Source organism: Columba livia, chromosome 4 (genome assembly GCF_036013475.1).
Source record: "Columba livia isolate bColLiv1 breed racing homer chromosome 4, bColLiv1.pat.W.v2, whole genome shotgun sequence".
In the NCBI taxonomy this organism is placed as follows: domain Eukaryota; kingdom Metazoa; phylum Chordata; class Aves; order Columbiformes; family Columbidae; genus Columba; species Columba livia.
In genome coordinates this window covers 56,424,537-57,366,495 of record NC_088605.1, presented here as the reverse complement: position 1 = coordinate 57,366,495, position 941,959 = coordinate 56,424,537, and the positions used below count along the sequence as shown (strand labels likewise).

The 941,959-nt window shown below is 38.9% G+C and overlaps 7 protein-coding genes and 2 long non-coding RNA genes across 36 annotated transcripts; 6 read left to right on the top strand and 3 right to left on the bottom strand.

Moving 5' to 3' along the window:
• The first annotated feature begins 25,988 nt into the window (after positions 1-25,988).
• POU4F2 (POU class 4 homeobox 2) lies at positions 25,989-27,916 on the top strand. The gene is made up of 2 exons (XM_065061917.1): positions 25,989-26,433; positions 26,844-27,916. Exons 1-2 carry the CDS (start codon positions 26,131-26,133, stop codon positions 27,783-27,785), a joined length of 1,245 nt encoding a protein of 414 aa, XP_064917989.1. The 5' UTR covers positions 25,989-26,130; the 3' UTR covers positions 27,786-27,916.
• Positions 27,917-30,057: 2,141 nt separating this feature from the next.
• LOC135579384 (uncharacterized) lies at positions 30,058-33,860 on the top strand. The gene is made up of 2 exons (XR_010472371.1): positions 30,058-32,037; positions 32,386-33,860. It is a non-coding gene; the product is annotated as an uncharacterized LOC135579384 (long non-coding RNA).
• Positions 33,861-44,905: 11,045 nt separating this feature from the next.
• Positions 44,906-335,223, bottom strand: TTC29 (tetratricopeptide repeat domain 29). 4 transcript variants are annotated; one of them, XM_065061915.1, is made up of 12 exons: positions 335,204-335,223; positions 178,201-178,297; positions 174,409-174,492; positions 159,090-159,313; positions 148,622-148,807; positions 129,562-129,774; positions 125,676-125,761; positions 109,881-109,972; positions 104,541-104,664; positions 99,717-99,948; positions 51,877-51,950; positions 44,906-51,499 (listed from the first exon to the last, which is right to left on the bottom strand). In XM_065061915.1, the coding sequence occupies exons 2-11, from the start codon at positions 178,290-178,292 to the stop codon at positions 51,913-51,915; spliced, it is 1,371 nt and encodes a 456-aa protein (XP_064917987.1). In that variant the 5' UTR covers positions 178,293-178,297; positions 335,204-335,223; the 3' UTR covers positions 44,906-51,499; positions 51,877-51,912. The 4 variants fall into 4 exon arrangements, with proteins under 4 accessions (XP_064917987.1, XP_021139710.2, XP_064917985.1 ...); XM_021284035.2 differs by lacking the exon at positions 335,204-335,223 and adding an exon at positions 253,448-253,597; XM_065061913.1 differs by lacking the exon at positions 335,204-335,223 and adding an exon at positions 181,220-181,460.
• Positions 335,224-380,562: 45,339 nt separating this feature from the next.
• On the top strand, positions 380,563-413,892 carry EDNRA (endothelin receptor type A). 4 transcript variants are annotated; one of them, XM_005499864.3, is made up of 8 exons: positions 380,563-380,903; positions 383,824-384,304; positions 396,946-397,073; positions 403,387-403,585; positions 407,405-407,557; positions 409,689-409,822; positions 410,225-410,333; positions 412,179-413,892. In XM_005499864.3, exons 2-8 carry the CDS (start codon positions 383,903-383,905, stop codon positions 412,317-412,319), a joined length of 1,266 nt encoding a protein of 421 aa, XP_005499921.1. In that variant the 5' UTR covers positions 380,563-380,903; positions 383,824-383,902; the 3' UTR covers positions 412,320-413,892. The 4 variants fall into 4 exon arrangements, with proteins under 4 accessions (XP_005499921.1, XP_005499922.1, XP_064917984.1 ...); XM_005499865.3 differs by having other exon boundaries at positions 380,858-381,044; XM_065061912.1 differs by having other exon boundaries at positions 380,863-380,921; positions 412,179-413,625.
• A 23,339-nt stretch (positions 413,893-437,231) lies between these two features.
• Positions 437,232-447,511, top strand: TMEM184C (transmembrane protein 184C). Its single transcript, XM_065061910.1, has 10 exons — positions 437,232-437,550; positions 439,021-439,151; positions 439,249-439,285; positions 440,071-440,276; positions 441,078-441,152; positions 442,039-442,132; positions 443,755-443,867; positions 444,448-444,547; positions 445,069-445,240; positions 445,682-447,511. Exons 1-10 carry the CDS (start codon positions 437,434-437,436, stop codon positions 445,972-445,974), a joined length of 1,338 nt encoding a protein of 445 aa, XP_064917982.1. The 5' UTR covers positions 437,232-437,433; the 3' UTR covers positions 445,975-447,511.
• A 2,355-nt stretch (positions 447,512-449,866) lies between these two features.
• On the bottom strand, positions 449,867-473,066 carry PRMT9 (protein arginine methyltransferase 9). 11 transcript variants are annotated; one of them, XM_065061890.1, is made up of 16 exons: positions 472,896-473,066; positions 471,844-472,051; positions 470,608-470,703; positions 467,622-467,674; positions 466,851-467,063; positions 466,161-466,309; positions 464,604-464,840; positions 463,919-464,086; positions 461,955-462,057; positions 460,718-460,824; positions 456,637-456,829; positions 452,844-453,027; positions 451,706-452,417; positions 450,975-451,128; positions 450,401-450,523; positions 449,867-450,194 (listed from the first exon to the last, which is right to left on the bottom strand). In XM_065061890.1, the coding sequence occupies exons 5-16, from the start codon at positions 467,046-467,048 to the stop codon at positions 449,979-449,981; spliced, it is 2,544 nt and encodes an 847-aa protein (XP_064917962.1). In that variant the 5' UTR covers positions 467,049-467,063; positions 467,622-467,674; positions 470,608-470,703; positions 471,844-472,051; positions 472,896-473,066; the 3' UTR covers positions 449,867-449,978. The 11 variants fall into 11 exon arrangements, with proteins under 11 accessions (XP_064917962.1, XP_064917967.1, XP_064917966.1 ...); XM_065061895.1 differs by having other exon boundaries at positions 471,942-472,051; XM_065061894.1 differs by having other exon boundaries at positions 472,832-472,976.
• A 53-nt stretch (positions 473,067-473,119) lies between these two features.
• On the top strand, positions 473,120-622,266 carry ARHGAP10 (Rho GTPase activating protein 10). Of its 8 annotated transcripts, none has more exons than XM_065061906.1 (23): positions 473,120-473,475; positions 514,463-514,558; positions 514,646-514,707; positions 528,299-528,370; positions 531,434-531,535; positions 534,587-534,697; positions 536,697-536,801; positions 540,261-540,390; positions 543,268-543,374; positions 545,040-545,134; positions 549,112-549,193; positions 550,290-550,332; positions 551,577-551,642; positions 558,062-558,136; positions 562,561-562,648; positions 563,993-564,051; positions 566,663-566,768; positions 567,391-567,550; positions 581,829-581,979; positions 597,328-597,490; positions 610,115-610,246; positions 611,706-611,797; positions 621,046-622,266. In XM_065061906.1, exons 1-23 carry the CDS (start codon positions 473,322-473,324, stop codon positions 621,132-621,134), a joined length of 2,340 nt encoding a protein of 779 aa, XP_064917978.1. In that variant the 5' UTR covers positions 473,120-473,321; the 3' UTR covers positions 621,135-622,266. The 8 variants fall into 8 exon arrangements, with proteins under 8 accessions (XP_064917978.1, XP_064917975.1, XP_064917974.1 ...); XM_065061903.1 differs by lacking the exon at positions 621,046-622,266 and adding an exon at positions 613,807-615,500 and having other exon boundaries at positions 473,140-473,475; XM_065061902.1 differs by lacking the exon at positions 621,046-622,266 and adding an exon at positions 613,804-614,253 and having other exon boundaries at positions 473,140-473,475.
• A 3,327-nt stretch (positions 622,267-625,593) lies between these two features.
• On the bottom strand, positions 625,594-837,267 carry NR3C2 (nuclear receptor subfamily 3 group C member 2). Of its 5 annotated transcripts, none has more exons than XM_065061886.1 (9): positions 837,126-837,267; positions 830,889-832,653; positions 721,046-721,185; positions 682,095-682,211; positions 661,008-661,346; positions 660,440-660,584; positions 642,092-642,222; positions 637,707-637,864; positions 625,594-629,271 (listed from the first exon to the last, which is right to left on the bottom strand). In XM_065061886.1, the coding sequence occupies exons 2-9, from the start codon at positions 832,649-832,651 to the stop codon at positions 629,116-629,118; spliced, it is 2,949 nt and encodes a 982-aa protein (XP_064917958.1). In that variant the 5' UTR covers positions 832,652-832,653; positions 837,126-837,267; the 3' UTR covers positions 625,594-629,115. The 5 variants fall into 5 exon arrangements, with proteins under 5 accessions (XP_064917958.1, XP_064917960.1, XP_064917959.1 ...); XM_065061888.1 differs by lacking the exon at positions 837,126-837,267 and adding an exon at positions 836,759-836,873; XM_065061887.1 differs by lacking the exon at positions 837,126-837,267 and adding an exon at positions 835,534-835,673.
• Positions 837,259-852,194, top strand: LOC110363700 (uncharacterized). The gene is made up of 4 exons (XR_010472370.1): positions 837,259-837,388; positions 840,402-840,523; positions 845,783-845,907; positions 852,019-852,194. It is a non-coding gene; the product is annotated as an uncharacterized LOC110363700 (long non-coding RNA).
• Positions 852,195-941,959: the final 89,765 nt, after the last annotated feature.

Below are 941,959 nucleotides of genomic sequence, written 5' to 3'. Positions count from 1 at the left end.
TATTGACAGATAAAACGCTGGAACCGGTACCACGGAAGCGAGGAGCTCCGGGCAGGCGGTGACGGCCGCGTCACGCGCGTACCGCGTCTGTACACGCGCGCCGTGCCCCGTTCCCGCGCCCAGGCGGCGGATGTTCCACCATCGCCTCGGAGTTCACCCGTGTGGCTTTGCTGCCGTGAGAAGGCGCCTGCCTGTGCGGCCCGAGCCGGTTCAGGAAAAGAAGCGCCTGTCGCGACTTGCCGACAGCTCCCCCCGCACCCCCCGCGTGTCTCCCGTGCGCCCGCCGGACGAGCCGCCTCCCGAAACACAGCGCCGCGGTCGGTGGGTTTGCTCCGGTGTTAAATCCGCCTCCACTGAAACTGGCTGTCCTAAAAACCTCACTCTGGCGCCCGACCTGTGCTTTCTATTTCCCATTCCCCTCTTGGCTCCGCTCCCCTGATGGATTCATTAGCCCAGCTCTGCCCGGCCACGACTCCCTCGCACTAAATCACATTAGCAGGGAAATTATAGAGCTCGGAAAGCTCTGTCAGCGGGCTGCTCGCACCAGCGCTGCCACGACTGCCTTATTGCGGCAGGTTTCAAACACACAACGCTTCTGCTCCGCAATTTCTAAGTATTTAGGTAAAGTTTTTACTTTTTCTGTGAATATATTCAGGCTTCAAAGAATAGCCCAGCCACACACTCTCTGCTACCAAGTAAATAAATGTTTATAGCTCAAAGCTCAGCTGTGATCTCAGCTACTTCAGGAAGCATATATTGCTGTGTGTCCTGTGAGGCTCGCTTGTATAAACATGTATACAGCATGTACACATCCCCCACAAGGGGATCCAAAATGTGCAGTTTCACTACTACTGCGTTTCACTACTACAGTTCACTGGAGTTTATATTGGCCTTTGCTCTCTTCTCAGATACAAATGCAAAATTGCAAAACCACACTGCATTTGCCAGTGCAACTGCTACAAGTCAAATGTTTTTGGAGAAAATAAATGCATAACACCGGTTCTTCTAGAGCAAGCTGTGATTATAATAAGCATAAGATTTCATTGCTGCACAGGAAGGATAAGATGAATCAACTAAAGGTGTAAAGTTAATGTTTATCATATAAATTATATTAAACCTTTGTGCGGATACTCATTCACAGGTGAGGTGGCCGTAATTGTACAACATGGTTTTCATCTGCACTGTTCATAGATCAGAGTGCTTAGATCTTTTCCTATGTGGCCCTGAAAGGACACTAGCAAGAGCACAGGCCCTCTGATCTGGACACAACAGGACCCCAGGCGGATGTGAATGCACACGCAGCCCTGGAGGTCCTAACAGAGATGGGCAGGAGCCTTTGCATCCCCTGCCTGGCAGTTTTGGCTGGAGAGGTTCATCGTATGATGCAAAGGCCTCACTCTGCACCAGCAGGGCTGGAAAGCGCAAACAGCTTCAGCACAATTCAGGAAAGCACTCATTGCAGGTGGATACTGATTATGAATTTCTAATCTTGCCCAGTTCCCAAGTTAATTCTAGGTTCATTTTACCAACAAGTTTCAGATGCTTGCTCACAGCAAATCCAATTGGCAAAACTTAGAAACCTCAGGTTCAGTCCCAGGCTCTGGAAGACCCTTCTCATTTTCTCCTCCGTAAGTCACTCCTTGTGCACAGTCCTAAGCTTGTTTCTCCTGTAAAGGATGAGCAATTTTGCTGTGTATTAGAAGACAGATATATGTAAAAGCTAAAGCCTTGCTGATGGTCATCAGATATCATGGGAAAAGGCTAACTTTTGTCTATAAGCAAAAAATATAAGCTTTAACAAGACTCTGTTGCTTTGAGTGGATGTTTTACCTGGAAATCTGTTTCCAAGAGATCTGAACTTCATCGTAAATGTATTTTGCCTATGAGTTACAAAATACATGTATTCTTATGGTGTTGTCTCCTGTAATCTTCAGGATCAAATGCAGATATTCTAAGCTGTGTATTGAAAGACTGGTGCAAAGATACGGGGTGTTTCAAAAACATGGACCCAGTTGAGACGCATTTCTGATGAACTCAACTGTTGTCTTGATGTTGTCCATACAGCAGGTGGAGGGAACATAAAAAAGGTTACTAAAACTTGATAACTCATTAAACTGTTTGTAAATTTTTGTGTAATTTTATCATGTTGCCCTCATGAAATTTGGCCCATCTTTTTGAAACACCCTGTATTTTAACTATGTTTGTTTTAAAGCTGTTCTTCAATTATTGTGGTAAACATATAGGACTCTTAGCCAAAATAGATTAAATTGTTACTGCTTTTAAATAAGAGAGTACTCTAAGAGAGTACTCTAAGCCTTGCCCCACAGTGCAGAACAGGAAGGAAGAAAACACAAGTGTATTGTATAATTGGCAGGGCTCTCACCTGTCTTAAGTCTATTTGCAAGACAGCATCACTGTTGCTATAAGGCAATTTGTCATCCATATTGAGGAATTTGGTCAGTATGAGAGAGGCATAATTCAGTATCTGTAATCCAAAAACTATATCCCGTAACATTTCACTTTCCTCTTTAAGCTCCCATACAGATACTATACATATTCTGATTAACCACAGGGGACTCCACCAGACCCCAGAATGGTCTGGCACACATGTACATGTATTCTGTACCATTACATGACACAAAACCATTTTGGGATATATTTAGCTGTGGCTTAGACACAGCACAGGAATGAGAATTTAGCTTGTCTCTGACTTCACATGACCAAATTTTCATTTTTGTTCAACTGCAAACATAGCTCGGGGCTTCCAGATGCTTTCGTGCCTCTAAAGGCCCTCACACTTCCTTCTGCATAATATAAAAGCTTAATGACATGCGTAGCTACGTGATACCAAATCTTTGTTGCTCACAGGTAATCTGTTGAAATCAACAGGACTATCTATGTGAACAGCAACCAGTTTTCATGTCTACAAAGATGCAGGAGTGGTTTGGATGTTTCCAGGAGTCATGTTATGAACAATCAGTCTTATGTGGTTTGTAACTGATGCAGAGACATTGGGTCCCCTTTGTGCCATATGGAGCCTATTTCTTTTGTGTACCCAGCCTCTTACCTGCACAAGGTACCTCACTGTCTAATAACTGCACAGTTAAGTTATTTTAGGGAATGTGCTGGGATTTTTAAGTTCCATAGTAGCAGATGTCATCTGATTATGCATTTAGACAGGAGAGATTTCAATATAAAGGAGAGGGGATCACAAGATAAAGGGAGCTTAAATGAGAGGAAGAGATAGTATTAAATAATTTAACTTGAAAAGAACAAAGATATTCAGAATGAACAAGATAAAGAGAGGTGTTAATTATAAATAGGAAAGTTGAGAAGAAAAAGTGGAAATATATGGGAGACAGTTTACAACACATTTATATTTCTCACAAGCACTTAGTGGCATGATCTCAGATTTTCTCAGCAGCTTGAAGATTGCTATACTGATCCCATTAGCTGGTTTTCCTCATGGAAATGGAGTTCACAACTTTTATTCTGTCCTGGCCTACGTGCTCATCATCTTTCAGGCATCTGCAAGGGGTCTTTTGGTTGTTTCTACTAGATATTATTAAATGCTTGTGAGCGCTTAGGTATTGCCAGCTGCAGGGCTTACTACCATTAGTGTAATGCAGTAGTAGGAATTATGTATAAGTTCAATTTAGAACAGCACTTAATGGGTATGAAACGTGTATAGGTATGCTTTTCTGTGATGATGCTTTTCTATGAGATGATGAAAGGTTTTGTGAATCTTTAGCTTTATTTCTATTATGGTATGATTTCCCCCCCCACAGAGACTTTAAATGCATAATTATTTTTTTTTAACTTTTACTAAAGAGTCCTCTTATGTATTTAGGTGTTGAATAAGTGAGCCATTTTTCTTTTACTTAGGAGCCAAGTGTGAAATTTCCAGGCACTAATCTTAGGTATTAGGAAGGAAACTTAAAACACAACGAACAGGGCTTTGCTGAACCCTTCCCTAGAACCTGCTTGTTCTTACAAAGAAACAGAACCTCGCTTAGTGCTGCTCCACTCATGATGTTCTCTTGTCTTCTCCTCCTAGACCTCCAAGAGAACACATAGATTGTAGAAATTTTCACAGAAAATGTGGTTTCCCAGCAGACAGCAAGACTCCAATGCATTCAGAAGTTTGGATTTTTTAAAAAAAGGCATTATAAGGATGTGCTGGAAACAAATTACAGTCTTCTTTAACTGCAAAAAATGTGAAATAACTTCTCTGGATGATTTCACAGTGAACAGCAACTGGATTTAACCTGTTAAGTAAGACACTTCAAAGATAACGTGGTAATACTTTTATATCTTGTTCTCCTTAGACTTATAAAAATAACCTTCTAATATTACCATAATCATATCAAAATACAAGTCTCAGTATATTAAAAAAAAAAAAAAAAAAAAAATCAACCTGGCTCTATTTGTGTAGGGTATAAGCAGAAGATTTGTTCCTTACGTGTGTATGTACACGTAAGTGTAGATGCAAATGTTTTACAACAGTTGCAGAGTAATTAGCCACTCATAATGGGAAGAGCATGCAACTTACAGAAAGCAGAAAGAGGAGAGTAATCACCCCAGCTGTGATACTTGTCACGAAAGTCAAGTTTGGAAGAAGCAGCCACCTGAGAAACTGGAAATACATGAGTGCATGTAGGCTTGAGAAAGAGGCAGCTGCTAGAAGAAGGGTTTATCTTAAAATTGCTGGAAGCTGGCTTTTAGAAGCTTAAGCTTTATTTTCTAGAAGAAGGAATAGCAGGGCTTGTCCAAGAGGAGAGACAGCCCATGCTCCTAACTTTGTACTCACTCAGCTGCATGGAAGGTGGGGCCTGATTTCTCATGTCCATCCCTTGTGGTTTTAACATTACTGAAGAATTTAAAAGTTCAGAGAAATGGGGCAAATTCACTATCTTACCTAAGGGAGAATGCCAGGGAAGTTGTCCTTAGACTTTTTTAGTTTTGACTTCATCATGCTGTGGCACCTATTGCTTCACTCCTCTCAGATCTTTGCATGTCATCACCATGTCCTGCCTTCACCATAGGCCAGGTCCCAGATCTCCATCACTGGGAGAAAAGCCCAGTGCACTCCCCAGACAGAGCTGTGATAAATTCTAACCTTGTCCAGTTTGGACTTTAGGGGACTACAGTCTCAAGATCAACATGATGTGCAGTAGAAAGATCCAAGTGCAGGCACATCCTTAGTGCATAGCTTGGCACATTGATTTCTGCTGACTATTTCGAATATCAAACCATGTTCGTAACTTACAGCTTGACCATTCAGGCCTCACCAGCCACCACAGTTTCGCCCCTGAAGAACGGAAAACAAGCATTTTGTTACACATACAAGGGTAGACTCACACAGGAAGGTTTGCCTGTCCTCCCTCAATAAACCAGCCCTTTAGGAGTGCCAGGAATTAGGGAGCTTACAGTCATGTAGCTTGACAGCACCGTCGTTTACCTGAATTGAAGTAAATTCCACATTATTTGTGAATCAAGTTCTTTGATCCCAACTATATCTGGCCTTTTGATTGAAAATGGAGTAAGAAGAGCCCACACAGGAACATAAGTGCTTCTGTGCACTGCATACATCAGTCCTGAGAGGAAGGTGCATGTTCCCACCCACCCATGTGGCACTAGGACCCCTTTGCAATGCTGACATAGTTTGGGTTGGTTTTGTTTGTATGTTCGTTTTTGGTTTTCTTTCCTAAATTGTTGTTTATATGAGGGCAGAATTCAGTGATTTTCATCAGACTGCAAGGCTTCTTTGCACCAGGTGCAAGCATAAACCCAGGCATGTTTGTAGTGCAGATACACATAACCTCACTTTAATGTAGTGAGTACATTAGTACCAGCTGGAGTGATTAATACCATTTGTGATTCAGTACAAATGGGGACCATCAACTGTCAGGAGATCTCCATTGACAGTCAAAATTCAAACTAGTCCTTTACCTTCTGCAGGCATCCTCACAAGCCCTCTTCTAGAGAGGCATGAGAGTATGTTAGACATATCAGACCTCTATCAGTGTTGACCATATTCACTTCTCTCTTTGCCCTCAAAGTTTCAGGTTTAAGCGGAAAACGTATCTGAATTTTGAAAGCACGTGCAAAAAAAAAAAGTAGAGTCAGGAAGGCTGATAAGCTATTGGGAAACAGACTAAATAATGAGGAAAATAATATAACCAAAGAGGAAGAGATCCTTTAAAAGCTATTTAATAACAAATCAGCTTCTGTATAGCTATATATCTATCAATACAGAAAAATAATGAGGAGGCTGACAACTCTTCATCCCACGATCTGCAACATTAATAAGTTATAAGGTATTAAAAAAAACCCAAAAAACTGGGACACTTTGTGCCTATAACGATATCACATGAGGACAAGGGAATAAAGCTGAACTAAAACAAAGGACATGATTGTGTATTGCTGGCAAATAGTGACATAAATGCAAAACGAAACCTCAGAAACAAGTACAGCCCCCTCCAACCATCAAATATAAGGAAAACATTACTGTCTCTGGTTTTGGCAGTAATCAGATACAAATCATCAAGTCAGCACTGTCTGATGAAAGTTTTGGATACAGTCGTTATTCCAGAAGTGTCCAGCCCAAACTGGTTATTTAAACAAAGAGAGGGAAGAGGGGATGGGAACTGAGGATTAAAGTGAAGCTAAGGTAAGAGTTTTGGGGTACATACCATCCAAAGTAAACAGCACCATGAAAGACATGGCCTGAAGGGAAAACCTTTTATATCTAAGCCACTGTCATTCTGCTCTCCTTCCACCACGAATTTGTTTCCCCTACTATGGTTTCACTAACCAAGAGGCAAGACTTCTGCATTTCTGTCACATCCACTGCCTATTTCTTTGGCACAGCCAACGCAGTTGCTAAACCCTCTCATTCCTGCCTTCTCTCATCTCAGCACCTGCCCCACGCTCTTACTGGGACATCGCTGAAGAGCTCTACTCCAGGACATTCTGCCCTCTCCTTCCTATTCCCAAGAAAAGGAAGAGGGTTTTTTTTGTGAACTTGAAATATTCCTACAACATAATCAGGTTTCATGAAGATTTCCAAGCAGCACTGTCCACTGCCCGCGACCTATACAGCTTGTACCACACAAGTCATCATGGGTCAATTTTGTATTGTTCATTTCACAACTCGCATCCAGTCTCCCCAGTTTTGTTCCACATGAGCAGCTGTAATGTCAAAACCGTGTGCTGCAGTAAATGAGGGAAGGAACTAATTTTTTTTTTGTAGGCAAGCCTGAGTCAGAAAGTTCAGTAGGGAAGCTAGAAACAAAAGCTGCAGAGATTAAAAAACACGAGGAGGGATCATCTAGTTATTTAGGTTCTGCTGAAAAATAAAAGTCTAAGGAGGCTGCATTAGGGTAGAGCCTTATATTTCCTTTATAGGACATGCATTAAGCAGAGTAACTCAATCCCTTTAGGAAGTGGGAGAGTTACGATGGTGCCTTTTCCCCAAGAGCATTTCTAAGCTTTCCTCATAGGAAGCTTTCCTTGTGGTGCATTCTTAAGTAGATCAAATGTAAAGGAAAATCCCAATTCAGAATTAATTGGCATACATTTCTTCAGGAGCTGGAGGGATTTTGAATTTCTTCCTTCTAGATGAACTTACAAGACTCCTGCAGTCCCGCATTTGAAGTTGTACCTGTCTGCATAAGCATGCAAGCACAAGGCCTGCAGCAAAATACATCTTTCTGATTTTACCACTCTACCCTGTTACTCAAACAGACATTTTCCCTTGTGGTGTCCATGCCCCATGTTTACTCCAGCTTGTTCTTGCAGTCTTTGCTTCTTTCAGCAGTGTTCTTGCTGTGGACACGGTAGCACAGAAAGCAAGCTGTGTTTGGAATTTATCATTTCCAGCATTCCTGCACACTCAGCAACTGCAGCAGTTGCTGCAGTGTTGTAAAAAGACCCCCTGTTTAAAGGGATCCAAAACAATACTTCACTTGGAAACACTTAGTACCTTTAGCTCCAGGATCATTCATACAACGTGCTCACTTTCCATTATTTTATGAAAGTAAAGGTTTTTCTAGCATGACAGACCACTGTCCCCTTAAGTCATGATTCTGCCCTGAAAAAAATAGCTTACTTTTTAACATAGCTGACCCAAATGGCACATCCACTGCCCAAGTACCATCACCATTTATCCAGACAGGTATTCACTTCAATCTCCCATCCAGCAGCTATGTTTGTATACAGCAAGCTTCATCTGAGTCACACAGTAATAATCACTGCTTATATACTAGATCCCTTGTGTACTGTATATTAATGTCTGGCTGGTAATTTAATGGCACCTCTAGGCATAAACAAAAGTTTATTAAAACAGTAAGTAAAATGTTCCTGAAGACTGCCCTGCATTTTTAATTTTCTATTCAGCATTCCAAAATACAGAACCAGCCTTCTTATGCAAAAAGCAAGCTACAGAGTTAACAACAAGCAACATAGTTTTTCACAAGTAAGACATAGCACGGCCAAGAGCAATAGGGTGCTTCATTTATACTCACAAATCCCTTATTTTCTGACCATCTTTAACAATGATAGCCAAAGAAAAATTTCAATTGATTGTTACAAAATGTGTGGAACTCCAGGAAGCAGCAGCATATTGATTACTACTCAAATTACTTGTCAATTCTTAGATAGTAAGCACAGATATCTTGTTTCTTTTACCTATCAGAAGCTGGTGGCACTGCTCACATGAGAAAAAGCAGAAGAGGTAGAGGTCAGGCAACAATACCAGTGTGACTGTGGTGCACACTTTGTGGTATTTCCCAGTTCCAGATAAAACATAAGACCTGATACATTATCTGTCGTAAAATGCTGTCCTCAAATACTCAGGCATAATGGAGTACATATGCAAAAAAGAGCTTCCAGGATCTGGCCCAGGACTTAAAATTAGGTAAATTAACACTGATGTTGGAGCCTTCAGACCTGATGTGGCAGTAAGCCACCAAAATTCTCATAGAGGACAAGGGGTCTTCCACATGGGAGGGGAATTCTTATTCAAACCATTCCCTCACATGAGACCTTCATTACAAGGCTCTCCTTTCTACATTTTTTTTTTCTTCTATAGATGAGGATGAGTGTTTAGGACCCTCCCCATTCAAGGCAAGAGTTTCTTCTCATTTCAATATTTTAATCTCAATAGTTGTGGTTTAATAAATTTTTAATATTGCGCAAGGTCCACTTTTAATTTCCCCTGCATAACAGCTGTGAAGATACAATAGCTGAAATTTTAACCCCAGTTCAACAGAGCACTTGCACACATATTTAAGGTGCTGCAGCTGGTGAAGGGGCTGATGTACTTAAATGCTCTGCTGAGTTAGAGACCTATGACCTTATACCATATGCAACTTTAAACTGAGTTAATAATATGCAGTGACATAAGCCACTGACTTTTTCATTCCAGCAATAGAAAAGAATAAGAAAAATGTTGGTCAGAGTCTGGAAGCTTTGCATATTCATACTTCTCACAGTTGTTAAGTGTCTGAAAATTCAGGTAATGAGCATACAATACTCTGGCTGCCTTTGTATTGCTTGGGGGTTTGCTATTCTAGTAATATCTCTACAGAAACCATTCTATTAAGTCAGGTTTTTTGCCCTCAAATTGAATTAGCACTTGTACATTGAAGTTTTCAACATCACCCATAAGATTTTTCAACTTGTCAAAAGAATCTGCATGGTCTCTAACCATGAATAAAAATGATTTCAGATATCATCTTTATTTAAAGTTTTATTTCCTGGGATTAATTTAATTGATTGTGCTGTTGGCTTGTTAAGCAGCTGCTGAAATAAACAGACCATTTGTCTTTCTATGTAAACATATGGGTACCTGGTTTAATTATACTTTGTATCGGTGCTGGGGAGAGGAAAAAAAAAACAACAATCTATATTTTCCAGACTGACATCATACACCTGAAATTGTAAGAACTCTCTTGCAGCAAGAGAACTTGGCTCATTTTCCTCTTGCTGATTTCAATAAATCTTTTATTATATAGAAGAAAAAATATTAAGGTTCAGTAGATTATATATAACCTCATAACTTTTTTTCCATATATCCACGTGCTTACACAAGACATCCATGGTCCATGGTTTTCTCCTTGCTTGATGTAACTAGGAGTAGCCTCATAAATCTTTGCTTCAATATAATTCTCATTTTATGCTTAGCAGACCTAACCCTGATTTGTGTCTATTATTACAGCCACATTAACCCTGTTTTATGGCTGTGTGACGGATCAGGGTCTAAACCAAAAACTGTAGATAAAATACAGTGGAATACACCCCTTTGACTTTCACACACATTTTTACTTCCCCCAGACAGCTCTAGTAAAGAAAATAACATTGCCAATAGGAAATAAAAGGAATAGATCATTCAAAATAATTTTTTTTAAATGATTTTGCAAGAATTACTTAGTTCCTTTAAAATCTTAAGATGTCTTGTTTTTCTTAGCTATTCTCATTGTATAATAAAAAGATCATGGGCTTACACAGAGATAAAGTAAGCAGAAGTAAGTGGAGCCTCCAGCACTGGAGCGAAAGTGGGCAAAAAGATCATTTCTGTAATGAGATTCTAGTAACTCATAGGTACATACGGGATCACTTATTAATGTCCTTTTATGTCTAGGTAAGCACCTAGACATAGCAGTGTGCACGTGCACTATGAATGAAACATTAATAAGCAGCACACGATTGTGTACAAACAGAAGGAAAGCTGCATAGGTAAGACGTGTTCCATTATAGAGAGTCTCAGCTTTTCCCTCTCTACTATCCTCCTCCAACCACGCCACTTCACCAGTTTCCCATCCCAAGGTTTCAATTAAATGAAGCACACATACACATGATACACTACGAATCAAGGAGGGGAGCGAAGCTGAGATGGCTGCCACGTAATGCCCAACAAGAGTCGGGGAGAGCAAATGACAAACCAAATATTTTATGACCAGCTCAAGCTTTGAGGCTGTCAGAAGACCTTGGAAAGAGAACATCGTCAAGGTAACTAGGATGGGCCAGATGTGAAGAACTATTGGGAGCCAGACCAGATGAAAAGTAATAGTTGTCCTCACACCATCCAATGGACAGGTATTTCAGAGCCAGGAAACCAAGGTCCGGAGGCATCTGTGCACAGCCATTGCACATTAAATAATACTTACTTTTCCTTTTTTTTTTAATAGGTTCATTTAATAACATCGTTTACTTGTGGGAAAGAAGCGGGTCTCCAGCAATGCAACCCAGTCTTGCAATTTCTCTCAAAGGGAGAAGAAAGAAAATTAAAAAAGGAAGAGCAGCAGGAGCCTTACAATTTCATTACACAGGAAATATCTGGCCAACCACAACCACCCTGGTCCTACAGTATTCTGGTCCATCATTGTTTTAAAACACAAAGCCGTGCCATAGAGGCTGCACATATGCGTTATCTACCCAGACACATTCACACAGTCAAACCTCAGCCCAGGAACCTCCCTGAGTTCAAGCTTTGGTCCTTAGGAGATCTGCTGAGTAAGTTAGGATAGCCACATATGGAATCTCTCCACTGTTCTCAGTCACAGACTAGATTTAGAAGGCAAACCAAAGATTTGTTTTGAAATGACAGGTGGATGAATATTCTACTTCAAGCAAATAGAATCTGGATTAGTAAACTTATCACTAAACCACTAAAAAAATGAGAAAGACAACAGCCTCGGAAGAGGTTGCAACCATGTCACTTGCACTGGTTGCTGAAAGTGGCTATTCATTTAACAACTAAAGTGAACTATTCCCATTTTCTCAGATGATTATATAATTTGGGGGTTTCTCTATCTTGGGATAACCTATTTTTACCCTTGATGAAGGAACGTTAAAATTCTAATCAGTTTTCAGATCTCAGGAGTCCGAAGAGAATTTGCATTCCTGCATAAGGGAGGACTTGGTACTGAAGAGTAAAATTGGATTATTTGGTTTATATGAACTAAAGTAGGATAGTCCTGTGGTCAGTTCCTCAACAGGATTTAGCACAGCTGGTAAGACCTACTTTTTTTCAACCCCTCCTCTGGAATGATGCCAGCTGTAATTGTACATTATAATGAGCAAGAATCTGGAATTCACAGTAGAGCAGCGAACTTGTTTCTCTTCACTTTCAGTAATGTACATCTGCCCTCCTTCCTCATCTTTCCTGTGTTGTTTGTAGTTTATGTCAAACAAGTCTCATTTTTCTCATTACAGACAAAAATCTCTGCTCGTTGAAGTGCTGAGAGCACCAGTTCTTGTTGTTCTCAACTTGTTACAGAAAACCTCCTGCCAAACGAACCATTTGGCTTAAAATATTGTAAACAACCTCTTCTCCTTTCCCCCCTGCCACAGCTTGCTTTTAAGAAGACTCTTTTCATAAACAGTACATCTTGTCTGTTCAAAACAGTATAACTAGGAGTTGCCATATCAAATACATTTATGGGAGATAGCAGTAAAGAAATACCTTGACAGACTAATGATGACCTCCTGCAAGCCAGGCACTTAAAAGACTCACTTTCCTGCTTAGCAGATTAAAAAGTAATAGCTGAGTAGCACAGTTTCCACTCACTTGTCAAGTATAATACCTGCCCTATGGGCTACCGTGGAAATAAAAAAATCAGACGCACCGTAGAGATGGCTACCAAGTAACTCCATCTAATTCTGTGGGACATGAAATAGCCAGGTTTTTGTCAGCTTCCAGTGGACACTAGAAGAGACTGAAGTAGAAAAGAAAATACTAACCTTTTTCTCTTGCTTGTCTTGCTGAAGCCTATGCATTTCTATAGCATTTATTCCAGTTTAAAACCTGTCTGGGAAGAACCAGCTTTATTGAGGGGTGGGCTTTGCATCTGGCTGGGTATTTTGTCTGGTGCCTAAACATTACTTTCTCGCACGCGGCTTCCCATTTAAATAGCAGAGCCAGGTTTAGAGGCAGAAATGTGAAAATGAGAGAGTAGTACACTCAGCAAGAGCAGAAGTGAAAATGCCAGTAGTAAGAAAGGCTGACTTGGGTAACGCTTTGCAGAGGGGCAACATCTGTACTGGCTGTGGAATTACAGTTGGGACTTTGTCACCAAGTTGACTGGGTTTGTGGCAAACTGTCAGCAAGTTCTGCAGAGTTGTTTGGGTGGGCAAATACCAGCCTGCTCACGTCAGTCTCTCTGGCAGAAGGGAGCAGCAGTACACTGGCTGCACGGCCAGAGCCACAGGCTGTTCCCACAGGCACCCGTCGGGTCTGTTTTTGCCTTGTGGTATTTCTTTAGGAGTTCACATGCTGCCAAGCTGCACCTGGGAGGATTAGGGGTGATGCTACCTCCTTTCACGTATCAGCCGTAACTTCTCGTTTCACGGTGTGTTATATTCTGTAGAGATGCCATTACATTTCACATCACCTAACACATAACTAGAGAACACTCTTCTTTAATAACATAGTGTATTCCTTTAAAATTATTTGACTATGACAGTGAACAAATGCAACTAAAAGCTAGCCAAGTACTAGCCTCTTCAAATACAAAGGCACACAAGCATAAAAGTATCAAAAAAAAAAAAAAAAAAACACTGTAATCATTATTTAAACAGGTCTGTGTAAGTTCTGCCATGAGTAGAAGGGACAGAAAATACCTCATGCCCACGACTTAGAAATCCACCGGCCTGTGGTCTTGCACTAGGATTACCATTGCTCAGCCCAAACATGGAAACTGGAAGCAAAATGAAGTTCACTCTTTAAATTTGATTTATTCTTCCAGACTCCAAAGCTGGGCAGAAAGCCTTTGTGAAGGGTGAAATCTTCATTCTGTTCAGGTTAATAGAGAAAGTGCTCCTGAAGTCCTGCCCTTGCTGAAGTCCCATTTGCGTTTCTGAAAACAGCAGAAACTGACGCATTTATGCTAAAATAACCTCTGCATAAGGGTCTCACACTCACCCACTGATGCCAGGTTATGTCGAGGCCCAAAGGAATCCTTAGTTGGGCAAAACTCATTGTGACACCCACTGAGCTCCTCCTCCAGGTAGGAATGCACAAAGCAATCCACAACAGGTTGAGCTGGGGCTTTTCCCCAGAGATCAGGATTAGGGCTTGAAAATGGGACAGCCAAAGTCCTGCCCTAAAAAGCAAGCAGTTTTATCACATAAACAGGAAAAGAAAACAACACAAAAACTAACTGGGATAACGGTAAATTAAACGGTGATTGAAACAGTGTTGTTCTTGGTATCTGACACTTGCAATGCCAATAGCTTCCAGATGCATACATTTTGTTAGGAGGATTTCTGTTTGTTGTTTAATAGTAAGAGTAAACTTTCTGCCACTTTTTCTTTTTCTTTTTTTTTTTTAAAGTGAGATACATGTGTATTTCCTAGAGGGTTTTTTCCCATTGGAGCATTTTGAGAAGTTCCCACCTTCGTTCTCTATTTTCCCTGCTATATTTCCCTCCACCTTCTGAAGTTGCATAGGCTACTATTTATTCATCGCTTTGCTTTATTAAGATGCAGTTCAGGTTTTCACTTGTGTTGTATGTTTTGCAACCATGAAATATGGATCTAAGATTCAAAAGACACAAGAGCATAAAGAACCTTTCATACACTTTCTGCTTTCTGAAGAAACCACATCAGATACAAGAGCAGTTCAGCAGTGCAGAACTGTTACCTGAGACCTAAGATAGCTTCTAGTATACCAAATTATTCTAGATTTCAATGTTGTTATGCTGGAATAAATATAGAGCTCTTCCTACATTTTCATCATGTTCTGATAAAATCTCAGGTCTGACAGTCTATCTTGACAAAATAGTCCACATGAAATATGTTGCTAATTATTTATACACCTCTTCAAAGGCTCAGTGCTTCTACTTGTACTTCTCGCTACTTTTACCTATACCCAGGCCCTAAAGCTGTGTTTCAATCACTGAACTGAAACCCCTTAGAGTAACAAGTTTATAATAGAGGTTCATAAACCTGGCAGTGATTAACAGCATGGGTTAATCAAATGAGTGTAGAACAGGCCTTTCCCCCCTTTCCTTTAAAGGAAACTGGCCCCAAGTGTTTTTCCCTTATTGCTACTTGGAAATAAATTTGCAATTAACTTTTACTTATTGGTGTCGTAGCAGCCTCTGAAGACCCCAGTCAGACGCAAGCACCATTGCGCTTTTCAGCACACGTAAGCACATACCAGAAGGCAGCAGTCGCTCTCAAGAGCCACCAGCACAGCATTGTCCCACAGCCAAGCCCCAGCCATGCCCAAGGATAAGGCACAGGCAGAGCCCAGCTCTGCCAGGACTCACCCCTGCCTGAAAAAGACTAGGCAGCCTCATGCTCATGTGCAATCCCACTTACTAAACAAGCTACCTGATGATTTAGAAGAATTAAGAGGGATTATCCTTCACTGACATCAGTTAATCAGCTTCTTATGAAAATAAAAAGCAGCAAGTCCACCTAGCGCCAAACCTACTGTAATTTACTCCAAGAGCAATACAACGTAAGTCTCCAGCATACTCTACACAGGGCACAACAACAACACCACAACAAAACAGAAACACACAAAAAAAAACACCACCAAAAAAAACCCCAACACACACACACACACATCACGCAAGACTGCAAATTTGATTTGGTAGTTTCTTCATTTTAACAATATTTGTACAGCCTAAGTCTCTCCTTTAGATTCAGATTAAACTCTTATTTGATGTCTGGTCTTTGACTTGGCAGGAGCTTTGCCATAATGAAGAATGCACCACCCCAGCTTTTGTTTGTCATTTCCATGGCTTTTGCTCTGCACCTAAAGTGCACAAAGTTCCTGAGCAAGGGGAAAATCAGCCACTGTTCATACAGATAAAGAGATCTGTTGATTTCCACCACTTCATGTGTAACAGCTTGGTTTGTGCAAAAATTTATCATGATTACAATAAAATGAACAGGTACGGCAATATTGAGCAGAATCACAGAGTGAATGCAGGCTGGTTTAGAACTGCTGTAACATTGCACTGCCTCTTTAGAACATGCAGTCTTGCCAAACAGCAAAACAGGACATGGCATATCTCAGCTCTGAGAAAAAAGCTACCCAGATATTCTCAGATCTGGTCTAGTTTCATAAGAACACCAAAACACTTGGAGCATTCACATGTGTATTAATTCAGCAAAGATGCTTCCAGTTCACTTGGTTATTTCTGACTTAAAGTGGAATAAATAAAAGCAGAATCTAGTCACGTAGCTTTGCATGAGTGTTTCTTCCCTCCCTTTTTGTCCAACTTGACTGCTTCATCCGTGCGTAGCAGTCTTGATAAGGCCAGAGTTAACACAGCAGCTCCTACTGTTGCCACTATCACCACCTCTCACACCACTATAGCGCACACATAATATCCTTATCAAAACATTACCTAAAAAGACATTGTGTAAGTACAGGAATAAGTCTGCTATCCCCTCAAAGACCATCCATTTTCATTATGCCACATTATAAATTAAATTTTTCATCACATATCTCAGGCAGAGAAAATAAATGCATCAACCCTCTAAAAAATAAGATCCCTCACTAAAACCCTCTATGGAAGACACCAGTGCAGAGCACACATTTAGAGTTACATCATAAATCTTTGGTAAAAATGGGGTTTATAAAGGCGGTGCTGACACAGCTTTTCTACAATGACAGCCGCATGTAGAGAGCTCACCCCTGCTAAAACATGTCTATATGAATATTGAACATTAAACCCTACACAAGTCTTCTGACTTTTGCAGCAGGCTCTAAAATGGCAGGATTGCAAGCCAGTGCTGCCTCCTTCCCTGCCCCAGCCAGGGTTCACCCCACCCAGAGACCACATGTTCCCACTCACAGCTGGGGCAAAATTTTAATCAAGTGAACCAAAACTCTTCTTCTCCTTACTTCCCTGCAAGAAGATATTCTTTCTACTCTCCTGTTTTATTTTCCCCACCTTTTAGTAACTGAAGCAGCTAGGCCTGGCTAATTGATGGACTTAAGTTGCTTTGGCCTCTAAACATGTAACCTTTAGAGATATATAGATATATATACACATATTATATTATAATATATATATATTTTTAGATAAAACAGCATGCCCACTACTATATAAAAATCACAATATAGCATGTTGCAATGTACCATAACACAACATGAGATATTGTACTGGGGACATGGAAGAACATCAGGTGTAACAGAGAGACAAAATAAGAATTAGACCACGTTTCATTCCAACACGTACCTCTCATGCGATCCCCTCAGTGAGTGGGTCACAGCGCTCCACTACGAATTTCAAGGAGGTTTTGCTTTGGCTCCAATTGAGAAGAAAGAGAAATTTTCCCTGTTCCCTGAAAACTGGCAGTGGGGAGACGCCTGCCCCAGGACACCCTCACCCTACCCCAGCCCTTGGATGCGCCTCCTGGGGTCATCCCTCCCAGAGCAAACTTTCGGTGGCCCCACACGGCCTGACCCCGCTTTTACCCATGGAAACATGGACAAGCTCTGGCTGCCGTCAGCCCCCACTGCCCTAAAGCATCACCAGGGCCGCTGCACACTGGAGCTGGGTGCAGGGGGAGAATCCGGATCCTGAGCCAAGTGTCTGGGCTGCTCCAGCCCCCCAGGCAGCCCCTGCAAAAAGTCAATGGAGCAACACCCTGCAGCCACACACTGCCCTTAAATATCTCTTGTCCCTGCCCAGGGTGCCCCAGTTTTATTTGTACAGATGGGGTGGCAGTAATGCAGCCCCCTGCCCGCTCCCCACCCTGCAGTGGGGACACTCTCGGGGCCCCACCAGCCAATGGTGCCACCACCAGTCATCACTGAGGGACCATGACTGAGGGACCATGGGAAGAGCACTACTGAGTGCATCCTTCTTAATTAGCAGCCATTCCACAGCTGTCAGCACTTAAAGCAAACAAGTTTTAATGCTTGTAAAAGTTTTATGAGATCAGACCCCTTCATTAAAAATTGTTCACAAACATGGGTCTCTTTAGCTTGGAGAAGACTGAGGGGTGACCTCATTAATGTTTATAAGTATGTAAAGGCTGAGTGTCAGGAGGATGGAGCCAGGCTCTTCTCAGAGACAACCAATGATAAGACAAGTGGCAATGGGTGCAAACTGGAACATAGGAGGTTCCACTTAAATATGAGAAGAAACTTCTCAGTAAGGGTGACAGAACACTGCAAGAGGCTTCCCAGGGGCATTGTGGAGCCTCCTGCTCCAGAGACATTCAAAACCTGCCTGGACACAGTCCTGTGTAACCTCATCTAGGTGTTCCTGCTCCGGCAGGGGGATTGGACTAGGTATCTTTCGAGGTCCCTTCCAATCCCTAACATTCTGTGATTCTGTGATCACTAAAAACTATGTCCAGCTGAGGAAAAGAGGAAAAAACAAACAAACAAACAAAAACCACACAAAACAACACACACCATTTTTGCCTACTTGGGGCTAGAGTGTCTGGATCCAGCTGGAATATTTTCAGAGGCAGGTGAGTACAATGGGAGCCCAAATCCATGGGAAAGACAGGGATGCTGAGATCTATAAAAAAGTTTTACCTCCATCTCACTGGTGTGCAGCAACAAATTCACATGCTCCAAGGAAATGTGCTGGCCCAAACATGGAAAAAAATCCTGCATTTTACTCAAATAAGTTAAGTGTGTCAGGGTACTCACCAGGCAACATAACCGCTAAGGGGTTAACAAGTAAAAACATACTTTGATGCTATATTATTTACTACATATACATAGTAACTGATACATATGCAAACATACGCAGCTTGACAACAATATCTGAAAGGTTTAAAATGTCAGCCTGTTTGTGTTGTCTCAGGTCGCCCCCATCAATACAAACAGTTAAGTGCAAGTTTACTTCATCCCAATTCAGCAAAATATTTAAAGTGGGATATGTGGATAAGAGTTCTGAGTACATGTTGCTACAGAAATTTTTGTTACAGGCAGTAAACCGAGTTGTCTGTGTTTTAGACCCGGTATTGGGTTGGCTATATATGTCAGTGAATTGCTAATCACCAATGTGGTTTTTTGTTTGTTTGTGTTGGTTTTTGTGTGTGTGTGTGTGGTGTTTGTTTTGGGTTTGTTTGTTTGTTTCTGGGTATCGTTGATTTTCTTTCTGTATTTTTTCTTTATCTTCATATTCCCATTTTCTCATCTATCCTCTTTTCTGTGTGTATATTTGCAGTTCTTAACACAGAACCATTTCATCGTGTTTGATGTTACTGGCAAAACTCCCATTGATTGCCTTGATTGCCTTTGGTAAGAGATTTCACTGGAATTAGATTGCTGTCTCAGGACTGTGAGAGATACGTGATAACATAACCCTAACAGGCTGTTTCCAACAGGAAATGTTGATATGAGCTTCAGAGGCATTTCACAATTTGATTTCATTCTATTAACAGTCTTCAGAACATACAATATTTCATTTATAAGAAGGGACAGGAGAACACAGGCAGATACCTGTCCATGTTCTGTGTGTGAAGGGAAGGGCTTTGATGTATGCCCAGAGGTTGTAGGAAAGGTGGAATGCATTTCTACTGAATTTTAAGAAAAAAAAAAAAAAAAAAGAAAAGAAAAAATGTTGAGGATTTGTGACTAGCTTTGAATAAAACATAGACAAGTGGCAAAGTCCATATATGAGGTGAACACCCCCCAAACCCCCAACATTATCATTGCTCTTATGCACAGACAAATCTTTTGTGAATTAAAACCTGGTTTTCAAAGAGGATGAGCCTGTACACCAGGTCTGAGCTCAGTGTCCCTGGGCCTGCAAGGATGGATACTTCCACATATAGCTAGTATTTCCAGCAGATGCCAGGCCTAGTGGGCCTTCCTCACCAGCCAGGATCAAGACGTGTATGCTCTGATTGTGTGGATATTGAATCCAAGGGAGAAAGCAGAGTCATTCAGAGACATTTTCCGCTACCCATTCACAAAGCAGGATGAGTCTGTGCAAAACTTCACCAAAACTATGGAGAATGTGGAAAATACAGAACATACAACAGTGCTCACCATATACCACAGCTGAACATTACACACCTTTCACGTGGGGTGGCAGGACCCTGTCTACCTAAGCAAGTATTTTATGACACTATTTAATGACTTTAAAACACAAACACGGATCTAGTGACACACCTGTTAAACCATGTTTAAAATTGTATGTGTCCACTAGTGACAGCCTTCTTAGAAACATGACATTTCCATCACCCTTTTCAATGCTTATCACCTGTCATAGTTTTTCTTCCTGGCTAAAATGGGAAGGCTGCTCTGTGGTGCCAGGTGAATACTAGGGATGCATAAGGAGATCAGACAAGAGTTGACATTGTGGAAGAGGAAGAAAAGGAACTCAGATTTACCTTGAAAACACTGCAGAAGAAGATGGATGACACCGAAAATTTGGAAGGGCTAAGGGCTTTGAGCTAAGAACATGCCCATGTCAACAACCAAATGAAAAATCAAAATATTTTCTCTGTATTAGAGCAAGTCCCAAAAGAGAGGTGACATGCAAGCACCCTCTTTTGTCATACTGCCTGCCTGCCACCAGCCTCTTGCCACCGGGCTTGGCTGTGCAGCAGTGACATGCTGAACACACGCGGTCTCATTGTTCCACTTAAATGGCATATGGAGGTAAAGAGGAATTTCATGCTCAATTAGTGGATGTGTTTGGAATATGATTTGTGATAATACATCTATAACCAGGGAAACTAATTAAAATAATTAATGAAGGGTAATCCAAGATACCAAGGTTTCATCTAAATCAGCAAGAATAGAGTCACAAGGACATCCACAGTGTGATTTATAGTTGTTTTTTAATGACCCATGAGATCTTTATGTTTTCAGTGCAAGGTGTGGTTGGGCAAGTGCTAAGGAAGGAATCTCACCTGTGAGGCTATTTGTACAATAGGTTCCTGTGAGAGTTAAATCTGAATCTATTATCTGCTTTGTGTTGTCCGATACTTTCTTTTCCTTCAGAAGCCACTTTATGTCTGTGAAATTCCCGCTTTACAATATTATCTATATCTGTAAGGAAAAGCACTAAGGTTTGTCTTATATCCACTTGTTTAATTTTATACTGGGTTTGGACAGCAGGTGCATCTCAAAAAGAACTCCAGATGAACAGGAACACATGCAAAATCACATCCTTGCAGGATGCTCAAGAACCTTGATCTATAAAGCATATGATGGAAACAAAATAAAACGGGTGCATTAAAAACAACCTCTGTAAGGAGCAGTGGAAAGCAAAGCAGATGACGTACGGTGCTGATATTGGCTGTCATTAAGTAGCACAGCATGGGGTGGGAGAGTCACTATTGCCACTGGTGCTAGCCAAGGCTATGGTTGAAAAAGGCCTTTCCTGAGGCCTCCAAGCCTGGCAGAGCCTCATCAGAGCCCAAGGAGGCATGAGGACATTCTTGGTCTGCCAGACTGGGCCCACCTCAAACAGTGGCTCCAGCAAGAAGGAGGGGTTGAAATCCATGACAGACACCCACCGAAAAGCCCTGTACAATGGCAGGACCTGCCCTCCACCTCCAGCCAGCTTTTATCCTTCCTCCTGGAAAAGTACCTTTTGGATGGTGCCCTGGGTAGCGTGGGGAACATGTGCTGTACGCAAGTAGAAGCGAGGCAGTGCGAGCCGGCCAGTGCATGGTCTCACCTCAGCAGCTGCTTGGCAGTCTGCTCACATCTTTCTCCCATGAAGAATATTCCACTTTCTTTGTCTAAAATGTTGAGTGGTTATGAATAGTAAGGATAGACTATCTGTAATTATTTTTAAATTATTAATGGTTTTGTTAGATCCCTTCACTTTTACATTACGTTTCTGTTAATGTAAGTTAAATCAAAATGTACTTCAGTTTCCAGGCGGCTCCCAAATGTATTTTTCATTCTTTCATAACATTACTTCAACTTCTCTATGAGGTGTCTATGATAAAGTTTGCTCTTGAGCCAGCAGCCTCCCAGTCCTAATGAATTCAGTGAAAGGCTCGCTGAGCGGGCTCTCATCAGCCAGATTAGATGGCAAATGAGGCCATGGCTGCATTGCCAGTTAAGATACTCCCACCAGCTAGCAGGTGACATACCCTATTCATAAGAAGGGCTGTGGGGGCCACGGAGGGATCATCAAAGAAAAGGGGGGAGTTTATCAGAATAACTGAGTTATTTTATTGGCACTTTTCATTACACTTAGGAGACTCAGGTTGTTACGCCAGACACTCCTGATCAGAAAATATCGGCCGAGTGCCTCACTCAGGGCTCAGACCTTGCAGGCGGTGAGGAAAGGGTACTGCACAACTCCCTGCCCACATCCCTGTCCCAGGAAATGCTCTCAGACAGGGGGACTCAGCACCAGGCGACCCCAAAGCCAAACGCAGCCTTCTGCAGAGTCGCTCCTCTCCCTACTTTGCCCCTCGGCCCAGGAGAGGTCCGAGGGGCTGGGGGTGGCCGCCAGGACGTCGCCCCGCACCGGCCAAGGAGAGCGGTGTTGAGAAGAGGAGCGAGTGGAGTTAAACATGTACGTTCAACACAAACGCCACGAAAAATGCCTGGATAAATTATGCAGAGGGATTTCTGGATTTCTTTCAAGTAATTAAGTTTCGATTTCTTGCATTTATTTTAGTGCCAGGAAGCACGAGGCGCCACAAACGGCAAAAAGTCTTCATTGATCGTTCTGGGCTTTAAGTTTGACTTCGTGACTTGACTTGGCTTCCGACGGCAGCGCGGCCCTGGCGAGGCCGAGGGTTCAGCGGGAGCAGGCGGGGCCGTCACGCCACGGCGAGGGCGCGCTGACGGATGCACCCTGCGCTGCCTGCCCAATACCATGCACCGGCCCCGAAAACATTTCTTGAGGGGAAGCAGGAGCCGGCACAGGCAACGATGCCGGGGTGGAGGGGGTGGGAAGGTGCTGGGGATGCGGAGGCACTGCCGGGGGTGCGGGGTTGCCCCGACAGGGCGTCCCGGCGCGGTGGCTGCCGCGGCTCCGCGGGTTGCAGCTGTCCACACCCGCGGTGTTCCCGCGGCGGCAGGGCCAGGTCGTCCTCCGTCCCGGAGTCCCGAGGGAGCGGGCCGGAAGCGGCGGGGGTCGGGGCCTGTGTGGGGCACCGGGGCCGCTTCTCCGGCAGAGCTGGGCCAGGAGCTGCCCTGCGCTAAAAACAAAGGTAGAGTTTGCTCGAAGTGTAGCATCTTAATGGATTAAAAATTCATAGGGCGCATTAGGTTCGGTAAAATATGAATGCGAGGCTTTAAATTTTAATCGTAAATCAGAACATGGATACATGAGAGGCGACAGTGATTTCTCCCCAGATGTCTGCGTGGGTCAGGGTGTGGGCGTGGGTAAGCGAGGCGGGTGACTCTCCTTTTTTTCAGGTGGCCCACCGCTGCTCAGAGCCAGCTGCGGGGCCCGCGGACCTGGAGGGCCGGCGAGCTGCCGGATGGCGGCGGGGGCTCCGCACCTGCTTTGGCCCCCTCCGGCGTCCCTCACGACAGCGGTCGGGGGTGCAGCTGGGCATGGCGGCGTTTCTCTCAGAAAAAAAGCCCCCCCAACAATTTTTTAAAGGGGGCGAGACGGGAAAGGAGGCGTTTGCTCGGCGGCGGTGCCGCGGGCAGTGCGCTGCCGGCAGCGGCAGCGTGGCGGGGCCGGAGGCGAGTCCCTGCAGCGCGGAGAGCGACCGTCAGAGCGGCATCCGCGGGGACCCCCGGGGCCCGCCGGGGTCATCCGCGGGGTCCGGCATCGAGGAAAGTTTTCCTGGCTATTCCCCGTGCTGCTCCGCACCCCGTTGCACCCCCGTGGCGGCCGTTCGCAGCAGCGATAAGCGCTCAGCGTTTTGGAGATCGGTTGTCAGTTGCTATTAAAATCAAGATTAATTCATATTAACGATATGCATTCTCAATTCTCCCGTGTGACAGCATACATTAGAACAACTATTGCGAGTAATTAAACTCAATGCGGGAGGGGTTAAATGTATAGCGTGGAGAGGCTTTTCTCCTCTCCCTTCTCTCTGCCAAAGTTCAGCCGAAGAGCCGGGCGGGCAAGCCCCTTCCGCGGCTCCGCGCACCCGGCAGGCTGGCTGCCCTCGGACTCCCCAGCGCCAACGAGGTATTTCCTTTTATTTTTTTTTTTCCCCGGAAAGTGGGAGACTTTCCTGCTCGGCTGGTTTGCCCGCACACCTCCTGGCACGCCTGTGCTGAACGGCGAAGGGCTGCGGCCGCTGCCGGGGAGGCGGGAGCGCAGGAGCGGCCGGGCGCGCTGCGGGGACTCCGGCGGAGGGAGGCACAGGGGCAGCTGCCTCCCTGCCCGCCACGGGCGGGCCGCGCCTCGCGTGGGCTCTGACCGGGATTTGATGAAAACACGCAAAAATATTATTGATGGGTTTTTCTTGGGCGTTGAAGATGCTCGATGCTTTAGACTAATTAGACAAGCCAAAAGCCTTTTGAAGATAAAGCAAATTGGACAACCCTTGTTAATTAGAACATAATTTAAAGTTTGAAATTATATCACTCATGAAGTCGCCTAATTAGTATGACGATATGTTAATAGCCTACTGAGACACGAAGAGCGGAGGTTTGGCATGAACTCCTTAAAGGCTTGCAAGAAAATCCTCTTTCCTATGTTGTCATTAATAAAAGATTTCTATAGACTTCAGCCTTTCAACGGTGACATACAATTTATAGTACACACAATGCATTAGCCCATAGTGCTGCTCAATTTTTTTACTATTATGAAAACTAATAAATTCGTCAAGCTGAATTAAGCATACAAATCAGATGAGGCATAACAGATTACATATTGAAGCGCTGTGTCTCCCGAGCCTAAATGAAATTTCAATCTAATAATTCCTTCCTGGCCCGGCCATAATTTGTTTAGAGATGTTGTTCTACTTCTTTCCAAGCGCTATTCGCACCATAATTAAATGATACTCAAGCTTTTAACTTTGATTTATTTCATTTCTCCGAGCTGGCGACAGTGCGAGCTGATACAATGTAATTTTTTTTATTTCCCTTAAAATTACCAAGTCTGCTGTTTAGGTGAGAAATTAAACACCTAAGCACTTATTTTAACCTTCCCGCTGCAAAGTGAAATTCATGGAAATAAACCAAGCCACCTTCAGGAAAACTGTCCTCTACTTTTTTTCATTTTATTTGTTTGGGGTTTTTTTGTTTTTGTTTTTTGTTTGTTTGTTTTTTTTTAACTGTATTATTTTATAAATCTCGTATTTTTGGAATAGAGAGGCGGGAGGAAGCTGGCGGGGCAGCCGGGCGCTTTTGCGGAAGGACCCCCTCGCCACCCCGCGCTGTGGGACAGACCCCGGCCGCCGTTCTCTGCCTCTCCCTCCTGGCCCCCGCGCAGCGCCCTGCGGCCAGCGCCTCCCGCCGCCCCCTGCCACGCCGGAGCAGGGAGCAGTACCAGGGCAGCGCCCGGGACAGTCTGTGGCTATGGGCTGTTTTGAGCCTGAACGGGACTGTTCTCTTTCCTTTCTTACTTTTTCTTTCTTTTTTTTTTTTTTTTAATGGAGAGTGGATTTAAGTCGCTTTCCCCCTCCCGTGTTTTTTATTTTATTTTATTTTTTTGGCTTTTTCCCTCCCCTTTCGGGGAGGCGGCGAGGCGCGGCGCGGCTGTGAGTGTGGGAGCACGCGTAGGCGTGGGCGCGGGGGTGGCGGGGGGCGGGCAGGGAGCGGCGGAGGAGGGGGCCAAGGCCGAGGAGGCAGGCGCGGAGGGCCCTTCCCGAGGAGTTGGGCTGTAGTGACAGGCGAGAGGGGAGGGGAGGGAGGGGAGAGAGTAAAACCCACAGGCGCGGCGGCGGGGAGGGCACTTCGCGAGAGGCGAGGGCCGGCGCCGGAGCGGCGCGGCGGCGGACGGCGGCGAGCGCCCGGGCGGAGGGCGGGCGGGAGGCAGCCCGAGCATCCCCCGCGCAACCCCGGCTCCCCGGAGCCGCCTCTCCCGGCCGCGTCCTCCCCGGCGAGGCTCGGGCAGCCGGCTGGGGGGCGAGTGGGATTTTTAATTTTTTTTTTCTTTTTTCTCTTTTTTTTCGGGGTGGTGGCGGCGCGGGGGCGGGCCGGGGCTCCTGTGGCTTTTCCGGGGGGTCCGGGCCCCCGGCCCCGCTCCCCTGCCCTCCTCCGGCGGCCGCTGGCTGGCGGGCCGGGCCGTGGCGGCGGCGAGCACCATGATGATGTCCCTGAGCAGCAAGCAGCCCTTCGGCCTCCCCCACGGCGGCGGCGGCCTCCACGAAACCAAGTACTCGGCCCTGCACACCGCCTCGCCCTGCCCCTCCGCCGGCGCCACGGCCCCCGCCGCCAGCTCCCCCAGCAGCACCGGCACCGGCGGCTCCGCCGGACGCGGCTCCAGCTCCGGCTCTGGCTCCGGCCCCGGCGGCGGCGGGGGCTCCGGCTCTGGCTCCGGCTCGGGCTCCGGCCCCGGCGGCGGCGGCGCGGAGGCGATGCGGCGGGCCTGCCTGCCCGCCCCTCCGGTAGGTGCCCGCCGCCCCGCTTTAAGGGGAACCCCTCGGCGGCCCCCCGGATCCGCCTGATGATTTTTTCATGGCCGCGCAGCAAATCACCCGGCGCCGCCGGGCGCTCGCCCAACTTATGCATGCGGCGGCTCTTGCCGCCTGTATTAATTTTTATGACCTGGGATGCTGCGTGCGGCTGGTGCGTGTGTCCGTCCGTCCGCCCGCCGCTGGCTGCCTCTGCGTGCGAGCGGCTGCGCGCCGCGCCCGCTCCCTCGCCCCGCTCGCTCCCTCTTCTCTCCCCCACCCACCCCCCCCTTCACCAGGATTTCTCTTTTAACATGCTGGGGAGGTTTTAGTGGCACGGCGGAGTGCGCGGGGAGGCGAATTCCCCGCTGAGCGTTATGTGTGCCTTCTATTTGCAATTGCAGAGCAATATATTCGGCGGTCTGGACGAGAGCCTGCTGGCCCGCGCCGAAGCCCTGGCAGCGGTGGACATCGTCTCCCCGAGCAAGAGCCACCACCACCACCCGCCGCACCACAGCCCATTCAAGCCGGACGCCACCTACCACACCATGAACACCATCCCCTGCACCTCGGCCGCCTCCTCCTCCTCGGTGCCCATCTCCCACCCGTCCGCCCTGTCGGGCACCCACCACCACCACCACCATCACCACCACCACCACCACCAGCCCCACCAGGCGCTGGAGGGGGAACTCTTGGAGCACCTGACGCCGGGGCTGGCGCTGGGGGCCATGGCGGCCCCGGACGGCGCCGTAGTCTCCACGCCCGGCCACGCTCCCCACATGGCCGGCATGAACCCCATGCACCCGGCGGCTCTGGGCATGGCCCACGCCCACGGGCTGCCGGCCCACATGAGCTGCATGAGCGACGTGGACGCCGACCCCCGCGACTTGGAGGCCTTCGCCGAGCGCTTCAAGCAGCGCCGCATCAAGCTGGGGGTCACCCAGGCCGACGTGGGCTCGGCGCTGGCCAACCTGAAGATCCCGGGGGTGGGCTCCCTCAGCCAGAGCACCATCTGCCGCTTCGAGTCCCTCACCCTCTCCCACAACAACATGATCGCCCTCAAGCCCATCCTGCAAGCCTGGCTGGAGGAGGCCGAGAAGTCCCACCGCGAGAAGCTGGCCAAGCCCGAGCTCTTCAGCGGCGCGGAGAAAAAGCGCAAGCGGACCTCCATCGCCGCCCCAGAGAAGCGCTCGCTGGAGGCCTACTTCGCCCTCCAGCCCCGGCCCTCCTCCGAGAAGATCGCCGCCATCGCCGAGAAGCTGGACCTCAAGAAGAACGTGGTCCGCGTCTGGTTCTGCAACCAGCGCCAGAAGCAGAAGCGTATGAAATACTCGGCTGGCATCTGAGACAGCAGCGGAGGAGAATCAACATCGTAATAATAACGATAATAAACATAAAATTCAATAAACAACATCAACAAAAAAAAGGGAAAGGAGGAAAAAAAAATCACAACCGCGTCCCACCGCCCCCAGCCCACCCCATCACCCGCCCCGCGCCCAACTTTCGGGGGGACTTCCCCGCGGAGCCACCGCCCGGACCCGTCCCGGCAAGTACCGCTGGTTTTTATTCTTAACAGACCTCGCCTGAGGGCAAACGCGAAACATGCCCTTCGCAGCGGTGTGTCCGCAATGTCATGGTTTTCTCGGGACCCAAACTTGAATTTAGAGTTGAGGCTTGCGCCGCGAGAGACGTCTCAAAAGTATTTTGATTTAAATAATAGTAATAATGATTTAAAAAAAATAACAGATGGCAGTTTTTTCTGCGTTTACACTGCGTATTATAAATATATAAATATATATATATTTTTACTGTGGTTATTATCCTTTTCCTTCTCTGAAGTTCTAACGCTTAGGGAAAGAGCTGATCCTGCTGTGTTCACTGGTCTTCAAAAGCTATTATTAGATTACTGCCAAACAACCCCTTGTAAATTATTAATTTATCTCTCTAGCAACTTCATTTTGTGCTCATTCTTATTAATTACACCTCTTTAATCTAAGTCTTGATACAAGTAAAAAAAAAAAATGGATAGTGAGAATCGAATATTTTGTGTTGGTAGGATTTATGAACGTGAGCTTTTATCTTCTTCTCAATGTCCCTTTTGGCCATTTGTAAATTGTCACCTGAACCTAAGGTATTTCTCTGGCGAGTATTCTTATTCGTACGGCGTCGGCACCCTATAGTAGATGTTCTACATTATTTGTGTAGCCTGATTCACTGTCCGAGGTATTTGTTTACCGCGTTACATATTTAATGGGGATTCCCATATTGTCCCCACCACACGCTGCTCCCGAAGCGAGAAAGGACGTGGCCGCGTAAGGTGACAGCGTGGGGGGTTTGTTGCTTCGGGTTTCTTGCCAGCACAAGATCCGTCTTTCTCGATTTCAAAGCTGTATCGCGACGGTTTGCAGACCGACTCGGTTATTTATCTCTCCGATTGCTTTGTTATTTATTTATTTGGTCGGTCGGTTATTTATTACCTTTAATTGCAATACTTTTCCGTGGAGGAAAGTCCATTTTGGAGGTCTGTTTGTAGAAAAGCCAAATTTAATTTTGTAGGAAAGGGAGCGAGCGAGAGAGACTGCACTGCCTGTAAATTCACAAACGGTTTGGTACATTTCTTTTGGAACAACAATAAAACGAGGGTACTCGGTTTGGTACCTGTATGTATTGTAAATATTTCATTGGCGTTGACGCACATATAGATATATTCTTACAGATTCCTCTGTATCGCTGTTCTATCCGAGACTGTTTGAAGTCTTAAGTTCTGTACATGACCCGATTTCGTTGGCTTTTTTTTTAATTAATAGGAGGTTTATTTATTCTAGTAATGTACTAAGTTATTTTTAAATGTTGTTAAATCGTCTTTCATTAAAAAAGAAAAAAAAAGAAAACAAAAAAAAAAGAAAACATGATTTTAACGTTTTATTGGCAAAACGCGTTTGCGGCTTGTTTCTCCACCGCAAGCCTCTGCCCGAGCTCAGAGCCGCCTCCGGGTAGCGGGATTTGCTCAATCCCCGCGGCATGGGCGGGAGGGGAGGGGGTTTGCACCCCCTTGCCCCCCCGCAGCAGCGCGGCCCTGCCCGGCGTGCGGCGGCTCCGAACTGGGCGGGGGCGGGCCGGGGGGAGCGGGCTGCAGCACCGCGGACAGCTCCGCTCCGCGCCCCACCCGCCGAGCGGCTGTCGCGAGTGACCGTGTGCGTGGCTGTGATTGTGATGGGGTCAGGGGGTGGTTAGGGGGGGTTCCCGGGTCGAGTCCCCGCTACCTCAGCCGCGCTGCCTCCCGGTGTGAGGGAGTCAAAGGTGCCACGCACGAAAAAAAAAAAAAAAAAAAAGCAAGCCCAAACCAAACGAACCCACAAAATCCAAACCGAAACAACAACAAAAAACAAAACCCAAGAGGGGAAAGAAAAAAGTAATTTTCCCGCGTGGCTCTCACAAAAGCTGGGGAAACCCGACGGCGGCTGGCGGGGAGGGAGAGAGGAGATCATACACAAACCGCTATTAAATATTCATATTGCCGCCCAGCCACCAGCCACAGCTGCATCTTCAAAGCCGCCCGGGCACTCCGAGGGTGCCAGCCTGCGGGCATGGCCGAGGCGGTGGCTCCGCGGACGCGGAGGGGCGCGGAGGCAACGTATCGTCCTCCTGCGGCCCGGCCGGCAGAGCCGGGCGCCCTCTCCCTGACCCCACAGCCCCCTCTGAGGTCAGCGATTGTCGTTGTCGTTACCGGCATCAATACCTCAACAGCCCCGAACAAGTCCGCGGGCGCGCAGGGCTTCCGCGGAGCCAGCGCGACTTTTCCTCCCCGACTGTCGCTGCTAGAGCTGCAGGCGCAGGGCGGCTGTTTTGGGGAGGGGAGGCGCTTGCCTTGCGCGGAGCCTGCGCACCCCTGCGCGCCCCACCGACCGGGCAACGACCGGGGCTGCGCCCCCAGGCGACATCTCCCCCACAGCGTGGGCAGCGAGGGGCAAATGATGTCGCGCAACCTCCGCGGTGGCGGGGATCGTTTTAAGAAGCAAGGGGGGCAGGAAGGGGATCGGAAAGCGGCGTGTTGGGGGCCGGAGCGAGCCAGCCCAGCAGGGCCACAGGCCGGTGGGACCCCTGAAAGCAGTAAGGGAGTCCCCCAAAACCGTCAGTAGGCGCAGGCAGCCAGCAGCCCCTGAACTGCCGCTTCGCCCTCTTAAATGAGCCATTCACTTAAAGGCTATTACGGGCGAATTAATAAATTACACAGCGAATTATTAAATCCAGATAATTACAAGGAATAAGTAAGTAATCATTAGTTATCTCAGCTAATTACTGTGGGTCAGAGCGAGCGAGAATGTGAAATCCTCCTCGGGAATTGAAATTAACTTTGCACAGTGAGTCTCTCTGCTTGACATCCCCAGTCTGTAGGCACATGGCAGCTCCCCTGTGAGCTCGGCTTTCTATTTAACTTGGAGAGAATGGAAATAAAATTAAGTGGCGATGTGATAATAGGAAGCTGCTTAGAAAGCAAACGCTGTGGGTTTTATTTTTTACCGTTTACTGCCTGGAGATAGACTGCTCTCTAGTTTCCCACATTAAAAACCCGGGGCAATTAGTCGACGTCTCCCTGTACCTGCCTGTCCTACACATGCAGATTATGAGCAAACGAAAAGGCACGAAAGATCCGGGGGGGCAGAGGTACCTGGGCTCTGAGAGACCCAGGAGGGCACCCGGGCAGCCCCTCTGCTGCCGCCCGGCAACACCGCACGGGCCGGGAAGGTCTGAGGCACCGGCGCGCTTTGTTTTGGGAGACAATAAGCTGTCGAGCCCTAATGAGAGTCCCTGTCTCTTCCGCTGATCTTTCCCCAGATCTCTCCAAGAGCTAATGTTCTCCCCCCACCCCCTCCCCAACACCCATCTATAACACCACTTCCCGGCTTCTCTTCACGTGCACCTTTTGTAAACAGCAGATCTATAGGTGGAGACGCTCACGCTGCCCTCGCTGGGCTTTCCCCGTGTTAAAACAACAACAACAACAACTGCTGTGTGTGCGCGGCGATAAAAAAGATCTTTGCCGCGATGAAGAGACGGGGGGCACAGCCCCAGATCTAGGCTTCTTTGCCTTTATCAATTGCAATTAGGTGGACAGCCTTCCCCCTCTTCCCTTGCTCCAGTCTGGGATGATAATTAAAATTTAATGAAGCCTGGGAGTAGCAGAGCTCTGTCTGGGGACTGTGGAATAGAATATTTTAACTGTACATTTACACCAAATGTCTGGCTTCAAAGACGTGACTGCTTTTAATCTCGAATTAGAAAACCACAGACCTGAAATTAAATATTAGCCACCCTCGGCTCCCCTTCCTTCTCACCACACTGTCACGCCTGTGTTTTCCTGCCTTGCACCACGACACGCACACACCCACGTCTCGAGTCTCCAGTTACACTCGCGTTAATAATAGATGGCTTTGAGAGGGTGCGGATTTTTCTTTTTTTTTTTTTTTTTTTAAATAGGGTTAATGCAATATTAATTGCTCGTAGCTGCTATAAGAATGCGCCGCGTATTTCCAAGAACAAATCGATGGATCGGGGCAGCGAGCGCGGAGCAGGGAGCGCAGCCCCGGGGCCGCCCGGGTGAGTACGGCCGCCAGCGGGGCCCTCCGCGCCGGCGCAACTCCCGCACCGTGTCCCGCCGCGGCGGGGCCGAGCCCGGCAGGCGGCAGCGCGCCCCGGCCGCGGGTCGCTGAATGGGGTGGCGCATGAAAGGACAGCAGGGCACCATTTTTTCACCCCAAATCCCCTCTCGGTGGGGAGAACCCGGACACCCGGACACCCACTTAGCGCGGCGGTGGCAGACCCCAGCAGCCGCCCGGCTCCCAGGGACGCCCGCTTGATTTGTGGTCCCGGCACGGTAACTGGGGGAGTGAGGACTGGGGAACAACATTCCTCTCCCTCCCTTCTTTATTGTTATTATTTTGGCAGGTGAGACCCCCAGGCTCTCCCGCAGGAGGGAGCCCGGAGGCGCAGGAGGGGAACCTGCCCCGCGGCTCGGCGCGTCCGGCAAAGGTAAAGGCGTTTTTTGGAGGAGGACACCTCGCAAATAAGGTGGGCCGGGGGAGGAGGAGAGGGCAAGAAAAAGAATCCCAACCCACCAGCCAAAAAATCCCCAAGAAAACTGCGCCTGTACCCACAGACAGCTGGGACCACCTTCCCGTGGCGGGGGCGTTGCTGACCTGCTCACACGGCTCCTCGGTGCCAGAGGCATCCTGGAGGTCGGGGGCTGCCGTGAGCTCGGGTGGGGTGGGTCACGCCTTCCCTATCCCGGGTCCGGACGCACAGCTGCCATTTGTTGCCAAAAGAAAAAAAAAAAAGGCAAGGGAAAAAGAATCCAACTAAAAACCTGCCACAAAACTCCGAACAATCCTCCAAACCAAAACAACGGAGGAAGAAAAAAGGTGCTGCGGGAGCGCGGGGCGGCAGAGACACCGCCAGCTGGGACAGCCTCGGAGCTTGTGTGCCTGCAGGAGCGGGCTTTGCAGCTGGGCCCCCGCCTCGGCCCTGCCCCAGCCCTCCGCGGCCGCGGAGCCCGCGGGGCGCAGCGCTGCCTGTCCGGGGAGGGCTGGGCCAGCCCAAACCCCCGTGGGTGTCCTGGCACCGTCCTCCCCTGCGGGCGCAGCCGCCGCCTCCCCTGAGCAACTGGCCCCGGAGCCGAACGGACTTCCTCCTTCCCGCCCCAGAGAACCCGCTTGGACGCCGAGGGGGTGGTGGGGCCGATGCCGCTGCGAGCCCCTGTGCGCGGCGAAGGGGGGACAGGAGCAGGTGGGGTACGGAGCTCCGCGCATCCTCGCGGTGTTTGCACAGCGGGCGGGGCCGGGGGCTGCGCGCCCCGTCCGACTGCGGCACGGCTCGCCAGCGCGGCCGGGCTCGGCTCGCCTCCCCTCCCCGTTTATACAGAACAGGATCATTTACATAAAGTCCTTAAGGCAAATAACTGTTGGGGCTCTAATTTATATCTGATCGAAAATTAGCCGTCATTATGCGCTCCATTAGCAGCGTCTTTAATGTGCTTCTAAGCACCATTTGTCAAGCGGCTTGTTAATATCCTTCAAGTCTTTAAAGTTGAGAGCTCATTAAAGAGTGCGCTCTGTTATTGATGTAATTTAGATGAGTTTGGAAGAGCAAGTGCGCCGCGGACAACCTGGAGGAGCGGGAGGAGACTCGGGCTCCTCCCGGGGCTGCGGCACCCCCTCATCGTGGCCTGGGCCGGCCCGGGGCTCGCCTCCCTTCTTGGGATGGGGTGCGGGGGATGCTCCGGCAGTGGAGAGTCGGGGGGAGCCTCTTTTAGCTGAGGCGGAGTAAACCTGCTTAATTATGCGCAGACACGATTCCGTCGTCTCTCCCCACTTCATCGAAAGAGCATAAAGGCCAATAAATTACCACCGCTGCTTATCTGAAAATCCACGTATTCTGTCATACCTTTTTTGTTTCTCTTTCTTTCCCTCTCCTTTTTTTCCCCCCTCGCTGGCGCAGATTGCGTTGGTGCAACACGGCGCAGCCGCCCCGTGAGGGCGGGCTGCCGGGGAGTACCCCGACGGCTCCCCTCGGGGCTCCCTCCCTCGGCCCGTCGGCTCTGCGTGGTGGCGGGTCCCGGCCGCCTGCGGAGACCTGCTCCGCCCCTTCCCGCCCGAAATCCTGCTGAAAACCAGGCGGTGAGGGGAAGTCCCGGCTGAGCTGTGCCCCCCTCTCTTTCCCCGGGCGGTGCGGAGCGCGGCGGGGGCTTGCGGGGAGGGGTCGTCCCCTGCGCCGCCGTCCCCGGGCTTCCCCCAGGCGAAAGCAATAAAGCGGGTAATTAGAGTGCTAAAGACGGATGTAAATAACGGGGAGGAGGCGGTGGTGACAGCCGAGCAGCGAGGCCGGTTCTCCCCGGGGAAGCGACTCGGCGCCCCGCAGTACCCGGCTCGAGGCCCCGGAGAGGGGCGCCCAGCTGACCCGGCGGCACTCGAGCCCCTGCAGAAGGGGATGCTCACCACGCATTGGAAAGGCCCCTTTGCCCTCCAGAGTGCCCCAGAACACGCAGGTCAGGGCTCAGGGCAGAAGGGGTTGCGGGGTGGGGGTGGTGCAGGTGGCAGTAGCATTTCAAACCGTGCTGTGGCCCGACAACCCCCCAGCACAAACGCACCCACAGGGGCTCTAGCTAGCTTTCCGTGCAGACCTGTATCAAAGGAGCGCTTACCTCACCCAAGGGTCCCACGTTCACACTGACACCTGCGGGGAACATTTATCTCCTCTCCAGCCACGAGCGTGGTGTGTGAGCAGCCGCACGGCTGCATCCAGCCCTCCCCACCTCTTGGGCAGCAAGGCCGGGGGGTCCCCATCTCTGCGGGGTGGGGTGCGTACTGCTCTGACTCCTCCACACATGAGAGAGGGCTGCTCCAGGGTCATTGCCTGCAGCGTGAGCCCCCTCCTACAGCCACCACCACTATGCTGGTCCCAGAAGCAGTGCGGCCAGACAAAAATACCTTCAGGATGATGAGCAAAAAAATCACCCCGGGTAGGCAAACATGAGGCATGAAGAGCCACAAGAAGGCCCGAGGCTGATGTGTTGCACTGTACATGCAGATGTGCTCACAGCTATTGCCACCAGGAACATGAAGCAGGTGCAGCACAGAAGTATGTTCCTGGGCATGTGTCCTGCTGGTATGTGTTTTCCTTGTCCATTTACATGTGACATTTGGGGATCAAGTCCTTTCAGGCATGTGTGGGTGCCTGGATGCAGCCTGCTGGATTTGACAAGGGCTCCTTGTATGGTGGAAAGCCCTTTCTTACCCATGTGCTCACTCAAACCCTTCATAGCTTTTCACCTGCTTCTGGCACCACGTTATTACAGAGGGAAACCAGGGAAGTAGATGGAATAAATTTAACATTGAGAACATAATGTTTTGGGTGTTTTTTTTGTTTGTTTTGGTTTTGGTGTGTTTGTTGTTGTTGTTGTTGTTGTTGTTGTTTTTGGGGAGGGGGGGAGTGTGCACTTTACAGGGAAATGTCTGTCTGCATTTAACAAAGCCATTAAAAACCATCATGTCAAACATAGCTGGGTGAGTCAGTTTATGCCAGATTAGGGAGGGAAAGCCATGGGCAAGTCTTGACAACATTTTACAGCAGCCGCGCTTACAACGTGAGCAAGTGAAAAGAAGTTCAGTTGCTTGCCTTATTTTGTGGGCAGAAATGGAGGGTGTACAGCAGTGAAAGAGCTGCGTACAGGTCCCATTCTTCCATTCCCACCCCAGTAATGGCTGTGGCTCTTGTGGGTGGACTTCTGGCAGTTACATGTGTGGCAGTGCCCACTGGGCAGCAAAACGGAGCCCAATGGCCCAAAGAAAGGTGTGATGAGGAGAGCTCACACAAACCTTAGCATAATAAAAGCCTTCATCCCGCAGGTGTGCACAAACACACACAACAGATGCTGTGCAAAAAAAACCAAAGCAAAATATGTTGCCTTTTGAAATTGTTTTTACATCTCAAGTTGTAACACTTCTTTCCTGCTTGCTCTTTTTAGAAATTCATATTCTTTAAGAATACATTCTTAAAATGAAGCATCTTTAAAAATGACTGTGAATGGACGTGCCTAGTGCCTTGATCCGTAACTCTCCTGAGTTTCTTGTGCTTAAATATCTTACGTGAAGATGCCCATAAACCCTTCCCATTGGCCATTCCTTACAGAGAAGAGGCATTGCCACAGGGGAGGCCCAGCTGGGATCCCCTTGCTAATTGCTGCAGGTCACCAGTGATGGCTGGGGTGGCTGCCTGTTCCCTGTTACCCTCCCACCTGACTACATTTTAAACCACTATTCATTTCGGCTTACATTGACAGGCATATACAAAGTGGATGTCAGTAGCGGGCTGTGGTGGTGGATGGACGATATGCATGGTTCCTGTGTCTCTGCCCAGGCTGATGCCCTGTCTGCTCAGGAAGGCTGAGAAACACTCACCTCCCACGGCTGGAGTGGCCATGTTCAGAGAGAGGCGACAGCTGAGGCAGCCCAGCTTGCACAATTGCTGCTGTCCCTGACACTATTAAAACCTAACACTGGGGCTTGTGTCAACACCTATGCTACAAGAAGAGTACCACCATCCACCCAGCATAGCTGAGGGGATGGCATCCTGGGAGGCCATCTAGTGCAGCATCCCCAGAGTCCAGGCTAGCATAGCAGGTCAGCACCTCCTGGGTGACACCAGCACCAGGAAACAAAGCAGGACAGCACCAGCCTGACCGCAGATGGCTCCAGCTCCGCTCTGCTGGTCAAAGCAAATAAACACCCTTCCAGGCAATGCTTGGTCATGGGCTGGGAACAGGATATGCTCCAAACAGGGAATTCATTTGTGCCCACAGTTTTGGGGAGGAAGGGGAAAAGAGGAGGGGAATTAGCAGTTGTGCTCGCCTCAGGGCTGGAAAAGAGTTCCCAGCTGGTTTGGCAGACTGGCACGGGTGCAGCCACCAGAGACCACCCACCACTTACCTAAAGCTTTTTCTCTTCTAGAAAGCCTCTTCCTCACTGGGGTGGTCGAGCTCTATTTGGCTTGGATATGAAAGCCAGCGCCTCTCCCCTCAGCCTGCTGAGCCGCTTTTCCCCCCTGAATTAGCCAGCGTTACATTTAACTTATTGAATAGTCTGGATTAGAGCCAGTCGGCCGATGGGCTCTTGCCTAGATGCAAGTTTGTGAGTCAGCGGCACCAGGACTCGGTGAGGTCTGGACCCTTGCCAAGTATCTTATTGCTCATTCTTTGGGTGAGTCCAGAGCAGCCCAGCACCCGGTGGCCTCTGTGTGCTCCAGGGCAGGCACATGCTGGAGCTGAGCGGCCGCTCCCCTGGGCAGCCCATGCGGATGGAGTACCAGGCAGCCCCGGGAAGATGGGGAGAAGGTTTTACTTTTTTAGACAGCTGTTTAAATGTTTTCATTTAATCAGCCGTGATATGTGCGCCTCAGTTAAACAGCTGGCATCTGAGCTGATAAGCATGGATGCGTAATTTTGATTCTTACCTTTCTGTTTCAAAGCTGTCTCGTTTTGAGCACTTTGATCCAAAGACTAAATTCATTGTGGCATATTTATGTATATGACATTTTCATTCACTCCTTTATTTATTTATTTTTGCAAAACACATCACTTAACGAGGTTTCTAGTGCCAAGACAGCAGTGCTCTGTGATGGAAAACACACGGTCCAAACTTCAAAGCTTGCGTGTGCTGCAATAGTCCCATTTTACACATGTTGCAGGCTCTCATTGCAAGAACAGTGGCAGTGTGTGGAAGGGAAAACTGTTCAGGGGGTGAGTGACAGTATATTTAACACCATGTCCCAGTGGACTGGCTGTTTTTTTACAAAAATGGATTTTTTTTTTTTCTAGAATATTACAATTCTTTCTGGGTCTCTATGGCAATTCAGTGCTTTTGCCCCTCTGTCTGGTAGCATCAGTGTCTCAGGATATTTAGCATACTGATGCCCACAACAAACCGCGGAGGCAGGGATGTGCTGCTACCCCACTTTACAACAGAGGAAAACAGAGAAGTTTGTGAGTGATGAGGAACTGTAAAGAAGTCTCCCAAGAAAATTTGCCCGCAAACATCCATAGGTGTATTTGGAAGTACAAAGGCAGGAAGAAGGGATCTGGAGGGGTGGAGGGTTGGCATTAGTGCTTTCTTCCTAGGGATTCAGTTTTGGAGATTTACGAGTTAAAGAGTCTTTTGCGAAGATAAGGAGTGAATAGCCCTGGCAATGCCTCTGTTACTTTTTAAGGAGTAACTTTTTTTTTTTTTTCAGTTTAACCTTTTGAGTTTTCTCAGTTAAAACTTAACATCAGTCAGAGCTCTCTTAACATGAAGTCAAAGACTTTCTAAAACTAGTGGTGAGGATGCTTAAAATGTTACTACAGAAATGAAGCATCTGTTTCCACATGGAAAATGGAGCTGTTTGTGTTTGCAGGTGTCCGTGTGCAGGAGGATCCACTTAATTAAAACCAGGCTTAGATGGCAGAGCTGCATTCAGGCTGCTGCTGCCTTAGGAGGATGAGAACCATTGCAACAGGATCAGTCTGGGGAGCAGGAAGGGGTGAAGGAGGTACCCAGGCTCACCTGCTTCAGGGGGCTCAGTCACAGATGGGAGCCTGGCTTCCTCAGGAAGGCCTGGGGGACCACGCTCTGCATGGTGGTCCCTGTGTCTTTGTACCTCTGTCCGTGCCCCTCCTGGCTTCAAAACTGGTTTTAAAGCTGTTTTAAGCCCACTTCAAACAAACGTAACAGACAGGGAAAGGGCTTAACTGCATTTATATACCCACAGATTTTGTGCAGTAAAGCAGCTAACAGAGGGGACAGACCCCATGTGTGTCCCACTAAAGGAGAAAGGCAGAAAATGACACATGTACCAGAAAGTCTACTCCAGGCAAGAGGTTTTATTAATGCTTCATCCTCAGGAAAATCATCACTTGGAGTTTGTGCCTTATTTGACATCAGAGAATCCAACCAAAATACACAAATCTGAGGGAAGTCAGCTTTTGCTGTTCCACGGCCACTCCACCTCCCTGCTGCAGTACCTGTGAGGCTGAGCTTTAAAATGGACTGCTGTGTTGCTGCTGGGGAAAACAAACCATTGCTTGCTGTAGTTTGAGGTGAATTTGTATTTTGTTGGACTCGTCGTACTCCCAGTGTCCTGGGAGGAATATATTTAAGCACACTACTGGTACAGCTTTCTGGACATACTATCAGATGTGGCAGTGTTGGCCCCCTGGTCTGAGAGCTCCAGGCTTCCTAGGAAGAAGGCGCTGCTTCACCATTCTTCTATTTCAAAGTTACAAGCCTTTCCTCGACCTGGGAAAACGCTGTGCTCAGATTAAGGCAAAATACGATGGACCAACATCTTGGTACATGCAGTTCTTTATTTTGAGGTGTCTGGGGGCACTTTTGGATGGCATTTCATCGCATCTCAATCTTCTTTCTACTGAGGCAGTATCACTTTCATACACTGTAACAACAATGTTGCCACCTTACACTCTAGGCAGTAAGCTGTAACTAAACCATGTACATGCAGCCCAATCTTTTTTTGTGCCAAATACCTCTGCAACGCCAGCTGTATAACAGTGTCATATGTATCAGCCATTGTATTGCCCCACTGACACCCCCAGGTTGGAAGTATTTTGCTTTTCTGAAGCTGAAAATACTCCTGGAGTACAAAACTGCCAGAAGAATATCAATTGCAATTACCAATCTACACTAAATACACAGTATTGTGGCCTTTTCAATATTACATTTCCGTGGCAAGTTTTTCCATTGTGCATCGTTCAGTCATGTTGGGACAATTTGTTAAATAATGTAGAGGCACTTCATCATGGAACAACATTTGAGGTGATTTACAGTTTGGTCTTTTAGCAGCACACCTGTAAATTGCTATAAATAATGCTAACCCCTATTAAGGAGACATCAGGGTGCTTCCAGGCTGAGAGAATTAATGGGGAGGCAGTTGTGGATGACACTGGATAAAAGCACTACTGGTTTACAACTGATTGGGTTGCTCTGATACACAGATCTGTTAGCATACCCCACAGCCAGGCCTGAAGATGAAGGTTTCTGAAGGGCAGAGCTTGGCAGGCGTTTAGCAGCAGGCTAAAGAGATCGGGGATAGTCTAAGCTTAAGTATATTCATTTTTCTTGAAGGCATAATGTAACTTCTACAAATCAGCTGTTTGCAGCAAAGTTTAATTAGAAATAACTCATCATCTTGTCACCACTATCAAGTTTTCATTCAACAGTCATGCAAGGTTAAGAAGGAAGGAAGGAAGGCTACAAAGCAAAGTAGATGGACCAAAATCCCATGCAGAGCAAATCTGGCTATCTCAAAGGTTGCTGACACCTGAAAGCTGGGCAGAACAGTTGCGAAGTCAAGACTAAAACACATATAAACATAACTTATTCATTTTCATATTGGAAAAAAGAGACACTGGTTCCTCATAAACATGAAACTGCACACATCAACTTTTTGGCAGGTGATGTGAAGGGTGGGTCAATGTGCTTCTGCAGAACCCAATGTTAATCAAAATCGTGAAGACAGAAGGAAATGCTGACTGAAGGGGAAGAAAGAAACAAATGAGTACAAGGAAAAGTGGGGACAAAAGTGTAAATGGGAAAGGATGCAGCAGGCTCAAAATCTCAGTTTTACTGTAATTTGTATTCAGGTCTCAACACAAAGCCTTTCTGCTGGGGAGTGAGATTCTAACTCAGTTCTGGTGTGAATATCCGTCTACTTTGGCTCTGGATCAACAGCTTTTTGTTTGTTTGTTTTTTTTTTTTTTTTTTTTTTTTTCTAATGCTGCAATGCTGCATGTGGAAAAGGGTGAAAAAAGATGATCAAGCTCCCGACCAAGCAATCAGTCATAGCAAAACAGAAAAAAGCATGGAAAATACTTTCTCCACAAATGGGAGATCATTATGCATGAATGCAAAAGAACAGCTAAACATGGTAGGACCACTTTAAGCTATGAAGTGAACTTTTTTTGGCTCACAGAGCTATTATGAACACTTGTGTTTCAAAAGTGTCGAAGATGATTTACAGGTAGAAATTAAAAATGCCTTAGTACAAGAATCAGGAAGCAAAGGTGTGAAGACACATAATTCAGGGATACCACATGCAGATTTTTACTTTGGCTTGCAATATCTCAGAAGGCTTTGAAGCCTTTGCTTGAGAAGTCAAGAGATGATGTGAAAACTGCAGCTTGCATTACAGGAAAGCTATTGCAAGAGCGAGCTTTAGCATACATCCCAAACAAACTTCAAAGGCACAGAAACCAGAGGAAAAAGTAGAAGGACATGAGCCTGTCTTCATTCAACAGAGATTTCAGGAGGACTTCCTGACTTACACAATGATTTGAGACAATGCATACTATGAGCATGTCTGAAGAAGACTATGCACATGTGCTGGTCTCATAGAAGATGAGAGAAAACCTAAACTATTATATGAAACTTTCTGTCCATTCATACAGCTCTGTGGTGCCACCATAGCACTACAAAAGGAAAAGGAAAGGAGATGAAATCTTTGCTACCTTGTGAGGATGAATTCATGCAGACAGGAACATCACCAGCCCAGCCTTGCAGCAGGCATAGGCCCTCTCCTCTGCTGGGCTGCAGCTGTTACCAGATGTGGCCATCTCCAGGCAGCTGCGTGCTGGGCCAAATGCTCCGAACTACACCTGGGATTTGGCCGAACCGAACTGACTGTATTTTAGAGGTGTGAAAGCTTCTTTCTGTCTCACTTAGTTGATACCATGACAAGCTCATCATGTGCAGCCCAGGAGTCTGGCCCTGGTTTCACATGCTCTGTCAGCTGATGAAGACCGCTATGGAGATGCTATTTCCAGGATCCTTTTCCTTTGAAAAAATAGTTAATGCCACTCTCACAGTCCTAAATATATTTCACTCATGTCCAATATTAAGAAATGTACAACAGGGACTGCAGAAATGAATCACACCATTTGATGGTGAGATTAAACCCAGCAGCTTTCAAGGGAAAGTGCATTGTTTCACTGATGGAAATACTACAGCTCCCTACAAGTGGGATGTGGGATCTGGGAGAAACAGAGGGGGTGACCAAGGCAAGCATACTTTTTGAAAATATATTGGTTTAGTTTTTTTAGTCTTTTACTTTGCTCTCCTTCACCGTCTGCTTTTGTATTTAGTTTGCATAAACTACCAACTTTTCTGGCACAGATTGTCTCAGAAAGTAATCTTCTGTGCACGTGTACAATTTTCTAACGAGAAAGAAGGAGGAAAAAACCCTAGAACATGATCATACAAGTGACCCCTAGCAGCAGCACTGATTAAACATCATCTGCTCTGAGGCAGTTTGGCGTGTGCCTACACATAGCTTGTGCCAGCACAGCACTCCGAGTCCCTGACGACTGTGCCAAGCCTGGTATGCACAAGTTATCCCAAAGACAATTCCTAGTCCCAATATCTTACTGGCTCCTATAGCACTTAAAATACTCACAGTGATCCTGGACATCATTCCTCCCCCTGCCTTAGTCACCTTTGCTGGCCCACAAGTTTGTGTTTCAGGAGATGGAGCTGGCTTGGTCCAGGCAGGTTTTACACGAGCGCTATCAACTCCCTGGCTAACGAGAATTTCCCCTATAGGCACATCAGTAAGGCTTGTTCATGGTGTTTCCCCTTAGTTACTCAGAGCAGGCAGCGCCAATGCTGGTTGTTTGGCTTATGTAGAGCCCCAAGCACTGGTGGTGTGGTGGGTATGCAGCTGCTTGGCTGACCTAAAGCCATAATTTCAAAGAAAAAGCATTTGCCACATAAGGGAGCTGCTGTCTGCTGTTAGAGCCTCCATGCAGCCAGCACAGGAGCAGTTACACTCCACAAGCCTATGTGGGTGTCACCTGTGCACATGATCTACTCCATGTCTGCTGGCAAGAACACACGCACTCCTCTCAGCTCCCCGCGCGAACACGGTACATTTAGTGCTGGATTCCAGCGTGACAGGAAGGATTCAAAGTGCTATAAATCCTCACCCCTTTCCTGCTTAACTGTCCCCATCTCAAGCAGTTGTTTAGCCGTTTCTGCCACATGCACAGCAAAATGTGAATGCATCCGTTATATCGCTCTCCCAGAACAGAGGCTGAGAGAGGCAAAGTATAATAAAAGCAAAGGCTCTAATTCATCAAAATATTCTAATATCAAAGAGCTCCTCTGAGAGTATCGGGGCTCAGCAGACGTGAAAGCTCATTGCAATTCAGAATGTAAAAGTTAAAGAGGCTGCTGTGAGAGAGCCGGGCCTGGAGACAGAATCCATGTAATCCTGAACTTCCCTTATCATAAATAAATTTTGTTTTAATCTGTACTCTGAGCCTGGCATGAGCCTGGTCTGCTGAGATAGCAGACAGCAATGCCAGGGAAACTGATTTTCTGGTACTCACATGGAAAGGGAGTGTCTAATTTTCTCAGCCAACTGATGCTGAGGAGCCGAGAGGCAGACAACTCTCGTGAAAGAGAACAGGAAAAAGTAACAGTGATCACTGTGCTTCAGGAAGAACTCTCTGAAAATGTTTCTAGAAGCACTGCTGTGGTTAAGTCCAGATTCAAGCCACTTCAACTACAAATGGTGAACTTGTGGCCAGAAAGGGCAGTGTTTCTGAAAACATCTGGGAAGACCAGGAAGCAATGCTGCCAGGGATAGAATAGCTCAGTCCAGTAGGTAGCAACCTTTCAAAGGTTATATACCCAATATATTGATAAGTATTTCACAAATAATAGAATAATTTTGGTTGGAAGAAACCCTCAAGATCATCAAGTTCAACCATTAACCTAACTCTGGCACTAAACCATGTCCCTAAGAACGTCATCTACATGTCTTTAACACCACCAGGGATGGTAACTCACCCGACACCCTGGGCAGCCTGTTCCAATGCCTGACAACTCTTTCCATTAATAATTTTTTCCTAATATCCAATCTAAACCTTCCCTGGCACAACCTGAGGCCATTTCCTCTTGTCCTATCACTTGCTACTTGGGAGAAGAGACCAACACCCTCCATGCTACAATCTCCTTTTACGCCAGTTACAAAAGCTGGTGTTGAAGGAAGCTGTCTGTCAGAGACAAGGCTTACCTCTCATCGGTCTGTTTGGGGTAGATCTCAGTCCTAGCTGGGTTCAGAGCTAAGTGGGAGCCAGGAGCTATTGCAGTTGCCAGATGTTCCTCCTATGACACTCAAGTTCCCAGTCCCTAGCTCTTCCATGTGCTGCTGAAAATCTGCTGTCCACTGGTTTTCTGTCTACCAGTAAAGCAGGTGGCCAAGCTACAGAACTGATCTGCAGAACCGGTAGCTGTTGGGACAACCTGAGATTTTGTTTCCCCTTCTCTGTGATCCAACAAAGACCTGAGCAATTCTTCTGGGGCTGCATGCCCTCAGCTCCCAGGGACAGGTAGGACCATCGCCAGCACTTCAGACCAACCCCAATTTGCCTGTGCTTGAAAACTGCTCTTGTTGCAAAGTCTTCTGCCTTTATGTGGTAATGAAGCAAACACGTAACTTCATGGTTAACCTTGGTAAAACAAGCCTACAAATTCAGCAGGGACAGGGGATTTTAGTTATTAAATTGCATTCTCACCTATTGAGATTAATTCCTCCAAAGCAGCACAGCAGCAAGTGGGTATGAATACGGGACTCATTTTGTCCATCCCACAGCTCAGTGAAGATTAAACAGCTAGCTTTCAATTAAAGGCATACTCACACCTTTTTCTCTTCTAAATGAAATGAGCGCCCACTTGACCAACAGCCACTCTAAACTTTTATTTTCTAATTTTAAAAAATAAAGCTTAAATCTTTAGAAAGAGAAGTTTATCTCCAAAGATTAAACTTCCGGCGATGTGCTTTACCATCATAGCTGCTGGGCTCCTTCATGCTCAGCATCACTCCAGCACTTTGCCTGTGTCAAAAGAAAACTCACACATGGAAATATTCATTAACATGTTTATTTGTTTATCTTCAAAGACAGCACATACGTTTCTATCTACTTGTAGGTACAAGTGTGGCAAATACAGAGATACTATGAAGTTATGCTGTCAAACAAGGCACAGTTTTGAAAAAAATAAATTGTCCTCATTCTCTTCTTTGTAGGAGCTGTCTTCAGAAATATGAGACTGAATCTCAGGACAAGGTCTGTGATGTACACCACTTCTGAAGGCTGATGAGTTCTCACCTTGTGTAACAGCTGAATTTCACATAACTACTTAAGACTTCAACCTATGTCTTGCATTTTTACATGTATATTCTTGTTTCTTCCAGTTACGCTTTACTTTTTCCTAGCAGGAAACTAAACTGTGGCTTTAGTAATACCTATAATTAATATTATTTATTCCATCTCTTTCCAGGTATTTACATATAGTGTATTTCTTAAGTCTATATTTGGATGGCCTATTTAGAAATGAATGGATTCCTTCCAGAATGGCAATGACCCTTCTGTGACTCAAACATTAATTTTCTAAATGGCTTCACAGGTAAATGGTGAAATACCTTAACATAATTATAATTAACAAGATATACCCTATTAATGGTCAGAAAACATGCTTTTAATAATTATGAACAGAATCTTTTCTGAGGTACAACCTTCCCCTCTGCTATGAATCCTTAGTCAATACCATCTGATACCTCCACAGTGACACCTATGAAAATCCTATTAAAAAAGCACTCTTAATTGCCAGTCTCACATACCTTAGGCACCCACAAGATGTAGATTTTAGAGACATCAATTTTACATTTCAGAACTATTCAGAGATTCAACCGCTATAATATGTTTGACAAGTCTTTGTTTCGAAACAGACAGCTGGCATTATAGGCTAAATGGATTTACCTGCTTTCTTAACTTCATTCAAGTCAACTATGCCTACAACTTCTCAGAGCATGGAAAAACTTGCAACTGCGATTCATACTCTCCCATGAGCCCTCCTTTGTGATTGCAAAGTCTTAAGGGTCAGGGGATGGGAGGCTTCCTCAAAAAACTTGGTGGAAGGATTGCAATGACAATGAACAAGGCAGAGTAGAGAATGATTCTGTTCCATATGAGGAGCTCTTTAAAGAAATTAGAGCACCTCTCACATAAAAAGACAAAGGACAATAGTTCCATTATAGTAATTTGAGCTGTGATCTCAGCAAATCTTACAAACAAGACTAAGGAAAGCGATGTTAGAAGAAGCATTGGTAACTCTGGTGGTAATTACAGAGACATGGTGGGACAGCTCACATGACTGGAATGTGGTCATGGATGGCTGTGTCCTTCTCAGGAAAGACAGGCCAGCCAGGCGAGGTGGTAGAGTTGCTCTTTACATGAGAGAGCAACTACAATGTATTGAATACTGTCCAGGTATGGATGAGGAGCGAGTTGAGAGTCTATGGGTGAGAATTAAGGCGCAGGCTGGCAGGGGTGACACTGTTGTGGGCGTCTATTATAGGCCACCAGATCAGGTTTGAGGAAGTAGATGAGGCCCTTCTACAGGCCTCAGAGTCACAGGCCCTGGTTGTCATGGGGGATTTTAACTTCCCTGATGTTTGCTGGAAGGACCATTCAGCCAGCCAGCCACAGTCCACGAGGTTCCTCCAGTGCATTGATGATAACTTTCTGATGCAAACGGTGGAGGAGCCAACTAGGAGAGGAACACTGCTGGACCTCATCCTCACTAACAAGGAGGGTCTGGTTGAAGCAGTAAAGGTTGAGGGCTGCCTTGGCTGCAGCAACCATGAAATGGTGGAGTTCAGGATCTCCTGTGGCAGTAACAGAATAGCAAGCAGAATTGCAACCCTGCACTTCAGCAGGGCAAACTTGGCCTTTTCAAACAATTGCTAGGGGAAATCCCATGGGCAAGGCTGCTTGAAGGTAAAGGGGCCCAAGATGGTTAGCTTTCAGGGACTGCTTCTACCAAGCTCAAGATCAGAGCATCCTGACACGTAGGAAGTCAAGGAAGGGAGCCAGGAGACCTGCGTGGTTAAACACGGAACTGCCGAGTAAGCTCAAGTGGAAGAGGAGAGTTTATAGATCATGGAAGGAGGGGCTGGCCACTTGGGAAGAATATAAGGCCGTTGTCAGTGGATATAGGGAGGCAACTAGGAAAGCTTAGGCCTCCTTAGAATTAAACCTGGTGAGAGGGGTCAAGGACAACAGAAAGAGCCTTTTCAAATACGGGGCAGATAAAACTAGCACCAGAGGCAATGTAGGCCCACTGATGCATGGGGTGGGTGCCTTGGTGATAGAAGATACAGAGAAGGCAGAGTTACTGAATGCCTTCTTTGTCTCTGTCTACTCTGCTGGAGGCTGTCCTGAGGAGCCCTGTACCCCTGAGGTCCCAGAGGAAGTCAGGACAATGGAGGAGTTTGCCTTGGTTGATGAGGACTGGGTTAGGGAGCAATTAAGCAATCTGGACATCCATAAATCCATGGATCCAGATGGGATGCACCCACAGGTGTTGAGGGAGCTGGCTGAGGTCATTGCTGGACCACTCTCCATCATCTTTGCCAAGTCTTGGGAAACAGGAGAGGTGCCTGAGGGCTGGAGGAAAGCAAATGTCGCTCCAGTCTTCAAAAAGGGCAAGAAGGAGGACCTGGGTAACTGTAGACCGGTCAGCCTCACCTCTATCCCTGGGAAAGTGATGGAACAACTTATCCTTGGTGCCATCTCAATGCATATCAAGGATAAAAGGGTGATTAGGGACAGTCAACATGGCTTCACCAAGGGGAAGTCGTGCTTGATCAACCTCATAGCCTTTTATGAGGACATAACCAGGTGGGTAGATGATGGTAGAGCAGTAGATGCAGTCTATCTTGATTTCAGTAAAGCATCTGACACAGTCTCCCACAGCATCCTTACAGCTAAACTGAGGAAGTGTGGTCTGAATGATCAGGTAGTGAGGAAGACTGTGAACTGGCTGAAGGAAAGAAGCCAGAGATTCGTGGTCAATGAGGCAGAGTCCAGTTGGAGTGCTAGTGGGCAGTATCTAGTGGAGTGCTCAAGAGTTGGTACTGAGACCAGTATTATTCAATATATTAATCAATGATTTGGATGAGGGAATAGAGTGCACTGTCAGCAAGTTTGCTGATGACACCAAGCTGGAAGGAGTGGCTCACACGCCAGAAGGCTGTGCTGCCATCCAGCGAGACCTGGAAACGCTGGAGAGCTGGGTGGGGAAAAATTGCATGAAATATAACAAGGGAAAGTGTAGAGTATTGCATCTGGGTAGGAACAATCCCAGGTTCCAGTATAAGTTGGGGAATGACCTATTAGAGAGCAGCATAGGGGAAAGGGACCTGGGGGTCCTGGTGGACAGCAGGATGACCATGAGCCAGCACTGTGCCCTTGTGGCCAGGAAGGCCAATGGCATCCTGGGGTGTATTAGAAGCGGGGTGGTTAGTAGATCGAGAGAGGTCCTCCTTCCCCTCTACTCTGCCCTGGTAATACCACACCTGGAATATTGTGTCCAGTTCTGGGCCCCTCATTCAAGAAGGACAGGGAACTGCTGGAGAGGGTCCAGCGTAGGGCAACAAAGATGATTAAGGGAGTGGAGCATCTCCCTTATGAGGAAAGGCTGAGGGAGCTGGGTCTCTTTAGTTTGGAGGAGACTGAGAGGTGACCTCATTAATGTTTATAAATATATAAAGGGTGAGTGTCACGAGGATGGAGCCAGGCTCTTCTTGGTGACAACCAATGGTAAGACAAGAGATAATGGGTACAAACTGGAACACAAGAGGTTCCACTTAAATTTGAGAAGAAACTAGAACAGGCTGCCCATGGGGGTTATGGAGTGTCCTTCTCTGGAGACATTCAAAACCTGCCTGGACACATTCCTGTGTAACCTCATCTAAGTGTTCCTGCTCTGGCAGTGGGATTGCACTAGATGATCTTTTGTGGTCCCTTCCAATCCCTAACATTCTGTGATTCTGTGATTCAGTAAATGGTGATTTTTCTTCTAAAGCAATACCGAATTGATACTGCAGCCAAGTACCAGGGAGCACTGTGCTTTTGGCTGGATGATGGGAGGCATTACAATGAGGTCTGGTCATCACCCATGAAGCTGACTCCTTCCAAGAGCAGTTTATTCCAGGTTCCTGTCTGAAGTATAATGTATGGAACAACATTCTGCTCAACCTCCTTGCCCCATTAATTTGAAAGGAAAAGCAGAGCCTTTGTTTTCTCACTGAAAACGTTTGCAAGGAACAGAACAATGCCTGCATCCTGTCAGAGAGGTAGTTACTCATCAGACAAATTATTACTGGGATCAGAAGCAGCTACATTTAGCTCAATAAAAATAATTTTCTCCCAGAGCTTCCTGACTCTAAGGAACACAACTTTCACTTCCATTATTATAGGATGATAGTAGTCCCCTTATTTTTATTAAAAGCTTTACGGCTTAAAAGTATAGTTTAAAAGTATGGGAGTGCTAATACTCTAGAGGATTAACTTGTGACCATTTTTTCACAAGCATACAAAAGTTATCACTTAGTAATGAGTGCAGATTGGCAAAAAATAGTGATGATCATGGATGCTATTTAATATAACCACATAATAACTTCTGGGACATGTTCACTTGCCACAGAAACATATGTGAGGCTCAAAATACTTAAGAATTTAGAAACTTGTCCTTGAAAAACTGATAATCATATTTACTGGAATGTCTGATAGGTTTATTTTTTATATATATTTCTTTACTATGAAAGATAAATTCAAATATTTTCTTTTGACAGTATTCTGATAAAACAAATTAGTAATATCTAAAAATAGCAAGGTCTTACAAAGCAGTCCTGCTATCCTTATCAAGATTAGATGAGTTTGCAGATTAATGGGATTTTCAGATGTTATTTGCAAAGTTGTGCTATTTTAACTATGTTTTTCATATTTCATATTAATAATATTAAAATATCAGGGGTAGACTGGACACTGTTATTGTTTATACTTAATTCATGGTCCTGTTTCCCTTCCTTGTTTTCATAAACTGTTTACCTCTTTTTAACACTCCGTAAAGAGATTTGCATGCTTGTATGTGTGCATAATTGTAGGTAGGAAGATTGTTATATAACTTTTCAGCTTTGTAAAAACATTCTAAATGAACATTGTTGTAATAAGTTTGGTGTTCAGACAATAAAGACCTCTAAGTAAAAGAATAAAATTATAGAGGTATTTGTGTTTACATTGCATGCACACAGCATCTTCATCAAAAATGGTCAAATAAGAGCTAGTTAATGATACACTTTTACCATGTCTTAACAGGGAGAAATCCTGTTGTCACATGTCAACCAGTTACTCAAACTGCAATGCTGAAGAAAACCAGTGAATTGAATTATTATTATGGCAAAAGAAATTGCTTGTTCAAAGACTGTCACAAAAACTGATGACGGGTCTAATGGACCTTACTTCAAACTCTGAATTTGCAAATCTCCGCTTAAAGAAAGGAATGGTTGATTACTGGGATTCATCGAGCTTTGTTTATGTAGTTTGAAAGAACATGTTTTCTAATGTGTGAAATGATAAAAAGGTTCCAAATCCTGCTTCTACATATATTCTGCAAAGTAATAACTGCCATCTTCTGTTCTTTAACTCTTCTTCAGGCCGGCAGTGATGGTAGCTGGAAAATGCCTTCTGAGGACTGTGACGGCCACACAAGTCACTCCAAAATCAGTGCTTTACATTATTTATCACAAAGAATCTAAGCAGAATTTTAGTTTATCTGATTGTGTGAATGAACACAGACTTTGCTAAAAGGGGAATTCTGGGTTCAGTTTTGAAAATGTGACATACAGGTATTCTACCAGATGCACTTTTATTGTTAGATATAGTTGTTTCAGCTGTGCCTATAGATTGATGTTGCACTTGGGACAGTCAATGGCATTTCAAATGCCTTGATTGTACAGGCTTGCAACAGTTTCATGAGCGTGTTCAACCAGATTTTAAACAAAATTAGTTTTGTTTTGGGCCCAACCTGTGTTATAGATTAGATCAAAATTGCACCATAGTGTGCCCTGCAGGCTGGATCTATTCTATCCAAGTTACAGTTGAACCACAACTGTTAAGCACAGGTACTAAAATCACCGATAGCCCTACAAATAAGGCATCAAGCTTGTAGTTTATTTTTTTCTGAAAGGGACAATAATCTGGGATTTAAAGAAAACTCTCCAGACACATTTAGAGCCTGATCTTACAAGGTATAGAGCATCTTGGATTCCCATTCAGTAGGCATAAAGGATGTTTAATACCTGAATAGGAGGATCTCAACACTTTGGAAGACAATAAGCATCAGGGGCACAAAGTGCAGACTTTCTATTCTATATTACTCTTTTGTATTTATTTCAATGACACCAGCTATTTTTTATAAAAATGTGTAATACACTTCGAAGTCACACTTCAGTCATAAAAGAACTTAAAGTTCTCCGATATTTATACTGCAACACTGTGCTCCCATTTAAATGACAAAATTCCTACCGAAACTGCTAATTTGTTGCATGACTCTTCAAAGATCTTCCTGTACTCATTATACATCTGTCAGCTTCTCTGTCAGTAAGCAGGCATTCTCTATAATGAAAAACAGCAAATAACCAATAGTAAATGTTTTAAGTTTCTATATACACTTTGATAGCTACGTATTTTATATTTGGGTTCAGCACCGGGTTAACAGATTTGTTTCTGTCTCAAAGGGTTATTTCTGTAAATTAAAAGTAATTACATGATCAAAGGCAATTAAATTCTAAAGCTGGCAAAACAAGCTAAAAATCTGAAGAAAGTGTAATTTTGTTCATTTATGAACAGGAAAAATATTTTCATTTGGACAAAGTAAAACAGAGATAATGTACAATTGCCTGTCACAATCAAGTTAAATTTTGATAACAATGACATTTTGCAAAAATCTGCATACTGGTATATAGTCTATGGATTAAGAGCAAATACTGTACCAGAAAGGATCTAGAACTGGTGTCTTTGGAAGAAGATCACAGGGGTTTTGAAGCACTTGCTTCTTTATCAAGTTCTGTTATTAAAAAAAAAAAAAAAAAAAAAAGTGTTAATGCTTTAGGCTTACAACATTCTTATTAACAGTTAAAAAAACTAGTTGTTTTATTTGAAAAACATGTAATACAGTAAAAAGTAACAAGAGAAGGAACTCTTAAGACAACACAGAGGTGAGCCACATAAGATACAGAAATACAGAACTCATAGGGATTTCTATTCTTGTTTCTTGCACCCCTGTGTGGCAGTTCTCAACCAGGCTGGTTTTGGAGGATAGGTCCAGGTGAGACCAGCTGTGGACCCAACAAGGAAGATGCATTTGGGAGAAGATGATGGCAAAGACAGCACTGAAAGATAGCAGGCGGTAAGGAGACCATCCAGGGGAAGGAGTGAGCAGTGCAGAAAACACGAGCAGGCTGAGGAGGTTGGATAAGTAAAACTGCCATCCCTCAGTGGGGTTCTCCTAATGGGACGTGACCAAAATAACAGGTGGCTGGGAGGCAATGGCTTAACTGCAGAGCTTTTGGCAGCCACACGCGCCCTTTGCTCCTGTGATGGGTGATGCTCAGCCTTGTTCCTTCCTTGCTCCATTTCCACGCCAAACTCCCACCTCTGAGCTGCACTTTCCGCTCTGTTCCCAGCGACTCCCCGCCTAGTTACAAAATCCCTGGGGGATTGCTTTCTATTTTGGGAACTACTGATCTGGTTTGCCTCCTCAAACGAAGAAAGTGCACATATATCTAGTCCATCCTTGACATCTATTTATCAAATCTATTCTCAAAGGCTTCTGATGAAGGCCATTTTACCACATCCCTAATTTAGCGGTTCCAGTGCTTCATAATCCTATAGCTCAGTTTTTCCCCTAATACTTAAGATAAATATTTGTTGCTAATCAAGCTGTGGTTTTTTTTATTGTTCTACCTTTGATAGACATGAAGAGGAAAAGAACACCATCCTCTTTTATAATAACTCTTTATAGCTTGAGAGACTCTTTTCCTTCCCCTAATCTTCTCTTTCTTGGCTAAGCAAACACAGTCTCTTCAGTATCTCAAAGGCGCTCATGTTTTCTGACGTCTGCATAATCCTTGGCTGGATCGTCCTCAACTTGTCACTACCCCTTCGCACTGTGATGCCTCAAACTGAACTCTGTCTTTCAATCATGGCAATACCAATGGCGCTTACATGGCATATGGATTTAATTTATGTCTAAAATAAATATATGGATCCAGTTCTGGTGGAGATGAAAAATACTGTTCAAAGCAGTGTTACTGCTGGTGCAATGTCTGACACAGATGCGAACTACTAGACCACTCAAGATAAAATTCGTTTCGTCATATCATGGGCTTTTATTAAGTATAATGGCTAACTAGGACTTCATCTATAGTTGTATGCAAGTAAGAATAGGATAAGTAGACCTATGAAGAATATCTAAGAAATAGCGTAAGTTATCAGATGAAGTCTCATTTTGTATGAGGCCAACATGTACATTAGCAGTTAACTCTGTATTTAACAATGCAGTTATTCCAAGTAACATTTTCTGAAACCAGAACTAAAGTATATAGATGGAAATTACTTTACTGGCAGACCATGTCTAAAAACAATCTAATAAAACCTAATTGAACAAAAGAGGCTCTGTTCATGGCGCTGCAAAGTCTGTAACTTCTCAGGTTGGCTTAAGAACACAAACACAGTGAAGCAGCCGAGAGCCTCACGCAGTTCAGATGTACTAACAGGGAGTCTGAACTACACACCCCACTGCACCCCAGCTTCAGGCCAGTGCAGAATTATTGCTTTTTCCAGTGGAAGCTCATTGTTGAAAAAGTGGTGGGTGACTCAAGCCCAAAATGTGACCAGGTATGTAGAATAACATATGTATTTGTGAGTAAACAACACATTAAAGTGTGTCTCTGACAGCAGTGTATCTTACATACACTGACACATGCAAAAAGCAGTGGAGATGTGCGCATGACAGATGGGGAATTATAGCATAAATTGCTTTTCTCATGCACCTTTTGGCCTTTTGCCTTCACACTTGGACACTGAGTTATTGTTGTCTGATTAACGGTTCTACCCTCCCAGTAAATACGAAGCATATCAAAGATAACTGATGGAACACTGAGCCATAAATGTTTTCCTGGCATTTGTTTGTCCAGTGCTATATGGGAACAATAAAAGCATCTCATATTCATAATGACAATACACATATACCACCACAGATCACATCATCAAGCATTCTCCTTCTATCTTCGTGTGTTGTGCAAAATGCAGAAATAAACATTAATATGTATTAATAGTATGTAAATGTAATTAATCATAATAAGATGTTCCTGACATATTATCACTGCTGTTGACAAAATATAATTGAAGTTGCCTAGTCAAATTTTCAGTGTAGCTAGAATTGGCATCTCTGTTCTTGCTGTTTACATGTGTCTATGTAGATAGTTACACTTCTAAAAATGTCATTATTTCATCCTGCTCCTGGGAGAAAGCTAAACAGAGCTGCTAGTCCTTTACACAGTACAATTAGTGAAAAGTCATATAAAATAATGAAAGCCTCACCTACAAAGACTGAAGCTAAAATGATCACTAACTCCAGAGAGGACAGGAATTTTAGCCATTACTTTCTCAAAACATTATAAAGAAAACAAACGAGGCAACACCCATGTTCCTGAGCTTGCATGCCCATGCAATGGGAACGCATTCAAATCCAAGTTTTGCACTGTTCAGAGGCTGTTTGAATTTATTAAACAAAATCTGCACTGAAGAACTCCATGAACAGATGAAGAATCATAAGAAGACTGTTGTTTGGGGGAGCTGAAACTGCTTTGAAAAAAAAATGACGATAACTTGAGGAGAGGACAAGAAAAGTAAAAATGAGAGTAGTATGCAGAAGGTGACTCAGAAACCATTTTTCACTGCCTCTTCCAATAAAAGAATGAGGTAGGATATACTCAAAGTCACAGGTGGTGGGCTTGGAGACAAAGGAAGAGGTTCTTTGTGCATTGCCAACTCATCCGTGGAACTCCCTGCTGCAGGATGCTGAGGTTGCCCTAATTTCTGTGGGCTCAAGAAGTGACATAGTGAACAAACAGGAGAAAAGTCCATATCCTCTCCTACATTTCCACTACAGCTAAATTGCTTAAGTGGCATAAAATCCAGCAATACAACACCTCAAACAAAAGACAGCAACAGTGCTATTATGTTTTCAGATGTATTTAGGTACATATTTGCAAACAAACCCACATTTGCAACTGCTGTTAATGTGAGTGAACTCTTACTCTATTGTACATGCAAAAATAGTAACATACAGCAATATAGTGACATCTGTTTTCCTTTAATACAATAAATTCCACATATTCAGACTCACTATTAGCCAAAACTGTATTTTTGTCACAAAAGGGAGAGAGAAAAAGCAAGACTATCTCACCGTATTCTTTATATCCTCCTCATGGTTTGGCAGCGTGTGCTAGGTTATTACGTTGGCATAACACAGCTGATGAAACGTAACCCATTATTGTAATTTAAAAATTACTTGCATTTTTAAAGGTCATGCAGCTGTTTTCAGTTATATAATCTGTAGAATGACGTAGTGGAGTAGCAAAAAAGCAAATCCAGCAGCAAATAATATAACTGCCAACACCATGCACATCCCATACTTGTAGATCTTCCTACTTTTTTTTTCTGTTGTGATAAATGAAAATCGATGCAATACTTTTTAAAAAGTGGATTGGGCCAACATGTTTAGCTATGTGTCCTGACCAGGTTCACTTGGAATGGATGCAGTTGTACTTGGAGGTTTTATGAATATAGAGATTAATGAATTTGTACAATTTGGGCATGCAAAGCATTTTTATCAGGCATATTCCATTTAGAATAAGCAGTAAACCATATATAAGGGTTGTGTCAAAGTTTACTGAATAGGGCCCTTGGTAGCTAATGTAACATTTCTCCAACAAATCAAAGGTATTGTTCTATGCTCACATGAATATACAGTAGCCATTACCTTAAATTTAAAACTCACTGTGAGCAGCAAACACACGGTGGGGATATGAAGGCCATATTGTATCAGCAGAGTCTGGAGAGATTTTCTTCATATGGCTTTGCCTGGTTGAAATATATGTTGCAGTTGAAAGCTAAAGGGATTACTTTTGAATAGTCATCACAAAGGTTGATTATATTCGTATATCATTTAGCTGGACCCTGCAGGCTATTATTCCATTAGCTGTGCTGGCCCTACACTGTCAAAAAAGTTGATCATATAATGTAAAAAGGTTACATGATCTGTTAAGGTATGTGAAGAAACTTGAAATAGTAATCTTTTCAGAGCACTACAGCTTTGTACTTGAAGGTAGATTGCATTTAAAAGAAATACCTGCAAAATCAAATAAATACAATTAACCTACCTATGTTTTCTATTTTTCCTATTTTGAGTAGGCTGTATACAATTTGACTAAGTTAATTGTACAAGGTAAGATATTGGCTACAGAGTATTTTTTCAACCTCAAATCCAAAGAACTGTACCTCAAAATAGCTGCATCTTTATGTGAAATGCTTTCTGAAATGGTATTTCTGGTGAAAAAGATTTGCTGATTACATTTCCCTTGCACATACAAACACACACATTTTCTTTCACTGCTTAATAAAATGGATCTTCAGATGGTTCCATTATGTGGATGCCTTAATATTATTTTATGCTAAAACATGGACAGCGCATTAGATTGAAAGCATCTTACTGTTCCACAAGGCAGAGTAATCATGGACTATCCCTGGATAGCAAATGCTCCCATTGGGGAAACAATACCAACAACACAGGCTAATGAATCACAGCAGTTATTAATCATGGACATTTGTAAGAGCCACATATAAAGGAGAAGAACTCTCAAGATTAGAGAGGTTAGAAAGTGGGACTGAGAAAAAGGACGGAAGACTGTCCAATTGCATTTGAGAATAAGCTTATGGGTATTTTCTTCACTGCAATTGTGCCCATGCTTGCTTCAGTCTTTCTGAGCCAGCCCAAAAAGATAAACAATTCAGTCTGCTTGGCTCAGTTAAGCTTTCTGATCCTTGTAGGACAATTTGGCGAAAATAAATAAATGTATGCACACAGGCAAGACCCTTAGGGCGTATGGCCTAGTTAGAAATGAGACAGTGCTTCTTTTATCAGACAAAGTTGTTTAATTTAGATTGTAAAAGCGAGAGTTGGTTCTCTTTTCAGTATACCGTATATATAATTCAGGGCAATGAATGAATCTTTATGAGTACAAATGGGAGCCTTTAATGAACTACAGCAAGCAGTTGAGCAGGTAGGTTTCTCTGAATAAAGGCTTTGCAGATGGGTGAGTTTATGAATGAGAAGTGGAATTTATTTTATATGCCTTTAAAGAGTCAGACTATGGCACTGTAATGAAAGAGCAAGATTTTTCTGGTTTGGATAAGAAAACTAAAGGAAAAGTGAATTTTTCCCTGTCTAATAACTTCCATTGTTTACTTAGCCATATTCAACAGCCCTCAGACAAGTTAATCTTCCTCTCCCACATAGTCTGGGCACGTGTCAGACTTTTGTACAACAATGGAAATCTCTCTTGATCTTACATTTTTCAGTTCTGTGAATTGTGAAAATTATATGCTAGTCTGTGACAATATAGTATAGCAGCATCTCTTACATAAACCATTTGTTGAGTAACAACTTTAAATAACAGTTCTGTCAGGTCAGACTGTTGACTGTAGGTAGAAAAATGGGATTTTCTCAAGGCTAAAATACAACACTGTATTTTGTGCATCTGGAAATCAGAGATACATCAAAAAGTTCTACACAGTCATCAAGAATTCTTCAAACATGAAGAAACCTAAACAAAATGGCAGACAGTTTTTAGTTTATAGTTTTACCTTTACTGTCAACAAATTTTACATGAAATCCAAACTATTATTTTAAAGTTTCCATACAGCATCTCTGGCTCTACTCCAATCCAGGTTAGGGAGAAATTAAGGAAACAATGTTTCAGATCCAGTATCTTGAAACTTTCTCAGTTTAAGGCAAAGTTTTCCAGAAAGGCAAAGCAAGCTGAGCATCTGCCCAGCTGGGTAATCAAGGTTTCCACGGTGCAAAGGAGAATTCCCAGAAGGCCCAGAGAATGGTTTCTTTTCCTTCACCCCCGCCTAGCTGCAGAATAAAGATCACAAGTGGAACCTGCTTGCTCGCTCCCAAAGACAGGACATGGCCCAGGAGATCTCCTGAGAAAGCAAAGTTCTGAGCACACAGGGGCTGCTCGCTCTCCTCGTAGAAGCCAAACACACCCTCTGCTACCTCGAGGAGTTGGTGAGGAGGGAACATACAAGCAGTATAAAAGCACTTCTTCTACCTCTCTGCTGAGAGCCACCACTAAAGACTGAGCCCAAATGCTACTTAAAAATCCTTATGAAAGGAAGTATTTATCTTGCTCATAGAACTGGTATTTTATAGTCCTGAAGAAATCTGCCAGCATTTTAAAAGATATTCCTACAGGCTTTTCAAAAAATGTGCATATCTTAAGTTTTTAACACACATCTTTAGAGTTAATGAATCACAGCAGTTATTAATCATGGACATTTGTAAGAGCCACATATAAAGGAGAAGAACTCTCAAGATTAGAGAGGTTAGAAAGTGGGACTGAGAAAAGAACGGAAGACTGTCCAATTGCATTTGAGAATAAGCTTATGGGTATTTTCTTCACTGCAATTGTGCCCATGCTTGCTTCAGTCTTTCTGAGCCAGCCCAAAAAGATAAACAATTCAGTCTGCTCGGCTCAGTTAAGCTTTCTGAGTTATGAATGAAATCAAATATCATTGCAAGGGGCAAAGAAGCAGTAAGTGGACTGGTATTTTAGACAACATAATGATCATAACAGAAGCAGTATATTTGTTCCTAATTTGTGTGCAGAATCATCATTGCCACATTCATTGTACAGCAAGGCAAGGTATATCAAGTGCTCAGTAAATAATTACAGTACAGTAGATGTGAAAATACAGATTTCAAACATAGTGGTGATTCTAAGACCAATTCATGCCCAAGTTGATACCCTGAAAAATTCTTGCTGTCTTCCCCCAAATCACTACAGTCCTTGTCCTGTAAAACTTTGAAATACTCTGCTTGAGAACCTACTTTATGCACTTACTGTGCAACCTTATTGCCTGGCTACACATAAAACCTCATATCTTATTTTTTACTCATATAAACATACTGCATCAAGTCTATTAAGTACTTGTCATAAAGGCCCAATTAAAAACTGCAGGACAGGAGAGCAGGACAGTTCATAACTGCATTTTGTAAACACCACCTTCTACCCGTTGAGCAAAATATGTCACTGAACAGAGGAGTTCAGTACTAAAATCACTGGTAGCATGTGATATTTCTTTATGAATATGCAGCTTGATGTGCCTTCAAAGGATCTAGCGGTCAGAGAGTGCTTAGCACCCCTTTCTCTGCAATTCACGTTCCTCAAAGGTGTCCCAAAGGGAGGAAAAGCTGGAAAGCTCAGATTACTTAAACACGTCCTCTTGCTTAATTATATGCCATTAGCATACTGAGGTTCAAATACAGTGTCGGACTGCTCTGATTAGAAGCTCTGATTTCAGTTCTTTTTGCTTTTATCTCTGTATTTTGACATGAGTGCTGTATGTAATTTTGTTGAGAATTTCTTGTTCTGCAGATCTCGTTCTCTATATTCTGATTTGGCTCTGTGGTTTTCTGGCCTCAGAAGGCTTACCTACTCTTTAAAAATGTACGTAGGAGTACTTTTCATGGTTGAGACTTCTTTATTTCAGCATCTCCAGTGACTGCTCTGCTTGGTGGCTCACAAACTGCTTATCATCTGAGGCCTCTAAAAAGTAGGTTCTTCACTTGGGAAACTGTCTTCCAAGAGCTTAGCCACAGGTATATTCTGAATACAGAAGCTGAAGCCAGTGAAGCAGAGAAAATTCAGCAATACATCTGCTACAAAAACCAAAAAGGATGCAAGGGAGATTTTTTTTTTTCTCCTTATCTGACTTGAGCTTTACATCTTCTAATGCATCTTAGGCATGAGTGCATCCTCTCTGGCTAAGGAGATGTAGGGGAAGCATCTGGAAGATTATGTTCTTTAAAAAGAAGATACAGAATCCCTCATGGAAGTATCGTTTTCCTTGAGACTGAGGTTTTCTAGGGAGAATACCATCCTCTGTAGCAGCTAAATTTCTGCTCTAAGATTGGTGCAAAATGCTCCTATTTCTCTCCTCTCCTAAAAAAAACAAAAACAAAAACAAAAACAAAAACAAACCACAACAAAACCCAAAAAAACCTACTGGAAATTAAGGTTCAGGTTCAGTTGGGGTCCTTGCATTCAGATGTGATGACATACATATAATGCTATTGTGAGATACTTTTCCCATGGACACTTTGGAGAAGCTTCTTTGTCTTAACTTTCCTTGCTGATTTAACCAACAGAGTGCAATCAGACCAATTTCTCTTCAGCAGGTTTTGGGAACAATACTTTTGGTGGTAAGAGCATCACTCAGGGTTGTTGAGTGATTTTCCCTCTTAGGTTTTGGATTTACGGCCATGTTCTTCTAGACAACACAGGACAACTTGAAAGGCAACTACTTGTCTTCTTGTGTCTTTACAGATAAATAGAAAACTCCAGCTTTCAACCCAGTCATCCACTTCTGTTGAGAAACAGATTTGCAGTCAGCATAAGACTTGTGAGCTACTTTAGAAAGTTATAGAACTACAGATATTTTTAAGAACATGCTAGTAGAAGCTAGAATTTAAAAATAAATGCTCTGGCTAGTCTAGGCCCAGTCCTCAGGTGATGCAACGAATGCAGCTTCCCTAAAGTGAGCATGGTCATGTCAGCTTTACCAAACTACTTCAAAACAGATCTTTTTAGAAAACTTTTTATTTTGGTAATTTTAAATTCAATTGGAATAATGCCATACCAATCACTTTGTTTTGCTGTATGGACAGCAGAGCTTAGAAACATCCGCCAGGCAAACAAACGTCTTCATAAAGCAAAAGATGCCGCCCTGCCACTCCACCCCTCTACTGCAGTGACAGTTTCTTTAGGACCTTTCCTTCAACCACGTTGCAAAGGAAGAAAAGGAAACAGGGTTATTTCTGGGTTGCTGCCATAGGTTAGGCTGTTAAGGGAAGATTCAACTCTCAGTCCTGTCCCTCACAAAGGCATCAGTGGAAGAGGAGGCAGACAACATTTCAGTTGCAGCTGCTGCCAGCTTGAAATGCCTTCCTAAGATGTGCTAAATCATGTGAAGTCACCAGCTGAGAAATAAGGAAAGAATTTTTCCCCTGAGGCACAAGTCTGAGAAGGATTCTGGCAGGCTTTCCTCCTCCTTCCCCCTCCCCTCCATTTTTTCCTTAACTGTTCTCACAATCCAGGGAATCTGTTTTGAAATTAACATAGGTTTGAAAATAACGCAATTTCACCGAATTCACAAAGTGAATGTGGAACTTAACATGATTTCAGCTATCTGAATCTAATACAGATCTGGGGACCCCCTGGCTGCCATCATCCTCTTCATGGGAGGAAGAAAGAGTCTCTTGGGAAGCTGAATAAATTCCACACATTAGGTAGAAAACCTGGGCAACAGCAATTTGATAATGTAACACCAGGCTGTACTCAGATGAATGTTTGGTGCTTTGACAGGAAAGCAGGTCTTCTTGATAAAAAAAAATAAATACATAGCTTTCCTCTTAAAATCCATGCTGGAATCTGTATGTTCTGATCAAAAAATGTTCCAACCTCATCACAAAGTACAACAGACAAAATTTCTTGCTATAGGTTAAAATAATACACTCCTGCTTGGACGTTTAAGAGTCTTCAAAGCCTTGTTCTAGCAGAAGTAATATTTCACAGGCACAAATTTTGAAGGTTGCCCTTCTTCCAATAGCAGAGCCCCAGTTTGATCCTGGTGTGCAAATTCATTTATTAGGCATAAAACTAGAAACTGTACTTCAGCTTCTCCTGTGTTCTGTTTAGATTGTACCTATTGTATTATGAAGAAGCTAAGAAGAATCTTTGTAACATGAAAAATAAAAATGCCAGCCTTTCGCAGAGGCTTTATCTGAGCTGAGCTGGTTTGTGGTGAACTTGACAGACTGTGCTAGAGCAGCACCAGGCCAGCGCACTCTGTAACAAGAACAACTGTATCCTTGAAACGCATCCTCAGCGAGCACATAAATAACTCAGCGAGCACCAAGGGAGCACAGGGGGTCACATGCAAGCCTGGCAGAGAGGCGGCAGTGGGTGAACAGTCTTGGAAAGGTTTACTTGCCTGACTGCAAATCTCTCTGGCGAACTGCTTGCTGTGGCTTTATTTAATTCTTAATCTTTGCTTCTCTGTTTAATTCCTAGCTGCTTTAGAGACCTGTTGTAACACAGCAGTTAAAAAAAATATTCACATGTACTGTTGGGCCTCCCCAAAGAGCACTAACTTGACACGTAGGCCGTGACAGCTGGGCTTGGACTACTAAGAAATCTAATCCAGGGTTTCCATCATCTTAGTTGTTGCCTTCCTTTCATTACAGTTTGACTCAGCCCCTAATGGATTCAGCTTTATAAAAATCAGAAAAAGAGGAAAAGAAAGCAATTTATTCATGTTTCACTAGAGCTCACAGAAGACACGAAATTTCTCTAAAAATGTAAATTATTTTGTACCACACAAGTGAGACTGGGCGGCTAAAGCTCTTAGAGGAAGGCTCTTTCCCAGGGCTAATGTTTTTATAGCCAGTGATTGAATAAATCAATCCTTTTATTATCACATCTCTTTTACTCTCCTTTTTCTTCAGAAGAATTTAGCCAAAGGTACCAAAGCACCCTTTTTAATTCCAAGAAAATTGATTATGCGTGTTAATTTTGTTTTTAATCCCAGACATATCAAAATAAACACCATAGACATGTGTAGCAGAAATCAATATCTCTTAAGCATCAAGTTGGTAAAAACAAGGATTTAGTAAGAATCCAAGATGTAAAATACCAATGTACAAACTAAACCCTTATTTATGTAATGTGCCTTTATACAAGCTCCAATATAAACCTGAAAGAAACTATCTCAGGAGAACAGAAATGGCTTACTTGCACTGCATCAAAAATGACCCCATAAGACCTCCTTTACTGAGATAGCCCAGATATTTAATGTGAACATATGTTTTTAAAGGATTTCTTGTCTTATGTCCAGTCATTCTTGTTAATTCATGGGACAGCATACTGCAGATGTGCTCTTTTTTATGTTACATAAAGCAAAAATTACATTTAACAAGCGTAAGGTTGGTCATAAAAAATAAATAAAAATAGACTCTTAAAAGCTGGAAAATCACAAAGTGAAGCTATCAGTCATTCTTATTGAGAAGGGTGAGGACAATGTGAAATAAAACTTGTACATCTATGAACAGACATTTCTAAAATGCTAGCTCTTGGCTGTTATTTCACATTCTCTATAGGTTGCTTTCATCAGCCCCAATATTTCTTCCTTTAGAGTAAGATGCAATGCACATTTTCACTAGATGCCATTTCTAGTCACTGACTTCAATTTTAATAGTAATTAAATCAAATACTTTGAACGTTTATGCAAATTTGCATACTTGAAAGAATAGAAAAAAAAAGTCAATGTAAGTTTTTTTGTGTTCTACTTCTGGTTAAAGAACTTAAACTACACATTTGTTTTAATAGTATTCTTCATTAATGTTACTGTTTAATATAATATGCAAATAAAATAACTTCCACAATTATTATTTTTCTAATACTAATCCAAATCTATATACCAATTTGTGCATTCTTTCATATGGACACTAATTATACCATTACTACTAGTATTCTGTATGGTTTTACTCCTTCCTGAGTGCAGATGAGATAAATGGTACTTCTTCAAAAAAGGAATATTCTCTTCTGGTTTTGACTGACACTGAAGGTCTCATTTGTAGACAAGTACTATTCTCTCCAAAACCTCTTCTTAAGCTGGTGTAAGAAGCCATACTCAAAGACTCACTACAAGGAACTTATAATTAGAAGCTCCTCTTAGCGATTGGTTACAGTATGAATTTAAGTCAAAACATGGAACCAAAATGGCTTGTGAGGCACTGAAGTCTGTTTTCCTTTTATCAACACACAGAACAGACAGACAAGTTGTTCCTTTGGACCACTCATCACCATTTGACACTACCAAAAATTGCTGTCTCACCTCAACAAGATGGATGGAGTTAACAATAAGTCAACAAGGAGACTTTTACACAGTTCGAATCTTTCTCAAAAGTGGGCAGTTCTGGAATAACACAATCCCAGCACCAGCCCTCTTGGCTGGAAAGTTCCACAAGGATTAATGCTGTTTAATTCTTCGTAACACGCACGTAGAGCTGTGAAGGGGAAAGATCAGATTAGATGGTGCCAAATGGCAGCAACATGTGAGTGACCTGCACAGACCACGAGATCTTGATTTCAAGCACAAATGAACATCTAATTTTGATGTGTTATTTATGTTATTGATAACACTACCCGATTCAGACCAGAACAACTACATCCATGGAGACAAATCTGCATATTAGCTAAATAATTTCTGAATTTTGGTCAATCTTTCTTCCTATTCATTTTTCTAAACATCTAAGCGAAATTCAGAAAGGGGAATAATTCTGTGGTCTTCTTGGACATTGTTAGTTTAGAGATGGCTAAGTAAATCCACCTATATTAAAATAACAGGCTTCCCAAATACACATATTTTTGACATATTTATATTCATGTTATTGTTTCTAATGGAAAAAAAAAAGCTTCACAATTAATAATTATATGAAAAGACAAGGCTAGTATGAAATTAGTTTTCCTGTTTCACCGGAAAAACATGCCACAGAGAGCAATATTTACAACTCAGTTCCCTGGGAGCTTTTAGGTAGTGCTGTAACAAAACAGAGTATTTTATGATAACTTATTCTGAAGTTAAATTACATACTCACACAGAGGATTTACAAGTAAATAAAGACTACAGCTACTGGCATTTTAAAAGTAATTTTAGTAGAGAAGCTTGAATTGTGAAATATGAGACATATCTTTTGAAGAGTTCTGAATCTGTTTATGGACAACTGATTTCATTAAGACAATGCTAATTAATTATTTTAGTATATAATACATTTGCAAGGGTAAACAAACATCTTATTGTGAGCTACATCACTGCCAAATTAATGTTTCAGGTCTGGACTGAATACTGAGTTTATAAAACTTCACGAGTCTCTTTTTTATCTACTGGGAGGATTTTTGCTAAATGGTTGTAATTTTAATAATATGAACTGAATTCATCCAGTGATGGTAAGTGAAACATGGTGATTTTAATGACACATTTTTTTTTCAGCTAGATACTTCCTGTAAAGTGTTAGTTTGAGGTTTCTACCTCACACTCAAGTCAACAAGGCAATTCAAAATGTTAAAAGTATATTTGTATTCCATCTTTCCCCAGCTATACTAAGACTGAAGTTGAACCTTGCTTCTAGCAATGTTATATTAAAAAAAATGGTGGTGGGGAGAAATGAAAAGCACACTAACTAGATCCTCAATAGTCTTAAAACAGACCATAAAGAACTATCTTCAATGCAAGTGATCTACGAAGGGAACACTAAGCTGCTCTCCTAAAACTGAATTACTGAATCAGGCATCAAGGAGTGCACGAGAATCTCAGTTTTACAGCTTTTCAGGTTACAAGCTTGACTCAATACCCTCTGAATTTTTAGGGTCATGATCCAGCTGTAGCATTCACGTAATATAATCTTGTTCATTGAAGTATTAAGGTCTACCTTAACAGAAGTCACCAATGCTTTATTTTTAGGGTTTCTTCAAAACTTCACTACTTTTAATTCCTGATCTAAACCTACCAATGATCCAGTTCACAAAAAAAAAAAAAAAAAGAAAAAAGAAAAAAATAAGAAGTCTGTTCTTGTTCTGTTCTTGTGTTAACATTATCCTTTAATTTAAACAGTCTTCTAACTTGGTATTTATTCATTTGTGAGTGTGTATGCACTCTGCTAACTATGGTGGGATTTGGAACATGCACTAAGTATTCCATTGTATGCAGGACTTATATGAGCAAGATTAAAAGGATATCTGTCTGGATTTTTTTGCTTGTTTGTTTGTTTTAATATTGCATTATAATGCTGCTTAACTAACTTGAAAGCAAAGAGGCCTTACATCTGCAGACAAGGCACTAATTCAAAAAGTTCATATAATCTCAATTTAAGGTAGCATTTTTGCCTACATTCTTTCATGTGTTGTTCTTGTACATGTAGGTCGTGGCTATGTAAAGATAGTAAACACAAAAACCAGCAAGCCTAGAACACTGTAAAAGATTGAAAGCTAAGCTGTTGAAACAACGACATGATATTTTTGTCATTTTCTGTTCCTTAAATTTTTTCAAACATTTAAACAAATAATGACATCTTAATTCAACCATATATCATATACTTGTGAGAAAATGTAATTTGACAAAAATGTAATATGCCAGCTTTAAAGATAACTTTGAATAGCTCATACTAACGTACCACAGAGCACACACCACATCCTCTGAAACGTTCAAAACAAGTTAGCAAGCCTAGAACCTTTCAGGGCACCTTCACAAGCAGATCAGCTCCCCACCAATAAAAATTAAATAAAAAAAAAAAAGGAAAAAAAAAAGAAAAGAAAAGAAAAGAAAAGAAAAGAAAAGAAAAGAAAAGAAAAGAAAAGAAAAGAAAAGAAAAGAAAAGAAAAGAAAAGAAAAGAAAAGAAAAGAAAAGAAAAGAAAAGAAAAGAAAAGAAAAGAAAAGAAAAGAAAAGAAAAAAAGAGTAAAGGATCACGAATTGAACTTTGAATTTCTTTCCAATCCCTGCCCCTCCTTTTTGGGTGATCAGGAAGAACACTTAAAAGATACAAAGAGACACAAATCTTTCCTTCTTTGAGTCCTGATGCTGCCTTTGTTTCACTACATTTACGCATTCCAAATTCTTTCTCCTTTCTCTCAAGTACCCAAGGACTTCTAGGATCACTTCACTCAACTGTTTCCTCCACTTGTTTCCCCAAAGGGCTTCAATTTTTTCCTCCATTGAATAATCAGTAACTAATGCAGTGGTATTTGCCTAAGCTGGCAGACAACTTGAAGAGATGTCCCTTGAGGAGCAAGCTGCTTCTTCTGCTCTTAATTTGATTTATCAATTTGATGTTATCTCTAAATTCAAATAAAGACATTTTGCTATCAAGCCAAACTTAATCTCTGATTATTTAACTGGTGCTGTGAGCAAAGAACTAGGAGTGAGAACTGAAGTCCCTGTGAGCGAAGAAACACAGGGAAATGATGGAAGAAAGCCCTTAAGATAGCTAAAATGTGAAAAGAAGAATGAAAGACCAAAGAGTGGAAATGGTAATGAACAATGAAACAATATTCTTCAAACAACTAATGAATAAGACAATACAGTGAAATAATAGTAAGTCGCTAAAAATTCAGTTACCACGTAAGGTTTTAGTCTGCTTCTGATTACTGTGGAAGCTTCCCCTGGACTTTTCAACGTGTAAGAAAGAAGGTATAGGTGTCTCTATCATATAGCTCTTAATTAAAAGCAGAATCAGGACCTCTGTAGTTTGCCATGCCCGTCAGAAATTCCCTTGGATAGCACAGAATGTAGCTGTTTTGCAGTCACTCTGTATCCTGCTCATTTGCCACCGACATAGAAACCTGCTCGCTGTTACAACCCAAGAACATCAACTTGACACCGTCACTGCACCTACAAATAGCTGATGACTACATGTTTTTGAACTGAACTCTAATGTTGACTTTCATGATGCCAAGATACTAGAGACAATTTTCTAAAATATAAAAGCTGAAAGATTCAGGGTACAGGCATAAAAATACAACTCAGCCCATTGCTTTATTTTATGCAGCTCACACAAAGATAACACAAAAGCTCACACAAAGATAACAGAGCGCAGACTTCAGGTCCTACATCTTCACAGGTTGCATTATTTTCCTATTGCTATTTGTGTTCTTACAATAAAACGGTGAGAAAAAGCATGCTTTTGTTTGTTTGTTTGTTTTAAAAAAAGAGTTAAAAGAGAACCCAAGGAATAAAAGATAACAGCAGAAAGGCAAAATGGATTATCACAAACTGAGAAATGAATTGGGCATGAAAGTGGTATTTGCTCAAGAGGTTTAAAAAAGGACACATACATGGATATTTCTTAAATCAGCCTCAATACCAGTATAATATTAAACACCAAACAAGACATTAATTAAAAACAATAATGCCTGATGGGAGGAGAAAACAGTAAAAATCTGACTTCTAAACTGAGTAAATTAGCCACAACTCTAATAAAGGATATAATGATAGACAAGTGAATTAAAATGCTATAATGAGGAAAAGAAATCAAGACAGCTTTTGTAGAGGTCTCATGAAATTATTGTTCTTTTGAGGAAAGCATGATGATCTGGATGAATATTACCTGGTTGATTAGATTCCCAGAATGCTTCAGATATCTTCTCTGGATTAAAAACTAGTTAAAGGCAGGAAACAAAGGTAAGAATAGATGGATTGATTTTCACTACGAAGACAGATCAGTAGTGAATTCAACAGGGATCTGAGGCAGAATTTGTACAGTTCAACATGAAAAAAAAAAGAACACAAAATGTTAGTGAACAACCAAGTAACAGAATCTACTGCTGATACAAAATTACACAGAGTAATCAAAACTTTGAAGAACTTCAAAAAGATTTTGTGACTGGGCAATAAAGCATCAGATAAAATTTGGTGCTGATAAATGCAAATTAATGCACATGTGAAAACAGTCTTTTATGCATGGCGAGATTGCAAGTGTCAGCTTTATAGAAAGATGACAGGAAACATGGTGGGATATAAAGAGATGTACCTATTTTCATGAGTGCTGTGAAGCAAAGGAGTGGGAAATGATAACTCACTATTTCTTATGAAGCAAAAGTTGAGGGGCAACAACTGAAAATGAAAGCCCATTAAATACAGTGGGATCTACATTCAACTTCTTCAGAAAGTCCCTAACGTGCAGGCTGCTGAAGACATGGAGGGAGTACCTGAGCAAAGTATTGCTTCCTAATTTCCTGTTCTTATATTTTTCCTCATCTCTTAACCACTGCTAGACAGATACCAGACTAGAAGGACCTTTGATCTGGATTACTACAGTAATTTTTTTGGTATATCATGTTACTATTAGCAAAGTATGGTTTCTAATCATGGAGATTAGAGAAGGGTTAACATAAAAAAAAAGTGACATGGCAACTCTCCTAATTGTTCACTGTATGAAAACAGACTTAACTTGCTTCTGCTAAATGCTTATCCCAGGGTTTTCAATGCTCTTTAAATTTTGGGGGTTTGGCCAGTAAGACTCATTCTATTAAACTTGCCATTTTCTGAGCATTAACACCTACTTGACTTCCATTCAAAAGGTACTAACAAATGATGGTTTATGCGCACTGATCTTTCCAAGATATCAAATAACTATTTTTACTTGCAAAAATAACACTAATTCTACCTGCTGTGCTAAGGCATTCAGACTGTTTTTCAGTGCTTTTTACCAACAACAGAGCACAAGAGCATTGCCATAGAACGACTGGACAGTAAATTATTATCTCAACACTTTACCCAAGAGCTAGATCCTTTGCTCTGTACACTGAAATTGGGAGCACACTTACTAGAAGACCCAAGCCAAGCACTGATATTTAAAAACAGGAGCACCATTTCTAGAGTGAGTGGAGTTTACAGGCTAGTTTTCAGCTTGCAGATCATCTGCAGCAGCCCTGTGGGAGGACAGTTTTTATAAATAAAATATTTGTGAACAGCGGTAGTCACAGCATTATTACGAAGTCCAAAAAAAGATATCAAAGGGCACTGTTGAATGTGCTGAGCAACAAGTCTGCACTTTTTCTTCCCTGAACAGTTGTACACTTCTGTACTATGCCCAGAACAAAAGAATTTTTAAGGTAGTTTAAAATACAATGCAGGTCACATTTTAAAAACTAGTGATATTATGTTTGTGTATACATGGAATTAATTTTACTTACTGAATTAGTGATGAATGTTACTATTTTTACATATTTTGCATTTGACTGAGGATACAGTCTGAAGTCATTGCTTATGACCTAGCCCTCTTTTTCAGTGGAAGAGTGAAAGGCTAGAGCAAAGGCTGAGAAAACCTTTTAAAAAGGAGGAAAAATTGCTCTTGAATTTGGTGTATTCCTGTGCTGTCCAGGCCTTCACACACACACTGGCTCTTGCTCAGAGTCCCTCATTCCTGGCAGAGTGACCTAAAGCAATTGTGGCAGGACCGGAGAGACTGGTGATGGGTAAAGAAGTCCACTAGAAAATGGCTAAAGCTCTAGTCTGTATCAACTTTCAGTGCTCTCTCAACAGCTGGAAAGTTGACAATGTGCACTCATCTTCATGCTTTCAATTACTGTGTATCTGTTGTCCTCTTCTGTGAGGGAATCACACAGAATCACAGAATGTTAGGGATTGTAAGGGACCTTGAAAGATCATCTAGTCCAATTCCCCTGCCAGAGTAGAAACACTTAGATGAGGTTACACAGGAATGTGTCCAGGCAGGTCTTGAATGTCTCCAGAGTAGGAGACTCCACAATCCCCCTGGGCAGCCTGTTCCAGTGTTCTGTCACCCTCACTGAGAAGAAGTTTCTTCTTAAATTTAAGTGGAACCTTTTGTGTTCCAGTTTGTACCCATTACCCCTTGTCCTATCATTGTTTGTCACCGAGAAGAGCCTGGATCCATCCTCGTGACACTCACCCATTATATATCTGTAAACATTAATGAGGTCACCCCTCAGTCTCCTCCAAGCTAAAGACACCCAGCTCCCTCAGCTTTTCCTCATAAGGGAGATACTCCACTCCCTTAATCATCTTTGTTGCCCTGCGCTGGACTCTCTCCAGAAGTTCCCTGTCCTTCTTGAACTGAGGGGCCCAGAAACCAGGGGACTTTGATTCAGTGAGCAAACATTGGTCTATGAGACCATGGGAAATAGTGCACAGAACAGTGTTTTTAATTGAAATGTTGTTGTGAAAACTGCACAGTAGTTTGCAAGACATCTTGAGGCTTGACAATGCTACACGATTCAAATAACTCAGGAACTGCCTTGATTCCCTATTTACATGTGATAAGATTATTTCCTAAGTGTCTGTGTGGAAGTGGGGAGGACGTAGGTCAGTACAGGTTTCTTATTTTCTCTGTTCAAGCAAAACATTGAGGACTTTGAGATCTGGGTTATAATACAATAATGAAAAAACCTTCTTCCTATGCTATTCTTTCTAGTATTGAACAGACTCAAATAATAGAAACTTGTGTTTGAATGGAAATGCTAAATAATTCTTGGATAATATGTTTATAATATATTTATTATTGGGAAGTGATAGACTAGAAACCTGTATAAATGTTTGAAAACAAGTGCATTAAGATATATCATCCAGCATGAAGCAGATGCCAGCAGTGAGCCTACTAGACACAGGGTCAGTATTACAATGTGATATGCAAAACTTAGTGCTTCGTAGACAGAGCATTACAATGAGTTGATCAATGTGAAAAGCATGGATGATCCAAGAGCAATCACTGGAATTAAATATTACTACCAGACCCGCACATCACTCACTAAAAGCTGGCAGGATTTTAATCCTTTGGAGTACTGTACCTGCACCACATTCCAGAACTTCAGAGATGCTGTCACTGGGACAAATACTTGTATTGATCTTACTGATTCCTACCACACAATGTCATTAGCTTCCATCAAAGACTGGAAAATATAGTTGAGCTTTGATTTTGCATGATCACCAAGTGCAAGTTTTATGGGTAGCACTAATTTATGGCAAGTCTTTACGGCAACCTCTTGGATTTTTAGGGTAACACAACATGCAAATAGAAATTATTGCAAGCCACCAGATTGGCATGCAGATTTGGGTCAGATTTTTCAAAGAATCTCTGGATCTCATGATGTTATTGGTACCAGTATTTTAAAAATTCTAATCTTCTTCTGCTGTACTAATGTGAAAATGTTCAGTTTGGTTCCTAACAGTTATTGCCCATAACTGAGCATGACATCATTGGTCACAGAAAATTGCATATTAATCTCCTAAAACGATATAATTTTAATTTTATTTCTTTATAGGAAACACCTACCTCAAGCTCCCAAAAACAAATTGCCCCTTGTTTTTGTAACTAATGTCTACATTTTAATTATATATTTTTTATAAAACACAGTCACTGCTATGTCCATCCTCTAGTAATCACAGTATCCATAGAACAAATCTACTCAAGCAAGTTTCCAGTGCAGATTTTGTTTCCTGTACAAATTTCAGTGTTGAAACAGGAACTATGCAGAATATTCCTGGATTATATTATCTGAGCTGAGAGTCAAAGCCATCTTGTATTCCTTTTGTGGGAGCTGGAGAAGACTTTAGCTGAACATCATCCCCAAACAGGTTGTTTTTTTTTTCAAACAGCCTGTTGTTCCCCTTTCACTTATTCTATCTTTGGTGTAGTGTAGTATACATAATTTAAATAACCAGGGAATCTCTCTGGGCTCAAAACCACCTGCTGGCTTATATTAGCTAATTAATGGTGATTTATCCAAGTTACTAATTTGAGTGGAGCTGATTGCCTTTAGGAATTTTGTGAACGTTGTAAGAATTTTGATTATAATTATGCTTATTTGATGGGCAGTCTACTTAAAATACTTAAAAAAACATTTGCCTGCCAGCTGATTTTTAACTGTTCCAAATGAATGACTTGGTGTTGTTTTGTATTTGAGATCATGAATTCAGGTAGTTTGTTTACTCTGCTGCTCAATTTCATCCTTGTCTGTCTCCATATAATTTCTCTTTTATATTAGGGTTTATTTGCCTAGCTTTGAAACAATGACTGCTTGAAAAATAGTCCTGATCTTGAACCCACAGAGCTTAATCATTTTCACAAAAACTAATATAGCAGATTCATTTTAGCCAAACTTCTCTGTCATGCTGGCCTGATTCCCAGGGCCTGAAAGTGTGAATTTAATGGTGGTACAATGTCTGAGGTAAAAATATAATAGAAACCTCTCAGCAGTATATCTATTGGATCAGTGTAATTTCTTTTTTTCTCTCCTGGTCTCAGTGTCTCTTAAGGCAATCTAGTTTGCAGACAGCAAAGGAGACTAGACCTCTCTTCTCCTGTGATCCCAACGCTACTTATACTAAACAAAGAATCAACTCCCTAGACAAGGTATAGAGCAGACATCTGTTAAACACATAATCCTAGAGGAAAATTTACTCTATTTAAAAAAATTATTCTTTTGCTGTGAATTTAAGAGGATAATCCTACGAGGTCTATCCTGAAGACTAGAAAATAAAAGTATTATAATTCAGCTGTATTATTATTGCTTTTTAATTTTGGAAGTGAGGAAGTTTTTCTCTTAATCTTGTTCAGGTACTAAAATTGAGAATTATACACTACTTTATCTAGAAAGTAATGAGAACCTGGCAGTACATAAGTTGGCTTCATCTACACACCTGTAGATGAAAATTTAACAAAACTAAAGTAATTCACCAAACTGAAGCAATTATTTTCAATGTAACTCATGCATGAGAAATTCTACTGATTTGTACTCTTGCTGGATCTACCAGCATGTTGTGCAAATTCCTTCTACAGAAACTTGTAGGATAAAGGAAACTTAGGATACAACCCAGCAGAAGTGTGCTCTCATAGCTCCTTCTTTAGACTAAGATTTCTGACAGAGCCTTGTCTACAGCTGATGAGATGTAGGAAATTGTAGACGAGGTTCCTTAAAGTCTCAGGTAACTTTTTATGAGACAGTATATAAGCTATAGTTTGTAGAAAGTGTCTTTAAAACTGGAGTACTATATTTAGGCATTTAATGCCACATCTTTGGCTGAAATCCAAGAAGCACAAGATAACAAAAAAATGGTCCTGGAATGATAATTTTGATCAGAATCAACTGTACCTGAACCATTTGGGACAGACACCTCTGCAACATACTCTTTCAAAACCTCCAAAGATACACAGATTTCATTCTCTCCCTAGGCTTCTTATAAATAAAGTGTGTATTTCCATTGGGAGTTAGGGGTAATCAACATCTCAAACTGATTTAAATATTTAGGTATGGCTTTCACTGCCTAATTATAAATAGCCAATATTAAAGAGATCTGACCTTAGGTTTCAGTAGGCTCTTTTCTTGACTAATGGAAGATTAAGAGAAGAATTAATGAATAACTGTGCTTTTCTGTGATTATTTAAGAAACAAGAAAAAAAAAAAAAAAACAGAGAGGAAAAGTGAGTTTTCAACATTTACAAAGCAAATTGGTGGCAAAGAGGGAAATGAATTGCTATCTCATAATGCACAACCTTCTGTGCCTTATCCTCTCCAGGTATTACTCTCTATGTGCTTTTCTGATAGTCTGAGTCCTTCCTATGGTGTCCAACGTTGCTTAGTATGAAAATCAGACTCCATCATTTTTGTCCAAAATAGGATGCTCTTCATTGTTAAGCTTTTCCTCCCTGAACAGTGTTCAGTGAGATAAAACAGAGAAATTCAGAGTAATTCTTTTTCACTCTTCATTAATTAAAAATTATCTTACTGTTCAGTAAAAAGGGAGGCAAGGGGCAGAGATGTTAGAGTTCACTTCTGCAGTTGAACTTGTTCAGCTCCATGACAGTAAAAGCTACAGAGCTTTTGTTGTTTTCTACAGCAAAATAACACTACTGTTAAGTTTTTTTCACTACAAAAGCACACCTTTTTTTGGCAGAGAAGACAAAGACAAGTCTCTTTCTACTTTCTCTACAATCTTTGATCTCTTTATTCCCCTTTCTCCTTCCTCTTGATGTTCTGGTCTCTCTGATCTCTATTCATCGCTACCATATATGTCCGTGTAATCTCCCACTTGTAATAACTTTAGGACAACCAGAACCTCATTGTTTATTTCTGGCAGACATGCATTTTGTTGGAAATAAAAAGCTAGGCAGTCTTGCAGTCTCGTTTTAGACCAGTTTGTGAATTATGTTCTGCAGGACTTTCTGATTACGATTGCCCAAATTCAATGAGCAAGTCAGTGAATCATGCCTATGAACTCCAGATTTATGAGATTTTATAGTAATGAAAAATAAGTACAAGAAAATACAAGGGACTCTTTATCAGATCAGTGTCATATTTAAAGTAGTGTCTGATTCAGCTCGCTCAGTTGCTGGCGTGAACACGTGAGTTTCATTTAATATGTTAACATAATGCCCAGCTTTACTTTTTGAGTAGTCTTTTGATGTATTTACTTACAATGTGTCCAATTAAAAAGCCTAATATTTCAATAACTAACTGACAAAGGGCATAAGTGTTACAGCTAAACCTGAAAAAACATGATATATTAAGTGTGTGCCATCACCAAACACTAAAGCAAGGAATGAAAGTACAAGTTACACACAATAGCCTCAGAATCTGATGCATTCCACATCCTGAAAAACAATTTATTGCAATATATGTGGCCTTGTGATATCTAGAAAATGCATACTTATTGATATTCCCTACTATCTTTATCCTCAGTTCTTCCCTCACAAAAATGAATATGCTGACTAATCAAATTAAATATTATTTAGCTGAAAAGCCACTGTTGAAAGGAATGAAATTATCTTTATATCTTTAACTAACTCCTTCACAACTTGAAAAAAAAAATAGAGCTCAAATTCAAACATCTAATCAAGGGATGAGCCAAACTGGCCATCTGTAGAATATATTTTATTTAGGCTCTATTCACATTTAAGACATCTTGAACTGTTTTGTTCTTGTGATAGAAATATCCTTTAGCTCAGAGCTACTGTCCTGTGCAACGTACTTATTAAACCCAGCACATGCCTGTAGCCCAGAGGGCTGACAGCTTCCTCCAAAGCCGCGCTGCTGCTCGGAGCCAACCTCCCGGGGCTACTGGAGAGCGCTGCAGCCTTCATCCCCTCCCGCAGAGCCCCAACACATCATACTCACAGCAGTCCCAACCTCAGCTACCCTGAGAAATGCTATTCCGAAGGTGGCTACTGAACTGCACTGCTGGTAAAGAGGCACTTTGGCTGAGCAGAGAAGAAAAACAAAAATCACCTATCACTAACAAAAAAATAAAATTCTAATAATTTTATGGAATAATAAGAGGATGGGTTCAGTGCTTTTTTCCTCCTGCTTAAACACAGGTAACATTTGTTTCCATTATATCACTCATCTGTGACTTTTTATCTCACATGAAGAAAATGTAACAAAGAAATAAACCTGCCAAACTCTGAGCCGTGTGACTGATGCAGGGGATGCTTGCAGACAGCACTGAAGAACAAAAAAAGCAATGAACAAATTCAGTTCAAAAAGACTGATCATATCCTGAGGTACAGCTAGGCCTTTTTTGTTGATGTCTGTTAAAAGTGGCATAAAATCTTTAGAGATTTTTTGTCTCCAAAGATGATATTTCTCTAGTTTACTAGATACACTCTTTTACTTTGCATGAACACCCTCTTTGACATTAAGTTCAGCCTTAGGGCTCGCATTGCTTAGCTCTGTTCCCAAAAATCCTCATATTTGATCGGCACATTTATTAAGTCAGACTCTGAACCAACTTCCATCATTCTACAGCCCTTTTCTCTTTTCCTTCCTTCTCCAAAATGTAAGCAATCAAATAGTTTAAACCCTGTAGCCAACTGGTGAAATTATAAATACTCTTTAACCATAATGTATTATAGTCTTCATTCATTTTTCAAATAGTTGTTTGAATTTCAAATCTATAAATATTTGTCATTTCTAGAGGCCAAAAGACATGGACAAATGCTCAAACATTTAAAATAGTATTTTATAACATAACACCCCCCTTTTCTATTTGCTTAGTTTACCTACAAAAGCCTTAATTTCTTGGGTAACGGATGCCTTAATATTGAGTCGAGGGAGAAAATACTACAGATCTGGTAGAATTTCTATCAAATTCATCTTACTTGTTAGTTACCTACACCTGAAGTTGAAAACCACATTATATTGACAGGGAAACACTTTTAAATTGAAAAAATAAATTTTGATGAAAATCATACTATATCAGAAGATTTGGCAGCAAGAGAAACCAATTTTGTGGGTGCATTCAAAATGCTGAATGAGAAAATACAGCTTTCGGCTGATACAAGCCAGTGAAAACAAGAATTTCAGTTGCAGCATGTGGTCATAGAATGGTTTGGGCTAGAACTGACCCTTAAATGTCACCCATTGCAACCCATGGCAGGGAGATCTTAGACTAGATCAGGTTGCTCAGAGCCCCGTCCAAACTGACCTTGAACACTTCTAGGGATGGGGCATCCACCACCTGTCTGGGCAACCTGTGCCAGTGTTTCACCATCATCACTGTAAAAAAAAATTCTTCTTTAAGAATAATCTTCAGATGTTAATTACCAGAGGTTCTAGACCTCAAAAACGTGTATAACCAGAACATTTTACCTTGAAGTAGCTTTAAAACAGTCATTATGCAGTGCATTATTGGGAAAAAATGTCAAGACAAAACTGATTTGCCCTCGGAGAAGCAGGGTAGTTTCATAAAATGAAGTAAGAACAAGAAAGTAGGAAATAACTTCCATCCCAAATTCTCACTTGCAAGCCACTCTTGAGCCTAAAACTACTTGTAACCTGTTTTCAATGTCTTTTAAATGGGATCTGTGTGTCACTCTCCAGAATGATTTGCACTGCAGACCCCCCTTACATATGTCTCAATTCTACGGGGATGCCAAATCAAGGTTTTCATAAATAACTCCTACACAAGGGTCAGGAGCTTCAGTATTCCTCACAATACTAGGACTGAGCACAAAGGTGTTTTAGAAAGCATTTGGTAATTGCACTTCTCTTCCTCACATGGTGGAAGTTTTTCAGTATCTGCAGAAAAAAACATGTACGCACATACACACATGCAAGTACCTATAGCTCCCATTTTGTTTACAATCGAATCACTCATGTGAAAAAACCCTGAAGAATATAGATCACTGCCAGACACTCAAGCCTCCCACCCTTTCCAGCCAAAGCTGCCCATGTCAGCCTTCAGGTTCTATGCAGAAAGGATGTTGAAGGCACTGCATGCTACTGCTCCCTCATGAACAGCTTGTCAGTTTTTGGGCATGGAGCCCAAGGAATAGCAAAAGGAGAAGCTGTGGATGTAAAGTATGTGAGTTCTCTTCACTTGAATATTCGCATTTGAAAATTTCTGTAGCTGAGGACACAAACCCCACAAAATCAACAAAAATCTTGTACTGTGTAGTCAGCATGTTCACGGAAGTGTCATTAATAGCAACATAATGTGAGGTCATGTACATGGCTTAAGTCCCAAAGAGATGAAGGAAGCAGAGACAAAGCTGAAAATGCGACTGCATTTAGTACTGGTAGTCCTGGCAGCCCAGAGCCTGATAGTGGGAAGAGATGAAATGGCCTTGTGCTGGGAAGAGGACAATGGACACAGGGTGATGCCTGTTCAAGCAGGATGAAAAGGCTCATTTGTTTTTCTAGACAGGAAGAGGAGAAATGGGCAGTGGAAGGAGAGAAAAGTATAAACTGCAGCTGTGAACTTTCCTTCTAAGAGGCAAAAGTGGATTTCACTCTCAGTCTTCATAGCCTTCCCTCAGATTGAATCTGAATACAAAGCTGATTCCAGGCTTTTCAGCAATAGGCAGAACTGAATACTGTCACCTCAAGGATCTATGGAACAAAAAAATTCACTATTTTGGTAGTCTTGAAATGGTTTCTGTGGAGAAAAGCAGGGATAAGAAGAGAAGAAAAAACTGGAGAGCTTCCAGGGAGGAAAAGATGAGAGGGTGAAAAGGGGTAGGCAAGGAATATCTCCCTCTTAACTTTCCTTAAGTCAAGAAGTATTTTGGGAAGCTATTTTATAAAAAGTAACAACATCTTAAAGCTGATTTCACAGATGGTCAAATATTTACCCAACCCCTCTTAGGAGATGAGCATTTATTTCCAAGTAAAATGCACGTTTCTTTATTCCCAGAAAATAATTGCTCTTTGTTTTTGTCTCTACTAGGCCGCAAGATCCTGCCACTGGTATTTCACAGCCTTATCTCCAGAATTACAGCATGTTGAGAATACTGCTGTCCGTATTCTGACATGAATGAACAAATATATGTAAAAATCAGCCTCATCATAACGGCAACTCATTAACCATTAAAACATGTGGATACAATAGACATCATCTAGTCCACTCCTCAAACTGTTATGAAGTTTTTCCCAATGGCTAATCAGAAGCATTCTTCCAGTAATCACGTTTTTCCAGTGTTCTACTTTTAGTTCAACCTATTATGGACAAAAAGAAAAGATCATTAATTATTTTCTCCCCCACTTTAAATTCTACATATCTCGAATCTTCTATTGTGTCTTCCTTGGGTCTCTTCTGTAGACACAGAAGCCCAAAGTCTGCCCTTAAATTAATGTTTCCTTTGTGTCATCATTTTTAGCTCCTTTTTAACTTTTCTGAGTTTTCTCTGGCTTGTCTGCATACTTCATAAAGATGATATCCAGAACTGCTATGATACTGAGACCTTATCAGTGTTGAGTAGAGCAGAAGGATTACTTAATGAGTCATCATTTTTTAATACCCTAGTAGGATGTTTGCAGTTTTTACAACAGCTTAACACTGTTGATCCAGGTTCAGCTTGTAGTTTACTGCAAGTCTAGAGTTTTTTTTTCTCTCTACGGAACTGGTACTTGCTCCCTTTTTCTAACTACGAACTTGATTATTCTTGATGATATATACTCAGACATACACACACACTAATGCTGAGAAGATTACAACATATGTTTCTCAATTTGTCAAGGTCCTTTTGAATTGCAATACCATGAACCAGGATGCTTATGTTCCTTCCCTAGTTTGTGTTATCTGCAAATGTAACAAACAGACTCTCTTTAAGTCTCCAGATAAGGAATAAAAATACAAGATAGTACAGACTCAGATCCCTGTAGACGCATGTGCTAAACAGCCTTCTATTTCTAATAACAGCCACTGATAGCTTTTTAGAGGCAGGGTTTTTTGTAATCACTATTCACCCACTTGATGGTACATTCATGTAGTCCATGCTTCCTTACTTGCTGATAAATGTGGCGTATGATACTACGTCAAAAGCACCATGTGTACTCTCCTTATTGTAACTTCTGTACCCCGAAGTCCTGAAGCCCTGTTAATTATTTTGGCTTGACACAATTTGTTTTTGGCAAATCCGTTTAGGCTGCTGCATGTTTCCTTGTTTTCTCTCAGGTATCTATTAAACATCTGATTGTATGTTCTGGTATTTTTCCACGACAGGATCTTAAGCTGATTGATCTGAAATTCCTTGACTCCTCCTCTTTCCCGTTCTAAAAACAGGCATCAAGTCTGTCTTTTCCACTACTCTGGAACCTGACTTGACCTCCATGAGTTTTCAAAAATGGCTAATGACCTCAAGATTGTTCCAGCCAGTTTTTTAAGTGTTGTAAGATGAAGTTTCTGCAGCCCATCTGATTTGAAGACCTAACTCCTCTAAGTACTCTCTAGCCTACTTTCTCCTCTTCTGGCCCTGGATCTTGCTTTTTTGTGGCAGATATAAACTCTCTTTGCCACATGATCCCAGCTGACCTCTTCTGTGAAGATTAAAACAAAAAAAGCACTAAAGCACATTGGACTCCTCTAGGTCATCTATTAGGAGTTTCTCCCCTTTGTTGTATAGCAGACTAATACTCTCCCTGATCTTCCTCTGGCTAATAACATACTAATAGTTTGTTATCCTTGATGTCCCTTGCTAACTCTATCTCTACCACAGCTACTCTTATTTTATCCTTTATCAGAACATGAATATTTTCTGCTACATGTTCTTCTTCCCCCATCACACTTCATTCTGTGTGATTAAAAAAATCAAACAGTGGTATATTGGTACATAAAAGGAGATATTCTTTTTGTGTGCACCAACATACGCCCTTCTGCCTGAAAAATATCATGGTGTTATGAATTTTTCAGTATTGGCAGGAACAGAGGTGCTATATAAACAATGCTTTAACCATTTATTGATTGGTTCTTTAACAGCATCTGACTCTGCTACAATCACAACTAGGTGACTGGAAACTCATTGTTTTATTTAAACTCGACATCGCACCATTGCCAACATTGGAGACTTGAGCTTAGAGATAAAAATTGGTGCTGACAAACAAATTCAGTGGAAAGGAAATAATATCAAAATTAAGCATATCTCAGCACTGGACTTTTGGCATGTTTCTAAGTACAGCTATTTAGATGGGGGTATCACAGAAACAGTTCCCCCAGGGCCTGGCAAGAGCGAGGGCACCATCTGGATTCTGTGGTCTCAGAAAGTACAAGGAGAAAGGGAGGGAAAACTCAGGAAGGGGGGACAGGAGGGAAATGTTATAAAGGGAGATGACTGCAATGGCAAGTGAGAATAAGAGAGAGGGAGAGTACAAATATTTTGCTACAGGGCCTGAAAGAACTCCTGGTATCACTGTCCTTCAAATGTGAAATTTATTACTCCAATCCCAGAAATTATTTTTATCTTCTCCAAAACACATAGGAAAGAAAACAAGAAGGGGAATGAAGCAAAAATCAAAGCTTAACCTTTTAAAGCTTGTCTCAGTATTTCAGCTGAACTATTTATTGAATAAGGGTCCACTCCTGACCCTTACTGCAATGAAACTACTCACATAGGCAGGGATTCCTCACGTGAGTAAGAATCACAAACACATTTCCTAATACACTTATGCCAAAACAAATTGGATCCATTTTTCTGCATGCTTCATGGATGCAATATGAAACAATTTAGAAAAGGCTTCAAAAATGATCTTATTTCTGTTCATCTTAAGTTGAAAAGCAAACAAATTAATAATTTGCAAACCAACAAGAATTCAAGCTTGAAGTGCCTCTGGTCATTAATGGTTGCAAGAAAGGAAAAACAAAATGCAAAAGAAAACTAAAGATTATATTTTAAAAATCAAGAAAATAATAGCTTCTGTACAGAAGAAATGTTTGCTTTATTCTCTGCACAGATGCTGTACAAGCAAAATTCTCAGTATATTAATATAAACTGTCTGTAAAAATTCCACCCGATTTCATAAGACCAGCAAAAACAAAACAAAGGGAAGCATGACGTTTATGGGCTTTTTCCTCTAGCACAACCATGCAAGCTGAGCTGTGAAACTGTGATGGAAATATTAGAGCTGTTGTGCCTGAAAAAACGCAGTGATCGTTTCATTCTTCCTGTCTTTTAATGCTCCAGGGTTTTGGAGACGAATAGGAGCAATAAGTTCACTTTGCAGAATTAATGCTGTAATTCTTTATCATAAGAGCGGAGCATTACCTCAATCTGATTTTTCTACAAAATGGTTCAAAGTCTATTTTTAATGATGGCCCTAATTTGTTAACACCTTTTAAATTATTAATCCCCTTTATATTCAAGTAGTTATTGCATGTCATAACAATGTATCTATGCAGGGAAATTTAATAGTATTTTCTGCATGTCAAGAAAAGGCTTGTTCTGCAAAATGCTATTAAAACTGATAATGAGCTAAATATTTGCCATAGCAAACACTGAAATTACTATATCAATCAACTTTGGGTTCTCTTATTCAATAAACAAAATTTAACCTATTAACTTTGCCTAATTTTAGGTAGGAAAATGCTTGTTTTCAGGCATATCTTGCCCTTGACTTCATGTCTTTATCATCTGATAACTACATTTTCCTGGCCAATTAAGCCATTGTTCTGAATCAGATGTAGTAATATAAGCCTTTTATTCTGTCCTGAATGCAACTATATTACTAGATCTTGAATTTTATTTTCTGTGAGCAAATTTAGCTTATCTTTTGAAGCACACATATATCACAGGAAAACGATAAGCTATGTTCCTGAAGACACCTTCCACTTTTTTTTTTTTTTAAAAAAGGCTTTATAAGGAAGTCAAAGGGTAAAATAAAGCCCTATGTTGCAAATCGCTTAACTCTTGAGATTTTGGCATCTCCACAGATATGTCTATGTGGCAGGATGCTTGTGTTAATATTTTAAGAAAATAACTCCAAAAATATAAAAACTGCATGCAAGCATCACTATTGACAGGCACATGAAGGAAAGCATCCTCTTTCGTGAGCATCTAAAGCATAAATCTGAATGCTGATTAAATACCTAACGTCCCATTCAATGAAAAAAGAGGCAGGTTCTATCTCCGAAGAGTACACAGCGCACACATCAGTTGAAGGGGTTTATTGCACGAGACGAGTGCCTCACCAGCGGCTGCTGGTGTGTGACACTGCTGTTCACGCATGACATGGCTACGGCCACCCGCTCACCGGCTTTTGTCACAGCAAGTTGCTGTGTGACCAGGCGGGACATGAGCGCACTCTCTTGAAGTGGAACGCAGCTCCAGGCATGGCTGCAAGTCACCTGCTCCCCTCGGCGCCCTACCCCGGGGTTGGTTTTGGCCCTAGGTCACCTCTTGCAAACAAAACGACCATGGATGGTCATGAGAAGGCTATTAAAAATACCACTTATATGCTGGTGTCTTGATGTGAAATGCTAGAAAGGAGCATTCTTTTGCAAGTGCATCCTGCATAGCACTGCTCTCTAGGATAGTACTGGTGCACAAAAATGAAGAGTAAGATTTTCTTACCCCTGCCTATAGTAAGTGTCCCAATTTACACATGCTAGACTCTGCCATGAAGCTCATAAAAACTTCAAAGAAAAATGTATCCTACACTTCTGTGTCATAGGGGAAGTGGAGTCAAAAGGCGTGCTCCCTCAGTTTTGAGGAAAAGAGGTATATATTCTAATTTGATAACCTGTGGCTCTTGCTCAAACACAATTTCTGAATACAAAATATTTCTAAGGTAATGATGCAGAGTGACTCCTGAATGAAAATTAACAGTGATTTAAGTGTCATTCAGGTAAGACAAAGCTACTTGTAAACGCTCATGCTTGTTTACGTTGTTCCTCAACTTATTATTTCTTATTTTCTCATATTTCACATCCTCATACCTCACTGCTGCTAAATAAAGCCTCTGTGTGAAAGAATACCAATTTCATTTAATCAGGGGCAAGAACAGCATTAAGCTATTTTTTTTTCTGTCTAAATTACATGAAGTATTGATATAGAGTACCAAAATTTCCCTCAGAACAATACTGTCATATGTTAAATCTCTTAGACTTTGCTCTCCAAGACAGTATTATGTTAACTAAGAAACACTTTTCTATTAAAGCTCTTATTTTTCACAATGATTAACAAAAATGGTGACTTTCAAAAGGGTACCATGCATTGGTCATAAATACATGTAAGGTATTAAACTATCTCATAGTTTTCTCTGGTTATCAAGACAGACCAAATTTTCAGGTGCAAGTTTGCAGTCAATCATGTATACAACTGCACTTGGTGTAATCAAGGCTGAGTTCATATCAGGAATTTGTGCATAAAAACATTCACATGACAACGGAAATTATCCCCCCTCTGGAGCATAATACAGCCAGGAAATTCTGAACTACCTTAAGGTTAAATTTAAGAGAACCTGAAATTTACAGAAAGATTGCTGTTGAAGGTTCAGAAACATTCCCGCTTCCCGTGTAGTGACATGTGCTACGTAAAGATTACCATTAGTGGCTGTACTTTCAGTTAAAACTGATTTAAAAAAAACACACTTTGTAGTTTCAAGTATTTCTGCTTACAGTATGGCTAATATGACAGGAAAAACGAGGAAGAATGAGTGAATTTGCAACAGGGGAGTGCTGCTCACTTCTGTCTCATACTGTGCGGATACGGAGAAGTACCCTGTTGGAGGTACACCATGCAGAGACACGCACCCTCAGCCCCTAAACCCAGCCCTTCCAGGCAGCTCTTGAGACTGAGCCACTGTGACATAATTCAAGGTTGTTTTAAGGGCCATTTCTTTAGGTGATAATAATGGCTAATAATGATTTGTTAATCTTACTTTTACCATAGAAAAAGCTGGCTGAAATATCAAACTAGAGAAATAAAATTATGTATAGCAAAGCAAACATGAAAGAACGTGATGGGTCTCAGGCAGATATGAAAAACAGTCAGATTCCCACATAGAAAACTGCCAATCTTTATTATTTTGTTTTAGTTTTTTTTTTGGTGCAGTCTGAAGGTACATCCTGGAGATCTGCACCAAATGCAGCTGGCTTTGAAACAGGGAAAGAAGAGTTTGGATTAATGCAAAACCCAAATTGAGTTGGCAGGGGGAATGCATAATCCATTTTAAAATGAAAACTGTAATTTAAAATATTAAATAAAAAAATAAAGTTTCACTTGACTCTTGCACCAACCAAACATCTATCAACCACTGACATCTCAGAATCACAATTAAAACTATGCTGATGGAGGGAAAGTTTTTTCATCAGTTTCCATGAAGCTGTAGAGCACAATCCCTCAGTCTTCTAAGCAATAATTACTTCAGAAACTTTAAAACCCTTGTTCTATCCATGGGCACCGAGATTTTCAGGCTCATAGGAAACCCTAGTCCACTCTATCTAGACCACAAAGTTCTGTGTACACAGAAATTACAAAGTCAGGACAAAATGCTTTCCCTGTAACTACATGTGACTGTTTCTGTTGCACATTAGCAGGTCCCACACATGCATTCTCAGAGACAAATACTTGAAAACATTTACAGCTAGCGAGGCACTGAACAGTCAATGATTATTAGAACTGGAACACAAAGCTGAAGTTTATGGAAATCAGGAATGGACGACATCTCATTTTAAGTCTGACAGTAGGCAATGTTCATAGATAAGTTTCTTCTTTCCATTAGGAACACACCTCTCTCAAACACTCCCAAACACAGCAGCTTCTCACTATACAAAAACCAAACCAGTGTGTGTCTCTGCAGTGCTTAATATACATGTGAGCAGAGGAAACACACATCCTTTTTCTCAAGAGAAGGTACATCTATCAATCTGGAGCATTCACGGCAGAGTGAGATGACTGAAATTGGTAGAAGAAAATCAAACCCACCTCTGTTTCACATGGAGAGAAAGAATGTATGAAAGACCAGCTAACTGCCTGGCCATAACTGCTTCCACAGGATACTCTTTCTGTTTAACACTGACGAAGTCATTTTCCTGAAGCAGTGTCTCCCTGAGCAGAATGCTTGCTGGATGGAATGTGAGTGGGTTTTATTGATCATTTGATCTATTTGAAGATGGATGCTTTTTGTACTCTCTTCCTTTAGCTATATCTTCTGCAGAAGACAAATATAGCCTTGGACTTTTTTTTTCTCATGAATGAATCCTATGCAAATAATAGGCCTTGCCAGCCTTTAACTTAGGTAGAAGCTTCTCTGTAGGAAGCTCTTACTAGCTGGAGGCAGCTATGTTTAAATTTTAGGATAGAAAGAGAAATGACATTTAGATAAGTTGACTTGAGAACCTGGAGCTAGGGAACTACTGCAGATAAGACTATTAGAAGGGGTTCCAAGATAAATAAAAGGCAAAAAAAGCCTTAAGCTGCCATGGGAGGATAAAAAATAATTGATGAAAAGGAAATAAAAGCATTTGATAAAGGCTCAAAAGATGAGTAATCTGGGTTGTAAATATTTTGATTTCTCTTTACAAAAGACTGGCAAAACGGGACTCAGTACAGCTTTATGAGAACTGAAAATTGTGATGGCACATGTCAGTACTGTAATTTTATTTATTTGAGGACATGCATCCAATTATTGAACTCTGAACCTGGAGAAATATCTGATTCTGTTATTTGAAGTATCAAAACATACAGTCTGGAATGGATATAGAGACTGTTCAGATCTCACGTCTGGGTTTCTAGAAAAAACATCCTCAATCATAAATAAGGATCTAAAACATTTCATTTGAGTTCAGCTGCATCTCTAGTTAGCATTGAAGTATGAATAGATTAACTCAATAAGAGGAATTCAGAAATTTAGCTGCTTTCCTGCTTTAGAAATTTATGTAAGAGTCCTGAATTATGTAAGAGACTTTGAATAACAAAGCTTCCCAGCACTTAGAGAGACCATTTAAGAACAAGCAGCAACCCTTCCCTCTGCACAGGTCTCGTTCTTGCTGCTGAAGCCCTTCCTCTTCCTGCCCTTCTGGAGCAGATACCAACCTGCTGTGCTCAGATGACTGATATGGACTAATCCTCCTGGACAATATAATTGGAAAATACATAAAAAGGAAACAGGATCCTTGCATCTTCTTTCTACCTTCTTCCATCAATCATGCTCATAAGCAGGAACTACATTCCATCTTATCTAATCAATACTTAGACTAAGCAATCCTCATAACTATTATTTTCAGAAAATACTATAAAATTTTCTTCCAGCTTGTGTCAGATAATTCCTTTCTCCAATGTTACTGCACAAATAGAAAGAATGAATTCAAAGTCTTCAATGGAAAGAACAGATACGGAGTTTGAACTACAGGCACCTCACCTCTCTCCCTCTCTCCCCTTTAGACATAAAAGAAAAACCTTCTAGCTTTTTTCCTTTTTCTGCATCATTTTACCCTTTAGAACAGATGTTCATGGATGCTGTAAAGGTCCATTGCCAGTATTTTTAAGAATGGGCAAGACGAACTTCTCTTAGAAATGATATAAATACAGTTTCTCCTACCTTGGAGCAGAAGATGACTTCTTAAAGTCCCTTCCATTACTATGTTTCTATGATCCTATGTTTATTGTCCTACCTCATTAAATTACACAGTTCTGGAAAATACTAGAGATGATGTTGCCAAGGTGATTTGAGTATCTTCAAATTAACCCCACAGGCTTTGGCACTGGGAAACAGAAGGACTGCCAACTGCTCTTTGTGTTTTCTCTAGCCTGCTTCTGATTCTTCTAACTGGCATCTAGTCAAAGTTACAACTGAGCTTTTACACCTCTGTGTTCAAATGAATCAAAGTCCCATAGCTTACAGTTTAAAAAGCAGATTGTACCTATGTGGAAACTGAACGTAGCTTTGATTGTCCTATCCAAGTACCTCTAAGGAATTAAAACCTCTGTCCCACTGCCTTATCATATCCAACTCCCATGTCCTGGGTATTTACATCTTCATAAATGGTAAAGATTCCAGCTTTCTCCATCAGAAGACAATTCTTTCCTATTTAGAGACCACATTGAGAACAAATATTTTTCTAAGATTGCCATTAACATGTATCAAAAGAAACCCAGGGAGCACACAGAAAAAGGGTGGCTGAAAGGTGCTTTACAATATATGAAAACAAATTAAGCTTATTAGTATAACTATCATTACAGGGAAATATTACCATACAACTGGCAAAAGGCAACAAAGTAGCAGTTTGTTGTTACTTGGCTTACAATTTCAAAGGATGCAAAATATTTTCTACTGTATCAGCCTTATTGACTATACTCAGCTTTAACTGTTCTTACTCAGATACAGATCAGCTGTTAAATGGTGAGAGCCCCAGGTAAGGGGTTAGGCTATTGCACATACCTGTTATCTAACTCAAGGGTCCAAGGCTCAGCCGGGCAAGTTAACAGCACATTTTACAGTTATATGCGTAAGAAGTACTTTAGCAAACACCATCTGAAGAAATACTACACTGCCAATGCCACAATATTATTGTGACAATGAATAGCACATGGTGGTCTCTTTCTACAAATGTCGAATGTCACAGTACACACAATTTACCTGTATCGAAAAGATGGTTTCAAACTTGCACTGTAAGAAATCTAAGTTTCTGAGTCGGTAGTCAGTTCAGTTTGGAATTGAAAGGGATGGAGAAATAACATGTACTGCATTGGAATCTCCTTTCAGCACTTCTAGAGGACTCACGCTGATGTCGTCTTCACTCTTACCAAGACAGGAGAGCCACAGTGTCCTGCTGTTTTGATTCTGTGGTGACAAAACTGGCATGAAGAAGGAATTCTACTGCAATCCGCACAGTATCACTTTATTCTGCAGACTGTGCACAGATGGCTCAGGGAATGAGGGATTTAATTTGAAAAAAAATAAAAAAGTAGCTGCAAGAATCTAAATGTAGAACTTAAATGTTAAGATCCTAATGGTCAAAAAGTAGGATCCTGGATCTGATGCACAATGTATCTGTTGAGACAGTCCAAACTGCATTTAAAAAAACCCCCAAAAATCATAGTAGGACTTAAAATGAAATTAAAAAAAAAAAAAAAAAAGCCAAAACAAACAAAAAACAAAAAGCAGCTGTAAATCCTCTTAAAAGCTTAGGGCTACCTCAAAACCTCCTAGAAAATAGAGAAGCCTGTGGGATGCATTGTTGTGTGTATATAATGATGTGCATACATATATATATTCTGTAGGTGTAACTGAGGATCAGAGTTCAAACTACCCTGGAAAATCTAAACATCTGGGTGCAAAGCCCCTAGATCTCTTACTCAATTGGGAAAAAATAGTCTGAAAATAAACACTTATTTTCTCTTCAATCAAAGGTTAAAATGACTTCATTGTTGACTCTGTCCATTTGCCAATTGTTGACAGCTGTCAATATAGGGATTTGACTTCTTTATCCAAGCATCACAAACCCTACATTAGTACCTTCAGAGAAAGATCTTGACTGTGAGAGCTGTAGTTTCACTGCCCCAGCTCAATTACTGCATTCTTGAACTGCAGTGTATTCATTTGTGGGCACTGGGGCAGCCAGTGGGAGGGTATTGATTGGAGTATAATGTCATGTATAGCAGCGAGAGTAAGATGAAAAGTGTTTTCTGCTTAATGGGTCGGTATTAAGTAGGTGGGAATGGCTTCTAATTAGCTAACAATTGCTGTGTTTCTCAGTTTCCCTCCTTTCCCTCCTCCTGTCGGTCACCAGCTGCCAATCTCTCTCTCCTTTTCCCTTTTTGTGTGGAGTTCATTGCTCACTGCAGTGAAAGCCTTTGTTTAAAAAAGAGGGCTCCCAGGGTCTCATCTGCCAGGGTACAGCTTGCTGCCTGCCATGAGTAGCAACTGTCAGTTTATTTTATCTCAACCTTTTCATCATTCTGCTGAAACTGGTCGAGTGAAACCACCTGAGAGACCTGAGGATTCAGTACCTACAAGTCATTAGCCAGGACTGCTCAGTCTCTCCCCACACAGCAAGTCAACTGAACACTGCTTAAAATATAGTCCACTTTAACCCCGTATTTTCCTATGGATGTATTACAGCTCTGTGCATCTTCCAGATTTTAGTTTCATGATCATTCCTTAAACATACTACACCTATGATTAGTGAGTAATACATATTCCAGTGCTTCTCAACACAAATGCTCAAGCATTGTTCTTCAGAAATACAAAAGATAATCACATCTATTTATTACAATGTCTTCATTCTGAACCTTCCACCTATCTCAGTTATGTTTCCCAGCACGAATATCATACCTAGCAATACCCCCAATTACTTGAACCTCTGCTTACCTAGAAGTATTTCATAATGCATCTCAGATAAAAGGGACAAATTCTGCTCATAGTTACACTTCTGCGATATACCCTTCTCCTCACTCCTCAATCAACAAGATTTATGGGGATAACAAAAAGCAATATTCGGCCCATAATTTTAGCATATTTGCAACATGGAAATGGGAACTCTCCTTGCCATGCAGTTTCTCTCTCTGCATGTACATGTACATATACTCCACATGCACATTTGCCTTCCAAACAACTAACATCATTGCAGTACAATCATTAAAAACTTAGCAAAGTATGCGAGGGAAAGAAATATTTTATTTTGAACCAAAACAAAATCAAATTTATCTAAATCAAATTTCAAAATCATTAGCTTATACCATATTTTTCTGGTAATCACAGCTAACTTGTTGCAGCCATTATTAACAACTTTAATACAGCAACTGCAGTGTTGCTTTCCCTCATGTAAACAGTGAGCCATTTCAAGATATATGAGAGATGACAAGGACACAAACCCAGTTATCCTCTAATATATCAGTTGATTCCCTAATGCTTAAAATCGTCAATGTTTCATCTCAATTCTGTTCTTACTGCAGCATAAGTGTGTGTACTTGTATGAATCTCGACAAAATAAAAAATAATTTTCTTTTATATTATTCTCAAAATTGAGCTAAAGGTACAAGTGAGGATAAACTCACTCTTGAGGAATTATACATCTCAAGATGCTGTTCAGCAGATTGAAAGGTACTGGAGCCAAAGGACTGGGCTCCACAGCACCCTGAAGTCACATTTTCTACCAGGAGAAAAAAAAGCATAGAAATAAACAGAGGGCTACAAGTGCTGCACCCAGGGTAAGAAGTCAGTGGATATCCCAGAAGTACCAATTCCACACAGTATGCATCCCTCTGCCCTCCTCATTCCTACCATCTATAACATTCTGATTTTCTTTGACAACAGCTACTATGGCATGATCTAAAGTTTCTGTTCCTCAAATTCCTTGGGTGCACACCATGAGCTGAGCAAGACTACTATATGCCATACTCATCTTCCCTTTTTCAGGTTCAATTTTACATCAGCAACGAGTTGAAGGCACAGCACTATCACTTAGGTGCCCGGTTGAGACGCATAGACACAATCAGACAGCTGAATATCTATGTACATGTGATCTGTAAATACCAGGCAGTATGAAAAACACTTTCACAAAAAAACCCCATGGTTTGAGCATCAGCTTTCACAGACATTATGATTAGCACACAAATAATCACAAGGTTTAGATGTGAAAGGTGCTGGGCACTTGCAGTTCCCATTTCAAAAACTGCTGCAGAAGGTTTATTCCTCACAGGAGCTGTCATCAGCTACAGTGCATTTGACAAACATCCATAGCAACTAGACCTCAAAAGTTAAACAAATATGCCAGAGTTTTCAGGAAAAGGAATTGTATCAAAATACTGTAGCAACTGCGGAAAAAATATGAAAAAAAATTGATTCAGGACAATTTCAAATTGCCCTCCCCAATCAATTACTGCATCTGCTACTTATTAATGTCAGTATTACAGGGTAGTAGCTACGTGTCCAAAATCATGTACCTGTATGACACACTATGGAAAATACTGTACAGTTACTTGGCTCCATGGCAAGACTTGGATGAGCCCTTAAATGGGAATATTCTGTATTACAGATAAAATGGAATGCTTAACTGAGTGAGTACAAACAAGTGTATGAGCCTAAGGGCATGGTCATCTACTTAAGCATGCATTTGGGTCTTCAGACTAATTAATCACCTAGTTGTACACTTCAACTTAGTCAATCCATTCACACAGGTGATTAAGATCTCTTTAAAGGCTACTTCGATACTTCACAATTTTCTATTAACTGGCTTACCAAGATACCAAATATGAAGTGTCATTCTTTCCAGTGTATTCTCTGATTCACAACAAAATAGAAAACACAGAGCATGAGGAACAGTGTCAACATGGTAAATATGAAAAAATGGAAACACCACTCTTAAAAAACCCATATTGGTTCTACCATAAGGACAAAATATTTACCTAGTGAGGTATAGATTGACATGCTAGCTACATGCTAGCTACTATGAAAACATACATAAAATTGTGATTTGGAATGAAGGTGTGTGGCCAAAAAGGGAGAGAGAATAATTTGCAATTTCAAGGGGAAGAACAGGAGAGAAAACAGAAGAGAAGTAGGGCACAGAAAAGACAGTGAAGGAAGAAAACAAAAAGAAACCATTCAGAAAAATCACAAAATATTCCTGATGATTACAGAAAGAAAAAAAAAAAGCTGTATTTTGGGGCAAAAGAAGTATAGTTTCATAAACACATTAACTGAGGAAGTATGACACTTCACTTTTTAAAAATAGATTGGCTCATTCTAGAGGTAAATAATTTCAGTCTTGACTATCTTTAGACCACAGAGTCTTAATAAAAACAGCAATTTGTTACTTAAACATAAGAGAAACATAAAACAATATGTCTAGACAGGGGAAGGTGCCTCAGAAAAAAAAAACCCTCAACGATGCAGAGAAGAAAGCCGGCTTGGGAAACTAAGGAAAAAGAAGGTGTTTGATACACTGACTGTGACTCCTGAGATGACCTAAGGGTTCTGTTACAGAAAATATGCACTGAATACAGTTTCTCTGTCTCGGCTTTGATTTTCTGCATCCAAAGATTGTTGGGGAGCTTTTGGTAAGGAAGGGTTTGCAGTAGAGAATGGTTTTCATGTTGACTTTAGGTCAATCTCTCTCAGCTGGCATGTTTGCAGACAGCTCCAATAAAAGGTTCTTGATAAAGTTTAAGTGACAACAACCTCCTCAATATTAAACAAAAACATGAAAGTCTGCTCTTTGGTTCTTTCTGAAGATCAATTTCCCTTTTGAGAATGAGAGTATAAAACCCATGTCCTACGAGATCAGAGCAGGACTGAGCTCCTGCCCCAAGAATTTTACTTTTTAAACCGGTAAGGAAATCCACTTTTGGTAGAAGTACTGACAGTGCCATGTGTAAAGCTACGCTACTTCAGTGCATAAAGCTACACTAAAGGGTCTGACAATGTACCGTAGTTTGAACACCACTTCCAACATTTCTTTTCCACAAGAAAGAGCAATTTGCCTTATTTAGGGAACCATTTTCTGCTGATCTAGAAAGCCTGTCTGAGAAAACACAGCTGGATGCCAACACTGTTTAGCACGGGATGTGTCTAAAGCAAATGCATGGTGAGATTTAGACGTTTCCATTGAAAGTATCAGATGGCAGAAAAATCTAAATGAGATCCAAATTCTCCTCTGGTTAAGATGTTTTTATATAACTGTAGATGACAAGAACACTCACAATCGCATTAGACAGGATGATAATTTAGGAAGTCATAATACCACTTAGACATACAAGAACTGTCAACTTTTGGCAAAGACTATGAAGAAACTTCTCCTAACACATTGTTCCATGGTTAAACATTAAAATATTCTACAAAACCTCCTCTCAAATCTGATACTGCCAATCCACAGACCTGGCCTAGATCTGATCCTGTCCAGCAATTTCCAGTTATTTAAGGCGGTATTTAGAAAGAAATAATAGCTGAAAAAATGGGATAGTGCATTTGTACAAAGCATAAGAACACTGAATATCAGCATTCCCTTGCTTTTTTCAGACAAACTTTAACCATCAGCAGAAAAGAGCAGCTACTGCACTCCAAACAAAACTGACACAGATGTTCAAACTGCATTCTCAGACTCTTCATTGGGAATCTGGTGTGGCCAGCCACTGATCACAATGTGCTAAATAACTTCCCTGTCACCCTCAGTTCTTCTCTTCACAACTGATTCTTTCTGCAGTCCAAGCAATAATCACTCTCACTTTCTAAAAATATCAGAGCATATCATTAAGCAAACATAGTCAGATACTTATAACCAATCGCCAGTTAATAATAAATAAGACACATGAACCACATAAGCTGATTTTCTGAAACACACCTGTTCCATGTAATCAACACCTATATGTAAGCACGCTGTTTTTCAGCGTTTACTTAAAGGTATTTTGTATTAATTTCAAAGGTGCAGTAGTACAAAAAATGTCTGAGATTTTTTTTAAATTGAAAGAGTGATAAGCTAAAATTCAGCAATTGATGAGTGCTAGGTTATGTGAATGAGAAGAGGCAATACAAGTTTAGAAAATTTCAAAAAGAAAAAGATAATGACTTAGCTATCACTATTTTTTTTTCCGATAATTTTCCTAAATGTATACACTTCGGCATTTCTAACTACACTTTTGTGGGTCTTTTTCCTTCCTATCCTATTTGATAAACCCCACAAAAATGTGCAGAAGCCATCCTGTGAATCTCAATAGGAGACACTGAAGCATTTGAGCTACTTTTGAAACACATTTATTAAGAAGTGAGCCTTTGTGCCTCTGGCACAGGGACAGCCTTGGAGCCTGTGCTTGGTCACATATACTCTTTCCATAATTTAAAAATCAGTGTTTTTATTTAACAGTGTGAACAAGTGTATAATTCCCTTCTTTCATGTTCAGTTGTATTTGCTGAGAAAATACAAAAATCTGTCTCTAAAAGCTTTTCTGTTTCTCATTATTTTTGGTCATACTAACAATACATTCTGAAAATTGAATAAACTCTCAGTTTGTATAAGTCACGGCGATTGGGAAGAGAACCATCATTTGACCTGTTCAAATTCAGTCTAGCTACCTCAGCACTGACAACATCTACCTTTAATTATCATTACTCAACAAGTTAGCTACAAAACCCACTAATGTACTATCAAGGAGGAACATTAAAAGAAAATATTAAGACTGCATGATAATTTCAGTCACCAGACAAGCCTATATATTTGCCTTCTGTACATGTTAACTGCAGAATAGAATTTATTAAGTAATAAACGAGTCAAACAATATAACAGACACACAAACAGGGGCTCTGAGGGAGCATGTGCACAATTCCAGCAGTCTCACATCAGTATCATGATTTGCCAAAATCTATGACAGAGCTTTAGATAAGAAATAAGCAGTGAAAGGAACCTTCTAACACAAGCCTCTGCCTTTCCACTGACATCATATAAGAACTATTTTAAGGATGGACATCTGTGTAAGGTACAAAGACTTGCTATTTTTGTAGTTTTGATCATGGCACCATATCTTTTCTTTCTCTTAAATAGATTAAAAAATCTGCTACCACTGATGAATATTTACTGGGCAAATACAAAGTATAATTTATAATGCACCTTCCTGATGAAAATTTGTTTTCATTTGCTGAAATACAGTCAAACATTTTGGGTACAGTGCCAAGGTAGAACAGTTTTATTAGCATGCATTTGAGGTAACTAACAGAATTTATTAATGGAGGAAAGATGAGATTTGCAATGTTAGAAGTTTTCCTGGAATTAGTGTACTTCAGAAAGAAGAGACAGTAAAAAAGCAGTTTATCACGTTATGTAGCAGACTATTCTACTGTTGGACACTATTACCAAAATGGCCCATAAATTACATGGCTGTGGCAAGTTACAGTAGAGAAATGTTAATAGAATTTGTTTAGTGTAATCTTTGATCTCATATCTCACTTCTGACTTTACCATTTCTTAGGGATAATCCTTTTATTAATGAGTGACAAAGTCACATGCAAGCCTAATCTAAAATGCACCTGGGAAGATCTCTTTTCTTCAACACATTAACAATTTTGTGCTAGACACATCTTTTACAAGAAAACAACTATAAGACACCTTAAAGATATTTTTAAAATGTAAATTGGTAGGATTACACTTTGACTTTTTACACAACAATAAGGAGCTGTTCACATTATGGAATGCATCATTGTAACATCTATGAGCGGAAGCTAGAAAAATAATATTGAGGGACTACATATCAGGGAGTAAGAACAAAAGCTCATTAGAGTTTATTTTCCAAGCTCTAGTTTTAGCTGGCGCATGCATTTTAGATCACATTGAAGGCTGCTCAGCTATGGAATGCTAGAAATAGTCCTGATCATGCTAAAGCTGATGGTACAAGACAATTCCATTTATAATAAGACTTCACAATTAATGATATAGGTACAACAATAATTTATGCTGCATTTGTAGCTATTAGTAAAAAACCAAAACAACACCAAAAATACTCCCCAAAACCCCAAACCAAAACAAACACAAAAAACCTACAGTAAAATATGTCAATTTTAAGAAGTTCTTCAAAGTCAAGAAATGTAGAACTAAATTATGGTCAAAAGCACGTAACATTTCTCAAGAAAACAACTGAAGACTTTTTAGTATGATGAAAATAACACCTTTTCAATCTACTCTTAAAAGCGTTGAGATGATTTCAAGCATCCAAGGTCTCCTGTGGAGGCACAGCCCTGACAGCTGCAATGACCTGGACAGAGAATCACCAGACTTACAGAAAACAATTCCTGGTCAGTGTTTCATGTAATCAATACCCAAAATCCGATCCAAAATTTCCCTGCTTTCAGCATCTTTAATTATTAGTCTCCCTTCCAGAAGGTGGCAAGTCAGGAGATTATTTATCAAAAGACCTGTGAAATATTTTCTCATCAGACAGTGTTACTCATGCTGTGAGTTCCTCTTTAGCCTTTCACATGAAGTCAGAAGCCTTTTTGCTTACTGACTCTGCCGATAATAATTTTTTATACGTTTAGCTAAATGTAAGATCAATAAAAATGTATTTGTTCTTGCAGTGGCATCTCACAACAGCATAAATAACTCTCTCGTAAGTGAAATCAGGTGACTGAATCAAATGCAGCAGATAGAAACACATTCTCCTTTGCATTTATAAATACTGTTTTCTGAAAATTCCATCGCTTTTGTCTATAACAACTTTGGTCAAAGCGTCCATTTTAGTAATAATGTTGAGGTAAATAGAGTAATTCTTCCTGCCTGGTTATTGAAATGATTAATTTAGAAGATAAGCTTTCGTTGAAAGACATAAGGTATCTGGCAACACTTGAATTTAAATGTCATTGTTCCTCCACTAGCCTAAGTATTTCTTTTGCCTAAGAATACAGAAACTACTCTTATTTATTTTGTCACAGCAAAATTAACCAGTCAGAATAGCTAGAAATAAAAATGTATTATCTTCCTTCTTCCCTTCATTAAACCCCTGCGGATCAGCAACTACCATTGTTTCTTGTCTTTAGCTGCTTTATCCTCAAAAAAGACTGAGAAAAATCTAGTAGATTATCGAAGCTGAGCTGTTTGAAAGAGCTAGAAATACTGTTCTATTATCACAGCAGGAATTTCCAAAGTGATGAGTTCATCACAGGATACACAGGCATTCTGCTGGAAGGTAGGATAAAGGCTATACCTGAACCTCAAAGCTGGTGAATCCGGATATTGAACTGGTGCCAGGTCATGTTTTGCCAGACACAGATATTAAAAATGTAATGCCAGTACTAGATAGAGATTTGGCACACAAAGCATGAAGCATGTTACAGATTGTGCTGACAGTGTGACACTATGTTTTCCTGGATGTAATCTGGGTATCCTGAGAGTAAGCTTGGTGCACTAATGAGAAGAATGATATTGAACTGGAAGAGCTGCTAAATATGCAGTAGCCACAGGGTTCCTGGAGTTAACTGGAACTGAAATGAAAACCACAGTACCAAAAGTAACAGAGGGTAAACTAGGCAGAAATGCTGAAGGAAGAGAATCTCAGCAGGTAAAACTTGTTTCTGGTACCACGCTTGCCAGGACATAAAGGTCTTTTCTAATCATACTCTTTTTATCCCTGAAGTCCTGTTAAAGAGCAGCATGAAGCCCAAGCTTAATGGGGCACACATCATTTCAGGATATAAATGAGTATCGCAACAGTCTGGAGAAAGCAATATATAAAAGTTGAATAGAAAACTTCTTTAGGTGTAAGAAGTAAAATACACGTTGAAGATACAAAGATCATCCTATCTCTTCAGGGCCCCTTTTTTTTTTCTTTTTTTTTAAATTTTTTTTTCCTGTTGTCGTTGCTGATTTCTGTTGGCTTCCAATTTACATCAGCTACAGCTAATGATCCTCAGATGAAATGCATATAAAATTGCTTGTCATTGCATTCTTCTTTGACCATCTCCTCTGGAATTCTTGGCATCTTCCCTACAGGTCTAGAAACTTACTATCCCTCGCAGCACCCAATTAACTCTGCCGGCCAACAAAATCTGATTGTGACTGTGCTGGATATTAACTTATTAAGGCAAAAAATCATAAATATATATAGTCATTGAGAAAGAAACACATTATCATTGAGAAAGAACTGTCCTGTTACCCTTACTGGAACTCTAAACAGAGTACTAATTTGTTCTCTCTTCAGCATGCCAATGAACGTCCTTACTCCACAATTCTTAGTTGCTTCCAGCATTACCTCTGCTGCCCTGGCTCCTGTTAAGCCCCTAACATCTTCAATTACCAGGCTGTTAACCACTTAGTTTATATATAAATGTCACAACTGAAGCTATACTTAATTGTTTCATTTCCATGAAAGGAAAAGATACACAAGGAAAGGACAGACAAGCAGTTCTTTGAGAGTATGATAAATGAGCGGCAATTTGGACACAGTTACTCTGAAGCTGCATGTTATGACTTTGCCCAACTGTCATTTATTTCCAATGTACTCCTGATTCAGGTGCTCTACAGGAAGGCAGAGAGTAAAGTTCTAATGTGGAGTAGACTTATCCCTCTTCCTTCCCCAGTACAATACAGTTCAGTACTATTAATACTTGGAGATAATGCATAATTCAGTTTGTCTTGTATGGACATACAGTACAGGGGAAAATAAAGTACAGAAAATTTAACCCATGAAGGAAGAGGTCTACTCCACCCAAAGTCCTCCTCTACTCTTTATTTGAGACAAGGAAACACAGTCAAGAAATCAGAGTTGCCCTTTTTTTTTTTCTCTTCACCTCCAATGTCGAGTATAAGGATGCCAAAAATAAAACAGCATGTTCTTCTGAATTCAGAACTATGTTCACTATGTCAAGCAGAAATGACTCCTTATTTTAGTAACAGGGAACTTGTATTTGGATGCATTTGAAAAACTGACTGCCAATGAATATTATTATTATATTTTTAAAGATTAAAATAATGATATTTGACTAAACAAATACACACTGCTTGCCTGTAACTGTCATGTTTTGGAAAACAGCACTGAAAAAAGTTACCAATCATAGCATATCTATTTCTCCCTGCTATATTGTATTTAAACCTATTTAATTCAGCCTATAAAATAAGCACACAAAGGAGTGAATCTAACCTCCATTCAACACAAGGATTAAACCCAGAAAATAATTCAATAAAACTCTACAAGAAAAACGACTTAACTGTAGAGGACAATACAGCACTAATGCGTTTCATAACCAATGTCTTACCGACTGTAAGAGGGTCAGTGCACATGTCACTTTTGTTCTCCTTCCATTCCAGCAGGTACTTGAGGCTGACGGGATCTTCTGCTTCTATATGGCTTTTAAATGCCACCATCAGCTTATGAGCCTCCACAATGCCACGGTAAGTCTTTGTTTCACCCACTGAGGGCAAATTATTTAAAGCTTTTGCTGCCTCAAAAGCCTGACTGGTATATTCAAAGGCTTCATTATAGTTCCCCTAGTAAAGAAAAGAAAAAAATGAAGAAAAGAACTATAAAAACTACTTGTAGTCACCTATATTTTATCTCAACATTAGAGGCTGCTCCTCTTGCACCTCAGAGGCATCACAGCTGAGAAGCCAGCCCATGGAATGACTCATGGTTGGGTATTAAGCAAATCACTCTCCATCACTGTTTCCTAACTTCTGAAATCCAGATAACACTACTCATCTTCCTCAGGAACTGAATTGTTTTTCGGTTGTCTGTGTAGTATTTTGAACATACAAGTCACTGTATCAATGCCAAGTATTAATACTGATTCCAGCCAGGCCATTTAGGAATTGTCACTATTGTTTCATAAAGTTTAACACCTTTGTGGGAGGAAAGGTCCTGATTTACTACTGTGATACTAAATTTTAGAAAGGAAAACCTAAAAATGGAAAAAGGAGGAGGATTAAATGATGGACATAAAGTATTGAAAAGAACAGAAATTAAAAACCTATAGATTTGTGGAGGAAAAAGAGGTATACCAAAACCCAAGGATAATCCTAATCACAAAAAGAGAAACAGTGGGAGAAATATAAGACAACTGTTACTAAATAGAAAACTTGAAGCTTTTATCTCTTTATCCTGCAGAATACAGAAATCTAGCATTCATGAATCCAGTAAAAAGGAGTATAAACTACAGCAGATAATACCTTGAGAGGAATTTAAAAAAAAGTATAACAAGAACCGATTTTTACGTGAGATATAGAAAGAAATCCCCTGAACTTCTTGACCAAAGAAGAATAAAGAGAGAACTAGGGAAAATCATGATAGGCTGAACAATACTGCTGAAAAGCTAAAATACTTCTTAGTGTATTTCTTCATCTTTTGAATATTTTTTACTTGCCATGGAGCTACTTTGAACTCAGAGATGGAGTGAAGAGTTGCAGAAACAAGCTTCTAATTTAAAAAGTAGCATACCACCACACCTCAACAGAGTGTAAGTAAGAGATCTGAAGAAATCTAAAGACAAAGACATTGAATTGCTGGGAAATAAATTACAGCTTTCATTAAAACTAGATAGTATAATCCAGGGTTGAAAGGTAGTACGTTTTGTATTGGTATTATATGTGGCAGCATGCAACAACTTTCTGCTCTAGTATCAATATCGTCTAATGTTTATCTACTGCAGAAAAAAAGTCAGGTGACATTTTTTGCCAAGATTGTCTAAAATGGTAAAAAAGGAAGATTTTTTGCAAGGCTTTGATGAATTTCAAAGGGACCTAATAATACTACCTGAGTGGTTATTTGACAGTAGATGAAATTAATTCTTTAGAAAAGGAGAGGTAATTCATACTGCCTGAAGCATATGTAACTTTTAACTAGGTTCTAACTAACTCAGGCTCAGGAAGGTGGCCTTGAAATAACATGGGCAGCTCTGCAGTGCCTTGTCCTAAATGCAAATCAGCTCTAATATCTAGCAAGGTCAAGCAAAATATTAGGATGCATCAAGAACACAGTGGAGAGAGCTAGAGTAAATATAATATCTTTATTTACATAAACAGTATATTAATAAAACCAGACAAAGTGAATATAAGCCAAACAGCAAATAGAAACCAGAAATAGACTGAAAATTGCTACCAACTACAAAAGAAGAGTAGGGATGAACTGAATATAACTGTGGTGAAAGAAATCTATGGATAATTATGGACAGCTCTCTCCGATGGTGACAATCTTGATCACAAGCCTATTAAGAGAAAGTTGGACATACTTATGAAAAAAAAAAAACAAAAACAAAACCAAAACCAAACCAGCAAACAACACCCCCCAAAACCAACAAGGCAAAAATAGGTCTTCCTGGGAGCAATTCCTGAAGGAATTAATTCTGGCTATTGTCAAAGCTAGACACAAACTTCTTGTGGCAGTTTCTATACGTCTGTCATTAATACTAATTATAGCCTGCCTGCTCTCTGGAAGATATCTTCCAGTTTTCCAGTTTTGCCCTGATGGCGCAAACTTCTCTGACTGAAAACATTCTCAGAGCTGTCTTATCCTTTCATTCTCAGCTTGATTTAATAAGATTGAAATTCCCATCTGCATAGAGACCTGAAGGAGAGACTCCAACTGATACCTGCTGCACTTGAGATCAAAATTTCTATGATTGCTAAAATATGCCTGTAATAAAAAAGGAGAAAAGAGTAATAGAAATTTAGGTAGTCTTTATGGTTTGTTTAATACAGCAGGAGAGCAGAATTAGGTCTGTGAGGACACAGCAATGCATAAAGAATGATAAGTAGTAGTATAACAGATAAAATGCTCAAACATCTGCCTACCGTACTCCTAAGAACTATAATAGGTTAAGTGATGCAATTAGTGAGAGGAGTGAGGCAGCTCAGAATAAGACATCTGAGAAAAGTGAAATGAGAAATGACAGTGTGTCATGCCAACTCCATCAGAGGTTGCATGTTCAGTAAGTAACCTGCTTAACAAACTGGGAGAAATTAGACCTAATACTCACGCATAATACAAACACAGCCATTTTAGGAAACAAGAAACATTTGGGTAAAACAATCATGACTAGAGAGCGGGAACTGGAGTGTACAGCATTAAAGAAAGACAATGATGGTCATGGAACAGTGAGGTGACAGAACTGCAGAGATACAGCAACAGTGTGGACAGAGCAAAGTGCACTTAGTTACTTTGGGAAGAACAGTAAAAGTTATATCCCCAGTTTACTAAAGGTCTCCAGGGATAGATCTGGATATAAATAGAGATATCTTTAATTTGATGAGAAGGACAACACTATTGCAAATTGTATCACTGTGGGAAGTATAGACTTGAATAAAAATACCCGAATAATGACTTAGAGAATACTGTGAGTGACAGCTGACACCAAGCAGGCAGTGATCCAAGAGAGGAAATGTCAATTTAGACTCAGTTTTGGTAAACATTGCTGACCTTGCAGAAAAAAAAATGGTATAGAAAATAGGGAATCATAAAACTTTACGTTTGTTTGTTTTGTTTTGTTTTTTTGTCTTTTTTTTTTTTTTTTAGTATATTTCAATTATGTATTTTATGTAAGTTAATCAGATTAAGTGTCTATATTTCTCCCCTTCTACACTGCTACCCCAGTTTGAGGCAGCAAATTCTGAACTACGAAAGAGAATTTAGAGAATAAGCAAAAAGAAGTTAAGAATTAAAATATCACTTCTCACAGAATTGATTATTAGTAATGGTGGCAGAAGCAGTGAAATATAAAAGTAGTTAAACAGAATTTAGTTTATTATTTTTCAAATTTGGAGTAGAATAATTACGCATAGTTTCACCTCACACTACTTTCTTCTAAGTTGCAGATCCATTTTAAAGTTACTTCAGGAAGTTCTTGGAGACTTTAAAACCTAGTTTTCAATGGGAATTCAGGCATTTATGCTAAGAACATATGTAAATAGAAAGCACACAGTCTAATTTTTCTAGGAAGTTTTTCTAATGCTTATGAAACAAAAACCAGCCCAGCAACTTTGGTAGTGGGAGTTCATTGTAAGAGGAATCCAGGAAAAAAAAAAAGGAATTTGGGATAAAGTGATATTACACATAGAAAAGAAATTCTGACAAAACCACAGGCAACAGAAGCAACAAAGGGTGATTTAGAAAGCGTAATTTTGTTCTGTTTTTTGTTCATAGTGAAAGTGTTTCCTAATTTCCACATTGTCCGGTCTGCAGAAAAATTATTTTTATTACTTACTGTGTCTAAATAATTTTGTGTAGCATTTCAACACTGACATAGATGTTAAAAGGCTCAATATGAATCACCCTACAGTAATGTTTTTAACCCTTCCGATTTCAAAACCCAAGTGCTCCTCCAGTGCAAGTGCTGTATCTCCAGATGTGGTGAGAGTCACAGTGAGATTGGAAACCACCACCTGGACAGAGTCCACCCCAGAGGAACAATTCAGAGACTGGCACACAGGCCAGAAAGAAGCACCTCAAAAGACCTTAGAAACTACAATAAAGGCTATTTCTTAGCTCTAGCTAAACATTGTTCATCACTGCCTACCTATGGATTTAAATAGGTCAAATCAAAGCCATCAGGCTGGATGGAAGCACATAGAAGAGAAAGCCCTTCCACTACCAATACAGAGCTTAGCCATACTTTTTTCTGCCAGCACCCATTTCATAAATTTGTCTGAATGTAGTGAAGAAATTAAGCTGAGATTAAAAACTGCATATTAGTATGCAACATTGTACACATTCATTTTTTAAAAAACCCACATTTTTTCAATGTCTAGGATAATAAAATTTCATGTGCATTAACTGATGACTCTTTTTGGGCATATGAAGATTTGGATCCTGATTTTTCACAACATTGCAAGTCTATCATGATCAGAATTTGGAGATTTTATTTACCAATTCTAGGACAAAACCGTGTGTAAAATAGGGTGTGAAATTTTCACCTTTCCCAAAAACTTAAGGCTCATTGTGTTTAGTCACACAGTATCTTCTCCTTTGGTAACTCTGGTAAGATACAACACCCAGATCCAATTCTTCTGGGTTACCTCATATGGAAAACCAGATTTTTACCATTAATTAAACCCAGTTGTTTTACATCATTACTACAACCAGTACTTACTCTTTCGTTGTAGATATTCCCAAGTAATACGCGGGCATCCACCTGGCTTTGGCTTAGATGAGCGTTCTCAGCAGCCTTCATAAACTCTCCCAGGCATGTAACAGTTTCATCTGCTTTTCCCTGACTGAAGCAAAGGACAGGGACAAAATTAAGTATTCACTCAGATGCTGTCTCCAAATGCTGAAGATCTAATCCCCCTGTTCTGAACTAACTTTACTTTGTGGTGACTCAGCCATGACTGAGCTTTTTTTCCAGGACAGCTGTCCAGGTACTGCCTGTGCTGAGACCAATGAGACTAGTCCATACAGAACCTCTGACTGAAATAAAACCAACATTCTTCTTCAGAATGTTGTGCCATATTTTAAGGCCAAGAATGAAAATGCAGGTGATTATTTTGTATGATTTTTGGAGTTTCCATTATTATATATACTTTTTTTTTTTTTTCTACTGAGCAGCTGATAACATTTTCAATACAACTGGACTTCACACCCTGACAAAATAGGGGAAGGAGGTAAGAAGGCTAGTTCTTCAGCAAGGCTTTCTGCTGCTGTCATCCAGAGCTGCCACTTCTTGCTCTAGAAGCCTGGTGGAACAGCGGCAGCTCCACAACGCTGCTGTGTCTCGGGTCTGGGGCTGGCAGCCCTCCCCTGAGTGGGATGCTGCACTTTGGCTGGCTGGTGCAAAGGTTGCTGGAGTCACACAGGCAAACCTATAAATGTGGATTGCAGGTGTCACCCCCAAATCCCACAAGATCAGATAAACCTGAGGTCATAGCTGAATCTAAGTTAAAAATTGGCTAATGTACTTTGACAATAATATTTGCAGATTTCCTTTTTTTTTAATAAAGCCGGTCATATTAACAATATAAGACTTCTGCAGCATGATTACAAAATATAGGATAGACATGTGGGTTTGCTTGTGAGGTATTATGCTCTTTTTCCCTTTAAGGCTGAAGTGTTACTGCAGCTGACCTCAATATTAGCCATGAACTTGAGTCACTAATGTGGGAGTGCAGCATGCTAAATGTCAAGCCACCAAGCAAGACAGAATGTCCAGTCTTAATTAAGAAATGCACAGAAATAGAAGTTCCTGTGCGTGATAAAGAATTGTGATTTATTCACTATTTTAAAGCACGTTCAAATTATACTCCTGTAGCAAATGACTGACTGGGGTTTATTTATATTATAGTTTTTATTATAAACTATACTAGGGGTATGCACTTTCGAAATCTGGCAGAAGTCTCTAATTCCCTGTCTTATGATACCAGAGTAATTATAACAGCCTGCCACGGACCAGGACACACACCAAAGCATGGCTGCAAATTTACAGTATTGCAGTGATTATCTATATGTGACTGAGATGAACTACATTGCTACAAAAGGATGTTAAAACACTGCAAACTAACATGCTTGAAATGTTGAAGGATATGCTACTGTAAAGCTTAGTTGTCAATAAGCAGAATAAGATTTACTAAAGTTTCCTAATTTTTTTACTATCACAAAATATTAAATATGCTGTACTGTAAACATTTGCCAAATGTCAAAAGGCTTCTAAATTTTAGAATTAGATTCTTTTTTAAATCCATTTTTTTCTCTAAGAAGAGAAAATCAAATGTGCCCCCACAGAAATACAGCATATGATTTATATAAGTTAAAGGACAAGGTTAAAGTGTTAGACAAATATTAATTCCAGTTTTTCTAGTTTTCTATATGCAGTGCACAGGTGCAACTCGAAGAGCATATTATATGGTATAATCATTAAATCCATTCAACCAGACCTTTGAGAGTTAAAAACATATATTCTGAGGAAAAGGACTCCTCGGTCCAAGGAATGAGAATGAAACAGTGCAGAATATTTGTGTATCAAGGTGATTCCAGTTTCCAATTGGGAAAACAGGACTGTTAACACCCACATCCCCTGACAACTGTCCAATTATGTATATCACACTTGGCCTACTGTTTGCAGTAGAAGTAATCAATAAAGGATGTGGTTGAGTGAACATAGATTTTGGTTGAGCCAATGCATGAAAACTTAATCATTTACTCAGAGTGGAGAAATCAAATAGAGCAGAGATGAAACAGCCACTAAGGGGTTTGTTGATTGTGCCACCAAGTTTGTGGGCTAGAGGCTGAAAGTAATAAAGCAAATGGAATCAGTGACAGGAGAAAATGTAAAAAGGTTTTCTTAATTTCATGAATTAATAGAAATGTTTTGATGTATTTTTGGCCATTTTTTATATTTCACATAAAAACCTATGCTCCACATATAGATAATAGGAAAATTGTTAGGGCATATAACCTCTTTCAAGAAATCAATTTGATACATATCAGAAAGATATTTCTTACTGTTAGAACTTCACATATGCCAACTAGCAATTGGTTGGTACAGTTTAACAATTTTTCAAAGCAAGTACTTCTAAAAGCACTACGGATTGAGATATTTAAAGTATGCTAGAAGGATTACTGAAACACTTTATCCTGCACAAGACCTGGTAACATGATAAACAGGTCTTTCCCCCTCAAAGGGCTAATATTTTATAGTTCCATCAAAAATCTACATGTTATTTTATACAGCCATATACTTTCTATCTTCTTAGACATCACCCTCCTAAATGGATAAAATGCCATTTCCTAAAGATATAGTCATTCATGATCCCACAGAACAGTTATGATGACTTCAGCAGAAGAGATTACATATCTACAGCAACTCATTTTCCAGTTTCATGCTAAAATGCCCTATGAGATTTTTACCCCTATTAGACTTTTATGAAAATATGCACCTTTTATAGGATTGCTCAGGTGATTGAATTGGATGTATAAATCATGTGTCCACAAGAAATCATTACCATGGTGGACAATGGCAGAATAAGTCAAGAACATTATGCTATTATGTTAGATTTTTCCCTGGAAAATGACATACCTAAATGCACATGATAGAGAATTTCAGTTTCCTGTGGTCTGTGGAAACATCTGTAGCAAAGATTTCACAAAAACTTCCAAAGCCACAGACAAGTTCCGAGTCATTGGAGGGCTCACCTACTTTCTCCAACTTGTCACAAGACAATCAGTGCAGATTCTCACAGGCATTATGGTTATAATGCATTATTTTAAGGGAAACACAGGTCATCTTTTCTTTGTAAAGATATTAACCATCAAATTTAAAATTATTTGCACAAGTCTAGTCTAGATCTGGTAAAAATACAAATACAGAATAATTACTGTTGGTGACAGAGTCTTCAGACAGCCTGATCACTTTTTCTTTATTTGTATTTTTTCACATTACTTCACTGTCCGTTTCTGTAAGACATGCTTTATCAACTTGTGTATGAAGATGTTGTTGGAAATGGTGTCAGAAGCATTGCTAAAACTGAGAGAAACAACACCCACCGCTTTTCCTTCATCCAACCAAGCCAATTGTCTTGTTGTAGAAGGCTAACAGGTTGGTGAAACACGATTTTCCTGTCTTATGTCCATGCTGACTATTCCCAGTCACACTCCTGTTCTCAATGTGTTTGGAAATCACTTCCAGGAATGTTCACTCCCTCACTTTCTCAGGGTTTGAGGAGAGGTTGACCAACCTGTAGTTTCCCAGATCCTCTCAAAGGCAGAAGTGACATTGCAACCTTCCACTTCTCAGGAACCTCCCCCAATTGCCACAACCTGACAGAGACAACTGAAAGCAGCCTCACTTTGGCCAACTCCTTCAACACTCGTTTCAAACATTGCTTATGCTATTTTCCCATGTCAAGGATACTTTAAGGTCTACTCAGCTATTTTTGTGGCTTGTGATGTAGTAAAAGCAACCATGGAATTTCTCCATTTCTACATTAAACAATGAATAAATGGGTTTTATGGAATGGCATCTCCCCATCTGTGATACCTCCTTGCAAAATTTCCCTATGAATACAATGGATGAAAACTTCCTGAGTCTCTATGACCATCAGTCATGGAGCTCAAGCATTCAAGAAGACATAAGGCCCACACAGAAAAGCAGATTTACATATCTTATTTGAGACTTTTTAAAGCTTTGGAGCACAAATCCAGAACTGTGATTCTTTGAATTTTTGGTCAATTGCATGTCAGAATTCAATTGAGTCATAGATGCCCAGACCTTTCTACATAAAAGTTTCTCAAATGGCTGAAAGATGCCAAGAATCATCACGATATTTTACAGATCTGAGCAGTTAATGCCTATCGCATACCTAAAGCTCTTCAAAGCAGGAACATATGTAAGCTGTTAATTTGGTTATTGTTCTCACGACATAAATACCGGATGGATTTTATAAAAAAAGCTGCAGCAGCCATTTTGCAGAGGAAGGGTTTACAGCTGTGTCTTTATCTGTGCAATAGATTAGCAACCTGACTTCAGAAGGATCTCCATAGCTGTAACTTCTGAGCAAATAAATGTACATGCTCTCATTCCAAAATTCTTAAATCACAGAGAGAGGAAATTAATATACATGGTTTTCTAGGAATGTCCCCTTGTCTGTCTTTGGCCACCCTCTACCCGGACTGCTGCTTTTCGTGAACACAAGGAAGCCATGAATGCTCCTGAGAGCTCAGACACTTTTGCACTTATAACAAAGTCACTCATTGCAAGAGCTGGTATCCCAGAAACTAAATCTTAATTTTGCTGAAGACACTTTTGAAAATGGGACCGTGTATTCTAAGTCTGTTCTTTGACTTGTTGAACATCTTACCTATATGCTTATTTAAGATGCCCAGAATATGAATAGCCATGAATTATGTGTCAGAGAGCTGAAGAGAGCTGTTATTGTGGCTGGTCTTTACATGCTCTGAAAGGCCAAGAGGCAAAGCATCCAACTCAAACATGAGAATTTGCTCCACATGCTGAAATAAATCTGGTGACAAGTCCTCCTCCGTAAACAATTTGCCAGTCTCTACCATGCATCATACGCAATGAAGTCCTCAAACACAGGATGAATCAAGGATAAGCTGCAATCTTCACTTTAATATCTTTTTTTTATTCCTCCTTCATATGATAATTGCATTATGCTTCTTTATGTCAAAATTACTTGTGTAAGAAGTTGGAGTCATTTCAAACTAATACACCCAAACTTGCTGGAAAAAAAAATGCCCCCAAAATGTGGGAAAACAAGGGCATGTTATAGTTTACAGGTAAAGAAAATCTTGGATCACACACTTTAAAAAACGTGTACCAGTTCAAAATAACTTCTGATGAAAGGATCGCTTACTGCAAGAAGGGCACTGCTTAAAATTTAAGCAGTCAGTAATGGGAAGCGACAGACCTCTAACAATTTAAGTCTTTCACAGTTGAATGAATCTGCACTGACAGCCAGACAAGGATGTGTTAACCTACCTTACCAGGATCTTGGCCATAGCTGCGTATGCTCTGCCTAGGCCAGAAGAATCACTAAGCGCTGTGAAGATTTTTACAGAGGTGTTCAAAATCTGTGAATTAGGAAAAAAAAACCCAAATCAACAAAACCTAATAAATACAAAGCTAAGAATTTCCTCTTCTTTTCTTTTTTTTTTTTTTTTTTTTCAGTCTCTGTGTCCATATGAAACACAAAATTAAATGTTTCCCCCCCTGTACACTTCTTGTTTAGTCAGTTGTAATGGGACTAGGGTTTTGATCTTTACTTATAGTTGGTTTGAACTACTCAATAATAAAAAATTTAAAATGTATAACTTGCATTTAAATCCCTGTATTTTGGCACTTTGTAAAAACCAAAGAGATATTACCTGATTTGCAAGATAAATATATATAAGATTTTAAGGGTTTGTGCTTTTATTAATTTCTGTTAATACCTTAAGATGGGATCTTTTGCATTCAGTGTTTTAGAATGATATGCTGAAACACAACATACTATTATTTTTCTTTCTTTGATCTGTCACTATGACAAATTTTCTTAATACGATTCAGATGCCTGAAAAGTGAATAAATTGCAGGTTCTACATTTAAACTATGTTGGCTTAAAATACTGTAGATAATTTTGTTATTTTTGTGACTAATTATTCATGCACATGAGCAACTTGTTAACATTTGTTTGGAACGTACTCTATTATCATGATCCCTCCCATAACTGAATGCTTACAGCTGCTGCATAAAAACTAAAAGACATTAATTTAATTTAACACTGACATCACCTATATTGCATAATTTCTCATTTCATCCATTTTTTTTCCAATGGTGATGATGGGAGAGTGCATATAAAATTAAATCCTATTCTTTCCTCCCTCGTCTTTGTTGCTTGACCCAACCTATTACACACATGAGAAAACAAGAAATCTCCAAAGACTATCTATGGAAATCCTTTTTGCACATTTCCAAGAAGGGAGTAGTGAATGTCATTTACCAGCTCTGAAGGGGGATGGGAGACATCCAGGGACATACGACAGTATCCGGCATGCCCCCAGACGCCTATTTATACCGAGGTAAAAGATAGGGCATTTTCTGTTAAGAGTGCATTCCCTGTCATTGGCAAAGTGCATGGTTCAAAAGAAGACAACTTGTGTGCGCTAAAGCTATGGATGTCACCATTTCAGTCACTGTTTCCATGGCTCAGATTTCCTAGTCCTTGAAAGAGTCTTGCCACACTCAGGAGTATCCCTGGACAGGGCTCTTATTTTTTAGTTATAGAAGCTCACTGTGCACAAGAAGTAGCATTGACTAATGTGCACTGCACTATTTATCTTCCCTCAAGTACTTACCAGTTATGTTCTCATGTACATCCACATTGCATCCTGTACTTGAAGGTCATTGTCAATTGAGTTATCAATGCATAAGATATGACAAAAGGAGAGTGAAGGCACCTCAGTTAGGAACTTGTCACATCGATTCAGAACTCACCCTAAACTGAATGCATATGCAAAGTTGTCAAGATCTGCAGGGTGTCCTTTTATTATAATAACCCAGGCTGGTAACAGAAAAGCACAGAACTGTCCAAGAGGCAGGTTTTGGTTTTGCATTTAACTCAGATTTCCTACAACATTTGCTGTAATAATCATGGCCACATGAGAAAACCTGCCATAAGTGTTAGAAGGTTTTCAAAATTTTATGTACTGGACTAAAAATTACTCCCACTTTAAACTGGCCTCTGCAACACTGAACTAGGACACAGAGGCTCTAATGGTTACTATCTGGCACAGAAAGGTTACTTCAGGACCTAAGGCTTAGATTATTGTACTTTTTTTTCTATCAAAGATATCACAAAGCCTAGAAAGCACGCACAAAACCAAGGTGAAAACATAGCTATTAACTAAAGTAAATTAGCTAAAGTAAGAAGTTGGTTCACTACATCTCCGCCAACGACTGCTAGAAAGAAGTAAGTAAAGCCACTCATTCATATTGATGAAAAGTACTCATTTTGGTCCCAGGTTACTATGCTACTGTATACAAATCAGATATTTCATTCTAAAAATGATTAATTAATTATAGTAAAATCATCTACGTGAAAGGGAGGAAATCTTGATAAATTGCAATAGAAAACATAGTCTTTATGTCTGCATTTCAAATAACTCCTCCAGCTTCAGATACTATGTAGGAACACATTCTTGATGGAAAGGCGCTGTGTAGTGCCTCTGTATGCTACAATCGCCTAGTATCCATTTATGCAGAAAAAGTGAATAGAGGCTTCCTCCCCTGCAGTGCAGGCCTCACCTTCAACATTCAGGGTAGAAAAAGAAGAGGTAGAGCAGGATAAAATGCTGGGTTAACATGTAAGTATTATAGGTTTTCACTCAAAGACTCCTGCAATCACAGCACACTCTTTCATTTAACTATACAACACAAATTTTCATTTAAAATGAAAAATTACAGAGCTTGCATACTGGCAAATCAAGAGGAATTGACACCATGTCTGTTAGAATCTGTAAGCAGACTAGAAACAACAAAAGGACATGGAAACTTTTCTGTTTGTTTACACGAGGTATGAACAACCAGCCCATCTAACTGGGTTCCTATGAATGCTACGCAAGAGAAGACACACAAGTGGCAAGACAGCATTGATTTGGCACAGCTGAGCCAGTCATCTGTTTGTTCTTTGACCAGTGGATAAATATCAGGAACTTATCCAACTTGTTATCAGTTGGACCTAATGGATTTCATAGGCCCCTATAAAAGTTTTTTTACTTTTAGACGGAAGTATAGCCAGAAATCAGTCTTTTATATATATTTTGGCCAATCTGTGCAGAGGACAGTGACATCCAAGGAAGAGGTGGAACATGTCAACAATTAATGCTGAAAGCTCCTATACAAATGTGCTGTTCTGCTGCCTTTATGGTCTTAGAGAATACAGCTATTGTTATACAAACAAAAAGGATGGAAAAATTCTTTTAGACAACAGAACAAAAGTCTACTTATTAGGGCAACATGCATCTGCTTCTGTATTTTATGCTAAATATTGTACACAAAAATGTCATCTTGGTAATTTTCTTCATGTTAATGAAACAGAAATAAAATTATATAACATTGTGTAAAGAGGCATTTAATGGGACTAAATAAGAATCTATACTGGAAACCTACAGTAAAAAGAGAGGGTTTGAGCATTATAAGAATGTGGTTGAACTTCTCAAAACTCAGACAAAGTTTTCAGAGATTTAGAGTTACTGAAGAGTCAAAATGTCTTCTGTTGTTGCTGGTTTTAAAATTTTATATGTACAAAAAGTTCTGATGAAAGAAAAAGTTGTGAGGTAGGAAGCTGTTACAATAGATTGCTCCTGATCATGCTTGGCTCTGTTATAAAATTTCCACACTTTTTCAAAGAGGATTGGATACTCCTGGCAACTAGTGGAAAAACATCATTGTATATGCAGTTGAACAGATTAGAATAATGTACAGTTCTTTTTGCCTCTAAAATGAAAACATAAGTTTAACAATATAAAAATTACAAAAACTATACTGATTTTGGTCAAAAATCAGTTTCTGGCTCTATGCGGCCAAGCACACTGACTGTCTCAAATTTCCTACTTCTGAGAGTCTGCAGTAGAAATGCTGGTAAAAAAAAAGAACAACCAACAAAAACCAAAACACAACATCCCCCTTGCCGCCCCCACCTCGCTCCCAACAGAAAAAAACCCAACCAAAATAAAATGAAAATAAAAGTCTAATACAAAAATGAACAGTGGGGTTCAATCACTTGTTCTCATATGTGCAGGACATGGGAAGGTGGCAGGGTGAAGAGTTCAACTATGTCTTCCACATTACAGACGACTGTCTCACATGCCATCTACTAGTATTTTGTTGTATTCAGGAAAAAAAGTGTTCATGGCTCCAAAATAGAAATAGAAAAAATTCAGGTCACAGTCTACAATTTCCCTTGTTTTCCTGCTGAGCACAAAAAACTGGAAGGAGGATACCTACTGTGGGAGGACCTATTTACAAAATAAACTCTCTTCCTGGGTCTTTGCAAGTCTATTGTAAAGACAAGTATTTACAGTGCATAAATAAAATAAAAAGGTCTGCTTAAATCCTCAAACTAGAGCCTATTTGTGGTACAGCTCTTGCACTAATTCTCTAGATAGTGACAAATTTCATGTTTACTTCCTTTGCCAAAAAAAATATTACTCAGATCTTGGGGCCAGATCTGCTGCTCAGTTATCTCAGCATTGTGCCAGTGTGATTCCCTGGGGTTATTCCAGTAGTATAAAACAGATATACCAGCTCCTCCCAGAAGACTCCCCTCTCCCCCAAATCTCACCCTTTATTTTTCATTGTTGTCACACCTGTACTTCTTTTATATGTACATAAAAACATGCACACACCTCATTAGCATACACTGAGGATTCAGACAAAAAGCCTTGGGCTGTGCTGAACATTGATACATCTGAGGATAATGGACACAAGAGTAAAAATCAAAGGTATGAATTTATGCTGAATAGAGAATGTCCATCCAACTCAACACAAGATGAATGCTACAATCACTATTTTATCATTTTGGTAAAATATATGACTCTGACAAAAACACGATGAGATAATATTGATTTGTAATACTGTAACTTCAAAAATACAAAAACATAGTTCTGCTCTCAGCTTTGCACTTGATGTTGTTGTCAGACTTTATTGGAAATACATTTATTTTGATTTCTGAAAATCTAGCTGTGTTTAGCCATTTCACAGCTGGTGAGCAGTAAAGATGCTTCTGCCTCATTTACAGCTCCTGAACGTGAATCAGAAAATCAACTGCAACATTAGTCAAAGACATCACTAGCTAATGATTTCTGACAGGTGCTGCAGTAACAGGCCAAGGCCCAGCCTGGCCAGCAGCATCTGACAATATTTTTCTGGAGCCAACAATAGCTGTTGGTAGTCAGACAGTGCAATCAAGTGAGAACTACTGGCCTCATACCACTTAGTACCTCTTAAATACTCTCAGAAAAAACACGTAGTTCTGACAGTCACTAAGAAATCACTTCCGTGCAGTCCCGTGAAAACAGAAGAAAACAGAACTGCATGCATAGGCATTTTGCAGTTCAGTGAATGCTCTCCAACAGCTCCCTAAGAAATGTGTATTTAAACATGCCTAAAAAGTCCATAGTGGAGTAGTAACGCACCTGTGGCCATCTGGAGTAAGGTCAAATAAGTTTTTCACAATACAGACCCAGAGGTATTCTTATTTTGTCCAAAACACAGAGTGAGAGAGATTGGACAGCAACAAGAAAATTGTATTGTTCATATAATGCATTGATTACAATGAGCAGAGTTCCAGTATCAACCAAATGGCAGCCCACATGTTGTTAAATGCTGAATGTATTCAAGCATATTGAGCAACCCCAGTAGAAGTTGTACAGCATTCTGACTGCACGCTCACAATTAAGGGATACTGAAACTGGGTGCCATGCTGAGGAAAGAGGGAGTTGTCCCTGATTTGCCAGAACTGTTAGTTCTCCCTCTTTTCCCACAACTTGAATCCACCAACCCAAATTCTGTAAAGGTGAATGCTGACTTCTTGTCTTTAGCCACATCCAATTACACTGGACTATACCGTTTGGATAAATAAATGGAAAAAACCTCAAACAAATTCCCCACCCCCCCCCCGCCCCGCTACCCCAGCAATCATCCCCCCCAAATGTACAAACTGTAGCACTGCTCCTACAGAGATAGAAAGAATTTGCTGTTGGCCAATCTGGTCTGTTCCAAAACTGTTGTTCCAGGGACTTTAATGTGGTATTTGGACAATACATAGCATAAGAGAGCATCCTGGAGCAAGGGAAGTGGGGACAGGGGTTGGGGAGGGAACGTCTGGCCAAGTCAAACATCAAACACCTGTTCAAGACCTTTCACAGGCCCTTGCCAGGATGTGGCCACCATTGAGGTGTTGCTTCCTTGACACCTTCCCTGCCGGGTGACTGCTCCATCCAGCCCACACGCTTCCCTCCCCTCTTATACTTGGCTATCAAGTGCAACGTTTACTTCAATACTCTATAAGCTTGTATAGCAATTGATGCTTCAAGGTACTCATGTCTGAATCTGCTTGAAGGATTAGAGAAGGGAAGACAAAAATTTCACTCATTCCTTTATAGGAAGGGTTCTTTGCCTGTGTCAGCTCTTACTTGGATACTTTGTGTAATATTCATTGCTTTGATTCTGAACGGATGATATGTAAATCCAAGTAACTAACTGAAAAAGTTCCTTTCCTCAGAGATATTTCAAACTTTTGTTGGCTTTCACAAGGTCAGAAGTTGACCCTGTATGCTTTATTTTGCTGCATAGGAAACTTGAAAGCCATGAAATGTACAGATCATTGAATAAATGTTAACTTTTGTTCCCATCCTTATTTATTTTGTATTAACTTCTGTATTACTGTTCTTAATTGTGGCCTTCTATGCCACTAACGATGATATTAACTATTATTCTCTATAACATACCTACAACTTTGTGGGAATGCAGTCATCATTTTAATATTTACTACAGCTCATAAAGGGTTTTATCTAAATAAAAATAAAAATCTGCCAGGTCCTCCAGAGCAAAAACCTATGCAAACATCAAAACCAGACATTTTAGTCTGGTATTACTGTACAATTTGAAATCTTTACTGCAAGAGACATTACTCTAATAAAGGTTGTTGCAATCTTTTTTTAGTATGGGAAGGTAATGTTTTCCAAACCAGCCATTGTTGACATATTTCTTCAAAATAAAGCATGGCTTAACAGTCTGGAGTGAAGAAGCTTCATCTGTTACCCTTTAACAGCAACAGAAGAGGAAAAAACAGTTTATGTATCCTTTCCATCCTGACAGATGTGACAATAGCTGGAAACACTGTGCCTGCCAAGAGCTTTTATCAAGTATGTTATAACAACTAGTAATAAGTGTAAATAATAAATGGCTATGATCTTATGGGAAATGGTGGCAATACTAAACAATTTTTGGTGCTTGCTGATGGGAGCCTGCTAGTCTTGGAATTCCCTGGCTTCCCAGTAGAGTTTTGGCCTGACAATAAACAACAGTTTAATACTTTATCTAATCCCAGCCAGGAGGTAAGTTCAACAGCAAGCTTTTGCAGATGTTCACATCCAATAATCTATCCATAATTGATGAAACAGGGAGGTCAGATGTAATGGTTGCTACTATTCCAGCAACAAATAAATGGTTATTGACAAAACAAGGCAGTGTGGCGCTGAGTGCTGAGCAGTGACAAGCATGAAACAGTGCTGAGACAGAAGTAGTGATGTGAATACAGCCCTTCATCTTGAGAATTCCTCAACGTGATGTGTGGCACAAGGGCCACTCTGACACATAGGCAGATGGGGGTGACTGGTAAAGGAAAAATGAGATTCTGCGAGTACATAAAAGACAAAGCCAGAGGTGGAGAAAGAAACGAGAAATGGGTGGACAAGACTGGAAATTTGGGTAAGTGCAATAATGTGAATTGTTCAAAAATGGTTTTGTATAGCAGCACTGTGATCCAGATGTCTGGAGTGCTTTTATCACATTGTTGTATGTCTATGTGAATGTACCTGGCTGTCAGATTGCTGTAGCCTCCAAAGAGCTTAATATCATCCTGTATGTATGTGCATGCTTAAATGCCCGTCACTTCTTAGACAAAGCACCTATAAATATTCTGCTTCATGCTTATTAATATCTTTAGTCCACCCATGAACAGGTATTTTTAATTACACAAAGTTTTCCTAGCTAAGAGCAAACAAACCAACCCTTAGATTTGCAGAACACAACAGAATAAATCTGCAAACTAGGAAGGTATAAAAAAATTAAGTCAGTTAAACCCCTTTATTTTTCTTATACCTATATGGAAGTTAGGAAAAGTTCTCATTCAGCTGAAACCCTCATATTCTTTAAGTTTTAACTCACGTAAGAAATATAGTAAAAGGATTAATAGACTCTTTTTATTGACTGAATAAAACTTGAGTCATTTACATGCAAATAGACACTTGAAATCTTTTGCATCCATTTCAGTGCTAAGATAGTATTTTTACAATGTTTACTGTGTAATATTCTAATACGAAAAACAGCAGAATGAAATGGTGGCCATTATTGCCATATGTAGTCATAAAAAGATTTCAGACAGAAACATTTTAAATATTAATATTACTAAAATCACTTAAAGCACCATGGAATGTTAAATCGATTTATTTAGAAGTACAATTTATTTCACACTTTGCTACCAATTCTTTTGATCAGCTCTGAAATAATACATAAGCTGAAAGCAAAACAGCAAAACAAATTGCTTCTAGCAATGAAGCAGCAAGCTCTAGGTTTTGTGCTGGCATGCTTCAGTGTTTTAACTTCTCAGGTTATTTATCTATCAAAAGATACATTTTAAATTCCTTAAGATCCGATGCCTGAATCAAGATCTCCTCCAATCTAGCCATTGATAGTTCTGATGAAGCAAAGTTGTTAAGCATTTGTTTACACCTGAGTATGAGTTGTCCCCTTCAAGCCAATAGGAATAACCGTATTGAAATTTAAACATGTATTTAATAAGTAAATTGCTGCAGCTTGAACTATACCAATTTGAGAAACCAATTTAATTTTAAAAGCCTTACATTATAGAATTTTTTTAAAGCCTGTTCATTTGGACTAAACTTTCCAAAGGAAAACAAAACCTCTCAGGTTATGAATGTATTTGCATTCGATACTGAAATTCTCGAGTTTGTACAGCGTGGGTACAAATGTTTCTTTTCTCAAAACACATAAAAATTCTGACTTCTGTAAGTATATTATCTAACTGAATTAGAAAATTTCTTATACAGTTTTTCAGCCATTTGCTGCAGGTCTGGGTATAATATGCACAGTTTCACTAATGGAAATACTACTGACAGTTCTTAAGATCTTTCATGCTATTGTTTCTCAGATAATATAAGCTACAAAATCAGATGTGCTGTAACTATCTCTTTCGCTCAATTATATACAGCATGTAGGTTCCAAGGTTTAACACACCTAAGATAGAAATCCAATACAGTCTAAAGTACATGAAGTAAATAACCTCCATAACATACGGTTGTGTACTGCTTTGTCTTTTTTGTTCCTAGCCTGTGGGAATGAAATGAGTGGAAAGTTGTATATCAGCAGTTATTTAAAAAAAAAAAAAAAGCATATTTTATTAGCTACTCTAAAAAAAAAAAAGTTTCAATACAGTAAGTAGAAAACGTTTGCCTAAATCACATCTTTTAACTGACAGAATAGGGTTATTAGAAGTATCGAAACCTCAGGCAGTGCAAGCAGACTAATTCTAACCTTATATCCCATAAAACAGACACTGTACAGCTGTGGTCACAACCTGGCTTGTGCTTTGCCTGGGAAAACATAAGGAAGAGTCACCTCTACTAGCCATACCTAGCAGAGTACAGCAAAGATTGTTCCATCCCATCAGCTGTATCAAAAGTAGGACCAGAGTGAAGGCTCCACGGTTGCCAAGAGCTCTGCCCTCCACTCCTTGGCAAAAAATAGATGCAAAGATATTTTTATTGCCTTTCAGAACAGTTTGAGTTTTCATGGCTCAAGATATTAGAGAAAAGCAAATTTCCAGTAAGGAAAAATTTGCTTCAAGTTCAAACATAATATCTAGCAACAATTTCATGGAAATGGTTCAGAATCATACAAAGAATTCTCTTGATATTAGGATACCTATTATTATTATTAATGCAGAAGTGTGTAAATATTCTTATTAATGTTGCACTGCAGCCTCTTCCAGTTCTTTTGAAAACTCATACAGACAGTGTGTGCCCAAGTGTATGTGTGTATAAGGTAACAGTAAAGCTTGTCATTTGGTAATAGATATCTTGAGTCAAAATCTTACAAAAAATAAAGCCTGAATTTTGGGAAACCACATCTGATGTGTTAAATGCCATGACTTGTAAATCCAGGATGTCTAATATATATATATAAGTAAGGCTACATAAAACATATAAATATACAGAAACCCAGCATCTCTCGTGCTGTTCGGGATTTTAAAACAAACACACAAAGCAATGTCCTCCACACATAGCCTCCAAAATTCGGGTTTTAAACTTTTTGTCACGAACTCATATTCAGATTCCTGAGAACTCCAGTGGTCAGACAGTCATTCTGAAAAGGTGTTAGAGCTTTATCTAATGGAGCATGCAGTCAAATCTGCAGCTCACTGCTGTTGTCTCACTCTTTTGGGATGTATGAATGATTAAATCTAAAATTGTACCAGATGAGATGAAAGTCTGACCATTTATGGCACTTTGGTAGCCAGTCTCATGGAACATGAGTCTCCTGAAGAGTAGGGTTGCTGTTGCAAGTTACTAGTGCATTTATTTTCATTGTTGCTATGGGAAAACATGGAAATCTGATAATCTTCTTATTTGCTTGTCATCAAGTAATAGATTTTTTTACATATTTAATATCATTTGTTTCTCTAGCTCTACATTTTTTGTATAACTTGACTACTATAATTCTGCAGCAGCACTGCATTTAAGAGTGTTTTCTTACAAAAGGTATTCTTGTGGTACATTTATTTTGACAAAACTTCAGTTTACTGAGGGGAGTTATTTTGACGCCATTAACCAAGCAAAGTGCCATTTGAACCACAGACTCAAAAGGAAAATGATACCATGTTCCAATGCAATTGTAGTGGATACCATGTCACTAAGGTGCAAATCTGCACTAAACAGAAAAGTAGTAAAGAAAAACAGAGACATTACATCTCAGGGCTATTCAGAACATTTTCCCTGTGTGGTTTTTGTTTGTTTGTTTTCTTTCCAGGTTTTCAAGAAACTCTCTAAGATAGGAGAAGGGCTATCTAAATTAAACCAACAGAAGAAATCCTTCTTTCCCTAAGAGACTGTTAACTTTCATATCCAAATGAAAAGTTAGATCTTTCTTTTACTTTAAGAATTAAGTGCTACATTAACAACAAAACATTAATTAAATGATCAGACATTCACTTCTTTCCTGAAGTTTCAGGTTTTCTTTAAGATTCTCAACACAAATAATTTCAAATTTCTTAATTCTTAATTTGAGTCAGTATATTCTGTCAGGGCAAAGTTCACTACCAGTAGTAATTGTTCTCACACAATTTTGTTTGTACTGTCTTCACCAGCCTAGTAGCAGTGGAACCTTTCAGAAACATCAAACTTAATCAGTTTCTTCAATAAGAAAACCTTTCTCTGCACATAATCCATTGTCAGTGACAAGATCAATTGGATGAACTTACCTTCAAAGATGACTCAGAGTTTTGCCTATTTTTTTAATCCCTCAGATATGAAAAATACAAAATTTCTACATAAATACAGTTTTAAGAACAATTTTTAAATTCCTTTAATAAAAGTGAAGTCTCTAGGAATTATGAGACCTTTTCTTAAACTTGTATGCTAAAATGTTTTTTCAAGCATGTGATGCCACTTGCTCAGGTGACAATGTTACACTTCATTACTATTGGCTAAATATCAGTTGCAGATGAACAAAGGACAACCCAGCTGATTTAAAAGAGGGGGGGTTTGAAATAATTTCCACTGAATAGTATCTTTTGATGTGTTTTGCAAGTCTCCGTTTATGTGTTTCTGTAGCAACAGTAACGAAAGCTTAAACCTAAACCCAGTGGTCTACCCAGATACCATTGTCAGAAAGACATGTTGAAGTTCAGCCTTCCAGTAAAGCACTGCAATAGTGAGCAAATATCAAAAGAATGATGCTGTCTTTCACCATGTTTGGGAGAAAAGATCATAACATTCAGTCTACCTTTTTGAGTTCTTTTACTTGCTAAGATCCTCCTTGGTTGGCCAAATTCATACATACGTATGGTTACAATCTATATAATTAGATATAATAGATATAATTAGATAAAATATACTGTGCACACTAACTTTAGAATATCTGCATCCCAGATACATTTACTTATATTCTTTCTAGATGCATGAGTTGAGAAAAAATTTTCAGCTGTTTTGACATCGACTTTTTTAGACATTAAGTTTATAGTCATAAATCACCTCTGATTACTTTAATAGGGTCATTTTGAATGTGAAGATGTCTTTGTATGTTCATAAATTTTCTTGATAATTTTATGCCTGTGGCTTGTATATTGTAATTCTGACAATTCATGCATGTAGTATTATGTCATAAATTACTACATTTATTTTGGCATGAGTCTCAGTACTCACGAATGCTGCCTCTATTATTTAAATATGTAATGTATCTGAAACACCAAATTGAAAACACAAAATAAAGGAATGCTTAGAAAATATGTAGTGCTCAGAGAAAGGATGAGGACTGGAATTTTCCTGATGATTTGGGATGCAACTCTAACTGAAAGAGAAAAAAAAACATTGAGCCAACTTTAGCTATTCTTGAAAGCCTCATTTAAAAAAAACAAACACCAACCTCCCACATCAAGCAATAGATTACAATACCTTACGCAAGATTTCTAAGGACACCTAAGTGTTTTACTTAATACTTAGCTTGTTGTGCAAGTCTGAAGAAAAACAAATAGACAGCAACTTTTACTTTAAAATTAGCCTAGATGGAGAACTCTCCCTGACAAAATCTATAATGTTTAAGATAAAATAAATCTACAGGATATGAACTATTAATATTTTGTGTCACATATTGTGGAAAAGCCATTATCTTGATTATAAACCAGATGATATGAAAAATATTATGAACATACCCCACTGCTATTGAACATAATTAGTTCTCAGGCTTTTAAACTTGCACACACTTATATTTTTACATCTGAGTAAGTCCACTGAAATCAATCATATATATATCAAATAAAATTAAATCAATTTATACAGATTATAAACGAAATCAAATTATGTTAGATTATACACCAAGTGCCTAGCAAATAAAAAAACCTTCAGCAAAACTAGCCCACTCGATACAAAGTGACTGCATATTTTTTGATATAGTAGGCTGCAGCTTAATCATTCCAACCTTTAATTACTGCATCAGATAATGAATATTTGGAACATATGCTTCTCCACCCTGCTAGAAGACATGAATGAAAGCGAAACAAGTTTATATGCACGCTGCTGTGTGTGCACGCTGGGGGAGGGAGGAGCAGCTAAACAGCAAAAGGAACCGAGCGGCAACAATTGGAGGAAACGGCGTCTGAAACAGCTGCTCCCCTCAGATTCCCCTAGAAGGAGACTGCCCGAGGTGGGCCACAGCACAAAAGGATAAAGGAGATGAAAACTGATGCAAAGCAGGAAAATAACTGCTGAGACCCCTGAGTCTACACCCGAATAGTCCCAAACTGTGTGGCAAGACCTCTTTAGCATGCTACAGAAGCTGGTGATGAACTACATATTACCATGAGGCAAAGTGGCTCCTAGCAGTATTGTCTGCGTGTTATGGGTAATGATAACCAGGAGGCCCCTGGGACCGGGATGCAATGATTTCATCTCCGTAAGCATCTGAGCTCCCCTTGGATACAGAGACCATTAAACTGAGAACAGAAGGGTAAATTTTAGGCAATGATTTCTAATTGGAGGGTGAAGACAACTTGTGTTCAACAGTACTGTCAACCATTGATATTTTACTGCTGTCTGTATTGATCACTGTTAAGGACAAAAGGAAATAAAAAAACTTCCCCTTTTCCTTAGTCCCATAACACAAACTGTATTTTTGGAATGAAAGTACTTCATAGATTTGTTATGTAGCATTATTGGAAATGTCATTATATTAGGAAATGCCACTATATTAGGAAATGCCACTATTAATAACATAATGATTTACACTGCAAAGTATCAGTATTTTCATTACAGTTAAAATAAGATTGCATACTCTTAATATAATGTACCATTTATATTTTGCACTGCAGAGACTTTCCCTTTTAACAACAATGCACATTGCTTTCATTACCTGTCAGGTGTTTTTGTGAGACTAAAACCATTAGGCACAATGTATTATGTATATATTTTAAATTAATAGTAGTACATTACACAAATCAAAGTTTCAGAATCCTCCTTAAAAAATAATAATTCTGCATGTGAAAAAAAGAACTTCCAAATGATTGCTGTAACTTTCTGGCAGGATGCATGGGGGAGCAATGAAGGGAAAGCAGTAGCTATAAAATATAAGCAAAATGGATCCTGAGGAAACAATGCCAGGACATCTGATATTTTTGACACTTTCAAGGGTAGTTTGATACTTTCTATAACATGGAGACTGTGCAGTCTTGTTCCTTACTTAATTTCTCCTGAGATCAAATATGCATGCAGGCTTCTTTATTTAGCACATTGGTTTATCTTACTGTCCTTCATCATCCACACAGCTTATTGTAACTTGCAGAAACTTAACAGATAAGTCGATCAGGCAAGAATACCAGCACATTTGTCAGTTAAAAACCAATGCAGACAAATTTCAGCACAAAAAATTCTAGTCTAATCTGCCAGACTACATTCTGGAAAGAGACCAAATATCCTCTTCTCATTGCTGTTGCAAACATTAGGTATAATTTTATACAATTATATGTAGCTTTTTAATTTCGAAATATTCACACATTCAGCTACAGACTTTGACTGCAACTGATGTGAGAATAGGCTCACACTTCCCAGCTTTGAGTTGATTTATATAGAAGATAGGCCTAGTAACATTGAAGAATTATGCATAAAGGTGGTCAATAACTTTTGGATAAATCATATCACAATTAAAAGCATGTAAGTGTATTTCAAGAGAGAAATCTAGAATGCCTCCTATACTACAGAAGCCAAGCAAGCAATATTGAAACCTATGCTGAATTCACCTTGTGACTCCTATTGGTCTATTTCTAAAAAGAATAAATCACTAAAAAAAACCCCAAACAAACAAAGAAAAAACCCCAAACAACAAAAAACCCCAACAAAACAAAACCAGAAACCACAACAAAAACCCAACCAACAAAAACAAACACAGAATGACATCTATAAAACATGTTCAAAAATATTCTCATTAATAAAATACTGAGTCAGTTAAAGGAACAAACAGAAATATTAATTATCTAGCTGATTAATCACAATAATCACGGACAAAATATTCAAACAACTTCATTTTCCACACAACATTTTGAAGAGGATCATGGAAGTCTTTGACTTATCTGATGACTGGCACAGACAAATCAAGTTGATGCTTATCTTTCCTCTCACACTCATCTATGATGAACTAGAGGAACCTTCCTTCCAAAGTTGCCACATACAGAATTCTCATTGTCTCGCAATTATGATGTATGGGAGGCCCAAGACAGACATGAGAAAGAAGCTTGAATTCAAGTATCAACAGAAGGGATGGCATCAGCACTACAGATTTTCACACCAAAAGCAATTAATATTTCTTCTAAATTCCTGATGTTCTAAAAAGCTCAACATGTGGATTGATACATTTTTAGTTGCTGCTCACAAATATGTCATATCAAACTAGATTGAAAAACTGGTGTTTTATACAAAAACCTAAACAAATAAAAACTGCTTTATCTATGCATGAAAATGAAAGCTAGTCACATATAACCTGAACTGCCAATTTGTATTATTTCTACAGATCTAAGCACAGAAACTTGGACCATATCAGCTCTGAAATTTATTGCAACCATAATTGCTTAAGCCACATGGATCCTTGTCTACGGAACTCGATACAGCTACAAAAGGACCATAAGCCAAGTCTCTCCAAGTCTTTTCCACCCTCCGAAATGCATAGGAATATGCCAAGGAGGCATAGAAAGGCATTGAGAAAGCTACAGCAACTTTAAAATATACTTACTGATAACGCTCTCTCTTGATCTCCAGCAAAATCATATGCTAAACTTAAGCAGTACGCAGCTTCTCCTTCGATCTTCATATCGCCTCCTAAAGAAAAGATTCAAGTTACAGTTACCAGCATAGTCTGAGCAAAATTATATTAGTACGGTCAGTTCTTGCAGGTTCTTAAATAACATACAAATGTTTAAATATTTTAGTGATTTTTTCCTTCTTCTTACTGGTGCCATTTATCTCTATGGATCTGAACTAAGTTCAACAAGAAAGTTCAACAAACTCAGAGAAAATATCTTCCAGTAAGTGATGCAGAGCAATTAATTTAATATGCTGTAATGTTCTCTGTCATTAATTGTTTAATAATAGAGTATCTTCACATTAGAAAATCATAGCAGTCTCTCTATATGTATTCATGTATAGAAGTACCTACAAACCTATAAACACCCTAATATATAAACACAAAATATGTTGATCCCTACACTTTGCTAACATGAATCTTAGTGAAACATCAAGAGGTAACTATCAGTAGACCAGGTTCATAATTCTTATTCTCATGGCTATTTTGCAAGCTACTGCAGGCTAGAATAGCTCAAAAAAGGGATAACTTACACTTGCAAGCAGTAGTTGTACAAAATTCTGCATAGGCCCATTGACATGCACGACACTTTTCCAGGCCAGGTTTTATTTCACTAACACTGATCTAACAAATGCTGCTTGCTGGTCGTTTTTTTATATTTCTCCCTCAACAGAAAATCTTCCATCCAGTACCAAAATTTATATAAAGTAATTACAGAAATGCTTACTGTGCCACACTATATTCAAAAATTTCCCTCCAGAACATGAGTATCCATTAAAAAAAAAAATTTAAATGAAATTATATTGAAAACATTCAAAAATCTAGTCTTTCTGTTGCTCAATATCCATCTGCTTAAATACAATAGTGGAAAAGCGGCCTGAAGCATAACTGCATATCAAGGTATGTTGTAAAATAAACAGATTAAATTTATCTGTTTATTTATGTATTTATTTTGTAAATAGATTTGTAATGAAAAGTGATATTATCTACTTACAATTACCAGCCTAATAAATTCTTTATGTCCAAACACACAGAAGCCTTCATCCAACTCTGAATCTCTCTGAAGGTTATAATTGCCGAGGCCATAGTAATGTTCTGTCCATGACACTTAATACATCACATAAAGTTCTGAAAAGCCTGTAACTCAACAACCTGCTGTTTTTTTCCAATAGTCAATATCCCTTAAAAGGTATAAGGAGGCAGAAGGACACAGAAGTACAATTTCACAGAGGAATAATAATTGAAAAGTTGATGTAGATATAAAAAACCTTCCTTCCTCACTGAAGAACAGTCTGAGAGTCTGAAGTGGCTAATAGCTAATCCTAATTCGTGAAATACAGGAACACGGACAATGGTGCTAAATGACAGAATGGATATTCCAGACAGCGTCCAGAGCCAGTATGGGCCTAACTCAATTGTTAAATATGGGGTCCATAGATAGAGGCTATGGGAACTTGTCTGAAAGGAGCTTCTAAAGCTTAAATTTCAAGAGAACAATGGTGAGTACCCTGACATAGTGATATGTACTGCGTGTCTCAGGAAGCTATGGAAAGTGATCGATTCGAAGTAAGGTCACTGGAACATCTGCCTGGTCAAAGTAAATTTTGGGAAGGCATCAGATCCATTTAGACAATCTCTTTATTCCAAGTAGTTTTCACTAGCGATAAGAAGAAGTTGATAGGAAACCTCACCAGCCACACACACAGTCCTTCTAGTTACTACGGTAAATATGAGTAGCACAGTTTTACTGTATCTATGACTTAAGCAGGTATTATAGACAATAGCCGCAAAAAAAAAAAAAAAAGAAAAAAGCTTGCATTTGACCAATAGATGCAGCTGGAAAAGATGGAGAAGTTTTTGGGTACACATCTTTCTTCAGCTGACGAATTGTATTGGCATTCTCAGTATTTGGGTACATACTCCCAAGAGGAAAGATCTAAATAGGCAACTCACAAAACTGATCTACTAATGCAAATTGCAGATAAAACCAAAATAGGTTATTTAGTGATTAAATTAAAAAGAAAAAAAATTGCCAAACACTATCACACACTATCACAAATTCAACATTTGGAATGGAAAGGATTGAATTCTTGCCCCCAGAGTCCTGTTTGGTTTATTACCCAAAACAACACCATACAAAAGCATTTAGATTTCAAATGTGTTTTGAAATACTACTCTTCATGAGATAGGCAAGATGAGAAATTTTGGTTCTTTAGAATGAATATAATTCAAAGACAATATAATCAAAGACCTAAACAATTTACTGACACTTCTAAAAATAATAAATTGCAAAGTTCACATGGGCTTAGATGACTGAAAGTTTATTCACTTTTTCCAAGAGTATCTGCTGGTCTAATAAAGATACTTCTTTTTAGGAACTTGCCTTTGTTTCACTGAATACATTTTAACATTTTATACTTTTCTATAAATTGCTCTGTTCTACTATCTACATATATAGTTGTATTTTTATTCATGTCAAAACTTATTTTAAAATTTAGAAAATATTTTCATTTTTTTTGCCATTTTTGACAGTTTAATTCTTTCTATCCCAACTACTACTCAAAGACTGGCTAACAGATTAATGTTGGGCATACATTATTAAATTTTAAAAACTAATGTATCTGGTGATAAATATTGAATTAATATTGTATATCACTTCTATGTGCAATTCATATACAAAATATGCCCCTTAACAAATATCACAAAAGGCTCTTGAATTGCTGTGCATGAAAAAAGATGATTATTTGAGACTTTCTATCTCTTCTGAGAAACACTCCAAAAATCATCTAGGATAATCATCTAGGAAAAGCCTGTAGAAGTGGACATCTAACAGCATCTTTTGACAAACGAGCATTATTAAGTTTTCCAAAAAGTCTGGAAAATTATGTATAAAAAATTCAAATGCTATTCTAATTTCCCCCAATTTTAAACCTATCTGCACACAGACAAATCTTCATACAGCTATTATCTAGAGCAGGCGTGTCAAACTCATTTTCACTAGGGGCCACATCAGCCTCATGGTTGCCTTCAAAGGGCCGAATGTAATAGTAGGAGTAGTTACACTTACATAGTCCTAACATTATTTTCGGCCCTTTGAAGGCAATCGCAAGACTGATGTGGCCCCCAGCGAAAATGAGTTTGATACCCCTGATCTAGAACAAGAAGGCAATCAGGAATAATCAGCACAGACTTAAGACAGGGAAGTCACTCCCAGAGATACTAAACACTTGACTGAATGTAGGCCTGGTCCTGGGCAGCCTGGTTCAGCTGACCCTGCCTGGGTTGGACTTGATGATCTCCAGCTCTCCCTTCCTACCTCAGCTGTTCTGCAATTCCGCAGTTTTCTTCAAGTTTCAAAGTACTTATGGGTATTAAGACACAGAGAAGAGATCTTGTTTAATTATGATAGAAAACTGTTTTCTTGCAAGTACTAAATTACTATGCAGAGTGATGATGTAGTGATCCAGCAGATATTGTTGCTGAAATATTGCCAAATCAACAGTGCCTAGCCAATCAAACTCTCAACTTCCATGAGTGACCTCACTTTCTGATTATGGGTTCACTTTTTTATACTATTACTTCCCACAAAGTTGGTTTTTTTAGATATAAAGCTTTCAGGAATATAAGAGAGCCTTTGTTGTCACCAAGAAAGCATTTCTGCTTTAGTGAGATCTGGAGGTGTATTGATAGCATTTGCCTTTGAATTTCATAGGAAATAATCACCCAGTCACACACTTGACAATTTCTACTTTAGCCTTGGAAAAATCATAGCATGCACATCAAATAAAGGAATGTGAAAGTGTTATTTTCCACCTACCTTTTTTGGCTATTTCTAAAGCTTTTCTTAGCATGTTGATGGCCTGTTGGTGTTCTTTATTTTCTAGCATTTTGTCTGCTAGTAATGTATAAATTCTCCAGAGATGCTTACACGCCAGTGAATAGTATGTATGGCCTGTCTCATCCTTCCATGGCAGACCCTCTGTAAGCTGATAAAATGCTTCATAATGTTTAGCAGCTTTCATGACATGACCTGAAAAATGTAATTCATAATTACAATCACTGCAATCAACAGATTTTTTAAAATACATTAGCCTATAATAATTTTCTCATTAGAAAGTAAGTTGCAGCCAATAATTTCACAGATTTCTCAAGCAACTTCAATATATAACTTGCAGATCACTGGAAAACTCTTCCAAACCTCACAGGTACCAGTAATGCTGTAATTTAAACTTATCACATTTTAAATTAGCTTTCCTTTGTAAATTCACAATGTTGGGAGTATGTGATCTCAAGGATGGAAAGTCAGAACTTTCTAGAAAATATATCTATTAGAAATTCATGAATACAGCCTTTGTGGGTCTTATATTTCAAAATCACGCCTATGCATTAATAATCACAATTCAAACTGTTCCTCAAGTTTCTTTTTTCATAATGAAAACATGTGCTGAAAGATTTGAAATGTGGAAAATAGAGGTATCAAAACTGTGGGGGAAAAATATCTTTATTCAAATAAATAGATTAAAGAAAAGAATTACCATGCAAAGTAATTTATTCAACAGTCATTACTAGGCCACCTCTGGTGAGTTTATGTAGTAAATTTACCAGAAAAGCATTAACCACTAATGGATTAATTACTGAGCCTGAAGTAATACACTTTAAGGTCTTCAAATGTAAGTTACTCAAACATCTTAAAGGCAAAAGAAAGTCTGAAGATAAAGTTCAATTCATTTTAACATTCAAGTTCCTCCCTTCCACTATCTTCAGATAGATTTATCTCTGTGTACACATGCAAGCTAGGAGATTTTCACACTTTCTGGATAGCCAAAGTTCAAAGCACTTGAAAGAACAGAAAAGTTTTTCCTCATACACATGGCTACAGAAAAACTGTCGGGAAACAGGTAAGCTAAGACCATTTACATTAAAAAACAACAACAACAAAAGGCATTCTGGTCACATTTTGCAAAGAATGTTCGATAGCAGGGAGAACTCTGAATGTGACTCTTCCTTTCTAAGTTTGTTGTACGTGATGGAGGAATCTTGCCTCATGGATTATCAATATAGCAATTGCTATTTTCATTAAAAGCTGAAGCAAACCATAAACTAAGTTTGTTTACATGTGTTTGCAGTTTACATCTCTTCTGAAACATGATTTATAAGAAACTTACTATTTTCCAGACCATTTTTATGGTGCTGAATTCAAACTACAAAAAAAAAAAAAAAAAAAACAGCAAGGAGAAAAGTTTTCCTCAGTTGTAGGAAACAAAGGGAGAGAAGCTGGGACATGGGCCTTCTTTAAGCATTCTGAGAGAAAACAAGGCTACTTTCCCAAGTCTCCAGTCAACCTAGAGGCAGCAGAACAGCTATGACGGATTCCTCTTCTTTATCTAGTTTTGTCTTTTGCACATGTTACCCTTGTACAATCATGCTTTAAAATTTGCAATACAAAACATCACTCTTATCTTGATTAGATTTAAATTTACGTTCACATTAAGCTTCTCTGATGATTAACATGAGTCCAACTAAATCTGACAAGCACAAGAAACTTCTCTTTCAAAAAGCAATTAATTAAATAAGTTTCACAGACAACTCATTTCAGGGCTCTACAACCTATGTTTGGTTTAAGAGTCCAAGAGGACACAACGAAAAGTGCTGAAGAGTGAAGGGCCAGGTGCCAGGTAAGGCAGCAGACGTTATTCAGTTCCACTCTAGCTAGAGACAGGTACTGGGGAGATGGCCAAAAATGTTGGAAAAAAAAATATCTTACTGCCAGAGTAACTGTCAGACTCTGTAAGCAGACAGGAAAGGATTTACACATTCTTTCAAAAATATTGCATATTAACATCAGACTGAACAAAAAGAAAAACAAAGTGGAATTATCATAACCAGTACAAATTGTCTAAGGATTCACTGACAGTACATCTAATGGAAAACAGAGACATAGACTTGCTAAACCCAGATCAAAACTCTTATCCACTTTAAAGAGGCTTCCAATTTGAATTTGGGTTTCTGCCTATCCAGTCCAGCTAACTTCCTAGGGCAACTCCAACTCAGAAGTCAACAGAATTCCAGTTATCCAAGTTGATAAATGATTGACAGTTAAGTTCAAATGTAATGTTAATAGCTAGACCTAGCATTGTACCCACTTGGATACTCATAAGCACACACAGATTCCTCCTTGGAATTCTCAAAGTTTATTGACTGACTGAATATCCTTTTGAAAGGACATTGCCATACATTTATGTGATCTAGTTTCATCACATGTGTAGTGGATTCTTTAGAGTAACAGAGTTTGATTCATGTGTAACTCAAAAACATTTAGTAAGAATGGGAAATAGCAAAGAAATGAACGGTATCACCTGGATAGGTAATTTGGGACTTGTAATATAATCTCTTAATGGGACACGTTATTCGGGTAAAGAATATGTACATCCTTCAGGACTATTTTTTAGATTGTTAGAACTATCAGGTATCATAATTCTTACCCATGCTTACTTGTTTGCAGTAACCCCTCAAGAAAGTTTCTGTCAGACTAGAAATTGAACTCATATATTCCATGTACCTCATAGTTCTTAAAAGTTGACCTAACCATTAAAGCCACAACCTTACATCCTTTCTCCCAGATCTTGGCAAAACCTCTTTGGAAACAATACATCCATCTCAAGCTTCAAAATACAAAAGAAATACAGTGTTTTCAGGAGTATTCAAATGGAACCAAATGACATTTGGCTTCAGTCAACTATCAAAAAACGCTATGGTGTAAAAAGTAATACAATCTGCCCAGACAAATACCAAAAGAAGATGCTGGGACAACAAACACACACACACAGCATCTGCTGGTTTCCTAAATGAGGGAGTGATGGAATTCCTGTCCTTACATGGCTGCAAATTTGCTTACTGAAGACTCCTTCAAGTAATACTAGCTGTTTGAAGACTCTCAAATTCATGGAAGGTAAAACATTTCAGATTTTGGAATTCATTCCTCCATCAAAATAATCTGAAATCTCTTGTTCTCATTGGCAAAGGGCAGATCAGCCTATTTATTTAACCCATAATGTTAATGTGCACCTCAAATGTTGCAGGAAATATTTTCAGGGGGATGGCAAGTTTACTCACTGTGATGAGTTGTTGCAGTTGGAATTGACCTGTCCAGTGCATTCCAATTTTTAAACACTGAACTACTGCAACTATCAGGTGCAGAGTTAGATGCTGTTGAAAAACCTTAAAAGAAAGTAATAAGCCAATTACAGAACACTCCTGAGAGTAAATCCATTTTTATCTCACCTGAGCAGTGACAAAGTGGAGTTTTAAATGGGTTTTACTATCAACTGAAAGAAAAGAAGGAAAAAAAATTCAAAAGAAAGCAAAATGAGAAGAAAAACAATGGGTAGGAAAATCACTTGGAATAGTTTGTAGAAGTCTATCTTTTATATCTCTAGGAATTCAAAGAGAAAGAAAGTGTCTCTAGGAAATTCATATTTGAGAAAAATCTATTTGCAAGATGTAACACAATGCAGTATAGCTATTTTCAGATAGCAACATCAAGAGCAATTGTGTATTGCTTCTCCCATGGCCATGCAGAAATTAGCTCGGTGTATACTAAATGGAATTTGAGAATCTCTGATATATCTTCCCTGTTTATAAAAGGAATCAAAAACCAGATCTGTAACTCTTACAATATATATACTAGCAGTACTAAAATGTTATAGTTTAATGTAGCTCAGGGCACAACAAAATAAACACTATCAACAATGGTTTAACCTTAAATAAGTGAGCTAAACATCATCACAATGTAATTTTGGGAGTAAAGAATTAGTTTTAAACACCCTTATGAATATAAGACATTACTCTGCCACTAACAGTATCAGATTTTAGAAATTACTCTTATTTTCACAGCAACTGCATATGTATGCAAAGATTTGTGCTACAGCTTTCATTGAGTTGCTTAGAAGTAAAAAAAAAAAAAAATCTATTCATTCAAGCAAAAGAACTGAATGTAATTTTGTAAATGCTGAAGAGAAACGTTTTTACATTATCTAAAACTTCCTTTATAATCCCCCCTTTCTAAAACCCACTCCAAAAGTATACATTTGTTATATCAGAATAGATATCAACCAAAAGGGGTATATATGGTGACTACTATTTTGCCCTTTTTTTTATTATTTAAGTAGAAAGATTGACTAGATATTAACACAAATGGGTTTAAATGTGAAGCTGCCATAAAAGCAGGCACATAAATGTAATTCTCCCAGCCGCTATTTTGATGCACATTTTTGATTCCATGAATATTTTATGAAATGGCCCAAACTAAAGCCATATAACATTCCTGCATTACTGATGCTTGCGCCCGTAAGCTACAAACATTAGAGGCATGATTGAGTGCATTAAAATGAACTCATTCAGCAGTGCATTGATTACTTGAAGGAGGAAAAAAAAAAAGTTACTACAACTTAAGAAAACAGCACACAAATCTGAAGTTTTCAATACTGAAATTAAAGGTAGCAAATTTGAATAATGTGATATTTAATAAACAAAGGCAGAGCAAAGCTATCTAAAGTTGTCTGTATCCAGTCCTGACATTAATTAGATGAGATGTTAATTAGGTCCACAGATTGCTTCCAGTAGCATACAGGCAATTTAAAATGTCATGATCTGCAAAACACAGTGACTGGCCTGTTCTAGCTCCATGGCTCAGCAGTCCTGAGAGCACCTAATGATTTCCTTTGCTATCAGCTCAACATTTACCAATGAAAATAATGCTGCAGAAATAATTGCACAAAAAAGTGACAGGTCTATTTGGTACATTTCTTCAGCAGCACTAGTCTAAGCAGGGAGCACATTTAATTACAAACTGTAAACAGTTGTTGAGGACTTTACAAAATATTCCACTTTAGCTTAAAACGACAACCAAATAGAACAATAAAGCTCTGTGTATATTATAGTGTATTTTAATCTAGAACCAGGGCATCTTTTGTAACCAGTTATTTCACTGTACAACGTGGACATAACATCTTCTTGAAGCAACATTTAAATTTCCATTTAAATTTGAGAAGAAACCTGTTCCCGGTGAGAGTGACAGAGCACTGGAACAGGCTGCCCAGGGAGGTTGTGGAGTCTTCTTCTCTGGAGACATTCAAACCCTGCCTGGACACCTTCCTGTGTAACCTCATCTGGGTGTTCCTGCTCCGGCAGGGGGATTGGACTAGATGATGTTTCGAGGTCCCTTCCAATCCCTAACATTCTGTGATTCTGTGAACAGTTAATGGTGGCAAAAAAAAGAAGAAAAATGTTATTACTATTTTTAAAGATACAGGCTTACATTTCAATGTAACTGCTTAAACTACTTGTATAACTTTTAGTTTTCTCTGCTCCATTACAATAATTATAGTGGCACTATTCACACTGAGACAGTTGAGAATCTGTCACAGTTTCCACTGTGAGCAACTGTCTACAGAGGTTGTTATAAGTCTTTAACAGAGATATGTTGGGAGATGGAACAAAAAGCTCCCAAGGATTGTAAACCAAGGCTCTCATTCACTAAATAGTTGAGCAAGCCTGGTCTCCTGGGGTAAAATGAACTGCACAGAAATCACTGGGATGGATCTCAGATGCAGGAACCTGAGTTTATCAGCCACCTGCAAAAGCAAGACAAAAATTGTGAGAAGAGATTTACAATAAAATTTTGCCACTCCGTAACTCCATGAGATTCTTCGAGAACACAACCAAACATCAGACCATGGTCAAGGTGAGCATTTTTAAGATAAAGGATAAAAAAATATTTTTAATTTACTATACAGGAGCTGATAACATTTTCCAGAAAGGTTCCACAGGGAGTTTTAGCAAAATGACATAGACAGTTCGTAAGAATATTGGTAATGAACATGCTGGCTCCACATGGGGCATTCTGACAATTTCCCCAATTTGACAAGACACCAGTAGATCTCTCCCTAGAGTCCAAGCTGCTCAAGGTTAACTGAAAGTATGCCTGAGAAATCTTGAGGATATGAAGGAGAAGAAGGGAGATAAAAGTTGAGCATCACACAACTTGAGATCTGGCATTGATGGACTGAGACTGCTGTGCAAAGAGATGGTATTTTATGTTCCTTCGTATGGGTCAAGAACTGCTGAGCTAATCCTTGGTATTGCAGTTTAGGGAATGACATTTTATTTCTGCTGATGTTAACCAAGTATCTGTTATCTAAAAACACAACTATAGGAATCCAGTGAGCCTTAGATCATATATAGTCTGGTTCTCTGAAGACCTAAATTACTTTCCTTAAAGCTCAAATACTCAAAATATACTTACCTAGAGGGCAGTGTGCATTGTGGCACCCACAGTAGGACTGCTCACAGTATGCTGTACCTTATCATGAACATATTATGATATTAAAAATGCTCTAAGATGATGTTGCTTAAACGTTTTTTAAGAGACACCTCACAAGCTAGGCATAAGACCAGTTCCCCTGGCTGCTTGCCTGTCTGCTCTCTAATCCCTTCCCCTGATGCTGCCGACACTACTGAACTGCAAAGGCAGGCTTTCCCACAGGCAGCTGAAACAACAGCTGCTTTGGGGATAGTTTACTGTGGACCAGAAAGAGAAAAAAATTGTAACTAGCTGAAGAGCACATTGCCAGGAGAGGAACTGCAGGGAAAAATAAAAATCCTCTAATTCTTACAAGAAAGCATGAAGAGTAAACACAGGAAGAACATGCACTGTTGTAGGGGTGACTGGAACAAATATCCTACTCTGATCTTTTTTCCAGTTACTACACCAGCTACTCTATCCTCAAAATTCTGGGTTACCTCCCAGCCTTGTTAAGTTGCTTCTGCCTCTACATAAAACCTTTCTCAGGTTTTCTCTAAGAGATATACACATATTTTGGAGACTGATTGCAACGACTCAGAGTAACTCTACAAAGGAAATCTGGTGTCAATTATATGATTTCCACCAAAACTATAAGCCCAGAGAGCTCACACACACTTTAAGAGTGATACAAAACACAACATATGGGCATATATGAAAGACAATAATAAGCCAAAGAGTGATTTCACATTAAGTAACTCTGAAAGTTAGAAACATACCTGTAATTACTCTTGTACTATCTGAACTACATTGTAAAACTGATTTTTTTCCTTTGCTTTAGGCTTAACTGTGGAAAGAAAGTTCTTATTTCAGGGATTTTCACAGAAGTTTAGGTCTGAGGTGAAATCTAGAATCTCTGAAGGCTTTGCAACACTGTAATTGCACAAACCGTTGTAGCAGCATTTTGCTGACATGCAAACGACAATAAAAACTATACTCTTACAAGATCAACGCCCAACTTCAGGAAAACCTACAAACAAACAACACAACTAGACAGGTCACATATGAAAATTCCACTGACTTTTCTGTCCTACATACATAGTCAAAGGAACCAACACAGAAATTTTGGTTTACAATTTCAATTTATATTTTTAGGTTAACATATTTCATGAAAGCAATATTTGTCAGATGCTGCCTTCTGATTCGTTTATGTATAAACACTTTTTGATGTATGTCAATTTTAATCAAGATGAGAACATTGCAAACAATGTTGAACACTAGCTGAATGACAACATACCCATTTTAAAGAGAATGGAATTCTTCACAATAACATTCAAACCTTCTTCTTTCATGTTTGCAAAGCATCAAAGTGCTTCCTATCTACAGAGGCTACCTAAAATGCCAAATATATTCAGGAAGCTGACAATGTCAAGGCTCCAGGCCCTGAGTAAGGGCTGGCCCACGCTCGGTGGGATGCTCACACTTCAGGTTTCACAAATACTGCAGTGTTTCCAGGCAGATATCCAAATGCAGAGAGGCGAAGGAGGTGAAAATGCAACGAGGAATAGTGAGCAATGGTACATGCTATGTATGCAATTCTATTTTTCAGGGCTTGGTTTGTGGTGGGGTTTTTTGGTCTTTTTTTGTTTGTTTGTTTTTGTGTGGGGTTTTTTGTTTGGCTGTTTTTTTTTTTTTAGCTCAATAGAGATAAAATACAGAAAATAATACAGAAGCAGGTTAGTTGCACTCTACATTACCTTTTTTTTTTTTTAACTCATGTCAAATGCTTCCCTCAGTTTAAATATTTTTTGGTAGTGATTTATGTATGTGAATGTAGTAACATTTATTCATATTCTACCCCTGTTTCCCTTGCTTTTCACAGCTTTCAGTAACAAATTCAATATCAGATGCAATGCTCCAGCACAGAAGCTGTTCTATTGTGCAAATAACCTACTTCAGAAGGATGCTTTGAGTAGCAAGGTTGGACTAACGACCTACTGAGGTCCCTTCCAACTTGAGTTATCCTATGATCCTCTGAAGAGTAAGATATCTTTCTATTAATCGCTTCATAATGTTTGTTTTACCTATGACTTCTACAGATAATTGATAAGGGCTAAGGACATGCAACCCCATCAACTCTCAGTCCCACTGAGAAGACACCTCTGGAGACAGCAGCTCCCCCAGCAATTACTAAAAGGAAACGCTGCCTCCAGGAAAGCTTATGATGACAACGGCAGGTTCAGCTGCAGTAGTCCAAGACCTTGCAAAGCTTTGAAGCAAAAAAATCTGTTAGTGAGCGGGCAGCTTTGAATGAAGCTTCATCTCAGTACTACTCATTAAGCAGTAAATAATTAAAATGGCCTGGAAAAGACAGGTAAAATACAAGCGGCAATGTCAGTAATAGACATGAAAGAGAAGAGAGGGAAAAAGAATTTAAAAAAGCAAAGAAATAATTCATTTGAAGTTTTAATAAAGTTTCATTTGCAGTCTTGTTTAAAGATATATCAGACTTTAGGGATGTAACCTAATTACATTTTTATTCTAACTTCTATTCAAAGACCTTGGACTTTGAATCTTTAACACAGATCAAACATAGTATAATTTACTCATGGCTATCAATACTTTAGAAAGATCTCTTCATTAAATGCCATATCCTCATGAATGTGCACATAAAGAAAACAGAGGAACATTTGATACCAAAAACACCAAGAAGTAATATGTTTCTTGCAGAAGTGTATATATAAAAAACTCATTTGAGTGCTACGCCTTATATTCAAGCGTACATAAAAAGTTCTTTTCGGAAATATTTTTGAAACTGTATATTTCACAGTTCAATGTAAACAATAGCAACACTTTTTGAGTAATTTTATGAACCATTTGAAAATGAACTTTGCATTCACCAAATACCTAAGAACACAAACTAATTTAAGGGTTTTTTTGCATGTATCATCATACTTTTATAGAAAACAAAAATTACAAAGTTTACAATTAGCATGATTGCATTGCTGTGAAAAGCTTCTCATTACAAAGTAAGAATACAGAGTTGTCCCCAGGTGTTACATCAAAATGGAAAGACTCTCAATTTGAAGAAGTAGGGTAGGAAACCAGTAGTGACAGTGAAAGGATTAAGGAAGCTTTTGGCAAACCTGCTTAGTTTTTCATAGTGTAAAAAATACTATTTACTTCCCTGTGCTTAAAAATAAACCTTGATTTAAATCAACTAATGGAGAAGCATGAAGCAAGTTTTCCATTTTCACAGCGGTTTTTTTTTTCAGAAATGAAAATAAGAGCCCTACAGAATTCTCCCTGAGTGTTCTTATTCAAAAGATCTTCATTGCCAAGCAACACCTTTAAAAGAAAAGAATAAAAATTAATTATATGAAGAATATTTCTGATTAATTCAACGGGTCCTTTTTGTTTTCTTGTTGGATGTTCAGAAGCTTCTTTCAGACTTTCTTAAGAGCATACTAATTTGAATTGAAAACATACCTAATTTCTATAACATCAATTCAATATGGTACATACTGGTTCAGCACCAGTAACAACACTGTAATAATAAGATATCATTTATCTGGGTACTACATTCTGCACTTGCATGAGGATGACCTCAATTATTTAATAAACCGTTTAAATCTCTCCTCCCCAAGAATGTATCTGGATTTATGTCTACTTATGTCTGCCACTGTCTGACAAAGACAAGCATCATGTGTGAAGACCTTACATCCTAGGAATTTGCTGCTTATTCTTTTTAAATTATGCTCTACAATCAAGTTTTCCCCAGCTAACTTACATATTCAGAAAAAACAAACAAACAACACAACATAACTGCTTTGTGAAATCGCGTAAGTGCAGAAGAACAAAGAAGAGTTAGCTTCAGTAAATATGATGAAAATAATTTTAAATGGTCAAACTGAATAAGCAGAATTCCATGTCCCATCATAGAAAGGCATCTTTTTGTCTCTGAAGTTCCCTGATGTAAAGTATCTCCTCCTATACGAACTCAAAATTTAGCAATAGGTCTATGTAGCCAATGATACAGAATTTGGAGACATAGAAGTTTTCAGGTCTGAACTATTCCTACACTCCTTTTTCTGAAGAAGTTGTTTGGAATAATCACAGGTAGGAATAACCTTAAAATCTAGCAATCTAGGATATGCAACCTGGGGCAAAGGGGAGATATGATAAATCAATGATATGTGGTTACTACTGGATATGGTCTGTCATACAGAGAAAATTAAAAGAATCCAATGAAACATGCTATCTGTTTTCTCCAAATGATGAACAGTACAAAAAGACATTTATAGGTTAGTTTCCAAAGGAAACAAGCCTATGTGGTCATCTTGTGAACTTTAACCGAATTTGATAAGTGGTTAGAAGTCTGTAGGACAGTTAGTTCCCACCAGTTTTTTGAAAATTAGTAGCTTGAGGGTAGAGATTGATCCCAATTCCAGACAGAAAGACAGGCACAACTCTGCTGTAAGTATTCCAGAGGGCAGCACGCTGGGCCAGCCAGCAGAACATTCACATACAGCTTTTACTTTGTCACAGCACACATGGAACCTTACTAAGTGCAAGTGCAATAGAAGCATCTAGGAAGTGGTATTGTATAAACACAGAGAATAAAAAGGTCACTCCTGCCTCAAAGGATACACATTCTCTAAATCTCTAGAACTGAGACTCTCCTTTAGATCATTGCCGTATTTTGACTAGCACTCAGGCTTCCTATGAAAAAAAATACATAGGCATTTATATCTTTTAATCCCTTTTCTCTTTTTGGTCTGCACTATGAAAAACACCATTATAAAGAGAAAGGAAATCATGAGATTAATCTTTTATCAAGAAACACAAACTTATCTGGGTATCATTTTAGATCAAAAAGAAGTTGCTTACAAAAAGGAAGCTCTGACACAGACACAAGGATAGACACAACCAAAAAAGCTATTAGCTGGTAATTTGAGTTGCTGCTTTGACTTTTGTTCCTGAAGAGAGAAGTGGGATTGATTTGAGGCTGCCTTCCTCCAGTGTCAGACCTGCACTTGTGAATACAACAGCATGGAGACCTGTAGAGCAGGGGCGTCCAGCTCATTTTCACCTGTATAAATATAACTACTCCTAGACTTACACAGTCCTAAACTTACGTTTGGCCCATTGAAGGCAATCGCGAGGCTGATGTGGCCCCCCGTGAAAATGAGCTGGACACCCCTGCACGGGCTATACACCTTATAGTGGAAAAATAACAGCTTTAAATAGGCAGGTTGGAGAGTTCAAATGCAGCAATACTGTTATGAACAGTTCTGCACTCCCCAGTTAATAAGGAAGAAATTTATTGCTCTTCACGAAACCAGTTGTTTCTGATTTTGCAACCAAATTGTAAAGCAGCACTTTTCATTTCTACATTATACAGCACAATGATGATTTGCTATTTAAGTGGGCTTGGCAGACTTGCAACACAGATAACAATATAAAGTTTTATTAATGTAAAAGGTGTATATGGGCCATCCACCCCACAGGGGAATTTTATTCTGGCTATACTTAGGAATCACCTAGCAAAAGACACTACATGTTACTGTAATTAAAATGTGCACACAGAAAAGCATAAAAAAAAAATTGACATGGAATTTTAACTTTTGCTTTTTAAACCTTTTTAGTACTTCACTTTGTAATATTAACTTTTTTTTCTTTTTAAAATCTGCATATAAATTATTTTTGCCTGAAGGCAAACCAATTGAGGAAATTCTGTTTCAACATGCATATTTACTCTGCACAGATACTCACGAATGTATGCTAAGTTTCTCTTAGTTTATACATTACAGTTTTTCATTGAAAAACACTTGCCATAAACAATTCAAAATACAAAATCAAGAATTTCTTAGCAATGCATTAAATAGGATCTGCTAAGAACAAGAAAATGATCAGTTCACACTTCTTATGTGCAAAGCAAAAAGATGACATTATGAACTTTAAGTTGTTTACCAAATATATCTAGTAATTAATACTTAATCTTCAAAAGCTCAAATAAAATGATCATTAAACTCAACAGGAATTGTTCCACCAACTTCCATAATGTCTTGATAAAAAACTTCAATTTCAACAGCATGGTAAAATGATAGGTAGAATCCTACTCCTCAGTCTTAATCCAGATTGTCAAAGTCTGTAAGAACCCTGTGGGTTTTTTTTCCCACAACAAATTAATTAAATTTATTTACAACTCCCTTGTGTTCAGTAGGCCTTTCATCTAGAAAAAAACTACATCAAATTCTAACATAAAAAATACTGTAGGTTACCCATGATTACTGACAGAACAGTTACACCTTTCTCATATATTAGTCCCTTTTATTAATATTTTTGGGGTGAACGCAGAGGGATTAGAAGTTCTCAGCTCTGGCATAACATTGCTCTGACTGAAAAGCAACAGGAGCATAACATTACTTATAATCAAGGCAGAACAGGATTAAGACTGAACACTTCAAACCCATTCATTAATTTTCAGAATGCAATATATATTTTAACTGTCTAGACTTACTTTAGAAAGGGCTAAGGAGACCCTGATCTAGAACTCTTTAAGGCTTGCAACTTAAAAAAAACATACAAAGCAAGACAAAAATCAGGGGTTATGGGTTAGCTGTTTGTTATAGGAATCAGTACCGAGATATCTAACATCGCTATTTGCTTTGCATGTTGTACCTTTCTCTCAGTAGTCCTGCTTGTCTGTAGTCTTTCTGGTCTGTAAGCATGTCAGAAAAAGTATTGCTTCCACTTTTGTTGATCCTTCTGTGCTAGCAGAATATAAATCTGACCGCTAATTTTAAATCACCAGTACAATGAGATTAATGGTATAATTTTCACCCATCTCACTCCTCTCATACCAAGGAATATGCAGTTTCTGGCATGGCACTGATTTACAACTGGAATTCATTGTGGAAGTTTTATTCAGAAATGCTTTCAAGCACAGCAACCAACAGGTATGGAAAGGTACAACTATCCTAGCAAACTCCCTTAGCCTTCAAAACAGCGTGACTGCTGGCAAACTGCCCATTAAGAAAAGTCCCTGAAACACTCCTAATTACCAAACTGTGCCTATGAATAACTGCAGAGCAGGGAGTTCATGTTAGCACAAGCTAAAAGCACGTGCAGGACTATTAACACCACTTTAGCACTAGCCTGTGCTCCAGTGCTCATAGACACCCCTACACATGGCTTAATTTACTTATGCAGGAGAGCAAACATGGCCTGTGAACGTCGATGTTGCTGCTATTGTCTGAAAGGTACACATTCAGATCCTGGCATCATTCCAGAGTGAGAGCATAGAGATTTACAGTAAGACTGTAGTGATGATGTTTTCATTGCTTCCTCCAGAATTCTTGCCATCACAGATCCAGCTTCCTTGTCCCACAGATAACGTAGCACTAACCTGTCTGTTTGTAAGGCTGTGCCTTAAGGAAACAAGAGTCATGCATCTGTATTAGAAAAACACCATCAGATACGTTAATCGGTCGTCTCTAAGCCTCTCTCACAAATGCAGAATTGCTTGACATTAAGATTGAAACGTTGGTATCTGAAGTACTGGCTTTAAAGCACTGGCTAAGTTTGAGTGTGTGTACACATCTATAAGCATATATATGCATATATAGATGAGTACGTGCACATACATGTATGTAGGTTCGCATCTATATACACACATTTATATAAACACCTGTATTACTTACAATGGCCTTGATGGTTGCTTTTAGAACAAGCACACTTTCAGATATCTGCTTTTGTTATGCTTTTTGATAATACAGAAATATATTTAATTTTGTTATAATGTATTTGAAGCAAAGAGCTCCTACCAGTACAAATTCCATGTTTCCCCTGGGCTGCCTTTGTTACTGATTAAGTTATTAGAAACTCTGGGATGCATATATTTAAGTTCTACATAATTTCATTTATATTAGATGTTAATTGTTTAATATGAAACAGAAAGCACTGTAACAATGAGCACTGGCAGTGTAAGAACCTATACAAACTAGAACCAACCATTATGTTTATCAATACACTCAGCCCGTGTTTCTTCTGCAAGACACAACAGTGTAAACCTGAAGCTCACAATTAACTTCAGCAGAGTTTACATGAATATATCACAGACTAAAATAACTTTCTTATTCTCTGATATGCAGAAAAATACACACATTGAAAATGACTGATATTACTTCTAAAAACACATTCAAAGCACAAGAACAAAAATATTTAAAAAATTATGTTTCCTGAGATTCCGCCACAAAGCCTGTGCTTAGTTGGATGACAATTAATGCTGGACTTAATGTGGAAAAAAAAAAAAGAAAATATGACATTGCTTTTTCAATGTGTTTAAAGCACTACTGGCGTATTTAACAGCTATATGGGAAAACAACTAGTAACCAAATTAATAATACAACTTATTATCAACCCCCTGAGCAAAGACAAAGTATGGAGCATGCACAGCTGACTGAAAAGGATCATAACCTGAACACTCCTGCAATAACTGAAAAGCAGCATTTCATTCGGGTAATCTGTAAACAGAAACCTTATCTTGCAGCTTTTTAAAGAAGCGGTTAAAATCTCATTCTGCAAAGAACTGCCGCTAAAAACACGTTTGCTCCAAGCAGAATGTTCCATTTGTGTCTGTAAAAGGTTACTCAATTATTATTTTTTTTTTTTCCCTTATGTACTGACAGCCACTATGTGCTGACAGTCACTAATCACCTGCATCCAAATACCATGACTGAAGTCTACACTGCCGACACCTCAAATATTTAGCTTTGAAGATTAATGAACATCAGATTATATCCAGCCTTCAGGACAGAGACCGGGCTGAAAGTCAAAGAACTTTAAATTTGATTACACAAAAATTACTCAGCAAATATATTGATTTGTTTCCAAGGCAAACAACAATCTTTACAAGTACATGTTTGACTTTATACTCCCAAGCAATCAGTCCTAAGCATATACAGACAGCTTCTGTTCACATGTAATAAAAAAATACACTGTTATGTGAGAGAACTGAAAAGAACTGGGACAAGATATTTACATCTAAAAGGATGCACACATGAATGTCTGTAAGATTAGCTTCTCAGTCTTGTAAATCTTCCCGTCTTCCTGGCTGCACTACGAATCAAGATAATTATTATAGATATAATTATTTAAATCAGATGAAAGCATCACATACATGTTAGACATCATTCACATACCTACACACACCTCTCTGTCTTTGTATAGATACACATACCTATTCCTATATGCATATATTAATGCACACATACAAGCATATACATATGTATCTATTCCTGTATATATCCTCATAGGAAGCAGGCATTTGATGCATTCAGTTCACAAACAAATAAGATCACAGCATCATAAATAACCAAACAACAACAAGAAGTCTAATTTTCAAGCAATATCTATCTTTTCCAATATAAAAATTAGCATGTTTTGAATTTTACTTATAAGACCATTAATACTCATGCAATTTTATACAATCCCAAGTCAACATCTGCTCTTACACTTTTTTCCTGCAATCAGAACTTGTGATTTAATTTTTAATCTGCTGAAAATAAAAAGTGCATGGAATACATCTGCTCTTTTTCTCAGTGGTCCCTCCAAGCCAATCCTATGCTTAGCCTCTCAGCTTCTTCATTTTTTTGCCTCTCTCTATAGAAATACAATATTTGCAAAGGACAGACCCTACAGACTCAGTGGAGCTTTACCCTGGGCAGTGAAAATGCATCTTGCTTTATTTCTCCTTACCAATGTTATAAGAGCCTCTCTTCTCTAAGTTTCTAATATTTTTACAGTCTGAAAATGAAATTTCCCCTCCTCTGAGCATCTTAAAGTCTCTTTCATAACTTTACTTACACACTTTTGTAATAGACTTAAATATATTTAAGTATTCCACTTTTGCTTAACACATCATAAAAGTAGGAAATGCTACATTTTTTTTTAAGGCAGTGGTTGGATAACAGTAGTGAATCACACTCAGCATGAGCCTTTGAAGCTATGAACAGATAGGGATGTTTGCTTTTATGCATCTTCTTAGAATTTTATTTTTTAGTAATTGAAGTACGAAGTGAAAAGGTTGCAAAAAAATCAGCAATTTCAATAATTTTATTCTATTAAGTATCAGACAGATAACTGAATTAAGCATTTTTCACTCAAAATGAAAATTACTTTATTATAACTGGCTAGGCTAAAGGCAAGAGCTCTCTTATCTGCTGGGAAACTGGATTTATCTTAACTTCAATTCCTGGAACAATACTGGAACAATTACATAGTCAAAGAGATCATTCTCAAGCATTTAGAGGCAACATGAAAATATAGCCAATGCCAATACACCAAGAGTAAATGCCATCAAACCAATCTTCTATTCAAGTTAGTAAAGTTTAGAGATTTTTTTCTCACTGTTATCAACTTTCTCATAAAGCACTAGGGAAGCATAGTTCACCTGCAACTATTGTTAGGTGAGTGCAAATGGGACAGGGAATCCCATATAGACATTAGTTATCAGTATGGAAAAGGCACCCAGTGAGGTTCCACAGGTGCCTGTTCTAGGGACAGCTTACTACTTAGTATTTGCACTAAGAATCTGAATTACAGGATAGGAAGACTGCTTTATCAACTGTTCAGATGATACTGAACTAGGAAGAAGAGAAAGCATGTTCAAGGACAACTTCAGAATTCAAAGCAATCTTGACAATTTCTAGAAACTGCCTGAAAAACACAGGATGCTATTCAGTGCAAAAGAAAGCAATGTATTGCATTTAGGCAGAACTAACTGGTGATCCCAGAGTGGGGAACAGAATAGTTAGTAAACAGTTCTTCAGAAAGTAACATAGAGATTACTGAAGGTCATGAATTGAGTATGCAATTTATGCTGAAACAAAGAATGTCAATGTCATACCTGAAAACAAATAAAAATACAACTTGTACAAAAAGTAATCTTTCCATTCTATTGATCACCAGTATGAAGACAAATTTTAAAACTAAATTCAGCTCTGGGTATTGCAGGCAAGAAAGATATGGCAACAGTTCAGAGGAAAACATTGTGAATGACCACCAGTCTAGAAAATATGAGGAACTATTGATACAAGTTTCTTGTTTTGGCTTTAAGAGAACACGGGAAAAAAAACAGGACAACAAACTTTCAATTAAAAAGAAAAAAAAGGCTGCAGGTTTTATGTCCAGGTTTTTTGCTGGGAAATTAGGCCATCTTTTAAAACACACCCATTCTGTCAGTCATTGACTGAAATTACACTATTTATATATATATATATATGTATGTATATATATATCTATATATATATATAGATATATATGTGAATTTTATTTTTTGTCCCTGAAAAAAGCCATTCTATTTGAGAAACCAGCCACAAGCTGAGATCAAAGTTGAAATTATTTTAACCCACAAAGTCAAACTTAAAAACAAATGTAATGACAATACAAATCACATATGTTTGAATCAATGATTAGATGTCAAGTACCTTTAAGAGTTAGAACTAGTCTATTCACTTAATAGAGGTTCACTCATTGCTTGTCTTCCCAGAACAGGATAGGATTTTGTACAAACATAGAAAATGAGGGTTTTTTTATACCTAGACTGATACACACACACACAAACCCCCTCTGCCATGACAGGTAATGTATGTTTTTAAATAGAGAAGCAAGGTTCATACTGATATAAGAAAGAAATAATTTTTACAGTGAGAACAATCATTCACTCGGACAACCTCCCTGAGGATATGACAGAGTCTCCATCACTGGAGGTTTTCAAGATGGGAATGGACAGGGTGCCAACTAATCTCATCTGGGCTCCCTTTCCCATGAAAGGTTAGACCAGATGATCTTTCAAGATCCCTTCCAACCTGGGCTGTTCTGTGATTCTAGTTCTCTCTAGTTATTTCTATGAACACCTTTTCTAATTTCAGAGACTCACAATTTGAGGATACAGATAGAGGAATAGAGAAATGGAGCTCATGGTGAGGTATAAAGCTGAAGCAAACACCAATATGGCAGCCACGTACAAATAAACGGGGTGTCATTTTCAGACAAGAGAACCAGAAAGTAGATTTTAAAAAGAACATAAAAATATAGGCTGGTTTATCTGTGTGCAAATTTTCCATTGCTGAGGCTGGATTAAACTAAGTTATATGTTCATACGTCTTTTAAAATAACCCAGTTTGTGTAACGACAGATGCCATCCTACTCAAACATCCCTGGCCTGAGGCAGCATTACCAGTCTCTTGTTAAAAACAAGCAAAAGGAAATAAAGTCAAACCCAAAGAACCTTTGCATTAAACACATGCTTCCTTTAAACTTTTTGTTATTCATCTGACTGAGTACTTTCAACGGTAGGCAGAATGTCAGAGGAAACACATCCGTGAATATAAACCTGTCTTCCTATTAGATGCTCCAAAAATTAGAATTGCAACCGTTTTAAAACTTCTTTCAAATTATGGTTGCAAATCAGTTTTACACTGAAACACTGTGCTCTGTGATGAAGTACAAATTGCCAAATATGACTGTCTCAATGCTGATACAATGTAGCATTGTGATCTCAGTGACTTACCTTGTTCTTCACTGATGAGGCCCATATTTGCATGTGCTTGTGCCTCTCTTTTCCCACCATCAATTTTTACTAGTTTAGCAGTGTTAAAGCATTGCTCATAGAAGTAATTACTTAACCATTTTTCCTCAGGGTCATTGAAACAGTAGGCCAAATTAAGCTGGTTATCATATACCTTCTCATAGTGCCCTTTAAAAACAAAAAATACAATCAAAATGTTAGATTATAGCAATAACCATATAATTAAAATTAAGGGCTATCTGTATTTACACCATTCAAATACCACCAAGTTCTCCCACGTATCCAGTCAAGGAAATATGATAAGGGGAAAATTACAACCTTCCAAATCAGGCAGAATTGAAAATTATTTTAGCAAAACCGCAATAAAGTGCGCTCATTTCTGTATGCACAACCTGGATAAGACATCGATTAGTCAAAAGAGAGGAGGTAGAGTGAGCAAAAAAAGCACCAGTCACGGCTGGAGAAGTGTTTGTCAGAGACACTGAGACCTCAAAAGGCACCGAGAGCTTTCAAAACTGGTCTATTGCAGCAACTGTGGTGATGGAGACCAAGAAGCAAACACAACCCCCCACAAACACAACCTATTAATTCATACAATTTTAAACATTCAAAATAAAACTAACAAGAAAGGCTTAGAGTTTTCATGTGCATTCCCAGTTTTTTTACCTTGTCGCTCTTAGAAATTTAGGTTAAACTGAACTTGTACACCTTCCCCTGAAAATGACAGTTCACCAAGGTATTGCTCTCAGAACAAATGCAGAAAGCAGCAGAGACTCAAAGTCACAGATCTCCTTTATGATCTGAAGAATTAGTTCCTACTCTTTATCATCTCAAACAGCTGAATGAACATACACTATCCCTAAAACTTATAAAAGTACCTCAAGTCCCAAATCTAAGTAGCACTGCCATATTATCAACAAATACATTATTCACAATTTAAAATTCCAGAATGAGAGCTCCTACGGAATTAGAGTTATTTCTCTCAGAATATTCTAAAACTATCTTAATTTGGAATAAATATCTAAAACTGCCCTGACAACTCTTATCATACTGCTTCTCCCTAAGGGGGATTTGAAATATATATTCCCCACATGATGCTGAAGAATCCAAGATAATAAAGAGCAGCATAAACTTCTACGTTTCACAGTTCAATTTATCGCTGGCAAAACTAAATGAATTTTCTTTCCAAACTTTGCTCATGTCAGATGTAAATGCAAATAGCTATAATTCCAGTGCAGTTTCGGTTGGTTACATAGTGTGTTTGTGGCTGCTAAATGAATGTAAGCCAAACAGCCAGTTCTTATCAGAATTTTCATGCAGTTGGGTAAAGAAGGAGTTAAGAACCACAAGTCTTGCAGCAGGTAAGAGACTGTTTGGTTAAGCTTGATGTGCGAACAGAACTGCTTTGCTTTCACGAGTTCTGTAATCTGTAAGCTTTGCTCTAAAAAGAGAGAGAAGGGAGAAAGGAAAGAAAAAACCCACCTTTTACTCCTGGGTATGGAGCAGAGAAATCAGCTGGGGGAAAAAACTGATTTCAATACAGGCAAGATCTCATTCAAAGTCAAGATATTTTCTAAATGTTTTTAAACAGTGATACCATATCAAAATACTTCAATCAAAGTATGCAGGTAAATTCCATTTGTTTGTTTATTTTAATCTACAGGAGAAGTGGGGAAAATCCAACTTTCAAAAAGGACTAATTGCTTGACTGTAAATTCTATCATCTGAGTCACTTGCATAGTTCGGAACAAACAACAGCAATTACTCAATAAAGTACTTCGAATGCATCACTAAACCACAGAAGAGATTGTTTCCTCAGCCTCATCTCCAGTATGTTCTGTTTCCAAATTAAAAATGACAAATTACATATGGAAGTAATCTCTTATTCCGTCTGTTGTCATGACTAAGTTCTTTGACTTCAGAACATCTTGATAAAGTTCTTCTAGCGTGTTGCACAACACATTAAGAACTTTATTATCTTCTCAAAGAATCCTGTAACCACTTAATCACATGTACAGTCTTCAACAGGTTTAGCTATTTTTTTTTCCCCCTTCACTTTTTCATCTATCTTGGACATTTTGGAGAAAATTGGCTGAATTTTCTCTGCTTAAAATTTTCTTTTCCCCATTCTTGAAGCCTCTCTGGCTTTGTCTTTTGATTTACAAACTACTTTCTTTTCTTTAATGGTAAGCAAGACTTTCTATTATTGATTTGTTGTTGTTCTTGCTTTTCTATTTATTACCTTGCTTTCCTACTTATTTTCTCAGTTTTTCCTCCATTAGGTGTTAGTTCATACTTCCACTGTTTTAATAATTCCTTTATCAGTTTTCATTGAAATATATGAAATTATTATTTTTGAACAAGTTTGTGTTAGACATACATTTCCATTTCTAGTATTTTAAATAAGATGACACCCTTTCCAGGGAATTAGAATCTCAATCACAATTGAGGATCACAATTAGAATCACAATCTCCTTAGGCAAAAATCACCAAAACAGAAGCACCCCAGGAATTATATCTAGATTATCACCTCAACATTAGTATATAAGGTTTGATACCAAAACATGCCAAAGCATCAGTTTATGTTTAGAAATTTGGTTTTGAGAGGAATAATTACCAAATTATAAACTTTATGCATTCCTGATCAGAACATTCTTCATGGCTGAGTTTTCATGCCTTTTGTTCCCCCTTAAGGCTGAAAAAGTACTTCTTCAGTATATGCAGGAGGGAACACCACATAACATTTCTTCACATGTTAGAAATTAAGACTACGCTGGTACAATAGCCTCATAAAAATCTCTGCAAATGATGCAAGTAACAGAACTGGTTTGGGCTTAAGGTACATACGTTTGTGTGTGTGCGTGCATGGACACAAAAATGCATATATGTAAGCACATATGTATAGATAAAAAAAGTGAAGACAGTTTGGATTTATCCAAACTAACCAATTTAGATACAGCTGTGGGTTACTTCACTCTCAGTGAAGAAAAGCAGATACTGCTCGGGTGTGATCTATCTCATCCGAACTTAAACATCTACTGCAGCACAAGGCAACACTTTTAAAGGTTATCTCCAAAGTAAAAGGCACAGGTTCCCAGGACAATTAGAAGTACACAAACAAATCACTGCATGAACAGAGAAATAGAAAACCTAATTATACTCACTAGCACAAAGATAACAATTCACGTTATATACTAACTGCAACTAAGTGAAAATTAACTCAGAATATACCAGAGGATACTTACAAATCGTTACTATAACACATTAAAGATGATTAGATGGTCATTGGGGTAGAACACTAGACACAGATTCGTTGCCTTTGAAATCTTTGCTACAAAGTACCAAGACACTAATGCTACATAAAATTATGCAAGTAACTTCAGGTAGTGCCCTACGAATCTCAAGAGATGGAACTGACCTGAGGCAGACTATTGCTACTGCCACAGCTTTGATTGAATGAACTTTAATGTGACCCTCTGATGACTATCCTGGCAGTGAATAACAATGCGAAGTACACAAAGACAACCATTTCTCTGTAATTGACTTGGACAGTGGCTGACCAGATATGCTGGTCACAAAATAAATGCCAAAAGATAGACTTTTTAAAGTCATATTGTCTTCTAGATTCAAAGTCTCTCTGATTTACAAATCACGAAATTCACTGATGTTACTCTGACAGTGGTAAAGCCAGCATGTCAGACTTGGTAAAAGTGAACTTTTACCTCCACAGGAGAAGAAAAACAGAATAGGTAAAAGCTCTCTTCTATAAATCTCCCATGGGTAGTTCAGTCATGAAAGCTTTGACTTCTGATTTTGGATAGTAAGTTCTCTACATCTGATAATACAATACATGTAGACAAATCATCTTTGTGCATTTGTTGATTAAAAAAAAAAATATATATATATATATGTACACTACTTATCAAAGAGGTAATAACAGAACTGGAATGTGGCACTAAATGAACAGAAAAGAGAAGTTTGACTCACACAAGCATTTGTAAAAGAGTTCCTGCAAGACAAATTCCTTTTTTAAAATAAGAAACAATTAAGAAAGCATATAGATAAAGATTTAAAGGTCAACTCCATTAATCTTTCAAAAATTACATTAATTTCATGAAACAGTGGAAGTTAAATCCAGAACAGTTAAGCCACACAACTGTGAGAACACTTTAAAGATGAACATCTACCAAAATGACAGCTACATAGAACAAACAGAACTTGATGGAGCAGATAGTAAGGCCTGATAGTTTGCAGTTTTGGACTTAAATGAAGATCTGAAGCAGGGGTTAAGAACACATCTTAGGGGCAATTATCCAACACAAGATTTTTTCCATACCAAAATACCAAATTGCAGGCAGTAATATTTGACAAAAATTAAGCAGAAAACAAAAGATCATGATATGTTGCAGTATTTCGTTTATAATATTTTATTATTTGTATGGTTTTGTCACAGAATATAAATTACAGAAAATGGACTTTTTTCATTTTGTTTGATCTGACGTTTTAAAAATATTTTATTTCCGTAGTCCTTTGCAATGGAAAATAGCTTTGAAATTGAGTGTCTATGCACAAAAGGAAAGTATCCCCACGAAGCCTTGCTGAGGCAATCATGCCTCTGCACCTACAGAAGAGGACCACCCGTTCATTCCTTTTTCCAGAAAGTTTATCCATAAGCCAAACTCACACAGAATGAAGAGAGGTTGCTGTAGGGTAGCATGCTGACACCACCAACTTTCAGGCACAGCCTCTGTTTCCCAGGTATGACAAGGCAGGGTGTACCCAGAGCTCAGCCCTCCCAACGCTGCTAGGTACATAAGGGGAATATATTCAATGAAAGTACAATCTATACAAAGATGCTACGGAAATGGTCAGGATATAATTTTGCCAAGGAAAGATAAAGCTATGACATAAGGCAATTAACTAGTAATCTGGGATGCTGAAGAGGGGCTCCAAGACATTGCAATGAAAATACACTACTTGAAAGTTCCAAGAAACACTGCTTCTGTTGAAATCAATGGTAGTTCTACAAATGACTACATTTTGAGAAGGCTTGGCTTCTTTCCTGAGGAGAAACACCTCACTTTTTGTAACATCAGTACAAAAATAATCATCTCCTCCATTTGTCACTATCAACTACTGCTTATTTCCTGCGATACAGTATTAAGTAGGGAAGGACAAACCTGCTTAGAAAATAGAAATGTTATTTTCCCCATGCCCCCAAAACCAAACAAAACTATGCCTTCTCCAAGCAAATATTAAAAGAGGTTTTGGTATGTTTATTCTCATTCTTTTTTAATGCACAACCTCTCTCTTTTTTTTTTCCAAACCAGCATGAGTAATATGGCTATTGCAATGTTTCTAGCCCAGCCTAAGGCATAAGTGTGAAATCTTACAGAAAAGCTTTGCACTGTAAAATGCTAAACTCTGTTTTCAACCTTAACTACCTCAGACAAAGATTTTCCGCTTTGCACTGTAAAATGCTAAACTCTGTTTTCAACCTTAACTACCTCAGACAAAGATTTTCCAGTGCAAACACATCAAATACTCATGCTTTCTTCATATAGTTTATGAAAAGTCACCTTTTACAATGACAACAAATGATAACACATACTGTTGAAATTTTTCCCTACGCTGAAGTGAGAGAAAAAAGAGCCAAATTAGCACTTCCTTCTAATTCTATGTATCTGATATTCTGTAGAACAAGGGTCAGCAGCCTGTAGTACACACGCAGATTCATCATTTAGCGTACAGCATACTGTAAAGCTTTCATGGGGTTAGGAACCAGGAGCAGATGAAATCTGAAAAAGGCCAGGTTCCCAGGTCTTAACTCCTACCTTCCACCAGCTGACCCGATGCTCAGCTAATAAGCAGTGTCTTGTCCCTTTGAAGGCATGTTCATATCAAATATTAGTTCTGTGCATCGTCTTTGGCACAGTGAACACAGTGATCTGCCATGATGGTGCTGACTGCTCATTACATGTTGCAGCCACTGAACCGGGGCATTTTCCCAGGTTTTGCTCCCCTGCTCTGGCAAAGTAGAGCCAACGGGTGAGATGTCTCTACAGCTCAAGAGCAATTAAAGGAAAAGTGCCTTGCATTCCTTTTGACTTGTACAATACAAGTAAACCAGCTCACTCTGGTAAGCACTGGTCATATGAGCTCTTCAGGGCCTCTACTAGTCCTAAGTAAGGATTCAGTTAGGGTTCAGGCCTGCATTTAATATGTAATTTAGATGTAATCTGAAGAGCAACAATTTCCAAGTACTTCTCAAGTAATAATAGGACAGTTGACCTCGAATTTGACAAAAAACAAATTGGGCACACTACCACTGAGAGGCTGGCCTCAGTCTAAAACACCTGACTGATGCTTGCAGTAAAATCTGCACACTGCTAATTGCTCTTCTGGTAGGCTCAGTGCTAACTAAAGAAATAAAAGCAGCTACACAATACTTTGGTGAGATGATTCAAAGAAGTGCCTTAGCTTAATTAGCATACAGACCCAACAAATAAATTAGAAATGCATGTTGAAACAATAAGACAGTCTGTAACAGCCAAGTGGTTTAAAGAATCAGTTACATTCATTTAGTAAAATCTGTAGAAACACCAGCTTAAAGGTTTTAATTTCACTTTTAGTATTTTAATCTGAGAAACAGCAACAGTCATCATTATAATGAGCTGTTCTCCCAGGCACACAGTAAACTGGGTGCTGTTCAAAAATTCCAAAATATAAGTAAAAGAAAGACTTTTTAGTTGCATCTCCTTTGTTCCTACTTCTCCATCATGACCCACCCAAAGACACAGAGATATAAAGTCAAATTTTGTCTGAGTCTTAGATAAAATGGACAAAAAGAATTCTATTCAGTTGGTGCATCTCTGTAGGGTCTGGTCATCATTCATTCACGAGGTGTCAGCAGCCAAAGGATATTTCGTTAGTAACCCTCAATGGCAGAAAAGGATGGACTGCGGCTTCAAACTCTCCCTCCTGCGAACTTGCAGAACAGCACTGAGCAGGGGCCAGGGAGAGCAACAACAACCTGCCAGTGCTGTATTATACCTTTAAAGGCCAGTTATATCTTTAAGTGAAAATACTCCGAGCAGTACAATCAGACAGGCAAGCAGGCAATCGGGTAAGGCCATTCCATGGCCTCCAGATAACTTCCTTTCTGAAAGAAAACCCAACATTTTCACAAACATGTCAAAAAATAACTGCACGCATCAAATGCTGAGCTATGTAGATACATTGTTTTGTCAGTTATCCTACATTCATCTGTAAAAATCCCTACAACTATACATATTTAAACAACTAAAATACTCCTTTTTTATTTTTAAACTACTCAGACCAGAACTAGTACAAAGAGAGGTTAGACCATGATAAAGAAGGAAGATCAAGAAATAATTAGAAAAAAAATGAATTTTTAACTCAGAAACATTTATTTTCATCAAAAAAGACCAAATAGGAGAGCAGTCACGTTTTGCCAATATTTCTGCCAGTGTTTTTGGAATAATGTTGGGCAAAATAACTCTGTCAGCTATTCTTCTGAGAAGCTTCAAGGACTAATGCTAGCTTTCTATTTTTAAGTACTTCGGAGGTATTCAAATACAATGACAGTGAGATTAAAATGGACAGAAAAAAAGATATTTTCTTTGCACACAGTATAATACTGGTAACAGCCTTTGGAAAAAAAAATAAAGAAAAAAAAAAATAAAGAAAAAGAAAAGACGGCTCCTGGACTCCCCCGTGGTTTGAAGTTCAATCAAAATGTTCCGCTAAAAATGAAAATGGAGAGAACATTCACTGGTGTATGTTAAGGTAAACAGTCTGTACAATGTACACTAAAAGTACAATGTACAGCTGGTAAACAAAATGTTTCTATTTTCAAACCCAATAGTAAAGAAAATAATTGTTCTTTGGTATCATACACAGGGACATTAGCTGGACTCGATGATCCTTGTGGGTCCCTTCCAACTCAGGACATTCTATGATTCTATAATCAGCCTCCACGTTGAGATGGATGGTGCTGATTCTGTCCAAGCATACACTTCACACCCAGCATTACAGCATCATATCACTACAAACTATATCTATAGCTATATATATCTATAAACCACATATTTCACCAATAAATATGGAAAGTGAACGGATATCTAGTTTTCTCCATGCACTGTGGTAGCAACTATAAAACTCTAAACTTAGGAGCAGCAGTTCTAAGTTATACTCACAATTAAGACAGCAACACTCTACGATACAAAATTATCAGGTGAGAAAAATTAAATAATAAGAAAGTTATCTACTGACGTAGTAAGTGAAGTTTTGTTTTCCACTTACCACTTCAGGTTCAAGAGCAATCCCTTTGTGAAATTTACATTTGTCAAAAAACTTTAAAGCTATGAAGATTTTATTTTTTTTTTCCATAATTTATACCTGCTATCTCTCCTTCAACACAACTGTTAGCTCAGGACAACACACCAGACCAGAGAGAGGGAGACTTTCAGCTAGCCTAATATTAGTGACATCAGCCATGCTGTGAAACCCACACTGTCTGCAGCCCCAAATACTACTTTCAGGCTTTTAAGCTTGAACTGTGGCCAGTGAAGAGCAAATGCAGGTCAGCTGCTGTTGTTACATCATGGTAAGCTCCAGCTGAGATGAACTGCTGAACACTTCTTAAGTGGTGTCAACTAGAGTTGTCAGGAGATCATAAGCCAGAGCCCCAAGCAATTTGATTAGAATCAGAGAGTAACCGGATAAGCAGAACTACCAAATTAGTATTAGATGAGCTGTGTAATTCATATGTTATCTTCACAGCATTCCTAGCTCTAACGCCTGCAACATGAATTCACATCCAGCCTTTCATAAGCCAGGTGACTCAAGCCTCACTTAAAACAAACAAGCGATTTGTACAAAGGTTTGCATCGAAACTGGTGAAAAAAAAAGAAAACTAACTATACCTTGATCTAGAAATTCAGTAAAGATGTGCCAGTAGAGCTGGCAAGCATTCTCATTCTTTTTCTCTTCTTTCATTTCAACCAACTTTAACAGGCAAAGTTTTTATCCTAGAAGCGAGATGCCATCAGTCAGACAACGGGTGGTATCCCGTCTCAGTGAGAGCTGAGACTGGCAGAGCTCAGCACACAATGAGCGCTGGATTCAGAGAGAGAAAGGGCCTCTCCGAGGGGTGGGAGCTGCACAGCCAGCAGCACCTTGGCTCTCTGGGAGCATGTTTGCCTGCTCTGTTGTCACACATCACTTTGTAACACTGAAAAGTATCTTGCACTGAAGGAAGGCAAAGTGCCATCCTCCAGCAGCTGCAGGAAGCAGGTCTTCCAAGATAAGCCACATCTACCACGTTTTGAACATCCAAATGTTGGCAGAATGTGTCTGTCAGGGCAGGCAGAGTGCAAAACTTCTCTCTTGTTCTCCTGCAAGCTACAGGAGTGCCTGGTCGGGTTTTAACCACCCTCCAGACAAATCCGAAGATTCCTTCCAATCACGGGCTGACTAGATTTCCTGCCTAGAATACAGTGAATTAAATAAACACAACTTTTGGCTTTCACAGTAAACACAAAACAAACATCTTAAATGAATATGTTTTTATGTGCTGAAAGGTGGGGGTTTTTGCTGTTCCTTTTTTTTTTTTTTAAATGAAGTTGTGTGTTCCTAAATTTCAGTCAAAAAGCTTATGTTCCAAACTCGCAATCTTTACTGTAGATTTTCACATTTGTAATGATCAGAATGTAACTCAAAACAAGCCAACTATAATGAAATCAGCTCAGCTATGAAACAGGATTGCACTTAAAGCTTTATCTGCCTCCATCTCCACATCTATTTCAAAGGAGCAAGACAGAGTAAGCTATGTTACTATTTATAGTAAAACTAAATGATAAGTACGAGCTTAGTAAATAGTAGGCAATAGAGAAAATACAGTAATTTGGAGTTACGTCTTCACTAATATTCAGTAATTCACAGGTAGCATGTTACATCTGTGTGCTGTATTTTATCTGACATGTTCACAATCTTTTATGAGTCAGTCACAAATCCAAACACAATTAGCAGACAGGGTATTTAATAAAATCAGATTTATAAAACTATTACTCTGGGAAACAGCATTTCACCTATTAAATTTTTCTAATACAAAACCAGCTACACAAATCAATAGAGAAAAATAATGAATAATTAAATGATGAGAAAATAACAGAGATGTTCTCAAAGCTTTTCTGATGATATAATGCAGTCTATATGTTTTTCATTTTTTTTTCCCCCTTCACAAAACCTCTCCTGCTATCCGCAGCTCCTAATCATTTATTCCACAAATACAGCTTAGTTGACTAAGGCTGAAATGTGCTAAGATGCGGTAATGCTTCAAATTCATACATGAAACAATTTGGAAGCTTCCCCCAGGCACTGGCGGCTGCGGCTCCCGCTGCTCCGCTCCCCGCAATCCCCCGCGTACCTGCTCGCCCGGCTGCCTCGGCCCTGGTCAGGAAGTAGTGAAGCTGCTCCAGCTTCTCAGGCTGCTCCTCCAGGGACTTCTGCTGCCATATGGCTGACCCAGGCCCCGCAGCCTCCCTCAAGGCATTCCACTTCTGGATCAGAGCAAAGAGCTCCGAGAAGGACTCGTGATAACCCTGGCGCAGCATGTCTATGCAGATGTTCTTCTTGTATGAATTCCTGTGCCTGGGAATAAGAAAAAGACAGAATTTTTAAGCCTTTAAACCTGTATTCTGTTCTCCACCGTACCAGATCAGTACAGATAGCTAAAGCAGCTTTCAAGAAGAGACTTCTGCAGTTCTCCAGCGTGGAAGAGGTATTTTTTTTCACCTGCTCCAAAAGCATTCTGCTAAAATACAATTATGAATGTCATACCCTGGGGAAGTGAATGTGGCAATGGGGAATAAATACCAATACATGTATTGAAAACATTTAAAAAATATACTGGTATTCTTTAGCTGGTATTGGTTAAAAAAGGCTGGCTGATGGCAAAAAAAAAACCAAACAGATTTACATTATTTTATGAAAACACAATGAACTTTCAGTTTGCTTTAAAATAGTGCACAGGGAAAAATGAGGCACATTCCACATGTCAAAACAATGTATATGTTAAATAGTTTTGCTGTAGGAGACAACGGCTTGGTTTAAAATGTCAAACAAATGCTATGCCAGAAACATAATCTTTAGATATTATTTTACTTCTCTTTAGCACAGAACTTCAGCTGGGACTGGTTTTCTGATGCGAAAGCTTGATAATTTCTCCCTAATTTTAAAATCAAATGACACAACAATGAATTTATATGAAAGTTATCTCATTCGTAAACTCTGATAAGATATTCATATCAAAAAGTTGTGTCATCAAATATTCTCAAGAGATAATATATCATTTGAGGCATTATTTATGGAAATAATAAAAATATTTTTTTCATGTGGCACAAAACAATCATTGTGTCCTATCCTGAAGAAAACAATGAGTCCAATGGGACTGCATGCAACACTAAAGTACAGATGTAAAGGTTTGCAGGCGTAGGTAGCTAGTGTGAGAAAACAAACCTTTGTACCGGTAAAATGGCAAGGGCCCAACAAATGCGTTCATTTTATTTCACATCTTCTGTTATGTTTCCAAACTGTTTTCGAGAACATCTTTTTAGATTAAAATCCCTTTAACTTCAAATTCTCAGCAGCTTTAAAATAAATATGGAATTCTGAAACCTGCTGTCTATGGTGTATGTAATAAATTCAGATGACATCATGCTAAACAATGCCCTAATGAGACTAATACTTTCAGCCTAAAAAGAGCTACTGTAGTTCTTTAACAAAGCTAATAAGATGGAAGTGATGTGAAAAAACTCTTTAGCTAGATGTCACTGAAATAAACCATAATGTGAGATGTAATAAGTAAATAATCTGCAATATTTAATATTTAATATGTTTAAAATAAAATCTATTAATTACTACATAGATGCATGGTAATCCTTCATAGGTACTTTTTTACATATCAGCTGCAGAACTGAACACAAAAATATTACAAAATCCTGATACAATTTAGACTAGACAGTACTGAATTTATGTTTAATATATATAATAGGTGGGTTTTGAGATTAAAAAGCACACATCGTTCACACAGACAAGGGAAAAGATAGAACTATTCTGTACCACAAAACATTTGCAACATTTATCTTAGAAAAGTAGATGACAGATATCTTAAAACATTTAAATTTTAATTTGCCAGAATATGCTATATTTGTCATCTATCAGATAAACAGTATAAAGCTTAAAAATACTGTAAAGATATTATATTAATACAGCAATGGAATAACAATCTGCATAGCAGACACACATGCATATTTATTTTACATGCTGTGATCTACATATGTGTACATGTGTTTATGCATTAGGTCATTAGATGTATTTGAAATAAATAAGAAAACACTGATAAAAGGTCTTAACAGTGACTAAACAAAATATTCAATTCATTTTTAACACTCATGGCACACTCACTGAGCACACTACAAATATTTATATTAAGAGAAAACCTGTGTCCATGTAACATGTTATTTGGTGTAGATTGATGTGTTCTACTTGAAGTCAAGGCACATTTTCTCCACAAGACAGCATTATTTGCAAACCAATATAGTAAAACAAAACATTCAGGAAAACAGGTCAGTTTTAAAAAGAAATTGAAATAATGCTGAAGCAATCATACAGTACAGCGCACATTTTTTTTTTTTAGGCAAAGATAACTGATTTTAACTCATGCAGTGGGGCTATCTACTGTATAACCATCCAAATTTTAAAGGCAAAGATAGAAGTTCTCTCTCATTTATGCTTAAAAAGAGAAAATACACAAAGAGCAAAATAAGAATACTCTGTTTCCTTAAGTTTTTGCTATATATAAGTTACAAGTGACAGATCACACACATAAACAATATCATAGGGCTAGAAATGAATGACATTACAGGGATGAATGGTATTTGAGACATCTAAGAGAGCTTGCCACTGCAACGAATTCTGAAATTGTTTCAATTATCAAAGTGGTTTCAAATGAAAACGCCTGTGTCCTTTTCCCAGCAAACAGTGCTTTTGAATAGAGGAGCAGTGTAGGTGACAGGAGTAAACTTTTCATGGTATCTTGAGATAAACTATACATCCTCAATCCTCAAAATCATTTTCATACTGCTTTTTGTAACATGCAGCATGTAAAAGGAGAGGTTAAACAGAATGTATTATTTTTTAACATAACCGAAGATTACTTTATTCCTAATATCAATACAAAAAACTGATACCTAATTAAATGTACATTATTTATTTTGATTCAACTGTTAACAGTATGTTGCTACTACATCAATAAACTAAACCTTTTGAACCTTCCTACCTAATAAATTACGATATATTATTAAACAAGGAAGTTTGTTTTTCTAAATCGCGTCCACGCCGATTGCAGGTTTCCTTTGAACAATCCTGTTAACTCCGAGCAGCAAAATGAAAAAAGACCGGCCTTTCATCTGCTGGAAGCGGAGCCGTTCCAGAGGTTTAATGGTCTCTGGGGGCATCTACTGGCAATGTGGCAAACTGCAGCCGGGACGCGTTCCTCAGCGCGCAGCCGGTGCTGCGGGGCCGAGGCTGCAGAACAAAGGACGGGCCAGCGCGCCCCGAGCGCTCTGCGCGGAGCCTGCGCCACCCGGCCCGCGGAACCGCCGCAGAAACCCGCCCATGTGGCCTCATTGCGTGCGAGCAATTGCGCCAGTCCGATTAGAATGAGCGGGCGGCTTTGGCATGTTAGCTGTGGTTAATTTTAAAATTCATCCGTGATATGAATATAAACCTGAAGTCCTCTTTCCCCTTTGAATGATCACATGTGCGCTAGGAGAAAACATCTCAGATGGGTTTTTAAAAACAAATTATTTTTCAATGAAATCAGGAGCATAGCTATGTATTTATGATTAAAACAAAGAGACCAATTAATCTGTTTTAAATTTAAAGCAGCACATTTGTTCTTTTTATTTTTTTTCTTTATCCATGAAATTCAACAGATGAAAACCATAATACTTAATGCCAACATAGATGATGCTGACATTCCACTGTTCCTCTGACTGTACGCTCATCTCTGTCATTACCAAAACCCTGTGATTGTTGGCAAGATGTTAGTTTACACAACTTGGGTAAAACAGTTAAATGAGGCCCACTGAGTGGATCTGGTTGGGTACCCTGCATTGGTCCCACCGCAGCAGTTACTGTGATGCAGTAGTTGCTGAGTGATGCATGAGTTGCTGAAAAAATTGCTGCTGTGTGTTGTAGCGGGGCAGTGGGTGTCAGAAGAATTTTCAACACCAAATAAATAGCCACCAAAAGTTCAAGTTGTCATTTTAGTGGTACCAAGGTATAGATTATGATTTCATGTGGTATAATATCACAGAGGTGGAAGCAGCTATCGCATGTGGATCTGTGAGCTTGAAAAAGCACTGCTACTGTTAACACTGTCCTTTAAATGTACCTGGGTATTGCTACAGGCATCTTACTTTTCTTACATTATACAGCTACCTTCATAATTTTCTTACATGGATTTCTTTTATTATTATCATTGCTATTCTAAAAATATCTAGAGTTATGCAGAGAAATCTCAGAAACCTGATCCTAATCTGCTTCTACCAGTGCAAAAATCATCAATACCCATCTTCAGTGAGGCTAATGAAATTACATTCTTGTTTCAATCTCAAGGCCTTTACTATGTTATGGTATTGTACTTTTACAAGACTCTTAAGCAATGCTGGGAGACCAGGACAGTACCATTCTACATTCCCTTTAATTTATAATCCTGTGCACCAAGGCTATTTGCATTCTAACCTTTACACTGAATGAGAAAACAAAAAAAAAAGAAATTAAGAGGCTAAGTGGCAGGTACTGGTGTTAGAAATAATCAAAATAGTTAGTATAGCATAACAGAATTATTTATCATCAGCTTAATTCTCCATGCCTCCTGTCTGGTGTGGTGGTTTTTTTGTGTGGTTTTCGTTCATATCTTTAGACTTTGTAGGATTTAATTAGTCCTACAGGTTAATGTCAACAGCTGATTACAAGTGTCCTGTAGCAATCCCATTTTGTAAAGCACAAAATGGTATGGATTAAGCAACAAAATCATTACCAATTATTATGATGTTTAAAAACTGTATTCAAATAGATTCATCCACTTGGGATTTCCTTGTGCAGTTACCAAGTCAGTGAGTGATGTAAATGACTTCGATATGGATTGCAAAATTGCAAAAAAAATAAGCAAGATATTTTTGCCTCAGTTTATTTAGGCAAATACATATTAATTCCCCTCTCCACATTTCCTGTCTATAAAACTACAAGAAAATTAAAAACACTTCAAGTGTGTGAATACTTAGATACTTTGTATTTAACCTACAGGTAAACAAACACACCATAAACCAGGAGACATGAGAATTTCCTCACTGAAATTTGAAAAATACATGCACTAAGTGAAAACAAATACTATACAACACACTAAAAAGCCAAGTGTGCTTTATCATTTCAGGCTACTCTGCCTAAGAATCAAAAGAGGAATTATTATTTAGCTATAGTTTAGCGGACAGAAACCGTAACAGTTTGGTAACACCATTAGTGACCCACACCTAAAATACATTTAACACTTCTGCAGCGCATTGTAAAAGATAAAAAGGACTTATGCAAATACTTGGTAGATATGGAAGCTAAGATTTGATTATCGCATTCAGTGATGCTGCGATCCAGGTTACAGTGGTATAAAACCACGTACTCTGTTGAAATTTACCTTGTCACGTGTCTGGGCTGCAATCCACCCATGTGAGGTAAACAGCTTATTTGAAAACATAACTGAGTCACGTATATGAATTTTCACACTGACCTCAGAGACTCAGACAAGTACCTCAGCTGGGCAAGATACCCAAAACATTTTCAGCACATACTGCTACCGATACAAACCTATTTAACTGAATTGGGATACAGACCTCTTTAATCCTGGTTTAAAGACTGTCCGTTTAAATACTTCTCTTTTAATGAAATATTTAACGGAGAGTAATACGTTAAATTGTTGAATATAGTAATCTCATTAAAGAAAGATATGAAAGTACAGTAAATGCAATTAAGTAGTAAGAGACAGTTAGCTTACACATCAGAATTTTTGATTACTAGAGCCGAGAACTAAATGATATTGAGGTGGGATCCATGTTTATTAATTCCAAATTTTAGAGCTGAAATAGCTAATGTCCTAACACAAAAAGCATAAAATTCAGCAAAGCCTCAAATATTATAAAAAAGAACTCCCTAAATAGTAAATAAAAAATATTGCATGGCTATTTGTATATATAATGAGAGGAAAGAACATCTACTTAAAATCGACTTTTGTAACAATTCAGATCTTTTTTTAAATAAGAAAAGGTTTATGGAGCTGTGATTTCAGAACTATTAATAGAAAGATTCAAATGAAGTATATCGGAAAATAAATATATCAGTACTTTATATCACATATATAGGTACAATAACTTTCAGCATAAGTAATTCAGTATTTTTCTGCCTCACAGACTCCAGATGCTGTCAAACCACACTTTAACCTAAATCATGCAATCAAAGGTGGATGCATAACCTGTCAGTAGAATCCTGTAAAGAACATATATATCGAACTCACTTCCTTTTGTTCAAAGCTACGCTGCCACTTTAACACTACATAAAATGAAAAATTAATCAATTATAAACATCAAAGGATGACACAGATGAAGTATTTTAAAATGAATGTAAGTACTGTAATAATTAAGAAACCTCATTAACACAGAAAATGGAAATATAAATTTAGCAATGAACTTTCGGAACATTCTGTCCCCAAACATAAATGCAAAGAAAGCACTAAAAAAAGATAAAAGTGCTACCCTTACAAAAATATACCTCATACAAGGGCACACACACCTCTAATCTTTACCTATTATTTCAAGAATAATCAGAAAAAAAACCCATTCTCTTCATTAATCTTTCTGCTTTCTAAATCAATTATGTTAATTAACAAAAGGAATTTCAACCATATTTTATGGACTATTATTTATCAAAATGAAGTATTTCTCAACTTTCCCCTTTTATTTCAAAGCTGACCTAATGGACTAAGAGCGAGAACTTGTGAGTTTGAAACCCTTTGCATTCGACTTGCATGATACCGGAGAGGTAATTAGATTTCTCTGCAGGTTTCTTTCAGAGTGTGCAAAATTATTCTTAGAAAAAGATTATAATAATTATTTACTTTCTATATCTTCTTAAGATGATGCCCTGAATTAACATAAAACGCTATACAAGGCTATGCATTTATTATACTATTGCTATGAACAATTCCCACAGTATTTTTGCTTTTGTTTATGATATCCTATTCAAGTCCTCAACGGAATTTACTCAGTAGTCCAAGGACAAACAAACCACACAGATATTAAGAGGAAAAGAAAGGATTTTACACAATTCAGAAGGATTCACTGAGAATTATTAGGAAGTCATAATTGTACCGTGGCAAATTAGACTGTATTTCTTTATTTCAGACTCTTTTTGTATGTTAGAGATGCTTCAACTCAACAGAGTGTTTTAAAAACAGAAGTCAGTTGTGTATTGCTTGTCCATTATCTTCAGTACTGAATATTGTTCAGCTATTGAGAAATGAAAGCACTAGAAAACCGTACGAACAAACTTAGTAAAAACAACAAGTTACATAAAAAAAGAAAAACTTCAGCTCACTGTGTTCTTCTTTATTAAAGTATGTCATGTATTTTATCTTGGCAAGAGTTTGATGAGTTTTTGCAAGTAAAATTCTGTTTCCTCTATACTTGCTAATAGTCATGAGAATCTGTAGTTTGCACCTTCCCATTAAAAATGTATTGTATTTTTTGAAATTATTCACCCCGCCTTTTATCCAGATCATGTCTTTGAAAGGAGGAAGTAGATAATAAATGGAATAATTCATGATTTCCCATTAAATATGAAACTTTCTTTTGCAGAGTTTAGAAAATGAAGTTCTACATAATGTACAGAAGTTGATTAGAACTTTTTTTAACCTTTTCAAGAAAAACCTTTCACATTACGCAAATGCACAGAGAAGTTTCTTTAGGAAATGCAAACCATTCACTTCCCACACAGTTCTGTTCTTTAGATCGCTGCCTAATTACACTAAATAATATGTTTATCAGACTCGAAATTCACAGAGATCATTCATTTGACCAAAAAGAATGTGTGCCTCTAAGTACTGAAATCTCTTTTGGAAAGTTGATTAATAAACATTGAATCCTGGTCAAGGCAAGCAAGACTGTTAGGAATTATTCAGACAGAAAAAAATACATATTTAAATAATATTGTGAAATAAATTTAAAATTTATCTTCTAGCTCAATAAGTAACTTGTGCCATCTCCCTTTCCACAAGCAACACATCAGCAGGGAGTTTGGGATAGAGTGCCTTAATTTAAAATTTATTTTACTATGAAAGGGGACATTTCTTTGGTTCGATTTACTCTTTTCCATAGTTTTTAATTTAAAAGTGAAGAAATATCATTATAAAATGGAAACGAGTTGACACAATATGCCATCAGTTTTCAACCAGAGTAATGTGACAGAGAGTGTTCACGGGTCACATCCAAAAACTGAGATGAGCAAAAAAAGCAAATCTTGCTGGAACTCCATCACTTGATGTTGTGACTACATCAGTGGACAAGGAAAGACTGGACTGCTGTAAGTCCTCTCATATGGTCCACCACAACATCCTTCTCTCTAAATTGGAGAGATATGGATTCAATGTATGGACTGGTCAGTGGAAGTGGCTGGATGGTCACATACAGAGAGTAGTGGTCAATGGCTCAATGTCTGCATGGAGACCAGTGACAAGCCATGTCCCTCAGGGGTCCATACTGGAACCAGTACTGTTTAATATCTTTGTCATTGACACGGACAAGGGGATCAAATGCACCCTCAGCATATTTGCAGACACCAAGCTGAGTGGTGCCGTTGACACGCCTGAGGGATGGGATGCCATTCAGAGGGATCTGAACAAGCATGAGAAGTGGGCCCATGTGAACCTCACGAGGTTCAACTAGGCCAAGTGTAAGGTCCTGCACACAGGTTAGGGCAAACCCTGTTATCATTACAAACTAGGGGATGAAGGGATGGAGAACAGCCCTGCAGAGAAGGACTTGGGGGTACTGGTAGATGAAAAGTTGGACATGAACTTGCAATGTGCACTTGCAGCCCAGAAAGCCAACAGCATCCTGGGCTGCATCAAAAGTGTGACAAGCATGTCAAGTGAGGTGACTCTGCCCCTCTACTCTGGTGAGACCCCACCTGGAATACTGCATCCAGCTCTGGAGCCCTCAGTACAGGAAAGATAAGAGCTGTTGGAGTAGGTCCAGAGGAGGCCCCAAAAGCGATCAGAGGGAAGAAACACCTCTCCTGTAAGGAAAGGCTGAGAGAGATGGGGTTGTTCAGCCTGGAGAAGGCTCTGAGGAGAACTTCTTGTGGCCTTTCAATACTTAAAGGGGGCCTATAAGAAAGACGGGGACAGACTTTTTAGGAGGGTCTATAGCAACAGGACAAAGGCTAATGGGTTTCAAATAAAATAGGGTAGATTTAGACTAGATATAAAGAAGAATTTTTTTTTTTTTTTTTTACTATGAAGGTGGTGAAACACTGGAACAAGTTGTCCAGAGAGATGGTAGATGCCCCATCCCTGGAGACATTCCAGGCCAGGCTGGATGAGGGTCTGAGCAACCTGATCTAGTTGAAGATGTCCCTGCTCATGGCAGGGGGGTTGGACTAGATGAGCTTTGAAGACCCCCTCCAACCCAAACCACTCTTGTGATTTTACGACCTGATTATGAAAGGGAAAGCACAGTTTACATCCTTTCCCTTTTGCTGTTATGTCTTTCTTTACCTGCCTTGAGCTCTTCTCTCTTCTTCTGTCTTCATAGTGATAAAGAAAGAAGATATGGAAGCAGCTGAAATCAGTGCATCACTAGAACCAACGACAGTGCAATTGAGGACTGAAATACAAGGAAAAAACAAAATCTGCACCTATGCATTATCTGTCTGTGTCTGAAATTGCCTTTTGCAAGCTTTCTATTAAGAGCAGTTACCCCTCCTCCTTCCGTGCCACAACATCATGCCAACAAGATATTCTTCCTAACCCTTATTCTTGGCAGTGCTCCTCCCCTCTGCCTCGGAAGCCTCACACAATGGCTCAATCCACTTCACAACACAAAATTCGCAAGTCTAAATTATGCACGTTCAAATTGGAAAGTCCCAGTAAAGACTTCAGGTTGCAAAAAGACAAAATGGCAATATGATAAGCTTTCAATGGAAAAAGGTCCAAATCTATTTGTTGAGCAAAAGATTTAATAGGTCACCTATGAAGTCACCTTACTAATCTATTTGGTAGAGGTGACAGCTACTCAAAAGTCTGGATTCATCAAAACCCCAGTCATCTATTTGTATTTAGCTTCCTTAAAGAACTGGTCTATTAATGCGAAAGACTAGAATAAGGAAAAATAGAAAACCAAACAAATCTATACCTAAGTGCCAAAACTCTAATGAATTAAATAACTTATAAGCAGAGGACAAGATCAGAAGCCAAGTCTAACGCTAGATCTTACTAGTCTGTCATGGCTGTGATGAGAATAAAGAATAAATCACCCTTCAAGCTAGGCCTTCTCCTTTCCATCAGCCCACCAACGCCATTCCTCTTCCTCAGTGGACCCTCCAGATCATCCTGGCCTCTAATCAGGTGACATCTGGATCCTCTTTAGTGTTGGAAGACAGGTGGAGTTGAATATTCGGAGACCAAGTGGTAGAACAAGGAAGGATTTAGAAGAGAAATCTCTTATTTCTGCAGTTACCTTGAGCACTAACACTTAATCCCTCATTAATTTTCTGACATATTTTTTCCATAATTCTACCTAGTAGATATTGACACCCCAAATAGCAGAAACCTGGGGAAGAAGCGGGTGAGAGGGGGGTCAGTTAATAATTTGTCCCTTTTTATTCTCTCACTGAAGAATGGAAAAATGATCTTTTATAAGATGGCAGTACCAGATTTAAAATGGATGCCAGGTCACTTTTGTTCTAGGCTTGACAACTTCTTGCAAAAATGCTGCCTCAGGAATCAGTGAATGCAATGCTCCAAAACTTGCACCTCATCCTTTTTAAAGCTTTCAAAATTCAATAGTTCTCCAGTGTGGAACTCAGCTGCAAATATATGTGTCTACATCTAACCTGGTCACACTAAGTGCTCTATATCGGCAACGAAGAGAAATTCAAAAGTGTAATTTACCTTATTCTAAAGCAGTTGTCTAAATCCTAAAAGTTGTCACTCAATCAAATTATGTATTTTTAATTATTTTCATTGATCATATCGGGTGATTCACCTAGTTCTATGAATTAAACTTAGCCTGTTTCCCTGAAAATAAGACAGGGTCTTATATTAATTTTTGCTCCAAAACGTGTTACTTTTTCACAGTTATAGCTGCCTGGACACTATTTAAATTGACTTTTTAATGAACTGTAACTAGGGCTAATTTTTTGAGTAGGGCTTACATTTTGAGCATCCTCAAAAAACCTGAAAAGTCCTGCTAGGGCCTATTTTCGGGGTAGGTCTTATTTTCAGGGAAAGAGGGTATGTAAAAACTTCTTTGCTCTTATTGCACGGAAGGACAAAGGTTTATGGAAGCAAATGAATGCTACTATATTCACCAGTCATCACTCCTAGTGCAAAACAAGTTATATTCCAGTTTTCAGTATACAATCTGCAAAGTAGCTTAATGATTGATCTTCCCAGTATTAGCTAAAATAGCTGGCAATTGCTCTGGGAGATCACAGTCCACCAGAGACTGAAAGCCTTTGCCTTTTTGTGTTCCAGATTATCCTGAAGTGGACCGGCCTTCTGGTGAATTCTAAGCAGAACAACCCACTATATCTCAAAAACATCTGATCCAATGCATATAAGATAATCTTGTCTCCTGCTTCAAAGAGTCATATCAGAATATGTCTTCACTGACAAATTTATCAAGGTATAACTGCCAATCCACCACTCACAAGACAGAAAACACCAAATTTCTGCATATCTAGGTCAGCCAGTACCAGATCTATATAATAATTCAGATGTCATCTAACTACCAATGAATCTTGAGTGAGAACTTAGAACTTCATCTTCTGATTCACTGAAATATATCTAGTGAAATCACGAATGTAATATTTTTGTCACTACTAAACACAGCTGTTCTTCCCATCAAAAAGATTTCGAAGTCTCTCTTTCTAGTCTTTAACTCTTTTTTGATGATTGTTTGGATGATTTCCATTTGTATGAAGAGGAGAGAACTATTGCTTGATCTTTCTAGTCCTGACAAAAAGACCAGGAAACAGGAACGACATCAAATTCTGGGCCATTCTAGGCTCCAATCTCATTTGAAGAATCAACCCTGGAATAAATCTTTGATGGAAAATGCCTTACTTCACCATTCATCCTGAACCTTTTGACTCTTAGGTCAGTCATAAGGACAATTTTAAATTTTTACTGCAACCCAATTTTGAGCCATCAGTGATTTGGTGAGTCAAAACAAAGAACAGAAAGCATCAGGGACAGCACACTGAAGGCAAGTGAAGTCAGCCAACCTCCTCATAAGCTGACAAATGCCTAATTCTATGGCAAGAAAGCAGCCACATACTGCATTAATGGTAACCTTTACTTTTCTCCATTTCCATCTTCTTGCACCATATTCATTTGTGGTGAAACACATCAACAGAACAAAAATCAATGAAAACAAAGTAATAGCCTGATTTAATATAATTAAAGTACTATCTTTCTTAAGCATTGTTTTTTCTTCATTTTCTATCACATCATCCAACAAAAAATTATTACAAATTAAAAAAACCCTAAAAGCATCTCTATATTTTTCCACAGAAAAAAAATAGATTATCACATAAGTACACTTAAAATAATTCTTTTCATTTGGAACAGAGTCCAGTACTGTATGATAGAAGAACAACTGCAAGCTTTTTTCCCAACTATGAAGAAACTAGCTTATCTTAATTTTAAAGAATATTGTGCAGGATATTGTTTTACAAAATGGCTTCAAATAATGTTGCTTGTTTCCATAAATGCAATACTACCCATAGATCCCTTTATTTAGAAGGTAATAAATTTGTTTTCTGCCTAATATGCACCAAAAAATATTAAGAGTGTTTAATATTTAGCAGGAATGTGGCTACAAGAATTTGTCTTGACAAAATAATGACATACTTATTAAATTAACCTCCATATTAAATAGAGGTTAATTATTATTAAGTTTTTATTAAATAATAATTATTTATTATTAAATTAACCTCCATATGAGCACCAAATAGCTTGAAAATATTGTCCTTTGAAAAGGACAGTAAATAAACTCATATTTGTAAGTATATTACTAGTAGCACACCAGCTGATTTTTCCACTTCCAAAATTCTCAGACTTCTTCCATCCACACACCCTAGTAACTGCCAGCACAGAGGATGCAGGACTCATGACACCGAGTTTGAGAATCTGTTTATCAGTACATTCTTATACTAATGAACATGTATCTAAACAGAGTACCGCTGACCTCCATGTGCATAAATGCTGTCAGCATAAGCATAAATGAATGTGGATGAATTTGTTTAGTTCGAACGAGTCAATTTCTGACAAAAGTCTTGCTAAACTATTTTGTTGACCAAAGTCTATAATGCTATTACACTGCCTAACATCGGTGTATTTCTGTTCTGATTTTAAAACATTCTCAGCGATAATTTCTCTGGAGAAAATGAAACAAACACCAAAACAGTCCCAAACGAAAAAACCTTCATCATACATTATTTAAAATTACGACAATTTCTATTTAGGCAAATATTTTAAGTATCTTAACGAAAGTGCAGGTATTTAGGTGGCAAAAGGAAGGTATCCTGTCCCTTTATGAAGAAGTGTGATAGTCTACTTTTGGAATGGAAACATTATTTTAAAAACTACACAGCATATCATAAGCTATTTCTCACACTTTTTTTTAGTAAAAACATCTGTTGTCTGCTGAGGCACACAAAGCATAACATTGATTTCAGTAAGATCATTTACAGATATGGCATTGCCCTACTTAATAAATTGGTTTTAAATTACAGTTGATACATTTTGGTTTTTATAACTAGATTAGCCTAGTACTAATGTAATTACACTGTAGCTGCTAGTTTGTTATCATTCATTTGCTCTCACATGATTGTATCAGGTTTATAGAACAGTATTACTTAATTACATACTACAAAGTTTTTGTAACTGCTGAGCTACTATCAAAAACTAGAATTCTGAAAATAATGAAATACACAGAACATGAATGTAATCTTTTAAAAGATGTACTTAAAAATCTGCATAGAAATAAAACAGAATACATTTGATATTTCAGTTTAATCTTCTAAGAAGCTTTGATAACTGTGAAGAACCGCATATTACAAAACACTAAGGAAACGCCCCACTTTGTGTATGTATTGCAGAACAGATGATAAAATTCTCAATTCATTGCGGATTTTCTCACTGCTTTCCAAAGTTCAATTTGTTCCTTTGTTTCTCTTGGTGAGAAGGTCCTGCCCAATCCCATCACTGAACTAGTCTTTAGTCCATTTTTTAATCTAATTCAAATAAAAGTGGGGCAGGAGTGTGCTTTAAACACATTGCTCTATTAGATCATCAGACCAGATACATTACAATCTTTTTTTGTGACAGTCAGAACACTTACTAGCTTTACTATGTTACCGTTATATAAACAAAGTCAAATTGGATATGTATCACATTAAAAGAAAGTGTGACTTCTGGCTGATTATTATACGGTATGGACGCAGGACACTGCTAAGGTTATTACCCCTCAACTCAAATGTGGTAATTTTCTAGATTTTCATTTGAAAGTTTTTAGGGAATGTTCACAGGTACATTCTTAGGCTAGGAAGGAGAAAAGAAACATGTTTTGCAAGAAACTAGCTAGTCAAATTCCTGTCTGGTTGATGGAATGTTTTTATACAGCGAGGGTGATCCTGCAATATTAATTGTCCAGGTGCCTAGAGCCCTTGTATATGCGTCTTTTTATTATTTAAATATTGAAATAAATAAATCATTTCACTTAAGCAACCAGCAATTAGATTTGTTAGAATTCTTTCATTAATTTTGATGGTGCTGAACCTTGGATCTGTTAAAAGACTCCAGAAGAATAAGTCAGTCATAGTCTCTTGTAACTTCTAAATGTAAATACTTCAGCTGCAAGAAATCAAAAGTTATCTAGATTTCTTTCATTCACTGGGTTTTTAAATAACTAATGGTGTATTAAATGCCTCACAGCAGAAGTCAGCACTCGGGTTTGGCTAAATAATAATTCAAAATTACAAGAACATGTATGTCGGTATACGAAGGTTCCACCCCAGAGGACATGTTTCACAGCGGCTCGGAAAAAAATTAAAAGTAGCACAATTTCACATATAATTACTGACACAGTCTTAATGATCATGTTACAAATGTGATATAATACTTTGGTAAATACAGAAATTAGTAAAACCAGGAAGCTAAATGCTTTGATATATTTAAGATCAGGAGGAATGAACCATCATTATTTAATATCAACTTCAATTTTTAAATGCCAAGTTTCACTAAAAAGGGTAGGGCCTAGGGAACTTTAAATTTAAATGATTATGATGACTAGAAACAAAGGAAACAATAAACTTATGGATGTTAAAATGCCTCAAAAAAGCCAACTTACGCGGCAGCTTCTTGTTTTGACAACCCTTTGATATTCTTCGCCAAATAATCATCTATGCCATCTTTGTCTTTGATCAAATGAATCCTAAATTTAAATGAAAAAAATTAAAAGGAAAACTGTGAGGTGCTAACATAGACTTCTGCAGCATGTATAATATATTAGTATTGCCAAGCAGAGCTAAATACTGAAATATTGACAAAGTAATATATCAGACATTCTATAAACATATACAAATATCTTTTAAATTTTTTGGTCTGTAGCTATTCAAGCCTTTCTTTCTGAAAGAAAACAAAGTCAGTATTAGCTTTCAAGGAGCTGGTTATCTGATATTTATGCCTAATCTAGAAAAAATTACGTATTAGCTAAATCAATAATAATTCATTAAGCTATCCATACTTCAACTGTTTTTTAAACCAGAACCCTTACATTTTTGCATAATCAGTATGGACTGGAGTGGTCCAATCTATTTTGTATTTAACTTTTTCAAAATTAATATAAAGAAAATTGACAAAAAAATCCTAAACCCAACTCAAAATGTTTTCCTTTATGCAATGCAGACTTTTAAGACTGCGCTCAGCTTTTCACAGTTTGAGCAGCATACTGCAAAAGACAGTCCACTAAGAGGGTAATCCAAAGGGCATTAAAATAAACAGCAATGTTCCTAAAATTTCAGGGTGCATGGATCTAATGTTAAGATATGAACTGTACATCATTTCAGTTTTCACTTGAGACATCATCTCTTCGCATCTCCATTCTGATGCACAAGAGATGCCTTGAATTTCAAAGGATTATATGCACTTACTGGCCATAAAGTGTATTTATATTGATTCTGATACTGCCACAGTAGAGAATATTATCTTTTTAAAAGTAACGTGAATTTATTTTTATTCTCCTTTAAAAGAGGATAAAGATTGTCTGGTTAATCACTCAAAGATAAAAGAAATTCAACATTAGTGTTCCACATAAATCTATTACTTTCCTCTTTGTCTGTATTATGCTGCTGTCTTTCATTAAAGGGATGAGAGTAAATTCTTTTCATAATGTTCGCTAATATAAGCGTCATGCTTCTTATTGCTCTGAGAATGCTGAAGACGCTTCATGAGGTTCATTTAAATGAAAACAGAATAGCTAAGCAATGCAGAGATATTTTGACATGTCTGTATTTAAAACAATGTAATAGTGAAAACTTCCGGCACAAATAGGGCACTTAAATTTGTTCCAGAATTTACTACTATTGAGCTGCACCAACAGAGGCTTCTGTCTTCAAGCTGCACGTAACACAATCCCTGAAAAATGTATGGCTAATGGATATTGTCATAAAAATTCAGTTACAATCAATACCAAAAGTGAATCAATATAAAAATTTTCATATGAAAATAGTTACAATTTAGGAAGATACATAATGTCATTATGATACTGAAGATAAGGTAATTATCGTATATTTTAAACTGATGTAAAGCATATTTTGAGATACAATAGGTTTACATGAGGTAATAGAAAAATTGAAAAGTAGTATCTCTGGGTAATTAAATATGAACTATTCAATAGTCAACACAAAATGACTCCGTGGCTGACCTTTGTGTTTTAAGAGTACGAAAATGAGCTCTTAGCACATCAGTAGCATCTAGAGAACACACCAGATGAGGGGAGAGGGGGGGAGTCCAAACCCCCAAACTGAAATAGCTACAAGTGAATTCCTAGGCATCACTGTCAGCTTTCTGCAATTTAATCTACACTGCAGTTAAAAATCATCTCAAGCTGGAACAAAGGAAAGCCTGATGCTTTCTCACTATCTTCTTAAAGATGTTTTAATAAAAAATAATTAAAAAAAAAAATCAGGGGAAAAGCCCACAGAATTATATACAGTTTAAAATTTCACCTACCTTATAGACAAGATATAAATTTCTGAGCTCTGACTGGAAACAAAAAAAAAACAAAAGCAACAACTTGCACACCAATTACTGTTTATGTAAGTTCTGCAATACCCTGTGTTGGACTGATGTAACTATAAACATGGTCATTCATCATAAAGAATTTAAGTTACTGAAAATAATAAATACGTCTCTCATCCTGGCTGTTAGTATTAATGATGTTAATGCAGTAATAGCCAGAAAAGACAGGTAGATAGGAAAAAATACATAGTAGAAAACTCCGTCACCCCAATAATAATTATCTAAAATGCCTTGTTGTATGCAATGAGAATTAAAAACAATAAAAGTAATTAATGGGAATAACTGAGATCGTGACTCAGCATGGACAGTGTTTCTTAATAGTGAAATGAGGTGCGGATGGCACAGGCTAACAGGCATTGTTTCTTCCAGAAGTTGCCACTTGCTTTTTCGAAACTGTTTTAACCTTATTTCTCCAGTTTTTCCATGATGACTCACTGTATTTCATAAACAGTTTATAAAAGAGTGGAATTCACCTGTAAATTGACTCCTATTTAATTTAAAATTTATCACTTATCAAAAAGAAATGTATTTTAACCCAAGGGACACCTATCCCATCGTTAACATTTTACACATATAATTATTTCTGTTACCAGTCTACACAGAAAAAAAAAAATAGATACTCTTTATTTTTTTTTTTTTTCCTAGAAATAGACTTACTGATAAATACACTGGGCTTTTTAATCAAAGAACAGTACAAAGTCGCAGAAAATATGAAGGACCAAGGTGATTCTCACACAACTTTCTATCCCCAGTGCCTATTCTCTTAACTCAGACACAAGTTGCTCAAAACTTCCTATTGAAGAAAGTGGCAGAGCTTTTCTTGCTCCAGTCACTATGCATGTACAGCGTAGTCTAGACCATTACAGAATCACACATTTATTTTCTGCCAATAGGCACAACTTCTATAGGACTGCTGCAGAATGATCTTCTAGAATGCGGAACTCCCCAAGCAAAGGAACGAAATGAGCCTCCTATCTCTGGGGTGAGTTCTCCAGCAATGTTGTTACTGGATAAAAGGATGGCTGCAAAGCACTGCTCCAGCCATAAACGATTAAAAAATAAATAAATAAATTGCAAGACATCACTGCACGTCTTTATTCTATCAACATGTGAGAGAACACCTACCAGTAGGAGATCCCTCAGAAAGTCTAGGCCCAAGGATACCATGTTTCTAGATCCTTACTGCTTCTACACATGGACATGCAGCTGTGCAACTCTGAGAAACAGCCACAATTCTTTCTGAAATGCAGGCAATTTCAGGTAAAAGAGCATACTGGGGCAGAGTGATAACTGGGAGACCAGTATTCGGTGAGGAAGCCAAAAATGTATGGATACAAGTAACTGAGAGAAGGAATGAGTACAACGGAATGGAAAGCCATGCAGGCATCTGCAGAAAGAAGATGGCTTGCAAGTATGGCACTGTTGCTAACTCTCTCAGTTATTCAGTATAGGATAATGTTTTTCAAATCAGTTTTATTCATTATAAGACACAATAAACTGAATTTAAAAAAATTTGTCTCTTCATCCAAATAAGCACATTTTCAGTGACCTACATTTGTATCAATGCAAGACAATATTTGCTATTTGGAAGTAACTTCCTACAGCTCTTGAAAGGGTTTTGAAAAATGACGATGAAGTATCTACCCTAAACAGAACACATTTCCTTTTTTATTTTTTCCCTTCTTAATTATGAAACTTTCCTAAGAGAGATTTTTTCCTTGCCTCTGATTTTTGCAGTTTTAAATATTGCAAAAAAAACCAAACATAATTTGTCACCTTGCCATAGCTGATCGAAGCTATTCACAGTGAAATGATACTCTGAAGCAAAAGAGGTACATACCTTGCAAAGTCTGATGAGGGGCAAGCAGTCTGCTCTAGGAACCTGGGATGCTCCAGTGGGCTTTGTAGGATCGCTTGAGGCAACACATTCATTTTAACTAAAACAAACAAACAAAACCAACATGACTTCAAACAGTGTCTTCCCAGTGATGCAGTTTCTCATCCTTCTTGTGCTGCTTCCCAGTCAGCTCTTATTTCCATTGCCTTACGTGTAGAACTGGACTCCAGTTCCACACAAATTGTGTCAGGCCTCAGAACTGCTTCACTAGGATATAATGCATAGGAATGGTCATGATCTTACTTTCAATGGTTTTCTCTCTTTCATGGGAGTGCTCTTGATTTGCACAGGGACACCTGATTCAGCAGCCTTTCTTGCATGCGATTCCCTGTGCTTCCTCAAGCTATCTCGGTCCAAGCATTAATAATATTTTAATACATAAGAGCATGAATGATGGAACATGTAGTATGCAATGCAACAACAGGCACTGTATTAACATTCAAAATAATACATAATTGTAACAGTAACAATCCTTTGAATAAAAAAATGTAAGTAATACTACACTTACAACACAAGGTTTTACTTAAAGCAAAAGCTGAAAGCCCCACAGTTATGTAGAGTCGTCTAGCTCGTCATTTTGAAGTACATAAATGCTAATAGGACTTTTTTGTCACATAGAGCTACTGTGTTTTTTCCCCAAGTATTCAGTCTACACTTCCCACCATTAAAGTTTCAGCTGCCAGTTCCTTCATTTTGCATGTCTGTGATCTGAGGACGTTAGCAGCAGGAGCACCCTTACTTTTAAATTTGGTTTAATGTAGGTATTGCATGCCCTGCTGGTAGGCCTCAAGGCACAAACTTTTAATAGGGATGGGAAAACAGAATATAATAGGAAGGAGGGAATAATTTAACTATTTGCTACATTTATTCCCTGCAAAATATATTTCCTTTTACTAAATGCTAGATATGAATCATCTTGATACTGAATGATCAGCATCAGAGCAGCATATGTTTTACATATTAGTCTTCCTGGGATCAAAAGCCATTTAATTTATGAAAAATTTTGCTACAGTTAGTGTAAAGCAATTTTTAAAATTGTGTTACTTAGACTGGAATAACAAAGACAATTTTAGGTTAAAAAGATGACAGGATATGATGTTTCTTTTAGGTCTTAGTACTAACGATAACATTTGTTACAGAAAAAAAATATTATTTATAAATAAACTGATCTACAATCAGACACAGGAACATTTTACACAAGTGTCACCAAAAAAAAAAATCAATAGAATGAAAGCATATGGGTAATTCATCACTATGAAATATACTTTTTAGAGAGAATGACAGGTTTACATCCAGCAGCAATTTAGAAAGGAAAATCTCCTTTTAGGAAAATGCTATTCAGTGAGTAATAGTAATTAAACTTTGGAACAACAATACTGAAACTCAGAGAAGATCAAAAGCTTTCGACAAGCCTCTTAGTTTTGAAGCATTAGGTGAGGAGAAGCAAACAGACCATGTCTTAAAGGCAGCTGTTGAATCTGGCAATACAGGAGAGCTGACCATCAGTAGCCATGGGGCAAAAAAGGCAGAGGAAAGCAACTGAAAGGAAGCCCTGAAAGCCCTGGTAGAGCTACGGCAACCATAAAAAGCTCTTGCTGGGAAGGTCTCTGACGTGGCACAGGTCTGAGGCTCCAGGTTGCTCCCACATGGGACCTGACTGGAGCATCCAATAGCTCTTTGCTGGGCCCATGCTCCAGCTTCCCACCCCACAGAAATCAAGTATGTGATAAGCTAGGCTGGCACGCACACGGGTCTCACAATAACATGAGAAATATGCAGACATTTTTTTGAGTCCATTACCGCTTCACAAGGATTAAAACTGTTGCCCTGACTCCTATTTCAAACTCAAAGCTTGGGGAAAAACAACGACAACCAACAAAAAACCCCAACCAACAACAACAAACAAACAGACAAACAAACAAAACCACCAACAACAACAAACCAAAACAAACAAACCACATTGAAAAACCTACACCATAATAACATCAATTTCATTTTTCTTTTAGAGGTGTGAAGTTGCTTTCAGTGAAATGGATGGCGTTTTCCCTCATTTCCAAGGTAACTAATCTTCACAGGTAAATTACAACCACAGAGGCACGTGACAGAGGTACAAGCAAACATATTATTCTGAAATATTTACTATTACATTCACATAACTTTCTTTGCTGGTCGGTTAGAGATTGCTCACCCCTTTACATTTTGCGCCATTATTGCAAGTCCCAAGCCACAGTCTCATTTACTTAATCAAACATCCACAGAACTCAGCAAAAGCCAAGACAGCGCAGTTCGTTTCCACCGAAGCGCTACATTTAATCACGTGATCAGGGGAACCTCCCCGCAGGCTGGAGTCGCCCCAACAGAGCTGAAGCTAAAGGTAAAATGCAAATTGATTGTAACGGCCTTCCCCAGCATGTTTTAGGAAACATGTTGGCTGCCACCTAGCTCTTCCTGCACATTTCCTTCTCACCAGAGGCTGCTTCCCAGGAAGGGAAGCAGTGTAGGAAGCAAGCATGGCTACATCCACACACCTTTGCAGACACACATGCTGCTGCCTTGCACCTCATAAAATAAAAGGATGTCAGACAGACTTACAGACACACCACTTTGTTGTGCTGAAAGTGCTGTTGTGACCGATTGAAAAACACAATACATTTTTAAAGTCTATAGCCAGTATTACAGATGTAATATGTTGCACATAACCTGGAGGAGTTCACAGCCCCAGCCAGTGCTTGGTTTGGCAGCGCTCAAGCGCCCGCCCTGTGGCTGTGGCGAGCACAGGCAGCTGTTTCCCTCACCTGTGAACCACCCAATATGCTACATACCCTCAGCTGTTGGTCCTGCTACTGTCTAAGCCCCTTAGAAACCAACCAAACAAAAACCCACAAAACAGCAAACAAACCAACCCCCAAACAAACCAGACAAACGAAAACAAAGCCCCAAACGCACCACCACCACCACCCACCAGCTAGCTGCAGTTCCTGGTTGCTGGACGAGCTCTCCCCGGCGGCCCCGCCGCACTGGCCTTTACTGCTCCGTTGCTCCCCGGGGCCGCTAGCGGCGGGTGCCGGTGCCGGTCAGCGCTGAGGGGGCAGCCGGTGGCGGCCCCTTCTGCCCCCGTGCGCCGGCACCGACCCCGCGCTCCCCGGCCCGCCTCGGCCACGGTGCCGCCGCCTGCAGCCGGGCGGCTCCGCGGGACGCCCGCGGCCTCGCCATGGCGACGGGGGCGGGCGCCGCTAAGGGACGGCCCGCCGGCTGCCCCCAGCCCGGCCGCGCCAGGCCCCGCCGCCCGCCCGAGGCCGTCCCGGGGTGAGGCAGCTCTGAGGAGCAAGCCCAGCGCTTACCTCCTGGCACAGGCCTGCGGGCCAGGGGAGCCGCCAAGCCGGGTTTAAAGCAAAGGCGGCGGGTGTGAGAAGTGAGCTGGAGGTGCTCAGCAGGTCTTTGCGTGCTTGCTTGGAGCGCAAACGGGAATGTCTCTCAGAGCTAAGTGACTTTCTGAAGTTGGCAAGCAAAGAATCGATGGCAATGTCATATTGATGCTAAAAGGAAGGCTGCTGGGCACTCAGGTGACAGATGAACGCTTGCAGTGAGCAGGCTTTTTTTCTTTCAGGATCTTCTCCAACGTTCTTCAGGACCAGAGATTTTTCAGTAGCCTCTCTTCTCCTGTTGGAAACTTGACACCAGCAGAGGAGGCCACAGATTTGACCTAGTTTTTATTGCTAAAACTGGTTGGAAAACTGGAATGTCAAAATCAATTGTTATAATCTATTTTGGAAGGATCAAGTGGACACAAAGCACTTGAAAAATGGCATTATCTGTTTCTGAGCTGATGGCGATTGGAAGCAAATGATCTTGAATGTTTATGGGTCAATGTTCTAGCAGCTAAGTCAGAAGTTGACAGGGTACTTAGCTGATATCAAATCACACTAGAGAACAGCATGACCTATGCATTACCCATCTACAACATACAGGGAAAACACTGCTGTACTGAGGTGAATTTCAAATGGAGTGACGTATGCTGGAGTTCTCCTGCTGCCAGTGCTAAAATGTACTTGGAATTTCAAAATATTTTCGATGTCAATTTCCCAACTCAGAGTGTTGCACCCAACACAGGGGAATTCTATACTAGACCTTATCTTGATAGATGAAAAGGAACTGATCATGGAATTAAAAATTAACTGATAATGATTTGATCACATTTGTTATGTGCAAACAGAATTAAGTCCAAAGCAATAATATATATATTCTTACTGCCTTGAAAGGGCTAATTTTGTAAAGGTGAAAGCTACTGTAAGGTAAATCTGTTGAGAGAAAGAATTTCATCTGAAATGGGAGAATAATAATTGGAACCATTTAAGTATGTTAGCCCAGGTACCCCCAAAGCCATAATCCCACAACTAAGGAATACATTTGCTGAAAAGCCATGGTGGTTTACAAGTAAAACATCCATGAAACAGAAGAAGGGATGTGGTATCATACATGTACACTGGAAGATAGGAATCATGGAAAAAATGTACTGTGGGAGGTAAAAGGTTGTAAGGGAAATATACATATGGTCAACAGAGTTAAAATGAGGAAAAATAAAATTGTTTTCAAGTATAGGATGTAAAAAATTATCTGAATAGTGAGCACACCCTATTAAGGGATGAAGATGTCAGCTTTAACCATAATTAGTGACAAACTTGGAATGTTAAAACATCTACATATTTCTTGTGTGCATTTGGGAAGATGGCAGCTGATATACTTATGTTGTATGGTTCTGAAGATTTGTTTTCTATATCCAATGATAATGTAGGAGGACAGTTCAACTTCAGTTACTAATAGAAAGGTGGCATCAGAGAGTTTTGAATGAACGTGTCAAAAAGTTTTATGTGCTATCAATTTTCATATGCAGAAGGTCTTGGAACACCAAGACATTTACATAAAGTGGCATAAGCTAGTATTGTTCTAATACTTTTAAGTAATAAATGGGGTAACAGGCGTTTGTCAATGTGGCACTGGCCACAGGCAAAGTACAGAACAAGCAATATAAAACTCAGTTAACTCAGAATTTAAAAGAAGGCAGATAATTCCAGTTAACCTGGGCTTCTGCTAAATATATATATATCCTGGCAGAAAAATAGAGCCTGGCAAACAGACTTTGTTTTCTTAATGGGGCTGCAGGTTCGCATATTCGTGCAATTTAGTTAGACTTCAGTAAAGCATTTGACTTATCATATGGCTTTTTGGATGAAACACTTCAATGATACAGTTATTTGTATCCTATACATAAACATACAAAGAAAACTTATAAAAACTGAAAAGATAAACCAGCAGATTTCAAACTACTGGTAATATTCTGCAATGATATCTCAAGTATTTCATAAGCTACCATTTTACACTATGGCTACATCTTCCATGTTAAGCATATATAAATCATTTGACTTGAAATAGCACTAAGATTTTTTTTAATAGAGATGTGTTTAGAGGATCCGGGATGCCAAACATTATGTAACTTAGACAGGACACTCTTTAACAAAGAACAAAAGGCAGTCTACATCTATATAGTAATATGAAGAGGCAGTGGCCTTTCTGTGGTTAAGGATGAAACCAATTCCTGTTACAATGCTGTGTTGTAGCACCAATATAAATGGCCCAGAAATGTCTGGCCTGCAAGTCCTGAAGGGGAAAAAGTGTCTGTTCATGGAAAAAAAGAAAATTTCAATTGCTAATGCTTTGTTCCTATCCTTGGGGTAGGTCTTCTTCCAATCCTGTAAGCAATGATAATGTCCAAGGAAGGGTAATATTTTATAGCAGATCAACTTTGTAAAAACTGTTTGTGTGAATTTTTTTTTTTTTTGAGTAAAACTTGATGTTCACGTGTTGGCGTATACAAAAATGTAATCTGGAGAGGCAAAACGTGCAATATATTGATCATTCTGAGCAACTGATACCCTTAGGAAATGTGTTTGTGCAGCTTTAATGGTTGCGTGAAAATGTAATTGCTAATATACTGTCTGGGCTTAAATGCAGCAATGCCAAAAACTTACCAGAACGTATCTGGAGACTCTTGAATACTGCTCATAAAACTAGTCAAGGATCTGTGCACTATTACTTTAATTATATCCCTCTCTCCCTCTCTCCCTCTCTCTCTCTCTCTCTCTATATATATATATATATATATATATTTGTAAAGTAAATGGCACTACAGTTGATAAAAGACAGTGTAATGATTCTTGTAGTTTTTTTTAATTTCCTAAGGCATTCCTCATCTTCAAATTATCCCTCAGCTTTAAATTAAAGTACTGGAGGCAGCACAATATTATTCAAGTTTTTTTTTTACTTCTGCCCAACTGTTCATCTTTGGTCCCTGATAATTTTGGTTTTCCTATTATCTGTTAATCTCTCCACTGCAGAAAAAGAAAAAGAATTGAAGTGTCCTGACTCCTCCGCTCTAGAAGAGGGAAAAGAGAGAAAGACTTGGTGAAAACTAAAGTGATCATGGAGAAAAATATGAAAAAAACAAATGAGGAGAAAAGGTTGAAGTGTCAAAAATACTAAACCAAGGCACTGAAGCGGGGCAACAGTGATGATGCTACTGGGCAGAAATAAATGTACACAGATGTACAAAAGCTAATGCTGGTTGCGGTGGCTGCAGGTGTGGAGACATGACAGGCTGATGGAATAGAAATAATCTCTAAAGTTGCCAGGTTTTCTTTAGTCAAACTTCCTCCTCCAATGAGAAGATTCTGCAACTGAGACCTTGGATGGCACACTGTGGTAGGTGCTGGTTTGGCATGAACTTTAACCAAAAGCTGACTGTGGCACTACAGTTGTTTTTCATGCAAAGTGAAATACTCTGATTTTTTCTTTATGGCAAATACACATTTAGATCTGAATAATATTTCACTGACTAAAGACTTCTACTAGTTTTCTAATGCAGCACTTGCGTCTTGTTTAACCAGCTTCAGCAATGCCTCTACATCATGTATCTCCGCTTCTAGTTTTCTGTTTGAGTGATGAGATGGAGACAGCAGTGCTGAGGAAGATCAAACAAACTTTCAATGTAAAAATTACCATAAGGATCTCTAGCATGATATTCGTTATATTTACGTATCATGATTCAATATACTAAGTCACTGTCAAGTTCCATTGCTGGCACAATAGGCTCAGGAAAGAGCCAAATATTTGAAAGGGCAAAAAAATTATCCCCTTCAGGTCTTATTGTTCTGCATACGTAGAAATTTGAGTTTTGTGGTGTTAAAAAGAGGGTAGAAACATTCATTTGCAGTCTGGAAGGTTCAGAGATACTGTACTTCGATTTTATGGCTGTAACAAATGATAATTGGATTCAGGGTAACCTAACACATTTCAAAGGTGTCTAAATGAGTGTTTCTTTCACCTGAGAGACACATACAGGATAAACAAAGAGGTACCATTGTACAAAGGTTTTATTAGCATTTGCTTGTGATCACCTTATGCATGATAGACTTGCAAGTAATACTGCTTTCCAAAACTCATGCTGTTAAATCTTTTATATCATGCCACTGTAGGTCCTATATTTTACATGCATTACAGAGAAAACTGTCCCAGCATACACTTCATATGTTTGCTTCTGCTCCCTTTCCCACGCCCTCTCTTTAACAAACCGAAATTTATCCCATTAATATCTCCTCCTGTTTTTGTGGTAATGTTTACTTATTTCACCTATTAGTACTTACAGATTTATAGGTATGCATTGGATATATTTTCATCTGCTGAAACATTTGTACATTATCAGCTTATTTGTTTTGCCTGCTTTTGAAAGCTGTCTAGAAAGATTTATATAAAAAGTTAATCAAACTACATCACTGACTTGGCCCATCACTACAACTTTTTCATCACTATAGCAATATCCATATGACATGTAGCTTATCATCATGAATTATGGGGGAAAAGATAAACAACCCATTAAGAAATTAAAGGCCCACAAAGGTACAGTTTGATAAAGGATAAAAAAACCCCACAGGGTACATATAATAAGATCTCTCTCCCCAGAAGAGTGATTGTTATCTTTCTTTCATGAGCGTCAAAGACCTGGAGCTTCTCAGTGCCTCAGGCAAGTGAATTTGAAGGTCTCCTTCATGATTGAATGGAAAATAGTAATCAGAATTAGGTTAAGATCATTTATTGTATAGAGCATTTAAAAAAATGTTTTATGCGGGGAACTGATAGTAGTAACTGATAGAAACAAACACTGTAATCACATTTAGAAAATTTTACTGTGTTTTGTGTATTCAGTGTGTCATTTGTCTGTTTATTCTGGTGTATGTTGGGACAAGCTTTGTTTCATGGAGAACTGAGCAAAATAGCTCTAATACATAAGTTTGTATAGTCTTGATTCTGTAATCCATGGAAACCTATGTAAAAGAACAGTGACTTACAGATAAAGATGTCTTTACAACACCAAGATAAGTAAGTTATTCTTAAACAAGTTTTCATTTTCTGAGACAAAATATACAGTGAATATCCTTACTGTACATTAATTAAATGTCTTCCTTTATACTAATTTAAAACAGTAGTATTTACAGCCTTCCAGATTCCTCTGAGTGATTTTCATTCTGTATGTGGTATGACTTGTGGCTGAACAAGAATTTAACTAAATCAAAGGAAGTGCGATCAAAATGAATGACTTAAGTGATGACAATAGAATTATCCTGTACAGTTCCCTTCTTCTTCTGATAGATTTTGCTTAAAGTGGTGAAAAAGTCATTTGAGATAATCAGAAAGATTGCTCTCAAAAAGTGCTAATATTAATTTGCACTGAAGTATAATTTTTTTCCCCCAGTAAGTTGGAACTCTAAAGCCTGGCACTTGGTCTTTGAAGATTGTTTATTCTTAATAGCTATTAAACTCTTCTTCCATAATTGTTTTCTAGTTCTGTTCACACCTGTTGATTGCCTCTCATTTCAAACACTGACACAGACAAGTAACTACATTTCATGATGGGGCCAAGCCCTGAGACCTTTGTGTTCTACTGCGGTGTAAATGAGAAATAACAATGTCAACTGCATAAAACAGATGTCTTTTGAGGTCAGGGCATCTGAAGTTCTCTTTCTAGCTGACTTCTGGAACGCTGTCAGTGACAGCCAGCATTGACTTTGGCCCATTCTCTGTTGGCCTGTGGTTTATATATTGTATTTCATGTGGGAGTACTCAGCAGAGACTTCCCTACATTTTAAATACTCACTCACTGAGGTTTATAACTTAAAGTAGCAGGAGTGAAAGAGGCATGGAAAGGCCAAATGTTGTGTTGTTATGTAGTCCTAAAACATTTAGTGTATGAAGCCAGAGATAGATCAAATCCTTTGGGTGCAGTAGGTCTGGGGATTAATGGATGTTTTTGTTCCCATGGGCAAACTCTTTTGTATCCATAAGGCTAAGAAGTGTTGCTCTTTTTAGGTATAGTAGATGTTTAAATTGAACTTCGGAAACTTCGGGGTTGAAAAGCACTTTATAGAGAATACGCTTCCACATTAAGTACTTCTAGGTTCACACCTCCAAACTGAACTTAAAATTATGCACTGTGATTAAAACCATTGCATTATAGTAATGTAATTTTGTCTTAGTGTCCTTACCAAATTATTTTATGGAAATTTCTGGTACATTACATTGCTGTTATCAACCAGCCACAAAAGTGATACTGAAATTCTAGTGGAGGCTATTTTAACATTTCCTATCAGTGACATAAATATAGGCTTCATTATTAATTGTAGCTGATTAGCCACAAGGCAAACATCTAATTAAACCTTGAGAGACAATAACATTGCACATAAATTATCCATTTAAGAGCACATAGGTCTTTAGATTTGATTAAAAATTGTTTAACCAATAACCACACATCTTAAGCTCAATCTGTATTTGCACAGATTTGAAGTCAGAAAATCCCCTAGTGCATTGCTGGGTTTTTTTTGAACATTTGTTTCTTGATGCATTTTGATTTGTATTTACTTACCACTTGTTCATGTTCCTTTCCCGATTAGTGGGACTGCCACTCAAATAATGGATTAACAATTGATTTTAAAAGTCCTACCGAATTACTTACTTTTAAAATTATTTCAAAATAGTCTAAAAGGTACATTAGGTGGTCACGGGATTCAGAAAGGCAAAGATCAAAACAAACACAATGTTATACTGCTATATATTGAGGGTTTCTGTTTGAATAATTTTTGTCCCTATACAGCTGTTTTCGATTCTAGTACTGAGAATTTTTTTCTTTCCTACAAGAATACATGCTTATTCTTTTATACATTTTTCTGAACACTGGCAAATTAAATGCATGTGTGAGTATGAAATTAAGATTCAAGCAACAAGATGACTGCTTAACAAAATGCTCTATGAGTCTTAACATCCAATTTTCCTTAAAAGGCCCCATACTTTCCATGGGCTTGAACAGATCATTATCTGCTCTGTGAAGTAATCTTGAGAAGTGGGAACACCCTTAAAATACTCATGGTCAGTCATAAGCTTTGTGGGCAGGTCATTTTTCTTCAGCATATGTCATCTACCCACTACATTTTCTGAATAACATAGACTGAGGCAAACATATCTGACGAGTAGGTGAAGAAAGCAAAACTACCTGACAAAAAGAAAGATGGTTTTGATAACGCAGTGCACCGATTCTTATTTCATATGATTTTAAGACTTACAGCTCACACTCAGAAGTGTTTGATACCGAATGCTATTTCACTATCCTGTGGTAGTATATAAGGAAGCATGATGTGTGGTGTACTTGATTTTTCCTTCAGTGTACTTCTATTTATGTAGAAAAAAAATACAGAACTATGAAACGCATTTATGTGTATCAGAAATTGCAAATATTTTCTGAAAATCAATGCCAGTCCACACGCCTGTCTTCTTCTTTACCTGGATTTTATCTGTGTAGGCAGTACTCTCAGAGCAGGGATCTTGCCTCTCTATTTTAAAACTGTCTTATTTTTAGGAGTACTAGAAAGACAACATCTACTTAATTGTGGGATGAAAACACTTCTGAATATCAGTCTTGTGGAGTACTACTAAAGCGTTGCAACTGCTACTACTACTGCTAAGATTTTAAAACCCCACAGGCTACTATTTCTTATAATAGATATATTTTTAAGAAATTCCTGAGCTTAAGTACATGAACTCCACCAAAGCAACCAGTATGAGGGCTAAACTTCTTAGGTCAGGTAGGCCCTCTAATATCTCAAAGTTTCCCTTTAGGTTTAGGGATAGGCTCTGGGACTGCTTTCCTATGTATATATTTTTTTAAATATTATTTTAGATTTGTAAAGTGGAGGAAAACCAGCTAGAAATCAATTATCAAACAAAAGCAGAAAACAAAACAAAACACACACAAGAAAAAAAACAAAACCCAAAAGCTGAAATACAGTAGATTTGCACAACTGCCTGTGAAATTAAATGTAGGTTACTTCATTCATGTACAAAGATCGTTAGCTGGCAAATGAAAACGTGCTGCTGTGAAGCACATCACATTCATATATAATTGAAGCACCTGAGAATAAAATACTGAGGCGCAATAGGTGACAACTGATAAAACAAGAGAAGAAGTATAAAACAGGATACAAAACTCTGGGGAGGATAGAGAACATCTAACACAGGCTGAAGAACCCACAATAACTGTATCTAAGTTACCAGATAATATAAAAATAACAGCTAAACTGCTGAAGCCAGAGAATTCAGTGAAGCACAGAGCTTCTGTTGGAATGATACGCTACTGGAATCAGTAACATTTGCCTGATTTTCTTCACTACCATGCAAAGACGAGGACGATTTTTAACTAGTTGCAAGATGCCCAGAACAGGGAAGCAGCAGTTCGCCAGCATAAGCCACTGTCCCTGTGTCCCTAGAACAGCTTCACTCAGTCTTTATGGATCTGCTTCAAAAGAAAGTGGTGGTGGAGGTGACATATATTGTCCCTCAATTTGCAGGAGTAACTTGAGTTAATATGGATCCAGTTAAGCTTTGCCCTTTTTCTTCTTGCTTATCTAGTCAAAGTAACATCTTTTGGAGAGTGAAATTGAAGGCAGCTGCTGGCAATGACAGTTTAGGACCATGAATCCTGAAAAAGACATATTGCTGTGGTAATAGCTGATCTTGGATCTATGTGCAGTTGCAGTAGGCTTTGACGTAAATGCCTTTGTCTTGTGGTGGCCACATGGCCAAAACCATTGAGTCAAATTCTTTTCTAAATGTGAAACAGAAGTTTGTATCATACAGTTTCTTATGAATTAGGTTTTGGCGGAGCATGCTGTTTATTGAAAATGGATGTTCTTGGCATTGATTCTTCTGTATTGTAACTGTAGTACACATGTGTCTAGCATTTTTACACCACAGTTTCCTCAGACTCAGAGAAATCAGGCATATTGTCTACCTTGCTCTATCCTGGCCATCATTTTTCCACAAATACACAGGCCTTCTGAATTTTAAATCTCTCAGCCCCAGAAAGAAGAGAGGATGATGCTAATGGCTCCTTTTCTTGGAATTCAACTGTGAATTCAAAACCTTTATAACATTTTATTATGTCATAACAACATCAGTCTTTAGATATGTCTTAAATGTTGTCAGATAGTAATATATGCTATTAGAGGGTGATTAATGATAATTACTTTGAAAAATGTTATTTAAACAGTTTCAGCTAAGTACATAATATTTCGGTCTAGAAACAAGCTGCACTGAAATTGTAGTTTAGTAATATGGCTCATCTGGGAGATAGATTAAGGCAGTTTTCAAGATAATACTTCGAGTTTACGGCAAGAAAGATTAGAAGCTAACATGCATAATGAAATTCAACATTGTCTCCTGCTGGATGATACACTGTAATGTACACAGCTGCCTTTGATCTTGGATTCTTTGAGAGGAATTTCTGGTTTCCAAAACCCAGAATAGAGGATTCAGCCAGGATGTGCCTGTGCCTCATTGAAGTAACTGGTCAATAACTAGTAAAGCCAGAGGATGACATCCCGAAGAATGAAGTGTCTTGTTGCTTGGGACAGAATGAGAAGAACTAGCTAGAGCTGCTCAGTCTGATGGGGAAAAGGGTTTGGGTGCATTTTTGGAACTGGCAGCAGCTGACTGCATTGTTAAACCAAGGCTAACCAAAGAAAAATGGTAGAATTGGCTTGCGATGGTGGTATTGAGTAACAAGTTTGGAAATCAACAAATTCCTCCTTATGAGCTTTGGAGAACCAGCCTTTTCTACTGTAACATCTTTAAAAGGTCAGGGCTAAGAATCTTGCATAATGTGCGTTTATAATCATCTACATTCTAATTCTTTAATGACCTAACTTTGTAATTTTAATAGCTATCTTCTTGTCCCCTGTAAACTTGGCATCTGAACTCTCACTAAGGCCTCAGAACGAATCCTTACTCTTTTCAACCTGAGCAGAGTGCAGGCATTGCCTTTTGGTCTCTGCTCACAGCCCTACTGTGCAGTTTCTCTGTCTTGCACACTCCTCTGCAAGCTGGGTCCCTGCTGTCCAACCAGGACTCATTACAAAGACAAGTTCCCCAAGAGCCTTCAGGAAACGAGTATTTCTTTTCTCAGCTGCAAATTACTTGGCATAGGTTCTTTAAGTACCACAGCAGAGAAATGGGATGACTGAAGTGTATGAAATACAGGCACTGCAGAGATCCTACACTTGCTTTTAATTTTAACAATAAACAGAGCTGGACAAAAATGTGTGACACAGATAGTTACGTGGCTGGTTTTCAAACAGACATTTCTAACAAGCTAGTCATTCTCCTTGCTTGCATCTAGTGTTTTCCTTCAAGTACTCATGTTTCTTTCATTTACAGCTAATTCTTCATTCTCCCTTGAACTCATAGCAAAATAGACCTTCCTGTGAGAGCGGTCCCTTGTTTTTGCCATCTTTATCTTAGATTTTTCTCAGCATGTTTACATCATCTCTTGAAGAGGGACAAAATTCTGTATCTGTACAGACAGGGAATAGGCAAGCAGGGCTGCAGGGACACCCAGAAATGCTGAGAACTGAGTACACAGCCAGGCATGCCCAGAAAAGCAGATCGTACTGCTTATGGCACAGTCATTTCCATGTGGAGGTTAAATAAGAGTTATCTATTTTGTTCTTCCCAGGAAAGATTTAGTCAAGGCACATCCATCTCAGATAACTTATTTATGTACATGAAAACACACCAAGACACCATTGACAGGTATGTAGTACAGGTAGTGGCAAAAGCAGGATATCAAGATAAAATTGGTTTGCTTATAAAGTAAAATGAAGCAAAATTCATTAAATAATGAAATAAAATGAAAATCACATGTAAATTCTTATGTAGCCACTGATTATTTAATGGAACAATTTTTATTTCAACTTTTTAAGATTCTGTTCAGTTAGTTTTTTATCCTAAAATCTTGTATGTATTTTAAAAGGTGGAATAATCTCTCATTATTGTAAGACTAGTAAGTGGCAGATTAGAAAAGCAGTGAACTAAGTATTTAGAAAAGTTCACTTTCTGTTGATATTTTTGATACCGGCAGCTGTATTTTCACTAATTGATTAAAATGTGTCATAGGGTAAACTTTTGTATGTTTGCATAGTTGAAGCAGAGGGTATATATAGTTGATATTTGTATGTATGATTTGAAAGTTGAATTGACTACCTGTTGTTAATTTTCCTGTGCATAAAACAGTTTTGGGGATGCATATTACATTTACCTGTAAAATCAAGAATTTTTCCACCTTTTTTTTTTTTTTTTTTTTAATATTACTACAGAATTTATGTAGCAATGATTTAAGACAGCATAAGTAAAAATAGCGATTGCAGTAATTACTGTAGAATACTGTATTTTATAAAGGTGACACTTCCTATTTCATCCAGCAAGCCTCAGTTTTTCATGGTTTAAAATTAATGTGCTAAAAAGTGAACATGTAAGAATTCAAGTGCACAGTTACAATTATGCAGGTAGATAAACAACTGTGAAAACGTAGACTTTCATGTCTATGTTTATATATGTTATATATAATCTGCAAACAGTTGTAATTCAGCATGATATTATTACAAAAGGGTGAGAAACCCTCAGTTTTTTCTGGAGATGCATCTTGGTAATAAGGCACAGAGTGGTAGCTAATACTGAGAAATAGAAATCTATATAGGTAAGAATATGTAGCTCTAAACTGCTATATGTAAAACACCACGTAGAGTATTACAGAGTGTTTTATTTCTTTTACAGACATTTGAATTATAATCTGTAGTTGGTAATCTTCAATCTAATTACTTTTGCCTGGCGGACAAACACACTAGCATGCACAGCTTTCTGTGCTTCCCCTCTTACTTTTATTTGCTATTAAAGCAATTGTTGCAGTATTAGTTGTGTTGGTATCAGCCAAATTACTTCATATGGGGACAGATCTTTAGAATTTCATTCTGGGAATAAAATACTGACCCAACTGCATGTGTTTCCTCCCAGGATTAATTGATTTTTGTTCAAGCTCAAATCCAAAATAAGAAATATGTATTCTGGTTGTGAGCTGGACTTCATCATAATCTGTATAGAATATAAAGCACTCAACTAATGTTTCGTGATTGTTGTACTTGATAGTTTGCATCTTCAGAGTAAATTGGGTAGTAAAAGCTGCAGCTATGATTCACTTCTGAGTGCACGTGATAGGATTTAAGTTATCATACCATCATAGTTAGGGTTATGGACTGTAAGTTAGTCCAAGAGAGTGTCCTAGGGGGTCTTCATATCTAAGAACTTTGCGTGCTGATGAGAGCACACTGCTTGCTTTTCCATACAATTTTTTTTTTTACTTTCAATCATTCTGCATCTTTCCTGCACATATATGCATGGTATTTTAGTACTTATTTTCTTTTTAAGCATTAACATCATAAGCAGAATAAAGAGCTGATGTCAGGTGTCAGTTTGCATATCCTTTTTTGATTCCAGTCTTGTGCTCTGATTCAGGCATTCCCACTGCTTATTCCAGTTACAGCTTTTGAACTTCCTATTGCCATATAGATAATTGGATATCTTGAACAGCCTTTTTCTATACGGAGTAAATGTGTCGTTGCTGGGTTATAAATACAATCTACGGTCAATTCTTATGCAGTATTTATGCGTGTCTTTCCAGAAAGATTATTTTGATGTTAATTTAGGCCACTGAAGAGCAGTGAGCCATCACTAGTAAATTAAAACCTGTAAGATTAGATCTGTTATTTCATATTTTTCAAAATGATGACAACTAACAACTAAATGATGTGTGACTAACACACCTATCTCCCCGCCAAACCCTTCTCAAATCCTGTCAGTGACATACAAGTTTGCAATTTTTATGGTTTCATTTCTGTGAACATTCCCAGGGTTCTACTATTTATGAAGTGGCAGCTACCTCTGGAAGGTAGGGGTTGATGTAATATGTAAGAGAGAAGATCTTGAGACATACAACTTTTTTCACTTGGTTTGCCAGAAATTTGCAGTTACAGCTGGTAGAAAATCTGAAACGTTGATTAAATATATTATTTGGCAAAGAACCATTGTGTATAATATTTCAAAACTGCATCAGCATTAAGGACGAAAATATAATCAGAAATTTTACATTGTGCTATTCCTGCAGCACTAGTAAAAGGAAGCAAACTGTGGCCATGTAATAGAATTTTGAAGTTGTGTGTGTTTGTTTTCTAGCGACATCATTGATACAATAATGCAAATAACTCTGCTAATGTTGCCATGCAAACCTCTCAATTTGTTTTACTTTCTTATAGTTATGTATTATTAACGTTGCATTAGTATATGCACTGTTTATTTCCCTAATTGTAACAAGCACTTAATTAATTACACTATAACCTTTTGAATCTGTAGGCCAACTGTTGCGTCTTTAGTTAATATTTTAAAGTCTCATCTTCTTCCGTTTTTCCTTGTGTCTTTGATGTTTTGTTCCTTACCCTTCTTGTTTGGGTTCTCCGTGGAATAGTCTCAGAATAATCCTGCAGTTCTCTTTTATGACTGAAACTTTGCATTTTAACAGTTGTCTGGAGATAGTTTCTTCCTTGTGAAATATCAGTTTTAATAACAAGAAAAGAAAAATGCCATAAATCTGCACTAACCACATAAAGCTGAAGTCTCTGAGAGACTGATTAACATTGAGACTCCACACAGGTTTTTCAATAATTAGGGGATGTGCTTGCATGGAGCCATGACTGCTCTGGCCTTGATGCCATTTCCCAGGGCAGACAGCAATTATTACAGCCCACAGTAAATTTCCCACATTCTCCGCCTCCAGCCACTGAAGATGTTTTTGGTGTAAAGGTCTCTTAATTTTCCACACTCTTGTCATCAGCTTGGATTAGCAACATGTTCTGCTTGTTTTCTTCAGCAGTTTTAGAAACAATTGACAGCTACTTTTCTGCTGTATTATTTTCTCTTCACCTGAGGTTGAAGAGGTCGTGATCACAGCTTTCATTATATTAACATGGTAGATAACAGTCTTGGCATTTTCAGCAGGGCAGCTAGAACCAAACTGTTTCCACTGTCTTTGAGCTCAAGTGAGTCGCTTCCCACTCAGTACTCTTAAGCTTTGTGGTGGTGATTATATTTATTTATTGTTCTCAGATTTTTATCACCTCCATGGTTCACAAATGAATTATTCACTGAGGTAGAGGGCTCTTTCTTCTATCATACAGTGTCTTCACCTTGTTTGTACATTCTTGATTATTTTGACTAGAATTTTATTGTACATGGTATTTCAGAAAGATGGACCCAATCTCAAAGATACAGTGACTTCAAATTGGGTCCATCTTTTTGAAACAATCTGTATTATAATAACACAAACTATAAAACTGACTCACCTGATTTAATATTAAAAACACCCCAACACCATAACAACAACAAAAAAACCAAACCAGCAACAAAAATATATAGACATGGCCAATAAATTAAAAATCAAGTGGTTATATTGCTCTTTAATTATACAGGCGGGATCCTGCTAGAATTCTTAGTAGGAAGAAAATGTCCAGGCTGGGCTGCGTAAGGTGCGGGAGCTGTTGCTATAATATATCCTGCAGAGCTCCAGTCTGACCAGAAGAACGGGCAGACTCACAGTATGCCTTTATGGGCAGATGGTTTCACCTCTCCTGCTCTGGCATACGTCACAATTTGCCTCTACATCTGATGCTGTCAGTTCATGCTAAGCCACTTCACAGCGTTGTAATTAAATATAGCAAAGGAACTTTTTAAGCAAGAAGGGAATTCAAACACAAGACCTGCTGTAACCAACTGCATAGGTACTTGTGCTAATTTTTATACTTTCATCAATGGTTTGAGCTGACTTGAAACTTATGGTGGTGCAGACCAAAAGATGTGGCAAGTGTGAGTCCTTAGCATCTCCTAGTTGTTTTTCATCCCCAGCTGAGTCACAACACGTAAAGATACATCCACAGCCATGTAAAACAGAGCTCTAGCTCTCCCTGAGCATGCTGCTGCAACCGCACAACTAGAACCCTGGCTCCTGGCTGCTTTATGCCTGTTAGACTTAAACTTTAGAAAACATTAAGATGTTTTATGTGTGGCTGCAAACAAGAGTTAGGTTTCTTATTGCTAGTTGGATATCATGACAACATATATACATAGGTTTGCCTTAAACAACTAACAGCTGCCACAGACGCCTAGCTGGGGGGCTCAGAGCAAGCTGGGCATAATGCAGACAAACAGTAAGCAGAACTGAACAATGAAGAATAATCTCCAGAAAGAAGAAAGAAATATAACTTCATGGATTAGCAAACTGATTAGAAATCCTTTGTAGAGGGAAGTAGGTTGAAACTGAGAATGACTTTTCAGAAGAAGATAAAGATTGAAATAAAGATTGACATTGAGATAAAGATTGAAAGGGGAGGAGAGAGAGCATAAACTTCTAACATGAAAAAGATAATTCAAAGAAATAGAAGTGGTTAGTGAAGAGAGATCAGGAAGTGTGGAGGAGGATGAAAGGTTTAACGATAGTAGTTAGAATGTGAAGAAAAGAAGGCATAACTAATGCTAGTGAAAGAAGGTCAGTTATTAGGAAACTGTTGAATAAACTTATTGGAAAAAAAAAAAAAAAGAGGAAAAACACTGTCAGGCCCTGCATTTTCTGAGAGAGAAAAAAAAAGAAAGAGTGAAAATGCAGGTAAATACAACACTATTCAGTGGACCAATATCAGTGTTGTCAAGTACAGCACCTGGCAGTTTTGAAGAGAAGGTGAAATGTCTAGGGCAGATTTAACGTATAGACAGACTGTTCATTCTCAGCTAGTTTCAGTAGGTTTGAGATATGAGGTGGGAATACGCTGATGAAGGAAGTATCTTCTTATTGCTCTATCTATTCCGGGTGTTAACAAGATCTTCGATCAGGCACCATTGAAACACAGTAACGATTTTATCTGGCATTTATCTTAAGGGAGGAGAACATAAAGTATCCTTTTAGCATATAATTTCATCTGCAAAAAACATTAATATTGGTGGCTTTGATTTATATCTTTGGGTACCAGGGAAATTGTGCTGTGTTAGAAGAAGCTGCTGATGTTTATGCTTCATGCTTTACTAAATAAAAATGGAGGAAAGAAGCAGAGTCTGCAATGGAGGAGAGTGCTCTTCCTAAGCCACTTCAGAAAGACGAGAAACTAGCACAGTTGCACCCAGCTGAGATGAGGAGAGACATCCAGTACTAGGTAGAGAGAAGGCCACAAAGTAGTGTTGCTTGGAGATGACCTTTTCTACACAGCACTGCAAGAGCTGAGATAAAGGAGTGACTGGTGATGGAAGAAGAAATTCAGAGGAGAACATTCCAGCAAAGCAAGTAGAATTAAAGGAGAAGGGAGCACTTCTGTTTAAGAATCCCCATGTAAGATTTTGGTGTGACAAATATTTTTGTAACAAACTTCATACCACTGTATGTTTGTAATAGGTTATTTGCCATAGAATATGATCAGTTATGGCGGATAGAGCAATTAAGCATAAAATTTACAATTATGACATTGATAAAGAACATTCCAGCAAACACTCAAACCCAGTAGCCGGACTTGCAGCTGCAAAGCAGTGGCTGCTCAGCCCAGTTGTTCAAGCCTGTTTTGCTGGGGATAAAGATAAGTCAAAGCAAGCCCTACAAATCTCATGCCTTAGCATGGTGTTAGCTGCCAGAGCATGAGGGGCGACCTGTCAGGTTAGCACATGCAGAGGTGGCCTGTTTATTCCTGCCAGAGATGGGATTGCCTGAGCTGAAGGTGACTTAGGAATTGGATTTGGCTCCATTCTGAGGTGCAGACAGGAAATCTTTTGCATTTCTTTTATCTAGAGGGAACATTGATTATCTTAGCAACAGTTAACATCAGGTGTTAATCTGATGTTCATTCCTGTAATAACAGGCAGCATGCCTCAGAGTTTTCTGTGTATATATACCACAGTTCATTAGCTCATACTCTTTAAATTAAAAATACATTTTAAAAGAGCAAATGACCAATGTTCAGAAACATGGGGGTAGATTCCTAACTAGCATAAAACATTCCTCTTTTAGCTATGCCATCTTTTGCCAGCCGAGAACACGGCTTATGACCTCTTTTCACTTATTTTATCATGTGATGGAAATAAAAACAAATGAAATTAATGAGATTTTCAGATTTAGTCCCTAAATAAATAAAATCAGGAAAACAGATGTTGCAGAATCTATGCCCGTTAAAGAATATTTGTAGGAAACACAATATTTTTACTTTCAGAATGGTTCATAGTGCATTGCTTTTTAGTTGTTTTGTAGTTATTGACACCGTAATTAATGATGTATTTCCTAAATAAAGGGTGTTCTAAATGGATTAGCATATATAAATACATATGTGTTTTTACATGCACACAATAAGTCTAGCAGCTCATCACCATACTGTGTACTGGATTTTAATATAATTTTAAAAGGGAATAAGCATTTTTATTTAGGTAGCAAGAAATAGCAAATTTTAAAAAATAGCTTGGTATTCAACCATGGAACTCTACCCAGTTTTGAAAAGGGCTAGAGACTTCATATATCTGGTTCAGAGTAAAAACCACTAGGAAGCGGAAGTGTGAGAAGGAAATACTCAGAGGGGGAAAATTGTGTCATAATATTGCATCGAGATGTCATATGCTCTTTTATACATGAGAGACATGCTATCACAAACAGAAACATCTGTTTCTGCCTGATTTGGCAGCTGTTTTGTTATGCTGTTAAGGATAAACAAGTGATACTACATAAACACTGCAGAAAATGCTTTAGTAAAAAATTATGATACTACAATGTGGTATTTGGAGATAAAAATCATTATTAACAAAGTATTTGACCATACTCACAACTCCTGCTTTTGTTTCAGGATAGCGGGTGGGTCCACAGTGGCGGAGACAGTGCACATATTTAACATAATTAGGAAGAAATAAGTTTTCAGACTAGAATACTGAATAAGGCCCTCATGAAAGAGTAGCTCCTCAGTTTTATGTGGTCAGATCAGGGGCTGTGCTGGCTTTCCACAACCGAAGTACAGAGTTTCCAAGGGTCCTGTGGACTCCTGCCTTGCAAAGCTGGTGCTGCACCCTTCCTTGTGGGCTATTGTGTCCTGTGCCAGCTGGGTTTAGCTAGCCAGGGATGCTGGCACATGGTAATGAAGTTATATCTTTATTTTACTAGGTAGACAGCTGCTCTGAAGTTAGGATGTTATGGGATTCCAGGATTTTTTTTTTTTATTTAAGGTAAAGCAGGTAATGAAAGAGTTTGATGTTAAAATTGATGAAACAGACTATCTAAATAGATTTGTTCAGAAATATGGGCAGGAAAGAAAACAATACACCGGGGTAAAGCGGCACTCAAGACAGATTGATCAGAGGGGGCAGAAAAAGATGTAGTTAGAACTGAAGACTGAATAAATTCTCAAGCTGTTTAGTATTATTCTGGAAAAGCATGGCTGTCTATGAGAAGACTGTTCTGAAGACTTAACAGAAGGGGTGATCAAGGTCACATTTGAGAGACACTAGAAAAACCATTACATTGAAAGTAATTGAGATTTTGTCAACAGGTGGAGCAGATAAAAAGAAAAAAATGAGGGGAGGGGGGATATATCATATATGATAACACTGAAAGAGGGGCAAGTTATATTTTTCAAATTTGAGTTAGCTTTTTAATTTAACCCCAAATATACACAGACAAATTAAAATAAAACTTAATGAAAAAGTATGTTAAATTTCCTCTATGCTAAGACATGCACTCCATCAAATATTTAACGTCTAAAAGTATAGTTTCTATAATGTTTTCTCTTTAACTTCCATACTGTGTTTGCTCAGTTTACAGCCCCAAACAAGTTTTTAATCTTTTCAGCATTATAGCTCCCGTCTGACTATAGTTTCTTGGTTTCAGAAATCATTTTCACTAACAGAAAACCAAACTCAGCTCCAAGAATGCTTTTTGCTAGTGATGCTGCTGAAAGCACAAAGCATGCAGTCAGCCCCTTGAGAGCAAAGTAACTCCCAGGGCACTGCTATTGGAGACTGACATGGCTCTGGGGCTGAGGAACTGATCTGGCTGTGCATCACTCCCACTTGGACCTTTGCTAACTCCATGGCAGGAACTTGCAGTGTCTTCTGCTTTCCTTTTTTTTATGAGCAAAGGTACCCCTCACAATTACAACCAGCACTTTTGTTGTTCTTCCCAGCAGGGATCACTTTGTGTCAGACTTGTGTAGCCTTTGAAGAACATTGACATTTTAAATACTTTTCTGAGCTGTCTAAAAAGATCTGGGCGTGTTGCTCATGATTTGGTGCATGAGGAGTTTTCATTCCTAGTATTGCACATTTGTATGTTTTGAAGAAAAATATTTCATTTTATAAATACCTGTAATTTCCAGCATTCAGCATGTTAACAAAATAACAAGAAGAAACAAATTACAGTTTAATACAGCTTCTAAAATGCCCTCTCTAAAGTCCTTAATGTTAGGCTAGAATAAAAATACTCTTAAGATGATGAAGAGCAACAGGATGTAAAGAAATGGGTTGAAAATATAATCAGACTTCATTAAAAGAAATGTTAGAATGCTACAAGTAAGATCTGACAAGCAAATGTGAGGAGGATGCATAAGATAAAGAAGGACCTTTTGGAAGGCAGAGAAAATTGTGTCTTATTACATGATTGTTCCCTACTGTAGCCTCTGAACCTCTTTGAATTATCTAAAAATTATAAAATTATAATAGAAGAAAAGGGGATTTTCCTTAGTACCTATAGCCATTCATATGAAGCTGAATTCCACTTCAGGATATGGCAGCCTCCAGTATATAGATAAATGCCACTTAGCCACGTTCACAGAATCACGGAATGTCAGGGATTAGAAGGGACCTCGAAAGATCATCCAGTCCAATCCCCCTGCCGGAGCAGGAACGTCTAGTTGAGGTCGCACAGGAATGTGTCCACTCTGGTTTTGAATGTCTCCAGAGAAGGAGACTCCGCAACCTCCCTGGGCAGCCTGTTCCAGTGCTCTGTCACCTTCACTGTGAAGAAGTTTCTTCTCATATTTAAATGGAACCTCTTGTGTTCCAGTTTGTACCCAATGTCCCTTGTTCTATCATTGGTTGTCACCGAGAAGAGCCTGGCTCCATCCTCGTGACACTTACCCTTTACATATTTATAAACATCAGGCACATTCTAATTTATTTGAAATTATTTACGCTATCTTTCTTAATAATGTTCTGTCCATAGCTGGTGTTCAATTATTTTCTTCTAGTTTCCAAACTAGAAGGACTTCTATCTCTCACTGGCCATCCAGGTCACATCTTTTTGTTCCTTGAGTGGCTGAGTGTAATCTTTTAAACTGAGTTTCTCTGATTCTGTTCTTTGCTCTAAGCTTAAATTAGATTGTTTTTAAGACAGTTAAAAGAATGTTTCTTTTTGCCCTAAACCCTTTTTTGATTTGCGTATCAGAAACATTCTGAACCTCTGTCATTAAAATAACATCTGCAGAGAAATCTCTTTAATAGATTATAGTAATTTGACTCGCTAAAGAAAATTGCACAGGGACTCCATAATGTGTCATACTGTGTTTTAGTTTCTGGACCAACACATATATGAAACTTCATAGGTTTATGTTCCTAAGAGCAGGACTGACTGGGCAGACATTCTGGGCATTCATTATTTTCTGGGGAACTAATACTATGTATATAGCCCTCCTGGTCCCTGTGGCATTCCACCTGGAAGGCCGTCCTTGGATCTGCACATAATCATCTAGACAACTGAGTGTACAGAAGAGTTTCTGGAAGAGGAAGGCTTATATAAACTAGAAAGAGTTGACTAAAAGAAGACAAGCTGGAGGCCTGTATAAATATCACTAGTATGAAGAGACTGGTCAAGGAATGATTGTTCATTGTCTTTTTCGGAACAAAAATTTGGGAAATAATTTCTTGCAAACATTAGATATAATCTGATAAAAACATTAAGAAACCATCCTCATTCACTTAAAAAAAAATCTCATAAATTTGGGGATATTTCTGAAATTTTCCTTTTTGGCCCTACTGCAGTTCTCATACAGAAATCTATTTAGAAAGGATCCATAAAGATGACCTCTGACAGATTCCATTGTACTCATCTCTGTATGTTGTTCCATAGCACAGTATCACCTAAATGTGTTTTCTTTTTCATGATTTGAGTGATAAGAATATAAAGTGTGCATAAAATCAGTACCCCGTCTTTCTTAGGGGAATGATACATACATAAATATTGTGTGCAATTTTCTCGGCTATTTCTGGAGCTCCCCAAATTTATATAAGCTTAATTGCATTATTTTATTATTTGCATTCTATTTTTTTATTTAGTAAGCTCCTAGTTGGCATAAGAAATAATGAGAAGGCTTTCAGAATGCACATTAATGCAGGAGTTTTTTTTCTCTGGCTGACATTTCCTATAGACCTACTGTACAAGTGTCATCTGGAAAAATAATATTTGTCACAAATGTATTAGCATGAGGAGCAAAGTAGAAAAAGATTTTAAACAAAATAAAGTTGTTGTGTATCTCTGTTTTTCTTTTCTTTGTTTGTTTTTTAATGGAAGAGCTGTATTTCTCACACCATTGCTAGTATTGCAGAAATCATGGTAGAGATCACTTCATCACTGACCACTTTGGCAGCCAAAGCTTTGACAGAGCAGGCAGTGCAGAGGGTCACATAATACTATGCAATTCTGTTTGAGCCTGGAGATTTGAAAGGAGGATCAGCCACGAAATAGGGAGTTCTTTTCCCATGCTCCATCATCTCACTGAGATTTAAATAAAACATTGGGAAGTGAAACAAGTTGAGCGTTTTTTTGGAGAATGTAAGGAACAAACCAAGCAAGCAAAGAATCACTTCCCTGGCACCAGCAGGGCACCTCTCTGCCAGTCTTCCTGAGCAAACAACTGCCTGTAATATAGGTAATACAGTCATCCTTATGGCAAAATACTTTAAAAAAGTAACTTGAAAATGTTTATTTTTGTACCTGACCCTTTGTATATCTCTGTAAATTGCCACAACACTCTTAAACACAAAATCCACCAGTTACAATCTCTTGGAATTCCCGCCTCAGTCATCAGCTGTTGCTCTATCATCAGTGAAAGAAAATTGTCTAGAAATCAGGGCAGTATTGCCAGTCCAGCTCTTTCTACAGAGACTATCAGAGACAGGGACTTTTCCTAGGTCAAATGGCTTTTATGGTAAAATTGACAGAAATTGTCAGCCTAGCGTGAAACAAATATCGCTGCATCCAAAGTCATAGCAGAACCAGGATTTTACAACTATTAAGATTTCTACAGCTGAAAGAGAAATGCCACAGCTTCTGGGTGTCCTTCTATTCATAACTAACACAAATTGTTTTATTTTGAACAGAGGTGTTAGAAATTGCACTTAAGTAACTCTGCATTCAAAATAAGCAAATCATACACCACTGAGCCAGTTCTGTTGCCAATACAATACCTTATCTCTCATGTCTTTCTCTTGCTTTTAGTCCACTCTCTTTGCCTTCCTATGCTCAGCTTTCAATCTGAGAAGTCCCTCAGCTCGAAGGAACTATCCTTGAGTTTGATGTTTTGAAATCTTGCCTGGCCTCAGACAAATGGGTGTAACAGCTCAGCCTGTTGTAGGGATTAGAGATGAAACAATGTGGAGCCCAGATTTCCTCCAATCCCCTCCTATCCAAACAGAATGCTTACCCTATACAGTCACCTGAATGACAAGGCCCTTCATGTTTAGCACCTTCTCTGGATAGTTTAACATGAAGTAATTCCATTAATGATTCATACTCTTGTTTCATTAATTTTTTGAAGGAAGAATGTATTATTAAATGTTCAGTCCCTTCTCTCTTATCAGTTCAATTAAGGTACAGGAGGTACATCCACAAAGATGTCCTCCAGCAAAACCGGAATTAACATTTGATATTCTGAGGATTAAGAAGGCTGGGAAAACCACAAAAACCAAAGGTTTTCAAATGCATACATAACACACAGAGGAAAAAAAAAGTGCAGTTACTCTTACTAAAGAAAAATGTTTAAGTTTGTTTTAGTTGTAACTTGTGAATGTGATATAAAATCCCATTTTTTTTAAAAAAAGTGTCTTTCTTGATTAAGGCCTTTTTCAAGGATATTCAGCCTTTGCTTCCCATGAAAAACTTTGCTCTCAAAGCACAAGCCCTTCTCTCCACTTTTGTTAGTTTTCTTTGTCCCCTTCACATTTCCACCTACCTGTATTAAAATTCCAGTGTTGCTCCCTAATTGTTCAATTTCAGTCATTTTTAATGCTGCTTATTACAACTATTTATTAAGACAACCTACGGCCAATGTAACTGCGTGAATTCTGTGCTTCCAACCACCACCACATCTATTTAGTTCCAGATCTTTGTGTGTGATGCAGTTCGTTCTGCTCACCATAATTCAGCTGACTTTGTACTTAGATGATACAGTTAGAATGAACAGCCCACCTCAGCATCAGAATGCAGCTATAAAACACCACTAGTTCTGTAAAATGATAGTCTACTGCATATGGTAGTTACAGTAGATGCAAAATCATTGGGTATATGATTTTACCTTCGGTGGGTGGTAGAGAGGCAAAACACCAAGAGAAGTGTGGCATTAGCACCTTAAGAAAAGCAAAGTTAATGGAAAAGCCAGTTTCACTAAGTCTTGATGCATAGAATGCAGCTGGGTAGTGGTACCAACTGCTTGAGTGTCTCATGCAGGCTGTGCAGAGACTGAATAATTCTGCCCCAGCAAACCCTGACATCAGTCTCCTGCACAAAAGTAACTTGACTCAGGATTGGGCCATCTACAACCTTTCACCAAAGCTATAAAGCAGATTGTCAGAGTTCCCTAGAACTGATTCCTTCTGTTCAGGCTGGGACTGCAGAAACCTCAAATTCTCTTCAGTCACCCCCACTTCCCCACACATCATGCATGGCTCTTCTCACTATCATTCCTTTCTCCTATATAGTGTGAGTAAAGATGTAGATTATTTTGGTTTGGGCTTTTTTAATATGCTCTGCTTAATGAGAGCATATATTCCTGTGTGTATGTTACAGAGTGTTCTGTGTAATGCCAATCATTCCTTTGACTTTATTGCCATACTTGGGAAAAAGTTTCTGATTAATGAATCTTTTTATCCATGCAGGCGATAAACAAAGAGATACCATTTAAACCCAGTGACTTGTGGAGGCAGGCAGAGGGATCAGCGTAGTGCTGTTTAGGTGGTTGACTGACTGGCAGCTTGTTACACAACAAAAATAGTCAAAAAATATTCTTACTTTACCTTTTGATAGAGTACCGTACTGTACAATATTTTCATCTACTAAAAATGTTTTTTATAAAGTATGGGTAAAGCATGTATATTTAAACAAAAAATCCCACTTGCATAAGCCTGTGCATCAATGACATAGGTGGAAGCACTTTATGAAACAATGTATTAACTCAGTAAAATACAAATGAAAACTGTATATTAATTGTTTTATATGCCCTCCTGTCCTCATGTTTTATTAACTTTTTAATATTACCATGTATCATGCCAGCATGTGATACTCTTCCAAATAAGGTACTATTTTTACTTGGTTTATGAAAATAAATGAGCATTTCAGATTAGCATTTTGATTTTGCATGAAAGCGCATAATGTTTTTTCTTGTATTCCCTGGTTGTTTCAAGGGCATTGTATCATACCATAAAGCTGAAGGATCTTTTGCCTTTCTTCAGATAAAGTTGATAATTACTTTTTACATTATATTTAAAGACTTTAATATTTATTATTACTATCATTACCAAATCCTAACGTCAGTCGGAGTAGTAAGACACGGAATAATTTTTTTTTTAATGTTTCTGTTACAAAGTACAGTCATTACATACTCTGCCACCACCTCATTCCCATCCCTGACTAGAATTTTATCAGAGTACAAATGTGAGGAAGCCAAATGAAAATACAGTTTAATGCAGCCAGTTAAATTGCCTGAGAGGAAACAGTGAATACAGCTTTTTTAAAGCCTTTCCCCTCAGGCCATTAACTAAGAAACTGGTCACTAACTGCTGGTAACAAACCATTTTGGAGGGATTATTGCTATCACCACTATTCAGTGGTTTATGGCTACATTTTGTTAAAGATGTTAGGAACTGTAACATGGATAGGCCCACAGTATTGGAAAAATCATTCTTTTCCCTTGTGATTAACAATAGTTTTCCTTCCAGTCTAGATGTCTTGAGTAGTGGGTTCATTATTTGTCACATCTCTCAATGCTCTAAAAAACTCTTTTCATTATGGCCAGGATGCAAATGAAAAGAGTGAAACTGTAATACTGACTTCTGGGAAAGTGTGACTCATGTAGAAACCACCACAAGTAGAATAGATTTCAGCTGTTGCCCAGAATTTTAGCTGCCACTGAGAACTGGTTGACAGAACAATATACAGTAGCTTTCCCTTCCTGTGATCAGCTCTTGGTGAAGGCATCAGCACTGCTGGAGAAATAAACAAAGTTATATATTCATTTTACATAACGATGTAGGGTAGGTTTAGGTGTAAGAAAGGGCTTTTGATCAGTATGTTTCTAGCACTCTACAACTAGTTCCATTTCCTAATTATTACAATTTACAGAATCTATAGTGTTAGCAAAGATGGGTCAGCTTTAGTTGTAATTGAAAGTGCAGAATAGCAGGATGTTCAGTGCTGTAATGAGAAAAAGTTCTCTGGAGCTCAAAAAAAAAAAGGAAAAAAATTTTCTCTTTTATTCTTTTTTAAGGAACTCCATCTAAGAAGGTATTTTGACAGCACAGTTGTACAAGCAATATTGTTGAGTTAGAATACAGATTACAAACACATTATTTGCATGGGAAATATGTTTTCCACTCTATTGTATCCCCCTCCACCCCAATCTTTTAATTTTTTTAAAAAAACATAGATCAGAACATATCATTAGCTTTGCTTCTTAGTGAACCTGACTTTCTCGAGAAATTTACATCTTTCTCTCATTTTCTGTTAAGGTTTCTTACCCTGTTTTCTCACCTAAAGAATTATAATGAGGTAGAGTGAATGAGATCTATGGGGAAAGCAGTGGACCTAGAGACTAAAGGTAAAAGGATGATTGATGGTATGAAATTACCATAAAAGTACAATCAGGATCAGATTTTAAAATGAATTTTTAAGCAGCCTAAGAGATACTCTTTGATTTGTAGTCTGGTGGAATGGATAATGTCTCATTCAGTGGATAAAGTTTCTCACTGTGTGACTTGAGCTTTTTCTGATCTTTCTGACTGGGAGTAAAATGGAACCAAAGCATAAAGTGGTTTTTAATGCTGAAAATATCAAACACAATATTCTTAATGTCAAAACCTAGGTGTAGCAGGTGAGAAAAGAAAAATAAATATAAGAAAATTATAGTGTTGGTATTATTGTATTAGATAAATACACTATCTTTTAAGCGCCTTCTTGATCTATAAAATTATTTAAACTTAAGGAAAGAGTTAGATGTTTATGTTAATATGAAAAAACACTGAATCTTTAAACAGCTTCAGATTTAAATATTTGTGAATTTGTTAAAAAGAAATCAGTATCTCCTGCCAAAATATTCAAGTGCAACAGATACTATAATTTACATCTATCTGAGCAATACATGTCATAGGTCTTGTGATCTCCATATAACTAACAACAATTTATAGTGCATTCAGTGGGTCAATGAAAACAGAGCTTAGTAGCTATTTAAGAGTCTGAAGTATTCTGTGAAATTATTCCTATATAATTGCATCAAATATTGAAATAAATTTAGGAAAGTCTTAAACTGAAATTAGGACATTTTTACCTTTCTAATTGAGTACAGTCACAGGAAGCAACTAATTGGCTCTGTAGGACTGACATTAGAAATGAATACTTTGTGGACAGGCTTTTTCCTTTAAAAGAGTTCTTGCAACTGTGATTTTTTTTTCTTCCTCCCCCCCCCCCACCCCCCCGCTTTGGTTTTATTTATTTAATTTAGAGGATTTAAATATGATGGTAAGATTTTAAAATAGGGATTAATTTTGTAAGCAAATTCACTCTTCTTTCAAGGAAAAGGATTAATTTCCGTTCTACGACATACGTGATAAAGAAGGATGTGTATACCATTTATGGTAGAGCCTCAAAGGATTCTATTTATTATATGGATCCATATTATATGGCTGGGTATTGTGATGTTAAAATTACAAAAAATATTTTAAAATAGTTTAGCATCATAAAAAATCCTAAGATTTCCAACAGTTGCTTCTCATGACAGTTTTCATTTTTTTCCCTCCTACTGACAGTTCCCATAATGACTTTAATCATATAGTCTGGAAATGGAGCAGGTTACTGAACAGCAACAAACTCACTGGTCAATGTCGGTGTCACTTTTCTGGGAGCAGGACTTTTTGAGCATCAAGGAACTAATTTTAACAGCCTGCTGGAAAAGTGTTAAGTGCATTAAGTCTCTGTCAATCACATTTTTAGCATGCTGGCCAAATTATTATTATTTGGCTCGAGACATTCTCTTGAAACTTATTTGTGTGGTATTCTTATCTGTGTACCTTATGTGACTAATGATGATTGTTTATGGAGAGGTGCCTGTCCAATTATTTTTGAAGGAACACAAGAATGCAGAATGACTGGAAGCATCAGGTTTTTGCCAGAGAATGCCTCAGGTAAGAGGAGAATGGCTAGAGGCTATAAGGAATCACAAGAGACAAGTCAGAGTCGTAAATTGGGAAACTGACATATCTCATCTAATATACTTGCTAACTAGGCCTTTAAAAACCTTGACATTTAACTAAGTTTGTGGAAAAGTTAGAGATTTTGTCCTTTTCTATTGGCTATAACTCATTAATACGATGAACTGCGGTGTTTATAATCATCACCAGCATTAGCAGACTAGCATATGGGATCATTTAGAGATCCAGTTAAGTACCTAACAACTGCTCCGTTGTTTATGGAGATTGTGCCTTTTTCAAAGTCAAGTCAGTCAAAAATGATACTGCAAGTTATTTACCCTTTTGGTACTTTGGTGTGTGAAATGGGATGAAAGAATGCTGGTATTCAGCTGAGGCATTTAAATAATGCTTTGGAAGTCCTGGCCTGCTTAGAACAGACTCCAATCTTTACTGTAAAACAGAAATTTCTGATGGTTTCAAGAATAAAAAAAAAAAGGTAGCATAAAAACAAACTTTGCAGTGAATGCTGCCTAATAACTCAAATCGATTTAAATACATTAGGGACTTCTTTTCTGTGAAAATATACTTTGTCTTTACCCATTAATGTTTCAAGAAGATATACTGTGTAACTAAATAGATAGCCTGCCCTGATTCTGATCCCGATTTTTATGTGGGTGAAAAGATCTAATTTCTGTATAAAAAATAAACAAAAAAACCCCAAGCCACAGAATTCTGTGAAGTGAACAACAAAAGGAACTCATTGCAGTATGAAAAGTGGAGATGATCACAAAAAAGGCAGGAGGAGGCACTATACCACAACAGCTAGAAAACAGTAAGTTTTAATTTCTGAATAGCTTTCCTGTCTGAAGAATTAATTTAAAAGAATATACTTCGCAAGCAACCATTTTTATGCTTAGAAATTGCCATAATTATTCCAAAAAGCAGGAAAAATGTGAAGCGAGCTAGTCAATGGGGGCAGGAAGAAACTATTAGGGTTTGTTTTCCAGGGCAGGGAACTGAAACTCAGTAGGAAATGGCATTTTGACAAGCACTTTGTATTTCCAACCACAATGGAATCTTGCTCATTTAGTGCACCTGGAAAACAGTTAATTGAGGCAAAAGCCCCACCTTAATCTTGCACGTGAGAAGCTGTATTGACATTTATAGGATTGGAGGCAACTCTTCTAGCACTAAGTGTTCATTACTTTTACCAAATGTACTTTGCAACATGAATAAATTATACTGTAACATATTACAGTAGGGGAGAAAATGACTACTGTTCAGGTTGTGTGACGTTTTCCACACTATCCCATTTTCAGCAGCTCATAACTTGCTGAAAACTTCTGGCTGCTGGGTGAAATTTTCTTAGTTTAGGTATCTGTTGGATGAAAAATAGTTTTTGAAAGTTTGAGGGACTGGTTCCATTATTTCTGTATACACATTAATAGAAACATATGACCCATCTTGCAAATATTCTTGTTTCTTTTGCACTATCCTGTTGTCCAAACCGAGTGTGAAAGAGGCATCAGCTTATGTGAATTTGTGGACTGCAAATGATTAATTGCATCTCTGCATTTGAATGGCTTAGTAACTTTTGAAAATAATGTCCCATGTGCTGCTATATTGCCTAAACACTTTGTCCTCAGCATGTTTATATTTTTCATGTGATAATCACAGAAACTGGTTAAGTATGGTGTTCTTTCACTGGTCACTTAAGATCAATGATTACTTGGCAGTATTTTAACTGGTCTGAGATTGCTGAAGACTGTATGTTGGCTTGTACTTAAGTACAACTTCAGATGTAGCAAAATGAAATCGCAGTGTTCCGGTAGGTATAGGCTCACTGAAATGCTACAGATATACCCAGTAATGTCATCATGAATCTGATCTTTCACAGGAACATGTTCAGATGGCATGTTAACTTTCTTTCAATTACAGAGGAAGGCATTATCCAGTTAGTGAAAGGAATAAATGTAAGCAACTTTGAAAATACATTTATGCTCAGAAAAAATAAAAAGAATATCTGACGGCTCCTATTGTTTGTCCCACCCTCTTCAGCTGAGGAACTGAGTTCCACAGGTGTTCTCATAGGAATGTTCATAGAGATAACAGACTCCTGAAGATTAGTATTTACACCAGAAACTTGGCTACAAATTATGCCCAGCCAGTGAAGAAATAGTAAGCATATGATATCACTCAATGTCCATGGAAAAAGAGTAAAATATTTTAGCAAACTGCCTGCAGGTAATCTGCAGGACAAGAATGATTGTAAAAATGACTTAGGTAAGAAAGGAAATAACTCTTATCTCAAGAGGTTGCAAATTAGGCAAGCATTCAAGACAAAGGACAGGCAAAACAAGCATGAATAAGTGTTTGTGTGTGCTACGGTTCCCTTTAAAGTTACCCAATCTTTTTTTGTGAACAGAACATGAAAGGTATGTGAAGACAACTCTGAAACCTTCAGACAATATGTTCCACAATCTACAGATATTGTCTTTGAAGAACAATAATTTTACTATGAAGAGCAGAGTGTAGCAGTAAATACACAATATATAGGCCTCTTATTTCTGCTGTACTGGTTCCTGTCACCGAATACTCTGAAAAGACCTTGGCAGATCTCACAGCTTGTTCACACTTTCTTTTGTCAGAGAATAATTTTTCTACTATTAGTATCTCAACATGAGAAACTTTAGCACTTGTTCAGTATAATTCCTGCATCTTCTTGTTCTTGTGGGCAGGAGAGGACAGGAAATTACAGGCATCCCAGACATACTTAGCTGTGCCGTTTCCATCTTTAAAATAACAATGTATCATCATGCTCCATAGACCTCCCCTAATTCTTGATTATATCTTCTCCAGACAACCTTATTTGCCTGAATTTAATCATAGTATTCTGGTTTGGTGTCATTCAGTTGGTGTTTTGTTTATCCTACATAGTAAGTTCTTCTGATGCTGCATCAGCAGGTCTTATAAAGTGTTGTTAGCATTGCCTTTTGGTAGATGTTCAGAATCAAAAAACTCTGAAAACAAAAGGTCTAGGCATTATCACTCTGCCTGCCACAATCTTTCATTTCTCACCGGTAATACAATTTTGTCAGCAGACAGTCTAGTTTCCCAGACTGGCATGTTATCTTAAACAGTTCATGTGTTGCCACTCCCTGAGAACCTTTAGGTTATGCAGATACCATGAATATTCTTGGGGAGGCTCTAACAGATAACCTCTGGCAAATCAAGACTGTGGTGGGCTGCCCATTCTTGTTCTTTTAGCTTTCTGCTCTTGGTTTAATTATTGAGCAAATGGGTAGCATTTTGGTGGGCATCAGTTAGGGTAGAACAGAACGTTTTGGTGGGCATCAGTTCACAGGTCAACATCTTAGAGTAAACATTTTCACATGAACTGTTTAAGATAATATGCCAGTCTGGGAAACAAGACAGCTGAGAAACAGCCAGAGAACCTGATCTGCTGTCCCAGCAAGGCACAGAGCTGAACAGAGGGGTGAAATGCTGCACATTGCACCAGAGCTTGTAGGACAAGTGACATCTGCTTGGGTTTTTAGTTCCAAGCACAGCAAGGCTGCTTTATCCTACAAATTTAATGATACTTCTGTGATTTTTCAGCTCTGGAGATGGGGTCATTAATTTAAATAAAAAGTCTAAATAAAGGTGTGTAAGGGAAATACTGACTACAATCACTAGAAATAAGCCCTTCTGAAGAGACGGTGCTGAGGGGAGGACATCTTCCCTCTAGAATTAAAAAAAAAGGATGTGAAAGAGTTGCTTTTTTTCCTTCTTAACAGAATTAAACACCTTAACAGATGAGACTTACTTGATAAATTTGGAAAAGAGATTGGGAAAATGTTTTGCATTCAATTCTGAATGTAATGTCCTCTTCTTCACTTACAAAACAAATTTATTAACAGAAAAGAGGAAAAACAATATTCCAATTCCTGTCAATTCTTTGCATTTGGATTAATTCTGTAAAATACATCTCCATAAATGAGAATGGATTGTTACATCTTTCCCTGGGAAGTCCTGTGAACCACACTATGCCAATTTTTTATGCTGGATCTAAACTTGCCTTTCCTTTAATGCTATAGACTAAAACCTCAGTACTCAACTTGGCCAAAAGTCTAGCTCCAGCCTGAAGCTTCATTGCTTAGATAGCTTATCTTGTTTTGGTATTATTTTATAGCTCCCATATCCTGCTTTATATTGGTTAATTTATAGGAATAAGTGAGTAGATGTTAGGTTAATTATTTGGAGTAATAGCAGCAGTAAATTATAAAAGAGATCTGAAATGTCTTTGCCTCAGTACGAGGTGCTGTCTGTTATTGCAAACATCAGTGAAGTTAGCAAAGTTAATATAAGATGCATGCAGTATACGAGACAAATTTGAATAGCATTTTCTGGACAGGTTTATGTATGTCTTCTGGTAGAAAGTGTTGTTAATAAAACAACGGCTCAGTACATTCAGCCCCTACAAGTGTCTAAGCACTCTAAATGCACTGGGGTGCCCATATTGTTTTCAGACTAGCTGTTCTGTTCAGCATGCAGGGTTAGCACTGTGCGGGTAACAGCTGCTGACTTCAGTGGGGCCTTTAATCCTACACATGAGTATATCTCTTTCTGCTTTATGATTCCAAAATTTATTTTTCTGATCTGAGACATGTATCACTGGACATGAACGGAATAATTATTGAGAAGGAACTGGAACTGTACATGGAATATTTGTTGTATTTTAAGCACAACTACACTTGTGGATACACTTTATAACTAGTACTTATATTTGCTTGTCTTATTAGGGTGTATGGGAAGAGAACAACAGGGTGTAACATGTTCTATATAGGTCCTTCCTTAACTCTGTCCTATATGAACATTTAACAGTGACGAGTGGAGAAGCAGCAGCCATGGCATCCCTTGGGGCATTGTGACTGCCTTCCCAACCTCCATGCAAACAGAAGCAGAGATGTGTGTTTATGTACTGGCATGGGAGAACGGAAAGACAGTGCTGGAAGCCGGTTGAAGCTCTCTGCCTCCCATCCCCTTCCCTAATAATGCCTTTTTTGTACTACTGTGCTATGTCTTCCATTATTTTAGGTGGGTAAAGAGGGAGAGTTATGTGAAGCCTCAGAACTGTGAATCTGGTACAGGGAGAAGTATATGACAGCACAGATGGGATGTTAATATGGAACTAGAGCTGGGATGCAAGGTGAGAAGTGAAGGCATTGAGGAAGAGAAGACAAAGCATTTGGACCTGCTAACCAAAAAACCCAACCAACAAACAAGCCACAAACGAACAATAACAATAACAAAAGACAAAAAGGAACCTCTTTTGTAGTAAAGAGTCATAACTAGGCTGGAGGCAACAGATAACCTAATATATATTTCCCCATAGCAAATTTTTGTGTTCTAAGGTTCCAGATAGTTTGTTTTGATACATGATACATATGGCAGTTATTATACTGCTTGATCTTGACCCACTTGAGTCAGTGAGCACTTTTCATAGAATCACAGAACATATGAACCTGCATCGAACATAGAAGCTGCTCCTTGCAGGGCTACCTAAAACAAACCCATCTGACTAAAAGCATTGTCCAGACGCTTCTCGAACTCTGACAGTCTTTGTGCTGTGACCACTTCCCTGGGGAGCCTGTTCCAGTGATCAACCTCCTTCTCAGTGAAGAACCTTTTCCTAATGTCCAATCTGAGCTTCCACTGATGTGGCTTCGTTTTATTTCCCCATGTCCTCTCACTGGTCACTAGAGAGGAGATGAGCCCTTCCTCCTCTGCTGTTCCCCAGGAAGAAGGTGTAGACTGCTTTGAGGTCCCCCCTCAGCCTTCTCTTCTCCAGGCTGAACAAACCAAGTGACCTCAGCTGCTCATCTTTCACCATCTAGGTTGCCCTCCTCTGGCGCTAACACCTTGATGTCCTTAAACTGAGGTGCCCCAAACTGCTGCTAGCTTGCAGGACAAGCTTGTTCTAATCATGTAACATTCAGTGTCTTTGTTTCCTTGTTTATAAGACTGGGATAATAACTTTTATTTTATCTGTAAATATACAAGAACACTTTAGAGAAATAAATGCTGTGATTTTTAATGGAATCAGTTATGCCTGAATCCCAGGGTATTTAGGCAACACCTTTTACTGGATGAACGAGGTCAGCAGGCTACATAGAACATGTAAGTTCACGTGACTGGAACCATTAATTTAATCTACTTATTTTTATCTTTTTCTTCTGCTATAAGTGTACACCTGGTACTGTTTTGCTTGAGAAATCTAAGCTTGGCCATTTAAAGTAACTATGTTGAAGACAGTTGTTTATAAATAACACATCTTTGCAGCATCCAAGACAAGAAACATCCATCTCCCCTTCATTCTGTTCCAGTCAGTCCCTTATCTCAGCGCATTCTTGGTACATGTGCAAGTAATCTGTCTGGTTTATGAGAGGGTACATCATCTGATTTTATCAGACAAAACGGTTGAATTAGCCTTCCTTTCCAAAGATAACCCTGGAACTCTGGCATCTCCATTAAATTCATGTCCATTTTACTGAACTGATATTCTTCAACAGCCTGTTATGTTCTCCCTCCTTTCATTCATTTATTGCTAATAAAGCAGCCCAAAGAGTCACTTCAGCTTAGTCTCAAATTATCTTTAGTTGCATCAACAGTATTATTTAGATGAGAGTAATGCTTAATTTCTTGTGCAATTCTATTTTTATCAACACTTAGGTGATTTTCTTTAAAAGACAGTTGTTAAATCTTCCAAACTTTCTGTCAGCGTTTCTGTCTGCTGTCTTTTAGATACAACTGTCTGATACTCGGTATACCTGGCTGTAGGAGGCAGCATTTATTTTCACTATTAAGAGTAAATGACTTCTCAGAAAAGAATTGCAAGGAGCTTACATCACTTATTCCCCTTGCAGGGGTTGCTTGCAGCAGTATCAGGAAAAGGCTACCATTTACTGTATTCAAAAACTGCTTACCTATTGCAGGTTTAACTGCAACAGTCTTCTGGTAACAGAAACCTTCTTTTACAGCTAACCTAGATTCAGTGAGGTTAGCTCAAAGACCGATGTGTAGTTGATATTAAAAGCACAGATTAATTTTAGGAAAGCAGCTGGCCTCAGTTTTCCTTTAAATGATTATACTCACCATTCACTCTTTAACAACGATTGTTCTCATGAGCTTTGTTTGCTGCTTAGAATCCCCTGCCACCCCCAGTTTAGGTTTTTCTAAAACTCTCTCAAAAAGATGAAAAAAAAAGATATTTCCACCTCCATACTGTCAAGGAACCATCTGTTACCCATTTCCCAGGACAACCAACACTAGCAAAGAATGGAGACAGTTTTTAAAGCACATGTTTTTAGCCTGCGAGTACCAGGCTTATCAGTGAATTTTCACCAACATTGGTCTGTTGTGAAATGCATTGTTAACCTAATTTATCAATGGAGAACTGAAGCAGAAGAAAACAGTTTACTCCATCTCATACTGAAAGATTATGATAGAACTAGGACAGAGCCTGAATTCCCTGATACTGGTAGAAAGCTTTAACCACACATTGCACAAAATCGCTAATGGAAAAGATATAAATTTGGCAATCAAATTAATAATGCCTCCATCATTATATGAGGAGGAAAATAACAATTTGTCTTACTTTAATACAACACTTCTTATTTTACATGTCTTTAAATCTCTATTAAATTGCATATGTTTTGGAGTGTCTGATTGTATTGGGGTGGATTTTGGGGGGGACAGGCAATTTCTGGAATACTTAGGGACCAGTAGAAGACATTTTCAACTCAGCTTTAAGAGTGGCAGGTGCCAGTGTGTCTCTGCTTTACACAGCCTGTTTGCAACTATTACTAAGGATTTGTAGATCTATTGGAAGAATGAAGCTGGAAAAATAGTGTTTGATGGCTGTAAAGCAATTTGTATTGGATTATTTGTGGATAAAAAGAGACTCCTCTAGTGCAGCTGGTACCCTTCACTGGATTCTGGACATTGCAACTAATTAAAATAAGATAGAGGTAGTAATTTTTCAAAACAAATGATAAGTCTATAAATAAAACATAACCTGCCTGCAAAGTCATTATTTTAGGGAATTAATGTGTTGCCATATTCATTATAGCATGCAATAATATCTACATGTTTGTAAATTTATCTTATTAGTTCATTGGCACAGTTGTCCTCCCAGGCAAATTTTAAGACTTTGCAGGTATCGTGGTTTTGTCCTAAGTCTTAATATTGTAATCAGGTTTTAATATTGACCATGAAACTGCTGATGCATTGCCTATGGTAAATATAAACAAACTTACTGGGCAATGAACACCACGTTTTTGTTAAATGTATCCATCAAATTAATGGAATATCATTACTATTATCCTAGTGGAGGGCAGAACATTAAAGTCAATATTTTGTGAAAACTTTTGTGCCAAATTCTCTTGTGTCACTGTAAATAAGTAGAGGAGCACTGTAACGCACCCGTGATGAGAACCAAACCATCATCTTTTGGTGGTCTAGATTTTGTGCTGAGTAATTTTTATATCATAGGAGATGTTCTTTTGTTAGACAGGGTCGCTTGGAGTAGAACTTTTCTCTAATCTTAGAAAGATGCAAACAGCTCTCACTGAAAGCATTTTTTGGTCTCTAGGCTTATCTCTGCTGTGTTTTTCTGACTGCTTTTCTTATAGTGAGGCCAGTTTTTGAGGGGTGTTGAGAAAAGCCACTGACAACAGCAGATTCTTTAATCATGTTATTCTTTCTGTCCTCTGACAAGGTTGACAATCAGCAACTGAATACGCAATGGCTCTAAATCTTGTGAAATGACTAGCCAAATGCTATCATAATTCATACACTCATAAAGACTGAGAAGTGTTCTACCTAGCTGGGGTGCCTTTCCAGATTTAATTCAAGTTACCTTTTGAGTCAGCCTAACTGAAACAGAACAACCACTTCAAAATAAGCAAGCAAACAAACCCTATTATGTGTGTCATTTTTTTATGCTTGTAGGCCTATACCTACTGAAAGCTTAACTTTGAAGATCACAAAGGATCAGAATATATAAACATCACCTTTAAAATAAATGTCAATAAAAACATAGAAAAAAAGTAAATGGCATCTCCTATCTTCCCTATTGTTTCCTGACCAATCTAAATACGTTTTTTCTCTTGTGTTTTTAGAGCCAGGGGATTATTTCTTTCCCACTAATATGGAGCAGTTATCTTTAGCAACAGATAACTACAGTCAAATTATATATTTTCCTTAGCATGCACTTTACAGTTGGAAAGAAAGGTGATAAGTAATTTTAAAAGCTATGTGTAATACTGTACTGTTTTTGTACTTTAACTGTTTCATTTTTCTGTCTTATGAAATATTCATAAGATTTTACTAGTGTTCATTGCCATGAGACTAAGCACACTGAAAATTTCTACACAGAATCAACATTTAATGTTTTAGTGTTATACAGTGACCAAGTGAACACTTCATGCTTCTGCATCCAAAAGCCATAATACCAAACAAGTATAGAATTAGAGTCTTCAGAGCATATCTTTTGTCTCCCTTGCACTTCATGAATTAGTGTAAGAATTCTCCTGTTTTTTCTTGATACATGTGGGGTAATTTTGGGGAAAGCACTAAAAGGCATCTAGGACTTAGGTGAGCTAATCTGCAGCCATACTATTAAATCGTTAGGTTAACAACTAATGCGTTCACCGAAATTCTGGCAAACATCTTTGTGATGGCTATTTGGGGTGGAGATGGGCCTCTGACTGCCCCTACCCCTGGCCACAGTGAAATTATGTGAGAAACGTGTGTTGGGACAATATTTAAGAAATGGAATGAAACTTTCCAATGAAAAAAACACAAAATGGACTTAAATTATATGACTTGAAAATCATTTTGTCTAGGCTACTTTTCACACTCACATCAATTTTCATCTGATGAATCCATGGGGAAGGCAAAGAGACACAAGCCCAGCACAGTGAGAGCTCCGATAGCCCTGTAGTCTTTCAGCCCACTGCCCCATGGGGCTGTTGTGACCTGAGATCACGAGTGTCATTTAAAATCATCAGGCACAGGTGTCTGAGTGTCACTAGGCCAGATCCTTTTCAGGAATCATTTTACCGCAGACAGTGAACAGATAAGGAGGGTGAATGTTGATAATGAATTGTAGTTTACACTTCGATGCAGTTAACACTGTTCCATTTGAATGAGGAACATTTTTAAGTGAAGAGGTTACTGTGTAATCTCATTTTTATTTCATACTTATTGCTATATGCTCTATATTTTTTCTTTTAAATACTGCTAATATTATATTCGACTGCATTGTATACAATAGCACCTCTTCCTTTTGATTTATAAAATATGCGTATGAAACTAAAAGCATGTACAGGATTAAAATACATTAGACTAATTGATCCACAGTCAATTAAAAGGCTCCTCCAAAAATGTGGTTTATAGGCTCAACAAAGTCTTCAAAAATATCAGCCTGAAGCTTCTGGGGGAACAATCTGGGGCTTTTTCAGTCAGCAGGGAGCTGAACTCTGAGCTCTCACTGCTCGGCACAATTCATAGCTGCCTAAAGAGCTTTATAATTCAAGAATTTCATCTCATCTGAAGTGTCAAAGTAGAATACAAATAGAGAAGTGACCTTTAATCAGTAACCCAAACCATAAAACTCATATATTTGGAAACAATCTGGAAGCAACTGCAAGCTTCCCTGTGAGCAATCCCACCACAGCAAGGAAGCACATCCTGTACTACATGAAGAGACATCAGACTGAGCTCGGCTTGAATGCATTACAGGCTAGAGATGAATCTCTGATAGGAAAATTTGTGCTTTTCTTGGCCAAATAAGGGTATGAAGAAAACACTCTTGGCTCCTGTTGTTATTTGTCCATCAAAAACAGCCAAAACTCTAGTTTGCACACATCCCCACCAAAAATACATATTTTCTATCAGGTATATTTTACTAGAAGCCATTTCTTAATAATAAAAAGCAAAAACTCTAGCAACCATCAGAGTGGTTTTTGTCTCTCTGCACTTAGCAGCAATAGCTTCAACATGCATTTTATTGATTTTCATTTGAATAAAAGATGTATTTTTTTCAAATAAAATTTTTGATGAAGAAAGCAAATTCTTTTAATGAAAATATTGAAAAAGATCTCATTCAACTAATGCAACACAAAGTATTTCAAAATTATAAGAGAAGATAAAATTTTCTATTCACTTTTCAGGCACCGTTCCAACAAACTAGATATACACAAAACAATCCTTTGTAGCTTCTTGCTTAAAGACACCCCCGGCTCCAAAAAAATCTCTGTGTGTGGGACCAAAGTATGCACACAGTGTCTGGTAGCTTTATCATGCTTTAGAAAGAAAACTACAGAGGGATGTTCAGTGTAGTATGACTAGGAGAAAAGAGATTTTTAGATTTTTCTGTGTTTTCTCTGAGCAACTGTGTTGGCGCTGTTCATATTAATTTAATTTTGTGACTGTGTTTCTTCAGTAAATATTCAGTCCTGCTATAAGAGATGATTGGGGATTGCATTGGCAGAAGCAGCTTCAGCTTTCATTTTTACATTCTGCTGTTGGTCATTTCAGGCAGCGTTCAAGACAAGTGCATATTAAAAGGAAAGGCGCTTCAAGCACAGAGCTGCTCTTGCCTCTTGGTAGCTGTATGAGGGTGCCTTCATGTACGTCACTGGAATGTAGAACTAGCTTCAGAAGAGCAAGTTGAGGCCCATGAGGCACAAGTCCTCACAGGCTCACAGCCACGTCTAGCTATTCATAAATGCCAATGGGTTCTGTATGCACAGAGAGGCTCAGAAAGGACACATTTCCACTGTATAGACCCGAGGAAAAGACAGCTAAAGAGGAAGACTCACATCATGCCAGTCAAGGGTACAATAAATAAAAAAAGCTGATCTGTAATACACATCTCCATTTGGACATTTCTAAATGGGTACTACATCCATCAAGCACCTTTTGAGTAGCAGGTACTTTTGTTTCCAGAAAGGCAGCCTGTCTGCTGGAAGAGCAACTGCAGATTGCTGCACTGCTGCAGATAGACAAATCCTGCCTACTGGCTGTAAGAATCGGAAATGCTTCCAAGTGCTGTCCACAAGATGCTGTCCACAAGATGCAGAGTCACAAAACTGTACTTGAGAAAGAACACAGCCTGACCACAGGTCAATGTCAACATTGGGGTGAATTAGGAGATAGGATATTTGTCAAAGAGAAAATTCTGGAAAATTCAGAATTTTTGTCTTGAACCAGAACAATACGGTGACATTTCTAAATTTGCTGCTAAATTCACCCAGACCTTGGGGACAAAAGATATTGAACAATTCAACATAATATAAAAGTATAGGAGCAATCTATGAAAACTAAATATGATAACGCAAATAATCAAGTATCAAAAATTTGAAGATAATTACAGGAACTGTGAGAATACTGGCATCAAAAGGTCTATGCAAGGTAGTTCCGAGAAAAGCAAAGTAGAGATTTATCAGGGTAACACTCAAAGCCTCATTACCTACAGCTGTTCTCCTGCCACTGGAAGTAGTAACAAAGTAGAATTCATATTTTCCTTATGACATTTCTTTTAATGTCAGCTAAAGTGAGGAGACTCCAAAGTTTCTTAATGGAGTTTCTTCTGCCAAAACAAACACACACAACTGTCATAAAAATCAGTATTAAGAAGTGAGGAACCGGTCATAAAAGACCCCCACAAAAACCATGGATACCCAGTTCCACATTTTATCGCATGGTAAACTGCTGCTAGAGTTTCTCAGGAGAAATCATCAATATAGCCCCAAGAGACCAAATGACATCTTTGTGACTGGCTATTTATCTCTATCTCACTTACGTCAGGAAAATTTGTACTAAAAGCATAATAAATGATTCTTGAATTTGTAATATATAATTTGTGTGTTATAACTAACTGCTCAGTGATATATTAATGTCAATCTTGGTTAAACTGGTCCAATTTTGTTTCAGTTGCTACCAGAAATGAATGTCACCCTTGCAAACTGTATTCGTTTTGAATGCATTAAGTATAATGCAGTACAATGTTATTTCCAAAAACCTATTTACAATGGTTTTAGTGCATATACGTGTTAGTATGTTAACCTGTACCAGCCCTTTAGCCAGTGAGGAATTAAACCACTGAGATCAGCAAAAGCAGATTTTAAACGTTTTTCTCTTCAGCTTTATCAGGGGAATGGATCTGCAAAATCTGTTTTAAGTGCAGGTAGTTGCTAACACAATGCAGTAAAATAGAGAAGGGCACTGCAGTTTGAGAAAGAAAGGAGAGGAAAAATGGTCAAAGCAAATTTAACTGAAGAAGAATAAGAAAGAAGAGGCCTGAAATGGCCATATCCTTGCTGGCCTTTTTATACCATTCTGGTTTATATGTTTTTACAGAGCTGTGTCATAAAATGAATAAAAAACATGTAGTTGGAAGACTGAAGCTACTTTCTATGGGGATGGAGAGGGAAATGTATCCTGTGCAGGGGGTACAGGGGAAAGATATGTAGGCAATGAATGAGGAACACCTGCGGAGAAGAAAGTGGGAGCCATGAAGAAGAACTCAAAGGCTTAAAAAGAGACCGTAAGACATGTAGCATAAAAGAGAGAAAAAGAACCAGGACAGGCCAAAGACTGAAAATAAAGGACGTGGTTTAGAAGAACAAAAAATGGAGCATAGCCAAAAGCTATTTTGGCCACATGAAAAAGAGAATGAAAATAGGTGGCAAATAGGATGAATGAATTTTACAAAAATATTAACAGAAGCATAAACTATGGGCTGCCTGCAGGATGCCCTGTTGCATGTAACCATCCCACCACACAAAGGGGATCTTAAGCAGCCTTTGTGTGTTCTGGTTTAGAACTAAAATTTCTAAATTAAAAAAATTTCCAAGTCTTGAAGTTGCTAAATTACAGATGTAAATGAAGCAAAAGATTATCTCTTTTATGAGATTTATAAGCTGCATGCTAACTTCTATAAGATTTTGGATTTGGTCTGGCTTGCAGGTAGATGGAAACTATTAAGCAGCAGTGTTAATTTTGAAAACAGGACAGACATTTTTGAGCTTATCAAAATAATAATACTGAGGTTTATGAATTTTTCTTGCACATCTTGGGCAGATATTACTTCTGAGCCATATTTCTTGCTTCAAACTCGCGCATGATGTTTCAGAACTGACCATTTAGCTGAAAGATCAAGTTAAACATACATATCCAAGACAATATAGCATAGTGACTTGTTTAGGACACATTAAACGAAGGATTATTAAGTGCTGTCAAGATTTTCTGGAGTGTATAAAGAAACTTTCAGCCCTTCTTTAACCTTAAAATCATCTCCCTTGCTTCCACAAAACAAGAGAGATTTCCTAGTAATTGCGTTACAGTTTTCTAGGGCTCATGGTGGGTGCTAGTATACACAAGCTCACTATAGTTTCTAGGATAAAAGAAACTGGACACCTCTGAAAAAGACCAGTCCCTGTTTCACTCTATGAAAGGAGAGAAATTGGTTGCAGGCAGAATACAGAGATAAGAAAATCAAGCTTTAGAATCTTTGCCTTAACATGAATATGCCCAAAAGCAACACCCAAACTTTTGTCATGGTGATTTCAGGAATGTTGATATGAGTTCAGAAATGCTCTCTGCATTCTGCAGCCTTATTTTGCCTGCAATTACCATCTCTATTGTTTTATGAAACAATCTCCAAGGCTTTTTTGCATAACTTATTTGCATGGTTGCCGGCCAAATGTGTTACCTTCTACATGTGCACATTTCCTCATTATCTTAGTTCATGAACGATTACTTGCTGAACAGGGCTTCACAGGTTGTTGATGACTGAACAAATGTTTACAATCACTGAGGACATACAAATATAAAGAATTGCCACAATTTATTAAGTGAAATTTAAGTAACTTCTAGAATCAGATAAAGCACATTTTTCTCTATGAACATGATGCAGCAATAAGCATCTGCCCTGTCCTGCAACCTGCAGAGAAGCTGGTTTAGTTTCCAGTTTTAAATTAAGTTTCAGGAAGGATATAGTGACTAATTGTCTTTCATAGTTCGTGTTATATGTTTATCTCATGAAGGTTTACAGAGAGTAGGAGTCAAGCAGCTATGCGGCTACTTGAGCAAAAGTGTCAGGGTAAGCAAAGGAAACCTTCACTGTCCCCCAATCAAAGTTACATTTTGCAGACGTATGGACAGGTTCCCTCAGACCACAGCTTTGCCATTAAAGCTGGCATGCCAGTCTTGGACATTTTCATTCTCAGTTCACATTCGTGCAGCAGAATTATTTAGACAAGCTCCAATTTCCCCAATTTGGAAAGGGAGGAAAAAGTGTATGGTGCTGCCAGGCAGAAGATTATATCTTCTTTTTGATGGAGGTTTCAGGCTCTTTAGAGAGCCTCTGCTTGTGGCTGTCACTCTCTGCCACACTCAGAAGCTTTTTTTATTGTCCCTGTCAGTTAGCAGCCCAAGGTTACTGCCAGCTCTCTGTCAGTGCTTTGATTTTTGTCAGCTATGGCCAGGTCCTTTTAGTTATCTGCTATCTTTTCAGCTTTGTTCAGCCTGAGCTCTACTTGTCTACTAATTAGCTCTTTGGAGATTTCCCTTTTAAAACTCACTATCACAGAGGACAGGAACCGTTCAAAAGTTTTGTGCTTCATAGAAATTCCATATTCATCCACATCCCATACAGCCATCTTTTTAAAATTGATAGTGGCAGGTCAGGCCAATTTAAGGTATATAAGCAGCACAGCTTGTAAAAAGATACCTTTAGGTTCTTGATCAGGTATGTAGATGAATGACAGAAAAAGAAAAAAAGGTTTCCACTGAAAAGACCAAGGTGTACAAATAAAAAAGAAACTATCACTCTGTGTAACATATTCTCATTTTCTTTATCTTCTGGTGTGCAAATATTGTGCTAGCTGAATCTAAAAGTAGCACAACTTTAGGGTACAGAAAAAAAAAACCACACTGTAACAACATCAAGAGTGGTCTTACATCAAGGAGGGCCCTGAGGATGTCTTTGTTGTCAACTTCAGAAGAAAAGAGAGGAACAGAAGAGGAAACTGGCAGAAGGAATAGATGCCAAAGAGAACTCAAAGGATTAGGTCCGGGTGAGGTGATCGGTATTCGAAAACAGTCTGCCTTCTGGCTCTGATCTAAGGGAATAGGCTGGCAGCAAAGCCAGAGGGCATAACAGCACAAACACACCTTCAGCACACTGCTGGAGGCTTGCCTCGGTGCCTTAAAAATTGTGGTAGCAATTAGAAATAAAGGTATATAGGAGCAATAGGCGAAAGTGCTCGATTTATGAATAAAAGTCCTCTTTTTACATAATCCTCAGTCTACTTGTATCTTCTTTCCTTCTTTTTTGCCACTTAGTACGTTTTTCTTGTGGTATCTCATCGATGCTGTAAGTTGCGCCTACATTGCACTTACATAGTGTTAATGCCTGGAAGATGAAAGTAAAAACCTTTGAATATATTAATGCTATAACACAGATGTCTTACTTTTTATACTCTTTTTTTAGAAATATGGTGTGGTTAATAATGATGCAGATTGTGCTGGATGGATGAGCAGATGAAACAGGGGAATACAGATTAAATAAAAATTTCTTCAAAGCTTACGTTTGCTTCATAATTTAACTTCTGTACTTGTCATGATAGTAGTAGCTAGGTGCAACTGTGCATAATCACATTGTTCTAAAATATCCTGTTGAAACAGAACAAACCTAATTTAAACAGCACTGCCACACTTGTTTAGATAACTGGAAAAAAAAGTAATTAGGAAACGTCAGCTCAGCCCCATGGTTCATGATAATTAGAAATCTATAGTTACAGTAAAAAGTACACAAACAGTTTTACAGTTGAGAACCAAACATTTCTTATGGAAGGCAGGGCTGCCCAGAGACCACTGAATCATTTGTTCAGACCTCCTTTTTTGACACAACACCTCATGCATTTTGTGCCTGTTCTCTTGATTTTCCGCTCTCATATTTGTCTTACACATTGGACACCAGAAAGAAATATAGATGTGGCAGCTTTTGCTTTGCTAGTGGTAAAGCTCCTTTCTTCTCAGGTCGCTGCTAACCAGGGAGATGTTTGGCCAGCATGTGGTAACTCTGCTTCCTCGGAGCACTTGCACTTCTCTCTGAGAGCTGTTCTTGTTCTTCAGAGCTCAGGTTTTCAGTCAGCCAGGTATTACAAGGAGTTACTGGTGAGGAGTTACTGGTTATTCCTTGAACTCACCATATACATGGGGTCCTTGGCTCCTGATGTTCGGCCAAACTGACAGAATGGCAAACTTTCAGTTGCTTTTTTATATCTTTGGTCATTTTCAGCCTCTCATAAAACTTTTTCATGACTAGTCTGGTTGATAGATTTGGAGGCTTTACATGTTTTTTCCTTGCAGGTTAAAATTTTCAGACATATGCTATTACAATATTATCATTTTGCTGTTCTTAAGGTTTTCTGTCTTGGATTAATACAAATTAGGGCCTATTAGTGGCATAAAAAGAACACAGTTATTTTAGCTGCATGTGTTGAAAGCATTTTGAAGCCACTCCTACTGCTTTTAATAAAAGTTCTGGTTGCACATGCTCGTTTTCAAATTGATTCATAATCTTCAAATCTGAAAACTGAACTGGCCACATTTTGCATTTGGAAAGCCAGTTCATGACTTACTTAATTTGCATTCCATTGATAACAGCAGGATAACAGCAGGTTTGATATGAAAGTTACCTGGTGTTCTTTTTGGATAAGCAATGGCCTGAACACTTTCTCATTGGCATGATATATTTGCTTGTCCCTACTTTCACAATTTGGCATCCATACATTAAACAGCTGGCCACTTGCTCCTAAAATTACATACTGGCTATGTCAAGCTGAAGCAGTTATGTCTGCATTGCGTCTTTGTCCAACTGACCTCTTAAATACTTGGAAACGATTTAGTTCAGAAAACTTAAAGCTATTAAGTCTCTTAGTCTCTCCTTCCTTACTTCAGGTATGGGCAGCTGTCGCATTGCTTTAGCCTTTCCAGGTTCAAGAAACGCTCCTGACAGCAAGTGACCCTTGTATAACACTGTTGGCAGTCACCGCTTCTCTTGTTTTTCCCTTATTTTAGTTATGATTCCCTAGCTTGCTCTTAGGAGCAAAAGGATGGTGCAGACATGATCTACTTTGAGTTACTACTACGTTCAAATTACCTGGGCACGCTGATCATCCAGATTTTTATCTCAACATGTCCTCTTAGAATATTTGGCTGGCACCATTAATATTCTTTTACAGCAAATTTAATCCATGCTGTCTATCTCAGCCATCCGTTTCTACTCTACAGTGTAGAGATTAGGGTAATTGCTTGCTTAATACAAAGTTGTTTGGTTGTGAGACAGTCTATGCTTTTGTCAACTCAAACACTATTTTCTCACCTGCAGGCATCTGTTATTGAGTTCATCTCAGTATCATCCTGTATAAATGAATTGCTCTATGCAAATGTATATTGTCAGCTTTTTCACCAGCTGTCATGCTTCTTACCCAACTCAAGGGCTGTGTCTCTTCATTGAGTTTTCCCCCTTCCTTATAGTGAAAGCATTTAATGCATCAGTTGAATAATTTCATCTAGTTCTAATACTACGTGTCTGACAGACATAACAGTCCTTGAAGTACCTCTCAGTAATCTTTTAATAGCTTTGTTCCAAGGCATGTATTTTGCTCTGATTTTATTTCTTCTGTGCTTATTTTACAGATTGTTTGTGCTATTATAATAACTGAGGCAATGCATACCCTGCAGTCAAGCAGTGATTCAGTTGGTCCTAAACTGGGTGAGGATTCACACAATATTATCAGTTCATTTGCAGCATTCTTGGGAATTTTCAGAGAAATGTCTCATTGGCTGGTGTCACACTGGCAGATTTGCTGTACTGGACAGTAAGAGAAAGAAGAGGAGGACCAAAGAAAAACAGTCACTAGAAAGACATTACTGTCACAAGGAAAACAATCAAACAGTTCATAGTCTCTTCTCCCAAGCAGCAAGTGACAGAATGAGAGGAAATGGCCACAGGTTGCACCAGAGGAGGTATAAATTGGATATTAGGAAAAATTCATTCCCAGAAAGGGCTGTCAGGCATTGGAACAGGCTGCCCAGGAAAGTGGTGGAGTCACCATCCCTGGAGGTGTTTTAAAGACATGTAGATGAGGTTCTTAGGGACATGGTTTAGTGCCAGAACTAGGTTAATGGTTGGACTCAATGATCTCGAGGGTCTTTTCCAAGTTCTAGAGACTCTCTTATATCTCTGACCTTAATCATTTAAAAAAGTACCTCCTCTCCTTCAAAAAATAAAGGTCTTTTACCACTACCTTAAGATTGTCTAAAGATCAAGACTAATAAAAGAAAGAATACAATGGAAATTTTATTGACTGAAACTGATGTCAGAAATTAGGCTTAACTAGCAGACAAAACAATGATGGCTGCAGAATGCTGCTTCTTTCCCATATTCATCCTGCCCTCCCTGAGCAGGGGTCCATTTCTGCACAGAGAAGAGCAGCTTTGGGTGGTACAGTGTGCATTGTGGCAGTATGAAGAACTAAAGGCCTGTACTTCATAGTCAAAGTTCATGAATTCTGTGAGCTCAACAGAATCACACCTTTTGTTGAATTAAAATGGTTCTCACACTCTTGGTTGTAAATAAAAGTTCCAGAATGTTATCTAGGTTAAATAAAATCACTGATGCCTGCCTAAGTTTGCAGAGAACTGTGTTAATATTTGTGTATGAGAAAAACTGATCCATTCATCTTGTTCCTGCTTTAAGTGGCAATCAAACCCCATCCCAGCAGGAACATAACAGAACTAGTCCTCAAGAGGAGAGGAGACCTAAACTACTACTCCTATTAGTCCTGAAGAACAAAGCCACTCTTTTGGGGGAGAGGAGATCTCAAGTTACTGCTCCAAAAGCTCACCTTCACCCAAAGTGTTTGTGTACTGAGGGCCACAGGGTCAGGGGAGTGGAAAGAGCCATGTCACAGAGCTGGTACCAGGGCCCTTTCCACGTCACAAGGCAAGCACAGCTCCCTCTTGCCTTACGCCTCCCTTGTTGCAGTGAAGGCAGCGGCACCAGAGCACAGGTACCAACCCAATGGAGTTATCTAGCAGAAGGGCAGATGGAAGCTGTGCCAAGGAGACATTGCTTTCTGTTGTCCACCCTGCCAGATACAATCACTTCCTTGAGTGAAATGGCAATTTTTTTGTGGGCGTGAAATGCACATTTGAAAACAACGGTTAATTTTCAATATGAAACAAGAGATGTCCTTATTAATGTGTTTCTTTTCCTCTGGGGGCAAACATCTACAGTAAGAAAAACAGCAAAGCTCCCATAAACAAAATGTCACATTGTTCTACCTTCCATATTTGAAGTGCAAGGGATGGGAATAGCTCTCTATGGAAAGGACAGGCAGACACTAAATTTGCTTTCTTCCCAAGAACTTCATTAAAGAGAGCAAACAGTATTTTTTGAGGGCTTTAACAAATACTGAAATCCCTAAAATCCGTTTTTTGAGGGATGTAATTCTTAACATCCTTTACAGAGAGACAAAAATGAGACAGAAGTTTTAACTAAACATTTGTTAGTGGCCTTCAGTTTGGATCCCTTGCATTTTGGATGTCTGGGTCTGTATTTACTCCTGCTGTCTTCCTCCTTCATCTAAAAGATGCTGAGGACCCACAACTACAGGTAAGATCAAGAAGAGTTGTGTCAATACTCAGTGTCACAGGAAATTAAACTCAAATCATTTCAGGTAGAAGCCCAAGTGTTGAAAGTTTCAGTGGCACACAGCTGGACTCTTGGCATCTTACCCAGATCTTTGAGTTTTGATTACCTCTGGCTCAGCACTTGTGTACCAGAAATTCATGGTGCTGCCACCATGCATCTATGCAAGTACAAAAAAAATCTCTTATTGAAAAGGCCAAAGGGCAAACAGCCACTGCATAAATACTTCAAAAGTCAGTCTCTGCTTCTGGGGACATCCACAGCTTTTCAAACAGAAAAGAGCCTACTTTGCTCATTCTCTAGGCTTATCATGCATGGATCACTCCAGACCGAAACCCTTCAGCCATGGCTAGGGCTTGGATGAACCCAGAGGCAACAGGCTCTGCAGTCAGGATCAGCATTACAGTGTTGTTGTTGTTTGGCTTCAGCTGCCCAGACTGCAGGGAGAGCCTCTTCTCATCCCCTTGTGAAGACTTCATAAAGATATCCTGAACTGCTGTTGCATACTCTCTCAGAAATAAAGAAATACAATGTTACACAAGTCTCATCTTCCTCATCCTATGGTTGGTTTCACACATTTTTGCTCTATACCAAATCATCTTTATGGCCTTGCCTTCTCTCTAATTTGTTTGTTTGTTTTCCAAAGACTGAGGTGCTCTGCAAGGTAAAGAGTGCTGTGCAGAGAAGGCAGAGCAGGAGTTTAGGAAGCTTGGGAGTTTTCCACGTCACCGTTTTTTTCTTGGTTGTGAGCACAGCAAAATAAATAAGATCCTTGTAATTAATATAATATGAAATCCATGTAACTTCTGACTCTGTATATGCAATGTTACATTAAAAATGGTGTTTCACCTGATTTGTGCTGCAAAGATGAAATGACATGCTTTACTTTTTTTGAGCAGTTGAAAGAAGTCTGTCAGTAAATACAGCATATCTACTCGACTGGTTTTTAATTTCCTAAATCATCCAAATCTTATTCACGCAGCAGGTAATATATTCATGGTTTTGTCTTTGCTGGCTTGGTAAATAAGGAACTGAGTCTCCCTATTTTTTAAATAACAGCAAGAATTAAAAAGGTTAACAGTGAGCTTGAGCAGTCCCTGTGCCAGACTAAATGATGCAACATAACTTGGAGCTGAGATCCCCACATTTGTTTCCTTGCAGACCTGCTTTAAAAGTCATTTGTGCTGCAATGTTTTCAGAAATCCCCAAAGACGACTGTGAGGTTAGTGGAGAGTTGCAGTTACATTTCACAGTTGCCTACATATGAACACCGGTGATCCGCAGATTTTGTTGTCCCACCCTTGCCTTATCTTTTCTCCCTTGGGTCTTGTCTCACAGATCCCAGTGAAGCTGGGGAGGAGCCCAGCTGCTCCAGCAGGGCCCAGTGATTTCATAAGGACTTCCCTTGAGCAGATAAATCCACCTCTGTGAAAGTGTAAGATACAACATAAACCCCCTGAATGCTGTTGCTCTCTTTCCCTTCAGGAATGAAGAAGCTATTAAAGTAAATGCAATTATTTGTAATGAAACTCACATGCCTGCGGTATTTGTAACAGACCTGAGATTAGAACTTTTAGCTCCAGTTGTAGTTTTCTGTTTTAAATCTTCTAGCAATGCTTGTGTCCTATAGAAGATCTGGCAGAACCCTGGGAAATACCAGCCCATTTTGTAACAACTGAACTATAGTTTAACTTTTGTCCTGACAGAACAAAAATCCTGGTGATATTTGGCAAGTTCTGGGAGAATAATACAGATGGTTGTATAGAAGGGTTTGAATTTCAGAGGAAGTGAGGACAGGAAAACAAGCAAGCAGGAGATAATCTCAAGCTAAATGCAAATAATTAATGGAAGTTGCTAGGAAGGAAAAGAGAAAGACATGACACATAAAAACATCTATCTCATTTAATTCAGGCATGTTATACCTGTGTTATACTATTGTTCTAAAAAAGGAATGAGCTTGTTTTCAGTCCTGTGGGACTGATGCATTTGCCTGTCACCTTTCTTTAGGTGGTCAGGGCTGTTGGCAGCATGTGATGTTATTCTACTTACAACCTCTGCAGTGTGAAGAAACACCCCGTGCCTGATGTGTGCCACTTGGGTGATGTTTTACACCCTGACACACAGGTGGTCACAAAAGCCATGTAGACTATTCTGAAAGTCATTCCAGGAACGACAAACTAAGTAATTGTCAGCAGCGTTCTACGCAGCAATAGAGACCAGAAAGTAACAGGGGGTTTTTTTGGTATTTCTAGGTAAAACGTGGTAATGCCTCATAATACAGATCACAGTGAGGTGTTACAACAGCCTGCAGATCAGAAGGGGAAGAGACCTCCAAAATACAGAACTGAAATGCATTGTTTCACAGCAAGAGCTATCATTTGAGATGAGCAAAAATCAAATGCCAATCACTAGAGTCAGCTCTCTGCAACCTCCAATTTGAGTAAGCAATCAATCTACTATGTTCTGGCAATCACCAAATGTTTCAAAAGCAGTCAGACTCAGGGTCACCATAATTCTTACCTAGCCAGGCATTATCTTCAGACCACATGCAGAAATTAACCTGAGACAACTACTTGTTGCTGATAGAAAAATACTGAATATGGATCATCCCTAGAACAGGGTGCTAGGAAGACATTTTTGTTTTCCTGGGAAGGTAGGGCTTACACGCATTTCCCTCTTGCCCATCCCTGAGCCTTCTGCCAGCACAGATGTGTCAGGGAACAATGTGGTGAAGTGCAAGCTTTGCCCAAAGCAGGTGATGCTTTGGCAGCAGAGGTCATCTGTGTAGCCACAATCTACTCCAACAAATCTCTGCTTTTATCACCCAGGAATAGAGTGTTTAAACAAAGGGGTGATTTTTGCTTGAGGTTTTTTTGGGCTGTCTTCTGGAAATGGCATCCTCACTTAAAACACTTTCAATACAGGCTTGAATTTTTTCTAACATAGAAGTAGCCTGGAGGAGTGTATGAGGCAGCACCCTCCCCCCCCTTTTTTTTTTTTAATGTGTGTTCCTTCTGTAGAAAGCACCTCTCGTGCTATTCTGAACTGCCTTGAAGGAGGCAATTCCCACTTCCCACACCTAATCACCAAGTTGAGGTGCTTTCAGCCTGGAGAGTAGGCATTACCCAAATGAAGCAGTCCTGTTTTTCATAATCAATTTCACAGATTTGTATTGGTCCTCAAGTTATCCAGCTGTTCTCATATACTACTAAAGATTATATATCGTATTTGCGTTCTCAGAGAAGGAATGCATGTACGTTGACAAACACTAGATACCACAGTCCAACATCCTGCAGTAGTCCCCTTTCTGAATCCCAGAAGACATGTACATGTGCGGTGTCTAAAGCCACATTTTCAGGATCTCATTATTATTTATTCCCAGCTTCACAAATGACTAAGGTTTTTAGAAGGTACTAGAAACACTGACTAAGGTTTTTAAGGCACTAGAAATACTCCATTTCCTATTGTGTTTGTGATTTAACCTACCTATGTCCTGTTTCTAGACCAACAGATTAATAGGATGTAATACACTCAGCCTTACACTAATTCAGAATTAAACACTGTTCATCCTATGGCTTTAGCAGAGAACTTTCACACACATTTTATAAAAAGGAAGAGGATATACCTTTTCTGGCAATCAGAAGGGCATACAGGGATTTACATGTATGAGTGCATCAGATAATGAACCCCTTCAGGATTAGGATAGTAAGTGAAGCATAATCAAACTATGCATAGTTTTATCAGTGCTCAAGAAATAGACAAAACAACAAACAACATGATTTATATTTGATAGCACTTGTATCAATTCTCAGTAGTTCCATAATCCTCACCCTACTCAGGAAGAAAGGGTTTTTTTTAAAGAGGAAAGGGTGAAATTGTTTCTCAAATTAGGGAAAAAAAGAACAAAGAAAACCAAAACAACAACAAAAAACCCAAACAACTTTCAAACTAATCTAGAAAATGGATCACCTTACATGGATTCCATCTGCCAGTCCTCCTGCTGACCTGGCTGTATCTTCCTGGGCATAACAGGAACATGCTCCAGAAGGTAAAGGAGCTCTCACAACCCAAATCCATGGAATAAAGAGATTTCATACCCTCTATGTTCAGTTCTGGTGGATTAAAACTTTAAAAGCATTTTTTTGTCCCAGACAATGTAGTGGAACATGAGAAGGGTGAAAAGTATAATTAATACCAAGTAGGATATGGAAAAATGCAACTTTCCTGTGCCAGAGAAGCAATGAGTTTCTACCTGGTCCCTTTTGGGCTAAGCTGTTTGATCAGCTTCCTTCAGTCTCTGTGGATGTCCTTATACGAGTTTAATTGAAGGACTCCTGTTCACTTTTTATTTTTGCTCTATGAAAAATGCATTGGAGATGTCTTATAATGAACTTTGATATGGTGAAATGATAATAATGTCCTAATTATATATAAAAATGTAATTACACTTGCTACTATTATAGAAAAACTCCCTTTATAATGAAGTGTTATGTTAGAAAAAAAGATTTCATTATAGGCAGATTCCTTTACTTGTTAATTTGGCCTGTGATTCATCGCTTTAATATTAAAAACAATTTCTCTCTAAGTTACTTTTGATGTTTCTCATTTATGGCTCATTTCTCTGCTCTGGCACCTTAAGATGCCAAAATTACAAACTTATTTAAGATATACTTCAAAATGCACTAGTTCTTTAAAAGGAAGATGGGGAAAAAAGGAGTAAGAGGCCTTTTTCTGGTAAAAATATTTTCTAATGGAACATGGAACACCATGGCTGTGTTCTCACTGACCAATTGCCTTTGCCTTTTTTTTCCTCAACATTTTATTAAAGAAATGTAGTATCAACCACCTAAAATTGCTAATGAAAGGAAGGATAGTATTAAAAATAGACCATTTAGACAGAACAGTTCAATGAGAGAAACATCCAGTCACTTCTGAATGTTGCAATGAAGTGATGGTCCTGAGCGAAATCTGAACAAAAAAAGAAAAGAGGAGAGAATGAACGTAATGTGATCTCAGGAATAATATATCAAAACTGATATGTGTTCAGAATAAGAATATATTCCCACTTGTACCATGAAAAAAATACTTCAATTGTTTTTATGAGCCAGCAAGTTTTCCTCTGTGTTATACCATAGTTTGCAACTAAGGCCCTGTCTAAAAACCAGAGCGGGAAGGTGATGGTAAGGCAGTGATTTGTTAATAATTGAATAAGATAACAGCAATTTTTTGGAGCAGGAAATAGCATTTCCCAATCGAAAACATAAAATGGTTATGAGGTAATAGAATGTCTAATCAACTCCACTAAACTACACAGTCACTGTAAAGAGATATCTCCTAAGATTTTTAAGTGGAAAAAAAGGATTTTTAATAAAGTATAAATCCCAGTTTATATAATTTTTCAAAGTACAGAGCTTCAGTTTCCTTTAGCATGGAAACCCCCTGCCCCATCCAGTCTTTTTTTTTTTTTTTCTCCTCTATTGTATTCAAGCTGGTCTCACTAAAAAGGATGTTCACCACTAGGCAGCAGCTGTGCATTATAGAAGTAAAGAACATGTGAGGAAGAGGTCGATACACCTGAAAGCTGCTCTGTATTTTCAAACGGTATTGCAGACCTAATGGAAGATACTGTTATACCTTTTCCTACAAGCCTTGCCTCATTTCTGTCTTTAGACCATCACAGCTGTAACACCACTGATGACAAAACTTATTTATCTATGGAGAAAGCTAATGCATTCTGTATGACACTTATGCTATATCATACTCCCCACTCTTGCTCCCTTGACAGATACTTTTGTGGAAATAGCTTTCTGCTCTCTTTATAGTTCATATCCGTACATGCCTTCCAGCCTACACATAATGCTAGAAAAAATCTGAAGGTCCATCTATTTTTGGGTTCAGTGGTGTCTCACATGTTTTCCTCATTTTACACTCTTGCAAAGCTGCACAAGCCAAGACCCTCAATCCTGTGGAGGTTCTCACAGACAACATCTAGGTACCAAGAGTTTTGGTCTACATAACCTTCCTTGCTTCATTTTGCTTATATGAATAGCATCCAGGAGCACTTATTGTTTAACAAATATGAAAAACAAGTGAATTTGAACATAAGGATTCTAACCTAATTGAGACTGCATCTGTCTGCATACATGGTTGTATCTGCATTGGTCAGGAATTCTGGATATTATTTTCCTGGTCCATGATATTGCTAGTGTCTATTAAAGTTACTTAGATCACATGGTGACTGAATTGGGTCTGACATTTTATTCTTTGTATGACCTAGATCTGGCTAATCCAAATAAAATGTCAGTATTTGCATATCTAATATCAATTAAGAAAGGAAAAAAAGGGGGGGGGGAAGGAAGGGCAAAGTTGGGGCAGATGACATCAGACCAGAAATTTGGATTACTCACAAAGCTACATGCTAAAATCCAGGCATTATACCTTAGAAGTAGTCTAGCTGTTTCACCCTGCCAAATCTGAGGAGCTCCCACCAAAAAAAAAAAAGAATATTGAGAAAAACTTAAATAAAAAGATAATATTGCCCTCAGTGAAATTAGTGTGAAACAGGCAGTTGTTAAAACGATGTCCATGGGGATGGAGCCACTCTTGTGCTGTGTGACACTGCTGTCTGACATTCCGAAAGATGCTGTGCCATATGGTTACACTGTTGTACCACTAAGCAAGGTTATTTCTTTCCTGGTTAGAAAACTCACATTTGAAAAATTATTCCCACATGCAAACTTAAATAATATGTTTAATAGAAAAAGAAAAGCATCCTGATAGATACCAAGTATGAGTGGTTGGTGTAGATCCAGATGTATGATATTGCACATTTGTCTATAAGATATAATAAGTTCTGATCATTATACAAAACTATTTAGCACACCTAGAACATCCTTTCAAAACATTCTCCTAAGGAGTTCTTACAGCAACCCTATGTAAAACACTTAGTGATTCATTTCTTCACAGTCAGCAAATCAGATTATCATCTTAGTGTGCATTTAAGCTTATATAATTCATTCAATGAAAATAACTTAAATGAGGCCCTACACCTGGAAGTCTGAGAAGGGAAGGGACATGTCCAAAGCCATAGAACAAATCAGTTGTAGGACTAGAAGGAGATGGGCAACAGCAACAGGATGGACTGTTCTTTCAGCTGTCCTAATAGAACAGCTGGTCTGTTTTCCAGCTAAAAAACCCCAAACATAATTGCAAAAATCAGCACAAGCATTTGCATATCTAAGGGCCTAAGCTTTGAGAATATTTTTGGTTTTGCAGTTGGAGGGTTGAGGTATTCAATTAAAGAAAAATGGGATCAGCTTTAGAGTTGGTACTGAATAGATGCCTTTCTAACTAACCTATTGCATTCTGCAGCACTATTCTGTCTTCAGAGGAGAAAAAAAAATGAACAGTGATGTGAGGAAAGGCAAAATGGAGACTTTTGAAATGGCCTGACAGATGTAGCCTGCAATAGAACAGCAAGTGTTGCTGACAGAGATGCAATCTCATGTACTACCAGAATGCAGAATTCTCAACAATTTTTTTCTTCTTTGTCAAAGCTGCATTCATATGAATAACTGCAGATAAAGGCACATTGGTTTTATGGAGGAAAACTAGTTACCATTTTAATCACAGAAAAAGTCTGAATTACTAAAAAAGCATACTTTATTTGGTTCCCTTTTAGCACCAGGAAGAGAGTGCTGGGGTTCCTCGATGTTTTGATGGAGATGAGATTTTTTGAGGTTATTTCGGATCATATTAGAGTTACTGGCAAATGAGGACTTTATTTCCTACTTTGCTAAAAACCCAGTGAAACATCGTAAGAAATGCCTATTTTGGCCTTAGTTATGTCCCTGCTACTCCTGGCTACGCAACTTCTGATTCCAAACAGAAGTCCTGTCTGCCCACCATGCTTACCTCCAGACCCTTGCAGCATCTACCTCATCACACTTGCCTGGTAGCTGTGCTGGTGGGGCCCTGGCAGGTCTACCAGGCCAATGGCTACAGAGCTCAATGGGCATTTAGGACCAATTTACTGCAGTACTTCTGGCAGTCCGATATGCTAATGTTGACATTCAAGGCAAGTATTTCTTCTGTTAGCAAAGCCTCACATAGGAGAGCAATCACAGTGATTTTTGACAGAAAGCATACCTTTGAAGGCTTTAAGGTTCTTGCAGCCTTTAAAAATTTCATTCTAAGCTAGCCAGTTGCAAGATATTTCAAAAGCTTAAGCTTCCCATGATCAAAGGCACTCTTGAATAACACTATTATGTTCTCCTCCTTAAATCCTGTCTACTTGGCAGTGTTAGTGAGGAATTCTGCAATTTATTTCTTCTACTAGTGAAGCATATTGAAACATGCAAAGTGCACATATATAACTCCTCAACAGTGTCACATATTCTGTTGGCATCTCAGGATCTGATAATATTTTGAGAAAAACAGATGACTGTTTACTACACCATTTAATTTAGAAAGCAGAAAAGCAATCAACGTTTAGTAATACCATTGTAGGCAAGACAAATACGTAGTTGCCACTTTGTAGTCATATACTTTGAAAGTAACATTGATTAGAAAATAAAATTGGGGACCAAATTTTCAGTTCCTGAGTTAAAAATTTTCTTAGCCAGTTTTGTTCGCTGTCTTTTCTGCAAAGTAGAGTGTATTCAGACAGCTGATTGCAGGTGCCAGGTGGTTCACTTTACCTTCTCGTTAGTGTATACAAACACAAGCTTTGTGTTATAGCAACCAGATGTACATTCATATTGCTCACATACTCAGTTTTGCCAATAATGAATGCTGTTAGTTTGTGGTAGACCATACAGCTCCTCACCTGTATTTTATCCATACTGTGTTTATTAGCATAAGGTAAAAACATTCAGTGGCACAACTCAACAGCACAACTTATGCTGACAGATGGTCTCTCATCTCAGCAAGGCTGGTCCAAGGCTGTAATCTCCTTTGGGGGGCCCTTCTCTGTGCTCTCAGAGTATGTCAGGCAGGCAATCTTTATCTCAGTCTCCTACACTTGAAATTAAACTATTTTACCTCTCTTTTTGTATGAAACACTGCTGAATATAAATATGCAATTTGTCCATAGAGCCCACAAGATTATTGATCATTGCTCCTGTGACAAACACAATTTCTCATCAGGAGAGAAGAAAGAGAGTGGGACAAAAAAAATAGGTATATTGCAGCCTACTACGGGGTTATAATTCCTACCTGTTGGCTCAGGCTTTAGGAACAATGATAATAGGAAGGCAGGACCTGTTCCCACCAAGAAAATGAACTGCTAGGAAAGCTATCAACTAGACTCGGCTCACTTTCTTACACAATTCTGTGACCTACTGCTAATTATATTGTGTTGTAGTCTAAGTCTCGATCCTGGCTTTTAATTGCTTGGTTTCCTCAAACATAAAATAATTTAAAAAATGCAAAATATATGCACCTGAGGCCACCTCCAAAATATTTGAATCAGACCTCTATATTCTGCATGAAAAATGAACAGGCAAGAAAATATGTAAGCATAAGCATTGTCATCTGCCAGTATCTACAAGTTTTACAGCTATCTACCTAATATAAATACATATCTGGCCCTGTTTTTATATGTATTTGTTTATTAGAAGTTTTGACGTTTTTTGTCTTTCTCTTACCTGAAGTCATACCAGGGAACATGCCTCGTTTTAGGAAGAACCAGCCATCTCTACTAGCAAAATGGAGAAAGAAACATCTGGGACAAACACTCTGGCAGGCCAATGCTCTGGCATTTCAAGTTTGTCCCAGAACTAATTTCTATGAAACGGCAATATGAGATGAAAGCCTGTTCTTTAACAATTTGGAAAGCATATGAAAGGACAACTTTAGATGAAATAACCATCCTAGATCAGCCGCTAAAGCCGACAGGTTTCTTCTTACAATACTATAGGTACAAACGTGTTCAGATTCAAACTCCTCCATACGGTTTTGTACACACTGCAAAAACACTCACTGGAGGAAAAGACTGAATAGTCAACGATCATCTACTTCTTTGTTTTTCCTTACCAAATAACTTTAAGCAGAGGCCCCAAACCTGTTGCAGTCAACAAATTAGAAGTTACAATGAAATGCTAATGGGCCATCTTCTGGCAGTCAGGATAATGAGATTTTTAAACTGCAGAAGAAATTATACTCTCTAGCAATAATGTCTGACCAGACCGTTGACTTGTCATAAAATAAGCTTTTATCTAAGAAAAAAAAATACTTCAATAAAAGCTCATATTCCTTCTCGTTTGTGTATAAAAAGCTGCCATTCTGTGTAGCAGCAGCAGTAGTGTTTGGGGAGAATCAGAAAGGGTAACACATGCCTCAGTGTCACAAAAACAGCTGAATCTATGGCTGTAAGGACAACAGAGAGCAATGCTAACACTGATGTCCTCATTCAGAGAGAGATGCTGAGCAAGTCAGGGAAACAATCCAGGCCAGCCAGTGCTGTAACACTCCAAGAGCTGCAGATGAGTATTTGACACCAGTATGTGGATCAATGGTGCTGAAGACACCTGTCTACTCACCATCTCAAAAGAGCGGTGAGGGCAACAGAGCCTTACCATGATCTCCAGCTGTTTTGGCAAATTTACAGAGTAGACTTCTCTCATCTCCCTATATCATTTATGATGCATGGAAAATATCACAGTTACTTGTGCAACAGCTGTAGCTGAGAAGCAGAGAAGAGAATCAAAAGAATTATATAAATGATACAAACAGAAGTAAGCTACTACAGCCTCAATATAAAACAGAGGAAATAGAAATGCATTAAAGACTACTTTCCTGGATAGCTATTAGTTTTACTTGAAATAAATCCTATAAATTCCCATCCTACACAGAAATTAGAAGACTGTCCTACTAACCTTCTCAAGAAAAATAATACTTGGGAAAAGACTGCAGTTTGCAGTTTTAAATTCCTGGGTCTTCTTTACAGAGTGATTTAATGCATATCACTTCCAGCTGGTCAAGTAAGGACCAGCCACCACTGAATGAACAGCAGAGATTGCCAAGACATTCTAACAACATGAATGACAGGAAAAAAACCCCAACACACACAAAACCAAACCAAATAAAAACCAAACACCTTCCCCCCCCCCAAAAAAAAAAAAAACAAAAAACCAAACCCCTCAAAACAAACAAACAAACCCCCAAACCCTACCAAACAACAACAACAACAAAAAACAACAAACAAAACTAGAACACCAATTGTAAATTTTGCAGAGACACAGGAGCAACTTCAATTAGCTTAGTAAGGAAGCACAGGTAATTTTCTAAGCCCTGACAAAACCAAACACTATCAGTGCATATAGATGACCAAACACTTGGAAGGCTGTAAGCAGAAGCTCAACAGCGCAACAGAGAAAGTCATGCAGACTCATGGCTCTTTTAAATAAAGCTTTGTGTTCAGTGCTGGAAAGTTACAAGACACTTTCAGTGGTTGTGGCATGAAGGAAGCACCCTCATCATAGCAGCACTAAGGAATTTGCTGTAAGTTGAAGTTGCTCAGTATAGATAGTCACTTGCTTTATGAACAGTCCTCTAAATCCCATTTGGAATTAAGATCATTCATAGACTGAAGTCCTAATCAGCTTGATTAAGTGCAGCAAAATACCCTAATGAAGTTTGCCAAGAGGTCAGGTATCTGAGTGATAACTCAGCTGTTTGACAGCTGGGAAAATCATGCAAACAAGAAACATCTCATAACAGAATATTACTTTATCATTCCAAAATAAATAAGAGCTTATATTTTTGGGGAAGAAAAATATCTTGAATAAAAAAATGGGAATGAATGGGAAAGTTCTGTTAAGGTTGCATCTTGAAAGAGAAGCAATGGCAAAAATCACTCGCTAATACAGGAGCCGCCACATTTCATCGTGAAGCTGCAGTGTCAACCAGGGCAAACTGCTGGAGTTGACAGTGTAGCAGGAAGTCTGTATAGAAGATTTGCTAACTTTTGAACATTGTCAATATGTAGTGCCATTCCAATTATTTCAATCGAAGAGTATTCATTGGCAAATGCTGATTTACCATCCATGGTGAAGGTAGGAATTGGGGAGGGTCCCAAACACATTCTAATCACAAAACCCAGATCCCTTTTAGAAAGTATTAATTGAGAATTCCACTTGCAAGTAATCTCTCGTAGATATTCACAGAGCTCTTTTCTTTGTTGCAAATAAAACTAACAACACACCTGAAATATACTTAGCCAGAGAAATGTCCTAAAAGACAGCCATTCCGCACCAGGAGCTGTACAAACCACAGATGAGTCACTACACAGCAATCTGTAGCAAACAGCAATATTTAGCTAGAGCACTGATCCTGCCAATTTTAAACGTCTCTTGATTTTGTGCACTGCCGACAACTTCTTATTCAGAATTATGGCAGCTTGAGTCCTAGTCTTTGGGGAATAACTGCAAGACACTTCAGTGTCTGATTCTCCAAGTAGCTCATTAGGGTGATGAAAAGCCACATGATGAAGGGGCAGTGCCACGCCTGAAGAGCTAGGGGTTCCTGTTGTCTTGAATTATTAACAAGTCAATATTTAGTGGACTGCTCCTGCCTGCCTACAGCAGGTGGTACCCCACTGCCTTTCACTTGGAAAGCATCTGCTTGCTCTGAGCCTCCCCAGAGCTTGCTACAGTCATTTGTTCGATTTAAGACAGACACTGTCATTATTCCGTGCAGCACTTCACAGAAATATTTCCTGCTAAATGCTTGAACCGTCTGAGCAGCACTAGGCAGGCTGCAGGCTTCATTAATAATGCATCCCTGCTTATCAATAGATTTAGACAACGGGTATTTAGAAGCTTCTTCAGAAGGAGTAGGTTTTTTTCCCACCAGTTAGCTTCATTCTGTCAGTTCCTTGATGTAGACATTACATCCAACTGAGTTCTGAAAGGCAGAGGTGCTAAAATTGTATTTGAGCTGCTCCCTTGCTTTGGAGCACCATTTGACTGATGTAACTCTTAAGATCAACCTCTCTGTTGCGTTATTCTTTGCCAGTTTGGGGGTTTGCGGGGAGGGGTGGAGGCAAGGTTACATTTACATTAAAACAGAAATTTGCCTTTATCTTACTTCGAATACATGGAAGCATTGGTTGCGCATTCTCAACAAATTCAGCTTCCACTAAAACTTCTCTGGACTCGTCTCACAAATGAGGGAAGAAAATTTAGTATTAGTTGCTTTATGATTTCCAGAGGAGTGGCAACCACTTTTGGCAAAGCATTCAGGCTGCTAAAAACTGAGTAAAAAAATATCAAACTACTGCCTGGATCAAACAGCAGTGTGGACAAAGTAGCTATTGCCCTATTTAATATAGGGGAAGGGAAAACAAAAAAAATTATTATTTCTTTTCTTTTTTTTTTTTTCCAAAATAGAATTATATCTACAGAAGGAATTTAAAAAGTAGCCTTGAATAGCTGTGTTGTGGTTACAGGGAAAATATGCTTGGATCCCTTTTGGTTCTGCTAGTATGCCCTCCTTCTGGATCAGGTTTCCTCTCCATCAACCCCTTGATGAATCCCAGAGCCTCCGGGCGGATTTCTGCAGAGCAGTTTTCTCGTTTTCTGGGCTGGCTGTATTTGCTACTTATTAGCCTTTTTTTTTTTTTTTCCTCTTTTAGGAAGCAGTCAAGCAAAGCGTGTGTACACATCTTACCTACACTGTCATCTTTATTGAAAGTTTACGGAAATATTTTTCAGCCCTGTTACCTCCAGCCCTCCATGAGGAGAAGCTGCTGTTTGCTGTAGTTCCTGCCTGCTCATCTCTAGAGAAACTCATCTCTAGCTGATCTGAACAACCCACCCAGCAACTTCACACCTTTTGGTGGACTTGGAATCTTTCACTACTTTCATATCCCTTGTCTCTGGCTTGCAGAAGGAATCGAGTCTACCAGGTTTTCTTGGAGTCAGGCAGGGGCATTTGCTATTTGCTTGCCATAATTCCTTGATTCTCCATGACAGGATATTTTCTAAGATGTTTTTTTTTTTCCTTCAACTAAAGGAATTAATTAAATGAGACTTTGGCAAAAAGTGTGGAAATATTTATGAATAATGGCAATAGTCAAAGTTTGCTGTCAGGGTAATTGCAGATTGCTTTTACTATAGACTGGTTTCTGTGTATAATTGCTGGTTGCTAATGAAATAATTACATACCACTTTTTTTTTTTTTTCTTCTTCCAGGCCAGTAAGATTCACTCTGCATACACAGATTAATCACACCTGTGCATTAGATTTCATACCTCTTGAACCTATCATAGTCACTGTGTACATCAAATAAAATTCCATGTGAACAGCTCTCCAATCTGCTGTCCAAGGCACAGTTCACTTAAATGGCCAGGTTGCTGACAAATTAAAGGCTCAGTCCTGTACCCATTGATTTGAGAAATACCAAGAAAAACTGGATGCTGGTCATATACCGTACTTCATGAATAAGCAAATACTTATTAAAATGTTGACAGTGACAAGTGACTGGGGGCTGCTATACACAGTCTCAGCATTTGCTGAAGTTCATGGGAAGATGAAGTTTGTTCAAAAAGGGCAGAATTTGGCTGTAATTAATAAGATGATATTCACACTATGAACAAGGGAAGCTGAGCTGCAACTGCAGCCACTGCTGTGCCTACGCTCAAATATCTGTCAAGAATGGAACACAACACCCAGTTCTATGACGCTCCAAGAACAGAATACTGATACGGGAAATATAGCCACACTTAAAAAAAACCAACCAAACAACAACAACAACAACAACAAAGAAAAAAAAAAAACCACACACACAAAAAAAAACCAAACAAAAAACAACTATTTTTGTTCTAATAATTTTATGCAAATACATGAGAAATTAAATTATTTGTTCTAGCTCCTCTGAATCACACAATGGATTAAGCTTTTAATAATGACACTTATTACAAGGGATTGAACATTCGTGCTGAAAGGACCTCTTTGGAAGGAGTTTGCATCCTATCCTTGTCCACAGCAACTAGGTCACACATGATTTCTCCAATGAATAAGAGTGTATTTCAGAAGGACAACTTCTGGATCAAAAGGCAGTTCAATCACTTTGCCTCTTACTTCCTCAGCTTAGCTAAGAGGTGTCAGTGGAAACTAATTTTTTCAAGGAATAAATTCCCTTACACTATCATAATTTCCTTCTCACAGGGTAAAATTCACCTGTTATGTAGAAAGTAAGCACCACATCTTCCACCCTATCTATATACAACCTTGATACATACCTTCACATCCTCAGTGGACAAAGAAAATGCAGTAGATTATCAGCATGTGCAGAAGCAAAGAAGGAAGAACGAAGCAAGAAATTGTGTATGTGCCTTGATTTTTACAGATTCAGTGCCTCTAAACTTTCAGGAAGAGCAAAAGCTCCTCTGAAGTGGTACCCACCTAGCAATAGCACACTTCAGCTTGTAGGTGGAGGACACCTCCTAAGTCAGTGTGTTCTTCATCAGGACAGTACAATTCCCCTGTCCCACCATGGAAAATTGTTGCACCCTCAGGCTAGTCTGTCTTTTCAACTGCCATCAAATGAGAATAAAATTTCTGAATTTTTAGAGAGTCTTATTTCCCTGCTTCATGCACAGTTTAAGGAAAAATGGGAAGAAAAAAAAAAAAAAAAAGGGAAAGGAAAAAAAAATGGAAAGAAACCTATAAAGCTGGTTTAATATTTTTTAAAGAGATTTTAAATGATGCTTGCTTTGTCAAGGCTGATGAAAATGACAGTAGTGTCAGAGGGTAACAGGTTGCTAATAAATACAATAGTTTAGTAAAGTGCTATTCTTGTCATGGAAAACATAATCTCAGAAAAATAATACCACTGTAATTCATTTTGGAAAGCTATAGAGGCTTCTTGGATGAGGAATGCAGTTATTAAAGGCAAAAGTACACAATATGTTGTAATGAAATGGTTGCGCTACACACTTCATTAAACGTTTTGTGAGCCACCTGGGAAATTCCAGCTCTCCTCCCTCAGAAGCAAATGTTCTACGAGGCTGGATCACTAGAGGGAGCACAGAGAGCAAGACTGACAAATACCGCGCCTTAGTGACTCCAGCCTTCAAGCAACGCTGACCATGGGGAAAGATTAATCAAGGGGCTACCATAATTTGCATTTATTCTTCCAGTGCAAAACGTATGATTGCAGGATTCATGGAGAAAGACCTGAATACTTCTAGCTATCAAAAATAAGTTGATATGGCAAGTGCTGAAGTTCTCTCTGAGCAAGAGAGTTGGGAAAAAACTGACAGACTGCGCATTGCACGTGTCCATTGGAAGAAAACTCGCTGTCACATGAGATGCTGAAAAGCTTAAAAATTCAGAAAGCACAGTAGGGAGTCCTCTAGGAGATTCAAAGAACTGATATGTTTTGGATGTTTTGACTGTTTGATTTGCAATATTTAAAGGTAGAAAATAAAGGGCGGGGGGAGGGGGAACAGTCAAATTTTGTATGAACCTCAGAGGAACAGGAGCTATGGAAGGGATGAACTGCAGATGTGCTGTGATATCTACGATATTTGCATGATCATCTCAAAAGCTCTTAATTTGTGTTAAAAACAAAATTTAAACACAAGAAACAAAGAAAACCAAATCCCTAACTCTGTGCTTCAGTGTTATGAGTAGTATTGCTGAAATAATACTGTTTACAAAGCACATTCTGCAGATTTATTTCACTTTAATCCACTATTCCTTTTAGGTGAGCAACAAAAGATACATTACAGACAAAAGAATCAGTGCAGAAGAAACTGTGCTTATATCACCGAAGGAAGCCAGTAAGACACTGAAGTGCTATGTCTTTCTTAAAAGAATTTACAATCATGCTGTAACCTTGAGGTGTACACCCAGCAGAGCGTATAAGGCAAACATGAAGATATTGTTGTACAATGTTATAGAAATAATACATAATATAGTGGAACCTTCTCTTTTTGCTCCTTGTTTATCAAAGCCTGCAGCCTTTTAACTTTACTGTTTCCCCTCAACTAGAATTACAATACGAGATGCTCATACAAATACTGTAGCGTAAAGATTGACATTTTAAATGAATACTTGCATTGGCAAAGTGCCTATTAGTGTCTCAGAGTGATTGCAGCAACAATTATCTCTGCTCATATCCATTGACTCACACTCAGAAGGACCCTGTGGATACAAAAACCACCCAGAACCAGCAGTGTACCATGTGGCACCTCCAGGCTTCACTTCAACAATTTTACATTGAGCCCAGTTTAGCTTTGAGTAAAGACTGACTGTAGTTTGAACCACTCTTGCTCCCCAGTCCTTGGTGGACTGAACGGTACAGTTTCATGCTGACACAGCACACTGAGTCATATGTATGCTTGTAAAACAGAGTATTTAAGTCTTCAGTTTCTCTCCTTGGAACAGTAATCAGGAATTTTAGCAGTGAAATGCTATTAACGGTCAGTAATCAAGTCTACCTGTCAGCTTCCCTCCTGCGTCCTCCCACAAATGTGTTTTTGTGCATGAACAAGCAAGGACAGGGTTGTGCATACATTTCCACATCCAGCAGCGTCATCTCTGTCTGGAACTCTTGCTGGGTGTTCCTGGAGGATTTTGTGGCAGGAGATAAACCCAGGTCCTAAACTGTCAATAACTTGCCAATCCCCATAGCATTAATTTCTCAGACTTTTGTTGTTCCGTGCAAAATTTTCTTTGTTTAAGTAAAAGGTTAATCTCGGTCTATGGATAGTTTCTTTGACTGCTTTCTGGGATTATTTCACTGGTAGAAAGCTAATTTATTGAGCCATACCCACTTGGCTAAGAGTCTGTAAGACAAGGTTACTCCTGTCCTAACAGTAATATATTTTTGATGGTACACACCTATGTAATACAATCCCATCTCTCTCCATATGTATGGACACATATATGATACAGCAAAATAAGTCTGCAGTATATAAAGTTTGCAAAGTCCATTGCTCTCCAACTGACAAAAATACTTTTTTTTCAAAAAAGAAACACTGGTCTTAAGGTTACTCTTACAACCTTCAATTTCTCTGTGAAACACCAGTAGAGCACAATCCTTAATGTCATTTATCACTTTTTTTTTTTTTTCTTCCTATGAAATCACTGCCTTATTCAGCAAATTAAACACTGTTCAGTGAATGGGTCATTTCAGACCTTATTCTCACACACACTGCACATTCCTTCACTAAGAATAAATATATGTATATCTGTGTCACTAGTTTTACGGTGCTTCACAGCAAGAATGCATGTATTTTCACATAGACAACCTCCATCAGCAGAAAAATTATTATTCCCATTCTACAGATGGATGAGTAAAAGCCAGAGAGATGTCAAATGACCACTTATTTTCTTAACACTGATACTGAAATTATTTCTATGGAACTGAGCTCATCTTCATTAACTCTGAGGCCATTTACTATCTTGGTACCGTAACTTCCTTCTGAATTTATTACATACCTTTCAAATGGGACAGTAAAAGAGGTAGCAGTCCTACAGACATGAGTCTGCTCTTCTCTTGCCTTTTTCTGAGAGACTTTTCCTCCTTATCACTGCACTAAGTGTAATGCCACTTACAAGTCCCATTTAGCCTAAGCAAACTGTTTAGCTCCCTCCCAGCTGCAAACACAAACATGCATACTAGTCAGACAAAATCTTCTCAGCTTCAAGAAGGTTATTGGTGAACCTGAAATATTCTCTCTGACATAGAAGGGACAAGAATGAATGAAAGATATGCTGCAGAGAAATTTGTGAGTGGCAAGCCAGAGCTGAGCTTTGTTTATTGATATTCTATTAGCAAATACAACAAGCTCCCTGAAGAGGTCCTTACAAAACACACAGATTTTGACAGAGGGAGAAAGCAAGAGGAAAGTAGTGGGACTATAACTCCTCTTTTAGCACTTCTCAAGTGATCTCAGGTGTATCAGGTGGGTTTTCCTGATGAGTTGTCTAAAGCCATCACACATGCATCTACTTAGTGTGCTCCTTGGAGAAGACACAGGATGAGAATTTTTCTTCCTTGTTCAATTTTTGTTTGCAAAGCTGAAGAGCTCTGCAGAGAACTGAAATGAATAGTAAAGTCTGGTTTAAAACAGCTTTTGGCCATTCTTGCTTCAGTTCTGTATCTTTTAACCCCCAGGGCATAATTCTTCCTCCTAACCAATCCCCTTCACATCCCTTATGGATTCTCTTCTTACTTATAACACATAGTTTAAGATTATAATTCCAAGGAGATCTGTACTCCTTCCTACTTAAGTCATCTTGCTTGCTGCTAAAACTTATTTGGTTCAAAGTTATTATATGCCTCCTCCATGTTCAAATATGTAAGCTTCCCAGTGCTCACTAAATATCCTCAGTTTCTCAGTTTGCCTGGGGCCCCAGAAGTACAGATTTATCTTTTACTTTTCTCAGAAAGAGAACTGAACAAAATTGAATCTGCTCTAAGTTTAGTTTTTATGTCCAACCCCTTTATATCTTGCTCTTCAGTGAAACTAAGCATAACACATTATTATTTTTGCTGTTTTACTTGATTATTTGGTTAAAAAAAAAAAATCTACCTTCATTTACTTGTAAGGATATCTGAGACCTGACTTTATTGGAAAATACATTTCAGAAAAGAGTGACAGCATGCCAATGTGCCAATGTCACTTTTTCTTCATTTCATCCCCATGCAACTATGACTCTTGCTTTTTTCTTGTCTGTAGCAGACTTAAGTAGTTAAGAAGTTTTACCAGCATCCTTCCCAGCTTCCTAGTTTAGAGCTCCTTTTACGAGTCATGTCTGTCCTCAACCTAGGAAGATCTTTCCTCTAAATTAACTGGAGTCCCTTATTTGAGGGAAGAAACATAATTCCTACACACATCACAGAGACCAAACACTGTCATATCTTCACAAGAGCATCACATCTCAATTTGTCACTTTCTCTAAAGGCAGAGTCCAGTTCTCATGAGCTTCAAATGAACTAAACAGAAACGAGGGTTGATTCTACAGGGACACCATATAAATGCAAGCAATGTTTACAAGTATTATACTTTATCATGTGTGCAGCATAGGCATTACATCTACTATTAGTGGAAATCCAATAAGTAATTCACCCCCCATCCTTGCAGTATGCCTTCGTATTCCATGACTATAGCTCTCTACCCACATTTTTTGCCACTTCTGTCCCAGTGGCCTCTGCCTATTATCATTTCATTTAGGAAACTGTAAGGTCAGAGAGGTGCAGAGGAGAGCAGCAAGGGCCTAGGGAGAGTCTATTATTCTTTTCAGTCTTTCAAAAGTTTTAATAGCCCTGATAGCAATTAAGTACAGTTAATACGAATATACTCCCTTGTGGCACAATGCACAAGCAGGTAAAATCTCATAGCATCACTTTCCTTGCTTCCACATCTATCCCTACCCTTCTACTCCTTCCCAGGAGAGAGATACTTTTCAGGAGTATCTTTTAATAGGATTAGGAAAATAATATTAATTAATTTCATGCTTAAAGAGTTGACAATCCAAATGTAAAGGAAAAGAAACGTTGCTTCAAACTAAGGAACAGTAACACACACTTAAAAAAAAATAATAAGGTAGCAAGATCCTACACGACAAAGTCTCTTGCTATATGAAATCCACATTTTGATCCACTCAGATAAGAAAAAGGTTCCATGAAACCTTAAAGCTCTCTGTAGTATTCCATCATCATTGCTCTTGTCCTAAAAGCATTTGCCTTGACATCCCTCACTGCTGTGGTGCCACCACACACTCACAGGCAATAGGGCACAGTCTGGGCCTTCTTACACCAAGATGTGAAAAATCAATTGAATTCCCAGCAGATGGAATCATTGGTGCAGAAAGTGACTAAACACTAACAGTTATTCTGTGATACCAAAGTCTTGAAATAGTTTACTGCAAACACATACACGTCAAGAAAAAAAAAAAAAAGAAAAAAAAAAAGGTGATTTAGTTTACAATAACTCTCTGCATAGCATTGTTATTTTCAGGCTCTTTCTTTCTATAGAGATGCTACTATTCAATAGTAAATGAAGAATTTCTCCCCAAATATTTTCTATTCACATATAACACAGAGATATATGGTGTGATACACACTGATATACAACTTTATCATATCGCAATAGTGAAACATACAGAATATTTCTATTCCCTTACTGTTATGCATCAAAAATAGACAAGACTGACAGCAGAGTCTTTACATACTGTGACAGGAAACAGGATTTTTATTTCTGATTTCATCAGCATCTTTTCACCTCTCTCTCCAATTCTTTATTTCTCTCTTTCACTTCACATATTGCCTTATATATTTGTATTAACCTCCTGCTGAGCTGCAGGAAGGATTTTTTTAGTGTAACTCTGTTTCAATCCTTTTATAACATACTCAGGATTGTGTATTACATTGAAAGCTTCTAGCATAAAAATAAAGAAGTAATATTATCTATTCCCAAAAGAGTGTTAATCATTATCCTTTAATCATAATTACAGTCATATAAATATTAATATATGAAAAAGTCATTGTATGCTTGAGCATGCAAATAGGTGTCAGAAGACAAATGTTCTCTTCTTGGCTTTTGCACAGTCTCGTGGTCACAAGAAAACTGACTGATCTTGTTTTCTAGTTCAGTTTATCTGTCAAATTACATGAATAATACTGGCCTACTTGACTGGGCGATGGTTGATTCAGCTCATGTTTATATGGGTTTTGAAAACATCGCATATGCTAGGGTAAAGAGATGCAAAGTATTATTAGCTGTCCATTATGTTTTATAGAAAACACAGAGGCTGAACATTCGTCAAACTAGTAAATTGGTAGAAAGGAGAAGAACAGAGAAAAGAGAAGAAAGAGAGAAAACCTAAAACCTGGCTTGAAACAGAACGTATTGGAGCTTGTCTGTAATCCAAGGCAACAAACTTTTGCATTAAATCTTCAAAATCTGCACAGCTACTCCCACCCAGAATGTGAAACTGCAGCTTACACACTCAGATCTCAGACTGGTCGAAATGAAATGTCCCAGTTTTAAATTCTCCAGCTTTCTGTATAAACTCTGTGCTGTAACTGTGCTGATGCTAATGGTATGAGGTCAATTAACTTTGATCTATAATGACAAGAGCACTAGCTCCCTAATTTAGTGGAAAAAATAAACTTTCAGCAACCTTGAACACTCCCTATGTACCACTATGTGTGCTTCCTATCAGGCTTATAATTGAGCACACTCTAGCGGTCTCTAGCATGCTGAAAAAACTGTGCACACAAAACTACAGTCAAACATAATAAATAGGTTCATACATGTAACTGTGCCATATGACACAATGGTTCAGCTGTGAACCACTCACCCATGGTCATCCAGTGGTTTGAGAATCTCTGGTCTAAAGACTAATGATGTTTGATATTTGCAATTTCTTTCTGTAGCTTGCTTCTCAGTGCGGTTATATAACGCTTTATAATCTAGCTACAGCAATTTATGGAAAAAAAAGCACATCACTAGATTAACCAGTTTGAGATCGTAATTTCTCTCTAATGGCCTTTCTTTGACAACAAGAAAACAAAAGAAAATTAAAGCTGATAGGGCTGTTCTAGTAATGTCAGAAGTTGGCATTCTTTATCAGTCCTTAACTTAAAAGCAGTCAGAATAATGATAAAGGCATCATAGAAATTTTGCTTTTCATCTGTCTGACATATAAATCAATGATCCAAAAAACAAATAATATATACTTTTTAAGTGAATATAAAAGAAGCCACCTTGTCTACATTTTGTGTTTATCTTTGACAGAGCCAGTTATACCGTTTCTCAGGGCACTCAGTCACTTGAAACTGCTCCCTCCTCCCAGTTATAACACTGACCCCGTTTAGAGAGCACATCACAAACAGATGCACTGAAATCGGTAGCCTTTCCAGGGTGCGAGCTGACATAATGGGCTGCTTTCCTTTCCCTTGGGAGCAAGCACTCTCTTTATCACTAGGACAAATGACCTGGAGGAGAGGTATCCAAGGCGAGACACTCTATTTCCTTATAAATGCCAGATCAGATCATAACACATTACTGTGACTCACTGTGTTAATGACCAAGTGCTTCGATTTGCAGGGAAAGCACGAAGACGCAGCAGACTGAAGTCAAGCTCTGTGTATGTCAGAGTCCACGTTCTAAGCAGGCACTCTACTTTTAAAACTTCGCTTTTCCTTTCAGTACACAGCTTTGAAATTCATAGTTACAAACAGATAAAACTACTTAGATTATCAATAAGAGAGGCTTACCTTACAGCAATTGTGATCTGTTAGAAATGCTGTAAATTATGTGTTTTTCACATCAGAGAAGGTGGGTTTCATCTCTCAAGGGGGTTCCTCTAGGATTCTTCCCTTTGGATTTTTTTTTTATCTGTGTGTGTATATATATATATATATATATATTTTTTTTTTTTTTTTATTACTATTATTTTTTATTTTTTTTTTGAGTGTAGGTCCTTGTTCCTCATGGCGAGCAAATGGCAGCAATTAGATATTCTCTCTCGGAAGTACAAGGCTCCACCTCATGTCTCTATAATCCTAAGAGTGGAGAAAGAGCCTAAAAAAAAGAAAGGAAAAAATTCCTTTTCAGGTTTGAATGAAACAGAAAAAGAGAAATAGAACTACTCCTTATTCTGGAGGAAGAAAAAAAACCCTATGGGAACAATTAAAAGGTAAATCAAGAAAGACGAGAAGTAGAGGAGGAAAATAAATATTATATGATAGAATATGGGACAGAGAGAAAAGAGGATGGAATCAAAAGCATGGAATCAGAAACAAGAAAATGACAAGGGTTTACTAATGATAAAGAATTACTAGAAACAAATATTTACTTTCCCTTTGATACATCTGTTAATGATAATTAAAGTCTGAGAAAAATTGGAAAACGTTAAATATCCCCAGGGAATAGAAAAGCTTCCCAAAGAAAAAGTAGAAGAAACCTGGGAAATTAGAAAGATAATACATGCAGAGGAAAGGAAAAATATGAAGGCAAATGCTAAGTAACATAAGGACATAGGTCTTTACATTGGTCACCAGTTCAACCATTCTGTAATCACAGACAGCCATGTTATGGAAGCCTAGTTCAGAATTGCCCACCAAATATTCAGTTCATGCCAGGCCAAACTACTTAAGAAAGCATTGAAGTAAAAAAAAAACCAAAAAACAAACAAACAAACAAAACCTTACTGCACCAAAATAATGCATCAAAGGCATACTCTACAGAAAGTGCTTATTACCACTAGCTTTTCTGACACGCTAACTGTCCACACAAAGCCAACAAGATATATGGAAGTGGAGGATAGCAGAGACTTCAATTTAAGATCCCTTTATAACACAACTCTTGGAATGCGCCATTCTTCTCAACGAAGGTATTCATAAGCTCATATGTGTTCTCCAATGCAATCTTCAAACAAATCCTTAGATGTAGGAAAATATTCAAGTGTTTTACCAGATTAGGAGCATAAGCATAACAGCGTTAATTTCTGTTCACGTCAGATGGCTTATATTTACTTCCAGGTCTGAGAAATCTGTGAGAAAAGATCTTGACTCTTTGAACTCCTAGACTGTTGCCAGAAACTCTCGTTAACTGAACTATTCTAAGAAACAGTATTAAAACTTCAGTACCTATTTCAAAAAAGAGCTGCTAGAGCTATGAACTATGCAGATTATCTGCCTCCTTCCTCTGCCGAGGCTATTAGTCTCCTGTTTACTGTGTTTTTATCTGCGTTTATCCTCTAAACTAAATTAATTGAAATCACATCTTTAACTTCGACTGCTTGGAAGTTTTTCCCATTTTTTCCATCTTAAGGCAACTTCTTTCCTATGAAAGAGGCATAAATAAGAGCACATGGAGAAAGAGAACAGGATTGGTAAAGCTGGTAATAGCCAGTACAGTTTAGTTGGCCAAGTCTTAGATTTTCCACCACAGAAATTAGGAATCAAACTTTTCCAGATGTTAACTTTTTTAAACAGCAACTTAAAACAAACCCACTTATAATCAATTTTTAAAGCAAAATAATGTCTTCTCCATACACATTATACAATGTGAAAGGTAAAGCAAGACAAGGTTCTGAAAATAAATCTTTATCTGATGTAAATAACTTTTTATAGAAACTCTCACCAAAGCATTTCAAAATTATATACCGCTACCAGATAGCAAATTATCAAAGCCTTGTGGTTTAGTCTTGTTTTTGTTATGAAGACAATAAAGAATTGTGCTTGCTCTCTTTTCCTCCTGTTACCTTCATACAACCACATGGAAATTCCTCTTAACCATGTTTATACAGAGCAAAAGGTTGCCTTCTGTTTTTAGAAAGCTGGATTACCCTTTCTATAAAGCTAGTGAAAAAAAACACAGTCACAGGAAGGTTTGGAAACAGCAAACAAGAGGGAATTAAAGCTAAAGTGACTTAATGTAAAAATATATTTGAAATTGTCATTTCTGATTTATGTTTACTTGCAAATGAATGTTCCTTTCCTTAAAATGTTCTTGGTGTTTAAAGAGGCACATATATTAGAAAACAGTTTGTATGTCTCAGAGAAAGATAGTAGCATTCATACATCAGAAGAGTTAGAAGTATGAGTTTTATATGTAGATGTACTTGGACATATACATATACATATTTTTATATATATATATATACACACACACACACACATATGGAGTTCTTGGTCCCACAAACAAAACATGAATATATGCAAAAATACGTTTCCCTTTTCCACACAATACCGGACATGTGTCTTGTTTTGAGCAACACAATTACTCTTCCCTAGAGTCAGCAGGACATAGATTTACTAGCAACACCTGAAGAGTGAAGAATATAGATCAGTCCTTGTTAAATGTATATTTGATATGAGTACTACGTCAGAGAAAATGCTCATGCATAAACTCCCCAGACAGTAGATTGCCATTATTAGCTTTTTCCCAAGCAACTCTGTGACACTGGTTTTCAGGCATCCTCATGAACCAGAAGCACCTTCAAACACTTTAAAGAGCAAGACACAGAAGCAGGCAGGATAGAGGAAGAGAAAGATCTAGACTGGACCCTTTGACCCCAAGAAAAAGAAAACAACCCCTACCCTTGGTAAATTACAAGGTTTTGTTTGGTTTTGTACAGCTTTGTTTCATTCTAAATTGCTACATCTATTGTGCTTTCCTTGATATCTCTGTATACAGGTTATTACCTTTTACCTTCTTACAGTGACACATTAAATAACTTCTGTTATTTAATATTAGTAATAACTTAATATTTGGCAAAACCTTATCTTAAATTGTTTATTACTTTTTTTTTTTTTTTAAATAAAAGGTTACTGCAAGTGCTTTATTCAAATTTCAAAAGCATTCATGTTGATAGCATTTTACCAGAAATATAAATTTAGCAAAATAACAAAATACAGTAGTTAAACCATGATTTTTTTCCAAGCAAAAAAACTGTTTGCTAAGCTTGTTATATAGATATTTTAAACATCTGTGTCAATCTTGTCAGACTTCTTTCAAAAAAAGACTTGACTTTGTGAAAGGAATATTTATACAAGGTCACTGTGATAAATAAATAAGTGCTGGAATTTCTAATCCTATGGATGATTTGCTGATGCAAAGTGAGTACAAATGGATATCAATCACTTTTTTTTTATATATGGATATTGTATATATTTGATAGAGTGTAAAACTTCATGCTAGCAATTTGCACATGTAAGTCTACATTTACATACACATAATGCCCAGAGTGAATAGTGTCAGAAAATTAGACTTTCAAAGTTTCCTTTTCAGCAGTAACAGAGAGTACCCTGCATTACATAGGCTGGAGACCCATTGTACTCAGCTCTATTTAAAAAAATAGTTTCTCAACCAATGAAACCATGTATCTTTTGTTCACTCTATGATAGCATATGAAGGTCATCCTTTGAATTAAACATATATAAAGCAGCAGTGATAGTGGCTAAACAAAGTTAGGCTAAGTATCCACATGAACTTATGGAAATGCATGTTTCATAGCTGTGGACAAAGATAATGGTATGCAAGGAACTGCTATTCCAGAAAATGATGTAGTCTTTCATCCTTAATAACCAAATAAAAGATGGGAAGTCAGTACTTGGGAGCTGCTCTAGCAAGCAGATCTCCAGGAAACAAGGCTCCCCACAGACTCTTCCTTGATCTTAAAGCTTAACGTGAAACATTTATATGCACGTAGCACCTGGCCAGAAGACGTGGGAAGGCACTTTTATCACACTGGCTGTATTTCTCTCTTAAATAATAGATTTCCCTTTTTTTTCCCCCCTCTTCTGGAAATGAAATACATGCCTAATAATGTTTCTGTACTTCCCCCCCACCCCACCCTGAACAAAACAGTTTAAGTACAACCAGACAATCTTGAAAACCTCAGCATCACATAACCTTGAAAACCATTAACACTCCTCAAATTGTCAGGTTCTGAATTGTATCCCCAGTTTTTGAAAGCAAAAATATGTAGTCAAAGTAAGTTAAGCATTATGTGGATGAAGAAGACATTAAGTTTAATGGAATGCTAATCTGCCACCCACATTTCCTTGACATCCAAGCATGTGGATATATGATGCACAGGCTAACTGTGTCCAACTGAATCTATACAAGTCAGCTGAGTTATGTACAATATTTTCCCAAAGACATTCCATAGATCTGAAGAACAACAGTATGTGAACATTAAATTGCTGCTCCAAACTATTGCCATCTTCACAGAGGTTGACTCATTTGTGTCTTATGCAGGAGTTAATGTATCAAATATATATAATACGTATGTAAACCTGTACATCCTGTAACTATATCTTTGTATTCTTCAAATTATTCTTCTTTTTATCTACATCCTTGAGAATCAGCATACAACCAGTTATATATGCAAAACCTCTATATACATGGACACTGAAAAACAGAAAAATATACTTTTAATCAAATGACAAGGAGCTTAGCACAATACACATTCACCTTTGCATGTAAAATGAAAGGTGATTTCCACATGGATTTTAATTATTTTCAGTATTAATATTTTCTTTACAAACAAGAAATCCCTAAATTTATTATCCATTTAGACTAGCATTTGTTGAGTACATGGGCTGAGAAAATATATCAATTTTTGTTTGGGCAAAACATCATTTCATATCTGCCTTGAACAAAAAATTGCAACTAAGCATTGTAAATAAGTCCAGTATTTTGGCTGAGAGCAAGGCAGGAAAAAAAAAATCCAAGGTTACTCAAAACTCCAAGTTGAGGTATTTGTTCATTTGAGGTCCTGATTGTGACTCCATTGGTATTGCCATACAAAGAGATTTTTCTGTCGTTTAAATGTGAGAGGACACATGGTTTAAGAGAAACTGTGAAAGAAGTTTTTACCTTGGTTAACTTCTGTGATCAGGGGCAGGCAGAGCTTGGACACTCACTTTTAGTCTTTAACCATCTATCACTAACTGCATGTAAGTAACCTTTGTCACTTTTTCAGGATTCCCAGGGATTTGAAAATCAAACACTAGAAAGGTCGTAAGCACACAGAAGGAAAAACAGCTGAAGAGACTGCATCCCATTCAGGCTGTAACAAATGCAATTAGGCCCAGAGAAAGCAAACAAGGAATTACTGGAAGGTTCCACCTTCGCTCTCACTACATTGGAAATTTTTGCTGTAAAGCATGAGTTAGACTTGCATCACATAAGATTAGGATTTGAAACAAGAAAAAGCAGCAGCTCTCTTCCTCTACAGCAGGAAAAGAATGAAGTACCTAAAAACATTTGGGTTTAGTACAGCTATTGTAACAGCACTCATCTCTCCAGCCGATTTTCTGGATTTGCATATGTGTAGAAGAATAACAAATATTCCTCTTTTCTGCCTTTCCTCGTGTAAGGGTGTATTATTTCCAGTTAACATTTTGGAACCTGAGGCACAGGGAATTCTCTGCACAAGCCAGTGGGAAATCAGCACTCCCCCCTGTGCTCTCTCTGATCCTTGGAAAGTACTTAAGAGCACTCACCAGTTTCTCTCCACTGACCAGGAAAGAAACTTCAGAAAAATCAGCAAAAGTGAAGCCACCAGTTTTCAGTTAGACCATTTTGAATTTGGGCAAGTTAGGCTACCAGCATGAGTTCAGTGATCAGGAGTAAGCTGTTGCAACTGCTGGTGCAGCAGTAGGTACTTGGTCATCCCTGTGAAATGCTGATGTGTTCCTTATGCTGGTATGTGGAGTGTAGATACTTTGGAATAAGATTAAAAAAAAAAAAAGCCCAGCATAATGTGCAGGAAACCCACCATATTTTGAGAGACGTTAAGGGAAGTGAGCATGTTCCCAGCCCAGAGAGCCATAGCTTAGTGAGCAGAGCCTTCTTCTGGAACACAGGTCTAAACTTCAGTCAGCTCACACCTCAGCTTTCCTAAGCAAACATCGCAACCACCGAGAAGCTGAAGAGAAAACTAACATTTGCTTCCCTCTCACATATTTTGCAGAGCCTACTCTAACAACAGAAGACAGAACACCAGAGATGGGACAGGCAGAGAAACCCTAACTTTAGGAGTTGTGAGAATCCTTAGAGAGGCATCTTTCCAGTACTGTCGCATTCGAGGCAGTTCAGATCATAGTCTGAACCAGAGCTTTAGGTATCTAGGGACTTCTAATGTAGATGAATATAGGTACACATAGAAACTGGCCAGGGCTGAGTATGGACTTGCAAAGACTTAAAATTTCAACACCCGCAGTCGAAAGGGCAGGCACCTGAATGAAGCATGAGCTCCTGATGTGAATTTACATCTAAAACATCACTGATAAAATGAGCTTATTTGACTTGCTAAATGCACTTATTAATCCACCTTCTTTACAGTGAAACAGTTGCTTGGCATGAAATTATTTCATGCCCTCCTTAAGCATGTACAGAAAGAATTGCAAGGTCCTGCTCCAGCACTTTTACAGTCAGTCCAAAGGCTGGGTCTTGGGGAATCCATTTCAGGTGGAGACAGCAAAGATTGCTTCAGAATAGTATTACTTCCTCAAAAGAACTAAAGAGGAGCTGGAAACAGTACCCAGCTTCTGCATCAATCACTCTGTTAACTACTAGAGACTGCAAAGGAAAGGCCAGGCTTGTGGCCAAGCCATTTGTTTTGTGCTCAGTCTAATTCTCAGTACTAACTCAGCTTTATCTGTGACGCTGGGCAAGTTGGTTATCAATTTCTCAGTTATCCACCTGTAAAGAGGGAATTGAGAGTACCTCCATGTTTCTTCACCATCTGCCAGGTCTATTTTCATTGTAAATACTGGGCAGCAAATATCTTCTGTTATTCATAGGCTAAGGCCAGACAAGACTAGAACACCTTATCTGACCTCCTGCATATCAAAGGCCATTATGTGTATATACAATACACAGTGGGGAGCTGATCACAATTGGGGTCTCCAGGTGCCCTTCCAACAGACAAGAAATAGTAATGTTAACTCACACACGATCACTCACAATCCTTAACTTTCATGCATTTTCTTCAGTGGCAACATTTGTTTCCTGTAGATTTACAATAGTGTATTTAAATGGCACTCAACTCTATTTAGGAAAGGAGGAAATAAAATTCAGCTTAATGAAAATTAAGTTTACTCCTCATTTCTGCTGGTATAAAAAACCCACACAACTACTCAAAGTAGTAGTAGAATTTTCATATCTTGTATCTTGGTGGACTAGAACAAAATAGTTAAAAGAAAATACTGCAGCAAGAAGCGTGACAGAAGGTGTCATGTATGTACTAATACATCACCTCTTTATCCAGCTTATAATTGTATTACACGCTGCCATCGTGTCAGCTCTCAGAAAAACACCATCATATCGACAAAGGCAGTAATTCACATTGTTTATCATCTGAGTGTGTCTGCACATGTGCATTTTTCCTCAGGCTTTCCAATTCTTGTTTAAGGAACTGTGATCATCTCAGTGTCAAAATTCAACTTATCAGATGCTATATATATATATTGAGGGAGTAAAATATAAGGGCTCATAGCATGCAAGAGTTCAAACAATATGATTTGATCATGCCCCATGGACTTAATCCCTGTGATTCTGTGACACCTAGCACTGAGGTGAGTGAGCTGGTAGGATGTGCTATACGTTTTCTGCCTCCTTATAATACAATCAAGATGATTTGACTATAAAATTTGAGACAGAATATAAGACAGTCCTTGATTGCACTCCCTTCTCATTTAACGGCTACATAGGTATCTTCTCTGAGAACTTATTTCAGGAAAGAGTACACTGAAGAAAGGCTGTACAGTTCATCAGATCTGAAAAGAAAATCTACCCAACCTAGAAACAGGCAGGACAATAACTTGGCTTGGAGGGAGGTCACATTCAGGAAAACACCCCATGGGCAAGGGCTCCAAAACTCAGCGTGAAGCCTGTTGTGCAGGATAGGATGAGGCAAACTGGAAGCGGAAGAAATGAGAACTGTGAGAAGAGGGGCAGAGTGGCACTACTCAGAGTAAGAATGTGATATCAGGAAGCAACAGGATACTAGTAGGTACTGAAGAATACTGGGCTGAGAAGGCAGGAAACCAGAGAGAACTGAACCAAGAACGAGCCAGGAAACTGGAGAGAGAGCGCTGAGATAGCTATGAACAATAAAAAGAAGTAGATGAAGAATTAAAGGAAGAAGAATATTGGGACAAAATGCAGTGGTGGGGAGAAGGATGAGGTAGAAGGTTGAAGCAGGGAAATGAGGAATAATCAGACAAGGACAGAAAGGTTCAGTCTTTGAGGATCTGGTCAGCTGGCCAAGATTCTTTTCCCAGGAACATGGATGGTATGGGAAATAGGTTAGGGAATCCACAGGATGCATATACTTTCTTCCTCAGATAACTCTCTGTCACTGCTGTCAATGACAGTTAGTTTGAGTAGCAGATGGTTGTCAGATGTGTCCAAAGACTGCCACCTTGCTGGTGACCCCTGTGGGTGTTATGATTCCACAAAATATAGTTTGCTGTTTTCAGTTTCTTCTCTAAAAATCTGAGGAACCATACAAAAACATTAGAAATAATATTATGCTTGCAAGTAAGGAATTTTTGTCCCATTTCTTTTTCTGTTGTTTTTGTTGTAGTTGTTTCTTGTCTAAATAATGCAGAAAATGAGTAGAAAGTTAAGGGGTTCACTGGAGGGAGAAAAAAGTCTATTCTTAGGGCCAAGACAGTTGAATGCTGCCTGAAGAATGAGACTATGTCTGCCTCTGTACATAACACGAGGCAGGACTCCAAACAGAAACCTTCACTAATGGGGTGGTCACTTAATTCTGTCACTTTTTACATGTCCCATGTAAAACATCTGGCCAAGTTTACTGAGTACTCACAGTTCCAGCCAAACTGTAACATATTATGATGGTTTTCTAAATATCTAATACAGTATGCTTTGAAAAGCATTTTCAAGACATCTCACCGTGAGCACCAAAATTAATAGCAGTTTGGCAATATTTAACTTTGTCTCACAACACAGTCCAGGTTGTTCAGTAACACTGCTTGATTTTACATGGATACTGTAAATCCACAAATAAGTTACTAATTCAGTCATCATAACAGAATAAAATTAGTATATCGCATCTTTTTCAATGAAGATAAAATAAAACATTGAATGCTGATGAAGTAAAGACCATCAGAGCTGAGGATGAAAGAAGATGCTGACATAAAAATAAGTGGTTTGTGTTTGTATATGTAAACACTGCGTACTGCTACTTCTGTATAAATGAGAAAACACAGAGTGCATGGGCAATATTAAATTTCACATGTGCTTGATTTTGTAGACTTAGTGATCCTTTGTTAATCCAGATTTTTGAGTGCAATAATCTCATATATGTAGTTTTTGAGAATTTATAGGGAAGAGACAAACTCTCAAAAAGTTGAATCGGAGCATAACGCTTTTTGTACCAGTTTGAGAAAAGATGTAACCATAAGCTGATGTGTTACTTCAGAGCCACTGGCAGCACAAAGATCTGTCAAGATTTGAGCTGGACTAACAAGAAATGCAAGATTAACTTGAATCATCCTAATTTTCTGGGTTCTTGTTTGCTCCCAGGAGGGTGCTGGGACAGAGGGAAAGGTGCTCGGAGCTCCTCCGGGGCGGGCGGCGCTGCCGAAGAGCGGCGGCACCATCTAGCGGGCGGCTGGAGCGCTGCCGCCCGGACAGCGCGGTGGCTGCTCACGGGGCTCGGCCCTCCCGCCGGACTGGGAGCGGGACACACACACACACACACACAGAGGTTCTCTAGGGAGAGATACCTTGGTATTGAGATTTTGTAATCGCTCTTTAGATACAATTGAAAGTTACTTTAGATAAATGAGGAGTCCCATGTAAAGCAGGGGAGCTGAGGGACAGACACACAGACACAAGGTTTTAAAGCATCCTGTTTTGGCCATAGATGCCAATTTAACGTAAAAAACCTCTAATAAGTCTCCAGTCAGCATACTTTTTTTTTTTTTCCCCTCCAGCTCCGAAAAAATAAGTGAAATCCTTGACACCACAACAACTCCTCTGTCAGATCTAAAAAAAAAACAAACCAAAACACAACACAACAAAAAACAACCAACCAACAACTAGTAAAAAAACAAATATAAACCAAGAGCTTCCTAATGAAGAGGCTATGATATATTTTCTGAAAACAAGGGCAAAAAATATTTTTCCCCTTCCTATCTCAGAAAGCTGTTTCTGGAAAGCATCATTCAACTGACACACACTGGGGAAACATGCCATGGAAATGCCAAGGCCAGATAGTTAAAACCTGGCACACAACACTCAGTTGAAAACAGAGACTTACAAGCAGGAGTGCTGAGCAAAACAGCCATAATTGCTGCCACTTTATACTCTAGCCCTTCAAAACTTACACAAGCTATACAAGGAGACAAAATTAATTCTGCTCTATTTTGTATCCCAGATGCTTTATTATGTCCATACAAGTCAACCCAACATTTCTAAAAAGAAACGATATTTCACTAAAATGTAGTCCTACTTGAATGACCTTTGAAAAGCAGGAAATAGTATGTACCTGCCAAGAACCTGTTGAGGATTCATTCAATGTAAGGTATCCATCAGTACACAAGATCAAGTCGTTGGTTAGTGTTACACAGGGAGGTTCTTTAGCTGAAACCAAACTTTTATTTGATTCCACATGAGCCCTGTGTTTATTTGTCATCCATAAAGACAGTGAGGCTTCTGCTTCTTTTCGGGTTTGTACCAGAGCAAAGTTTAGGAAGCTTATACCATCATAGGCTTTAGTAAAAGGCAAATATGGCTGTGGTGGTTTAAGCTCTATCCACACATTCCTACTAGCCCGGGTTTGCATCTTTCCAAACCTGTCACTCCCAAATCTGATTTACAAGGGAATGCACACTTTTTCATGGACATTTAAAGCTAAAATGCTGGGCTGAGACTCAAAGGCTTCTTTAACTCAGCTTCAGAGAAGGAAACCTCCAGCAGAGATGCAGCACAGAGAGCTGCACATTAAGGAAACAGTTCAAAGTACCACACGAAGATTCACCAAAAGTTGTCTATCAAATCCCCAAGTCAAAAAACCTCAGTGGAATTTTTACAGACACCCACGTGGCTCACTCTATTCTATCAGATGGCAAGGAAGGAGAAGAAAGTTTCAGAAAACTGCATATAATGTATTTGGAAAAAAACATCCACTATAAAAAATATTGCAAGGCCTATCCACAACTAACTCTATTTGCTGAGTCTTTGCATCTACATCACAGCGAGTAGTACCATTTTTTGACTACACAACTCCTTTTCTTAAAAGCAGTACACACATTCTTTATATACTACCAGAAACTCTTACACTTAAGGAGGGCCAGGCAAAATATTTTCAAATACTTGATGAGTCCTTCAGACTGAAGACTCAACTAGCAGATTTCTTATACACAGAATACAGGGAGGCTTTCACAGAGCTGTGCATATGTGTGGATAGAAGCTGTGAAAAGAACACAGCAAAATGAAAACCAGAAATAAACATAATAGTGTTGTTATTAGTTTTTAGGAGGAAAAGGAAAGGTTCCATTAAAGCACATGCAGGATTGTAGCAGTTTGTGCACGTACCAGAGGAAAGCAAAACTTAAACAAAACAAAGAAAACAACAATAAAAAATTACACAAGTCAAGCCTTTTGAGGGAAAAAAAAAACCAGCCCTCTGAATAACTGAACACTGAGTCCTGGCATTAGTTTTTAAAGTTGTTATTCTTCTCCTATATGGCTGCAGTAATCTTGAATGTCTGCTTAGCCTTCTGAGGTCTATGCAAGAATCTATTTATAACTGTGGGATACCAGTGCTAGTGCCTTGTGACACACAGCCTCTGTTACTGGAAATGATCCTGGCTGATTTACTAGCAACAGAATGAGTAGCTGACATAAGCTATGAGAACAAGAAGTCCAATTCTTAGACAGGAAGTAGAAGAATGAAAAGAGAAGCCTTAAGATGCACAGGTACTGAAACCAAACAAATAATAAAGAAATAAGGAAAAATCCTCCATTTAAAATACAATTGTCCTTATTTACTCATAAGTGACAGAGTAAAGAACAAACCAAAGACCAAAGTATCTATCAATTTAGTTACATCAGCTCTTGGATGTTCTCATTAAAATAGCAAGGGTATACTTTTTCAAAGGTGAAAAGCATCCATAATCAGGAAAATCAAAGCCAAGGGAACCAGACCTGGCATGGACTTTAAAAAAGCCTTGCTCACAAAACTGTTCCTCACCACAGAGTAACAACACAAAACTAACTAGAATGAAACTCCTAAAACTAATTTCACCAGAAGTTTGAGAGCTAGCTTTCCCTGCAATCTGTCAGAAGGATATCTTCACATAACCAGAAAAAAAAAAAATCCTACTGGAATATCAGCTGACACATTTTTGCTTCTTCCACAACTTTCCCCTTTTCTATTCCCTTGAGTGCTGTATCAGTCAACACTTCACAACATCCACATTCTCTTATCAACAATCAGACACTAGTGCTCATGGCAGTCCCTTGCCAATGGATAGGCAAGTTTGACACATGCCTTGTTTATTTTGGAGATTTGATAAACTGTGATTCTTGGCTCTTGGTATTTCTAAGTTTGAGAACAGATTTATTTATCACTGGCTCTGAATTAAGGCTATAAAACTTCTGTGAAAATGTGTAGATGGTTCTTTAGAGGACAGCTGTAACGCTGCTAATGAAATGGTTGACAATGTCTGTTAAATAATAAAAACACATTGAGCTAGCTTACTAAGGAGTAAGCCACACCAGTACTGATATGACCAGAAGGTTTGCCAGGCTTTGTGATAACAAGAGTCTATTTATACACTTTGGAGCACAGAGCAGACACTGTACTAAGCACAGGTAAGAGTAAAAATACACAGCTATGAGCAGTCTTATCCTTTTAAAACTATATTCTCTGGTTATATAAATTAATCACTTACAAGGTCTCTTTCCTAGAATTTGAGTCAATGGAAATCCACAGCATTCCCACAGTTGAAATATTTCTGGGTATTAAAACATCATCCAGTGAGAAAGCAGCTTCGCACTGCAGCATCAGCAGGAAACACTTACTATGGTTTCCATAGGGCATCCCCACATCACAGTGACTACGTGGAAAGAGAAGGGTATTTCTTCATGTATGGTATTTCTTCCTGAAATATCTCAGTATGGTTTGCCTGTAGCATTTGGAGGTGTGTATTCGGAATAAGCTGCTGTTTCAGAGAGTAGTAGTGAGCAAACTGCTTTTGCAGAGGTCAGTGTTCCACAACAAAGGAGGCTGTTGCTTAGAGCAAAGTATTACCATAAATACCAGCTTCTTACAGTTATTTCACTTCTTGGTAGTGGTCGATATGTTGATTGTCAAATTCAAGAACAAATGTGGTGACTACACGCTATATTGTAAAATCAATAAGGAGTCTCCTTGGGTCTTCCAAGTCTAATGCAAAGTCTGTATTTCCTTGTCTATAGCAGAAGACATTTATCCAGGCAGTCCACATTGCAGGAGTCAACAACAGCCTAGAGAGTGCAGTTTGAAGTTGACGTGTTCATCAAAGAAGCATTTCTCTAAGGAAAACTAAAAGAACTGGTTAAGTCAATACAGACAGCCCTAAAGACAGAAGGTTTTTGCAACCAAGGTATTTAGATTATGCAGCACCATCCTATAGGAGATTCAGGATTTCCCAGGCTAAGAAGGAGAACTTGCAGCTTAATTAGATCATTACATGATACACTTTATCATGGAGGATTAGATACACCTTCAGCAGGGTTACTTGGTGGTGTTTGTTTGGGTTCTACTATCTTCTTGCACAGTTGTGCAAGCTATTAAATTTGAGGCAATAACAAGACATCTCTTGCCTGCAACATTTCCTCCCCCGAGATGAATTGAATAGGGGCTGCACCACTGTTTCAACTGCAGTTTTTGATCAGGTATGCATTTGGTCTACAAGGTGCAATTGCAGTTTATGCATGCCCACATTGTCAGAAGTTCAGTCAGACAATATTAAGCTCTTTACTGCTGTAATTCTGTGTCTTCCAAGTACTGCTATTAAGAAGGTAGTTTCAAGCAAGCATGGAAAGACTCGTGGAAGGAAGTTTTAGAAAGACACAATATTTCAAGACATATCAGTAGAATTTGGACTAGCTCATGCTAGCCTGGGGGATTAGTACTCTACAGCTGTTAGATGCTGGTACTTTAGGCTTGCTAGGGGAGGTGGGGCAGCAACTAGTGATAATAGAGGGGATTCCTCCTTCTCTCCCTAAGCCAGCATGCCAGAGGCTTGGCATTGTGACTATGGGTATATGCGTGTATCTCTGTATACATTCTCTTGATAATTGACCTGTAGTCTGTCTTTTAGTCTATACTTTCTGGTGTTAAAAAGGCATTATTATCTATTTATTTTTAAATGCTGATGTGATGATTCCTTACAGTTTGACTTTTGGTCAGGTACTGCTTTCTAGCCACCCTCTTCCCATATGGAAAATGCAGTAATTTGCAGGCCACACACCAGAACATTAAAGAATAACCTCAGAAGAGCCTGCCTAGCACCACACACTGCTTCCACATACAGAGTCCAGCACTGGGAAGCAGTTTCTCCATTTGAATATTAAGCACTTGCATAATCTACACAGACACCCACTGTCCAAACTGAATCATTTCATCAGCTCTGCACATAGCTCCCTGATTGAACTAATGAGCTCTAGCAGATTCCCTGATTTGCCAACAGCTGCAGCTCCCCAGCACATTTGTTGGGAGCAGAAATGCTTCATCTTTGTTGGCTCTAAGTCTCCTGATTTCCCAGCCTCTGTAAAACCCATGACATCCCAACAGTGCTCTGCAGCTGCTGGAACTTCAGCCAAATATGTTTTGGGCACTCTACAGAGTGCTTCTTGAGGAGCTTAAGCTAAAAAACCTCCACCTACAGACCCTTCTCTCTGACCTGTGTGTACATGCAACTATAATGAGAACTGTTTCATCTCTCTTTTCACACAAAAACCTTACTGATTTCCTCACAGTTCTATAATGCTTCACATCATTCACACCTGACCCTTATTAAGAGAAAGGTATAGGATGTGATGTTGAACTACATATAGGGACATTACAAACCTTGTTGTCCTGGAAGGTGGCACACTTCGCACTTTCCTAAACCTAAACCATCTCGGGGCTGAAAATTCCCAATTTCAGTACAACTCACATTAGAGCAGGGCCTAAGAAAGCAACCTTAAAGGAGATTATTTGCAACATTTTCATGGGGTTTTGTCTGTCAGATAAAGAACTAGTAAGAACATCTTTATTTTCTTTAATCTGTTTTAAAGAGACACAGGCTCCAGGGATTTTTTTTTTTCCTTCAATTTCTGATTGCCCACAGGTTAATCGTCATGACTAAATAGACAAATTTTTAATACCACTATTACTGTTAACTGATATGATGCTTTTCTGTTTATACAGAAACAAGTCAGATAACCGTTAGTATCAACAGAACTTGAGTGGGCCACAGCAGCATATTTTTCCCCAAATTGACCCAGAGAATACACTAAACATCTGTCCTCAACAGTTTTAAACTGTCCTCTAGCATTAATTTGGCTTTCTCTCCATGTTATTCTTTCGTAAACTCGGAACAACTTTTTCCAGTCACCCAGAGGAATCTCCAGCAAAAACAGACAAGTCATGAGTTGATGGTTTTTTATATTTTTGAGATTGAAGAAGCATATTTATTTTTGAGTAAAATCAACATAGTTCCTACAGATTGCAGTAGAGACTTCCGATTGAACTGAAACTTCATCTCACATGCTTTATGAGGCTGTATGTAGATCTTAGTAAAGAGGAAAAGGAGAGTATAAGACTTATTTTTCTTTAAATTACAGAAACAGTTTAATTTTAACTAGCTACATTTTTCTTTGCAGTCAATAATACTCCTTCCACATCACAGTTTATCCTAGGATTTTCACCCTCATACAAAAAGAATGCCACACTTTCACAGATACATGTAAGTTTGCAAGTTTTAAAACATACACACAGGAACTGACACATTACCAGTGAACACAGAAATTACCAAGAAACGGTTCACGTATGAAAAGGCAATGGTCAGCGTCTTACTGGATGACCATACGCCCAACAGAATTACCTTGACTGTAAGAATTCCTCTCCACATGGACTGATGTGCTACTGAAGTGAAGCAGGTTTAATGTTGTCTACTGCAAGAATGAATTTTTTACTTCACAGTTTCTTCTAGCATTCTGTTAATGAAACAACTCCTTCTTGAGCTGTCTAATCCCCTAGGGCCCCAGCTGATAGACTTTCAAAAAAATAATTCTACCTAACCATTGAAAGACTTGAATTAGACTGTTACTCCTGACTTCTGCTGGTCTAAGATCAGTTCCAAATACATGATAGAAGTCTGAAACAAGAATTCCTGGAAATGAAAATATTAATCTCCCCCAAAGGGCATGGGAAATTAAGAAAGATAAGGTAGTCTAATGAAAAATAAAACTTTTCTCTATTCCCCACACAATTATGAGGAACTCCTAAGCAGCTATAATTTACTATTTACTAAAAAATGCCCTTTTTGAAAGCCAGCTTAGTTTTTTGTTTGTTTGTTTGTTTTTGTTTTGTTTTTTTAACTGACGCTTAATCTCTCTTCAATAAATTCTCAGAAAGCATGAATCAATACAGCTCTATGGAAGCCAAGTGTGTTGTACAGATTAACTATATTCAAGGATTTTTTTATTTTTCCTTCTAGCATCAAGCTGCTTGCCAGTCATATTGTCAATGAACACACTAGATTTCACAGTGTGGAATACCCCTAGATACATTTGGTGCTTTGTTTTAGACTTCAGTATCTTATCAGATCAGTAAAAGAAGGCTTACTATCCTGAAGAATTTAAGGCTATGAACTAAAAATTCATACACAGTGAACTGGAAGTAGCCACTTTAGCTACAGCACGCTTGCATGCACATGCCTTTACCTGGTAAAGAAGCTTTGCCAAAAATTTTGGGGCCCAGCATTAGTTTGCATATTTAGAGTCCCCTTTACTACATAGAAAACACATGCTCAGACTATTTTTCCTATTACATAGTTTATTTATTTTCTAAAATAAATAGCTACAATTGCTGAAGCCTTACAAGATTTTATGTACAGTTCAATTCTGTTTAACTGACATTGGTTACTGAGGTTATTTCTGCTTTCTTAGACTTCTTCCATGGTCAGCTGGCATATAATCCTAGGGTTAGGACCCAGACTTCATTCCCTGGCCTACCCAGCTGCCAGCTGGCTGCCTCCATACCTAACTGGATGGCAGGTATCTTAGATTGTTCTATTTTGTTATTGAAAGTACTTTTTGATCCATTTCCTGCATTTACTTGTTTGGAAGAAGGCCATCATCCTTCCTGAAGGACCAAAGATGGAAGTTAGGAACTACTGAAAATACTACCTGGAAAAATCTTTGAATATCGAGTGTGCGTCTTAGCAAGAATAAGATAACAATCTTCAACAACAGACAAGCTGCTGCAACAAAGAAAAACATCAAGTTTGTTCACTGTGTCCAAGGCAAACAGAAAACAAACAGTAGACTTACCCAGACATACAAAAAAGCGCCTCCTTTTTAACGGCAGAATTAGTGACGTTCTGGAACAGTTTACCTAAAAAGCTTCTGACACCGGAAGTATTCAAGAACAGATGAGAGAAGTGTTGTCAGGAATGATGCAGGTACAGCACAGCCTGCTTTCACCGTGATCTCATGAGGTCTACTGCTAGCCCAGTTTTTGGTAAATACTCCTTTTATTTTTTCCTATATCTTTAGGTATTTGAAGACTCTTAAAACAATAAAATTGTCTGCCTGCCTGATCAAATGCAGAGTGATGTTTGTATCAAAATTAACACAACCTGCAATTCAACAAGATTTGAGCAAACTGCTTAAGAACGTTCCTAGTGTTAGACACACATTCTTGCATGAGACTTTGATAACTAAGGATGGATTGATTCAGGCATGTGTTTCCTACAAAGGCAATATTTCATAACTTCTTGTTTTGTTTTTGTTTTGTTTTGTTTTTTTTTTTTTTTGGGGGGTGGGGGGGAGGAAGGAAAAAAAAAAGAAAAAAGAACCCACTGCCCCCACCCCAACACAAACACCAGACCTCAAACCCTAAAACTTCAACATAAAACCCCAATGAAAGATAGAGTACTTTTATTTCTTGCAATCTCTGCCTCCACATTGGGAAAGGAAATGAAAGCAAGTAAAGTAAAGGGAACTATAGCTTTTTCTTTGTTCCTCCTATGCATGCATGCATTAAAAAGGCAGGGGCCAGGAGGGAGAAGGAGGGCAACGAACATACACATGATGACACATTTACATTCCATTTCCTCCATTTTCTTCATCCAAAAAACCAAAGAGATCAAATGAAACATGAGAAGCATCAGCCCAAAAGAAGAAAGTCTCAGGAAGTGTCAGAGATTGTTACGGGAACAAGGACAGAGGGAGTTTAAAAGGCTTTCCAGAGTGCAACGGTTACATTAACGTCCACAAATTAATTACCTCACCTGCCCTAATCTTTAAATACGTACGTATGTTAAGTCACTAGTGATCAAAACTTATTGATACAATGTGGTAAACTGTACACGTCTTCTGGGCACGTATGCTAGCAGCTTTAATCCATACCATTTAAGGCAGAAAAGGCTGCAGACTCTTAAAATTTACTTTTGCCACTACGTATGTATGAAGTTGAGACACTCCAGTACAAAATATTTTACTTAACTTCAAACACTGTGTAGAAGTGACCAATGCAGCACAACTTCAACAACATGTATAACGTATAACCAGTTTTCATACACTTATTATTTTCCTATAATGTCATCGGGTATCGTAACTATTACCTGCAATCACAACAGATACAGAGGCTATCCAGGAAAACAACCTTTGACTGCAGTCCACAGAAAAGTTAAAGTCAAGCAAAGAACTTTGATGTTGGCATGACCACCATAATAACTTACTATAAAAACAATGTACTTTTTCAAGTATATCTTCAACTATTTGCTATGAAATTGAAACTACATTATACTTGTTGTACAGTATAAATCACCTATTAGAGTCATTTTTTTTAAACATAAAAAATTACATTTTCCTTCTTCCATTAATTTTTCCAGGTTCTTCCTAAAATAAAGTGATTGTTTTGAACTATAACAGCTAAAATAGAAATATCTGACACAAACTTAGCTTTCTAGCCTGTGGGCAAAATATAAATGTTGTTAAATTTGAGTGGACCAGAAAATGGATGGTGAAACTGGTCTGTGAAACCTCTGCTAATAACAAACATTCATCCTGTGACGTGGTTTGTAAGTAACAGCCTATGACACTGTATGTATTACAGCATTACAGCAGCAGGATTCAAGACCATTTTGCTGAATCTGAAGATCAAATACTTCTGGTACTCAAGATGTGTAAATGTTACACCATAAAATACCTCACTTCATTATATATATAATCCGCAAATTTTCCATGTGATGAATAAAACTCAGAAGTTTTGTAAGCTTCTTAATGTTCATTTAATTTTTATTGTGTTCACTCAAATGTAACTGGTTGAACATCCCCTTTAACATTCATAGCATTTGCCTCAAATATACTGCCTGTTTAAACCTAAACAGACCAAATTATTCTTTGAAGTGCCTGGCAGTATAACAAAATACCTTGCACTAGTGCTGCAGGAAAAAATCTGACAATTTTACTTCCAGTTGCAATAAATCTGTCAAGAAATCTAAGCTTACAATAAAATTGAAAAGTAGTCAGCATAGTAATCAAAACCTTTAAGTAGGCACTTGCATTTCCAGGCAGGATACTCTCATCCATTCCCTACTCGTTCATTGTTATTTGCCCCAGTGTTATGACTTTGTATTCCTTGTGCAAGATATAAACGAATGGGTCCATGATGTTCTAGCCTCATAAAAGATTGTGTTGAACATAAGCCATCTCAAATATTATCCTGAAATGTGAACTAAACACGAACTTTTAAAAAGTTCAAAAATTTAACAAATCCCCATTCTTCTTCATTTTAATAAGGCATGAAGTTGTTCTTCTATGGAAAAGATGCTGTATTTTTAATAAAAGAGAGATTGTTGGAGAGTTCCAGCGATTTCCAGAGCACAGAGGATCAATCCATTCATAAAATTACTGTCTCAAAAGTAAAGCCAAAGTAGGGATGGTCCCAAATGTGAGCTAGATATTTAAGCATGCTGAACTAATTTCAGGTTTCATTGAAAAGTAAGGAGCTGGCAACTCCTGTTTTTGTAAGGAGTCAAATTTCTTCCTCAGTAGGAAAAATAACAGCCAGTTATAAGATTGCAGCTACTTATACAACTACATACATGAATCTGAGGTGCGTCACGACAGCTTGTAAAACTGTCAACCTTCCATTTCTTGGTATCTTGAAGTATTCTATGTAAATTCATTGCATAAATGTCAAAGCACCCATCTGATGATCAGACATTGAGCAGTCTTCATGGCCCCTGGTTGCCCTCAAGCACTAAAGATTGCATGATTTTTATTTTTTTTTAATTTATAAATGAATCATCTAAATGCAAGTACCATTACAGCTGTGATGGTCTGGAGATATCACAGCGAGAGGAAGAACAGTATCTTCACATTAGCGAAACTAATGCCATTGGAAAAAAAAATATATACAAAACTTTGGGCACTGAAGCCCTTTGTCCAATAAGTTATTTTTCCCAAGTGATATTGGTTGTTGCAATTAAAGATATTGTTTGTGCACTAAAGCCTTGCCTCAGCTTTTCTGGAAATCACACTAAGAAACTCTGGTGCTGACAATGACCTAGCCACTCAGAGACAGGATAATAGCACTATAGTGAGGGGAGGGGAGCGAACAAACACCCCCCACCCCCACAAAACAAACAAACAAAAAACCACACCCAAATCAAACAACCAGTTAAAAGGCTGTTGTTGACATTCTTAACTGTTCTCCAACCAGAATTCATCAGTAGTGCCAAATCACTGGACCATTTCTCAGAATGAAGTATTTTTCTTTGAGTCATGAAATCTTCTAGGCTCCTAAGTATGAACTTGTGTTCTATGGTGTTAGAATCAGAAAACTTGTTATAGGGAGAAGCTTTCGCTTCAGTTTTTTCATTATGATTTATGTAGCTGAATTTTAAGAAGCAGTACTGTGCAGTTAGTGAATTAATCATCTTTTGTTCCTTTTCCCATCACACAATTTCAATGGAAATAATGGACACTATATTCTGCCTGCCACTGACTGCCACCATGATTTCTAGAAGCTTTTGAAGTCAAATTATGTATTTATGAACCCTCTTCATCTTTGAGATGTGGCAGCCAGCTCACATAGAACATTTAAGAGCATCATGACCAATAGCTGTTTGTTGAACTGTTTACTCAACATGGTTGAAAGGTTTTTTTCAGCTTTGGCTCAACATGATTTTTGGTCTTGAGCCAGAAACACTGTGATCTTCAGGGGTTTACAAAACATAAGTAGCCTTACAAAATCTAGACAGTTTGCCAAAGTCTTAAAAAAAAAAAAAACAAAAAAACAACCAAAAAACAAAACGCACAAAAAAAACCCCAACCAAACAAGCAAGAAAAAACCCCAGACTTCGTTGAACTGTGGTGGAAGGTTAAGCATTTCACACAGTTTCAATTCTCCCTACCCCCAATTTGTCTTGTACTTAATGTTTTCTTGTCAAGAAATAAAGTAACTTCACATAATGGGGTGGATGGAACCATTTCAGCTATGACACAGCAAGGATGGTATTACTTGAAATCTGAAACATATGTTATCCTCAATCCATCTCTGTTTAAAAGAAATAAGCATATTTAAACTGCTGAAAAGTCTTTACATCATACGGTATTACTTTTCTTATGGCTTACTTTAAAAAATAAAAATAACAAATCCAACCGCCAGCTTTACACCATCTGAGAGCTGGAGTGCAGGAAGTGAACTGGTCCGTACTAAGAGGCAAGACTTGCAAATTTGACTTGAGAGAAAGAATGTTGTTTCCAAAAAACACTATTGCACACATCATACAGCACAAGCATGTTTCCACATCCAAATTTTAATTTATGCATGCTTTGTGGTACAAAAGTTCCATCATTTAAGAACCGACAGAACAGAAAAAAAATGCAACCCGTTGAAAATTTACATTTGAAAGCCCTGGGCCATATTGTGGCATTGATTTTTAAGATTAAAAAAAAAATTCTCCTTTCTGAAGCGCTCTGCTTCAGAAAACCCTCTAACTGGATGTAGGGATTCTAAGTCCTGCTGTGAGCCACACAAATTTTGTAAATCAACCTTTAAGTGAGCAGGTACATTAGGAAAAAAACAAAAACCAAAACAAAACCACAAATGGAACAAACAAAACCAAGAAAACCACCCAGGCTAATATGTAACAAAATGTATTTTTGTTCATTTTGACAAGTGTTACTTTATTCCTGATTGCACTTTGAAATGCTCTCATGAATGCACCCTGATGTGTTTGGGGGCAGGGGAAGACAGTCTTAAGAAGAGGACTTTTGCTCAGTACCTCCGCTACGGACCTTTGTCAGGAGATGTGAAGAATGGGCCCTGTTTGTTCAAAACACAGAATTTCTGAATTACCCAAGAGTTGATTTATTATGTCCCTTTATGACTATAAAGTTCAGCTACTAAATTCCTAGAGATTTCAAAACGCAAATTTTATCCTCATTAGTTAAAAAATAAGTTCTTGCTTAGAAATATATACACAGAAAGGGAACCTGACACATCTTCCTTTAAGCAAAGAACAAATCAAAAGGTAAAGTCAACAACATTTCTTCAATTTTATACTTCCTCTTCACATTTCAACAGGGTCACTCCCATTTGCTCTTTCAGGCCTAACCATAGCCTGTAGCAGAGCTGTAAACAGCTGCATTAGTGGGCATTCACTCATCTGGTTTTAATGTATGAATAAATAGTAATGTGCTTCTTTCCTGGGCTGAAACTCCAGCTACTACATTAATATTTTCACCCATGAGCAACCCTTCTAAGGTTTCGTATGGTACATTTTCCAAATTGTTGCTAAGTTTCAAGCCACAATGCTAAAATTCCTCCATAAATGCTTTTATTTCTTTCTTAATTTCATTTTTCAATAGCACCTTTCTATAAATATTCAGTAAGCCAGGGCATGCTTTGGTGTTTTTGCTCAGAGGAAGCATTTTCATTTGTGTCAGCAGGAGGTTATAGGGCTGAACATAGGACATTTACTGTGAACTATTATCTCCAAGTGGTAGAAGTTAGAGGCAAACACATTTCTACTGAGCAAGTTATTTACAGGTCTAACTGCCTCTGGCTTTGATGGAGTTATGTGACATTCCCTAGTTCACGTACTCCCTTCTACAGTATTATTACTAACATCACTTTTCTCTCCGTTCACACCTCACCCAGTTTGCAGTGTTTCTGAAAGTGCTGGTCTTTCACTGAGTAGTTCTAATATAGTGGAGTAATTGTTCTATCTTCCAGTTTCAACACTAATGTTCAATACAAAGGCACAGATCAGCACCCTATCCTCACGTGCAGCCTAAAGGGAACCGATTATTCAAGCATGTGTCACAAAAAGCTTATGTCTCTCATGCTCATCTGCAAACAGATGCAAAACTCCATGAAACATACTCAAATACTCTGGGGATGGCTCATGCTTTGGACAGATTAAATATCTTTATCAGTATTTTAAATAGTATTTTTTTTAATTGCTGCAACACTTTTATTATTCACTACAAAGATCTTGCAGTTTCATTTGCTTGCATAATATTGACAAATATAACTGAAGTAAACTGTAAAGTCATCACTTATTTATATTGTAATTCTCACTTTCCTACCTATTGCATAATCTGGTCACATTTTGGTGTCTTGCTTCTAATGCAGCATCCCATATGACTGCATATGTATATTGTCAGAAATAATAATTATAAATAATTTACAGCTCAGACTCTGAAAACAATGATTTGAAGCAAACATACTGTTTATATCAACTATAATATGTGCAATAAAAATGGTGCACTGTTCCCTCACTCCATGCCTAACATTATTTATATAAATAGGTACATTTCACTTTAAGAAAACTGAAGGGCAGATTTCTACTATACAGAAAAAACCCCCTTAATTTTCTCAGTTCCTTGAGGCTCACTTCTTCAGCTTTATCATAGAGAAAATGCTTATAATTGTGGCATTTCAAAAATTAAAGCTATTGATGGAGAGAATCAGAGCAAGCAAGCACATAGAGCAGTTGCATTAAAATATTGTAATTTAACAGTATATTGGAGAGGTGGGAAAAGGGAATAAGTCATTTGTGTGAGAGGCTGAGCTATCACGCAAGCTGTCTCAAAGTGGTTTGAGGTTCTCTGACACAAATGCAAAAAGCTGAGCATTTATGCTAATGAAAACCACTTAGTCACTTGAAAGTTATTAGACATGAAATTTTAACTGCATTATAGTCAGTTAATACCATTGGGTAAGCTAATAAATTCATAACATACACAAGCAATTTAGCCAAATACTTTGGACTGTATACTTAGGACCAAACTCGACCTTTGTTTACTCCGGATGTCCCCACTGGGGTGGCAATCATTGCATAGGCATAAACAAGGAAAACTTACATTACTTTCACTATGAGATTTTTCCAGGAGCAGACAAATTATGTTCCGATCTACATATGTATGTTCCTAGTGATATCCAACAAAAAAAAAAAAGCTTAGTGCATGCAGCAAACAATGCTTACATGCAATGGATAAAGCCTTTCTAAATATCATTGCTAACAAGGATCATGGTTACGATAGATAGTGCTGGGACACCAAACTCCATTCCCCTGCTCAGGACTGTCCTGCACTGAGCAGGCACTGTCCTCTGTGACCTGAGAGCTCCCAGATGTCACATCTGTGTTTTGTGTACACACCCAGAGTGGTCAGACACAGACATCAGCTGGAATGCCGCTTAAATCTGCAAAGGGCCAGTACCACTCATTGTGCACAGAGCACATCTAAAGCATACAACAACCTGAACAATTGATCTTGTGAAGGGCCAGATCATCACACAGAGAACAGACCAGCAGTGAGAAAACTTACCTGATGAGCAAGGAGAATCCTCAGTTCTATTCTCTTACTGGTCATCCTAAATTTAGTCCAGTTTGCAGCTCATCTTACCTCCCATCACATCTGCTATCAGAGATTCCTATTTACTTTCACAAGTAAAAGACTGTTCTTGAGAAGAAACCTAACCAGATAAATAAGTCAAAAAAAAAAAAAAAAAAGGTGATATCTTATAAGAGGATGAGACTAAACTGAAGCCTTGCTTTTGCCATACAGTTAAAGAGGCATCTAATGCAGAATGTCCAGTCATACACACATGTCCAGCCTGAATTTATTAGGCCACCTACCTTGGTCAGAAAGCCCCCAAGGAAAGACCACTGCATTAAATATACAAATGTTCTGCTACTGCAATTTTCAGTCTGCTAATTTCCCCATAGTACAATTCTAATTTCAACATAACAGCAGAAAGAAAGGTAGCATAAATCAAGTCTTCCTGGATAGAGAGAACAACCAAATACCATATGTTTAGAGAGATGTTTATACAATTACAGTTTCAAAGTAAAAATAATCTGAAGATGTGTTAAAGGGATAAACAATACACATCAACTCTTCAAACAAAGCCAAAACTCCCAAGTAAACCTATTCTGTATTTCAATTTGCAGTATATCTTCCAGGGCATAATGCATAACACTTTGATAACCCAGTTCACATATCTTCATCTCACTGAAGAGGAAACTTCGGAGACAAGGCTTTATTTCTCTTCTAAGATTTTAATTTTTGGTACTCCTTTTTATGGATATAGACATGGAATATTTTTCCTTCATTCAATATAATCAGCAGATATACTAAAAGGACAAAAGTGGATTATACCAGTAGCCTATTTAAACAGAACAAACCCTGAATTTAAAAGAAAAAGCCACCTTTGAAAGTAACATTTCTAGATGGTTAGCATAGCTGCAAGAGGAAAAGATCTATTAACTCCAGCAAAAAACAAAGAAGCCCATCCCAGAACACACAAAAAATTCCAGCTTTCAAGAGATAACTTTCCATCAGCTTTCTGTGTATGCTTTTGTATTTTTCCCTTTCACAAGAAGTACAACAATTGATACTAACAGTACGGTCTGTTTTCTCTCTTTCTGTATGTCTGTGCTGAACAAAGCTGCAAAGATAAACCATATGCATGGGACAGCTTGTTAAAGTGCATATATAATGCTACCAGTAGCACTTTTTAAAAGCCAGTTTGTTTTTTCCTATGTAAACATCTTTTCCTACAGGCAGTCTCGACCAAGACAACACAAAGTAAATATGCTTTAAGAACCAGCTGGCAAGTTGTGCTGTGACACCTGACAAAGACTCACTACCAATGTTGACGTAATTCTACATCTGTCCACAAAGTATGCTCATGTCTTCTCTCGCAGCACTTTTACTGGAGTCAATGCTGCAAAGTCGTCTATGTTTTGTTTCAAACCCCATCTTGTAGCTCCCATTAGGGACACTAGTGCCATTGCATAGTCAGGGGTCAACTGTGGTGTTTCATCCTGATGCAGTAAGATGCTGTTATCACAGTATTTTTTCTTATTCTTATATCATTCTATATTCTGACACATGTATTTGTCTTGGACATCTGCTACTTCTCATTCCTTCCTAATCCTAAGAGCAGTAACATAGTTCCATGTGTCTAATACACATAGTCTCCAGGCCTTATCACAATATAAACAACCAATGAGTACAGTGAATACAGTACAGTACAGTAAGAAGTGTTCATGTAACTCATAACTCTGAGCATTAATGTATCACTTCCACCTAATTGGGCTCCTGACAACACCTTTTAGTGAAAAAAATATAGAAGCAAATCTTTAGATTGTGGGGATCTAGTTGATCTTTTCAACCTCTGTGTTTTACTTTCGAGGTAAATAACCTAACCCCTCCTTTTACCAGAAATGCTAATATTTTCTTGAGGAACATCAATGACTGCCACTGACCCATTCATGATTTCAAAACAACTAACTTTAATAAACAATCAACTGTTTTTCTACAACTGGTTCTTCCCCCTCCACTCTTACACAAATGTATCTTTAAATGGCTATTAAAAGCCTCCAAGTTCAAAACTTGTGCTAAACAAACCCCTAACCACTAAAACCTGTGATTTGGGGGTTCCAGGCTGTACTTTTGGTTTTCCAGGTTATCTGTGGTACAGTTAGACATTTAAGTGGGCACTAGTAACCAGATAACCTACTTGCACATTAAGTATACATGCAAATTTTGGTTAATATGACATACACATTTGTGTGAACTCTCAAACTTTTGGAACTCTGTCCCTTAACTTGCCTTATTGCAGCAATTAAGGTATAAAATGGTAACACTGCATTTGTGTAGTAGAGCACTACAAGTAATTCTCATTGGTTACCTTGCAAGTTGTGGCCATAATCTTACTAGAAATTCTGCTTGAGAAAACTGCAGTTCCATGATAATGCTCTTTGCCACTGCTGACATTTTCTTCTCTCAGAGCTAAGGAGTGAATCCCCATCAGTATTGTTAAGACTTTAAAAACTATTTACCTCTCAAGCAGCTGGCCATAAACTTCACAGGGAAATCAATCGACCTTCCATAGTTGGCAGTCAAAATGAGATGAGAGCCAGTGAAAACAAATACTTCAAGATTATACTTCAACTAGGAGCCAATTGTATTCTGTCTAATGTTCTTAAAATACAAGGTGGGATAACCACCCTCCTCACATTTTGTCCCTTACATGAAGGAGTGCTCTGCTGCTTCTTCCTTGGAGACCACAGTGCTCAAATCTGTGAGTCATCAGCTGACCCATTTTAAAAGATTTTTTAAAGCTATATTTATGAGGTGCTTGCAGGAATCAAGTTTTAGGCAAGTTTGAGATCTACTTGCACTGGTTAGTAGCTGTTTTGTGCTAGGTATAGCTTATTAATCAGGGCAGACACAAAGGGAAGCATAGGTATACACCTTCAGGAATTTTGATGGCCCTAATTTTCTTCATGCCAAAGAACCTCATAGAAGTCTATTGCAGACATAAAGCAAGGTTTTTCCAGCTATTGGCACAGAGGTGGAATGGCAAAAAGAACCCTTCTGTACCCCAAACACGTAATTTTGTACAGCAAGCAACAACATAAGCTGCTTTCTCACACCCAGAGAAGAGGGGAAAAACAAAACCCAACCACTCCCTCTCTTCAATATATATGTGCAACTTTGGTTGACATCAGACAACACCACACACCCACAAATCAGTCTATCAGAGTAGAAGCTGCCTCCTTAACCTCATACACATGGTTTCCATTTCAAACAGCTACAGTGGCCTTAGAGCTTCAAGCAATGAGGAAAAAGTTTGTTTATGTTCAGAGTCAAACCAACAGTCCCCACACTGACCGTGTAACAACTTACTTATCTTCTCAATTTGAGCTGTTTTCCCTCTTCATGCCAGAAGAGAACAGACCAGTTTTCAGGGTGATGAAAACAACTTTAATCAGTCATGCACAGGACATTCAGGATTTAACTGTACAGTTTTCTTTAGGCATACTTTCCCTACAACTTGATGTTCACACATCCTAGATTAAGAAGCAGACTTGGATTTTTCTTCCTGATATACAACAGTTAAACTGGGACATTAAAAAAATCAATAACTTCTAGACCAGATGTGTCAAACTCATTTTCACTGCGGGCCACATCAGCTTTGCAGTTGCCTTCAAAGGGCCGAATAGAATTTTAGGAATGTATAAATGTAATTTTAGGACTGTATAAATAGTCTAGACTGTATAGTTACAGAGCATGAAGACAAACCCTTTTGGAAATAGACTGGTGGTAGGATTCATTTGATAGTAAGGATGGATACATTTGTAATGAAACAGAACACAATCAGAATTTTTCTTCATGCGACTTATGTTAATTTCTCTTGGTCTTTCACTGTGAACATCATTAAGTGCCTGGCTCTGCCTTATCTATAAATTCCCATTAGGTAGTGAAGACAGCAGTAAAAGCCTCCCTTGGCCCTACCTTCTATAACACATAGAAGTGTTTCTTCTGATAGTATAAAGAAAAACAACTAAACATGCTCCAAAATAGAAACATTAATGGAAAACTGATGGAATGAATGTGCTTTTTCCCAGTTAATGAAAAAATATGGCAATTTTGACTAGTTATCGTATAACAGTAATAACAGCATATGCCATAGTATATGAGAACCAGTAGGATGTTACACAGTGCCATGGGTTTGTTAACAGAGACAGACTGTATCGATTTGATGGAGTGACTGCATTGAATAGTTTGGTTTATTGCAAACATTCCTTATGTATCACATCCCTCACCATGCTAGAGCATTCATGGTCATGTCTAACCAGGTTGGATAAAAGATGATGCTACTTTATCTCCAGGAGAGGGGTGGGAACAGGAAATCACATTCTCCTTTAAAGCCTTCTTTAATGTGCATGATTTAAAACCCGTTCATTTGGCTCTTGTAAGTATTCTGCTAAAGGAAAAAGAATGTTACTGAGTTACACGTACTCATAAATAAGAGACAGCAACTGGAACATGATTTACTAGAGATGCAACCCAGCAAGAATACTTAAAGCCCAGTGACTAACTTTGAGCAAGAGAGTGTCCTTGTGAGGAAAAAAGTTATAACTCGTGTTCAAATTAGGCAAGTGCTTCAAATGCTTCATTACGACTTAAAGACTTGCATTTTCTTGCCTTCTAGGTTCAAAGTAAGCTTTAGTGAATTTACGGCAAGGTTTTGGGTTTGTTTATTTGTTTTGGTTTGGTTTTGTTGGTTTATGAAATCCTTTTTTCACTGGAACAGTCAGAGGGAAAAGTAGGAGAGATATGCAGGAAACATCCTCTAACAAAAGAAAATATATTCTGAGAATTTTGACACCTTTGTCAGAAAAATATTCACCACTTTGAGACATAAAATCCACTCTATCTTCAATATTTAATATTCTCATCCAAAACAGCTGCATCTTTCTAAGCAAGGTAGAAGAGAACACAGGAATCTCAGTTTGCATCTTCTCAGAGCCTTTTGGAAACAGAAATACAGGAAGTGGACTGAACATCAGGCTTTTCTGACTGAAAGAAACAATTAAATACCTCCTTCAGAAATAATGAAATCATTTCTCATCTTTGAATACTTTGTATAGATCTATACACTGGAAATCTCCACAACTAAGAGCAAAGTCTGTTTTCAGTTCAATTTAGTATTTTAAACTATTGTTAGGAATGCCAAAAATCAGAAAACTGATGCCAAAGTCAACAATGTAGAGAATTCTGCCCTAAAGCTGTAAAGGTTACAATGAGGTTTCTTTCATGAAAAAGAGCATTATATTGAAACAGCTCTCCTAACCACTTCAGACTTCCAAAATTGTATGCTTTCAGAACAGATTCTCATTTCTTTATTACTTTCATCTTTGAAAATGTTTATAAGCAGAAACAGAGCTATTCATAGCAGGGTGTAGTTCATTCTTACTACTACACAAGAGAAAAACCCACAAACCTTCACATGAGTATTGATCTTGATTATGTGATTCTGTCAAAATTCTCTGATTTTGTATCAGGTCTTTAGACCAAGGTCCACCTTTCCATTGACACTGCTTCTGAACATTCATTGATTATCTCATTCCTTACCTTTAAGTCATATTTTTTCTTGCAGAGCCATGGCCAAAACCCAAGAGTCTGATCTCCATTGAGGTTTTTTTTTTTTTTTTCCAAGCAATGCCTTGCAGAAGTTGTTACAAACAGCGTATGTAACATCCTCTTCTAGCTGAACTAAAGATCATCTGTCAGCAAATTTGAACAGCAAAGATTTGAACTGATGGCTGGAAGGTCCAAGATTCAGGCTTTGCTCTTATTCCCTATGAGAGGATACTATGACAGTAAGCAGCAATGATTTTTCTAAGTTTTATGATTATTGGAGTTCAAAATTTCTCAATGAGAATACAGTTCTCTTAAAGAAAAAGCAAAGAGTTGGGATTTTTGTTGTTATTGTTGTTTTGTTTGTTTTAAATAACCACCTCAAGAATTAAGCAATACAATGACAATTATGGACTAGTAGAAACTGCATGAGAGTGTGAACATCCAGAAAACTTTTACAAATATCTTTACAGGCTGTTACTCCCCAAAATGTTACATATTTTACCAGGTATCTGTTGACTTATGGTAACACACCCCCCCCCAAACTGAGTAGCTGATAGGCTCTAGAAAAATACTGTTGACTTCTCCTAAGCATATATAGAGCAAAGCAGAGAAGTGGAACACAGATGAATGCTCAGTATCCCATTTTACACATTTGTCAATCATCAATCTAATACAAAGGGTGTGAGGGAGGATATAAATCACAGAATTATAGAATCCAGCCTTTTCTAATATATAGTCAAACTAACACTGAATGAATACCAGGGTATGCCCGAGGGAAAGATACTGATAGAGAATCCTAACAGAATCTTTTGTGGACACTTGTACCCCATTTATAGTTTTGGATATCTTAAGTATATTGCACGAAAAGACTTAGTTTGGCATGTTTAGTTCCATTAATCAGGCAAGTCTGAACAAGCAGCAGAATCTAGATTTAGCTGCTAGGAAATAAAATTAATTCAAGTCATGGAAGAATGGCATAGGACTACATTAGAAGTAACACACTGGTAATTTTTTAAAGTTCACAAGCCCATTTCAGAAGAAAAACCTTGCATATTTTGTTCCTGCTCCCCTCTCTGGAAACAGAATATAGTACTTTGCAGAAAGACATGAACTTGCTACAAGTACAGATAATCTAATCCTGCCCTTAGGATTTGTTAGCATTCAGTACTGTGCTAGTCTTATCCACATCATTTTTGGTTAGCTCAACATACAGACAGAGCTTCTTCCCCCGCACCATTAAGCAATCTTGCTTAGTTATTTTCAGAGTCTACCACAGCTTGAGAAATACGAAAAAAAAAAAAATCCATCATTTTCATAATTAGGAGGAATCAATAGACTTCTTCACAAGACAGAAACAAACTGTTTGGCTGTTGGCTTCTTAAGAACACATAAGGAATCTTAGGGACACTAAATAGCAAATGGTGTCTTTTTACAGGCAAATTAGCAAGCTGTGCAAAGTGCTTGATTCTTATTTAGATAGAGTCCCTTCCCTTCTTCACCCCTCAGACAGAAAGCATCAAGGCTTTGTGAGCACCAGACAGCTGGTCATATAAGATGGCTTTCCACCCATTCACATGATGGATATTTGTCCATTTGCTGGGCTGATTCTGGTCTAAGTTTATGGAGGTCATTCTTTTCCACAACAGTTAGTTTGCAATAAAAAGCACTAAGTAAACAACACACTACAGCTTACATTCAGATGAGTCTGCAGTTGTAGGCTTAGAAAATGGTATGAATTTCAATCCTTTACAGATTTTTTTTTAGCTTTGTTTCCTTTTTAAAGGGCAGTCTGTTTATACACAGATTTGATTATATTTGATATGTTTTATAATAATTAACATAAGCCAGTGTACAGCAGCAGAGATGAAAATTCCCTCTCACCCTTTTAAAGGCACACTTATCTTGCATTTCAAAATACACCAGTCTCATCTATTTTTCACCCTGAAGGGCTACTGCAGTGATAAATCCCACAGAAAACAAGTTCTTGAGCCATCCTAGGTACAGAACAGTTCTGTAGTCAGCACTGCCACTAGCTTTCATCTATACCAGAGAAGAAAGAAGATGTGTTCCTACTCATCACATGTCTTAAACTCCTTGTATTTTCTCTCTTACCTTCACGGCTCTCTCGAAGATCATCCTCATGACACCTGCACAGCAAGGATTGACTAACCTATTTTGAGAGATTTCTGTATGATGGGAAACCTCTATTTCTACTAGTTCTGTAGGTCTTCCTTTCCCATCCCCCTGGGTCCATTCACAGTGCACACATGACCCTCCAGGCTGGGCAACAGATGTGGTAGGTAGAGTCCAGCTTATCAAGTTTTAGCTGTCTCTAGTACAAATGTCTGTGCAAGCTCTGTCACAGATCACATTCCTATTTCTGTCCATTGCCTAGAACACAGTTAACTTCATTTTTACAAGAAAAGCATTTTTTTCCAGGTCAGTTCCCATCTGCTCAGCATGTGGCCATACTAACATCTATTGTTGGTGCACCATCAGAGAAAGCCTAGGGGGCAGGAAGGATACCTGGGAACCAGATGGGGCCAAGTACTTTTAAAGCCACTTTTACCTCTGAAGAAACACATTTGAGTTAAGGCTGGCTTTCACAAGACATTCTCTGGCCAGCAGTATCAGCTGAAGAGGACTTTGCCCTGTGCATTCTACTTTCTCCTCCTCCCAACACCACTGATCACTATTGCACAGCTATTTGGATGCCCATTTTATAAGCCAGATTGGAGAGCTGACCTGCTTTGATAATAACATATAACATTTCTCCCTTCCACTCCCCCATAAATCTTTCTTTAAAATTAATTCTGTTCCCCGATCTGGTTCACAGCACAGCCACACTGGCAGAACCAACAAGATTATAAAAAGACAGAAAAACAATCACCAGTAATTATCAGTCAGTATTGCTGGTAGGGAAATCAGCATGACTTTGCCTCAATCTCATTTCTTTCATTTCAGAATAGCACACCTAGTCTTTTTCCCCAAGCACTCAATACTGCCAGAGAGCTTAAAAAGCAACCACAAACACTCAGGCATACGCCACTTAAACCTAAAGTCTCTCTAGAAGTTTAATTTCAGTGAACATGAATGCCACCTAGAAGCTGTTAATTTTTAATTTTTATGCCATGGGCAGGCACTTTACCAGTGGCCAACAAAGGCTGACTACAGAGTGTGCAAGTTAGCCCCTCAACATCCACCGTTTTTAACTAGCCACTCCTGGTTACACACATGTATTTTTATTAGGCACCCATGGATTTGGCTGCCTGCCATAACATTTGAGTACAGTCAGATATGCTATTGATGAGATTTGGGACATATAAGCATATCTTGAGATATCTGCAGTGCAAGAATTTCACATCTGAGCTGGTCACCTTGATTCCTTTTGGAGTCAACAGAAGGAACAGACACTGCTAACATGCAGTGCAATACATCCCAAGGTAGATGTTCAGCCCATACTAACAAGCTTAGTTTGTTCATAGAGCTGATGCTTGTAGAACTTGTCTACCTAGAGAACTTCAGAGGTTGGACATTGGCAGACAATAACAGGCAGCCAGGCTTTTATTCTTCACAATCAGAATAAAAGTGGCAAAGGCTGATCTGACAGACCTTGGTAATGGTATTTGCTTAAGTCTCCCAAGCACACAAATATGCATCTTCCCATCTCACTTCACCTACTGCTACTTCTCCTTTCTGATTTATTTCTAATCCACTTCTTTGCTTCCTCAGGGCATTCATTTTTCCTTCAGTCTCAAAGCTGGGCACCAGGAGCTGTACTAATGGCTTGCCAAGAACACACAACATTCCACAATCTTACACCCTCAACTGCAGGTTCTTGAGATTCATTCAATACTAAACGTACATCTAGGCTCTTATTTTTTTTATTCCCCCAAAACCAACAAACCCTTTGCAACTTAGTTTCAACCGAGCTTCCCTTACCCCAGCTAGAACAGCCTAAGGATGCCATACTGTATTGTGAGATCCAGAAACAATATTATATTCCCTCTCTATAATGCTGTTCACATTGTGATACAATAGGTGGATAATCGATAATCATCCAGGTACAAGATTTCCATTGCCCTTGTGTTTTCCCCCTTTTCCCACTCTCTGTCCTTTCTGATGTTTTCCTGCTTAAGGGTGGCTTGTCAACATCCTGGTTGCCAGGACCACCAGTCCTGTCCCATTTGTCAGATTTCTTTTTCTAGCTATTTCCTCTCCAATATACCCATAACAACACACATTTTTGCCTTTGGCCTTACACTGCCTCCTCTCCTTTGTGCTTTTTTTTCATTTTTGCCTTCTCTGGCTATGTTTCCTTTTTTCCATTTTGAGCCAGAGGGCAAGTGAGCAGTGACCTCTGTAGCTGGCACCAGGACCTCTCCTGTGGCTAGAACGGAGCCAGCCCCTGTGCAAGAGGCAGCCAAGTCCCTTTCCCAGGGGAGGGCATTCACCTCCTCAAAGCAGTTCCTCTCTGCTGAGAAGCTGAAAAGAGTCAAGACAAATTTAGATATTGATTAATCTTCTGTTTTTCTCTTTTCTTCTGTGTGAATCTATGTTCTCTTTCTGTGAAACAGGGATTCTCTCAGGAAAAGGAGGTAATTATGAAGAGAGCTTTTTCTACATTTTTACCCCTAAAGTACAAACTATATCTAGAAGAAACCCGTAAAAAATTTAGTTAATCAGATTAAAAAAAAAATTAAAAGCTAATTAAATTTAAGTGTCTGGGTTCCAGCAGAGGTGTATCAGAAGTACAATAGTGCAGCTGGACAACTAATTTATTGTAAATAGTATTTGTTGTGAGATACGTGTTTCTTTCAGCAAGCAGTGTTTAAACATGCACATTTCTGCTTTTCAGCTAGGTTGCTCTCATGCTGTTTACAAACCTAGGAAAAGCAGGAATCAGTGTCAAAAAAAAAACAACCCACAACACTCATGGGATAATTTCTACTTGTCATTAAGATTCAAGATTAATATTGAAGGATGTCAGGTCTGACTTGAACAGGTTTTGTTCAAACCTATTTGTGAAACCACTGTCACAAATCTGCACTTATGCATCTGCAATACAAAACTATGTAACATTGACCTGCATGGAGTCTCACAGCACCACTTTCCAAGTGGCATCTGCATTTGAACCACTCAGGCTGTGTGTTTCCTGGCCCTTGCAGGGCCTCAGGACGAGCCCCAGGCAACAGTAGCTGTTGCCATTTACACTGCCTGTGGCTTTAAAAAGTGCAAATTCAGCACCAAATTAATTGAAATGAAGAAGCAAAACTGCCTCCTTGTGTGTCCAAGACTCCTAATGCTTAAAAAAAAAAAAAAAAAAAAATCACAGAGCAATATGTTAGTTATGCTTTTGGTTTGGCATTCAGAGTCTGTATCACCCACAGGGTGCTGATTCTGTTATGATCTAAGATGCCTTCAAACCCTTTTTTGATTTAAATAGGAAATGGAGAGAATTATCATCATTCAAAGCTTCTGGCTCTCCCCAGGTTTGTTGTTGTTTTGAACATTCAGCAGGACCTTCTGTTTCAAGGTTAATTTTGACTTCACCAAAGGAAAACGGGTCACTGTGACATGCAGTGCTAGAGCTGTCCAGCTTCACACAAACTAATTCTATTAATTATCTGCATTACTGTAGCCCTGTTTTGCCTCTTCTGCTGCAGTGTCATCGTCTAACCAGTTAGCACACAATAACTTCAGCAGTTATTGGGCCAAACAATTACAAGGATTTTATGTGGCAGACACCTTTTCAAAATTGATTTTAGCTGATAAATACAGGAATGGCAGTTTAGTCCCTGTAAAGGAGAGTGATGAATGGCACATCTGAAGTGCCCAGCGCTGGCTTCCTATCACAGGAATGCCACACTCCCTTCGCTAGGACTGTGATAAGCTCAACTATGTTTAGCAGCTTTCACCAGCAGGATGTATATCAGAACAACCAAAGCTGCATTTGACATATTGGGTGTCCTGTCAGCACAGAACGCTTTAACCTTTAGCTGGTCTTGGACATACTGTGAAAGTTAAAGCCAGGCAAAAATCTAGGTATCTCAGGAAAATGGTGAGGTGGGAGAGAGGTTAAAAATTACTGTGGATTAAATAATGAATTGGTTTGAGGGAGCTGAGACACAGATCTCGCTGTAGTACTTTGGTAATGAGAAACTGAGTTCATGCTTTTACTAATGTTGCTATAAAGTCCTGTGGGACTTATGGATTCCAAGTTGTGGGAAATGAACTTTATCAGAACAGAGAACCCTGGAAACCAAGCTTGAAAGACAAAACAAGACGGAGACACTAGTTTTCTCTACAGAAAAACTGTCCTAGAAAAGTAGATTCTGCACTAATAATCACAGAAATACGAAGTCAGAAACAAAAAGCGCCCCAACATTTTCTTTAAAGCTGCAAGAACTGACACAAAAGCATAACTAGGATATGATCTGAAAGTCCAGCATGATTTGCACTCTGAAGTTTTCATACCTCTAGACTTGTCAGCTGTTGACATCTTATTACCAAGGTCAATACCTTGACTTAAAAACAACAACAACAACAGGAACTAAGATACAAGCTAAAAACAGCTGGAGTTCTTTCTTTTATTGGTTAGGCACAAGAACCATCAGAAAATTTCAAAATCACATTCGATCAATAAGTTGTATTTGACTTCAGAAAAGTTTTCTTAAAAGTTAATAAATTTAAATAAAATATTATTTTGATGACCTAGATTAATTCTCAGAGTGCCTTATTCTGATATTCATAGAGCTTAGATTTTTTTCCTTTTGAAATAAGACCTATTTTAAATTTATTAAAGTAAAATAAATCTTGCTAAGAATTGACAAGTATGAAGTCACCTGAAGCTCTTATTTCAGGATTTAACATAGAACAGATTAAAAGGGAAAAAAAGAGGCATTCCAAAAAACTGTATTTGCAACAAGTAGCTTTAAATATCGTGAAAGAAAGGAGGAACCAAAGAACTGGGGATTTCTCCTAAGGGAGACAAATAAGCAAAGATACGGAAAGGGACAATAAAACCTAGCCATCCAACATGATCATTCTTTCTGTGGTTAAAAAAAATAGAATATGCCAGATTATCCTGATTGCCACTGGTATACAAATTAAAAATGTTAATATTAAAAGCAAAATCTGGAATAAATTAAACAGTGGAATCTAGTGCTGCTCCGACTGAATCAGAGACATGAAACTGAATCATGACTGGTAGAAAGATGCAGATGTTGGATTAAGATAGTCTTAAATACTCCCTGCCTTCCATTAACTTTTAAAAGACAGACACATGCAAAGCTAGCAGAAAGGCTCTCATCCAGGTGCCAACTAGAGATGCAGCAAAATATTAATAAGCAGCATGGGGAAAAACACAACCCACCCTCCACTTAAATATAATTGCTAAGGAGCAATCAAACTATGGGACAAACAACGAAACTCTGGAGGAAAAAAACAAAACACACACCTGAGCTGAGACTGAAAATGAAACTATATATGGAGTGACATACTATGGTTAAGTAACAAAAAACATTATGCTAAAGTTTAAAAGCAAGGGGGTGGGGGGGGGGAAGCCTATGTTCTGAAACCAACCATTGACCTGGAAGACAGTACTTTGATTATGATAATGCTGTTCTTACACCTTCATGCAGTATTAAGTACGTCATTCATGACATTTCTGGTTAGAATAATTCCAAGAGTAGAGCACACTTAGCAGTAATCAGCACATTGCAGAAGCGATGCAAATAGGTTTGTCCCAAGCATTTCTTCAGCAAGAGGTGTAAACGGTCACCAATAAAAACAAATTTAAAATTTTATTATAGCCAAGTTACACACCCGAATTGGCAACCACAGGATTTTACCCAAGATGACAGCAAAGCTATGTCAAGTCAAAATCCAGTATCTGAGGCCTAGGAATAAGACACTAGCCAACATGACTTAAGGGCGTCTGAGACACAATGAGCAGTTATAGTTGAAGGGTATGGGAGTAAGCAGGAGATACAAAGAATTAAAATGAACATAACTTCTAACAGATAGAAGAGCAAATATCTTCTCGCTGCAAACCACAGACTGTTTATCTCCTTATTATAGAGGATTAACCAGATTTTGAAGAACTTGATCTCACTACAGTGACTAGAATGAACACAACAATGAAGCAGACTTGGTTTTGCACACTGCCTTTTTAGAAAGTTGACTTTGGCTTCTGCTCAGTGGCCCAGGTAGGAGAATTCAAGCATATCACATTTTGCTATATCAGAGCAGTTAATGAGGTTGAAGACAGGTGTTGAAAGACCTTCAGCATAGTACAAAAGAAAGCAGCAAATATGTATGGCAGTACAATTTGCACAGGGAGAGCTTTGCATCTTGGAACAGTAATGTCATAGCTCTAGCATTACTAGTGCTCACAACAGAGAAAGGGATATCCCAGAAAGCCAAAGCTTAAGTCAGCCATCAAGTGAAGGACCTCTTCAAACCACTACTGTTTGAGTAAAAGCCCCATCAGTGTGTTTGTCCCCACAATTATTTCTGCAAAGGCTTTAGAATAAACTCACAGCTCTGCATACTGACCTCTATGAATTTGCTAAGACTGCAATAACAAAGAAACCAAAAATGTTGCTGCATGAACAAATTTAAAAAAAAAAAACAAAAACACAAAACAAAGTGGGTAATAAGCTCTGCAGTGCTAAGTGCTGACCCATTTCTTCTTCGTAGTTTTTGAATGTTTGCCACTCAAACTGAAGAGGACCAGAACTCAGCCATTTGACTTCTGAACAGTCTACCTTAAGATTACCATCATCCCCTTCTCAATTTTGGTGAACATGATAAACAACCCTCTTAAATCAGCACCAGATACTTGTAAGACATTCATTTATTTCTGATGTAAGACAAGTAGCATACCTTGCCCTGAAAACAATGAATTTAGAATGTACTTTTTTTTTTTTCCTTCTTAGAGCTAATCTTTTTCTTTCATGCTCTCAAACCAACAGGCTGAATTTTCCCTATGGGCTATTGATGATAATAAAGTGGACTGACTGTTCACCAGCTGTGCCCTACTGCCTGCCCTATCGATTGGTTTCTCACATGCCTCTTAATAGGTTTATTGATATTTTGGATTCATTTTGTCCTGATTTTTGTCCATCTTCACATTTGCACAGTCAGGTTCCATTTTTCTTGAGGAATGGATGCAATTAGTCCAGCACTTAAAAGCCAAGTTCCCTTACCAGTTTTAGCCAGTAGCTTGATCTACTCGCCTGCTTTTCCCTTTTCAGTGGTTTCTTGTTTGTTTTTGGTTTTTTTGTTTTGTTTTGTTTTGGGTTTTTTTTTGTGGGGTTTTTTTTTGTTTGTTTGTTTCATTCAAGTATTAAGGTAATATCTGTGTATTATCTACTGATTTCTGAATGCAAGCAGCTTGGCAGCAACCAATCTCCAAACTAGTTTGTTTGTTTGTTTGTTTTTTTCTTTTTGTGGATCTCAGTCTACTATTCTTGTTTGACAACAGTTTAAAACTATTTTTAGATTTGTTTGATATTTTATTTTAACATCCACGAATTTAGAAATCCTTTGCTGGCATTAAGTGAAATAGCATTAACATTGTTACAAAGTAATAGTGCTTTACTTCAGCCACAAATTACTTTCTTTGCCTTTAAGAAGAAAGCCTAACAAGTAGCTATATTGAAGTCTGAACTGGTACTCATCTAGAAGTCTTACTGAAGAGCAAAAAACAGATCCAATGAAAATATTTGTCTCTAAGATTTCAGGGACTATTGAAATTGTTCAGCTTCTGGAACCTTATCAAATCACAAAGTACTAAATAGGTTTACTGATCACTGACAAATATTACGTCATAAAATTTTTTGAAGTTTCTCACATGTTGATTATTTCCATTGATTTTAGATAATTTTAAAATATCATGTGCTTATTTTCACTATTCATATAGTGTTCTATTTGGCTTAATTTGAAATAAAGGTAGTGTTTACCTTAAAGTTTGTTGTCTCACTTTAGGAATCAACCTCATTTATAAGCCTTGTTTTCAGTTACCTTTACGACCTTTTTCCAAGATGCTGCTTAATTATTTTATTGCTTTACATTTTTCATACAACCTTGTTACTTAGTTTTATGAGACTGTACCTACCATTCATTTACAAATTTGTAGTAACAAGGTAGTAATTCTGCTAGTAATTCTCTTGGTACTTCACAGATAGGTTCACTGCAAAAAGGAAGACTTTATTTTCTTAAATGAGATCAGAAATTTCAGTGTAACTTCTGTAATTTTGAATACTGATAGGGCAAAATGGAAATTTTACCTCTGACCTGCTCAGGTTTTCATCCCAGTCTCTACAACGTTTCAGGGCCTGAGGAAGAACCAATTTAAGAAAGAATATTTTGAGGAAATTAAAGGCTTTATAAATTGTACTGTGAAGTCATTAACCTATTTTTAAAAGCCCTAGATTTAAACAAGCTGATAAATTAGGGAAAGCCTCAGCCCTTAGAACAGCACACAAGAGTTTTCATCTGAAAATAAGAGATTTACAAACACCTATGTGCTCATTCACTTAGTAGGAATTAATGTTGGGGTGCCTCTTATGCTAGAGTAGGCCACAACAAACAAATTAGAGGTGAAGTTTTGTTTGGTTGGTTTTTATCTTATCGCTTTTATAAATATGACTCTATTTCAAATAAGCATTTATAGACATAATCGTATTCTTTTCACTGTAATCCTCAATATTTCTTCGACAACTTTTGATCTGCTGTTAAAGTAAACAAATTCTTCAGCATAGCCACTGCTTAACATCTGGCACAATGAAATCCTACTTGTGAGGCCTCTAGGATCTCCTGTAAGACAAATTAAATATATTTGAGAAAGTAACATTTCTTCAGGTGTTCCTCAAACTGTAGAGGACAGTAACACAATTTAAATACACATTTCTCAAAAATAGGCCCATCTGCAAGTTACATTTATACATTGAGCTGCTTTGTTTTCTAGCTGAGTTAGAACCAAGACTGTGTCTGCCATGTGTTTACACAGCAGGATTAGAACAGGAGGATAAGTGAGGGGTTCTTGGCTAGCTGAGGATTTTAGAAATAACAGAAAGCCTCATAAAAACAGATAGCATCCTGCCTTTTATTTGCAACTCCAAAAAGCTAAAGTTTGGCAGGCACACACAGTCATTAAATCTTCCTTATTTGGTTAGAAAACAGCACTGATACTAAAAAGATTGATAGAGAAGCAGTGTTCTCTGAAAATACTCAAATTCAGATAAACTGAAGTAGTAATATATTAACTGGGCAACCAGACTGATGGTTTGATAACCACTAGTTCCAACAGAAGAGTTTGGACCCTCTGAAATGTGTTTCCAGTCAACTTTTATTAGACAGATGTATTTAATACCTGAATACAGAGTGCTTTAGCTTCCTTCTGCTTTGAAGCCTGGAGTGTTACAGCTGCACACAAGCAGGGTATTAGAGAATCTCCTGTTCCCTTTGGTTAGCAGCATCTCTCTCACAAGTCATGAAGAGGCAGTGCCAGCTGCTGGTCAATAATAAGCCACATTCTCCTGGAAAACTATGCTCTAAAAATGCACCAAACATGCAAACAATAGGGGCCAACATTCAGTCTGTGTCATGTTGCAAAAGTACCTGCCATTTAATAAAATTGTCCTCAGAGAAATCATAGGATTGAAAAGGGCCTCTACAAAGTCTCCTGGACTGTCTCTTTGTCATGAGGCAACTTCAGTTATACCTATGTCATTCCTGACCAGCTGCTACTTAATCTGTTCTCAAAGGCCTCCCATGACAGACACTTTGCAGGGCTGTTCAATCCAGTGATTCACCACCCTGTTAGGTTTCCTGAAGTCTAATCCAATTCTTCTTTGCTGCAGTTTCAGCCCATAGGATTTATTGTCCTCCTACCCCATGCAAACATGGAAAAATTCATTGCAATAGCCTTTCATTAATAATAACCAGTGACTGCGCTGGCGAACCCAGTCTTCTCTAGACTAAGCACTTTCAACTTTTTTTTTTTTTTTTTTTAAACCTGGAGCTCATGGTTTCTAGACTTGTGACCATTTTTGTTGCCCTCATCTGGAATCCCTCTAATGAGCCCACCTCTACTTGACAGGCAAAACCCCAAACCTGACACACTATTCTAGTCAAGACATTACCATGCTTAGCAGAACAGGGATACCTCTCCTGTCTTGTGTGATCTACTCTTGCTGTTATGACCCAGCACAAAAAGCCCCTTTGTGCAATGACAGTTGCAACAAAATAGTATTAATACAAACCAGTCCTTTTCAAACAAAAGGCATAGCATATGAACTCAGGTACAGATATTTGTATACAAACATATAGGTGCTACATTTTCACACTACCAGGAGACAGCTCTAGTAAAAATACTTCACATTCACTTTTCCAACCCAGATCTCCCCAGTGATAACAAGTCACATCAACAGTCAGCCAGCTACAAGGATCCCACACTGGGATCTGATCCAATCTATTCTAGCTGTAGCTCAAATACTATAAAAACTACATGGTATTACAATAAAGACAGGGCTTCCTTACTTGTGGGAGCCAACATTTTCAGGCATGATTTATCTTTTACATGATTATATCCGTATGAATACAGATCTTTCATGGGTCAATTCAGCCTTCTACATTTGAGACCTCTAATTGAGTTCCAGGTGGATTTTGTAAAGTCTCATCAGATGACTAAAGAAAACAAAAACAAAAACCACAAAACAAACTAAGTATACATTTTCTAGTAAGAGCATCTTAGATGTTAAAACCTAAACTCAAATGGAAATAGTGGATAAAGATATTCCTGAAAATCCTTCTCCCTGCAAGTATTTCTGTAGTCACCGTGGAATTTAAGAAGCTTGGAGAAAAAGGTAATGTATCGTATTCAGACTATATTCTGTTATGCTCAAGAGGATCTGCAGAGATGCCAACACCTTGCAGACCTCATATACATAGCAAAATACTGCATCTTTACAATATAATCCTTGGCTGCTGTTTCTTCTCCACATTTGCTTGCTGCAGCCCTGCTATCTGTTGTTTAGTGTCTTCAGAAGATACAGGGAGGCTGAAAACGATCAGCAAAGCTCTGGAAAATTTCTGAAGCTGGGAGACTGGGTAAGACAGACAGGGGTCTTGCAGTAGTTTATTTAAGTTCGGCTGCTGGGATCGGCTTGTACACAAACAAGACATGTCCAGGAATGACTCAAGGCCTAGTTACATTTTACATTCGCACAGCATTCAAGAAAAGCTAGAACTCAAAGACAGAAATAATTTAGAGAAAAAAAAAAATCCTGAAAAGACAAATAGGCCATGAAGTGTCCCTTTTGGAGTCCTCATTCCTTTTGCTTAAGCTGGACATCCTGAAGTAGTTTGTAGAGAGAAGAACCAGTTAAATCTGTCCCTAAATTCCACTTCACTCAACCTGTGGTTTTGGTTCAGCAAAAAACCTCTAATTGTTATTGTAGAAAACTGCAGCAACATAAGAGAAATTTGAAACAGATTTTCTGAAGTATTTCTGATGTATTCAACCTTTTCTCTCATAAAACTGGTAAGCATATTTCTTACACACATAGAAACAAACATACACATGCAAATGTTTATACGGAACTTGAAGGAGAAAAACACATATATAGTTCCCTAATTGTTTTCAAAAGCCACAGGTACTAGATATTTTTGTAAACAGATCTGAATGCCTTCATAAGGTTCAGTTGTGTACTCTTGAGCTAATTTACAGTATTATAAAACTTGAGATCAAGCAGTATTTAGAAAGATAAAAGCAGAAGATTAGAAATAATAGTATGGATTACAGCTCATGATAAATGATATATTAATGCATCAAATGGAGGAGTCCAGCATTTATTTTTTTCTAAAGAGCCTGGAAGCAATTATTAAAGCTGAAAAGCAGTGATTTTAAAGAACCTGGAAAATTATTACATCTCAAAAAAATCCAAATTCATGATTTAAGGATATTAAGTAAACCAATCATTTGATTAGAATGAAAATATTTGAGAGCAGCAAATACAGAAACTGTAAATTAAGAAAAAAGAAATAGATAAAAGATAAAAGAAAGATAAGTTGCACTGTGAAACATGCCTTACTAAGAAACAGTAGAGGTCTGGAGAAGCTCCTGGCAGTTAGTTATTACTGCAACATTTGACTGAATTTCAAATGGACTTTGAGTGCACAATGTTCTTTGTATAACACTAGCAAGGCAATAGTGAGTTCTAAATCAAAGGACTCTTAATCATTTACCATCCCTTCTGCAGCTTTCTTTTCATTACAACAAAAGGCTGTTTCAATTAGAGATGTGCAGATTCTTTGTGCTGAGTTCGGTTCAAAGCATTTTTATGCAATGCCAGCATCTCCAGGGATTAGCTTCCCTGCAGGTCAAAGCTCTCCCAGTGCAGGGACTGCAACTTGTTTGGGTCAAGCTGTGCTTGCCATGTCTCTTGAGAGTATTAGTTCCCAGTGATGGGCCTGATCTCACCTCTTTCCAGCAAGCTAAACTCTGCAGTCTGTCACCCTTTGGACTAGATCTTGAGGCTACTGTAGTAAATCAGAAAAGCACCCCTTAGTAGCTCTTTTCATCCCTCTTCTAATGGAGTCCAGTTCCATTACACGTTTGGTTCTGCAGTTAACCCCATCCTTCTGTCTTCCACCTCCTCCATTTTTCAGCCAAATTAACACAAGAGACCCAAATGCAATTGTCACCCTCGAGGTGCTTCTTAATAGAAAAACTAAAGGAATCCCAACAGATTTTCTTTGTATAGATAGATACATCAACTCAAATGTATCCACCTTGTTTAGAAAAGCGCATAAAACACACTGAAGCTTTGTATGCCTAATGACATCTCCTATAGCACAGATAAAACAGCTGACTTGGGCATGGAATGAATTAAAAACAGACTGGAAGTGAATACATAGAGATTTGAAACCGTAACACTGTGCATTGTTAGCAGCCATCTTAATTCTCAGAATTAAATATACTTGCCTCAGCCTAGGAGTTAAGATGTGACACCAATAATATATAACATTTCCTAACAGCTAGAATGTATAAAATACTTTCAGCAAATTGATTTAATGTCTGAGTCTCATTTGCAATTAAGTACAGTATCCTACAGGCAAAAATTAAATTGTATCTAACCTAGATGGCAAATGCCTGTAGACAGCCAAGTACTCAGAGAGCAACAACATAGTCATTCTGCCCATTGCTGTTTAAATGCAATTACCGGAGCTGAAGGAAATGCACAGGACACCAAGCTTTATCAAGGAGCTCACAACTATTGAGTAGCAAATAATGCAGGCACTTCTAGACAGTATTTTCAAAAATCAAATGACCTCGCCATAAGTATGTTGGTTTGTAAATATAACAATGTAAAGTATTATGACAGGTTTCTTAGGTTGTGTCAGACTGTGACAACTGAATATAACAGGCTGCAAGAGCTAACATGGTTTATATTCACATATATAACATCTTTTCCACCAAAACCAAACTTTGTCCACTTTCCACTGTTAATAAGTTAAAGTATTTAGAAAGCTTTACGCCCAGCACCAAAGCTGAAACCAATGCACTCAAAGGTACATTCTGTTGTATAAGACTACTGAGACTATTTTCTTCTTTCACTTATTTTGGTATCTCATAGCAAACCCTACATTTAGGCTAAATTTTTCAATCTTAAAAGCTTCCTCTGACCTTTGCCTGAGAAGGTCTAACATTATTCTCATTAAGCATTTGAAGTTTCTTGCAAAGGATGAGTGGAAGACACCATTTTTGGACATGAGAGATGTGCCTAAAACAATCTCCTCCTGCCACATGCATTCTACAAAAAGATGCTGGTAATGTCTCAAAAGAAAGAGATGGCCCTAACTATGGAAAGGAACTAGATTCACACCACTGCTGGGGCAGCAGCTGCTGCATGACAAAATCAAGAGTGCCAAGGATAATTTTTTTGCTCTTCTAAAATACCTAGCAGCTCAAAGACTATTTCTAAAAATAATTTTCACTGTCTATGAGGTTAAGCCAAAAGCTGTGAAATAGTAGCTTTACAATTACCCATACGTCCTTATACAAATATGTTGTGATATTGTCTGATTAGAGGACTAGACACGAATTTCCTCTACAAGATGCTTGTCTCAGAAGGAGAGTAGGATTAATGCATAAAGTTGCAAACTGAGATAGCAAGGGCAATTCTGAATCCGGAATTTCTGAAATTTTTATGGCTAAGTTTGCAAATCAAGTAATATTTAAAAAAATCCCACACTGCTGCTAATCTACAGTCTATAAAGTAATTTCTGGAACACCAGTGCTATTCCAGTTGTGCAAAATTCAGAACTAAGGCATGACTAGCTATTTTATAGATACTGTACATAACTAAAGACCTCGGTTGATATTTATATGATCCCATGGCTGAGATCATGCAACATTCCTCTGGTTTAGATGTTATTTTCACCCAAACATGGGCCTTACTACTAAAAATTAGGAATGGTGATGCCCATGAATTGGCAGCGTAGAGCATGTTTGTTAGCAGCATTTAAAAAATTGCTTGTGGTGGATGCGCAAAAGATTCATCAGGTTTCTACTTTTTTTTTTTTTGGTAGGCCTTCTTTAGTTATGGAGGTGTGCTAGTTTACCACTCTTGCTTGTTCAGCTTTGGTTTCAGCAGTCAAGATGGGAACTATGGTGCTCACTCTGTGTGTATCAGCTGGAAGCAGGCTATAGCTTGGGCCTAAGGGGAAATTGTCATAGAGCTCTTGGAGAGTTCCTCAGCAAGCCTTTCTGTTTATTTCAGTGCATTATTTCACCCAGAACTAGGAAGTTAGAAAGAAAAGGGGCCTGTTGCAGAGCACACACACACACACAGAGGAAACACATTACTGTTAAAAAAAAACATTGTCATAATGAGAAAGGAGTAACGCATTTGCAAACTCTAAAACTCTAAGATACAGGTAGTTTAAGACATACACTGAAAGACAACACACAGAAACTTATTCCCATGCCAGTAAAATGTTGCAGACAAACTATTAAATAGATATACTGAAACTTAAAGAAAAGCAGTGATTAGAGCATCAAGTGAAATTCTTTATGCCTGCATTTTACAATGGAAAAATATTCTAAAGAAAACAAGAAGAGAGCTGAACTGAAAGAAAAATAGAGAGTTTAAGAAAAACACTTAGATTTTCTCAGTCCTGATTCTTCCCAGTGATGTTCAGAACATATGCACTCCCCCATACTAAAGACACTGAAAATAACCCATTCCACCACCTCTGGAAAATGATCAGCTCTTTCCCTTTAAAGGACTAAAGACATTTAAGAAGAGACAGTCTTTCATACACCAAAGTCCTAATTGAAAGAACATGGCATGACCTGAAGCAAAATGTTAATTAAAAACATTCTGCATTTCTTTTCCAAGTAAAGTCCTTTTGTCTGACTTTTATAGATTAATATGACACACTCCCTTCCCTTGCCTGGAAAGTTCTGGGATTTTTTTGTTTATACTGTGCAAAGCATGAAATTATTGTCTTTAATGCTTTGTTCTTTTTAATTGCATGAAATTTAGCAATATTTTGAAACATATTTGTAAGATGATGAAGGCCAGAGTTAACACATGAAAAACATATGGGTATGTCCATTTGCATGCACAAAACCCATACCCAATATACACAAAAACTATCACTGCAGTGGCTGATATTTTGTCCTCAATGCACCTGTACTATCACTTAATACAACACACCTGCATGCTTCTGATGGAAAATCAGATGTGGAAGCACTGCTTGTATAAACCCTTCAATCATCACACAACAAAAATATGTTCCTGTACTTGCAACACATAAGAAAGTTCTATTTTGCAAGCTTTTAAAGAAAACTCTAAATTTAGTGTTCTAATACTATTTCCTTTCTCTCTTAGGTCATACAGCTTCTTTTCTTTTTCAGTTGAAAGGATGTCACACCCTAACAGGCAATGCCACTGAAAATGAGATCCATTCTATAATAATTCTGTATTCTTCTAACTTCTCAAGGTTCAAGCAGAATATTATATTTTTTTTAAGTATGGAACATAACCTCTTTACTTTCTGCCATCCAGAAAGCTTCCATGCCTAATTTCAAGGCCAATTTTAAACAAAAGTCGTCAGCAAAATCATCCAAAATACATAAACACCAAAGACAGATTCTATCTTCTCCTGGAATGCAACAAGATGAGGAGACTTGAATAGACCATTTTATTCTCAATAAAATGTCTATGCTTTCCCTTTTAACACATCCCCAACCAGAAGAAATGCAGGCTGAAAAAAAACCTACAAGACTGGGGAACTTAACCCAAATTATTTGGGAATTTAAACAAACACCCCAATCACAAAACTGAAAAATACTTGAGGAGAAAGGAATATGCTGTTTGGCAGTCTTGTCAGATTTACTAGATTATCAAAGGTGTTTCTAAACATAAATTACCTATTATGGAGAAAAATCAGTTGGCTGAAGAGAGAGTGTGCACCTTGCAAGCTCTGTCCCTGCAGGAGGAGAAAAAGTGCTTCTGCCATGATAAATCCTGAGCCCAGGTGGCAGCAATCACCTCCCTCAACTGAAGCAGGGGCAATGCTGTAGCTTTAATAAGAACCTGGTGGAGGAAAAAAAGAGACTGGCTGTGGGGTGATCAAGGAATTACCATCTTGGTAAATTTTATACAGGCCTAAAATTATATTTGGCCCTTTGAAGGCAACTGCAAGGCTGATGGCCTCCCCTAGTGAAAAATGAGTTTGACACCCATGCTTTAGAGGATGACTAATGGATTATCTTTTAAATACCTCTAAAATGTTTTAATATGTTTAAACAGCTTTTAAATAAATGAAAGCTGTAAAACACTATTGTGCTTACACTGCTTGGCTGGAAATTGCACTAGTGTACCTATTTTGAATTAAAATTACATGAATGGTTACCTCTGAGGAATTAATTTCTTGGGTTTAATCTAAATTAGTTAAAGTGGATAGAATAACTAAACTACCTATGAATGTTTTGTCACATCATTCCCTGTGAATTCTGGTTCATCTGAAGTTTACAGCAACTTTATCATAAGAAAAACCCAGAGTAAAACATTTTCTCAGACTATCTCCTGTTTTAAATTTTGACTCAGAAAAATGAATAGACATTAAATTGAACATATTTCTCCCTTCATAACAATTCCAAAATCAATCATAACAATTCCAAATCAAATAACATTTCAAAGTGCAGATATATAATCAAATAGTTGAGATGTAGTTTAAGACTGGAAACAATTTTAATTTTACGGATGACATAAGGAAACTGATAATTTGTAATTTTTTTCTCTTCAGACTGAATGATTTCTAAGACCTAAATAGAGTTTCTTGCCATATTTACTTTCAGGGGTTTCTTTCTTAAGTCTTCTATATAGATTTTAATTAAGTGTTACTATTAGTCTGGTAAAATTATGCTTTATCCTTGGCCAGAATTCTTAGATGCAATATTTTTGGAGATACCTAGTATACAGAACACCTGTTGTAGTCACGAGAGGAAAGTTTCACCAGAATCTTTGATAAGTCTAATTGATTTTTGGCCAGAGCAATGGTGACAATTAGGAAAGCATTTTTTTATGTCAGTGATTTTACTCAGGCTGAACAAAAATACCCAGATTCCCTTCTCAGGACACTTTCTGTCCTTCTGTTACGTCCTTGAAACCAAAAGCTTTCTTGGAAATGGGCATTAGCAATCTGCTTGTGACTGAACTTCATCTCCTGAGTTAACTACTACAACAGTTTCTTCCCTGTTACACCATTCACAATATGTAGCACCAGGTCAGTTCTTTGCATGCCTGCCTTTTTCTTTACAAGGAAAGAGGAAGCTGGAGGGACAATTGTCTGTTGTTGTCCTGCAGTTGATCTCTATCATTCCACAACTCCAGGAAGTGAAACAAAATGAAAGAGTATCAATATAACAATTATTTAAAAGGGAGATACCATTACAAAGAAATACAAAGTAAATACAAATTATTTCCTAAACTATCAGCATTCCCATCTAATATCAAATTATGACAGTCTTTTTACAAAACAAATCTGAAAATCGTGCAATTTTCCCATAATTTACTTGCAACTAATAAGTTCTAAACAATACACAGATTTTATTTTATTTTTTTTTTTTTCCTGATCCTGTGAAATGGCTGGAAAAAATAATTTTCAGAAAGAAAACTCACCTTTTAAAACAGAGAACCTAATTTATCTTTTGGGGGCATGAATCGAGACATGACATAGGGCAATTTATATGCTATATGGGAGATTACCTAGTGGAATAAACAAGTAATCCAACCGGTTACAGTCAGCAAATGTAACTGTGCAACAGAGAAATGCCAAGCTGTGCAGGAAGGTAACCCAAGAGTCAGCAAACAGCTCTCGGGAAGACCGCTGAATCTCTGTTAAATATCTCAGCTGAGCTTTGTTCACAGCTCTGGAAAATTTAAAATTGTCTTATCCCCTCCTTCCTAAAGCCCCTGAACCTTAATATTGTGCAGAACAAAAATGATCCTAGGCTCCAAAAAATGCCATCTGTGACATCTTCTAATATATGAATGGCCATATTATTTCAGATCAAGAATCCACCTTGTCCAGTATAATCTCTCAGTCTCCAAGCAGGAGTAGTTAAGGCATTTTTCTGAGCTTGTTGTAGTTTATCTTCTCAACTACCACAATAGGTATCTCTTCCAAGTACCTGATAAGCCTCTCTTAAAATCTGTGTTGTGGAAGTAAAAGGTATAAAAGGTATCTTTTGAAAAGGGAGTCTCGCAGGCCTACTAGCTGCTTGTTTATCTAGTCGAGCATTTGTATAAAGTACAGCAACCTCTTTAATGTAGGGCTGAAGGGCCAACAGACTGAGAAAAGTGTCTTTACCTTCTCTTTACCTACACCAATGGCCTAAAAATTTGTCCCTTCTTTCATGTACTAATCGGCCCCATCCAACTGTACTTTGTTGTGACATTGTGACACTGTGCCTTCAAACTGAACAGAACATCCTCTTCACTCTTTTCACAAAGTTGCTCAAAAAGTCACTTTAGTCTTTAAGCTTTGAGGTTGCTTTTTTTTTTTTTTTTTTACAGAACCCACATTTGGACCATTTCCAAATCTTGATGTTTCTCATTCCAAAAACCTACAGACCTCTACCTTGTATCACTGGAAGTAAAACCTGATATCCAAAGTGCCATGATTATCCAGCTCCATTGATACAAATTCCTTATCTGGCTTTCCTAACACCAGCACTGCTTGGTCCAGTACAAATAAATTAGAGCCACAGAGACACTAGGAAGGGAGAACAGATAAACCACAGGAGCCATAGGTAGATTTGGAGGTAGAAAAACTCTTGTTCGCCCCAAACACCCTGGGCTCTAGCATACAGCCAGCACAAATGGAGTCTTCAGGGACTATTGCTGCCAAACGCCCATAGAGATTGTACAACAGGAAAATTTCAGAGGCTTGTGATACAGCCATATTTAAGCATATTCCTGACCCCGGGCTGTCCAGCTTCTCAAAAAGATGGTTATATTTTTTTTAACCATTGATTAAACAACATGTTTTGCCTTAAACTCATTGACTACCAAACCTTTTCCAAAAAAATCAGCCTAAGGCTGATACTAGTCATGGAGAATTCAAGTCCAATTTTTTCAAGTTATAAGCTACCATTTAAAAGGCCTCATAAAGGAACATGTTAGGTAACCTTAATGACAGCCACCTCTGCTAGCTTCACCTCTAACAACTTTTAACTGTAACAAGAATCTTATCTTTTGTTTTCTTAGCAAAGGACCACCTTAGTTTGTGCTGTGTGACATTCTACAAATGGTTCATGCAAGTACTTCCAGATTAGCTGCAAGTCAAGGTTTCAGTGCAAGTATTTTCTGATCTCCTATTGCTAAACAGTTTCGAAATTAAAATATAAACAGGAAGTCTGTAGTAAGTGCATTTTTAACTGAGCCTCTTTGGTTGCACCCAGTTATTGAGGGCCCTTAGAATAGTACAGTACAGTAGTGTCTGTTTCCCTCTGATTTCCATAAGGAATAATGAACTTAAGAAATTTTAAACATAAAGAGAAGTATGGAAGATACTTCGTTTGGGATTTTTTTCCTCCCTTTGCAACAGATTTGAGTGGTGTGAAGCATTTCTCTCGGACACTGAGTATAATTATAAATAAAAATTTCATTCTTCTTTCTCCTTGGAGAAACATTCATTGACTTCTCTTAATTTTAAGGTAGTTGGCTGACAAAATTCAAATTTAATTACTCTTTCTGCATTATAAACTCCAGTCCTGTAAGCAAATATGTCTCATTTTTAAGTCTGGCTAGACAGCAGCCACATAATAAAGACCCTTCCACCCCTGGTGCAGCCTGTAGCTTTAAAAAATCTTCCCTAGTTGACAAAACAGCCTCCCACACCATAGAACTTTCTCACAACATCCTTATTAAATAAACAGCTAATCCTAAAAACCTGTAAAATAATCAACTGGCTGCCAGCTATAATGACTTCTCCCGTCTGAATTTCTTGATATACAACCACAGCAGGTAATGGCAATGTTGATGGTGACTTTCAAATTAAGGTTTACTAGGCAAGGATGTGAATTGTCACAGTCATTGTTAATACACTGTAGTTTTTCTCCCACAGAGTAAAAATTTCCAGTCTCTGAATGCCTGTAGTAATTTAATTTGTATAATCACTGGATACAAATACCCAGACAGCAAATTCTGACAGGGTTGCTTATGCTGTATAAAATCACACCTTGGCTTACTGTGCACTTCTTTCCTGTCCAGATTCAAACTAATATAGCAGTGTTAAAGAAGAGCAGAATTCTTCTTCTAATTTTTATTTCTCAATAGCATTTCCAAATGGGGATTTCTATACTCTAATTCGTCTTTAGATAGCCTTTAGCAACTGAGCAAAATAGAGCACTTTGCAGTATCAGGGTGGTCACTTTCAGTACAACTCAAAAATACCCAGAATATCTCACAGAAGAAAGAATACAGGCAAAAACATGCGGCATCTCTAGTCAGTCACATTTTCAAGCTGTTAGGAAGCAACTAAAACTTTCTGATCACATGCTGCCAAAGCACAAGCACTAACAGTTGCAGCTCCCACAGGAAAATACGTCAAAAGCAGAAGATTTCTCAGACACGAGGTCAAGAGCAGCATTTGACAGATACGCTCAGTCTGCAACAGCTGGATGAAGGGAAGTATGAAAAACAATTTATGCCCTGTAAAACTGGCAACTTTGTCATGCTTTTCATTCTAAGAGTTTTAACCCATGAACCCCAGGAGCTCTTCACCTCTTTCTTGCGCAGATTGAAAGAGGTATCAGGCAGGTATCAAGCACGTGCCAACTGCAGCCTCTTTCAATGAGGGCTACAAGTGATCAGCACATCTCTATAAATATAGAATTTAGTTAAACCCCCAAAGTAAAGAAGCAAATGGTGGTAACATAAAAAATAAACAGACAATTTTAGTGACAAATAAAATGTTTTAGTACAAAAAAAAAAATCTGTAAAAAAACCCAAACAAAAAACACAAAACAAAACAAAAAAAACAACTAAACAAATCAACCCACAAACACAAGCAAACAAAAACCCACAACCAACTATAAATAACAGCAGCCGAGTAAAATGAACCAAACACTGCATTTTAACTTTGCTGCTAGGGAAGGGTCCAGTTTTGAGCTGGACCCTTTTTATACATCCCATTTACTTCTTCAGGGAGTTAATTTTGCATACATTTTTTCTAGGAAATTCTAAGGAGTGCAATAGGGGTTTTCTGCATGGGTTAGATAAAGGATCAATCTTGTTCAAGTTCTGTTGCACCTGTGAAGGGTATGGCTATTAGCACCCTTTATTTTAGCTTTCATATATCGTGAAGCTTTTAACAGGATCATATTCAACAGAAAAGCATCCTTACTGTGATATTACCAAAGAAGTGTTAAACATCAGGAGTACAGTTGTTACAATGTGCTTACGAGGACAGATAACTGTTATTTAAATATAGTCCTTTGAATCACGGCTGGCTGATTAAGAGTATAAATGGAATCCTACAACATCACAAAAACTGTTGGCTGAAGCATTCCATTTTGTTTGTTTGTTTACTAATCTGAACAACACGTCAGAGAATTCTGTAGTTACCTACTTAAACAGGCAACATTCAGAAGCTGTACAACACCACACACAGAATTTGCCTTTGTTTCTTACTTAAACCAGGAACTGAGAAGAAACTACACATTGGTTTTAATTAGTGAAGATACAGCTCTGAGAGAGCACCATGGAATAAGAAAATAGGCAAAATAGAGTGTATATACATATATCACATGAAATTAGGCTGTGTTGCAACATGTAGTATACACATACACATTCAATGTCAGCTGAGTTACATTTTTCTCAAGGTGACACTGGTGCTTCTCTTGCCAAATTTGATACAATTGACAAGTGTTTTCATGTAAGGGAGATCTATCCCTCCCATCACCTTGTCAAGCTCAGTGAAGGCAAACTCCAGCATATTCCTTCCTCAAGTGATGAGGTGGTTTTAGAGTCATTAAAAGTCACAAAGTCACACTGTAGCAATGTGCCATTCGTACTAGATGAACTCAGTCAAGGCTGTCTTCCGCTGGTGAGGTGAAGGCTCCAGCTGCCATGCAGACCCAGCCTCAGAACCTGGGTAAACTCTGGACTTGATTTTTTTAATGTACCTCTCAAATTTTCTCGAGAACTGTAAATATCACTTTGGCCAGTCTCACTGCTACTTCTTTCTCATTAGACACGTATCTAACGGCTCTTTTTTTACCCAGAGTATTCCCAACCATAAGACAGTGATCAATGTTATCCTGGTGTCAGATTTCCCTGCAGCTCTCTCCATAAAGATACTGTCTTTCCTAGAGATAAACAACCAAGAAAAATGATAGAGCTACACTAAGAGGCAGAGATACCAATTAAATTTCGTGTTACCACGTAGACAAAATGATGAAAGTGCAAAAAAGGTTAATTGCTCCATATAGTTCTCTAATTTCTTTCAAATTAAGATATTTTTGTACATACACGTTCTGGAAAACAATCTCAACAAACTTCTAAAATGGATTAGTAGAATGACATTAAACTGCTCTGCATGTGTGTGTTTATCCAAATTAATTGTGGAAGTTTATGATGATAAACTGAATAAAGCTATTTTAATCCTGAATAAGAACATGTACACTGTACTTGACTGTCACCCAGTTAATCCTCTTTATCACTTCTCATTTTCTTGACTCACATGTAAGAAAGATATCTGTTTAAAAAAAAAAATAAAATATATATATATATAAAATGAATAATGCCATTTAAAAAATAAACTGTCCTTTGAATAATGTATTTGCAGTCAACATACCCTAAGTTAAAGCACACTTAGTTTAAGAATGTTGAATTAAAGCCTTGATAAATCTCTGCTTGAATCTGCCTGTACACCTCAGCTGGTCTTAATTAATATGCTATTTGTTGATGTGCAAAACATTAAATTATTCTGTTAACCAGAAATGAAAAAGAGGACATTCTATTGTGCATTTGCAAATGTCAACTTTTAAAATAATGAACCCATATTCCTGAATTTCAGCTTGTTTTTCACTCCAGTTTCAGGATGATGAAACAATCCTACTTCAAGATTTATAACAACAGCTGTGGGAGTTATGAAAGCATAGAAGTGTCATTTGGAGTACATGAAGATTATAATTCTGCTTAACTTCAGAAAAAGTTAAGCAAATTATGCTCAGCTGTTTTGAAGACTGGACATTGTAGCTGAGACCAGCCATAGAAAGTGTCAGGCAAAACTTTATCTCAGAAACTTATGAGCAGATACATCACTCAGAATAAATAAGTTAGAAAGACTTCAGTATTCTTGACAAACCGATAACGCAGCTGGACTTCAATGGAAATCTCAAAGTCAAAAATCACATAGTATTATACAGAAAGATAATCTGCTACACTATGAGTCTACCATCTGGAAGGAATTATGTTACATCAGCTTCTCCTTTTCTTTTCTTTTTCTCATTAGAGCAATATCAAATCATTTTTACATCATTCAGGACAGACAAAAAAAGCCTTTATTGTGTTCTCCCATTTGGCAAGGTTTGGTGTCATTTAATGTGCTTCATGAGATTGCATTTCATGAAGACTCACAACCTTCAGCTTTTGTACCACATCCTAGAAATCCCTGCTGATTTATGCCACTGAACACCTTTCCTCCTGCACTGAATTCTACTTTCTCCTATGTCAAAGTGCGCATCATAGTTTAAGAGCAAAGTTATTTGACATCAATAATGAATATCTAAAGCATAAAATCAAGGAAAGAACCACACTAGTCAAATAACAATGTGAGTATAACAGTTTAGTCCTGGGGTCTGGACCAGGAGGTAGGTTGCAAATAAGAGAAGGGAATAAAAGGTGCAGAACTTCTATGTTCATAGCTGATGTGAAAGGAAACAGGCCTAAAATGCAATAAATATAAAGCCCAATGATCCCTTATGGTAGCAAGGAAATTCTGCTTTCTGTTATCCAATCGATACTGGAAATCAACACAAAATCCTCCATGAATAAACTAATCAGCTCTAGCTTAAGTATTTATCCAGCTTTGTTAGTGTTAACAAAGTAAACATGGCAGCTGGGCATAGATGTGTATGTTGTATTAAGCATGTTTTTTTAAAATACTTTCATACTAGGGAGTAGCAAAAGTCATACAGTAATTTATTCAGCAAATACAGATTTTTATCCTGTAAGTACCAGAAATCATTATGGGTTTTCTTAATTCTATAACAATTACTTTCACAATGACATCTACCAAATCTTAATTTATAATTTATCAAAAACTAAATAAAAGGCTTTCAAATTTGTGCTACATTGGTTAGATTGGATGCAGAGGTTCCAGAACAAGCTGATTCACAATTGTTCAGCACTCACAATGGTACTGCTTTGTCTGACAACTCCAAATGCTGCTTATTAGTCCAGTTTTGTACTGAAATGTCAGAGCTCTTCTAGTTGAAGTTCATGCACGAGCACAGAAGAAAAATACTGGACCACTTTTGGAAGTCGGATGACAATTAGGCAGTATAGAAAGACTTCAAAAAACATATTAAGCTTTGAATTCAGCCACAAAGAGATCACAGCAGATTTGTAAACAATACTTCAAAACACCATGAAAATTTGTTCCCTTTTAAAACATTTCAGACGCTATAAAATGCATACCCAATATTTTGTTGCTATGACTTTCTCAGACATTTATCAGCATACATATCCTCGAAGACAGAAAATGCTACATCAACAGGATCAGTTATAATTTCAAGCTTTCAGCAAAGGGTGAAACTCCTCATGGTTCCATTGTTTGCATGGACATAAATAATATAAAATCATACCCTAACACAAGCTATTATAAGTGTATGTTACTCATCAAATGCTAACATAACTATATTAGTTACTGGACTACACTGCAGTACTTGATGGCATTGCTTATAGGTGTTATTGCTGTTTTTTGTGGGGGTTTTTTTGTTGTTGTTGTTTCTTCTTGGTCAGTCTGTGAAACACAAAAGCTATAAATTGGTTAAAACTGTGGTGAATAAGTGACACATGATGAAAAAAAAATTAAAAGAACCCATAAATACATTTAAAGCAACTTTTTAAATTCTAAGTAAATCTTCAACCATAAGAACTATTTTATTTTCTATTTGTAGGGATTATTGAAAATGAGCTTTACAAGAAGTCCTAAATTAAGTGAAAAGCAAAATTACCACTGTCCCAGTGTCTTCTGCAGTAGCACCAGGAAGAATATGCATCAAGAACTTACCAGTTCATTTTTATTACATATTTTTCATCAGAGATTTGTAAGGTCACTGTTTTCTCTTCTATAACTCTGCTATGACCCCCAAAAAGAAAGAGTCAGACATCTTGAATAAATTTTTTTGTTGTCTTCAAATCTCATTTTCAAAAATTAACTCGGGCCATATTCTTAGAAGAATTAATGGAAACGTGTACTAGCAGTCTTTTCATATTAATTTTAGCTAAACCTACCACCATCAATTAATAATTAAAATAGGATTAGCAAAGTGAGTGATGAATACATATAGGTATAAACACATAACTTGGGAGAAGCTTATACTTAATAGTAATCAGTAGTAAAACATGAGAATAAAGTCTTTCCTCATTCTTTCTCTTGGTAAACACTCATCTGCAAAATGGCTCAATATTTCAGATACAACTTTTTCACCCTAACCTTCCTTTTGACACAGATTATTTGAACTATGTTATGAGTTATAAAAACTATGGCCAAATACTCACATTTTTATTACACAGAGTTATAACAAAACTCATTTAATCTGCATAATTCTCAACTAAAAGGCAGGGAAACTTCTGGATACAAGCATATCAGAAATAGCAACAAAATTCAGTTTTGTCAACTGTATATTAGTCATTTCAAAGGAGTAATAAAGAGCTTGAAAAGCGTATGAAAGTGACGTTCTGACATGATGAAAAAGGTAGCCAGGTTCTGGGAGAAGGGTGCATTGTTCTGTGTAGCATCACAGTCCTTTTTCTTATCACAGTTCTCCAATCACAAGACTCCTTAGGCCTGAAGTAAAATGCTTCTCGGAGCTTGTTTCTCACTGAATTAGATACAAGTGTTTTCGTAAGCTAAATTTGCTTTGTTCTTTGTGCTCTTCTGAAGTTGCTGGTCCTGCTGTCAATAAAACAAAATATAATGTAACGAAAGCTCTCTAGAGACTTGAGAGGGCTGGAGGCTCCAGAGAGAGAAGTAGGAAGCACAGCTGCTATATTACAGAAAATGAAAAAAAAAAAAAATTAATAATGAAGTGACTCAGCTATTGGTAAAACTAGAAATAGAATGAAGTAAGTACCCGTGCAGAACAAATGTAGAGGGAGAAAGAGAAAAAAAAAAAAAAAAAAGGTAGTAAAATAGAGAGGACGACAATCTCTTTCCCTCACTCTTCTCTTTATAAAACAACATCCACTCCTAAAATCTCATATACTATAGGGATGTTTGAGGAAATCTGGAGCATAAATTCAATCCCTTCAGTCACTTCAGTAACTCGTCACTGTTATGGTAGGTCTGTCAGTTCAGCTCACTCCTAACCTACTGCATTCCTACCGTGATGTTGAATTGGCTGTTGCAGTAGTCTAAACAAAACATTCCTCCAGTCGCCTTCCTTGGCTTACATCCCCATCATTTATTATGCTATACCAAGCAGTGTTAGGAAGGTAAACAGCTCAGCTTAATTCTATCTTGTTTAAATTGGCCCTTGAAACGTGCAACACTTACAAATTCAGCACTTAGCACTTAATAAAATATTTTATTCTATGATTTGACCCTTATTTACACACACTTCTTGATTTATACAGAGAGCTGTGAACTTATGAGAAGATGTTTTCTAAGGGGATTCTCACACAATGATAGCAGTAAGTTTGGCTGACAAATCAGCATCTGGTAGGTTTGACATGCCGGATTAACTACTTGAACAGGCCCAGAAAATTACCTGTCAACTGTCTCCCAAAGCACCTTCCCAAGAAGGGACAGTCAGCCATTCAAAACATGGCATTCCCAGTTCCCAAGCACTTTCTCCCATATGTGATGGAAGCACCACATGTTTAGAATCAACAGCTGAATTTTTGGTATGATGAAGACTCATGTGCTTGCAAGCTGAAGCCAGGAAATACATTTTGTCTTCTCCACGCCCAAAGGGGTTAGATGGTTTGCCACAGCAAAGACTTGTCTAGCCTGGAGTTGTTTGGGTCAAGAAAGAAATTCAGCAACCAAGCGGAAAATGTTGAGGTAGAAGAGTGGGAGGACTGGTTTATGAATGTCAGTGTCTCACAGAGCTTGTGGTTCCACTTGGCTGACTTCAGCTCTCAGGAGAAGAAGGGTCAGGGGCATTGGCAGTAAAGACTGGATTCTGGGAGGAGGATTACAATTTACCTCCCAACTAGACTGGATAGTAGCCAACGCAGTGCTGCATCAGACTCTTTCATGTTGAGGAGAACATGGGAGAATAATCCTGAATTTTCTGTTTTTTTAAACCTGAACCACAACCATAGAGATTTTCTGTGTTTCATTTCACATTGTTTCCCAGAGTCAACACATAATCATAGAATAATATACGTTAGAATGGAACTCCAGATGTTAACCGGTAAAATCCACGTGAAGTCCCACATATTCTTGCAAAAGAAATCCTTCTCCAGCCTGCTCCTTCCTTTGACAGCTCCTTTGCAGCCCAAGTCCAACTGCAGCTCTAGGTTCTGCCTCTACCAACCCCAACCCTGACGCTAGGAAATGACTGAGCCAAACAGGAAGCCACACAGCCCTCCCCCACATGAAGAATTTCTGAAGGGAGATGTCTACTTGCAGACAGCCAGTTTCTTTCACAGCATATTTACAACCCCACTTCACCCACAGCTCTATACTTGGTCTTTCATCCCAAAATCCTGAAAAATCATGCTAGAGCTTATTTTCTGGGTAGGCCTTATCTTCAAGGAAACAGGGTAGTTTCAGCGTTTATAACATGTAACAAGTCAAAGCATTTGAGTACATCATAGCTTTCCAGACTTTGCATGGAAAGAAAACAGCTGCTACTTAAGGAATTCTGCTACTTCCCAGAAAAACAAAAAAAAAATTGTAAATAAAATTGCTTTCAGTAAGACCCATCAAACATCAGATGACTATCACCACTTCTATTGCTTGAATGAAAGTATATGGCTACTCCTAAGGCTATAAAACCATTTGAGAAAACTTGATTATATTAGGGGGCCAGAACATTTTTTTTGTTTTGTTGGTTTTGGTTTTTTATTGTTGCTGTTGGGTTTTTTGTTTTCTTGGGTTTTTACACAAATATAATTAAAAGACATCGATTCACAATTTAATTGACAATTTTTTTAGCTGTCTCTAATGTTGTTCTAGAAGTGCCAGATCTATTTTACCTAGCAGGCCCCAAGCAAATCGGCCAATGTAACTAACTGAAACCCCTCTGAATCTAACACTCCCCAGACCCACTTTCCGGCACCTGTCAGAGGGGTTGGCTGGCAGAATGCTCTGCTCAATCAGTGCACTCACTTCCAGGACCTAGATTAGGCATCTCCACCAGGTACTGTTCTTCTCCATATCCATCTTGAAATTTGTGTCTACTGTCTCCCTCTTAAAGCTCTTTTACCATATTTGATATTGATACAAGCTAACTACTTATGTCTATACAATCACTATAACTTGATTTCCTTTTTTTTTCCTGCACATGCAATTTCTTCTTAGTCCTATTTTACCGACCTCTTAAAATTGCACTACAGGAATCAATGTATTATCCCATCAATGTATTTCACAGCAGAGGGTGTCCTGAAGAGAAGAAGCAGGCAGCAAGGAAATGTTTAATTATCACAGATATATGTAGAGCTGAGGAATGACTATTGTTCTTTAGTCTGATGACTCTCAAAGGAAAACTTTGATAGGAGAAACAGAAAATGATACAAATATTCCTTTTTTTTTCCCTGGCCCTTACCTTGCCATTAACTACTTGCCTTCCTCTTTATCGTTCTGTGTTGCAAATCTGATAATCATGTTAGACTTGAGTAAATTCAGAAATATTTTTCTCCTCATTCTTGTAATCTTTAAGAATGCATGAAACATATCAGATCTAATATATTTATATGATCTTGAGCTTCTGTTTGATATCTTACCATTTTTTAGCAACTTGCTCCCTATGAAAATTGAGAATCTAATTCTCAATTAATTTAATACTCAGCTGTTTCCAGATCCTCATATGCCTTTTCTCAAAACCAGGAGCATGAACCTCATTCATATATCTGCTAGTACACATTTCCACAATGTGCCATCAAAAAGGACAGATTTAATATGTGGTATACAAATATAGGATTACTAATGCAAAAAGACAAGTAACTCAAGCAACAATAAATTTCAGTACTAATGAAAAAAACAACACCACCACCACAAACAAACAAACAACAGACTTGGCATTTTCTGAACCAACAATAACATGAGTTTTCTACAAAAAATAAAATCCATTCCAACAGCAAGAATCTCTCACCCTTTTCTGCTCTAACTGTAAACGAAGAACAAAAGCAAGTAGCCAACTGTCACAAAACCAAGCAGCCAACTGCTTGTCTTTCAGGAACAGCATTTTAAGCACCTGAAGAATGACAACATTGCAAAGTATAATCTTCATAACAGCAAAGGTATCTCCTTCAGACATATCACAGGTGTCTTTTGAACAGCAGCAGCAGGATAAAAAAGCTTCAGGCTTTCTTCTGACTGAAGTTACTGCATGCACACACCCATCTGTTCACTCCTGGATTCTTCAATACAGCCTTGGCACTTGGCTTCACAACATATACTACCATTTCACTGAATTAAGTGCTTCTTTGGTAGCTGCACGAAGATTTCTAGATTTTTTAAATTTTTGCTAAGACCCTTCTCTCTCCATCCAATCCAGTTTATACAAAATAATTGGGCAGTACATTTGCTCTTTTCATACTAGTCAGTGACATTTTCCATAAGTGTCCTTAGGCAAATGTAATTTGGGTGTAAATATGTGCAGGTCAGCAGAAGTACCTGCATCTTTATCTTCTCTTCTTGAAGATGAATTTTTAATGTGCAAAGCTGAGGATCTGGATAATGTTTTAGCAAGAAACAAAAAAAATGAGCCAAATTTTGTAATTCTAGAGAAGTTTTGGAAAAGTTATTTAAATTGGGAAAGATGATTAACAAAAAGAACAAGCATGAGATAAAGAATCAGCTGGGTCAGATCCAATCAAAACCTAAGCATAGGGCATTTCCTCTTTAGCATAAGCAGCACTGTGCACCTGCATCATGCCATTTGGTATGGGAAAAGCTTTTCCAGCACTAAATTATGTCATAGGTAGAGCTGTGTGACCAACTTACAAAGGAGTTGAGTTGTGCTTCTTTCCAGCTCAAAGAATACCTACAAGCAGATTGTGATCTCTTGCCATGTCTCTGTTGAGATTTTTTTTCCATTTGAGTTAGTAAAATACATATAGTTATTTCAAAATTAATCTAAATTAAATTAACTGTGTGCTGATGTTCAACTTCTGTATTTGTTCCTGTCTGGATGAGCACCCAAGGACAGCTTGGATAAACTCATTGCATATTCCATTTACACCAACACATTTATTGAGATGATAAACTGTCTTCAGTCTTACGCAAAGTCTATGTCTCAAGAGAGTCTGACCTGGATGTCACCTAGGTAGGACCCATACATACCACAGTAATAAAGATTTCAAAGTCAGTATTTCTGGGAAATTACCTGCTGCAAAAGCTCAGGTGTCTACTCTTTAAGTAATCGCAGAAAGATGAAGGAGGAAAAACTGATCAGGAAAAAAGGGACACATGATACTAATAACTAGATTTGCAGAAGGAAAACTATGATTGAACTAGAAATTTAAACCAGACAATCTTCATTTCAAGCAGTTATATTGAGGAAGAAAAGAGTCACAAAATCAGAACTACATAGGACCAATGTGCCAGAGGATGTAATTATACACTGGAAGACAAAAGCAAATCTTGTTAAAGGATATTGCTGAAAGCATCAGACAAGAATAACATCAGTAGAGAAAGGGAGAACTCTCATTGCTGCTGGAGAATACCACTATAGCTTTCTATCTTGATCTATGGTGACAGCATACACCAAGCAGTATCTTTTTAGAGAAAATATATTTCTGAAGAGTCTGGAGTGATTTAGGAGCTTAAGTCCCCATAGGAAGTCCTAACCATCTTAACACCTCACAAATTCTATGAAGCAAGAAAAAAAATATTAGAATGTCAGTAATGCCTTGGTCCTCCAGTCACATTGTGCTTAGTAAAGTTACGATGAACATGTTCTTCATTTCCTGTTGGTCAAGTGCAGAAATATAGTGAGAAACTGAAAAATATTTTAAGACATATGATGTATCACATACCTTAGGATGTCATACTAAATATTGAATGTGGGAAGTAAAACTAAGAATAGGCTATTCATGAATGATCCATGTTCTGCAATCTAATCTCATAAATATTTGTCCAAAACTTTTGAATAATGAGCACATTTGAAAAATGAATTATTCACATCAGGACAGTTTCCACCTAGAAAAACACAGTTAAATTCAAGGAAGTGTTAACTGCAATTAACATGACTAATTCTAGTAATGTCCTTTTCTTCTACATCTTGCATTTCTTGCTGGAAAAATTTACTTTACATTCAGAGTCTTTAGCTTCTACTGGAAATTATATTTTATACAATGTTTCTCTCTTCCGGTCAAAACTGGTTTGCTTGTCACTGAAACCTCCCAATGTGCGTCAAATTCACAGTTACTGCACACAGTTTTTCACATTGCTGAGTTCAAAAACTCATCCAGCTCTCTCTCAATAGTGCCACTTATGATTTTTTAGCAATATTTTGCTAATTGTTTTTAGGCTAATTAATACTGTGGATCAGCCTCTCTCTGTGTGCCCTGAAGCCATTTGTTATGCTATTTTAGCACAGAGAGTGTTTTGCTACTCATTTGGTTCCCTACCTGGCACCATGATGGATGCTAGGAGAAAGGCTTGAGCCTTTGGTGTTTCCCTGCAGGGTTTGAATCCCTACTGCAAACTTCAGACTTCAGCCCAGTTTGAATTTAGAAAAACATGCCGAATCATTGGCAGGTTTGGTGCAGCTTGTTTCTGTCACACAGTAAGGGACTGGTTTTGTTGAATTTTGAAAGAAAATCTTTCCTGTTCCCAGTGGCTTGCTACAGGATACTGAGCACTCATGTCAGGACACACATTTTTCAACACTTTAAAACTGTAAATTACATCTGAAAGTACAGAATACAATTAAAGTGAATATTGCAGAATCTCTTGCTGCTGCTAGTCACCATTTCTGGTAATTTACATTACTCGTGACATAAAAAACAGCATGGGAGCCCAATGTCAGAGGCCCAATATCAACCTCCATCCTGACAGAAGTTTAACATTTAAAATGCAGATAGAATACTGATCCTAGAATAACACCAGTGCAATGCAATGAAGAATCAAGTCCTTAATATTTAATCCAACATTCAACATTCAAATACAAAGTCTCTTCTCACAGGATCAGAAGAGATAGTCTCTAGCTCTGAAATCTTATATAGCTGGAATTTCAGATGTCACTCAAAAACTCTTTTTTTTTTGTTTTTTTGTTAATCTGAGTGAGTATCTGGCTCAGCAGACATCAGTAATCACCTCAAACTAGGTTCCTAAGCTAAACACAAGAGGTGAGAAAGTAATGCGATCCTCCTGCCACACTCATAAAAGCAAGGACACAGCTGTGCAGCACAGTGTGCCACACTTAGCAGGATGGTCTTGGCTCAGGAAACAAGACCAGCAAGAGAAGGAGAAGAGTTAATGGATACCCCAGGAGTTACTTGTGGGCTGCTCATATGGGATCCTTTGGGTCAGCCTGGCACTGACAGTACTGTTTTCCCCTTCAAGGGTCACACCCACTTGCACATGCCCACATATAGGGTTCCTTCACATATCAATTGTACTTTAAAAAAACCTTTTATTTTGAAGCAATTGATAAATGGGGCAAATGACTCCTGGTGTACACTAGGGTCAAGAAGGATCATGTGAACCCAGTGATGCAACCTCAGGTCCCAGGCACAGACTTTCATTTAGCAGTTGTAGGAGCAAACTTGAAATGGAGACAGTAGATGCTCCCTGTCTCTTCTCTTGTCATAACTTTCTAAGTGTCACAGAGAAGCTGTCTCATTAAGTCCGGTCTCACCTCTGCAGCACATTCCTTTCATCAGACTCTCTGGTTTGGCAACCAGAGAAAAGGCCACACCTCTGCTTTCACTCATGTCTAATATTTTGTGTGCTGCTTGAAATAATTTATTCGTTGCTATGTATCTGAGCATAGCAATGCAACCCTGCTCCCACTCATCGATAATAGCTCCTGTAAATCCCAGTCTCTGCCCATTTGACCTTAGTCACTAGTTACAGTGACAAAAACAAGAACCTAAAATAGCAAATAATATACTTAGTGGTTTTAACTGCATATGTCCTCTGAATTTCAGCAAACTTTATTCTATATTGTGAGAAACAAACTCATAAAAAACAACAAAACAACTTTGAATTGTAATCTACATACATCAGAAATTACGACATACCGCAGGATTAAGTTCTGCAGAGTCTCTTACTGATTCAAATAGTATACATCAGTAGATGTAGATCTCACTGCCAGTAGACAGTTAAGACTGGTTTAAATTGAACACACAGAATTAATTTTACTAGAATTCGGTGATAACAACATGACTGTGCTATCTTCCATAATTAAAATAAAAATCTTATGAGATGAGGATTAGGAAAATGGTAAATGACTAAATTAACTTTAAAAATATTGTTACCTCCGGCATTCAAGGATCCACCTTGGGATACTGTTTTCCATCATATGATCTGAGGCTAGCAGAGTGATGGAAAGCATGCCATGCCTCCCTGCAGAGCACTGCAGCTACAGACTGAAGCGTGAAAAACAGTGACCCCATAACTAGCATTAACCCTATGGAAAGTGACATGGTCTTACATGGTCTGAATAGAGAGAAAGAAAAACAAATATACATATACATATACATATACATATACATATACATATACATATACATATACATATACATATACATATACATATACATATACATATACATATACATATACATATACATATACATATACATATACATATACATATACACACACACTGTGTCACTAAGGAAGGGAAGGCTCACTGAATGGAGATGTAGAAATGCTGGGTGATAAAGTTTTGTGTCCTAGACACGGGGTCTCCTGCATAGCAGAAATGAGACAATCAAGATATTATTAACAACCATTTCACATGGACTTGAGGGTAAGAAATATTTTGTAAGAAAGAAATCAAGAAGAGGAACTACATTATAAAACTAGAGGAAGAGGAGAGAGCAGAGGAGACAAATTGAAAGGTATAAGGCTATACAAATCACCCTGAGCTTGGGATTTGGCCCAGAAACACAAATTAATAGCTCTCAAACTGAAGATCATCTTCAAGCATGGGAAAGCAGAAATCTGTTTAGTAATCCTTTCTGGCAAAAACATTACTGCAACAGTGAGCGGCTGTCTTGTTAAGGCTGTCAATAGCACTTTTCTGTATGTGAAAAGAAATCAAATAATTTTTCTGAATTTTCTCTGGATAAACATTTAGAACCACAGAAACTGACTTTTACTGAAGACCCTTAGCTTTTACAAGACTTCCTGCATCATTCCTGTCTGCATTTCTATCTTGTTTTCCAACAACTGCAAATTTGAGCCTGATTTCTTACACTTGGGAGTTTCCTGTTCAGCCAATAGTTCATAATATTAATGGGAATTCCGCACCGCCCCCCCCCCCCCCCCACTAATTACATTGCCTAAAGTTTTCTTTTCCTTCAGGTCATGTTTATCATTTCCTGCCCAAAATGAATTACATGTCATCACAGCTACTGGCATTTTTGTTCAGCAGTTAGCTTGGGCTTATTTGTCTTTTCTGTTGAACAAGCTGCAGGAACAGTCATCTTTGAATCACATTTATTAAAATTGTATAATGGAAGTAATTTGCATTCCTCTTATGTCTACTGTTGGCCAGACCCAGAAATGGACCCTCTAGGAACTAGTGAATTCTTTAAACTCTCCCTGAGGTAATGTGGATTTGCAGAGATTCCATGCCTCACACAAAAGAAGTCAAAGATCTGGCAAAACCAATAATTTTATCTCAAGAAAAAAGCCATAAGAAAACATAATTCTATAACCTGCTTAATTCATTCAAACTAATGCAAGAGGGAATGCTGTAGGCCGTCATTTATATTTCCATTTCTTTTCCAAAAAAAGTGTCAACTGAACAAAAGTAGATGTGCTATAAAGATGCTGACAGTATTTGCTGTTTGTCATAATATAGGTTAACAGTGTTAAAATGCCTAACAACAACAACAACAAAAAACCTCTTCACTGCCACATTACTAGAATAAAAATCCAAACAGTTTGCTTAGACTTCATCAGGATTAGCTCCAAACATTGTAAATGCAGGACAAGGTTCAGAATATCCTTGCACTTGGTTTAGGACAATGTACCCTGTTGAAGACATAATATATCCTTACTGCTTCCTTACCATCTATACTGATAAATTTCTTGCAGCATCTCAAGTGCAGCATTGGCTCAGAGCAGTTGCTCTCCTCACAGCTCTACTATGTTTAGAGAAGGTGTTAGTTTAAATTTAAATTTGAGTCAAATGTTCACACTAATTGAGCTTTAAATTTCCAGAATAGGCATGCTAAGATGGTTGAGAGTTTTCAGAAGTGCTGTACCTTCCACCTGAGTCGTTCCAGCAGAGGAGCTCTTCTGCATAAGCCCACCTGAGAAGAGAATCTGGCCAGCAGTATCTCACCTTGAATTGCTGGGGATCAGTAGCACCACATACAAAATGTGCACTCTACTGGGTTTCCATTCCTGCCCAATGGTCCCTGATTTCAGTCTCTGCAACACCAGCAGACACCATACGTTCCATATGTCTTAGAAAAAGAGATGTGCTAAACCACCCACTTCTTCTTTCTTTCCTGTTTATATAATCCACTTCTTTCCTTACATACACCTATGACTTTTCTCTCTGATCTTCAAATGCTATGCATTCAATGTGTTCTAGCAGTTTGCTGGTTATTCTGGACAGCAAGAAAAAAAAGAACAAAAGCTTAACAACTGGAATCTATTGTCCTGGCCAAGGTACAAGAGAATTAAACAATGAACTAAAAAACAAAAAATACAACCAATTGTTCTGTCCTTCTCTGAAACCTTAACATGGAATTTGGTCATCCATAGCTTAAAGCCAGAAAGGCCACATTTTCCATGAAGGTGTTTTTGTAAAGGGCAATTTAATTAGATCTCTTAAAATCTTTCATTTGTCTGCCTTTGGAATAATAAGTTTAAAAAGAACTCTGCTCCTTAATAAAACTGGAAAAAAGCAAAAGGTTTAAGAGCTAAATTTTGCATTTAATGTCCTTTCCCAAGACATTCATTCTGAGCAAGACAGTATAAGGGTAAAACTTTCCTACAGTTTTTCATTGGACCATCAGCTGGATTTCAGAGGAAAGGTAATACAGCAGTATTTACAGTAGCAAGTGTTAAAATATTCAAACTGTAGTTAAGGAAAAGTTTTGTACAGTGGAAAACCTTTGTTATGAATAAACAAAGAATCCTGAGTGGGACACAACAGAATTATTAAATGAAATATCAGATTCATTACCAATAAAGTATGGCGTCTTGAAAATGCATAGGTGTTGTTGGAAATTCATAGTATATTGAAAGTTAATGATCAATAGCCAATTACTTTTCTTAATAAGGATTAATATTAATTATCAGATAATTGAAATAGATAAAATGTAAATATATCAATTAAATAAGTAATATAAGCAAATGGAATAATTATACAGCAATAAAGTAATAAATAAGTGGTTTAAACCAACAAGGTCCCAAGTAATGAAATTCAATACATTTTCACTTTAAGAAGCATTAAAAACTGCATTTGATTTTCATTCCCATTTCTTTAGAGATACAGTGAAATTCTAAGTGCAACTGATGGATTCCTTAAACTGCTTTATGTTAAGAGTGACCCCTAAAGCAAGCTGCAGTGTCATGTTAAGATTAATTTTGTGGGCAGACACATGAGAGTATGTCTTTCTGTGCTTTACAGTAAGCCAACAATACCAAAGTTTTCAGGATTAATGAAGGGACCTAACAGCTGTTTCTCCAAGCCCTTTTGTGACACCTAAGCCAGCTTAATCAACTGGATTTTTAAAAAGGAAATGAGAGTTGTTCCAACAGAGAGAAAAATCTATTACCAGCTTGGTTCAATTTCTGCATAAAATTTGACATTTAATTGCCTACTATCTCCAAAGGGAAATCTTAATTCTAAAGAATAATGTGCATTACATCATTCATATTTATATATGTGTTTATTCTAAGAATATTACTTCAAGATGAGATATTTATTCTTTCTGTTCTTCAGGGACATGCATTCCCCAAGTAATACTGAATTTACCTATTGACAGAAACATGGCATCAGCTTCTTTCGTTGCTGCTATAAATGTCCCTTTATCACCAAATGAAGAGAAAAAGTGAGGCAAGTTGCATCACATTTGCCACAGAGTAAGCGAGAACAGGGCAGAAAATTTGACAAGCTACTTCCATTTAGCAACTCTATGATAACTACCTGTATATGTGCTTTCCCTGTGGCAATTCTGCAGTGATTTGAGGTTGCTGATTAAATATCTTATTACTATTTTAAATAATCTTTCATTCTTCACACTAATGTTTCTGCTCCTCTCACAAAAATACAAAATGTCATTAAAACTAGTCATCTGCTGTGGTTAACAATACAATGCATACAAGGTATTGTTTTATTTTAGTGAGGTGGCTGGAGACAACTCTCTGGTAATTATAAAACACAAATTGGAAAACATCTGTGTTATTTAAAGAACAAAATATTTATGTACTAGTCTCAAAATCAGTATGTCATAAGGTTCCATCCTGTCATTTGTCTGGTTAGTGTTTTAAAACACAAACTCTAAGGTCAGAGAGGACATCTGAAGAACTAAAGAATATGTCATTCTATAAAACTAAAAGGACTTAAGAAAAAAAAACCACAAGACACATAACAACACTTCTGCACTCTAAAACAGTGCTCTGATACAACGTGGCATTGCATTAGATCCAGAATCCTCTCAGTTTGAGGTAAATACCATACATGTACTTTCATATTAATAAATCAATTAGGTCCTTCAGAACGAAAAGTTACTTGCTGTGTCATGCACTTGGTTTATCTCTATTGCTGCTACAGTACTGCATGGAGGGAAAAAAAACAGGCAGCAAACCAATTTAATGTTTAGACTGCAAACTGCTGCAAAGAAACCCGCCCACTGCGCTGCAGCAAGTGTAGTGACTCAAAACAATAGTGTCATTATACTGGAAAATAGTACAATTACATTACAGCAATTTTCTCAAATCCTAGTGGTAAAGATTAAAAAAAAAAAAAAAAGGCCCAATAAAATAGTCTTGGTCCATAAGACAGAAGTGATGGCAGAAGATTCTTTACTAGCTTGTGTATGAAAATATTAATTTGAAATTTAAGCAGATTTAAGCTACATTTTAGAAGCTTCACTTCTTTCCCTTTCCAGCACAGAAAAGGTTAGTATCACCATCAGATAAGATACCCCATGTCCTGGAAAGCAAATGGAAATATAAGGGGGTGTTTGGTGCATTTTACATAAATAATAGTTTTGACTTCCTAATATTAATAATTCTAAACTTTCATTAAAAAAAGCATAAAGTAGAGATTTGATTTTTAGAAAATAATCAAGAGGATGCCATGAAAGGAAGTTTTCTAGCATCAGTACTCATTTTTTCAACTATCACTAACCAGTTGGAAAAAATTCCTTTCTAATTAAACTGTAGCTATTGAAGAATTGGGATGTTTTCATAGTAAGAGAAACTCTTTTTGATTGACTTGTTCATAAACAGCTGGTTAATTTTTTTTCAAGCCTGCTGTTCACCATTACTCAATGGCAAAAAACAGTCACAGCCTGCTTAATTCACAGGATATTGACTAATCATTAATATCTCCACATTCTTTTTGCAGCTAATCACAACAAGATGTCAATATGATGTTGAAATCAAGGCAGTGAATAAGTGCAGTCAATCCCAGACAAGAGGATAGAAATTTTAAAATTTTTGGTGATTTGTAAAGTCAGCTCCATTTTTTTGGTAAGATTTAGATGTTTGAGGCAATTTGTTCTCCTCAACATTACCAGAAAAAATATTTTCATGCTGATAGCTAAAATTATCAAGTATTTTATAATGAACATGCAGAAGACAGAGGGATCTTAAAGAGGTTGTAGGGGGAGCCTAAGTCCCATATTTCATAATTTATGAGTGGTTTGGAAGCAAATAATTTAATTTTTTTTTCTACTGTAATGCTTGTATGTACGTATAAAGTTGTTAAAGCTTCCTGCATTTCAAAAAGCTAGATTGTCCTTAGTAACAACATCAATATAGTCTAAGCTTGTAAACATAGCAAATAAACTCCAAAGGGAATGCAGAGAGATTTCCCATTACAGATCACAAGAGTCCCAAAATATATCAGAAAGCCAAAGTAAACAAACAGAGCAATGAAAAAGATACATTAATTCTAACCACTTATTTCTAGATCTCAGCTTAATAGCAAGTATGTTTGATGATGGATACAGAAAGGTAACAAAACAAAAACCAGTATTCAAGACAGTCCATATGCATTTCCTGCCTTGTACTATTTGTTTTGTGGGGGTGTTTTTTTATTTGGGTTTTTTTGTTACTGTTTTTGGTTGGTTGGTTTTGGTTGTTTTTTTGTGTTTTTTTGGTTTTTTTTTTTGTTTTTTTTTTCCCGCATTGCTAAGTCCAGAATTCCATTTAGCAGTACAAGGAAAACACACTCACATCCCAAAGCATTTAATCAAAATTTCATTTCCACACCCCTTCCACTTTCTATCTAACCATCTCACTCCACATATCAACTCAATTCAAACTGTCTACAGAAGAAAGTAATCTGGTTCTGCACCGAATTATGGTGCTTACTCAATTGTTTTCTGGCTGGACTAAATGAGGGAGTGTGGGTTAATTGATGCTCACAAAAGCCCTCTGCTATCCCCCCTTGAACTCTTATTCTCTTACACTATATCCATGAATGTGCCACTATGTCTTCTTCCAAGGTAAATGGTACTGTGATAAAAGTAATCTCATCTTCTTTCTCTGATGAAGAAAAATCATGACATATCACTCATGGATGAGAAACTTCCTCAGCAGACAGACCTGCCTCCATCTGCATGGAATTAGAGAGCAGTCCATCATATCCCATGCATTTAAAATGATCCCACTTCCACATCAGTGTCTGACTGTGATGTCAAGACAGGTAGTCCAAATATTTGGCCTTCAGTTACCTTCAGAGACACTTCCCCTGTTTGCTTGTGCACATGTATATGCACGTACACACAAGCACAAGAACAAGCACTTATGCACACAAACCTAGTTCCACAGCCAAACACTATCCTGTTATTTTCCAGTCAATGGCTCTTCCCAGGAATTCTTTAAGAAACCTTGCCATACAGAAGTCCTGGAAAAGTGTATTTAGTCTCTGAATGAAGGTAGGCATTTCCAGTGAGACCAGAAGACAGAAAAACACTATTACATATAGCTGAAACTCCTCTACGCAAAAAAGCCACACATGTACAGCCTCACTGCTAAATATTCTCCTGTAAATACTACATTCTAAACAAAAAAAATCTTATAGTTTCGAACAACGCCATTGTAGATGGAAGTCATACTGTTCTTAGAAAAAGCTACTGATCTTTCTTCACAGCACCTTTTTTCCCCAACAGTTAGTGAAAAAATACAAGTGATTCAGGCTCTAACACTTACAGGCACCAATGGCTTAATTATTTAACAGTTCCTGGACTGCTGGTATTTCCAGCCTGTGGACTTAGAAGCTCAGACCTAGGGAGTTGTGTAACTGAAAACAGATTATTAAATAATGAAATACAGACTTTGAAAAGCCTCTGAGATGTTTACCTTTAGGAATAAGGCCAGCATTAAGAGATTTCTGATAAAATATTGAATGAATTAAGGGACTTCCTTTTTCTGTATGCAGAGGTTACATTTAAATCCCCTCACTGCATAGCAGCCTTAGGCAACACAACCTGACTTGACATTCTGTTGCCTTGAAAAGGATTAAGTCAGGTTTTTCTACATGAAAGGCAGGCAGGACTCTTCTTTCCACTCTTCACTTGTTCTCTAGACTCCCTAGTTAAGTAAGGCTGTTGCGATTGAACTAAAAAACCCTAGAAAGACTTTGCCTGACTTTCATTGGATTTTAAGTGTATGTGTGTTTGTTTTCTGGCATTGTAGCTGTAGCAAAGCTAACTTTTGTTTGTGAAGCTCATAACTGAAGCAGCCTTAAGCCATTTTGAGCCACACAAGTCTTCGTAAGAGCAAGAGGTCCTGGCCATAAGTGAGCACAAAAAGAGACTAAAGGTCTGCAGAGTCATTTGCCAAGTCAGACAACATTGCCAGAAGTCAATAAAAACAGGTTGCCACTCTGAGTCTCTAAAAGCTTTGAGAACTAAAACCAAACCAAACCAAACCAAACAACAACAAAAAAACAAACAAGCAAACAAACAAAAAAGAGCCACAAAACAAAACAAAAAAACCCACAACAACTCACACAGGAATTTGGCAAAAAAGTTTCTATACTTTCCTCCCTTCCAAACATTAATTCAAAATCTTTTCAATGGTAAGAAACACTACAACCTAGGCTTTGTAAAACTTTGCCCGAGACCTGACTCTGTGATCCATTAGCAGCACAAAGGTAATTGATTTCTTTCATCATAGCCACATCAAATAGAGCCTTAGGTATACATCTTTTAACATCTTAGCTTCAACTAACCATCCAATTCTGTCCCTGAACCACTCTCTTGTCAAATACTGGCAGCCAGCTCCCATCACTGCACCTTTTCCTGACACACAAAGAAATTATTTGGCTGGTATCGCTGTGCAACAAGACATAAAAGGGTGTACACGCACTCCCAGGTGCAGGTTGTCAAACACTAGCTCTGCCATCCCCACCTCCCCAGAAACTCCTGAAGAGCGAGATAAGTTTGGCTGGAAAGCCAGTAACTACCTTAGTGATAATGACTGTGATAGCATTAGGTGACACCACTGGAATCTTCTGCATTACTGACAAAAAATACAAATTTGTCTTGTGATTATGCCAGCTATTGCGGTATCTGTAAAAACAGTAAGTGCAAAAGGATCTAGGTATCTGCAGATGGGCATAGGGCTTTTCCTTCTCTTACAAATCTCCTGCTTGAGAGAATTTGGTTTCACTGGGAAGGGCTACAAAGGGGTCTGTGACCTCTCCAGAAGGACTTTGTTGTAGAGGGCATGTGAAGCATCACTGGGACACAGGGATCCAAGCCTTTTATCTTCTCCCATACTGTCAGATCCTACACCTCAGTATGGGTCTATTGCCCACTCCTTGCTTGGGACCTGCTTAACTCAGACAAACTGGCATTTGACTGGGCAAAAGGTGGAGAGCTAATGTTTGTGTCTGAAACAAGGCAGAGTAAAGCCTTCCTCCTGCCTATTCCTCTCCCAGGCTAGTCTGGAAAGGCCTGTCCTACTTCCAGGGGAGGATAAGAGAGACAGAGGTGGGAAAACAGCACAATGAAACTGTCCACCCCACGATATGTGATTTAGATGTGATTTAGACTGTGCCCACTCTTGTAATTCATGCTGAAAGAAATAATACAGAAATACCATCATGGACATTCTGGTGCAGAAATATTGCCAAGCTCTTTGTGCTATTATTTCTTCACCATATTGATTTTAAGCTGATATTTAGAGAGCCAAGAAAGTGCTTGTTGACCCTCAAAAATCACAAGTTCTAGCAAAATAATTATTTCCTTGAAAACTTTCGTTGGAGTGTATAAATGGTTCACATTAATTGACCTTTCTCAAGTTCTTTCACAGACAGCAGAAAGCATAGTAAAGGTATGACTGTCCATCAAAGCCAAAAGAGGGATCTGAAAGGCTGTTTAACCTAACTGTGTTAACAGTCTTAAGTCATTTGGCTTGCAAAGAAATAAACTCTATGTTCTCAAGCCTGGAAGTAACATTCTACTCAAATGAAGGAACAAGAAGAAAAGGGAGAAGTAATTCTGTCTTCCACCAAAAATGATACAATAACAACCTTCCTCAAAACAGAGTATGAAGACTCAAATCTAAAATGAAATTACTTTAGTTACGCCCAAAAGGGATCAGCTCTGACAATTTTAATCAGACGTAGCAGCTCACCCCATCAAGATATCAAAAAACTAAAGTATACTAATTAAGAATAGCAAAGTTAACAAAACTAAACCATTACTGATAGTAAGTTTTGAAATTTTCCCAGAATTCTTTTATAGATTATTTTCAGTATCAAGTGTAATCACAAGTAGTTGCAAACTATTTTCCAAAACAAAAGTAATTGCACAACACAATTGTACCACCTTTTCCCACTCTATGTGTAATTGTGTATAACTCCAAGCACCATTTGAAGTCTTAAAGAAACAAAAAAGAGACACACACACAAAAAAGTCCCAACACTATAACTTTCTGTTCCATGAAGCTGAAATGGCTGACTTACAGACAAAAAAAATACTCTCCTATAGACTGATGTAGTACAGAACATAAGATGGAAGAGCCAACCCAAAGAATTAAAAAAAAAAAAAAAAAAAGTCTTTAGCCTTCAGTTTCACCAGACAACATACGGGACAGACTTAAAACCACAAAAATATAAGAGACACCCTAGTGGACTTCATCTAGCTGAGTATTCTGTCTCCCCTTCAAGAGCTGTACTGGAGTTGTTACAGAATCCTCCTGCCTAATCCCTTCAGGACCTATTTATGCATGTTCAATTGACGGTTTCATCTAAGTTTTTAATCTATTGACATTGTCTGCTTCCACCATCTGCTATAGCAGCAAGTACCATAATTACGTAATGAGCAAAGTAATTTCTTTTATTTTAAATCAACCCTCTACTAGTTTTATTATGTAGCCCTGCTAGTTCTATTAATACAGGATTTGGTGAATTACAGACTGCATTTGATCCATCTTCTTTATAAGTTTCTAAAAATCCATTCCACCTTTCTCAGCCTTCTCCTTCACATACTTTGTAGTCCCAAGCATTTTCAGTCCCTTTGTTATGCTGCAGCCCCATGCTCTTAACCATTCTATTTTCCTTTCTCTGTACCTCCTTTAACTCCAGTCTGTCCTTTTAGAGACAAAGAAACAATAGGGCATTTAAGATCTGAGCAAAACCAAATTTTTATATAGCAGAAAAGACATGTCCTCTGTCTTTTTCTTAGTAGTACTCTTGATCATGCATAACATTTCATTATTTGGAGGGTCTGCCTTATAATTAGATAACTCACATTGTCTTTTATTTCCTAGATATTTTAGTTGGCATTTTCAAAGACTATTATACTGCAGTGCTGGTTGCTCTTATTCAAGGTCATAGGCAGGTGTGACCCATGCAGTTTTGATTTACGGTCTGATGCAGAAGTTTTGATAGTAAGGTTTCAGGCACAGGATTTTGGTCTGGCCCAACTCTTCTGCACACACAAAAATATAAGACTTCTAAATAATTTCTGGTACAGACCATGAAGAGCTTAAACACAGCTTAAAACAGTTTTACACACTAAATCAGGGCTTAATATCCCTGTCCTCTGTGATAACTCCATCTGCCATGACCCAGACATTCTTTGAGTCTGTCCACAGGCTGCAACGCCTTTTCTTCCTAATGAGGCTAAACTGAATTTGATACCGGATGAAGAATAACTCAAAATGGTCTTCCCAGAAGAAAGCATTATTTTCCAGAAAGGGCTGTAGCACATGGAGAAAAAGTTGAAACAAAGAGCTCCATACATGTTTTCCCTTAACTGTACACCAGTCTTGTCTAGCATGGACTGGGTAATTCCCCTCACCCTAGCTAATCCTCACCTATGATAGGGGATCATATCAAAAGGTTTGGATTCTTCACTATGATTAAAAGACAGAAAAGTAGGAAAAACTCAAAGGAATTACTGCATAAGAGAATACCTTGGTCTCGTACTAACAATGGAAAGCTAAAAAGACAGCAAAAAAAAACCCAAACAAAAAAAAAACACCACAGACCCATTAGGGTCTAGCTATACAACCAACAGAATTAAAACCCAAGACTTGTCAGACTAGTCAGCTTTCATTTTTGTGGACATCTCGGTCACATTTTTTTTTTTAATCCCTAATCTTCTTTTGTCTTCCCTGTAAAAAGTCATTCCCAATACTTGTTCCTAGTTTCTGAACATACATTTGCTACTCCCATGACATACTCCCTGTCAGAGTTTGCCTCTGTACTCAGCACCTCAGCTGGGATGTAGGCTGTTTGGCACGCGATGCGTGGCTTACACAAGGGTAATTAATTCTTGATACATCTGCAAAACTCTTGATCTTAGGCTTAGTCTTTCAAGCAAACTTTTAAAAAAGTAAAGAGAAAGGCAGATTGCAACACTAATTTATCTTTTTGTCTGCCAGCAACAGAAGAACCAATGGGCAAATTCTGTCCCAGCTCTGCATGCGTGTGCAAGTGAGGGAGAGAGGACAGAAACTCTCCCTAATCTTATTTCCAAGGGCTACAATATTTGCAATTATTATGGCTAAAGATTGTCAAGGTTATTTAGGGTCCAGTGCAATTTCTTATTCAACAGTTTCCAAAGAAGACATCTGTTCTTAATGTTAGGCAACAGTAAGACACTTACATACTGCTTCTTTGGAAAAGCAGTGACATCATGGATATCTCTTGAATTATTTGTGCAACTATTTTTTTTTTTTACATATATTTTTCCTGGTGCACTGTAAGGAAGTAAGCCAGTGTCCAAAGAAGAGTAGACTGGCATACATACAGGTCGATTTCCCTTGCACAGCTTACTATAAAGAGGCCTTGAAGTAAGGATTTTGCTGAAATTCCATTTAAATTAAAAACTAGAATGTAATATTAACTCTTAAATGCTGTAATGCAGGTAAAAAAAAAAAAAAGAAAAGAAAACAACAAACACTCATAGGTCAAATCCAATATAACTGTAATGGTTCATGTTTCCTGAGGATCTACTCCAATCGGTTCTAGAAGATCAGGGGAAACACCTCAAATATAAACACAAATGTTTACAACCAGCAGAGCAGTATACTTTCATTTAACACAGACAGATGGAGAACATAGTATGACACTAAAGAAAAATTTTAAAATTACTTCCACCTTCCCATCACATCAGATCAGATCAACATTGATGGGGGAGTAAAATCCATGACACAATTATCAGAGATAAATCCACACATTTGAAGCATAACAGAAACCTTACCAAACAGCTATGTAGAAAATGCTCAACCAACTTTGGTTTAGCAAATAAATGTTTTTCTGAAGCCCTAATTTGTTGTTAATAAAATATTTGAGGTTTTTTAGGCCATTTCGGTTTCTCATACACAATCTTTTTTCTTGGCCAGCTTTTTTTCACTTAAAGTAAAATTTCCCTCTTTTCCTTTGTATGTAATTACAATGTCATAAACAACTGTATGCTTTCTTGAATTAATTTAAAATACAAGAGGCACCATTCAATACTTCATAGAATTTATCTCCAAGAACTGCATAATCAGGAAGTGACCTGCAAGTAAAATAAGCAGTTGGCTTTACTTTTATTTTCTTTAATAAACTGGGCAGACAGTATTCATATGTCAGAATCACAGTTATGCACAATGAACCTTTGAAAAAAGCGTCCCGTGCATCCAGATATGTCTGATAGTTGGTCCAAGATATTCTAGTGTTCTTCAATATTTATTTCAGGCTATGACTGACTGGTTGGTGGAGATTTCTGTCAAATATTTTCCGAGCTCAGTCTTTATTAATATGGATTGTCTAGTGTGAACAGACGGTAACAGAAGAAATAAGAAAAACAGCTCTTTTGATTAGCAGGGGAGACTCTCCTATTCTAGGGACTGTGCAGTGTGGCTCTATTTAGATTTCTAAGAAGCACTGAGCTCTAAGGAATGTGAAAATGTGTTATTTGATATATGTGTCTTAAGTACCCTTTGCAGAATCACAGAATGGTTGAGGTTGGAAGAGACCTCTGGAGGTCACCTGCTCTAACCACACTGCACAAGCATGGCCATCTAGAGTCAGCTGCCCAGGACCACAGCCAGATGGCTTTTGAGAATCTACAAGGTGGGAGACTCCATAACATTGCTGTCTATAAGCAACAGTAAAAAGCGTTTTCTGCTGTTCAGACAGCATCTGTGGCACTGTGTACCACTAAAAAGAGCATGGCCTGATGTTCTTCGCACTCTCCTTTCAGGTATTTGTATGCATTGATAAGAATCCCCCTGAGCCTCCTCTGAACTGCGCGGTCCCAGCTCTCTCTGCCTCTCCTCATGTGAGCGTCCCCTAGTCTTATTGGCCCTTTGCTGGACTCTCTCCAGTAGCTCTCTGCACATATTAATAGAACTCCAGGTGTGATCTCACTGGTGCTGAGTAGAGGGAAAGCATCACCTTCCTCAAATTGCTGGCAACACTCCTAATGTAGCACACCAAATAAACACACAATACACACCAAATATATAATTACAAATAAATGGCACATTTTTCATAATAAAATTAGTATTGTTTTGCTCTTTGTAATAAAAGTCTGAGCTTCAATTTTGCTCACGACCTAAGTAGCCTGCATTTGATTACAGTTGATGCCGGGTGCAGAGCCATAGTGTGACAGAGGTGAAGGACAGGTGGATACTCAGAACAATCCACACAAAGTCTACTCAGGGAATGAGCAGTTACACAAATGGATGGGACACTTTCTACTGCAACATCAGGGAGGAATTGTCCCCTCCAGCATCCCCAAAGAGAAAAAGATGGTAATACAGTGGGAAATGATAAGAGTATCTAGGAAGTTAATGCTCTATATTCCCTGAAGTGGGGTAGCTTTGGGCAGCTTTCTTTTATGCAGAGAAATAAAGTTCTTTCCTGCTTAAGGTGAAATTTCCCCTTAAGCTACCCAGGGGCTGGTATAGCACTGCACTGGCCTGAATCCAGACTATAAATAATTTGCCTTAGTCTATACCTTAAAACTTCATTAACTATGACCTTTCAAAATAAATTAAAATTGACTCACCTTGAAATATGCACTTCTCGTCTTCCTTATAGTTTTCATAACATTATCACCTAAGGGAAAAAAAAATAAAATAAAAAAAAATATATATATATATATGTATAAAGATGCCATGTAATTTAGAAAGCAGATATGAAACAATGAGCTTGCATTTTTTAAATACATGAGAGATTTTTCTCCCTTCTGACTAATTTTTAAAGTGTCCCTATTTTCAAATAGTCCAGAGCTTTTATTTTGTTCATTTTCCATTGATCTTTTCTGGAAGTAGTAAATAAAATAACTGTAGGTTTCTTAGTAGACATCTGTTCCATAAACAAACCTTGCTTCCTGCTATTTATTGTATTTGATTAGCTAGAAATAATTACTCTCAGACTTTCATGGTCCATTATGGTTCTCTGCTCCCAAGACCTCCCCCTGGCCTGACTTGAAAAGGGCAAGAAATTGGCTCTTACACTTGCTGACATGTGGCTGGTGAAATCCATAGGGAAGTCATGTAGTGGTGAAGAGCACATTAATCAAAGATGATAGCAAAATACAACTGTCCCTCATTACAAGGACAACTGAACAATTCACCCTGACTTTCAAGCAGACTGAGTTCTCCTTTTTTTATCAAAGACAATAAACAGACTTCATTATAAATATAAATGCAAAGGGCCAGGTTCCACAACACAAGTTTAAATCAGGAGAGATTGTATTCAAGTCAATGCAGCCAAGTGGGTATATTAGCATGAAAACTAACTAGCAAATAATCTGCAGATAAAGAACAAGAATTTTGACAACACAGGCACATACTGTTCTCTAGAAACCAACATGATTTTTCAAGTGATGCAAGCAGGATTTGATACCAGGCACACATACTTGCTAAGTTACAATAATGGGGTTTGGAACTCCTCTAGAAGCATATCTACACACAATTCTACAGAAAGACCTTTACATGAAAACCTCTCTTGTCTCTTTCAACACCCTTGTCTGTTTTCTGCAAGCAAATATTTGTTTACCAAGCCTTAGAGACTTCAGTTAATATCACAGCTATAACTATTTAAAAGCTACAGAGAAGTTTCCACAATGCATTTGAGACCAAATGCAACACTGATTTTAGTTTCTGAATCAGCTAGTCCCATGGACTTTTTTCTGTTTCCTTTGACGCAAGTGTCCTGATCTAGGAGGGGACAACTCCTGTTGTTCTAGGTAAACTATTTAGTATTGAACAAAGACCCAAGAAAATGCAAAATACCACAAGAATATTAATTACCAGATAATAAAACTTTAAATGATTACATGAACTCACTGAAGTATTCCTACAACTGGATAAACTTTGCAACTTCTGTTTGAGGAGCCCAGCTGTCCCTGATTTTTTTTTAACTTCTGCAAAATTTGAGTCTTAGAAGAAGACAGGGAGAGGGAGAAGGTGACAGTTGTTTGTTTCCTATACCCATCAAAAATTACACAATCTCTACTCCCCGTGCCCCCCAGAAGCAAAGCATTCAACTGTGAAGATACCTCCCATAAAATTTAAGGTCTGTCTGCATGACCATTTCTTGAAGATTCTGTTAGGAGGGATGACAGTGTGTAATCAGCTGGAAGTTATCACAGAAATTCTTTGTCTTCTTTGTCTCTGTCTACTCTGCCAGAGGCTGTCCTGGGGAGCCCTGTACCCCCTGAGACCCTGGATGAAGCCAGGTCAATGGAGGAGTTTGCTTTAGTCGATGAGGACTGGGTTAGGGAGCAATTAAATAGTCTGGACATCCATAAATCCATGGGTCCAGATGGGATGCATCCACGGGTGCTGAGGGAGCTGGCTGAAGTCATTGCTGGACCGCTCTCTAACATCTTTGCCAAGTCTTGGGAAACGGGGGAGGTGTCCGAGGATTGGAGGAAAGCAAATGTCACTCCAGTCTTCAAAAAGGGCAAGAAGGAGGACCCGGGTAATTATAGACCGTTCAGCCTCACCTCTGTCCCTGGGAAAGTAATGGAACAGCTTATCCTTTGTGCCATCTCAAGGCATATCAAGGATAAGAGGGTTATTAGGGGCAGTCAGCATGGCTTTACCAAGGGTAAGTCATGCTTGACCAACCTCATAGCCTTTTATGAGAATGTAACGAGGATGGATGATGGCAGAGCGGTGGATGTGGTCTACCTTGACTTCAGTAAAGCATTTGACACAGTCTCCCACAGCATCCTCACAGCTAAGTTGAGGAGGTGTGGTCTAGACAACAGAGTAGTGAGGTGGGTTGCAAACTGGCTTAAGGAGAGAAGCCAGAGAGTGGTAGTCAATGGTGCGGAGTCTAGTTGGAGGCCAGTATCTAGTGGAGTGCCTCAGGGGTCAGTACTGGGGCCAATATTATTCAATATATTCATTAACGATTTAGATGAGGGAATAGAGTGTACTATCAGCAAGTTTGCTGATGACACTAAGCTGGGAGGAGTGGCTGACACACCAGAAGGCTGTGCTGCCATCCAGCGGGACCTGGACAGGCTGGAGAGTTGGGCGGGGAATAACCTGATGAAATTTAACAAGGGAAAGTGTAGAGTCCTGCATCTGGGCAGGAACAACCCCAGGTTCCAGTATAGGTTGGGAAATTACATATTAGAGAACAGTGTAGGGGAAAAGGACCTAGGGGTCCTGGTGGACAGCAGGATGACCATGAGCCAGCACTGTGCCCTTGTGGCCAGGAAGGCCAATGGCATCCCGGGGTGTATTAGAAGGGGGGTGGTCAGTAGGTCGAGAGAGGTCCTCCTTCCCCTCTACTCCGCCCTGGTGAGACCACATCTGGAATATTGTGTCGAGTTCTGGGCCCCTCAGTTCCAGAAGGACAGGGAACTGCTGGAGAGGGTCCAGCGTAGGGCAACAAAGATGATTAAGGGAGTGGAGCACCTCCCTTATGAAGAAAGGCTGAGGGAGCTGGGTCTCTTTAGTTTGCAGAAGAGGAGACTGAGGGGTGACCTTATTAATGTTTATAAATATGTAAAGGGTGAGTGCCATGAGGATGGAGCCAGGCTCTTCTCGGTGGCAAACAATGATAGGACAAGGTGTAATGGGATCAAGCTGGAACTCAAGAGGTTCCACTTAAATTTGAGAAAAAACAACTTCTCAGTAAGGGTGACAGACACTGGAACAGGCTGCCCAGGGAGGTTGTGGAGTCTCCTTCTCTGGAGACATTCAAAACCCGCCTGGACATGTTCCTGTGCGACCTCACCTGGGCGTTCCTGCTCCAGCAGGGGGATTGGACTAGATGATCTTTTGAGGTCCCCTCCAATCCCAAACATACTTTGATACTGTGATACTGTGAAATTCACCAAACCACGTATCTATGCCACTTTCACCTAGCCTTCTTCATCAGACTTTTCCCCTTTTGGGAATCCCATGCCATAAGGGATATATAAAACTTAATTTGTGCAATGTCCTCAGCCTGGATTACTAGCAGTGTTTAGCTTCCTTGATTCTTTGACTGAGATCATGGACCTTTAATTAGCACAAAGATGGGCTTTCGATGATAGTCAGTTGACAGAGGGCACAATTACAGTACTTCATGCACTAGTATAAGCCACTAGAATTATTTGAAATATCACTCAAAAAGTACAAAAAGAAAGCCTACTTATTTTCTAACCCCTTAGCATCACTGTTTGTTGAAATTTTTTTGTACTATGTACAGGTTTTAAATGCAAGTACACTTGCAATTTCTTACTGTGTATTAGTAATATTATAAGCCTGTACAAACTTTATTCCCAGACTTATAGACTTTAAACCTATAATCATGCAAAGAAAAACATTTCACATTCACTGCAGTAAACAAGAGCTCTACAAATGTAGAAGGAAGTCATTTACCAGATGTTACTATTTGTCTTACAAGTCTGTCTTTGACTTTTGCTTATTTTCTCTTGACCTTGTAAGGCTTCTCCCATACACACTTGGCACAGGAAAACAAATGTGAAACCTTTGAAGGCCAGTTGTTATGCAGCTAAAAAGTTCCTTGAGACCTAATACATATACCTTTTTGGTATGTCAAAAAGAACTACTCATTTCACCACCACAAAAGGATCTCTATAGCACGTTCATGACTCCTCTGAAACAATGTTATTAACTTTACACTTAACTTGCAGCTTTCACAAGGTACTGAACAAATAAACCAAATAAAATCCCAGCTAAGAAATGCAGTTAAACTACCCCATTTTAAAAAAGTCACATAAAAGAAAGATTAGACGATCTGTGTGTATATTTAGGATAATACATCCTTGCTATTATTAACAAAAGAGTCTCGAACAAAAATATCAGCAATTCAACAACTGAAATGAATGTAGGTATTCCCATTTCCGACTTTCAAAATAACATTCTCCCTTTCCCTTCTAAATAAATAGGGAACTGCTAGTGGTCATAAATCTACACAGCATTTGAAATGCACATGGTCACTTACCAATGCATTTGTTCCCATACATACAGGCATTCAGCACAAATTCTTGCTGTGTTAGCTAAACCTGAGGCCCACATGTGGATCACTGTTGCCCGATGCATTTCACTGAACTAAGAACCCTCCACTTACTTGTCACAGATGGAACAAGCACCATACTGACACTGAGGCTATTGAGCTTCCAGAACCACTGAGAAGTTCAAAAAAAATTAAACTAGTATCCAGAGTAATAGTTTGAAACAACTGTCTTAAATAGGGGAAGAAAACACAGAACAAGCAAGTTGAAAAAAGCACTTCCTTCTACATCATCACTTCATGTTTCCCTGGGCTCTGCTTTCACCAATTGCACTTTAGAAGTTCTAGAAGAACATGGAGACATGCTGCTGTTTAAGCTGCGGGTGCAGAAGATGGGATTTAGCCAGGTACTATTAGCACTTTTTCCTACTGTTATCGCACCACTTTCTTTTCTCCCAAATGCCTACTAAAAATGCTTAATAGCACAGGAAAAGAACTGGAACAGAAAGCAGGAAACATCTGGAGCCTCAGCTCTCTATGTGCAACCATATTAGAAGGACAATCATTCCCTCCATGATTGCTGTGCACAACTGGACCCTGGTCCAAAGGTGCACTTGTGAGATGAATAGAAGGAAATCTTATACGAGAAATCTTGTTGCTGGTTGACAGTAGAGAAACATCCCTCAGGAGAAGCTCTGCCACACAAATTGAGCCGGGGCGTAGTCCAGGCCCTTTGGTTTTGGCCAATCCTAGCAAAAAAAAGTGGAACTGAAAAGAAAGCTGAAAACTGAGTCTGAGACTGAAATCAGCCCAGACAACAGGACAAAGCTGTACTAAAAGAACAGCCTAATTCAGCAAAAATGCTCTGACCAGGACTGTAACCATGGGGCCAGTCACCAAACAAAGCAGCAGACACTGAGATTCACATGTAACACATTCAAAAAGAACATACCATCAGCAAAAGCAAAAACATCCTGGTTGGGACAGTGAGTCAGCTGGGGCTGCAAATCATACCAGGGAAAATTTAAGTTTGAAGGTACCTGAGGTGCTGTATAGCTACAATACACATTATGTGTTTTATCATAGATGAGAATCCACAATTCTCTTTCACTCTGCTTGAGATTTTGTTTCTACTTAAACAATTGCATACACATTTACTTCAATGCAGCATGTATGTCAGACTACTACCTCAGAAGTTAAGGAAAAGATCCAAGGCATTTGAACCTAGAATGACCTAGCATAAAGAATTAAATGTCACATTCCTTAGGAAAATATAAGAAAGGAGATTAATACTGCTAATTCAGGTAAGGTGAAAAACAGAGATGTGGCCATAGTTAAGGCAAAGAGTTTGGCTTCAATTTAACTGACTAAATGAATCCACATTAAGTCCTTGGATTTGAATTTGTCTTTCACTGAAGCTCTTACACCACTGTTATTTCACAAATATCCTGGTAGGACAAATGAGTATTTTGAAATATTGCAACATTTTAATCATATCAGTTCTGCTTAGTCTGCCTGACAACTTGAATAGCCATTTTATCTTAAATACAAATACTTTAACTGGAAAGGAGAAATTTAAAATGTATCACAGAACCAAATAACAGCTAGAGTTCCTATTTAAAATATCCCTGAAATAAACACACTCTTTCTCTTAATAATTAATAACTTCATATAGGTTACACTTGTTTTCACATAAATATATTGCTAATAAAAAAATCGGAAAACTACATGGAAATGTCCAAGATAATTGCAATTGCTTGAGATATGGCTAACAAAATCAGCATCCATTTTACACATCATACACACATGCATACATTCTTCCCCTCCAGCCCTTTAAAATACAGAAACAAGTAATATGTGGACATTTTGCAACAGTATAAAGATGTAAGTAGATCAGAGACAAACCCTAAGGAAGCAAAATAAAACAAAACAAAGTTCTATGACTCCCAGAAACCACAAACAAACAAAAGCGAAACAAACTCAGTGATAAAACAAAACTAGAGTCACAGCATCTGTATTTTTTCCCCTCAGTATCCTGGGAACAGATGTTAGAAACATGGACATGAGTAACTTGAATGTGTATGTCACAAGGATAGACTTGTTAGCAAAATAATCCTTTGGTGCTTCTCCTGTTGAACACTCTTTTTGCTTGCACAGCATCTGTACAACAAACTTGCAAATAATAAGCAAAAAAAAAGTGGTGACAGGCACTTACGTGAGAAATGGAGGAAAGTTATGGGTACAGTGAGTGACAAAGATTTTAATTAACATCTTGGAAAAATCAGTTTAGAAAACTTGATGTTCAAGCATTGTTTTCTACAAAGTCTTAAGTTGTTTTAGAAATTTCATGGAAGTAGACTGAGAAAAGGGCACAGATGAGGAGGGAAGAAAGAGGTAATTCAAAACAAAACTTCCGGAAGGGATAATATGTTTTGGAGTAAGCTTGTGCTCCCTCTGTTCTCTTTCCAAAACCACCAGAAACACAAGGCCTACTTTTCCATCCACGTCTTTAGAAAGAATAGGTGAGCTAAGCATCAAGTCAGAAGATAAGTGAACATTAAGCTTATGCTAAATCAAAAGGGGCTTATAATGATGGTGAAAACAAAAGGCCCTTTCACTTTAGTTTCACATCAGCTATTACTTGTCAATACACTCGTTTCAAATGCAAGTTTTCCAAGAAGAATATTGTCCCAGTATTTCAGTCTTGTATAACCAACAATAATAAAAATGTTAAAATACAACATCTATAATACTTAATTGCTATTAGACCACTGCCATAGTTATCAGTACCTCATTTTCACTAAAATTCTGTAAATATTTGCTAAGTACAGAAATAAACTGTGATGGATAAATCCTGAAAAAGTAGTTGCTTAACTTATTATCCAAGTTTAAATGCTTATCAGAACATTTTCAAACTACTTGAAGGGCAAACCTTAGCTGTCTTTATATGAGGCAGCTAAAATCCACATGACAGATAACTATATTTGTACAATATACTCTTGTATTGATTCAGTAGTTGGAGTAGTTGCCACTATGCTTTCTGCATTGCATTTTCCACGTAACTAAGCTTCAAAAGCATGCACTTTCAACACCTCAGCTTGGCTTGGTCAAGGCTGTCCTACTTCACCACTAGTCTGGTTAACAGAAAGCCAGTTTTAGGGACCCTGTTCTGCTTTGCTCTCATTGAAGAGCTCTATAACTGCAATGGAAGTAATACTGAGATCTTGATGTATAATGTTTTGCCTTTTTTTTTTTCTTAAAGGCAAACAAAAATACCCCAGTGGCTTGTAACAAAAAATAAATTTGCATAGCAGATAAAGAGCAAACAAGCATCAGAAACACAAAGTGTGAAGTCCTTGTTGTTCCTGCCTTACAAATAGGCTCATTTTCTTCTCTGTCAAGTTCACTGCTGCTTTTGTGGAGTGTTGTTCAACAGAATTTCAGTCATACACAATTCACACATCAAATTGTGCCAAAAGACAAGAGGGAAGAGGGGAAGATGGGAGATAGAAATATGCCTATTAAAAAAAAATAGCAAGGGAGAATTTTGCTTTGAAACACCCATGGGAAAACACAGAGATCCTCAGCAGTTCATTTAACTCAGCTGCTTTAAAAGTAACTTTTTTTTTCTTTTTTTTTTTAAATAGGCTACCAAAAAAAGAGTGAAGAGTAAGAATGATGCTGTGGCTTGTGGTAAGTGATAGCACATGTATCAAATGTTCTGCAGATCACTCTGAAACAGATATCTTCTGCAGGTAAATATAGAAGACTGTTTCTTAATGTCCCAGATAATTTTCTGTTTTCTTGTTCTGACAAAAAAAAAAATAAAAATCAAAAAGCATGGTTATAGTCTTCAACAATGGTTAGAAAGATATCTGTAGTGGCATGTATCTTTTTTTTTAATGGAATAATGTGTGAGCAGGAAATGCTCCTGCGTGAACTCCAAGTCCTTCTTTTTCTCTACAAAATCTATGTTATTGAGTTTTGCCTAATACTCAGAGTGAATCAGAAACTGAACTCAAGAGAGCTGGATCAGTGTGTCTGTGGAGAGAAAGTAGCTTCAGGCCCTTTGGGGAGGAACAAAGCAAGCTCAGCTTAGTGTCAACATAGCCATTTTTCTTTAGAAAACAGAACAACACAGAAAGAACACAGCACACATTTAAATGACCTAAAATGAGTAGAGGTTGCTGTCAAAATAGAACTGTAAACAGAAATCCTAACTGAACAGACATTTCCAGGGAATCAACTAGGCTATATGCAACCATGTGGCCACTGTGTTTCAAAATTCATTGTTCTTTCACCACATTTGGAACTGACCCTGAGTGTGACAGGGCCCTCAGCCTCCAGACCAGCTTTATATAAACTAGTGTGCAGGATTAAGGATGTGGCCACAACTTGCACATGCACCCATCTTTTCTCTGTTCTACGGCATGCTCAAAATCATAAAGCTTTTGCTGATGCTACACTGTTAATCTATTAATACTTTTACTGATCATGGATACATAAAATGATTATAGAGTTTGCTGGTTATAGGAAGACTGGAGGATTGGTAAATAGAACAGTGTGCCAGTTTGGATTTCTCAGTACTGCTCAGTAATTTGGGTAACTGCAAAGCAGCATGTGGCTTTTTTAAAGTAATCTGTTAAATCACACATCTGAGAAAAAAGTTAAGCATAAATATAGAAAACAAAATGTTGTGTTGGAAAAAACAAGACACTGAATAGAGACTAGAAAGTTTTATGGAATAATTCACTAGCCATGAAGTGCCTGGTGGACTAGTGGGACCAAAAGAGACAAAGGTAATCAATGGATATCTATGCAAGGGAATCTAAACCATCAACAGGATATGATTATAGCCCAGTCTTTGGCAGAGGTATCATGGTAACAGAAAACCAGTTCTGATGCACAAACTCTAAGGAGGGTCCTAATAATATGAAGGTGGTTTTGAAAAGGGGAATATGAGTAGCTGATGATCAGAAGAACTTTGGGCAATAAACTTAAATCCTAGGAGTGCAACTTGTCCAGCCTGACCAAAACCATTTAAAGGCACAACTTAGTCTATCTTCTGAGTACTGGCCAAGAAACAGAAATATGACAGAAAGTATTTCAAATCTCAAGGCTATAAGGAGATACTATGACTAGAACTGAAATCAGACAATTTCAAGTCAGGAAAAAAAAAGGCATGTTTTGTCTGGCTGGTTGTTTCTTAAACACTGGGAATAGACACCTGTTGGAATAGCTTCCTTTGGTTTTGTTTAGGTTTTGGGGGGTTCGCTTTGCTTGTTGTTTTGTTTGTTTGTTTGTTAAATCAAACATAAATGGTTTTAGAAAAGACACATTCTATTTCAACATGGAGTTAATTTCTATTAACCTGAAGTACCCAGCAATGTAAAGAGTACCAGAACATAAACTCCTTATAAACACAAGACAGAATTGAATCCTTAACCTCTGAGATACTGAGGAACTTTTCCCTTCTGAAAAATGAGCTCTATCTTTTAGCAGATGTGCCCAGGCTTCAAGACTGGCAGCTAAACTCCATTTCTGCATCAGATGAGGTAAACAGTAAACAGAAAGTATCTTCCCTTTTGCCATTGACTTAAGAAGTACATCAAGTAATAACTTCACCGAGTATTTTAATAAGGTATAGGTATATGAAACAAAATGTAGTTGCAATGGCCAGCATTTGACTGTACTTAAGTGAAGTTTCTAAAAAAACATTCTAAAGGATGCATGTGAAAATTCCCAGAGCAGGTCTGACTGTGCCCTTCTACATAGTCTAGAAGATACAAAACTGACTATGCTACTGCTGTGCTGTTGTTAAACTGCCAGAAGTGGTTCTTGCCAGAAGTTACCTCTTGTTTCAAAACTTAACGAAATTTAAGGGACAGGATTAGATTTAGATCCTGACAACAGCCCAAACCAAGCTGGGAACAATGTGGAATCAAAAAAGATGACTAGTACTCAGAGAACTGTGTTACAGGACAGTCTGTTCCACACTCCAGGATGTTTCCGGCCAATGCAAAATGCTCCTGTCATCTCTTCCCTCTTTTCCTCTGTACTTCCATAAATCCAGAGGTAAACTGTTATTGTTTTAAACTACATTATTAAAGTGGCAAGTTTCAAAGTTTCATGCCCATAAATTCATTCTGTATATACTTTAGAGAGGGACATGCTTAAATTCAGCCATGAGGAATTCAAACTGAATGATGACATCACAAATACAAGTACACTAATGCTCAAGTCAAGGTTTTTATTCACTTTGCCTTGCATTGTACTGTAGGAGAAACTGCATTCTGGAGGGAGGGAATTGTAGTTGTATCAGAACCTGCTCACAAATCAGAGGCAAAGATGGCTTTACTGTAAAAAAAAAAAAGGTGAAGATAAGTGATAATCTACTAAGCACAACAGTTTTGTATTTGCTGCAGCACAACTTCAGAAAAGTATCTTCTCCAGGTTAACTACAAACACACGCACTAAGGATAACAGGACTGATCTTAACTATTCTTTTGTAGTTGTAAAACTAGGTTTAGTTAAATGAAGGTTAAGGGAAGGTTTGAAAGAAAAACTGAGGAAAAAGAGACAACACGGGCAGAAAGAGAATGGAGAACAGCTGGCAGGTAGATGGCATGCTCTAAGCAGCTGCCATTGTGAAAGCCAGCCAGAAAGTGAGCTGGAGTTTGGCCAGAGCAACATGCCACCAGGATGTCAAGGAATAGGGACTCTGACATGGCATACCTGAGGCTAAAGTCAAATGATCTTGCTGAAAGTTGCAGGGAGGGCTGCCTCTGTATGACCAAAGGGTTTTCAGTCTTCTGGAAGCAATGAAACTTTTTGATCTTTGAGATCAAATCAGACAGATTACTGAAGGGTCACCAAATCAACTCATTAGAGCCACTGGCTGTACTTTTCTTGAGCAACAATTAAAGCTTGTGTTTTACAAGCCGCTGCTGAACATTTAAAAGGAACAAAGTGATAAAGTAGACTTTAGAGAGACAGACAATATATTTTCATATTTTCTGAAATCTGGCTGTCTTATAGAAAGATTTTATTGTTTTGCTGGTTAATTTTCAGTAGGAACTTCCAGGGCTTCTCTGGATTTTCTGATAACTGTATTTTCTCACAAGGCTTTCTTCTCCTTTTCTGAGAAACTTTAATTATAACAATGGTGTGGCAAAACAGTTGAACATGATTTGTCCTAGAGGTTTATAAAATAATGAAGAAATATGAAGTCCCCACCTGCAGGACTATTTGCAGCAGATGTTCTCTTAGCATAAATTTAAAATTAAATGTTTTGATGGCTTGCAAATGAACACAGTATGTAATAGTTAAAAAGTTGTTTTTCCTACTGGGCACTTGGCCAACCCTTAGGAAAGCTGTCATGGGTTCCCACTAAAGCACAGTGTCTCCTGAGAATAGAGGTCTATCTGTCATAAGCTCATATGAATTTTATGTTCCAGTTCTCAGAAAAGCATTTTGCTCTCCCTGCTCATTGTCTACCCATTTACTACATCAGAATAAAATCTTATTGTTTTATTTGCTATTAATTACAATTTTGGAATTTAAAGAAACATTAGTTTTCAACTAAAATTTGCATAAAGGTATTTTCTGAAGTACAAGAAGAGAGAAAAAGAAGAACTAAAGAAAAGTATCACATACTGATGTTCATTTAGTAAATAAAAGCTATCACTTGCTTAACATTAACATCCAATTTTCCAAGTCAACTGTCTCACTACAGTTGCTATCTGCCCTTTCCCTTCTTCCAAAACAGATTCTAAAAGATAGACTGTAAATGCATGAGACTGATCAGGTTCGCTTTGAATCATTTGCTTTTTCCTTCAAATTAAGCACAAATTCATTTGAGCCTCCTGGTACTGCTTCCTGAGTAGGATATACTTGGGAAGTGACTCTGAGTGACTCTGTTCTACAAGTCAGTGAGGAAAACATTCCCCAAGTGATAATTGCTTACTGGAATCTTTGGGCTGCTAAACAAATGTTATGTATATGAATCACATTCTTATGCTAAATAATATAGCAGTCTCCAGGAAAAAAAAAAAAAAAGTTTTCCAATAAGGCTTCCACTAGCCAAGGTAAAAGAAACAAGACTTTTCTTTTTGGAATTTGAAAATAAGGTGTGCAAGAGATATTTTCAGTATCACACAAATACCCTGTACAAATTTTGGCAAAACTCTTCACCTTGCTAGTCTTGTTTGTTCTTGTATAAAATGGAAATGGCACTACTCTCCTTACTATTGGCTGCTGAAGTATTCATATGACCTGTCTTACCAGACTACCTGCAGACTAGACAAACACAAATGGTTCTGTAAGAAGTATTATTACTTTCATTGACCAAATAAGGTAAAAATTGGTTAAAGAACATATTTGAAAATAAAATAAAGGTATCTGAAGGTCAGTTTAAGTGGAATATAGACAGCTAAATTGAGGAAAAGCTTCCTTTGTCACATAAGAAATCCAAGGCATTGGTAAGCACCTATGTTTTGCTAGTAATCTTACTTAGGTACCTATCCATAGGCACCAATATCTTGGACGCTTCTATGTTTGGGTAGAATTCCCAGGCCTCAGGAAGTTTAACCTTTGCAATCTCTATTGCATCTCAAAAACTGTAGTCCAGCATATGTGTTCAGAGTGCAGCAGTCCACAATAAAAAGTAGCCTGGGGACACTTGCATGAAAACTACATTTCTGAAAGAATGATGGTTAAGAGTAGAGATTAACAGGTTAAATAAACAAACAAACACACATACAAAACACCACACCTACAAAACAAACAAACAAACAAACAAACAACAAAAAAACCCACAAACCACATTGTGAAATCTTCCTTACTGTTGAAGCAAAGAGGCATACTCGTACAATACAGCTAAACTGTTTAATTCAGCCTTTGTGAATTATCATTCTGCTTAAACTAGCATAAGTCAAGAGTAAAACTTACAATGGCCACAAACATGTGTAAAAGTGACACAAATTGTAAGAACTATAGCAGTAATGTTGAATCAAACAAGGATCCAAACTGAAAACTGATCTTTTGAATCTATGTTCTCTGCATTTCATTCATGCAAACAATCAGTAGAGTGGAGGTAAATCCAAACCAAATACTGGGCTATATGCAGACAAATTAGAAAATAATTAGGCCATAAAAGTGCTAAGTGCTTTGTCCACAAACTCAGGAATAGCAGTTATTAAACATTCAATATTCACTCAAAATTACTAGATAATATAGTAATATGCTACTTAGCATGCAGGAGTGTCATATTGCAGCTATAATTAGTCTTTTTTTAAAAAAATCACGTATTATTTGTAAATCACTAATGAATTATAATCTCTCAGAGAAATTTCTCTCCTCTAAGAATAGGTAGTGGGAAGGGATCTGTGTGATATGCTTCCAGGTACTTGGTCACATACCCGTAACAGGTCTGAAGTGTGTTCTGGGCTTACATGGTAAGTAACAGCTCCTCCTCTAGCACTTGCCACATGGCATCTGCTAAATATAGAGTGGAACAAAAGGACAGTTCATTAAAGAAAAGATAAGAGGGTAAAGCTGCAAGTGCTCTCTCTCAAAATGCAAAGTGAGATACGTATTTCTATATCTAACTGGGCATAGTTCCTTCCATTCACCTTCGGAAAATTAATTACAGTTGGAAACTTCTGTGTTCACTTTCTTTCTTATCCGTTCCTTCATCTGTTTTTCTGTTCTTGATACCTATTGAACCCCTCTCCCCGCAAGGCTGCTCCTCTTTCTTCCTCCACTACAAGAGGTAAATTGCAGCTTGTTGCTGAGGCACAGGGATGGGAAAGGGGCCAGGGAGTAAAGATGATATAAGGAAAATCTCACATTTCAAGGCTTTCTGTTCCTGAAAAAGCCACAGGTAGGAGAGAATACAAGAGCTGTGATTATTTTTTTTCTAAGAGAGGCTGTTTGCACAGCCACAACCCATACATTCAAACTTCCTGTCAGCAGCAATGGCAGGGTAAGAAGAAGAGATCGGTTTTTTGGTCTGAAAATATTGTTTCCTTACACATAAGCAAGCTAGACTGTTTGCTAGACCCTATAAACTGCTGCCTTAGGCAGCCAGTTACTACATTTATCCTTTGGGACAGGTCTATGACTGACTCAAGCCAGTACACTCCCTTTCTTCTATCTCTATTAAGGTGTCAATTGTTAAACTACCCTAGGAGCATCTGCAATGAAGACAATCTGCTATTAAGCCCTCCAATTTTATTCACAGCCAACCAACTCTCTTCAACACATACCACTATTCTAGGACATTAGCAAGGCCTGTGGATACTTATACAGGAGACTCCAGTGAAGTGAACCCACTCCTGCCTGGTTGTGAACTGTGACCCATAAGAACTAAAGAACTGAGGAGTTTTAATTCTTGTAGCTTACATATATCTCTTTTCTAACTAGCCATAAATCAGGCTTCTCCTTTCAGGCCACACCTGAAGCTCTTAGCCAAAAGCTTTCTCATCTGATCCCTTGTGGCATCAAGCATTGACTTGGTCTGCCACCCACTTTGAAAATCCAAATGCCTCCTTACTCCTCCCAGCCCATGCACCAAAAACACCAGCCAAGTTCCCAAAGCAGTCTGGAGAACCTCCGAGAACTAGTCTACAAAATAGTCAGAAACTACTTAATTCCTTCAAGTGCACTTTTTGTCTAGTAACCCTGTCCAAACACATAGGAAAAGACCTCTCCAAAGATATGTCTCCATTACAGAAAAAGATCTAAACTCCACATTTAGTCTTATTTTTTCTCCTTTTTACATGAAGTATCATATCCTCTCCTATGCAGTCAAGAAGTCACAACCAACCCTTCACATACTTTTTACATAATTATTCACAACCAGACTGCATACCAGACTTTACAATCTACTCATGCCATACTCTTCCCCTCCACAAGCCACGACTGCATGACAGCCTCCAGCCTACACAGTCACCTGACGGAGTGTTTCAACCTTGTTTCCCTTAACAGTACAGCCTCCAATCATCTTTAGGCCAAACACAACTCAGTCTTGTTTTCAGCTAGGCTTCAGATTCTCACCCAGATTTGACAAAACCAGGAAGCACAACAGGGCCTGCTGGATGCTGCTAAACTCAGTTTACAAGAGTTAGCAACAGTTCCTTTGACTATTTATTGCTTTTAGAGTTAGGGTTTGCTAAGTATTGGGCGTAGCTTTCAGGCTAGTGTGCGCTGCAAGGATTGATTAGATTTTGGCAGAGGAAGGAATGGGGGAGTAGTGGCATAACATCAAAACTTCTGTTTCCTGGTCAGCAGCAGCTATTTATTGTATGCCTGAAATATAGGGCTGTACATTGGTTTGGTCTTAGATTGAATATTGATGTCAGATTATTAGGGAATGGCTGGTAAAAATCAAAAAGATCTGTCAGGTTAAGCATCATCAGCACCCCCACAGGTTTCACAGCCTCCCATTTCCCCTCAAGGGCATGGAAAGAGCCTCATCTTACAATTAAGGTTGTGTTAAATTGTCAGGGACCTGATCTCTGGTATTGGGATCAATCCTGGTAAGTAGCACTGTTTTCTGCCATCCCAGCAGATCCACATTTCTGTATAGCCAGGCATATCCTTCCTGTGCCAAGCTACATCCAAATTCAGAAGTTAGCATACATTATCAGCCACTAGGTATCTGAACACAAACTTGAAAGACAATTCTTATTTTACCCTTAACCATGGTCTCATGCCTCCTGCTGTCTCTAAAACTAAAGTCTTATGAGGAGCCGTTGAGGGAACTAGGGCTGTTTAGCCTGGAGAAAAGGAGGCTGAGGGGAGACCTTACTGCTGTCTACAACTACCTCAAAGGAGGTTGTGACATGGAGGGTGTTGGTCTCTTCTCCCAAGTAGCAAGTGATAGGACAAGAAGAAATGGCATCAAGTTGCACCAGGGGATGTTTAGATTGGATATTAGGAAAAAAATATTCACAGAAAGGGTTGTCAGGCATTGGAACAGGCTGCCCAGGGAAGCAGAGGAGTCACCATCCCTGGAGGTGTTTAAAAGGTGTTTAGATGAGGTTCTTAGGGACATGGTTTAGTGCTAGAGTTAGGTTATGGTTGGACTTGATGATCCCAAGGGTCTCTTCCAACTAAAATGATTCTATTATTCTAAATTTTGAAAGATCAAGACCCCAGTATACTAGCTGTTTTACACAGCAAAACAGCTGTTCCTGACCTGAAAAGCTAGCAGAAAGTACATACCAAAAATGCCAGATGGCACTTCATAGTTCACCTATACTTTTATTACTAATGCCTACAAATAAGTTCACAAAAATTTTTTTATGAGTTAGGTCAGAAAGAGATGTCAAAGGAAGAATAATAAAACACATGGTCACAAGCAAGAAGCTATGAAAAACAAAGAATTTATTCACCTCTGTAGCTAAAATTGATTAAAGGATAAGATCAGACTCAATCAATCACATGGTATCACTGCACTAAAGCTTAGATCCAGCATGCCAAGAAAAAGAGTGAAAAAAGAGTGCTTACTTGACATATATGCAAGCATGCAACATCAATAATCAGATTATATGATAAAAGAATTGCTCTGCTATTAGGAGCTGTTCCTTTAACTTGCTTGTGCTGAGGTTTCCGAGCTATGGGTGCAAAATATTCTTGCAACTTAAAGTTCAAACAAATTTCATCCTTAAAATGTGTACCAATAACCATTTATTAAAATTAAATAATTTCATTAAAATTTAAGTGTTAAGAATTATTTTCTTTTGTTGTTTTGAAAGTTATCCTATAAATACTACACAAAAGCAAAACAGGTATTTTCTGCTTTCCCTAATCGGTGTTTTCAGCAAACTACTAAAAAGCAGGTATTCTTATTACTTTGTTTACCCAGAGATAGTTCCTTGAACTTTTTCGCTTCCTAGCATTTGTCTGGCAGTCAAGATAAAGCATACCATGCCAGAAAGGGACTTATAATTAGTCCCAGGCCCTGCAAATCTTTAATTTCAGAATACAGTCCTTAGATAATTAATTTCAGAAACAGATTGGGAAGCAAGGAACTAGATTTTTAGAAGTTCATACCTACACTTTTAATCCTTCTCTGTACACAGAAATCTCATAATACCCAAAACAAAGTAGTAAAGAATAAATCTGAAAAAAAGGTTTTGAAAGCAGCTGCTGATTTTGGACTCACTGGAAAGCATGTTCATCTGATTTTCCAGATGAGATACATGTATCCTGCAGCAGAAGCCCTCTCAGTGAGACAAAACATCCTCAGGATTCATCCTTCAAAAATAATATTTGCATTTGAGAATGCTTATTAATGACTTCTCCTTAGTCACACATCAAGTCACAATAAAAATTATTCGTGCTATGGTGTTAGCTAGTAGACAGTGCTTTTCTTCCTGCAGTTTCATTTTATGTTATGTGGATGTAGAAACATTCATGAAGCTGAGATCATAAACAATATGAAAAGTAATTTACAAGATGCTGGGGGCAGGAAGGATTCCTTCAATGCAAACACACAACTATCAGATTCCCCTGCTTAAAATTCTCTAATGAGAGTTAACCTGAATTATCTCTGTCGATCCATTTCTGAGAATTAGTACTTAAAAAGCAAAACTCATTAGTATTTACTGCTATAAAAGCAAGCTTGGCAAAAATGTTCCAGCTAGTTAGGCAGCCAAAATTTCATTACAGCGAGAAGGGATGATCACACACACATTCAAGGACAAATCTCATGAAACTCATGTTTGACGGGAAATTGTACAGGAAGCTAATTCAGAGAGATCAAAATGAGAGTGGTATGTTCCCAGGACCCAGGGCAAGTCAGAAACCTTGCAGCTGAATTTTGTACATATGGTAATATGATCAGAGTGGATATAGCAGAGAAGGGAAAGAAATAGTTGATTGAAAAATGTAGAAAAAGGGAAAATCAGCATGGGAACAAGAAATTTCAGTATCTCTGTAATAAGCCAGATCACCAAAACCCAAAAGGAAAACAAAAGCTGATTTATTGCAGTAGGGTCAGAAATACCATGATTTCGGATACATGCAGACAGCAGTCACTTAAACTGTAGTATTTGAAATTTCTATGCATGTGTTTTCAATTTTTTAAAAAAATCCAGAAAGAAACCCATGCACTTCTAGACAGCATACTAAATGCAGTCCTGCCTTAACATTGCAAACAAGCAAACAACCAAACAAACAAAAGTAGCATGAGAGCAATACATTAAAAAAACCCCACACAGCAGATTTGAAAGTAACTACGCAGTTTGAAGCTTACTTCATTGTTATGTGCTCAGCACCAGATGATTACAAAATGCCTCTAACTTTTATATGTGTATTAGACACAGGGAATGTGACTCTTCTACATCCTCTGTATTTCCAGAACATTGATAGAAAGGAATGTCAGAAGTCTGTAGGAAATGTATGTGGGCTGCAGCCTTCACATCCCACAAGCACTGTACATATCCTGCAGCCAGCCATCTGGTGATTCGTGGTAGCATGAACTTTGATCAAAAGTCAAAACAGTTGAATAACATGAACTACAGCAGTGTCCAAGTGATTCAAGTAAGAGCAGAGAGCAAAGCATTAATTTGAACTGTAACATTTACTTTCTCTGGGAAAATTCACAACTTAGTGTCCCTGTGGATGACTAAAAGAATAAAATCTGGTATTTAATCTTCTGGTTTATAACAAAAAATACATCATTTTATGTTTGATCTTTTAACCAACTGAAAATTATAGTGGCTAAATCCTAATATATTTGAATGACATCTTTATTGTTCATAAACAGAGGTAACTGAGCTAATATCAGTACATGAATTAGAAGGAATTTGAACTTCTACCCATTTGTTCTTTCAATGGGCACAAAATCCAACTTGTGCCTACACTTTTGTATACTTGTATTAAAAGAGACATGGCTTGGGTTTCTTTGGTGAGAATCCCAGAAATCCAATAGGAAAGAACAGGATCAACGAATGGGAAAAACCTAAGAGAAGTTAGATGTTTCCCACACAGCTATAGAATTTCCCTTGGGCTTTACATAACCTAGGCCAAATTCTGCACTCACTTACATTGGCAATACCTGACTGATGTCTGAAAAGTTGTGGATGTGAGGAAGTGAAACTCTACACCCTGTTTTTAATTACAGGAATAAAAGGCAATTCTAAAAGCAACAAAAGCCATATTATTCTAAATTAAAACAACCACAAGTGGCTGTGTACCAAGAATGAACTATAGCTTATGTGATTCATTAAAGACATTTTCAAAACTTTCTGATTCAAAACTACAATAAATCTATTTAAAAAATCCAGACCAAACTTCTGGGGTCTGAAGTTAAAGCAAGTAAAAAATCTGAAGGACAAAACAGAAGTTGGACATTACAGCTTAATAAAGATCCACAGGTCATGGACCTATAATGAATAAAAATAAGTCATTCATGCACTTCTAGACTCACATAGAGAGCATGAAAATCTACACAGCACTGACCACGCAAGACAGTCCCATCATTGAGGCTGAGTGGTGCGACAGATTTCAGCAGGTTGTACACATGGGAAGACCCAGATGACAAGGGAAAAGTGGGAGAAGAGGCAGGCTGGAGCCACTGTCTTCCACTCTGCTGGATTATTCCTCCATCTCTGCAGTCCTGTAAAATACGCAATACTTCCAGTTCTTGATGATGGTGATAATGGGACTGTATGATGTAGTCACATACTTCATCAACTTTGTCCTATATTTTCTAATGTTACTGAAGTGATTTGGCTGAAAACATGAGAAAGTCAGTTCTGTGCATATTTTGTGTTTTTTCTTGGGCTTCTGCTGTAAATGAAATAAAATCCTTCATTTTGCCTGATCTAAAAATGAACAACCACCTTTTTCCACATTGTGAATAGCAGCACAGTTTTCCCAGTACCCGTCAGCATTACAAGATGAACTGTAGATGACTATTCGTTAAAGTGCTCCTTGATTTGGAATCTTTGGAAAGGCTTAACTGTCTGAGCACATACTGACAAAGTTCTAGGAAATTAGAGAAAGCTGAAGGAAGAGAGTTTCTAAGATGGGGAATTTCAATGTATTTAAGTTGCATCTACATTTGTTCTGTTCTCAGTCTCATTCTGAGGACCTATTTCCTAGACATTAATACTAACACTAATTACATTAACTCCAAATTGAACTGAATTTTGTAACAGGCATGGGCCAGAAGCTAAACTGGACAAGAGTCTACACTGTGCATGTAACAGGGACATGAGATACACCCAACGTGTCTCCCTCCTCATAGTCCTTCCAAGACATTTCATGAAGCTTCTCATGCCTTATGGCTCCCATATCACTACCTTGATGTCACAAAAAGCACAAAATCTAACAGACCAAAAGTAGTTCTCACATTTTGGTTACTATTTCTCTTCCTTCCTTGATATGGCAAATTCGAAGGCTTCTGGAAGTGATCTGACAACAGGTCACCGCAACAAGCACTCTTATGAATTTATAAAACTGAAAGCAGCATACTTAAAAGGCCATATCCTGGGCCACTGCCATAGTTGAGTTCCACACACGCTGAGACTATGCACTGGTGTTTTGACCAAGAAACCACAGTACAGCCCTCATCCTACCCTTTTTATTGGGAACTCCCAAATGCAACTACTGAGACTAAGGTCTGGTTTCTTTTTCAGTGCCTTTGGTTATAAAGGTGGCACAGAAGCAATAGAAGAGGTCTTTCTACCAGCCCAGCACATCACAAATCTTTAGCCTTTTTCCCTGAGGGACCAAAAGTACCCTCTTGCTCAAGTATCATCAGGAACCTTGATATTTGTCCTTATTTAAACATGTTTGTGGAAAATGAAAGGAGAACATGGGTTCTCTTCTTCCCTGTGCTTTTCCCTGTGTCCTGTGCCACCTACACACAAGAGCAGGAACACACTAGGCAAATGATTCCCATGACCTATATATTTACAATCTAGCCAAATAACTTTGCTACATGAGGAGCAATTGCAACATGACTCACCAATGGCTAACCGCAGCACACTATTTGCTGCAATGACTACTACATGAGCATCTCCAAATGAAAACTGACCCTTCAAGTACCTGGCCTTTTGCATAACTACACACACTTATCACCCTGTCTGCATGGCACCTCTATTAAAGTCGCATTAGACTTGGAATACAATCACATCCTACACTCTTGTAATGAGCAATAACAGGCACAACATCCCCACTTGCTTTTTCATCTAGAGTTACTAATGACTTAGTGTTCTTACTTCAAGGCAGCTTTGAACCCAGTTCCTAAGAGAACATCATGGGCATTGCAAAACAATTTGAGAGGGAATAACAGTTAGGCAATGTGGCTGAAGAAACATGATATGCTTTGCACTGGTGTTATTTTTCTTCATTAAATTCACGAGTAGTTACATGAAAAAGGAAAATGCATCCGAATCTAGTTATTTAGCAAGAAAAGAAGCGAAGGTTTTTTTCACTCTAATGCCTTGTTTACAACAGAAGAGCTTCCTGAACTGATTTTGGACACCACTCGCCATGAGCGCATCAAAAATCAATCAGCTAAGTCCAATGATTTACTGATTCTCAGAAGCCTTTGCAGGTATCCATCAGAAAAGGAGATGACAGAATCACATATTTAGAAAATAGGTAGAGAATAATAATGAAACTGGCAATGATCATTCCAGTAAAACGCTGACAATTTTCTTCTTGATCACAAATACAGTTGTCTTAAAACAACAGTTTCAAAGAGATGTTTTTAAGACTAACATACACAAATAAGGAACTAATTACTTTTTCACCCTGTTCTACTTCTGCCTGAAAAATAGTTATTGTTTCTAAATGGATACTCAGTATGGAGTTTCCTTTAAAGCACAAGGAAGTAAGGAGAGAAAAAGATGTAAGACTGGAGAGACAGAACTTTGGTTACAGAACTTCAGTTAATGTTATAGGATTTTTGTTTTATAGATTCAGGCATTTCTGAATATTTCCTTCATATTATTGCCTATCAGTATACTTTATATAACCACAGTTCAAAACTACTGTAATACAGGAGAATAAACCTCATCATTTAGAATTGGGAAACATAATTCATGTTTCTTCACCAAAACTACAGAGCTAAAGTTCCATGAGAAACAGGAAGTTTAAAACAGCTCTGATTTGGCACTTAAATAAGTTTTAACTACTGGGATGAACTGAGACGAGCAGTTAACAAGAAATCTGGCATAATTCTTTTGAGTTGAGAGTTCAGTGAACACTTTCTGAACTGAAAACAGACACATGAATGATGTCGCTCTTCATCCAGACAGCATAAATATAAAGTGGTTGAAGAAGTGGCTACTTAGCTGATATCAGTGTAGTAAGGGAAAATTCTTTTGTATTCAAAAGTTATGCTTGAGCTAGACCTGGTCAGAAAATTTATAGAATTATTATTAATGGAAAATGCCAATTAAAATATTTCACAGAACTGTGCTGATTTCAGGAAGGACCCTTTTACAATAATATATTTTTTGAAGATGTTTCAGCCTCTGCAAAACAGTTCATTTCCTGGTTTGAAGTTTTACAAAATTATACCTCTTTTAATTTCTCTATTGTTTTCCGGCTCTATCCTTCACAATACGAATATTCGTCAGTATCTAATTACTTTAAAAGCAAACAAAAGACATCATCTTTACTTACCCTTCAACAATGTCCATATATCCCTTCTCCATTTTATCACTAGTCTCAATAACTAAAGCTGCTGATTCAAGCTGTCCTTCTTCAATATTTCCCATATCTTGCTCCTGCCTCTGGATCACCACTGAATCTGCAGTCATTAAAACCCCTAGTGACTCTTGGTGAAATCTTAGGAAAAAAACCTTAGAACCCATACTGTACTTATGAGCAGCCATGAATATTTTCTGCTACTTACCTCTTACATTAAAAAAAAAATTATATATATATATATATATATACATGTATATGTAGAGAGTAGTATATATATATATATAGTAGTATATATATATATACATGTATATGTATATATATATATAATCACTGCACTTTTTCCTCACGCTGTCCTTCACATTTGGGTGGAGGTCCCCATAAACATCCATAAAGTTATCTCACAAGCATCTTCAAGGCTCTCTTTTGTTATGACACCAATAAAATTATTAGTGCTGCTAATTCTTAAGCTCTTGTGTTCTGCTACCACTCAGTATCATGTTAGTCAATACTATTTTATTGTTCTTGTAGGTTCCTTATCTCCTATTACCTACTTCGACTCTTCTATGAAAAACCCATGTAAAGTTCGTAATGTCAGTAAACTCTTTGTAATTTGTATACTGCACAGCACAAACTTACGCTGGTTTCTCACTACAGTTCATAGCAGTATAGTACTGCACATTAAGACCAATTAAAAAAAAAGAGAGCACTACATCAGGGAAACCTTGAGTTGTTTACAGGAACACAAGCAGGCAAGAGGTCTACAGCCCATTGGAATTCAGACACTTACATGCTTCCACAGAGGCCATTAGGAAACCATTGTCATCTGTCCACAGAACCTTCTGCAAAAAAAAGGTTTCTCAAGATACAGCTTCTTAAGGATGTCACAAAAGCTCATTAACATAGTTTTGACTCAGGTCCACAGTGTGACAGCAAAAGATAATTTCATAAACAGGAAAGTTACTATGTACAAGCTCTTCTTGAGAACAAAAGTCAAAAGCATACATTATGCACATTTCAAAATAATATATTGTTCCCTGTGAACCTTCCCCTTTAAGGAATATGCAAAAGATGAAGTGAAAGAAACATGAGAAGAAAAAAATGTGAGACAGAAAGATCGTGAGAGAGGTTACTCTCACAGCACTTTTGATCTGGCTGACACAGAGAGGTAATAAAAATTTATAGGAAGCCTGTTCTTGCTCAATTTCCAGGCCAAAAATGTCTGGATATCTATCCAAAGCTGACTCAGCCTTGACATCTTTTGATCCCAAGTGCCCTGTTTCTTTGTAACTGAAGGTATTGTGAAGCATTCACAGAAATGTACATATTTCCCAGTGGGTTCCGTTGTAGCCTGATCAGAGCAGAATGGGATGAAAAGCAAAAGCTAGAACAATCCTGGATACAAAAAAACACAAACAAACATAAAACCCACACACACAACCCACTACAGGAAAAGTTAAAAATTTCATTTGTAGAACACACAGTTTATTATTTATATAGTTTTGCATGCACACTGTACACAGTGTTTGCCTTGCAGTCTCAGTTTTAGATCTGTCAGATAATTTTATTAATACACATAGCTAATTTTAAAAAGCAGGATTTTTGATAGACAGGTCAACGTCCAGCATGTGATACATCTCAAACCAAAGAAAGCCACAAAGCAAAATCAACATTGTCTGGAGAAGAGGATGTAGGAGGTGGGAATTTCAGAAGTGTGTACATGGGGTGGAGTTTGTAACATGCCTTTGCTGACTAATTATATTTTACACATAGAAAGCCTCTTTTGTTTTAACAATAAAATCAAGAATATAACAAATATGTCCCAAATATACCTATGTTTCTACTTTAGAGGACATAGAGCTAAACAATATCTTAACAGCACGTGATGTATTCAATTGCATTACTGCAATACTTGTGAGCTTTTATTATGGAAAAAAAAAAAGTGCCCCATTTTACTACTTGTTGTACTAATACAGAATAACAAAATTAGCTAACTAAAGAAAACATTATTTCAGTAGAACTATTATAGAATCTCTATTATTAGAATTTTAAGTTAGTAAATCAAAGGCTACTCACAGTTCTTGATTTCATACTATCAGTCAGCATAGTAATTTTTTTGCTCAGACACTGACAGAGCTGAGCTAAAGTTTTCATAGTTATTTTTTCCTCATGTTATGTTCTCCAAGCTAGGCTAAGGGTCACAATAGCCTGGCAAAGTTTTAGAGATGCTGAGTATGGACAATTTTCACCTCCAATGTAATTCTGAAGAGTTCTTCCTCTTTGATGTTAGGTCATTTAATCAAGATACGTAATATTAATTTCCAAGTTTGATTTTAATTGACCATCTCTGAAAGTTTGACCTAACACATGTTATCTTTAATTAAGATCTCTTTGATATCACTGTAAATCCAAAAATAGTGCTACTTCAGATAATCTACACCAATGAGATTGCAACTAAAATCTAACATTTGAATTGCATCTAGAGATGTACTGTTTTGTTTGGAGTATTCAGTTTCCACTCTTAGCCATAAAGACACATACTACTATGTATTATTTACACATTTGTATTTTTCCGTGTCTCATATAGCTATGTGAACTTTCCTAACATTCATTCAATAAGGTAACTGAGAAAGCAATGAATTATAGCAACATTTCACATTGCACATGTTACCTTAGAAATGCAATGGATGGCCAAAGACTACAGAAGGTAGAAAGTGATACAGCATCATCCAGAGTTCCTGTTGGTGACTAGAATCCATTTAATTTCATCAAGTGGGGAGTTCGCACACATACTCATTTTGGTATGCTCATATTGAAGGCTACAGAGCTTTTACTGCTTAAAGCTCCTCTGGGTGAAATAGAATAACTTGGGGAGATATGCCTGAAGCGCAACCCTCTTCCAAGCATGCTTAACTCTAGATAAACTGTTAACAAAGCATGGTGCACAGAGAAAGCCAATTATTTTTACTGGTAAGCTTTGTTCATGTTACCATGAAAGTTTTTTGACAAGCATACCCTGAGTTTCCCTCTGACTTACACACATGAAGAACATTTTGTTTGCTGAATTTAAAACCACTGAGGCGAGAAAAAACATAACCTTGGGGACATATGCCAATCAGAGTTCAAAGATTTTTGTTTTCTGTTTTCAACTTCTCACACATTTCTCTGAAAAAAGAAGCCACAAAGGGAACCAATATAAAAAGTCACAATGTCCCTTTTAACTTTATTATTACTGCTATGGACAGCATAGCTACACTTTGATTTCTTTGGTGTGTCCCCTTTTCAGAAAATATGTGAAACACTTTTTTAATGGTGCTGTGGGGGCAAAAGGATGTCCTAGAACTCAAATGTTTCCATGGGATAGCCTCTAGACAACTGCGGGCTGATTCCTCAAGAAAGTGTCAGGATGTAAGTTATTGCAGGTTGTTTAAACTTTAGCCGGGAGAAACTTACAGAAACCATCACTAATGCTGGTAGAAAGATGGAACTGATTATTTTGTAATTATTTCCAGCTGTTTTTTCTAATACTTTCAGCTTGTGTTCAAAAGTTGTATACTTCAAACATATTTGTTCTAGATCCAATAAATTAAAATCTAGTGAATAAGTGAGCATAAGACAGTTAATATTCCGAGGTGTGGTTATGTGGTTCTTTCACAGATATTTACAGATTCAAAATACAAAGTTTTCACAATAATAAGTTGCTGTTTAAATTTCCAAGCATTATTTGCAGCAAATATAGTTTGAAATAAAAATGTTATTAATTGTATGTTCCTATGCATCTGATAAACAACCTATGACTGTCTGGATATGGTCCTGAGCAATGGGCCTGCTTGAACTGCAGGTTGGACTGGATGACCTCCAGAGCTGACTTTCAGCCTCAACCATTCTATGATCCTGTAATTCTGTGGATCTATGTGCACAGAAGTAGATACACAAGTGCTAATTTGTTTGGGAGTTCAACATTTTTAAGAAGTCCCTCTTTGATGGTCTGATGTTAAAGAAATAGACATAAAGGGACTTTTCAATAAATCAAGAACATTAAGATGACAGGCAAAATGTGTAAACTGTACATTATGAAATACTGCATGAGGCGTGACAAAGTGAAAGTTACAGGTTTTGCATAGAGATGCAAATTATTGCTAAGAGAACACCTCTAATGCATATATACTGAAGTCTATTTAAAAAGAAAAAAAAAGAGACACAAAAGGACAGTGCTGTCAATTGTATCAGTTATTTCCAATTTCACTGTATTCGGACTTCTCTAGAACTGTCTCTGATCAGGCAGCAGCCCTACCATAATACCTATACAAAAATATTCTCATAAGCTAAGACCTGGCAAACATTCATCTGTGCATATAATTTTATTACTAGCTGCACATGTCTAATTTCAGATACATGATCACAAGTACTTTAAAGGTCAGCTCCCTAACCACAGCAAGACTGAGGCACTTTTAAAACCAGCACTACCTGTGAGTAGATAACATCATGCACGTATCATTTCGCATCCTTCTTTGCCACTCCTTTAAAGGCTTTAAGTCTTTTGGATCTAGGATCAGGACTTTTTATGAGCTAGTAGACACACCTAGCAAAACGTCTTTTCACACCAAGTTGGACAATGAACAAATAAATTCTTATACAAAGTAGGAACACTATTAATAAAGATGGCTGAAGGCAGAAATGAGAATATTCAAATCATAATATTTAGCTGCCTATGTTAGAGGGATGATTTGCCTTTACAGTAGATGAAAAAAGATCTCTCTCGCCAGCGGCTATGAAAGATCCTAGACAGATGATCCTTCTAGCTTAGGTGCATCTATTAGGTGGGATGAATACTGACACCTTTAGCTGTTCATTGCTTACATTTAAATGTTGTGAAAACACATTCCCTTTTTACACAAATTAGGACATTACCTATGCCAGCACAGAGAGCATCTCAGAAGGATAACAGATAACCTTCAAATACAGTCAAACAAGTAAGTTTTAAATGTAACATGAACAGCAAGAACATGCATTCTGAAACAGAACACAGAGGACTTCCCTAATGCTTTGTGCAACGGCATTGGAACTTCTCTGTATCCATGGGATACACTCCTACCTGCTGCCACATCTTAACGGCACATTTTCTGCACTGATCTTTAAAGATCCCTTCCAATCCAAACTATTCTGTGTTTCTATGACTTGTTTCAAATGGATGGTTTGTAGTCAAATGTAGACTAAATACTGCCAGCTTTTTTTGATTTCTGATTATCCTGGTTTGCAGCAGGAACTCCTGTCCACAGTTTCCACTAATAATAGTCAGGAAAAAGTCAGTCAGGCAGAAACATGTAAAGAAGGATGGTAGGTTCCCGTTTAACCTATTTTAAGACAGACATATAAGGCAACCTAGTTTGCTAGCCAAGCAAAATAAAGTCTGCATAAGAAATTATTTCTATCTTTTTAAACAACACTGAGGAAGAAAAATAACTTAGGTTAAATAAAATGTTAGCATAAGAGCAATTTTGTTCAATGAAACCCTAAATAAATTTAGGGCAAGAATTGGAAGAGTATATTTTGGAAGAGTATATTTTGCTTTCATTAGGAACCAGGAGGGGCAAGAAACTTAACTAGTTTCAAGGAGGATCACTGATAAATTCTTATAATGCACTAAATGATACATCTCAGAAGAAATTATTTATCTCAGAAGCAGACAAACATTTTGGAGAAGTATCAAACTTCCATTCAAACAAACCATACCATACCAAACCATACCAACAAACTCCTGAAGTTTGACGTTAACAATTAATGTAAAATCTGAGTACACAATCCTTGTGTCCTCCATAAACATCATTTTCCCTTTGATCACCTTGATAATTTCAAAGCAGAGAAGCATCAATAAGCTTTTCAATCAACACTGGTTCCGGTAAAGATTTCCTTTTTAGTGTTTTCTTTGTAGATTTTCAGTAATATTGTCTTATGTTTAGTTTCAAGTTTAAAACTTAAATAAAAGTAAAGACCAGTCTAAAATGGCTTCCCACATTTTCAGACTATGAATGCTACATTTCAACATGATCCACTCAGTATATTTCAGTGTTCATACACCCAAATTGTATACAACTGTTACTAAACCTTCTGTTGAACTGGAATCTAGCAGAAAGTTAAGCAGAACAGGATTTTCAAAGGCAAACTCACCCATTTTTTAAAGAAAGGGACTAAACCAGAAACTTCTCTCTGCTACTCCCATGAAAAATCAACAGTAAGTCTATTATCAATGTAGACAATTGTGAACATAACTGCAAAAACCAGACAATCAATTTAATTGAAATCAATGGAAATCACCAGGTTAAAAAAAAGGGTGTGTCCTGTTATGGATGGGATTTGTGAGGCAGAGTTTTGTGATCCAAGGCCATTGCTACCAATTTTTCCTATAAGTCACACAGTACCATCTTATATCTACATCTAGGGCAATGCCACTACACAGTGGACTAACCTCAAATATGAATTAGACCACTGAACACTTTCCAATCGTGGGCTCAAACTGGCTTTACATAATAATGGTTTTTTATGCTATATAGTATTTTTTTTTTTTTTCATCCCGTTAGGGAAACTTTGCACACATGGGGTATGTGGAGTGAGATAATCATTACACACATTATCACTAATATGTTAAAGTAATATTTCAAAATGCTCCATAGAAAAAGCAATCCTCTTCTCGGATGCAAGATCGTATTGGCTATCAGGGCATGGAGCAGTTAGACCAAATAGTTTGGGTTAATCTCATTAATATCTGCCATAATAAAGGAAAAAATTGCACCAAATACACAGTGCACTTTTTTCAGTATGTTGCACATAACACACTTCCATAATCCAAATGCAATAAAACTCAAAAGTGGAATGAAAACATCCTACAGGTCAAACTCAACTCTAAGCACACTGAGCAGAACAGTTTGTTATGTTTGGTACAAAGTGGAGACTTTGCTGACAATCCATACTACCCATTGTCAATACTGTTATTAAGATGTAAATAACATAAAGTAAATTCCACTCTTCCAGGAGATAAAGAAAAACTTTGCTATCCATGAGCTACGGAGTAGTCTAATTAAGGATTTGTGTGATAGCTTGCCCATTACATTCCATCTGTTTATTTACATAAAGCAATTCTAATGCAGTTCATCAAAAGTTCCACAGTAGCAGCATATGCATGATCCAATGCACAAGCACATCAGGTGGAAGTGGGAATATATTTTGCTACTCATGGGCTTCTTCACATTCCTTTGCTTCAACTTGTTGCATTTCCAAGCCTAACATCACAATGCAAAACAGATCAATCCACCTTACACTTAGACTCATTTCTACAAAGGCAAGTGGCAGCTGGATCACTTAGAATTAGTTTGAGGATCACCAGTTGTACACCTACCACAGTTTAGGAAAACTCTGAACCAACAGACCAAAAGTCAAAGTTTCTCACTACAGCCTGAAATCATTCTAGTCAGAATCAGCTATTCAGAAAAACTAAAGCAAAAAGGTTGAGGTATAGTCCGTGCATTTTGGTTGCAGATAAGAGGCACATAACAGCTGCCACCTCATTAAGACTTTTATTCAAGGTATAATCGGAATGTGAAAAAGTAAGAAACAACAAGAAATAGGCAGATACAAGGTTTGATTTCCTACCATACATTAGCCAGAAAAGCCATAAGATATCACAGGTCCTAAGGAAGAGGTAGACCAATGAAATAATTACAACATATAAAATATATAAAATATAAAACACACATTTTCAATTTAGTTACATCACCTGCTTCCTTTCTACAAACAAAGTGACAGGAAGCAAAAAATATACACTGGCCATGGACCTGGCATCTTCTACTGAAAAAGCATATTTTGTACAATAAGCCAGGTACAGGGATTAAAAAAATGTGTTCACCCCCACAGGGGCTGAGTATTTCCTATGCCATACAAGCATTCTAATATAAACTTGTTCTATAGATTGCAATCATCTCTTATCCACCAGTTTCACTTCCTCTCATCATACTTATTTTTGAACTGTATTATTGGATACACTCTACAGTATGTCTCTCTGAAAGGAATTTGGACTGGATTTATAATAAAGAACATATTATCCTTCTTGTAGTTCTGGAAATATACATAATTTTTCTTGGCAAGACATATCCTGCATTTTTCATCCTCTTTCTGAGGGTGTCTACTATCTCAAGATCTATGTCCAATATTTTATCTTGTGCAGTTTCAAACCTCTGCAATTTACTACCATGGTAAGGAAAAAGAAAATAATTTGTTTGTAATCTTGACATGGCTGGATACCCTTACATCTGTTCAAGAGAAGCTGCTGGTTCTGTATCCACAGTATAAAGTCAGACAGAGGAAGAAGAAAGAGGCTTAGAACCAAGTGACCAAAACCACACCAAATACTCCATGAAAACTGCTGAGACTTAAGTCTTACTGGCAGCAGGTCTCTGAAGTCTTCACTTTAATGGCCATAACTTTGCTAAGTGTCCCAACATGGAGCTCTTCATGTCTGTCGACCTCCACAAACCTTGAATGCTGTGGGTGATCACCAGCAGAAAGCAAGCAGAGATATTTCATCGATGAAAAATGAATTGATAGCAAATAAATGGAAGGAAACTAGCCAGCACTTGAAATAAAAATAAATGCTCTTAATGTGCCCCATCCCTATTCTGCAGTAGGGTTGTAATCAGCAGTGAGAAACACTAATGATTCTAATATGATAACAGTGAAACAGCCAGTTATGAATCTCTAGAAATAATGACTTGCTGTTTTTTCTGCTGATACAGTCAGCAATCTTAATTCTTCAGAGGAAGTGTCCTTCTGTACACAGTCAACTGTATAGTCACAGGAGCACAGAACCTTATGAGGCCTTCCATTTTTCAGTGTGAAAATTCTGCAACTCTGTATTGGCTCTCAGACCTCTATGATTAGGCAGAGAAGCTAAAGAGAATAAGCTGTTCTTTAATGAGTTTGAGAAAGATGCCGGTTGGAATTAAAGTTTTAAATGAGCTAACAATGTAAAACAGAAATCTGACTTCCTCCACGAAAAGGACTGGTCTCTAAAATCCTATTTAAAATAGCGTAAGATTTGAGTCACTTGAGGTAAAATCCTAGCTTCACTGACAGACAAAGAGAATTTTCCGAGTGACTTCAAAGTGGTCAGGATTTCATTCCTATGTGCTTCAGATATTTTTTCAGAGAAGGAATAAGCTGTTGAAGTTTAAAAAAATATGCTTTGTTTAGTTAATTTTCAAATGCACCAAGATGCTGGAAGCATACCAATTCTTCAGTTGTAAATCGGGGAAAAAACCTTTGAAATGTTACTTTAAAGAGAACAAGCAGACTTCTTATTAAAGGGTCTTATTTGGCAACAACAAATTGCAGCATGCCTTCCCATTCCTCATTCTCCTCTTATAACTATTATTTATTGCCATTACTGGGATGTGTTCTATAATTGGATTCTGGCATAGACCAGTGGAAAGAGAAAAATCTTTCCAATCTGATTCAAAATAGGTTTTCCTTTGTAAAATACACATGCAAAGAGTGAAAAATTATCTCTTTGCTCCCCAGTAGTTATTCAAACCATTTAGACACTTTAGTCTAGTCAGACTTTAAACCTGCAATTTCTGAAGTTGTTTTTATAAACTGCGAAATTTGGGGGTGGAGTAATTTTCTTCCTATTTCTTGGATAGTTTTCTATCAACAGGTTTTGGCTGAGCAAATAGCATGTTCTTTTCAAGAAATACACTTTGAACAAAACTTGCTTCTCAAAGAGTCACATATCCTGCAGCCATCAATAAAATAAATGTGGTGCTTTACGGTCAGAGTTAACATCTGAAAGTCAGGCACCTTAATTATGCTTCCATCAGTAATTCTATTTCAGTGTCTATTCAGAAAACACATTGAAGCAATTAAGAAAATATAAGAAAAGCATTAAAAAGCATAATAGCCTGACATAACATATACAAGTAACAAGAAAAAGTAGCACAAAGCAAACTAGTTGAAGAACTTTTTCAACCCATTGGTTCCAATGTAAATGGTCAAGGTGAGAACTATCAGCACACTCACATACTCTTCAGCAAAGTACTCACTGTTTGGACTTCAGGCTAATCAGAACAATATTCAGACAGCAGAATAAGAAAGAAAAACATGAGGAAAAGTCAAACCACACAAAACAGGAAGCTGGAAATGTTTACCTAAAACAACAGTTTGTTTTGAGCTTTTTCTTTTCTACAAAGCTTAAGCTATAGCAACTACCGGCACAAGCTAGTTAACAATATCAGCTGCTTAACAAATCAGAAGCACTCTGCAGTTTTGACGTAGTAACTATTAAAAACTTCTCTAAGCTTTATAGCACTCCTAGAATTATAGCCACCAACTGATGTCTACTTTACAAGACATTTCTTTTCCTAACAGACCTTTGCAGCTTCTGGTTGGTGACAAGCAATGGATGGGCAGCACCATCTTAAATTTGGATGACGATGACAAAATTCAGAAGATGTCTGTTTGTAGCCTATTTTGAACTAGGATAGAAGAGCTACTTTACTTCAAAGCAATCAGAGAGCAGATTCTGTAGACCGGTTTCTCCTACTGAAAACCCAAAAGAATACCACAAACTTGCAGAAATGTTCCAGTTTCTGTGCAAAGATATTTTTTCTAGTGCAAGCTGTTTTGAGTCTTATTTTAAAAGCTTAGTAGCAGCTTGTTTTCATTAAGTGGTTGAAAATATTTGACTCAATGAGTTCAAAAGCAAAAAATCCTAAAATCTTATTTCTTGAAAAAAGCCACAGCACTGCCGCTGAGAATTTAATATGCCTCTACCACAATGTCACATTAAAATATTGATAGTTTTAATCCTTCTGGATGTTTGTGAGTACATAGAGGAGATAGATATTAGATATAACTGAAAAAGTAAACATTTAATGAAAGATCTGACAAAACTGACAATTCACTCTTTGGAATGCTTTCCAGGATAAACACAGCCCATGAGTATTTCTCTGAATATGGTTTAACATGTATATATAAATAAATAAAATGGCAAAGGAGCCCAAACCCTTCAGACAGTTCATGCATATCATATGTATTGTCTTCCAAACAGAACAGTGGCTTTAAGTATTATTTTTAAACTATCTCAGCTCTTCATTACTCAAAGTTAATCTTAAGAATTTAGTTTTCTGAAACTCTAGCAAGAACATTGAAGCTTAAAACCTTAGCAATAAGTATAGTAGTCTAGAAATAGGTACCCTATCACAGAATCACAGATTCACAGAATGTTAGGGATTGGAAGGGACCTCAGAAGATCATCTAGTCCAATCCCCCTGCTGGAGCAGGAACACTTAGATGAGGTTACACAGGAAGGTGTCCAGGCGGGTTTTGAATGCCTCTAGAGTAGGAGACTCCACAAACTCCCTGGGCAGCCTGTTCCAGTGTTCTGTCACCCTCACTGAGAAGAAGTTTCTTCTCAAATTTAAGTGGAACCTCTTGTGTTCCAGTTTGAACCCATTACCCCTTGTACTACTGTTGGTTGTCACCGAGAAGAGCCTGGCTCCATCCTCGTGACACTCACCCTTTATATATCTGTAAACATGAATGAGGTCACCCCTCAGTCTCCTCAAAGCAAAAGAGACCCAGATCCCTCAGCCTTTCCTCATAAGGGAGATGCTCTACTCCCTTAATCATCTTTGTTGCCCTGCACTGGACTCTCTCCAGCAGTTCCCTGTCCTTCTTGAACTGAGGGGCCCAGAACTGGACACAATATTCCGGGTGCAGTCTCACCAGGGCAGAGTAGAGGGGAAGGAGAACTTCTCTTGACCTACTGACCACCCCCCTTCTAATACACCCCAGGATGCCATTGGCCATCTTGGCCACAAGGACACAGTGCTGGCTCATGGTCAACCTGCTGTCCACCAGGACCCCCAGGTCCCTTTCAAAGTCCTAAGTCAAAAGGTGACTGTCTCTGAAAGTATTATTCATCCACCTTCCTGAGCACTTGAGATGCTCAGTCAAGTATAGTGATAGTTGGTAAAACCATCAGGTGACAATGGAGGCAAGGTGTATTAATATAGAACAACCTTATACAAGGAAATAGCCCGAGTCTGAGTCTCATCATTTTGATATGAGTTGCCAAACATATCTGTTCAAACTGGCATTTCGTAATACACCAAGTTGTACCAGCCCTCCAGGGCAGAAAGAATTAAGCTATCAGTTCCTATTCACCACTGAAAAAAAACCCCTTAAACTTTGTTTCATGTTGAGACACCTTGTTAGGGGTGGGTACTTAAATCTACAGACAGTATTATAATAAGTAATGATTAATTAAATTTTTTAAAAAAACACAACAACCGAGAATCTGAACCCTTCAGAAAATTGCATGTGACTATCTGGAGGCAACGATAATTGTTACTATCTCTAGAGAGTACTTGGCCCAGACATGTCTATTAATACCAGACATATTAGGTCTTGACAGCTTATAGGACATCTGCTTGTTTCATTTCCCTTTAGTCTCGCCAAATGCTAGCAGCTAAAATCATACAGACTATTTTCCTACTTCTGCATAACTTGAAAGACTTTTTTGCATATATGAATTTTGACAATAAACAAGATCTTCCAGTGTTCTGTATCTGATATATATATGTACAGGCATGTGTATCCAAAGAACTGCAAAGATGGTAAATTTCTTTAACGTGAGGACATTTATCTAGGAATAAAGATGCAGTTAATGGAGCTAATAAATAGGACAGTTTAAATAATTTGGTTTTTAACTTGAACTAAAAAAGGTTGCAGAGACTAAAATATCTCAACAGATTTTTTTTCAAGCAACTCCCCACGTATTTCAGTATATTGCAAAATTCCAATAAATCATTACAAAATTTTAGAAAATAATGTTGAGGCTTTTGGTATGGCTTTCCACATTTTTCCACTTTTTTAACATAAATTGAAAAGAAAAAGTCAGCACACAGATCCTGACTCAATTAAATTTCAGCCTCAAGTATAAAGTACAGGTTCTCAACTAAGCTCGAAGCAGTCTTTTAGTCCATCTTGCTTCTTGCTATAGCATTAAAGTATTCTAAATCTAAATCTGAAAGGCATTTATTTCCCATATTGTTCACAATTTTTGTAAAGCTTATATTGTTCTTGGCCATTACTTCAAAAGTAATGGTACAGATGAGATTTAAATAGCACCAAATAAAATTAAATAATAAAAAAAAAAAAAAAAATAAAATAAAAGGAGATAGCTAATTGTATATTATGAATCAATCACAGGCAGTTGCTGATGCTTTGATCCAGATATTTTTGCTATGAAAATATGTCTAAGAGCTAAATTATTTAATTTACAAGAATCCAGCTTTGGCCACTTGTTTGATATGGCTGAATAAATAATTTGTTTAATTTTTTAAAATAGTTTTAGCTTAGATTATAAACATGTGAACAATATAATTTTTAAATTTACATTATTTGTAATTATTTTAAAAAATGAGCCCTGCTCAATTCACAGAGTCAATGCATAGGTTTATTATTTGAGTTTAAAGCTTGTGTGGATGCAGATTTCTTTAAACATTTTCACTCCCAGGAACCTCATTTCCATTAAGAATGTTTCAGATTTGAGATCATTTCAGAATCAAAATTTGATTTTCAGCTATTTTTCAACACCTATTGAAAAATTGCTAATCTAGATTATTACAGCCACTAATGAATTAATCATTAAAAAGTCAGGAAGTACTAAAAAGTTATGAAAATTAATCAAAATTCTTAACAAGCAGAAATAGCTTTTGCAGAAAATTGCAGCAACTGCCCAGTTGCAGATGTATTTTGAGATACATGTACATGGTGGCATGTTTCCCTACAAAGTATCGATATATTAATATAAGCTGGAAAGAATTACATAATGCATGATAATTCCCTGACAATATAAAGAAATGTATTTTCATTTCCATTAAGAGATTTACACTAATGTATGCCAGCTGAGAATCTGATGGGACAGTGCTGTAAGAGTCGCACAACATATCTTTGATTTCAGTGGATCTGAAGTAAATAACATTTATTCACAATGTTGATATGTATGTTTTCAGCACCCATTTCACAACGATACACATTTTTTAGTATATTCATAACACTAATATTTGAATCTACAGAGCTTTCATCTTGCAAAAGAGAACGTTATATTCCCATTGTCTAAAACCTGATCTAGTTAAGATTCAGCATTTTACCATTTACTTATGGATTCGAAAATATGAGGTTTACATTCACAAGGAAGTGGAAAGCGTTTATCCAGATGCTCTTCCCTCAGAAAGTATGATGCAAATTATAAACTCAGTAATTCAGAGAGTACATAAACTTACATTTGCATGCATTTATTGGTTGTGTTTTTAACCTACTTCCTGAATAGTTAAATTGAATAGCACATTAAATCAATTAAGAGTAGAGGAAAGTTTGTGACTAGGATAAGTAGCAGTAGTAGCAGTTAAAAGTTTAAAAACTGAACTATACTGGTTCTTGTTATCTAAAATACATTATTTTATTTAATTACTAACAAGAATTTTCACAGAAAGCTAATGTCATTATTTATTCTACTGTGCCCAGGAATCGCATACGTCTCAAATTTTAAGCTTTTTATCTATATAAATAGATCAGTCTTGTGTTACAACTTGATACAATGGAGCTTCTTCTGTGTATTATTTATGTCCTTATCCCACTGGATTTTAACATGACAAAAATCTAGTATTATAAAATGAAAGTCTATGTAACTGCAGTGGAATAGAAGACAGGAAAAGGAGACTGGCAAAAATATCTCCTGTTAATTTTCATTTCACATTCTGAAAAATCTGAATGTACTGTGATAAGAATACAAATAAAATTGAATAATATGCATATGGTATAAATATGCCTGCATATTTTAACACATTATTAATTTATCTTTCCACAATTTCCCTTTAGTTGAAAAGATATAGGTTAATTCACAGCAGCCTGACACATAGAAATCAGCTCTGTTTCAAGTTAGTTTATAAGGCAAAGTAAGATTGCTGTCACCAGAGAAAGAAATATTTCCGTCCAAAGATAGCAGAACTGAGTTGGACCTTTTGTCTGGCATACTTGAACTAAGAAACAAAATCACGCCTTGTTTTCTATCCAGGGTGCCCTCCCTCTGTTAGGGAGCAGCAAGGGCTGGCTGCTTCCTCAGAGCTGGGGAGCCAGCAGCCAAGGGGGATACCACAGCAAGCAAGGCAGGGGCCTGGTCAGCCAGAGGCTTGACATCCTCCCAGTTCAATTTCTGTCTTTCCACACCACACCAAACCCCAGCACTGTGACTGTGAGTAAGGGTAAAACGAGCAAAAATCATCCATATAGTGTTTAGTGCATGAAGAAATGGGCACACTAGCAGCTGTGTGAGAAACTACAGTAGATCATCAACAGTGGGCAAGACAAGAATCAGCAGAAGGAAGACAGCAAATGAACACTGTTGTCAGGGTTTGATGCCTACCTGCCATATGTGGAAGATATGAGTAATTCTCGTTAGAAAGAATACAGCAAAACAGAGAAGGATTTCTATGAATGAGCTGGGATGGAAGAGGAATGAAAGGAGCCAAGGTTAGTTGGCTCCCAACCCTCTGAATACTCAAGAAAAATACAGATTTCTTGACAAATCTGAAACTTAGTATCACTGAACTGTATTAACACAGCCAAGTACAAGTAAAAACACTTTTTCTATGTAGTGTCTAACTGTAAGAAACACAGAACAATTCCAAATGATAAAATGGATCCTAGATTTTTTTCCATGGGATTACTTATGTTTCTTTACTGAATGAAATAAAACAAACAAACAAAACAAAACAAAAACCAAGCAACCAACCAAAATCCACAAAATGTATTTAGGTATCAACTGCAAGGAACTAACTTGAGGCCTTAGCATAAGGACTTTCATTTGTCTCTTGCACTCATGCTTGCTTTTTCTCTTCTATATAAAAGAGGGTGCAAGTCGTTGCAATGAAAGTCCATGCCACAGCAAGTTAATAAGGTAATTTGCTTAACAAAAACTAGTGTTATCTCCTTTAATCAGTTGTATCACAATTTAGGATTCCCTTTGCCTCATACAAAGGCTATGACAACACATGGTATGGCACACCATACCAATACCACATCCATGAACCCAATGCTATTTCAACCCAGCCCCTCTAAACATGAGATAGAGCCAGCTGTACTGTTAAAACAAACAAACAAACAGAATACTCCACATGCATAACCATAAAAACAGAAGGATCATTCTTGGATGGTTGTAAGAGTTTTATCACCACAATCTTAAGAGCTGACTGCTCCTTCTTTCTCAAGTATCACAAACCTCTGTTTTTCTATTTATACTGTCTTAATGCTATCCCAACTACTTAAATGTATGCTTTCATTTCCAAGAAAGATTGTTTTTCTACATAGCAGAAAGGAATGGCGCAACCTTTTCCAGAAATCTTGATCATTTATCCTAAAATTGATTCCTTACATCTATTCCTTACATACATTCCTTACATCTATTGATTCCTTATATCTATAAAAACACGCAAAGGTTTGTAGATCTATCACTTAATGGTAAATCTAAACAGGCCTGAGTGTATCTGTATGTGAAATAGTATATGCTAATCATCAGACACCGAATAAACTAAAATAGGAATGTACTGTATCAATGTAAATGTACAAGCAGCTTATTTCAATTTAGCTTCAGTCAGGCTAACAAAAAATTAGGTAACTTGGATACATTAGAAATAAGTGAGATGAGTCAGGGTTTTCCATGAAAAAACAGCTTCATTGCAGAGTAGCCAATAGAAATAATTTTAACCTTATATAGATTAAGATAAAATGGCATCCTAATATCTCACTATCTTATCTAGATGATTTTATTAGTGCTTAAGATAATAAGAGAAGCATCTGGCAGCAGAATAACATTCCTCTATCACAGAACATGTGTGCTGCATAGGCTCCCATCTGCAAATGGAGATTGAACCTTACTTTTGTGAACTACGGCAAGTTATGAAAGATTTTCTAATCTAATATATTTGCTTTCTCTTAGGGTTCTTTAAGTAAAATTTGTCTTCATATTTGTTTTTCCTTCTTCCATTTTATTCTTTAGTACGAATATAATCACTCATTGCATAATTTTACCCATTGCACAATTATACAACAGGCATCTTCTGTGACATATCTCGATTTCATTGCTCTTTGTTTATACATTTTTACTGCATATTTAGGGTTTTATGTAAAAACCTTTTTATCTATTACCATTAAAGACTGGTCTTTTTGGAGCAGGTTCCTTGGACTCCCTTAGCTCACAGCTAGTTTCATGGTTGCCTGAAACAATGGGGATGAAGAATGAAAACAGCTGAAAATCCTTAAATGCTCTCTAGAGTCAATCGCTTTGCTATCTGAACCTCAGAAGAGAAAAAGAAAAAAAATTCTTTATAGAGCTAACAATTAAAAAATACACTTTTTGCTAAATATTTCCTTAAACATCATACTTTATTCTTTTGGACAATATTGAACTTGCCACAGAATATTAATTTACAAATACTCTTTTTAGTATAGTTCAAGCTTGATTCAATACCATATCACCTTCCAACAGAAACAGTATAACTCAAAATATTGTGAACACTATAATGCTCAAGTCAAATACTCTTTACATAATGGAAGTTTCATCTGAATCAGGGAATCCCAGAACTGCAGGGGCGCTAAAGTTGGAAGTGACCTCTGGAGATCATATAGTCCATTCCCCTGCTCAGAGCAGGGTCACCTAAAGCAAGTTGCTCAGGACTGTGTCCAGCTGGGTTTTGAATATCTCGAAGGACAGAGACTCTCCAGCTCCTCTGGGCAACCTGTTCCACTGTTTGATCACCCTTAGAGTTAAAATGCTTTTTCTTATGCTTAGATTGAATTTCTTGTATTTCAGTTTGTGCCCATTGCCTCCTGTCCTGTCACTGAGCACCACTGAGAAGAGTCTGGAACTCTCTTCTTTACTGCTTTCCACCAGGTATTTATGCACATTGATGAGATCTTGCCTCTGCCTTCTCAAGGCTGAACAGTCTCAGCTCTCTCAGCCTTTCCTTATACAGTAGATGCTGAAGTCTCTTAATCATCTTTTCATAGGACATTGCTCTACTCACTCCAGTATGTCTATGGCTGTCTTGACACAGCACTCCATATGTGTCTCATCAGTGCTGCGTAGACATGCAAATTCACCTCCCTCGACCTGCTGGCAATACTCTGCTTAGTGCAGCCACAGATACTATTGGTCTCCTTTGCTGCAAGGGCACATTGCTGGCTCATGGGCAATTTGTCCACCAGGAAAGCCAGGTCCTTCCCTGCCAGCTCCTTTCCTGACAACAACATTGGCTAACTCCCTCAGCACTCACGGCTGCATCCCTCTCAGGTTCTCCGGAACAAGAGCTCGAGAACTAGGGTATGCATTTATGGAAATGGAGACCAACAACATCACCTCTCCTAGCAAAACTTTCCTGAAATGTTTCTAGTATATTGCATTTAGCACAGTAGAAAAATGCTCCTCAGAAGCTAAAATGCTCAGGAACTGAAAGGAATTAACAATAGATACCACTACTTCTCCAACCTGTGTACTGAAGCTCCAACAAATTTTTCTGTCATGATTCTGCAAAATTTATATACATCCAATCCACAGTTTCTGACTAATATTCCCATTTGTGGTGCAATAGCTTCTGCAGTTCTTAATTTATTAACTAATTATTAATTAACTATTTATTTATTTATTTATTATGGCCTTTTGTCCTTAAAAATCCTTTTTCCTTTTTGATTCCATGACACTCTGAGGTTTCAATTTCCCATAATCTGGGGGCAGGAATATTTCAGTGGTTCTAATACAAATACCTTTCCAATTATTAGTATAAACTAATATGCAAGTATTCTCCCTGTAATTCTCTTTGAAAAATAAATCCATATTGTAAGTAGTCAAAAAATGTCTAGCAACATGAAGGAAACAAAAGAGAGAGACAGAGAAGGGGGAAAAGAGAGGAGAGAGAAAAGGAAAGAGGAAAGAGGGAGGAGGAAGATACTCTTGCCAGAAAGGGGATTTATTTGTGCTAAGCATATCAAGAGAGTTACAGATCTGCCGTTATTAAGATACAATTTAAATAAAGCAGCTACTGGGAATCAGAAATTATATGTCATAGAAACAAATAAATAGTTCAGTGATCACTGGAAATAACAGGCCCCAGGTTTCAATCAATTTACATCTTCTGGTAGGTACAATTTTTAACTGAATTATTGTAAAGCTGCTGCATAAGTGCATCTCATGTTGAAGAACAGAAAACCTACACAATATAGAAGTTCTGTCTATGGTTTGAATAGTTCTTTTTTTTTTTTTTTCCAATGAGGTGCAAACTCTGACTGAGCCAGAGTTTGTGTCAGTTGAGAAATGTCCCCACCAAATATTTTTCAAACTCGCATGTTTTTATGAAAAGTTTTGGATTTGCTGAGTTCCCTTTTATTTCAGAAAAACAAAGCAAAATTATTCACTTCATCTACATATTGAATTCAAAGTACAACAGTTACCCAGTATTTTAACTAGGGTATCCAGGTTCATTTTTCCAAATTATCCAGGTGGCTCCTAACATAATATTTTGTATTATTTCTTAAGGGAACAAAAATTGTATCAGAAATCAAGTCAATGAAAGCAAAATAATTAGATATTTACATACTCTGGCATTAAGACCACTTCTGATTTTCTGAAAATGCAACACATTATAAACACATCAAGTGACTGCTTATGAAAATACCAATGATAGAAAATATCTGGTTTTGATTTTGGTCTTTTGAATCTCAGGAATGGGATTTAGGACTCCATGAGCTGATGAACATATGTTCATTTCTCATATCAAACCTGAGAAGATCTGTGGCTTAACAGGCAGTGTCTGAACATTCATTTAAATAAAATAAAATTAACTCCTCCAAACCTAACTAAAAATCCTCTTTTATTGCCTTTGAGGCAGTTGTATAAGAGGCACTGCAGCTTTAGTTTCATTAGACTAGTAACATTTGCAATGAAGCATTACTTTCTAATATCTAAAGTCTTCAGGAAAATTAATAGCTTTACAAAACGCTGAGTGTCCTCTTGGAGCTGCAAAAGTCAGGTACCCTTAAAACAGAAGTATAATGGGTTGTTTTGTAATGAGACTAATATATTACCCTTACTCTGAATCTTCGAAGTTGTGCAAGACAAGCTAAGCAGGTTGTTGAAGACACAAAACAGAAGAGGTCAGAGGAAACACTTTCACTGCACTGATTCTGGAAGGGGGAGTCCTTAGTCAAGAACTATTCCATAAAAGAATGCATGCACAGGATAGCAGCCCTACGATCATGGTGAAGGTGTCTCTAATAGCTGACCATGTCTCGGTATAAATAACTGTATTTTATAACTTTTCTTAGTAGTTGAGCTCAGCTGCATTTGCAACTGCAGTATTCAGATAATTCATACATGATGACTTCTTTTTCCACGTTACTCTCCTGGGCACAGTAAAAACAAAAACCTAGCAGGAACAATTAAATATAACTGGAGTTTAATTTGGTTTAAGACAAGAACTCAACTCAGTTTTAGGCACCTGACAAGATTAAAGACAGGACAAAGGTCAAATAAAAAAATAAGCAACAATAATAATAACAACACACACATAACCGAGCAATTGAGTAATTTCTTATAATTAATACTACGTATGTGGGTTGGCAATAACAGAAGCATTCAAAATGGTAAGAAAGAGCTCTCTGTTTTTTGTATTTTGAAATAAATCTTTAACAGCATTAATGAATTGGATTGTTTCATTTAATAGTAAATATACATATGGCAGTGTCTGAATATATAATGTAAACCTTCCAAATTACTGGAATTATTATTTGGAAGGGAAAATGTGTTTGAATAAGATCAGAAATATAAATATCTTTTTTGTTTTAACAACTCTAGTTATTTAGACATCATGGTCAAGTGATCCTAGGAAAAGAATAGGGCATTAAGAATGTTTAGAGAACACAGAAGAGATTTAAGAATTGTATTTCATAAAGCACTTCATAAAGCACATGTGATCTTGAAGTACATCCTTTCTAGCTCTCCAACACTTTTTCCAACAATTCATCATACTGATGGTTCTTGACAAAGCAAATCACTAATACTACACATCTATGACCAAACTGTAAAGAGTTTCAAATAAGTTTTACTAATATATGGACAATTTAGTGGCTTATCAGCATTTATTTAACTTCAGGGCAACCTGATATTTTGAATTAAACTTCTACCTGATTTGCAAACAGTAGGCTTCTTGCGATTCTCAGCCTGAATACTTAGGTTCCTTCAAAGATCTTGTGTTTTGACACACCATTTAACTGAGATGACTTTCTAGAAGAAATAAAGTATTGCTATTCCAGTCAATCCAGATGCTGAGTTTTTCCTATTCAAGGTTTATCAGAAACATTCTTTTAACTATGCAAAATTCATAAAGTTCAAAACAATTTCTCACAGGATTTAGTGCCAGATATTTTAATTCTGGAGGCCAAAAGAATCACATTTTCTGTTGTTCTTTGCAGTTATTATTCTTTTAGATCAATGTATTTTTATATCATCTTTAGGAAGACTGGTTTTTGTATTCAAAAGAAGCCTATTCATGTTTAGAAATTTGTTTCTGCGGTACAGCTACACAGAAACTTGCTATGAAATGAGGATGCTGAAATATTTCAACAAAGGACTCAAAATTTCTTGAACTTGCTAGCATGAAGGGATTTTGAAACTCTTTCCACTACAAGCTGCTCCCTCTAATATACTCGTATTTTTCATAATGAGAAAAGATTACTAGTTATAAGAGAACTCACTTTTTCTGAATGTGTTTTTGTACCACAACCTTGACAGAACAGTATTAGGAAACACAGGAATGTCAGAAAATGGTACTTTTGTAAATGCATTTTGTGTCTTGAAAACTAAAAGGTATTCGCAAGGTGTGTCCTGGATGGACCACAAAAAAATTCACCCAGAAACAGTCACTCTTTATGGATCAAGCATTTTTGAAACTCTTACACATAGAGTTTTACTTATTATCTTGGAAACACATTATAATCCTGGCCAAACCTAGAGAAAATGCAAAGCAAATCCTGTATACTTCATAATGAGGGTTTTTTTTGCCGGCTCTGCTCATGTCTCCTATGTTGTCTGCTTCAATCAGGTACACAACCTTTCTGAGAACCTCATGTGCTATTAGGAAGCAGCTACACTAGTGGATTCCCAAGGCTGTTGCTTAGATGAGTCCAGGAAGGCAGCTCAGCTCAATTTCAGCGAGGAAACAGTTAAAGAGCTTAGTGTTCCCCTGTGCCCGGGAGGCAGCCTTTGTGTTTAACATTGGCAGCGGCTCAGTTTGAGCTGGAGGTTTGTTTTAATTGGGGGAGGGGGCAGAAAAGAGGGGACGCTCTGACTTCTTCAGTCCGTCTCTTTCTTTCACTGATTTAGCGGAGGTGGAGATTTTCAATCCCACCCAGTCACAGGCAGGCAGGAGGATCTGGTAAGACTATCCCAGGAAAAGCCACTCTGAGGAAATTCTCAGCAGCAGCGGCAGCAATCACAGCATGAGGTAGGAGGCTCCCCGGGGGTGAGTGCGCCGGCTTCTGCTGCCGGAGCCGGGCAGGACCCACTGCCACGGCCTGGGAAGAGCCCGGCCGGGAGCTGCGGGACACTTTCAGCACTTCTCGATAGCGCTCCAGATAACGATTAGGTGACGATGGTGCAGCTGTGTGTGCGTGCGTGTATGTGAGTGTGAGAGAGGAAGAGGGAGAAGGAGAGAGGGAAAGAGAGAACAAGAAACAGGCACAAGGCAGCTTGGGATAACTATTATTAAATAAAGTTTAGCGATATATGGATCTTGTCAGATGATCTATATAGACTGCAGGGGAGGTAGTACTGATTTGCCAAGTGCATGTTAGAAATGATCTTTTGATAGTGTTACAAGCGGAGAATGTTTTCTTTTGTGTTAGAGGAAGAACTGTAAGGCAATTATCCCAACAGCAAAGAGCGCTCACTGTCTGTGCCGCGGTGGGAGACAACCGAAAGAAAGTAGTTTTCTCGGCAGTATTCTTTAAGCGCTTTCGTGCCCTGGTTAAGTTTAATAGCTCCTGTTTACCTCTCAGCTGCCTTTTAGGCAGATTAATCACGGTTAACGTTTTAGCTCGTCTTTATTCCTTTGAACAATTTCATTTCTAGTAGAATGGCTCTTCTTGTGAATCTCGGTATGGGAATTTTTCTGACTTGATACTCCAGGCAAGTTAGGAGTTTTGTTCTGTGCATCTACGGCTACTTGTGCAGTGCTATGTGAGCACTGGCACAGCACATATATGTGGCCTCCGGATTTACACAGCAGCCTCACTCCAGGTATTCAGATGACATGTGAAGAAAATACTAGATTATCTATTACAAAAGGTTATTGCGGATGCTAGTATGTTACTTACATGAGGCAGTTTGCATGTTGTATTGTGTAACAATACAGATATTTTGAAAATATGCACAGAGGAATGAAGGATTGTCAGGAATCTGTAAGAAAAATATCCTTAGAAATTATTGTGTTAAAATTTTTCTAGTTTTGCTTCTTATGGAAAAGTTTCTTCTAAGAGAGGAAAGAGATGCTTAATTGGCAATTTTATCCCTAGCTTTGCATGTTCGCTGCATGACTGCCACACTAGCACCATGTTCATACGAGAGACATATCGAATCTTCACAAGAAAACGTCATTAAATAAGGAGAATACTAATATAATTACTAAAGCATAGGGCTGTGGGTTCTGTTCATAGCTCTATCAAATTTACTTCGGCAAGTATGAAACAGGGAAAGTCATTTAAATATTTAATGATTCGTTTTTTCCATTTATAAAATAGGGAGCCATAGTCATAGTAAACAATAAAAAAACTTCCCTGAAAAGAGTTACAGTCAAATATATCTGGTCTTTCTCATATGATTTAGAAACTAAGTGAAAGCACTTACATCATGCAAACTTGCTAACTGCCCTGAGATACCGTTGTAAACAGCATTTAATGAAGAAGGGTTTGCTATTTAGTATATAAAACTTTAAAATCAAGTGCACAGGAACTCACAGTTGGTCAGACCCTCATCTCAGATGAACTAATATAAAAGACTGTGAACTGGATCACTGGTCTGTGAGGGACAGCACTCTACATGCCAGACAGGAATCCTCAGGTTAACATTGCGTTTACTTCTGTGTCTAGGCACACACATGCGTTTACAGACCACACACAAAAGAAGAGGATAATAGTAGTAAATATTTATACTGTGGATGTGTCCAGAAGTTCTATCTGTAAATTGTCTCCCACATTCTTCCTCTGGTAAATTTCTTGCTGTAAATTCTAACTTAATAGCCCCATAGGGAATTAAATTAGGATTCGTTTATTTAAAAGGATCCTCCCAAATCCTTCATGTGAGTCCCTAGAAATCAGAAAGTTATAAATACTTGACTTTATACTCTTCTTTTGGCAACACTGCCGCACTTTGTCTTGTTTTACAGATATGAGCCATGTAAAAAAATATCCTAAATTAGACTGAGGCTTCAAGGAAATGGACATTGGAGTGGCCTCCTGGGTTCCATTGGAGGTGTAGTATCTACCCCCTGTGGCAGGGAGCCAGCTCTGGTGTCACACATAGGCAGACATAGTTGCTGGGAGAGAATGCTATGATGCTTCCTTTCCTGTCTAGAAATGTCATTAATTACTGCTTAGAATACTAAACCAAGTATTTTTAATCTTTAAAATAGCTTAAATTTTTATAATTAACTTTGCCGTGGCTAAGTACTGAACGTGAGTTACAAGGAGATTCAGGAACAAAAGATTTATCTTTATTACAGTAAATTGACACATGAAGTTTGAAGGGTTTTTCCTGGTCAGAGGACTAACCCAAGACTGTAAAAGTCATCCTCCTAATATTTAGGGACTTCAGATCTGGTCTAAATTTTGTTTTGAAATACATGTATTTTCAGTCTTCATTTGAAATCCAGGCTGAAGAAAAATAATATAAACCTCATTGTTGCAGTATATCAACAATACCCATAAAATGAACAAATTCAGAGCCTTTAATTACTAATGCAGTACTGTTACCTTACTTTTTCAATGAAAAACCAATAACTTCCTATTGTAGCTAAAATGTCATTCATCAGTCTCCAAGGCCTCCCTTTGCTGGTACACTTGCAAGACTGCATTTTAAAACAGAACTCCATCCATCATATTTTTTCCATTCATATACAAACTGTCTCAAACCAAAGGGGTTTTTCAGGATATCATTGTTAAAAGCTATGGAATTTTTTGTGGTTGCATTTTGTCAGTTAATGTGGGTAATCTAGATTTTACAGTAGCACAGTGATTATAAACAGGTGTTTATATATATGTGTTGTAGAAATTGCACATTCGAATACCCTACCCTAGGTGAGAAACAGGGTGTGTTAGTCTACCTGTTGTATTGATTTGTTTTTTTTTGCTTACCGTTTTTCTCTGCAGGTGAGGAAGTGAGGAGTATCTCACCAAAATACTGAAAAAAACCCCTCTCTCACTGAATTTGCTGTTTTGGGACTTCAGAATGGAAGTTTTGTGTTTAAGAGTTTCCTTGCTGCTCCTGGTTCCAGGATTTGGCCTCAGTGACAGCTCTGACACATATGCTACCAATCGGAGTGACTTGGGAAACTACCTTTCCACCTTCTCAGGGATTGAATCCAGCATACTCCTGACCACCAGACAGACCCCATTGTCCAACCAAACTGTCAAATGCTCCCAGCAGACTAAGATTGCTGAAACTTTTAAATACATTAACACAGTGGTATCTTGTGCTATTTTCATCGTTGGAATGGTTGGAAATGCAACTCTGCTGAGGATCATTTACCAGAACAAGTGCATGAGGAATGGCCCGAATGCACTGATAGCCAGTCTGGCACTAGGAGACCTTATCTATATTGTCATTGATATTCCTATCATGGTGTACAAGGTAGGATGCAACAACAATATATTTACTTGCAGTTTCCTTATAAGTACACTGTCCTATATAGTTACTTGTTTGTCTAAGTAGTCCTCTTTTATCAATGAGTAGTCCACTTAAGAAAAAATACAACTCCTTTTTGTTCTACAACAAAAACCTTGCTTTCAGGTCTCAAGTCCATGTAGAAAATGTGTACCTCCTTTTAAAGATGATGTAGCTCTTAGATCTTAACCAAAGAGCAGCCTTGGGCATTTCACAGGAACTCTTCATTCATTACAGCTACTACAGCTCTTTATGAGGGAGGACTTTTTATGAACTCTTCTCCTCCTTGATGCATGTACAGCATTGGATTAGTTGCTATTTTTGGAATATCCTATCCTTTATGTTTTTACAGAAAATACTCTCTGTGAGCTGCTGGCTTCATATTACAACTTTGCAGAGAGAGACCATGTCAGTTAAGTTGAGTGTTAAGGTTTTAATTTAATATTCATTAATTGCAGATTCCCAAAATTATTCCAGTGTTAGTAATAACAATTAGATCACAGAACATTTTTTAAATATTAAATTTCATCTGGATTTGTCAAAGTGTAAAAAGGACCATCAGCAATTTTTTCATCCAGTATAAAGCTATCCTGCCCCATTTTTTTATTTTCCATTTTAATTAAACAAAGTAACAAAGTAGTGCTTTTTCTGATGCAATATATGATTACTAATGTAAGTTGCACGATTCCCAGACAGGCTTAAAGGAACAGAACGGAGTCCTTTTTAAATATATTTCACTGATATTAAAGTATTTTAGAAAATCATCAAAGAATTTTGTAGGCTTCTATCTCTATCTTTGTGGATTGTGCACAGGTGTATAGCTGATAGGATATTATAATTTCTCTTTTCTCAGTAAAAACTTAAGATGTTTCTGCTAGTAAATAAAGCATTAAGTAATATAATTAAAAAACCTGATTCCTCACAATTTTGGCCCTTATAAGCAACCTAATTTTTATTTACATCTATTTTAAACAAAACACTTTAATGCATAACTTTATTGTAACTAATGTCCTGTGATTTCAAACTGGGTTTTAAAATCTTGGAAACAGTGAATTGAAAGGACATATTTTATATCTATTCAACTATGGACATCATAATTATTGACCTCCATTATGATGCAGGTATTGATAGGACAAGATCATGAAAATTTAAATTCATTAATGGACTAAAAATATGTGTATGTCCATATGTTACATTTGTACAGAGGCATATTATCTATGGTAAAATGCAGTAGCTGGTTCTAATCTTACAGTAGTATGAATTACAGATAAGTCTTTTAACTTTATCTGTTTTTAACGTAACATAATTTGAAACTAGCATAAAGACTTAATAATAATGCATGTGACTCAATGGAAATTCTAGTTTAAATTTTTGAATATTCCACCTGGAAAATTAAATAATCAATTTGTTGATAAGATAGCAGATATCTGTAGATTATTTATGAGTTTATGAGAAAGATTAGCCTCTGGCTAATTAAAGATGCACCTGTTTTCCATAGCTGTGCGGATGCCTAATGGGATGTGGGACTGGGCTTCTGAATGTATTCATTATTCTTAGCGAACTGGACTCGTAACCTGGGCTGTGTCTCCCATGATGCATTACAGCTTCCTCCGTGGTAAATTATCCTGATATCATTGTGGGTATTTCTTAAGGCAGTGTTCTTACTTCTCGTGGTATTTCTGATAAGAAATTTTGAGGAAAAATGGAATGTGGATTTTTTTCAGAGCTAAGTTTGGTAAAGAACAGGTATTCTTATTACACATTTTTTCTAACCTTTCAAGAGCTCTGCTGCTGCTCTTTGCAAAGAGGAAGGGAAGTCTGGAATTAATTTTGCCTTTCAGAATTTCCTTTTGATGGTCTTCCTAAAAATCTTCAGAAGTTTAGTTTAAAGAAATAAATGATATTTTTTACATTCCCTTTATTACTTTGCAATACATTATTTCCATTAATTTTCTGACAATTCTTTGGTGTTCCATAGGTTCACTGGCCTTGCTATATCTTATATCATGAGCTGAACTGTGGTCCAGAACATCTCTATACAAATGAGATTACCTTAGCCTACATGAAAACGTCTTTCTGGACTGCAGAGAAGTATTTGACAAATTAAGGCTGTGACTGAAACTGCAGCCCCTTGACATCAATGTATGTCAATTGCCACATGTAAGAAAGCAGAGTTAAAATCACAATTACAAGCATAATTCTAGTTTTTAGTAGTTTTTTGAGTGCTTGAACCTCCAAAATAAATTACTTGAAAATTACCATATACAACTACCTTATTGTATAAGGTTAGCTGCATGTATTCTGATACAGGGAAGCATTTGTAGAATTTATAATGGAGCTTCAGTACTTCTGCTAAGAAATTCTATTATTATTTATAGGACATTTTTCATACAAACCGTTCAGTAATATGTCTACTTCCATTACGAGATGATTTTAAAATTTGTTAAATGGCATTCCTCTTTGTATCACTAGGGATCCTAAAATCTGTGGTATAATTTAACTCCTCTTGTTGAGTGAAAATATGAAGGGTGACCACAATTTTAAATTGGAAGTGATAGTCTTTTAAAGGAAAAAAATAAAGTGGTTTTCTTTTTTTTTTAAGTTTAAATTTTAAAGTATTTTATACACTTAGTTCTGAACTTTGTTTTAAAGATTCTTTTAGCTTCAGAGTCAGCCTCATGTTGAACCATGTATTAGAATCCTACATAAATAAATGGTGTCAAACACTTAATACCTTATAGGTCAGATATTCATTTTTAGGAGGACAAAACATTTCTGAAATCAGAATTAGAGTGAACAAGCATTCATCTGCATACTAAACTAATAGTACAGTATTAAGATGGCCACATCCTATAAAACAAAATGTATAATACTATGTCAATATAATATCAAGAATAGGTATAATCACTTTCCTGAAACATAAGGTAGCCTTAACTATTTTGAAACAACCTCAAATGAGTCGTAGGTAATGTTACTGATACTCAGATCCATTCTATAAATCCTTTGAAAGAAGCAGTTATAATATTACAGTAATTGAAAATGTAAAGCCCCAGGAGACCTGAGTCCATTGTTCTGTTACGCATTTACACAATTAACAAAGATGGGATACTGAGAAAAAAAAAAAAAAGTCAGCTAAAGACATGGTTACAGGTGTTTGACATTTTAATACTTTCTTCACTGTATGGTAGGCTCAAAAATTCCCCCTTGCTTTCCCCAATTACTGTAATTATGTAGCAGATTCCCCTTAGCAATTTGTTAAATGGATTGAGATGTGAGTAATATTCATTAGCTTCCTTTGAAGATATTCTGGATGTATTAAAGCCCTATTACACTTAATTTCCTGTAGTATATCCACTTGTACTATCAGATTAATATTAAAAATTGTATCATTTGTAACAAACTGAGTTTTAAAGGAAGGTGCCAGTTATAAATACATTCTTAATAGACTGAACTAACACAATTTCATTTTCAATCACAGGATTACAGCACCTGGATGCAAATAGTTTTCTCTTTACCCAAAACATACCCATCTCAGACATTTGTGATGCCAAAGCTTAAAGCCTCCAAATCAGTAAGAGTGATTTCTTCTCAGTGAGAAGAAGATTGGGAAATATAACTTTTATGGTTTATGTTGCTGCTGAAGAAGAGACAGGTTTCATACCTCCTTTTTTAGTAGCAGATGGCATAGCACATAACTGAAAGCTGCTGCATCATCTCTATTACCAATCACTGTCATGTCTATTTGTAGCAAATAAGCAAAGTTTGGACCCAGTGCACAAAAACTTCTTTAGAGTAGTGCTTCGCATAAAGAAACTAGCCAGTTTTCTAAGGCAGGAAGAGCAGAATATCCACAGCACCACTATTTCATTGGCTACAGTAAACCTCTGGAAAGCCCTTATGGCTGCTGCTGTCAATGGCTAAAGTTCTGCAAGAGGAGCAGCAAGAACAGCACAGAAAAAGCTGTTCGTAGTTCTTTCCTGTGCTCATGGATCTAGATACACTCCAGGCCCAGGCTCCCACCTTTGGAACTGCAAATTTCAGTTTTAACTACGTTAGTGAGAATTACCAAGCTGTCTCTGCTTTCATTTTCATGCAGTTTAGAGAAAAACGTTTAAATGAGTTCTGTTTATTGAAAACTGACCTAGATAGGATTGACATAAATTACATTATCTTACACCTTAATATTCTTAACTCCTTAAACCATTAGATTATAGCAAAGTAGATGAAGCAAATTAGCCAGCTTTTAACCTGTTTCTTTACATGTGAATGTCAAATGTTTTCCTAATTATTTTACTGGTCTAAAGTGAAAGTCACCTATCTAGAAAACAGGCAAGAGTGTCCACTGCTTAGACAGTTCAAGAAGATGTTTTCTTTAATAAACTAAGCTTTTTTGTTAGTAAATTTGTATTCATGCTTCCTTAGTTGCAACAGCATTCAAATCTGAGTAGTCCACCCAGAACATTATGAGTCTAAACGTAAAAGGTAGCTGGCAGTAAGCAAACATCTTCAGCTATTTTCTCTTCAGTAAAGAAGACTTAGCTGGGGCATTTCTAGTCATGGACATTTTTCAACATCAGAGCAAATTAATTAAGTGTCAGAGCAATTGCTACTCAATCACAAAGTGTTTGGCATATCTGATTACCTTTATAGACAAAATTAATATTATACATAAATAGGGATGATATTTAAAGACATTGGGATTGATCCCGTAGGCTAATTGAGTAAGCAACATTATTATAGTTTTGTGCCAAAGGACTATTGAGGCCAAGCCCGCTCAGTGCACTTATAAAGTTAAGTCTACTTAGAAAATAAATCCCACTTAAAAAGCAAGATTTGTTATATGTGCAGCATATATTTCTCAATGAAGTACCAACATCAGTAGGAAATACCAAGGCCACCAGCTTAACAACTGCATTCTGTCTTTCACTGAATTCTTAGCAGAGACTCCAGGAAGCAACATGTTCGTAGCCCAGTGTGATGCAGAAATATACATAACTTTCTCAGAACATGACCTATTATTTGTGTCTATGTCTCTAGGTAGCGATCATACATAGAAGAAATCTCAAGGTAGCACAGGAATTGATTGATGTGTCCTGAAAGAAGAAGTTACCCAAAATGGAAGAGGGAAGGGAAGTCCATCAGGAATCTGTTCTCTCCAGTTAGAGACTACAGCTTCCTAGCAGAAAGTGTTTAACATGTATACCAAGGTAGGAGTTAAGGAAGAGATTTGATATGCTAGGTCTTAGTTCAAGATCCACTGTGCCTTTTACTAGTAGCTGTCTATTGTGGGGGTAGGATATATTTTCCCTTCAATGCACAGACAGATCCTCCTCCATCCTTAATTTCCCACCTCATGCCTGACTTGCTGTTCTGTGGATTTGTACTAAAATACTCTACAGTACGTAGAGACTCTGGGTTCAACAGAATATGTTCGCTCTCTTTATTTTTCAATCAGCTGAATGCTGCAAATAACAAGGAATTGTTTTTATTGTGCATATGTGGGGTTTACCAGTTCTGCAGTAATTTCTTAGCAATCCTGTCACTCTCTTTAGCAACGCAGAAAAGACAACAAAGGTGGAAGAATAACAAAAGCCATATTTTGCGCAGGGATTGAAAAAATTCTTTTCAACAAATCACCATGCACATAAGCACACCTTACAGCTCATTTCCCTGAAGAAGAGCAGTACAGTTTGAGAAACAGTCTACTTAAAAGGATGGGAAGTTAGCCAACACCACAGAACAACAAAAAAGAAACTAATCCTACTTTGTAAACAGCAAAAATACCACAGGGGAGATGTTGTTAGGAATGCTTTACCACTAAGTAGATTTTTGTAATAAATATAAACATTTTAACAAGAACGTAAAACTTAGCATTTATTTTTTTCCTAATTAGTTGAAACAGAATGTTCTGCTTCAAAAACAGGGCATTTTTTCTTATCTTTCAGGATCTCTTGAAGTAGAATGTGTTTTCTCTTGTGTAAAAACTATACATTTCCTTCCATAGCTGCCTAAGCAGGAGAAAAAGACTCTAGGCATTAATGAAATTACATGAGACCCTCTGCTACTGTCACCTTTACTCAGGTGGCCAAAGATGAGCAAAACAGCAGAAAAAGCTGTGATAGGGCAATTCAGGGCAAAAAAATGTCTCTAGTGCTTCTCTTGCATCCCCACATAACTTTCCTTCCTTCCAACACAGCCTTTTATCCACCCAAAGTGGAAAGAAGATGGTTCTTGGTTGTAGCAAAATGAGGAATGTATTTCCTGCAAAGAATAGTTGAAGAGATGCAATGTGCATGATTCTAAGTATAAAGAAAAAAACAAGTAATGCCAGAGTTAGCAGAAGCCCAAACCATCAGGTCACCATGATATACTCAATATTGGCCTTGTGCCCTGCATTATAAAGATTATCCTTTTTCTCCATCTTCCGCTACTTCTGCTCTACTGACTGTCCTTCCCAAAATTGAGGCTTTTTACTCTAGCAGTGGGAAGTAATACCTTGATACAGGCTGTGTTCTCCTTCATGCTTACAGCTCTCCCTCTTTCTAGCAAAGTGGTGGAGCACAGCTGAGTTACATACATGGGATAAGCAAAAGTCTGTGGGTCCCAAGCAAGGAATGAATGAGGATTGTCCTGCAATGCAATTCTCTCTTGGACACATGGGCTGTAGGAAGAGAAGAAAGGCTTGAGAACATGCAGTGAATTCTTGTCCTATGAAGTTTCATGGGGACTGAAGGGTCCTGGTTGAACCACTGAATGAAAATACCAACAATCACGATACCACAAGCAGGAGACTCACCCACCCTTCTTCCTAACTAACCAGTCTTACAGAACAGAGACAGGAAGAACACTTCAGTCAGAAGCGTCATCTTTTGTCACTTAATGCAGTCAGCTCAGTGGTATAGATCTTGTATGCTTCTGTGTTCAGTCAGATTTCACCTGGATTACAGCCATAATACCAGGTACCATATTTGGCCCGTGCCTTGAAGCAGACAAGGGCATACATGATTTCAGAATACAATTTAAAACAGAGCTTCACCAAGACAGCTCAATGTCTTCTAGAGGAAACAAGCCTTAAAAAACAAACATCCCCTCCTCCAAATCTGCTGAGCTGACAAAACCAGAGGAATTTCTCTTGTCTTTCATTCTGTGCTATGTAGCAAGGAAAGGAAATCACCCTGGAACACACTGGGTTTGTAACACCTACTCCACAGTTAGGAGATGCTGGCCACTTATAGAACCAGTCTTTATCTATAAAACCAGAAATCTGCTGCTTTGGTCCCTGTCTCCATTACTGCATATTTCTATTTGTCCTGCTGAAGACAGAGCAGAACTATGACTGCCAGGGTTGTGACAGAGCTGTTTGATCACTATCACTGAACACTTAAACACCATGAAACTCAAGAGAGTATCCTGCATGGAGGTGTCATGAGGGGCAAGCACTACCTGGATGAAACACAGTTCCGTTTCTGGGAAACAGATCTTGTGTGTCAGCACAACAGTGGTTCCAACTGGGACTCTAGAGCACTAGGATGAGATTAGAGCAGGAAAGGGCATGAAACCTTTGCTTTCATTCTCCGTGCTGTGTGGCAGAGTGAGGAAATAACTTCAAATTGTGCTAGGGGAGGTTTAGATTGGATATTAGGAAAAAAATTATTCCCAGAAAAGGTTGTCAGACATTGGACAAGGCTGCCCATGGAACTGGTGGAGTCACCATCCCTGGAGGTGTTTAAAAGGCACATAGATGAGGCTTTTAGGGACATGGTTTAGCACTAGTTAGGTTATGGTTGGACTCGATGATCCTGAGGGTCTCTTCTAACCAAAATGATTCTATGAGAGAGTACCTCCTGACATGTAGTTGTTGAACAGAAGCAGTTTTATAGAGCAGCTCAGAGATGCTTCATATCCAGCACCTAATCCCATCCATCTATTTTGGGCTGAGCTCCAGGGTCATCATCTGCCTATAAACACACAGTATCAGCCCAGCATTAGATAAACACTGTGGATGGACATAAGCATGTACTGGTGAATACTCACGTGGATGAATTATTATATTCTCTCTTTTAGACTATATATAAATTGCTTGGGATGCACAGTGGGACTTCATCTGTGTTTGGTACATCAGCTAGCATACTAATGGGGGTTAGAAAATAGCAACAGCAGTAGAATAAAATCAACTGAATGACATTAAAAATCATTGCAAAGGAATGTTCTCAGCGCTGCTGTCTTGTTTGTTCCAAGCTGCAGTGTCAGGGCAGAGAAGCCATATAAAGCAGCGGAGAAGGGGGGATGCTCAAAGCTGTGACTGGTCACTTTGCTGAGGTTTCTTTAAGACCAACAGTAGAACCTTGAAATCTCAGTTTCTGATTTCACTTTAAAAATATGCTGTTGACTACACTCTTTTCTTGCTCAGGAATTGCACCACAGTTGAACTTGTATGAAATACTCAAGTTGCAAACTGCACAAGGGGAAAAGTGCATTTCCTTTGCCACATGCCTTATTTTGAAACCTCAGAGATTTTGTGAGTGAGATTGCAAAAGCACAATCCATTTGACCAAGTCATGGAGAACTGTGATACAAGTTGGGATAGGACTGATTTATCCTATCCATGTTCACTGAGAGAAAATGTAATCTGCTAAAATTTTGTATTCATTTTGTTTGAATATTAAAACATGCAAAACCACTGAAAGAGCAGAGCCAGTAGTCTCAGTTCTTATCCTGTACCTAAATAAATCAGGACTAATTCAATTACATTTCTGGGCCCATTTTTTCATACAAAATAAATGTGTTATTTCCCTCTGAAGTTTCAGTACCCTGCTAGGCCAGAACAGAGGGCAATGTCCTTGTTTTGATGTAAAATTAGTAAACCCAAAGACAGGATCAGATTTGCCAACTAAAAATATCTACAGAATGATAAACTGGCACCTGATCCAAGGAGAAGTAATGAATGCATAGCTGATGCAGAACGATAACTGCGTATACCCACAGAAATGATTGCAATGTTAATTTAAAAAATCAAATACCTTAATTCTGATACCAGTGATTTTGATTAAAATCAACTTGAAAAGAATGTCTAATGACTTGGTACTGATCTTACTTCAATTAGTGGAAAAGTGCAAGAAACAAAAGGAATAAAATACTTTTAATCTTAAAAAGTAGAGCTTCCCTGGGGTGTGGGAAAGATGTGTACATGCTGGAACCACGATAAAGCTTCCTCGTGAGGAGTAATGAGTTGGTGAACCTTTTTCAAGTACAACACTTTTCTTTTTGAAGCTAATATTTGCCTTGTAGTAACAGAGTTTCACAGTCACTACAAAGTGCTTGTTCATTTCTCTTGCTGGGTATACACTACAGCCACAGTCAGTGCACATAAATGAATGGGTGGGTAGCTTTCAGTTGCCTTTTAAAGTGTGATCTATAATGATAAATCAGTTTGGGGGCTTTGGTTGGCACAAGGGACTGACAAAAGTTTGCTACGGTCTCTTTCTCCAGGCAGTGCCATTTATAAATCAGCCACAGGTGCCTGAAAACTATTCTGATTTTATGCAAAGCTAGACAAGAGTCTGGTGCTGAAATTGCATATGACTACAACTGGTTGGATAATTACCATAAACTCAGATCACCTCTTCTTTTTCCAACATTTATTCTACAACCCCAACATAAATTAAAGCCTCATGCCAGAGTTCCAGGCAAAAGGAAATAATATGCCCTGCACACATCTGTTATAACATTGTGAATCTATCTAGAAAATAACTCTGCTGGAGCTTTCAATGTATTTCATTCCATGTATAAATATATATAAAATCAGAAGAACTAATCAACATCTTGCAGGTATAATCTCATTACCTTTGTTACTGAAGGTACTGACAATAGTTAAATAACTAGTCCTAGGGATCCATTCCCTAGCCTTCTGGCACAAGAGCAATTTGCTTTCATCAAATATGATTGTCCTAAACTGGAATACCATTGTCAAGGGCCTAGCATTTTCTCTGCTGTGGTCATGATGGTAAGACACTCAGGTCTCCTTGAAGAAGGCAAGAGTGGGCAAATGGAGACATGTTTATATTATATTTATTTATATTATTATAATTATTTTATAATTATATTTATTTATATTATATTCTAAATTCTCAGGAAACACGGAGTAGACAAACTTGGATTGATCCTATAGCTTATGTTGAGAAATCTACTTTTAATACTCAGCTGAAGAGAAAAAGTAATCTGGTAGAAAATATAATGCCTAATGGATAATGTGTTTCCTATTTAACAAGCAGTCATACACGTAAGTTTGCTTCATGGTGTTAACATCCACTTGGCTGAAAGCTATGAATTGCTAAAATCTGTCCTGAAACACAAGTCATCAAATGACAATATGAGTATGGTCCTACAGAAATATATGTAGCTGCTTTTAGCATTTTTGAGACATTATTTGTGGGAAAAAAAAAAAAGTACACGTAATTTAGCACTGTGGTGAATGGGTATATAAAAGAGGGGATGTGATAAGGCCAGATCAGGACTGACTCTAAAGAGAAGATGAATTCCTACAAATTTGACATTCGGTGGTAAACATCCTGTACTACAGCAAAGTGCTCTAAAAAACTCATGCTGTGAAAAAATAGAAAGGTTAACTCCTACCTTAACTGAGATAACAACACATGGTAATTTTAACTCCCCATAGTTAACATTTATATTATTAAAGGTAGTGATGATTGGCATGTTTCATTTTAACAGTAATTTAAATAGAAATAAAGTGTTTACTTTGAATACTCTAGTCCTGAGATATAACCAAAATTTGTTTTTCTAATTCTGCAGAGAGAATCCACTCACTTTTATTAGAAGAATGTGTTCCAGAGCCTAAGCTTCTACTAAAAAAAAGTCACTAGATCTTGTGGTTGCAAAGATTACTCTCAAAACGTGAACTTACTGTAAGCAAAAAGCCTATTCAAGTACAAAGATGGCCTAGCAGAACATGTCTGCAAGAAAGAAAACTCTGAAAACAACAATCCAAATTTCTATTGATTTAACCATATTCCAAAAAGTATAATCTTTGTTCAGTTTTAACTGTAAAAATATTAAAAATATATGATTATTTGGTTGTGCTTATTATCGAAAGAACACAACTAATTTTTGCATGCAGAATGCAACGGCTCCAGTCCGTGCGCATTTGTGCAGATTAAAGTATGGTTCCTTTTTCTCCCTTTTGCATTTTGAACTCTTGTCCAGTGACAGTATGTGTCACATAACACATACTGTATTTATTTGAAACGCTTGTTGTACCACCAGTTTATCTCCATCTCATGCACTTGAAAATAAAACTGTTGTGAAGTTTACATCTGTTTTAGTTCCATAAAACAGTCCCAGGTCTGGATCTGACTATCTTCAAAAGTTCTGCAAGGTTAGGAATTAGAAGCTTTCAGAAGCTTGGCTTTGGCTTATAATTGTTACTCCATAATGTATCATTTGCTGTCTTCCTCTGAAGCAAATAAAAACGTCTACAAATTTAGATGGTAACATCAAAATATTCTGTGTCCTAGCCTTTGTTTAATAAGGCTTAAAGTATACCCCTGTTTATATAGGGGATACAACATCCCCTGATGATGAGATACCTCTTAACTCAGTGTCCTACCCCTCACAAAGGCTCTGTAGCAGAGACTTAGGGAAAAAGATTTAAAAAAATGGTTGTGCAAGAGTGACTCTTCACATTCTGATGAGGTTTTGTGACTTTGTTTTCAGATGAACTATTCATGGTGGTGGTAAGACCCCTTTATTGAGTGGAATCAGCTAAGTTTGAGCTCAGTACTTCGTATGGCCTCAATAATTTTTCTCTTATTACATTTACTTATATTGAAAGTAATGTATCATTTTACTGCCAGGCACGCAGTAAAGGGAGATCTTCTGTGACTCTGCAGTCAGTTGTAATTTGATTTGCCTGAATACTTTTGTATCCTGTATTTTGTATGTATACTTCTGTAAAGCTTTAACAGATTACTGTTTACATGCTAATTATTCAGAACTATTCACAGGAATCAGTGTATTCATATTTGTTATGTAAATGCCTCCTTGGAAATAGTAAACTCCAGCCACTCACTGACATATTTCCAAATATTGTCTTTCTGTTGCCTTGTAGTACAGCCTGCATATTTTCTCCACACACTTAAGAATCTGGCAGTGAATATTGTCATGAGTTACACAGTGGTTCATTTACAATGACAAGAATCTACTTGCGTGCAGCATGACTATTTGGAGCTGAGATAGTTCATTATGAACTGTGAGTTACGCTTTGACTGCTTAGATCTGGGACATGGTAATTGCAACCACTTATGACAGAGCTGACTTAGATTTTCATTACTCAGTACTAGTGGCTGAAGCCACTATGCACAATGCAAGTTACTATTACAACAGTATAAGGTCAACACCTAAGTCTAAACTTTAACCCTCTGTATTTCTACAGCAGTGGTTACTTCCCAGATTCACCCAGTACTAAGAATATGCTTGAGGTATGGAGAATTCAAGGTTACAATGGCTGCGTCCAAGACATGAAATTAATAATGACAATTGTTACATAAAAGTTACTGTTTAAGTATTCTGATTATTTTATATCTTTTCTTTAGCTCCTTGCTCAGAAGTGGCCTTTTGGAGATTCTGAATTTGGACAGTTTCTTTGCAAATTCCTTCCCTTTATACAGAAGGCATCAGTGGGAATCACCGTCCTTAATCTCTGTGCCCTTAGTGTGGACAGGTACAGTATGTTCTACTCTTGACACTAGTCTTGCCTCTGCAGTTTTCCTAAAACTGGGAGCACTCAGTATGCTTACATTCTGCTTTTTGATACCCTGGCTACAACAAAGTACCACATCTGTGGCTCCAAGTATAATATGAAGCCATTGGACTAATTAACTTTACAGTTTTTTAAAGCTGTTTAAAAACTCTAGTAAAGCATTACATCAATTTCCCTTATCAGACAAAAAGGTATTGGGATTTGACTTAATATTCAGACTTTTTTCTTTCACATTATCTCATGTTTGTTTTGTATTTGAACAGGATCATAATCTTTAGTCTTAATTTTTTCAACTCACTGCCTATGGACAGTGTTTATTTTGAAAACAACAGGTAATCGAGTTTTATTGAAAAACACATTGGAAACTTGCTTTTATAGTCTGAAAATTAATGCCTCTGCTAACAGTGCTCAGTAAGATACATAAACTTTTTGGTAGGACAACAGCTAAGGTGCTTTTGACTTTTGTTATTTTATGGTTTTTTTCTTCAAACATATACGGCAATAGCAGATGAAGACTTCACTTATTTAAAAGCTACATATTTTTATTGGTCTTGAGTTTACTTGATCATGTTCTAGTCCAAAATATCAGAAATTCTGATACAAGAGATATTGATAAATAACATACATTATATGTATTAGTATGGTGGTGCAAAGGTAAAAGAAACTTCAAAATTAATCTTGGTTTGGTATTACATAAAAAGTTGGTGTACCAGGTTTGCTATGGATTCGTAACTTAGTAGTATCTGTACCTGAGACAGAGTTCCTTATTGCAGTAGTAAATCAGTAACTGAAGGCAGAAACAAACCACAAAAAATAATACTGTAACACAGTGTTCTATTTCTGGATTTGAGCCTGAGAACTATAAAAAGAATTCTACTTCTCCAACAATATTTGCCCAGCATAAAATACAATCCCATTGACTGCTCTAAGGAATCCTAGATCAAGCACATATGAAACAAACAGTTTGCTAGATAAATTCTGACCAATGCAGCTTCACTAGATTTAGTCCTACTGTTACATATATTTTCATAAATTGGAGGTAACTCAGCTGAAACTACCTCTTTATATATGCGTGTATATTTATATTTACACCCAGTGATTTGCTAATCCTCACAACAACCACACGTCATTTCCATTTGAGTATAAAATCTTGTATGGGAACAGACTCAGACTATTTAACTTCCTTCCCCAGTTTACATGCTTTGTCAAGGACATATTCTTTATCATCTGGTGCTACTCTAGTAATGGGTTGCAGAATATGTGTTAGATGTATGCAGCCAGATTCTGATATTGGCTAACATGAAGTGAATCTAGGTTAAATCATTGTGAAATCAGGATCTGACAGCACATTCAACACATTATATTGGACAGTGGAAGTGGTATAGACACATTAATATAAAATTCAACATCAGTTAGTTTGCTTTTTAGTATGGAAAATTAGTGAATACGGAATTCTGTGCTGTCACACCTGGACTATTTCTGGTTTACAGGCAAGTTATTTTTTTCTTTAAAAGCTTCTGAAAAATATCTCATTTATAGTAATTTTGGGTGGAAATGGAAATGCATTGTATGAGGTGCAAAAAATATAAGAGTCAATTGGTGTAATGAATTCAGAGCTCCATAGCTTTTATAATTGTTGACTCTCTGTCCCTTTTGCAGACTACAGCCTTAATTTCAAAAAAGATGTTTGTTCTTTCCAACAAGGGCTGGTCTCTCTGCTGACTATATCCCATTGTGAAACTCTACTCATTACTAGTGCTTCTTGCACAAAGGAACTTGCACTGGCAGTGTATTAAGGTTTAACTGTGCATGCCCAGGGGGAACAATGTCCACTCACATGTAGAGAGGGTTTAAGAAGCTGACAGAAAACATCAAACCAGCCATTCACCCTTCACAGGAAGCTCACATTTGTTTCAGATGCCTCTCAGGCATTTTTAAACTCTAGGTCATGACGGTGATGATAGTCTGACTCTTTTCTAAACAGTGCCTGACTGTGATTAAGAGGAAGGATATTTCCCTTCCCAAGCTTTTACTCTTGCTTATGTCTCAGGCACAATGATTTTGATGGAGAAATGGTTTCAAGAAGAAGAGTGAAGATATGGATCTCATTTCATATGTATACACTCTCTTCTTGTCTCCGCTGCATACCAAATTGCATAGAACAGTAATCTCAGGGTAAATACTTTCATCTGGCCCAGCTTCCAGTAAGTGTATTAGATAAGTCAAGACTTTACCACTAAAACAAAGCAAAAAGAGATTTATTGTATTAAGAGCTTCGCAACCAACACACTATCTTTAAAACGAAGAACAGCTGTGATCTCTCACAAGGAAGAAGAATAGATCAATATCAGCAACAGCAGCGTCATTTAGGAATCGTTCTGCTACTAACCTTGACAATGACTGCTTCTTATGCCCTTGATCAAGTCTCTTATCTTTTCTGTATGACTTTTCCTTCTTATAAAGGGCTGATGGGACTTGCAGAACAGAAATACATAATACTAGTGGGCCATTTGAACAACTAATTTTCTGAGGCAGTCAAAAGGAATATGGATACAAAAGCACCTACTCTGTAAGACAGCAGGTATAGGGGACTGATAGTCCACAGACAAGCTACAGTCCATGATTTAATTTTTATATATTTCTTGATGGAATTTCCTAAGGCCCACAATACATTTTCTTTTAAAATTCTGATTAGATACCACTATGGTAAAATTCAGCCAAACTGTTCCAAAAACTAATCTGGGCCACAGCAAAAACCACAACCATATTGCATTAATGAGACCAATACTGGAAGGCTAACTAGAATTCTGGAATTACTCTTTACCAAATGACGAAATCATGAAGGGTGCATAGAAGAGCATCAGAAATGATTCAGTGGCCTTACAAATCTCAATTTGTTGCCTATGAAAAACAATACTAAAGAAGCCACTTGAACATATTATAATATCCAAGTACTGAAATACAGATCATGTATCAGATATCCTTGAGGTCTTTAGCTTAGCTAACAAAGTTGCAATAAATACCTATTGAGAAGTCTTAAACCAGACAAATTCCAAAAGAAATAGGGTACACATTTTTAACAATGAGGGTGATTAATTACAAGAAGAGACCACCAGGGAAAGCCAAAGGTGTCCCATTCTTAATGTTCTCAGATCAAGGCAGGATGTCCTTCTGAAAGAAATGCTTCAAGCAAATTATAACTAGATAGGACTGCAAAATATTTAAATGTATGTATGTACACTTTATGAGGTAATGATCCTTTGTCTTTAAATATTGTGCATCTCTAAACGCAAGTTGTTGGAGGAACTGCAGAGTCCATGAAAATCAAGTTGGAATAAATAGCTAAAAATGAGAGAAGAGGGAGGAGAAGAAAATAGAGAGCGGCTGAAGGACACAATGTACTAAAGTTGACAGCAAATGCATGAGCAGTAGAAAATTAAAAAGGGAGAGAGAAGAGGAGCCACAACATTAAAAAGAGAAAATTAAATGACCTGGAAAATAACTGAATATTTTAGACAAGGTTGAAGAGAAAAGCGAAACAAAACAGAAGAAGAGTAACACAAATCACTCACACACAGATTTCAGATAGGTGAATTAAAACTAACACATGCTGCATGTACTTTATGTCTGTTCCCTGGCAGATGTCTTATGTTTCCTAAGTATGAGTGAAATAAACTCTATAGTATTTTTGCACTCCTAATTATGAGAGGTTTGTGGCTAGACAAAGATGCTCTATATTACACAACTCGCAGAACACCCACTTGAAAAATTATACTACCACTATTTTTCAGATCACTTACAGCAGTGAGTAAACGGATCAAAGTAATTTCAGATTAACATGCATTCAGCAAATTACTGAGCTTCTTATGCTTCAGCTGAAGCCATTCATGACACTCTTCAGCCAATAATTTATCTGATAGTTATCTCAATTATGAAAAAAAATATTGCTAGTAAAATACATACAGGGCCCAAATCCTTACTGCTGTGTATACTGATCTTCTCATGTGCAACACAGATGTAACTCAAATAGAATAGGTAAAAAATGCAAGAAAGGAAAGAATTAGATTCACCATATACAACCCATGTGTTGTCACTTACATAGTTACACAGGTAACACAACACAAACCTCATATTTCGTACTTGAAAAATATGTACAGTCTATGGGTCCCTGTTTGCTGAGAACATAATTCAGTCAAGGATGAGATTATGCCATGTACCTTGTACAGCTGATGGGACTGACCATAAAATTCCCAGTCAGCAGAAAGTAAATGTTGAATTAATTGTTATATTTACAAAGTTCGCAAATACTTGAGTATTTATGAAATTAGTATTATTGAGTACTTATGAGTATGTATTGAGTATTTATGAAAGGTTATGTTTCTGTGAATATCCCATTTAGTCATCGAAGCCAAAATTTGATAGTTGGTAAAAAGACATATGAGAGGATCACAAACTATTTAAAATTAAATTTAATTTTAATCTGAATAAATATGTGTTAGAAGATATGATGCCGAGTGTTACTTTCTCAGTCATCTCAATATAATTTGTTTCGATGCTCTCAGAATTCCAGTCCCATAGACTTCCTCCTCATGAGTGAACCATTGCCTCCCTCCTTTCTGATATTCTTTGAAGATAATGATGCCTTTAGAAGATATTTTCATTGGCTTATGCCTTGGAAAGGTGTTAAGAATAGAGGTGGCATCTGCACATACCTAAATGTATCTTCCAGGACTCGCAGTGGCAGAAAATGAGGGCATATCTGAGAAAAAAAAGAAAACTTGCCATAGTCAGGACAGTAAAAGGACACAGCTCCTCACAGTTTGTAATCTGCTTCAATTACTTCTTATTCTGACATTTTTTAAAGCAGATGAACAATCTTTCATAACTTTTTTTTTTCTCCTCAACTAAAGAAGACTGTTTCATCAGTGTATGCCATGATATATCCATGTAGCACTGTAATTCTAAATGGGAAGTTGCTATTATTTTTGAGAAGTAAAATAAGCAGTTTGCAAACTGTTACATCACTAATGACAGAAAGCTCTCCAGCATGCATTTCAGATTATTATAAGATCAAAAATACTATTTGTTCTTTCCATAATTTTTACATAGCACTGTTTTTGCAAAATTATAGGAAATGCTAATTAACTTGTTCACTGCAGTTATTGCTAGACAACATTTAAGTCTGCTATTGAAAATTTTATTTATGGGCTGGTTTGTAGTCTGTATTGTATGCCTATCAGTCTTCTCCAAACAATTTTTGAACCTTTTGACCAGAGTTGACAGAGAGCTTGAGCTATCAAAGCTAATACATTTCTACAAGTTCCTTGAAAACTGGCAGACAAGTAGAGGAGAAAGATCCTCTCAGTTCCCTGACTGGGGGAAAGGCTGCAGCCTGGTATCAAGAATCCTCCAGTATTAGAGGGACAGAGAGGAAGTAGAAAAGGGAGAAATGCTATAAATGTATGGGCTGTATTTGAAATGTCTTCAATAGTTCTTACCTCTTACCAAGATTACAGCTATGAGATGACTACACAAAGGAAAGCAGGTTTCAGTAATTCCACTTTTTACAGAGAAACTTGCTATCTAAGGGATAAAGTAGTGGGAAAATATGTTGGTTTTGGCATTTACAGACTTCTTAGCCATGCACTTCAGTTTCTCATCAGAAAGGTGATGCAAAGGCTGAGATAGTGCCAGACAGTCCTAACTAGCACTCAGTTGTAGTATAAGGCAAATACAGAATATGCCTCACAAAATCAGTATTTTCAACATTGAATAGTGTAAATAAAACAAATGTATTTTCATCTTATGAAGAGTATTTTCGCAGTATCTCATTGCACACAAGCTGACAACCTCACTTCAGATAGCACTGCTGTTAAGCTGAGGTAGCGAAGGAGATAGCTGGTTTGTATATATTAGAATGGCTCTTGTGCCTGGAATTTTTTTTTCAATCTGTTATATCAGTTGACGTAGTGAAAAATATAGTCTGTCCTCACAAACCTTGCCTATTTTAATTAGAAATCATTAGTGTAGTCTACACAGCAGAATTCCATGCAGTCCTGTGCCTAACAGTTGCATCCAGTTTTTTTGCTATCCACCCCCTGATGTGTTCTTGCTGGGTCCTAGGTGGCTTGACAGCTGGCAGAGCCCCTGGAACAGGCAGGAAAAACAAGCAATACAAATCTAAGATGTCTAGGATTTTACTTAATATACAAAATTGTACCAAGATCTTTGAGGGAGAAACTGAAGGTTGGGAACTAATGTCTGCCTCTTTCAGGTATAGGGCAGTTGCCTCCTGGAGCCGTGTTCAGGGAATTGGAATCCCTATGATCACTGCTATTGAAATTTTCACCATTTGGCTTCTGTCCTTTATACTGGCTATTCCAGAAGCCATTGGTTTTGCTGTGGTACCTTTCAGATACAAGGATGAAGGTTATGTTACCTGCATGCTCAATCCTACAAACAAATTTATGTTGGTAAGTAACAGCCTTTATTTTCTTTTTGGAATCCACAGTATATAGGTTAGACAATTAAGATACTGGATTGTAATATGCTTTATTTATCCATTAAAGTGCTAAATGTATCCAATGTATACTGGAGCAAAGAGGATTCTTCATTTACAGTGACCCGTCTCTGCTTTCATTCAGAGACACTTTAAAACATTTTCATTTCTTCACTACTTATTCTTAATACAGAAATTTGCAATTCAGGCCTGCTTAAAGTATCATCAAGAGATGTATCAGTGTAGCCAGAGCCTTGGAAGGTATTGTGTTTCTAGGTATAACACCCTGGAGATTGTAACTGTCAAAGCCCATGTTTTACCAGGATGAGTCATCATTTTGTATGCAGTAGCCAGCTCTTTTGGCTGATAAAGAAAAGGGTGGGGCCGTGCTCTAACATAACTTTTCCTTTGCTATATGCACTTACAAAGTCAGAGAATAATCCCTTCATTTATAAGAAATTATGACTATAAATCTGGCAGACTCATATCTCCAATCTAGGTAGCTTGGGCACTGCTAGCTGTCATCTAGATACAGCAACTCAAGAGTAAGAGAAGTGCCTGAGCCACACCAGGCTTCTTTGGCACAAAGTTCTCATATTCTGTGCCACTGCAGCTTAACAGTTGCTAATACCCACATTAGCTTGTTCAAAGCAAGTCAGGCAAGTAGTCACTGCGGAGTTAATACATCTTTTCTGCAGAGGGGAACAGTGATTTTCTGCCTGGCCTTACACTAAGAAAAGGATAAGTGGTGTCTTAATTTTCTCTTTGTGAACACAAAGAAGGGCCAGCCACCATTCACCCAACAATATAAGAAGAGTAATGTTCTCTTTTGTTTCTGAGCAGGCAGATAGTGCGAGGTCTTAAGTCTTGAGGGGAACTTCACATTTTTTCTGAACTAGAATTTTTCATGAGAGAGTATAAGTTTCTCTTTTTTTGAATGTCTGGCACCTCTCCTTTTATTGAATCAGAACATGGCTTGGGCTAGAATTGGGAAGGGTGAAATGGAGCTAAGAAATTTAGAAAATAAAAAGGGTGGATGACTAGTGTTTTTCAGAGGAACATGTCCAACTTTAGTAGGGTTACACAGACTGCAGGGATAGGAGAAAGAGCAAGATACAATAGCAAGAGAAAACAAAAGCAATTCCCTAATGGAAATAATTAATACAGATGAAAACAGTGGCATTGCCCAGGACTTATTATATCCTTGTTTCTAAACTCTACAAACTACATGACTGTAGATACTGTAGTTATAAGAATATGATTTATGGAATGCACACTGCAGCACATTTTCCTTTTATAATGGCTGTTTTTCTACACAAATGTGCCTGGATAATCTCCAGTTCCTCCCACCCTAAGAAAAATACTAGTTTTCCCTTTTCTCAAAAACACTACAGGTATTCCATAGGCATGCTAACTTTATTGTTCTGTTCTTAATATGGTAAGTAGAATAGCTTTTTTTGTTTTATTATCAGGAATTTGTATATTTTACTTGCTCAGCATAACTCAAAAGCTCTAAATCTCCCCATACCAGTTCAGTTTTCAAGGAAACAAACCAGCTTTTACATCCAAGCTGAGAGTAAGTGTTGGCTGTGTCAGTCAAAATGGAGAGTGTTGTGTTTCAGTGCATTGCAAGCAAGTACAAATATGAGATTAAAAGGGAAATACCATTTTAACCTTAACTATATAATTTACTACCACAAAAACCACAATAAGCAATTATTAAAATTTGGCAAGGATTTGTGATTAACTTATGGTTTTAATAGGAGTTTTATTCATGTTTAAAGCTATCCTTGAAAGACTTAAAAGACTCATGCTAGACGATGATTCCCAAGAGACTGAGTGAACTAGGAAACTTGTTCAAAATGCACATTTCCTGTAGAAAAACAGTTCCATGTGGGCTTTCAAGACAAACAAAAGAATGTCTACTTCTCTTAAATCAACCAAATTTTGTGCTTTGATGTAAGCTTTGTGAAACTCAGATTCCACAATTAATCATTTACAGACATTTTCATGTAGGTTTTATAACTTCACAAAGCCAGGTCCTCATACAGAATTGATGCATTGGTCAGGGTTGTGAGACGGAACTGTGTGTTTGTGTGTTCTTGACTGACAGGCAACGTTAATGAAAGCTGGTAGACTGATATGACAGAAAGTTTTGCTTGCAAACATAGCATGGATTCATACAGTACACATTCTGCTGTGCTGCACAACAAATATGATTTTAGCATTATTTGGAGGAATTTGCCACAAAAAATATAACTGTCTCCATGTATTTGTAATCCTTTTCTCTGTAGAATGAGTGGTAATTAGATTTCTTCTCAGAACAAACTCTTAAAATACGAAGCACATTGTTTTCTGTTTTGTTTTGTTTTGTTTTTTTCTGGCAGCAGTTCAGTTCCCACTGGGGGAAATTCAGCCCCCAAGGAGGGTGCAATTATGCGGCAGACTGTAGCCCCTCCTCACGCAGGACTCAGGCTAATGAGGAGGAGGAAACAAGCTAACCAACAGAATTCAAAATGTCCTGTGGGGTGGGGTTGTGGCCTAGATACCAACAGCATACGGTAAATTAGCAAACTCTGTAAGCAGCTGTGTTGGGGCAGAGGAAGAAAAATGAAAAGAATTCCCTTTTCCATAGTAAATCAACTTTCTAGTGTAACTAAAGCAGATTTAAAAAGAAGATTATTAAATACTACTCTATTAATTGCATTCATTTTTTCATATTTCAAAGTTTAGTACTGTTCAGTTTTAAATGTAAACAAGATCTCAAAGTTTGACTTTTTGAAGCAGGACTGTTATAATCCTCTGTTATTAGCATTTTGACATTTGGTGTGGGAACTGTGATGTTACAAGAGCACAACCGCCAGGAATAAACAAGCCAGGGGACAGATTATGAGAAAGAAGGTCCCCTTTTACACATATCCATCTCAGTGACTAATAACACAGAGACAGGAAGTATTTAAAATATCATATTTCAGTGCGAAATTCTGTCTGAGCATAGAAGTTAAAAACCAAGATACAATAATTTCTCAAGTCTGAAAATGTAATTGTCTACAGAAACAATTAATTTTGAAAGTTTTGTCAAATGTAGTATTTCCCATAATACATAAGTGTATTAACTTAAACCATGTCTTAAATCACAACTAACATTTAAAATTACACAGCAAAGTACTGCTTCTCTATCAAGTCCCTCAGTGTCTGTCACAAAAGGCAAAAGTAACTGTGCCACTAGAAGCCACCTGGCCAAAGCTTTGCATGTATCAGCCAAACACTTAGGAAGTGGCTCCTATCTGCCCTGTACATAAGCAAATCAACTACTAGTCTTTTCACTGATAACAAAAGGTGATTAAACTTACAAGACATTCTGAATTTTCCTTTTTTGGAATCAGGACAGAAGCCATAGAGGGAAATGGCATTTCCTGAGACAGGCTTTTAGTAAAATTTGTTATCACAAACTGACCCTTGTCTATGCTCTGGCATGCCCCTTTCATGAAACTGGATACCAGTTTTCAGGAATGAGTGTGTTCAGAAAGCACAATCAAAAGAAATTCATTCCAAACCAAGACAGATTGCAACAAAGGTACAAGCAGGCTGTCCGTAAAGTCAAATGCTTACACCACCACAATCCCCATTTTGATGTTGGACCAAAACAGATCAGTGGTAAGAAAGTTTACATAATTTGTGCTGTTTACCAACAGATAGATACCAGTGTAACAACTGTCAAGCCTTCTAAGACCTTTCTGTGGTACTTCCCATTGAATCATTACAAAACATCTTCTCTTTTCCTTATCTACAGTTTTACAAAGATGCGAAGGATTGGTGGCTGTTTGGTTTCTATTTCTGCATGCCACTGGCATGTACTGCCATCTTTTATACGCTAATGACCTGTGAAATGTTAAACAGAAGAAACAGCAACTTGAGAATTGCTCTCAGTGAACACCTCAAGCAGGTAAATATTAGGAACACCAATGTTTGAAAAATACTATTCTTCTCTCTTTGGGTTAGCTTAGAAATGTTCCAAAGTGTCCTTGTATCCAGTAAATTACAGAAATCTATGTAGGTTACTTATGAAGTTAAGGTATTCATTTGAACCCAGAATATAAGACTAAAGGAGATACTGACGACAGCACACTGAGGAAATGAGCCACTTTCTTTCTTTTGTTAAGTACATATGACAGTTGTGCTCTCCTGCTCTTTAACCTCAGATCAGTACTGGCTAAATGCTTTGAAATTTAGTTACAAAGATTTGCCAAAAAAAATTATTATTTTTATTCACAAAGAAATGACTCCATGGGTCCCCCCTACTTTTGGCACACTTTGATATGCAACTTTAGTTTCATATAAAAAGCAATTGTAGAACAACCTGGTTTAGAATAGAGTGGTTTCTTTTTTTCAGGGTTATTGCACTTTTGCATTACCACTGCTGTAGCTGCTTTGAAAGGAGCAACAAGAGACCAGTACAAACAAATGATCATAGAATAAAGTCACTCACAGAATTGTCAGATCTCACTTAGCTGTTTTTGCAGCACTGCCTGATGTTTAATTCCTAACTGAAATTTCAAAAACAATCAGTAGCTTTTCCCCTGCGCTAACGTCAGCCCCTCAAATTCCACTCTTTCAAATTCCACTCTTTCAAATATCACATTCACAGATGTGAATCCCTAAAGTAGTCCCCTCTGCATTGGAGTGAGTTGTCTCCAAGGTTCCTCCTTCGCTGGTTCACTCCAGATCAGGGCAAACCAGAAGATCCTCCCCTTGTGCAGATCCTCCACTTTTCCCACTCATCAGGGTCCTGGGGCCGGGAACACGGTCTGTCCTAGGGCTACACAAAATCTACTCCACCCATTAGGACTAGAATGGTATGTACCAAGGAATCCACCCTCCAGCTTTCCCGTCATTATGTGTAGTGCCCAGAAAACTATTTGGACTGGTTGCTGGATGATTAATTTATTCCACTATTTACAAATGCCTGTCTTTTTAACTGTCACCTTTTGCCATTCTTTCTTCCCTTCTTTCCCTACAGCCTTGTACACATCAATGTCTAGTTACGATCTTTTTTTTGTATTTTGATAAATACTGCTATTTTAAGAAAGAAGAAAAAATAATAGTAGAATTCAAAGCCTCACAACACTTACTGTAATCATACATTTGTCTTCAAGTTTTTTAATGTTGATATTATTACATTATAGTGGCAGTTCCAGAAGTGGTATTCTCACCCCTGCATATGCTTCTCTGTATCAAATCCATGACTACCAAACACCATTGGTATGCGTTGCCAGCAAAACCCTAAACTATCTGTAAATCGCTGGAGCCATATAAAATATCTATTAAGTTTAAATTATTTCCTAAGTATTAAGAGACTAAGCTGTAATATAGACATTTCTAAAATTTTCTTTGTAGAGAAACTATTTACTTAAGAACATTACAATCACATAGCAAGGATCACATAGAAAAATTAATATACTGTGCAGTATCCCCTTATGTAACATGATGGATACTAAATATAAAATCAGAGAGAATGTGACATCCAGATTAGGTACATGGTTGAATGGAACTTTTATTGTCAATTGATTTAGGTGCCTTGGGCTTAAAAATTGTCCCACATCAAGGATTAGGTACACATGGGTTATCAAGCAGGTGTGATCTCAGTTTCTCTCATATATGAAAAAGGTTTCTTGCAGAGTAGCTATGTTTTTGAAGGAAGAGATTTATCTGAGGGACTGAGAGAAAACTAATCCAGTGTAGAGGAATAAGAAGGACTGGGAAATCAGTCAGGTTCAGAAAAGCCCAGCAGTGGATTTTCCTTGGCTAACATCTACAGTGTCCTGGCAATGACTTGTGTGCTCCAGCTGCTCCACTGTCAGTGATGAGCAGGTTCTGTTGAGAATAGTCAGAATTAAGAACATGACAAGCCCCATAAAAGTTAGTTCAGGGACACCAGGCAGTCTGGAAGCTACACTTCGGGAATCCTTGCACACTTCATCTAGATTACTTACTTTGCTCTCAACATCACTATACTACAATCACCTACCAATATGAATTAGGCACTCAGTCATTGTTCTCTTTACTCCTTTTTCTAGCGTCGAGAAGTTGCAAAGACAGTTTTCTGTTTAGTAGTGATTTTTGCTCTTTGCTGGTTCCCTCTCCATTTGAGCCGAATTTTGAAGAAAATGGTATACAATGAAAGAGACCCCGGCAGATGTGAACTGCTCAGGTACTTAATTTTCTATGTCAATCAATTGTTTATACTGAAAAAATATAATACTACACACTTGGAGTTTCTGTTAGAAATGTCATTGTGCATGCAACTTTGGTGTTAGAAGAGTAAACACTTTATTTTATGACTACAGCCATTTTCAGGGGTTTCAGTTTTAATGGGGTAGCCTAATTTCAATAAACGTTAACTATCACCATTGCAATCGCTTTCCTCTGGCTTTTTTAAACTTCTGTGAGCCAGGCTATTATAGACCTGGCATGGTACATGATTAGACTGAGGGAGTTATTAGGTAAGAGAGAATTAGTTTCTGGGATAGAAAGGATTGTAACTACAAAGAGCATGGATGCTTCTACAGTATTTGAACAGTTTAAATGTTTCACTTTCTCTTTTGTTGGCTAGTTTCTTGCTGCCATTGGATTACATCAGCATCAACCTGGCAACCATGAACTCTTGTATAAACCCAATAGCTCTGTATTTTGTGAGCAAGAAATTTAAAAACTGTTTTCAGGTAAGATCTTCTTGATAGGATTTTATGCCCAGTTGATGAACTGTATTAAATTACTTAATTATTATTCATTTTCCGCATCTGGGAGAAGAGGCATGCAAAGGAATGAGAGATTTTAAATTGTCTAGTTTACCAACTAGCAGCTCTCATCGCACATATACCAAATGGAAAGTGGAACTATTCACTTTATCCGAAATGCTAAACCAGTAAATAAGTTTGACATAGTCCTCATATGTAAACATTTAATCTAGATAGACACGCTCTTGTAAGAACTATCTGTATGTGACATGTACACGAAATAAAATTTGACTGATGACATATTTCCCACTCTAGATGAAGACAAGGAACACAAACATAGGAACCCAAGCTGCCTGCAGTAAAATAATCCCATTAACATCTAAAATTTTCAGGCTTGAATACCGAAGCAGGCACCTGAGTTGACTTTTGCAATTAAACACACATCATGGCTTTTACCTGCATTTGCCTAGTTCCTACAGATAAAAACATCTTTTAAGGCTGAAATAATTGCCTTGTGACACTGTGCCTGTACAAGTACCCATTCACCTAATAAAGCAATACAGGAAGAGAGAAAATGAGAGCATTAACTGGTAAAGAAAGCAGTGAAATGGAAGACTGACTCCTTTCTATCTGCAAAGAAAAATGATGACAGGACTGAACCACTAAATTTTAAGTCTCCAAATAGGCAACTCAAGCTACTGAAAAAGTATAAGAAATTATTAAAATAGAGAATATCTGTTTGTAGCCTGCTCATACATACAAACTATTTTAAGGGAGTATTTCCACATCATAAATAAGAAGGCAACTTTCCTTTTCACAGTCCCCTACTTCATTTGGGAACTGTGGAGAGGATACTATGCCTGAACTTGTCCTCAAGTGAAAGGGAGAAGTAGCAGTGGGTACTACCAGGCTACTCCTCATATCATTAGTTCATTCTTTCCAGTTGTTCTTCCAAATAAAATTACCATCCAATAACTCTAATTAAAGAATTTTCAGCAATTATTTAATCCTTGCAAGTTTCTCATTATAACTTACCCTTTCTCTTCTAGTACCAAGGTCATGAATTCAGGCAATCTTTCCATTTCATATTTGAGATTCTCAACCTACCTCTGTTGCTGTTTTACATACCCACTCATAGATAGATAGCACCTATATCTTAAGTCTGGCTTTACCTTGCTGCAACAAACTTCTCCTTGAGTTCAGAGATACCATCTACATAGAATTAGGCACTAGTTTTCCTGAAGGGAAGGGAGGATAGCTGAAGAATATTTTCTGCTCCTTTCAGAAGAGACAACTGAACATACCAGCCTGTGAAGAACCTGGGAGTACCATCCTGAATGATCTTCTATTTTTAACTGTGAAAAATGATACACCTCAATATATTTACTGTCTCTTTTCCTAAACAAGTTTGTCTTCTTTTAAGATGTGAGATGAGACCTAAGTCATGGGCCGGAGAATTTTCTTTTCTCTTACATGCTAAGGAGCATGCTGATCCCTAAGTTTGGAGTGCAGTGAGAAAGAGGGAAAAACAACCCAGCTCTTACAATATGCGTAAAGTTCTGTGTTAGTTCTCAATCTATTTACCTTAGTCAGACAAATTTCCCTTTTGATACGGTGGAAGTTTTTCTTAAATAAGAGGCACAGGCCAGGCCTAATTTGCTGCATTTGTGATGTTTAGTCACAAGAATTGTTTTTATTCTAGGACAAAAATCTTGCCTGGGTGCAGCTATCAGAATTGTCTGTTTATTTCTGAATAAAAGATATAGGATGCAATCTGCATAGAATTGATACATTTGTGTTAACCTTTTTTTTTTTTTTTTTAATTTCCAGTCATGTCTTTGCTGTTGCTGTTCCCAGTCTAAAAGTCTAGTGACTTCAGTGCCCATGAACGGAACAAGCATTCAGTGGAAAAATCAAGAACTAAACAATCACAATACAGATCGAAGCAGCCATAAAGACAGCATGAACTGAAAATAAGGACTCTGATACCACTTCAGAATCAAACAGGAAAAAAAAAAGTCTCAAAAAAGCTATTTCAACAGGAAGCCCAGTGACTGTTCCATAATCAATTCAGCCATGTGCAGCCTTGTACCTAATTGTAGAGGTGACTGAGTAGATTGACTGACTATAACTGTGGAGTTCTGTGAACTGATATCCACTGGATGGTAATTCAGTCTCTGCAAATTATATTGATGTGATTATGACACGAAAAACTGACTTGGGCTACACAGGTGGTTTGCTCTTCTGAACCAAGCAGGAACTGTCCAGTGTCTGTGACTGATACAAAACAATCTTTTTACCTGATTGTAACCTAAAATTAATCACTCCCGAATTTTTCAGGAGATTTCAAAATTGAATCTGTCTGTGACTGTATTTTCTTTCTGGCCATTTGTCTTTTTTTTTGTGGTGGATATATTCCATGCACCAGTATGTTTTGCATTTTGTTGTTGGTTTTCAGGTTTATGTTGGAAAACGTTTACATCCACACCAGTATTTTATTTACTTATGTTACAAAGGATCAGGACATTAGCTGGGCAGTTCACATTTGCAGCACTTCAGTATTCAAAAACAGGAAAAGACTATTTAAAGTAGCATCAATATTTGGCACTTAAGCACAGATTAATACCAAAAAAGAGGTATTAATAATACAGTACTATACTGTGTTATGTATTCTAATGCTCTGCACAAAATAAACAGAATAAACCTAATGTATATGAGCAAAAATAATGAAAGATGCCCACAGAGGGGCACCTTACAATATGTTTTTAATTAGCGTATCATGGAAATTCTTGAAAAATATGAACCTATTAATCTATTTAGACTATAGCTGCATTAAATCTAAGTTGAAATGAGAGTCAGTGGAACACAGTGTAACATTATTAAAGCTGTCCAAAGAGTTCTGAGAATGTGGTTATTATTGTAGCAGCTATGCACAACACTACTTACACATTGTGAATATGAGGTTATAGTCACAGTGAATGCAGAACTATGGAAGTCCATAACAGTTGGATGTACACAAAGACATTTTGTGCCTTACACTTACAGAACTTTTTGTCTTACTCTCACAACGTTCCAAGATTTTAATGGGGTTTGATAGTTTATTAGAATTATTAGCCATACAAATGCTATTAATAATATATAGAAAATGTTGCTTGCATACATGTAAACTGGTGATTTACTTATTATTCCCATCCATTATGGTTACAAAGCAAGAGATTCCTTGTTTGGCTATAAAAAAAATTTAATAGCTAGCCTTTCATTAAATCATGGAATTAAATAGTGTGGTGTCATATATAATACATCTTATGCACAAATCTGCTAGGACCTTTATAGCATCTGTTGTGCCAAGCTGAGAAGCGGTAAGTAAAATTCCACAAATTTTTAAATATCCGTTACATTTCAAGTGAAAGATATAATCCTGCATATTTTTATTTACAAGGTCAAAATACTAGTGGCTACAGTGACTTCTGCTGCACAAGTTTCCTAAATGTTTACATTCACACAAATCTTCTAAAGTATATTAAAAAAAAAAAGTTATTTAAAATGGTTTATGTACTTTTCTGTGTGCTTTTGTCTCTGTGACATATATGTATGTATAAATACAGACAAATTTATGTTCATATGTTATAAACCTAGATATAGTCTTCTGACAGTGCTCTGTAGTAGTGCCTAAGAGCACGGTATTGAATGAAACTTGGCTGAATTTTATTCAAAACATTTCATCCTCAAGCTGTATCAAAATAATAGCAAATGAGTAACAATGCTTTCCTTTGAGAATGTTGAGTTACTGGGTCTCTTTATACGCTGACACTTGCGCTGCTCCTTTGACAGTGTCTTGAGCAGATGATAAAGGTAAACAAAACAGACACAAGGAATGGATTTAAGTTGTAAATCGCCACTTCTTTATTTCAAGGCAGGAAAAGCCTTGTTCATATTCCCCTCTTCTGTTATTTATCTGATGGTTAGATTGACCAAAAAATTCACAGTATACCAGCAAACCAATAATCTGATTGTTCAGAGACAATCTTTTTGACCTGTCTACATAAGACTGTGAGCAGTAGACACAATCAAGGACAGAAACTTCAGGACCCTTTATTTTTTACAAAAAAATGCATCTGCCTGCAAAAGATTCAGATTCTCAAGCTGACCATTTTTAGGCTTTACCAGCACTGATGCCAAACACAAATCATGAAAAGCTAAAAGTTTTCCTTCCAGAATTAACAGTGCAAACATCCATTGCTTTCAAACCAATAGCTGGCTCTGCTATGTGGTGAAGACATATGCATGTGCACACACAAAACATACTCTAAGTCAGTTCAGCGTAGGTGGAAAAAACATGTTCCCACTCCCCAAAGAGCTGACTGATCTTAGTGGCAGCATTATAAAATACGAAACTTTTTTAACTAAAGAAAGAAAGAGGGTAAGATATCTAACAGATGTGAGAGGTGTTTTTTAGAATGCTTTAGAATTATTTTTGGAAGCTTACTTAGGGATCAAAGTCTGCAAAAACTAACTGGTGATCCTCAAAACATCTCCTCCAGCCAATGGAAGGACGAGACAGAGCCTATATAACAGTGACAAGTGAGGTCTTGGAGGTCTTAGACTCTGTTTTGCCATGCATGCTCTTTTTTTATTTTCACTGGTGACTGCTGCTCCCACTCAGAAACCAATCATAAGGACAAAGGCTGTTATGATCTGGTGGTTATGGTGAAGGGGGAACTGTTTCTGTAAAATTTACTAAGGTACGTACTTTTATATTCTCTCCTTCTGTTCCCAATGATAATGGTATATTCCTCCTAGGCCTGTGTCTACCCTCAGTTCTGAAGAAGCAACATTTTAAAAAGAACCAACAGAAGTCTTCCACAGTTCTGAATTTCAACCATATTTAATTTTAACCTTTCCTTTTTCTGCCAAGTTCTGAAAAAAAATGCTCTGGCATTTCTCTTTGTGCATCAAAACCAGTGTAGGTTTAGTCGTGATTTTGCTCTGCTGCTGCACAGAAGCTGCTTTCATAAGTGTTTTTATGTCTGCTGCTTGCATTCTCTGCAGGTGAATCAAGCCTAGCTTTTTTCTGCAGTTGACAGGATCTGTATTCTGCAAGTTTCAGATTAATTTCTCACACTCTTAATAATATCTATTCATCATAATAAAAATCCATTTAACTATCACAATCATCTTTCTGTTGACTTCACAATTCCCAACTATTTTCAGTCTAGTCGGTGTAAAATTTCATTGACCATTTTCCTTTATATACAGTCTCACATCTCAACTTCAAACACTTCACAGACTTTAATTTTAGAATCCAGTTTTTCTCCTTGTTTTCAATATGAATTTATTTCAAGCTACCTTGCTAAACATTTCCTCTTTACTATATGTTATACTTATTTGCTTCAAAGATACAGCATACATAGGTTTTCACTTTTACATATGTTTCTGTTTATTTATTTAAATATGAAGCTGTGCTTCAGACTTGACCTTAGCCCCCTACCCAATTTCAATAAATTTTACAGAACAGAGTTATCATCATAATGATGTTCCAGAGAATTTCACAGAAACTGCAGGGTGGGTAGAAGAACAAGGTCCTGCTTATGCTCTACACAGAAAATTGCTGAAATTGAGTTTATATGTACTCAACAAATTCGCACAATAGAGAGATTTTATAAACATGACAGCTACAGCAAAAGCTTTGATCAAAGCTTGCAACTTGTAAGACATCTGAGAATCAAACCACAACACACAAATTCTTGGAGAACAGTATTCATAAGTTCTATTGCTTGTGAAATTACTTGCTTTTTTGCTGTTTCTTTCTCATCATTTACATATTTACTGCAATCTTGTTACTAAATCATTTGGTCTTCTGAAGCCTTACGGGTTCAGTTTATGAGAAGACATGGTACACATTCAAATTCTGCTGCATTTTTATGAACAGATTTCTGCTCAAATGTCCCTGAGGCAAAGCATGCATTTTCATTAGAAGAAACACACTCAGACTGCATGCTAACATTGCCTTGCAAAATTTTTTCCAGACAATCAGTTGTGCAAAGCTTGGCTCTGCAAAGTATCCCTAATTTACAATCCCCACCCTTTTAAAGACAGAGTAAGGAAAGACACAGAAAAAGTTTACAGAACAGAAATAATTCCCAAGTTGCATAGGAAAAAAAAACCAAAACCAAAACCAAGCAAACAAAACCAAACTAACAAACCCAGGCATGTTTGAAATGTGGCTCTAAAAGAAACAGTTTATCATTAGTGCAAGTGTGGGAAAGGAAGATAAGAACTAAATAAAAAAAGTAGGTCATCTCCAGTTTCTATAAAGGAAGATGAAATTAATTGACTTCTGGTATGTCATCTAGAACCAGCTTTTTCCCTGTATAGATACCATTGCTTCTCAAATGAACTGTTGCTTGAGTCACAGTTTTGCAGTCTCATCAGTGTTAAAACTGATAAGAAAAAATTATTTTATTCCATTCTTCAACTAGACTCTGCCCACATTTCTCAGAGTAACTGAGTATCTCCAAACTGCTCTGAAATCAATGATTTGGAAATACTGGGTGCAACTCAGAATAAGGCCTTTAATCGCATGCTTTCTTACTCCTTGGGAGTAAAAAGGCTGAGCATTTCTAAGTCATACAAGAGAACATGCATTCTGCTATATATTTTAAACATACGGGAAGATTAAAAATCCATCATTATTAGAAACTACTGTGCTATCCTGTAGTCACCCTTCATATTCATCAAAATCTCTGTCTAAAGTTTTTATGTTGTTTTTCCCTCCAAAACTGTTGTACAGTGGCCTCCTTAGTATTGCCTCTGGATAAAGTATACATTTGTATTAGCCTTCTTTCAACTATCTACACAGTAAAGCATCCATCTCCAGATACACGGCATGTTCCAATAGAGAAGCACATTTAAACCACACTACCAGAGAAGTCACACATTTTTAGGATTAGTTTTTGAAGAGAACATTAACATAGTACTCTTGGGACAAATGAATACTATGGTTCAGTACTACTATTTGAAAATGTATTGCTTTTTTTACAGAAAATAATGAAACTATATCACTTTTGTTAATTCAACCAGAACTCAAATAATAATTAAAAGAGTAGATGTTTCCATGAATAATTAGATTGTCCACAGTTACATGAGCTGGAATAAAATAATAGAAGGGCTATAAATCTTTATGCTCCAGTATACAAACCAGCTCTAAATTCTGGGGATTAGGAAGAGGTAACTACCCAGTGCAAGATGCTTTGATTTCTTGCATTGTTTCTCTAAAGTATTAGCTCTAGAGACATCTCAACCTCAGAGATAATTGTGAAGAAAGGGAGATGCCTTACTGAATGTTAACTAACATTGCCTTCTTGCACTGCAAAAAAGTCTTCGGCTAATATATTTTTATTTTTTTTTGGTAATATACAGTATCTTCCACGTTTCCTGTATCACAACTGCACTGCAACAATTCCAATGCCCAGTACCTCTCCAAAATCAAACTATAAGACATTGAATTATTTCCTTTTTATGATCATCTGTATATGGGAGAATATGCTTGCATTCTTTTTCCTCCATATAAAGTGCAATAATATGAAAAAAATCTTATCTTCTCTTCCATTTACTTAAAAAGTGTGGGCCATTTAGAGAGAAAGCAGAAAAAGAATACTGTGTAATTTAACAATGGGTACTTCCATACCACATGTGATTATACACGATCATAACCAAAGATGTGAATAGTCCATTGGGCAATCAAAGGCCAAAATGTTTTAACATAAAGTGCTTGCTGAGAAATAGAAAAGAACGAAGGTATTCATAACAACAAAACTTTGTTTCAATATTCAATATTCTAGAAAAGAGACTAGCACAGTAGTAAATTTGAAAATTGGTTACATTAACTTGATGACAAATATTAGAATTTTGCTTGGATGCCCAAATTTGATGAAGCTTATGTTTGAAATACCACTGGGATAAATGAATGAGGTTAATCTACAAAGCAAATTATTGACTACAACTTTAGTATAAAAAAGTGGCTAAAGAAAGATCAAACTCACTTCTAAGATTTCCAGATTTTTCAGACTAGAAGCAGTCTTACACATGTATTGTATCCCAGTTCTCTGTTTTGTAACCAATTCATATTTCCAAATAAGGACTTCTATACACTTTACTAGTTTTGTTTTATTTTTTAATAATCTGCTTCGAAAGTATGAAATGGTATTACGACTTAGCCAACCAAATTTTACTTACCCAAAATTATAATTTGCTCACACAAGAACTGAATTCATCTGGACTGATTGAAATCATAATAAAAAAAAGTATTATTTTATTTTCCAGCTGAAAGTATAGCCTCAATCAAAGTTAAAACCAGTCATTAAAGTAATTTCAGGTTCCAAGGAGTAATGAGATAAAATGCTGAACCTACTGAAGTCAATGATAAAGATGCCACTGACTTCAGTAGGACTGGGACTTTGGTCAGAATGTATACTGAAGCCCCATCAGTAGCATAACTATTGCAATGTGAATAAGCCCATTACAGCTAAGCAGGACAGAAGACATAAAAGATTCTGTGGAGCTTGCAATAATTGTAAAATCATCATATCATATGCTCATGTGGGAAAAGAAGCCTTGAGACACTTTTCTTCCTATAAGATCAGCTCAATAAAAGAAGTCAGAGGAAAGAGAGTTCTTCTCTCACACTGGTCAACCAACAGATGGGTGGCCAGAACAGGAGAACAGGAAGACTGTCTATTTGCTGGGAACAATCCTCACTGTAGGATATTGACATGGAATATTGATATTGACAGGGTGCTGGGCTATCTTGTCTAGAGCATGCTTTTGCCATGAAAGGTTGGACCAAATGATCCTGGAGGTCTCTTCCAACACGGTATTCTATGATTCTGTGACATTCCTGATCCTGTCCTTATTCCAAGATGTAACTTCTACTTATATAAGTTATCACACAGATATCAATAGAGTGATCTATGTCTCTGCACTTATTGTGGGTGTCCTCTTTACTGTTCAGGCAGATATTGGAAATGTACAGTTGGCTGGAATACCTTGACATTATGTATCCCTCACACACCTACTGCAATTATGCAGATCAATTTTACTGAAACAATTCTGGTCTACACTGAAATCAATGTGGACATATTATAGTGTGAGTACATATCTCTCAGAAATATAGCAATCCTATGTCAGAGGAATCACAGAATCAATATTTATTACTGCAGGGGATGTAGTATATGCTGTATTCCTGAATAAGTTGATACATACAACAGAAAAGTGTCTCTGTGGGGGTTTACCCTGCTGAGTCAAACTGAAAACCTTTACAATTCTCCTGATATACAAACCTCTGGGATGTGCCTCCTTTCAGAAAATTTAATCTTCTGTAGCTGATTACATATTTAGCTGTTCTAAGGATGTATTTTATAGGCTTTGAGAAAACAGAGTTTGCACTAACTAAACACTGCATGAGAACTGTCATGTACCGTCATTCTCACTTTGCAGTTTTTCCCACAGGTATGTGATTTCATAAATGTTGTTCTGTATGCAAATAAAATCATCGAGTAAAATAATATGAAAAATGTATTACATGAAAAATAATTAGAAGTCACAAGAAAAGAAGCTCTCTATAACTAAGCCAAGCTGACATACTTTTTATCAAACTCTACCTGGTAATCGTACATTACTTTCTAGTTAATCTGCTGGTAAATTTCAATAATCTTTCCCTTGAGTGAAAATGAGAATGCCACACAATATTTAATGTAGTGGATAATTGGTTAACTTTTTCCCTGTCAAGTCTCAAAAATAAATACAGATAATTAATTTAATACACTGTTTATGTCTTAGTTCAAGTAAGATTACTTCACCACTAGTTAGTAACCCAAATTGCCATGCTCTGCCTACAACTGGTCAACTGTTCCAGACGTGTTAGCAACAATTTGTTACAGTGGGTGCCAGGATGGAAAATGGAAAGGATTGACCAACCTAAATAAACAAACAATGCAATTCAAGAACAATTCTGAGCTCACCAGGGAGCTGAAAATCTATTCCAAATGCTGCTTGAACTATGTGTTGTATAAATACTCTAATACATTTTTCCAAAACAATGCTCTGCCAGGCCATGGCAACATACGCTACACAACAATTTTATAAACATTAAAAATGAAATTTTGTAATGTTTAATACTATGAGTTTGATGATGAGTTTGATCTGCAAGAAATTTTGAGTCTTAACTATTTTTCATTATCCAAACTCTGCAGAACCCTGACAACTCCACAAATTCAAAAGATAACAGAAACGTTCTCTAAACAGTCTACAAACAAGTCAGAAAAATTCAGAGTTGTGTGTTGTCTTTGACATCTCTCTTATTAACTTGCCCTTGTCTCTGAGATCCCTTATAATCCTTGACGTATGGCTGCCAATAAGCATGATGAATTAACTTGTGCTGAACTCATGACTGCTTCCAGTACTTCAAATGTTAACATTATCCACAACTAAAGCTGACCTTTGGTATTACCAAAAGTTCTCATGTGAGTGTATCTTGAATTGTCAGGGTAGTTCCTGAAGATAAAGTAATTAAATGTAACAGTTGTGGGGCAAGTGATTACAGGAAGCAGAATAAAATGGGGGGGAAAGTAATTAGGTATTGAAATAAGTTTTCAATTTTTATGAAAGGCCCTCTATCTAGTTTCCACAACTTTTTTCTCAAAGACTCTTCGGAATCACAGTCAATAAAAAGACGAAAGCTTCTGTTTCACATCCATGAAGCAAAAGGTCTTATGCAATTCTTACACTAAGCTAAGAGTAATAAACAAATTTATTAATTTTTGGATATACATAGCACAAAAGATTCTGAAGTCTAATTTAAAATGGATTACTATTTTTATTACAAACAGTTCCAGAGCTGTCAAACTACAGATAGAAACAGACACAGACAAATTTATGTTAATCTAGATTCAGTATTTGCAATCTCACTGCACAGACAAAAACCTCAGCCTATACAGCCTACACTTAACTCAGAAGCACAGCAAATGATACAATGTGCTACTGCAATTAATGGTTACAGGTAGCAAAAATAATTAATTTAGAACTGGATCAAGCATTGTTTGGCAGTCATGATTTTTGTTACGAATTTTAGCAAAGAAACAAAGGTTCAGAACCCCTCCAGAACCTCTTCAGGACTCTAATTACAGAATTTATTCTTAAAGGGGAATGTAACATAAGCTAGCTTCTTGCCCTGACATTCCATGTTTACAAGAAAACAAAACAAAAAACCAAACCACCACCACCAACAAAAAATGACAACAAAAACCCCAAAGCAACCAACCAACCAAAGCAAGCAAACAAAACAAACAAAAACCCCCTTCTATCTGTGTAGTTGCAGAAGCACTACCTTAGAAATTTCACCAACAATATGCACTGCTTAGAAAAAGCTCTTCCAGGTTGAACTTGAAGTGTATTAACACAGCAACGTGTGGGATTTAACAGTGAGGGGGTTTCCAGCTCTTGCTGTGTTGTTCATGATCTCAGCATAGTTAGAGACATTTTAGGATGATCAGCCTGACACCTTTCACAAGTATTACTTTAAAAAGGATTTAGAGGGTGAGTGATTTACTATAAACAAGGAAGTAAATAAATATGATTTTATAATAATATAATAGAATAGATTGAACCCTAAATGGAGACAGACAGAAGATAAATTACATCAACTTGAGGAAAAGGAAGGAAGTACATCTAAAGAAGATAATCAGAAGCTGCTCTCCGATGAGAAGATGGAATCATGGAAACAGATCTCCAGGTGACTGTGATCAGCAAGTAAGTGATGTGATTGCAATTGGGACATGGCAGCAAAACAAGATAAATGCAGTTTGGGTTGAGTATATAGAGATATTAAGTGTCACAGGGCAGAGATTTAAAGTAATATTTAAGTCAGTTTAAAGTCATGTTGATTCTTCTACATATGTAATGTTTAGCAATGCAGCCATTATTTCTGTTCTTTGTTAAAGGTTCTGCTGGCTTCCTGAATACAGACTTTAGCTTACTGATCCATAGATTCTGCAGCAATCTCTCTCTCTCTCTTCCTCTCTGCTAAGCATGTTTGCTACCCACTCTAACAGCTAAAAGTTCATTTGAGTTTCTTTGTAATACATAGGTAAACACCATTTTGACTAGTGATTTGTTACTGTTTCATTGATTTGGCCTATAAACTTTTTCTTGGTTTAAATCAGATCTTTAGAACCACTAACAAGACAGTTTTGTTATGGGAAGCTACTTATGCGCCAACACAGTGAGTATGGATGCATGGATGCAATGGATTTACCTAATCTGCTATGACTTTATCTTCTAAGCTTGTTTTTATACCTTTGCCATCTGTCAGCGTTCACTGTCTGGTCTTGATGCACTTGAAAAAGTATTTATCATTCTTCATCAGGTTGTTTCTTTTTTTTTGAAAACAAAACCAAAACCAACAAACAACACAGAAGTTTTTTACCCAAGTCCTGTGAACTGTTACAACCAAGTTCAGACTTCTCTGCTTGTGGGTTCCCTGATTTCTATTTCAGAACAGCCATGTACAATCCATAGCATTATGTCCCAGCATTACATTTACACACTCTACCTGGTATAATTGAAGTGCTTCATTATTAGTCTGTCCGCACCCTTGCAACATTCCCAGCTCCCACAATATGTCAGTTACTGTGGCCATATTGTTCAGCCAGTAAGAAAACAACCTTTTTACTATCTTTATGATATTTAAACACTATTTTTACATTAGATTGGCAGGCTTAGTATAGAGGGACTGTTACCTGGTTAATACAGGTTATCTGTTTGATTTCACATCAATTATCCCTTGACATATCCCATTACATTTTTCTTACACAGACATCTCACTGTTTTCATTAATTATCTTCCTTTGACCAAATTCGGCATACATCCATTATGGCAAATTCACCATCTTCCAGCATTCCTGGATGTATACATTCAGTTTTATCTCCTGCTTTTGGTACTCTGTTTATATTTGTGTTAGATTTGTGCATTGCCTATCTAATGATATTATATATTAGCTATCATCTAAAGTCATATATTACTCCTTTTCTTTTAAAAAGTTTATATTGGACATTGGATTATTTTTGTTCAGTGTTCTTATAAGAAGTCTATGAAAGTTAATTATTAAGATGGAAATTCACATTATAGTGTGTATACTAATGAACTTGATGGGAAATTGTTAAGAAGGAGAAAATAAAGAGTAAGATCATTAATTGCCTTTCTGAATGCCAGCACATTTCTGCAACTAGTTCTACTGGAAATGCTTCAGGATCATCATATTTAATCATGAAAAATATAGGCTAGATTTCCTTCCACATCAAGTCTCTTTCCACCATAACACTGTTGCCATTGCATAGTCTTCTACTCAGGCCAGACAAGGCCATGTCACAGAATCACAGAATGTTAGGGATTGGAAGGGACCTCAAAAGATCATCTAGTCCAAAACCCCTGCCGGAGCAGGAACACTTAGATGAGGCTACACAGGAATGTGTCCAGGCCCCAGTACTGACCCCTGAGGCACTCCACTAGATACTGGCCTCCAACTAGACTCCGCCCCATTGACCACGACTCTCTGGCTTCTCTCCTTCAGCCAGTTCACGATCCACCTCACCACCCAATCGTCCAGACCATACTCCCTCAGTTTAGCTGTAAGGATGCTGTGGGAGACTGTGTCAAATGCTTGTTACAATGTTCTGTTACCCTCACTGAGAAGAAGTTACTTCTCAAATTTAAGTGGAACCTCTTGTGTTCCAGTTTGAACCCACTACCCCTTGTCCACAGCTGCACATGGATTCACATAAACTGTATTTATTTGGGACTTGGCATCTTTCTCCCAAATAACAAAGATATTTCTCTTTGATTAATTAAATTTATGGAGTGTACTTATATGTGTTAAGGGTGTCTGGCTTCTAAATATTGCAAAACCATAAAAGCGTATGTTTTTGAAGCTGATTATATTATTTTTTCTTTAAGAGTACCTGTAACTGTAGCTGAATAAATTTTCCATTAGGCTTTACACAACAAATCAGTTTGGGGATGACAAAGCATGGAAAGTTTTTTTACAAAATGTACTACTTCAGAATCAGAAAAGTAAATAAAAATAGGGTTTTTAAAGGGAAATATGCAATTTTGAAGATAATTATGTACTCTAGCAAGGCTCACACTGGCCTTAACTGCTGTTTTACATGCTAAACTGGATTCTTAGAAGTCAGTGGAAGCTGTGTCTGAGTAAGCAGGTTAACAACCAGATACTTAAGAGGTGAGTCAGTTTCATCTTTCAGATATTGTCTGAGTGTCTTTCAGAACTGAATTAACCATTTGACTCAACATTCTGTTCTGAATTATGTAAAAGTAACTCCTAGCCAAATCCACAGGAGTGCACACATGCACCTGGGAGTGCTGGCCCAGAGAACAGGACCAAGCCTGTTGTGATGATGATCCCTGATGTATAAATGCTCTGCAAATTAACTGAAACAATCAAGTTCAGCATTCCTTCCCCACCACTGGAATACCAGCTGTAGCACACTGACTAGAAGTCTGGGATGACGAATGTAAACCTTTTTGCTGTAGTTCTCTCTTTGCCGCCTCCTATGGACTTCCTTCAAAATACAACAGAAGAAATTTCCATCTCTCTTTAGTTTTGAACTGCTTCAAGCACAGACAGAACAAATAATATTCCTGCTTGGAGCACGAAATGAGGTTATGCCAAACTCCAAGTACCAAAGGAGGTAGAGGCAAGCATAGGAGAAAAAAAACCAATTATATAGAAAAGCTCCATTTTCAATGGCAGCTGATATTGTTTCTAACAGAAGTTAGGAGAATGCTGAAGTTTTATAAGGTCTAGCAATGGATAACAGTCCAAAGAAATGCTAAAGACTTGCTTGGATTCACTTCCTCCAGCCATGATAACTAAGAGCTGAATTTGGCCCATGAATCATCCAGTACGTTTCTTCTTCTGGGCAATGTGAGTATAAATACTTTGTAGTCACAAAATATTTTGATGTGGATGTAAGTAAATATACATATAGTTAAATATTTGGCAAAATCAAAGTATACTTGCATTAGAATAAGCACATCTAATTTGTAAAACAATATCAGGAATTATATTGCTGGTAAAACAATTCAGTTTTTCAAGCAGAGAAAAGCAAAATGCTAAACCAGTGCAAGATGCAGAACTGAATTTCTTGTGTTTGTAAGAAAACCAAGGAAAAATATTGCTGGGTTCATTCAGAGGCTAATTTCTATATTGTAGGTATTTTGAAATCCTGTAGTGAAATCTCTCTTTGGGAATTGCACTACTCTTCTGTCCAGCACTCAAAGTTTATTAAAGTTTTGTGGGAAAAAAGCTGTTTGGCAGCATCCCAGTCCATAAGGGTCTGAGAATGATGTGCCAAAAAGGCTCGGGAGGCCTAAAAAGCCACTTCAAAATATGGAGAAGCTTTTTTTTTTTTCTTCCAGAGGCCCAGTTCAGGGGGTTTCAGCTTGTTTCATGGATTTTTCCAAGCTGCAGCACAAAAGCAAGCAATTTGTTACAGACACCCAAAAAGCCTCTAATATTATGATGTGTAAGCAACAGTGCTGCTTTAGAATTAAAGGTTTGTTTTTATGGTTTTTCATAGCTATTGAAAAACTCTTTTTTTTCCCCCACTAATAGCTAATAACTGTCTATGCATAGTTATGTAGCAATGTGTGAAGATTATCTTCTGGTCACATTACTGTTTACATGTTGGCAGGAATCAAAGTCTATTTTCATCTTCACAATTCTGCATGTTTCTCTATACAAAGATTCCTCAAAAAGTGAAAACTTAGTCTTTACAATTTTGTACCTAGTCATATGCATAAGCTGTTACAAATATTTCAGCTAAACATGTCCATGCAAGGATAAAAGCATGGGTAAAAGCAAAATCATGCATGTATTCTGGAAAGAAAAGCTATTTACTTTTTTCTCCTTTTTAGCAGTCTTTTCAGTGACTTAACAGACTACCTACATCTCAGAGCATTTGAATTTAAATCACTATAAAATTCTTTTTAGTTAATTTGTTTTAAATTATTGAGACAGGTACTGACTTGGCAGAAGCAGCAGGTTTGACAAATCACAGCTGAAATGCATGAGTTTTAGGTATAATAGGTCCTACACAGGAAACTTCTCAAAAAGTTCCTTCTTCCATTAATACTCAGAGCCCAATTTTGATTTCAATAACATCACAAGGATTTTCCCCTTTGAATTCTGAAGAGAAAGATCAGGCTCAGACTATGTTTCTTACTTTGTCATTTTAAGAACTAGCCACAAGCATGGAGCCAAACAGAAAGAAAGTGAGAAGTAAGGAGGGAGAGTCTGTTCATGCTATTGTATCTTACAGATCCCTATTGCTGAATGTAGGACACATCTAGAAGAGAAAGCACTTCACTCCTAAGTATCACACCATCTGATTTTCATCTTCCTGGCCTGTACAACTGAATCCAGAGTTTAGAGTCTTCATACAGTGCAGGAATGAAAGTTTTTGCATCTGGTACATCCACAAAAATCATCATGTTGTATAGGGAGTGGATTAATCTAAGCTGGCACTCACTGAAAAGCACTCTATCCTGTTTTCCAGTCCCACCTCCTAAAATTATTTTTGTGATTATCCAGGACTGAATATTTTATTGTTTTCTGTAAAATTTGACAACAGTTTCTCTTTCTCACCAATGGGCCATAACCACAAAACTTAAATGCTGACAGTGAATAGTGAATTATCTTTGGAAAGTGAAATTGAAGATGTAAGAATCTTTCACACATTCTAAAAACTCTGCTGCCTGCTAACTAAAGCATAGTCTGAAGGAGGGGTTGAGTCCTTTCAGACAGACAAGGGAATTGAACCTGGATCTCATCCACAGTTCTGTCTGTTCCAAGCACTAAGCTACAGTCTGAAGAGAAACAGATTTTTCCACTGTGGGGCCAGCTGTTGCTGCAAGGTCTTGGCCTACTACGCATTTTTAGTGCTCACCTACTGGACTGAACTCTCCAGGGAGACATGCAGAGGAATGCTTCATTTCTGAATACCTACTGAGCATTAGCCTGAGTTAATTATAAGGCTGCTCAGTCCTACTAAGGCTTAAGTACCTTTGAGAGCACGAATGAGCATTGCCGGAGTACTTCATGCACCTCATAATAAAAAATGCCCAAGCTTCCAATCAAACTTAGGTACCTCCAGGGTTACGTGGCAGATGTGGAAACATTTTTAGGGCTGCAATTTGACTTGACTTGAGCATCAGATGTTTATGGCCTTTTCTAGCCCTCATCCCAGATTAGAATCAACTGCTCAGAAAAAAACTTAATATCTGCATAATGCTGATTTTTCAGAATTATTTATAAATATTAAGTAATTAATCTTCATATTGCCCCTGGACAAATATTTCCATTTTACATATATTAAAAAAATGTGATAAATTGCCATAGGCTACAACTGAGTGAGTATCAGAATTAGAATGGACTCAGACTAGAACTTAGTTCATGCTTCTCAGTAGACAAAAAATCTTACTCTTCAGTAGAAAAGTTATGTTGACATGTTTTAATCAGCCAAAGGCTTTTAAAGTGGTTTATGTTGTGTTTGGGTTTTGGGTTGGTTTGTTTGTTTTTCAACTAATACATGAAATTTTGCAGCACTACCTTTCAATTCTGGTAGACTATTAGCAACACTGATAGGTAAAAAACTGAGAAAGCATGATCAAAACTTATTTTTAGTGAACTTTGGCTTTTTGAGTGGTGTTAGAAGGAATGATTGGAAATATTACATTTGTGCAAGCTTGATGCATCAGTTAGACTCACTCAAACTAAAGAAAAGCCTTATTAGATCACTTAGTCACTACCAATAACAGCATTGTCTATACCACATAAACATTGAAGTATTTTAGGAATCTTTAACGTTTTATGCTGCTGCTGTCTTTTTTAAGATAGAAAATCCAGAAGAAACAAACAAAAACAAAATCCAACCGACCAACCAAAAAACCAACCCAAAGGTAGGATGCTTTCTCCCTTCCTAGCTGAAGGACTTCTACAGTTCTGGATACCTGCAAGAATTGCTGCTGGCTTGAAAGGATTGCCAGCTACCAACCCCTTCACATCGTATTCTTGACTTGAACAGCTAAAACATATCCTTCCTGAAGTTTTGTTGCATGGCTTATCAGTCCTCTTTCTCCATACACAACTTTAGAGTATGTTAGCCACTATAATATGACAAGTGCTAGAAAATCCTAACATATGAAACAATTTCTAGGTTAAAGTATCAAAACTGACAAAACATCAGTATTACTGAAATTACAAATTGCGAACTTTAACAATGATACTACAAATATTTCCAACATAACAATTTTCACAACTCTACATCTTGATAAATATTCATTGTTTTACAACCAGCAATTCAGTATATCAATTTAAATCCACAAATCTTAGTTGAGCACTTTTAGTACATGTTTACGTTTACCACAAGCAACATTAGGCCAAGGGCACAAGTATTTTGTTATAGAACACATTTGATTTTTTTCTGTGTAAAAATGCTGCATGTATTCCACATATGATATGCACATGAAGTCTTACCACAGAGACCACACCTTGCAGCAATATGCATAATTTCCACCAATTAAAGTTCTAATTTTAGATATTCAATAAATTGAATATGGGCATGGCTGTGACACTCCTTTAGTAAACTCTCACTTCAAATAAGACTGCTAAGGATATCTGCATGATGGGAAATTTTTCCTATAATTCAAATACCTATTCCTTTCTTTACAAAAACCTATGATTTTTACTTCTCTTCTAAAATCTCCAGATGAGAATACTACAGGTTTATGTTTACATCACACTTCAGAATTTTGAAACTGCAGTTGCTTAAATACCAGGGCTTCAATTTTAAGGCCGACAGCACAACCTAGTGGTTTTTCATGTTCTTCTGAGATACTTGGTTTACACAATACCTCAGTCATAGCTGCATGAATGCTCTTCTGATATCGTTCAGTGCATGTATTTTTTCTTCTTTTTGCTTTATGGATCAATGAGGAATGAAGTTGGGATTTAGGAAGGAAGTGTCTAATAATAATACTAACATAATTCAGGAACATGGAAGATTTCAAAATGTGTTCTATATATCTTTTAAGCAAAAACATACTTCTGAACATATATAATTTTAACTATTTTATAGGCAGAAAATACAATGAATGGTAGTGCAGTTTGTAATTTTGTTTTCATTTTCCAATAGGAAAAAAAAATATGTTGTTTACTTTAGTTTAATCTAGGTGGGTTTACCTGGGAAATAGGATTAAAGGGCTACACATGTTACTAAGTACTTAGCTAGTCAATAAAACTACAAATTTAGTTAACAAAATTGCATCTAATACAGCATTTTAATGTGTTTTCTTGCCAGTCAAGTATACAGCACAATCAGATAACTGTCTGTTGAAGCAGGCAGTAATCAAGAGAAAATAGAAATAAAAAGTTGCTTAACTGTGTTAAAATAACATTTTCTAATAGCCTGGTTTAGAGATTTTTAAATGGCTCCTTATGTGGAAAGCTGTAACATATGGGATACCTCTAAGGAAAATCTTGAAGATATTTTTTCCCAGGTAAGTTCACAATTTTGCATTGCTGCAAAACTTTTCAGCATATTTCTCACTCTGATGGCTGGGATATTATCATATTTATAATGTATATCTTCTCAGTGGGAAATCACAGGTCTCTTGAAGGAACAGACCTGTAAATGGAGTACTATATCCCTGACAGGCTGTATAGGCTGAATTACCATTTGCCTGCTGAGACCTGCTTCTTGCTGTGGCAGTTCTGTAACAGTATTAACAAGAGGGAAGTACACTCTTGCAGCACAAGCTGATATTGTGAAGGAGGGAAGGTGGTGAACATGGAGTTGACCCTTATGTGTTTTTCTTCCCTCATATTTGGGTCCACATATTTCTTGCCCTTATTGAATCAGCTTCAGTTATTCTAGAACTATTTTATTGCCTAATATATTTTTGGTATTTTGTTTATGGTTAAAATATTTTAAATCATGTTATATGGGAGAAACACATATTCTGCTACTAATATTCATGGATTTCAGAGAAATTTCACAAAATACGTTTTTCAAAGGCTCAAAAATCAGAACTCAGTTAAAAGGACCCCTAGTTTTCAGTTTAGCTTCCTGGTCTTCTGTTGTCTGATTCATGTCCAATATATGTTACTGGTAAGGCTAATGTCTCGATTTGGCTGAAATGAAAACTTGTGCAGAAAAAGTCCCTGTGCCCCACCTACAGGCGAGTCCTTCCTTCCCTGTGATGATGAGAAATATACACAGGTGCCACGTATTCTCTCCTAAAGGGAGTAAAAGAAGAGAAATGTTCCAGCTGCCCAAACTCTGTTAACAATCCCAGACGGGTATGTACACTGTGTTTTACAGCTGTAGCTGCAAGGTCAGAGATGACAGAGTTTTTTTCATCACAAACATTTTCTGAATGAGCGCTGACAGTGGCTGTAACAGCAGGTACAACCTGAGCAACAGTACTGGCTGCTTCTCTACCAGGCCAGATGGAATATTTCCTGGAATAATTTACACAGTTTGAGAATCTTTGTCATAAACAAAACTTCAACAGTAACACAGGGAGTTCTCACTAAAAATCTGCTAGCTTCTCAACAGAAAGGCATGTAACAGGTAAAGGAGAAAAGATGGTTTGCAGGTAACGCTATTTTCTATAAATTAATATATTTTGATGCCTAATGGAAAAAAGTTGTGGTTGGAAGGGGTATCTGGTCATGGTCCACATGACAGTTTTCTTTCTTCATAGGTGATGGGGTATGGGAGTGATTTGCTTATGACCTTTATCAGAGTTGAAAAATTCTGTCATAGGGAAGGTGTTGAGCAGCATCTTTGCTGCCATATTAAGCCACCATATTATTCTGTATAGATTTTTTTCCTATGAATGCCATAATCAGAATGGTTGAGGTTGGAAGGGAGCTCTGGAGGTCATCTTGTCCAAATGCCCTGCAGGGCTACCTAGAGCTAGTTGCCCAGGGCCATGTCCAGTTAGGTCTTTGATAACTCTAAGACTGGAGACTCCACGATCTCTCTGGGCAACCTGTTCCAGTCTTGAGTCACATTAAGTAAGTGCTTCTTTAACAAATCATACCAAACAGTCCTCTTTGCTAAAAGAAAAACCCCCCAAATATTTGAATTTTAATTTGTCTTTCATCTGGAGCGTGGACTTTTAGCAAACCAGTACACTGGCTCAGTTAAAACTGGATCTAAATGTTGTTTGTTCTTAACTGAAAGTTGTATCTGATAAAAGTTTGGAAAGCTTTTTCTATTACAGAATTCTCCAGGGAGATCCTGCCATCAAGAACCAAGTGGCAAGAAGACTTCATAATAATCTTGTTGAATTTCCAAACATTTGGCATGCATTCTTTCCATTCTTTCACAGGAATGATGTGCCCTTCTAAGGAGTTGTGTATGAGGGTTATTTACACTTGATTATTTCATGTTCACCACTTCCTTTTACACAGCCCCTACTTGTTACTTTGTAATAAGTTATATTACTTAATATATTTTGAAGTATCATACATAAAATAAATGAATAAAACCATCAGTGCTTTGCCAAGAAAATACAGATGTCCATTCACTGCAACAGGAGTTCATCTTTTAAAATGTCAAAGAGCCTAGTGGTAGTAGGCAGCTGACCAGTCCCTGGCTAGCTAACATGCAAAAGTCTGACTAACCATGAAAACAAAGAAGCCACATCTTGAGTTACTACCCAAACTGCAGGTTACAGATGCTTCTGGATCGGAACAACAGTCATTCCCTTCAACCTCATCCACAAAAGAAACAAGGAAGTAATCAGAATGTGATGGCAGCATTTCCATAACAAAGATCAATTTCTTAGAACTGATGACAGCCCTGTGATAGAAAACTGATGATGGAAAGGAGAAAATAAATTGAATTGAGTTTTTAACTCTCATTACATTTTAATAAAATGAAATAAAAATGCACTAGTAAGGTTGCTGGTGTGAATAAGAACCAGACTCAAGTGTGAACTAATCAGCTGTATCACACCTCACAGAGCTGACAGTAATACCACCAGAATACGAGAGGGGAAATCTGTGATTTTCACTGTATGAGAATTTGAGTTTAATCCTTAGTGTCCACCCCAGTGAAATTCTGATCAGGCAAGATGGACAGCCCAGTTATCACTAAGAGTCTGCGCTTGCAAAATATAAAGTAAGAAGGAAAAAATTAAGAAAAATATTAAAATAATGGCGTAAAAATAAAAATAAAGTTCATGAATAATATATACCACATAGTTTTCTAACTGTAATTATAAAATAGACTATTTTCTTTACCATTTTAATTTAGTGAATTATTTATAGGTTTCCATATACTAAGGAATAATCCCAGTTTATTATGTTTTGACACAACTCTCTTTTAAATAAATTTGAAATTCATGAGAGCAGAATGTACATAATGATTGACATCACCAATAATTCACATCAGTCTTTCCAGTAATGGAGAACGATGCTAGTACAGCTGTTATCTCCAAGAACTGGGGAGTAGCTTTGTTACTCTTTTCTCTAATATTAGAAGCCATTTAATAGTTAGTGAATATGAACTCTGTCGGTTTGTTTTTTAGCAATATTTTGCATGTAGCTTCTTGCTAAAAACAAGGAAGTCTATGTGTGTTCTGGAGGCAGAATTAGTCCCACACAGTGCTGCTAGTTCACTGACAACCCATACAACACTTGGAAAGTGATTCCTTCTCCTATGTGTCAATTATGACTTTTTCACTGCACAATACTTTGAAAAATTGTAAATTCATGAACGTGAATCTATATGTGAGGATGAGACTTCATACAGATGTTTCCTGCATTGCTGAAACAAGACTAAGGGACAAGAATATTTTTAACTGTCAGCTCACAAGAATGCTACATTTTGAGGGCCATATTTTTATTAACTCCTATTCATTTCTGTTATAAAATCATTTTGGTCTATGAAATTATTTTAGAAGCAGAATTGGTCCTTGGCAATGGAAGCTTGGCATAACACACAGTACATGCCCTCAGTTTTGCTAAAAGAAGAGTAGTGAAAAAACTTATTTCCTACAAGCACAACAAAAGACTAGAACCTCACAGATCAGTACAGCTCTTCTTTCTGATCAAAACCCCAAAAGTGCTACAAATGATGCAAGAACTTGTATCAATTGCTTCACCTTCAATGAACCAAAGTATGGGGAAAATGGGAAAACTTAAAAAAACCATTTAATTTACTCATTAATGATGTAAAATGTTTTCTGTCATTTTGGGTATGTTATTTATGGATAAGTTATCAAGTTATCATCACAGTTATTTTAGTACTCATGCATTTGGGTTGTCTCCTTTTCCAGAAATGTTGGAAACATTTGGGTTTGTGTCTATTACATGTCTGAGAAAAATATTTATATTTACATAGAATCATTTCTAGGACATGAAGTGGAAGATTTCCAATCAGAACCTTCAATGGTGGAAATCACTGAAACTAATCTATTTCAGTGCTTAAGTATACACAATTTCTCTTCTTGCAGTTTCAGCACACTGGCACTGTCTACATCAAAAATAAGAGAATATAATTCTTATCTTTGTAGCTAATATTTACACATTTATCATGTTTGCTTTAGATCTTCTCTAAACACAACACAATTACTTTAGTCTTTCCTGAAAGCATCTGCATTTTTAACTTCTGATCATTCTGGCTGCTTCTCAGCAGACATATCTTTCCTTTTTTTTTTTTTTTTTTTTTTTTTTTTTTTTGTTTTTAAACATCATGCACAATATTCCAGTTAAGCCCTTACCAATGCTAAGTAGAACAGAATCATTGTTTCACTTCTTCTAAGAAAGATACTTTCATTTACATATTCTAGTATAGTACTCCCATTTTCCCAAGTTGTTTGAGTATGACTTGCTCACATATTTTGACTTGAATGGGTGGAAAACATGCTTTCCTTCGACTGTTAAAATAACCTAAACCGTCATATTTATGGTAAAAAAGCACTCTAGTTGTTTTGTAGAAAAACTTTCTGAAAGTATTCAAAACAGTCCACTTGCAGAAATGCATTCCTTTAACCTTTTTTTCAGGATTTATATTTACAATATGGTTTTATGTAACAACTGCCACTGGAGAAGCGTGTCAAATTTAATAACCTTATTACCTTTCTTGCATAGATTCAGACTAGTATATCAATACAGCATCACATGAAATCAAAGACAGCAGAGCTGAAAAGATTTATTAGGTTTTCTAGTCCAATATTCTTCTAATTAAATATTAATTAAAACAAATCTGCAGTGGCTGGCCAATGAATATGCTTGAGATAAACTGTATGAGTAAAATGATGTTCCTTTCTTTCAGAAAGGTAGAGGTAAGCATTAGTTTGGCTGAGGTAAGCACACAAAATAGCATTAGACAGAAAAAGACTGGATAAGCTCAAAACAATGACTTTAAGTCTGTGAAGTGTTTAAGTTCTCCTCAAGGATTTTTTAGGCCAGTAAGTGCTGAAGAAACCCCAAAAGTGCTACAAATGATGCAAGAACTTGTATCAAGAACATCACCAAGAAGCTAACTCTCAGCTTGATATTCTTAGGGAAGTTAAAAGAAAAAAGAAAAAAGAAAAAATATAACCTAGTGCTTCACCTTCAATGAACCAAAGTATGGAGAAAATGGGAAAACTTAAAAAAACCATTTAATTTACTCATTAATGATGCAAAATGTTTTCTGTCATTTTGGGTATGTTATTTATGGATAAGTTATCATCACAGTTATTTTAGTACTCATGCATTTGGGTTGTCTCCTTTTCCAGAAATGTTGGAAACATTTGGGTTTGTGTTTATTACATGTCTGAGAAAAATATTTATATTTACATACTTCAAAATGACTGAGCTTGTAATTTACTAACTTCTTGCACATCTTGCCAATAATGGGTTACATATCAAGAACAAGGGTGAACAGAACAGGCACCTTAACACTGATTTGGTAATACAATACAGAACTGTAGTATTCCACCTATAACAGTATAGAAAGAACTGTTCTTTAGTGCCACTACCAGTGAACAAGATTCTGTTCACAAGTCTGCCATAAACTCAAGCAAATCAGTTACCTCCGCTACATTTTTATTTTATTTGTAATACAGGGATGATCCTTCAGTCCCCTTAAATTTTTTCTTATCCCTAAACTTTAAAATTCAATTTATAGTTAATGGACTGACTGGTAGAAAATGGTAGAAATGGCAGTTAGGGTATCAGACTTTTTACTTAAGGTGTGCAGGGCTGCTGCTGAGATGACGAAGTCAAACCGCTCTTCTAAGCGCTAGATAGTGGTGGGAAAGGCAAGTACCGGAGTAAATAAAATAGATGATATCCAGGTAGAAAAGAAAGGACCTCATAACTCAACTTCATGCGCAGAGGAACATACCAGTAACTGAGGTTGCTTAGCTTGCTTTGCCTCCTAACACATTAGATGGAGAAGGAAAATTTAACACTGCTGATTACGCCAATTCTAGGAGAAGCAGTCTGACACGTTTCAGGGGTTTGCCATTTACTGAGTAGGGAATTTCCTTTCACAGTGCACACATCCAATCAAACTATGCTTTCAGTCATCTCGACAATACAAAGACAGTAACTATTCAAAAAAACACATGGCTTCATTATTTGAAAAAAGGTCTGCATGCACCATTGGTAACTTAATAGTTTGCCTGGGCAAACAATTGCAATACAAAGGAAAACGAAAAAAAAAACCAACCCAGGAATTTAGCTAGAGAGAAAAAAAAAAGGAAGCCAGTCACTGTTCCTTAGTACCTCTTATTCCTTATGGCTTCTTCCAGCATATGCTTCTCACTCCCGCCTCAAACTAAAATCTGCAGTTACCTCCTTCCAAGAATTTATAGCTGCATTTCCTTGGATATTTGGCAGGGTGTCACCAATGGTTCTAATTTAGTTAAGCACCTGAGTCCCTATGGCTTGTCAACAACTACTATAGAGTGAAGTGGCGTTTTAGCAAGGCAAAGAATACAAATGTCTAAATATTTGATATTTAATACAGATTTTTGCGTTATTCGTATGTCCGCTTGGGTCTTCATGTCACAGCCTCTCTGCACCAGGTTGCTCACCCCGTCCTGTTCTCAGGTGAGTATCCATGGGGGTGTTTTAAACGGGACTATGTTTACAGAGTCTTTGTCTGCCTGTGCTGTTACACTAGTCGTCTGTGCTTAAGTTTAATTCCCGCAGTCTACGTAAAATAAATCTCACGAGCTCCGGCTCTCCCTGGCGTGACCCAGCGTTCCCACGCTCTTCCGCTGAGACATGTGCCTGTCACCCGCGTTATGTGACAATTTCATTGCGGTACCGCCTGGAAGGCCGCCTGCTTCTTCCCGGAACGGCTCGCTACTTAAACACTTCTGCCGGGAACGGGGTTTGGGGGAGCGTTCCCTCAGCTCGGGAAGAGGAACCGAGCCGGAGCGCGCCAGCCGCGCGACTAGCGGCTGAGCACGCGCGCAGCCGTCAACCGAAACAACGATCTGCGCCGCCAGCCAGCCGCGCGCGCTCTGCGCGAGCCCCGTGCCGCGCGGCAGCCACCAACGGCCGCTCCGCGCGCGACTGGTGAAACTCGGCTGCGGGAGAGACCATTGACAGGCGGGGAGGCGGAGACGGAAGAGACCACCCTTCCGGGGAGGGCACGGACGCTCCGTTCCCAGCCATTGTCCCAGCCGCTGGCCGCCCCTCTTTGGTGGGCGGGGTATGCGCGATAGGCAGGGCGAGGTACCAATTGGCGCGGTCGCTGAGATTGGAGCGGGGTAGCCGAAAGCGCTGCCGGGCGGAAGTGCCGTGGGGGCGTGTGCGCGGGGCGGTACCGGGTCGAGCGCGGAGCGGAGCTGGAGGGGCTTGCGGGCGGCCCCGCCGGTGATGCGCGCCCTGCGGAGGCTGCCGGGCCCGGCGCCGACCCGCTGAGGCTCCGCGGGCGAGTGCAGGGGGTTTTCGGCGTAGGTGTGCCCGGCGGTGGGCGGTGTCGCCGCGGCCATGCCGTGCACCTGCGGGAACTGGCGGCGGTGGATCCGGCCGCTGGTGGTGCTGCTCTACATCGTTGGGCTGCTGGTCGTGGTGCCGCTCTGCGTCTGGGAGCTGCAGAAGCTGGAGGTAAGGCCCGGGGTGCGGCGGGGAGCCCCCGCGGCTGGGCCTGGGCTGGGGGGCACCAGCATCCCGGCATTTGCGGTGGCCCGGCGGGACCCGGGCGCAGCGGGGCGGCTTCGCTCCGCGCAGGCAGTCGGCAGAGGCCAAGCGGGAAGAGGGGAGAGTGGAGGAGTTGCGCGGCGCTGCCGCGAGCGTTGGTCCCGCGGCTGGAGCGGAGCGAAGGCGGGTGGGGCAGGTCGGCTTGCTGGTTGGTGCTGCCGGGCAGGTCGCGGTTACCGGGCGGGCTGTCCGTCCCTTTCCGGTTCAAAACCAGTCGGTATTTAAACGGTTGCAACGATGCTGAAGAGTCTGGAGCCGTTGCCCGTAGGAGCTCTGCGCTGCCCGGGACTGACACTCTCTGGTCAACGCGGGGTCACTGTTCATAACCTGGTGTTTCGGGCAACTCTGATGAGGAAAGTTGAGGCAGTAGGTGGAAGAGCTGCTCTTTCGCCTTGGTGGTGCCGTCGTGTGTCACAGCAGCAGCGTGGGAATTGTACATGCATGTGGCAGCGTTACTTTTCTGACAGATAGATAAATTTTAACCTGAAAAGATGTATTTTAGGCGTGTTGCACTAGAGGCAGGCTTTTTCATAGTATACTTCTAACCGCTTAGTAAGAGTGCTGTGTGTTTTAAGAGTATTTTAGATTTCCCGCTTTGAAACTGATGTGTTTGTTCTTTTCTGGTGCCTTCAAAAATTCAGCACAATGGATGTTTAGATTGCAGTGGTATCTGAAACGTTAAAATCACTAAATCAGATATTGGTGGGGAAATTGAGCTGAAAAGCAACAGAAGATGTCGGAAATTGGAGAAGAAAGCCTCAAACAAAAACTGCTTGAGAAGACTCTACTATATTTCTCGGTGTTTGGTATTTAGGATTATTAACATAGTTATATCTCAGAGAACTTGGTTTTAAAATTGTAGCCTTAAGTTTTAACAGACATTCTATGTTTATATATATACATTATGTGTTTCAGATTGTTAAACTAGTTGAAATTGTATACTAGTTAGACCTTGATTTTAAAGCTAAAAATAGTTTAAATCCACAAGCTTTCAGAAACTTCATAATGAAGCACTGAAGTGAGAAGAGTTCCAGACCTAAAGCAAGGAAATCCTCTGTGGCTTTCAGGAAATTAAATAGTTAGCATTGGGATGTTTTTGTAGAATATCTTGTGTTTATTAGTGATGTTTTTGTTTGATTCTGCATGATCTCTCCTCTCTTATCTGGCTGTCTAAGCCAGATAAACAGATAGCAAGAGAGACTTTGGGGTTTTGTATATTTGGAAAAGAAAGTTAGAAAAATTAAACCTAATATTGGGATATAAGCTTAATGTCCATCTTAAAACTTTATTCACAGTAAAAAAAAAAATATTGCTATACTGGTAAAACTTAGAAGTATTCTGAACCTTTGATCTTGCATTCTTCTTCTTCTTTTCAAGGTTGGAATTCATACCAAGGCATGGTTTATTGCAGGCATATTTTTACTAATGACTATACCAATATCTCTCTGGGGAATACTACAACACTTAGTTCATTATACTCAACCTGAATTGCAGAAACCAATAATAAGGTAACGCTTCATGTTCTACCTGTGCTACAAATGTTGAATTGAATTCACACTAAAAACACTGCTAGTAATATTAAATGTTCTTTTGTTATTGCAACAGGATTCTATGGATGGTGCCGATTTACAGTTTAGACAGTGTAAGTGTTCTCTTACTGTTAACAGCTCAATAAAATTCTCTTTGCTGTGGGAGTGAAGAAAAACTGTCACAGTTAGCAGAAACAATGCTGCATGGAGAGTTGTAGCCCTACAAACTTCTGGGAATTCCTGTTTGTGGAGTATGTCAGAAGCATAGTTTGAACAATATTACATTCTTCTTGTGGAGCTTGTGGGATCACTTTGCTAACTCTTCTTCGCCTGGTCTGTCCTTGCATATCCTTTATGACAGATGTGGAAAGGGGGATGACAAGGTGCCTGGTTTTGGTCCTTCCATCCTCACTAAGAGCTGAACTGGAGACCAGACTCATCTAAGTACAATCTCACAATTCAGGGCCTTACCTTTCTTTCCCGAGTTAGTTGTAGTACTTTCCCAAATAAGTTCTCAAACCCGTATTGTCAATGACAATTTTAGGAAAATAGTTCTATCTTGTTGGCTCCTAACAGGAGTAGGTTATGTGTAGGGAATCGTCTCCTTGGTTACTTTTAAATTAAAGACTGAATTGGATGGTCAGAGACACAGAGCACCTCTTGTACAGTGCTTTAAGCATGTTTGAAGCAGCAGAGATGCAATCTGAAGTTCTATTTATAATTTTACAGACCGTTATTTTATAGCTGTAGCATCACACTCCTGTTAGCCAAATGGTTCAAGCCCTAATTAGTGCCTGCTGTCTAATGAAGTATTGCTTGCTGAACTAGCCAGCCAGTGTTGTCATTGGAATCACTTTTGTCTTTCTTGCATGTGACCTTTTGTGTCCCTCTCTTACAGTGGATAGCTTTGAAATACCCCAAGATTGCAATATATGTGGATACATGTCGAGAATGCTATGAAGCTTATGTCATCTATAATTTTATGGTTTTTCTTTCAAATTATCTAACCAATCGGTATCCAAACCTCGTATTAATAATAGAAGCAAAAGATCAGCAGAGACATCTGCCTCCTCTGTGTTGTTGTCCATCATGGGCTATGGGAGAGTGAGTATATGATGGCATCTTAAAATTTTAAACTGTGGAACCAGATAGAAACATTTTGTTTTCATATTTAGTAGTGTAACTGTTGTTGCTTGGCAGAGTCAGTTCATGGTTTGCACATAAACAAGTTATGGTTTGATTATCAACTATGAACCCTGGCTGAACGCAGCTCTGAATGTGTTTTCATCTAGCTGTAAAAGATTCTAGAAATCACACTTACTTACTAATATGCATTGACTCAGGTAGTGCTGAAGGAAGCTTCCTTACTTTTGAAAAAATATTGGAAAATTATTTCCTTGAAATTGCTTCCTTTGCTATCATACGGTATTTGCCAGAAACCTCACGTAGAATTGCTGGTAGCCCGGACATCCTATTGCTTTTACTTTCAGAGGTGAAGGACGAAAGGGCACATGCCTGTGAACTGTTTGTTTCTGCACGCTTAATCTGATAAGCATCTCTCTTAGGAGATTTTGATAAAGCTGTTTAAAATGTTAAAGACAAACTATGAATGTAAGGCATTCTTAAACATCTTGAGGCACAGTGAAAATTGCCTTCTTTTTGTTCAGTCCAGCCAGGATCTTTCCATGGGTGAAAGAAGTGAATCATTGAGTATACCTATCAAAGTCCAGGTCTTTTGTGTATTGTGATATACGCACTAGATACAGTAACATCTGAGGTCCTGGAAGCAGAAGTTGAAATTACCATGAAATAAAAATTCAGCTTAGTGAAACTACTGAGATCAGGAAATTTCCATAAATGAATTGCTTAAAAATCCTCGTACAATGAATTTTCTTTCTCTTGCAGAGTTTTATTATTTAGATGTAAACTGGGTGTATTGCAGTACACTGTTGTCAGACCATTTACTACCATTATTGCTTTGTAAGTACGCTCATAAATAACTAACATTGACCTTCATGATGTAACTTTGAATTACACTGGAAAGAATTTTCATGCCCTTTGTATTGAATCAAGGCAGTTTAAACGCAGGCTCGTTGTCTTGAATTCTAAATGGATCCTGGCAATTTGAATCAGCCTATAATTTCTTTATGACTTCTCTATAGCAAATGACTATTTGCAGAATTTAAGTAATAAATACTTAATGCCTGCTGCTGAAAACAGTGGAAGAGACTCTGAATTACTGTTTATGTAGGAAAGACATTTTTATGATCTCTCCATTTTTAGAGACTTTTTCCCTCCTCCCTTTTCTTCTTGGCTTCCACAATTTGGTATATTTAAAATCAGGTTTCATGTAATTTTAAAAATTGTATTAAAGTTTGCATGTGACAAGCCTGACTGTGTGCCTTCATACATATCATATAACCTGTTATAAAGGAGTAGCAGGTAATTACATGTTGATGCTGAAAGCTTAATTTCATAAACTTTGTTTTGATGGTCATTATTCTTAATTCTGTGGGACTGTGGAAGAAGTTGCCATTCACCAAGAATATCCACATAGATATCTATATTACCTGTATGCATTCTAACAGTTAAAAGCAAAAAAAAAAAAAAAAACCAAAAAAAAAGTTCAGTTGTTGAATTCATTCAACAATGGGATATGTTAACTCTGTATTCAAACACTGTTTTTTCTATGGACAATGCAATACAAACTTCCTGTGCCATGTGCTGTTGGAAACTGCTGTTTCTTGTGCAGACCAAAATGCCCATATTAGCGTAGCAAAAGAGATTTTGATCCATGTAGTGAAGATTAGCGTTGCAAGAAAGCAATAATTTACTACATAACAATTAATTCTAAAAATTCTTTCAGAATTTGCGAACTAGTGGGAGTGTATGATGAAGGAAATTTCAGCTTCAACAATGCTTGGACGTACTTGGTCATACTTAACAACATGTCACAGCTAGTGAGTATTGAGAGTGCATCTTTCTGCACTTTTAAGTCATCGTATTAGTATTATTTGAATTTTCTTTTGTGAACTATTGAGATTATTTCTGTTAATGTCTGGTAATTCTTATGGGTAGAATATTTCCCACTGTAAGTCAAAGTTACTGTTAAATATATGCAAAATATGAGGAAAACAGATAATTAAAAAAAAAAAAAAGTTATTTTTACTCTGAAGCTCTGTTAAGGAATAAAGTGCACCACCCCTCACTCCAAACTATTTGATGGGTGAACTGGTATGACCCAGACATGTCAGAGCTCTAGACCTGCCCCTCTGCAGAAGAGATGAGGTCACTCACCCAAGTAGCTTCCTCCAGACACACACACAAAGAACAGGGCTGTGTTAAAAACACCATGTTACAAAGCTGGTGTTAACAATATTGACTGAAAATAATGGAAGGGGTGCTTGCAGTGCTGAGATTCTGGCCTGCATAATACTTTGGAAGAAAAAGCCTGTGTAATTAGAAAGTACTCCTGTGTGTCTGTTTAGCCAGTGCTTAGGTGTTAAGGATAAAGTTTACTCAAGAGCACTTGCTATTTTACCTTTTAATTATGAATTTAACCATAACAGACTTGAAGCATGTGTGTTTTAAGAGGGGGGAAGTTGTTGCAGGGTGGAAGCCCCTGACCAGTAGCCAGCAAGTTTGGTTCAGCTGCCAGATGATGTTAGGCTAAAGCTAAGATATCAGCTCCTAGACCTGAAAATTTCATTTTGGAGGCCACAGATTGCATTTAGTGGCTTGTTGGGAATGCAGAGCAATCATTTTCTGTTTTAGCCAGAACATGTTACCCACTGCAAAAGGAGACAACAGCACCAGCTCTGGCTCCTTGCTGCTTTAGCCTTCTCGCCTCCCAAGCTTCTTCCTTCTCTTGGCAAAAGTGGCAGGAATTGGAACAGCACGATGTCCCATCCAAAAAGGGTGTCCTTGTCCTACTGCCACCACTGTGGTTGATGGGTGGCTGTTAAGGAAGGAGCTGTAACTGTTTTCTGCTGGGACATTGTCCTGGCTGACATGCTTGCCTAAAAGAAACTTAGTAGTAAGAGGCTAGAGAATGTGCATGAAAAAGGGAGATCCGATCTTTAGGTTTGGCTATACATTAGTTCAGTGGCTTGCAGTTGTCATTAGTAGGAAACTTGTTCAGATTTGTGGTGAAAATTGTATTAACTGCCTTATCTCTCATTTCACGCAGTCTTAACAAAAGCCTTAAAGCACATGTGCTTTTTCTGCCATTTTCCTTAATGATGTGTTTGGCATTGAAAAGATTTAATGGCATCTTCCTCTACTTTGCTTTAGTTTGTAGATACATGACCTCAGTCTCTGTCTGCCAATACCAAACATTTCAGAAATACAATTTCAGACAAAAAAAAGTCAGCTTTAAAACAGTAAGGCAAAGATCCCATATATCCAGAACTCTGTTCTAAAACAGACAGCTTTTAAAGTTTGTCTCATACTGTGATCTACATATATGTGTGTGTTTATTTATTTATTTCTTTATAAACAAACAAACAAACAGAGGAGATGCTGTAAAACAACTCCATCACAAAACAAACATGGGTTTTCTTAATTTTCTTTTTCTTGTTAGTTTGCTATGTATTGTCTGGTGCTGTTTTACAAAGTACTACGTGAAGAACTGAACCCTATCCAACCTGTTGGCAAGTTCCTTTGCGTGAAGATGGTAGTTTTTGTTTCTTTCTGGTAAGTTAATTATATACTTATTACTTCTTGCTCTCAGGGTGGATCATAGAAGAGCTAAAAAAGCTGGATTTGCTACTGAGATTAAAGGCCTCAAAAAATCTCCCCATAATCTTAGTGAAGTGCTGTGAGGGGAAAACGGTACCACTATGTTGGATAGAGCAGTCTTATTCACTTGGGTTTATATTTTAGACTTGATATTTTGCAAGGTGACTCTCAGTAACATAATTTATTTTAGAATCTTCACTTGCAGTTATTTCAAAACAAAGAAGATAGGTTGTTGGTTTTTTTTTTTACTTTTTAAAGTAGAAAAAATACATTAACTTTTCAAAATAAGTTACTATATATTAACAATAAGTTACTATTTAAGCATTACTCACTCTTAGCTGCTAATGAGTGCATTTGACTACCTGAACATTACTCTGTGGGCTGCAGTAATACCCTGAAAGAGAAGCAACTTTAAAGATTTTTGCATGCATGCCTGTATCTATAGACAGAGAAATAGGCTTTGTTTAACCGGATTTGTTTGGAGGTTTTTTTGGCACTACTATTGCAGTAATAACAACAATAACAATCTTTATAGGCAAGCTGTGCTTATTGCATTGTTGGTGAAAGTTGGCGTTATTTCTGAGAAACACACCTGGGAATGGAAAAGTGTGGAAGCTGTGGCTACAGGCCTACAGGTAGGAGTAAACAGTTACTTCTTAGGAGGAATGGCTATATGTAAGATGACATAGCCCAACTAACAACAAATTCAGTATCAATCTAGCACGTGTTAATTAAAGTGAGTATGACAAAATTTGCTTGAGACCAGCTATGTTTCAGCCAGTCACTTCAAGTAAGTTTTATGCTCAACACTTGTATATCCATGTGTTGGGCAGGAGGAATGTGCCTCAGTTAAATACTGCTGTTGGATATCCTTGCGTTTTTTTTCATGCAAGAATTCATTGTAGAGCTGCTGCTTGTTGAATATCCACTTGCAGCAAGTGAGCCCATCAGGCAAGGACCAGTTCCAATGTGTGTATAGTACACATGGTTCTGTGGAGCCTGCCAAGAATATCCTACTGCTGGTGGAAAAGTAGCTGCTGCCAGTATCCTAAAGCAGTTGCAGTACTTCAATTGTAGAAGAAACCCAGAAGCTATTTTTCTCCAGCTGCAAATGATTAAATTTTAAGTTATTAAGTTAATGACTCTTTCGTTGCAGGATTTTATCATTTGTGTTGAGATGTTCCTGGCTGCTATTGCACATCACTACAGTTTTTCCTACAAACCTTATGTTCAAGAAGCTGAAGAAGGGTCATGCTTCGACTCTTTTCTTGCTATGTGGGATATTTCTGATATAAGAGCAGACATTTCGGAACAGGTTCGAAATGTCGGTAAGTAACAGACAGATTTGCATGATCTGTTAACAGTATATACATTCCCAGCTTAATTTTATACTATTATCCATCTCTGTAAGTACCTTGAGAACATCTCATAGCAAATTAGTGGCAGCTGCATTCCCAGAGGAATTTCATGGTGTATCTGGCACTTTGCTCTCTCCAGTACACCTGTTTAGTCTAGTTTTTAATTTTTCGTTTTCTTTAAAATGGATGGATCACAGGGTAAATTACAGGTGTTTTAAATAGAAGACAGGGATGTCTTTTTCTTGTAATGGAAAGACATCCTTTTATTACCTAAAGCTTAACAACGCCCACATAAAACTGTTATAAAGGAAAAAAATACTCATCTTCTATGACATGCCTGGAGTTTGTGTTCAAAGACCTTGGTATACTGCTGAAAGTGCTAAAAGGTATTTTCATGTGGTGTAATTCCAGGAAGGACAGTTTTGGGCCAGCCAAGGAAAATGTTTTTTCCTGAGGATCATGAACAAAACGAGCATACGAGTTTATTGTCTTCATCTACTCAAGACCCAATTTCTGATGCTGCTTCAATGCCGTCTTCACCCATGGGTCATTATCAGGGGTTTGGACACACTGTGACACCTCTCACAACACCAACAACAGCCCCTGCAGTTGACGGTATTTATAACACTTCTGCTATTCAATATGCTGAGGAGTCACCTAAACTAGAGCACAATTTATCAGAGAAAGCTTTGGATAAAAGTTAGACTTACCTTTTCTGTGAATGTGTCAAGGAGTCTGTTACGTACTTGCCACACATGCTCTGTTAATGTGTATTATTAGTGATCAAAGTTGAAAAGCTTTGAAAAGCAGACAGGAAGAGGATACGGCTGTAACTCGCATCTGAATTCTCAATCTATAATGGATGTATCTGTGAGTACCCTATGGATATAAAACACGCACACTTCAAAAGTTTCTGCATAAATTTAAGAATTGACTCCTTAAACTGGTAAACATTCATACATCTGTGTTACATCAAAAGAGAAGTATGTCAAAATTACACTGACTTCTATTAATAGAAAAGAAACATTTGAAAAAATACTCCGCTCTTCTAAAGATGAAGTGTAAATATGATTAGCAATTGGAAAACTTAATTTCAAGAATGTAATTTAAGGACAAGAGTAGCAAAAAATGTTTGTATTAGCTTTGGCTGTCCTCTTAATGATGGTAACTTCCCTACCCCAGTGCTGAATGGGGTGTGGACAAAATGGTAACTTCTGTACAGATTCCATCTTTTTCCCTTTCTTGCATAGCTAAATAAAACCCCTTCATTAAGATAATTGTTACAGAGCATCAGAAAGACTCTATGCAAAGAAAGCATTCCCTACAGGCCTCACTACAAAATTCCATGCCCAGAACATATGGTTGGTGTATCTGTTGTCCTTGTAGCTCATAATTTGTAAGTCTTTTACATTCAGAAGAGACAGACAGGATATGTTTTGGATTAATACCTTATACTTGACTACTTTTTTCCTATCCTTCTAAAAGAATAACGTTACTACCTTTGAATACATGGCAAGGGGGAATAAAGGATGTCAAAAAAAAAAAAAAAAAAAACAGAAAACCAAAATGGTTCCTTTATTTTGAGTTGCAATAAATTCGTTAACACTAATTTTTTTTAATCTGTTAAGGCAGGATATCTTTACAATGTGTCTGTAGTAATTTGTATTCATAAATGTGTGTGTGATTATTGTATTATGCTTCTAGTATATCCTAGATTGAAATGTAATAGTTGATTTCTTCCCCTACCACACCAGAAAATACTTTTGCTAAGGTAAAACTAAGTAGCTAGTCTGTTACTGAAGTTACTAGCATTAGATTTCAGACCAAGAAAATGTACACTTATATGAAAAGGTTATTTTGCAAAAACTGACAAAATTGGAGGGGTATTGTTTTTATCCCATTACCAGATTTTTACTATTATTGCATGTTTGCAATCTGACAAAAACTACCTTTGAGCACTGACCTTTTAAGTGACATTTGAAGCTTCCTTTTCAGCCTTGTTAGCATTTACAGGATAAATTTTTAAATACTGGCTGTCACAGTAAATTCATCTGAAGTGCTTTTTTTTTTTTTGCAGTACTAGTGTGATGTAAATATTGCGCCTTACTCACTAGGCTGCATTTTATAGTTGACTATGTACTTGCTGTATCTGAAGTTAGTGGGAAAGTGCAAATAATTTTCAATTTGCCAAGTCATTGCCTTTGTTGTAAATAAGCAATTAAAGATTTTATTTAAACTGTTCACCTTCTCTCCATTTGATTTACTGCTCCAGTAATTCAAGAGTATGAAGGAAACGTGAGTATAACTGTTCTTTTCATGGAAGAAGGAGATCTTAAGTATAACTAGTTAAAGACTTGGTGCTTTTAGTATTTTAAGGCTTGCACTGAAAAGGGAATTCTTGTTGCAGCTAATGAAGAATCAATCTACTTACTTATGCTTGATTCCATATCTCTTTTTGTCCCTGTAATAGCCATGTTCTAAAAGGAAACAACTTGGAAAAGCTCACACCACCTGGCTTCAGTGCACACTCCAGCCACTATTAGAAGTAATCTGATTTCCTGCATGAAATAAAAAGGGGCATTAGTAGAAATATCTGAAGGATCAGATCTGCTGGAGGCTAAATAAGTGCTGTGCTCTAGCTTTTCAAAAACCTCACACTGAAGAATTTTTCTGAATATTTCAAGTTTTACCTGTTTGGTGTAAATAGGTAGGTAAGGTACAGAGAGGGAACTCTCATAGGAAAACAGCTATTTAAGTGCTTTGGTTGCTTTTTTCACAGCATTTCTAGAACACTAAGTTATCTTAGTATTACTTGGTTGTTTCAGTCCATGTGCATAGTATTCCTGTGTTGTTTTTTTTTTTCTGGGAGAGAAACTACTTTTCATTGCAGTAGCTTATAGGATCATAACTTTCCATTAAAGATTGCTACTGATTTTCCAAAATAAATAGAAATCTTTCAACAACACCTATCCTGTCTTTTGATAACTACTACAACAGTATTTTCACAGTATGACCCATTAAATTTATCTTATTGATTTGCAAATAGTTCTTCACCTTTATATTAACCATATTTATTCCTCCACTGTTTTACGCTTAATCATCTCCCAGCTTTTAATTAGAAGTATTAAAGATTGCTCTTGCCTTATATAACATTGCTTAAACTCAGAAGTTTTGCTTAAACTCAGCTCTTTACTTAGTCTCATTGAGTAAGGGTAGAATACATCCTTAATTTTTCTTTAATTCATTTTACCATCATGTTAATTGCTAAAAAGCTTAATAAATACGCCTAACAACTCATACTTAATATTTTTGCTGTTATTTGAGGTCTGTCAGCATAAGAAGCCTGAACACTTTTCTATAAAAACTGTACACTGAAATTATCCTGTACCCAGTATGTTTGGTAGTCTTGGAGAGTAACTTAGATTTTATTGCTCATGACTGCAGGTGCTGGAGTTTTTTTGGTGTATGCAGTTTGTTTTTAAGAAAAGCTGTTTTCTGTGTAGTATGAAAAGCCTTTGTCCTACTCTAATTTGCTTACATTTTTGTTATGCATTGTACCTCTTGGATAAAGGATGGTATCCAGTTTATCTTCAGAAAACTTGGTTTGGTTGTTACCTCTGTTTTGCGGAAAAACTGAAAAAAGAGCAGAGATCTTTCCTCCACCCTTCCAGAAGGAGCTTTTATTACAGCAATCTATCAGGTGCAGGTTCAGCTGCAGAGTGGGACAACCGCAACTTCAACACTCCCTGAAATTAAAATGAGCAAGCTTCTCTAAAAACATTTGACCTAACATACGGATCCTGCATGCAGTGAGATTCTAGAAAAAGTATTTGTGGATGGCACTTCCTACAGGTTCCTGTTAAGGAAAGATCACTGAAATGCCTCTTCTATACTGAAGAGTATAAGCTTAGCTACAGAAATATCGTGCTAAGTTTTCCTCCTCTCTCTATAGAGTGGGAAGCTTTAATTCTATCATTTGGATCTAAATTTAATAGAGGGAACTTGTTACCTGCATTATACCAAAATGTAATGCTGTAAAAGAAGGGCAGCAGTACTGTGGTGATTGACATAATATTTCATACAGCTTTCATATAAAGTACAGGCCCATTATATTACCAGAATGTTTCTCTGAGGTATCTTAAAGAGTTTACTAGCTTTGCTTTCTGCTATACAACTTGAGTTATTCAACAGCACTCCTTTACAACTTTTTGTAATTGTGTATGTGCAACACTAACTTGTGATACTGCAACTGGAATGGTGTTACAGTCTCTGCTACATCTCAATGCACTTCAGTAGGATGCTCTGGCAACTGAGAAGTGGAACAACAGTCTGAGAAATGGGACTTTGTCTTGAACAACCACAGCTGTCTATTTCCAATGCAGGCATCTGGATGCTTTTCCTCATACTACAAATGACACAGTAGCAAGAGAAGCGTGTCCCACTTTTTTAGTCCCTGCAATAGCTGGCAATCAGGTTTTTACTGCAGTGAAGACAATACCACCCCTAACTGCTTGGAGTAAGATAGATACCATTACAGTAAAGTGTTAGACCATCCATGGAAAAGTAACTATCTACTTCTAAAGCCACAAAAGAGCCTTTTTGCCCAGTAGAAAACTTAGACTTTAATGTGAATTAACACCAGTGATGTTATGAACAGTCAATTTATGCATAGGCAATTAACCACAAATCAGTGTACACATGATATTCTTCACTGTTTAACTGTAATGCTAATATTGCTTTTATGGTGTTGAACATCAAGCACAAGTTCATCTCCAACCTGAACTTGGATGGGTTTGTCGAGAACAACTGCAGCTTGTTTCCAGTGTGAAAACTCATCAGATGTATCCAAGCTAAGGTCTTCATCTAGATGTACGTGATACCAGAAGGGAATTGCAGTAACCTTGCCAGACTTACAAATTTGTACCTAAAAATATTTAAAATATTCATTTAATAAGTTATACCCTTTCCAAAGAAGAAAATAAAGCAGTTCAAGTCATTTCAATCCCTTTCTGAGATACCTGCAGATCAGTAAATCACATATTGAAATATTCAGCCAAGGTGAGCAATTAATGAGCAGCTCTGCAGAATAGCAGCTAAGCACACTTTTAACTTTACAGATCCACAACTCACCTTCACTTCTCTGCTGGAGCTGTTCAAGAGAGGGTTCATGAGATCCAGCCTTAAAAGCTCTGCTGGCTTGCTCAAGGGTAGACATGGTAATGTAGAGAGATCCAAATACACACGAACAGGTACCTAGGAGAACATATGGCATCAGAACTTCAGGCATCAACAACCATTAGAAAGTGAAAAGTTAAAAGAATTAATCATAATGCAAAAGTTTCTAGGAATTACTGTGATGCATGTAAGAGACGGCCCAAATGCAGAATACACCCTTCTAATCCTTTTTGAAATGTGACTGTTGGGATACAAGGTGATGAAGGAGATAGTAAGAGCACAGTCACTCTTCTGTACAGTAACATCACATCTTTCCTTACTCAGATAAAACCTCTCCCACACCAGTTCTAAACTAAATGTTTTAGTTTAACTCAAGGTCCCCAGCTGGTCACATAAACCCTTCTTGATAACTTAAACAATATGAAAAAGTTTCAGCTCTTTAGTTTTCTTGCATTTTATACCCAAACTAAACAGCTAGACAGCTGTAGGCTCTGGAACTGTGCCTGGAAGACATCACCCAACTTCATACCTTGAACTGGTTGATAAAAGGGGCTATATTAAACCCAAGAGTTGGTTCTGTTCCTTGAACAGCACTCTCCAGTAACAGAGACTCTGATTCTACAAGCATCCCATATACCAAAACATACTGCGGGAATATCTTTCCTCCACTGTGAAGTAAACATCTGTAAAATGAGAGAGATTTCATCTCTAAAGCATATAATTCAACAGTAATCAAAGAACATTTAATTACATTTAAGAAACACACACTAGTTCTTCTTCTGAAGTCAAGTGCTCATAAGCATTTGAGTTTGATCCCATTTGGTCACACAGCTGTTTTAACACCATGTGTTTGTCTTTTAGCAGCATCAGTTTGCTCTAACAACAGTTGGACATGCACGTGAATCGGGGCTTTTTTAACCTTGTACTAAAGGCTACCTCTCTTAGTAATAAGATGTTATCTATCCTGGGAACTTCTGACAAACCAAGCAATAAGATCTTCCAATCATATCCTTGCATACAAAATATAAAGAAGTCTATGAAAGTGAAATCTTGACACTTAAAAAAAATACACATATTTACCATGGTCACACCAGAAACACTCTGAAGTTTAATCCCCAAAAGCTCAATCCATTCATAAAACAAGCTTTTCCTGCTCTACAGAAGCAACATTATGGCAATTTCGTAGTTAAAAGAAATATTTTCAAAAGTTTTTGAATAATTACGCATTCTTAGGAATACTTTTGTCTGTTTATACTGTACCTAGATATTGCAGCTTTTTCCATCACCTCCTGCTGGATTAAACCCGATGTCTCTATAACATCCAAGATAATAATACTCCACAATTTGTCCGATTTTGGTCTCTGCAGCACCACATTTTCATCTTCTAAGTGGCTGAGCCAAAACTCTAACGTTTCCTTAGGGAAATGGTTAGCTTCTGAAATCAAATTAAGTGCTGCCTGATGCTGTTCTTTCTCAATAGAACTGTAGGCTCTAACTGGTCCAAGTTTGCCAGCTATAATTGGCAGGATGGAGAAGCCTTCAGATACATCTAAAACATACAAAGGATCAGGAGCCACATGCAGAGAACTCTTGTTTTGACTTTCTTGCAGGTTCATCCCACTGCCATGTCCATCAACATCCATGGACTGCGAGTCCTTACTTGGATTTAAGGACAACAGCACTTTGCCCATGGCAGCTTTAAAGCATTCATGGTATGGTATGTTGTTCAGCAGGGCTATTTCTGTGGATTCCAACACGCACACTTGTCCATTGCCATCCTGTTTGCTTGTCGTCTGAAGACCAGCCAGAGCATTACATAATTCAGCCTCATTGCCCAAACTCAGCGTGTCACCTCTGTCACTGAAGTCCATCCCACACTCTGAAGTCACAGAAGAAAACTTCTGGATCTTCAAGTAGCAGTCTTGGCAGCAAACTTCCATCATCACAGTATCTCCAGTATTCACAGAATAATCTTGGCAAAAAGAGCACAAAAAAGTCATGTCAGTTACTTTACAGCAAACATCACTGAAGCAGCCAAACAGCGCTTAATAAAAACCCCACCACACATTATCTCAGTTCTTCATTAGTTGTTAACTAGTATGTATGAAAAGAATTGTTCTAGACTGTAGCCCCACAAGCTGAAATTTGTGATTGTGCATTAACATTTGCCTTAAACTGTCCCACACCCGGCAAAATGCATTTAATCTCAAAACAAGCACACAGCAACTGTGTGCTACAGTCCAGAAACACGATCAGGAACCACCTCACAGCGACTTGCTGTTGAACTTCTCCTAGAACTGTTTGCTGCAACTTCCTCATCTCCAAGATAATCTAACCAGCTCAAAACCAAAATGAAACCAAATCAATGTACTACAACAAGAAAATCCACAGGACATACCGAGGAGGCCCTGCACAGGATAGACTGCCTGTTCCCAGCAAGTTTCCTCACTGGGACTTGTCGATAGAGCGTGCTCGTCATCAAGCTGTAGTACAAACCATACCACAATAGCATCTAGTATTCCTCCTTCAGTGACTGGCAGGCTGAGCTTCCAGGGCTTTCTAGCTGCAAGGCTTTTCAGCTCCTAACCAAAGTAGAAAGAAAGGAAAAAGTATTGAGAGAGCTTATTTCCATAAATAAAAAGTGGTTTTAATTATACTAAATCACTCAAATTTCTGCACCAATCCGTGAAGACACCCAACAGAAACCTGAAGTTAACAAGCTGCTACAATACCAATTATAATTATTAGTAATTACTAGCACAGGAACGGTCATCTACATGCAAGTGCCATTATGCATAAAACCAAACTACATCCATCAACCATTAAAGCGAACATGACCACATCTAAGAACATACATGTTTAAAAACACTGAAAACTGCAACAAAGGCTTTAGACTTGCAAGGCTTGCCTTATGAGAAGGAATAAAACTAGAGCCAGTCTTTTGGGCTGGATTCATGCCAATGCTTGAGTTCTAGAAATACTATACATAAGCACTGGATTCACTCCAACAGAGGTTCGGCAAAATCATTACAAAAACACTAAGTCAAACATCTTTCAGGATATTTTCTCTGCTACCTGGGCTACAGGCTTTGCGTAAATGCTCAGGCACTGCTGGGAAGCCTTAAGATCTCCCGTAAAGGGATCAGGTTATAAATTCTCCAATAGTCCTAAAAACTTCTGAATATGTAACAGGTATTAAGTCTTCTTCCATGTACAATTTATTTTCCTCAGTAACTACCTTCTGCTACCAACATTCAGAAACATATAAGTCCCAGCTCTAATGTCTTAGTTCCAATATAGACCAATTAACAGAAGGTCAATCAGAAGGGACCAAAGATTCTCTTAGTCACAACCATTCTGCTTAGTAACAGCCTTGCCTAAACATTTATCAGCTTCCTGATCTGCTTATGCCAACACTTGTGCTAAGTTTCAATCTTAAAATACACAGGGCAAAAAAAAAGTTTGACTCTAAGAACATGAGTAGCTCTCAAATACTGCATTTTTAACTTTTCTCTTCTTTATTCTCATCCTGCATTCTCCAAGAGTTGGTCTACCACCTTCTCAAAATTGAGAGATGGTTGACACTGAAGTTCATAATGAGATCTCACTGCTCTTCAGGAACAGGGCTCTGCTGCTCTTAATTTTTTCCTGTACATCTTCAACTGGAGAAGAAGAGAGCAGTAAGCTGAAGCTTTGCTGGCTGTAAGCTCCTTGAAGAAAGACAGCAAGAGCACAAGTGTGCATCTGTTCCTTGGTTTCTGGGAAGTTATAGCTGTTTAGAAGTTCGTTTGATATTAAAAATATTCTTCCTAGTTATTCCTCAAAAGCAGCAGGCCCATGGTTCTCATCCACTGGTTACAGTACCTGTAATGTTATATCTTGTGACACAGAACACTTAAAAGTCCAGTAGAAGGCAATTATTTCAGCTTTTTCTGCTCTCTATCATACTGCTTAACCCATCTTTATGCATAAACATTTTTCTGTTATTTATGACAATTACAAACTAGAACAGCCCTAGCACATCAGGGTGGCATTTAATCAACTAGCATAGTTAAAGAAAATAAAACAACAATGCAGGAGGAATACACAGTAACAAAGAAAAAAAAAAAGGATGCCATGCTACTCATATCCTCTGAGAGAAACACAACTCGCATTAAAAAAAAGTAAATGGAACTACAGACAGAAGGGAAATCTACAGAAAAAATGCAGTTATCACGTTTCCTACATCTTGATTTGGAATGTCTTAAAAATTCCACACAGTAACTTCTCATGAAAATTAGAAAGAGCCAGTATCTGTAATTGTTGGCAGTAGCTCAGTTTCTTTAGGGCCTGAAAGCGAGACTGAGCTTTAATTACTGGCTGCTGAGGTAAACACTCACTTCCACTCCCAGTGGCACGGATCTGCTGCCAGCAAACCTGCACACAGGTAGTGCCTGGCAAGGTGCATCTGCAGCCTGGAACTACAGCCACGGCTCCTGCACCTACCTGCCAGGAATTCAGCTGCTGCTGCTAATAACTACCCTAATAAGGTAATCAGCATAACTCAGCTGCTTTTTAAAATTTTGACTTCTTATCATTACTGCTCTGATCTGTACTGACATACTTGAAGCCTCCTACAACTCAGCTTGAGAAACACCATTGTACTGTATTTTAAGTCTTTTTCTCAGTTCTCTCAATTTTGGTCTGGATAGTTAGCACAAGCAGAGTAAATGCAACAGCCCTCTCATTCTTTGAAATACAAGTTTGGAAAATGGGTCTTTGCTATTACCTTACTAGTGCTGAGTTCATATCTGAATTTTGATCTTTAGGAGGTAATTCTGCTACTGTAAGTAAGTATAGCAGAATTTTCTTTTTTATTTATTTTTTTTTTTTAGTTTCACTGATTGAACATCCATGTGTGGCCATGACAAAAGAAAAAAAAAGAGAAAAAAACCCAAAAAAACACCAAAAAACCCAAACCAAGTTGAAAGTAACCTACCAGCATTTGGAACAGTGCCCAGCAACAAAAGTAACAGAAACAGTAACCAATGACTCCAAATAAATTAATTGCATTTCTTCCTTTACTTACGATATCTTACTACTCCATGGCAAGAGCACCCCATTAGTCTAACTAGAAACTTCAAAGGAGAAGTTCTGAAACACTGTTTGAAAACTAACACTGTTCTTTACTCTTTAAAATTATCTTTACATGTCTGCCAGCAGGCAGATGCTTAAGAGTAGGCGTCTCTCAGATGTCAGTAATAGTTTCTTATTGATGCTAGAAGCAGAAGGTCACAGAGAGATCATTCCCAGTTGAATACTGAAGAGCCTTGTCTTATTTCATTTTTAATCTCAGGATGTCAGACAAGCCAACTGGGAAAAGCTATTGATTCCAAACAACTGCAATTCCTGGCCAAGCAGTGGCCAAGAATTATTTCATTTGTATAACAGAATCTATTTTAAGCTCTGACTCACCACTTCAATGCCAACTACTCACCATGGGGTCAATGAGCAAGAAACACACCAGAGACCATGCTCAGACTATCATCTTTTCAGCATGCTCAGTTGTGAGTTTTTGAGATCCTTGCCTTACAGTTCAGGTCTATTTACTATACGCACAGAAACTTATTCTGTGCAAAATACACAAATACTATATTTTAGAATGCCATATTACAAAAATACCATAAGATACACCAAAGGAGCTGAAGGGTGGAACCCAACTGTTTGAATACGGTAATTTCATAATCTCCCCTCTCTTTTACCTATCAACACTTAAGGCATTTTTATGCCAGATGTAAAAGATATCCTCTCTTGTCTTCAAGAGTTTCCTGAAGACTCTAACTTTAGAGGAATAAACTAAGTCAGCTCCAACACAGCATAAATCATTTGAGATAAGTCTACTGCATTCTTCCTCCCCCTCCCTACAGTGAGGCTGGCAGCTGTTCGATCCTATGGTGAACTCCTTTAGTTCCCTGAACTACATGAAGCAAACAAAAAACTCCACCTTCAAAAAGTCATAAACTGTCATCTGATGAATCACATCACCACGTAATCAGATAAATATCAAAACCAGCAGAGGACTGCAGTGTAGCCCTGCCAACTTTACACTTGAGAACTGTTCTGAAATTGAACCCGGAAAACAACCAAGACATAAGGCTCTCATTATTCATAAATAGATTACTTATAAAGGACACGAAAAAAACCCACAGTACCTGCAGATTGTTGAAATCTACTGTCATTACTTGACAGGCTTCTGTCAGAGGTACATAACCTCCAGGAATACGACTGAGCTTCTCAGTGGTATAAGGTTCAACCGTTTCCTCTGAACCAGCAGAATCGTACGTTGGACTACAGAACTGCACTGAATCTGGCAAGTGCACACCAGCAACTTCTTGGTTTCCCACTCTAGAAGTAAAGGAAAAAAGAGGAGAAATGGAACTTTAAATAATTTGACAAAAAAACCCAAAGAAATTATTCCCAGGCTGGCTAAGTATTTTTAAATGCAGAGTGTAAGAATAGAAAAACTAAAAAATAATAAAACAGTTCTGTGGTGGTTTTGTCACGTCCAGAGCAGCTGCGAAGCACAGAGAACCCACATCCGTTTCAAGAATCAGAACTGAATGCCGTCACTAGAAACTGAGAAAAATCCCACTATGTCCCTTACCAAAGGCCAGAGACTTTTGCCCCCTTATGTACAATTCCTTGAGTCTTGACAAGAATTATAAAGAAGAATAATATACTCTGTGATAATAAGAACAAATAAAGCTTTTCTGTTGATGCTGCATTAGACAGATAATGAAAGCGTTGCTTTAAGATGAACGGAACAGTCAAAACAAAGCAGATAGATATGCAATAAGAAAATGAAATTTCGGAGTCTCTTTGACATAGAGCTTTCATTTTTCAGTATCTTTATACGCTTATCAAGCACAATCTATGCAGAATGAGGCATTTTTCATAGTTACATTGCTGCAAAGAAAGTCTCAGAATTGATTTCTTGCTGGAAAAGGCTTTGACAACTCAGAATACATGCATCAGCCTCTTGTAAGACAGAAGATCAGTTAGGTTTCCAGAAACAAACTTAGACCAAAAGCTTAAAAGAATGCTGTAAGTGCTACACTGTCCATCTCTGCGGTTTGAGGACTTAAGACACAGTCTCAATTTCAAAGTATGAGTCAGGAAGTTACATGAGACAAGTCTTGCACAAACTACACTTCAGATTATTCAGAAAAAGTACATGTGTCTGTGAAAGATTTAGTGCTTCCCATTACGTGACAGCTATCAAGCAAATCCACATACTTACAGAGAGATCTAGCACTCAGAAGTTCAAATGACAACCAGTTACACTTCTACTTCTAGAACTATTTTTAATTCTGAACCACTTTCTCAGGAACCTCCCCTCCCTACAACAAAGTGTGACTAGACAGGCTGTCTTGTCTGATCATATTTTCATCAGATACGGTCATGTCCTTGATCTAGAGAAGCTCCCAGTCACAGAATTGAGTAAGCTGCCTTTTGTCATAACCCGGAATCTTAGGCAAATATATTTTGACCATTATGCATAGCTAAAATACAAAAAAAATGAATCAGACTCCTTTTTTGAAGCAGATTCTCTACCAATAAAAGCATGTGACATACAGAAAGCACAAAGTGATGAGAATGCATTCCCTTAATTTGCAATAGAATCCATGTATTATTTTAAAAGAAATGCTACAACTAAAACAGAACAAGTGCTGTACGAGGCCTGTATTGTGAAACAGGTCAGCAGATCATTATATTATAATGAACTCTTCTGGCTTCAATATATAAGCGTAGACGTAAACCCACTTTATTGCCTCTCTGTCTGTGATCAAATAAACTAAAAATTAAACACAAAAAAACCCTGAAACCCGCAATTCTTAGTGACTTAAATTAGCATATTGACCCATATTCTGGCATATTTTATTCAAGACGACTAAATGTAGATGTACTAATGTAGCAGACCTAAGTTCTCTTAGAATATTGTTTTACTGTTACATCCTGTGACTTTTGAAAGATACCTAGTTCAAACTTGAAAAACAATATGTAGTATACTCTGGTATCTTAACAGTTTTGTGGAAAGCCAAATTTATCCTTAGTTAAACTCAAGCCTTCTCACAAGTTCATCAGTTCATCTGCTCTTCTGAAGTAAACACGTTTCACGTGGATCTGAAAAAACAGCTTCAAACAGAGCAATGACTTGAGAAGAAAATGAAAGCTAACCGTAACAGAAAAAAAATATGATACAGCACTACAACAGAGTTAGGCCCTGTAGTGATTCTAGCGAACACAAGCAATGGGTACAAGCAGCACCAGCTATGGTAAAAAAACTTTACAATCATCACTAAAACATCAAGTAATAAAACTACAAGAAGAGGTACATTAGCACCAAAAACAGAATTACAAGAAAACTGCTATAACTTTTGGACTGGACAGGGCGTTGAGCAACTTGATCTTGTTGAAGATGTCCCTGCTCATTGCAGGGAGGTTGGACCAGATGACCTTTGAAGGTCCCTTCCAATCCAAAATGTACTATGATTTTATGATCTAGAATTTCACTATATCCTAGGGAAAAAAAACAAGAACAACAACAACAACAAACCCCACGAAACCTAAAAACAATCAGAGCACAAGAAACGTAGCATCGCTTAAAATTCCTAAAACAAATGGAGAGAAGCCAAAGCAAGACATCAACATCAGACACAGACAGATTCTGTCACTGTCATAGCTCATCAACAATTACAGTGAAAGGGGATTCCCTCCCTCAGAAAGATGAATCATGTGTTTGATGCTAGATTGAACACACTCTTAAATGTACTTCAGGAAAAAAAACAACTCAGGTAGTCACAGATTTCTGGGCTCTACATCTACTTACAACCACTCAAAAAAGAAAAATTAAATCAGGAGGAAAAGTTCATAGAAGAAAAGTTATATTTATTGTACAAGACAGAAAATGTGCTAGGTTATATAAAGAGCATTAGAAAAGAGATAATTTCACACCGCTATATCACTAGGCATCCTGCTCATAAAAACCCATCCAAACCGCAGAGTTTTGCTGTAGATCATGAAAACACCTAAGGAAATATGGAGACATGTACATCAGAATAGTTCAGAGATCTGGCTAGTTTAAATCTGAGAATAGGCAAGTTTTTTACATGAAGCTTAATAGCACTTGTTAAAATAGACTTAAGATAGGTTTCCTTACTGGAGCAAAAAGGAATCTCAAACTATAAAGGCAGGAAATCTAAAAGTGACATTTTTCTTCTCCCTACAGAATACAATTACTTTGTGGCAATCACTTCAGTCTGGCTAGCCACCAGACCTTAAGCTATACTATTAGAATGGATCGTTAATTCAACCATCTAAAGCTAGATTACATTAAGTTTCATCCTATTTAAATTTTGTAAGGAACAGTCAGTATCACGTTTCAAGGCAAAAACCTATCTTCTAACTGACAAATAATTAACTTATCCTGAAATAAATTTCTATGACCATCTGCTATGGGAATTTCTGTCTCTTTTTGTCTATTGTCTATGTCTACTGCATTAGAAAAATCACGGATGCAGTTATCCAATACACTGAAGCTCCTGTAAAAGTTAGAGCTTTCTTAATCCGCAATAAGATTAATCCTAAACAAGTCCAAGTCCAAACCTCTCAGATAGAGACTGTCTCTTTACAGTAATATTGTTCTAGAATTAAGAATAAAAATGAAAATAATTGATACACAGTTAAACCTGGTCTCAGCAAAGAAACCCTACTGTATGTTAGTTCAGAATAAGGCAAGGCACATCTTCAGAAACATAATGCTAGGTGGGATCATTAACACTTAAGCTTTACAAAATCCTGTCCTCATCTTCTGAAAGGGTTAGATCTAGCAGCAAGGTATGGAGCAGATTATAAAGAGGGTAAAATGGGGATAGAGGCCAAGCGTTAATACGAGAATCTCCAATACGGCAATTGAGAAGTCATTTTACTATTAAGGAATTAAATCTATTTAGTATGTGTTAAAGGCCTGTATTCTAGTGTACCTGAAAATTGATGAAGTTATTCAGAAAGTCTGAACCACAAAGTGGGCTTTGGGGAGAAGAAAAAAAAAAGAGAACAAGGAGCCTGGAAAAGGGGTGGGGAAGGTGAGAGCAGAAATCTGCTTAGTGAAACAGATAATCAGCCATTTAAAAAATAAAGAGAATAGTAAACGAAAAATTCTCAATAAAAACCACCAGTTTATCTTCCAAAATAACAAATATGGGTTCAAACTGTGCCAGAGCTTAAACATACCTGTGATGTCTACGTATCTCTTTGCATTCCACTGCCATCCCAAATATGGTAGCACTTGCGGGAATAACTCGGCCATAGTCTCCACTACTGACACCTTGATTTTCAGGCTGCAAAAACATTAATAACAACATGCAATGAGACAACGACCTACTTCTACCATTACCGCAAAGCCTAGGTTACATATTAATGAGCCATTTAAGATTAGTTTTTAGTGATTAGTAAAGTTTCTGGTCTTTGTATCATTCTAGTTAACTCTTAAATACTGTGTTTCAGTATATCCATGCATCAGGTTTACTTTTCAGTCTACTACTTCCTCTGTGTAACTCTAAAAGTGTTGTTTAATTTGTATTCTCTTAGAATATATTGAAACATTTGAGGACCTTTCCTTAATGCATCATTCCTATACTTAACACTAGAGGTCACCAGTTTCAGTTTGATAAAATACAAAAGCTTTCAGCCAAAGACGACTTTAGTTGAAAACAAAGCAGTATTAAAAAAAAAAGTCTTTATAAGTCATAAGACCTAAAAGAGGTTAACCCACGTAAGATTCCTTGTCATATTACTTTGCTTAATGTATGCATTAGCTAAAATGCAAAATAAAGTAAAATCCAATAGACATAGTGGAATTGTTCAGTCTTCCAAAAAAGTTCACAGTTAGCAAAAATAAATTAAGAGCAGAAGCATATGGTATATTTACCAAATTATAGTTGACTGTTCCCTACTGTTACGATGAGAAATAATTCTACCATAATTCAGCATTTTCTGCTTAGATTGACATGACTTTTTGCTACCAAGTTGGTATCTCGAAACAACCAGGTCACAATCAAACTTGCAGGAAAACAGTATCTTTCAAAGACACACAAAGCCTTTTGGTGTTTCTTTCAAAGTGGGGGAGGAAAGAAAAAGGAATGAACAATGATCAAGTGGGAACCCTCTCTGCATGCCAGAAGGTTCCATCAGGGAAATCATGCATTGCAAGTACCTGTCTATTCAGAACATGAGCTCTCAGAAGTACAATATATGCAGCTGCCTCACTGCCCCTCCCCAAAATCAAATTCATAAAACAAAACCACATCACTCATTTTTAAAATATCAATAGGTATGAATTATTTACAAGACATTGTTCCTCATTCATTTATGCGTGTGATATGTGCACACACATATGCATATATATGCACAAATATATATCAAACACAAACAGGAAAACCATTTATATGTACACACCCACATCACCTACCTTTGGTTGTAAAAGTAGATGTTCCCAAGCATGTATCAAGCTCTCCACAATTCCTTCTCCAAATAAACCAGCATCAACTGTTTCTGTGACAACCAAGGAAACTCTAGATAGGAAAAAGGACACCATGAAATATAATGTATAACACATATTCCAGTTAACACTCTTTAAAAGGAAAAACACAAAATCACCACACCAATGTGAGCTCAGAGCAGAACTTCTACCAGTGTTCTGAAGATTCATTGCAGATGGGCCAACAAATGACATATTTTGAATTGTTAGAAGTTATTCAAGATGCAGACAAGAGAATAAATATTGAGCAAGAGTTTACCGCAAGGCTTCTCGGTCAGTGTTTATAAATAAATTGCGTGGGAAGAATCTATCCAAACCAGGAAGATGTGTCAGCCTGGGCACACAGCAATGATACTGCAAAATACATATTTTGTCTGAATGCTGTGCAAGAATATGTATCCATGCATATGTGTTACAAGTGGGGGTTTTTATTCCTTTTTAATCAAATCATAATAAAATTACTATGCTGATTAATGGATCCTAAAATCCCAAATCCTTTGGATTTAAACTAGAAAAGGTAGGGCACGATAAGAAATTTACACAACAGTAACAAGTTATTCCTGACAGCTAACATCCAGTAACTCATCACATACACTAAGAGGATGCATATGATCAATTACTTTAGCTCAGCTGACACAATTAGACAAGGCTTGACTGGCATGCTAAACCATGGAAGCTCTTCCTTTTCAGATTACGAGTCTGTACCATCACCACCGACATATATATTGTTAGTAATTAAAAAGAAAATGGATTACCTCCTTCCCACATTTAATCTGCATCCCTAGCAGTGGTGAGTTGAAGTGATAAATCCGTGCTTCACATATACCAAACCAAAAATCCCCTCGGATTTCTACCTGCTAAAAATTTACAGATCCTCCTGAGGAACACCTGCTGAATGGGACAGTGAGCAAGCAGCAGCATAGCATAGAACACCTAGATCACATATCCTCAAAGCTGTAATACTGACCAAATTCTAACTTGCCATGAGCAATTCCAAGATGGTGACTTGACCCAGTAGCTCTTCCTATGCTAAAGAAGGCATTACTTGATATTGGAAAAATAAACTATTTAGTTTTCCAAAGCATGTGAATCTCTGCTGCGCGGACAGGTGGGCTGATGTGTGTATACAAACAAAAAGCTCAATACAAACACAAAAACCTACTATCACAGGACAAACTGCAACACAGTTCCACTGATTTTTGCTCCAATATCTAAAGTCATGCTCAAAGCCCTGTGGATCCCTCCACAGCTGGGTACCGACATACACATCTAGAGTCGGCCCAACCACCACCAGCCTTCCAGATGGAAACCACCATGATCCTGCATGTATCACATGGCACCTTCTTGCCTCCAAATACAGCAGCGCTCTCCTTAGGAGACAGGGGAGAAGAGGATTTCCCTTACTCCCCTGTCAGAAGAGGCAGACAACCTGCAATTTCCGATCTCTCTGACAAACACAGAAGTCAATGTGGAGTTGCATGGGTGTGGTATGTCCCGGGAAGCGTCTACCTTTGCAGGCCTATTACACACCTCCATCCTATTCACAGGCTGCAAAAGTGAACCACAAGTTCAGTATACAAGTGTGTTAAATGATGACTTTTTTGATGGAGTAATCTTATTTCTCTTCTCCTGTTGCTGAAATATAATTGCACATGCTACAAAGCTCACACCAAACAATTAAACTTATTACATCATTGATTTACGCTAGAAATTAGTATGCTCTAAAAAAACCTATCATCTCTGCACTGCTCCATAAAAACATAAAACTTACAGAGAACTGTCCCACATTCTGGCTAAATATGACAGGCAAAGTTAGTTCCTGCTTAGGCCACCAGTTATTTTCTTGAGTTAAGAGTAAATTAAAAACGATATCACAACAGAGGGTAAAAACGTACCTTTCAGGTATGTGCTTTGGAATTTCTATATCAAGTGACTTCAAATGCAGAAGTTTGATCTCTCTTTCCATATTATTTGCTGACACCACATCACGGGCAAGTTCATACATGGTTTTTGATAATTCACAGGCATAGACATAACGTGCTCCTGCCTTTTTTGCAAACATACTAAAAAACAAGAATCGGGGTTTCTTCTTTTCAGTTTAAATCATTCTAGGTAAAGCACAAAAAGATACTGAGATTTAAGTTATATACCCGCATCTGCTTTGTATTTCTAAGAAAACAGTTCAAGTCTAAAAATCATCATTAAATGAACTAATATCTCTTGTGTGAACACTGATATCACACAAATTGATTATCTCCTTAATATGCTATCATAAAAAAATACAGGTAGCATGACAATACTCCTCAGCTTCACTAAAGCCAGCCTTTATACTACAGCATTTTTGTTAAGTAACTTTCTATATAAAAAGCATCTGCATCAAACTAAAAAAAAAAAAGTGTTCCAGAAACACTACTAAGCCCTAACCTTCAGACTCAGTGAATTCTGAAAGCTTTGTTTCTTTTCTCAATTTTTGTCTCCAAGGCACAAAAGTAAATTATTTTTTTCACTAGCAACTAAATTTTGTTAGACAAACAAACACGTTTCTATTAAGCTCACGTTAAATATGTGCTTACAACACACCCCAAGATTCCTGTTCCTGTTCCAATATCAAGGACAGATTTGCACCCTGAGCGGACAGCATTCTCAATTGCTTTTAGGTAAGTAAGATTCCTCTTGGCATCGTTGAGCATGATGAAGTGCCAGCGTTCCACAAGCCAGTTTGCAACGCGGTAAAAATTCTCTTTTGCATCAGCAAAATCTGGGTTGAGCTTCACTGCTTTGTGAAAATATCCAGCCGCTTCATCTCGAAAGCCCATTCTAATAGCAAAAATGACAAATAAAAAAGAGACAAGCAATCAGCTGCCAAGCTTTTGTAAATATCTGTAGATCTGTAATGAGGTTTTAAATCAATTAAAAGACAATGGAAATATTTTGATTGGTTAGAAAGATTTGCTTTAAAAATATTGATCTTACCTTATGAAAAAGAATGATTCACAGCTTTACATCAGATCACTTTAAAATGCAAAGGTAGACAAAACCACCAGTGCATACACCAGCTTTCATCCACTACTACATTTGACAAACTAGAACAGGTTTTATGAGAACTTGCTGCAACAACATGAGAGCAGCAACTCTAACCCAGTCTCACAGACTTTTAAGTCACAAAACAAGGCTACAGAAGCCAAAACTGTTTTACTGTATTTAACTGGAATATACTATAAGTGAACCAAATTTTGATTTCTTAGTGCTTCCATTAAATGGCAATTTTGAACCAGAAGCAAGTTTTTATGATACCCATTAACATATTCAAGTCAGACAGTACTAAAAAAAAAAAACCAACCAAACAAAACCACCAAAACCTATTAAATGCAAACCAAATGTACATTTTAATACAACACTGTGAGAGTTGTTCCTTTAGACAAACCAAAACATCACAAAAGGCAAACCTAACTAAAACTATGTGGACTCAGGACCTATGATTTCAGTCTTAAAATGCCAGACTCAGAAGACCTTAGAACTCAAGAAACAGTGAAGTGCCATGTTTTGCAAAGTTTGAAGAAAGCAGAAAATAATGTTTTACACTACTAAATAAAAGCACAAGCTGAAATCATTTAAGAACAGCCCTACACAGTACAGTATAAACAATCACATCACACCAAAGGTGTGCTACATGTGACCTCAAGAAGGTCCAGAATTACAAGACTATTCAAATGTAGCACTCTTCAGGGATCTAACAGGAAAGGAAAGAAGAACTTCAAAAATTGCAGGTTATCCACAAAAGTTAACACAGACACTCTGAACAATTTTGGTTTCTTTTATTTAGCGATTGTTTGACAAATTGTTACAAAATACTTTAAGGCAGTGCTTTTACTTTTAAGTTTTTACTTCAGTAAAAGTACTTTTTTTTTTTAAAAAATTCACTTTTGCTTTGACTACCAAGATTCATTTTAGCATTGGCTACTCTATTTTAAGCTGACAGACCTAAAGTTCAACAATACACACTACACAGCGTTAAGCATGTGCTCACATTTACTTCTTTTAAGCACATTTTATGTGCTCTGTTGAATTGGGTATTGTTTTTCAACACACAATACTAAATGTGAACCTTACAAAAACTGAATATACATTGCTACAAACCTGAAAAGATGTTCTCCCATACTATTGCATATCACTTCATCATTTGGATACAGTTCAAGTGCTTGTTCATAACAGTTAAACAGATCTTGAATCCGTGACAGAGAATCTAGGTCTTCTGCCCATTTAAAGAGAGTAAACCGAAATGTTTCCTAGAAAATAAAATGTATACCACTGAATTGCTGGTAGTTACCAGAAGTAGGTAACTGAGCCCTGAAAACATCTACAGAGGAATCCTGACATGTACCTGAATACCTTCATCTCCTCCAGCAGCAGCATACAACTGCCTGCTATTGTCCCACATTAGTTGGCTCACTTGAAGAAGCAGAAATAAGCTCTAAGATATCCACAGAGTATCATCACCCAGCAACACAGACTAAAGCCTGCATATGTATTAATGCATGCTGTACTACAAGCCAATACTATCAAGGCCCTATTTCCATTAAACATAGCGCTAACAGAAGAAAAAAAAAAAAAAAAGTGTATAAATTCCCTTCCCACAAGCTCACACAGGTTATTAGACAAGTTACTGGCCATCTCCATTACTACTGTTTTTTGGGTGGGTTTTTTTTTGTTGTTTTTAAGACTGAATAGGAAAATCAGTTCCATATAACAAATCAAAAGCATCAAACTTGTCACAAAGCCTAAAAAGGAACAGAGTAAATTGTTTCAAGCAATTCAGAGAGCACTTACTTTGACACTAGGTTTTAACTCAGGAGCTAAATTTAGTACCAGCAGATAGTGAGCATACGCAGTTCCAAAATCTTGGTCCTCCAAGCAATGCTGAGCGCTCTGCAAAGACCTGGAAACCAACTCTTGCCTGCCAGCTTCCTGGGCACCTCTATGGATACGATGCAATTTAGAGTTGGAGTTGGGCATTCTGAATGACATAAATACTTGCTCTTCCTAAAACAAACAAACAAACCAACCCAACCACGTTATGTATATTGTAGGCCAAAAAGACTGTGCACAAAGCTGACAGATCAAACAACATTTTAATTTTCATTGGCATTGGTAAAGACATCTTCCCCCCAGTCCCTAAGCATTTAAAAACATGTTCATGTTTATGCCACTGATAATTCCATCAACTTCAAAATGACTGTTCACCCTTCAAAAGTCAGATGTGTGTCATGTTTATGTTATACCAAATCCTGGAAACAGGTTATGAATCTTCACTTTTTGAAATTAATTTCTAAAATACATATTTTAGCATGACCAAACAGTTTTGCACACTGCAAGTTCATGCACTGGTAAGTTTCATAATCAGCCACAAAAGCTGCAGGTGAAATCTTCTCTACTTCAACAACAGTATCTTAATAAAGCAAAGACTCAGAAAAAGGGCTAACAGCTCACAAAATTTTTATTTTATCCATGGCAACATGCCTATTTTTTTCCCCCATTAAAAAGTATCAGAATCAATATGCACATTTTCGAAACTGCTTCGGTTATGGCTTTAACACTTACCTACGTACAAGGGCTTTAACACCACCTTCAAGATTTTCAGATGTATCCTAAAGCTGAAGAAAGGAAACGTTATATGGAGAAGCATTGCACAAAACACACCACCATTTTAACTAGGTTTTTCTTTTAATTAAGAAAACCCCAAACACTTGTCACGTCTGAAGCGAACATCGGTAACTCCCACGTGGGCACGCAAAACCAGCCAGGGCCACACGAACCCGCCTGCTGTACTGATCTGGGGGCCAAGGAGCGGAGAGAACGGGAGGGTGGGGCGGCTCCGAACCGGTGGGATCGCGGAACGAGCCGCAGGCCGCACTACCGCCAGGCACTGCCCCACTCTCGGGGCGAGCCGCGGGGCCGCCGCCTCGGAGCAGGGCGAGCAGCGGGCTAGGGTGGAGCGGGCCTCCCCAGCGGCTCCAGGGACCTCACCTGCTCGGCGCTGAACTGGCCTCCCGAAGAACAGACGCGCACACAACTGGTCGCCGCCATCTTAGTACCGGGCGGAAGTCGTCACACACGCGCAGTGCGACAGCCGTCATGCGTGCGCAGGCGGCACGCGCCTTCCCGCGGTGTGTGCGCCCGGCCCTTGCAGCGCAGCCCCGCCCACCCCCGTACTGCGCCCGGCAGGGCCGGGCCGGGCCTCTCGCCTCCGCCCCGGGGCGGCAGCTGCGTGTCTGCTTAACGGGCGCGCTCAACCGCCGTAAGGCCTAACGCGGGATAACGCACACGAAGATTTAAAAAAATCGGCTTGCTTGCTTGCTCTTAATTTCTGGTCAGTTTGTGACAAGAGGTCCCCCTCCCCCTAGTTTTTCTCTACAATTGTAAGATGTAGATGCTCACTTATTTTAGCAAATAAAATATTTGCTAAAGAAACAGCTGAGACTTACATGTTTAAGAACCAAAAAAAAAATTGAATGCCAGTAACTAGTATTCTAGAAAAGTTAACACTTTGAAAGGTGACAAGAAGGCACTATGCAACTAAAATAAAATTCATAACTGTATTCATAAAAGGTTTGAGAAAAGCACAGACAAAACTTAGCAAACTGCTTTTAATGCTAGCTCAGCTTGTTACTTTTGAGCTTAAACGTGCTTGAGTAGAAACTGTCTTACAATTCCTTTACATCTATATAGATACATGGAATAAAGGTATTTCCATTGTCCATGTGTTTTCTCCATCCATCTCCAATCTTCTAAAGCCAGTAATTCAGCTCACAGGAATGCAGGACCCGAAGTGACGCGCAACACTGCCCTTGATGCTGTTCTTGCCCTTTGATGCTGTTCTGACCTGCTCGGCAGAGGAGAACTACCACCTTGATGCTGTGTAAGAACAGCATGCCGTGCAGACACCACCTATCACTGCTCTGTACTATGTTACTATGTTCCTAAAAGTTAATTGCACTGTGCACAAGTCCCAAGAATGACATTTAAGGAGAACATTCACACCACCTAGTTTTAAGTCATAAACAAATCCTAGTTGTCTTGGGCCTTTGACTAACAACTCTGCAGCAACAGAGATTGTGAGGAGAAAAATTCAGAGCTTTGTTCCCAATCTCCCATCGCTTATCCCACTCCTCCCATGCCTGTGACACCACCTGCCTCCTTTCTTTGTGGAGCCTGGCAGGGTGCCTGCTGCGGGGTACAGCCACATGCAGGGTCCTGGAGTGCAGATCTTTTCTAAAGAAGGCAGAGTTCATTTGGTCTTGTCCTACTTCTGGGACAAGAGCAGGCTATGGCATTGTTTACTAATTATGAAATGTCTGGAAATGTCTGTTCATCTTTACTTTCCTTCTCTGAAGCATGAATGCAGCTCTTCCAGGCTTTTACAGCTGTGGGCATTATATTTGCCTTCACTTTTGAGAAACAAATGAGTATCCTTTAAAAATGACAGGCCAACATTTTGAACAAGAAATAAGTTGCACATACGGAGGGGAACATTAAGTCTGAAATAAACAAAATAGTAGTTAAACTGTCATCCATGGCAAACTTAATTACTATCCTATAATGCTGTAAGTGGGGATGTGTATACAAACATTTTCAGAGAAGTGATCCAAAGGAAAAAATCTGAGAACTGAACTACTCTGGAATCAACTTCTGATGGATCAAAGACATGTCAGAAAAGCGTAAAATAAGAACTGGTAAAGCACTTGGGCAGGATGAAATCCAAACAGATGTACAAATGCTAGGGTCAGAAAGTATTGACTATTTCACATTAATTGAGCTCTAAAGGAGGATGTGGTATCTTACTAAATCAACTGGTACAAACAAGTACCCAGGCCTTCCTTCAGTTTTGAAATAAAAGCTATGAAATTTCACTTAGTAGAAGTAGGGGAACAAGCTTCTCTGAATTTAGCTTAATTATCCTTTGCAGCCTGAGGATGATAGCATGGGAAAGAAGAAAATATTAGCACCTGTGGGATGGGAGGGAGAGAGGGACTAAGAAATGTACAGACAATTGTCACCTGTGGACAGTGGGGTGTCACAGGAGCTGGACTGTACCAAATGCTGTAACAGAGACAGTATCTCTGTAGCTCTATGACTCTCCAAAGCTGTTCAGCTGGATCTTTGGCCAGGTGGGTAGTATAAATACTTTACAGGGCCCATTTTTAAGCATAAATTAAGTAGTATTGTGTGCTAATTTGACCCAATTTAAACAGACATTTCACAGTGTTAGATTTGTGGGAAAAGATTAAAGAGTGTCAGTGTAAAATCCTTGCAATTCAAAAGGGTCAGTTCAGTTCAAAGGCTGGGGAAAATATTTGTTAATCCCCTACTCACTGTACTTTTTAATGAAACACTTAAGAAAAAAATAACCACAGAATATAACATTTGCAACACTGAAAAAGCATACAGCTGCATACTGATTTATTGAGTAAAGCTTGTCCTGTAAAGGAGGGCCAGAAAGCAAGGTGAGGATCAAAATGAAACTGTGTAAACCCTAGCCCACAATAGTACTTTTCTCCTGAGGTGCTTAGAGAAGAAGCTACAATACCTTGGGCAGATGTTGTTACTGGTGATGTTCTCCTCAGTGTTTTCAACAACTCAACACAGCTGAATGATGCAAATGGTAGGAGCTGGTATCAATGCTCTGTAATAAAATATCAGGAAAACTAAAATTAAATTCACTAATTTCTAACCCGTCTCTGCATAACATACAGGCTGCGGACAGGCAGAACAGTGTCCTTCATGAAAATCAGGATGTTGAAATGATGAGACAAAAAAAACGTAAGGAAGATAAGATTAAACCAAGCAGACGCTATGCTGGTGTATGCCTGTTGTATGAAATGACTCAAAGATGGTGTTTCCTGAAATAATGCATGCAATGAATGATGTCAGGGAAATAAATAAATGAATAAGTAAATGAAATAAGTAAATACATGAAGGAGGGACAGGATGTTGCCAGAGCTTCAGCAAGTCAATCTAGGCTATAGGATTTTAAAAAAGGCTACAAGAGGGTTGATGTCCCTTAGCAGGAAATGGCAGAAGAGAATTTTCTAAACTGCTGATATAAAAACACTTGCAGCCTTAATTACTAAAGAAAACACAACTCCTTTTATTACTCATTAGATAGATAATTTTTGTCAATTTAAATTAATGGGTTATGATTTCTCCAGTCTTCCACTTTTTTTTTTTTTTTTTTTTTTTAAATCACAATTCCACCATTTCAGGGTCAGACAATGTTTTGAACTGGTGGATCAGGTTTGGAAAAAGCTGTATTTAATACTTTTGGTGGTAGGAATAGAGTTTCATGTCTGAACACCAGTACTGGATAAACACCGTAGAATATCAACAACAGAGAATTTGCTTCCTTGCTGTATTATGTAAACAGAAGTTAACTCTTATTCTGAAGTTAACTTTTATTCTGGGAAAATGCATATTGTGTTTATGTATGTGTTTCTGGACTACTGCTGCTTCTTTTATCTGCAAACAGAATTTTTACTTCCCATGATAAAGGTGGGTGGACCAACAGACTTGTCATTGTAGGACAAATCTAGATTTTAGACCTAGTGTGTTTTATCAGCTAAACAACTCAGGGCTAAGCTAAACATCCAGATTTGCAAGCAAATCCACACAATGAATGCAACTCAATTACTTTACAACCCTTCAGTGGAATGGTAATAGGGAAGTTACAGTAACTATAAACAAGCACAAAAAATATTATTCTAATTTTAATCCTGAAGACAGCCACAGGACAGAGTAAACAAACTATTAATGGAAGGCTACTTACTCTTGAAATGCTGCTCCAGTAATCTAAACAAAGATAAGGTTTGTTATTCTGATTCTACAAACATGAGTCATCCGAAATGAGATTCCTGAAGTGCCCACCTATTTCCATACGTGACTTCTGCACATCAGTGCCTGGGGTCATACAGTAGAAGGCTGACAGTAACACTATCAGCTGTCTTCACCTCAGTCATTTATAGAAATCTTAAGCGCTATTTTAAAAGAAAGGTAAAAGTCTTTTGTGTGTGTGTGAGTCTTCAAAGCCTAAGCTACAAAACAGCTGCCTTTTTTGGATGTTTCTCTGGCCAATACAGACTAGGCTTAACTGTGAGCCCAACAATACATTTAAAATAATACCAAAGCTCACTGCTTCAAAAGGTGCAGTAACTAAGTTTGCCAAAATACAGAATGATGAGATAGACTGAAGTTACTCCCAAAGAAGGCATTAGACAAATATTAATGGCTAAAATATATACCCTAAATAATCTAAAAAAGCCCCAACAAATCACTAGGAATTTCACTACTGTTGAACCATTAAGCCAATGAAATTACAGCTAAGTTGTAAATACAAGTATGAACTTTTTGTTTTCTTTGTAAGCTTCCTAACATTCTTAAGTGAAACAATTCAGCACTGAGTAGTCTTCTCAAAGTCTTGCTGCAGTATTTGTTTGTAAGCGCTGCTTGTATTAGATTAAGTGAAGACACAAAGGCAAAGCTCTATCTACTTGACTCAATTAACATCTCACGGCCAGACACACCAGCAGGACAGGGCCAGACCTCATGGGTGACCAACGCCAGCCTTCCCTGGGGGAAGACCAGCAGAGACGCCGACACCACGGCTGATTTCCGACCAAGCAGCTCTTTCCATCCGCAGAGAACCTGCCCTGCCCCTTCCTGAAGCCCACGGACGCTTCCGTGAGCTGAATCACCCACCCGCGCCCGCTGCCTCTGCGGTGCGGGCTCGCCCTGGCCCTGCCGGGCCTCTGCCGTACCGGCTCCCCTCACAGCCGCCCCGGAAGAGGGGGACTTCGCCCGGGGAACCCGGTACGTGAGTACCTGCCCGCCTTCCCCGCGCGAGGACGCTGGTAACGGCCGGGCGCGCGGCGTGCCTGGGCGCACGAGCCCCGCGTAACGGCCGGGCGCGCGGGCGACGCCAGCCGCCAAACCCGGCATAACCGCCGCCGCGGGGCGGAATGGGGCCGGCACAGCGGAGCGAGGCCGCCCCGCTCAGCAGGGCGGGGCCCGGCGGGGCTGCCGGGAGCGGGGCACCCCTCTGCCCCGTGCCGCTCCGCCCCTCGCAGCGGGGAGGGCGGCTCCTCTCCGCTCGCCTCGGCTTGCCTTTGCCCGCGCCCAGCCCTGCGCGGGGGGAGCCGTCGCCGCTGCTCCTTTTGTGGCTGCGGCTCCCGTCTCGAAGAGGTTTCTGGTGCTGCGGCGTAACCGTGAGAGCTCGGCGGGCAGGCGAGCCCCGGCGCAGCGGCAGCCATGGGGCTGCAGCCCCTGGAGTTCAGCGACTGCTACCTGGACAGCCCCTGGTTTAGGGAGCGGGTGCGAGCCCATGAAGCTGAGCTGGAGAAGACCAATAAGTTCATCAAAGAGTTGCTCAAGGATGGGAAAAACCTGATCGCCGCCACCAAAAGTGAGTGTGGGGGGCGATGCCGGGTCGCTGCGGGGGCGGGGCCCGGCGCTTGCAGCCGCTCGCCCGGCGCTGGGGGGGTTCGCCTTTGTTGCGGGGAGTTTTGCACAGGCTTTAACAGCCTCTCTCCTTTGGGACCCCCGCCAGCCGCTTTGGGGACATCGGTCCTTTCCAGCCCTTGGCCATAGAGCGGGGATACGGGATAGTGGCGGTAGCGCTGGCGGCGGCGCCGAGTGACTCCGCTTCATGTAGTGCCGTTTGGGGCTGCCCGGTCTCTTGGCCGGGCCCGGCTGATGGTTTGGCGGTGCCGAGCCCTCGGTAAGCTGGGGTGTTAAATCCGCGGAGAGGACTCGGGTTCGGGTTTTACCGGTGCCTTGCGAGCTCAGCGTCTGTGAATTGCGTATCTCAAAATAACGATGCGTGTGTATATGGGTCTATAGTCAGTGAAGAGCCTGCTGAATATACACCTTTGTCAAAATTTTAACTATGTTCAGGAATTGCCGGACTTACGGTTCTGCAGTGACAGCACTAGTTCTGTGTCTTTGGCCTCCTAACATGTGATGGTTATTTTTATTTTTGCATTTTACTCATTAAATGTGCGTGTATATATATATTTATGGTTAGCTATGCTGTGGTTTGTTTTGTCTTGAATGCCATGTTAGTGCATGTTCTCAATGTACTATTGTAATATAATGTCTCCCATTTAACTTAAGATATAGTAGTGTAGTCTCCTAAATATCTAATAGGATGATTGACTACCAAGTATTCAAGTAAAACACTAGTGTAATGCTCTGTCACTGTGGTCTCAAAAGTGTACTGTGTTTTTGGTATCATGGAAAACTTTTGAAGGCAGGGAACCAGGCTTTTAAGATATTTCCCATGAAGTAAACTGAGAGGGATTTGGCCAATGGTTTGAGCAGCGTAGCTGCCTGGATATGATGAGTGTTTTAAAAACAGCGGTAACTCATTTCATGCAAATAAAGAAGCAGTCTTTCCTGGCTTTGTCTCTGATGTACTTGGGTAAAAAATGGTAGAAAATGTCATATCAAATTTCACTTGTTTGTAACTCTTATTCTTTGGCCAGTTTATATCTTGTTATTGCAGATTGTGTTCCTTGAGGATTATTTAAAATCTGTGACTTGAAGTGTCAGTATAAATCATTGTAATTTGGAATGCAAAGTAAAAAAGCATCCCTAAACTTGGAAAAGAACGGTAGAGCGAAATAATTCCTCAAGCATCTAGATGGTGTTCTGGCAACTGCCCCAAACACTCGGTTTCTCATGTATGGTTATATACACAGAACTCAATTTGAAAGCATGGAGCTGATGGTGGTGAGGAAAGGCCCAACTTGTATGAGCCTCCCATTCGCAGCAGGATCCTGTGCTGATGACTTTGGCTTGGTGTGCAGTGTATGGCGTGCTTAGCTGTCTGTGGTGGGAACCAAAGGAGTCAGTGTGCCGAGCAGAGCCACCTGGCTTGAGGGTCCTTGGTGAAATATTGAGGGCCAGCCCATGGCAAATACTTAAGAGGTGCTACCTGAGATTCTGCCTGGTGTTCAGGTTGTACCAATTCCTTCCCTTCTGTGATGACAGTTGGAAATTTTCTTCTTGGGTTCAGGTGCTGCACCTTATTCTAACAAACATCTGTGCTTCAGCATACTTGTTTGAGAAGTGGAAACGGAGACTAGATCTGCCGTTATGCGTTTCAGGTTCCTACAGTTGTCTCTCCCCTTTTGAGTACCCTGTATGATGGGTTTGAAGCCGGGTCATCTTCCTCTGCTGCTGGTGTGAAGCAGTGCCCCTGTTCAACAGACATTAAAAGAGAAATTGAACCAGAGGAAACACAAGGAAGAGTTAAAACCCATTAAAATCCCAGTGGTTGGAGTGTTGGTCCTCAGTGTGTTTTCAGTAGAAAACATTGGCATCTAAATTCTTTGAGGAATCTGACTCATTTGCTGTCAGGAAACCAAAGGGGATTAATGTTTTTTCCAAAAGACAAGCTCAAGAAGCGGTCTAGACATAGCCACCTATTCACCTCTGTCAAAACTGCATTTTCTTCACAAAGACCAGCTTGCCACTTTCTACAGAATGTGATAATAAAGCAGGGCATTTCAAGAGCTTGAATGACGGCCTCTTAAACAAGAGCTGATTCAAATTTTTGGAAAATTGTTCTAGTCTTTTGAACAAAGAATGTTATCTTAATAATAGCTGAAGTATTTCTCTGTTTCTAGAACCAGGTAAATGATGAAATTTACATCTGTTTTATTTGATATGTGAACGTAAGAAGCTTTTCCAAATGGGTTATAAAATAGAAAATGCAGTAGGCACAGTATTGTTCTTAAATTTGTGGGAAATGAAGTGACTACAGTAGAGAACACCGGTGTTTCCCGCCCTTAGCACTTTGCTTATTTCACATGTAAAGCAGTGGCTTACAAGAAATGTTGTGAGGATTCTTTAGGTGTGAATAACTGATGTGATCGAGTAGATCCCACTTCCTGCTTGCCAGACAGCCCTAGTGAGTGACTTTGATGCTGCTCGCACTGGGTTACGTCTTGAGAGGTGGTGAGCAGATACTGCTGCCACTCCTTCTAATCACAGGAGTCATCAGTGTTTCGCAGGACAAACAAGTAACATGGTGTGGATCCTCTCTTTGGCTCCTTGCCATTTGTCTCCTCAGTTGTATGGGAGTGCATTTTCCACATAAAACTCAGAAGAATTGATTTTTTTCTTGGCATAGGACTATACTGCTTAAAAAAAAAAGAAGAAAAAAGGTTCTTTTGCATTCTTAAATTGTTGAGTTCCCAGTATGAGGCATCCTTCAAGTGTATCTTTACACTTCTCAGTTTCAGTTGTTTCAACAATCTGATAGAAAGATAAACAAGACTGACTCAAAGCTGTCTTGTTTCCTGTGTCATGGTTTGAATCACCTAGTTGTCTAGTTCAAACTAAATATTGGAAGAATTAATAAACAATATGTGTCTCTTTCTTATGATGGTTAAAAGTTTTAAAAGGAGTGCAGAAAGACTTTTTTTTCCACTGTTAGTGATCAGTAGGTACAAGCACTATACACATATGACTTTTAAAATAGAAAAGCACGATTTCTCAGAGCATTCTAGTTCAGTTAAACAAGTGAAGATCAAAATAGTTTATAAATAACTACACATGGAGTTAGATGATGTTCTGTTTGGAGAAACTGAATTTAAAGGTGCCTGGTCAAACTATCTCTATTCTGAAACACGAGAGGTACTTGAAAGGTTTAGTTTTGGGCTCTTGAAATCTCTGAGATGCAAGTTGTTGGAAGCTGAAGAATATACAAGATAAACAATAAATATTTGCTTCCTAATTTTCCCTATGTTGGTCCAACTCTTGGTCTCTTGACATGAGTGTGAGATTTGATTTAGGTTTTTGAAGATACTGTTTTGGAGGTGAGACTTTTTTTATAAGCATACAGCAGGCGCTGTTAATTTTTATGACACCTTAAGGTGGATTAGGGTATTAGGAAGAGTCAGCGCAAGCATAGGTTTTGGCCCTGGGCACCTCATGGGGGCTTTGCAAAGGATTCTTGTGAGCGCGTGCTCACAGCTATTCCATATGCCTGAAAGAAGAGTCTCCTCATTCTTGGTTTTAGACTCACATCAGAGCAGAACTCCATTTAGGTCAACTGTGCTGACTTTGTAACAGGCTGATGAAGACAGAAGGTGGAGAAACCAGGAAAACAAAAGGTTAGTTCCCTAGGAGGCTTTCAAGGGGTAGTCCATATGCTGTGGCCATCCGAGGGAAGTTCAGACAAAGTTTGATAAGGAAGGATGCCCCACCTGGGCACCTCAGCTCAAATGCATCATAAAGCCTTTCATCAAGTCAGGACCATCTCTATCTACTACCATGTGGGCACCACAGTATTCAGATACTTTTATCAGCTGTGCAAGGATGCAGAGCAGCCACTTTCCTCTGCTCACACCCTGAGAAACTTCCTACCCAATGGCCCCATTGTGTGGTTTTCACTGAGGTAGAGTTTGTTGGAATATGAAGAATTACCAGTAATTGTTACTGAAGAATTCTGGTTTACTCAGGGAGTATTTCTGCATTTGTGAGAAAAAATTGTGACATCTGTTTCTTTTCCACTGAGGTGTTTTTAGTCACTGGTCATTTACAAGTTTACTATCAAGAAGTTAAGCACAAACGAAATCTTGTTGGCGGTGGGAATAATGCCATTCCTAATCCCATTTTTGACCTAACATAATAGGCTGAGTTGTTTGACAAAGTTGACTGAAGGACCTAATCCAAACCTAAGATCCAATCTGATGTCTGAGTTGGCCAAACCATTGTTCTTCATCTTGGACGGGTCTTTTAGTGTGTGGTTGACCTCTCAGATATTGGTCTAGGCATGCCTTTGGTCTGACCTACTGTGGATGTTATTATGTAGCTGTAAAGGTTGTTGTAAACCACATCATAACACAGCATCATAGCCACTCAGACCACTTGAGCTATGGTGCTTTTCTTTTCATAAGCTCTAATTGTCCATATTTTACAGCTTTCTGTAGTATAATCTGCACTTATGAAACCACTTAGCTGAATGTGTAACGAGTGCCAACTCTCTAAGTCTTAGGAATTTTCTGCAACAAAAATGTTGTTCTACTGACACTCCAGTACACACCAAAGAGGTAAGGTAAAATACTTAATATAGGATTTAGAGAAAAGAAATGGACAATCACTAAACATTTAGAAAGAGTCCAAAGACCAATTGAAAACTGATGTAATTCTTACTTAACAGGGAGGGAGAGTGGGTAATACTGCAAGAGGGCCTTAGTTGAACATGTTTGCAGTTTCCTAAATCAGCACTGATTAGTTAGGCCTCTGTCTTCGATTAATTCACCTTGAATTCAGTGAGAGCTGTGAATTAATAAATCTTGTTTAGTGTTTCAGAAAACTGTTTTAGTTTTCAATTAGTACCTTGAAAATAAGCTTTATTTCTGTAATAAGGCATGCTTTAAGTGTGATAATGGTAAGCAAATAAATGCTCTAAGTGAACACTGATTTAAATTTGAGATATACTCTGCTAGGGCACAGTAAAATAAAAATTACTGCTAGGGCAGTGCTAGATTCTGTGTCACAAAGGCTACTGAGCAGTATGTATCTTTTTAAAAAAACCCTTTCTATTGGAATTCAACTCAATAATGGAAACACTAGAAAACTAAGGCAAATAGGTACTTTGGGGCCCATCTGATACATCCCTTAAGAAAGAACTGCTCATTATAACATAATAGTGTTTCTTTCCCTTCTCTTCAAGATAATTGTCACAGCTAGGGCCTAATTAAGTGAGACAGTACCTTTTTTTCTGCTTGTAGATAAAGTTGCTTCTGTATAAGGATCAAGGAAGTGCTTTCTTTTAAGAAAGTACTCTGTAGAGTATTGGGTTTAGCTCCACCCGAAGTAAAGCATTCATTACTGTGTCAGTAGCTATAAAAAGTGTCAAGCTCATTCTGTGAAGGATGCCAGTTTGTCATCTTGAATCATGTCTTTTCAGCTTGGATTACTAACTAGCTCCATTGCCTTCTTTGTCCTGTAGATCTTTCAGTTTGTTTGTTTTGGGGTTTTTAAAATTTATTTTCTGTATTGAAAGTTGAACATTGTGCCAGTCAACTACACGATGTGATTTCAGAAAATATGTATTTTCATGAATTTACATGAATTTTCTCAGTGATAAGAGATGTGATGGGCTGTTGTTGGATGAAGTGGTTCTGTATTTTGGTTGTTTTGGGGGAATTTTTAGCTTTGGATAAACTATGCAAGCAGTCATTGAAGTGATTAGCGTCAATGTCAGTCTTTAGGACAAAACCAATATAAATAAGTAGAGTGGTTTGTAATTTCTAGATAAGTTGTCTGGTAGATATGTTGGTAAGCTTTTTCCTGATAATTTTGTTTTTAAATGGCAAGCCTTTTGGAAATATAATATAGACTTTTATGGGATCTGAATCCATCTTAAGGAGTTGGAAAAAGAATGGTTTTGCACTACAGGCTGTAAAGGACAAACACCTGCTTGCATTAAATCAAGAAAAGTAGGCCCACTGCTAAGGCTGCAGGTGTATGCTGTTTCTAAAATTATCTTTTGCTTGCCAGCTCTGTATTGCAAATATATTGCAAATTTTAACAAGAAGAGCTTATGATACTGATACCAGTTCTCAAGCTGGTATAAAAATCAACTTCATAGCCTTTATTGAGATAGAACTTCTCTTTCTGATTGGTATAGATTTTTTTTATAAGGGGGCAGGGAGGGTAGATGACTTGTTCCAGAGCCCTGTTCTTTTTTTTTTGATGCACAGCAAAGGGAGTAGCATATAGGCCAGAGGCTCTGCCCTCACATTGGAGAGGAACGCTGGGAAACATGTTTTGGAACAGCACAGTGGAGTTGCATCCCAGTACTTCCCTCCCTTCCCCAGCTGGTTTTTAACATTACATAATTAATATACATAGTTTACATTTACTTTAGAGCTTACATTTTACAATACCAACTTCAATCACTACTGCAGCACTTAACATGTTATCATAAAAATAGTCTTGGTTGTTGGAGGGAGATAGTCAACAGAGTGAATCTGGGCAATGTGCTCAATGTTTTAATAGGGTGGGTTATATTTTTTTGAGATAAGTTTTATGACCTGCTTATGCTTGATGGAGTTTCCTTTTGGTCCAGTGCCACTTTTCTGAGTTTCCAGACCAGACTTGTGTTGTTCTGTGACAGCTGTTCTTGAGATGTTGTGACATGTTCAGTGTTTTGATCATCTTTCAAAAGCCTTCATGTTGTTGAGTTGGCAAATTGGGACACTTTGAGCAGCAGAATGCTTTCCTGGAATATCTAGTGAGTGTAAAATATATGATCAGATGAGCTTGGGCACATATCGGCAGAATAGTTTAAGAAACTACTGTTCAGGGAATTTAACACCTCTCTCCTCTGGTGGTTGCTGCCACCCACTGTAGTTGTCAGTTTTAATCAGCACTCAACATCTGTCTTGTTGCTAAGTCAAACCCATCTACTTTGCCAAGTTTAAACTAAGCCATTATCACAGAATCACAGAATCGACTGGGTTGGAAAAGACCTCAGAGATCATCGAGTCCAACCCTTATGTTTTGCAATGAAAGAGTTGAGGTAGGCACAGGTGCTCTATCCCAGCAGCTCCTGTGGAGACTGTGCCCTCTGGGTATAACTTTGATAGGAGAGTGAGCAGGTAACAGTGGCTGCTATTGAAAATGCCCCACGTTGTATGTCTGCGATAGACATATGTGTGCTGTACAAAGTGTATGTTTACGTATGTCACTGGGAAAGAATAAACTGGAAAGGGAAGGCTGTGCTTGGGTTTCTACTATCCTTAAATTCTTTTTTTAAACAGATGTTTCTGGCAATTTTTGTCAGGCAACCTCAATGTCACATTGCTGTTCTTCTATACCTACTTGCATGTATGGACCAAGCTTCTTACAGCCACTCTGTTCTTTGTGAATGCCTTTTACTCCTCCTGCTCTGTTTTTTATTTCCTCCTCTTGTTCTTTTCCCTCCTGTGTGTTTGTTCATCTTTTAGGATAAAAATAGAAAGAAAACATCCAGTCCCTCAGAAGCAATGTGACCATCGCAGGCCAAGGCCAAATCAGAAGTTCCTGTAAATCATTCATGCTGGAGTTCTCCTCTGTGGGAAAGGAGCAGTGGAAGGCAAAAATGATCTACAGAGGTGGAAGATCATAGTGTTGATAAATGGATGCAGTTTTACTACTGCTTGCACCTTTGAATAAATATGTTGTAGTTGCCTCTTTAGCTGAGAGGACTGGACAGGTGTGGTTTATCAGCTCATTATGCAGGTCAGAGAAAAAGCTTTTGTGTATGCACCTAGCTGGTCAGAACTGCATGTCCTTGAAGAAGAAGAAAAAAAACCCCTTTGTTTAATTTGGCAAGGAAAATTGAGTATCCAGGATGAAACTAAGCAGGACTGTGTACCAGAATTGGACCTTGAAGGACGTTCTAGTGTGTGGTGTCCAGGAGTAGGCAGTCAGGCACTTTGTTGCTGGTGAGTGTTTTTTAGCTTTGGAATTTGTCTATTTACTCCATTAGGCTGATGGTTGTGGGCTTAGAAGTGGCAAATTAATGGTCAAGAGTCGGAAGCTTGTGTTGCATTTGCAGCATTTCAACCTTAAGAAAAATTAGTCTGCAATGTATCAAATCTTAAAAGCTGGGTTCACTTCTCTAAAGAGCACTTGATTTTTGCTTGTATGTCTTAATGTGTCATTTTTTTTTTTTTTTCATTTATTGGAAAGAGTTGCATGACTTGAAAATATTAATATTTGAATGTAGATACAAAGGAATAAAATTAATTAAATTTGATAAGGAAACTTGTCACAGATTTAAATGAAAGTATGTTTACTTAGAAAATGCTTCTGTAAAAAAAATCCCAACATCTTGCAAACAGATGGAAGGAGCATGCCACCAGGCCACCAAGGACTTGAGGAAAACTTTTCAAAATATAATTTTGGCAGTGGGTCACTGTTCTTAGAAATCAGTCGTGTGGTTGAGTTTGTAGCTTATGTGGATTTTGTAGTTTGCCTTTGAAACACATCGGTGCTCTGAGAACAAAACAGTGTAATTTATATTTTCAGTACTTTTTTCCTGTTAAAATATCAGGTTGTATGCTTCCTCTGTCAGGAAAGGCCTGATCCAATTGATAAGCTCTATTACAAGCCAAATGACTGTTTTTCCAAAGCTTTGTCTGTTCAATTCTTCTGCCTGCAAGATTTTCTGGAACAAAACTGACTTGAGTCTGCTCTTAAATGCTCTTGTGCTGTGGTAATATTACTGTACTTTTATTGTGCCTCATTTTCCTTTATGCTTTTAGTAGTTTTAAAACCCATAGTTTCAAATTTCTGCTGTACCTCTTGTGTAGCTGTTCCCCTCTTCTAGCAGCTTTGCTAGAAGAAATAACACTACCCAACTGTGTTGCTTCCTTTGTAATTTCTTCTAGAAATTAAAGAATCTAGTGCTAAAAATAATCTACAAACACTCCTCTGTCCCATGGCCAAATTGTTCTTTACAAGACACATCTGTGTGTCCACAAACTCCATTACTGCTCTTTCTGTTGTACCTGGGGGGGCAGGCTGCCCTCCTCCTTGAGAAACATGGAACCAGCTAGTCAAGCATGAAAATTTATTGTTGGCACCTGTTTTTCTCTTCTTACTGCAGTCTTTTGCTATGTTTTATGGAGGAATGAGGCAAAGCTTGTGATATTCAACTCAAGGGTTTGTGTAGTTGCTGCAATGAACTAAGGAAATATCTGTGCTACACCCTCGTATCTTGTATGTTGGAACTTGATCCTCTGTTCAGGTGAACTTTTCTGAGGGCCTAGAGCAAAACTGAAGGGCATATGAACGTAGATAAGCCAGGATACTATAGCTTCAGATGAGCTGAAATGTGTTCTGTCTCTTGGAAAGACTCATCTATCTGTTGCAGAACCCAAGCACCAGAAAACTGGTGGCTGTTATCTCTACGTAGTGCTCAAGTAGTGAAACCTGCTTGGGTTGTATACAGGGCTTTTTTTTTTTTTTTTTGAATTGCTACTATAGGTTGCTGTTAGTCCTGAGGATCTTTCTGCAGTGGATGTGTTCATGTCTGCAAGGTTCGTGAAATTATATGGTGAAATTTTTGTCTGTTATACAGCCAGATTTTTATCTGGAGGCAAGCATAATACAGTTTACGTTTTCCCTCTACATCTTGCCTGCATAGATGACTGCTTACTCCTCTTGTAACTGATTTGACTCTTTTGTAATATAACATGAAAAAAAGAACATTTAATGATGGAGCTTTTTATTTGCACAACGCTGACCAGACACTAAGCAGCAAACAAGTGAATTAAATCAATGGAATGGTGATATGTCTTAATCCCTTCATCCCAAGCAAGCCATGTCTAGAGAAGTGACTTTGGGAGCAGCTTGGGGCAATGCCTTCATCTTTGTATCTCTTTCTTTCCTTCACTATTTAAGCTATTGCCTCAAACTAGGGGACATTTATCCATAAAGCATTTCACAACTATCGAAACATCATAGAAAAGTGTTGTGTGTCAGTCCCTACTGCATTATGTGAGGTTGCTCCCACTGGTCTTGTTCTGTAGTCATTATTTGAATTGAGCAGTAGTTATTAACTTTTTTTTTTTTTTAAATCCTTTTCAAGTTAATTAGCTTAACATAGAATCTGATAGGACAATGTGCTGAGTTCTCCCACAGTCATGTTTTAGACATTTTGGTATGGAGGGCATGGCAGTATGAACTTGGAAAGCAGCTGTTCTGCCCTTGACGTGCAGATTATTCAGATGGAAATTGAAGTCAAAGGCTTGGCTTTTCTAAGGTTCATAGCATATAATCATTCATTTTTTTTATAGAAAATATCCATATGTAAAGAAAAACTTGGGTCTGCCAACCTTGTTGTAATTCTCTGTGGACATACTAAAATCCACTTCAGATTTGTAAAGTTATTGCAAAATGTGCTTCATTGAGAAGGTTTTTTTTCCTCTTTGTACTTTTTGTTTGTAGTTGTTTAAACTATTTACAAGGAAGATGGCTTTAATACCTTCTTGAAAATGTTTGGCATTATTACTGTTAATATATTTTAAAAAACCATTAGGGATCAAGATGTTAGTCAAGAAAAGTAGCAGTCTTGTTTTGGATGGAGCAAGCAAATGGACCACAATAGCAATTAATCTTATAGCTTTCCCCTCCCCAACTTGTCTCCGGTATGGAGAAGAATTTCTCTGAGTGGAATGTGACAGTGTATGTAAGCAACATGTAGCAGAAACAAATAAGTGAACCCCCTCCTGAAACCAAAACCTCAGCCCCAAAAGCATCAAACAAAACCCAAACAATTCTGTCAACATTTGTTTCGATTTCAGTACTTTTATAAATAAAGCTTTCAGCATATGCTTTTTGCTCTGGTTGTGATAGCTGTAATTTACTTGCTTTTAGGATTTTGAAGGCTTGTGAGCAGACGAAAGGGATCATATGCCTTTGATGTCTCAGATTTGAAACTAAATCCTTGTGAAGGGAATTTTTGTCTTTAAGCATAAAGAGAGTTATCTTTTCAGTAAGGATGCCATTCTTCATAATCAAAACTTTTTTCTTGTGGCCCTCTCCTTCAGTTTCTCCTCAAAAAGGAAAATCGCTATGTTTTAGTAGTGATCAGGAGCTAATCTCGGTTTCATGAGGACATTATTGAATGGCGTTGTTGAAACATTGCTTCCTGGGCGCTATTATTAGTGTAGTAACTGAGAGAGATACGAGCAGCTGCCAAGTTTCATTCTGAGTACCTAGATGTGTGGGTTGGATTGGCGTTCCCAGAGTGACAAGCTAAGGTGCTGGGGGATGCCAAGAAGGAATTTTGCTTGGAAAACAGTTGATGTTAGCTCATGGCTTGTGCTGCTGTCTCTCTCGTCTCCCTTCCGAGAGGTGTTGGTAGCATGATTCTTTAGATTGGGGTGTCAAACTAATTTTCAGTGGGGGCCACATCAGGCTCACCCTTGTCTCCAAAGGACCGAATGTAATTTTAGAACTGTGTAAATGTAGGAGTAGTTACATTTATACAGTCCTAAAATTACATTTGGTCCTTTGAAGGCAAGGGCGAGGCTGATGTGCCCCCCGGTGAAAATTACTTTGACACCCCTGCTTTAGATGGTTCTTGCCATAGCCTGCCAGAGTTTGCTGCCTCCCTCACCGTATTTGATGTCTTTTTAGTCTCCTATTCTGATGAAAATTTATAGAGCAAACTTCTGTGAATGTTCTAGTTTGAATATTAAGGAAGAGCAGGAAAGGTCTAACAGCATGGGGTTTTGCACATGCTAGCATGGAGGCATGCCCCGGGTTCTTAAGAGGGTTTGGGATAGAGCTACTAGGACAGAATAAAAGCTGAATCAATTCTTCTTTGAAGTATGTACCTCTAATCCCTTGCTAGGCTTTGGAATAGGTATGTTTCAGATTTTTAAAATATTTTTTCCTTTGCTTCCAGGCATCTGCCATTGCTCTTCCCTACTCAGTAGTAATTTATTGAGTAGAATTGACTCAAAGAGCAAGAACAGAATGAATACTGTCTGGTGATGGCATTCCCACAGGCCACTGACGTTACAGAGGAGGGGGATCTCTGTTGGCAAAATAATGACAAAACCGATAGGAATCTTATTCACAGACTTTTTTTCCGTTGTCATTCTGCGGAGTGAACTGCCATCTCTCCTGGTTGCATCCCTCCCTCACAAAACCTCTAGTGTTGTCAATGTCAGTTGAATTTTTATTCACTGAAGAACGATTAGGGGGAAAACAAGGGCTTTTGTACCTCTAAAAAATAGCAGATGGACTACATTGATATCAATAACTAGTAATGTCAGAGAAAGACAGATGAAGTTTGAAGTTGCTTGCATTTTTGCAGTTGCTTTGGCCCCGTTATAATGCTCTCCAGTGAAGTTTTCTTCAGCCTTTTTAGATGAAGAATTCTCTAACCCTTTCTGGGAAAACAAAAATCCATACTATTTTGTACAACATTGTAACATTGCTGTTACAGCTTTTATTTCTTGAACATAATTTTTGTGATTGTTTTCCTTTCCCCCCAATGTTTTTGTTTGTTTAAACCTGTTGGATTTGGTTTCTGGCAGTCACTTCACAAATTGTCTTTTGATGCTTTATGGACTATTGCTCCTTTCCGGATCAAAGACCACAGGAACGTTTTAGTGGCACGTGCAGTACAGGGAGCTGAGAATTCCTTGGTGTCAGTAAACAAAATAATTTGTTTGTTTGTTTTATTTTTTTTTTCATGTTGATGTTTGTCTGTGAGGTGGTTTAATGTTTTTGAAATGGTTTAGATTCCAGTAAGATACATAGTTGCCATTTTAAGTGGGTAATTAATGTGATGGGCAGAATAGAGAGTTGTTGCTTTTATATGTGCACCCTCTGTTGTGTCTAAGTAAAATGAAGTGTATCTTGTAATTACTAATCCTTCTGCATGCTGTTAGTGATATGAAATAATTAAGTAATTTCCCTTCTAACTGAATTCCTGCTTTGCCCTATAATTGTGCAGTGAATAGCTTGGTGTGGTGGGGATTCTTGATAGCAAGAAGTAACTTATTTAGGGTTGTGACTAGAAAAACCCAGCAGAAGGAGTTATGTGCTGGAAATGTCATCAGGAAAATTAAAGGTGAGTTTCCTTACTTACGATCAGCCCAGTCACAACTCATTTTAAATTCTTGGTAATGGTTTCCGGTGTTCTATTTATATAATTGTTTTTTCTGTTGTGTAAAGTATGTAGAATTTAAAACGTGTAAATAGGAAATTAGTCCTAAAAATAAACAAACCTCTTAGCCTACATAGCACTCAAAAAAAAAATAAAATCCAAAAGCTCATAAAGCATTTTAGATGCTTGCCTTTCAACATCCTGTGAAGTAGGTTGGGCTGCTGGTTCTGTTTACAGATGGGTGAAGTGAGAGACCAAATGATTAGATAAGATTGCACATCAAGTCTTTATTGGAGACAGAGCTGGTAATTAGGAGGCCCTGACATTTAACCTTATTACCCATGCATTAAAATATTCTGTTTGTAGGACATCTTGCAGACGTTGGGATTGTTTTGTGAATTTTATGACAGTTTCAGACTACCCATTCTGTTCCCTAGGCAGTGATCAGAACTGTTTCGGTGCAGGTGCTTGCAGATTGGAAGATGAAGTGTTAGATTTTAAGTGCTTGGTTTTATGCAGTCACATTAAATGTTCTAGCGAGGCGGTGACTGCATCTGTTTGATTCTTTGTACTTTCTGGAATATGAAGGAAGAACCTGGGACTCTATTTACTTTGCCTTGTCAGAATCTGGAACGTCTGGGCTTCTGCTGGCTGCAAATGTACCCCAAATCCAGCAGTCAATTCCAGAACTACATCTAGTCAGGCAGTAATCTACAGATGCTGTACTAGTCATAGTACATTATCTTTGGCTTATCCAAATCTCACCTTGTGCCTAGCACTACTTTCTGGCCAAGGGTGCAGGTGGCTGTCCCATGCTGTCCACATGCCAGCCCTGCTTGCTGGGGGTCCTCTGTCTTAGTCCCTCCTCCCTGCTTCTGCTTGCTTCGGTCTGCCTCAGACGCAGGCTTAGCCAGCTGCATCATTCTGAGCTCACTGCCAGGTTTGGCTCACTTTTCCCCTTTTCCTATCTTAGTGACCCTACCAACTTAGTGTCTGTCCTAACAGAAGGTTACTATTGAGACTAGTCCTAAATTTAGCCCTAAATTGTTCCTTCTGGACCCATCTTTAGTCCTAATTTGGTGACTGCAGCCTTTAGCAGAAACAAGCCAAGAAAGGAAATTTTCCCTGCTGATACTAACATCTCTCATCATTTGGCAAACCCTCGCTGAACTCAGCAATGCGTATTCCTGCTAGCTGCTGCCCAGCCCTGAAAGTAATCAACTGAATTTTTGGATTCTTCTCTTTCTGTGTCTTGACAGTGGTAACTACTAACAAAAAATTATCTGAAAACCCTTCAAGTGAATCATAACTCAAGTCTTGCTGTAACGTGAAGCAGGTGACTCATGTCAAACTGAAATCTAAACCTTACTTGCTTAGTTCCAGTGTTTTACATTGATTAATTATGGACAATTGTCTTAAATTAGAGTAGCATGCATCTTCAGAAACTAGGAGTGAAGATTATAAATTGTATGCAAAACCAGTGTGGCTTTTGTTTATGCCAATAGGAAAGAAGATGACAAAATGAGAATCAGAAGCAAGTTGGTGTCTTTTCGTGGGCAACAGTCAGGAATCCAGCTTAATTGGAAGTTGCCAATAGACACAAAGTTTCCAGGATTTCAGGTAATTTGGTATTAGTGATATCACTTGCCTTATAAGGCACTTTCTTAATCTCTGTTACTAATAAGGTTCTGCTCTGAGTTGACCTCAGACCAAGAACGTAAGAAGACTGTTTATGCTAAGGTTCCAGTTTGCAGATGCCTACTTTAGGATTTGGTCTCTGAACTTAGATAGCTGTGGAAGGTTTCTCCCCGACACTGCTCTGCTTGCTAACCTTATATGAGAAAGAAAACATCTGAGTGCTTTCCCTTTCTTTTGGTGTCTGTATAGCAAATTTTATGTGAACAATTTGTCTCATCTGTCTTGATGGCACTTGGTTTAAAGTTTTAAATACATAAAATCGTTATCTACTCCTTCTGTATCTTTTACTGACATAAATTATTTTCTGTGGGGAGGGAAAACTCTGTTCATTTACTAGATTTTAGTTAGGAAATGTTTATTTTCTGCCCTTGGTTCTGTATAATCTATGCAAATGTGAACATTGTTCAAAACTTACTGCTTTCGTCCAAAGTTCCCAGGCTGATCTTTGGCATGTTTTGCCTTATTTTGGTATAGGTTGATGTGATGTAGAAATAGGAGGGATCAACTTGTGATAATCAGGTTTGTTTTTAATTTGCTTCTGTTATTGCTAACTCTATACCCCAAATAAATGTGAGGTCAAATTACTTGTTTTGAAAGAGTGGTCTATGCTGGAGAAAATGTTGTGCTGTGCGTTTTGGACACAGGAACAAAGAGGCCTTCACTAAAGAGGGAATCTGACCTTTCTATTTTGCCTTAGTGTGGTTCCTTTCCCTTCAGACTTAAGACTCTTTTTGACACCCCAGTGCATCTCTTCTTTCTCTTGCATCACCCCACAGTTATACAGCACTTCTGTGAGCATTCTTGTGGTCAGCAACACATATTAGTACAAGTTGCACTTCCAGTTCTAAATGTGCCTCTGAAGAAGTAAAGGTGAGGAAAGAAACAAATGTTCAAGGTGTACCAAGGGCCTGTGTTTACCTAGATGCACATTTGTATTCTGAGCCTTGCACACACAAGGTGCAAAACTGTGATAATGAAAGGTAGAAGAACACTGTTGGAACTTCCAGAAGAAAAACTAATGATGCTCTGTTGTGCCTGTGCCTGGGCTGAGGTGTAGTCTCTTGCTGTGGGTGCAGACTCCTGAGTACCCAGTTGATAAATCTTCTGCAAGGGCCAGAGTCTTTCTATGAGAACCTTTCTCCCCTGCAGAAGGTTTTGGTGGAGGGTGCCAGGCACTGGAACTTTCTCTTTTTTTTTCCATCCCCACTGCCCTGCAGCTTTCAGGACTTCTGTCTGTAGTTTATGTGACATAGTATGTTGGGTGTGATGGTAGTCTGTATGCTCTTGTGGCTTTCACACTGTATACATTTGAATTTTAGTGTTACCATAGTATTGTTGTGTCACCTGTCATTAGCACAAATTACTTTGCTTTTAGACCCCAGATGTCGGGGTGTCTCACACAACCTGTATGTGACTAGTGACTGTGAAGCTGTGCTTCCCTGTGTTTGTTCTCGTGTGTCCTTACAGAACGCTTGCTTTCCCTGCCTGCTCTGCCTCTTCTCCTGGAACATGTAGCTGTCATTTCTATTTAAACAATTATTTGTATAATCTCTCTGTGCACTGAAGGAAAAGAGTTGAACTATAAGTTATAGCAAGACTTTTATTGTAAAGTCTCTGGAGAAAATTAATATATACTTTCCTATCTTGCATGTATCCACTATACTGGACTCTTGCTTAATCAGATGTGCCAATGTGCTTCCCCTTAAATAATTTTTCTTGTACTCTTAAGTTCAGCACTTATGCTTGAAACATTACCTGAATGTTTAATCACTTTGAATGGTTATTTCTGCCTGAAAACTGTGGTAATATGAGTAATGTTCATATTGTGATCCTGTGAGCTCCTGCTGGTATTTGTGTATGTGCTTATATGTTGTGATGTGGTATCTGTGTACCCCTCATTCATGACAGAAAACAAAGGGAAGAAAAATTTGCTAACCAGAAAAACCTGTATTTCAGTCCATGTACCTCCTTTGATACACTGTCCTTTCCTAAACAGGATTATTATTTGAATTTCAGGATTTAAAGTTGGCAGAATAGCCTAAAGCACTCTTTGTCAAACTGACAGAGAAACCTGTGCAATTAAAACTGATATTATTTCTGTAGCTGTTGTCACGTAGAAAGAGAACCTCTTATGTTTGATTGTAAACATGATGGTCACTATTTCTTACATACCATGGGTCACTGAATTCCTGACAGTGCTTTTAGAGGCTTGCTAGCCAGCAGTTATGGAGAGTAATTTATGGAGAAAAACTATCAGCAAAACTACGAGCATCAACTGGTCTGGGTGAGATTTGTTATACACTGAGGCCTCCACTAGGACTTCGGCAAGTGCACCTTTTTTGAATAGTATGAAAGACCTTGTCAAGCTGTCTCTGGTAATTAGATCTGATGTAGCTAATACCTGAAATACAGGCAGGACAGTCATGTGGCCAAATCATGGCTTGTCAGCAGTGAATGTGTTTGTGTTGAGTTGCCTGTGTTGTTTTAGGGAAGGGAGCATTGCACACAGAACATCTAGAAAAGTTTTGTACATATGTTGTCCACTCTGTGCTGAAATAATAGATTGTAGTTCTTCTATGTCAGTTATTTATATATTTAATTAGATAATACTAGTGTTCCTTATTTGAGAGGAAAAGATAGGTAGGTGGCAGACATTGTCAAATAAAGCAAACAGGTTGATTTTGAGTGACTATCAGATGATAGTCACCAGAAGTGTCTATATTGTCAGTACTTCCTAGTGCTGAGGGAGTTCAGGCACAGCAACATTTAACCATGTATTTTGTTTATTTACTATTGACCTCCAGTGTTTTCCCTATTTTTTTTTTTTTAATGTATTGTAATGTTGGATTAAGTAACACCATGGTGCAATGTATTAAGTGTTGCTATAGCTTTCTTTAATGGCAAGGGAAGCAGTTTAGAAAAATAAAGCAACTAAACCATAAGTGTGGAAAAATGTCCCTGTGCTTTATAGCTGAAACTGCAGATGACACAACCAATATAATTTACATGTCCCATTAGAAAAAAAATCCTCTAGCAACCTGAGATTCCTACTGGCATCACTTCTGCAGAAGAAAAACACAATGTGCAAATACTCGCTTTTAACTTTAAGAAAAAGCACCAAGAATTATTTTCTGCTTCCTTATTGCATTTCTGTGTTCTGTACATCAGAATTTTCTCATTTATAGTAAGAAATGAAAATATGTTTAGCTTGCTAATAAATGAAAGAGAGCTGCTTTAATGCAATTCAGATGAAAATTATTCAGTTTGTAAGCAAATTCCTAAGGGAAAAGCTGGGAAGATAAGTACATGATGCAATCTAAAGAAGTCCTTCTCCTTTCCTTTAAAATAACTTTGCATGGGTGTGTCTTGTTGCTTTTTAGCTTTAAGACTGTCTTAGTTTTAGTTTCCCACTGTCAGAGGAAAGGTCTGTGTGCATTACTGTGGCAAAAAGGCTAAATGGATATAGTCAGAAACAGTTGTGGTTGCTTTTGACAAAATGTGGCCATCTCCTCAGTTGTCTTTATGATTCTTTCCCTTGCTTTTTAATTTGGTTGACTCTTTGAGCTAGAAAAGAAAAGCAGCCACAAAGTTTATAATTCAAGGAAAGAAGGGATTGGAACCTTCTTTGTCATTTTTCTGAATTGCACATTCCTGCAGGTAGCAGGAGTCACACAAGTTGAGCAAAACAACTTTGCCTGTTAATGTTTTGCTTGGAGCCACAGAATGTATTATTAAATTCCTGCAGGCAAATGAAACTTCAAATATAGAAAACACAAAATGTGGTCAGCTTGTGTCTCATGTTATATGTAGTTATTGTGTTTTCGGTGTTGGTTGTTTTTTCTTTCTTAGTATTTCCAGTTTTCTCCAACTCTTTCAAACCTTGGACACAAAGAGAACTTGAATGACTGTGACTGAAACCCCTTTGAAAGCACAAAGAATGCAAAAGAAAAGCTAGGTTTGCAGCTGTCTAAAGTAGCTTCCAGCTGATAACCTGGCTCTCTCTCACGCTATTCTTTATCATACAAACCTGGCTGTTAGATTGCTTCAGTGCAGTACTGAGCTACCAGCAGCCAGAGGTTCCTTTGGTCCAGCTGATAGTAGGTTAGTCGAGCTTCACTGAAGAAGTGTTAATTCTGGCTTATTGAGTCATCAGTCCCGTTGCTGTTTCAAATAAATGGAAGATAAACTGGAACAAATGTTTTTGTCTTATTCTGTTTGGTCTGTTTGGCTGTATTACAGCATATTATTTAAGTTTCATCACAGGAATTGGTACTGTGATTTTATTTTTTTTCCCCTAGTGTATTGCTAGTTTTTTTGGTTTTTCCTTTTGTTGACTTCTTCTTCTCTTTGGTTTCTGTGCTGGTTTTTTGACGTATTTTTTTTTTAATCAAAGTATAAATAAAATTTCTTAGGGAAAAGGAGTTTCTTACTAGTATGTAAATAGCAGGTACAGAAATGAATAACTGATTTGTGAGAGAATTCATGCTATAAAAATATTAGAATATTATTTGAAGAAGCATCAACACTTTTCCTGAAGATGGGTGGGTATTGTGGGAAGTGCTGTAATGCCTTCTGGTTTTGCCAGTTTATATCTGGCTAATCTGTGCACTATGAAGAGGGTGAGCAGAATGCTCGGGGAAGTGTGTTGCCTGATGCCTGGTGAAATTTGCCTCCCCTCAATTAGTTGAATCATATCAGTACTGTAAGAAGGGAATACCAACATCTGTAGAAGTTCCATATGTAGTTTAACTGTCAAAGGGGATATGGTGAACCCGTGACACAGCGCAGTATGCAGGAGTGGAAACTGACAACAACTTCTTTCTCTAATTAAAGGCTAATAATACTTAGGAAAATGCTGGAGGAACTTCAGGTACAGCTTTCATGAGTTACTAAAATAAGCCCCTTACTTGCTAGCTTTTTAAAGTTTTTAATAAATATTGACTTACTAATCTCACGTGTTTGCACAATGTGAATGTGACTTGATGGGCATGCCTCATAGTGTGATGAAGAATTCAGCAGCTGGATATTAAACATCAGCTTAGTTGCTTGTGATCTAGGTCAGATATTAAACTGATGATCTGGATAGCAAACCCCGGAGTTGTTGAAGTTAATGCAGAATTGTATCTTCCTCCAATTTTGTTCTGTTGTAACATTAAAAACAAAACAACCCCAAACAAAATAATTGGAAAATGTTATAGTGAAATACTGTCAGGACATGAAACAAAATTATACATGAAGCCACTTGCATTAATGTGAGGTTATCTTAGAAGTTTGATTCATTTGATATTGAAAATGAACAAAGAGTAGTGATAAGGATACTAAATTTTTCATATATAATTGAAGCTGCTGCTTCTTTAACCTTGTTATATTGAATCATCAAGGTTAACATTTATGGCGGCTATCTGTTTCTTATAATGGAAGATCTGATTAAATATTTGTTGTAGTTCTGCCTTTGAGTTGCATTTGGATTATGCCAGTGCCTGTAGACTGATTTGCCTGAAAAGACACATCCTTCAGTCCAGAGAGTGGTACTTTTTATAATATAAATGTTTTTCCAAATGTTTTAGTTGTGGTTTCGTGCATCTTTTTTCCTGAAGAATAACTAATGCTCTTTTTAACGTATAAACAGTTTAAGTTTTACCCACTGTTTTAAAAGTCAGATATTGAAGATTCACAGGTATACTCTAGTGCAACAGCTGTACGCTTTTCATTACCAATTAACCTGTAACCAAAGTGGTGAACTGAGTATGTTGTTCAGTCATAGATTTTGGCCTGCTGATACACTAGAGGCTGGGGTACCTTCCTGTGTAATAGCTGGGGCACAGTGTGTCTTTGTCAAAATCTATAAATGGGCTGGAATATAAAACAAAATTTCTCAAGTCTAGTTCTTCTGCTCTGTGTACGAAGCCAGCTTTCCTAATTCAATATATTTATTTGTACTTTTAAACACAATTTGTGCCAAGGTACTAGAGCACTGGTAGACATGCATAATTTTCATTTTTTAAAAACCTTTTAGGGTGTTTCACTGGCATGAAAGCATTGCTCCCTGCTCTTTCAAAATTCCTGCATAACCACAGCTGTTTTGGGTTTAGGATGCTCAAACTGTGACACACGTATGGAAGCCAGGCAGGTGCCTTGTAGCTAGGATTAGGCTGAGAGAGCCTTGCCCCATGCAGTGGGTGCATACTACTTAGATTTGGGAAGATGGCATGGTCCAGCGCTGTGGCCAGCCAGGGGACTGTTGGCCACAAGGTGTGTCCACAGGACATAGATAAGTGTGGGATTTGTCAGCTGCTGAGCTGCTATAAATAATGCCATCAGAGTCATCCTTTCTGTATGTCTTGCTGTGGACTCATGACTTATCTTTAACCAACAGCTGATTAGACTTGCTTCATGTCTGAATCTGGTTTTCCTTGCAATACTGGCACAGAGGTTTGTTCTCATGGCTTTTAAAAGAATATGCACGGTGGGTCACTTTCTCTTTGTGCGCTGCATGTCCTCAGTGGTCCTTTTTCCATGGGTGCAGGACTTGCATAAGCCCAGGGATGGCCATTCACATCTTGGTCCTGTGTTTAGTTGTGGAATTAATTTGTACATGGGTGAAGCAGCAGAAACAAAGGTAGTGCTACATATTGATCAGGGATTTCAGGTATGTCTGTTGAACACGGTATTTTACTTAAAATTACCAACTCACTGTTTCTAATACAGAGTCTTTATTGGAAAATAAATCGCATTGGTGCTATGTGTACATGGTTTATGTCACAAAATAGTGTCTCAGTTCTGTCCATGTTTCAGAAAAAAAAAGTTTTGTTTTGCTTTTTTAAAATCTATTTGCACACATCTTCTTGTACCATTACTGGCAGGGATGAGAGTAATGGATAAGAAGACTTTTAAAGATGGTTTTGGGTGCTAAACAAATAAGGTGTTTTCTGGATGTATTTCTGCCAGTTATGCCCTTTGAGATGTGTTTCAGACAGATTTTTTGTTTGCACTGAGTGCCCTATCAAGTTATCTCTGATCTACTTTTGGAAATACTTGGTTAGCCTGAGCAGAGAGGTTTTCCTTCCTCGTGTAACCCTTTCCCTAGTTCTAATACTCAGCAGTCACATGTACAGGTGTTATCATCCTTATTTAAACTTTGTTTTGGCTTTTGAAAGTGTTAAATGCTCCAGGATCAACAAGACAGCAATTAATTAAAGTACAGGTCATCAGTGTTCACTTTTGAAGTGGAAACTGGCTGTGCAAGGGGAAACGTATTTTATAATATTTTATCACGTGGAAGCAAGGTAGCTGACTGGACTTTTGTGTGCTGCTCTTCAGAGCTGCTGGCCTGCTGTCTCACAAATGAATTGATGGAGGAAGCAGGCCAGGGCTACATGGTCTTCTGTGTTTTGTGGTCCAAGTGCTCTTAGGATAGTTCAAGACGACTGAAATGCCATTCAGTGCAGTACTTGTGGTCAGTTTCTCTCCGAATGCCTCATGTGAGTAATTCTCCTCATGTTTGGATCAAGGTTAGGTGGCATCTTCCAGTGTCATGAAAAGAAAATTAAAAGATTCAGTTCTCTAGCCCATAAGCACCTTGTTGGGTGGTGTGCTTATGACTGAAGTATAATGCTGTAATAGTGACATAAAGTGTAAACTCCCCCTGATACTCTAGAGTGTGTAATGAAACAGAGATTACAGAATTGGAAGAAGTGAGATTACTAGATGTTCTATGATAATCTCATTCCAGTCTTTTGAACTATGCATGGATTATTTAAATTTGGGTCACAAAGGTCTGCTTTAGACATGTTTATATAATGAATAGATTATACTGTGTATCCAGAAATACATTTTTTATATATAATTAAAATTAGCCATCTGTATATTGAGTCAAGCAGATTATCTCCAAAATTGTTCTGTGTCCTGCCCCCCCCCCCCTTTTTTTTTTTTCTTTATTCTTCCCTATTCCTCTTGTATTAATTTTGAAATTTCTTCAGGCAGTTAAAACAGACATGGCTGTTTTTCTGTTCAGCGAAGGGCTCTAGAACTGACTCAACCTTTGCTGATAACTTAAAAATGTTTGTAGACAAGCTAGAATATTCAAACAAAATACCTATGCATTTTACTAATTATTTTTGGTATAGCTACAAATATCCTATCCTGACTTTGATGGAATTAATTTGGAGGAGAAAAAAACCCAACAATTTATGTCAGTTTTCTCTTACTTCTGAAGAACTGGAGTTGTAATACTGGTATGGAGAGTTTTATAATTGACAAGGAAAGATCCTTGATACCTGTTCTCTGGCAATCATGTATTTCTCATCTTGTTCTTAGCCAACACAAGAACAAACATAAATAGGAGTCAGAGAGTCTGTGTAGAACCCAGGGTTCTTGCATTTCTCTTAGTTGGACGCTGCTGCTCTTGAAATAGTGTCGCAAAACACCTCTGTTGTAAGATGAGGTGGCAGTTACAGGTCTGTGTGTACTTTTTTATTTCTTTGTTTCCTCCTCATGGAGTTTGTACCATATGCAACCACTCAAAGAACCCCTCCAACCCCCACGCTTGTTTTGGCTGTTCTCGACCCTCAGAATTTCTCATGGGCATTGGTCTTTGGGATAGGAAGAGTAAGGGTGCTTATAATTTTATGGAGTCACAATGGACCACATCTAGCAGATTAGTAGAAGCCCATTGGACTGCAGCTGGAGAATCACAAGCACAGGGTAGGCATACAGCTTTACAGCTTTTATCTGCAGGGTGAATCCTGACCGAAAGTACCAACTCAAAAGCAAAGCAGCCTTAGTTGCTGAAGCTAATCATCATTAAAGGCTTAATGTTCTTTGTTAGGTGGCTTCTGACTGATCCTGTCTGAGGTTTTCCTGCTGGCACGGCCTTCATCTGTACAGGACAGTGAAAAACAATGCTGCCATGATATTGTAATATTAAAAAATGCGGGTGACCTTAAATCATTGTGATACTGGTAAAAGCAAGTACATAGTGTGGCTGTATTAGTGTCCTGGCTTGTGCTGCTGAGCTTCTTCATCTGCCTCTCATCTCCCTCCCCAGAGTTTGGAAGGTGCTACTTGTGTGACTGCTCTCCCATCCAGGAGTAAGAGGTTCTTCCTTGCCTACCTGCAAACTTTCCCCAGCAAACTGTCAGAGAAAAGAGAGGTGTTGTGTGCAGACAATCTGTGAAGCAGACAAGGTGTTGTGGTCTGTGACTCTACTGTTTCATACTGGATGTACTCAGAACAGCAGTTGGAACAACCTAGACCTTGAATGAGCACTTTTCATTGAGTTGTGTTTGTACACAATGTGTATATGTATTGCATCTTGTTCCCATAAGTCATTGAGAAGTGCCAGCATAAACGGGCAGAGTAGAAAATGGTAGTCTGATTTTGACTCTTTAATGTAAAGCCTAATGCAATTTGAGAATCTGATTTGTTTTGTAATATCACAGCTGATGTGTTAAAATGATGTTTTTTCTTCGCTTGCTTTAGGAATAATTTTAGTATAATACCTGAGCTTGAGAAGAAACATTAGTAAGTGAAGGAAGAAATGCATTGAGGAACTTTTAGTCTAGGAATTATTTTCTGTTCCTTAATTTTGGTGTGAACTGGGACTAGAAAATTAGATTAACAAGGAATTTTAAGCATATGTGTTATTTGGCCACGAGATATTTCACATATGTTGTGACTTTCTGCAATGTTCATAAAGAGCTTTTGTTTGTGAGCAGAAGAAAAAGCAAGAACCTATGAACCTTGTCTTCAATTTTTATTTCAAACTTTCTTTCTTCAGGGGAACTAAGCATGCTTGGCTTTTAAATGCATCTCTCATTCATTCATCCCAGCATTAAAATGTTGCATTAGATGATGTGACCTAGTAGGACAGTTGCTAGGATCAATGCAGTACATTAGTTTGTTCACTGCGGTTCTGAGAACCAGCTGCAAACCACTTCAATCCACCAGGAGTTCACGGGCCCCAGTTTGTTAGAAACTGTTCTGATTTTTATCATTAGGAGGAGGTCGGAAGCTCCTGCTTCCTGCTCACATCAACAAGTGTCATTTCCAGCTGTCATTGGCAAATACATTCACTGAACACTTCAGGATTTCCAGTATTTTGGTGCCTATTTCCGTATGTGGTAGATTGAATGAGGATAGCTCCTTTGTTTTACTGACTTTTTAATGGCTCCTTTTTTTTTTTTTTTTTTCAATGGACATTTTAGTGTTAGCATAGTCCTACAAATATAAAGCAGCAGTGCAGTACAAGTGAGATGTGAAACAGGGATTCCTGACTCCTTTCTTTCTGTCTGTATTGCTTTTCGTGGCAAATGAGCTGTGAATTATCTGAACAAATTAAAGTGTACTTGATTTGTCTTCTGATAGATGCTTTTATCTTTCATCAGAAATGTACTGCCAGCTTTTCAAAAGCTTGCTGTGGGATGTCTGCTTCAACATATTCTACTAATTATGTTTGTTTTTTAAATACATGCGTGTTGAGTAGGTCTTGAGCATGCTGTTGTTGCAGGACTGAACTTGATGTGGCAGAGCATCTATGTTACTGCTCTGTAGCAACAACGTATAGTTGTTCCAAGTGCTTGGAAGTTTTCTCATAAAGGTGGTGTTGTGGACACACAAAGCAAACTGTTCCTGAAGCTAAAAAAATGTTCTTCACAGATTTTTCCACTTAGCTGTCTGAGACTGCCCACGAGACATACCAGGAGACTGTCAGGAACAGGCTTTGTCGGTGGAAGAGCAGAGGCTGTTATGAGTTGTGACTGGATCAAGGATACTGTGTTCATTCAAGGTGGCTCTTCAGGGGAAAGAACAGACTTTGCAAGTATGCTAATAGGTTATTATATTGGGTTAATGAGACCAGCTGTGCACTGTTTGCAGAGTCTCCTCTCTGGTAGATTTTTCTTTTCTTGTTTCATTTTGGTTTTGTTTTTTAATGTACAAAGCACAGGGGGATGTCCAGCCAGAATAATTGTGTATTTAGAATGCACTTCTCTTTTGTGTGTTTATTTAAAGCTAAGGTGTTTAGATTACAATGACACTTGGAAAGGTGGGGTGGGATTAAATCCCTAGTTTGGATTCTGCATCTCAGATGGTGAACTTTATTACTGTTGTCTGCTGAGTAACACTGTGACTGAGGCATGGTTGTGGTGAAACAGGAGACCAGAACCTAAGGGAACACTTTTATGCCCGGTGTTACAGTTGCAGTTTCTCCAGCTACAGAACTTGTTCAAGTAGTTCTAGTAATGCTTTCTTTTGGATTTTATCTTTCTGAGAGAGGAGAAGAGGAGAATAACATTATTTTAAATTTCTTTTGATATAGCATCTTCTAAAATACTGTTAGGTACTTAAAGAAGGAGGGATATACTGCACTGTAGCTGAAACTCGTGCTGTCCTATGACTTGGTTTAGCTGACTAATCGCTGTGCTGGCAGTCAGTCTGTCTTTTACCCTCTTGCTTTCAGCTTATGACTTTGAATGTATGGAAATTTTGTGCCTCTTTCATGTCTGCCCAAGTTGTAGGTTTTCTTTTTCCCTTGAGTGTGGGAAGGAACAGGCTAGTGAAGGAGCCAGATTGAAAGGTCTGGGGGGAAATATGTACCTCACATAGTCCAGTAACTGCCGCTCCTGTATCTGTTGAAATATGGTTGTTAATTTAATTACCGAGGTTAATGTTAGGGTTTTCTTCACTGTTCAAATGACTCTTATAGTTAATTTCTGTGTTTTGATAAGGAACTTTGCTAAGTTTGTTAAAGATTTTGGGTTTGGAGTTGGAATCAACATATTGTACTGTTTAGTAGACGCCAGGGGTGTTGCCTTAGGAAAGAAATAGATTTGATTTTTTTTCACTCGAAATAAAAAGTCAAAGAGAAGGGAGAGGACTCAAATCAACCAAACCAAATCAAAAAACCCCCAAAACCAAACCAAAGCAAAAAAACCCTTGCCATCACCATGAGCAGGTTCTTTTTAATGTTTGTAGGTAACTCTGTAGCAACATTAGCCAGTCTTCTTTATGTACTTTTATACGCTTTCAGGAAGGTGTATCCTGTTCTGCCTCTGTGGCCATTCTTGTCACTTGTGCTAATTGGAGAGCTCTAAAAAAAGGAGAAAGTGTTTTTTTTTTTTTAAAAAAAAAAATTTTTATTTATTTATTATTTCTGCCATCCAGGCTAATTGCTAGTTTATTTTAAATTATGTTATATCGCCTAATTTTTGTCTTCTTGAAGGAAAGTACTAAAAATAGAGGAATGAAATAAATCACCCTAAAACAGAGAGGCTGCAAATTGTTACAGAAGTGTACAATTGCTGGAGTGCCCCAGCACTGGTATTGTGATAAAAGTTCTTGACGTTTGTCTTAAATGTGGCTTTGCTAGGTTAGGGTTTTCTACTGCCTCTCTTTTGCACAGAATGCTCCATGATCCTATTGCTGTTATACAAAGATTTCTGGCTAGTAGTTTTCCTGGCATATGATCAGTTTATCCTGCTAATAATTTTTCCTCTAGAATTGTGAAAATCTGTGACTGAAAGTGACTTTGCTTTCAAAACCAAACTGTTTATTTTTCTAAAGGCCTGTGACACACTGAAAAAAAAAAAAAAGTTGCCTTTTTTTTGTTTGTTTGTTTGTTAAGACATACGTGGATATTTTTCCTTAACAGCCTATAATTATTTTTCTTTTTCAGAGATCAATAGTTTCCATGTAGAGGACTTGTCACCTATGTTTTCATTTCAAAAGACATAGGCTGGTCACTTGAGACTGGAAGTCTGTCAATTTGCCTCCAACCAGAGATTGGAGAGTATTGAAGCACCATCTCTTTTGTGGGATCCCCAGAAAACTAATTTTTAAAATCTGGTTATTATTTTTAAGACAGTTTACAAAAGAATCCTTTTCACTGAAATGTCTGCCAAACAAATTGCTTTCTTGTTAATTTTGTTCTCTAAATTCATAAACTAAGGTGAACCACATGGCATTTGGGCAGGGTGAATGATGATTTTAACTGGTAACATTTTCTGGTGTTTGTTTTGTTTTGTTGATGTATGGGAAGGCAAAGGTTGGGACAAAGAGAGGACAGCCTGGTAAGATTTAGACATAGTCAGGAAATTATACCCCACAGTTGTAATAATATTTCACGTTTTGTGCTTTTTTTAGAGTTTTTGGTGTTTGTTTTTGGTGTCAGGGATTGCTAGTTAATCACTTCCCTTTCTTCCTGCATCTTGGTTGTTTTCTGCTTGCTTCCAAGCTTGATGTGTAAATAAATAATGTTATTTAAAGGACATGCACATTTGAAGTTTTCTGAGCAGCTGGTACGGTTTGTACCAGCAAGTGCTAAAGCTCGAGCTATAAAACCAGTACAGCTGGAGTGCAGAACGATGGACACTCAGTGTTTATCCTACAATCTCAAACGGAATAATATTATAACATACGCCACTGATGAATATTTACCAGTCAGCCTGCAGTCAGACAGACTACTCTTTTACCCCAGTGCTGTCTGAGCCCAGTTGGATAACAGATTTTCTGAGTTTTCCTAAGATGTCAGAGAGAAGGAATTGTGAATTCTCTTGGTTTTCATCTCCAAACCTCAAGCAGTGCTGCTGCACTAAGTGTTTTAGTAACATAAGGCTGCAACGTATGTTCAGCATGGAATATTTTGTTGTTTCCTTGATAAATGTTGCAATTGAAGTACTAAAGCATATACTGCTCGCTGTGTGGCATAGATTTGCAATCATCTCTTCATTGATAATTTCAGCGTAAGTTTTCAAGTGAAGAGTTTTGGTAAATTCTCTGTAGAGCAATTCAGTGTATGTAGGGTGTACATGCCATGTGTAACTCCTTTCCTGTGTTGTACAGATACAGTATGTTCACTGGTGAAAGTTGAAGCATGTCCTTTGGATTGTTTCATAATTTATCATCCCTTGTACTGTAGTAATTTCAGGCAATATCCTTGAAATTTGGGGTTCTTCTGTGAATATTGTAGGTATAACATGGGTTGTCACTGTCCAGACAGCTCATTTGTCCAGTTAGGCTAAACAGAAATTGATACTTCCTGTTTTATAAACAAATTCTCTGAACTTAGTAGTGCTTTAACATCAGAAATGGTCTTAAATGTTAAATGTTCTGTACTCCTACTCCATTGTACAGTGTTCCTCAGATCATCAAAGTGGTGAGAATAATCACTTCCAGTGCAGGAAATACATAGTAGTTTCTGAGGGAGGTCATGTATTGACTTTTGCAGTATTGTTTGACTTATGCAAGAAACTGCATTATCTTATCTCTTGTGAGAAGCCCTTATGTCAGAAATGCAGAGTGCATAGTAATGTGGCTGAAACAGTTAAGTGATGGAAAAATGAAAAAAGCTACATAGGCTAGTACTGTCAATCTCAAAGTACACATTATGATCATTTAGAAATAAAGCCAGCTTGATTTTTCTCTAGAACTGAGATAGTAAATTTAAGCTAATTCTTGTGTCAAAGCATAAAGGATGTAAGTAATCAAAAAAAATATTCTTACTGTGTTATGTACTTTGAGTCTTCCTTTTGTTTGAAAACAGAAATGTCAAAGTTGTTTAGAAGACTAAACAAACAACTTTGTTTCCTGCTTATAAGTTATGTTGGTGTAGCTGTATAGGATGGGAAGATGTTTCTTTCATGCCTTGTGCTTCTTGTGAGGGTATGGTGGTTGCTCTTGACTATCCTAAATTGCTTTTGCTCGATTGATTTGTTTTTTTGATTATTTAGTGATCTCTGATTTGGGAACCATTTGCCACTGATATCCAGATTGGAAGCTCAGTTTGGATAAATGTACTGATATCCCAGAGCAAGTGAGGCTTCAACATGCTTGTGTGCCAGTAACTTTGTCAAAGGTTTTTTCCTATTCAGATTTAGTAAGTTTGATTGTGTGTCTCTTTTATATGCATAGTAATATCCGACAACTGAATTATCGACTTATTTTAAAATTCCTGATCTGAAACTGACAGTGTGATTTTGTTGCACATAGAGTTCAAATATTGCACATCTGTCCCAACCAGAGATGACTAAAGATTTTCTTTTTGCATAAACCGTGCTACACAGCTGAATATTTAAAAAATATTTCCTGCAAAGCTCTGTTAGCAGTTATTGGTTACAGGAGCAGTAACTCTGTTCTCCTGGCCACGCAAATAAACTGCAATAATCAGGGAAGCTGGCAGGCGAAATAATGATGGAGCATCAGGGCTTCCTCTAGCAACAATTTTAAAAGAGCAACAATGAGACCAGTGGAAGGGGAGTGGGAGGCTCACCCTTTACTTTCATGTTTCATGAATTTCAGTGCTCTCTGCTGTTTTCATTTGCTGTATTCTTATACAAATGTTGAAATATTCTGAAGTGTATGTGTATGGTTGTGGTCTGACCTAATTAGAAGGTTCAGTTTCAATATGGTTTGTCCAGATACAGCTCATATGAGAGCTATCAGAAAAGTTTCCTTTTTGACACACAACTGTTGTGATGCTTTACGCTTAAAATCTCCATTTGACAGTTTTGGAAAAGTGTGTAGTAAAACCTTTTTTTTATTTTTTTTTATATATATATATATATTTTTTTTTTTTTTTTAATTTAAGCATCCAGTTTAGCTCCCCGCTGCTGTGCTGTCCAGTGCTTTTTCTTGTAACTATACATGACATAAGTACAGGCTGTCCTCTGCACCACAGTTGCTGCCAGCTGTTTCTCTGTTACAGCTTTGGTTCATTTCACTTCTGTGTCTAGCTACAGCAAAATTATTCTTGAGCTCTTCCTTCTTTGAGGGCCTGTTATGGTCATCCCATCCTCCTTGATGCTGAAGATTCTCCCTGGCTTGCCTATTGTGGACAAAATGTCTATATCTCAATAATGGGAGTTTAATGCAAATCTTGCCAGAATTCCTACCCTTTGAATTTGTAGGTTTTGTGTAGAAATGCTCTAAACTGTCAAGTATTTTCCAAAATGCACTCATAGTCTCACCTTTTAGTAAATAAATAAGTAAATAAATAGCATGAAGGTTGGGGCACTACTTGTTGAATTATAAATCTCAGCTGCTTATTTGTTCTCTTCCATTTCTCATTGTATTCTCCTCCATCCTCTTCCACTTGAATCTTGATTCACTTGGGAAAATGAAGCTATATTATCTAAGGTCTTTCTAAGCCTACTGGAAGAATTTGGCTTCTCGTGACTCATGAGCAGAAGAACTGGTGAAAATGTAACTTTATTTTCTGAACCTTTTATGGTCTTACTGATGGTAAACTACTAGGTAACCATTTCATGTAATATTCTAATTATATGTGTGCAGGTGTGCTGAGTGCATGTTTGGACATGTTTTGTTGTGGAGAAATCACAATATCTTGCAGGTTTGATCTCCTTGTGGTTTTTTGTCTACACATGCAAACATTCAGGCAGGCAGTAACTCCATACAAGTGACAATGTTTTGGGATATCTGCCATTTTCAAGAGAGAAAACATTGTGACTCATACTTCGAGTTTTTCTTATTTTTGGCAAAGGTTTTTATGTTTAACGTTGATGTTTCTGCAGACTTGATATACAGCTTCATAAAATATTTCAAACCGTAAGCTGAACAACATGTGCTTTTAAAGATGATAAAAATACTTGCTCTAGTCATTTGTTAGGGAGGTGGTTACCAACCCTTCATGTGTTTTGGCTGCCTAACACTTCCCATTATGGAGTTGTCTTCGACTTGCCATGGGGAGCACTTACACTTGCATTGTTTGCAGATGGCTGGAACTAAGCAGTCAGAAAACTCTGTCTGGAGTAAGGCCTTTATTAGATTAAATACTGTTCAGGATTAATTTAGCTACAAACTGTGGGAAAAGGCTTGGTGTGGTATTTTCTTTTTTTTCTTTTTTTTTTTGCTGCCCTCCCTTGTTTGCTGCTGTGGAGAAAACTGTGCTGAAACTAATTATTTGATATTCATGCTTTGAGATGATGTTCGTAGTTACTGGCAACAGATGCATCGTGGAAAACCTGTAAGATGTTCGCTGTGACCTTCCCATCCCAGGTTGAGCAGTATTCTGCCTCCAACTTTCTCAGCTGCATCAAATTTCAGTCACATGTGTGCTTTCTAAGACAATAAACTTCAAATAATGAGGTCAGTCCCATTTCTTGCAAAAGGGAAATATCTGTGCTATGGTGATGGGTCAGGTCTTCCTGCTGTGTTGATGTAACAACTTACCCAACCATCCTGAGTGAATTTTGATGACTGGAGAAATTAGACAGACATGTCCTGTTACATATTTGGATTTTGAGAAGTGCTCTGAATTCAGATAATATTTCACATAAGATGAGCTGTGAGGGGTTAATGCTGCATTGTACATATTCTGAGTATAGACTTGATTATGTGCGGTTGCCCCTGAACCACATAACTCTTTCATAAGTTGGAAAATATAATGGCAATATTGAGCTTCTACCCAACAGTGAATTGGTCTTTTCTTTCACAATCAAAATAATATTTCAACGCAATATATTCTGTTTTATGTAAATATTATAGTTATTGTGTGGGAAATAAGTCTGGGAAAGAAAGCAATACTCCAGAATTAAAATATTCAGAATGCTGTTGTTGGATGATTATCTGTATAATAAATACATTTTTTCCTGTGACAGTTAAATTTTTTTTCAGAGTTCCCAGCTGATGAGAATGTTTTCAGTTATCCAGCACGATTTTTCATCCTGAAGCAGCATGACCTGATTTCCTTGCTACTGAGCACCCTTGCTTGTTGGCAAATTGTCCCTGAGACATCAGTAGCTTAGTTTAGGATGTGATTTGTGAAATAGGAATATAGCCATGCTACAGAATAAATATGGATAAAGAATCCATACATAAAATGCAGGTGGGCCTTCCAATCTGTGGTGCTTGATGAGAATTTTAATTAAAGAATATAAACATCTTGAAATTTCTGTTCCATTTAGTAGAGTTAGCTTATAAAAGACTTAAGTCAGTTTTAAATTTCTGCTAGAAAAGTCACTAATAGAAGTGTAGTCTTACCTTCTTATTTCATACATCTTTACATTAATAATAGTAAAATCCTGAACTCTGAAAAGAAATATTTTCATCTCATGTTTTCTAGTTCAGTCACTTTTGGAGGACAAGTCTGTGTTTCTCATGGAGCTGAAGATATTGTAGAAAGTTTTACTAGTTAAAGCTTTGATGGTACAATCATTTTGGTATTGTGTGTTCAAACTGTTCCTTCTGGTTTGATGCAGAGTTTTCTTTTGGGAACAGATTATATGCATAACATTGGTGTTGCAGAATCACAGAATGTTAGGGATTGGAAGGGACCTCAAAAGATCATCTAGTCTAATCCCCCTGTCGGAGCAGGAACACTTAGATGAGGTTACACAGGAATGTGTCCAGGCGGGTTTTGAATGTCTCCAGAGTAGGAGACTCCACAACCTCCCTGGGCAGCCTGTTCCAGTGCTCTGTCACCCTCACTGAGAAGAAGTTTCTTCTCAAATTTAAGTGGAACCAAGTGTCCATCTTGCTACCGTCTGGTGCAGTACGATATAGAGAAATCTTTGCAGCAAATCCTGAAATGATGATTTCTCTCTTTGGGAACTGTGTGAATTTGGTAGAATGCTCTCATATTTTCTGCATTGCAAATCTGTTTTTCCTAGTCCTTGCTTTTTGATTTACTACTGATTTACTACTTTTTTTTTTGTCTATCTTGTTGTAAGGGACATGGAAGTTGTAAGGATCAGGAAGATGGTTATGACTCCTTTGAAGACTAATCGTCTTTGTGATACTCCCCAGCACCTCCATCACACTTGCCTGACAGTTCAGAAAAGTCTTTAGCATACAGGTCCTATGTCAGAGTGGTTGCAGAAATGTTTCTCCACCCCTGAAGCAGCGTACTTATTGGCAGGGATGCAGCTTGTCTTTTTCTTTCATGAACTGTAACTTAATGCTGTGTTCTTGAAGAGCAGAACTGAAAGATCTAGTTGCTATCTGAGCTGACATAGAGGTACAATTTTTTGTAAGAGCTGTTGGAGGTGCTCTAGGAGAACGTCTCTGCTGAGATACCAAGTGTGCATGTGATGCGAAGAGAAAAGTGCCCTTGGCAGGGTGGAGTAGGGCTGGTTTGCCAGTTTCAAAGATCCAGCTTAAAAAAAGCAAATACCCGGAGCTCGAGAAGGTGTGGTGAAACCCAGGGACAATACCAGCATGATTTGGTGTTTTGCCCATACCCGCACAAGATGCTACTTTGTGATATTGCGCATATGGTAATTAACATGTTAATTGTTTCTTGATGTGGGGGAATGTGGAGTTTGTACTGTTGTACTTGCAATGGTAGAGAGAGGAGAAAATCTGTTTTCACTGGTGAGAGTTGGAGAACTAGGGAAGGTAGATAAGATGATCTGCATTTTCTATTATTATGCTGCACAATTTCTATAGCAGAAAACAACAGTTGGAGGTTATGGTGTCTAAAACCTTTTGCATACCTATGAAAACAGGAGTCTACTCTGCTAAAATCTGAAAGCTTTCTTAACTAGTCTGTTTTGATCAATGGGAACAATAGTGACACTTAGACTATGAGATTATGCATTTGAAAGAAGGAAAATAACAAAATAATGATAGCAGTATCCTATGAAATAGAAAACTTGCAAAAAAATGGGTGGTTCTATCTCTTAAGAAGTGGGGAGGAGGTTAGACTAACTGTCATGCCATGTGTCTTGCTCAGGCTAAATAGCCTGTTTTTACTTGTTACATAATTATGCCAAAATTAATGACCCCAGCATGCACTAAAACTGGTAACAGGGAATGTTGAACACTGTGGAAGAAACATTTAAGACCAGTCAGTTCCTAACAGAGAGCACTGTTCTGAAGACTGATATTCATTGGCCTAATATTCAGTTTTCTTCCTTTTTCTTAGATTGGACAATAAAACTATGTTTTTCGTTTTTGTTTTCTAGGAGTTCACTTCCTGTTGTCATTAGTTGAGAGAGTTGTGAAAAAATTTGGACTTTTAGTGTAACAAAAGAACAACGTCAATTCCTATCTGTGACAAGTTAAAAAAGAAAAAATCTGTTAGAGATTAAGAATCCTGAAATTTTTATTTATTTCTTGTATTTACATATCAATTACCTTAGGGTTTTTTGGTTTTAATGTTATTCCTGCAATTTTACTTTTTCTGTTTGGTGCTGAAATGCGAAGTTGGGTTGGGTGGGTGTGTTGTTTGTAGGTGGGATTTTTGTGTTTTGATTTTTTTTTTTTCTTTTTAATTTGTTAACAAAGCCCCTTCCATGTTAAAATTTGAAAGACTTCATTCTGCCACCTAATTTCTGATGCTCTTGTTAAATAATAAATGCACTATAACTTTGATATAGTTGGTGTAGATTTGTCTCAGACCTGACTACATGAATGCAGAGGTGTGAAGCTGTGAGCTGCTGGGTGCTTGGGAGCTTTGCCTGAACAGGTGCCTTTGGGGCGGCAGGAGCAGAGCGCTGTGTCGCTACATGAATTAAACTCAACTGAAATGGAGAGGCATTGTGGTTTTTCTTATTTGTTTTAAAGGTGTGGGAAATGGTTCAATGGTCCAAATACTCTTACACTGTATTATGCAGGGGGAGGGGATGTGAAGAACTACTTGACAAATCAGTAATGAGTTGATTTTTAATCCTCATACCTGAATTTGCTAAGCTTTTAGAAACTCATGAGTTGCCATGGGCAACCTGGTGTTGCCAAAACTGGACTCTAGAGACCTTTTAGTCTTTGAACTTGATTTCCATTATGGCTTTGGAGGGGAATTAATAACTTTGTATTTTAGCTTTATGGTCACTTTTTTTGTGTGTGTGTTTTGATGATTTTTTTCACTATGCTTCTCAAGTAAAAATGAGTAGTAAAAGGTTTATTTGGTCTTAGGGAGTTGGAATGTGTTACTGCTCTTAAGAATCTACCGCATGTCTTGCTTCTGCTAAGTTGATAAGTAAATCCTGTTTATCCACCTTACTGAGGTAATAACTAAATCCTGTTCATGTTCTCAGTGTTGTGGATTATATTAGTTTTCATTGTTCACCTTGCTAAAGGGGACACAGAAGAGAAAGACAGAGTTGCTTTCATAAGTGTTGAGGTGGTGTGTGATTTGTACAACACATCATGCAAGTCCATATTGCAGCTCTTGGACAAACTCCTAAGTACTATGTTCCTCTGAAGCTGCTTATTAGCATCAATCGTTAGATTAATGCCTGGGAAGAAGAGGAGAGATGCTGACTCTTGCTCAGCTTGTCCTTGCCTGTTTCATGACGGTGTGTAGCTTGCTTGATCTTGGCTTACTGTGAGGAAAATAGGTTGAGTAGTCTAATATTAGTCCTTAATGTAGTAATGTAGATTGAAGATGAGCTTGGTAGTTAAATCTAAGTATTTGTTAACCTTTTAGCTTTTTGAGGGCAATGTTGTTGAAAGAGACCAGGCCAGTTTTAACCCATGTTAAATAAAACCACTAGAAATCTGTCATTCCTGGAGCATATCTGGTAGTGAAAATGAGATTTGTAGCTGGGGATGAGGAACGGCAATGTAATTGCAGTTGTTTTTAAAGAATTATCATGGTACAGTAGAAGTAGAAATTTGTATTTTGTGGTAGAAAAATTTTAACACTAATACAAAGGGCTGTTGCAAGCAGATAATTCTCCTGCCATGCAGAGAGATCCAGGATAGTCTTGAGAAGCAGTTTTGTCTTGCTTTGTGCAAGAGTTTTAGTTTAGGTGGCTAACACTGAAGTTAGTACTGATCTTAGAATAAAGGGAGCGATTGGAGTCTGGTGCTGTAAATGAAGGCTGGTCACCACCTAGCAACTAATGGTGTCGTGTTGGTTCAGCTCAGATAAGGAACAAAAATATTTTTCTCCAAATGGAAAAATATAGAGGTATTATTTGTGTGGGGTACCGGCAGTGCATCTGGCACAGGATATGCTGACGAGAACACTGTTACTGAAGTGTTTCAGAGTAAAATGGGGGAACTGGTGACTGCTCCCATTTCTTCTGGTGTTTTTAAGTAGTTGCATTCAAACATGAAAAAAATACAGTGTACTGATATGAACTTTAACAAAGAGAGAAAATGAAAAGCCCAGGTGTCCTTATGTCACTGCCTTCTCTGTTTGGGAATGTGTCTGTCTTTCTGTTCAGTCTTTTGGTCAAAACATTTAGCAGATGCTTGGTTTCTTTTAGTATTTTGAGAAGGTGAGTGTTTGAAATTACTCTGCCTTGTGAGTTTGCCAGGGTTATATTTTATTCAGGAAAGAGTGTTCATGTTTGGTTGATATTTAAGTGCTCTTTGATCTTGAATGCCCTGTTCTGCCTGTAAATGGTAGCAGCTGCTTTCAGTGAGCAACAACCCTATTACTGCTTCCTATATCTTTCTTTTTGGTGTTATTGTATACAATATGGAAATTAAAAGGAATAAATTAATTGCTTTTTTGGCCTTCTAAATTTTCACTCTTTTTTTCATTAGGCTACAGCTTTGTTGTCATAATCAACGTAACTGGCCACGCTATTTGATACGTGTCATACTTACGTACTGTCTTATTCTAATGCATGTAGCTGAAATTCATATATGTTTATGGTCTGTTATATAGCACATACTGGTCTTGCAAGGTCTGATGCTGATGTGGAACAATACCAGTATGTATCTGTCAGGGCCAGCTGAATAATTTTGTTGTAGTAAAGGTCTTCTGATACAGAATGGAAGAGAGCCAAGTTACATTTATGAAACTTCTAACTTCAGCAAGCTCAGCATTTTAATCATAACACAATAGTAAGAGAGTATAGTACTTATGACAATATCAGAATCTAGTTTGTTTATGGAGTTTTATAAATGCTTGTAATTAATGTGAATGTCTATGTGTGTACTGTGGGATATGCAGAATTTACAAGGGAGCAGTTTAATGCAATTTGCCTCACAGCAGAAGGTTTGACTGCAGACAGTCTCAGGTCTCTGGCCACGGTTTGTCAGATAGCAAGAAAATCTAACACAGGGCTATACATTGTCTTATTGAGTCTAGCCACCATCCTCATAACTTTTCCTGTGCTGTAGCAGAACAAGTTCAGTATTCTTTCTCTGACCATTTGAGAAAATTTTCCTCCATTTCTACTTGATACTCAGTTTTGTTTCTTTTAGTTTACCAAGAGGCAGCCCAGAGGCTCTTCTATTCCTGTGAATAGCTAGGCATCAGTGGTTCTGCCTGGTAAGGTACTAGTTTTATGTTAAATCAGTGCTATTTTGCCATACGGAATGAAAACAGAATGTGATCGTAAATGTAAATTTAGCCAAAATAAAAGAAGACTGATGGATGATATATAAACGTTGGAGGATGAATATTGTAGTTAACATCTGCTGATTAAGCAGGATTAAAAGTCTGTTTTGACAACAGTTAGGACTCTGATCATTGCAGCAGTCTATTGAACCAAATGTGTGGAGTGTTATTCCCTCAGTCAGATTTGTTTCTTCTCTGTTACATCATGCAACGTGATTAGTTTTTGTTTTGCTTCAGTGAATTTCCATGTATGTTGAAAGTGCCAAATCCTTGAAATCCATCGGAAAATTTCTTCCTATGTTGGTGTCTTTTCTTCTAAGTGTTGATTCGGTAGCCAGGTAGCTGCAGCTTTTCTTGACCTATCAGGTCATTCTTCTGTGCCCCAAACACTCAACCTCCCCCTACCCCAGTACTTTCCAAAATTTTTCTGGAGCAGTTCTTAAACATTTCAGAGATAATTTGTGGGAAGACATTGCAAAAAAAATTATGTGCCTTCATGACTTTAATGCAGGAACTCTGCAAATCACAAATCTAGCTTTAGGGTATTAAAAGGTTACTGCTTCCAACCACTTATTCAGCCCTTTTGTCAGTAATTTCTTATCCCTTAGTAGATTTGGTAAAGAGAAATGTATGAGTGTGCCTTTTCTGATCTTGTGATAAAGTGGTTTGATTCAGCCCTTTCTCAACTTGATGGAGGATGTTGGACTTTACTCTGAAAATGGTTGTGGGCACAGGTTCTGTATGCTGTCACTGTCACCGGAGGGGTGGGATGTGTAGCCATGCGGGAGCTGGTTTTGCGCTGCTCTAGAAAGGCTCATCAAAGCTCATAGCCCACTTCAGTATTTTGGTACCCTTTCAGCCTGTGAAGGGGAAAGAGGGGAATTTCATGCATGTGGGTGCTGTGTGCCTGTTCTTAACATGTACCTTGTTCAGCATTATGTGAATGTACCTCTGCAAGCAGAGTAAAATATAATAAACAATTCCTTCCTCTAGCTTGGGGCTTGCTCTCATATGACAGGGCTTTGGTAAGGGATTATTGGATTCAAGAAAATTAAGTAAGTTTGGGACAGCATGTTTTGTTGGACTGATTCTTCCATAAATAAACTCTTTTCAGCCTTGTGTTGTGACCTGGCTCACAAATAAGCATGATAATAAGTTTCTTAAAAGTCTAATATTTTCTATTTTAAGCCTTTCACAGCCTTCAGAACTCGTTTCTTTTGCTGTCCACTTTATGAACAGCCTATTAGCCCACAAGATACTTGAGTTAAGATACCCATGTTTCCTTTCACATGGGAATTATATCGCTTTTTCCTTCAACCTTCTTATCCCCTTCTCTTCAACCCTGTGCAGCATCCTGCTGTTTTGTGGCTTGGAGGGTGCAGGTACAGGCTTCAGAAGCAATGGCAAAAGGGAGGCGAGTAGCTGGCAGTGGGGCACCACAGGGAACAGCCTTGTTACACATTAGGTGAGAAAAGGACTAATGAGAACTGGGTGAAAAGAAAGGAATGTGGAATGACAAGGAACAGAAAGCATTGTTTTCGTTTTGGGTTGTCTCTTGCTGTTTGTAGAGTATTGGTTGAACTGAACTTTCAGTGCAGCGTTGTGTGTCAAAGTTGTATTTGACTATGATACATGATAAAACACACAATGTGTTGGATGCTGGGACTATCATAAGGCTAGATTTGGTGTGGATTTTTTTTTTTAAAATTTATTTTTTCTCTTTTTTTTTGAAAACACTAAAAAAAACCCACAAACCATAAATAAACCCCAAGTTTTTAGTTTTTTAACTCCGGTTAATATTAAAGTACAAAATGCTTAGCTGGTCTGTTGAGAGTTAGTCTTAGCCCTTCAGAACTGCATGTGCTAAGAAAAAGATTATAGATTAACTAAATATTTCAAATTGTCCTTAACTCTGGCTGACAACAAAAATGTGAGTAAAACCTTTACTACTGGGTAGGAGTGTACCACACATACATCTTTTTTTTTTTTCCATTGTGCAATTCCGTCCTTCCAGAACTCATGATATTCCCAACCTGCACATGTCAGCACAACCAAGTGTGTGTGCACTGCTTATTTACAGCTTTATAAATCTCAGTGAGGGTTTATAATGGTGATGTTGTGGCTGAATGCAGACTCTGATTACTTCCTGAGGGATGTACGAGTTCAGCCCTCCGACCTCAAATTGTCAAACACTAATATGTAAAATTGGGTTGAAAAAATGTTTTGGGAATATTACAAAGCAGTTATACAAAATCAGTTTTAATGCTATGCATTTAACTAACTCTTGGTATAGTTTAACTCCATGGATTTTCTAGTTCCGGTATAACAATTATTTTAAATTTGGTTTAGGTATAAACATTTTATTTGCAGAGCTATCCGTGTACAGTGTATAGAAAATCCTAAGGTGTGTATTTGTTCTGAGAAATATACTAGTGAATTTAGGTTAGCAGAGTAAAACAATTGACACAACTTATTCTGAGTGTTGGGCCTTAAACTTCTGTACTTACAGATCAGTTTGTATGGCCTGTGCCCTCAACTGTGGAATAGTAAGGCATAAGAATAGGTTTAATACTGTACACATGATCACACTTACTTTCTACTACATAGTCTTGGGTAAAAAAAAAAATCTGTGTGACAAATTTCCAGATGAGATCAGAAGAGGGTTAGACAACATTGGATATCTTGTAATGACCCTAGACAGGCTTGTGTTTCTCATAAACCTTGATTGTTCTAGGGGTAAGAGGATCTTCCAGCCTTCTTAAAATCATTGTCTAACCTTCAGTCTCTGCTTTTTTTTCTTTGCAGATCTTTCAGCAGCCCAGAGAAAATTTGCCCATTCTCTGAGAGACTTTAAATTTGAATTCATTGGCGATGCAGAGACAGATGATGAAAGATACATAGGTAGGTACAAAGTGACCATAAATGGCTATATTTTTGCCATGCCATCCTGCAACATTATTAAGCTTTTTTTCTGGATTTGTATTACAGATGCGTCGCTTCATGAGTTTTCAAACTTTTTAAAAAATCTGGAAGAACAAAGAGAAATTTTGGTGAGTTGCAATAAAAATTTAATAAAAATTTTAAAAAGCCATACATGTAACAAAGAGTAAGACAAAAGCCAGTTAAAATTGCTTACTGCTTTGTTAACCACGAGTTGTTGATATAAATAACTTAATAGTGACAGTTCTCATTGTGCAAGTTCTGATTCTGTAGTCTGGAGTTTCAGATAGCAGTTCTCATTAAAGAAGAAAGCTCTTTTGGTGAGGACGGGTAACTCTGAGTTAGTTTAGAATGGTAGTGTCCTGATAAATTATGGCGGGGGAGAATGAGAAAACTGTCATAAGGTTATTTACCATTTACAGTAAAAAGCAAGATGGGAGACTTAATACTGCAGCAGGACACCCAAGGTTGGGAAGTTGGTCAAATTTGCATCCAGGATCTCTGTAGCTCCAGCTTCAACCCTTATGTGGATTTGGAAGACAATCTGTTGGCTGATGCAGTAGCATACTTAACAAATGTTTTCTTTGTAGGTGAGCTTTCTGGTGGGGAGTTGCATCTGCAGGTACTTAGTTGCTCTGTTGTGTAGAGGGGAGTGTTCTTGATTCACATGTCTGTGATTGCTTAAGGTTTTAGAGTAACATGGATCAGGTTGGCTGCACATAGACTGTGGGCTGAGAGCTTTGCAATACACCTTGCTATCTGGATTTCCTCACTTGTTCAGAAGATGGGAGGAAGTGTCTTTCTGGATGCCATGGTTCTCTGCTGCAGTTGCATGGCCAGCTTTTGTTCCAGAATAGGGATTCATAGAACAGATGATGTGTACCCCATTCTCTTCTGAGTGTGGTCTTGAGGAAATGCTCTTAGATCTGCCTAGATAGCAATTATGTTCCTCTGTATTTGCCATGTGATTATATCTGTATCTTTGTGGAAGTCAGTAACCACTTGGCATCGCTGCAAGGAAACTGAGACTAATCTGTGTTCTGTGCTCCACTCTGCTCAAAGCTGTGCCTGCAGTGTAGGAGTGTGTAGATAAGTGAATAAAGAACTTGTGAACACTTTTTATTTACATTGCTCTCTCTGGCAGTCCTGAGCCAAGTAATAGCCATGGTTCCTCGAGTGTGCTGTGTTATGTCCTAGTGTATTATTCTCATCTGGAACCACATTAGGGTCAGAATTAGGGTCTATGAGGTTTGTGTATTTCTGAAGAATACTGTCCTTTACATGTGAGACAATTTTTCAGCATCTTGAGTTGTTTTGGAAACTGTAGGGATTTGCTCAAGTACGTTTGAACGCTGGTTTTGTTTTTCACAATTCTGAAGTATAACCTTCACTCTGGTTTTCCCTGCCATCCATAGTTGCATTTTATTTTAGTGAAGTTGCATACATCTAACTAGTGAGTCTTTGGCAAGTTTTACAATGGAAACTACCTTATAGCATATCACATTGTTTTTCACGCTATTTTGATATCAGGTTTTTAAGAGATGTCAGCTTCAGGACTTCAGAATTACGTTGAACATTTCAGTGACTGTATCAATAGATCTTCAACAGTGATTACTAACATAGTAGGCTGTGTAGAATCCAGTGCTGTCTGTCTGTATAGTAAAACATTTCTGTTTTTCAGACAGAGTGCCACAAAACAGTATTACTTATTTTTTTGGTGTGTTGCCCATAGTTCCACAGAAGGCATTATCACAGTAAAAGCTAATTAATGTCAGTTTATTGATAAGAAAAGTCTGAAATGCAGTATCTGTTACAATAGAACAGCGATAGTTTGTTGAAAAACTGGGAAGTACAAAATATTGTGGTGCAAATATTTAATTCCAAACAGAAACAGAATATATTCTTTTAGTTACCAGATGTGTGGCCTCTTCATTGCATCTGCTGTCTAGCAAATATTATGTATCATTTCTAGAGTGAGTTAATATAACAGTGGCCATGTCTGAGAAAATGATTGCATGGTGGAAGTTAAAGATGATTTTCAGTGGCTGCTGCTCTTTTTTTTTTTCTTCTTTTTGACTTCTCATTGGATATTTTAACAGTGACAGGAGCTCTAGGGATACTCCCATGGAGAATATTAGAACATGTTGCACACAGGTGTTTGGAATCAGGTCAAGGATCCAAAGACTTTCCATTAAGATGTAAAGTTTATAGCAGGTTTGTGGTTTGTTTTATTTATTTATTTTTTTTTCTCCCCCAAAACATTCAGTTTTCTTTGTTAAGAATGCTCATTATTGGGTATTTTTCTGCTTACCATTTTGAAGATGAGCAGAAAGTTTCTGACAACTCACTTCAGTTTCAGTGCACAGTTGTAGATAAATTTCAGTCATATAAAGTAAAATTAAAGAAGTCAATGAATAATTATAGAACTAATGGTATTTCAGATATTGCTGTGCATTTTAATTTTTAGATATTTGAGAAAAGAGTTGGGGTTTTTTTACATCTATATAGTAAATTAAACAAAATTGTGCTTAAAAGACATTCTAAACTAAAATTAAATAGTCATCACCTCTGCTTCTTGTGGCTTTCTGAAAGTATTGTTTGTGGTAAATCCAGAGTACATAAAACTTTCTGTTGGTGTTTACCATACATTTCTTTGGTTATAATTTGTCTATTGAATATTTATTTGGTGGATATTTAGTAATTTCATTCAGATATCATAGTACCAAACTTCATGGTATTACTAGTTCTCCCAACTCCTTCAAAGGATGCTGAAATCATATCCCAACTGTCAAGTCAAAGGATTTAGTTGCTTGTGAAAGGGGAAATTCACTGAAATTATTATGGAGTGGCCAACACAAAAACAAACTAACTTTTTCATAGCACTGTAGCTTGATGGGATTCCCCAGACCAGGCAGGAAATGGGTCACTTTATCACTGAGGATATTAATGTGTTAAGCATGACTGGAGTCGTAGCACTTCATTCTTCTCCTTTGATATTGCGAAAGTGTCATCGAAGTGTAGGAATGAAAGGGAACTTCATAAGGCTGGCAAGAAAAGGTTGGGGACAAAGAAGAACCAACATGACGATGCTAAGGTGCTCTGTCCCTCTACTGAGCTACTCTCCTGCTTGCCAGGGAGAGCACCAAACCTCCTTCCCAGGCCCAGTTCTTCTGACAACAGAAGCAGGTTTGATTTCTTGTGGTGGGCTCAGAACAACAGGGCTTTGCTGGCTGCACTCATTTAAACTGTGGTGATGAGCAGCACAGGGCTACCTGGTAGGTACCAATCACCACCTGTAGTTGTTATCCCCTTTTCTCCTTCACCTTCCTTTTTGCCACATGCCTCTCTTCCTCCATCCCACTTTTCTCCCAAATGACCAGCCTGCTCCTAATTAGTTTTTCCTGTTGATTCCAGCCTTGCCAAATCATAATCAAATTTGATGGAGCTTGTACTGTTCCCTCAGTAATCTCAGCAGTACATGGCACTACTGGTGTGGTCACTCTGATGTGCTGGCTGTGTGGGCTTCCACTGCCTGGAGCTCCTCCATCCTGCCGGTCAGCTGTTTTGCACCTTACGCTTCCTTAGCCATGCTGGAAGTCCAGTCAGCCCACACGGCAGTGTCTGTAACTTTTCTTCTCTCACAGCTAGGGACTGTGTCCAGCAATCTTGCAGGTCCTCGCTAGTGGTTTCTCATGTCCTGTTGGGTTACATGCCAGGACTGAGTAATTTGCCTGCAGCCCTGCCAGAGGTGTGATTTGAGGCAGAGTCATGTATACCAAAACAATCCCTCATGAATGCTGGTCTAACCTATTCTTTAAAAAAGTTCCAGGGACAGGGATTTCTCTAGTTTTATTCCAGTATTTATTCATGCTTCTGTTTTTTCACCTGATATCTATCCTAAGTCTCCTTTACTGCAAGTTAAGCTGGAAACTTTTCTGTAGTAGTCATGAGGTAAAGCTGATAACTTTTCCTTTGTTGGAGTATTTTCACTGTTACACTTTCAAAGTAGTGTTTTGCATCTATATTTTTCCTTATTCAATTTACTTACACTGAGTTTAGACCATGTCTCTCTTTTTGTCAAAAATATTTTTAATCCTGGTTTTTGAAAGTGCTGATAGTTTTGCTTGGGTTTATGTTCCTGACTCCACATGTATGTTAGTCTGATGGAGTTATTGGTAAATCACTCCATAAATTGCTACTGAAAGTTGGATCCTGCAGGAAGCTTGGTTGTAGTTTCTTATATGATGCTTGACATGTCCTCTTAGCTGAACAGGTATTTTTCACGGTAGTTTTGCAATGAAGATGTTGTTTTCTCATTCTTCCTGTAGTTTATTTGTTAAGATCAGCTTGCTACCTTTGCTTTTGAGAATGTCACGTGGGTCAGCGTTGAAGACTTCATTGAGGAGACTGGCTACTGTGCTGATCTCCAGAAAGGAAACATGACGTCGTCCTTAACAAATTCAAAGTAGCTTTTAACCTTCTGTGTTCCAGGACTTCTGAGTATCAGAGTTGCTACACCTGGTCTGTAACTTTCACAGTTCCTGCTTTCTCCTCCTCAATTTAAAATTGCTGCTCCGTTTACTCTTCTACCATCCTCTGGGATCTTGCTGCCTCTCCATTTAGTTTGCTTTGAGTTCTTCAACTGCTCTAAAGCAAAGTCCCTTCTGACTTGGATGCTATTAATGCTATAGTTATGTAATGTAAGAATACATCTAATTATTCTTAGGAAATCCTTACTCTCCTTAGCATCCTCTTTCCCCCCCCCACCGTTGTTAGATGGCTTGCTATAATAAACCGAGATTTTTTTTCCTTTCCTTTGTGAAGATTATTAAAATCTGCCATTGTCATTAAGTCAATTGTTGGTTTGTTTTAACTTCCGATTAAAATAATAGCTTTACAGCTTCCTATTTCTGTGTTTTCTGAAATACATATTAAGAGCCCCTTTTCTTTAGGGTTTTCTTTGTCCCTTGCCAAGTAAAACATGGTTTTGCCTTAGTGTTTGTAACTTTCTCCCTGAATACTTGTGTATTTGCTTTTTACTCCATCACATTTCTCTTGTGGAGGATTTCCGATAGGATTATATTCACCTTGCAATGTTTCCTGCTATTTCCGCAGGACAATATAAACTCACTGTTTACTTTGATACAGTGTCTTCTATATTCTGCTACACTTTTGACACACTTACTCATTCAGATATCTTCAAACGAAAGATGCTATATGGGTGTCTCGTGGGTGGTGTTTTTTTGTTTTGTGTATTTGTTTGTTTTGTTTTCAAAACAGAAACATTTTTTATGCCACAGATCTTTCTGCAGTCCTGGCCTCTCAAATTCCTTTTGCATTCTTCATCAGTTTTAGCAGATTGTCAGAATCAAATTCAAAATAGCATCTCTCCCAGTGCATTATTCTTAGTGTATATCAGGAACACGAGAAACTGTTTCTCTATAGATTTTTAAAGCTGTATCTTGGTGAAGTAACTCTTTTATTCTTTCCAATTCTTCCTCCTTTAAAACAAACAAACAAAACCCAACCAAAACCAAACAAAAAAAAAAAACCACAACAGAAAAGAAAAAAAGAGGGGGAGAGATTTACCAGTTGTGATTTCCCAAGTTAAAAGAAGTTGTTAAGGTTCAAAGGCACACACTCAAGAGGCTGAAGGTAGAATTTAAATAATCTGTGCAAACATGTACTTATACTTCTTGTGATGAAGTCTTTGAGTGCATGTGTATTTATTTCACAGGTTAAATGCTCACTTAACACGTGGTGTTAATGAATAGCTAACTGTTAAGTTTTATTTAGTGAGTCTTTGTATTTACTTTACACTGTTCCTGCTCTGCTGTGAAGATCATGGTGGGTTTTTCATAGTTTTTCTTTGGTCCTATGTACACGGGAATGTAATGGTTCATAAATCTTCATAGTAGCCTGAAGAAATCTGTGTGAAGGAACAATCATTTATTCACTGATTTAGGGTGAAAAAATATCCAGTAGTTTTGTGATGTGCATTCAAGATCTGTTCAGTAAGGGTTCATGGTATTATATAGTACTTTGTATGTTCAGATCCTCTCAAGTCCTCTGACAGCACATGTTGCTATCTACCAAGACAGCAGAAAAGACATAATTGGTGATTACTTCTGAAAAAATTAGGCTGCTGATAGCATAACAAACGTCTCGGATGCAAAGATAGAGGCACAGATAAACCAGAATTTCTCAGGAATGGCATTTAACTCCTTTTTTTTTTCCTTCATGCAAATTGTCCAATTTAATAAAACATTTTCCAGTTTTAGAAACAAGCAGAACAATTGCTGCCATATCTCATTGCTCAGCTGTCACTTTTCCTCTGTGTGGCATGAGGCCAGATGGCAACCATACAATCATCGCCATATGAAATACAAATGCTGAATTAAGACTACTTCAGGCACATTTCTTATGTTTTGATGGTGATTGAAACAAAGTATTTCATTTCATTTATTTATGAATTCTATATACAGTCTTCTGAAATAATTTTGTCACGTGTGTTACATATGAACTTGCACACATTAGTCTGTAAAACAAAGATGACTTTATACAATGGAAAAAAGTACAAAGGCAGTTCTGAGTGCATTCCGCCCACCTTTGAGTGAATATGGATGAAAAGTGCTGTTACCATAGCTTCCTCTTTCAGATAGTTGTGTGATCTCACATGCATCAACATAATTCATCAATGGGAAATGTTTGGAATTTGCATTGTAAAACTGTCACTAGGTTGGATTTTGCTGGTTGTTAATAACACCACTGTTTCTTCTGGAGGACAGCACTGACAATAATGGAGCAGTTCATATTTGCCTCAACACTGAAGCCCTTGTTCGCTGTTGGATTCCTTGACTTTCAGTGGCATCTTTTTGCTCAGCGATGAGCTTTAACATGAACAAAGGCAATGGGCATTATGCCATTTCCTTTCCTGAGCAGCCTTTTTGCTTTGTCAAGCTCTTTATACGATGGCTGATTTCAAAGCATGAAATGGACGTGATTCTCTGCTCATACAAGAACCAGACCAATGTTCTGGTGTGTCTCACTGTTTAGCTCTTGTGTATCGAGTTTGCTGAAGGAAGCTCTTTCTTTGGAGGAGTTGTCCACAGCTTTTCTCCACTTCAGCTGGTGAAAAGCTGGTTTGTTGATGTTTGTGAAACTCTGTCTCTCTTTCTTTTCCTGTTTATGTTTATGGCTTGGTAGCATTTTTCTCTTTTTAAGTGGAATGTATTTCATAATAAACTTAATCAAAAGCCAGACCTATTACAGAGCTTTAGTAAACAAACTTTAGTAAAAACCACTGTCTTAATTAAATTATTTTTTTAAATAAATGAAACTATTTATTGTTTGTCTGCTTATGGTACCAGTTTAATGTTTGAGGCCAGCAGTTTCATGGCAAGTGAATCAATGCAAACAGGTCATAGGAGGCATTTTTACATGTCTGCCCTTGAGATCATTCATAAACTTCCAATGAACAGGAAATAACCTTTGGCTAGAAGAGAGGGACTTGGGAGTCCTGTTAGTATGTTCCCTGAGATCCATGGCTGCTGCTTTATTTAAAAGAGCAAGAAAGTGCAAAGCACAGGAGTCTGCCTGTATCATGACTTGTGAGGCAGTGCTTGGTCTAGAAAATTCCCTCTGGAATAATTTGAGAAAGTTGTCATCATGTTACCAAACCCCATGGGGAAGTTTTGTGTAACACCAAAGAGTAAGGTGATTTGTTTTGTTACAGGTGCCTCCTGGCATCTCCGAAATGTACAAAATAGATTATATCCAAGACAGCTATAGCTGTCCACCTGATTCTGTTGTTACCACCGGCTTCTTCCACAGCAAATGAACCTGGAGGAATGGATGTCACTTCTTTTTTATTTTTTAATAGCTTCAGCATACATGCAAGGACACACAAGTATTAATGTGCTATGAGGCCCTCTTAAAAACCCTTTAGTCTTTAGATTCCAGTCCTAAAAACAAAAAAAAAACCCTTAAACACCCATGTTTTTAGTCCCAATGTGTGGCTGAGGGCCTTTCATTGTTTAAGATTGTAAAACTACAGGGAAAGCTCTAGAGCAGTGAGAAAATCCAGACACTTTTACAAGAAGAAAACTTGCATTTGAAAACAAGCAAGTTTTGGGTGTATGGTTACACTGACTGCAATCATCAGTGCTCCAGTTAAATACAAAAGTAGTGTTGAGAAGTGGTAAGAGAGAGATGCCACTCTATCTGCAGGCCATACTGTTGGGAGAGTTGGCTGTGTAACTGAGAGCACATTTGTGCAACTGTAGCAGCAATTAATATTTTCATGAGAGAGGAAAGAATAGAGATTGGGGCTTCTCAAGTAATGTCTGATGTCCTCAGTAGTGGAACTGTATCTGCAAAGTCATGTAATACAGGGTGTCAGGTGCAGATCTTAATGCTTTGGGAAATTTCACTAACAAATCACTATGTGAAGCAGGAAAGCTTTCTGGAGGAAACAACAGTTTTTATATATTTTGCCCTCCCCCAGCACTGAAGATATTGGAATCAGCTTTTTTATCAGACTGAATGCTGAAGTTTCTTAGGTAACCACAAGAGCTACATCCTCTGTAAGCAGAAGTGCAACTGTATGTAGTAAATTTCTTTATTAGAAAGTAAATTTCTTTATTTAGCAGCAGTGTTCATGACTTTGGTATTGAGTCACTGCTAGGCATGTCTTCCTTCCCATGATCTCTTGTTGCACTGAGTAGGGCAAAACTTCCTACCCAGATCTGGTTTCATTGACACTTACTCAGTGTCATGAGCTCTGCCCCACTGACTGGCAGCCTTTGCTTTATTGAGGGGTGAAACAGTCCTGCCCCTGTCTACAAATAAATCTTCCCAGTCAGTGCCCTGGGAAACTTGAAACCTTCCTTCTGTTTGGCATCAAATCTGCATTCCAGTTCCTGGGATGAGAATTGGGAACTTGGCACTTCTGTGTCACTGTGCAGTCTGCAGCAAGGTGTATGTTTATGGCTTTTTTTTTTCTTAGTAAATGTGCCTTGTACAGCAGAATGCTCGGAATGGAGCAGAGTCAGCATACATATTTACCTCACCATCAGACTTATTGACAAGCAATGTGTAATTTCCAGTTCTTCTAGTAAAGGCTGAGGTCTAAGGACACTTTTAGGCTGGAAGCTGAGTGGCAACTGCTGCATTTGTTGAATAGGCAAAACAGATTTTGATTAGCTTAGGTTGGTCTAGCCTTTGTCGCCACAGAGGCTGGACTGAGCTTCTGGGACATCTTTCTTGGGCTGATACTTCTTTACGTACAGCTCACACAAGCAGCCATTCTCCTCCACAAGACAAGCCTGGTTGTGCCTGCAAGGGGAACGGGAACTTGGCCAGACTGGTCCTGCCTACTGCAGGCGGGTGAGGAAGCGTGAGGAGCATTGAATTCTGGAGGATGGTGCTGTCAGGTTACAGTGCATAGGAGGTGTCTGGGGAAGCAGTTTCTCCCTAAGCAGCTATACTTCCGCCTTTTCTGAGAAAGGAAGAAGCGACAGGCTAAATGGAATCATCTTGTGGGCTAGTAAAGACTGGTAAGTTACCTGTTGGATCTTGCTGACTTGACTGATGAAGTAGCAAACAGCTGTAGATGCACTCACTAAGGGATTTAGTCTGTGCCTTTGTGGGCTGTTGTTTAGGGCCCCTTAATCTGCAACCTGTTATTTATTTCTTTTGAAAAATATGTAGCTGGAAAAGTCGAGATTGTCACCATTCTGTACAACTTCTCTGCCTGAGCAGATGAGATTTTGTAAAGGCATCTGAAATTAGGAGATATACACAAAGCTGAAAGCCTGCTTTAAGATGTTGTTGGAAATGTTGGATACGGTTATCTTCTGAGGTGATGATGGCAATGATTTTTTTTGATATTTTTTTGCTGCTGTTGCCAGCTTTTTGTACAAGTTAATTTTTGCCCTTTCCATAGGTGTAGCAAATAGAACAGGAATAGCATAAGCAGTTTCAGACTGCCTGCCTGAGGCATGTGTGTACGTTGGATTAAACATTCCTTAAAGCATTCCTGAGACTTTGACATTCATAAAGCTGGTTAAGATACTGTTATCTGAGACATGACGTGTTTATATTAATTCACTTATGATTTATGCTTGCCAGTTTGCCTGCCAGATTTTAAACTTGAGTACATATTCCTTTCAGGTAGGTTTGGACAGATCAGAGATACAAAGAAAAGATTTTTTTTGTGCCCCTTGAGTAGTACATACCTATCGTCATAATTTGCCAGGACTGGAGGAGTAGAGGGATAAAAATCAATTCAGAGTCAAGACAGAAGTTGAAAGAGGAAGGAACATATAATTATATGTTAATGAATATTTAACCTAAATGCCTAATATAACTTTTCTTGCAAATTTTACGTTTTAATGTGGTCCTACTGATCTGTTATCTATGTTTTTTTTTAAAAAAAGTGTTATTTTGAGTTTCCAGCTTATAAATAAACAAACTTAACAATGAATAGCAGCATAAATAATGTTTTTGTTCTATAAGTAAGTAAACATATTTTGTAGCTTTTAATGACAAGAACTGGATTCTCAGTACTGGAAAACAGTGCAAATGTCTCCTGATTTAATCTAGTATTGTGCATATTTTAATTATGAACTTTGTTTTTATTTCTGCTTGTCAGAACAACAGCTCTGTAATTCACTCTTAGATTTACCAGTCACATCTTGGTTGACAGTTTCTGTTTATACACAAATCAACTTACACACATGCTCATTTCAGTGAGGAGAAAAGATTAATTTAATTTTTATGTATGGGCCTAGTATGAAGCTCCATGAGAATAACCAAAGATCTACAAAATCCCACTTCACCAGGTACTTAAGAGCCCTGTTGTTTAATCCAGACACAGGAAGCAAAAGAGGTGACAAATCGTAAATACCTGTATGGTAGACAAAATTCTGCTGAGGAGGCATCTGTTAACAGAAGTTCAAATGTGCAAAATGAGAAATATCTTTCTTGGAAGGAGAGGAGGCGAGGCTTGTTTTTCTGTTAATGAAAGAGTTACTGGCACATCTCACCACCAGCAGCAGAGGAATCTGTTGGCAGTCGCCGAGGGAACATCCGATTTTGATTTAAAGATTATTTTCTGCTTCAAAGAAATTCTTGTAGTGGTTCCCATGGTTAATGCTGCACAGGAGTGTAGCAGACAAAGTGATTTGCAGCCCGCCCCTCTGATTAATAAATCATAGCCTTTTCTGTGTCTGCTGTTCTGCTGGTTTTTTCCCTTTTTTTATTTTTTTCCTTTTTGTTCTTTTTGTTACATTAAGGTGCTATGTTTTTATTTTACTCAGACTTTATGCTCAGCACACATTTACTGCCTGTTGATCTTATGTTTCACTTTTTGTGTAAAAGTTCAAACAAATAATAAGCAACTTGTCATTAAATATTTATTTTAACCTTCTGGTCATTTAAGCGGTCAGTTGCTCCTTTTAAATGATTCCACTCACCACAGTGCTCTGGCAGGTAGTGTCATCCTCTCCAGGTTTTGCTCTGATGAGGCCTCATTGCTTTCTCCTTCATTTTGTCAGTATAGAATAAAGTAGCAGAAACAATTTAAGCTTATTAAAGTTTTCCAGTATAGAAGGACTATTCTGTCACTTCCATGAACAGTTCTCTCCTATGAGTTGTGAGAATCCTTGCAGTCAGCAAGGAGAGATCCTGTGGTCCTCAGGCACGTCTGCTGAGTCCCAGGAAACTGTTTTCTGGTGCTTGGTCCAATTATAAATCCAGATTGCTGTTTCTCTTCAGCCTCTAAGAATTTACAGGAAGGTTTTGGGAGCCTGACAAAATTTGAAAAACTCGAGTATTCTAAAAACTGCTCTGTAGATTCCAGGTAACTGATGGAGTAGTTGGGGTAAATGTGCCCAGGCTGCCAGGTGGGCTGAATCTTTTGCAGAACCACTTTTCAGCTCCTGTTTGGGGCACTTGGCTGGTCTGGCTCTCTTTTGGTGGTAGCAGAGGCAGCTCGGAGCACAAATGGTTTTCCAGCTGCCAGGAGCATTCCCAAAGCCTGTGGATGATGAACTCTTGAGGAAATCTCTTTGCTGGGCTGGAGATGTGGCAGAAGTTGTTCTCTTGTCCCTTCCTCACCCTCCAGCTCAATCCAAGGGTCTCCTGTGCCATGTTTAGCCCAGTGCTGCTCTACATTTTTGAAAGACAAAATTGTCAGGTTTCCTTTTTCTTTTGCTCCCATGGAGGGTGCACTGAAGGGCACGTTAAATGTTTTTGCCAAAAGCAGGAAATGGATGCAGAAAGAAAAAGTTGGGGTCGTGAGAACAAGAGCTCTGAAGTTTGGAAGTGTCTGTTTTATGGATGACTATGCAATGTGCAGTTTGGCCTGGACTTACCAGATATTTGGGTTTCCAAGTAGCTACCCAGGTGAGCGTGCTGCCCTGGCCCAGTTGCTCCAGTTACAATGAACTGGGAGGATGACTCTGACAGTAATTCCTGCATGGCTGCAGAGGTGGGAACAGACAGTGCTATTCAGATTTGCCTTGTGCTGGATCTCTAATACATCCCTCTGGTGTTTTATGAGAAGACCTTTTCAGAAGTGTTTCAGAAGGCTGGGTTAAGCTTGCAATATTTTATCTGAAACTTTTCACATTTAAGGGTGGGGGAAGAGAGAGAAAGCCTTTTGTTGTATCTAAAGTGGGCTTCCAGGGTGCTCTGCCTGGACTCCTGGCAGCTGAGCCCGGGGGCTGTGATAAGCCCAGTCCTGGGCATGACTTACTCTGTGGGTCTGCCTTAGGACTGAGAACGGAAGCACCCTACCTGCTCCTACACAGCTCCAATGCTCCTGCCATCTTTTCCATGCTGCTGTTGAGTTCAAGAAGTTCCAATCTTGGCTGAAATTTCAAACTTAAAAGAAAAAATTCTAAGTCTTATTCAAAACCAAACCCAACCCCGCTCCATCTCTGGTGAAATTTCATGTGAACAAGCAACTGTGTTTGCTGGCCAGATCTAATAAGCTACAGTTTTCTGTAGTATATTGTGGTATGTTGTGTCCTTTTAGTTTCTTTTTAATACGGTTGTGAGGGTGTTTATCATAAGTACACTGATGGATGCTCACCTGCTCAACTAAACCTCTTGTTTCTTAACAAGAAATCAGCTCCTGATTTTGTAACTTAAGTTAACTTAAGGTTTTTTTAACGTGACTAAGTGTAAATTTTTTTGAAATTTTATATATATATATATATATTTCTATATATAAATATATATATATATAAAAATGCTTAATGTTTTAACTGTGTGTTAAAAGCTTATTTGCAACTCAAGATATTGTTTTTGTCCCCAAATGAAAATCATTTGTCTTCTCTCTCATTCCTGTGTTCAGTTTTTGAGACTGTTGACCTGTTCTGCAAGACTGGCACAAGTGAAGCAGTTGCAGCTTGGCTGCAGCTTGTAAATTTCTGAAATTTCTGCATTTGTTTTAGATTTAATTTTCCTGACAGTGGGTTGAAATAAATTATGGACATTTTGAAAGCTTGAGTGAACTCAGAGATGTGATTTTATTTTTTTTTTAATTTTAGTTAGGATTTAGGCTCCTAATTTGTATGCTTCTCCTTTATTTTACCCCAGAGCTTGTTTGCTTTTTTCTTTTTGTTGCTGATGCGGAAGTGATTTGTCTGTCAGCTGCGAAAACTTAACCCACGCTTCTTGTTTTTTCTTTAGGCACTCAGTGTTACTGAAACTCTGATCAAACCTTTGGAAAGATTTAGGAAAGAGCAGCTGGGAGCTGTAAAGGTTTGTCCTTCATTTTCCTTTAAGATAAGTTTGTTTAATTTTTCTACTTGGATTGCATTGCAGTAATGACATGTGTTTGGCAGAGAGATACTGTTGTTTATATTTCATGTGTTCACACTTTTTTTTTTTTTTAATACTTTGAGAACTTGCTTCAGAAACAAATGGAAAGTATGTTTCAAGAGAAGAATGTGTCCTTTCCCTTCCCTCTGTCCCCCCCCTCCCTTATCTCCTGTGTCTGGAATAGGAGCAAACCTGCTAACAGCCTGCCCTCCTGCTCTCCTTCCTAATGAGTAACCCTGTTCTGCTTTGTATTTGCTTGCAGTTACACAATCAAAGGCTGAAAAATATTAACTACCCAAAGGAGCTCATCTGTATGCTTTTAATTGTGTTGTCGCAACCTGCAAAGTGGAAATGGCCTTTATTTTACTTTTTTTTTTTAAATAACTGATTACCTCTGTATGAGTAGAAGACAGATGGAGGATCTCAGAATATTTTTTCATTTTGTGAAAGCATTCAATAAATTTTTAAGGTTTGTTACTACGCTGTGTATATTTAAAAAAAAGACAAAAATAATATTGAAAAACTCAATCTGTACATTTCTAAACTATCACTCTGCAGATGTTTCATGTTATAGTTCCATGACTTCAGCAGCAGCAATGTTTAATAGCTAAGATAATGTTTCAGTTGTGAGAGTGCTATGCATTTTTACTTTAGCTGGAATGATTAATGTGTTCTGAATATGATATCAGTGTTTGTGATCATATATCATTGCAGTTTAATAGTACAATGAGCTTCGTGTGATGTATATCAGACATCCCAACCAACAAACAATAAAAACCTGGCCTGTAGCATAGGGGTCTTCTAAGGAAAATGAGAATTCATTCTGAATGTAACCTATTGTCATAGAAGCAGCTGTAATGACTGCATTATCTCAACAGTATTTTTGGTGTTAAAGAATGTTTCCATTTTTGGGGTGAGACCCCTCAGTACTTTAAATTATGTCATTATCTTCATTAATTTCCTAGTCAGAATTCTGTCCCTGATGTTTCCAACTTGACAAGTTACATTCAATCTACATCTCACTTTTTGTTTGGATGGATGTTTCTTCCCTTTTATCTCACTATGTATTGCTTCTGTGAAGTTGAAGCCTTTTTTTTGGATGGAATTCTTAGTGATCTTAAGTAGAACAGTCTTGCATAATTGTGTAATATTTAAATAAAAATCCTCTAAAAATATTTAACTCAGAATATTCTTAACTGGATATTTATCCAATATAATCAACTTACTGACACTGGAAATAAAATTCTGCTTAGCTCTGAAAACCAAGTTATGGCATCTGGTAGTGAAATATATCTGGAACATTGTGTAGTATTTGCTTTAGGAAAAATGTATACTCTATCATAACAAAATAAAATTTGAATCCGCTGCCTAAGATTTTCATGTATCTTGCGTTCCCAGCTGGTGAAATGGTCTGAGATAGGCTTAAGAAGAAAAAGAAATGAAAAAAAATTAGCTCCATAATGCTGGAAGCTGAGACCTGTATTGAATTACCCCTTGGTAAAAGATGTTGCTACTCTAATCCCAAACTGCATATGTAAAGTTTCTGGCTTTGCCTGTTTAGAAGTCAATTGCTCTCTTCTTTTCTGGCAGAACTCAGATGTTGACCCAACCAGTGGAAATTTTGCTAATATAAATGCAAATATTTCTTATACTCCCTCAGTCTTTCTTCCTTGTTTCCTATATGCTAATATGTATCTCTAATCACACTAATATATATGCATATCTTATTGTTTCTCAGTTGGTAAGGCTGATTTTTAAAAAGAAGTACTTAGACTCATAGTGCAGAAAAAAATTAGCATTTTTGGTAAAATTATGTGCTGGGGAGCAATCCTAAACAGCTTAGATCCTCTCTTCATTAGAATTCCATCTTCAGAATCTGGTCCTTCAGAGAACAATAATATGCTTTACTTATGTATTGTATTATTAAAAATGAAAGGTTAAGAGAAAAAGATGAGCAAGTATGTCTGTAGAGTCTAACTAGTATGTTGGGTAGAATACATCTATGTGAAATTCCAAATTGACAAATAATGGAAAAATGTTTTAGTTGAACTGGTATCTTTCTGATGAGTAAGTATTTCAGTTCTTGAATATGGAATATAATATTTGATTTTACTTATATTAGATTGTTTTCAACTGCAATTGTGATACTAAAAATACCTTCAAAACTGGTACATTGATTTCATCAGTGCTGAATTCTGTCTTAACACAGAGTTAAGAAACTAAAACTGAGGAAATAAAAGGGTTGTTTTGCAATGACGTCTTCTGATTTAGATCAAGGAACTTAAGATTTTCTGGAAACATGTAACGGTTCTCCCTTTTCTCTTACATTGCTTTTGATGGCCAGAGACATCAATTTGCACACACGTGCAAATACCATTCATATATGTCTGTGACTGATTCTCTTTTGCTAGTGTGATTTTTCTATTTTAATGAGAATTTTTTTCCCCCACGGGTGCGATGACCGTCTGGTAGGAGCAGGAATTCAGACATTGGTCTTTGTATGGCTTTAAAATCAAGAAATAATAAGGAATATGGAACTGTGTTCACTTTCAGTTTTGAACTGTGGAACTGTTGGTACTTACTCGAATGATTTTTCTATGCTTACTCCCCGTCAATGATAGAGAGTTCTTTTTTTCAGTAAAACTGATATTTCCCTTCAAGTTCTCTAGTCAAAACCCAAGATGATATGGATGATCCATGAAAATAATGAAAAATGCAATAAATGAAGAGGTTGTGGGTTTTTTTCTGACTTTTTAAACTTAGAAGATGTAAGCATTTGTGTGCTAAGCCTCACCATAATGGTGCAATGGGATTTCATGTCAAGTTAGCCTTTAAATTAATTTTTAAAATTAGTTGGGAACATACTTTTCCTTAGTTATTTGAGCTATGATAGTTTGTTTCTCTTTGTTTCTTATTAAGTAGAGTTTGAAAAGAAGAAAGAAGGAGGGAGGCTTTTTGTACATTTTTAAATATAAATGAATGTTCCTTTGTTTTTGTGTCTAGGAGGAAAAGAAGAAGTTTGATAAGGAGACAGAGAAAAACTACAGTTTGTTAGAAAAGCATTTGAGTTTATCAGCTAAGAAGAAAGAGCTGCAATTACAGGAGGTATTGTTGCCTCTCTTTTTTATGGAAGCTACGGAAACTTTTGAATAGAAAAATAGATTTTATGCAAATGCAAACCCAGCATTCATAGTGGTAAAAGAAAAACTTCTGTCAGCTGGAAAGGTTGGTGAGAAGATCAGTATTTGCTAAACTTAGTGGTATACTGTGTTCTGAATCAAGGGCTTGATGTGTGTATAAAGTACTGACATAGTGTTAATTTTTTATATAGTTAAGGGAAAAGCAAAACTGCTTTTCTTATGAGGCTTTACTATATATGTAATTTGCATTGCATTGCATTGTATGTATTGACTAAGTGTCCTGTGTTAATGCTTAATGCAAAGTATAGCAAGACTTATATTCCTTAAGGAAGTGTTTTTGTGGGTTGTTGGTGTTTGTTTTTATTTTATTTTATATTTTTTGCTTTCTCATGTTTTGAAGATCTGTTTTCATCACGTAGTGCTACAAAAAACTTTGACAATTTATAACTTAAAAACAGATCTGTTTTGCCTGACATTCCTTCAGTCCCTGTGGGTTTCTTATCATCCTTATTTGTAATAGCTTGTATTTCTGGAGCAACAGCAAATAGTATGTGAGAAAGCAGCAGAGAAATCTGCTACAGAAACTTGCTGTAGGCAGAAGGATTTTTTTTTTCCAGAGAAATGTAATTTTGTCAGGATTATTGATGGTTGGCCTGTGAATGCCTTGCATCATCAAACACTGAAGGTTTTCCTCAGAGATAACTCTTCTCCCTGCCCTCTACCCCATCCTAAATAGTCTATGTCACCTTTTGTAAAAAATGGTTAATGTAACTGGCGAGTTAGGAACATGAGAGCTCTGATTGTTACTTTCACTGGGATGTTACTCCTGCACCCTGTATTTGCAACGTAGGCCCTTGTTTGTATAAAAAATGTCTTTTGGGGAGTCGAGGTGTCCTGCTGAAAGTAATGGGCATTGCTCATGTGTCTGAACTTGTACTTTTATCAAATTGATTGGCTGCCAAAGAACTCATGCAGAAAAAAAGAAAAAGTAGTAATTGTGGTGACATCTAACCTCAACAGAAAAATATAGAATGTCTGCAATAGGCATTTTTAAGCTGTATCAAATATAGTCTGAAGTTTTAAAGCATGTGTGAAGACTAGAATGAGCAAATAGATTTATTTTAAATATCCTTCAAAGTTTCATGAACAAAAAATTGTAATTCTTTAGGCAGGCTTTTTCATTTATGCATTTAATTTCGAAGTATAAATGTATAAGCAAATAAAAAAAAAAAGACTTGCAGCATGTTGTCAGAGTGCTAAACAGGAAAAACTTTCTTGTACAGTCTTAGAAAATAGGTATATATAACTGCATGAGAGCTTTCTAATTTAGTATCATACTTCTCTAGTTGTGTCGGTTTTGGACTGGAGTACATAAAAGATGCAGGTATAAATTTGACAAAAATTTGATGAAAAACATGCCGTGTAGTGTGTCTTACGTTAACGTAGCCTTTGACTCTGTTAGTGGAGGGCTATTACTGAATTTCTACTGGGACTTGGTATGTGTCTTATTTCTATATTTCTTCAGCAGTGCACAACGTAGAGTACAACTTGCTGTGTGCACAAGGAGGCTCATGCCTCAGAAAACTGAGACGTGATAATTTATTTACAGGGGAACTGAGAAGAATTAGTAAAATGGCTGTGTTTGGTGTTGTATTCGTGGGCAGGGGAGAGAGGGAAGGAGGCAACAGGCAGCCAAAACAATAAACAACCAAAAAACAAAGAAGAGAAATAGGAACAGGCTTACGTGGGGCTTTGGTGTATATTGGGCAGTCTCACTATCGATTAGGAGATGTCCTAGTAGACCCACTTCATAGTCTTTTTCTGTGGCTGCACTTCAGTATGTGCATATATTATTATTATAAGCTTTGCTGACAACTCAAACAAATCCTGTGTTGCATGGTTTACAGGATGCATTGGAATGGCTTGGCTTTTTGAAACACGTTCTCTTACTGATGTGCATATCAGTGCTTTGTTTTTTAATGGCATTTGTTGTTAGGCCCCATTAGATGCTGTCAGCTTTCTAGCACAGAGCAGCAAAGCATGTCTTAAGGCAAAACTGTCTTGAAGCTAATTTGTCTTATCCTCTTAAAGCATAGCAGTCACTGTTCAGCCTGAAGGATATAGTCTCAGTATTTGAGAGTCTATGATAGTGAGTCCGGTCCTTTCACCTAACCCTTTCTCCGTTCTCTTTTGTAATTTAGTGTAGAAGTGTTTGGTATTTATCACATGGGCAAAAGATTAAGTGTTAATCACTTAGAATATCCCTTTGTAGCTTTTAAAAAATGTATTTTAATGAAGGTTTCTGTTACTCAGTTCTTGAAGTTATATAGTTTAATGTGGATATGTATAATATAAATAATAACTTAATGAAATGATACATGCTAGAAAGTTAAATGGTTATGTACAAATGAACAGCAGCTGAAATATAACTGTTCACCATCAATATGATGTTGGCATTTCAGCAAGGCTGAGCTAAAAATCAGCTGAATCTACTAAGGCTGCATTTAAAAATATTTGATGCTCTGTGGAAATTTGTGAAGTGTCTTACCAATAAGTGAACTTTTTTTTCCTTGCTTTGCTTGCCAGTCACAGTGAGCACAGGTGTCAGGAATGTGGTTTTCTTCTTTAGTTTGACTGGAGAAATTATGTCCTTTTCTAATGGAGGACACTGCTAGCCCACTCTCTGTTAGGGCAGGCACCTTTTCAATGCTATTGAATTAGTGCACAAGTACCTACTCTGATGTATTTGGCTTGGGTTCTATTGAAAAGAAACTTGAAGAAATATTATTGGAACGTTTCCAAAAATGTAGCCTCATGGTTTAAACCAACATGCATTCTCTAGTAAAAGGGAATTGCTGCAACCATTTAAAAATAAATGAATTAGCTGCATTGTAAAGGAACAAATCCTGATCCAGAGAAAATAATACTATCACTTCCCACTTGTATGCTAAACATGTCACTTTGAAGCTGTCTGCAAAATATCTTTGAAATTTCATGATCTATATTCTGTGTGTAGGCAGATAACCAAGTGGAGCAGAATAGAAAACACTTCTATGAGCTGTCCCTCGAGTATGTATGCAAGTTGCAAGAGATACAGGAGCGGAAGAAATTTGAGTGTGTGGAACCTGTAAGTACCAGTGAATTCAGTCTATCCTGACATTCATAAGGGATGGAGAAGGAATGCAGTGGGATGAAAGCCAAGGATCTCTGCTTTCTGAGAAAATCTATGCAATTGTGTGACTTAACAGAATTTCAAGCACTCTTGTTACATCTATGTGTATTCCTAATACAGGCACACTCAACCAGGCATCTCAAAATTTACCTCGGTAATTACAGTTGATTTGGATTCATTGATGTTGATTTCCAGAAAACAAGTGAAACCTTGTGCTGTAGTGCAAAAACCTCAATTTATGGTGTGAGTTAGAACAGAGAATTCAAGATGATGATGTTGTGGTCAGACTTTTTGCATTTGTTAGCTCTTCTTAACCATTGAAATGTCGTTCCTGACTGAGGAATTTAATTTTCAATATGAAGATTGCACTCAGAGGCCTGGTAGTGAATAAGTGCAAATATAAATTAACTAAGAAGGTGCTGCTGGCTAAAAATCTCATTATCAGGGGGTCTGATACATTTGAGTTCAATTATGATTGTATCTGTGCACAAATCAAGGGCTTCCACTGAGTTTCAGTGAAAATCATACATGTACTGACCAGACTTACTTAAATCTGTGAGAAGAGCTTATTTTAAAATTTTCTGAAATGTGCATTAGCTTCATAGAAAAATGCGACTTTATGAAATGAGAATAGTAAGTATAATACTGAGATAAAGGGAGGGTGGATTGTAGATGTGACTTCCATTCATTCATGCTCTGAAGTCTGTAGTTTTAGACCAAGTCTGTGCATTTATTCTGATACAATTATTTTAATGTAATAATGAAAAAAAGTCTCAAATGACCCTAATCAAAGTAGTTGGTAATTATGGAGTTAACGAGAGCTTTATATTTTATGGCTTTTTCCTGTATGAAAAAGTTGCTAAAATACTTAATAGGAAATAAATTGCTTTAAATATATTGACAGTATTCAAGGAATGGGAAAACTTTATGAAGTTTTGTTTTGTTTTGTTTTTTTTTAATCCTAAATAGCTGTGGATTCAATTGTTGTGTTTCAAGCCATTTGAAGTTTCGTCAGAGCCAGACCAATCAATCTTCAGATTATGTTTTCAAAACACATCCCTTTCTCTTTTCTGAAAGCCCTCTCTGGATGGGGTTGAACTTTGTTGCTCAATTTGTGTTTGAAGTTTTCACTAGGATAGTAACCTGAAATCACTTGATACCAAATTCTTATTAGTCTTCTCGTACATACTGCTTTAAATGTATGTGTTTTTTGCATTTTTGATAATGGTTTATTTGCATAAGAATTTAGACTTTATTAAATGCAGTCTTTGGTTTGTTTTCTTTAACAAAGAGAGTTGTTCTTTCCAACAACCTGAACCAAACAGGAGAGGTAGGCAGTAGTGCACCTCACCCCATTTCCAATATAGTATAACTCGTTCATTCTTTTAAATCAAAACACTGGAGACGGAAACAGCAATGTGAATCATTGATGGTTCTGACAGAGTCAGATCTGCATACAAAAGGCAGTGATGGGTAAAGTTACTAGAGGAAGGGCTTCCTTCTTCAACCAAACCAATTGACTCTGTTACAAAAGTCATCTTAATGTGGTCATTAGCAGGGCAGGGGAATGACCAGGGAAAAGGTGACTAGAAGACAGAATGGTCATTACCCCCTTGTGCATGAAGATTTATTCCAGATATCATAGGCATCAAAGCAGCTGTAGGAAAACATGACATTAGAAGCTTTGGGAGACAGGCAATATACATTGCCTATGGTCAAATTTAAAGTAGAGATCAGCTATAAAGTTCCAGAAACAGGACCACTCAAAAACTTCTATATATGTAGCTGATCATTTAGATCTAGATAGTTATTCATAAATTCTAAGTGTTAGTTGGAATTTATTTAAAAAGTAATCATTTTATCATCTCTGATCTTGCTGAAAAAGACTATGTGTGGTAATCATATTCCGGTAAATGAAGTTTTTCATTCTAACAAGTCTTGTGTTTTATTTCAGGTGCTGTCATTTTTCCAGGGTTTGTTCACGTTCTATCATCAGGGATATGAACTTGCTAAAGACTTCAATCATTACAAAATGGCCCTGCAGATAAATATACAAAATGTAAGTAGAGATTAATATCCATGCCCTTTGTAACTTTTTAAAATAAAATTGCGCATCTAAGTTACTGTGTATACAGTATCTGTATTGCCAATACTTTCCTCAGTGTTAATGCATTTACTGTGAACTTTGGGGATATAGTGCCATCTCCTGGCTAACTAACCACATCACTGAACAAATCGTTACTTCCCACTGAGTTCCTGTTTCGTAATTTCTAAGACTTCTCTAAAAAACAAACACCAGGTAAGAAGCCCCCACTCCTTTTTACAGGTTTTTTTTTATAGAGACATAACACAAGTATTATCATGAAAGAGTTTAAAAAGAATGAAGTTTGATAAAATGCATACAACACTGGAGAATTCAGAGGACCGGCGATGAATGCTGAGATTCTCAGTGTTTTAGGTATGTTTGAAATAGAGTATGTGATGGTTGTGTCTGAGGGTCATTATGTGGTAGCGATGTATTATCCATAACTAAGAAAAGGAAAGAAAAAAAGCTGAGCTTGTCAGCATTGGCATCTCTGCCAGTGGTGTGACTTGGAGTTTCTGCTTGTCTCAAAGGAGCCCTTTTCAGGCAAGAACATCCCTGTTGGTTTGGGGTACAGAACTGTATAAGGAGACTTGGTGTTAGCACCCATACAGGCTACCTGTTAGTGTGCCCTCCCAACACGTTGCCCAGTGTGATCTGCTCAGGACTGGGAAAGCTGCAAGCAAGGTAATAGGCTGAAGCGCTGGGACTGACAGAGTCACTAGGCAGATGATCTGTTTGATTCTTTGAGATTTGTTGAAGAATAAAACTCCCTCAGAGGAACCTGGATGTACCACAGGCCTGTTGGTGGGGAACAAACTGTGTACCTTACTGCAAACAAGCAATTCATGGTTGTGCATCTGTTTTATTGACCTCTAAGGGCACCTGGAATTAAGACATGGAAACTACTTCTCAGAGGCCGCAGTCTGTTTTTAGAAATGGCTTAACTGGCAGGCAGTAGCAGGGAAATAGGAAAGCGGAAGAGAGGATTATGGTTGTTGTAATACAGTGACATGATTCGTGTGTCGTGATACCATTCCTTTAATTTTCTTCCCATATGTTTAACTATCAAGTTTCCTCTTGAGCTGTTGTTGATTTTGGGATGGGGAACTGAATAGTGGTAACTTCAAAAGCAGACTTCATGGCAGAAGTTAGTGCTTCTGGAAGAAGTTTCAGGACAGACTTGCTTCTTTTCTGTGCTTAGCTTAACAGAATGAGGAGCTGCACAGAACCTCAGGGGGGAGCTGATGCAAGACAAGCAAGAAATGAAACATGAGAGGGAATCTATGATACAGTTTTGAAGAGCTGGATTTCAGATTATAAATGGAAAAAAGCCAGTGAAGTGGTCTGAAGAACTGTTGAGCAATAAGAAAGCAAGCTAATCTCAACAGCTGCCTTTTTGATTGATTGAATGGTGGTGTAGCTTGCACCAGGGAATGCAAAAGAGATTGAGCATTACAGCTCAAGTTTTATGAATAGATAGAATTAATAACCTGGATTTCAAAACACTGTAGAGAGAAAGGAGGCAAAACTTAACTATCTGAGGTAAGAGGAGAATAGAAGGAAGCATCTGAAAAGATCATGACAGGACATGAGACATTCTGCAGTATCTATAAGATGAACAAAAAATCCCAAAGCAAAAATGAACTAGGGCTTGGCTGTGGTACGACTGAGATGCTGGCAGAACACTAGATTACCATGTTAGAAATGGAAGGGTACACAATTCAGTACAGAGAGCCTAGTTGGATAGGGAGAGTGATTTGAGAGTTGCCAGCATAGCTGTAGTAATTGGCCTCCTTTTCATTCAGGTCATCTTTACTTTGAGAATTATGCTGTGGGTTTCTTCTCCATGCCTTGCCTCAGACCCTGCCTTCCTCTCACTTCCCCCAGAAAATGAAAGAAAAAAAAAATAAAACAGCCTAGCTTTGTAGCCCAAGCTCTGGTAAGGTGATTCTTCCAACAAACAGTCTTATTCTCTTGTAAAAATCCTGTATCTCCAACTGGATTCTCTTGTGCTCCCAGGACTTCTCTGTTGTTATCCCAGTTCTGTGCCCAACCCCACACAAGGATCCTTGCAGACTTAGCCACACTCTCCTGCCCTGCAAGCAAACCTGGCCTACTCTGGGAGGAGGAGGCATAGCCATGCTGGGGTAGTGGCTGTGGTTGATGCCTGGTTAAGCTCAACTTCGTCACAGCGCAAAGGGAGACAGGAATTTTCTTGAGGTCTCTGGACCCTGTGGTGTTCCATCCCACCATTCCCAGGGTGTGTTTCACGCACCCAGGTTTGTGATCACTGCACAGATAAGACTAAGATACTGGCAGCAGGGTCATTTAAAGCATTTAACCAAGGAGTGAACAGTGCTCAGACAGGAAGGTTTAGGCATGAGCTCTCCATTGCTGTCAGTTTTTTTTGCATTTGCCCTGAGTACGGAGTGTATTTTTTAAGGTATTTTTTTTCTAGGAAATTGTGAAAAGAAGTTCAGAAAATTGCTTGGAGCCTTGGAAATGACTTTATGTGCAGGTCTAACTAAAATTTACAAGCAGATGTGACCTGAAATTGAGATGATGGATATGGGGAGGGTTCAGAGCCATTGTTTTGCCTAGAGGTAATAAGGCAATTGTTCTTAGTCATCACCTAAGGAATATCCTCAGCTTTCCTGTATGAAACTTATTGCTACGGGTGGCTGCTCTGATCAGCTTGCATGGGCTGTGTTTGTGCCCATGAATAAGTTCCCTCCAAGCATGTACCAGTGGCCAGTCAGGAGCGTACTGTTAACTGTCTGTGCCCAAGAACAGATACTTGCTTATATTCATGGTATGTTTGTCAGTGTATGCAACTGTATGCTTGTCCTGGGGGGAAAAAAAAAGAAGAGGCGAGGCAAAATCTTTGGAATTGTATCTTTTTTCAGAAAAATAATGGTGCTCTCAAAAAGCAACGAAACACATAAGCGTGCATCTGGAATCATGTACTTTCCTCAAAACACATGTGACAACTGGGGAAAATACCAGCAATTTTCACACACTTTCAATGCATATTTTCAATTTGTGCAATTTGAGCAAGGGGGTATGTGGAGGCAACTAGGTATTACCATGATTATTTTACTTTTGTTATTTGCTTATTCCTCAGTTACCAGTGTTTTTCAGACCAAACTGAAGACTTTCTTGTGTCAGTTGTGAGATGCTCTGTTATTTTGTCTAGTCCCGTTGTCTAATTTAGGGATGGTGTGGTTACTTTCTGATTGGCTTTACTAGTATTCTAATAAATATTTCTCTTGCAGCTGCTTGCAAACTTTGAAATGAGTGACATTCAGGAATAATAATAAACTGCACTTTTTGTTTTTTCTCTTTTTTTTTCTTTTTGGGAGCTTCCTGCCTGTGAGGAAGAGTAAGTCTTTCTTCCAACTCTACTGATGTTTTTTTGCCCTCTTGTTTTAGACACGGAATCGTTTTGAAGGAACAAGGTCGGAAGTAGAGGAGCTCATGAACAAGATCAGAAGAAATCCTCAGGAACACAAAAGAGCAAATCACATCACGATGGAAGGCTATCTTTATGTACAGGAAAAAAGTAAGATGCATTTTTTGTATTCCTATAGAGCCTGTATTGTGCATACAGGCAAATCTTATTTCTATAGATAACATGAAGATGCAGAGAATTTACAGTTTATTAAACAGAGTCATGAGTAAATGTTTGAAATCTCTGATGGCAGTGTTACTGTGACTCAGAAGAAGATCACAGTGCTGAAAGTGTGATAGTTCTTGGCAAGGGTGACTGGATTCAGAGGAGGTTTTATTTGATGAAAGGATGTATTTGATGCTATTTTTAATAATCTACTAACAACTTCCTTTAGAGTTGTCAAACATTTGTTGTCGGACAGCAACATGAATTGTCGAATTAACCTCTGAAAATTGGGCTGGTTTAGTATGATGAAATAGACTGTCATGTCCTTGGTTCAGTTATATGCTTTCAGTACCTTATTGCGATCATATGCTCAAATAAAGCAGGCTATATGCTGGGTAGCTAGTGTTGAAAATCTTGCTGTGAAGGTGCATGTTACACAGATCACATCCTGTCAATACTTTGAACATTTATAATTCTTTCTCACTCTAGTAAAAAAGCCAAATAGGATACAGAGCTCTTACCACTCCAGGAATGACCACAAAGTAATTTTTTTTTTTTAACATTTTGCATAAATCATATTTTTTAGATGTGTGCTGTCACAGATTATTTTGCTTATTCTGATGAGGTATTTTACTTTTATGATGTTTAATTGATTACTGTTTAGGTAAGGACTTCTGTAAAATGCTTCGCAAATTAAAGACTATACAACATTCTTTATGGAAATGTTGGTATTATGGAGTTCAGAAATCAGTTTTAAAAGAACTAGCAGTAAAAAAATAAGAAAAATCATTTTTCTGTGAGATCAATTCGCTGGTCTCAGTCATCATGGGTTTTAGAATCAGCTGAAGGGATTTGGAAGAGGCAGTGAGACCTTCTAGGTTAGGAGCAGTGAAACCCTCTGCCAGCTTGAGCTGCTTGTGAAGGGCTTCCCTGATACTCTGAGGCAGAGTCCTTCAAAAGAGAAGATTCCTTTGCAGACCTTTTTTTTTAAAAAAAAAAAATAAAAATAAAATGAATTAATATAAGTGAGGGTCAGAATTCAAGTTTTAACAGTAAACATTATGGTGCAAATCTCAATAATACTGTATGCAGTAGGGTGGGCTTTAAAGTAAGTGTATGTAAGTGTGTGTAATGTAACAAGGTGGATGGATGATGGCAGAGCGGTGGATGTGGTCTACCTTGACTTCAGTAAAGCCTTTGACACAGTCTCCCACAGCATCCTCACAGCTAAGTTGAGGAGGTGTGGTGTAGACAATAGAGTAGTGAGGTGGGTTGCAAACTGGCTTAAGGAGAGAAGCCAGAGAGTGGTAGTCAATGGTGCAGAGTCTAGTTGGAGGCCAGTATCTAGTGGAGTGCCTCAGGGGTCAGTACTGGGGCCAATATTATTCAATATATTCATTAACGATTTAGACGAGGGAATAGAGTGTACTATCAGCAAGTTTGCTGATGGCACTAAGCTGGGAGGAGTGGCTGACACGCCAGAAGGCTGTGCTGCCATCCAGCGGGACCTGGACAGGCTGGAGAGTTGGGCGGGGAATAACCTGATGAAATTTAACAAGGGAAAGTGTAGAGTCCTGCATCTGGGCAGGAACAACCCCAGGTTCCAGTATAGGTTGGGAAATTACGTATTAGAGAGCAGTGTAGGGGAAAGGGACCTGGGGGTCCTGGTGGACAGCAGGATGACCATGAGCCAGCACTGTGCCCTTGTGGCCAGGAAGGCCAATGGCATCCTGGGGTGTATTAGAAGGGGAGTGGTTAGTAGATCGAGAGAGGTCCTCCTTCCCCTCTACTCCGCCCTGGTGAGACCCCATCTGGAATATTGTGTCGAGTTCTGGGCCCCTCAGTTCAAGAAGGACAGGGAACTGCTGGAAAGGGTCCAGCGTAGGGCAACGAAGATGATTAAGGGAGTGGAGCACCTCCCTTATGAAGAAAGGCTGAGGGAGCTGGGTCTCTTTAGTTTGGAGAAGAGGAGACTAAGGGGGGACCTCATTAATGTTTATAAATATATAAAGGGTGAGTGTCATGAGGATGGAGCCAGGCTCTTCTCGGTGGCAAACAATGATAGGACAAGGGGTAATGGGATCAAGCTGGAACACAAGAGGTTCCGCTTAAATTTGAGAAAAAACTTCTTCTCAGTAAGGGTGACAGACACTGGAACAGGCTGCCCAGGGAGGTTGTGGAGTCTCCTTCTCTGGAGACATTCAAAACCCGCCTGGACATGTTCCTGTGTGACCTCACCTAGGCATTCCTGCTCCAGCAGGGGGATTGGACTAGATGATCTTTTGAGGTCCCTTCCAATTCCAAACATATTGTGATACTGTGTGAAGTGTATTCTATGTAAGGTGTGTACTGGTGAGTAGTTAGGAGTGAATTTTGGTGTCAGAAAATGTGGTCAGGCCCTAAACAGCAGATAAGGTAGAGCTTGCAACAAAGATGCGTTAATCTGTAAAGATGTGTTAATTTAGCTTCAGGTTACCAAGTATAAAACTAGGTTTCCATATTCTGCTTAAAGTTTCCAAGTTTTCTTTATTTTACAGGAAAAATTTATTTTATTTGTAGTAGTGAGACAAAAATACATTAATAATTCTTTCCATTTGTCATTAAGCGTAAGTATGAGCTTCTGCATATATCAGTTTTTAGAACAGTAAGCACTGGTTAACATTTGTATTACTTTGTGTAATGTCTTTAATTCAAGCCTTTGTTTTAAATACCGCATGATTATAATAGGAATTAAGTAGGACTCTTAAATATAATTTTGGAAAGCAGGAGAAGAAAACACACAAACTGGTAAAAGTACATACTTAATGCTTCTGTTTTCTATAGGGCCTGCTCCCTTTGGTTCCAGTTGGGTGAAGCACTATTGCACGTATAGGAAAGAGACAAAGAAGTTCACCATGATCCCATTTGAACACAGATCAGGAGGGAAAGTTGTAAGTATATTTTTATATTCTGCACTTATGGTTGCCCTCTGTCAAGATCAGAGGATGTGTCAGATAAGATGTGTCAAGTACGTTCCATCTCTACCTCCTTGCCCATTTTTTTTCTTCTTTCTTCCATGCAATTCAGACTGCCATTTAAGGACATTAACGTAAAGTAATGAATGGATTAATAGATAAAAATTCTGCTAGCGTTTCAGTTGTTTCCTTTTAGAAGACCAAGGAACGTGGTCCAGTTAACATGCACTGTTTCACCATTAGAATCTGGTTTCTCCATGAGGAGAACTTGTTAAAGAAAATATAATAGGCTTAGAAATTTCTTTCTTACATGCTCCAGCCAGATTTTTCTTTCCGAGATGTAAGTAATATAAGAAGGACTAGAAGAGATGATTTTTCATATGAATAGAATTTGTACTGACAACTGAGTGTAATTTCAGCTACCTTTGATAGCATCTGAAATATTTAAGACCCAAGACTCTGTTGATCTTTAAATGGCTTTAATTCCTATTGAAATAGTTGGGAATTGAGGCTACTCAGCACCTTCACAGATGACACATTAAATGCATGCATAAATATAGATGAAATGCGTTTTGTTGCAAGGTAAAAGTATGTCTGAAGCTGGAAAATAATGCTTGAATCAGTGTTCTTGTAAATGTAGCACCTTGCCCTATCTTCAAATTTGGTTAGAAAATCACAATGTTGGAATTTTATCGGGGTATCATATCTCATTAGTATGAGCAGAGGGAAGATGGGTTTCATAATTTTGAGGGCTATGTATGATATATTTACAAATATATTGAATTTGGGAGAATCTTTCAAAAGCTCTGCCACATTGAAAATTAGTAGCATTTGGCTTCCTTAATCGTTTCAATACTTCTATGAATCTTTTATCCTGATTTGCTCTAATTGTAATAAGCCGTTTTAGTTAAAATATTATGTGTGTAAGCATTCGGCATTCTAAAACACTTATGAAGCCATTTTTGCTGTATTAAAAGATCTCACATTTTGAAACCCACAATGCAATTACTACTTCAGTGAAAGCCTCCTGTGTCTGGAGATGTTGAATAAGACAAGAAATAATTAAAATGTAAAGTTAATCCTGATTATATCTAGTATAACTCATGCAGCATTCACAGATGAGTTTGTTTATTTGATTTCTCAATTCCTAAGGGTAAAGCATGATCCTAGTGTTGGCTAGTCTTGAAGAAAGAACTGGTTCTGTAAAACAGAGTACAGGCAGTAAAAAATGCTTACTTTGTTCTAGTTACTGGATAAATAGCCTTTACTATAGAAATCACTATGTCTGACATAAAATGGGGCAAATCTCTTACATTGTGTGCTTATATTGTAACGTGCAAAATCTTTACAGCAAAATATTTCTGTTAGTTTAATTTTCTGTGATAGTGTCATATTGTAAAGTACCAGCTGAAATGGATTCAGTATTTTTTTTTCAGTTATGTCCTGTAAATGATCGTGGAATTTATGTGCTATTGTGCAGAGACCTGAACGGCAACCACGAGTGAATTCTTTTCCAAGTGCCAGTTTTCAGTATAGCTTTTGCCATTATTTTAATGTAAATTTGCCATACTCGGTTTCTGTAGCTGGCTTACTGATGCTTTCAATTACTTGGTCGAACATATAGAAACTTTCTTTTCACAGGGTGATGAGGAGCTCTTTGTCCTTATGTATTGTACCAAAAGAAATACAGACACTATAGACAGGCGATTCTGTTTTGACTTAGAAGCTTCAGACAGGTAAGTTTGTTTAACACACTAAAAAGGACTCTTTCTAAGTAGCAATTAATGTAACTGTAATATTACTGTTGTATTTTCTTCATTTTGTTTCAATGCTTGTTCAGACTGCCAGTGGGAAATAGTCAGTGGAGGAGCACGCTAGCGCTGTCACGCCTCTCTGGGTTTTGCCTCAGTTGTGTCTTGCCGAAGCAGTGAGGATCTCAACTGAAATGTAGACGTTGTCTGAACTCGCATAAATGAAAAGCATAGAAAAAGTTAGAGAAATTACGATGAATTGCTGGTATTGTAGTGAAGAAACGTGGCTTAGATTAAAGTACATATAGCTGTAGTGAAAGACCATGATCACAGTAATAATTCATACAGTTGTGACCATATTGTATCACAAGCCTGCTTTCCAAAATGACAGGTTGCTGAGGGTTTATGCTGGATTCTCAGATTTGAAAATAAGATAATTGGGATTTTGAGGCTTTTTGTGTCTGGGGTGCATCTTGAAAAAATTGTTGCCTCTGTCTTTTTGAAACACTACCATTTTGTTGTTTTATTTCAAAATAGAAGAGCTTCTTATTTATTTTGCTAAAATGATTTAAAATTGATTTAAATTGAACAAAAAAAGGATCTTAAAATTGATATAAATTGAACTAAAAAGGATCTTAAATATTGCTTCCCCTCAGCATTGTAGTCTTCTTTCATTTATGAAGATGAGAGAAGCCAACTTAATAGAGCACTGCAACTAAATACAGCTGTGGTAAGGCTGTGTTCTTTTGGTGCAGATTGTATCTGTGCAGAACAGGATCATATCTAGCCTTAAATGCTAGATAGAAATTGGTGGACTGTTGCTGAGTTTCCGCATCCACCCCTTGTGACCTCTTTTTAACCAATATATTTGTTCCTTACTTATACCAATTAAATACATTGTAATTTATCATGTAGTAGGTCTTTTTTAATCTTTTTTTTTTCTTTTCTTTTTTTTTTTTTTTTTTTTTTTTCCTCTCCCCAATAAAATTCATAGTGCCCTTCACTTTAAATACCGTGTGGTCAACGCAGCCAGGCCTCTCTGTCCTGTGGCTGGAAAAATATATCAGTGATAAGGATCATAGGCATGTGCACAGTCTTAGGTGGGAGGCTGTGCCTTGCCTGCATGGTCAGTCAGACTGGCCTGCCCGAGGCACACTCACTTCTGTAACACACAGTGGGTAACAGAATGTGAGACTATTTACTGCATATGGAAACTTTCAGCTCACATGGCAGATGACAAGATACCCATATACAGCACAGGTGACATTTGTTACAAGTGTACAGCATGGTTTGAACTTGCATTTTTGATTTGAGGGAGATGGGGCTTAACTGTTCTAGTGCTGTGTCCAAACAGTAGGAAAGGAAGTAAAGATTTAAGTTCTTGACATCAGCTCCTCTTGTGTCAGTGTCTTGGTCAGTATGTATAACAGGTTTCAAACAGAGTCTGATAAAGTTTCTAAAAAAGTACTGCGAGAAATATTAGTGTACCCCCCTTTGTGTGTCACCTCTGCTCAATAGGGTGTCTGGAGTTAAACAGAGATGAATGGAGAGCAGTGTTTCCTTGATCCCACAAAACAATTTTTCATTCTTTTCCCTGGTAAAGGAGGGAAAGATCTAATCCATCTTTCTGTCCGCATATAATAGACACAACTGGTCCACTGTGACCTTGATATCAGACATTTTTCTTTTAATAATATATGTGTGTAGTACTGAGATGTTCCCATGGAGATTAGTTCTGTTCTGCAGGCCATTAGCTTGTTTCCTTGGTATCAGTTCAGGGCACACTTATCCCTCAGCTTGTCCAAGTTAAAAAATAACATACAGATTGACGGCTGTCTATGGGGTTTTCTTTGTTCCTGTGCTACGGAAGGAGGCAAGACTGTAAAATTTTAGGAAGGACATTTCAGTAGCAAATGTTCAGCCTTGTGCATGGCTTGAGCATAGTTCAGATCTGCTAGCTGAATATTTATGGATTTTTCTTTTAAAAAGAAAGTCGAGATGATTCTTTATTCTTTAAATTCTGGTACTTCTATCTATGAGCTCTGGGGATATTAGGACCCTGGCTAAATTTCTGGAAAGTGGTGCTTTTTTCTGTTTCTAGTATTCCGTCATGTTTAGTTGGAGGTGACTAGTAGTAAATGTAGAGAAATTTAAACCTGAGAAACTACAGAGGTTTTTTAGGGTTGGAAAAAGAATTTCTGTTGATAAAGAACATTATCTTTCTGCTATACTCCTTAAATTTTAATTTTAGCAATACAGGACAAGGAGGAGGGAAAGCTTTGTCTCTTTTGACTTTAATTTGATGACAAATAAATAGCGTTTCATGGAGCGCATTTCGAGATTGACTTATTGCCTCTAGGTGATACGTTTTGACACCTTGACAATTATAGTTTTAGTGAAAAGAATGACAGTTTGCCTTGCTTAAAAGTAACTAGTTTGGGTTTAGTTTCGACTAGTAAAAGAAAGTAGACAAGAAAAACACAAATCAGCATGTGGATTTTTTTTGTTAATTTAGCTAATTACTGAAGGTATATTTTTCTACTGAGTGATGAAGTTTGCATGTTTATGATGTTTGCAGCTCTGTGCTATTAGCAGACCAGTTTGCATTGGAAAAAAAGCTGGTATGGCTTCAGAAGCTGCTTTGCTTGATGTTATTAATAATAGCAATATTAGCTGATTTTAGTCATAAAGGTTATTAGTTACAGAAATTAAGGCAAGGCTTCTGTCCCCCACTGTAAGGGCTCAAAGTCTGTCACTGAGAATAGCAATAGATTCAATTTTTATGGCTGAAATAGTCTCCTTGCTTTAACTAAGCAAGAGAGAATGACTTGCTCAGTTGCTGCTTTCCAAAGTTAGGGTAGGGTCTCCCGAATTTAGCTCAGATTGCCAGAGGTTATGTGCGTACCTTGTCCTCACAGGCTGTCTGAAAAGAGATTTTGAGCAGGAGGGATTAGTACCTATAGAGTCTTACGCTTCAATTAAATTGTGTGGTTTGATAAAATTTATGACAAGGTGAAAATGAACTAGAAATGTCTCTGGTTGTAAAAATATGAACATGGTGTGTAGACTGTTACAGTTTTAAGTGGGATTTGTGCTAGTTTTCTCTCTGCTGTTGTTTTTAGATAGCATTTTCCCTGTAGCTATTTTGCTACTTGAAGATAGACTTAATACATAAGAGAAAGAAACGGAGAGAATGTTATGAATTAGTTCTTTATTTCTGACCATCTCTATATAATGAGATTTACCAGTTTTTTAAAAGTATGAGGAGGCTGAAGATAATTATTTTTTTTAATTGGCAGAAAAATAATTACCCATGTAACCTGTTCTGCTTTTAACTCTCCTTGCTTTGTATGCTATGCTGAACCATACAATTACTCTTTTCAGTTTCCTGTTATATAAATGCTAAAGTAGATTTATGTTAATCTCTGTTCACTAATCCCTGTGTCCCACAGTTTTCCATCCTTGCTTTTTAGGGAAGTTATAATAGTGCAGCTTTGTAATGAAATACTGCATTAAGGCTTGATTATTTTTTATCAGATATTAACTGGAAAACTATAATTATTGTCTCTAAAGCTGGAGACTACACATTGACTTAGTTGACAAAAGCCATTTTTGTCTAATAGCACAGCAATGCAAAAGCAAGTTTATTTAGAATTCACAAAACTCAGTAACTCCCAGCAAGTGTTAGAATCAACAAGCTAACAACAATGAACTACTTCAAATAAATAGTTTGCAGATTACATACACTTTCCTTTTTCCTCCCTATCCTCCCTATTTCCTACTGTGTATACCAGTTCTATACCTTTTATTTTAAAGATGAGCAGTATTCAGTAATTAAGAGAAAAAAAACAACCCTGACTTTAGAACAATGGGCTTTTGCCCATAGATGGAAGTAGAATTCGACAAACAGTGTTTTAGTTGCTGGTGACTACAGTAAATCTGTGTTGTTGATACTTTTGCAGGCCTGGGGTTCCTGTTACCATGCAGGCGTTCTCTGAGGAGGACAGGAAGCTGTGGATGGAAGCCTTGGATGGAAAAGAAGCCGTAAGCGATATTTTTTTAATGTTAATTTATAGGCTAGTGGAGAAATTCTCCCACCCCTTGCTTCTTGATCCCATTTATGCTTTAAACTAGGACTACCTAGTTTGCAAAATGATAGATTTAATGAAGAAAGAATAAAATTGAAATAAAACTTGAGAGATGAGTAACTGGGTAAAGCTCAGTGTATGTTGATGGGAGGTATTTTTCAGTGTAATGACAGCATCAATTTTTATATATGGTTTCCCATCACAATGATGATATTGGTATTCTAGAAAATGTTTGGTATAAGCATGTACACTTAGCCTTATGCATTCCATTGGCAAGAATGGCATGAGTTAGTTACATGGTGGTGGTATTATTTTTTTTAACTAGATTAAAAAAATCCATCTTGGTGGGAATGAGTTTGTGCTTGAGTTTGCTTAATTTCCGGTTCACATCAGGAAATGGGTCTGAACTGCAGAACTGAAACACACTTCAGGTTATTCTTCCAGTCATATATTGGTCTTTTGTCCAAAAAATAATGGGGTTTTCTAGTCAATGACACAATCACGTGTTTGTCCCCAGTAGTTGACTACTGGGAATTTTAGCAGTTGGTTTTATTGACATCATTGTCATAAAAAAATCTTGTTTGATCTGCAGAGGTGTTTATTACTGTCACGTGTCTGAGCTGGACTCCCCAGTAAGCTCCCAACTTCTGGGAATGCTGAGCTGGGACATAAATCCCAGCATTCATCAAAGCAGTTCACAATGATCTGAGTGAACTTGAACTGTGGGAGATTAACCTGCTGGAAAACGCAGGAACGTGGAACACTTAAATCACAGTTAATTTTAGTGACTGTAGCTAACATCGTTCTGCTCCCCAAGAAACTGTATTTGTTGAGAATTTTTTTAAAAAATAATGCCTTAAAAAGTGCAATTATCTACATTCTAAGGGGACATGGAGCTTTGGTTGTACTGTTAGAGCTGCTGTAGTTAGAAATGATATGTTCTGGCTGTGAACAGCTGTATTTGTGCTTACTGGACACTAAGACTGGGGGTGTCTTGTTTCTGGTTTTATAAAATTCTTTAAAATCGTGTCTTTTTACTCTTTTGGCATTAGCTGTTCATCAGTTCGAATAGAGCGACTGCAAAACGAGAGGGAAGTAAGTATTTGAGTTACTATTACAACTGACTTTTATTAACATTTTACAATTGAGAAAGGCAAAGGTATTTTTTTTCCTGTGGATCCAGTGTGATTAAATATTTCATTTTAAATCTCCAGTTCTGGATATACTTTTGTGGATTTTGTAATTAATGACTTTTCACAGTAACACAGTTTTAATATGTACGTAAGAGTTATAGGTCTGGATGTAAGCTAGAGAAACAGTCTGATTGTTTTTGCCAGTTTATTTCATGCTTGAAATTGACTCATAAAAGGTTTAATTTGTATGTAAATGCAGCATAATTTTTTAATCCACATTGTGTGTACACATCTGTTAGGATGTATGTCTGTTTTTAAAAGCAATCACAGCTGGACAGAAAGGTCAGCAAAAAACTGAATGCATATATTTAAAATGTAAACCATAATATGGAAGCGGAAGAGATGGTTTTCTTTAAATGACATTAACTTTCTTCTGTTACTAAAGTGTGTGAGTGAAAAACATCCTTCTTGCATTATCAGGCAATTTAGTTGTTGAGTGAAGCTGGATCCTGCTGTTATTAATATTAGTTTTGTCACAGATTTTTGTTTTCATGGTGTAAGACCAGGTCCCTAGGAGCAAGAAGGCCAGATGTTTGGGGGAAGTACAGTTTTGCAGTATAAGCTTTTAAATGAAGTTCTGATGTGAAGTAAAAGAACAACAAAGGAATGCTGGATCTCAGCTGTTGTCCTGTTAATGCATCTGCTTTTATGCAGTCAGATCATTAACTGCTGTGAAATGATATAGATGTGTTCTGTATCTTTACTGTGGGAATTTCTTTGGCTTAGAGTAGGACTCAGTAAAAGCCCTGCTGTTGATGGTTAAGGTTTTTTATCCTAAGTGCTTCCTTGTCCCATTTGGATAACTCTCTCAGATGTTGTCAATGTTGCAGTAAACGTTGTTAAACTCCATTTTGCATCTGCCAACATATGTACCTAATTGGAGATCCCATTCTTCAAAGGCTGCTGCTGTGAACAGATTTAGCGAAGCCAATACCACTGGAATGAGCCTTTACTTGGGCTAGGCATGGTTGTCAAGGAGAAAGGGGGAACTTTTCTAGAAAAAAGTGTTTAAGTATTCCCATTCAAGAATATTTTTAGTTTTGCCTGGGAAGTACTAGCTATGTGGTTAAGTCCAGCTTTATTTTTCAGTGAAAGATGTAATTGTAATGATGTTTTAAAACCTTACGACTCTTTTTCCCCTTGTAGGTGCACAATTGGATAAGATAGGGTTCACTGTCATCAAAAAGTGCATCAGTGCTGTTGAAACACGAGGTAATGATCCAACCAGCCCATTTGCAGAGGGGGTGGCACAGCTGATCTGCTCTTAGAAGGAGGCCTGTGTGATCTAGTCTCCTGTAGATCTCTGGGAAAGACTCAACGTGGTGGATGTTGCACTGATTACCTGGCCAGGGTGATAGCTTTGTCTGTCTAGTCCCAGCCATTTATGTATGGCTTTCCCTCAAGAAGTATGTCTTCAAGAAGTGCTCAGAAGCAGGGAATAGCACTTCTCTCAACAAGGGAAGCCAATGTTTGTGCAAAACAGCTGAAAAAAAAAACAAAAAACTGTGTCTTGTAGGCTATGCCTGAACCTTTGCTTTGCTGTTGGAACAGTATTTGAGTATTCTATTTGTAGACTTTGAATGGAGGTTTTCTATTTAGTCACAAGAGACAGAAGAACAGGAGTTGACCAGGCAGGTGAATCACACGAAGTATTGAGGTACTTTTGGTGGAGTTAATCTCACACCAGAGGGAAGGACGCTGTCAGGCTTACTATTGTGTGTGCTCCAAAACTGGAGATGGAAGAGAAAAGTCAGTATGCAGACAGTATTTAAGAGGTAGTTTGGATTATGGTTGTGGAGAGGCTCTGTGTCACAGACCCTGTGTAACTTGGGCACTGGATAAAAGAAGCTTTTCAAATAGCTGCTATGTGAGGAGGAGACAGCAACCCTTGTATGGACCTGCTGAAATGTGAGGTGACCAGCCACTCTGAGGCTCACTGCGTTGTGTACGATATTGTATGGAGAAACTAATTCTTTGTGGTGTGTGTGTTTTTTTTTTTTTTTTTTTTTTAACAGATGAAAATAGGTAATTGGTTATGGTGTATTTCTTAGTTTATTTAAAAATATGTTGAAATTTATCTGTGAATATTTTTTTTCTCCTAAATTGTTTACCTCCCAAAGCAGAGATTTATGATTTTTCAGGAATTGTCTCCTTTTTTTCCTAGAGATTTAACATTGCACCAGGAAGAATATTTATATCTTTCTTTGTGTCACAGTCAAGCTGAACAGAAGAATGGGTTGGTCACACTTCCTGTCAGTGCAGAGTCTTGTTTAACAGCAGTGTCTTCCATGTGTGCACTTACTACACAATATTATTAATAAGACCGAAGAGCCTTTGTGGTGTTGAGAATTTAGCATTTAAACAGCAAGAAGTATCTGAAATACTTTTTCTCTCACACTTTTCTGTATCAGTCTTGTCTGATGCATTAAAGATGTTATTCCAGCTTAGATCATATTCTATCTGGTGTTCTTTATTTTAATTCTGTTCTTTTGAATATTTTTTCAAATGAGGTTTCCCTGGCTTATCAGTTCTAAAATTTCAGTTACTAGCATTTACAATCTGAATATTTCAGCTGGGAAACACTGCAGGTAAAGCTGGCATCCTACAGATAAGTTACCTTCACTACAAAACCCTACTTCAGTGTAGAACGGATCTTCTCTTTGCACTGAATGAGGCAGGTTTTATGAAAAAGGTAGTGTGTGATCATGTAATGAAAAGCTGATTTTGGTCTAGTGCACAGTGACTGGTTGTCTTACAATACCTTACGAATCACGCTTACTGTAAGCAGTGCAGAGTATGCTGTATTTTGGTTTGTTATTTGATTTGCCATTTATGCCTTAGGGGCATGGAATGAGGTCCAAAAGTATATGAAACCCCACCAAATATTGTTGTCCAAGGCAGATGATAAGCTTGCATGGATTGCATGCAGGGGGATTGTTCCGTAAGGGGATCTGTCCTGAAATGTACTTGGAGAGAATTAAAGTTACCAAGGTTAGCTGCACTGTCTTGTCTTTGGAGACCTTGCAGCCTCACTATCTGCTGTAAGACTGCAGTCAATAGAGTGCTTTGTGGTAATTACTAGCAATGGAAGTGACTTTTATCCTTTAATTTGTTTTGGCAAGTACTTAAGAAAAAGAAAAAACAACAGCATTCAATAAATATTTCTTTACCTAGGGTTCCAAGAATGGGTTTAGGTGAGATACTACCTTCCAGGAATTCAGCTATCCACCTGGCTCTGTTTCAATCAACTTGATTCATCCGTTGCATTTCAAGCAGTTGTTGATGATTTTCTGTTTACCAATTGTAAACTTAACATCAACTGCATTTAAAAAAAAAACAAAAAACCCTAACAAACAAAATCCTGACTTTATGCATGAGACTAACTGAAGCATTCCTAAAGGATCAGTTTCTGTTCTCTTCAAAACCTGCAGGACCTTCTGCTGATGTCTGCTGAGCTATACAAACGTAGGGCCAGGAGAACGTTCAGTTGTTTGCCTGAGAAGGGTTTGGCCAAACAGTTTTACAGTGAAGAAAATCCATCTCTCAGGCTGCAGATTTTATACCTATACTTGTTCTTAAATAAATTTTTACTTGATTATTTCACTTTAATGATAACACATTAAAAGCAAGTTATGTTCAGCAGAAGAAAACAGGACAGATGCCTCTTCAGAGACTGTGCTTGTGTGCCATGTTTTTATCTCTTTTAATCATAATGGGTGTGAGGTTGACGTGGGTGGAAAGAGAGGACAGTCTAGTGTGGGTGGAAACTGAGAATAGTCTTGTCATGTCATAGCAGAAGAAGTCTGGTATTCAGAGAGAGAAGAGCATAACAGAGATACTGAACATAAACTTGTCAATGGCTGGATAATTTTTTCTCAGTTACATTTTATAAAGCCAGGAAGGAAATTATTTTCTCTGAATGAGCAGAAAAATCAAAGGCAGTGTCTTGCTTAAAATGCATATAAGCTTCTGATTCAGTGCACTTTTGCGTTGCCTTGTGAGACATTGGCTGTGCTTTACCTGGCAGGAGATGCTGAGGCATCGAGATATGCAGCCTGTCTCTCACATACTAAGCATGATGCTGGTTCGTCTCTGAGAGAACATTTTGAGATTCCGTTTGGAGTATTTAATTGTATTTATGATTCTGTACTGAGAATAATACAATGGGGTAAAAGTTTATGGAAACATCAAAGAGCTGTTTGCTTTGGTAGTGAAGACTGTGTGAGTATTTGTGTACAAGTAGTTGGTTGTACCTTCTGTGAGGATGTGGTAGGTATTTGCCAGGGCAGCATCTGTCTTGATTTTAGAACTACTGGAGCTGCTAATCTGAGCGGCAGAGATAGATGGCAGCATTGAACTGTCTGTCCAGTCTGGAAGTAGAAAAATCTTTTCACCTAACCAAAAAAAAAAAATATCTGGCATTACCTTGAATTTAGAGTGTCATTTATATGGCTGTGTCTGGACTATGGAGTTCGATATAAAAGGTTGTATTTGATGCTATATTACTAGCCTGTGTCAGCACAAGTACAGTGGCAGTCACACACTAAACTTATCTACATACCGTGCTTACAATAGTGTAACTTACTATTTTACTAACAATACCTTATTTTTCTAAGCATGTTTCCCAAATTGTGTACCTGAGCCAAATTCCAATATCAGACAGCCAAACATCTTGAGATAATGTAAATATGAAGAAAATTATGCTGCAGGGCTTTACTGCTCAAAGTTGCCAATAGTGACTGGTTGAGCCAGCAGGCACAGCGTCTGAACCCTGCAACATTTTAGTCGGTGGTAAGCTATTCCTTGCAATGAGTCATCCTGTCAATTGTGTTCTCTAAATGCCAAGCATTATCAGTCTTGGATGTGCTGAAGGTCTGAAATGTGCAGATTAAATCAGAAATAGTACCGTTTCAAACTAGGTTTGTATATTTTAAATAAAACATCATTTAAAGGCATATTTAAAGGGATCATTTAAAATTATGTTGAAATACTAATTCTTCTTTGCACTTCTTGATGTCTGCTTGCAATTAGCTGTGCTTTTTTCACGTTGATGAATTTGAAACCGATCAATTATCTGATAATTACTATCACAGACTCATGATTGTTGCTGGAAGATTGTCTTAGTTTCAATAGTGCCATAATTTCAGAGACTTCTGCATATCATGTCTGGTTTAATGTTGAGTGGTAGTTTCTGTGGTTTAACCTTAAATATTTTTGAGCCTGTAAATGTATGTTTGAGGTCAGAACAGTTTGGTTCCCTCTAGTTTTAATGTTAGAAGCACGGGAAGTCACGAAACAACTTCTGAGATAAGCAAAAGCTGAGCTGTATTTGACTGTGACAGTATTTCTTCAGCTTATTAGCTTCTTGTATAGAATGCAGAAGACTTGTTCTGTGGTCCTAAAAGTAGTGGTGGGCATTGTGTAAAAAAAAGTGTGATGCATTTTGGCAGAACATTAAAAAGCTTGGTGTTACTTTTTCACCAGAATTTTCCTGGACACATCTGAGAAATTTCAAGTAAAAAATAATTGCTGCTCTCAAGACAGATTCCTAGTGCGTCCTTGTTTGGAGTGAATCTAGGCCTATGCTTGGTTGGTTTTTTTTTGTGCTGGCAGTCTGTAAGTGGTGTGTAGCATACTGTCACCCTGTTCTGGGGATCACTGGAAAACTTAGGTGGTTGAATTGATAGCTTCATATTTTGAGAAGAACATTATTGTGGCCACATAGCTGTTTTTTGTGGTTCTTTCTTTTGCGTGCAGCTAAACTGTGAGCGTAATCTAGAGTTGTGGTTGTTGATGACAGATGAAATACTGGAGATCTGGCTTATTGTGTTAATTTGGGCCAGCTCTGAACATGACATCTAGCTTAAGACTCAGCATCATTACAATGGTGCCTGCATCCTGGAGAAGGAAAAGGGCCCATTTTGCCTCAGTAGAGCAACTGGGAGAAGTAGTGGCTGCTGCCAGAGCTGGACAGGTCCTCACTGGGACAGAGGATGGAGCAGTGCAAACACAGTGGAGGTCAGTGGGCTCTCAAAGATCTGGCATGGCTGAGAAAGCTGCAGACTGTGTGAAGGAGAGGAGGTGGTGAGAAGAAGGGAAAGATGTAGCAAGACTAGGCAGGAGGAGGAGGTAGAAAATATTAAGTTCTCTCCACCATATTGAGAATTATTGCTGTGTATTATGGCTGCTTCTGACAGTAATTCATTAAAAGGCTAATGATTTTTACATACTTCATTTAATATTTATTCGGGAAGAAACTTTCTCATATGACTGGTTTTAATTTTCCTTCTCTGAGTTGGAACAGTTTGGTATTGAAACTGGGAATTCTCCACAAGTCTTCCTTTGTTGAAGGATATTTTGAATAAGAATACCACATAATCTGTTATTTGAAAAGATTTCCTTGGACTAGAAACACAGGTATTTTGTGGCATTTTTACTCTTCCAGGCCAATGTGAATACAGAGGTAGAATATGGTGGTTTTTGTAGAGGGCTGCTTATTATGTGGCCTCTCAAACATCTGTGTCAGCTTCATGACTGTAATATTTTTCCTCCCACCATATGGGTTCTGAAAAGATGCAGCAAAGGCTGCATTGGAACAGGCTGCCCAGGGAAGTGGTTGAATCACCATTCCTGGAGGTGTTTAAAAGGCATGTAAATGTGGTGCTTAGGGACATGGTTTAGCAGTGGAGTTGGCAGTTCTAGGTTAATGGTTGGACTCCATGATCTTAAAGGTATTTTCCAACCTAAATGATTCTCTGAAAAACAAAGACATACTTTATTTTGCCATTTTCTTTCTCTGCCCCTTCTCTCCCTCCCATTTTCCTTCAATTTATATTCGTAGTTTCTCTTCCCTGGGTATGGGGAAGGAAGGCAAGAGCAGGGGAAGAAAAGGGGTAGAGCAGTGAATGTCTGTGAGAGAACAGAAGGGCATGGAGGAATGGCAGGAAAGTGGTCCAGTGTCCATGAGAAATGAGAGTAGGGTATTGAAAATATGATGCTGGTTATGGCTGCTCTATTCATCCCAGAAGGACCAATCTCAGTAACCTGTGGCGATGCCTCCAGACACAACTATTATGTGGACCATAGTGGGTTGGAACAAGGCATTGTATCTTAAATAAAAAGCATTTAGAAACTTGAAAAAGCATTGGTTTGGAGGACTGGGAATAGGATCAAGTTTTTCTTTATTTTATCTAAACTTGTTTTGCCAGCCACATATTTGGGGGAAAAGCAAAATTTATTAAAGAAATCTGAATTTAGCATTTTTTGGTTCAGTTCTTGCATTATTAGAATGTGGATGCTGAGGTACCCAAAATGTCATTTAAAAAATCCAAAGACAGTGATTCTTTTTTTCATTTCAAGCAAAGGTTTGTCCCTGTTTGCTTCTACTCCCAGTTTCTGAAGTGAAATTAAAGTACATGAAAGCTTTATCAAAACATGACATGAACTTATCATAAAACCACAGATGGACAAACGGATTCTTACAATATTTTATTTATAATGTAGTTCTCACAGCTGTGTTAGTAATGTGTAGCCTGTCTTTGAGGAGAATTTGTTGCCTGGGGAAAAGTTTTAATGCTAAGTTTGACTGTGATTGATTTTTTTTCTCTCCCCCCTCTTCTTTTGTGTAACAGGTATAAATGACCAAGGATTGTACAGAGTTGTGGGGGTGAGTTCAAAGGTCCAGAGACTTCTGAGTTTGTTGATGGGTATGCCTCTATTTTACAATTTTTCAATATTTTATTTCCTGTTGTTTTACTCTCAATATTTAGGTCTTGAAAGCACCTGTCTGTAATTGTTCTTTATATGGTCCAAATCTAGTATGCTTTAGTCCATGCAAATAATACTCGTTATACAGTAGGTTCCCATGGTTTAGCAAGACCAAGACTTGTTTGTAGGAATAAACTAAGAGAACTACCATGGGATGTGTAGGAGCAAATAATGGGATTTGTGCAAGGCTGATAAGATTAAAGCAGCCAAAGTTGAAGTGTCTGAACAGAAAATTTGAAATACCAAATTCAAGACAGTTTGAAGCTTATTGCTTCGTCGTTTGAAGTTTCACCTTTCTCCTGCCTTGTCTAAGACGTCTAGGTGTACACACTCATCCTTGTATTTAGTTGATCACTGCAAAATAAGACATTTAGTTTAAGCCCATTGGCAAAGAGCTCTTTGGTTTAAGAGGGGGAATCTGATATATGTATTAATAATTACTATGTGCCAAGGCGAGAGAGACATGGAGAAAGCATTTGTTTCTATAATGTTAGTAGTACAGCTCTTATTTGTGAGTAACTTCTCTTATGCCTAGTTAGCTATGTGAAGCATTTAATATTTTTTTATTTGTAAAATTAGTCTCAGAAACTTTTTTTTTTCCCTTTTCTGTCTGGAAATGTTGATACATCTTTAATCACAGTGACTGTAGTTCTCTTGCTACTCTGCTGTCCCTATGGGGGTTAAAACAAAAAAAAAGAGAGAGAAGTACTGGCACCTGGATGAAATCCCTTGTCTGCCTGATATCTCTCACCAAAGTAGTAGCCATGACTGCAAGATGTGCTGTGTTTCCCAATTTCTTGTCCTGAGCATTGACAGTACATGAAGTCAGACAAGACCTCTGGGATTAGTTCATTTTTATAGAGCTTCCAAACCTGTCACTTGACAGCAAAGGTCTGATTCTCAGGGATTCATTGGTATGCTAAGAAGCTTGTTTGCAGTTTGCACCAGGCTCTTCTCCAGAACCATGCCTGCTCCATCTGTGCTGATAACACAGTGTTCTTTGGCACTGCAAACTGGAGGAAGCAAGAAAGTGAATTCATTTCATTACCCCAGACATTATGTGAATGACAAAGCGCTTTTATATTATATGCTGCTGTCAGTTCTGTGCAACCTGTAAGACTTTTTCTTATCCTTCTTTTATTTTTTCAAACAGGCTGTCTCTTCAGAAATGATAAGACATCAGGCTTGAGGACCTGCATGTCATATTAATCTGTCATAATGACCTTGCTAAATATTAATTGATGATATTTTACTTTAATCAATATTAACAGCACCCTGAATTTCTCCATTAGTGCATACAAACCTGACTGTATCTTGAAAGTATTGCAGTAAAAGAGACTTTTTGGAAATACAAACTGGGATTAATAAAAATGACTGATGTATAACAGATTCTTATGGTTGTTTATCTGTGTTGGAATTAGCCTCAATGAAAAAATAGCCATTTTTAGCCATTGACCATAGGAAGAATGACATGTTATCACTCAGAGAATCTCCATTAAATGTATTTGATATCCTAAAATGTTTTTTCAGTTTTGTATTTACTGGCTTAGCTTGGGCGTGCAGGTCTGGCAGGCAGATTTTCGCCTCTGCCATTAGTGGTATCCAAATTAAATAGACTCAGGTTGCCAGTGGTTCAGTAGCAGCTGGAAGAGTTTATTGGGGATTCCAGCATCTGCTTTTAGTTATTTTTTAAAATTGGAAACATTTTTTGTCATTCCCAAGTTTCGTATATTTATTTGAAGTAGGTAGAATACAATGGTATCAAGACAAGGCAAAATCGTGAACAGAAAAAAGTTAGGATGCAAGCAGGTGCTCTTTTTCTGATGATTTGTTGAAAGCGAATCCTATCTGTGTTCTTCATCTGTCTGTCCTCAGAGAAGAATAAAGAGGGTTTCGTTTTGATATGCAGTGGTACAGAGAATTTAAAATGACTGATTAATCTTTAATCCTTTGTATCTGGGTGTACTCTTAGATACCCTTTTATATAAAAATCTTTTTTAGATTCATAAAAACCTCATATTAACTTTCTGTATTTTAAAATGTTTGATAAGATTTCAAAACATTTTAAGCTACCTGTCAATGACCATGAAGTTCAGAGTCTGAAAGGCCCAAAGTGCAAAAAAAGCCTTCCAAATGGTAACCAGAGACACATAGTTTTGTCTCTTTTTCAGATTATTTTCTATAAAATTTGGGAAAGTACATTGAGAGTTAAGAGAGTATGAGAAGCCCAATATATGCTTTTCTAATACTATGAATCCACAGATTTTTATCTTTAATGTCAAAATCTAGTGAAACTAAGTCTTCTGTAAAACGAGTGTCAGCTGTCGGGAGGCTCAATTCTTGTCCTCTATGATCTCCATAATACATGGCTCATTTCATACGAACTGCCTACAAATATTTCATACAAACTCCTACACAGGTCAGCTTCCATACAGACCCTTGCTTGTCGTGAAGTGACTGCGAAGGGCTTGGAGTTTCTACTGATGAGTTCAGTTTTGATTTCTGATACTGCCTGGTGTGAAAGATGACAGACATTACATGTTGTAGAAGAAAACTTTCAGATACCTCTGCCTTTTCAGAACCAGCAGCTTTCAAAACAATTACACTGAATTCCTTATTATTTTATATACAGTAAATGACAGTATGCGTACACTTCTACAGTGGGCATATTGCATATGAAAGCAAAGAGTCTCTTCCTAACCTAGTTTAGTGAACTGGACCATTTCTATAAAATCTAGCTCCCTTATTGTCAGAAAGATTTGCATAAAATTTGGAGCGGATCTGTCAAAAGCTGTTCCATAAATGTGCACAGTTATTTTTATATGTGTAAAGTTGCCACTTAGTGCACAGTGGCTGCTATGTGAACAAATAGCATGAAAACTAGTAGAGTCATTTTTGAAGTCCCACTTGAAGTGTTGGTTCATGTAATGGCCTGGGATGTTTCATGTAGGGAGAAAAATGGAGCAGAACCAGTCAAAATATATATTGTTTTTGTGTGTGTATATACATATATGCACACGCAACATAAACATATATATAGGGTGGTGGGGCACAGACCTCTGTAGGGCAACTATCAAACCAAAAGTTTGGCTGGTGGTTGGCTAGTAACAATTTTGCAGAAAATGTTATCTGACTTGTATTTTAAAATGAGATTTAAATAATTGATTTAATGAGGGAGAATATTCAGTTACAGAAATAATTGCTTGGCACAGCCTTTAGAACAGAATTATTTAGTCCCAGTAAAAGGACTGCACCTTTAATCAGAGTTCCTAATTTGATTTTTTAAATGTGTCTGTCGTTTGTCTGACAAGCAAAGTAACAGATGAATTCTGAATTGTATGAACGGGTCAACACGTAATCTGTGTGAGCTACTGCCGTAGTTTACTATAGTGACTGATGGAAACATGTAGTATTAAACAGGCTCAAGCACTTAAGTTACCAAATACATTGTGCTAGGTTGGGCGCATCCATGTGATCTTGTGTCAAATAGTTGTTGCTTCTCATTTTGATTGCGAAACATTCCTGTGTGCTGTGTTATTCTCTATTTTCTGTTTTTTTAAAAAAAAAAAAAAAATCTTTCACCTGATGGGTCATTCAGACATACAACTGTTCAATTTGAGGTGTCTTCTTATAAGACTCTACTGACAAATGGTCAAGCAAGCAAGAATTTTTTTTCTCTTCGGCTAAAACTCATAAAGTAAGGGAAATACTTGAGCCATCTTGTAAGGGAAACTTACTGCTAGAGTCCTTTTTCTACTTTTGATGCACCTCTTAGAAATTTTCCCGCAGTAACGAGGGTCATGCTACACTTTGGTTATTTTCATCTGCAGTCCAAAATAGCAATTTACAAGGAAAACTATGGAAAGGACTTGAAAAGATTTCTCAGTGTACTTACATTTTAAGTAATGAAAGAAATGAGGAAAAGTTATGTTTAGTGGTCTTCTAAAGTTTTTTTGCATGTCTTTCTGTGTTTGCATACATATTTCTTTTTAGTTAAAAATATCACAGAATCACAGAACCATTTTGGTTGGAAGAGACCCTCAAGATCATCGAGTCCAGTCATTAACCCAACTCTGGCCCTACCCCATGTCCCTGAGAACCTCAATTAATCAATTAAGTGTGGAAATATTGATTAAAGAAAAAAATCAGCAGTAAATATTTTTAAAAACAAGATACGGAAATAGAGTTTAATAAGAGGTTTGGATAATAAGTCCTAGTAGTATCTACTAATAGGAAGAAGCTCATATTACTCTACATTCATGTGAGCAAATACATAATAGTCAAATTCATTGTGTTGCTGTGGGCATACTGATTTAGAATTCCCTTTTTTCACATCCCTCTTCTCTTTCTGATTATTTGCTAGATGCAAAAACATGCAATGAAGTTGACTTGGAAAACTCTGCAGATTGGGAAGTGAAGACAATTACTAGTGCTATGAAGCAATATCTGCGGTAAGCCTGTCTCTGGCTCTTTTTAGTTTTGGTTCTGTGGTTGGTGTTTTGTTTATTTGTTTCTGTTTTTTTTTTTTGACTATGAAGTCTGTATTCTAATTCTGTGCAGTGTGTTAAGCTGCATTTCTTGCTTTTCGTATGTTTTGGAATAGAGTTGCATTCTGTGAAAATACTGTGTTTGTTATTTGTCTTTGGGGAAGGAAGATCACTAATACTAACGTTCATATGAGACAAGCCCCAAAACATTTTTGTGTTTCACTGCATTTCGAGCATTTCACTGATGGTTCAGAAACCTGAACTGTTAGTGAACTTGCCGAGACTTGTTACTGAAAGTCAGCTAGGATTCTTAAGAGTTTTTTGCCTTTTGGTGCTCTAATGTGGTAGAATGAAAAGGGAAAATGTTATGAATTTTTAAGTATTTTCCTCTTTTCCTGCTGGCCCTTCTCTGGTATTCTGAGTGTACTAGTAATATTTTGAGTGTTAAAAGTAAGAATTTTTAATGGATTCTCTGTTCAAATCACTTGGTAGATTCCAAATCAAGATATTGTACTGAATTGTCTAAGAACATGGAACTTTTATGCATCTCTCATAGTGTAGCACAAATACAGTATTTTTAGGCTGCTGTTTTTATTGAGTGAAGTATTACTGAAACCACTATCGAAGAATGCTGTAGAACAATTATCAAGATAAAAGTCTCTTTTAAGGAGTGTAGGAAAGAATAAAAAAATAGTAAAGAAAAAAAAAACTGCACATGATGAAGTACTTCCCACCTACAGTATTTCCCTAGTGTTTACTCCAATATTTCATAAGCATCAGTAAAATCAACTTAATAAATGAAGGTTTTAACTCTGATTTCAGTATATTTTTCATTGGTGACTAAGGTTTTCAATTTCCGTTTTCCCATTTGGAATGTTTTAGATTGATTTGTGCATGGCTGCTGTCCAGCAAACCTAACTGGTTTGGGACCCTTATTCCTTTCCAGTAAGGCACTGAGTTGTGTTTCTTTATACTTTAAAAACCCTAATGAAGAATGAATTATGTGGTATATGTGTACATCTTCATCTGAGAAGCAGTCTTGGTGCTGTAATTTGGAAAGTTGCCTTATAATAGATCGGAGTCATCACTTCAGTTCATAGAAGGTGACTAGGTGTATTTAGTCTTATTTTCCTGATGACACCAAATTTTCCATTCGCACTGGAAATCACTGAGTTGGAGGGCCACTGTAACAATGGCTCCCTTCAGCACGGCGATTATACTACTCAATGTCAAAAAGGTTTCCTGCTTAGAGTAAATACAGATAGAAAAGAATATAGATAAATTTATCGTATCATCCTTGTTTTACAGAAGCCTTCCAGAGCCACTGATGACATACGAGTTGCATGGAGAATTCATCATTCCTGCCAGTAAATATATGACTATAGTTCAAATAGCAAACTATTCTTACAGTACTGTTCTGGATTTAGGAGCATGCTGCAAAAGCAATTCCAGAAAAATTCTTCAACTCAGTAAAAATATAGGAATAAGAAATAATAAAAGTTTTAAAAATACTTAAGTTTTAACTAGTGTTCAGCTCTCGGATGTGTCACATATGATGTATCTATTGACAGACAAGCTTGTGACAGATTTAGTATAGTGAAATTTTTATGGAAAAACATTTGGACAAACATCATAAACATTCATTCTTATCATTTTAATTATATAATGATAAACATCTACTTAGATTGTGATTATTTTTTCTTCTATTTATAAAGAGTTTGAAGCTTAGGCAGAGAAAATACACTAATTCGGGTTCATCCTTAAAGCTCAGCTGCCTGACCCTTGTTTTCAGTGCCCCGTTAGCTTTGTTTCCAGTCTGGCTTGAATGTTCCTCAGATATTAGTAGAAGAAAGGAAAGAGCAGGTCAGATTACACTGTGGCACTTCAAATACAGACTTGGAGAAGACAGAACAGCATTTGTAGTTCAGCTGTATGGTATCTAATGTACATGGAATTTTTTGGAAGAGGATGGAGGGAAACTGTGTAAGAAAATTTTTGGCAAAGTATCAAATAGATATTTAGCTGATTTTCTTTCCAGCCTGTAGCACTTCTGGCAAACTGTGGAAAGCAAAATTAAAGTAAACTTTAGAGACAATTGCTTTATCTTCTTCAGATTGCTGTAATAACTTTCCAGGACTGCAGAATGTGTTCACTTGTGGTCCTTAATTCAAAATGAGAATTAGTCCGTGAAATTAATTGCCAGAACACATCTTAAAGGCCAAGTGCTTAAACAAAATTCCAGATGCTTACCTAGATGGTGAGTCTGCCTGTTTGTATTGGAAAGTGTTAAAATAATTTCTTGATCTGTGAAGTTTTGCCAGCAGTTTCTGACTTCATTTTCCTTTCTTTATTTTGTAGTCTCCTTCAATAAAGAATTCAGTTGAATTTACATGCTTTAAATAGTACAATGTTCATATGTAATAAACAATTTTGTAGAAGGGCTGATTCTGTGTAGTGGGGAGGGAAATTTAATTAATATTGCAGATCTAAGTTACGGTATACTTAAAAATAGGCAGTCAGTGTTGTTTCCTATGTTGGCTGTAAACAAACAGCAATACCCGGAATAGCAGGGAATATCCTTTTCTCTGAAACTAGTGGGGGGGAAGCCAAAATGGAAAGGTTCTCCTTTCAGTTTTGTGGTTTTTTTTGTTTTTTTTTGTACACATCAGTGTAGATTGAATCTATGTAAGCCTTGACTATATCTTGTGACTAAGGTGCTTAGCCATTCTTCAATTAGGGTTAGTGTTTAATGTATATGTAAAATAGTCTTGCTTTAAAAAAGGCTTAGGATTTTCCGGCTTTCTGAATTGTGATCATCTAACTAGAAGCTAACGATTTTGCATTTTGCTAGCCTTTTTTCTTGCGATCTGTCCAGGGGTGTTCACTGCAAAATAATTAAAAAAAAACCCTAAAATCTGCACCAATATGCAAAGAAAAAAAAAAAATCTGTAGCCATATGCACTGAAGAAATATGGTGGTATTTAGTATGAAATACACAACAGTCAAAGTTGCCTTAGAGTCAAATGGGACCTCATGAGTGGTCCTGATGTCAAAACTTGTTTCATTCAGAGCTGGTTCTATATTTTTCTCTTTATGTACCTTGTACTAAGTATTATTATATACAATATAAATACTTTCACTTCTCTCATTGCAACCACTACTTAGATGTAATTTCGTGATTTCATACAACTTTGAGAAAAAGGTAGATGGATTATTTCCATCTTTTACAGATTCTTGTTTTCATCTGTGTACTAGTGAAACCTGTAGGGGCCAAAATTCTTCAATCTGTTACATAAGATGCCAAAATAAAAAGCCCCTTGCTTACTTTTATTTTATTTCTGTACTGTACTAGAGAGAGAAGAATGCCATTTTTATTTAGGACCCTTTATCATAGTAATCTCACTCAACATTTATTTTGTGTGGTTATTCTTCTGTGTCTTCAGAGGTCATTAGATTTTCTCTTTCTGAGCATGTGAATCGTCCGCAAGCATTGTCTAAGCAGTTTCCAATGGAAGGTAGCATAAATACAGTATCATTAGCTGCATAGTACCAACAAAACTGAATTCCAATAGTCAGGGCAATCAGTTAATGATGCTAAAATGTAACCTAGAACAGTTCCACTCTGTAGCACCCACTAACATCACTCCTTACATTGCAGTATATTCAGAAGCAGATGACTCCCATACAGCAAAACAATAACTACATTTGTTATTTTTTAAAAATAGACAAACAAAGGCATCCACTTGCAGGTGGATTGAAAGATCAGTTCACAAAATAAGCAAATAAGCTGATAATTCTAGAACAAGATTACTAGTGAAAACAAAGCACATATGTTCAATTTTGCTATGTTTGGAGATACGTAAGTGTTGAAGTGAAGTGTGTGCAGTATGTTTCTGTGCAGAGGTGGGAAAAGCTTTTGTGTTTCTGTGTATTTTATTTTAATTTTTTGAGATAGTTATTTATTTCTCTGTCCCATAGAAAGTGGGAGTCCTGAATCTCGAGTTAATGCTGTTCACTTCTTGGTCCATAAACTCCCTGAAAAGAATAAAGAGATGCTGGAAATTTTGATGAAACATTTAGCGAAGTAAGTGTTATGACCTGCTTTCCTACCTTGTCAGAACTCTCGTCCTGACCTTCGTTTAGCTGCAAAGGCCCATAGTTAAGTGTGGCTGGAGCTGAAGCCCATTTCAGCGCTGTCATACACAATACCCAGAACCAACCGTGCAAAAGCAGACAAGACGTTTCTTTCCTGCTGTGTATATTTTGGCGGGAAAGGCAGAAATCTAATCTGTTAATGAAGCCATATAAGTATTTACTTTAGCAGTCCTGCCAGCAGTTGAGGGTTTGATTGAAGTGAGAACGAGAACATTATACTTTCTTTTCACAAATTTTGGCAAAGTGAATAGTGGAGATCTGTTAGCAAATTTAAGTTGGTTTCACACTTGCCCTGGTCCAAGGCTAAGTGCATTTTATATATTTAAGTGCAGTAAGAGACTGCTTTTGTTTTTAAATTGCCAGTGGAAGAATGTCTTTTCTGTTTTCCAGAATTCAGTAAGGATTTATTTGAAGAAACTTTGCACAAAACAAGCTTCTAAAACATAGATTAAGAAAATGTAATGTTTTCATGTGTAGACTGCAGTTTCCAACAGTAATGAAAATTTTTCATAACCTATTTCCTGTTTTTTCCTTCAATTATTTTCAAAAAGTGTTTCAAAGCATTCCAAGAGGAATCTAATGACTGTGGCAAATCTAGGGGTAGTATTTGGACCAACCTTAATGAGGCCACAGGAAGAAACCGTAGCAGCTATCATGGACCTGAAGTTTCAGAATATCGTTGTCGAAATCCTGATAGAAAATCACGAGAAGGTAAGCTTTGATACATCTTTGTGTTTCTCAGCATAGTCTAAAATGATCTGCTAAACTTAATGTGTAGTGTGGGGTTAACTATGATGTTACAAATATCTTAATTCTGAAGAGTATCCTATATACACTGTACGGTCTTTTTCCTCTTTATACTCAGTAAGTATTCTCGTTCACAGGTAAACTGACATTTCAGAATGCATATTTCTTGGCAATCATGGTGCTTCTGTGTACAGTAAACAAATAGATTTTTGTTATGACACTTGTGTATGTTGTTTTCTGAGAAAAAGTGACAAGCTGGAAAAGAGAAGGTCCAAACTCAGTTTTTGGCTCTTCCATTAAGTACTTTGACCAACGTCTCAATGAATTTTCTGTCTTCATTTTTCTCAGAGGTCACACAGTAAGAAGAAGACTTTACTGTGCTCTGAATTTTATGGGTAAAAAGCATAATGAGAGAGCCAACTATGAACATTTCCTTTGTTTTCAGCTGAATGTGTGTTATTTTAAGCCTTTGCATTTGAGGTAATACTGAAAATAGAAGTTGTTGCTGCAGCTGTGAGAGCTGCCAGTTACTAAGGTGACTTACTTGTACACGGTACTGTCCAGAATATCACCGCATGTAACCTGGTCTCTGGTATTATTATTATTATTACTTTTTTTTTTTAAAAAAAAGTCCTTTAATGGTATCTTTGTTTGAGTACTCCTTTGGGAGTCCTTCATGTCTAAGCTGACTTTTGGAATTGAATGTTTGAAGTACTTTGCTTGTACTGGGAGGATGAGCAGCATCTCCCTCACTCTTATTGTCGAAAAAAGTGCTTCAGAAAAATTCCAGGATGTGCTTTTTCCCCTCTTCTTAGGAACTCCGAGCATTGAAATAGTTATTTCTTTTAAAGGTTAACAGTGTTGAAATTGGCTAAGTCAAGTCTTATCTACTTTAAATAATATCTATCTCAAGTTTTTTCTGACAATGTGATTACATTCCCTCCTTGAATGTTACAGGTTGGGCAAAGCTGCTGTTGGCACAGCTGTATCCACATGAAGGGTTTTGTTGGTGGAGTTGACTTAGGGTGTAATGCTGCCCTCACGTACTGAGCAGATACAGTGTTGTTCTGTTGGAAAAGTACTGTGCTGCAGCTGTGGCTTGAGTTCTAAGGGATAAATATTCTAAGAGTTGTAAGCCATATTATTCATTTTGGACCTTATAAATCAAGGTAAACCTTGACGTAAACTCATGATTTTAAAGCTATTGTAGTGACTACACAAATTTAAGAAATTGAAGAGAGCGAGCAGAGATGGGGTGTTTTAACAACATATGAAGGCTGAGTTATGGATATTCAAATCACTAGGTCACCACAAATTAGCATCATCTTATTCTTATGCCAGCTCAGTTATGTGTCTTTAAAAACTGGACATCAATTACGTGTTTGAAACAAGTTGAAGTGGCTTTTCTTGCTCCTCTGAAAATGTAGAGAAGCAGGGAATGGAAATTACATCAAAATGGTACTGCATCGTTTTCCAGAATTCCTTGGGTTTATGCCTTCTTTAGAAGTAGAAGGCTATAATTTTTTTAAAGCGATTTCTGTCATTTCACTGTCATTTCTAACAGTGAACTTGCCATCAGTGGTCTGCCTGCAGAAACCTCTCTCCCACGCTAGAGCTGCTTCCAAGATAGAAGGAAGCCCCAAGTATGACCTTCATGTATTTATAGCAAAGGCAATGGAGAGATGTGTGTTAAGGCATTACAAAGATTTTATAGTCAAATTGAATATGGTGCTTTTTTACAAGTGAGCTGCCTTCATTTAGGGTAGACCAACGACATACTTTTAATGGCAAACAGTCTTATTGTCAGTCTGATGTTTATTTTATGTTGTTGTTTTGAATTTCTATGTATTTCAGAGTTTCTAAGAGTCTTGTGTTACATATTTTTATTTATAGCTTTGGTGAATTCCTAGGAAAAGTCACCAGCTGTGGGTTAAAATACTTCCAGATATTTTATTCAGCCACTACTCTGCCTCTGCTAATTTTTAGAAGCTTCTGCAAATAGAAGCAAAATTTGGAATTGTAGAAGAGTGGTCGAGTCAAGACAGAGGTACACTGACACAAACAAACTTGAAGCAATACTTCACGCTTCATGCATGTGTAATTGATGGCTCTGGCAGACTGCAAAGAGGCGTTTCTTTTCCCTGTAGAAAATGGAAAGACTAACAAACTTCCAAACTGTAGAAGTAATAGCCATCAACATTTCTGGTTTCAATACAGTAACTTGGTAGGCAAAATGGTAAAAAATTATGATTCCTCAAATATTTTAAAATTCCATCAACATTCATTATGTGTGCAGAGCTTTATTGAAGGAGATCCACAATTCGTTTTTAGGAGGAGACATGATTAATTGGGTTACTAGCTTTGAAATCCTGGTGTGGTCATTTCAGTATCATCACTCTACTGAGTCCTAATTAGAGAATTTCTGTGCAATTTATGTGTGAAAACCTGGATGTGGGGACTCGTCCTGAGTGAAGTATATCATGCTTGGATGCTTGGTGGATAACTGTGGGGTTTTTTTGCCCCCCCCCCCCCCTTTTTTTAAAGCTTTGCTGATTTGTATATTTATTTCCTGCTAGCTAGAAACCAGTCCGTATCACTTGTATACAGGTTGCATACATACTTCTAAACAGTGGCTGTGAACCAATTATAGTAGGTTAAGGAGGGGATGTTTTGCAAAATTCAAACCAATGCTGAGAATTGAATGCTGGAAGCTAGGCTGTACAGACTGACATGTCACTTAACTGGCATTATAATTGCACAATGATTAAGACTAGAAGGGGGATGGAAGAGCATTAAGGAAATAATAGTTTAGGTTTTGCTCTTGTCCGTTATGGATAACTCTCCTCCAGGCAGAGTATTTCTTAGTGTGCAGTCAGAAGATGAGCTGTAGAAGCAGATCTCTACTTTGAAAGAAAAAGCAAAAACTAGCCCCAAGCTGAGACAGTATTTTACTGAGGACCCTCAGAACCACTTGCTGTGGAAGGGAGGCCAGTCCAGAGGAAAATGAAACCTGTGAATTGTCTGGCTTGCTTCTGTCATATGGCTGCAGAGGAAGGCCACCCAGATATGTCAGGCAAAGTAGGACCATGCTCAGGTTTGGTATTAAATGGCCTCTTTATAGTTTTGCCTGGAATTGCCATGTTTTGTGCTGACAGGGTTGTTTGCACCAGCATTCTTATTTCCCTTTGCTTTGCAGGTCCTTAACGTGAGCATCATTTCACTTTTGGCTGGCTTGTTCCCCACTCCCTTGCCATATCCATCTGGTTTCCCTTGATTTCCAAGTCCCGTATCTTCTCTTTGCTAAAAAAGCATCAAGAAATTTGTGTTTGTATCTCATCGTGTTCATTTAGCTTTGAAGCTTTACCTTCCCTTGCTGTTCCTTTTCTTGAGGTAACAAACTCAGGGGTTGAGTGCAGCTGAGCTTGTACCATGCCTGGAATTATCTTTGCTTCTCCTTTAGGTTAATTCTCTGCTGATTGAGTGGAAGTTAACTTGGACCCCAGAATGTTTTGATTTCTCCTCCTACCCCAAATGAGTTTCAAGGGTATAAATTACTTTTTCTTCCCATGGGTTTCACAGACTGGAAGTCTCAGACCTCTCAGTTCTTCTGGTCTTGCTTTCTGACTTGCAGTGAGGAAGAACAGCATTCCACTCCATGGCAGCACGAAGAGCACACACATGTTAGTCTTACTGTTCATTAGAATGTTTTGGCATCTTGTTAGAATGAATGTCACTATTCAAAGGGCTTATTTATTTGCCATTTAGAGATGCCTTAGTGGTAATATGAACCATTTTGGTTTCTGAATTCCCTGAACAGTATTTTAAGCAAGGGGGAGGGTGGGGAGGGGAAATTAAAAAAAAAAAAAAAGAGGATTAAAAAAGAAGTCTAAGAAATGGAAGAAGATGAGGGATGAGGTTGAACTAAAAATCTTGGTGGGACTGGAGTATTTAAACCATCTTATGGGGGAGGAAAGAATAGTGAGTACAAATAGCAAGATTGCAAAAACAGAAAGAAGATTAAAATTACAGTGAAAGAAAATTAGAAGAAAAAAAGAGAGGGACTAGACAGAAGTCCCTTATAGAAGCTGGGAAGCCAGAGTCGTCTGAAAGGGAATAGGCATGGTAAAAGATGCCTTTTTTTCTAGAATTCAGGCAACCTATGCAAAATTATCTCAAAGATGTTCTTTCTGGAAAATTCAATGGTTCCTATATATAAGGCAGATACTGTTTTCCTGTTTTCACTTGTTTTCTGTATTACTCTTTTTATAAAGGGCAAAGATTTTACATACTTTAGACAAAATGTCTTTGTTTTAGCTTTCTGTTTTGTCCAAAACTTTTATATGGAGAAATCTCTTTAATGAAATATAAATGTTTTGCTTTTACCTTTTTATTTTCAGTAAAAGGAGGAGAAAAATTTAATGCTACTGAGCTCTTAAGCCAACATCAACTTCATGCAGTAATACTTGGAAAGTCTGTAGTCTTAAAATGTATTACAGTACATAATACTTGCCGTATTTGTGAGACAGGAGAAATGGAAGCAGATGAAGTCAGTTGTTCGTTTGAGAGCATGAAGTGACACAGTCAGGTGTGGCATGTCTCCATTTAGCAGTCACTGGAAGTTTAAAGCAGTTCTGTTGCAGGTAAATGCTTTAGGGAACAGTGGCCCTGCCATCATCTAAACTAAGTGTATTTCTGACAGCACAGCAGATCTTTTGAAGTCCTGGTAAAGCGACATATGAGAAATACTAAAGAGGGCTTGTTTGAGCTGTTGTGTTACTTTGCCTTTGACTGCGATGGAGGACCAAAGAAGCAATGCATAGTAATTGTGATGGTTTGCTGTGGTGCAGCAATTTGAAACCTCCTCAGGCTGAATGTTTCTCAAGTCAACAAGTCTTTGACGTGGAGGGGGAAAAAATTACATTAAGGTATCTCCATTAAGGCAGAGTTTGTAAAGAAACACACGAGCTTCAGTTCAGGAAGGTATTCAGTGTATGGTTAACTTTCAGCATGTAACTAATTGAAGTGTCATTGAAACTATTCCTGTACTTAATTCAAATTACATGCTGTAATGATTGCATAAGTGTAAAGCAGAAAGGGCAGCAGGCGCAACAAAGAAATTCGTCATGTTTTCTGTTGGAAGCCACAGCAGCTCTTCTGTTCCACTCTGAGTGTGTGCAAACTCTTTAAAGTCTTTCTCTGCCCTGTGGATAGCAGAAAGTACTTCCATGTGAGACACACACACACAGTATGGTAAATTGACTGCAAATCTTGTGGTGTGGATTAAAAGACTGCTGTTTTCTAAATCTTCATGTAGTTTATGCATAGTAATAAGACTATATCAAATCTCCACTTCTGTTTGTGACTGCAGTTGATGATGTTAACAGGAACTGAAGCTGGATCAATATCTGGATTTGTATGCTGTTAGACTGCTTCAGAAGAAACAAAATGTACTATGAATAACCAGGTTAGATTTAAAAAGAAAATCAAAACAAAATTCGTGCTCTCAGGCATGGGAAGTGGTCTGCTGAGGTGCTGCACTACAAATACATGGCACGTACAAATAATATGGATGCTCACTTCTGCCTTCTTGGTTTAACTGTGTTATGTCCAGTTAATTTTGGGAAACTTCCCATGTAATTTGAGTGGTACAGATCTCATCTTTAACTGCCCACAGGTAGCATTCCTAAGCAAGTGAACAGAAATGATGAGTGGGATTCAGTTGAATAATACATGCTTCAATCTTTATGGTCAGGGTGCTGTGCTTGCGTGTTTGGAGGAGGAGGCAAAGGAGAAGTCCTTATGGAGAATGCTAAAATGGCTGTTTAGTGAAATTTTGTTAGTCAAAATATTCTATGAAATGACGCAGGAGCATTGGGGAAGGGGAAAGTTGTTGCACTCCTGAAGAGTTTAATAAGTAAATTCTTATGCAGAAGCTATGTGACATAAGAATAATACTTTATTGCAACTTTCAATGGTGGAGGTATTGAATTTACAAACTTTTTTTTTCTTTATATTGGCTAAACTGACCTGAATGCCATCCTGTCTGATCAATGCTAATGGATAGTAGTTCAATATGCACTTGTGTTTTTGTATGTACTCTTCACAATTCTAGTCAGCTTTTGCCTTACCAGAGAGGTTAGTGTATTTTAAATCACTGAATAGATTTTTGAATAAACAAGATGTGGCAATCAGCTGGTAATTTTTTTTTTCCAGTGTTTTCATTGGCATGCTATTTACACTAATGAAGCATAAATACTTCATTACAGTGAGTGCTGGACATACAAATGAAAAATATGTTCTTTACCTTCAAGGACCTTACAGTCGTAAGATAAGAAATGCATTTTAACAAAAACAAAGAGCAGAGAATGTTGTGTAAAGCAAGGATTATATAAAGCCTTGTAATGGCAGCAGGCAAATTTGTGGAAAAGAAAATACTGGCAAGGCTGTGTGGTTGGCTCCAGTTGAAACGGTCATTTGCAAAGATCTTGATGTTTCATTCTGATGCTTTGTACAATGACAGTGTGGTAGAGAGTCAAATGTAGGGTTTTGTTCTCAATATATAATTATTTGTATTCCCATTAATAAATTTTATAGAAGGCTATGTGTGATATATATATATATCTTTGTATGTGTATGAATATGTATATCATGTTTACCTGTGGTGTGTTTAGCCATGGTTGTTGCTTTTATTGGTTCCCGACTTAGGTTTGTAAGTGCCGCCTTTTATTTTCTCAGGACTTCTCACACTTTTTGCAAGACAAAGTACATGAAAACATTCTCCTTTTGAATTATTTTCTATTCACGTTTTAGATAGCTAGTTAATTGGATTGAGTATTTAATCTTTTAATTTAAAGACTCTTTTTGGTTGCTATTTTAAGTATTTCCTATAACTGAGATACATAAAAGTATTACATATAACTGCAACAGGGCAGGATGACCTTTTTAAAATACACTCCTCGATAAGAGTTACAGTAGGTGAGCACAGAAGAGAAGGTGAATCTGCTGTTTCTGCTGGTGTGCTGGGCAAATGTGTAGGTATTTCAAGCTTGGTGTATTGTTAACTCTCTCATTTCCTTCGATGAATAAAATGGATTGGTTGATGGCAGCGAAGGGGCTGCGATCAGGAGTGTTCTCCTCGTGAATTGTTAAAAGGTGGAGTGAGATGCGATACAGTGGGAGCTGCAGCCTTTGTGTCGGGGCGCTACTTTTAGAAAAGCTGAGTCAACCAACTCATAATTCACAAGCGATCAAAGGACGTATGTTTTTAACCTTGGAATGTGTGTTTTTTTCTTTTTTCTTTCATCCTTTCACAGCTGTCCTCCAGACTGTAATGTCATGTTTTATAGGCTATATTTAGTTTCTTCATTAAAGCTCAAACATCAGCTACATGGTTTAAGGTAGTCAGGCCATGAGTTGCTATTAGGGTCTACAGATATATCAAGGCTGTCTGAAAATTCCCCCAATTTTTTTGTCACTCTAGTAGTCTGAAGTTTGTCCGGAGCTCTAGTTCCTTTAGTGTTAAGAGGAACAGATAGTGTGGGATTGAGACTCACAGTGTCCACAAAGCCCTAAAAGCAGTGCGTTCACTTGGTTATGGGTAGTCAGGCTGCTAGGCAGATGGTCTCAGCGAATGATATCTTTGCAATGAAGAAAAGACTGTCTTAGATTTATTTATTTATCTCTCTATTTATTTATTTATTGTGCTTTGTGGTTGGCTCACAGCCAAGGATATTTCCTCTCTCTGGTTTTGACTTATACCCGGTTACTTTTCAAGCTGCATCCTCAGTTGCACTGTAACTAAACAGAGTCTGTCAGGCAACATCAAAAGCATTATTGATGTTTTTGCATGCTGGCCCTCTAGAGACTTAGTTTCAGGTATCTTTCAAGGCTTGGTTTGATTTTTTTTTTTTTTTTTTTTTCTCCCCAAATATAGTGATTGTGATTATTGTGTAAAGGTGTTTTGTGGTTTGTAGTGGAATTCAAGCCTCAAAATCCAAATCCTCCAAAAATCTGTATCCTATACAGTCTCCTAGAAGCCAGTGCACAGAAAATCATATTTTGTAGTGTATAGATGCTAAAGCACAGAATTCAGGACAACTCCTTTGAGGTAGGCATACCTGTACAAGTGGACAAGGTGGTAACCTTGGGGAGGTAAGTTATTTAAGGATTCTAATTAAGTTGTTAATTTTTATTGAAGCTTTTGTAAAGCTTTTTCAAAACTATTTAATATGATCTGTAGAAATAATCAGCAGTATCATATTTTATATGCTGAACACAGACTTTATTTAAACATCCAGAATTTCTTGTGCATCTGTATTATATTTATTGAATAGTTTTTGAGAACCAGAAGAAGAAATGGATGTTGACTAAACAATTTTCATGGAAATGCAAGGAGTACAATAGCCATAAAATGTAGAAAGGCAGAGGAGTGTATGTGGCCTAGGTGAATGGCATTTTCTGTTGTTTAATAAACAATAGTTGAAATGTCTCTGTGCATTTCTTTTATTTACCAACTGAAAATCAAGTACATGTTGAAGGGAAATGACCCGAATAAAAACTTGTACTGATGTTCTTGTCTTGAGAAACACTGTCCTCTAAAAAATATGACTAGCAGTGGAGGCCATACTGCTAGCTGAATTTCAAAGAATTCAGAATTACATTGCAGGTTCTAGTCCCCTTTGCATTAGACAGCGACTTCTGGTACTCCTATTCTTGTTAATGTATTCAAAGGAAATAGATGCATGTTCTGTGTGGTAGATGTTGTGAGAATGAATGGGGGTTTTGTCTTGCAACAAAATCATGGCACAGTTTTAAGCTGTTAATGATTTTTTATAAGTTTATCCTCATTAGCTCTATTACTAAGCTTCCAGTTTTTTTTCCCTTCTTTGTCAGCCCACTCTGTCCTTGCTGTTTGCCTCCCACTGATTTTTAGAGAAAATTTTAATTACCCCAGTGATACAAAGCAGACAGAGATGACCTGATGTCTGGGTCTTTTCCTAAAGTGATTCCTGGCAAACATACTGAAATTCATTAATTAGTTCTGCTTGAGACCAGAAAGAAAAGATGAGTATTCTCTTGTAGCAGCAGAATCTAATCTATGTTTCCATGTACAGCTATACATCTAGTAAGAAACTCATGGAATAGGCCTAGTTAAATCCTCCATGGGTTTTCTGAATTTCGAAAATCAGCTCTAGTAAGAGCACAGGATCTGGAGTCCAACACTGTTGTTGCAGATTAAGGGGAATCTGGCAAAATTCCTTGAGCTGCTGCCATGTGGATCTGCTGGTAGAATACAGTATGATAATATGTTGAATTTGGCTCATTACTTTCAAGAAATGCTTCCATAGAGTTTGCGGGACACAGGTTTACGAATTGGAAAGGTTTTATGTTGGGATGGCCTTGGGCTCAGTCCTCTAGACAGAGCTGTTATTAGCGGTGTATATCCAAGATGGTTTGTGGTTTGTTTAGCCCTGTAAAATATCTATTTTGTGCTATTGTATAGAGAGAAATAGGTCAAACATACCAATGTTTTAAATCACTCGACAAGTCTCATCTTTTTTTGTTGTAACTTTTACACTGCAGGCTTGAAGCCTGATCCACTACTTAAGTCAGTGTGCACCTTTAAATTCTTCTTTTGCGTGAGATCAGACTTCAGCAACCATCTAAACTACTGGACTGACTGGGATCAGAGTGACTAACCAGCAGATTTGTTGCTTGACAAGATTTTGAGTGCTACATGTGTTAAGTCTTCTCCCATATGTAAATTGTTTCGCTTAGCTTCCAAGTTTGCCCCCAAGTAGGTCAGTAGCAGGATGCCAATGCTTTCGAGAACGAAATTGTAGACAACTGATATCTGTAAATCTAATGCAGTTTAGCTACAGTTTCAAAAACTGTGCAATGCCTTATGAGACTGTGAAGTCCTCAACTAACCTTTGAGGTTGGTTGAGTACGTTTTTATTGCTTCTTGAGTGAGGTAATTCAATGAGCAGACTTCATTCTTGTCTTTATACAGGCATTAGTCTAAGCTGCAGTAACTTCTGCAATTGAGACCTAGTGGTGGTGGTGGATGTGACTTTTACTTGAAGGGAGGTGTTTTTTTTTTTGTAGCAAAGAAGTCTTCTACTAAATAGCATGTTCCAGTCCTGTTTTCCCATGGGAGGGTATCCATCCGATTGGATACATGCATCTGCCGTGCAATGCATCTGAGAGCAACAGCTTGCAGTGCAAGAAGATATTCTGAAACATAGTCAGGTGTTCTCCATACGGTTGTGCAAGTCAGTCAAAACACGGGAATGTTGGTACAGTTTCAGGTGCTCACGTAGTACATGGAGTGTGTGTGGTTTTACATTCTGTCTTCTGAGCATATGCAGTGTGCTTCTGACAACAGGTCACTCTTTTATTAGCTGTGAAACAGTTGTACTTTAATAGCATTTAAATAATTCATCAGGCTAGGGTCAAATTTGAATAAAACCAAACCCAAACTGCTTTTTTCCCTACAACTGAAATAAAGCATGCCTGCATTCCCCCCATTCTCAGGCAGACATTACAGTGCTTCTGTCAGTGCAGCAAATATCCATTAAAGCATGATGAAAAGTACTCATCTGTGTAAGTGAAAATTAGGCAAGAAAGAGAAGCTGAATACCCTATGTACCTTTCTTAGGGCGGAGGTTGACCTTCTGCGTGCTTTTCAGATGCCCACCTGCGCAAAACTGTGGTATGAGCTGTGGCAGAGATTTCTGCTGCTGAAAAAGCAGGTCTAGTTATGGGTGGGCTGTACTGGATTTTATTGCCCTACTGAAAAGACAAAAAGCAAAATACCAAAGTAGGGATGAAAACAAATATGAGCTGCTTGAAAGAGCAAAAATGACCCCAAACACACTTTCTTTGTGCAACACATGAAGGCAGGATGTTTTCCTGTTTCTTTTATGTAAAAAAGTAGTGATCTTTTAAATGGTGGTTTTGTGTGTGTTTTTTTGTTTGTGTGTCTTGGAGTCCTTCAGGACAAACCATGATACTTGATGGTGTCGTTGCTGAGTATGACCATTAGGTTCAGTTTGCTCTGCATGGGTAAATTTTCTTTGCAGAGATCTGAACACCTCTACCAGGAAACCCTTTCTTCTCCATGAATACAGATATTGAATGTGAACAGAAGAGAAAAAGTTCTACAGCTTGTAACATTGCATCAGCGAAACGTAGCAGTGGGAGGATGGAGATTGTGTACCCTCACCTTGGTCCCAGTGAGTGTAGAGCACAGGTGGCCTTCTGCTACCCAGGAGCTCTGGGGAGGTGACCTCTGCTCTCTAGAAAGCAATATGCTACTTACCAACCTTATCCCAGAATTAAAACTTCCCTCCTAATCTGCTATAACAGCGATATAAAATAGGGGATAGGCCTGATGCCTGTCTGAGTGTCTTGTCTGGAGAAGGGAACTTAGACTGACAGCCATCAGCCTAGAGCTGGTCCTGAGTAGTGCTGAGCAGTGCTGTTGGGAAACATTGGTGCACAGCTGTGCCACTAATAAAAAATAAAAGTAGAGGTGGTACACTTATCCTGGCAGTGAAAGAGAGGAGTCAATATGTGTAACTTTTGTTTTATTAGGGGAGAGAGAACTATTCTGGGGAGCTTGTGACTACCTGCTAGCAGTATCACTCTGAAGTTAGCTAGCATGTGCGGGACTGCTGCTGTTTTAAGTGTGACTTCATGGCTTTCTTGCTATTTCTCCTGTTTATTGAATGGGGTTTTTTTTCCACATAAAATGGAACAAGCCACCAACCATTTTTTTTTTCCACATCACATAGCTACTTACAATTAGAAATCTACTTGCATTCATTACCTGTTTCCAGGTAATTATCCTGTTGCCTGTCCGGTACCGAGTATCATTGAGTAAGGATCGCCTTTATGGTTTTCTTGATTATGTTTTTCTTTTGTGACTCTTAGTTTCTCATGTTAGTAGTCTTAGAAGAGGATATTGAAGGATTCCTGAGAGACAAGGAAAAAACTTTACTGCAACCTAGATGCAAGTCACCTAAATGCATACAAGAAAGCTCCTGGGGAAAACTTGTTCTTCTCACCATCATTAATTTCAGAGGAGATGCATGGATAAGGCTGTACAAATAAACACAGCTGCAGGATGTGACACAGTAAACAACATGCTGAAACCTCTTGGCAGAGAGTTGTTTACCAGAGAGCCCAAATGCAACACTTAGACCATGGAAAAGATGGCATTTAAAGTTTTGGTACTTTTCATTTTTTCAGGAGCAAATATTTATCCCTAAAACTGCTCCATCTGGCCTTGTATTTACACATAAGGGGGCACTGTGGTACTGTTAGCCCAGTGCCATGTAGGTGCACATTAGATTTCATTATTATAAATTGCATCATTTTTTAAGAAATGGCTTTGGCACTCTGAGCACAATTCGAGCTTTGTCACTGTCTGAGAGTGCTGCCGTGTCTGTACTGGGGAAAACCAGGTTGGACTATTTCCTTTCTTCTTTATAAACGTGCTGTTTTTAGAGAGTTCCTTGCGCTATTTTGGCGCTCTCTCGTAATCCCTTGTTCATAGGCATGTGAAGGAGTGGGAGCCCGTTTTCTTAACACTGGTGTGGGGAAGTTCAAATTACATCATTTTACCTCCCCCATATCAACATGCACTTACTGAGAAGGAAGGTAATGTAGTATTTCTACTGGAGCATTCCTTTGCACACCAGATATAGGCTTCCAGCCCACTGCTGCCCAGTTTTGGCAATATTATCATTCATTCCCTGTTTCCATGGAAAATGGTGTTTCAGGTTATTTTGTACCAGCACAGTCTTCTGCCTGCTAGTATGAGTGATGATTAAGTGGCTATAAACCAGTGTAGATGGGGGTTCTTGGGTCATCTGATTCCTACATGTGTTAATGTTTGGGGTTAACAGGCTAGGGTACAATGGCATGTAGAGTTTCTTATACTTTTAACATGATGTCTTGAGTGCCTTACCACAGGATGCTTATGGCATTTTTCTCACCTGTAGAGTAGCCTGGTTGGCTTTTAGCTTCATGCTGCGCCTGAGATGTGTTGTAATGATCTAAAAATGTATTATCTGTGGCATCTCTTTGTATCTTCTGCATGAATTTCTACTTCATAAGCAGCTTCTCCTTCAGTGATTCATTACTAGTGTCCCCTTTATAATATTTCCTATACAGATACCTGGCAATGTAAAGTTGCAGAGTAAAAGAACACCATATACTATTTCATTATATCTTGTTATATTATTACTGTAAGGTGCTGTACAGTCACAGGGCATTTCTTGTAGAGCTGCTGTTTGTGTTCTTTATCTACTGGTTTCTCTTTGATGAAATACATCTTAAACTAATTTGTTCATGTGAATCTGCTATGATCACTTGTAAAAGGCTGTTGTTAAATTGTACATCAGCATACTGATTATTTTCTAGAAGTAAATCGGCATAATTAGACTGTACCCCATATGTGACAGTTAAAGTAGAAATGCTATCAAGTTAAACAAATCTCCATTGCTGGTTAAGCCAGAGAGAAATGACACAGTATTTTGTATGGAGTAAGGCTAATGATCATGACTTAAAAGATCAAATGAGGACAAGAAGTGCAATTGTTTTATATGCATCTTTGTGAATATCATCATTTAATATAAATGTGACGCAATATGCAATAAAAACTAGAAAAAATTCTCATGTGGTATGTTACTATTGTATCTGTGACTAAAAACCTCTCAAAAATTTTCCCTTGCTCTTGTCAGGAGTATTTTTTTGTGTGTAAGCATGTTTGTTTGTTTTGTTTTGTTTTAATTAAAATGGCCAATATTATAAAGATATTACAAGTTTTGAAAATTAAAATGAGTATTCTGGCCAAATTGTAGGTCCTAGCTAAAGCTGTAAAACTTTTTGGTTTCTGGTTCATAATGTTAGTATCCCCCTCTTTCCCCTTCCCCTCCATCCTAGCTGGCAAGCATGGCTGCAAATATTTTGTCTTTGGATTAGCTGATTTGCAGCTTGGTTAATGTGTAGACAGTGCTCATGCTTATTTTAATACTCTATTTATTTATTTATTTTAAAAGCACTCATTAAAGACCCACAGCATATTCCCAAACTTGAAGGAATAGATTTTTGGCTCCTGCCTTCTTTGAATGAAATCCAAAACAAATGTTGTTTGATAATGGTTTGCAGTTGCATATTACACAGGTTGTTCTTTGTGATAAATAATTAACACCCTTTGTGTTCTTGATTGCAGATTTTCAAAACCCTGCCTGATGCCACTTTCCCTGAGCCAATCTCTGTGTCAGTATCTCCTCCAAATGCCCCACCAAGGCAATCAAGAAGACAAGGGCAACGTATCAAGAGGCCTCTGGCTGTGTACAATCTCTGTCTTGAGCTGGATGATGGTAAGATGTTAGTGAAAATTTTGGTCTTTGCAGCAGATGGGCTGTGTGTCCTATCATCAGTAAGTGTTTTCATTTGTATATGTGTGTACATGCACCTGCATGCTTGTTTAATTGCTTTGGAACGTGGAAAGAAGCAAGAAGAGTTGAGAAAGCAGAGGATAGAGAGTACTGTCTTGTGACATACATTTTAAAGTAGGACAAACCATCTTAAGTATGCTTTTCCCCTCTAAAAAAGAAGCAGCTCCTGTTTCTGTGTGGAAATGTCTTTGACCTCTGCTCAAGATCTCGCAACCATAAGATAAATGGAGAAAGAACTAAAATTAAAGCAAAACTTTAATGAGAAGAGCTAATGCACTCTGCAGTTAAATTCATCTGGATTAAAGGCTCAGGTCACCAGTGCACTAGAGAATACTACTACTTCAGTTGAATCTTTAATACCTTGATGTAACTAGCAGTAAAAACTTCTACATTTGCTTTACTGTTGAAAAGCAAAGCAAAAAACCCCTTGCTTTTCTATGAAGTTTACAGTAGCAAAATACAGTGAGGCAAAGGGTGTATAACATCTTATATACTCTGACTGTTGGCCAGAAACATAATAATTTTCCTTGAAATGTCATTGCTTGGGGGTACGTATAGTACTGAGAAGGCAAGTCAGGGCTCATTCTGTGTTAGACATTTTCTCCACCCTATTCCCTTTCTCCCTCCTAATGTTGTTAGTCAATTGTCTTTTCACATGAAGAATCATGGGATCAGGGTCCAAACCTCAGTTATCAGCAAGTGAAAATAAACAGGAAGATTTTGGCCTCATGTAGTAATATGAGATTTGCTGATAAACTGTCATTAAATCAGTGGTCAACGGTGGTTGATTTCTTAAGGAAAGAGCACGAATATAATACCTACAACAGCTGTAAGTGCAGGTTTGAGAAATAAGCTCAGGACTGTTTGTTGTCTTAAAGCCAATTTTACAAAGAATTTGCAAGAAATTCAGCATTCCTGCCATCAGGTTTAATTCACCAGAGAGATACATAATCTCTGTGCCTTTCTTTTCTTGCATCAAATATGAAACTAAATGCTTTGACTAGAAGGTATTTAAGGTGCATCTACTTAAAAAGCTTAAGCTGTGTTAATTGGAATAATATGCTACCAAAGCTAAGAAGGCTCTTGAGCTAGATCTGGAATAATAAATTTATCCTCATTTGAAAAACAAAATTGAAGCAACTCATAGAGTTGTTTACATCTAATTTTGAATGTGAATCCCAGCAGGTCACAAGAAGTACCACAACTTCTCCAATTCCATACTGCAAAGTGTGCACTGAAGGCCTGACTTTGGCCATAACACAGCAGACAGAAAATGTTTGGTGGATTGTTTTTATTTATCCAAAAATACAGTGTTACTGTTAAAACCTTATATAAATGTAAAATTTCTCCTAAATACAGTCCATATTTTTGTCTGATTTGGACATCTCAACAAAGAGCAGAACTGGGATTGCTAAAGGCTGTAATTGTTATACATAATACAAAAATTCAGTACTTGTCTGAGAGTTCTAGCGTGGTAAATTGCAGAATAACCTAATATTTTATTATCATGGTAGAACTGTGATAAAGGCTGAACTGCTGCAGTTGAAGACATAATTCCAGGATGGATGGCACTGAGTTTCAGTGGCATCTGAAAATAATATTTCCCCTTGTAACTTCTAAAAAACATATCCTCTGATACTGAAGGTAGCAGTACTCTCAATCTGTTGTTGCTAGAAACTGGCTGGTGGTAGGTCCTGACTATGTGCTGATGTTTATTTTATTTGTGTTTAGCCAGATAGTTATGTCAGGCAGTTTGTCAGTAGTTCGTACAATGGTTGGTTGGCAGGTGCACAGGATACATGGCAGTACAGTACCTTGAGCACCTGAGGAGCTACACCAATGAATACAGGATGCTTTAATCAGCCAGACTGATTAATTATCTAGTCCCTCACTATAGCTCAGTGCCTCTAAATAGGCGCCATGGCCTTGGGTTACTTTGTTCTTTGGAAGGGTGGGTGGGAAGGAATAAAAGTGAGCCTGGGCTTCGTTCCATATTTACCTAGTTCCTTGGCTAACAAATGCATGTTTTATAACTGCTTTCTGGAAGATTTTATCCTGTGTGTGTTTTTAACAGGAAATTAAACATTAAACCCCTTCCCTCCCCCCTCGTTATTCACAATGGCATGAGTTAAGCACCAGGCATAAGTCAGTGTTTTGTATTTCCTGGATATGGCAAAATTATCATAATCTTGTTTTAAACTAAGTAGCTGATACATATTTATACGTAAATATATTTGCAGACAAATATATCTCTAAGGTTATTGTAATTAAATATAAATATTTTCTATGCCTTGAAACTAGAAGTATGTTGCAAACAAAAATCTCTCTGTGCTGGAAAACTTCTTCAGTGTTTTTCTTTTAGGATTGTTATGCAAACCAGGAAATTGTTAGAAAAGCGGAAACAAGTCTTTAACTATCAGCTGCTCCAGGGACTTAACAGGCTTCAGAATCCACTGCTTGAATTGGAAATGCAGGGTTTGGGCCAGGTTTTCTTTTTAAAAGCACGTTTGCTCTTGGGAAGCTTCTTGACTGCACACAAAATATATGCAGCAACCACCCAGAAAGGGCTGTGACATAAATATTGATGGATATAATAGTTGAAGAACACACACTACGTTTGATAAAAATCTTTATTTTGCCTTCTAGTAATTAGTTGTACTTGCTTCTGATAGTGCATAGATTTTCCTTGTATGTGGCAATTAGGTGATTAAAGCTATTTGCAAACAATTCAGGTATTCTATTTACTACTATAAGGATCTTAATTTCCTGAAAGGCAAATTTAAGTCACAGATGATACTGTTTTTCTCTCAACTTCTTTCCTCTGTGGTAAGCCAGTTACTAAATTTTCACTCTGAAGTTTTTCAACATCTCAGTGTCTCAAGTAGAACCAGACTTAATGGGGAACTCTGAGCTGCTTTTGTAAGTGGCCTAAGCCTGAAGTTCTTGTTTCAGCAAAACGCAAATTTATCTCAGATTTACGTTGGGATAATTTCCAGAGTTTTCTTGACTTCTAAAATGAAGACACGGGATTTGGGCGTATTTTCTTTTCTTTCTACTACCTGTATGAGTTTTAGGGTGAATTAAGTAGTGTTGCAGAAACTCCTGTGGCTAACAGTCTCAGCTATGTACAAACGACTTTGCCTTCTTCCTCTGTCTCTCTGTGCAGAGAGAGAAAAGGACTCTTACCTAGAATAGGGAGTTGTTTATTCTGTGCTTCTAAAAATGTGATTGGGTCTTTATTTTCCATTTGGACAGTCGGTATATATCAGAGAGCTCTGTTTATATTTCTTCTTGAGGGCAATGCGGAGTTACGCTTTTGTTCCCTCCAAATTTTATTTTAATTTTTATATAATTTTTCCCTTAACAAAACAGTTTTTTGTTTTGTTTTGTGTAATCTTTTTTTCTGTACCAGAGATGATTAAGCTATTTTGCAGGGCTACTAGAGCAACATGGCAAGAAAAGTCCTGTTTAAGCTAGGCGGTATAATGCAGTCCAAGGTGAACAAAGTCAGCACAGGTTTCGTAAGTCACACCTGGAGTCAAGAAATGTGTCTTGCTTGGCAACTTATCCAACTACATAATAACTTGTTTTCTAAACAAACCAAAATACGCTTCTTAAGCTGCAATGCTTGCTGATGCCTTATTCTGTTTGAATGCGCCATAGGTGTCAAAATTTCTCATCAGCATATACATGGACACAATACACTGGTTTCAAACGGAGGCCTTTTTTTTTTTTGTTTTTAAGGCATTTGTCTTCTATCCCCATGCTGAGGAACTCAGGAGGCGTGTTGGGTGTTTGTGATAGCTTTCTGCTGTAAACTAAAGATTATAGTGCTTTGGAAAACAAAATGTTGTGTAGAATTCTAAAATAAAAACAAATCAGAACTGCTGCTTAACCCTTTACTTTGAAACTTTGTGCTAACTTGTATTAACCCCTGTAGTATTTAGGGAAGCCAAAGTACGATGGTGTCTTAGTGTTAGATAGGAGTAAGTCTTTCTGATTTTATTTTTGTGGGAATTGGAGTGAGATAGTGTCTTAAACTGAGTGATGAATTAATTTGCATGAACTACCATGGCGTTCAGTTAAATCACTTCATCAAAGTAAAATGGGATACATGTAATGGTTGCGTAGCTTCCACGTAGTATTCCTTCTCCCTTCTCCTCCCGTCGCTTCCTGCCCAAACAAATAAATAGAAAACCATAAACTTTATTTGGAATTACTGAACGTAAAACCTAGATGTTGAGGAAGCCTTGGATTTATAATGAAACTGGTCTTCAGGGTTGTAACAGCTCAGAGCTGCAAGGTTGCAGGTGTGAAACCTGGCCTTGAACTCCTTCTATTTCTGAATCTGCTGCTTGGAAGTGTTTCTGTAACCTGGCACATGTAGGGGAAATGGAAAGAAAAGCAGCTACATAGGCATATCAACAAGCCAGAAGGGCTTGCAACACTTGCTTACAAAGCTATTGTTAGCAGCTGAGCAGAACACACAGGCTGTTAGAAAATAGGTGCCACCAATATTAGATGTAAGGGGAAGATCAGGATGATTGCTCTTTGCCATGTAAAATTTAAGGTAGTTTATATTTCACCTTGCTGCAAGAATAGTTCCTGCAATTCTACATGATCTGTCACAGCTTTTTCCACCTTATGGCTCTGAGTAGGATGAGTGCTGTACAAAGTAAAAGTTGCTTGAGCTATTGCTAGTAAAGGTGAAGCTTTTTCTTAGGTAATGGTGGGTATGTATAGGGTCCCAGTTGCCTGTCAGAAAACCACCTTCTGCTTGGAAAACTTTGAGTTCCTACAAGGTACCTATTTTCTTGGAGGTATGGAATATTTTTGGTCCATGCTTTGTATACACAATGTACATTGTCTTGCCGTTGTAGTACCTGTGAGTAGTCTACTTGCTACAGCCAACTTGCTGCATAGTTATCTGAAAGCAAATTTAGTTGTCATAATGTAGTAAACATCTCCTAACTTGTACTTCTTTTCAAATGATGCGTGTCAAATCTTTGCAGTTGGTGTGAGAATTGCTTTAGTATCATCACCAGTGCTTGTCCTCTTTCAGTATATGAAATTTAGAGCCTGTAGAATTGTTCAAAGTAAACACTTGCACATGTGCACACACATGCACCAGAGGTGTAGGTAAGGGGAATACGAATAGACTTAGAATGAAATGCTGAATTTAAAGAAGGAATGGGAAGTTCAGGAGAAAGGGTCAGTCTTTCTTTAAGGCCAGGCACTATTAAAAATCTCTGATCTCCTGTAGCAATCCTTCATCTCTTTTAATTCTCTACCTTCTGCACACAGACATGCAAGGGCACATAATACTGTAAGAAGGCCAATTTGGCATGCTAAAAGCCATTAATCCCAGACATGGAAGTCACTGACGTATCCTTGCTACATGCCAGCTGTGCTGTGGCCAGCCTCTGTTGGTTGAAAGTAGATGCTTTCACCCAGCCCACAAGAGTGTACATAGAATGAAGGCCTGAAGCTGTTCAGCTTTTCAGCTTCCTATGGATGAGAGTGCATTTCACTGAATGAGGTGTTTCCTCACACAGGGTGCTCTGTTCCCTTCACTGGTGACAAGGATAGGGGAGAAGGTCTTGGAGGGGAAGTGAAGAACTTTCCGAAAGTCTGATATGCAAGTTAGGAAACATGATTCTTCTTCCTGTTTTGCTCCCACTCTGTCAGCAGTTTTTGTTCGGTCAGAAAAAAGAAAAAGTATTCTTTTTCTTCCGTTAGCTTCTAAAGTCTTTGTCCTGTTTGCTCTTCTTTTTCTCTTTTATTTTCCGTTTTTTAGTCTCTTGAAAGTTGCACTTAAACAATGCAAAGTGAATTATGTTACTACCCCTTCTTTCCTTCCTAGCTGTACTTGCAACATTCTGAACCAACAGGGAGATTGAAGGAGTGCTTACAGAGGTATCATGGAGAACTAATAGCGGTGGGACTAGCATGGCTAGGATTGCAGTCTCATCTTAAGGCTACTTGATTGGGGCCAAGCAAATTAGCCTCAGAGATCAGGTTAGTGGGAATCTGAAAGCAAGAAGGTGCATGATGTGTGGCAGGTTTGGTTATCCCACTGAGCCGAGTGCGTTTCTGTTGTTCTGTAATAGATGTAAATTCACTGAGGACTGTGTTCACTTCTTCTGTTTCCCCGGCCATTAGTACAGCCTGGTGCTGCCTGTGTGCTGCACAACCTCCTGGATCCATTTCCACAACCTCCTCTCCACAGTGCAGCTGAGTCCAACCCTGAGGCCCCTCCAGGTGTGTAACAAAATAGATATGCATATATAAATTGCACTTGGACATCTAAGCCTGGAATATCAGTGGCATGGAATAAAATGTTGACCTAACTACGCTGAGGTAGAAAAATCTGTTTTCCTAATTGCTGCCTTTAAAATTAATCAGCTAGGAGTTTAAGAGGTTCCTCAACAAACATGTCACCTGGATGTTCAGTTAAAAGAGCTGATAAAACTTCCTTAAGGGGCAAAGGCATCCTGCTTCATCCCTCCCTATGTTGAAGTCACTGTTATGGCAACAGGAGAGAGGTGAACAAAATGAGGAAGGAGGCAGAGCCAAGTGTCACCACTGTACTGAAAATGCTTCAGAGTGGCTGTCTTACGAGAAACCTGTCACATACACAGTGTGAGAGCAGTTAGTCTTTGTTGTTATCTGAATACCACCATGGATTGTGGAATTATTGGTAAGAAACTTCTCTTAAAGAGTCATGGGAAGGAATTGCAGAGTGAAGTAAGCTAAATAGCAAAATAAGAGGAGAAAGCAGCATGATAGGAAATGACTTTTTGAACACCTTACCTTTTGAGGGTGGAAGGTCTTACAAAGACATTTTACAACTAATCAGCGGCTAAATTGCCAACACAACAGAAAAGGAAGCATGGAAAAATATTTTCATGAGTTTTGGAGTCTTTGATGCCATTTAAGATGTGCTGCTGAATCAGGGAACTTTTAGCACTCACTATTGCATTGTGCCCCTTTGTGACTTGCTTTGGTTTTCCACAGTTCTCATTCTCTTTGATTAGACTAGAGCTGTTCTGTTGGTAGGTTTCAATATAGGTCTAGTCCATAGGGAGATGTTACCTGGACATATGGAAAACCAAAACATTCAGTGCTACCAAAAACATACGAAAGCTGTGGGACAATCCATTTATCTTACAATATGTCAGAGTTTTCTGGAAGTAGCTTCAGTTCATTGCTGCATTTTTCAGCCATGCAATTCATGTCTGGCATCTGGCCAGCCTGGTAAGGCTGGAGGTCGTGTGTGGTTTCCTGCCAAGCAAGCCCTGGTAAAAAATGAGTAATCTTTGGGTTTAGATAGTGCTCTTGTAATCATAGTATACACAAATCAAAAGAGGAACTCCTCTGCATGCTTGTATCTGATTTCTGTTGTGTTTAAAAATTCAATTATGTGATATAAATTAACACCCCAACCTTGTACCCATGACTCCGTCTTGAACTGTTTTTCTACAGCTTGAAGAATAAACTGGTGTTATTTACACATTTTAGTTTTAGCTTGCTTAGCAAAAGGCTTACCTTCAATTCTATGTGTCTTTGGGATTTTATTGAAGTAAAGAAGTAATCCAAGCAATATTTATCCTGAATTTTGAGAGAGGACCTGCAGTGATGGAGATATTTATTGAAAGTAATTGCTGAATATCTAGAAAGATGCTTGTAAGAAATTGAACTTCTTATTTTAGAAATAAAAAAGTATCAAAAAGGAGGAGGGCAGGGGAATGGTCCTAAAAACCCCCACTTGCCCCTAAGTAACTTGCAGATGAGCAAATTTCCTTCCCTTTCCTAGCCCCAACTCAGACACCCACCTTTCTGGCTACAATTCTTGGCTTGCATCAGCCAGTCTTGAGGCAAATTCTGTCTAGTGCAGCTTCCTCCTCCTCCTGACGTATCTGAATCATTGTGGAGTTGGGAAAAACAGTCTTTCTACAGGAAAGCTACTTTGTGCCTAAGATCCATGTGCTTGTACATGCATATATTTGAAAAAAATATATAAAAGTTGGCCTTTATCTAGGAAAAATCTGTAGTCAGCTATAATAGTTGTGTTAATTATTTTGTCTGAGAGAAAAAAATACCTGGCACAGAGATCTACTTCTTGCTGCATGTGTTTTGAAAGATAGAAGGAAACTGATGGATATATGTGGGCTGTCTGCTGTCCATTTGCTGCATGGAAGCTCTGTTGGTTTTAGGGTGTATGAGTCTACTGATGTCTAGATTTACGGAAGAACTAATGGCGTACTAAGACAGTACTGCAGTGTATAAGATTTGCAACATAATGAGGATAATGGATACTTTTTGATAATGAAATGCGGTAATGTAGAGCTATTTTTCCTGAGTATTTAGAGGAATTTGACCTTCAAAATACCCGTTATTCAGGAATAGTGAAATAACTGTCTTAGTTTAAGCATTCTCTATTATTATTTTTAACCAGATAATACATCGTTATTAGCTTGTTTGTATGTGTTTTCACCTTAGTTTGGAAACTTATGTGTTTAAATAGCACAATTTCATAGTCTGGAGGCGAGTAATAAACAATTCTGTTGACCAGTTTCAGTGGTGTGATAAACAAAAGTACCCAATTTCCTCAGAAACAGATGATTTCAATAATTCAGAAAACTTTATAAATTTGGAGAAGCAGAAGAATGAGTTCACTTGGTGTCTGGCATGATTACTGGTTGCAGCCCTGCATCCAGAAAAGACTGTTCCTGACTGCAGAGTCCTCTGATTGCTTTGATTATCACATAAGATTTTCTCCACTACAGTTACTTCTCACTTTCCAGGAATGGCTGAATCTTTTCTGGAGTGAGAATATTCCTGTAGGCAAAGAAAAATGCAAATACTTTGCTCATGTGAACTAGTGACATCTTTTCTATGGGTTTGGCTGATTAAGTGGATTAACTGTTTCCTTTTAGTTAAGATGTGCTGATTCAGGACAAATTCCCTCTTGATTTCTGTTATAAATATGATGTGAATATTCTGGGTCTCAGTACCAAGTAATTTATTTTGACTTCTGTTGCCATTGTAACCTAACTGGATTCCTCATGTCAATAATATAAATCATATTGGAATTCTTAGAGCGTCTTCTAAAGAAGATAAGGTTATTTTTTTCATAATATATTGTCTGACTTTTTAAAGCGATTGGTAACTTGTATCATGGGATCACTTCAGGTTTTTAACTGAGACAACTTAATCTTCAATTATGTTTTCATGCCTGTTTTTTCTGTGGATGCTGAAGCTCTGGTATATGGAACTAAGTTCTTGCTTGGCAGAGGATATTTACGATACTCATATTTCCTTTCTATCCCCAATCTATGACATGCCTATTAAAATGAAAACATAGTATATACCCACAAATTAACATAAGAGCAAAGCTACTTTCTACTTGGTTAAACTTCTGTATTATTGTGGAAAGTTAGCTATTTATGGTGAATGAATGTTTGTTTTCTCAGTGCTGGATGCAGCTGTGATGCTGATGGGGGAGGATGGGTGGCTGCACAGCAGTGCAGCTGCTGCTTCCCCAGCTCGTGGTGCAGAAAATGTCAGACTTTAAGGTGATATTAGGGATTTTGCAGTATCTTTAATTTACTCTCCTCTGTAATTCTCCCCATCACCCCTTGTCTATGACTAGGCCTATGTGGCTGTGTCAAATTGGAATAAAACATGTCTTTTATCCTCTTATTTTGTCATGATTTGTGTATCTGATGAGCACTTAAAACATATACAACAGTTCTGTTCTGCCTGTTTTGTGTATCACAGTAGAAACTGTAGTATATTCCTCTTTTGCTCCAGAAACATTCACTTTCATAAACTGCTTTTATCCTCTGTCTACCTCTAAACTATACATGCTGGTTATAATATTGTTGCTTAAAGATTAGTCTTCCTTTTAATAGTAAAGTATGTAATTCTTTGGTTTACTTAAGCTGAAGTTGGAAGCAAACTCTGTCACTCAAGCAAGTAACATAGTGTTAGCTCTCTGTTTTTTGTTGGTTTTATTACAAATGTTTTTTCTTATTTAGAATTCTTGGAGTAAAGTAAGGATCTGTTATTGACACTGCCAAAGTATTTCAGTTTCTTTCAATTTTGGATGCCAACAAAAAATATTCTTAGACTAGACAGATGGAAAAAGGAGAGAAAAAAAGGCAACTGGGAGGCATGTCATGCTCAGTTAGGTAGAAGCTGGGTTCAGATTTCTGGTATGGAGGGTCTAAGAGCCTTTACTATCTGAAGCTCATCCAGACAAAAGGGAAAAGGAATTGAGGGTTACATATATGTTAGAGGAAAGCTAAAGGAGGTAAGTCTTAGTCTATATCAGTGCTTTCTTACCTTGTAGGGATTTTTCATTATGAGAAAGGGTGACATGAGGTAGGGAAGGGCAGGGGGAAGGAGGAAGAATATTTGGGTTAGAAACCAAATGGTGCATAGTACCAGTTAGACACAACCAGTAAATGGTTAGGATGAACTTAAGCTGTTTTATTTTCTAGATAGGGCTGGTCTGAACTACGAACAGCCATAAAAACAAAGCATGGGTGTCTGCTGCAGAGGCACAGTGAAAGCTTGAAGGCCTGGATGAGTATTGTGATTAGAACAGTGAAACAAGATAATTTAGATGACAGTTTAAAAGGATCTGAGCAGTCAAAAAATTTAAATAGTATGCAAAAGGTGGTGAGAATGTGAAACAAGTTTTAACTCTGTTGAGAGTAAAATTGGATCTTAGACCTATTTGCGTAGGATGAGGAGGCGAGTTGTAGAAGCAGCTTGGTGGCAGCTCTAGAAAGACGGCCTTGCTGAAGGCACTCAGAGGCTTCCCACAAATATAGGGAAGGTGAAGAGTTGATGGATGGAATGTTGACAAAAATTTATGAGGTATCGTACAGACTTATTGCTTTTACGCTGGGAACCCTCATGTCCTTCATCTATTTTGGCACTCTTTGGCACCCAAATATGAGAGAGGCACCAAGAGCACCACACTGTATGTATTTGCTGAAAGAATGATGTAAATGAGCTTTAAACAAAATCACATCTTCCCTATTTTAGAGTGTAAAAGCTGAATAGAATTCAAGTGGTAGAAAAGAATAGGAAGTTTCTGGAGCTCCTCTTTGAAAGGACCTGTCAGTCCAATGTGGCAGTTAACCTTTCCGCAGAAGTGGGAGAGCTGACAATGCTGCTCACTGAAGAACAACGCTCGAGGTAAAGGCGTGTGAGAGCAGAGGAACAGTAAAAATATGAGGCTATCAATATTAGGGAGTCCCTGAATTCAGAGGTAAAATGAAAGCCATAAACCTGATTAAGTTCCAGCAAATACTTAATACACTCTTTAACAAACAAGCCATGTCAAAACTTTAATGGCTTTTTAGTCACTGGCAGTTTAGCATCTTTACTGGCTCCACAAAGCAAAATACAGCAGGGGGACGGGGGGAAGGGGGAAGGGAAGGGGATAAAAAAAAGGAGGAAATAGCTAGCAGTCAGTAAATGTTTTGAAGAATTGTTAAATAGAACTTAGCTCTGAAAGTTGATGTGCGATTTATAATCAGCAGAATCAAGCAGAAATCTTCACAGGTAGGCCTGTGAAGCTGTCTAACTTGTCCTAAAAAAAATTATCTGGTCATGGGGTTATATGGCTTGGTTAATTTTTAAAACATGTTGTGGCATGCTAAAGAAGTTTGAAGAAACTGGAGGAATGCTAATGTAGTAGCAGTATTTAGAAAGGTAAATACAAATCCTTGATGATATATTTACATACGGGACAAAGGAGGATTGCAAGTAATGGCAATGGCAGTTATCTAGGAGTTGTGGTCATGTGCTAAGTTGCACCCATTCAAACAAAATAAGCTTGGTTGCATTAAGAAATGAATGTACAGATTTTGCAGGGAAAAAGTAGCCTATAGCTGCAGAATGGAGGAACTACATCCTTGAAAATGGTGACTCTGCTAAGTCTGTTAGTCACAGTGTGCAATCAACTTGTCATAAACTATTAATTTAATGCTGTGGCAAAAAAGTGCCGGCCTTGGAGGGATGAACAGGGGATTGATGAGTAGGGTAAGTGGTGGAATTAACACTCAATGTGGGAGTCGTGGGACCACAACATGAATCCAGATCTGATGCACGCTTTTCAGAAAGAACTCTGGGAAATTGAAACAGGTTTATAAAACAGGTACATGATTCCAAACCTGCAGAAGTCCTTACAGTAAGAGATTTAGTGTTAAACTTAAAAAGGAGATAGTTTAAATACCTTCACACAGCACAAAACTGGATAGGAGAGATACTATAATTATTAGCAATGTGTATTACATGGGTCATGCCTCAAAAATAAAGCCTAACAAAGTGAATTACGTGAATTATCAGTAAGTATGTTAATTAGCAGCTAATTGATTTTTCCATTGCCTTTATAATCTCCTGATGTCTTCAGACAAAGATTCTTTGGAAAATGCAGTTTGGCCCAACATGAAATAGGCATTAATCAAAAGCGGGTTATTAAGCTTCATAAAGAGATAATTAGATACAATTCTATGGCCTCTGTCATGTACAGGAGTTACCATAATTTCTGAAGTTAGCAGAACTTTTTGTCACTGACACAAGTGAAATCTTTGTACTGTTGGCAATGTATTTTGAAGGCAATTTTTGAGCATATATTGATTTTAATCATGAAAATGTACTGGGTGTTCATTAGTCATCTGTTTTTGCAGTGATACAGAATTGCCTGAATAAAGGCATCGTATTACTTTACAAAAACAGATAATTAAAAACACAAGAAATGTAAAGTATCTTCAAATGTGTTTTTAGAGAGTGTTCACTTAATCCTATGGAATTTAGCATGTGTTTTCCTGTTTAAATACCTGATTTGTTCTTTGTGATCACAAACCGGTCTTACTCTTGAGAGTGCAGCACAGTACTGACAGTGGGAAAACACTGGCTCAGGAAGGAAGGGAAGGAAGAATTAAAATGTAAGGAAAGATTTAACACATCGTTTCATTTATGATAATGTCAAATGCAATTGCGTGTATACTGCAGTCTCCAGTGCAGACTACTGTGCGTGACTGAAGTGTTTAGTATTTTTTACTTTTTCTATGTGCTCTGAGAAATGATTCAATGGAAATACCTCTGCTTTCTGTAGGGAGATGAGGTAAGTTGGTCATATTAATAATATAAAAGAACAGACAAATATTCCTTTCTACCGCCATTTTAGTAATGTTAAGTGAATGATTGAGCTAAGCATGGCCTTCTAATATGGTGTATGTTGTTTGATAATCTGGCTTGCATTAATACTAATTTCAAAATATTGAAAAGAAATTGTGATGAATTAAAAGAACTAGTTTTAAAAGTCTAGTTTTAAGGAATTCAGTTTCTTAATATAGTAATATTGAGGTATGACTGTCTAATCTCTCACATGTTTATCATTGTGTCACACACGTCTGCAACTGAGATGGAATTAATTCGTTTTTACCTGACATTCTTACGGTTCTCACGTCACGTAAACTTGAGCGGCAGCATCGTGGCCAGGGTGCAGCGAGGAGGTAGTGGAGCCACTGCTGTGTGAGTGACTCACTTTCCAGGTTAATGTTCTCCTCAGAGCTTATCATACTTAGGATCCTTAAATTAGCAGCTACTTTCAGGAGAAATTTCCAGATTATCACTTTTATGATTTCAGTGTTTTTAGTTGTATGTCATTTTATTCTCTAGGGAAGTTGTTCTCTGAGAGTTGCTGGGAGGGGCTGAGGACGAGATGGCGGGGAAGTGGGTGAGTGCTCTCTTAGCTTTCTGCTTTTGAAGCAGAAGAAATTGAACTGGTTGAGGCAGTAATAAAGTTGTGAGAATCATTTTGTCCAGAGATGGTGGCTTTTTATTGTCCATGTTTCATTATTGTTGCATTTTTTATTAATTAAGGAAAAAATTATGACTGAAAGAATCATTGCAACAATACTGCTTAGCTTGATGGACTTGAATTAACCTCAGTTGTTTGCTGTGCAGATTCTAATTCACTTATAATTAGAAAGTAATATTGTACAGGGCTTCATCTTGTATGGCATTGTGTACAGGAGATACAGCTTTTCAAGCAAACATACTTTAATAATTTTTGATTACTTTGTTGTGAATGCTGTGTTAAGATTTAGTTGTTCAGTTTTCCCCCAAAGCTTTTGATACCAAAAGAGCAGAACTCCTTTACCAAGACAGGGGGTCAGTGGTATCTAATCCACTCCAGAGGGATTTTCGTGATGTTGACTAGACAGAGCTGTGCGCTGTGTTCATGCGTTCCAGTGCGAGTAGAATGGGCAGAGGAGGAAAGGACAGGATGGGATGCAGGAAGCCTTGCAAAGGGTGGCTGGAAATGACCCTTATTACTGTTAAATATTAATATTCTGAAAACAGCCACAGGCCCCATCTGAGACTATAGGCTTAGTTGTGATGCACACTTCCATGCCTGCAATTGTCCTCATTTTGTATGCCTCCTTTAGAATTTATAAAATGCAGAGAGCTGATGCTTAAATAAAAGGAAAAGCTATGCAGGTGAAGGTTAGCTTTTCAGTGATGATCGTGCTGTTTGGCTGAATGTGTCAGAACGGTTTGCAGTGAGTGCTGTGACACATTTATAACTTTTTCTTGCTGTCCATGGGATACGAATGGTGTTCCTTTAATGTTTTCTTATGCAATCATTTCCAAATGTGTTGCTTCTGGAGTTATATTCTAAGAGTAGCCTATGAAAACAAATAGTAGACCAGAATACGTGTTCTCTTAAAAGTAACACTGTTAAAAAGGAGTAATAATAGTACTGTTCTTGGGTATTGCATGTTTGTTAGAGATCTCCGCTTTATTTTGCCCTTTCTAAATTTCATTGTTTCATGTTTGGTAGGATCATGCTTATGGTACTTGAGAAATCACATGTGTATTCAGTTATTTTTAGGGACGCACAAATGTGTGTAGCCTAAACTATTTTGTTATCTGAAGTGATGCATTTGTCGGAAAATAACCCCCCAGAATCTCGCATTTCATTCACATAAAACACCTGTTAAAAAGGGGATTGGAAATACATTATGTTGAGAAGATAGCTTGGTGATAATGATGGGGGAAATTGTACAAAGGTACCTTTTGGAAAGTGCTGGGGGATTGCTTGTCTTCCGAAATATCCCATGAAGACAGAACAGTAAGGTTGCTTCTTGTATGTATTTTGGGACATTGTTACCAAAGCAGCTTCTTCAGCTAATGAGAAGATTCTTTTAGTATCCTTCTGACTTGTGCTCTCTTTTTCAGCTGACAGTCACAGTTCTCCCAGAGAAGACACCCCAACTGGGAGTATGGATTCTCTTTCTTCCCAGTCTCCGACACCCACCTTCTCTAGCAGCCCCCCCGGGCTCCTGGACGGAAATCACCTTATTATGGACAGCGGGGATCTTGCAGGCTGGGCAACAAATCTGTAAGTAACCTGAATAGTGAATAAATATTTTTTCCTACTAGTAAAATTGTGCACATGAAACACATTTCCCTTTTCAGGGTGGTGGTGAGTGATTTTTAGAAATTAAATATACTTGGGTTTGGGTTTTTTTCTGCTACAAAAAGGTATATGTTTACATGTTGGGGCAGAGCTTAGAGGCTGCTTAAATGTGGCTGAGTTTGTAGGAAATAGATGTTCTTTTTCTACAGAAACCTAGTACATTTTACTGTAACCCGTTATACAATTTTAAATGTTTTTATTTAGGTGATGAATATGTAAGTTATTCTCTTTATGATGTATTACCCTAGTTTTATTTCAAGACAGTGTTAGATACACTCAGATGCACGGCCATTAAGATTTAGGGCCAAATTTTAGGTTTGGATAAATACACTGTAACGAGTGTGTGCTCAGATGCTGTTGTCTAAGAACATTATTGTTATTAATCTCTTTTTGTTAACAAATTAAATGTCCATTTTCCAATGAAAGTGCAGCCTGACTTTGTATGCTCGGTTATTGAGCATCACTTCAGCTTAAGAAAAATTGACCTTACAATGTTTGTCCTCTCTCTGTAATACATACTCAGCTTTGATACACAAAAAACCTCAGCATACCTTGCTTTTTAAATGAGAAGTTGAACTTGAATTGAATTTTCTGGTTTGCTATTCATGCAAACTTTAACATATCAAGACAAAGTTTTCCAGCCTTCAGTGCCAAGAAGATGAAGGAGCAGGTCTGGAGAAAAGATTTGTTACAAATATTTTCCATAATGGCATTCAGAGTAGCCTGTTCTGTTAATGAAGCAAGTGTCTAAAATATATGTGTAGGTGTATGTTACACATGAGAATATGTAGATAGCCATATGATGGCTTTATATTTCTATATGCATGCACAATTAACTGCTGATTAGAGTACTTATTAGCTAGTACAATATTTTCTCATATGTATTGAAATAATTCCAGATTTATAGGTATTTTACATAAATGTAATTTCTACAGCAAAGTTATTCTTTCCTTATCTTCTTGAACTGTCCACTAGTAGTAGGTAAGATTAACAATAAGTTGCATTTGACAAAAATAAGTGCATGTGTGAAAAACATGCTGTAGATGGTATGAAACTGGAATGTCTATGAAAGCAAGCATAGCTAATTAAGGAGCATATGGTTAGCAGAACATTGATAATGTCACATCAGAGAATAGAAGAAAGAAGTGTTGGTTTTATCCAGAGGGTTCAGGAACTTCAGGTGTTTGGAGGAACATTGCATTTTGGCATTTGTTAATTTTAATGGAAAATTATACGGTACTGCTGTTTTGGAAGCTTTGCTTGAGGTTTTGTGCTCAGTTGGAAAGAGCACCTAAACAGTTTGAAAAGGGAAAAAAAAAAGTGAATGGTAGTGTGTCTAGAGTATTTGTCAAAAACAGTTTCTTCCACTCACCTGTCTGAGAAGTTTACTTGAGAGCAGCTACCTCTGTAACAAGCCTGGACAGTGACAGAGAGTAGCCTGTGAACGGTACATTCTTTCTTTCCTCTACTTTCTGCCCCCAAATCGGCTTCTAGTTCTGGTGACTCAGAGGGCCTTGCCTTAACAAAAAAGAACAAAGCCCCAAACAGCCCTGCTGAATTAATGGCAGAGGCAGATGTCAGCAATGGAGAATGTACTGAATGTACTTGGTGGCCTTTGTCAGTCGTTGTGCATCATGGGGTCCTGTGGGCAGGGAAGGGTGGTGGTTGACGTGGCATTGTGTAGCTGTGGTAGCTCTCCCAGCTCAAGGAAATATAGCATTAGCTGATGAACTCCGCTTTGGTCGTAGACTATTCTGATAAATTGGACTATCCTAGAATTAGGTGGAGAACAGTCCTTTCTATTTGTGCAGGATTTCAAAATGTTTTGTGCCAAATTGGAACAAAACCAATTCTTAAATTCTCGGTATACTCTCTAAAATAGTATTGCAGGTCTTCACAATAAATACCATACTGAGCTGAGAGGAGATGGAAATACAAGAGGAACTGGTTTCTCAAGTTTCTGCTGATGTTTATAACAGAAGGGTGTTACTTGTGAGAGATCAATCACTGTGGAGTTATGTAGTCAACAAGGTGATGGTGACTTCTTTGTGGTAGAAGAGTTGCTTGCATTGTTCCCTGGGGGAGGGATGTTGCATTGTGGGTCAAGATATGTCAGATATTCCAAGGCTGGTTTATATCAGTAGTTTGCTTTAAGCAATAATAGGTGATGGATAGCAAGAATACTTTTTGTGGTATTTGTTTTTAAGAAACGAAGAGCTTGATTTTTCCTGAATAATAGCTGTTCTCACCATGATGTTTCCTGGCAGAGTTTTTTGTGATGTATGCCCTTTCCTTGTCCCACCTTTGAAAACAAAAGGAACTACAGCTTCAAGTATGGTGAGAGGAGCACCAAATGCAGGCAAACACACCCTCACCTCCTGGCTGGCACTAGGAGGGATCTGCATGGCCAGAGTGGTAAAACAAGCCAAGAGAGCAAGGGCTATGCAACCAATTTGAAATGTCTCACAAAGCCCTGACTGCTCATTTGTCATGTCAGTGTTTAAAGATGTACTATGCATACGGTGTAACTGGAAGGTGATGTTTCACATATGTGCCATTTTGAAGCCCCGCTAAGCTGTTGGTTCTCATGTCTATAAGCGTGCGTCTGCCTGATGCTAGATTTTCTTTGAAAGCTCAGTGTGGCTCAGACATATGCCCTGTGTTGTCATCTGCTGCTGTAGTGGGGTGTAGAGAGTTGGATGATGGTTGGCTCTTACTGCCCACGGCAAGGGTGGCTTTCAGTGGAGACCCAAGTTTGCTGTTCTAAGGTTATCTTGCACCCTAAACTTTGTTCAACCTTTCTCCTGAAGATATTTTTAGCTTCACACTTCCATCAAGAGCCAAATACTAAAAATAAGCACATTTTATTTTTACATACACTCTATGGTAGAACACAGAGAGTTTTATTCCCCTGTCAGTCACAAAATTACAGACTAGTTTATGTAGACACAGGATTCAAACTCCAAATAGCCCAGGACTGGCAAATTACCTTTCCTGCTTGATGGAGCCTCATGTCATAAATGTGTGTTGTTTGAAAATGCCTTCTATCCAAGGAAGCTTAGTATGACCTAATCTCAGACATGAACTGATAATTATGGTAGTAAACTGGATAGGGTATATTCCTCCCTTGTAGTGCTCTCCACTGGTATGGGCATATTTTCCTCTTTAAGGCAGAGCAGCAGTGGCCATCTCAGTTTAATATTAACCAAAGCATTTGCATTCTTTCTTTTTCCTCTGTGCTTTCTCTAAGTGTCTGTACACACAAGCTACAGAATTGACATTGTACAGCCATCTGTCTTCCTCAGATTCCTCTGGAACTACTATCAAAGTCCCCTTTGCTCCAACAGAGCTCCAGGTGGTTACTATTTCTGTAAGGAGAGCATGTTTCAGACTGTTTTGGGACTGATGTTCGTGTAGTTTCACCAGCAGTACACTCTCAAAATGCTCATTATTTCCCTTAAAGCCACAGTTGGTTCTGGGGAAAAAAAAGTTTCCATGTTAGATGCAGCCAGTTCCTTGCACATATCTTCTAATTCAGATTGCCACCATCACTGGTGTTCTGAAGGTAAGCAGTGTCCTGCAGATGAAATGAGATTATCCATATAGGCATTCTGTAGCAACTTTTTCTGATCTGTGTCTTCTGCTATTTGAGACACTGGAAAATAGGCAATATTCCCTCTTTCATTAATTTGCCAATATAAAAATTTGTAAAGTAAAATGTACAAATACAATGATATTTGCCATAATCTGCCTTGGGTTTAACAAATATGTCATGTATTTTAACATATTATTCCCTCCATACAGAATAGATATGTTTTGTGAGTTGTACATAATATTATTCTGACCTGGATTTAAACAAAAAACCCCAATCCTAACCAAGCAAATTTCCGCCCTCTTTTATGCATAGACATCAGTTTTCCCCAAACTGTTGTCTACCCTAAAATTACAAATTATCCGAGGAGTTTAGACCCTACAACCCACCCTTTTCTCTTTCCTCAGAACTGCTTCAAACCCTGGTTAATGTGAGGAAGGGTTAGTGCTAATCTCTCATGTTGAAGGAATTTGTGTTTTCTTCCTCTCCCTTTCTTTCCTAGTAATACTTTTGCTGTTTCTTCTGTTCTGGAAGCTGCTGCAGGTTGGTGCTCCCTGCAGATTCTGTGGCAAGAGGCAGTCAGTTGGCAGTGTTGGTAAGGAAAAGTATTCTTATAACGGTGTCACCAGAAGCACCAGGAATCTCCTAATCGATGAGGGGAAGACACAGAGTGGAAAGGGGGAAGGATGAGTGAAGAATAATACTGTGCTAGAAATGTGGGGAATAAAATGAGCTGACATACAAAATTGAGGCATTAAACCAAGAATGAGGGGAAGAGGAAGGCAAAAAATACATGTTGTGGCCAGTAGCCCATGGTAGAAATAGTAAGGGGGAAATTTAATTTATTCCCAAATTTCATGAGGGAGAAAAAAAAAAACAAACAAGCAGTAGGAGAGGAGAGGGCTTAAGAAGAATAAAAGGTTGGGCATAATTTAGGATTTGCCTGTGAAGGAAAGTGAGTGCTCAGTAAGCTATAGTATGAGTTTGCAGCATATAAAAGACTGTACATTCCTTGTGTGAATATTTAGTGCTGTGTCTGCTTTACAAGTGGAGGAAGCCTGAACTTTTGTGTAAGGATGCACTTAACAAAGTGTGAGCTTTATAGCAGTGTTGCAAATTGTTCTGCAATTTTTTGCTTGAGGTATTGATGTTGCTACTTTCTTAGCTCTCCTCTTAGTGCATGTGGTTGGATGTGGTGCTGTTTGTTTCTAACACTTGGGTGAAGATTGTAAACCAGCTTAGTTAGTTCCCTTTGTGCAGCTCATTAGTTGAGCCACAGAGTTACGGCAATTTTTCTGTGAAATACCTTATAGCAGCACATCAAGAGTATGCACAGAATGTTAGTGTGAAGCACGTAATGCAGTGAGATTAATCCTCAGGCTTAATTTCTCTCTGCTATGTAGCTTCTGGTTTTCCTATTTAATTTCTCAAAAAAGTAAATAAATCTGCACATCGTTTTTGCAAGAGGCTTGATAGCTCTTTGCTGGAGGATGTGACCCTGACGTTACTTTCTGCCTTCCCGACTGGCACTGAAAAATACGCACCTTAATCATTCAGGATTTTATTCCTATGCTGCACAAATCTTGAATTTTAATAATTCAAAATATGTTCAGGATTTCAGATACTAAGAAGTGGACTAGCTTTTCTAAACTACTCTCCAAGCTGTTTTTAATAATAGTGACGGCCTTGGTTTTGGAGATCTGTATTAGAAGGGGTTATGGATACCTCATAAGGTATGCTTGAAGTATGGAACAATAGCTGATCTTCTCTTTTACATGCAGTTGAAAGGCAGTGATACATGGTTTGACTTTCACCCTATTATATTATGGCTTTACAGATGCAAACAATATATAGACACAGTGACAGCTAAAGTAGGTATATACATCTCTGTCTAAGAAATATATCTAAACAACTCTCTTTTCATTAGTGTCCTCATGTAGTGAAGTAGGTGATAGTGCAACAGATGCAATATCAGACATGAAGTGATACAATGCAATTAAAAATGGTGAGGGGACCTTTTTGTGGCTGTTGTAGTTTGATTATAGAATTTACTACATAGCTTCGGTTATTTATATAAAAATTGTTTTCAATCTTCAGCCTGTTTTATATCATTAAGTACTATTAAAACACATTTTCCCCAATTCTGTTTTATTATGTGTTATAAATTATTACTTTTGAGTGTAATTTGGGCATTTTAACATTTGTAATTAATCTATGCCAAAAAAAAAGGGTAATTGTGGTAACTGATGTCTCTACTTCAAGAAGTAGAAGCATATTGTGTCTTAAAGTATAGGACCTTGTATTTGAACTTGTCTGAAGCTCTAGGTCCTGCAACAAAATATCTTCACAGAAGATATTACATATTCTGTTTGGGATGTATGGCCTGCGCACACTCGGTTCCCAATGTATTTTGATCCTCTGAATCTGTGCAAGGCTTGTGCATACCGTACTTCCCTCTCTTCCTTCCAATTTCTGCACCTCCTATGACTCTTCTGACGAAGTTGTTACCTTTTGATATTGGACTTGCTTGCTCCCGTCTCTGGTCTCTTACGTGTCTGTATGCTCATATCACTAACTCTTCTTTTTTTCGAAGGTGCTGCTTTGACAAGAGGTCCATTGCTGCAGCTGTAGAGCCTCTAATCTTCTAATCCTTGCAGAAGGGTTCATAAGGCAGCTGCTTCTTATTATCTTAGAGGGAAGGGAGATCATGACTAATACTGGTCTTGGGAATATTGACTTGTTTTAATTCACATTCTCAGGCTACCTGCAGTAATTTCAGAACTGTGGAGTAAGGACTAGTTTCACTCATCTTGACCTTCAGCAGTCAGAACAGTGGTGTTCATCAGGCTCTTCACTGACTTCCCAGTGAGCCAGAGCTGTTTATTGAGATGAAGTCTTTCTTCTTCAGCTGTTCCCTGGCTGCTGGCTATAATGGCAGCTCACCCCCGATGGATTACTGTAGGTTTCCCTTATTGAGACAACTGACTTTTTTGAAAGGTGGGTTACATATGAGTCATGTACCAAAACACCGTGGACTGCCTTATGTGTGTTTTCATTTCACCTTGGAATGAACCAAAAACGTTGAACACTTCGTGTTCCCTGGACTCAGCATTTGTTGTAATTAATCTTTCTGATGATATTTTCCTGATATGGAAAGATTTGTTACTGTAACTGGCCCATTATTGTCATGGGGTCTTTTCGGCTTAAAGACAATGTCCTATGCCAGAGCTTATCTGCAGAGCCTACAGACTTACCCCTCACAGTGCTGGGTTTTCAGAATTGGGTCACTCTTGTTTTTTGGTTGGAAGTCCCCTACGTGAACTGCATAATCTCTTCTTCATTCATATAATGAAAACTGATGTCATATTCCTCAGCCAGAGAGTTCGTTTTTGGGATCTGAGACTGCAGGGTCTCTGGATTTCATAGGGGGCTGGAACTTGGTGACTTCTAATGGTTGTTCTGGATAGAGTCATGGTGCAGGAGGTAGGGTAGCCTTCCTCAAGATGATGAGTATCTGTTTACCTTTCCTCCTTCTCTTGCTCTCTAAGCCTTTGGGATTTTGCAGCTGGAGGGGTGTAAAGCATCCTGTCCGTCAAACCCCTTCAGTGAGTGTGTATGTGAATGGGGGTGCATGGCTCATTAAAGCAGTTACATTTGTGCCAATGTAAATGGCTTTTCAGGAATATGTAAGGAACCCATGGCATAGGAAATAACCCAGTCTTGTTTTAATTTCTTTTACAGCTCTTCTTTATTGGTTGTCCTGACACTAGAATATTCTGTTACCCAGCTCAATGGTGTATATGTGCTACACTAGTGGCATCATTTTGGGGTTTTTAATATCCACAGAGGCTTTCAAAATTGTGATGAGAGCTGTACTGTGCCATATCCTGAGTGCTTTCAGGGTCTTTGTGACCAGACTGGGAGGAAGCTTATAATTTTTCATGAAATCTTAGGCTGTTCAAATTACCGGTGAGCAGACTGATGTTAAAAGAGCCATGAGATGGCAAGGGAGGGCAGAAATAGTGGTGTTCTACACATACCAGAAGCCTTGCAGATAGTTATTAATTTTGTTTGACTGCTGAATTAATTCCCATCAGTCTTGTTATATCTGCATGAATAGATTGCAGCTATAGTCTCCTTAAAATTGGAATAGTTTCTTTTTGTACTTTCTGGCAGTGGTGAATTTGCAGTTTTACCTAAATGATGAGTGACTTCAGTTTCAGTGTCTTGAAAACTTTTTATAATGTCTAATGTCATCATCTTATTTTAATAAAAGTAGATGCTTTAACAGCTGCAGAAGGCACAGTACAGGTATGTAGCAGTTCTTTTCGCCCATTCTGCTTATTTTGTAGTTTGTTTGTGTTTCAGCTGCCACCTCTTCAGTGACTCAGCAGTTTGAGAGCGGGTTTAGCAGAGCAGGCATTTCTTTTTGTACCTATTTGTTATGCAAGTAGAGCAATATCCCTCATTTTGCAGCTCCTTTGAAACAGGCTTAATATAACTTAGATGTGTGGTTCGTTTGCCATCTCCTTGGCTTCCAGTGGGCTGGGCAGCTGGGTTTGCCAGCAGCACCACTGGGTGTGCTCAGAGCAGGGAGAGATGGGGATTCAACCACTGGGATGAGCAAAACTTTCTTCTCTCTTTTTTTTTTTTTTTTCTTCTTTCTTTTTTCCTTCTCTTTGCATGATTCCAGGCAACACAGTCCCCGTATTTTATTTTTTTTTTTCCAGAAGGAACAGCAGTACACTGTAAGCCTATAGATGTACATACTTAATTTTGGCTTTGTCTAAATTATCTTTTAAAAATGCTTTAACTTAGGACAGCTCCTGTAGATGTTAACTTCAGATATACCAGGCTGGTGTGAGGGATCATTTACCTAATGTGTTAGTTGTTTCACTGAGACTTCACAACCCAAGTGTAACAAAACAAGTTTAATGTTGTGTGCATGTTACATACTTTAAATTTCAGAGGTGGAGTTTCTTTTCAGAGGGGACACAGATGAGGAAATTCTGTCTTTCTGTTTTGTCTCCAGCTTTGCTGAGGATATGACAATTCCTAGAATTTTGTCCATGTGTTTTTCTGCATCCTAGCCTCACCAAGGCACAGGGGTTTTAACATGCAGGAAGATCATTGCCAGGTGGTGAAGAATATTGGATTGCATATCAAATCAGAAATAGCCGACATCTTTTGATATTCTGTGTCATCTCATAATAAAACCTTTTCAGAACACTTTGATTGAGTTTATGTCAGCCAGACACTGAGATACAACAGCCACGGGGCTGCCAAACCCTTTTATGAAACAACCATTTTTTTCTCAAGAGTTGCAGTGTAAATTCTTTTCACTGAGTTTCTTCCTCGCTCGCAAGATAAGAGGTGGCTCTTTAGCTGTGTTACCTTAGGAACCAGCCAGATAAACAGCCAATAAAATCCTGTTTTCAAGAGTTTGTTTCTGAATATCAGTACAAAATCTCTAGCTTATTTTCAGTAAGGTCATTTTCCCCTTCTCCCAACATTCACCATACCAGACAACAGCAATTTTTCTCAGAAACATAGTTATGTCAGGCTTTCCCCCCACCCTCCCACACCCCCAGGAAATGTATTGCCTTCATTTTAGCCCTTAGGAGCAACGATTTCTTCAACATACCTTCTGAAAGTTCAGATGCTATATGATAAGATATGCAGTACTTTCTAATATATCATCATCTTGATAAACAAGGCACGCAAAGCTTTATAGCAAGGTAATTTTGCTATCATAAGAATCTTTTCAAGAAAAAAAAATCCGGCAGTTTGTTGCTTACAGAGTACACATTGGAACTGATTTTTCCCATTGAGTAAAACCTTCTGTTTTAATAATAAAATTGAGTGGTTACTGAGATAGCGAAGTACAGTAAATAATTTTTTTTTTTAAAAGTTCTGGAATGTGTTTAATATTTAAAACTATTGATTTTTCCTTTTTTTCTTCTTGCCATGATGCAAGTATTGCTATTGAAAAGTGGGGGGTTTTCCCTGCTGGATTGTAGAGCATGATCTTGTGCTGGGTACCCAGGAGCAGGAGGTGACAGGTGGGTCCAGGAGCCTGCTGCTGTGCTTTTCTACAGCTGACATGGATTAGGGCAATTCATCAAAAGCAGGGGAGGAAACAGCCCAATGCTCCACATACCTGCACTGCTGGAGCGTTTTTCCACAGAACTCTTGGAGTTGCTCAGAATTTGCAGAAAACCTGCCAGCTTGTAGGTGCTTTTATATAATGCTGCCTGGTAAAGGACAGTGTAGTCTTAACAGATTACCCTTCTTGTTGAGTCTGTGTAATTTGGGAAATAAACATGCCATAACATGGATCCAAACATTCTATTTCATCTTCTCTTCCTTTTTATTTGCACACCTTTCCTCTCTCTTTTTTTTTAATTGTCATTCCTCTCCAAGTCTCAAAGAGAAACCATCTGGTATTTATTTCATGTATACTTATAAATGACTGCTGCTTTCCTGGATCGGAGGGTGTCTTTCATAAACTGTTCTGAGTAGCGTTTTGAAATCATTAATGCTGCGTCTTACACGTGGGCACTATGTGTTGTTCTAGAGCTGATCAAGTAAGTTGCATAGGTTAATATGATGCATGTTTCAGTGAAATATTTAATAAATGCAAGATTTTATTATTCACTTCTGGAAAACCAAACACCATATATCTGAGGTGTGTACTCTGCAAGAGCACTTGGTAGAATATTCTTGAATTGTGATTAGTTTGAGTGAGAGACATTTTAATACTCTTCTGGTAATATACTTGGAATATTTTTTTTCTGTTTTCTGTAGTTTTACGGGTTTCAGAAATGAGCCTGACGCTAATTTTAACGTTTTAATTGATTTGAATTGAATAAATAAAAGCACAAAGAAAATTATTTTTCTTTCAATATCAGGATTGTTTTAACTATAATAGTTTAGTCCATGCAAGCAGGATACTTTTTAAATCCACTTTTTGCAGACTTTTGACTTAGGTTCACCTTCTATTTATTGAGTTAAAATGAACTCTGCGCAGTATGCATTATGTGCAGAATGAGGGAGAAATAATCTACTTTCTAGCAAACATTATAAACTTTACAGTACCATTGAGCAATTTTTTTAATCCTCAGTATTTAGAACAAATAATACAAAAACTGGTGTTCCCTTTATGTTTTTCTTCTCTGAATGATGTCACTTGTAGTTGATTTTGCTTTTTTTTTTTTTGTTTTGCCTGAGGAAAATTTTTAAATTATTAGATAAAAATGAGAGGAAGAGGAGCAAGTTCAAGTAAAAAGTTAACCTCAAAACTATGTAGGTGCTGGTCCTCAAAGGTATGTAATTATTGGAACATGCAAATAATTGTGTAGTGGAAGATTCAGAAGCGGTGAAGCAGACTAGATGTCCTCTTCCCAAATCAAGCATGAAATATGTTCCTAGTCAGCATAATCCAACTTTTCATTCAGCTTACTACATATGATTCCTTCCTTTATTTGGTAAATCTGATTGTTTTAACAGCAGAGCATGGTTTGATAAACTCTTCTGGTTATGACTCCAGCACATTTAGGTTTTATTTTTATTAGTGGAATTAACTGCAGAATACTGTTTTCATATACTGTGAATTCCAGTTTTCATCCAAATGCTGCCTGACACAGATCCAAAGGAAAAACTATTGTCTTGTTAAATCAGGAATGTGCCATTCACCATTTCATAATGTGTTAATTTAAAAAATTAATAAAAAAAATAAATGTCTGCCTAACAATGTAATTGCTTGAATGACTTTGAGAAATATTGGCTAGGAAAATCAGTTTGTAAAATTTGAATTTGGTTGTAAACCATGTTATACAAACCAAGAATAGCAAACTTTTATTCTAGAAATTAAACATCCCAGTGCACAAGAAGATTAAAATCGGCGACAGAAGTTAGGTTTCCTGCTTTCTTTTATTCATTTAGAATTATAACTGGGGTGATTGTTGGTCTCTTTTTTGCTTTTGGCCAATCCACCTTGATTAGGTGTGTATTTACACCTCCACAAATATCGTCTTGGCTGGATTCCTAGATTTTGGTGGTACTTCGCACATTTATGCCATCTAAGAGGTTAATCTCAGAATAAGTCAAACTGATCAAGGCTGTATCGTGTAGTCTGTACTTCTGAGTGATGATTCCTGGGTGAAAGCTGTGTGTGAATGATTTTAATTCTGTTCCTGCTTACAAGCTGCTTAAGTCCAGCTCTTTGTTCAAAAGATATGTTGACATTAGATATTTGGACTATTTGTTGTTTTGCCCATGCAGTATAAGGAAGCCTTCCAGTGCTGGAACGTTGTTTCAGGTGTAAAATTAGGAACATCCTTTCCATCGAGGAGGACTTTGTATCTTTTTCAATGACTTAAAGTTTTTAACTTTGGCTGCTATTTCTTCTTCTCTTGTGGTAACTATCTGTTCAGCCATTAATTTGATGCATATTTGAATGGTGTGTGCGTGAGGGCAGCCACAGTTATGCGAATGAGATCTCAATCCAGAGCCAGCGTCGTGATCCCAGTGCTGTAATAGCTGCAGCCTCTTTTGAAATCTTCCCAGTCGTACAGCACTGAGGAGGTTTTTAAATAGAAACATCAAAACTTGTAAAGGCAAAGTGGCAGCTCAAATAATAGCCTGCTATATGCAGTTTCATTGTATCTGTCTTTATTAGATAAGGAATGTGGAATTTTGTCTTTGTATTGGTTATGTCATACATCTCAGGTAATTCGTCTTAGCTTAGGATGTAGGGCATGTAGGAGAAATACTTTCAAGGACGAAAGGCAGAATCATACGATGGCCATGTGTGATAAATAAGCTCGACATTATTATTGGGTTTGGATTTGAGGATCTAACTAGTTAATCTAGTTATAGGGTTTCAAACATTTTGGTATGAAACAACATTTTATTCACCTTATTAATTCTGCCTTGAAAATATTTCCTCTTAGTCCTGGTCAAGGCCGCCCATCAATGGTCTCGTGGATGAACTCTCCGTCTGCTAACCCAGCTGCCACAAATCCTGCACCATCCACTTTCTTCTTCCCCACCCCCGCCACTGGGAGTGACAGAGCAGGGGAAAGGTACGGTTTGCACTTCCACTTTTGCTGGTTATTTATTTGCCTCCTTTTTTCTCTCTTTTTTTAAAAAAAATCACTAATTCATGTCTTCTGCAGTATGTGACAGATTATCTCAAATCAAGAAATGCAGTGTTTGTGATTTTGACAGAATAAAATGCCTGCTTTGGCTTATTTTTCCTTTGAGCACCTTCTGGATACGAGGCACGTGGATCGAGCCCGTGGCTTGTTGGATAATACAAGCAGACTTGGATTAGGGTGGTCAATCAGGTCTTACTCATAGTGTCTCCCTACTGTGGTGATTCTCTTACAGTGTCCTTTAAAATACAGATTCTTTCTTTTCCCTAGCCACCCATCTCCAATTTAAGTTTCTCAACCTGGCCTTCATGCCTCTGAAAGACTTTCCTATGCCTTTACTTGTATCTGTTCTTTTGTTCTTTATTTCAGTCTCTTTTGGCCTGCTTTTCTTCTGTCTTGCTTCTGCTTCCCTCCATGTTGTCTGTCTTTTGAAGTGTTTTCACTTTTTTCTTTGAGGGTCTTTACCATCTTAGCTTTTTCCTCCAAGTTTTATAATATTTGCTTTGCAACTTAAAGTAGTTTGGTATATTAATAAATTATTTCCAACACTTGGTAAAAAAATTTCTGTTTCTCATTACTGGTTGCATTTTGCACCAGAACTGCATTGTCTGTTTGACTGCGAGTTCCTTGGGGCAGGGAGAATCTTCTCCAAAGTTTTATGTGTAGTTGTTGTTGCCTGGGCTCGACAAAAGATGATTTAATGGTGTGGGTGCTGTGTCTAAACAAAGCATCATTGGGCAGCAGCAAACTGTCAGTTTGCAAAGGCGTGATTAAATAAGATGTGCCAAAAATACTTATATATTCCAAGATCTCTGCTTATGGTACTTGGAGAAAAGTGTTATTTGGACAAATTCATATTGATGGCTTATTACTGAGCATCCTGAGAACACCTCTAAAAGAGTACCTGTAATGTTAGAAATCTGTGTTTAGGACAAAACAGCACCTTCAATAGTCTAGTAATGTTGTATTGTAAACAAATACAAAAAGAGAATTCTGGAGAGTGATAGTGACAAGCTGAATTGCAAGATTCATGAAAAAACATTTCAGAAGACATAATAATGATTAGTCTATAACTTAAGTATAGTATGCTTTGCCTACTGTTGATTTCATTGCTGATTAGCACTTGGCAACATTTTAACTGCAGTTGAAATTCAACTACCATAAAAATAAGTGTGCATGAAGTTGGGAGCATGATATTCAGAAATGCCAACAGTAAGCTGTGAAGCTTCAGCTTTTGCATTTTTGTATATGAATTGTAAGCCTGTAATGATGCATGTGAGATTGTGTTTAAAGTTTTAGTCATCTCCAAATGAGAATGGAAAGAGAATATTTGAGAGTGTCTTCATAACAGTCAAAAGTGACTATAATTCATAATTTCATTTTTCAGCATTGCCCACCGAAAAGCAAGAGCAGTTTATCCATGTGAAGCAGAACATAGCTCCGAATTATCATTTCAGATAGGAGCAATTTTTGAAGATGGTAAGTACTGCTTCAGTAAATATAAAGTAATGAAAAACGAATCAACAGAACTGTTAAAATGGCTTTGGGTGAAAATACAAGCCTCACTGCTATTCTGCCAACGCTGCTGATGGCACACAGGTGGTAACGTAGAAGACTTCAGGTACATAGAATCTACTTTGCATATAAGAAGGCATTGTGAGGCAATGCCTTTGTCTTCTGGTGAGTAGACACATTCAATTAATTTTTCAGCAGCATTTGAATGTGTTGTAATACCAAAAAAGGTTGATCAGCAGTAGAGAAAACCATCTTGGCTTATGAAACTGTGTTTTTAAAATGTGAACTATTGTTGTAAAATAACAGGGGCTTCTGTTTGAAGGAAAAAAAATAAATAAATCTGTTTAAGGATTTTCAAGCAGGCAGAGTTCCAGGTAAGGCAGGTGGTCACTGCAGAGAAAAGGGAGTGTTTACACCCAGTAAGGCACCCCTTGGTCAAAAGAGTATGTACTTGCAGAAAGCAGAATATTCACTGTGTTTAAAGATTTCTCTGGACACAATTACAGCATTACATTTGAACATCCAGAAAGTGATTCCTGTGCTCAAGACCGTGTCACTCCTCAGTGAGCCTTCCTGGCTATACTCTTCAGGAAATGCACAAGGACCTCAAACTGACAGGAACGCTTTTAGTTTTTAAACCTTATGCCAATAACTACTGTAATACAAACTCTGCAGATGCAGAAGACTACCTAAGAGTGTAGTTTCTTTCCATTGCAAGGAAATTCCTACTATAAGAAAGAGATGGTGTGGAATGGCTCAACAGGGCCTTGACAAATTAAAGGAATTATTGTTACTTAAATGCAATTTAATAATAATTCTAAACAGAAATGAATTCATAGTAGCAGCACAGTAAGGATACTGTTTGTTACAAGACCTTGATAAAAAATTCTATCCATACTAAAAACCAGAAGACACTCAAGTTTGGCCAAATCTTCATCCAAGTTTAATGCAGACTGAGGGATTCAAAGTGATCTGAGAATTATGTTCTTAAGAACCTTGTGAATACTGAGACCAGTATTTCAGTCTTTCAGTTTGTCTAGAGACAGGGGAGTGGTAAGAGGCACACTGGCGTCTAAAGAATCTGGAAATTCTGCATTGATGCCTGTTTCCTTCTCATCCACTGTCAGCTTTTAGCTTGCTGCCAGGTCAGAAATCTGATATGCGCTTTCCAGAGGGAAAGTGGTATTTAATTCTGCATGACCAAACCCTTAGGGGATGTACTGCCCAGTCATTCAAGTACCGCATGTGAGAATCATTGTTTGGATGTCCAGTAAAGGAGGAGTATTTCAAATTCCCAGTTTACATCCAGGAGGAACAAGAGAAAAGTACATGATCTAAAACAGCTGGAAAGCATCAACCTGCGGACATTAAAAAGCTAACTAAAAATATGTCTTATATTTCCCAAAATGCACCCTGTTAACTCGCTTAGCACTGGATGTGTGTGGGAAAGTTTTTCTCATAAGCAAAAATCTTTTTGTCCTGTCCTCCATAACCCCAGTAGAACATTCCTAATTTTTTTTAAACAGGTGAAACTAATAGGAAGCTCAGCAGAATCTTACTTTTTAGCATGTATAACAACAATAAAATTGCACAGACACAGACATTTTCTTCTGCGTGATGCTTGTTTTAAAGCAGACAGAGCACAGAACGTTGCCATCCTCTGCCTCCTCCCAAACAAATAAAATAGCGAGCCCAGTCTAGACTGCAGTTCTGCCTTTTATTTTATTTTTTCAGTGTAAGGTGGTCTGGCGTCCCCATGAGGTTCCTCCCTACTAGCACCCACTTCACAAAATCATACTTGATGTTTCCTATTAGAGCTGCGTTGCAGGCAAATCACGTTTGAATCAAGATAGGTGGGAAACCTTTTAAAGATGAATTAGCTAAATGATTGCTGTTTAAAAATTCTCTTACACCAGTTATTTTAATTTAAGGGTTTTTTTTAAAAAAACGTGACTGATGGGGATCTTCAGCAGACCTAAAACTGTACAGGGAAAACTCTGGTGCATGCAGGACAAGATCCGATGGCACGGAAGAGAGACATTTCAAAGGCAGAACAGCAATGGTTGCACGCCTGTTGTGTTGGCATGGGATAAGAAAGTCTTGCAAGAAGCAATTGCTTCTGTATTTTGCGTGTTTGTGTGAAAGCACCATTAAGATTCTTTTCTTGTGCAATGTGATCTCTGGAAGTAACGGCAAAGCCACCATGGTGTTGGTGCATTGCAGCCTCAGTGAGTTTTTCAACTAGAGAGCTGGATTGTCCATGAACAAGTACTGAATTGGACTCTTTGGCAGCTTCTGCAGAAATGTTTCAACTGTAAGGCTCTTTTTGCATTCATCATACAAATAAGGTTGGAAGCTTGGGAAAATGTTACATGGATTGCATTTTGAAAACCTAATTGCAGTTTTCCAGTGGGAAAGATCACATTTCCTTAAAAACATTTGTTTTGATTTATTCCACTGCATCCTGGTTATTTTACAAGCGTTGTCCTTGCCTTGCAGGGCTTTTGGCCTAAGGTGGTTTGCAGATTGGCAGAAAAAAGGACAGCATGCGAGTAATAACGCAGTAAATGGATGTACATAATAACTGAATGGTCAGTCCATAGTGGTTCCCAATAGATTATGTCATGGATGTCCCGGCCAGTATAGGGAAGTATTCTCATTGAAGTGCAGACCAGTCTTCATATTTGAAACTTCTGAAGTGGCTCACAGGGCCTTTTCTTTATGCAGTGGGCACCCCTGTGTCTATGCTGCCATCAGATCCCAGTGAATCAATCCAGGTTCCTTAGCTACTCAATTTAAATTCCCATATGCCCTAATAAAGCCCCCAAATGAAGAATTAAAGTAGCAATACATCAGTTCTGCAGCTCTACCAATAACCTTAACTATCAAAGTGACAATGCATCAATCAAATTGACATACAGCTAGTATCAGCCATTAAAGTAACTGTTAAATTTATGTCTACTAAAAAGTGCTGCTTCCATTAGTGAAGGTTTTATCTGTCTCTCTTCACACTGCCTGTTGCGCTTTTCTAATCTTCTTTTATTTCTCACTGTTTGTTGGGTTTTCTCCTTTCTCTTCCTTCTCTCTTCTGCTTTGTTTCCTTCCCTTTTTCATTTCCCTCCCCTGTTCTTCTTCCGTATCATCTCTGTTGGTCCATAGATATTGATTGCAGCAGTTCTCTCTTACTTGTTGTTATCCTAGATGAATCTTTCTGGCTGCTTCAGCCTGAGACAGAGTAAAGGCATTTAGTCAGTCTTGCACCTGTCGTAGCTGCTAAATGTAATGTTGGTGCAAGAAGGTGAGAGTTTAACCTTTACTCCATTTCCTGTATCTAATAGGGAAAAAATGTGTTTTGCATCTCAGGCTATCAAGGTTAGATTTACTAATACTTTAATTTAATCTTTACATCAGCTGATAGGAATGTGTACAGAATCTGAATATTTGGATATTCAGTTGTTTTCAGTATTGCATGTACGTTGTGCTACTGCAAATCCCAGAGTCTTTCCATTAAAGTGTCATGGAATACAAACACTAAGGCGCCATCTGGTAAGTTAAAAAGAAAAAGCAAAGTTTCCTATTTAATTGAATTGTGTAAGAAAATGAATAATGTAATCTGAACAATACCCACTGGATTTAAAAAAAAAAAATAAATCTTCAATTCAATTTAGCTTAGACTGTGCCAATATTTTTATTTCCCAGTTGCTCCAGGCTATATTATTGAGAGCACATAACAATATAATTCAGGTGGTTAGAGGCAAAGCTTGAAGAGTTTGCAGCTGGATAAGGGCACATATGGGAAGAAGCAGAGTATGGTCTGAGATTGAGAGAGACATATGCTGGCTGTATATTTTGTTGTTGTTGTTGAAGCAGATATTCCCAGTATTCATGGAAAGAATAATCAGACTGCCTGGCATTGAAACCTTGCCAGCCTTGGAGCCAAGTGTTATTAAATTTCTGGTTCTTGAAAGAGACTGCTTAGAAGTCAGTAAATGGGAATTGCACTAGGGAGAAGAGTTTTAGATAGGGTAAATGGTGTTTATACAACAAAATTCCTTGGCAGGACTGCTAGCGGGAAGGCTTTCTGAAAACTTGTTAAGATAGCTCTCATCAAAACTTGTTACAATTTTAAAAAACAGGATTCGGGGGAGAAAAAAATATGGGGAAAACCAAGAAAGTGTTCTGTTAGTGATTTTCCTCAGGAAAGGTGTGGCACCCATCATCCCTACCAAGCATGGCAGGAACACAAAAAGCCATGCTCACACAGCCAGAACCATCCCTGTCTTTCCTAGTCTGACAAAGCCCCAGCCTTGCTTCATCTCCCTGGTTTTGACTCCAAGGCACTTTCTTCCCTCTTCTTTGTGCTATGGCTTCTGGACTGTCTTTTTATATGGTATTGACAAATGAAGGATTTACATAGAAGTACTACTCCCAAAATACTATATTATACTGTATGTGCAAATAAATTATTTTGTTGAGGTAAAAATGAGGATAAAGCTACTTCTTTGTGCTACTTTCATTTGTGGATTTCAAAGCACCTGGAAACATTCATGTGCATTAATTATCTCCATTTTACACCTGGAGAAACAGAGTGTACAGGCCGGATGTTCTCCTTTTCAGCTACTTGTGTGTCATTTGGAGGTAGTTACCCCGGACTGCTGCTGAAAGTTACAGTCACAACTTTGCCAGTAAAAGGTACTAGATGAACACATCCAAATTCCTACCGACTTTGCTAGAAATTTTTAAAAGTTACTGAAGGCAGTTTGACCTTTTCCACTCTGACTTTGTTCCGGCCAGCACTGTTGTAGAAGCAGTGGTCTCCAGAAGAGGAATTCTAATGGAAAGCCGAGTGTTAAAATGGGAGATGTTTAAACTGATGTGCTTGGCATTGTACTTGGTGTGTGTGTGTGTAACTGTCAGAGATGTTCAGGAATCAACTCAGGAGAAGGACCTGAAATCTCAACGTCTATGCATTGGTCACCAAGTTATAGCACAGGGTATTCAGCAGCAACTCAGCTGATCAACCACTTGCCTCTTTTTTAGGGTGAGCCAAAATATTCTTCGGGCACTCTGGCTATTGTACTCACTGGATCCTTTACCAGCTAAAACAGGAGCTTAGACGCTTCTGTAAGGGAAGTCTCAGTCAGCAAGCTGAATTCCACCTTCGCCAATTTATCATGTTGTAGCAGTGTGTTTGCTCTCATTCACAAGCCTGAGCCTTTTTAGGCAGACTTTTTTATTTGTGGCCATGCAGTAAATCTTTAGCAGAGTCACGAAGAAGACCCCTTAACTCCTAGTCATGTGTCCTGGCCTCACTTCTCCTTCTCACAACAGCAAGTTTTTAAATTTCAAATTCCATGCTAACCCCAAGTATGATAAATGTTTGTGTACTTCTGTGGTCAGCTTTACCCATAGGGATTGTTTAAAAAACTCATAGGAATTTCTAAACATGGAGAGCTTGCAAGCACATTTTATTGCTTTAATTTAATTTCCTGGTGAAAATTTTGCCACTGTGATTTTGTTCTGTGGAAGTGTATTCTAGTGGTGTAGTGGTTTTAGCAGTGATATTTCTGTTGCCCACAAAATGCAATTCTCACTTACATAGCTTGTTGGAGTCATTACTTTGGTTAAGCAGTCCAGCAGAAAGGGAGGCCTTCTTGTGCCAGGCACCATATATATTAGATTTCCTCTCCCATTTCTGTTTCCTCCCCAAAAAAACTAGTGTCCACAAAGGTGTGGAAATCAGTGTGAATCAGTGTCTGATTCAGTCCTGCTAAAGTCAGTGGCACTAAGGCAATGAACTAATACTGTTGTGGAAATGAGTCTTGGTCTCATTTGTAGCTGAGACCTGTGAGCTGCCAAAGCAGAACAGGGTCTGCTTGTGGCATTGGGTCTCTAGGAAGAGCTGCTTGCAAACTGTCTGTATTTGCAGTTAGATAATAATCACATTGGCAATATTGAAGCTATTTCCTATGGTGAGTACAGAAAAGTAGGAAAAAATGCTGCAAATGCCAAGTTAACCTTATTGTGTTTCTTGCTTAGATGAAATCAGAAAAGCTTATACTTGGCGAACTAATTGTGAGTTGAAAGTCTGTTGATTCTGTTTGTCTGTTTGATCTGGGGTGCTTGTTTCATAGCACTTGTCGTCATACCGATGGGCAGACATCCTCCTCCACACTGTGCCACTGCTAGAGTGGGACCGCTGGAACGGCCTTGCAGCAGGTGCTGAGGAAGCTGCTGTCCCACTCTTGGCTCTCAACTTTCCTGCTGTTTCCACTGTTGGGGGAGGTGATGGCTTTAGGTGGTGGGTCTTTGGTTTTGTTGTGCAGTCTTGCTGTACACTTGTTAAACTTGGTGGGAAATATTTAATTTTCAGTTCTCTGCTCCGTATCTTTTACAGTACAAATATTTTCCCCTCTTGTCCCTATCTAACATAAGACTAGGTCCTATGGAATGCTTGGTCCAATAATGAATGGTAGTTTTAAGGGTAGTTTCTGCAGCAAGGTATTTTCAAATGAGGCAGGCCTGAGAAAGTGCTGAGAACTGTAGTCGTTGACTGAGAAGAAATGACAAAAAGGGGACACTGTGAACCACCTTCTCTTTTTTAGAAATAGCCTTTGTCCTTGGTTTAAGAAGAGTTGTGCATGATAGCAAAATGTCTTTTGTGTGGTAAAGTGTTTTTTATTTTAAATGAACACTGTTGTACATTTATACTTCGAAATGGATTAGTAAAGAAAACAGGATTGTTGAAGCTTAAAGTAGCTGTACATTTGGACAGCTTCGACATTAATTTCATTTGCCTACAGAAGTAGTCAGTGATGTATGTGGCTATCTTAACCCTTGTGTAAGGTGGCAGAAGTCTTGCCCTACCTGACAGTCACCACAGCTGCTGAATATTAAGAATTCTTTTTGCTTTTTTTTTAAAAAAAGACTGATCTGAAGAAGTGGTGATCTTAAATGTAATCTTAGTGCTCTTTTCATAGAGTATAAAAGAAACTTCTGCTAATAATGAGGCCCTGAGCTGTGTAATGTACATGTATGATACTTAATTTCCCAAGCTCAGTTCTACTGTCCATGTGTAGTCTTCTGGCGTGGAAATGATATGTGACACTTAAGTCCAATTGCTTGGGCATTGTGCATTAAATCTGAACATGCTGTAATGTGCAGAGTTTAGTATTATGTTATCAAATGTGTTTAGAAAATGCTCCTTTTGAAATTTGCTGTTGTGTTGAGCCAAGTGATCCTGTATAGTTTGAGCATTTCCTCCCCTGGGTAAATTTTAGGTAAATTTACATTTCAGTGTGATCTCCTCAGATGAAAGTTTCCTTATTTTGAACAGGCCTTCAATTTATAGATACTAACTTGCCATTAATATCCATCTTCTCTGTAGTGTCAACTGAGGTTGAGCTCCAGAGGACAAGTAGAAATTTCCTACTTCCAGGTTTTCTAGTTGTTTTTCTTCCTCATCTGTCATTTTTGGGAGTTTGTTTCCTGTAACACAGATGTGTTCCGTAGGCACAGGAGCCTTTGGGCAGAGGCTTGGCCAATGCTAGAGCTGCTGGCGGATTTGCTGGCAAGGGTGGAGTTACAGCTGCTGCGGTGGAGCTTCCACAGGGAGGTTTGTGGCGGTGTCAGCGCCACAGTTTAGAATGCACGGGTGCTCTGTAATTGTGGAATAAAATGACAAAGGGAGAGGAGGGCCTGCTAATTACTAATTGTAATGTAAGTTACTGTGTGTGCAGAGATCCTAAAAGGTAATTTTCTATGTGTTTTTTTTTTTTTCCTTTGGAATCTTTCTGTCAGGCATATTTATTATAAAGATAAGCCTAGACTTTTGTTCTGAATCTAATCTATCCATGTCATTGAAAAGCAGTTTTGTTTTCTGAAAACCTTGGAGGTGTAGCTGTGGTTTACACTGTGGTTTACACTGTGGTTTCTGAGCACAGCTTCTAGCTTCGCTGACAATAATAGGACACAAGGGAAAAACTAGGGGAAAGTGTGGTTTAGGTGCTCAAATTTAGAGCCTTACAATACTTTTGAAAATGAGACTTAACATGTTGCCGTCTCTTAACAGTAATTTCGCTGATTTGTAGACGGCTACATACATGCCATTCTAAAATGTGTTAATGTGTTTTAAATAAAGCCCTGATATGGCTGGCAGCATGTTTCAGCATTTGTCTGATCTCCTCCCTAAATAATGTCTGTCTTGGAAAGGCTGTGAGGATAAATTAATATGGTAGAGAATATCATAGGTCGCTACAAGTGTGGGACTTTACAATTACATAGGTAAGTATGTACCTGTACCATATTCTTGTAAGAAATTTGAAGAGGAATTTGAGGATGACTTAGTCTGTTTTCCAAAGAACTGAGGCTTATGCTTCTTTTTTAACTTCCTGTGAAATGTAGTCAAATTATATACAGGAAGCCAGATTTCATTAGTTCTGTTGCTCACAGAATAAGTTGTGGGGCATTTAGAGTCTGAGCAGAAATTTTCCTTATTTTAGATTCATGGATGTTTTTGCACAAACTTTGGGATCAGCAGTGGGAAATACTTAGGAAAAAGGCATATAGTTTAAGCCTTTCCTTCGTGGTTTGTGAACAGCGCTGTGAATTTCAGAGTGAGAATTTAACCAGAATGATTTAGATTGTCTCCATTGGTCTTTACTCTGTGGCAGCTTTACTCTGTGAAAAGGTGATACTTGGAATGAGATCTGGTTCATTTCTGTTTCCCCCATAAACCTTTATGTGCTTACTTTTCATGATGAGTAAGATCCTCCACCATTTTTCTGTGGCTCTGAGCTTCCAGATTCACCACCTCTGCTCAAGACAGGTTTTTGGTTGTGCTTTGCCTCCAGTTACTAAAACTGTTTCCCACTATTTGATACAAGTTCTAACTTCTCCCCAAAGGCATCTAGATTTTTCTATTTTATAAACCCATCCTAAGTTACATTAACTGTTTCCTTAATGAAGTTTCCTGTACCTAAAAGCTATTTCACCATCTCTGTTTAACAGAAGACAGTTCAAGTGCCTATATTGCACAAGTGTTTAAGTCAATCATCCTCTCCATCTTTCTTAGCCAGATTCTTAAACTGGTCATTGCAGAAAACTGGATGTTTTTTATGGATGCTTAGCATGGTGTCACGGAGCTAAAGCTAAAAGTACTAATTCAAGCATAGAAAGATGCAGTAATTTTTTTTTCCCCTTTTCTTTTGCAGTGCGATTTTCCAGAGAGCCAGGATGGCTAGAAGGCACACTAAATGGCAAGAGAGGACTTATTCCACAAAATTATGTTCAGTTTTTATAGCTTTGTGCATTGAACGCCAAGAAGGTGTACATGGTATCCATGGATTTTTGTTATAGTCACTTCTCTCTACTTTTGTGACTGCTTTTAATCAACAAAGAGCCTGACTATGGGTTGAAGATCCTAAATCTGTATGAAGACATTATGATGTCAGATATGAATTACAAAAAAAAAGATTCTTTAAGTGTTGGAATGGGTGGGGGTCAAGAAAGGGGGATGGAATGATAATTTTTTTAATAGGATGGTTTTCAATTCTGAAGAGCAGTAGTGGTTTGCAAGATAACTAGCATTTTAAGTCAAATATTTAGTTGTGACTCAACTATCAGTTGAAGATGATTTTTATAAACTTAATGTCCTGGACATGATGAATCCATAACCAGCATTTTTAGCGGCATGTTATTTGAGTTTGGAAAATACTGTTGGATAAAAAGAAGCCATCATGATGATAATTAAATTATATTTCAAAGTGGAACAGACATTGGTAAGTGAAATAATAGGTATCAAGACATGACATTTTTCAAATCTCTTCAAAGAAGAACACATTCGTTTGTGTTGTGTGTTTGATTTCATTTATTTTATAAAGGTAAGACACATGAACTTTTATTACAGGCTCCTATATGTCATGGTTCCTTTGCTACTCAAAAATATCACTGTAAATGAAATAAAATGTTATGTGCTATTTGACCTAAGTCATTCCTAAGTTGGAGAATGTTTTGCTCTGGTTCTGTAAGTTATGATGTGAAATAATTATTGGCAGCTGTATGCAGTCAGCCACAAGCAGGCTCTAAAATGGATGGGGATCTTTCCTCACTTAAATAGACAACTCTACAAGCTCGAGCCAAATGGAAAAGAGAATCTCTGGCTGTGATCCTGTATCCTGCATCCTGTAGGCATCTTGCATTTTATCTGCTGTCTGTCTAGCTTCTCCTTAAACTTCACGTTCTTCCTTCCCTATAATTGTTGATTGTAAGGTGTTGATGGTACTTCATAGTATCAGAGTCCTCAAGTAGCTGTCTCATAATTTGTAGAACTATTTGTGTGGCGAAAGAGCTAACTGTGGTCATAGAAAAAACTTCCAGAAATCTTGTGGTGTAGAAACCTGTGCCTTGTGATTAAAAAAGAAAAGTTACGTGCAGTTTATCACTCTTCTTTGTATTTTTCTCTCCTTCAAGACAGACCCTCTAGGGGGTGGTGGAGAGGATGCAGGAAAAAATGACAGGATGACATGCTAATAGAGGCTCACTTGTTAAATTTGACTCCATGGACTTTGAGTCATTTACTGCAGATATACTTAGCTTGCCTGTTTTTCTAACTAATGTGATTAGTAACCCAGTGAATGGTTAATGCTGCCTTAAGGTTGGGATGGCTTTGTTCCCCCCTTAGAATTTAACTCCACGCCATTATTTTGTTCCTTTGCCCAGACCACTGGAGCGTGCACAAATCATTTCCAGATGGAGCAATGGTGGGCCAAGTCAGCACAGCTCTCCAGCACTAAACCTCATCACTTGGAGGAGCTTCATTCAGTGTATTCTCATGGTAGCTGAGCAGTGACTCGCCGCTGTGTCGCTTTTAGGCAGTTCTTGACTTGGCATAGTGGCTTAGTGACCCAAACACGGGAGATGACTTTTTGACTTCTGTGAACATCAAGTTTTTTAATTTGCTCCTTGGATTAAAGATTAAGAAAATAGCTGCACCAATGCATACAGCAACAGGGGGCAGGTCTCCTTGCTCTGATTTGTTCAGGTGGCAAGGCACTGCTGTGGCTGAGTCTTGTGTTGCCTGGGCCCACAACTCGTTTATGGATTTAAAGAGTCATTCTGGAGGCAGCAGGGTGTTTGTGTGGACAAACTGTTTTCATGGCTACTGGCTGGTAAAAATGTTGAATGAAAAGAGAGAATGTAAATCTTTGGTATTAGCCTCACAGGTGTGGCAGTGAGGTATGCTGGCTTGTCAGATAGCAAAGCTGTGATAACTTGACACAAGCTTTGTAAGTCACTTGCATTTGTTTTGTTGTTGTATTAAACGTGCAGTGCATGTTTGATCTTGTTCTGGCTGCTGTCTTTAAAAATTCTCCATGTACTTTTCAGGTCTAGCTCTGTGGTGGTTTTCTTTTAAGCAGATATGTAGAAGAATAAAAGACTTAGTGTGTCTCTTCAGTCCTGTGACCCTATTTGCCTTTAGGTGAGATGTTTTGAGATTCCTGTTACTTCTGGAGCCACACAGAACCCAAAGAATAAAACTTTTCTACTGGGCAATGATACACTGGGCAGAGGTAACACTAATCCAAACTTTCTCGTGTCCTAGATGTTGTCTACAGGCAGTGGTGTAAGCTGAGCCAGATCAGATCCCCCAGGAAGGAGGAAAAGGGAATCTGTTGTGGAGAGAGCCTGTGAAGGGACCTCACAGGGACCTGCTCTTGTGTCACAGCGTCACAGCTGTGGGTGCAGGTTCAGCTTAACCCTCCAGTTGGGTTTCCCTTCCCAGGTGCAGGTGACTCCACACAGAGTCAGGTACTTGTCAGTTTCAAAAAAGCTGAGATTCCTGGTAGTGGATGCATGACACAGGCTGGAAATCAGAGAGCAAATTGCAGGGCAGGGGGGGAACCAACAAACACAACACTATGTTGTGCTTTTTATGTAAAAGTACATTTGTTTTGCCATCACTGTGGGGCCAGAGATTGAATCCTTCAGCCTGGGGATTAAGGTCGCATGTGTATTTGCTGAATAATTAATGGAAAAGCTGAGACTCCTGACTGGCTCGGATCAGTAGAAATTTACAGTCTTAGTCACTGGACAGGGTGCAGCTCTGCGCTTGGCTGGGCAGCATGTTCACTCTGCTGGGTGAAAAACCCAGGGATTTTCAGGCTGCTGAATGTTGTTAATCACTCTCTCATCAGATCTTCATGGCAGGTTTCCTTCTGATGCCCTGTCTTTCATTGGAATTGAATGAAAAAATCTCATTGACTGATTTATCTGCTCTGTAATGAAAATAAGTGTTCTGCTACATTGCTTACAGCTTTTGGTAGCTGAGCCTCTGTAATTTTATCATGGAAAAGACTCAGGGAGAAACTTGCCTTTCTCAATGCTCTGTTCCTTCTTATCCTAACCCATTTCACAATTCTTACCTTGTTTGCAACCTAAAGAGTCCATCGTTTGCTGACCGTGGGTTTATGCAAATGCACCAGCACTAAACACAGTTTAACTGAAAGTCTTCACCTTTTACGCTAAATATGCCTTGGACATCGCTTTCCACATCTGAGTTCAACAGTGTGCCCTCATCTGTACTTGAAGGAACCACAGGTAAGGAGCAAAGAAACTTCACCCTATTGACAGCTACAATTAAAACATTCTTTTGAAAACCTTACACTATGGCATGTTTTACCTAGCAAAATCTTTGAAATGAAAGGACTTTTTTTCACGCCTTTCTTTCTCAGTAATGCACTCATCAGAAACTCCCGTTCTCTGTAGATACCTGAAAGAAAGCAGTGTCCCAGCTTGAGGTCAGATTACAAGATTGTTAGGTTTTTAAGTAGTGATAGCATTTTCTTAATTCTAGAACAGCATATGACAGATACATCTGCTTCTAAGCAGATGGGAAATTTTTCTTAACACTGCTGATCCTCTACTATTCTTTCCTTTTGACAATTCAGCAAACAGAAGGCAGGTGCAAGGATTTTTTGGCAATAAAAAGTTTGTGTAACTTGTTCTTAAAGAAAGAAAAAATGTAATTAAATCGAGGCTTACACCACAGACCTATTAATAGCTTCATCCAGAACTTAGCAGTAAATACTTGAGATAGACAGTGCACAGAAAAAACCACGATAGAAAGAGTTTCATTTCCCCTTCTAACTTTCTTACCGTAATTGGAAAAGACCTGGCCTTGAGAATGCAGTTTGATTTAGTCACTGGGGAAACCTGATGTATGCAAAACAGTGAATATCTCTGTTTCCCAGGAGAAATTTTAACTTTGGCCAATGGGTACAGCAGCTCTCTGTTACCTGAAACTGGAAGCCAGACTTGCCCAGCTCTTGGAGGTTGCTGGGTTTGTTCCTTTGAGTGGGATGCAGCAGTGTCAGTGCGTCCTTTGGCAAACACCTTTATCCCTGTAAGTCACCCAAACTCCTCTTCATCCTGTGGCATAAGGAGCTGCTCCCTGGCTGAAGCCACCATATGCGCTGCATCATCCAAATTAATAGAGCTCGATAAACCCCAAGAGCTAGACATATGAAGAAAGATGTTATATTGCATTGTTACTTACTTTATGTTGTTTAATATTGTTTCTAGATGCACAGAAGCTTGTCTCTAAGGATATCACTGCACCAGCAGCTATCTGAGATTAAAATGCAAGAAATCCTTGCAATCAAACCAGTTTAATTCATATTAATTCATATTTGTACAATTTGTATAAAAAAAAAAGAGAAAGAAAAGAGGAAAAGAAAAATAGGTACTTGCAGACATTAACATAAAGACCAAACAATATATTCTATTTATTTAAAAAGCTTTAAACATACAGAAGCAAACCCCTAATTATAAATGCATCATTATGCATAGATTTTACTGTTTACACCATACTGCTGGCTGCTTTTATTTTTCATCCAGGAATCTATTTAAACTCCAAGAATTCTTAAACATTCCTCTGAGCTTCCTGGCCTCAGAACTGCTGTCTCTCTTACCAAGTCATTGACCTCCAGCTGAAAACATTGCTCTAAAAAAAGAAAAAGTCAAATCTTTAATAAACAATTAAAAGTGCATTAACTGTAGAATTGTTTAATTTCATAAATGTTTAAACAAGTCAGTGAAAAACACCACCCTGTGAATTAGCTTTTTGCATTATTGATTGTAAAGTATCTTTTTAATAGGATTTTGATATTGCAAACTTTAGTCTCTTCTATTTTATTTTGCGCAACTGTTCAGTTGCATGATGTGTAGTATTCCTGAAATACCCACTGCAGTACACTAACGCTATTTTACATGTTTAACTGTGTATACAATGCTCTTGCTGTATATCCCCGTTCCTTCTTACAACAAAATAACGTAGCTCAATGAACAGAAGCCCACTTCTAAAAGATGGTTTAGTTTGTCTTGTATTTTGCAGGAGACAAATGCCTATTTCATTCTAAACAAATCCAAAAGAACGTAACTTCCCAGTAGCTAAAAACGAAGCTTGTGGTTTTTTTTGCTGTACACAGGTGTAGATTAAAAAAGTGATGGCTATTCTGCTTAGGTGTCCTTGGTAAGAGAATACTGCCTCTTACAACATCTATATCCAATTGTATCTATTACTTCAATGATCTCTAGCAAAAAATAATCATCAATGAATGGTTTCATAAACAACAGGTGATTAAAGTAAAGGATTTATTATAATCTGCTTACAGTTGTTTGCAAAGACAGACATACGTTTTTGCATAAAGATATAAATTGCTTTTTAAAACTAATTTAGTGTGTTTAATTATATGAAGTTTCTGTGAATTATGAATTGTACCAAACCAAGATTAAAAGTAATAAGGTACAAAAATAGGAGCAAACAGACAACAATTTGGACTGGGACAGGCATTTAACAGTGAAGTGTAGAATATGGCTTTGCTATTTCAATCAAGCAAAGTTACTCTGAGACAGAAAAGGAGGCAGTAACTTTGTTAATATAAAAAGCTGCTGCAGACTGTATTCACCCAGAACCTGGCTTTAAAATTTTCTATTTTAGACTTTAAAAAAAATGTAAATGAAAAGATGAATGTATGACTGTTTCTTTACTGTAAACAACCAGTCTGCATGCTGTGTATCTAACATTGGAAGTTTGGCTTTCATATTGCTGTGCAGGTCAGTATTTAAAGATCTGCCTATGAATTAGACTTCCAAAATGCAAATAATATATGTATGTATATATTTATATATAAAAAACCTCTCTGAATACAGTCTTTACAGATTATCCATTGCATAAGGCAGGTGTCATTTAAAAAGACAAGTAGCACTGACTGTCTTCAGTGCACCAAAGCGCACCTCAAAATTTGGACTCCAAAAGGGTGCAGAATTCTTAATTCGACCACCATTTGAAAGAAATGCTACATTCTGACCGGCCAAGGGACAAACTAGAGCTCAAAAACACCAGTGGCACCCAGAGAGAACACTAGAGATTAGGACTCTGAAGAACTGTTCTACTTACTTGAGCATACGGTAGCAACAGCTGAGCCTCAGAAAAGTTCACCTGTCCTCTCTTCTACTCCAAAATTCTGTATTTGCTTAGAAATTGTGAAATTATGAAAATCACCTCAAAAAGTTTTTCTTTGCAGTCTTATTCTAGAGAAAACTTTTTTGAGACAAAATCAGACCAACTGCATTGAACTCCTTGTGTGAACATTTGTCTTTTCAGATGTATTCTGATTATTACAAAAATGCTTACAAAATTACCTACGGTTTATCACTAAGAATTCTACTTGGCTAATCTGCCCCTTCATCAGTACCTTACCATCCTTCTTTGCACCAGTACAAAGCTGTTCAATATACTTACTGTAATGATCTGCATGTTCCCTTCATCAGAATCAGAAATTGCTCTCCCCATCTGAAATAATAATCTGACCTTTAAAGATGTTTTACATATCCAGTACTCAAAGGAAAAACAAACAATCTGGGAAACTTAATAAAAGAAGAAAAATCATTCAACATCTTATTCACCCCGGTTCCCCTGAGAGAGAAGGGGAATAGAGGGCAAGAACTCACTACATCATTAAGCTGGCAAAAGCTTTGGAGAAACTGTAATTTGTCTTGTTAAATGAAACCTTCGTAAAGTGGCCAACACAACATAGTGTAGTTTCCTACAGAAATATGAAGCAGGATTTCTAAGATGTGCTCAGGTCACGTATGCTTGCAAGCGAGACAAAAGGGAGAAAAAAAGATAGAGGAAAACAAAGTCTTAAATACAACTGAAAAGGTTAAGTGTGGTTATTTACAACAGATACTGTAGGATGGTAAATTAGATATGATGCTAAAAAAGGCACAGCTTTCCCTTTCTTAAATACACTGTAAACGGTTCATTATGCATGCAGAACATTTCACTTTACAAAAAAATTACCTTGTTTGTTTAGACAAAGATAGTACTTAAATAGTCTCCAGCAAAATAGAGTTCTTTCAAAAATACTTTCCCATTCATCCTATTAACCATTAAAGATTTTTGTCTCATTTACAAAAGTTCCTTACACCTTATTTCAGGTCCTTCACAATTTATACATACAGCAATGTACAGTACAGCAAAAGACTGCAAAAAATTATTTGTAAAGCCAGCACAATAGATACTATAAATTGATACCAGGGCATTTGTTTTCACATCTCATCCTTTTTAATTAAATAGTAAATGGACACTTAACACAGTGTATATCATATCATCTATGAGGGGATAACATGGGATAACAAATGCCACAGGTGGGGATAACAGAGTATTCCACACCAAATGTTCTGTTATTACTTTACACGTTAGGGTTTGTTTGTGTGTGTGTGTCTGTGTGTATATATGTGTGTATATATATAGCTTTTGTTGTTTATTTTTTTTTTTACAAGAAAAGAATATTAATGCCCCATATTGACTTTACGTTTTATGTGCAAACCAAGGGTAAGCTTTAAAAAGTTCTCATTAGTTCTTGAACCCTTTTAAAACAAGCAAACAATACCAGAAACTACATGGCATATTTAAAACTCCATCTGTTAAAATATCAAAATCAAAGAGTTATTGACTAGATATGGCTTTTCATCCAGAGGAACAGGAACATTTTCTAAATGTTTGAGGGTTATGGGGTAATTTCCGAACATCTAGGTCTTGCCAAATCCAAGTCAACCCTTTTTTCATTCCCCAAACCCTTCACATGATTTTAGACTATGCAGAGACTGCTGAACAAGTGTAGATAGCATGTTTAAAATATGGTTTCTTGAGTCCTTCATGGGTGTGGAATAACACAGGGAAACTTAAGGCAAAGTTCTTCCATTTAAGACATTTTCTATCACTTCCTGTGAAAGTACAGGGGCTTGGCATTCCCAGATTCCACCTTTGGTAGCTGGTCACTGATGATTTCCACCAGCATGGCTGGAAACTCTACTTTCAGTGCCTGAGACTCTCGAAAGGTGTAGAAACAGAATTCCAATAAGTCACTAACAAGCTGAAACAGAGAAAGAAACACTTTTTTAGGAAAAACACTGAGAATTTCACATGCAAACTACAGCTTACTGATAATGGTGGATTATCACCAAGAAACGGCATCTCACTCAGACTTGGCAGTCCATTTGCAAGGGTTAAAAGAGCAAACAAAAGACCTCACATCCCAAAGTGCTACTTAACTGGTTAAAAATGAGCTAACTAGAAAAAAACAAAATGCCTCAGATTTGATTTTTCAGCAGAACTACACTTTTCATTTCACTAACAGGCAACTGTCTATGAAAATAAAGCCTTCAGCTCAGAGCGAAAAGATCAGCCATAAACTATTGTATCTCTAAATTTCAGCTGGATACATGTTCATTAAATCACATTATTTAGTTCAGTGAACTCTCCAGGGCCCACAACCTACAACTGCCTGAGCAGCTGATGTTTTTAGCTGAACAACATGAATGCTGGGTCACACTGGAGCACTGCAGGTCTTATAGCTTCAGAGTCTTTAGAAATGCTGTATCAGATGAACAATTTCATATTTATATATAAATACATTCTTTTAATACATCCCAAACTTCTTCTCCCAAATGGTGCCTGATAGCCATTTTGTAATCCTAAGAAAGGATGTCAACAGGAACACAAGCTAAAGTACTAAATGGTCTCAAGGTACCATCAGATTTTTGGTGTACACAAAAAATACCATGTGTCTTGAAAGCACCAATAAATTTAGTCTGAATTGGACCTTGTCTCACCTTCTGTTCTTCTCATTTGTCCATTATAAAGCTTCATTTTGGTCTACACATTATAGGAAACTTAACCACACAACAATGAACATTATTTGGCTTTTGAGTATTTTGTCTCTTGTTTTGTGCTATTTTTCTCCACACAAAATTGCAAACTGCAGCTTACCTTTGCTATAAGACAACATGCCAGTACAGCATGAGAACCGTGAAGATACAAAGACCTTTCCCAGCATCACAGCCCAGGGAATTACTTCTATTTTAATGATAAAAGTATGGCAAAGCAATCTCATGACTCAACCTCCAGGCACTTATTCGTCATCTTTAGTAGTAAGATAGTACTATTTCAAAACTAGATTTTTTTGATTGGTGTGAGCCTTACACATTGGACTCCTTGTAGCGTTTTGTTCAAGAAACGCACAAGTCAGTTGAGACAGAGGCAACTCAACTTTTGAGGCACTCGTGAGTGCAGCGTGTCTAGGTTCCAGTCTGCACATCCCCCTCCACTGCAGTTCACCAAATCACTGTGTTGTGAGAATGAAGAAAAACAACAGCTTCTGCTCTTTTAAAACTCAGAAGTTATACAGAGCTTAATTTTTGTGCCTTTTGGCCTTGCAAAGGACTTAAACCCTTTTTGCTTGTCTAGTTTATCAAGTTGGTTTGTCATTTCAATTCTTAACACAAAGCATTGCACTATGCAGTAAAGCCCGTGTTAGAGTAATAAAACTAAACTTCCGCAAGGTGGAAAAGGAAATTAAAAAAAATAGAGGCAGCAACACACTACCCTCCAGTAGCACCGTCCCTTATTACCTGTTTGCAGGACTTTCACAGCTGTTCTTGCAAACACAAGCAATTTATGAACAACACAGAGAAGTGCTGGGATCACTCAACCACACGATTTTCTGCTACTGAGCACGACACAAGCCTGTTTGCTGTCACTTAGTTCATTCCCAATGATCTGGTATGTCATAAGCCAATGCTAATTAATTAAACAGATGCATGCTAAATAAGTAGCATAGACATAATTTGGTTTTCAAGGGAAAAAAAATGCTGATGTTGAAAGGTTTACTTTACCCAATAGCAGGAGGTTGTTTCTGCAAATACTCTATGCCCAAAATACTCCAAACGTACACAAAACCAAAGTGAAGGAGATGGTTTAATAGCCACTACCTCCTCCCTGCCTGTGTCACCACAAACCATCACTTCGGGAAATCAAGCCATGCGCCTTCATAATGACCCAGGGAATGTGCTGCTCTTCTTAAACGTGAACACAAGTTGTTTCACATGACCAAATGTGAGGGGACTGGGGTCATCACTTTGCCAGTCATCCTCCCTGTGCTGACAGCTCACCTGTGAAATTCAAGCCAATTCCTGCCTCTTCACACTCCTGTGAAACCTCTGAATGCACTGAGACAGTTGTCGCAGAAAAGCCTACGTGGAAACTATTAATTCTGCCTTCTTAGCAAGCTTTTAGTAGTATCAAGTATATATGTATGCCTGGTGAATTTGTGGACTAAAGAGAAATGAAAATAACATTCATGAAGAGAGCATCATTTGTGCTATACAATGAATGAGCCAGCAGTCCCGCAGGGGAAAACTGGAGTCTGATCAGGGACACTGTCGTACCACAGCACATTGTGAGCACTGGCACAGAGAACGGTGAGGTTTACACAGCAGTTTAAAAGAAAATACCTAGAACTCCCCCATCATGTAATACTTGGGTTTGGAGCCTTATGGATAATACACATTCTATACCTATTTAGTCTGCTACACTTTTTGTTCCTCTGTTTCTTTTCTTAAGCAGAGTTACCAGCTTGACATACTGGACAATAATCAACCACTTGAAGAAAACAGGAGTATTAGGATGCACACTGTGGTCAGGACCTTTTTAACTGGCAGCCTTAAAAACTGGGTGGCTTTTGGGCTTGGGGAAGTATTTCTAGCACCAATTGAAAACAAAGAGGAATGAATGTGGAAGAATCAAAGGCCAGCTCAGAGGCACTAAAAGGTAAACTATACGATCAGGTCATCTAGCGAAGGCTGCAAGACCGAGCACTAAGCCACAAGCAGTGCTCTTTTCTGCAGGCATGTTCTCATATGTTTTAAATGGTATGATTCCACCCCCAGCCCAGCAGCCTTAGCATGGAGATGCACTGAAGGGATAAATAAATTCAGGCTCCATGGGCAATGTTAGTTTTGAAATTTCAGTACTTGCTTTTACATCCCAAGCAGGATTCATCTGATGTAGTTTTGATTTATAGCAGGTAAATAATTCAGCTAACCTGTTGCTTTAAAAGAGAAATTCCCTCATCAGTGAAATGAAATGAAAAAGTTTGCTTTCTTTTGTAACAGACAAGCTCTGGCACTGCAGTGACAGCAGCTGATGTACCACTGGTTACAAGTGGTCTCTAAAATAGTAAAATAACACAAGCTATCCAGCACTTCTAGATTGGGCTTATGAGTTTTCTAGATCAAATATGCTGCATTTAAACATTTTCAATGCTACAGTAGTCTTAATAATTCTGAGATTTTTACTTAATCTTTGCATTATATGCTGTATTAAGCACCTCTGAGAAATAGGAGTATTAATCAAACATAATTTTCTGTTATTAGGGTGGGGGTTCCATAAAATGGACTTTTTCACACATACTGTTCTTCATAATTAAAAAAATGAATCCTTTAATGTAAAGTCCTTGAAGTTCATACCATTACAGTGACCTTCAAGCACTTGCAGAATTTTTACAGCAAAAAGAATTGGTTTTAGTTTGGCAATCTCACCATTCCCTTGGTATTTCCAGAAACAGTAAGAACTGTTTCATTTGCGAGGGTGCACCTTTCTATGTTCAGTCATTTTTCTGACTTCAGAATCTCTCAAAATCACCCAGTGTGGTATGGAAGTCCACAGTCACTTCAGCAGCAGCAGCATATTTCCAATTAAACCTACTGAGACAGCAATTAAGACAGCAGTAGGGTAACAACACAATGCTGAGTAATTTCTTGCTGTTATTAGCTACAGCTATGACTGTGAAAAATGTCAGTGTCCGAGTAGCTGACTCCTAGTCTTGAACACGAACCCAAAGAGTTAAAACTTCTCACAGAGGGGAAAAATGAGGTAAGTCCAAGGGATGAAGTCTCTCAATACACCCATGCAGTCTGTTTAGCTCATGCTAGCAAGTAGTAAAAGGTGGATAAAATGCATGTGGATTAGGCACTGAGAGTATCTGACCACAGCAAATGTGGAACCTAGTTCTGCCTGGACAGGCGCATTTATTTAATTAGGAACCACATTCGTTTCTTCAGGTTTTCTTCATAAACATCCACGCACCGAAACCACAGCACTTAACATCTGGGCATGACATGTAGGAACCTGAGCTGGGCTCATTTTGTGTGCTTGGAGGACACATGTAAACCCACAGGATCACACACCAATGAAGAATCCTCAGCCCTTGGCTAGGCTAAATTTGGGCCAAGCCTCCCTTGCTCTTCTGTTGGCAGGAGGGAGGTTCCGTCTCCCTCCAACAAACACCTATTAAGGTGAAGAAGGAAGAAATGCAACTGACAACCCTCAGAGTAGCCCCTGTCTACATTAGGGAGCTGGGAATCAACTTCTCCCATGACAGATGTGCATCGGCTGCTGCAACACGCACCGGTGCACACTCTGACATCGCTGCTGCTTCTGCAGGGGCCACCCCGGGAGCAGGGACTGGATCTCGCCTCTGAGTCAACACGGAAAACGCCTGCTCTGGGAATAAACAAGGCTCCAAACAGCACACCAGATGCGGGACAAAACTCTGGTAGATCGGTAGCAGAAGCAAGTGCACCCAAAGGTGCGGGCAACAGCTCAGGGGCTCATCTGCAGCTTCATATTTGTGGGATTAAGCACCTGCAGAGACACATTTGGATCCACTGCAGCGAGCCACGCAAACCTGCCCCCAGAGGAGCTGTGCCCTGCTTCCCACTGTCAGCTTTTTCAGCGAGTGTGATCCTGGCGCGCTCAGCCTATGGAAAGATCCATCTCAGCTATAAAGTATTCCCTTCAGGAACCATAAAAAATTAATTATTCAGCAGCATGAGCCTTAAAGAATTTATTTTCGTTTGGCAGAAAATATCAACAAGCAAATGACAGCGCAGTGCTCTGCCTTGCCAAGACAAGGGGAAGGTTCACATTAGAGTTTAATGTCATGGCATCGAAACAAAAGCCCTCTTAACTCAAAGTCTGTTTAGTATCAGCCAGAATGAAACCAAATTCAGCTTTTGTTCTGCAAACCGCCTAACCGTACACTATACGCTCTATATGAAATGAGGCTTGCCATGCAAGATACAACCCCTCCTGCCAAACCCAACAGGAGATGTTGAGGAGGATCCAAATGGAGTTTTTGATACCATGTGCGGTACATCTGTTTCTAATGTTCCTGCGTGCCGTTTGTCTGATCACACAAGCACGGTTCACCTACATCCAAGTGCTGCACACGCATCTCTCCCTGAAACACCCATGGCCATTCACGGGCACAAAATCGAAAAGTTTATGTCCTGAGTAGAGAGGTTGGTTACCCCTGCTACGCCGTGGTTCTCAACACACACCGCCCTGCTTCGTGAAATGATGCACTCGGGCCGGCCACAACAGCAGAAACACAATCCCTACAAGAAGGAAATACGTCGATTACAGAACCAGAAGATACCCACACTAGGGGCCATCCATACAAGCAGGGCTGAGCCACGGCACAACAGCGAGGAAATGGCAACAACCTGCTCACCTCTGTCGCCTTGCGCCGGGGCAGAGGAAGGGCACCGGTACCAGCGGGTGAGCCTGTCAGCAACCGCTGCTTCCACACGGTGTCACGCAAATACAGAGCATTTTGGTGCGGGGGGCAGGGACAGGCAGACATGCTCCCAAGGCCAAGTGCAGGTGTGCGCAGGCAAGTGCATGAAACTGTAATTATCTTGTCTGCTCGGGATGGGGTTTGATCTCTTATTTTTCTGTTGCGCTTTTGGTGCTTTGATGCTTTATGGATCATTAAATAAAGTTGCTGATTTTTTTCAAACACTTAAGTGCCGACCTGGCCTTCTTGAAAATTTCGTTTTTCCTCACCTCGGCACTTTTCTACCTGCACATACGCTCACTGTGTGGATGAATGATTTAGTACACTGAGCAATGTAAAACCATCTTGTTTGGGTTTTTTTTTACTTCCTCTTATTATATAAGCCAAGCAGAACGTAATTTGATATTCCCATGTGGTTTCACATAGTCCTTCAAAAGACTATTTAAAAATGAGGTCGATGAAAGGAAGTGTGAATGTGCAAAGGAGCAGTATTCTTTCATTGTTTACCGCTACACCCAGGTAAAGCAAACTCCACAAATAGTGAGATGCTGCTTTGCTCTGATGGAAAACCTGGAGGCAGCGGGAAGACTGAATAACCATGAATTCTGCACCAGTCCCTTTGGGCTTGTGCTGTAAATGCCAAGGCTGTGGCTACAGCAGCATGTAAATGTGGGGCTTTAGCTCCAGTTAAGAATGCTCAGCATCAAATATATTCTGGTCCTCTAAAGTGGTAATGGAGTAAGTTAAAAATGCATAGGTGACAGCTGAAAAAGTGTTCTTCCTATACTAAGGAAGTGAGCAGAAAATTTGCATTTCCATTGATAGAATGGAGAAATTCTGCACTAACAGGCGGTGTGGGGAGAGGAGTAATTCTCACTTCTCGTTAATATTATCACCGCTCTAAATTTATTCTGGTGGATTTCAAAAACCAAAAAGTGAAAAGTCAGTTTTAAGGAGAAAAAATAAACAAGTGCCTTTGTTGAACAAGTCTCCAATAACGTCCCTGAAAGGAAGCACTGTTGTGCAGACAACTGGCCTTTTCAACTGAGAATGCTGACAATGGGACTTTCTTTAAAGAGTCCTTTGTAAGAAAGTGCTCTATTAAAACAAAAGTAATGTAAAAATAGCTTAATTAAAAATGAAATAAAACTCATGAGCAGTCTGCTCCTCCAGTTAGTTCAGCTCCCAGTGGCTGACACTGTGTTTTGGAAAATGTCTGTAGGACATGGTAGCTTTCTCGGTAAGTGCGAGTCTGTCAGCCTGTCACCTTAACCACACAAACACACCCATTTCAATAACAAATCACAGATGCTGCCTATTCTGAAGAGGATTAGAATACAACTTGAATGCAGGGGTTTGTTATGCTGCCCTGAGGTTCAGAAGTGAGTATCTTGCAAATGATATTATCACCCGTCCCCTTTCTTTCCACTCAAACACTACAACTTCCTTTGCTGGCAGGGAGCGAGTGAAACCCGATCTCTGAAGAACGAGCTATCACTGAAGCACTAATAATACTCTCCCTGCCTCCCACTAAGATTTGCAATGTTTTAATGAACAACAGAACAATATTTGAAAAATAATTCCATATGTACATTCTGTAAACAGACCTCAGGCACTTCTACAGATTTGACCTGAAGTGCACTGCACTGAACTGTACAAAAAAAAGAAATTTAAGTCAAGTACAAAGAAGTACCTTTATATGCAGGCTCTGAAAACAAGTGCTGCATGTTCTTCATGCAGCAAAGTCACCTCCCTGCCCACCCAGGATGGAGTAGAGCAGCTTTTTTTCCTTTACTGCAGTTGCCCAGTTTTTACTGGGAGGTGATGAGCTCATGCTGCTGGGCTTCATCCTCTGCTCATGGGACCCCTCCTCGCGTGTACCCAAACACCGCTAAAGGTCGCTCTTGCTGTCACTCGTCCCTTGTCCCTCGCTGCAGCACGGGGCAGCCTCAGAGAGGACAGCGCCTGGGCTCTCTTGGGGGGCACCGGGAAAAACCCCTCAGCCTAGGGAGACTATTACAGCTGGGTCACTGGCTTCCCCTGTGGGAACCCCAAAGCTCAAAGCGTCTGGAGAGGTAAATCTCTGCACTTACACCATTTTACTGTCTAGAACCGGGATGCTCCCAACTGAACAGCTCAATATTACGGATACCTCTTCTGAGCTGGTCCTGTGCACCCACCACAATCCTTCAGCATCACTCTGGGCTGAGGCGCCAACAGCCTGGGTGTTTTGGGACTAAACTTTAAGTTTCCCTTGTCATTCATCACATCTGATGCATGTAAAACACACCCTCGCACTGGAATGAGACAGGGCAGTAAAAATAACCAAACAATACAGTGAACCTTGCACTTGAAAACTCAAACAAAGCTTCAAATACCCAAGATGGCTCCAAAGACTTAATACATCTTTTAAAGTCATCACTAGAATCCCAGCTGTCAATGATCACCAAATTAATTCAACTTTTATCAGCACATTGAGCACATTAGATGTGTGACACGCTACTCCCGAATCTTTCATTGAGAAGCGACCTGCGTGACAACTCTGCGTGACACACTTGTTCTGTGTCTGACTTGGGGTCACAGGTCACATCACTTCTCCTCCTGAAGAGCCTCTGACCCCACCAAGAGCTCTACTGACCTTCAGTGAATCACTGAACACATTACTATTTAACACAGGAGAAGGCAGCAGAACCCAGCCCTTAATGATCTACATTTTCTTATTTTACTTGGCAGCTGTCCTTAAATTCATCTGCTAACTCTCAGATGTTCCTTTAAAAAGAATTTAATTTTTTTCTCCCTGTTAGTTAACACAATTAAAGACTACTGGTTCACTTTAACGGAGAGATTTTTGCTTAACTTGTCTGCACTCCCTGAGGAGTTATACTTACATCATGCATGGAGTCAAGGAGTTTAGTCAGTTGGTAGAATCTCTGCCAGCTTTGCCCAGAGTTACTTGGACATTTAGTTACCATCTTCTTTAGTTCTTTAATGTAATTTGCCCTCATTTCTTCAAATGCAGCTTGGCTTTTGAGGCCATCCTTGGGAACTGTCATTGAAAAGACAGTCTTATATTAATATTAACTGTATTGCTTATGCTTCTGATGTGCATACTTAAAAAGTTACACTAGTTAATGGATGAAATAATTAAACCTTTAAGTAAAATCCATAATTTTACAGACATTGGTATGGAATCAACAACATCAGACAGATTTTCAAGTGATTCAAGCATCCTCTCCAGATCTGTGATTGAAGAAGCTGTGGCAGAGGACAAGATAACATCTCAGACATACAACACATGCTATCCTCATGCTGAAACTGTTTTTAATACAACCCAACCACACACACAAAGAGAAAAAAAAATCAAGAAAGCAGATGGATCAAGCCTATTTCTTTAGAAGTTGAAGATGTGATTCATCATTCTTGAATGATTCCCCACACTTGGCAGAGGAGGGGAAGGTACAGGATTACAGCTGGTACGTGCAGAAATGCTACAAGAACAAGTGACACGCTCTTATGCCATCAAGTAACATCTAAAAGTTCTTTGAATGTTGGTAAGCATCTGCATAACACCTAGAACAAACAGAGCTGTTATTCTGCATGGAACAGATGACTATTTTCCAAACTGGGATCCTGACCCAGTGTTTAACGCAGACATACAGTTGCAGCCTTTAATACAAGCATTTCTAGTGTCCTGTCACAGTTCCCATCTGCCAAAGGGATCATTTCACAAATGAGCTAAAAGCAGAGTTTTTCGGTACTTTTTACTGTGGCTCACTCAGCCAGGCTAATTACAAAATGCACTGTTTCTTTACAGACTGCAAATACCCTTCCACTCCAGCAGGTTCTGCCCCAAAAATAAATGCCTTACAGGATCAGGTCTCTACCAAAACCCCAAAGAGGTTATTAACAACATTAGACAAAACATTCTGGTTTTTTAATACCTGGATTGGTTGAATACTGCTTAGTCATGAAATATTTTCCTAGTCTGCATCTCTTAATGTCAGTCCACAGAAGGAAAATGAAATATTACACTGTACAGAGGCAAATTTATTTTCTAAGCGAGTCAGAAAGCCAAGTCAGGGTAAGATAAACAGGAGGTCACTTATTTAAAAAAATAAAAAAGAAAAAAGGTGATCTTCCAATTTAGCTTAGTCTGACTTTACTTTTTGACAGCAGCTGTCTTGTTCATCCATTCCCTTTTCTTTCAAATCCTGTGAACTGCCTTCTATCCCAATGCAATCACACCATAAGCAGGTAACAACTGCCCAAACAGTTCTGGAGTAGAACCTTCGGAAAAAGCACCAGTATCTTCTATCAGCACCATCTACCAGAGCAATTTAGCAATGGAAAAGAAGGAGGAGCTCTACCGCCACATGAGCAGCAAAGACTTGCGACCATCACGTGCTGGAAGGGGCCGCAAGGAGGAATCTTTAGAAAAAGCCTAGAAGGTAACACGCCAACCTGCCTACCCCTTGGTAAATATTAAATATTTATATTATATAAACATAATGTTTTATTTTTAAATTCTAGGTGCCAAATCTCTCAGTCAGACAGACAGAAGAAACTGTCTGGAACATATGTACAAATTCAGCTCAAGCTGAATGAATACAGAGACATCAATCAAGACGAGTAAAGCCACCGGAGCATACTGTGGCCCTGACACAAAATGCACAGGCTTTACAGTTCCTTTAATATTTACAGGCCTGTTTTCCTACATGCTGCTTGAAGACTGTTAGAGCCACTCTTTCTTCATCTACTACTATGTATTTTACTGTTCTGTCTGAAAATTATTATACCATCACCCCTGCCAGTTTATTAAGAAAGAAAGACCACAAATAAAGAGAACTCAAGCAAAACATGAAATTCTGGAGGTTTGCCCAGTGTTTCTGATTTTACTTATTAAAAGCAGCAATGCTTTTGGCAAGCTCCCAAAATCTATGGTCTGTGGAAAGCAAGAAAACAATTGAGTTGTAATGTGTGGTTTCTTCCACATGTAAATGGAGTGAAACTTCCTTGATGTGGTCATCATGAAAGTTTCAAAGTAACTTGTACTCTGCTCATCACGCGATTCAATAAAAGAATTTTTAACGAAAACAAACCTGGTGTTGTGTGTCATAAGGTTGGATCAAGGTGGAATCATTTGAAACCAGGTTTGCTGCCCTTCACGTGATGCTTACTGGCTTTTATCACTGTCTGCATTTCCATTCCTCTCTCCTCTCTTTCTCTCTAACGTAAATCTCTTGATTCTCCCAAAACAAACTATTTTTATTAGGTGACTGTAGTGTGTGTTTCAAAGGGACCCAGGCAGCTGATGTTAACTGGCCAGGCTGATCTTGCCTAACAGGTTCTCACAATGAAGTCAGTGAATATCCTCAAGAAGGCAGAATAAAAATACCTAGCTTAAAAAAATTTGCTGTGTTTTTAGAACGCCTTTAGGCTCTTTTTCTGAGGATTCTCCCCTTTTAGGGCTGATTAAAAAGTAGCAGAGCCTGATCTCCAACCCAGAAATGCTCTCAAGAAAATTTTGGGCGCTAGACCCCACCTGAGCACATCCACATGAAGCTTAGTTGGTTGCTTCTGGGAAAGACTGGAGTGACAACCTTCAAAAAAGCCCATTTACCCCCACAGAGCATGTCAGGTCCCCACAGTCCCAGTTTCCCTAGCAGACCATCTCCTCAGCCCCTTGGTGGAGCAGGACTTGGGGTCCAGACCCCACACAAAGTGCTCCCCAGCTGGTGGCATGTCTCCCCCAGCATTCCTGCTCCCCGGGAGCTGGAATGGCTTCAATGAGAGGGAGGGAGGGAGACAGCCAAGGCCCAAGATCTTACAGCCCCAGGAGGCTTCTGTTAGCCTATCCAAATCCCTTCCAGCCAGGATGGAAACTGCAGCTTCATGTCCTCCTTCAAAGGCAAGCACTTCAACCACAGAGGTCCCAGCTGGGTGGGATGTGCGAGGTGTGAAGGAAAGGCACTGCAGACAGGGAGAAAGCGCCCATCCCACCACCTTGCCTGGAGGGGTTGCCACTTGGAGTTGCCGGATGATACAAATCCCTCTGTAGGCATCTGACTCCGCCTGCAGCCAACATGTCCACGTCAGGGCTGGGGACTCGGGAGGCTCTGGGGTGTCTAAATCCATCACTGCGTCAGCCCGCTCTGCCCCCCTTTACTGGGGAGGGTGCCACGGGCACCCTCCTGCGTGGCACAACTAATGCCTGTCGCTTGCCATTAGTTTCTTCTCTCAGCTTGCTAGGGCAGAAGATGGGGTGATGGGAGAAGACAGCAAGATCTCAAAGGCCACACTGGGCTCCCCTCACCACTGAATCGGGAGATGCTCTGCGCAGCACGAGCCTGGGCAGCCCCCGGACCCGGCAGCCTTGGGTGTGCGTCCTGCTGCTGGTGGCCAGAACAACCACAGCGGCTTCTCTGAGCTCCTGCTCCTCCTCTCCCCACGCCATGTCCCCGTATCCAGCCTCCTTCTGCCCGCGGAATTCTTGCCTGGTGAGTTCACTGAAGTGACATCATGAACGCCCAGTTGCCGCGTTATCTCGTGATGGTGTCACCGAGTGGATCCCACAAAAAGGAGTGTAGTGTGATTGCCCAGAAGAAAGTTTGTTTACAGGTAAGTGGCTTTTTCATCAAGACTGATGGAAAAGTAACATACAAACTGCCTGTGTATTTATATGATTATACCAGAGTGGGAGATTTTCAGTATTTTCAGCAAGACAAGATCAAGAGATCTGCTAATTACTACAAGGTGCTCTAACAAACACATTCAAGAGAAAAATAAAGCATGTTCTGCTATTTATTAAACATTCAGAGTCCTGTAAAAAGGTTTACCGTTTGCAATTCACTTGGCATTGGCAAAGTTCCCATTTTGCACTACAGGCAATGTACATCTTTTCAGTCTCAAAGGTGACATTAATTCACCCAAACTGGTGGCTTTGAGTGTTGAGTGGTTATTTCTCCCCAGTCACCACGGCCATTGTACTTTCTGGGCACACCTGGCAGACTTGAGAGGTTCCTGCACAGAGAGGGGGCCAAAGCCCCTTGCCAGGCTGCTCCTGCCCCTCCAATGCACATTCAAACTACAAAGACACTTCCCATGCTAATAGAGAGTGAGACCTGCAAATAAGCCCTAAGAGATAAAACCAGGCTTTTGCTGTGGCCCCGCTGGAAACAGTTTGGCTCTTCTGTCACAGTAGTTAAAATCACTGCACCTCTTTGTGAATTGGACTATTCTCAAGTATTCCCACATGACCATAAAGCTAACTTACCTGTGCTTAACAGCAGCAGAACTTTCATTATAGTGTACTCCTCAAAGCTAAGCTGCAAGCGAACAAACTGCAGACTGATCTGGTGCATCCCCTGGCAGAGCTCAAACATCGCAGACTGGCGCATTCGTTCCCTGCAAAGACAAAAAAACAATATCCAGAGGGTAAATATGGGAGGGCATATAAGCATGGGGAGCCCGCGCGCGAGCAAGGCGAGGTGTGACCTGGAAACCACACACTGGTGGGCAGAGGTCGGTGAGACACACCAGAGCTGCAAATTTCAGGTTAGGGAGGGGAGCTGGGGACTACAGGGATGAAGCAGGAGCCCCGCCAGCCCCAAAATGCTGCCTGGTCCCTGTGTTCCTAGGCTGGCAGAAAAAGCCACTGCCTGGGAGCTTTGAGGGACCCAGGTGGGCATTGCTTTGCCCAACTCCTGTGCTACCCAGCAGAACACAAGCAGCATCAACAACAACCACCCTAAACGGAACAGCAACACAATTAATTTGAGTTTTATACAGCGACAATGTTAATGAACTGGCAAAAATGTTTTTAAAATGTGTCTGAATTGTCAGTGTTTGTTCAGCTCTGCCCTGTCTGAGCCTGCTGAAGGGGTCAGGACTGGTGCAATATGTTGCATTTATGTTCTACATGATACATTCCCCATAAGTTGATGTACAGGTGGCAACAGGCTTCAGAAGCATCTGGTGCAGAGAGGAGCTGAGGGAAGGGATGGCCAAGGAGGCCTGACAGCCTCAGCCCTGCAGCAACTTGTGGGGGTCAGCCCTGGCCCCCTGGCCCCAGCCCAGCAGCCTCCAGCCACAGACAGCGGGACCAGCCGTGGCAAAGAGCTCGGCTGCCCACCACACACAGCCCGGTCTGCAAGCCAGAGGGGCCCTGGGATTCCCACCCTGCCACCAGAGACATCTTGACTCTTCTCATCCTGAATAACAGTCTCGTAAAAATATGGCTGGCAGGTCTGGAAAATGGGAAAGTGGTTTAACAAAAATTAAAACAACAAACAACAAAACGCATGACTTCTTGTTAATGGCTTTATGCCTACTGAGGAGTTCGAAGTTGAAAAATGATGGGGCTGACCACTGCCTCAGCCAGCAGCACTCTGCATCCTACTCAAGTAGCCTCCATTTTAAAATCTCTGATTACTACTTTTCCTGAAAACGTAACAGCTCTGCCTCCCTGGGTGAAAACATAGGAGCAAGGAGAAATGATTTCCAAGCCACTAAAGTTCTTGCTAATATACGACACTGGACCTCCCACAGGGAGTTATTAATGTTAGTCAAACAGTTGCAATAGTCTCTTATTCAAATGCTGAAACATTAAAAAATTGTGTCTATTTTTTTTTCCCCACAATACTGATCTAAGAGAGTTAGGAATAAAGGAATATATAATAAAACTATCTCATTTATTAATACAGATTTTTGCTTATTAAATTGTAGAATAATAAGGATACATGACTTGTATCCAGTTTACTCTTTTTTTTTTTTTCCCTCTAAATATACATTTAGCTTCAGACCCTATCACTCTTCTTTATCCTGCACAAGTTTCAGGTAGAATTAGTAAGGATTTTGTTATACTTCTAAAGCCACTATCCCAAGCCCCAAAAGCTACAGCAAAGAGTCCCTGAGAATTGTCTGTCTCGTTTCGAAACTCCAATATATACAGGCAGTTAGATGAGGTGCTATAATTGTTCAGTGACCACTGCTTTTTTAATTGCTCAACAACAATTGTCTATATTTCTTCAAACATTTTTTTCACATAATTGGGGAACTGGATGAAGTTCAGCTAATTATTTTAGCCAAGCAACTGCCTTTTCAAATATACAAATTGGCTAGTGAAAGAGAAGAACCATACTGTGTGCAAACAAAGACTGATGTAATCTTCCTGGTGTTTTATTTCACTACTGCCGGAGCAGATTTTATTTTCCTCCTTAATACTAATAAAGTGGACTCCCCATTGTTATATGGGCTCCGCACTTTCCCCCCGCTCCACCCTCTGCTTCAGACTAAGAGCTTCCAGCTTGCCTTTTTTTTTTTTCTAAACTTAGTAGTAGTAGTAATACCACGTTTGTTTATTTTACTATGCATCTTCCCAAAATTACCCAGTCCAAGTCTAGGACACAGATAACGGTGGCTCCTCATTGAGCTCTTGCAGAAGGCTCAGATGGATACGTACTAAAGTTGGAAGGCAAATGACAAAGGGCTTTTTGTATTTAAAAAAACCCATTTTAGTGCATACCTCAAACTGCTGAAGACTAGCAGGATTCAAAACAACAACAGTGTATTAGATGTTCAGTTTCTCCAACCTCAGGACATGAAGCAGCCGCCACAGTCCCTGCCCGTGTTTGGGCTCCACAGACACAAGAAGCACCAGAACTTTCATCTGATACCACAACCCACATAGCAAATAAAAGGAAACATTTCAAGGTTTTGTCTCAGCCTCCTTATGCTTTCACCAAACTGTGTGGCAAAACAACTCTGACAACGTATCCTGACTCAAAACCTTTTACATTGCATTGCACTTTGTGACACCTTTTTATCTCTTATGATTTTCTTCCTATCTGTTTTGCTTTTATATGATTGCCTAAATAGAAGAATTTTAGTAAATGTGAGGTTTTGTTTGTTGTGTCTGTTTTTTATATATTTTGTCTTTTACCTGCTTCAAAATATTGATCTCTACCTTCAAAGAAAACCTCATGGCATCGTTTGTAGCAAGATAAGAATATACACAGAAGAGTTACTAAGCAGTTTAACATACAGCAAACCTGTAATTTCAAATCAGTTTCCCTCCTGAAAAATTCAGTTGAATACATGACTCTGTTTAACGTGAGATAACCATTTTGTGGGAGTTTACAGTATTCAACTTTGCATTTGATTTTTAACTCACACAGTGTAAAAAATAAGAGTACACAACCTTTGGAAAATTCACGTGCTGACATTGCAGATATCCCAATCCCATGAGAGTAACAAAAAAATAAGGCAATAGCTCATACACTTAAAGAGATAGGACATATAGAAAAAAGGGCATGTCAACATAACATGAACAAAGTTACTTCCTCCTTATCAAATGCCTCCTCTAAGAATAAACACCACTAAGTCATCACAAATGCCATTACCACCATGGGGAAAAGTAAGACAAACTCCTACGTTGCCTTTCTCCCCACCCACTTTTATTTTTTCTTTTTTTTTTAAAAGAGGAAATAAAAGCAAAACCAACCAACACCAGTTCTACTTCTGACTCAGCATATAAACCTCTTGACAAGCAAATGCAGAACATATAAGGGCATGTGTCCTTATGGGGACATTTAAGAAGATGCGTTCTTATATTCAAGTAACAGAAGGCGTGGAGCCAAAACTCCGAATCTGCTGCATGGATACGCATTCAAAAGCGGCATCATTAGCTCAGTTTAACCTAATCCTCCTTCATAATAATACGCTTTAAATTTCACACCTTAAATTAATCCATCTTAAGTTCCCTGAGTGTCTCCTTTACAGGCTTAATTTAATGCTGGGCTCACGTTCTGCTCGACCTTTCCTGAGCCGCAGTGCTGGGAACAGGCAGGGGAGCCACAACCAGCCTGTGACCCCCAGCTACTGCCCTGTCTGCTCCTGCACACACTCTTTGGCCACCTGTACCTCATGTCACCTGGTCACAGACTCTCTCACCACGTCCCCGCTTTTGCCTCCTTTCCCCCAGGAGGAAGACAAGGCGGGTTCCTCTGTGGGTGGAACTCCCAAGGCACCCCAGCCGCCTTGGTGGGAAGAGGGGGTTTGTTCCTGCTGTTGGGTTTCTCTCAGTGAACCACAGCAAATGTATTCCTAGTTGAGAGACTTCTTGGTACCTCCCCTGAGTCTGTCTTCTCTTTCTCCTCACTTCATCTGGGATCTCTCCCTAACCACATACAACCTCTTGTGTCCCCGTCTCTCATCCCTGCTGCCCTTATTCCCACACTGATTCCAGATTTCCTTTCCCTTCCACAGACGGGCTGCGTGAGGACCAGCTCTGTGCTACCAGCCCAACACCTCAGCCTATTCCACCCTCAGCATCTACCCCTGGGGAGCTGAATAGGTGGATGAGAAGGTGGCAAACAAACCCAGCTCCTGCTGTTCCCCCGCTCTGACGAAGCAGTTGTCTTCTTACACAGGGTAAGTGACACAGCAAACGGCTTGAGCACCCAACCAAAATGGGGGGACTAATGCCCCAAATCATCCAGGACAGCCCACCGAAGTACAACAGAGATGTAGGATTTGAGCGGTCACACCAGGAAGAAAATGGTTCAAGACAAGGCATCCTAAATATCAAATCAGTTGTAGACATCAATAATTCCTTTATGTGACCTTCACAGAAAACAAACAGCCACATCAAAAAATGCAAGATTACAGGTGTGCTGTACAGAAACAACTTGTTATGAATAAGTAACTTATAATTTATGAAGCCATCATAGAGTCTAGTATAGTAAATCTCCTTGCTGAGTGTGGAAACTGCAACTCAACTGACCATAACCAAAGAGAGGAAACCATGCATCAAGGAATACTCTCTCACAGGTGAAACTCGGCTTCAAACCAAACCTAATACCATGTTTTATTTACTTTCTCATGGATACTTTTCAAAGACACAGCACAAGACATCTTCCTTGACGAGAGAGGGAAGCAAAGAAAGAGAAAGCTGTGGTGGGCGTTCTGGAGATTCATCACTATTCAAGTGGTTTGCTGATAATCCCAGGAAAAAACAGGCAAATGCATCAACTCTCCTCAGAGGAACAAACATGCAGCTGACTTAATCCCTTGGCCTCCAAGGCTCAGAAAAGACTTAGGAAAAGACCAAGCTACACTTGTAGCAAAAATCTGATGTCAAAGAGATATTCTTTGTGTTTCCTGATTTTACATTTTTTTCCCCTTTAAGAACGGTTTTCAATTTTATAACCAAGAGCATTTCCTTTGCAAGACTAAAATCTATATCTGTTCGAAGTCCACCCGTTATTTAAAATGATTTCAGGAAAATTCATAAAGCACAGTATACTGTAACAAAAATAAAACAAATAAAGAAATGCAACCCAACAAAAACACTTGCTAAAGGCCTGAAGGTCAAACCTAGTTTGAAAACCTCAGAAACCAAGATATGCTTTCCACCATGCCAGAAGGGGCAAGCTGTGGATAAAAAGGGAAAAAGAACAACAACGTGGTATCACAGAGTCCCTTGTTTGGCTGTTCGAACTATCTAATCGGAAAAGCCCTCAATCCGAATTATCTTACCTGCCTTAGGAGGGGTTCACCTGTATGGAAACAGTTTTGAGGTTCTTGAGGAAAGATAAAAAAAAACCAACTTATTGTTTTAACAGCAATTAACTCTTTCTTGAGGGAGTATTGTACTTCAACAGCTTCATCATGAGGAACAGTAGGAACAGAACAACATTACCCAGCACAAAACTGAATCTGTTCCTCCATGCGAAGGGGCAATCACTGCTCTGCTTCGTGTGCGGTGGCACTGGGAAACACTGCACATCGTTCTGCTCTGGGGACTGTACCCAGACACCTGTTTCCCATCTTGGAGCCTTTATAAATGCAACCAAAGTCAGCAGTGCTGGAGCAGCATCACTAAGTTATTGCACTGATCAAAATCCAAGCCAAAAGACATGCAGAATTCAGGCAAAATTCAATCAGGACTATTCATTCAGCACTTATTTCTTATTCAGCACTTTCTAATCTCTGCTCACTCTGCAAGCCACAGCAGAAAGAGACAAGAACATACTCCCTTCAACATGCTGTCTTAAACTCTTAAAGCTTTAGAGCTACCTCCTTCCAGGAAGCAAAAAATACCTGTTACCTTGCATGAATGCTGGCAACCCAATCCTGTTCAAATCAATGGCAGCTTTGTCATCAGTTTCAACTGGAGAGAAATTTGGGTCATGCCCATTTTTCCCTTAACTTGTCAGTGAGGCAGCAGAAATAAATACCCCAATCTTTGGCACCACCAGTGACCTCCTACTCATAAGGCAGCAGATGCTCTCCCTAATCAGTAAGAGAGAAAGAATTCAACTATTACCCTGCAGTTGGTTAAAATGTCATGAATAAACATAGGCTGTGAATTAGGTGGTTTATCCAGGAAAGCGTTAGCCTAGAGGCAGCATAAAGGTGACAATCTCAGATGACCACCCTGTTGCCCACACAAGCAACGGTGGATCTTAGCCAGGTTACAACATCCCAGCCCCTGGCTGCCTGATCTGCTGCACTGCTGGAAAACAATGTCCTCACACCAGGCTCAGGGAGAAAACCAAACCAAAACCAAAACAGTCATCGCCTCAGCCCCCACTAACAGTCTGCGTTTCCCGCATTATCCAATCTTTCCAGGACATTCTGGCTGATACTGCTGAACTGTCTGATGCAGCTATTGTCCAAGTATGAAGGTACATGATCCTTTGTGCAGAGGCAGGCAGGTGCTAGCAGTCACGTCTTAAAGCAAAGCTGCAAGACCTGCCAAATGTCACCTCAGCTCCTCCTGCTGCCCTCAAATTCCTCTGCCCTGTCCTACTGGACTTCAGCCATTCCCGACAGTCAGTATTCCTTCTCTCTGCCGAGAAGGTGTGGAGAAAAGCCCCCTGGCCCTATTAATGTGACATAGCAGCAAAGCCCTGGCACTACCTTCTACTTTGAAAATACGGAGGTTTTGATGGCGAGATCCTCCTGTAGCAGCAGGGAATTGGCTCAAGGGTCCTGGAGACGCCTCCAGCTACAGTGTTCCTGCAGGAATCAGACATGCAACAGGAGAAAGCTGCTTGCTGCAAGGAAGCACGTCATACAAAACAGACAGAATTCCTGCTCTAAAAGTTGCCGGAAGAGAAGTATGTCAGTAATGATCTCCTCCAACCAACTCTTTCAGAAGAACATGTAGACCTACCATTATCAAGGTGTCCTGGTTTTGTTAAAAACAAGACCAGTCTCTCTTTTAGTGAATTTTCCTTAGAGCTGACTTCTTCTAAGAACTGTGCTTTCCTGAAGTTAGCTGCCTTTTTTTTTTTCAGACACTGTGCTCGGTGCTGATAAGATGACCAATGGAATGCAGAAGAGCCCCGTGTTTAGATTTATTACCATGGTAACCTAGGTTAACTGATAAACGGGACACATTTGCAAGGAGGGGCAGATAGAACAGGTGACTAAAACTGACCAACTAAGTATTCCATCCCATCCACGTCACACATCACATATAAGAAGGAGATCACGAGGGTCTTGCTCTCTTTGGCCATGGCCAGCATCTAGAGAGGATCCTGCCTGTCTGCTTGTGATCTTAGGCCTTGATCCAGGCCCTGCATCCTTGAATCCAGTTTTACAGTTTGCTGTGAAGTCCTGCCCAGGACTTCTGGGTCCCTGCCCTGCAGCTGCTGACACCACGCCAGCTCCACCCACCCAGCTCCGCTCCCACTGAAGTGACACCAGCTCCATATCAAGTATTCAAGATTGGTTTTGTGTATTTTGTATATTTCCTGTATTTATTAGTAGCATTAGTAAAGCCTTTAAAACTTTTCCAACTTGCAAGACTCTTTCTAGCTTAAAGTCTGTCTCTCTTTTTCCTTCCTATCACCTTCCCTTAGCAAGGACTTTTTTTTTTCCTTCACGCCGAGAAAGGGTAGAGGGTGGGGGGATTAACAGAGAGCATCTGCCATGTTTATTGTCACCTTGCTTTAATATCAAGTCTTTTCATTTCTGAAAGTGCATCTTCCAGTGAACAGAGCTTACCACCAACTACCTTAGCCTTTTCCACCTCCGCTACTTCTTCATTAAGTTGGTTCATCTTCTTTTCAGTTTCAGCCATCATTTCCTGATTTTCTCTATATCAGTCTGCATTTCCTTTAATACTTCAGTGAAACTCTTTGCCTTTTCAGCCATAACAAACTGATAAGCTATGCAGAAGTGGCTTAAACGTTGCCTGTACTGCTTGTTGGTATTCTAGATAGGATGCTTGTTCCTCTTCCAGTTTCTGCAAAGTTGGAGTGATCTCCTCATTTATGATGATTCTCATGTTTTTGAGTTTGACTTCTTTATTCTCTTAAGGCATACAAACTTGTCAATTTCTACACTGAACTAAAAAGAGTCAATTCTGAAAATTAGCTTTCTCCCAAGAAGTCCTGTTGGTGATCCTAGAGTATACAATCCCAGGTAACCGATACTAGAGAAATTCAGAGCTGCTCTGAAGTGTCAGCTAAGTGCTCTCCTGTTATATGCCCATCAACAAAAGAACTGGCAACAGCTCGTGCATAATGATTGCCAAGGGAAAGCTTCAGCCCCCAGTCAGTCACAGTAAACCTGTGCTAAAATCCAACTTAATCACCCAGTTATGTAACCCTAAAATTCCAAGCACATCAAGAGCAAAAAACCCCAAGTATCTCCTGGAATTAACAGCTAATTTATGCAGTTAGCAGAACCCTGATACCAAATACTCTCTTTTGGTTTACATTTGCATTCCAAAAGAGATAAATTACAGTTTAAATGAGAAAATACATAATTATGCCTTTAGCACAACGCTTTTTCAGTACCATATTCAATTACAAGTGATGATAATGTACACATGACAATAAATACTCTTTTAAAGTTCATCAGGGAAAGGTATCACCAGTCAGAAAAGGTGCCCATTAGGTATAGCTTTACACAACCATTATGCCAGGGCCTGCTTTGCTCACGTTGTCATGCAAAGCCTGGCATTTTCTAGAAGACAACTGAGGCACGCCTTCCTCTCATACCAGTTTATAGGAATCTGCTTCCTCATTTTTCTTTTAATCTGGAGGATTAATATTTAACTCCATCAGCGAAGCAGCAAAAGGAAGAACTATACATGTGAAAGGCATTTGGAGATGTCAGCAAACAGCTCATTGACTTGCAGAAAGATTAAAGCTCCATCACGTTCAGACGCTTGAAAAGAACAGAACTCTTCTCTATCCCAGCCCTTCCTGCCAAGGACCTCAAGAGAAGCGATAAGACACCCTCCCAAATGTCTGTGGCTGTCCCAAAGTCATGCTGAGATGATACTAAGAGACCATAATTATGCCAAGTTAAAAGTAAAATTATTGGGCAAGTCTTCATGCTAAAGTCGTAAAAACTAACAGTCAAACCCTTTTAAAGAAGCTGGAAACCTGCCAGAGCATCCACTGGGCCAACAGAAGATCAAGATGAAAAAGAAGTGTTTGAGAAAGATCAAGCCATAGCAGAAAAGTTAAATAAAATCTTTGCATCAGTGCTCTCCATAAAGGACTCCAGAAAGGTTCTGCGGGTGTGAGAACTAGTTTCAGATTGAAGTGTGAGTAGAAGAGGGTTTAGAAAGACAGAAAAAAAAAAAAAAAGTAAAATGAATAGTAATAAATCACCAAGACCAGATGGCATCCATCCATGAGCTGTAAAGTAACTTAAATATGGAATTGCTGAACTACTAACTGTGCTGTGCAGCTTATTGCTTAAATTGCCCTTATAAAAGGCATGGAAGGTGACAAACGTGACTGATTTCTTAAAACGGGTCTGGGAGAGGGGAGGGAGCACTCAAGAGACCAGAGTCTAGTAAGTCTCATTTCTATATCTAGCAAAACAATTGAAAAGAGGAGCATTAGCAGATAAATAAACATGCTATAATGGAAGGAAGTCGGCACAGCTTTGGCAAAGGGAGGTCACGTCTCACAAATGAGTAAGAGCACTCTGATGACAGCACAAGGATGCTCTGGTCGATACAGGCAACGTCTGCACGATGGAAATGCTTTGCACATGCCAGGTCTAGCTGCATCCCACGGCCATATGGGGTGAGACCTAAGAGAACACCAACCCTCCTCTCCTCTGCCCTGGTTTCCACAGGAAGAAAACTGGGGCGTGCAGCCTGGGTATGGGCTGCAACACCGTCTGTCGGCGTGCCCAGCATGGGTAATTACTGGTCTAGGACCTGCTGCGCTTTGTATCAGAAGGTATACGGGGATGCAATCACGGCCAACTTGGATTTTAAAGCTATTAGAAAGATCTCCTGAAAGTTCTTCAAGAGAGCTTAGGGTTAAGGAGGAAGGCTCTTCGAGAATTAGCAGCAGGTCAAGAATAGGAGACCAAGGGTAATAATAAATGGGCATCTCTCACACAAGTGATGGAGGTTACCAGGGAAGTCTCATGGAGTTCTGCACTGGGGCCTGCGCTGAAAACTGTACTCATATATCATCCAAAAAAAAATCTAACCTTCGGAAGTGACAGAGCTTGCTGATGACTCCAGATGATGAAATCAAGAACTGTCTGAAAAATTGCTGAAAAATCTCACAAAACTGCCTGGCTGTCCGAAAAAATGAAAGGCAAAAATCACTAATTGCAAGACAATGCAGGCAGTATAATCATCTTCCACCATACGTACAAAATAATTGGTTCTTAATTAACAGACATCTCACAAAATAAAAAGACCTAAGTGTAATCTGGACCAGGTTGTTTGAAAACGTTCACGAACGGTCAAAAAAAAGCAAAGGGTGAGAGAGACGAGTCCAGAGCAAAACAGAAATCCTAATTTTGGTACAGCATAAATCCACTGTGTTCTGAATACAGCATGTCAGCCTGCTCTCCTTCAAAACTAATACAAGGGGCTAGCAAAAGCACTGAGGGAGGAGATGAGGATGGCCAGGGGTACCAAACAACTGACAGACAAGGGGAGATTAAATTGACTTGCTGATTCTTCAGCTCATAGAAGAAATGATGGGACTTGCCAGAGATCTGTAAGTGATAAATGGCATACACAGGATGAAAATGAAAATATCCACTATTACTACAAACAAAAGAGTGAAGTGGCATTCCATTAAATTATCAGCTACCTGCTTTAAAAACATCTCCAACAAACAAATATGCATAATTAAATTGCAGAAGCGACTGCCACAGAACATTTCAGATGTCAACATTATAAATGTATTCAAAAAGGTATTAGACAAATTCACAGAAGACACAGAATGGTTATTAAGCACAATTGTCCAAATGCAATCTCTCGTTCAGAAAGTACCTAAATCACTGACTGCTGGAACGGGCAAATGAAGAAGTCTCCTTTTACCCCCGTCCTGATCTTAGGCTTTCTTTGCAATAGGCCAATTTAAAGGAGGACAGGCTGTGCCAGATGGACCTTCTCACAGTTTTCACATTCTTATGCATCTCCTTAAAACCACTCTCCTGTTTTCCTTTAAACTTTCAGAGTTTTAACTGAAACGCTCTAGAAATTTAAGAAGCGTTTAGATAAAGGCATTAAAAGCCAGGGCCGTTACAAAGTTCTGCAAAGAAGTTGAATCTCTTTCTTTGCCCAACCATTGACCTGCTTACAATACAAAGAAAAAGCCCAATAAGACTTACAAAAACTACCTGAAACATAGTACACCTATTAAGTACAGCTATGACAGTAGTTCTTAAAAATTTCCTTCTGTGCCTGCACTATATTGTGGTGGGTATGTAACAAAAGCCTTTCATATAATTCTCTGGATGGGAACTGAGTTGCACTTTATACAAAAGTAAATAACCGTAACAATGCATATATAAAAATTTTAATGGTAAAGACATCCACTTCTTACTACGCCAACAGTTTAGATTGTATGAATGCAGTATTCCTCTTCAAAATAACATATGCAAGCAAAAATCATGCAGGGAGGAAGATCAAGGGGCGCTTGCTGACCTTTTAACAAGACCAGCAATCACACACACAATTTATTAGCAAAGAATGAACATTGACAACTCTTATCAAAAATCACTGTGGCAATACTAATTAAAAATGAAGGATGTGGAGACTGCCAGATGAAAGAGATTACAAAAATGTACCTAAATTTAGACACCACAGGATTAACAGATTGTGAGAGAAATTAAAATAATTACCATAAGGGTTAACAACCATCATCCTGCAAAATGTAAATGGAGGAAAATTAATCTTTTAAGCAATAAAAGAAGTTACTTATTGGCTTTATCACCATGTACAGACGACCTAAGTAATCATCCCCTCCAATCTTGCCCCAGAGGTATGTAAGGTTAAAAAAAAATCTGCTGTTCTTAAATATTCTAATTTTATTACATTTATCTTCCTGCTGTTACTATAGAAATCAGAATACCAGAAAAACTTACAGGATTCAGCACCGAACAGGCACAGACCAGCTTCCACAAGCATATTATAAGAGGAAATTAGGAACGTAATGAAAAGACAATGAACATGCTATTTACTAATAAAAGACACATAATTAATAAATGTAGACTTAAAATAAAATCTTAGCTATTCAGCTGAGCTACATCTGAATACTTAATTTAATTTTATTACTTTCCTCAAGGTTATAAATTCCTCTGCCTGTTCATATCCCATGACAACATTAGCACAGAAACTTCACAGAAATCTCCATGTTCTGAAGATGCTTTTCTGCCTCTCTCTACCTCATCTGCTCTACTTTAACTTTCTCATTTGGAAAATGTATTCTCTATTCTTCCTCTAATGCTAACATCAACCTCTCTCCGCCTTTGTATTTTAAAACTTCATACTTGGGGGAATTAGCAAGGGCATAGCATGAAAGATCCTTGCAATGCTACATTTTTGTTTTACTGAAAGTTACATCTTGCACTTTAGAGGAAGGATTTACATTAATTTGTAGTAAGCTTTGTTAGCTTTTTAACTGCATTTCATGCACAGTATTATAGGGTTATTTACAAATATCTGGAATAATGACTGAATTTTATAATGAAAAAGCCTTCCATACTGCACTACAAACTAGAACAGTAACCAGTAGTGTCACAATTGCCCGCAATGGCAATAATAGGACAGGCACTTAGCTCAAAAATCCATAGCCTGAAGCTTCTCCTAATCAGTCAAAAGCACCAATACATTACACTCTGTATATTCTGCTCTTAATGTTTTGTATGTAATATCCAACAAACCGCAGCCTCTACTGAAACCTTTTTGTTGTGAGGACTGAGCTGCATATGATGTAATGCAATAATTTCAGAGATGGAAAAAAGACACGGCTGATCCAAATGCTTGTGAAATCTATTCCCAGTTTTTAGACTTGGCTTTTGAAGTTCACTTTAGTAATTCTTGGTACCTCGTGCAACGCTTGGTGCTGTTTTTATCAGGCAGACCTTCACGTCCTTGACTAGGGTAAAAAAATCTCTGTAAAAATCTGATAACAGACAAAGATGCAATGGGCAGGAAAATCAGAACACTTACACACCTATGACTTATTCTAGCTGCTGCAGACGACAAACCAAGGAAAATCAAAGCAGCAAGAGAACACACAGCACATTAGTCATTTGGTGCATTTGCAATGGATGCTGTACTTGAAGGTACTCAAGTGTCTCAATAAGGTGTCTCAGTATTACTAAACTCTTTTAGTATCCCAGATGATTGCCATTTTACAGCTAGATAAGGCCATAATGGTCAATAAGACAATTTGGGTAAATTTCCTAAAAAGAGTAAAAAATTTTTGAATTTGAATCTCTCTTATTCGGAAGTCCATAAGGATTATAAGTCTCCAAAGAGACCATGCAAAACCTAAAATCAAAAGAAAAACTGAATGGAATAGGCGATGGGAGCAGAAGCCATGGCCCCGATGGCAGCCCCCATCCTACCACTACTACCGGTTACCCATGTCGGGGGAACGAGGATCCCCACTGTGCCATGTCTTCGCTCCCGCCAGGTTTCTGTTGGCAGTGCTGCACCCATCCATGGCTTTTATCCCTTCCTGAGCCTCTGAAGGGTTGTCAGCCATTGCCCTGACTTAACATACAGGTGGTGGAAGTGGATACCTGGGCAGGTGCCACCAGTGGCCTGTAAGACAGCAGCTGCCACAGAAATGTGAGCAAGAGGGAGCATCCCTTGCTTTCCTCTGGGATTCAGGCATCTGGCTCTGCACTGCAAACACATAAACTCCTACTATTGAAAGACTGGATTTCTTCCAGGACCTAAACCGTCACGCTCTTTCCAAAAATATTGGGGACTTTTCCTTCAAAAGGATGGAGCCAGAGAAAGAGTCGTTTTAGCTGTTAGTTAGTTCAGTGATTAATTCATCCAGTGAGGGAGAGACCAAGGGAATTCGAAACTAACTTCCCTACCTTCCAGGACCATGTCTTAAAAATCATGTTTTAGGCTGTTCCTTGTAGCAAACAAGTTAATTTTGCATAGCTTCAGGCAGAATCTCCGAAAATAAGCTAGCATTAAAATACATCTTATTTTGCTACATCACTTGCTTTCAATTGTGTGTAATTTTACCAATTTAATGCTCTGGACTTGAATTGTCCATGCATATGCTCGCTTCAGGTTGAATTAAATTAGAAATTTTCAGCTGAAGTATTTGGTTAAGCCTTAAGAGAAACTTGCTCCCTCCCTTGAGTTAAATAAACAACAGCACTTTTTTTCTGTGGGATTTTTGTTAGGAACCTGAAATGTTTCAAAGCTTAAGTCTTTATTCAAGGACAGTCTTTTGTCATTTCTTAGGAAAATCTTCCCCACTAATATCCCCCTGTTATCCCAGATCCCTAGGATCCATTCGAAGTAAGGCTTCCTCGCCTTCAATGAATGAAGCAAAAACCCAACAGTCTCTTGCTACATAATACTATCTCATCCCTACAACCCATCCAAACTGATCAATGCAAAAAGGATGGAGTCACACAGGAAAAATAATGTGTGATAACATAAGTTAAAGGTTTGGTTATGCACACAGTCATTAAGGTGTGTACCTCAAGAGCTCAAACTATGATTTCACAGGCCACCTTAATTTTGGAATTTTGCAACTTCTTGAATTTGAGCTTGCAGTTTTAAGAACATTATTGCAACATCTTTTGAGTCTTATTACATATGCAACAGTCATCCTTTAAGAGTGTTTACCTGCAATAACAATTATGGGGTGTCGCATATATTATGGTCTTTTAAAGATTTACTGTGGATTAAAACTAAAGTTATATGTATAGAATATTAGTTTTTATTACAACTACTATGGTACAAAAGAAGTGGATTAAACCAAAAGGCATACTATAACTTACACACACCTCTTTTGGGGCTGTTTTTAGCCATTTCTGTAACAGGCTGAGTGGCCATTTTCTTATCCCTCAGTTCACATCCTCACATTTCCTTAAGCTCAATCAAAGCAAGGAATACATGCGTTATCCATAAAGACAAAGACCACACTTAATGAGATATGTAACATGACTAAATGAAGGCAGACAAATACTATCGGTCTTCCATAAGCCTAGCAGGAAATCAAACCACATACTAGTAGGATTGCATTTTGCACTGTATTGACACAATAATCAAAGGTTCATGTAACAGCTATTAACAGCAGAGACCCTTATTTGTTATCCATCTTGTTTACAGGCCCTCAGAATAAGAAAGAAACGGAGATCATATATCATGGCCTTGCAGAAACATTACGACTTCCTTTTATTCACAGTAGTTAAGAGTAAACGGAAAATTCATTTAACATAAAACAAAGCAACATAATTCTGCTAATGCCAGCCTCTACTTTCACTCTTTTTTAACTGTTCATTGAAGAAAACACTGAACCCTCTGGTGCACCCAGTGCATGGATCCTATCCTATCGGATATAGGGCCCTGCTAATTGCTTTTTGCATAGAGATGGGAAATGACCTCACCAGACACAATATGAAGAAATACCAAGAAAATCTTGGCCATGTGATAAGAGAAGCATAACTCTCTAAAGTCAGCAGAAGGAAAAGTAATTTTAAAGCATCTCCTTTCCATACTGCATCAAATAATACATGTCCTAAAATGCCAAGCGCAGCAAAACACTCAAAAAGTCGCACCAAGTGAACCTTAGGGAAGTCTGACAAATCTCATGGCACAGAAATGAAGGCCCATGTTTTTAACTTCACACATTTTCAGGTTCATGGTACTCAAGAAATAAAGGTAAGACCAGCTTTCAGTAATTCCAGAGCAAGTTTCAAACCAGTGTATTTGCGCAAACAGAAATATATATTATGTTTTGCACTTATCTGAACGCTTCTTACTGGAAGTGTACTGGCTGACTTGTACAATTCCAGGAATTCATCTCTAACCTTATGTCAAAATTGGGAAAAGAGCTACATCTCCTGAACTTGGAATCACAAAATACTTTAGTTTGGGAGGGACCTTGGAGGTCTGAATTCCAATGTCCTGCTTGCAGCAGGGCTAATGTCAAAGTTGGGGCAGGTTGCTTGGGGCCTTGCTCAGTCAAAGCTTGGACATCTCCACAGATGGAGCTTCCAGGGTCTCTCTGGGCACTGCTCTGTTATTTCACCATCTCATTACGAAATTTCACCTTTTGCTGCCCAGGAGGCAGTTTGTTGTCCTAGACTTGCAATCACAGCCTCTCATCCTTCCACTGGGTACCTCCAAGAAGAGTCTGACTCCATATTTTCTATAATTACTCGTCAGGAAAATGAACATTGCAATTAAATCCCCACTGTGCCCAGTATGTTTCTGGTGGCATGAGTCCAGCCGCCTTCCTGTCCCACCCAGCACTGATCACCTTGGCCAGCACTGATCACCACTTGATCACAGGGCTCTCTACAGTTTCTCAATGACTTTCCCGTGTCAAGGAGCCCATAACTCAGATTCCAAATGCAGTCTCACAACTACTGCCCTGAGTGGAAACATGAGAAACTTGGAACAAACGCCTCCTGCAATTCCCATCGAGTATGAAATGCGAGTGAAGTGAGAAAAACTCCCTCATTCCAGTGTTGTGCCCGTCATCACTCTGGAGTAAGCAATGAACTCCTAACCTTTTACCACCAAGGATATTTCTTGTGTCCATCAGGTACTTCAAAAGCCCCTGTCCCACATCCTATAGCTCAATACAGCTCCTGATAATTTATTGTTCTTCTCTTTTGACACACCTGCCTTCTCCTAGCTTCGGTAGCTCTGCAACAAGTATATTGTTAAACATGCAGAAGACCAGAAGACCACTATCTATCATACATAACTGTTTTGGGATGTCTTTATTTTGCATTCCATGGCACTGCATTTCTTTTCCTGACTGGATACTAAACTATAATTCTGCAGGCACTTACCTTCAAGGCTTGCAATATAAAGCTCACAATTGATCTCACCTTCTGGAAGTTGAACACTAACAATGTGCATGTGCTTTCATTTGCAAGCAGGATTGATTTCCCTGTCCAATAGATTTTGACCCCCCCAACTGACTGACTTCAGATAAGAGAAAGCTGCCTCTGTGTTTGAACTTTTAGTCTACATTTCACCAGGAGAAGTAAACTCTTCAAAGTTCACATTTTCCCTTGGCTTTAGTTACAGATATTTTATCTTTGATGATTCCCTAATGTCCAAGTCACAGTGGAGGCACTTTCAAGAAGGAAAATGGCTGACAGTACATTTTCAACCACATGCAGTGAATCATCTTGCAAAAAAAACCCCAAACCAAACGATCCTCCTTTGATATTGCTCACTGCTTTGGGACCAGATCTCATATGCATTAATTATTTAGGCATTCCTAAATCAAAGAAAGAGTATTAAGATGGATAGCAACAAAGTACCTTCTCCAAGAAAAACATTTCAGAATGTTTCAGAAGACAGAGTGTTAAGTTAATTCTTTTTTGTTAATTCTTTTCCTGTTTGTGGTGTGGTGTGGTTTTTTTTTCCTTACCTCTAGGAAAAAAACAAATAAAACCCTTCTTGGATGAGCATATGATGTTACTCCAGTTTGACTGCCTGTGTTTTCACTTAAATTTTGACTTTACTGTCTTAGAATAAACACTAGGCGAATGGAACAAAAATTAAATTATACTCATCAAAAGCTAAGCATTAAAAATACAAACTTAAAATACAAAGGAACACACATACTCAGAAGGAATGGTTCCTTGGTTGATCCTTCTTTTTGTTTGAATGCATCATAAAAGAAGTTATGTTTCATTACTGAAAAAACGTTTTGGCTTCTTTCATGATTGCAAAGAAGGGTAATTAAGACTGTCAAGAAAACATATTGAACAGCTGTATACTGTTAACAAAAGCATCATTGTATGACTGTGCTGAAAAAAACTGGCAATTTAAACATTCACATTTCCTAGAAGTTAGATATTTTTCCAAGCTCCAGTAGATACCAAAAAACGTTCTTTTCTATAAACCTTGGTAATGTATAAGTCATATTTCAAGCCAGCAGAATGCTCCTGGTTTGAGAACACATCCACATACATAAGGAGAAACGGATGGCGGTATCAGAGCTTTGCCAATTGAAAACTGAATCACTGAAAAAAATATTAAGCTACTTTTAAAAATGAGATTAGTTGAAATTTTCTTAGACTGCAAATATGCTTGAAAACCAAATAAAGACAGAGTAATCCTTCCAGCTTTCACTGAAAAGGACCATTAAGGAATACTTACTCATCGAAGATCAGGTCTGGAGCAAAATAGAGGAACTGGCTGTTTGTATGTTTGTATGATCTCCAACTCAAGGCAAACGATGACAGACACATCCACGAATACTGAATTAAAGTAATTTGGTCCTCAAGAGGCAAGTTTCTAAATCCTAGAGATCAAACCAGAAAACTCCCATTAACTATACTGTGCTCCACAAGGGCTGGCCAAACCACTGATGAATACATCACTCATTATTTTCCTAGTATTAACAAATGAGAGCAACACTCCCACAAAGTATACTTCTGAAAAAAAACAAAACCATAATTCTTCATTCCAGTGACAAAACATGTTTTCCTCCTAATAGGCTATTATTCAAATTGAAAGCTTTTTAAATATCCATCACAGACATATGAAATAAACATTACATAAATAAAAAAACCCCAGCAATCTTGTCTCAGAGGTTCATTTCACACCCCCCTGTGAGGGATTTCAACACAGTCCACAGATTAAAGATCCAATTTGTCAGACAAATAGTTCATTAATCCAAAAGAAAGATCGAACAGAAATGTCACCAAACGCCTCATGGTCCTACCTGGAAGTATCTTTGCCCACTTCACCACCTGAATCATCTGCTTGCCGGCCAGGCGGTTTAAGGTGGAAAGCAGGTACTCTGCTGTGTCTGGCTTCGAACTGTCGTATCCTGCATATACGATCTCCGGTTCAATGCTTTCAAGGATCTTAACAGGAGAGGGAGTAAGTGCTGGTGAGATAGCAGACATGTGGGGGACAAGTGCTGTGTTGACAGAGGGCTCAGTCACGGGTGGGATGTACGTCGTCCCTTCCTCGGGGCTCTGGGGTGGTGGCTGCTGCCGCTGCTGGGGCTGCTCCTCATGCATCCCTTTCAATTTCCCCAACTTCTTGGACTTCCGAGCTGTGAAGACAAGCAGCACAAGAGCCAAGTCAGCACAGAAAACCAGTGTAACCTTGGATTTACAGAAAATGGAAGTGTAAGTGTCATCTCAAAGTTCTCAAGTGAAACAGGAGTAGAAGTCACCAGGAGGTGAAGAAAAGCCTCACTGCCTGCAGCACCATTATGCTGGAAGAAGGACCAAGAAACACATCTATGCTCATTTTCACGGCTTTACTTTATGTTAGAAGTGACAGAATGTCTAGTATCTGTCTCCATACAGACATGCATAAAACCATCCTAGTTACTGTCGTTGGTGCTGATTAAAAATTCCAGAAGTTTATTTCTTTTGTAGCTTAAATGAATCGCTTAACACCTACAAATCTGTAATTCATGTTCTCCATCACATTTGGTAATCAAAAGGAATCTCCCTGGCAATGCCCAAAATTGGCAGACCCAGAGCCCTCCTAAGCTTTAGAATCCTAGTGCTCACCCTGGCTGTGCCTTAATTTGAAATGCAGTCAATCAATCCCGAACAGCCTAAGCCAGTCAAATCCCTTTGCTTCTGTTGGTTTGATACTTCCATAAGAGCTTCATTCCCTTCTCCTGAGTATTTCCCTTCCAACCCCAACCAGTTTGTGATTCTGTGATTCTGAAATGACACTAAAAATATTTACTCAGCTAAAGAAAAAACATGAAGCCTCATGTAACACCTTCCTTCACTGCTATCAACATTTCTAGAATGATTTTTTTTTTCTTTAATGCTACTCTCCCTACTTTTCTTTACTAAGTACTCCCAAAAGACAGCAGCGTTAGCGTGCTTCCACTCTTTGCAGAGATGCCAGCCGTTCTCTGTGGGTTGCCTTCCCAACTTTGCCTCGTGAAGCAGATACATAAGCAGGCAGAAAGCCCCGCTCCTGCACCAGCAAAATCATCTTGCAGCATGAGGAAAGAACGGGAAATAAAAGCAAGACAATTAAGTTAAAAAAAAAAAATCTACCACAAAACAAACAAACAAACAAACAAACAAAAAAACAACAAACAAACAAACAAAAAAATGCCGCCCAAAAAACGCAAACCAAACCAAACCAACCCAACAAAAGCCTATCACCTATCATGACAGTAAAACATAACTGGAATAATCTGTAAAATTAATAAATAATTAACTAAACTGAAATGTTCGCAGTCCTTTCAGAACAACTTCTCTCAAATCTACTCTTTCTTATCTATCCGCACACAGTTAAAACTCTTGTCTGGACTTTTATCTTCCTGTCTCTTGATTATTGCAACATTCCTTTTACTGGCAGCAGTAAATACAAGTCTATCTCACTCCTACTTAGAATACTACTGCAAACACCCTTCTTAGTCCATGCCCTGTCCCAAGTCTATCTTTTTGAGTATTTTTCTCCTGTCATCAGTTGCCCCTCCCTATCTTTCCTTAAATATTATAATATATCAGCTTTTCTGCACTTCAGGATCCTTTCTGGCCAACCCCCACCTCATCCCTCCTCTCTTCATTATCGAAACACAGTTCCACTCTGGCTTAGCACGCCGTGCCGCTGCCTCCAGGGAAATTCTCAAAGCTTGCTCTATGTGCTTCTTCCTACTAGGGTGCAGAAAGCCCCCCTCAAAGATCCACAGGACCACCTCATAACTCCTTAAACCCCACATTTTAAGGAGACCCTTCTCCACAGTGGAGCTGCCATTGCCCCAAGACCATTGCTGGCTGCAGCAGCCACAAGTGTTTTGCAGTTTCCTTGAACTTGGGGCTGCCTGCCCAGAGGCAGCAGCTGCGCCAGAGCTCGTAGTGCCGGTGAGGCAGGATACAGACGCCCAAGGTCCAGGAGAACACACGCACAAGTGCAACAATAGCCTGTTGTTTTCAACATTTCCCTGCTGGGACAGTACCTTGAACTCTGAGGAGCTGGCTCATCCCAAGTTCCAAAAGATAGGCTGATTTGTTAGGGTAAATATAGGTCATTGCTATAGAAAACAGCAGTGTTACCACTCGTACAAAAGATCTTGAAGATACCCAGTCAAACAGCTGCTCCTTGACTATCATCTTGAATCACCATCCCTGGAGGTGTTTAAAAGACATGTAGATGAGGTTCTTAGGGACATGGTTTAGTGCCAGAGTTAGATTAATGATTGGACTCGATGATCTCAAGAGTCTTCCAACCCAAACGATTCTACGGTCTTAAAAACCTGAATACAATTCACTACTACTGCAGCACGAATTGCACCAAGCATTAAGTACAAAAATCTTAACATCTGTTTGGTGTCAGTTCCATCACACAGCAAAGGAAGGATCTTCCTGTCTGATTTCAGGAGATGTCCAGAGAACTTCAGAGGTCTTTGTGTAACTTTGACTGCTTTTTCTTCAGAGAGCTGGGCACTACTTCATTAACTCGCCTACGGCATGTGTATCTGCTTTCAACAACAACTTAATTTCTCTGTGCCTGCGAACATCCAGATCAAGTGCGGTGGGCTGAATTTTTTAATAAAATAAAAATCTGCCAGTCCTAATAAAATTTAGACTAAAATTATATTTTTCAATATCCACATATATTTAGCAAAAACTTCCTAATTATCTGAAGCATTAGCACAGACTACATAGGTAAACAGAGGAATAACTATCATTTGAGGTCATAAGGAAGAGATGAGACAAGTCTGTCAGGAAAAGTTTCACTGCAGCTGACTCTGTCTCAAGAGCCAGGACAAACAAGAAGACCCTCACAAAAAAAGTCCCTTCCGCTCTTATTTCTTACTTTTCTATTACAAAGCCCTTAAAAAAGGCTCACTCAAACAACGAAGCACAACTGAAGGATTTTTCATCCTCCGGTGCATCAAGTTACATAGATGCTGACATCGTTCTTCAAGATGTAATTTCCGTTCCTAGTACCCAAAAAGCCATTTTACAAAGCAGCAGCTGATCAGACATTTTGTTAAACAAGCTTTTTCCTCACTCTGCAAAATAAAATGGAGGGAGTTACAGGCAAATCAGACAACTCTGATAAATTTAATTCTGAAAACTAAGTGAAAATGCTGTTGTTCCCCATTTGGTGCAGTTGCACTGCCATGACAATGTCCTAGTGAAATCACTGCGAGCATTAAATACAGTTTGCATTTATCTTAGAAAGGCAAAGCTGAACTCACACATTTTCCAACAAAATAAATCCAAAAAGCAAAGCAAGGATGGCCAAGTTCAGCAGAATATCTGATGATGAGTTAACAGAGATGTTTGCCACTGAAAAGAGAGTTTAAAATTAAGCCTGAAGGAGTGCATAGAGATTAGTGTTTGCCGTTGTTATTCATTAAGTTTTATCAGGCACTGTTTTTTCCTGTTATCAAAACAGGACTAAAAATAAAGAACTTTACATATCTTTCATGTTTGCAGAGGCAAAAAATGTATTCTCACTATAACTACACCAGAATAAGAAATGGTTTACCAAGTCCATTAAGTATCTAGCAACACAGATAACTGATTACATATTTATTAACACATAATTTTGTACGGTCTATTCTCTAAGAGTTTTTCATTAAAATAAAAAAGAAATAACATTCTTCCACATATAATACTGGCATAAAAACGTGTTTTAGTTTCATTTTCTTCCATTATAATGCCTTTAAAATGAAGCTGAGAAAAAACATTACTGCTTGACAGTCATGTTTACAGTGAAGAAAACTGTATTTTTCATTTGGCTTCATGCCAGTACTGTAGCTCAACTGGTTTGGTAACTCCCACAGAAACCAACAACTAAAAGATTAAATACAAACTCTGAGCAGTACGTACTCCAAGTCGGTCTTTTGAAGCTATTTCTCACATTCACTCTCTAACTGCAATGCCAATGGGGTATTTCACACAGCAAAGCTTAAGGCTGAAGCCTATTTAGGGTTAGGACAAGGCTTCCATCCAGATGGCTGCACAGCCAGCGACCGCACATTATCTCTAACTACAGGACTTCTTGCCCCTCCCGTCCAGCGTTATTGCAGCCAGCATATCGTATTGTAATCCTTGTATTTTTTAAATCATCCGAGATAGAGTAACAGCTGAAGAAAAACAAACAGTTGTGGAAGACACACTGGAGATATAACTGAGGTTAACACCCCAAATATCTGACACAGCTTTTGTTGAATAAGAATTTTAGAAGGTCTTGTATATTGCAATAAAAATAATGAAATAATAAGGTGAAGCTTTGGAGAAATGACATAAAGTTGGACTTTAAAAAGGCACATCCAACAGGCCTCCTCTGTAGCTCTAGCAATAAATCACTGTATAACAGAGGAATAAATAAGCTACAAGCCTGACCACAAATAGCAGTCCCCGTTCCTCTGGAAGCAAAGTTTTACCTGGATTTCATATAAGCAGGCCTGCATCCAAATGTTCAAAGAAAAGCCTGTAAATTCTGCAAAATCACATGTTGTTCCTCATGACTGGAAGATCTCAACACCAGCTTGCTTACCACCCTCAACGCCAGTCCCACCTGCCTCGACAGGGACACTGGTATTGCTGCAGAGACACTGAAGAAGGCTCAGGTGCCATATTAAAATTTATTTAACAGAGTCTTGAGCACTGTTAAGACTACAAGGCAAATTAATCTCTTTCACCCTTACTGCAGCATTGGCTTTATGATCCAGCAAAAAGACCAGACTTAACCATTTGAAAACAGCTACTGGCAGGAGACTGGGCTGAATTCAGATCTGGACAACTGGTTCGTTAGGGTCTCAGGACCCTTCGCCTGTAAGACTACTGGCCACAAAGCCAGAATCTACAGACCTATGATTTCAGGATGAGGAGTTTTCATACAATCTGTAAAACACTGAAAAGGTTTTCTGGTCATCTGCAGCAGTGAGTGCTGCTGTATGTCAAATAAGCAGATATTAACAGGATGTGAACTGATTGTAAATTATTTTCTGAATACAAATTAATGTGACCATCGGCTACAAATCTATGGCATTCTGATTTTTAAAGGTCAAGTTTGAGGTTTTAGGGTAGCTACAAGACAGGTAAGCTAGTACACGTTTTTTTTTTTTTTTAAATACTGTAGTAAACTTACGCATACTATACAAGTTGGGTCCAGAGGGAGCTAATGTATACTCCCTTTGTTCCCAGAGAATACACATGAATTAAGTTATGGACTCCACACAGCCATACAACTATTTTTCATAGGCTCAAAATTAATAATTTTCATCAGCAAAATTGTTAAGGAAATAGGATCCTAAAATGCCAAAGAACAAAACGCTAACAAGAGTAGATAAAAGAACCCATAAATATTATGATTTAACTCAGCAGTTTTAGAGTAGTATCTTGATTGCAGAATTGTATCAGTGTTCAAATTTAGTAAATGAACAATCTAAAATGCTCTGCAAATTCATGCTGGCACACAGTGCTCTAAACCGACACCTGAAGTTATCTGTAGTTCAACATAGAGAACTTGTAGAGAATTACAAGATTTACAGTGATAATCCCCCAGAATCAGTTTTATTTTTTTAAAAAAGATTATATTCAGAGCTTGCCTGGTGCCTATCAAAACCCAATTATTACTTGCATAGCTAAAGACACGATATAGATGACCAAGAGCTTTATCGTATGTAAAGTTCTGCCAGAGCCAGGACCAAACTGATCCTGACCCAACAGATCTTTTATTTCATCCATGTTGCAAAACACATTTGAATTAGTAAACAGTATCGAAGACGCATTATAAGAACATATGCTACCTCTGGTGTAAAGCAGAGAACATCAGTGGAAGGGGATGGAGGTTTAAAAAAGAGGCACAGGAGAAGAATAGAAAGCAGCAATTTGAGTGTTTATACCTATGTCAAAGAAAAAAGGAAAACAATCATGATATGTACTTCAAACAAGGTAAAATTTGGGAGTATTTCAAAGTATGTATGATACTACCAGTGATCCAGGCAGTGTGAAGGTAGACAATATGCTGCAATACACACACACTTTGAATTCAATCATCAAAATCCTCCTCCTCCCTTAAAAGCCCATCATCTTTGACCACTTTTAACAGGGCTGGCTCCGCACAGCACCCCAGTGTACACCTGAGTTTCACACGCTTGAGGTCCTCCATCCAGGTCCCAACCTCGCTGCCCAAGCTCTGCACCTGAGCTACAACCACCACCTCCTTCCCAACCTCAACAGTTGCTGGCTTTCTCCTTTCAACCCCATGCCCAATGCTTCGGGGCTTTTGGGCACACCCCTCCACTGCTACCAGCCGCTCCCCTCCAACATCAACCCGCAGCACTTCACCGTGCCAGAACCACCAAAGGACACAGCTGCCCGTCCTCTCTTTGACGCAACCGTAAAACCTCTCGACACTCTCTGAGCCCTCACCAAGCATCGGTGCTTTGTCACTTGCTTCCGCCTTTGTGTAGATAAATGCTCCATATCAAAATGCCACTTTTTCCGCCTCTGAATCTTTTCATCGTGTTTGCCTGGTGCCTTTGCCTCCCTTACTTCAGTGAGCTGACATCTGTTCTCATTAGCTATTTTACTGCTACCACAAATAGTGTTTCCCTTCCCCCAAATCTGTTGTATCTTGGCATATATGAAAATTTTGAGCTATCTTGGTACATTTTTTCACTCAAGTGTCTAGCACAATGGTATGAGATTTTTCTGATAAATTTCTAGATGATAATACAGACATTTTACAAGTATATACACACACACACATATGCACACAAATGCACTGAATAAAGTGAAAGCAATAATGCAAGCAAGACCTTACAGCACCATCCTGTTCTCCACACAAAGTGCATTCAGGCACACACCCTTTATTCTTCAGGAATCAACCAGGTAAGCATCCTAAAGCTTCCAAGAACCAACTACCCAGTTTGGGAAGCAAACCACTGCATTTCAGGTAGAGCTGCAGTAGATGAAGAACCTCTGAATGTGACCCCAAGCATCGTCCCATGAGCAAGAAGGCGGCACAGGTACAAATCTGGGAGACACACGCACAAGTGGATGAGTCACTGGTTTGACTGGCCAGACTGAGGGGAGGAAGCAAATGAAAAACAACCACTGAAGCAGGGGACAAGCTGTACAGGGACTTGAGACCAAAAGATTACTTAAATTTATCATGTGAGACACACTACCAAAAGCACTTTGCTCTTGCAAAGCAGTTGCCATTCAAGGGGGGGTTTTGTAACAGCATTTAGGATATGCTGACGAAACCAAGCAGTTTGTCTAAATATACAAAGAAAGGAAGACTGCAGCTGGTGAGAAAGAAAATAAAGGTCCCGCCTTCACATAGCAAAATACATTTTAAAATCTGTTTCTAACAGCTGCAACACAGAGGAGACAGAAAGTGATAGAAAACAGTATCACTTGCCATGAGGCTGAAGAATCAGTACACAGGTAGAATTTTAAATTAATTAACAAAGCAATGAAAATTTCCTAATTTCTTATCCTCCACACCAGCAGAAGCAAACTTTTAGTGAAGAGTAAGCTCAAAGCCAATGACTGAATTCAGCAGAATGACACAGTAGCAAAACTGAAATAATGACATAGTTTAGCACTGCCAACTTCATTCACAATTGCTTAATAATTAAAAAGTTACACTTTAATCTGACAGGATTGGATAGCTTAAAGACAAGGAATAAACATACACAAAACCTGATCTATGGGTATGTCACATATTATTTGGCTTCAGCCAGACCCTGCAAAGATCCAGGCACATTCCAAAACGTAATTCTTGCTCTTCATTCACATTCAGTGTATCAAAAAGGAAGGTACAGCATAGATGAAAGAAAAAGCTTCTAAAATGCATTTTAATCTACAAAATTGTACACTGTTTTCATTGTGTTAATTTAAACATATTTTGGTTCTTTATTCTAGTTGGATTTAAACTACTAATAAAACTGACTGTTACTACATAAATATTTCCTTCTTATTTGCTTGCTTATATGACAATTTCAGAAATGTTTGCATTTTGTTGTTTGGAACAGATTCTAAGGCACAGTGTAGTGCAACGCTGCTCCAGTACAACACTGTGAAGAACAGAAACAATATATGTGAAGCGGTTTATCCTCTTTGCCCAAATTAATATGTTATTAATTTCCAATAAATGGAATTCTGCACTATCCTCCATCTTTCTCCAACATCTAACCAGTCAGTTTTCTCCCAACTTCTCCCATGTCACATCATTTTTCCTGCAGTAAAGTTGATCTCTCTTCATCATTCCCCCAGTGGCCATAAAGAACAAGGTGTGATTCCTGTCCCCACTTTTTGTATTGAAAAACTGTTATCATGTCCTCCTTAATACGTTTCTTTCTTCTCCATGGAAACAAATTCAGTTTCTTCGACTCTTCCTTACAGATTTACGTTTTGGTTTTTGTGGTGGTGGTTTTTTGTTGTTTTTGTTTTGTTTTTTTCCTAAGCTTATTATCCTTGTTCTTCCTTGGGAAGTCTGTAGTCTGCATTCACCTTTCTTCAGGCACACAAAATGGAATTTCAGGAAGGAAGGTTCAGTTCAGATGCTAAGGACACCTTTTCTAAATGTAAAGGTCTGTGAAAAACTGGAATAGCAGCAGAGACTTCCACACTGGAGGCCTTCAAGAAGAGATGGGGGATGTGTCCATCAGGAAGGACACAGGTACCACCAAATCCTACCAACCGGCGCAGGAATGTAGGTGACAATTTCATGAGGTTGCCCCATCCCCATCTCCCTGACCAACAGTACTGATAATTAGACAGAGTCATCAGATCCTCACTTGCCAGCTCAGACAAGAACAGAATAATGCCTTAGTATCCAACAAGACTTGCTTACTTTTGCAAAAATTTTATGTTGCTGACTCTAAATTTAATACACCATCATCATGCCACTGTGCCTCTTTCTTCACCGCCATCTCTGAACAACTGCTCTCAGGTTTCTCATTCTTGCCCACCTCCCTTCTCAACGTAACCCTCTGCACTCCACTGAATCTGCCATCATGTTGGTTTCAGACACTAGAACTGAAGATGCTTTTGAATTCCGATTCTCGCCACAGAGGAGCATTTCCAAATCTGCAGATTTGTATATTTACTCTCTACTCTGTCATACAAATAATTAGTGAAACTGTAGGCACAGAACTGACCCTCAAGATGACATGACTTAAGATGCTCTTCCAGCATGACAGCAAACCACTAACAGCTACTTTTGGAGACGGCTGTCTTCAAGTAATTACACACCCACTCAATGAGAAATCTTACCATATTTTCATGAGAACTCTGCATCTCCTTCTGATTACAGTTACGGCTGGAGAAACTGAGCAGTGAAATACAAACACCTACAGGGAGCTGGCATCTCACGAGAGCGCTCGCACCCATCTCGTGGACTAGAGCTGGTTCCTCTGCAGTGCGCTGGCTTTTGCATGCAGGATCCAGGACTGTGGATCCACGCTACGGGGATCTGCTCACAGGCAGCACAAATACAAGCAGCAAACTCACAAAGATGGCACAGAAGCCATCACAATTGCCTCTTAGAAAAATTAAGGTGAAGTTCCAGATCGAATCTTGCATATTTTGAGGTCTAACTCAATGATGAAGCTTGTTACCTACTTGTCTGATGAGTAGGACGGTGATGGTCACAGCAGTCAAAAAAGGAACTGGGGAGGGTTTGGGTAAGAGACAGGAGGAATTAATCCCTTTTCTAGCTGTGCTAATGGACAAAAGTGACAAAAGAAAGCTGAGTTATAAAGTTCATTTTTACAGGAATATTTAGGTTGTCAGGGAAAATGTCTAACACATTTGCTTGTTTCTCAGCAATCCTCAAAGTGATAATTAATTGAAAAATAACAGTTTCATAGGGGTACTCCTCCCTGTGTGGGAACAACTTTTACCAAACGCCAATTAGTGGTTTCCTGTTAAAATCAAATCAAGCTGTTTTTGATAGAGCTTTTTAATGAGAAATGGCTAAAGTTTATTTCATATAAAATCCCAAATAACATAATACAGTCTTGCAGCTAACATTTTTGGTATATAAAACTCCCTCTTGTGCTTCTTCATTAATTTCAAAAGAAATGTATTTACTAAATATTTAAATCATTCAATAAACAAAGCCTTAAAAAAAGCTTACAAAAGAAAATTATAATGTTGATGAAAGCCAATCTTAATCAGTCCTTTTCAGATGCTCCCAAAACTCACATTTTACTGATTATTTATTCATTCTTCAAATGCATGGCAAATTCAATGATTTTTGAGCTAAGCGTGGTCTACTAAATGCATCAGTAGTTTTGACTATTCATCAAATAGATTTAAAGACTAGCAGTAAAATAACAACAAATGCAAAGATTAGGTCACCTACGGTTCCAGATTTGTCTGCTATAACGCTAACACACCTGAAGCAACGAAACATCAGAAGCTTGAGCTGTTATCACTAGTAATAATTTGGGTAAAAACAAAGTTAGGGAAACTTTGGAGAACAGATTTTGAAATCTCCCACTGTACCAGACTGAATGCTCTTGGCTATGATCACTGGTTTCTGCCTTGTGCCAAGCGACAGTCTTCCTCCCAAGACACCCATTCCCGTCCAACTTTCTGCAGGCATTCCTCATCCAAGCCTTCTCTCCTGCTTTTATTTGGGTTGATACCCAATGCTAAGCCTGTTCTGTGATTTACATGCCCTTCATCTTCATCATAAAACTAAGCCATCTCAATTGCCCCTGATACAGTCTTATATACATCTACTGCGTGTGAAATTTCCTCTTTGCATTTACATTGGAGACACAAGTACTCAACAAGCTTTTCAGAGTTTTTCAAAAGCATCAATAAGCAAACTCTGCTGCAGCACCTCTTATCCTGGATCTTGAGTGCTCATGCTTCCACTCAATGTTAAAGAGCCTGCCACGCTTGAAATGCTTTATTTTCTTCCTGCACTACTATTACTAGAACTCAGCTCCGTAGCTGCTGCACTTCCCTCTCCAGTCTTTCTGGTTAATGTCATTCAGCGTACCAAATCTGCACCTGTATTCCCCTCAAGTAACAAAAGTTTTGAGATACTTTATCTCCTCACCTGTATAATTTTCATATTCCTAGTTTTTAATAACTCAGATTTCTTTCAAATTACCTTATTTCTAATACATTCAAAGCTGCTGGTCTGTCCCTCATCTTCTAGAAATCATCTAGCCCACTTCATAGAACAGCAGTACTATCTGTGAACTACAAGCTGGCCGCTCATCTTCTGCAGTCACCTCAGCCATATTTTTCATCATCCAGTTTATTAGTAATTAAAAAAAAAAAAAAAGAATATAACTATGTTAATGGCCTGCTTTAATAAATCACCCTAAACATTAGTGAAACACCCTGTATGTGATATTAACCACTTTTCCAGGGAAAAGGCAACTCTGCAATATTACCCACGTCATGATCTGAATCAAGAGACTGACTATCCCTCTGTAACTGACAGTGTGGCACATTTCTAAATTCTCCTGAAATTGAAATAGTTGTGTGAGAAACACCAGTAATGACCAAAATTGACACATGCCTCTCTACAAGGGTGTCTAAATGGCATGCCTGACTGCACTTGGTCCATGTACAGACCCAGAAGCCACACATGAGTTTCCTCAGCTTGCTCTTCCCAGTATGACAACCATGTAGTTCTGAAGGCAGGAGAGTTGCTCCTCATCAGTATCTCCCCTGCTCCCTAATCCTTTTACTGTCCATTTCAGGTAGACTGGTCGGGTGAGCGTATGTTCTACAGTCTTCCTCCTCTTGCACCTTCTGCAGGGCTATTAGGCAGGTAAGAAAACTTCCATTACTAAAACATTACAGCACTGGAGGGAAGCGGGATAACTGATGGCAAAGAATCACAAAAGCACTCAGATCACCACTACCCCTTTGCAGGAAGGTGTGTGATATGGAGTGGCTCAGGAATGCTCCACCCAGTGCCTTCACCCTGCCCTCCTCTTGGTTAAACATCACCTTCTTGCCTGTTGCGTATTTCTAAGGCTTAAATGTGCTCAACATTTCCTTCATAATCTGCCATGGGTTGTTCCTTCTACTAACATCGAACTCCAAAGTTTGCTTATTGGGCCAGGTATCCTTGCCACTTCTCATACCTGTTGGAGCAAAACATACTAAAAATGGAAATGAATGCACTTGGGAATTGGTGGGGAAAAAAAAAAAAAAAAAAAAAAGAAGGAAACAAAATTCAAAACAAAATACAAGTTACTAAGGTAATTCTGAAGCAAAGTACATATGTAAGGACAAGGGGAAAGAACAGTTCTGTGTACTAAGGCACAATCTGTGATCAACTAAATTTTCCTTGTGACATTACTAGAGTAAACCACAGCTCTAGAGTCAATTTAAAACCTGTGAAATGCCAAAGTAGCAGACTTCAAAAAAGCAACACAATGTCAGAAGAAAAAGCACATGACTTGCATAGTCTTAGCATCACTGCTTCTTCAAGACACACTGTCACACAGAGGACAGAGATCCAGAATAGCTCATTCAATGAAAATCAGTGATGTCAAATGTAAAAAGTATTCTTGTACATGGAAATAAGAATTTCATAGTTTTTTGATTTGCATGCGAATTATCTAGCATAACTCCACTTGCCTAACATTAATCATAGTCTGCAAGAGACCTGAGACAGTTGCATGATCCACTCTCTTGCATGGAACAGAACCAATTGTACCCTCATCACTTCTGACAAATATTTGTCTTTTCTGATATTTAAGATGTCCAATGACAGACTCCACATCTTCCCCAGATTATCTATTTGAGTGCTTCCCTGGCCTTATGTTAACAGATACTCTACTTTTCCACTTCATCACTTGTTGCTCATTACTTCTTGTCCTGCTTGTCAGACGTGGAAAGCAGATCACCCTTTTCTCTTTACTGATGCTTATTGCTGAAGCAACACTAATTGTCTAACTAATGAGAGTTTTAACAAAAACCACTATTCTGCACAGTGAGCCCGTCATGCTTTGGTCAAGGTTGTGTCAGACATGGCAAGTAAAATCTTCACATCCTCTCACTCAGGTGGAATCTCTCTGAAGCAAGGGCTCAGCAGAAGCTAAAAGGACAAGTTCTTCCTGCTTCTACAGCTTCTTGTGGTGGTGGGGAAGTGAGCAACAGAGAAGTGAGCACATGACAGACCACAGGGGCTGATTTCCCAAGGGCTCTGATGATAACTAGGAGCTCTGGAAAGAAGATTGGGAGACACAGACATGCTTTCATGGCAGGGACTGTCTTTTACTGCTGTGAAGATTAAAAAGGATACAGACCTAAAACACTGTGGAAGGAAGCATGATTGATTCAGGAAAAAAATCACCAAGAGCTGCACGTAATGAATTTTGGAAATGCAGAAGCACGCTAGTCTGCTTCAGTATGATAACTCAAAATAATGAACAGAGGTGTTAAGGGCTTGGTATTTTTTATGAATCTTTAAGAGTAACAAAGATAAACAGCTACTCACTTCAGGATCCTCAGGAAAAGAGGTTGTTAAATGTAAATGCTCCACAAGACAGAGAAGTGCTGTACTAGGACACTAAGGAAAAAGGAGAGTCATACCCTTGGTCCTGGGATGTCAAGAGGCCACAAACACCATCTAAACCCTGGGAGCACCCTGGAGGTGAAAGATGGAGCTGTAATAAGAAACTGAAAAACTTAAAAACTCATGGGCACTGCACAGGGGCTCCACAGAAGCCAGCCAGCCAGCGGCTGCCAGAGGGCATCCAAGCAAGAGCCACTCCCATGCTTCCGTGCTATCACCTAACAGCAGCCCAAACCAGACAATCCCCCCCCACCCTGAGCCTGCACACATGGTGCTGCCATGTGAGACGGGGCAGGCTGGGACACGTACTCCCAGCAGGAGCCCAGAAAAGTCTCAGCTCCTTTGCAAAGCTGGCAACTGAGGGGGTTACACCGTGAATGGTACAATGGAGCATCCAAGCAGATCAACAGGGAAGTCTGGAGTTGGGCGGACCCCTGCTGAAAGCCTGAAAGGCTGTCCCTGCAGGAAACACAAACACTGCTGGCAGCTGAGCACTCGTCAGAAGGGAGAAACCAGCAAAACTCAAAAAAAAAACCAAAGGAGGGCTGAGGACAGGAACCGGAATAGAAGTTTGATTAAGGATTGTTGCAAGAGAGCTGTGTGGTTATGGACCACAGCAGTGTACCTTCGTGAGCTGCTGTCACATCTGAAACAAAAACAGCTAAATACAAAGTACAAGAACACACTTCCAGTACTGTTTTCGAATTGATGCCCGAGGGATTACCCTGACATTACCAGCCCTTTTCAAAATTCTGCATTTTTAATCATCATTCCCAAATAGACTCCTCATCGTTGTGGCAAATGACTGCTCTGATAGTCACCTACAATACTCTAGAGGATAGTTCAGCTGAAAAGTTAGAGGGTCACATCAAGAACAGTATCTTGTAACATGGAGGAAGACAGATGCAAAAGTAGGGAAAGTTAACTGTTGAACAAACTGGTTCCTAAAAGATCCCAAACAGCAGGACTGACTTTTTATTTTTCTTTTTTTTTCTTTTTAAATATATATTCACGAGGTGTGGGGCAGTGGTGCAGAAACAGCAGCACCTTAAACACAGCTGGCCCTTACTAAGGCAGAGGGATGTTCTCTTCTGAAGAGTCACCGTCATGAACCCCACTCAGCAACGTGAATTTCCCTGCTGATCCCTCTTATGAGTACACCCACCACACAATTTGGGAGACCTAACAAAATCACAGCACAAGGTAGCGTGGTTGCAAGTGACATCTTAATGTTACATTGCTCACTTAGGATCAATACATCATGCATACAAACAAAAGCAGGTACATCAATGGTTCACTTCTCTGCTAAGAGAAAGCACAGGTTTTAACACAATCTCATAACTTGATGGATTTCTATCTCACACAAATGTTTTCTGAAACCATCACACATAGAAGAATAGGAATGATTTTTGAAACGATACTAATGATAACCTAGACATTCGTAGGTACCACAACTAAGTTGTCCAGCTAAGACATGAAAAATAAAATGACAACATGAGGTTTCGCTTCACAAAACCCACAAGTAACTTTAATACACTGCTATAAACAGGTAAAAGTCTGATGGAAGAACTGACACAGACCCAGCTGAATGTTCAAGTTAAGAAAAAAGAAATTTACTAGATTCCCTCAGAAGAAAATGCTACATAATACAAATAAAAATAAATAAAGTAAATAAAAATGCAGTTAAAGTTAATGGGCATTTCAAAATATTTTGCAGCTAAAGTTTAAATAAAAAATAAAAGCCATACACATACCCCAAATTGGTTTTGGTTCTTACACACAGGTTCTTTTTTTTTTAATTCCTTTTCAAATTTATGAAATCTTTAGGAGTAAAAAGTTGGTAGTAATTTTTGAAGAAAACCAAGAGGATACATTTTTGCTGGTTTTAAGTTTTTTTAGTTTTCAGTTTTCTAATACTTGTGATTTTTTTTTCTCTTCCTTTTTTATCACTTTATTTTTTCTCAGGGAGATAGGAACAATGATAATATAAACCACATAAGCTGCAGTAACTGAAAATAATACCACAGTTTTAAATAAATACTAGTATGAGTTATTAAACAGAAAATTGAAAGCTGGGCAAAAAGGTGAAGTACTGTATCTTATTACTGATTCTCTCACTTAATCTATTTTTCAGATTATTGAACTATTTTAATGTATAAAAAATAAGGATAACTGCAAGTGAAGCCTACAAATCACATCTTATGCATGAAACATCTTACATATGTAAATGTGTGCAGACCCAAGACTCGAATATCACAGGCAGTCTCTGCAGACAGAGTGATGAACTATGTCATTTGCAAGGTGAAATCCGTTTGATTTCCCTTCGATATCTGAAGGGTATTTCAGCAACCTGCATCTCACTGCTGCGGGAGATCAGTACTGGGAAGTCCCACCAGTGTTTTATATGGGAGCTGAGGCAGGAAAGGATTGCAGACCTACACAGTACAGACCTCTCGACACCTTTTTGTCCCCTAAGCACTTATGTCACATCACAATGCAGAAGAGGGACCTTCTCTGATCACACAGCAAAAGAGGGAGGGATGCCTGGTCACTAGAATCACAGGAGTCTTTTGATTGGAAAAGATCCTCAAGATCATCGAGTCCAACCATAACCTAACTCTGGCACCAAACCATGTCCCTGAGAACCTTGTCTACACGTCTTTTAAACACCTCCAGTGATGGTGATTCCACCGCTTCCCTGGGCAGCCTGTTCCAATGCCTGACAACCCTTTCCGTGAAGAATTTTTTTGTAATATCCAGTCTAAACCTCCCCTGGCACAACTTGAGGCCATTTCCTTTTGTCCTATTGCTTTTTACACAGGAGAAGAGACCAACCCCCTCCACACTACAACCTCCTTTCAGGTAGTTGTAGACAGTGATAAGGTCTCCCCTCAGCCTCCTTTTCTTCAGGCTAAACATCCCGAGTTCCCTCAGTTGACGCTCATAAGACTTGTGCTCCAGGCCCCTCACCAGCTTCGTCACCCTCCTCTGAACTCTCTCGAGCACCTCAATGTGTTTCTTGTAGTGAGGGGCCCAAAACTGAACAGAGGATTTGAGATGCAGCCTCACCAGTGCTGAGTACAGGGGGACAATCACTGCCCTGGTCCCTCACCATCACCCCCCGGTGCTGCCATGGGGACAGACACAACTCGGGAACAAGCAGCATTAGGTGGGAGTTAAATGAAAATGTCTCGTGCGGAAGTGAGAGATTCAACAAATCCGATCACAGCGTATGCTGGGACAAACTTCAGAAATCATGCAGTCGTTCTGGTCCATAATTAACTGAAAATTAATTACAGAATCTTGAAAAGAGCATAAACCAAAAATGGGCCAGCATACCTTCATAGTACAGTTGCTCACTCTGAATCTCTTCCAATAATTAAGTCTAGCATATGGAACTGGAGTTTAAAAAAAACCCAAACCAAAACAACAAACAAACTATGGTTCCCAAAAAAGTTTTGGAGTCCTATTTGCCGAAGGGATACGTCTCTCTGCAGTGCACACGTAACTTTCTAGAAGTGAGGGGGATGAATTAATGTGACATTTGGCAACTTCAGCTTTGCAGAAATTACAGGCTGCAGATGCTTCTTACAAAATCAAAACAAAAACTGAGAAAAGAACATAATTAGGTAAATTATTTGCTGACTTGATGAATAATTTTTTAAAGATTATTAGGGGATATAAGAGCTTGGAAAATGCTCCAGTTTTCCAACAAGCAAAAGGAGGAGGTAAGCAATAAAACTGCCAATTAATTCGGTTGAGCATTCATAGAAAGGTGTATTTTGTATCACTGAATTACACATATTTTTTTAAAGGTGCTTAAAGTATGGCATGCTGCCACACATCAAAATATTATTTTTTTGGGAAAAAAATGTTAGCATGCTGGGAAATAGAAGATATGCAATCAAAACAAACCTGTAACACTTTGACACAGTGAACAAAAAACGAGAACATTTAAAATATACCGAGAAAGAGTGCAACCAAAAGAAAAACAAAACAAAACCAAAAAAGATCCAGTAGATTAATCAGATTGTATAAAAATGTGCCGCAGGGAACACAAAAACTTTCTTTCTGAATTCCAGTTTTCCACTACAGAGATTAAAATCTTCAGTAACAGAGGGAAAATGATCACAAACTTCAAAATTACAACATGTTTTCTCTTTGCTTTATAAATGCCCTGTTGCAGTAACTGGGAGGACCTGGGGGGCAGCCTGGGGTCTTTCACTCCCATCTGCAGACTGGGAAAGCTGCAAACAAGTAAAGTTATTTTCCAGCTCCTAAGAGACAGAACCTTGTTCCCTGTGGCAACATTTATTCAAGGTCAACTGGAGGGTGTTTTGTGTGTTTGTTTGTTTGTTTTTAATAAGGGGCTAAAACATCATAATTATGTGCAAGTGGAAAAGAACTGTCCGTGGGTTCAGGAACTTGCACACACTTCAGCCCAGGCTTACACTTATGACTCTTTTGCACATCATCTTACTCTGTTTCTCACAAACCAAACTCATCAGACGTCTCTGGTGCAGTGTGTTTTCTGTGTTTACCTTTGCTTCCATTTGGATGGTGAGAGCTTAAATTAGATCTACCGCACAAAGGGCACAGCACTGTGCAGTGTGACTTGGCTATGGAGAGTACTATGCTGCAAATAGGATTTAAACTAAATCACATTTATAAATTCAATTTCCACCAGCTCTTTACTGATTACAATGCCTAACAAAATACTTGCACATTTTGCCTATAAGTCCAAATTAGAAATTGGTAAAAGTCCATTTTTCTTGGAGTAATGTGTATTCTTGGCAAAACTAGTCTGACCACATGAACTATAAGCTACAATGTGTCTTCCTAATAAATTGAACATGCTCAGCCTATTCAAGCTAATTACAAAAAAATATTATTTAATACCAAATCTTGGAAACTTATATGAAGATAAAAATGACTGTTTTGAAATACACATTAACATCTTTTCTTGCCATTTCCACCTCTTTCTTTGTGATCATCTCCACCATGTCAAAAAGCCCCTGCAACAGCACACAGAACTTCCCAAAATTAAGTCTGGGACGCTGTACTGCTCCTCCTTGGATGCCCAATGCTCAGCTCACCGCTGGGGAAGAAGGACGGCCTCAGCAGCAAATGGCCTTAAGTTACCAAAACCTCCTGCCAGACCTGGGCTGGCTCAAGGGCTGGAATGTCCATCAGCTTAATCTGGCAGTCCTTGGGGCCCTTTAAATAGGAATTCTGTCTGTGGGTTGCAGGCGCTTTACCCCTCTCCAGCGGCCCTGCCTGCTGTCTCCAATGTGGCTGTTCTCTCCTGAACCACGCAAGTCACTGTCTTGCATTGACATTCAGAGACGGTTCCCTGCCATCTCCTTCATGGTAATGATGGAAGGACCTTTTTATGCCACTTTAGCTCCTTTAGGTGGCACAAATGGATCAAATCAGGAACAAGAATTTCATCTTAGTTTCTCTTCATGAAGAAAGTCACCAGAACAGCTAAACCACAAAGCTCAACCGCACATCAGTGGTACACTGCTGAGACAGACTTGGCCTTCTAGGTCATTAAATGCAGATCACTAATTACAATTTGCAGCAGACTACCAAGCTCCAACACAAGGGAAGATTTTTCAATGCATTCCTCATTTACAGCATTCTGAGCAATGAAAAACAAAACAAACCAACCAAACAAAACGGCAATTCCCTCAAGCAAAGTTTACCCCCTCCCTTGTTTTTTCGTAGATGACTCTGTGTGAACACACCCACTGAAATGCACCAGGAGAGCGCAGTGACGAACTCATGACATTGCAGACAAAGTGTCACGTGTTGCTGTTTCTACAGGTCATCAAGTCGGACGGCAGCCCTGTGTTTTGCGGGGGTGCTAAGCACGACCGCCTGCCCGGGAAGGCAGGTTTGCCGGAGCCCTGCCGGCGCCGCGCTGGGCACAGTGGCCGAGGATGCACCAGCTGCAAAACTGCCAGCGCTCTGGGGAGATGGGCTTCCTGCTCCTCGCATGTTTTCAGCACCTTTCTTTGGAAAGAAGAAACTACTACTGTGGAGCTCCCATTTCATCGAAGCAAGCTGCCATTCTGCTGCCCTTGCTAGATGCAACAGCATAGAGCAAAATCAAGAGAAAGCTGTGAGCTCCCTGCATGATACAATCTGGTCCCATTTTCTTTTGGGAAGCAGAAATAAGGGGCCTAAGGGGCAATGCAACATCTCAAAATTGAGAAAGGGGGTGAAAGAGGTCTTAACAGGGCTATTCTCTACAAAAAAAAAAAAAGTAAGGAGTGGCTTGCTTGAGTATTTCTGCCAGGATACAAGACAGAAAAAGAAGTCTGGGAGTCAGAAAAAGGTATCAGACAGGAACCAGGATTTTGCATATAACCCGTGAAAGATGAGCAGCTAAATCTGTCTGTAAAACTAAACTAAGCTACTAGGAGAATAGGTCGTGGAGGATAAAACCCAAATCACGAGATAAGAAATTATTTGGAGGAATTAACATGACTATGTTATAATTTTCTGGATCAGTGAAAACAGTTGAGGGGAAGGGTCACGGCGCATCAGGGAAAGGACCCACAGGAGTATCTAAATTGCCATTCACGGACAACATAATAAACCTAAGAGAGGTGGGAAAAAGTTATTTGTAACATGATTTGCTCAGGAGATGACCTGAAACAAGATGCCTACTGAAGCACAGCCAGAATTGTGTGGACATTGCAACTGAGGAATTAGAACAACAAAAAGAAACTATCATAAGTTGTGTTGTCATGCTGTTTTCAAAATATCTTTATAATTATTAAGAAAAAGTTTTGCCCTTTTTTTTATTAGTATACTAATAATGGAGTAACATCATCAAAGCTATTGCATATCTAAACAGTTGCAGAAATAAATCAATATAAAAGTCAAATAAACAACAAAAAAGGTTGAGAGATTTCACTGTGTGAGAATTTGCCTTCATGATGACATAAAATATTTTTGGGTATTCAGGAGAATGCTCATCACCCAGAAAATAAGCATGCAATACTTGAAACCTCAACACTTTAAGCTGTATGAGATTCCACTAAAATTACTGTCATCATAAAACACCCACTTTTCTTTTTTCTGAGCCATAAAATACCTATCTCCAAAACCTGATTTAGAATGACAATAGAGTTTATTAGCTATTAAGCACTTCTTCAGGATAATTCCACCTTAAACTTTTGAGATTATGCAGCTGCCAGATCTATAAAAAGGCTGCACATTCCCAATATTTTTGCCTAATCAAATTAAGAGACCAAGCTATTAATATTCTGCTTACCTCCTAAATTCATTCCAGCTTGCAGACATTTCTGTAATCGACAGGCTGGGCAGTTCTTCCTCCGAATCTTATCAATTATGCAGTCATTCCTTCCCGCACACAGGTAATTGTGCTGTCCTGAATGAACCGAAACCAAAACACATTATTAGAGGATGTATTAAAATAATTCCAATTTCATCTTCTCTGCTGTTTTGCAGGCATTTCGAGTTTCTTATTAATGCAGACATTCCCAATCCCATGCTTAGCCTTCCCAATCATCTTGGTGACTTGTCATAGGCCTTCCAATGAGCCTCTCGTAAGTTTCATTTGGGCAAGAGCTTTGGTGTGTCACTCACAAGAGAGATCTCATTACTTTTTTTCTAAGCAGGGCTGGAATTTTTCTTCTTGCATAAAACAAACTATTGGTTTGAGCTTTTTCAAATCTTCTTACATGTTCTGTGTCACAAAACAGTCTGATAACTCTTAGTTTTAGTGCAAAACCAAGGGCCATTCTCATGCTACAGAAGTTCACAACCTAAAGCAGAGTAGAGATTAACTTTCCCAATATACTCCACTCTTCAACCAGTTCGAAATGCTTGATTTCTGATCTCATCAGTTACTTCTATATAGCATAAGGTTTCTGAAGGGTTTACTAAAACAGGCTTAAATCAAAACCACATTACTTCAGTTCTGTAAAGCCCCACAGAAGCACTCCTGAGGAGACAGCAGGTATTTAACATACAACATTTAGAAGAAAGGAAATACATGGCAAACAGAGAAATAGGCTGGCATTTGACAAACTGACGACTCAAAAGGCGTTTTGCTTTGTGGGAAGAATGTAGCTAGAGCAAACGGATGCAGTGTATCAGATGAGGACACTACCACGTGGACTTTTCAAAGTAAGGTGCTTGAATTTGATGTGGAAGAATAAAGGAAACCACGAGGGGTTGGTGCAGCATGACATAAAAAGTGACAGAAGATTATTTTAGCTGCCTCCATCCTGAGGTGGCACATGGGGGCCTAGGGCAGCCAGAACAAACAGATTTTGGGGCTGATGTGACAAAAAGCGATGCAGAAGGTTTCCAGAGGATGGATGAAAGGAAAGGACACAGTGCACAGAAGCACAACAGACTGTAAGACAAGCTGCAGGATTTGCCAGTGTGCAAAGTTCAATAAAACAGTCCCATCTAAAATGCAACAGCAGGTGCTGCAAGAACTACAGAGTCTCAGGGATGGGCATTTCAGAAGTAAAGAAAGAAACTCGTTACTCCATAAACTAAACACAAGTTTGTAACAAAGATGTCTGAAATGCAAGGTAGAGGAAAATAATTCAGATTGCAAACGCAGTAAGACCAACTGGCAACTAAGCAAGAAGGCTCCAAAGCAGGTCATAAACAAAGCCAGCAAGATGTGTGAAAACTCCAGAGTTGTACAAATAACACTAATGTTGATGCCAAAAACCAAAAGAAGCACCAGCCATGGGTGGTGCAGGGCTGGGCTGAGCCGCAGAGCTGCACCGAAACACACTGGAAGGCGGCGTGTGAGGGGCGCGGGAGCAAAGACACAAGTTTGGTAAGAGGACAGAGGTATAAAACACGTTTACCAAGATATTTTCCACAATACACACATGCTTCCTTGAGGAAACAAAAAGTTAATATTCATGGGACACAGGAGACCTGGCTTCTATTTTGGGGACTTTCAGGAATTGGCCTTAAAATTTCAAAAAAGTGATTTTCTACCTCTGCATCTGACCTCCTTTCACCCTTACCCAACATTATCTATTTAGACAGTGAACTGAAGTTCAGGCTGTTCCTTGCATCTCTTCACTGAGCATCTCGCACAAAGAGAACTGATCTCATTTGAGTAAGCGAAGTGTTACCGTTAACATCACAAAGGTATCATCATTTAGATAATGCTTTAGATGTTTAAACAACAAGCAGATGGGCAAATAAGTTTGGTTGTTTTTTTTTCTTTTTTAAGGGACCTTACCTAGCACAGTGACACAGATGAAAAACAATAAAACTTAACCAAAATAATTCATGAATATGAGCTCAATAATTAGGTCAGACATAAAATCAAGTTGTACAATATAGTGACAGCATCAGTATCTATCAGCTGGTCATTAAGTAAGGCTGCTAAACAATAAAAAGATAAAATTCTCAACAGATCTCAAAATTAAAACCTGCTTATCACACAATGTTTATTTTATGATACAATCTACACAAAAAACCCGCTACAAAAGAGAAAAGTCAACTTAATTCCTCTTTACATTTTTAATCTGTACTGACTTGAAGACATCTCCTTAAGAAAGGTCAAGCAGATAGCATGGAATTAAAGTAGAAAACACAAGTGTTTAAAAAAACTTACTGTACAGTAAAAAGATGGTTTATGTGCCATTACAAGTACTGGTATGCTACCCTTCTGTGGAGAGAGGGGGAAAATTCTTTTCTCCTAGGAAAGCAAGTACAATCGCTCAGTGCTCACACGTCCTTTGTACATCACAGACTACTGCAATCCCATTTTTAGGCTTCCACAGGCGGGTGCAGGCTATTAATACGACAAGTCGGCTCTAATGCTGCAAAATGAACCCCACTGCAGGACTACCCTGGAGGCAGTTTGCTCCGTGAAACTGTACACCTCTTAAGTCAACATTTTTCACCACTGCTTTCAGAAGCTAATGGGTTTAATAAAAAGAGGTTAACATTTCTGTACTCTCAGATAATTACTTTGGTTACATTCTTAAATATTGTGGAAGTGTTTACCTGATTCCATCACTGTCACACTGACTTCCTAAGAAATATTCCCACTACAGCAGAATACTTCTGTAAGTCACCCTTCAGATGGTTTAGGTAGTCAGCAGTTATTACCTTCTAGCCTATTATTACCTATTTTAGATAAATAATTTCAGAAAACGTAACTTAGTAAAAGTTCATCAATTTCTGAATCATGCGTCTCTTAATACTAATGTATGACATAGAATCTGTAAGCAGTTTTTCTAGTAAGCAAGGCAAAAGTTTTTCTAAAGAGTGAATGTCTTGTCATGTATTTCATTTCTAAAAAATTAAATAACCATGGTCATCTTAAAGCTTACAGTAGTGCAAGTAATTTGAAAAACCTTAAAACACAGAATAGATCACCATTCAGGCAAACTCTCTATGCAGAGTACAGCTATGAAATACCAAAGAACAGTTTTTCAGTTAAAAAATTTATTTTATCATATATGATAATAAAATGCTTCAGCTTTCCATGCAAATATGGTACATTTCAAATAAAGCCAATTTTGTAAGATAACTTCATAAAGCAAAGACACTAATAATGAATCCGTACCTTCCATTTGTTTAACATGAGCCTCACTCATGTTTAGCATGAACCTACACATCTGAAATGGATGTGGCTCTCAAGACCTCCAGGGCTCTTCAGGATCTCAACAAGGTGATGGAGACCATCCCACAAGGAGGCTGATGTTGTGGTGCTAGATCTCTAACTCTTTCAAGACACTTTTCAATCTGCTTGTGTAGTTTGTGTTTAGCTTAATCCAGTTCTTTTTATCCAGTTTAATCACGCACAAGTGGGCTGTAAAGTGGCAGATATCTCCCATGTGCTAATGCATTAAGATGAAAGTAATTTTTACATATGCCATCATTAAGTGCACTTACACAAGGTAATTCCTGTTCCATCTAAAATACAGAGTTACAACAGACGTCAGGAAGATTTCCTGTTGTAAATTAATAATTAATAGGTACTACATAGTTACATACTAAGAAGACATAGAGATCCGTCCTATTCATAGCAGAGCTAGAGGACGGCCCTTGTTCTTGTGGGTGACTTTAACCTGCCGGATATCTGCTGGGAGCTCAATACTGCACAGAAGAGGCAGTCTAGGAAGTTCCTAGAGTGTATAGAGGACAATTTCCTTCATCAGCTGGTAAATGAGCCCACCAGGGGCAAGACCCCACTAGACCTACTGTTTACAAACAGAGAAGGGCTGGTGGGAGATGTAGTGGTTGGAGGCCGCCTGGGGCATAGCGACCATGAAATAATAGAATTTTCAATACTCAGAGATGCAGGGAGAACCATTAACAAAACCTCTACGCTGGACTTCCGGAGGGCAGATTTTTGCCTATTCAGAAGTCTAGTTCAGAGCATACCCTGGGAAACAATGCTTAAAAACAAGGGGGCCCAGGAGGGTTGGACATGCTTCAAGCAGATGGTTTTGAGTGCACAGCAACAGGCTATACCAGTGTGCCGAAAGGCTAGCCGGAAGGGAAGACAACCGGCTTGGCTAAACAGGGAGATTCTGAATGAAATCAGAAATAAAAAGAGACTTTACCGACTGTGGAAAAAAGGGCTGGCTACTTATGGAAATAGCTAGATCATGCAGAAAAAAAATCAGGGAAACAAAAGTGAAATTTGAAGTTAATTTGGCCAATTCTGTCAGGGATAATAAAAAGTCCTTCTTCAAATATGTTAATAACAAAAGGAGGGGCAAGGAAAACCTCCATTCTCTGTTGGACTCTGAAGGAAATATAGTTAACAAAGATGAGGAGAAAGCTGAGGTACTTAATACCTACTTTGCCTCAGTTTTTACCAGTAAGACAGGTGGCCCTCAGGACAACTCATCTCTGGAGGTGGTTGACAGAGATAGGAAGCCAAATAGGCCCCTTGTATTCCAGGAGGAAGTAGCTGGTGATTTACTGAGCCATCTGGATCCTCACAAGTCTATGGGACCAGACGGGATCCATCCTAGGGTGATGAGGGAGCTAGCAGAAGAACTTGCCAAGCTGCTCTCCATCATCTTCCAACAGTCCTGGCTCACTGGGGAGGTCCCATATGATTGGAAATTGGCCAATGTTACCCCAGTCCACAAAAAGGGCTGCAGAGCTGACCCTGGCAACTACAGGCCTGTCAGCCTGACCTCGGTGCCTGGCAGGGTTATGGAGCAGATCATCCTGAATGGAATCACACAGCACCTTCAGGATGGACAAGGGATCAGACCCAGCCAGCATGGGTTTAGGAGGGGCAGGTCCTGTCTGACTAACCTGATCTCCTTTTATGATCAGGTGACCCAGCTGGTGGATGAGGGGAAAGCCGTGGATGTGGTCTATCTGGACTTCAGCAAGGCCTTTGACACTGCCTCCCATAATATACTCTTGCAAAAGCTGGTAGCCCATGGCTTGGACAAGTGTACTCTACGCTGGGTTAAGAACTGGCTGGAGGGCTGGGCCCAGAGAGTGCTGGTGAATGGGGCTGCATCCAGCTGGCGGCCAGTCACTAGTGGTGTTCCCCAGGGGTCAGTGTTGGGTCCAGTCCTGTTTAACATCTTTATTGATGATTTAGATGAGGGGATTGAGACCATCATCAGCAAATTTGCTGATGACACCAAGTTGGGAGGGAGCGTCGACCTGCTGGAAGGCAGGAGGGCTCTGCAGAGGGGTCTGGATAGACTGGAAAAATGGGCTGATTCCAATGGGATGAAGTTCAATAAGGCCAAATGCCGGGTGCTGCACTTTGGTCACAACAACCCCCTGCAGCGCTACAGGTTGGGCGCAGAGTGGCTGGAGAGCAGTCAGACAGAAAGGGACCTGGGGGTGCTAATTGACAGGAAGCTCAACATGAGCCAACAGTGTGCCCAGGTGGCCAAGAAGGCCAACGGTATCCTGTCCTGTATCAAAAACAGCATGGTCAGCAGGACAAGGGAAGTGATCCTTCCCCTGTACTCTGCATTGGTGAGGCCACACCTGGAGTATTGTGTTCAGTTCTGGGCCCCTCAGTTCAGGAAAGACATTGAAGTGCTGGAGCGGGTCCAGAGAAGAGCAACACGACTGGTGAAGGGACTTGAACATAAGACCTATGAGGAGAGGCTGAGGGAGCTGGGGTTGTTTAGTCTAGAGAAGAGGAGGCTTAGAGGTGACCTCATCACTCTCTAGAACTACCTGAAGGGAAGTTATAGCCAGGTGGGGATTGGTCTCTTCTCCCAGGCAGTTAGCAATAGGACAAGGGGGCATGGGCTTAAACTCTGCCAGGGGAAATTTAGGCTGGATATTAGAAAGAAATTCTTTACAGAGAGAGTGGTCAGGCATTGGAATGGCCTGCCCAGGGAGGTAGCGGACTCGCCGTCCCTGGAGGTTTTTAAACTGAGATTGGACATGGCACTTAGTGCCATGATCTAGTAAACGGACTAGAGTTGGACCAAGGGTTGGACTCGATGATCTCTGAGGTCTTTTCCAACCCAATCGATTCTGTGATTCTGATTCTGTGAATACTTATGTTTGCACTTTCCAGGTTATTGTGTCACTACGTCACAGAATGACACATACAACTGCACACACAAAAATACTTTGCAGGTGAGATAGTTGGAAACATTCAAGACTCTTTAGTTCTCTGAATAAAGCTGTTCTTATTTGGCGTATGAATTGCTGCCAAAATGAGACTGCAGCAGAAACCTGTGGTAGAAGTTGTGCCTTTCCCCATTTTAAAACTCCAACACAATGACTGAGCCACTGGTCTCAAAAACTGACTTGCAGAGATGAGCTCATGTAGGTGTGTGGAGCTGCTGCGCTCTGCAACGGGCTGTGAGACTTGCAGACGTCTGCAATAGGGGTGAGGTAGAGGTACTTCTTGACAGTAATATTTCTGTTACTGTCTCAGGCAAAATTAGAAAATTACAGAAATTTCTGAAATATTCCACATTTTCTCTTCCTCGTAACAATATTTTTCCACCAGTTTCTGAAGCCTAAAGTCAGGAACTGCAAATCATTAATGAGACTTCTGCATTTCTGCTCCCTTGTTAAAATAGTAACTACTATGATCAAATGTTAAATTTTGTAAGGAAAAAAAAAAAGCATAATGCTGGAAGAGGATCCAAAGACTAGATTCAAGCCCACTCATGGAAGCATGACAAGACTAGCTTAACAGTTTGGATAGGGCTTGTTGGACTATTTTTCCCCCTTTCTTTAAATCTGTCTTAAAACCTGAAAAAAGGTATTCTGCAACTTCCCTACAAGCCATGTGATTAGGCTAGTGATCAGCTAACCTCTAAGTTGCATTTTTTCCCTTTGCATTTAAACTAAATGGGAGTAGTTTTGCAACTGAAATAGATATTAGCGCTTCCCCTAAGACAGAATAATAGATAGCCAGCTTCTTTATAACAATCTCATGCCTATCAAAAGATTTATGTTCCCTATTTCTTTGCTAGACTAAACAAATCCAGTCCTTTCAATCTTTCCTCATTGGTCATGGTTCCTGAATCTGTTGTCATTCCTCTTATTCTCCCGCTCCTTTCAGAAAATGGAGCGCCCAAACCTGGGTGCATTTATCTCGCTGAGTTTCACCATCACTAAGCCCAATAACACGGTTAGTTCCCGCATCCTGCACACAAACAGCCCTGCTAATGCAATCCTGGACCAGACGTAGCTTTGGCAATGGCATTAGGCTGTTGACTCATGATTGCTTGTGTACCACTAATGCCCGGCTCCTTTCCTGCTTCCAGGCTTTTCCCCCGCTTCTACCTGGGGACAGCCAACTCTTCTTTTTCCTCTGCTAGAGCTACACACCCACCGCAGCATCCCCTGGAGAAAGTAAGGGAAAAGTCCAAAAGCCACTCTGGGTACGTCATCTGAAACCGGAGCATGCTTTGGGTCCCAAGACAAAGACGTGATTGAGGAAGCCTCACAAAAAAGACAAGAAAGTGAGAAAACGGGAGCAGCAGCGAAGGACTAAATAAAGTAGAAAAAGCTTGAAAAAACCCTCAGCTTTTAAAACAGAATCTCACTGAAGCACATAAAAATGCACGTAAAATTCACAAACTTTCCTTCTTCCTCCACAATGCGAATTAATACTTTAACTCATAAAATTGCAGGCAAAGTTGTCTTCTCCCTGAAAGTTGCCAGAATGGCCAAGCCTTTTCCCAGGGTCTGAGGAGAGAGGAGCTGGAAGCCACCTCCAGCCCTGCCTTGCACATCAGAGCTAGGATCCCTTTTCCAGTTTCCGAGCTAGAATAAGGGCTTTCATTTCTCCATGTGTTCCAAGTGGGAAGATTATCTCCACAATAACAATGATACGTGCAAAAGCCTTATGGCTTTGAGGAGCTATTGGCACATGCTTGAGCAGGAGCGTTGAGAGGTTAAACGGGCATCCTTACAGCAGGGAACTATCCTCTTGCTCCTCCTATCATTATTTACCAGCACAACCACCCATTTTAGTGAAGTTTCTCCCGATTACACTAATCAATGAGGGGGGGAACAAAAATCTGGATTGAACGACCGTACAGTAAGCTTCCCTCCATTCCATACATGTTGTTTACCACTCAACTCTGTCCCTTCCCTTTAACCACCAGCCCATCAGATGGCACAAGCCCCTGCAACCTTTCTGACTGGGGCTGCAAACCTTCCCTGCTGAAGGAAAGACAAAGAAAACACCTGCAGGAAATCATCAGGATTTTCTAAGGGAGGCCCTCTCACATCAAGAATATCTGGCCAGCAAACAGAACTTAGGACCAGGTTTTTCTGCTTTCTGGCAAAGCCCTAATGAAGGGCTTTGCCTCCTACAGCAAGAAATCACATCATCTGCACATCCTAAGCTCCCGTTTGTGCTCACTGAGCTATGTGATGTGCTCCTTACATCCAGCTCCGAAACCTCCACAGATTTTTGTGAAACTGACGTTATCTCTGTAATCCATATAAGCTCTTTTAATTAACAAAAACAAACTATTTCTATTTTTAGCAGCCAGTATGTAAATAAAATTGCTGCTAAGACTTGTCACAATGATTTTCCGTATACAAGAAAGGCTTTTCTGTTTGACAAGAACTGTATCACACTTACGAGAAACAAACTGCCTGTACCTGAGGTTTTTATTTCACCATCTGCAGCAGGAAGGTACTCTCAAAAAAATCAGTACAAGTAAGATGATGAATATCTTTCCAAATTTCAGTTTTCACAGAGCTCCTAATTCTTACCATTAAGAAAAAAAAAAAAAAGAAAGGAAAATGCCTGCTATTTGGTGGAAATCAGAACTGCGTTTTCATTTAAAGGTCCATTTGTTACAGAGGTGAGGGCTTCTTTTTTTCTTCCTTTTTTTTTTTTTTTTTTTTTTTTAAGCAGTTGACAACTGCCCAGCAACAGCAGCCTATGTTTGCAGTCACTATTTTCGGCTACATCACATGGCAATTACATAACCTTGTTTTACTGCTCTTGAACTGGTTTGAACAACCTGGGAAACAGATTAGGGCAGCGGCGGGTCCCTCCCAGCGGCCACCCCCACGCAGGACCTGTCCCCCCGCTGCAGCTCCAGAGGCCGCGGCCACGGCCAGTCCCTCGCTCCATAACTAGTTACTTATTGCCAGATCCACCTGAGACACTGGGTAATTAACTTCCTCAGCTCTGTTTAAACCAGTCCAGTCTGACCATGGTAAACTAATAAACTTGATTCCGCATACTGAGATTTATGAGTAAGGCAGAATTAGCTTATAAATGCCACAGACAAGGTACAGAACTTAGATTTGAATATTGTCGCTGCGTTTTACACAAGGTTTGTAGTTTAGTTGTTGAATCTCAGTGTTTCCCAAAATTTAGTCTGCCTTCAGGGTCTGTCTCTCTTATTACCCCACAGCTCTACTCATCTGAACATATAACTCTCAGACAATACGCTTTTTGGCTGCAGACAAAGGCTGTATCTACCAATCACTCAAGACAACAGTATCGACCTATTATTAACATTATTACAGAGTGCACTTATAGCATAGGTATATTCTAAATCCTCCTCTGAAGCAAGAATTTAGAGCTTTCCCTCCTTTATGATATATTAGAGACTTAACTAAAACTCATTTTGATTTTGGCAAAATATTCACCACATTTGGGATACTTCCTGCTTGCTTCTCGTTCTCAATTACCTTCTGCTACTTTTAGATCCCAAGACATCTTTTGGATTTTTTTACCCTTTCTTATTACTGGATTAATTTATCTACTGTTTTACACTATATTTTCTGAAGTTGGATTTCCTTCTACTCCCCCCCACTTTTTCTTTTGTTCAATAAAATTTATTTTCTAACCTTCTCTGTTACCTAATTCTACATTCCATCTTCTACTGCTCTCCTATTCCACAATTCTTTCTTCAGTCTTCTCATTTCCTTCTAAATGTATTATTTGCTCCATTCAGTCAGTAACTGCTTGTTTCAAAGGGCACATTTACACTGCAGTCAATGGAATGGCTACAGCTCACTTCACACACCCAAGTTAAGTATATTAAAAAACTACCTGGGACATGGATAAAAACATCATCTCAACAGCATCATTTTCTGCAGGGTCTACAAAACCCAGCTAGGGCTCTTTTAAGAGCAGAGGCACAGCAGTTACTTAATGCTCAAATAGCGAGGACAATCTACCAACTAGTGCAACACAGTATTTTTCTAAATTTTCTATATGCTTTAAACCTTGTGTTTAAGTACTGTTTAATTATAACATGCTATAACTAAACGGTGTTGACAAAAACATTCTCAAATCTGATGTGTTGGTCTGTGAGTACTTGATCTTCTTCCTCTTCCTAATCTGAAACACGCTATCAGTTCTTACTCAGAATCCCGGAGAAAGAGCTGCACATTGCCCTTGGGTGGCAATTACAGCATGAACAATGACTTTATACTCTGAACATTAACTACCAAACTTGTTTCCTCCAGAAAGCCAAAATTGGAAAGCACAGATCAACTACCAGTGTTTCCTCCAACGGTGAAGGACAGATATATAAAGTTGATCCCCCTTTCTTTCTTAAGTGGAGCTGAGAGCGTCGTGTCCTCTAATGTTTTCTTTGTGAAAGTTTTCACATTGCCACCGTTACACGCTCCCTATACACATCTGAGAGAGCAGAACCCAGTGCTCCACCCGTTTTGACATGGAGAATGTCTCCAGCTCCTCTACCTTCCCAGGAAACCTGCTTTCACACTGGGCTGAGGCCACGTTAGCAAAAACAATTGGTAGGGTCTGGTGATCTTGGCAAAGTAGATGAGGAGTTATAAGAACAGTTCTCACTCACTATTTTAAGCAGACTGAAAGGGCACCGATGAGAGGGTTCATGGAGAGAGATGGTATTTGGCAAGGGAGCCCGGGATGTAGCCCAAAAGAAGCTACTATTTTCTGCAGGAGAAACCTCCTAACAACACTGAGGCAAGCACCCAACAAAACATATGCCAATACCTTATATTTGAGATACAGGTTCACATTTTCTCAAAACATGCTGCACAAGCTTGAAAGCCTCTCCAAGCCCATGCCTGGTGCTCCAGCCACCCTGTGATCGAGATGGACTGACCCACTGGCACAAGAGACACACCAAACTGGTACTGAAACCACCCCTGGTGCTCCCACGTTCAGTTCTGCAACAGAGCTTGTACCAACCAGCCACATCAACAGTGGGTCAGGGAGAGCACAGATGTGGCCTCCTGAGATCCAGATGAGCTAAGAAAGCCTTTGGAGCAGCCTGCTAGAAGCCTAAACATGGTCACACGGTAATTCCCTTTTCATGCAGTTAAAGAAATGCTGAATGGTACTAGATAGCATGGAAAAGAAACAGGAAAAGCATCTGATCTTTGCAAAGCCTTTCAGATTCAGTGAAATCACACGGCACTAGAATTCTGTCTAGAAGGAAAACCAAGGAAAAAATGTCTACAAACACCAAAATAATCCTATTATCAAACGAAATAATTTTTGTTTCTGTTTTGAAACTAGTTTTCATTTCAGTTACCTTTGATTTTAGATTATACTGGATACAGTAATACAAAGAGGGAGAATTAGAGCTTCAGAGGATGTTGTTTTGACAAAATCAGACATCTAATATTGTACAGCATTTTCTTTCACAGTAAGTTTCCAGATTTTCATTTTGGTTTAAATTTTAACTGAAGACTAAGTTTGAAATCTCTAGATGTTGTTATCTGCAGAGCAGTAAGTATGACAGATTTACAAGATATCGTGTTGCATGCATGATGCCTACTCCTGCTTTCCCATACTAAAAATTCGGTAAGGCATTCTTGACACACTACAAATCTCAATGCACTTTATAGGAAAACTTCGACACATAAGAAACGGTCTAGAAGGACTGGAAAGACTTTTTAAATAAGCATCATACAACCATTTTAAACTGGAACTGAAACACCCCTCCATTTTTGCTGATAAAAGTGGTCAACCGCTCTGCTGCACTGACAAACGTGGGATAGTGTCCTCCTCTACAACTAGCTCACTGTTACCACTGGATTTCAGGAAGTTACGGTGTAAAATACGATTCATGTGAAATACCAGGTTCATTTAAGGGAATGTTTGACAGGGTGTAGGGAGTGTATTCTGGAATATGGAGCACTAACTGGTAATGTTAGGAATTCTGACTGTATGGCTCCCTAGGCCATACTCCTTCAGTGAATACTGGAAATATTCACCTCCATTACAAGTTTGCATTTGTGAGTGTATTAGAAGGGGGGTGGTTAGTAGGTTGAGAGAGGTTCTCCTCTCCTTCTACTCTGCCCTGATGAGACCACATCTGGAATATTGTGTCCAGTTCTGGGCCCCTCAGTTCAAGAAGGACAGGGAACTGCTGGAGAGAGTCCAGCGCAGGGCAACAAAGATGATGAAGGGAGTGGAGCATCTCCCATATGAGGAAAGGCTGAGGGATCTTGGTCTCTTTAGTTTAGAGGAGACTGAGGAGTGACCTCATTAATGTTTACAAATATATAAAGAGTGAGTGTCACAAGGATGGAGCCAGGCTCTTCTCGGTGACAACCAATGGTAGGACAAGGGGTAATAAGTTCAAATTGGAACACGAGAGGTTCCACTTAAATTTGAGAAGAAACTTCTTCTCAGTGAGGATGACAGAACACTGGAACGGGCTGCCCAGGGAGGTTGTGGAGTCTCCTTCTCTGGAGACATTCAAAATCGGCCTGGACACGTTCCTGTGTAACCTCATCTAAGTGTTCCTGCTCCAGCAGGGGGATTGGACTAGATGATCTTTCGAGGTCCCTTCCAATCCCTAACATTCTGTGATTCTGTGAGTGTATCTACGGCTGAAACCTGTTACGCTCTATTCACTATTTCAAACCACTTAGTCTGCCCCACTATCCTACTGATATATTCAGACACGTATCAAACTGTCTTTGCAGTAATCACATGAAACACACAAACTGAGAACATCTACTCCTATAGAACAGACAGAAGAATCAAGGCATACAGCAATAACACTGTGTTTTTCAACTCCATCTTATAATTTGCAATTCCAGGCTGACTCCACTAATGAGATTCATGCTATTTATATAAGACATTACTAGAGAAATGGCAGTTTGTTTAACAAAGTAAAACTTTTCCCAACTCTTGATCTCAGTGAAAAAGTTCTGTAAACTTTTTTTTTTTAAAGTAACTACCTTTTGGTTTCTGCAAACATTTTGAAGTTCAAGTCTGTTATGCTCTTCCATTTAGCATGCTAAGCAAATAATAGATTTTATTATGTGTGAATGACACATTATCTTCAAAGCATATTTTTCTCTTGCATTTTTCATGTGCAGTTTACTACAGCTCAGACTGTAAATATGCTAAATTCATAATAATGAGTATTATTATGAAAAACAGTGGCAATTTAAAATATTGTCACCACATACATTGACAAGTCTTTTCCTCTGCAACCTTGGTCAGTAATAATTTTGTTTTAAAGGCTGCAAACAATACTGTCAAACAGAGCCTTTTAGTAGAATCTCTTGAGATCCCAAGCACAGAATTGTTGATCAAAGTAGCATCAGATGCTCACCAAAGTGAACTTGAAAGTTTTCTGCAATTGTTTGCTGGCTTTTTAAAAAGGACCCTGTTTTACCCTTTGAAATTAGGTATTAATTGTCTTCTTTTTTTCCTCTCATTTGTTTTTACCAGAAACCTCAGCTCCCTGGTCTTCCAAGTAAATCTGAACAAAGTCAGAAGAAAGAGGACGAGGGGTAGCAGAAGATCTTATTATTATAATGAAGTTTCACAATGTGTTTACTGTTAAAATACTAGACCAACCTAAAATGAAAAGTTAAATTAAGTAGCAGAAAGGGTAGTACACCAAATACGATTGTTATTTTCAAACTTAAAGGCACGAGTACGTCTTTCCAAGGCCCCTCCCAAACTGAGTGCAGGATCTCCAGGATGCAGAGCCACGGGTTCCAGCCCTCTCCCCAACTCTGAAATCATCCCAGGTCTTGAGCGACTAAAGGCGACCTGATCCGCATCCATGGATCCAGCATTTTTAACACCTGTAAAATTAGTTCTGGGACTTTTGTTTTGTTTTGGTTTTTAAAGTTTTTCTTTTAAAGGATACCAAATTTTTCAGGCACATAATTCACATATCAGAGTGGGATCCTGAACATATCAGAACTTCTCTTTACTAGTAGGTAATAGATATTTCAGTAAAAATAAAGATACGTTGGATTTAAATTCAAATGATGGTGGCCACAGGAAACATAACTGAAAAGAAGTGACATAGGACAACAGAAAAAAAGTAATCTCAGGCCATAAATACAATATCACCAAGGCATAAAGTGAATAATTCCATTGTATTTCCAAAGATCATTCTGCCTAATTGTCACAGTTGCTGTTGTAAAATTTGTTTTGCTCAGTTAAAACTGAAGACCAATTACTATTACTATATCACATATATCCAGAATTCACCCCTGAATTAGGGCAGCTGCTGCTTCATAGAATGTATCCCCAACTCTTGTGTTCAATGCATTTAAGCGAAACAAAATTAAAAAAAAAAAAAAAAAAAACAAAACACAACAAAAAACACTCTTCAGTCTATTTACATTTAACCTCACGAGGGGCACGTGCAAACACAGACTTTTTACAGTTCTAATTCAATTTTCATAATTAAAATTCCGGTAGTACTAAGCAGATTGAATTAATTTTCGTTTCCTGCAAGTAGCTATTTAATACAAACTCACGTGAACTGAAATGTCGTTGCTTACTAGAAGAGCACGTATAGCATGAAAATCCTTTGGGTTAACTTTCATAAAATACAGCAATTTTCTCATTAGTATGACCGAAGTCAATCATTGCTCAAGCCACTTCCTTCAGCGATAGCTATGAGATCTGAAGCCTGCAAGAGGGGTCAGTGAAGAAAACGGGTGATTGAGGGGGGTGGTTGTTTAGGGTCAAGCCGTTGTACAAGCCTAACCTCAGTTCCACGTGGCTGACAACGTATTTTTGTACGCCATAAAATGGTGGGTGTCACTACTTGCATCAAAAGCAATTGTTTTATCTTCGAAAAATGATAGCGACTAAAGGCAAAATTCTATTTGAACCATGCTTTGTAAGTAATAGTGATAAAATTTGAAGAAAACAGGAGTTTTAAAAAGGTCACTAACATCAAAAATCTGATCTGCCTTCTTATGACAGATTTCAGTGTGATGTAGGGTACCCCAATTTAGTTATGAGAGGATAATCCAGTCCTAATACATCCCAGATTTCCTAGCTGTGTTTTGCCACCCTCAGAAGTCACTTTGAAACTGCCAGGCAGCAGCATTAAAAGCCTCCCTGAAAAGGTACACTCGTGTCTGAAAACACACAAAGAAAAGATCAAAATGAAAATTAAAAGCAGATGCACTTTACGTACTAAAAGGTTTTTCCACTTTGATAAGTGGATTAAAATGAAGTGTGGCACCATGCTTCAGCAATTTATTAATCCAGTCCCACTTATTTACACTCTGAAGCAGCATAATGATTTCAAAGCTGGAACACAGCCAAAACTCACATGTAGAAATAATTAAGAAGTTATGTAGAAAGACTGGTCATTGGTGGGTGTCAGGGTTTTGCAAAGAGACTGACTGACTTCTAGTTAACCAGAAGACCAAAGTTAAAGCAGTTGTAACACAAGACAAAGTGCGGAAGTGAACTCATTTTTGAAAGGGAACAGATGCTATGAAAATATAACAGGAGCCTGACCTCCCCTGCCATTACAGCCCCACTAAGCCTGAAGAAGCTGGTACAGAAGAGCTCTCTAAGCCAGCACTAATGCACCTGGGAAAACTTCATTTATTTTTTCCAGACAGCACCTATGCCCTGCTTGAGTTTACCCATCAGCAACGTAACTCAGCAAAAAATAGTAAAACTCAAAATACTGTAGAGACACAGAAGGCAAAGAGTTTCAGGAGGACAAAGAAAAGCTGCAAGGTGGAGCACGTGGGTCATGGTGGGGACATTTTATGACCAGATGACTCCTCAGCAAAGGTTCTCTGGCCTGTGAAAGAGGCCACCATCATCCCCGTGGGCTTTCTGGGACTGCTTGAAGATCCACACTTCGTTCTGCAGTAGTGCTTTTGGCAAGGCAGAACAGTAAAGCATTGTCATTCCTCTGCAGGATAGCAATGACGGTAACCTTTATTTTTGACCAAGTTTAGATGTCTACATCACATAAAAGAGAAAATCAGGCAGTAAGTGTAAAAAGCCCACTATTTCTTTGCAGCAAAAAATAGCACTGGTTGGCAGTTCCCTCCTGGGCACAGCACACTCCTGCTTCTCAGTGTCCTCACCCCTGTTATTTCCAAGGTAATGGTTCCTGAAGATGCTGAGCCACTCAGCATATCAGGAATACCTACTTTAAAGAAGTACACGGATATGGAAATACTGTTGGAGATGCACTCAGGCAGGAAATGTATTTCATTTATTCACTGATGCACAATGCCCAGTTCATGTTATCCACTACATTTCTCATCCACTAAACGCTCTCTTCTTTTATTCCTCACCTGAAAAAAATGTTCATACAATAGGCAAAAAAAATCTAGAATCCAGTTCATTGTTATTATTTGGCAAGATTTACTTGATCAGAAGACCCTATACCAATTCTGCCATTAAGAATTTCTATAGCAAATTCCTGCTGAGGATAAGCGACTGCCAAATGCAGACCCAGTTTACCACACTGGGAAGATACACTGCAGAGTATCAGAGGGACTATTGCTTGTTGTGGTCTTTTCACTGGAACTGGAAAAAAAAAAAGAAGTTGTCAGTATAACTGTGGATAGAAAAATAATACAAAAAAAAAAGGGTGTAGAGAAATAAGAAGGCAGGAAACAAGCAATAAAATTACAGTTGGAAAAAATGCTACTGCATGTACCAAGGGAGTAATCCAAAGTAGAGTTAACAACAAAGCAAAATTTGTAAAGCACCAATGCTGAAAAGACACTTAGGAATAAGCGGACAATCTGGATGTAAGAAGTAATGGGGCAGAGGAGAACTAAGCGCCAATAACACCTCTGGCTCCTTCTGTAGGAGCATTACACAGTGGAGCAGGCTGGCAGCGGCACTGCTCTCTTTATGCATTTCTTTTGCAGCCACACCTGGAATATTGTATGCACTTCAGGCACTTCATTAGTGGAAGATATAAACAAACTGGAGGAAGTCCAGAGAAGTGGAACGGAAATGATTAGAAGCCGGAGGGAGTGATTTACCAAGAAAATTTAAAGTAGCCCTTTACCCGCCTGCAACTTCTCTGATAATTAGAGATGGGAAATGATAACAGCCCAGTTCAGGTCTCTAGTCATGTGCCTTGAGCCCTTTCACCTTGCGCACTTAAGCATGTGCCTAGTTTTAAGAATAAAGAGTACACAAAGATTTTGGTCTGACGAAGAGAAGAAGATTAAGTAAGGAAAAAAAAAAAGTCAGGCTACGCAGCAGTGAAATCCTCCCAGGAATGAATTATGACTGAGGTACCATAAAAGACTGAGATTGTATTGCTTGAAATTTGATATTTTATTGCTGATATTGAAAAGAGTTATTAATATCTAAATTTTATTTTATGTGAGACAACAGGACTATTCAAAATAAAGAGTGTTACTCACATACACAAGTCTTTGCCACAAACATACAGCACCAAGTTATACAGACTTTTGTCTTGGACTGTGTAAGCCAGGTGGAACGGTTCTGAAAAATTTCTCAGCAGGAAAGCAACTGGATCCTCCTAGCTGCTCATGCACTGACATTGCTGGAAACTGATTTTTTAGGAAGGCAGCATTTTATGTAACTGTTGAGCTGTCAGCAGGGTTGTACTGGAAGACACTTTAAAAGTCATGTAGACACTGTCAGAGCCTGATCTAGGGAACTGGTGATTACCATTCACACAGGTTTCGCACGCAATCTGAAAAGAAAAAGCAAACAAACAAACAAAACCAAAAGCAAACCCCGGCTGCAGACAGCCTGCAAACAAGCCTGCTGGGATGCAGCTTGCTACATAATCCCCAAACAACATTCCAGGCCAAAAGCCAGGTTTGGGCACGTAGCATTCCCGAGCTCCTCTGCCAATAGGTAAGCTCCCCCAGAAACATTATCTTAAAGGTAACCGTGCATGCCTCCAACTCCCTACACCTTGCTTGCACTTAAAATCACTTCTCAGTGCTCCAAATACGCAAAGTTCATAGTTCCATGCTGGAGAAATACCCTGGACAGACTCTTAGCTCATAAATGGAGAACAAAAACAAAACAAAACCACAACAACCAGCCTATGGGAGGGGGAGACCTGGAACATGACAGAAGTTTGCACTGTCTACTGGAAAGTCAAGAATTATTACTAAAATTGTGTTGGATATGCCTATCTAAATAGCATGCTATCCTAGGCTTTTGTTTATGCAAGCAATGCAAAATTTATGCTACAACTCCTGCAACATTTTTGTAATTCAACGTTTACCTGCAACCTACGCTTACATTTATGAGAACAAGATAAGAACTTGCAAAAAGTCAACAGTTCTCAGCTTCAGTGCATCAGTGCCTTGATTTTATATTACAATTCCTTTTCTGGACAGTGTGCAGTACAGTTTTAAAGCTTTGGCAGAAGGTAAAATGACTGCATGGTTGATCATTGCTTTCACTTGTAAGGTGCTATCTATAAGCCTGAGTCCTACTCCAGGGACTCTATTTTCCCTCTCTTTGTATAGTATATGTCAAAACGAATCTGCAAATTGGATGAAATCTGTCAAAAAACAGATTATCATCAGTGGATCTTGTAGGACTACATATAGTTAAGGTTGCCTGACACTCCTTTCTCATTTTAAGACCTTGTGTTCTATTGCTTATAACTTCACCACACATTAGCAGCTAGAGCTGAAATTTTCCATGCTGGATATCTGCCTCAGGCTGAATTTTATTTTGCTAGTGCAAGAAAGTATCGGCTAGACATACTGAGCTTAGCCCAAAGTAAGTTTGTGAATAACGGTAGAGAGAAACATGTTGGTTTTTCCCTGCATTACATTTTTCGCAGACATATTGGAGAGAAGCTCAAGAGCCTTCACACTTTGAGACAGACCCTTTGAAGCATCGCTGCTCTGATACCACAGATGTGCCTTTTGCCATCTCATACATTATCACTTAAAATTATAACAGATCACAGTGTAAAACACTGAAATGTTGCAGTTTGTACGTGATACGATTTGCAAAGGTTTTGTTGGAGGTTGGCTGCCAACCTTCAAAGTTTCCTTCTGCAAAGAACATGGACAAGGGCAGAGGGTCTGATTTGAGCTTGTGCTCCAGCCATCTCTTCTGCATGTCAGGCGATGCTTTGGCACGGAAACTCCATGCAGAAAATCCACATCATGCTCTTGGGACATGGCAAGGGGAGAGCTCAGAGTGAAGGGGAACAAGGCACAAGTCACAAGCATAAATGGAACTGCCAGGAGCTTTATGAGGAAAGAGAACATGAGGTTGTGGAGGTAACAGACTTGGAAGGAGAAATGTCTCCCAAAAGGTGAAGCCAGTGGAGGGTGGAAGGAGATGTAGGCAGTGAGTACTGGAGAAGGCAGGGAAATCATCTAGAGAAACCAATGAGTGCAGAAACTGATAACTAATGGAAAAAGGCCCAGAGGTGAGTGGTGGCCAGAAGCAGAAAGAGCAGGGGATGCAGACGGGTCATAACTGGATAAACAAAAGCAGCTGAAAAGAAAATCATCTGGGAACAAAAGCAAAGGAATATCTCTCTCTACACGGTTAGAGCTAAATGCAGGAAACCTAAGATTCAGCTCCTATAGAAGATGGTGCAGCCGTATCTACGGATTGGAAACCGAAGCCAAGAGAGAATAAGGCCAAAAATATTAAAAGTGTGTACTAATGCACTGAGCCTGACCTGTCATTCCCGCAACTTGATTTTTCTGAGTGTTGAGCATTTTTGAGAGACTGCTTTCCAAGGAGGCTGACAACTCCCTAGTTGGGGTACTGATCTCCATGCAAGACAACGGCTGCTGGTAAAGCCATTGGAGCTGGGTGCTGCTGCTTCCAACTCTGCTGCAGGCAACTCCAGCTCTGCCCACAGGCTTTCACAGCCCCTGGGACCTCATTTGCTGAGTGTATCTCAGTGGATGAGCCCAAAACAGGCCTGTGCCACCCCTGCTGCTCTCTGTAGGCATGGAGGCAACAGCTGGCGGCAGCCACAGAGACTTACGGAAGCAAGAAAGACCCCAAGAAACACCGGTGTGTCCCCAGGTTACTTCTACTAGACAACTACACTGTCTGACAGGGGGCCCTCAGGTGCTGCTATGGCAGAGGCATGCTGCATCAGGGGATGGATGTCCCACATGCATCGTGTTCCATCTGTCCCCCGTTCGCCCACATGCTCCCAAGAAGAGCGGGAGACATTACAAAAGCTCTACTGCACCTGATGTGCCGTGCTGGTACAGAGGACCACAAAAACTCCCTCATAACCTGGAGCTCAGCTTCATAAGGTCAAATAAATACTTACCTTTGAAAACAATGACAACATTGAGGGTGGTAAAATACTGGCCCCGGTTGCCCAGAGAGGCAGGAGATGCCCCATCCCTGGAAACATGCAAGGCCAAGCTGGATGGGGCTCCAAGCAACCTGATCAAGTTGAAGATGTCCCTGCTCACAGCAAGGGGTTTAGACTAGACGAGCTTTGAAGGTCCCTTCCAACCCAAATGACTTTATGATTGGCTTTTATGTTCCCAGCTTTTCTTGCAGAGGCAAGGACACCCCACAGCTGGTGGGAGGCAGGCACATGATGGATGTCCCCCTCAGTGCGTGCTGCCTGCCCAGCCCATTCTTGTCAGGAATAACTTCTGCCCACCTCCACATGGGTGCCCTCCAGCCAGCCAGGTCACCCAGTAGGGCAGCTGGCACAATGTCCCACACATGTGAAGCTCGCATAAACCAAAACCAGTAGTAAAACTACAAACTTCGGGGGGAAAAAAAAAGAAAGTATCTTTCAAGATGAATTTGTGAACCACTATCATCAAAACATGGAGGTAAGGGGAACTATGGCAGTTTCTGTATCCACACGCAGAAACTAAGCTACAGTGCTTGGAAAGGAGATGGATTATGGAACCATCATAAAAAAGTTTGGGCTGAGGGGCTCCAGTACCACATCTACACGTTACACTACAGTTGTAACTACACACTCCTAAAACGACTTTGCTAAATTTAACAATGTTTTCCCACACATATGATTACATTGACTTTAATTAGGTAACTGGCTCAGTGGTTTTGCTTGTTTCGATTGGGTAAACACGTGACATGGACTGATCTATAATGAAGATTAACTTTAAAGGTAAGTGTTCATGTTGAAGTGGTGAAGCAGACACATTTGTCTCTGCCCGAGGATGAAGGAGTAAAAGCACAAGTCGGAAGAGAACCTCTCTTTGCTCAGTCAGTGATCGTTGACCTCCGTTTTTCCTTATTACTGGGAAGTGGTCAGTTAACCCTCACCGTTAAGCAATAAAGCGTGACTGAGAGTGCTGATTAATGTGCTGCTCACAAATATGGTTATGCGGGAGGAGAAACCCACGGCAGACTTCTGGCAGTTTTAAATGCCCATTAGTTATCGTTGTGCAAAATGAAATTAACCCAGCTAATCGAGCACCGAGAAGCCAGGGTTCTGCTGAGGGTCAAGGGTTCCCAGCAAACAAAGTGTACAGTATGTTTGCATACCGTGAAAAATAAATCAACCCACACATTAAAAAACCACACACAAAACAAACAAACCCCCAACAAACAAATAAAACCACCCAAAACAACAACAACAAAAAACACCACACACCACCAAACAAATCCTGAAAGGCTGACTGATGAAAATGAATACATACAATAAATCCGACCAAACAATGAATAAATATAATAACCGCACTGCACATATTAACAGAGGAAAAGTCCACAACTTAATGAAAGAAAGGGAAGCAACAGATTGACTTCAGCCATCACCAAGTTCATGAGCGGTTTATGAAAACATGCAACAGAACAGCTGTTGCACTGCTGCACATGACCCTGTTTAGACCTTTGTCCCCCAAAATCCTTTCTGACTCTCCTCCTCTGCAGACAAGTTTGCTATTTTACGCCTTTACAGACTCTGCCACATGGCCCCTTATGTCCTTCAGGCTGAATTTTGGCAGCACCTGGATTATCACACAAATTCCTCACGTCCTCAGGTGGGTTTTCTGTTTGCACATGAATATGGATTTTGATCACCCCAATCTGCATTATATGGCAACACTTTAGATCTGTCTTTACCTGCTGAATCTACATGGGCACCTTTGCTTGTGGAAGCACACACAGCACTTCACACTTTTTTTTTTCTTGGTGCCTTATTGTTCCTGCATCGTGAACTTGTTATTGAAGGCTCCAAGGACGGAAAGAAGGGTGACCGTGACAAGGACTTTCTCCCATTCTTAGTGGAATGGTAATAGAAAATCTAGTTAAGTGTGAGAAGTGCAATAAGAAGGGTTGAAATGAAAGTCAGAAACCTGATACCGTCCTTCAGTTCTCTATTTCTGGAACATTTTCTAACTCTGTGGAAAAAAGGATGCTCTAGTAAGCAAATTTACTGAAACGCTGTTTAGAAAACCTCTCCTGCTGAACCCTGTTCTCTCTCACCACAGAACTCTTCGAGCATGTACTAATACGAATGTTCTGCTTGCGCTTTTACGTCCTTCACTTTTTCATAAGCTTTCCACGAATGATCTTTTATTATTAAACACTCAGCGAAAGATCTCATCTTTGTCATATTTCCTCTTCCTACTTTTGAATGAATAATTAACACGGAATAATTGGTAGGTATTCCTTCTAAACTTCTTACATGGCCATGGATTCCTTCACAAAATAGAAATGAAACAAGAAAAGATGCAGCTCAGTACCCACTGTACCCAAGTGCTTGCACTATTTTCCAAAACCCTATTTTATTTTATAAAGCTGTAGCAATGCTGGTGTATTAAAATTTTCACACAATTGTATGTACCACACATATCTACTGTACTCGACAGACTGCCTGCTGCCCTACATTCAGGACAGAGTACCTGCACCATGACACTGCAGAAGTATGAGAATACAAAATACCACTTCTAGTTCCGAGGGTTCTGCAAAACACTTGAGTATCTAGAATTCAACTGCCTGACCTTGCATATGAAGTCATTAACAATCACCCTTCCCCCAAACAAGTGAACGTACAACCTGATGGACAGTTTCATTCACAAATATAGTGCTATCACCATGGGAATACCTGCCTCCTTTATTACTAAAAAGACATAATTTTTAAATAGGTTAGTGTCTCTTATTCTCTCTTTTTTTTTTTTTTTTTTTTAAATGAATAGTTTAGTATGCCAGTGCACACAACCTAAGGAGCACTTTTTTTTTTTTCCCAATAGTCCATCATTATCATTGTTGTATCAGAGAAAATTAGTACCTATCACTTATATAATTTCATGCAGTATTGTTAAGAGCGGAATTTGCATGCATGATATGCTGTATAGGCTAACACAAGTCCATTTGCTAAGTCCACGTGGTAAAGTGGATGAATAAATGATTGAATTGTTAGCTCCAAATATATAATTATTCTTAGAAAAAAAATTAGAGCACAAATCTGTGAATATGCACATAATAACACTCATCTACAGCTAAATACCCTGGACAAAAAATGCCCTTTCAGAAATGGAATAATACAGTTAGACTCCTAAAATGTTTATAGAAAACTTTCACAAATGCCCAAGTTTTGAAAGTACAGGACTATTGCACTTCTTCCCCAAAGGCATTAGCTTAAAAAAACCACTGTCCCAGCATAATAAAGAAAAGGCTTAGCAGGGCACTTGTGCAGAGCATCAAACAGCTTTGTAAGCCTTCAAACCACAGTTTAAATTCTTCCTGTTAGAAAAAGTTACAGCTCAGTTGTTCTGATCTGTTCCTACACACAGTATTGTACAGTTTCCCCCCTAAGAAAGTAACATTATCTTTTTTAATATCATCCATCACCCTGTTCTGTAATAAGCATCTCTGTTCTGACAGTGCTAGAACTGTTTGCCATGTGTCTACTTCCAATACAGGAGTTGCATTAGTTATTTGTTACGTATAAAGAAATAAGTAAGTACAAAACATCGAGTCCTTTTCCGTATTAGAGTGCAACTTAAACCAGTTTCCAGGTGAGGTAAGATAAATAGGTGAGTGCAAATGAGAAAGCTGTGTTCTAGTTCTTACACCGGGTAGTAGCCCAAATGAATGCAAATATGCTACTAACAGGAAACAAGCAGAGAAAATTCCAATATTCTGTACACAGTTTTCAGCAAGAATAAAGATGAATTAAAGGCAAATGAGACAAGATGTAAAAATCTGATACAACTGCATTAAGGCCGATAGTAATTAGCACCTTTTCTGGAAAAGGTGTGAAACATTAAATTACAAGAATTCAAAATAATCTGTTTATCAGAATGGTCAATAACACAAATATTAATGCCTTTTGTTGGCATCTTGCAAGAATAGTAACAAAAGTTAAAAAAAAATATTCTTTAACCCAATGTTATACTGGCTTTCTATTTTATGGACATCATATTGCATTTTAAAATAATGCATCTGCCTTTCTATTGTAGGGTCTATTTCCATTTCTGGTATTTTTTTTCTCACTCTGTGACTTGAAAATAAGCCTACATTCTAAATCTGTAGCATAGATTTCTAATCTTTCCACATTTATTTTCTGAGGCATTTGTTTAGTCCTTTTAAATTTCCTCAGGTACCCTTTTCCAGGCAAGAGTCATCGAGTAGTTTCAATAAACATGAAAACCTACTGCCTAAAACAGTAACTCCGTGACAACTTTCTGCTCCTATTATTGGTCATCTGGTGTACCACCGACAAAAATCTGTACATGGACTTACTATTATTATAATACAATAAATCAGAAAAAATAATGTGTTAAGAAGCATGAGAGTCAATCTTGAGAGGCAGAGTATCACGCTGACTTGACAGAGCTTTTAAGTCTGCCTTTCCCATTTGCAGCCACAGCCTAACTAGCAGGGTGAGTCAGCTGGGGATCTCCGTGAGGTCCAGGCAGAAGCTCCTCTAGCAGTTGACCAGGCTTTGAACAGGTCACTCCTGGCCGTTCTTCTCCTGCACTCACTTCTTTTGGTCTGAGCTGTTTACCTGTCCACTGACAGACTGCGAAGCCCATCAGCGTAAAGCAGAGCAAAAACAAACCAAAACAAAACAAAAAACCCAACCGAAACCAAAAAACAAGCCCCTCAGCCAGGGATATTTCCTAGATAAGAATCAACTAAATTTAAAGCAGATCCTTTTGCTTTGAAAAGATACAGTGGAGGGAAGGAGGGAAGTTCTGAAGCAAGGCAGACTTACCCTGGGAGGAGGAGGATCAGCCTAGGAAGCACACAACAAATGGGACATCATGGGCTGCACCAACAATGCTGACGGAGCTGGTTCACGTCAGAGAGACCACCCTTGATTATCTTTGCAAGGTCATGGCCATCAAGTGATGCTCCCAAGGACTGTAAGGACACTGATACCGTGTTTGTGTTCAAGAAGATCAAGAATACTTTGTGTTTTTTGGCAGTTTTTGGTTATGCAGGGTTTTTTGTTTGGTTGTGGGTTTTTTTGTTTGCTTTGTTTTTATGGTAAGGATGATCAAACAGGTTGCCCTGAGGGGCTGTGGAGACTCTGCCCTCCAAGATGCTCAAAACACAACAGAACACAATGCTGAGCAACCTGCTCTGAGCCGGAGGATTGGACTAGATAATCTCTAGGTGTCTCTTCCACCCTCAGCAATTCTCTGATTATATGATAATGTTCTCTCATCTGGACAAAGTTAATTGACACAAAATGGTGCTCTTTCATAAACCTATGCACACTAGCACAGCCTTTGGTAGTCTGAAAGGCACAAAGTGATCAAGGCATATCTTCCATATCAAAGAAATGCTATACCCAGTCTTAGAGGAAGAGTTAAACAAGGAAGCTTGAAACAAAACAACAGGAAGAAAAGTATAGCTTCTAAAAGGAAAAAATGATACAGTGAAACATCTACAGCATGTTCAGAAAATATGATAGCTATAAGCACATAACGTGTTTCAGTAAGTTGTACAGAAAACTCACACAATTTAAAGGTTCAAAAATATTAAACGTTGGGATGTACTGTAAGAACAAAGGTGAGGAAGAATTTGAGGAACTGTCATGGTTTAATCCAAGCTAGCAATACAACCATGGTAGCCACTCACTCATCCCCACCCCCACCCCCCAAAATAGGGGAGAGAATCAAAAGGGAAGGGAGAAACTTGGATTGAGATAAACACAGTTTAATAAAATAACAAAACACTAACACACTACTAGTAAATATATATATATAAATAGAAATAAAATATACTCAAGGCAATTCCTCACAAACACACTGAACAGCCAGTCCCAGGAAACAGCACCTGGTCCCAAAGCCGATCCCAGAGAGAGAAAAGAGGAAAAAGGCAGAAAAGCCCAGAGGCCTCTGCAAAACAGCAAAAGCTGGACTAAATGTCCTGCATGAAAAACTCCCCTGGCTTTAACAAAAAAAAAAAAAAAAGAGCAAAGAAAAAACAAGGCACACAAGAGAAAGCACCCAATGCCAGTGGAAGAGCAGAGCCAACCGGAAGGCGCTGACTCCTTATATACAAAGCATGATGCTAATGGGATGGAACACTCTCACTGATCAGTCTGGATGTCAGTCAAGCTCTGCCCCATCCATGCCCCCTTCCTCGATGCCTCACACACCTGTGGGCAGAGCAGAGTGTCCTTGTTTCTCAGACCAGAGCAATTAAAAACATTAACTCTGTGCTGGGGTGTTATCTGCTTGTTCTCAAACTAAGTCCAAATAATGAGCGTGCTAGCTATGAAAAAGAAATGTTTCTAACTGCATGAAGAAAACTAACTCATTTTCAGTCAAACCAGCTCAGGAACCCTAACACAAACTCCCTCTAATACAAGCATCAGTATGTAGTAGAGAAACTGGATTAGAGTCTTCCCAAATGCACTTCAGTCAACCGGTTTTGGCACAGCTCCTAAAACCTTGTGGCACCTTGCTGATATTGAGCTGTGAGTAGCTTTCCCAGGAAGCACCACCATCATCAATATTGCCTGGGTGCCACCATCTTGCTCTGGTTGATGCTGGCTGAGCAGGTAAGAAGTCTCAGACTTCCCAACACCTCAAAACCTGAATTCTGATCCCCACAACAGGTTACAAGGAGTCTCTAACTACATTATGTCTTACATCTAGTCCTTCAGTCCCACCTTGCCAGACCTCTACCTTATCCATCATCCACCATGTGGATGGTGATTTAGGATGAATCAGGACCACATCACTGAAGGGACTCTTGTCCTCAGAGTCCATTCACTTGCTTCTGAAAATCAAAGTACATAAAGAAGAGAGGGAGGAGAAAGTCAGTGCCTGAGGCAGCTGAATTGTGCCCTGGAGAACTGGACTGCATCTCTGTTGCCATGGACTTATTTTGCAAGCACGAAAAATCACTAATTGTCCTTGTTTCCTGAATATCCAACTTGAGATCCAGAGTCTGATTTGCAGTGGTTTAAGCAATCATAGCTGCTAGTAAAATAAATGGAAATTTCACTTTGGACATATTAAGTGCCATAAAATGCCAAGTACTTCTGTCCTCTAAGGTCCCAGATATCACAAATCATGAACCCCAAATCAGTGGGTAGGACTGAGCTTAACTGGTGTCTTAACTCCTCAACTGTAAAACAGGGGTAATAACCGCTCAACGTATCTTGTATTGCAAGGATAAATTAAACAATGTTTGTGAAGCACTTCGATATTATAGTGATGAGCACCATAGAAAAGCTCTGTAAAAAATGAGTAATTATGTCTTCTGAGCAAGGGATGAATAGTAATCAGCAGTGAAGGCACAGGACCATACATTGAGCAATGAGAAGAATACAAGATACTGAATAGCTACTCATTAATTGAACATTATCCAGTCTGCTCAATGAACAAGGGAGAGGTCTAATGGAAAAAGTTGTATGTGATTGTGTAATTAAGGCTGAATTACAAATCATTACGTGGCACAAATGAACAAAGACCATGCAGACCACTAGCATTCATTACTTTCACATTCAGCTGTGATTTTGCAAACTTGATTTTTCTCCTCCTAACACGTGTTTTAAAAAAGCAAACTGAAAAAGACCCGAGCAGCATAAAAACCCCCAAACCCACCACTGCACCTAATACCGGAACCCACATAGAAATGCAGCAAGGGGTAGAAGAAGAAAACACCCTCACAGGGCTCTGCCACTCCGAACCGTTAGAAAAAAAGAGTCTGCCATGCTGTCTGTGAATGGCAGCAGGTCATCAGCAAGTTTTACTGTGCAGGAACCACAGCACGCACAAATCTCAAGCTTACCGCATGAACATGCTCTCAACTGCTTTGTGCAGAGCCTAAACGCCAACTTCAGGCTCAAGCTACACCTACATCACACAAGTGCAGGTAATGTTCATCATGCTAAGAACCTTCACGTCCTGGCCACCCCAAGAGGTGCCTGAGCTGCTCCATCAATTTTGCAGCAAGCACAGAGCTCCCATCAGTGTTGGCAGCTCCAGGTATCCCCTCACCCAGCACCTGAGGAGACTGAACAGAAACTTGCTTTTTTTTCTGCTTGCTCTTAGTATGGACAGAATGCGTAAAAAAGTCCCACATCACCTTTATCATCCTTCAAATAGGTGGGAATGGACAGACTGACCCATGTTCCCTTTCATAGTGCCCTGGACTGGGCAACTAAGCCACAAGAGATGGCACCAAACAATTTTATAGGTTAAAACTAGGTAATAATTCTGTCTTACAGAATTTCTTCTCCTTAAACAATACAGAACTGTGGGCTTCAAATGTGACCACGGACAACTACTGTTTCTAAAAAAACCCTGACAAAACTGCCTAAGTCTACAATTCCAACCTAACAGACGCACTCCCAACCTCCAACAATCTAAAACTTTGCCACAAAAAAAGGCTGAAATCCTGGCTTCTTTTAAGGCAATGGGAGATTTGCCACTACCTTTTCCCACTCTATTTATATTCGAGATGCTGGCAGATGCCTTGTTCCCTCTATCTATAACAGACAGATCTGTATGTACTTTTTTTTTGTCTGGAGACTGTTTGCCCACCCTTTTATTTAAATTGGGATTAGGAAGCACAAGAAGATGGGTTTGTTTCTTACTTTATGTATTTATATATTTATTTTGATGTTTTACCTATTAAGGTTTTATTTTGGCCACGACAGTGCAAAATTCCTTATTGCTAACATTGCTTTGCTGAAGGCATCTTGCAGGATTATCCCCTTTTAGCTCTTATCCACTTAACCTGAGACTGGAAGAGTCTTTTCAGGATCTAAAAATTTTCTGCACCATGAGGGTTGTAGAAGAGAAGTGCTATTTGATACTAAAAGTGAAAATTACAACACTGGTTCAATAGGCTGCAAAGGCAGGTACATAACAGCATTTTATAAAGTTGTATCTCTTCAAAAGCAGTGCCATAGCTGTAAGGAGCTAAAGGACCCAACTAAGGATGTTTTACGATATTTTAAGTGTTTTATGCTGTTTGACAGGGACGATCTTGTACATGTATTTATGTCCAATTGTAAACTCCAAATTGAATGCTTTATTCATTTATTGTATTGTACTAGGCATTACCAAAAAGAAACAAAACAGCAGCAATGTCCAAGAAACAAGAACAATTATATTTCAATTATAGACGATTTCTCAGGAGCCAGGCTCTCACTTGAGGGGATTACCAGCAAATATAACCTAGGATCAGGTCACCTGATGGGGCCTGTGGGTTCCTGCAGATGCTTAGCTGGATCAGATGGAGTTATTTCAAAAGGACTTCACTCCTGTGAGCTTTCTTCTGAACTCAAACTGAGAAAAGGCATTTCAGGAGACAGATGTTCATTTGCTACAACAAAGCAATTCTGCCTCACGCAAGATCTGAGCACTTGACATCAACTTTTAAAAATTTGAGTCCTGTACCTCCAGGAGGATCTGGGCATCAGCCATCATTACATGTGGAATGTATTAGTTGGGTTCATCCTTTTTTTTTCTTTACTACTTCTACCTAATTCATTTGTGGAGTCAAATGAACTCTCCAGCCTTACCAGGACACAATATTAATCAAAAAAGACCTCTCTAGCTTATCCTTTACTATCACAGACAACCAGACCATATTATAGTATACATCAGTTATTTCTCATATACTCCATTTCAAAGTAGGGAGTTAAATCCTCTGACTCCTTTCAGGAAAATACCCCTAGAGGTCCCTCTTTTTGGTGGTTTGCTGCCTTCTCAAAGTATCAAACTAGCTAATGTCATTTTTACCCATTTACTCTTATTTCCATACAGTTCCTAGTTCACGATAAATTTTCTTGCCTCTCAGTTGTCTATTCCTCAACTGTGAAATATTTATAGACAGAAAGAATGTCCCAACTCAGACCTTTTTTGTGTAAGCTAAAAGCATTTAGTCACCTAACATAAATTTTTATTCCCCAGATCATTTCAGAAGCTCTCCTGAATTGTTTACTCAACTTTAACTGCCTTTAACATGGCAGTAACTAGAAGCATACACAATAATCCAGATAGGCATTGCCAGCATCGTTTATACCATGATGGTGTGAATACTCCCGTTTGCTTGACATACTTGGTGCATCTAAACATATGAATTTTGTATAATCACGTAACACAAATGGCTCAGTCATCCTCAAACCATTACCTGAAAGATGAGTTTTCCAGGAAGCATCGTCTCTACCTTCTACAAGAGGCACATGGAAAAAATAATTTTTTTTTTTTTTTTTTTTTAAAGAAAAGGCAGCTGAAGTATTCAAGAATACACTAAACTAATAGCTGTGACATTTGATCTTTCGGTTAACCAAAATATTTATGGCTTTCTTAAATCAGCATGCACTCACAGGGCCTTCCCACCTCTTTGAAGGTTGTTATCTACCCGAGTGTTACCCTGTGACATATTAAAAAAGAAAACAAAACAAAAAAAACAAACAAAACAAACAAGCAAAAATTCACTGCAACTCAGTTCCCCTGCACATCCATCACAAGAATGCCAAAATCTGCCCTCTCACAAGGATGCAGAAGGTAAACACGTGAAAGCCCGTGTGATGCTTAAATCTGTAGTGACGGAAGGCCATTACGTAAGAGAAACCAACCTTGACATTGCACACATGTCGTGTTTACTGCGTATTTTGCTTGTGCAGGCTATCACCTGCTGAACATGTTTTTATAGATGAACCAGTCTAGAAATTAGTATTCATAAAACAAAGACGACAATCAAAAGAGTGCAGAGAAGAATAGCTGCACGCAGACCTCCTAGCACTGTGTGAGCATTTTGCAAGGCTAGACAGCAGCCCAGATTTAAATTCTCAACCTTCTGCTCATCTCTCCCTCTCTACAGCAACACCCACTTGCTGGGTAAACAACAGTTACAATAAAAATCTTGCAAACATTGGAAAGTCCTGGGCAATGGAAGAAATCATTAATGCCTCTGGAAAATAATGAATGCAAATTTTTATCTTACTTGACGTAATTTTTTTTTTTCCCAAATCATTCTCCCAGCCACTGACCATCTTATGGTTCTTTGTGGTACTGCAGGTGTTAAACTTGCCTATTATTTTTTCTAAAACCCAAGATTCTGTATCACCTAGATACAATCACCTACTCGTACATTTACACAGTCCTAAAATTATGTTTGACCCTTTGAAGGCAACCACAAGGCTGATGTGGCCCCCAGTGAAAATTAGTTTGACACCCCTGATCTAGACGGTTCCCAAACCTCCCCCCACTCCTTTCTGAAATACTGACAAAATATACTTAATCTGTTAGCACTGCACTCTATGTTTAACATACATCCAGCATTTATTTTTGAGCATCAGAGTTTGTCATGCAGGCCACACATTCCAAGAGCCACAAGGAAAGCTTTTCCTCCCATTTCACCTCTCTCCAGCTTTCAAATATTCAATCGTAATAAATACTCCATCCTTAATTAATCTTCCCTGTCTGTGGTTTATGCTTGCTGCTTGCTTTTTTCCCATTTTTGGGGTCCCAGTGGAAACATTTCTAGCTCCTTCCTCCAATCAGCCTCCTAAATTTCAAGTTCTTAGTAAACTAAAGCCAACTAGGAGCAGGAAGGAAAACTTTGTTTTACTGAGTAATACTGCCTGCCAGAGCCAAAACCAGGAAAAGTCCTTTTTATATCTATAAGAGCATAGAAGGATGGTGGCAGATTCAAACCTATGATGACTTTATTATTTAAATTTTATTTGACACCTATTAACCATAGCATATCAACTAAGAGTAGCAGCTGCTACATGAATTTGACCAGCTCACTTGCCCTCAGCAGATCACCCATCTGCTTGCTCTTCACCTAATATTTCTGTTTGATAGGTTGTAAAACAGATTCTTGCAACAGGTCAGGAACAGAGTCAACTTCAAATCCCACATAGAAATTTCTAGGAAAACATATGGACATCTATACTGAGTGATGTCGAATTTAGAGAGGCCACTGACCTCATGAAAGTGGATAAAAGGAAAATTGCAGCCTGTGATGGAAAATCACTGACTCCATTACAGCAAATGAACAGAAGAGTGGAGAGCGAAGAACTGTATGCATAATTAATTCTAGTAATATAGACCTGCAAAATTCATGGGTGCACACACTGCAAAATGGTGTGGAAAATACCTTTGTACAATAGATCAATTTCAGCAAAAAAAAAAAAAATCTGCTTCTTTAAATGGTCAATAAGGTAAACTTTCCTTTTCACCAGGAAAAAAAATATTAAGTTATACTAATTAAGAAAATTATTCAAGAGCTACATATTCCAGAATTTAACCTTGTACTTTGGTATTTTTTCCACCTCAATTCAAATGAAAAAATTTAGGAGGCACACACAGAGGTTTTAGTTTTGCTTTGTTTTCCGCTGGGGAGTGTAGAGCCCCAGGAAGCCCTTTCAGCTACAGTGCCTAAGAAAACCATAGGAAGATAACCTATTTCTGAAAAAAAATGTGTGCAACACATTATTTTACTTCTTGTGTGGCCTTCTGGAAACAGAGACTGCAGAATACCTCCAAATAAAACCAAAAAAAGAACAGCATCACTGGAATATTATGCATCTGGCCCATTGCTAAATGGTTCCACGGTGCCTTTGCTTGCCAAAGAACTGAATTTATCTACCACTGAATTTTCAGGCTGGCAACAGCATGCAATCCTTCATGAGAAGATGAGTCTCTAGAAGGCTGTTGGATCTCTTTGGTTACGGAAAAAAGATCAGCCTCGGATCCTCACACGGCAGATTAGGAGTCACCTCAGGTGACTAGAGGGTTGGACCCTCAATCCTGCAGCCCAGGTTGGCTTTGTTGCTGTGTTTTCAGAGCAGCCTGGCACAAAGAGAGACAAAGAACATCACGTATTTTCCGAACCCTGGCTTTGGGGCAGTCCGGGGCCCCACAGCTATGTCGAATCCCCACAGGTGGCTACACAAGAAATCTCATCCCTTCCACCACTGCAACCAAGTCCTGGATAATCTGCTGTTCAAACACACAGTGAAAGGGGGATTTTGTTGTTACTACACTGCTCACGGAGATGCACAATACATTTACTATATTCAGGAGACCATTTAAATAAGATGCCATCAGATTAGAGTCTTAAAAAATTTCCGTCAGCCAAATTTCCCCCTACTTTAAATACCAAAGTAGCAAACATTCAGGTGAAGAAGAAATGCAAACCTAGAACCTTCTGTTGCTGTGACTGTGTTTCTGTCTCAGAGGTGAAGACACTTAAAATGTTTCTGATGTAAAATAGCAAAACTGGCTTTAAAGTTCTAAAATGTGGGAATTGTTTTTAATCTTCAGTATTCCAGCTTGAAATAGCATGGGAGAACACTTCAGCTACTACTGTAATCTTGTAATATTTCTAGGTTATCTTTTTATATTTGTTGTATTTCCAAGTATCTTCTCCCAACTGCTGTGCTTTGAAGAACATGGTCTTCATACAGGGAATTAACAGATGAAATGTTTCCTGTAGATGTGGTGCTTAGGGACACGGTTTAGAGGTGGACTTGACAGTACGAGGGTAACGGTTGGACCCCATGATCTTAAAGGTCTTTTCTAACCTAAATAATTCTATGATTCCGAGGCGAACCTCCTGGACCACAAATCAACAGCAAGATCTAAAATCTACTGAACATCACATTTTTGCATTAAAAACAAAAATTAAAAAGAAAAAAAAAAGACAAGCTTCCCCATAGCTAATACATTTTTTTTAGCTCTCCCATTTTAAGCAGCAAAAAATCTCACAGCAAATATGCAAAATAACTGGAAAAACATGGTCATTTTTGCTGTAGCACCATTTGGAGATGAAAAAAAACGCCTTCCACTTTTCTTATGTTCAAGCCAAAGGAAGAATGAAAGATTAACTTTAGCATCTAAAGAAGCTATGTAATTTTGATTTAGGACAGATTACCTCATACTTGTCTGGAACTTGAACAAATGAAGACTAAAAATGCAAAGCATACGCAAGAACAGCTGTGATTTCTGACTTCAAGCCTGTTACTCTCTTTCCCTAAAGCTGGTTCATTGGAAGAAGATAAGACTGCCCAGGTGCTTTTGGTTCCCTTGCAATACAGTGTATTCTCAGCATATGACCCCATTAATTATCATAAATTAAAGTTTAAATAACTTTATGATTGGCCATATCCGTAATTTAGAAAGTCATAGCATATAGTTATCCTAGGTAAAAATGCATTATAAATACAAATGTCATTTAACTTTTACAGTGGCACCATTTATCAACATTTTTATAGTTAAAGGATTTTACTGTTTGCAAGGCAGATCAAATTTATATTAATGACACAATCACATTCTTTATACCAGACTCCTTTTCACCAAGTCAGTCGGTAAAAAGTTCATGCTTACTTGATACTAAAACTTAGCACATCGATAATTTACGTCCCTGTAGTGAAATCCATCTGAAATTACTTTGGGACTTTCACCAATAAACCCATTTTAATACTTTTTTGGTCTACCGCTCTCCTTCTCATAAATTCATTAGACATTTCTTGCAAGTCCCCAAAAGTAAGATTCACTGGGAATACAATTACTAGATTCATGATTGGAAATGCAAGCTTCAGTCTCTATTGCTGTGGACCTTTCTGTTCAGCTTTTAAGTTTCAAAACACTTGTTCTTTTCTGTTATAGTTTCTTGGTTCTGTAATATTTCAGAGGAGTGCAAGCTGACATTAGCAATTCTAGCTGAGACCCAATGAACTAGGTGGTGTGCTCTCTCCAAATCCCCCTTCTTCATTTCCATGCTTTTTGACACAATCTGTCTCCCCACTTGTTCTTGTCTTTCCAGCTCAATACCCATTGACCTCTCCTACCATTTCCATCCTGTGATATCTTCTGAAGGACTATCAGTAAGTTACTTTTAAAATTAAACCAAACAGAACTTTCATTTGATCAGTAAAAACTAATAACAAAAAGCCTCTTCCCCCCATTGAAGGAGCAGAGTCATTCCGTTCAAAGAGGGCACAAACCAAAACACAGGAGGATCTGTCTGAACAAGAAGAAGCACTTTGTAACTGTGAGGATGACCAACCACTGGCAGAGGCTGCCCAGAGAGGTGGTGAAGTCTCCATCCTTTAAGATACAAAAGCCACCTGGGCATGGTCTGGCTCTGAGTGGTCCTAATTGAGCAAGGAGGTTGGATCAGATGATCTCCAGAAGTTCCTTCCAATCTTCCGTTCGGTGAAAATGGCACCAGCTGTAGCTACTATTTTTAACAACAATGGGAAGTAGAGGCTATTTTTGAAAGATTATAATTTCTTATGCCACTTTCTTCTGAAGAATGTTTAGGGGACCAGATAAGAAATGCAAGTGTATGTGTGTGCACACATATGAAGTGTGTAAAATATAACTGGGAAAATATTCATAAATCTTTAAAAAGTCCATACAAACAATTTCACAGAAATAGTGAATGAAACATGAGAAGTCTCCCATTTTTTTACTATACTCTTCTAGGTAGGGAACAATCAATTTTTACTCAAATAAATTAGCCAATGTATTGATGAATTACCCAGAAAATAGTTTTTATGTTCACAAAGGGAGTACTACTGTTTTCTTTGTAAGAAAGACAAGGATGCAAGAACTGAATTAGAGAACACAGCTTTAGCTCAGAGCTGAGACAGGTACGCCCAGGATCTACAGTTAAGGTTGTTCTCCAGCTTTGATTTATTCTTTATTTAGACCACGCACTGAACTATCATAGTTTCAAAAACATCCTCATGAACACATGATACACCAAAGTAATTATTACAAATATTCTAATTAAAATAGGAAACCTGAAAATTGGCTGTTTTATTGGTCATACACCCAATGGAAAAATTTATGATGACTCTACAAAACATTTTTGTTGTTACAAAACTATCTACACAGATTTTTATTCACATTGATACTTTCAGGATGTTTGGAGCCAAAACATATACCATGTTTTTGCTATGTCTTTTTCTAGCTAATACTCTACATTGTAGTTTTATGCATATATATATATATATATATGTATGTATATTTTTAAATGAAAATATAAACACAAAAACTGCAAGCCAATTTTTCAATGTTTGCATAACAACAACGCTACTGGTAGCATCAAGAGCTCACAGTCATGAGCATATCAAGCAGAAGTCTAGACAGTATTCACATGCCACTGGTAGGAATATGCATGGTAATATAATAATGCTAAAAAAAATACATTCAATGCTAATTTAAAACTCCCATCTTCAATCTTTAGGGAAGACAGGATTGGTTTGTCTTTATTTTTTTGAAGCTTTCTGCTTAACTCAAACTTTCAGTAATTACTGATAACTTTAAACTACATTTTAAAAATGTATTTCTATGCCTGATTACAGAGTAACTCCTTCCTAATAGTTCTGGCTTCTGAGGCTTGGAAATGTAGGCTTGCTACTTTGTCAGCTCCTAAAGGGAATCCTTGGCAATTTTTCATAAATCTTGGTAGGGTAGAATAGGGATAACCCTCAGATTATGTCAGAAAGGACATCAAAAGAGAGAGATGTGGTAAACGTAGATACAGAGTACATTGAAATTACAGTGACTTAAGACTGAGATGGAAACTTTCCTGGAAGGCAGGAAAGGCGAAAGGAAAATAAAAGGTGCTGTCACTTCACAGAGTGTATGTGTGTAGGTGCAAAACCTCACCACCACAACAAAAAACATCCTCATGATTCAGAGACCAGCTCAGACACAGATGTCTGAATATCCACCCACGATGTGGTGTTGAGGCACATGGAGGAAATCACTCAGTGAAAATAAATAGGGTTTTCCAGTTCATGTGCTACATTAAGCAACTGACAACTCAAGAAGTCAGGGAATGAAGGCAACAAGGTCAGCTATTGCACAACAGTCAAAGATGCTTTCAGAAGAGGGAAACCTTTTCCCTGTCCTTATAACTTTGGCAAGTTCATTTCAATTAGACTGACACTTTTGATGATAGATAAATAGATTAGAGATATTACATGAGGTCTTGAATTCAGTGACACACGAGCCCTCCAGGTATACTTAACAGAGAGCTAAATTCTTATTACCTTCAGCATTTAACGACCACAAAATAAATTAAACACATCATAGTCCTGCTCTTCTCAGTACATAAGCTGGACACCATATTAAGAGCCTATTTTCTTCCTTCTAGGTTTTTCTTCTTGAAAATAAAACAGTAAGTAGATATCACCTGCTTCATCAGTGTCCTTAAGAACATTTACTCATCAACAAACACTTAAAAAATCCTATACAGTATTTACGTCCTTTACATGCTATGAAGTCTTTATCAGGTATTAAGAAGGTAATTTTTATCACTTGAAGCAGTTGCTTATGAAGTCTATAAAGGACAATAATTTTCTACTACCCTAACAACTAAAGTCAGAGAGAGGCAACATCTACCAGAGGCCCTACAGCACAGATATCCTGATTTCTTTTTGTTGATATACTCAGGAAAATCTAGATATACCATAATTAACATAAATTGGGAGATGTCAGCCAAAAGCTCTGGTACAAAGCTATAAAAATACAGTCCTCATGAAAATCCTAGTCCTTAATCAAGGAAACGACTCCTAAGAAATGCCCCATAATCAATTCCTGCTTCCTTGCCAATCTACCACAGTGCCCTAAAGCCACTTCTCCGTCACTAAAGACAAACCAGAGGCACTGCTGAGTCGACAGCCCTGGAGGTACCCACAGGGACACAAATGACCCGAGTGAATTGCACTGTCCTATGGGGCTGTCAAAGCCTGATGAGACAACCATGTTCATCCTCCAGTACAGGAGAAACAGGAGGAGGTTTACATCAATTGCATCTGTGTCCATTAAAACAACAACAACAAAAAAAACCCAACCAACCAAACAAACAAAAAAAAAGCAACAGGAGTAGAAAAGAAGCAGCCTGATTCAGCAGTGGTATGAAACAACGCACCATTTAGAAGGTGTACATGGGAAAATACCCTGGCATATACTATAAAAATTATACCACGCATAACTGGAGTTCATTCAACATTTTTTTTTCAGATTAACAACACAAAACTTTATCAACAGCAGAAAACACACAGAGAGACATATGTGTATGTATAAATTTCTATTAAAAAAACCTCATGTATTTTGTCTTTTTTGTTTATATTTTGTTTTGTGTTTTCCTACCTTCCACTGCTCTCTTGAAGAAAACTTTACAGCTGCCACATGTAACCACCCCATAATGACATCCAGATGCCTCATCTCCACACACCAAACACACTTTGGAAGGTCTTGAAGATCCAGTTGATACACTTCTCAATGAAGAGCTGGAAGAAACAAAAAAGAAGCAGAACAGCTATGAATATTTCAAATCACACTGGCTGTAATGCAAAGTTCAATTAAGAATTTGTAACAGGTATATTGCTCAAGGCACCCAACAATTAGGAAACCACAACTCTTTCTGGTTGAATATAAGAATTGCTTTAATTAGCAAGTGCAGTATTTTTATTGTCTGTTTTAAAACACCCATAATATACCAATGTTAATGCCACAAGTCACCACAAGGACAGTGGATTTTATTGGTAGCAGATGATTAAAACTGAAAATAAACAACAAACAAACCAAACAACCACTCTGGCTGTGACCTATAAATTTTCTTTCTGTTTGTTTCAAGCCTTTACAGTCAAGGAATCCCTGCAATAAAACCACTAAGGCCATTTGATGAAGTAGCACAAACTGGTATGCCTTCTCCTGCCCACATTCCTACTGTATTAACCACCACAGTAGTGCTTGAGGAGTATCTAATATTTCTGCAATTTGACAGCTTACTTCCAAAGTAGGTTTGAAGCCATTTTACATTCTGCAAATGCAGAAGATCCTTCCATACAACTGCAGGTGCCGGAAAAGCAGCACTGGAGGTTCAAACACCATCACAAATTTTTGCAGACCGATGCATGTTGCAAATGCAGCTTTAGCCATTTTAAAATGGCTTAGCTTTCTTAAAACATGGGGCATTTTTGTTGTTGCGTTTTAAAAACCACCACTCTCTGAAGATATCTTTAGGAAGTATTTTCCACTGGCAACTCTAGAAGACAGCGCTCTTCAAGTCACATTTCATGATGCAGTGAGTCTCCACCCTCCCTTTCTCCATCAGGAGCTGGAAATGCCACCCTTGTGTAACGGGCACAACTGGAGAAAAGTCCTAGATGCTGAAGGAGACAGAAGCTTTGGATCCCTCCCATGCCTCTGGAGGGCTGAGGAGAGTCTTTCCTTCCGTACAGCCTCTCCTCTCCAGGTAAACGTGACTTCTTGCATTTTTCCACGTTATCTCTCTGAATGATGCCAAACTACTACAAAAACAACCCTAAAAGACTTTAAGCCAGTGGTGAAGTAATCTGATAGTTCAAATTGCAGGTCATATGCTATTTGTTGGCCAGTTACTGAGAAACGAAGCTCACAGGTAGTTTTAATTCAAACATAAGATAACCAGCCTGATTAAGAAATTTAAAGTATGCACACTTTGCCCTTTTCCAATTTTCTGTCTTCCTTTAGAGAGGTACACAGAGGCCAAGTGATTTATCCAGGGGCACAGCATGAATGTCACTCCACATCAAGGACTGCAAGTCTCCTGGCCTGCAGCTTTACTGTAACATCAAATCTAAATGTCTTTTAAAACAACAGCATTCGGATACTAATCAAAATGTTCCAAACAGTACTTCTGCTCGTCTGCTCTCTAGTCTGTTACATTTACGAGTTTTATTCCTCATGCTATTTATACTTTCATTACATAACATCACACTACTTGGTAATTGCTAGGTGATGGCATTAGCTCATCTGTTTGAGAGACAAAGGAAAGCCTCACCAAATGGGTGTTAAAATAAGTTCTGTGTGCTCAAGTCACTGTCACACCTTATGCATTAATCTACCCCTAAGGAAAGGTACCTACTTCAGGATTAGCCAAGACTGCGCTGGTAATTCAGTGCTGCATTTGGATTTGTTTAGGCAGCAAATGGCACTTTCTCCCTCCAGCACATTTCATACCGCATGGAAAAAAAAAAAAAAATCAGGCCTCTCACTAAACAAAATTCCTCAAAAGGTGTCTGCTTTCTAGAGAAAATGCCAATAACCTGGAAAACTAACTCCCTGGTATTTTTTTTCTTTTACTGCAAACACAGTATTTTGTCTGAAAAGGGAAACATTTCAAGTCCGACATACCACCAAAATGTCTTGGGGCATTTGTAATTTTGATGCTGCATGTTCCCATTTCTTCCTAAGACCAGCAAAAATTCTCCTAGTCTTTATACCCTGAAAAAGGTCAGTGTATTTTTTATTATTATTTTTAAAAGGTAACTCTGTTAGAGAGCTCTTCCTGTGAAGAAACAAAGGTTTGCAGGCTATCAGAGCAGCATGCATGGGGTTTTTTAAATTTATACACACACACACGCTCTCTTCTCTCTCCACTGTATAAGTATGTAGTATTTTTAGTTGAAAATAAATTGTCATGTAGGATTTGCAGAAGGTGGGAGAGACTCATTTTTAGATACAAGCTACCCTATAAAATTTCGCTTACGCAGAATTATTGGATTAAAAAAAGCTAGTAAAGGCACATTGAGACACCAGTTGATCCATGACTATTATTAAATGCCTACCAAAGACAAAAATCTACAGCATATTTTACACGATGCTTCTCTAAACAAAGGGCTTGAATATAGCTGAAAGGGGAAGGTACAGCTTGAAAACAAAGCATTTATTCAATTACTCAGCCACAGCAGCACAGGTAGAAACTTAACTTTCTGGAATAAAATTCAATTAACTCACATACATCCTTTTAATCAGTTTAAACACAGAATAGGTTAAAACACAAATGAGTTATTTTCATTCTTAATAGGAGTATCCAACATGGAGCAATTCTCAATTATTCTGTTACAAAGAAACACTGGTATTACCTGTTGCCACTTATATGTCCTTCAACTTGTGCCAGCTTAAGCTATGACTGTCTTCTAACGAACAATGTTTGGCTTGTTTTTAAAATCTCTTACGTTCTCGTTCACCCGTGCTACACCAAAGTATTTGCCAATTGAAAATGCTGTCAGTGTTGCCTCATACAGAAGCTGAAGCGGTGTTTGTACATAACTGCAAATAATAGAAGGCTGAGTTCAAAAAATACACTCAAATCATACTGCTAAACCTCGGGTTAAGTCATTCTCTCCAGGGAGGCTACTCTTTCTCAACAAGGCAGGGATGGATGGTTCCACCTTTTCCTCCTCAATCTCCCTTACGTTTGCGCTGTCACTCTTTCCTTAGTGACCTGACCGTGGTGAAGAAGATCTGACTGGCGAGCAAACTGCTTCTCATTTCGAGAACAGATATCCAGCGTTTGTGACAATCAAACAGACTTTATTTATTTCTCACTTCTGTTAAACCGATTATTTAATTAATCACTATAGCTCTATATCCTATAATATGTATAGGGGTAAATGCTACACTAAAAATCTCCCACATTGAAAGTGCTCTTCATGCATGCTCCAAGTTAAATATTTCCCTTTTAATTTATTTTCCACAGAAAAATCCCACAAATTTTATGAAGTAATCTTAATGTAAACTGGTATTTTGGAAAAGTTACAGGCAGGGAACACTTAATAAGTAAAAACTAAGTGTTAAATTCAGTTGATTTTAACAGACATATACATTAATTTAATTTTACTTTTTTTCTTTTGGAGATCAGTTTAGCATCTTTTTACTCCAGATGAGAAGTTTAGTTAGAACAATCTAGATGATTTAGGTAATGCATGCTTCTCTCTTTTGAAAAAATACAAGAGTTGGTCCAGATAAGACCAGATACCATGAACAAAAATCAGGAGCTTTACGATTTACTCCCTGGGCAGCAATTATCCTATTGCCAAATAACTATTTGAATGACACCCTAAATCTAATGTGGGCCATAGCAGGCTTGAGTCTTAAACTTTAGACCAAGTGAAAACAGTTTGCACAGTTGCCCAAATCCAAATGACAGTCTAACGAGTATTGTTCTGATGTTTAATTATTTCTTTTTTAAACTGTCACACAATGGACTATTGTTGACCCAGAAAATTTCTTGTGGGCAGCAAACTGCTCTCAATATAAACTTCTAACTGAAAACACAAGAAATATGAAAAAGTGTCACAGAGCTGGCTGCTCATCGCCGTGTTCAGAAGCCAGCAGTTTCCATAGGCTCAATGGGTGTTACTCCTTTCACGCCTCTCTCGTATTTCCAGTACAAAGAAAGAAAACCAAACACTCTCCCCCACTTATCCATACACACGGACACAGTCCACAGGATGCAAATACAGACGATCTGACAGAGCACACATATTTTAACACGGCGCTTTTAAAGCCAAGGGCAGCATGAAGCAGTTTAGCAATGCCAAATATATCTTTCAAATGATTTGTAAAATGGTTGCTTAGATGGCTCCAGTAGCATTTGTCACATTGTGGGCTATGTGATTAGGAATAAGCCTGATTTATTATCTTCAAAAGTGCAAATGCTGGCAGCTAAATGTTGACCTTGACTAGCCATTGCCATCAAGCTCATTTGTGTCTCTGCAAGTTGGCTTTAGTAATAGTTATACGGAGTATTAATTAGAAATAACAGATTTTGTAAAGAAGAGTCAATAAACCCACAGATAATCCAGCATTTTAAAAGCTGATTATATAGGTGATCATGCTTTTCAAACCAGATGTCATACAGGAGCACAGTTTAAACAAACGGTGCCTCTCTGATGAAAAAATGAGGCACTCCAAGGAAACATAAGCCACAATGTGAATCCCAAACTCATTTGCTCCAAGTGCTTTTATTATCATGAGATTTAGATGAGCCCTCCTTAATTCCACATCACTGACTTTTTCATATAGAAATTTTCTGGCAGCAAAACAAAACAGAAGGAACCTCCGTACATATCAATAAATAAAGTTATGTAAAAACAAAGGTAAGAAGAAGTTGAAATCAGTGTGTGTTCACCAAAAGAAACAAAAACAAAAAAAAGCTTTAAGAGGAAGAATAGTCAGGAGATTCAAGATGTAGACACTGTCAGCGTCTTCCTTCTACCCTTCTCATCCTGCTTCTGAAGGAGTGTAATCTCCAGACCAGTTTCCAGCAAGAGACATCACCTGAGGACTGGCAGATGAAAACATAATAGTTACCTTTGCACACAAAGATACTGAAACCCTCCTGCAGCCCAGAACAAAAACTCTTTGATTTCAATGGCATTTCACAACCATGATGTGGACAGTCTGGCTGAGCATGGAGACGAGAACCCGGCCCACCTTTCACACCCCAGGAAGCCTGGACAGTCAGGAAGCGGCCAAGAGTTGACCAAGAGCCACCCCAGAGCCCCCATCGCTGCTGGAGCCACCGCAGCAGCACACCCATATGCTTGGTCCTCACCAACCTTAAGGCAGCAGGTCAGCCATGGGAGACAAGAACCTCCCACACTGACCAACGATACATATCCTCACAACCTGGCTCTACAACCAAGAGGCTGATTACCAAGTTTACGCTACCCCTTTTCCCCCTCCAAATATTCTCATGAATTTTTCCTGGTTTCTACACCTTGATATTACATCCCTAAGTTCTTCCTTTCACCACTTCTCTCCCAGCTCTCCCAGTATTTTCCTTTCTTTAACTCATTGCTCGCTCAGCCATCCCAGTAGATAGTGTAACCATCTCTTCTTCACATTACCTCTATTTTCGTCCATGTTCACATAGAAACAATAATTTCACTGCCTAAGACAACTCTACTAATTATTTACAAAATATTATACGGCTCAGAAGTTGTCCAGTAGATTATTTGACCACTACACAATGATGTTGGTGATGACTTTCACCAGCCGCAGGTACCATCTCCCAGATTTTGCTCCATGCGGATAGTTTTAATTGTCACTACTGATATTTTACAAGTATCAGCTCTTCATTGAGGAGCCTGAATTTCTTAAAAAGTTTCAGTGCAGGTAGGCACCCTGGCTCTCTCCTACAACTACTTGCATAAAGCACACTGGAAAATGGTATTTCTTAAAATGTCAAACTATATAAACCAACCTTCTTGTCAGCAGACCAAGCAAGCACAGAGAACTGAAAAGGTGCAGAGATGAAATGATCAGGTTTTCAGAGGAGAAGGCGGTCACATGGGACCCCCTGAACACTGAGCAAGGAAAGGACCAGTGAGACCGAACCAGCCCTGAGCCTCAGCAGCAACACTCCTGCCCGCAGACAGGGAAATATTCACCCTCTTGACGTTCGGCAGAGAGGCACGCAAATTTCCAAATAACCCAGCTGCAAATTCTGCTGGCTGAGTTTCTCGTGGCATTATCCTGCTTCTGTGGGGACAAAGACATGTGACAAACAGCTATGTTTCCTTGGATAAAACAACAGGGCTCACATGGCCACTACCAACTCCTATACCTGCAACCTTAAAAAAAATGCTAAGGCTCGTTTAGCTATTTTTCTAAGACTAAACCTTAAAAACAAACAACATACAAAACAAAACCAACCAAACACAACCAAACAAAAAACTCCAAACAAACAAAAAACCCCCCACAAACTTCAAGATTCAGAAATCTTGAACAAGGTCTAAATATTTTAGGGAAGGTAACTGTGTACTTCAGTGTGTATTAGGGATGACAAGTATAACATAGAAAGCAGTGCCTGCTTACTCTGACATGTGGAGTATTGTATCAGTCCATAAGTGATATTAAAGAAAAAAAAAATATTTCCCTAACCACTTATGTCTTCTCTCTACTGGAATAACAAAGATAACATGAAGGCATCCACTGAGAATACATTTTCAACGTGAAATGTTCAGGAAATTCAATTAAGGAAGAAAAAGAGCCTAGAAAACAGTATCTTTTTGTGCTATAAATTATTTTTGAAACTTGTTGAACTTCAGGATTGTGAAGGTCTTATCTGGATTACCATTAATTCACTTTTGTTTTGTTTCAGCTAATGATGAACCCATGCAATCCATTATTTCACTGTAAGTTTATGAAAATAGACCAGTATCTCACCAAAATAAACTTATTTTGCCATCTATGACTTCAAAGCTGTGTTTTTAAGAAATTTAAACAAACAAAACAGACAAACAAACCCCAATACACATAACAAATTCAGCAGATGTTATAATACATTTCATTTAGTGATTAGTCTCTTTTTTTTCTAGCACAGAGGTATTCTATTGAAAGACAAAAAACTGTTTGAACTTCAAATACTACAGCACTAATACACATGTACAGATTACAAACTTGCTGCATTTTTTTTTTCTCTTAATAAATGCTTAGTACAATGAAATGTGGAAACTGGAGGGGAAAGTACATTTAGTTAAGAGAAAGCAAACCGAGAAATCAGATGGCTTCTTTCCTCACCAGCTCCAGCTTTCACATTGTTACTTTATTTAGCCATGCCTAAGAGTCACGTATCACACTTTCATACCTGGATCTTAATTATGGTAACAAGCAAACTCTGATGAGCCCTGATAGCAGAAGAGTCTCCACCCTTCCTTATGCCCCCTCCGCCCCCATCTCGAAAAGGTTCACTCAGGATTTTGTAAAAAGCATTTAAATTGCAGTGTTTATTCTGCAAACAGAAGCTGATGGGCTCTCCTGTGGTGTAGTCACCAGTGAGTAGGTCCCTGTATTTAGTTTAACCTCAAGGCATATGTTGATTTTATGAAATTAAGCAAGTGTACTAAGCTCCTTCAATTTCCATTTACCTCAGTGGATGCTGACAGGACCCAGCATTTCTCTCAATCCAGCTGTAAAGCCTTGACTTTGCCTTGACCTTCTCTACTGAAATCTTTCGGTAGCAACTGTAGTTGGCTATCCAAATTTTACCCCCAAAGCTGCTGTGTACAGAAAAATACAAACTTAGGCACAAATAAATGTGTGTTCTGGTGGACTGAAAACAAGGAGCACTTCTGGGGAAACCAAACTACCTTTTTAATCCACTGATTCAGTGATCAGAGAAGTACAATGCCTTCCTAATACTTTTCTGCTGTGAACTTTTCCTCTAACTGCTGTCACAATGTACCAAGATCCAACCACCCCAGGAAAATAAAATTTACTTATTGTGCAGTTCTTTAGAATGTAAGTGTGGTTATCTATTGAAATGGAATGGTTAACCTACACAGGGAATTGCCTATCGGGAGCAAACATCCAACTTTAGAAGCCAGAGAACAACAGTGAAGCCTCACAGCACATTTGCTCTAACTCTTCATATTTGGTCCACTTATAGAATTAGCACAGTTTAAATGCATGCAATGTTGGTGTTTGTCCTGCTGATTATAAGCTGCTATGTATTGTGTAGCAAGATAAGGCAGGAACAGTTTATCTGGAAAATTATCTAGTTAATTATTGAAAGTCTCTTGGAGGGGGGGCAAGGGATTCGTTTAACTTTTTATTTTCATTTTCCTGCTCACCTGCCAAGACTAAGAGAGACACAGCTTTGAAAATCCAGCTTTTCAGAGCACCATCTCATCTTCTACCACTGAAAAAATATGTAAACTAATTATGCATCCTGATCACTCTCATATAAGAGCACAGTAGCATTTACTCGGTGAGACTCTGCTGCCTTCTTTGTCAGCAATGTTTTAAAACTGCATAAAGTACAGTGATTCAACTGGGCTTCACCTGCTGATGGGGGCACAAGTGGAAAATAACTGCCATGAGGAATTGCAAACTAGACAAGACTGTGCAACTATTTTGCTCTGCTGTTGAGGATTCCTAAGAAAAATTGAACAAGCAAGGAAGAAAGAAAAATACGAATACAAGCCAAATGGAGGGAAATGCTACAAGTAATAACAACTTCTCTTTAAAAAGCCTCCTCTTTTCAAAATAAAGCTGACTACTTTTTTTCAATTTCTTCCCTCAGTGCCTAAACAAGCAACTCCTAAAAATACCCGCTTTTACTTGAAAGCTTTGCTTTATGAAACCCTTATTACAGCAACCTGAAATAACACTGGTGACCACCAGAGTATTGAACATTTTCAACCTTAAAAAAATGTCATTCTGATGCTTAGACAAAAATCTATCTGATATGTCTGGCACAGGCTTGGCCCCATAAGCCCTGAAAGAAAACTGTATCAAAAATATTGGTTTGTAACAGAAGCAGCTTGGTCAAGTTGTATGTACTTGCCTATTACAAAATATTTGTTATATCTTCCAAGTGGCTGATATGCTTATAGAGAAAGCCACAATAACCGTAACGCCCTAACCAGACAATATAAAATGTTTACAAGAGTTCTGTAATCAAGTAAAATAAAAAATGAAATATTTCAGAACAGCAAAAAGTAAACTGAACTGCCATCTCCAGTCTACTGGGGACTAAAATACCACAAGAGAAAAACCTCCAGAGCAACCAGGAAACCATAGGGAAAAAATGCGCCAAAACACAAAAAAAGGTTACCATGGGAACAAAGGCTATTTTCCAACTTGTCAAATAAAAGCCCCAGTATGGCAGACCTTTACTGATAAGAGCAATCCCACAGGCTTCAAAAAGCAACATGTGTAATTATTGCTTGACCTGAAAGAACCTAATAAGGGTGGAAGAGGGGGTTTGCCCTTTCAACTCCCTGTGTCCCCCACATCCAACAAAACAAAATTAGTATCAATGTTGAAAGCATCTTAGCATTACAGTACCAGTGTATGTTAGGCTATAATTCCACATAGGAACAGAAAATAGAAGTAGGGAAGTCTGCACACTAATCTAAACTTCTAAACAGGGAAAAATGAAAGGCAGCAGACAGCTCACAATATTATTTAGTACGAGTTAACAACACAGAACTGAGTAATAAGACTCGAGCCCATAAGTGCATCAAAGACATTCCTGACATGAACAGACTTAACTGCCTTGCAATACGCAGAAAGTTCTGTGTGCACTTGTAAATGGAAGGCTGGAAAATGAAATACTCCACCAAATATGATCTTATTATACTAATCAAAAGGTAATAATCCTTAATAAGGTTAGACGCAGCGTTTTACGTTTTACTGGAATTTTCAGTTTGGCACTCGTTTCAGGCAACGCAGAAAAAGGGAAACTCCAACTTTACCACCATCTCTGATTAACAGGTGTTATAAAATAGTCATATTATTTTGAAATACCTTCTGTGACTTCTAAAAACACTATTAGAAATAATGAAGGTTTCATTTTAACTAACATTTTTCCATTTTCGGATATTTGAGCTATTCCTTGCATACAATTATTACTTGATACATGAAATAAGAAGACTCTTGCAGCTTCAGGTTGGGGAACTTCACAGACATTGGAGTAGTTTGTGTACTTGTCTTTTCCACCCTCCTGGTCCCACAGCCCCAATAAAACAGAACATGGAAAATCCAGGGTGATTTCCACTTCTATCTCCTTCACTGTCCCCCTATGTCCCATTCCCAGGATTTTGCTACCAAAAAAAAACAAACAAACAAAACAAAACACCAAAAAAACACAACACACACCAAAACAAACAAACAAAACCAAACAAAGCTGTGATGTTTGAGGAACACGCAAGGTTTATGGCGAGCACACCGCACCTGCACTGAGGAAGCAACACACGGCAAACAGGCGTGGATTCACACCTGTCAGCTTCTAGGAGAAGGAGAAAAGGCAGAGAAGGAAAAACAGGATAGGAACAGGTATTCAGGCAGATTTTCACGTGAACCATTTCTACAAGTGGTGAAGGTGTGCAAAAATCCCTCCTTTTTCTGACTGTGGCTTCTTTGCTTGGCCAATTACATCTCCAATGGCCTTTGCCTGTGCCTATCTGCAAACATCATCTGGCCTAGGACTCACTTCCCCGTCTCTATGACTCTCTGGATTCTCATCAACAGTTTGCAACTGGATTTCCTCCGCACCTCAGCAAGTTCTCTAGACCTCATGTATTCAAAGGCTGTATCCAATATAAAGGTGCCACTCTAAGGCTAGGAACTAAGAGCTGATGCTTTGGAAACACGAAACGAAACCCAACACCATCACATACTAGGCTTTAAGTTCTAGGTGTGTAATCCCATGAAAAGAGAGTTTCTCAAATATAACCCATACGTTATGTTTCTTCACCAGCACATTGCGAAGTTCCTCTGTTAAACCCTATGAAATTTGTCACAGGTGAAACAGCCTTTTCAGGCTTTGTATCTACTTGTAAAAACTGTGATTAGCAGGGGACACAGTAAGGAGCCGCTCCATTCAGACAGGGACATCACTTCCCACTTGTCCCACCTCTTTTACACAAAGTGACAATTTGCAGAGATCTCTATTGTTATATTTACACCAAGATAAAGTACAGTCAATCCTATTCGTGGTGATATCGTTGATCACCGCTTTTATTTGTGAACTTCAAGTCCCTCTGTTTCCCCTTGCCTGCAGTTTACGTGGAGGGTCAGGCACTGCATGCCAAAAGAGAGATACATTAATGAGCACTCTACAGCCCTATTTCCCATCCTACTCTTGCAGAAGGAGTGCAGATATTATTTTCATCCTTCTTCCTAACTTGAAAGCCAGGTAAGTTGAACAACTTGGAAAGAAAGATGTGAGGCACTCATGTTTGTAGAACCTTCCCATGTTCATTTTCTCTCTTGCAAAAGAGCTTCATTTGAAATGGACGCAGAGAAAAATAGGTTTTGAAACAACCATCGCCAGTCTGAAAAACACTGCACACCTCCACCTGCAAGAGCAATTAGGAACACAGTAGTGCTAGAGCATCTGATCTCATACTCCAGCATATACAGAACCTGCACATGTGTAAATGTGCCAAATGTACTCATGCTGTACAGCTTTAGAGTGATTCACAATTTCTAATTTATATATGCTTGGATTTGGATAAAATTATACACTGGGAGATCATGACAGAGAAACAGTTTAGGTCATAAAACAAAATAACATCAGAGCCAAAACAGTAATTCAGAGCTCACCGCAGAAGTGAGGAATTTTGAGCAGAAGTACTACTGAACATTGGAAGATATGGGTTTTAGTAACTAGATGCACAGTTAACATTTAAGAATCCCTATTAAAATGAACAATAATTACATAGTTGAAAACCTCCACACCTCTCTAAGTAATTACAAATTCTATTGATAGCCACCAGAAGACAAAATCAATTGCATGTGTATTTTTAAAATATTCCAAAACCCAACTCCTCTTTCCCTATTTTCACAGCAAGTGTAACTGCTGACATGTAATACAGTTTTACTGTATTAAATAGCTATAGATTTTAACTTTTAAATCAATTAAAATATCCCTCTATTATATGTCAGAGTGACAAGTAATAGCCTGCTGAGTGCCATGGAAAATTTTGGTCAAATAGCAGATGAGGGCTGCAATCACTGACTGATACCTAGAGCAGAGGCTTTTGGTAATTCTCCCACAAGCAGTCACAATTGCTGACAAAGTTCAAATTTGTCTTGACAGGATTGTCAAGGCAAACTAGAAATGTTCACAATTGCAAGTCAAAGAATTCATTTTTATTCAGCTGAAATTCACTCTACCTCTCACATACTAATGATACACACTACTGTACCTACCACTCTCTCTGGCTGAATAGCTGAAACCCATATAGCAAAGACTAAAAGAAAATGGGAGAATTAAGCAAAACACAGGCCAACGAAGTTACATTCTGCAACTAAGGCAGCCCTAGTTCCTCTACTAAATACTCTGCTGAATCCTGTCAAAACTCTTGCAACGTATAGCAGACCTTAATTTTGAAAAGCAGCTTGCATTTAACTTCAGTGGGAATAAGAGCTGGTACAATAATTAAAATATCAGCGTCCCTCCCATTTCAGGAAAAGGCTGTTTAACCGTTTATGCACAAAAGCACGTTACTGTGGAAGCAAACTGACAGCTGAGTGTGCATAATTAGGTGCTTATGCATAAATTTACACAATTTACATAGTAATCAAGGTGTACAACATAGTGAACAAACATTATTGCTCACTAAGACATCACCCCCCAGATCTCATTTATGGAGCCTGTTCTGTGGTGCAGGCTTTCAATTTTCTATAGCAAGGACCACGATATTTACATTCATTGTTAAGCCACAGTATCACTCACTGACACAACAGGTCCCACACAGAATGCAATTAAAACCAAACAGAAAGAACCTGACGACACACATTCTTTGCTCCATTAAGCAATTTCTGCATATTCTAAGACAATCTGCCTTTTTTTTTCCCTCCTGCAGCCACTGAAATTATTTCTGCTATAAACAGGTGTGCAATATGCAGAATAAGCATTTAGGGAAGAAAGACGACGACTCAACAAAGAGTAAGTTTTGAGAGCTCATGAGTTTGAACATTACAGCGGTCTCAGTGTAACTTTATCACATGGCTGGGGGATCTAAAAAGCCCCCACCTTCCCCACTTGCACCCCTTCAGGCTTCAGACCACTCCATGCAGTTCCTGACACAGGAGCCCACCACAAAGTGTTGAGACACCTACAACTTCTTACTTCCATATCTGCTTCCCGTATTCCCAGATAACATATATGAAATAAAGCCAAGTGCTGGGCTCCAAAGCATATGAAAACAGCTTTACTTTTTTTTTTTTTTTTTTTTTTTTTAACTATTAGTTGTTATTCAGGAGCAGAATACAACGTTTAGTAGGAGAAATATATAAACCATCACCATTCCTCTAGTGGGGACACTAATTGAGTGCTTCTCTTCCATCTAGTCACTTAATGGAACTAGATAAGAGATAAGAGCTAAAATTGAAAGAGGTAATAGCTACCCACTGTCAAATTTAGTTGAAGTTGGCTGACACTCAAAACTTTAGGCAGGAACACGTAGACAGCTTAGTTACATAAAATTTAATCTCCTTAGGCTCTGTTTAAGGTTCTGCCAGACTTGCTACCATAACCTATAACTTGATAAGGAAAAAGTGCTCAAAAAGCTATCATCACTTTAAAGTTCTGGACCCTCATACTTACTTATATACTTTAAAAAGCATCATCTGCTTAATTAAGGCTTGCAAGGCCCCCAGGAGAGCCTGCCCTCCACCCTACCAAGTGTGTCCAAACACACCCCGTGAGTCAACACAAACCCTTCTGACCCTCCTCGTTCTCCCAGGTTGCCACCTCTCTCCCTTTCGCCTGCCAGTGGTCCACAGTGGATAGTGTTGTTTCTTTTGTGCAGTTTTTGGATTCCAAATGAGGACCTTCCTTGAACATGTCCTCCCAATATTTCTTGGACTTGCCTTAGAGCCATCCTGATTTTAATGAGTCCATAGTAGCTTCAGGCAGCACACAGTTCATCCTTCTCTTTGAAAATCTACATCTGTGCTCCTGTATCTACAGAAACAGTGTTTATAAGCTGAGTATTTGAAAACACTTGTAAGAACTTGACACCTAAAACCTTTTCCAGGCCTTTTACACCAGCAAGGACTCAGACCATTTAAGAGGAACTGGTTAATGCTTGGAAGAAACGAGGCTGTTATCCATATTTCACAGTCATACAAAGGAATGTTAATAAAAGTAAATGCATACCAAGCACTTGTTTGAAGTTCAACGCTTCTTTCATTCCAGAAACGCTGCTTTAATCTCGCAAATGCTGCTCTGCCTTTTGTTACCCTCTTCCATGACTCTCTTGTCAAGCACAGCGCTCAAGCAACTTGCTGCAGAAGTAGCAGAAATTGCCTACAAATGTCAAGCCTGCACTGCTAACGTGCACGTTTTCTAGTGGCGCAAGGCTGAGGCAGGACTGGAGTTTTCCTCACGGAAGTGCTCAGGGCAAGGCTGTTTGGCAGAACAATGTGAAGAGTCAGCCCCTCCCGGTTCCCCACGTTTGGGCACCAACTGCAGTTGCTGGCAGAGAACAGGCTGCAGGTTATCAGCTGTGTGACCTTGGGTTTGATTTAAAAAAAAGTCATCACTGGAAGTTGAAAATTCCCCAGTCCCGTAACACAGCGTGCAGCTTCCCCACTGCAGCCTGAATACATGTCAGGAAGCAGCTCTGCCTAAATGATACCAAGGCAGATCAGGGTGGGAATGAAGCTTTGCTTCACGTCCTTCTGAACACGAGAAGCCACAATGTTCTGCCTTGATTGAGAACACTCACCAGAGCTGCCAATTCAAGAACTTGCCTGAACAGCTGAATTTTACTGAAGCTTTAAGAAACTCTTGAGATTAATGGTATTACAGGCTTTGGTTTACTTGAGAAAGACGATACACAGGCCTTTCATTCTCAGCTTCTTGAGATTTCCTTGTTGACAAAATTGCGTTAACTGTTCCTGCACCAAACCAAAGCTCCAGGTCTGCTCAACATTGTTCCAGCAAATGTAGAGGTTTCTTTTTCTTTCAAGAAAAAGAAACACAGCCTGAGTTCTAATCTTTTGTAGAGTTTAATCTCTGCACCCTTGAACTTCTGAGGAATCATCATCTTGTCCTCGATGGCTGTGAACAGTTGTGCCGTGGCCAGGCCAGGTGGCTCCCTTTGACCAAATCCTCCAGCAGAAGCACCATGAGTGCCTGCTGCAGTATCTACAGGATAGATACAAGAGTTTGTGCTATTTTGCTGCCAGCTGCTCTTGGGTGGGCAAGCTGGATAACTTCATTTAATGCTTTGACAGAGATGCAGATGTGTATTTTAATAAACTGGCAAAGTGTTCACACCTCTGATTCAGGATTTCCTTGTAGCTGGTGCTCAGTGTTTGACCATCTTCACTCTAGATCCATGCAACACCACCAAATTTACAGCCATAGACTAGTTTCAAAGCAGCCACAAAAGCTCACGTAAGTTCTCATGCCTTTTCTGCTGTTACATGCTAAACCGATGGCAACCCCCCAAGTTTTTGCAGAAAACACCTGTGCAGCCACAACACATTCATGGTGGCCACAGCCAAAGCACAACTGATGAGCTTTCACCAGCAGCCACAAATATAGGCCCTATGGGCTGCTGGCGGCCATGGTGACAGCTCCTAAAAAACACTGGTCCCACGTGGCAGCAAAAGGTACACCAACTAAATAAAAATACAGGAAGAGAACAGAATAAAAAGGGCTTCCATAAATGCTTAGATACTGGTTAGAACCCACCAAAATAAGTAATGCAACTGGCTGTGCTTCTTTCAGAAAACAAGAACAAATAAATACATGCAATAAAATAAACCAAAACAACAACAAAACCACAAAAAAATTATATGAAGAGAGTCTAAGAAGTCTATGAATGAATATTGACAAACTGCTGATCAACTGCTGATCATGATGTGCCATAATTATCCTTAGAGCATGAGGTCACAATCCTAAATTATGAAACTGCTGAAATAATATTTTTAAAGTTTCATCTTTCCCTTATGCATAAAAATCTCTGCTAAGCCTGCAAAATCTTGACCTCAAATTTAAGGACATTATGCTACTTTAATAAATTATATAGAAGGCTTGACTTGTGATCAAGAAAATATTAAGGCAGGGGTTATTATATTTTACATTATTTCTTTACTCATTAAACCTAAAGTGCTTTCATTAAAAATACAATAATTCAATTCACTGTCATATTATTAACAAAACATGATATACATATTTAAATTCCAGTACTGTGAAGGAGATGACAGGGATAAACTATATACAGAATAGCTGAGATCCAGACAATGTAAAAGAAACACATAATCTTTTATACAAAACAAGGGCTTCAACATTTTACATTAAGTCCAAATTTATTTTAATGGGTATCATTCCCTAAAAATAACGTTTACAGAAAAAAAAATCCGAATTACTTTGGATACTGTTGTCTTTAGCAAATATACTTAATTAGAATTAGATGGGAAAGTTTGTGGATGACTCCTATTCCTCTTAAAAGTTTGACATATTATTGCTGTTCCTGAAAAGGCTGCAGTGCCGGTGTTTGCATGATGGAGAAGTTATCCACCAAGCCTGTTACCAAGTGCACAAGTATGGCTATTGCTCCAATTAACTATTTATGAGCTGTTCCACTGTTCCAGAAAAAAGTGCACCACTATCAGAAAAGAACAGCTCATTAGTAATCAACCTGTTACGGTATTTTTAAATATAACAATGCAATTTCAGGAGACATATGTGCATTATTTTTAAGGAGAAAAGGAACAGAAGCACTTTACTCTCGAGCTGGGTGGTTTAAAATTTTAATGAAGAAAGGATTCAAGATTAATATTCTAGGAAACAACATCTCATTGACAGCAATGTAGTTAAGACAGTCTCGCGCATCTTTTCCACATCTTTTCCTGTGACCTGTCACCCCAGGCACGCACACCCTCCCCTGTCCCTCTGCACACAAGCGGGAGCAGCCCGAGGACTGGCAGGGAAGAGGGACCAGGTGCTGCTTTTCCAGGTGGTTCCTCCTGCAAGAGAGAATCTCTGCTCCAGCTTCCCTTTAAATCCAAAACACTACCAGGAATATCATCTCTGTCTGCAAATCTGAAATTAGTTCCCTCCCAAATGGGGCAAAATTTACATTATTTAAGTGAAGAAGTGACAAGATTATTCTCTTCTGATTACGCCAGGCAGAGAGGAGTGGAAAAGAAAAAGGGGGATGGCAAACTCTCCCTGGTCTAACTTAACCAGACAGTGAGTTGCTAAATCCTTGACAACACTCTGAAGTGCTCTGGTTATTACTGATAGTACAGAAAGGTTATATACATTGCTTTTGTATTACTGTAGTCCTCAAGTGTCTCAAGAAATTCACAATCCCTACTGCTCAAAGCTGCGTCCTTCATTCCCAGTTTTCTGCAATTTCCTCATTAAAAGTACCCAAGAAGCAATCCCATCTGATGCTCTACCAGGTAGAGATATTTTGGACAAAATGCAGAAATATTTCATAACTAAATTACCAGATTGATGAGTGACATTAAAGCAATACCTGTCAAATTGTTACTGAACTGCACCTTCTAAATTACTGTCTACCCAGTTGTTTCAAATGCATATCGTTATGTTAGTCCAAATGAGCTTGCTCCTGAAAATACTCTTGCATCCCACACATTTGTTCCTGGAAGACAACATGGAGGAGCCCATCTGAAATACTGTCTGGCACATTTACCTGTCTCAAGCCCCCACTTTATTTTGCTGCGAGTTAATCAGAACAATATTTTCATGCAACAGAGCACATGATTAATCATAATCTACATGAAGACATACTACCTGAGACTGTAATAAAGGCAAAACCTTGTTATAAATTGCTAATACTCTGACATGAACTTTTCACTCATACTTGATCTTGATATTTACCCACTCATGTGTCCAGATCTTGGAAGACGACTCTAGTGATCCAACTCTTCACCAGCTTACTTCTGTATATTAAGGTAATCAGTCCAACAACCTTTCTTTCCCTGTCTCCCACCCTTCTTCTCAACGCCCTCACAGACAATGCCACCTAAAGTTAAAATGGTATGCAAGAATAACACGGGGCAATACTGAGACTTAGCCCGGCAACAGAGACAAAGTGTGACACTTTTAGCTGCCGTATGCTGCTCACTCCAATCCTGTTAGGGCCAGCGAGATCCACTGCAAAAACCCTCTCAGAGCAGACAGAGAAGTGCAAATCTGAGCCCCTCCAGAGTTTTGTTACAGTTCACTGCAGAGCGGAGCTAACCGAGCAGAGGACAAGTGATGTGCATGAAGAAAGATACTCCTCCCCCACCACAAACCCCCTTAATTTACTACAAGGAGTGTATATGAAATACAGAATAAGTCATACAGGTACCCATTGAAAGAAAAATCGCTCTCTCCTGGTTTTCTCAGCAAGACAAAATTAGTGTTGAGATGCGTGATAAACTCCTTAACATACAACCATATAGTTTATTTATAGAGTATTTTCCAATAACCTAGCTTTTCGCCTTTCAGCTGAAGGCAATCTCTTCACATTTAATGCATCGCAGAGCCAGAATGAGTATCAATGTTTAACAACGATCCCCTGAAATCTCTTGGGAAAAGGGAGGGAAAAGATAGGGAAGAAAGGACTTGAGTATATTTACTCCTATCCCTTGTTATTTTACAGTAACATGGAGGGGATAGGGGAAAAGGAGAAAGTCTAATTTAATGGTCTGAATGATATATTGGAAGATCTACTTGCTTCCAAGGCTACTTCTAAATAAAGTTTTACGCATATGCAAGTCTGTGAATGGAAAGCTACCATATGCTTATCATCATCTATCCTTCATACAATGTATACTTCAGGAAATTTGTATTTTATTTTTTTTTTTCTTTTTTTTCCCCCCTCCAACAGCAAGACTCACAGACCTGAAAAGATGTTAAATACTGGATCTGTAAAAGTTCATGACAGTCTATGGCAAAACTCCCATCCAGTTTGGATTAAATGTATTTGGTGAAATTCCAAACAAGTCCATCAATACACGCACAAATGGGACTTGCTCGTTTCCCACGAAAGAGAGATATCACTTGTTTGCTCTATGAAAACTCTGGTGTATAAATCGACAAGGGTGCTATCTTGATAAGCAGAATACTTCTACAAGTGCTAGAAGTTGAATGCGTCCACTTCAGTGAGGAGACCAAATGTCTCACGCAAAAATTACAAGCGCTAACTGTAATACTGTGTAGCTTCTGCTGTAAATTTGTGTGTGAATTGAAACACGTAAGGAAGCCATTCCTGTCACTAGATGTTTCCTCCTTTAATAGCTAATTTAGAAATTATTTAAGGAGATTTCACAGAATTCTTCGCCTTCCCTATTACAGCTAAGGACTAATACAGAAAATCTTTTAAACCTCCTCCTTTCTAGTCTTTGGTCATTACTGGTTAATTGCTTTATACTGAACTATCCCTTCTGCAGTGTCATACCGTAATTCAAGCATTAGACTTGAGTATGTTAAAGAGATTAGAAGGGTTACATATATTTTTCACTTCTAAGCTTTCACTTCAAGAGTTTTTCCCTTGTGACTGCCTTAGTTTGTATTCCCTTCCTTATGTCCTCAAGCTTTTGTCTTGAGATTCAGACATGTTCTTCCACTCTTCTGCATGCTAAACATGTCTTGGGTAGGAATTAAAGGGCTCAGATGTCAGGTATGTAAACTATTTTTCATTTAATACACATTAGGCTGTTCCAAAGATAAGTGTATTTGAGGCAGGAACTTGCCTTCGAGTTTTACTCTGTTCTATCAGCAATATCATCTTGATAATCTTGGCTATGGTGAAATAGGAAATGTATTCATTGCCCCCCCCTTTTTTTTTTTTTTTGCATAAGTGTGTTGTCATGAAGTTTAAATATACTGCACTACATGCTCATATGTTTTCTATATAATTCCCCAGGTTTCTTCTGAATTTCTTCACCAAAATACAAAACTTGGAGCTATTTTTTTCCTCTTCCCATCTCAGTGCAATGCTTGCACTAAAGTAAAAATACTGTCTTCAGTATTTTTTGTTATTTGCTGAAGCTTATTTCTCTCAATAACCCAAAGCATTTTATCCTAGACCTTTATTCAAATGAAAGTGACTGCATAATCATCCATAATTCAGAAGCAGCACCTGTTGGGTTTTTATTAACAACTTGATACTTAAGTAAAGAAAACTCTTTGGAGCTGGAGCCAGCAAAAATATCCTGTACTAGCAAATGCTACACTGATCAAGCTGAGACAGGGTTCAGTAAATTATGCTAATATTTTCACTTTCAAAAGAAGGATAATGAATAGAAACATAGAACAGTTTGGGTTGGAAGGGACCTTCAAAGCTCATCTAGTCCAAGCCCCCGTAATGAGCAGTGACATCTTCAACCAGATGAGGTTGCTCAGAGCCCTGTCCGGCCTGGCTTGGAATGTCTCCAGGGATGGGGCATCTACCACCTCTCTGGGCAACCTGGGCCAGTGTTTCACCACCCTCAGTGTAAAAAAAAACAAAACTCTTCCTTATGTCTAGTCTAAATAAGACAATCCCCAGGGATCCCTTGGTGCCAATGGCTACATGGGCTTGTAAAATGGATCTACATGACCAAGCTATTGTATGCACACTAAGGCTGCTGTGCCTCAGTGTCATGGGTTCAATGATCATGCCTAGACATAATATATATGTATTTATATAACTAAACTTATTATTATAACAATATGTATGTACATATATAAAATAAAGTATTATACAGTTGTGGGGGTTTTTTTGTTTGTTTTTAACTGTACAGTACCACATTGCTTCTAGGTGTCAAGAGAGTTAGAAAAATATAACAGAAAAAAAATCCAGAGACAGGTAGGACACAGCAATATTTCCTTTCTAGTACTGGTTTCCTTGATGATTAATATCAACAGTGGAAACAAACACTTAACCTGATTCTACACTATTTATAAACTTAATTTGATAGTTGATTTTACAGCAAAATGGCAGGACTAAGTGGCTATGAAATACGGAGTCTCTTTTTTTTTTTTTGTTAGTAACAAAGATATATCACAGGGAACTTCTATTGACCTGAAAACAATCATGCCCAGAAGCATCCATCCTCCCAAAGCAGGTGGTAACTACCAGCTATCCTGACAATGAGGTGCTCCCACCTCAGATAATAAATAAATAAATAACTGGAAAAAGAAACAAACAAACAACAACAAAAAAACACCACACAACAAAAGCCACCACCAACAAATCAACATTTAAGTATCCAGGAAAGGGTCCCATACTGGCCATTTCAATGAAAATGGTGTAAAGAGAATCATTAACAAGAGAGAACATCGCAGGAGATACTGCAGCATCAGTCCTTAACTCTCAGGATTGACCCAAACAAAACAAAAACCAACCAAACAATAAATGCTGAAAACATACACTTATTCCTTCATCACTTATTATTCTGTCTCCATGTATTTTTTTTTTGTATAAAACAAAGATCGCATTCAAGAACAATACAACCCAGATGCTGTAGAAAGTCATCTCACTTGCCACCCCACACTGACATTCCTGGACAGACAGAAAGACCAGAAAGCCAAATAAACTGTGTATCGGGAAACAGTTTTCCCTTGTGAATTCTGAAGGAACGATATTCCTCCGTGCCAAACGGACATGATTTCTGTTATTGGTCATTTGAGATGGAATAAGCCATTGATTTCATTAAGAATAGAAACAGAGTCCCAAGTCATCCATTCTACAGCCATATTATAAATTTTCTGCAAGGATTCTCATTTCTATTCAGCAGCTAAAGAAGCTGACAGATAGGTTTCAAGATCTTTTTACTAAAACCTCCAGGGACATTTCCATTTCTGGCTTATGGTGATGTGAATTTGCCCTGTGTCTACTTACGGTACTCACCAGTTTTTGAGCCTCAGAATTGAACAGTTATTGATTATAACCAAATTGAATATTCAATTTAGATTTAAACACTGAATATTTTATGTGAACTGTTAGCACAAGCAAACCCAGGGCTCTGCCTCTGCAGCCACTCTCACCTGTGGGATCAACCGCTGCTCTCACAGGAGCCGTCCTGCCACAGCATCACAGAGGTGAGCCCATCCATGGTTCATGTATAATCTCAGATATATCATCCAACAGCTCGATGGGTAGGAAAACATCCGAGTTCAGACTGAGGCCCAAGTTCCTATTATTAGCTGAATACCCAAACTCTGAAGATCACAAGAGGAAAACCTCTTCAGCAGAGTTAGGCTGCACCCAGTGAAACATGGAACCAGTTTAACAATCGTCAACTGAAAGGAGCAAGAAGTAGGGGGGCTGATAAAACACAAACAACACCACCACCACCACCACACACACACACACACACAGAGAAACCCCCTATACAACCAAAACACCAAACTACAACACACAAGCACTTAAATTCAGAGGCTTGCACAACAGTATTTATAGAGTATTAGCTCCACTCAAATCCAGAGAGTACACTTCGCAGTGTATTAGGACTCATAACAGACTATGAAGTCAGAATATAATGAAAAGGGAAAAAATACAAAAAACTTCTGATATAAGAAGAAAAAAGAATACAACCTAAAAAAAAAAAAAAAAAGCACAATCTAAATAAAATACAAAGAATCAATTTAACTGAATTCAGGAAGCTGACAGCATTTATTCAAATCTTGGTGTCACTATCTTCAGTAAGATCTGAGTTTCACTGAGATCCATGATAAAACTTCTACTGAATTTAATGCTGGCCAGAAATTCACTTCATGACTCACACAGTCTGCCAGACCAGCTACTGAGCTGTGTTATAAAGAAGTCCTTCCCTTAAACCAACTCACAGAAAGTTTTATCCACAAAGCCAGAGCAAAAACTTGAGCAACATTCAAGCAAGCAGCCAGGAGGCACACATACTCCTGACAGAAATTTTATCCTTACAAAAGAGCACTTTTTTGTAATTGAGGAGAGACCAGTAAAATTAGGCTTAACATATACAGTAAACTACAAACACTCCTCTCCCTCTCCCCCCAAACCTTCAAGATCAATGAAGCAGAAGAAAAGCTTAGTATTGTTTTTTTTTTTTTTTTTAAATGAAATGTCAGTTATATTCACTCTTTCATACTGCAATCTTTCCCAGTTTAGAGGTGGAGAATGAAAAAAAAAAAGTTAAAAAAAAAACCACACACGCACAAAAGTGAGACTGGTCCCAGATACAGGTTTCTTTAAAACACACAATTCAGTGTAACTCAAAGTTAGGGAGCAGTGATTATAATTTACAGTATGCAGAGAGGAACTGCAATAACTGTACATCTGGGCAGTGGGCTGAAGTGGCAGAGAATAAATAAAGGCCAGAGGATGTTTTATTCCACCTCTTTCCCGCTCCTCAAGGACATGGCAGCTTGCAGAGGACAGCAGCAAGGCAGCACTCGCAGCGTGACAACGCTCGCACGTGAACTGCGTCGCAGCCTTTTTTAAAACTGTATGTGGGTATACGTATGTACAGCTACGTCACCAAATACATTGTCTGCAGAGTGTATTCCTCCATGGAACGCACAGGCTGTCGCTGCTGCGAGCCAGAAGCTAAATGGCATTGGGATGTAAACTCTGATCACAACTTGCCAAGATGTGGGAGCTGCATGGGGGCCCTGCTACACTTAAACCGTATAACGCCAGTACATATAGCTCTCCATACAGTGTTCACATTAGTCACCCCTACTGAATAGGCAATCCCTATCACCACCCCTATGCAGTTGCCTGACTGCCTGTGGATAGTGTACAATACATTAGGGTCAGCTAAGAGATTTTGAAGGAAAACAAAAAAAAAAACCACCCACCAACCCAAAACACTCAAATCCTCACGAAAACCAGCATCTGATACACACTCAGGAAAACTACAGGTTATACAGCTACAACTGCAAACTGCCATAAAACGTTAAGGATAATATTTTAATTGGTCCTGAAACCTGTTTTGCATTTTTAAATTTTGTGGCAAAGTTAAGTAATATCGGTGCAACAGCAGCTTCAAAAAATTGGCCAGCATTTCTCTTTCTATCAGCAAGTGGAGAAAAGTTTTTGTTTGTTTAAAACTAAGCATTAACGTTTTCAGGCACCGGTGTGTTTCGGGCTGAAAGAATTTGCGTGTCAGGAAAAATGCTATAGCCGTTTCTGAAAAACCAAAGGAGAGAGAAACACTGTTCTGACAGTTTTCAAATTTCCTTCCCTTTGGAAAACCAGCTTTTTCATGTTTTAGCGTACAGACTTGGAATTGACCTTGGGCAGTCAGAGGTGGCGCTCTTTACATCCTGGGGAAAATCCACTCAAACCCATCTCCTCCAAGCAGCGTTTACATGCACCCCATAGCAATTTGCAGTATTTGCAGCAGTGTTTCCTCCACATTTTATCTACACCGAGCAAGCTGTGGCTGAGGGCTGAACAAAGTTCATTCTTCTCCCTCCCTCCATACAGATGTTCATTCTTGCTGCTGTGAACTCCTGCACCTGAATCGAGATGAAGGACACCTAATGCCACCTCATCCCAGAAGATGTGTTGTGCTACACTGATGGGAAATGAAGGGAAGGTCCTAATCGGAACAAAAAGGGACCAGGACAGGCAATGATGTTTACTCAAGGCTGTTGAGATGCAACAAGCAGATGTAAATGCAATATTACAAAAAGGGCAAGGTGAGACCATGACAGTCAAGAGGGAAAACAGCAGCACAAGAAAGGAAGAGCCAGACCACTGGGAAGAGCAGCTAAAGCTCTGCAGCAATGTGGGTGGAAATACAAGGTTATTTAAACTAAAGCCTGGGATTAGGCAGAGAGGTGAAGACTCCAGGACATCATTAACAGCTCCGTGTGCCTTACTACTTACAGCCTCTTTCTCCAGCAAGGTCCATTTTAAAGGTTAAACAAATCACACAGATGCCATCACTGTTCCATGAAATTGAATGTATTTCTGTCAGCTTTCTTAAGAGGTCCCAGCACTACTTGTGACTGTATAGCTTTGTAACTGTATGCAACCGTATCTCCTACAACCCTGCTTTGTGAACTGGATGACTAAACCAGTATGTGGACAGCAAATTTGAAGGAGCAAATTCAACCATATTGTATAATAGAAAAAGTTATCATTAGGGAGGAACCTGAACAATACTGGAAAGTTTTGACAGAAAAAGACTGATCTAAGGAAGTACAATGTCACTATAAAGAAATGAATTTATCCTAACTTTTCCACATGCTATATAATAGATACTTTTCATACAAACACATGCCTTTCCCGAAGATTTCTCTCACTTTTATCTTCGAATCATAAAAAACTCCAAAAAGCTAGCAGTGAGTTCAATCACACTGCAAGTAGACACCGTTACACAGTTTGAAAATGCTTTCAAAAAACAGTATTTACACCTTAATGCATGTGGGTAATTGTAAATGCATAGAGCCCAGAAGGATTTACAGCTCACTTATGGCACCCCAAACTGTTTGAATTATTTTGGACCATGTTTTCTCCGGCTCTTACATGTACATAAAAGGAGATGGAAAGGGAGAGCAGGCCAGAACAAACACCCCATCTACCAGGGAGGGGAAGCGCACGGCTCCTGAACATCAGAGCGCACGAACAGTTCCCGCTGCATGTCCACGTGAGCTGCCGTCAGATGGGAACCATTACCAGGTCCTCGCTTCATTTCCACAGATGTGGCAACACTCACGAGCAAGAAGCACAGAGGGAAGACTATGGGAGTTGGAGGAGAAAGGCCACTGCCTTCTTCCAAAGAAAATTCGGCTCGCTCACTTCCCCTCTCCTCTTGAAAGTTTCAAAAGGCTGCCTTGTCCTGAACAAGGCACAATCTGTTAAATCCATCAATAAAGATCTCGGAAAAAAGATTTGAACCTGTTAATGCTTGGATTTATATGTAGAATTTTAAGTATCTTTTAAACATTTAGTAATACTGGACTCTACACTGGACTTCTGTGTCTGTACTTCAAGTATAATGAAATATAAAATTAAGTTCACAATCTAGCATTTTTGTCATGGGAATGGTTCTCAAGTTCCTAGGCTTAGCAGATGGTCGATAACAGATTTCACTATTTCCTGTTTTTCCCCCATTTTCTTGGATTTCAGCAACAGAATAGATCTTTTCCTGAGCAATCTGTTCAGTTTGATTGCGTGTCTTTTCTGAATTATATCCAGTACTTATTTGTCTTTTGTAGTTTTGCTTCCCCCCATGTCCCTTCTTTGAGCACTGAAAGTTTTCTCTCTGATTTCTAGCTGCTGGACAAGGATAAAAGCACATCTCAGATGAAGCAGGCAAAATGCATGTTAACTTCAACGGTGCCTTTCTCAAGTTTTTTTTATTAGGCACATTATTCCCAACAAGTCATACACACACTTCCTAACTGGTAATTTTTGTTTTGCAGAATCATAATTCACTTCTCTCACTCTTGGCTCTACCATATTTTCCAACTTTCAGGATTCCTCCGCAGAGTTATTTCTAATTATCTTCATATGCACATTAAAGATAAGTGCCCTGATCCTATACAAGTAATTTCAAAATACTCTAATTTGGAAAAAATCTACCTACTGCCTTGAAACTACCTCCACCCACAGAGAGAGGACTAAGATGCTTTTCCCATCTTTCACGGTTCTCACCAAAGCCAAGGTACGTCTCCATCCCAAGGTTCACTCTTACACAGCTGCTGTTACCTGCTATCCAATCTAGACATGATGGAAAGAAATACATTTGGCAGAGTTATGAAAAAGTTTGAATTGCCCTTGTGAAGAGTCAGATGCCAGTCTCCCTGCTGCCATAAAGGGAAATGCTTACAGCAAAGCAACGCGAGAGGAATATCCCAGGTTTGCTGGTTCTTTAAGCCAATGCAATAAATCAAGAGTTACATAACTTCTTTTCTTTTTTCCCCCTCCTAAAAATACATCCTTAGTTTCAAATATAATTATTAAGGCTGAAAAATTAAAATGATGTTTCCATGGTTTTTACTAGCTCTTAGGCTGAAACATGGAGGTCTTTGCAAGAAAGCTGCTTTGGGGAAGCGAGAAGGCAAGGCAGGCGGCAGAGTGCCACCAGGAGAGAGAAAGATGGGTCATATCAAGAGGTGACAACTGTGCAAAACCACAGCTCCGGTCTTCATCCGAAAAGCTGTGAGAACAGAAGTGAAATTACTGTTCACCTTGAGGAGGTCTTGAGGACCTCCCTCCCTCACTGTCACAAATGTGGATAAGGTCTTCTTGGTGGCCCTCTGGGTTTCAGAGGGACCAAACCTGCCCTGGACCAGGAGCTGCAGCCTGAGAGAGGCACAGCCCTGTGGCTGCCAAAGACAAACTGCAGCTGTGCAACGCGAGACTCCCTTCATCTAGGGAACATCCGAAAATCTGAGGGGCTGCTTCTTGGATCAGAGGAGCTGTAATCCTTCTGTAACTAGTTAAATGATGTCATATGCTCATTAGCTTTCCAGACTCTATTTGGAAGGCAATTTTTTTTTTATTCTCTTGTTCTCTTTTTTTTCCCTTGACTGCTTAGTTTTTATTCAGCACAAGTGCTCTGCTCTGAAAATACTGCCAAAGGTTTTCCACATTCTCTGCACAGCCCTCTAACTGCATTGCAGAAAAATAAGACTCATACATACACATTCAACCTTGCTCCCCAAATGTCTTTAAAAGTTTCCTCTTTATAATTCAAGTTGCTACTGGAAAAAAATCAGTTGATAATCCACCCAGAACTACAATTCTGCATGTTTCACACTGAGCCAAAACCACGGGCTTTACTGCCACAGAAAACACAGAAGTCAAATGAATGAAAAGAATCTATCATTTTTTTCTCCATTCTCTACTGGGTCATTGCAGTAATCCAGGGAAAGAAATCTCCTGAAATCAAAACTGAAGCACTAGATTCAGCTACGCTACTGCAATGCATAAGAAGTGCCCACTCACACACAGTCTTTGTAAAATTAGAAGCAATTATAAAATGATACAGAAATAATCTTTTTAATCCCAGACTGAACAAGGTAAATCTTAGGTAGGATGTTAGGGAAAAAATAGAACAATCTCAAACCTATTCTGAAATTCTATTTAAACTCATTTGAGAGGGCTGTAAGGTCATCCAGCATGACTGTCTGAACTGTTCCATTACTTGATTGGTAGGTTGTATTTAGACAAATTGGAATACAAACACACCCTCATCTTTTTGACCGTAACTGAATTGTCCAAACTGTGACAGAGTAGCTTTGTTTATTCCCCCAAGGCATTTTCTTAATAAGTTAAACAGGTATTTCTCTCACTGAATTGTAATGAATGACAAGTCTGAACTTAACCTTTTCCCAACTAGCACCAGAATAAAAGAAACCAGCAGACATTATCTTTCTGCCATAGCACTGAAATTTTTCCATGCTCAGCAATACTAACTAGGAAACTGGGTGAGACTCTACAGTTTGAGCAGTCCTCCACCCTACAAGGAAATCCCTTTCATAAACGGACACGTCCTATTTCACAACTAATCAAACATTTTGCTATTTTTTTTTTACTCCTGTTCAAAGAGCTGCTTCTGAATTTTGTCCCTCCTGATAACTAAAAGTCTTTTAATCTCCAGCTTAAATTCACCTATGCAAGCTACACGCACTCACACTTGTCCCAGCGATATTCTTCTTCACCTTAAAAAAATAATTTGAGAAACCCCAACACTTTTCTGAACAGTCCTCACTCTCTCTAAAAACATTGCTTAAAAACAAAACAACACCCGCCACAACCATACATTCTCTCAGCCTTCCTTTCCCTCAGATAGCTATTACCTGCTTTACTAGTCTCAAGTTATACAGAGGCTGCTCTTCTCCTGAGCTTGCAAGCAGGATGAGCTCTCTAGAGCGCTGAACACTCTTATTAAACATTATAGAATCCCTACTGTATGCATCATCTTATTTATTTTCAGAATATTACTTGTATATGGTCTAATGGTGTCCCAAGTCTGTCTTCTTCACATTTTGATAAAAATAGTACTGCTCTACTAAAATACGCTCCTTTAGCGCAATGTTGACGATTATCATTGCCACAGAAAAGGATCAGAGTCGTGTATAGGCACTGAAAACTAATTATAGAAGTGGGACAATGCTCAAATCTCGGAAAAGCAAGCTCATGCATTTAGTTGTTCCCGACTTTTCGTTTTTGCCAGAAGCTTGGGCAGGAGAAAACAACAGACGACAAAGACCAGTTGTCATCTACATCAGTTGTGTATCCCCGTGAGACAGTCTTAATCCAACACCTCTCTCTTTGTTTATTGCTCTAGCTTAAAGTCAGATACTTTCTGCTTGCCGTTCTAACAAAGGCTACACTGAAATTTAATCTTAGTCTGGCCCGATTACCTTTGGCAAACATTTTATTTCAATTGCTTTGCATCTACCTGCTTTTTCTGATGAATGTTATTCTAGTGTTGCACATACTGCAGATCTCAGATTCGTAGGCTTGCAGTTCTGTGGATCAACATATTCTGTTTCTCAAAGTTCAGCATTTCACAGTACAGGTCTCTCATGTTTGCTAATGAAATAAGCCTCTAGAGGAACGTGAAACCTTTACCTCCAATCCAAAGCTGAATCAAAAGAAAGGAGGGGGTCCCTTCATTTGGGTGCAACATGCATGTCTCTGCTAGCCAAGATCCCTAAAACTTCATCAGGATGCAAATGGAAGAGTAACCCTAGGAATTTCTAAAACAAATACTTTATTACTCTTGAAAAACAAATTTCATCCCCTGAAACTTCTGGTTCCAAAGAAACTGAGTAATAAAAACCTTCTTTGGAGGTTACCTAAATACATACACATGCAGTGGTTTCACTTGCAACTTCTACTGACCTGAGCAAGAAACACAACATTTTATAAATTCTTTTCTGCAGTGAAGGAAGCTGTGTGAAGCACACAGGAATTACTTCCCCAGTTAGACACACTTTCTTTCTCTGTCTCCCCATCAGAGATGCAAATATATAATATACCAGGGTCTGAAATCAGAATGAAAAACCATTGCAGGAAACAAGTTTTCAGACAGTGAATTCTGAACAGATGGTTTTCTAGTTCATACAAATAGCTGTGCTCATATGTCTTTTAAGAGATCTGCAGCAATATACATAATGCTCAGAAAAAGATGCAGTGAAAGATTCTACCATTCGACTGACTAAATTAACTCATGCCTGAGCTGTGTTTACAAGCACTCTTCAACACTATTAATGGTTGAAGTTTAACAATGGGAGGACCTGGGGTGCAGTATATGAATGGCCAGAATGACCATTTTTTTAGTTTCCTGTGCAGGATGGAAACCTGACCAGTGGAAACACCTTTTTGCTTCAAACTAAAGTATTCTCACTTCCTCTTTGGCACAGGATTTTCTCCTTCATATGATAAAATGTTTATGTTAAAAATACACTTGAAACTGGATAAAACCCTTGAAAGAAGTAAACAGGAATACAACATCTGACTAGGAAGATACTGTTGAAGCACTAATACGCTGCAAAACTTCCTCAAAGTCATTAATTTCTCTATCAAAACCAAGAAAACTTGTAAATTTGATGTGCATAAAAAGCTGCATTACCTCACTCAGAAGCAATGAAGTCAAGAATAAATTTGAGAGGAAGCAAATTTCTCAGCTTTGCAAACTTAGTGAGCTTCAGCTTTGGATTTTCCTCATTTTTCGCTTGGACAGGAACCAGCCAGGTCTGGCTGTGCAACACGCAGTCCAAACAGCACGGGATACAGACTGCGCCACTGTCATGGCTGCTTCTAAGTCAGTAACAGTAAGGAAGTTTCTTTCCAAGAAAGGGAAAGGACAATGGCTCACGGTAAATTTCAAGGCCAACAAAAACCCCATACAGCGGAGACTGATTTTATATATAAATATATACATGTATGACTTCTGTACCTTGAAAGCATCAGGGTTTTATTATAGGCAGGCAAGCAGGGAAATGTTATGTCCCACTTCCTACAAACCAGTAGCTACTTTCTGAACTATTCAAAGCAAATATTTATGTTTCCTTGGGCAAGTTTCTGCAATATTTAGGAAAGAAAAAGAGAAGCAAATCAAAACTGAATTCATGAATACCAAACAATTCCTGGAGACGCGTGTTCCCCCTCCCTCAACTATTTTTTTTTTTTTTTTACAGCCAGGTTTGTAATGGGGCCATTTGGCATTTTTTAGTACAAAATATTATAATCAGCTCCTTCTCTCTGTCATACACCACTATCACCCTGATGTATTTTTCTCACAGAACCATCACTTTTGGGACTACTCTATCACAAGAGCCACCACATTACATTCGACAATCTGTACCAGATAAAATGAAGGGCATCCAAAGAGGGACAAGGTCATTTAGATTTCTGAATCTTTATGAAGAGCATATAAATTGTGCATTAAGTATAAAACATGTACTGAAAAATGAAGATTGCATGAAAAGTGCTTTAAGTCGATATGGTTTGGAATAAAATTAGCAAGAACAGTATCTCTGCCAAGTGCTATAAAATGATGATGCAATAATTTTACCCTTTCAAGTTAGCACACGTGTGGAATTAAAATGTTTCCTGTTTAAAATTAAAAGAGAAAACTGCAACCAAGGATATTAAATAACTTCTTTAGGCACAGAAAGGAGCAATGCAAATGCAACCACCCATATTTCACAGAGAAGAAGTCAGGTCTGTTGTTTTTCTTGACTGAAATCCATAGTTAACCATTTTGCACCGAAATGAGTATGGCACGCACTTTCTGGTTGCACCCTCAGTATCACTATGTTCTCCAGCTGAGGATTAAGTTGACGAGTCAGAGGGACACCATGGTACAACAAACAACTGTTGTGGCACACAGCACAACACTGCTGAAAATACTGTCCTTTTCCCCATCCTTTCCCCTGTTGTTTATAAATCAACATCAGGAGTTCGGCTACAAAGGAAAATGAAATGAAAATTCCTCCTTTAGAGAAGAAGTTTTGATACGAACAGCACTACTGAAAAAGGATGGGATAATCCACGTGCTCCGAACATTAAAACTACAATTTTTACCCTCCCTAACAGGTTATAAGACACGTATGACATTTTACATTAAACCTCATTTTCTGTTTTACATATGCAGGTGACTCAGTTACTTGCATGATCTTGCACTCAGGTCTGCATGCTGACTCTTGCACAGGGGCTACTGACAGGAGTCTATGATCAAATTGTGTTAGAGAATGGATGTTATCAACTAAATAGCTATCAAAGACATGAAAAGAAATATGCTGTAGAAACAGAAGTCTTCAGATTTGAAGATACATGGCTCTAGGCCTCCCACAGACTTTAAGAAGTCACCTGAGTTTCCAAATGCATGGGTTGCTTTCCAATGTAAAAGCTAAGCCAACTAAGCTACTGCCCCAGTAACCAGCAACTGTCTATAGAGAACCACCACCACCACCTGGTCACACATGCACAAGATGATACTCAGCTAAACTGCCATCTTTGTTGTTCCCTGTCTAAAATAAAACACTAAGGGAAGAGTGAACAATCTTCACAGGTGCCAGTAAGCCCACTGGTGATTAATTACATGTCCCCAGCACTCAAATTTCTGCAGCTATTCATGTCCAAACAATCCCAAGCTTCTTAGTCTGTCATGCAAATCCAACCAGGAAGCCCAAATGCTTAGTGGAGGGTCATGTCCAACTTCAGAATCAGCAGGACTAATTTCAGCAAGCACAGCATCCATGTTGTCAATGGTCAAACCATAACAGATGGGGAACCAGCTCTGAATCACCTGCACAGGGACTCCAATCCACACCTTGATTTGCAAAATAATGCCCCAGATTTTGGGTAAAATTGCAGCCTAGTTTGGTAATAAATGAGAGGCCACACTGAAAAATGAAGAATACTGAGTGGCAAATAACAGAACAAAAAAGGCGTAGGAAATTCATTGGGAAAAATGAAGACATTGTCCAATTTTCCCCAAATGACATAGTTTATGAATAAAAATGACAACGAAAATATAAAGCCCATGAAATCCCAAAAAAGGACAGACCCATTGCTAGGTAACTTTGTCAGCAGTTACACAGAGGACAGCCACGCCAAACAGAAAGCAGCAGATTACTTAAGATCCAGAATGAGAGACCTGCATCATGGGAGGGCAATTAATAATTTCCAGCCCATTGGTTGTTTAAACATCCTCTTAATTTACATCTGTTAGAGATATGCATATTTAGATTACGTTGTAACAAGCCTGTATTCAGAGTTTGACTGAATTAGGGATCCTCCCCAAGGAATATGATTTTTGAGGGGTTTTTTTGAAAAGTAAAGAAAAAGACAATTAAAAGTTTTCAGGCTGTTGGGAAGAAAAGCTTCAAAATACCTACAAACAATCCAATACTGATGTAGGCTGAGTTTAACTGACAGAAGTTCATGTGCAAATATGGACCTGAGATTTCTGCAAAATATATTCTCTTATTCTACAAGGTATTTAAGAGTATCAGTGTACAAACGGGAGAAAGTACACATAAGAGAACAGATTAATAACAGGCTGCCACTTCCCCAAGCAGCTGCAGGGGAAGGAGCGGCACCGCACGCCGCTGCCTCTGCAGGAGCTGGGTCCAGGCCCAGCCACACTGTACTTGCTCTCAAATCACTACTATTTTTCTGGAAATTTGATTAGCAATGAATTCAAACACTTGCAGAGGACGAAACATTAATATGGCAGTGCTGTGGACTTGTAAATCAATTCAACAAATACTTTTTGAAAATTTTGCATTTTGATACCCATCTAGAAAGGAGTGCCAGTAGCCTGCCTCTCCTTTTTGCTGCTGTCTTTTTTAGGGTGGCTAAAACAGGTCAGAGCACATATGCAACCCAGCAGGAGCTCACCATGAACTGCTGGAGTAAAGCAGACCACAGTAATCTTTAGAGGATTCGTTTGGAGAACTGAATTATGAAACAAGTGAAAGCCAACTAACATGCAATACACAACACAAACATCCACAAGTGAATACGTTTGTGGCAGAGGTGAAGAAAAGAACAATTTGAAGACTGAAGATAATATAAAATTTTAAAATAGGTCACTTTGCTTTTTTTAAAAGAGACTATGCATACTAAAAGGACTTCTAAAGGACTTTTAAACAAACATCTGTGACTGAATCAGGAGAAAAAGTTTATAACAGGCAGGGTAACAAACCACAGAAGCTGGGAAGGGAAGCTGCAAATCCTCATTTTTTTAATTATACGTTAAAAAAGACATACAGTCTCACTTGGGAGATACCTCAGGTAAGGAAGTTGTGCTTTAGTTAAGCACATGTGCTGAGTTCAGTGAAGAGGTGGAGACCACGGGCTGAAATTCAGCAGCTGGGAAGGGAACATCTACCACGGGGCTCCCAAACCTGCCAGCAGCCAAAGCTTTTGAGTGCACCATTTCCCTTCAGAAGGCTGACTTCTGGACGCACAGCCTTGTTTAAGGTGTCAGAATACCACCTCAGTTATTTCACCTTAATCTGCTGACATCATGGAGGCAACAGCTTTTTATGGCTTAAGCTGTATGCCTCGACTAATTTTATATAAAACAAAACAACAACAAAAAAAACCCACCCCACCATCAACGAAAACAAACCAAAAACCTTCCTGAACTTTCATTATTACTCTGTTTTTCTTAGATAGCTTTAAGAAACTTGCTACAAATGAGTTTATTTCACATTGCCAAAGAAAAGTGTAAGGTATATGAAAACCCTCTCTGACTAGTGGAATCTCCATTATTGGCAACACTGTGGCAAATCCTCTATTCGAAACAAAATAATTTTATAGGACCAGAAGCAGAAACGGTTTTTGTACTCATTTATTTAAAGGGACAACATTATTTTTCTATCCAGCTAAGTAGGAAATTATGTCTGGCTATTTCAAACACAATTTACAACAGAAAGGTCCTAAAAACACTTAAAGTTAGATTTCCTCAAAAGCCTCCTTGTTGGACTTCCTAGCAACTTACCTAAGTCTCCCTGTGTCTCCCTTCTCTAATATCTGAAGTACGATCTACGCTAAATATCTATATATAAATGTTAAAAAATTCCCACTGTATTATCTCCTCCTACTTTTTCGTGGTTCCCCTGATGTTTCAGAGATGTAGGGCACAGTCACACAGAGGAAGCTGTTTGAATTAAAAATGCTTCATGGAAGTGCTACAGCACTTGATGCTGAACAACCACATTTCATACACCCTTGCTCTAAACAACCACCAGCTTCCAGTCATGCCCATCACCCATAGGTAAACATATTTTCAGTAAATGGGATCAATATAAAAAATATTAATCCATTATAGACAGATCTTTAACTAAGAGTCCACAAGCTTTTCACAAAAAACTGATGTCTTGCCAGTAACCAGCAACCTTTTCTTCCTCAGAGTGCCAGCAGCTCCTGCAAGCTCCAGCAGGTTGAAACCCTCTGCTGCATGGCTGAGATCTGCTGGTGTTAGAGCATCAGCAAGTAAAACTTGCAGCCAGTGCCTATTTGTCACCGTAGAAGGAATATTTAACTGTTAATCTTTAATTTAAAACTAACACTTTCTCAAAATAAAGCACATCTATATGCATTAGATAAGCACATATGCATCAAGTGTAGTAGAACCTCAAAAGTCTCACTTCGGAAAAAAACCCAACACCTTGAACTAAAACTTCTGCTCCTTGTGGGCACTACAAATAACATCACTCATAAGTAGACTAAAATATACATATGTAGTAAGCCCCCAAACACCTCCCCTTCTTTTCTTACAGGCCAGCACCACTTTGCGACAAATGAAATATTGCTTTTTTCATCAAGACACCTGTCAGTCTGGTCCCAGATAACCGCTCAAATGCATCTATATCAAAGTCATCAGGGTTGCACAGTGGGTCTTGGTCAGCGTAATACGAAGAGCAGAGGGCTGACCAGATATGACTCAGGACAAGGCTCATCTACCAAATTCGTATTCCTGATAAAGAAGCACCAATTGCTGGAAGGAAACTTGACTTTCTGACCTCAGAATCAGATGGCAGCAAAACCATCTCCCAACTAGCTGATGCAATAGGAACTCAAACAAAAGAAACAACTAACACAGCATCCTTTTTAAGGACACTAAAGCAGAACCGTATTCAATTTTCACAGTATTTACATGTATTTATAAAGTAAGAGCAAGCCTGAAAAAAAACCCTTAAATATTAAGTACTAAAGGTAGCCTGGAATCTAACAGCAAAGCATTTTTAGCACACAGAGCATGATCTACAGCTTGAGCTTGTGTCGCTTCCTTCACCAGAAGTGTACACACCACAAACTACCTAATTCTGAAACCTTCCTTTGCCCATTGGTTTTGCAGAACGTCAGTTCCACAGTGGAGGTGGAGATTGAGGAAGCATCTCATGAAATCAGGGAAGAAGATGCGCTCACGCACGCCTGCCTCCTGCAACGCCCTCCTTCCCCTCGGCAGGGGGGAGCATAACCCACCCCGCAGCTCTGCCACCGGGGCCAGAGGACAATTGCTACTGAAAAGCACCTCATGTCATGAGCCAAGGGAGGCAACAGCCACACCTTCAGCCCTTTGGGGTGCAGAAGAGAACAGCCCCATGAATTTAAAATGCAAAAGCTATGCTCTGAAGGTACAGAAATCCTTGCTCTTCACATTAAATTACATCTTTCTTCAAGAATCTGCAAGCTGCATCCCCATTGAGCTGAGTCGTGATGCTAACAGGTCACCTCAGGTGATGGCAGCAGCAGAAAAAAATAAGTCTGAATGTGTGCTTGCCTTTTTTTTTTTTTTTAAGAAAAAAAAAAAAAGAAAGGAAAAGGAAGAATATAAGCCTTTGTAAGATGGTTTTAGTTTGGAGAATTCATTTTAAGGTAGTATTCGATAGAGTAGGCATTCTAGTGTCCAACTTTTTATTTATTTATTTATTTTTAATTGAAGAAAAATTACAGATTGTACCTTTTTATTTGCTCTCTTCAGCCATTAAATTTAGGAACAGAGATAAATATAGATCACTGACATATACTTCAATGGCTTAAGGAGGACTTACTGTAGAAAAGATCAGAACAATGAGAAAGAATCTATAAAAAAATGTAAGAACATTTAAGGAGATCAGTCATTAAATGAGAATTATTATTTTGAAATATACTGTAAGTAACTTAGTCTAATCCTCCTGTTGTGACCTAGACAAAAATTCTATTGCCTGAATATAAACTATTCCTTACTGCAGAATATGAACAGCCTTGAACATTTACTGTGGATATACATTTGCATGTTCAAGAGAAATCCAACTGACAGATATTTTGCCTATTGACTGATATCAGTCAGTCACACATAAAATCAAGTAAGAGGTGAGCAGTGGCTACATGAGATCAATTTCTAGAAACGCCTTGGGAAGCTGATAAGCCACAGAACAGCAGGGGTGCTCTCTTCAGAGATATAAAAAAAATCTTTTAAGTAGCACAAGTGTTGCTGTGCCAGCAACTGTGCTTCAGAGATGCATGTTTAGCAGATCCAGGCACATCCCAAAACACTGCCTTGAAATGCAGGGGTAGTAGCTCCCCACTACATATTTTCTGCACACACCCTACCTTGGCAAGGTGGTTACACAGCTCTAGTATCAGTCAGGTACAGGAAACAAGTCCCCACCATCAGCTATGTTAATTAATACATTCTCTACCCCATTAATACACTTAAGAATAGCATAAACCTAAGTTGGAACAGACATTTCCTACAGCACCATTCAGTTCACATTCCTCAGTGCTCCAAGCCTATCCCCAAGCCTGTCCTTGAAAAGCCCTTCAATGCCAGTGGTAAAGCACCAATTCTGAGCCAAGCAGGTGTTTTATATGCAAAAACCTGTTCCAGATTTCAGAAGGGAGACCTTGCAAATAATGGATGATGAAGCAATACATTGCACAAACATCAGCTTTCGCTTTGCAGCATCCTCTTAGGTTTCTGTTACAGTCTTAGTTGCAGAATTGCAGCAGCTTGCAAGGGTTTGTCAAAATCCAGACCATGGTCTCACTCTGCAAGGAATGGTAGCCAACACATATGGGAAAAACACTCTTATACTTCTGTAGAATTAACTCTTCCATTAGGTAAACCTCATAAAAAAATAAAACCAAACCCAAATACACTTTTGGCCTATTTCCAAAGTTTTGCTTTGCTTGCGGTATACAACTTTTAAAGTCTTGAGCACTATATGGATTAAGTGTCTGTTTCCACACACAAATAAACAATAATCTCTCTAAAAATATTTCCTGTGTATTTACTGCTCGTTATAAATAAAAAAAAACCCTATCTGTAAACTCACGAAAAAGACAAACACCAGCATACAAATACGCCTTATAGAAAAAAGGCAAGACAATACAAATGAAAGTCCTTCACGGCTAGGAGATCAAGTCAGCTCCCATAACCCCCTCCTAATCCCCATCCTTCAACACTGTGTCCTTGCTCTCCACCCAAAGGTCTAATCCTTAACATGGCGAAGGGCACAGGAAAAACTCCTGGGATGTCCTTATATATTGTACAGGACAGCACAACCAGAACAGGAAGGACGAACAGCTGTAAATTGCTTAGGAGATGATGCACAGAAAAGCAGCAGATGGTGTGAGGTCTTCATAGGATTTCATTGCTTAGCATGATCTAAGCAATTGAGACAAATATTAGTTGTATTTGATACAGGTCACAAACATCCTCCACCCCCATCTTCCCCAAATCCACAATAACAGTCCTGTATGACCACCTCCTTCAGATCCAAGCTACTACATGTTATGGAGAAAAGGCCAAGCTGCTGTTTCAACTTTTCACATAATAACTTACTAACTGGAATGTAAGTGTTATGAGCAAGAGCACTACTTGACACCCCTATATATTTGGGAACCCACTTTCTAACTCGATAAAGATAATGCTCAATATGCAGAAAAATTATTTCAGGCCCCACCCTGGTTAAGACACCAGTTCTCACAGTATAATAATTAGTGGTCATATGAGCAAGGAAATCAAGTCCGATCCTGTAATCCAGCCACAGTTCTACAAAGACTGGAACAGTTTTGAGACAAAACTATTGAAGAAATAATTAGAGATGCAAATGGTAACTTGGAACTCCTAAGAATCCTATATATTGCACTGCAACATTAGCAAGAAAAGCAACTTAGTTAAGCAAGCGTAGCAGGAAACACAGTTCCCAACTATGCTTCTGACCCAGGTATATGTGTGAAAAAATTGAAGCCAATTAAGTTTTATTAATTAGAAGTGTTAAAAGATAAGAAAGGCAAAGTACAAATCATCACTACCATGAATACAATAAAAGGCTTGTTTAACTTCAGTGGAACAGGCTAAAAGAGATACCTATACCTTTATTATAAAATTGTGGAACTGCTGCTAACAATTTCAATGAAAAAAAGGGAGCAAAGACAAACAACAGAAATTTCTGTTCTGTATCTGAAGAGTTAAAAGTTATACACAGCTATTAACATTTAACTATTTGAGATCACAAGTTCCAAATAACTTATATCCAAAGCAACAAAAAACAGCAAAGAGATATAAGTTATTAACACTCCTTTTCAGAAAGTCCTGAGCACCAGGGAAGTTCCAAAAGCCTACGTAACTGGGGAGATTAACTTTATGATAGCCTGTCATCCGGATACTGAGCCCATCCAAAATAATGAGAAGTTTGATTTAGGATTTTATTAATAAAGACTTTAATTAATAAGCATCAAGTAATTAAAGCAATTAATATCAAACAAGCTCATGGAAAGTAAGTCCTGTCAAACTAATTAATTTTTTTTGACAGAACTTTAGTTTTTGACTTGTTTTTAGCTGCAAAGACAAGCGTTGATGAGATACGCCACTTCTGCACGGAACTTGACTCAGTTCCGCACAACATCTTGATTAAGAAACTAGTAAGATAAAAAAAGCACTGGCAAACAGTAAAGCAGACTGGGAGGCAGACTGAGAGGCGATGGGCAAGCCTGAAAACCCAGCTAAATAACAGAGACCAGCTCCAAGGTGGCGCTGGGCTTCAGCGGGGCCGCTGCACAGCTGGGCACAAACACCACAGGACGGAGACTACCCAGCCCGGAGAAGCTTCACCAGCCTTTAAGCACCCATGTGAGGAGCAAAAATTTGATTACAGAGATGTATTCTTTTACAAGCATAATAATAACCCAGTGTCTGGAAGGTGGAAAGAAAATTCAGAGTAAAATTAAGGCATGTTTTGCTTTCTTTTCACAAGCTTACAGAAAGTTGCCTCGCGCATGCTGGCACAGATCGTAACCCACTGGAGAACGGCTTCAGCAGCTTTCCCTTTGCTTTTGCGGGTTTTCTGTATATATCCCCAGTATTTTAAGGGACTGTGTGGTAGCTAAGCATTTGCCTAGACAACTCAATTTACAAAAAAACCCGCTGAGAACAGAAGATGAGAACAATTCAGTTTTGCTTCTGCAACTTCATGTAATTTCCATTCTCATTCTCACAATATCCTCTAAACATATATCAAAAGAAAATACTGACTGAATTAAATATTAAATACCCAGTCGACTCATCAGAATTAAAAAAACCAACAGTTTCCATCTTTGCGCATCTTGTCTTGCACTTTTCCCACATCTACTTAACTGAGAGGTAACTTTCCTAAAAGATAAAGGTTACTTAGAAATTCCACATACCAGACATACCATACAGTGACAGGCACCATCCCAAGGTCTTGCTTTTGCAATGATTTGATAGACCTCCCTCCCTTCCTTATGTCATTTGGAATCAGAGACAGAATTTCTTCATTTAGCTGTAAGCCTTTCCTGCTTTCCTTCTCAATTAAAAAGTCCCAAGCCTAACAGCTTGGAATAGAGCGTTTGGAGAATAAACAAAGCACAAAATGGAATTCTGGATTCCAAATAACTTGTGATTTTCAAGTGGTAAAATAGTGACTTTTAAGCAAGAAGATTAAACACTCAAAACCAAAACTGATAGGAGAGAAGCCAAGACAAACTGAAAAGACCAAACAGTCAGAAATAAGGCAGAAATTACACTGCAAAATTCAAAAGACGCTTGAGGAATCTGTATACCAAATTACTGCATGGGGGTTAAAACAAAGTAAATGAGACCCTCTGCAACTGCTTGAATATTCTGGTTTTCCAACTCTATGCTTGCTACCTGGTGGATAAGTATATGTCTGTCTTTCTCCTGCACTTTTTGAGTTCCAAAAGTGTGACTAAATACCAACATAAATAGTAGCAAATTATACCTTGTCAGTGAGTGCAAGCAGTATAATAGAACCACCTCTAAAATACAGCCTCCTCAGACTGTTATTTTATTATGCTTCCTCATCATGTATATTCTGGAGTTAAAGATCTCAGGAAATAACAGAATTGTTCTTAATACTTATAAAACATGCATTCTAGGTATACCAGTAACAGTTGAAGCAATACGGTCTATATCATTTTTCCAACACTAAAAGATACCTTGAAAAAGGAATTCTAAGTACTTTTAAGTCATCTTGAAAACTATTGCCAGAGGTTAATGGTATCGACTTCACTTTTTTTCCCTCCCAGTACACAGTGAAGCCTACTCAACCTTTTCAGAGTTTTATTTCAAGGTGGAAGTAAAACTAAATTAGAATGCCAAAAATAATTACAATTTCACAGACTTATGCCAAACACAGGTGCTATAGAAACCTATTGACATTATTATTTCAACAAAACACTTTTCTGATATACTCTTAGAGTATAACTGAAACACTAAGGATGCATGTGGGAAATTCCACATACCAGACAAGAAGAGATTTTTGATCTATTCTTATTTCAAACTATATGAGTTGCTCTACTGAATAAGAAATTACCAATTCCTACAGATCTTACATCAAAAAACTTTCCTGTTTCTGGAAGTCTTGAAGTTACAGCAACCATAGAGAGAGAGTTCTGCAGTCAGCCTGCTGCATGCCTATAATCTTGATCCAAATTATCGGAGTTGCAAAAAGTTCCTGTAACATTTAGCTAAAAAACATACTTTACTGCAGTTCTAGAGAAGGGGAAAAAAAAGATGGGATACTGTTGAACATGGTTATCAAAAAGATGCTATTGTACTTGCACAGTCAAATGCATAGCAACAGTGCATAGATCTGCAAGAACATTCATGCAAGTATATTTCATAAAACCATCACAAAAACAGAACAGATAAGAACATAATTCTTTAAATATGCAGCTCTAGCTACTCTGGATATACAAATCCTATCAGCACAGCATCATTACAAAAAAAAAAAAAAAAAAAATTATAACTCAATTATGACCCAAATCCCAAATCTGTTGTATTCAGGCCTTGAAACGTTCCCTGTAAACATCCTTACCCAGAGGCTGGCTTCAAACCAGCCCCTACAAATTAAGACATAGTCAGAAGGACACCTTCTGCTACCAAAATATTATTTTACTAACAAAAACCAAACAGATGTCTTATATAGACTGAGAAAGGAGACAAGAAAACGCAAATTTAAAAAGTGACAGAATCCCTCTTTCTGACTAGGTAACAACTTCTAACACTGAATATCCCTTAAAAAAAACCCAACCAAACAAAAAAAAAACAAAAACCAACAAAACAACAACAAGCCAACAGTGTCCAAAGCCAGGTGTCTCCACACCCCCCTCTTTCTCACCATAATCCTACTGGTCACATTGCCAGATGGCATTTCTTGACTTGATTCCTTCTGATGAACAGTTTCTATAATGTAGATGACAAGAGTATACACACAACAGAAACACCAGTTCTTTAAAGGTATTTTCATAGTATTTGTACTGCCATCCAACTTTCCAGATACACTTGGGTTGGGGATTAGTTTCCAGAGACCACCATGAAAAACTGGAATTGCTGAGTTTTGACCTTTTTTCCTTGCCTCACATTTTGCCCAGGTAATTATTTTTGAAGGGGAGTAAGTCAAGAAATCCAATGACCACCTGATGAAGACCACTCCTTACTGCCTTTTAAAGGATTGTACAAACTCCGTTCTTCCACGGGCTGCTGAGCATTTTAAGATCACTTTATCTGTGCTTTCCATTAATTTGCAGAGTGAAACTGCCACACAGACTGGGATATGAAAAGGAAAGACCTCAGATCAGAATCAAAATAACTTAAATATATAACAAGAACATGGGCATCAATAACTGAAAGAGAGTAAGTACAGGAGCAACAAGTCCAAAGAGTAAACGTTTTCTAAAGATGCAAGAAAATAACAGTGACTAATTAATAAATGACCCAGCACATACTTGAGTTGTACAGTACACATTTGTTTGTAAAGATGACCTTCTCTTCCCTTTTTTAACTTGGGTTTAAAACGGAAATCTCCTCTCTCGACACAACAAAAGCCACCACAAAACACAATAAAAACCAAACCAAAACCCCCACCCAGATACCCCTTCAGGAGCAAAACCCTTCCAGGTTTTCCTTCAGTACAAGGATGGAAAAAAGCAAGTTCCCATCTGCTCCTCCCCACGACCTGTTGCTGATGGTGCTCACCTCTACCAAAGGCAAACCATTGAGAACACTGCCCTGACTACTTTGGCACTGTAACATCCACTTAAATCAACGACCCAAATCTAAATAGAAAGTATAAGCCTTAGTACTGCAAATAGAGTTTAACTTACTTGCACCGTAGCTGCTTTTCCTATTCTTTCTGAAGTTGTGTTTAAAACACCATGTGGAAACCAGAAAGTAACCCAGAAGCTCAGCAGCTCTGAATTAGACATCCTGAACCATTCAGAGATATTTCTTCAGACACGAACAGCTCCATTTTCCAAAAGAAAATGATAAAGGAGGCTTCTGATTCCGATGCACGCACACATATGAAAGATGGCCTCATTCCAAATGGTTTCCCAGAGCAAAGTGGATCATGTCCTGCTCTCTTACCCCTCCAGCATCCACAAACCCCACCCACAGAAACGCAGCAGCTCAATGCCACAGGACATCAACATTTATTATGATGTTTGAGCCTTGTTTCCAATAGACCAAAAATAGACACAGTAACCTAATGTGGTTTAGCCAAAGTTCTCACTTTGTTTGCAGTGTTATGGACTTTTCTGCTAGAAATAATTTGGGTCGGACACGGGTGACGCCTGGCACAGCAGGAAAAAAAAAAAAAAAATATATATATATATATATATATATATATATATATACACAAATAAATAAATAAATAAACTGTGTGGTAACAAGTTACTGTGAATCACTGATGAACACAGTAATTGCACATGCAGGCTCTTTAACTCAAGTGACCCTGCTTTTGCCGGGGGCTAATAATGCACATACAATTACCATAAATAGCTGATGAACTGTAACTTGTTTGTGCATCTGAAACAGCGAGTGTTTCTGGAAATCCTATCATATGCAGAATTACATACTCGGGCACATTAATAACTTTTTCAACCCTGCCCAGTCATACATACCCACTTGTTTTTCCCCATTCTTGGGCAGCAGTGACTATGTTCTGTGACCTACGTTATCTCCACATGCTCCATCACTCAGAGAAAAGCCCAAAAGCACCACCAAGGAGCCACAGCAGACATGGCTAGCTCTCACCCCACCACACAAGCCAAGCAGCCCAGATGTGCAACTCATCCTAAAGAGGCTGCCTGAGTGTATTCTGCAAATACAGGCTGAAGCAATGAGATCCTACAAGTTATATATGCCAACAGTTCCAAAAGTACTCCTGCGCATTTATGCATGGTTTTTCCACTACTAATTCTAAAAATACTGCAGAGCAAAATAAAAAACTTTTGCCATTTGAAAAACCGATGTCCAGCCAGGACAGGACTAAACACTCACCCAGACATAAGGCACGTCATGTGCAATAACAAGCAGCCCTCGACAACTTGCCTTTGGAAGTATCTGCAGTGACTTTAAGCTCCGAACAGGTGTCATGCATGTTTAAGCCCATTATAACAAACTGTGTCAAGAGGTAACTTTTGGTTCATTACTCCAGCTCAAGACCGTCTACTGAAAGACTTGGCATTAACCGTGCTGGCACATCAGCCTTTGCGAGGTGGGCTCACAGAGAGCACTTTAGTGCAGTGACCCCCTCACTTTGCTGTCTGTTATCAGCCAGCCGCAATTTATTGATAGATTCAGAAGCTGTAGGGAAACAGATGAATTTACACCCAGAAGAAAGAGTATCACTCTTCAGGCTAGGAAAAAAAAAAATCCAATTAATCAACTTCCCAATCTTGAGGTCTTTCACACTAGCCATACAGTGATTTTACTGGCATTTCATGCATATGAAACCACTAACATAATATCCCAAACTCCAAGCACTGTTAGGTACGGCGATGAGCCAAAAAATTGCAGATGCCAATGGTTTGTTCATTTCTGGCTTAGGGGATTTTTCAGATCCTTCGCAACATAATGTAACTTGTATTCACAAACCAAAAGACATCACTATTCTCCTATGTCAAGCCACAGTGATTTACAGAAACTTACATATTCTCACTTTTCAAAGCATATCATCAGGTGCCTCAGTACAAGAACAACAAATACAACAAGAGGCAGATAACATCCCAAAGAGCTGGTTTCTATTTGTTTCAATTTAAAGTGCGAATGTACAGAGTAGATGTTCTCATGTCCATTTTAGCAGCTTCTGGGTTTTCAGTCTCACTTCTTTCAACATGTTAGGGTACAGAAAAATAATTAACAGATACAGCTGCCTTTGTGACAAAAGAAGTGACACTGTAGAAGAGATGCTAAACAGAGATGAAACAAGTAGACTGAGCAATGTGTGCAATGTATTAAGATGCATTTCCATGTGTTTAATGATGTATGTCTTCTTTTCATGGGGAGACACACAGTAGGCATATGAATCAAATAGCATCTCCAAACTGGCATCACTGATGGAAAGAAAAAGATCAAGGCTGGTTTACAAACCAGCAATGCAATATGGGCTTCAGTAAAAACTGGTCTTAAAGGAGCAGCAGACCAATACTTGGAGTGTGTCTATACAAGGAAGTGCGACCTGAAATGACTCCACAGGGAACACCAGCTGTAGCGAGGACGCAGTGTCTAGGGCTGGCAGCCAGGACACGTACCCCAAGATCCCGGGGCACCCGCATCCCCGGTGCCAGCCTGATCCCTCCCTTGTCCCTGCATATTTGCTACTTCTGTTACCTGCACCAGCTAAACCACCCTTTTGCTGCTTAAATACCTGCCTTACAGCAGTAGAAATAAGATAGCAGACAGCAACAACAGCACCTCAGCTTACAAAGGCTCTAGGTAACCTGGTATTAAACAAGCCACTCACTGAAAAAAAAGGCTACAGAACTGCAATGGGGTGCCGGGCTGGCCATGCGCTGCAAAGGCACCAGCTGCTGGGAAGTAACATGGAGAATGGACCAAACTGAGCTGCAAAATACCCAGGGGCAGGGGAAAGAGCATTTTCATGGACATCCAGTACAGACCCCAGCAAAGTAATTAAAAACCAAAACAAACCCACAACTCACTTCTTCTATAGCATCAATTACAATGATCTTCTCTCGTTCCTCTCACAGGACACAGCCTCTCACCAGATTTCGCGCCATTTTGACTCAACCCTCACACAGCTGAGACATGAAATAGTGGTGGCATTAAAACAGAATGGGATAAATAACAAAGTAAAATATAACAACCACCCCAAATCAAAGACAAGATATAACTTCTGCAGTTATTCTGGTTATTTAATCAGAGTCCAAAAAAACTTGAAGTGATTTGGGAAAGTTTTAAATAGGCAGGTGAAAGTATCATTTTTACACAAAAAGCAAGTTCAGTGAAAATAATCAAGTTTAATTATCTCTTAACAGTTTAAGTTTTCAGAAGATTAATAGAAAACCTCTAAACCAAAAATACAAGTTAAGAATTCTGCTAGTGGAAAGGCTGGTAGAGAATAATCAAGTTTTTTGTCAGGCTACCAGAATACACTGACTTTCAAGTATTATTTGTAATACAGTAGAGCCTGAGGCCCCCGGTGAACCCAGTGCTATATTATGTCACATTTGATTTTGTTTTTCTATCTAGGAGCTTATAAAAAAAAAAGAACCCCACACATTCTCTATTGTAAGCTACCAAAAAAATTACGATGTTCACGTAAGAGAGAGTAAAGAATTGTAACACAGCTCAGCAAGACCAAGAGCAATCCTCATACCATGATCCAATGCTGCACTCTCAGGTATAATTTCTCTTCACCTTTTCTTTGGCTTCTGGCAGCATTCGCCAAGTCAACGGATGTATCAATACACTAATTTTTAATCACTCAAACAAACCTGGCAATATAGTGCTTAAAGTTTCATTCTGATCGCAGCCACATGGGTTCTGCCACCTTACAGGGAGGGAAATGACCACAGCAGCTGCCTCGGAGAGGGGATCGCTCCCAGCTGCTCCCTCAGCTCAGGAGCTGCTCCCCCATACACTGACATGGTGTTGCAGGTATCAAATGTGCCACAAGCTGATGAAAAAACCCACCATCCTCCTGACTTTGTGCATTACTCACCAGACAGAGGGGAAGGGCAGTGGGAACAGACCATCAGAGGTTGGAAGCACACAGGGAGCATGCACTGACCACCCACATGAGATGCAAGTATGTCTGTAGCCTCAATACAAAGAAAAGGGGTAATTCCCAAGCCCCAAAATCTAGGATGTTTGTTTCAGCACCCAGTTGCCTGAATGAGCCCAGCCCTGCACCATGCTGCATTGACCACCTCCTCAAACGAGTGCTCGGCAGACATCTGCTGCAGCCCAGCGACACCCAGCAGGATGCTGCCAAAAACCATTCCCAAGTCCTCCTGCAAAGAGCAGACTTACTAACCTGACCTCCACAGCACAGGGACACCACCAGCAGCCCTCCTGCTCCCCATCCCACAGTCCACATCACGAGGAGACTGCAGGAGACCCCCATCGCTCCTCACTGGTGCCCTGCACCCCACAGCTGCGGGCACTGATCTCACCCACCCCCTCACAAGCTCCATCCGGAGCCGGTCACACAGCAGAGCCAGCCCACCTCTCCAGAGCCCACCTCACCCTGGGAAAAAGCAGCCTCGCACAGCTGCCCAGGATTTAGAAAACTGCCTGTGCTACCACCAGTAAAAAGCAAAAGTTTTTGTTTTTTTTAAAAAAAAAAGCCAGCTGCAGAGAGCAAGCAGAGAAATGTAAGACACCTGTGAAATTGGTCAAAAAAAACCCCACAAAACACCACCACACCACAATTTGAAGCCGAATGCAGGCTATAATTACAAAATATTAGAGATAAGTGATTTCATTACACAATTTTCTGTGGATGAAAAAGTCAGTAACACAGTAAGAGCCTAGAGTAGGTTTAAATTAAATTACGAGTAGATTTTTACTACCTGAAAATTAGATAGTACCTTTTTCAACCAGCAGTAATCTGCTGTTTCAACGCTATTATTTTTTTCCCTCCAATGAATAAATACAAGATAATGATTGTCCAGGATTTTAAATGCAATTTGTCCTAACAAACCTATCTGGGGATTTAAAACACATTCACATCACATAATCTGAACAACAGGGTTTTTTAAACGAGTTAGTGGACTTTGAGATAACGCATTTAATTCAGCAGATATGTTGACAATACATAAGTGAGCACAGAGAACTAAAAAGAAAAACGAAGCACACAGCAAACTACCAACAAACAACGTCTCTGGTTTTATTTTTTTAAAAAGCTTAAAAATTCCTTCTGGTATTTTTCCAAATTATTCTAAATTTTAAACAACTAAATAAAGAGAGATGGAATTATATATTTAATTCATTAGCAACCTGCTTCATCTTTATCTCCTCTCACGGTCTAGTCATTTCCCACCTCCATTCATACTATTTATTTCTTTCAACTTTGTCCCTCAGTCCCTGTAACTTAAAACCTTAAGGACTGAGGTTGTGTCCTTCCAGGGACTAAAACAATATAACAGCTGTAATTATGTCACTGTGGCACAGTTAATGTCTGAATCCTATTTATACTCAGCGTCCAGCTTTTTTCCAGACCTCTTCTTGGCCCCGCTCCACCCTGCCTCTCCGATCTCGTGTCCGTCCCCCTGTTCCTGCCCACTCACGCATTCCTGCCCGTCCCGTCCTCGTGACCACGCAGCTGGGGTTGCCCTTCAGCCCTCGCTGCCTCATCGCTCTGGAATTCCCTCTCTCCAGCCCAATTCCTCTTCTCGGTTCTCACCTTTACAGGGCTATGTTCGCATTAATTTACATTTGCCCCTAAATCCCGTGGCCCTTTTATATCTCCGTGAGGGTTGTTTTTATCCTGCCCTCACTGAGATCGTCACAGACAACATCAATACTTGGGCCTTTTTCACTTCCAGGTTTCAATTCTATTTAATTCCATTCCTAATGTATTTTGTTCCCTTTTTGCCTGCACGGTAGCTGTCGCAAATTTCTTTGCAGCTTTACAGTTACATTCTACCCATGTCCACATTTTGTCAGTATAAATAAATGTGTGCCTACACCTTAGGAAGATGTATATGACACCAAATACAGTAATTTCAACCGTATTCCTGCAACACTGAGTCATACGCTGACACCATATCACACTACAGAGGCAGGACAGTAATATCTTTAATAATACTGCCGTATTGCTCCAGTCTCCCTCTCATTCTTCTGCAGCTAAGGTGAAATGAGGAACAGACTGAACACTGCCAAGTTTCTTCCTTGCTACTTAAACAGCTCTCTGCTTTTACAGAAGAGGTTTGGTAGAAACCACCTTCAAGCTTTCCCCCGACTCCCCAAACAGAATTACTTTCTCTGAAGTACCAAGATACCATGCTAAGCAGAAGGGGGCAGTTAGACATGAAGCTGACTGAAGAAAAGCTCATAGTCAGTCCCAGTGGCACAGACAAATTTTGAACAGAAAGGAAGAGGTTTTTTTGTTAAACCTTTCTTCTTTATGCTAAACTTGCTCATAATGTAACGTTTACAACCTATTCCAGAGTGCTTGTGCTGAGAGGTGAACCTTGCCTGGCAACTTTTATGCTTATTATGAATTCTTTTTACATATAGCTCACTAGACAGCACATACAAAAGAAGGAACAGCTCTGGAAAACTTTGCATTTTAGCTGGTTTGTCTTCTGTTTCATAAAACCAAGTCCGGTGCACATTAGGTGTCCTCTCTAATACTGGGAGAATACAACTTCATTTGGTATTTACCTTTTAAAGAACATAAAACCTTTTAAAATTAAGCAGCTTTTCATCTGCATGAATTTAAGTGGCAATTCAGAGTATAAAATTAAAAAATACTGCACTTATTTCTTTTATTCAGACATACCTCCTAAATCTTTGGCACACAAAGGTGGCTATGTGCTTTTTTGGTCACTTTCCTCTCTTTTTATTCTAGGTGACTCACGTAGCTGTGAGCTTAATTGGCATCACTTGAAGTAGTCTGGGAAATTTCATACTGCTGAATGTGTTACTCCTGTATCTGACTGAGATCTAAATAAATTCCACATTTGGCCCAATGAAGTAAGACATGCAAGATGTCAACCCATTCTTGGAGAGTAAGAAAAACAGCATTCTAGATTTTAGTAAAGTAAAACCAGATTCCCTTCCCTGTGACCCATTGCTATATTTCAAATAATACTGACATAACAGTAATTTTTTGCCTAATTAGCTACCAGATAACTAAAGCCTGCTTCTCCATGGAATATTCTCTTCATTAACAAGACGTATAAGAGAAACAGAGTTACATGACATGCCAATATTAAAGTAGAAAAGCATGGCTGTGCATTGAAATCAGCAATGTCTTTATACTTTTTTCATTAGTGTTTCCCATTAGGGCAGCATTTGCCTTTGCCAGAAACTCAGGATGTAAAGCAAACAAAAGAAAAAAACATTCATTAATGGCCTTCTTCAAATGAAAACATCACTACAGGGATATATGAGAAGTGTCTTCATGATTTCACAGACAATGTTCTTCAAAATACACACTTACAATCTGAGCATGATCCTGGGAGTCCATAGGATACTTCTTTGATGTCCTGAGTATTGCTTTGTCTGTACTAAAGTCACAATTTTTCAGATCCTGAAAAATCCATTTGATTAAATTTGGAGCAAATGTACAAAATGATCAGGTTGCAAGATACTGCATGACTAGAAGGGTGGGACATTTGGGTACTGATGGCACACTTCGCAAGGCAGAATTTCCTTAGCTGAAGGACTGTAAACTTGACAAAGCAAGCAGAGAAAATAAATGACCAGCATCCATCTCTAAGGTGTAATCATTGTATTTTAATCAAACTAGTAACATTAACCTTTCAAGTACTGCATATCATTTTTATTACTGTATTATTATCAACAGCAAGGCAGTCACAAAATTATGAAGTATCATGAATTTGAAACACTACATAACAGCACTTCTTGTTAAGGTGCTTTAAATACAAACATACGCTTCTCAGCAACAAATACATCTTAATACTAAAATGAAAGATGTTTCATCCATCTAAATGGACTTAATTTGGTATTTATTCCTTTTATTATGAGAAACAACACACACACAGAGGAAACCCAGCACTTTCTATTTATCAAAGTTCCTCAAGAGTTCAAGCCAATCTCCATCTGCGTTCACTATTTTTGACCTGTAACATGCAAGCAAATTAGAACCCACCTAGGAATAACCTGATATAAATAATTTGCATGAGCACTCTATTTTGCTGGTGGAAAATTGTACAAAAGACCTTGATCACCCTCATTTGCATTCAAGTAACTGGCCAAGTTTTGAAAACATGCTTCTATATATTTAAAGTTTTTGAATACACATAGAGCTTGTTGCAGGAAGTGCATAAACCGTAACGGGCAAGAGGAAAAATAATATGACCTAACACCTTGCAAAACACTTTACATGGCTTGAATTCCTCTCTTGCATAGTAAATAAACAAGTTAGCAGGAATGTTATTTTTCATTATGCTTTGCTAGGTACTGCACTCCCTTCCTCAGCCACATATCCAGAATTACATCAAAAACAGCATCTCCAGGAGTGACTGATCCAGTGGTCGGGAAGGATAAATGGTCTTGAGGAATAGTCAGGAGCTGGTCTCCTCACGTCTCCTCACTCCAGCCCCCCTTGCAACTTTGAGCACGTCACTTCTCTCTTCCCACTGCCACACTTAACCCAGCAACAGCATTCCTTTGTAACACATTGTAAACTATTCTCTTTTCTGATGCTGATTATTATATTGCTAGAATACTTAAGGCATCACTACTTCTACTAAGCTACTTCCTTTTCAGAGGAAAGCAAGCGGACTGGAGGTCTCCAGTTTTGCATACGTGTACTTGCAGCGTGTGACAGGAGTTCACAGGATCTGGGGAAGTTGTGTGGGCACGTACAAGGAGAGAACGGGCCCAGAATGATTAAACTGGCTCCTAGGAGATACTATTAAAATCCGCGTTTTTCTTTTTTTCCAGTATGGAGTTTAAACTGGGCTGCAAAGTTGTGGAAGCACGATTAATCTTCTAACCCAGCCAGTCCTCCTTAAATCATTTATTCAATACCCTGATGTTAGCAATTCTTTACATGTACTTGATCTCCAACAATTAGATGAGAAATGTTAGATTAGGGACACTACTAAGGAAAAAAACATCAATCAGCCCTTTGTTTTAAGACAGAGAAGGTAAAAGCATTCCTTGATGCAATAAAAAGTGAGTATTTACATACTATGCCCTAATTAAGATTTTTTTTTCTGTAATTCTACTGGCTGCCCTGGAAGAGCCATAAACATTTAGTAAAATAATCTCAATTTATACTGCTTTGTTCTATGCCTTCAAGTACCGTACATGGCTGTACTCCAGATCAAGTAGTTGTCCTCAAATGCCTTCCAACGAGCTCTGCCAGACTCTGTGGTTCAGAAGTAATTTAAAGGCAGAAAGCTGTAGCAAATGAGACCTAATGGAAAACAGAGGATGCTTTAGTTCATCCTAACTGTTTGCAGAAGAGAAATAGAAAACCACAAAGAAAGAAAGGAAAAAGAAAAGGAAGTGCCAAAATGTTATATTTCTCTCTGCAGATTAAGCTAATGATTCACCAACATCATGACAGAGCATGTGCAAGTGCCTTTTAACGATTTGAGAAATTTATGATAAAAAAGCTGAAATAGAAAAATACTGTCCTTGTGGAACCACAGGTTTGTTTTTAAACAGCTTTTTTCCACTTTTCTTTTTTTCCCTTCCTTAACTCTGGCATGTTATTCTTTATGTTCAATCACCTGCATTGAATAAACTAATTCCTCCTGGTTAGAACAGAGACCATCAACCACTGGCTGTTAAATGCAGCCAACTGTTCATAACTCCAGCAGATGGTTCTCTTCTGCTGGCCAACAGAAACTTTATGGTCCTTTTCCTAATTTTTCTCAGGAGATATGGAAATTCCTTATTTAGAAAGCAATCAATCCTGCAATATAGTGTCGCCCCTATGCAGCCTATTTTGAGTTAGCCACACTTCTTCCTCCTTACGCCCCTCTCAAAATACACTGAAAGCATCAAATAGAAATAGACTGACAGCAGACCTGATCTAAAGCCATCACAAGTCCTTTCATCCGTATATTTATCACAGGCTTTTCTGCTTAAGCCTAATTAACGCCATGGCCAAACCACACCACATGGTCTTTTCCCATATTCAATGTTCATGGCACCAGTGCAGCTCAGCGGTGCCCAGGGGTGATGTGAAGGACACCAGTTTTCAGAGGAACCTATGGGGATAAGGCACATGAATCCCACAAAAATTAACATCACTTTTCCTGATTGCAGAGAGTCTTAAAAGAGGGTCCTTAGAATATTTTTAAAAAAATAACTGGAAGCAAGAAAAAAAAATTAAGAAATCCTAGAGGTGGTTCAGAAAGCTGTAGATTTAATTATTCATGACCACTGAACTGCCACATTTTCCTTGGATTCTTGAAGGTTTTTTCCTAGATCCTTGTGCAGCAGCACACCAAACAAGAAATACTTGTGGCGAAGGGGTCTCTCCTCACAACTCTCAGCCCAAAAGAAGGTGGGGTAACTTCATTTAAGACCATGCAAGTAAAACGCTATTCCCAGTGCTGGCCTGTTCTGAGGACTGGAAATCAGGATTGCCGTGGTGAGCGACCACCATACAGAAGCAGCCAGAGAGCTTCCCTCATCCTGGAATGAAGCTCTGCCGCACACAGAGCTTGTGCTTCAACTCCTGTCCTCCCATCCCAGGAGAGACAGAGACTTTGTTCTTTTTTTTCCCTTGAAACTTTCAATTACACCATTAAGAATTCAAATTGATTATTTTTTTTTCCACAGAATGCTTAAACATATTTTTCCTCAACCTTCCCAAAATAATTCATTTCTTGGGATGAATGCAAGTATAACAGTTTTCAAACAGAAAATAAGTCAGCTGGCAAAGTACAGAGAAAAACAGTTATGTGGCTATTAAAAATACAGCTGAACTACAGCATATGCTACAAACACACAGGCTTACACATACATTTTAGTAACAACTTAGAAACAAATTTCAATGTAGCTGAGCTACTTCTGCTTGCCAAATGAAACTTTTGTAGGATATGTATTTACAACGGAGTATTTGATGGTATCTGTGAATTACGGCTTATTCAAAGTTCTGGTGTAACAGGCCCGATTTGGGACAATGTACAGTTTTTAACAGAAAACAGTTTTACATGTTGTCATTTAAATTAAAGACAAAGTCTTGAAAACAGTAACTTTGTGCTCAAATAAAACAGGTGCAAAGTGTAATGTTTCCATACATACCACCACCAAAAGAAGCCCCTAATTTGCCTTTAAAAGCTGTGATCTGATTTTAGTTTTATTAATTCGAGTCTGGCCTCTTTTCAGTTTTAATAACACCCACACTCTTTTAGTTTAAAGCATTTCATTTAATGAATATGCCCCAGTAGCAGAAATGCTCTTTCGAATGACACTCACCAGCTGGTGAGTCAAAGCATCAATGATAACTGGAAGCATTACTTTGTAAGGATACCTACTGTCACACAACATTTATAGGAGAACTCTGAGGATGGCTCTGTTTTGTTAGCCATTACAGTCTTAGTTTCACTTTTATGATATGCTAGCATCAGTCTTTCCCCTGCAATTTCACATGGGAGTTGTTTAGTTATACTTAAATACAATTCCTCACAGACATTTCTCTATAAATCTTTATGTTCAAGTAAGCATTACTACTTTGCTGTCGTATTTTCAGTATTTTATTAAACCACCTGTAAGCTTTTAGGCTACTACCTACCTGTTATTTGTATCTGGTCAACCATGGAAAAGGTATGCAATCTCTCTGAAGAGAATAATCAAATGCTTACAAAATAATTTTCCACAGTACAACAAAAATGTTGGATCCTGGGGCTAACAATTTAAAAGACAGCAGCAGTAGGCAAGACCAGTAGGCTGATGAACTTCTACAGCTAAAATTCCTAGGATACAGACTCATGCTCAAAGCTTATATTGGCTATTTCAGTAATTCCCAATACTGAAACCAGAGCGAGATTTACTTACACTATTCCTTCACATACACAAGGAGTTCTGTCCAGAAGCAAGGTATGCTCTACTTTCACGATGCTCTATCTTCAAGAAGATTAACTACTACTGCTATACAGCCAGTTAGCACAGATCTAAGAGAAGTCCAGAGGTAAAAAAAAAAAAGGAAAAAAAAGCATTTTTAAGAAAGTAGGGAAAGAGAAGTTCAGATCACCAAGCTCCACCTCAGCCTTTCTGCAAGCCCATTTCTCCAGTCTGCTGGGGATAAGCCAGAAAAGGCAAGGTTCCCTATGTTTCTCTGGCTCTTCTATCGCAACTTCTGCCTTAAAGACTCTTAAAAAGAGAATGGGAAGCAAAAACATTTGCACAACAACCAGTTATTCAGTAGCCTGAAACACAAGGATTATGTGCAGTGAGGAAGGATCTACAGGCTTATTGGGCTGAAAGGGTGTGGAGCAGTAAGTGACTGCGATGTTCAACAGTGCAGAAAAGGAGATAAACTAAAATACTTAAGAACACATCTCAAACTTCCATAGGAATGACACAATTATGTATTTCCAAAAGTAAGTGCCAAAGAGGCATTTTATTTAACGATCATTCTTTTTTTTTATTACCACATGAAAGCAACTGGCACTTCCAGATGACGTGACAGAGATCACAATTTAACAACAAAAGACCACAGGAAATACAGTGTAGATGGCTAACACGACTGCTCTCTGGATATTCTCACTGAGACCAAACTCCACTGTTACGACATTTTATTTCTGTATTCCAGTGTGATGCAGACAGCCGTCTCACAATGACACAATGAAGACTTCTGAGAAAAGGCACACATTCCTCCTTATATAAAGATACACACAGATTCATTTTTCTCTTAAAAAAATATTTAATAAAAATCACATCATAATGCAAAGACCACAACATTTCTTGGCTGAATAGCTCTTGTTAGAACACATCAATCAGAGGAAGGGGTCAGCTGAAATCAGAAGGCTGAGCTTACATCACAGTACAAGTCTTTAGGGTTTTAATCATTGCCATCATCACTTTCTCTTTAAAGAGCTTATTTTGTAAGTAGGTATCAACTGCTAGACTTTCAGAAATAGGAAAAAAAAAATGCAAAGACATTGCTGTAACTGTTAGAACTGTTTATGAAACCCATCTAGGTTTTGGATCACTTGCTGTTGTGTCATAGGTTAGTGTTTCTGGGCAGCCACCGCTTTCTGAGCAGGGACACCGATGGGGATGCAGGTCCCCTTGTCTCCGCACTGCCTGACACGGCACATTTCCAAACACACGGCCCCCTCCCGTGGCCCCCTCGCCCTAACCAGTAATAAAACAAATCTCAAAGTCTTAAGGATTTTAGTAAATGTAACCTTTTGGAAGAGACACCCTTTTCTATATAAAGCATATGTAGTGTAAGTCACCATTTTCAACACTAGCTGAGTACTTTTGCTTTATTTTAAAATGTAAGGTAGGTCTTTGAGACAGTCAAAAGCAGAGAAAAGAGAAAGACAGAAAAGTATTTGGTCTCAGTAGAAAAAAGAGTTTTGACAGCTTTTATAATTCATTTCATTCAGTTACACACTTTTTTTTTTTTTTAAAGCACTGCAAATGTCATTAACCCAATGCCATATCTGCAAAACCAGAATGCTGAAATTCTGCATTCTCCTCAGAGTGTGTGTTTTTCAGAATTGTGTAATTTCTACAGAGACTCGAGGATTGCGTCTACTTGTCATTAACACACACACACTTGCAATGTTTATGAAGTTCATCACTTCAAGCCTAACTTACTTGGTCAGGTAACACTGCTGACATGAAGCATCACAATGATGTATTATTATACAAGCAACCTCTATTAAGTGTGACAGTAGAGTCATATATATTTGCATGCTACAAATACACTCAGACAATAGTCAACTTATTCATCTGCTAGCATGACCACAAACACCCCAACCCCAAAACAACAACAAAAAAAAGACCAATTATTTATACTGTGGCTTATCGAACAAAAAGCAAACAGAGCAAGTATTGTTCCTGTGTGATGAGATCCTGCACGCTGCCACCCTGTGTAGGGAAATCCCACTGAAAGAGTTTGCCACAAGCTCCCTGATGCAGCAGGTAAACTGTATCAGAAGCAAAGATACAGCCTTTGGAGATGTCACTAGTGATTTTAAGCAGCTGGTTGAAATGGAGGAAGGTCATAATCAGCTAATTAGTTTATAATGTACTCTTCCTTGCTCTTTACATGTATGATTATCATTTAATAAATGCAGAAGGTCTAGCTAAACAACATGGTGATGTTTATTTGGAATATTATCTTAATAATCATAATAATTAGCACTAATATCATTTTCTCACATTCAATATTATTTTACTTTTATTAATAGCTTAACTGCCCAACTCCCTACATTCTAAAATGTACTTATCAATTCATTTACACAAATGTAAATAACACTTATCTCAAGGGCCTCTAATGTATAATACAAAGTCTTCCAATCACTCAATATGGATGTTAACAATAAAATTTGAATGGATTAGCACATCACTAAGAAACTCTACAGGGCTTTTCGCAAACACCGTTTCTTACTTTTATTTTTGTTGTGCGATTGATAAAACATTGCTATCTGTACAGCACGTCTACTTTGAAATCCAACAAAAATAACTCTACAGTTTTTTTAAGCTACTTTTTAAGTTCACTCAGATTAATACTACTAAAAGTTAACACTGCATGTTTATTTATATTTCCACGCTGCCAGGGAAGTGCATTTAAATATTGCCTCACAAAAAGTTTACAATATGCTGTGTGTACTGCAAACCTAATTCATTTGGAGAACACTGATGTGGCAGACTTGAAACCACAAAAATACATTCGTTATTACTCATCAGCGTTGTTTTCCTAACCCTTTGTATAAAGAAATAGGTACAAGTCTTCAGAAAAGCTACAAGAAACTGTCATTTATCTTTTTTCATAGCATGAATATTTATTGATTCTAAGATGTTACTGTAGGTGAACGTTTCTAATAAGAACAGGGACAAATTCAGGCATTCTGTGAAGCACAACATTTAAATTAAGGTCCTAATCCAACAGTCCATTTCAGGCAGGCAAAAATCAAGCAACTGCACTGAGACCCATTAATTTAATTAGAACTACTAATATGTTTAAAGTTATAAATGTGTTTAATTACATGCTGAATTAAGCCCAGACTGGGGTAAACTATGCCTCCAATTCAATAGCAGCTTGTGCTTTCCCAACAAAATTCACGTTGATATTAAAACATCCATTTCATATGGAGAGAGATTAATCCAGCCCATCTCCCAAAACAGGGCCCCATATGTTGGGAGGTACAAAGATCGATGTTGCGCCTTATGAAAAGTGAAGTACGTAACAAACATCGGTTGGAAAGTTTAATGTGCTTCTACGGGGCCACTACAGCTGAATTTTCAGGTTTTTTCAATACTTTAAAATGCAAATAAAGGGAATAAAATAGTCTAAGTGGGCTAGATGCCTAACCACTACTGAGACCATCTACTCTGCTTATATACTTTAAATGAATTTGATGAGGAGATTGTTATCATCTGCAGACTTACGTGAAGTATTATTTGATTACTCGCTTGTTAATAGAAATAACGTTAGCACAGGCACATCAAAATTTGTTTTCTAATCGATACATAAAAATTATCTAATCAATACTTTCTAACACACAGAAGAGGCAACTGTCCCACCTGAGATGGACTCATCAGAGAGGCCCAGTAAAATAAAACTGTGAACGTAACTAATTGTCTGCTCCTCCCACGAACACTGGGCTCCTGCTGCATCTCAGACTGTTGGCACAGGAACATGCTGGGACAAAAAGACCCTTCTTGTTTATAGGTAGGGCACCTCTGGTTTTGGTCTGTAGAATTAGGAATGGAGCGGTTACTTGTTCCCTCGTCCGGTTGCTGAGGAGCTGCTCTGTCCACAACTAGGTGACTCGTGCAACTAACATCTACTAAAATATGAAGTTCTTCCTTTTGTTCAGCCCTCGGTATTTTAGTATATATGTATTATCTTTGCTGGCCCCAGAAAACACCAGGGAAGAATTCTGGTGCTCAGGTGAGTCCAATCACACCATTTTGGGGAGCTCTTCCTCCAGTACAGCGCTCTCCTGACAGCTGCTGCCAGTCCCAGACTCCAGCCTTTCATTTCAAAGTCAGGAGGCTCCTCCTGATGGCAGCCGCTCACACATGAAATACAGGAGAACTCCTTTTGGCAACTTGCCGTTTTGTGTGTCTGATGGCCGCTGTGCTAGAGATGCAGAATGTAATGGACTACAACGTCCAGGAATTAAATACAAAGAAATAAAGAGAAAATAACACTTCTTTCAATACAAAGTATTAGGACTTCAAGACTACTGCTCTGAACACACATATTCCAGTATTTGTAATTACGCTATTTCTTTGTCTGAATAAAAATGAACTAATCTGAAAGTCAATAACTTGACCTACTGTAATAAGTCCTCCTTTTCATTATCATTAATCTAATGTATTTGTAATTCAGAATTAAGATATTTCAAACAATCTTTCATAGAATTACTTTAATAATCAGCCATTTGTTCTATTATCTCCCTTAAGCACCGAAAATAAATTTAGGAATGTGATTTTCATATTCAAAACCAGAGCTTTATCCCTGAGGTCTGCGCTTTACAGACTTACTAGAAATTTTTTTTGTGCGTACTCCCATATCCGCTATTAAAGGCAATGGTATTATGTTCTGCCACTAAACCACAAATGTAATTATGAGGTGGAACTTCTTGGCCCACTTTCAACATTTAAACACATAGTTAACAATGCCTAAGGAAATGCAACTAACCCCCACCTACCCCTCCACCCCCCAAGCCTACAAAAACAAACAAACTTTACTAGCAGTTCTAACTCATATTCCACAGGATTAGACAGAGGAAACAGTGTGAAAAATGAAAATACTCCAGGAGTATTTAAATTACATTTTGAAAAGCAAATTGGAAATATTAGCCAGAAAACCAGCAGCATCTGTATGCCTAACACACATACGGGGACCGAATGATGTGAAAATGTTACATGAGTTGGTATTTTATCTCCATGATTTTCTTTTCCAGCAATAAAACAAAATGTGCCAAGTGTCTTTCTACATCTCTCTGTTGCTAAATAAGTTTTAAGATCAGACCCTCGGACGACAACCCTTCAAAAAATACGAGTCTACCTCAAAAGATTAAGAGACAAGTAACTAACAAGCTAACATATGGGTGGTTCGTATTTTGATGACTGACCTCCAGTTTTTCCTCTGATGAGTTTAAATATGACTTAATGGCTGGGGCTCAGACTTCAGCCAAAGACCACTATTACTTTGCCAGTAAGTTCTCATGTGAAGGTATATTGAGCTTTTATGGCTTTCATCACAGCTAGTAAGTAAGAGCGAACATGATTTAGAAGAGACAAGACTCAACTACACAGCAAAACCTGAACTATGAATAAACTAATGTACCCTGAAATAACTCATACATAACCCAAGAACAGTGGTTAGTTCCTTATTTTTCAAAATATTTATTTCAACTTTAGCTTTTGCCATGAAAAATGAAACAGGCTCCAAGTACATCTTAAACTCCTTCTGCTATGTGAAGAAAAAAAGTTAGACTCTGTTAAAAACCTTTTACTTTAGTAATAAGGAACAGAGTTGTATTTTTATGCAACAGAAGTTAAAGATTGCCTTTTTGTTGTTGTGGTTGTTTTGTTTGGAGTTTTTTGGTTGGTTTTTGTTTAGGGTTTTTTGTTTGATTTTTTCCCCCTCACTTCAAAAGATATCTAAGATCACATTATACAAATAACACTATGAGCTAGCATTTTATCTAATGTTATTAACCATTATGTGACTTTCCTCTTCTTGGGAAAAACTTTCAAAGTTCTTATATTCACAGAATCACAGAATGCTGTTACACATTTTTATTTTAACTGAAAATGTTAAATTAGCGACTGAAGTACAATGACTCACGTAATATTTTTGCGTCTTTTTTGATAAAAGGGTTATGGTTGGCAACTGGAGAACGGGAATGTTTTCTTAGTTTACCCAGAACAGCAATATTTCCTTCTGTTTTGATTGCGCACTGTATTTTTTGCATTTGTATTTTATACTTTTCAATATATAATTTTAAATGGGGTAAAGAATAGGTATTACAAACTACATAAATACATTGCATTATTAAGATCAACATTTTGGTAAAGACTATGGACTTTTTCTTTTAGAAATTATTTGACATTCCACTGAAATCAAAATAGTGCAAAAAACTGCTTGGAAGTTTTAAGATCTTTTACATACACAGCAGTATCACATCATATATTCCCCCCTTTACCTGATGAACACAGACTGTTTATTCATTACTCTTAAATGCATTACTGTCTTGTATCATTTGAAATGCGTGGGTTTATGTCTTATTGTATAAATTATCAAAATTACTATAAAATATGTATGCATACATAAGGATACACATAATACAAAGAACTCCAAACAAACTCCAAACTACGGCATTCAAAAAATAGATATTTCAAGGCACAATTCAGCTCCTAACTCGTCCCTGCAAATAAAATGAAAAATGCATGAAGAATTATAAGGTAATGAATAAAAGCAAAGCCCCTTAAGGTCAGTAAAAAATCCTTTCATTTGTGGGGAATAGCACTATGATAGCGGAACCAAGATTTTTTCCCTTGAGATTTACATCTAAATAAAGTATAGCAAACCTAATAAGGCTTCTAATGAACTTTCAAAGTTCACCATGTTTCACTGACCTATAGAAGAATAAAATGCAAAAGTAAATATAATTATCTGGAAATGAAACAAGATCAAAATTTTATTTTAAAAGCCTCAAACTGTCAATTATGTAAAGTAAGGTGCAGTTAAGCTTTATTTCTATTGGCTATTACCTCGTTGAGATTTCTTTTTTAGTCCCCTAAGGTGCTCCTTCTCTCCATTGGCAAGTTGGTATTCACTGTGACAGTGAGCTACAAACTAATATGGCCAGAATATCTGGATAAACAAACAAAAAATGCCCTTTCTGTATATTTGGAAAAATCATTTTTTTCCCCATCAAATAATGCAAATTATTTTACTAATATCAAGTGCACACTGATATGGAACAGATGTGGAATTGTGAAAACTTCGCTTTTTCTTCCCCAAAAAAGCCCTCCTCTTGTGTGCTCTCGCAGTTATTAATAATGTTATCAATAATACATGACCCTCTGTTGACAATACAAACCTCCTTTCTCCTCTAGCCAGGAATGCAAAACACAAGACCAAGTGGGACCCTTCAGGTAATCAAGCCCAGCCCTCTCCTACTAGAGATAACCCTGTCTTGTCATCCCTTTTATAAAAATGTATTGAAGTCCCATCTTCAAAATTATAAAGCTGTCTGCCCCTCTGCCTATCAAAGGACTACATTAAAACCCCATCAGTTACAAGCCAACAAACACTGTCCAGCCACTGAATAATTTGCCTTACAGTAGGTTCCTTTGTCCAATGGACTGACTACATTACCTGAAACTAGTGCTCTCATACTGTTTCATTTTGATAAAATTGTAAATAATTACAGAAACCTAGATAGAAACCTGAGGACTATGGTTGTTTGCTATCATAAATAACACAAGCAGCAAAAGGAGAGCACTACTCTACACTTGCATTTCTCGATTAAGAGAAAGTATGTCTAGTGGTGGGTGACTATGAAGGGCTGGCTACACTCACCTGCCAATTTAGCTAAAACTAAAAATCCTCTATGTGTAAGAAACAAACAAACAAGTGGGGGAGGGTTGGCAATCTGCTAGATCCAGAAGGATTAAGTATGGAAGAGTATTGATGAAATGGATCTTCAACTGCCCAACTCTCAAAAATCTTTCCATGCTGTGTAGCTCAGCTCTCCGAACATCATTTATCTTAACATCATCTCCTAATGTCACTCCCTCCACAGATGGCTTTAAAAGCATCATACAAGGCTAATCCTTATCCCAGACTGCCACTGAACTTATCACTTGATAACGGCAAGGCTATTTGCAGACTCCAGTAATGTGTTTTCAGTGTTCACTTTTAGAAAGAGCAACAAAATTTTACAAGTCTAGTCATATTACAAATGTCAGGAGGTCAGGTTAATAAAGCATACTGCAAATAAAACAATTCATAACATACAATTAGTAGAGACACTGCTCCTAAAAATGACTATTTCTGAACTAAAGTAAGTGCAAAATTATTTGGAAGTTAACATCACTCTTTATATTGCTATCATTCTAAAGTTTGTATTTTATTAGTGTTTAAACTTTACACGTATTTTATGCTATTGAGAATATTTAGTGGTGATAAATCCAGCCTATTGCTCTTATAAACCTCTGTAGGGAAAACTGCAAAGCCAGAAAATGGACTGCAATCAAATCTTTCCATCAGTAGCCAGAAAGTAGCGGAAGAGAAACTTTTCAAGTATATACGCCAGCACATCTGAACCTACTTCACATCTTGAGTGAAGGAGCTTTGTGTGGAAACAAATTTGGCACTTAGTTTTCAAGGAGCAACAGCAGAATTCAAGACTCAGTTCATTAGTACATGACAGGGATGCAAAAATGAAGCTCTGCTGGTTGTACATACGAAACAGAGTGAGATGCCAACCTGACAGTCACGCTGTCTAAGCCCTAACAAGAAAAAACAACAGCATGAGAGCAGCAACCTACACAGACTAGGCTGTGACTGAGCAAACCTCTCCGGAGGTAGGATGTCAAACCCCGCTGCTGAAAAGATGTCAGTACTTTGGAATTAAAAAAGAAGGGAAGGGATCTGCTCTTTACTTCATTATCTGTGCACTGAGAACAGAAATAAAGGCACTTGAAAATTACCCTCTGGCAGAACCTCTCTGCTGCTACAGATCACAGACACAGGCCACAGGAGCTGCATTGCTAACTTGGATGCTTGAGTTTAATCCAAAAATCCATTCATGGGACGAATGCAGACCCTTAATATATCTACCACAACATCCATATGTTATATGCAGAGGTAAATCAATTCAGCTCAGTCAACTCTGGAAAAATAAGCAAGAACAATAAAACCCACAAGTACCTGAAAACTCTTCACAGAATCACAGAATGTTAGGGATTGGAAGGGACCTCAAAAGATCATCTAGTCCAATCCTGTAAATCATCTAGTCCATCCTTAGCTGTAAGGATGCTGTGGGAGACTGTGTCAAATGCTTTACTGAAACCAAGATAGACCACGTCCACTGCTCTGTCATCATCTATCCACCTCGTTATGTCCTCATAAAAGGCTATGAGGTTGGTCAAGCACAACTTCCCCTTGGTGAAGCGATGCTGACTGCCCCTAATGACCCTCTTATCCCTAATATGCCTTGAGATGGCACCAAGGATAAGTCGATCCATCACTTTCCCAGCGATGGAGGTGAGGCTGATCAGTCTGTAGTTACCCAGGTCCTCCTTCCTGCCCTTTCTGAAGGCTGGAGTGACATTTGCTTTCCTCCAGTCCTCAGGCACCTCTCCTGTTTCCCAAGACTTGGCCAAGATGATGGAGAGTGGTCCAGCAATGACCTCAGCCAGCTCCTTCAGCACCCGCGGATGCATCCCATCTGGACCCATGGATTTATGGATGTCCAGATGCCTAACTGCTCCTTAACCCAGTCCTGATCAACTAAGGCAAACTCCTCCAATGTCTTGACTTCCTCTGGGGCCTCAGCGGTACCGGGCTCCCCAGGACAGCCTCCAGCAGAGCAGACAGAGACAAAGAAGGCATTCAGTAACTCTGCCTTCTCTGTATTTTCTGTCACCAGGGCACCCACCTTTTTCATCAGCGGGCCTACATTGCCTCTGGTGTTAGTTTTACCTGCCATGTATTTGAAAAAGCTCTTTCTGTTGTCCTTGACCCCTATCGTCAGGTTTAACTCTTCTGAGTTTATAAACTGCATTCCACAAATCCATGGGCTGTGGCTGACACCCAAAGAGAAACATCACTGTCTCTGAACGATGATGAAAAGCAGTGTCATGCAAGATCCTCCTCTACCAAAACAGCACTTTTATGAAACATGCCATACAACAGTTTCAGTGCACTGAGAAGCTCTGCCTAATCAGATGTAAACTCTGCTCATAACCTAACTTTATTTTCAAATGTTATGCCTCATCTTCACTGCTCAAAAATTCTCTGAAGTTACAAAATGGACAAGGGAGGTATTGGTACAGTGAAAATTAAAGAATTCATTTATCTTAAAAATGAAAAAGCAAATTCTTTCAAATAAGAGAAAGTCCAATTTGATTCATTATTAAATTTATACCATGTTTATATGATACGAAAATATTCTGAAGTACCAAGAAATATTCTAGCTAAGAGAGTGTCTGTGAGCAGTGATTAATTAAGAATTTCAGACAGGCTGGTGGGCTGAAAGATGAGATCATCACCTTGAGTCCTTCAGCTCATTACCTTCGCCACTATCCGAACCACTAAATCACAACTGGAAATACAAACCATTCATATTATAAAGTCACACTTGACATTGCTTTGAAATGACAGAAGAGAGAAAAAGAATGGCTCTACAGACCATTTACTCACTGCTGAATTACAAATATTTGATAACTTTAAAAAAAACCCAAAAACATCGCAATTCAAATATCGCAGCCACAATAGAACTACATACAGAATTTACAATATATTAAGACAGAAGAGGGCAAAGGTAGCATGAAACTGGTCAGAATCACTCAAAGTCCAGGACTCCTGTCTGCTTCAGCTTCATTTAATGTCTGTTTTTTTCAGGAGCAATACCGACTTCTGCAGCACAATAGCCAACACCAGCCAGAACATGCCAAGGACCTTGCAGGCGCAGTCCCGTTTTACTTTCCTAATGAAATGTACGAGTAATTAACCATCAACATTGATACAGTGCAGAAATTACAAATACCTACTAACAAAACAAAAATTAAAATGTTCCATTAGTCTCTGAGACTTCAAAGAGGTGTGCAGATCTGCAAGCATCTCCCTGAAGGACCAGCATTTCTCTTGTCAAGGCTTGTGAACAAACACCGATCCTTACAAGGATCTGCGAGACCCCAGGTCTAAAATCTGTAACTTCAGCTTCTCAAATTGTTGCCTCTCATATCCAGTCCTCATTTTCGCCTGGGTGACTAAGCTCGGTGCGTATTTTCCCCAGTAGTCCTTCACTTCAGGAGAGGTCCTCTGCTGCTTCTTTCTTTAACCAAAAAATTGATTTTCCTACACACACACTTCCCAGGAAAAACATTAGAATAAAAATCATCACATCTTGCCAAATGCTGAGATATTAATATCGGTCACAAACTACTTAAAGAAGAATTGATTATGAAAAGCAGGAAGTGAAAACAGTCTATATGTAGCTAATATTGCTATCGAAACCTAAACTTCTGCATTTCCTGCCATTGTGACTTTAATTATGAAATCCTAATGTTACACTAAGATAACTGCCATGTTTAGTTTCCTAGCTGTCTTTCAAGGAAATATTAAAGAGAATTAAAAAAAAAAAAAACAAAAACAAAACAAAAAAACCCACACACCCACAAAAACACAACAAAAAGAACCCACGCCAAACAAGCCCACACTACTCAGAAGCATTTAAGTTCCTTCAACTCACCACTGCATTCTGGAAGGAGGTTCACCCACAGACTCTGAGCTCTGCTCTGGTCCTTTCTTGCTGCCTGGGGTTGAAGGGATCAGAAAGCTGATGGACTGTCCCAAAGGAACAACGTCCATTCATTCTCTCTCTGGATCCATTCTGGCTCTAGATAATCTAATCTACCTGTGTCTGAGAAGTAACCCTGGCATGGATCTGCATCTGAATTTGCACAGAGCAGAGAGGCTGGAGAGGAAAAATAACCAATCTAGAAAACCCCAAACAGCAACAAAGAGAAACATTTTTTTTTCGCTTCTGTGGAAGAAGTTAGGTACATCACCCCCTAACTGGATTTTTTTGATATATAAGTTGAGAATCAGTATGAAATTTAAGCATCACCGTTAAAAATGTCAGAGGAGAAATAAGGCAAAATGAGCTGTAACCAATCACAAACATGAGACAATGTCCCTCAACTTCTGCAGGAACTTCACATCCGCATAGCTAAGCTATTACTGCTCACGGTAATCTTACTTAAAACCATCTCCACACCACAAAAATGTGAGATAGCAAATACATGCCAGTCTCCTAATAAGGCACTCAAGGGGAACCAGAAAACTACAAAACAATTAATTTGGTGTACACATTGAGCAAATTGATAGGAACTGTTACAAAGAACAGAAGTCTCTAAGCAGAGAGCTAGATCCAGCATGCTGGGGAAGAGTCAACACAGCATTTGCACAATTGCCTCATAAATCTATTAGCATCGCTAGGGAATCAATGTATGTGATGACAAACATAATCGGATCAATCAACTGGTTTGATCTCCAAACAAATAAGTAACTTGTTAAAAGACGGGAAATAAAAGATGATATTAAACATCTTTATGAAAACAGGTCAGTATCAGTGTTTCACAGGAGTTTCATAAGGCAGACCTGAATAAATGGGTTGGAAAAGGGTCAAGAACGGTGTGCAGGAAAAGCAGCCCATTGATACTAATTCACTTAAAGCAATGCAAACAAAGGCTGACTAATTGTAAATAATCCCACATAGCAAAGGACTAGACAGTAAAATGAAAGACAAAACTCATTAGTGAGAGGTATAAAGAACTGTAGGGAGCTGAGGATGGATGGGGAGGACAACAACTCCAACCCTACGTACACAATATGGGCTCTGGGTGAGCTGTCACCACTACGGACATATTTAAAAAATAAAGCTTCAGTTCCAGCAGCAGTGGGGAAAAAAAAAATAAAATCAAATACTGTTAAAAATTATCAGGATGTAGATCATCACAGAACACAGCATTATGCCAGCATTTAAACGACAGACACTGCACACCAAATATGTTATCTAGCTAGCATGCAGTCCTTCAGTTTCAAAAAAAGACGTAACAGAACGAGGAAAGGCAGAGAGAAGAACAAGGATGATCAAAGGTATGAAATGGGTTCCGTACAAGGAACTAAATAGACATGGATTTTCCAGCCTGGAAGACAAATGATCAAGGTGGTATCAAAGAGATCTGTGATAAATGGAGCAGCATAAAGGCAGAGGATAAGGAATCATTTGTCTCTTATAAGATAAGAACAAAGGAGCATCAAAAGAAATTATCAGGTAGCAAATTCAAAACAAACAAAAGAAAGTACTTAATACATACATTGTGGAACTCACTGCACAGGGTATTGTGGATGATAAAAATGCACACGGTTTTAAAACAATCAGACAAACTAATGGGAGAAAAATCTATCAAGGGCTATTAAACTCGAGATACCATCTCTGTTTCAGGAAGTTTGTGAGATGCAGATTGCTGAAAGCTGGGAAAATATACTGGGAAAGCACTACTACGTGCTTGCCTTTTACCGTCTTCCCTAGGCATCTGCTATCGGTCACTGGCAGAGACAGGACAGGAGATGACAACAGTCAGTACTGCAGCTCCACAGGAGTCAATCTACAGGGCAAAACATACGACACGGAGGACCCGGTGTCTACATTTCATTCGGATGACTTCACTTTCAGCTAGAGCCAGTCTGGTTCTGCTGGCTGAACAGGTATTACCAAGTTGAAAACATCTTCTGGCTGAGCGGCACCCAAAAAGAAACCCGCCTGAGCCCGTTCGGTAATGCGCGCACGTCTGCAGGAAGCCGGGACAATGAGCGGACTTGCTTCAGAAGTGCACGCCTGACCCACACCAAAACGTTCCTGCAGATACACCTGTGCCCAGCTAAACAAGCGCTTGCCCTGAGAGACTGACCACCCTCCTGGGCCAATGACCCTCCTGAACCCAGCAGATGCTCTTCAGAACGTGCCATGCCCCAAAGGGTGACCGAGGCTGAACCGTGTCCCACTGCAGGGCTGGTCCTGTACCATCTTCCTGGCTACATCTCACTCTGCTCATGTTCTCTGGGTACAACCACAGAATTAGGCCTTTAAGCATAAAACTAGAGACATGAGGAAATTTTCTATTGCACGTTTGTAAGCAGTTTTTTACATTTAGTAGCTTTAATACAGCAAACAGCTACTTTTCACCTCAGAAATACAGATAAATGCTGATCTGTAACGACTAATATACTGATATAAGCTTTTAGCCATCTATACACTAAAAAAATATAACTGGGAACTTTCTCATAATGAGAAACTTAGAACGTTATTCATACTTTGAAAATCATAAAAGATATCCATGCCTCCTTCCAAGAGGACAACCACTATATAAGTCCAAGTGATGCATATTGAAGAAAGTTTCATACTCACTAAAAAAGAAAAAAAAGTTTCCAATGTAAAAATATCTTTTGCATTACATTGCATTTGTCTTCATGGCAATCACTACTTCAATATTATACTGTCTTTGATATGAAGGCAACTTTAAAGTAAGATGACAAGCCAATTTTGCGGTTAACAGCCAGACCTTGCTATTTAGCCAAAGCATATTCTCCTAGAAAGAACAATAGACTTTAAAAACAAACAAAACAACCCTCAAAATGCATCTGATACTGACTTCTGTTATTTAATTTTGCATTTGTCTAATCACGCAATGTGGCAAACCTCAGTTGACTATTAAATGGAACTTTTTCACATGCATAAGAAACTTTCTGATTTACACTGAATTCTTGAGTCTACCAATTTAATCCTTTGTATGAGTCTTTTCCAAAGCAGACTATTACTTCCTTAAACAAAAGGTTATGTGTTCATTTTTGAAGAACAGTGATACTTTTGACCTTGACAGAGACTACGCAATTGATGGGAAAAGTCACTGCAGAACATTTTAAGATATTAACGTGACAAACTGAACCTTTGCTTTATCTGCAATCTAATTAAAAAGAAAGGTTCCCAACCCAAAAAGACTTGTGCAGAGTGCTTATGATGAAGTATTATAAAGTTCTGTGTAAGGGGGCATTCAAAATGATTGCAAAAAATCCCTGGTGTCTTCTGCAGAAGTAACTGGAAATACAGGACCAGAACCTTATATTCAGAAAGCCAAATAAAAACTGTTAAGGTATTTTAAAGATCTTTAAGTACATATCAGTCTTGTTTCATTTACACTGGATCTAGGAAAGCAAGAGAAAGAAATATAATTATTTTTTTTCTTATCTTGGTCTGTCTTGTACAGACTAAAATAAAATCAATTGCCCTGTGGAAAAGCCTTGTAAAGAAAACTCATAAATCCTATTTATTTATCTATTTTTTCATCATGCTAGAGCAACATAAGACAGGGTACTTTTGTCACAGTGCCAGATGGTAAAAGAACCATAACAATCACTGTTCCTCAACCCCAGGGACCATATTCACTGTACTAAAGATGAAACGATACTTAGCAACTCATGGAATTACTTGACCCTTTGATTATCATAATTAAACAACACTAAATTCCATCAATTATCATCCAGAGCTAAAAGCTACATGCTTATTCCTCCTAGGCAAAATACGAGGAGGACGAAAACTTCAAAGTAAGATTCTCCAAAGTTATCACACTCAGTGGAAAGCTTTTTACATTTGCTAGAAGGCAAATATGCTGAGAAAGGGTCTTAAATCCTTCCCATATCTGGCAACGAGAGCTCATCTTTGTAGGCTGGACTAGATGATCTCCAGAGGTCCTTTCCAACCCTAACCATTCTATGATTCTGTGATCTCAGCAGAACATCCTTCCATTTAGGGTCCGCATTTTATCCAATAGCTGATGCATGTCAAGTCTACAAAAGGTTGAAATGCGTAAGTCACCTTCCTCATTGCGTGGCCAGATCAAGTCTCAGTCTCTGCCCGAGATAAATAAAGATTTACTGAGTCAAAAGGGATGCATTCCAGTCAGGTGGAGTGAGCGTGCACCTGCTCTGGGATTGACTTCCAGCCCCCAGATGCTCACCTGTGAAAAAATGTTTGAACACCCTGAAGCAAAGGCAGTAAGTGAATGTCAGACCCCAAATACTGGGCAACAGGTCCTACTGCAGTGAATCCATCTAACAGAGACACCAATATCCCTTCTTCCGATCATTTTTCCTAAAAACTAGAAACCTCTCCTGTACATTTGTGTGGACTCCAATCTCTTGGGCATGATGGCTGAACAATTCCAAGGAAAAAAATCTCTGCAGTCTTAGAGGAAACAGGGATTTATACACCAAAAAGCCTGCAGACCAAGCCACTTCTAGACATGGTGTCACCTGGAATTTGGCAGGAGGCTAACCTGCTGGTTTGGATCTCATTTTTGTACTTGTGTGATCAAATCCTACCTGCGTCTCACCTAAAAATCCTATTTTGTTTAGTTTTTTCCAAGTTAGGCTCAGGCTCTTCAATCTTCTTGAATGGCATTTCAGCAGAGCTCTACTTAGGATCTGAAGGATGTTAGAACACCTAGTCTCCTCAAATCAGATGGGCTTCATCCTTCTAGGGAGAGGAAGAGGACTATAGCCCATAAGTTGGCAGGACTGATCAGGATGATCAGGAGGGCTTTAAACTAGGTTTGAAGGGGGAAGGGATTGAAACTGGGCTCTCCAAAGATCAGCCTAAGTATGGAAAGCCCAAATTAAGAGGGAAATCAGCAGCCCACTTGAAGTGTATGTACACTAATGCACGCAGTACGGGCAACAAACAAGAGGAGCTGGAAGCCATCGTGCAGCAGGAAAGCTATGACATAGTTGCCATCATAGAAACATGGTGGGATGACTCATATGACTGGAGTGCTGCTATGTGTGGCTACAAGCTCTTCAGAAAAGATAGGCAGGGTAGGAGAGGTGGAGGGGTGGCTTTATACGTTAGAGAGTCACTCGACTCTGTTAAACTTGAGGTCAGCAGTGACAAGGTTGAGTGCCTGTGGACCAGAATCAGAGGGAAGTTCAACAAGGCTGACATCCTCGTGGGTGTCTGTTATAGACCGCCCAACCAGGATGATGAAGGAGATGAATTATTCTACAAGCAGCTGGCAGATGTCTCAAAATCAAAGACCCTTGTTCTTGTGGGTGACTTTAACCTGCCGGATATCTGCTGGGAGCTCAATACTGCACAGAAGAGGCAGTCTAGGAAGTTCCTAGAGTGTATAGAGGACAATTTTCTTCATCAGCTGGTAAATGAGCCCACCAGGGGCAAGACCCCGCTAGACCTACTGTTTACAAACAGAGAAGGGCTGGTGGGAGACGTAGTGGTTGGAGGCCGCCTGGGGCATAGCGACCATGAAATAATAGAATTTTCAATACTCAGAGATGCAGGGAGAACCATTAACAAAACCTCTACGCTGGACTTCCGGAGGGCAGATTTTTGCCTATTCAGAAGTCTAGTTCAGAGCATACCCTGGGAAACAATGCTTAAAAACAAGGGGGCCCAGGAGGGTTGGACCTGCTTCAAGCAGGTGGTTTTGAGTGCACAGGAACAGGCTATACCAGTGTGCCGAAAGGCTAGCCGGCGGGGAAGACAACCGGCTTGGCTAAACAGGGAGATTATGAATGAAATCAGAAATAAAAAGAGACTTCACCGACTGTGGAAAAAAGGGCTGGCTACTTATGAAGAATTTATGGAAACAGCTAGATCATGCAGAAAAAAAATCAGGGAAACAAAAGTGAAATTTGAAGTTAATTTGGCCAATTCTGTCAGGGATAATAAAAAGTCCTTCTTCAAATATGTTAATAACAAAAGGAGGGGCAAGGAAAACCTCCATTCTCTGTTGGACTCTGAAGGAAATATAGTTAACAAAGATGAGGAGAAAGCTGAGGTACTTAATACCTACTTTGCCTCAGTTTTTACCAGTAAGACAGGTGGCCCTCAGGACAACTCATCTCTGGAGGTGGTTGACAGAGATAGGAAGCCAAATAGGCCCCTTGTATTCCAGGAGGAAATAGTTGGTGATTTACTGAGCCATCTGGATCCTCACAAGTCTATGGGACCAGACGGGATCCATCCTAGGGTGATGAGGGAGCTAGCAGAAGAACTTGCCAAGCCGCTCTCCATCATCTTCCAACAGTCCTGGCTCACTGGGGAGGTCCCATATGATTGGAAATTGGCCAATGTTACCCCAGTCCACAAAAAGGGCTGCAGAGCTGACCCTGGCAACTACAGGCCTGTCAGCCTGACCTCGGTGCCTGGCAGGGTTATGGAGCAGATCATCCTGAATGGAATCACACAGCACCTACAGGATGGACAAGGGATCAGACCCAGCCAGCATGGGTTTAGGAGGGGCAGGTCCTGTCTGACCAACCTGATCTCCTTTTATGATCAGGTGACTCAACTGGTGGATGAGGGGAAAGCCGTGGATGTGGTCTATCTGGACTTCAGCAAGGCCTTTGACACTGTCTCCCATAATATACTCCTGCAAAAGCTGGTAGCCCATGGCTTGGACAAGTGTACTCTACGCTGGGTTAAGAACTGGCTGGAGGGCCAGGCCCAGAGAGTGCTGGTGAATGGGGCTGCATCCAGCTGGCGGCCAGTCACTAGTGGTGTTCCCCAGGGGTCAGTGTTGGGTCCAGTCCTGTTTAACATCTTTATTGACGATTTAGATGAGGGAATTGAGACCATCATCAGCAAAGTTGCTGATGACACCAAGTTGGGAGGGAGTGTCGACCTGCTGGAAGGCAGGAGGGCTCTGCAGAGGGATCTGCATAGACTGGAAAAATGGGCTGATTCCAATGGGATGAAGTTCAATAAGGCCAAGTGCCGGGTGCTGCACTTTGGTCACAACAACCCCCTGCAGCGCTACAGGCTGGGCGCAGAGTGGCTGGAGAGCAGTCAGACAGAAAGGGACCTGGGGGTACTAATTGACAGGAAGCTCAACATGAGCCAACAGTGTGCCCGGGTGGCCAAGAAGGCCAACGGTATCCTGTCCTGTATCAAAAATAGCGTGGTCAGCAGGACAAGGGAAGTGATCCTTCCCCTGTACTCTGCATTGGTGAGGCCACACCTGGAGTATTGTGTTCAGTTCTGGGCCCCTCAGTTCAGGAAAGACATTGAAGTGCTGGAGCGGGTCCAGAGAAGAGCAACACGACTGGTGAAGGGACTTGAACATAAGACCTATGGGGAGAGGCTGAGGGAGCTGGGGTTGTTTAGTCTGGAGAAGAGGAGGCTTAGAGGTGACCTCATCACTCTCTATAACTACCTGAAGGGAAGTTATAGCCAGGTGGGGACTGGTCTCTTCTCCCAGGCAGTTAGCAATAGGACAAGGGGGCATGGGCTTAAACTCTGCCAGGGGAAATTTAGGCTGGATATTAGAAAGAAATTCTTTACAGAGAGAGTGATCAGGCATTGGAATGGCCTGCCCAGGGAGGTAGTGGACTCGCCGTCCCTGGAGGTTTTTAAACTGAGATTGGACATGGCACTTAGTGCCATGATCTAGTAAACGGACTAGAGTTGGACCAAGGGTTGGACTCGATGATCTCTGAGGTCTTTTCCAACCCAGTCGATTCTGTGATTCTGTGATTTTCTGTTACTCATTACGAGCCCGCCCAATCTAAAGGCAGTTCACGTACAACTGATACATGTCCCCAAGCAGCATCAGCGTCCCACAGATGAGATATTTTTGCAGATACTTAAACAAGGCCACACCTATAATAAAGATAATAATTAACTAACATTACTGTCATCTAGGTGTCAAAAAGTGAACTTCACAACAAAGGAAAGAACCTTTAAGTTCAAGCCGTTGCAACAACATGCTGCTTGCTCATGTAAGGAGGGAAATTGTTAACTGGTTTGCACCATAGACAAACATCCAACTCTGACAGATTTCTTTTGTCTAGGTACCTTGCAACACATTTTTTCCTTTATTTTTTTAAAACAGGTTTTGTGATTGTTCTCCAAAGGTTGGAATGTGACTCCACAGTAAGTACAGTACTAAAACATCTTTTATGAACATTACCACAAACATAAAATTTCTGTTTCTGCGTACAAGTTTGTTAGAAAAGATTTCACCACCATATGATTTAAGGAAAAGTTAATTAAATGTATTTTTAAATTTCCCATAGCCCGATGGGCTATTACGCAAGACTGGGGTAATGATTCAAATACCACCAGGAGGTCCAGCTACACAAAATTAAGAAGATAGCACTGTAGGTAGAGAGAACAGTTTCCCCAAGATGGCTTTAATACTTCAAGACGAATTTGACCAAACCCAAACACATTCATCACAGCCACAAAAGGATTTGCTGAGACACTGGGTCACGGGAGGCTAATGGCACTGCAACACACCTACTAAATCTTCTCTCACATGCTTAATGCAATAAAGAAAATCCCTTTGTGGCTGATACTGCTGTGGATGTGCGATGGAGAGGAGACGGCCAGGGATGCGAGTGAGCTCCCGGGGCCACCAGCATCACTCTGCCTGGCAGCTCCTGCCTCTGGAAAGGGAGTAAGGAGCTGGCGGGGACAGTGGTTGGTCTAAGCCCTGTTGGAAAGGAGAAAATGAGAAGTGATCTGGCAAAGGAAGGCAAAGAGCGAATGCAATGAGTGGTATCTGGCCTCACCAGGGGGATAAAACAGACAGCGGCTCATGCTGTGACCTGCTGAGAGAGGCAATTAGTGGGACACCCCTCCTCCGATCTAAGGAACAGAGGAACAAAAGTGGATGACCTACTGGTGAGGAAAAACATGACCTTACTGAAGAGATGGAGGGAGAGATGTTGTTTCCTCCTTGTTCAACTTATTTACTTGGTTTTACTTGGACAAATCAGAAATGACCCTTGTTAGGATGAGAGGACAAGCGAGATGCAAGCAGCTCGTTTTTGTCCAGAGGGGCAGACATTTAAATTGCCCATTTTTGGACACTAGCCATCGCTGGGGATTTTACCCGTAATTCTCCCTGACGTTAATTCACAGACTGGCTCCCTCACCAGAGAAGGTCCTGCTCTCTGGCCTGACCCACAACAAGGCACCTGGGGTGGAGGGTTCATCTGACTCATGATAACTGCCTTATAGGTATATAGGATAAAAGATAGTTCCTGAGGTATTAGGTCTATGTACAGACACGGGATCTGCAATCTCCTGGCACACGCTGCAGCAGCCAAGGAAAATTGTTACTGTAAGAACTGAGGATGTCAGTAAGAAGCAAGTGATAAAACCTTTTTCTATTTCTTCCCAATATACATCTAAAGGAACAGGAAAATCTAGCTCCTGAGATCCACAAGAGAACTGTCTGAACGTGGCAAGAGTCATTCTGAAATGCTACTGCAATACACTGTCCTTTGTTAAACAAAGTCACAGTAATATTTATATCAAGCACTTACTACTACATTTTAAAAATATATATACTGAAATCTGCTAGCTATTTGAGATAATCTGCTCACAGTATCAAAAGAGAAACACATAGACTAAAGTCACAGGGCCACATTATAACTTAAAGTCTACGCAGATATTTATTATCTGATAATGTGGGTGATAATCAAGGATGAATCCAACCCTACCTTCCCTAAAAATAAACAACCACATTTACCAAAAATAAAGACTGTAAAAGAGAAGTGAAAACAGAGTTGTTGCCTATTTATTTCTCCCTTAACATCAGAGCAGCTTGAAGAATGAAAAAGAGTTTTCCCTGTGGCGTGTTATATTGAAAAGGCAGCAAAACCGAAACTGTATTCAAGATAATTATGCATCTTATCCAGCACCCTTAAAATGGTAACAAGTTTGTGACAGTTTTACCTGTAATTTTTCAAGAAATCTTCCCAACATATCTTGAATGAGCTGGAGATACAGTTTCAAGACAAAAGGGAGAAGGGGGGGAAGCTTTCTGACGGCTATCATTGAGACGGGGGGTATTTTCTGATCCATGCTTTTGCAGAGGTTTTTTTTAAATTATTCCTTAGAAAAGTTGCTCTCAATTAGTTGGATCATCTCTCACATTTAATCATCTTGAAATATTTTATTTACTCATTAATTTTTGTTCCAAGTCCACAAAAATGCGGCTATTCCTTTTTATATTTGAAAATAATTTACTTCAGAAATCCAGACTCGTCCAGCAGAGTCTGAAAAAAAAAATTCTTTCTAACTAAAGGAAGGAAGGAACCAAAGGAAGGAAACTTGCAAACTAGTAAATTTCCTGCATAAATATTTTTTGTATCTCTCATTTGGGCATTGCAGATTGGAAACTAAACCTCAGCCATCCTCTGCTTCTGAGAGAACATACTCCAAACTTTCAAGTTAATGCAGTTTTCCAATCATTCTTTAACATGAATCATTAATGTGAATACTTACGCCAAGCCCATCAAGTACTACTGCACTGTCGCACAAACATTCATTAATTTATCTTTACCATACTGCTGTCTGGTAAGAAAACGAATATCTCGATTTTACAGATGAAGATCTCGGGGGGAAAAAAATAAACATGACTTGACCGAGTTATTTCAAGAAATCTGGCAGATCAAGTCCAGATTTCTTCAGTCATAGTCCACTGCCTTAAAAACAAAAATATTCCTTAACTTTTCCAGAAACCTTAACTTCTAATTAGCCAAGAATTAGAAAAGAAACCAAACAAAACCCCATGTTTTCTTTCTATAATGCCTTTAATTGAGCTGTACATACATGATCTATATGGTAGGTTCATTCAGTCAGCAACAGAAACACATCGATATCACTAAATATTTAATGTTTTAAGTAAGATGGATGGTCCTCTGAATAAACCACAATACACTTTGAGATTTAAAACTATTTGTTGTGGGCTAATTTTTCACATTAAGTCAGTATGAAACGGCAACAGAAATTTTTACGTTTAATTTGACCTCCTGTATCACTCATGTAGAAATGTATTTCTCTCCCTATAAATCACTAAGATGTGGACAATATCAATATCAACACAGTTCTTTCCCTCAGGGATAATTTTGCCAGTAATTAGCGATAAAATCGTCAGAAAAGCGATAACGCTGATTCCCTTTCTAGCGAGAAAGCGAAGTCACTTGTAAGGCATGCCTTGGATTTGAGAAGCAGCAGAAGGAACTCCACACCCCTCTACCACTTTTACATATTAACAGCAAACCAAAAAACTCAGCAGCTATTTCAGGAAGCTTAGTTGTACAAAAAAGAAAATACTTACAAGCAGAGGCTGGGGGTACACTTTACAAAAAGGCATTTTCTAGAGACAGAGTACTCATTATTAACACAAGTTTGGAAGAAAACTGGGAGGAAGTACATCTCGGGATCAAATCAGAAGCAGTCTTGCAGATTATTTTAGACTATGCATGATGGATGCATTTTGCTCTGTCCTCATTTCAGACTCTGCACAGACTTTTCCCTGCAATAATCTATTCCAGATGAAGCAACTGATATTTCCAGTTTCAACCAAAAAGAAACGGCAAAAAGGGGGTAAAAAACGCCAAACTGGTAACTCTTCACTATGCAATGATTAATAAGTACAGAACCTTCACTCAACATTTAACTTTCTCTTATTTACCGAGCTCTTTAATACAGAAGGGAAAGTAAATAAAAGGAAGAACAGCAATTCTTGATTTCTTGCCAGTTTACAGTATTAAAAAAAGAATCTGCGCCACGGGTTGGCAGGCAGCCACACTTACAGTAAGCTATCTACTGTTTCACCCCGCAGGAAGGACAAAGGATTCAGTGTGGGGCTGCGGGTTTTCTCTCTGTCAAATGTACCCTTCAAAACAGATCCTAGGAATATTAAAACTGCATGCAATTAAGAGTGTGTTTTTCACGATCTTTCTTTTTTTTTTTTTTTTCGGTGTATGTTTGCAAAACCCCTTGAGTGTCGTTGTAAAGAAAGCAAAGAAAGGAAAAGGAAGTGTTAGAGTCACAGCACTGACATTTTAACTTATTAAATCAAGTTACTCCAGCAGAAATATGAGGTACTGGGTTAAGTAGTTTGGTTCATATTTCTGTTTCCCCAGGACGAGTGCACAAGCTCTCCTGCTTTGTGCCCTCTAGAGCTGTAGAGGTGCCAGCACCCTCTCTACGGGAGGACTCCAACAGGGCTGTACCGCAGCCCATCTTGCGAGGGCTTATTTCTAAGGCTTACTAGGCTGTAAAGGTAGCTGGTTGCCGGCAAGCTGCAATGAGGAAATCTGAAATTTGTACTGACTTCTGAGGATAAATTCCTTTGTGTGCTGCTCTATTCCACTAAACAGACGTGTCATGCAAAATTCCCACACTCAAAACTCAGTGGTCGGAGGCAGGATGGAAGGAGGGAGAGAAAGATTGGAGGAATTAAGGGCCATGAATAAAAGGAAAGGCAGCAAAAAGCAGCAACAAGAGGAAATAATAATAGGCTGGAGTTAATAGAAAGAGCCAAAAGGAAGTGAACGAAAGCATGACTGAAGAGGAAACAAGTTGTTGAAGGACAAAGAAAATAGTTATGCTGAATTATGAAAAAGAACATGCGTAAATACAAAGAATATGGACGGGAGTTAGGGATCAATGATTATAAATAAATACAGCCTGAGTGTTCCTTCCAGTGTTAAACAAAAATAAAAGGAACACTGATCCCACCTACATGAAGTGAACATCCATGTGACAAGCTTTTGTTTTACTATGTGGCCTCGAAACTTTTTGTGAACTGCTGACTACTTCTCGCACCCTGCCCATTTTATGTCTGGAGACATTTGAAACAGCCTCAGAAGCTTCGTGACATCTTCCCAAAAAATCCTACTTTCAGAAAAGATTTTATTTTACCTAAACAGCAACACCCTTATTCTAATTCTTTGACTTCCATGCCAACTATCCAAAGATTAAATGCTTTTTTAAACTCTGCAATTAGTAGCATTCAAACCTTTGAACTTTGATATCTTGCAGTCTCTCTAGTCTAAAAAAAAAAAGAATTTTCAACTTATATGGAAAAAAATGGAGGGATGCCTAGATTTCCAGCAAACAGGCAGCTTTTGCTTCCTGTTCTGGAAGGGCTGGAAACAGATTTTCAAGTTCTTGACAGTCTATTTTCCCCTCCCCCTCAGCTAAGGAAGTTAAATTGCCCAAAGTAACTACTGCAAGTCAGCAACAGCCTTGTTTAAATGACCTTTGCATCTTACTAACCACTTCATGTTAGAATCCAGTTTTGAAACATACCAGTAAAGGTTGTAAAGATATGAAAATCACTGTTTGGCATGCATATTGCTTTACCAGACATTTGATTCTGGCAAGCCTAATGTACAGGATAAGTACGCTTTCTTGTCACAACAAAAACCTAAGACACTAACAGTAAAACTGCTTTGATACAGAGCACATAATCTGCATATCATGCGGCCAATTCCCTCCCAGACCGCACAAGCGGACAACAAAAACACAGAAATGCTCCAGAACAAACAATACCTCAACAGGGATAAAGAAGTCTGAGCGCCACATTCTCCTAAACACGTCTCTCACAGAACTGGGAAGATTTCCCTTTGTTCAAGATCTCTCATGGACTTTTAGAGTAGACTTTGTAGGAATTGGGCGTTACTATTTTGTTTCTAGGGCTGGTATTGCTTTCATAGACACAGCATCTACTATGTGTATAACTGCTGCAGCTGTTATTTGGAAGAGTTTAGGAAAGTTACTGGCATTAAAGAATGATTTATTCTCCCAAATGAATTTATTGACACCAAAACTGTAACTTTATGTACACAAAATTTTAGTTTATAAGGTACTATTTGGGGGAAAAAAAAAAATAAAAAAAAAATTGAAAAGCACTAGAACTGCTTGATGCTTTCCTAATGTTTCACACAAATATTTTACCTTCAGGTACAAAACACAGCAAGCCCTGGTGAGTAACCATGTACAAAAAAAATAATCTGTTTTCAATGTATGCATGAAAAACAGTCACCAAATTTTAATCTTCATGGAAGCGGTCCTGTCTTTTGTTTTAGAACAAGATAATGGCGAGCAGGAGAGAAAGAGAAGTCAAGAAAAAAAAAGTCATACCTTCAAGATTAATACTTCCACTTTAAAAAAATATTCGACACATAAAAGAAAGCTTTGATTACAAGTCCTGTTTATTCATTTAAAAAACAGAAACCAAAAAACCCAACAACAACAACAAAGAAAGCACCATCACAACCACCACAAACTTGCTCACATCAAGCTGGAAATTGGCAAATACCAGCTCCAATTCTGCAAAACCCCAGAATTCCCACCGATTTCAAGGAATGCAGACTTCTAGTCAGGATTCACAAAAATGTATTAACTTCAGCATTGGAAATATTTACCCTCCCTAATCTGATTCTCCTCCCCAACAATTATAAAGCAATTACATGAGATAAGAACACATTTCTAGGCACCATTTTTACATATTTTGATAACCGTGCCCAATCACAAATTTCTCTCACTGCTTAGAACAAAAATAAAATTAACCTTGTGAGGACTTTTTTTGCTGGTTTTTAATTTTTCTGACACAGTGCTGAAGCGTCTCCTACAGAATAAAGGAATTCACTGGAGCTTATGTCCAGTGAGCTTCAGCACGCATCCCTTCAGGCTGTCACAGAACTGACCCAGGGAGACTCCAGGAAGGACCTGTACGTTAATTCAGAGAAATGCATGGAATCAAGGGCTTTTTTTTTTTTTTTTTTACTCTCGGTGGTCTTTTCAAGGCTTAAGATTCTTTACAATGCCATTAGCCATAATAACACATTCTTATTTACACAAATGACCTACACAATACATACTACATCTTGCCAGCATGCAATTTTCATCATCCTGTGACAGGTTAAGCCTTTCACCTGAGCCTTCTTTCAATTACAGGAAAGTGAAACATTATTTTAAACTACAATACACCAGAGTGGTTTTGTTTGTTTCTTCTGTCAAATTTCAAGTACTCAGTGTTCCCTATGAAAGCAAGCTTTTACATGTTAGAAACTTTCCATCTATACTGTGTCTGAAACATGAAATAGTTTATTTATATTCACGTCCGTTTGCAAAACTTTTTAAAAGAAGTTATATTAAAAATAAGAAGTTGCTCCAATCTGTTAATCTTTGTTTGCAGAATTCTGTAAACATAGAAATGCTAGAGTTGACTTTTAAAAAGAGGAGCCGGAAGAACTCAAACAACGATGCATCTTGCACGTTATTATATTACACAGTTATACAATAAATATTCTACAATTATATGCATTTTGCTATTATGCAGTAGTTTTAGTATTATTCTGCATACACCATTACAGACCAAAGAGAATAGTTTTTAAAAACATTGAAGCTTATAAATTCACTATTAATTATTTCAGTTCATTATGTAATTTATGAGATGCCATTGATTTCACCCTAGGCAATGAACTGCTGTAAGTAAAAATATCCAAATTTTTAGTCAAATATACTCACTGGGTTCTCTACCTAATTTGTTCTATCACATGCATGACCGTTGTATAGCACCAGCAGCTACTATTCTGAAGTATTTAAAAACTCATTTAAAAATCAGTAAGTCATCAACATTTTAATGCAATAGCTGATTAATACTCCGATTGACCCACACCTTTTTGTCATTAAAACCATAAATTAAGTTGTCTGCCCCTTCGAAACTGAAAGGTGAAACTCACGCAGTAAGTAAGGGCTGGATTATCAGCCCCTGTCAGCAAGCAATGAGTAGAGAAGCAGGCAGCTGCCAGAACCTCTGGATTTGCTGCAGACCAGGACCCTACTGAATTCCCAGGCACCCCAGCACACGACACCCCTTCTCCCTCTAGGAAAGATGGCTCAATGAGCAATTTTTCTGCAACATTTTTCGGCTCTCACCTGAAGCTCAACTCCCTGTCACAATCCATATGCAGAACTAGAAAACAGAAGAGGAAGGAGAAAAGAAAAAAAAAGAAAAAGAAAAAGGAAAGCAGCAGTGGAAGCACTAACTTCCAGCAAAATTTCCACAGCTTGGAGAGGAAGGGTGCCAAGCACACAAGCCAGACACTCAGCTTTACTGCTGTGGGAAACAAACAAAAAAAAAAAATCATAGAAAAATGTTTGCAGCCACTTACTGACACTAATCCTTGCTTCTCCTTTCTGTCCGATCAAAATTTTCAGCAAAGCATCTTCCTGGGCCTGACATGGCTCCCCACAGCTGCACAGCTCCTCTGGGCCAGCCGCCATATGTTACATTTCTCTGGAAAAGCCCCTAAGAAAATACTGACCTGAACCGTATTCTTCACTGATTGTCTCTGGCACAGAAAGCAAAACATGTTCTAAACGCATTCCGGACCAAGTAGAGCGGACGCTCGTCCGAAGGAGGGGTGAGACACCGTGACAGCTGCTACCTGTCACTGACACTGAAACACCCGAGCCAGCTGGGCACGGGGCTCAGCAGTGCCCAACGGGGGACGCAGGCGAGGGACAGCGCGGTGGCACAGGGGGACATCAGCAGAGTGAAGCACTCTTCTCCAGGCACGGGCAATCTCCTGACCAAATGATGGACATAACGTCAAACACACCGAGAGCATTGTTCCTCCACGCACCTCTTCTTCTCCTGCCCTCACACCAGGAGGCACAGTCGAGGCCCTGGCAAAGGAGGTCATCCGAGGTAGGGATGAGCCTAACCGACTGAAAAAAAAAAATACATATATATCTGGTATCACAGGGCTGTCTCAAGCACTCCTGCTGTCAAGAGAGATGTATTTCATCTTGGCCTTAAGCCAACTTTAAGACATCCCGTTTCAGTTCCTGATACTTTGGGCAGTTGTTCTCCCTACACCCACTTTACAGATATAAACACAGGCAGGAAAACAAAGCATTCATATTGTGCAAACACTTGAGGATCAAAATAAGGGGAAAGCAGAAAGCACTTCAGCTGAGAACTGGGGACGTTGTGAAGACTTGGCTGTACGGGCTACTCTGACGCTGAAGGAATACAAGCACATACACTATGCTCTCCAAAGAGTTCCCACCCTTGTCACGCAGCATTTTGCCTATGATTTATTACAAGAAAGAGCTATCGGATTATACAAATGGGGAGCAAGTGCCCGTAATTATAGCTATTGAAAAATATTCCAAATGCTACAGTACATATGTATGCACACAAAAACACTGGATATATATGTATAGATGTGTGTAAGTAAATATTAGGATATTCAGTTTCACTTTATAGGTACAAATAATAAACTGTTTGTAAAAACTGACCAAATGTGATCATCGTTACAGCCTCTCTAACACATTTCTAGTCTCTTGTTAGACTGCAGCTACAAATTAAGTTGGTTCATCATTAAAAGAACACGAGAGACAGAAATACAAGGGTGAGGGGCAGGGACACACCAAGGGCACAAGAAAAATACAAGGAATAACTCTTCCGCAATGCCACAGGCAGAGAAAACTGTATTTAGTAAACCAGATATTGTTTAATAGGCCCAGTAGATACACAATTGGCAATTTCTTCTCTTCACATGAACACCATAATGCAAATTAATTGTAGTGTGCTAAATCACAGTTCTGATTTAGCAACATTCTTTGCAGCATTTGAGAAATAAATGTGAAAAGAGAAGGGAATGTCAATGGGATAGCTCTGAACAATTTTCCAAGTAAAGGGGGTATTTTACATGTAAATGGGACATTTTTACAACTGCTGACTATTTTCTGAAGGTGTCTCAAAACTCAGGTGCCATTTATGGTATTTTGTGTTTGATTTTTTTAGCGCTTTTTAATTTCACCTCTGCATAAATTCAGCAACAACACGGAATTTCATCACTATGAAGTGTGCTGCAAGTCAAGCAACAAATAGAGGCTCCAAATTCTCTACCACATGAGAATCTGTAACAAATTATTGTCTTTATGCTTCTGGATTTTTGCAATACTGTTTTTCCTGCAAGTAATAAAATATCTGCTGGTGTTTTTTAATACTCTGTTCTAGTACAAGTTGATTAATAGTGTTTCCTCTTAAGGAGTTAATACTATTTTTAAGCCAATGATGGCTTTGATAATAACTATCTTTACTTCTAATTTACTGTTTTGCAGGGTGTATAACATGGTTACACAGTGCTTAATTTTGCTCCTGCTCTGAGACTCTGTTCCTGATAGCTGCTTTGGTTCATCACCATTAGGCATGCTGCACCACGTAGCACCTTTTTTAGCTAACTTGAGAAAGTATGTTTCCAGAATATGTTATTCAAATACTTAACTAATTTGGGTTCAAATTCATAGGTTTCTTTAAAGCCAGCATTTGGCTTCTCCTGAGGTGAATATTCCAAAAAACCCACATTTTCTGGTGGACTCAGACATCCTTGTTTGAATTTAATGATACATGTCACATTCAGATCATAAACGCAAACCTGCTGAAGACAAAAAACAACAAAACCCTCAGATGGTATGGCAAGTAAGGCACCCAGATAAATGGCAATGTAAATCTTCAGAGAGACCTTGTTACTTCCCAGTTCTTGCTCTTGTGCTCTACTGCAGCCACTTCCTAAGTCAAAAATGCACAAGGGCAGATGGATGGTCTGCTGAACGCCTTGCAGCCCCAAGCCAAAGCCAGCTATTGATGCTATCTCATCACCACTTTGCATCTCAGCTTTTTCACTGATTCTGCAGTGCTGATAGCCCTAGAAAAGGTCCAGCAGGAACAGCCAGTACACTCCAGCCCTTCAGGCTGGTTTCATTTCCAGCCAGCCTGGAGGGAGTCTGGACTGCAGAGGTAGCCCTCTCACCCAGGCTGTCCCACTTCCACACCCTGGGGAGACGGGATGCCTTTAGAGGAGCATGGCCTCCACTACACACAATGTGCATCCAGGACTAAACTGCCTTTCTCTCTCAACAGACAAGACATATCGATATCACTGCAAGTGTTAATTTCTCCTTTGCCAAAGAGCTCTGTAATTAATTGGGCTCATTTTCATCAGCACTACCACCTCTTCTAATGCTGTCAGTAACTTCGAAGATCCTACAGATTCTAGTCTTCCTTATGATCATGAAGAAATTACATAAATATATATTTAACCTTTCTGAGACACAGATAAGGAAGAAATCACTGAAAGGAAGCTGAAAGTAACTAAACAACAGAATTTACATGTTCAAATCAACTTCATTCATCACTGTACACCTCTGAGCACTGGAAAACTCCAGCTTCACTTCCCACCTGCACCTCACGCCCTCTGTGTCCACCAACACACCCTTGACCCTGAGGATACAAAAAAAGGGCAGGACCAGGAGTTGTTACTGCAAACCTCGGAGGCGTAAAGAGGTCCACACTGCTGTGGAAATCACTGGCCAGTTTAGCTGCTTCAGTTCTCTGCATTCACATCACTCAATGCAAGACATATGTATTTATGCGTGTCACAGCCGCACCAACAACCGCCCCAGGACCCCCCAGAGACCACCACACCACCCCAGCTGCATCCCTCCCTCCCTGAGCCACCTCAGACACTATGGTTAGCTCATTATCTTTTGAACAATAACACTAAAGCGTATTTGAGGGTTACCATCAAAAGGCTTCTGTTTCCACTTCCATTAATTGGAATATTCTCCCGAATTAGTATTTGGGGAAAAACATTCCAACCTTATTGATCTGGGAACATGGAGCTCCCTACAGAGCGTGGGGCTTACTCATGAGTATGAATGACAGATCTCATTCTGGTATCTCTTTGCAAGAAGACATAAAATGACATGCTGAATTTTCAATCATCGAAGAGTAGAAGAAAAATATTTTTATGTGAAAATTATTGGGTCTGCGGATTAGCAAAGGACAAATGAATATAATTCACAATAGTTACTTTTTTTCCCTTTAATCTATAGGATGCAGCAGACTGAAAAAACTCAAGTCATTTCCACAAAACAGAGCTATGCATGCAAGTCATTAAGGGGGCATACCTGAAGAAAAACAGAAATTGGGATGAACTGAACCATTCCACTGTGTTCCTTGCTGGGGCTCTTCCTCAATTTACAACAGCCAAAACCCTAATGCAGGCTCAGGAAAAGGCTCACTGAGACCAACCACATCAAAATGCAGTGCATTTGCTCCAGGAAAACCTGAGGACATCATGCCTGAGGTTGGAATAACATGTGGCTGCACCTGCAAGATGCTCATCTTTCACCTGAGCACACAGCTGGTACCCCTCTTCCCCCCCCATTTCTGGTGGAGAGGTGTGCCCAGCCAGCTGCACGGCTCTCTTCCCAGGAAATCCCTGCCACAGGGTGGGTGCTGGGAAGGAGCTGAGGGGGCGTGAGCTCCATCTGTGCAATTTATTCCTCTCTCTGTGATGGTTGCTCAGACCAACACCACTCCCCTGCACAGCACTGCCGGGGACCTTTCTGCTCCTCCAGCCAGGCACAGCAGCAGCTCAGACCCTGCCCCGCAGCCCCTGGCCATCGCCCCCAAGCCCACGCATCTGCAGGCTTTTCTCTTTAGATTATGAGCAGTAGCAAGGTAAGTTTTACCCTAAGAATTATTTATGGACTTCCTGCAACTGTCTGCCTATAGCATCGATGAACACAAGACAATAGCTCTGTTCATCTTCTGTCAGCGACAATGCAAGCAATAAATGTTCCTATCAACAAACATCTGAGCAAACAACTGATCCACTTTGTTCCGAGCATCTTAGGTTAGACAAATAATAATGGCAAATAAACTTAAAGAGATTATACGCTGGCTTGCTCCTCCCCACCGCCATTTCTCTCTGAGCAGGCATCTCTTCTGTCTGACAAGAAGTTGAATAATAAAACATTTACCTGTAGAGAATTTAAACACAGATTTGTAAACATAAATCCTCACAGCTTCTGGCATTTACTTTACGTATATTTTTAGCTCCTACCTATGCAAACACTAAAATAGTAAAAACAGAGTTACAGTATAAAACCAGCAAAATTTAGCAACACTTCACTCCTTGCATACAGGTCCTGGAGCCTCAGATGCCACAGAGGTTCACTTCAGCATGGGGAAAACCTGTAGGCTCCTATGTAGATGCTTTCATGAATAAAGGAGAAAAGTCATTATTCATTCTTGATATAAATATATACAAATATCATTAGCAGCCAAAAATCATACAAAGACTTCACAGTAATACCTTTTTATTACAATTCAAAACCCGTTACAAAAGTTGCATGAGCAGAAACTGCTGACATTCGCTACTGTATTACCTACAACCACTGTCCTGCAGGACTATAGTAGAATTGCTCTTTTAAGATATGATCCGAAAAATCACTAAATATGGAGAACAAATTCCTAAGAAAACAAACCCTTACCACATCAGCATTCTATAATATTAGGAAACTATTTGCATCACGCGGCTTGTGCTAAAATACTTAATGATCTCATCCTTACCATAACAAATTATCTGCCAGAAAAAGACCTTGAAGGTCAACACTGGCAACAATTAAAAAGTAATGAAAAACATTCATCCCTTAGGCAGAGTTAAGATTTCTAAGTTTGAAGCAATGTGCTGTATATTTTATTAGCTATCACTTGTTTAATTATTCATTGGAGCTCCTCTTATGCTCTACAGAGCAACCTCACATTGCTAAGATTTCCATTTGAATGCTATTACCAATTCAAGGACAAATCTCACTTAAAGTTTAGCTTTTGTTTTTATTTTCCAAAACATAAATTACCTTTACAAACGAATGGGTCTGTCATACTTGCTATTTCTATTTCTGGTCACACCAGCTTCAACCTGGGACCCTACACACCATCTCTCCAACAACGGTATTTTGAGTGTCCGCATTCATCTGCTCCAGTATTCCTACAAAAACACACAAGTTTTCAACCAACTGCATTCCTTCCTTGGCCAGCCCGAGTAATTTTTATTCCTGTCTCATTTGCAGTAGCAGCTCACTTGAGCACAGTATTTTCTTAAGAAACTCACTGGGTTCAAACAAGGCAATGGTGCCATGAAATAACTTTTATGCTTTAATTGCCATTTAATTACACTTCCTGAATTTCCTAGCAAGTAAATAAAATCTTTCTTGAGGTTTGCTGGAGAAATAAAAGGCCACAAGAATAGGGCAGGCTTAGATAGGTATTATCTGCAGTTCTTAATTTATCCTTCAGTGAGGTCATATACATTCATGCCCTGCTGAGGATTCACAAGAAACACAAGGGAAATTAGCTAGAATAGTTTTTTGAGGTAAGAGAGGAAAAGCCCGTTTACTATTTTGTGGTCAACAACTTGAGATAGGTTTCACATTAAAAATTTCATTAGCGGAAATATGTATGTGTATTGTACTGAAAGAGTGCAAGAGGAAAGAAAGGGCATAAAATAGAACAGAACAACAGATCTGAAATGGTTTACGATGAGCTCTATATAAAACTATTTTGGTAGAATAAAAAATAGAAGACATCGTGAAAATGGATGTTAACCATTTTTTCATCTTTCTCCTCCTTCTTGTAAAAATATACCCACTTCCTGAACTTCACTTACAAAAGAAAATGTAAAATCTATGAAGCCAAGTTTTATAAAAATTGCAAAAAACCTGCCTTTATGAGAAAGAAAGAGCAGTAAGACAATAAAGGCTATGTAACAAAAATACATACTAATTTTAAGGTACTCTGAATGTCATGATACATACAGTAACCTGAAGTAGGATCAAAATGAGCAGTGAATAAGCAAGCTCTATATAATGCTCTCAGTATTGATCTGGCTTAATTAAACCCAGTAGCTCCTGAAAGAAAAAAAAACAATGCTGCTCTCTATTACTGCTTGGTAAGAGTGAAAATATATCAAAATCTGTTGTGAAAGAGAAACCTTCTTCAACTACTCAGGCTTGGCTTTGTGACACTGTCAGTATCACCAGGAAAGTTAATTGTTTACACAGTGGGGAAAATTATTTACAAGCATTACTACATTAGTCATATAAACGTGGCAGCAAAACCAGCCTCAACACATTCTAAATTAAAACTAATTCCCAAGATCTGATAAATTCTGATTTGTGGATCTCACAAAGTTTGGTTTAGGTGGAAAACAGAAGTTGTATAGAAGCTGCCTTAAAGTTTCATTTGTCAAGCTCAGGAAAGTGAAGTGGCAGAAACAGGGTGCAGTGCCCAGGAGCTGTTGTGCAGAATGTGGCACGGAGAGGTTGCACCCTCATCCCACCCCGCCAGAAAAACACATAGGAGTATCTTTTAAATATATACCCACACATCAGTGCTAAATCTCTTGGTATAATAAATAGTAACATTTTTTTGTATCCAAAATTTCCAGTTGATTACAGAGGAGCATCAGACCTAAGACTACCAGGAGACTTCTGGGCATGTATTCTGCCTTGCTGGTAGGGAAGACACCTGCAGTGCGCTTCAGACCCAGCACACGTGAAAATTCCTGACGGCTAGATCACACCAAAACTATTTCATTGCTTCTCATCCTCCTTTCTGAAGGAGGACAGCAGATAGGACACCTTGAAAATGCAGAGGAGCCTGTACAGATGGATCAGCGTGCTCTGCCCTTGCTGCTGCTAAGGCAAGTAAGTGCACCCAGGCTTGCTTTTGCTGCAAAGTCCTTTAAAGCCTTCCTGATGAGACCAGAAAATCTGGACAGACCTGTTCCTTGTTGGTCTGATTAAAAGACCATCATGACATTAATCCAGTAGTGAAACCTGAAGGAATGCGTGTGGGAACATACACAGCCGTAACTGAAGATGATGATAAAGGGACACCATTCACAAAGGTCGTATTCGGCCAAGAGTCCCCTTATATTCCTCTATCAGATGGTGGAAGATAACGAGCTCCTCCTGACAGCAACTCTCAGACACCAGTGAATGAGGAGAAGGAGAAAGTGGGAAATCCATACACACAGACAGGACCAAAAGATAAATTTCTGGGGTGCAGATCTCAGAATAAATACGGAGTCCATTTCAGCACTGTTTATCCCGAGTTACTCAGAGTCATTAGCAACCTTCTTTATCTGGTTTGCCCACTTCAGCCAAAACATGCACATAAAAAACATGCATCATAAAAAAAAAAAAATCACAGGGCTCTTGCCCAGATTTAAACAACCTCTTCCATGTCAAAACTGCATCCCACCTCCCACACATGCTCTTTGTCTCTAAACCTTATGTCTCCCCCAGAAGGGAGCACCAGAAACACCTCCAGCCTTTCTAGAGGTTTCTAAGTGGTTCCAAAGGACAAAGCAGACCCCTTCTCATTCTAACTTTCCAGAAGTTAGTAGCACTCAGCGGCAAAATCTGCTTCACTAACCCAAGCCCATCAGCACGACTCGCGTTCTCATGGATGTTGAAGATGAGGAGGGTCTGTCGTGGTTACTTCAAGTACCTTCAGCACATCACTGGGCATGCCTGGAATGAACCTTCCAGGAAGGAAAAACAATTTACTTCTGATTTTCCTGCAACAGCATTAAGCAGTAGCCAAACGGAGGCAGAAAACTGCCATACATTACAATATGCTTTTAAGACGTCTACCCACTTACTCCAAACATATCCATTTGACTTCTTTGTTGGAAGTAAACCTTAATCCTTTCTACTAATAGTCAATCTTAACACAAGTCTCTCAGCCCCTCTTCTGCCATCCATTTTGTCCCAAATCACATGTAAGTGGTACGTTAGTTCTTCAGCACACGTATCCCAAGTTCCTGGGTTAAACCACCACCTGATAGCAACACAAACTTCCTCTTTTAACCCAACCTGCCGAACTTTTCTAAGACCAACTTAGGTACACAAATACACTAATGCCAAGAAAGATACTGACAATAAACATGTTTCTGTTGTTAAACACTTACAACCAATACACCTTTAATTTCTTGTCAAGCTTAGCTGCTGAAGACTTAGATATATGAGACCAGTTCCTTCAGTATTTGCATCCCAGGCAACGAGATTTCATGAGAAACAGACATGTTCTGTGTAACTGTACATCAATAAAATCTGACAGTTTTAAATTAGTAACAGAAAAATTACAGACAAGGTATGTAAAATACATTCACCTTAAAACCGCTTTAAAACTTATCATGGGGATTTCACAAAACGGTATAAGTACAGACAAAAAACACTGTTACCTACATAAACCAATAGTAAGAGTTTTTTTAATATGACTTCTACGAATGTAGTGAGGAGCCGATTTTATCTGGTACACCACAGTAATGTGCTGTGCAGTTTCACGAAACTGCTACAAATAGCATTACAGCCAAAACCCAATTGTTGCTGAAAAGCATTCAGTAAAATGGAAAATACAGAGAAATAAAGCACAGTAATTGTCTCTCAACCCACATTATATATTGTGTTTCTAAATCATATAGTATTACATTTTCTAGTTTTTAATATGGTTTCCCATTGAGGAATTGATAACATAGGAGACATTCTTTGACCTTTTCCCTTCGAATCCCTAAATAATACAGCAAACAGGTTTATAAACCAAGTTAACTCTCTAGCCTTTTATTAGATCCCAAGGGATAAAGTCTGTTTAAAAAAGCCACCACATGTAGCAATGCATGAAAGAGCTAATGCAGAGCACTTTCCTTGCCATGTTATTTCTCACCTGCCTCACAATTTTCTCCTCTATAGCTACAATTGTAGTTTGCGTTTACACATACCTAAAAGACAAAAATTGGACCTCTAACACCTGAAAATCTGTACTGAACACCCTAATACAGTAACTGACAATACAAGCCATGATCCTGCACACCCACCAATTTGTACTTAACAGACTGAACACTCAGCGCTGCCATCTCTTGAAAGGCTTGACCCAAGCAAAGCACAAAATAACTTATTAAGCTTTTCTATTCCCCAGATACTGCAGAAAGTATTTCATGGACTCGGTCCAAATTTAGCAGGATGTTGAAAACCACACAGCCACCAGATAAGTAATTTGTGGGGCAGCTAAGTCAAAATGCCAGGCAGATTTTTTACAAGAGGCCTTTCGGGGATTTTGTTTTGATAATGTTTGTATCTCTACAATTAATCACAAAACAGTGAAGGATTCAAGCCACCACAGTCAGGGACAGCAAGTGTGAAAAGATGCATGCTGTGCATGACAAGAATCAAAGTGCCAGACAACTCAGGAAAAAAAGCATAATATAAACCAGTTAATGGCAGTTAGAAACATTGGGAACTTCCAACCTGCAGTGCCTTAATCAAAGCCTTTGTATACGGCCAGTCCCACCGATCTGAACAGGGCCACTAGTGCCAATGAAAAGCTCCATGCAGGAGACTTGCTGCCAGATCAGGCATCCAGCAACGGAGGAGCCGTCAGGACTCAGACAAATACGAAATCAAATCCTCTCTCTAAAGACACAATTCTGAATTCTGCCTACTTCTAAAGCCTGGAGCAGACAATATTTCAGAAAATGGGGATTATAAACCACTGTTAAATCCAGAGCTGGTTTGAGGGTTTTCGGGGGTTTGCTTAGTTTTTTTTTTTTTTTTTTTTTTTTTTTTCAGGGAGAATGTGACACACATCTTAAATGTACTGCTCTGGAAAGAAGTAAAGCATCCACTGTCATGAAACCTATTTACAAGCATCATTTTAGAACTCCCTTCTGGTCTAATTCAAGATCAGTTTATCACACTAGTTTCTAAATTATCAAGTAGCACAATGAATAGTTAACATGAATTTTGAGCTGCTTCCTCAAATGAGACTAATCTTTCAGTAAAGTTTCCAAATACATGACAGAAAATTACCTGAAAAAAAAGAAATAAAATATTAATAAGTTGTTTATCTTCTGCTTCCAATTTCTCAGTTTTTGACAAATAAATTGTAAGCTGAAATATTCCTGGAGCCTTTCCAACAGAGATAGCTGGTACTGAGTGTTTTCTTAGACTTAGTGCATTATTCCAACTTAAACCTACCTTGGCCATACATAGGTTGATTCTACTCCCCTCTCTCCAGCAATGAGCTGTTCCTCAGCATTTCTCCACAACACTACACATGGTCACAATGAATTTGAGTTTTAATTACCACAGCCATCCTCTGGCAAAATGCTGAGTGAAATATTAGCCCTATGGAAAGCGAACACGAACGGTCATCAACTTTCACAAGGGCAGATTTCAGCCCTCTGACAGATTTTCCTTGTTTATTCAAATAGCAGCAGGGTTTTTTTTCTAGGAGCTGTTTTCCCATATCCGAATGAGATAAAATATTAGCTTTTTACTATTTTGCGAGATTTTCTTCAAGAACTGTCAAAAACAAAGTATCTATTAACCTCTTTTCCTCAAAAACAAAATGCTTGCCTTTTGCTGAGTGTCTGAAGAAAATTTTACCTATGCCTGCCCATTTAAAATCACTCAAGTATGTCTAAAATTGTTCTCTCTTATTAATATTTAAATAACAAAGTTTAATAAGACAGCGAAGGATACCAGTTCGTGCAAGATTTTATCCCAACAAAGACAAACTGAAGTACTTACTGATGCAATTTAAAAATGCCTTATAAGTTTCACACTTCACAGTTTATTACAAACACAAACATGAACAAACATTATTAAATTTATTTTTTAAAAGGTAAAAAAATCCAAACAACAACAACAAAAAAATCACATCAGTGTTTTAACTACCCAATGTCTATGGAAATCTAGAAGCAGCAAGTTAAGCATCTTACTGGTCCATGACAGCAGCAGGCATCAAAAGGCAGCGTGCACCTCTTAGAAGCACTGATGCTACTCTTATCCCCTCACCTTCTGCCTTAAACATTCAATATAATCACTTTTCCCAGTATCTGAAAAATTATAAATTAAACCAAAACAAAACAAGCTGGCAGCAAAGCCTGAGCAGCAGAACATAGTCAGGAACACTTTCATTTTCAACGTAGGCACAGATTTTTCTGGGATTAGTTCAATGCTGAAAAAGCTCATTTGCTGTTCAGATAATTTCAGCTCCTATGAACTCTGACATGTGAATAAATGCTCATCTGAGTAGTCTGGCTCAGCTTACATGCATAAAGCTATTCATTTGTCCAAAGCTACTTCTTCCACTTACAGTGTGAAGGATCATCCTTCTGTAGTTACACGGGGGCTAAGAAGTTTTGCTGAAAGATTATATATTACTGTAAGAACTTTCTAAAAATACTGTAATTTTTAAACTTTCTAGTTATTTATACTGTAGTAGTACACTGTGTTTAAATCTCAAGTCAGAATATTTTTCAAGCATGTATTTCCTAGAAAGCATCTTAACTATTTGCAAAGCTCATCAAGATTCCCTTAAGTTTCTGGTTCTGGTATCATAATATATTTCAACTAGTTTACATATTAAATTATCAGCAAGACCCTTCTATTTTTATTTTTAGAAGTCATAGTTTACCTGATAACTTAATTATATTATCTCCAAATTCACCTTTTGTTTTCATTTCTCCATCTCCCTTCACATAATGCATCTAACCCAAAGAGAGGGCAGTGTGTCCAGGCTAACCACTGCAGCATGAAATGAGGATAATATGCTGCTTCGTGTATCCATTCTTGACATCAGGCTTTAGTCCTGGCTTTTGAACTACGAACCCTGCCAGGTGCTGCATGTGGACCTACCTCCTGCCCCAGTTAACTTAGAAGTTCGTACTAGGCTACAGACAGAGCCACTCTGCAGAATATCCAGTACTGACACAGGCTGCAGAAAAATAAACTGAAGCCCAAATACAGGATCTTCCAATTTCTTGATTTCACTGGTATCAGTTGGTGGATTTTCAATAGGCCTCCTATCATACTTTTTTTTTTTTCCCTTCCCCTCCTCATTCTGGGAGCACAGCCAATCCCCAGCACAGCAGCTGACTTTCCCCAGAACTAGAAATATTCTGATAGACTCTATTTATAGACTCAAAAACTTAGGACTGGAAGCAGCCAACCAAATTTTTCCATTCCTTGCTCCCCTCCACTATCTATCTATCTGTCCTAGGCTAACCTAAATTCCAGCTTTGGCTGTTATGTTTCTCAAGGGGGAACTATCCTCCCCAGAATAGGCAGACCTTAGGCATACACACCTCTTATGCATCCAAAGTGTCTGTGGAGACCCTTGCATGCAATTTACTGAATAGACTAAAAGAATATGAGTTCACTGTTTTTATGTCACTGTAGAAAATATTCATGCTGATCTTGTCTCCTGTCACTACAAATCAAAGTTCAAGAAAACTCGAGATTTCTGTAAGAAATTCTACCATTTTTGTCTTAGACAACTGCAAACTCAAGAGACCAGTCTGGACATGCAAATGATTTATTTTTTACTTTGACAAAACCAACAAGAAATAAGAACTTTTTTTAGCAAGTTTAAACAGTGGAACATACCTACTGTTTTTATTTTTGTTGTATTTTTTATATACGTATACATATGTACACAGCTAATACTTGCAGAAGTCAAGTAAGATTAGTCCCCATTAATCTAGGCACAGTACAAATACACAGCAAAAGAAAACCTGTGTCCAAAAGTAAGAACAATGTTTCAGCTGACTCATCCTCAGACATAGCACTCTCTAAAATTATTTATTTACAAAACTATCAGATTCTGTTGAGCATTTCCTACTGCAGATAATGTATCAAAAGTATAAATTTTGAAATAGAAAGACTAGTGTGCTCTGGAAGCAATACCTGGCAGATCTGATTTTTACTTAACCTTACAAATGTTGCTAGGAAACCCTATTCAATATTTACTTTCAGCCTTTAAAGAAGCAGACTAATTCATACTAAGCTACTGGTGGGAGCATTGAGGACTTGGCCGAGAAGCCTCAGCCTAAATTTACTCTTGACATCTCACTTTCCTAATCCACAGACCTGACGTAATATAGAATTTAATTAAGAGTTGGATACGTAGTTATCTAACATTTGCAACAGCACCGGTATATTGGACATTGAGGGCAGTGCAGGCAAACTAACTGAGACAGAGTTCTGCTCTTTTGCTTGATTTTATGTATTCTTAATTAAAAAAAAAAAAAAAAGAGCCACAACATTAACACATGGTCTTCTACAAATGGCGAACGATTTTTACATTTCTGCCCTCTGAACAGTGGACAATTTAACATGTTCAGTGATCAGCTCTCATGCCTAGCACAGAGATACACAGCACCTTAACCTGCCTGTGTAAATCATCAGACAAATAACTAGATTGTACCAAAAACAGTAAATGGGAAACATCTGTGTATTTACTGCTGTCTTTCAAACTGATTACATGAAATACATCTATAAACATCAGTCAAAGCTGTATCTTGTAAACGTAACTTACCAGATGTTGAATGTTCTCGATTTTTAGTCTTGTCAGAGAAAGACAAGTTTTCCTAGGATCTATATCCTCTTGTGACAATACTTCCTATTTTCCTTGCTCCTATAATCCTTCTTTTTCATTAAATTTAAATATTTCTTATTCTTCTGCATTCCTGATCTCAAGCTCATTCCTATTTGGTTCCAAATATTTTTATGCTCAGCATGAATATTGCATTTATTTCTATTAACTTACTGATTTCTGTCACACCAGTATCAGTATCACCTGAGTTTGGGGTACACCACACAACAGGAAAAAAACAATACACATCCCAATCAGCAGTAATTCTTCCTGTGGAGTCAGATCCAGCGCAAGCAAAAAGCCTCAGGTAGTCTGAGAATTTGGAAGGAACTACAAACCTACATGCTACCGGCACTGGTGTAGAGGAGTCCCCAGGACCACTGCTATAACCTCAGTAAAACTTGCTTTTAATAAGCACAGTATCAGGTGTTTGTGCTAAAGCAAGTAGAACCTGAAGCATCTTGAGATCATGGAAATGGCTAATACAGGTAAAAGGACAGAGAACAATGGTGGAGGACATGGCAGTATCTGGTTCATCACAGTAGGGAGGGTATGAAAGGAAGAAAAGCATGAAGCTCCTCTTTAGAAGGTAGTAAATGAGTCCAAAATTCATCTGGATCCTGGTATTATAGTGCTGATTCAGTAGAAATTAAAACATATATAGAAAAAAAAAGGTTATAAACCTATCTAAATAGACTTGATGGCTGTAAGTTATTTAAAAGTCACTCATATATCACCTATTCAGTTCAGCCTCATATTAAAATTAATTTATCAGACACATGCAATATATAATTATCTGCAAATCAATAGGGTTTACAAAAATTTATTGACCCACAAAGTATTTTTTTCCTGAAAAAATAATGTTGTTTTTTAATTTGTTTGTATAAGTTCTAGCTGTTTGTAAATACTTCTATGACACTGCCTACAATAAAAACAATTATGTTTCCCTTTACAGATATAATATTATAACAAATATGAGAAGATCTGCAAACCGTACTTAGATCTTTCAACAAGCTCAGTTCAAAAGAAGTGAAATTCACTAACGAAAAAAACAGGATACAGCCTATTTGTCACTTCAGTTTCATTTCCTACTTTCAGGATTTTATTCAGTTGGTTGTAAGGTATTTAGAGTTAAGGAAAAGTGAATACTCTGCTGATTCTGGACACGACTTATAAACAAATACATCTGCTGACAACAGTGCCTCCCATTTTTCTGTGGAATAATTTCCTCTGCCTGTAACCCCGAATCCTTTTTCAATTACAAATGCTTGAGTTAACAGGTGAAAATGCAATTAGGACACAGGCAGCATCTATAATATTGGCAGTGTGGTGCAATACAAGTAGATCTACAGAGAGGAGCGGTCAGTCCTGGGGATCCACTATCCACTCTACAGGGTTGCAAGAGTTGAGCTTCACGCCAGCCCCAGTGGGGTCCCATGGTCAGAAACTATTGGGGGCTGAAGTGCCTCAGGTGGTTCCTGGAGCACTTTTTTTTCATTCACTTTGAGCTAAGAAGCATCTGATTTTCCACTCCTCAGCTGCCCCACTATGAGAACCACAGCACAGAAAATGGGGGCAACCGGAAGGTTCACTTGAAAAGCACATTTCTGATCCAAATAAAAATGCTAACGCAAACCTACCAAGTCTTTTAGTAGCCTCCTGCATACAGTTAACTCTTGTTTATGTGAGGAAAGAAATGCAAGATAATATGCAGACCCACAATGGCTGCAGTTTTAGTCCCAAGGGGAAAAAAAAAAGTAAATCAGCAACTCACTCTTTTCACTTGTATTTCTCCATAAATCAGCTCCTCTGATCTTTTTCTTCCCTTTTAAAATAACATGTCCACCCCAAACACACATCCTCCTTGCTTCTTCCACCAAATGGGTTTAATATAAAATGAGTAGCAGTCCTTTACCTCATTATCTGCTTGTACATTTTGAAGTTGTCATTACTGCATATTTCATCAGTCAAAAATTTCAATGCCTAATCTGCTTTTTTACTGTCAAATCTTCAAAAACATAAATTCCAAGTGGTCTCAAGAAACAGAAAGGTTAGTTGGGAAACAAGCACAAATCAAGTGCATTGTTTCACTGCAACATTATCTTATGTCATTAGTTGGCAGCAGTCATAAAGCTCTGGACCATTTCCAATATTTACTTCCATACGCTGAGTAGAAGCTGACACGTCTAACCCCCCCACTTTGTTCATCTTCCAGCTAGTTTACACGGATTCAGATTAAAATAAACATTTAAACATCCTAATCAAACCCACTGAAATTATTCCATTTTGCCACTGTGTGTGTGAAGAAAGAGCATGCTTAAGCTGTACAGGGTTTGTAGAGCTAATCCTGCAGCAATGTGGTTTTACTTGATTTATCTTACAGTGGGGCAGTCGGAGACAAAGGTTCAATGCAGAATTTTGATGAGCCAGTCAAATTCAGTAACTTTTTCCAATCCTTAAGGAAACTTTATTAGCCAACACTGGTTTTCAATCACTAACTTAAGAAAGCCTTAGTGCTCAAAAATAAACAAAGTAATTTAAAATGAAAACAAACAAACGCGACCCACCAAGCAAACAGGATACCAGCTGGGGGGCAATCCCAATTTTCTATTAAAGGATTAAAAAAAAAAAATTAACCTTGATTCTTAGACATGGCTACTATGATACTGTATCATCTTCAAATGAGACTCCAGTTGCCAGAAAGTTTTCACACATCCCAAGATCAACACCTGTGCAAAGCCCTGTTTTGTTTTGGTTTGTTTCTGTTGGGTTTGGTTTTGTTTGGTTTTTGTGTGGGTTGGTTGTTTGGTTGTTTTTAATCTACCCAAACAAGTTCGGAAGTTAAGTAAGTTACATCTAGCAAAGTAGATCTGAACCCACCATGAGAGGAAAAGCTCCCTAACTGCTCTAAGCATATTGCACTCTCTAGCACAAATTTAATTTACTTTAAAATAATGAAGCTGACAGCTCAGATAGTCTGCCTGGAAACAGTGCAAATTTCCCACCCACCTTAATTTGCAAGGTGCCTGGCACTCCAGTCTTCAAAAATGCTGAAGTGCATGACAGGTTTCTAGAGACAAGCCTTCAGCAATGCTACAAGTCAGCTCTCCAGCCTTCTGGAGCAGTTCATATTTGATCTCAGCCCTCCTGAGGTAAAAAAATAAAGGTTCCTGTCCTGATGCCCCAACCTTAAAGCTTCCAGAAGCCAACCCTTTCCTGCTCTTAGTTTGAAGGCAAAAACACAAAACTTATTTGAGAGGCTGGGTGTCACCCCCGTCTTTGCTTCAGTCAGACAAGACGCCATGTTGGAACAGGCAATACGGAAGAGCCCCCTCCCCGCTCCCTTACCTGCAGCAGCGAAGAGCTAAATATACAAACACGATTGATTTTTTCCAGTTGTGAAACCCATGTTCCCAAAGGGCTGCAAGAGCCCAGGTCCAGTAAGGACAGGCCAGGGTGACGCACTCAGGCAGGTACATGGACATGGCCGCCTTGCGCAAGGCGGCTGCCTGACAGGGCAGGGCACCGCAGGCCCATCAGCCCGGCCACGTATTGGGGAGATTTAGTGGCTGCCCCTTTTCCTATAATGGCCTGAATCTGCCATCAAGAAGCAAAGCATGACTCAAAAATTAATGGAGCAGAACACTTCTCTGCCTGGAGAACTGCTCCAACGTCCCTGGGGATGCCAAAGCCGAGACCGGGACTGTTTCAGTGCATCCTCCAGCCCAACCCTCAGGAGTTAGGGGCAGAAAAAAATGACAAAAATGAAGTCCTGTAGCTACAGGTTTCGCAGAACTGTAGTATCACGTCAGCACAATGTAGTATTTTGAAAAAAACATTGCCAAAAATGCTTGCAAGACCCTATAGTTTGGCAACTGCAACAGCTGAAATCCCAGTCGGGACAAATGTAGCCGCTTACTTGCCAATTCTGACCTGTGATTAAAAACTCTCAGACCACTGAGAGATTACACTGCCCAAAAATAAACCTCTAAAATACATGTTTATTTTGTAGACTTCAGATGGAATACCAACCTGAAAGGGTCACACGGACACATAAATGGAAGTAAGATATTTTCCTGAATCCAAAAGAATCAGAAAACATAATTAAAAATAGCAGGTGTTTGGGGGTATTTTTTAATATCTTTTTCAGAAACTTAATTGCTAGAGCATTGGTTTTAGAAAAGCACCACTTTTAGAAACTTGGGATAGCGCCTCTCGAAAGCAGACAAAGAAAGAAAAGCAAAATAGAAGAGACTCATGCATCCAGTTCAAATTTTAGCCTGAAAACCCATTCAAAAAGTTATTTCACCCCCAGATGCAAGTAGAAAGTATTGTTAGGAAGAGAGAATACAAATGAGTGAAGCAATATAAAAATTTCAGACTAATTGCTGAATGTTTCTAACAATTTGCTTTTTAACCTCAGGGCTGTAATTCTTTGATCTATTATTAATTATCACTAACCACAATCAGCAGCGTACCCATGCATCTTAGGAGAGCGTACAAGTTCCTATAAGCCATTTTACATATTATCCACAAATATTGGATTCTGTTTCTGCTCAGATGTTCCAACCAAAGTTTGCTTTCTTCTTTTTAAAGAAACACCTCAACATATATATTAACCCTAAGTTACCCCACCTCCAAATATGAAATTCAAGCTACCAAATTTTTTCATGAAGAAAACATGCGGTTTAGATTGCAGATTTATAGAAATTCACTTTAGAAACCAGCTAACAACGCACTCTAATGGTAGTGCAGAATCTTAATTCACATTTTAAGAAATAAAATTAAACTTGAAGGTATCTTTTTGTGACCTATCAACAATCTGGGAACTTCTGCTGTAATACAACTCAGTAACAAAATAGTGTCTTGCAAAAATACTTGTTAACATACCGAATAGATACAAGCAATGTTACTTATGCTTTTAAGAATCTAGAATCATCAACAGCTTGGTTTTGGTTTTCTGAAGGTTTGGTTGGTTGGTTGGTTTTTGGGGGGGAGTAGAGTGGGGTGTCTGGGGGTTAGGGGATAAGGGAGGGGAGGTTTGTTTGGTTTTGTGTGGGTTATTCTTCTGGGTTTTTTTGTTGAAGTTTTCTGTTGTCTTTTGGGGGGGTGTTTTTGTTTGGTTTTGGTTGTGGGTTTTTTTGGTTGGTTGGTTTTGATTTGTTTGGGGGTTTTTTGTTTTGTTTAAAAAAAAACAAAAACAAAAACAAAAAACACCCTTCAGCATTGATTTCAGTAAAGAAAGAAACCACCTAGATTACATCCTTTCACAAAATGCATCGTTAAGTACTGGTCAACCATGTTAATAAATCTGTTACAAAACAAAAACAAAACAAAACAAAAAAACACAAGGTCAAAGCTTCCCATTTAAAGAGACGGTCTATTTGAAAACTTTGTCCTGAAAGAAAACCAGCTCTCAAGGTTTTGTAAAACTGCAGGTTTCCTGACCAGAAGGATGCACATTACTAAGGATGCCCATGCACTTTGCTCCAAAGTGTGACAAGGGGGTGCCCCCTCCCAAAAGCACGTCTCCAGCCCGGCACAGAGCCAAGAGCTGCTGCCAGCAGCGGTGCTGGAGCCGGCTACGTTGGGAACTGCTGGCACGGATCAACAGGGACTTCCTGACCTACGATCCTGGAGCATAAATTAAAAAAGTGTGCCTTCCTCCAAGGTCAGCCTGTCTGCTCCAGCAGGAGAGGGCAGGAGGTGGCTTTGTCCAGGACCCAACGGATGGTGACTTTCTGCTGCAGTCTGCACTAGTAAGGCAGGGCAGCAAGCAGTCAAATCATGCAATGGTTTATTTAAGGTGCATTCAAACACATCCAATAATGCTGAATGGCTTGGACAATCGCACACAATGGATATACTCCTCACTTTTTCACCACATCTCTCTCTCACTCGGAGGAGACTGTTGCTGAAGTAATTTGCCTGCTGAGCGGCAAGCACTGTGAAAACTGATAAAAGTTTCTAGTTTCCTCATTAGACCATTTTTATCACTCTTATACAGCCATCCTGTAAGACACATTCGCCAAGGAACAAGTTATGGTTCCATATTCATGCTAAACTGCAGTATTTTCTGACCTCTGATAGTTTAAATCTGAAGTCGCAGCACTCCAAGAAGTTTTGATTGGAATCAATCCATTATTAATTCCAGCTCCTACAACTTTGTTAGAAGACCTAATACGTACAGATAAAAAACAAAGTTTCTTCCGAAAGCATACTCTGAAAATGCAAATGCAGAGACTACAGCTCAACAACACATTCCCTTTCAGCAGAGGCACGTACTTCGGATATTTCATAGGCTCCTTTCCCTCTCTGTCTCTTCACTTTGTTCTTGTACCCATGTGACATCACGCTGCCCTCCAAGCTGTGCCGATCCATCAGTCCTTAGTTTTAATGCTTCAGAGTGAACTGAATCAGGAACCCAACCAGCCTCTCACATACGACACCCCCAAACAAAGGGCAAAACCAGCCCAACAGTGTATTTCACTACTGCAAACACCACATCGTTCAGCTACAAACAAGACCCAACACCAATCTCTTCTCAAGCCTGGGTTCAGCGAAGCACCAACATGTATCTAGAAATCCAATTCAACTGAGCAGAGCACTTCACAGCAGGTTTAAGTTCCATTAATGCCAAGTGTTGGTTGAGTAAGGACAGGTTTTTCAATCACAGCTTAACAAGTTACTCCTTCCGCAGATGAGTGCTGCATGAGTATTAATATCGCTGCAACAACCCCTCCACACACCTGTGTATTTGCAACAGATATCTCATAAAATAGGATGGGAATGTTTTTATACACTACATATTTCAGACATCACTGTCTTCCAGTCCTCATTAAAATGGACTGATCCATACTGTCAGAATATGGAGAACCAAGATTTCTTCTGCTTGCTAAAAATATGTTCACAAAGGTTATCTTATCTTACCGTCTTTCAGGAAACGGTCAAAAGAAGATACCACAGTGACATTCTGTATCATCAAAAGTGATAAAAAAGCTAGGAAATGTTTATTAACTATTATCAGAATAAACTACGGAAAAATGATTTCCATCAGCCAAGTACTGCAAAGTTCTGCAGTATTGACTGGCAATAGAAATGTTTTAGTAATACACAACATTACTTACACCCGCACACAAAGAAACAACCAACCTCTATTCAATATTGACAACAGAACTCTTATTACCCCAGACTGGAAGATCCACCTATTTATGGAACATAATTTTTCAGCAATGTGAACTTCTCCCTGTCACAGCACAGGAGTCAATTCATATGTGTAATTTTAAGGGAAAATAAGGCATCATTAGCAGTCATATCAAAAGATTTTCAAAAGATACTTTACATAGATTTTGAACTCCTCAATAAAAAAAGCAAAGCCACAAAACAGAAGCACCCTCAACACAGTGACAAGAAGGAAACCCATGGAAAGTACGAGGCTGTTAAATGCATGCTGGCACTCTAACAAACCTTTAGACCTCCTGCTCTGACATATTAATACACACTCCTAATGTCTTTAATGACAAATAAGGACTTATATATGTAGAGGTCCCTGTTGTATCACGATTAGACCCAGAACTGTTAAAAGTTACACAAAATTATACAATAAACTACAAAAAACAAGTCTAACTTTTCAAATTGGAATTTTAAAAAAGTACTGATTTAAGGCTACAGTCTACAATATGAAAGAATCATTGGTGAAAAAAGTTTGCACAGTAAATTTGTGGGAAGCTAAAGGGGAAAACAGTCCTGCCAAGCACGGAGAATATTTTAACAGCTCAGTCTTTTTCTCATAAAGTCCATCAGCAAACAAACAAGAGGTCAAGGCCATTCATAAATTCTAAAAATAATATTTACCAGACCTTTATCTCTCTGGCAGGTATAATTCTGATAAAGACTATTCTAGATAATATTTAACATAGAAGTTTATTTACAAAAATACTTGCAATAGTCTGAAATCAGATTTTAACCAGAATCACACATTCAAGCCAGCAAAGGTTACACGTAAATGAAGACCACGTTGTTGGGTTGTTTTCTTGTTTCAGGTTGGGTGGGTTTTTCTGGACTGCTACAAGCAAGGTCTATGAAAAAAAAATCCTGAGCCATGGGAATGGCTCAGGAACAGCTAAGTATAAAAAGTCCCTAAAATACTGTCAATGTTTGATCAAAGATTTTACCGTAAAAACCCCTAAGAAGTCAACGACAGTCTTTCAACTGAGCTTAGCAGAGATAAGTTAGAGCCTAAAATATAATGAAATAATGTTTTGAAATGTCCTTGTCTGGATGACAGTAATTGAAACATAATTATTAATAAACACATGTAATTTATCTTAAAATAGTAAACTTTTTTTTTTAACAATAACACATGATAACTTTGTGAATTCATCTCGCACTGCATTACACCAGTGAAACTGCCAGGAAGAAACAACAGTAGGAGTATCAGCCCTTTGTTTCTGCCACAACTGCAGAGAAAAGGGAGTTTGTATGTGTACATACATGAGTTCATATGGAAATGAGAGGTAAAAGGCACATTTGCAGAAGACGCTTTAGGCAAGAGCTAACGCAGTAGAAAGGTCATCCTCCTGAATTTTTACTGTTGTTTCAAGCAACCATGACATTTTCCTAGGCCATTTTGAATATTACGTAGTTGGCACAATTATGAGGCTTAGGCTGGCACCCTGATTCAGATGAGCTATCACCTTAAACTGAAACCTTATCTAGAGTCTTAGTGCAGGTTTCCGTCACACTATCACGCATACCTTATTTTTCAAGCCCACTTTGCTATTATTTATTTTAGAAACCATTATTTCTTAGAAATGTCATGCAGAGTGGGGAGGAATCTATACACACAGACACACAGGTATGATTCATCCTGTCAAAAATTAAACATGTAAAAATCTTTCAAAGACAAAGATGTGCTCTGCATGCATATTAGCAGAAGAAAAAACATTTAAAATAGAATAAGGCAACTTGGTTTTGCTTGAGATGCTTTTGCTCCTCAAACACCACGAGTTGCAATGATCTAAAGAAAGTTACCATCAATTAACTTAAAAGGAACCATAATTGTGGACATCTAATAAAAGTAACTAAAGGAGAAAAAGAGAAATTTTCTAGTTGATAGTGGGTACTTGGCAAAAGCAGTAAGGTAGCAAGGCACTTTAATGACTAAACTATGTTTATTGGACACTATCAGCAAGTATAACTGACTCAAGAAAGATGATGTTCTATCAGACAAGTAAATTTTTTACAGTAATATTCTAAAGATTCATTCTCAATGTGAAAAGTCTACTTGATTCTTGGGTCACCCCCTCCTTTTCACCATTTAAGCTGCAAGTCAGAAGCAGTCTAAACAGGGTACGCTGTTGAGATTCAGAAAATAATGCTGCCAAAAGTAGGTACACTAAACGCTGGTTGTCTATCGGCTTTAGAGAACAACGTAGCCTACTTTTTTCCCTTGACTTTAGTCTTTGCTTGTGGCAATTTATATTGCAGAAAAAGTATACCTGAAAAAAGATGAAGACTTAGGATACCAGAAACTCCATATAGCGGAATTTGAAGGGTCAATCACTTGCTGTACAAGTCTGCAAATCATATGACGACATGTCATGAAAAAAAAACTAACAACTGAGTGGAAGTAACACAGATCTGGTTTGGATGCAGAGTCCAGAGGTGCGACACTGCTGTTCTGACGACACGAAGGCAGAGAGTCTTTGCAGTCCCCACACCATGCTGCCATGGGACAGCTGAAACCCGCCTTGTGATGCTGGGTTTGACACTGTTTTAAACTATGCATTTTATTACAACACCTCGGAGTATGAGCAAACACGTACCATTTCCTCTGGTTTAGCTGGAACATGGCATAGAAATGAAGAGAAAGGTAAAGTTCAGTTTGAGGTTCAACAGCAAGAGCAAACTCTTACATGTGTGACATCCCATGTTGAGTCTTTATGACTTGTCTCCTCAGCAGACAAGTATCTGAGCAGGCACCTAGTAATTCAGATCTGCTGCTAAAGTGACCTCTACATCAACGTACCCTGGAACTTGTAAGGGCTTTGCACAGGTCCCCAGCTGTACCTGTCAGCATGAAGCCATTACCAAGCAGATTAAGAGCAACATCTAGTTAAATAATGGGGCTGAGTTAGAGATTAGAAATGATGACACACATCCTTATCTGAAATACAGATCAGGATGTCTGAAGTGTTGCAACCCTGCAGATCTCCGTCACCTGAGCAGAATTCCACACGCACAGTAATAGCTCTGAGCGCTAAAAACTTCAGGATTTCAATTGTGTGAAGTAACACCTACGCTCACCTGTATATCTTACTGAGATATCATCTTAGAGAACAAAGACAGAAAAGTATATGAAGTCTGTGTCATCATCAAGCCTGCTGACACAGATTATCTACCAACTGCTCTAGAGGTAAAGAGATGAGAAGAACTACCATGGACTCATGTCAGATCAGAAGACTCCTTCAAAAGCCTTAAGAGAAACTGCCATTCAAAACACAATTATTGATGACAACCACGCTGCTACCAGTATTTCTCTGTTTATTGTGCCTGCCCTGCAAGGGACGACAACACTGAGTTAGCGCAAGCAGCACTTACTCAAGAGCTCTTATGGGTGGCAGGAGCTACTTGCCCAAATAACAGTGCTCAACTGCAAAAGCAGTAAAATATTCGGTCTTCAGTTTCAGGCATTCCATTAGTCTTCTGATGAACTTTTATCACTATGCAAATAATGCAATTTATGACAATTTCAACAGTTAAAATAACTAGAAATAGAAACAGTGACTTCATCTTCCTTGATACAAGAAGCCACATTTAAGCCAAGCCTGGATGACAAAAAATATCCAGCTATATGCAAAGTTCAGCATGAAGGTGGGATACAGCCCTTTCAAGTTGAGAAAGATATATGTAAAAGTGCATTCATTAGAGACCATATTTGAAATAGCCAAAGAAAAAATGAAGTATGGCTTGCAAAATGTTAAGGAGATTGTAAGGGTATTGCACAGGTCTCAGAATAAAATGGAAATAATTAATGTATTTTTTTCCTCCCCGGTAGATTCACTGTTTTCTCTCCTTGAAAGCACCATTATTTTTTAGGTATTATGTTTTTCACTGCAACACTGTTTTTTCAGAAATATTTAGCATCATATAAATATGGAAAACACCATACATTCTCTTCACCCCACTCCAAGAATAAGGCAGGCATTTTATTCACTGAGGGCAGCTGCATATCTCATGGTGAGAAAAAAAAAAGACTGGAGAAAGGTAAATGCAAATTCTGTTATCGCCTGTTTCACTGAGCTTTGGCAAAACCTCTGGTGAGCCTGCTTGACGCACAAAAACACAAACTGTTCTAACTCTGTCATGCTGTCAAATGTGCTTAATAACCTGTAATATTGACTAGGAAACTAGCTAGCTTTATGAAAGTAAGAGTCCTTTATGAGACACATTAACACCTGTTTGCTGAAGAAGTACATGCTTCCACCAATCAGCCAAGAAACACAAATTCAAATGACACTTGCACAGTTCTCTTCCACCAAAAGTGAGGAGATCAGTTTATCCATTTATCTTTTTTGAATGCATCAAGTTTTAACAGCCCTCCGCCTTCTGGAGGCATTTTTCTATATATACAAACCAAATGTTCCTACAGTTAAAATACAGAAATAATGTGTTGCCACAGGCTTGTAAGGTTTAGTTTTTAAACTTAACCAGCGAAAGTCCGGTGCAAATTTATAACCATGCATTTTCAGAAAAACAGCTTCCTTGCATTATCATTTTCTTATTCTCATCTCAACATTTCATCTGAGGTACAACACATTCAAGCACCAGCTAAGAAGGAATAACCATTATAGGACACATGAGAGCAATTTTACTAAGCTTTCATTATGGGGAAAACAACATTTATAGTAGCGAGAGCTCATAAACATACTAAAGCTACACTTTCAAATATAACAACAATAGAATATGTTATTTTTAAATATTAAAGCAAGCACTTTGTTTTTATTAAAGGCAAAGTAAAATACAGCAAAAAAAACCAGCAAATCTAATGATAAGAATTGAAACGCAAACAAAGAATTTGGCATCATCTTGAAAAATACCACCCCTGTTCCCATTTTAATTCATGTCTTTTTTGTTTTAATGAAGGAGAAGAAGGGGAATGGGGCGGGGGGGGGGGGGGGGGGGGGAGAAAAAATAAAGCAATTTGCCTGCTCACCTGGACACGTTTTCTGGAATGTACTCTAGAACTGGATACCCATCGCTTCTTCTGGATGCCAACTCCGAATGCGACTTCCAGGTCTCCACTAATGTGCTGACGGGAGGGAAGGTGCCCAAGTGCTGGAACGCTTGCTCTCGAGCCACCGGCCGCGACAAGGATATTGTGCCTTGGGCACCGATCCTGTAGTGAAACGACTGTCCACCTGAATTTACACCCACAATGGCAGAGGATGGGATACTGTTTTCTTGGTAATAGCTGCCATCGTCAGGCTCCTGCTTAATTCCCACAGGTAGGCCTGGATTTGGAAAACCGCTACCCTCACAACTTCCATCAAATGAAGAAACAGGTGGTCCTAAAATCCCAGAAAGAGAGTAATAGTCTTTGTCATCCATAAAAGAAAAATATGAGCCATCTGTAAATGGGAAAGGGTTTACTGTTTGATTCCCTTTGAAAGGGGCACCAGAACAAGGATGCTTGGCTGACTCTTGCTTCACTGGTACTGAAAAGGGGGAATCGGAATTTATTTTGCTGCTGTCTCCAATGCACGCGCTGCCGAACGACCCATCTGGCTCGGGTTTGATGAACTGCACAAGGTTCATCTGGCTGTTGTTGGAGATGGCATTCTCCATTTCCTCCATTTTTGGGAAGGTGAGGTCTTGAGCACTCTTGTCTTTTGTTTCTGGACTGGGAACGGTATCTTGGTTTCTGCTAGGTCCCGCTGGCGTGCCAGAAGCCGGGAAGCCTAGAGAGTTGTTTACAGGGCTACAGATGGAGGATCCCACAGTGCTGACTGCTGGACTAGAACGAGTGGACCTATTATTGGCATTTGAAGGGCTGGCAATGGAGCTCCTCGAGTTCAGGTTCGCAGGACTGGACACAGAAGATCGCACAGGGATATTATTAGGACTTGAGACGGGAGATTTCACACTGCAGTGACTGGGAGGACTAGAAATTGGTGATTTCATGCTACTTATAGGGCTAGAAAGCGGAGACCCGACACTGCTAACGTGCGCGGGACTGTGCAACATAGACCCCCGGTTTTCAACATTGGGTGAACGTGACAAAGGGGTTCCCTGGCCAATAGGGCTGTGCACGGCAAAGTTCCCAAAGTTAGCAGTAGTTGAGGACACAGAGTTAACTCCAGCAGGACTACACACCGAGGAAGCCATGTTCTGAGGGCTGCAGCCTGAAGGGCTTTTCTCTTGACACACGATAGGGCTTTTGACAACAGCATGCATGGCACCACCATTCACCGCGCTCCCAGAGTCCGACATCAAAGACCTCAAGGGCCTGCTGGTGCCGTGAAGGGGAGAAGAGCAATGGCCGTTCTCCTTGTAGAGCTTCACCAGCTGCTCTACATTCTGGTAGATCTTTCCCGGGCTCCCCTGGTTCTGCTGATCATAGGGATAATCAGCGTCTCGTATCGAATCCATATACAAACCCATGGATTCAGCCACCGTCGCCGACAGCTCCTTTGATTCCGTTTCCGTTTTGATGTCAGAGGGCAAAAGACCACCAGGCTGAGCACTGTCTTGCTGCAGGCAGGAGAGCAGCTCAGGTTTTTCTTTGTTGTTTCCTTGAGCACCACTGTTCGCAAAAGCACCAGCAGCGCAGCTTACATTTACAATCTCCATATAGTTACTGTCACTGGTCTGCTCTCCAGCACCTATAGAGGAACACTCCACAGACTGAGAAACTTGACCCCACCGTCTCTCCATATCTAAGCCTTCTGGGTAGCTGTGGTATCCTTTTGTCTCCATAACTAGCAAAGACATACACAAAAAAAAAAAAAAAGTGAAATTAATAAATGACAGGACAGTGTGGCTTCCTAAGGAAATTTCCTAATTTCCTAAGGAAACAAGGCATATCCGCTCACTCTGTCTATCCTCCTCTCTGTCTGCCTGCGAGCCTGGTTTCTCTGCCCCATCCATCATCTCTCAACCATTTGTTCAATTTCAATCAAACCAAGGGAAAAGGTCTCATGGATATGACAGCCCTATGGGTTCTGAGAGAAGACCGGTCAGCAGTTAGAAAAGACCCTAATTATTGTTCCCTGCCTCAAAAAGAACCACTTGGCAACATTAGCACAACCACCACCCACTCCCACCAGCTGCTGCCCCATGGCTGGTGCCAGCTGACTTGCCCCTTCATGGCTGTACAAACTGCTTGTAAAATCACCTGAGGAGACACAAAGGGTGGGCTGGGTGGGGAGAGTAGTAGTGCAAAAGTTGAGTGCACAGAGGAGGGGCATCAAGTGAGGCAGGGATGCATGGATCCGTAATTCTGCAAACCTCCGTGGCAGCCAGCAAGAGGAATACGTACAAAAATGTAAACCTTGTTCCAAAACAGACCCTAAAAAATCCTTCCCATCCCGTATGCCACTCTCTCAACGCAGGGATCAAAACGCATGACCTAGCCTCAGTTATTCTGAAAATTACATATAAGTAACAGCAACTCTCATACATATATATTTTTTTAAGGAACTGGCTCACAGTATCGTTAGAACTGTAGAAACTCAAGTGCCAATAGTTACAATATCAATATTGTGCAAATACTTTCTTTCAGAATGCATTAATTTTTCAATATTTAGTTTAGTGTTTAATCCCTTTATTTAACACTTAAAAATGCTGTTTTAAGTAAAATTATAAAAACAAAACAAAAATCTTAAAATGAACGACTCAAATACTTCTTTGCCCCTACGCAGAACTATGGCCCTATGCCTACATCCCCCTCAAGCACAAATTGTATTAGAACATCATCGTATGCATCAAATCACATTCCTACAGCCTAAAATTTTCAGACAGATGTGCCTATTTTCACATGAAGTCACTCCCTGATAATCACCTGCCTGACTTCAGTGCTGAGCAAGCCTAACTCCTAGAGAAATCAATTGCAGCTGCGAGTGACCAGCATTTCTGAAAACCAGGAAACTTAGTTAAGGCTTCAAATTAGGATGTAAGTGAATTTTAACCCTCAGAACCACTACGCACCAGAAAATTTCAATTACAGGCCTAAAATTACAGGGGTGCATGAGCTCTGTAGCGACCTCTTCCACAGCAGTAAATTTCCAACTTCCTACATAATCAATAGGCAAATATACTTTAAAACTTCAGCGAATAAAAATCTGGGTCACACAAAGGAAAAAAATAAATTAAAATACCCTGGTCCTGCAGTTCTAGAGAGAGAGGCACTGTCTGGTAAACATATCCCAGAGGATCAAAAAACAGCAGAGAGATTATTTGTGGACTGACACGAGTTCAGTTTAAAATGATAAATATAAATTAGGAAGGATGCAGCAGGAAAAGGGATTTTTTTAGGAGCGTTGGTTTCTTTTGCTTCCAAGCACCTCAGTGGATACTAGAAATGAATAATCATCTCACAGGCTGCTGATAGTGTAAGGGTTTGGTTTTGCTCTTCTAAGTAGAAGTTATTACAACTTGGCTAGCATGTTTACCCACGGTATCCACACTTTACCTACTGCACGGACATGCTTTTTTACCAACTTACACTAAATGAATTTGACTGCGGGCTAAATCATACACAGACAACAACAGAAACCAAGTCTATGTTATATATCAGAACCGAGACCATCTACGCCTGATATTTTGCAGAAAAAAGCTTATATTTACAAACACAGTAGTTTACTCAGACCCACACACACACCAGAAATGATCAGACACTGTGAGTTATGTATTTCTCCCCCAAACATATCAACAAACACAGCCCTCTGCAGCACAAGTCTCCAATCAATCAGGCATGAAACCAGTTTCACAGCAACGGTCAAATAAAAAAATCAAATGGTACCTAGTATCCCTGCAACCAAAAGGTCACCTAGATACAGGAAGATCTGAAATAAATTCAGTTTCATAAAAACCAAAACGATGGCTCAAGTGACCACCCGCTTCTTATTCCTCGGTGTTTGTAAACACAATTGTCGGGAAGTTTCGCTGCCTGCGAGCCGCCTCGCCGACACAGAAATGCCCAAGGGATCAGAGTTTTCGGGTTTTCCCCACTTTCTCCGCGGAGCACCACAGGCAGGTCGGCTGCCGGCACCGCCACCCACGCACCCCGAGCGCGGAGCAGGGGACACGCATACGCGTGTTAACAACCACGCAGTCCGCGCGCACTCCTATTTCCCCACCCGCCCCAGGCGATGGGGAGCATCGCCGCAGCTCCCAGGTTGAAGGCACCGACTTGCACCCCTAACAGCCTCCCCGCCCCGCTTTCCTGCATGCACAATCCGGACTGTCACGCGTGGGGGAACCCAACAGTGCCTGCAAGCGAGCGAGCTCCTTCTCTCGCAGACGCCTCCCGGGGAGGGGAAGGAACGGGGCGAGGTGGGGGGGGTGGGCCGAAAGCCCAAACCTGCTCCCTCCTGCCGCCCGGACACCCAAACGAAGCGAAAAGGCTTTTTTTTTTTTCCGCGCAAACGCCGTTCCCCACCCTTCACGGAGGAAAGGGTCTGGGTTACCACTCTGACACCCCTCCCACAGAGGGCACGCAGGGGAGCACTCCCCCGCCCCCGGTGCCGAGCCCTTCAATGTTTTCCCCCGCCGCGGCGGCCCCAACTCCCGGAGCGGGTCGGGGAAGAGCGGCACCCCCGGTCCCGCCGCCCCCCGCCTCGGCCCCAGCCCCGCGGTACCTGTTGCGGCGGGGCGCGTCCCCGAGCTCCCGCCGGCGCGGAGGGCGGCGCGGAGCGGCGGGGCGGGCGGTGCTCACCCTCCCCTCCCCCGTCTGCCCGCCCGCCCCAGGCGCGCTGCGCCGCGCCGCCCGGTGACACGGAGCGGCACCCGGGAGAGGACGGGAAAAGGTGCCAAGTCCTTTAAAAACATGTCACATGCCCAGATAAAGTTCAAGTTTACGTCCCGCTCGCCGCCTGCTCTCATTGGCGGGCGGGAGGCCGAGCGCCGCGCGGCTGGGGCCAGCCCGCCGTCCCATTGGCTGGGGCGCGCCGTCAGTCACCCGCCGGGCGACATGACTGATACAAAGTTGCTGCGACACAGGCTGGAAAACGCATCTCCTTAAAGCCGCAGGGGCCGCCGCGGCCGCGCAGCTTCCGCGCAGCTCCTGGGCGCCAGCCCAGCCGGGGTCCCCCACCTGCCGCCCCGCCCGGAGGCGCCCCCAGAGAAGGGTCGAGGGGCGGCAGGCCGGGCCCCCCGCGGGCAGGTGAGGTGCTCGGGGGCGCGGCTGCCCCCGCCCGGTGCCCGCGCCGGCGGGAGGGCCGAGCATCGCCTCTCCACCGGCCCGGGATTTCCGCCTTTCAGCGGCGCATGAATATACACCGTACCGCTGCAGCGGTGATTTAACCGAAAAATTAAAAAGAAAAAAAAAAGGGGGGGGGGGGCGGGGAGCGGAGCGCCGGGAGTGGAAGCGCGGGAGGGTTCAAGGACTCGTCCTCTGCTCCCCCTCGGGCTGGCTCCGCTCCGCGGCAGCCGCGCATCCCGCTGGGCTCCCCCGAGTGTGTGTGTGTGCCAGTGCCCGCGTCCCGACTGCAGGAATACCATTTTCCCAGCAAAGAAAAAAAAAAAAGACGCCGAGCAAACTTTCAGGCGATGCGCTCCCAACTCGCTCCGTAAATAATGCCCCCAGCAGCCGCTGACGCACGCTTCCGAACGGCCCCGACCCGCGCCTCAGGTGCGCCCCCGGCTCGGCGGGGACGGCTCGGCGGCCCCGCGTCCAGCAGGCTGACAGCGGTGTCCCTGGGAGCGGGGCCGGGGGGTGCCGAGTCCGTCCGGAAGTGGCACCGCCGCGCATCGCGTTGGGGCACCACGCACCTTCGCCCGAAATCGCCCCCTGCGCGCACGCAGGCACGCGAACCTAGAGATCCGCGTATGCTCCAAAAAGCGGGGTTTGTATTAAACACTCACAGCGAAAGCGCAAACATCCTCAGGATTTTGGGTGTCACGTGCCCCTCTCATGTTCATATGCTGCCAAATATCGACCCGCACTCGCGGCCCCGGAGGGGACGGGCCGAGGCGGCGGCTCCCAGCGCCGGCGGCGCGACCCGCGGAGCAGCAGCAGCCGCCCGCGCTTCCCCGCGGCGCTGGCGCTGCCGAGCAATGGACGTGTCCTTCCCGCGAAGTTTTCACTGATGGGGACGGAACTGGCCGTGACCTGGATAAGCTGGCTGGTGTAGCGAGCACCCGCCCAGCGCCCGCCGTCCGACCCCCGCCCCGGTACCCCGCTACCCCCCGCGTCGCTGCTCGCCCCGCGCAGGGTCCGCGATGCACTCACCTCCTCTACGACATGGTGGCGCGACGGGAGGAGGCACGGCCCCCGGCTACTGACAGCACACCATCCGAGAGCCCGCACCGCCACCGAAAAAAAAAAAAAAATAAAAAAAAAAGTACGCAGAGGAAAGGGTGCGAGCAGGTCTGGCAGTGGGCAGGGCGCTGCTGGCGGGGTCGGTGGAGGGGGCTGCAGCGGCGGCAGGCGGCGGGGTGCCCGCCGCTCGGCTCGGCGCTGCTGGACGGACAGCTCCCACCATGGACGCCTAGGTGGGTGGGTGTTCCCGCGGGTCACACCCTCGCCCGCCGGCGGAGGGGAGAGGGGGGTGGATCCAGCACCGGCAGCGGTGGGGGGAGCGCGGTGATTTTGGGGGGGGGGACGGGGAGAAAGGGATGGAGGAGAGAAAGGGAGACACCCTCCAAAAAAAAAAAAAACAAACCCGAAAAAGAAAAAAAAAAACTTATGTCATTCCAGGTAAAACTCCCATCTGCGCCACCAAGGAAGAGGAGGGAGGAGAGTGGCGAGGGTGTAAACTTTTTCCGCCGCCCCCCCCCCCAGGAGCCGCCCGGCCCCTCGCAGCGCCCGGCGGCCGCACCGCCCCCGCCGCCCCCTCCCGCGCCGCCCGCCCCGGCGGCTCCCGGCGGCGCGGCGCCGCGGGGTTTCTCACGCACGGAGCCCGCCGCCGCCGCGGTTCCTGGTTCGCGGAGCCGCCGGAGGAAGGGAAGGAGGGCGGGCGGCAGGGAGGCAGGGCGGGCAGCGGGGGAGGAGTGTCTCCCCGCGCCCTTCCCCAGGCGGAGCGTCTCTCCCGGCCCTGGCGGCGGTGGAGCCCCCCACCCCCCTCCGCCTCCGACCGCTCCGCTCGGCCCCCGAGCGGGCTGCGGGGACCGGCGAGCCCCTAGACGGGATTTCGGGAGGAGGAGGCTGCGACCCCGCGATGAGCCTGCGCCTTGCTACGCCCCCCTCCCCGCTCCTTCCAGGCGGGGGAGAGCCGAGCCCATCTCTGCACCCCCGGTGTGCCCTCGCCGTCCCGGGGTAACGCCGGGAGGGGGAGGCGCATCTCCGCGGCACTCTTGCGGCTGCGGTAGAGCAAACCCATCCTGATTTCAGACATTAAAACAAAAAATGGGCGCTAACATCGATGCTGGTTTAAAATTAATATTTCGCTTGTGGTTAGGATCTTTTAAAGCTGATTATTTGTAAGTTCGGGGCTTCATTTGAACGTCTTAAGAAAAAAAAAAAGGCTTTGGAGGGACGGAAAAGTTGGCCCTGTTTTAATACGCTCAGTGGAGTCATGAAACATGTAAAAGGACTAAGGACTGCTCACAAAGAAGGAGTTTTACCTGTGCTGAAGCCTCTGTAGGATCCGGGCCTTGGAAAAGGCAAATATTTTATCAGCTGTTGTTTGCATCTGTCAAAGTTTGTGGATAGCTTGATGGATGTTAACACAGAAGCATAAAGTACTGGTAAGGCCAGACGTGGAGATAACGGCACGTTCAATTGCTTAATTTCACAATTAGTTTGCTATATTATTGGAAGCAAATCATATTTCACTGTGCCTACACTAGTGCTCTATTTTTAGCTATAATGTAGCTAAAAAGGAGGAACCTACTGAGATGTATTATAACATCAAATGTGAACAATTCTGTTCTCTTTTTACTCATTTAATGTCATACATCTGGTTTGGAATACACCTAATTTATTAAATGAGCAGAGCTACCACGGATGGGTTGGAAGCTGCAGTTCCAAGGCAGAGGAAAGTCCCATGCAACTCTGCAAGTAACCCAACAAATCAGTCTTGCAAAAAGCACCCAAGTACGTTGGCTGGTCTATCAAAAACTGCTCAACTACTTTATGTTAATTTATACCAATGGTGTTTGGCTGATTGGTTGTGCTTTTTTTGTCTTAGTCTTCCTGCCATTCTTTTTTTTTGCAGGGCAAAGGTGTAAATGAAAAAGGCATCTGAAATGCCTGGAGGTAGTCTTAGTCTTGCATCACCTTTTTTTTTTTTTCTTTTTTTTTTTTTTAAGAACAAAAGGGAGAGAGAAAATAAAATCCATGGAATATATCTATCCTCTGTCTTAATACCAAATGTTTGATTTTTTTTCCCCACATTGTGTTACATACAGAGATGGCTGCTGGAAGAATGAAGCACCCTTCCCTGTACATGCAAGATGCTCACAGATTTTCCACAAATTCAGTACAAACCTCATTTATTTTCTGCTTGTGGTTCACAGGAGCACTTAGCTTTTTAGTGGTTGACACTATATCTATTTTTAGCAGCATTTTAACAGCTGTCACTAACAACTAAGATCTCGTCTCAAACAGGGAAGGGAGTTTATCTTTTTTTATTTTAAAAAATCAAACTACATAATTGTCAGATTATAAAACACAATTTGCATCTTTATCTGTGAAGAGAAAAGGCTATCTTTTTCTCATTATGCCAATTCCATGAAAAAAAAGGACCTACAGTGGGCTTGATAAAATAACGAATGGGCTTTGCAAGGTTTGGAAATAATGCTATTCAAACACATACAAATATATATAGAACACTTCAAATTCTGTTAAAAGTGGTCCCATTCCTGCTTTCTGCAGCTGTGTTGCAATGGGGGAAGCCACAAAGACTTGAGTCGTAGCTTTCCAAGTAGGTCAAGAGGAGCAGCACGGACACCTCCAACGAGCAACTCTCTTTCCTCGCATTAGATTTTATACGAGGTTAACTCATGTCAGACACATGACACGGAAAGCAGCAGACAGACAAGTGTAAGCCACTCTGTAGCAGATGTCATCTCTGTTCCTAAAGATAGCGGTAAATTTGCTGTGGATAATGCATTACAAAACAAAAGATAACACTGAAACTCGGCCAGCGTCAAATTTTACCTCCTCCCATGCTCGGTAAAGCGAGCGAATTCGTATTAGGGGCTGCAGGAGTGGCGATGCAGTGTAAAAGCAGCCTACTGTACTGTCTTACTTAGAGGTCATGTGCCCTATTTTGAGAACTGAACCAAAGCGGATGAAGTTTTGAGTCAGTTCCAACTAAGGCAGCTGGGCATTTCCCGCTTCCCTCCAGCTCCAGCCCAGGGAAGCATATGATCACATGCTCACATATTATTATTATTCCTTTACCCGATATTATTTATGCTAGATTTAATTTTTTTATACCTTTTGGCTCATGTGGTTTTGATTATGTGAGATTTATAGCTGATCGGGAGGAGCTGCATTTTGGGAAGACATTGAGAAAATGTTGGGCATGGCAGGTTAGAGTTTACTTTCCCTGTTCAACAGGTGCAAGTCTTCCAAGAGAGGAGCCCACAGTCTTCTCCAACTCACCAGTTAATTGTGTTCAAGCTCTGCTTTCCTGAGCTGTGCTGAAAGTCTTTAGAATTCTTTACAAGCCCTGGGAAAATGTAAGTAAACATGTTTTCTATATGGTATGCTTATGTTCTCTGAGACATCAATACTTTATGTATGTAGTCCAATTTTGAACAATTTTGCCTTCTAATTATAGATAAATCTTTTAGCTGAGCAACAGAACATGTTCCCTTTTAACCTGGATTCTTTCTTTTCTTTCTTTTTGTCTTCTTTTTAATGCTCCTTAATGGCCCATGTTATAACTGTGGTTGAACCACATCTAAGTATAGTACAATTGCATCGCTAATGCATATTGGCATTAGCAACTACTTGCTTGTGTAAAGGGCCAAGACATGCATTTGAAAACACAGCTTTCCAATACATTTAAAATCACAGTTTTTGCTGACCATTACCACTGATAATTTCATCCAGTCCAAAATAAAAATGTCTCACAAAGAGCTATATATTTTGACTAATAGGTCATGTTGACAATGGTAGGGCAAACAGAACACAAGTTACTAACACATAATTTTTGTAGCTTTAATATTGCTGTATCTATTTACATTGTTTGTAGTCAACTTCTTGCTTGTTTACTACTCACACTATTACTCGTAAGAAAATGTAATTTGTAAAAACTAGAACATTAAAAACATTTTTCATTGCCACAGGACTTAGACTTACCTCAATATTAATGAATTACAAACAACAGAAGGTAGTGGCATCTAACTGTATCTATCTATCTATCTACTACCTACTGGCATTTTTACAGTATCAAATATTAACTCATACTGTAATCTGATTAAAATTTTGTAGTAAACATAGTAGTACTGTCCCTATGCAAAAAAAATCCAGACATAGTGTTTAACAGCAGTAAAAATATGAGAGCAAAAAACACCCTCCAGCACTTAATAAACATATCAAATGTAAATTGGAGGAAATTATTTAATCACTCTATAGGCTACTTAATTTTGATGATTATTCACAGTTGTGGTAGCAATACTTACTGTGGAATAGTTTAGTACTAAAATCATAATGACCAAGGTCATAAGTAGAATTTGAAACTTGCTGTGTAGCGGAAATTACCTTCTTGATTGAATGAAGGTGCAGCGCTAAAGCTCCTACAGCAAAAGGAGAATTCTTATATAATTTTCCAGATTCTTCTGTAATCCTGAAATTACCTGCTCTCAGATATTATGCAATGAGGTATGGTTTGGTATTAACCTGAATGATAGCGTTCATTTTGAGACTTGAAAGACCTTTGTTTTCTAAATTTTTGATAAGCATTATATCCTGAAGAGAGAGATTTCTGATTGGGTGTCCTCAAAATGTACAGTGAAGAGGAGCCAGAGAGCGCAATGATATGAAGCTGAGTTAAGAGACTGCTCAAGAAAAGTGTTAATTTAACATGTGCTGCTAAGACAGAAAATAAAGAATTTATTGAAGTAGAAGTTACACTGCTTTCTTAAATAGATGTAGTCTGTTGATTTTTTTTTCGTATATTAAATACATGCTTCCTATGTAGGCTGTGGTCCAGATGGAGGAGCTCATTCAATGTGCCACCTGGGCCCAAGCTGGGCTGTTGGTCTTGCGTGACACAAAGAGTTGGTCCTTGTTGGATGCATGTTGATTTACACAGATTTGGTTGAGAAAGGGATATATTTGCCACATGGAAACCATAACTCGGTGTTCTGAGAGAGTGTCCTGGCTTTGAACATGAGGGTCACACCAGAATTTGTCTGGCCTAGACTAAATATCTGGTCACCAAAGGTCATGCATTCCAAAATTTTCTCTTTGTGCTTGCCAATACTTGGCCCACAAGCCCAGAGTGGCAGAAATTTTGACACATTGGATGAGTTTGTCCCTAATTGCCCCAAACATGCAAATAAACAGAGTGATTCACAGGTGAGAGCAGATATCCTGACCAAGCCGGTTGTGTGTCTGTGGTTTGATCTCTTCTGGAGTATGCATAAGCGACAGTCGCTCAGCTTGTTTTCCAAAAATGATGTTGTCAGTATATCGGTGCTTGTACAATCCATGTCACTGCAGCATACAGGTAACATGCAGACATATTTCTTCAGAGCTCTGGAAAGAAGAGCAGTATTATTGCTGTTTTAGAGGCAAGGAGTGGAGGAATGAAGAGATTGAAGGATTTATCTGAGGTCACCTAAGAAGGTGATGACAAAGCTTGGTACTTCCCAAACCCCAGCTCATTGCCTTTCATCACAGGACCAGGTTTCCTTTTCAGCTGTTGCCTTCCCAAGATTGCTGCATGAGCATGAATGATGTATAGTTAAAACACATTTGGTTGTCTGGGGAAGGAAAGGTGTTGTGGTCTGTTTGAATGTATTCATTATTGAAATTAATTTAGAAAACCCACATTGTCAGGGCTTTTTACCATATGGATTAGCAGCAGCCCCTAAAGATTGATAGTACCTTGCCTGCTTGAGCCTGGTCAGGAGAGTCACATTCCACGGACGTGCAAGAATTCCTGGCATGAATTCTTGTACATGCACATTTACATTTTGGCTTCTGTGCATGCTGTTCATGCACTCACCACTTTGAACTTTGCTTTTCATGAGTAATTCTGACAACAAAATTCATTCCTTCATATATACATGGAAAGCAAACACAAAAGAGGCAGGAGCGTGGCCAAATGAAAATAATTCCAAATGTTTTTTTCTTTTTAAATTTATTTTGCATTCCATTCTCAGCTCTGGCTAGACAGTCACAAAGTAGAAATTATATATCCCTCTCAAGATTTCTAAAGGAAGATCAGCCAGGACTCGAGGGGAATCTCGTTTGTTTAAAGAGTCGAAGTTGGTCCAGGGCAGGAGTGATAGAGGGTTCAGCAAACAAGAATTTCTCTCAATGTGATTTAATTATGTTCCCTGTACGTGACTTAAAATTGAAAAATTCAGCCTATCAGAAATCTTTTGTGTTCCAACAGCTTCACAGAAGACATGACTACTCCTAAATGTAAGATGAGGTTCTGATCTTTTAAATCTGTTTTTTTTATTCCGTTTAAAGCAAAAGACACCTGTCAACATAGTGTTAGTTCTGTAGATGAGCTTCACTTTTCAAGTCCTGAGCGTTACTTTTTTCCATAAGTGGAGTGTATAAAAATAGTGAATGCAAGCCCAGGGTTGCTTAAGGAACTAGAGATGCTGAGCTGGATTTGCAGTATTTATACTACTTTTATATAACTGTAATAATAGTGATTGTAACATCATTTGCACTGTCAAGAGAGATAGAATTAGACCACCTTTTACTGGGAATCAAAAACAAATGAATAAATAAACTAGGCAGTGCACTCCATGTTTGCATTTTTGTTTCAAAGCTTGTACTACAGGGTGTCTAGTTCTAAGCAGGTGCTTCCTTGTAAACCCACTGTGGAGAGAAAATTAGTCCCAGGGACCATCGCTCCTTGTTGATCGTCAGTGGGCGTAGATGCAGTAGATGTAAAGGTCTATGACTCACTGAGGTTGCTAAGGTGAAACCAGAAGAGAGTAGATAATTGCACCATTATAAAAAGAATTATCACAGTTTGATTACAGGAAAAAAAAAAATCTTCTAATAGTGGTATGACTCTTGGGAACTAAAATAGGGGATGGGACCAAAAGTGAGGCGTTTATGTCATGGAATGGTGAAGTGTCCCCATTAATTGATCCATTCTAATCAAACGTGCCAAAAGGATGATTTGCAGGACTGAAGGTATAATGGGTCAAAACACCATAAGGTTCATATCCATGCCAGTTCTGATTAAAATAAAAGAGGAGACAAGTTGACATGGGCAAGAAATTTCTGAATCCAGATATTACTGGAACACTTCATAAAAGAGATGAGGCAACCTCCTGCCTTATGTATTAAAAAGATACAGAGTTCAGAATTGCCAGATCTAGTTTGATAATCTCTAAATTGAAGTGTGAGAGGGAGGGATTGCATGTAATCTAGATTGATATGAGAACTTCAAATGCACAGGGCGGTATGAAGAAAGCATTTAGTTTTGACGCACAGTAAAGAATAATTTGGTGTTAAATAACCAAGAAAACATGCAGAAAGTATTTGGACAACTGAGAACAAAAAGCAGATGTGGTATAAATTAATGGGTGTCTATGGCCTTTACAGAGTACATGCAACTTGACAGCATGGTTTTCGTATTAGTAATGACATATCAGGTGGCTACAATCTAGGCTGTAAAGGCAAAATAAAGAAGACAATGAATGCAGGCGTGGAGGACAGACGTATGTCCTCGTTTATGGTGGTGCAGTGCAGAGGGAGGCTCCTCCATCCATCCCAGCCATATCGAAGACTTGAAGCACACCAACAAAAACCTGTCATTTTCCCTTTCTGTTTGGGTCTTTGTGGTAGATTTAGTGGTGGTATCTACTAAAGTGGGTAGCAAGGGGTATGGTGTGGTGGAAAGAGACTGGCAGGAGGTTTTGAAAAACCCTAGGGATTGTTACAGAGAGGCAAGCATTCACAAATCTCACACTGAAAGTTTATTTCCATGAAGGTGGGAAAGGACTGGCAAAGAGATAACAGTCCTCAGGTGGAAAGGTTGTATGGCTCACGTGAAATAGGAAAGGTGTTTTTCATAAGGTGCCATCACAGCCAAGATTTGAGGCTCTCCGACACTACGTCCCAGTGACCTTGGTAGGGAATAAGACATAACACTCCGCTCCTGTTATGGACCAGTAGGGAGAGCAGTTTGAAAAAGCTTTAGTTTGAGGTGACAGGTAAGAGAATCTGCCAAAACCAGAGAAATGGCTCTCCAGTCCTCCTTTGCCTCTACTTCCCCAGCTCCCTGCACCTTTGTAATAGCTGGAAGAGGAAGACTGCAGACTTACATGTTACAAATCTTACCCAAAGAGCATCTGTAAATGACAGTATATGCCTTCAAGTGTGTTCAGTGGTTATTCCTTGTTTGATGCAGCAGTGGCCACATAATCATGTTGCTTCAAGGCTTGCTAGAATGTGACATTAAATATGATTCCAGTTATTGCTGTGCATCCCTGCTATTTTTACTTGTTGGATTTAAAGTTAATAATATTCTGACATTGGCCTGGTTCTGGTGAATGGATATCTTCTTTTCAAGGACATGGGTTTTCCAGGAGAAAAAAACAATATTCATCCCACAGCTAATGCCTACTGAATGAAATGAACACTGTTTAAAATGTTGCTCATCACAGGAAAAGCTTACTGCCACAAAGGCACTGATAAAGGCAATCAGTGGAAGTTACTGTAGGGCAACAACACATACTCACAGAGCAGCTATGCTTGTGCATTGATCTGTTTTGCGTGCCTTGTGCTTTCAGGGCAGTGGAACATCTGGAAACAAGAAGTTTCACTTCATTGTGATGGAGAAAGAAATGAAGGAACATTTTGGCAGTGTGATACTGAGCAGACTGCTTGGTTTTCCAGTAGACTGGAAGATTTTAAGGTAAACCCCACGGCTCTGGTGGAGTAGGTTTTGGGGTGCTGTATGAGAACAGAAAGTGACTGGACAAATGGGTAGCCCAGAGAACTGAGAGACACCATTTCTTTGGGTTTCCTCCTCAGTATCAGTGTAAGTCAGTTGTAAGCATTCATCTCTTAGCGGCATACAGCCATGGTACGGTTGATACTCAGCTGTCATTTGGAGATGATGTATTTCAGTGTCTCTCACTGTGGCGTGACTGCTAAGTCGTGTCAGCTAGAGTGGTCCAGCCAAAAGCTGTAGCCCAAGGAAGAGGGCTACGTCAGTTTTAGCCTTTCCCCAAGTCCTGTGTGGTGTGATAGTGTCTCTGGCACAGCGTGCGGTGGTCTTGCTCACCCCTTCAGGTTGCCGTCAGCTCCGGGCGTTTTATTGCAGACTGTCAGGATTTTCTGACCGGTGCAGGGGATTTCTGGTTAGGAGAATCTTTGACTGATGATGCGTTTGCATCATCTTTGGGAATGTGCCCTCATGTGGGCTTCTCAAGCCCAAGAGGCCACAACTCTTACCCTGTCTCAGTGCTTGGCAAGCTTTTTTTGTGATTTTCTGCCCTGTCTTTAACAATACGAACAACTGAAACTACGTGGCCCTTGGAAGCTGTGTGCAAATATATATATTCTTTGTGTGCAGGTGGACTACAGCCACTATAAAAGCAAGTAAAACAAGTTAGAGTACATACATTACAGAAATGCAAATCAACTTATTTTACACGGTATGTTAACTCAGGAGGTACCGCACTTTTGGTCCCTCACCTGGTTTCAGGAGACAGGTTAGCTGTCTCTGCGCTGCTCTTTATCATACAATGCGCACATGCAATGTTTGTCATCTTTCTTGTAAAGACATTTTGTTAAGAGCAAGAAGAGAAGAAAAATGGGAAGATTTTTGTCATTTGCAATGTAGGGAAGAGAATGTTTATATGCCAACCGGTAACACAGATAGAATAGCTGACCTGAGGCTGGGTAATGCACACTGTTTCTAAATTAAACCCAAAGTTCCCCCAAAGAAGCCAAATAACTATGCAGAAGTAACCTGGCTTTTCCCACAGCTCTAAGTCTTGAAGCTGAGATAGGTGAACAGGAGAAATCAGTTGCTTTAGGTGATAAATAATGACTTGCTAAGAGCTTCAGATTACAAGAAAGAGGAAACTACAAATTCAAATCCCAAAATGCTGTGGATATATATTGACTGAAAGATATGGACACTAATTTTTCTATTGACTCATGCTGATCAGTAAGCACACAACCACACAGGTATAGTTAAGCAGATGATACACTTGCAGCTGTGGCTAGATGCTTACTTTACTGTATATATGTATGAATTAGTGATATATTTATGTAATACCTGCAGACATGCAATATAACATGTGGAGATGAACATGGGGACAGAAAATCAGACCCAGTGTATGTGTTTTAGATAAACAAATTTTTTACTTTGGATCCAGTATGCCATCAAGTGTGGTAGTGCTTGGGCATGTCATAGCATAGGTTAGCACCAAAAAAATAGTTCTTTTGATTATTATTAAAACTTTGCTCTTATGCTACTGATTTAGCTTTTATTTTGTTGTACATCATTCCACCTTTCGTAAAGGCTTAGTGTATCTGTATAAATACAGTGTTAAATACTATTTTTTAATACTTTGAGCAATACACTTAACCAATGTACCCTCTTTAAAAGAAAGTATTTGTTTCTTTGAGAGACAGTTTCAACAGCATGTGCCAGATTATTTTAATAAAACCAAGTAAGATTGATATCACGAAAGCAGGATTAAATATCTTTAAGAAGATGCTTGTGTCCTAAACCTTTGTGCATGATTCTGTATTTTAAAGCAGAGAGATAAATAAATGAGAATCACAGAATATTATTCTATGATTCACTTGTGTTCAGGAAGGTAAAGATTGCTTGAAATATTTATGATGAAGCTGGATTCTTCATAAGATAAGGTAGGGCAGATTTTTCAGTGTGCCTAAGAAAGCAGTCTTTCTGAAGGAGACAACCAAGAGGCTGCAGGTGATGTGAACAGATTATACTTCTTGGAGATTAAAGTGATCTTTTTGACATTTGAGAGACCCTATTAAAAATTGGACTGTGCTCATTATCATCTGTGGACAATATTGATTGCTGAGCTGTCTACTTGTAAAGGGAATTCTTTCTACTCAAATGATGCACTTTTAGGAAAGAGAATGACCTCTGCAGGAGGAGGAGGTGTACAATTAGAAATCATACCAAATGTGATTGAAACTCTCCCACAGGCAAGAAGAAAAATCAAATTAAAGCAAATATTGTATTAGAGTTTCAGTGCCTCGGAGAGCTCTGATTTTCACGTAAATGCTCATTTAGACTGAGGTTTACTGCCTCCTCAGAATAATGGAGAAGAAAAGCATATTTAATTGGAAAGAGAGGGAATGACAGGGAAATAGATGAATTGCAATTCACTTCTTAGATATTTTGCCTCCAGATCTAGTGGCTATGATAGCTCACTATCTTAAATTGTAGAAAGGCAAACAGTAATTTAACTTCAGTTCATATAATCTGGGAAGTCTTGCTTTTTTTCTTTACCACCTTTTCTAGATTATTGCAGATTTAGGTAATTTGCCCGTCAGGTCCTTTTGCATGTCCTTGTGGGAATTGCCTAGTGATTGACAGCTTTGATCTGGAAATTATTGCAGCTAAACTGCTACAATTCATGTGGAGAGAACTGCCAAATAATTTGACAGATAGATGCCAAGAAATGACATATCTGGATCTGTCAGACGAACTTTTTTAGAGGAACCATCATTTGGGTTGTGCTACATGGGTATGGTGAATACTAGGCACAGCTTGTTGTGGGACTCTGCTTTTGGGGGGCCACAAATTGTTGATTGCACCTGTGCTCTGCAAAAGTGGGGTGCTTGGATGAGTGATGGCTGCTGTCAGTAAATCCCAACAAAATGATCATCAGAAATTAAAGATTTTGTGGATTTGGCACCAGTTTTGTTCCTGAGTGTGAAATCAATGTAAAATGTTTTCTGAAATGAAATCCTTAATAAGAAACCCAAGAGTAAGATCGTTTTCACTGAGCTCAGGATGAACGTAAGAGAACTCAAAAACTCAAACATATCACACTTTTGCCTTTTTTTTTTTTCATTTACATACAAAAAATACCCCCAAAGTTATAGTATTAAGGTTCAACCTGACAGTAAGAATCAACACAATTAATAAATGTCATGGTATCATGTAGGCTATCAGGCAACAGACGTGACAACATGCTCAAACCTGACTGAGTAAACATATTTTATTTGCACTCAAGCTAATGCCTCAAAACTGGAGTTAACCTCCCACTCTAAAATCAAGGCAGGTGCAAGGCCATTTCCCTCATCTGACAAACTGAGATGCCAACTGTGTAGCCTGAACTATTTCATTCTTAAATCTCTTGTTGCATTTGTCTATGTAACGTAGAGATTTAATGCAGCAGCATATTGAAAATCTCATCAAGTTTAACAGAATAAACCTTAGAAAGAGCTCTCATCATTAAATATTTTCATGTGCAAAATTATGTGATTGTATTTTAAGGAGGCTTTAAGCAGGAAAAAGTGTCCTGGTGCCTAAAGCTGGCAATGTGCTAATTAAGATACAAAGAAGAAAAGTTAAGTGAGCAACTTTAAAGAGGGCGGGAAGGAAGGGCTCCATCCCATGCAGAAATACGTGATGCTTCAGCCACTCAGCCCCATCAGTGGGGAGGAAGAATGCATAAACAGGAAGAGGCAGTAAAGAAAAAGTCATTTAATTGTGGGCTAGAGAAGAAAAACACCTCCCAGGAGATTATTCTGGACAGCTGAATGGCTGCGCTTATGGGAGCAAGGAAGATGTAACTCAGAGCTCTGTGGGTTACGCCTGCCCTGGGCTAAGTTAGAGGCACCAGTCAGCCCAAGGGGTGAGATGATGTAGCAGTGGAGGAAATGAAGCATATTCATCAACATTTTAATACTATTTCCTGCCACTTTATCCTTCTCTTTACTTTTAAAATTATCCTTCCATCTCAGCAAATTCCATTTTTCTAAACCAGCCCGTAACAGATTTTTCTAGGATGTCCAGCTGGAAGTGAAGGTGTAACAGAACATCTGGTGCACAGGGAGCATCAGCTGAGCTTTGCAGTGTGGGAACTGGTTCCTATTCAGGCTCTGCCAAAGATTCCCATCAGGATGTTGGGTAGATGCTTAAACCATTTTTTTCCAGGTTATTCTTAATGGGGTGTTCCTCATTTTACAGACACTTGACCATCCCTGCCTTCTGGTTTTCAGACATATGAGCAGCTAATGAACTCTGAGTGTAGTGGTTAATACTCTGAGTGTAGTGGTTAATACTCTGAGTGTAGTGGTTAATGCTCTGAGAACAACAAATACATGACTCAGAACAGATACCAAGAATAGTAGAAACTTTGGTCTTACATCTCCCCAGGTTTTAGACTGCCATTTTAAAGTGGTGTTAGTAGTATCACCTCAGTTCACAGCATTCTGTGGAAATGAAATCATTGAGGTTTGTAAAGCACTCAGGACTGGTAGTATTGAGCACCATGAAGAAGCTTATGAGCAAATTACTCTGTCTTCCTTGTCTTTATAACTCCTTGCTGTCTTCATGCTCCCTCTCTCCGTGTTGGCCTGCTCTCCAAAAAAGTGTAGTGAGGTTCAGACACACTCCATGGGGCTGCCACTCTTGCAGGCAGTATCTGTTAAAGGCTAGCAAGGCTACACTGAGCGGATTCAATCACAGCTTTTATAAGGCTCATCCTTTAACCAAACATGGGTGGACCTGCACAGAGAAGCTGTTCTTTGACACAGCTTCTTGTCCTTGCTCCAAAGCTACGAGAGGTCACTAGGTTTTTCAGCAGAAAGATTGTTCCTGAGTCTGCTCCTCAGAAATACCTGAGCTAATTCAGCTGAAATTCATATTTTAAGATGAAAGCAAAAAAAAGTATTCACTCAGTATGGAAATGTTTTGAAGTGTTATACACAATTGGAAGTGGGCTCTTCAAGGTAATGGTCAGATCTACATGTAAAACTACTGCCCGTGCTGATGCTGGCATTGTACGTAGGAGTCACAAACTGTAATGCACGCAAACTGGGGCTATTCTGGATGTAAGCTGAACAAAGAGCTGTGTTTTGCCATTTGGAGCTTTGGAAAGTTTGGGAAGTAAGGAAAATTTGCTTATGTGAGATCCTGAGGTGCCTCATGAAACTTTGAAGTTAGTCCTGCTTTGGGAAAGAGGTAGGGCCCAAGGTCCCTCCCAAACAAAATTTTTCTCTTGTTCATGTTTTCATCACGTAAACTTCCAAGTGCTTATATTCTAGCTTTCAGGACCGTTATGTTTGCTAATAATGGATCACTACTGCTGTTTATTTAGAAAGTTGCCTTTGAAGACCAGCTGTGACACATTTTTAATCAATTGACCTTGGCTAAGATGGTTGAGAAACTCAAGGAAAGAAAAACATTCTCCTGTCACCTGTAAAAGCATACTACACATAAGTTGTGGTTATTTGTGGACTATGTTTGCCACCAAATTGTTTAACCATTCTGTGAATTCTTCTCATGATTTAACTGCTCTGTTTGAAGAGTGAATGCCATCATGATTCTAGCAAGAAGAGCAATCACAATAGAATCATAGAATCATAGAATCATTTCAGTTGGAAGAGACCCTCAGGATCATTGAGTCCAACCATACCCTAACCTAACTCTAGCACTAAACCATGTCTCTAAGAACCTCATCTGTATGCCTTTTAAACACCTCCATATCTAAGAACTACAGAGTGAACCCTCATAAATAACAGGTTCAGTCTCAAAACAATAAACATGCCAGGATATGAAAATCACCTTTTTTCGTAGATATAAAAGTAGAGTGCAATTTAGTGTTTCATACCTTCTTTGTATCAATAATATGCTAATAGCAATCATCCACAATAAACTAATACGTCATTTCAGACTGCATATATTATTTAGTGTTGAGGAAGCAATGTATTTGAGAATATCCAGGCTGAAAATCTCTTTGTGGCAAAGATTTTTCGAGTATCTCTATTCCTCATATATACATATTGATTTTTGTTTCAGATTTAGAATCACTTAGCTGCCGAAGAAGTCAAGTACTAACATGCTCTCAGCTCTGCCGTCAAAACACTAAGAAAATGGAGGGTATAGGTATGTTGTGATTCCTGCATAAGGAGTATGTGGCAAAAGTAAGAGAATGCAGACTATGGCTGCGTGCTGCAAATCTCTGAATACACCCTGAAAAACTAAAGCACGCAAGAAATGTCTGGTTGCTGGTACAGCTGGTTGCACAACATTGACTCCCCTTTGGTCTGGCAGACCTCAGATCTGTTGACCTGGACAATCTCTTCTCTGAGCGGAGAAGTTACGAAAAGTACTTTCCAGTAAAAGCCTGAGAATAAGGAGAGATTTGCTTAATGCGCTTCTTTATGATTTTATAAACATATGTCTGTGCTGTCAAAAAAAAACTTGCAAAATGAAATGATACTGAATAGTCTCTTGGGAACATGCAAGTGTCTGAGCAAAGTGTCTTGTCCACAGCATTCAAAGCTGATCCCAAGAGTCTGAACCTGAACCAGCCAGGTGCGACAAACTTTTCTGATTTGCCTAGTGACAAACATATTCCCTTTTTTCTGCCTTGCTTCTGCACATTTCAGGCAGGGGGATATGGTGAAATAGACTTTGTACCGCGGAATTAGCACTTCCAGAGCAGAATCAGTGACAACAAAATGTACGTGGTGTTTCCTAACTACTTCCCCAGTCAAGCTGTAATGAGGCTTCTTGGTGAGCAACAATTAGCTCTGATTGTGTTGGGAATCACAGCAGATAAGTTATTAGCAAAACAGTTATATTAGGAGAATCAAATGATCTTTTTTTAATCACAGTACTCTGTTTTCCCAGGAAGCGTTTCTTTTTCTCTTCATAGGCAGTGGATAAAGAAGCAACGTGGTTTCCTGTGTGCACATAAAGCTATACTATAGGGTAATAAACCTGAATAATATTCATTTCCATTTGTTATAATGATTGTAATAAATCTACAAGGCATAGATGAAAGCAGTTGTACTAGCCTTATATCTTCCAGAAGATAAAAAAGCTCCTAAAAAGGACAGAATGGAGTGTTTATTATGCCTTCTTAACTTTAAGTACATTTAAAAGAATTGCTATTTCCTTCTGTTGCCTCATTTACAAGCACCAAGTTAGGTGTAATTATAAGATAATTCAGTAACACTCTGAAATAATGATTCAGCTAATTAATGCTGAATTACAGAGGCAGTCCTACACAGACACTTAGAAAACCCCCATTAACATTGACAGAGTTCATCATGATTATTCCAGCATGTACGGAAGGAACTGAATGTGATCAGACCATTTATTGAAAATGTTTCGGTTTCATTTTTTTTTGTTTGGTTGATTGGTTGGTTTTTTTTGTTTTGTGTGTGGGGGGGGGGGGGGTTGCGTGTGTGTTTTGTTTTGTTTTTGTATAAAACTGTGTCCTTCTATAGAGTTCTTCCTAGAGCAGGTGTCTCAGTGAGGACATGGTGCACAGGAACCCTCTTACTACATGCAGCAATCACCATGTGCACTTTTCACGAGGTCTCTGGAGCCTAAATTGAGATATTGCACTGGCCACTGACAGCATGACCACAGGGTGTAGTCTTTTGGTTAGGAGCTGTGGTCAAGGGGCATGCTGCCATCTGTGGTATCTTTGACTTTGGCTGATGCTGATGTAGGGCAGAGGATGGGAAGGACATCTCCCTCAAGGTCAGTGGAGAGGTTTGGTTGCTTCTCACTCATGGTCAACAGGGAGTTTTTTTTGCCTCAGCATCCCAGGGCCCAGCATCCCTCTTTTTTATTTCTCCCATTTGCCCTACAGAGTCAAAGTTATTCTGGATTATAGTCTTGTGTTTGCTGGAGCTTTGTATTTTGTAAATACTGTCACATTTTTTTATGCTGCATTTGTGCTATGCTTTGGGAAATTGAAAGGGGGCTATATGAAGGCTCTTAGAACAGGCTCAGCTATTTTTTTATTTTAAAATGAGCAAGAAGATTATTTAAGAGGTTGATTTAGTTGTTTTATTTACATGGAGAGAATCACAGGTCAGCGTAACACATCTTAAGGATTTTAAGACCGCATGTTCAGATGTCCCAAGGAAACTTTGTTGTTTTCACTGCCTGCGAGCTGATGTCACCATTCTGAATGAAGTATAACTCATTGCTGACAGAGATGGAATTAATCTACCCATTAAAGCCAGCTGCCTGGACATCACCACCCTGCGTGCTGTCTTACACAGGCAATATTTACAAGAGTTTTATGAAACTGTACCATTTTTCTTCCAGAAGGACCTGCACACCAAAATGTTAAATAAGTGCTTAGAGGGAAAAAGTTAGAAATTGCATATAAATATATTTACACAGCCACTGGGAAACCGCATGCAAACTCATCCAATTAAGGGGTCTTGGCAAATACTTTTTGCCTCAAACTTGCAATTTTTATCTTTTCAAGTGGGTGTTCTGCAGAGGCTAATGTGTGAAAATCCCCACGGTGAAGCCCACGGGCCCTGGCGCGTCGCTGCCGCGCTCAGCCCGGCTCCCGCTGCCGGCGGGGCGGTGCGGAGCGGGCTCTCGGAGGAGGAGGCCAGAAGCGGCACAGCGTGAGGCGGCAGCGGAGCCGCTTCAGCCCCGCGGTGCTGGCTGCGGGATGGGAATAGTCTGGCGATGGTCCTTGCGAAATCCCGGCGGGGGGCAATGGGTGATGGATTCGCGTGCTGGCACCGCGTCTGCAGCCCAACCATCTCCAGCTGTCCTCAATGGCGGCCGGCTGCGCTGTAGCCAGTTCAGAGCTGGGCTTTATGGTTTCTTTGGGTGTCCAAAACCCTTTTTAATTCTAGCCAGAAGAACTTAAAAAATGCAATGCTATGGCTACAGAGGCAAATTCAGACTTGGCAAAACAGAGCTGCTTTCACTTATGTAAGGGCTGAATCTGCCTCCTGGTGTTTTAGTGGCCACTTAGTTCCCCACTCTTCAGTGTAAAAGTATTGCTTTTTCTGTTCCTGGTAGAGATACTGCTAAAGCACGCTCATCCAGCCCTTTGGAATCAGTAACAGCTGAAACAGGTTAAGGTGGAAAATTATGGGGTTAGAATCAGGGTATCAAACTCGTGGGACTGAGGCTCTGCTCTTGACTGTGCTGTGGACTGTGAAGGAATAACCTAATTTTCCACTCTCCCACTTTTCTATCTGCAACAAGGGATGGTAATCTTTTATTCATCTATTTTACCTATTCAGAGTAGAATATATACTGAAATGTAAGTAACGGTAACAGAACATTAAGCAAATGGGCCGGGGAGTATAGAAGAGACAGAGGGGGATAGAAGGAATCAAAACAAATATCATGAGAAAGAGAGTAGAAATCACAAATTAAGCTGGCTCAGTGAAAATCCCTGCTTAGAAACACAGCCAAGGCCAGGTTTTGGATATCTCTTTTTTTATATATATATATATTTTTCCCTTGCCTGCTGAAGTGGGGGGAATGTGGAGCAGCTCATTCCTCTCCAAGACCTGGAGGTACAGCTCTTTTGCAGGCTGTTGGTGGGAGATGCTTTGCTAAAAGGGGAGAAGCCTGGGCGCACATAGCATACTGGTTGTGTGACACCTGGAGATCCAAGGTGATTGAGGCCTTAGAAATGCCTTGGAAATTCACTGCGTGGTTGCTAATTGCATAATGGAAGAATAAATTTAGCCCCTGATGAATGAACCATGGGCAGCCGAAGAAGGATTTCAGAGATCATGTATCTGTTGTAGAGACTAGTGAAAGAGTGGAAGAAATGGGCCAATCTGGCCCATGTAAAGATAAACAGTGATTAGAGAAAGGAAACAATCCAAGGAACAAGCTGAATTTGGCAATAATACTTCAGCACTGTGTTTTCCAACCGTGCAAGTGTACAGCCCCTAGGCAAGACCAACTCCAGTGGAAAGCTTTAGCCAGCAAACTGCAAACATTTAAAAAAACTGATGATAGGCTCTTTGGGAGCCTCTCTGGGAGGAAGATTCTTGTCTGGCAAAGTGACTTGCATACTTCTGGCACTAAACAAACCATCTCTAACTGTGGTGCTTCTGTGGTCACCCGTTGCCACACTATTTTTGTGCCTCTCCGCCTTAACTGGCTCCACACGCGCAGTCCCTGCGGCAGAGGCGGCAGCTCTCCCCAGCTTGCCGACAGAAGGCAGAGGCTTAAATTTGGACTTGAGGAAGGACTCTTAATGAAATCCAGAATCATAAACCAAAGCCCTCTTTTGGCATTAGTCATACAAGTCAGGACCGCCCAGCACTGTTGCTGTGGCAAGGGCTGGGCATGATTTTAGGACTCCAACAGCAACCCACACCACAGGAGTGGCACCCCATCTCCCCAGCACTCCCAGAGTCAGTGGCCACCACTTTCCCTGCTCACGCTGGCTGTCCACACCAAGTACCCAGCAATCACCCTTGCTCATCTTGCAGCACACCTCTGCCATCAGCCACCTTGGCCAAGCAGCTGACCCCTGCCCTTCAGCACCCTTTGCCAGCCAGTGCCATGCAAGCAGACATCCCAGCTCCTGCTCTTCAGCTGGAGGTCAGCTGTTTCCTTACGGCCAGTCTCCTTGGGTGTCCTTCCTCCTTGATGAGAAAGGCTTGGGCTCAGTGCATCCCATGTTTTATGGGGCTGGCTGCTGGGTATGGGGCTGCAGCAGATGCTGGGGGATGTTGCATTCCTGACAGCCTTTGCTGAAGCAACATAATGCAGAGACAAAGATGTCCAATGGCAGTGAAGCTTGGTGTTTATGGCATCCCTGGGTGGGAAGAAAATCTCATTTTGCTTCATCTCTCTTCTTGGAGAACTTTTTCAATGTGAAATGTATGTAATTGGGCTGTCAGGAGGAGATGAGGAAAAGCTTGTGCAAGGTTTAGGAGTGAGACACAGCACTACTGAAAGTCTGGGATTCTACAGAACTGGGACTTAAATGACTTAAGTGAGGCAGGGACTATGGTATACAGGCACCTAAGGCAGTCCTGCTCCTTGGTCCTGTGGGGCAGGTGAGTGATTTGCCCCAGATTTCACAGGCGGTCTGTGATTGATAAGGTAACTTGCCAGGTTCAAGGCTGCTTCACTGGTACCTCCCAAATTATAATATTTGTGTCTTGGTATCAGCCATATACTGCTTGACATTTGCCATGAAAGTAATGCGATTTCTACCTTTGGATATACACACGCTAAATAATTGAAATACAACAAAATCCATCGGTCCTCTTCCCAGGGCAGGAAGAAGTGACCCCCCAGAGACCACATATGTAAGCAGAGAGCTGGAGACAGGGGAAGTGTGGGCATGGGTGTTTTTTCCCCCTTCTGGGTTAGATTCCCATGGTAGACCAACTTTTTTGCTGAATGGCTGATGCTGCTGTTGAGCCAGGGCTGGGCCCTCACCATGTGCATTTGAAAATCATTAAATATGTGACCGTCTCATCAAATTGACCCTAGTATGGATCCTGAACACCTCTTTGGAACAACACGCAGGCCTGGCTGGCACTGCCTGCTTTTGTCATGTTTAAAGGTTTTGTGCCTCTACGCTGTTACATGCTTTTTTATAGCTTTGCTGGAAACTATAAAGTGGCAACTCGTAGCTCGGTGTGATTTACCCTGTTGTTTTCCGCTGTGCAAAACTGTTTGTCAGTGGAGCCGCGATTTCAGGAGGATGTTTGCACAGAAATATAATGAGGCTTGGCTAGTCCTCGGCAGCAGGAGTGATTTTGAATGGCTGCTGACCTCGCGGGGAATCTGGGCTGCGCTCAGGCAGAAACCACTGAGCTGGAAACAAAAACCTGGAGAAACTAAAGCAGGCTCTCCATCTTCTGCTCCGAGAGTTAGTGAGGAGGTTTTTTATCCAAAAGTCTGTGGCAAATGCTAGAAGGCATATTCATAGCTTTAAAAAAAAAAAAAAAATCAATATTTTTAACAGTAATGCACCTTTTAAAAATGTGTCTGTGCTATGTGGTGTGTTTATGTAAACTCTTCACTTGCAAATGAGCTGGCCCTCTCTTTGGTTCTGTTCTGATGAGGAGCTTTGAGCTTGCTCTTTCTCCTGGATGTGGGACCTTTGGGTTAGGCCCTTGTACAGGCTCTGCAAAGTAAAGAGCTGCTTTTGCATTATTGAATCTACAGAGAAAAAGATTTATTTGCTTTGTAATTCGGTTTATTAGCTCCCATTCTGTAAACAGCTGTATGGCTGTTCCTTTGTGATTTTCACTGTTACACGATACATACTATTACAGGAAAAATATATGCAGGAATTGTGTTTGAATAGAAGCAGGACAAAACCAGTATTTTTGTTCAGTAGCACTTTTTTTCCTGGCCTTTTTTAGCAATTAACTATCTTATGGTAATAAATCACATTTTGCACTATGGGCATGTAAAGGCTCAAACAAAAAGGCTGTGGGTTACAGAACTGTTCCTCACGGGGGTTCTCTGCCCTCTTCCCAACATCTTTTCTCCTCTCAAAATTGGATGGTTTGCTTATACTTTAAAGAAAACATTAAAAAAAAGAAGAGTTGCCTTTGGCCAGAGATCAATCACAAAAAAATTCAGCCCCTTCAGAGAATGTTTTGGAAACATATGAAGCTGTAAGCAGATGATCTGATCCTGATCCCACTTAGCTCACAGCTGGTTTAGTCCTGCCATAAGGCCAGTGACCACGGTGGATTTACCCATGATTTGCCACTGTAAGCTGAGATCAGGATGGGGCTGTGGGTTATAATGGCATCTGCTCAGCCTAGGGGTTGCTAATGGTGAAAGAGACACTGAAAGATGCTGTTACAGACCTTGTTCTCCTGAGTGGTAGTAGTGAATGGGACTATTCATCTGCTTAAGGGCTGCAAGACCTGGCCCCACCAAGCTGTGCTGTAAATAGTGAGATGCAAACCTCGGGAGATAAAGTTCTTTAATTCACATGGAAATCCAAACTTTCAGGTGCTTGTCTTGACCTGGGTGTATTTGATCAGCCACATGCATTTTGTTTTGGTATTTTAGCACTTCAGGAACTGGGCTGAATTAGCAAATATCAATTAAAATAGTAATAAGCTGATCTGCCTAAATCACCCATCCCTTCTGATAAGCGTATGATTTTTGTAAAGATTGGGGGCAGACTTTTTAGCATGGCCTGTTGCAATAGGTTAAGGGGTAATGGTTTTAAACTAAAAGAGGGGAGACATGACAAAGAAATTTCTTACAACGAGGGTGGTGAAACACTGGCCCAGGTTGCCCAGAGTGGTGGTGGATGTCCCATCCCTGGAGACATCCCAGGCCAGGCTGGACAGGGCTCTGAGCAACCTGATCTGGTTGAAGTTGTCCCTGCTTGTGGCAGGGAGGTTGGACTAGATGAGCTTTGAAGGTCCCTTCCAACCCAAACTATTTTATGATTCCATGATTTTGTGATTGAAAGCTCTTGCAGAATTTAGTATTTGGAGTATACTGACTATTGGGACAAACACTGTCCAGACCACCTGTGTTTTGGGCTGCCAGGTGGATTTGTGCAGCTGTGCCCACCACTGGCATTGCAGGTAGCAGTGCCTTGCCCCTGTCTGCTGATAAGCGCAGTTTTCTCTCCTGTGCAAAAGAGCTTGAAGAGTCCCTCATGCAAGGAGGTGCAATTGCCTACCTTTTGCAGGAGAGATCACCTCAACATGATCTTGTCTGCTGGAAGTGAAGAAAATAAGATAAATGGTTTGGTGACACTGATTTTTTTTTTTTTTTAATAATCACATATCGTACTCAAACACTAACAATACCACTGTACTTATTTTCAGTTACTTGGATTACAGCCGTGAAAATGACATATCTGCTTGTATATCTACTTCTCATGAATATTTATAAGGAAAAAAGTGTCCTTGAACTTGCTGCTCCAGTACTCACTTTGACACACAGAAATTCAGGAGCTGGTCTTTCAAGTCAACCTAGCATGTCTTTATATTTGAGCTATTGCTTGTCTTACTCTTCCCTGGGCGTCTGCTGGAGCAGTTATTGAAGGCAGAACATTGGGTGAGACGTAGCTTTGGTCTCACCTGCTAAAAGTGTTCATATGCCTAAATTTTCCTAGGTGCATCACCTGGCACAGGTATCTGACATAATCTGGTCCTCTTATTAATCAACCTGTGCTGTACACTACTTTCATGTTATTTGAACTACAAAATTAAATTATATTCTGGTATTTTGTATGCTCTGAAAAGGACTCCCTGTCAAAAACTCTGGCGTGCTTGTGCTGCATTTGGGCAGATTTTGGGCTCCATCTGTTGTTGCATTTGCCCCATTAGTTACCTAGATGTCTTTGAGAAACCTCCTTCTGTTATAAATAAAACTTGGAGTGAAAGACATCCATGTAACTCTAGATCATATTTAATTTACACTACTCCAGGTTCTGGGGAGCTGAACTGGAAAGCTTCACAGGTGACTTCCAACCTGTTGAAAATGTTACTTTTATCATGCAATTAGATGTGGCTGAACATGCTTGTTAAGAAACATGGCAAAACTTGCCAGTAACTAAGGAACCAGGAATACTTACCTATTGTCACAAGTTATACTCAGTATTTCTTTAAAAAATATCCACCTGCCAGGAGATGTTTGTTTATTTTATTATTAATTTTGCCAATCTGCTAATTGAAGCGGGTGTCAGATCTGATTTTTGGCCATCAAAGTAAACACCACACAGTTGTTGCTGGTGAATTAAATGTTCACAATTGCTGTAGAGATGTAACAAACATCTAGTGACATGCCAAAGAAGGCATTTTTTCTGGTTCTCTCCCTGTAAAATCTCTTCAAAGAGTCATCCCTGGACCTTGCAGGCTGTTGATCCTGGGAAAACCCAGGGAGATGACTGCATTTCCAGGGCCTGATTTGGAGCATGTGCAGATACCTGCAGATTCATCGAAGTCAAGGAGTAGCACATCTTTTCAATGACATCCCAGGGCCAGGACTTCCATCCATTAATTATGTGAAAGAGGACCTCTTTTAGTCAAAGCTGCCAATTTTTAATGTAATTGAATGTTACCTTATCCTTATATGACTAGGGAAGAAAAGCAGAAGCTCTTGCTCAACATCCATTTCTTTTATGTCCTTACATATTTTTGTGTCACTTGGGACTTTACGTGTCTGATAAAAGCAGGGAAAGGTCGTATTTACCAGAATCTGAGCTAGAGATACCAGGAACTATATTTATATTCTGCTTTTTTGAGGAAAACCTCAAAGCTGAGTGGTTGCACCTGGTGCTCCCTCAGGTAAAGGATGGTCTTGCATGTAAGGAGCTGCTGTGGCTCTCTGGGGTCCAGTTGCTGGTGATCATCAAGCAGGAACCCTTTGTTCTGCACCATCTTACAGCTTTTTCTGTGCTGGTCAGGCTTATCCCTGCAGATGAGTGAATCAGGGACATCCATGATAAAAATATTCAGTGTGTAGCTTTCCTACTGCGGGGATTTGAAAAAAAAAATAATAAAAATAAGAAAACATGGCCTGAGAAAGCTTTCTGTTGTTGTGTGATGTTTGAAGCATTTTTTTTATTTCTTTCCTTTGAGAAATAAAATGAGCAAAAATAAATACTAGGAAGTATGCAAAATAAGCATACATTTTTAAGTAAACATGAAGTAAACATGTGCTGCTTTAGGCCAGTTTTATAAATCGGACAGTTTCAGTTCAGTAAATATTGACAAGTAGACAGAAAAACCCTTTCTTTCCAAGTTTGGGCACCGAATCCAGGTGTCACCTTTTTGTTGGTAGTTGGCCAATTAAACGTCTCAATGATCTCATAGAAGAAGATGACTACAAATAAAACAAATAAAACTGATAGGATCAAGTTGCCTTATGAATTCTACTTTTTTGTTTTTAGAATAACTCTGTCTTACAAAATGATGAACTGACAGTCACACAGGAAAAAAATATCAGACAGACACTTCTTTTCTGGATAGATTAAACTCTCCAGAAGCTGCTAAAAAAGAAGCAAATCAATTAAATCATCTTTCATGTTCACATCAACCCATCTATTGTGGAAAACATCAGAAGTCAGTGCATTCTCATTCAGCTGAAATATTATTTCTGTGCTATTTCTAGACCACAGAGACAAATATTAGAGGAAAATCTCTCTCATTTAATAATCAGCCAATGGAAAGAGGAAAAACCCCCAAAAAGCCAGAGCACAAAGTCCCACTGTATGTCAATCAATGCTGTTGTGTCTAGAGAGAGCCACTTGGAAGAGGAAACACCAATTCTTGAGAGCTGGAATGTCCCAACAGTAGCTGTCTTCCTGTCTCTCTCTCTCAATGATTTTTGTTTGTTTGGTGTTTTTGTTTTGTTTTGTTTTTCTGCCTGTTTTCTGAGAACATAGGTGTGGAGAAGGACTAGACCGAGGACTCCAGGAACTGGGTGCAAGGAGGTCAATTCGTGTTGCTCCTGTGCCATTTCACAAGAAGCAGCCTGACTGGCAGATAAACACAGGCGACAGAAGGGGTAGGTGACACATGGCCTGTGCCGGTGAGCAGTTGGTCACTGGCAGCGTGTGATCCTATGTCCTGAAGGCTTTCCCAAAATGGGCTTTTCTTTGGTGTGCCATGAGGAATTTTCTGCAGTTGGATGCTAGAAGACTGGAGGATCCTCTGTGAGGCACCTGTTCAAAGCAGTGTGCATGGTTGAAATGAGGTGCAAAATACTTTTGTTTAGTCATTAGGTCTTTACCAGTACCCAGCAGTGATTTAACGGCTCTTGGATAAAAACTGGTACTTCAAAGAATGTTCGTGCTAATTTGGCTTTGGAAATGAGAAGACAAGTAAGATGTGTGACCTCTGCTGAGGCATCTTTTGATGTCGCATTGATGATTGTTCATTTTTCTGTCTCAATGGATATCCTCAGTGATGTCTTATTCTGCTCGCCTGCAGGCTGGGTTTCTCACTTGGACTTGTGAAGCAGCACACATTGGAGAGTAAAGCTGAGCCACTGCTCTAATGACGTGAATGGGACAGAGTAAGATGTGCAAGATAAATCAGTTTTGTATTCACAGGTATCAGATGTGCTTGAAATGTGAGCATTATCTTTCAAGAAGTTTAAGTTAATTTTCCTAAGATGACCATCCTACATCTCTTCGTTGCACATCGACATTAACTGATAGTGTATTGGTGCATGTGCCTATCATGCAAAGTACCTATATATAAGGATCCATGAGTCTCAGACTTGAGGGTCACCTGTAGCCATCAATGGTGGTATCTCAATGAGTCTTTTATGTAATCAGCAGACAGTGAAATACTGTTTGGAAAGTATGCAAAGATTTTTCTTCGTGGCAAACCAGCTGGTTACAAGGCACAACATAGCCACTGCAATGCACGCATCTCATGCATATATGGTGAATCATTGTCTAGTTTTTCTGTTAATGATTCAGCAACTCAAGAAGTGGGAGTGACCACTTGTGTTTTTGATCTGGTAAATGGCACCTGGCAAAAGCCATTCTTGTGCAACATGTTTGGCTAAAGTGAGCTTGCTGATGTCAGGAAGTCAGGTAGTTGCGTGACCGAGAGAGATGCCTCATCTGTGCAGCCACATATGAAGTGTCACCATTTGCATACTAATGGGAGTGTGATGTGGACGTTCCACAAAGAGGATTGCAAACCTGGTGACTATGTTCTGTGGCAAGGGCCCGTGCAGGTGGCCAAGCACAGCTGTTGTGTATATTTAACACCTTTTTTTGTGGTCATTTTCCTGTATGAAGCACAGAACTATGTAGGCTGTGACAGTCATCCTGTTTGATACAGCTTGTTGCAGATGATGCTGAGGTACCACGGGAAACAGGGATGTATTTTTCTCATCAGAACTGTTCATCCTTCAGCTTTCCAGCTTCTGCAGCTGCCTAACTGAATAAGCGGCTCTTCTTCCCTTGCAAGCTCTGTCCCTTTTTTCTGTCGAAGGTAAATGTCTGTGTGGGTGAGCTGTTGATTGATCATTTAATGCTCTCTCAGACAGAATTAAGTGGGCAGATCTTTGTGCAGCTTTTTGCACTGAGAGCTGAATTTCCAAGAACATCTCAACTTTTCATCTATTCACGTTCACGCACTTGCTTAATCATGCCTATCTTCACACTGACTCGTCAGTAGTTGATAAAGAATGTGGTTTTTCCACGTACTTTTGTGCTGAAAGTTGGTTCCTGCTGCAAATCAAACAGCTTGGATCGATGAAAAAATTGTAATAAAATTTATGATTTGGGTGACTGCCCCTGTTAAATAATTGTTAAACATGTTAAATAAAAAGTTATTTAATGTGCTTACAGCTGCAAAAATCTTTGGTGGATCTTGCATAGTGGTATGTATACCCATATATAGATGACAGTAGACTATAAAGATTGTTTTCCTTCTGGAGTTTCAAAATTCAGATTAAGTAATTGTTACCCATGGAAAGATTTCTAAAGAAAGGAGTAGCTATGTAAGCCAAACAAGAGAGCTGTTCAATAAGATGTGTTTCGAAGGTGCATGTCAGAACAGAAAAAGGATTTTAGAAATGGAAAATCTTTCATTAGGTCCATTATTGATATAATTCCACCGAGCTTTGCATTAAAGAGATTAAAGATGTAACTCTAGAAATCAAAACCAAGGAAACTGTCAGTAAGCCTGGCATATATACCATACTTTGTGTTCTGATAAGAAGATGTCTAATTTTATTTTTTTAGCCAGTAAAGGTCATGGTTCATATTTGGGTGCCCTTGTGTTTGGAAATCTACCACAGGACTTCAATGGTCTGGATTCTGTGAAATGTTTCCATTCTTTGATTTGCTTGAGACATCCTACCTGGCATCAGGAAAGTCATTTAGCTTCTCTGTACCTCAGTTCCTCTCCTGTAAAATGGAGATAGCATATCCACTTTTTATGAGGGCATTATAAAAAGCCCACACCCTAAAGCCTGAGACATGCAGGCATTGCAGTGGTAGGACTGCAGATAAAGGGCATTGTTTTCTTGAATCTTATTCTGCATTATAAAAATCGGCATAAAACTTCCAAAGATATAGAAGTTTATGCTTACAAATAGAAAAATGATTGGTTTTAGAAATGAGAACCAATCACACTGACGTTATCATAATTGCGATTACGATGATTAAGCGCATCATAGTGGCACCAACACTGCCTAGTCAGGACCAGGAGGAAGCACCAGTCTCTGTGCAAAGAGCTTGCAGAATGAAAAGACAGCCAACCCATAAAAAAGAAAGAATATGCAATCCAAATAGGAAGGTGTTATCATATATACATCTCATAATTTTTCCCTCCCTCCTTCCTTCTCTTTCCAGGCTGCATCTTGCCACGTTTCCCACCTCTCTCCCATGGGCAGGCTCTGCCCTTCCTCTCCACTACATCCCCCACTGTTTCCCCACCAAGGGCTCTGTGAGGGCTGTGGTGGCTGCCGGAGAGCGGCCGTCCTCCACCCCGCCACGGCTCTTCGGCGGAGAACCTGCACTGCAAGTTTCAGCTCAAAACAAACATTCATGGCTGAGTTATGAACCCCCAGAGGGATAGATGGTGAAGTGGATTAAAGCACTAACTCTTTGCCTTTGGCTCAAAGCCATGTTAGGGCAAAAGTTAGAGTGAGTTTCAGAGTTAACTTTTATTTGGCGGTGTGGCTTGGGTTTGGACATGACAAAAAAGACCAGGAATGAAATTGCTTTGGTTAAGGCATGTTGGTGACATTTCAGGAGGAGCCTACGCAGTGCTCCAGCCAGTCTCACCTATTTAGTGATGACAAGTTTTGACAAAATTTCAGGAAATCTTTCAACTTTGGAAGTGAAAAACCAACATCCATGGACAGCCCTCCGGAGCAAGGGCCAGTAGGAAGAGGAGACACCCAGCATGGTGCTGCTGGCGTCGCTGCCATGGTTGAGGAAGGCTCTCCCAGGGAAACGCTCACAATCCTTCCACACCACACCAGCTGTGGTGGTGGCACAAGGACGTCTGGGGACAACCTGTGCCTTTGCAATGGCTGTGTCCTTCATGAGTGGCTATTTTCTGTCCTGTGTCTGCAGGATGGTATTTCCTTGGGGTTCTTAGTACTTCCCTGTGCTGCTTTGCATTCATCCTCTGGTGCTGAGCTAGGTCTCTCCCACCTCGTGGACTCCATGGGAAATGTCTAGAAAAGTCTGTGCTCTGGTAATAAGTTTTTAGGCTTTATCCTTGTGTGCTTGAGTCAGAGAGGATCAACAAACCTTAACTGTGGGTCTAGGGCTGCATGGAAGGCATCTGCCCTCCTCACATCCCCCCTAGGGAAGAAGGAGCGGTGTTTTGCTCAAAAACTTTGGTTTAATTCATCAAGATTTACTAAGGCTGAATAAAAGAAGCTTGTTTTTGGCAAAATAAGGGGCAGATCCTTAAGAAGTGTGTATGTACAAATCAGTGTTTTCTCTTCCTCTCCCACATTGACACCTGTTGGAGTTTAATTCCACTTGCTTTTTGTAAGGTGGGAAACAGACGAATAAAAGTGTTAAAGAAGACTTATATGAATAACAATAAATATTTTTCTCAAGATAAAGAATACTGTTTTCAGTGCGTGGGAGGCGCCACACTTGAGAACATTTCATAGCCACTCATGCAAGGAGCCCTGAAGCTCCTGCGAAAGTTCTCGAGACACTGGGGCAGCCCAGGACCTGTGCTGGGATGCCTGTGGTGGCCCTGGGGACCAAGGCCCTCTCCTAGCTGGCATCCAAACTGCCATCACTCGCTTTGAGCCCTTGTCTTGGGGTGTGGGTGGGGATGGGAAGGGTGTGTCCAGGCAGGGAAGAGGAGTGGCTGGGAAGGGAATGAGGCAGCGATCTGGAGGGAGACCCAGTCAGGGATGCTCACTTTAAATAACAGCTTATCTAGAGTGTTGTTTTTTTTTTAATTTTCCTAAGCCACAGGACAGGATGCACAGGTATCCATGCTGGATGGGAGGGTGGAAGGGAGGGGTGCTGTAATTGTCCCGCACTGGACTGATGTTTACTGTCCAGTTGTCCTACAGCATCCCAGGTCCTGTGGTGTCCACGGTGGCCGTGGGGCTGAAACACTCCCGCTCGGGCAGCACGGTGGGACGAGTATTTGGTACTGTTTTCTGGAGCCCAAGTAGTTTCTTCCAAACGAAAAAAGTCTCTTGCTGTATAAAAAGATGCTATACCTTTCCAGCGAGTCGTTTGAATAGAGGTTTGTGACTCAGAATACTTAGAAAGGGTATTTTTTCCCCTCTGATCAGGAATGCTTTCAAATGCAGGTTGTAAAGGGAACAGGATGATGGTGGCTGTTTTCACTGATGTCCTCTGTCAGAACATTGAGGGTCCTGGTGAATAAACAGCTGGTCAATGACTTAAAGAGCTTTGAATGAAGCACCACAACCTCTTTCTTGATTCTTAAACTGGAAAGAAATCCAGTGGGGAGGAAAGGGAGCTGGGATTGAAACCATTTTCCATCCATTCCCTTCTTCATACACTTGCAGAAGCTGCACTAGTCGTGGTGGGGCTCAGTTGTCTTCTGCACTCTCCAAATTTCCTCTTTCTCTCTTCTTGCAATCCTTTCCTTGCTCATTTAGGCCAACATTATGGGCACTATTTATTACTGATGGTGTATTACAGTATCTGATCTACCAGAGAGGAAAAAAGAAAAAAAGAAAGGGAACAGCCCTTTATTTATGTCAAATGTAAGCTTGTTCTGACTTTGGTTAGGCTTCTGGAAACATCTAATTGACGCTAAGTTAGAAGCTAACAAAAATCTCACACTCATACCAGTTCTTGTAACATGTTAACTAGTCTTGCAGGCATATTTGGAATTGCAAGAAATGCTCTGCCAGATGCCACTGAGTCAAAAAATAGCTAACCTTAATCCAGCCTACACCCATCATACATATATGCCGTGAGAGATTAGTGCTGGTAGGCATTTCTACAGGATGAATTTCTAACTGAACTGAACAGGTATGACTTATGCCAGTCACCCAAATTAATACACAACTTTGGTAAGACTATTCACAGTGATGATAAATATCGAGCAAGTAGAACAAGTACGTTGCAGTACAACCGTGTTGGAAATAGAAGAATAAAGAGAAGTGAACCAAAAAGTCATCGTTTAAATTTTGGTTATATAGGCTTTCTTGATTTTTGAGAACTGGCAAAAAGCAAACTGTGTGGTTCATCAGTACAATACTCTGCTGCTATATGCCTTAGAACCATTGAAAGGAAAGCTAGTGAGCTGTATTGCATTTGTGCTTTAAGCTCTTACAATGCATCATGAATAAATGTGTCTGCAGGTTCATCTAGATTTATACTGTTTTATTTTCACGTGGTATCTTCTGCATAAAATTGAGATTGTAGGAAAGAGAAAAATAGGTATAGTTATTTTTAACAGTTTATAAACATCATTAAATTAATTGTTTCCAGATGTGAAAAAAACTGTGGAAGTCTGTGGATTTATATGAGAAACTAGTCTGATTCCATCAATGAGCAAAACCTAATAATCATAGAGTATATCATGTGAAAGGCAGCAACACTTTTAAAATTGTTACTATATAATTTTTTGTCAGGGATGTATTTTGCAGTAGTAGCTCACACACTTGCTTTTAAAACAGAACAGAAGAAGAACAAACACCTGATACTGCACATTGTGGCACACAGGGGTAAAAAGCAGTTGCCTGACATGCAGTCGACATTAAAGATGTGTTTCTCACAAGTCCTGCAACCTGTGCTGTCTTGTAGAAAACAAGCTCTGGAAGGAAATCGCCATAACTCCCGATTACAGCTGGGCTGGGAATTTTACAAGAAAACAGCTTTCCACTGGAACTAGTACATGTTTCTCAAAACAGTGATGTTTTGGGAAGCGGAGGGGCATCATCATGATGAAAACATCATCTTAGAATATGTATTTTTACCACTGTTGGGTAAAATAATCTTTGCCAAACCACCTTAAATTTCTTGCACTGTGTATTCCATGTGTTTCACAGCTGAATGTATATGTTACATTAAAAAAAAAAAAAAAAAAAGAGAAAATCTACTTTATCCCAGATAGAAGTGATGTGCAAACTTTCATTTAGTTGAATAATTCAGGATGTGATTGATTTATTTCCAGAAATCAGCTCTGTGCACTGATTTCATTATTTACACATGCATTCACAGCCCACCAATCATCCTATCACCAGTGGATTTCTAACAAAATATAACCAATTTTAGTAGCAGAGCACTGACCGTGTCTCTCAGTGATACAAATATTAAAATTATTTCACATGCCACAGCCACACACAAAACTATGATTCTTTCAGCATAATAAACTAGTCAAACCTGTGATTATTTCAGCATTTTTGGAAAGCTTCATTGAAGTAGCTGTTGTGAGCAAGCATCAATTAGAGAAAAACAGCATGGATTTAATAATTCAGACTTTTTTTTGCATTGTATATTGAATATCCATTTTCAATGTTATGTATTTTAAGCATGTGCGACACTCAAAATACCTAACTTCTTCCTCTGATACCGTGTCTATATGTTTATTATCCAATAGGATACTGTGTTTAAGTGCCTATAGGTCCCTGTCCATTGGATTTACAATATTTTCTTTGTGCTTGAGTGGGGTTTTTTTCTGCTATAATCCTTCAAACTTGTTCTTTTGTAACCTTTCTCAAGCTTTTTTTTTTTTTTAAATGGCTTGCACAATGATACCTGCTTAATTCTGCAAACAGCTGCCTGATAATAGAAAGAACTATTCACAAAAAACTTTTTTTATTGTAGATGTTTCTAGGGAATCACCTAGTTTGTAATCCAGTACACATTTAAATGTGCTGTATGAACGTGTTTCTCACAACTTTATTTGGCTCTTTGCACTCAGAATGATTCCTGAAGTTGCTTAAATGATGCTGTTATTAACAGGATACATAGAGGAAAATTAAACCAGCTGAATCCCCCTATTTGGTGGACAAAGTTGGACATCTACTTATTTGTAATGCATAGCCAGCCTGAAAAGACTTTCACTGGGAAAATGCTGTGCTGATATTTTGTGTGTGAGTATCAGTATTTGTACATGAATAGAGAAGTCTTGCACAACACAGCTCTTCCCTATTGCTCAATAAAACCCATCGATAGCTATGTGCAATGCTTGACGTGCACTGAGAAATTGTTCCAGGATGCGGTTGGGAAGGAAGAGGTTAGCGGCAGCAGACATGGCGAAGAAAACTGGAAGAACAAGAACATGCCTTGTGTGAGCATACAAAAGAGTGTCAGTTCATGCACAACTCAAAATATCCCTAGAAAGGCACAGTTGCAAAGGTTAAGATTCTCATATGATTGAATTAATTCCCAACTGACAAAAGCTGTTGACTTCTTTTCTACCATGTATTCCAAGATTTTAGAATTTGACTCTGTCAAAACCCTGAAAAAAAACATTCTGAAGACATCTAGTGTTTCAAAAAACAGTTTGGTTTGAATTGATTGTTCTGATTTGTTCTCTCTCCTCTTTTCACTTTCTATTTTCTCATCTGTGTAGTTCAACCATTATAAATTCTGAAGCTAGTATGATGGCTTAAAAAAATAAGATATGGATGGGTTTGTGGCTCAGATGCAGCAAGATACAATAAAGGAAATTATTGCTGAATGATATAAATTAGGGATTTTAATTAAAACTACAAGGACATCTTTATAGTACCATTACTATTCAATTTCTTCTGTCTTTGGAAATTCGGCTCAACACTTTTTCTTCAAGTATTGTATGTTTCTAGATAGCATTTTTCGATGCTCTCATTTGATCTCTGATCTGGTACTGACACAGACAGAGTAAGGTCCACTAATAAGCAGGCAAAGAAAGCATAAGCTTTCAATTTTTTGTTGTATTGAAACAAACGTTTCTTAAGAAAACTACAAAGACGACACTTTTCCATTTCTGTTCTCTTGCACTGTGTTATACAGCTAATTACTGTCACAACAGTAATGGGCTGAAAAAAAGCACTGAACCTCTTTTTATTTTTGTAGCATTTCTCTTCATCCCTCCAGTGAAGAAGGGTGTCTGGCAATATTGATAGCCTTTTGCTTCACTAGTTCTTTTTTATAAGGGCATTGAAATTGATTTTCTGCATCTTGGCATATGAAGACTCAAAAGTGTGTTACATGCCCTATTGCCCAAAATTGTATAGTCACAGAGCAAAGGTTCCAATGACAGAGACTTTTATGGTACCAGGAGGCCTGAGCTGCTGAACTGGAGGCGCAGAGAGAGACAGGCTTATTTATAGTGCTACTGAAGAATTAGCCTGCATTTGAACTGGCTGCCCAGATACTCTGATTGAAAAATCTGGTTTCCCAACAGGATGGCAACAAGGGTAGAAAGGAGTGGCAAACTTTTGAGGTGGACCTAGTGGTATAGTAAAAAAGGCATCGTTCCTTACAGCAGCACCTTGCCATGGGGACTGTAGGAGACATGTTTACAGCTCCGAGGTAATAAAGGTGTGAGTAAATGTTGGAATTGTTATGAGAAAGCATGGAAGGAGAAATTCAGAAACAATGCATCAACAGAAACCAAAAGAAGAATTCTGACCGTGAAGCAGCCAAGCTACTGCCAGAACATCCCAGTCCCAAATTAAATCAGCTTCCTTTTCTAATAAAGGGCCCATAGGTCATTCTAAATATAGGTGTCTAGAGTAGGCATAACTTCAGGCAAAAGAAAGCTGAATGGAACAAAGACTTGAGACAATATTTAAAAAGACCCAGAGGAAGATTATATAGTATTAACAATCTGTTGTGATCACCTCAAAGAAAAAATCCTCTCGTCTTACCTAGAAAAGGTCTTCAAGTATCGCAACAAAATTTTTGGCCTGATCAGAGCTAATTTGTCAGTCAATTGAAAATATTCAGGTTTTCTTTACAGGGGTGGAGGACTGAGGTGACCAGGGTGCTGTCCTGGGTGTATCATTGTGCTTTTGCAGCACTGAGTGACCCTGCTGGCTCCTGGAGGGGAATAAACACCTGGAGGGAGAGCCTGTCCATACTGAAATCAATGGCATGGTTCTTCTTAACATCATAATAGCCAGGTTTGGGTGTTCTTTAGATATATAGATTGGGCTTTGTGTGTTGTTAATAATGAGCTTTACAAAGAGTATACTGAGTTGATACTACATTTGATCAACTGGATTGCCACAAGAATGTGTTTTGGCACTCCTGTTTTTCCATCTTCGGTAGTAGGAAAGCCAGTGCCTGGTTTGGTCCAAAGTTAATTGGAATCTTTTTCTTGACTGAAAGGCGTTTTGAATAAGGTCTTTAATGAGCACAGTTACCTTAGAGTTAATAGGAAAGGAACAAAGAAGTGAAGAGGAGAGATATCTTTCTGTCACTGTCTAAATTAATGATCTTGGTACCATATGCAGCTCTGACCCTTCTCTCAAAAAGGATAAAGCAGGACTAGAAGAGAAAGAGGATAACAACAGTCAGGAAAAGAAAGCATGGGATAGTTCCTGTAAGAAATAGCTCAGTAGAGTAAGGCCTAAAGAAAAGTATAGTAGAGATCTGTGAAAGTAATGGTGGCAATGGAGAAAGTGAATCAGGAACAACTGGACATTGTTCTGCATATGATAAGAATTAGGGTACGCCCAATAAGATTATCATCCAGCAAGTTTAAAGGAAACAAAAGGAAGTACTTCTTCATGCAAAATATAGCTGAAATATGCTTGTCATAGGATGCTGCTGATGCTAAAGATTTCAATATGGTCAAGAGGTGATTTGACAAATTCATGAAAGAAAAGACCTACCATGGACAAGAACATTATATGTGGCTCAGAATGGGCAGAGATACCTGGAGCAGAGGAGATTGCATGGTAATGTACCATCATAGGTTCACTCTGCTCTTCTGCTCTTGTCTGTTTTCCTGACATTCCTTGTCAGTTATTATTGGAAACAAGGGATCTTTGGTTCAGCACAGCCAAAGTGTTATGGTGTTAAAACAACATTTAATTTCTCTCTCAGTCTCACTCAATCCAGACAATTTTCCTTGGACACAATCAGGATATAATCAAGAGCAGTCAGGCTTCTGGGGGGGAGGAGGAGGAGGAGGAGGAGGTGGTGATAGGAATGGCTATTACAAATCAATTCGTAGAGGATCTGTTTCTAACATATGCGACAAAGCACACAGATTTGGAGGTCTAGTTAGATTTTCAGTTAAATAGACATGATACCAAAGATATTTATTTCTGCCCTTGCCTATAGCTAGAGAAACAACATTTTACACAGACTCAGCTTAACCACTCAGTGCTTGCACCATCTGAGCAACAGACCTGGCTAAGCACAGAAATGACAGAAGGATTTTTTGTTATAAGTGAGGCGACTTAATGCAGATGAAGTGGCCATATGGAGTGAAAAAACATAACCATTAAGAAGATGGAAAGATACTATTAGAACAAGGATTCCCAAAAGTTTGTTTATGGAAAGCTGGCATAACAAGCAGGAACCAAGACCTGAAATAATCAACCTGTAATTAATAGGCCCTCTCGCTTCTTGGTGCCCCCAAAATGTTGATGTGCCCTTTCCTACCACTCTTTAGAGCAGAAGGGTGAGTCACAGCTGCTTCTGCCTTTCAGAGAAAAGGGAGCTACTGAGGGGTGCAGTGAGGGTGTGACTCCTCCCGCTGTCCCAATTCTCTAGGTCCCAAAACACTCAGCAAACACTTTGCATCTGTGGAGGAGACTTTTGCAGCTGCAGCAGCCTGGGACATCACCCGAATTCATTGAGGGCAGCCATAGCTCATGTCAACCGTGTGAGTCTTACCCAAAGGTGTCTCAGGCTGCTCTTTGGGACCTTTGCAACAGAAGAGGTATATGGCAAAAGGCATCAACGCAAGTCTTGGTGTGGGAACATAATGTTCAGAAGTAAAAAGGTGGCTGAAACTCTGTATGGATAGAGAAAAGCTGGGTAACATAGTAAGAATGGTTCCTTCTAAAAAACCTAGGATATGAAAGAGCTTATGTGAGTCATTTAGGATTTCATTCACAGTGTAGGAAAGTGACTGGCAAGAGTCCTCCACTGATGGCAAGAGTTGTTGTATAACACTCCTACAGCAGGTATGCTCTTATGCCAAAGATATTCTTAGCCTGATAAAGACATTATTTTTATGAATCACAATAATAATCACAGCAGATACAGAATTGTAGGCAGTTATAATGGACCAATCAGTAGCTGTCAAAAGTATTTTTTGGGTCCAGAAAAGAGAGAAGCTTGAACAGCACCTGCAAACTATCCCTAGACACTCCAATAACTGTGTGGACAAACAGTTGTGCATTCACAGCATGGATAACAGTCCTCAGAGCCAGAGACTCAGAAACAAATGAAACTTTTGGCATGAGCTTGTAATATGAAATCACTTTAAATAAAAACACAAAAACCATTAAGCCTTCTGGTCATTTATTTTGCACTATGCAGTGGTACTGTCTCTGCAGCCTAGAGGTGATTAACACAAAATACCACTAAATTTCTACCTGTTACAGAGAAAACCCTTAAAAACTCTCTTAATTATCTGTCTGTGCCAGAAAACACAGTCAAGTTTTTCTACATTTTTAATCAGTGTTGTTACTGTTGCGTCTTCTCATGTTTATTTTTCATGATTTAAACATAAAGATTTTGTTGAAATAATACTCTTTGATACAAATAATTTAGAGTAAAGAATGTGTGCCAGCAAAGTTAAGTTAATTATTTTGTCTGAATACTTGGCAGATGAAAATGATGATAGACCTGGGACATGTCTACACTGGGCAGGAAGGTGTGGTGCAGAAATCCCCAGACGAAGACTGAACGAGCTAGCTCCAGACCTTGAACCAGAACAGCCATGTTTGCATGGAGCTACTGACAGGCAGCTTCAACAAGCTTGGGACCAACCCTGGGAAAATGCTGCTGTATCAACAGCTTCCCAGCTGGCCACTGTGTGATGCTGCACTGTTTGGGTGATGCTGGGACTCAAAGCTCCAAGTCAATCTGAGTCTCACTGTAAGCACAGGTCGAATGAAACAGATGAAGACAAACCATGGAGAAGAAGGTGCTTCTCCCCTAGTGATAGCTGGCTCTGGTTGGACATCAAATATTGGCTGACTGGTTTAGTCTCTTAATATTTTCACTGCATTTTTCGTATTTTCAGCCTACTCAAGGACGAAGATCAAAGCATGGCTGAGTTGCCTTAATGACCACTGCACATCCTTGCTATTCCACAGTAAAAGCCATGGAAAAGCTGGTTGGACTTCATTCCTTGAATCAAATGTCAGAAATGTTGTTAAATGGAAGGTTAGTTAATCATTTCAGATTCCATTTTTCTTATCACATGCATTTACATAAAGGTAATTATTTATATGGTACACTAATTTGTTTGTATTCCCTATGGGAAAAATACAAGTTAAGAGAAAGGAAACCAGCAGTCACCCGAAAGGTGTAATAATACTCCAGTGCCACCTTGCACTACAGTCTCCACCAGGATGTGAAGATGTCCCCAGAGTGGTCCTTGCCTCCAAGGAGGAGGCAGATTGACAATGGACAAGTGAGGATAAAAGGAAAGAGAATGAGGGAGAGAGTGCATTCACAAGCATTCTCAATATAGATCTCTGCCTTAAAAGCAGAGTTCAAGTATTTGTAAATTCTTTGCTTCAGAGACCACAACTGAGCTGCTTTCTGGCTTTCTCATTTTTGATGGGAGACCTAATTCGTGTAAGTTGCATTACAAACTGACCTATCCAGATGAAGAGGAATCAATGGAGCTTTTTGTAAGGTTATTAGTAGGCAATTAGTAAATAATTAAAAAAAAAAAAAAAAAGGATCAGTAATGAACTTCCTTGAGTCCATGCTACAGAGATATAATGATTTTCATTGGGCAGGCAGGTCAGGTGAACAGCTGCTGTGGCAGAGGAAGCTAGCTGAGGGTGTGAGTGCAAAGCCGTGAAGTCTCATTCTAATGGAATTAGATCATGGTCCGATGGGCGCAGTGAGGAGACTTTTATAGCTTGATAAATGTTTGAACTATTGTTATTAGTCGTTAGTTATATAACAATATAGTTTGCAGGGCACCACTATTGATTTGGCTACTGATGTTTTAGGTAGCCTGTAAAATGAAAAGACAGTTCCTGCCTACATCTCTGAAGGGCATAAGTGCCACACCTCTGATGAGGAGCCATTGGCATGTGCTACCAACACATCTAGGAAGCATCAAGGATATGATTAATCTTATCAATTTAGGCATCCAAGGCTGCTTAGTCTGCTGCTCTGTTTGGCAGGAATTTATCTTCACGACTTCTCTCACTTCCATAGTCACCACAGACCCAAGGCAAGATGTCTAAATACATGCTGAGCTTACATCTGCAGGAGAGCAGCACCTCAATATTCCAACATACAGAGAAGCCTATGTGCCTCTCTTAAACCTGTGTCAAACAGCCAAGGCTGCTTAATCACCTAATCCTCAGCCAAGTCCTAAGGCAATACACCTCCTGTTTCTAGGTCTCTAAATTCCTTGTTTGTAATCCACTCATATTTATGCATGTGAGGGCTGGAGTGAGCCCAGCTGGCTGTCTCCGTGATGGGGCTCCAGAGGTGTCCCTCTCGGACATGGCAGCGGCAATCAGCAGCTGTGGTGGTGGTGGTGGCTGTAAAATTGTGTTCCCTCTCCCTCTCCCTCTTCCTCTCCCTCTCCCTCTCCCCTCCTCCTCTTCTCCTCTTTTCTCAGCAAGGTCATGTGAGTTTTCTGTATCGGGAGATTTAAGGTAAGCGTTTGCCTACCTGCAGCATGGGCAATTATGAACCCAGGCTCATGAGCCAGCTTGTAGCCAGGGCTGTAGCCACCCAAGCAGATGCTCAGTTGTTTGACTCCAGCTGCAGCTTCATGACGTGCTGTGCTGTGAAGCCAAACACTGCGACAGGGTCTCTTTCTACTCAGCCTCTGAGGTGGACCAGCAAGCACATTTCCCTAGAGATAAGACAGAAATACGGTCTTTCCTAAAGAATTAGCTCTACCACAAGGAGCTTACCGCATTTGAGCCCCCAAGCTGATTGCCAAATTACCCTGTCTTAAATCGCTTGATGTTTTATAAGTATTACTAAACAACTTTTACTCTGGCCCTCAGGTCCAATCCAAGATACCAAGAAAGACCTAGAGCATTACAACTTACAATGATTAGCATCCAGCCCTCCGCAGTGCTCTGGTGCCTCCTGACTCCTTGGCAGAGCAGCTTTGGGAGGAGACTGTGGTGGCTACATCTGGTCAGGTCAGCATAGGGCAGCAAGGTCACCACTTATTGTAGCAAACGTGCCCTGTCTAAGCTGTGCAACAGGGTCATTTAGCTTTAAAAACACTTTTGAAGCTGCAGGGAGTGTTCCTACTCAGGCAGTACTGAACTACCCAAAGCAGTAGCCTAAGTGTCCTCAGGTGCTTCAGAGTCACTGCTGATGCAGCCACACAGTGCCCGCTGAAAGCAGGTCAAGGCAAGGGTTACTGCTGAACTTCTAACCTTAACCAAATTGCATGCCTTATAGCAATGCCTGAGACTTTTGACAGGCAACAGAGCAGCCACGGTGTCCTGGTAGGAGGCAGGACAGAAACTAACATTGGTCACAACAACCCCCTGCAGCGCTACAGGTTGGGCGCAGAGTGGCTGGAGAGCAGTCAGACAGAAAGGGACCTGGGGGTGCTAATTGACAGGAAGCTCAACATGAGCCAACAGTGTGCCCAGGTGGCCAAGAAGGCCAACGGTATCCTGTCCTGTATCAAAAACAGCGTGGTCAGCAGGACAAGGGAAGTGATCCTTCCCCTGTACTCTGCATTGGTGAGGCCACACCTGGAGTATTGTGTTCAGTTCTGGGCCCCTCAGTTCAGGAAAGACACTGAAGTGCTGGAGCGGGTCCAGAGAAGAGCAACACGACTGGTGAAGGGACTTGAACACAAGACCTATGGGGAGAGGCTGAGGGAGCTGGGGTTGTTTAGTCTAGAGAAGAGGAGGCTTAGAGGTGACCTCATCACTCTCTATAACTACCTGAAGGGAAGTTATAGCCAGGTGGGGATTGGTCTCTTCTCCCAGGCAGTTAGCAATAGGACAAGGGGGCATGGGCTTAAACTCTGCCAGGGGAAATTTAGGCTGGATATTAGAAAGAAATTCTTTACAGAGAGAGTGATCAGGCATTGGAATGTCCTGCCCAGGGAGGTAGTGGACTCGCCGTGCCTAGAGGTTTTTAAACTGAGATTGGACATGGCACTTAGTGCCATGATCTAGTAAACGGACTAGAGTTGGACCAAGGGTTGGACTCGATGATCTCTGAGGTCTCTTCCAACCCAGTCGATTCTGTGATTCTGTGATTCTGTAACTCACAGGGCAAAATGGAAAACCAATTGTTTTCGCTCTTGATATCTTCTTTTCAACAGAGGAGCAAATCCCAATTTGCCCCTGCCACATGGAACTCCTTAGACCAGTCCTGCCATGCTGCTGGAAAGCTGGTTCAAATCTTAGGGTTGTGTCCTCCTTCCTAAGGGCTTCATTTGGCATGTGACAGCCTGGAGAAGCCTGGACCAGCCTGGAGGAACACTCACAAGGAACGGGTGTTGAAACTGGCCCTGGAGGAGTTGTCAGCTCAGAAGAAGTTTCTGGCTCCTGTTCAGAGCTGAAAAACAGTTGTCAGGAGGCAAGGATGGGTCCAAAGTCCTCCTGGCTCTGGCAATGTGAAGAAGGAAAGGAACGCCATACCTTGATATCCAGGTGAGGAGGCCCTCATCACAGGAAGTTTGTGATGTGTTTAGCACCTCTGCTGGGGAGCAAACTGTCATTAAAGAGGTAGCCTAAGCACAAGGGCAAGGGCAGAGCTTGGCTGTCCTTGCTGAGTCTCGAACTAAGGTGGGAAATGATGTAGGTGCAGAAGTCTCTCCTCTGAGGTCTTTTCCTTGATGTGTGGTTGCCAGAAGAGGTGTAAGAATATGTCCCTACACAGCCAAATACAATTAGGAGCCTCTGTTAAGTATTAAATATTTGCTGTACGTTTCCAGGACCACTCATGCAGAAATGCAATTCAGCTGCTAGAAAGCATCATGAACAGCCCCACAACTTGCTCAAAAACCAAGTGAGGGTGCTGACCCCCTGTATCAAACTGCTGCAAGGATGGCTCAGAATATGGGGAATATGGGGAAGGACAGGTAATTTTAGTGCCTGTGTAGTTCCTGCCCCAGCCTCTCCTCCTCCCCCCTCCCTGGCACTGCAGAAGCGTGCTATCAGTTAATTGGGGACAGACGTGTAGACAATCTCTGCAGGCAGAGGTTGGACAAGGCTGTAACGTACTGCTCTTGATGAGGTACTTTGATCTTACCCCTCCCTTTTTTATTTGTTTTACAGTGGTTTGCCTCACTTTCATCTGCAGCAGACAGCCGTCGAACTTGGGAGATCCTCCCTTCACAAATAAGTTTACAAGGAAAAAACCTGTGAAATCAGGCTGCATTTCAGGGAGCTTAAACCTGTATAAGAAAATATATGTGAAACATTATCTATAAACTAATAATGTGTATGATTCCCGGGAAGCCATTCAGTCTTGAAAGTTCTATGAATACCATTAAAACAATCCAACTAACTAAAAAAAAAAAAAAAAAAAGAGGGTTTTACCTGCTTTTTCAAGTTAACTAAATTATATAATCATAGTTGTCAACAGTTTCCAATTTCAATGACAATTTTACCATGCACTAAGGACTGAATATAGCCTGTTTCCTTCTCTATGTATCATTGAAAGTATTGATATTCAATACTAATATCATGAAGAACTTGGCTGTCCTTTAGAAATTTCCATTAAAATAAATGTCTCTCATGGGAGCCATACATAAAGCTCAGATACTGGAGATTTATGTATCTTAATATCCCTTCTCTGCACATATATATGTGCTTATTTACATCTTCATGCTCAAAAGTTTGTGAGGAGGACTAAGACATCTTGGATATCAGCAATTCTCCAATAGGAGCATTTGCACTCGCCATATTGCTGGAACAGATTCCATTTCTTCAGAAATTCTTAAAAAAAAAAGGAAAAAGAAAAAAACCCAGATCTTGTGAAAAAGACCTCATCAACTACTTAACAGCTCCAGCAGATGCAAAGGCATTGGGCAGTTGCCTATAGCAATTTCATACATGTAGAAGTTTGGGAAAATTAAACTGAGACAGCAAAACTAACTTACCGATTTAGTGGAGGGGCAGGACAGCAACTCTGAGTATGGCTTCACTTCCCAGACATCTCAAAATCACAGTTATATAAAAGATGTCATTTAGTGCCCATGTGCCTTCCTCAAAAATTGATGATGCATACACGTGCCTGACACCAGCACCAATAAACGCCCACTTCTCTGTCAGCATCGGGGCACACGTGCATGCCATTTGCATGATTCTGGGTTCGTCTTTTAGTCATACCTAACTGAGCAGCCACATGAGAGCCATGGCCCGTGAGTCACTGCCAGACATCAGATATCACATGTGGGAGAATTGCGAAGGGTGACAGATACTGTTACCATTATGCAAACTTCCTGTAATCATTGTTCTTGGATGTTCATATTAATCAGTCCCCCCTGCACGCCTTGAGCTGAAGGTTTGCTTTCTATGTAGGCACAGGCAGACACAGTTGTTTCTGATTGTGAGATAGAGCCTGCTTTGTTCTGTCGTTTGGGGACTCGGTTTGGTTTTTACCAGGCTAGGAAAGCGTTACACGCTTTGCTATTGCTGTGTGTTGAATTTCTAATGCTAGGATTGTCAAAAGGCTCAGTTATTAATTTTCACCTGCTAATAGGGAGACTATATATGCAGACTGCATATTCAAACTTAAAATCAGTTTGACAAGTAAATAGTTGAGGGGGAGGTTTGTCCTTAATTTCCTGGTGTTTGTCTGACTTAATCATATCGTGCAATTTTTTCCCCCTTCTGAATGAACAGATCTATAATGCCCCTTGGCACTGTTATTTTCTCACATTAATAAGGAGAGCATCTGTGTGTCTCAATTCAGAAGATAATCTGTACACATAGAGCCTGGTAAACAGAAAAGGAAAGTGAGAAACCTGTGTTTATCTGACAGGCTGTGTTTTATCAGCAGCCTACACTTGGAGACTGAAACGATGCGTTAGGGCAGCTAATGGTTGATATGTGCCATGTGCTGAAGGGGCCCAGGATGAAAGTAGAATGTCCTCCCTGGGTGACCATCCGTCCTTAGTGAGTATATATATACATATATATGCCACGCATTACACATAGACCTTAACATTTAGAGCAGGTAACCTGGAGGGAGTTTTACAACCTGCAGCTGATGGTTTCACAATCTTTTCAAAGGCTTTTGTATTCCTTAAAATTAAAATGAAAGGTGTTATCGAATGCCATGAAATGGCACGGAGAAAGGCAAAAGCAGCTTTGTTCCCGCAGACTGTCTGAACAATGTGTTAATCCTTGCCTTGAGAGATCGCCTCTAGAAAAACAGAGGAGGGTTCCAATCTCTCTGTCAGCTTGAGCCAGTTTTTCTACTGTTGCAGCCAAAAAAGGTGCCAAGTGACGACAAAACTAGGTGTAGTTTCGTGATGGAAAGGTTTGAGCAAACCTTGGCTTTCTGCATCTCTGCAAAACCAGGGTTGGTGAAAACAAAGCAGAGTTGTTCGCGTGAAGGTGGAAGAAAAATGCATATGGAAAAACGGTATTATTTTTGTTATTAGGCACCTGCTGGAGGATGGTGCCCCCATGCAGCTCTACCTGAGCTGATGGTGCAGAAGAGGACAGTGCAGTCTTGGCTCTGTCTCAGCATTCGTCTTGGTGCAGGCAAGTCAAGGTGGGCTCCAGGGGTTTGCAAGGCTGAGGAGTGTAAACTCTTTGCCCAAAAGCAATGATAGTGGGCTAGGTATCCCCTTCACATCCAGGAACTCAGCATGCCGCCCACACTCTTCTCAAGAAATGCTGCTGTAGTATCATCTAAGTTTTGTTCAAAAGTTCATTTACCCAAGGAGGTTTTTGGAGGAGAATGATTTTTTTTCTTTTTTTCCAATCTGAATGTTTTGCAACAGAAAAAAAATCTTTTTGAAATGTTTATGTCCCATTTAAATATGTGTTGAAGAGTCTGCTGTTAATTATCCATGCAGGATAATGGCATCTGTTATTTCTTTTTAAATGTTCCATTTACTTTAACTTTATAATGAAGTGCAGTAAATGTATTTGTAGTGGTTGTTAACTCTTTGAATTACATTTGGGTTTGTTTGTTTGTTTGTTTGTTTAATACAGGGGAATTTTTAAACTTTTGCCACACATCATCCAGTTGAAGGACCAAACAGAAAGCTCATATATAGTATTTCAGGGAGGTTTAATTCTGGCTTGCTACAAAATCTCTCCTGATGCTTCATAGAAAAATAAGAACTTAAGAAATTTTGAAGGAAACAAACTATGTCATTCCTCTCTACATTTTATTTTTTGAATTGCCAACATTTCATACAAATTTGCACTCCCAAATCTTTCTGTTGGAAGCTATTTACATCAGAAAGGAAGAATCGTGAAGCTGGGGGCTGAAGAACAGAATTTACACTTTTTTCCATAGCATTTCACATATATTTAATGTTTCTTTTTTTCCCAGTGTCTTAGTAACACACTGTGTTCCAGATCTCAAGCTGGATAGATTAAGTGGCATGTACTCTATTTGACATGTCAAATCTCTGTTACTGCTGCCTGCAATACATGGGAGCAAATGTCTCTTGTATTTTTTGAGCATATGCAATGAATTTCAACCTAGAAGTCAGCTCGTGGGCGTCTGGTTTCTTCTTTCTTTTTTCTTTTTTTTTTCTTCCTTTCATTCTGGTGGTGCCGAAAGGCCTTGGAGCCAATCTTAATGTAGCTGATATCAGCTCTGTGGTTCCTTACTAGAGTACTTGCAAGAGGGTCTTGAGTGAAAAATGAGAATTTTTCCCTCTAGGATGATTCTCTCAGGATCTGCAACCCTGGAGAGATGAGAAGCTTGAAGCCTTCCGTATTTTCTCAGTTTTGTTTGAAGCAGACAGGCAAAATTTGAAAATCTTACCCTTTGGTCTAAAAATGCGTATTGGGTCACAGCTCTGAAAAACAGGTAAAACCTGGTGAAGCTGGTGGAAGAAGCAGGCCTGCCGTTCTTCTCAGCCACTCCCCAAATGTCTGTCCCCTGTCCCCACTGACATGGGGGGCTGTGTGGTGAGGAGTGGGCTTTTGGGGGTTAATCTGCAATGACTCCCTCCCGGCAGGCAGCGCAAGGCTGCACTAGTGCTTGCGCTGCTGCCAGCTTAAAGTGTTCACAAAACCCTGGTCTGGCAGCCAGTGATAGACGACCCCTGAGAAACTACATGCCTCGGTCACTTCTCTTGACCTAACATTTTATTTTCATTCCTTTCTTGCAATAGTGTATGCTTTATTTTGACTTAACAGGGTTGTTCTAAAAAATATCTCTCTAAGATGTGATTCCTATTGCAAAACCTTGCCATCCCTTTTAAATTGCTACTGTAAGTTATTTCTTTCTCAAAGCCTGTTGTTATATGTAAGCTGCAACTAATCAAGGAAATGGGTTATCCTTTCTAATTCCAAACTGGTTTAAAAATCCTCCTCAGGAGTTTGAAAAAGGATATTACATAAAATATGGTTATAGTATAAAAGGCAACAGCCCAGCAATACTTTTGCTTCTGACCATGATGTACTGATAAGATTGTTATGGTGATCTGTAGAAGTTCGAAACATACAGAAATGAAGAGTTATTCTATACAGGAAGGAAACAAAACACAGATCATCTTTAAGTGAATTTTTCATGAAAATACTTAGATGGACACTGAATAATTTGTTGAAATAGAAAGCCTGGCTGACATCTATTGCAAAATGTAGCATTTTTGTACTCCTGTGTACATTTGCTGAAAAAAAATCAAGCCACATCAAAGATGATTTTGTGTAAATCAAAACAATATTTATGTATCATTTCATAAATACTTTGGAGACTGCTTCTTCACTTTTCTCTGGAGAGACTTAGTAGACTAGAGATACTTATGAATGTCTTCTTTCCTCTAAGAACAAACTGAACTTACATTTGTGACAACTGGCTGACCAGTTCCTCCGAAATTTCCTCCAGGGCTGTGGAAGATCTTTGAGAAGTTATCTCAGTTTTACTGCTTAGCTTCCAGATCTGCTGGAGGACAGAGGCTTCATTTTTTCCCCACTATAACCATTTTTCTCCTCCCCAGGCTCCTGTCGGCCAAAAACTACAAAGCCATGGAGATTATTTATTTTAATATTAAAGCTAATCCTACTCAAAGTGGAATTAACTGCCCTGAAAGCCTCTGATTAGTAGCCTGGTGTCTTTGCAAGGACAGGAAAATCTCTGATAATTAAAAAAAAAAATCTTTATAAGATTTTCTGTCGTGACTGAAAGTAATAAAATTTATTTTTCTCTTTTAGAATGTTGAACGATCCTTTAAAGCTTTTCATTTTTGATTCTTTCTCCCTCTTCCACCCCTCCCTAGGCAAAAAAAAAAAAAAAAAAAAAGAAAAAGAAAAAATCGATTTTAGCAGATATAAAAATTGCATTGCATATAATTTCAACTACACTTTTCAGTGGAGGAACTCTTACCTCCTCAGTCCCCCTTGTGAACTGCCTGCCCATGCTCCTGCTACCCCTGGCTTTCTGCCTGAAGTTAAAGTACATGTTTAGTATCTTTTAAATATTTCATGCGTCTCCCATCTGGCGGAATATGTTCCAGTGTCACAGGAAATGGACTTAATGATCTGAAGTTAGGTGGCCATTTCTCACTACATATGGGTATTATAAGCCGGTCTGATATTATACTGAAGGATTATTCGTTAATTCATTAACCTGACTATTTTCTTTTTCAGGATACTGTTTGATCACTCCACGAATGCTACAACCCACGTTTGGATTATTTTTCTTACAATAATTATTCTATTTTTATCAACACTGAGGTGTATTTTCAGCCCATATCTTTCATTAGTTAGAGGATCTGCATCCCTTTAGACCTATTTCAGTTCTTCCCTGCCATTTGCCATATTTAGATAACTGGCATTTCCATGCTACTATGTATTCTTTCAGGGATTGTTATGCTAGTTCTAGGGTTATACTGATGAACTATGACATAAATTTTCTTGCCTGTTAATTAATACCAAGCATTTTTTTCTACGGCCACTTCAGAATGAAAGGATTTCCGCTTCCTACAAGACACGTCAAGGATATATGGATTTTAGAAATTAGAGACAGGCACGCATGCATTTTGCATAAAAAATATATTCCCAGGAACCAATTTCCTGGTGGCAAATTATTGGCTGAATATATCAGTACAGATGGCTGTCTAAAATGCAATAATGCTAGGCATGTGTCACCATGATGTGGGAACTCATTCAGAAATGGAATACTGCAGCATTGGAATAAATAGATATGTAGCTGAAATTACAGATTGTGGAATACAGGATGGGTGCAGGCTGCTGCTGCTGCTCGGTACTGAGGCTGTGAGTCTCCTTCCTAAGAAGTATAGCTCTATGTAGGTATTTTGCCATGTACTTTGTGCAATTTCAGCTCTTAATTACCTATTACGGAATGGATTAAAAAAAAAAAAAAAAAGTCAGGGTTTGACATAGCCAGGAGCTAATGCTTGAGATCCCTCATCGTCATGATGAGCAATAAGGAACCAAGCCAGATGGCTTCGTCTGCGGTCAGAAGCTAAACTTGCACCGGGGTGTAGTGCAATGCCTGGCTGGGTACTGGCAGCACATGTCGAGCCGTCACTGGCTACGGCAGACAGAGCAGCCTTGGGATGAGAAATAAATGGTCTCTCATGGTACAAAGGCACAGGTCCAGCATGAGGCTGTAGATGTTTCTGTCAGTGATGCTTTCTATGATGAAACGGAGGTCTTGAGGCAGATTTGATCTGAGTATCCTAAATACTGAAGGGAAGTGGGATGAGGTGGTAAATGTCTATATAAGATTAAAGAATTTTAAAAGATCTTACAAATTATTGAAATGGGGCTGCAGATGCGCTTGCACAAGGAGCAAAGTAAGGAAAGCTATCAGGTGGTGAGAAGCTGCTCAGGGACCTTACCTACCCCATAAACTGTGTCTGGTAGAGGAACTCTCTTACTGATCTCTCCACCTGTGCAATGTTTCTTTTTGTGTGAGCAAATTTAAAATGCAAACTAGACCAGCTGATCTATTGAGGAATATGGGAAGTGTTAATGCAGGTCACTGTCTTTCCAAGCAATCAACAGTCTGGACTGACAAAGTCCACTTCAGTAACTTTTATTTTTCATTTGCATCTTTCACTTCAGATAACAATAAATTGCAAAGGATTGCAGATATTGCAGATCTTGAAGAAATTCCTTTAAGTTATTAGACTGAGAGGTTTTGGTTTTGAAGATATAATCCTTGCAAAGGCAAGAAGTGAAGACACAAAATCACTGAGGTGTTTGAAATGGAAGGGGCAAAATAATTCTTTTCTCTATCTCCATATGTTTATGTTTTGAACGCTGGTTTTAATTTTATGTTCGTAATGGAAAAGATCCAGTTTTCATTTTGTATTTTTGCGTCTTAATACAACACTTTATCTATAAATTCGGCAAACCCCATAAACAGAGAAATAACTCATGGTTCTGAAGGTCAGTAATGAAGCAACTGTTTGAAATCTTGAAAGGCCTGCTTTAAGGGCCGTATGACAAATTTTGAGTTTACAAGAAACCCTCTTAGATTTTCAGTAAAAATGAATAATGGCGCACTTACAGCTTTTAGACTTTACTGCTCTTCATGGTCCTCAGTGTCACCACACAATTGGTCATGATTTGCTATAAGAAATGTAATGATTTTACTTTAATTATTTTCTATTGAATTTTTGTACTCTTCCTATGCTACAATAGAATTTAAAAAGGGAAGAGAGATCAGACCTTGATGGCTGTGCCGTTCTAGTACCTGCATACAGTTTTCTAACATTTTAACCCTTTCAAGATATGTAAAAATCTGTTTATGTAAAGAGGAGGAACAAGTAAGGTTAACAGTAAGTATTTTTCTAATAGTGTTTATCATATGTCCTAAAAGCACAAAGCAAGAGAGGCAAGGAAGGCACATGCCATGTACATTGCTATAATGATGGAGTACATGGTAAAGGACTGAGCTTGTCTATAAAATAGATATTAATGTTAAAAAAAAAAAGTGAGGACTATGGATTTGCTTTGATTTCAATTTGAATAGTGATTGAAGAAGAAATCAATGGTGTTTCCTTTGTATGTATGTATGTATAAAACACTTTAATAACCTTATGCCAAGTTGTCTTCCTTAATGCTGTTTAAATACAAAAAGCACCCTAAGGTACAAGAATCAGACTATTCTCTCTGCAGCAGGATAGTTAGATACGTTACTTACACGCCTGTCAATAGATGCTGAAAATACAGATATTTGGCATAAAATTCAACTTTCAGTGACAGATTCACGCAATTTGTGGGCATATAAAGTGTTGCACTAGGAGCAGAACTTTGCCATCCAACTCTGACTAGAATAAAATTTGCTTTTTGGATTAATATAATTTTTGGAAAGATCACAAAAGAATTTCCATTCACTAAAGATGTTTTGAAGGTTTTTTGACATTTAACAAAAAAAAAAAAAAAAAAAAGAAAAAAGAAAAAAAGAAAAAAGAAAAAAAAAAGAAAAAAGAAAAAAGAAGTCCTGCCAGAAGCTGAAACTTCTCCTATTTTTTTTTCTCCCTCCATCCCAAGTCCTGTGAAGGTTTGTTCTTGGAATGTAAAAGCATAATATGAAAATCTGAGAATTCATGATGTATTTGGGGAATAGCAATTATAATTGCTTTTCTCACTCTCTCTTCTTGTATAGGCATACTTGTACATGCATCTGCTAAATATGGTACATATATTTCACTCAGATTAGAAACAAGGCTGACCTTCATAACCATGTGTACTCATGTTCTGCCTAAGGATAAATACATTTTCCTTAGCACTCTTGGAAGAGTCTTCTATTTAGTTAGGTAAAGACAATTCATGCTGTGAGAAATACGCAATTTCTGTTTTCATATGGAAGTCTTTCTTATGAGAAAGGAAGGGAGATTAGTCAGTTAAAGAAGTCTACAGTTATTACTTGAATATAGGAATTACACTGTCCTACAGATTTTTTTCTGAATTTTGCAAATTAGTTGTACTTTTAAGTGTTGAAAAATAAAAGATGAAATATCACGCTCATTTGCTCTGTTGTCAAGATGTTACAGTAGATTTTATTTTCTAACTCAGATTTTAATTCTGAGAGTGGATTTAGATTGAGTTGAGAAAGGCTTTAATAAATTGGGAATGGGTCACTAGCATTTACAACTGCCACTAAACCACCACCACTCATCTAAGTATGTTCTTGATTTATAAGAGCTGCCCCCAAAACAATTTCTTAGTTGGACTTTGCCCAGTTACAGGATAGGACTCTCAGGTATTTAGTGTAGAATGAATGCTAGATAAATTGTTGCATGATGACATATTATACAGTCTAGTCCAAAACCATTCTGAAACATTTACTACATTACTGATTTATTTTCCTTGTGGGCACAGCTCTCACTGCTTTGGAAGCTCATAGCTGCACTGAGTGACTGGTGACCATATCTATATCACTTACGGGGCATTCTGCTACATCTTTCCCCACTATTTTGGTGACTTACTGCATGTCAGGATCTATTACATGCATTCTTTTTTTTTTGACAAATTATTGCAGCCATTCAGGTTAGTGAGTTATCCTAAAATTGTTTGGCTGGCTCACTTTGGGATAAAGATAGAAATCATTGGTTTGTATAGTGCTAGTGCCTCCAGAGCTCTTGACCCAGGCACCAAATCATGATAGTTCATGACAATGAACAATTCATGACAGAAAGAATTTTGTTGTCTCTAAACATGTAGTCTAAAATGGTAATAATGATGAAAGATAAAATTTTTTTCTCATTTGATAGCAAATACATGTTTTATACTGTAGCCTACCCACAAAGTTTTTATGTTCATAGGTGAAGGCAGTGTGCAGCTATCATGTTTCTCAGTAATTTTGCAATGCGGTGGTGAAGAGTGCAAGAATGATTGATCTTCATTGATCCCAGCTATAGGTCCCAGTACCTTTAATTCATGTTAGGTTTACAGATGTAACTGTAGCCAGTTATATGTGCTTGATTTATGAGCAGATCATCTATGTAACTTTGGAGAAGATGAGATTAGTGTGAAATTTTGGGGGCATTGTTGTAACTAGTACGGGCCAGAAATTAATGGGAGAGTGACTGTGTCCAATTTAATTGACAAAAGAAGAATAAAAATGGTTAAACCAATCTGACTTGAATTTCCAAAGTAGCTATTAGCCAATGGTGTACTGCTGTAGCAGCATAACAGCATGTGCAGTGTTCTCCAGAATATGAAAACAGGAGCATTTCTTTCAGAAAACAGAAATAGCTAGTGCAAACCAGAAATTTGGGTGACATAAATCCCTGAAATTTGTTATATCTGACAGCGCAAGACTTGCTGAGGCCCAACCTGATTCAGAAACCACAATTTGCCAATTCATATGCCCTTGGACAATGAGTCTGTCGTACAAGCTGGCGCACCGGCAGCGTTTTGGCTCGTGACTCGCCATTGCCAGCGGGAGCTGCGGTGTGAGAAGCAGGACCTTTCCAGTACTGGAAGGTGCCTCTGGCCTTGGTTCGTGTCATGATCGACCTTGCACTGCGGTATGTGCTGGTGTGCGGCTGCGGGAGTGCAGGCTGAAGTAAACTGAATGGAAAAAATGGGCAAACCTCCATAAAGGAAAGAGTGAGCAAATGTGCCTTTGGTCACTTATGCTGCATCAAAGGTGTGTTTTGGGGAAAGCTTGGGATAGGACAGTTTAAGATGTCTGATGTGGGAAGCGAATAAGACCATTTGCAAAGGCAATGTGTGTAAAGTTCCCTCTCAAGGCTGAGGCTTTTAGCACAGTGCCACATATGTGTTTAGTTTTAGAGTTACTGGTTGGTATACAGAGATGAGGCAGGTGTATAGTGTTTATTTTTAGATAGCTTCTTAGAAAAGAAGAGGAAAGCTGCATGCAGCAAAAATTTTACTCTGGCAGCACAACATAAAAATAATTTGCTTTCTGTATGCAAACAAATTTAAATCTTAATTTTGCAGTATTAAAAACAATATAAAATGAACAGTTAGCACAAATAACTCTCCTTATTGCTCAGTGGACTCTCAGCTACATGTGATAAAGAATGTAGATGCCCATATGTTTAGATGCTGCAAAGTGAATATTTAGCCAACTGATCCCCAGAATAGAAGCAAAAATCTGAAGTTAAGTGCTTGGGCCCTTTGCAGAACACACAGGCATGTCAAAAGGGCCTGTTAAAAAAACTCCTCATGGCTAAGCAGACACCTATCTAGAGCTAGCTGGTTGGAAACGCTAAGCACAGGGCATATCTTTAAATTTGTCCATCTTGTGAGATGCAGAACCCATGGATGTGGTCCTGTTCCCCCAGGGTCTGAAGCCAGGGCTGGTCTCACCCCATTTCTGACCCAGGGGATGGTGAGAGGAGGGCTGATGTGGGCAGCTGTGCAACAGGAGGAGAGAGTGCTGTGTTTGCTGCATCAGGAGGGAGCCACAAGTTCAACACTAACTCAACAGCATCCTGGCTTCTATGAAGAATAGCGTGGACAGCAGGACCAGGGCAGTGATCATCCCCCTGTATTTGGTGCTTGTGAGGCTGCATCTTGAATCCTGTGTTCAGTTTTGGGCCCCTCACTACAAGAAAGACATTGAGGTGCTGGAGAGACTTCAGAGGAGGGTGACGAAGCTTGTGAGGGGCCTGGAGCACAAGTCTGATGAGGAGCGGCTGAAGGAACTGGGGCTGTTCAGCCTGAAGAAAAGGAGGCTGAGGGGAGACCTGATTGCTGTCTACAACTACCTGAAAGGAGGTTGTAAAATGGAGGGTGTTGGTCTCTTCTCTCAAGTAGCGAGAAACAGGACAAGAGGAAACAGCCTCAAGTTGCACCAGGGGAGGTTTAGGTTGGATGTTAGGAAAAATTTATTCACATAAAGGGTTTTTGCGCATTGGAACAAGCTGCCCAGGGAAATGGTGGAGTCAGCAACCCTGGAGGTGTTTAAAAGACGTGTAGATGAGGTTCTTAGTGACATGGTTTAGTGCCAATCTTGAGGATCTTTTCCAAACAAAATGATTCTATGATTCTATGATTCTATGATTTTATGTTGCAGCACAAGTGAAAGCAAAAATCTCCCATGGGAAAACGTGCTCTGTATGGCTGGTAGCTGCAGGAGGCAGCAAGAGGAGCAAATCAAGTGCTTTGGCTGCACGAGCAACTCTGAGGACCCAAATGTGTTGGGCAGCCTTCCAAGGGAGCCTGCACCTTCAGCCTCCTAGTACACCAGTCTGCTTTGCTTACTTTATCCTTCCTGTGCTTTTCACACTTTTGGGTGCTGCGTGAGATGCTGTGGTGCTTCACTGATGCCTGCTCACAACTGCAGAAAGATGTGGCCATAGCAGCAATTTCTCAATTGCCATTCTGCTGTGATCAGAGCTTGTTAAAATATTTCTCCATCTTATAGGAGCAGTGGTAGTCAGATTTGGAAAGGAAGTCAGTGTGATTTTGCAGGAACTTGAAGCTAATAAAATGATGATAAGGAAACCAAGTGAGAAAGACAACTACGGATCTGACTATTTGATGAGTAATCTAGTCAATGTGATAAGGCAGACATGATTTGTGGATTAAGGTCAGCAGTAATCTCTGGTTATGATAACTGAAAAATAAAGCTAAATTCACTGCATTTTCAGGATGAGAAAGGAAACTTTGATGGTGGCATTCAAGAATCATAAAATATTCCTGTAACATAAAAGCATATTAATAATGTGCTGGCTGCACTGTGCTAGTTTCAGGTGATACACACATGGCTCTTGGAGAGGGGAGTGTTCCAGCCCCAGATCTTAACTCAATTGTTGTGAACCACAGAGGACATATATTCACCGTGTATAAAACAACAGTGGCATCCATACCTATTCAAAATTTTCTTGAGTCCAGTAATTGTTCTCAACAATGATCAGTTCTCCTGCTGAATTACCTGTTTCTGGCAAATAGGGAACAAATTGTGTTTGGAATCAGAATATGATTGAGCAGTCAGTTCTATGACTTCAAAATATAACTCCTTCAGTGGAAAACTGCAATATTTTATGTTTACTGCAAGAAGTCCATGGAACACGAAGATATCTATTAAAAGCCAAGCTGGTCTCAAGAAGTCTCCAAGATATAATCAATTTGCATTGAACTCCCAAGACATATCAGGCAATGCACTGCTTGCAATTCAGAGGTTTTTCTAGAGAGCATACAGGATAGATTTTTGAAGTTTCTTAGATGTTTACTTCCCATTGATTTCGTAAGAAACATCTGTAAGTCTTAATTTCAAAGGGAGATCACTGCCTATCTGCTTTACTAGCGTGGCTCTAAATTTCCTGTGCAGGATTGGGAAACCAACCCAAACTCCAACTCTTCCGCAAAATCCTTTTGAAACTTTAATTTTAGGTGTTCTAATAAATAATTACAGAGAAGTAGCAGGCCAGAACCTGATAACCTGCAGGTGTAACAGTGTCAGAAGCATCCTGCTGAATCTCCAGACTTTCAACATATATTTGAACAGCATAAACCCCACAAATTGCTACTTATTTTCCTATAATTCATCTTAGATTTTCCTCAGATTGAGAAGGAGGTTTCTTAAGAGAAATTATTTTATTACAATTGTGAACAAGTATTGATGATTTCATGGCATTATTGTCATTTTTATGAAGGTACAATATATCTTTTGACAACTCATCTGTTAATAGTTATTGAATTGTGCAGTAACAAAGACAATCAAAGGCCAGACTTTTGGAGTGAACTTGAAGTGGACACATGCACTCACCTTATAGATTTACCCTTATGATGAGGCAAATATTGCTAAACCTCATTTCTGTTTCTCCCTTCAGTTAGACTAGTTTTTACTAGTTGGAAAGCTTAACTGATTTCAGTCAAATGTGGTATGTAAGGAATTTGCATCACGTATGTCCATGCATTGGGAAGAAAATCTTTAGCTACTGCATATTAAAGACTTTGTAAACTGAGATAAGTTAGGGCAAGGAAGAAATTTGCAGGACTCACAGAACTATTCCAGGCACTCGGTAATTAGATTTATATTCTCAGACACTGGGGGAACAATAAGCTCTAGGCATTTTGAAGTCATTCTGTAGGGGTCAACATCCTACTACTTAGATGCATATGCATGCATGAAGCAGACTAGCAATATAGTGACACACCAAAGAAAAATGTCGTGCTAGATCTTTTCTTTTTAATTACATACAGAAAAATAGTTATGTGAGCCTCTGCAGGGACTTTTTTTTTTTTTTTTTTTTTTTTTTTTTTTAATATTGAGAAATCAGTTTGTTTAAACGTTAAGCTGTTCATGGGAAAGTAAGACCCTGGAGGTTAGAGAAAGTGTTGTCACTCAAATCTGTTCTCCCAAAGAGCAATTACTGTAGTCATTAATGTGCCTTGCTCCAAAATCTAGTCTGACATTAAATACTGCTTGAAATGTTCAGAAGACAGTTAAAAGGTAGGGATGGATCCTTTTCTGAAAGGCTTGCTGAAAAGCTTCCCTGTGCATTCAATCATCTGGCTTCACAAATCCTGGTGGTACTCCTCTGAAGCTGTTATGGAACATATTGGTTGCATATTTCATTTGCTTCTGGCAAGAATAATTAGATGAATGTTTAATTAGGAGCGATTTTCTTCTGTGAATCATGGCCAGCTGACTGAAGGGTTGATGACAGTCCATAATAACCAATAATACATGTATCAGAATAATTCTGACTTGCTCGTATAACAAAATTATAGGTACTTTAAAAATACTGCAGCAGAAGGATAAATCCCATCAGTATAGATCAAAGATTCACTGAAGTTGACAGGACTATTTTATTAGAAATCTCTTAAGAATCTGCACAAATTTATTGAAATATACATCTAAAAGCTTTCTGCTTCATCGTGCTCTCCAGGTTGGATTCAAAGCTGTGTGATGCGAAATGCAGCATTCCACCTCATGCCACCAGCCTCTCCCTGCAGCCAACTCAATTTAGGGACCTTCCATAATCTGTTTTTTATATAAGCATAAAGTAAAACATGTGCATGTTTTCTGTAAGCAGGAAGATTCGTGTTCTTTTGTAAAGAAAATTCAGTTATTTTACAGTCCACAATTTTTCCATTTTTTTCCAAGTAACCTTTTTAGTTAGTAGGATCAATTCATACAAATTCATTACCAATCATTACTTTGGACCGTGGAACATTTGCTTGCTCTGGGGTACCAGCATGGAAACAGTAATTAACTGAGATAGTTGCTGCTTTCCCTTGAAAGCTAAAGAATAGGATTATGCTCTTTTGATAAACTAATAGGCTTAAATCAATTTAATGTATTTAATAGGAACTCTTGATAACAGGAAGACACCTCAAAGCCTTTACTGTGAACTTTTTCCCATTACTTCAAAACGGCAGACAATGAAGATAAATTAAATTGCAATTCAACGGTTGTAATAGAAAGGGTAGAGGATGAAATCTGCCTAGAATCAAAGACTAAGTTGAATGATCACTTTCTAATTAATGATCATTATAATTCTTCTGACATCTGCAGAACACTTTGCAAACTTTAGCTCTCTAGCGAATTAGGCAACTGGAGATACACTCATTTTACAGACCTCAAATACAACTCATGTTAAACTTGAACCTGCTCTTTGCCTCAGAGGCTCTTTCCCTTTTTCTGTCTAACATGTTTAATATCAGATCCAATGAAAGCAGTAAGGGTGGCAAAGGCATTGCTCTCATTTGCAGAACCTGTTCAAGAAATTGAGCCATAGTTTGTGATGCTGCTTCATGGGCTTTTGCAGGCTTGAAGCAGTGATACGTTTGGCTCAGTAAGATCAGCTGTCAGAGATATGTCTTGACCAAGAACTTGGTGCCTACAGCAGGATTTATGTGCATTCTAAATCCTACTGTCCAAAAAGAATCTTTTTTTCTCAATGTTCACCTTGAATTTGACCCTTTCTCGGGGAGTGTCTCAAATGCCGAAAGGCTAGATATCTCACAAGGAAACCAGCTGTAGCTGCTATGTTTTCAATTTCTGCTAGTGCTTTCTCCACCCTCTTTAAACAGCCACTCAGCTAGTGAGACCTGTGGGTTCAGCTCCTCTTAGCAGGAGTCTGTGCTTCAGCCTGTCTCAAGCAGGCAGGACCACAGGAGATTTTGGGTGACACACTGCCACATTCCCCCCCCTTGTAAAACAATTATTTGCAGTGCAATCCAGCTGGATAGCACAAAGGCAGACAGGAATCGATGCTACACAACTAAGGCATTAGTGGGGAAGACCTGAGATCTAATCCATTGTTTTAAAATTGTATGTAGTCCTTCACACAATGTGAAATGTAGACACAAATTACCTGTCGGTAACAGAATCCTGTTTGGATCTGTCTGTGCTGTTTTGGAACGTCTCAGGGGTCCAAGCACTTTAACGTGGGGCTACATTCTACTTAGTCCCTTCTTTTTGTATTTATTTGTTAAATGTGAACCTGTTACAGGACCTTTAGTCTCCTGTAGGATCCTGTAGTTGAACTCACACCTCTAACATCCAGGATGAATAGCCTGATATTCAGAAACTATACTAGGTTTTTCTTCTTGTCAAATGCATAAAGGATGAGTTAGATAACCTCCACAGAGTGATTTACAGCTTCTACTTAATTTTGTTTTTTTGTAGATGATGGGGAGGGAGAGCTGAAAAGGAAGGCAATGATCTAAAATACAAACAACCAGAACAATTACACAGCTTTATAAGGTTAACCTAGTTCTGCCTTCAGACAGCAGGGAGACAAAAGAACTTATTTATTGCCTCAGATTGCCTCTGCTTACAAATCTCAATCACACTTAACTCCACCCTGCCTTCTGGGCCAAAAGTAACTGGCATTAAGTACATAAATTTAAAGCTTAAGTAATTCTTATGTTAAGGTAAGCCCAGAAACCACCCACTGCTGAGACTTAATTGCTACTTGCATTATTAGGTATAGGACTTGCTCCTGTAAAACCATAAGGTCTTGTTTTTCAGGGGTTTGGGTCAGGGTTGTTTTTTTAGTTTGTTTGTTTTGTGGGGTTTTTATTTGTTTGTGGGGTTTTGTTTTGTTGTTTTGTTTTCTTTTTACGGTAAGTAATTTTTGCATACTTTATCCTAGGAGGAAGCAGACCTAAATAGTGAGCTTAAACAGGTACATCTGCCGTGCCAAGAAAGAAGCCACTGGTGTTTCTTCAAGCCGTTGATGAAATATTGTTTTAAGTTGTCTGAAAGAAGACTGTGTCCAAGCAAATTAATATTTTTATGGCCACTTTTCCCTCACATCAGTAGAAATACAAATATATATAAATATAGATGGCTTGAGTTGAAAGGCATGGTTGCTAGGTAGCCACTGTCATGATAGCGAAGGTAGCAGTGAAGCACAGAGAGGTGAGTCCTTCATAATTGCAGAGATCCATTTTTCATTCTCCTTGAAAACGAATCTTTTTTTTTTCTACAGAGATGACAAGATCGCCAGCTCGGCAGGAAAAAGTCTGCAGAAAAACACAAGCATGAGGCTTTATTGAATCTCCCCATAGAGACACGAAAGATTTTCAGATGCTTCCTAGAAGTGGGTGGGGAAATGAGGGAAGGAGCCCCTGCACTTTAATTATGGGAGGATGCTGAGATGCACCAACGGGTGGCAACAAGTGCTGCTTCTAACTGCCAACGCTAACTGTTACAGGAAGAATAAAAAATTACCGAAGCACAAATCCAATTGCTCTTGTTTCAAGAGCAATGGGAGCAGCTGTGGTCTGTGGCCCTCACATAAATTCTGGCTTTTGAGATTCTCCTTTGCTTCTCCAGACAGTGGTGGTGCTAAAAGACAGTGAGGTACCTGACTGTGAAAAGAAATGCTGCTATTCAAGTCACACCTTAACTTGAGCTCTTTCTGGGCTCTTTGGTGTAAACAGGTAGCAGTCAAACCACAGGATGGCTGAAAATCCTTTCTTTCTTTAAAAATCAAGTCAAGCCCATAGGGCCGGGAATATGTGAAATCACTACAGTTATTTACTTTGGTCCTGCTAAGGTCCTCATTGGGGCATGGGGTAAGTATCTTGGGGCTGCTGAGCTACAGAACTCATCCTCTGGGCAGGGAAGTATTCTGCTCATTACACTGAAAGGGAAATTAAATGCAGGGATGATTAATTGGTTTGTTCACAGGTGGACAGAAAGTTTGTGACTATACCAGGAACTGAAAACAACTCAGGGCTGGATCTTCTAGTGCAAGCAATTATTTCTATTTATTTACAGTTTGCATGCACATCACATTTTATGATATGTTCTTAAGAGATGGCTGCTTTTTTAAACATTTACCAACTGAAACAATAAACAATAATTGCACTGGTAAGAAACTCCTTACTTTGCAATTCGCTTCAAAAAAACCCTGCCCTATCTCCTGGGGTGTGAAAGATTCAGTCAGATTTCATCTGCAGGAAAGATAAAAGCAATATACGGATAGCAAGTACAAGGAGTCAGGGATCCCTTTGCAGAGTATGTTTTGCAGAGGCATGCTGCAAATGTTATGATGTAGTCCAAGGGCAAGATCTTTATTACACAACAGGTTGGTGCTATCAAATATTTTCTTTTGGTAATTGATGACTTACTACAGATGCAAGACTGTTATAGTATATACAAGATTGTTTCTCAGACTCTTAAGTCTGAAAAGAAAAAGAAAGGTGCCACAATTCAAGCAGTAGAAGTTGTACACTGTAGATTTGGGGCACTGTATAGAACTCTGGATGAGCAGTCTGAGAAACTGAAACTTGCTCTTCATCAACCTTCAAACTTGAGCAGAATACACAGCAAAGACTAAATGTTTTGCAGAAGAGAGACTTCAGTCCTGAGATTCAACTGGACTTCCAAAGGTTTCCCCTGTAGCACATCTTTTCCTCAATGTAATCCTGGCAATATGCCTCAGTCCTGACCTGGAGAGACAACTCTTGGGGCAGAGAAGCTCTTATGTTCGCTTGGCCTATGGTTTTCCCAAGAAGACAGCAAACAAGCCTGACAATTATGCCTGGGTCAGCTCTAAGACCACAAACTTCTACACCACCTAGTCTCAAAGGTTGAGCTGAGCTGCTGCTGGGCAGCTGGGGAGGTGGTGGGTGAGGAGGGGTGTGGGTGGGCTGGTGGGGCAAGGCTGGGCAGTTTGGGCAGCGGGGGCTGCCCAGGGCAGGCTGCCACCAGGAGGTGCTTGTCACCTCTGTGGAGAGCTGCTGAGGGAAACAGATACCGAAGGCAGACTGAAAGACAAGAGGGTTTGGGTAGTAGAGCTGGGTTTGGGTCTTGAAAACAAAAGAGTTTTGCCAAGGCTCTTGCAGGCTCTTTGGGCAGCAGTGTCTACATCCCACTGGTGTTACTGCAAGCAGGGTGCTGGGCAGAGCACCTGGAGGGAAAAAAATGCCAAAGTGCCACGTTTTCATTTTGTGTACTGTGAGAGGAATCTTGAGGACTTGCACAGCTCTGCTGGGTGGGGGTAACCATGTCTTGTCTGCCTTGACACTCCATACATGTTGTGATTGATCTGTGTTTTTCTTGTTGTAGGGGAGAAAAGAGGAAAAAAGAAGCAAGATCAGAAAGTGCATCCACATGGATGAGAAGACAGGGCTTTTTCCGAAGGCCAGGTGCCTGAGGAGCCTGATGGCATACAGTCATGGTGAGGGTTTGGCTGCAGATGCTTGCCAAGTTAGTTGAAACAGGTGAGTGTAAGGCTTTAAAGCTGGTGCAGCGTACACACTGACAGCAGGAGATGGACTCGGCAAACACTCAGAAACAGCCGGAGATGCCTGCATTTCAGGTGGCCTTAGTTTTTGGTCAGCTTGTAAAACACTCAGGTTGGTTGGTGCATAGGGAGTTAATGAAGTCACTGTTCAGTTAGCTTAGTGGCTTTATCAGCTTCATGTCAATCTTTAGTTAAGACAATGGTTAACTGCTTATCTCACTGGAAGTGTGAGGTGTGGCTTCATAAGCAGTTATTTTCACTGGAAATAGAATCTAGAGCAAATACATTGATTATACAGCTCCAGCAGATGATTCAGCAAATACAGTTGAGCCTTTTGCTCTGGTGATGGCATGAACAAGAGAAGAACTCACAGCTCTCCCAGTTGTGTCCCGAGTCGTGTGCTGGCCAAACATCTGACTTAATGACAAGGCAACCTCATTTATCAATGTCATTGATCTCTAGCACAGCATTAAAACAGTAATACTTTAGTTTTCAAAGCACTGTAACACAGTCATAAAGTAATACTCACAACATGACTAAGAGCTAAATAGGCCCTATCTATGTTTTATGGCTGGAGAACGTAAGTAGGAGAGAAAGAGAGACACGCGGTGTTACACTCAGGGACAAGAGCTGGGACCAGGAGAGGGGATATCTCCACTCCCACCTCAGTGCTCACCATCTCAGGACTGATCTGCCAGCACTGGATTGCTCTCTGCTATTTGCCTCTTGGTGGTTGGCTTCAGATAAAAGAGAGGAGATAAAAATGGCACCGACAGATTCAGCAACCCTCTGGCACGACGCCTGGCATGGGTGCCAAGATGTCTCCCCTCCTCTTTGAGCTGAAGACGCTGCCCTTGTTCTGGGGCATGTTACTAATACGGTGGTACCCCCCATGTCCTTATGGCAGCACATGTGGAAATTCACACTTCTGATATTGCAAAAGCTGATTGAAACGTTGCAGGAGGATCCCAGCTTTTTCCCTCATTCAGAAATTCCCAGCAGATTAATCTAATTCCCAGAGCTCTGTGAAGTATAATAGCATGTGAGGAAAACGCAAGCAGATGCTGATAACTGAGGATCACACGTGGTGACTGTGGTCTTCTCACGGGTAGGAAAAGACATGATTTCCTATGGGATCACCTCCTGCACATCAGCGCTGAGTGCTTCCAGACGGAGATGCCCCAGCTGCAGCAGCGCAGCCGTCATCTGCACCCTGCCAGAGCCGCCGGTTGTCTCACGTACCCCCTCAACGGGAAGCAATTGATTGACGCCGTGACATCTGGCAAACTCTCTCCACCTAAATGTGTATTTTGATCAAAGTATCTCTCTGATCGAACAGTGCCTCCTCAGATTACTGTTGATCTGAATGAGTTTTCTCTGAATGAGCCTGATACTGCCTGACACTGAACGATCAAACTTTTCTCAAACAGCTTGGACAAAGTGGGAAAACATCGTGCAATTTGACAGCAGTCTCAGTGACAAACAGCACATTTTACAAGGACTTGTTAACCGTGCTGAATCTTTGCTGAGCAGATTCACAAGAGACCGATGCTTGTCAGGCTCCCAGCAGAGCTGTTTTAGCTGAGGTGTGGGGGTTTCTACTTAAGAAACAACATAAATTATAGATATTTTGCATGTTTAATCTTCGGAAACAATTCCAAAATGTAACAGCCACATTTGTCTGGACTTCCTAATGGATGACTAAATAAAATTCAATAAATTCTGAGAGGCTGGATAGGAAAGAATGCAGAAAAAAAAGGGCTGCTAGTTAAGGTAAAAAATCAGCCCTAGGTCATCAAGACATTAACGATCACTAAGACTAAAATCTGAAGCCACTGAAATCAACACACAGTCTCTTTTAGGATTGTCTCTGGCTACTCAAAATATTTATTTTTTATTGACCTGCTTCCATCACAGCCTTTCACAACACTGGGAAATGAACTAACATATCAAAACCTTCAGCCAAAACAGGAGGGCTGTGAACTCCATGGACAGACCTTCCTCAGTAGCTAGACACAGAGTGTGAAACTTGCTTCACAACAGATAATAGTGTTTATTAACCTCACTGTACTTGGAACTGATAAATACATCTTCTTGCTCTGATATAGCTTTTTACAGAAATAGTTTTTGACACGCAAAAAATAAGAGCAACAAAAGGCAATGAGTAATTACTAGCAAAACAAGAAATGTTTGTATTTAGTTCAGCAGAGAGGAAAAGATTCTCATCAATATTTGTATATGATTCTGGCAATTAGACACTGTGTCACTAATTAACTACCTTTATAAGATTTTGGAATAATTTTCTGATGTCTCCCCCATCCCACATCTTAATTAGCTCCTACTTCCCCATCATTGACTTCAACTGTAAGTATCAACTTAAGCGAGTATAGCCAAATTCCAGACTGCTCCCTCCAGCAGCTTGTAATACAGACCCATAATAATGTCACGTTTTAATATCTCTATCAACATTATGCAGATATTGGCCAGCAGGTACTAGCCATCTCTCCACACTGCCAAGTATCTTGCCACTATTTCTAGGCAATATTTACAAAATACATTTTCTTCTGCTATCACAGCATGATAAAGGGTTTTGAGCGCAGACTTTCAAAATTAAATCATTCCAACATGAAACTTCTTGATAGACAATCCCAGGCCCTAAAAATTCATGAAATTTGAGATTAACAAACCTTCCACAAATGGAGAGCAAAAATGGTCATAATCCTGCAGTAATAAAGCTTGTTGATTTTCTTGTAGAAAACATGCATGCCTCACTTTTAAAATGAGACAGCCAGTAGTGACTGGTGGTGACAAAACACAGAGACCTTTCAGGTTGTGCCTACCCAATTAGTTTTTTTCCTGTTGGTGTATCACTTTGAAATAAATTATAGTTTTTAAAAAGTCACAGATTTTGAGGAAATGAGTTGCTGGGAGATGCCTAAATTACAATGAAAAAAAACCCAAAACAACAAACTTCAGCAGCTAGGGGAATTGCCTACCCCCAGAATACCAATTTAGCATTATTATGAGTGAGCTGTGAAGGTCACTGGTGAAAGACAAGGCACTAAGCAAGTGGAGCAGGCAAGTTTTTCCTCCCAGTAATAAGGAAACCCAAATCAGACTGTGATTATGAAAGTGTTTTGTACACTCCAGGATCTGAACACGTAGTAAAGCAAATGTGAGAGAACAGCTTCTGTACTTTCAGTATTAGTCGTATACTCTTAGATATGAATGCAAAAGTGAGTCATCATACTTGAACATGTTTCTCCTCTTAAAGCTATTTACATACATTGATAAAATATGTCTATTTTTAATAGCAAAAATGCATATAAGTTCTTTTTTCTATAGGTGGCAATTGCACCATGTGAAGTGATACTGCAGGTGGCTGTGCCAGGTCCCCAGCAGGGACAGTGGCCGCCAGCAGCTTCACCCTGGCTTCTCTGTGCCCTTCCTTGCAGCATCTCCTGGTCGCAGCAGCATGGTGATGATGTTTATTCTTAGACGTGTTTAAGCTGTCGTAGCTTCACACTGTGCCGCTGAGTGATACATTCCTCTTTGCAAAGGTGCTCAACAGTAGCTCAGCTAAGTAATGCCATTTTCCTGCTGAAGTAACTTCAGCTGAATAGAAGCGCCTTAAGTGCAAATGCTGCATGGTGTGCAAGTCAAACAGCGATGCTCTTCCTGAAGTTAGCTGTCATTACAAGCTCCTTTTTTAACTTGAAACTTTGTAAGGAGACAGATGGAGGTTGCCTGGGAGGTTCTGTCACAGTTTGGACAATATGTACATGCATATAGAAAGCCAGTTCGCAGTCACACTTAGTTTGCCGTGACTTTGATAGCAGTTCCAATACAGAACTGCTGCGGCCAGGATCCGATCCTGGCACCTAACGTGCATAGCACCAACGTTTGGAACCCTTGCCTTTGGTTTCAGCCTGGCTTTTACCATTTTGCCCATTTCTTTGACATTCCCTGATACTCTAGAGAGAGAGATGCATAGAATGGGGTATAGCTGACCATTGTTGAATGCTGTTGTAGAGCGAGAGAATCCACACAGCTGTACCAAAGTCCCTGGCAAAGCCCTCAGGAGAAGGTGCATGGGGCATTCTGTGGCTGTGGGGCTCAGGTACATGTAAGAAGCCGTATTTCCACAAGTGTTCAGCACTGACAGCAAGGGCCAGATTTTCAAACAAGTTCAGCTGCTTACAACTTTTCTTTTGCAACCAAAAAAACCCCAACATCTGTCTAAAATCACAATGTGAACTAGATGTCAAGGGCTTTAAAGAGAATGGCCCACTTAGTGCCTCAACAAGAGGTGAACTCATCTGAAAATTCAGCTCCAGATGTGGGGCTGAATACTTGAAAATTTAACCCGGATCTCCTTTGAAAATCTGGTTCTGTGTTAGAACATCTGTCGCTGAAATGGTAATCAGACTATTATCCACGTACAATTTTACCATTTACATATTTTAATGACTCTTGACTCTTTCAAGCGACTTCAAGAACATATTTTCTTCACGTTAAGTTTTCAAAGGCAAACCCAGCTCAAATGTTAAAACCTCTGTCTTTCTCATGGACCACCACAAACTGACCAGGTGCTGTTACCTGGGTGCCAAGCTGAGCCAGTGTGTGGATGGGGATCACGAAGGTGAGTGGGAGGATGTCTCTGGCTGCGCCTGTTGAGAAATCATAGAATGTTTTGGGTTGGAAGGGACCTTCAAAGGTCATCTAGTCCAACTGCCTTGCAAAGAGCAGGGACATCTTCAACCAGATCAGGTTGTTCACCCTGGCCTTGAATGTCTCCAGGGATGGGGCATCTACCACCTCCCTGAGCAACCTGTGTCAGTATTTCACCACTCTCATTGTAAAACATTTCTTCCTCATGTCTAGCTTGAATTTCCCCTCCTTTTGTTTAAAACTGTCACCCCTTGTCCTACTGCAACAGGTCCTGCCAAAAAGTCTGTCGCCATCTTTCTTTTAGCGTCCTTTTAAGTACTGAAAGGCCACAGTAAGGTCTCCCTACAGTCTTCTCCAGGCTAAACAACCTCAACTCAGCCTGTCCTCAATGGGAAGGTGTTCCATTCCTCTGATGGCCCTCCCCTGGACCTTCTCCAACAGGTCCATATCTTTCCTGTGCTGAGGGCTCCCACTGAGCCAAGTTACGCACCCTGCAGGGACCATGGGCAGGATTACTGCCAGAGCCCGCAGGGGCCATCCCTGACGCACACCTGGGCCAGGGAGGAGGCTACAAACCTCTTGAGTGACTGCAGAGGGAATGGGTGAGATTAGCCTCATTTATTCGTCAGGTTCTTGTGGATCCCTCCCCACTCCGCATGCGTCATCTGGCAGAATATCAGGCAAAAATAGAATAAAGTAGTTCCTGGAAACTCCTCCCTGCACGTGTTCTCTGGATGGGGCCTTAGATGCTAGGGGCAGGCTGAGCCTTGCACTGGTAATAAATGAGGGAAATCATCACGTTGCCTTCCTGAGATATTTGCTGCCAACAACAGGCAGGACTGTCTTCTTTGTTATATTCTGCAAACTTCTGGAAAATCCAAAGGCATTTTGCTGTGTGAGGAGGATTTGCATACCTGTGTTTATTTGTGTAGTTGATGGTCTCGTTTGTTTGCACAAAACAAAATTTGGATATCCACATCACTCATTAAATGCACATCTTCATCCATAACTGGCATGAAAATCGTAGCGTGGCAGGGGTTAGGGATATGCAACATAACTTTTGTTGCTGGCCAGATCAGACATGGAGATGTATGGTCCTCAGAGTCCAGCTTGTGTTTGCTGGGATGACAGTTCAGGAAGAGAATCTTTTTATTTATAAACCGAAAAGAAGGTAATATGTGGAAGTAAATGAAATATAAACATTAGGCAGTCTAATGCCATTTTTACAGTCCTTTTTAACCACACTTTAGTGGAAATAATATGTCTTGCTTCTGCTTAGTTATAAAATAAAAACACAATGCGAACATATGCCTATTCTATAAGCTTCCTATTACGCTACTAAGTCACTGTATTAACATCTTTAAGCATTCAATTTCATTCGTTATATGGCTTATTTCTCAGCATAAGTTCAAACCCAAACCAAAATTCACATAAATGTTACTTTGCCTCATGTGTTCACATACATTTACCTGCATTTGACCTGGACCTACCAGTCAGGTGCACAAATCTCCACCCTAGAACTTGGGCAAAGCCCAGAGTTTAGCCTGCAAAAGTTCTCTGGAAAATACCCCAGGAGAGCAAGGGTATTTAAATACAACCTCTCTCTTTGGTATTTCCTGGGGGCTAAATGAGCAAAGATGTTCATCCTGATATGGCTTCTGTAAATCACATTTGTAGACATCACAGCTTTGGCACCTTGCTTGGGTGTTTGTGATTGTGGTAGATGGCAAGGCACCTAACATCAGCGTTGTGTTAGAGCACCACGTCTCCTCTGTGACTTCAGCCTGAAACCTCTGTTTACCCCTGTGCACTGTAATGTATTTAAAACTGACTTGTGAATGTGCTAGACATTACTATAAACAGGTTTATGGGTGTGCTTATTCAGCTTTCAATTGAAGAAAAAAAAAAGATAAAAATTACAGTATACTTGTGTAGAACAACAGAGGACAATGGAAGAAGATAATTGAATTGCAGCTCTTTTTAGGGACTAAAAAAGCAAAAGGCATTTATAGACAGTTTTCAAAATGTGTTAATAGTGAGCAGCTCATTAATTTCGAGTTATCGCAGGTCCAAATAGCTTAAAGCTAATATTCGAATTTGTACTGCTTTCTCTGAAGTGGTGTTATTACTCAATGATGGCTGTTATTAACGAACAAACAAACCCTGATATTAGTCACAGATCAGTATATGGCGACTTTAGAAACAAAAGTCTGCCAGGTATACTGCCTGCAATAATAAGGACTTGTGCCATTTTTCCTTTGAGAGAGGGAGCCCTGCTGTTCCCGTTTGTTCTGGTGTGACACGACCTGCCACTTTGCCTGCCATTTCCACCTGAGCAGCACTTACCGTGTGGTTTGAATAATGTAACTTGCTCAGTTATGCTGACAGTATGACAGAAAATATTGGGAAAACTGATGCCTTTTGATACCATTTTATAGAGAGACCTGGCCAACATAGATACAGAGGCTGAAGCAATATTTTGAAGTTAATGAGACAGCACAAGAGAAAAGAGTTACAGTTCAATTGCATTTTACAGGAGGAAACACACAGTTTGCTGGGCTGTTTGAAGGTTGCTAATACAACATTTGCACAAATTATAACTTTTTAATAAACTTCAAACTCTATTATTGATGGGGAGTTCAGACTTCAGAAAATAAATCAACACAACGCTGAAGCCATTAAGAAAACCATCAGCATGCCACTGGTTTTAAAGTAGTGCAGATTAGCATAGAAATTCCAGGCTGCAAACCTGGTGGGGGTAAACACATGAAGTAGGACTCACGTTTCACCAAAACCTTGAAATTTCAGTACATGTGGATACAGCAGTAACAGATGCTGTAGAAACAGAGAGCAGAGAGAGAAGGATGAGGCATAAAAATGATGTGACCAGCAAAGCATTAGAGAAAAGACTCGATGCTGGCAGACACATATTGATTGAAAGAAAAATATCCATACTTTTTTCTGGATGCAGATTTAGAGACAATTAAGATAGAAGGTGAAGTGGCAAAAGTAACTGCTTTTTGAGGAAATGAAAGAGCCAAAGAAGTGAGTATGCCCAAGAGGTGAATGAGAACAGAAAAAGACTGCTTGCAAGGGAAGATAGAGCTGATATTGGAGTTGGCTGACAACTCTTCAGTCAACCATTTTTGAATAAAAATGTATTTTTCTAATTATGTTATATATTACCCTGTGCACATTTTCCTAGAAAAGTTTATTTTAATAGCACTTCCTTAATTAAAAACATGCTCTGTCTTCTCCCAGCCAAAACAAAACACATATTTTAGCAACTGATTGTTCCTTTGAGGTAGAGTGAGTAGGAATGGGGAAAGTCTGTGAAGAGTGTGTCATGAGAGAAAATACCTTTGCTGAAATTTTTCTCCTACATTGTTGATTCTCCCCAGGAAAAAAAAAAAAAAAAAAAAAAAAAAAAAGTAGTAAAAAAAGTAGAGGAAAGCAAAAGCTATTTTGAAATTTTAAGCTGTTTCAGGATTTAAGGAAAGTTTTTAAACTCAAAAGCATGATAGAAGCTCTTTAAAGACAGCATTTTTGTGGGGCTGTCACACAGGTGAAGACAGACATGCTTCCAGAGTTAACTTTGTGTATTATGTGCAGAGCAGGTATGACCATTCTGTATCAATTTTTCATAGATCTTAGTACACAGACTAGAGGAAAAGCACAGGAGAATCAGACTTAAGAGGCATTTACATTCATCCTTTTAATTTAGGTTAGCAAGCCAATCCTGATGCATACACCCTATTGCTAAAGCCATGTAACAGCAAAATAATTTCTGTTTGATTGGTATTGGAGAGCACTACAATAACTTATTTATTTGTACACATGCAGGAAGCAAAGCGTTGCTATCTGAATCCAGACTTCAGCAAATTTGGCACCCTGTTACTGTGCTTCAGAGACTCTTGCTACTCAACAGCTACACAAATAGCCTAAAGGCAAACATGTTACCTAATCAGGTATCTGTATTCAGAGATATCACAGCCTACAAACATATACTTTGATAATGGAGAGTTCATGGTCCAGGTATTCATTCTTACACAAATGCATTAAATAAAGTTCAAAACCAGAAATAAGCATGTGACCATGTAGCGTGCCAGCAAATTGCGGCATACAAATGTGACCTTGAATATACAAAGATGTGCAGATGTGCATTTCTTCCAAAACAAGTCTCTGCCAATGCTTTAAGAGAGGAACAGCCCAAAGAAGGCAAGAAAGAGATATCCAAAGGCACGAAAGGGCTTTTACACCGGTGAAATGTATGGGCTGATGTAGAAGTGCAGCAGAAATTATGAGCCTATGTTCATTCCTAAGAAAAAACCAAACAAACAAAACACAAAGAAAAGACTCCAGGAGAGTAAATGGAAATTTTTCTGGGAGATCTGATACGGAGAGCCACAGGGTAACCTCAGCTATTTTTCAAAGCTATGTTTATGACACTCTCTGATAAATTAGTGGCAAGTCTGTCTTTCTTTATTAATCTTTTTCTATTTTCAACTGATATTTAAACAGAAATGGGGGCCTATATTATACTGTTCTTGCAACAAATAAATGTTTACACTATCAGAAATGCACAGACTCACCACCTACTTTTCAATAACAGAATAGGCATCATGAATTTCTGTTCATCTTTAGATACCAAGATTATCCATGTTAGGTTATTGAAGTGTCTCCTACAGAGAGGCAGACTTAGAGTATTAAAGGAGTGGAAGTAAAACACAAATATAAATAAAGAGAATGCCTGCATACAAGCACTCATTTCAAAGATGTGGTCACGGGCATTTTCTTGATACTCAATAAACACAGATTATAAGAGAAACAGAAAAGCTATTTGTATTACATCCATTAGCACATGAAACGTTGCAGCTATGATCAGGATTTGGGTAGTTCTGTGGTTCCTGAACAAAATGGCCATGGTACAAACAGCCTTTACCCAAACACTGCATGTCAGAAAATGGCCACTGACAAAATAATTGGAAAGAACTATTTCTCCAGCACCAGCATGCAATGGGTGGCTGAAACAGTGTACCCACTGCCTCAGTTTCCCTTTCTCATCTCCCCAAGAATGTACAGAAGTCTATATGGCTGTCTCTTTCCCAGACTCGTTTATCGGGCAACATAAAATGATCATGAATAATATATTTTTTTCTTCTCACAGACTCAAAAAAATACATTCCCAGTTCATTGTATCTCATATTTCTTCTCTCTCAAGTAGTGGTGAGCTGAAGAGACCAAGACAATGTGTTCTGTTAGTTGTTTCTGCTTGGCTTTTCTCTGGACTCAGTAAATCCATTTAAACCTTTTCTGGCCTCAGAGGCTTCTTTGGCTCTTTTTATCCAGGCTTCTGACTCTAAGACGTGTAGCCTTAGAGCCCCAGCTCTGAGTTCAAAACCACATTACATGACCCTTCACTTCCTTGCAGCCAAGGGCATCCTCATTTTGGGACAGTGATGCCACTTAACAGACTCAGCGAGGAGAAGGTGTGGATCAGCCACAGCCATCATCCTTCCCTGCTTTCCTGCCTGTTTTGGCTGCTGCTTCTGAAGTCCTTGGTGCAAGCAAAGAAAAAGTCCTCTGATCATACTGCTGGCACTCTTCTGATTTTTTTTTTTAATGATTCAGACTACTTTTATCTTTTGAAATGAAGGGTTGAATGTTGAATGGAAAATCGAAAGCATTTTATTTAAATTTAATAATTCCCAAATGTTACAATTTTAGAAGTTAGTGCCCTGAGAATAAATTAGATGAATGCAAGTCTTGTTGATGTGTATGCAGGCTGATCTAATCAGCCCATGGCACTAGATGAGTTGTAATGGAAAGAAAGAATCAATGTTAAATAGTTTCTACATTAATATACATTATCTTGTCTAAATATTTATTTTTCATAAAATATTTGTGATACTATTGGGAAATTTTTAGATACAGAAGACTGAATATACTGGAGGCTAAAGTACTCTTTTAATGCACAAATTAAGGGGTTGATCCTGGAGGACTTAGTCTTGCTTGCTTCAGTGGGGATTCTTCCTATGAACAGGAAATGCATGAGAGTAAGCAAGGGTTTTAATGCACCATTATGAGAATTCAGGCACCTTGTCTTTTCCAATCAGTTCCTGTTACACAGTAAAACGATAGCACTGTGCTTGTACAGAACAATTAATTTAAGACAATTCATTTTTACATGCATCAGTTTTATTTGCTAAACTACATGTGTGTTTTGGATTTGCCCAGTGACTACATATTCCTATGAATGCACAGTAACCAGACAACTGTCCCTTCTATTGACATTTTTGATACTGTGCAAAATGCCTTTCAGCTGGTTGATTTTACTGGGCAGGATTATTTTGTAAGAACATTGTTGTATTCTGGCTTGGGGATGGTAAATATTCGTGCTACAAAGAATCTTTCCAGTGAGCTCTCCTGCTTCTGCCAGGCTGGCAAGGTGAGGCTGAGCTGGGCTCCAGCGGGAGATGCCCGGAGAACCAGGGTGCTGCAGCACCGTCTCACCGGGCATGGGAGCTTCACCAGCGCGGCTCTTCCAGACCGAGCGGGGCAGCACCCGGGGCCAGGCAGGGGCAGGTCCATGGGGGAGCAGAGCTGCAGGGCCAGGCTGCAGCTGATGGCGAGCTCCTGGGAAAGACGCCTTTCTTCAGCCTGCTCCAGGTCTTCCCTGCCCTGTCCTCCAGGAGGACACGAAGTCTCTGCAGAGTGGGGACTAGAGCTGTCCTCAGCTGGGATGTAGGTCTGCATGTTATGGGCTTTAGTGACACGTTTCGCATTTATGGTGTTTCAAGTACAAATGGTCAAAGGGCCTAAAAATTTTGAATCTGCATTTGTATAATGTGACCCTGGTTATTTTTCCCCATTTGGTGAAAAACAGATTTTTCTTTAAAGAACTACACTGGGCAGCTTGTTCCAACTGTAAACGCAACAGTGTCCAGGTGGAGTTGCTGTCATGGCAATTTTCTGATAAGTAGAACATGTGTTTATAAACAGGTGCCTGACAAAGTGATCTCATATATCACAGACACTGCTCTTATGTCTGAGTCCATAGGATGCTGGCGTCCCCTTTGTGAGACTCTGTCCTGAAATATCTGTATTTAGTCTTTCTGGGAGATGGCAGTTCAGGAAGGCATTGGTGCAGCAAGGATCATCTTTGATACAAAGGAGCTGTGAGAGAAGCTCCATGTCCATGTAGGTGGACATGGCTGAATTGGGGAAGAGAGACGTACATTACCTGGTCTTGTTTAGTGATCCTATCTCAGATATATAGCATTTGCAACTACCTTTTCTTATAAGAGAGCACTTTGTTCTGTTATTCTAATTGCAAATCAGTGGGAATTTCATGGTTATCTTCCCTAGGGGACGGAAAAGGCTTTATGTTACATGTAGCCTCATCCAGAACTGGTCTGTGGTCTTTCAGCTGAAAAAAACACCTTCTTTTTTAGACAAACTCATCACTTAAATCAGTTGGAATATTTCTGGAAAGCAGAAGAAAGACATTGACTTTGTGTGTTCACACATGAATAACCTCAGAGTCTATACAAAATAAATGTAATTGGGTTCAGGAGAGTTATGAAAGTATCATTAAGGTGATCTTTAAAGCTGAGCTCAACTCAGCTGAAGCTCCATACTGACATTAAGACCTTAATTAATGACGTTGGAAACATACCTGCTTTTATATGCCAAAGTGGGGGTGTCAATTTATGCAAGGGTGGTGTTACAAGACTCTGGGCACATAATCAGTTCTGGCTAATAACTCTTTACTAATGACACAGGGAAAGGGAGGGGGCCACATCCATTTCTATTTTCATTGATAGAGGTGTTGCCTACTGTAATTTGGCATTTCTTTAGACTTGCTCATAATTACTGCTTTATGTCTAATACCTGCTAGATTGGATAACAATATTATTTTTGTACAACCAATTAAGGTTTAGCAAGTGTACATGATTTTAAAAAGTTCTTATATATATTTACTCATTTACAATTTTCAGCTGTCAGAGTCATATGCAAAGGCATGACGTAAATAATTCATCATAAGATTCTATTAATCTATTATTCATCCACTTAAGTGGGCCTTTAGTGTAGCAATTTCCTTTGTTATGTTTATGGGAGGGGACCTCTCTTAGGTCTTATTACTAACAGTCAAAAATATTTGAAGGGCTCCCCATAAAAAAAAATTCTCAGATGTGCCACTAGTTCTTGGCTCTGCTGCTGGGGGGAAGGGAGTGCATGTAATAGCCAAAGTAAGCAATTCATTTCATATCCTCTTCTAAAAGGAGTAAGATTGTGTCAGCCCTTTTTGAGGAGCCCTTTTGAAATCCTTCACAATATTACACAGATGTTGTTTCCCTACTTAATTCCTGTAAGCAGCAGGGAACTTAAAGAATTAAGAAAAAGGTCTTAATACATATTCCAAATTCTATACTATTTTTTTTTTCTAAAAACCTTACTCAGAGGCAAATTCTTTGGTAGATATTTGAATATTCAAATCAGATGTTAAATTAAGTAAATTACGTAAATGTACTCTTATGCAAGTTATATACAGTACCTGCAATCAGGCCAAATCAGCAAGACAACCAAAGGGCATATGTGGTCACACGTCATTTTAGTATCCTCAACTTTACTGATAATAATCGTGCTTTCTTTTAGTGTAAATGTTAGTTAGTAAGCCATGTACAGTGAGCTGGTATATTTGAAGGTGAACAGTGATTTAACCCTTCACCTGTCTGGAAAATCCCTCAGCTCCTCTTGAAAAAAACCTAAAGCGACCTTTATTAAGCAGCATGCTGTATTTTCTAAGCACAAAGTGATCAGGTATCTATCTCAGCTTCTTGGCACACCCATAAATCAATTGGCTTGCCTTTTGGATGGAATAAAAAAAAAGTCCAATGTCCACTTCTGTCATTTTTACGCAAACCAAAGACTGGGGCAACATGTCACGCACAGACCTCCAGCTTCGCCCTGGGTATGGTATGTGAACCTGTGGTTTAGTTGAAATAAGTGCAGCAACCTCTGAAGACTGAACTCAGCCCCAGTTAAAGTCACTGCTCACTGAGCCTGGGTTTGGACCAGGGCAGAGTTGCAGGAAAAAAAAGAAGGGATCAATCTTATTTTCAGCATGAATGTTACCCACCTGCTTCTGGCAATTCTTTCACGCTAACACAGCCCTGCTGGCAACTGTTGAGTTACTCTTTGTAGTTTCACCCCCATAAAAATGTTATCAAGATGGAGTTTTGGCTGCAGCCTCTCACAATGCCTCCTTCAACTTGTACGTCCTGGGCTGTGGGAGAATAAAACCCAAACAAATATTAGAAACCCAGGAAACGCTCAGTGAAGATTTCCCTGCAAACTGCAGGGTTGTGGAGAGCGGCAGCATTGCCGGGGTTTTCACTCATAGCCTTGGCTCTCCCTGGGTGGGGGTAAAAGCCACATTGTTTTGGTCTTACATGTTCTGAGAGTAGCTTGTGGGCTGCAGGATCCTCAGGAAAAGCCTGTTTGTGCCAGCAAGATCCTGGCTGTGCAGCTGGCGACCAGGAGCAGCAACTCACTGTGTCCATCCTGGCCAGGGAGTCTGCAGCGTGTGATGCACTTGATGCACTGAAACCAGGGCACAGCAAGACCGAGGGGTTAACGCTTTTTTTTTTTTTTTTTTTCCTCCTAATAGGCAAGGCACAAAGGGGAAAAAACCTGAACAGGCTGGTTGGGGGCAGTTTTGTGTCCAACAGTAGTTACCTCCACTAAAACAAACTAAACCCTGAGGATATTTGCAGGGGGAAAGTCCCACACGACATCTTGCTCTTTTTGTCCTTGCTTCAAGCTCATGGAAATTTGTTGGAGAAACCAACTTGATCTTTCCTTTCTTTCTGCAGCCTGGTTAAAGATAGGGTAAAGTGCACAGCATGTAATAATGTGCATTGAATACCACTGAAAGGTAGCCTAGAAATATCCCTTAAAAGGATAAAACTAAAAACTAAAACTCTGCTGTTTAGTTATCTTGCTGCTACTTTCCTGACACAAGGCAAAGAAAATACTACAGTGATTGTAACTACGAAATAAAATGATGAGGCACTGTGTGCTATGTTCCTTCTCCAGCTTATTGCCAGGGATAACTAAGGCTTTATGAGCAATTTTAGACACACCAGCATGGTGCTGCAGGAGGGTGATCTCATTTGGTGCCCACACAGACAGACTGGGGATCCTGGGGGGACCTGGGGACTTCACCAGGCCATGAGGCCAGTCAAAAGTGAGGACCAAGGCTGCAGCCAGGAAAGCTGGTTCTTAACCTCTCGGTCAGAGCAGGGCACACCTCCACCATCAAAGCTGCTGCAGTTTCAGACCCTGTTTCCAAAAGCCAGTCCAGCAATCAGGGCAGGACTGAAGGCAGTTGCATCCTGGTACTGTCGGAAAGGCAAACTGGGGGAAAGATAAAATTTCCATCCTGTGCTTGCTACAGGGGTGATGGTGAAATGGTATGAATCTGTGAAAATGTTTGGGTCTAATGCCAGTAATGCTGGAAAAGCTCAGACAAATCATCCTTCAAGCAGAGGCAAATGAACGTGCAGATTAGCAACTGGAAGAAGAGCAAGTGCAAAAATGTTCTTCCCGGCAGGCACATCTGCAGTGTAAACATTGACCTTCCACAGGAAGAAAATAAGAATGTGCTATGTTCTTACATCTGCAAAAAGTGGCGTATTCTGGTTCTATGTAGTGCTTTCATTTTTAAGCACTTCACATTTTTCTGAAGTTTCACAGCATGATCATGCTCCTACAAGATGCTTTGCTGTTGACTGCAGGATGAACAGGACTTCAGTGCTGTTTTGTGTTTGGCTTATCTTCATCCATTTTAAAATGAAAGCCATTGTGTCTTTTTGCACTTTGTAAAAGAGAAAGCATAATCGCTTCCTTTCAAAATTATGGAAGAGGACATAGTCTGCCTTTAAGACATTGAAAAGAAAACTCCTGGTGTAAGATATTGATCTCTATTGTAATTGTGTGAATCCAGAGAAAACTCTTTTAAGTTCCTATTTTAATTCTACCACCAGTCGCAGTGTAAGAAGAGAAACTTCACAGAAGCCCAGCTGTGTTATTTCGGAGTAAAATTGCAGTAAGTCATATGAGAATCAAGTTTGATGGAGGATAAATAACTGTTTACCACCCTTGTTTACTGCATTAGCAATACATGAGTCAAACCTGTACTGATTATTCAACTTCTCACATTGATCAGCCCTTTCTTCTTCAAAATTTCTTGGAAAAAAATACTAAAAGCTCAGTTCCGATTCCAATACTGTGATGCGAACTCCAGCTGAAAATTTTGAACTGTGCTCAGTGTCACAGATATTCACATCTCTAGCTGAAAAGCTAATGATAATTCATTCTTTTTCACAGAGAAGCACTCCGTGACTCCAAACTATTTTGGTTTTGTAGCTGTTCTTCCTTTAGATAATGCATTTCAAAACCAATAAACATTATATTCCTGCATTATGTATGTTTCAGATCCATGAGTTGGTATTATGTCCCTGTGTCTCAGCCAAGTAGCCTATACTCTGACTGTTGTAGAAGATACAGAGCGCTTAGGAGTCACGACCTGCTCCATCACTACAACAACGGTCCATTGCCATGAAAACTCACAAGTCTCGCTGACTTCACCAAGGCCAGAAATAGAGTGTGAGTGTGAAATCCAGGAGCCTGGGCCATGGGGTACATCAAATAAGAAATTTCTTCAGGTTTTGCTGCAGCAAAACTGAACATTGCATCACTGGAAATTAACACTTGGAAATACAGTGACTTGGAATCAAGAATTCAAGAATAAATTATTTTCTTCATGTACAAAAAGTATCCACTGATTTATGACAATGAATGAAGTGAATGAAGATTAAACATGATGTTTTGCACCAAAATTGTACTACTAATACAAGCAAATACAGGATAAGTAATTTGTTCAATCACATAATAAGTATTAGAATGCAAAGTTAGGAAAAGAATCGCATGAGTTTTAGTGACAAGATTTTAGAAAGGAAATGTTTAATTACAGATACACAGACATTGATATTGATAGTTTGTTATACTTTCTGAAGAGGCGCAGGATTCTGTACAAACTGACAACTAACATATTGCAAAGGAATTAGCATAATGACCTCAACTTAAGAAACCTAGGTGGCCATGGATCGAGGCTCTCTTAACAGAGAAGGTGGATTTTTGTTATAACAGACCGTGTGGTCCTTTCATAGCGGCGATACGTTACTGATGCGATATGAGATGTAACCTCACTGCAACTGGAATTTACTTCAGTGGAGAAAGCACGTGTAAGCCACTAAGAAAGAGACAATACAATTTATATAGCTTATTGGTTCATGAGTAGAGTCTGATGTATGTAAAACTGAGTTTTCCTATGTGTTAGAGATTTTTTCTTTCCTGTGGCTACATTCATGAAAATATTTAGTCTGAGAGATATATATATATACAGGCATATCTAATATTTTAGGAATCTCTTGGATCATCTCACATGATCTTGGCTGTTCACAGCTGAGCTGAAATTGCCAGAAAGCTGTCTGAGTTTGATACGGCTTGGAAAGAAACTGACCCTTTAGTAAAGCCAGCAATTCAGACATAGATAACTTTTTTCTCTGTTCTGTGATTTTTCTTTCACAAAATACAAATTGAAAAGCCATACAAAAGTTAGAGCTAAAAAGAAAAAGAAGAAATCAACATTAAACCTAACCCCAGCCTTAAAATGTTGCAGAACTTAACCAAGTTTGACATTCTCACTATCAGGTGATTAAAACATTTTACAGAGTAGTGTGCTTGAGATGTGTATACATGTACATAAAGTTAAGCTGTGGCATGTGTGTAGACGAAGCTTACAGAAACAAAACCCTATTTCTGTTGAAGTTCGCAGCAATTTTACATGAGGACATGCATTTCTGTCTGCTCTGCGCTTTATTTTTTTTTGTAACAAATATATTTATGGTTTATACTAACAGAGAATCCAGTCTGTTTATGGTAGAATTCCCTGGCAAATGATACATTTTAGTTCCACTGTAAATCGACTTGATGGAGCAGTAATTGCCTGCATCAGTTAGGAACTTGAATTTATGTATGTTATGGTGTGTTAAGATGGTGGCTGCAGCTGTGCAACACTTTCACTTAGGATTAAACCTTCCATCATAAGTAATCTGCCTGATCTTTTCTGTGCTTACTATTAGCTAAACCTAAACCATCATTACTAAGGATTTCAGGTCATTTAGGCCCCATGTGAGGAAATCTTGACTTAAATTGCTTTCATACTTCATATATTTCATGTATTCATATTTCATATTTACCGTTCAGCTTTGAAAGCCCTTGGAACTAGAAGCTACATGGCTTGTAAGGCAAGGAAAATCAATGGTAGAGATTCCTTCAGCTATAAGGAACTGAGAGTTGTTCTGCACATCTCAGAATTTTTCTGATCAACCACAAAACACTTGAAACAAATCCCTTGTGCTGCTAATGGTGCGCCTTAGCAGGAGAACAAACTACTTTCTGATTTTATGTCATCTGACCAAAATTTAAAGTCATGCACTGCTACTGTATGTGGTTGCAAGTGTTCAGCAACCCAAATTCAATTTAAGCTGGTTTTGATATTGCAGATCACATACATTCCTCTTCTGAATGGATGAGGATACCTGTTTGGAATTAATTTCTGGTGCTGGCACCTGTATTTCCAAATTAAAAATTTGTTTCCCATATATGTCCTCTAATACTTGCTAAAATTTGCTGTTCCTACAAACATTCTTGCCAATAAATGCAAGAGCTAGAACATGCACAGTAAGCAAACACAAAGAGGGCATTGAAACCGTTGAAGAGAATATGTTATAAATTGAAATGAATATTCATTGGAAACTTTTTTAACAGTACTCACCAGTTCTATATTGGAATACTGTGTAAAGTTTACACTCCATATAAAGAGTTACACTGTTCCCTTGTGAAATCCGTCTTCTCTACTACCTCCATATTGGATATTTGCATTTTTAGAAATACCATCTGCCAAACCCCACACAGACTGCAAGTGATTTCCTGGTTATATATTTTGGATATTCTGTGGTTAGAAAACTATGGAGCCATATTACATGTCCTATCCTCCAGAACATCTGTGAGACTAAAACCACATGAATGTAAGAAAGTCAGCATGATAAAAATGATGGAGAATTTCAGTTATATTGTATAGCTATGCTTGTAAAAAAAAAATTCAGTTTTATAAATTCATCTCTGTATATCTGTTGCTGTCTTCTTGTCTGTACAAATAGCTTTCAAATATTATTTGCTCATATTAGATCAAACCAGTTTCAGAACTCTTCTCCCCTGACACTCTGCACTATTTTCTCTTCCTACCCCAGGCTTCCTACACCCAACATCCATCTAGGACAACACCCTAAAGGCAGGAGCAAAAAATGAGTTTGACTTTCACTTCTGTGTTGTATTTTATCCAGACGCAAATAAGAAACAGAAGACGTACAGGTGTTGAAGCTCAGCTTTTGGTAGACCTGGTTTATGACGGAAGGTGATCCTATGTGGCATTCAACCATGGTGCTTCAGGCTTCATAATACCTGGCTCTAACTTTTATGCCAAGCAATTTCCTTACTGAAAAACTGAGATCCTGGACCAAGTTTCAGTTCTGTCATGGCACTGATAGGTATTCTTGACAAGTACTCCATTTGTCAAGCATTTTGTGCTTTGACTTCCTCACTTATGAGACTCGGATAGTATTTATCCATTTTGCAAAATTGCTGGGCTCAGTTATCTGTTATCTCTCAGGCTCTTTCAGAGATATAGTTGTTATGTTGCTATGTCACTGGATCACATTATTCAGTATTTTGAAGATGACACATCAGTAAGACAATTGAAAAAAAGGAAAAAACATAAGTGCATGCAAGGAACCCCATCCTACTGTATAAGTTAGAGCAAAATCACTATAAAGTCTGATGGATTTATGTCTGCTTTAAGACTGAAGGGAGTAATCCAGGAGAGTAACTAAATATCTAAATTTTAAGTACAGGTTTGTGTCCATCAGTTGCTTCCGGGAACATTTTAGAAAAATGCCATTGAGTTGCAGATCATGGAAACTTTAGAGAAGCAGTTGTAATTGATTATAACAAAAGATCTGCACCTACAAACACAAATATTAGTCAGTTTACTAATGTGATGAGTCTTTCTGGAATTTATGATGCTTTTAGCGGGGCCTTAAGCTATATTATTTTGTCGTGACTAGTTTGTACGAACAAGCCTCTGACCACCAAATTGTTCACAAAGCCATTGATTGCCATTGCGGTCTCTCTCTGCTTCATTTAAACTTTTCCAGAGAAGTTGCCTTATTTGGATTCTTTTTGTTTTGTTTTGTCGTTGTTGTTATTGGTGGTGGTGTTTTTGTTTTTTTTGGGGGGGGGGGAGTTGGCATTTTATTGTCATGTATGTTTGTACGTTTATGTTGATGTGTATATGAAAGGATGAAAGAGATTTGGGGGTTTTCGCTTATATATATTTATATGTAATGGTTACATAAACATTTACATACTATCTTTTTAACTATTGTACTCTTAGGTTCTGTGTGGAAAATTGCCATTTATTATAGAAATAGCTCAACTGTAAAAGGAACATGCATCACTGGTTTCCTATTAAAAATAATATTTGAAAGATTTTTAATACAAATTGTCTTTATGCATATTTTATATTCATATATGTGTGTGCATCTATACATACATTTAGATGTGTAAAACTGATTGCTTGCAATGGCAGCATTATAGAAAAGCAAGTGAAGCCTAGTTTAGCTAAGAAAGGAAATGCCAATCTTTCGATAAAGATTTTAGAAACAAATTATTGCTGTTAGTTTGCTATCCTCATCAAATAGAAGTGTGTGAAATACAGCCCTACTGAAGTCCATAGCAAAGCTCTAACTGTCTTCAAAGGGATCTGGATTTCACTGGGTGTATTTTCTCAAAGAGAGCTGCCAGTAATATCTGCAAGCTGGAGATCCAGTTAGATATGGGTTAAGACAAAAGAAATGCATGTCAGCGTTTCATTGCATGACAAAGATGGAGGCTTTGAAAGTCTTCTGTGGTAGATTAGCACATCGAATAAACTTTTTCCTTTAAAATTAAATAGAGGTAGCATTTGGCTGGTATTTCTGTTTTGTTGCATGTTTGCAGGTGTAACCACATAAGACACAATTGTGAAGTGAGTGTCCCTCACTTCAGCTACTAGGTTTCAGACTGTTGGTGGTCTCATTTCACCTGAAATCTCACACCCTGCCACCTCTGGAGGTCATGTGCATGTATACTTTTCTTTTTTGTCGTTTCTCTATACTTTTCCAGAGTACTGTCCCATATCCTGCAGCCTGCTACCTGGATCCTTGTTGAGAAAGAAGGTTTGGTGTCCATAGCCTCTACAAAACCACTCAATGTGCTTCTAGAAAAGAAGCATTACCTAGGAGAAGCCTGTCTCCTGCTCACATCACATCTGCTGTTTTTCCACTTTTGTCCATCACTATTCATTAGAGAAAAGTAAAGTATAACCTTAAGTTGGAGGGTGCTGGCACCGCAGCAGGTGTGCTTTATCCAGAAAGGACAACCCATGCCAACTAGATTGGACATTTGGATTTTGCAAGATCCCTCCTGTGTGCTCATGGGCAATACTGATGATGGCTTATGTAATATTTTCACTTTAGTCACTTTAAAATTCTACACACGGACAGGAATAGCTTTAAAATATTGTTTTTCTGATTAACAGGCTGCACATGGGTAGGAAAAACTGAAATGTGTGAAGTCTGTATTCCTGTGGGCCATGAATTAAAAATGAAAACCACAGGTGGTTTGGGTTTTCTCCTTCTAAATCAAAACATGATGGCTGATGCTTAGCCAAAACCAAAATATGGCTGCCCATGGCCATTTTTCAGTAAAAGTCCCCTGGATTTGTTATACATACCACTGAAAATCTTTATTGTTAGAGTGTTAGACACCATGAGTGTCCTGCCCTGAATGGAGTTTCTCATTTGACTGTTTTTAAAGTTTTTTTTTCTTAGTATTCCTAGTATCTTGCAAGCACAGCACTTTTTTTTTTTGAATAGGTTGTATCTATCAGATTGCTTTCTGTATTACATTCTGATATTTCTTTAAGAGAGAAATCTTTGTTTTGGCTTCTAATAAACATTATATTATGATAGCCTAAGAACCCCGAAGTCATGCAGCTAAAGAATTACAAAGATAAGAATTCATTCTTTTATCTTCTCTTTATAGTATCAAAAGATGTTTTGCTTAGTTCATTGTGTCAAACATTTAATGAGATTAATAGTTTTCTGACCTTGGAAATTCAAACAGTCCAGCACATTGGAAAAATGATCACGCATATAAATGGAAAAGATTTACATTGTTTGTGGTGTCCAAGAAGATACAGATCTATGCAGCAACAAGTATCCGAGCTATTTCTCCTTATAACAAATAGTAAACTGTAGGCTTTAGAAGGTCAGAAAAGGCGAGTGTTGACTTATTAAATTATGTACCAGTGTAAAAAAAGTAATCAAGAACTAACTAAGGAATAATCCTTCTAAGCTAGCTTTTAAAAAAAAGTAATTCACTAAGGCTATTGGAAGATTTATTTGCAGGAAAAAGGCTTTGCCTGTATTCCTCTCTCCCTCTTCTCATTTTTTACTTATTTATTTTGTTAACACTGGGAACTTATTTATTTAAAAACACCTAGGAACAGAATTATTGAAGATTTCTCAAGTTTCTTTCTGAAGTTTTCTGAAAATCTGTCAAGTGTCTAAAAATTGCCCAAGAAAGTCAATAGCAACCAAATAATAAATGAATGAGGAGCCTGGAAGATATAAAGTGGTAGCATTTACAAACTGACAGCCTCTCTTACATTTCTGCAACAATAGAAACTGACTAACAAAAAATAAATGTCATTTCAGACAAGTGCCAAACATGTCTCAGTACAGTGAAGATGAGATTCGTGAGTGCTCAGACTACTTACCTGTTGACCATTAATTTAGGGCTTTAATGTTAGACACCCAGATCTGGGGTTTTTGATCATAACATTATTTAGCTAAATCCTGTTAGAAAGCAGGCATTTTCCTAAATGTCTACATTAAGCATAAATTTAATCTGGAGAATTAAAGATAGTTTGGATCCCTGTATCCTTTTGAAAGTTTGAGGCTCCCCTGAAGCTTGCCCTACTGATTGCACATCGCTACTTACTACACTGTCTTTTGTTAGGAGCTATAATTACTGTTACTCTGAGGTACTCGTAAGGCAACCAGTTTAAGAAAACCTCTGATAGGTCACCAGTAATACAGAAGAACTTCTGCATGCCATAATCTCAAAATATTTCAACCACTTTCTTGTCTTGGGGGTCAACTTCAGAGCTGCCATGCAATCAGTTGCCAAAAAATGTTCATGTAACTTTGGCTGAAATTCACTGCTCCATACAGAGAGTCAGCTCAAAAACACTAAAAGAATATTAGTTTTGCTCCACTGCCTAACAGCAAATTTTAAACATCAGTATCTCTCATTTTCCTAGAGAGCTTAAGACCTGATTTTCATATGCAGGTGTTGCTTTTGGGCTTCTTACCAGGAGATGTTTCACAGAAAAGACGAAGCAATGGAAAGATTATAGCTGATGAAATGGAGAAAAATATTTTGACTAAACACCACAATTCTCCAAGTAATCTGCTGCCTTGCCACTGCCAAGGGTTTGCCAGGTTTTTACTTTGATTGTGGGAATCCTTGGTATTCAGTCACTGTGTCCTGCACAGGTAAGAATAATTGCAATCATCAGCTAATTGAGGCATATTAAAGGGCTTTCAAGGAACCATATTTTAGGCTACAGACTGCTGTGAGATTTGAGAGGAATAAATCTCTGTCATTGTTATATTTTCTTATAGTAATAAACAAAAGGTGGTGGTCCTTTGCAAGTGCTTTCATTGCTTAGAAAGCTCTGATCTCTGTCATCAGTAAGTTTCAAAACCTGTAGATACAAAGAAAATATTTTTTCCTGTGGCTGAGACAATGACAAAATATTTTTTATTTATTTTCAGAATTTAAAATCAATATGGTCTACCAAACTTGAGCCTTCAAGTCTCCCCTGCTTTTTAAAAATTAAAGGAAGTTTCAGCTAGGAAAAGGTAGGCTTAAAAAACTGATTTTCCTTTCTAATAAATAATTAAAAATAAAGAAACCAATATGCCCTGATGTTTTTTAGATTTTGTTTTAAAATACTGTCATTTGGAAGGACATGTGTCTGAAAAAAAAAATCAGCAGATTTGGCTGGATTAGTGATAACCTTTCTTGTTAGAGTAAAGAGCAATATTTTCAAAATACTGAGTTGAGGTTTTTTTACTTGTTTCTGGTAATTGAATTTTTAGGTATTAAAACTGACATCAACTGCTTCTCCCTAGTATGAGAGCAAAAAGCCTGTTTTTAAAAAGCTGAAATTGGAGTTTCAAGAGCTGCAACTTTAAAAACTGTCAAATAGTGAAAATTCATTGAAATCACAGGAAGTTGCAACACTGTATACTTTGATTTTTAAAACCCCTATCACTTATGAATGTAATGAAATTTTCAAGAGGAATGCCTACATTTGAAAGTTCTGTAACTTTGTCTAGTGTCTGGTAGAGAATAAGAAAATATTTTTATATACAGGATTTGATTGACTGGGTATGTTGATAGATGATGTTGTTGCAGGTTTATATAAGTATGTGTAGATTGTATAATTTTGTGTTTTAACTATACCATATATCTACTAACATATGTATTTTTATGTAGTGAGTAATACTGTAGCATATGTTCGTGTTTTAGTACTTTGGAGGTAGTTCAGCTGGAAAGGAAATGGGATTTTATATCTCCTGGATGTTTATTTTGACCTTTACATGTACTTCTGCAAATTCGAGGGAATAAAGTTAAAGTCAGATGGGCAGTAGCAGTTCTGTGAGTGATGAACGTTGCATGGGAGTTAGAAACACTAAGTGTCTTATTGCCATATCTTAGAGTGATTAGGTTTTAGTTTCCGGCATGATTCTGCTAAAGGCAATTATCCCCTGTAGTATATTTTGATGTTGGCTGGGCTTGGCTAAGACCTGGAACGCACACGCATCCCCTTGGCTGCAAAACAAGCCTTTGGACTTGCTCCTGGGGCAGGACCAGAGATGGCACCTTCTCAGAAGCCCACTGTGAGGACTGCACGCAGTGTACCAAGACTGTCAAAGTTAGATCATATCCTTCTGAAATATGCCTGTTATTTGATATATTTACAGAGAAATGCTGACCTGAAAGACTGCATCTTAATTAGTTATTCTAGTAATTTGCATTTGGTAGTCTGATGTAAGGCCCAATAACAGACAACCACTATATATTCCAATTAAGTGTGCAACAGCTGCAGATACTTTTATGTGTGCTATAAATTAATGCAGAAGTAGTATGTTAGTTATTTAGTGAAGGTTCTAGGACTTTTTCCAGCTTACTTGTCATGAATAAGAGGCCAACAAGTTTAAAACTTTTCATCCGTCCTAAGGGCAACCAAACAAGAGGTGCCTATTACACATATTTCTGACCTGAACTCCAAAGTAATGCAGCAAGATAAAATGAGTTAAATTGAGGTGTATGCAATACTTGTAAAATATGTGTATATATATATTCCTTTAACTCACCACAGCATTCAGTATAGGATTTGATTGGCATTCAGTTTTATGGTCAATTGAGCTGTACTGGTTTCCGTTTGCAAAGCAAACATCTGCTATTGTTGTCTAATTCAGGCTTTGGACAAACATTCTAACCCATAAATAATTTTGATTAATTTTTTTACTTTGGTTTTAACTTTTAATTAATGTCACCACATATTTTATGAGAAAGACAATGGTCTTCAAAATAACCACAATAACACCAGAATGAAATACTCAGTTATTGATCTCATTGAACAAATTTCTATAAATGTTCAACTCAAATCAGTGTGACTTTTAGAACTCTTGTTCTGATCATTAATGACATTGCTAATACTTTCCAGATAGCAAAAGCAATAATGAAAATCACTTGATTTTTCTAGCATTAAGGGAATATACAGGCAAATGTCTTGGATAGCACAATGGAGAAACATTTATCACAAGAAAACAGAAGACTTGCAATTCCTTCCATGTGCAGAACAATCTGTTTAGTCATTTGCTATACAGTGGAAGCTGTGATACGGATTAATCAATTCCTTGCTGACCGTGTTCCTGTCTGACACGTGTGTTCCTATCTGACATGGGTATTTGTATCTGACTTGGATTTCCGTAGCTGGGTACCCTAGAATAACTGAGAATGACAGTACTCGCAGGACTGCTCTCTTCCTGTGGAAAAGCCCCTTTCACATGCATTTGGAGCTGCAGCTTAATAAGCACATCAACATTCTTGTTTCTGGCCTTTCATTTGCTGTATTTCTACCACATATTGAGGCAGAATTAAAACTATTCTTTCCTTTCTGTAATTAAAATGAAGCTCTTTGGCTGTTTCCCCCCCAGTTTTGTAAGGTTTGTGTTCTGAACACTGTTGTGATTGATAGGAAATAAATTAAGGACAAATTACAATCTAACCGGGTCTACAGTACCTGAGCTGTGACAGCCTATGCCTAGGAGTGGTGGACTGATGTACCTGTGTCTACAGAAGCCTTACTGCTGCTGTATTTGTTACAGAAAAACTTAATTTCAAATATTAGCAATTTTATTGTTCAGGGTGGGTGGTAAGAAACTGCTCCTGCAAGCAGTGTCCGCCTGGTATCATACAGTAATATGAACCTAAATTCTCACATTCTACACCTGGCCTTAGGGAAATGAAAGCAGATCAGAAGTTTAGAAGTAGGTTTTGTGACACCATGGACAAAATAAAGTGAGCAGCTATTAGAAGTAATCCTTATTTCATATTTTTCTCGAAATATAATTTGTGACTTGAAACTACTTAACACTATGAGCAGGCCAACTTTTTTTCTTTTGTTGGAGTGCTACTTCTGCTTTATGATCTGGAAGCTGTGCAGATTGCTCCCTGCCAAAGCACAGAAAACAGCAAACTGGGTGGGAAAAAAGCAAATGCAGACTGACTTTCTTCTGATGTTATGCTCAAAATGGTACTGCATTGAAGGGTTCTGTCCTTGAAAGGAAACCCATTATTAGGAGAAATCAACAGAATTTACAGTGTTGGTTAGTTCTTCTTTAAACCAAATGGGACTCCCTTTATACATTTCAGTATTGAATGGCATGAGAAAACGGAATGTTTTCATTCCCTATGCTACAGTGAGAACTACATTTCAAGTAGTATAAACCAAGAGAAACTTCCTTGAACACAGACCATCTGTAAGATATTTCCTGAATATATGAGAATTCAAAGATATTTGCCTTCTCAGGTGCAGGGTCATTGTGCTCAGGAGCTCTTGCTGTAGGCCAGGACCCCTGAGCTCTGCACCGTGTGAAGGCAAAAAGTCTCTCCCATCTGCTTACAGGCTGCTTTTTGAGAGTTCAGTCATCCTCTCCTCACTTGATTAATTTTCAAGTGAAAAGCTCCACAGGATGTGTTAAGCAGCTATGGTGACCTATTACTATCACCATTATTTTACCATCCATACATCTGTTATTTTACTTGCTGTAGGTCATCCACAGACAACTCCTGGTTCATGGCAGCTCTCTAGTCTTCACCTCTCCAACTCTAGCCCCATCTCTCACAGTCTGGACTCTGGTCTCAGTTTCCAGGGCAACCACAAATTCCTCTGTCATTCCTCAAGATTTGTTATCTGGGTGCATAATGATTCCAGGATGACTTCAGGGAAGGACTTGAGGTCTGGTGAGTCCCTTATGCTGCCTTGTGGAACTGTTGCCATATGCCTCCAACAGGCTGTAGAAAAAGAGGTAGGAAGTTTTCCTCAAAGCCTGTGAGAAGCTCAAGAGCTATGACAGCAATGAGATCATGCAGCTTAATCTGAGTTTAAGAGGAAGCCCAGAAGCTGCAGCAAAACTACGGAAAGTGTTCTCAGGTTTTAACAACTATCAGCTGAGCAGTACTGGTAACAGGCTCTCTGTGTGACTATGGACAGGAGTGATTTTGTGTATGTTTGTGTGAGGAACACCAGAAAAAATCACCCCAAAATAACCCAATGCTGTTAGCCATCGCTGAGTACTCTGGGAGTACAGAGGAGGGGTAGAGCTTTCTTAGGGCAGTATCCTCTTACAGGCAAGGCAGCCCTACTGTCTCTGTCAAAGAGAAGAGACTCTTGATATACCTGAGCACAAACTCACCCTACATACTTTGGTCATTAAGAAAGCAGCATCAGCGATGGGATAAACACAGGTTAGAGCTGACCTCAGTGATACCTGTGCAGTGTTAGTATTTACTAAAACTTATGAAGGACAACAGAAGACACAGATAACACTAAACCAGCAGTGTGATGTGCAGCATTGCGCGAGAGAACATGCATCGCTAAAGCTTTCAGAGGTTTGCAGCATTTAGGACGTCTCTTTCTTTATCTTCTTATCTTCCTTGACATGTGCATGTTTTGCACTTGGATACTGAATCTCATAATAAATTGCTTTGAAACAGAAGTAATTTGGGATGCTACTAGAAAACAGGCAAGGTTCGCTCTTCTTTGCAGGATGCGGCAGAAATGACAGAGCTGTGTGATGTCCCAATATTTTTACTAAGTGACAATAACTGCAATTAGAGAGCAGTACATGGTCTGTACAGGGGACACTGGGCTGTAATGCTGTGGAGGAGGATGCTCCCGCCTTTCAAATAGTTGCTAGTAGGAACAGAGAGCGATTAAGTGTCTAACACTGAAGAAAGCTAAATAACAAGATCAAAGATCACTAGCTTGTTGTTTTTTTAAAAAAGAAAAATAAGTTTTTATAACTAGTCACCTAGCATCAGGACTTTGAACTGTTTGTTTCTACGACTAACGACCTTTCCAAGGTGAAAATCTATTAGGGAAAAGATGTAGTAGCAGGGTAAGAGAACTTGCTGCTTGGACTGAGAGCTGGTGAGATGGCCCAGCAAGTCAATGGTGCTGCCTGCAGCCCAGTGGCTGGGGGATGTGGTGGTATAGCACATCTCCTCTGCTACTAGGGGAGTCCTCTTTAAAAGCATCTGTGAATTAAGTATATTAATGAATGGAATTATCCTTTTTAACACAGACAGCCTTGGATCCAGACTGCTCCAGGAAGGTGGTTGTGAAAGTGGTCTCTTTGCTCAGTGGTGGACTTTGATGCAACATTCGTATACTTTCTCCTCTCAACAACATGACTCTCAGCATGGTGGTTGTGCTCCTTGGGATACAGGACTCAGTGGTGCAAAGGGAGCAAAAATCTGTAATACTGATCTCCTGGACACTGCCCTGAATAAACGGCTTCTTTTGCCACTTCCTGATGAAAACAATCAGTCCAGTAAGTGCTGTGTAGAAACTCTAGCAAGGAGACTAAAGGAAGAATAATTTATTTTTTTAATTTATATTAACACCTCTAGTCTTGTGTAGCTGGAGTATCTAGGTCACCAGAAGCTGAGCTTCCATAAAAGGAACAAAACTTTAGATACAAGTGTATAATTTTAAGACAAAAAAATACTTAAAAGTATGTAAACCATAAGATGCTCCATACTGGCTCAAAGCAAAGGTCAGTCTAACCTCCAGACTTGCAGAGATGCTGGTGCATGCATAGGCTGGTTTAAGTAGTAATTTCTATGCCATGGTTTGCAATTTGGTTGAACTGGACCCTTCAGCTTTTTTTGGATGAGCACCATTTTCCTTAATAAAACAATTTTCAGTTTTTCAAGATTTCTAAAAAACAACTTCTACAGTCCCAGTTTGAGATAGGTCCTTTCATCCATTTCTCCCAGAGTTCAGCTTGGGATTGTGAACCTGTGTGGCTGCCACCGCAGAGAGAAGTTGAAAATAATTCATATGGCATTTCTGAGAGTTTTATTGTCACCGAGAACTTCTCACAGACCTGGGATTCACCCCACTGACTTTTTGACAGACTTCCTGATCCTGAAATATTTGAAAAAGGTTTTATTATTAACTTTTATTCCTTTGATAGGTTCCTTTAATAAGTTGCTCCTCGATAAATTGGCATGCCTTCCTGGGGTTTAACATTTAACTTGTCAGGATTTATGCACTTCTCCTTTTCTGGATGTGATTTGTCGTTTCAGAAGGGTATTTGTTTACCTGTAGTCACTTTTCCTCTGCTTCCTGAGCTCTCTTCTCAGCTTTCTTGCCAGTGGTAGACTTTTATGCCAGGTATACCTTCTGAGTGTCTCATCTGGTGTCATTAAACTTGTCTCCTGATTGCCAGTATTTTACTCTTTTTTGGATCATCCTTTCACTGACCTTTTATCACCACCTTTGTTTTATATCATGTTCAAATATTGGATTTGGGAGTGTTTCTTGCCTCCTATGACAGTTCTGAATCTGAATACAGTGTGGTCATTATTGTGTATATTGGAGTGTGACTTGTGAGCAGTTACACCTTCAACATTATCCTGTGCACTACCCAAGGCATTAATTAAGAAAGGCAGATCCCATCAAGAGATATCTGACAAGTATCTCCAAAAATCAGCAACACAGGGTGTCTAAGAGTTGCATGGACACTGGATATCTGCCTTCATTCCCTTCTGTGCAAAACAGTGCCCGTGATTCGGCCGCTACCTGGGATGACTGGTCCTCCTGCTGGTTGAGGTGGCATTTCTGCAGGTGGCTTCTCCTGACCTTCCTATCCCCCGCCATGCAGCTGTGGATCTGAGGACATGGTGGCTGCCTCACTGTGTTGTGTAGGGCAAACACCCAGGGAGCCTTGCCAGCCTGGCATGGGGACAGTCCAAACCTCCTGTGCCCACAGGGTTGACCCCTGCCTGGAGGGAACATCCGTCAGTGACCTGGATTGGGCTGAAGCCATGTCACTCCCCGTTCCTTCAGCATTGTTGAGCAGCCTCTTCACCAGGCAGCCTCTGCCCCTCACCCCCACCCAAAATCCTTCTCATTTTATGTGTCACTCAGAAAACTGAAAAATAACCAAAGGTTTTTTTTTTTTTTTTTTTAATAAAATGATGGTGATAAAAAAGTGTTTCAGGTTGGGATTTTGTATGCCAAGTTTCAGTGTGAAGTGAGTTTTTATGGCTCAGTTATAAACCCCCTAAAATATGGTTTTATAATGGAAATGCTGACACAACCTTTATACACACCCGGCCATAATTCTAGATGATGTAAAATACCTTATATAGAAAGTCGAGATAAGTGGATTTTTGCTATAAAGAGCAAGTAGAAGATGAAAAGTACACCTTTTAGCTAAGTATTTTCATTCTTTGTTTGAATTTTTATCAAAGAACAAACCATATATCTAGAAAGGCAGGTTTTTAAAGTCATACTTCATGTTTTTATAAGACTAAATTATGTTTTTAATCTTTCTAGCAACCCAAAGTAATTTTTCCGGGAAGATCACTGTTTCCCAAGGCAAAAAGTCAGGCTTACGCCTGCTACTGATAAATAGGCATTTTCAAAGAAATTTTATTAAAAATCTAGAGAATATCACAGCAAACACAAAGTAACATTTTCAAATAATAGATACAGTGCTCAGAGGAAAGTGTGTTAGAAGTAACGGACTGGATATAATTGAAACTGACCTCATAAAATCTACAATGTATTTTTGTGATGCTGCGTTTTCAGGTCATTTCAGGATAACCAAGGATCTGGGAAGTAATGATACCCATCACCAAACAACACTTAGAGTTTAATTCAGCTATAGCTGAATGATTATGTGCAATATCAGAGTTCCTTCTAATTTCAAAATAAGCCTGATAACAACGGCAAATATTAGGACAGGGTACTCCTGTGATTTTTCTGTACTTTATTTACTTCAAATGAGATTTTTTCTAAAGACAGCTTTATTTTGACATTTTAGTTCAATTCCTTCTATAGGTGTTCCTTTATTTGAATTCAGAAGGTTAGGAAAGGGAAATTTTAGGCTTTTGGTAACTTGTAATGTGCAAGTTAAACTGTATTTCTGCATATACCATAGACTCAGTTTCTGGGGTTTTCAAGAGCATGCTGAGATTTTTTCCACTTAAAAATAATAAATTTTAAATATATTAAATATTTAAATACTAACCTACAAATGTATTTAATTGGTCAGATTTGCACCTCAATGATATTTTCAAGCCTTCAGCTTTCCATCTTTCTTTGAGAGAGGAATCGGTTGCAAAATATCAGCCATCCTTATCTTCCCAGGCTGCTGATCCAGCTTTCAGCTTCCCCTAGCTGGGGAGTTTGCAGGATGGTTTGCGCTGTGCCTCCAAGTGCCAAAAAAAATAGAAGTGGGGCTCTCAAACCTAAAGCAGCCAAGGTTTTGTTTGCCTTGCCCCGAGCAGGTCCTCCCCAGTTGCAGAGGTAAAGGTGTCTGTAGTTACTCAGACAGACGTTACTGAAGTAACAGAGAGGTTATGTCACTTCAGACTGCACAGGAAATCTGCGGTGGGGCCAAGAATAGGACTGAGGCACTCTGCTCCTTCTTCTTGCCCTGTGTCTCGACCACAAGACCATTTTTTTTCTTCCTCGCAATTAATGTCACATGTGATGTCACTGCTATAAGGGCTAGCAGAGGAAGTGCTACGCTATGGTGAGCAGCTATTCTGTTACAGACTGGAGATCAAATATTTCTCCACAAATGTTCAGCAAATCTCTGAAAACTGAATTGAGGGCTGCATATTTTGATTACAACCATGATTACAGCCAGATGTGGCCCCTCCCAAAACTGCTGGACAAACAGGCAGACAGCGCAGACCCCCAACCTTCCAGTGTGCCCAGCCTCCTCTAGAAATCCTACCTGTCATGTGGAAAAGGGCAACGCAGAGGCAAAAGACCTCACAGTACCCCAAAGTCAGCAGAACAAGGTGGGTACACTGAGAAACAGCAACAACAGACAAAAACCTTGAAGCATAGAAGATGCCTGCTGGCAGTGCTGTGATTTTAATTCTTAGCAAAGAGATGGTAGATGCAAGAGATAAGAAAAGCAAAGGATTTGAGGGACCATCAGCACTCACTGGCTGCCACTCTGCCCACCAGCACTCTTATGAGACTGGGGAGACTGGGGCTGGGGCAAGTTGGAGTTTGTGAATGTGGCTGCAACCCCTAAGGGGCGTGAGAGGTGAAATTCCTTTGAAGCAGTGTAAGCTGGGGTGAAACTCAAAAGCAGATGAAGTCCTTTAAGGGAGTTATGCATGAAATGCTGTGTGAGTTCACGAAAACTGCCTATACATTTTTATTCTGCTGGAGACAGAGCTGGCAGGTTGCTGCTCCTGAGACACCCAGGTGTGAAGTGAGAGTTGCTGTCAAAGTGTTTACAAAGAGCACCGTCAGTAAGGAGTAATTATGAAAAACAGCAGAAAATCTCTTGTAGGCTGCACCCCTTATGAAGAAAGTAAGAACCCAGGTTCATATGAGAACTGCAGCGTTTGCTTACACTTTGAGATTCTAAAAAAAAATGTACAGTTGGCTGACACCACATATGCAGGGAAATGTTATCCAAAAAAGTTACAGAAAAAGATTAATCTATTCAAAGAGAAAAGCTCAGAGTTATGTGATAATGGTGCAGGTTTTGCAGAACAAAGACTATAGATATTTCTGACAAATCTAGATGATTTTTCTTCCAATGAGCATGCCTTAATTTGTTGAACCAGTGGACCGGGGAATTACAGCTACTTGTTAAACACAGCCCCTTGCTTTGCTCCAGTGAGTCTGTGCGCACCGGTGAAGCTCACAGTGATGAACACGCTGTTGCACCAGCAAGATCCTGAAACTGTGTAACTCTTCAGCTTACACAAGAAACTCAACTCTATCTTTCACAGAAGCTAAGGAGAAAGGGTTTTACTAAAACTATTGCCTCCTGCTCTAAATCATCTGTAGCAGTTCACTTTATTTTGTGGTGAAGTAGATGAGTCTAAATAAAGTGGCGGAGGTACATGTCACATCAAGCACGGATAATGGTGGAAAGCAAAAGTTTCCCTTTTTTAGTCTTCATATTTCCTCACTTTCCATGGCACAATGTGATGATTCAAATTGCAGACGATAGAATCAACTTCAGAGAGCATTGAAATCGGTTGGTGTCTATCCCTGAAATACAAGAAGCTGCTTTAGCTTTAAATATAGTAGAATAAAAATATTTCTTCATTTTATTCGTCTTTCTGTCTGACAACGTAAAAAATTGCGCAAAACTCTCTTCTACTTTTGCAGGAATGAAAAACTTTAGATAAAGGTCCTCCTAGAAACAGCATGGAAAGTTTCAAATCACTGAGTTGCATTAGGTTAAGGAGTGTTACTTGAGACAAACATCTAAGTGTGGCCTTCATGTGGACTGCATAGCTGTACACCCAACTATTGCACCCTCTTTAATGTGTTTAGCGTGTCTAATTATTAAAGTTAGTTTACTTTAATGACAGAGCCTTTTTGTCGGTCCAGAAGACATTAATTCTGAATGAGTTGTGGTAAGACTAGTCCGGGATGAAAACATGTATCGAATTCCTCTTTTATTTACACCGTTTTTTAGTCAGAAGAAAGCAGATTTAGGGACATGGGTTGCACTGTTTGTGGCCATTTAATCTCTGGCCAACAGCATTTCAGCCTCTTTGTGATCATCTCATTGGAATATTTTTTTTCTTCATTACACAAAACCTCCAGGGATTTGTATTCGTTGTTCTCTAGCAGTTAAATTATCCTTAAAACCATAAAAAATACATATATTCTTATAGGAAAACAAACCAAAGATTTTGTTTCAGTAATGGGACAATATGAGAACTTTACAGTTTTTGGTGCTGTGCAGAACACAGGATTTGGGGCAGATTCTTGGATGCTGATGAGCGTAGAAGAGTGTTCTGTATCTCCTTGGAACAGACTTGATCCTGAAGTCACTATTTATGCGTCACTCTTCTTCCAATCTGTGGGAGTTTTGCATGAGTTAAGTGTCAGTCACTTTGACATTTAGCCCAGCTGGTTGAATGATACACCATGACTATATGGTGCATTTTAATCTGAATTTTCTTCTCTGAGCAACGTTCTTTCTGTTGCTTTGCTACCTGTCCTCTAGCAAGTTTGTGAATGCTGAAGGCATCATTTAGTGTATCAGGTTTAGAAAACAGCCTTACAAGCAGTTTTCTTGTAAGGAACAATTGATAGGTGGGTAACAGGAGGGGTGGAGGGGAAGTCAGCTGGAAAAGGAGGCAGGAATTTCTGAACACAGCTTTGCCACTAAGGTACATGTGAGTACACCATGCCTTTGCATGGTTCAACTCCCTGATTGTAAAGACAAGGACCAAGACAGTGGGAACATGCAGGTTCTGCTCTGATACTCAGAACAAACTACATTAGTAGCAATAACTACAAGCTGAAGGAAGTGTTCGATGTGAAGTCATACTTGATAAATCCATAACATTTTTTTTCTAGAGTGAACATAGCAGCTTGCAATTCATAAGTGTATTTACTATAAAACGTATAGTTTGCCATGTTAGTTAAGCTTTTTTTTTTTTCTCTTCTTCACTGGCAGGGCATCTCAGTTTCTTAGTTGATTTGAGATACCTTATTTTATTTGGACTCCACAGATCCTATGGTATTGCAGTTCATTAATGGAGTAAATGTAACCTATATGATGAACTACCTCAAAGAAAACCTGATAATGCTTACTGCAATATTAACGTTCAGCAAGTGCTGCATTCTGTTTGCTTAAAACTCTCTCCACTTGAATATATAACCATAACAATAAGTGGCGAGAACTCACTAAAAAGACCTCATTTTTTCTTTCTCAGAAAACAGTTTCAGGTTCTTTCCCCTGTCCTCACCCCTGCTGACTGGCCCCACTTTTGTGCTTTCACTTTCTTGCACTGGTTTCCCCTCTTACTCTACATTTCCACTAACTCGTCTTTCTTCTCTCTGTTCGATACCTATTTTTTTTGGCTTCAGCTTAACATAGCATTTAAGAATACGCTTATCTTGGAGCACACAAGCAATCCTATTTCTCTGTAGTGGGACTACTTAAGTACCCAAGCACTTTGTTTAGCCAGGTTTTTGCTTCCACAATACTATTCCATTTAAGAATTTATCTGAAATGAAAAGGTGTGGTGATTTTCATCCAAATTACATCATCATCATATTTTGTGCATTGAAGTGGTGGGACTGACATGGTGTAAGCTTGCCATGCACTACATTTTTTTTAGTGTCCAAACTTTGCAATTTGTTTTTAGTTTCAGTCTGTTCATTACTTCTGCCACATTTCTTTCAAAGAAAGAATAATCCCAGAGGACTATTCAGGAGCCTAGCGTAGTCACCTATTGTCATTTTCTACACTCTCTGTGTCTGAAGTGCCTGTGTAGACCTGGCAGATGTGACAAAAAACCTATAGCTGACTCACTCAATACAGCATCTTGATGGGCATTGAAAAATAGCATTAAACAGATGCGCTTAGGCATTTGCATCCCAGCCCAGATCTGTGTTTTAACTCTCTAAGAACATTTTTGTAATTGTGATAATGTTAAATTGAAGGAAATATTAACATCTTTAATTATTAGGGTCACAAAATATTCATAACCCCTGGCAAAATTATAAAGATAGTCAGAAAACTCTAGGCAAAAACAAGTATAATTCTGTTGTAAATTTGTTTAAATATGCCCAAACTATACTTTAGTCACAAATTCATGATTTTTCACTCCAAATCAGTTACTCCCTTAGTGAATCACTACTTGACCACCATGTTTTTATTAGGTTAGTGAAACACTTTGCTACCATATGCTCAAGGGTATGTAAAAAGTGAAGATCTAACCTCCTTAGTGTGTTCATCATCTTGTATTTGCATGTGATTTAGTATGGGCTTAAAAGACCTACGACCTTGCTGGTTTGTAGGAGTTATGCATCATATGAAAGCTGTCTTGGGACTCTAAATCAATCTACTCTTCAGCAGTCTCCAGTACATTTTAGTGTTCAAGATGAATGTGTCTTTTGCAGAGAAGCACTGACAAATACATGAATTTATACTCTAGGATCAGATGTCATGGAAAAGATGTTGGTGCGCAAGCCCTGACAGTCAGTATAGCAATCCGAAAAAATCTCTATTTTTCCCAAAACAGAGAACATTCTGCAATTATATTTTATGCCAGTGCTTTAACCTTGTTACTACAGTAAAGTAGCATATAACTAGCTAGTAAAAAAGAAAAAAAACCCCACAACAACAATGTGACCTTCCATCCCTGAAGTAATTTCTTAGTAAAATGAGATCCTTCAAACAGACCTCTATGAAAACAAGAAAGCTCGTTAAGAACAAGGTTATCGGAAGATCTGTGCCAGAACTGTTCACTTCCATGGAGCCCACCTGAAAATGTAATATATCAGAATTCAGAAGGTAAAGAAAAAATAATGTTATTTTACTACTTATACATATGTGTACTCATATATACATATACATACATACACATATACATGTATATACACATATACATGTTGCATACAAACATGTTTCTTACAGTCACATATACCTCCTTGTCAGATGAGTACCATTTGAGAAGCACTAGGAAGGAAGCGTATATTCAGAAAATGCAGCAGAACTCAAGGCTTACCTGTTCAACACCTGTTCAGGCACTTTTAGGGGAGCTATCTCTTATTATTTCAGTATTAAAAAGGATGGGATATGGTGATCAAATGCAATACTGTTATTGATTAAACAAGTCCTCAGAGGCTACCTGAGAAATAAAATAAAAGTGGCTGCTACAGTAAGCCTCCTTTTTCCATCTTTCGATTTATTTTCCCAGCAGTCTTGTAATACATTGTACTGTTATCAGTATAAAACTTGTTTTACGTATATGTCCTCACCAAAAAAAAAGGTTTAACACTTGTGTTTTAAAGCAGCTATATGACAGAGAACTAAATTGGCTAGCTACTTTCTGCTACCTCACAAAAGACCTCCTGGTCTTTCTTGCTCTGTCCTGTTTCATGAACCAAAGCAGGAGAATAATTTGTCAGGCGGAAAAGAAAGTGCCATCCAGAATATTTGTCCGCACAGGTTGTTCAGGCCTCTTCAGCATAGAACTCCTGCTGATACGTGGCAATTATATATTAAACAAAGATATTCTGCAGACCACAGATTCCTGTAAATCTCCATTAGAATTCACACAAACAAAACAGAGATGGAGTGTTATACAGAGGGGTAGGTACTGCAGCGACTTTTTTCAGCATATAAATGGTCTCATATAGTTTGAGAAGGCCAATTAGGAGCTGAAGTCTCAATTTAAGACACAATTTTTCTTCACTAACAATTAAACTTTATTAAATATAAATACTTCATTCTTATTAGTGGCTGAAGGAAGGTTTTATTTTCCAATAAAACAACCCAGCAGTCACAAAATCTCAAAATTATGCAGTATTCTTATCTCTAGTAGACATTGCAAGTCTTAAATTTGGCGTTTTGTTGTGTGTATTGTTTTTTTTTTGTTTGTTTGTTTTTTTTTCAGAAAACAATCCTTGTAAGAACTGTGAGCCCTAAGCGGAGGAATGCAGTTAATATTCTGGTATTCATCACACACGTGGTGCTCAGTTCTTGTTTACAGTATAATAATCAGTGCTCTGCAACCCAGTGTGGAAGTTTGGCTGTGACTCAGTTCCCTCAATCAATGCTGTCAGATGACTGATGACCTGACTAATTAAACAACTACCCCAAGTTTATAATTCTTGGACACATCCTGTCCCACCCATAAGGCTATCCTGCCCTGCTCAATACAAGGAAGGTAAGCAGATAGGATTAGCAAAATACACACCCGTGAAGTCGAGGAGTACCTTTGGTTCCTGGTCAGGCTTCTGCATTTGTTTTGCTGCAAAGTCCTGTTAAGACGGAGAGAATGCAAAGGTACAAAACTTTCCCCTCTCCCTGCTTTCAGCTGCTGGGAATTATTTAAGAAGGAGCTGCCATCCTATTTGAGAAGAGCTCACTGCTGTGGGTTGCAGGCCACCTGTGTCCCAAAAGGGTGACAAGCAGGTGGAGAGATCTTGTTGCAGAGGGATGTACGTGTTTGGTACCTGGCCAGGCTGGGATTTCAGGCAAACCCTTCTCATTGCTGGTTAGTAATGGGCAGCTGCTTGAGGACCATACTGTTTCTAGGGTAATCCCTGCTCATGCTCTGCGATGTTTTGATTCCTTTTCTAATGAAACTCAACTTCTAGAAATTCTAAACCAAACTGATTCAAGAAATGTGCGTGTCATGGCACCTCATTTGTCCTACAAATAGAAGCTAAAGAGAAATTTACGAGTTTATGGATTTACGGTGAACTTCCTTCCTTTCACAGATAAGGAATTTAACACTCAAGTACGTGTATGTGTTTCTCTCCTACAACTACACAGACTTCTGGAGGCACTGTAGGTGCAAAGCTGCCTGGTGTAAATACATGGCCCCGTCTGCCCATCATGGTGGTAATGAAACATTTAGTAGTAGGAATTGTCCACAGAACTGGAACAGCTCCCCTTGACCATGGCAGATTCCTACTGAAAAGTGCATTTCAAATCTAATATAAAAACATGCGGGTCTGTTTAGCAGTTTAAAGACAAACTCGTGATCCTCAAGAGCTTTACTGGGTATGTCAGGGCTGGGCAACCACACCAGAGCTGGGCAGAGCTGTGGCACATGAGAGCAAGTAGCTGGAGAACCACTGAGTATCCTTGTTTTTCCAAAGCCTGGTGTCCACAGCTGCTTGGTGAGTGATCTGCTTCCAGGGATGCTGCATCCAAGCTCCACTGCTTCAGGTGCAAAAAGCCCTTCCCTTTCTACCTACTCACTGAGGAGGTGGACCAGTAGGGGCTATTAGAACTAACACTTCCCTTCCTGCCAGTATGGCTCAAAAAAGTAAATTATTTTTATTGAAGGCTCATTCTTTCTTTGTTTCGAACAGAAATGACAGGCCTGCTCCCAGATGAATTGCAAGAAACTATAATTTACATTCTAAGAGGAAGAAGAAAGCTGAAATTAAACCAATTTAGATTCTTTAGGGATTTATTCTGACCTCTCCTCACTAAATTTATAAAGCTTCTGCCTTTTCCTTCCGTAGCTACTGCACAGTTCTTCCTTGCAGGTCAATGAGTTACATACCCAAGCTATTCAGAATGCCATGTCTTTCCGTAAGTATTTATACTTGCAATTTACACACACATGATGAAACATAAATCTGTTGAAAGTGCTGCCATAACTCTGAGACACTAAAGTTTAAAACCTTAAAATACTGTGATGAATATTTTTCAACCTAATTTTTGATTTTAATATCTTGGCCTTTGTGCCCCCACTTAGGAAAGTAATCTAAGAGCCCAGTATTCAGAGGACATGGTATTAGAAACACTGACTTGCTAAGGCATGTCTGTTCCATGAAATAAGGCATGGGGCAGAGCTCTAAAGCTAACTGGTGAAGTGGCGGAAACACTTCAATGAAATGGGCTTCCCATCACCTTAAAGTGGAAGAGGAAATGTTTTGAGATAATGGAAAATAAGACCCTAGATGAGTTCAGGTTTAACATGTAAGAGCTGGGAATCCATCTGATATACCTAATACAGGATAGGGAAATGATTTTCTGCTCATGCTCTGTTCTGAGTTTCTTTGCTATCAACACAAACAACTGAATGATGCTCCCCTGGACAAAACAAACAACCCAACCAAAACAAACAGAAAACCCACAACCAAAACCAAACAAGACTAGTATAGAAGTGAATTATGGACAAGCAGATAGAAGCATTGTACTGTATTTTACAATTTCTTTAAAACCTCCTTGTCGAAATAATGTGACAAAGTGTGTAAGACATAATACAAGAAAACTGAGAAAAGAGCAATGCTTTAATTTCTAACGATGTAACAACTTCCTCATGTACTTATCACAGCTTCTAATGTCAAGTACACACAGCAATTCTTCTTTCTCTTTTAGTCATATTTGTGTCAGCTCCAGATGACAGCATTCCATCCTTAATGGCAAATCATAAACAACTCTTCATTCTTCACTGCAAAACTTTAGTCATTATTAACCATATTGGCATTCAAGTGAATGTAATAAGTATTTCTCATAAGAATTCTACTATAATTTTGAAATGCATGAAATTCGCTTAGTATAAAACTATGGTCACAACTTTGAAAGGTTAGATATTAAATCCTGAGCCTTAAATGAAAAATGAGGACTTAATGATATGCAAGCAGAATTTGTGCCAAAATAAATAGATCTCTCTTCAGTTGCCAGCAGAGTCGAATTCATTGTTATAATTAATCAAAAACTTTGCTCAGTGGGCAAGTTTACTTCAAGATGGTAGAATCACAAAAATAAGTTCATGGACTATCTCAGAACAATGTAGATCTAAACACAGAGTGAGGGATTGACTTTTTTTGCTGTGCTTGACACAGCTAGTGTTGAGGCCCTTTAGTTCAGTGAGAAAAAAGTTACCAAATGCTTAAGAGACAAGAAGTTGGAGATCTTTGGCCACCATCCCTAGAAGGTGTGATGGGGAGATTGCCCTGGGTAATCTTAGTTGTCCTTAAGTGAAACTCTGTCTACATTTATTTCCTTTTTTTTAGTACAGTTTTGAGTACCTCCCTGGGCAACTCCTTGATGGGAAGGAACTGAGACCTTTCAGATCTTCCTGAAGGATGCAGAGCCCATTGCCAGGGTTCATATGTGAAATTTCAGGGCTGCTGAAAGGCTGCTCAACAGGCTACAGCAAGAAAGTGAGCAACAGTGACAGTATCAGTGATGATCTGGCCAAAGCCTTGATGAAGAGCTCTCCTTCACTGCATCTTGGAACAGGCTGGAATATGCCTCTGCTGGAAAAATCTGAAAAAAAAACCAAACCAGAAACAGATGTACCATGTGCAGGTGCTTCCTCCCTGCTTTCTGCCACCATGTCTCCAATCCCTGTCAGTGTGACGCACTACTCCCTGCCTTTACATTTCTGTCTGCGTGATACCAACATCCAATTCATGTGAGAAACATCTGAAATGCTCATTGACTTTTTTTTTTTTTTTTCCTTATAATTTACTGTGGTTTGACATAGTATCAACACCTAGATCTAAATTGACATGAACATAAACATACTACATGAGTATCTTCCAGCAGCACCTTTTCTGTGGACTGGTGACACATCTCATTTGCTTGGCACTTACCTATCTGCTGAAGGAAGCGATGAATGGGGGGAAAAGCTGCCAGACTGAGGGTTTGTGGGCCAGAGAACTGGTGAAAGCTCTCACATGGGGAAAAACAGGGTTAGGCTGTCTGCTGACAGCCACCATAGTTAAGATTCACTGTACAAGCAAAAAAAATTGTTATTGTTGAATAACAATGAGCCTGACCTTCAGGTTCTCATAGACAGAAATTTAGAGGTTCAGTTGAAGCATTCAGTTGGGGTAGTTGCAAATCATGCTTTTTCATTCCAGAGATCTTGGAAGCAGTGTTTGGGATGAGCTAAAGGGAATATCATTAATTACCAGTGATCTGACCTGTACTGAGAGACAAAACGTCCCCTAGCACCAGTATGTTCTAACTTCAGAGGTTGGAGTGAACAAAATTTCCAACTCCTCTGTAAGTCAAGCAGTATAAGTTTCTTCTGTGGCAAGACAAAGTACAGTGTTATCATATGAGCAGAAACTTCAAATTGAGGCAGCTTCTGCTCTCTGTGTTTGATTTTTAAGTCTAAACTCCTTTTAAACACCTCCAGGTATGGTGGGTGACTCCAACCACTTCCCTGGGCAGCCTGTTCCAATGCCTGACAACCCTTTCTGTGAAGAATTTTTTCCAAATATCCAATTGAAACACTCCCTGGTGCAACTTGAGGCCATTTCCTCTCGTTCTATCGCTTGTTACTTGCAAGAAGAGACCAACACCCTCCGTGTTACAACCTCCTTTCAGGTAGTTGTAGACAGTGATAAGGTCTTGCCTCAGCCTCCTTTTCTTCAGGCTAAACAGCCACAGTTCCCTCAGCTGCTCCTCATCAGACTTGTGCTCCAGCCCCTCACCAGCTTCGTCGCCCTCCTCTGACTCTCTCTAGTATTTCAATGTTCTTCTTATGATGGGCCTCACCAGTACAGTGACACAATGACTTCTATAGTCCTGCTGGCCACACTAGTCCTCACACCTTATTCGGTGTCATCTGCAAACTCACTAAGGGTGCACTCAATCCCTTCATCCAGATCATTGATAAAGAGATTAAACATAACTGGCCCCACTACTGAGCTCTGGGGAACACAACTCATGACTGGTCGCCAACTGGATTTGGCACCGTTCACCACAATTCTTTGGGCCTGGCCCTCCAGCCAGTTCTTTATCCGTCACAGAGTACACCCATCCAGGCCATTTGCTGTCAGCTTCTTCAGGAGAACGCTGTGGGATACGGTGTCAAAGGCCTTACTGAAGGCCAATTATCCCAATGCTTTG

What these genes read in the sequence shown, in the direction of transcription:
- POU4F2 (XM_065061917.1), top strand. Translation starts at nt 26,131, where the DNA reads ATGATGATGTCCCTGAGCAGCAAGCAGCCCTTCGGCCTCCCCCACGGC. An exon ending in CCTGCCTGCCCGCCCCTCCG is followed by an intron (nt 26,434 to 26,843) that starts GTAGGTGCCCGC and finishes TTGCAATTGCAG; the next exon opens with AGCAATATATTCGGCGGTCT.
- TTC29 (XM_065061915.1), bottom strand. Translation starts at nt 178,292, where the DNA reads ATGAATGTGTTGCCTCAAGCGATCCTACAAAGCCCACTGGAGCATCCC. An exon ending in TCAAAACAAGAAGCTGCCGC is followed by an intron (nt 159,314 to 174,408) that starts GTAAGTTGGCTT and finishes TCTTATTCCCAG; the next exon opens with GCACAGGAATTCATACAAGA. An exon ending in TTTAGAAATAGCCAAAAAAG is followed by an intron (nt 125,762 to 129,561) that starts GTAGGTGGAAAA and finishes TCTTTTCTTTAG; the next exon opens with GAGGCGATATGAAGATCGAA.
- EDNRA (XM_005499864.3), top strand. Translation starts at nt 383,903, where the DNA reads ATGGAAGTTTTGTGTTTAAGAGTTTCCTTGCTGCTCCTGGTTCCAGGA. An exon ending in CTACAAACAAATTTATGTTG is followed by an intron (nt 403,586 to 407,404) that starts GTAAGTAACAGC and finishes CCTTATCTACAG; the next exon opens with TTTTACAAAGATGCGAAGGA. An exon ending in GGCAGATGTGAACTGCTCAG is followed by an intron (nt 409,823 to 410,224) that starts GTACTTAATTTT and finishes TTTGTTGGCTAG; the next exon opens with TTTCTTGCTGCCATTGGATT.
- TMEM184C (XM_065061910.1), top strand. Translation starts at nt 437,434, where the DNA reads ATGCCGTGCACCTGCGGGAACTGGCGGCGGTGGATCCGGCCGCTGGTG. An exon ending in TTGCAGAAACCAATAATAAG is followed by an intron (nt 439,152 to 439,248) that starts GTAACGCTTCAT and finishes TTATTGCAACAG; the next exon opens with GATTCTATGGATGGTGCCGA. An exon ending in TTTACTACCATTATTGCTTT is followed by an intron (nt 441,153 to 442,038) that starts GTAAGTACGCTC and finishes AAATTCTTTCAG; the next exon opens with AATTTGCGAACTAGTGGGAG.
- PRMT9 (XM_065061890.1), bottom strand. Translation starts at nt 467,048, where the DNA reads ATGTCATTCAGAATGCCCAACTCCAACTCTAAATTGCATCGTATCCAT. An exon ending in CCAAAGCACATACCTGAAAG is followed by an intron (nt 462,058 to 463,918) that starts GTACGTTTTTAC and finishes TTTCCTATCTAG; the next exon opens with AGTTTCCTTGGTTGTCACAG. An exon ending in TCCTGTGCAGGGCCTCCTCG is followed by an intron (nt 452,418 to 452,843) that starts GTATGTCCTGTG and finishes CTTTTTGCCAAG; the next exon opens with ATTATTCTGTGAATACTGGA.
- ARHGAP10 (XM_065061902.1), top strand. Translation starts at nt 473,322, where the DNA reads ATGGGGCTGCAGCCCCTGGAGTTCAGCGACTGCTACCTGGACAGCCCC. An exon ending in TCTTTATGTACAGGAAAAAA is followed by an intron (nt 540,391 to 543,267) that starts GTAAGATGCATT and finishes TGTTTTCTATAG; the next exon opens with GGCCTGCTCCCTTTGGTTCC. An exon ending in ACTTCTGAGTTTGTTGATGG is followed by an intron (nt 558,137 to 562,560) that starts GTATGCCTCTAT and finishes ATTATTTGCTAG; the next exon opens with ATGCAAAAACATGCAATGAA.
- NR3C2 (XM_005509081.3), bottom strand. Translation starts at nt 832,666, where the DNA reads ATGTCTTTGCTAGTTATGGAGACAAAAGGATACCACAGCTACCCAGAA. An exon ending in ATTCCAGAAAACGTGTCCAG is followed by an intron (nt 721,186 to 830,888) that starts GTGAGCAGGCAA and finishes TGTTTCTTCCAG; the next exon opens with CTCTTCATTGAGAAGTGTAT. An exon ending in GTGGGCAAAGATACTTCCAG is followed by an intron (nt 660,585 to 661,007) that starts GTAGGACCATGA and finishes TTTGATCTCTAG; the next exon opens with GATTTAGAAACTTGCCTCTT.